The following is a 1,153,433-nucleotide window of genomic DNA, read 5'->3' as shown; positions in this document are numbered from 1 at the left end:
TTTTTTTCATTCTAAGAATTTTATGTGCCAAAGACCTGATAGGCAAGCTGCTAAAAACAATTAAACAAATTCCTAATATTTTTTAAGTTCACAAATCCTATCATCTCCAATGATGAGAACCTATAGCAAAGGATGCTACCATTTGTGTGTGCGTGTGCATTTTGAGTGGCAAAAGTACGCACTCAAGTACTTTTAGAAGTACTCAACATCTGCCAAAGCAAATTGGGGCAAAATTTATGCTTAAAGAGTCATTTAAAAAGTGAGTGAGCCTTGCTAAACCACACTGTACATATGGGAAAAGAAAATATAAATGGTGTGAAAGCATAATGCAATCCATACTTATTTTATTACACAAGGACGTAAGTGTTATTTACCTAAGATTAGTGATATGCCATGATTACTCTCTGCCTGGGAAATCACTACACGAAACAGTTCAATATCACAACAGGGACATTGCTGCTTTTGATGGGCATAATTTTAGGTAAGGTAATTGCTTCCAGTGACCTTTCTACTTTTTTGAGTGTTTCCCAGTGTATTTTCAACACAGCATTGTCTACAGCTGAAGTTCTCTTCATTATTTCCACTTATAAATAAGTATTTTCCCTGTTATGTGCACCAGCCATTTGAAGTCTAAAAATTCAAAACAGTAAGTCATTTTATGTTCTTAACCGCAAAACAAAAGTAACTGCTTATTATTTTATTTATTTGTGATTCTACATATTTTTTTCTACTGCTGGCTATAAAGAGAAATCATAATGCAATATCCCAGCTTTAATTTTAAGAAATGCAGGCAGCAATTTTGGGAAGTTAGTCTTTCTTACAGACTACTGTCTTTTGATATATTGAAAAGACTACAGAAGCTGTTACAATGATAATGGAAGAACCTTATACATTTTCATTGACATCAAGTTGCCATTGACATCACAGAATTGACAAGATAATGGTTTTCACACATACTTACATTGACACCATAACATCAGAAGTGTCAGACACAATGGAAGTGTCTCCTACAAGATCTATTGGTATTAAAAAAAAGGAGAAAAATAAATGCAAAAGGTTATGATAATATAATATTATGTCTCTTAACATTTTTAATTGTCCATAAATTCATCTGCTTTATAATAAACGCCTATTGCAGACATCACCTTTTTCATACACACAAATTTAGGGTAAGGGAAAGGTGAGAAAATTGGAGGTGATGAGCGTTAAGGCTATTATGATAGATGTAAAAATAAACTTTATCTGGAGCTAACATTTACAAAGGACAATGTACAATTGTTCAAAACCAGGAACAGACTGTGGTAATGAGAAAATAGTCAAGGAACTCACACCAATTTGGTATTTTAGGTTAATTGCTTTATTATTAATACAGAGAGGTTGCACATTAGTTCTGTATAATTAGACAGAAATTATGCAGTGTTTGGTAATTGTAGCAGAATTCTGTAGTTTGCTATAACTTCATGCTGAACCGATATCAAAAATAAAGTATTACAATCTTTAAAAAGAGACACATAGTTGGCATCAGAGTATAACTTGAAGCAGAAGTTGATATATGACAGATTTTCATTATTTCTATGAGGTAAGTTAACTCAATCATATCTGCATGACAGAGTATTAGTAAGATATTTGGTGATATTTTTAGCATAACTGGAAGTACCTCCAGCAGGCAGAGCTTTGACTTGTTTTTTTCCCCCAATTTTAGGCACTGTATTTCTGTATTACCTGATTCGGTTTACATTCTTTCATTTATTTATTTATTTATTTATTTATTTATTTATTTATTTATTTATGATAGTCACAAAGAGAGAGAGAGAGAGGCAGAGACACAGGCAGAGGGAGAAGCAGGCTCCATGCAGGGAGCCCGATGTGGGATTCGATCCTGGGTCTCCAGGATCGCGCCCTGGGCCAAAGGCAGGCACCAAACCGCTGCGCCACCCAGGGATCCCTCAGGATCCCTCAGTTTACATTCTGAAATTAAAACTCCTTAGAAAGGCAGCTGGGACTGGATCTTTTCTATGATCTTAGTTAAAATTTTGCTTATCGGAACAGTAATTGTTTACCTCTTAAGTGTCATACATTCTATGTTTCAAAGACGTGCCAAGCTTTGGAGACTGGGAGATGACCAAGAGACACAGCCCTTGTCCTGCAGACCTGACATATTTGTATGGGGAAGACAAAGCTGAACAAGTAATTTCCTAGTGGTTATTTAATTACAGGACAGTTGAAAGGTATCCTGGAGAAATCACGGTGCTAAGAGAGTATATAAAAAGGCAGATCTGAATTAGTCTTGGAGACAGGCAAGGCTTCTCAGAGGAAATGGCATTTGTCCTGAAACGTGAAATCTGAGGAAGCGACAAAGAGAACCTTCAAAGTACATGGAACAATTCTACTTGAAAGCCTGAGGCACCAACTATGAATATGGAAGAAGATTGGGCTGGCACTCTGTGTTCCTTTAAAAAGGTGTTTATTTTCATTCTATGTATTTGAGTAAAACACACCAGAGTGAAGGAAGCTATGAAGAAAGAGCATCGTCCACTTTCCTGTAAATTGGCCACTGTTGCCAGCTCAGTGAATCTGATCTGGACAGCCTCCATCATGCTGCCATTTTGCCAGTTTTGTCCCTGCCCCCTCCACAATTTACCTCAGAATATTTCTGCTTAGAAAAGCAATGATTGGGCTAATTTTTTAAGTGAATTAAATTCTAGCTACTTACCTCATTTATACCTTAAACTTACTTGTCCCTGAAATTCCCACTGGAATGGTGGCAAGTTATTTTTTTAAAAGCATGCCAGGCTAAAACTACACCATTGAATAAAATACACACAATCCTGCCCTCAGAAAACTTATCATCCAACAGGAAGTGAAATAAAGCACAGCAAGCAGCAATACATAAAACTGTGAAATTATATTTCTAAAATATAAATTAGCATCTTAAAGAATGCAAGGATAAGAGGATTAATTAATTCTGCAAGATCTACTCTCTGCCAGACATTATACTAGGACTTAGAACTATATATAATATATAGGCTGTGGATCTCACAAATTTGAAACTAGTTTTCCTGCAATTCAGCTAATGTTTATTGAGCATCTGCTTATAAAACACTGTAATTCTATTTTTCTTCTCACCCGGCTTTCTCACTCCAGCCTCCTTGCTGTTTCTTGAACATGCCAGGCACACTCTCATCTCAAAGCTTTGCATTTGTTTTCTCTCTGGAAATGTTCTTCTAATTCTAAATTATCTCTACAATCACCCCCTCACTTCCCTCACCTCTTTCTCCAAAATCAACCTCACAGACATCCTTAGCCACCTTGTCTAAAATTGTACCCACATTTCCCTTCTCTACTCCATACTTCATTTACCTCCATGGAAAAGGTTTATTATTTAACATGCTAAATATTTTATGTGTTTTATATATTTGTTTACATTTGTTTCCTCTCTTATCCATCTCTTGTAAGCTCATATGTTCAGTGACGTATCCTATGACAATGGGTTCATTAGCATTATTTTTGTATATACAGATTATAAGGAATTATTAATTAATTTCTCAGCTTGATCAGTTGCTGGAGCTGAAAATACTTTTTTATCTTATTTACCAAAATAAATTTGGATAAATTAGGCCAAATCTAAGTAAATAACCAACCACTGGAGAAAATAAGAATTCGTTACATATGGAGAATAAAAGAATCCCATTTGAAAAATAAATTGTTAATTTTTTATTATAAAAGCATTATAAATTTCATTATAAAAGCAATCATAATCAACACAAGAAAAAAAATAGAAAAACAGATAAAATAAATACCAACCATGTTTCCCAAACCCGACTATAATCACTGTTAATACTGCAAGCATTTCTATACCAAAAATAGAATCATAGTATTCTATGATTCTGTAACCTATTCACAGTCAATGTTCTACATACACAGGATGCTCAGGTCTATCCTGGGTGGTCTCTGACCTGCTTCACACAGGAGCACCTGACATGCCTTGGGGATGCTCACAGGTGAACCCACTCAGTGTCCACCCTCACTAATGAGTAACCAGGAAGTATGGAGGTGTGAACTTCCTACAGAGGAAAATTGACCAACCTGCACCAATAGATACATTCTTTCCTTTCTCTTCCCAACCCCCACCTTACAGAGTACAGATACATAGTTTATATGGCTCCTTGAGAAGGACTCAGTCTCACTGGTCTCATCATTGGTTTCACTTAGTAGCGAGTGTATCAATAATGCCTTCTCTAACTGTTGACCCTTCCTTCTTCCCTGCCTCCCTCTCCCTGTCCCTCACTTCTGCTTCCTAGGATTACACTCCCTAATAAGATAACAGCACACAAGTCATCTGCTGTTGGATGTGCTTCCAGGGAACCCAAGTTAAGACATTTTCCTCTGAAAATGTATGTTAAACATGCTTTTCTATCATTGAAAATCCTTCTACATATAATGTAAGTTCAATAAGATCACAACCCTGTTCATCTTTATTAGTCTATACTCAGTACCTACAGTTGTGTCTGACATTGCAATGAAGTATGAGTCTACCTAACTTTAATCTTTGCTAGATTATATATACTTCATATGTTGTTTTTTGGTTTTTTGTTTTTGTTTATGTTTTTTAAGTAGCTTCCACACTGGGCTTAAACTCATGACCCTGAAATCAAGACTCTGAGATCAAGACCTGAGCTAAAATCAAGAGCCAGATGCTGGGATCCCTGGGTGGCGCAGCGGTTTGGCGCCTGCCTTTGGCCTAGGGCGCGATCCTGGAGATCCGGGATCAAATCCCACGTAGGGCTCCCGGTGCATGAAGCCTGCTTCTCCCTCTGCCTATGTCTCTGTCTCTCTCTCTCTCTCCGTGTGACTATCATAAATAAATAAAAATTAAAAAAAAAAAAAGAGTCAGATGCTTAACACACTGAGCTACCCTAGGCGCCCCTATATATCTTAATGTGTTTATTCAGAACATAACTAGACAGATAGTAAAGTTGTTTTACTTAATTTTACCTATTTTACTCTGCTATAGTCATGTAGCAAAATCTTGGCTCAGACACATGATTATTTTCTCCATTTTTTTTTTTTCCTCCATTCTTAACTTCTCTGGGTCAAAGGATATACACAATCTCATATGTATTTGCTATTCAATTTGAATAAAAATTATAACATTCTATTTATTTTAATTTGTTGGCAATTCTTCCTGCACACCAGGATATTTTCATAACATTGACAGCAGAAAAAGGCACAACCTGCGTTCACTTGTTCCATCATTTAAAAACCACATGCTTTTATGGGATGGCAATGAGGCTGACCAGTAAATTTAAGCCAAGAAATTTGAAAAGAAAATTCTGAACCTTAAAAATCCTCGTTACTAATATATATACATATATTATATATATAAAATATGTATATGTAAATATATTTATCTCTTTTATTTTAATTATAGGATCTTCCCTTCCATATCCTTCCCAACAGTAATTTACTTTTCATGTCACAGAACTCAGCACCAAACAAATTACACACCTTACCCATGGCTATAAGCTCAAAATGTTCAGACTCATGTTTTTCACTATAAACCATGGGCAAAGTGATTCGAGGGTGTTTTTTCTGATAGTAAAAGAAATCCTGGAAACTCTTTACAATTATTCCTGCATGGATCAACGTGGCATATAGCTATAGTCCAGAGATCAGTATGAGACATATTTGAACCTGAATCCATGCTGACAGAGAAATACTTTCTATTCGTCGAATACTTGAAGTATCTCATTTCCTATGAACTGGATTATCTCTTCATAAATTGTGGGCAACAACTAAGATGAGTTTAGCTCTTACTTTTGTTACTGAATATAGCCAGCTGATCCATGAGTAATAGAGACAACAGAGTAATCAGTTTTATAAACCAAAAATGTTTATTGTTTGGGAAAATAATCAGTCCATCCTCTGCATTAAAGGCAAAGCCACACTCAGAAACCTATTTGCTATGAGTTTGATTGAGTGCCCCCATACCAGGCTTGATGTTACAAGTTTATGTTGGAATTTGGAGGATTGCTCTAGCTTAGTATCAAGTTAATTATTCCACATATAAATTCAAATTGATAGATCCCAGCTAGTCAGCTAACAGCCTTTATCACACTATTCTATGTCTATCAAAACAATGCCATTGAACATTGCTACAAACAGAAAAAAAATAAAGGCTTTTTTCTTTCACTTGAAACCTTTTCTGACTACCTCAAAAGTTCTTTGTAATGTGTGATAAGCATATTTAAATATATGTTTTCGGGGCCTCTTCAAATGTTTGAATTAGACGTGTGTCTTTCAGTGGAAGCAACAGAGCCATAACACTGATGAAAAATAAAATCACCAGGTATCCAACAGGAGGGTTAGTGGGTAAATTAGGCTTCATGGGCTAGACATAGATCCTGCTTTGTCCATTGCAGAGGTTGAGGGACTGAAATAAAACCAATGGATATCATTCATTTCTGCTTTAACATTGTTCAAATTTCTCCTGACATTTAAAAAAGTACATATTGAAAAGGAGAATATACACCAATGCAGGCTAAGGACAAATCCTGAGCCCTCTCAAGTATAAATGTGTTTAATTTGATATTTTTAGCTCTGTGTCTATGGAGAGAAAGAAATTTGTGCTCAACCCCAGTCTACAAATTTCTGTGTGCCTATTGACATAATATGTAGATGTCCTTGGCCAGATAAAAAAATACAAAAAGAAAACTGCCTGCCTGCCTGCACAAGCCATGAAGCACTGCAAACCCTCTCAAAGACCGCTCTCTAATCAAAACAATTCTCCAAGGCTGAACAATGGTCTGAAATAAAACTAAGATAAAATAACAAAGAGGAAAAAACCCAAACTTGCACATTTTTGACCTACATCTGTTGAAATATAATGTCTTATAAATAAACAAAAAATATGAAATTATGATAAAATGTTTTCAATGATGTTATTTAAAAGAAAAAGACCCTATTATGGGATAAACATTTCCAGAGAAACAAAAATGATAACATTCATGATAAATTGCTCTTTATTTCATTTTAAAACATAAATATGATCTTACCTTTATATATTAAACTCTGACAGATTCTATTCTTTTTACAGCAGTTCTTTTCTTATGACTATACACCTTTGGAGTCCAGTAAGTGCTCAACTGATGGATTTCAAGCATATTCTGCAGCAAATAAAATACCCAAGTACTCCATGTAAGTTCTTCATCTCACATCTAAGGTCAACTATCTGCACTAATTTTAACTCTGATTTTTTAAATATGAAGGAAATTTAATATGAAAGTTGGACTTGACATCTTTAATGATTGAGTCCTATTAGGCTAATTCTCTAAAAGGGGTACTGCCTTCAAGATTATCCTTCTCTTTGAAAAACTGAGTCCATCTAGGTAGAATTTTGGCAACATAAAAGAGATTACTGTCATATTCTCAAAAGCTACCCTTCTTCCAGAATCCCACATGACCATTTCCTAAATCAATACATTCCTTATGTACATTCCCTTGAAAATGTCAATTCTGTATATTTAGATTTAACAAATACTTTATTCTAGCTCTTTTCATTTCTTTTGATTACTGGAGATTGTTCTGAGATCATGAGGAGATGTGTAAAGGCAAATAGTACATCCCACACTTTACCAGTCATGTCAGTCCCACTACCGAATGAGCTTTTCAACGCTAGGCCACATGGCAACTATGCAGTTTCTGCCAGACATAAAGTGGACTTGTATTCAGTTGGCATTTCAGCACTTATGTGGAACACAACCACTTTTTAGAATTACAAGGTTACTTAATTGAAAGTAGATTTTAAAATTATAGTAGTTGTTAAATACTAGGAGCTAAATTTTCACTTGTGTACTTAAAGCTGTTATTTGGAGCTGAATCGGGCAGGCAGTTTAACAAGCAACAGGAAATGTTTAAAATCACCAAGATCATTATCCAGTGAAATTAAAATCCCAAACCAGAGGGCTCAGCATTACATGGGAATTTGCAAGTGAAACCAGCACCATCATCAGGAACACATCTGGATAGGTAAGACTATAAGATAACACTTCATCTAGGGAGGAGAAGAGACGCCAGGAAGTCCCCAGCCTGAGGGAAGTATGTTTTCTGGGCTGCAAACACAGACCCAGGTATACAGTATAGACAAACTGTTAGTTCAGGTGAAAGGAGCTATGTTAGTGATTCTGTAGTGTGTGCTCATGTGCACGTGTGTATGTAGATCCTTTTTCCCAGGCCTTTTTCCTAGGCCTACTGATAGGGTAGAAACAGATGCAGACTGTTAGATCAATGGACCTGAATTGACAGCAGCAAGCAGGGAGCATGCTACAAAGTAGTGGGAGGCAGAATAATGGCACCCTAAAGTTATCCATATCCTAATCCCCAAAACCTGTGAATATATTCCCTTATATGGCAAAAGGACTTTGCAAATATAATTAAGATGGAGATATTATCCTGGATTGTCTTCGTGGGCCCAATAAATAGGTCCCTAAAAAGGAGGTAGGGGGGTCGGAGTCAGAGAAGATGTGACCATGGAAATAGATCAGAGAGAAGACACTATATCGCTAGCTTCAAAAATGGAAGAAGGACTCAAAAAGTCAAGAAATATATGTTGCCTCTAGAATCTGGAAAAGGCAAAGAAATGATTCTCCACCAGAGCCTTCAGTAAGAATCAGTCCTGCTAACATCTCACTAGGGAGTGACCTGATCTTCAGAACTATAAGATAAATTTGTATAGATAGTTTATGGCAATTTAAAATAAGCAGCTTACATTCTGTCAAGAAACTCTTACCCAGTGCCCACTTTCTATACATAGTGGTGACCAACATGCCCTTAATGTTTCAACTCCACTGCTTTAGACAGGTTTCTTCCTGACCTACCAGTTTTTAAGAGCATTTACTTTAGAGAATTTGCCACTGTAAACTTTCTCTGCCAATTTGACATGTAAATCTTCTCCCAACTTCTTACCAGTTTTAAGACAAAGATGTCTTTCTCAAAGATTGGTTAGCTACCCTTTTTAAATGTAATCACCAAAGGAAATAGTGCTTCTATCTCCCAGTCTCTATGCAAGGATAAAAACCTAACTTCCATAAGCACCAATTAGCAAACACAGATGCCCTAATCACATTGACCAACCTTCTCCCCAAAGCCCTCCAATACTTTTCCACTAGCTTCTACAGAACCCTTTTTTTTTTTAAGATTTTTTATTTATTCATTCATGAGAGACACAGAGAGAGAGAGGCAGAGACATAGGCAGAGGGAGAAGCAGGCTCCATGCAGGGAGCCCGACGTGGGACTCAATCCCGGGTCTCCAGAATCATGCCCCGGGCTGAAGGCGGCGCTAAACCGCTGAGCCACCCGGGCTGCCCTACAGAACCCTTTTTTGTGTCTTCAAAGACCTGTTTCTTTGGGTGTCAGGTATTCCATTTTTTATTGTTGTCTTCTCTTTCCTAATATTGATTTTATTCCATACTGAAAATGCTGGATTAGTGGATGGTTATGGGTTGATTAGTGTAGCTGTTAACCTTATTTTATTTTATTTCGTTTTCCTCTGTAGTTGCTTCAGGTCTTTTATCCTAACAGGATTCTTTCTTAATGGAAAGGCAGATGGAAAGCTCTGTGTAGACTGTCAGGTATGTGAGTACAAAGTTGATATGAAAGCTCAGGGTGCTCTGGCAATGAAGAATTTTAGTATATTTCAATGCTAGGGAGAGACTTTTCCTTCATATTTCATTCCACGTTTACTTGGGATGCAGCATTACTTCCATCTTGACTTGACTTCTTTCTTTCCTACACTACACAGAATCCTCTCCACCTGGTTAAACAATCTGCAGAAAAAAATTAATCATGATTGTGAATGTTCAGAATGGAGATGATGGTACCATCTGGGCCCAACATTTCTGATTGTCACCTGCCCCTCACCTACTCAGACTCTTTCTCATTTGACTCTAAGATCGTCTGGAGGTCCTGCTCATAAGACTGATCTTATTCTGCTGTTTTGGGTCAATGGATCATTCTTCTCACTTTTCTTCAGCATTCTCCTTTCAGTCTTCAAAATTTCCTTGAAATCCTCAGGTACTGCTAGCTTTCTCTTTTTTTCAGCAGTATTATGGAATCAATCACATATGTAATGCATATTTTCTTTCATTCTATTGGGACTTGGGGGAGAGAGACAGTAGTACACCCATATGTTCAAGTTGTCATTTCATACCTAATCTTCTGTTCTTAAAATGTTCTCTTAGATATTTCCACCAGATTGGCCTTAAGCCTCCCTTACCTAGACATTTACCTAGCTTCTTCTTCTCTTCACTGATTATCACCAAAAAAAGAATATAAGAGAAGGGGGGGGCGGAGAAGAGAAAAGAAAAAAGAAAGAGGAAGCAAGAGAGGGAGAAGGAGAGACGGAAAGAATGGGAAAAGGAGAGAAAGCGGGAGGGGAGGAGAGGGGAGGGAGGGGAGGGGAGGGGAGGGGAGGGGAGGGGAGGGGAGGGGAGGGGAGGGGAGGGGAGGGGAGAAAGCAAGCCTCTTTCCCTTCTGTGCCAAAAAATTCTGCTTTCTTTAGCCCCTATCCTGAACCCTGCCTGGGCCTTTGTTCGCATTTCTGAAGACTGAATTCTCTGGTAAACTTTAATGAGTCTTGTACTAGGGATCTCACACCACCTAAGGAGAGAAACTGCTCCATCTCTCTGTTGGTACAAGTTATACCATCTCTATTAGAGGGAAGACACAGCCACAGGTGGTTTGAGTTTTAATTATTACTTTTTCTTCCTCTTACATTTTATCTTAAACAGAAAAATCTTGTAGACAATCTTACTATACATGATGTGGGAAGAAGTTTCTCAAAATATATTAAAATAAAAATGTCATTTGGTCCTTCCTTCATCTTTTCTCAACACATGGAATTGGCTCTTTTATTCATAACAATAACCAAGTTCTATTCTGACTAAAGAGCCCCAAAAGGCCAAGGTGAGTGAATGATCACTATGCATTATCTCTTTCTTCTAATAATTATCCACTGGACTGTTTCCGCCTAAAAATACATTTTTCCTATGCATTTTCTTAGTGTATAGAAAACAGCAGGAGTGAAAAATCATTTTGTCAACAGCTATCCAAACTTATGGAATGGGGGGTGGGACTGAGGATAACAACAGTTTGGAGACATATATCTTAATTATCAACTATGGTAATAAAGTATTTTCCTCTTTTGATTTAGAAAGAAACAATGCCTGGAGTTTCCTAGGAGAGAAAGGAAAAGTCTACCAGCAGAGCTTATTGACTTGACCTGCCAACTCCAAATCCTTTCTTTCTCTTTTCCTTCTTTTGCTCCTTCCTCCTTTTCTTCCTTCCTTCCTTCCTTCCTTCCTTCCTTCCTTCCTTCCTTCCTTCCTTCCTTCTTTCCATCTAGCCACCTATAAATATTTATTGAGTACCTAATATGTACCAGGAATTTTCCTGGGGATTACAGACATGAAGATGAGTAAGAAAGGACACTTGGCTTTTTAGTTCTTGTCCAGCAGAGCAAACAGTTATGACCACAGACAGTGACAATGCAGCCCCAGTAGTCTAATGACTGCTATAATTGAAGTATGAAGAAAACACTGTGGGAACACAATGATCACATATTATATTTCATTAAGATGGTGAAATCTTATCTTTAAAGAGTTTTGTTTAGCTAAGACACTGGGAAAGGCAGAGCTACCAGTACAGTAAGTGCAAACACTTGAGTAGTAACTAGACAAGTGTTATTTGAGGAGTGGTGAAAGTTCATTGTGAATGGAGCACTGAACAAATAGACACAATTCCAGGGTTGATACCCATCAGGGACAATTAGATTGAATTGTTATGAGCTTTGTATTCAATGTCCAGGAATATCAACCATACCCCAACAAAGCAAAAGTTTATAAGCAAGTAAGCAACATAATAAAATTTATTTTTTAGTAAAGTAACTGCTAGTCTGCTCAGGCTGCCAAAACAAAATGCCATCAACTGAGTAGCTTAAACATCAGAAATTTATTTCCTTCCAGGTCTGGAGTCTAGAAGTCTGAGATCATAGTGTCAGCCTGGTTGGGTTCTGATGAGAGCTCTCTTCCTGGCTTGCAAGGGGTCACCCCGCAGTGTCCTCATATGTAAGACAGAACCACAGAGAGATATGTGCTCTCTAGTGTTCTAAGAGTGATAATCCCATCATAAAAATTCCTACTCTGATGACTTCATATAAATTTAAACACCTACCAAAGGCCCCATCTCCAAATACCATCACATGAGGAATCAAGGCTTCTATAGATGAATTGGGTGGGTAGGGGAAAATAACACAATGGAGTCTATAACAGAAACTCCAGTAGGGATGTGGAACATAGACTTAAATGATATTATGAACACTAGTAAAGTCCGTTTGAATTAGTATGTATTAAGTGAACAGCAAAGTAAACCAAATCAGCATGGTTGAAAAAGATATTAATTTTATAGTTATTTCTGAGATAAAAGTAACAGGTTTTGCTATTCAAATCTGATATAGAGAGAAAGAGCAATAATTTATATATAAGAGGATTTAACTGATTAGCACAAATGGATTTTGAAAATAGTCAATTGTGTAGCTTGTCCTTGAACTTTGGCTTCTCATCCCTTGGTGGAATCTGTAAGGTAGCTTCATCAGAGTGTCTCATTCTCTACTTCTTAACAGTAACTATTGAGATTCTATCACCAATTCTGTGGTTTTTGATTAGCCTTCTTGATTTCATGTCTAAACAAATACAGAAGCATTTTATATGGTAAAGAAATAAGTCCTTTGAGTCTCAGTGCAGAATTCCCAACAGAATTGATTTTCCTTTGTGTTGGTTTAGAAATCTTCAATGTCTGTGCCAAATCCCATAGATCATGAGCAGGGCCCTAGCATTCTGGGGAAGTCAGGCTAGGTCAGCCTGGAAGACAGATTGGCAATCTTGGCTTGTTGACTCTTGGCTGGATTTTATGTGCCTCTTTATAGGTTGAGAAAATGCAACTGGGCTTTCAGAGGCCAAAAAGAGTCAGGAAGAGCATGCAATCTCAACAATTTAGTGAGGTTATCTGAGTGTTCCTAGAAAGAGAAATGAGGAAACTTGCAGAAGATTAAGTCTTTCCAGAAGAAAGAGAGAAAAGTGAAAGGAGAGCAGGTCTAAAGGGATGATAGGATCAGTGAAATAAGATGAGTAGCCTAGGTAAGCAGAGGATTTATTTTAAGGAAAATTAAGGGGATTAGGAAGCAACTATTGATCCCTCTAGTTATGTGCTAGTAATGCAAGAAAATACAAAAGCAGTTCAAGCTCTGAGCTCAACCACTAGAGACATTTACATTTTATTCTCCTCTTTTCTGCATTTTCAGCCCCACTCATCTTCTCTTTCTACATATCTATTCAAAGTGGCATCAGAACAAAGAATACTAAGGGAACACTTTCAAATGTTGTACTTCTCCTCCCCTATATTCTGTATCCTATCATTTAGACCTCTCATTAATAACATATATGGATATGTATGCTCCTTGCAATGCATTTTATCTTAACTGTAAGCTTCATAAGAGCAGAGATTAAGTAAAAATAAGTACCTCCAGTCACCTTCTAAATTCCTAGTACAGTGCTATGTGCACAATGAGATCATAATATTAATTGATGTTCAGTTCTGGCTGGGATGACTGCTAAATAACAGTTTTATGAATGAACAATGAAGGCATGCCTTATACATTGCTATTTGTATCTCTAGAGCAGTAATATAACTGGATTATTTATTTTAGTACTGAGTTTTTTCATTAAAGATACAAAAAGCAGAAAATGAACCTGATCCAGGTGTATGTATGTATATATATATACTCTTAGTTGACCCTGTACAAAGCATCCCTAGTTCCATTATTCTTTCTTGGACTCTTCCACCTCATTAAATCTATGCCTTTAGGAGATCACAGAAATACATTAATTTACAAAGCACTTTTTTAAAAGTAACCATGTATTTAAAAACATTCTTTATTACTGGTATCTTCAACTCAATTAAATAGACATTTATTTTAGAACCTACTGTGCACCATTATTTTGTTACTACGATGGAGAAACAAAAGACATGCCAGGTTTTGGTTTTTAAAATTTCAGTGAGGAGAAAACAAGACGTGTAAACACTCAAAGTTAAATATCATTATCAAGTGCTATGCAAAAAATTTTTAAAAAGCACCAGAATGACTCTTCAACCAGGATTATATTATTAAAATCAAAAACAAACAAGGACCAGACCTGAAAATTCCCCGAGACAACAGAACCATTTCATGTTTTGAATGCTCCCAGTTTGCAAACTGTCTTTTGGCATGTGCACAATAAGCTTGTACTAAATACTACTTGTCATTAATTGGTTTTACTTCTGTTATTTCTGGACTTTTAACATGGCATCAGATGTGGGATTCCCTACATGCTGGTACCATAGCACTCACTAAGCTCACTGCTTTCTCATTAAACCTAGATTTTGAGGATAAGTCTCTCCTGGATCCCAGCTCTGCTCTCTTTACCTTTTGAACTCTCTGACTTTATTATGCATACTTGTACTTGTTTGTGAATGCTTCCTGGTAAGTCACTCTATTCAGTGCAAAAGAGCAAAAGGAAACATAATTCCCTGTCTTGTGAAACACCTGTTGAAAAACAGGGCTCCTCATAGTTAAGACATCCTAGGGAATCTAAAGGCAAAGATGGATTGCACCTGGTCTAAAATTTTCTCCATTCCTCTCAAAAATTCCTACTTCCTAAAAGTACATCACTATTGACTAGGATCTTTTGCCTTTTTGTACAATGGATGAACTTTAGGAATTGTAGTAGTCACTTTGGAGAATCTTTATTCTAAATAAATCCACCATAAGGGGAACCTTTAGAAAAGAGGATTCCAAACCTCTCAGAAACAATGGAATGCACTCTCTGATTGTTAAGCAAAAGCTTCAAAAAGACAAAAGGATTAAAAAAATAGCTCTAAAAGGATCTTTACTGCAAACATATTAAAAAAAAAAGTCTTTAGTAAAACTCTTTGGCCATCTAAGGAGGTAATCTTAACTTACTACATCTGCCAGAAATACAATTGAGATGCAACTACTCTTTTCAGTTTTATACCTGAGACATGGCTAAAATTTTTCAAACAATTGCTATCGGATCTCTGTGTCTATCTGTAGGTTTCTGTAAGTTTATGTTATGTAAGTATACTATGATATGTAACATTTTTCTACTTCCTGGTGGTACTGCCAAAATTAATTTACAAAGAGCTCTATTTAATTGGCCTAAAAATCAAACATTCATATAAATCTAGTTTTGTCTCAGAAATATAGAAACTAACCAAAATATTTTTCAAACTCACATAATCTGGGATCATCTTTGATAAATAATAACTACTTCAAGTTATTTGGTTTAATAAAAGCAGGCATCTCTCCAAAATTTGCCAAGAAAAATAACTTATGATGGGTGCCTGTTTGATGTCTAATCCAAGCATAACTGCTAAAAGCAAGTAATTTAAATATATGTAAGTAAGCTAAATGTTTATATTAAGTTAAACTATATAATGGATATTTACTGAATAGCTAAATCATTTTCAAGCTAATAAATATTAGCTGTTAAATGTAGGAGTAAGTTTATCTATTTTTGGCTTTTTAATTTTTTACAGAGAAACAAAGTATATTTGGGTGCATTAATAAACATATTTGTGCCACAATGAAAAAAATTAGCTATGAGGAAAATTATACTTCTAGAAATTATGAAATGTATTTATACAGTTGTTTAATCTACTATAGGATGCTAATATATGACAAAGAGTTCACAATTGCCTGCTTCTTAATTTTCACTATCAAGCAGATTATTAACAGTTAAAATTTATAAACAATATGCAAAACTAGAAATAAGGGTAAAAAAATGACTGTATCTTAAATTTAGTTAAGGAAAATAGAATGTGGTTTTGGGATAAGGGAAGGTATAAAGGATATGGTTTTGTTTTTTGATTTTTCCTAAGGAGGAAATAAAAAAGTAATATTGTCCTAAAGTAAAATGATTTCAAAATAAGGAAGGAAAAAAAAAAAAAGAGAGAGAATATAAACTGAATGGATATAGAAAGCTGCAGAAGGTTTGTGGAAAAGAAATCTTGACAGAGTAATTTTATAAGGCCAAGCTAAGATTGGAATGAATTTATTTAAGTTAAAAAAGAGAGAGAATTTTAATATCAAAGTTTTACTAGTGCAGAATTAGAATTTGGTTTTCTCTACATTAGAAGGACTGATTTCTTAGATTATTGGTCTCCTTTTAATAGGGCATTGTAAACAAAGGCTTTAATCTGTCTAGATAAAAAAGGGTCTATTTTTTGTTTTTATCAGGTTCTGATTACTTAAGAAAATTGAGTCTTCCCTATTTTAGAATTAAAATTTTTACAATTATGTAACTTTTTTGCATATTTTAAATTTCTTGGGCAGCACTGTCAAATAAGAAACCATGCTAAGCTTTCTATAGAGTTTTTTTGTACGAAATTCCTAAAACTCTGGGATGTTCTGGTATAATAGTATCAGTTGCAATTTTAAAATGTATATTACAGAAATAATTAAATTTCTTTATTTAGTAGTAAGCTCATCGTAATAAACTCATATCTTTAATTGTGACCATTTTTAAACCTTTTGTCATTTGCAAACAGTTATTGTTTTATTCTGATGCTTTTACAAAAGTGCTCCTGCAAAGCTTTATCTTCAAACAGATTCCTGGAAAAGACCCATACAAGTACTCTAAAATGAAGGTTTCTGATAAATTTAAGATCATAACACTGAAGGTAAGAATTAATAAAACTCTAATGGAAAACTGATTGATTTGTAAAGTTGCTAACTTAAGGTCAAGGTAAATAAGATTTAATTACATAACACTGAGTAAACTAATGAACATGATTATAATTTTAGTACTTGATTTAAAACATTGCTGGTTTTTAAGTTTGTTTTCCAGGGCAGCCCAGGTGGCTCAGTGGTGTAGTGCTGCCTTCAGCCCAGGGCCTGATCCTGGAGACCTGGGATAGTGTCCCACATTGGGCTCCCTGCATGGAGCCTGTTTCTCCCTCTGCCTGTGTCTCTGCCTCTCCCTCTGTGTGTCTCTCATTAATAAATAAATAAAATCTTTAAAAATTTTGTTTTCCAGATTTAAAGGACCTTTTTTTCTCTCCTCTCTTTAAAGCTACCTATAACTTATAGTAGTTTGGTAAAATGTACTTTACAACAAAGTCAAACATTTGTCTCTTTCTCCCTACTTGATACCTCCAGAATTCAGAAACTCTCATTAGTTTTCTATTTCATGACAATATATATATTTGTATAACTTCAATAAGAATCTGTTCTTGTAAAAAGGCACAATTGACCAAGCCCTTGCTTTGGCTTTCTAGCCAAGAGACTTTTGAAAGTACAATCTGAGATTTTTTTATGAGACGTTCCGGAAAAGCAGTTTTAAAACAACTTGTATGGTCAATGGCTATTCTTTTTCTTTTCCCCCAATGGCTATTCTTGCTGTAATTATGTAAAGAATTGGGTCAAATATATTGAAACTAGACTTAATTTGCAAACAAATTAGTCTTATTAGTTATCTTTGGTAAAATGGGGGTTATTAGAGAGAGAAAAATTATGTTTCAGGATATAACTTTGTGGACATCAGAATTGTCATTTAGGTTCTGTGTTCTACCTGTAAACTGGACTGGATCCTGAATTCTTTTAGTTTCCTCCTACATTTGGCTAGAACTCTCCAAACTAGCATTTCTAATTTTCTCCTACTATTTTGAGTTGGAGTCACCATGAAACTAAAACTGCCCTTTTCCCCAAGCCATGCAAGTTAAAGCTTAGACAACTTGATATAAATTTCTGAAAAATCACAACAGCTCATGTGTGGACATCTTCATGCCTGTTGCTATGTGACCACTCAGAAGAACCACCAGAGACATTCAAACTGCAAGCCAGGAACATCTGTCAGATTGCCACTGTCAGTCCTCACCCCGTCTGAAGATGCTTAGAACCTGATACTTAGAAATTCTCTCAACTGGCTGCTCTTCAAAATCGTAAGTTTAATTTAAAACTTGCTGGAACTATTAACCTTTTGTTTTGTTTCCACAGAAATGCCTCTCAGTAAATAACCTCACTGCTCATATTATATGGAGGCCTAATGTAGGTGGAGGCTAACACACATTACTGTCTTCTGAAATAAAACATCCTCATATTCATCCTGTCCTAGGTAATCAGGAGGACGTGTGTCTGCTAATACAGTATGTTGTGCCAGTGTAATAAGTCAGAAAAAATTAAACCCAGTTACACATTATCAAAAAAATTGTAGATTGATTTAGAGTGTGGGATTGTATAAAATCTCTGGACACGCAAGACTCCAGTTGAGAATAGCGCCATTTTCCTTTCCAAACCAAATGGCTAATGATCTCTTAAACTGGGCAAAAAGATCACCTTGGACTAGGCCAGAAGAGCCAATTATTTTACAAGCCTTTGGTTATAAAATCAACAGGACAACTGGTATCCAGACCATAAGATTATTGATGTGGACTTTCTGAAGACAAACTAATGCATGCCAGGAGAGTTTCCTTTGTCACCATCAATAGAATGGTTGATCAACAAGTAACCAGAAGTAGCTCACCCTGCTAGTACCAATCTATAATTTTTTCCCCTTTTATCCAAATCATGTAATTGTCCCTCTTTTTCTCATAAAAACTCCTTCTTTTGACCCACCAAACAGGACAGTTTTCTGGTTTCTGCCAGAATCTGTACTCTGAATTACAATTCTGAAACCCCAAATAAAGGTCTTTGTTCTTTTCAGTTCCGCCTCCTTTTCTTGGTTGAGAAAAGGTAAAACCTGAATCTGATTGTATTATTATTAATTATTTAATTGGTTAAATCTTGGCTCCAGAGAATCTGCTCAGGAGAGTTTTTCAGTCCTTGGCTATTGTTTCCCTTATGGTCCTCATTTTAACCTCTCTACTGCGATATATATACTCTTGAGGGTTTTATTTATTTCTTTTTAAGTTTTTATTTAAAATCCAGTTAGTTAACATATATATTAGTTTCAAGTGCAGAATTTAGTGATTCACCACTTATATACAACACCCAGTGCTCATCACAAGTGCCTTCCTTAAAACACATCACCATTTTACCCATCTCTCCTCCCATGCAGCTACCCTCCCTTTGTTCTCTATAGTTAATAGTCTGTTTTATGGCTTGCCTCTCTTCTTTTTTTCCCCCTAAGTACATCTGTCCCATGTCTTAAATTCCACATATAAGTGAAATCATATAATATTTATCTTTCTCAGACTTATTTCACTTAGCATAATACACTCTAGGTCCATCCACACCATTGCAAATGGCAAGAGTTCATTCTTTTTTATGGCTGAGTAATATTCCACTATATATATACATATATACCACATCTTCTTTATCCTTTTATCAATCATGGGCACTTAGGCTGTTTCCATAGTTTGGCAATTGTTGATAATGTTGTTATAAACATCAGGGTGCGTGTATCCCTTCAAATCAGTATTTTTGTATCCTTTGGGTAAATACATACTAGTGCAATTACTGTATCGTAAGGTAGATCTATTTTTAACATTTTGAGGAAACTTCATACTGTTTTCCATAGTTCCTATAACAGTTTGCCTTCCCACCAACAAATGTTGAGGTATATTCCCTCTATCTCTACTTTGTTGAGGATTTTTTTTATCACAACTGGATATTATACTTTGGCAAATATTTCTTCTGCATCTATTCAGAAGATCATATGATTCTTAACCTTTCTTTTATAGATGTGGTGCATCATTTTGATTGATTTGCAAATATTGTACCACCTTGCAACCCCAGAATAAATCCCACTTGAATGTGATGTATGACTTGATTTGCTAGTTATTTTGTTGAGAATTTTTGCATTAATGTTCGGCAGGGATATTGGGCTGTAGTTCTCTTTTTTAGTGGAGTTTTTAATCTGATTTCAGAATCAGGGTAATGCTGGCCTCATAAAATGAGTTTGAAAGTTTTCCTTCATTTCTATTTTTGAAATAGTTTGAGAAGAATGGTATTAACTCTTCTTTAAGTGTTTGGTAGAATTTCCCTTTGAAGCCATCTGTCCCTGGATTTTTGTTTGTTGGGAGATTTTTGATTACTGATTCAATTTCTTTGCTGGTTATCAGTCTGTTCAAGATTTCCAATTCTTCCTGTTTCAGTTTTTGTAATTTATGTTTCTAGGAATTTATCCATTTCTTCCAGGTTGTCCAATTTGTTGGCATGCAGTTTTCATAATGTTCTCTTATAATTCCTTGTATTTCTGGTGTTGTTGGGTATTATTTCTCCTTTCTCATTTGTGAATTTATTCATTTGGGTCCTTTCTCTTTTCTTTTTTTGATAAGTCTGGCTAGGGGCTTATCAATTTTATTAATTTACTCAAAGAACCAGGTCCTGTTTCACTGATCTGTTCTACTGCCTGATATCTTCCATGCTTTTTTCAAGTCCAGTGAGTATCCATCCTTATGACTGTTGTTTTAAATTCTGAATCAGGTATGTTACTTATATCTATTTTGATTAGACCTCTGGCCATAAACTTGTCTTGTTCTTTCTTTTGAGATGAATTCCTCCATCTTGGCATTTTGTCTAGGTCTCTATCTTCTACTCCTGAGAGTAATGGCTTTATGAAGAGGTCATACAGTGTCCAGGGCCTGGCACTTCAGGGAGTATTTCAGGTGTATGCTGTGTGCATTCTCCTGCTGTGTTTTGACTGCTCAGTGCCTCAGGTCAGTCCTCTGCAGAGTTTCTCCTTGCCTGCAGTGGGCAGTGTTTGGATGTCGGCCACTGTGTGGCAAATTTTAACTAGGGGTCCTCTGGTGCGCTTGTTAAATGAGACCTAATGCTACTTCCTCTAGAAATGAAGCCTTGCAGAACTCGCTTGTCAAGAGACATGGTGTGGGCAGGGGTTTGTGCTGGTCTTCCCGGGAAGGTGCCTGCTGCACTGTTCCTTAGGCACACTTGTCCAAAAAAGCAGCGCCAGCAGAATGCAGATAAGCAGGCCTTGGTGTAAACAGGTTAGGCAGTCAGTGAAAGCATTGTGCTGTTTATTGAATTTGGTTTATGCTACAGGGTGAGGGAGGGAAATGGCACCAGCCAGCTCCTTTGTACCCAGAGAGGAGTCTCCATTCTTGCTGCTCTGAGGGAAGCACCCCTAGAAGAGTGAATAATTTCCCCTCATGCATCCTAGGCATTTTCAGATCACAGTCTATCTCCAGCTTTCTTGCCTGCCTGGAGCAATACAATGCCCTTTCTTTGGCTTCTTGTCTCTTTAAAGCCAGCCCAGCCAAGCCAGTGACTTTTAAATCTCTAAACTTTAGGGACATGCTGCGATAGAGGGGCCTGCACTGCTCTTCTAGGGGATAGTCTCACTACACTGGGAGACTGGGATGTATGCAGGTTTGACCTACATGAGCAGTTGAGCCAGAGTGCAGGGGCATTGGATTTGGAGCAAACAGACTATAGCACCAGCGTGTGGTTAGCGGACTTCAAGAGGTGTCTCTGTACCTGTGCTGAGGGGCAGGGAGGGAAATGACACCCGCCTGCTCCTTTGTCCCTGGAGAAGCATCTCTGCAAATGCCACCTCTCACAAATGCTAGAAGAGTGAACAGTCTCTCCCTATGTTCCTTACACAATCCTCAGCTCATGCTATCTGCCCTGGGGTTACTTGCCTACCTTCTCTCCAGGAGTAGAGCAGTGCCCTCAGGGTTCTATCCTATCCGGGGCAACAAACCTCTAAAATTTCAGTGTCTGAGTCCCTCTGATAGCAAAAACTCAGGAAAATCAGTCCCTTTCATTTTCCCAGCCAATGGCTTTGGATAAGTGTTCTTGTGCATACCCCCACATGCTCCACTCTCTCTCACTTTTCTCTATCACCAGGGCTCCTTCCCCTCTGCAGCACCTGTGATCCCATTTCTCCCCAAACCGTGTCTCTACACTTCCTACCTTCCTTGATGTGACCTCTTCTCTCTCTCTACTTGTGCAGTTTGCTCTGTTAGTCCTCAGGTTGATTTCTTGGGTATTCGGAATGATTTCATAGTTAACTAGCTGTGTTCCAGGGACAAGGAAAGCCTAGGGTCCACCTACTACACTGACATGTTAGCTCTCCCTCCTCCTACTCTCGAGGTTTTAAATCCCTGTTGGCATTCACTCACACCCTGAATGGCATCCATCAGAATCAGACAACTGGATGAAATCAACAATAACCACAGAAATAGTGAAGACAGTTGAGTCTGACAACTCAACTGGTAGGAACCCTGAATATGTGACTAAATTAACAGTGGTAATAACCAAGAATAACGCTATACTGGTTAGTCATACTCTCAATCTGATGAGAGAATGATGCAAGGGGAGGGGGCTGTTATAATAAAAAACAGTGATCAGCCTTGAATATTCCCTGTATAAACAAAGCTAGTTTAGTCATACAAACAAGCTTAATTTAAGCTTATTTTGCAGGGCTAACTGGACCTGGGTCATTTCTTGCTCATGCTTCTGAAAACCATTAAGGAAAACTTAAACTGTTTCCCAAGTTTGATATAAGGTAACCACTAACCAATTTCCTACATTTAAGGAAATTCTAATATTATAACCAATCACTATGAAGAATAGTCACTGCTTTCTCACTCTATAAGCTGCTGTTTAACAATATAACCCTGAGCTTCATTCATGGTTTGGTTTCAGTGCTCTAGCTGGTAAACTGTCTTTTGGTGTGTGCACAATAAACTTTTACGAATTACTACTTCAGTGATTCACTAGTTTTACTTAGGTAATTTCTGAACTTTTGTCAGCATAGAATGTAGATTTCATTGTGAAGCAATCAATGAAAGCAAGAAGACTCCATGAGCATGGTGATACCTGAGCCAATCAAGTACTGAATAAGTGGAAAAGGAGGTTAGAGGATTCTGAGGGACTGGAGGGGGTTAGAGGGGTATGAAGAAGTAAAAGCAAAGGAAAGGAAATACATAAAGCCTGCTCAAAAGGTCATGAGTTCTCATCCAGCTGGGGCAGTCTGGGAGGTCAGATGGGAACAATGGCAGATAGGTTGCTCTAGGAGGCCAGAATATAAAAAGGCTTCTAAAATTGACTTATTTTAAATATTATTCAATAAATCAAATAATCCCAACCTTCTAATGTAACTTTCCATCCTTCCACCGTAAGACTCATTGGAGGTACTTCGTATAAATACTTCAGAGTAGAATAAAGCAATCACTCTGCTAGGGTTTGGAGTCAGGCAGATTTTGCTCTATTTCTTACTACTTACAATTTATGTGATATCAGGCAAATTACTTAAACTTGCTGAATCTCATTTTCTTTATCTACAAAATGGGGATTGTATTACCTAGTTCAAAGCATGTTATAAAGATCAAATTAAATTATATGATGCTGTGATATTGTGACTTATAATAAGAAATACATATTTGGTCTGTTTCTGGCACAGAGATCCTAAAACCACTGGAATTTTGAAAGTGAGGATAGCAATAAGGGTGTCTTTTTGTTATGTTAATTAAGTGGCTTTTTGAATGCCCCCAGGTAAGGTTGCCTAGGGAACCAATCTTAAATAGATAGAGGGTTGGGACTTTCAGTACCATTCTATGATTTCTGGGGAGAGGAGAGGAGCTGGAGATTGAATCAATCACCAATGGTCAATAATTTAATCAAGCATGCTTACGTGATAAAGCTTCCATAAACACCCAGAGGGGGTTTAGAGAGCTTCCCAAATTGGTGAACATGTGGAGATTTGGGGAGCATGAAAGTTCAGTGCCCTTTCCCCATACTTCACCCAATGTGGCTCTTCCATCTGGTTATTCCTGAGTTATAGCCTTTTGTAATAAACTAGTGATATACTAAGTAAAATGTTTATTCAAGTTCTATGAGCTGTTCTAGCACATTAATCAATTCCAAGGAGAGGGCTGTTGGAACCTTCCATTCATAGCTAATTTGGTCAGAAGCACAGGGGACAACCTGGGTTTTCCACTGTTATCTGAAGAGATGAGGCAGTCTTGTAGGACCAAACCCTTAACCTGTTTGATCTGACATTATCTCTGGGTAGATAGTGTCAGAATTGAGTTGAATTCCAGGACACACAGCTGGTGGATATGTGCGGAAACCAGCCCTGCACACGTGTATGCATATACACAGGCACACTTGCACGGAGGGTGTACACATTGGAATTGGTTACCAGAATTTTTGACACGTATAAAGTTTAAAGCCCAATACCTAACATGTTCAAAAACTGCCATCTACCATTATTGTTACAACCATTAGTCTCTTTTGATGAACTAGAGTATCTACTTAACTTCCTAGAGCTTCACACTCTCATTTCTTTGAGCTATTATCAAAAGAGGTAACTTTGAATATCACTAGGTACTCAGCAAATTACAGCTGTTGCCATTATTTTATTACAATTTCTTTACTATCTTTGTGTTTCTACAATCTGTTTCATTTGATACATGTGACATAATATCTCATAATTATGACATATTAATGTGACATAATATACATAATTGTTGAATAACTTCATATTATTGAGTGACTTCAATAATAAAAGCCATGGTACTGGAAGCTACAGATAAATTAGAGCAGTTTTTGGCAAACTGTGTTTGGCAGGTCAAATATGTCCTGACACTTCTTTTGTAAATACAATTTTATTGAGAACACAGCCATAATCATTCTTTATGTATTGTCTATGGCTGCTTTTGTGCTACCACACCAGAGTTGAGTAGATGGGACAGACTAAGTGGCCTAAAACCAAAAGTATTTATTATACAGCCTTTTACAGAATATGTCAGCCAACCTCTAAGTTAACAGTATTCTTATCCTAGAGAAGTTTTGATCTGATACACTGTACTAAATGGACATTAATATCTAAGTCAGAATATACATTTCATTAGTAGTATACACAAGTTTCATAGAAGGAAGTAACTAACCAATAACTGATCATAAAATTATTATTATAGTAGTAGTATTTGGAATTGGCTTTTATTAAAGCTAAGATTTATTAATTTCATTTGGTTATTTGTTCATTCAATAAATATCCATTAATAGCCTCTCATATACCAGGCACTATGTTAGGTGCCTTGAATTTGGCAATAAACAGAGCAGACTAAAACCTTATTCTTATGCAGCTTATATAATAATGTGGCGGGCAATATACAAACAAACAACTACATAATATAACATCAATTGTGTTAAAGAAAAAGAAGCAAGGTAAAAGGCTAGAGAACAGTAAAGATGACAGGTACTCTTTTTTTAAAGATTTTATTTATTTATTCATAAGAAACACAGAGAGAGAGGCAGAGACATAGACGGAGGGAGAAGCAGCATCCCCAGAGGGAGCCTGATGCGGGACTCAATCCTGGAACCCCAGGATCATGCCCTGAGCCAAAGGCAGATGCTCAACCACTGAGACACCCAGGTGCCCGATGATGGGTACTCTTAGGATCGCTAGGGAAGATTTCTTTGAAGAAGTGATATTTTGTAGGTGCCTAAGGGAGTAAGTCATGCATATGTCTAGGAGAAGAGTATTCCAGGCAGAGGAACAGCAGGTGTAGAAGTCCTGATGCAGAACTGTGCCTGATGTGTTAGAGAAAACTTACTGGTTTTTACTATGTTGTACTATTGCTTAAGAGGTTTAAACATTAAGAATATGTTATCACATATAATTCCCCCAGTAACATGATATAAACATACTATCATTCCCGCTTTACAAATGTAGACTTAGGTCTAGAGAAGTTAAGCACCTAATCACAAATCATAGAGCCTTTATGTGGCAGCACTTGAACCCAAGACTCCCTGACTCCAAACTCCATGCTCTAGCTTGCCGCACTACACTGCCTTGAAGAGCATCTAGAAATGTAATAGAAGCTGGCATGGTTTCTAGACGCAGAAAGAGAAAGTACAAAAGAATATATTTCTAGTTCAAGGTATTTTTGGAGAAGAGCAAATTTCCTAATTTGGCTTTAATGTGAACTTTGCATGAAACATTAAATAGGATAAAAGCTTTAAAAAAAAAAGTAGGTTGGAGACACATTATAGAAGACCAGAAATCTTAGGTAGAAGTATGTCCTTAATTCAATGGTAAAGGGGTTTGGGATAGGGTACTAAGTAGAGTGGTGCTTTGGGAAGATTAATCGGTCAATATGGGATGTTGTAATGGATTTGCGCCAGGAAGGCTGGAGATGGTAGCGCTAACTCAGTGTTTATGGCACTCACTCAAACAAGATGAAATGAGGAACTAAACTGGAATGGTGGTGTTGTTAATGTAACGAAGGGTAGGTGTGTTAGTTGATCTTCAAAGGCAGAATCTATATGATGTGACAACTGACTGGCTTCAGGAAGATGAAGAACTCAAAGCTGACCTCATGTTTTATGTCTGGGAAAAAGATGATTTGGCCATGAACAGAGACAGGGAAGAGGAACTACACACAAGGAGAAGCTTGGGTTAGAGTATATGGCAATGGCCCTCTGCAGAAGAAGAGATTGATCAATGATCTGAGAGATGAGACTAAGGGTGCAAATGTGGGAATCATCTGTGAAGAAGTGATAGGTCACACTAATATGGGATGAGAGGACCACTGGGCCAGGGGTGTGAAATAAATAAATAAAGAGCCTGAGACCAAAACCTTTATGGAAAGCCTATGTTAGGAGAAAGAAGGAGGAGGGGGCAGCTACAAATAATAATGCTTAACACTTATCAAGCATTTACTATGTTCTAGACACGAGTCTGTTTTACACATATCAATATACAGATAACGAATTAGGTTGGAAGGCAAGGAAAATAGAGTATCAAGAAGGGAGAACTCTCTCTGACTCTTTAGAAATATCTCCTGGTTTGGCAGCCCCTGGGGTGGGTGGCAGGGCGACAAGGAGGGTATGGCTCCGCATTCAGAGCTCTGAGACCTCAACATATTCTAACTCTACTCTATGCTTAAACTAGAGCACTTCTTTTGTGTTCTATGTAAGATTTCATTAGGAAAAAGCCCATGGGGCTCTGTTGCTAAAACCTCTCTGAAATCCATTAGCTTGGTGTTTGAGGTAGGAGTGAATTCATGGGCAACTTTTCCCCATAATGAGGAAGGAGGCATGCCAAGGCTGTAGGAACATTCACAGAGAAGGAGGAGAAATTGTTAGATACTTAAGGAGAAAGGAAAGAGTATAAATGGCTCCTATGAGAGTAGGGGAGTAAATGGGCCAGGATAATGTCTTAGGATTGTCTTCCTGAGGTTAGTGGTCATGAGTGTGAAGTGATAGCAGGCAGCATGTTATTTCTGGAGTGCTACTCTGATATCTTGGGACAGCAAACACGAAAAGGCTCTTGATCTTAAAGTAGGGAAGAGAATTAGATCTATTTTTCATTATCTCATTTCATCTTCATTACAATTATAATTATATATGTAATATCATTATATAAAATCATTATGTAATTATCATGTAAATTTATTACATATTATATATTATATAAACACACGTACTATATACCTATATATAATTATTACATATACTTATATACATAAATTACAATCATGAAATAGCTATCGTCCTCACATATATATGTAGAGTGGTTTGGTGATAACCACTCTGCTCAAATAAAGGACAGGTATTGAAATGTCCAGTCCTTTTAATATAATACCCTAAACTGAATTTATATCCAAGCCAAGTCTTCTCCCCTCCCCCAGGTGGGGTCTGTATCAGGACTGAAAGCCTGTGATGGGGAAGGGAATATGGTATTCTCTTGCTTCTTTCATTTCCTGGCTTATCTACTAATAAGAATTTCAGACCCCTCAAGCTCCAGCTCAGGGGTGAAGGGATTATACAGTCTTACTTGATGTACGGGTGTCAAGACTCTCTGGATGCAACTCTTTTCTTTCTAAGCAGAGCTCTTGTATGTTCTTTCTGAGAATTTCCTCCTGGAAACCACGGTCCTGAGCTCTTGGATACTATACGCCCTTCCCCTCACTACACACTAACTGTTCTGCAACCCATTCATGCCCCCCGGAGTTGCTGCATCCTCTAATTCACCTGTAGCTTTTTATTTGTTTGTTTGTTTCCTATTCAGGTTATCTTGCAATTGGCTGGAAGACCTCAGGGTTCCATTTTGAAATTATACTGGGTCATTCTTCTCCCAAAGACCACTTGACCTATGGGAAACTCATGCACACTTGTGCTGCTGGGATGGAAGTGTAGCTTGCTCCCCGAGAAGTCTTCTTTTTCTTTGACTTTCCATCCCAGGCCAAAACTCTGGAGGATACATTTCAACCCCCTGAGGAAGGTCCTTGAAGCCTATTTCACTTGAGGGAGGAGGTAAAACTCTATGGCACTACAAAAACTCTTTCTATAACATTCTCATTCCTCTCCAACCTCTTCTATTTATAGGGACTAGAGGTGGGAGATTCAGGTTGTCTGAACTAGCCTCACAACCTTTTATCATATCCTGATTTGGTGGACTAGCTCTTTTATTTAGGACAGATGGTAACCTGGTACCTTTAGTATTGTTCTCAGCCTTTAGGACATCAGCTAAAATAGAGACAGAAAGAGGCCTATTTTACCATCTTGTCTGATATAAAAACATTGTAAACATTGATAATCATTTGGTAGCACACTTTGGAAGGCTTGTGGCATCTTGATTAAAAAAGGACTCTTCTGCTTACTATAGCAAGTCTCTGTAAAAACATCCACTTCTATTTTTATGTCTTTTGCAACACCTTTGCCTCATACTTATTTTACCTCCTTATTCTCAACGACTTCTGTTTTCATGTCACCTCCATCTTTCTTGGATCTTGGCATCACCAATAGTTCCCAACCTACAGATAACACATTTTCTTTATAACCTCAAACCCATTCCACTATTTCAGCACTCAACCAAGGAATCTACTTTCTTTGTACATGGAGAAAAATTAAAGCAACCAGAAAAGGCTTTCAATAAGCTCCCACCACTTTATGTACCTACTTACCTACATCTGTACCCTGGTTCTCTGACTTTCCTTCTGTTAGTACAAATGAATCATTATTGTTCCTATTAAGGCCAATTTCCCCCCTTCCCAACACACACACACACACACACACACACACACACACACACAATCCTATCCCTCATCCACTCGAGGATATCACCAATACTTTCTGATATCAACCATTTTTTTATTTCTTCTAGAATTATAGGCATGGTATTGAATCTACCATCTTATAAGACAAAAACCTTTTCACTGAACCCTTAGGTCTTTTTAGCTGTAACTTAATTTCTTTGTGCCTCTTTGTAGTGAAACTCCTCAAGAGTTGTCCATACTCATTGCTGCCAATTCTCCTCTCATCCAGCCTCAGTTCCAGGTTTTTGTACCCTCCACTCCTCTGAAATAGCTCTTATCAAATCATTCATGACCTCCAAGTTGCTGAGTTCAAGCAATGGTCAATTATTGGCCTTCCTCCATCGGCAGCATTTGATGAAATTAATTACTTTCTCTTTTTAGAAGACAAGAAAGGGAAGGGAATTTTGTGCCCACAGCTTATTAGGCCCCTTTACCTTGGATCTTCTTTTTCTCACTGCCCACTAGTATTCACCTCCCTGTGTGACTTTTTTTTTTTTTTTTTTTAATCTTTCTGGTTGTAAATGATGAAAGTTCCTGGGCTTTTTTTTTTTTTTTTTTTTTTTTTTTTGACCTATTGTCTATCTACACTCACTTATATGATCATCTCCAGTCTCAGGACTGTAAACCTTTACACTGGTAACTCTCAATATAAAGTCTCTAGCCTGGCGCTCTCTCCTGAACAACAGATACATATATTCAACTACCTAAATCACATCTCACCTAGGATATTTAAGAGGCATCTCAAACTCAAAATGTCCAAAACAGAATACATGATTTTCCTCTAAGACCTGCTCCTCCTGCAACCATACACATCATAATAAATGTAACTCTGCTTCAGTTAGCTCAGGCTTAAAGCCTTGGAATCATCCTTGACCTATCCCTTCCTATAGACCTTACCTTCAAAAGATAGGTATTTTCCAATTAATGTTAGTATTTCTGAGCATTAGATGCTCTGCACAAAAAAAAAAAAAAAAAAAAGAAGTCTATTTCATATTATATTGGGGAGGGGGGGATAAAGCTATAATGAATTATTTCATACCAAAAGCCCCCAACTAAATTTCTGAAATGTGTCTGTAACACAGGAAAAGTTATTAGGTTGTAAAATGCTTTACAATATTTCTGGTCAGGAAAAAATGCAGGTAAAAATTAATACTAAAAATCAGACAATTCCCTATAATACATTTATTTACAAAGTGAAGTATTCACTTGAAGCTTGGTAAAGGTTGAGAAGGGAGAAGGGAAAAAAGTTAAAGCTATCTTTGCTGTGGAAGGTGATGGTGCTGACACTTTGGGTGATGAACAGGCAATTTCAGACAAGTTATTAGACTCAGAGTAACTGATAGAGCGTCTCTATCATTAGGGTATTTGCAGAGGTCTTGGAAGAGTTAAGAATTTAAAATTTTTTTGACATGTTTGGATAAAAAATGCAAAATGGAGTATTACTTATATTCCCAATGTTTTTTGAACAAAGCTCTAAAGATAGACCATTTAAAAAAAGTAAAGCTTCTTATTCTATTATTTTCATGGTTAAGGATAATGTTTACCATTCCCTCTAAATATGGTTCTATAACGCCTCTTAGCATCAGCAACATGTGAGATGAACATCCTCTTTTTTTGATATTTGGTTGTTATTCTAATACCTACACATGATGCTCTAGCAACTGTTTTTGAGTTTCAAGTTGAGATTTCTCATGCATATTAGATTTCTAAGAAAAATGTTTTATTGAGTTTGGAGGACATAAATATTAATTTTTCCTATGTTAACATAGTCTTAAAAATGTATTAGGAGATATGTGTATAGTATGAAATGAGGGTATTAAAAAATCAGGAGGTGTTCTAGTGGGAAAATATTTATTAGGGAGATTTTGTATAGGAAGTGCCTATATATTCAAAATTGAACCACTTCTTTCTACATAACATCACTACAAACCTCTTCTAAGTACCCTTCCTCTCTGCTTAGACCATCCAAGTAGCCCTCTAGCTATTCTCCTTATTTACACCCCTGTCTTCCTTCGGCGTATTATACAAGTAATCTTTTGATGACATAAGTCAAATCATATTAATTCTCTTTTCTGTAGTGAATTATATTTACTCAGAGTAACAGCCCAAGTCTCTCACAGTTCCACTGACTTCTGTTCTACCTCTGTATCCCCTCTACTCAACCCACACTAGCCTCTTTGCTAGTCTTTGAATGGTCCAAACGTACTTCTGTCTGAAAGCCTTTGCACTTGCTCTTGCATTTGCCTGGATCACTCTTCCTTGGGCTACCTAAAGGTCTTGTTCCCCTCCTTCCTCATTAGAAGGCTTTCCCTGGGTACCTGGGTAGCACAGTCAGTTGAGTATTTGACTCTTGAGTCATGATCTCAGCCCTACATGTGGGATTGAGCCCCCGTTGGACTCCATGATCAGCATAGAATTGGCTTGAGACTCTCTCCCTCTGACTTTCCTATACTCTCTCTAAATACGCAAATAAATAAATCTTTAAGAATAGCTAAATAAATAAAAAGGCTTTCCCTAACATTCTGTATTAACAGTAACAGCCTTCCTTCCACCACACTTTTTCTTTATCCTGTTTATTATTTTCCACAGTACTTATTGCCTGATTTTACCAGAAGAGGACCTTAAAGTTACCACCTCCACTGGGACACTTACTGAAAGGGGTTCTATTCATAACTATGCTGAGATTACAAATTCATTCTCTACTTATTTGAGATTATAAATTCATTCTCTATTTATTTCTGTGAGAATATAAGTTTCAGGAGGGCAAGCACTTAATCTATTTTACTCACAACTGTACCACAAGATTCTTGAACTGTCTGACACATACGAGATATTTAGCCAATAAATATTTATTAAGTGAATAAATCAATGAACACATGTACTGATTTGATGTATACTCTATTTAAAATAGAATCATGAAGAATGATCTGTGAATTTTTATCCCCAGGGAGCATCCTTTCCTCTCCAGATGTCCATGCTTTCTATGGAGAAAATTCAATATGGGAGCTTTTTCGTAGGAAACACAAAACTGGCAGTTTTTACACAAAATAAGGCTGTCAATCTTATTCCAATCTAGAGGAATTTAACTGAGACATCTTAATTTAGAATCCCATTTAAAATGCTAACCCAATATATGCCCATCTTTTAAGTAGGTAAATTGTTATGGTTTTATATAAAGAATTTCTTACAAATTGAGTTTTGTGTTGCATGACTTAGTAAAGGAAAGTGTAATTTTCATGAGACTGTTACTTTTCAAACTCTTAGTCCTGTGGCTTAAGCTCTAGTAATATTATATACTACAGAAGTCAAATCCTTTATTCCACATCTCAGTTTCATAACTGAAAATCATTTTATTTTTAGTGATTCTATAGTCTCCATCAAACAGCTACACAAAGCTATTTGCTCTTCTTTATGGCACACAAAATCCTAACCTGTACACTCTGAAAGTGACGATGAATGAAATTTACTAGATGGATAGTAAATGACTATAGTTCAAACAATACAATCTTGTTTTTCTACGAAAGAAAGAAAGAAAGAAAGAAAGAAAGAAAGAAAGAAAGAAAGAAAGAAAGAAAGAAAGAAAGAAAAAGATGAAGGGAGGAAGAATAAAGAAAAAAAGAAAGGGAGAATGAATGAACGAGGACTGAGGTTGAAATGCCTAGATATTATTATAGCAGATTTTAAAAGAATCACTATATTCTTCACCTGGTCTGTGTTTAAATTGAATATTTAATTCCTTCAGTATAAAAAGTTCATTAACCTTTACTGGACTTTGTGCAGTAATAAGCACAAATCATTGCCATTTTCCCCCTCTGATGGCCTGCAATATTTAAAACATAATAGGACATTTTTATAACCAAAGACATTGAGAAAGACAGAATAACAGATGTAAACAAGAAAAATGATCCTAAATACATTATAGTGTTATTCTATAAAATGTTTTAATCTTAATAAAAGAAACATTTTAAGCTGTACTGACTGGGTAACTATGCTTTTATTTCAGTGTAAAACAAGTCTGAAGTATTCCTGTGTATGTGTGCATGTTAGGCTCCTTGAGTTTTTGAGGTGTCATTTCTAGAAAGAGTTTAAAGCACTAAACAGATGGGAGTACAACAAGGTGCATTTGTTTTAAAATGCACACAAATATATGTGAGCATCTGCCCAATTCTGTGGAAGTCTTTCTGAAGTCCTATAAATCTTCTCTTTATATTTGAGTAGAATATATATGAATTTTGAAAATTCCACTTACTACAAAATACCTTCTTAAAAATGTTTATGGAATTTTATGGTCTTTTGATATTATCTAAAAATAGCTAAAAATATTACATCTCAACCATTAATTTTGAGGAAAAGACATGGAGATATCTAATTTCAACACAAAGTAACAATAAATATGTTACTACAATATATAATTCTAATTCATATAAACACAAACCATGACAGTTTGTCTTCTGCAGTTCCCACTCTTCAATAGCACAATTGCTCTTTTATTAATCCCTAGTCTTAGTTGTTTTTATTAATATATTTTTCTTTCCAACATCCAATCCACAGTAAATAGTCTAATGTGGAAATACCAGGTAGCAAGGACTAGAGACCATAAAAGTTAACTTGGGAAGATCAGTAAAAAGGTTCGTCATAGTGAATAAAGCTCTAATACTTAATATTTGTTCCCTTCTAACTTTACCTTGCACATGATTTATATATACTTGACACTGGTGCCAATGTTCTATCAACCTTTAGCTAAGGATATAACCAATGACTGACAAAAGTATCTATCTTTTAGTTCCCCATTTCATGAAAGAGAAGAATCCGATTTGTTGCTGATCAAGTGGTTAACCCTTTTTATTATCCAATAGAGTTAACTGACAACAATCACACGGTATATCGGGTTTCCCTTAGAAAGGCTCTGCAAAGGTCAGATTCTCTAGAACACAGTCTTAAAAATAGACAAGATACATTAATATCTCCAGAATACTAATCATGTTGAAAGAACAGTGATGCTCTATACATAACTTATTCCTATAGAATATCTGTTTCAGTTTTACAGACAGATTCTTAATGTGGAACAGCAGTTGTCAAATTGTTGTGATCCGGAACAAAAAATAACTGCACGGATCCTCCTACAATTTATAAGTTATATACACAGGTTAGTTGTCATCTTAAAAAGCACCTTTAAATACAAAATAGCAGTTTTAAAAGGATGAAATAAAATTTTGTATAAATTAGAGTTTATTATTTTCTCTACATATTCATGATCAGAGACTTTTACTTAATTTTAGGTGTTATTTGATTAAGAAACTCAAATATCAGACTATGTGTTGATCACCATTCTAATGCTTTTCAAATATTAATTTATGTAATTCTAATGGACTACCCTGGGAGAAAGGTACCATTATTCCCGTTTCACAAATATGGGAAGTAATGTATAGAAGGATTAGATAATGTGCTTCATGTCAGAAGGCTAGTAAGTAGAAGTGCCAAAATTTAATCCAGACACAATCATAACTACGACCCTATTCTTATTAAGAATCATCTATCTGAAAAGTCATTCATCATTAAACCAATCCAAAATTCCCAGCTGGGTCGCCCTAGGTGGCTTAGTTGGGTGCCCACCTCGGTTTCAGCTCAGGTCATGATCTCACAGTTGAGCCATGTGTCGGGTTCTGCAATCAGCGCACAGTCTGCTTCAGATTCTCTTTCCTTGTCTCTCCCACTCACTTTCTCTCTCTCTCTCTCTCAAATAAATAAATAAAATCTTAAAGAAAAAATTCCCAGGTGCCTTTATGGCCTTTGCCAACCATCACCTCCATAATTTGCTCTCCCTTTTTTTTAAATTATACTTTATTTTGCACTCTCTCCTACTCGCTGTGCTCATAAGAACATTAACTTCTCCCTGTCTCACTAGAAATAAGGATCTCCCACAGCACTGACAAAACAATTAGTGAGATCTCCAATAGTCAGGTTACTTCAGGGGAAAAGCAGTTGAAGAAAACCCTCAGTATATCACTGTAGGTATAAGCACAGAAACACTTCTTGGTGGGTTGTTCTTAGCATGTGTATTAAGAAGAAACCTAGTGAGCAACATCTGGGTAGCGTCTTTTCATCTTGACTGACTGCTGTTTCTGGAGAAACTTACTATAAGTTACTCAAGATATTTCTTCTTTCTCTCCAGCAAAGATGAATTTGATACCTCACACATAAGGGAAGTCAGGCTACTTAGAATCTTACTTTTTTTTACTCTACTTTCCCAGTAGGAAATATGGCAATGTAGCTCCAAAAGTGGTTAGATGATGCAAAAAAGGCCCCCTGGTTATCACCACAGGAGTGTTGGGAGTATGTCCTTCACAGTTGTTCTTTCCTTTGTCTTTAATGACTATTGTTTTTTGTTCCTGACATTATTTCTTTGTTCTTAAGGTGTCTTGAGAAAATAATATTTGTTGTTCTAAATGTTTCCATGGTCATCTGCAGTAATCCAGGTTTTAGTTTGAAAGGGAGCTGGCAACACCTCCAAAAGTTGAGTAACAAGTGCTTAACCTATTGGACTCACATCCTAGTATTTGGACTGGGGACAAATTGGTGATGTCGCATTGGCCTCCCTACCATAGAGGACACAATTCTTTTCCCCATCTCACGATCTCTACTTATTCTCATGCTGTCTAGAGCCTGCATGTGCTTTTAATCTATTACACCTTTTCATCTTTTCCACCTCATTCTGGAAACATTTCTCTTAGCTTCTAATTGAATATAATCCTAATTGTTTTGTAAGGAGAATCAGAATGAGGATTGAATTGAGAATGAGGCATGGCTTCTTAAATAATTTCTATCCCTTTTCACTCAAATCCTTTGGCTCTAAATCCCTCCTTGTGTCACCTTTATGCTGCTCTTCTTTACCTCTAAAAGGGAAAGGAACACCTCAAAGTTGTAGAATTATTTGACTCTCATTTGCAGTAAGGAACTATTAGCAAACTTCTCAAAGTTTATGGATTTTTTGAGTTTTTAGTTAACGCATGTGAATGAAATTGAATTTCTCAGGTAAACAAAGGACATCTGTTAATCTAAAGGGGGAAAAAAGTCGCAAAAGTTTATGCTCCTGCCCAAAGGGAGACTGAGCCTCCTGCTTCCATTTTAGAAAGATATGCAGCATACTTTGGGTAAACAGAAACAAGCCAAGAGGGTTGGGAAACTGACAGCCTTAAGAAATTGCCAATAGGTTTCAATACCTCTACTGTTTTCCCTATAGGAATTCAGCAGCAATGGAAATAGTCTGTGAGCATTGGGCTCAGATCTCTGACTCTGCAAAGAGAGATTCTGCAAAGCATGGTCCCCAGATGCCAGACACAGCTTCAGGGAAAGTTGCCTTTGATATGTGCATAACATGGCATGGTGAAAGAAATAATATGAAGTTCACCCTCCATTCCAAACTAACATAATGCAACAATAAACAATAAATAGAAATGAGTTTTGGAAAGTCCACAGGGAAGGAAGCCTGTCAGGAAGTGATGCTCTGGTTGGTTGTAAAAATTAGAAGAAGGAAAAGAAGGTGACTGCAATGGAATGGAAACAGTGGGAATATGTCTGCCTTCCTAGTCAAAGTTGTCAGGTTTTAAAAGAAAAAAAGCCACAAATTTAAAAGCATCCAAAGCCAGTCCCCAGACATCTGGGCTGGCCAAATTCAGTGTTCCTGCTTAAGATGCCACAAGTGTAGACCCTGGGGACTACAAAGAGAGAAACTGAAAAACATTTCTCACAATAAGGATATCTCAATGGTATGACTTCCTACATATGAAGCTGGTTTACACTAACAAACTGTCCTTTCACTTACTCATTCAACAAACACTGACAGTTTCTAATACATGTGAGGCCCTGTGCTGGGTGAAGATACAAAGATGAAAAGACAGAGTATCTGCTCTGTCTTCAAGGATCTTACCCTTCAGCAGGGAAACCATTACACAAAAAAAGTAAGAAAAGGTAATGTTGTAAGGAGCACCAAAGACTAAAGAAATTGAGGGAGTCAAGAGGACACTCAGAGATGATAGAGTACCTCTACTGAGACATTTAAATATTAGCAGAAATTTGCATAGTTGTTGAGAAGTGAGACTGCATGTCAGCCAAAGTGACTAACTTGTACCAAAGTACAGAAGTAAGAGGCTTCTGGGCCAGTCCCAGAACAGGTGATGAAGACTGGAATTCAGAACTATGAGAGATAGAGGCAGGACACCAAACCTTTGACAGTGTGAAGGAAAAGAGTGTCTATCAGTTTTTATTCCAACTATTGAATGCTTGCTGCTTTGTATTCATTAAAAGTTTTAATGTGAATTTGTAGTAAAAACATAAATATAAAAACTAAAATAAATAAATAACAAAAACCCTATTCTGTGGCTTTGATGGTTCCAAGGGGGAAAGAAAACCCAACCCCTCAGCTTTTCCTGAAACCAATTAGTAGTGACAATACAGAAGTATTCAATGACGTTGTTATGCCAGGGAAACAACAGGAAATACAATTTCTCGAGCACATGCCTTTTTACTTATTTAGAAATTATTTTACCCTGAAATGTTTCAAACAAGCAAAAGAAGAAAGTATAATTTGTAAGCCTCAAAATTTTGCTCCATCGATGCAGCTATTTTTTTTCTTTGCTGAAGTATTCTAAGTCCTAGACCTCCTTTCATATCACTTCTATATTTCAGCGTAAAACTTTTTAAAAATATGACATTTCCTTAACAATTATGATGCCATTATCACACCTAAAAAACTAGTAACTTACTGTCATCATTGAATGTACACTCCATAATGAAATTTCCCTGAATGTTTCCCCCAAAAAAGTCATTGGTTAACTGAATCAGGATTCAAACATGATGTACCCATTACATTTCTTTGCCTGAAAATAAAGCAGTCCTTGGTCTCTTATAACTACCCACCCCCCATTGCTTTACTACAAAAATTTGGTTTTTTACCCTGTAGAATGACTCACATTTTGGATTTATCTACATGTTTTTGTCATATTATTTATGTTTATATTTTTATCTTCTACTTTTCTTGTAAATGGAAGTTAGGTCTGGAGGTTTCATTAAATGCAGAGTCAACTTATTTTGTGGTAATAACAGTCTATCAGTGGTGCTGTTCCTCAAGAGACACACACTGATTGGCCCTTCCATACAAGGAACAGTTAGCTGATCAGTGCTTCAGGTGTGAATGGCTGAACATTTACTGTAAAGTTCCACAATAAACTTTCACCTAATTGTCTATTCCCCTGGAGACCACTGTCCCAAAAAATTATTTAATTGGGAGTTTCAAGTTTATGATATTTTAATTCTTCTCACATTGATTAGTTGTTATTCTTATAGAGAAAAAAATATTATCATCAGCTGGAGATATCTGCTTACCCAGAAATATAGTTAGTGGATTAAGAATATAGCAATACTTAATTATTTCCTTTAAACCATGAATTACCAGAATAAGAACTTAGTACTACTTACTTTTTTAGAAGAGTCACTTAACATTGTCCATTCAAAACAAAACAAAAATATAAATATTTATATGAATACTATTTGAACAGAAAACTTGAGATGGACTGTTTTCCCTTTCAGTATTTAATACCCCTAAAGGTAAAACTTAACATCTGTTAAACTTACTTGGGACCAGATTTAGTGGAATTACTTGTGAAAATAAACTCTGAATAAAATTTTAAACCATCTCATAGATACGATATTGTCGCTAACCAGGAGTTACGACTCCTAATCACCAGTTTTATTCTCTCCCACTCTAGAACTTTTACAATGATATGATTTCATGGACAAAGTCTGCCTCTGGTCCCACCTCCTGTTAACAGGCTTAGAGGATACAGAAGCCAGAAAATATGCTGTCCTTTTCTTCCATTGTGGGAATTGTGAGAAAATGTAAATTTTATAATATATGTATAGGAATTCATAGCATGTGCTCCATACTCAAAGAATTGGCATTGTTAATTTGTGACTCTAATCTAGAAAGCATAAAGATTGCCATACTACAGGAAGAAAGCATTTGAGTGGTTTCAGATAATAATTTGGGGACCATGCCTCAATTATATTTCTTCCAAATGGTGTCATTAATAATTGGCATTGCTGAGCTCCATTTCTACCTCCCCACAAAAAAAAAAAAATCCAATTTGAAAAGCAAGATCATAAATTTCTCCTCCAAAAGATAAGCAATTTCATCTAGGTACAAAATAGCTACAACTATTTTTTTTAATCCTGAATATTAATGTGTTGTGAAAAAAGCATGAACTCCACAAGCAGATGGATCATCAACAAGGGGATTAAACAGCCCTCAAAAGGCTCTCCAAAGAGCCATTAAAAATTGTCAAGGAATCAGAAAATTCCATAGTAAATGACCCAAATGACTTTGAGAGATGAAAAATAAGGAAGCTGAAATAGCAAAATAATAATAGTACTTGCTAGTTACATAATAGCTTTCTTGAGAGAATTCTGAAACACTTTCCAAACATTAATCCAATAATTTTTGTCATTAGTCTGCACAGTACTAAGGGGGCCTTTTATGTTATTTCTCACCGAGCACTTGGGGAAACTAAGGCTTAGAAAGACAAAGATGGTATGACTTTAATAGATTTGCCCATCATGTAGCAAAAAGTCAATGCCAGAGAGAAAATGCAATCTCAATTTCTACTATAATATTACTAGATGGCATTGATTCAAAATTAATTTGTTATTTTAGTAAAGAGAGCAGATATAAAAATATTACCAATAGTTATCTAAAACCTGGGGAATTCATTAACTCGGAAATAATCATACTGAAAATGAAGATCTGGAGAAAATACATTTTCCTTGTTTGGAAAAGCAGGTTTTGAAACAGAAAGATAAAGAATTACATCCACACATGTATTTTTGCTAAAGAATTCATTCTATTCTGTTCTAAAATGACACTTATGAAAACAGCTCAATAAAATAATATAATAAAATTCTAAATGAAAAGTAGCTGACTAATAATGGAGGACAAACAAGGTAACTAAGACAAAATTTCAGGACAGAATCATAGCCTTCTGGTAGTGAATTCACAGCTTCTTTGACACAAACTCAGTTTAATATAAACAGCAAAGCATCTGAGACTCACAAACTGCTGTTGATGCAAGTAAACCAGGTAAGGAACTCTGCAGGGGAGAACAATATAAACCAGCAGTAACAGGGGGGAGATTCCGTTTGTAGTAGAAATTGTAGCAATACCAAAGAGCATAATACACAGAAAGAACAACTGCACAGTACGGGAAAAAGGGCATGCCTCCTACTGTTTGTAAAGAACGGCAGCTGGGTGAAAGAAAAACCTATGTGCTTTTAAATCCTATTCTGAAGAGCTAAATTCTGTTATATCTAAGGAGAAATAGTATTTCTTACAATGTGAGATTAGTGAATATCATGAACCACATGCTGAAAAAGTTGACTAACTTTGGGGTGAAACTGGTGTATGTGGGGGGTGGGTGTGAAGTTTGTTGTGTGGGGGTGCATGGGTGTGTGTGTGTGTGTGTGTGTGTGCCTGCACATGCATACAAAAGTGTGGGGTGGGGAGAAGAGAAGAAAGAGAGAGTTAGTTATTCAACAGAAATACCAAGAAAGCTGGGGCACTCCACCACTACCACCAAAAAAAGGGAGAGAAAAGAAATTTCTGAATGAAATGGATATATATATCAAATAAGGAAAGAAGTAATCATCATGGCTAAATTCCAAGAATTATTAAGCTTCATTATATTTATTTATAGCTTGGTATTATTTTTATTGTGAATTCCACATTGAAAATATGTCATAACTTTGTCAAGGCTCAAGACTTTCATTGATCTATATCTTGGCTCTTCAGAATATAAGATTTTGCCTTAGAAGAGAAAAGCATCCCAAAACACTGGAGATCATCCTCTGACTATGACATCCCCACTGCAGGAGCACTGTGTGTGTTGTCATGGATTATACACATTAGAAAGAATCCAGCTTAATGAGGTCAAGCTTAGGGCTCTCATTCCATTAACTTGAAACTCTTTTTTTTTTTTTTAATTTGGGGGGTGGGGGTGAGGGAGAGGTGTTATTTGCAGAAATTGAGCCTGGGAATCATGAGTTTATTCCTCCTAATTTTGTAGAACCCACATTAGCTTCTTTTTGAAGGGAAGCACATGCCCCAATGTCAGATTGCCTGACTCGACCACATACTAATATGTATTATATTGGGTTGATGAGATGATTAAATGTGTTAAAAAGAAGTAATATATATTCCAGGCTTAAAACTGTACATAGGCCAGAATAAGCATTCAGTGGTATCAAATAATTTTAGGTCACTTCATCCTACACTGATTAAGTTGATCAGAGTCTAGCAATGCTGTTCTAACCCTGACACCACCAGTTGGATGGTGATTCCAACATGATTCCTTTAGGTTGGAAGGGAAGCTCTGGTCAAGATTCTCATGTGATTCTAGAAAAGGGCTTCAACTTTTCAGACTAAAGGAGCAAGCATATGTCTTTGTACTACACACTCACGGTGCCGTGCCCAGCGCCCCTAGAATCCCTTTTACAAGTTCTCCGTGCCCCTAGCCCAACACCACCTTTACTTCAGGGGACTGCCTCGAGTCACTGAGGAGGAGGTCAGCATTTACTACTTCCAGGCTCTTCCCTTTCCAGGGTACTTCCCAACAGACCAGCTGGTGTGAAAGTATGAAAGTCCTGCTCCTTTGCCTTGTGAGGGACATACTCTCAGACTATGAAGCATAATTTATACTCCAGGATTGGGCTGAAAAAACTACACCTGGCTTGGCTTCTTCCCTTTTCTACCCTGTTGCCCCCATTTCTTCAATGGTTTCTCTGGAGAAATAAAAGGATTTGCCCCTCAAGCTTTGGCTCAAGACCTACTGCTAGAAGAACCTGATCTCAGACAGGCTTAGAAATGATCTTGACAGAAAAATGACAAGAGGGAGAGGAGTAGAGAAGATAATATATATTATAACTTGAGAAAAGCAGAGATTACAGAGTCATCAGTTCATTAATTCTTTTATTCCTATTTCATATAGTTGATTTCTTTTTCTTTGCAAAACTTCCACTAGTGCACAGGTAGTAAGGGGCAGAAGCTAAGAGAGTTAGGATATGTGGTGGTAATTTAGAGGCAGAAAAGAGTTATATATAATTCCCTTGCCCCTTCCAGAACAGCTGTAGTGGGTAATCTGACCCATGTGATGCAGTGTGAAGGTAGAAAGCACAGGGAAACAGATATTAAATATAAAGTTCTGTCCTAAAAGGAGGGCTGAGAGTAGGTCAGAGAAACATGTCCAAGTAAGATGCTTAATGATAGGATCTGACATAAGAACTAGAAGCCAAAGAGCAGGGCTAAGGTGAGTCACAACCTGAGATTACAGAAAAGAGTAATAATCTGAAAAAGGTGAACTGAGGATGATCTGAAAAAAAACTGAATCAGGAGAGTTAACGGGTTTTTATACACCTCTCATCCTTTGTCGTATGAATATATGAGGTGGATTTGTAGAAACCCCCTTCTCCAGAATGACAAAGAGCCTGTTTTTTTGTTTGTTTGTTTGTTTGTTTGTTTTTGTTTTTTGTTTTTTTTTCTGTGGTCACTTAACCAAACACTATTCTATTGTTCCTGATTTAAAATATATATGATTATGCCCAAACTATCCTCAACTGCATGTGAAAGGGCAGATTCACAGGGAACAGGATTAATTAGTAGGTTACCTTCAACAGGTGGTTCTGGGTAGGAGGTTCTGGTAGGAGGCATGCTCCTTTTTCCCTTAATGTGAGGGCTATGCATAGGCTGAAAAGAGAGCATGCTGTCATCATCTCTCTTCCTCTCAGACATCCTGAGATAGGAACATCTGGAACATCTTTTTTTTTTTTTTTTTAATCACCCCCTGATACAATGGAGATGATGCCAAAAAACTCTACTTAAATAGTCATTGATTTTGCACCCTTGCTCAGGGTACTTCTGGTACTGGGAAGCCTGGGAAATAGCAAAGTTCTGGGTGGGAGATTACGTCAGTTGTTACTTGCCAATTCCTAAGTAGCTTGATGGGAGGACTAGCCATGTCAACTTTATGAATGTAAGAGGTCAATCCAATGTCTTTCAAACTTGTTTGACAACTGCCCATAGCGGTAACTATCTTTGAATCATGACCCAGTAAACACAAACACACAAAAGACACACACACTCATGCATGTACATGCACACTATAACCAAATGTTTCACAAAACTAATATTCTTCCTTATTTTGTATATACAAGCTGATGTTTTCTAGTTTATTCTATTTTATTAAAAATACTGGTCAAGATCTGTTAACTTGATATTATGAGCCTCTCATAATTTGGAAAATATTGCTTTACAACCCAGATGATAAATTCCATCTGGGCATCATTGGTTTTAGGGAAGAACTGGTGGTTGACAGATGGATGGGGAAGTCAAGGTTATTGGACAGTATCTTCCCAGACTGAGGTACAAACTGTAAATCAAAGTCCGAGACAAGAGGGTATATCTGAGATTAAGGTACTGGACCCCTCTAGGATGCATCTTTTGTGGAATAGAAAGGGAATAGAAAGGGAATAGAAAGGGCTTAAAAACCCTCTCCTATCATGTTTGCCTCTCTCTCTTGCCTTTCTTGAGTCTCTTATCCCCAAAATATTTTTCTATTTCATCATAACACTCACTAGTTCTGAAATACCTTAGGTCTTCTTTAATGTAACCCAGGTATTAGAGGACAGTAGGAAGTGTAAAATGTGAAGTGCAGGTACTGTTTGAATGGAGAAGAATGGAATAAAGATAAAAGTACAAAGTGTCAACTTAGATATGGGAACAGAAATTTTTAAAAAATGAAACATTTTTTGAATAACAATTCTTTTTCCACTAAAAATTCTTATTAGGCATTTTAGTGTGTTTTGAAAGTTATCTTGTGATTTAAAAAAGCTAATTTATAATAAGGAATTAATATAATCACTGGCCCCCCAAAAATCAAGTGTCATTTTATTTCTCACCTCCTAGGAATCAATTTGAAAATCTCATATCCAACTTATCTCTAGTTTTGATGACAGACAAATCAATTAATGCACTTTTATCATTAATGACAGGACACAACATGTTTTTGAAATTATCTTTGGGGTCTTTATTGTCCATACAATGACATATTATAGCAAGCCACCCTTACGGCCTTTTGCATCAATTATTTAAAATTAAAAAGCCATTAATTCATATATCTGTGCATCTGTAATAGTACTGTTTTAAAAGGTGGAGAGTGAGAGAAAATCTGTCAATAAAATCATTGAACCTTTCCAGACTGATATGATTTATATGGAATCATTGCAATTCTATTTAGAGTACTATGATCTCAGTGGCTGGGTATGAGAAGGTTGAATTATTCATGCTTTCCTGGTCAATACACACACATACATATACATGCACACACACACATATTAGGAAGTTCTTCATTTTAAGGTTGCTTGCATGGATTTCTGAGTCTAGTTCCTTTTGGAGTGATTCAGAGTCCGTCAGTAACAAGCCACATTCTCTGCACATGGATACCAACAGAGGCTTAAAAATAGGAGCCATGTGCACAGAGCTTCTTGTGCCAACCAACAGATTCTATCTGCATCTGCTACATATGGATTGACAGGAGAGGGGCCAAGTATACGTTGGTGTGAAGCAGCTTGCTGCTTCTGTTTTGAGAAAAGCTCATCATTGTACAAGTCTTGAACAAATTAGCCTTCCAATCACAATGCAAGGATATTGAAATAGGGTGAAAAACCTAGATGTATCAGGCAGTTCTTGCCAAATTAGTAGAGGATTAAAGAGGAAAAGAAAATCATTTGAAGACTGATAATTAGTAAGATAGAAAGATGTGAGGGTATGTTCAGATATGGGACTGGACCTTGAATTTAAAAAAATCAAAACAAAACAAAACTTGTTGCCACTGTTGGAAAATAGGTGGGATCAAATGCATACAAAATATCAAAATAGCTTTGAGTTGCTCCTTGGTTAGAAACAAAAGAATTTTGGTCATGTCCTTAGAGTCAAGGTTATAAGGGAAGGTTACATAGAGCTCTGGATCGTGAAGTGATTTATCAAAATTCATTGGGCTAAGGTTTGACAACCCAAGGGAAAATCCATAACAAATAAATATTAATACTTTAGTTATTGTGAAACAATTGATATGAAAGTACTCTGTAAAATATAAAACCATGTACAGATTTTACTTCCAGTTATTTTACCATATGAACAATAAACATTATAATCCTCTTATAACTATAGTACCTTATGCTAAAGGATAGCTTACTCATTTCCAAGTGTGGAACAATGAAGCAAACTAAGTGAAAGAAGGTGTGTGGACAAGACTCATATTTTCTATATCTCCTTGTGTCTCCTGAATAAATGGAAATATTTTTGTCTTTGTGCAAATGAAAGAGGGGCAATAGTGGATAGGGTCTATACCCCATCCAATTTATTTTACTATCACTACCATATATATAACCTTTCACTTCATATCCCTTAAGCCTACATTTCTACCAGAAGAAAACATATGTTCTTCAGAACACAATCACCGAAATATAGCTACTTGCACAGTTAGCCTGCTCACTCAATCATTAGCAACAACCATGTGAAAATTATTGAGTGGCTACTATGTGCCAGCATTGTGCTAGGCCTAGGCAAACCATGTTGTCTATCTTTTCAGACTTACAGATTAGCAGGGGAGGCAAGAGAAGAAAACAGAGCAACCGTCATAGTGTGTGATGCTGAGACAGAAGTAAGTATAAGCTCCTCTGGGAGTACATGAGAGGGACACCATGCTTATAATTTGGTGGCCAGAAAGGCTTTCTTGAGGATAGTGACTGGATTTAAAAGTCCACATTAGGGGCACCTAGATGGCTCAATAGGTGAGCATATGACTTTTGATCTGGGGGTCATGAGTTCGAGCCTCATGTTGAGTATAGAACCCACTTACAAAAAAAGAAAAGGTCCACACTAACTTATCCTGAAAAGAATAAGTGAAGAAGTATAAAGAAATCACCAGCTGAAAGAGCTAGAAAGATGGCCCCCAGCATGGAATTCATGGGCACACAAGCATCTTTGCAGTATAAGCAAGACTTAAGAACATCTGGTTTTCTACTTTGGGGTGGAATTTGTAAGGAGTATCTGTCTCATTGCTTACCCCCCAAAAAAACTCTTAACAATCCCAAAGGGATTGGTTAAGGAAACTATGAAGGGATATGGGGATCATGAATTTCCTGTAAGTTCTCTGATGGATATCAGATGTACAGAGTTTTCCACTTTTTCTGCCATAGAGAATATCTTACAGCTCAGAACCTGAAACGTTCCTTGCACTAGTGCAAAGCATACACTACCACTCTTTCCCTCAGGATGGAGATTATGTAAAACAACAACACTGATAATTAATAGCTAAGATACACTGAGTGTTTAATATATACCAGGCACTAAGTATTTTATATGTATTATCCATTTTAACCCTAACAACGCTGTACATAGATCCTATTATTATCATCCCTGTTTTATAAGAAACATGGGAGAGCTACATAACTTTTTCAAGGTCACTAATTGGCAAAGTTATATTTGACCACAGATGTCTGTTAACTCATGAGTATGAGCTTTTAAATACTCTATTGTCTTCAATGCAGTAATATCATATTGCTACTATTATTATTATCATTACTATTAGGTAAGTCACCATTTTACCTCCCTATAATTAATTCTGGAAAGCTTATGAAGTATCTCTTTTCAAAAATGCAAATTAAAAAGACACAGGCATTTCCCAATATCTTTTGTATATTACCTCTTGGGAAAGTTGCTAATCCTGCAGAGCAAAGAAAACAACAACAAAAACTCTCATCTGAGCTAGAAGGGATACATACCGTGGCCTTAGTTATTAATTAAATGTTTTAAAACATTATTTATCAGTGTGCTTTTTCACTGTCAGAATGCCTTAGGGCTCCGCACAGCAGGTCCTCCACAGCTTTCAGGGAAGAGCTGCCAAGAGTCTTTGCCCAGTGTTCACGGCTATATTTGTTCATTCTATTACAATATATACTGTGCTTCTCCTAGTGATTTCACTTTAATCTATGTAGCAAATCATGCAAAAATATAGATATTTTACAGTAGTGGATAACAAAGATATTGAGATTATGCAAATTGGGAACTTTCTGTCATTCCTCAAGAAAACAAAATATTTGCATGCCTATTCACTAAAAAGTGGCCAAAGGAAAACTGAATCAATGCCATTCCCCAACCTCTGCACTTTCTTAATGATTCAAGGTGCAATTACACACAGTTAGTAAAAATATGATGGTATAAGTAAACATTAGCACATGGGCACAATTTCTCAACCCTTCCAGAGTCTGTATACATTCCAATAACTATTTTTGAGATATTGTTTGCTTTTAAATGTGCCAATATATTTATTCAATTTACTCCTTTGTGGTTAGTGCACTAGTAAGCAAAAGAAATGTTGAGCTGGTCAGCTTGCAAAATTTTTAAACTAGTGAATTATCACTGGAGTTTAAGGCATAGAGTGTATATTAACCTCTATCATCCATGTGACCATGTCAGCAAAGAGAAGAGAATCCAGTTGCTGCTCTTCTGTCAATCCAACTAATAAGAAAACAAAGAGTCTGAATTAAACAATTTGCAACCTGTCAAAAATTAGCAAGATCAAGCATAAAGACCAAACTGGAAGTTTTTTTGGGGGGTTATTATTATAACATTTTAATAACTGAAAATGGGGGGGGGGGGAGGAAAAAGAAGCTTCTTTCTTAATAGGGGATTCTGCATTGGCAGCATTCCATTATTAGGAAGTTCCAAATAAGGTATGCCATAGAAGGATAAGATTCCTGTGAGCATATAATTTATGGACACATTCTTATTTCCTTATAGTCACATGGTTAAAACAAACAAACAAACAAACAACTGTAACCCTATACAAGCATTGGCTAGTATAAACAAAAGCCCCACATGAATGATTAAGTGATTAAATGCTAAGGAACTTGACTGAAAATACAAAGATATTAATTAAAGTTGAGGGAAGTCAAGACTCTTAGCCTTTGCATTTAAAATTGCTTCATATATGAGGCTGAATCTAAGTTGCTAAAGCTGGGCTTGAGGGAAAGGTTAGAGAAACTAAGAAGACTCAGAAGAGATAGAAATCACCTGAGTCTCTTCTTTTGGGTAGTGTGGCTGGTGTCTACATTAGCTTGACCCCCTCTCTGCCTCCTTCCTGAAGTGAAAATACACAACACAGGAATAGGATTAATAGGACCGTTGAGCTGTAGAATATGAGGTGAGGTGAGGTGAGGTGAGGTGAGGTATGCAGGAGATACCAACAGCCCCACCAGTGACTAACTGAAATGTTCCTCTATTTAGGTAATAAGTACCATGGTTAAACATTTTTCTGCGTGCTTTCATATATTTTATGTGATTTCTGCATCTCCAAATAGCTAAAATGGATATCACTAAGTCCTTACTATGTGACCAAGAAGACAGATAACTGTAACTTTACAAAAGGATTCTTCACATACTTACATTAAAAGAATGCCTACTTTTTTCCTCTATGCCTAGCCAATCTAAATTTAAATTTGCTTCTTTCCTCACTAACAATATTTTCTCATTAAAAGAAAATCCAATTTCCAATAGGCCCTTCCAGTGGAAAATATGGGTTCATAATGTGAAAGACCACACTTAACATATATAGTAAACGTACTATTCTTAAAGGAAGTTTCCCACACAACTTGGTCTCTGTCAACAGGCCACAGAAAACAACATAGTGTTAATTAAGTTTAAAAATTCTCCTTCCATTTTAAGACTAATTAGCATATAGCACTTTCATCAGGTTTATTGAAAATGTATACTAGAAAATGTTTCAACGAACATTGCTTCATGGGAAAGAAAAATCCTACCCCCCCTCCATTGCTCCCCAAATGCAATACATGGATTTAATTAGTTGTTATCTTATACGAGAGACTTAGGATGCTTTAATTCCTATCACTTCTCTTCTATATCATGTTATTAATATCTAGAGTTTTAGTTCTATTTTGTTTTTAAATTCCTCCTGAATTAGTCATCATGCCATAGAGTTTACTGGGATTGCTCCCACTACTGCATTGAGAACTAACTGTAAGGCATCTGGGGAGAAGCAGTCAGGATAGAAACAGGAAGCTACTGCAAAATTCCAGATCAGGGATGATGATGGCATGGAATAGGATTAAAGCAATGGAAGTGGTCAGATGTTCCTAAATTTGAGATATATTTACAAGATAGAGCTGATAGGTTTTACTAATTGGAGAGACAGTATGCAAGAAAGAAAAAAGCCGTTCTTGACCCAAGGTTATTGGCCTCAGTAAATGGAAGGATGGTGTTAGTCATTTGGGAAAGACTGAGGAGAATAGTGGTGAGGAACTGGGTGGTAGGGTACAGAGGCTGGGAAAATGATAATTTTAAGATCTGGCCAATATCTAAATGGACATATTGGAAATTTACTTTGGGGAGTTGCCAGCATATAGATGGAATGTAAAGTCATGAGTGCAGATGATATTAAGGGTGAGGCAATAGCTAGTTGTTGTGGAGAAGAATAATTTGAGACAGCAATTATAAAAATTTGTCAAGGAGTTTTGCTACAAAGGGAGCATTAGATGGGGGTAAATTTAGAGTCAAGGAATTTTTTTTTTCAATTAACTGGGAGGTAGAGTATATTTTATGCAGATGAGCATAATTCAATAGTTGGGAAAACCTGATATAGGAGTGAAAGAGAATTGAGTCAATAAGTGAAAAATGGGATAATGCACATGGGGAGCTTAGTTCTGCATAATCATATATTTGTCCTGGGTGAGAGGAAAGAAAGAGTATATTTATATTCTGATAGGTAAATGTAGTCAAGAGAGCTTGTCCCCAATTCTTCTCATTGTTTCCATCTTCTTACTGAAAATCATCAGCTGAGATAGAAGCAAAGGAAGAAGTCTGAGAACATTGAGAAGGTACGGAATTTTCCTCTAGAGAATGGGATAGCAAGTGACAGAATTTGATGGATACAATTAGGGCCCATTTGAAGTCAGTGATCATGAATTTGATGTGATAACAGCATGATAGGATTTTTTTGTGTGTGCAATCAATGAGATATGCAGAAGCTGAGTAGTGAAAAAGATCGATTTAAATATAACTGGGTATTGTCAAGAGTATACAATAAAGCAAAAGGATCATGAAAGATACAGATTATGTACAAATGATTTAGTCTAAACATTATGAAACTTAGAAGATGTAAGAAAAGCATAAGGTCTGCAATACATCAGAGGTAAATTGAGAAGATGAAGAAGTTGAAAGTGCAAATATGTAAGAGCAATTGATTATGGGTTCTGGATTATGAGTTGAAGGACTAATGCAGTTGAGACACCAGAGGGAACACAGGAGATTGTAATCAGAGAGTGAGATAACTAAAATTAAGATTATGGAAGAGTTACACCTGTTTTAATCACAAGTGTAGGCTACAAGGGAAAAAATTCCTGAGGTAAGGTGGAAGACAATTCCACTGAAGAAGACATTATTTAGGAAGAGAGAAGCCAAGATATTAAAATAATATACTCAAGTACATTAAAATCTCTTACATCAAGAATTAAAAGCTTAGCAGTGTTGGAGAGAGAGAGGTAGAAAGACAGTGATCTAGGAACTGAAGTCTACAGAGAATAACAGCTACTGAGCTTACAATGAGCCAGATACTCATCTATAAAAATATTGACTCTTTTAGCCTCACACAACTCTATGAGTTACTATTATTATCATTATTTTTCAAACTAAGAAATTCGGGTACAAACAACTTAAGCAATTCACTGAAAGTCACACAGCTAATAAGTTGAACTCATATTTGATCCCAAGCTGTCTAGATCCCTAATTATATTCTTAACCACTCTGCTATGCTTCACAGAACAAGTGAGGAATGACTCATGTGTTGTGTTAGACTGTAAAAGAGTGGTAGCAGGTGGAATATTTGATGATATGAGATATAAAACTGGGTATATTTAGCACTATGAGAAGAAGACTGGTTTGTGTCAGTGAAGAGCAAACGATCAATTGGTGTTTGACTCCTACCCTGGAAAATTCAGAAGGGAAGAGAAGGGAGTAAAGGAGTGGAGGAGAGGTGGCTAAATTGGTCAGAATATTCTCTTGGAGCTTTTCAAGGACACTATGCCTAAGTGTTTCTTATATATCAAATGAAGTCCACATGATCCAAGAGAGCTGTTGTCAGGTTAACCTGTATCAAACCCCACAGGACCACCCAAAGTGACACCAGAAGTTGCTGAATGAAGAGGCAGAGAACATCATTCATCAATGAGATTGCAAGTGAATGGTTCATAGAGCTAGGGTAAGGGTGAATTCTCGGATTAATCCACAAAAATACTCAGGAGGGAAGGCATAAGCTCTAAACATTAGACACAGAGAGAATGAAAGTGGCAGGCAAGTCAGAACTTTCCTGTCTCAGATTCTCTTATCTTTTTCCCTCCAAATCCCTTTCCAGGATACAAAAACCAAAGAATGGGAGGTGAGAAGGAAGCCAACCACAACCCCGCCCAGAATGTAGGCTTCCCAACTGCAGTAGGCTTGAGCTTTGAATGAAAACTGCAGCGTTTATTATTCCATAGGAATGCACATTCCAATTTATGAAGCAACTTAAAGTGACTCCAAAACTTGTTATCTAAAAGTACTTTTAAAAGACACTGAATGACTCAAATTTTCAATGAAGGTCAAGGAGGAATTTGCCTAACTGAAATAAATAATAAAGAGACAAGAAAGAAAATAAGAAAAGTGCTATGTGATTACACACCTGGAGTCCTGTTCCTTCCAAATACTAGATACAGTAGTCTCTGCTTCCAGTCTTACCCCCCTACCATCCATCCTCCACCCCGTTACAAGAGTGAGATTTAAAACAGAAAACACACCACAAGAAATTTAATTCTGGCACTGGCATTTCATTGCACTTAGAATAAAGTTCAAATTCTTTTCTGTGGCTTTATAAGGCCATACATTATTTCACCCCTACCTAACTTTCTCCTGCCCTCCTTCCTTAGAATTTGCTATGCTCTTTCTCCAGTTAGGCCTTGTTCTGTGCTGTTTCCATCTGTCTGGAATGCTCCTAAAATCTCCATATAGCTAGTCTTCCATATTATTTGGTCCTCTAAAGACTTCTCAGAGAGGCTCCCTTTGACAACTCAGTCTTAAAAAACTGCCATAGTCAATTATTCAATCTCAGATCTTCCTTCATAGTACAACTATTTGATATTATCTTACTCATTTATTTTTGTCTTTTGTATTTCCTCACCTCTGACTAGAATGAAAAAATCTATAAAATCAGAGATATATAAAAAAAAAAATCAGAGATATTTTTATCTTTTTTGGGGGGAGGGGCAGAGGGAAAAGGGGAGAGAGAGGGAGAGAAAGAGAGAGAGAGAGAATCTTAAGCATTCCACCCAGCATAGAGCCTGATGTAGGGCTCAATCTCATGACCCTGAGATCAAGACCTGAGCCAAAATCAAGAGTCAGATGCTGGGATCCCTGGGTGGCGCAGAGGTTTAGTGCCTGCCTTTGGCCCAGGGCGCGATCCTGGAGACCCGGGATCGAATCCCACGTCGGGCTCCTGGTGCATGGAGCCTGCTTCTCCCTCTGCCTGTGTCTCTGCCTCTCTCTCTCTCTCTCTCTCTCTCTCTCTCTCTGTGTGACTATCATAAATAAATAAAAACTAAAAAAAAAAAAAAAAAGAGTCAGATGCTTAACCAACTGAGCCACCTAGCTGCCCCATGGGATATTTTTATCTTGATTACTATTGCATCCCCAGTACTTGAGCTTTGCCTAAAACATATCAAGTACTCAATAGATACTATGTAAAAATATATATATTTTTTTAAAATACGTTATACTGTATTTAATAATATTTGTAATGAAAAGTTCTTAGTTCGAGCAGAAAACTCCCCAAAGGGAAGCATTACAGAAGGCATGGGGACTAGTCTTTTAGGGAGCAATAGTATTGAGGAAATTGGTTAGAAATCACACTTCTGAGGCAATGTTTTGACATAATTTACATCAGGATATCAGTCAGAGTTCAATCATAGAAGCAAAATGACTATAAACTATGAGACAAGAGATTTATTATAAAAATCATACCTTCCATATTGTGGAAGGAGTGGGAAAATTAATGCCTAAAAGGGAGAATTAACAAATCAGACAAGTTGCAAGCCAGTCAATCTTAGAAACCCAAGCATGTCCAGACACATAAGGGAACTTGGTAAGAGAAGCTGATAGAGAAGTTTCTAATAAATATTTGGTGATGGGCCTGAGGTTTCTACTGGTCAGTAAAGTCAGCAGTTGGCAAGAGAGCTGCATCTGGAGCAGAAGACAGTTTAAAGGACAAGCTGGAACTAACCAGCTGTCCTCACTTAGTCTGTCACCACCACTAACCATCACAACCTTCAGACAGAACTGGACGCTGTTATCCTTCTATCACCAAATCTCATGCGAGTAACACTTTTAGCCAGCTGTAATCCACAAGCATAAAGGAAGGAGATTCTGGGAAGCATAGGTCCAACTTAGCTAAGTGAACAATAGAATTTTACCTCATGGTTAGTTAGAACATATTTACTTGTACATAACAGAAAATAAAATATCCCCAAAACAAATACATTTATTGTACAGGATATGTTGGTTGTTCTTAAAACTGAACTGTAGGAAAGGTTAGAAATCAGGAACTGGAAAGCCCTCTGACCATCTCTGATCTCTGTTTTCCTCTAAGTATCTTCAGTATTTCTGCAAAAGAACTATTTTTTCCTTTATGTGGTGGCAAACTTGGCCTAAGTTTTGCCTCATACAGGTAAGCCACAAGAAAACCAACACATTTTTCTTTCTCTGTCATCCTCTTTCTCTCTCAATTTCAAATTCTCAGGGAAGCACCTCTTATTTACCTAGGTTACCTAGATACCAAGCACCAATCCAGGCAACTCTGGCTACTGAGGATTCACTGTATAAAATGGTTGCCAGGAGGTTGGGGGGCATCTGAGTGGCCCAATAAGTTTAGTGTCTGGCTCTTGGTTTTGGCTCAGGTCATGATCTCAAGGTCCCAGTATAGAGCCCCATGTTGGGCTCTGTGCTCAGCAGGGAGTCTGCTTGAGGGTTTTCTCTCTCTCTCTCGCTCTCAAAAAATAAATAAATACATCTTAAAAAAAGAAAAAAACAAAGATGCCAGGTACCTACAATTATTTTCATGTAGAAAGAAAAGATAGCACCCTGAAAATGACAAAAAAAAAACATGATAAGTATCTTAAAAGGGTGTGTGAGTACATAATAATATGTAAATATTGGTGTGAATATTGCATCCCTGGAATAGAAGTGATATATCTGATAAACTATTATGGTTATAAGCCTTTTGGTATGTTTGAATGATAAGTTTATACTTTATGCCTCCTCCTCTCATAAATAAATGACAATAATAAATATTTATAATTAAAGAGAAAAAAAAGCTGGGCTCCAAAAAAGGTAAATACACCTGGGATTCTAAAATGGGATAGAGGGATGAACAGAGCTTAAGCTATAAGCCAGATGAATTTTTGGTTCAGAAATAGACCTGGGGCTGGCAGTTCCTGAGGGGTACCAAAATTGTCTGAGAGAGACAAGGCTAACTGCTTAAAACTGGTGGCTGGGATAGTTCCTTTGTTCTAGAAAGGAATCTAAATATATATATAAATATATATAAATATAAGAAAAATGATGACATAAGAATTGATAAATATATGTATTAGCTTTCTATTTCTGAAAAAACAATTCCCACAATTGTATGGCTAAAGACAATACAGGTTTATTTTTTCACAGTTCCTGTGTGCCAGAAGACAACGCACAACTTATCTTGGTCCTCTGCTCAGGGTCTTCCAGGTTATATTTAAGGTGTCATCCGGGGCTATGATCTCATCTGAGATTTGGGAGCCTCTTGGAAGTTTATGAAGTTGTTAAAATTCATTCCCATATCTGTAGATTCTTCAAGGCCATGTGAAAGGGCATTTCTGCTGCTCCCATCTCTGACCTCCAGACCCTCTTTTAAATGTCTCAACTGTTTAGGCAGGCCTACCTGGGATAAACTCCTTTTTTTAAAAAATTGTTTTTATTTATTTATTCATGAGAGACACAGAGAGAGAGAGAGAGGCAGAGACACAGGCAGAGGGAGAAGCAGGCTCCATGCAGGGAGCCCTACTTGGGACTCTATCCCGGGGCTCCAGGATCACGCCCTGGGCAGAAGGTGGCGCTAAACCGCTGAGCCACTGGGGCTGCCCAAGGATAAACTCCTTTTTGATTACCCTACCGTCAATGGACTACAGATTTCAACTACATCTGCAAAATCTCTTCAACTTTGCCATACAAGTAAACATAATAATGGGAATCGTAGTCCATTACCTTTGTCATACTTCATTAGTTAGATCCCACCTATTCTCAAGGGAAGGAGCTTAGGGATATCATAGAATTCTATCACAATATAAAAATAAATATATAATTAGAAATTTTGAATATAAACATATAACAATGGTGAGGAAATAAAAGTCTAAAAAAAGGATGGGATAAAACTTGGCCCAGACACAAGGGTAGACAGATGAAAAGAGAACAGGTAAAAAGGACCATAGTGTTAAAGTCTTCATCCAGAATGCAGAGCAGAGTCACAATTAAATTAAAGCTATGGCACAGTGAAAGAGTAGTTAGGAGACATGGAGAATAGAAGAATTCCAAAATGAGAGTTCTGGGCTTTTTTTAAAAAAGTGATAGAGATACAAAATGTGAAGATTTAAAATAGATGGGCATCCTTCCAAATGGAAAACAGAGATGAAACATTAGTCCTCAAATTCAAAGTGTTCTTGACAAGATAAATGAAAATAAACCCATACCTAAATGCATCAGTGTGAAATATAAATACATCAAAGATAAAGAAATAATCTCAAAAGCCATCCAAGAGGAAAGACAGATCATGGACCAGAGAATGAAGATTAATCTGACATAATAAGTCTCATCAGCAGTAATATATAATAAAGTAATATTATTAAAGTGATAAAGAAAAATAACTGTCTACTTCAAATTTTGAAGCTAGATTATGAAAAACTTTTCAGACATTCAAAGACAACAGGAGTTTCAGCTATAGATGCACACTGAAAGATCTGTTGAAATGGCATTTCCCAAACTTTTTTACATAATGGCACAGTTAGAACAATAATGAAAGTGAATAGCTAAATTCACACAAAATAACCCTATAGTTTATTACTGGGAGAAAATATTTACAGAACATACATCTAACAAATGACTTATACATAGAATAAACAAATAACTTTTAAAACTTAACAATGAGAAAACAAACACCACCACCTCTACCCCGCCAAATAGGCAAATAGTTGAATATACATTTCCCCAAAGAAGATATATGGATGGCAAACAAGCCCATGAAAAAAAGCTCAAAGTTATCAATCATTGAGAAAATGCAAATTAAGACCAGAATGAGATACTACTACAGTCCAATTAGAATAGCTAAAAGAAAGAAAGAAAGAAAAGAAAAAGAAAGGAAAGGAAAGAAGAAAGGAAAGGAAAGGAAAGGAAAGGAAAGGAAAGGAAAGGAAAGGAAAGGAAAGGAAAGGAAAGGAAAGGAAAGGAAAGGAAAGGAAAGGAAAGGAAAGGAAAGGAAAGGAAAGGAAAAGAAAGGAAAGGAAAGGAAGGAAAGAAGGGAGGGAGGAAGAGAAAGACCCTGACAAGGATGCAGAATGACTGGAATTTTCACATGTTGGAGAATGAAAAAAGCCACTCTGGAAACACTTTGACAAATTCTTATAAAGTAAAACAAACATTTACCCTTGGTATTTGCCCTAGAGAAATGAAAACATATGTTTCACACAAAAACCTGTTCAAGAATGTTTATAGCAGCATATTTATAATCACTCAAAACTGGAAAAAACCTCAATGTCGTTCACTGAGTTAATGGATAAATAAAGTGTGGTATATCCATACAAGGGAATACTATTTGGAAATAAAAAGAACAAATTATTGACCAACAACATGGCTGTATCTCAATACATTATGCTAAGTGAAAGAAATCAGACTCAAAGGTAACATATTGTATGATTCCATATCTATGACTTTCTAGAAAAGGAAAATCTGTAGAAATAAAGAACAAATCAGTAATCACCAGGAATGGGTAGAGAATGAGTACACAGGAGTAAAATGGGATTCTTGAGGTGATGGACTGCTCTGTATCCTAATTGTGGTGGTGGTTACACAAGTGTATGGATCTGTCAAAGCTCACAACTGTTCAGAAATATTAATTTTACTTCATGTAAATTTAAAAATACATTTAACAAAAACTGTAGGTGAACCAAAGAACTATATATTCAAATTGATGCTAAACTTTTGGAAGAAAAAAAAATAGGAGAATACCATTATGATATTATGGTTCTGATGATTCAAGAATTCTCAACCTTAAAAAAATTATAAATTTAATTACATAAAATTTTAGAACTTTTGTGCACAAAAGAAAAAGTTAAGAGGCAAGTAACTCACCGAGGAAAGGCATTTGCAATATCTATAAACAAATAAAAGTTTAATATCTAAAATATATAAAAATATCTGCAAGTCAATAAGGAAAAGCCAAAGAACCCAATAGGAAAACAAAAAATGAACAAAAGAAATGAGTAGGCAGTTCAGTGAAAATCAAAACAAAGATTCATTAACATAAAATATAGCTATTTCAATAATTACAAGTTAGATACAATTTAAAGCAAAATACATTTCTTTTTTAAGATTTTATCTATTTATTTGAAAGACAGAGAGAGTGCAAGAGTAGGGGTAAGGGGGTGCCGAGGAAAAGGGAGAAGTAGATTCCCCTCTGGGCAGGGAGCATGACGTGGGGTTCAATGGGGTCCTGGGATCATGACCTGAGCCAAAGGCAGCCATTTAACCAACTAAGTCACCCAGATGTCCTACAAGACACATTTTTTACACCTTAATAACTGACCAAATTTAAGATATCTGAAAATATGAAATGGTTGATCAAATAAATTAACAAACGAGAAATTCCAGTTTTGCATTTAAGGAAAACTTTCTCACATATGCACAATGATACATGATTCATATAATGAAATATTACGTAGTTAAAATAGTGTTAAATGTATCAATATGTATAAATCTTATGACCAAAATATTGAGCTAAGTAAGCAAATGCATAAAGATGAAATCATATATAACAATTTTCTTGGAGAGGGAGTGGCCAGGGCTGGGGCTGGGGGAGGGAGGGCTGTCGGGGGCAAAGAGAATAAATATCTATGCAGATACAGTGTGAAATCATAAATGAGGATCATACACTTAAATTTCAGAATAACAGCTACTCTGCAGTTAAAAGGAAGGGACAAAGAACAGGGATTTTTAAATGCTTCTATAGTTTTTTCATTATTTAAGAAATTCTGAAATATATTTGGCAAATGTTAAGATTCATTAAACTTAGGCAAGAAATGGGTTATATTATGTTTACAAGAGATATTTTTTAAAGAAATAACCCACAGAGCTGGATTTGTCTGTCCTGTCTCTAATGCTTGTTATCCTTCACAAATGAAATTAATCTAACCTTTTGGCCAGAGGTACAAAATACAATTCTTGCATCCCAGCAAGTTTGTAAGGCCAGTATAAAAAAGAAAGAAAATATTTAATTTCTAATTATATTTATATTTTTAACCCTTAGTTTATTTTTCAAGTTTTGAGTATGTTTGACAATGTCCATAATCAATAGTGAATAGAAAATATGCCACTTGTGTGAGGGCAATGTCATAAGTTTACTAAGTGGATGGCTGATCAAGTATTTGAAGACTTGTTCATTATTACTGTTCCAGGTAGTAATTCTTCAGCTTTTAGGGTACATATGTACCATTTGATGGGCAGGCTTGTAAAACATGCAGTTCCCTCCAGGAGCTACCAACTGAAACACCCTATGTTTCCATCCAGTCAATTTGCAGTTAGGCCCTGAATCTACATTTTTAACAAGTACCCCAGATAATTCTGAGGCAAGTTCAAAGAACCATAGTTGGAAAACAACTGCTCTAAAACAATACTCTCATAAACAAGTATCACAAGTAAGAAACATGGCAGCTTAATTTCCCTAAATTTCTGCAGTAGAGCTAGCGGTTTATTTTCTTTTTTTTTTTTTTTTTTTTTTTTTAATTTATTTATGATAGTCACAGAGAGAGAGAGAGAGAGAGAGAGGCAGAGACACAGGCAGAGGGAGAAGCAGGCTCCATGCACTGGGAGCCCGACGCGGGATTCGATCCCGGGTCTCCAGGATCGCGCCCTGGGCCAAAGGCAGGCGCCAAACCGCTGCGCCACCCAGGGATCCCCGCGGTTTATTTTCTATATGATTTCAGTGACAAAATGTCACAGTAGGCCACCTATTTTCCACTTCCACTGACAGCAAGAGAAAAAGATATAGCTTTTAAAGATAATTTCCAGACAAAGAAATTTCTTTTCTTTTTTCTTTTCTTTTCTTTTCTTTTCCTTTTCTTTTTTTTTCTTTTCTTTCTTTTTTTTCTTTTTCCATTGTGGGGGAGAAATGAGTAGGACTTCCTACTCTATGCACGTTCTTTTCAAATATGACCCATGGTCAGGAGGTGTAATTGGCATTATCCTTATTCCCTCTCCACTATAGACCATCATGAACTTGTTAGGTTAAAGCTAGACAGAAGCAGTGGAAGGAATGCCCCAAGGCAGAGTCTCAAGTCCTTGAAGGGGAATAATAGAGACATGAGCTGGAGGCAAGGACAGTGATAAATAAACCACACACTAAAAGCCCAGGGACACAACATCCTGACCTAGGGCTTCCAAGGCTGACAGATCAAGAGCCACAGTGCAGGGCAAAAGCTCTCCTCTTCCACCTGTGCCGCAGGGTAACCCCTAACCCCATTATGAGGCATTTGCTTTGTAGGTATAACACCCTACCTCCATCACTGCACACCCTCCCACCCCCAGCCCAAGAAGAAAGGCTCCCATGATGGTTCCAGTACAAACCCTATGGAGTCAAAAACTTCTCTGCCAACCTATGGGAGGAGTATCTCCAAATGACTGGAAACAACCTCCATTAGAGACAACCCCACTGTACCTCTCAGCTCCTCCCAGCCCAGAGAGGTGCAGTAAATATCCAATCCCAAAACAACTTGGGGCTGGTTCCACCTCACAGAACCTACCTGTTTTCCCACCTCGAGGGTGTATTTTCTCTCTAATAAACTGCTTTAAGCTTGCCACTTTTCTTCTGGTTGTCTTTATTCCAGAGTGAATCTCTGTGTAAATCTTCTCACGGGGAATCCAAGGACCAAGACCTTCACACAGTGTAAACTCTCTTACTGGTAACAAACTTACCTCTGTTGATCCTCACAGCTTTGTGAGTCATATATCCTCAGCTCACTTTACAGGTGGGGATACAGAATACCAAGTTATAAGAGACAGAGCAAGAAAGAACACGAACCTCGTTGAACCCACCTTAAAGTCCTTACACTGCTCAGTGTTCCCGCAGCACATACAACAGCTGTGAAAAAGTGGGAGTACTATCCCCAAGGAAGTCCACACAGTGTGACACTTCTACAGAAATCTAAAATTCCTGCAGAAAGGGTTTCAATATGCCAGATTCTATTTTATAACTTGTTACTTTTAAAACTTTTAGGCATGCCTGTGAACAGCACCTTTTCGATCCCGAATCACAATTACGTTTATTGGGAATTGAGAATGAAGATTTGGGGGACAAAAATCTTCTCTGCATCCTCAAATCAGCCTGCCTCGAATCATATGGTTTGATGACCTGATATTCTCAGGGTTCAGCATGCTCTGTGCAACCCACTCCTGCACTTTTGAGTTTTCACTGCAGGACCTTTGAAGAAGACTAGATCTATGCTTATGGGCCTCTAATTATCACCACATGGGAATTCAGAGAACAGGAGATGTGTTCATTACCAAGCATTACGAAGCTCTTAATCAGACATGGTTTTAAAGCATTTATAAATGCCTCACTAGACAGATTACTTTGCTAAATGCTGAAGAGATAATGGTAAACAATACATGATTTTAAAGAGTTTCTTTCAAACTACTGGTCATGATGAGTTAGAAAGATATTCAACCAGGATCCAGAATCCCTAAATTCTTGAACTACTACCTATGGCTCTTCCTACCTAACATAGTAGCAATTTGGATGGGAAATGTTGAATAAATGCAGCTCAGATTATTATTACAAATTGTACTGCCTTTTTTAAAAATATAATATTGGTAAACTTCATTGCCTTGTATCTGGTTTCTGATTCAAAGTCTGAGAATAATCACCGGTTAAAATTGATCCTGAGAGGAGTACCTGGGTGGCTCAGCTGGTTAAGCATCTGACTCTTGGTTTCAGCTCAGGTCGTGGTATCAGGGTCATGGGATCAAGTCTCATGTCTGAATCACCTTCAGCACAGAGTAGGCTTGAGATTCTCTTCCTCTCCCCCTCTGGTTGCTCCTCTCCCCCATACCCCCGCATGTGCTTCTCTCTCAAATAATAAAATTTTTAAAAAATGATTCTGGAGAGAGAAATATATATGTATGTAAATATATTTTATTAAAATGTGTATGTATGTGTATATATATATGCATATATACATATGTACACACACATACTATTATATATATATATAAAACAAAGTCCTCTCTGATAGTGCTTTACCCTAGGACTTATAAAGATCTGGACCAAAAATTAGTTATTCTTGATTGTTTCTTCCTATTCTGACATAGACAAAATGGATCATTTTAGCATCCACGTTAAAAAAGGAATATTTTCTTGTCTTAAATAAGATATAAGTCAAGGAATTTTGCCATAATTATACATTTAAATATATATATAATTATACATTTAAATATATATGTATGTATATGTTTCTTTGCACAAAAGAAGTTGAAGACTCCTATCTAATAAAGCAAATTCTAAGTCATCAAACTAAATTAAAGCACTTTTGGGGAGAAATATGGAAGGCCCAACTTAAATTTATCAGTATATGCTCTTAAAGCTGTGGAATAAAGCTATACAATGTATGGGTAACATCACCCTTACTCAAACAAGTGAAGAGCTAGCTATCTGCAGACAGGATGTGACTACATAATTTCTTGATCTTTGAGGGAAGAGAATCTTGCCTTCACCATCAAGCATACATACATAATGTATATATAATATACATATATATATAAAAGGTTTATACATGTATATATATACATGTATTTTATATATATATATAAAATATGAGGGGGGTTTTTTGGTAAAGATTTTATTTTTAAGTAATCTCTACACTCAACGTGGGGCACAAACTTACAACCCCAAAATCAAAAGGTGCATGATCTACCAACAGAGACAGCCAGGTACCCCAGACATACACATATTTTTTTTTTCAAATGTCATATCCCTAATAAGACAAACAATATTCTCTTTTTAAAACTTAAGTTCCTCTGGGTCCCTTTTACTGAATTTCACGGTATTATCACATGCTGTTTTTTGAATTTGATCATTGGGAGCAAAATTTCTATTGGCAGAGAAATAGAAAGTTGTCATTAGAGTTAGGTCATTATGCTTTGTTAAAGCTTATTTTTTATCTTTATTTTTTTAATTAATTGTTTAAAAAATATTTTATTTATTTATTCATGAGAGACACAGAGATAGAGAGATAGAGAGAGACACAGGCAGAGGGAGAAGCAGGCTCCATTCAGGGAACCTGATGTGGGACTCGATCCCAGGTCTCCAGGATCAGGCCCTGGGCTGAAGGCGGCAGTAAACTGCTGAGCCACCCGGGCTGCCCATAAAGCTTATTTTAAAATATGAGCTCTTTCTGGAGAAAAAAAAAATGAATTTATTTTATCTAAAATATGCATTTTAAGTGCCAGAAAAGACAGCAAAAAAGTCAAAATGTATTGTACCTGAGAGAAATTACATCCACACACTCAGTTAAGTATATAGATTCTACTACTCACATTTTTTAACGGATTAGTTATTTTGAAATAACACTGAGTGTTCATTAAAACTGGACCATGAGAAAAAAAATTAGGTCAAAGCAGCAAAATGCTTTATATTTTACAAAGATGACTTCAGTAATCCGGGGAGTTATCTGTTGGGTACAGCCTAGGGGATGAAGTCCACTTGCCTCTCTGTCTCATTTTTTATTTCTATGCATTGTTGGGTACATCTATCTTCCGTATTGATTTGCATGCTTCTTCACATGTTGGGACCATGTGATACTCATCTGTATACTTGCATAAGTATAACACTTCTAAGTATAACACTTAAAAGAGTGATTTGTTGAAAAGTTTATGCATAATATCATTAAATATTAAGAAATTTAAATGTATTAAATAGAAAACAAAATGAGACCAAATTTGCTGTGATATTTAAAGCAGAATGGTATAAATGAACCTAGCAAATCTATTATTGGCATTTTCTACATTTACGATATAAAAACTGAAACTCAAATATAATATATAGCTGAAAATTATTCCTGAAGAGATTTACAGTTGAAGGAGAGCAATTTTTACCACCCCAAATTACACCTCTTTGGCATATTTATTTTACTTAAAATTTTGTTTTAAAGATTTTATTTATTTATTTGACAGAGAGAGACAGAGTGACAGAGAGACAGAGAAAGAGTGATTGTGCCCACAAGCAGGGGGGGCTGGAAGCAGAGGGAGAAGCAGGAAGGGAGCCTGATGTGGAGCTGGAGCCTGAGACCCTAGGATCATGACCTGAGCCTAAGGCAGCTGCTAACCCACTGAGCCACCAAGGCGCCCCAAAGCATTGATTATCTTTTAAACTGGTTATGTTTAAGAAACAGCAAACAAAGTAAACCTCTGAAAACTTACTAAGAATTACTGTTTTGTAAGAGATTTACATTTGTAAAGGAAACAACCATTTGTAAAAGAGTGTATGTAGCCATACTGGAAGACTGGAAAGACCTAGTCTCTAGAAACTCTTGTCAAAGAAGAAGGCAAGGATTTAAATCTGCATGGTAACAACCTTGTCTTTGTTTACTATTCTTTTCCTGATAACCTCCCATAACCGACTCTCCACCCCCAATATTTTTTGTCTTCATCTGAAGGTGGTATTTAAGGTGAAGGCTTTGGCCACTGCCCCAGAGAGTCACTCAGTTTTTCCGGCTGGGTCTCCCCCAGGTATACAGGAGGTATAAATGTTATTAAACTTTTGTTTTCCTCTTGTTCATCTGTCTTATAACAATTTAATTATTAGTCCATCCAAACAACCTAGAAGAAAAGAAGGCAAAGCTTTTCCACCCCTACACAGTTATAATTTTGGTAGTTTTTTCTTGCTGGCTTTACAACCATGCAAATCAATGACAGTAAAAAATTCCATTCAGTAGTTACAGTTTGGCTCTTTGGGCTTGTAAAGACCTGAATATTCTGGATGTCTTATTTAAAATAGTGTTATTAAATGCTACCCAGTAAATGCCTATTTTGCTATGTAAATGCATATCTTAAAATGTTAAATTGTTAAATCATAAGTTGAAAATTTAAATCTCACTTTCACAAACTTGTAAAGATGCCTTATGTGTTGATGACCACATCAGTTTATATTATCTGACAAGTAGATATTTAAATAGAGTGGGGAATTTTAAGAGATGCTTTCCATGTAAATAAAAACTATCTAATTCTCAATGTTATTATGAATGTATAACATGTGGAATGGTGAAGAGGTTCAAGAACCTTTTAGATGTTTATGAGAAAGAAAGTAGCTCCCATTTCTTATAATCTCATTATGTGAGATGTTTTATATAAGTACCCATTATCAATTGCATCTTTACATGATCCCTGGAGATAATAATTATCATTCTCCATTTTGTAGATATGAAAACTCAGATTTAAAGATGTAACATGAATAAACCAAGGCTATGTAGTAAATCAGGGATTTGACTTCAAGAGTTGTGCTCTTAACTTTCTCAGACAAAGTAGATGGCTGTTTTTTCTGCAATAACTAGAAAAAGCAACGGAACAGGAGAAACGGAACACACAGAAGCCCAGAAGACTGAGCATTTTAGATGACACATGTGGAAATACTAGCAAGGGTTTCAGTTATGAATATAGAAACCATATCAAATATAATAAAAAGCACAGCATGCTTCTGTATCCTTAAAATTGCCTGCATTGTTTCTGCTTTAACATGGAGTACTAAATACGAAAAGGCATCAAGTGAAGGATGTACCTTTTAATGTGAAGCTAAAATCAAAGTAAATCTGCTATTACTGATCATAACTGTCAGTCAGATTGTTGTTGTTCTTTTTTAATTTTTGGTTTGAGGCTGATACATGAAGATAAATAGCATTTAAAATTTGTTCAGGGGTGTGGGTTCCTTAGAGTGAAATAAAGAAAACAACAGTAACATTTCCTAATTTGTATTTATTGAAAACTTATTTCTTTGTATCTACTCCTCCAGATATCTAATGAATACTTATATGTTCTTACAAGACTTTTTTACTTTGCAAAAACTAACAGCTAAAAAGAATATCCAGAAGAAAGAAGAAATAAAGGAAGGACTAACGTCTACCCGTTCCTATATTTTTCGACTCTAACGGATGTTCCCCCTGTAAATGTAATGTGTTCCATTATTTAAAAGAAAAGGATAATAAAAAGCATTTTTTCTGTGCTTTTAACCATTTATGACAATATAGCTTACTTGAGTTTTCTTGATTATTTACTGCAATTGATATTTCAATAAAAATGAAAATTTTATGTATAGTTTCCTCATAACATCTTTGGCCCTATTTTTCCTGATGAAAAAATATAAAAGTTGGCAGACTTTGGTTCTACTGAATAAAAATTTCCCCAATCCCTGGATTTGTGATTATTTAAAAGCAAAGGACTTTGAAAGTATATATTTCCTTGTTTACTAGCAAACTGGCTAATTAACACATGAACTACAATAATCAGATGGCATTTACACAGAAAAGCATTAACACTTATCAGTTACAAATGACCCTTGGTTTCCATTAGAAAAAGTATTGTGGTCAGTAACAGATTTCAAAATGGGTTTGAGAGGGAGGAATATCAGGAAGAGAAATTACCAATTTACATACAATCATTAAAAGATAAATGGAGAAGTGGGTGATGCTTAGAAAATGTAAGCATACACAGTCCCCCCAAAAAGGTGAGACTGAACAGGCCTTTCTATGATGGCTTCAAATCATATCAAGGAGAAGCAAGGGGAAATAGTACCAAGGAGAAATCTATAATATTTTATAAAACATTAAAATTAGTGAAGACAATTTGAGGTATTATGAAAAAGAAACTAAAAAAAAATCACTTTATTTAAAAACCACATTGATTTTATTGTTTTTAGAATCCGAAGTTCATCCTTTAATCTCTTACAAATTTCAACTAAGGCTCATGTAACACTATCACCATTACTACTACTGCCACTACTAGTACGATCACCATCGCTACTACCTCTAATAAATTACATTATAGCAAACATCTGCTGATTTCTTATGTAACATTTATAATGAGAAAGCAGGAATCCTGGGGTATAATTACAAATAAAATTTTTGTCTCCCAGTATTTCCATCTCAATCTCATTCTCTGGAAATAGTCCTTTTCCTACCTGGGTAAAACCCACAGAAATCCCCATAGCATTTCTGATCACACTAAGAAAAAAAGCACTTCTAAAAGTTAAGTATTAGTAGAAAAGGAAACAATCAACAAAACCAAAAGACAACCCACAGAATGGGAGAAGATATTTGCAAATGCCATATCAGATAAAGGGCTAGTATACAAGATCCATAAAGAACTTATCAAACTCAACACCCAAAGAACAAATAATCCAATCAAGAAATGGGCAGAAGACATGAACAGACATTTCTCCAAAGACCTAAAAATGGCCAACATCATTTGGTATCAGGCAAATACAAATCAAAATCACAATGAGATAACCACCTCACACCAGTCAAAATGGTTAAAATTAACAAGGCCGGAAACAAAGGATGTTGGTGAGGATGTGGAGAAAAGGGAACCCTCCTACACTGTATGCAGGAATGAAAGCTGGTGCAGCCACTCTGGAAAACAGTTTGGAGGCTCCTCAAAAAGTTGAAAGTAAAGCTACCCTATGGCCCAGCAATTGCATGCACTACTGGGTATTCACCCCAAAGATACAAATGTAGTGATCCCAAGGGGCACCTGCATCCCAAAGTTTAATAGCACCAATGTCCTCAATAACCAAACTATGGAAAGAGCCCAGATGTCCACTGACAGATGAATGGATAAATAAGATGTGATGTTCATATATATATGAATACTACTGAGTCATCAAAAAAAAATGAAATCTTCGCATTTGCAATGATGTGGATAGAACTAGAGGATATTATGCTAAGCAAAATAAGTCAATCAGAGAAAGACAATTATCATATGATCTCACTCCTATGTGGAATTTAAGAAACAAAACAGAGGATCATAGGGGAAGAGAGGAAAAAAATAAAACAAGACAAAATCAGAGAAGGAGACAAACCATAAGAGACTCCTAATCACAGGAAACAAACTGAGTGTTGCGGGAGGCGAAGGAGTAGGGGGACGGGATAGCTAGGTAACAGACCTTAAGGAGGGCATGTGATATAATGAGTACTGGGTATTATAAAAGACTGAGGAATCACGGACTTCTACCTCCGAAACCAATAATACATTATATGTTGACTAATTTAATTAAAAAATTAAAAACTAAGAAAAAAATTTTAAATTATTAGTATGTTTCAGTTTTCAATTAACTTTCACTTAGGTAGGAGGAAGGTCATCAGGAGCTGAATTGGATAGTTAGTGTAGAGGCCAAGGGCAGGCCACTCCAAGTTGGGCCACTTTCGCATGAGCATTATTTTGAGTTAAACACAATCCAAACCCAGAAGATTGAGAAAAAGCTCCTTACCTTCCCCTCGACTGCCTGCTTTACCAGGAAGACAGCTTATTAACAGAGATTCTCTTTACCAAGGAAAGTTATCTCAAGAGGGCACCTTTGTTTTCCAAACATTTTGTTTTACCTTCCAGCTAATGGCCTTTCTCCCCTTTGTACCCTCAGACCCCTTACTCTTCTCCTTAGATCCCATAAGCATCATGTTGCTTGACTGTTTCTGGAATTTCCATGTGTGTGTGTGTCGGGGGGGTTCCCCATACATACAATATTAAATTTGATTTTCTCCTATTAATCTTTCTTATGTCAATTTGATTCTAAGTCCAGCTAGAAGGAGGTTGAAGGGCTGAGGAAATTCTTCTTCCACAAAAATAGAGAATTATATGCAAGGATTATTTTCTCTTACGTCTAACTTTTTTACATTTTCTCAGGTCTCTTTTCTGGCATCATTTTAACTTTTTAAAATTTGTCTATTAAGTGTACCTTACCGAACGCATAGGACTTTATCACCTGTGCTGAATTTTATCTACCTGTAATTTATAATCCTATGCCAACACCAAGAGAGGGAAATTAATTCATCAAACTTAAAACTTAGCCCATTTCACAATGGAAAGATAATCAAACATGACCAATGGTGGCATTTTTATCAAAGATTTGTGTATCACTGGATTTTCATCATTAAGGTATAGTCTTACTTACTCACTTATTTTAGGTATAGTCTCATTAAAATGCACCTTTAAGGTTAGCCCACCCAGTGGGTGGTCAGACCTTCTTCCTGGAAGCACTTTTCAAGTCACAGTGCAAGAAGGTGATGCCCATGTAAAGAGAGTAGTTTTGTTGAACTAAGCAAACAGAACTTCAGGGCTACTGAAATGACTGGAGCTCACAGGACAGGGCATCAGAGAGGCAGGCACTGCACAGAAGACAACCTCAGAAGTTTGACTGAGGGTTGGGCATGTTTTTAGCTGAGACCTAACGCAAGACTTACACGAAGTATAAGAGTGGCTGCTCTGAAACTAAGAGCTAAATGGAGGTATGGGAATTAGGCAGGGAGGGAAAAATGTGCAGTTTAAGACCATCCAGAAAATGATGAAATCTCACTGGACACCTATGGCATTCAGTTGAGACATCACAAGACTATGCCTTAGGATCAAAAGCTGCACCATAGAGTGAGGGCCATGCTCTAGGACTAAGAAAAAAATAGACCCAACCTAACACAGCGTAAAACTAAGCCTGACAAGATCAAGAATACCCTAATGGTATAACTGCCTGCCAGGACAAAATTAAACAGGGTTTAAAGGAAAGTAGCACAATTCAGTCTCCCTCCAACGAATCATTAACAACGACAAACATATATTTAAAACTTGCTAGACATATGAAAAGGTAGGAAAATGGCCGTAAAGTAAGGGGGAAAATAAAATAAATAAAAACAAACCCAGAAGATGACTCAGATGTTGAAATTCATAACCAACTTTAAAACTATTTTTATGAATCTGTCCAAGGTCTTAAAAGCAAAGATAGATATATGAGTAAATAACTCAGTAATGCAAGCAAAGAAATTTTAGAATTGAAAGTACAGTATCTGAAATGAAAAACAAAATCACTGGATAGGCTTAAGAGCCTATTTGACATTGCAGAAGTTATTACTGATCTTTAAGCAGATTAAAAGAAATTACTTAATCTAAATATCATGGTGGAGAAAGATGATAAACAAAATAAACAGTTTCAGGAACCTGTGGGATAATACTAATCAATGAACTCAAAGCATATAAATTCAATGAAAATCACAGCTAGATGCATCATTGTCAACTGATAAAAACCAAAGGTGAAGAACAATGATAAAAGTACCTAGAGAAGAAAGACATACTATGTATAAGAATACTGATAAGTCTAATAGGTAACTTCTTATCAGAAACAATGAGGCCCAAAAGATAATAAAGTGTTATCTTTAAATTTCTGCAAGCAAAACCAGATTTCTGTATCCAGTGAAAATATTCTTCAAATATGCAGGAGAAATAAAGACTTTTTTTTTTTAAGATTTTACTTATTATTCATGAGAGATACAGAGAGAGAGGCAGAGACATAGGCAGAGGGACAAGCAGACTCCTTGAGGAGAGCCTGATGCAGGACTTGATCCCAGTACACCGGGACCACACCCCAAGCTGAAGGCAGCCGCACAACCACTGAGCCCCCCAGGTGCCCCAGGACACTTTTAGATAAACAAAAGCTTACAGTATTTGTTTCTAGGAAAGCTATACTACAAGAAATACTGGAGAAAGAAAAAAAAGATACAATACAGAAATCTATACGTATAAAAAGAATTAGTAACACATGAAATGATAAATATGTAGGTAAATATTTTTTAAAACTTTTTATTTCTTTTTTTTTTAGAAGGATAAGTTACCATTTAAACAAAGACAGCAACATTTTATTGTGGGGTTTATAATGTATGCAGAAGTAAAGTATATGACTACTCTAATACAACTGACTAGAGTAAATAGAATATATTTTTGTTAAGTATTTATATTTTTAATAACTGGTGTAATACTCATTCTAAACACACCATAGCAAGTTAAGATTATGTATTGTAATGCTTAGAGCAGGCATTGGCTAAAATGTTTTGAATAAAGAAACAATACAAAAAATTTTAATTTACACAAAAGCAGGAAAAAATAAAATAGAGGAGACAGACATCAAAGATTGACTTAAACCCATATATATTAGTAATTACATTAAATGTAAATGAACTAAACAATTCAAGTCAGAGATTTTTCAGAATGAATAAAAAGTTATCAAATGTTTTTTACAAGAGATATACTTTAAACCAACATTAATCAAACACCTATTATAAGTGGAGTATTCTGTAAATGCATTTATATCTCAAAAAAAGAGAAAGGTATAATAATCTTATCCAGGGGACATAAAATCTAGCTGGAAGTTGGGTAAAGGAAGATACCATTTAGAAACATATGAAGCAACTAAACCATCAAATCTTTTTTGAATGCAAGACACTGTGTAGTTTTTTAATTCTCTAATGACAAATTATATTGAGTATCTTTTCATATGAATTTTTTGCCATCTGTTTGTCTTCTTCGGTAAAGTTTCTGTTTAGATCTTTGCCCATTTCTTTTTTTTTTTTTAATATTTTTTTCTTTATTTATTTATGATAGTCACACAGAGAGAGAGAGAGAGAGAGAGGCAGAGACATAGGCAGAGGGAGAAGCAGGCTCCATGCACCGGGAGCCCGACGTGGGATTCGATCCCGGGTCTCCAGGATCACGCCCTGGGCCAAAGGCAGGCGCCAAACTGCTGCGCCACCCAGGGATCCCTCTTTGCCCATTTCTTAATTGGGTTGTTTTTTATTTTGTTTTGCTTTGCTTTGCTTTTTACTGTCTAGTTTTAAGAGTTCTTTGTAATAATTGCTGTTTTAATTTTAATAATATTTTGGTGCTTACTGGAGAAACTTACATTAATCATAGCCATCCATTCTTTAATTATATGTTGGGGTTTTTTTGCATCATTAACTGCTTAATATGATGCACCTACCACCAAGAACCTTTTAGTAATACTTTCATACATGCTAATAATTTCATTGCTAATCGCCTAATCATGAAGCACCAAACAAACTCCCAGCCTCTTTTAATAATTTTTCACTTTTCCACTGAGGAAAAACTGCTTAGCCTATATAATTTTGGCTGAACTGGTACTTGGACACTGCATACTTCCAGCCAAACTGACCCAAAAGAAAGGCAGAATAGAATTATGGGTTGTGTCTGGCAGTAGGAACCACAGGAGACTTTTTTTTTTCTTATAAAAAAAAAATCAAGAAAGAAAAAGGTTCACAAATGGAGTAGAAGGTTATTCACCAAGTAGCTCTTTAGGCACACATAATCCATATTTTGATGATTTCATATTTTACAATCCCCCCCTAAAATACTTTAAAGTGCTTCGCTTTTTATCCACATCCTCATAAATCACTCTTGCTTCAAACTGATAAAAGTGAAGGGGAAAAACACAGCAGTCATTTTTCTGAAACTTTGCTTCTTTTTTCTCATCTGTGAGAGACTGTGGGAACTTTTCTAGGCCTCTTTACAAGGTGTAAGAGGCAGTGTAGCAAAGTTGTTAGGAGTCTAGGCTTTGAGGCAGATTGCTTGGACTCTTACCAGCTATATGACACTTGAATATTGTAGCCTTGAGAAAATTCCTTAACTTTCTTGTATCTCAGTTCTCTACTCTCTAAGATGGAGACAATAATGGTAACTACTTCATAGAGCTAATATGAAAAGAAAATTAGTTAACACTTTGCCATAGGATGGAACACCATTCAATATCAGAAATGGAAAAGCTTAGTAAGGTATTCTATCCTCAGGTAAGGAAGGTCTATGTTGATCAGGTGTAGACTCACTGAGTAAAGCAAACTGCTGAACTGTTTTAGGATACCTGAAAGTGCTTGATTTGAGGATATCTTAATTAAACAGGCAAAAGTTATTAACATCAGCCTTGGAAATGTGGTTTGTGTTTTAAGAGTGACATTAATGTCCACATTGGCCTTTATTCACTGGAATAAGTCCACCACTGACTAACTTTGAAGGTATGATGGTTTCACTAGTTTGCTGGCTTTTAGTGGCATGTTAAATGAAACAAATTGTCATTTATTGGTTAAATAAAAGTTTAAAACTAGTTGTGCTATACTTGTTACCATGGTTAAAGTAATTTTTTTCCCGATAAACTTGAGAAATTATTTGTTTACTTCCAGGTCATGAATTTCTAATTGCATAGTAGTATGAAGAATTTAGGAACATTATTTACAGCCTCTTCTGTCTTTCTAGGAAGTATAGTAGTCCTATACATGCAGAAGAACATGGCTATACAAATGAATGGGTAGGAAGGAGATGAACCATTGGCCTGGCTAAAAGTTATTACGGATTAAAACATGTCATATTATACATTTTAAAAAAGATTTTATTTATTTATTTGACCGAGAGAGAGAGCGCGCACAAGCAGGGGTAGTGGGAAAGGGAGTGCTTACAGCCTTCCCTCTGAGCAGGAAGACTGATGAGGGGCTCAGTTCTATGATCCTGGGATCATGATCTGAGCCGAAGGCAGATGCCCAAAAACTGAGCCACTCAGACACCCCATCATATCCTTTATATGAACTATGAGGATAAGAATGAAGTGATTTCCTTTGGATAGTCCCTGTACAGAATGTAGTCATTCTAGACTTATCCGAAGGAAAGGTTCTGTGAAGTCAGGACCCAAGCTAAAGCTAAAGAAAATAGTGTGGCAGAGGTAGTGGCTGTACTAATATGTACAATATACTGTATGTACTGAATATTTAATTGTATTGTATGTATTTAGTATTTTAATATTTACTGTAAATTTCATTCTACCAATCGCACACAAATTAAAGCTTTCTTTTTCCTATTTGTTTACAATTTTGCAAGAACACTTGGTATAACTCTTGATTACAAAGGGGAGAAACAGGCAGAGGAGAGTTTACTAAATCTTTATCATATTCCAAATTCCTTACCAACTTTGCACTCAAATATTTAAATGTACTCCATGCATCTCTTTCAATAATATTTATTAATCATCATATAACCAATAAAATGTCTGTTAATATTTCAATTTTTCAAATAGTAAGAAAGTTGAAGTCATATAGATAGTGATAATCTTCTAATAAACACAGAAATCTGAAGAGTACAAAATGTTTTTCTCAATGCTGTGAGGAAACCTATGCATTTGAATTTTTTTCTTTGAAAGAATAGTCTCAGAAGAATTTCTTGGGATCCCTGGGTGGCGCAGCGGGTTAGTGCCTGCCTTTGGCCCAGGGCGCGATCCTGGAGACCCGGGATCGAATCCCACGTCGGGCTCCGGTGCATGGAGCCTGCTTCTCCCTCTGCCTGTGTCTCTGCCTCTCTCTCTCTCTCTCTGTGTGACTATCATAAATAAATAAAAAAATAAAAAAATAAGAATTTCTTTAAAAATTGGGGGCTTCTATATTGCTCTGCACAATAAGATATGTATAAAATTACAATTCAATATCATAGGTTGTTAGTCATCCAAAAATAATTTAACAGGATTAAAAAAGAGAAAGAAATCTCTTGACTCTGCAATACAAGGCAATTCTAAATAATTTTTCCCATTAACATATGTGTATGTGGTGAGTGATAATGAATGTCTAAGGTGATGAAACATAACTATGATGTAGTGAGGTGTTGTCAAGATTTTTTTTTAATTTCCAATTAGTGTTTGGAGAGCTTTCACTACAATGTCATCAGCTACAGGCCCGTGTGAAGGCATTTTCACTGCTGACGAAACCAGGAAAATATCATGTCTTTCCAAGACTTACAGAAAGTGAGAAATGTAATGTTTCATGTAGACTTTCTCAGGATGGTAAATGACATTTAAAAAATTAACTTTTGTTCCACTGACTTTGCATTAACTCTTATAGACCATCACTGTTGCTCATCAGCAAGGTGGTAATTAGTGAGAGAAAACATATTTTCTCTGTCCTAAATTTAAACTGTTTACTGTGCCTTGTATTTGGATTTTGCTAATGTTGTAGATAGTTTTTAGCTTGCCCCTAATAAGACAATATGAGGAGTTGATATTTCAGAGGTCAAGAACAATTCCTTTCATTTCAGGAGAAGCTAGATTTCATGCATGTCTCTCTATAGTTCAAAAGCTTGCCTTGTTAATTAAATATTGGTGATTCCCCAAGTGCTACAGACCACAAACAAGACTTATAAAAAGAAAAAATAGAAAGTATCTTATTTACTAAAGGAATAATGACATAAATATGCATATACTAATATTTCCCCTTAATACGATAATATTAATCAAATATATAAAAATGATTTTAAAGAAAATCCAATAATTTGGCAAAACATGTCATCTTAATTTTATTTCAAGAATTATCTTTTAATAAGCAGACTGCAGTAAGATATTTGGATTTACTTCTTAACCTAAATATCTGAATTCTACCTTCTAATACTATTCAATCTCCATTCCCTTTGCTTCATTACTTAGCTAAATGTTGAATATCTAAACAGTTTGTTATTCTTTAAGAATAAAATATGATTTAATGTTCAACTGGAACACATTAGGAAAAAAACAGGGACCTCATTAGAATTTCAGATCTAATTTTAAAAAGTACATTCAAGCCTTTCAAGCACCAAGTATTTACAATTGCTTGAATATGCTTAGCACTGAATGGCATGTGATACACAATCCCTTATTTCTCAGAGCTTACAGAATAGAGAGCAAGAACAAATACATACAGATAAAATAGTTCAGCAATAATGCATAGCAATATATCCTTAATCACTAAACAGACAGTATATAAATTTTAAATACCATCACTTTTCCAAGCAAGCTAGAAGGGCAACAAGATAAAATAGGAAGGAAATCAAAGGGGCTCGAATCACAAATTTGCTTAGTAGGACTGCTTCTAACTGGGACTAATTTCTTCTTGTGTACAATATAGGGATGCACTTATATAGTTTCCGAGATTCCTTTTAGCTGGACAAATTGATCAACTGGAGCTGGGAGACTTGGAGAAGCTATATAAAGAAGTTAGGATTTCAGCTGAGTCATGAAAGTTGAGGAAAATTTGATGAGGGAGAAGGAGTAACAGGAAATGGGAACAATGAACAAAAATGCAACCAAAGCTAAAAAGCCCATGGTCAGGATATGGTGACAAGATGAGCTAGAATGAAAAGGCATGTGGATTGATAGACAAAAGTTATATTATGGAAGATATTAAAGGTCACGGGAAGGGTCTGAACTTTTTCCTTCACTATACAGAAACATTGAGCAGGGCAGTGATAAAATCTCTTAGTAATATTAATCCTACATATTGGGTTGATTAAAGAGGAAGAAGACTGGAGGATAAATGAAAAGGCAATTGGTCTCTCCTGGATTAGGGTGTTAGAAATGAGAATGATCAGAAAAAAATGATACCAGAAAATATTTACAAGAGTGGGAAGTGCTGAAAGAGAAGGAGGAGCCAAACATGCCTCCAAGTGTTGTTGTTGTTGTTTTTTAATTTTAGGTGCATGAAAGAACAGTAATGGAACTGAAGAAAAAGGGGAAAAATTAGCATAGGGAGACAGGGGTGGGGTGGGGTGTCATCAAAAGACCATGAATCTTCATTGAGTTAACAATCTATGTCCCCATACAATATATCATTCTGAGAAATGGCTTGGAAAAAGTTGAATGCTAGTAGTTAGGGAGTAATTATGGAAATTCTGAGGAGTCTTGGCAGAGGCATAAGGCCAAACAAGGAGTTGTAATCTCTTTAGCAAACTTCTGCTTACACGTCGAAAAGAAGTCCTTATATACTTCCTTGAACCATAAGAAGAGGTATTTTTCCAATCAATAGCCACTTTTGACAACAATTACACTGGTAAAGTTCATTAATTTAAATCATTCTTTCATGAGCATTTTCACTGTAATAAAAAAAGAATATCAAGTTAAAACTTGGCTCATAGCTAACTACTTACTCTATATAGCATATATTTTGTTAAGCTAAAATAAATCTACATAATTAAGTTTACTAGCAACTTGTGCCATTATATTTTGTCAAAACCAAGAGGTGACATGCAATTAAACTTACTTGGCTTTGTAACTTTTCCTGTTAAAATGGGTCTTTTAAACATGTCACTGGCAACCCTTCTCAGAAGGATTTTGATCTTGTAGAAGCAAATGCATACTTGAGAAAATGGTATTTGTTAGCAAAGAATTGTATTACTTTGTCTTAATGAGACTCAGTCCATGTTTATTAGGTAGAATTTATTTAATATATGAATATGAATGCAATTATATTCTTTACTTATGACACTTAAATGATCCCCTTACCCCAGGAGGCTTCTGACTTAGAGATTTTATCATCATAAATGAACTAAATTTTAACATCTGTAATGACGATGTTATTCCAAATTTTCACATGAATACCTCTATAAAAAGGACAGCAAGATTTCACTAAGAAAATGAGTATCTGGGACACCTGGGTGGCTCAGCGGTTGAGTGTCTGTCTGCCTTTGGCTCAGGGCGTGATCCCGGGATCCGGGATCGAGTCCCACATTGGGCTCCTTGCATGGAGCCTGCTTCTCCCTCTGCCTGTGTCTCTGTCTCTCTCTCATGAATACATAAATAAAATTAAAAAAAAAAAAAGAAAATGAGTATCTTCTGTCAGAACCTACTCAACTAAATAGGTCTTGTAACCTCATTTCATGTCTTTTGTTTCTACACAATACATAAATACATAATGGATATTCAATATTTAATTTGTGAATTGAGAACTTCTGGATTTTGTTTTGTTTTGCCTTTTTGACATTGCCCTCTCTTTATATCCAGGGCCAAAACAATGAGTACATAGTAGGTAAGTAGATATCAAAGAAATATTTTTGAATATATGAATGAATGAATGAATGAATGAATGAAGAACTTATCTTCTAAGATAAATCTTTCTATCCTAACTCTGTAAAGAATATCTTAGCTCAAGAGAATAATTCTAATGGTGGACATTTAAGCATTTTTGACCTATTAATAAGACTTCTACTAGTTGCTATTCCCATCTCTATATATGGTAATGTCTGGATGTAGAATTTAGTATCAACGATGGAATCAAAGCACCCCTCCAAAAGTTTGACATGCTATTTCCCAACTCTATCCTCATTACACATATATGACTAAACATTCACAAAATAACTGAAACTAGCACTTGGGACAAAATTTACATACTATCTCCTCCCTATTCCCTACCTGCTACCTGATTTCAACCCTCCAAGGATGAGACTCTAACATTACTAGTTTACCTGGGGTCCCAAAATAAGCTTCAATCTACAAAACTAATGAGAACACCAGGAATGCATGAGTAGGTTGACAGTGTAGGATTAAATGTGTCTAATTACAGGAGGCTCTGTTACCTACAAAGAGGAATAGAGAATATACCCACTGAAACTCACACCTAGACCTGCTCATTTGCTGAGAAATGACTGCCATTCTTTAGCCTCCCAGGCCATGGTCAGGAAGGATATTAGTCTAGAGGGAGGATCACAGTATTCAGGATTCGAGCTAAATGACAGAACAGATGGAGAACTTAAAAGGGAGCACACTAGAGTTCATTCATTTTGGTCTCCTGGCACAAATATTTAGGGATTATTATATCAGGAGAAGAAGGAATGTAATGAACTGAAAAAAAAACACACATCCAGAGGTACAACAAAATAATAATAGCCAAAAATGGCTGCTTTCTCTTGCCCAAAGGACGTACAAGACAATCCACTGGAATGTAAGATAATATAATTTCTAATTTTATTTTTTAGATAAAAATAAGAAAAACTATTTTTTTGAAGATTTATTTATTTTAGACAGACAGAGGAAGCACAAGCACGAGGGGCTAAGGGAGAAAGAGAGAATCTCAAGCAGACTATGTGCAGACTGCAGAGTCCAACATGGGGCTCAATCTCATAATCCTGAGATTACAACCTGAGCCAAAACCAAGACTTGGATGCTTAACTGACTGTGTCACCCAGACACCCCAAGGAAAACCATTTTTAATAATTTTTATTGTACATCTAGATACTGAAACCTGCACCAGGGCCATATGTCATCAGCCTCATATCACAATATGCCAAGTTGTCTAACATTTGTTAACTTCCAGCACACCGTGATTTACTACATTTTGAAGTGATTTATGGATTACATTGTCTTCTATAATGGATGTTCACAATTATTTGAAATAGGATAGAAAGTGTATATAAAAATGTTGTCTACTATATTTATGTACACTAGATATCTTGAGGCAATGTGCTTAAAAGAATTATTAAAATTAAATATCTATGTATCTATCTATGCATCTATCCATTTACCTATGAAGGAGTATTATAAAAAATGTATAAATGAGGTACACACCCGAAATGTTTGAAGATTATTGCTATAGAAAATAAACTGCCCAAATTTATTCTGCCTGTAACCTCATGCTGATCTCTCTTTTCCTTTTTATTTTTTTCTTTTTAAGATTGTATGTATTTATTTTAGAGAGAGAGTGTATGTGTGAGCAGGAGCAGGAACAGAGGGAGAGGGAAAGGGAGAGAATCTCCAGCAGAGGCTACACTGAGCCCAGAGCCCGACCTAGGGCTCGATCCCATAACCTTGAGATCATGACTGGAGCTAAATCCAAGAGTCCAACACTTAACTGACTAAAGCACACAGACACCCCTCATGCTGATTTTCCAAACAAATGGCTGGGGCCTACTTTCCTTACTTCAGGACAATGGCAGCATCCATTGTCAGGAGACATGATTTCAATACAGAGAAAGCAATGCCTTCCTCCAGGAAAAGTAAGACCATTCAATAGGCCTGGAAGCTATGTGCTACATGGGGATGGAGAAAGATAAGACATCTTCAAAGCTGAGATGGGAAAGATGTTTGTGCTGGGTGATTTTGCCACTAGTATCCAAAGTGGCATAATAATGGATGATAGATAACTATCTATCCATTCCATAATCAAATCACCCAAAATGTACTTATTTTTGCTAATCCCTGAAATGTGAAAATGAAGATGATACATCATTACCTCCAAAATGTTCATGGTCAGTAATGTTTATTCATCTAAATAAAAATAATTTTATAATATCAAAATATGTCTATTACTTTAAAACCCAAATAAAAAAGGTAAAGAAAAATGATGATCATTCATTTTGCCTTTTCCTTTATAAGAAAAATTTTACTTATTCATACTGTGCTTTTTTTAAAACTGCTTGCAAATAGAATCCTGAGGCTTTCCCTATTTAGTTAGTCAGGAAACCAACATTAAATAACAAAAAGGAACATTATATAATAATAATAAAAACTTGTTTACCTTAAAACATTTAAATATGTAAGATATACAAAATAATGAAATTGCAAAACACATTTTTAAACACAAAGTGTAAGAACATCAAACATCAGCTCATAAAAGCAATCACCACCTATATTTAATATTATAAATATTTAGTTAAATTCCCATATACCTTTTAATATACTTTTGGTTCTCCACTGATATTTTATAGTGTATTTGTCCATGAGTCATGCTTTTCCTAGCAAAAGTTACCTAAAGTAAATGAAACAACCATGTTTGACATTTAATTGAGAAAAAAAATAAAAATGTCTTTAATGTTTTGACTATTATTAGAGTATATTAAAATGGACTTTATAATGGAATCTCTAAAAGACATGATCTGACATAAAATATTTTAAAGTCACTTCTTGTTATACACTGAGAAAATTAGGGATTGAGTGAAATAGTCATAAGGAATGATAAAAGTTACTGCAGATGAAAGAGGAAGAAAGGAAGGAACAGAGAGATGAAGGAAGGAAAAGAGAGATAAAGGGAGGGAAGGAAGGGGAAAAGGGCAAGGAAGGGGAGGGTGGAAAGGAGGAAGAGGGAGGGGGGAGAAACAGACTGAATCACTGCACTGTAAGGTGTTAGGAAGGGATACTTGAATCTAATGTTTATTGAGCAATTGCTAAAAAGCCAAACTCTGCAATAGAGATCTTCACCTAAAGTGGTGGTTTCATCTTTATGCTATGTCAGAAATAGGTAAACTTTTCCCCTAAAGAACTAGATGCTAAATATTTTAGGTTTAGGGTAGCCCAACTACCTTACTCTGCCATTATGGTGTGAAAGCAACCACAATTTGTAAAAGATGGGTATGGCTGTTTTCCAATAAAACTATATTGATGGATATGGAAATTTTCACATCATAAAATATTCTCCATTTGATTTTTTCCCCAACCATTTAATAACATAAAATACAATTAGCTGGCATGCCATACAAACATAAGCATCAGGACTAATTTGACTCCCAGACCACAACTGTTACCTCTTTTCTATGTTATATCTATTCTACTGTTAGAATTGAGACATTTTTAAACTGTTCTGTCTGACGAAATGAGGCTATCTTTCCAGAAGTTTCCTTGCATAAGGTTTTAAGAAGTCTTATCATGAGGAATTTTTCCCTATGGTTAAAAAAAAAAAAAAAGAGAGAGGGAAAGAGGGAGAGACAGAGAGACAGACAGACGAGCTTGGTCTAAGGGTAAAGGGGAAATGGACTTCAACATATTTGCTAATATTTGTTCACATGGCTTTGCTTTACAGGTTAAACTCCATGAACTTGGGTCTGAATTCTCAGGAAGAGTTTAAATGTGTAAAAGAGCTTTCCTTTGCATTTCGGAACTCTGTAAGACATCAGAGTGGAAGCAGCATGTTCTGTGCCTAAGAATGGTACACAAAAAGGAGGCATCAGCATTCACCTCCACTTCACATCAAATAGCTCTACGCTTCTGCACATCAAGGACTCTCAAATAGTTCTGGCATTGTTGTGGCCTAACAAAAACAGCAGCCCATAGGGGGGAGGGTTCAAAACAAAGAGGTAGTGGCAGAACAGGAAACAAAGAACAAAAAGAAAGATCTCGCTTACAGCCATAAATGAAGAAGAGTCCTAAATGATGGATATGACTGTGCTGGCATAGAAACATATATGAGGACTCCCAAAAGAGTACATTTGCCTTTTAAGGTTAGGAAAGGGGGAAGCCTTGGGTTTTGGCAGTTAGGGCACTAAAAGAAAAAAAAAAAGTAGAAAAAATGTTTATTACCAAAATAATCCCATTTTTAACTCAAGCTTGCCTAAGGAAATTGGGATTTCTCACTTAATTTAATCTTTATAATACTCATGCGAGGACAGTGTTCTTATTCCTCCTTTTGGCTGTAAGCTAACTCTTATTGAAATCAGGCCCACAGGAAATGTCAGTAGGTTTAAAGTGAATCCATCCTGCCCCCACCTTTTTTGTCTATTTTTGGTATAGTTTTTGCTGGGATTTTTATGTGTGGAACTAAGTGTATCTGCTCCAAGAATATGCTTGGGTTTTTATAATTTTTTAACCCAGTGTAACTGAGGAAGTAACAATCTAATTATCTGAACAAATGTTTGAAGTTGCGATTATTATGGGAAAAACCTACTTTAAAGACTGATCTTGACCTTTGTATAAAATTTTTTTACAGTATGGATTGGTTACTGAGTCTTTACAACTCAGTACTTACCTAATCAATAAAAATGTATGTCTAAACCCATTAATAATTGCACTTTACAACTCATTTTTGGAACTGATTCCCACTGGATCATCATCTCCCATTACCTAACAACACAGAATGCAACACTGCCATCTTTAAAGCCATCACTCATGGGTGGCTTTCATGAACACAGCAAGAAGAAAAGTATCAGACAATCATTTAAAAATAATTATTGAAGTGGTGGAAATACTGCAGAAATGTGTCATTGTTTTCCAATGTTATGAGTAAATATATTGTTTTTGGGTCTATAGAACAGGTTTTTTGTTTGTTTTTTTAATATTTTATTTATTTGTTCATGAGACACACAAAGAGAGAGACAGAGACACAGACAGAGGGAAAAGCAGACTCTTCTCAGGGAGCCTGATGCAGGACTCAATCCCTGGATCTGGGATCATACCTTGAGCCAAAGGCAGATGCTCAACTTCTGAGCCACCCAGGTGTCCCTCTATAGAACAGGTATTAACAGAACCATAGCTACAGGCAGAGTTTTCTCCTAGTGGTGTGGTGAGAAGCTCCTTTGTGCCCAAGTCACTGATCAAAACCCTTATTATTTTCCCATTTATGGCAATCTCCACTGTTGTTGCAGCAATGGCATCTTTGTCCATCCCGCTTGATTCTTAGCTTCCTATATCTGAACTCAAATTTCTAGATCCCAATAATGTAAAACAAAAACAAACAAGGACATTCTTGAGTGATAAAATAATGTGGGCTTATAGCAAGTCTACTCTTTCTATGAAGGATACCATTCATGTTCATAGATTTTAGTTTGGTGGCTATTAAGATCAGTCATTGTTTTCTTTCTACCAAGACCCACTGTGATACTCTTAAACTCTCTGAATTTGTGGTTAACACATACAATCAGGGGATTACAAACCACTTCATCCATAACAAATTTTCAATCAAAAAACACCTAACTTATTAAGTTGCATCTCCAGCTGACTTTGTATTCCATTTTCTTCCTTCATTCAGCTGGAAGCATTCACAAATAGCAAAGTATAATACTTCCCATGTTATGTGTTGCCAGGCAATCAGGGCAGAAATAATTAACACGGAAAGTGGACTGCCAGTATCCTGCTGAATGGCTCTGGAAAGAGTTCAAATATGACAAACATTCTTAGCTGTCCCTTCTGGGACACGTGCTCTGAAATAACAGTTTGAAAGGACAACTGCCAACTCTAGTTTCAAACAGTTTGACAGCACTACAGAATTTCATTCTAAAATCTGACTCAGTTTTTATTTAAAGGAGAATTTATCTATGCACACTATGTCTTTCTGTGCCCATTCCTAAAAGAGGTCTTCCTAATCTCCTGCCGTTCTGTTAAAGTCCAACTGCCTAATGATGCTAATTCTGAGCACTAGATCTTTCTATAAATGTAGAATTCACACTGAATTCAAAAGCATACCTGGGTCTGTGAAAGGCCCTATGTCAGGCAGGCCAAGGGTATCACATATTTCTTTTTATTGCCTGATATTACTTTCTACCTAACTCTGTTTAAATAAAAACCAAGTTGGAAAGCCAATCAATTCAACAAACACCTTCCCACAGAGAAATCTTCAACCAGAAGTACCTACCACACAAAGCAATGTGATAGATATCTAAACACATTCTAAGGATCCTAGTTGGATTTACTGCGATTCAGGTCAATGAAGATTCAGTGACTACCTGTGAGGTACAAGGCCCCATGGAAAGTGACAGAAACTATTGTAAGGACACAGTCAGCCCCACTCGCATATAATTTTCATCTAGCAGGAAAGACAGAGATGTAAACAGTCAGTCTTCTCAGTGTACTGTGCTAAATGCTAAAATAGAAATCTAGATAGGATGCAGCAGACAGAGAGATCAAAAACTCCTAAACTGATTCAGTTTAATAGATACTAGTACTGGAAAAGACTACAGTGACTATCCAGTACAATTCATTTCTAACACAGGACACCACTGATATATTGTCACAAACTCTCTATTTCAGCTGAAACAAATCTGAATTCAGGTTTTGGTTCCATTCATTCATTTGCTCATTCTTTCATTCATTATTTATTAAATCCTGTTATGGATGCTAGGCCTGGGATATGAAAAATGTAAGACCATCAAGGCCCCTGACTTCATGGATAGAATTTATCATTTGGTGTGGAAGACAGATATTTGGTGAAGAGTTAAAAATGTGTTGGTGATTACAAAAAAGGAGGTACAGCTTTATACTGCCCCATTCTTGCTGTGCATTTGGGCATGTCTCCTTACTTCTCTTGGCTTCAGTTGTTCACCCATAGCAAGAAGGGGGAGGAGAATTACATCTCTGAAGATCCTTTCCAATGCTAAAGATACTATCATTTCTAGATACAGAGAGCTAGCTGCGTTGTGAGGAAATCTGATCTATTTTGAAATCGCTCAGTGGACAACTTGGTATAGTGGCAAGAATATGCACCTTTGGAACCCAAAAGATATGGTTTAAAACTGTAACACTACTACTTATTAGCAGTGTAACCTTGGGATAATTTGTAATATCTCTGAGCCTTCCTCAGTAAAGTAGGAATAATAAAAGACTGAGGTTTGCCAAGCTGATTAAAAAAAGAAAAGAAAAGAAAAGAAAAAGATGTGAAACAAGTAAGGTAGTGTAGTGGTGGAATATAGGTACAAAATGAATGCCTATTTATTTGCCAGGCTTTGTACTAGGCGATGGGAATACACTGGGCAACAAGATAGTCAATAAATTTCTACTCTCATTGAAGAAGAAGAAAGAAGAAAGAAGAAAGAAGAAAGAAGAAGAAGAAGAAGAAGAAAGAAGAAGAAGAAGAAGAAGAAGAAGAAGAAGAAGAAGAAGAAGAAGAAGAAGAAGAAAGAAGAAGAAGAAGAAGAGGAGGAAGAAGAAGAAGAAGGAGGAAGAGGAGGAGGAGGAGGAGAGGAGGAGGGGGGAGAGGAAGAAAGAGGGAGAGGAGGGAAGAGGAAGAGGGGGAGGAGGAGGAAAGAGGGGGAGGAGGTGGAGGAGGAAGGAGGAGGAGGAGAAGCAGCAGCCTAATTTCTCTCTAGCTGTATATCTTTTCTAAGGTAAAGCTCTTGTGGTCCTGACCTTCTCTGGGATGCTCCCAGTCTTTCTTAGACTCTGACCAATATGAGCAACTCTTACCCACTTGATAAGGCTGCGCTCCTATAGCAGCTCTTCCCTAGAAGGGTCAGAAGTCTTAAATCTATTTGGAAAAAAAGATATCAAGCCAAGCCCAAACCAATCCCAAATAAAAGCTGGCTAGTTTTTGTAACCTGATAACTTAAAATTAACCTGATTGAACAAAGTTCCCACTCTAGGAAAACTCCCATTATTTGAGTGTGTATCCTTTTCATGATTGATAAATAGCAATGTCTCTGAGAAATTGGAAAAAAGAAAAAATTCTGTCCAAGCACTTAGAATTTTCAAGTCCCTATTGGACTCACTTCTCTTTTGTGTCTAACTTTGAAGTTTCTTGGTCCAAAGTTCCATTCCTTCACTTAGTTTTCATTCAGACAAAATTATTGGAGCTACCTTTAACTTTTCCAAATCAGCTATTTTCAGTCATCATATTTCTAACTTCCTGAAAGATTTCTAGGAAAAAAAAAATATTTGTCCTGATGGGATCTCTCAAGCTACTTTCAATTCTAAGTGGATTTTTTTTCTAAGTGGATTTTTTAAACCCGAGATTTAAAATTGAGTGTCTGCCTCCTAAAATAGCTAAGATTATGGATGTCTTTCTCTATTTTAGAATTTCAGAAGTCCACCTAGGTATCTGAAATTGATTCATCATTTCCCTCTAAGTACTTTTTTGTTTGTTTCATTGTCTGTCTGTTTGTTTGTTTGTTTGTTTGTTTGTTTGTTTTTTTGAAGAATACATAAGTTGAGTATGTTGGCTACCATTTGAGTCCTTTTCTTCAGGCAATACTACTCTCATTGCTTGTGGATTAATAGGCAGAGTTGCTACCTCCCTCCCCTGTGGAACAGACAATCCACGAGCTAGGCTGGTCAATGAGCCCTGATGAAGTGTGGTCAGTAAATTCTCTTATCACCATGGTAACTGGTATACTCCTTAGAAATGCCCTATCTTGATACCTTGGGGAGAGAGCTTGATGACACATCACTATGATCTCCCTCTACATTAACCTTGTTGTTTGATTCACAGTCTTTGGGGACACTGACCAATTACAAGTCTATAAAACTGTATAGATCTATAGTTCTGTATCTTATCTGCAGTGACATCATAAGAAAATTTACCTTATGTTTCACTGAAGTCAATGTAGGTGATATTCAAATTTATTATTTTAATAATCCTCCACAAAAGGAAAGGAAGTGGTTTAGCTGAATTGTACTTTAAAACCTCAAGCTGGGTCTTAGCGTTCTTTCTTTTCCTAAGGGCTCACAGAACATTGGTTTAATTTATATCAGAGTTTTCAGTTTCTGATTTAATCTTGACATAAGGCAGGCTTTCCCTGATTTGATTAAAAGCTTTTCTTTCTCTATTTTCCTTGAAATAATCAATATAGTTAGCCCATTTTCCAATTGTGTATAGAAGCTGGTTTTCCATGTCAGTTTCCATGTCAGTGGATATCTTTGTGTGATATGACCCACTTAGAATTCTCCACTCCAAGCTTTTAGAATCACAATAATCTGCAAAAGAATATAGTAGTTTAATTGTAAGGCTATTTGCTGATTTACAGGGGGAGGGCACTAATTGGCTTTTAATTAACTAATACAATAGGTTCTATGCCTCCAATCCATTGTTTCTCAAATGATTTGTTGCCTCCCCAAACTGTATTTGTTTCTGAGACAGTGACTTTATCCAGATGCTTTCTTAAAGGCGTATCTCTACTGGATGCTAAACACCCCGCAGGTCTTGGGAGTTCACATTTTGCATGCACGATAATGTATAAAGTGATATACCTAGCCAAGACTAATGGCTTATCTACTATAAACCGTAGATGAGTATTGGCAAGTTTTCAGCTTTCCACTCAACATTTTCACAATTTACGGCAGACTCTCAGCATCACCTGAATGCACTTTCTGCAGTTTACTTTATCATTATGCAATGCCACGTGATTTCATGTCACAGCCAAACAAAGTGAATAATGGAACTTTTGCATTATTACCGGCCACAAGTACAACTCAAATGTTCTGGGACTTCACCTGCCTATGGTGAGTGCCAAATGGGTTGGTTTAAAATCCCAACCTTAGCCACCATAACAGTTTTATCTATGGGTTTGCGATAGTTCATGAATGCTAATGGCATCAATCTTCTTGATATTCCTATTTTTTTAAGGTTTTATTTATTTATCTAAAGAAAGAGACTGGAGGGGAGGGACGGTGGGAGAGGGAGGGAGAGATCTCAAACAGACTCTGTGCTAAGTGCAGAGCCCAACACAGGGCTCAATATCATGACACTGAGATCATGATCTGAGCCAAAATCAAGAGTCAGACACTTCTGACTGAGCCATCCAGGCATCCCTTAATGTTTCTTCTCTATGGACACTCTTGCCCTAAAAAGTCACTTTGCCATTGATGGAGTTCCTGGTATTTTCTGTGAGATACCACTTTTCTGCAATATTTTAATCAAGTATTTCCCAACACTTTAAAAAACAAAAAACAAAACAAAACAAAAAACTCCACAATACTCTAATAGTGGTAAACAACACTGAGTTATCTTCATTCCTCATTCCAATGGTGCCAACCAGTATTTCACATTTAACTGACAGCCAAAACCTCTACTCCAAATCCTGGATCCAGAATGGGGAGAAAACTACTCCATCTTGTATATCTCTCCACACTCTGGCCCCTCAAAACTTCTACACAAAAACAACTTTTTAAACATTTATCGACCTAAATGTGTGACAGTAGGCCAGAGGATCGTTTAGACACTATTTCCCTTTTTGTTTTGTCAGGCCATACTACTTAAATGAATGAAAGGTACTCTTTAACAAAAAAGGAATGCTGGAGAAGATGGCAAAAGGGACATCACTCTACCCGGTCTTCCTTTTTTTTTTTTAAATTCCCAGCCAGGAGGAAGCAGCTTCCTTCCAAAAATAGTTAAGGGGCAGAGATGCTTGTGTCTGCTCTGAAGATAAGGGTCACAGCTGGAACCATTACACAGACATCTCCTGTGACTGAATCACTGTGTAGTGCAGGTCTGCTTCTTTATTCCTAACGAATCCTAGCTTTAGAATTACAGAAATTCATCCTACAGAAGAGAGGACTGCACTCATGTGTTATTTCCCCATGAGTGAATCACCTTCGATAGAGTCTAAATTCCATAATTGTGCATGATGGATGCTTGAGTGTTTTGCGAGTGGGCCCTGAAAATCAGGTTCCAATTTGGAAACACTGGTAAGGACCCTACAAATGACTATTGTGTTACTAGCCACACATATGTATACTTTAAAGCAATCTCAATTACAAGGGATGATATATGTGGGATAAAGTGATAACTGGCAAAGTAACAAACACGAAGGCTTAAATCATTCAGGATTATACTAGATACCTGAAATAGTGAGTTTTCTAGAACAGGCTTGTAGAGATTTCTATGAAATATACCTTAGTAAAGGAAGGTAATTTTCTCACCGTCAAAGTATCAGTGGCATTGATGCCCTTGTTTTCAGAACAGAGGATCAATAATATCCTAGAATGCTTTCAGACTAGTTTTCTTCAAGGCAAATTCCTTTGTCTTCTGATCACTTTTTAAATAAAGGACAGCCAAGTCAAATGTAACCAGACAGTGCCATAGATGAGTGGAAATAATAAAGAGAATAAGACAATATAGTGAATCTGAGATAGAGTCTCGTCCACTCCAGCTCTCGGGGTGCATTAAGAAGAAAAAGAAGATGATGATGACAACAAGGGCAATGACAAAAAACTATGTAAGCCCAAATAAGTTCTAACTGCAGGTTGAGTCTCAGGGCTGCTACTAGCCTACTAGGTGCTATCCCACATGGCAATCAGTGGCCCTATGTCAAGCTGAACATACCTGTTTGCAACTTCTAAATTAAATTCAATCATATTTACTTTTTCTGAGCCAGAGACACTCCCTAAAAGACAAATTACACTTATTACATTCATTCATTCACACCTGTGAGCCAAAATTCCATTACATTCTATTTTTGTAAGACTGTTTTTGGGAAAAATGGCAAATACAGTAATCACATAAAACTATTTATGGTTAATCTATAACTCAGGGTCATTTATGACTCTTTTAATCTCAAAAATGAACTCCATTATTATGTGTCTAAGCAAAAGTTTTAGACATTGGTAAATTCAGATATCTAGATTTACCTTGTCCAGAAAATGCAAATGCTACAGATAAAGCACTTTGCTAGTAAGTATGGGTTACAGCTGCTAAATTGAAACTTCAGCAACCCTTTACAATAGTAATAGGAATTCAAACATTTTTTTAAAAGCTGAAAAGGGTGAGGACTGTGTTAATGTACTTCCTAATTTGCACATTTTGCAGATTTTAACTAGTTATTATAGCTATTGCATGTTTAAATAAATACAGAGAAGGGATGTACCCCAGGAATATAGTTATTTGATTTCACAAATAACGTAAGACTCCGATACTGTTTTCCTGTCTCAAAGTTAAGCCTCTTAGAAAATAGTTAAGAATAATGAAATGGTTCAGATGGCAGGATGAATTTTCAAGAAATAAGTGAATCTACCATAAATATTCATAATCATGTTAAGTTCACTTTTTAAACAATTTCCAAGATGTTAGCTTGCTACAGTGTAACTGCTGGTCAAATCAGTAGCATAAAGGTTAGGTTATGTTTCCTTCATTAATGATTTGGCTCAATGCACACAGCAGTATAATGTATTTTATGAGTGAGGGAAATGATATTGGTTTGAGAGGTCTCATGTAACAGTCATATCCTGTCCAAATATAATTTTGAAAACAATCAGAGCCATTATGGCTCATACAGAAAGAAAGATAAAGACAGATAGCTGTATATGGGTTTTTAATAAGTAATTCACCCTGGGTCTTGAAACATCAGATTGCCAAGTAATGTTATTAATGTATAAGCATGTTGGTAAAATCGTGTATGCTTTCCATTGGTTGGCTTTAGATATGTTTCCAATGCAAATATTGTGTAAATGTATTGAATCCAAGTTATGCAAATCAAGAAAGCAATTCATCTTTCAAGAATTTTACTTGATTACTTCACATGCCAAGGAGCATTTTTCTGGCAAGAGTCTATGACTATTTATATCTAACATTTTCAACTGGTGAAATTATGCACCTTTTGCTGAATATTGGATATTAATTGTTTAACATATTGATCACCTCTCAGTCTTTGAGGTTAGTATCTTGTGAAACTTTTTATTTGAGTCTCCCATAATGAAAATGTGTGGTAAGAGACTATTGATATTCTTGAATTGGTTTTTTGCAGCGAGGAGTGTGTATGTTCACAGATGAGAACCTAAAGCAAAGACAAAAATAAAATGTCTCATATCCAGAAGGTCTGACCATCAATCATGTTGGAGCAGATTTCAGAGATACTCTTTCCATCTGGCCTGCTCTCCTCACTTCATGCACCCTAAGACACAGGGGTCTCGTATATACAGCTTTTTCTTAACACCAACATTCCAATTTGGAAACTTAACATGGGCATTCTCACATGTAGCATGTACTCAACATATACTCTGAGAATCCCCTTCAAACACAGAACTGCGTAAGTAGTTAATTAACTACCTACATTATTTGTGTATATGTTTACCTTCCTTGAGAAATTGCAAGCACCTCTGAGGATCTCTATGTGTCAGACTCATCTTTGATACCTTGCTTCTACTCTGACTGAACTTAATAGGTCATTAATAAATAGCTAGTAATCATAATGCAGTGAAGTTTATTGAGTACTTAATACATGCCAGATATTGTTCTGAGGATCTTATATTATTATTTCACTGAGTACTTACAACCACTTCCTGAGGTAAGTACTATTATTTTCCCCATTCTACAGAGGAAGATCCTGAGGCACTGAAGTTATAGTCCTACAGTTAGTAAATGACAGAGCCAAGGTTTAAAAGCTTGAATTTAGCTCTTTCACTTTTAGTCAGTAAACCTGACTGTCCTCACTACATTCTAAATATTATTTAAGTATATAATAAATAATAGTAATAACAATAATAATAGTTAAATCTTTTATTTTTTATTATTTTTTATTTTTATTATTATTTTTTTAGTTAAATCTTTTAACATTTTGTATGTGCCAAGGTCTTTTCTTTTTTCTTTTTTTTCCCATTGCTCAGATTATAGCTTTATTCACAACTTTTTCTTGTTTCTCCTAGGTACCAAAAACCCTTAACTAGATAACACTTTGGTTTTTGTTTTGTTTTGTTTCCTTTAGTGCCACTGTCTTCACTTTATTTTTTTTTATTTAAATTCAATTTGCCAACATATAACACCCAGTGCCCATCTCATCAAGTGCTCTCCTTAATGCCCATCACCCAGTTATTCCATCTCCCCAGCACCACCCCTTCTGCAACCCTTTGTTTCCCAGAGTTAGGAGTCTTTCTTGGTTCTCCTCTCTAATCTTTCCCCACTCGGTATCTCCCCATTCCTTAACAGTCCCTTTCACTATTTCCTATTTTCCACATATGAGTAAAACCATGTAATTATCTTTCTTCAACTGATTTATTTCACTCTGCATAATAATACCCTCCAGTCATTGAAGTAAATGGTAGGTATTCATCCTTTCTGATATCTGAGTAGTATTCCATTGTGTGTATATATATATATTACATTATTGTACAATATATATGTACAATATATATACAATATATATGTATACAATTGTAATATATATATATATATATATACCACATCTTCTTTATCCATTCATCTGTCAATGGACATCTTGGCATCTTCCACAGTTTGGCTATTGAGGATATTGCTGCTATGAACATTGGGATGCAGGTGTACCATTGTTTTACTACATCTGTATCTTTAGGGTAAATACCCAGTAGTGCAGTTGCTGGGTCGTAGGGTAGCTGTATTTTTAACCTCTTGAGGAACCTCCACACTGTTTTCCAGAGTGACTGCACCAACTTGCATTCCCACCAACAGTGCAAGAGGGTTCCCTTTTCTCCACATCCTCTCCAACATTTCATGTTTCCTGCCTTGTTAATTTTAGCCATTCTTGCTGGTGTAAAGTAATATCTCATTGTGGTTTTGATTTGTATTTCCCTGATGACAAGTGATGAGCATTTTCTTATGTGTCTAACACATCTTTCAACTAATTTCTATAGTAGTTAAAAACTCTGCTCAGGTGTGGGATGGCCTTGATTCAAATCCCAGCTCCACTTTTCACTATAACTGTGCTTTGGTTGGTGCTAGTACTACCCTATTTTGTAGATGAGAAATCAAAAAGTTAAGCAATCATGGTCTAATCAAAAATCAAAAGTTGCATTACTTGACATCTTTCAACACTGATTTTTGAACCTAACGCTGTATCTTTCTCCCAATAAGGGACTCCTAAGTTCTGGAAGTAGTGCATGCCATTTTTCGGAAGGAGGAACTTTTGGAAGTTTCCTAATATATTGAGCAGAAATCTCTTACTTATTGCTTCGTCCCATTAGTTCTAGTTCTACTCTATTAGGTAATGACTGAGTTTTATGTTTTGGAAATGAAAACCCCAGAACCCTCAGCCCAGCTTCTGCACTAAATTCCATACCTTTGTTAATGAGTGATGGGCTAAAGAAGGGCATTTGTAGTAATGAGCACTGGGTGTTATATACAACTGATGAATCACTGAATTCTACCTCTTAAACTAACAATACAGTACACATTAATTAAGTTGAATTTAAAATATTAAAAAATATATAGCAGAATTAACATAATTTGTTTTCTACTTCATGATTCTTTAGATATGTAATGATGGCCCTAATGGATGCTTATCTTTGCCAGGATAAACATCCTTCTTTCTTCAACCACACTTATTTGGGAGTCTGACTCCCCCAATATATTCTGTATTCTATAATTATTTTATATTTACTAATCCTCAAATGATTTACTGTGTTTTTCTTTCGCTAAAACTCTACAACTTGAATACAATCTGCCCCTGACTACTGGTCACTATGCCACTATATTTAGTGACATGTATTATCTGATTCTCTCATGTGTTCTGTCCCTGATTAGGGTCTAAACCAAAGAATGATCTTTATATGGGGAGAAAACTAGGGACTCTCTGATATTACTTGTGTAGTTTCATCATTCACCAACCCTGGTGGCAGATAATTAAAAAGTTTTACAGTTTAACCATTTAGTTTATATACATAAATACATATGGTATGCATATGAATTTCTATATACACAAATATAATTTAAAGATATGATGACAGGATGCGTAACTGACCCTCTGTCCAACAGTATTTTTCATATATACTTCAACTTCAAGAATCTTTAGGTAGTTATATTAACCACTGGCCACTTCAGTTAACTGAATTTTTTCCTATACTTGAAACCGCCTTTTTTCTTCTCCTTTTTGCTGGTTTCATCCATCCTGTCTCTTTACCAATAATCATGAAGTCATTTCTATGCTATTTTTCAGCCAGGTTCTCTTTAATTAATCTGCAGATTTCATTCCCTATAGTCTTCTCTACAAATAATTTTCTGCTTATACCATATACTCACCATGAGTCAGTTGTGCTACCTGAAATCCATCATTATAAAATTTTTTGAAGTCTCCTCGTTTTCAAGAGTACTTTACTAAAGTGAAAGTTTTTGAGAAAGAAGAAACTCCTTAAAAATCATACCAGCTGTGAATGAGGTCATAAGATAAGATATGATTACAGCTTACAAGAAGGGAAAAATAAATATGGCCTGATTCACACCTCTGCCTATGGTTCTATTATCATCACAAAACAAATTTAAAAAACACCAAAAAAATCTAAATGGTAATATATTCCACCTGCATATGCAATGAATTCTGCTAAATTTACAACAGAATGGATTCAACAAAAGATCTATGTATCTTGACTCCTTACAAATGGAACATAGTTCCTAAAATTCTAAAAGGAGTCCATGGATCCCAAGGATGGAACCAGAATTATGTCTTAGTGTCTTGGCAAAATGTGGGATTTACTTGGGACTGAGAAGCATAAGCAAGAGGAGAAACATTTTTTTTAAAAAAGTCAGTAAAATTTAGTTTTCCATTTAGGAAATGAATGAGTACATAATTTGTATATTTTACATGTGCATATTTAAGACTAGGTTTTAAATTTCCAACCATTCACTGTGCAACAGTGAGATACAGATTATGACAGACATGCTAAAGTCTAAAGAAACCCCAAAGCTGAGGCTGTAAATGCATGCATAGCTTTCATGTGCTAGGTGCTGTTGCTTTTTTGGGTTTTGTCTCATTTTGTTTTTTGTTTGTTTTTACAGTGCTCTCAATAGTGGATTATATGGTCCAAGAGAGGAGAAAATACCCACCCCAACATGTTATTTCTACTAGTAAAACACTCTCTTGAAATTTCAAATTTTATCACATCATACAAAGAATTTGTAGCTTTGAAAGCTTAGTAGGGAGGGATGCAGGAAAAAAAGAAAAGTCGTAAAAACATCTTTAAGTTCAATTATTAAAAATAATTAGTACAGGAAATTAGTGTGCCTAAACTTCACTTATGTGCTTGTTTATTCACTCATTCAGTCAACAAGGACTACTGATTGTTGTGCCAACCACTATACATACATATCCATATTACATAAAGCAAGCACTACCAAAGTGGCACAATCTTTTTCTTTCTTTAAAGTGTAGCTCCAAGGTTACCTCCTCTGGAAAGCTTCACTAAGTTTTTTAAGCACTGACAGTTTCTTCTAGTAGCCATGGATCTCTGTCTATATTATTACTACCAAAAGTACTTCTCACCACATGTTGTGATTTACAATAACTCTATGCACTATGTACTTAATAGGTCTTTAATAAATGGTTACCCACTTTTGAGCTGTGAGGCTTTCCATCATATCATACTTAGAACAACAAGAACAACAAATTATTTTACCCAATAATTGGATGTCTGTTGAGAAATTTCAAAGGAAATATTGACATAAAATATCAAGCAAGGGGTGCTTAGGTGGTTCAGTCAGTTAAGTACTGACTCTCAGTTTCAGCTCAGGTCATGATCTCAGGGTTCTGGGATAGTTTCAGCTCAGGTCATGATCTCAGGGTTCTGGGATAGAGCCTCTATGCTTAGCAGAGAGTCTGCTTCAGGATTCTCTCTCTCCCTCTCCCTCTGCCCCTCTGCCCCCACTCATCACTCGTGCTCTCTTTCTCTCTCAAATATATATATATATATATATATATATATAAAATAAACCAAGCATTTGTGCTGATTTTTTCCCCATGATCAACCTCTTAGAGAAAAAATAATTTCTGCTGTGTGCCCCACAGATGTCCTAACTAGTGTCCTAAACTGTACCTCTTTTGATAGGCACATGGATTCCAAAGGAGATGGGTTCTTACAGGAATGAAGGATGAAGAGACATGGTGAGTTTCAATGGCACATAGACTCAAAGAGATGATAAACAGTGTTGGAAAAAAAGAGAAATATAAACACCTAAATCTACCTCTCTCCTGGAGGCATTTAATTCATCATGCGAGTGTGAAAAACAGACATATATGATCTTAAAACAGTTGGCAGAACTGCAAAGGTGCCCACGGTAACTTCACCCCACCTACATGTCCAGATTGCCCATAAAATGCAAAGATCAACTATCTACCTATATCCAGTGTGAAGCTGATCCCTATAGAACCAATCAACCATGGCTGACTTTGCAATCATGAATTTACAAAGCTCTTTAGATTCTACTGGCTTAGTTTATTCAAGAAATCTAACTTCTCATTACAGAATATTACAATTTCTCCCATTCTTTAATTTTCTGGATCTGTCCCTGTGTTACAAGTACACTTGTATTACCGTAACAACAATATTACAGAACAAAAATTGACTTAGTTTCTTAACCAACATTATATTCTCTAACAAAAAAAAAATAGTTCCTTTCAAGTTCCATAAGGAATTCTAGAATTTTTAAAAAGCATTATAAATGCCTGCATTACTGATATTAATGTAACAATTATGTTACAAGCACAAGTGTAAAGCCAGAAAGTACAATGAAAATTCCATCACTGTAGCTCCTAAATATCATTTGGAATTATTCATTTTACAGATAATGTGAAACTCTTTTATTCATAATTGTTTACAGAGAAATTCTAACATGGAATCTATAGACTTAGGAAGGAATGGCCTGAATTTGGTACATTATGAAGTGCCATAAAACAGTTCCTGGTATTCAGCTCATGTTTCCTTCTTATATCGTTCCTTTGTTGCTTATTTTCCCCTAAACCAATAAGTTCCTTCCCCATATCATTGAACAAGCTCTGCTTCTCTTTGTCTCTGTGTCTCTCCCTTTTACACTTACACACATATTACACATACACAGAGGTTTATGAAAGTTTGACATCTTGTCCTATGAACAAATGGAATGCTACTTCTTGTATGGTTCACCATACAGGATAACAAAAAGCAGTTATTACTTATACCTTTAGATACATAATACTCATGAGAATTCTAGTGTAGTACAAAGAGTGACGTCAAAGTTGGAATAGGGAATGGTATTTATGGTAACTCACCTGCCTAGACTATGAAGTATGGAAACCTGGAATTTAAAGGTACCATTAATACCATCAAATTCCAACCTCTCATTTAAAGACAGGAAAGCTGAAGCCCATAAAGGTCATAGAGTATGACTACAATGATATTTCATTACAGATGGTAGAAATGTGAATTCTGCCAAATTCCTTTAACATAGGATTAATGACATACCCTTGAGCCTCCTCTTATGGATGGCTAGCCCAAGAGGTACTACCTTTTTGGTTTCTCAATATTATTAGAGCTATTCTTTAGACTAGATTAATATATCTTCCAAATTGTTGTTGCTACGGGTGTCACCAGAGTCTCAAACTCAGGAGGAAAAAACAAAAACAAAACACAACAAAAAAAAATCACCCCTAAGGCAAGCAAATGGTTCAGAACCATGGACAGTGACACCTAGGCGCTGCTGCTGCTGCTGCTGCTGCTGCTGCCGCTACTGCTGAGGCACCTTCTCTCTCTGACCCATCCCTACACCCCTGCCAATGTGGTTCTCCAGTTTGAACAAATTCTTAGCAATTTGCAGTCTATTAGTATTGCTATAGACGGCGATTCAGTCGTCCCAGGAGAGAGAAGACCAACTGTCAATGTATTTTAGCTTTAAAGATATTCTGAAAAGCAAGATTTTTAATCACCTGGACATTTGTTACTATCTTACTTCCATCTCCATGATATTTTTTTAATATTTTACATGATATCCTAAAGAAAGAGATTGGTTGCATTTCCAGAAGACTATAAGGGTAGCACCAAAAAATATATATTGTTAATTTACACGTCTACTCTCCACAGACAAATGGAATTCCTAATTGAAGTAATTAAATAATTCCTTTACATTCACTCTACAAGGTCTTTGTAAAGGAGCATTTTGAAACAAACAGCATTGAGTACTTAATTGCAAGGTAAAAATATTTAAACCAATTTGTTGAAGCTACATAATATAGATCAGATTTAGAAAAACCTACCCCATTCTTTCAGGAGCACATAAGAAACTACTTCAGCTTCCTGTTGGTCTTGGTGGTAGTGGTGCAGATTACAATCATGACAGAGTTTGAGCCTTGCAAGAAATAAGGGATTTCAGTAATCTCGTGTGAGATCCACAAATCTTGTGCAAAATTCAGCAACTAGAGACAGGCTAGGAGCAATTATTTTTCCTATTTTAAAAACAATACCTTATATATTTAAGTAACAAATACCAGGTACACATGATTTTCTAAACATACAGCTTCAATCATAGTAGGATTGTTATTTCAGTCAATATGTCCCTATCTCTGCATATCTGGATGTGCCAGGAAAAAATAAAGTCACTGACCATAAGCTTTCTAAACAGAAAAAAATTACTTTCTTACAATTCTATGCTATATGGATATTGCTACAATAAAGGTTCCCTTTGGTTAACTTAACAAGATAAGATATACTATTTTAGTCTTAATAATACTGAGAGTGCATTTATTCCTGCTAACTTTTTTTAAAAAAGTGATTCTCTTCATTTTAGAGTAAAAGATAAGTACAATTTATTTGCATTTTATTACTTAACTATTGGGACATTTGGCAGTCCATTTACTGCAGTTTTAAAAAAGAGGGGGGTAATAAGGAAGTTGAGGACTTATTGCAGGCTTTGGGATATAGCATTAAATGAGGGACCCTGTCTTAACTCCTCTGCCCCACTCTGTTCAGCCTCTTCAGCATTATCCAATCTACTCTAAATTAGAACAAGTTGAAACTGGGGAGTATCCTCCAAACTGCCAATATTTCCAAGAGGACTCCCTGATTCTACATCAGTTTGAGAATTCCAGGAGACCCATAAGAGGATAAGCCAGTTTTTAGGACCAGGTTCAGTTATAACTCACTTTGGAATTTGCCTCCTCTACAGGAAAACCTTGAACTAAAAATTGTTCTCTGGTTAAAAGGGACATTATTTTTTAGAAGCATAGGGATAGAGGATCCCTGGGTGGCGCAGCGGTTTGGCTCCTGCCTTTGGCCCAGGGCGCAATCCTGGAGACTGGGGATTGAATCCCACGTCGGGCTCCCGGTGCATGGAGCCTGCTTCTCCTTCTGCCTGTGTCTCTGCCTCTCTCTCTCTCTCTGTGTGACTATCATAAATAATAAAAAAAAGAAGCATAGGGATATTGTCTAATATTTCTGGAAGTTTGGTCTCAACCTGAAGTCCTCAAGAGTTAAGTCAGGAATAGCACATGCCACATGACACAGAGCAACTATGACAACTTTGTACCACCTTTGCACTTTCATGTTTTGTTCATGAGAACTGGTGGACTATTTTATACCCTATTAGTTTCCTTGTAAGATGAGTGATAGGTTAGAACAGGAGAAAAAGTTCATGTTTCCTGAACAGGACACATAATCTTTTTCCTTGTCTGCTCAATTGGGATGATAATGGTAGCTGTAGTTTGATTTTCCTTGTCTTGTATAAATATTCCTAATTTTTCTACTTCATTTTGCTGATGAGAAAAATGAGCACAATTGAGGCTCCTTGCATAGGTCACTGTTGATCAACTGGTAAAGTTCAGAGTCAGAACTCAAACTCAGTGTAAGAGAGATTTGCATTGTGTACATTCACTCCTATATTATCTGTTATATATTCTGAAACTCATGGAATTGTGCTCAATGATTGAGTCTTATAATTATACAAATTATCTCTAATTATACAAATATTTTTAAAGGGAGAAATACTGAGCAATTATTCATAGTATGCAGTAGTGTAACAATAAAAAAAAAATACAGTATAATTTAGTGCTGGGACCTCTCAGACCTGCTAGCATGTGAATTACATAGCAGTAAACACAAGACTTATTTTGGGATAGCTGGAATATGATGTTTGTGAGAACAAATACGTAGGTTTGATTTCTCACTTGGGCCACTTGATGTAATTCAGGCAAAAGGCATATTCTATAGCTACACAACAGTCCCAGTCAGTCAATTTAAAGATCTGTGAACACAAAGCAATTCAGGTAAGGGAATAATTGTTAGCTCCATAGAGAAGAGGACAGAAGTCAGTCATTTCACAGACCGACTTCCAATTGATAATATCCTCTTCTGTTTTCTCTAAAAATGTATTGATTATTTCAGTCTGCAGATATTGGAATGCTACTATCATGTGCATTTACGCACTTGAAGATTTCACTTCTTGAATTCCAAGTTCTGTGACTGATAGTGATACCAAGACATTCACACCAGATCATTTTTCCAATGAATGAGTATCAGAATCCCAAAGATGAAATGAATCATGGTTTATGGCTTTTCTCCATTATCCCATTTTGCATGTCTCTTGAAGATCCACAGTTAAGTTTGACGATATATATAAAAAAATCTCTCTAATCATGCAAAATTAATGCTGGAAAGTGTGGAAAGAAGAAACTGTCACTATTTCTTGACCTAATGTTAATCTTAGTTTCTCAGATAAATTGTGATAATTCATTTATTTCTTCACACCCTTCAGCTACCTCATTCATGTTTTTGCTCTGAGCCTGCTTACTCATACAGCTCTTGCAAACTATTCTGTTGTGGGCTTTCAAAGAATGCAAAAGGTAAAACTGAAGCCACATTTCTGCATTTGATGTATCAACCAGAAAGGTCAGGAGAATACAGTACTGGACATTGGGATTACAGGCCTTCTATAACTTTCCAGATTTGTGATTTATTTCTGGTCCTTCTGCAGGGAACCTCTTCTTAAATCTAGTAATTCTTATACTGTTACTTATGTAATTCTTCCTGCTGTTGGATATCAAGGAATCTCAAATCTTTTCAACACCTACCTCATATGAACATATAGGCTTCCTGCTATCTAGAATTAGAAACCGATTTCTAAGATTCTGAGCATCTTCTGAATATGTCACTGTGCTTTGTGGAAGTCTGTACTCAGCTTAACTGTACCTGCAGGAAAATCTCTCTGTGTAACAGATATCCTTGACACCATAATCAAATGCCTAAATCCTTTATGCTTTGGGAATGACTGAGCTATCCAGAGAAAAATCCCAGATGCTGTCTTTACAAGAGTTACCATGGACTAATCAACTAGTAGAATCAAGTGGAACCAAAGAAAAGAGAATCAAAGTGTTGTTTTGTTTGTTTTGTTTTTAATGCCACCGGCATTGTTCAGTATTCTCAGAGAAATCTGTGTAGTTCTTTATTATCTAAACTTGGCTAATACTAATTTACGACTAGGTAATTTAGCCCCATTTTTAAAATATACGATTTATATAAAAATTCTTTCTGAGTAAAGAACATTTGCCTTCCCAAAAATAAAAAATAGAAACGTTGCTTTTGGTTAGTAAATAAATTTGCTTATTCACGACAGCCATAGCATCTTTTAAAGCATCACAGTAACATTCCCCAGTTTCTGTTTTAGAATAATGTTTGTTTTTTTCCCCTTTGACACCTCGTACCATGGCTTTATGACACAACAGGGTATGCTTGGTTGGTGTGTTAATATCACAGTTTGAATGCAGTAAGCCATGAATTCAAAAGAGAGAAACTACAAAGGACCAGAAAGTGTACTACTGGTTGAATAAAGCACATCCTGAAGTGGTAATTCAAGTTTTATTTTGTCACTTTATTAATGACACTCATTATATTATAGGGTATTATATTACATAAAAGGAATCATATGCCCCCAACTGTATACGGATAATGCTGTAATTCCATCAAGGCATTCCAGCAATGCTGTAAACTACCTAAGCAGAGCTTGAATAGCTTGTTTATTAGCACCAGAATCCAGAACGGAATAACAGCACTGATTTTATATACATTGGGGATACATTATATACTACAGTATATATTTATATCAGCCAGGTATACTAAATGAACACAATTAAAGTGAAAATGTGCAATGAAATAATCAATCATGGCCTTATAAAGAGAATTACCACATATCCCTTTGGAGCTCCAAATCCCTTCCCATTTCTGTCCATCAAAGAGTCAGGAATGTCAGGAAGAAGAAGGGGGAAAAATGTACTCTACCCAAACAAGAGAAGACTTGCTAACTTGCTTCCCCATGTTAGCAATCCAAATGGCTGCTGAAGCTTACAATTTTCTGTCCTGCTTAGAGAGAACACCCAGGAGTGTGCTAGGTCTCTGCGTGCTTACTATGATGCACAGGCAGAAGGGCCTGGCACGGTGTGTCTTCACTCCCTTCTCAGGGCCACAGACACTTTAATACTTTTCCCATGAAATTCTGAGACAGTGTTACTGCTTTGAAAAATAAATCATAGGACACATTAGCAAGGGTTGAGAAACAACAGCAAAGCACTCTTTTAGTGTGGTCACAGCCTGTGTTGATACATGGAAGATGATGGAAATAAAAGCTAACATTTATTGAATACATAGTATGTCCCATACTGGGCCGAGTGCTGTATATGCTTCATCTGGCTTAATCCTACAACTCTATGCATAAGCACTGTTATTAACACCATTTGCCAGAAGAAGAAACTACTGTTTGCAGTGGTCACGTAGCCTGATCAGGATCCCAGTGCTTGTGAGCATCAGGTTGACTCTGAAACTACTGCACATGATTGGGTTCATGCAAACAATCCATGGGGATAGCATTTCTTCCACTTTCCCAAGGTAAGGATTTGTCCCAGGACAAGGCTGCTGAGCACTTTAATATTTCTACTTGAAGCATCCCCCTCATACCTGAATGGAAGAAAAATTCCTATCTTTATGACATTATTTTTTACTTTGTTGTAAGTTCCCCAAATTCTTGGTTTTTTGGAGAAGCTATACCCTGGTCTCATGAAACTGAAAACAAACACTCCCTCATGGCATCTTTCTAGAGGTGTTTTAGGGAAAGGATGGGTACTCTGACCTACTTCACAATGTTTGTAAGCAACTGATGAAATACTGAACTCTACACCTGAACCTAATGATGTACTATATGTTGGCTAATTGAATTAAAATTCAAAAAGAAAAAAATAATATCATATAGGACAAGCTGTGGAAAGTAACTTGTGTATGTCTGACATCTAAACCATGCAATTCCTTTCATCATACAAATCGAGAGATGATTATCACAGGAGTGCCTTTTAGGATTCTTTTTTTTGTTTGTTTTCCAAAAATCAAGAGTTATTTCTGCTGTATTATGATGTGAAAATTTTAGTAAGGATTCCAAGAGTAAAGATGCAGTTTTGTGGACAATTAAAAAAGTGTAACCAAACCTGCAAAGTTTGGTTTTGGTGCTCATCTATGTACAGAGTGGATTCCGACATCCTCTTGGTCTTGACCTTGAGCCAGCCGGCTGTCAAGTAACAGCACTCTGGGCAGTGGGTTTTCTGCTGGTCATCACATGGAAGGAGATGACAAGCTTAGAAGAAAAGAAGGAAAGAATTCACAGAAAAAGAAAGATGCCAGAAAACTTGGAATAGCAAGCTATATTTCTCTAAACCAGGTTATCCATATCAGTACTGTCCAAGAGAAATATGAGTCATAAGTGTGAGTCATATATGTAATTTTAAACTTTTTAGTAGCCACATTAAAAAAGATTAATTTCAGTAATACATTTTATTTAGCCCAAATCCAAAACAGTATCATATCTACATGTAATCGGTATAAAAGTTGTTAATGAGGTATTTTATATTCTTTTTGTATATTGTGTCTTTGAAGTTATATCACATCTTTATTCCAGGCTAGCCACATTGCAAATGCTCAGTAGCCACATGTGGCTAATTGCTACCATACTGGGCAGCACAGAAATAGACAAATGTGCTTGCTTACCTCCTCTTTTGTCAGTAGCCTCTCATACAATCTAATTGTGGTGGCAGCCTCATCTTGGCTTGGGTGGTAAGGTAACAGTACCCTCACCCACCACCCCTCACTGGTTTTGGAATAGTATTAGCAAGGAAGCAGTATTCCCTGAGGTTGGTGAGATGATGCTGATATTCAATCAAGAAGAAACCCTTAAGGGAAGGTGAATCTCAAAGTCACGGACCACACAATTCTTTCCCATCAAGAGATTCTCCTTCTACAACTTTCTCAGATGTTAGGGAGAGAGAAGTCTGTTTTATTGTGTTTAAACGAAGTTCACTTCTACAAGTATCATTCCATTTCGCAAAATAAAAATAATAATTTTCACATAGAGCTACTTACATGCCAAACACTGTTCTACACACACTGTACATATCGACTCACTTAAAGTATTATTTTATCAACATTTTTCAGATGACAAACTACAGTTAGTTCCAGGAATTTGCCCAAGATCCCATAAACAGTTAGTGGTAGATGCAGAAACTAAACCCTGGCAGTCTGGTTCCTTACGATGGCTTTATTGCCCCAGTGCCTTAGTCATGTGCCTGACTCTGTAATTAATAGGAGTGACAGCAACAACAGTCATAATGCATGCAGTTTTGGAATAAAAACCAGATCTCATGATCCTCATCAGCCTGGGGTTCTAACAAGCATCTTAACTTAAATAAAACCCCAGACCCTTCACCACATCAGCACTTTTATAAGCAACTCATTCAGTTTAAACAGAATCGGCTTCCTAAATTTCTCTGCATATATTCAAGAGAATATATGTGTTCAAGAAGAACACAGCTGTTACATTTGGAAGATACTTGGCAGTTAATGGACAATTCCATAAAGGGAAAAAAAAATTGGCTGGGGTGAAATGCCTTTTGTTCCTTTCCCACTTCAGTTTCTTTCACTGCCTCTCTTGTTCCTTTTCTATACTTCTGCTGTATGACTTTAAATTTTTGGTAGAACAATTTCAAAGGCTCAGAAACTTTAGAAATATCTTAGCTTAAAGTTCTGGGATCCCCCAGATTGGACTGGAGACTAAGTGAAGAATAAATGAGAGACTTCCCTCTCCTCAGCATGCTCAATGAGATCCTGAGAAATTCACATGCACATCAGCAAGGAATTCCCCCTTCCTTTCTGCCCTGCTCCAAATATTCAGCATTACAAAGATTGGGAAGGGAAGTTACAGAGAAAACAGCCCCTTTTCATCCACCTACCTAATCCTCAGGTTCCCTAGTGCCTATTAGTGTTACTTTTCCTCTCCAAAGCTATTCAGGGCGCTCAGTAAGTGAAAAAGGGGTGAACTTTAGAATCAACAAACCTGATTTAAATCACTGTTACTTACTAATATTATGATTTTAGTCACTTCACTGTAACATTCTGCAGGCTCAGTATGAATTAGCTCCATTTGAATAATAAAACTGATTTCTCAGTTATTACCAAAATCACATGCATGTAAAATGCCAAGCACAGTGCCTGGCACATAGTAGCTACTCTTTAAATGATAACTGTTACTAATATTTTAAGGAAAGTAAGGTGACACAGCCAATCTCCTACAGATTCTTTTGGTCACAGACTGATACTCTTAATTTACAGCATCCAGATACTATATAGACACCAAGAAATCAGATCCTGCACGGACCTTGGGGCAGCCCTCTTGAGTGTACCTGCTGAATAGTAACCTTGCCTCTAGAGATGCACTCCTATGGGCCTTCCAAGTTAAGACAGAAGACAAAGCAAGAAAGGAAATAACAAAACCCATGTGTCAGAGTCAGTGAAGAGCTGAGAGAGTTGTCTGCTACTCTCAGTGTTCTTCCACTCCTTTCTAGCAGATGTGTAATTCCTTTTTGTGAGGACCTAAAATAAATACACTAAGGATACAGAAAACATTCTGTCCTATGGTCCCTTTCCATCCCCACAGGGTGTGCTAATTGCCTGACACAGCCACACAGCCAAGCAAGCATCTCTACTCTCCAGGTGTGTGTGCCCATAAATTATGTCCAGTTCTATCCCAGAACCGCTGAGTCACTGTGGACAGCCCACACTGACCTGCCAACCACATATTCCTCTGATAAATGAGAGTAGAAATGATAGAGCAGGGAGCTAGGGGTCATCACCCCTGCTTGAGCAAAAGCAAGAGCAGTGCCCTACTCTCTCTGTTTTGATGACTCACAGGAATAGAGTGGTCATTTAGAGAACTGGGCCCGCCTCCACCAAGTTGAAGAGGTGTGGGGATGTTGTGCTTCTTTTATCAGTTCTCTGGGCAGAGTCACATGAGCCTAGTCGCTGACCACTGGAAGAAGAATTAAGCTCTAGGTCTTTTTCACAATAGATTTCATTCATCCTACAGTTACCCACATTACTGGATAAATGCATCAGCATATGTGGTACATGAGGTCCACAAGCAAAGCATGAAGCCTTGTTGATGAAATGCTGAGAAGTAAAAGGACATAATATTGAGTTCATGTAAAACATCCCAGAAAAGGTATTATACTATGATTTTCCCCCTATACTTTGCCTCTTGTTCTAAATATGTCAATTGTAAAACCCCTTAATATAAACCAGAGTAGATATTAAATTTTTAAAATCCTTTGTTCGCTCAGCAAACACTGATTAAAGGCCATCTGTGGACCAAGGATGGAAATAAGACAAGGGTATTTTTTAAAGTTTACTACCTATTGGTGGTGGTAGATACCTCTATAAACAAACACAGTACAATACGATATGTGCTAGAATGTAGACAACTGCAAATAGCACTGGGTTAGGTTACTTAGGGTAAGTGTGAACTCTGGCAAATACCATAGATGAAGATAATGGATAATGGAAGAGCCAACAACAAAAACTGAAAAAAAGAACTCCTCAAGAGCCCTACTCCATTTTCAGTGGATCACCTTCCCTTCTACTTCATTGAGAAAATCACAACCAGCAACTTTTCAACTGCATATAAAGAAACTTTTAGCTAGATTTACAGACCCTTATCCTTGCTCCCACCTCAGAGGATGAGGCATTCTTCCCACTGTCGTGACTAGTTCTGGCTTCTGTTCTAAGCCCCTCCTGTCTGCTCAGAAATACATTTAAACCAATTATCCCTTCTCTCTTCACTACTCCAGCCTCTTTCCCAGCATTTTCCCACAGTTTATTAAAATGCTCAAAAAAAAAAAACAAAAAAAAAATGCTCAAGATTCTCCTCTAATAAAAGCTCTCCTTTGGTGCCATATATATTATTTTCTTCACCAATTTTTACCCAAAATACTAAAAAATTTAGCCTACTCAGACAACTCTCTTAGCTCCTCAATGAAACTTACCTTCTATCATTACTTTACTGAAAACACTCTTGCCAAGCTCATGGTCACCAATGACTGCCCAGTTTCAAAATGCAACGGTCATTTTACAATCACAGTCTTAGTAAATGTCTATTGCATATGCCACTGTTCAGCACCCTCTTCTTAGAATTCTCTACTTCCTGACTGTCGGTGACTTTAAAACTGTTGTGGTTCTCCTCCCGCCCCTCTGATGGCGCCTTCTCAGTTTTCCTTCCTAGGTTCCTTTCGTCCATCTGCCATTTAAATGTCGATGTTCCCCAGGGATTTGGCTGTGTTTCTAGCTGCCTGGCCTCTGTCTGCTCCTGTCTATTTTCTAAATTCCAGATTTCCAGTTGCATCTGTGAGCTATACAACACCTCTTGACAACTACTGTTATTTCTTGACTAAATTAGCCAGTGTCAGTTTCTGTTGCTGGGAACAGAGAATGGAGAAGTCTGGCTTAATAGCAGTCTGGTGGAAAATAAATTGGAATGAATTTGTGTATGAACACAACAAGAGTAAACTGGAGCTGCTGCACAAATATGCAAACAAATAAATAAGCACCTCAGTAGACATGCAGTGCTCAGACCAAGTAACATGTCACCTTCTTCTGCAGCTGGAGTACAGCATTCAATTTGGGGCATCATGAAAGAAAGAAAGAAAGAAAGAAAGAAAGAAAGAAAGAAAGAAAGAAAGAAAGAAAGAAAGAAAGAAAGAAAGAAAGAAAGAAAGAAGAAAGAAAAAGAAAAAAAGAAAAGAAAGAGAAAAAGAAAAAAGAAAAGAAGGACAGAAGGAAGAAAAGAAAGATGCATTTAAAAAATACATTTACTGGATTCTACAGGGAGAATTACACTAGGGTGTGGGAATACAGAGATGAATAAGATCACTGACCTTTAGAAGTTTCTCTAGTGGGAAAGAGAAATGTCAGTGCTGTAATATAAAGGTGCTAGAATATAAAAGAAATGCTGGTGGCACAAAGGAGGTATAGCCAAAGCTGTCTTGAGGGACAAGAATGGTTAACATTTGGTTAGGTATTGAGTGATGAATTAAGGTTTCATCAAAAGAAGGAAGAAAGAGTGGTCATTTCAAGCAAAGTGGATGGCATTCAGAAAACACCAGAGCCGAGAGGAGTTCTAGGATATAGGGTAAAGCAAACAGAGCTACCCCAGGATGAGAAAAGAGATATAATGTGGTGTCTGATTAAGAAGAGCAATCTATAACTCAATCCCCAAACCTTCACAATCTGGATATCAAAAAGCCTAGAAACCATATTTTATGGAGATCAAATAAAGAAAATGGGTTTGTTTTTATCCCGGAAAGAAAGTGTAGCAGACACAAAATGTCTCCACACAATTAAAGTAAGCTGTCTTTTGAGAATACAAATATGCCAACCTTTTGCCTTTATGTTTACACAATCCAAGGCAGAAACTGCTAATGATTGAATTGACTCCACAATAGAAGGGACTGTCATATTGGGGAAGTGAGTTCTCTGCCACCTCCAGTATTCAAGCTGGTCAGGAAAATTGTAATTTGAATTAACTGGGTAAGAATTCAGGTTATATATGGGTCACCTGGTGGCTCAATGGTTGAGCATCTGCCTTTGGCTCAGGTCATGATTCCAGGGTCCTGGTATCAAGTCCTGCATTAGGCTCCCCACAGGGAGCCTGCTTCTCTGCCTAGGTCTCTGCCTCTGTCTCTCATGAATAAATAAATAAAATCTTAAAAAAAATTCAGGTTATATGAACTTTAAGGTTACTACTAATTACAAGGTTTCAACTATTTCCCTGTATTAATTTTGCTGCCAACTATTTGTATTCTTAAGCAGCCAGCTTCCTGGTAAAAAACCACTTCAGGTATGGCTCTGCTTCTTAAGGGGTTGGGTCAATAACAGTAGTCAGAGAAACCTACCACTCTTTTCTCCTTTAGGGAAACATTTTAGTTTAGGCCTCAGAATAAAATATAGACTTCCACGCAAGAGTTTTAGATAAAATCTGACTCTAGTGATTTTTACTTTCACTCTATTTTAATAACATCTCCACTTCACTCAATTATGTCATCTTCCATCATTACTTCAACTTTGAAGGAATAAGAATCCATATATTGGGATGCCTGAGTGGCTCAGCAGTTAAGTGTCTGCCTTCGGCTCAGGGCATGATCTTGGAGTCCCGAGATCGAGTCTCACATCGGGTTCCCTGCATGGAGCCTGCTTCTCCCTCTGCCTATGTCTTTGCCTCTCTATCTCTATGTCTCTCATGAATAAATAAATAAAATCTTTTAAAAAATCCATATATTAATGTCTGGACCATAATTGGTTCTTCCATTTTGAAGTAAGCTCCTTTACCCCTTCTTCAAATTTTGTCTAGTGTATTCTAACTTGGTTCCTTTCTTATCCAACTTCTTTGCCCAAAATTCCTCATTTTCAGAACTGGAATTCCCATTTCCATCTTTAACTTTTTGGTGAAATGGTCTTTCAACCATGCCCACGTGATAAATTCTGAAACCTAAGTTAGTCCTAAACTTCACTTTTATACTCCTATATCTTTATTGTCAAAAAGAAAAAAAAGTTTTATTTTCACAACTATGTCAGTTGATGCTACAACATTTTTTGCAGTTATCAGTCTTAGCTGAGGCCTCATCGTGCTAATTAATTTTCTTTGGCCAGCCAATATTTCCTTCAATAGATGTTCTAAATCTTCTATCTCTTCAAGAGCAAATTCAACAACTGCCTAGCAGATGACCCTGTCTTGTATTTCATAGACAAATGTGAGGGCATTTCTCATTTTCTTGCCTCAACTTTCAAAAATTTTTACCTGCATATTCATCTTTACCTTTTTGCATTTTGACCAAGGCTTTTACTCTAGATTATGCTCTTAATCCCCTCCCATGTCATTTTGTATCGTATAACACTAATTAACACCATCTTACCACAGCATTTCTTTCCTCTGGACTAAGAAATTCTGGTGATTTTTTTCCCTCATTTTATATGGATCACTTAATAAGTTATAGGTTATGTAAAGAATAGATCTGAGGATGGGGATCCCTGGGCGGCTCAGTGGTTTAGTGCCTGCCTTTGGCCCTGGGCACGATCCTGGAGTCCCGGGATCAAGTCCCACGTCAGGCTCCTGGCATGGAGGCTGCTTCTCCCTCCTCCTGTGTCTCTGACTCTCTCTCTCTATGTCTATCATAAATAAATAAATAAATCTTTAAAAAAAAAAAAAGAATAGATCTGAGGATATAAGGTGACAATTAAGAGGACTTTGTAGTAGTTCAAAGAGATTATAAAGTTATAAGCTAGAAAATGGCCATAGTGATAGGGAGGTGGAAAAGGCTCAGTAAATAATTAGTAAATAAACCCACCATGGTGATTCATATTATTATACATCACAAGAACATATTCTGTCACTGTCACCAGAACTGAATGGACCTACTGAAACCACTGATGTTCTTTGTCCCAGATACTGTCACTTCCTACACAATGAATCCTTCACTATCATTCCTTCCTGGGTCACTGACTCCAGATTCAATGTCATGGACTAGCACATCTGATTGGCCAAAATGCGGTCATATACCAACTCCTGAGCTGCTTGGGAACATCGCCCCAGGAAGGCAAGTGTTTGGCATTTTGAGCTTCTGGTTGGAGGACAACTCTCTCAACACTGGAAGATGGGTTAGATCCTGGAGAGAAAATAAAAATGTGACTTGTACTTGCACTGTGGGTTTTTGAACATATAGGCAAAATTTTCTATCAATTCCTATGGAGTAAATTTGTCAGTCTTTTAGAACCAATTTTAACATTTTTACCTTTATGCACCTTGAAGATGTTCCAACATTTTAGTTATCCAACAATTTAGTTACTATATAAAATCACCCATCCTAACACAAGCCTCTGGCAAAATTTTACAGGGAAAGGGCAAGAAGAAGAACCAAGCTCTGTTAAATAAAGACAAAGAACCTCAAGTTTGAAGTCTCTCTTAACCCATCCCACTGAGAGAGCTGTTGAAGGAGCTGTAAAGATGCCTAACTAGGCTATCATCCAGCCATCCACATTCTCTTGTTCCTAAACAAGTATCCAGAACTCCTCTGATAGAGTAGCCAACAACTAAAACCCAGGTGCACCATGTTGGCAATGTTCTCTTGATTTACTGGGATAGTAGAACTATTCAAAAAGGGAATGGCATTTTTTTCTCTTAAGTAAAGGATTTAGTAAATTCAAGAATGGAAAATAAGAAAGGAAAGATGGGAAAATGTTTCCTAGGGGAAATGGAACACAGGGACAATCCCATGGTAGCTATTAAAAAACACTAACCCTGGAAAAAAATGGACAGTCCACCAACATATAAGCAAGAAGAGACTACATGATCTGATGATCTACCACCACATTACCTATTGGCATAAAGTGTCAGGAAAGAGGATGTGTCAAATATGAAGTGTGACTAGAAGCCCTGGAGCAACATGTTCACCAGAAATAATTTTCCCCAAACTTACTGCTTCAAAAATCAACAGGTGTCAACTAATTCATAACTTCAGAGGGGAACCCAGAACTGCTGGCAAAAGGCCCTATACCTTTAGAATCACAATTTGTCCCAACTGGGGTCCCCTGCAGCTTCAGAACTGGCACACCAGGCGACGGCTCTGTAGCAAAAGGCTTTTTTGAACTGCATTTTTTTCAGCAGTTAAATCTGAGCTGTAACATTTGGCAGGTTTCCTTGCTAACATTTGGCAATAATTGTTTATCAAATGCTAACAAGGAATGCTGCCAAATGTAACAGCTCTGACTGAACCATCTAAAATATAATATTGAGGCACAAGTCTACAGACATGTGCTCAATCCTTTCTGACTAATCCTAGAAATAGGATCCTGTGCCCTTGGTCATCAGACCATGCTGCACCACAGCAGGGACGCACAGGGACCAGATTCTCTTTCCTCTGCACAGTGTATTATGTCCCTTGATTTCTAAGGGAATTCATGAGAGAAACATGCCTGATAAACACAGAGATGGAAATTTACAAGCTAGAGACTACTACATACATGATAACTTCATCAGCTTGGATGCAAATTTGTGGAAGATCAGTCAGCAAAACCAAGGCTGAATTATCTTTGATGGGCAAATTATTTTTCAATCACACTGGTCTCCCAACTGGTCCTTGTTATCGCTAAGAAGGCCTCATGCTTGTGCACATTGGGTTCCTTTCTTGTAGCTCTCTGTGCAGTGAGACCTAAAGTTCCTTGTCTTTGCTAATCCAAATCTTTAAGGGTCTAGCTCAAATTCCACCTCCCCTAGGAAGCCTTCCCTACTCCATCTTCCCATTATTCTTTTCCTGCATTCTTGAGTTACTTTTATATTAGATATTTATTGCCTGAAGCCTGATTTGGCCTTAGACACTATTCCTCATTACTAGCACATTCTTCTCCAGGCAGATCAAGCAATTTAAATCTCACCTTCCCCAGTCAGCCTACCAGCCCACTGAGGGCAGCATCTGACTGCTTTGTTCTCACAACATTCCTAACATGGAATGGTATAAAACTCTGTAGTGAAGGATGTTGTGGCTAGTCTTAGAGGACAAGTTATAGAACAAATGTTTTTCAAGTGGTTTGGAAGTACTCATTTACATTCTGATACCTGATATGCTAACTCCATAAAGGATGTTCAACTATTCATCAAAATAGAGCTTTTCAGAAACTTTCCCAGGTAACTTTAGCTTATGTGAGCTAATTTGGGTAGCTAGGTATATTTGAAAAGAATCAAACAGCTCTTCTTCAGAAAAATTCTAAGATTCAAACTTTTAAACATTCAGTAATCTTTTATTGCTGCTTCACTAGGCCCTTGGAATACAAAAATAGGAAAGACATTGCCCTATTTTTTGCTGCCCTACTCTCATACCCTCAAAAAGTATTCTTGACAATGTTAGAATATTACTTTAATATCTAAAATATTTAGATGAGGGATAGAAATAAACAAATTGCCCTTTTCTACATGTTTAGAAAACAAATAAAGAATAAAATAATTCATTTATGATTTCCCCTAAAGACTTTTGAGGACATTTTATACAACAACACAATCACATCAGAAATACACACAAATTGCACATAGTACTACAAACCAAAGGACTTAGAAATGAGCTTGTGGGGGCAAAACAACCAGAACAACCAAAATTAAGGCTCTCATCTTTATTACAGGTCTTTGGCAAAATATTTCCAAATGGAGGATTTGGGTACTGCAAAAAAAAGTATCTAGATTCTAAGGATCTAGATTCTAAGTGCTTTCCACATAATTGCCAGGAATCGTTAGATAATTTCATTAGGTTCCCAGATATCCGGATCCCTCATATTTAAAAGAAGGATATTAGTGCTTTCTTTGATATATGTCAAAGGCTTCCGCCAGATACTCTCTCAGACTCTACACACAAGACCCATGAATCTCTTATTTGGAAACTAAATATGATAATAAATAATAACAAGCATTATAAGCAGTTAAAAGCCAACTAAGGACACACAATGATAATTTTTAAATCTTAGGTTTTTCACTTAAAAGCATATTTCTCTTCCAGTCTTAAATCCTGCCAGGGATGAGAGAAGTTTCCCCTCATCTACATAAAAGGGGACATAGGTAGAGTTTCTCTCGTGGTATTCCAAAAGATCACTAGACAGAAGTTATCTAGGACAGCCAGCCACATTGATGCCTGCCCTGTGCCTTCCTCAACCTTAACTCTCAAAGTGAAAGACCTACTACATAAATGGTAACCAGGCAGAAAAGTGAACCTTCATACAAAGGTTTTCAGCCCCATAAAGCACTTAATTTGGGCAAGTCTGTTTGGATCGGTGCCAACAGACTGCTTCATAAACTTGTCAGGGTTCGGGCCGCCTCACAGGCTACACAGGTGAAATCTTTTTAGTGCCTCTCTAGGCTACATTTCCCTCCTGAACCCATGCAAATCCAGTTGCTGTTCAGGCGGTGGGAGGGCATGTTGCCTTTCTGATTTTCCACTTCTCAAAGAGTGGAGTTTTTGTTAGCCAGAGGACACTTAGAAATTTGTCTTTTCACTATAAAAAGAGACCATCACAGCTTACTCAGTGCCTCTGCTCAGAAGAGCACCTCCTCATTATTTTTTCAACAGATGTCTTACTGAAGCATATTTTACTATTTATGTTAGCCTCCTGTAAAACATCTGAGAAAATTCAGAATAACAATGAAAAATGATTGTGTTCACAAAATCAAGTAAATCCAATAATATTTCTGACAGAATTGATTACAATAATGTCAAACGCCCCTCTCCACTCTCTTTGAAAGTTATTTCAAACATAAAGATAATGAAATATGTTGCCTGTCACTTGTAAATTGTGTGCTGAAAGTCTAAAGAGATAATTTAAAGATTTCCAGGTAGAACAACACACTTGCTTTATTTTATTTGTCAAGGAAATATATTAGTTAGGAACTTTCTGCTGCGGAAAGTTGGAAACCTCAAAAGAGGACCAGACATTTAAACTACAGTGTAAGTGTCTTCATGGGTCACAATTCCTGAATTGGAGAAGCTTCTTTATCTCTGCAGTATTGGTGAGAAGGGAGCACAACAGATATTTAGGCAATATTTACATGAAATTTAGATTTTTTTGTTGTTATGGTGGTATAGCATAGCAGTTAAGAACATGAATGTTCAGGATTAAAAAAAAAAAAAACTAGGATCAGATTCCTAATTCCGTCACTCACTAGCTGTAGGACTTGAGAAAGTCACTTAACCTCTTGGAACTTCCATTTTCTCCTCTGTAAAAAGAGCCAATGATAATTGCCTCATGGGTGTGTAAAGTGGATAAAATGTCTGTAATATATGTAAATTACTTTCAGGGGATGCAGCACATAGTAATCGTTCAATAATGACAGCTATTATTGTTGCTGAATACACTAGTAGCTATTATTGTTATCAGGTATCTAAACATATGCCTTCAACTCTCTTTTCTGTTTATTTCCATTTTATTATTTTAATCTCATAATTACATAATAGTCTCATAGCTCTTCCACTTTGAGTCCTCACTAAATTTTGTAAGGAGGGGCTTATTATCTTGTTTATCTCTTCATTTTCTGTCTTCCCCACTATGTGTCAACTCCACATGGGCATGTCTTGATTGTGACTGGCTTCTCAGAACCCAGCACGTACCATAGCAAGTGTTCACTGCACAGTAGTTAAATAAATGAAAGCACCATCATGCATTTTATAAAATTAGGAAACTGAGGCTCTCAACAATTCAATAAATTGCTTAAAATCAAAGTCATATCAATAAGTAAGCGGAAGTGCTATGTTCTGAACACTGGTCTTCATTATCAGAGCTGCCATCCACTTCCTGCACCGAGGTTTCTTGTTGAGCCTAGAGCAGTATGTGGTAGAGCTCTAGAAACCTAACCCACAGTTTTCCTCACAATTTTTCAAAGCACACTTTCCCTCTACAATATTCTTAATGGAATATCAAAGGGGGCAACTTGTAAATCTCAGCTAGTGGAGTCCTTTTGAACACCAACCACTGACATTCAAGCAGTTAGGCAATTATTGCTGCTGGATATCCAAAGGTCCAACCTGCATGTTACCAGTACTTCCACTTCTAGTGAATTTACCACCAGGGACAATAAAAAGGAAAATACTGAAATGGTAAAGTAAGTGTCTGATGGTTAAACGTCACAATAACAGATTTCTACAGCTTGATTTTTTGTGGGGAGTAGGGGCGAAAGGGAATGCTCCTTGAGAAACAGTAGGGAGCAGTTAGTCATTAAGCCAATTTATGCTTGTGTATTTTGCTGTCATCAATAAAAGACATTGCTTTGATCTGACCGAGAAGGTATTTTATTGCTTAGCCCGTTTAGATACATCAAATTAGATCTTTATTTTAACAGCTTTACTGCTGGATAATAATAATAGTATGTATTTTATAGTGCTAAAATATGCTCCTCACTGTGAGTACACATGGATTGTTTTGTTGGATATTCATAACATCACCACATATGCAGAGGGAGGTATTATTTCCTCAACTTTCCAGGTGAGGTCATTCAAATAAACAAAAACTAAGCAAGTTCCTTGAGAACACAGACTACAATTGTACCAGCGCTGGGCCATTACCAGACTTGCAGGCCAGTGCCCCTTCTCTAGCGCATCCACATAAGTTTGTACAAATAGGTTTGGTAGTTCCATTTAAATTCTGACTTGGTTCTAAGCTATTCCTAATATGTCAAGTGTTTGTTTGTCAAAGAGAAAGGGAACTGGACACAATGCTGATTTTGTACCAGTTTTTTTTTTTTTTTTTTTTTCCTGCAGTAAATTCTACAGTTAATACCAGAAGACAGGCCACTTAATATCCTCCTCATGTTTATTTGGGAGTTTCAATTTTTCTCACTTTTAATAAAATTCTATAGACTTTTTTTTTTAAAGAAAACACAATACTCAGTATACTTTAAGGTCAGTCTCCAAATCTGATTAGCATTCCCAAATGAATACTTAGACTTATTTCATAGCCCAGCCTTAATTGTATTTACCTTTTTCAGAGCCGGAGTGTCAACATCACTCAGGTTGTTGATGTGTGGGGTGTGCTGTGAAATCACAATGGACCTTTGGGGGACTGATTAGCATGACCTGCTATTTATTAGGCAGTCACAGAGTCTTGACATTGACCAGAACATAGAAAAGAATTCCAAAGAAAATAGGTTTCTGGCCCATTACTAATTAAATATAAGAGGGGCATTTTAGACAAATATCTGGTTTGTCAGAATATATACAATTCATAGTCAAACATACAACCTGATGTGCCTGTGATTTTTAAAACAACAAAAATACAATGTCTGTGAAATATAGTGAAGTGGCTCAGGTTTATGACAAAGTAGAATTCTGTTTGGATCTCTTTGTTCCATTCAAAATAAGACCTCACGTGTTAACACAACCCTTCCCTTTGTTACCGATACTTTTCTAGGCACTATATGGGGAAACAAGATTAAGGTTAAAAGCCCTGGCCTGAAAGAAATTGCAGTGTCACCGAGAAGAAAACATTGAAACACAAAGTGTACTCGGCAGATGTGCTCAAGGGAGGATCCATCTGATGAAAGGTCTAGAAGGTTATTTTGTCCCTGGCCACTCCTCCACCCCCACCTCAACATAGGTGCTCCATATTTCAAGGTACTTTTTGTCAATAAGTCTCGCCTCTCTTACAGCCTGGAAGTCCCTTAAGAGAACCAATATCCAGAGGAAAGATCCTGAGTTTTAGGGTTTGCTATAGGGTTAAATCCTGGTTTTTTCACTGTACACTAAAATATTAGGCAAATTATCTAGCTTCTCTGTTCCTAGGTTCCTCATCTTTAAAAAACTGTTGCAAAGGTATATGTAGGAAAATGCCCTGCATGATGCATGCAAACCCAGAGGTGCCCACTGAATGTGAATTTCCCTACATTCTTACATCACACTGTATCTTCATATCCCTAAATACTTTGCAGCCTGTATTTGTAGTTGCTGACCCTGACATAAGTGAATGGACAAGGATGCCATTTGGTGTCCACAAGAGTTAAGTGATCATTTTAACCCAAGGAGGAGGACCTCATTAATTTGCAGATATAAGTGTAGGCCATTCAGTTGAGATGGTCGATTATTTCTAAAGAAGATTTTCCTTTGCAGAAGGACCGAACCCTACCAGAAAACAAACTCCCTTTCATGTTGTTCTTAGCCAAGAGCAGATGTCTGGCAATATGAAAACAGAGTGGTTATTTTCACAAATGAGATCTTTCTTTCTGCAGGCAGCATTGCAAAACTGACTCTGGCTCCTAGCTGAGGCTTGAAGATTCCTATCTGTGCAGTGTTTTTAGCAGTATTCCTGCAGTTGCATTAAAAGGCACCATGACCTCTTTAAGCGTGTGGAGATCTTCAATGTGCAGTTACCAGGGCTCAGAATTCATTGCTCTTAAACAACTAGCAGGTTCCCAACTCTATTCCTTTGGGAAGTCCAATTAGCCTCTGATTATTTGCATATTGGTATCCCCCTCGCCACCCCTTTTAACCCCATGGCCTTATTCTACTACTGTGAAACATATATTGAATTTGTCAGGCCATTTTTCCTCCCAATGTTTCACATTAGTATTTATTTGGAAAAGGCTCCAGTTTAGCTATACCCACTTGCTTCTAATGGTAATGAACGGTGTTTCACCTCACGTTGAATATATAGTAATTTCAGGTACTTTATTAGTCTGCATTATTCAAAATTGCCTTTCTCATTGTTTACAGACAGAATTACCTATTGTCTGAGCTGGGAAAAGCAGCTCAAAGGCACCAGCCCTGAGTCACAACCTACAGTGTAGCACAAGTAAGTTCACTAGTCTCCTTCTCAGACATTGACTGTGACTGCTGGTAGACACAATGCAAGTTCCTTTTTTTTCTCCTTTCTCTCACTGGGCCCAGCCTTTGGCACAGTCTGGTTTGGTTTAAAAAGGCAACATTGCTGTGGAAGAAACGAAGGGGCTCATGTTATATGGACTGGATACAAGAATCTAGATAATTAATACCAAAAATCTAAAACTGAGATAAACCCAATTTTTAACTCTATTCATCTTGTATTTTCGTTCGGAGTCCCTCAATTTACAAATCTTGACTAAGTGCCTTAGCCATTACATTTCCTGACCTAATCTCAACTTCCCAATCTCCCACTGCCTACTTATTTACTTCTAGGTAAGAGTTGCCAAAATGTTTAAATTTTTTAAAACTCTGTGGGTTTCATCTTCAGAAATTTGAAAAATAAAACACTCTAAGGAACTGACCCTGAAGGTAGAGCCAATATGTCTAAGAAGATGCCATTCTTATCTAAAAATTTTTTTTCCTGAATTGCACAATGTTTACTTCTTATACTGCCTAAGAGTCCAGCATCCATCCATTCGTCCATTTGTTCATTCATTCAACAAATAATATTAAAAGCTTAATATCCATCAGACCCTATCCAATGTTTTTGTTTCTTCACAGGTTAAATTCCTTTGAAATAATAAGCTTCTTTTTTTTTTTTAATAAGCTTCTTTTTTAAAGATGCACATACTAGATATCTGACAGTGATAAACTAGTGTCCAGCCATTTAAACATTGGTGTGAACTAAATCAGAACACTTTCTGCTCTCTTCAGCTTAGATCATTGAGTGGTACTGATGTCAACTGTGATTATAAAAAAGGGGAGGTGAATTAGTAACAAGGAAAACCTGGCTTGGGATTTAGAGACAGCTAGAATATAGGGTCAATAAATGTCTGAGGATAAGGAGACAGGAGAAAGGTACAAAAAAAGAAAAGGCAAAAGAATACCAAAGACAAACTGGCTGTTTACTTTATCTAACTCAGACTAAGAAAGGAAAACAAACAAACAAACAAACAAACACCTCTCCTTCCTCTCTTACCCATATCATATGTCTCTCTGATCTTAGCATTTGGATTACAGGCTAGTACTTCTGGGGACATTATCTAGTTCCACTAGGGCTAACCTAAATACCTGATTATTGTTAAATTCACTCATCAGACATTTAATGTGAACTACTTACCATGTTCTTTCATGAAGGTGAGAAAACACCTTGCCAGTCCAAATAAACACATATGCCATATTTTGGAATCCAACCCATTCACTAGCTAGGTAATTTTGGAAGAAAAACAAAGATTCACTTGTTCACTCTTCAGACACCAGGCCTGTGAGCATATCAAGATAAGATCTACATGAAGGGGATACAGAGCAATCAGTTTATTTGTTACTTAGGGGCTCTTTATAGATTATTAACCTAAATTGCCATATAAGAGTCAACAATGCCCATCAAAGAAGAATAACACATTCAAATTTCTACTTACTACTATTCCATGAATGTTTACTTGAATAATACGACTTTAACTTCTAAGTTTCACCTTAGACACCACAGATACCATAAAGGATGCATTCCCAAGAAACTGCCAGGCCAGGAGCAGAATTTAAAAAGGATGGTTGAGAAGTGGTTACAGGACTCTTGAAAATCTTCACCCTCACCAAGGATATAAAATGGCAGGTTTTTGAAGACTGAAAGATTTGTGAGAAGGGTCATCGGTGCACTTGAGTGGATGGGGAAAGAGGTATATATACCTCGGCTCAAGTCTGAAGAGAGGGGCTAAAATGTATGCTCTGATATGTGTTGCCTGGAGTTTGAGAGGCACAATGGCTGGTTATCTGACACACGCTTGAGTAATCTAAGGAAAGAGGCCTCGCTATCAATCAGAGGTAGCTAGCAGTGAGAGATCACATGGGATATACCAGTGTGATTCTGTCTTACTGTTTACAAGGGCATGGATTCATAAATGTGGGTCAGGTAAGTAAGAGCCAGGCTGGAACCTGTGAAAATATGGCTGAAGAGGACTGTCCGGAGGGGCAAGGTAACCTCAACTGGGGCACATGTGTGAGGGGCTGACAAGGAAAGAGTCAGGCAGAGGAGAATGCATCATGTAAGACCCAAACTACCCACAGCTTAGGAAGTGAGATAAGAAGCTCCCAGCAGGGTTCTGTGAAGAAACTAAAAACTCATGACAGGAAGAATCAGATTTAAACCCCAATGCCACCTTATTGCAGTATCAGCCAAATAAGACCTCCTTGGCCTCTTCCCTAGCCTCCCTTCCAGAACATTGGGACTCTGGCAGGATCAAATAAAACCACTAGCAAGGGAGAAGGAGGTAAGAAAGAGAGAATTCAAAGTGCTCTTCTGCAACCAGCCCTTGTGAGGACAAGGAGTCTCTCTAACTGTGAATGAAGTTGGAAGTTTTGATTATTACATGAGGCCCTAGGCATTTCTGATTATTCAATGGAGACTGTGTTTGTGACTTAAAGTGGCTGCAAGGCTTTTTGTTACTAAGAGTGAATAAAACAAAATCTTTGGACTACAAGAGTTTTTATTCAGGGTCAGACGAGGAACTCCTCCCCACTGAATACATTTTATCAGAATAGTGGGGGACAAAATAAAGTTGCTTTTGATTACATTCCGTGAGTCTTGCTCATTGAACTTACCAGTTATGCTTACTTTTTAAGACAGAGAAAATCGCTTAAGGGAATACATGATGATTCTTCTCAACAACTTATAAACAGACTCTAATTCATAAATTTGCTAATGGTTCTTTCCTGCTAGACATTAACAGAGAAAAAAATCTCTGTTTGGTCATTAGCTTTAATTTAGATATAGCCTTAGAGTTACAAGGAACATCTTGGGGACAAGCAAATGGCTCTAGACTTTATTAAAACTACACTCCAATGAAACGCTCTTGAAGTGGTGCCCTTTGGAAATGAACACTGGAAATATATAAAATGCAATTCCTTCAAAATTTGTCCAACTTTGCTTGCCTTTTTCTCCCAACTCATTTGTATTATCTGCCTCTCCTCTGCCTTCACCAATAGCCACCACAAGACAGATTCAAAGTAGCAGCCCTAGGAGCCTACTTTTTAATGTCTGCCTTCACCTCCATCACACTGCACCCCCAAAAGACTTATTAAACACATATTTTTAAAACAAGTATAGATCAGGCTCTGGGCAGTGATACTAGGATGAACGATACCTGCTTTCCCAGGACTACCAATTTTTGAATGGAGTCAGATATTGTATTTATCTTGTTTTAAAGATTTACTTATTTATTTTTGAGAGAGAGAGAGAGAGAGAGAGAGAGAGAGAGAAAGTGCAGGAGGAGGGGCAGAGGGAAAAAAAATCTCAAACCAACTCCCCACCGAGTAGGGAGGCTGACACAGGGTTCAGACTCACGATTCTGAGATCATTGACCTGAGCTGAAATCAAGAATAAGATGCTTAACCGACTGAGCCACCCAGGTGCCCTTGGAGTTAGATATTTTTAAAGTAAATCACTAATGGAGAGAGACCAAAGAAATACACAATGGGAGCAAAGAAGCAGAGGTGATTAATTCCACTTGGAGAAGTCAGGGAGGTCATGTCAAAAAAAGTGACAATCTGATCTTGGTCTCAACAGGTGAATAAAGTGTTCTACAGCCAAAGAGTAGGCAGGATGGTATATTAGGCACTGTGTGAATGGGGACAGTGAGAAACAGCATGGATTTTCCAGGAGTGGGAGAGAATTTAGAAAGTCATGACAAGAGCTAAGTCTAGATCGCAGGGATCAGATGAGATGACCTGTCTTGTACATGTTCTTGGGTGGATCCTCTATCCCATAAATAAAAGAGACCCGCTGGTGAATTTTCAAAGTTGGAAGGAGGGAAAAAGTGAATAAAGGAAATTATGACTACTTGACATACATAGACAACACTCCGGTCTTTCTTCTGCTCTTCCTGAACTAACAGATGTGTACCGATATCAAAATAGGTGGGCATCATAGTGAAACTGCACAGTAGCACCCATCTAAAGTCTACCTCCAGGATTATTCTAGTTCCTGACTAAAATATAAAAGAGGAGAATCAAGTTATTGTGCATCACATCTTCAGGACAAATTCTTAAGAGGTAAACAGTGTGTTATTATTTATAGCTCTCATGACTCTGAAACAAGGTACAAAATCAGAAATATAAAAAAGCTGACAACTTTCTGCATGTGATGACAATCTGTCTTAAATATCTGAGGCACTTATAGCATGCACTTTTCTTTTTTACTGTGTTTGCTTTATTTTTGCATCTCTCCATATACCTCCTGCATTCGGTATTATTATTTGTTCTTTGCTATTTTATGTCAGTTCTTTTTTTTCATGGCTCTAAATTTTATTCCAAGAAAAAGAAAATCTCAACTCCACATTCCTAATAGAATAGATACACACACACACACACACACACACACACATATCATATATACACATATATACATATGTTATATAGAGTATTTTAAAAAATATTTTGAAGTTGGGCAAAGGGCAATTTCTGGAACCACTGACCATAATTTTTCTGTTTACTTGTAATAGACAATACTCATCTTTCAGAGAAATGGTTTCTCATTGATTTTCTTCTCATTTGCTTTTCTTCCCTTTGGTTTTTAAATTTTTAAAAAATTTTATTTAAAGTCAATTAATTAATATATAATGTATTATTGGTTTCAGAAGTAGAAGTGATTCCTCAGTCTTACATAATACCCAGAGTTCATTACATCACGTGCCCTCTTTAATGCCCCATCCCCCACCCCTCTCCCCTCCAGTGACCCTGAGTTTGTTTCCTATGATTAAGTCTCTTATGGTTTGTCTCCTTCTCTGATTTTCTCTTGTTTTATTTTTTTCTCTCTTCCCTATGATCCTGTTTTGTTTCTTAAATTCCACATATGAATGAGAGCATATGATAATTGTCTTTCTCTAATTGACTTATTTTACTTAGTATAATATCCCTAGTTCCATCCAAGTCATTGTAAATGGCAAGACTTTATTTTATTTTTTTATGGCTAAGTAGTATCATTTATGTCAGTTCTTATCAATAAAGTCAAGATTACATTCTATCCTGAGTTTGCAAGATTACTACTTATCCCCACACTGTTTCCTTTAGAGGCCCAAACACATGGTTTTAAAGATAATATTTGTTATCCTTTCATGAAAGTCTGAAGAGGTTTCCAGGGAAAAACTTAGATGCTTTATTCTAATCACTGTACAAACCTAGTGACATCCTTACCTTATATCCCCTTCTAGCTACCATTCTCTATCCCTCCTCCCCTTTTCAACACATCTTCCAGAAGGTATTCCCGTTGTTGAAATGTCTCCTTTTACCAAATCTGATGGTCAATTTCAGAGCTCATCTTAGCAATTTATACAGAGCATTTGAAACAGCTGATCTCTCGCTCCTCCACATTTATAAAAAATGTGAATCAAATAACAGAATAATTTTAAGTATATATTTAAAACACTCACTCTCACTCCTAATACTATCCATTTCAATCCATATCCATCCACTTTATAGTAAACACTTCAACTGTTTTCTTGTGTATCTCCAGTGTTTCTTTATTCATATATAATGGCTGTGGATTATATTACTACTTCTTCTCTTTATTATACAAAAGGTAGCATACCATGTATATTTTCACTTAATAATATAACATGGAATCTTTTCATATTGGTTACATAGAGAACCTCTACATTCTCTTCTAGAACCCTGTAATATGTCTTCATGTGGATGCACCACAGTTTACATAACAAGCATCCTATAGATAAATCTTTTGCTATTACATAAAAAGGTTTTACTGAATATTCATTATTCATACATAATTCCATATTAGTTATTCATATGTGGTTCCATATTATTGTGTTAAATAATACTATACATTCCTAGAAATGGGAGTACTAGGTTGAAAGACAAATACACTTGTAATTTTTATTGATACTCCCAAATTGCCACCTAATACAGCAGATGAGATATAATAGTTATATTTTGCATTGCTCTTCTGACAAGTCATTCCATCTTTATTGAAAAACTTTCTTCACTAGCCTTCCAGAAGACAATTCTCTCTTGGTTCTCTTCCTTAGTCCCTGGGTTATGATTCTCGCTCTCCTTTGCTGATTTCTTTCTATGGTCCAACCCCTAAATGTTGGCCTATCCCACGGCTGAGCCTCAGAGTTATTTTCCTCCCTCACCTCATCAATCCCTAGCTGAACATTCAGGCTTATGGTATCCAACAGTCTACTGAATAACTCAGAACAGTAACTGATACGTATTTCAAGTATCAGAAACCAATTATTGATTTTCCTTCCACACCCAAACTCTCCACATATTATCAAGTGCCAATGATATTCTTTCAGTTGCCTAGGAAAACTACTGAGATCATCTACAACTCCTCTCTCTCAAATATCCTGCAAACTATCTGTCATCAAACCTGTTGGTCTTTTTTTTTTTTTTTTTTTTTTTTTTTTAATAAATCCAGAGTGGTGGCTCAGGTCACTTCTATTTACTTCTTTGTATGACCTTACTTTAAGCTACTACCATTTCTGACCTGGTTTTTACATTAGTCTTTTGAATGATCTCCCTGCTTCTACCACTACCAGACTAGAATATATTCTCAACATAGCAGCAAAGATGAATCTTTAAAATTTAATCAAGTTGTGGCTCCTCTTTGCTCACATATCTACAATAATTCCCATCACACTCAAAGAAGAATCAAACCCTTTTAATGGCCTATAAAGGCTCTAAACCATGGGCAACCCCCATCTTCATTTATCCCCAATCACATCTCCTGCTCCTCATTTACTTGCTTCTGGCTCATCAGCCTTTTTTTCTGTTCGACAAATATAACCTCAGGACTTTATTTACAGTTTTCTCCCACTTCAATATTCTCCATTACCCTTATTTCAGCCACTGTGATGGTCAGATGACTTGCTCTATCACTTTTCTGCCATTTTCTGATCAAATGTGATCTTCTCTGAGACTGACACACTATTCTATAGAATATTTACTCCCACTCTGGCACTATTTCCTTTGTACTATTTCACATTTCTCCTTAGTATGTATTATCTTTATATATAGATACCTTATTGTATGCTTCCCTTATGTAAGCAACGTGATAGCACAGCCAATTTCATTTTCTCCAATGTAGTATACATAGTTTGGAACAGTCCCTGCCACAAAATATCTGTTCACTAAATACACGTGGAATAAATGCAATACTTTTGGAATTCAATTGCCACACAAACTTGCAAGGTAATAAACACTGACCACTTTATATAATGAGGACACTGATACTTAGCAAAGCTAAATAATTTGCCAAAAATCACTGTTGGCAACTAAAAGGAACTAAGTTTAAACCTAGGCCTAGTGAATTGAAAGCTAAAGAAAGAGGGGGGGAAATGATGATGAAAAAGAAATGAAGGGGTGCCCAGGTGTTTCAGTGGGTTAAGTGCCTTCAGCTCAGGTCATGACCCCAGATGCTGAGATAGAGCCCAACTCCCTGCTCAGCAGGGAGTCTGCTTCTCCCTCTGCCTCACCCCCCTGCTCATTCCCATGTGTGAGCTCTCTCTCTAATAATTAAACAAAAAATCTTTAAAAGAAAAAAAAAAGAAGTGTATTTTCACAATACCTGTGGTGGAGACAACTGTTAACAATATAATTGTCCTATATTTAAGGAGTTTTTTTTTGTTGTTGTTGTTGTTGTTGTTTTTATGATAGTCACACAGAGAGAGAGAGAGAGAGAGAGGCAGAGACACAGGCAGAGGGAGAAGTAGGCTCCATGCACCGGGAGCCCGACGTGGGATTCGATCCCGGGTCTCCAGGATCGCGCCCTGGGCCAAAGGCAGGTGCCAAACTGCTGCACCACCCAGGGATCCCAGGAGTTTTTAAATAAAATGTTAACTTGATTGAATATTATGGACCAAGTAAAATGAACATCATAAAAACTCCATAGCAACATGGGAAATTCTTCTACTAAACTGGTAAAATTTGCATCTAGATTATGATTACAAATGATAAAGAAATTATATTTTTGCCTAGAAGGATCATGAATGAATTTCTCCTTTTTTTGATTTTTTTGATTTTTTGATTTTTTTGATTTTTTTTGATTTTTTGTGTTTATACATTTATTCGTAAAACCTCTCAATATGCATTAAGAGAGAATAGCAAAATATTTGTTTTAAGTCTGATTTAAGAGGTCCTGGGTGGTTCAGTGGATTAAGTGACTGACTCTTGATTTTGGCCTAGGTCATGATCTCTGGGTTGTGAGATCAAATACCGTGTCTGGTTAGACATGGAGACTGCTTAAGATTCTCTCTCCCTTTGCATGCCTTCTCCCCACTCATGCTCTCTCTGTCACTCTCTTAAAAAAAAAAAGTCTGGCATAAATATATTTATATTAGGAAAACATATTCTTCTGAATAACAATAATCTTATGTTAATCTTTATTTTGGGGGAAAAAAGAATAAATGTTGAAATTATAATGTAAACATCACCATACCATTTCATTGCACACATTGATATAGAAAATGTGTAATTGGCTTGGGGTTACTTGACAATTAACAACCTTAAATTGTAGATCACACCCTATAAAAATCTTCACCAACCATAATATTATGTAATAATTTCCTTTCATATCAAAAACAGATTTTTTTGCCTTCATGTTATCATTTAAACTATCTTTAATTTGGCATCGTTTTTGTCATCCTTTAATAGAATCTTCTATAAAATGTAATATTTCCAAAAATATAAAATAGAGCTTCAGTTGCTTTTACCTTAATACTCTAAAGTTTTCTGAACTAACAAAAAAATCTAGTTATGTGGAAATTAATGATGATATCTGTAGTAAATCCACAATTTTATATGTATATCTCTGTTCATATTGTTGTTAAAATATAGCAGAGTGCAGATGGTGATAACAAAACTGATATTATCTGACATAAATATATATTTGTCAGACAAATGTGCTATCTCGCTCTGTACTCTATGAAATAGAGGGATAAACTACAGAGACTTTTTATCCAATCAGCAAATGTTTTTTTAGAGTTATTAATCTTTGGTAGAGAATCAAAATATTCAAATATTTAACCAAGATTGAAATCAGTATGCTTATATCTTCTGAAATGAATCCAATAAAACTGAGTATAGTGCTACTTTCCCAGAACTTAGTTTTTGAAAGACACATACATGCAACAAACACAAAAACCGAAGACAAAAATTGATTATGGCCAAATACTGTCAAACCTGACTATCTCCTTATTCAATGTCTCAAATAACAGTGGAAAAAAATAACAGTGGAAAAATAGTTGTGAGGATAAAATATAGAAAGGGCTTAAGTAATAACTATGTTAAAAACTACCTGAGCACCACTGCTCCATGAAACATCCAAAATAAATGAGATCCCAGAGAAAACCATGTTTTTTTTACATCTCAAATACCATCCTTTCTACCTGGGTTCACATATTTTCCCTTCTCATCTGCTGAAGGATTGGGAGTATACATTCATCCCCTCTTTCTCTTACATCTTCAATTCCTTCTTCTCCATGGGCTCCTTCTCTTGATAAGAGTGAGTCTTCCTCATTTAGAAAGCAAAAATAACTTCACTTGACTTTTCTAACTCTTTTAATCTATTAATATCCCTCTTACAAATCTTCACAGGAATTGCTTCAATGAAGAAGTAGCTAGTGAGATTATGCAGTATTGAATTTATTCATTAATATATAATACTGGGCGAGACAGTGGAATTGTCATGTCCATTAAAGTGATATATACCTCTTCCCTTTTTTACTTGCTTCTTTAGAGAACATAACCATTCTCATGGTTTCTCACCACTGAGCTTCCATTTACACTAAACATCTCTTGCTCATTCCTCATCTCTATCTCTTCAACTACATTTCACTTTCTCTTATGACACTAATGCTACTGGCTATCTTCCTGCCCTTTGGAGTTCTCACTGAAGGTTGCTTTCATTGCCCCTGTAGCTTCATCTACCTGCAGATGCCTCCTAAAATTCATTCGTTTCTCCTTGGCATTTCCTCTTTCGGAGAACTCATCCAATCTCAAAACTTCTTATCACTGATTCACTCTACAAACATTAGAGAGTGTTTACTATATTGCATGGGTTGTCTTACACATGAGGCCACAAAGTGTGTATGTATGACTAAGGCAATGTTTCGGTCCTCAAGAAGATTAGAAATAAGCTGGAGAAAAGGAAAAAATTAAAAATTAAAAAAAAAAAAAAAACAGTTACTGAGGTATAGCAAGAGCAGTGAGCCCAGGAGAGGAGATAAGGAGATATCTGAGTCATAACTGAGTTGGAGATAATCAGTGTTTATTTTTTTAATATTTTGTTTATTTATTCATGAAAGACACAGATAGAGAGAGAGACAGAGACACAGGCAGAGAGAGAAGCAGGCTCCATGCAGGCAGCTGGACATGGGACTCGATCCCCGGTCTCCAGGATCACACCCCTGGGCTGAAAAAAGCAGTGCTAAACCGCTGAGCCACTGGGCTGCCCAAACACACATATATACATACATATAATATGTAGTATATTATGTAACATATAATATATAATGTATATGCAAAGGCATTCCAGAAAGAGACATGCAGAAGATATGAAGGGAAATGAGAGCATGACAGGAAAATTCCTATTTCTCTATGAGCAAAGCAGCTTACTTTCACAAACTTAAACATTTTCAATATTTCCTAAGACTCCACTTAGGGGTCTTTTTGCAACATTAAACTCAATATGCCTAAACATACTCAAAGCAGTGAATACAATGAAAGACATATCTATAATTTTAAAACATTTAGTATCCATAATTTTTTAAAAAGTTATAAAAGTAGGTAAAATTAATTTAAAGAAATATTTTAAGTCAATATATCCAAGGTATTGTCATTTCAATGTGTAATTAATATAAAATTATTAAAGTTTTATTTCAAATTATGTAAACAAACTTTTTAAAATTTAGTGTGTTTTTTTCAATTATAGCACATCTCATTTCACATTTAGCTACATTTCAAGTGTTCAACAGTCACATGTGGTCAGCAGGTACCCTACTAGGTAGCACAGCTCAAACTAAACTAAAACAATAAAGTACTGGAACATGAATAAACACACAGATGAATGAACCAACAACAACAAAGTACTGAAAAAAAATCCAAATAGAAATGCCAATTTATTATATTATAATACGGTTTCTCAAGTCAGTGATATGAAGATGAAATTTTTTAAATGACACTATAACAAACAGAAAAGCATCAAAACACAAATTTTGATCCTTACCAGATAAATTCAAAATGGATCAAAGATATAAATGTAAAAGTAAAATCATAAAAGTATTATAAGAAAATATAGACAAATTTCTCTGTAAGCTTGGAGGAGTAAGTTCTCACTAATTACGACTCAAAAATTCACAAGCCAAGAATAAAAATTAGTAAGTTGTATTACATAAAAAAAAGCTCCAGAAATAATTGCAAACTCAAAGGACAAGGTTGAAAAAAAGAAAAAAGGAAAAAAAAGAAAAAAAAAAAACATATAAGGTTGGGGGGTGGTGTCACCTGATGTCAGAAACAAAGGACTAATCCCCTTAATAAACAGCTTCAAGATATGGAGAAGGATCAGCAATACAGTAAGAAATTAGGCAGAGGATGTGAATAGACAGTTTTCAATTATCAGAATACAAATTCTTCAATATATACAAATTTCTTAGCTGTCATTTCGTACCTATCATACTGACAAAAATGCAAAAGTGTAATAATATACTCTTTTCAAAGCTATGAGAAAACAAGCACTCTCATAAACTGCTAGTGAGAATATAAAGGGGTACATGCCCCTTGGAGTGTATTCTGGAAATATCCATCAGAATCACTAATGCTTATGCTCTTTAACTCACTTGGAAACAGACTCAGATATCTTTCCAAATGAACAAAATGACAAATATGCTAGGATGTTATTGCAGCATTGCTTGTAATAGCAAAAAGTCGATGCAAACTAAAAGTCCTTCAATGGAGAAGGTAAACAAACTATGGTACATATGTACAACCGCATGATACATACAAAACATATCTGAAATGAAAAACTCAGTGTGCAGAACATACACACATTATACATATACATATATGTATCTTTGAGGAGAGCCCTCTTTCCCTGCAAAAAAACTGTGTGTATGTTTATACACACAAACATATATATGTATATACACAGACATACACGCATATATAATGTTATCTTTTGAAAAAAATAGAGGGATTAAAATATTTGTTTTTATTCATGTATGTTTACATAAAGAAACACTAGAAATGTGCCCACCTAGAGTGGGTAGGAGAGAAAGGGGTAGATGAGGAATAGTAGTTAGTGACTTTTATTTCTATGTGTATCTCTGTGTATTACTATTCACAAAAAGATAACGAAATGCCAAATGTATATGTGCTTGTGTGTGTGTGTGTGTGTGTGTGTACGTATACAATACTTTTTGAGATAACAAGGAAACAGAAATCATTCTTGGGCAGTTAGGAAACTGTTCTAAGCCTGAATCTTTTGCAATTAGCTATGCTACACTGCCTCTAATTTTTATTCTGGGGTCCATTAATATAAATGAATGTTATATACTTCTACATTGTTATTATAATAATGGTTTAACATTCTGGATGAATTATAACTTGAGATAAAATTAGAAATTTTAGAGTAAATGTTAAGTATAGAAAAAATGAGAAGGAAGACTTCACGCAGGTAGAAGACATTTGAAAGAGTGAACAGGGGGAGAGAATGCCGGAAAAGGAAAAGGTGTGTTTCTCAAAAATGGTGAGAGTCCAGTTCAGATTGGTGACCATGAATCTGCCTAGTTGTGTGGTTTTATCCAGGCCTGAGAAAGTACAAAGATGGGTGCATTCATCGTTGGACTTGCTAGTCAGAGAAAAAGGACTATACTAGGAGAGAGAAGCATAAAATTTGATTAGATACTGGTTAAAGCTTGGGACCATGAATAATAAGCTGAATGGTGGGAGTGGACAGTGGAAATCAGAGGAACGAAAGCAAAAGTAGAGGGCCAATGACATACTGAGTAAATGAGGCCAAAAAAATAATAAAGATTAGGATAAAGAATAGGGTATGGAAAATTTTATTTTTTTAATTCATTTTTTTTATTGGAGTTCAATTGGAAAATTTTCTTCAATGGCACATCACTTATAATTAGTTTTCCATTCTCCAAGTTTCTACACTTCTTATATTTTATACTCCAAAGTCAAGCTTAGTTTTGCCATCTCAGCCTTTTTTTTGCTGCTCAGACTTGCTCCATATCCTGCTTCTGTCATTGCATACCTATGTGGCACTGAAAAAGCTACTTAAGTTTTTGTGCTTCAGTTACTTCATCTATAGCAGAGAGAAATGGAGGACTATCAAATAATTAAATTTGACAAATGCTTTCTTATTGGTTTCAAGACCAATTCTGATTTCAGAGATACAATGTGAACAACTATACATCTTAGATTTAATTCTTACTGAGTTTAGTTTGTTTTTTTACCATGGAATCTAGGCCTTCTAAATTAATATTTTTAAGACGAAATTAAAAATTTACTATAACAAAATTACAATCCGTTAATGTTCATTACCACATTCCTCCCAGAAGTTACTCTAAAACAATGAAATAAATCAGCCAAATTGTATTCACCTTGAAAGGAAGGATAAGATGTTTTCATGGCTTCTTTAGACAATACTTATTGATACATGTTTCTAGTAGCACAATTACCAGTTACAATATGTCCTGTTTTGCTTATTGTGTTCATTTACTTATGATCCTTTATATATGACACGACAAAATTAGGGATAATAATGTTAATATCCTCAAATCAAATGACTGTATATAAAAGAAAAAAGATAAGAATCTGAAGTCAAGCTTTTCTCTGTTCTTATCCTATCTCTGTTATTTCCTGTCTGTATGAATTTGAATAAATTACTAACCTCAGTCCCATTTTCTATATGCAAAACGGGTATATAGTACTATTTAAAAGAATTGTAAGGATTAAATAACATTTTCATCTATTAAGCATGTAAACACATTAGACTTCAATATTTTTCCCTAACCACCTACATTGCTTTCTGCCCTGGCATCTCTAACAGTGTAAGATTCGATAACAAGGGAATGTTTAGAAGGTTGGGACTTATTAAAAAATAGCCCTACCGTTATTGAGATGATTCTTCAACCCCCCTCCCCCCCCCACAAGCACACATTTAGGCATTTCCTCTTTTCTAAATATTCCATTAAAAACAGTCTTTTTCTCTTTAGTTTATGATTGATTATCCAGGGAAAGGCTGGTAATGCTCTTTGTGAATAATGCTACATATTGAATTGAGAACAAAATAGCTGAAAACAGTCTGAGGCAGTTCTAGTTGGCACACACAAATCAATTATAGATCATCATTTAACAGAAACCAAAACACAGACACTCACTAGAGAACCAATTTTGCCCTAAGTCTCTTCCTGAAAGAAATGAGAAGTATATATTTATAAAATTATCAACTTATCCCATTGACTTGTAATAAGAGGAAAAATATTTTGAAATATCGACATCACTACCATTTTGTCTCTATGGTATATAACTATAGGAGTTATAGAAAATTTATAGAAAATAAATTCTACGCACTATAAAGTATCATTTCATATAAAATGCAAGAGAATGGTAAAAACTTTTGCATATCCACACAACACAGGTTGCAAAAAAGTGGAGAAGGCATCAATGCTTGTCATCTCTATGTGTATGCCCCTTTAAAATACAACTTTGCTATTCCTTCAAGCAAAAGGTATAGGCAATTTTCTACCTGCTTATATTTGGATGGGCCTTGTGACTTACTTTGACCAACAAAATGTGGTAGGCATGATGTTAGGGAAGTTCCAAGTCTATGTCTCAAGAGAGACTTGAAGCTTCCACTGTCACCTCTTTGGAAACCAAATGACACCATGTTAACTAAAGAAGCCTGAGCTAGGCTTCTTGACAATTAAAGATGACAAAGACAGAGAAGAGCCCTGTCAACAACAGCAGGTGTGAGTGAGACCACCTTAGTTCATTTACACCATTAAGGCTGATCAAGAGAAACAGCAGCAAATAAAATGATTATTTTAAGCTACTAAGGTTTTTGGTCTTGTTTTTGTTTTTCTGGGGTGGAAATGTGACATATTTTATTAAGTCTCAACAAAGTTCTTCAGAAGAGTAATAAAAACTTGAAATATATTATTAGAAATTGCAATCTTGGGGACCACAGAAGGCCAGGCTATACCAATACCTAGCTTCTACGGTTATGGTTTATCATCCGTAACTTGTTCTACATCTACTTCTGCTGGAGCATGTTTTGAATTCCATTTCTCAGAGTAATGTTTGGACCAGGGAAGCTGGTAAAGAACCTCAGCAGTTATAATAACCTCCTCGGATCCTCCAGAGGTCACTTCTGCTTCTCACAGAGCTGACAATATTCTAATCCCTAAAAATTACTTATTGTTGCCATAACTTCATGTTTTGATTTGTTTCCTGAACCTACTTCTCCTAGAGTTGCTTCTTCAAAAACAAGATGCGAAAAAGTCCAAAACTGTTGCATAAATATCTGGCCTACAACTTCATTTTCATTTGTGAAAAAAATGAAATCTGAGCTAAAGAAGATAAACCTTTGACTCCTTTTTTTTAAAAAAAGAAGGTCTTATTTATTTGAGACAGAGAGAGAGATAACAATACCAAGGGGAGAGGGGCAGAGGCAGAGAGAGAGGAAGAGCAAGAAGCAGACTCCCCACTGAGTAGTGAGCCCGGCATGGGGTTTGATCCCAGGACCCTGAGATCATGACTTGAGGCCAAGTCAGATGTCTTACTGACTGAGCCACCCAAGTACTCCCCTTTGATTCCTTTAATCCTAAATATGTGCTTTGCCAGAAGGGAGTAAAAAATGCCACAAGTGGTGTGGGAAAAATCTCTGGTCCTTGTCATTAAAATTGGTTTCCTTCTAATAAACATCAAATCAGTATAATTTGGGGTATTTTATGCTTGAATAAACATATTTTATATGTAGTTCCAGCTAACTGGTATTGAATCATTCCCTTGGAGAAACAGAATTTGAAACTGAACCACCATACATTTTACTTACATTACTATATAAAATATACAGATACATAGATAAAGACATAAATTTCAATCACTTGGTGACTTAGTAACCAGGAAAACAGTTGTAAAAGTAGTCTTCATACATGTTGTTAAGAGGCTGTTTCTTAGTGGTACACAAATTTATCATTGTGACAAAATCACTAGCATAGCCCTGCAGCAGTAGCCACATCTTCCCCAAGCTACCACCATCTGAAGTGATTTGTTACACAGCATTAGATAACTGATATATCCCTCAAGAAGGAGTCAGCATATGGTAGAGCAAAGAATACTGAAAATAAAAAGGTAATCTAGGTTCAAGTCCTGGTTGTACCATAGATTAGCCATAGGAAATTAGATGCACCTCTTCACCTCTTCAGACCACAATTTCCTTTTGTGCAAACAGACACTGCATTGGGCAATCTCTTAAGTCACCTCAGTTATAAAGCTGATGCTTCTAAGTTACTGTAGCTGATAGCAGTTGTAGATCCAAATGAACTGAAGCTTTGATTTCAGAATATTGCTCATAACTATCTAGAAAGCTCAGATTCTCTCGTGCTAAAGGAAAATGGCATCTGTTCTCTCTCTGAGAACAATGATTCTGCAAAAAGTCATTGAGATAATTTCCCTTTACAAACTGAATAAATGCAACATGATCGGGTGAATAATACTGGCCTGTGTGTACAAAACTTAGACTAAAGATGAATGTATAGAGCCTTTTAAACTTTTCCCTACATCAAAGCAAAAATATTTTAAACAATACTAGCCATGGCAATAAATTGTTAACTAAAGAATCTACAGAAATACAGAAATATTAGACTGAAAATGCTGTAGCAAGTTTTCATAGTTCCCATTTCCTTATGTTCTCATACCATTTTAGGTAACAAGAACTAAAAATGACACTTGGTGTATTATCCAAAATTCAGTTCAATTCTAGACATCATGGAATCTACTTATAGCTGGCTAAATATTAATCAAGTTTTTCTAAATGTAAACATTTTCCAGACAAAACACCTGTAATTAGTTTCATGAAAGGCCATAGCATCAGTGAAAGTGCCCTTTATCTGGAGTCACATATCCAGAATGGAGTCTAAAATCTGTCTCTCACTGTGTGACCCCGGACAAACAATTAACCTCTCTGAGCTGCAGTTTCCTGCTCTATAAAAAAGCAATGATGATACCTGACCTATTTCACAGGGATATTGTGAGGATCAAATCAGAGGACCCAGTGAAAGATTTTTTTCAAACAGTCTATTGCTAATATCCAAAAGAAAGGAAAAGTGAGGGCCCTAGACAGTCCTCAAACCAATGCAATGCCTGCAAGTCTGCTGTATAACCATAAAGTTATCAGGTTTGGGATAGAAATGATTAACATCAGAAGCAGACTTTATGTTTTGTTTTTCATGACCATTTTCATTTAATCGATTTTTTTTTTCATTTTCATTTTCTGCCCTTTTACTTCTTGTACTATGTGGTCTTCTTACTCATGTGTTGAGTAACTCAATGTATTCATTGCTGAGTTAGAAACATTTATTGAATACCTAGCACACATGCAGGGCAGAGATGGTCAAGATCTGATCACTAGCCTGAGGAGCCCACATTCAAATGGAATCTCACACAAACAGTAAGTCATCAGAAGGCAATGAAAAACAGTAATAATGAAAATTTGGCCAAGCTGCTAAGAGAGCAGATAGGAAGAACAACTATATTTTCCAAGTGGCAGAGAACGACACACTGGAACAGCCCCTCAGAGTGAGTAGCATTTGAGTTATATCTTGAAAGATGTGAAGAATTTTTCAAGGCAGACAAAGGTAAACTTGTAAGGTAAATTTGAGATAAACTGTAAGACCCCAATATATGCTAAGAACTGTAATTAATAATGATAAAAAAATAATTTTAAGAGCTAACACCTACCAAGAATTGGTTATATGCTATGGAGTGTAGACCTTATAATTCAAAAGAAAGGGAAGACAGCTTTTCCTACTATTTAGAGTATTTCACATACCAAATCCTCAATGATTTATTTACATAATCTTTTGGCAAATGAATGCCACTTTTTGGCATCTTGGTACCATGACGCCCTCCAATAAAAATTTATGTCAAGAATATGCATTTAGCAATTTTTAAACTGTACCTTTCAGTTTAATGCAAAAGAAAATTATTAATTATTAACAAATATAAGTTGTAATAATTTAACAATAATACATTTTAGGAGTCTAGTCTGTTTATAAGGCATTTTTTTTTGTTTTTTTGTTTTTTTTTTTGTTTGTTTATAAGGCATTTAATCTTAAACAAAAATTGCAAATAAGATGCTAGCTATTGGAACCATTACCAATTTAACTTGCTCTTTCTCTGACACAGTGAAAAGTATTATTTATCACACTAAGTATATATTATAATCTTCTGTTGATAGTAAAAGATCAAAGATTACCTTGCATCAAACAGAATTATGATGCCATAACATTTTATCTTGTTACAGCTGATATCAATCACTAGGTGACAGTGAGCTGCAGAGCAGATTTTTCAGTCAATATCCCTGACATGCTCAAACATCTGAAATACAGCAACCAACTTCTTTGTGTTTTGGTTGTGAAAGTAAAAAGTTAGCATAAGCAATTAAGTGGCTGATTGTTAATATGCTGCTAAATACCACTTGGTTTCTGAGCACCTAATACTCTTACCTTGAACCTCGACAATAAAGAAAAATCACTGTCAATAAAAGAGAAAGTGGGGCACTGTTTTAAATGGAGCTGTAAGAGTGGTAACATCTTCGATCATAAGATTAGGGCAAAGACCCCCCTCCTGGTGTAACTCTCTGGAGACACATATTTTCCCACTCTTTCATCAGAGAACTATAGTAGGCCCTGACTAAAGTCACAAATCTCCCAAACAAATCCTCTTTCTCAGGAAGGGTCACAGCCTCTCTCCTACATCTATTCTGAGTTATATCAGCTCTCGTTCAATGGGTAATCTGGGCCAACTTTTCCCCTTCCCTGTGATTTTGTAAGTGCAGAGGACTTTTCCTCCCTTCTCATTATGTTGATGGTTTTGCCTTTTAGAGAAAGAGCAGAGCCCTTGAGTTTTTGCAATGTTCAGCGTGCACTCAACATTATTAAATACTTAAGCTATTGAAAGGAAAACACTGTAGTTGTAAAATCTTTGTTCATCTTCATATGTAAATTTTACAGCCTGCTGATCCATGTAAAAAACTCAGGACCACATTGATTCTTTTGTCGTACCTGCTTCTTTCTTAATAGTTCTTTAAATGGAATAACAGAATAAAAAAAAGCTTTACTATAAATCTAAAACTAACCATTTAAGACATGACTGGATAGTAAAGTATTTAGCATTTGGAATTGTTATATCATTTACCTTAGAAACAAGAGATGTCTACCCCATGAATTATAAAATAATTTGCCTGAAAATTTTCCTTTTATATCTATGTCAAGATGGTCCTACACTACATCATAGAGAAACCCTCCCAAACTTACAGCAAAATCTTCCCAAACTTGCAAAATTATTGGATGGGGGCATTCATTTTTATGCAAAATATATGCATATTCATATAAAACAGTCTGAAAAATGTATCAGATATAATTAGCATGTTTATGAATCTATTTGCTCTGCTATTAAGTAACAAATTTGTAGTAACCATGGCAACTGCAACATCACGGGCATAAGTTCTATTTTTGTAATATGAGTACCTTTCTTAAAGCAACATTCATGCTCAGATCTACATTTTTAAAATACTAAGAGTTTTAAGAACATTTCATTTTTCATTATGTAAGGGCACATTTTATATTTTTAGTTTATTTTAAATTAAAATCAGTTTCTTTTCTGTTGTAAGATGTCTGTGTGTGTGTCTTTTCCAAAAATAATAGTTAAGCGAAAAGTGGAAAAATATGAAATATTAGGGGCAGGTTAATACATATGGTTGCAGGATTGTTACCTTTTATTTTATTTTTTTTTTACTTCTTAGGATTGTTACCTTTTAAAATTCCATTTCATTTGAAACACCAGAAGTGTATTCATTTCCCATGTCTTTTTAAAATGAAAGTTCAGGGGCACCTGGGTGGCTCAGTGGTTGAGCGTCTGCCTTTGGCTCAGGTCATGATCCTGGGTTCCTGGGATCGAGTCCCACATTGGGCTCCTCTGCAGGGAGCCTGCTTCTCTCTCTGCCTATGTCTCTGTTTCCCTCTGTGTCTCTCATGAATAAATAAAAATAAATAAATAAATAAATAAATAAATAAATAAATAAATAAATAAATAAAATGAAAGTTCATATATGGATTTGTCATTTGATTTTTATTTAGATTTTCTTCTTCAGTCTTAATCATTATGTTTTATCAAAACCTAAGTAATAACATTTTCCTCTACAATCAATTTGGGGAAGTGTTTTGGTTAATATTTTTGTTAAAAGAAATTAGTTAAACTATTACTTGTTTAAGTAATAGTTTAAGTGCCATCACTTACAGACACATCACCCTGGGCATTTTATGTAACCTTCCCAATCCTCACTTTGCTTCACTGTAATATAGAGATAATAATAATAATACCAACACTACAGGATTATTAGGAAGGTAAAATCTGAAAATGTCAGTATAATGAACGTATTTTCCTATGCTTTTATAATTGCACTTTTACATTCAAGTGTATTTTGTTCCAAAAATCAAATCTAATGTTGAAATGAACTGTTTCAAATAATACAAACCATATAAATATTTGATTTCTGTATTTTCTCAAAAAGTGGCAGAGGTAAAATGTGTGTTTGAGGAATTGGGATAATGAGATTGCATGAAGGAAGCAACTCCTTAAAAAAAAAAAAAAAAAATTCTGGTGTGGGTTTGAGACCCAAATCCGCTTCTAACTAAACCTCATTTCCCTCAACTGTGAATGGAAAAATACAATCTATTTCTTTTGACTTTTACGTGTATAAAGGTAATATAAAGCAGGCATTGCACTCTATGACATAATAATATTTGTCAATAAAAGTGGTTCACTGAAACCCCACTTCATTTTAAAATGGCATCAACTTGAGGAGGTAAAGAGTTTTAGGGAAGCTAAGAAGCTCAGACAATTTGACTTCTCAGCTACATGTTTGAAAAGAGGAAAAAACTATAAGGGAATTTCACTAACAAACTCTGGTTGAGCTAGGACTTAGCTGGTTAGGAAGAATGGCTTTAGTCTGAGCTGAAAAGTTAAAGTGTAGTCCAGATGGAAAGGCTTTTCTCATCCTGAGAAGGGGCTGAGTCAAATTAGGAGGAAGACAGTGAAAAACTCAAAAGGCCGGCAGGCTAGTGATGTGGAGCCCAGGCTGTCTCTGTCTCTACAGCTAGGATATGAATTACAGAAACTTGTATCTTTGTTTACCGCTGTGTCTTCAATGCTTGTTGGACACTCAGAAAATACCTGTTGAGTGAATAAAGATTTAGCATGGTGCTTGGCACATAGTAAACATACAATAAAGATTATTATTAGTGCTATGCTTTTTCTTTTTATTCATTTTTTTTCTCAAATTGTATAAAATTGGGATCTTCCTAAAGCTACTGATAATGGGAATAATGAAGTTCTGCCTCCACCCTTTTTAGGAAAAAGAACTTAATTTTGGTTAGATCAATTACCTAAAAAAAATTAAATGTAAATACTACTCTAATCTTTAAAAAAAAATTAATCTATGACACATACTGGCCACAAATTAATCCATTAGATTATTTGGTCAAACACATTTAGTTGTTAAACCAAACAATTATACTACATATCTAAATTGGTTGATAATTTACTAAAATGAATTTCACATTAACATGTCTTTGTGGATTTCAAACACATTTTTATCTCTTTAAGACATCTTCTTTATTCACAAAAATAATTTGAAAGGTCTATCTATCTCTTCTGCTGTATAATAACCCTAAGGCTGAGTTGCCACTAAAAGTAGGTACACAGTTTAACGGATTTGTTATCATTTAGAAATTCAGGGAGAAAATTAATGATGAGATAAGTATAAGTCTAATCTTTCTACCAATGCAGTAGACACAAATTCTCTCTAGTCAAAGTCAGCATTTGTCAAAATGACCTACCTTGTCTTATTTTCTATGTGTATTTCAAAGGCATAGAAACAGTAGTGATTTGCTGAGCAATAACGTAGTGATGAACTAAACAGGACTTACAATCTTCCTAATGACAGGAGGGTACAGACTGTGACAGAAGGGGGAAAGAGCACTGCTTATATCTTATGAAGAACTAGAAAAGCCAATTGGGTGATAAGGCACATCCCTAGCAGTTGATGATGTAGATCAGATTGTAAGGTCTGTGAAATGAGAGGACCATAAGCCATTCAGTTGCATTTCCGTAGTTGTCTTACAGAAAATTTAGGAAGAAAAATTCTAGGAGTGCCTGGGTGGCTTAGTTGGTTGAGTGCTTGCTTCCACTTAGTCATGGTCTCAGGGTCCTGGGATGGAGCCCCACCTCGGGGTCCCTGCTCTGCTCCTCCCCCTTCCTCTGTCCCACCCCCCACTTGTGTACTCTCTCAAATGAATAAATAAAATATTTAAAAAAGAAAATTTCTAGTCTAGTTTTATATACTAAGGAGAATGAGAAAGATCTGGAGACCTACAGAACTAGTCTTATTTCAGTTGTCTCAACAGAGTTGTACATTGGCTAAAAACTATGCATTATGATATTTGAAAAGGATTCTGTTTAGTTATGCTGTACAGCAAACTGCTCTAATAAAAATATTTCAAATGCATCATGTCTCCACTTAATGTTTATTCATTCCTTCTAGAGAAAATATGTTGTTAGGGATAAATTAGAAAATAATAGTATACATTGTGAACAATTAGCAGTCTCAAAGATAATATTAACCAATGAATAATCCAAGTCCAAGAGCTTTACAGACAGGTAGAAAAATTGGCTTTAATTCCTTCTCACGCCGTGGTGATGACTGTTCTCCACAATTTCGACCCTAGTAGCATCCCAGCTAAGTCCAACTACATTCATTTCCTAGCCTCCCTTCTCCCTTGTCTTTAGATGTAGCTTCATAACTTCTTTCTAACAGAATGTGAGCAAAAATTATTGTTATGTATAAGTTGTATAACTTCCAAGCCTGGCCCATAAAGCTCTCTAAGACACCCGTCCAGGTAGGAATGATGATGATTTCAGATATCAAGTATTTAAGATGGTGCTTAAATGGTTGTCAACCTGAGTCCTCTAATTATATTTATTCCTTCAACAAATATGTACTGAATGCTTCAGATGTGCAAGGCACTGTATGATTCTAGTAATTTACAAAATTTAATTCAGTCATTAATCAAAATAGTTTAAATATTTCAAAAAATTGAATCATGCCATTCAAAAGTTGAAATATGAAAATACAAAACTGTCTGTATAGTATAATTCTAATTTTGTTTGATGTTATAAGGATTGTAGAGGCTTCTATACCCATTCCCTTCAGCAGCAGAGGTTCAAATTCTGAAAATGACCTGTTCTATACCCACTTTTGTTGGGGCCCCACATGTGACATGGATTCCTCTTTGATCTGACAGAACTATGCAGACAGTAAGAAAGAGGCAGGGTATAAGGCACCCATTCAGGTGTGGGTGTGGATCAGGGTAGGCACTAGTACCAGCAGTTATGAGGAAAGCTTACTAATTTGCAGTCTCCTGATCATGGTGCACAGAATAGTCCTCCTGGTTCTGCTGTGGTTTTAAGTCATTTCCGAAAGCTTAAACTAGAGGCTATTTTTACAGCCCTCCAAAAATTGTGATCTACCCATTTTCTGTAATAAAGCTGTTTGTATTAAAACTAGATAAAATGGTGTGTGTGTGTGCATGTGTGCACGTGCATACACTGTTATTTCTGAATTCTTGGATTAAAAGTTTCTTAAAACAATTTCTGAGTCTAATCCATAAATCTCTGCAATTATTGTTTTTATTATATGCAAAAAGCTGATTCTTTCTCAAATATTTTAACTTTAAATTTAATGTCCTAGTTCTTATATCATGATTTTGACAATATGGAATCACTGAAATTCTAACTTCTCTGAAAATGCTGTTACATAAAATATTCCTATATCCACATTAGTTATACTCTAAAGACATGTGATCAGATGCTTTCATGATTTTTTTTAAAGATTTTATTATTTATTCATGAGAGACAGAAAGAGAGAGGGAGAGAGAAGCAGAGACACAGGCAGAGTGAGAAGCAGACTCCACGCAGGGAGCCTGACATGGGACACAATCCTGGGGCTCCAGGATCAGGCCTTGGGCTGAAGGCAGTGCTAAACCGCTGAGCCACCTGGGCTGCCCAAGATTTTTTTTTTTTTAAAGCATTAATACAAACTGTAAACTCTGAAGACTAGGGTTGGCATTGATTCAGTAGAGTCAAATCAATTGAACACTAAATTTTAATAAAGCCTAATTTTTTTCTAAAAAACAAAATAATCCATAAACTTTTCAAACCATATATTTAGATACTATATGTGTATAGAATTTTTGTATTAAAACTTATTACTATTAAACAGACACATTTAATGCTTACATCACCTACAGTGTTGATCTGAATTTAAAATGTATTAGGCTTGGGGTGTCTGGGTGGCTGAGTCAGTTACGCCACCAACTCTTGATTTTGGGTCAGGTTAGAATCTCAGGGTCATGGGATCAAACCCAGCTTCAGGTTCCATGCTCAGCAGAGAGCTTCTCCCTCTCTCTCTGCCCCAACTACCCCCCCTCACCCCGGTGGGACCCAGCTTGCACACATGCATGCATACACGGTCCCACTCTATCTCTCATAAATAAATAAATAAATAAATAAATAAATAAATAAATAAACAAACAAACAAACAAATCTTTAAAAAAAAGAATAGAAAATGTATTGGCTTTCCTAGTACCATAATACATACTTCTTAATTTTAATAACTGGAAATTGATAGGCCCTCAAAAAAGTAAATAGTAATAATAATGCTAATGGTGATAACAATAATGATTAACTCCTTTTAAATAAAACACAAAATCTCTGCACTACCTCTATTTCCAAACTCTGTGGGCTTAAAAGAACTGATGTATCGGGGGGGAAACGCTATATAATTCATGACTATATAACTAAAGTTACTTTTATCTCATGTACACTTATTGCTATAATTTTTGTCATTTGTTTAATCATCATATATGAACTATATACTTTGAAGCTGTTATTTTGCTCTGTCCAGGTTATGCAGTGGTGCAGAGGGCAGACACAGACTCATGGAGCTGGCAGGCTAGAGGGGAAGTCAAATAATAAAAAGATAACAGGCAAATAAATGCCTACTTGCAAGCTCAGAAAATGCAGAAAGGTGCATAAAAGGAAAAAGGCCAAAATCTACTTAGATGGGGTGGCCAGGAACGGCTCCAGGGGGAGTTATCAGCCTAGCAGAAGTCTGAGGGATACACAGGAGCCAACAATGTAAATATGGAAGGAAACCCCATGAAAGGAATTTGCCTTTGAAGATCATCAAGTAAGAATAAGTTAATTTGAAGTGTTTAAAGAAATAAAATATTACATTATTAAATTAAAAAAACACATGGTTATGTACCTATAGTTATATACACATGTAACATGAAGTTATAATACAATTGACTAGGAGATATAATTTTTCCCAACTCCAAAATGCTAAATTTGCATGAAAAATGTGATTTTCCTTTTCCTTTGTCGCTTACTGGATAGGCTAGATAATCATATAGTTAAAAACAAACACAAAATCTCATAAGTTCTCATGCATTTTACATGTTATCTGGCTGTAGGGGAGTGGTGGTAATGGGGAAAGCTGAGGGCTTTATTTTTCTTCTCCTTCACTGCAGGACCCAAGTGGAACAGAGAAGTTTCCCAGGCAGTAAGTGTGGTGCATTGTACTCTGTACATTGCTCTTAAAATTTCCCTGGAGGACACATAGCACTTTTGCTCACATTTTCTTCATTCTTTCCTTCCTTTCCTTTCTTTCCTTTCCTCCTTTCTAATATTTAAGGTTTAAGAGAGTTGATTGATTGATTGATTGATTGATTGATTTAGCAGGTGCACACGAGTAGGGGAAGGGGGTAGGGAGAGAGGAATCTCAAGAATCTCAAGCAGACTCTGTGCTGAGCTCAGAGCCCAACATGAAGGCTCAATCTCACAACCCTGAGATCATGACCTGAGCTGAAATCGAGATGGACATTAATCAACTGAGTCACCCAGGCGCCCCTCTAAGCTTTTATTTTTAAGTAAACTCTACACCCAACATGGGGCTTGAATTCACAACTCCAAGATCAAGAGTTGCATGATCTGCCAACTGAGCCAACCAGGTGCCATTACTCACATTTTTTTTTTAACAACAAAGATAATACTATCACAACTAACTCCATATTCCCTGAAGGAGAATAGGAAATGTATATTGAATAGCATCAGTAAGTCTGAATAATGGGAGAGGGAAGGAGAAAAGATGGGAGAGCAAAAGGGCAGGGGAGGGAATGATTATGATATTGTCATGAGTAAGCTCAAAATAAAATAAATTAAACATTCAGCTCAAAATAAAACACTATATTTTTCCATTTAAGGGAAAATACATAGCTTTGAAATGGAATGAATAAGCACAAATCTACAATCTTATATTACCAAATTCTCTAATGGTTGATATTTTAATTTCATTGTGGATTAGCAAATTTCGTTTCTTTTCTACTCTTTGTCTTGAACTCTATAACTTCAGAACTAAAACACCAGCAAATAAAGGCTGTTGTCACATGGATAACATACTGCCTGTCTCACTTACTTCCAATTTACTTCCACTATGTTCTTTTGAGGGAAGGCAATGTCATACTCCTTGTGACTAATTTGTAGTAATTATTCAGATATTTCAATTATTTTGTTAACATTGCACAAATATTTTGCAGTGTATAACTATCTACCTTCAACAGTTTTATTCTCTTCCTTCAATATTCCATTCCTTTGCTTTGATCAGAACTGCTTAAGAGGCGCCTGGAAGGCTCAGCGGTTAAAAGTCTGCCTTTGGCTCAGGTCTTGATCCTGGAGTCCTGGGATTGGGTCCCACATCGGGCTCCAGCATGGAGCCTGCTGCTGCTCCCTCTGCCTGTGTCTCTGCCTCTCTCTGTGTGTCTCTCATGAATAAGTAAATAAAATATTCAAAATAAGAAAAAAAGAACTGCTTAGGAACAGAAGAGGGTCACTGATTCTTTGGGAATGTTGGTAAAGTATGCCCTTTATTGCTCAACCAGGACCTGCTGCATCCAGATCTGGCTGCCAAGCTCTGTCAGGAGGTGAAGTCCCATAAGTGGCATTCACTCCAGCTGCCCTGTCTGGATTCATTTTCTTTGCCTCCTACCCCTGCTTTTTGCCCATCTCTTCAACCGTGATGTGATGACCTTTTTACTTAAACATTCCTTAATGCATATACAAATATGTGTGTATATGTATGCCTGTATAATCCAAGCAATTATAATTCACTTAGTTAACAATATTCTAAATGAATTTAGAATAGAATGTAATATCCATTTTTTTTGCTATGATGGCAATGCCTTTTTCAAAAAAACTTGTTGAATTTAATTGAATTGTGACAACCTTTGTTTCTCCTAAAGTGGAAATGCCTCTTTCTATTTTTGTGTGTGTGATTAAGTAATCTGTTATTTGTTATAGAAAATACAAGACCTGGGATCCCTGGGTGGTGCAGCGGTTTAGCGCCTGCCTTTGGCCCAGGGCGCGATCCTGGAGACCCGGGATCGAGTCCCACGTCGGGCTCCCGGTGCATGGAGCCTGCTTGTCCCTCTGCCTATGTCTCTGCCTCTCTCTCTCTCTCTCTGTGACTATCATAAATAAAAAAATTAAAAAAAAGAAAATATAAGACCTTACTACCCAGTTACAACCAGAGTAAATAAATTAGTAAATAAATTAATGTATCCAAGCTTCTAGACAATTTTCTATGAATACATACATGCAAATATATATGTATATACATATTTAATAAAAATAGTATTATACTATTCATAGTGTTCTGTTGCTTTCTTTTATAATTTAAAAACATCACATGTGTAATTCAGGTGATTGAGATCAGTCAAGCAATCTGTGATAAGTTGTTCTATATCTCCTCTTTAAGAAAAAGTTTCCAGTAGTAATACCTGATGCATTCCAAAAAACCCCAAATTTTTCACAAGAACACAGAAGCATTCTGATTTCTGTACAATAATACAGTCACGTAAATTTTCATTTCTTCACACTGTCCAAATGACCATTTTTGCCAACAAAGAGAATAGGTAAAAGCACTCACAACTCAAGCCTACAGATTAACCAGGATACAAGGAATATGACACATTTCAAATTCTGTGTTGGCATTGAAATAAATACCCAAATCTAACAGAGGCAGCTCCTGAGCCCACCTCACAACAGACTTGCACCTCAAACATACAACAACAGAGTAAGAAGCATGAGCTATAGATGTGGAACATAGATAAAACAATCCCAGAAAGAGAATGTCCAACCTTGAAATGAGGAAATACAAAAACAAATCTAAGATTTGGTATATCAGCGTACAACTCACTGGAAAACCAAAAGGAAAGAAATAAAGCACCTAATACCAGAAGTAGTACTCTTGGGAAAGCACCACTTCTGGCAAGAAAATGGTTGCAGGGTCAGGGGTGAGAAAATAAGGAAGCAAGAAATATAAGTTAATAGCCTACACAAACAAAAGAGTCACAAAATCAAAAGATATTTTCATCTACTTCCCCAAGAGGAAAAAAAATGAGATTAATTAAAGAAAATTAATGTCACTATATCAAAAGGAAATGTTCTTGAACTAAGAAACCCAATAAGCCACCTAAACATATGTTCCCTGTCTGGAATAAAATTTATTTCTGGTCCACAAAAATCAAACACATTTAAAAGTTTTTTAAAAAGGTAATGCCAAACAACATCCATACAAGAATACTGTACAACGAAAATAGAAAATGCACATGAAAATATTTCAATTTATGGGGGATCCCTGGGTGGCGCAGCAGTTTGGCGCCTGCCTTTGGCCCAGGGCGCGATCCTGGAGACTCAGGATCGAATCCCACATCGGGCTCCCGGTGCATGGAGCCTGCTTCTCCCTCTGTCTATGTCTCTGCCTCTCTCTCTTTCTCTCTCTGTGACTATCATAAATAAATAAAGATAAAAAAAAAAAGAAAAAAAAAGAAAATATTTCAATTTATGTTCTCTCTAATGAAACTACAATAAAACAGAAAGAAACTAAATTAAATATCCTTATACTAGAACTTACAGGTTTTATTAACACTTAAATCATAATTTATAAATTTATAAATTTCAAATCAGAAACAGACAAAAAGTATAAAGTATGAAGTGAAAATTGACTAACTAGAAAGAAACATATTTTTGAAAGGATAAAAATCATCTTAGAAATAAAGACTAATTAAAGATGCTCAAGGGAGAACAGATTCAACAACAAAAAATAGATTATAAAGGTACTGAAAAAATGCAAGCATAGAGCTATGTCAATAAAAACAAAATAAGGCTGAACATAATCAGAGAAAACATAATTAATATATAAAATAGTTATAGGACATCTAACATAGAAATAATTTGATCCCCTGGGGAGAATAGAATATAATTAATATATAAAATTACAATCAAAGAAAAAATATTGGAAATTAAATAAGACCTGACTCTTGTATTAAAAGGGCTTACTCTGGGCAGCCTCGGTGGCCCAGCAGCTTAGTGCTGAGTTCAGCCCAGGGTGTGATCCTGGGGACCTGGGATCGAGTCCCACATCAGGTTCCCTGAGTGGAGCCTGCTTCTCCCTCTGCCTGTGTCTCTGCCTCTCTCTCTGTGTCTCTCATGAGTAAATAAATAAAATCTTAAAAAAAAAAAAGGGGGGGGGCTTACTCTGTACCTGGGAAAACTAATGAAAACAAATAAAACTAGTAATTTTTAGACTTCAGATTTTTTTTAAAGATTTTATTTAGTTATTCACGAGAGATACAGAGAGAGAGAGAGAGAGGCAGAGACATAGGCAGAGAGAGGAGAAAGAAGCAGGCTCCATGCAGGGAGCTCAATGCAGGACTTGATCCCAGGACTCTGGGATCCCACGCCGAGCCAAAGGCAGACACTCAACCACTAAGCCACCCAGGTGTCCCGATACTTTAGACTTTAAAGGTAAAGGAAAGGACAGTCTGGGTGGCTCAGCAGTTTAGTGCCACCTGCGGCCCAGGGCCTGATCCTGAAGACCCAGGATTGAGTCCCACATCAGGCTCCCTGCATGGAGCCTGCTTCTCCCTTTGCCTGTCTCTCTCTCTCTCTCTCTCTCTCTCATGAATAAATAAAATCTTTAATAAAATAAAATAAAAATAAAATAAAGGTAAAGGAAAATACTCTGGGCCTAGGATACAAATACCCACATAAACACACACACCTATCTATCTTTCTCTACAGAAAATTATCTTTCTCGATAGGAAAATAAACAGACAAGCAGATGAAGATAAGTGTTTACAAAAGTGGCAATAATCAATGAACCAAGCAGAAGGGTATATGGATGTCTACCAATGTTTTCTCAAATTCTTGATTTTTAAAAAACAAAAAGAGAAAAACCACTAGTAAAAAAAATAAAAAGGCAATGAACATTTTTTTACACAATAAATTCCTAATAATTTCCTACATAAAAGCATTATTTTAATAATTGTATAGAATTCTTCTAAGGATTGTTACACTATTGGGTTTTTTTTTTTTTTTTTTTTTTAGCCAACAACCCTTGTTTGGCATTCAGGATTATATTTCAGTTGCTGCAAATCTTCAAATTTTGAACTGAGTTAAATTTTTTTAATGGACCAAAATGAGACCAAAAGTAAAGGCTGGCAACAAAGTAATGAGACTGGGGCACCTGGGTGGATCAGTTGGTTAGGCATCCAACTCTTGATTTCATCGTAGGTCATGATCTTGGGGTCGAGAGATTTAGTCCTCTGTCCGGCTCTGCACCGGGAGTGGAACCTGCCTGGGATTTTCTGTCTTCCTCTCCCTATGCCCCTCTCACCACCAGGAGTGCCACACATTCTCTCTCTAAAAAAAAAAAAAAAAAAAAAAAAAAAAAAGGTTTTAAATTAAAAAAAGAAAGTAATGAAACTGACTTTTAAAACAATTCCAGGGATCCCTGGGTGGCGCAGCGGTTTGGCGCCTGCCTTTGGCCCAGGGTGCAATCCTGGAGATCCGGGATCGAATCCCACATCAGGCTCCCGGTGCATGGAGCCTGCTTCTCCCTCTGCCTGTGTCTCTGCCTCTCTCTCTCTCACTGTGTGCCTATCATGAATAAATAAAAATTAAAAAAATAAAAATAAAAAAAATAAAATAATTCCAGAAAAGATAACCTAAAGAACTGTTTTAACAATACCAGCATGAATAAACTGAATATGATCGATCACCTTGGAAGAGGAAATGATATTTGCTACATAAATTTCATAGTTTAAAAAACTAAGGAAAAGAATTAAAAAATAGGAAAAAACAAAACTTCCTATTTTATAGTCACACTCAAAAAAGCAAAAAAAAAAATTGGTACAGCTATGGATGAATCTATAAAGATACCACCACTTCCTCTCAGCTTCTTTTTTCTTTCTTTTCTTTCTTGCTTTCTTTTTCCCCCTACAAGTAGTCCAATGTGGGTAGTTGACTGATTGACCCAACTGAAAATCTACCATGGAAATCAATGATTACAGAGACACACAGAGATCATGTATGTGTATGATCCCTTCCTCATACAGCTTACATTTTTTAGGGAACAAGTATGTAACTACAAGCTATAACATAGGTAGCATACGTATGTACCTAAGGTCTATAATATGGCTAATGCAGGCATGTACATCATAGCTATTAAATAGGTAAAGTGTGATATATGACATAATAGCAGTAGAGAAAAGCAGAGGAGAGAGTGATTGCTCCAAACATTGCAGAGAATGCCCAAGAACAGTGATAGGAATAGTTTCATAGATGAGGTGAGGCTGTGGGCATGTTGGAAAAAGTCTTGCAGTCAGAAAAAAAAAAAAAAAATAAAATAAAATAAAGGCTAATAGACCTTTGAGAATTCGTGGGTGAATGCAGGACACAATGTATGGCAGCAAATATTCATGACCTCATTGGAAAAAAAAAATTACTGAGCATCCATCACAATGAGCCTTGACTGACATGCTCAGGACTTCAAAATTTGTCCTTTAGGAGATACGGAGCATTGAAAGCTTTAAAGCAGTACGTAACGGTAATGTGATGGTCATGCAGGTGGTTACATGGAAGATAAGGACCTGATCTCAGTTCAACATCAGATGTCATATCCTGCCTTGATTTTGTACATCCAACTAGTATATCTCTCTCATACTTGTGGCAACATGGTTACTGCTTTAAAAACTCATTCCTGATCAAAAGTTGTAACTTTTCTTTTACTTAATACAATGATCCCTAATAGACACCCAAGTTTCTGCAGAGCAGTCATAGGGCTGGCACACTGTAACAACGATAGAAGAATCAGCCCAAAGCTCTGTTCACACTAAATATACAAATGAAAGAAGAATAAAGAAATCAATTTTTTCCTAAACTGTTCCTAGGCTGTTTAGGAAAAGATTATGTGATTAATCTATACTATACAGGTGTTGGTATAGTATAGATTATCACATATAGATTAATCACATATCGATTAATCACATATAGATTATGTGATTAATCTATACTATACCAACACCTGTATAGTATAGATTAATCACAGAGATAGATAAATGGCCGTTATTTTTTTTTCTTCTGCATGTTTGGATATAAAATAGATTCAATCCAAAGGTTTCTCCAGCTTCTAAACCATTCTTGAGAAGCCTGGAAAAGATACTCACTTTGTCTCATACTTCTTTGTCCCTTTCACTCACAGGGATGAAGATAGTGCACTACATCAATAATCATGACTTTATTGGAAGTAAATGTGATTTTCTGGGTCTTCTGGAAAGTATTGTACATTTAGTCGCTGTGTTTACATGATTTTAATTCGAAACTAACCTTTGAATGAATATCCTTTGGCTGAATTGCTTTTAGTTTAGGCCTCATTTGATTTAGGCAGAAAAAGAAAAATCATGTACTAAAAGAGCCAAATTTGCTGCACACGAAAGTAAGGACGTTAACTTATTCCTCCTGAGAATTAGGTGCTAAGTCACAACCATGGTTTAGGAATGTGGCTACTTGGGTTACAGTCTCAATTCTGTCACATTCATTCATTCATTCATTCACTCATTCATTCAAAATACTGAGCTTCCTATGTCGCAACAAGCATCGTCCTAAGTGTTGGAAAGAAAAAGATGATATTGATCTTGGGAAAGGAATAAAACTTATTTGGATTCATCCCTCACATATGCAAAAAATTCTGTTTGACTATCTGCAGTCATAAACTTAAAATGATTTGAGGAACCGAGTAAGACAATGTGTGGAACAAGGATCAGAGTATAGTAATGGGGGTGCGGGGCCATGATGTACTGGACAATCTATGTCCCACCTAAAGGGTTCCGTTTTTCATCTTTCAAAATAAAATATATCGGGGGAGAAACCACATTGTGGACCCTACATGGAGGACCTCCAGCTTCCTACCCTTGAGCTGTATGATTTCTAGGGCATTTTCTAGTCCTCACAATCTTTTCATACCTTAAAATGAATGAGTGAATAAATACACATATCAATGAATTACTTTATATCTTGATTCCCACTTACTTTTCTAGATGCCCTTAATCAAACTGAAATTTTGGCAGGAGTGCCTTCTTCTGAAACTTTGTTCTACAGGAATGAAAAGCAAACTTGGAGAAGGTATGAAAGTGAAAAGGAAACGGCATCAAAGTCACCCCACTTTACAGTTTTGGTTTAGGCTGACCCCACCCATATACCCTATCACTTTCATACTTAGCTGAAACCCATAAGTACCTTTCTAGTCAAACCAAGATCTATGATTTAGATTTGTGCTAAAGAAGATATACTTTATAGCCTGTAAATTACTAAGTACAGTGCCTGGTACATGGTAAGCGTTCAGTAAATGAGACTTGTGAGTAGCCACATAGCAATGTAAGGGCCTTGCCTGTAGGTCAAAATTTGGTTTGAGACCACGTTCCACTTTTTACTGGATGGGTGACCCTGAACAAGTCGTTCAGTCTCCTAAAGTCTCCATCCTCTCAGATGGGGACGGGGTTGCTATAAAAGGCAATGGGATGTGTCATGTATCCAGTACAATACCTGGCACTTAGCAAGAACTGAAGAAACATTGGCCATTTTGTCAGCATTCATGAAGGCACTGCTCATTTTTTTTTAAATACTCATTTATCTTTTTGGAAATTGATAAAATGGGAGCACATTATAATACATTATAAAAATTAGTCTAAAAGAAAGAACACTTATATATCACTTGTAAAAATTATTACACATTGAATGGCTCTATGAAGAGTTAAATCAATGTTTTATCTTTCATAAGCCTAGTGAAAACCAAATGGCATAAGGATCAATATGAAACTTAAAAAAATTTTTTTTTTCAGACAGAAAATCTACGTCTATAGTCAAGCACATTTTACACATCAGTGAAAGTTCCAATCAATATTTCTGAAACTTGTTGGCTGGCATAGATTTTCTTTGTAGTTGGAAATTGTATTCAGTTAAATTGTGAAATGTTTAAACAAGGGGACAGAAGTTGTGCTGGTTTAAAAGCCGATAATATTTTAAAACTTTGTCACTAGCCAAAGTCTTTAATCTTTTTTCTTTAATTTTTTAAAAAGATTTTTTTTATTTATTTATTTATTTATTTATTTATTTATTTATTTATTTATTTATTTATTTTAGAGAGAGAGCACACATGTATGCATGTAGGGGAAGGGACAAAGGGGAGGTGGGGAGAGAGAGAGAATCTCCAGCAGACTGCATGCTGAGCTACGACCCAGCCATGGGGCTCGACTTCGTAACTCTGAAATCAGCACCTGAACTGAAATCAAGGGTCAGAAGCTCAATAGACGGAGCTACACAGGCACCACCCCCCATACACAAAGTCCTTAATCTTTGATCTTGTCTGAATCTAGGGAATTGTCTGAATTTGGTTATTTTAAGTCTTATTTGAGTGTATTCAGCATTCACATTCTATTCATTTCCTTGAGATCAAGAAAGAATATTTTATATTTATGTGTGTGAAGGCTTTTTTTTTTTAGAAAGTTTTTTTTAAAGATTTATTTATTTATTTATTTATGAGAGAGAGAGAAAGAGAGAGACAGAGAGAGAGACTGACAGAGACACAGGAGGAGGGAGAAGCAGGCTCCATGCCGGGAGCCCGACACGGGACTCTATCTCGGGACTCCAGGATCGCGCCCTGGGCCAAAGGCAGGCGCTAAACCGCTGCGCCACCCAGGGATCCCCAAGCTTATTTTAATCAACAAATAAGCACTGTACTATCAATACTTTTATAAACACTTTTTAAAACATAAATTCTGTATTTGCACATTGTTCTTTCATTATTTACTTCTGTATTTTAAAGCATTTTAAAACAAAGCAAGATGGTAGTGTATTCCTTGGAGCAGAAGCTTTTTATGATGACACTAAGGAACCACTCACCGTCTCCTCCCCTCATATCCACACCAATCATTTATTTCTGTGCCTCAAAGCAATTTCTTACCTGAGTAGCATCTCTTCAACATACTAGTTGCCTGAACTCTAAAACTAAACACTGGAAGTAAAAATAACCCCTTAACTTTAAAAAAGGAAAATTTGGGGATCCCTGGGTGCCTCAACAGTTTAGTGCCTGCCTTCAGCCCAGGGCATGATCCTGGAGTCTCGGGATCAAGTCCCACGTCAGGCTCCCTACATGGAGCCTGCTTCTCCCTCTGCCGGTGTCTCTGCCTCTCTCTCTGTGTCTCTCATGAATAAATAAATAAATAAAATCTTTAAAAAAAAAAAAAAAGGAAAATCTTGGAGGTGCCATAATGCTAAAGGAATATCTCATCTCAACCTGGAATTTATTTAACTTTTATCTGAGATGCCTCTTTTCAAAGAAGAATGTGTTTTTCCTTTGGCAATATTCTAAGCAAATGACTTTATTTCAATTATATAAACCATAAATAAACAGAAATAAAAGAGATTAATGAGCACCGGTACAACTGAGTGACAGTTGTTAACTACAATTTTCCTTTATTGAAAAACCTCTCTCTGATTTTGGTTCCGTTAAGACTATATCCTAATTATCTGTTTTATTCTTCCATTAATAACCTTATTTTCTTGGAAATAGTACCGATGGATGAGTTTTAAATCATACTTTCACAAGTTAGGCAGAGTACAATCAAGAAAGGGTCTCCCCTGTATAGTTTGTGGGAATACAATGTGGAATGATCACATTTCCTAAATGGTCTTGCAAATCAGACTTCAGCCAAATGTAGTACTCCATTATAAGGGACAGGGGAAAAAATTGAATGTTGGAGTTCAAATTCATATAATAATTAGAAGGGACATTTATTTCAAAATGTGGAGAACTTGACAGTAAGAAAATGACAGAAATTCAGCTCCACAGTGAATTATAAATGTCAAATTACTGGTATGCATGTAAAAAAGTATGTAGCTATTAGAAACCAGACTCTGCATTCATGTGCAGTGCTTCTGCCTTTATCATCTTCTTATATTCCTCTAAGGTGTTCCGTCATTCACTGTCAAATTTCCAGTGTAAGATTATAAGACATATGTCAGATCAGTGTCCAAAGCTTTCCAGGTTCTGGACACACCAATGCAGCCCCATATTTTACACGATATTAAGTATATGAAAGGGGGAAAGCTGCTCAGTTATTAGAAGTCAGTTACAGAGTGTACTCTAGCATGTGATATCATCTACTCTGAGGAATGCAAAGTGCAGGGGAGGGGGAAGCAGCGTGATTCTATATTGTGTGTGGACTCGTGATGCTGTCAGAGTGTCAGCAGGATGAACAATGAAAAGGATGTTAACTAAATTTTGATGTGCAAGAACATGTGTTTAATTTGCAAGATGCTTTGTTTAATTAAAAGGTAAATACCATTTACAATTCCTCTTGCAGACAAATTTAGAGCAGCAACAACACCTACAGAGTGTTCAAATTGCCGGCAGAATTTCTTGGATGCATTTGATCAATTAAAAGGGTACACATTTGGGGAAAAATAATTATTTTTTCTATTTGTTTTCAAATAGAAATGGCTTTATTTTCTATAAACAGATTATTCCTAGAGTTTAATGCCTAGCTAAGTATAGATTTTGAAAACAATATTTTTATATACCTAAGAGAAGAGAAAATAAACCTGACGGCTAAAAGTTCCTCTTGTCACTCAGCCTCCATTTCAAAAAAGATGTTTTTCCCTTCCTCTCCTTCTTTCCTTCCATCCTTCCCTTCCTTCCTTCCCTTCAATTCCCTTACTTCTTTTTTTTTTGGTCCTGCTGGCTTTCCTTCCACAGACAGTAGGCTCTAAAAGCTGTATAGTTCTAAAAGACCTTTCCACCCCTCCAGAAAAAAAAACCTTAAGTCATTTGGGAGCTCCAACATAACTGTTCCATAAACTCACCTGGATCATAAAGCAGATCAAAAAGATTTCAGGTCTCACATTTTCCTTTATTTAAGATTTGCTATTTTTTTTCAGTGATTATGGAGGAGAATATGCTACTGCTTCTTCATCTGGCCTGCAGTCAAAAAAAAAAAAAAAAAACTGAAGGAGATTCAGATTTCTTTACTGAGAACTTCTCATCTCAGTAATTCAGGTAGTAGAGATAACCATCTGACCATTTTTCTTTCTTTCTTTCTTTCTTTTTTTTCATCTGAACATTTTTCTACAATGCAACACTTGGTGTGGTTGTACTTTGGTTTCAGTTATACTTGGAGGCATGAAATGGATCAGTGACTCTCCTGAGGATCCTACCCAATCATATCCTTGTTTGGTACTGTTAAAGAACAAAGTAAATTTGAAGATCTACTTGGCTTCATTCAACAATTCCTGAACTGGACCGAATCTCATCTAGCAAGCAGAAAGGGAGCTATGCAAAATGGAAGGCTTTATACCCAGAAGGGGAATGGGGTAAAGGAAAGAAAAGAGAAAGAAAAGGAAAGAAATTCTAGCAAATAATGGATTGTTTCAGGTGAACCTTCCTATGGGAGATGGAAGGAGTCTGTCAGACAGATAACCTCACTGGCTCTGACCAGGTAATTCCAGACCAAGTGGTTAAAAGTTACATTCTTGGGAGAGAATGAAACTGCAATCAGGATAGGTATTAAGTCTTGGTTTGCGAATTTGGGGCTTAGTACAAATGACTTCATTGTGGGCCTGTTGTCTCTTTTTTAACATTACTAACACGTGACACCCAGGCAAGATGAAAGAGAAATTCTGCAAGAGTTTCTCATCAGTTCCCAATATAGCGAATCGGATTTGGTAGGCCTCAATTATGAATAGCCATCCAATAGTTCATGTCAGCCAGTCTGGCCTATCATGTGACTAACATACAGAAGACCCAAATGATATTACATTATTAGCATACTATACCATTATGCTATATTATTAACTATATTGCAACTGATGTATTATATTACTGCTTTATGGGAACTCAGAACATACAAACTAAATTGACAGGAAGGAGCACAAAAGAAACTTAAATGGGTAAATCACACTTTTCTCCCTTTCATTATCAGACAAAACACTCCTCTCTCCCTGCCCTGTTCCCCATCCCTTAATTAACTAAAAATTTCATTCTGTATATCTGCCAAGAGGGAACTTCATTTCATTTCAAAGTCAAATATAGTACAACCTTCTTAAAAAAGATTTAAAAAAAAAAAAAAAGCCCCTCACTAGTGGTATATGTGAATAATAAGACAACTGGCCTTTGATCCTCATTGTTCAAACTTTGACAAGCTTAAAATCCAGGTAGGGGAGGCAGCAAGGGAGGGGATTTTATTATTTTTTATTTTTTTTAAAGATTTATTTTTATTTGTTTATGATAGACATAGCGAGAGAGAGAGGCAGAGACACAGGCAGAGGGAGAAGCAGGCTCCATGCAGGGAGCCCGACACGGGACTCGATCCCGAGGACTCCAGGATCGCGCCCCCGGCAAAAGGCAGGAGCGAAACCACTGAACCACCCAGGGATCCCCAAGGGAGGGATTTTAGGAAGTTGCTGCACCCTAATCACTTGGTAAGGTTTTCTTTTCAATGTCCAGGGTGTGTTTTATTTGTAATGGCCACTTCTATTTTCTGAAAAATATTGATGAATCTCAACAGTGAAACCCAGGATTCTACAGGATTGAATTTTTTTTTTAACCTTTGCCTTCCCATTATTCCATAGTGAGGAAGAGGGGACTACTATGTATCATATTCTAGAAGGGGAATGTTGAGTAATCACAAAAACCAATTATAATAGATCTTGAGGCTTCTGCCTTAAACACTCATGCTAGTGCTCTCTTGACCTTTGGGTTCATCTGCTGGGACAATCTAATATACATTTGAAAATGTGCCTTTTTAAAAACATCTTGTTGAATAATTTCCTCTTTGATCTCTATTATTTATTTATCCCAGCTTTATCCCTGCTTGAGTCTATGTCTTCTTACAGGTATTCAACTCCAAATCACGAAAAGACTCTAGGACAGTTACCCTTAATCACTGAATGGATCACCCAAGAAGGCCCTGCTTACCTGGCTACTGTTTGCTATGTTGATATGCTATGTTCCTATACCACCAATGATTTCTCTACTTAACATTAAGTGTTCCCCCAAATTTCTTTAACAGGAAATGGAGAACTAGCCTGTTTTTGTCTGCCTTGTACAGTATAATACATTAGAGGTATTTTTAAGAAAAATATCTTTATAAAATGTCTTTATAACCATTTTAACGTCAATATTTAATTTTGTCTACCACTAGATTATAAATTTCAAAAAATTAAGGCCTTTTCCTGGACTGTTTTTCTTTTCCCTTTATTGAAATCTTAATGCCTAGGACAGTTGCCAAGTTCATGGCAATAACTGGTTGTCGAATGGGTGACTGAATCTCTGACAATCAAATAAAGAAGGAACATGATGTTGAGGGAATGCATTGGTCTTAGAGTTTAAATACAGAAAGTCTGGGTTCCAATTCTCATTCTCCCCCTAACTAGATGGGTGACCTTGAGAATTCTATATTACCTCTTAAGACTATCCATGTACCCATCAGTAAAATAAAAGGATTAGTCTAGGCAGTTTCAAAAAGCCCTTCAAGTCTAAAAATCTGTGAAAATACAAATCCACACAGCGGGACACCTGAGTAGCTCAGTGGTTGAGCATCTGCCTTTGGCTCAGGTCTTGATCCCGGGGTACTGGGATCGAGTTCCACATCAGGCTCCCTGCAGGGAGCCTGCTTCTCCCTCTTCCTGTGTCTGACTGTCTCTGAGTGTCTCTTCCTGTCTCTGACTCTCTCTCTGTGTCTCTCATGAATTAAAAAAATAATAATAAAGTATTTAAAAAAAAAAAACAAATTCACACAGACAAGCAAACTTCATTATATAACATACTAGTTCCAAACTGATATGGATTCTAAGAGTTTTAATGAGAGGTGGGAGGGAGAAAAATCCCAACTTGACATTAACAATCATACTCAACTAAATTAAACCTTTGGAAAAATCACAGATCTCCAACATGACAGGAGGCCATGTGGCCAAATAATCTGCACACAAATGACTGAGAAAGCTGAGGCATACGGGCTGCAGTCCAATCAGTGACTTAAGGCAGTTCATCTGGCTTTTGCTGATACTTTGAGCCCAACTAAAAATGGAGGAACCTTAAGACCATTTTATGAAGCACATTCTGTACCTGCACTAACTTTACAACACAGTATACTTCAGCGCATTATAAGTACGTGTTAAAATGCGGATGCCAGTCAAATATCTCTTGCCAATTAATATAATTCTTTGTCCATTGAAGTGGTCACTCCAGAGAGTTGTTTTGACATTTTTACTGTAACCATTCACAGAGCAAAGAAGAAATATATGAATGGAGATGAAAAGCACCAAAACCTTATAAGTGCTAAAGTCTTTTATGAACAAAAGCTAGCAGAAATGTAATGTGGATAAGGTAGGGGTGGGATAGGTCTTGGGGGTGGAGAACACTAAAATTGTACTGAGACAGGCCTTTCAGATATCTTCTTAACTGCTTTTCAAGTAAAGCTGATGTAGTTATTTTAGTCTTTTGCCATTTTTATGTCATTTAATTCACCACTGAGAATAGCACTATTTCAACATTTGCATCCTTTCAGTATAAAAAGGTATTCACAATTAACGTGAAAGAAAGCTTCCTCACTGAGAAATATGGGCTCTGAGCTGTTAATGATTTACTGTTTAGCATTTCAGAAAAACAAAACAAAACAAAACAAAAAGCAAGAATCTTTCTGTGTTTGGGCACTGTAGTTAAGTAGAATGAATACAAGAGCTGGAATCGGAAAAATCTGGTTCTAAGACCTGGCTGTGCACCTCCCTATGGTAGCTCAGTCCATTCATTCTCCCAGTTCTGTCATCTGTGAAATGGGGATAGGAAAGGCATTTTTCAGAACAAATACTTCCCTTTTATCAAATGTTCTCTTTTCAGAAAAGATGATCTTTTCTATTTGCTATGAAAGACTAAAAGTCAGACCTAAAATATTAGTTTGGTTGCCAGCCTGAATTCAATACAATAAGCATGATTTCTCAGGACAAAACTCTTCTACTGCCTGGGTTCAGATCCTTGCTCTTCTGTTTACCACCTGTTGTCACCTTGGTCAAGTTACATAAACCTTCTGAGCCTTACTTTTCTATTCTGTAAAATGAGAAACTTTATTATTACGTGATCCACAGAACTTCAGGGAGACTTAATTGAGATAATGAAGGTGAAGGCTGCAGTACATACTAGTTTTTAATTGTTATAGCTGCTATTGTTATCTTGGGAAGAGTTCAAACTCTCCATGACCTGCTCAGATCTCCTGGATTGGTGGATACAAAAGAGAGATACCAGATCTCACTCCATAACAGCCTCATTCCTTTCCTTTCAGGAATTAAGAGGTCAAATATTGTCATCCATCTGAAAATACAGAAGAAGAAAACAGACATCATTTTAAAAGATTCTCCTAGATCTTAACTATAGTCTCCGGGACAGTCAAAATCCTTTAGCTTCTTTCTTCAGAATGAGTGTATGAAGAAAATAGAAGCAAATAGTACTGATCCTTTATTGGACCTATAGTTATTATATGCCTAGACTTATATAATTTTTTTTCAGCTATGCTCCTTCTCCAAAGAGAGTAAACATCCAGAGGCAACAGACATTACTGAAAGTCACAATAGTAAGATATTATGCCCATCTCTAACTCAAGGTTGCCTGAATAGAATGAAACATTGTGATTTCTAATAACCTTTTTTACCTAAGCCCAGAAAAACCTGCCACTCAAGCACATAGCCTATTTCAAGGTTAAACTGATTTCAAAAAGCCATACAGAACTGACTGACAAATTGCCTAGACAAATAAAACAATCTCTCCCCCCGTGGTCTGGTGAAGCCCGCGAGCAGGACGCAGGAACACTCCCCCATCCCGCAGAACTGGCTGGAGCCTCTCTCGGTCCCTTCTCGGCAGGAGGATGAAAACTTTTCTGGCCCTGCTGGGACTCGAGACGGGAGGGAGGGATGATTCAACTGCGGGCTGCGGGGCATTTTCCTTCCTCTTCTCTCCCCTTTGCGATCCACAGAGTTGCTGCTGTTGCCCCTACAACCTGGAATACTAGTAGACACTTCCTCCAGCAGCTCATGAAATGCTTCCAGAAACATGCACAGCAGTAGCCCTCTTCCGGACTGGTAGGTGTGGGTCTGCTTCAGTGGTGTGTGTGTGTGTGTGTGTGTGTTTGATCCTCATGCTTGCAAAACGTGCTTTCCAAAGCAGCCATGATTTCTTTTTTTTTTGGGGGGGGCGGCCCCTTTGTCTCCCCCAGACCTCAGCCCAGAGGAGGGGCAGAGGGGGCGGCGGGAAAGGCTGGACTCACACTTACCTCGGAGCAGGCGACAGGTGAGAGTGGCTTTGGGCGCTTTGTTTTGTTTTCTGGTCCTTGGACACGCCCAGCGCGGGGCGCCGGGGGCGGCGGGGCGGGGCGGGGCGGGCGCGGCCGCGGGCGGAGGCCGGAGCGGGCGGCGGCGCCGGCGGCGGGCGGCCAGCAGGGGGCTCCTTCGCGCCGCCTACCAGCGCGCGGCCGCGGGTCTGCGGGCTCAGCCGGCGGGGCCGCGGCCGGGGGAGGCGGGGGGCCTGGGGCGGCCTCGGGGGGCGGGGGGCGCGAGGGCTCGGGAGGCGCCCGCGGCGCCGAGCCGCGCAGGGGCCCCCGAAAGCTCGCGGAGCCTCCTCGGAGCTGCTCGGGACCTGGCAAGTCCCGGAGAGGCCGAGGGGCTCCCGCAGCGGGGTCCGAGCCACCTCCCCTCCCGGCTGCGGCTCCCGAGTCCCGGGGCGCGGGGGGCGAGCCGGGGGCGCCGGAGGGCCCGGGCGTGCGCGGGCGCGGCGGGGCGGGGGGGCGCGGGCGAGACGGGCGGCGACCCCCCCCCCCCCGGGGCCCCGCACCTCGCGCTCCCGGGGCTGCGAGGCGCGGGCCGGCCGGGCCCGGGGAGGCCGCGGGGTCCCCGCGGGGCTGCGGGCGCACCTGGGGCTGGGGCTCGCTCCCCCACGCGCGCAGGGGCCGCTCCGAGCCCGCGCCGGCGGGAGGCAGTGCTGGAGCCGGGGGCTGGAGCCCGAGGACCCTCGGCCGGGCCGCGTCGGCCCCGGGAGATGCCGCATCTGTCTACGGGGCCCCTCACACCGAAGTTGTTCCGATCCGCAGGACGGGCGGCCTCCCATTGGCATAAAGTTACCGTCTCTCCCCAAATCCCCCCACACCCGCACTCCGCGCGCCGCCGCCCCCACCACTCCCACCCCATTTGCATTTGAAAACCTCTGGAAACTGGCGCTTTCGGGATGAACCTACACACACACACACACACACACACACACACAGACACGCGCGCACCAGCAAGCAAGCGCGCGCCCGCCAAGTGGAAACTGACTTGAGTCATAGGATGCATATGAATAGGACCGCCTAGCCTCTCGCTTCCCAGGACAGAAATGTCCGAGAACCCAGGGTTCCGGCAATAACAGAACATTATAAGGTACCTAGAAGCCTGCTCGGATCCTTTAGAAGCAATTAGAACAATACTGGGGTTAGTAAGAGGAAGGGAATGGCGCTTTTCAGGGCACCTGCCGGCAATCTTCTGTTCAGTGCGTGGGAAAAACCACCACCAAAAAGTCCCCCTTGCTTCAGACCCACGGGTCAAGTAACACCATCTCTCTTTTCTGGACGCTAATTAAAAGCAGCTCTGCAGATGAGCATGTGATAGGTATTTGAGTCGAAATAGTTGAAATTTCCCGGCTCAATAGCAATGTCCTTCTCTCTAGGTATATAATCATATGTAATCACACCATATATATAATTTTGAAAGAGGTGAATTTTATTTTCTTTAAAAATGTGCGCTCGGAGACAACTAGAAATGTCAGCTGCAGGCAACCAGTCGCTACCTTGGTTACAACAAGTTGTGCAATTAATAGCCCAACAGCCCAGTCCAAAGCTTCTCCTTGCTTGGAGCAAGAGTGTTAATGAACTGTAGAGGCAAAGACCTTGATTTACAGATGTAGTGTCCTTTTGAAATTTAACAACAAGCTTTAAAAATATAATAAAACAAGGAGACAATCAGGTTTTCGTTGGTTGGGTGGTTGGGTGGTTTTGTTTTTAGATTTGTTTAAAATATGATAGTCATCCCCAGGGCCTATCCCATGGTTCTATTCTGGAGGATCTGCGAAAAGCCTCAGTAGTTGTGGGGGGCCGTGGGGTTGAGAAAAATCCTCCAAGAAAGCCCTGAGTCTTGCCACTATAGTTTAAGTCTTTTGTGAGCGTTTCAGGTAGCTCTGAGATAATAAAAGGCACTTTAAGTTTCTAACTACTTCAACACAATATGGAAATAATATTTCTAACATTTGACTGGGTAAAATTCTTATTGATTGTTTGGCATTGGAATTGATGCTACTTTGCATAATGATATCCCATTATTCAATGAGATATGTATTTAAATAATAGGTAAATAGCATTGCAGGGTGTTTTTCTTTTTTTATAACTCAGTGTCAGTAGCCATATCATGACTTATAAAATATGAAAGAATTTTCCCACAAACCTTCTGAAATCATTCCCATAAACCTGCTCCACTTTCTAATACTGTGGAAAAGTTGATGTAATTTAATTTCTATTCTGTCAACAATAAATTTATTCCATCTTGGCAAGGTTCCTTGTTTGGAAAGGTTGATTGTAGAAAAGGAGGATGGCATGGCAGGAGCATGGAGGTTTAAATAACGTTTCATTTCATAATCCAGAAAAACAGTGTAATTGTCCCCATCATATCAGCAGTCGGAAGAATCTGAATAAGTTTTGATTTGAATGCACATCATTGAGTCTACAAAGAGCACACTGACATCAAGTAGTAAATTGTCCCAGATTACTTCTTTATTATTAAGAAATCAGAATTCCAATTCTGTTACATTCGTTTTTTAAGTGTCCTGGATCTTGTGCAAAAAGGATCAGAGAAGATGAAGGAACTATTAAGTGCATCAAGATACTCCCTGTGTGACAATGAAGTGGTCTGTTCCACTCAACAAAATTTTCAGAAGGAAAACTGAAATCACTTACCTTTGAAACTTTTTTTGTGGATTTACTAGATGTTTATAAATAAATAGTTTATGAGGTAAACAACTTACAGTTTAAAAAGTTGACTTTGCTTACATATTGGGAGGGGATGCATTAACATGACTACCATAAATTTCCTGAGGACTTGGCCAAATTCGGCCTGCACTTTCAGCCTAACCTGCAGGGGGCAATAGCTTGACACGAATGACAACAAAGGCTGCTGAGCTATTAGTCTTGGATTTCTGACTATGACCCTGGAATGTTGTGTAGGTTGGAAAGAGTGCTTAATTAATGTATATTGAAACAAAAGATCAGGTAAATTGTTTGATTTGTCTTCAAGCTATATTTTTAAACTAACTCATAACTGCTGGGGTCTTTTTTTTTTTCTTAAAGAGATTATCAAAGTTTCACTAGCCATATTCAGCTATCTCAAGAATTATCCTAAACACTAATTGTTTAGTATGAAATTTGTATTTTATGCTCTCAAAAAAGGGGGCAAAATCAAAATGAACACAGTTTTCAATGTTCAGATAGGTGGCAAAATTAGAGGAAATGTGGACTATTCAGATATATATAATGAAAGAATGTCATATATCTAGATAATAAACTCTCCATACTCCTTTTTAAATCTTAAAATTACAACAGGGTGGGGGATATCACACATTGTTTGCAGTATGTTTTCTTCCCACATATAAAACATTTATTTTGAAAACTGGTTTATATTTAAATATCATGATGGATAATTAATAACTGATCTCTTTTATTACCATAATTTTCATAACAGATAGAATTTAATTTATTGGCTATCGATAATCTACAATCTCCCTCCCCTGTCCCATATCTCCACTCCTTCCCCAATCCCTATAGTTCCCCCATCAGCTGATCAGAAGACTGGAAACAGACCAAAAAAGGGGTTTGGCTGGAGGGAATGATTGTAGAATTAAAAAAGAAAACTCTCCCCATCTCCTCACTGCAATCACACTTAACATTCATTATGTCAATTTTCAATAATGCAAAATGTCTTGCCCAAGAGGCATCCTGATTTCAAGAAGTCAAAAGGGTACCTGGCATTAAACAACCCCGAGTCAATCCTGGTGGGATTAACTGGGCTGAGTTTCTATAAACTGCACATGCTATGGATCTACTTTGATCACAGTAAGGAAAAAAAATGATAATAGATTTTTTTTTTTTTTTAAGAATTGCTGCACAGGAATGTTCCGTTTCTTTTATATAGAAGAGTTTAATCTTGATAAAAACCTTTTAAACCGTCCCTTTCCCTCCACTATGGTAAAGATGTGGTATCTATTTTTGCTTTTCTTTAAGGAAAGAAGATGGGAATTGCTTATACCGAGAAAGAAAATTTTATTCTCCAACACCCCCCCTCCCATTCTACTAAACCGTTTTAGTCGACATATGTTTGTTATCAGAGAGAGGTGCTGTGAACACACAGCCATTTTCTTAGCAGCTTTTTGACTGTATGTTACCATAGTCCCACAAGGCATTGGTCCTTTCCCATTGGGAAGTCATGAATAAGAGACTATGAAGCTTGCACGTCAGATCTTCCTCAATTAATCCACCATTAGCATGTTTGGGATCCACTACTGGATGGTTAACAGCAGCTTTTGTAACTGTATGCCGACCATACCCAATTATGCTCTGCTAAAAATGAACTCTTTGCAGACCAACCCTCTCGGGCTGTCAGTGTTTTCCGTTTTCCTATTTTAACGTTTGTGTATAGTGGCAGGCGACAGATGGTGTAGATCAGATCGATTTGATTGCATTAGATGATTTTTTTTTTCCCTTTCCCCACTCCTTTCTGGAAGCTCGCATCAGCTGAAGGCTATCGCCTGGGACTCCTTGGAAGCGTGAGCAAGCCGCCACCACGCGAAGGCACTGGGGCACAGCCAGCGCGAGGCACCGAGGTCCCTTCCCAGGGCTTGTTAACACTGTAACCCGGCACTCCGAGGGAAACAGCTCCCACTGCCCAGAGCCTACCTCACCGCTCATCAGATGACTCTGGCTTCTACACACGGTTGGAGTCCCGCTTGAAACCTGGATTTAGAGGGTAAGCACTTCAATCGAGATGGATTTGTGACAGTTACTTTGCTATACCGCAAGACAAATCTCAGCAAACGTAAAGGATGTAGGATGTGTGAGAGAGGGAGACTATGTTTACATCGATAAATGTGTTTCTTTTTGTCTGAGAAGGAGAGTATTATTCAGTAAAGATGTGTATAGTGTTTTTCCATTGATCGTAAGAGTCGACTACCATCCTCCTCCCGATTTTTTCCCTCTCCTTGGTGTTTCCCCCTTTCTACTTGAGAGGGAAGGAGAGAGGAAGAGGGAGGGAGACAAGGGGGAGGGGGAGAGAGAGAGAAGCATTTCTGCTTTAGCTTAATTGGCTTATTTCCTCAAACCGATTGCTTTGTCGCGTTTCTTTATGTATATTTGGTTGCAAATTACCAAGCGTTTAACCGGGATGGGTGTTGGAGCGTGGGGGACAGGGTGGGAAAGTAGTGTGGACTGGCAGTCAGTCGCGGTGGCCTTGGAAGATCCAAAGGTGCTGAAAACCCCTGCCCGCAAAACACACCTCTAGTTACTGAGGAGCTAGAGAAATGTAGATTCTAATAAACATGGCTTGCAGGAGTCGATGAACAAAGGTACTTAATGCGGACCTAAGCCTCCGTTGCTATCGCTCCGCTAGCGGTATCTAAATATTCAAAAGCAAAGTGTAAGTTGATCAACAAACGCCCTGATGGCATTGGGCTTTTTCCCTTTTCTGTTTTTGTGTGGAGGGTGGAGAAGGGAGGAGGGTGGATGGGTGGGGGAAATCCGACAGCTTAAGGAGGTTTGAATTGAATATGCACCCAGCGGCAGTGGTCTCGTAGGAAATGGTGTTCTCGTAAGTCAGGCTGCCCCGCTGAAGCACGAGAGAGCTTTGGTTAGAGCTCAGAGCGTCAGTTCTGCTGCGAGTGCTGCCGGCAGTCGGCCCGGGCTGAGCTGTCCACTCGTCCAGGTGCTGAAGCTGGTGGAACATTTGGGTAGGTAGAGAAAGGGCTGGCACTGGTTACTCGGATAAAAAGAAGACGTATCATCAACTACGTTGTTCTAGTTTCTTAAAGCGTGTGAGTCTGTGGGTCAGTGTGTGCCTGTATTTTATTTCAATTGTAAGGAAGCCAAACTAAAGGAGATTACTCGGGAAGCATTGAAAATCTGTGTGGCTATTTGTGCCGTGATTCTGATACATGCCATGTATTGCTGTGTATGTATGTATGTATTATGTATATGTGTGTTTGTGTGTGTAGGTGTGTGTGTGTGTGGTGTGTGTGTATATGTCTCAATAATCCTGTTTAATTCAAAAGGAACGCTCCATTTACTAAATCAAAATCTATCTGTATAACGTGTTCCTTGTTTTTCTTTTAATGTTAGTTGAGATTTAAATAGGAGAGTTCAGGAGCAAATGTACACTTTGCTCATAGACTATTGCATTACTTTCCCTAAGGGCTTTTGTTTCTAGGAGTTCAAGCTGAAGAGAACCTGTCAGCTCTCTCTCTCTCTCTCTCTCTGTGTGTGTGTGTGTGTGTGTGTGTGTGTGTGTGTGTGTATGTATGTATGTTTGGTTGTAGCACCCCCAGAGAAAAGCTCCACTTTATAGCTATGTTAGGTAATGGCAGAAAATAGTGCTTATGTATTTGTTTAATTGGCATCGGTCTTTTTGTGAAAGGTGTACTTAAGAGTCATCTGAAAATACTGTAAAATAGGCTATTAACTGGGCAATGCTGCTTTTCTTTTGACTTATTTTAGACATCAGGTATTATATATTAAACAACTGTTCATAAAACCTAGAATTCATGTTGCTTTTTTCTATTTGCAACATGTCAGGAAAATGATGAGTTGGTGTGTCTGGAGAAGTAATATATTTAAAGAAAAAAAATGATAAGAGCAGGCATGAACTAAGTGCCTTAAATTGCAACCAGGTCAGTCAGATGTGAGTTGTGGTAGTGGGAGAGATTCTGTTATATAATTACTCCTTGATGAAGAGCTATTTGCACTTACATAATTTAAGGAATCATAATGTCTATTGCCATGTTTCCATATCCCCTCCCTATTCCACTCACATGGATGTACTTCCATGTATTTGAGAGTAAAGGGAAAAGCAAATAGAGAACTTTCTAATGGAGCTACATGACTTGGGTAGTGACGTTGCACTTGTCCATTTTATTTAGTGAACAATAAACCCTTATTATCAGAATATTCACTGCAGGGTCTTAAGACAAAGCTTTTCCAGTAAGAGCCATATTGATCATCAAAGAATCTCTCCCTGAAAGCCAAAATTACAGCCACTTTACAAATGAGTTTTTGTTTTGTATTTTTCCCTTAAAATAATTTTTATAAAGACAGAGCTTCAAAGGCTTTTCTGTAGAGGTGTTCACAACAACTGCACAGCAATGCATTTATATCGTATATTAAAAAGGTGGGCTATGGAACTACACATTGTGGTACCACAAAACGACGCCTAAATCATATAAACTCTACCAGCCTGTCAACTCAGTGAGTTCTGATACTATGGAAAATGAGTTTAATTGTTCTGTGCTTTGAAGCTTTTTTTTTTCTTTAAAAATCATTATGTTGTATAGCTGTAAGGCCTTCAAAGGAGAGATGCCTATTTTTGTAGATCTATAAGTATTTGATTTCAAGTAGTAAATTGAATGAGTGTTTATTTTCTGTGATCTTGGGCTTGAGAAAATGCATTTCCAAAACACACTGCTGAAAATTTCACCCATGCATGACCCTATCTTTATTTGAGCCTCACTTCTTCTTAAAGCCGTCTAGGCAAATACATTTGTAATATTTGTGTGCTTAACTATGCATGTCTCTTACAGGGCTCTCTCGCTGCCATGACACTCAATCAAAGCACCTAGAGTGGGCTGGCCGAGACCAGAGCGGGTACCGAGCAGAACAAGTGCAGAGGAAGGCACTCAGAGAGCCCCAGGTAAACTAAAGGTTACTTGTCACGCCCACCCTGTGCCCAGAGAGCCTTCCCACATCCTCCTTCCTCACTGGGAAGAGAGCACTCTTCTCCTTCTGTGTTAAGTGCTTGGTTTTGTGATTTGTCTTTCAGAATTGGAAATAAAGCAGCCATTTGGATTTGGGCAGGAAGCAGCAGAGCACAGCTTTGGATCCTTCTTTAGGGAAATCGAGTTATGGATTTATGGTCCCGGTCAAGCTCAGCCCAGCCCCAGCCAGGGGCGGGCTCAGCAGCAAGAGTTCTGGTGGCGGCGGCGGCGGCGGCAGCAGCGGCAGCAGTAGCAGCGGCAGCAGCAGCTTGGTCCTCTGACTCTCTTCGGTGACGGGTATTCTTGGGTGGATAATACGGATTACGTTGTTATTGCTTAAGAATACGCGTAGTCGAGGAGAGTACCAGCGGCAGGCGGGCAGCGGCCGCCCCTCCCAGCCCACCAGCTGGCCTCTAAACGCCTGTGGTTGCCAAGGTAGCACTTTTTTGATCTTTTCCTTTCCTCGTTGTTTTCGCTCTGGGTCGCGTGTTAGTTGATTAGGAGGCACGTCCCACCAGAAAGGCTCCGCGCGCCCTGCCTTTGGTGACCGGGCTGTAGAATGGGTCCGCGCAGGGGCGCGGGGGGCGCGGTGGAGGGGCGGGGCGGGGACGGGATGGGGTCTGCTCCGCGGAGCGTGCGCCCAGTGTCGGCGTCCCCGGCCTGCTCTTCGCCTCTCCTCGCTGGGGTGTGGCTTTGGGGCGGGGGCGGGGGGGACACGGGGACCGAGAGAGTCTCTAAAGTTGGGAATGACCGAAAGGCCTTGAGCGGGGGTGGCAGCGTCGCGAGCGAGGAGCGGAGCCCGGCGGAGGGTCGCCAGGGGCTGCCTGCGCAGAAAGGGCGTGTCCGTGGGCGAAGGTGCCCCCGCGAGCCGCGGGAGCTCGTGACTTCGCGAATCGCGGCCCGGGGCGGTGCCGGAGCCCCACCCCCCGGCGGGGCCAGCGCGCAGCTAGACGGGGCGGCCGGGGCCGGGGCCGGGGCCGGGGCTGGGGCTGGGGCTGGGGCTGGGGATGGGGCCGGGGAGGGGAGAGGAGGGGAGGGGGCGGGGGCCTCGCCGGACTTCCCCCTTGGAAGTGTGTGGCGGGTCTCCTCAGGGACCCATTACTTTCTTTTCGGATTCTCCTCGAAGGGGTGGAGAAACAGGATGGGAACCGGATTGGTTGCGGAGTGGCACAGAACTGGAACCTTCCCGAAAGTGGTTGGGGCAGGCAGTGGCTGTTCAGTCGTCCAGTTTCTTTAGGGACCCCTCTTCAGTGCTTGTCTTCCCCGCCTCTGCTTTTAGGACGATTCTCAAACACCAACAAACCCAAGGCATGTTCCCCCCCCTCCCCTCTCAGGTCTGCTGCGAAGGGACGAGAGGAAGAGCGAGCCCTTCCCTTTTTCTACTTGCAGTTGTGTTTTTCTGTTTCAAATATTAATGGACGATAAAACCGTGCGGATCTGTCCCCTCCTAGTGAAGAGCAAGCAACCACCCTCCGACCCCCTCAAGCACAGCCAGGCACCCCTGGGGACCACTGGATGTGGCAAGAGTCGAGATGCCCAAGATGGAGCTGGGAGAGACGGTGCGCGGTGCGCGAGGCGGAGGAAGGCCGCGGGGCCCGGGGCGCTGGGCGCTGGGCTCTGCCACCCGCCGGGCAGCGGCGCCTCCAAGGTGGGAGGAGGAAAATGCTGGGGACGATTCCGCACAGGCCGCCAGAAGGTTCCACCAGGGTCAGCAAGAACCTGCGGGGACTCCGAAACAGGTTTCCTCTCCGCGTGGTGCCGTTGGCGGGGCGCGGGCTGCGAAGACCCAATTCCGGGGAGGTCGAGGCTGCGGGAGAGAGCGCGCGCGCGCGGCAGCGGCAGAATGGGGAGCCCGCGGCGCCCTCCCTCGCGGCGCCCCCACGCCGGCTCGAAGCCCAGCGACGCCCCAGACGCCTCGGCTTTTCTGGAGGACGCCTCTCCCCGGGCGCGACGTGCCTGCCCCCGCGCCGAGTCCGCGCCCACGCGGGCGGCTCTGAGCCCCGGAGGGCGAGGCCCCTCGGAGCAGGCGGGCGCGCGCCCCTGCTCCCCCATCTAGAGCCCTGCGTTTCTTCCAGTACTTTGGATTCCCGGTGAGGGGTGCACGACGCCACTCCTCTCCCGCCCCCACTTCCAGTACACCGGGTCTGAGCCCACAGTTACCCTCAGGGTATCTACACGCAGAGCTTCTGCGCTCGGGGAGGGTTGCTTGCAAGGAAAATAAGTGGGGACCTTCCGAGAAGCTCCCAGGGCGAGTCCCTTTTAGGAAGAGTTGATGGTAGAAAAGAAAGCACAAATGCTACCTCTGCGCTCGACATTCTGTTACTGGCAGGAGAGTATGTAACTACTGTTCTTTGCTTCCTTGTTCCATAAATTATCCTCTTTCCCTGGGGATGCACCAGTTGGTGATTAAGGGCCTGTTATGTATTTAACAAAATTCAATATGTCTGCTGGTGGCATTGTTTTAATGGGAAAGTAGGAAAGTAGAGAGAGCTACATAATCTTGTAACTAGGTGATCTTTGGGAAGTTGGCCTCATGCTGCTGCTGGTTGACTGAATAAGTGTATAGGACTTGAAGGGCAGAAGGGGAGCTGGGGGCCTAGCTATAGGGCTGGCCAGAAATGAAAGGTAATACTCTGGCATTCCTTGAGAGAATCGAGGAAGAACTTCTCAAAATAAGCTGTTTTATTCAGTTCTTTGCCACTGGTACTTTAGCTTATGGTTGCAATTGCTTCGTAAATGAGTAATAATTGTTAGAGTTGAAGAATTGTAAATGCTACTGATGAAATCTAAAACCTGTACTTATCTCATGGTCAACAAAAAGTATTTGATTTTCTTGGTTCAAGTGGTTTAAAGACCTATCTCATTGCTTTTTTTTTTTACTTTGCAGAATTATTTTCTTATAAAAGTTTCCATTAGGTGTCAGTCTGACTGAGCTGGTTTCTATTTAAATTTCAAAAGAAAAAAAAAACAGTTTTTGTGTTGTTGTTGTGGTTGTTTTCTTTTTTAACTAGATTGGGCCTTTTTATGTAAGGGGGTGGGGAGAACCCAAAACTTTATTGAATTGAAATTGTTGTAGTTGTTTTATCCTAGGCGACTTGTTTTCCTCAGAAAATAGAATTTTAAATTATATCACTACTAGCCCGTTATCACTTTTGCCCTGTCAGTATTCATAGACCACGATTAAAGAAGTATGAAATGATAATGTGTGTTTTTCATGTCTTCCAAGTGATTTTAAGGAATTATAATAGTTGGATTGTTTTTACTTGATGTCCAAACACTAGAAGGATATGGATCCTTTTTCTAAAATGCGGTCTGCTTTCCAAAAATGATAGAATTTCTACCTGAGAAAGGCGTATGGATACAGCTTAGACTGTTCTTTGACAGTAATACTTAGAGCACAGTGGGGGAGAGGGAGAAAACTTATGAAAATTCTCTTTTTTACTACTATTTTTACTTTAGTTGTGTCCACCTAAGTACTCAAATGCTGTGAACACAATTCATGGCTCATAGATGGAAGATTTTAGGATTCCCATTGAGATTTATGTAATGTCTGTGAACAGCCACATTTATACTGTGATATTCATTAGTAGCTATGAGAAACATCTTGGTTGATTGTTTACTACAGAGTCTCAGGTAAGGAGTTTGATGGAAACTGTGTTTTGCAAAGAATTCACTGATTTCATTCTTTATGTCTTCGAATTGTGTTCTGCTATTTTTGCTTGAATAGAATTGCAGGGAGTGGTGGTATTCATGGTTAGAGATCCACTGAGGATCATAACAACCTCTATGTCAACCTCTATGTCTACATAAAAACTGTATATATTAGACAGATGATTCTGACTGAGTACATTTTTAAATAAATAATCATGTCCTGGAGCCAGGATTTCTCCCCAAGTCCACTGCTTGCTTTAGAATGATGTGATTCTTGTTCTCATATCAGTACCAATCTAGAACCAGAAGAGAACTGTCAATGAATGTCTAGGTAGAGGAGAGCAATGATAAAGTAACATTTTGATGGATAGAAAATTCCATAAACCATATAATCATTTTTCCTATTATACTGCACATCAGTAATGGTAAATTTTCAAATATAAAAATAGACTTTTTGTAGGTGGAGGTGCTGAATATACTGAGGAATATTTTGTGTTTTTACATAGGACATAGGAAAAGTTCTTAGGCTCTAGAGGACCATGGGACAGGGTTTAAGGATATAGTATGAAACCATCACGATTTTCCACCAACTTTTCAATAATGTACAGTTTTAGCTATTGTTATATGATAGGAACGACGGAATGATGTCAGAAAGTAGTGTAATCTACGTGTTTGACCTATTGTTTGAAAGCAAGTTTATTTTGGTTATAAACATTTTTAACAAAAAAATAACAGAATACATCAAAACTTTTATTACTGTATTTAGCTATTACATTCCAATATCAGTAGTTATATATCTACAGACACAAATGCTAAATAGGTTTTTTTAAGTTTTTAATTTTTAAAAAAATTTTTGAGATTTTTTTCCCTTGACACCTATTGTAAATGACTTACAATTCTTAAGTTTCAATCTACAAAATACTCTGTGTGAATGTGTAAGCTTTTTAACTAAGGAAACATTGCAACTCATCCAAACAGCTATCAGCTAAAAGCCATCTTGTGAATTCTGAGTTTCTTGAAACGTGTTTAGTACCTAGTGAGGTGGTGCTTGTTGTGTGCTGCTTAAAAAGAGTTGTATCTCTGATATTTGTATTATTGTCCAGATTACAAATGTGTGACTACCCGAATCTTTTGAGTTCTGAGACAATCTGATCTTTGAAATCAACAAAAAGTATTTTGCTAGCTATATAAGAGCAAATACAATTTTCATTTGCTGTATTTGTGGAAATGCCCTTTGAGGGTGTGTTATGGCACACTATCTGCAAATTTACATACATGCCACCTAAACTGGAACCAAAAGTTAAAACAAAACAAAACAACTAAGGATAAATTATAAACCTTAAAACATTCAAATAATGATTTTTAAATAAGGTTTACTGTATTTATTTTATTAGCTTTAAATCAATATTGAATCTCAATTAAATTTCAAACTGAAAAACACATATATTGCTGTAATCTATTTGCTAATACTATGTCCTTGCTTAAAATACAGTTTATATCATAATACACTTTTTTCTTGACAAATTATACTTCAATAATGGCATATTTGTGGAATTTGAAAATGGTGTCTATTTTTAAAACTGAATAAAATATGTGCTCTCAAGAGATACTTTCTAAAAAAATCTTTTTGTAACAGTGAAACAGTGATACAACTTAATTGGAAAATTGATGTTCTTGCCATTTTGCTTTCTTAATTTATGCCCAACACATAAAATTGTTTGAAGTCTATTTTTATCTTTGTAAACATAATGTGGCCAATTTCACGGATTGGTTCAAACAAGTCCCAAGATAAAGTAAGGTTACTTATTTAAGATAGTTTCTGTATATCTATCAAACACTCCATTCATTTTTGGACTTTAGGAAAAGTGAATGAATGAATGTCATAACTGATATTCTATCACAAGCATGCATGCAAAAATATTATCCTTTGTAACAGCAATATATTAGGGTAAGACATAAGTATTCTGGATTGTTTTTTATGCATAATCAAAGGAGAATTAAATTTAATAATGAGTTACTTTACGTGTCCAGTTTCATGCACAATTTGTTTTCATAACTTTTTTTTAAACATGCTTTAGAGGTTTTCACAGAGACAAAGCAAATTAGAGAATTGAGGCAGTTATATGGAAAAACTTCAAATCTCATTTTTTCCTCAATTATAGAATACTTAAGGTAAAAAGAATTTTGGAATAAAAGCTAGAAAATCTGATTTTATGTACAGGTTCAGCTGTAAACTATGACAACGGACTAACCACAGAACCTGCCTGGCCCTCAGTGTCTCATCCACAACAGGGAGGGATAGATTTATATTTTCTTAAAGCCCTTTTACCTCCCTTTTACCTCCTATATTTTCTTAAAGCCCTTTTACCTCCTATGTATTCCTTCAAAGGAAGCCTTTTTGGGGGTGGGGAGACGCTGAATTCTTCTCTTCATTTTATGTAAAGATGATGTGCAAATCAATACCACAACTAAGAAAGCAGCTTTAAAAAAGACAAATCTTTCAAATATTCACCAACATATTTTAGCTTGATATCAAATTGGAAACTGGTCTTCAAGATTTTTACTTAAATTTTTAAAACATGAAATACATGGAAACATTTTATTGCTTCTTTGCCAGTCAGTTTTTATTTGAAGTTTTAGAAGGAAAGAGAAGCCCCAAAGAATGACTTACAGATTCATCCTAGTGTGTTTTTGTGGGAATGCATGTATGTCTCTATGTGTGTAATGTATCTGAAGCTCCACCAACCATGGATCCGCCTCAGAAACTTTTCAGCCTCAAAAGACCAAATCACAAATAACTCTTTTCAAAGTCAATGTATGCAGTGGATGAAGAATAAACACTGGGCCTTTTAAAATGTTTATTCTGTGTGCAAATGTTTATGCTATTAAATTTAATTACAATTAAATTTAGAAGTGTGAGGAAATTACTATTTTTTTTCATTCTTTGAAAAGAGAATGACTGCTATCTGTCTGGCATATTTAATTCTGAAATAGCATAGCAGTGATATAGCCTTTTAAAATACCTGGTCCAGTGTCTGGCAGAAAGAAAGGTGTTCAAAAATATTTATCAATTTAGTAAAACCAATTATATTCTTTCAACCATGCTTATACTGGATTTTACACATTATCTCCCATAGTTAATGTTCTTTTAAAAGTAACTATTACATAAAATGGCTGTTGAACTGCATATATCTAAGTTTAATTTAATGTTAATATAAATTGTAATTCTTAAATTTGTGTACGGATTATGCAGTTATTCTTTGTTCATATAGAACAAAGAATGATTTTTCTCTGATTTTCAGATATAACTCCTAAATAGTTGAGGAATCTATGAAAACATTTTTTTAAAGTGGTATTCGTTTTGGAACTATGAGTAACTTTAATCTGGAGTTATTTCATTCCACGTGAATTTGGATGTAAATATGTTACTTAATATATTTTATTTAATATTAGATGTATAAATACTTGTAAGAATTCATAAATTTTAAACAAATAATCAATTGAAATTTGTGTTATCTAATATAATGATTACAATGATAGATATATTTTCAATGATAAGGATTGTACAATTTTTTTTTCAATTCTCATTAGCAAAGCAAATTTAAGTTACAAGCAAAATTATAGTTTTATTTGAAAGGTGTGACTCTCTTGGATGTTCCATGTATAGAAAGTACAAGTTGACCTTTTAACCACAAAATAATATGCCCATTCTCTAAAAAATTAAAATAACATGGTTTGTCGCTGTAGCTTTATTCAGAGAATTTACATAATGTTTCATACACAGTTAATGATGGATAGATATGCCACATTACGTCCATTTGAGACTTTGAGAATAGGTTCAATACAAATTCTATAGAGTTTTCAAAAGCATTTGACTTGAAGTAGATTTCTAATGGAAGGAATGTAAAATCTGGAAACCATTTACTTATGTTGTTATTAAACTATCTCATATTCCTTTCTGTTGCTGGATGTGTTTGTCCAAAACAACTTTGGAAGTGTTTAATACTAGCTATTAGGACAGAGTCAAAATATGGGGATTCTTTGCCCTGAAGAAAACAGATTTTTGTTAGTTGTGGCTGCTATATTAAAAATCGGGGTTGATGCTAAATTTTTGAGACAGTTTCACATTTAGATCTGACAATTTGTGCAGATAACAATTGAATTTGACAAGAGACAAGAGACAATGATAGCAAGTAACAATATTAAGGATGTGGACTGTAGAGAAGATTGTGCGGTTTTGGTGACGTGTTAAACAATAATGAAATTATTGGTGGCTATTTTATTGGCAGATCTAGTAGCTTGTGATGGGAAGTTGACAATATTGACTTTATATATATGTATCTATATAATAGGAATTCTTTCATAGTATTCAAAAGTTCTTGCTTTTATTTAGATCAAAAGTCATGCTCTGATATAGAGCTGTGTGAATCAATTTAAATAGAAATAGTGTCTGTATCAAATAGGCCTAATTTATAGGTAGAAAATTGAGAAAGGCATGGAATCTGGATGTTTCATGTCAAAGAAAAGATCATCAGTCTTGAAAAGACAAACTTATGGAAAATTAAGCCTAAGGGACACATAGTTTAAAAGAGAGAGGCTTTTGATCCTTTTTTTTCCTATGGAAAAGATATATGTTATATTTGAAACCATGCTTTAGAAATAAAGTAACCTTAGGGAATTTATTTAAGACTGTATTAGCACTATTTCTCAGTATGAAATACAGAGTTCACTTTTTCTTACTCATTGCTGTTGGTTTAGATTTTAGGGATGAGGGCCTAAATTTGTAAATTAGTAAATTAACCATGGTAAAGATATAGGAGATTGACATGCTTGTTCTTCTCTGGCTTGTTTGTGTATCCAAAGACACAGCATTTCCACTTGATCATTTGTTTTCTTTCGATAGAATTATTTTCCAGTCTATTATCCACATAGAATACAAAATTTCGTGAGTCTTAGATAAGCCCATAGTAAATTCAGATGATATTTAGTTGTCATGATAATTTTCTATCTCAGATCTAGTTATTTGGTATATGGTTCAACATCCATGTTTTATACATGATATTTTCACAACAAAGAGAATCTAAGTAACTTCCCGATGGATACCCAAATAATATTTGGAACCCATTTTCTAAGTCGTCTTTGGGGTTTTCTTTCTACTACATCACACTAAAACTTCAATATTGAAGTTTTTCTTACAACTCTGCTCTTCCTGGTATCTGGCAATAATTCTCATATTCTTTATACTAGTCAGTGATTCATCTGATTTAACCTTTTTCAAGCTTAAATATTATATATACAGATGTGAATATGTCACTAGATTCCAAGGGTCTATACTGTACTTATTCTTATGGTTTTTTCCCCAAAATCTAGGAAGCTTTTATAGGCCAAATTAATATTAATGTAGAAACAAATGGAAATCACAATTAAAAAGGAATAGCTTAATCTTTTACTAAAGTTGCAAATATTTTAGTAAAACAAAGAAAAATTAAATCTCAATTAAATCAAATCAATTTAATAAGCTTCCAAATGAAAGTATTGGCTCCTAGGTTGGAATGACAAATATTTGTCATGAGGTATATTCAATGGAGAATTAAAAATAAGGTTAGCAAATGCTGACCCAATGATATTCTCAAATCAAAGAACATAAATAAGGCACATTTTAATATATAAACGATATTTGTATTTGCTCTCTTTTATTCCATCTTTAAACATTCAAGGCCATCTTGTTGAATAAAGAAAGATTGTTGGCTTAGAGCAAAATCAAAAAATTCTCAATTTTACTAAACTCTTGTCCATTGCTGTTGTGCTATTTATGCAAATTGTATGGTAGTCATCTACTGATACATCTGGGTACCTATGGTGTTAACCAGTTAGGAGGCCGAGAGGGTGACTTTTTGCTGTGGTCTCCTAACTTATCAATCAAAGAAATGTACATATTATACTTGAAGGATGAGTGCTCCCAAATCAGGCTGTATCACAGCAATAAGAGTTCACTTGAAAAACTGGTATAAGTAACTATCATTGTTTTAAAATTCACCAAGATACAAAGATATCTTCTGACATTTTGCTTCTTATCAGAAGATTTTCCTTTTTCATTAACCATAAACTATAACCATAAGTAATTATATCCACTATTTTCCTCAATTTTCAAAAACAAAATGTAGATATAACTGTGAGACAGAAATGAGAGGCTAGAGGAAAGAGAGAGGTAGAGAGAAGGAAAGAGAGAGGGACACGGAGAGGGGTCTTCTGATCTACTTTGGTACTCGATTGAAGGTAATATAGTAGTTAAAATTGACTCTGAGAAGCAATATTTAAAATAATCAACACTTTGTCCAAGGAAAGATGTTTTATGGATTCATATAATTTGGTCAAGAACAGAAGGCTTTGCAATTTGTAAAGGATAGATTTTAATCCTCAAACCAGCTAATTAAGTTTCTTTTGTACAACATACAGTTTTAAGTTAACAGTAATTAATATAGCCAGCTTGGAACCTCAGGAAGCTAAAGCCAGCAAGTGCTTTTTGGTTCACTCGAGAGGATGCGGTTTGATTGCTGGCGCCAGTAAACAGGTTGGGAATTGTCAACATTGTAATTAGCAGCAAGTTTCTGGATTCTCAGCCTGCCAGACTAGTGGGCTGATGCTTGGAGCAGTTGCCCCAGGGGGGAGAGGGAAAAACAAAGGAAGGGAATTTGAGCAACCTTGCAATGCTCTGCCAGCATATGCCACTGGACCAGTGTTTTTCTTGGCAAAGGTCTATTTTAAGACATCTAGCAGTGGTTTCCACAAAATATGAAACTCACCATAGCAACCAAAATGGCAAGCGTCTCAAAGAACCTTTCCTTGATTGGATATCAGATCAAACAGTGTTCAGAGCTATATAGCCTTATGGGCAGTATGTGCTTTACTCTGCACAATGTGGTTATTAACAGCATGATTAAAAGGGTTAAAATCTCTTTTGGCAGCGATCCTGAAATACTCTGCCGAAAAGAATAAGGTTATGCAAACCTTATTAACCCTTCGTGTAGTACAAATAGAAAGGAAATGTCAACTTTAGTACCACCAAGAATCCAATCTTCAGTACTTAAGTGATCATTTAAATGCCGTTTCCTTAATTCAAAGCCATGGGATTGTTGTGGAGAAAGTTTGTCATAAAATCCAAACAGTATTTGCAGTGCTTCTAAGACTAAGGATTAATAAAGTTTACAGGTAATTTATAACCCAACTGAACAAAACTTAGGCTAGCTTTCGGAATCACTTGATAAAGGTTCGTGTGTGTGTGTGTGTGTGTGTGTGTGTGTGTGTGTAAAATTTCACTGATCTTATAGCAGAATATGACCTGAAATAAATTATATATATACTCTGAGTAGTTATAGGATAAGTACTAAATCCACCTACCTTGTGGCAAAAGCATAATAACAAATGCTTTTACTTTTTTCTTTAAAGCAGCTCTGCAGTAAATTAATTTTCCCTTCCACTTGAAAAAGGTCAAGGTTGCTGAGCATTGCTAAAATACACATATTAATTTCTCCCAAATAAAAAAGCTTGGAATCATATGGGGGATATTTTTACTGTCATTTTTACCTTTGCCAAAATATGGGGAGGAGGCTTCAAAGAGATAAATAGGATGCAGAAGCAAACAAAATAGCCTTCTTTACTGTAAAAAAAAAAAAAAAAAAAAAAGCATTCTTAAATGGATCAACCTGCTATATTAAGCAATTGCCATATGTGGCCATTTCTGCCGGTGGATTATCAAAAGTACCCAAGAAATGGCTGTGTAGATTTGGCACCCAGGTGTCTGGTGTTGCATTTAGTGGACTCTTTTGTGGGGAGAAGGATTACTCATATTTGTTGGAGAGAGTGCAGCTCTCTAATCCTCCTCCACAACAGAATCCTTGTTGGAGTGAACTAGCAACACGATTCTTATCCACTCTCCTCTAGACTCTGAGGAATTCTCCACAATTATTTATTATTTTCAGTGGAATTAGATGCCTACAGGTGGCCTCATAATGTGCCTCCAGGCATACAACCTGCTGTAAATTTTTAAGTTACATTAACTCAGCAGTATGTTGTCTTATAACAACAGTTCATTCAGTTTATGAGGAAAGGGAGAAGGAAGTAGAAAGGCAGTCTTTCGTGTTAAGCATCATTACAGTTCTGTTCCACCCTGTTCTTTCTTTGACGTTAGTAAAGGATATTTTCCAGAAGCAGCGCTGCTGGCTTGTTAGTGTGGGCTGCGCATCTTTATAGAATCAGATGGGGTTGTGGGGAGACACAGCCAGCAGGCCTCAGTATAGTGTCTCAGGGACTGGTATAGTGGGTGTCAATTAAAAACAGATGCAGAGCAGTACTTTTCTTTTTCTTTTCTTCTTCTTCTTTTTCAAGGCCTTAAATGACTTCTGTTATTAAAGTGTTTTGTCTTTAGTGGTTTTTCATATTGTGTTAGAAAAAATTAGTTCAGCTCTATCAAGACATTTGGGTTTATCAGGTCTTTCTGCAATTTCTCCCCTACCACACATCCTATATGCTATAATTGTTTTTCTTGGCTTTTTAGGTTACCGTAAGTCAGTGAGAGAAGGAGGGAACTCCATAACTTTTTTGTCGTTGGGTTTCATGCTCATCCTGTCTTTCTAATGACACAATTGTCATTCAATGTATGCAGCTAATTAGCCCTGTATATTTTGGGGTACAATTCTCAGAACTGATGAAAAACCAAAGATAATATCTGAGTTCATATACTTGAGGGAAAGAAATTAGATTAACATTTTAGTGGGCAATACACAGGCCTATTTAAACCTCAGAAGTCCTAGTACTAGGTTATAAAGCCCCTTTTCACAATCATAAACAGAACAAAATCTGGTTGCTACCATTCTGGCCTCATTAAACTGTAGCTTATACTACAAGTAACGATGATGTGCACATTTTAAGTATATATTTTATGTGCACAAAGTCATATCTACGTTATTAAAAGCAAAAACTTTTTCAAATATAGAAACTTGTTTTTATTTTAAAGCCTGTAGCAGAGGCATGGGCAAAATTAGTAACCTAAAGTCAATCCAACACTAACCGAGTTACCTACCTCAGTGCAAGGATATTTAGACCATTCCACCTTTCATTTTATAGCATCTGATGAACGTGCTGAGATCAAGCAGCTTCTATATTCAAGAGCTAGGACGTCTTTCAGAATAAATCAATGAATATATATTATGCATGTGGTATTCAGGTCTCCCAACATTTTTTAAGCACCAACTATGTACCTGGAATTCTTCTAAATGTTGGAGTTTTATTGCCCTGAAAGCATTTGCATCCTATAGAACAGGTCACAATCCAGGCTCTTACGAGGTCTGTGGGGGAATTCAAAAGAATGTAAAGCAATATCCTCCTTTCAAATAACATACTAGATCGGGGTTAATAGAGCAAATATTAAATAGTGTAAAAGCGAATGTTGCTACAGACCATTACTATTGTCTCGTTCACAAAAAGATACAGATCACCAATAAAATAATAAAGTCCTCTGTAGCGATGTATTTACTCTTTTTTTTTCCTCCTTAAAGTATAGACAAAAAAAAAAAGTATAGACAATCTTTTACAACCTAATAGATCAAGGAAGCACTCAACAGGAAAAGAATAAAATACACATATTTTCATCTTAAAGCAAGTTACTCTATTACTATTCCTAAGTCATTGTAACACGTTTATAATTACACAAAGGTGTATTATCCCAGCAAAAATTGTTAGTGTATCTATGGTTATCATAAAATTTATTTTAGTAACTGTAAAATGATACTGAATGCATCTAATTCTCAAATCCATTAATAATAATAGGTTCCAGAGTCAATAAATGTCTTTGAGAACATGATGATAGCTTTATCAAAGAAAGTGCTAAAAGTACTGTCCTACAGCTCAGATCAGTGATTGTCAAAATGTGGTTTCTGAGCGATAGCCTCAGCATCACCTGGGAACTTGCTAGAAATGCAGATTCTCAGATGGCATCACAGGTTCACCAAATCTAAAACTCTGGAGGTGGGGCTCCTAATCTGTGTTTTAACAAGCCTGATTCTGATGCCTGCTAGGCTTTGAGAACCTGCTTTCTATTGATTAAAAAAATATCGCAAAATCAGGTTCTGATTTTTAATACAGATCTAAATCACTGAGATTCTGTTGTAGATTGATAGTAATGACTTATTATTAATTTTAGCAGATATTTTAAATTAAAATTCAGGACTTTACCTCACTGGCAAATTCTATAGCATTTGGAAAACATTTTAAACTCCCAAATATTCCACTTGGAGTTCTATTTATACAGAACTTACATAGTACTCTTAGTATTATGTAATACTCTTAATAGTACTCTATTACTAATAGCTTTATAATTATGAAAATATATATTGAACTTTCTTAGAACTTAAATTCTTCTTTTGATTTAAATTATTATTATTGCTTTGGTATTATTATTATGTGGCATTATTATTATCATGTAGTGATATTATTATTATTATGATAATTCCAATAACTGCCCAAATTTTACTCCGGTATTAAATTATGTCCTAGTTTAGAAGCAAGGACAAACAGCTTCTGTTTATAAAAGACATAAAACAAGAACTTTATGTCGTGTGTGTGTGTGTGTGTGTGTGTGTGTGTGGTGTTTGTCCCATGGATCATCATTAAAATCTTCTCATTCATCTATGACACAAGGAATTCTTAAATTCTCATGTAAAGGAATGTCCTGACCAAATCCTTTGAGCATTTACAAAGTGTTCCAGTAACATACTAGTATAAAGTAAATTTCCTAAATGTGTGTACTAGAACTATATTTGATGAAAATTTGCTCATAACTTTGTTATAGAATGGTAAAAATGAATGCTATTGGTTAAACAATTAGATTATATCCATTCTCATTATGCCAAGTGAAGACTGTTTTATAGAGTTGTAATATGTTCTTAGTTTGTCAGACCACAGCTTTCTATTCAAGCTTTCATGGAATTGAAAGAAATTCAAAGGCTAACATGTTTAAAATGCAGCTCTAAAGGGCAGCAAATTGCTTCTTGTTTATGCTTTAATTTCAAATTTAAAAAAGATGACTATTAAAGCATATCACTCTGGATTGTAAGGGCTAGAATAGTCCTCCAATCCATAAAAACTGACTTTAGTATTTAACACAGAAAGTAATCTTAACTACCTTCGATTTACTGTTAAAGTAACTGATTGACAACATAACCAGGATTTTTCTCAGTCTAAAGCCTCCTTTCCATTAATGAGTCACTTGATTATGTACTTGCTTGCTTATGTCAAAGTGTAAATTTAGTCACATACATTATAGGATGTCAGAATATATAATGCAATATTAATAATAATAATATTTCTTAGTAAAAAACAACTTTTACTAATATGTAAAGAGAGAAGGTGATGGCCTGAGTATTAAAAAATTTCTTGATGGAGAATATGTGCAACATTAAATAACAAATTTAGGCAGTGTTTTACTTTATGACTTTAATGCATTAGTGTGTTTTGTAAGATTCTGTTTTCTCAAATATTATCTTTTTATGGTTGTTCCATTACTTGACAGAATAATAGAACTTTCTCTCGCTAAAAATATATTCTGACTATAAACATAGAACTACAAGTCCATTTTAGGATATGATTTTTTTTCCACGGAGGTGAACAACACTGTCCAGAAAGTTAAGAGAGCATCTCAGCGATAGAACACTTTATGCACACCCTGTTTCGATAGAATAATTGGCAAGAGATAGGTAAGAAATCTAAGTTGTTCTTGCGAAGGAAAAAAAAAAAAGTCCATTATTTTGACAGTTCACGTTTTAAGATTAAACACTTCAGGGATCCCTGGGTGGTGCAGTGGTTTGGCGCCTGCCTTTGGCCCAGGGCGCGATCCTGGAGACCCGGGATCGAATCCCACATCGGGCTCCCGGTGCATGGAGCCTGCTTCTCCCTCTGCCTGTCTCTCTTTCTCTCCCTCTCTCTGTGACTATCATAAATAAATAAAAAAAAAATTTAAGATTAAACACTTCAGATTACCCAGAAAAGAAAATGAAATCATTTTAGTAGAACTGTAGTTTAATGGATTTCGTTATGAAATTAAATAGATACTAATTTAATGCTTAGTATTTCAAACTTCAAACAGTGGAGTTTTGACTGCAAAAAGGATGCAAAATAAGTACCAATTGGCTTATATTTCAGCAGAGAAGATACATAGAATTCAGAAATATCAAAACAGCTAGTTCTTCCTCTTGTGCTTTTATTCAATGTTTCAGTTTATTATTGGTTCTAGCTCTTACAATGTATAGTGGATTTCTAGGTTTTGGACTATTATATTGTGGATGTTTCGCATTGTCTTTTTCTTTCTTTCTTTCTTTCTTTCTTTCTTTCTTTCTTTCTTTCTTTCTCTCTCTGCCCAACGTGGGGCTGGAACTTACTACCCCGAGATCAAGAGTTTCAGACTTTACTGACTGAGCCAACCGGGTGCCCCTTCATAGTCGTTTTTATGTAATCAGTGCTACTTTAAACATTTTATAAAGGAAAAGCCAGTTTGAAAAAATTGTGTTAATATTACAGAGATCATTATAATCTTCCTCAAATGAGTATATAAACTTTTTTTTTTTTTTAGCCATCTCTCATTTGGTTTATTGTGGGCCTATATTGCAGATAATCTTATCATCATTAACTTAATATAAATTAGTATGCTGGTAGCTGGAAAAATTATCAGATGTGAGCTGATTATCAACAATAAGACATTACTGGTTTAACATCTCTCTTCTAGAATGCTTTTGAAGTGTTTTGAAAAATTGATATAGTCACGTCTCTTGACCATTTTATTTGCAAACTGCTACCTTATGCTACTTAGAAAGTTTTTCAATATGCTTATAAAAGCAGATCCATGAAGGAAACTGTAACAATTATTCACCTAAAAATGTGTTATTTTATTGTTTCTGAACTCTAATTTTAAATAATGTAAGTTTTAAAGTTTATAGTAAATGAAATTTCACTTATAAAAAACTGAATATTTAATCTATTTTTATAAATTACTATTCAAAAATAAATACTGGATTGCATTAGGAACTATAACTAGTATGTTTATTTATAGGAGGAAGCTGTTGCAATTATGATGATATGGTAACTATATGTTTATAAAATATTATTAAGACTATCTTTAAAATAATTTTAATTTTTATATACTGGTTTCTGGCATAGGAGTTCACAGTCTTCCTGAATCCTGATTATTTTTTTCCTACTAAAACTTTCAAATAATATTTATACATCACACATTTTATTTTAGAAAAGAAAACTTGAAATGTTTGGCCATATAGGAAAAGATAATTGAAGAAGGATGTTAAAGTAATAAAAAAGAAAGCACACTTGAGTCAAGTATTAAATCTAGGTATTAAAATTAGCATACAAAAATAGGAAATATTAGGTGTAATGTTTAGTAAATCAATGTATTTCGATTACCCTTTCTTTCTGTTCTTTCTTTTTGATGTATATCAACTCTAATGCTATGACTACCTCACTAGTAAGTTCAGGCAAGATTATAATTTTAGCACTTACTTCAAATTACATGAAAATAGAATCCAAAAATGCCATACTGTAACTAGGTCTATTTTCTTGGATCAAAATAGATTGTTGTACATTATAAATGATACTCCCTGATGTTTTTGTAATGATTCATGAAACTAAGGGGCTGACATTTTAGTTCAGAGATTTCCATAAAATGCTAATAAAACAGGAAAACTAATTGCAAAGCACTTCTAGATAATGATAAGGCAAGGTATTCAAATAATTCGAATCCTTTTCTACTACTAATGCTATTGATAATGCTTTAAAAAATCTACAAATACAATTAAAAATATCTTTAATAGCTAAATTAATGGGGATTAGGTGTTACAAATCAAAGCTAGTCCATGATAAAACACCATTACATGGTAATTTTATATCTCTCAGGAAAACGTAACCACTTACAGAATGTCCAGTCTTCAGGGTGATTCAGGGTCTTAGCCTAATGTAGAAACAATTAGAAAAGGGTTATCATTTATATCCTTTTAAAATTATGATCTATTTTTCTTTAAAAGAAACTTTAGATGAATTTTGAAATTCTGTTCTGATTTGTTAATTTTTGTCCTGTTTGTCTCTTGTTTCTTAGGCTTTTTTTTTTTTAAGATTTTTAATTTATTTATGAGAGAGAGAGAGAGAGAGAGAGAGGCAGAGACACAGGCAGAGGCAGAAGCAGGCTCCATGCTGGGAGCCTGACGTGGGATTCCATCCCCTGTCTCCAGGATCACACCCTGGGCTGAAGGCGGCGCTAAAGCGCTGAGCCACCCCGGCTGCCCTCTTGTTTCTTAGTCTTTACAAAGGAATCCCACCTACCTCACAGGCATTTCATATACATTAGTTAATTTTATTTAGAAACATCTATAAGTGTAAAATAACATTTTAAATAATATTCATGTGTTGATTATATTGACTTATTTGTAAACTAGGCCTATTGTGTCAAGGAAGGCACTAGTTATTTTTAATCAAGAGATAAAAATCCAGTTTGGCTTAGAAGATTCTAAAATGATTTCCCAAAATGATATTTGGTACATGGTGATTACTGCTTTTATGTTCTTCTCTTTAACTTTACATGTTGTTTATCAGCAGAAAGAACACTTATGGTAAGAATCCGTTTGCAGAAATTTGTTTTAAAAGAATTAGCTTCATTTTTGAATGAATTATGAATTCTCTCCATATTTTAGTAGGGAGGGTATTTATATGCATTTTGTTTTTCACATTTATTATAATACAAATTTATACCGATTTAAGTAATAAAGTTTATATTCAGAAAAGGCATTTTCTTTGTTTTATTTTTATTTTGCATTATACATAATTTGTTTACTGTGGCCAAAGCCATATGGCTACAGAAATTATTTTATAAAAATACATTAAACTTTAGCGTGTAAGTTCACTTAGTAGTATATTTTTTCAGAATTATTTCTGTATCATTAAATGCTATACATATCTGTGTTATATATATTTGCTTACATGTATTTATGAGGGCTATTGTGCTTCCAACCTGTCTTTACTATGATTATTATATTTTTCCCCAAGGTTTCTAATTTTAACCAAAAAAAGTAATCTGTCCATGTGAATTTCTTGGTATAGCAACTTAAAAATTTTATCTACAAATAGAGGTAGATGGAAGTACACCTACTTAGTGTTCAATATGATCTTAGTTTCTGTGAATTTCATGCTCACTTATTCCTCTTCATCTCTTTTTGCAAGTGGCCACTTCGTCATATGTTTTAATTTTAAGAGGATGAAAAACTCAAAAAATGCCCACCATCAGCATAAAGTGAGGCATTTTAAGCTCCACTGTGCAAAATGAAAGTATAATATTCACTGCAGAGAAGACTTAGAATTCTATTATCCTGTCATTTATACCTAAAGGCACTTCAATTTCTGGAATAGGTTAAACAACGGAAATTTGGAATGGATTCTCTTTAAAATTTTGCAGATTTGAAATCCTGAGGCTTGAAGACCATTGAATACTTTCAGTCACGTTCTGGACAATACACGGATGGAAGATAATTGGTGATGTAATTAGCTATGAGTGTCAAGATATGTGAGCATTAAAAAAAAAAAAAAAGAAGCTGATCTTGTGATTTCACTTATATCCCAGCCACCAAGGAAGTGGACTAACAAAATGCAACTGACTTCCCAAATCTGGAAAACAGTGCAGATCTGCTTCTGGCCCCGAATTTGGGATTTTCTCTTGAAGTCAAAACTAGCTTTATGCTGTTCAGAAGGATCAGGAGCAAAAGAGTCAGTGATTATGGAAACAGTATCTCTGGGCTCACTCTTACGTCCTCCGATACTCCTGGGGGTGATCTGATCTAATGGAACCTCACAGGGTGAAATGTTTCCCCTCCAGCCTCATCCAGTCCTGATGGGTTCTGCGTCCAAGTATACGAAGAAAGACTGTCTTTGTATCGATGACAGAACCGTTTACAGAGTTTTGTGAGAAACCGAGCTTTAGAGATACTAGAACTTACACTCTTAATATGACAGTATTTTCTCCAGTAAAAGGCTTCTGATAATAACAACAAAGTTATGGAAAGTCATGGATCACATCCAGATCAACACACGTGGCCTGACCTCTCAAGTAGTTTTCACTATCATCACCTTTATTATTGTAAAAGTGATTATTATTTGAAAATACTTCTTCCTCACATTTGGCTTATTCCTAATTTTCTCATTCCCTAAACTCAATCACTGAATACTCTTATGAAATTTATTTAATTGATAAGCTATTTCAGTGATTTTTTGAAGTAAAAGTGTTGTTCAAACATAACGTGACAAACATTGGATTCTTTTCTGCGTTATGAAACATACAGGCAGGAGGGACAAGTCTATGCCCAGTTATTACTGCTAATATGTGTTTTAACATTAAAAATAACTGATCTTCACATTCAGTGTATCTTCTCATTGACATTCACATGATGGCACAATCTCCTCCTTTTCTGTGTAAATCTGATTAACGGCCGCTCCTGCTGTCATTTTGCACACAAAACTTCCATTCCATTTCAACAACAATCCTATTTACACAAGGACCTCAGGGTTGAACATTGAAAGTACCTAACCATTACCGAATATTGAATCATTCTCTCCACATAAAATTGCAAATGTTGTCTGAGAGCCAATTTCCAGATTACCTTGGTTGAGTAGTACTAATTACTTCTAAACCGGGTGCAGCCACGGTCTGCCAAACCAAGGCTGGATTCTTCCAACGTCAGGTGAGCTCTGCCCACCAAGTGATCATTTCCTATTGTAGACCACTGTAAGATTACTCATGCTTGTAGTAAAGATTAACTATGAAAAGAATGCTAATCACATATAATCATACTAGTAATATATACATTTCATTTGAATGCCTACCATGTAGCAGGCACTGTACACAGTACCTATTATCTCATTCTGTTCATTTCTGAAAATGATCTTATATGTCAGTTATGATTATTGACATTTTATAAATAAGAAAACTGAATTTCACAGGGATTGTCACACACTCAAAGTCACACAGCTAATAAGTACAAGAGCCTAAGGCTATTTTATAATAAAGCCCTTGCTCTCTTCTTCCCACTACATTGCCATTTCTATGCCTTCCTGAAACAACCTGCAAAGATGAGTGATGCCTGAGAAGAACATCAGTTTGGGAACTGGAAGGTTGGGTTCTATTCCTGCTTCTGCCACTACATGAAATGAGGCTTTACACCAGTACTTGTGTGTCATTTTCTTCATCTATAAAATTAGGTGATAGAACTAGCTTTAGCCTTCTGTGGTTTTAAGTTACCTCAGAGAAGTTTTTTTCTTTCTTTCTTTCTTTTTTTTTTTTTTTGAGAAAGAAAACTGAAAAAAAAAAATATTTGCAGTAATAATAGCATTGAACATTTTTCTCTGGTATTTCCCAGGTTCTCATCTGATTTCATGGCTTCAATCACAGAACAGAATCCTTGTTGATATACAAAGAAGGCCACATTCTGACCAGATCAGTGAGGCACGGAGAAAGATATGAAATTGACCTATCATGGGTCAGACTCTTACAAAGTTTGAATTTAGCATCATGCATTTATTATGCTGCATATATAAAAAAATTAAATGAATGATGTGAAGCAAGGTGGGAATACAGTGCAAGCATAAAGAATATTTATAGTATGTGTGATGAAGCATAAAAATACATTTATCTCCCTCAAAAAGCTAAATGTTGGATATATTTGTACGAAACACCTCAGGCTATGTCAAGAACACTGAACTTAAATACTTAAATGAATTTGCATACTATTCATGTAAATATATTGGCCTAACCATAGCAGCTCTAGGGATTCGTGATAAGCTGTGAAAATTGTCTATAAAAGATAAGTGAATGACCCTTTAAAATAGAATAAAAATTAATTATAGTACACCAGCAATTTTAGATACATATACATACCATTTTGAAAATCTGTGCTTTTGAAATGTTAGCCATTCCTTATGCAGTTCTCTTAGTGATGCATCCATATCACATATACAGTTCCCTAAACATATTGTATTTTTCTTAGAACATCAAACATTATGTCCTATGTCAATTTTGTAATATTTTGAAAGAACAAAATATGGTATAGTAAGCTGACATATTTTCCTTCGTTGAAATATTCTTTTGTGTGTAAACTCTTTACAGATTTTTCTCACCATTTTCTCCTTTTCTAAAGTTGACAAAAATGTAAATGATGGCAAAGTGAAAAGAATTATCATTTCCTTCAGCAGTTATTACTCTGTGTTTTCCTATCACTATTGCATAAATATTGCCATAATTCCACAATTTTATATGAGAAATAATAATAAATAATTGCTTCACATAATTTATAAGCCCCTATAACACCTTATTGGAATATATGATTTTCACACGCACTAAAATATATGACTTCAGGTGATTTTGAGCTAGTAGGAAGTTTGCCAAAAAAGATACTACATTTGATTTCACTCGTTACTGTATTTAGTGTGTATTTACTGAACTCCTACTGTGTACCAAGCATTATGCAAGGTGCTGAATCTATAGTACTAAAAAATACAAAGTCTGATGCCTACATGAAGCTTCCAAAGCATGATATGAGAGACTGATAAACAACTAAATCAATAGAGAGAAAAATAATCACAAATTGTGAAAACTTCCACAGAGAAAATTAATGCATTGAGGAAGTATAGATAATGGAGGGAGGCTGTTTTAGATAAGGTAAAATGGAGATCTTACTGAGATCCTGAAAGACAAACATGAATCCAATCCTTGATGAAGTGTTTAAGCAAAGCCATGCCCATGCATTGATACATACCAAATATTTTAGCAATATATTCTCCAATTTGTCCTTCAGTTTCATTAATTAGTATGATTCACAGGAAAATCTCAGCTCTCTGCACAAAGATTTGATGAAGAGATAGGCTTTTTTGAAAAGTTATAGTAATTTTGGAAAATAAGGAAATTACTCCTGAGAACCAGCTTTAAGAGGGGGAGTTGCGGGGGGTGGGGGTGCCTGGGTGGCTCAGTGGTTGAACATCAGCCTTTGGCTCAAGTCGTGATCCAGAATCCCGGGTTGGGTTCTGGATTGGTTCTGGAGTGGTCCCAGGTTGGGTTCCTCAACAGGCTCCCCGTGAGGAGTCTGTTTCTTCCTCTGCCTGTGTCTCTGCCTCTTTCTCTGTGTCTCTCATGAATAAAGAAATAAAATCTTTAAAAAAAAAAAAAAAGAGGGGGAATGGGTGAAGTACTTAATACTCATGACAAGAATTGAATACAAAACTGAATAAGGTCTCTAGCTATACATTTTTTTAAACCAGATAATAATACTACCAGATTTTGAATAAAACTTTTAAACTTTTAGTTCGATTTTAAATAAAACTAGTATGTTTTATAAAGCTTAGCCTAGTTCAGTACTTAAAGTAGGCATCATTCAGTCTTCAAATTGTTTCTGACAATTCTAATTCTCATTTAAGTACAACTCTAAAACATAGACATCAGTTAAGTGTCATTTTTCAATCAATTTTGAAATAAATTCAGAGTTTAACAGGTAGCTAACACATCTTTTCTGAGTAAAAGTAACAGAATCCAAATCCACTTTGAAGAAGGTAGATTCTAGAGGAAGCATTTTGCAGAACATGGAGATAACAAGAATTTTTCAGTAAACTCAAAAATAAGACATGAAGTAATCTAATATGAAGGCTAAAGCTTTTTTTAAAGAGAAAACTAAATTTTGGTCTCATGTTAGATGTTATAAAATGAAACCATATCCAAAGAATGCATAAACACTAGGTAAGAATCATGAATATCTTTTCCATTTTTATATAAGAAGGAATAATTTTAAGAAAGAGGAAATAAATAATTCAGGAACATTTTATACATGTTCCTCATTACATGCACCTCATTACACAGATGAGGTAAATTGAAAATTATGTTTCAATTTCAGTTAGGGTTTGCTTATTGAGGTTTTTAAGCCAGCTAGAAATATTTCCACTTATACAACAAATGATGTCATTGAGCATTCTTCAGTAAATCTTTTGAGAAAGATAAAGCAGATATTTATGAGCAGATAGTGATTCAGGAAAACATGAAGATGTATTTATCTAGAATCCACTTGGCAGAGTTAGGAGGCTTCTGTGGTTTTATATTTCTTTATGAATACCTTCTGGTACTAGTCCCTTTTTATTGTAATTATTGATTGACATACCTTCTTTCTCCTAAGACTTCCTTGAGTAAGTGGTCTTCCCCAAATTACCTGTTACCTTTCCTAAATCCCTGGTGGGTACTTTTTTTTCTGGTAGGTACTTCATAACTGTGAAAGGAAAGGATAAATGAATGAATGAGAAATAGAGGAGAAAACAACCTTTTTACTCCATCCTACTTATAATACCATGGAGAAATGGAGGATGTTGAATGATAAATTAAGAAACTATACATTTTTGGTGTTCCAAAATTTATTAAAGATATGGCTTATTTTGATAGGAAGGCAGAAAGGGAGATTGCTAAACTATGATCTCCTTCAGGCAAATTTATATTCACACAAGGCTATGCAACATAATTTCCTCACATCTTTACACTCTTGCTTCCTGTCACATCTTCATGGTATCTATCATTAGGATTTGATTCCATTTTCATTGATTGATCCTTATAGCTCTGTTGGGCTGCCTCATTGTTCTGCAGAAATTTAATCTCATTGCTTTCTTATTTCAATAGTTGTCCTTCAAGCAACAGAGATTATCTGTATGTAAGGATGCTGTTTCTACTAAAATGTCATCTTAGATGGTATAGAAGGATAAAAATAGAAACAATTTTGGATAAGTAACACTATAAGAGTAGCCATCTGCTTCTCAGAAAGACATGGATGTGTTTTGTTTCTTTAACCAATCCAAAAGATTTCATTCCTAAAATCTAAGATTATGATATTTCTCCAAATAAAATTTCTGATATTGTATGACCAAATTATTAGTTTGTGAGTACCCTGGATAAACTTTAAATAACCCATCAAATATTGCTGATGGATACTACATAGAATGATCCGGCAACCATATGGAGACCTGATGGACAATCAAGCTACCATTTTCCAGATTGAGAAAGCAATCAAAATGAGGAAAATGGGAAGAGTACCACACCAGATGGTACTCCAGCTGAACTATACAAGTGTGGGTACACAGCAAATAGTGAATACTTTCACCACTTGTTCAAAACCATATGGACACAGAGATAGATGTAGATATTTGAGGGACACCTATTTCTTAAGAGGAAAAAGAAGATAAATTAGGGTACTAAAAGCTACTACTGTGTTAACTGACAGAAAGTTGCTGACTTAAATTCTGTTGAATTCCTTGTTACATAAAATAATTTTCTTTGGGATATTGTAATCATAACAATGTCCTAAAACTTCAAAAAAGTATGCTTTATGAAATACTAGGATAAATATATTTTAGAGAATCTGTTAGAATACATTGAGTTAATTTTAACTGAATTTATTTTTTTTCAGGTCAAAGTTAATAAAATGCAAACACTCTAAATCTTAGGTGTTACCTATTATTTATGTTGTAAATCCCAGAACTTGATAATATCTGAGATCATAATTGCTGGTTAAAATTTCAGTGGAATAGGGACACCTGGGTGGCTCAGTGGCTGAGCGTCTGCCTTTGGCTCGCTCAGGTCATGATCCCGGGTTCCTGAGATTGAGTCCCACATCAGGCTCCCTGCAGGGAGTCTGCTTCACCCTCTGCCTCTGTTTCTGCCTCTTTTTCTGTGTCTCTCATGAATAAATAAATGAAATCTTTAAAAAAAATTAGTGGAATAAAGTAACCTAAAATAAAAATATATACTAAATGGCCTCATATTTAAAATTTATTTAGTTAATAGTATCAGATTACACACACTCTTATCATTGAGAAAAAAATTAATAGAAGCCTATAGTGAGGCTTTTTTTTCTTAGTTTATGTAAAATATAGCAGATGGTTTATTTGCTACTTATCACGGAAAGTCTTGGGCAATCACAGAAAAAGCAAGAGACTATATTCTTGCATGGTTTTGACCTCTGAAATATGGGTTAATGTCAAGTTCACTAATTGCATACCCAGCATAAATATCAGAAAGCTCAACCAAAAAACAGGAATCCTGATAAATGAAATAAATGTATGGGTAAAGAGAAGACACATGTTTTGATCTTACTTTATGTTAGTTACTGTTTCCCACTAAGAATTGTATTATGAAGCTGCTTGCAATGTTTACTACAAATGATACATGATAACTGAACCAATGAGACTGTTTAAACCTATGCTGACTTTTGGAGAATATTTTAGCATGCAATGCTATACTTATCTCGTCTACAGTGGTGTAGAATACAAGCCAAGGAAAAAGATAGGAGACTTCTAATGGTAATTTTAGAGATAGTATCTTAGAAACATATATAAATGGTAGTTCAAATGGTATGCAAACTACTGAAGTTCCAACTAAGTTTGCAGGGAAGAGAGAAGTCAGAAATATGTTCCCCCGCAGGCGTAATTGTCAACATTCTTAAAACCAGCACCCTCAGACTGATTGTAAGTAAACATTTCAAATGCCACAGTCCTAAAATTTACTAATTTATTTTTAAAGTGAAGCTACCTCAATTTTAATGATATTATTATTATTATACCAAAAGTGGAGCACTTTCTTTTTTTTTTAGATTTTATTTATTTATCTGATAGAGATAGGGGTAGAGGTAGAGAGAGAGAGAGAGAGAGAATGTGCACAAGCAAGCAGAGGGAGAGGGAAGAGTGGGGAGCGGGGAGCCCAACAAGGGGCTTGATACCAGGGCCCTGAGATCTCAGTTATGAATACAGCCGCTTAACCGACTGAGCCACCCAAGCACTCCTGAGAAATGGGGCATTTTCTATGTGCCATGCACAGTGCTTAGTTTGAATGACTGTCTTATCTAATTCTCTCATAAGCATCCTGTAGGATAAACACTTTTTTTTTTCCATTTTATGAGTGGAAAACCAGCACAGATAGGTTAAGCAATTTGCCCAAAAGAAAATATTAGAAATGTCAGAGTAGGCTTTAAAAAAGCAATACAACCAAAAAGTCCTTTCTGAACTTCATCATCGTGCTATGCTTCTTGCCTTGGGATAATCTACCTAGAATATTCCTGTGCTCATATATTTTTAATATTCATTCATGTTTTTATTGAAGTGTATGTACTTGGCATACAATATTATATGAGTTTCAGGTGTACAACATAGTGATTCAACATTTATATACATTGGGAAGTGATCACTAGGATAAATCTAGCTACCATCTGTCACCATACAAAATTTTTACATATTATTAACTATATTTCTCTATGCTGTGTATTGTACCTGGTGTCTTTTTAAATTTTGTAACTGGAAATTTGTACCTCTTTGTCCATCTTCTCATGCCCCTCCTCCCTGGCAACCATCAGTTTGTTCTCTGTATTTATGTTTGTTACTGTTTTATTTGTTTAAATTTTTAGATTCTACAATAAGGGAAATCATATGGCATTTGTTTTTCTCTATCTGACTTATTTCACTTAGCATAATATCCTCAAAGTCCATCCATATTGCCCTAGGTTTATTATTTTTAGAAATGAAGAAAATTTACAGCACTTAAAAATAATTTTATCTCTATTTCATAAGTAACATTAAGATTTATTTGCTTCTAGATGAAATTTGATACAGCTGATTTTTCCCTTAGAGTTTGGTAAAAATTAATATGCCAAGGATTCCTAATATAATGTAAATCATTTTGCCAATTCAATAAAAATTAACTTTAATGTTATTTTTACTTATAAGCTGATCAATACACTCCTAAGGTATTTTCATATATAGTCATTCTTTGTAAGGAAAATATTGATAATGCCTAGGTCTATATGAATAACTCAGAAGATCTTGAAATCTTACAAGCATCAGAGCCAGTTGATGTCATGAGAATTAATCAAAATATTGGCAATCATGAATATGTAAAAATTAACACTTGACTGCTCTATATTTGAATGGGCAACATCACTTGTTCAAATAGTAACTTCCCCTAGAGAACTTCCCTTTCACTGGGGAACTAAATCCTAGTTATGAATGAAAAGGGGAGATATAGATTGGATCTGGTGAAATTGATATTTTTTACTAGTGAGATATTATTACCCTGATGAAACTGAAAAATCAACTTAGAAGCTACATCATGAAGGAGTATACCTTTTTTTCATTTATGGAATCTTTCTTAAGCTGAAAATTTGAAAAAGAGAAAACCAGTTTTACGTCATATCTAAATATTTTTTATGGAGGTGTCAGAAGTCTGATTCACTCTACTTCTCTACTTGTGTGTATATCTGCAGTTGTCATTCATGAAAACAATTAAGGCACAGGTGTTAGACCCTATTCTTGCCTTGTAACCTCAATTCATTTGCAGCATGTAAAGTTACATAATGGATGTGTTTATGTGCTCGCTCTCTCCCTTTCTCTCTCTCACTCTCTCGCTTTTATTATGCATGGGAAACTATTTCCAAGATCGCATAGGGAAGAAAAATCTAAACATGTTCTGTGTTTATTGTAAGTAACAGTCCAATTTCCCTAACCTATGAAAACCAAAAGACTGCTTTCCTGAGCAGCAGTTTTTCTTCCACTCCTCTATTGTAAATTCTATAAAATTAGCCTGTTGGTGATATGAATAACATATTCTAAATTATTCTTAACACCTATTTCCTTTATTATTAACAAATAAATGTCTTTGTGGTGTTTGACTGCTCTGTCAGGTGGTATATAAATACTAAATACTTGCTGTTTACACTATTTATAAAGAATATGAATACATACAGCCAACCTCTGCTGGATTCACATAGATATACTTTGAAAAACTCTGAAACATATACTCACATTTTGAAGGGTTCTCAAATTTTCATACTTGCATATTTCCCAGTTTCAGTAATCCAAATTCAAGAACTATTTCAGATATCTACTTATAAAAAAAAGGTTTTCCCCTCATTCTGCTGTGATGTGAATTTTAAATAAATGACCAATGACTTCTCATAATGGAACTTATTCTTGCAAAACAAATAGAAAACAGCATTTCAGTATTTTTAAACAACCTACAGATTTTAAAATTATGTATATGTGCATATATATTCTTTTTTAAAAATGTGGCAAGAACACTTAGCATGAGACCTCTGCTAACAGATTTGTAAGTGTTAAATACAATATTGTCAATTATAGGCCCAATGTTATAAAGCAGATTGCTATACCTTATTTATCTTGCACAACTGAAACTTTATTCCCATTGAATAATAACTCATTTCTCCCTATCCCTAGTTCCTAGAAACAGCTATTCTACTCCCTACTTCTATGAGTTTCACTATTTTGATAATTCATGTAAGTGGAGTCATGCAGTACTTCTGCCACTGTGTCTAGCTTATTTTGCTTAGCATAATATCCTGAGGGTTCATCCATGTTTTTGCATATTGCAAGATTTCCTCTTTTGGAAAGACTAAGTAATATTCCAATGTATGTATATACCACACTTTCTTCATCCATTCATCCATTTATGGACATTTAGGTTTTTTTCCATATGTTGGCTATTGTGAATAGTGCTGCAATGAGCATGTAGTAGAAGCTCTTCAAGATCCTGATTTCAGTTCTTTCGTATAAGTATCCAGAAATGGAACAGCTGGGTCCTATGGTAGTTTTATTTTTTGTTTTTATGAGGAATGTCCGTACTGTTTTCCATAGCAGCTACACCATTTTGCATTCCCACTAATAGTGCACATCCACACCAAAACTCATCTTTTGTTTTTTTCTGTTCTTTTTTTCTTTTGATAATAGTCATCCTAACAGGTGAGTGGTGGTTTTGACTTATATTTCCATGATGATTACTGATGTTGAATATCTTTTAATATACCTGTTGTCCATCTGTATGTCTTTCTCAGGTAATTGTTTATTTAAGTTCCAACTCTTTTTTTAAAGTTGAGTTATTAGATATTTTTTTTTTTGCTATGGAATTTTAGGCATTTCCTATATATTTTGGGAATTGATCCCTTATCAGATGTATAGTTTGCAAATATGTCCTCCCAGTCCATAGGTTGCTTGCTCATCCTGCTGATTGTTATTCCCTAGACCACACACACACACACACACACACACACACACCCATTAGCACTAATAAACGAATTTACTAAAGTTGCAGGATACAAAATCAACATATAAAAATCAGTTGTGTTTCTATACTCTCACAATGAACTATCTGTAATGGGTATCAGGAAATTATGATAGCATTAAAAAATAAATTCTTAAAAATAAAAAAAGAATAAAGTTAACTAAATCAAAGACCTGTACACTGGAAACTACAAACACTGATGATGAAAGAAATTAAAGAATGGAACGATGAACAGATGGAAAACTATACCATGCCCATAAATTGGGATATTTAATATTATTAAAATGTTCACACTACCCAAAGCTATCTATATAGATTCAATGCAATCCCTATCAAAATCCCAATGGCATTGTTTTTTTTTTTACAGAATTAGAGAAAACAATTATAATACCTAGGAAACCATAAGGGACCCATATAGCCAAAACAATCCAGAGAATGATTAACAAAACTGGAGACATCACACGTCCTGACTTCAAAACATATTATAAAACTACAAATGGTACTGGCATATTAAAACAGTATGGTATTCATATAAAGATGGACATAGAGACCAAAGATACAGAATAGAGAGCTCAGAAATAAATCCACACATACACAGTCAATTAATCTTTGACAATCTCTTTGTACTGAGAAGACATAATGGAGAAAGGATAGTCTCCAGTAATAGTGCTGGGGAAAAAATGGTTATCTGTATCTACAAGAAGGAAATTGGATCCTTACCTTACACCATACAGAAAAATCAACTCAAAATGGACTAAACATTTAAATATAAGACCTCTAACTGTAAAACTCCTAGAAGAAAATGTAAAAAAAAGGCTTTATGGCATTGTTTTTGACAATGATTTCATGAATCTGACACCAAAAGCACAGGCAACAAAAGGGGAAGAAAATGACAAGTGGGACTACATAAAAGTATATGTGCGTATTCTTCATATGTGTGTGTGTGTATTCTTAACATATATATGTTCCTAATATACATATTCTTTTAAACAGTATAAGTTAATCTAGAGTTATAGAACATCAGTACTATATTCATGCCTGAAGTCTGGCAAGCATTAAAATAATATAAAATCAAAATATATTCTCAAATATTTTAAAAGTACATGACATATATTGCTAGAATTGGGAAAGCAGATCTTTTTACTTACTCTATAATCAAATAAAATAGCTACCTCTTTTATTAACTTGGAGTAATTAACTGCAAATATATAGTATGTGACATTAATAATTGGAAGCCTAGTTATAACAACCAGATTGCTTTTCCTATTAATATAATTCAAATACAGTATTTGAATTATATTTAATTATATTATATATAATATTATATATTAGTAATATATACTATATTCTAATAATTATATTATATTTGAATTGCTTAACTTCTACAATTGGAGTTAAACATATCTAGAGCATTTACATGTACGAATATAAATTATACAATATCATTACATTGGAAAATAAATTCACATTTCTTGGGAATTTCAAGTAGAATTGCACCAAATTAGAAATAATTATGAATGTGTTGGTTTGTGACAATGAGGTTTGTATTTTCATTTATTTCAGAACTGAGAAGTCCTGGAGAAAGGTAAAGTTTTTTGAGAGTAGGGCCTCTAGTCCAGAAAATCTTGCTAAGGATATCATAGTCATGATGATATTGCAAGAATAATTTATGACATAAGCTCCTTCAAAAATATTTTTATCTAGATTCTTTAATCTCACTCACTTGGGGTTGAAAGTTAACGTTTATCATATATAATTAATTCTTAATCCTACAAGTATATGAGGCTTCTGGCTTACTCAGAAAACTTTAAGAACAGTTTTAGGACCAAGAATGGAGTATGGAAAGCTTTATTCATCTCTCCAACCCCTGCTTCTATCCTCAAGGTCAGGATTACTTAACATGTTTTCCATCCTAAGTCATTTATGCACTGAAAAAGTCACAAAGCAAAGATGAATCTCAGATATGCTCACTTGCTATCAACACTTACAGGTGCGTTATTTCATCCATTCATTAAGTTCTTATAGAGAACCATTCCCTGTTCTAGGAACTTTGGATTCAACTACATACAAAGTTCATGCCCTCATGCAGGCTTTAATGTGGTTACTAAATAATAAGCATAAAGTATTAACTCCTCTGGAAAAAATAAAGCATATTAAGGAGATAGAAATTATCAATTTCAGGAGTGCTGCATGACATTTGATCAGAGAAATGACTGAAATAAGAAAATAAACCATGTGACTTTCTGGGGAGAAGTGTTCCAGAAGGGAAAACAGCAAATGCAAAGTCCCTTAGATACAAATATATTTGGTGTGTTCAAGGATCGGATGCATTAGATACTTTATTTTTCAACCCCATGGCTTGGTACTTGCTTTTTCCCTTGCGTAGGATTCTCTCCCCTTCTCAACCCGCTATTATTCATCCTTAATACTCAACATCATCTCCACCACATTAGGCCTTCATACTCACTCGTTCAAATGCTTTCCTTCTCTGCTCCCGTAGCACTTATACAAACCTCTAGTTAATTATTTTTCAAATATTGCCTTCTTCTGTTCTTGTGTTTATCTTTCCTGCTTGACAATTAGTGCCTCAAAAGCAGGGACTTTCTCTAAGGAATTTTGGTTATCCCAGGGTCTAGTACTGTGCCCAGGATGTCACAGCACTCAATGAAGAAAGATGAAAATATGTGGTTATAAAATAATTTTATATAACCTATTTTCCTTTATTCAGATTATAATTGGAAAATCTTGATTTAAGTCACATCCTCAGGCAAAAACAAATAATTAGGCCCATTTTTTGGAGATGCTGTCATTACAGAAGATCCCTAATCTTAAAAATCAGCACTTTTCTGGGAATATTATTTTTTAAAATTCTGAAAAGAGCTCATGCAAATTTAAGTAATCTTTGTAGATAAAACAATATATTAAAGACTATGTATTTTATATCAATAGACAGCAAATGACACTAAATGGCATAAATATATTTTTTTTCCTCAAACCTAAGGGAAGCATAAACATTAATTTTTAAAGGAGAATCAAAAGACTAGAGCTATTCCAGGTTGAATTCTTGCTTCATCAGATTTTCATAATTAGAGCAATTATCAAACTAGGAAATAATTTGTCTGGAACTGCTATTTATATTATTTCATATTATAATAAAACATTTAAGAGCACTAAGATAATTACAAAGATAAATCAGTGGTATACAGTTACAATTTCTCTTTTGACATTACTAAGATTACATATATGGTTGAAATTTATAATTTATGCATTTCTCAAAAAATATTTCATTTACACTTTTGAAAAATTTGAAACATTATTGAGTTATCCTAAATGTTTTATTTCCTCTGGATATAAAACACATCTGGTAGAATCATTTTGACAAAGTACTGCCTGGTAGGCCCAGAATCAAATCCAATCATATGGTCATTGAACAAATGGCCACAGTATTTCTTGGATTTGTTGCAAGTTTATTCTCCAGTGTAGTTGCTCTTTTCTCATTTGGCAGTGTCCTGTCAGCTCTCAATTAACTGCACATTTATGCTCTGTATATGCTGAGTACTGCTGCCTCTCAGCTTTTTTTCCGTCCAGGACAGGGTCCACCTCACCTTCTCACCCCATTCTCCCTGATGGGCATTTTCCTGCACCTCATGGTTTGAACTGTATCAGAATTATGTGAATGTTTACTCTTCTGGCACTTTGATATGCACCACAGATTCCCATGAACAACAAACAAACAAACAAACAAACAAACATGGCCTAACCCCTCACTAAGCTAAAGATCTAGTGATGGCAGGTGATATCAGAGTGGAGAAAAGCACACAAATGGATAATCTCAATACAATAGAAAACTTCTGTATGGAGTGCTGGGTAGACTCCGGGAAAGATGCTCAATACTCCTTGGCAAAATTTCCTAGAGGAATTACCACCTGAGCTGAATCTAGAGTGAAAATAGCATTTAGGCATAGAGATCATTTAAAGGAGAAGAAAAGGCATTTGCAAAAATACAGCAAAGCGAGAAGGAATGTGAATAATTAGAGGACCGTAGGACCAAAATAGAAGTCTTTAAATCTTGAGGGTAAGAAGTACCTCTGGAAGAAACCTTATTTGATACAATGCTTTGCTTTGATCTCTATTAATCCCATAATCTGTGTAAATAGGCATTCAATGAATATTTTTTTTGATTTGACTAAATGAAGATTAAACTGGAATACTCAAGGATGTGCATTGTTGAAAATAAGACAATTGGTATTAAAGGATATACCAAAAGGATAGTAGACTCCTGAGCTTTTCAATTTTTGAAATCTGAAGTTTCTAAGTTTGCAAACACTGATAGAATTGGCTTCTTTCATCTGTGAAGTTCTTTCACTAAAAGCTAATTGCTTTTATTTTTGTCTCTCTGAGTGCCTTTTCTTTGAAGACCATTTTATTTACACACACACATACACATACACACACACAAAGTTCCCTCTGTGTGTGTGTATGTGTGTGTGTGCTTTGACCATACCAAGAGAAATGCTTTGTATCCAGAGATGGTTAGTGAACAACAGACAGCATTGATGCCCAGTGAGTGATGAGACTCACATTCTAGCTAAGTGTTTCTCTCCAAATTACCAGAATTAAAAAGAAAATAATTCAAATTCTCAGCCTTAAAAAAAAATGATCACAGTTTTTAAATGTCCTAAACTTTAGAGGTAGTTCGTGAACAGTCAAATTTCAAATGGTAAATAAAAGGTAAGGATCTAATATAGATGCCAACTCTTACATTTTCAGAGTCTTCCTACGTATTTTTTCTGTTACCTACTTATCAGAATTATCAAGTCTCTGAGTCTCACAGACTGCTGGAGCAGAGAGAAAACTCCCGAATCAGTCAGTTGTCCTCTTTTTTTGAGCTACCCGTGTCTGTACTTCCATTAGGCTAAATATCCTAAATTGACTTAATTGCAATACCTAAAGGCAAGTCTGCAGTATGTGAAAATGCTTTGGAAAAAACCTTAGTGCTCTAATATTAGCAGGGCTGCTGAAAGATGAGTGACACATCAAAGAGATTTGAGCTGGTTGTTCCATGATAACTTACGGGACTCAAAGTCTTCCTAAATCAAATCAGTTCTCTAATATATACACTCTGGTCTAACCTTCAACAAAGCTAGGAATAGAAATTTAGTGTTGTATTGGTTAACCAACACAAACAATTAAACCTTGATATAGTTACTTATTTTTTTCTCAAGAGAAAACCTCCTTAAAGACCCTATAAAAGTATTAGGATTTAGAATAACTGAAACTACCATAACCTACTAGACCATTTTAATAATACTAGTAGCTAATACCACAGAGAAAAGACTAGAAAACAAATAATTGTAAAATGTGATGAACTAAGGTGTTTGCCCATTTATGTTTGTTTATACTATTGTTTTAATTACAAGATGATAGATACACAGATTTATTTTTTTTATAAAGATTTTATTTATTTATTCATGAGAGACACAGAGAGAGAGAGAGAGGCAGAGACACAAGCAGAGGGAGAAGCAGGCTCCATGCAGGGATCCCAATGCGGGACTCGATCCCCGGTCTTCAGGATCACACCCCAGGCTGCAGGCGGCGCTAAACCACTGCGCCACCGGGGCTGCCCGATACACAGATTTAAAACCAATATATAGAAAATAAAAAGAAAATTGATCCCCATCTCCGCCTCCTCTTCCTCCCCCATTTTTCTTATAGACAATGGATATTAAAAATTCCATTTAATTGTGGATGCCTTATCCCCTATAATAATACCTGGCTTCTGGATTTTATTTCATATTCATCATGTAGTGCCTGGATTCCAGGCCGCTTCACTGCTACCTGCGGAACTGATCCTCCTTTGACCAGTAGGCTAAAATTCAAGTCTTTTGTTTCTCCATAGTCAAACTGGTATGAATTCAAACTAAACTTGGAACTTTCCTACTTACACCATTTCTTGGGAGTCTTCGCAAGCTCTGTAACTATTTAGGAGTGTTTACCATATGCACCTTAGAAAAGGTGACTTTTTCCTTGCATTGCAACATATGATGCATCAGTAAAAATAACAGTTTTATTATTAACTCTTCACATTTCCAGGTCAGTCTTCTAGAGGGTTACAACTGCCAACAGGGGATAGGCAGGTATGGTGAATGTATGAAATGGGTCTGCTGAGGGCCATGATGCACTGGAAAGTACAAGTCCTGTGTAGAGGGAACAGCTGCTGTTCACTCCTAGCCAACCATCACCGTGTGAGAATCTGGGCCCAGCATTGTCAGAGCTTCCAAATTTTCAAGAGAAGCTGAAAACCCAGAGATTCACGTAAAAAACAAATACCCTAGTGTTTAAATACTGGCTTAATTAAAAAAAAATATTATGCAGGACAACAACATTTGTGGGCCAAATTCAGTCCACTGGCAGTCAGTTTGCAATCTCTGCTATCCATCTATAATCACAACTTTGTCCTTCTTATCCTCTGATTACTTTATAATTCACGTTTGAGCATTGATCCAAATGTGTCTAGGGGGTGGTCTCAATAATCTGGATCAATACATTTCCATTTTTGTCAGCTATTTGCCGATGCTGCTATCTCCATGATAAAAAGCAACCTTATCTTGGTTGTGGAGACATGTTTTACTTTTCTCTTAAACCCTAACTCATTAAAATATTCATATAAAATCTTGATTGTACATATAACCCCTTAAGAAGGTGATATGAGATACAATATTAAGTTAGATGCAGTTCATATTCATAACAAGCTTGCTCTCCAACATGAAGAGAAATAAACACTTTCTCAGGAATTGAAAATGTCATCTCAACTCGATGTTTCTCAAACTTTGTTCCATGGAACCTCAAGGGTTTGGAGTTCCTAAGAAGCCCAATTATGGAGATGAACTGAAGGCTGTCATTTGAAATGTGGATTTTATTTGAAAACAAAAGACTTGAGAATATTTGTTCCTCAGAGTATAGAATTTAAAATTTGAACTATAAGGAAAAGGGTCTTATCTTTAGATCAGAGGATTCCTTGCTGTCCACAAAAGTATTTCAGGTGATCCATGAGCTACCTGACACACAAATGAATCTGCAAATGGCATCTTTATTACTTTTGTAACATTCTCAAAGGAATTTGTGAAAGAACATATGATATTTAGAATAATGAGTATTGTTTAATATGGATTCTGAGGTTAGGGCTACAGAAGTGATTCACCTGGGGCTAACTATAAACTTTTTAAACCTAAGTTTATTCATCTGGAGAATAGGAGTATAATAGCATCGATCTCATTGTGTTGTAGTGAAGTCCAAATGAGGCAAGCAAATAGAAAGGGCACAGTACAATGCCTTACATATAGTATGGACTCCATAAATTTCAATTATTACTGTTGTTGTCCTTGTTACTGTTTAACAAATGAAACACACAGAGAAAATGGCAAGAAATTAATACACTATTTGTAAACAAAGTGATACAGAATCACAGGGGGATTCTTCTTGGCTAAGTCAAGTGTAGACTTCCAGAAGATGTGTCATTTGATCTGGGCCTTGAAGATGAGTAGGAGTTTGGCCATGAGACAAGGTGGGAGAAAAACTTTCCAAAGAGGGGGCAGGGTAAGACATCAGGTATTTGCAGGGATCAGACAGTTCAGTGAGTGGTGGCAAGGTTGTACAACTTACTCAATAGGAACCAGGATGGGAGGAGCAGGAAGTGAGATTGGAGAAGTAAACTGGAGGTGAAATACCCTGGTGAGTTTGATTTGTAATCAATAGGAGGTCAATAAAAATTTTCAATAAAAACAATGTGATCACATTAAAAAAAATTTTTTAAAGATTATTTATTTATTCAGAGGGAGAGAGAGAGGCAGAGACACAGGCAGAGGGAGAAGCAGATTCCATGCAGGGAGCTCGACGTGGGACTCGATCCCAAGCCTCCAGGATCAAACCCTGGGCTGCAGGCGGTGCTAAACTGCTGAGCCACCAGGGCTGCCCTGTGATCACATTTTTAAGGAATGATAATTCTTATGGTATGGTCCAGGATAAATTAAAGTAAAAAAGTTAACTAACACTTGTATGCGTTTAATATATGCTAGGGATTGTCTTATACAATGACTTTCTCAATGAACCTAAAGTGTTCAGGTTATCACCTCATGTCATACATGACAAGCCTGAAGCTTCAAGTGGTACACTATCCAAGAGCACAGCACTAGTCAGTAGTGCAGCTGTGCTTTTAATCAATTCGAAAGATTCTAAGGCACCTTATATTTCCACTGGTCTCTGTGGTTGGGAAATAGGATATGAAACTATTGCCATTCATCCAAATGAGAGGTGATATAGGACTAAAATAAAGTGGCAATGAGGATTGAAATTCAGAAGCTATTTCTGAGGAAAATAAGGAGACATAAAAAAAAGCAAAACCAAAAACAGATTTAATATAAAAAGAGGAAACAGAAAGCATTTAAAGGCTATGAGATGGGAAAGTATTAATACAAGTGGAAACATTCAAAACTAAGGACCTAGGAGATGAACAATTATTTTCTTTCTTTTTTCTTTTTTTTTTTTTTTTTTTTTTTTAGTATAAAGGAGCATTGGCATGGAGAAAATTTAGAGTGTGGCATACTGAGTGTGAGTGCCTAGAGAATGTCCAAAGAGAGAGGTTCATAAGAAATTGGATACAGAGCTGTAGATGAAATGTGTCAGGCCTGGCCAGTACATATTCTGGTTGAAGTCCTGAGGATCAGTGTGATGATCCAGGCAGAAGGTGGGGAGAAGGGATGCACTGATTGTCCAGTTGGAATGACATGTCTACATGCTTTCCTCACTAATTAGAGATCGAGGTCTTCATTCAGGACAGTGTCTTTGTTGCCCGCACTTTTGAATCCCTTGGATATTTTTACACTACAGTACACATAGTTCATAAAGTTTGTTTGAGTAAGTAAATGAAAAGACCATCAAAAAATAAAATCTAAAGAATGGGAAAAAGGAAGGGGCCCAGAAAGGAAGTTAAGAAGGACTGGTTAGGTGATGGGATGAAAAGAGAAGAATGAAAGCCAAAGGAGAAGAGTACTTTAAAACACAGAGATTTGTCCCAGTGCTTGAAATGCTTCAGACAGATCAGTTGGGACAAGGACTTAAAATAGGCCAGTGAGTTTGAGAATAGGAGAACACTGGAAAATGTGTTTCCTATTCTAAATGTATCAGTGGAACTAATCACTGGGATTTTGGAATATATCCTTTCATGAGTTGGGAGTCAATTGGTATAAGGCAAGTTTCCAAACCCACAATTTAGCGACATAACTGGTAGTGTAGATCTAGTGTAAAAGACTAACAGGCAATTAATTGTACTGAGTTTCATTACAGGTGTCCAAATTTAAAGTGCTTCCTGCTAATAGGGGAGGCTAAGTGTCTATTAAGGGGGAAAAATGAAATAAAATATATCTCCATTGTTATTCTTTAACAATTAAAAATCTCCCAAGAATACAATGATTTGTCTAAAGACTTAAAAAATTTGAGAGTCAGTTAACATCTTCTCACACTGAAAAACACATTGAGAATGCAAATATAAATAAATAAAAGGATGACAAGTCTTGGGGGGAAAAGCAAATGTCTTGATATTTCTGTTTTTCTGTTTCATGCTTTTAGTGTTTATATATTTCCATGACAAGCAAATATCCATTAAAAACTCAGTCCAGTAAGAATCAGTATGTTGTCTCTAGAAAATTAAAGACTCATAAATATGCTATGCATTTTTGTGACTCAAATATTTTCATTATTCTTCCTAATCAGGTGGACTTTTTGGATAATAAATATTCAGACATATTCAATTATGTATGACATGGTGCTGTTATAATATTTCACTGAATAGTTTGAGACTAAAGCATTTAGAAACTAATGACACTAAAACTGAATAATAATTGCATTGGATATTATTGTTTTATTGTCAAAAAATAATGTTAGAAAGGAAAAGTAAGTAGTTTCTTCACAAAAATCAGGATACATGGCCTCTAGGCTTTTGATACATAACAGTGTCTTACAATTTTATTTAGATAATGACTTATAAAGTCCAGAAATAACAACCAGGATTTTTTTTTTAAGCCCACAAGAGAATCTGACACCTCTGAGTTACTGAGCAATCATTGATCAAGAACTAGCATGGCCTCTTAAAGCCTGTAATAGCTAACGGGAAGTATAGCTATAGGCTATAGAGTTAGGGATTTAAAAATGTCAAGCAACACTAATAATTCATGCATCCTGGGACCATAAAGCCAGCAGCATGTCAATAATAATGACATGCTCTTTGGAAAACAGGTAAAATTAACATGCTAGTGTTTTAAGAGAGTATTACAGGACTTTGGTAAAAGAAATAATTTTCTCTGGCATATGAGGTTGCTGATTTGTGTTCTATATGTTGTTGCTACTTATTATGGCTCCTAGATATGCATCCCAAATATAGGGCTATACATACTGTCAGTTGACAGAGGGCCTGACATGGCATAATAACGAAGTGCGTAGGCAATAAAAAGAGTTGCACAAAATAACTATCAATACCTAAACAAGTCAAGTGTGCTAGAGGATACAAGTGACTTCACATGCAGGAAATATTTAAGAAAATAGATAACAGAAGAATGAAGGATACCTTTAGGAAGCCTACTCTTCTGTTAAAATTTACTGAGATCTGTTATTTTTATTTTTTATTATTTCAAGATAGGCTATTTCAGAAGCCAGACTTAGAAACAAGACTTCAATCCTATGTTTAAAAAGCTTCTAGGTTCTTTAGAAATTCCTTTTTTTTTTTTTCCCATGGTCTTCACTTTTGAAAGAAGCTTTAAGAAAACAGCTGCATTTGAAGAGGAAGGGAGTACCGGACACAAGAGAAAAGGGAAATTGTGTTTTATTGAATTTTTTTTTATTATTATTATTACCACTCTGGGAACCAAAAAAAGTGACTATGGCTATCAAATAACTCTCCCTCAAAAAAATCTTTAGATCAATCTTTAATGAGAAAGAAAGAAAAAAGAAAGAAAGAAAAAAAAGAAATTCACCCAGGTCTTGTTTTATGCACACAATTCTGTATCTTTTTCTAACACATCAATATGCTCATGGTTCTTAAATTTAGCATTTGAATTAAATACCCAAGAGCCTTGAATGACATTCACCCCCCCCCATTAAAAGATATATAGATCAATTATATGGCATTGATGAAATCCTTGATATGATTTGTGACCCTTTAACTAACGACATTTCCTCTAAAGTGACAAAATCACAACAAAACATAAAAAAAGAACGCCTCATTACAAAGGAACCCGCCATACATTATTTAAATCTTTCCCTCTGAGAGAGCAAGAGCTAGAATGCATACTGAGTAACTGCTACTCAACATGAAATGATTCTTTTTCATGGAACTCGGTGCACTGATTTCTGACTGGTCATTATGAGAAAAACAAATACCATCTGCAAATAATAATTAGAATGTAATATTATTTAAGCTTCTGAAAGAACATAAAATATGTATATAGAAGCTCTAAAGCTAATAAAAATATAATGTAGATTACTTCAAAGCATTTCACATTTGTATTGCTCAACTGCTAATAAAATGAAACAATGGTAAATCCACTTTCTTAAGTCCTATTAAAAAATCTTTCAGTTGAATCAAGAACGGTTCAGCTCACTTGAAGTTACAGCATGGTTTAGGAAAATTGCATTTTACTGCTCTTCTATTGATTTTTAGCAAATTTAAAACTGTCACTATCTGCTGATTCTGCTTATCTTTGAATTTAAAATGTCCATAGTATTTACATAACATTGAAAAATTACTGTTTCAACATATTGTATTTTTAATGCAACCCTCTTTTTGTGGTTTATATAGCTAGCTGGCTACCAACAGGACACTTTGATGTCATCCTCCTTTGTAGCATACAATGAAATCTCTCATTTTTCTTTAATCAGCAATGGCATATTGACTGAAAAATAAAACCATTTCTCATTCCCTTCCTTTCCTCCCTCCCCTATATTTTAAATGATCAGTATTTCAATTGCTTTGCATTTGTAGTTTTTAATAAAATTCAGTGTTACTGAGTAGTTCAATACTTTAAAATTATTTTCAAACAAACACAAATCATCTTCAAATTAGCCCAAGCAAAGATATGAAAGTTCTTAGCTCACTGGTGAAAATTGAACCCAAAAATAAATAACATAACTCAGTTCCTGCTATCCATAAAACCTTGTATATAAAGTACACATAAAATTCAAGTCAGAAGGCATTTTTTGAATGCTATTCTCATCAATTATGCTTTATTTCCTTATGATTGTGTAAATGATTTGCTCAGAAGATGAGTTTGTGGAATGTTTAAATACCTTGATAAACAATTAATGAGCATCAATAAATATAAAAATTGGATTTTTTCTATCTCCCATTGAATGTGATTTTTTTCCCTAAAATAGACATTACCAAACAAAGGCTATAGATTCAGTTGCTAAGCAGCCACTTAAAAATGTAATAGCCACATATGATAAAAGTCACATCACTATGGCAAAAAACAGAATTTACATTCTTCATGCAAATTCACCATGATTGTAGCTCTCAGTGCAGTAATATAACTGTAGGGGCATATCGGTCATTTTATTGTAATCATGAAAACATATATTATGGGTTATTTTTTAAGTACATATAAAACTTTTCATTTTTCTAAGGCTTCAATTTAACTAAAACCCATAGTATTTTGTCTGCTATTTGAACTTACTTTACTCTGGAAATTTAAAAATTATGTTAATCAAAATAAATTTAGTTTTGTTGGGTTGTACAATGAAAATACAGTTTTGTTTGTTTTGTATTTTTTTTTTAGATTTTATTTATTTATTCATGAGAGACATAGAGAGAGAGAGAGGGGCAGAGACACAGGCAGAGGGAGAAGCAGGCTCCATGCAGGGAGCCCGTCGTGGGACTCGATCCCAGGTCTCCAGGATCATGCCCTGGGCTGAAGGAGGTGCTAAACCACTGAGCCACCTGGGCTGCCCTGATTTGTATTTTTAAAAATATTTTATTCATTTATTTGAGGGAGAGAGAGATCATGAGCAGGGGGAGGGGCAGAGGGCAAGGGAGAATGAGACTCCCCGCAGAGCACCGTGCCTCATGTGGGGCTCCATCCCAAGACACTGGGACCATGACCTGAGCCAAAGGTAGACGCTTAACCAAGCCACCCAGGCGCCCCTAGTTTATATTGTTTTTAATGTGAAATCTTCCAGGCCAGACTGCAGACTTGAAATTTTGACATAGCTATCATTTAAGGAAGATACAAAGATGATGGGGGAGGGAATCAGGTTTCATTAAATCCCTGTCATTCCACGTGCTTTTCAGTTTATTCCCATTATGCACAGAACACTGCCATGGTGTGCCTGGTGTGGAGCCAACTTCATACACATTGACTCAATTCAACTCATTCATAAACATTTTCCATACCTGTATTTATTCATTAAGAAAGTGCTAAAAAGTTTAGCTGCAGTGTTTCCCGTGAACAAAAATCATCTGACAGCATTATTGTTCTTCCATAGACTTTGGTCACTGGGGCAGACTTGAGAAGTTAGGCTATTTCCAAGTTATTCTTTTCCTCAGACCATTCTCCCATTTCTGTAACTACCAGCTCAGGGGCTGGTAATTGTTAATAAGACAAAGATCCTTTAATAACTTTACGATTTGGCTTTGAAGTACCCTAAGTGAAGAAACTCCAATTAGTTGCCAAACATTACAGATTCAAATTCTCCAAAGTCAATATTGTTTGTGAGAAAGGCACTTAAAGTATACATTGAAATAATCTTCATAGGAAAAAGTTAATTTTATCGTATATATGGTAGTTTATAAATGTCTCGTTCTGTATGATTTTATAATTATTTCTTAGTTACTATTTTCACACCATCTTTAGGATTTTAGAAAAACTCTCAACTTACTCTTACTGTTCTAACTCTTGACACAAGGGAAGTTTTGGTAATTTTAGTATGCATTAAGCCAAGTGCTTGCATTATTGATAATAATTAGACCTAACCAAGTTATCAAATGTATTCCATATTGTCACCCGTGATAAGCAGTAAAGCATTTCAGTATATGGGGATGATCTGATAGTGTATTTGTGGTCGGACAGGGACATACCAGCTGATGAAGAATATTCTTTTTTTCCACTACCAAGAGCTGAGTCCATTTTTAAAATAAGATTTTTGTGATTATAAGAATAATTTCATCTAATTTTATGCAATTTTAAGAATGCATAAAAATACAAAAATATTTTAGAGAATAGACATGTTATTTCATTATCTCTTTGATGGTATATGCACTTTAAATATAATTAGAAAGCTGCAGAAATAGGTGCAAATATAGATATGCACACAAATGCAGTTATAATTCATAAATTTATGTATTCCTTTCTTAACAGTTATTTTTCAGTTGTCAGTTCTCATTTCAACACATTTCCCATATTGCAAACAATCTTATAGATAATTTAATTATTAGTAATCTCTCTTCCTCATATAGTGTATTATTATTTATTTACCAAATTCCATTTTGTTGCATGTTTAATTTCAATGACATATTTTTTCAATATTACAAATATCACTGCCATAAATACCTCTCAATACAACTTTTGGTCAGTATTCAGGTTTTCCCTATGATAGATTTCCAGAAATAAAATTTATTGCCTCAAGTGATACAAGTATTTTAATGTTCTTGATGCATTTTATAAAATTGGTTTTTGGAGGAATTACCAATTCATTTCCACTACCCATGTTTTAAAGTGTTGATCCCACTATATTTATATCATTTGTGTTTTCCAATTTCAGTAAAATGTTGCTAATTTGGCAGTTAGAAGTGGTAACACATGTGATTTAGATGTGTATCGACCATCAGCTAAAGAGTAAGTTAGACTGCATTGAAAATATGGACTCACAGCAGATGGTGGGGTCCTGAAGGTGATCTGCCCTGGCTAAAATTTCTCACTAATAAATGTATAAAACTAGACTTCCAAGTGAAGCTCAGGACCAGACAACTATGGGAATTTCACACAGGATTGGCTTTAGACTTGACCTCCACACAAATAACCTCTCTTGTGGCAGAAAGAAATGAATTTCCCAAACCCATAGATCAGGATAGCATCCCCTTTGTCTTCATACTTTTATTTATTTTTTAAAAATATTTTTAAAAATCTATTCATTTGTACGGACGCCTGGGTGGCTCAGTGGGGTGATCCCAGAATCCCACATTGGGCTTCCTATGGGGAACCTTCTTCCCTCTGCCTAGGTCTCTGCCTCTCTCTCTCTCTCTCTCTCTGTGTGTGTGTGTCATGAATAAATAAATGAAATCTTAAAAAAAATTATTCATTTTTAGAGAGAGAGCAAGGGGAAGGTAGAGGAGGAGAGAGAGGGACAAGCCAACTCCTCAGTGAGCACAGAGCCCTAAACTGGTTCCATCCCAGGATCCTGAGGTCTTGACCTAAGCCAAAATCAAGAGTCTGATGGCCAACCAAGTAAGCCACCCAGGCACCCTTCATACCATTAAAAGTAGACTTCATGTTAAAATATCTTCATAAATCTATGGATGAAAAAAATCTTCAGTAGGTAATCAGAGACATACTCTATTTCATACCATAGCAATAACTTTTAAATGCAATAGTGCTAATTATCTTTGCAAAATGATATTCAATCAAAATAGCAGTTTTCTGAGTAGCTACTGAATGACTTAGAAGGAACCTCATGTGATTGTCTAAGAAAATGCTTTATCTATAATTTTATTTTCCTTTATATAGTTTTATAGGCAGAAACTGACAAGAACATATAATGATATCACTAATAATCAAATCAGGAAATTATTTTGACTTTTTTTACTTTCTAATGAATACAGTTCACTAATTATATTAGTTCATACTTTGGGCAAACAGAATCAATTAAATGGGTGAATGGAGCTACATTTCTGAAATTAAATTTTGTTATGTAAGCTGAACCTAACCTTAACAAAAGATCATTTAGACTAATTCCATATGATGCCAAAATAAATTCACTCAAATTGATTATTGAATTATAGAGAAAACCTTAGACTTGCCAAGTTCATAAAAAAGGCAGTATTTTTTAAATTGTAATTAGCTAAGAGTGCAATCGAGAATCTAAAAACACACACAAAAATTGTAACATTAGACAAAAAATATGTTCAATTTGTAAGAGACTATTACAAGAATCATAGCTCAGAAATAGCATATTTTATTATCAACTCAAAACTGTAAAATGCTTAATAAGAACCATTAGTTGATAGCATTCTAGAAATGAATTTAATTATCATAGAAATTATTCACAAGCAAAAGTTTTCTTGTGTGGGCATCTGGAAATCTTTTCTCTAAACACCCCTTCAGAGGTTACACATGAAGAAAATAATTTTCTCTGGATGCCTGGGTGGCACAGTTGATTAAGCATCTGACTCCTGGTTTCAGCTCAGTCATGATCCCAGGGTCATGAGATCCAGCCCGTTTCTGGCTCCAAGCTCGGTCCCTCCCACTCGTGCTCTCTCTCTCTAAAATAAAAAAAAAAAAAAATCTAAAAAAAACAAAAAACAAAAAACAAAAACATGAAAAGCTGTCTCTCTCAAACCTACTAACACTCAGTATTTATTTAATTATCAATCTGGAGGAGCACCTGGCTCAGTCAGTTGAGAATCGGACTCGTGTTTTTAGCATAGGTTATGAACTCGGGGTCCTAAGATTGAGCCCCTTATCAGGCTATGCTCTGGGTGAGGAATGTATTCAGATTCTTTCTCTCTCCCTTCCTCTCTCTCCCTCCCCCACACCCTCAGCTTACTTACATGCTCTATTTCTAAAATAAATAAAAAATATTTTTAAAAAAGAATATATTAATTATCAATTTGGAAAAATCTAAGAGGAAGAACTCTTCCTAGATAATAAATGACATTGCACTATTGCAATGTCACCTTGTTCCTCAAAATGCTATAGAATGATGATAGTGTGCCTTTCTTTCTTTTTTTTTAATTTTTATTTATTTATGATAGTCACACACACACAGAGAAAGAGAGAGAGAGAGAGAGAGAGAGAGAGAGAGAGAGGCAGAGACATAGGCAGAGGGAGAAGCAGGCTCCATGCACCGGGAGCCCGACATGGGATTCCATCCCAGATCTCCAGGATCGCGCCCTGGGCCAAAGGCAGGTGCTAAACCGCTGCGCCACCCAGGGATCCCTAGTTTGCCTTTCTTATGTGTTTAATCATTTCCAGATATTTTTTACCATGTTTGTATCAATTCAATGTTTGCAATAAAACTTTAATAAGCAGTGATATATTGGGTAAATTTAATGCATTATATGTGATGAGGATCTTCAGAAATCTTATAAGTATGTTAGAGATAGTATAGTTTCATGTGCTCCGCATTTCAAAATGAAAAAAATGGATCCATCATGGCTTATAAAGATGAGAAAAACCCCATTGTTTGAACACATATGTTGAAACCAACAGTTTCTCCAAAACTTCCTAGGAGTATGATAAATGTCAAATGTGCTTCAGTTAGTTCCTCAGAAAGAATTTGATGTTGAACAGTCTTAAGTCATTTCAAGTACAAGAGCTGCCATTAAGAAGTCTGAGACAAATAGTTACAGACTGGGTATTTTTCTGTAATTGTGATCCAATTTCACACTGGTTTTAAGGTCACAAAAGCTCAAAGGGTATTCCTGATACATGATCTCATTCTCCATCAGATGAGACCAGCCCTCATGAGTACATGTTGCAATGAGACTATCTTCAAAATTGAAGAGATTGCTATGGAAGTAGGAGCAGGATAATGTGTCAGGAAATATACAAAGGATTATTAATAAAGCACAATGAACATAAGAATCAATTACTTAAGTGTCACAGGTTACCAACTTCATAATGATGACATACAACTTCTTTCAGTCTTCAGTTGTGTTTTTAAAAGCTTTGGAAAGAAATACAATTGATCTAATCTATCATGGATAGACAGACTCATGATCCTTTTCCTCTGCAAAACAAGGCAGACTTTTTTTTTTTTTTTAAATTTCCACTATTGGACACTTTTCCAAAGTTTAAGAGCTATAGAACAAGTGGAATAGCTTTTATTTTATAGTTGTGTCAACATTACCCAATCGTGGTTGTAGAGCTGGTTATTCTTTAACTTCTCTTACACTCTTGGGAACCTCTGCCCTCCAAGACATAAAAAGAGAAAATGAAGTTGCATTGTAGTAGAAGAGATTAAAGCTACATATAACAATTTCTAGACAGAAAGAATTGTTAAATCTTGAACACAGTAAGAGAAATTGATGAGTCTTTCTACCTCCCCCATCTCCTTTCTTTTCCTCTCTTGTTTCTTCTTACCTCTCTAATCATTTTAAAGACATTCCTCTCTAAAGATAAACTGCTTGGCATGCTTCATTCTGTTTTAGATGAGACTTAGTTAGATGAAAACATTGTATTTTAGATTAAAAAATAAAAGATGTTTAAAATTAAATCAAATTACCTAAGTATGCCACCTTACTCTTTCCCCTCAAACCATCAATAATTACCTCAGAAACAATTGATCAGAAATTCAATTTGCTACTTTAAACCCCCAATTTTTTGTTGAAAATTTCAGAGAAAAAAAGAAAAACCCAAGTCACCATGAAAAGATTCATATTTCCTAAGTGCATTCACTTGAAACATAAAGTTCACATATTTCATTCTCATCATCTTCATCCCTGGGGACACTGGAAACAATCTTAATAGAAAGCTGAGGTACAAAATACCGAAATATGTCTTGCTAAAATCTCGGCTCAAGCAAACAAAGAACCGTGTAGTTTTTTTTTTGTCTTTTTTTTTTTTAATGTTATCACTTCTTTCATATCAACACAGAGCTTCCCAACTGGTATGCTGATACACCCTGATGTGCGCAAATGGGCTGCGTGTGTGCCAGGACAGTGATGCCTCCAACCCTTAGGCTTCTAAGTTGGACCTGGGGCCCAGGCTTTCCCTAGCTTTCAGTCTCTGCTGGAAGAAGCCTTCTTTTTTTCTTTCTTTCTTTTTTTCTTTTCGCCGCAGTGTGCTATAGAAATGTTATTTTCAATGAGTGCTATCCTAATTACAAATGATAAATACATAAGTGTAGGTTTGTTAAAAAAAAAAGGAAGAGAAATACTTTTTTTTTATGATTTACCAGTTTAAAAAATACACTTGTGTGTGATGCAGCTGTTTTCAAAAGATCCCAGGGAAAAGAGAACAGTAAAATAAACTATTAAAAGCTTTAACTCTCTTACATTTATAGCAAGGTGATTAGTAAAAATCTCCCTCATTCGGACAAATAAAACAAAAAAAGATATTTATTTTGACATCCTGGCTTTCTATTTTCATAGGTCAATTGCACCACTCCATGGACATATAGACCAGTGCTGAGAAAGCCCGTTTTTTCCATGTCTTATTTTTAAAACTACAAATGAAACTTTAGGAAATCTCAGTTAAGCTAGGTCATTTGCTTTTCTGTGGCTCTATTGTTTATGCAAGAGTTTATGTCTCTTAATTCCCATATAGTGACTTGTATATTTTTTCTGAACTTTGGAAATACACCCACAAAAATCATTATAAAATTCTTGGCTCTTGTTGAAAATTTTCCAGAGCATCCACAGCCATACAACTGTTTCATTCAAATACAACAAACAAAGCACAAAACTGATGCTTATTTTTTTGTTTTCAGTTTTTACATATGCAGAGTTCTACTTTTAAGTTGAAGTTATTTCAATATGGTCTTTCATTGTCCTTAGATTTAATTAGTAGACTTTGCCTTTAAAACAATTTCCTTGTGAAAATGTAGCAATTTGATTGTATGCATATGCCATAATCTGTTTGGGGGTTTTTGTTTGTTTGTTTTGCTTTGAGACGGGAGTAATACTATAGAGAAATGAAATATTAAGAAACCTGAGCCTTGACTACCACATAGGATTGAAAAAAAATCTAGAGTAGGAAACATCAACTGCCTCAGAGCCATCATTTTAACTCACCACATCTCATACAAACATTAGGCATTACTAAGAAGCTGACAATGTTTGAAAACGCTTCCATTACCACAAGTATAAATTTACAAGTCATAGCCATTTCAAATATCTGTTTCTTAACATGCCAAAAAATGCAGATAAATCACAAAGCAATTTTAATGTCTAGATAAACATTAAGTGCCAGTCACTATGTTATTGTATTTTATATCTCATTTAATATCACAGCTTGTGAAGTAGGAACTATTTTCCTTACTTCGCTCTGCTACCTGTACAGTTTGAAATATGCATAGGATTTTCAAAGTGAGCAGAAAAGTAAGTTCAAAAGATAAAAATAACTTTAAAATGAGTTAAAAAAAACAATGGAATAATTCATTACCCCAAAGATGATACAGTAGGTACATTAAATTCTAGTCCTAATAATTAGGTAACAGTAGTAGTATTTTCATACGGATGAGAGCTAGGTACAATTCTATTTCTGCTTGTATCCTATCCCTAATTAAAATGAATATCTCAGCAAGTGGTTGAAATCTAAAGAGACCAGAGCCAATGCTCTTTCGAGAGAATGTTCATAAAATTCAACATTCTCAAAAGATTTCTCTCAGAGGAAAGGCAAAATCCTAATGAATGAGATCCCAAGGGTCCCAACTCTATCACCATAGACATTATTATCGTAGATGTAAATGTCAAGGTTTAAAATCCAGATTGATGAATACCCATGGTTAAGGACTGGGTTTTAAGTAAAGGATTCATAATTATTCCATGTACTATCTAGATACTGTACACTACACCTGGCGTGGAGATTGCAGTATGTGGAAATAGATCTAATATGATTGTTATAATCAGTGTTTGTGGAATACATTATAAACTGATTCATGATTTCCCAAATGATACCGATAGTTCTTGTCATTCTATGAGGATTCCAGAGGTAGAAAAGTGAGTATTTGGTTTAATTCTTTACCAACTATTTTCTAGAAAAATATGGCAGCCCTAGATAAGATAATTTTTTGTGCTTCCTGTAACTTATACAAAATGTACATATCTATGTACTATTGTGTCTTTATACTTAATTCCTGTATTGGTTGAGATAATAACCTTTTAAACTAGAGAAGAAAAAATAAAAATAAAAAATACAATGCATTTTCACTTCAAATGATAGGACACTTAGTAGTCACTCAGGGGTAGGCCTAGAATGACTTACTCATCAGGATATAAACAGGTTCCAAAAGATGAGAAGTGGTGCCTTATAATCTGAACTCAACCATAATACCTTCAGAGGACATGGGAACCCATTTGGAGTTTTCAGTCAGACCAAAACACTTGGACACTTATTTTTTTTTAATATTTTATTTATTTATTTGAGAGAGAGAGCGCGCGCGCGCAAGCAGGGGGAGCAGCAGAGGGAGAGGGAGAAGCAAACTCTCTGCTGAGCAGAGAGCCCAATGCAAGGCTCAATCCCAAGACCCTGGGATCATGACCTGACCTGAAGGCAAACACCTAACCCCCTCAGCTACCCAAGTACCCTGTGGACACTTGTTTTTAACAAGGAAAATAATGGCTGTTTGGCGATGATCATTTTCAATTTGCCTAAGAGCCAGGTGACTAGGAAAATAATACTTACCTGGAGAGTTCTGGAGATAAGCATGGTGAGTTGGGACACATTAGCTGAAAGAACGCTGAGATTGTGTGTGTTGTTACTGCTATCTTGCCAAAACCTATAATTTTACCACATACATATTAGATATGTAGGTAACTAGTCAAAAATAGTCATATTAGTACATACATAACTAGTATATTGACTAGTACAAACTGGTCAAAATTCTCTAGATCCGGTAATTCTTGGATGCAGTCATTTGTCCCCAAACTCTTCCTATCTGCATTCAGGTAAATCTCAAGTCAATCACCTACCTCTTCACATGTAAAAGCTGATCTCTACTAGAATCATAGTATCCCAGACTTTGTGGAAGTAAATGAATTTAGAGTCGAAAGGCCAGCTTGCCACACTGAATAGGGATTGAGCATCCAGACATTAACTGCCTCTCTAAGAGATCTTTCTCAAACCTATCTGAACATGAAAATCATTTAGCACAATTATTTTTACAAAAATTAAGATTCTCAAGTTTCCTTTGGAAATTCAGACTCCAGAAATCTTTATTTTAAAAACATACCTCAGACCATTTTTATGAACAGACAGATGCTTTCCTAAAGCATCTGTCCCCATTATCAGACAGCTCCATTACAAACTTCTATGAACTAACTCACCTGCCCAAATTTTGCACAAGCGAACTACAATGGCCATATTAATTTATTCAGTCATGCAGCATTTATTCAATGATATTTAATGGGTATTATATATGAGGCACCTCGGGGGAAAAAAATGAAAAGCTGGAGCTCCACTCATATTCCTCGAACTAAGTCTTGGTAAAATAACATGGAATCTAGATTCACTGTGGAGTGAAGTGCAGGTCCTGAAGGGTTCTGAAGCGTGAGAATGACATAGTCAGGTTTAAGTGTTGAAAATACCACTCTGGGAGTAAAGGTAGACATAGGATGGTGTGGTGATATTGGACTTGTGTCAAGTAAATACTAAGAAGGCTATGTCTGTAGCCAACCAAGAGAGGATGAGAATATATATATACCAGGACAAAGGCAATCCAGAGAGGATGGTTGCACAGGATTGTTTCAATGAATTTTAGCAAATACAGATATTGGACAAAGACAACATATCACACTGAAAGCCATATTTAAGGATGCCAGGGTGGCTCAGCAGTTGAGCGTCTGCCTTGGGCTCAGGGCGTGATCCTGGAGTCCTGGGATTGAGTCCCACATTGAGCTTCCTGCATGGAGCCTGCTGCTCCCTCTGCCTATGTCTCTGCCTCTCTCTCTCTCTCTCTCTCTCTCTCTGTCTCTCATGAATAAAGAAATAAAATCTTAAAAAAGACATATTTATTTATTTTTTGAGATTTTATTTCTTTATTCATGAGAGAGAGAGAGAAGCAGAAACATAGGCAGAGGCTCCATGCAGGGAGCCTGATGCCAGAATGGATCCCAGGTCTCCAGGATCACGCCCTGGGCTGAAGGCGGCGCTAAACCGCTGAGCCACCCGGGCTGCCCAACATATTTATTTTTTAAAAATAGTGGATATTAACAAGCATTAAACATTGATAAATCATGCCGTTCACCAAAATATTAAGTACTTAAAAAAGTTTGTGGCCAGATTGGAGATACAAAGGTGTATACAATGAAAATCTCTGTTTGCAGGCATCAACTTTTAGCAAGAAAATCACAACTATACAGACAATTAAAATAGCATAGTATTTAAAAGAAGGGCTATAATGACACTATTAAAAAATATCATCCCCTTAGGGAGGAGGAGATGCATTTAATGTTTTAGAGAATATGTATGTGAGAACATAATAAGTAAATAATCCTTTCAGAAATAGTGATTTCTTGCATAGTCTTCTGTTAATTATGGAAAAGTTTTAAACATTTATTTAGAGTCTATTCTCTTTGAAAAGAAATGATAGGTGGCTGGGTGATATTACTGGTCACAGTAGATGAGAAGAGGCATACAACTCCAACAGTAAAATTAAATCCATAAAAAGCACTGAATACTTCCCAGAATATTATTTACAAAAATCACCATGTTGTGAATCAAAGTTCTATTTAAAATTGCTTTTCCATATTACTCTATTGAGGCTTTCTATTTAATGAGATGTCTGGCAGGGAAGATTTGAGGAACATTTATCCAAAATGCCAGAACCGCTTTCCACTTTGCTAAAATGCTAGTAAGAAGCTTTGAAAGTGGCAACACATTTGTGAGACATCATTGTCAAATTTCCCCTAAAGGAACAATCTGAATAGATAGTAAGAGAGCCGTGAATCAGATTGTCAATGCTGGGCTTATGCTATTGAGTTTCCGCGAACATGTTCCTAATTTTGCAGTCACTTCTCCATTTTAGGAATGAATTCCACTTTTCAAATTACTTTTTACAAATGTTTAATCCCACATGACCCTTTATTCTATAATTCATCAAATTCTATTATTCATCCTACTCCTGGATAATATGTGCATAAGGAATTAAACCGATTTAAAGATCACCAACCCAATACAAAAGTTAATACAATAATAATAATAATAATAATAATAATAATAATAATAATTGCTTGGAACAATCAGAATGCATTCCAAGTTTAATTATCTGCCAGATTGGATTAGCCACTGGGCTAGATAGATCTGACTACGTTGTATTGGTGCTAATTTATTTACGTATTCATATCATTTGCCTTTCTGATAAAAGAATGTGTTTTTGGTTGGGATTTACTATGTTTTTTCACCTTTGTATCTACAGAAATCCTGGGCACATAAAATTTAGGATCTCAATAATTGTTTGATGGATGGCTAGTTGACTCCTTAAAAGAATCAATGAACTTTTTCTCTGTCTGATTATTTGTATTGGATTTGTACTCTTTTATCAGTTATTCAATTTTGGGGTTGACGTAAGATTTGATTTGAAATTTTTTAAACTTTGATATGAACCGAAGTTGATAATGTAAAAATAACCACTGAATTAGGTGCTTTTCCATTCTAAAAAAAAAAAAATGAATGAATAGGTTCTCAAAATGTTGAGTTTTTTAACAGATATTTATCTGAGCACTTTCACACTCCTGGGATATTTTTTCAAACAGGAAAAAAAATTTACCAGCTGTAAGCTTGAAAACTATCATGAAAAAAATAGTAACCTAGAGGAAAAAATATATGAAGGTAAGAAAAATAACAGCGCTGAGACTTCAAGAAATAATACATTTTTCAGTAATCCCTTTCCAGTATTCATCCATTTGATCAACGGCATTGTCTTCCAATGTTCTCTAAAGGGTAATTAGGTAAATACTTAGCATTCTCATAATAATAATTAAAAAAAGGTAGTCTGCTACTCAGAGAAAATAAACAATCTAACAAGGGAAAGAACACTAAAGAAAAGAATAGTTAAACCAGATCTAAGGGGAGAATAAGCATAAAAGAAGCAAATAACATAATTAACTAAGATGTCAGAATGTAAATCAGTGGAAAACATAATTGTACTTTAATCTATAAAAAAGACAATGGCCCAAGGTAATTTATACTGTCTCCTCGTGATCTCTATTATCATTTACACTGAAAATAGTGCCATTTGAAATGCTGTTACTTGTATATGATGATGGTGCTATGACCCATCAGTAACAAATCTACAAAATTGTTTTGTTTTTGGAGTAAGAAAGGGTTGGCAATAAATTCATTCACACTCTCTCATCTGGTCCTCTTGTGAGCAATGGTGTACATTGGCAAGTTGAAGCTACAGCTGCAGTCAGTGAGCCCAGAACAAAACAAAACAAAACAAAAACCCAGTGAGTGAAAAATCAATCAGATTGTAATTAGTGCATAGGGGAGATTGAATACCCTAACCTGACATATTAGCACCAAGTTCTGACCAACTAAGCTTAACTATCCATATGGTATCAAAAATGCATCTATATTTAATCCAGTGTTTAAAAATGGTATTTGTTAAACCCTGATGAATTTTAGATAGCATCCCCAATTCTTCCTCACTGTATATACTTCAGCATGTGTATTATAACAGAGTGCCAGGCATCACTTAACATTAGAACTATGAGAAAGTAAGAGAAAAATGCTTGGTATGTCTCAACCTTTTTTGGTGGGAAAATGCAAGCCAAGTAATATTTTGAGTGGTTGGCTCATGTGGGTCACTCAATCACTGGCTGGAGAGCTTGATGTCCTCACAAAATAAAAAACTAAATTTTTTGACTTGATGCCTCTGATGGAATGTTGTAAGAAGATGTGTTTAAATGGCAATAGCATAATCCAGCACAGGTTTTATAGCCAAGCATAAGGAAGAGCATCACTGATATTCAAGAACTACCCTGTGCCACATGTCATCCCAGTTCCTAATGTAATACGTTATGTTTGATCCTCACAATAGAAATATGAGGTAGTTGTTATATCCTCGTTTTCTAGATAAGAAACTAAATTGTGAGATAAAAAAACTTACCCAGGGTCGAAAATAGTGAAGGCTTCATTCAGAATTTGACTACAAAGAGTTATGCCAAACTCCATAATTGTTTTTATTAAAGATAAGGTTAAGTATAACCAACCAACTTGATAAGACTTATGTCATTTGCATTATTTATACTATCCGATAGATATAATGAATTGACCTAATAACCCAAGTGAAGAACATGGATCTCAGATATCAATAATTATGACGAAGAGCTTTATAGACACAGGACATATTGACAGAAATGCCCTATTTTCTCAGGTTGTGTGTGTGTGTGTGTGTGTGTGTGTGTGTGTAGCTTTATCTTAAAGACTTTGCTAAATTGGCAGAATTCTTGGGTAGTCACAAAATTCCAGTGATTCTAACGTTTTAAGAGATGATTATAACCCAGAAACCAAACATCTGTGAGGCTAAAAATAAAAGCATTTCTTTCATTACTTTACCAAGACTTTCCGAAATGCTACTATCAGCGTGGCTTATCAAGACCCCGATTAATACAGACAGCCCAATATCTCTTATATTAAACCACATGCTCCAAGCTCAATCAAAGCAATTCTAATTTGCCATTCTCTGTGAGGTTTTTCTGTTTCAACAAACTTGGGAACATTATTTTATTGACAAATTCTGTGGCAACTCTGCAAGAGCAAAGTTACATACTACATACCTATATATATACAGGCAAACTTTCAATCACTGATATGCATGTAAATGAATCACAGTGAAACAATCATTCAAAAAGTTATTGGAAGGTTGATTTAAAGTTTCTTTCTCTGTACCACCATGATCTCCAATGAATTCTATTTTATTACTTAACCATGTTGTATTGTAAATGCCTTTTGCCTCAATTAGAGGATGAACTTTATAAGGTCAGAGACTGTTTTTTTCTCTATGAACCCAGTGTATAATGCAGTTCTGGCATTTACTGATTATTTATTCAATAAATAAATGAATAATATAAAGTAAAATATAAAATATCATAATGGCATCATTGGTTATAATCTGTTTGCATCTGTGAACAGATCTGATTTCTTCTTACACATCCTTGAATGCTTGAAAATACATCTTTAGTTCATCCAGGCACAAATTTTATAGAAGAAAGATATATTTAATCATGTATAGATGAAATAGAATTATTACTCAAAAGCAACAGGAGCCACCTAGAGTGCCCATGACAGAAGCTGAAAGGGTTGGCTTTCCTTGAATTCTAAGCAATTGTTGCATGCTGGTCCCTGGACAATAATATAAAGCTGGTAAAGTTTGTATTTAAGATGACCTTCACCCTTCATTTTTTGAACTTTTTTGACCTTTTGTCTCCTTCCCATACATCCAGAGCCTTTGGGATGTGCTCTGACTGTCAAGACTCTGATGTTGTGGAAAAAAAGGATAAGCTTTCCCTCTACTAGAACTAGGTAACTGGCTTGGGCGTGAGTTAATTTCTCTGGCACTTAGTACCCATGGTGTAAATTCAGAATAATAATGATCTTCCTCTGAGGGTTTAGGCCTATGTGAAAGGACGCAAGTGAGGATGCTCTGCAAACTATAGAACATTAAATGGATATTTGATGTTGTATAAAACATCCTTAAAATTGAAGAACTTCTAATGTCCTCTTTGCTCTGAAGTACCCATGACCTAAATAACTTCATTCTCTCTTCTCTCCAAATTCCTGTCAGTACAATTGTTGGGCCTGAAAATACTCTGATTATTGCCTAAATTTATTCGCTTTAATCTAAAATGCTTAATAAACACGAAAACTACCTTAGTATGTTAATTTTTAAAAAGATTTTATTTATTTATTCATGACAGACACAGAGAGAGAGAGGCAGAGACACAGGCAGAGGGAGAAGCAGGCTCCATGCAAGGAACCCAATGCAGGACTTGATCAGGGTGTGGCTCAGGGTGTGAGCCAAAAGCAAAGGGATCAGCCTTTGAGCCACCCAGGCGTCCCAGTTTGTTAGTATTTTTAAAGAGGGTATTGTATATCCAGTTATTCTGAAGGCTGCTGAGGATGAGTACTTTTCTGTCTAATCTCACTGCTAATTCGTACTCTAATAAACACAGGGGTCAGAAAGGCACCATCCCAGAAAGAAAAGGCTATTCATCTCAATTTTAAGGCTACAACACATGAAGGATGGTAATTTAATTTCCTGAAATTTGCTCATCTGAAAGTTTAATTAACAGAAACCAAGATACTAAAATAGTTTTGTATCAAATATATAGAATAGTGGTACTTAACTGCTAGATGACTTATGTTTCCATAGTGATTGTTAAAATTATATTTATAAAAGAAACCAAGTGTAACCATTTTAGCAATTCTACAAAGGCATACTCTAAGAGGTAAAATTAAAGTTAAAAAAATGAGACCATTTATAATGGGTCGTTATGACTCTGAATAACGATGATTATTGGTTCTGCTTAATAAAACTGTCATCTAACACAAAATAGATATTAAGCTAAATTACATTACATTATCATTCTATCATGCTACAAAATTCAATGCAAAGCCTTTAAAAGAAATAAATCCACAAGAAAACAGGCCCGGATGGAGTAACTGGGTGACAAGCACTAAGGAGGGCACTTGTTGTGATAAGCACTGGGTTTTATACTATGTGTTGGCAAATCGAATTTAAATTTAAAAAATTAAACAAAAAAGAAAAAGGCCCAATATTAACCTTTTTTACCTATTTCAAAATGGTCTCAATTAATAAAGGAAACTATATGAAAAATCAAAACAAAACAAAACACAGGTATGCTGTAAAATGCTTCTTACTAGAGCAAACAAAACTCAGTCATTAAATACATATTTTTAAAAATGATCTAGCTTTGGTATGATACTCGATAAAGCCAGGATCAGCTTTTCTCAAGCTTTTCTCCAGTCATTCAGCTTTTGCTTCTTCATTCCAAAGTGTTTCTTTCCTGTCAGTTTCCACTGTCCCCTCTGCTGACTAACTCACAAAATCTAGGTAGTGGTATCTATCAATACCACTCCTAAATCTGATCACACTCAGGCAATGCTTCTTTCAAGGTGTTTCTCATGCTTCCAAAACCAAACTCACACATGTTGTGAAAATACAGATTTCTAGATCTTTTTCAAGACTTACTGAATCAGAAGCTATGTGGTGAGGCCTGTGAATCTGCATTTTAATGTTCACCCAAGGCGTTTATACATAACCCTGGTTTGTGAATCATTGTACTTGAACTATTGACAAATAGTAAAGATTCTAGGGTATACTACTGTTCAGTTTAACACTTAGTCGGTTTACATTTAATTCATTATTGAAAATATGTACTTGGAGATATGCAATTCACCAGGCTGTTTGCTAGGTACTAGAGTTACTAAGATGATGGAACATCTTTTCTCTCATGCATCTTGTAACATGATCATAGGATTTTCCTTTCTGGAAACACAATCTCAATATTATACCATTATTTCTTCAAGACTTAGTATAGAATCCTGAGTTCTCTGTTTCCACGAGTATAAGCCAAAAAAGAGCTTTCAAATAAAGCAAGCTAATCATTGAAATAAAACAATAATAGATACTATATGGACCACACATAAATGAAGAAACAATGACTGAGTAGGAAGACTGAAGTGTGCAAAATGTAGCACAGAAAGAGAAAGAAAATAAAGACATAAAAGGAAATTTAAGAGACATGGAGAAAGCAAAATCAAGAAGCTCTAATATACATCAAATAAGAGTTTCAGTAACAAAGAATGGTGTTCATAGGAAGAGGAAATATTTGAAAAGATGGCAGAAAAACTTCTTGAACTGAAGAAAGGGATGAGTCCTCATATTAAGAAGTTACATAAAAATGAAACAAATTATACCTACTTGCTTTACAGTGGGATTGCAGAACATCAGGGGACAAATGAAAATCTTAGAAGGAACCAGAGATAAAAGAGAAATAAGCTCTTCATTTACAAAGGAAGAGTCAGCCTGACCTTATCAGCTTTAGGAGAGGCTGGAAGAGTATAGGGTAAAAAGTTCAAAGTGCTGAGAAAATAACATTCAAAGTAAAGATAATCATTTAAGAGAGAGGGTAGAATGAAAAAGTTTAAGGACACACAAGGAATTATAGTTTCTGACCCTCACTTGGAAGAAATACCAAAGGATGTACCTCATTAAAAAACAAATTAATCCATAAAGAGGGAATACGATTCAGGAAGAAATCGTGCAAGTAAGTTGCTAAGATATATTGCTAAATCTAACTAGAAATGACAATAATATTCTAAAGACAATTTTTTATTGTTTAAATAAAAACTAGAACTAAATTGTGGATAATGCAAATCTCTCTTGACAAGAGATTTATAAAAATGGATTGTCAACAGGCAATTTTATAGCTTAAATTAATTTGAGGAGATATCAAGAGGCACTTGAATTAACATTAAATGTGTAATCAAAATCAGCTTATTTTCCTTTATATCATTAATTTAATAGCAACTAAACTCTATTGATTTTAAAACAGATTTTTTACCACTTTTCCCTAAAAGGATTGTTTTGTTTGAAGCAATAGTCAGTCTTGTTATAGTAATTTTGAACATGTGAAATATGTCAAATATGTAACTGTAGAATGATTAACTCTTTATAAACAATTAAGACTCCTGTTTAAAGAGTAAAAATACTTATCAAAGAGAGCCTATTTTTTTCAGGTTATACCCATCAGTTACTGTTATAACACTGCAGGCATACCTTGCTTTTGTGTTTTGCTTTATTGTGCTTTGCAGATATCACAGTTTCTACAAATTGAAGGTGTATGATAAACTTGTGTTGAGCAAGTCTGTGGGCATCATTTTTTCCAAAAGCATTTGCTCACTTTGCATTTCTAGGTCATATTTTAATAATTCTTCCAATATTTTAAACTTTTATTTATATTTATTATGGTGATCTGTTATCAGTGAGTGATCTTTGATGTCATTATTGTAATTGTTTTTGGGGCATCACGAACTGTGCCCATATAAGACAGAGAACTTAACTGATAAATGTTGTGTGTGCTCTGACTGCTCCACCTGACCAGTTGTTCCCCTGTCTCTCTCAGCTTGGGCCTCCCTGTTCCCTGAGACACACAATATTGAAATTAGGCCAATTGATAATCCTACAATGAATGCCTCTAAACATTCAAATGAAAGGAAGAATCATATGTCTCTCAAATCAAAAGTTAGCAATGATGAAGCTTAGGGAGAAAGGCATATCAAAAGCCAAGACAGACTAAAAAACTAGGCCTCTTATGCCAGTAAGCCAAGTTGTGAAGCAAAAGAAAAGTTCTTGAAGGAAATTAAAAGCAACTACTTTGGTGAACACTCAAATGATCAGAAAACAAAACATTCTTGGTGCTGGTATGGAGAAAGTTCTAGTGATCTTAACAGAAAATCAAATTAGCCACAACATTCCCTTAAGCCAAAGCCTAATCCAGCACAAGACCCTAACTCTGCAATTCTGTGAAGGCTGAGAGGTGAGGAAGCTGCAGAAGAAAAGCTGGAAGCTAGCAGCAAGAGGTTGGTTTGTGAGCCTTAAGAAGCCATCTCCATAAAATAAATGTGCAAGGTGAAGCAGCAAGTACTGATGGAGAAGTTGCCGCAAATTATCAGAAGATCTAGCTAAGATAATTCATGAAGGTGACTACACTCAGCGATAGATTTCCAATGGAGATAAACCAGTCTTCTAATGGAAGAAGATGCTCTGTAGGATTTTCATTGCCAGAGAGAAGTCAATGTCTGGCTTGAAAGCTTGAAAGAAGTAGCTAACTTTGGGGCTAGTGCAGCTGGTAACTTGAAGCCGAAGCCGATGTTCCCTGACCACTCCAAAAATCCTAGGGCCTTCAAGAATAATGCTAAATCCACTTTGCCTGCTCTCTATAAATGGAACAAATAAAGCCTGGATGACGGTGTATTCTGGTTACAATATGGTTTACTGAATATTTTCTCTTTATTTTTAAGATTTTATTTATTTATTAGTAACAGGGAGAGAGAGATAGAGAGGCAGGGGGAGAAGCAGGCTCTATGCAGGGAGCCCAACACGGGACTCGATCCTGGGTCTCCAGGATCACGCCCTGGGCTGAAGAAGGTGCTAAACCGCTAAGCCACCAGGGCTGCCCAGTTTCCTGAATATTTTAAGCCCATTGTAGAGACCTCTTACTCAGGGAAAGAAAAAAAAAGATTCCTTTCAAAATATTCATATTTTGTACCTGGTCATCCAAGAGCTCTGATGGAGAATCACAATGGGATTAATGTTGTTTTTATGCCTGCTAACACAACATTTATTCTGCAGCCCATGAATCAAGGAGTAATTTTGACTTTCAAGTCTTATTTAAAAAACATAGTTTGTAAGGCTATAGCTGCCACAGATATTTTTTCCTTTGAGGGACCTGAGCAAAGTCAACTGAAAACCTTCTGGGAAGGATTCATGATTCTAGATGTCATTAAGAACGTTCATGATTCAAGAGAAGAGGTCACAATATCAACATGAATAGGAGTTTGGAGTAAGTTGATTCCCACCCTCATGGATGACCTGGAGGGGTTCAGGACTTCAGTGGAGGCAGTAACTGCAGATGTGGTGGAAACAGAGAACTAGAAGTAGAAGTAGAGCCTGGACATGTGACTGAATGGCTGCAATATCATGATCAAACTTTTATGGAGGCGGAGTGCTTCTTTCGGATGAGAAAAGACAGTGGTTTCTTGAGCTGGAAACTACTCCTGGTGAAGATGCTGTGAAGACTGTTGAAATGACAACAAAGGAGTTAGAATATTTCATACACTTAGTTGATAAAGCAGTGGCAGAGTCTGAGAGGACTGACTACAGTTTTAAAAGAAGTTCTGCTGTGGGTAAAATGCTAGCAAAAAGCATCATATGCTACAGAGAAATCGTTTATGAAAAGAAGACTAAATTGGTGCATCAAACTTCATTGCTGTCTTATTTTAAGAAATTGCTACAGCCACCTCAACCTTCCGCAGCCACCAGTACTGGTCAGTCAGCAGCCATCAGCATCGAGGCAAGCCCCTCCACCAGCAGAAAGATTATGACTCACTGAAAGCTCTGATGATGGTTAATATTTTTTAGCAAGAAAATATTTTTAAATTAAGATATGTACATTGTTTTTTAAAGATATAATGCTACTGGACACTTAATAGATCACAGTGAAATGTAAACATAACTTTTCTTTTAAGATAACTTTAGTATGCATTGCGAAACCAAAACTTTCATTTGACTTGCCTTATTGTGCTTTATTGTGATATTCATTTTATTGAGGTGGTCTGGAATCAAATTAGCAATATCTTTGAGGTGTGCCTGTTTGGACAAAGAGAAGTGGCCATTTGTGGCAGAAAAAGAGCAACTTGTTTATTATGTAATTTAGGAGCTTTCTTATGGAGCTTGATTGGTATGTTCGCATTTATATTGTAAATTGTACACTGTATATTGTACAGTGTATTGTATTGTAAATTGTAAACTGTATATTGTAGTATATACAGTACTTAATAGTGTAGAGTTTTCCCCTAAGTTAAGAATAGGAACAATGACAAAAAATTTTGAAAAAAGTGTTTTTGGTAAAGTCAAAGAAATAAATTATTTTTTCCTAAGAGATATTTGGCTCTGTTTCTAAGAGTATCTTTAAGAAGATACTTAGGAAATAAACATGAACTTTCATACTTAATGAGAAATTCAGAGAATGCTCTGAGTTCAGTATTAAGTTTAAAAAATTGTTGGCATTACTGACATCATACATTGTCAAAGTCCACGAGAAATTATCATATATTTGGTCAGTTCACTTAGGGAAAAAAGAAATAGTTTTTCAATTCACTGAAAAAATAATGAATCAAATCATTTTGGTATGGATAATATTCTTTGAATTTTTGTATAGGTGTGAAAATAAACTGCTAATTGAAGTTTTCTTTTTTCTGCTACTTAGTACAGAAATACATTTTTTGGTCTTTTTTCTAGATTATTTTTCCTTACTACATTTCCATATAATTAAGAAAATGATCTCTTATTTTTTTATCTGCAATTAATGGGTACATTCTTCTCTCAGACTCCCTAATCTTATGTGCTTGATAAGCAACTCTCTGGTGGTGCGACCATGACTTCCATTCCTGAGTTCAGAGTATAATTATGAAACATGAAGTTAGAAATGTTCCTTTTATCTCTCCTGTTTCCCCTTTTGAGGATTTAGAGAGGCTAGAAATACACCAAAAGTGCCAACATAAGGAAAAGAAAAACTACTATGACAAGTAAAACATTCTACACATAAATGTTCAAAAACAGAAACAAAAAAATATCTGCTTGTAATACATAAAACTGAAGAAAACAGGTCAATATAGACATTGGGGCCATATGTAATCACTCTTGCAGTAACCTAAACACTTTAAGTGCTCTAACATATCTAAGATAATCTATGACAAAGGAAAGAATCTAAAGAAAGAAAGAATATAACTTGTGGATAATTTTAATGTGTTATAGTTTTATGTGGAAGTAAGAAGCCAATGGAAAAAGAACTGTTAGATGTTGTAAGAAAGAGAACATGAAGAAATAGTTAACAAAAAGAGAACTGGTAAAGAGAACCCATGGTGATGAAAAGACATGGTTCAGTTTTTTTTTTTTTTTTTTGACATGGTTCAGTTATCTATCTATCTATCTATCTATCTATCTATCTATCTATCTATCATCTATCTATCTATCTAGCATCTATTTTTGCATTGTTTCGAATTGTCAAACAGGAGTTCATAATTTTAGAAATTAGTAATTGATATAAATCTTAAAAAATAATTTTCTTCAGATTCACAATGTTGCTTACCATATTATTATTCCCTTGTTAAATTGTGTACTGGTGCAGCATATGATTGAATATGAACTTAAAATCATAGATGTCCATACCCATATTTTAAAAAGAAAATTTCAGATACTATCATCAACTAATTGATTAGTCCTTCATTTGCTTGCAAGAAATTACTAGTGTAACTTGGCATAATATAGGAAGCCTGAAAAGTATTCTGAATCCATTAGTAAGAAGAACTTGAATGAATTTTAAAATTTTACCACCTATAGAATGCCTTCTACACCTAAGCACTTGACATTTGTTGTGTTACTCACTCTCTCATTGAGAGAACAAGAGAAAAGAGATTAAATATTAAGCACTATGGATTTAATGATAACAAAGTTTCTTATTTAAATTGTTAATCTTTATTTTAAAGAGATAGATACTCATTTATTTTAGGTAATTTAAGGATGGTCCTTTCTGGAGACAGGATTTTGAGCATGTGAACTTATTCAGATCAATTTCAATCTAATAACTCTGCATCTGACAGATTCTCAGATGCTTTTATGGAATAACAGATCTTCTAAATAATGACTAGTCAAAATCACAAAAGCCCATTGTTGTTTATAGCTTGATTTCTAAGTCTCCCACTCAGCACAGCATTTTGTCAAATTGAAACCATATATGATACGCATTACTTATTAATATGGTCTTTCTTTGTAATAATTTTGTAGTAAACTGTTTACTTATATACAGTTCTGATTTCGCATATTATTGAAACACTCATTTTTCTTATCATATTATCTCAATAAAATTCCCCATTGAGGACAAGGATAACTAAGATGGACCAGAGTGAATGGCTGTGTAGGTTGCTTACTGCACAAGTCTAGAGGAGCTGTTTACATTGTAGACTTTGTAGATTTAAGTATTACAACAATTTTCTGACTGCATACTGCCATCTTCTAATAAAATTAGTTCATTATGACAAATTGCCTATAGGTGGACATGAAGTGTCTTGAGGAGGGACTTCTTTTCCAAATTGCTCAACAATGCTGTATAAATTAGTGGCTGGCAGCCCTATTAGGTATGATTGTCCAGTGTCTGGAACATAAAAAACACAGGAAAAACTCATATGTTCAATGAAGATAATTTGAGTAACAAGGGATTTAGCAGCAATAACAACTAGACTTTATGAGTATGTAAAACACTACAAGTATTCCTTATTTGCACAATGAAAGATAATAATACTACCTATCTCCAAAAAATGCTTGCTAATTGTAGCATTCAATCAATGTTAAGTGATTATTTTTATTAGCTTGAATGGAAACAAGAGTCTTAAGTGGAATATGTCTGCTTTAATAATAAGTAAGGCCTTGAAGATATTTTATACCCATTTATACTACTTGTAGCAATGAACACCCTTGGTTAAATGTAAACTTCATCCTTAACTCTAATTTTCAATCATTTTAAATTCTGAAGTCACTAAGTACAATTTGCTATTACCTGGGCAGAGCATTTGATGATTCGGTGGATTACTATAAGGAAACAGGTTTTTATGGTGGCAAACTCCCACATAACTAGATGCCTCACTTCATAATAGGTTAAGGGAAAGATTACTCTGCAAATAACCAAGTTTCAAAAATAAATTACATTTGCTTTCACAGAGGAGAGCAGGGATTAGATCCTGTTCATCTTTAACAGGCACATAATAGAGCTCCTGGTTAGTTTGTTTTTTTAATAATTAACTAATATTAGATACGTCAATATACTGTAAACTAGTCTTATAAGTAGGAGTAAGAAAAGGCAGATGGAATAACATATAAAGTAAGGGGATATTAATTGTTGGAATTAACTTATTAAAAGTATTAAAAGTTCAGAATGGTTCTATGTTTAGTGTGATGACAGCATTCACCAAAGTAAGTTATTCAAGAGTAAGAGGTTGAGAACGTAATAATGAGTTGAGTCATCTATGGAACATCCAGGTGTCTAGCAGAGTTGGATACGTAGATCTGGAGTTTTAGAATTTGGGAACACAGACAGAGATTTAACCATCATGGGAGGCAATACAGAGTAAATAATAATAATAATAGACAACCATTAAAGTACCGGTAAAGGGCAGTATTGTTCTAAGTGACCCACATGTTACCCCACTTAATAGTCACATAAGCCCTGGGAGACAGGCATAATAACCCCCATTTTATGAATTAGAAACTGAGGCTCAGATCTGTTCAATGATTTACCTAGGTCACATGGCTTCCAGCTAAACAGGATTCGAACCCAAACTGCTTCTAAAATCCACACTCAGTATAAAGCAATATAGGCACCAGATTTCCAGTTTTCCTTTCCCATTTATGAGCTGTGTGACTTTGGTCATGTTGCCTACCCAGCTTCTGCCTCAGTTTCCTCACTTTCACAATGAGGGATAATAATACTCTCTGTCCTCAGGGAGTTCTTAGTATATAGTAGATAGTAGCATTCAATCGATGTTAAGTCATTATTTTTATTAGCCTATTAATGAATGTTGAAACAATGGAGGAAAAGGAGATTGCATGTGTGAATATGGGGATTGAGAAAACAGAAATATATTTGATCCTTTAAAAGATGGTAGGGCCCAGGTCAGAATCTGGAAACCTCTCCCAGTGCAGGGTGAATGTGGGTATGAGTGTGTGCTCCGCTCCAGCACAGAAAGCACTGCTTGATGCTAAGAGGACAAAATGGGAAGGGAGATGCCAAATGAAAAGGCTGGTATCCCATCCAGATGTAAGGACCATGTAAAGGGACTGAGCAAAGAAAAATGAAAAGGTTCAATTTATATCGTTAGGAGGCAAAGCTTGGAGAAGCTTCTTAAGCGAGTGACTGGGGTTCTTCCAGGTTGCCTATGTCCTGACGTTTGGCTTGAAGATAGCTCTTAAAGAGAGTGATCTTTCACGAGCTGAATTTGGAGAGAATAGCTAAGATCTTAGAAGGGAATGAGGATGAAGCAGCATCATAGAGCCAGGGGAGGAGAAAAGATAATGTGGAATATATGGGGAGTTGGGAGGTTTGGGTGAGTCTGTGTTGTCTGTAACATCCTCAACTCAGTTAATCCCTGCAACAGTTTTATGAGAGACTCCATTTATCCCCATTTGTTTATGGTTTAGAAATATTAGGCTACTATAATTGCCCGTACCTTGCCTAAGGTCACATAGCTAGTGTGAATGCCAGAGCTGGCTTTTGAACCCAGGCAGTCTGGCTCCAGTCCATGCTTGTAACCATCTGCTATTCCTTATCCCCATTTGGTTTCCTTTTTTTTTTTTTTTTAATTTTTTTTTTTTTTTAAGTAAGCTCTATGCCCAACATGGGCTTGATTGAGCTCACGACTCCAAGATCAAGAGTTGCACATTCTGTGGACTACACCAGCCAGGCATCCTCCTTATTCCCATCTGCTTACTCTTTCAAGTGGAACACTTTATTACATCCCTTATATGTTTCTGAAAAGAGATAACCTCTTTATATGGTTTCCCCTCCACCTCTTCCATGCCCAACAAATCTGGAAGGAGGAAGGGGAGTGGCACATTTTTTGTTTTTAAGGAATTTTTTTCATATATATTCTGAGTTCTCACTATTCCCCTGAAGGCTTCAGGCTTTTTTGATAACCAGTTACAGAAAAAAAAAAAAAAAAAAAAAGAAAAACAAACTAAATATTTTTTCTGCCTTTATGTTATCCTGAAATATTGATAGTTATAGAGCAAAGTTAGGGTAGAAAAGAGAGGAAAAGTGGCAGAAGAGAAACTTATTAAGAAAAAAATTGGTTAGTATTTCAAAACTAGTTAATGAATTACTGAGTCACCAATGGTGGCATTAAAAACAGTCAATTACTTTTCTAAAACAATAAAGTTAGTTAAACAATACTGATTGGCAGGTTGGTGATACCTAAAAAAAAAAAAAAAAAAAAAAAAGTATTTCCAAATATACGTTGTATCTGTATTTAAAGAGAGAGTGAGACAAAATTATGGGAACATTAAAAACTCAGAAGTCATTATGTCATTTACACCCTTTTCCTCTTGAAAGCTTAGTTAAAGGATTCAAGACCCCTAATTAGCTTGAAGGTCTTACCAGAGGCCCAATGACTCCAAAGATAATCAATATTGTTAATGATCACAAAAGATACATTAAATATCAATCAATTCTAGAATTTAAAAGAGCCTGATATGGAATCACTTCTATATGAATTAAAATTGCAATTATAAATAACCAAAATGTAACTGAATATTAAAATAGGTTATATGAATAGATGACTGCATGAATAGAATAAAAAGCCCAGCATAAATTATGATGGTTTGCTTTCTGGTCTTATAAAATGGTTTGCTTTCTGGTCTGATACACTTTTTGAATTGTCTAATCTCAAATGATTATATACAGATTTTAAAAGTCTAATTTTCTATTAAAATGAGGATTTTTTTAAATGTGTATTTTCTATTAGCTGTTAAGTATCAAATTCTGATGCTGGAGACAGTGAAAGGATTCATTTGGGTGGATTTGATTGTTGGGGTAAATATAGTATGTGAAAATTAATCTTAAACTATATTCAAAATTCAAATTTTCCCAGCCTACACTTACTCTCTAGCTCAAAAGTTTTTAACTTTGGGTGTACTTCAAATTGCCTGGGGAATGTTTAAAAATACCATTTACTCAATCCCACCCAGAAAAATTAAATCCGAACCTCTGGAGGTGGAGCATTAGTGTTTCTCAAAATCTCAGTAATTCCAGTGTGCATCCAGGGCTGAACCACCACTCTAGTCTTTTTTATTAGCTTTGATCTTTTTTTTTTTTTAAGATTTTGCTTATTTATTCATGAGAGACACACACTCACAGAGGCAGAGACATAGGCAGAGGGAGTAGCAGGCTCCATGCTGAGAGCCCCATGTGGGACTCGATCCCATGACTCCAGGATCACTCCCTGAGCCGAAGGCAGATGCTCAACTGCTGAGCCACCCAGGCATCCCTATTAGCTTTGATCTTAAGAGAATTCTATGCTTGTTTGAAATGATAGACTTTCTGGGATGAGGAAATGGTGGCCAAAGGCTACTTTATACTTATTCATTCACCATGAAAACATATTGAGATCTTAAAATAAAGTATGGTGTGAAGGTCTAGGGGACACAAATACAAATAACCCAAAGCTCTAGTTCTCAAGCAACTTATAGTATATTATAAGGGAGAAATGATGGGAATGAGAGGTATATCTTAAAAGATAACAGAAAAAAAAAATAAGGCTAGACCATATGTTTTGCCAAATAGTGGAGGTTATTAAAAGAGAAAAAGAAAGCAATTTAGAATTCTCATTAAGAATTCTTATTCTTAATGCCTGGGTGGCTCAGTTGGTTAAGCTTATGCCTTTGGCTCAGGTCATGATCCCAAAGCTCTGGAATCGAGCTCTGCCCTGATACAGGTGTTGGACTTCCTGCTCAGTGGGGAGTCTGCTTCTCCCTCTCCCTCTGCCTTTCCCCATGCTCATACTCTCCCCCCCTCCTCAAATAAACAAATAAATATTTAAAAAGCAGAATTCTCATTAAAAAATCATTGGAGGATTCTGAACATGATCAGAATTATGTTTTGCAAGAAGGAAGCAGATATAAAGAGTCAAGTTATATAATTATTTTGATATTTTAGATCAAAGTTAAATGAGAGATTAATGGCAAAAATGAGAATCCAGCGGGAGGAACACATGTTAGGAATATTATGGAGGCAAAATCCACACAATTCATAAGCTCAAGACATGTGGTGAGGAGGGCAGAATGGGGAATCAGACCCAAGGTCAATATTCAAGCCTGGTTTTCTGGGATTATGGTACAGCTACCCAAGAAATGGGAAGGTGCGTGGAGCAGCGAGAGAGATGCTTATGGACATGTTGGATTTGAAGTGCTGGTTGGGATGTCAGGCTGATGTCCAGCAGGCAGCTTGGAAAAAGAGATAATGGTTTAGAGGAAAGCCTCACAGAGATCAACATAGCAGGGAGCTAAGAGCTACATTGGAGAGAATGTTGGAAAAGGAAGGGAAGAAAAAAAAATTAAAAAAAAAAAAAAGGGAAAGAAAGAAAGCTGCTCCTCAGGGAATCTCTGCATTCCAAGACAAAAGAAGGATGAAGTCAGAAAACTGTTTAAGAGAAGCCAAGAAACTCAAGAGGAATAATTTTTGAGAGTGATTAATATCCAAAACCAAAAGCTGATTCAAAATTAATTCTGCGAAAAGGCCATAAATTTGATAACCAAAGTCTTGCTAACAAAACGTTTGGACGCAGGAAGTCAGCCTGAAAGTCACTGAGGAGTGACTGGTGACTCCAGTGTGGTTCACCATGTGTGGTGGACAGCAAGGCAAGGAATATTGACTCTTCTTTGACAAAATCTAATCTTTAAAAGAAAAAATATGACATTTTCTTTATGTTATATATTATAAGAATATGCTTTTTTAATTGTAGGAATAAGTCTAATTGCTTATTTGCAGAGGACTTTATGGAAGGGAAACGATATAAGTGAAAAGAATAAAAGTTGAAGAGAAGATAGCTAGCTGACTAAAAACAGTCACTTGAGAACCATGATCTTCTCACCACATTTTCCTTAAGAGAGTCCTCTGGTGAAATCAACCAGTATGGCTTAGTTAATACTGAGCTTCAGTTGGACAGGCAATTAATAGTAAGATAAAATGGTAGGACTGCTGCTATAGTTTGCACATTGTTAAAAATTTAAACATCAAAATTAACCTTCCATGCCTTTCAAATACTAACATTTATGAGCACATTACAAAGCAAAATGCAAAGAAACAGAAAAAGTAAATTAAGAATGTGTAAATATTAAACATCATTTACCAAATTATTTATAGATTCAATTAATGAAAGTAAAACATTATTAAAATAAAGTACTAGAAAAAAGGAAGACAATTTTTAAGACAAACTGAAAGCAAAATATTATTTGTTTTTATAACTTTGTAATCGTAAGAGACAGCTTCATTCAATCCATTTTGTTGTAATTTTTTTAACTGTCAATAAGCTCTTTCCACATCTACATGGTCAGGAAAACCATGCAGAGGAGGTTATAAACTATTTCTACATATTTTCCTCTGATTTTCCCATCTTCAAATAATTCTACTTCTTGATTTAAGAATCTTTATTACCTTTTTTTTCCCCAGGAATTACAGTTTTTAAAATGAAAATAGAGCTCTACTTTCTATTTCTCTTGTTAAACAATTCAATTTTAACATCTTTAATTGTATGTACTTGGAGATTTTATAAAGATTTTATTTATTTATTTTAGAGAGAGGGAGAGCACAAACAGGGGAAGGGAGAAGTAGACTCTCCACTGAGCAGGGAGTTTGTCACAGGCCTCAACAGGGCGCTCAACAGGGGGCTAGACCCGGGGTGGGGGGGTTGAACCCAGGATGCTGAGATCATGACCTGAACCAAAACAGATGCTTAACTGACTGAGCCATTCAGACACCTCTGTAGTTGGAGATTTTTATACAGTTACCTCTCTCACTTTCAAAATTGTCTTATTTATAAGATACCAGAGAAGGATTATTCTAGTAGTAAAAATTTGCAGCACCATGATGTGTTGGCTTATTATGACCATTTGAGAATTGTAGACCATTTTCTTGGTTAATCCTTTTCATATTACTAGAACAATTAAATTAGTAGTTTTATTCTAACAGTGTAAAATGAATTCAGAATGAAAAAATAAAATGATACTATACAAACAAAATACTAGTACCTTGGTACTTTAAATTAGTGTCATATAGTTGAATTCTGAAATACCAAAAACTCACTAAATAACATTTCTAACAATATCATAATTCTTATGTCTTTAAAAAATGGCATTCAATGAGGTGGGCTTTTCTAAAGGAGGCACTCTGTGTAAAAGAGTTCAAATTAACATAATACTCTGTAATATTCTGTAATTTAATTATTATGATTCTATCATACACTATTAAAACTGCAGGGATCCCTGGGTGGCTTAGCGGTTTAATGCCTGCCTTCGGCCCAGGGCATGATCCTGGAGACCCGGGATCGATTCCCGCTCCAGGCTCCCTGCATGGAGCCTGCTTCTCCCTCTGCCTGTGTCTCTGCCTCTCTCTATCTCTGTGTCTTTCATGAGTAAATAAATAAATTCTTAAAAATAAAATAAAATAATTGCTGAGGTGCTCTTTAGGGGAAGTGATTCTCTTGCCACTGAGTTTTTGTTTTGTTTTGTTCGTTACATTAGACTGAGATGCCAGATGTCCACAGGAATATATACTAATATTTTAACAATTGTGTTTTTCTTATTTGAATTATTTATGAGATTTAAAATAAATTATCATTTAAAGTATTGTGTTTCATTTGGAGAAAATGATTTGTTATTTTGCATTTGTAACATTTCATTTAACATGTGACAGTAAATGATATATATGTAAAAGTAATTCTATTTAAAGAGTCCCCATTTTCTTTTTATTAAATTAATTAATTAATTAGTTAATTAATTTTGAGAGAGAGGGGGATGGAGGGGCACAGGGAGAGGGAGAGAGAACTCAGCATCATGGAGCCTGGCTTGGAGTTCCGTCTCATGACCCTGAGTTCATAATCTGAGTGAAATCAAACAGTCCAGCGCTTAACTGATTGACCTACCCAGGTGGCCCTCAAGAATCCTTTTAATAATTTAATGTCATATGGGGAAAACCACAAAAAAATTAAGATTGCATATTACAATTTAGTTTTCAAGGTCTTTTATTTATTTTCTATTTTTAATTTCATTTACTTTCTCATATTTATCCTATCTATGTACCAGCAATAATCGTGCCTCGGATAAACCTCATTGGCTGTGATACTGCCACTGCTCAAAGCTCTATCTATCTATCTATCTATCAGAAAACCCACACATATTCATACACATATACATGTAGATATTTTGACTCCACACTTCTGCTTGAAAGTTTGTTCCATCTAGAATAACTGAGTCTGTCCGTTCCATCTTTTCAAATCTCATCCATTCTTCAATATACTGTACAAAACCTACCAGTTCTATAAATTTTCTGAACATCATTGCATGAAATCCTCTGCCCTTCTTTTGAATATTTTGTCTTTAACATTTGTATTATTTGTTTACTAAATACATGCTTCCTCCTCACAGTTCTTAGAAGTATGCTTAAACAGTTAAATACACTTCCACTGCTTACATATTTTCATTTAACTTTTACACACAAGTAAATTGTAAAATTATTATTTTAAAAAATATTTTCTTTTTAAGTAGATCCCTACACTCAACGAAGGGCTTGAACTCACAACCCCAAGATCAAGAGTTGCATGCTCTACCAACTAAGCCAGCCAGGTGCCTATAAATTGTAAAATTATTAAGAACAGAGTGCTTCCTGAGCAAATCTTTATCAAGTTGACTCCTAATTGTCTTTTGCAAAAACTAGCAAATACGACATAAACAATACATACAACATAAACAAAATCTACACTGTCATGTCTTACATTTCATATGGGAAAGTATGTATGTATATCACATGTGTATGTATATATATGTATATATAATTGTGGTATATATTTTATATAGATACTTTAATAATAGTAAAATATAATAACTTAATTCTGATTGGCCCATTACAACTTTTCAAAATTCATTCTCCTCTATTGTTTTGTGACTTTTAATAACTTGGGAGGGTGAGTGACTGACATTATACTCCTTGCTCTGTTTAGGAGAAAACTAATAGGCAGAAGATTATAACTCAACTATAAAAATTTGATCATTATTACTTAAAATTAATTGGAGAGGCACCACAACAGGGCCTAGGAGACTTCTAATCCAGTGCCACTCAAACTATGTTTAGTGAAAGATCAGTTTCACACTCCCAATCTGTCACCAACTATTATTTTTAAATAATATAATAGAAATGAATTACCTTAAAAAATATATATATATATACACAAAACACAAATCCATTTTTTAAATTATTTGGTCCAATAGCCATCAAGTGACTTCAATAAATAGCTTTAAGGTCTGAAATGGTTTTCCTCAATGTGCTTATCATTTTGGATGGCGAACAAATAGGACACCGACCATCTCCAGCCTCTGGACCTCACTTTGAGTATTGTCTGTGTCAATCATGACATATCCCTTCTAAGAGAATCATCCTCATCCAGAACATCTGCCACCTAAGTGGCCCTGTTTACTCAGAAGTGATCTCTGTCGTCCACCATTTACAGCTGATTGGATTGAGACCAAAGAATGGCTGGCCAGGAAACTATGAACTGCAGCCAGGCTTGAAAAGATGAGCTGGACCCATGAGGTTTTATCTCTGTATTTAGGTCTAAGAAGTAAAAAAAAAAAAAAAAAAGGATTTTCTGTGACAGTCCAAAGTTTGTACATGCTTAAAATATGAGCTAGCAGAAACTCTGAGTAAGCCGTGCAAGATGGATTGGGACAGAGAAGAAAGAGGAAGATATGAAATACAGCTGAGTCATATTAATAGTGGCTCACGAAAGATTCAAAAACTGCTGATGCTGAGGCACAAAAAGCTGCCATAATTCTAGAATTACCTTTCAACTCCAATATTCCTTAGCCCCAGGCTTTAAATAGCATTTTCTTTCAATGTCCTAAGATACATATCCCATACTTCTTGCAATGTACATATATATCCTAACTGGCATAAATAGGTCTCTGAATTATTCAAGAAATTTAGTTTATCTAAGACATAGTTCAAGGCTTTTTCCATTATACCTAATAAGCTTATGTCAGGAACAACAGATGCCACATTTGAAAGACAAGTTGTTAGTGCATACACCTCTAACTGACTTTCAGTCTGCAATGAGATCGTGAGCAAAACTGGTCTCATCAGGTGCAATTCTGGTGCCAAATATCCGTCTCCTTCCTACCTATATATCTACTTCTCAATTTCTTTGTTTCCAACTTACTCTTGAAGAATATTAATTACAAAATTTTCCATAGTTAATTATAATCTGATTTTGCTCAAGCAGGGAATCCCTTCAAATTTATATCCAATTATTTCAGTAATGGAGGAGCCTCCACAGTTTACCTGCCCTCTGCATGTACTCCAATTTGCAGAGCTTTTTAGAAGCAGACCACTGGTCTAATGGACCAGATATGTGCCTCTAGTGTGTATGAATACAGATACATATTATGCGTTAGTGGTTTCTGGAATCAACCCTGAAATCAAAGGTACATGTTTGAGATTGAGTGCATAGTGATTCTCAAAACATGTTTTATTGCCCCAGTGCTTTTTTTTCTTGATGAACATGTTGAGATTATTTTTATCTCTTTAGCTATATTAAAATACCATACTTGCTTAATAGTAAGAAGTATTTGTTAGTCGAAAAATGGAAGCATAACTTCTTTTATTATTCTCTAGTATATTCTAGATTTTAAATGACTTCATAATTAAATGATTTATGTCAGAGGTTGACAATATGGGGTCTTAGATTAAAACAAGCCCCATGTAATCTTATTGAGCCAGTAGGTCACAAAAATAAGGGAAATTGTGTTTGAGTCACAGGAGAGAAGAGATGTTGGATAGATCTGTGAAATACTTTATGTTGTAGTATCAGCTGATTGATAGCAGTGATTCTCAGAAGGGTTCCAATATTATGCCTTTTAAAAGCTGGAGATTAGTGCAACCATGGTGAACAGCACAGCAACACTCTGGCAATGAAAAAAGGGTCAGGGCTGGCAAAATGTGGCAGGTGTCAAAATAAAAGGTTAGGCTCTGTGCCTGGGGACCCATCTGTCAGATATAAGTATGATAAGCAATTAATGTATTTATTTATATTGCTCATGACAAACCATGTATTCCATAAAAGTGGTCAATTTAAACATCCTCCACTGTTCACTAAAAATTAGAATTAATATAAAAATAAAAATTTCAAGACAGAAAGCAAGGTCTAATAATGAAATGGTTTATTTAAATAAATAAGCAAAGGTTTGAAGAATTCTAGTAGTCTGCATTGAAGGATTAAATCCATTAAATATAACATTTTAATAATATAGTGTTTATATTCAGGACTTACAAAACCAATGTTTATTTTGCAAGATAATTTTGGCAACATTCCTTGTAAGTTCAGGATGCTTTATATTCATTAGATTATGCTCATAATCTAATAATAAAGTGAAGCCCAGAAAAATTGTGAGGAAATAAAAATTTAGAAATCTAATATATGTCTTACATTTTCTTTAAATGTTTTGTTCACAACCTTGTCATTATTAGAGCTTTCATTTTCACTTTGTGACTAATCCTGACTCCGCTTTATTTATTATTTATTTAGCTTTCTCACTACTTCTGCTTTACAATCTGTTTAAACTAGATTATGTTTATATTTAACATTCACCAGTGATACTTTTTTTACAGATAAAATACATTGTAACTTTTTAATAATAATCATAAACTTTTTAAATGTTATTTTATGTTACTGGTAATTCAATATCTAACCCAGAATTATTAATAAAAACAGATCTACTAAGTTTTATGCAAAAACTGACCCTTCCGAAATTTTTCCCTTAATGAAGTTAAAGCTCTGAATTATCATGTTTTAGGGGGATCCCTGGGTGGCTCAGCGGTTTAGCACCTGCCTTTGGCCCAGGGCACAATCCTGGAGTCCTGGGATCGAGTCCCAAGTCGGGCTCCCAGCATGGAGCCTGCTTCTCCCTCCTCCTGTGTCTTTGCCTCTCTCTCTCTCTCTTTCTCTATGTCTATCATAAATAAATAAATAAATCTTTTAAAAAAATATCATGTTTTAGTAACTGAAACTCACACCTAATCGTAATACCAAAATTTGAAGAGAAACAACATGTAATTCTATAATGTAATATGCTCTACAGAAGGAAAATTCAAGTTCCTTCATTGTAGGGGGAAAAATGCCAATATGACTATGTTATTGCCAAGTTGCACATCCTGTCTGCTAAGTGATGAAATTTAACAAGTAAAGCCACTGTAATAGTAAAGAGAATCATTTGGCTTTGGAAAGAATGGAGATATTATGTTCAGTTGATTTATTTTCTTTGTGTTGAAGCAATATATATGCCATAAGTATATTCCATTTATTAGAGGGATATTGGTTAAGCTTTAAGTCAATGATTCTTCTCCCCAGAATTCCTCTGTAGTGCCTGACATCATTATATTCTTAAACTATTTACTATTGCTAATATCAAACTTAGCTTCCCATGGTTTAATGTTAGAGTAGGAGTTGAGGAAGGAAAGGTAAATTTAAAAAAAGATACAAACTAAAAACTGTTTTTTATGTTCCACTTAATGGAACTTGCATGACTTACAAATTATGTTTGCAATTTAATTATAATTAACTGTTATTAAAGTCAAATTAATTCATGGCTTTATTTCCTGATTGAATTCAATGTTTTTCCTATTTCCAATTTTATTTTCATTTGAACCTCAATCATCTAAGTTAGCTCTGTCTCCTATCTATTTCCTCTCATTTGCTTGGATGCCCTTGAAAATGAATCAGGTCAGAAAAATTCCTTATTTACTATTCTAAACAACTCTTCAAAACCCTGGGATATGCTACATAATAAAAATAATAATTTCAACAGAAAGTCAAGATGTCACTGAATTTTGCCATAGAACCACAAGAATAATACCTCAGACAGAAGGTAAGATTTTTGTTTTACTTCTGGACAGTGAGAATTATCCATTTCAAGTTAGTTCTTTCAAAGCATATATGGGAAGAAAACATACATTGGGTCTCATTTTGTGAAAAGAAAAATCAACTTAATTTTTACTTTTATTTTTCTACAGAAGTATATGAGAACAATTTTGCTGTGTATATATTTACTTCAATTCAGCCATTTGGAGAAATTATGAAAATTCTGATGAGTTTTAAAACTCATAGTACAAACACGCATTGATCTATCATCACAGGTATGCTTTCATAAATTTCATCTTCTCAATCAGATATAAATTCACACCAATTTGTAAAATTGTTTCCTTTATTTTTTAAAACTCAACACATATATGATTACTTGGGAAAAATAAATTTTCTCATTTGTCATTTTTTCAATCCATGGTAATGGTAAATGGTATTTAAAAGTACCTTAATTATTTTAACAATGGATGAAAATTCTTAGTATAAAATCTGTTATGTGAATGAAATACCCTAAAACAATTTCATTTCATATTGTGAAAAAAAACCTATTATTTTCAAAAGTTCTATCATTTCTTTTTTTTTTTTTTTTCTTTTGAGAGAGAAGGAGGGAAAGAGAGAGAGAAAGCATAAGCGTGAGGGGAGAGGAAGAGGGAGACAGAGACTCTTAAGCAGGCTCCACACCCAGCTCAGAGCCTGATACAGGGCTTTATCTCATGACTCTGAGAGCATAACCTGAGCTGAAATCAAGAGTTGGACACTTAGCCAACTGAACCACTCAGGCACCCCCGTTGTTTCCATATTTTTAAGATGTGTTTCCATCAAACAGAAAATTATGTTTTTCATCACATAAAATAATGTTGAGTCTCACCCATTGTCAAGGCATCATTATATCCCCTTCTCAGACTCTCTATATTTGTTTCTCCTATAGTTTTTTAAAATTGATTAACCACTCATACAAACAGAAGGTAAGTACTATGATTTTCCTCATTTACAGATAAAGATACTCTATTACAGAGAGTTTAAATAATTCATACAATGTGAACCCAACTTATTTTAGTAATTAGATTTCTATCTACTTACTTGCTTAAACAAGGAATGCCAGTATGTCAAAGAAATAAAGAGCAGAAGTCTGAAAGCCATGCCATGAGGTAAGAAGAAAAAAACTATAAAAAAAAGAAAATAAAGTAAAAAGAAGCAGTCTGAAATAGCAAAGGGATTTGTTGTGGGTCAACCATAAAGATTTTAAGATAAAAAGCAGCAGCAGAATATGAATAGAAGCCAACATTGGCAAAAATTATGAAAGCTTAGGATGGGAATGGAAATGGAAGACCAATGGAAATGATGAGGGAAGAAACATAATTCTTCTTGGCCTCTCACATATGCTTATTGAATAATTCTGAGACTAGAGTCCTTACATTAGTTTCTAAAAGATGACAGAGGTGGATCTATGTTTCTGGCATTAAAGATGTTACTGACATCCATGATTTTTGTGATTTGTTAGGTGAATAGATTATTACTTTGGAAGCCATTATTGTTTGACACTTTAGAAGATGGACTTTGTAGGCAACCAGGAGCTGAAGTCCTGGCTCCCCAACTTACTGTGATTTCGATCTTGGCAGTGGTATGCTAGAGTAACCTCCTACAGGCTCCTGATTGATGATTATGTGCATCTCTTCCCAACATCATGTTCAGTGACATCATACTGGTAGTTTAAAATCAGCCAAGTTGAAATTATTTATATCCCCAAAAGTGGCAAACCCTATAGATCTAGTCTTTATTCTTCATGTGCCTGGTTACCAGCACAGCGCTGGACCTTGGGCAAATTTCCTAACCTTCTTGAGCTTTAGATTTTTTTTCCTTTGAAAAGAAAAAAAAATTGTTATAACAGGTCTTCTTAGGATTCTGCAGACCTTCCAATGGATGATATATTTCATATATCTAGTAAACATCAATAGTGGTAGCACTCTAGTTATTTAATTCAGCTTATTGCACAGAATATTGAACAATTTTGCTTTTCCAGCACACTAGAAAGCATTTCAATTAGTTCATTAAAATTCTAGGAGAGAAAGATTTGTAAAAATTATTTTACTGACTTTACAGGTAAAATGGTTTTCCTTACGTAAGATTTTTGTAAAGAAACAATTGCTAACACTTGCATGTGATTTCTTCTGTATGGTTAGTTTAGAAAATTTCTGCTTCCTATAGTTACTCATACATGGAAGCTCAAGGGCACCTCTTGGGGTTTTAACCCATTATTTACTGAATGAGATTAAATGCATGGCTTCAGTTATTCAAAACTTCTTGGTAAGTTAATAAAAAGACTGATTCTGGCTATACACCCCACTGTTTGAAAAGCTCAAACAAAATTCTGAGCCGGAGGCTACCATATCTATCAAGATGACAGGCGGTGTGTATACCTTGAAACTTTAAAGGTAGGCACTGCAGGAAATAGGAATTTAAGAAAGGATTAACCAGTCTAGAGATAACCTTGCTTAGTTGCCTCGCTAACATTTCTCTCATCTAGGTAGTCTTTGATGTAGATTATTTATTCTCAAGATTGTTGTTTCATTTCCAGGCCTTGGAATAAAATTCTTCAGAATATTTTAATTTAAATTTTTGTTATTTATTTATGTTTGTTTAATTTATTTATTTTTGAGTTGGCTCCATGCCCACTGCAGGGCTTGAACTCATGACCCTGAGATCAAAAGCTGCATTCTCTACTGACTAATATAATATTTTAAAAAGAGTTATACATACACATTTTCCACTATACTTCACAAAGCATGAAGATTATATTATTTAAGATATTTTAAAATTCATTTAAGTAATTTTGTAGTAGGAAAAGAAACAACTGAACTTGAATTCTAATGTCCTCTATTACTTTAAAGATGTTGTGGTAGATTGTTTACAAAGATGACTAAAATAATTCCATCTTCTCTCTGTATACGTACTCTTTGCAATACGACTTTGCTTTTCTTCTTACCAAGAGGTGACTTATGGTTTCTCTACTCTTTCAGTCTAGCCTGTACCAAGTGGCTTGCTTTGGACAAAGCAAAGATGATGAAAACAGAGGTTTGAAAAGCATTTACACTTTAGGGTTGGCTGTGTTTGCTGCCCTGAGACACTATGAAGCAGCTTGAACTAGTTTCCTGGAGAATGAGACCACATGGGGTAGAGATGAGCCATACTAACTGAGGATACTTAGACCAATCAAGGTGCCAAACACCAGACACATGAACAAGCCCATTCGAAATCATTCAATTTCAGAAAACCTGTCTGCTACCTAGACAACCAATTTACTATTCCACAGAATTATAAGGAAAAATAGAATAGTTGTTGTAAGCCAGGGATCAGCCAATCTAGATCTCATGGGCCAAATCACACGTTCTTGAGAATAGTTTAATTGGAACATGGCCAAATTCATTTGCTTATGTACTGTCTCCTGCTTTTATGCTATAATGACAGAATTGAGTAGTTGCAACAGAAACTGTATGCTTGCAAAGCCTAAAATATTTGTTATCTTCTCCTTTATACAAAGAGTTTGCTGATCCAGTTTTAAGCCCCTTAGTTTTGGGGTGGCTTGTTAAGTAACTATAGAAAAAGAGCACAGATTTATTTTCAAATAAAGAATATGCCTCATTTCTTATTAAACTAATAAAGTTCTATGTGAAAAATTACAGGCATTATTTTGAGGGAGTCAATAGTCTCTTTTATGGCAAAAGCAATACCATTCAGTTTGCATTTATAAAGTACAGTTATGAAGACTGCTAGTTGTACACGAATATCTGGTCTTCCCTTTTTCCATAGTAATACAATTGGAGCTGGGAATGTAGCCACCCCGTCAGAGATTATATTATGAGCTCAATTCTCAATTATGTGTGACCACAGGCCAAGGTTTCCCCCTGTAGACTACAAATGGAAGTGATGTATGCATTTTGTGGGCCCACTAACTAGAACTTATAGCAACCTGATTTATCATGTAAGCGGCAGAATGTCCTAAGAGAATGGAAGAGTACATAATGAAGAGAACCTCAGTCACTGGAGGTGGAATAGAGCCACCCTCCAACTTGGACCACTCATCTTAGACTAGTAACATGAGAGAGAAATAAACTTGAAAATTCCTTATGAGCTACTGAATTATTTTTAGGTGTCCTTTTTTGTAGCAGGTTACTCTTATCCTAACTAATACAGTACTCTTATACAACATACTTGGTTAGAAAATGATTCAGTGGGTAAACACTGCATCTTGGGTCAAAAATTCTAGGATATTTTGAAAGACTTTGCCCCAATTTTCTGAATTGGCCAAAGGCTAGTCAGTTATAGTAACTGTGATTTTGTTTCCCCAGATAAAAATATATAACTCCAGATAGGCTAAGCAGGAGTTTTGAAACTGACCTTTCTAATTTCTACTTCTACCAAGGAAGAGGACCGCAATAACTGGTGATTGCCCTAGGCATGTGTCACTTTAGTCCCAGGAAATGCTTATATACCAACATAGTGCCTTAGGTAACATCATGGGAAATAATCAAGGTGAGTTTTTGGCACTTGGAGAGCTAGGGATAGTTTTCCCTTGAAAAGACACATGTATTCCATTTTGAGACAATTAGAAGAAAATTGGGAAAGAAAATTTTAGTTACATTCTGAATATATACTCAATGGTGGCAGCCAGTAAGTTTCAAGTTTTAGGGTAAATGAGGGAAACTTGTTTAGCATGCAGATTTGAATTAGCTCTCTCCCTCTCCTCATACTCCCAGAAATTACGTTTTAAGTAGGACTAGTGGTGGAGATCTACCATGTAAGAATGGAGGTCACTGACTCTTTGAGAAATCAGAGCCACAGCAGAAATTAAATTCAGATAATAAGACTCAGCTCCAGGAATTGGAACTTGATGTGGCAAATAAATTCTGGAGAAGAAGAGTTACATCAAGATGTCCAAAAGAAATATTTTATGAACGATTTTGTTGAAAAACTAACAAGGAAGAATTACCAAACACACCAGTGAAAATGAAATTGGCCCATTTCCCCTGTAAACTGTTCAGCATTCAGTAAGTTTAAAAGTTAAACTTCCTTTAGAAGTTATATTAGGTGCTTTCATTATACTCCATAATTTCTAGATCAGGGGAAGTAACACATTAAGTTTAAATATCTAATTGTGTGTTTTCCCTGCTAGATTAAAGGTTCTGTAAGGAAAGAAATTGTTTTTCTTGTTCACCAGAGTATCCACAGTTTATTAAGATGCTAAGAACATGCAAAAAGACTTACCTAACGCTTATCAAAGGAATAAATCTCTGAATGGAAAATAGCTGGTTGGTTTCACCAATATAGGAAATGGACATGAACAGCAATGAGACCAGGTGAAAATTGCCTTAAAAATGTGCTTATATTAAACAGATAATGACTTAAGCATGATAGACCCAACAGAAGTAGGTTCAGGAGATAATGTTGGGTCATGTCCCCCTGAGGACATTCTAGTTTGGAGGAAGGAGGACATTTTAGCCCAGAGCCAAGGATTGGAGATAAAAACCCTTATTCAGACCAATCTTCCTGCAAGGACTATATGTAGCTTTGGGGAAGAGACTTTGAACCACTTTGATTTTCTGCTCTGTTATTCTTCTATAATTACTGTGGCTATTCTTCTATTTTATTAAATATTCTTTTGGATAACATAGAGGATAATGTGCTTGTGAGGAATGGAGCTGAGGTTTCGATTTCCCAGCTATCAGATAAGTGATGTCCCAGATAGTAGGATCCAAACTTGAACAAAGAGAAGCACAACTAAAATGTGGAATCTAAAAAAAGTCAAACTCATAGAAACACAGAGTAGAATGGTGGTTGTTCAAGGTGGGTAGTGTAGGAAATAGGGAGGTTGGTCAATAGGCACAAAATTTAAGTTAGAAATTGAATAAATTCTAGGGATCTAATCTATAGCATGGTGACTATAATGAATAATACCATGTTATGTACTTGAAACTTGCTAATAGAGTAGATCTTAAGTGTTCTCACTACAAACAACATAAATTATAACTATGTGAGATGGTAGATATGTTAGCTTAATTGCAGTTATCATTTCATGATATATATTTGTAATCATCACATTATATACCTTAAAATATATATGTGTGTGTGTGTATACATATAGATACACACACACACATACACACACACACATATACAATTTTTATTTGTCAAATTATACCTTAATACAGCCGGGTTGGGGAAATACAAGTAACTTAAAACATAATCCATCTCTCCAGATTATGTTTTTGACACAATTGTTTAACATTTTAACATTTAACTAAAATATATTATTTGTCTACTTCAAAACTCAGGTTTTAGGGTACCGTGTATTCCAAGAATAAAAGAGAAGAGAAATGAAGGACATTAATATATTAGAGGAGAAAATAGTAGAAGCTCGTAAAAAAAGGTACAAATGTAGGCTGAAGTCATTTAACCTCTCCTCTACCTGGATCTCATTAGTAAAATTAGGAGGCAGGATGAAATAATTTATAAGGTTGCTATCAGCTTTAAAATTTTTATGAGTTCAGAGCCTTTAAAACATGGTGTCTTCAGCAAAAAATACCACTGCAAATTTTTTTTCAATATTCCCTTTTACCTATAATGGAAACAAGTTAAAAATAATAGGCCTAATGTTCACAAATCCATTAAATATTTACTACTTACTCTCTTGATGACCATTTTGATTCAATACATGGTATGTATAAATCATCAATATTTTCAAAATTTAAAAATGTCCATGAAGGAATTTTTTAGCTTCTGTGATGGCTTTGAACTAAAGTATAATATACCTTCCTGTTTGTGTAAGTGTTTTTATGCTTATCATTTGTCAGTAAGCCTAAGAATCTAAGTACAATATTATATATACATGCTAAGTGCTTCGTTTATCATTATAATTTCCCTCTTGAATTGCAAATTGCATAACTTCTCTAGGGTTCCCCCATTTATTTTTAAAATGTTGGTATCCAGGTAACAACCAAAAAAAGGAACTTCTTCAAATCATGTGGTATGCTAACACTGAAAATAAAATGAATTATTTCCCTTGAGGGAAATGTTATTAAGGATAAAGAGGAGACACAGACAGATAGATAGATAGATATTGTTTATACATAAATAATGTGCTAATACTATTTTATAGTTTTATAAATTTTTCTTATTTAATTCTATGTCATTCTTAATATTTTTCTTTTTTTAATAAAAATTATCATTTATTTTTCTTCTTAATGACATGCCTTCTTTTTTTTGTATTTTGTATAAATACTCCCTAATATTCCTAGTTCTTTATACTAGATGTTGTACAGTAAATATTTCTTGATTGATTAACCGTTTCAAGACTGCTTCCAACACTTCCTTCCCATCCTCAATGTGACAGTGTCATATATCTTAACAGTCTTCCACCCCCACTTCTTCTAGGGGCATAGGATGTAATTGTGGCCAATGAGACACAAGGTAGCATCTTCTAGAAAGATTTTTCCACACTCTTCAGAAAAAGGAAGAGATGACTTTCATCCAACCTTTGAACAATTTATGAGAAGAGTTGGAAGCTGCTGTACCCATCTTGTAAGGCTAGAGAGAATAACACATTCTAAGGAAGACAGAGTAGAGAGTCTCTGAACCAACCCTGTACCACCCTACCTCTATATAAGTTCCTGATAGGTGACATAATAAATCTTCCACTTTTAGTTGGATCTTCTGTTTATTGCAACTGAATTTGCTACACTCATTGTTTCTTTATTTCCAATCTCCATGTACATAAACACTCCCTTCTTATAGAGCCTACTTATCTGAAATCTTAGGTAAGAGTAAGATAGCACAACAGCACGGTTTCCTTTGAGGTCACAGGTCTAAGTACTACCCCAATTATATAATAATAATAATAATAATAATTAATTAATAATAGTAATAATAGAAACAGCTCACAATTATTGAGTGCTTTCAATGAATAAAAAGCACAATGTGCTACAAACTTCACATGAATTAATATTTACAACGAATCTATAAAGTAGGGAATAACATTATTTCTACGTTTAAAAATGCAGAAAACATGGCAAAAAGATTATAAGTAACCTGACAAGATCCCACAGCTAATAAATGAATAAACTCAAGGTCTGACTGGAATGAGGCAGTAATCATTATCTCTTAATGCATGTGTGTATTTAAGATACTGGCTATTTATGGATTTTTGGCAGCATGTAGGAATAAAATGAACAGGCTAGCATATCATCTTAGTGTTCTCTAAACTTGTCACTTATAGCTCTGTGAATGGACTACATTAATGATTTGCAGGTATGAGGGAGGTATATAGCATTGTATATATAGCATCTGCAATTAAAGAAGAACATTTATATGACATCTAGCAAGATGGATATTCCTCTATATTGAGAAAATTTTACATGTTCACTGGTGGTTTCAAAGTTGTAGACACATCACTTAACACAATGCCAAATTTCCCTGGACATACTATATACCCCTTCTATATTGAAAAAAATAGGTAAATTAAAAGGTAAACCACTCATCAAACTTATTATTTTAAATATTACTATCATCTTGATTTTGAGAATATAGGAGGCTCAGAATAGTAAAGTATGGTATTTTTTTACTAGACCAAAACAAGATCTTGAGTTAATAAAATTAGGTAATGAAATTATTTTTTTAAAAGATTTCATTTATTTATTCATGAGAGACACACAGAGAGAATCAGAGACATAGGAAGAGGGAGGAGAAGCAGGCTGTATGCAGAGAGCCTAATGTGGGACTTGATCCCTGAACTTCAGTATCCTGCCCTAAGCCAAAGGCAAACACTCAACCACGGATATTATTAAAACTTCTTTTTCTAAGTAATTTTATCAGTAATTAAGTAATTATGCTCTACTTAATAGAATGACCTTTAAAACTAATTTTAAAATTTTATGTACTATTTTGTCAAATAACATTCAATATACAAAATTTATATGTAATATTTGATATATACATATAACAGTAACAATATTTGATAATAAAAATTGTGCAGCATGAGAATAAAGTAGCCACAAACCTTTCGGCCAGCACAGTAAGTAGAATATTATGCATATCACTGAAGCAGTGCCTATGTTTTCCTCCTAACTCCCAAAGGTAACCAATATCCTGAATGGTGGTTTTATTGTTACTTTGCTTTTTCAAATAGTTTCTACCATAAATGTATTTATCTCTAGAATTTTAGCTTTATAATTTTGAGCTCATATAGTAGGAGCTTTATAAAATTTACACATGGTCTGTGACTTGCTTTTCTTACTCAAGTCTATGATTCTTAGATTCATGATATTGCATGTAGCTATAATCCGTTCATTTTAATGACTACATAATATTCCACTGGGTGCCTATACAACAGTGTTCTAATTCAGTCACTTTGAAAAAGCATTTTGGTTTTTTTGCAGTTTAAAAAAATTACTCTTAGTAATATGTTACTTGTGTATTCAAATTCTATTTTTTAAATTTCTACTTAATGTAACAATTTAAAGAGATGAATGGAGTCTTTCACTATGGTTGTGGATTTGTCATACTGTTGTTTCAGCCACTTTTGCTGTATATATTTTAAAAATGTTTATTAGATGCACACAAGAATTATTAAATCTTTCTGATGAATTTGTTTTTGTCATTATGCATTTAGTTATTATATTCCTAATTATGCTATTTTATTCATTGAAGTTTATCTTATCAGTTTTTAATAGATTTTTAAACTTAATATTTGCCTGCTGTATATTTTTATATATTTCTCTCAATTTTTCCATAACCTTATGTTTAACGGTGGCCCCTTAGAGGAGGGAATCTAAAAATATCTTTTTTGTTGATGTTTCGTCTATGTCTTAAATATGCTTGCCTAGAAAACAGAACCTTGAGGCAAAAGCTCATGCATAATAGCTTTCTTGGAGGTGCAATCCCAGAGAAGCAAGAGCGAAGGAAAAATTGAGGCTAATAAGAACTATATCCTGAGCAGGTCACAGCTCTACATCACAGTTGGCTGTTAATAGTTGCAGGAAATCTCAAGAGGAACTATATGAAACTGTTACAACTTGGAATAGTCTGTTGAGGTGAAGGAAAGGCAAACAATTTACTTGCTGGCTCCTTCTGATTACTATTTTTTGTTGGTTATAGTCCGTTCTATACAGTATTAGCTTTCCAAATTTCTGAGTTGTGTTTGCTGGCCCCTCTAGACAATATGCTGGTGAAGCCAGTGCCTCCAGGCATCCAATGCAGCCAATAGGCTGATGCAGTGTTTTTATGTCAGTTGGTGCAATGTGTGGAAGCACCTAAATTTGTGGCAATGAGGTGGATATATCCAGGGCATCACAACTGTGGAAGGTGAGAGTATTTGAGAGAGCTGCTCTCCTTCCACTTCATCACCAGAAAGGCAAGTGGCTGAGGCCTGAAGACATAGGTGGTGGTTTCATGCAGAATTCAGGTAGTGCATAAACTGAGCCCAGTACAGTCCATCTCTGCAATATTTGGATCTGCTTGCAGTCAATCTCATGTGAGTGTAATTGCCCATACTTTTTCTCTGAAAGCTGAAGTGCCAGTCCAATCTGTTTAGGAGGTAGCGAATCCTAGGAAACTGAAAGACTCAGAGTTTTAGCAGATCATAGTTATAGTTCTCACTGCTTCAGCTGGTCCAGTGTTGTAATGAAAAGATTTAAGGAATAAAAAGCGCAGAGAGAAAGTAATAGAAGTTCAGAGAGAAGAGAAAATGGCATTATGCTAGGTTTAGAATATATAAAACTTATAAGAATTTAGAAATTGTATGATCTCTAGTTTTTTTCCCTCATTTCATCCTCCTTCCACTAACCAGATGTCAAATATTTTTCACTTATTATGGAATTAATCTTTTTTCACATTTGCCCCTTAATACTTTTAGACTGAGAAATATATTTTTCAACCTCTCCTAAATGCAACGAAAATAGATTTGTTGTGTAATTTATAAAATTGATTCTACTTATGAGGGGTCTATCATGCAGCAAAATGTCAATTAGAAAATGAAGTTTCTCATGTTTGTACTTGAAACTCAGGGGGCTATGAAGTTAAGCCACTGTAAAAAATGTAAAAACCAAGCAGAAAGCTGATTGCTTTAGACTCTATATAGAATATATATTTGATACAAAATTCCTGTGAAATGTCAACAAAAAAGTTTTGGGGACATAACTTAATGAGATATAGCTCAATATTGTAAGAGAGAAAAGAATGCTCAATATATTTTAAAATAGGCTTAGTGGAAGGGGGAAGAGAATAGCATTTTTTGACAAGAAGATACTCCACTCCACATGGATGTGGAAATTAAACTTCAGGAGGAACAGAAATAATAAGGAAATAAAATAAAGGGACAAAAGAAGGAAAACTATTGGAAAATTTTGTAGAGTTTCCTTGACATTCTGATAAACATTGTAAGGCTATCATAAAGATAACGCACAGTGTTCATTGGAGAGGGACTTCAACTATGTGAACTTTTTCCCAAGGGAGAGTATCTGAAAACATGCTAAATATATTGGTAATAAGTGCCAGAATGAATGGCCAGAGGATACCAGGAAAGCAGTAAGTGTTAGAATATCAGGGATACCTAGAATTAATCTTCATCAGTGTGGAAAAACCGATTGGTGGTACAAAAGTGTTAGGGCAATTAGAAAAATAGTGTCCATGCAATCACCGCGGTCCTTCTTTTCTGTTTGCTAGTTTTCTGCCTGCTTCACTGACACCTTACAGATTCCCTTTCCAGCTAAGGAGGGGCTCTGAGGGCAATTCCTGGATTGGGGTTCTGTGAAGTAGGTCATAGGGGTAAGGTGAAAGTCATTCACAGCTTGTAGAATACTAAGAGAAAGATTAGAAAGTCAGGAACAAAGGGTAAGCCTGGGATTACCCAAAATATTCTATTAACACCTCCATTTGAGGAAGAAGGGCTGAGATGCTGAAACTGGGATCAAGGCTACAGACCAGGTACCTGTGCCCCAGCTGGGGAGGCTTTTGAGAGCATTCCTAAAATCACTGACCTGGGAGCATTTACTTTAGCCCTGCAGGCAATAGCCCTTCAAACATCACCCAACGCTTACATTATTTTTTTTAAGGATTTTATTATTTTTCTCTTCTCCTATTGAAAAAAGGAAAAAAAGTCATTCCAATGATTTTTCTAATCAATGCATCTTGACAACTCTCAAATCTTTGCCTGTAGCCTCATCCTTTCTTTTGAACTCAACTTCTTATTTCCATTTGGGCATCTTAAAAGTAATTTAGAGGAAAACTCTCTAAAGTTATCTTACAGCCCAAACTTCTTGCTCTTCTTATTTAAAATCTGAAGCTTTTAATATCACTGTCTACCAAATATTCCAAGGTAGAATTATTCTTCACTGTTTCCTTACTTTCATGGTCCCCTATATTGAGTTGATCACCACTGATACTTCATGAACATCTCTCAGGTCTTTACCACTGTTTTGTTATTATTCCAGCTTTCAGGCTTATCTCAATTCCTCATCACATTTTATCTTTAATATTAAAATTGTCTCCATCCTTGGCCTTTCTTCTCTCTAATTCAGTATGTGTATAAGTGTTGTCCTTCTATAAAACCAACAAGATTGGATCAAATTCTGCCTTGATGATTTATCATTTCTTCTCTGTAGGATAACTGAGGATAAAGAATCATTTAAATAGCATGGATAGTACTAACTTGTATGAATTGTATGAATATATCACAACTGATTTACCCATTCTACTATTGATGAATATTTGGGTTGTGTCCAACTTTTGGCTAAAGTGAATAGTGTTGCTGTGATCCTTAGAACATATGTATACATGTAATCAAAAACACAAGGAGGGATCACCTCACACCGGTCGGAATGGTATCATCCAAAAGACAAGAGATAAGGGTTGTCAAGGATGTGGCGAAATTGAAACTCTGTGCACTGCTGGTGGGAATGTAAGCTAGTATAGCCACTATGGAAAACAGTATGGATGTTCCTCAAAAAATGAAAAATAAAACTATCATGTGATTTAGCAATTTCACTTTTGGGTATATATCCAAGGGAAATGAAAACAGATTCCTGAAGAGATATTTGTACTTTCCTGTTCACAATAGCATTATTTACAGAAGCCAAGATATGGAAACAATCTAAGTGCCTGCAAATGGATGAATTGATAAAGAAGATGCACACACATGCACGCACAGAAATATTATATATGCACACAATTGAATATATAACACACATACACACACAATGGGATATTATTCAGCCACAAGGAAAAGGAAATCCTTTTTCCATATGGATATTCAATGGAACCAGTATTCCTTATCCCCCACTGCCCTGGAGTCATCTTTGCCATATATAAATTGGTCAATTTAGTGTGGGTGTGTTTATGGATTCTCATCTGTTTCTTTGATCTATTTGTCTATTATTTTGCAATACTGTCTTCAATTTCTGCAGTTTTACAATAAGAAATGGTAACTGATACTAAAAGTTCTTCCAGTCTATTCTTCTACAAGTTATATGATTTTTCCTGGACTTTGTATATCTATATAGATTTTAGAATCAGTTAATCAATTTCCACCAGAAAAGACAAACAAGCAAACACCCCCTCACAACCCCCTCCCACCCCCTGCCCCGCCAAGCCGTCTTCTGGGATTTTGACTGAAAATACATTAAATCTACCGATCAGTTTTGGGAGAATGGCCTTCTTACATATTATTATTTCTTCCAATTCTTGAGTATGTCATACACTTTATTTAGGTGTTTATTTCTCTCAATAAAGTTTTGTAGTTTTCAAGATACAGACTCTATATATTTTGTTAGATTTATTTCCAGATAGTTTTTGTTTTATGCTATTATAAAAGTTATTTATCTTTTAAATTTTTCTTTTACATTTTATGTTGCTGATATATAGGTGTACAATCGATTTTTGGTATATTGATCTTGCCTTTAGTGATCTTGCTAAATTAACTCATACATTTAATAATTAGTCTACATATTCTTTTGGATTTACTATATATGTAATCATATAGCTTACAAATAATGACAGTTTATTTCTTCCTATAATATTCTTATACCTTTCATTTATTTCTTCATGTTTTTCTTCAATGACTGGGACCTCCAGATACCTTTCTCCAATATTTGAGGGAAGCTTTCAATAATTCACTATTAACTATGATATTTTTAGATACTGTTCTAGAATTTCCCATCCATCCCTTGCTTATGAAAAGTTTTTTTCATTAATTCTATTTAATTTTTCTTTATCTATTAATATGATGCATGTGTTTTCTCTTTTTTTTTCCATTAATGTCAATTATATTGATTTTTAAAATTTTGAGTATAGTTGACACACAATGTTACATTAGTTTCAGATGTACAACACAGTGATCCCACAACTCTGTGTATTATGCTATGCCCACCACAAGTGTAGCTACCGTCTGTCACCATACAGCTATTATAATATCATTGACTATATTCCCTATCTGTGCCTTTTATTCCCATGATTTATTCATTCCATAACTGGAAGCCTGTATCTTCCACTCTCCTTTATTCATTTCACACATCTCCCAACTCTCTTTTCCCTCTGGTAACCATCAGTTTGTTCTCTGTATTTATAGGTCTGATTCTTTGATTAATTTTTTTAATATTCCACATAATAGTGAAATAATGTGTTATTTTCTTTACCTAATGTATTTCACTTAGCATAATACCTTCTAGGTTCATCCATGTTGTCACAAGTGGCAAGATCTCTTCTTTTGTTATGGCTACTGTGTTCTGAGTACAGAATTCTGAGATTGAGCTCTGTGTTGGGCTCTGCACTGGGTGTAGGGCCTGCATAAGATTCTCTCTCTCCTGCTTCCTCTGCCTCTCCTTCTCTAAAAAAAAAGAAAAGAAAAGAAATTCAAAATTCCTATCAAAACCATAATGAGATATCACTTTCTACCTATCAGAATACTAAAATCAAAAAGGCAGGAAATGACAAGTTGTTGGCAGGGATGTGGACAAAAAAGGGTACTCATGCACTGTTGATGGGAATGAAAAGTGGTGCAGCCACTGTGGAAAACAGTATGGAGGTTCCTCAAAAAAATTAAAAATAGAAATACCACATGATCCAATAATTCCACTACTAGGTATTTACCCAAAGAAAACAAAACACTAATTCAAAAAGATATATGCACCCCAATGTTTATTGCAGCATTATTTACAAAAACCAAGATAGGAAAGCAACATAAGTGTCCATCAATATATTGATTCATTTTTTGATTGCTAAAACATCATTATAATTCACTGGAATAAAATGGACCCATCCTACTATATTGCACTGCTTGATGAAGGATTTTTAAAATCTGCATCATTGGGATCCCTGGGTGGTGCAGGGGTTTAGCGCCTGCCTTTGGCCAAGGCGCGATTTTAGAGACCCGGGATCGAATCCCACGTCGGGCTCCCGGTGCATGGAGCCTGCTTCTCCCTCTGCCTGTGTCTCTGCCTCTCTCTCTCTCTGTGTGACTATCATAAATAAAAATTTTAAAAAAACTTAAAAAAAATCTGTATCATTAAAGAGATTTTGTATGACTTTAATTTTTGTAGTATCTTCAGATTTTGGTATCAAGGTTATGTAGACTTCATAAAGTGCCTAAGAAATGTCTTTTTACTGCTTACTGTCTTTTTACTGTTGTTGTTTTAATCTTCTAGAAGTGTGTGTGCAGAATTTGTATCATTTCTTTATAAATATTTGAGAGAATTCACTGGTGAATTCAACTTGACACGATGTTTGTGTAAATTTTTAAATAATGGGTTCAATTCTTCAAATATATATAGAATTATTCAATATTCTATTTATTCTCCTGATAATTTTGACAAATTTTTTTTCAAGGTATTTATCTCTTTTATCTGAATTGTCAAACACATTCATATAAAGTCATTAAAAATATCTATTATTAATTTTTTAAAATATTAGTAGGTCCTAATGTGATGTCTCCATCTCTGTTCCTGATATTGGTAAGTTGATGTTCTCTCTTTTTTAACTCGCTCAGGCCTGACAGGAGTTCTCAATTTTATTATTCAAAAGCAAATAACTTCACATTTTGTTGAATTTCACTGCTCTGTATTTCCTTTCTATTCCTTTCTAATTCATTTATTTCTATGTTTATCTTTATTATTTCCTTCAATCTACTTTTTTGCATTTAATGTGCTGTTACTTTTCTAGCTTCTTGAGGTGGAAACTTCGATACCAATTATTACTCTTTTCTCTTTTTTAATATAAGATTTTAAAGCTATAAATTGTCCCTAGGGAACTTTCCTATAGCTACATTCCAAAAGTTTTCATATGTTTTACTATTATTTAATTCATAAGCCTTTCTAATTGCATTATGATTTTTGTCCTCCAATTGTGCATTATTGAAAATACATTGCTTATTTTCCAAAAGATGGAGATCTTCTAGTTATCTATATTATTATTTTATAGTTTAATTCAACAGTGGCCTGGAGCCTATACTCCATATTATTCAATCATTTGAAAATTTTATTTTTATGAATATTTTATATTTTTATGGAACTTGTTAAGATTAGTTTTGGGTACATTATCCAAAATTTAAAGATAATGCATATTCTATCATAATTAATTATACATATGGTTCAATTTATACCAGTAAGTTGTTGTGTTGTTCATTTCTATAGTCTTATAATTTTTTTCTATTCTATCAGCTATGAATATTAATGAATTAAACTCTCACATGCTTTGCTTACTTCTCCTTTTTACATGTCAATTTTTGCTTAGCTTGCTTGCTTTCCTTCCTTCCTTCCATCCCTTCATCCAACCATCTATATCTATGGTAACATATATATGTTACTGAACTTATACAAATTTACAATTGTATATTTTGTTGTTGGTTTAACCTTTTAACAGTATGAAATATTTTTTGTAGGAATCTTTTAGGCTTAAAATCTAGTTTGTCTTATTATTTTATTTTATTTTATTTTATTTTATTTTATTTTATTTATTAATGAGAGGGAGAGAGAGAGAGAGCAGCAGAGGGAGAAGCAGGCTCCATGCAGGGAGCCTGACGTGGGACTCAATCCCAGGTCTCCAGGATCAGGCCCTGGGCTGAAGATGGCACTAAGCCTCTGAGCCACCCAGGCTGCCCTAGTTTGTCTTATTTTAATGTATTTCTTAGCTTTCCTTTGAATAATGTTATGATACATCTTTTCAAATCCTTTTTCTGTCACTCTGTCCTTATATTTACAGTATACTTTTAATGAACAACATAGTTGAATTTTATTTTTTGATCTTTTGGTCAGAATATTTAATCCTTTTATATTTAGTATAATTATTGATAGGGGTTGATAGGTACTATCTTACCATTAGTTGTCTAACCCATCTGTTTTATAATTTTATGTCCATTTTTACCCTCTTTACGATCAATTATTTTTTACTATTCTACTTCCCCACTATTTCTTTTTTATGATCGCCATAGTTATTAAAATATGCATTCTTGACTATAAATTATTACTTTTCCACTGCTGAGACAATGCAAGGATCTTGCAATGGTTTGTCTCAATTCATTCCACTCTCCCTTTTTGTGTTATTATTTGTGCTCAGCTTTATTAAGGTATGATTGACAAATAAAATTTCAAGATATTAGTGTGAAACAATATGATTTGATATAACTACATATTGTAAAAGAATTATCCTCACTGAATTAATTATTCTTATTATGCATTTAATTGTATGTATATTGTACAGAACTTAAGACAATAGTATTATTATACAATATCAATATTCATTTATATTTACTCATATATTTAGCTTTTCCTTTCTTAATTATTTTTCCCTTCTGAGATTATTTTCCTTCTGTCTGAAGACCTCTGTTTAGGTTTTGATGTTTGTTTGAGTTTAACTCTCTTAGCAACAGTTCTCTCCATTTATATTTGTTTGAAACCCTATATTCATCTTAGTTTTTGAAAGGTATTTTCTCTGGAGATAGGATTCCTTTCTAGCACTTGGGATATCATTTCATTGTCTTCTGATTTTATTCTTTTATTGTTTCTTTTAAGAATGCACTATCATTCTTGTTGCTCATTCAAGGCAATGTTTCTATTACCTTGACTGTTTTTATAGTTTTATTTTTGTTTTAGATTTAATCAGTTTTACTATTGTGTGGCTGAGTGTGAGGTGTGGATTGGGTTGTATATAGCCTACTCAGGTTTGGAAGAACTTCTGAACTGGATATAGTGTATGTCTTCCTCACTTCTCCAAAAATTTTGGCCATTATGTATTTAAATAATTCTGCTTCCCTGTTCTCTCTCTGATATTTTTATGAAACCCAAGTACATGCACATTAAATATTTTCACTGTGTCATACATTTCTCTTATGCTTTGCTGGATTTCCATTTTTTTCTGTGCTTCAATTGCATTATTTCATTAACTCATTTTGCAGTTTGTTATCCTCCATGCCACTATGTCTAATTGCCTACTGACCCCTCTTTAAAGTTCTTAATTTGCTATTTTATATTTGGGGTCTAAAATTTACATTTATTTTTAGACATTTTACATTAATTTTACATATTGTAATTTGTTGGTGAAATTCCCAGTATTTTCACCTATTCTCCTCACCTTTTCCTCTACTTATTTTAATATATTAACCATATTTACTTAAAAGTTCTTGCCTGGTAATTTCTCCTATATTTATCATGTTATTATCTTTATTTTTTTACAGTTTTTTTAAAAATTCAAGTATCCTTGTCTTTTTGAATGTCTAGTAATTTATAATTGAATGCCACCATATGATATCATCATCTGTGCACCTTCAGAAATTGGCAAGTATCCTGTGGGGAAAACTTGCCATGTGCAAAGGTCAGTTTTCTACCCGTTCCTTCTCAGTAGGATCTTAGCCCCATGGGTCTGAAATTTCATCTTTATTATACTGGAAGCCTGCCAAAAGCTCTCCTGTTTTTTCTGTTCCTAATTTCATTCTGTACAAGGGAAGTCTGGATTTTCATATCCTTTTGTTGAGCCCAGCACTGGCAAAACTCTCAGAAAAAAAAAAATTATCATTAGTCTATGAGCTTATGGCTTTTAACTTTCCCTCTGTCCAAAATCTTGTGTCTTCCTAGTCCTGTTTCTGCAGTACCCCAGTACATTTAAACATGTGTATTTTAAAAAGATTAATAGACTTTATCTTTAGAGCAATTTTAGGTTTACAGAAAAATTGGGCAGAGTATGCACAGAGGTCATATGTATATTTTAATCTCCTTTTATTGTTCTCAACAGGTCAACTGCAAGATACTCTATCATACCAACAAGTGGATATATCTCTTAAGCAGTACTTCTTAAAAGGATCAATATACTAATAAAGGAACATTAACGTGATATCTACTCATAAGGTCTCCAAGTTGTAAATAATATATTTATATATTTAAATAAAAAGACTGAAAAAATATTTTGAGAAAATAGAAAAAGAGACTTTATTATATCAGAAGCTCATAGAAGTTGATACTGGAATCATAACTCAGTAACTAAATGGACAAAGTTTATAGAAGTTTTAATGTGAAGGTACGTTTAGTTGATAAACACTTAAGAATTTGCTAAACTGACTAATTTATCAAAAAATACAAATGAAAATAAGTGTTTTTGACCATTAAATCAGTTCAAATAACTGCTAGGTATGACTTCCTAGGTATTAGACCTTAATCCTTAATGTTAGCTGTTAGCTGGGTTTTGCTTTAAACTGAAAAATGATGGGGACACCTGGGTGGCTCAGTTGGTTAAGCGTCGGACTCTTGATTTTGGCTCAGGTCATGATCTCAGGGCTGTGAGACTGAGCCCTGCTTCAGGCTATGTTCTGAACATGGAACCTACTTAAGATTTTTTCTCTTTCCTTCCCTTTCCCTCACCCCTGACCTCTTTCTCCCTCTTTAAAAGAACCAAACCAAAACAAGCAACCTTAAAAATGATATCATTAAATCCTGGTGCGACCATTGACCTTACCACAAGAATTAACACCATTCTAAAATTCCTGCTGCTTTGCTCCACTCCACAAATTTACACTTAGAAATTATTCTCTCAGACCAAATCAAGCCTGAATCTCTCATATCTTTTTCAACCATCATTTGGTTTGCTCACCACCCTCCTTGGTATTCACGCTATTATCAGAAGAATCCCCTTATACTTCCCCTTCCCATTCCTGTCTTCCTTTTCTATGCCAAATTCCTATTATTCCTAATATTAAAGTATATGTGGGCTATAATGATATCCATCATTTATGTGGTAGTGGTAAATTGGCAATTTTATTTTATTTTATTTTATTTTATTTTATTTTTTATTTTTTAAATTGGCAATTTTAAACATCATTAGTGTCAGAGCAAGCTATTAGGCTATGCTAGAAAAGCAGAAAAATATAATGAAAACAACTAAATGTTCAAAAATAAGAAAGTGGTTAGGGAAATTATCAATTTGTATATTTTTATACAATCACACTTTAGTGCACATAGTATTTTTAATGGCTTACAAAAAATATTTGGAACATCATTGGTAAAATAGATACATAGAAAAAGTGAAGAAAACCTTAAATGTTTAGAGAAAATACAATCAGGGATAAGACTAATCCAAACATTCATGGGTTTTATAGGGTTTTGGAGAAAAACTGGCTTCTGCTCTTCAAGCTTCCTATCAGGCAAAAAGGAGAGTTGATTATGATACAAGTGTCTGAAAGATTAAGACAAACAAACAAACAAAACAGCTAGTTAGAAGCAATGTGGTTTGTCCTGAGACTCAAGAGAAATCTCTGCCTCCCACCTACATGAAATAATTTTTTTTATGAAATAATTTTTAAAATTATTTTGACCAGTAAACTGCTTCTTCAAAAAAGTCTTACAAAGTCCCAGTATTTAAAACAATAAACTAGATTAAATGGACCAGCTCAGATATAAAAAACTTGATAAAATTTTGTTGGCAAAGAAAAGTCAGGAAGAACAAAAAGGAAAGAACATCACCTTCCAAACCTTCCAAGTGAGGCCGACTAGGAGAGACACCTGCTCAATCATTTACATCATGAGACTGAGCAAACCACTAACCTCTTTGAATCTCAGTTTCCTTAGCTTTGAAACGTAGTTAATCCTTCCTTAAAGGATTATAAAGTTTAAATAAAATGAGAAAAAGTATGTAAAACACCTGGTACATAGAATGTCCTACAAAAATAATGATTTCCTTCCTTCTTCTCTGCTTTTGGTGATTCACATTTTCAACATCTTCCTATATTGATTTTGTTATCATAATAGATTTATATACTAATTACATTATAGAGAAGGGCTTTTTGTGGATGTGTGGGCCAGGGCCCATTACCTAATTAAAATTAAGTTTCTGGTACTTGTGTCAGGTGCCCTGCTATGCACTGTACTAAGTGATGATATGAGGATACATTTTTTTTTAAGATTTTATGTTTTTAAAATAAACACCCAAGGTGGGGCTCAAATTCACATCCCTGAGATCAAGAGGGGCATGCTCTACCAACTGAGTTAGCCTAACACTCTGATATATGTTTATATTTACCAATCTCCCTTTATTATCTGTGGTTACGGTCTCTCTTTTATGCATAATGTAAAGGACATGCATCGTTTTTTATTGACTTGCATTTTCTGTAGTTTATCTCTTTTAATGATCTTTTGAAGAGCCTGCATTTACATTTATCAGTTTTTTTCTCATTTATAAATTATTAATCTACCATTTTATTAATTCTTTTATGCTTTTCTTATACTCAATTTAAAGAATTATTTCTAGCTCTTCCACGTGAATGATTAACTCATATATTTTCATTCTTTCTTGCTTAATATAAAATCATCATATTTCAGCATTAAATTTTCTTCTGAGTATAATTTGGCAGGACCCCACCAGTTTTAAACCTTCTGTAATTATAGTTATGATGTCATCTTTTATCTGAGTGAAAGTAATTTTTCCTCTTAGAGTGGCCAAAGCTGGTAGTCATTCCAGCACCCCAAAATCTGTTATTCCCTTCTTCTACAGTAGCATAATATTTAGTTGAGCACATGGTCACTAACCTGAAGATTACTACTTCTTAATCACTATTGTGGCTGGGTGTTGCCATGTTATTTAGTTCCAACAGGGGTTGTGACAAAATGGTGAACTGATGCATACTTTTATTCTGAAAATGAGTGTGCCTTTTTCTCCATGCCTGGAATACAAATACAAAGGAGAGAGGAGCTGGTACAGTGTAGAAGCCACAGGTTGAGGTGTGTATTAAAAACAAATAGAAGATGCCTGGGTCCTGGATACCAAGGAGCTGCCTTATCTACCCTGATGGCTTATGACAAAATTGTGAGAGACAAAAACAAAAAAACCCAACTTCTATTTCATTTAAGAATTGCTATTTTGAGACTCTGCATCAATGGATGTAATTATAACTAATACAATTAATAATTTTTGTATATTTGCATCATTAATAAAGAATAAAGAATGCACAATTTCTGACTGGAATGTGTTGAGATATTTTTGGCCACCTACTAAATGATCAAGTTTTGTAAATCCTGTATTTTGTTAGTTTTGTAAATATCTTGTATTTTACTTTTCAAAAAATATATGACTATGTATGTATAAATTTTGTATATATTTCTATATTATTCAATCTACCTCATTAATCATGTTACCAGTTCCCATATTATGCATTTTAAATACTAATAGTTTCGCTTCAAAATAAAAAGTTTAATGGTCCCTATATGTCCTGCTTCCTGTCTTTATTGTATAGGTAAATAACATAGATTCTGGACCAAGTTATTTGAATCTCAGCTCCTCCAGTTTATAGGCAGGCTGTGTGAATTTGGGCAAGTTATTTAATTTCGCTTTTCTTCAGTTTCCATGTCAGTAAAATAGGGAAAATAATAGTACTTAATCTCATAGGATTTTTATAAGGATTGTAAGATGAATATATTTTGAACACTTTGACAGTGCCTAACAGAGAGTATGCATTTTTAAAAACAACTAGATATTTGATATATTGCATATAAAAGGCTTTGAGAAGTAATAAAGTAATGGAGTCTGCTTAGTATTGCTTATTCTAGCATTATGCAAACTTGACTGTGGAATACTTTGGTTATAGCCAGAGGAAGAACATGTGTTTCATGGAATACTGGTTTTGGAAATACTGAACTAGATTATTCAGATCCACTGAATATTGCAAATTCTTCATTTTACCATGGGGTACATGAATGCAATTTGAAAGGTCTGTAAACCTCTTGAAATTGATATGAGCTTTAGGTATAAATGAATTTACACATATTTCTATGAAGCAGATCCACAGAGTTAATCTTATTCTCAAATTCTCCATCTGCATTTTATGTTTAATTGAAATATCAGATTAGAAATAGTATAAGTCACTTTCTACTGTTTTATTGTTCTTCTCTTTCTTGTTCACTGTTTTGGGTTTATCTTTACATTTTTGTTAAGCCTTTTTCTTGTCTTTTTGTGTTTTTAACAAAATTCTTATTTATTTTGCAGAACATGTTTAAAAAGTCTTTTTTTGTTGTTGAAGCACAGTTGACATACAATGTCATATTAGCTTCAGGTGTACAACATAGTGATTTGACATTCGTATGTATTATAAAATTATCACCGTGATGTCTTATTACCATTTGTCATCATACAAAATTATTACAATATTACTGGATATATTCCCTATGCTGTACTTTACATTCCTGTTACTTATGTATTTTATTTATTTATTTTTTTTGTTTTACCTTATAAAAAGTTAGATGCCTTATTTTCCCTCTTATTCAGAATATGAAAATGCTGGTGGCTTAGCAGTTTGCAACCATGTTGAATCTGGTAATCTTTTTTTCCCTGAATTTTTATTTAAATTCTAACATCTAAATATTAATATACAGCACAATGTTGGTTTCAGGAGTAGAATTTAGTGATTCATCACTTCATTGTTAAGCTTTTTTGGAAGATTCATGGATCTTTATTTTTTTAAATATAATTTTTAATGTCTTTATAATTTTATTTCTTTAGCATTTCATCTGAACGTTCTCTCTCTAAATGACCTTCTCTTGTTTTATAAAAAGCAATGATTCTTCCATAATTTTATTGAATGCTGTTTTCTAATATTTCCTTTTGGGTTCTGCAGCAAATCTTTTTTTTTTTTAAATAGGCTCCACGCTGGGTGTGGAGCTCAATGCAGGCCTTGAACTCACAACCCTGAGACTGAGACCTGAGCTGAGATCGAGTTGGATGCTTAACAGACTGAGCCACCCTGGTGTCCCAGAAACAAAGCCTTTATACCAGAGTATCCAGATGCTGTTTCCTTTCTACCTTTTGAACAGTTATACATTCAGGTTTGGTCATTATTTTATTTGTTTTTCTCATTCTTACAGAAGATAATACCTAGCCCCACTTCAAATGAGTCAGTTTAGATGGTGAGTAAACTTTCTTGTTCCAGCATGTTTTCCGATAGTGATTTTGAAGAACTTTTTGAGACGTAAAGCTGATGGGGAGGAAATATCATGTATTTCCCATACATTTCACAATTTTTAGCAGATTTTGCCAATTCCTCCTTTGAGAGAAAATCTTTTTAATACCCACAATTGTTATTCTAATACTTTACATGAATGCAAATATCTTTGCATAAAATGTAATCAAAATAACTCACTTTAGTAGGTTGGCATTACTATGATATATGTACTGGACAACATTAAAAGTAATAAGTGTTTATCGGGTATATCATTTGCAAGTATCTTTTCCCATTCAGTAGGCTGTCATTTTGTTGATGGTTTCCTTTGCTGTGCAAAAGCTTTTTTACCTTGATGTAGTTCCAATAATTTATATTTGCTTTTGTTTCCCTTGCCTTAGGAGATCTACTTAGGAAACTGTTGCTACGGCCAAAGTCTGAGACATTACAGCCTGTGCTCTCTTCTAGGATATTTATGGTTTCGGGTCTCATGTTTAAATCTTGAATCCGTTTTGAGGTATTTTGTGTATGGTGCTGAGAAAGTGGTCCAGTTTCATTCTTTTGCAAGTGGCTGTCCAGTTTTTCCAGCGCCATGTATTGAAGAGACTGTCTTTTCCCCATTGTATCTGCTTGCCTCCTTTGTCATAGACTAATTACCACATCAGTATGGGTTTATTTCTGGGATTTACAGTTTATTCCATTGACCTGTGTGTCTATTTTTGTGCCTGTATATATATGTATAATATATATATTATATATACACAATAATACATAATTATTATATACAATAATATATATATAATATATACAGGCACAAATATATATATAATATATAATAATATATATATAATAATATATATTTCTACAGCTTTGAGGAGTATATGTTAAAATCTGGGATTGTGACACTTCCAGCTTTGTTCTTTTCTCAGGATTGCTTTGGCTATCTAGGGTCTTCTGTGGTTATATGCAAGTTTAGTATTGTTTGTTCTGTTTCTGTGAAAGGTGCTATTAGTATTTTGATAGGGACTGGACTGATTCTGTATATTGCTTTAGATGGTATGGACATTTTGATAATATTAATACGTCTAATCCATGAGCATAGAATATATTTCCACTTGTCTGTGTCATGTTCAATTTCTTTCATGAGGGGTTAGTGTGCAAAATATGTATAAAAAAACTTACAAACACACAAAAAAAACCTTACACAACTCAACACCAAACAAACAAAAACCACAATCCGATTTAAAAAATAGGAAGAGGGGATCCCTGGGTGGCGCAGCAGTTTGGCGCCTGCCTTTGGCCCAGGGCGCGATCCTGGAGACCCGGGATCGAGTCCCACATCGGGCTCCCGGTGCATGGAGCCTGCTTCTCCCTCTGCCTGTGTCTCTGCCTCTCTCTCTCTCACTGTGTGCCTATCATAAAAAAAAAAAAAAAAAAAATTAAAAAATAGGAAGAGGAACTGAATAGACATTTTTCCAAAGAAGACGTACAAATGGCCAACAGATACATGACAAAATGCTCAAGATCACTAACCATCAGGTAAATGCAAATCAAAACTATGATGAGATATTATCTTACACCAGTCAGAATGGCTAAAATCAAAATGACAGGAAATAACAAGTGTTGGGGAGGATGTTGAGGAAAAGGAACTGTTGCACTGCTGGCGTGAATGAAAATTGGTACAGCCTCTGCGTATAACAGGACAGAGTTTCCTTGAGAAATTGAAAAGAGAATTACCATATGATCCAATAGTTCCACTACCGGGTATTACCCAAAAAAACCAAAAACACTATTTGAAAAGAGATGTGCACCCAAGTATTTATTGCAGCATTATCTACAATAGCCTAATTATGGAAGCAACTTAAGTGTTCATCAGTAGACAAATGGATAAAGAAAAGTCAGAACACACACACACACACACACACACACACACGAATATTACATAGCCACAAAAAACATAAGATTGTGCCATTTGAGACAACATAGAAGGAACTAGAGGATATTATGCTAAATGAAATAAGTCAGACTGAGAAAGACAAATACCATATAATTCTACTCAAAAGTGGAATCTAAACAATAGCAATAACAAAACAAATAAAAAGTAGAATGAGAGCTATAAATATAGAGAATAAACTCATGGTTGCCAGGTTTTGAGGATGGTGAGGATTCAGCAAAATGGGTGAAGGAGAGAGGGAGACATAGGCTTCTAGTTATGCAATGAATAAGTCACAGGGATAAAAAGCACAGCATAAGAAATATGGTCAATGATATTGTAATAACCATGTAATGAGACAAATGATAGCTGCACTTGCAGTGAATATATAGCATAAAGTATAATCTCACAAAATCCCTAAGTTGTACGTCTGAAACTAATGTAATATTGTGTGTCAACTGTACTCAAAACCAATCATTCAATCAGTAGACTTTGAGTAAAGCAAATTATCCTCCCTAGTGTAGGTGGGCTCCACCCAATCAGTTGAAGGTCTTATGAGAAAAAGACTGAGGTTCCCTAAAGAGGAAAAATTCTGACTCAGGTTGGGTCTCCATCTTGCATGGCTTGCCCTGCAGATTTTGAATTTGCCAGCTACCACAATCTTGTGTGCCAACTTCTTTAAATAAATTTCTATTTATTCATATACAATAAAATAAAATAAAATTCAGTTATTTGAAAAAAATAAAAATAGATAAAATTTTAGACAATATTCCTCATAAATATAAATATAGATGCAAGATCTGTAACAAATAATTACTAATATCTTTTTTTCTTTTATCTATCCTAATATCCATTTGGGGGGATCCCTGGGTGGCTCAGCAGTTTAGCATCTACCTTCAGCCCAGGGCCTGATCCTGGAGTCCCGGGATCGAGTCCCACATTAGGCTCCTTGCATGGAGCCTGCTTCTCCCTCTGCCTGTGCCTCTGGCTCTCTCTCTCTCTCTGTGTTTATCATGAATAAATAAATAAAATCTTTTAAAAATATATCCATTTGATGCATTAATTTTTATTTCAATCTCTGCAATATCATCTACCTCCTGCTTTCCATTCTTTCTGTTACTGTCCTATTTCAGAATCTTAATGCCTATCACCTGGATTATTACAGTAACTTTCCAACTTGTCTCTCTACCTTCACTTCATTTTCACTGCTCTCCACCAGATTTTTCTTTTTAAATCCAACATCTCATCATGTAACCCCAGGATCTGAGTGTTGAAAGACTTTTAATAGTTTCACAGGTTCATGTAATACGATTAAGTACCTCTTGTCCCAACATTTGAAATTTCCATTACTATGGTCAATCTTCTTTAGACTTTTATATCATTATACACAATGTATGCTCACTCAGGGCAACTCCATAATCCTACTCTATCTTTCTTATACTAATATCTTTACTACTCTGTTCTTTCTATGTGAAATCTTAGCCTATGAAAAATCGTATTTTTAAATATTTAAAAAAAATCCTAATGGGGGGATCCCTGGGTGGCACAGCGGTTTAGCGCCTGCCTTCGGCCCAGGGAGCGATCCTGGAGACCCGGGATCGAATCCCACGTCGGGCTCCCAGTGCATGGAGCCTGCTTCTCCCTCGCCTGTGTCTCTGCCTCTCTCTCTCTCTGCGTGACTATCATAAATAAATAAAAATTTAAAAAAAATCCTAATGGGGGAAATATTTGTCCACAGTTTTGATCTCTCCACCTTTCATGCTCCCATGCTACTTGGCTTTTACATCTACCACATCCCAACTTACATACATATAGCACTTACTGTTTGCTATACATATTTGGAATATGGTGCATGATATCAGATCTTTTCTTTCTATGGAGGTGTCCTGGCTTTCTAAGAAGATTGGAAAATGTAACATAGTATTGTCATTTAACATAGACTTCTTGTCACTTAACATAGTATTGTGTGTGTGTGTGTATTAGATTATCAGTAAATTCTTGATAATGGTATTAGATTTAGTAGTAGATTAGAATAAAGCTTGAAAAGCCTGTCCCTTCTTCCAGATGCCAGCTTCATTTGGAAATATCTGAACTTGTTTCTCTGCTGCTTCTATTTAGTAGCATCTTTTAAACTGAAACTAAATCACACATGTCAAAATGTGTGGATTTTCTGCATCTCTGATTCTGTAATTTTCTTGTCCAATGAATAATAAAAGTATTTTCACACTTTTGGTTAGTTCATGGCTATCCTTACTTACATTCCTCTTCATCTTTGACTCTCTCCTCACCCTACTCAAACTTTGCTGTAAACATTGCCTCTCCTATATAGTGGAAAAACTTCCTTAATGTACAGAACCATATTATTGATTTTGAATATTTTTCAGTATTTGAATATTTAACATTTCTTATTTAATACATACACAACTTGGGACACTGAAAAGCTCACTCAGCCACAAGAAGTGCCATGTATTTTTCCATTTATTGTAAAACATGCACAATACTAACCTAAATATACACTTACTCATAAACACAGAGGCAATTCATTTTAGCATAATTTCTTATGCTGCCTAGAAAATCCTTACTTTCAATTTGAGTGGATATAGCTTAAGAAATACTCTTCTAAATATTTCATTTAAAATCTAGACATTTAAGAAATCTAGACACTTTTGCTCAAGTTCAAATATATGTATATATCATAAATATATACATATATTAAATATTTTAAATAGTTATTTATTTGAAAAAGAGAGAGAGAGCATGAGGGGGGCGGGGAGAGGGAAAGAGAGAATCTCAAGCAGACTCCCTGCTGAGCACAGAGCCTGACCCAGGGCTCCATCTCAAAACCCTGAGATCATGACTTGAGCCAAAATCAAGAGTCAGATGTTTAATTGACTGAGCCACCCTGGTGTGCTGTTCAGGTTTATATTTTTAAAATACATGTTTAAGAAGCATTATTGAAAGGATCAAAGCATTTGATACATGCAAAAATAGTCTTTAATACTTTCTAGGAATCAGATACTTGTACACTAGAAATAGAAATACTGAGTTAAAATGTTATAAATCACAAATTTGTTTCATAAGATCACCAAACATAGCATCAACATTCATATTTCCTTACTGTGGATAATTCTTAAGATAGAAAAATAAACCACAATTCTTATTAAGGAACATAAGAGGAAGTAAGGAACATATTTAGAAGATTTATAATTAGGGAGCATATTTGCATCTATTATTATTTTTTAAAAAATATTTATTCAGCATCTACTATGTGCCAAGCACAGTATAGGATGAGTATTTTCTTAGTAAGAGACACCAACAATTTCAGATCAATTTTAAAGAGAATACTTTAGTGAGAAAATGTAATCAATAATTTGTCTCTCAACTTCAGAACAATTAAGTTGTCCCTGTTTCCAAATACCTAACTGGAGAGTTTCCAACTTTCCTACATTTCTATTGTATTATGAATAATGTTTCTAGCTCACTAATTTTGTTGTTAATCAAACACTGAAAGAGATTCTTTATACTTTCAGATATGCTTTGAAAAAAAAAAGCCTTCCCAACATATGCACAAGGGAATTATAAGTTCATTAGTATACAGTTTTTCAAATCTTAGATTCATGGCTCATTATGTTACCTTCGAGATAAAAATATATTCTTACACTTATATGACAGCAAAAAGAATTAGAATTAACATCTGATTATGAGTTTTAATTTTTGAAATTAATCTACAGGCATCTCTAATTTAAATATTTCAAATAAAGAAAACTACCTTTAATATTTTATCACAAACAATACTTAAAACTTAAATTAGTTCCATTTAGTTATGCTTTCCAAAAACATGCATTTCCAGATTTTAAAAGAATTTCCATATTTTATAGTAGAGGCAAATCTAAAAATATATGCAGACTTTGCATTTTAGAAACTTTTGTCATGCTTCTTATCCAACTCAATCTTTTATTTAAAGTTTGTGGCTACATATTTCAATGGGAAACAGATTATCTGTAATCCAGTGATATGACATAACATTCTAAATCACAGAATCACATATCACATAAATTCTGGCCATAGGTGAATGTCTCATGTTGTTTTTACGGGTCACTAATATATAAATTAGCATCGAGACCAATCCAGGAAATTTTGCTAAATACAAAGGCTTCTAAAAAGCTTTACTTAATTGGAAAGGCTTTCACCAATTTCTACAAAGTTGTATAAAATAAAATAAAATAAAATAAAATAAAATAAAATAAAATAAAATAAAATAAAATGTAAAGTAAATGTATTATGTGTGTATGTTATGTATTAGAAGAAATACTAATTCAGCTTATCCTCCTAGGAATACAAATTGGCATTCAGTCTAGCCATAACTGTATACAAGCATGAGGCTTATCCATTGAATAATATTTGTGTATAAACAAATTCTTTGGTTATAAAGTTTATAAAGGTAATAAATTCCAACAAGATATCTGTTCTCAGTTCCTGTGATACTCTCAATGTAACTGCAAGTAATATGAAGTGTAGGTATGCATTGGTATAGGATACTCTGAGTTATTTTGGACTAACCTGAGAATTGGAGGGGATATTTTTTGTTTCATTTTTCATCTTGACTCCATTATTCCTTTAGTTCATTATTTTTAATGAATGAACTAATGTTCATTATTAAATATGTGAGAAAACGTTTTGTTGTTTAATCCCGATCAGAATATGAAAAATCATGTCCAGAATAAGTGACCGAAAAGAGAAAAATACATATATACATATACCTTAAAAATAGAATTGTTAAAGGAAGTTGGTAGAAACAAAATTGTTCCAATATGCCAAAGGCTATGCTTGCAAAACCTATACATCTCTTTATTAAAGCTATGCTAGAACAGCCCAGGATGATCATCAAAATTGTATGATCAAGAATTGACTTTTTGTTCAAGAAGATATGTTAGTGTATGGGGTGCAGAAGTGGCTCAATTGGTTAAGAGACTGGCTCCTGGTTTCAGCTCAGATCATGATCTCAGGGTCATGAGATGGAGCCCCACATTAGGTTCTCTACCCAGTGCACAGTCTGCCTGAGATTCTATCCCTCACCCTCTGCCCCTCTCCTAGCTCATGCACAGCACTCCTTAAACTAAAATAAATAAAATATTTAAAAAATAAGATATGATAGTCTAATTATTGTTATTATTATATTACACAAAAATATTTGGCAAAACTGCAAAAGGAAAGTACTTATTGACTTTTTTTTTAACAAATATTGTGTATTTCTGTTGGAAAAAAACAAAACAAACAAAAAAACCTCTTTTAAGTACTAGAGAAAGCTGTTGAAAATACTGGATGCTAGTAAGATTTTTTTCATGATTTTGCCAAATCTTTCCATATTCTACTCTGCCCCGAGAACTACTATTAAATTCATAAGCCTAAAACATAGTTCAATCAAGTAATTTCCTTACTAAGTTACCTTTGGGTGATTTTTAAAAAATCCTCTTCACCCATTTAGTTTGATTATAAATCAAATCCTTATGTACTCTTCTAACATGGCAGCTTCTTCCCTGCTGCTGTGCTTCTGAGTATGTCACACCTCATTTAGAATGTCTGTCTTGTTCTTCAACGCCTGGCTCATTCCAAGTCTTTCTTCCTATCAGTTCCTGATACCAAAGTGGTTTGCATCTTTCTTGAATTACTCAGGCAGGTCCAAATTTCTCCCTTGCCTGAATTACTGCAGTAATTGGAAATTATACCTTGAAGGACTGCATGTGATGATACAGGTAACACCCAGTAAATTAATGTGTTCCAAACATTCATTTATAGATTACTTATTAAAAGTTGAAAATTTAAATAAAATTTATTGAAGTAACATTGACACTAGAGGTTGAAAATTACTTGTCCACAAAATTACTAAATGTAATTAATATTCCATGGTATGTTTTAATCAAAAATGCATCTGAAATATATTATTGACAAAAATATAACTTTCAAAAATTTCTGTGAAAAGATGTATACATACTCCAGCTCAAAAACTGGAAGTCAATAACATTAGGTGGCTGAAAAAGCCAAATTGATAGAACTGGAGGGGAATGGTTGTTGTCAGGAACCGGCACAGAAGGAAATGTGGAATTAGTAATCAATAGGCATAAAGTTTCAGTTAATCAAGATTAATAAGTTTTAGGTATCTGTTGTTTGACATTGTACCTATGATCAATGATACTGTATCGCCTTAACAATTTGTTGGGAGACTAGATCTCTCAGGTAAAGTGTTTTTACCACAGTAAAATTAAAATTAAAAAAAAAAAAAAGAAGTCGTCAAACATGCATCACTTCATCATCTATTCTTTCTACCTCCCTGACAAACTATGCAGTCCTAGATATTCAGTAGGTATTTCTTTCTGGTTAGTCATTGCTTCAAAAATAAACACCCCAAAACTTACTGGCTTAAAACAACTATTTATTTGCTTATGAGTTTGCAGTCTGAGCTGGGCTCAGCTTCTGATTCTTCTGTTTGTCCTACTGCTGGTCACTTTTGTGGGTAAATTCAGCCTTCAAGTCAGCTGTGAGCAGTGAGGAAGTGGAAAGGGGTCGGCATCTCTCTCTTTCCACATAGTCTCAGGCCTTCTCATTCTCTTCTCCATGTGGTCCTTCTACAGGCTTGGCTGAATTTCTTTTCTGGAGGCTCAAACCTCCTAATGAGTATGAAAGTGGAAGCTACCAGACATTTTAAGGCTTAGGCCCGAAACTGGCACAGTGTCATATTAGACATATTCTTTTAGTTAAGCACATCATTGCTCCATCCCAGATTCAAGGAGAGAGGATTGCACAAGAGGATGAATACCAGGAGACTTACTCATCGGGGTCACAGTGGAACACACTACCACATGGCTTAATCACTACTTATTCAGTTGACTGTTAGTGATACAGAACACAATGTTCTAGTCTCTAATCACTAGGGTAAAATGAATTTAGCATTTTAGTAACATGCAAACTTTAAGTATATGTACATTAAATGCTTTGGTATGTACAGATTGTGACTTGGTTATTCTTTTGATGAAGTTCTACTTCACCACAACTAAAGCTGTAATTCCTATCAATGGGAGTTAAATTGAAAAGTTTTATTCCTGGTTTATAACATTGAAAACATTAGCAAAAATACTAAGCCCTCTAAAATTAATGTATCACAAGCTTGAATAAATTTGCAGTAAGTACTGGCTTTTTTCCCCTACTCCTGTATTTGTTTTAAGTTGGCTTCAATTTTGGGGGCACCTGGGTGGCTCAGTTGATTAAGTGTCTGACTCTTGATTTCAGTTTAAGTTATGATTTCAGGGTTGTGAGATTGAGCCCTGCATCAGAGCCCAGCATGGAGCCTGCTTAAGATTCTCTCTTTCCTTCTCCTTCTGTCCCTCCTCTGCCCCATTTGCACTATCTCTCTAAAATTAAAATAAAATGAAATAAAGTTGGCTTCAATCTAATAATTTAGAATGCTCTGAGAAACTAATTTGTTAGCACCATATAGGAAAAAAACAACTAACTAGAGTATCCAAAATAATGAGCCTGCCAGGTTAATATTTAAAGATGCTACAATTACTTGTAATGTTTTAATCACAGTGCAAATGTTAGTCTTAACATCTTATAATGCAAAACTTTAGAGTAAAATGGGAACTTGAAACTTCTCTCTTTAAATGCCACTTTCTCCATATCTTTATGAGGGAAAAAGTAGCTAGTTAGCATCTTTGAATTGTAAAAACTAAACACTCATTTAGGTAATCTAAATAATATTTGGTAGTCAATATGAAGATACAAAATATAAAGAAGGAAAAGAAGAATCTCAAGGAACCCCAGACCTCATCATATAGAGGTTACCAGAGATGATTTAAGATACAAGACAATTCTGGAAAGAAGATTTTATCACCTCTCAGTCCCTAAAAATTGTCAGTTAACCAGTATTCCTTTTCCAAGCTGGCTTTTATCACTTGGAAATTTCAAACCTTACTCTACTTTCTCTATCTCTTTGTTTCTGCTGAATCATACATCTGGAAATTATTTTCATCTGAGATGTTCAGTGACTTCTGTGATAGGGCATTTCTTAATTGTCCAAGACTCTTTCACACATTGCATAATATTGATTAGGCCATGGACACTAAATGCCTACAGCACACACCAGTTATTATGACAACCAAAGTACCCCAATACTTTGCCAAACTCCCCTAGAGGGCGGTATCTCTCCTCCCCACACTCCAGGAAGAACTAACTACACAGGGCAAAATGAGCTTTCTGCCTCCTTTCTGGCTAACAAAAAGCTAGCTGTCATAATATGGAACAGGTAGGCCTTGTTTCACAAACACCAGTTGCAATTCATGTCACATTTCTTTGATTGAACAAAAATAAAGAGACCAAAGCCTTAATACATAATATAACAATAGTGCTTCTAAGTATTTACCAAAATAACTTGAAAACTATGCTCATACAAAAATCTGCACATGAAGGATATGAAAAGATGCTGGATGTAATTAGTTATTAAGGAAATGCAAAACAAAATCCTGATAAGATACCACTTCATATCCATTTGATGGCTACAATTTAAAAAGTGGACAATTAAAAGTATCGGTGAGGATGTAGAGATAACAAAACTTTTCACGCATCAGTGGTGGGAATTTAAAATGGCACAAGCATTTCAGAAAAGAGGTTGGTAGTTCCTCAAAGAGTCAAACATAGAACTACTATATGATTCAGTAATCCCACTCCTAGGCATATACTCAAGATAAATGAAAAAATTTATTCATGCAAAAATTGCACATAAAGGTTTATGGCAGTACTATTCTTAATAGCCAAAAAGTGGAAATAACCCAAATCAGATGTCCACTGACTGACAAAGGAATAAACAAAGTATGCTATACCTATATAATGAAATATTATTCAGAATAAAGAAGAATTAGTATCCATACATGCTATTACATGGATGAATTCTGAAAACATTGTAAGTTGAAGAAGTGAGACACAAAGATAACATGTATGATTCCATTTACATGAAACATCCAGATAGGCAAAGACAGAGGCAGAAAGTAGATTAGTGATTGTCAGGGGCTGAGAGCAAGAGAAAATAGGGAATAAGTGTCAATGGGTACAGGATTTCATTTTGGGACGCTGAAATTAATCTCACTTTAGATAGTGGTGATAGTTGCCTAACACTGTAATTATACTTAAAAATACTTAAATATATATATTTTAAAGGATAAATTTTATGGTATGTGAATTATATTTAAGTAAGATTTTTTAAAGATAAAGCCAAAAGTCAATTTTGCATATGAATGTTTATACAAATGTCATAATCACCAAAGCTGGATGCAATCATGTCTTTCAGTAGGTGAAAGGTTAAGCAAACTATGGTATATGTATGTAACAGAATACTAATCAGTGATTAAAAATAAGTGAGCTACAAGCCATGCAAAAATATGTATGAATCATACAAGCATATGAGTGAAAGATGGCAGTCTGAAAAGGCTACATACTGCATGATGCCTTTTATATGACATTCTGGAAAAAGCAAAACTATAGAATTGGTAAAAAGGCCAGCAGTTACCAAGGGTTCCAGAAAAAGGAAAAGTTTCAATAGACAAAATACAGGGGATATTTTAGGACAGTTAAACTATTCTGTATACTAATAGTGGGTACATAATATAATGCATTTGTCAAAACACATAAAATTTATAGCATAAATAGTAAACCTTAATATATGCAAATTAAAAATAAATTAGTTAGGAAATCAAGATATATCAGGAGGGAAGGCAAACCATGGCAAAAGAACCTAACTGTATTACAAATACATGAAATAATCTCACTGAAGGGAGTAGGGGAAAGTAAGTCAGTCGGAGAAGGACAAACATTATATGTTCTCATTCATTTGGGGAATATAAATAATAGTGGAAGGGAGAAGAAATGTGTGGGAAATATCAGAAAGGGAGACAGAACGTAAAGACTGCTAACTCTGGGAAACGAACTAGGGGTGGTAGAAGGGGAGGAGGGCGGGGGGTGGGAGTGAATGGGTGACGGGCACTGGGTGTTATTCTGTATGTTAGTAAATTGAACACCAATAAAAAAAAAAAATTGGAAATTAGTAGTCTGTAAAACTAAAGGCAAAAAGTAACTGCACATAAGCACTGCACATAAGCATTGTAGTAGAGTTGGTAAAGGTGTTTCCCATAGGGTTTTGGGGTAAGAATTCTGGTACTGCCATACATGTACACTGAAATTGAGGAAGTAATAAAGATGAAGGGAACCAGGTTTCTTACTGTTGAATAGGAGGTTACAGAAAAGCAAGGGGAGAGCAATGATCAATGTAGTAATGTATTAGAGATAGAAACATTAGTAGAAACTCATATTTAGTTTTATATAGTCACAGATGAATATATAAACAATATTCATAGACATTTACATATAAAAGCATTAGTATACACACATATATGTTCTTGCTCTATGTTCTGAAAAGGCCTAGATTTAATGATACTCTACGAGCAATAAGCATACCTGGGATACCAATCTTGGTCTCTAATACCATTCTCCAGTAAATGGAACCAGGGGTCCTTGGAGAAATGATTGCTTGTATAATTGGTGCAGGGAATATATGAGTTTGGAACATCTTGTAGTGCCAAAAAGTAAGAGAGTGCTAAAACACATACAGATACTGCTATGAACTGACTATTGTGTCTCCCCAGAATTCATATATTGAATCCCTAACCCTCAATGTGATAATATTTGCAGATGGAGCCTTTGAGAGATAATTAGGTTTAGATGATGGTGGGTCTCCCATGATGGGATTAGTATCTTACAAGGAGAGGAAGAGAGGGGAGTTTATAAGTGCCCCCTCCCTCTCTCTCTCACACTCTCTCTCTCTTTCCACCATGTAAAATTACAGGAGGACTGGAAAATAACTCTTACAAACACAATGACAGGACTTCCAGGAACCAGATGAAGGGAAGGAGGAAATTATATTCATAGCTAATGCGTCACCTTCCCTCGATGATAGCTAAAATGTTTCTTCAAACCAACCAACCAATAAATGAACAAATAAAAAACAATCTCCTGTCACACCTCCACCATTTCTAAAAATACGTAATTACATTTTATTTGGAACACTGGAATCTCGAAGTAAAATGCTAAGATTGAGAATATGACTGGATCACATATTATTACAGGGGAATTTTTGCCCCACAATCCCAAATAAACACTGGACAGTCAGGTATTACAAGGTAACATAGTTGCATGGTGCTGAATATGACTAAGCTACACAGAAGAAAACAGCCATAAGGACCTGGTCAGCAGATTACAGAATAATATTTTGATAAATTGGCATGTATTTTTCTTTACCTTTCCTCATTTTTTTTTTTTTGCCTTTTCTCTTATTCATTTGGTGTGATTATGGCCTCAGATGAGGGTTGGTTAAACAGAACATGAATAAAAGAGTTAAATTTTAGGTTTTTCATTTTATTTTATTTTTTATTTATTTATTTTTTTAAAGGATTTTTTTTTAATTTTTATTTATTTATGATAGTCACAGAGAGAGAGAGGCAGAGACATAGGCAGAGGGAGAAGCAGGCTCCATGCACCGGAAGCCTGACGTGGGATTCGATCTCGGGTCTCCAGGATCGTGCCCTGGGCCAAAGGCAGGCGCCAAACCACTGCGCCACCCAGGGATCCCTAGGTTTTTTATTTTAAAAGCTGATGTCCAGGAACAAGCTTATGCCACATCATAAGATCTGGAAGAAAATATGATCTATTTCTACATTCCTCATCCTTCCTATCAAGGATGAAAAATTAGTCACCTTCAAGTTTCTGAGAAAAGAACCTGATCCCTACCTGTTTACAACCCCTCACCCTGTTCCAGCTCTAACAAATTCTTAGTATGACCCGAGGAGCAGATGAATGTGTTCCCTGTGCCTCATGGAAGAGAGAGCAGGATACTCTGGAAGTCTTGTCTTCAGGAAAGAGAATCATACCATATTTACATGTGTGGACCAGTTAACAGAATAGATGATTCATCACACAGAAAAATGAAAATGATGGAAGGGCAGATGTCTACCCTCCTTACTGAGACTTTGGCACTTTACCAATCCTCTAGAATTTAGAAGCAACTCTGGGAGAAAAGGAGAAGTAGACTGAAATTGGCTGAGATTTTGATCTTTCCATTTGTCTGATTAAGGATTCTAAATACAAATTAAGTTCTAATTACAGAATTAAGTGATATTTCTGGTGACTGTAACTAAGTCTGAAATCCATGGTTAGTAACTACTACCTTTTTATCAAGCCTTGAAAAAAGGGAACAATGCCTTTCTTAATAATCATAACTTTGAGAAATTACTGTTAAATATAAAACCAGAGGAGTTACATTAAACGAAGAAATTGAGAAAGCTTAGTTATATCAAATATTCCATGTGTTTCCTCACAGTTCTCAGCTCCTTTGCAGGGTGATGTAACTTGTTCTAGCCATTTGGCTATAAGTGAAAATGACATGTGTCATTTCTGGTTTAAGTGGTTAATGGCTCAGATGAAAACCCCTGTGCCCTTAAAATGTACTGCAGTGACTGAGGAGGTCACATGCTCCAGAAGGTGCTATCAGAAAGGCTCAACCTCCTGGGCAGCCCAGGTGACTCAGCGGTTTAGCACCGCCTTTAGCCCAGGGTGTGATTCTGGAGACCCGGGATTGAGTCCTATGTGGGGCAGGGAGCATGGAGCCTGCTTCTCCCTCTGCCTGTATCTCTGCCTCTCTCTTTCTCTCTGTGTCTCTCATGAATAAATAAATAATCTAAAAAAAAAAAAAAAAAAGGTGCAACCTCTGGAAATCTAGGTCCTAGACTTGCTGTATGGAGCAGAGGCTCCTTGTCAACCAATAGGATATGTAGTATGAGCAAGACAAACTTTTGTGGTTTTAACTCTCTGAAATTTTTGGAGTAATTTGTTATTTCAGCATAGTCTAGTCTGTACTTACCAATATATTATTGAATACTCAACATTTAGAATAACATGAATCTACTAAATATCATATTTTGTGTTAAGTAAAACAAAATAGATTACAAATTAAGGTTATTAAAATAACACCAATTATGTAAATTGAATAGGTTAAAGCACTGGTGGCAAAATGATGAGTATTTTATATTTCCTCCCTTCCCTTTTTTTACATTTTTCTTATTACAGATTCAGAAAAAAATAAAATGTAATAAAATATGATCACATATACCTCGATATCTTCCTAAAAAAACTGAGATATGGGGCAGCCCCGGTGGCTCAGCGGTTTAGCACCGCCTTCAGCCCAGGGAGGGATCCTGGAGACCAAGGATCCAGTCCCATGTCAGGCTCCCTCCATGGAGCCTGCTTCTCCCTCTGCTTGTGTCTCTGCCTCTGTATGTGTGTGTGTGTGTGTGTGTGTGTGTGTGTGATGAATAAATAAAATCTTAAAAAAAAAAAACCTGAGATATGCATTATATGTAGTCAGGTACTGTATTAGGAGGTAGGGTATATTTTTTTTTCTTTCAAATTAAAAATAAGATTTGTAGGGGCACAAATCTCTGAATTTCCGAACTTGCTAATGTTATTAAGATGTCAATTTGAAGTTACAAGCATTTGTTGAGCATTTATCTATTCAGTGTTCAATAATGTGTTACATGTTTTTATTTTTTTTTTTTATTTTTTTATTTTTTTATTTTTTTTTTTAATTTTTATTTATTTATGATAGTCACAGAGAGAGAAAGAGAGAGGCAGAGACATAGGCAGAGGGAGAAGCAGGCTCCATGCACCGGGAGCCCGATGTGGGATTCGATCCCGGGTCTCCAGGATCGCGCCCTGGGCCAAAGGCAGGCGCCAAACCGCTGCGCCACCCAGGGATCCCGTGTTACATGTTTTTAAAGACAAAAAAGAAATAATGAGATAATGGATTATTACAATCAAAATCTTACCTGGTGACAAAGACTTAGATAAGCAAGAATTGGTATAAATGGTTTCATAGATAAGGAAGAAATACAAATCTCCTTCTTCATTCCACACTATATGTGTTAAATTACAGAGCTGAAAATATAAGTATAGTAATTTCTTGCCATAAACTTGATACTGTGGTGGAACCGCAGGCTGGATCTTTAGGTGCTTAAATTGGATGATCAAAGCACAGTATATCAGGATTTAAAGAGATTGTATGTAACACTAATAAAGATAAATATGCTATAGAGTTGGAAATATCTGGATTCAACCTGAAACCTTGATATTTCTGGCAGTGTGACTTTAGTCAAGGTACCTGAATTCCTGAGGGCCCAAATTTCACTACTGTAAAACAAGCAGCATAATATCTACCTATATATATATATTATATATAATATATACTTAATATATATTTATTATATAATGTATTATATAATATATAATATATTATCAAACAATAACATTTAATATATTTATAATTTATATATAATATATATATAATGCAGTGCCTGGTATAAATTAATCTCTCAATAAATGGTAGTTCTTTTTATTACTCAGTCCCATCATGTAGTTTTACTCATGAAAAAAGAACACATGTTCAAGGTTTCGGGAATTGAATGAAGTCATAAGGCTAAATTAACTCTTTAATCAATATACTTGAAAAAGAGTATTGAATATACTAAGTAACCCAGCAAATATACGGAACTAATAAATATAGGAAAATGGACTATGAAAGGTAATCACTATTTAGTGTTCCAACCAAGGATTCTCAGAGTGTGCCTATACCTTTTTAATCTCAGCTTCTGCTTCACACTAACCATCCACTTCCTCTTTCAGCTACTTATTATGTCAAATAAATGGTGATTTCTCTGGTTTTAAGCTTTTGTTGTACTCTTCATGGCTTAGAATAGATAGTATAGCAAATCAGGGTAGGCAGTGGCAATAATGACAGCAGAACTACAGGTTGTCAGGGGAAGTGTTTTTAAGGGTAAGAAGCCTGGTGAAATTTTGGAGTAAGAAGCAGAACATGGCTCCATGGGATGTGGTTAATTAACTACAGTGGAAGGTGGGAAGGAGAAAACGAAGAGAGAAAATGAGAACAGAAAAGTTTGATAAGAGTTATGGGATGGCAACATTTATTCTCCCATCTACACTAGTGTTACTCACATTGGTAATTCATCTACCATCAGGTAACTAGACACCAAGCAAAGTCAGAGATGAGAAAATCGTACTAATCACAGAGATTACTGAGAGAAGTATCATGGAGAGGGAGAAGGAATGAGTCAAATGATTTGAAAGATTAGATTTGGCATAGAGAAAAAAGGGCAACAATCAGGATGGGAGTAACAGCATGAGAAAAGGAAGATTGAGATAAAAGACTGATTTGCATTTGGGGTAATAAGGATACTGCCCTAACTCTGTCCCTATTAGTCCTTCTATTCTCCTTTAGGGTTGTCAACACCATGGCATTTGACAACGACAGGAATAGCTGTTTTATTACAAATGGACCTGACCAAAAATAAATGAGTTTGAGAGCACTGACAAAGCTCACATACACTACAAACAACCGTCTTCAGCCAGTAAGCCACCCAACTGTACCAGACTCAAACTAATGACCTTGAGGTGAAAGGTTCTATTATCATATTTCTGATTACCAAGGCTTTTCAAGTTTCCTAAACTCTTTTCCTTAATATTCTACAGTGTGTTCATTTTCATGGCTATAAACTTGTACTCAGATTTGCAGTGATATTTACTACTAAATTGTAGAGTATTTTAACTGATGTTAGTTCAAATCAATTCTGGAGAAACTTTCCAGCCAAGGGAATTGCAAGCTAGCTGGTTGACATTGGAGGTCAAATACTCCAGGGTATGGGTCTCAAATCACTTAATTCTTCACAGCAAATTAGAAATGGGACTCCAGCTGGTGCTAAAGAATAAGACAGACTTGCTGTATAAGGACAAGCTGCTGCTTGGATTTTGAGTCTTTATATTCCTAAAATAAAAAATTTGAAACTCAATTTCCCTCCCCCAATCTCATTCTTTCAGAGTAAAAGCTTTCTTAACAGCAAAAATCTGGCCACCTGATTTCAATACATAAATCTTGCCAAGGTATAAAAATAAAATACGATTTAAGCAGCAACCTGTAATCTCCTGTTGACGACCAGCTGTGCCTCCTATTAGTATTAATGGAAGTTACACAGGCATAATAAGAAGGAGGGGAAAATGCCACCTTATGCTTTTTGCACACCTTAACATTTTTACAGCAAGTCTGATTACAAGGGTTTACTTGAGCGGCAATTAAACACTGATTGATTACTAAGTACAATTTGTATTCCAGGCAACATGCAAATGGCAATGAAATTCTCAGATAGGGAATGGAATAAATTCTTCTCACATCAGAGAGAGAATCACATTATTTAAACAGCAAGTGTTTTCTTATACGAAGAAAAGAGGTTCACTATAACTTTTTTTTTATAATATATTTTTACCCAAAGACAATAAGCCTTGATTCATTTTAGAAATAAATGATATGATTTCTGCAAATGTACTTCTCGCTTCACCTTCAGACTACAGTTCTCTTTCCATGATGACAAACTATATAGATGAAAAGCATAATATTCAGTCACTAATACACTGACTTTGGCTATAGTCACAACTATAAACAATACTTTTTTTCATCAGATTTTGGCATTGCAGAAATAATGTCTACTTTTAAAGTGAAAGTGAAGTGAAAGATTGATTTATTAAATGTCTATCAGGTGCCAGACACTATTCTAGGTATAGGCAACACAGTAGAGAATAAAAAAGTAAACAGTCCTTGATCACAGTACTTATGATATGGAAGGAGAAGCTGACAATAAACAAAAATACAAATGCAGATATAATGTCAGTGTGTATGCAGCAAAGGAAAATATCCTGGGGAAAGTGAATGACATTGATATGTATGTGTGCCTATACTTGTTCAGGAGAAAATGACAGAACAAGAGAATTTGGAGCCTTTTGTTTGCTGTTCCCCATGTGTAGAATATCCAACGTTGTTGAATCGTCACCTGGTCTATATCATATTGGTCTTAATCCAAGGACAAAGAAGAGAAATAGCTCAGAATTTGGGTATATTGAACAAATAGTTAAGATCAGAGTGGCTTAAGTGGCATGAACTGGAGAAGAAAGGGAGGGGGTGAAATCAATGATACAGGGATGTTCAGATAGGTCAGGCCTTGTAGACCATTCTAAAGAATGTGGATTTTACTTAATTTTCAATGAGTAGACTTGATAGGTTTTGAACAAGGGAGTATTATGATTTAAAGACGCTTTTAACCATCCATCTACTTGCTATATGTTTTTTAAGGGATACATTATAAATGTGATCTACCTTGGAATCTGCATTCTTCCTGAAATACTGGTTGATGTATCACTGTGTTCACTTCTTGACAATGGAATGTAAAAGAAACTGCAGTTAATAATCTTATAATCAGATGTATTTAATGTATTGTTACTGTTTAATGTATTGTAAAAAGCAGAGAAACTGGAAGAAAAGTAAAGAAAGAGTGATATCTATGAAATAAAAAAATTAGAAAAGACTATTGAGATCATATTGTCTAGTAGCTTTCCTTTCTCAGGCAGGGACACATGGTTGTTTATGTTCTTTTTGCAGATTTCCAGGTATAAATACTTAATATCTCCCTTAGTAGTCCATGCTAATATTTTATTACTTTGACATAGAGGTTGTTTTTCTTATATCCAATTAAACTATCTCATAATTTATTAAGCCCATTTCCTGATCTGATGTCAAAATAGAAAACTGCTATTTCTATTAAAAAATGTATTTAACTATGAAAAAGTATTAAAATTGAACTAGCTTTATCTTCTCCATGTTAAATGATATCAAATTCTTTCATATTTCTCTATTTTTATCACTTTAGCCACATTTTTCTTCTTCTCAGAAGAAAATTATTTTATTTTTTTAAAGATTTTATTTATTCATGAGAGGCACAGAGAAAAAGGCAGAGACATAGGCAGAAAGAGAAGCAGGCTCCATGCAGGGAGCCTGATGTGGAACTCAATCCCAGGACCCCAGGGTCACGACCTCAGCCAAAGGCAGATGCTCAACCACTGAGCTACAAGGTGTCTCAGAACAATCTACATCAGGATTATTACAGGTCATAGGCATAATAGAATAAAATAGAACAGAATAGAATAGATGCTAGAGAGAGAGAGAGATAGGAAGACAGAGAGATTCTATAGGGGAACATAGGCTACAATTACTCTATTTCAAGGCATAATAATAAGATGGAAGGTATACTGAGTGAAAGAGTCCTGGGCAGGATCTGCTACCTAGAAATCTTGTAAAAATATATATTTAACCTTACTAAGCCTGTCTTCCTCACACTGTGATAATTAACATACAGTCTAATGAACTGCTTAGCAGAGCAGGAAATTTATTTTTAAAAATATTTTATTTATTTATTTATTTGAGAGACAGAGACAGAGAGCAGGGAGAGGGGCAGAGGGAGAAACTGTCTCCCTATTGAGCAGGATCCCAATGTGGGGCTCAGTGCCAGGACCCTTGGATCATGACCTGAGCCAAAGGCGGATGCTTAATCAGCTGAGCCACCCTGGCACCCCAGTAGAGTAGGATCTTTAAAAGTTACTATTCTCTATAAAGAAAACTAAAACTGCATAAAGTGCACTTCAAATGCATTTTAAACAAACAAAAGCCACTAATTTCTAATACTGTTTTAATAACACCTACAAAAAATTAGTTTTCAGATTCCAACAAAATGCATAAGCATTCGTTTCTCTATGTTTAAATTCAGATTATTATGATGATTAAATCAGAAATCTGTGTAATGTCCTAGGCATACAATAGATGATCAATAAAGAGGTATTTTTATTAGCTCTAAGTGAAATTAATGATTAAGCATGCATGATTCAACAGAGGACGCAACACACCAATCAATGGTCGTCAAGGCTAGTACAGATGGGAAGGTGGCTCTGTCCATATACTCTAGTCATTCATTATCCAGCAACAACAAGTGTGGGCCAGGAAAATCTTTCCCTAAAACAATAGAGGATGCCAAGATCCTAACCGCTCAATACAATCTCTCAGAAAGAAACATTTGGTGGCCTTTAAATAGAAAGTATGATGCCAAAAGAATGCTTTTGGTTCCATATTTTTTAATCTACAAATTGCAAATAGTTGTGTTGAAAAATGTTTATTGGCTGAAAGATGTATTATATTCTTTAGGGGATCAAAGTCAATCCTGAAATATGTTAATGTTGTTATATCCTAATGGTGGTGCTGAGGGGGACAAAAAATATCATAAAGCCCTTAAGAAACAAACTTTTGTGTGTGTGACACAGATGGTTGGAATAAATTATGGGGCTCAATAAAAAGCAGTTCAATTTAGTTTTAAAATCCATTTGGACATTTATCAAAGATCACATTGTGAAATGTATTTGTGCTACTTGGAAGAGTCAGACTAATCAGCATCCCCCACTCCTCCACCCTTCCCCACCTTCCAAAAAAAGGAAAAGAACAAGAAAAAAACTCATGCAAGTTCTTTCGGCTGAAGCCTAACACAAGATCCTTGAAATTTATGAGTTCAGTGATGACAATAAATGGAGTAATAAATTGAAAAAGTATACCGGGTGGTAATATATGGATATACATACACACAGACATACACATCATATCCAATGGCACAAACATGTAATATATTAGTTCTTCTAAAAGAATGTTAAGTGGTTATTCTGCCTAAGTTACAAACTACCAAAAATTCATTCCCTTGTACTCTGCAAATCAGATGCAAATATTAAAAAAAAGACATGATGACATTTTAATAAATGGAGAAGATATTGCTCAGAATATTTGAGAAAAATAAAATTAATGAAACTGCATATGTTTAAGACATGAATAAGGAAATGTTAAATATTTTCAAATTTATTGAAAATATTCTAAGTACTTTACATGGATGATCATACTTATCATATATTGCCAATTGAGTTGCCAAGACAAGAATGAGAACAGAAAATATGTTTCAGAGTAAGCCTCTAGTTTAGAGTTTCTCTGACTGGCATACATGATAAATTTCAATTTTTAAACATCAAAAGATGCACTGGAGCCACCAGAAAAGTATACAAACAGGCTGATTTTTAGTTCACTTGTTTGTTCGATCAACATATTTTAGAGCACACTTACTTATTTCCAAACATTATATAAGCTGAAGGGTTCAAAGATTAATAAGATATAGTCCTTGCCCTTGAATAACTCTTTCAGGTGGGGATACAGAAACCTAAATGTATAATATTCAATATTAGATGCTAATATAGAAATATGAAATAATGGTCAAGGACTATAACATGCATTTATCCAAAATATTTGTTGAGCATATACAATGTGCTAGGTGTTGGTCCAGCCTGGGGATACAGCAGTAAAGAAAACAACCTTATAAAATTTACAATTAAAAATAATTGCATTTCCTACTGAAGTAGGAAAATGTAGACAATGAACAGACATAATTAAAACAAATAGAACACAGATTTATATTAAGTGCTATAAAGAAAAATAAAGCAGGAAGGAGGGAATAGTGAATGTGAGAAATTCAAGGTGCAGTTTTAAACGTGGTGGTCATAGAAGAACTTACCAAAAAGGTGAATTTTATGTAAATGCTTGAACCTGATGAGGAGCTTAGCCCTCATAATATCTGATAGAATCTCACTGTAGGCAGAGGGAACAGGAAGTGGAAAAGTTTGTGTAAATGGAGCTGGAGCAAACAAAAATAGTAAGAATTAGGAGGAGAGAAAATAAGCAGCTGTATTATTGATATCTGTAGGCCACTATGTGGAATTTTTTCTGAGTGAAATGGAAAGCCATGATAGGTTTGGAGCAAAAGACGGACAGGCTTATTGTTTTATAGATTAAATAAATCAATACATTCAAAATTACTATTTTGTGATAGGACATTGTATTCAAACACTCAGATTATTTTGTGTAAAGTTTAAGCAGTTCTATTTGCCAGCTTCTATACCTTAAAAAATTTTACCTAGGACTATGATGCTATTAATAATTCTATTTGCCAGTTTCTATAATGCTTAAAAACGTTTCAACCAGGAATGTGATGATATTAATAATTATTTTCAATTAATGGCTTATAGAACATTACAGATACTTTTGGTATTTTTTCATGTAAAATACTTCACATATAAACTACAGAGAAACTAACATGTGCCAAGCACCATAGTACAGACAACAAGGGCCTCACATGCATGTACACACATTTAAATTTATAAAAGGTAAATAAATGTGTTTCTGTATTTGCTCATAATGCAATGGTTTTTTAAAAATAACTTTTACTTTTCCGTGTAATTAACTAAACCGTGTTTGTGACTTGTCCATATATATTCAGACCCTATAATCTCATATACTCTTGGATATATTGTATCTTCCCCTGATGTTAAAATTCTACCAATTTACTTCTAAATACTGCTGAAAATTGGATTGCAGCAACTCAATACAGTTATTAATCAGATTTATGTAGATTTATGTTACTACATTTTTATTCTTGCATAAAGAACTTTGGAGTAAGTGTACTTTTAGGTAGATTTTGCGTGTTGCATAATCATTCTCTCTTAAAATGACAATATGAGAAATAAAGTTGTTGGGTCAAAGAAAATGCATATGTTTAAAGTTTGGCTACATGTTGCTAAACTGCTCTACCTATATACTGTAGCAAGTTTTTGCTCATTATAGAACCTCATGAGTCTGTCAATTTTCTTACACCTTAATCACTCCTTGAAATATTTTTGTCAGCCTAATAGGTGAAAAATCATATATATTTATTTATTAAAAAGATTTTATATATTTATTCATGAGACACACACAGAGAGAGGCAGAGACACAGGCAGAGGGAGAAGCAGGCTCCATATGCAGAGAGTCCAATGCGGGACTTGATCCCAGGATCCCAGGATCATGACCTGAGCTGAAGGCAGATACTCAACCACTGAGCCACCCAGGCACCCCTTATACTCCATTTAACTGGCATTTTTTGACTATTAATTTGGGTGATATAATTTCACTTTTTTTAAAAAAAATCAACTACTTGTATTCTAAAGGGGAAAGGAATTGCCCATTAATACTCTTTACTCAAAAAAAAAAAAAGGGATCCCTGGGTGGTGCAGGGGTTTAGCGCCTGCCTTTGGCCCGGGGCGCGATCCTGGAGACCCGGGATCGAGTCCCACGTCGGGCTCCCGGTGCATGGAGCCTGCCTCTCCCTCTGCCTATGTCTCTGCTTCTCTCTCTCTCTCTCTATGTCTATCATAAATAAATAAATAAATAAATAAAATCTTTAAAAAAAAAAAAAAGTCTCTTGCTTTTAGGCTTTTCATACCCTCTGTCATGGTTAGAGAGAATAATAACAAATACCTCCTAAAATATTCATGTACCTACTATTACCAGGTACTGTGTTAGGCATGGAGGATAAAAAGATAAGGCGCACTCAAAACCACCAAGAACCTTATAGGCTAGGGAAGGTGGTAATCACAAAAACAAACTACAGAACAAGAACAGGATGTCACTTATTATTCAGATGATCAAAAATGGATCATTATAGGGATCCCTGGGTGGCGCAGAGGTTTGGCGCCTGCCTTTGGCCCAGGGCGCGATCCTGGAGATCCGGGATCGAATCCCATGTCAGGCTCCCGGTGCATGGAGCCTGCTTCTCCCTCTGCCTGTGTCTCTGCCTCTCTCTCTCTCACTGTGTGCCTATCATGAATAAATAAAAAAAAAATTAAAAAAAAAATGGATCATTATAGGTTTATGGTAGAAAACAGAAATAGAGACACTGATTGAGACAAATCCTTCTGGGTTACAGGTTTTTCTTTCCAGACTGATAAAAACACAGGGTTCTGCTTCATAAGTGTAACAAAATACTAAAGAACATTGGCATTAATATATGGTAGAAAATTCACTATTTTGGTTTCCAATGACAACGATGATTACCACCCTGGCTGGCATGTGGAAGAAATAACTGAGCCCATCCCTAGAAATCACTTGCCTTGGTTGATTTTAAAACATTCACCCAAGTGAATATATGAATATGCATTATACACACATTACAATCAGAGTGATACTTCTAAAATACATATTTGATCACATCATCCCTCTGCTTTAAAAAAAAAAAAATCCAGTTTCCCACTTCCCATAGGATAAAATTCAAAATCCTAAATTAAGGCTAAACTACCACATGGCAACACTCTGGGTCACTCTCTCCCTAGCTGTTGAGACCCTCTTTTCCCTTCTATCAGGACCTCTAGGCTGGGAGCCTTTGTACAGGTTACTTTCTTGCCTGGAATGCTTTTTTTTCTTTCTTTTTTTCTGTTTTAAAGATTTTATTTATTTATTCATGAGAGACACAGAAAGAAAGAGGCAGAGACACAGGCAGAGGGAGAAGCAGGCTCCATGCAGAGAGCCCGATGTGGGACTTGATTCCGGAACTCCAAGATCACGCCCAGAGCTGAAGGCAGACTCTCAACCACTGAACCACCCAGGTGTCCTGCCTAGAATGCTTTTGATCTCTTCTTTTTTTGTCTTACTAACTTTATCTCGCAGATCTTAGCAGCAAGGTCATTCCTTAGGAAGTTCTTCACTGATTTCCCAACTCTCTGCTATAACAGTCCTCTATTTTTCCTGGTTATTGTTATTCATAGTAAATATTATATTATTGTGTGATTGCTTGACAAATGTTCACCTCCCTAAATCATCTGCAAGCTGCAAGAGCATAGACCTCACTACTGTTTCACTCACCACTGTATCTCTGGTGTTTTTTGTTGTATCTAGTGCATATTGGGCACACAGTTATTTGTGATATAAATAAATAGATGAGCAAATACAGAAATATTTCAACACATTGAAATAAAAAAAGACTATTACAGGAGTCAATTTTCTTATGTTTAGACATGTGGATAATTAAGTACATTTTACATGCAATATATTCTATCAGTTAAATAAAAGACAGTAGTGAAAATGCACCAAGAGTGGACTCTGAGATGGAAATGTGCATGCAGGAAATTTATTGGGAAGGACTGTCTGGATGAGGACTTCTGTGGGTGGGAAACAAAGAAGGATGGACAGAAGGAGAAGCAGAACTCTACTGCAATCTCAACAAATATCTCAGATGATCCCTCAAGAGATCTCTAAAGTTGAGATGGCCCCTCAAAGAATAGAGGCAAGTGCCAGGCTTTTATAGCCTACATTAGTCATCACTGGATGTCTGCTACTCTGCGTGGGGACATGATCCTTAGGTGAACGGCTCTCTTTACCTAAGGGCATTTTCCAGAGAGGGACCTAGCAGAGAGCTGTCAACTACCACACTCCCAACAGTTGTGAGAGTTAGTATCTCAGTCCTGAGTGGATTGGGAGGAAGGATGGGGATCTGTGAGGCACATCATGGCATTCACTACAGATGGCCAAAAGGAACAATTGTGAATAATGTACAGCAAGGTTCTGTCTCAATCCCAAATACAAATGCACTTTAAATTACAAAAGAATAAAATTCCAGCAAGAAAACAAAGTGACAGCTTTAAATGACAGTTGCTAGAATTATGGTAACTTTTGATGATGAGAGAAAAACAAGCCCAAAGAAAAGGCATTGAGGTAATGAGGAAATATTCACCCTAGAGGATATTTTTCCCCCCACTTTAAGTCAGATAACTATCAACTTCCTATTCACACTGCATTTTACACAAAATCATTCATGGTCAATTATAGACCAACAATGTTTTCCTAGAAAATGAGCATCAGAGGGCATATCTTTAAATTTTTTAATATTTAACTAACATTACATGGCATTTTGCAATTTATAAAATACTATCGCATACATTTTGACATTTAACTCTCATAATAACTTATTCAGTTAAACCACTGACTAAAAATCACTACATGACAGTGTACGTTTTGAGCTAGTGGCTTAAGGTTTGTGATAATAAGAGCAATGTCTTTAATATATGCTGAGGTATCACCAATGCCTATCACAGTGCCTGTAATAGCACTCAATAAGTAATCATTGAATAAGTTTTTGAGAGGGATCTGTAGTTTCAGTGTTATCTGTGCTTTTTTACAGCATTATGATATACATGCATATATGTTGCATCCATGTGTATGTGTATGTATGTTTATAAGGGATACACAGTATATGTAGTTGGATAAATTACACCAAGTTTATTTCAATAATATGAACAAATATATACATTATGAACTCTCTTGAGTAGAAATACTAGAAATTTTTGGACCCAACTGATTCTTATTCATTATCCCCTTTGTCAGTTTGGATAGGAATTAATCTAGCCTTAAAAAATCAGGTGGGTGGGGATCCCTGGGTGGCACAGCGGTTTGGCGCCTGCCTTTGGCCCAGGGCGCGATCCTGGAGACCCGGGATCGAATCCCACATCGGGCTCCCGGTGCATGGAGCCTGCTTCTCCCTCTGCCTGTGTCTCTGCCTCTCTCTCTCTCTCTCTCTGTGACTATCATAAATAAATAAAAATTAAAAAAAAAATCAGGTGGGTAAAATAAGTCTGACTATTAAAGTCTCTCTTTTGGGGGAAAAACATCTTCCAAGGAGTGTCTAAAAAAAAAAAAAAAACCACACATACACACAACAAACTGCTTAATGCTAGACTACAGAGGAAAAAATAAAGCATATGGAAATCTGCATTTTTATTGTGTTTCTAAATTTGTGATACTGTATAACTTTTCAGAAATGAAAAATGACTCATAAGCTTTCCTTCTGATTTTGGTAATAATAATCATCATCATAATAATATCCATTCATGTAATGTAAACTATTAGACTGAAATGCATTTTGGTGAATTTGTACATTATTAGATGAGCTGTCTCTCCAAAGTCTACAAAAAAATTAATGTGGAACACCTGATATTTGACTGTGCTTCCAGATGGAGGGACAGCTTGACAAATGCCATCATAATTTACAACTTTAAAAAAGTGTGGTGTGAATGCATTTGCAGTAAGCTTTAAACAGCTTGGATTATTTACAGGTACAACTGTGTTTAATGTGGAATTTCAATGGATTTAAAGTATTATCAGATTCAATCACTGATCACAGAATATAGGTGTGGCATGTGAGCAACATGATTAGATGCTTTAATTAAATATCTTAGAACAGGGTACATCTGTTTGGTGAGGTCAGGGGGGATGGTAAAATAGCATTTCAATTTTATATTTCATTATTGAGCGTCAATGAAGCAGCTCTTACCCTTATAAAGACAGCATATTTTGAATTTGTCCTATGGTGGTTTAGGAGAATAATAATCACAGAATGTAAATATGGAAATATAGTGTCTAATTCTTAAGGATAACTTGGACCCTTGTGCCTATAAAAAAACTAAAATATAGTTTGCTAACTGGTAAGATTTATAGTAGAGTACAGTCTAAAAGAGCATATAAATCTCTATCTCTGGTGGTTAGGAATTTGACTATTGAAGCTCTCTGGTTAAATTGGAGAAGTAATCATATATGTTATAATTAAATACATTACTCATATATATGTAATATAGGTATTTACACATATACCCTTTTTCTCTCAATTTATGTATATGCATCTACATACGTACCTAGATATTTAATGACAAATATTACATACCATTATAACAGTATTATTATATATATGTAATACATATATAACTCCAGGAGACTATAGATGACTTTGGAGGTGGGTAAGGTATGATTCTAGGAAGATACAGGAACATCTGACTTTGGAACACTACTTCATGAAAAAGAAAGTAGTTAGTTTGACACATTTTAACTATAAATTGATAGGTACTGTGATTTTCTTCTCAGGAATAAGTGGGACATTGAAAAGAATACATAGTAAAGTGAAACTAAAGCTTCTGAAATGAACTGCTTAATGCATAAACCAATTTTAGGATCTACAGAGTTCGTTCAATCACCAACCTTGGTACCTTATGCTCATTCCTGGGCTGGAGCTGACTATCCAGTAAACAGAAAAGCCAGACATGAGCCCTCTCTTCATGGCCATTATATTCTGAATGGAAGAAAGTTATTAAACAAGTCACCCTTCAATAAATATGCAAATAAAATTGGATAGGGCTATGATAAAAAAATTAGAACAAATTTAGACATGATAACAAAATTAGAAAAAAAGAGAAAAACAGAGACAGGGTGAGTCTAATCTTGTTGACTGGAATGGGTCAGGGGAGTCTTCTTTACACCCTAAAGGATGTGTAGAAAGGGAAGAGTCCTCCCAGTGGAGGACATATGCAAAGGGAAGAGAAATAGAAGAAGGGAAGGTTACTCTTGTGCTGGAACATAAGGAGTCATGGCAAAAATGGCCATAGGAGAGGTTGTAGAAGGGTAAGGGAGATAATTAAGAGGTCACTAGGGAGTTTGTATTTTATACTGACTGCAATGTAAATCACTGAAAGATTTATGCTGTGTATGTCTCTCTCTCTCTCTCTGTATATAAGATGAGCCAATTAATACCTTTTAAAACTCAATCTGGAGTAGAGAGGAGTAAGAGTAGAACTGGAATACCGGTATCTTGGACCTTGGTGGACGCAGTGAAGGTGGAGAAATGATGAATATTCCAAGATCTCTGTAAGAGGCTGAATCCTGAGAGCTTGGGGATGGATAAAATGTGGGAGAACACATGATTTTAAGGGTTCTATAGTTTTTCTTAACCATAGTCTTTGATTCAAGAAAATGTACCCATTCTATATCTAATAATAATTCTAGGTTCAGGAAGGTAACCTAGTGGTTTAAAGTCTTCCCAAACCACTCACGGTGGTGAGCACCCCAGTCATTCGGTCCCATTTCTCTTTTAGATTCCAAGCAGGCATCACTGTACTTTACTATTTTGCTTACTTGCTTACTCAGAGTATGATCTCCGTGGGAGTGAGGTATCTTGTCTGAAGGTGGATTATTTTTGAAACAGTAAACCCTCCACAAGAGAAACCACAAGTAAATTAACCAGATAGGTCACTACAATATAATTTGACTCTTGTTACTAACATGGATTTTTCCCCCCAACCAAAGTATGGAGTAAGGAGAAAAAACACTACTGCCTGACAGTATTGTTGGGTACCTAACACAGTACCTAACACATTGTTGGGTACATTGGAAATGTTCAATAAGTGTATGTTGAGCGGAATGACGAGTGCACTAATGAAAGAATAAGGATATGGAGGAAGTATATGAACCCAGGCTGCTCACAACTTAGCCAAGAGGATCAAGAAGCTTGATGAAGGCCTCACTGGAAGGAAGCAGGTAGCGCTCTGAGCGAAGCGGGGACGGTGCACCTGTGCAGCCGGGAGGACGGGGGAAGGTCCGGAGTCCGATAGAGTCCAGGATGAATGTTTTCTGGGTCGAGACCGTCGCTAAGTGAGAATCACTCCCCTCGCCACAGCAAGCTCTGTAACGAAACATAAGGCACTCCTCGAAAGAGCTTCACATTTTAGGATTATATATATATATATTTAAACGGCCCTTAGAATGGACTGCCCTGCAAAAATATAGCCTTGATTTCTGCACCACGGACAGCACTTGCCACTTCTGGCCGTAGCAGCGTGGCGGGCCTCGGTCCCTGGGCCCCCACCGCGCTGCCCCCGCTCCGCCCCGGGTTGAGGCTGCTCGGGTCACACCCGCGCCCTCGCCGCCTCCCGCCCCCCGCCCGGGCGCTGCAGGAATGGAGGGGAACGTCTGCGCCCCCCCCCCCGGGAGCCCTGAAGACGCAGCGAGCGGCCCGTGAACCGAGGTTTCCGCACCTCGCGGGGTTCGTGCGGAAGGAAAGAAAAGGAGCGGTTCTCCGCTTAGAGCGCCAACCGCCTCCACCTTTACGTCCCGGGGGCCTCTCCGCCGGGCCCCGCCTCGCACGCTCAGGCCCCGACCGCCCCGGAGCTCCGGGCAGCCCCGGGCAGCTCCGGGCAGCCCCGGGCGCCTCCTCCCCGCGGCCGCCGGCGTGGGGGAGGGGCGGGGGCTCGGCTCGCGGGCCGCGGGTGCGCAGGGCGGCGCGGGGCCGAGCCCGCAGCCCCGCCCCCCGGGGGCGTGGCCTCCCGGCGCCCCGCCCCCCGCCGCCGACCCTCCGCTTCCTCTTCGCCCGCCGCCGGGGCGGCCGTCACTGCGCTCCCCGCCTGGAGCCCGCAGCCGCGAGGAGGGGCGGCCGCCGGGACGCGAGCGCGGCCATGGCCCCGGTGCTCAGCAAGGACGCGGCGGACATCGAGGTACCGCGGCGCGCGGGGCCGCCCGGCTGGGCGCGGGGGGAGGCCGCCCGGGGCGCTCGGGAGCCGGGGCGGGACGCGGGAAAGTTTGCGTCCGCGGGGGGTCGGCGGGCGGAGGAGCCGAGCTGCAGCCCTCGGGGGCGGCGGGGCGGGGAAGGGGGTCCCGCGGCTGCAGGGGGCCTCGCCGCCGGGCCTGTTTACTTGGGAGGGGGCTAGGGACGCCCGCCCCGTCCTGCCCCGAGCGGCGCGGGTTGCAGTGAGGCGGGGTCTGCAAGGAGGGGGGCCCCCGCTGCCCCCCCGGGCTGCCCCGACACTAACCTCCCGCCCCCCCCCTCCCCCCCGCCTCGCCCTGCACGCGCGGCGGGGCACCTGCCTGCTGCCCCCCGCTGCACCTGCGCTGGGCGAGTGGTCGCGAAGGTCGAGCGTAGGACTCAGGGGCTCTTAGAGCAGCCCCCGCCAGCCGTAGTATCGCTTATGGGATCAATTTAACCTGGGGAGGGAGGAAGGGAACAAAGTATGGGGAACATGAAGAATGCAGTGCTGTCAGGAAAAAAACAAAAAACAAAAAAAACACACAGAAGCAAGCTGTATTTTTCTCTCCTCTTAATAGTTTTTGATCCCCTCTCTCGCTGCTTCTGTGAAAATGTCATCTTTCTTCCAGTGAATAAGGTCCCTAACCTGAAATAGCAGGATCGTTTCCTTTCAGTTCTCCCGAAGACTTTTATGTATGAAATAAGGATTTAATTACAGTGATTTTTTAGACATCCTAACCCACTTTTAGGATTTGTGAGCTGAGATAAACTGCTTTTTTTTTTTTTTTTTTTTTTTTTTTACTTTGTTGTTGTTGTGTTTTAAGGCTTTTCTTGGAGTCTTCCTCTCTGATAGCATCTGTGTATGTGTAAATCTTCTTTTTCTATATGGGGCACGATTTTTCTCTTCTCAGTTTTTTTTTTTTTTTTTTCCCAGTGGCTTAAGTAAAAGTTAAAAAACCACCTGTTTGCACAATAGCTACTTTTGCCACATTTTCGTCTGTCACTGATTTGAAGTAACTTTGTGTTCTCTTTGGGAGATGATAGTAGTGTTTTTTTCTCCTTACTCCATGCTTTGGTTTGGAAAAAATCCATGTTAGTAACAAGAGTCAAATTATATTGTAGTGACCTATCTGGTTAATTTACTTGTGGCTTCTCTTGTGGGTAGTTTACTATTTCAAAAATATTGATGGATAATATATATTTAACCAAATATTTATTCATGTGTGCACAGGGTAAAAGGTAATTTATGTCATCGCTCTTTTTGGTCCTTGTTACTTTGACTTAACCAAATCCTTTCTTTCTTTCCTTTTTCTCCCCTCCCCCCCTTTTTTTTAACTAAGAATAACAGCAAAGTTTTGATAGCATTCAGACAGTGCTGATTTTAGAGAATAGAGTGTCAGTGGGCAGGTGGCTTTTGGCTTTTGGCTTTCGGCTTGGGTGTTATTTGCTTAGCTGATTCCTTTCTCTGTATTTCTCTTGCAATTGTCTTTGAAATCAGTTCTTAACCACATTAACACTAAGGAAAAGATGCCAGTGAAACATTAAATGACTGGCTTCATTTTGTATGTTGTTTGAACCAAGACCATTGGAGAAATCCACACCCTCACACTCACCTCAATCTAACCTTAATCTATAGGGTTCATCTGTATCATATTATTTATAATCTAGAATGGTGGTATTTAAAGTTTTCAGCTTTTATGTAGTTTGTATATGCAACACATTTTAATCAGTAATAGCTTTCATTATACATAGTACCTTCCTTTTCTCTCAAAGTAATACCCGTGATTCATGAGCTAGAGTGCCATGAGAGAGCGTGAAATTAATCATTAAAATATAATGCAGTGAGGAAAAATACATTAAGCCTAAAGAAACACATTCAAGCATAGATGTCTTAGTTGATCCTATTGATTCACCAAAGTTCATTTTTGTTTGAAAAAATCAGAATGAATTATGAAAGCTCAGTTTTCTATCAAATTTCAATGCATACATTGGATTTTCCTTCCTTGAATGAATTCAGTAAGACCATTGTCTGGAGATTGATCTGACATGACTGTGACCATTGCTTTAGTCTCAAGTATATGGAGTAATCTCAAAAAAAAAAAAAAATCAGTATGAAACAAAGTACATATTCACTTGATAAATGTGAAAAGAACAGAAGGTGATGGTGACAAGCTACTATAATAGTGATTTAATTTTCCCCGTAAGCTACCCAACAAAACCTTAGGTTTCAGTGAAGCAGCCAAGAAATATCCTTGTGTCTGAGGAAAAAAGTTACTGAGGTATACAAAGTTGCTTTGTGTGTTCACTCCATAATTTCTAGCCTCCATTAAATATCACATCAGAGTTTGAAGGATTGGGAGCATGAAAAACAATCAGAATGTCACCAAACCCCAAAACTGGAATATTCCTGGCTGAAAGGTAGGCATAACAACAATGATGCATTTGTAAGTGATATATATATTAGGCGATAGAACCTTGCTCATATACTCAAAAATTGTTTTCATTGTAGTAATTGTAGAAGCTGCTTGAGAAGTGAAGTTTTGGGGGGGGTGCCTGGGTGTCTTAGTTAAGTGTCTTCTGCTTAGGTCCTGATCCTGATCCCCTGGTCCTGGGAGCTAGCTCTGCATCTTGGCTGGAGCAGGGAACCCTGCTTGGTGGGGAGTCTGCTTCTCCCACTCCCTCTGACCCCCTCTCCTGTGCTCTCTTGCATGCATGGGTGTGTGCATGCTCTTTCTCTCAAATGAGTAAATAAAAATCTTAAAAAAAAAAAATGAAGATGTTGTATTTGTATTTGCTTTTGTGGTTGTTTTTTTTTTTTTTGTCCGTTTTGTAACCTGACACATTAATGTGGTTCAGAATGTGGGATCTAGAGCAACAATTGTCTGGGGTTGAGGTCTAATTTAGCTCTTTTCAGCTGTGTGACTCTAGGCAAGTTACTTAGCTTCTCTGAGTCTATTTGCAAATCTGTCGAAAAAGAAAATCATAATAGAAAATATAATAAACAAATATCACAAGTTGACATCATGTTAGGAAAAAGGACAAATGTTAAAAAATAAGAATATGAACAAATATCTTAGGAAAATCACTGCTGATGAAATAATTAGCATTCTAAAGTTCATTAATGGCATTAATGGTAGCTAAATACTTTTAAAAGTCATTTACTTCATGGACTTAGTTTCTGAAGCTAAATTTTGTCTAGGATGACTTTTGAATACAAATTCCCCTGGGAAGGTTTCAGAGAAGGTTAATACCCAATATTGATCACTTTTCCTGACTTCAGCAGTACCTTCACAGTACTTCATTTAGTTTAAATTGATAACCAGTATAATGTCAATATCTGCACATTTAAAAGCAAGTACGAATGATTTTGGAAGAGCATGCTTGTGTTTAATGCCTTGTTTGTCTCCACTGACATGGATTATTGAGAGTAGACTATAAAAGTATAGTTAAAGGAAAATGTATGTAGCTGCAGGGAGCTTTTAACTTTTTGAATAATAATAATTTTGATAAATATTTACAACCAGACTAAATTGCTACCTACCGCTCTAATGCTTTCACTATCACAAGTCAAAGTCTATTCCTTGAATTATCAGTCTTTGAGTATTAAAAGGTATAAACTCATTTCACATTTACCCTGAATCAGAAAGGGATTTCAGTCCATTGTCTACAAAATCATAGTGCATTTCAAGTCAAATAGAAAGAGTTTCTGAATTATACTCTGGCTTCCAGTCATTTGAGAAGATAATTGAGAATTTTCTCTTTATTAATTAAGAAATAAGCTAATAAAATGGTAGATTTGGAAAATGGGAGTATAAAGGAAACAATTTGTGAAATTTCATTTTAAGGAGCACTTTGAAAAAAAGGGAAAGGCTTGGGTTATGAGTTATTTGGCATAGATGGAAGAAGATATTTCGGAGTATCCTTTAGCATAATTGCTTCTGTCCCGGGGAGAGGGGAAAGTCATGGTTACAAAGGCGAGAATATTTAACTATACAGAGTTATGAGTTATTTATTTAAACTTTTATTCAGTGTATATGTAACAGTTTTTTCTTGTCTCCTTTCTTTAATTGATTGGGCATCACCAATCTATGGAAATGCTATCTTGACTTGTTGAGGCTTTTTCATTTTCTTAAAAAAATTAACTTTAAACTTGTTTTATGAGTTTGAGTTGTTAAAAATATGCTTGTCCTCTGTTCTGTGGACCATACTTAATTGAAAGTATTTCTCCTTTCTAAGGAATTTGACTGGGCAGTAAAAATGTTTCTGATAATGTGATTTGGGAAAGTTACTTCATTCCAAGTGATAGCTCCTTTTTGCTTTGTGGTACATTTCTATAGGTAAGTTTGGTCATATGTGTATTTTAATACATTAAAAAAAAGACTATTTTCTGTACATGGATTCAGTGACCAATTTTAGTAGTTTCATTACACACTATGAGATTAATGACTAATGATGAATCTATCACTAGGGAAATTTTTACGTTGGTATCTTAATCTTAACTATAGCAGATAGTTTGTTTTGATTGCTTAATTGTAAAAATGTGCTGGAATTTAGTAGCCTTCTTTCTTGTGTTCTGGAAGAAAAGTTCAGTTTTGGAAAGCTAAATATTTGGAGTAAGTAATTGATAAGAATGTGAAAAACATCTAGGGCCAAAATACTGAGATAATTGGATAATCTTTAAGTAATCTCTTTACTTAACAATTTGGATACAGCATTTTACCAAATGGAACAATGCAAGAGCTGAAAAATAGACTTTCCAGTACAGTAAATCTATCTGGTCACTGTGGGAGAATTTTTAATTAGCACAAACTTAAGTTATAAAATGAAAAACACTAAAAATAAAGACTGAAAAAAGCAAGTAATAAAATAATATGACAAAGAAAATATGACTGATACAGTTCAGGCTTCAATGTGCCTAAAGAGGATATTGAAAAGCAAGATTGGCCAATTTATTTTTCTGCATCTTAGCTATATAGCTATAATGACAAATATGTGGTAGAAACCTTCAGTCCTTAAAACTGTAAGAAAAATTTCCCTTCTGCCCTACCTTAATTTAAAAATATTTAATAAGACATTCTAAGATTATAAATTTATAGAGAGAATTTTGATTTTCAAATGTGACATGATTACCTTCTGGATTTCATTTGCTCTTAATCCTCTATATCAAAACAGAAGGTATTTTTTGGGCCTCAAACATCAATAGTGTGAATGTTCACTGGTATCCTGGAGCCAATTATACTACTGAGATAACTCTTAATAGGATTATATATTTCCTGTGGTTTATAATTATTACTTCTTCCATTGCTTGTAATTAAAATGTTATGCTAGATGTGAACTCAACGTGTAACTTTTCTTTTAGAATGTTCACCACAGATATCTTTTTATTGATACTAGGAATTCAGTAATTTTATATAGTTATTTATTTTGTATTTCGCAAAATCAAGTATTCAGTTCATTAGGTTAAAAAAGAAAGCATCCTGTTAAAACAGACCTGGGTTCTATTCCTGGCTTTTTCCTTTTTATATTTTTGTTATTGTGGTCAAGTTCCTTCCTGGACTATTATTTCTTTCTCTGTCAATTGGATTTAATCCTAATTATTTCATGCAATAGCTATAATGATTAATTGGTGTCATATACATATAGTGCTTCAAACAGTGTCTGTCACATAAAATATATGTTTTTTTAAATGGTAGTACTTCTTTTTAAATATCACTACTGCATATATCATGTGTAGTATGTAAATGTCATTTGGCTGGAATTTGCTCAACTCCAGAAATTAACTAGTGGTATCAAAGTCTGTTAAAATATGTGAGGTAAGGAGGAGTTAATGAAGTTAAAAGAATTAGGAAAAAAGCTTCAGAAATGATGCAGATATGTTTTATAAGAAACTTCTTGAATTTTATTTGTCAATATCAATGAGAAGGGGGAGTTTCTGAAATTCAGACTAAATTACGAAGAGCCCTTTCGTTTTCTAAAAAAATTTATTTAAAAAATATGTGTAGGGCAGACCCAGTGGCGCAGCGGTTTAGTACCGCCTGCAGCCCAGGGCGTGATCCTGGAGACCCTGGATCGAGTCCCACATCAGGCTCTCTGTATGATGCCTGCTTCTCCCTCTGCCTGTGTCTCTGCCTCTCTCTCTCTCTGACTCTATGAATAAATAAATAAAATCTAAAAAAAAAAAAATGTGTAATGCCTTCTATATTGCTGGCCCTCTAGTGTAAACTGAAGGAGATTCAAAGGAAGTTTGTGGCATAGGTATTTCTCTATATAGGATTATCCACGTCTGATACACTAAGGAATAACATTCAAATATAGGGCTGACCCCCCTTAATCCTTAGTATTTAACTGCAGTGTACATATGGAATAATTTTTTAGTGTTTTTCTGAGTGTTTTTTGCGACTATATCAGGACAGTGCGTTGGTGAAAATTATTTCTTGGCATTCTCACCTGTATTTAGAAGGGTTTAGTATTATCCTTTCCTAAAAAGAAACTTCTACACAATTATTTAAAAAAAAAGCCCAGCTTTTTTGTATCTCTGTACAAACTGGATTAAGCTTCTAATTTCTCTAAGGAGGAACATTAGCTTCAGAGACAGTTTTTTATTCCTAGACTTCTAAACAGCCCTGTACACACTGTATATCATGAAAACTTTTTCAATTCCTAGGAAGGAAACAGTTGGAGATCAACCTATTTTGCACCAGGAAAACGTAAACTGTGTTTTTTTTCTGAAAGATGACTCAAATATTAAATATTTTCATACTAGGTTGTGATAATTTTATTTTTTTGAGAATTTCAGCTTGCTTGTGTAATAGCATTCTTGGTATCCTCTACCTCTATCATAATAATTAAAGAGACAATCTGTGTCCCTACCTCCCAGGTGTTTGGAAATTGATATTATGAGTGCTTATGAATGTCCCCTTGAGGCATTGCTGACTGGGCCACTTTGAAGAAAAATCTCTTCATCAATAATGAAGCCCTGAGGGCCACTTCTCAGGGGACCCACACAAAATTACATGTCAACTCCAAGCCTGATTTATACAGATGGTGCTCATGGATGGAGACCTGACTGCACTTTCCCTCCTCCCATATTTTATTAGCCACCACTCTCTGCTGATCCTCCCCTCCTCCCCTTATACTTTTCTCTCCAAACTTCATCTCCTAATTTTCTACCTGTTTTACCTACCCACAATTGACTTGCCTAACTAGATCTTTTATCTTTGTGAAAGCCTTTGAATGATTCTAAAAATTGACTTTAGCAGCATGTTAAAACTTTAAAAATGTTAGTATATCTAACGTAAAAGCCATTTGAAAATCTCCAGCAAAGCAATAGTAGAGAGTATGTATTTACTATATGTTAATTAATACAAGTATTCTAGGATAGGGGACAGGCTCGGGAATATGTTTGCTCTACGTGTTGCTTCTCTTGCTCTCTGACCTTGTGGAAATCATTCAACCACTGTGAAGAGTTTGCTGACTTCTCAGTGAATTTGCTATTGATCGGTCTTTTAAGGATGATTTGTAATAAAATACGGCAATGGTGAAATTGTTTGGAAATGTGACCTGCTGAGTAATCATATTAAGGAAATGCAGGCATGGTGTTGTCATAGCTACTCTATTTTACATGCTAGATAGGATTAAATATACCATTTGTATCTACTATATAGAATTGGCATACTTACCTGATTTTTAAACTTTCTTTATGCGTGCCTTCTTCCTTTTCTTTTTCAGTTAAGTTTTTCCTGAGCACAAAGAAAAATTCCAATCCTTCTATTTATGGATAGAGTTCTGTGAGGTGATCTGGAATTCATAAATTCATATTTTGTGTCTCTTAGATAATGTTGTCTTTAGAAACTATGGTCAGAGATTCTAAAAAGGAGTTGGGAGTCTCTTAGTTTCTCCAGTGTTTGTTGATTGGTAACTGTCAGTGGAAACCAGAGTATTAAATTCTTGGGTTTCTAGCCCATAGGGAATTCACATTACCTTTCTCTGACTTCTTGTACCACAGTGACTTCAAAGCTTTGGAGACTTTCTTTCAGATATTCTTACATAAATATTGGGGAGTACTGGAGTAGAATGCTTGAAATCCGCATACTCCAAAGAAAGACACTCAGTTCTCCTCATAGATCCTTAGGGTTAAATAAAGCACGACAGCTTTCACAGCAAGAAGCAAAAAGCATCTTGGGGGGAGGGGGTAACTTTTATTAATGTTTTTTATTCCTATGATTTAATTTTTAAGATTATTTTTCATGAGCATTCCAGAAAAAAATGTCCAAAAAAGTTAGAAAATAGACCTCAAACATACATAGGCACACCACCCAAATTAGCCCTGCTAAGCGATTTAGTTATTTTCTTTCCTATGCATAAGCAGTTTTTTCCTAAACAGTTTTAATCATATTTAGCTTTATATTTGTTTTCTTCTCTGATAAGAACTATTTCCCCCCATTCATACTGGCTTTTTAAATAGTTTAAATAGCACCATAAGACTTCATGGAGTGGAGATACCAAAATTTATGCAAGCCTCTCCTTAATGATCAGATGTTTACTTTGTTTTAATTATTTATAATAAGACTTCAATATTTTTTCTTTTAAGACATTTTGCTTAAATATACTTGTAAGGGTTGGTTTCATTGAAATATAGTGCGTTTTACTTTGCCTTTTCCACCTACCTACATGATTCAAATTAAGTGTCTTTTTAAAAAAGCATTTTTTAAAAGGAAAAAGTCCATTATTGGGTGCAAGGACGGAAAAGACAAAATGGAATTGGAACCAATTACTCGTTTGCTTCATCTCCCCACCACATTCAAGGTTACAGAACACACAAGCATTTGAATATAGTTTTCCTTTGATGTGGATGTGACTTCGTTTGGGCTTAATGGTGATTTGATGCTTCATTCTAGATTATGGCTTGACTGCCTGATGTTTCCTTATTTTTCCACCAGGGAAAACAGGAAGGGTTAAGTTGGGTTTCAGATTGTTTCCTAAATGGGTAAATGTCAGGCTTTTATTTTGAATGATTAGGTATGACACCAACTGCAGATGTTCTAGTGTGTGACCAGGAATGAAAACTTTTATATTGTACCTGGTACCCTGTGCCCCTGTCTCACTTAAGGCCACTTGAACAGACCATATTTTCAAAACATTCTTTTACCTTAGGCCTTTATATTAAAAATATAAATTGGTGTGTGTGTGTGTATGTGTGCATGTATGTACATATGTGTACATACACAAAAGCATGTGTGTGTGCAATTTATTTTTCTTTTCCTTATGGTACTTAAGAAGAGGAAGAAAGTGATGATTGGCTTAATTTGTATTTATTTGAATATTGGTTAATTTGAACATTTTTTCCACGTCTTAAAATAGGTTCGTTTTCTTTTTTCTTTTTTTTTTTAAGATTTTAATTATTTATTCATGAGAGAGAGGCAGAGACACAGGCAGAGGCTCCCTCCCCAACAGGGAGCCTGATGCAGGATTCGATCCCAGGACCCTGGGATCACATCCTGAGCCAAAGGCAGATGCTCAACCATTGAGTCACCCAGGAGTCCCTGGCTTTTCTTTTAAACAAACTAACGGGATTTTAGTGTAAGAGTAAAATAAAAGAGGTAAATAGAAATAGAAATACAACTAAGTAGAAGTATCTCTCAACAAAGTGACTTTAGAGAGAACACACTTCAACATAATGAAAGCCATATATGAAAAACCCTCAGCTAACATCACAGTCAGTGACGAAGAGCTGAATGAAAACTTTTCCTTTAAGATGAGGAACAAGTCAAAGATGGTCCCCTCTTACCTCTTTTATTTAAATAGTACTCGAAGTCCTACATGCAGCAATAAGACCAAAAAAAGAAAAGGCACCAGATTGGTAAGTAAGAAGTAAAAATGTCATGTAGTATCATTATATACAGATGACATGATATTAAATATAGAAAGCCATAGATTACACCGAAGAACTCTTAGCTCTTAGAGTAATTTATTCAGTGAAGGTGCAGAATACAAAATTAATACACAGAAATCTGTTTCAATATACTAATATACTAATAATGAAGTAGCAGAAGGAGAAATTAAGAAAACAATCCCATAAAAAAGAATAAAATGCCTAGAAAAAAATTTAACCAAGGAGATGAACAATGTATATTCTGAAAGCCATAAGACATTTATGAAAGAAATTGAAGATGGCACAAGTAAATGGAAAGATAGACCATGCTCATAGATTGGAAGAATTAATATTGTTAAGATGTCTATATTACCCAAAGCGGTATAGAGATTCAATTTAATCTCTATCAAGATACCAATAATATTTGTCACAGAACTAGAACAAATAATCATAAGATTTATATGGAACCACAAAATATCCTGAAGCAATCTTGAGGAAAAAAAAAGAGAAATAAAGCTGTAGGTATCACAAGTCTAGATATCAAGCTATTGTAATCAAAACAGTATGTTAATGGCACAAAAATATACACATAGATCAATGAAACAGAATAGAGAGCCCAGAAATAAATCAACATTTATATGGGCAACTAATCTGTGATGAAAAGAGGCAAGAGGACAAAATGAGGAAAAGATAGTTTCTGCAATAAATAGTAGTGGAATAACTGGACTCTACATGTAAAAGAATGAAACTGGACCACTTTCTATCACCATACAGAGAAGTAAACTCAAAATATATTAAAGACCTAAATGTAGGACCTGAAGCCATAAAATTCTTTTTTTTTTGGGGGGGGGGAGGGTAAAGATTTGAAGTATTTATTTGAGAGAGAGAGGTCAAAGAGAGTGTGTGCGCTAGTGTGAGTATGCACAGGAGAGGGGGTGGGGAGGGCAGAGGGAAAGGGAGAAGTAAGCTCCCCATTGAACAGGGCTTGATCCCAGGACGCTAGGCAGATGCTCAATCAATCAGGCACTCCCTGAAACCATAAAATTCTTAAAAGGAAACAGATAATTATCTCTTGGACATTGGCCTTAGCAATATTTTTCTGGATCTGTCTCTTCAAGAAAGAGAAGCAAAGGTAAAAATAAGCAATTGGGGCTACATTAAACTAAAAAAAACTTTTGCACAGCTAAGGAAACCATCTACATAAGGAGAAGGCAACCTACTGAATGGAAGAAGATATTTGCAAATGATATAGTTGATGAGGTTAATATCCAAAATATAATAAGAACTCATATATCTGAACACCAAAAATACAAGTAATCAATTTAAAAATGGGCATGGACACCTGGCTAGCTCAGTTGTTTAAGCATTGAGCGTCTAACTCTTAATTTCAGCTCAGGTCATGACCTCAGGGTCCTGGGATTGAGCCCCCAGGTCAGGCTGTGTGCTCAGCAGGGAGTCTGCTTGAGGATTCTCGCCCTCTCATCTCTCCACTCCCACCCTGCTCACATATGTACTCTCTCTCTTTCTTAAGGAAATAAATAAATTTTCAAAAAAATAAAATAGGCAGAGGACCTGAATATGCATTTCCCCAAGGAAGACATACAAATATCCAACAGATACATGGAAGATACTTGGCATTCTTCAACATCAGGGAAGTGCAAGTTAAAACCACAATGAACTATCAGAATAACTAGGCTAACCTACATCAGTTAGAATAACTAGTGTCAAAAAGACAAAAAATAAGTGTTAGGATGTGAAGAAAAGGGAACCCATGTGCACTGTTGATGGGAATGTGAATTGTTGCAGCCTTAAAAAATAAAAAATAGAAATCCTGTATGATCCAATAACTCCACTTCTGAGAATTTATCCAAAGAAAATGAAAACACTAATGTAAAAAGATATATGCACCCCTATGTTCATTGCAGCATTAATTACAAAAGCCAAGATATGGAAGCAGGTCCAAGTGTCTATCAACAGATGAATGGATGAAGAAGAAATTATATATATATACACACAATGGCATACTACTTAGCCATAGAAAATAATTAAATCTTGCTATTTGCAATAATGTAGATAGAGCACGTTATGCTAAGTGAAATAAGTCAGACTGAAAAAGACAAATACCATGTGATTTCGCTTATATGTAGATTCAAGAAAACAAAACGAACAAACAGAAACCAGAAATATACTCAAATACAGAGAGCAAACTGGGGCTGCCAGGGTGGGGGCAATAAGGGATAGATGAGATAGGTGAAGGGGATTAAGTGGTACATACGACTTCCAATTCTAAATCAGTTAGTCATGAGGAGGAAAAGTACAGTATAGGAAATAAATACAGTATAGGGAATATAGTCAATAATATTGTAATAATTTTGTATGGTGACAAATAGTAAATACACTTATGTGGTGAGCATTTCATAGTGTACATAACTTGAATCACTAGGTTGTACATCTGAAACTGATATTGTAAGTCAATTATACTTCAGTGAAAAAGTATACACACATACAAAGGAAAAATAGAAACATCACAGATTTTAAGAATATTAGATGCTAATTAATTATAAAATCACAACAAAATCAATACTCTTGGAAATATATAGTCCACTAAAACTAACTTCAGGTAAATTCAGAAACAGCAATGGACTAGTAGGCTTGATCTATTATGGTATTTTTTTTTTTTTTTTAAGATTTTATTTATTCATGAGAGAAACAGAGAGGCAGAGACACAGGCAGAGGGAGAAGCAGGCTCCTTGCAGGGAGTCCGACGTGGAACTCGATCCCAGGTCTCCAGGATCAGGCCCTTGGCCGAAGGTGGCACTAAACCGCTGAGTCACCCGGACTGCCCCTATTATAGTATTTATTATAATGCAATATTTAATGGATCATTATTGCTTATTTTAGTTAAAATGAAAGTGTAGTGCAGATTAGTGGTTAAGAATGTAGACTCTGGAATTAAAGTGCTAATGTTCATCATATCCTAGCTATGTCACATATTAGTTTTTGACATTGGCAAATAATTTTAACTTTCCATGTTTTAATTTCCTCACCTGTCTGATGGAGATACAGTGATGTACCTGTATCATAGGATTGTTGTATGGTTGAAGGACATACTACATATTCATCATTTTTAATAGTGTCAGCATATAGCAAATACAGAATTAACACTAAATATTAAAATATTAATGTTGCTGCGTGAACTGGGGGAGACCACAGCCCTGAGGCCTTGATCCAGTCCATTCCATAGATGTCTCTGAAGGCTCTTGGTCACTTCATGAGAAAGAATTCAAGGACAGAACACAATGGAAGTGGGAAAGTTTCTTAAAGCAAAAGTGTGCTCTCAAGATCTGAGAGTGAGTAATGGAGTGGGAGAGTACTGTAGGCCTTGGGGTTTAGGTTTGTATCTTTTACTGATGGTTGTTAACAAGGGGGTGGAATATTCATTATTTGGTGTGGGGATTTTTTGGAAGTGGGGCTTTCTGCCCAACATTGTCAGCCATCATGGACCTCTCTCTCCACTTTGATCCAGCTTCTTGTAACTTTGTTTTGAAATGCTGTCAGGCCTCGGACTTTCCCAATAGCTGGCCATGACTTCCTCATTGCTGGCTTCCAGGCATCCTGTTAAAACCTAACTGCCTCTAACACTGTTAATGGCTACCAGTTATCTTTTTGACTCCATTGTCGCTTTGATAATCTGTTACTTTGATGTTTTAAACACAGAAATTTAACTTTTTCTTTTGTACGTTCAAAAATCTTTATTAATTTCTCCCTGTATACTAGAAACTGGTCCAGATTTTATTATTATTATTATTATTATTATTATTATTATTATTATTATTATTAAAGATTTTATTTATTCATGAGACACACACACACAGAGAGGCAGGAAGGACATAGCAGAGGGAGAAGCAGGCTCCATGCAGGGAGACCAATGTGGGCTTGATCCTAGGACTCCAGGATCATGACCTGAGCGGGTCAGACACTTAACTGCTGAGCCACCCAGGCATCCCTTGGTCCAGATTTTAAAAGCATACCTGCAAACAAGACAGAAAAGATTTCTGCTCTCAATAAAATTGCATTACAGTAAGAAATAAATGACAGTAAAAATTTCAAAGTGTATGTACTACAGTAATATGCAGAATGACTGGAGGAGTTTCCTTTGTTTGGGATAGTCAGAGAAGGCCTTGTTATGTAGGTGACATTTGAAGTTAAACCTGAAATACCAGAAGGAGTCTGCCATGGCCTTTGAGGAAGAAAGAAAGAAAATTAAAGAGGTGGGATTTGGCTTAATCCGAGAGGCAAAAAGAAATACCAGGTGTGAGATACAAGTGTTGTATTTAACGACATTAAGTTTTGAATACCTATTAGATATCAAAGTAAAGATATTAAGTAAGCCTCTGGAAATAAGTATCTGAAGGTTAGTAAAGAAATCACAGCCAGAGATGGGAAGTGGGGAATTACTGATACAAAATTGATGTTTAAAATCCTGGGGCTGAGTAAAATCACTTAGAGACAGTGTAGCTAGATAAAGGGATGGTGATTTAAGCATTTAGAAGTAGCCAGGAGTCTGTGATGTCACAGAACGCAAGGAAGGAGGAAGGAGGTGGTGTAGTCAGCTCTCTTTATTGCTGTTGATAGGGTAAGATGAAGGCATGAAAGTTTCCTTGTAATTTGGTAGCATAGAGAAATTGTGAATTTAATGATAGCTCTTAGAAAAAGAAGCCTAATTGGAATGGATTGAGAAGGGCACAGGAGATAAGGAAGTGAGACAGTGACACTAGAAAACTCTAGGGTAAAGTTTCACTTTACAGAGAAACACAGAAATTGGGAAATAACTGGAGGGGGAAGATAGAGCATGTACATATGCTAATGAAAGAGAACCAAGAGACACCAGTGTTGAGAGACACAGAAGGGATAATTACCTGTATAAAGGGATTCTTTGGATGAGGGGGAATAGAGTTGATAAGTATAAGCATTCGAGTCAGATGGATGCCAGAGAGGTACAATAGTGGGTGTTCCCATCTGCTGGTTTTTAGTTTCTCAATAAGAGTATGAGGCAACGCCATTAACTGAGGCTAAGAGGAAAACAAGAAGTAAATTTGAAAAACAGAAGAAAGTATGAATAAACTTTCTGCAAAGTGGGAAAATGAAAATAATAAGGTACTATAGTAGTATTGTTAGGCAGTGTGTGTTTTCTATTTGAAATTTCTTAAGAATTCAACATGAATATAATTGTGGGTTTGTCCATCTGCTTTTAACTGCTTGGGTTCAGACAGAGTAGTTAATTGGGGTAGGATTTACCTGGGCAATAACATTGGTGTGAGAGAGGGGCAGAGAATTAAGGGTGTCGTGAAGAAGACATGGTGGTAAATCAGGGAATCTTATGTGAGACAATTCAGGATAGTAGAGAAAAATGAGTTTTGAGAATACCAGAGGTAATAGGCTCAATGAAATAGTGGTCTCCATAAGGTCAGGTAGTTGCTGAAAGGCGGAAAAGTATGAAGGTGGAAGAGGTGGAGGATGGAGTGGTGTGTTTGAAATAAAGCTTTTGGAGATGATGTGATCATAGGTAATAAGAAAGCTGAGATCATAACTAAGGGAGATGGTGCCCATGGTGATGTGGAAGGAAAAATTATTGCCAGTAAGATAGTTGAATAAGGGGCAGAGCTGGATGAACCAAGTGACTGTTGAAACTAAGACTACTATAAATAACAGTGGGGTGTGAAAAAAGAAATTGATTTACATTCTTACTGCATTAGGACAGAGGGTGATGAGGTAACCAAGGAGTGGGGAGATGATAGGAGCACAGACATAAGGAGTAGAAGACAGGGCAGCCCGGGTGGCTCAGCGGTTGGAGCCACCTTTAGCCCAGGGCCTGATCCTGGAGACCTGTGATTGAGTCCCACGTCGGGCTCCTTGCATGGAGCCTACTTCTCCCTCTGCCTGTGTCTCTGCCGCTCTCTCTCTCTCTCTCTCTCTGTGTCTCATGAATAAATAAATAAAATCTTAAAAAAAAAAAGTAGAAGACAGAGGAAAAATGATGTAAAGGTACTGAGGAAAGACGGCCATGTGATTAGAGGCAGACATTGGAATAATGTATCTGCAGGCCAAGGAGTGCCAGGGAGAGACAGCAAACACTGGAACCTTGACATGACAATGAAGTAGGCTCCTCTACAAGTTTCAGGGTGCATATGACTCGTTGACACCTTGATTTCATACCTGCATCTTCCAGAACTCTAAGGTAATAAATTTCTGTTGTTTTAAGGCACCCAATTTGTGGCAATTTTTTCATGTCATCCTTAGCAAGCAAATAAATACAGATTAAAAAAAAATTATTTATTTTAGAGACAGAAGGTGAGGGAAGGGACTCTTCCAGAACTCTAAGGTAATAAATTTCTGTTGTTTTAAGGCAATAAATTTCTGTTGTTTTAAGGCACCCAATTTGGAGTAATTTTTTCATGTCATCCTTAGCAAGCAAATAAATACAGATTTTCTTTTTTAAAAAGATTTAGTTATTTATTTTAGAGACAGAAGGTGAGGGAAGGGACTGGCAGAGAAGGCAGGAAACAAGCAGACTCCCCACTGAGCGGGGAGGCTGACATGGGCTTGATCCCAGGACCCTGAAATCATGACCTATGCCAAAACCAAGAGTTGGACACTTAACTGACTCAGCCAGCTAGGCATGCTGCAAATAAATATGGATTGCAAATAAGTATGGATTGCAAAGAACCTGGCATATCTGTGGAAGGAAGAAAGGGAAGGAGGGAAGATACTTTAGATGTAAGGGTAGTGAGGGTGGTGATATCTAACATGTATAAGAGAAGAGAACTTTATTGCATTCAAATTCGTAGTTTAAGAAAATAATTAGGGATCCCTGGGTGGCGCAGCGGTTTGGCGCCTGCCTTTGGCCCAGGGCGCGATCCCGGAGACCCGGGATCGAATCCCACGTCGGGCTCCTGGTGCATGGAGCCTGCTTCTCCCTCTGCCTGTGTCTCTGCCTCTCTCTCTCTCTCTCTCTCTGTGTGACTATCATAAATAATTAAAGAAAAAAAAATTAAAAAAAAAAAAGAAAATAATTAGGATTTAATATTATATTTTAGAGAGTCTTGAATATGCTATTAAAGTCCTAGTTCTGCTTATTTTTAGCTTTGTGAACTTAAGCAAATTTCCTTATCTATGAAATAGAGATCATGATACTTTTCCTATCTACCTCATAGTGTTTTGTTTGGAACAGATGAATTAAGAATAAATGCAAATGTAAGCTGGTATTATCAGAAAGCTGTTTAACTTAGAGACATGTACAGTCCTTGTATGAAAGGAAAAGATATTTATTATCAAATATGGCAAAGAACCACATAGATAACTTTTAAAATCCACATTAAAAATTTATATATATTTTTTCTCCAAAGCTGAAGTTACCAACAAAATATACCTTCATTCCATTTTATAAGTAATTATTAAGTACCTGCTATATCCTAGGCACTACATTAAGTACATGTGGGGACTGGCTAGAAAGATAAATGTGTCTGTCCTAAATGAGCTTATGATACCAGAATGGAAGATGAGGCAAATTCACAAATAACTATAAATCAAAATAGAAAGTAAGAAATGCTTTGGGGTGATGGTTTAGAATTATGGTGTTAGAATTAAAGTCTGCATGCTATGAATTCACATTCATGCAACTTAATCATTTACTTTTACACTGTTATTTTGATATTGTTTAATAAATGATGATAAAGAAATTCCTGTAACTTTTGTTGCAATTTCCTCCCACCTTCACTCTGATCTCCAGTAATTCAGGGACCAAAAAATGAGTTAGGTGTCTATTTTTAGAGATAGGAAGTAGAGGGCTACCCTGGCTGAAACGGGTCAAATGTAAGACAGGTAGAAGTATAGGAGCTGGCAAAGTTAGATTAAAGAGGGTGAATGTGGGTCTGTGCACTTTACAACATTTTTTTTTCTCTGTTGCTTTACTTATGAACATGTTCCCAGCCTTACAAAGATGCATCACTTTCAGAAATGTTGAAACCAAGGGCATAGAAAGGTTAAATGGTTTGATTACAGTCAGTAGTGAATTGGAAACTAAAACCTATGAATATGAGCCCAATTTTACATTGCTGTTTATTCAGACATTAGAATACATGACAAGAAAATGAGGACTAAAAGAAGTATAGGAATGGGAAGTCCTTCAAATGTTACCTCATTTTTTCCCACTGTATGCATTCACAAAATTTCTCAATAAGATATTTTATAATGGGTTCTTCAAGGAGTCCTTCACATGTGTAAATGAAGCAAGGTATGAATGGCTTCTCATCCACAAACCAGATGGTTGCAATGGAGGGAGCTGATGAAATATCATCAATCACTTCTCAATATGATGTTAACTGACCAGTTTTGCCCTTTTCCAGGCTACTTTGACCTCTGACAGGATAGATTATTTGTTGGAGAAATTAGGAAAAAGAAATAAGCACAATGGACTAAAAGACTGGAGTTGGTTTGGGGATTCTCCATATATATATATTTTCCTTCTATAATTTCTGTACATTCAGGTATGTGTTCTAAAACCTTGGATCACTGGACTCCTGACTGAAGGACATTTTTCTTTTGCATTCTACTTTGTAACAATAACAATGCCACTGTCAAGATAACCAGTTCTTATTTGATGATTAAAAAATGTGATTAAATGGTATATTTATGGCCAATTTATATTAGCTTAACCCTTGCCCCTTTTGCATCTTTAGTACTGTGCAATTTTGAATTAATTATGGTACATGGTGAATACTTAGAGGTATACATTGTATAATCATAACTTGTAATTTAGTTTATCAATTTTAAAATAACATACCTGCATAAAAACTATGGCCTAAAAATAATATACCTGCATAAAACAATTTGATAGTTTGATAACTTATTTCTTGAGTCAGATTTTCTGCAGGAATTAAATTGCATTGAGTAGTTATAAAAAGTTCCTTTGTTATTACTCAAGCTCATCCAGGCCTTTTAATACCCATGGAAACTACTTTAGATTGCCTTGGAATTGTGAGTTCCTTCCATTATTATTAAGGTGTTATCATTGAAACATTATGATTACCTTACTGCCCAGTGCATCTTGTGGATAATCTCTGAATTATCCCATTGTTTTAATAATGTCATCTTTAAGTGTTATTTAATTCTTATCAATATAATGAAAACACACACAAATAAAAAATAAATAAATTAGGATGAGCTTTTGAGGAAAAGCAGCAGCATCTTTTACTACTCTTACCAGTGACATACTGATAAACAACTAACTGGGAGTTGAGAGAGGGGAATGAAGAGTAGGAAACCCTGATTTGTAGTGTTTGCTAATTTCTATGGGGTAAATACCTCCTTTGTGGCAGACTTTTCAGCCCTAAAAATGGAGAGTTTGGAAGAGGTTATAACTATCAGTTCTCCAGAACCCATTGGAGATAAGTCTAGCACACCAGTGACTTCTCTGTACTTTTTCTTTTCCCAGATGTTTTTTGAGAGGCAATACTTTGAGCTGTTTCTGTTTTAATTCTTCTGCTAGTATGATTCCAATTTGTATTTATCAGATTTTTGGATATTTTCCTTTTTTGTGTTTGGCCATTTGCCTAGCAGCTTTGGAAAAGTACATTTTTTTCTTTTTTTTAAAATATTTTTATTTATTTTTATTTATGAGAGAGAGAGAAAGAGAAAGAAGCAGAGATACAGGAAGAGGGAGAAGCAGACTCCATGCAGGGAGCCCGATGTGGGACTCGATCCTGGGACTTGATCCTGGGACTCGATCCTGGGACTCCAGGATCATGCCCTGGGCTGCAGGCAGGCGCTAAACCACTGAGCCACCCAGGGATCCCCAGGAAAAGTACATTTTTTAAAAGGCCACTTGAGGGGATCCCTGGGTGGCTCAGTGGTTTAGCGCCTGCCTTTGGCCCAGGGTGCGATCCTGGAGTCCCGGGATCGAGTCCCACATTGGGCTTCTGGCATGGAGCCTGCTTCTCCCTCTGCCTGTGTCTCTGCCTCTCTTTCTCTCTCTGTGTCTATTATGAATAAATAAAAAAAAATATTTTTTTAAAAAAAAGGCCACTTGAAGTTTAAGATTTGAAAACAGTAGTTACTTGGATTTCTGGGTTCAATACTAGTTCAATTTAAGTGACCAAATAACGAATAGGCTTGAAAATGAAGAATAATAATGGATTATAAGATAGTACCAAGAAAAATTTCCCAAGGTATAATTTTGTTATAAAAGCTGTTATTGATACTAAACATATTGCTATATTAATAATAGAATTAATTTAATAAATACAGACACTTCCACAGCCTTGCCTATGTTAGATATACTTTTGCTACACTAATGTATTTGGCCTGTTTCAAGGTTCTGGTTCTAACAGTAGTTCTATTTGGAGTTGACTCACAAATTGTAAGAAATACCATTTAGATATTCTTTTTTTTTTTTTTTTTTGATATTCTTTTTTTTAAAGTTATCAAATGCTCCATCTAGTTCCATAACCTGTGATTTTAGGATGGTCAAATTTCACTTTAATTAAAACTTTTTTTTACTCTTTCCAATAAAAATACGTTATGTATTCATAATATATATTCATGAATATTCAAAATCTTCATTGTAACAAATTTTAATGTAAAAGAAATCTGAGATACTGCATTCTTTGTGATGTTAAACAAATTATATCTAGTCCTTTGAGTCATTTCACTTCATAGTAACTACTACAATAAATCTGTTAATCATCTAGCCTTTGCTTCCTTAAATGTTAGTGTGTAAATAGCACAAATGTTACTCAAAACCAATCCTGCTATGCAATTATGTAGCAAACTTGTTAATTTCCATCACAGAAAGTCTTCCATTAAGTCAAATTATCTTCTATGCCAGCACAATAACCTTAATTACAACCTAATATCTATCATCCTTGAGAAAAATGTTTATACCTTTGAACAAGTTTAAGAACCAGCAAGGCTTATAGAAAGTATGGACCTATATAGTGATGGGAAATGCCTTTTATTAAACACCTGGAAGTTATTACAGTTATTTAGATAGAAATAGGGAATAATAGCTGATTGTTTCCTAGTGGTATGCCCTATTTAAGGAAAGTCTTAAAAGGTAAATGGTTCTGCTTAGTATGTTCCTTTTATAAAATATTCTATGAATAAAATAATAAAGAAGTCTCACTAGAAGCTGAATGCTACTAATTTGATGAAATTATTAGTCAGTGCACAGCAATGTAACTCTTCTTAAAATTTATTTTCAGTATGAATCTGTAAAATGACAGCTGAAGAGTAAGAAGCTTTGTATTGAAAGTGATGGTGATAATTTACTCATCTTGAGATGAAGAGTATTTCAGTGCAATGGAAAACTTTCAATGCTTAAAAAATTGTTTTAAATATAGGGATCATGTAATTTTTCCTATTGAAATAAAAGAAATATAGCTTTATCCCATAAATCTGAAACACTGAACTTCTGACCTATTATGCCTCTTTCTGGTCTTAGTATTTATATATCTCCTGGTTCTTGCTTCATTTCTACTTTAGATATGATTTCCAATGAAAAGTGGGGTCAGACATGATGTGAAATAGTAGACAATGCAAAATATTTGGGAGCATGTTTGTAGTAATGTTTTGTATGAGTGTGGTGATGTAATGGAGTCAGGAGACTTTGTCCTGATCTTTACTGTCTTTTACTTGGGTTGTCCTTTCACTGTACAACATTCATCCATAAAAGGAGGCCCCTTATTGCTCTAACATCCTAAGGAGGTACAGTTTGATTCATTGTGAGTATTCTTTATGCCTCTTACAAGGTACTGAAGATAATGCTATGAATCATAGCCAGTCATTATACTCTATAAGCTCAAAGTCTAGTGGGACAGATAGGCACAAATACAAAAATTTTAGACAGTGTAGATTTGGAATACAGGATCTAATAATGTATATAAAAATATTTTGTTCATTTTAGGTATCAAGCTTATTATTTCTGTTATAATGAAAGTAGTGTTACTTGGCATTTTTGAATTATAAACTGTATTTTTGGTACCAGAGCATCTGTGATTTCTTCACAATTAAGGAAGAATCTTAGCTTTTCGGATAACATGTCTGGACTTAATTCAAATCCCACAATTGAAAGGCACTGAAACATGCTATATTTCACTATCAATTTTTTTTTAGCCTTTATATCATTTGTAAATGACATCAGTGTTCAAGTGATACGCCAAAAAATATTGAAATTTTTTTCTAAGCTGGTTCTCTATCCCAACTTTTTATTTTCTGTGATTACCAATTATAGTTATCAATGTATCTTGTAAACACCAAATTGTTGACAAGGAGGGACATTTATTTCTCTGTCTCTTCACAACCTATATTTATTGTTATCAAGTCCTGCTAGAGCTTCCTTAACAATATTTCTAAGATTTGCTTGTTTTTCTTTCTTTCTTTATTTTTTTTAGACAATTTTTAAAATTTTTTTAATTTATTTATGATAGTCACACACAGAGAGAGAGAGAGAGAGAGAGAGAGAGGCAGAGACACAGGCAGAGGGAGAAGCAGACTCCATGCACCGGGAGCCCGACGTGGGATTCGATCCCGGGTCTCCAGGATCACGCCCTGGGCCAAAGGCAGGCGCTAAACCGCTGCACCACCCAGGGATCCCGTTTTTCTTTATTTAAATAAACACTTCATAACCAATGTGTATCAGGCAGTTTGTCAGATGCTGTGGCTAATAGATAGATGATAGACTTGTCTTTAAGGCTGACTCAATTCAGGTCTTGTTTATACTGTATCTGCCCAGTGCAAAATTGATTTCAGACTTCATAATGAATATACAGCAGTCCTTGAGTTATATACATTAAAATAAATATGAAGCTGTCATTATTGCTGCCCATGGAGGAAGTACAGAATAGTGATTAACATATAGAGTCTGAAGTCAACAAATGTGGATTAGAATCTCTGTCACTTCTTCAGTTTTCTCATGATTTTGTTTTATCTATAAACTGGCAATAACAATACCAATGCTATCATAGGATTGTTGTGATGATCAAATTGAAAAAACACAAAAGCGTCTGGTATACTGAAAGCCATAATTCAACATCAGCAATTATAAACAGGTATCCAGTGCAAGAACATTAGAAAAATGTGTCTAAATATTTTTGTTTTTTCAAATAAGAGGCATTATACATTTTGAGAAAAAGGAGTTAAACTGTCTTCTTGTTTGAAATATGTATAAGGTTAGAACAAATTCTGAATTCAAGTCAGAGAATATTGATAGAGATGGGTATATCTTGAGAGCACAGAAGTGTATTATCTGCTACAGCCTGGTAGAAAGGGTTTAACACAGCCTTTTTGGGAGTGTGGATGGAAGGGAGGGAGTTATGTACAAGGGATAGTTATGGAAAGTTTCCAGAATACAGTTTGTAAAGGAACATTGGGTAAATTTTTATTCACATCATTGTGCCACATTGTAAAAAATTCATGTCAGTTAAAGTGGTGAAAGCTATTAGCACTCAATCAATGGAGATTAAAATGAATCATTTTTTTTCTATGCTGGCACAACAAAATTTCCATTGATCATTTTTTGAAATGAGTAATTTTTGGTTTAGGATTTTTGACATTTTGATGGATTTCAAGAAAAATACTAACTTATGCTGATGTGATTTCCCATTTGTCTTTTAAGTACATAAGCCAAATGCTTTCATTTTGACATTTATATACACTCTGGCTCTGAATATTTTTCCTTGTTGATTGGACTATCAGTGCTTCCCACACCTAGTTGGCCACCAGAATCACCTTGGGCACTGTAAGAACCAGATTATGAGGCATTTAATAGAAAAAAAAAAATGGAATTGGCTTAAACAAGGCAGTAATTTATTTCTTCCTGATGTAAAAAAGTCTAGAGATATGGAGTATAGGGAATGCAACACCTTTTTCTTGTCAATAGGTTTCTATCTTTTCCTACTGATATTCTCAAGTCCATTCCATTGTTCAAGTTGGAAGCCAGAGCTCAAAAAGAAAGAAGGAAGGGAAAAAGAAGGGTGTATCTCTCCCTTTAATGAGACTTCCCAGAAGATCCAGACTTCCAAATATATCTTACTGGCTGGCACTTAGTTGAATATAAAAGTGAGTGGAGATATTGCCATTTTGAGAACTTTTCTGTATTTTTTGTCAAGGTGCTTTACAAACGTAAGTTGCGTAGGAAAGAGTGGCTGTTAAAATATGGTACTTATGTCTTTACTTCTACTCAAGATGGAGTAATAGGAAATGGATTTACATTTTGTTTTTGGGGTTCCTGGGGCCACTCTCAGTCTCCTTACTCACAAGAAGTACTCAAAGAACTCAAAAGTTTTTATATTCATGGTTACAGTTTATTACAATGAAGGATAGATGAGAGTCAACAAAGAGCAAAGGCACAGGTCAAAACCTAGAAGAAATCAGGCACAAGCTTCTATGTATTCTGTCTCGATGGAATTATATGGGACATACTTAATTCTTTAAGCAACAATATGTGACATGAATGGAGTATTCCAGCAAGGAAGGCTGACCTGACCCAAGCCTTAGTGTCCAAGGTTTTTATTGGGCATGAGTTATGTAGGTATGTAGTGCTGACTTCAGTTACTTCAAGCTTTAGACCACCAGTGAAAAATCAGGTGTTCATGTGATTAAACTTCCTAGTCAGTTGGTATGTCATCATCCAAGGCCTCAGGCACACAAAAACACTTCTGACGGACAGAATGTTCCATGAGTGGTTCAAGGGCCACTTCTGAAATAGGAATGTGCAGGACTTGAGCAACTCAGACCTATCGAATTAACCCTTTTATGAATACGTTTCTACCTGAAACAATGAAAAATATATGAAATATATAAAACAATAGTTTTCAAGACATTAACTATCAGGCAAAATATAGTGACCCCTGAGAGATAAAACAAGTGAAGAGAGCTCCAATATTTTCCCAGCATACTATCTTGAGTTTATAGGCTTCAGCTCAGGAAATGGAACTCACACAGAGCCTGGTGGACTTTTTCTGTTGAGAGGACAGAGCTGAGAGTCTGGGGAGACCAAGGCAGCTAGAGTTTATAGAATATAATAATAGGAGAGAGCTGCTCAGAGAGAAACCCAGAGATTTCTAAAAGGTTGCCAGTGAATTTTCCAAGGCAGTGAATAGCCCATGCATCTGAGAAAAATGACCCAAAGTTAGGTGAAGAAAAATCTGAGGTAACTAGAAGGAATAGTACCTGACATTCACATTGGTCTGGGAATAGAGCCTGCTCCCACCAGCCAGATTGAAAAACTTTGTGATTATCAGGACAGTGGGTTCTCAGAAGTTTCATGTCTAAGCAGTGGACAATAATTAAATCCTAAAGCAAATGCTGCTCAAGTACCATCTCACAAGTCTTAAAGCAAAACCTGGAAAGACCAAACTATTTCCACATAGCTCAACCATATGTTAGACAAAATTTAAAAATATTTATAGGTATACAAAAACATCCCCCACCCAATAAGGTAAAATGTGCAATACCTGACATTAAATTAAAGATTAAATTAAAGATTTGTCAGCCATCTTTGAAAAGAAGTATAAAAATGAAACGCATAGTCTATATAAAAATCAACAAACTGAACCAAATTCAAAACTGACAAAATTGATGCAGATGTTAGAATTAGCAGAGGCCATTAAAGCAGTGATGGCTGTATTCTATATGTTCAAAATATTAAATAGAGACATAGAAGAGAGAAGATCCAAACTGAACTTTTAGAAATGACAACTACAATGTCTAAGATAAAAAAAATACACTGGATAAAATTTAAAAATAGATTAGATATTATAGAAGAAAAGATATGAACATGAAGACATGGCAGTAGTAGCTATCCAAAATGAAACACAGAAAAAAAGAAAAGAGTATCAGTGAGATGTGGGACAGCTTCAAGTGGCCTAATATACATGTAAATGGAATCTGCCAAGGAGAGAAAAGGTGGGGGGAGGGGACAGAAAACACATTTGAAAAATAAATAAATCCATTTTAGGTCAAAGAAGACCAACGAATCCCAAGCAGAAGAAACATGAACAAAATTATACTGAGGCACATCATTATCAGATTGTTCAAAGCCAGTGGTAAAGTGAAAATCTTCAAAACAACCAGAGGAAAAAAAAAGCATACTACATACAGAACAAAAAAAAGACAAAACCAAATTTCTTCTTGTTAACAATGCAAGTGAAAAGACAGAAAGTAAGATTTAAAATACCAGGAAGAAAAAAATAAAGCAAAAACTCTCAAAGGAATTCTATATCAGTGAAAATAGTGCTGAAAAACAAAGATGGGGGCACTGGGGTGGCTCAGTTGGTTGTCTGACTTTTGATTCCTGCTCAGGTCATGATCTCAGGGTGCTAAGATCGAGCCCCAGCTGGGACTTGGTGCTCAGCATAGTCTGATTAAGATTCTCTGTGTCTCCTTTGTCCATGCCCCCCCCCCCCCGCTTATGCATACTCTTTCAAAACAAAACAAACTGAAAAAAATAAAGGTGTAAAAAGACTTTCAGAATTTGAAAGAAATTATCAACAGTAGACCTGCACAGAAATGTTGAAGGAAGTCATGTCCTTCAGACGGAAGATGATAGCAGGTGAAAATACCGATTTTCACCAAGTAATACAAAACTACAAAAATGTTAACTACATGGGTAAATGTATAATTTTTAATTATTATGTCTCATTAGAAAGTAATCGACTAAAGAATACATACAGTGTGTTTATAACATGTAAGAGTAAAATGCAACATGGATAAACCTTGAAATACTGTGCTAAATGAAAAAAATAAGTTATGAAAGACCACATGCTATGTGATCCTGTTTATATGACATGCTTAGAATAGGCAAGTCCATAGCAGGAAAACAACTGAATTAAATATGGGAGAAGTACCCATATAGACATTTCTCAAAAGAGGACATACAAATGGCCAGTGGGAATATGAAAATGTGTTCAACATCTCTAATCAGTGAAATGTAAATCAAAATCACGAGATGTGACTTTGTACCTGTTAAGATAGCTATTATCAAAAAGAAGATAACAAATGTTGGTGAATATGTGGAGACAGGAACCTTTGTGCACTGTTGGTGCGAATGTAAATTGGTACAGCCATTATGAAAGTGTATGGAGGTTTCTTTTTTTTTTTTTTTTTTTTTTTAGTGTATGGAGGTTTCTAAAAAATTAAAAATGGGACTACCAAATGACTCAAAAATCCCATTCCTGGGTATATTTCTAAAGGATAGAAATCAGTATCTGAAGATATACCTGCATACCCATGTTCATTCAGCACTATTTATAATAGCCAAGATATAGAAACAACTTAAGCATAAATCAATGGATGAATGGATAAAGAAAGGCAGGCATACACACACACACAGATAAACACACAGAAGAATATTATTTAACCATAAAAAAGAAGGAAATGCTGTTTTCTGTGACAAAATGGATGAATCTGGAGGGCATTATGCTAAATGAAATAACAGGCACAAAAATACAAACAACTGCATGATACCACTTTTTTTTTTTTGCATGATACCACTTAACACAGAATCCAATGAAGTCAAATTCATAGAAGCAGAGAGTAGGATAGTGGTTTGCAGGGGTAGGGGGCAGAGGAAATGGAGAGATCATGGTCAAAGAGTATAAAGGTTTCAGTTATACAGAATGGAGAAGTTCTAGAATCTAATATGTACAGCATGGTGACTATAGTTGGTAGTACTATATTGTATATTTGAAATATATGTAATTTTTATTTATCAATTATATATCAGTAAACCTGTGAAAAGGGGATAGACATATCTGTAGAGTCAGAAAGTAGATAAATGGTTCCCCAAAGATGAGAATTCAGGGGAAATGGGAAGTAACTGCTAATGGGTATGAATTTGTAGGGTGCATTGATGAAATGCTCTAAAAGGTATTACAATGCTGGTGGCATAACTCCAAATATACTAAAAGACATTGAATTGTATATTTCAAGTGAGTAAATTATGTGGGGAATTGTATCTCAGTAAAGCTAGTGTAAAGATACTTGAGGAGTCCCTGAGTGGCTTACTTGGTTAAGTATTCACCTCTTTTTTTTTTTTTTTTTTTAAATTTTTTTTTTATTTGAGTACTTAAACTTCATTGTGTCTTGTGACCTTATAGGGTTATACCCTTACCTTCTTTTCCTTTTTGTCTGAGGCTGAAATGTTGTTTTTATTTTAGTATATCATGGGAAAACATTAAAGAATAGATGCATGGTCAAAAAAAAAAAAAAAAAGTATTCACCTCTTGATTTCAGCTCAGGTCATGATCTCACCATCGTGAGACCGAGCCCTTCTTTGGGCTTTGTGCTGGGTGTGGAGCCTGCTTGTGATTCTTTCTCTCTCTCTCCCTGTGCCCCTCCCTTTCTCTGTAATTAAAAAAAAATTAGTTGAAAAAAAAGGCAGAAAATATGAAAAAAAAAATTAAAATGTCTAACAAAGCACAAAAGAGAAATATTGGGCAGTGTGGTCTTCATCTGAAACTTGGTATGAGCAGAGACTTATTGCAACGAAGACTCAATGGGTAGCTGAACTTTTCTCTTTTTGTCCCTCTTAGACTGAAGATATACATGTGTTCCTCTGTGAAATATTTATGCCCTTTTCCTATTTTTTTTGGCATTTTCTTGTTTTCTTGTTAATTTATGTAAGTGTAGTATATATATATATATAAAAGAGACTAAACCTTTGTTCCCCCCACAAATTTATATCCATTAACATTCACTTCCCATTTCTCCCAAGTCAAGTAGTATTTAATTATAAAGGCTGATTAGCAGAAGAGGCATCATTTTTTTAAAAAATATCTTGCTTTAGGTTTAAACTTAAATTATTTAAAGTGAGATATTGATGCCCCTAAGTTGGAATTGCTAGGTCATGTTTGTTAAAGAATTGAAATATCGGGCAGCCCGGGTGGCTCAGTGGTTTAGCGCCACCTTCAACCCAGGTCGTGATCCTGGAGACCTGGGATCGAGTCCCGCGTCAGGCTCCCTGCATGGAGCCTGCTTCTCCCTCTGCCTGTGTCTCTGCCTCTCTCTCTCAATCCTCTCTGTGTGTTCTCATGAATAAATAAATAAAATCTTAAAAAAAAAAAAATTGAAATATCTTGATCGACTTTATACTGAATATTTTCCACTCCCTAATACTATTACTTTTTAAATTGAGACCATTCTCTGTAGGCATTCAAAGGGCATTAATTAAGAATACAAGATATCATTTATTAATAGAACATAAGTAGCTTCCATAGTAATTATATACAGGAATTTTATATTAAAATATTATTTAATATACAGGGTTATTTCTAATAGAACTTATTTTATTTCTTTTCTTTTTTAAAAAAATATTTATTCATAAGAGACACAGAGAGAGCGAGGCAGAGACACAGGCAGAGAGTGAAGCAGGCTCCATGCAGGGAGCCTGATGTGGGACTTGATCCCAGGACTCTGGGACCATGCCCTGAGTTGAAGGCATACACTCAACCACTGAACCACCCAGGCGTCCATAGAACTGATCTTATTTCAAATACAGAATTGAGTTCTACTTTTAAAAAACTTTCCATTGTACCAACAGTATTTCTACATATCATTAGAAATCCTTGTAAGCATGATTTTTAGTAAGATATCTATCTTAAACGGTGTACAGACTCTGTAGGTATAGGTAAACTCCACTGTAGACAGACTGTAATTTCACTTTTCTCTTTCTGCTGTAGGTATTGTCCAGCTTTTTATTGCTGCAAATAACATCATATTTTCTCTTAATGGAAATTGTTTAAAGGATCTCCTTTTTATTTTAAAGATTTCCGCATATATTTTTTAAAACATAAATATATCCTTTAAATTTAGCCTTTCCTAGACTCACCTTCAGACTTCACAGCACCTTGCAGTACTCCACGAACATACTCAAATCACTTCATTTTTATTTTGTCCTGTTTGTTGCATTCAGTGGTCTGCAGCCTCTTTGTTCTAGGGACCATGTCTTTGTCATGTTGGAGATGCCTGTGTTGCATAATAAAATCCAAAATTTTGTCCTGAGAACAGTTGAAGAATGAATAAGAACAAGTAATTCATTTGTTTTCTTGTCAGAACTTGTTGCTGACTTTTTATTACCACAGATTTCAAGGTTCAGTTTGAAGTGTTTCACTGCTGCTTCAGCAAGTGAGTTGCATGATTAAGCCTTTCCGTAAAAGTGAGGAAAACACCGACTTCTCATTTTGGAGAAGTTAATGATTATATGGCTTAAAATTTGTGTAACTGCTGACGAGTACTGAATGGTGTTCTCTTTATCCTCTGCAATAGAATGAACACAAAGAAGAAAACAATTCTATTTGATTTGGCAAGTATCAACATCCTTCTGTTCTCCAGTGGAAGTTTCTTGCTGCCTTTTGTTATTATTGTTTTGCTAAGAAAATGTTTTCATTAAAGATTTTTTTGTTGTTGCAAATTTTCACTAATGAAGTATGCTTGGTATTGAGGACAGGGGGATATTAAAATATATCCTCACTTTTGAGGTTTTTAGTGAGCATTTTGATGGGAGAGGACATGTATATTAATGATTACTAATATCATATTATATCAAATGAATGACTGTGGCATTAGATTCTGTAAATGTTTATGGATGCAATCTAAGTAGAGGGAGGGACAGTGCTTCTAAAATTTTAGAAAATAGTTCTTAGAACTTAAAATTTAGCATCTAAACTAGCATAAATTGGGTGTATCCCAAATACAGAGAGTGATAGGAGCAGAGGTATGGATATAGGAATGTCCATACATAGACTCAATAAACAGCACATAAGTAAGGGGCCCCTGGGTGGCTCAGCCAGTCAAGCACTGGACTCTTGATCTTAGCTAAGGTCTTGATCTCAGGATTGTGAGTTCAAGCCCTGTGTTGAGCTCCAGGCTGGATGTGGAGCCTGCTTAAAAAACAACAGCATCAAAAAAAAAAAAAAAACAAAACAAAACAAAACATACATATAGGTGAGGTGGAGATGTGTTGGAATGGTAGGTGGGTATGAGACTGAATAGTAAGTTTTTATTGGCATTATGTATATAAATGAGAGCCATTTAAGCTTTGTGTGTGCATGTGTGCATGTGTACACATAATTTATATGTGTGTATGGAGGCTGTCATATAAGAAAGAAGAAAGCACAGACTTGAGGTGGATAATTTAATGAGAATATTATTATAATGCAAGCCTTCTGCATAAGGATCTGCAGTAGATTAGAAAATTAGAAAATACAAAAGACAGGCTAGATGTGACTAACATTGACTAGCATTATTTGAATTTAAGGAACAAAAGAAGTAGTAGTTATGGATTGGCAATGCATTGTTTTTGATATTAAGAAATTGAGACACTGATAGAACATGCAAGTGGGTTATTTGACATCCAATGAAATGGATGATGATAGATCAAGGCAGAGATCTCAGGGTTTAGAATATAGATATAAAGCTCACATTTAGAAAAGTAATCATTAGTCAAAGGCCGATAGTAGAGGTCCAAAAAGCCTTCGTGGTCAAGAGGGGAAATGAAAAGTACAAAAATAAAAATAGTGAATAGGAAGAGTGGTCTTAATGCCATGACATCATGGACCAAAGCAGATGAGTTTCTGGATAGAGGAGTGAATTAACAATATTGAATACTGTGCAGAAGTTATGGAGAGTTGAGAATTAAACTAAGACTCTTAGCATAATAATATGAGTGTTTTCACATGTTTCATTTTCTTGGTTATAGTCCAACTTCCTAAATCATCATATACTCTTTGTTCCATTCTTACCTTTCTCAAAAGAGAAAGTATCTTATAGTAATCCTTCATACTAATAAATCAAAAAAATTCATAGATCTTTAAAAAATTCATTTTCTTATTTCTGATGTAAATCACTTACTAGCCCATATAGATAAAGGGCAACTAGTTAGTACTTGATTTATTACATTTTGTGAACCTGAAAATCATGGCACTTGCTCAGTTTACTAGTTTAAAAAAAAAATCAAAACTCAATTAGGCAAGATCCTACTTCCTTATTTATTCTTAAGTTTTGTTTTCCAGTTTTTCTGTATGTTGGTCACTAGTGCTTTATCTTTTGCATGCTGGTATGCACTTAACCTCTCTTGAACTAAAAATGACCCTTGGTCTTGTAAACACAGATCTTCTGAAAACCAGTATATCTTATCCACAAAAGTAAGTGGATTACAGATAAATCATAGTAGTTTTCATATTAATTAAAAAGACTCTGTAAGGCTGATTTTACTTTGAGACAATTTTTGTAAAGCAAGATTTAGGATAAAATAATTATTCTTGAATGAAAAAAGCATAAACTCTAGAATATGAACTTTCATAATTACCCAGTGAACTGGTGAATTTTTTCTTTTATGGTACTGTAATAATCCTTATAAGTTTTCTCCCTTCATAATATTATCTTGGATTTCTGCATATAGATTCATATATATATTCAGTTCTTGCCAACATAAGATGCTATTTTAGCATGGATTTTCATAATTATGCCTTTTCCAAATGTTGGTTTTCATTTAAATATATAATGCATGGATATTTTATAACATTATATCAAATAGTTTATGGTTAAAGTAGTGAAATTTTTGAAGGAAATAGCTGTAGTGTAGGTTCTTATTTTTTTCTATTTTTGACATCACATGGTGTTTGCACATGATACTTGATTTTCACTTTTTGTACTAAAAATATATGTAGAGTATATAAATTAGGATATATATTATTAATGCTTTGCTGTTCATATGCCTTAAAGAATAAAATAGGATACCTAATGGCTATTGTTAATTTCTTCATTAATGTGGTTTTTATTTTATTAAAAAAAATTAAGTAATGCTATATAATACTGCTTTTGTTTATTTTGAAGTTTCTTTTTTTCTTTTTTTTTTTAAGTATACTTGATGTATTAGTTTCAGGTGCAGAACATAGTGATTCTACAAGTCTATATGTTATGCTATGCTCACCCCAAGTATAGCTAACATCTGTCACCATACAAGACTATTAGAATACCATTAACTATATTCTCTATGCTGTACCTTTCATCCCTGACTTAATTGTTCATAACTGGGAGCTTGTGTCTCCCACTGTCCTTTATCCATTTTGCTTATTCCCTCACACCCGTGAAGTTTCTTTTTAATAAAATAAAGGTGTAAACTCGATGTGGTACTGTTTGTAATCTTAAGATAAAGCTATCTTGTAAGTTAATGCCCAGTATTTATTTATAGCATTTGCACAGTTCCTCAGACAGTGGAGTTTTTTCCATGATGATTATGGACTATATGTCTGTGTCCCTCTTAAATTTTATGTTTCGAAGCCTTGACTTTCAGTTGATATTAGTCGGAGATAGGGCCTTTGAGATATAATTAGGTTAGTTGGGGCCATGAGGCTGGGGCCTTCATACTGGGTTTAGTGCCTTTATAAGAAGAGACCCAAGAGAGCTCTCTGTCTCTCTGTGCCCTGTGAGGACAAAGAGAATAGGTGGCTCTCTGCAAACTAGGAAGTGGTCTCTCAGTAGTACCTGAATAGGTCAGCACCTTGTTGGAACTAAGCCTCCAGAACTGAAAAAGAAATGTCTGTTGTTCAAATTACTCAGTCTGAGATTCTTTTTTTTTTTTTTTTTCTTTTAAGAAAGAGAGTGCATGCACAAGTGGAGTGGGGAGAAGGGATAGAGGGAGAAAGGGAAGCTTAATCTTAAGCAGGCTCCACACCCAGTACAGAACTCCATCTCATGACACTGAGATCACGACCTGAGCCAAAGTCAAGAGTCTGTTGCTTATCTAACTGAGCCATCCAGGCACCCTTCTGTAAGATTCTTTTGTAGCAACCCAAACTGACTAATACAGTGTCTAAGTCAGAATCAGTCACCACTTTTGGCATGCTCTCTCTTATATTAGGAATTTTAAGATTAATACCAGATGTATAAGTAATGGTTTCTGGGTTTAAGTTCTCAATCTTTTCTGAAAGACAATAAAAAGACATTTATTACAATTAGAGAACACTGAGGTGCCTGGTGTATGGTGTGTATTTTATAAGCAAAGGAAAGTCACATACTGGCAACAACTTCATGTGTCTAACCTTCCTGTGTTGAGTAAGAGTGGCATGATGAATGGGATGTTTTAAGATGCATAAACTATTTTATTTGTGTTAACTATTTGTTCAATAGAAATGAACAAATTCCCCAGGCAATATGACTAGCATTCTGAAGGGGCTCATTCATTTCTAGTTGATGAGTTTTTTGATGTTTTATAAATTCATCACTTTTGGTCTGACCTTTCTCTGGAAGGAACTGTAATATGAATTTACCCAAACAAAAAAAATAAAAAAAAAAAAAAATGAATTTACCCAAACATGTTGAGACCAAAGGTCCATGAGTTATATACTGTTGTATGTATTATAAAATGACATCTGCATTTCTATTTATATGTAGTGGATTTTAAAAACCTATATTTGAATTTCATGACCCTTCCACACTGCCATTTTAATTTGTGAAGAGCATATTGCATTTAGAGGCATCTCCTTTTGAAATTGTAGGCATAGGGCACAGATAAATTCAGAATCAATGATTTGGTTTCACCTGGATACAGCTGTTTTTTCTTACTGTTTCATTTATAGTTAACTTTTTACCTGTTTCCTTCATCTTTTTTAATACTCCTGTACTTAAAAAAAAATACTCCCTTGTATATATTCAAACTTGGAAGTAAAAGAACACGAATATACATTGGGTGAATGGAGCCTAAAATCTAGTTCTGTCACATACTAACTGACAACAGGTAGTAAGCACTCACAGCATGCACATTCTAGACAGTTTTATTTTATTTAATCCTCAGAACAACCAGTTTGAGGAAGGTACATTGCTAATGACCATTTTATTGTTGAAGAAAAAAAGGAATTGCAAAAATAGTAGAGCTAAGACTTAAGCCCAAGTTTAACATCAGACACTATGCATATTGCTTAGTGGATACTTAATAAAATGAAAGTTGTAAGATTTAGAACTGTCATAGACTCCTTCCTTCATTGATTATTTATTAACTGCAGTGACTTAGACATTGTGCATAAAGGGAAAATTGGCCTTTGTGTAGAGCTAGTAAAATGAAAAAGAAAAAAAAAAAAGAGAGTTAATTGTAAAGGTAGTTCAACCTAAAGGAAAAGAAGTCTAGAATAGATATTGGCCAAAGAATAGAAATGCATTAAAATATGATGATGATGATGATGATGATGATGATGATGATAAAGAAAATCTGAGAGTCCCTGACCAGGACTGAATAGCATAGATTTCCAGGGTTTTCAGACTTTAGACAAATTTGTCTCATGAGTGTGGGTATAGGAAGCAAAATGAAGCTGCATTCTCTCTTCTGCTTGCAACCCAGTAGGAGAGTGAATCATATCAGTTTTGAGATTATCCAAGAACCAAAGATGCCTTTGTAAGTTCCTAAAGATACTTAAACTCACACTACATTTTGACGATGGAAATTGGAAAGGGTGGGATAACTGGTTGAGATTGGGGCTTGTAAGCAAGAGACTTTTAAGTGACTGAGTAATGAAAAGTTCAGATCTTCATTGATCAACATTTGTTAGATTATTGCCTGGATGAAACAACAAATACTGAAAAAAAAAGCACTAATCAATAGATAATTCTGTTTTCCTGTTAGTTGAGAATATTTATTGAGGAAAAAAATGGCAACACAATAAAATGTTTTACTGGAATGAAGATATTAATGCCAGTTGTTAAAAAAAATGAGAAAAACATGAGTTTTACTCTCATTTTTAAAATTTTTATCTGATGGAATGGGAAACAGACAACTTACAGAAGACTCAGAAAAAGCCATCAAAGACAAAATTTAAGCATAACTTAAATAAGTTCTCATTTACCAAGGTCAGCCTCTAAATCTAAAATGTCCAAATGTGTGTAACATGTTAATAGCTCAGCATTATAGTAATGGCCAGGATTGAAGAGGCAACATTTGCTTATAATTTAAAATATGAAGGGTGAGGGAAGCTTAATGATGCATTATGTTTCAATAACTGGTATTGTGATATAAAACAAAGCCACATTTTTAGAAAGAGGACATTTTGGCCAAGTGGCTTCCTGCAATTGGAATTCAAGCTCTCAAATACTACTACAGTTCCAGTATTTTTAGACTAAGACAATGTTTTTATTTGTAAAATGAGGGTCTGTGATTGTAGTCAATATGGGTTCCTCTTTGTACCTTCTGTGGCAGTATATAAAGACTCTCCTCAGATGCCAAATTCTAGTTTGTATGTTGTGGCATTCTTCCCAATATTTCCCAGAATACTGTTGATAGACAACACAGTGACAACACATAACCCTGATTTGATCTCACATGTAAATCTGTGTCTGGATCATAGTCTATCATTTCTTAAACTAAAATTAGTGTATTGAAAATTTCTCAAATTCTGGTTTTTGTTTTTGTTTGTTTTGCCTCCAGAATCACCAGTACATTTTTATTGTGTTACTGAAAGTGATTGAGAAAGCCCAAGGTCAAATTCTTTGTATGGGAGAAAATCTCCTCTAAGTAATATGCCTTATATCTGAAAGGGTTAACAGGCCTCTTAAAGTGCTGAATTTATTGGGAGAGGGGACCCTGCAACCCTGTTTGGATCTAGCTTTGGTCATTTCTTAGGAAGAATGCAATTTAGAACTTTCTTGTATTACTCTGCCAGCTATTTAGTTATTGATGATACTGACTTTTAGTTTTAAAATGTCTTGCTTTGGAAAATTGTTTTGAACAGCCTTCTTACACTTATATTTTGAATTTTTATGTTATATCACTTTTCATTTGGGATATTAAGTCAAATTCTTGGTAACCATTCTCCACAATCCAATTTATTTTTATCCAAGATCCATTGAATTCAACTCACTGCCTTTTCCTAAAGGTTAACCCAATATTTCATGTTATGTTATACTTTCTACTTATGTTATGTAAAAGAAAAGTTACTGTGATAAGCAGCCAATAAATTGCATTCAGAATGTTTATTCTCAAAAATTACATTACTATGCTGACATAGATAAACATAATCATTTATCACAATATGGATTGTGAAGTAAAAGCTAAAATAAATGGAACCATCTTGCCCGTTACCCAGTTCTTTTTTTTTTTCCCCTTTAAATGTTGGCCACAATATTTACCTTTAAAAAATGTCATCTTTTTATTTATCAGCTTGAATTAATGTAGGAGATTAGTAATGGTTCAAGGTTAAAAATGATAAAAAATACACATTTATTTTATAATAAAGTGTTTTCAACTTTTATGTATAGAAATGAGATTATATTTTTTATGTTGGCTTTTATTAATATGTTGTTTTGGCTTTATTTCATCATAAGGAATAAACCATTTAAAACTCATAGCTCTATTTGAAGTTTGTTTTTCAGAAAACCTAGACATCTGAATTGATGGATTTTGAAGAAATCTTATGTGCATTATGTATAGGAATTACTAAAAATAATCCTCATTTATATTGAGCTAATAAAGTAAGTCCCATTGATGTTTAGTAGAATAAAAACAGTGCACAATGATATCTGCTGAATGAAGAATTCAGTGACTATTACTTATTTCATAACAGCTTTTTTGAGGTATAATTCACATACCACACAATTTACTCACACAAAGTATAGAATTTAGAAGCTGTTAGTATATTTGTAGAGTTGTGTTGCCATCCCCACCATTAATTTCATCTCTCCAAAAGGAAACCATCTGCCCTTTGGCAATCACTTCATTTCCCCTTAATTCTCCAACCCTTGGGAAGCTCAATTTACTTTCTGTCTCTACGTATTTGCCTACTCTGGACTTTTTATATAAATGAGATCATACAATATCTGCTTTTATAACTGGCTACTCTCAGCATAATTTTTACTATGTTCATCTATGTTGTTTGTGATTTTCCCAAATTTCTTTTTGTTATTGATATCTGATTCCATTCCATGTATGGTTTTGAAGAATTTATTGAGGCTTGTTTTATGTCCTAGCATTATGGTCTGTCATAGAGAATGTTTTGTGTACACCTGAGAAGAATGTGCATTCTGCTGTTAGTGAATGGAGTGTACTATGGATAAAGTTTTGTGTATGTTAAATCTGATACCTGTGCCCTCTGGAAGGAATTTCTGTTGTCCCCTTTTTTTTTTTCCTATTGTGGCGCACACAATCCTGTTTCTTTGAATGTCTTGTGATTTTTTTAAATTAAGAACTGAACATTTTAGATAAAATATTATAGTGATTCTGGATATTAACTACCTCCTTTTCAAAGATGGGCCTTATTGGTGTTTGCCTATTAGTTTAGTGACTTGATGGACTATTTTTAGGAAGTCTGTTTCCCCCAAGGTGTGAACCTCCGATTGTATATGAATAGGGTGAAGTCTTGGGCCTATGCACAATAACTCTGGGATGCTATTGGTTTTATCAGGGCTCTATATGCCTTTTCTCTTTTTGTTGTTGTTAAACTGCCCAAATCTGTTGGTATTACACCCAGCTCTTAGTTTCCAGTGATTGCTGGCTAATTGCTCTATTGTTTTTGACAGTACCCTGGGATATAAATTGCTCCACAGTGTGAGTCAAATAAATTTGGGCACCTACAGGAGTAGTTTTTTTTTTTTTTTTTACAGGAATAGTTTTTGAAGGGAGTCTTTGAGATTTCTTGTAACCCTAGGGGAACTATCCTTTTTTTCCCCCAAACATTTTATTTTTTTTAAGATTTTATTTATTTATTTGAGAGAGAGAGAGAGAGAATGAGAATATGAGTGAACAAGCAGGAGGGCTGTTGAGTGAGAGGGAGAAGCAAGCTCCCCTCTGAGCAGGGAGCCCCATGCAGGGAGATCCCAGGACCCTGAGATCATGATCTGAACCAAAGGCAGAGGTTTAATTGACTGAGGCCCCTAGGTGCCCCTGGGAGAGCTGTTATTAACTATTTCTTTCCCTGGTTCTCTCTGGTAAACTGTATGCCTTATGATTTAGTTTAGTGTTGTCATGAAGTGATCACGCTCCTGTTAACTGTTTGCCATCAAACTATTGTTTTGGGAGTTCCCATAGGTTTGATTTTCCCTACATACTAATTCTAGTAAAATCAGTTCCTTTGTGGGGAGAGGGGAGCTGTATGTTCTTATGGCATTACTCTTGCTCTGTGAAAAATCTCTGAGCCATAGCTAAAGAATTAGGGGTGGTTAGTGGCATGCTTTTTTTAAATTGACACTCTTGTTTTAGAGGCAAAGCATTAGTATAGACAATAGCTTCTGATCTCAGTTTGCTTCTCCTGGCATATTAACTCCCAAATTGTGAGCAAGTTGCAGTGAGGATGATCAGGACTCCAGGATAGTGGGCATACTGTTCCTCAGGTGAAGCCTCTGTTCTATGAGTCGGGGGCTAGATGAAGCAAGGGAGCTCCTGACTTCTCAGTTGCACGTTGTAGAGTTTAATTGCTGCATAGTAGGTGTGGGTAGGGGGGTGGGTGAGAAATGCTAATAGTTTTCCCTTCTCTGGGAAATCCCACAGCCTCACCTGGAAGCTAGAGGCAGATAGACCCTTGTGTTCTTGGCTGCACTCACCTGAGGTGGAATTTCTTTCATGCTGAGCTGGGAGCAGGGAGAGTGGGCATAGGTAGGCCATCCTTCAAAAGAACAGACCTTCACTATTCTTACCAAGTTTTAGTAGATTTTTCTTGGATAAATGTTTCTTCATTTGCTGTTTGACTTTAGGATGATTCCTGGAGATTTTAAATATTTTTATTTTTACTAATTTTATTGGTATGTTTGTTTTGCTCAGGAATTGATCTGCAGAGATCTTCATGCCACCATTCTAGAAGGCCTCTAGGGGTTTTCTTATAAATGATTGCTTAAGACAGGACTTTGAGGGGCACCTGGGTGGTTCAGTCAGTTAAGCATCTGCCTTTAGCTCTAATCATGATGCCTGGGTCCTGGGATTGAGCCCCATACTGGGCTCCCTGCTCAGTGGGGAATCCACTTCTTCCTCTTCCTCCTCTATTTCCCCCTGCTTGTGCTCTCTCTCTCAAATAAGAAAACAAAATCTTAAAAAAAAAAGACAGGATTTTGAAATTAATTCTTTATTGAGTTATTCAGGTGCCATTTAATGTATCTACACATGTGGTTAAAAAGGTTTTCTCTGGGGATCCCTGGGTGGCTTAGCGGTTTGGTGCCCGCCTTCAGCCCAGGGCATGATCCTGGGGTCCCGGGATTGAGTCCCACATCGGGTTCCCTACATGGAGCCTGCTTCTCCCTTTGCCTGTGTCTCTGCCTTTCTCATGAATAAATAAATAAAATCTTAAAAAAAAAAAAAAGGTTTTCTTTTCTATATCCCATAAAATAAAGACTTTATTTCTGGATGAATTTGAATAGAAGTGTAGTGCTAAGAACTGAGTAATGCTAAGAACTGAGTTCTAAGCCAGCTCCTTCTGCATTTAATGTGAAATATCAAGCAGGTTACTTACGCACCTTGAATTTATTTGCTCATCCAAAATTTTGAGATAATAGTAGCTATTGTTAAATTAAATTAGGTAGAGCATGTGAAAGCAATTTGTAAATTCTAAAAACTTAAAATGAAGAGTATCATTTTAAGTTTAAATAAAATCTGCATATTTTCTGATTTCATTCTCATCTAAAAGTGCTATGTATAAAATTTATCTTAAAGAGTCTTTGGTATAGCTTATGTGTTTTTTAAATCCTTCATATTCTGATCAATAAATATTCTTATAAAATCAGCGAATATATTGCCTCGTACATGATTACTTTAGATAAGCTTATTGTGGAATTACAATAGCAAAAGGAGAAAACATTTTTAGTATATGTCTTTGGGAGTGTATCAGGGTAATTTTAAAATAAAATTTTGATTTCTTAAAATGACAACATATATGTTTATACTTTGTTTATACTATCTTTAGAGTATCCTGGCTTTAAATCCTCGAACACAAACTCATGCAATGCTGCGTTCCACTTCGGCCAAGAAAGTAGACAAGAGACATTGGAAAAGAAATAGTGACAAAAACTGCTCTGTAAGTACCATCAATAGGTGATTTCACACTGAAAATGATCTCTTCTTACACATAATAAGGCAAAATTTTACATTTACTTTGAAAAAGAATTAAATATGTGTAAAGCACAACTGTATTCTTTTCATATTTTATTTTATATTTGAGTAATCTCAAAAGTGTCTGATTTTATTCCTTTAAAATCTATTGAAACATTTAAAAAAATACGTAGTTTTAGTGTGGTACCAGAATTTATTTTCTTAAAAATCCATAAAATTTCTCTTACAATTGCTTTGTAAAATCAAAACAGAAGAAACAATGTATTGGTGAGGATGTGGAGAAAAAGGAACCCTCTTGCATTGTTCGTAGGAGTGCAAACTGGTGCAACCACTGTGGAAGAGTATGGAGGTTCCTCAAACAATGAAAAATAGAATTACTGTATGATCCAGTAATTCTACTACTGGGTATTTACTCAAAGAATATGAAAACACTAATATTAAAAGATATATGCACCCCTGTGTTTATTACAGCATTATGTACAATAGCCAAACTATGGAAGAAGCTCAAGTGTCCATTGATAGATGAATGGATAAACAGGATGTGGTATATATAAGCAATAGAATATTGATTATTCAGCCATAAAAAAGAATGAAATTTTGCCATTTGTGACAACATCGTTAGAGCTAGAGAGTATAATGCTAAGCAAAATAAATCAGTCCGAGAAAGACAAATGCCATGTAATTTCACTCACAAGTGAAATTTAAGAAACAGAACAAATGAGCAAAGGAAAAAAAAGGTAAACCAAGAAACAGACTCTTAACTATAGAGAACAAACTGATGGTTACCAGAGGGGAGGTGGCTGAGGAATGGGTGAAATAGGTGATGGGAATTAAAGAGTGCACTTACCATGATGAAAAAGATAAAATTAAGTTAAAGCCTTTAAAAATTGTTTTGTATAATGACACAATGACACAGAAGAGTTTCCATATTACAGATATTATAATTCAACTGAAGAAGAGTACACTGGTATATATAAAATGTTAAGATACACTTTTGGGAAACATATGAACAATATTTGGGGAATAGTATGAACATTTAATATTTTCAAGTGAGGTACTGGAGGACAAATGTCTGAGATTACTGATTGCTTAAATGTTATTTAACTGATTCTATGACATTAACACAGAGGCTGACAGTTTGAGACCATAAATGGGGATTAAGTACAACCTTGAAGGCAATGTTTAAAATACTGTTTTAGGGGATATATATTTTTAAATTAGGAAAGCAATGGCCTTTTTATGCAATTTCTCAAAATCAATTTCCCCAGAATTAATTTTCTCAGTTAGTGAAACAATGAATAGTATTAGCTTATTTGCATTAGCTTTTTTTGGTACTTTGCTTATACTGTCTAATATAATGATTTTAGTTTATTTTTCTTTCTTTCATCCTTACATATGAACTCTTTGGTGATGGAAATTAAAATATATGTATGTATTCATGTGATTTTTTTTTAAAATTTATTTATGATAGTCACAGAGAGAGAGAGAGAGAGAGGCAGAGACACAGGCAGAGGGAGAAGCAGGCTCCATGCACCGGGAGCCTGATGTGGGATTCGATCCCGGGTCTCCAGGATCACGCCCTGGGCCAAAGGCAGGCGCCAACCGCTGCGCCACCCAGGGATCCTATTCATGTGATTTTTAAAATTTTCTTGTCACTGGACACCCAGCAAAGTTTATTTTAAATGCAAAAAGGAACTAGAAATACAAAGAAACAATGTGATTTGAGATGATAACACAGCCACTTAATAGCAAACCTGGATTTGGAGTTCAGTTGTATATTTGGATGAGTTTTGCTTTCCACTGTGAGGTCTCTGAAAGGAGACTAGTGTGGACAAAATTGATCATTAAATCAAATAATAGACTAATGCTAAGGCATGATCTTATATTATGATGTGAATAAAGAAATCATGTAAATTTCAAATTTAGAAAACTCTCAAAGATTATTAAATCGAAATCATTTTGAAGGTATGAGAACTCTGATCCAGATAAATTGTATGACTTCTCTAAGGTCTCATTTACATATAATTAAACTATTTATGGTAAGGGTTTTATTGAGAAAGACTTCCTTTTTCTCTTATCATTTTTATTATTTTTATTTTAGGATTTTACTCCAAAATGTTATTCTGTAAACTGTCTCATTCATATATATATATATATGTGTGTGTGTGTGTGTTTGTAATTGACAAAGATGTAGTGAGATGGGCTTTCTACATTAAATTTGTATTGGCACAAATTCTGAGAAAAGCAATTTGACAGTATTTTTGACAATATCCATCAACACCTGTGTCAGTTTGCCAGGGCTGCCATAACAAAGTACCATTGACCGGGTGGCCTAAAGAACAGAAATTCTCAATATTCTGAAGGCTGGGAATCTGAGATTAAGGTGTTAGCAGGGTTATTTTATTCTGGTTTTTCCTTATGTCTTCATATGGTCTTCCCTTTATGTGCCTGTGTCCAAATTTCTTCTAATAATGACACCAATCATACTAGAATAGAGCCTCCCTTAATGACCTCATTTTAATTCAATTATCCCTGTAAAGACTGTCTCCAAATACAGTTATATTCTGAGATACTGCAGGTTAGGACTCCAACATATGAATTTGTGGGGGATATGGTTCAGTCCATATCAATATCTTTCAACTAACAAACCCTTACACCCAATAATTCATTTTCTAGTAAACTATCCTAAACAAAGAATTAGGAATGCAGGTAAAGAATGAAGTAGAATACAGCTTATTCCTACATTATTTATTTAGTAGGGAAAAATGTGGGGGAAAACCCACTGAATTGCAATCATTGAGTTATAGTGAAATTAATTAGGGCAGATCCATTCAGTGGTAAATTGTGCAACCATGGAAATTATTTTTAAAATAATTGATCTGGAAAAATAAAATCTATGTTACAAGGAAAAGGCATGAAGCATTATACTTGAGAATGATTGTATGCACTTACACACCAAGACACACAAAAAAATATAATGGAATGTTAATAGTGATTAGCTTTGTCTTCTTAGCACTTTTGTATATTTCAGGTCTTCTGTGATAAGCAAGTATTAATAGAAAATGAAAGCTAAAACATCAGATTTATTGCTCTGGATGTATACCATTTTGAAAATTCTTTTTGACACACTTGTATTTAAAAAAGAGCCGTGAAGTCATACCCAAAGTGGAAATATGGAGCTTAGGGATGAAAGTTATTCTCAGTGCAGTTAAAGAATGTGGTTCCTTTCCTTTTCATTATTCTTTGTGTTTGCATGAAGAACTGATTAAAAGGTTAAACTGTAACCAAAAGGTATGATTTATTTTTTTAATTTGTAAATGTTTATACTTGTGTTTTATAATCATTCATCAAAATTACAAAGCCTTAAATGTCTATAAAGCAAACAGACTTTGAAAGGTAGAGAGAGGGTCAACTAGCTAGAGAAATGCAACATAAAGAATGAAACAGTAGTGAGTTTCCTGGGGTTTCTTTTTTCTGCATTTATCCCAGTCTTGATGGGGGGTCAGCTGGCTCAGTCATTAGATCATGCTACTCTTGATCTTGGGGTCATTAATTCAAGCTCCACATTGGGTGCAGAGCTTACTTAAATCAACTAATAAAAGAATAAAAATAAATTTTAAAAGTGCCTTGGAAAAAATGGAAATAATAAAATAGATAAATAAAATGAAGAAATATCCTGGTCTTGGAGCTAAAAAAATTGGAGAACTGGAAATGCTAACTTCACACACACACACACACACACACACACACACACACAGAAGTTCCTAACAATAGTCTGCTCTCTCTGGCTAAAATACCAGGCAAAAAAACCTTCAGACAGTAACTTCTCTACTCTAGCCAAACACAGCAAGAAAAACTGTGATCCCAATCCCTGTATATTCCATAAAGCCTGAGTAGGGAACCTAGACTTCTGCTCTGTGATGAGATGAGATGCCCACATACCTCTGCTGGGTGAAAGAATAGGGAGCCAGTCCTTTTATCCCCATTAGCTAGCTAGTAGCCTAGTGGGTCCACGTCCCCACTTAGTTACCCTCTGTGATAGTGGAGAGACTACTGGAATTCTGCTACTATCCAGAGGAAGGGAAAAAAGAGCAGGGCTGAAAAATACTATAAAAGGAAATTGCTAAAATCTTTCCAAATTTAAGGACACCTGGGTGGCTCAGTGGTTGAGCATCTGCCTTCGGCCCAGGGCGTGATCCTGGAGTCCCTGGATCGAGTCCCACATCGGGCTCCCTGCATGGAGCCTGCTTCTCCCTCTGCCTGTGTCTCTGCTTCTCTCTCTCTCTCTATGGGTCTCTCATGAATAAATAAATTTAAAAAATTCCAAATTTGGCAAGAAACGTAAACCTATAGATTCCCAAACCTGAGTGAAACATGAAGAAATGCATAGCAAGATATGTCATAATTAAACTTCTGGAAGCTTAAGACAAAGACAGTATCCTGAAGGAAGCAAGCCAGTCCACTTGCTTTAAGGCAGGGGTGACTCCTGTGGGCTCTTATGCTCCTGAGCCTTGCCCTGTTGCTCTGGCTATGACTAGACAGTACCACTGACTACATCCTTACTCTGCAAATTTCCCTCCTTCCTACCTTCCTTTACTCCTTTTGTACTTTTCCTGAATAGCACTTACTCCGTAAATCACCTGCACCCAAATCCCTGTCTCAAATTTTGCTGTTAGGGAAAATCAATTTAAATTGCTAAACAAAGAGTCAAATCCTGGGGCATTATCAGCAGCACTTCATACAGAAAGTTGCTCTCTCCTTCCTGAAATATTTTTTTCCTCTTTGCTTGCAGGACATCAGACTCCCTTATTAGTATCTCCTTGGCTTCTTTATTGGTTATTCCTCATTTTTTCACCCCTAAATATTAGCGTGTCCAGGCTTAGATCTTTCTCTCAGAGACTCATTATGTTGGTGATCTCATTTTTCATCCTCACTTCAAACGCTGTCTATATCCAGAATCTTACTCTTACCACCTTCACCACTACCAACTTTTCTAAGCCGGTACCGTTATCTCCCATCTGGTTTGTTTCAATAGCCTTGAAACAATTTCTGTGCTTTTGCCTTTCCTAGTAGAATCTCTTCTTAATAAACATGCGAATCCTTTTCAAATTTCTGTGCTCAGTCTTTCAGTGGTTTTTCAGCTCGCTTGGAGTTTGCACAATTTCCTTGTACAATTGTCACCTCAGCAGGGCCTTCTCTGGCCACTCTTTAAAACTTGAAGACTGTACCCCTCTGAGCTGTCCTTAGACTTCTCTGCTTATTTTTTCTTCTATCACTCATCACTGATATACTTTGTTTTACACTCACTAATTTGTTTATTTTCTGTCTCTTTCCACTGGAATATAAAGTCCAAGAGGTCGGGGTTTTTTGTGTTTTGTTCATCATGTGTTGTTTTTCATAAGCCATGTTCTCAGCTTCTAGAACAGTTGGTGCTCACTAAATGTCTTTCGGATGGATGCATGAGTGTATATGACCCTTCTTTTATGTATTCTTTATATACTAGGCATAAGGATTACATATTTTCTTGTGTTGTACTGTAGTATCCAGAGTACCTTTGCATGTTACATTTGATTTTTATCATGATGAAGTCAACAACTCAGATTTGTCTTCTTGTTTTATGGATTAGACTCTACTGAAAATGCTAAATGATTTACTTGAATTTATAATCAAATCACTTAGTGTTGCTAGATCTAGAATTCGGGTCATCTGGATCTAGTGCATCTTTTCAGTATATTACCTGGCCTCTTTAGGAAAGACAAGTAAGATTATTCGAAAGTGGAATCATCAAGGTAAAATGTGGATTGTGGTTGTTGTCACATTTTTGTTTTTTACTAATAATCTTTATCATTTCTGAAGGTAAAGAGATCATTTTCAACTGACTTCCTGACTACCAAATACAAAGGTTTTATTTATTTATGCTTATTTTGTTTGATTTTTCTAATAACTATTTTGCTTTGGTTTTATAATTTTGTTTTGATTTAGTTCAGATAATCACTGACTTATTACTCTTTGCATAGGTGAATCAGGGTTGTGGGTTGGGTTTCTTTAAATTCCCAGGGAAGAAGGTTTTCTTGAGCCATTGTATAGTCTTCTGTCCAGATCTGCCTGTCTTTTGTCCATTTTGGTCCTGGAAACAGCCATATTTCAGATACTGTACTGAATGCCACTCAAAAATGAATGAATCACAAATTATAGTCTAAAATTGTCTATTAAAATAGATACAGGTTTAGTTTTAATAAACAAATTTATAGGCGTTTTAGAAGATAGGCCTCTGTTTGACCATAAAAGAGTTCTGCAAATGGCGATTCTGAAATTTTTTTATTCAGGAATTTCTTCCCTTGGCAGGTTGATACCATTCTAGTACTAATTGGAAATTCTGAATTCAGTAGGGGATTTAAACTGGCAAATGTGTTTATACTGGTTAATGAAGCACGAAGCAGTTATTTCCAGTATCTTTTAAGCAGGTGTTCCATAACTGCTGTTTATTTTTGCCATTTTTGAAAATGTTGAACTGTCCTAATTACATAAATATTTTGCACTCAATTTCCATTAGCAATTTTTGAAGACCAGATAATGTTACAAATCAGAAAACTGGGTGAAAATAAAAAGGGAAGGCAATTAAAGACAGCCAATTATTAGACATCCTGTCCAGGATTCCACTATTGCATGGTAGAACCAGAGGTTGCACTCGTGCAAACTGGCACCAGAACTTTTTAAGTAAAGTTGCTTGAATAGTAAATAAAAATAAATCATTGACTTTTTTTTTTTATTCTGGGAAATAACTATAGTAACATATAGGTTTTGATAAATTCTTGTTTTTCTATGTGAGACTCACAATCTTAGTCACTATTTTTGTTTTTGTCTTTATTGCCTGTTTATAACGGGCCAGCCATTGCATCACTTACCACAGTAGGATGAAGATGAATTTGATTGACATAGACCTTGCCAAGAAGTTTTCACGTTATTTTTGAAGACAAATATTAATAAATAACAATTGTATACTTTCAAAGGAAGAACCATGAAGGAGTTTTAATTATCAGTGTGATTCAGTCAAATTTGCCTTTGGCTGAATTTGTCTAACTTTCATAGTGGAAGATGGATTTAACAAGGAAAATGGAAGGCAAGATTCAGAATGGTATAGAAGGCTAGAAGACAAAAGAAGACAGGGTAGTGGGTATGTAGGAGAGAAGATAAACTTGGATATATTTAGGAGGTCTCAATCTGCTTGGGCTGTTACAGCAAAAAATATCATAGACTGGTGGCTTAAACAACAAATATTTATTTCTCACACTTCTCTAGGCTAAGAGGTCTAACATCAGGGCACTGGCAGATGAGGTATCTGGTGAAGGCCTGCTTCTAGGTTCATAGATGACTGTTTTTTTGTTGTTGTTTGTTTGTTTGTTGTTGTTGTTTTGCTTTGTCCTCACATGGCAGAAGGGATAAGAGAAATTTCTGGGGTTCCCTTTATAAGGGCACTAATCCATTCATGAGGACTCTACCTTCATAACCTCATCACTTCTTGTAGGCCCCATCTCATAATATCATCACATCGGGGGTTAGGATTTCAATATGGGAATTTGGGCGGGGACACATTCAGTCCATAACAGGAGGTAAAATAAATATAACTTGGGAGTTTACTTTATGTATGCATTTAGTTTTTTATAAGATAAATTGAGAGAAATTGTGAGTTCAGTTTGTGACCTTTTGTTTCTTGTACCTGTGGGATATCCCGTTTAAAGTTGTATCTAAATACAAGGAATCAGGAATGGAGTTGAAGAGTTTTGAATCATCAGAGTATATGTGGTTTTAAAAGCCTGTGGATAGAGTTACCCAGGAAGAATGTGCAAAGTGTGAAGTGTTTGGAGCTTAGATCTTTGAGAACTTTGGGATTAGAGGGAGGCAAGTGAGATACTGACTTGGGGTACAAAATGTAAAGGGCACCAAAAGACTCTGTAAGCAAGATAAATAATACAAAAATATATAAAGCATGTATATAGGAGAATACCTCTTTCCTATGCCTCAGGCTCCAGTGTGGTTTAGCAGGACATTGAATACCAGAGTGGCAAGGGCAGTAGAGATGAGAATTAAGCTAAGAGGCACCATGTGAGGTTAGAGGAGAGGCATGAAAGAATAGTGAGAGAGTTCCTACAAGGAAGAAGTCAGTGTATTTTCCCTCCAATATATGATTTCCAAATGTGGTTACTTTTTGTACTTTGAAAATTATCCTTATGATTTACTTTGTGTGCTGGAGTCTGTTTTTCCTTCTCAAACTTACATAACTATTAAGGAACAAAACCTATATAGTTCATAAAGTTGTCACTCAACCTCATCTAGAAAAGGAAGGTAGAATCATTCTTGCTTCGATAACCAGCTATCTGGCTCTGTTAAACTTGATATCGAATGCAGGTTCCACTGTTGGTACATAGCAAATTCATAATATGAATCCTTTTTGTAAACTCCAAAGTTAAATGAATGACCAGATTCACAGTAAGAAAGCAATCCCTGTTCTACCCTCACCTCCTCTTACACCATATTTTAAAACAACTTCTCAAGCTTGAGCTTGCTTTTCTGGTTCCTGACAGTAGCATTCTTCCAGAAATAGAATCAATGCCTGAAGGAGTTTCTGAAGTAAAATAACCAAAACCAAGATTCTTTGCAATTTAATGCCTTCTTTAGTAGGTGAAAAATGCATTATTTGTATGGAGAATACAAGTATCAGACTAGAAACCCAGGCGTATAGAAAATATAATCTCCCTTATTTTTCTGTAACCAAATCAAATTTTTCTTTTGAGCTTTTCCAAGAATAGAAACTTAGTCATTTAGTCACTTTCAGGAGTTTCTCTTCTGCTGGTCCTCCTGCCCCTCCTTAGTTCTCTGGGCTAACATCTGACTTCCCTTGGATTTGGTAACAAGTGTGGTAGATAAGGTGAGCCCAGCTGATTTTTCCTTTTATCTTTCAGTTAATAACCAATCATGGGGGATGTGGAGTCATCCTTCATTCCCTTTCACCAGATCCCTTCCTGTTCCCCACCCTACTTTTAAGTGACTGTTGATTACCTAACTGTCCTTCTAATGTTCCACTCAACACTTGGGGTCAGGAAAACTTCATAGTTCAGTCACCTCCTCTCAGGGCTTCATCACAGGTTCTCCAGATCCTGACTTCCATGTACCTGGCTAGTATTTGCCATCCTTCTATGCCTACCCTGAGGCATAGAGGATCATTGCCTACCCTGAGGAACTGGGCAATGATCCTTTTTTTCTGAGATCTACCAATATTTCTGGGCTCTCCCCTTTCCTGTGTATCCTCATCTTGTCTTTCCATTCTTAAGATATTCATATAGTTTAGATGGGAAGATGAGAGTGGAGAAAAATACTACTTTTAACTCATCACACATTTCCTTCTATTTTTTTTTACACATTTCCTTCTAAATCCATTGTCAGTCACTCAAGTTCTTTCAGATTTCTTGAAGATGTGACTTCCAAAATCTTAAGTCTCAGAGAAACTCTCTTTGCTTCATTGCTTTCTGTGGTTACCTCTTTTTCTTCAAGAAATGAAAACCAGTGGCCTCACTGCCTAACATGCAAATTTTAGGAATTATGGTAAAACTTCCTCATCCCATAAAGTCTGATTTTGAATTTGGATTTAACAGAATTGGTGATTATCTCCTATTTTCCATCCAGCAAGTTCTCAAATGAGGTCTGTCAGAGGTGGGGAGAGAGGGCGGAGTAATTTCTATTTTGGGTCAGAGAAAGTAAGAAAGAAGGGTTAAGACTGGCAAGGCCATGGGGCTCCTGGATGCCTCAATTGGTTAAGCATTGGACTCTTGATTTCGGCTCGGGTCATGGTCTCAGGGTCTTGAGATCGAGGCCACATTGAGCTCAATGGGGAGTCTGCTTGAGATTCTTTCTAAAATAAATAAATAAATCTTAAAAAAAAAAAAAAAAAGACAGGCAAGATCATTTAGAACCCCACATTGGGAAATTTAGATGGTACTTAGAAGACTCTGAAAGTGAGTACTTCCTTAAATTTTGTGCCATATGTGTCTCACTTACTTCACTGTAGTACTGGCTCTGAAAACAGCTGCAAATCAAAGGACTGTTCTGGAGGTACCAGGTAGCCTCAGGACCTAAGGATGCTCCTATGAGTGGTTTAAACTTAGGTAGCAACTGACAACCTGCAGTAGAGACTCAGTAATGTTATCACACATTATATATTATTGGAATTTTTGGAATCGTTAATATGGTACTATTTTACTTTATGTTATAAGACCAGTTGTCCTGCTACATGCATTGAAAACATTGTAATGAGTTAGAAAAAAATAAGTTTGAGGGCAGCCCGGGTGGTTTAGCGGTTTAGTGCTGCCTTCAGCCCAGGGTGTTGTCCTGGAGACCCAGGATCGAGTCCCACGTCGTGCTCCCTGCATGGAGCCTGCTTCTCCCTCTGCCTGTGTCTCTGCCTCTCTCTCTCTTTCTCTGTGTCTCTCATGAATAAATAAATAAAATCTTTAAAAAAAATAAGTTTGTTTTTAAATAAGTATATATTAAGTGATCTTTATTGGATAATGTCTTTCAAACTTCTAACAAAGGTTAGAAGTGATCACTATATATCTTTAGTAATTAATTTTATGTGTGTATTAGAATAGACATTCATTTCAAGAAAATATTTGATCCTTTAAAGAAAAATCAAGTTTAAAGTTCAGCAGAGGGAAAAAATTACAGAAGGAAAAATATACTGTGACACATGGATTTCAAGAGGAGAATTTTAGGTGATCTCAATTTTCTTTAAGAATACAAAATATACCCTGAATCAGTAGTTAAAATATGAAATCATTGATCAGTTTTCATTGTCTGTATATGAGATATGAACTCTGAAAAGCATCTCCTGAACATTTTTGGACATTAATCCAATGGCTGGAAATAAGTTACTTTTCATAGCAGTGAACCCTCCTAAAGAATTAATGCATCACATTTTTCTGTATTCCAGCACTACTATAGATCAATTATTCTACCTAATTTTCAGAATTAGATTGTATAAATATTTACTTGGAGTCTGCCTTATATAGTTTCATTAATTATGAAATATTAATGACAGCCCTACTATGTGCCTGCCACTGTGAAAAGTGGTGGGGAAAGGGACAAACATTTTTTCTTGCCCTGACAACTTATACGGTCTTTCTCACAAGAATTGAAGTCATTCACAATCAAGTGTGGCAGGGGCAGCCAACTGTGGGAGTTATAGCTGTGGAATCCGGTCTCAGGATTCAATATTGGCCTCCCTGCGGAAGCAGAATTTAAGTTGAAAATACAGATGGAAGAGGAAAAGAAGAAGAGGGATCCCACCATAATGGAGAACTTGTATTGGAAAAACTTGAGATGAGGGGGCATACTGAGTGCCAGCTACTGAAACAATTTCAGCACTGTGTGGCTGAAATGTACAGTGTGAGGGTAAGTACCAAGTAATGAGACAGAAGAGGTCAGCAAAGATGAGTACAAGTAACAATAACACTGATAATGGTGAAGATGATTTTAATACTTAATTTATTGAAAAGTTCTATAATCTGCTGATTTCATTAAGAGAAGTGCATGTCGGTAAAACCAAAAAAAAAAAAAAAAAAGAGAAGTGCATGTCATCAAATTAAGGAAGTGCACTCTTTGCTACACACTGTAATTTAGAGTTTTGTCACCTACTAGGTTTTTTCTTTGTGAGTATGTGTTTTCTTGGTGCTTTGTTCCATACAGAGACTAGTATTGTCAGGGATTTATTCTCCAGCAGAAATATGTAATAAAATGTTAATTGACTAAAAGGAAGAAAAGTGTTAACTCTTGATTTCCTGAGGCTGTTACAAGAGAGCTTTGCTTTAATTATTTATTTCACACTGATCACAACTTTCTCCATATCCATGTGACACACAAATTAAACTCGTTTGTAATTGTCAGCCATCAGCCCCATTACTTTTATTTTGCTCGTCTTTAGTTTGAAATTTTATAGTGGTTAAGTGGTGTTCTTATTCTTTTTTTAAATCAACTTTATTGTTGATTAGGATGGAGTATAGTTATCTGGTTAGGGTTTAAGTTGAACTGGAAAAAAACTTTCCCGTAAGGGTAAGATGTGTTTCTTTGGTTCTGTTAGCAAAAAGAAAGAAAACTTTTCCTTTTAAAGCTAGCTTCCTTATCTTTGAAGTTTTTTTTTTTTTTTTTTTTAATGAAAGAAGACAGTGGAGCCAAAAGGGATGACCTATCAGTAGAAATATTGGTTAAAAGTTAGCTAGAGAGGGCAGCCCCGGTGGCTCAGTGGTTTAGTGCCGCCTTCAGCCTAGGGCGTGATCCTGGATACCTGGGATCAAGTCCCATCTCCGGCTCCCTGCATGGAGCCTGTTTCTCCCTCTGCCTGTGTCTCTGCCTCTCTCTCTCTCTCTCTCTCTCTCTCTGTCTCTCATGAATAAATAAATAAAATCTTAAAAAAAAAAGTTAGCTAAAGAGACAAACTAATTGGTTTCAGGTATTGGTTCTACCATTTACTAGCTGTGTGATCTTGAGTAAATGCCTATGTCTCTTCCTGGCTCCATTTCCTCTTCTGCAAAATAGGAGACTAATAGAATCTACCTGGTACATTTGCTATTGGGATTAAATGATTCAATTTGCATAGCATATTTAAGACAGTGTCTGGCATATATATAATCCTCAACAAGTGTTAATTATCATTATTATCATTGAAGCATTGATGATCCCAGGTCTGTTTCTGTTACTACACACGTAGGTCCATCATGACAGTGGATACAGAACAGCATAACTAAATATGGAAAGAACATGGAGGGGTAATGAACAGGAAGATATTAAGAACGGTAATGAAAAACAGAACATTTCCTATATTGCTCAGAAATTTCCTGGCAGCACATTGTGTGTGCATTGGGGGCAGTGTATGTGTGTGTGAGAGAGAGACGGACAGATAGAGATAGGGAGAAACAGAAACAGCAGCTTTTTGTGAACACTGACTAATATATGCATAATCACATAAAGTAGGAATGAATTATCTTCCTGTGAATTTTTTTTTGTCACATTTTCCTTTCTCCAAAAATTCTTCAATGTGATGCCTTGGTCCTGCCCACTTTCATCAGTCGATAGGTCTGTGTTAACCTGGGCCCTCTAACCCTGGCTGATTCTTCCTACCTGAGTCCCTGCAGAATACTGAATGCTAACCTAAAATGTGCCTCTGTGTTAGAGTGCCTTGAGAATGAAATATTTTCTCTCAATATTTGACAAGGGAGTTTCTCTTTGGAGATGTTGTTCATATGGATTGGACATTAGTGTACGAATATTGAGAAGGGATCCAAAAGATCTGAAACCAAACTGATTTGTTTATACAGAAATCCTTTGGGTAGTCATAATATTAAACTGGAATTGTGTGATGTATTGTAGGTCAATAAGTACTATATAATAAAGCAGATGTGTGTTAAGACTATGTCTATAAAAACAGAATATGTATATTTTAAAAGATATTAATGAAGCATATTACTGTATTTGCAAATAAGAAATATCTTTGCATATAGGAAAATAGAATGCTCTGAACAAAAGAAATCAGCTAAATTGTCTTTAGAGCCTAATAGTATATTTTACCTTTGCAAAACATTTATTTGGTGCTCATAGCAAATAAATATGCGAGTTTTGCTGTTTTCCGAATGGGCATACAATGGCAGCTGTCTTTCTAATCGTTCCCCTATTCAGACACTAATCGGTGGAACCTACGTAGAATGCTAGACGACTGAATAGGTAGACAATGGCAGCAGCGTTTTTAATCACAGTTCTATTCAAGCACTAATCGGAGTGATGATTAAGGGACATTAGAGGGAGCACTTTGACATCTGATCCTTTGAACTGATGTCTGTGCAGGCTGCACTCCACAGAGCTCACTTGGCCAGACTGATTTCCTTAAATAAAGTGCTGTGATTTGCAATGTAGGAAATATTACATTAGAGCCTATTGAAATGATTAGGAATTGAGGAGCTTTTCTTTCAGTGGGGATTTGGTGTATGCTGTATACTCACAAAACTCAGAACATTAATGTTTCATACATTACTCTGAGTATCAGGGACCATTGAAAAATTGCATGAAAAAGACTCTCTTGTAGTCACATTCAGAATTGAATGTGAATGGAAATATGGAACTCTGCTGTCATAGTCCTCAATTATGGAAGTTTCTGAATTTAAAAATATTTGGATTTTCATATAACCCAGTCAAGATCAGCACAGCCTAACTGCATTGCATTTTTTATTTTCTTTAAACCAGAATATTTTTAGTGTTCTGTCTCTTGAGTTGCATTAACAACAACCAAAAAAAAAAAAAAAAAAAAAAAAAAAGATGTGTTATATCCTCTCTGTGTTGGTTGTGCTTCGGACTCAATAGTTTTTAATAAGACAGAATGAAATTTTTCTTTTTTTCTTTCAGATATTTTATGATCAATTTAGATTTTGCTGACCTGTTCTCCAGAACATTTCATGTGATTGATTGATCCTGAAAACATTAATATCTTTTTAACATTTGAAGATTGGCTCCAAGCTTAAAATTTCAACATCAGCATTTGAATATGTCACTCCAGTTATCTGTATATCTCTATCTATCTTTATAACTTATAATACAAGGAGAAAAAAAATCCTTTTTTTCCTATTCTCTTATTTCAGTTAATGAGGTCTGTGAATTAAACTGGCAAAAGAAATTAATAGAAGAAAAGGTATATACATTTTGATTGACATTGATATTTTATTTTTATGTGCATGGAGACCTTCATAAAAAAAGAAGTGAAGACCCAAAGATGCTTCTAGAGTCAACAGCTTATATACCATTTTAACAAAGGATGATAAATTGTGGAGAAGTAGCAAGACAAGGAAAAAAGGAGTTGGGACATCTATAGGTGATTAATTGTGGGAAGGTAAATATATGGCGAAAACTAATGGAAAATAAAAGTTATTTTAGTAAGGTTTGTTTGTGCATCTCAGTGCTGACTTTCTCCAATGATAATGGTTCTTTTGGTACAGGAGAGGCGAAGAGGAACAGTTTCACAAAGGGAAATTTATGTTCTGCTTTTAGGCAGATAGGAGGAGAGAAGGACAAAGAACTTCTTCTGTGTTTGCTTTTTCTTAATTGCCTCCAGTACAAAAATAATTGTTATGCTGTATTGGCATATGATGTGGTCATATAATCTGATCCTCTTCATGTACAACCTCTTAGGATTGAGTTCTATTTTTTATGTTTAGTTATAGGATTTTTTTTCTATAAGATACAAAGATTTTATCATAAATTCTGGGATAAATATGATTGTATACTTGTGAAGGTGTCTGCCCCTCAAATTCAAAGATACGTAGGTACGGGCTTTGAAGGTGTATTTGTACCCCCTGACTCAGACCTCAAATCTCATGGCCTGAATCTCATTGAGAAAACCGACCGAAGCCAGGAGAAGCAGATACTCCTAGAAATCTGGGGTAAGAGATTTTATTTCATTCTGAGCTGTTTGAGTAAGAAACAAAAAATTGAAACCTGGGTGTTGCAGGGTGGACATTTTCCACCTGCCATGTGTATTTAAAAAAGTCAGTCTGAAAGGAGTAGTGGCAGATGTAGACAAAATTTCTGCCTGGATTACACGTGGTTTTTTTATGGGGAGAGTTTTGCAACTTTGTGTTCTGTAAGATATGCTTATATCCAGATATAGTCTCCTTTTTTGGCTTAAACTATCTAAAGCTTGTTTTAGATATAGACAACCAAAAAAAAAAAAAAAATCCTAAGAAGCACAATGGCGTATTTCAAATTCTAATGACTTAGGAAAGAAAAGTGTTTATTTTTAGGGAATATGGTAAAATTATAATTTTGGGGAATATGGTAAAATTGTAATTAAGTAGGAAAAGAAAAATGAGAGGAATAAGAATAATTAAACCTTTACATTGTTTGAAACAGTAAAATATAATGTAATCTTCTTAGAAACAGGCTGCCTGGGTGCAAATCATGTCTGTGCATTTACTGATTTATTTTGGGTACAGTTCTATACCTCTGTCAGCTTGCTTCAGTTTCCTTCAATGAAAAATGGAAATAATAATAATTATAGTGATCTAATTAAATTTTGAGGATTAAATGAAGTAATGAATTTAGAGAGGTCATAATACAAGGCTTGACACATGGTAAATTCTTACTAAATGGTATTTTATTTTTCGTTGGATATGGGAAATGTCTCATGGTTCTGATAATAAAGCATTTGTCTAAGATTTCTTTGAATTTTACATAATTTCTTAATAATCTGCAAATATTAAAAATAAAGTAACACTACATGTATTCTAGGTGTGATTTTTTTCAAGTGTCATACTTTTATTTTAATATTTGGTAAACAAATCCAGGTTTATATGTCTATATGAATTTCATGGTTAAATAGACTCTTTATTATAAGGCCTCTTAGTCTTTTTTATTCTATAAGAAACAAAACTTACACGGATCCAGTAGTTTTAGTTTGTTTCCATGTTACATGAAATAATTATAGTTGGTTATTTGGATGCCTTTCCTTTTTTTTTTTTTTTTCTTCCTAAGCTCCAAGAAGAGTATTTGTAGTATTTCTGGTATGGCTTTATCCTTATTTTCTATTGGTTTACCTGTTTTTATCAGTTTGTTTTTTGGTTTATTACATTTTCTTTTTAAATAATCTTTCATGTTTTTGAGAATTGAAATGTATATAGTGCTATCTTTACCTATCTATCTCTATGTCTATCTTTAGCTCATTCATCTGCATGCCTTCTTTTTTTCAGTGGTACTTTCTGGCTTTAAAGCTAGCAGTTTTGTAAGCGATGAATCAACAAGTAATCTACCCAAATCATTTCCTCCACAACACTGCCTAAGAAGGTTTGGCAATGTTGGTGTTTTTCTTGCGCAATTTAGGTAAATTTTCTAGACTTCTGCAATATTTTTGCTTAATAAGAGTATTTATAAAAAGGTATTGAAAGGAAGAGGGCCTATGGGCCCAGCAAGGAGAAGAGAGGTTTGAATGTAGAATATGCATGATATTTGGGGGAGGCAAAGAACACATAGATAATTCAGGTTTAAGGAGGAATTCATGTCTGAAAGCACCAGAAAAAGAGTTTTGGAAGGAATGGTGGAGATGAAAATGTTTAAAAAAGAAGACAGGATTCAGATTGTGTAAAAACTTAAATACACTCTAGGGATTTTGAATCTTTTTCTTAGGGTGATCAATTCATGATTTTGACTAGGATTTTATGATCATAAAGGTAATATTTTTAATTTAATGACTAATATTTAGAATATTAATTTGTAACCTGCTTGTTTGTTGGAGCATCGGTAAAGGTGGAAGATCTGGGAAAAGAGAGAATGAAATTAAGGATTCTTCAGACATTGCGAAAATTACTTAGGAAAAGTGGAAAATAGCAGCTATGGTGGCCCATTGTTCTCCCAGCTGGCATAGTTTATGGCACATAGTAAGCACTGAAAGAAAGATATAGGTATTATTTTTTTCTTGATAGATTTTGTTATTATTGTTGCTGTTTTTGCTGTTATTGTTCTTATTTATTATTGTTGCTTATCTAGTGATAGGTCATTTTTTTGTCTAATTATTGAAAGTCTTATACCGTCTTTGGTTTTGGCTGCACTAGAATGGTCTCTAGGCTGATATTCAAAAGGAAGCAAGTAGAAGAGAAGGTAGCTTCACCACAACTCAGAAACAGGTAAAGGAACTTGCTAGGCCACAAACTTTTGGATATGTATTGGACAAGTTATCTACTTGCTAAGTTTAGGCTTTAAGAGACGTACTAAGCTCTTTTACATTAAATATCTTACCCTTTCTCACAGGTTTTTCACTGCTAGTATTCTTTTGAACACTTGCTTATCTTCCGTAAAACAATATTATTTCTTTTTGATTCATCTTATACCTTTTGTTTTCAAGATTTATTTATTTATTTATTTACTTGGGAGAGAGAGAGAGAGAATGTGTGTGTGTGTGTGTGTGTGTGTGAGAGAGAGAGAGAGAGAGAGAGAGAGAGAGAGAGAACATGAGCAGGAAGGGCAGAGGGAGAGGGAGAGAGAAAATCCCAAGTGGACTCTGTGCAGGGCATGGAGGCTGACTGGGGTCTGAATCTCACCATCCTGAGATAATGACCTGAACCGAAACAAAGAATCAGATACTTAACAGACTGCACCACCCAGGCACCCCCATCTTAAACATTCTTAGAAAATAGTTCATAGTACACTTTCTCCAGCACTGAAACCTTGTTTCCTTTGTTAATGAAAGTTATTAAAAGAACCTGGTTTTAACCATTTGAGTGGGAAATGTTATGAATCAATTAAACAAATATTTAATCACCCAGAGAGAGAAATGAATGGAAATGTGAAAATGGTGGCCTTTCAGTCTTCCTTTATTTCATTCAACAAACAAGGCATGGACCTGATGATACAAAGATGAAGGATAAAGAAGATCAGAAGATAAATATAAGAGTCTAAAGAGAAATCTTGAAGAGGTGAATTCTAAAACATTGAATAATGGTGGACATCTTATAAATATTTGTTAAAAAGAAATCCTGGATAATTATAGAACAGTCCCCTTTGCCAGGAGAAAATCCATGGGTTTCCTGAGAAGATGAAGGGTAATTTGAATCTTGAAGAGGCAGCAGGACTTTGTAGCAAAGAGAAAAGAGAGGTATCAGAAACAGGCAGAAAAGGAGGTATCAACGGGCAGAAGAGCATGCACAGCCTCACAGATTTACAAAGTAGTAGCATAAGTTCAATTGTTTGAATTGAACTATTAATAGTTAGGCAGGATTAATAGATTAATAATAGATAGGCAGGATAGTAAGGACCAGCTTAGGAAAGCCTTTAAATATATGTTACTGGGATCCCTGGGTGGCGCAGCAGTTTAGCGCCTGCCTTTGGCTCAGGGTGCGATCCTAGAGACCCGGGATCAAATCCCACGTCGGGCTCCCGGTGCATGGAGCCTGCTTCTCCCTCTGCCTATGTCTCTGCCTCTCTCTCTCTCTCTCTCTCTCTGTGTGTGTGACTATCGTAAATAAATAAAAATTAAAAAAATACAAAAAAAAAAAAATGTTACTATGTACCCTTTTGAGAGACGAAATCGAATACTTATTAAATTTTCATAGTAAGTCAATGATGTAAGTACCAAAGTTATCCCTATTTTAAAGATGTGGGGACAGAGGATTAGAGTTATTTAATTCTTTGTCCAAGTCATATATCGGTAAATAAAATATTAACATCTGTGGATGAAATTGGACATCTACAAGCCTTAGAATATTTCAGAATATATGAAAAAGATATTTTTATATTTTTTCAAGGAGAAATTAAACATGTGGAATATTTTTTTGTACTAAACTGCAATAAGACAAGAAGAGCTGGGCAGCCCGGGTGGCTCAGTGGTTTAGCACCGCCTTCGGCCCAGGGCGTGATCCTGGAGACCCGGGATCGAGTCCCACGTCGGGCTCCCAGCATAGAGCTGCTTTTCCTTGTGCCTGTGTCTCTGCCTCTCTCTGTATTTCTCTGTGTGTCTCTCATGAATAAATAAATGAAATCTTAAAAAAAAAAAAAAGATCTGCTGCATTGCCTTTTTTTTTTTTTCTCCTTTAGTTGACATTTCCATTACCAAGGTATTATCTGGGTTTTCCTAAAATTCAAATCAAAATTTTCTAAAGAAACCTACTTTTAACAGAGCAGTCTTAGAACATTAGCAGCTTGATGTATGTGACAGAAAATTGTCTCAATGCACTAATGTTATTGTATTGTCACAAGGGTAGTAACTTGAAAAATAAAAACACTTCATTATTTAATTAAAAAATAGAAACAGGTATTTTAATTATGAGAATGAACCTCTAGAAAATTACATGTAAAAATCAGTAAAATTCAGTAGTATTACAGAGTGCTGAAATGCTGAAAATAGCAATGCTGATGAAAGAAAATGTTTTTCCTACCAAGACTCTCATTGTATTTGACTTTTACTGGCCCTTTAGCTCTAGTATTCTTTGTGTTAACACAATGTTGGCATCAGGCAAGGACCTAGACAGAACATGTATGCTAAGAAATCATTTGAAAATGTCATAAATGTAACATGAGATAGCAATTCTAGTTTGTGTTTATAGAACATCTTCTAAGAAAGTCAAAACAGTTGACATTCATCTGATCACACTAGTGAAATATTTCTATGGTAGATATTGTTCTGTCATTCCCCTCAGGAGAAAATACATTAAAAAGCATCAGTAGTGTTTTCTAAGCTTACCTAAACTTTTACAGAATTATTTTTTGGCCAAATAAGTCTGAGTAAATGGCAACTTTATCCATTTAATTCTTCTGGCCAAAAGCTTTGAATCCTTGTTTTCTCACTTTCTCCTATATACATCTTGTCCAGTCAATTAATAAATTAGCTCTACCTTCAGAATGTATACAGAATATACATACAAGAATACTTCTCACATTCTCTACCCCAAGGGAGTTTCATTTATGTTTTGATCTCTGAGAGAGGTTTTGTATTATAATCTGTGTAAGTAGTTTCTCTTAGAGTTATGTGTACAACCTGCACAACGATACCTGGTCCTACCACTTTTTAAAAAGCAGTTTAAGGTTCACAGCAAGACTGAGAGGAAGGCACAGAGATTTCCCATATACCCTTTGTTCCCTACACATGCATAGCTTCTCCCATTATCTATATCTCCCACCAGAGTGATACATTTGTTAAAAATTGGTGAACTACATTGACACATCATTATCACCCAAACTCTGTACCTTACGTTATGGTTCATTGTTGGTATTGGATAGACTATTGGTGTGGACAACTATATGACAGTATCCACCATTATGATTTTATACAGAACAGTTTCATTGCCTTCAAAATCTTCTTTGCCCGTTCATCCTTCCTCTTCTTAAACCACAGACAGCCACTGATCTTTTTATTGTCTCCATCTTTTTGTCTTTTCTAGAATGTAGCCTTTTCAGTTTGCCTTCTTTGACTTAGTAATGTACATTGAAAGTTCCTCTGTGTCTTTTCTTGGCTCTATAGCTCACTTCTTTTTAATACTGAATAATATTTCATTATCAAGATGTACCATGGTATTTTTATCCATTTATCTACTGAAGGACATCTTGGTTCCTTCCAGGTTTTGACAGGTATGAATAAAGCTGCTATAAACATCCATTTGTAGGTTTTGTGTGGACAGAAATTTTCAACTCCTTTGGGTAATTACCAAGAGTGCTAAAGTGATTGCTGAATCATATAGTAAGAGTATGTTTAGGTGTTTTTTGTTTTGTTTTGTTTTAGAAATTGCCAAACTGCTTCCTAAAGTGATTCTACCATTTTTGCATTTCCATCAATGAGAGTTCCTAGTGTTCCAGGTCCTTACTAACATTTGATGTAGTCAATATTCTGGATTTTGACCATTCTAATAAGTGTGTTACAGTATCTTGTTTTAATTTCCATTTCCGCAATGACATAGAATGTGGGACATCTTTTCCTATGCTTATTTTCCATCTACATCTTTTTGGTGGAGTATCTGTTAAAGTTTTTGGCCCGTTTTTAAAATCATGCGATTGCTTTCTTAATGTTGAATTTTAAGAGTTCCTTGCATATTTTGAATAACAGCCCTTTATCAGATATAAATATTTTTTTCCTGTCTGTGGCTCGCCTTCTCAGTCTCTTAACATTATCTCTTGCAGACCAAAAGCCTTTAATTTTAATGAAGTCTAGCTTATCAGTTAGTTTTTACACATCTATGGTGGAAAGTAGTGATTATGATGAAGACAGGTTAGGATCCTCCTTATTTTTAAGTTAGTATAATTTATTGCCTCACTCATTATTCCCTTCACCTAAGCTATGATGTATTAAATCACCTAAGTGTAGTTATTACATATAAGGTCAAGATCAAATAAAGGTAAAACACTTGAAAGATAGTATCATGGAAATTCAAGGAAGAATAATTATAATTTAAATGTTCAAGGCCATTTGGACCTCCATTATGTAGTCTTTTTCAGATATCCAGATATTTACACTATTTTACAGAAAGTTTCTCACCCTAAGACAAAATTAGATATTCAGCCCCAGTCCTAAGAACTCTACCAATGCCAAACCAGACCGTACCTACTTTTGTAATTTCTGCAGTGAATAATGAAAAAAAAAAGTTGGGCTCTGAACAAACAAATAAATATGAAAGCTTTCTGTAACTGTAAAGCACAATCAAGAATTTTATGTCTATGTGTGTATGTGTCTGTGTGTGTATGTTTATGCCTAATTTAGGTGAACCAGGACCATAGTCTAGAAATTGAGTCGTTAAAGTTTACATCTTTAAACTAGTTAAGAAGTGTTGTTATATGATTACTGAAGAAAACAAATTAAAGGAATGGGAAGATAAAGTCGAATTTAGGTAACTTTTGACAAATATTCAAGGACCAATATTAGGGACTAAACTTTCATTAGCTAGATTCTTAAAATCAGAAATCCCCACATTAAAAACTAATTCTTCACATCTGTTTCAGTTTTCTTTCTGTTTTCCTTTACTTGTAATAATAATACTCAATAAGTGTATGGTTTACACAATGCTTATTATGTGCCATACAGAAGGTGTCACATTTGTGAACAACAATATTATTATTATGTACTATATCATTAATATTAGTAAATATTAGTATATTTTTATTTTATGTTTGGAAACTAGACATCAGGGAGTCGAAATAACCTTCCTAATATCACAGAATGAGTAATTTTCTGAGCCTCATCCTCCCCATCTTTAAAATTAATCACACAGTATAATACGTGTAATTTATTACAAAAATAATTATCTAAAAATAATTATTGTATTAATAATAATGTTATCCAAATTGTAAAAAGTGGAGTTGTAGCCAATGAGCACTGAACATATGAATTTTCTGAAAAGATTACTTTTATTGTGAAATTGCTTTGTGTAATGCCAAGTTTCTATTTATGCCTCTCAAATTCAACAGATCTGATGCCTCAATAGTGATCATCTGATTATGGTGTTTGACTTTCTGTGGATTTCCTTTCCCAGTGTTGGTGATTCTTGGGTTATATCAAGAACACATTTCTGCTAATGATTTGTTGTCTCATGTTGCTCAAACATAGGCAGAAAATGATGTTCATAGGAATTAAAGTATTCTGGTATATAGAAAAGTTATTTTCCTCATTATAAATCAGTAAAGTGGGACAATGAAACCTACTTTAGTAAGAACCAGTCAGATATATTTCCCTCAGAAATACTTTACCAGTTTATTAGTGAGAACCAATTGACTATCAGTACCAAACCTCATAGTGCAGTCGTTGTATCTTTTTTTTTTTTAAAAGATTTTATTTATTTATTTATTTGAGAGAGTGCATGAGAGAGAGCGCAAGAGAGTGAGCGAGAGCTCCCGTAAGCAGGAGCAGTTGGAGAGAGAGAAGCTGGCTCCTTGTTCAGCAGGGCTCAATCCCAGGACTCCATGATTATGACCTGAACTGAAGGCAGACATTTAACCAACTGAGCCACCGAGGCCTCCCAGCAGTCTTTGTATCTTGACATCACTTTTAGGCCCAAATCTCCCTAAAACTCATTAATCTCATTGTGAGTTAATGATTCCATAGAAGCGTTTCCTAGAGCTTCAGCATCTGTTTGCCAGGTTATTTCTCTTATATTTAGTCCTCCATTGACAGGTCTCCTTCACTATACTAAACATTCCTTTGTGCATAAATTCTTGGCATATAACCCAGAGTTTGATGTATAATAGGTGGTCACTTTCCATTTACTGATTTAATTAATGATTGATTTATACTTAAGTCAATTGTTCAGGAACTTTCATGCTGTTAGTTATGTACAGTCTTAAAAAATCTTAATTCAGTGAACTCCTTGGGTATTGTCATACTTAAGTTTCTGAACTACGGGAATCACTCTGAAAAGAATAATTAATATTTGCTGCCAAATGCGGGCATATATGATGAGCAGCAACCTTTATGAAAGCTGATTTTTATCTTATCCAGTTTTGATATATATTACACTACACATGGCCTAGAGTCTAGATTAGAATATTATTTGAATAAAAGTATTTAGTAAACATCCAAAACTGTATAAACAGCCATAATTTATGTAACATTTTTCTTTAAAATGTTTTACACATCTTCAGTTTTTTTCATGATACAATTTTATCAGAGGGTAGAAATGAAGGATATTATCAGATAATTAAGATTATCAGGTAATGTACAGTAGGCAAGGGACTTTTCTGAGTAATTAGCATAATTAGTGTTCTTCCATTTTCTAGTGTTCTTCCATTTTCTTGCTTTGCTTTCTGAAACTCTTTAAAAAAAACAAAACTATAATAAACCTGTCCATGTGGAGACATGGAGACAAACCTATCTTATCCCCATTCCCCTGCCAAAATTGAAAAAGGATAATATATGTGAAATGTTAAAGACAAAAAGATAATTCTAATTACAGTGTTTGGTTCTGGGCAGACATTCTAGAATAAAGACAACAAATTTATGAGAAAATTAATCTGATTTAAAAAGAATTTGGAAGACTTGAATCAATTTTAAGAGAAGCCAGATTCAAGAACAAAGTACTAGAAACATGCAAATTAGAAATCTTGAATAAAGAGCTAGAGAACTCCAACTTTTTCTTTGGGCTTGTAATAGCGACTTTTAGAGAAGGAACAAAGAATAAAAATATAAATGTTTACAGCAAGTTAAACTGGTAGCTGAGGTTTCAAAAAAGTTTCAGTCTTTAGAAAATACATCAAAACACAACCAACTGCATGGTGCTGCAACTCAAACACCATTCAAAATACATCAGAAGAATGAAAAACATCTCAGCACCGAACGGTGCATTGGATAAGTTCTGATCTTTAGGAAGGACAAAGTTGCTTTCACAAGAAGCCAGAGAATAGAAAAGAGAAAGGGAGCAAACTTATTAAACAGGATAAAACGGTAGAAAACTAACGTGCATATGAAACAAATTTTAAAAGTAAAAGAAAGATGAAACTTCCAGGTGAACACAAGTTAATGATGAGAGACTGGGCTGTTGCTCTTGAAGAAGATGGATAGTGGAAACTTGGAATTGTATATAAAGAATGCTTTGGAAAATAGAGACTTCTTAGAAGATGAATCAAAAGTCATTTTGAAGAAATCAATTGATGCAGCTGAGTTATTCATTTAAAAACTCTTATTTAAAAAAAAATACCACATGAATACTAGCTCAATTAACTGAAGGTGAAAGAAGTGATACGCTTAAAGATCATATGCGCAGTCTCCAAACTGGCTAAGTTTCATTTTGGTTAGAAAACACACACACACGGAAAGGGAGAAGGAAAAATACTGGTGGAAACTCCTAATCCTTCCAGAACTGAATCCAAAAAAATGAAATGCATTTTCACAAAATATACAGTTTAACGTGAATTTATTCCATAAAAATGGAGGAGGATCTTTCTAGTCTTACATGTGAAGAAATGGGCATATAAAATTGTAGCCAGAAGTTTTTCAGAAATATGTTATTTGAAAAAAATCATTGGCTATTATCAAAGCTATTTTATTTCCCATTTGAGAAAACTCAGCTAATAGATTGAAAGCTCTGTTGCCTGAGAGAAACACTAGTAACATAAAAAACCCAAATCCCTACACATCAGACAAATTATTAAGAATTTAAATATCTTTTAAAAAAAGAAATTAAATATTCTGGAAAGTATGCTGACATCTTTGATCTTCTAAGGAAGTCATTTAGCTGAGACCCAGGAGACTACCTGGAACACTCTGAATGAACAGATCTCTGGGGAGGGAGGAACCTCAAGCCATGATACTGGGCAGATAATGCATTCTTATGTCCAGTATGGACCAGATGCCACCCTCCCACAGCCTAGGGTTAGAGCTACATGAACAGGGTTCTTCCATTAGGCGGACTCTTTCCTCACACAGCATGTCTTCCTCAAGAGCAGAACTGAGTTTAGGAGCATTTGACTTCTCTCAATTCTGTAAAGTAAAAGTGAACCTTCTAAACAATTCATTTACCTGAAGGACTTCCCTCCTTGAGTGCATCCTCCCCTGAAAGGTTGCAATACCAAGTATTGGATTTCATTCAGATCACACAGCCTGAAAACAGAAGTAAGCCAATTTCCTAGTTGATCCCATTTTCCAATGAGTGTGTTTTTGAACATAGCAAGATGCTTTCTTTTTTTTCTCTTTAAAAGGGATTTTGATTTTTTTCTTTTTCATTTATTCCTTTTACTATTAATATGTTATACAATGCCTCAAATGAAAGTGTGGGAGGATTACAATCCATAGGAAGATGTGTCATATCTGTATATCATTTAAATGTGACTCATATAGGGCTCCTGGATAGCTCAGTCAGTTAAGTTCAGACTCTTGATTTCAGCTCAGGTCATGATCTAAGGGTTGTGAGACAGAGCCCCATGTTAAGCTCCACACTGGGCATGGAGCGTGCTTCTCTCTCTCTCCCCATCTCCCTGTCTCTAAATAAATAAATAAATGTGAATCTTATAAGTAAATTACTTCAATCTTATTCAGTGTGCAGACAGTGTAATTACAGTATTTTTGTTGTTAAATGTCCTAAAATAATCTGGAAACACTGCAGGAACTTTTTGTCTCTTTTCAAGCAAAATTGTGAATTTTTTCTTTTTTTCTTGTTTCATGGCCATTACTTAAGTGATTATGGAAACTTGAGAGCATTGTAATTTTTAAGACAGTGTTTTGTAAACGGAACTTACGGAAGTGAATTTCATGAGTAGATTGCTTATTTTCTTCTGTTTCTAGTTAGCATAAAATCAGTACTTCTGCTCTTACAGTAGAGACATTTGAAACTCAAACTGTATTTCTGTAACCAATGATTAGATTTAATCTATTGGTAAAACGAATGTGTTTACCAAAATAAACTTTGGTTTAAAAAAATTAAACTACCTAAACATGTAGGCCTTTGGGAAAGAAAAATAGACATCACTGTCTGGTTTAAATTATCAAATCTACACTACTGTCAAAACAGTTTGAATACTAGTCATAATATATGCTTAATGAATATATACATGAAATCTTTAATCCCAAATGCAGAATATATTTGACAAATATTATGTAGCAATCATTCTTAATTTTGATTCAACATAACATGCCATATTTTAGTTCTATGAATTTACAGTGGTCTACATCTACTGCTTGATTTTGTTTTTCTAATTTTTACTTGATTTTTTTTCTAATTCATTTTTTATTCATTCCCTCCTTTTTGAATTATGTTATTTCTTTGTTTTTATTCATTCTCTCCTTTTTGAATTATGTTATTTCTTTGTTTTTGAAAATATCAAGCAAATTTTTTAATCTTTGTTTTCTTCTTCAGCTTTATATGTTTACTATTACCCACATGACTGTAAGCAGTACTTTCTAAACCAAAAAATAAATTTAACTTTAAAAGAAAATACTTTTTGACAGTGTTGTACTGTCTACTCTTTTTAACATAGGACACTAATAAAGATTCCTTCCCTTACTGTTTCTTGTAAATACCTTTCTTTCATTGTCTATCCACTCATTGGTAAACACTAACAAAGATATAAATAACGAAAATATGTTCCACTATTAATACCAGTATTTGTAAAAATCCACCCCCCCCCAAATTTTCTCTGGTAGATTAAATGGGATACCCTTAGATTTTCATAATTATGGGAGATCTAGAAATTCTAAATATTTTATGATATCCCATTTTAAAACATCTTATTTACTTCTAGAGAACAATTATAAGAGGATGTACAAGTATGCTAAATAAAAACTGTGAAAGAAACAAGTAAATGTAAACAAAAAAACCTTATATAGGACATAAGACATTAAGATTTTTTCTCAAACAGTAAAATAAAACATATTTATAATATAAACCAATACACAAAATAAAAATATGTAAATTCCAGTGAACATGGGACAAACTATTTTATAACCATTGACCTTCTTACTGCACAATAGTACAAATAGGAACCAAATTTCACAACTGAAGCAACAAACATAAAATCAGTTAACAGAACTAAGTATGAGTAGATAATTTTTTGTAGAAGTATATCTAATCTAAGACATTGAAACCTAGAACCACTAGGGAGGGCACTTGATGGGATGAGCACTGACTGTTATGCTATATGTTGGCAAACCGAATTTAAATAAAATATTAAAAAATAAAGTTACAGAAAAAAGAAACCAAGAAACAGATAATAAAATTATAGCCCTCCCCTCCCTCAAGAAATCACACTATATGGTTCATTGGAAAGAAAGCCTACTCTAAAGATATTTCATGATAGGAAAGAAAATGTTTGGTCTTTTCAAAGAAGAAAATCTACAGTGTAAAAGAAAAGGACCTCAAAAAGAAATAATGAAAAAACATATATATTTAAAAGCTGACATTGTTTTCTGAGATAAAATGGTGCTAAATAAGATGAGGATGGAATGAAGGAAAGGATAATGGGGAAGATACTTATAGAAAAGCAAAATGCAATAATAGAAATAAAAATCTCCTTTGAAATGCATTAGAAAACAAGACTGACAGTACAGATAGAAAAACAAATTTACTAATATCAAAGATCATTTTGACATTATTTCTCAAAATACACTGCAAAGAAATAAATGTAAAATAAACTAACAGAAAATAATATACGTTATGTTCTAGTAAAGGAAATCCAATGTATGTATGATGGAGATCTGCAAAGAGTGAAACAGAACAAATAATGCAGAAACAGTAAGGAATTAAAGTAAAAGAAGATGTTCCTCAGCTGGAGGAAAAAGAGGCGTTTCCTATAATTGAAAAGACATATGTTTCATGCAAAATTAGTGGGAAAATTTCATAGTTAGCCGTAATTTCATAGAATTTTAAATAAATGAATTCAGTAACTGTAAAATAAAAGTGTGATAAATTCAACCTACTTAAAATTAAGGACATCTGTTCAACATAACATAAAAAGAATGAAAAGTTAAGCCACAGATTGAAAGAAGGTATCTGCAGCACACATAACCCACAAATTATTTCATTGGTGATATACAAAAGACTCCTTAATATTACTAAGAAAAAGACAATCCAGCAGAACAATTGGCAAAAGACATGAAGAGTCACAGAAGAGGAAACATGTATGTATGGCCTTATCCATAAAATGGTCAGACTCATTAGATTCTTTCCCCAAAAATAACCAGGGAAAGGCAAATTAAGAATGTATCAAGATAAAATTTTACATGTTATATGAACCAAAATTAAAAGGCTGACTATAATTTTTGGAGACAGTGTGGATTTGCAGGACTAATATTGCTTTGCAATTATAAATGGCATATACAATTTGACATTATTTTGAAGTGTTGTACTTTTCCAGCTCCCAGCTCCTATAGCCCAGTATATATTCTGGAGAATCTTATACACATGTATCAGGAGAAATATGTAAAAATACATGAAAGTGGTGTCATAATAGTAAATAATTCAAAGCAGTGTTAAGTATTCATGGATAGAACAACATATTGGTACGAATATTATTTTTTTTAATTTAAATTCAATTAACATATAGTTTTTATTAGTTTTGAAGTAGAGTTCAGTGACACATCAGTCTTATGTAATACCCAGTATAGGTAGTAATATTCTTATTACTATTAAATTATTGACTTTTAAAATATGAACACTATTAGTTTAAGTATAGTAGTTTTAAAGTATTAAAGTAAAAAAAATACTTTTTTTTAACTATAAAGGAAATTTTTCCTACCAAATCATTGCAGAAAACAAGAAAATGTAGCATAGTATATGCAATAAATGGTAGAAAATAGTATAAAGATTTTAATGCCAACATGAAGGCACTTAACACATGATGGAAAACAAATTTATCATTTGTGATCACAAATTTAAATGGTTTGCACTCATCAATAATAGGCAGCATTTTTCACCTTTATTTTTTTTTAATTTTTATTTATTTATGATACAGAGAGAGAGAGAGAGAGAGGCAGAGACACAGGCAGAGGGAGAAGCAGGCTCCATGCACTGGGAGCCCGACGAGGGATTCAATCCCGGGTCTCCAGGATCTCACCCTGGGCCAAAGGCAGGTGCTAAACCGCTGCGCCACCCAGGGATCCCCATTTTTCACCTTTAATTATAATTAAACCCAAACATACTTTTTAGGAGAAACAAGCCAGAAACAAACTGAGAAGTGGATTTAAAGATAAACACATGGACAAAACTATATTAAATAAGGAAATAAAAATAACATAGCCACAATCCTATGCTAACAAAATAAAATACAAAGCAAAAAATTAACTTGAACGAGTTTCAAAACATAATAAAAGATACAGCAACTTAATTTAAATGCTACCTCTTCAGAGACCATCCGATATAAATCCCTTATCCAGTAACCTCCCCTCAGTCCTCTCACTTCCTTCTACTTTATATTCACCATAATATGTTTACAGTACCGAAAATGGTAACCATTTCTTTATTGTTTAATGTTATCTTTCATTTCACCCTCTTTTGGTCATTTTTAAAAAAAGATTGAGGGATCCCTGGGTGGCGCAGCGGTTTGGCGCCTGCCTTTGGCCCAGGGCGCGATCCTGGAGACCTGGGATCGAATCCCACGTCGGGCTCCTGGTGCATGGAGCCTGCTTCTCCCTCTGCCTGTGTCTCTGCTTCTCTCTCTCTCTCTGTGACTATCATAAATAAATAAATAAATAAATAAATTTAAAAAAAAATAAAAAAAGATTGATAAGAGAGAAAGAGAGAAGGAGTGGGAGGAGGGGCAGAGGGAGAGAATCTTTAAGCAGACTTCTCCCTAAGTGTGAAGCCCAACATCTTCCCTAACTAGGTTGCATATAACATGATGTCCATGATATCCCACGATTAGGGTACATACTTTAATTTTGGTTCTTAGAACTTTAAAATGTAAGAACTCAATATGACACCAATTAAAAAACAATATTTTTCTGTCAATTTAAAAAGCAATTATTGTATAGGGTTTCTCACTATAATGCAGCTTAATGAGGAAAATGGTAACAAATAACAGGAAAAATATCATTTTGGATGAAAGTAGCAGTTGTTTTCTTGAGCATTTATTAGGTAAAAGTATAATTTAAAAAAATATATTAAAAATAAGTAAAATGAGAACACTTCATACTTAAAGACCGATCCAAGTTATAATTATTATTTTTTTCATCTTGATGTATTTAACTCGAGGTTATGATTTTAAAAGCAAAAATGATAGTAAAACATAAAATATATAATGATGTTAGTAATTAGGATAAAATGTGATGTGATATACTGTGAAGATATCTAATAGATATAAGCTAGGCTACAGATTCAGGGAGAATTTGTGTTTCATAAGGAATTGCTATATGATCGGAATATGAGAAAATTAAGTATGTACATTTGCAACACAGCATCTGTAAAAAGGAAGGGAAGTAGAAGTTGCACTATTTTGGAGAGCATGGATTGCAGACCCTCCCTGGAGGATAATTTGTCAGCATTCATTGTTTGTACTAGCAATTCCACTCTAGGAAGCTAATCTATAGAATCATTCAGACATGCGCATAAGGTGGCAGATACATGGAGCTTCACTACGGCATTGTTTTTAATGATAGTGAACTGGGAAATACTGAAAGCTTTTAAAAATGATTATGTAATTACATAATATAAATAGAATATTATACAGCCATTAAAGTTAATGAAATAGATCAATATGTGCTGCCTAGGAACCAGTTATATTCTGTTTTATATGTAGCAACTAACAGTAGACAGTTCTAAAAGTCTGTAATTGGATGAGCAACCCAATATGACATTAAGTTACAGTGTTACATATAATTACTTATAAAACTAGGTTTCCGGGGAGCAATCAATAAAGTGAACTCTGAAATTGGAATAAAAGGAAAATAACTAATGCACATAAGATGGTAATCTAGATCTGTTCAGAAAGAACTTCTTTTTAGGGTCCTAGTAAAACATTAAAGCAATAGTCTAAAGTTAATCTGTATAAGTTTCTGGAATACAAGAATAGAATAATCTGCAGTTAGTGGGAAAGGCAGATTCTAGATTCATTAATGTTTTTAAGCACCTAATAAAATGCTAAGAACATAGTAAGTGAAGGAATTTATGGTATTGGTTGGGAAGAAAGCCAGTAAATAAGCAATGTTAATACAATGTAACTATTTCAGTGTAATATAATTTACTTATTTGTAAGTTTTGGTCTCTCCCTTGACCAGAATGGAAGTTCCATAGAGAAAAGATTTTTGTCCATTTAGTAGTATTCCAAATGCCTATAGCAGTGACAGGGAATTAATAAGTCCTCAATACAGATTTGTTGATTAGATGAAGAAAGGGAGAGAGAAGAAGGGAAGGTAGAAAGGAGGGAAGATGGGCTACATCAGAGGTAGGTTCAGGGTTATGGGAGTGGAGTAATCAGATGTTTTCCAGAAGATAGGAAATCTTGGCTGAGACCTAAACGACAAGATTGGATTTAGTTGAATGCATTTGGATTGTGTGCAGTTGTTTGTTCTAGTTTAAATGGAAGACTGCTTAGAGGTAAGTAGAAATGATTTCTGTGAAAATATTGTTTTATCTTGCAAATTTCCTGTGGACTATCCAAGGTGAAGATGTCCATTAGATAAGTAGATACATAGATAGGCAGAAATATGTATATATATCTATATTTATAAAATTTGAAATTTTTAGAAAGAAAAATGATCAGAAATATGTTCACTGGATTTAGCAATGCAGAGACTCGACCCTGGTGATAGCAATTTCATTGGAAGCAGAGGGAATGGAAACTAGTTTGTGGTAGTTTTAGGAGTGACAGAGAAATGAGCACTTGGTATTTTCAGAGTATGAGCAATGCTTTTGAGGTCTGATTCTGGGTGAGGGAAGGAGATGTGGTTGGTTACATCTGTGAATATATCTAGTTGTCACATATACTTCAACAGATTTTTTTTTTTTGAAGTAACAAACCTAGTGAAAGGAAATATTGCTGCAGAAGTAGAGGAGAAAATGTGTTCCACACTGTACATAAACTTCTTCCATAAGCCTTTGGATATTTTCACTAGGAGCTTTGAGAATCCAATGATATAAGATTACTTACTGACACTATTTGGCAAGGGGAAAGATATGCCTGCCTATTATTTGGATTTGAAAGGAAAAGAAAAATAAACAGCTTTAACAAGCAGAATAATCTTATTCACTGAACCAAATAAAATGGATTTAATTTTTTTTTTCACCTCAGATTACACAAGCCCGCATATACTCTGTACTTTGGGTTGTTTTAGGATATTATTTGTGAAAATAGGAAAGCATTTCTGGGGATATTTGAAAATCATTTATTTTAGAATATGAAACACTGAAACCTAAAATTCATGATTTATTGATAACTGGGCATTCATTCATTTATATAATGGAAAGTTACCATAGAATTTCTGTTACTCCCATTTTCTTTTTCTTTTTCCTTTTCCTTTTCATTCTAACTAATCTTCCTTCATTCTCTGATTGTCTACATTCTTCCACTTTCTCCACAGTGTATTATCAGTAAATATTTGTTGAGAGTTAATAATAATTTTTTGTATGTTATAGCATTCAGAGATGGATTTCAAATGAACATGAGTCAAAATATATTTATTTTGTTATATTTAAATTTATTGTGAAAACTCAGAAGTATTCACTTATGCCACATAAATATTAAGTACATTGCTTTTACTTTTAAAATTATAAACTAACAACATTATAGTGCAGTAATTGGCACACTTCTTTTTAAGCTTATTTTATAGTTAAGTGCCAATATTTGGGAATATGTAATTGGGAGAATTGTATATAGGGAAGTCAACAAGCCATCTTTGGGAGTTATTCTGTTCAAACCATGGCCAAAATGTGTCTACCTAATACCTCCCAGGTTTCAAAAATAAGTCTAATACAAATACGTATCTAAAATAATTTAAGGGATCCCTGGGTGGCGCAGTGGTTTGGCGCCTGCCTTTGGCCCAGGGCGCGATCCTGGAGACCCGGGATCGAATCCCACATCGGGCTCCCGGTGCATGGAGCCTGCTTCTCCCTCTGCCTGTGTCTCTGCCTCTCTCTCTCTCTCTGTGACTATCATGAATAAATAAATAAAAAAAATCTCTAAAAAAAAAATAATTTAATAATTTAAAATATCAGCCATATGAGCCATATATGGTTATATAGATATAGGTGAAACAAAGATGACTAAGAAACAATCCCTGTCATCATGTAGCTCAAATGATTTCTGATGTTATAATATAAGAGATGGAAATTTATGTATTTCCATGGTCACAAGTAGAAAACTTCCTTTAAAGTACATATAAGATAAGTCTTTGTCTTCTATTCACTGTCCTATCTTGCCACAGTTTTTGAAGAAAAAGACTTCGTTTAATTGAGAGATGCCACCGGATGGTAAATGCAGAGTAATCACACATCTTGTGGCCTCTCAGTGTTATTTCCACAATAGAGTTCTTAATTGGGTTTCTGAGTGTGGCTTAGAGGTGTGACAGCACAAGCTGATGGATGTAAAGTCATAATGTTTTATAGTAATAAAATTTGAGTCATTTCTGCACATTCAAAATTTATAGCACTTAAGGGATCCCTGGGTGGCGCAGCGGTTTGGCGCCTGCCTTTGGCCCAGGGCACGATCCTGGAGACCCAGGATCGAATCCCACGTCGGGCTCCTGGTGCATGGAGCCTGCTTCTCCCTCTGCCTGTGTCTCTGCCTCTCTCTCTCTCTCTCTCTCTCTCTGTGACTATCATAAATAAATAAATATTAAAAAAAAATTATAGCACTTGAAAATATATTTGTACACTACTGTAAAGGGCCTTCTGCTAACTTCCTATTTCATTTTTATTATTGTTTATGTATTTGGTTTTATGTGTTTATGTATAATTACATATTGTTATATATTTACTTATATATAAATATTTGTATTTATATAAATATGTTTGTATGATTTAAGGAAATGTAATCAATTCATTAATTCAAGTCCCATATAGATACTTCCAGATCCTCCTTGGTACTTCAGTATGGCATGAAAATATCAATATCTGCCATGATGTTCTAAAGCAAAAGAAAGAAAAGAAAAAAGCGTAGGAAGTGCTATATAAAATAATTTTTCAATTTATAATGATGGGAAAACAGGCATATCTTTTCGGTAAAATCAGTGGCTAGATTTTCCCAGTTATGAAATTTTACCTATAAATAATACTATGACGTATGCACCCCAGAATCTCACAATTTTATAAAATGCCCAGATCTTACGTATATCTGAGTAAGAAATAGTATTACTGATTTCATTTGGGTGCCATAGAAAAAGCATAATATGTTTCTTTTAAAGTCCTTTATGCAGAATACACATAAATAATAACTTCTCATCACCACAGTCCAAAGATACAAGCTATATCACATTTTTCTTATGATGTCAGTCTTTTCAATCAAAAGCCTTGATGGCAGCTGTTTGTTTGTTTGCTTTTTACATTTTATATGGCAGCTGTATTTTAATATTTACTTATGGAACTTGAAATAATTTTCCTCACTAAAGATACGTTAGATGGTATCCTGAAAGAGAAAATCAGGCATTCTACTATGGTCTTTTCTGCTGTCACCTGGGGGCTAAACATTTCTAATTTCAATCCACATCAGTATTGATACAACATGAAATAAATAGTGGTCTAAGAAGTAAATGAATTCAAAAACCAAACATTAAATATGAGCTTCAATTTTGATACATGTGTGACTGTATTTAATTATTTTTTTAAGTAGATGTAAGATAGTTGCATGGTCTGGCCATTAATTTGCTTGTCTATGATTGCTAGGTATTTGTCTCAGCCCTGAGGATATAGTTGTAAAGAAGACTGAGCTATTGTCCTCAAGAAACTTGCATTCTAGAAAGGGACAAAGGCAATAAAAAAATAAACCAGCAAATATATAGATGATAAATGCTGTAGAGGAAAAATCTAAGTGTAGTTAGAGGTAATGAGGGATGCTGGAATGGGAAATGTTGTTTTATGACTTTGGGTGTCAAGAAAGATCTTACCAGTTAAATAGCAAATGAGCAGAGTAAGGGAATGTGGTTTGCAGACATCTGGGAGAAGAATATTCCAGACAGAAAAGATAGTGTAAATGTCATGACACAGGAAGCTATGGAATTTGTTTATGAAAAATCAAGAAGCCCAGATTTCCAGTTTGTGGTTCCACATGTAAAGATCTTGGAAGTTGCCACTCTGTCCTAACAAATAAAAGGCTGAATGAACAGGCTGAAAAATCAACAACTCTTCTTGGATTAGGAAGAGAGAAAGGGACCCAGAGTAAACCCTTTAATCAGGATTGGAGAGACAGGCGCATAAAGGGAAACACGGTTTACTGGAGTAGAGACTCATGAGAGTAAACTGCCACAGGAGCCAGTGCCAAAGAAGGAAACCTGGTCTGTAATTGACAGATTGCTGGAGGCTTACTGTGGCCAAGTCAGAGTAAAAGTTTCAAGGGAGACCCAGTCATAGGGAGGCTTCTCCACAGCAAAGGAAATCATCAACAAGATGAAAAATTTCAACCTTTGGAATGCTACAAATATTTGCAAACCACTTATCCAACAATGGGTTAATCATAGCAAAAAAACAAAACCAAACAAACCCCGAAATAACCCAGTTTAAAAATGGGCAAAGAATTTAGAAAATTTTCCAAAGCTATAAAAATGGCCAACATGTACATGAAAAGTATTCAACATCTCTAATCATCAGGGAAATGCAAATCAAAACCACAATGAGATACTGGTTCACACTTGTAAAGATGTTTATTTTCCAAAAGATAAGAAATAACAGATGCTGGAAAAGATGTGGAGAAAAGGCCTAAGAGGCTTAGCTTTCAGCATATCTTGACTTTTGACATACTTTCCTCACTAAACTTAATCATTTCAAATTTTTCATTTAAAGGAGAGATGTGTGACTCTTCCTTCCACTTGAGCACTTAGAGGCGCTGGTAGGCCTATCAGTCAACCCAATTCCAATATTCTTTTGTCTGAGGGAATCGAGAGGCCTGAGGAGAAGGAAAGAAACAGGAAGAATGGTTAGTCAGGTGGAGCAGCCAAAATATACATAGTATTTATGGATTAAGCTCCCTTTCTTATATGGGTGTAGCATGTTCCCCTAAAACCATCATCGATAGTAACATCAAAGATCACTGATGACAGATTATCATAACAAGCATAATAATAATGAAGAGTTTGAAATGCTGCAAGAATTTTCCAAATGTGACACAGATACACAACTTGAGCAAATGCATTTGGCAAGGTAGCACTAATAGACTTAATGCAGGGTGGCCACAAACCTGTAGTAATTTTTAAAAATATTTTAAAAATTTATTTATTTGAGATAGAGACAGAACCAGAGTGGGAAGAGAGAGGCAGAGGGAGAGGAAGAGCAAGAAGTAGGCTCACCATTCAGTGGGGAGCCCGACGTGAGGCTTATTCCTAGGGTGCTGGGATCATGACCTGAACCAAAGGCAGACACCCAACCGACTGAGCCACCCAGGTGCCACTATAGTAATGTTTAATGTAATACCTGTGAAGTACAGTAAAGCAAAGAACAATACAGTGAGGCTGTACTTTCTTTTGACTATCAAGAATTTTAAAGGGCAACAGAAATGACACATGCATGGGAATTAGACAAATAATTTGTGTTCTAGAAGTATACTTTGTTAGAGATTTGTTATAATTTTTAAATCTAAATTAAAATGTTCTTCTACAACTATATTTTATATTATTATAGAGCTGGCTACTTCCATTGTCAAATATTTTCTTTTTTAGCATCATTGCTTTGTGAACCGATAAAACAGTTGATATAGACTTAGGAAGATATTAGATAAAGTTCTCTTCTACTCTGTGTTTTCCATAAAATGTATTGTTTTGTTTTATTTCATGAACAATTAAAAAAAATGGACAGTAGATTTTCATTAGCAAGCTGGTATAGAATCATGGGAGATACATTGTACAAAAGAACATGTACTGAAAAAAATCATCATTGATTTGATTTTTAATTTATCATTTATGGAAGAACAGATGGTAGAGTTATAGTTATAAGCAATGAAATATAAAAATCACCTAGCCTGATGATTTTTAGTAGGCAATTTGCATGATCAAATTAAGTTAGAAAAAAATAGGAGTTTTAATTCTATAGATGACATTATTGGTAGTTTTATTTTCCCTCTGATCTTATGTATTTCTTATCTCTCATGATTGCACAGCACCCCTCACATTATTCCTCTTTTCATTTATTTCTCCTATTCAGTCACTCTAGTATTGAGACTAATTTTTTAGAGATTTAAAACCAGATTCTGGTGTGAAAATCCATTTATGTTAAAGAATTCACATGAAATAAAGGGACTATTGAATCAAAGCACAAAATAGTTCATTAAGATGTATTGTAGAAGTGAATAATGTCCTAATAAATAGTTTTAGACTTCATTTTCATAACTAAGAATTTAGTTAAGCATATCTTAATTTATTTCCTTAATTAATACCTACTTTGGAAGTTAAGTAAGAGAAAGGTGGAAATTTAACCTGCATTTTACTATTTGTAAAAGAGGTGCAAAAATATTCTATACCAGTTGTAATCGTGCATGACTTTAATCAGATTTTTGGAGACCTATTTCAATTGCCTGCAGTGTAAGCTATTCAAACTGAAAATATTCTGTAAGATTCCCTTATAACTTGAGAACCAGATGACTCATTTCCCTTAGACAGCTCAGCTTGTGCAATTTTAGCTGTGGAGAATGAGCTGTCCATTACTCTTTATCACCATTCTCTGCTGAATGCATTTGCTCTTTCTTCCTTTGCATTGCTTGTGTTTGTTTATCTAATTTGGATTATTAGCATGCCATAATGGTCTATAATTTTTCCCCCTCAGTCATTTACTTCTCAGGCAGGAAATTTCTCAGTGCTCCTGAGGACAACAATTAACACGTGATACTTTGTTTTTGTTAAAAGAAAGTCACAAAATTAAAAAGTTTGGAAGGGATTCATGTATTTAGGAAAAGCATCAAACATTGCTACAGAATCTTTGCCTGTGTTTTTTTCCCTGTAAATATGCATAAAAGGAGATACAGTGATCTTGGTGGTAAATTCCAGGTGTAGCAATCCTTAAATTCATCGTTTGCTTCTTACATTTTTAATGTAATTATTACAGTGCTTTAGAAATTATAAAAGACAATTCAGTTCTTATTTGTGGAATGCTTAGAGTGTGGTGCAGGTCCTTGCACCAAAGTCCTAAGGTTCAAATCTAGATTCTGTCAGTTTCTACTAAGGAAACTACAGGGAAATTATTTAACCTCTATTCTTTGGTTTTTCTCATCTGAAAAAAAAAAAAGAATGAACAGTAATGGTTTTCTTAAAAGGCTGTTGTAGGATTTAAAGGAATTAAGACATATAAAGCACTTAGAACAATTCCTGACAAAGAGCAAGAATTCTGTTATAGTGTTAGCTAGTAAAGGATTTTTGATAGTGTAGAGTATTTTAGGAAGTATATATAGATAGAAGAGAGAAAAATGGAATCATTTGAAATCGTACCACTAAGGAATAAAGCACTGATATTTTGAGGTGTGTAGTTTTAGTCTTACGCTATGCCTCTATAGTTTTATGAAAAATGAGGTTATAGCATACATCTTAGTTGTAACCTCATGTGGTTCACTTAAAATAATGTGTAAATTTTCCATGTAATCATATATCATATTACATATTATTTAAATAACTTTAGTATAACAGTAGTGTGGTAATTATGTATCCAGTGCCCTAGAGCTGAACATGTTGTTTTCATACAGGATTGATTGATTGATTGATTAAGCTACTGTCAGCAGTGTCTCAGTTGTTGATATTGTTATAATGGCCATCATTTTACATATTTACATGTTTAGGATTATTTTCTTAAGATATGTAAAACATTTTTTTAATTTTAACTTTCAGTTCTTAGTTATACCTCAAAGCAAACTAAAACTGATCCCATTTTAAATGTTTGGAAACACACGACTCAGAATCTCATAATACGCAGAAAAATGTTCTTAATCTTTCGTTATTATTTTCAACTGAAAACTCTGATGTTTATGGGAGCATTTCCAAACAAACTTAGCATTCAAGATGCTGACCAATGGTGACATACAGAGGAAGATACTACTTGCTGTTCATTATACAACCCATTTGTTCTTTTATAAATAATGCTGAATTATATTTAATTAAGCAGAATTGTATGAAGTAGTCACTTTATATGTTACAGATTTATATTAGTATTCTTAAAATAAGTAATTTAAATCTATATTATATATGTATATTTTGAATTTTCATATCATAATGGTGTCTAATATATACATGGTATATGCATGTAAAAGAACTTTTAGTGTATTTGCTGCCCTAATAACATAAAATATAGTTGCATGTTAATAGCCAACCTCCCGTATCCTCTACAGTGACACTTTTTGCACTATCTTAAAGGATGAACTATTTTGGGTTTATTTATTTACTCAATATGACATTTTAGGATATATATCACTATAGGATTATATTATATTAGGATTATATTAGGATTATAATCTCTAAAAGGTTCTTTTTTTTAAAAAGAAAGATTTATTCATTTATTTATGAGAGACACACAGAGAGAAGCAGAGACATAGACAGAGGGAGAAGCAGGCTCTCTGTGGGGAGCCTGATGTGGGACTCCATCCCAGGGCCCAAGGATCACACACTGAGCCAAAGGCAGACGCTCAACCACTGACCCACTAGGGGCCCCCTCCAAAAAGTTCTTAAACAGAAGTGATATTTTCTCATTGTTAAATAAATAGATGTATTAAAGTTTTCCATTGATAGGACTATTTCAAAAATATTTTAAATGCTGTTTTCTTCTCAGTTTCCTACTATTGTATCTTCTCTGTGGATTTTACCACTTATCAGTATAAACTTACGCTTTACATTTGCTTGGCCCAGCCATTTATTTATTTATTTATTTATTTATTTATTTATTTATTTATTTATCTATCTATCTATCTATCTATCTATTTATTTATTATAATAAATTTATTTTTTATGGGTGTTCAATTTGCCAACATACAGAATAACACCCAGTGCTCATCCCGTCAAGTGCCCCCCTCAGTGCCCATCACCCATTCACCTCCACCCCCCGCCCCCAGCCATTTATTTTTAAAAAATCATTTGATATAGATATATATCTGGTTGTTGTTGTTGTTGTTATTATTATTATTTGATTTGGGGAATCTTTTTCTCTTAATATAAAAGCCTGACTACATTTGTGTTTAATTGGTCTATGTGAATTTGCATTTGAATGCTGTATCTTAGTTCCTACTCCACCCTCATCTTATCTACAATATTTTTTCTTTTTTTGTTGAAATTTTCATTTTTTTCTCTAGATTAATAAATCATATACTCTATTTTGATTCTGTAACTGTGCAATATTAAATTTTTAGCGTATTTGAATTAATTGACTTCTCTACCATAGGCAATAAATGCCACAGTCAAGCTCTTTTGAGTCCCTTCATTTAAACTGATAAATTTAGCTTGCATTTATTTCCTGCTTTTATTTCCTTCCTTTCTGTTACTTTGTTAGGATAAGCTTATGTTTAAAATCTGTTTTATTTTTTAGGTGCTGTGAAACTTCTCTTTTAAGAATATTTTGAAATATTTTTACTAAGCTTCATATGTGTATTAAAGATAATTATGTTCCAATTTCTAACTTTTAAATTTTATGTCTTTTTATGGACATTTCTCTATGTAAGAAATAAAATAAATAGGAAGATTGCTTTTTGAATAGTTATTTGAGATTGTTTTTTGTAAAAATTGAGTTCTTAGATTTCAGAAGTCACTGTATCCTACAAGCATTTCATTGTTCCTGGGAATAATATAGTTTATTTTGAAGAAAAACCTTACAATTCAGTATCAAACACATTGTGTGACATAGCGTAGTTCCAGATTCTTAGCAGTCAGTTGGAAATAGAAGACTGATTTTAAGTGATCAGCTGAGGCAGCTATTTCCCTGAAATCCCCTTCTTCTTTTTTAGTTCCACAAACCAAAATGCAATTTACCTAACATACAGTTTTTTTGTTTTCTTTTTGTTGTTTTTTGTTTTGTTTTGTTTTTCAGTAATCACTTCTTGATGCATATATTTATTATGAGAACACATGATGAAATAATATTTTAAGAGGTTAAAAAATTAGTAAACAAGCAGTGAATAAAAAAGAAAATAGAAAGTATAATGTGATTTTTTTTTCTGCGCTTCTAAGACAGCAATGCTAAATAACTATTGCCCTGTAAAGATTTCATGTTGTAATTTGAATAAATTACAAACTTTTTATCATGATTTAGTAAGATTCTATATGATCTGGACCCTATCCACCTCTCCTATTTTATTTTCTACCTTTATATACTGTATTTGTCATGCTTTAGGCACACTGACCTTCTTACTTTCTTTAGGATTAGCCAAGTTCATAGCCAACTCAAGGTCTTTGCAATTTCTTTTTTCTCTACTCTGACCTTAGAAAGGGCTTCCCTGATCATTCTGTTTTTTGTACTAGGCTCCCATCTCCCTTACCATCACATTATCTTCCTTTCTTTCCCCAAAGCATTTAACTATCTGAAGCTATAAGTTTTAAATACTGACATTTGAAGTATGTATGTTTACGGTATTTCAAATAGATATTTTAAGTATATATTTGTATTACCTCTTTCCCCTTCATATAAGAAGGCATATTTTGCTCAAAAGAAGACAGAGAACTATAATACTTAAAATAAACTCTATAGGTCTTGTTAATTTATATTCAGTAAATCTATACAAATGAAATTCATAGACATGATTTCTGTATACATATGTTATGGAGTGTATATTTCAAATTATTGCTCCTCAATAAACATCTGACTTTTTAAAAAAGATTTTGTTTGAGAGAGAGAGAAAGTGAGCCATGAGTAGGACTGGAGGGGCAGAGGGAGAGGGAGAGAGAGAATCTTTAGCAGATTTCATACTGAGCATGAAGCCCGATGCAGGGCTCAATCCCAGGACCCTGAGATCATGACCTGAGCCAAAACCAAGAGTCAGACATTTAACTGATTGAGCCATCTAGGCGCCCCTAAAAATCTGATCTTTTAAGGAAAGAAATGTGGTTATTACTTTATCTCTCTAGTTATTACTTGATTATTGCTTAAAAAAAAAGGTCGGATTATATGCTATAATAAGTGTTTAAAAAAACATTTATTTTCAACTGGGCTGGGAGAAATAAAAGTTGTCATGCAGCCAATATCATCTTGTTTATTTGGGATTGTGAGAAAGCTCTATAGGCAATGTATGTGGGCCAGACAATGGAATATTCTAAACCATAATATAATGATATATGGGTATTTTTCTACTCTGTTTTATTCTGTCTTGAAATTTTATTCAGTTTACATGTAATCAAATTATGCTAAGGAAAATTATGATAAAATCCTGATGAATATACTGAAGAGAAACTATAATTTACTATGAAAAAAACAGCTTCTTCCACTTTATGTATATGTTCTAGTGATTCAAAGTGTCCTTTTAATCTTTTAATTCCTAAGATCATCTAGATTGGGGGTTGAGGAGGGAGTTATTGCTATAGTGAGAAGCTGTAAAGCAGTATTTTGTCAATTATGTTCAAAATTAGTTAAATGCATAGAACAAGTTGTCCAGTTTTGAGCCCCATTAATAAAAAAGGAAGTTAAGAACCTGAAGTGGATTCCTGAGATAAGCACATGTATAAATTGAGAGTTAAAAACAAATCAGAATGATGAAGCAAGGCTAAAGGATCGGATTGTTCAGGCTTGAGACTAGAAGAGTGGGGAGCTAATAACAGTCTTTAACGATGAAGGGTTCTTACAAAAGAAAGATGACTAGCTGTTTTTCATCTCCAGTGAGTACAGAACAAGAGGATGGGATTTAACAAATATTTATTGAACATCTCCATTGAGTGTAGAACAAGAGGATAGGAAGCATAAGGGCTTTAGATTAGAACTGAAGAATATCCTAAGAGTGAAGATTTTAATTCCTTGAGAGGTTGTGAATTTTGTTTTTTGGAAGTCTCTTAAACAATATAGATTTTCACTTCATAACCCTACCAATAGACAGTAGTATCAATTCAACAAACATGTATTGCATTCTTAAAGCCCCCTCCAGTTCAGTGATCTTAGCAATCTGTCAATGAATAGAATGCTGAGCAGATCTTGGTGGAATTAGCCAACATTTTAAGCTATTTAAGATCATAATAATGATAATTATGTTGATTATTATAATAATTTGATGTAATTGGTAGAAGAGTGGAAGTAAAAGGTATTAACAGTATCATTTAGTAGAGAATCATTACATAAAGTAAGTACCTGTATGAATTGTAGGATATATATGTGCGTATGTATGTAATATATGTATCTGTCATATGTATATAATGCTTAATTGGTACAATAAGATAATTGGATTATTCAAATACTTTATAGATGTCTTCTGATAGAAATAAATATTAGTGAGAGAAGAAATCATCTTGAATTGCAGTGTAGTATGATTTTCCTCAAAAATGTCCATTTGAAAATTAAGCTCTGTAAGAGTTTTTTCTTTTTTATAATTTTAATGTATTAATTGACAATTTAATTTTCTTATACTTGTTATTCTCTTAATGACTGCAGCCAATGTTTAATTATTCTAATGAGGGTAGCATGAAAGCTACCAGTTTACCAAATTGAAATATTTGTTAATAGAAATATTTCTTAATGACTAAAGGTCATTAAAAAATAAAATTAAGATATACTTGCCATCTTTCCCTGTGAAGCAGGTCAGTTAAGAACAGTCAATAAAGCAGTGCTTATCAAAGGAGCTACTGCCTACCAGAGAAGGTCTGAAACTTTAGCCCACAAGGGAAAAAGTCTATGAGGTTTTCCTTTGTTTACTTTTAATATTAATGAAAAATTTTATTCTACATATCATATGGCTTTTATGTATTCATTGAACACCTAGTGTGGGTCAGGCACTGTTTAATACCCTGGAGACACAGCCATGAACAAAGTGGAGAAAGATTGCTTCTCTTATGGAGATTACATTTTAGCTTGATAAAGTTAATGACAAAATAAGTAATATATATAGTGTACCAAATTAATTTAAGATCTATTCATTTGGTTAATATATTTGAATTGCTTATGCTGAGGAACAAACAATTCCCCCCCTTCCCCCTACCCCACCCCAGCTACTCCTTTTGAGTAGCCAGTAAGATGCTGTTTCAATGATCCTATCTGTCAGGAAACTGGTTTAAATGAAAAAGTACTTACGTCACATATTCATTTCAGCAACACAGTGATTATTCTTTCTTTAAACTTTAGCATTGGAGATTGCACACAGTAATATGGGGAGAGTTGCCATATGTCCTTTTACTCTGCTTCCTGAGTATATCCAGATAATCACTAATAAGAGATATCCAGAATCAAGTCAAAGAGGCAGTGCAGTGCAATATTTCCAGGCTATGTTGATGGAAATTTTGATAAGTATATTTTTTGATGACAAGTTAAGCCACTTGTGGTTTATGATGGGATGAAAGGGTCACTAATCTTTTGGTCAATCTTCTCTTGTCTCTGTGATAATCTCATAAAAGGACCAATTCAGAGAATAATGATGACTGATAATGTCATTAATTTAAAAACTGATACTGTAATTTTCATCACATGTAAATTATCTCAGCCTTACAATCTACGTAATCAACTATCTTCTTTCAGTTTTCACATTTCATTTTTGTTGCAGCATTTTGGTCATGTAAATATACTGTTTTTCTTATAATTTTGTTTGAATCATGTCCAAACTTGCAAGAATATTTAAATAGGTCAGATTTATGAATCTCTACATTAGGGTGAACGATGAATTTAAGTTAATTTACCTTATTTCAGTTTTTAACCTCTGACAGCATCATTTTTCCTTCATGAAGAAAAACTCTTGGACAATACTTTTCCTCCAGTGAAGCACAGCAGAAAAAGCTGTACACATTCCTGTCTGTCCCAGTAAGGGCTTACTAAAAATATTATTGATGCTTCAGACTTAAAAAAAAAAAAATATTTGACTGTTTTGCCACTAAAACCTACCAAGAAAAAGGAAAATTCTTGGAGACAAGTAGAATTTGAGAATGGGGCTCTAGCTCCCGAGCATGCAGAAGGTGACATGGCCCAGCTATAGGTGAATATTTTTGTACTTCTGCCCTTTCATGAACTTGACATCAGTGTGCACATGAGTTCATTCATACTTTTTTTTTTTAAATTTTTATTTATTTGTGATAGTCACACACACAGAGAGAGAGAGAGAGGCAAAGACATAGGCAGAGGGAGAAGCAGGCTCCATGCACCAAGAGCCCGACGTGGGATTCGATCCCGAGTCTCCAGGATCGCGCCCTGGGCCAAAGGCAGGCGCTAAACCGCTGCGCCACCCAGGGATCCCCATTCATACTTTTTCTAATTAATACAATTTTGTTTAACAATAAAAGAGGAAATAAAAGGAAAAATCTCAAAAAGCCTACTGAGGTTTTCTTCATTAAATTTTTTTTAAGTATGCTCCCAGCATGGAGCCATTTTTTTAATGGGGGGTTTGAATTTATGACCCAGAGATCAAAACCTGAGCTGAGATCAAGAGTCAGATGATTAACTGACTGAGCCACCCAGGTGTCCCTCTTCATTGATTATCCTAAGTTTAAATATTTAGGAAATGAACACATAACAAATAGTGAAGTAAAAATGGGGAAAAAAAGGCAAAAATAGGAAGTATTAGTGATGTCATGTTTTCCTACAAGAAAATACAGTATCTGGTTAACCTCTCATTTCAACCAGTTATTCAGATGTCACTTGAATGTATTAAATTGTATAGTTTAGACATAAACAACAATCCATTTTCTGTTTGCTACTTCTTTGCGATCCAAAGAAGATTCAACCAAAATACTACAACATTGAACTTCAAAAATTTAGTGTTCATTCATTAGACAAGTGCAGAGGGATTCTATTTCTTTTTTCTTTGTTCTAAGTTGTTTTAATCACTTTATAGTTTTCAATACTTTAATGTTTCTTTCTTAAGTTATATATGTTAATGCTGTGAATTTTCATCTAAAAACCCATTTTAACTCCATCTCATAGGTTTTTACATTTTTTTCTTATTGTTCTTAGTGTACTTGAAAAACAACAAGGAATGATTTCATGGCAAAATATGCCCTAAACGAGTCAAATAGAAACAATTTTTGTCTGGAGAAGATATTTGTAAATGACTTCTCTGATGAAGGGGTAGTATCCAAAATCTATAAAGAACTGATTAAACTCAACACCTAAAAACAATCCAGTAAGAAATGGACGAAAGAGGGACGCCTGAGTAGCTCAGTGATTGTCTTGGCTCAGGGCATGATCCCGGGATCCAGGATTGAGTCCCACATTGGGCTTCCTGCATGTAGCCTGCTTCTCCCTCTGCCTATGTCTCTGCCCCCACCCCCTCTCATGAATAAATAAATTTAAAAAATCTTTTTAAAAAAATGGGCAGAAGATATGAAGATACATTTTTCCGAAGAAGGCATACAGATGGCTACTATTAGCCATGAATTTTTGGAATTTTTAGACACATGAAAAGATGTTCAACATCACTGATTCATCAGGGAAATACAAATCAAAACTATAATGAACTATCTCTTCACACCAGTCAGATTGACTAAAAATAACAACAGAGGTTGGCAAGGATGCACAGAAAAAGGAACCCTTTAATACCTTTGGTGGGAATGCAAACTGGTACAGCCACTCTGGAAAGCAGTATGAAGGTTCCTCAAAAAATTAAAGATAGAACTACCCTACAATTCAGTAATTGCACTACTAGGTATTTACGCAAAGGATGCAAAAATACAAATTCAAAGGGTTACATTCACTCTGGATTTATAGCAGCATTATCAACAATCGACAAAGTATAGAAAGAACCCAAGTGTTCACCAACTGATAAATGGAAGAAGATGTAGTGTATATGTTTGTATATATATATTTTTTTTTTTCAATGGAATATTACTCAGCCATCAAAAAGAATGAAATCTTGCCATTTGAATAACGTGGATGGAGCTAGTGGTAGTACGGAAAGCAAAATAAGTCAGAGAGAGACAAATACCATATGATTTCACTCATATGTGGAATTTAAGAAACAAAACAGATGAACATAGGAGAATAGAGGAAAAAAAGAGGGAGGCAAACCATAAGTGACTCTTAACTATAGAAAACAAACTGAGGGTTGTTGGAGGGGAGATGGGCTAAATGGGTGATGAACTTTAAGGAAGCACTTGTGATGAGCACTGGTTGTTTTATGTAAGTGATGAATTACTAAATTTATTCCTGAAACCAGTATTACACTATATGTTAACTAGAATTTACATAAAAACTTGAAACAAAAGAAAAAGTTGTCTGGTAATATATTTCTAATGTAAATATTTTAAAAAGTCAAAGGATATGAATAGGGAAAGAGAAAATGTAGTCAGCCAATAAACACAGGAAAATATGATCAACCTCATTAGTAGCCATAGAATTAAAAAATATTTTTAGTCTCAAATTTGCAAATGTGTAAGAAATTAATAATATCCATCACTAGCAGTTTTAGATCCCTAAGCACTTCATATTATGCTAGTGTGCTTTTAACTGGTACAAACTTTTGGTGAATTAGCTAGTAATATATGCTACAATGAAGAAAAAAGATCTTAATATTTGGATTCTGAAGAATTTATCCCACAATAAGAAAAATTACCACCACCCAAGGACAGTGGTATATATTATTGCATTCTTCATAACAAAATGCTATGATAAAAGTATATTTGTATCATTAATAAAATTGTTAAAAATGGAATTTAAGCTGTTTTTGGAATTTTAGATGCATATTTATTGGTTGGTGAGATACATGTATGTTATCACGAAAGAAAAATGTGGGGACTTTTTTTAAAAAGGATGCTTCCACTGAAAAAATTGCATAGACACACACACACACACACAGACACATCATAACATAAAGCATGTGTGTTTATGTGACCATGGAAACCTCTATAAAAATGTAGTAATTATGTTTAAAATGTCTAGCACAGGAAAGTGGAATTAGAAATTAGGGTAGGAGATGATAAATTTTTATATACTTGTATTTTTTCTAATTTTATAAGGACATATCTTGTAATTGGCCATCTGACTATTAAATAAAGTTTGAAATGAAAGAAAAACTAAAATATGCTAATTCAGGAGCACCTGCCTGGCTCAGTTGGTAGAGCATAGGACTTTTGATCTTGTGGTCATGAGTTCAGCCCCATGTTAGGCATAGAACTTACTTAAAAATAAATATTTAAAAAATACGAGTTTTTGATATGCCTTATTTTCAGCACGTAATTTTTATTAAGAGTTTACTATAAGACGAGTGAAAGTTAATAATGTTTATTACTAAACCATTTTAAAGTCGTCGTGGAAGATGTTGATGTATTTTGTAGGAGAGAGTTTTATGTATTGATTGGTTTAATCAAAAAGAAAAGAAGTCTGGTTTCTAAGGCTACAAACTTATTTTTCACAAAATTGGTTTATAAGGATCTGCTGAAGTCACTGATTCTAGCTCCTCTACTCTTTTTTGAGCTATCAATCAATGGTCATGTTAACTTAAGGTGACTTCAGGGTTTATAATGTTAAATTTAGTAATAATACTCAGTTTCTGTTTTTTTTTTTTTTTGTAAGTTTCTGTTTTTTATCAATTAATGCACACATGTATATATTTTTCCACCCTGAAACTTCATGGAAAGGACACGATTTTTTTTAAAGAATTTTATGTATTTATTCGTGAGAGACACAGAAAGAGAGGCAGAGACACAGGCAGAGGAAGAAGCAGGCTCCATGCAGGGAGCCTGACGTGGGACTCGATCTTGGGTCTCCAGGATCACGCCCTGGGGTGAAGGTGGTGCTAAACCACTAAGCCACCTGGGCTGCCCAAAAGGACACAATATTGAGTAACATGAAAATGTGTCTATTCATTGTAGTTGACAGATGATATTTCGAAGCTTTTTCCCCCCAAATCTTTTTTTCATGAAACTAGTGTTACAAAAAAGGCACTCTTTTTCCATTTGTTTCTTCATTTCTTTTCATTCATTCATCTTTCATTCAATGTGCTCATATTTTTTTTTATAAACTATTATGTCCAGCCATTTTGATAAGTTACAGCATGAAAGTATTCAGAGAACTGGAATATCTTTGCTAATTCTAAAATGCTTGATTCAGTGAGGAACATACCAAACAAAATACTTCCTATTATAGCTAATTAAAAATAAAGATAATTGTCTAAAGCTTTGGTTTTTATTCTGATTACTGAACTTAAATCAGAATTTTATCTTTGCTTGTCATTTGTTTAGTCCGAGAAAATCAAAACACACATATAATTTATGATTATCAGAAGAAAAGGAGTTTTTTCATACCTTTTGAAATGAAAGTCATATTTTTATTATAAAGAAAATGGTATCTTAACAGATATTAAGTACCTTGATATATATTTCAAATATACAGGTACTATTTCATGTGCCTCTGCCATTGAAATACAGAGTAAATATATCTTACAATTTCTACTCCTATCTCTACCGCCGTATGCCTACTATGTGCTGTGTTAGATTTTTACCTAATCAATATTTAAAAAAAAAATCATTGTCACATTCAAGTGTTTTGTTTTGGAGGGTTCATGAACACTGAATTTATATCTTCCATATTGATCTACTTACTGCTGATACTTAAAATTTTAGAGTTGAAATTACTAATTCTGGAGAATATGAATTATTTAATCAATTCCAAACTTTTGAGATAACTGGTGTTTTAGAAACCAGAAACAAAAATTATAATAGGAGTTTAGACTATAATATATTGCTGTAAGGATAATTATTAAGGGAAAACACAGCTGACATTTTCTGATTTATGCACACAATCAGAGATGGAGTCCAAGGACTGTGACATAATTATCTTCATGCTAACAATTTTTGTAAATCTCTTGACAGAATTTTTGCTAATTTTAAAATGCCTTCTGAAGATTAGCACTTAAAATTGTTGGGGAAAATAGCACAATTTATTAGCAAGGGTATAATTGTAAACCTTCTAAATACTCATTGTGAATATCATTTAGACAGTAACTCCTGCTTTAGCAGCTGGTATATAAGACACCAGTTTATGGAATCTTGAAACAACAGAGAGTGGAATCTAATTAAAGAGGATTACATGCCAAAGAAAAATTATTAAAAACAGACTAATAGACAATTGTTATGAATTTAGAAATCTCTGCCAACTTCTCTTTTTCATACAAATTTATGTAAGTAACTGTCAAGTAAAAGCCTTTATTTTTTCAAAACCAAAAGGATGTTACAAGGCTTTATGTTTTGCAACTTAAAAATGATTGCTTTCCTGAATTTTAGGTTAACACAAGAACTTAAATGATTCTATTACTCTTTTCTCACATATGCAAAACACACCTATGATTTGAAAGATAAATGATTAGAAGTACTATTTTAGATTTTAATGTTTGATATCTAATACCAAGCATTCCATAACTGTGTATAGGGAATTACGTATTAGGCTTATTTTTCCTTTTTAAACAAAAATCAGTTTATCAATTTAGGTACCATTAATGGGGTTTATATTGAATTGGCTTACATATTTTTCTTTGTGATGTACATTTAACATTTGTGATGCACGAAAGACTAAAATATCTGTATCCCAATCTACTAAATTCCTCCTCTATGTAAATTGATTCACTTTGCTGTGATATCAAGGGGTTTTGTTTCAAATAAGAGAACTGAGATAACTTAAAATGATACATAGGAATAAATAAATTTATGTAGACTATTATGTAGACTGTCTACATAAATAGTCTAACAACAATCCTTTATGTGAAAAACTTCTATCTAAAATTGTTTTTGAGATCTAGAATAGTATACCACTGTTGCCCAGAGTAGTGATATTGGAATTATATTTACTATGTACCCCTTCACCCCGACCCCAAAGTTTCCCTCATCTGCTTAGATGGCACCTATTTAGAATCACCTGCTACCTTGGAGAGAGACTCCCCAAGAACAAGGGATTGTTTTAAATTTAAAGCCTTCAGATTATATCCAATTTTTAATCTGGAATAGGTTTGGGATTCTACAGAACTAGAAAAACCTATGGTTTTTTAGTGGTGGTAATTAATTCAGTGATGTGATAATTAATACTGATGTTAGTAAAAACTATTAGGAAATTTTTTTTAAGCTTTCATATGTCAAATAGCTTTTGGATCATGGTGGTTGATGGTCATTTTAATATAGATTGCTCAATGTTGGCATCAGTCCTTATGTATGATAACAAATTAGCCACTATATGAAGTGTCTGATACTATGAAATTATTTGTATTAAAAAGCGAATTTAATAATCTGTTTTGGTAGTAAGACTTTTTATAGAAATTAATTCATAAATATATCATACCTGAAGACTTATCCTTTGGGAAAGTTTTGATTTTCTTGGAATTAGTTTTCTCATAGTAGCCTTACTTAATATAGCAGGGCACAGAATATCCACCAGAGGGGCATTTGAAGGTACATGAAGTCCTCACATTCACTTGAAGATCATAACAAGGAACTGCCAGCAGGGAGCTAACCTGTGCTGCTCAGTCCGGTTTTTATCCACCCCAGTGCTAAAGAAGTGTTTAAATATGAGTGTACAAAGACAAGCTTAGGAGACAGATAAGATGATCAAAACTTCCATTCCTTCTGTAGCTTCCTGTTCATCTTCCACTGTATCACTGAACAGAACAAGGTGAGTTTGGCCAGTGTGTTTTTGCCATTCATCAAAAATATATATGCAAACATATTATTTTGTAGGTATCTTTAAGTTGAACTGGAATGAGAGGGCTGGAAATGACTAGAAATTGAAGCTAAATCTGGAGAAAATAATACAAATGCAGATTATGATTTACAGTACAACTCCCCCCTCACACACACTTTTCTTATTTTTACCATATGCAATAAACACCAGCAGTTTCTGGCATTTTCAGATTTTTTGTTTGCTTGCCTTTTTATATTAGAAATATGTAAAATGCTTATTTGGAAGTCCTTGTTTTCTCAGTGTATTTGACTTGCAAGTAACTTTCTTTTTGATTTTTTTTCACCATAAAAAATATTTGAGTGTGACTTATGAGTATATATATATATATGTATAGGAAAAATTATCTTGAGTTAAAATTCAGTGGCAGATCTATATTTGTTTAGGGTTATATATAGGAAAAATTATCTTAAAGAGTTAAATTCAGTGGCAGATCTATATTTGTTTAGGGTTAAGTCTACCAATATTTTCATTAGGAGGGCTTAACTCTAGAATGATAGAAAAAATGAGTTATAAATCTTAACAAAGGCAATAAATAAATAAATCTTAAAGACAGTGTCTATTTAAGCCAAATATTATCACTGCTATGGATCCCTTTGTGGAAAGCAATAATACTCTATGCAGTCTTTTTGAAGTAAAGCTTTTTAAAAGTTTCTGATTACTTTTGATTAAAATTTATGCTCACTAAGCAACTTTTGATTTTTACTTGTCATTCCATACTACATTTCCTAAAAGTAGAATTTCACTGATCATGTTATTATGATAGCCTGGTCCTTGTAACACTTTCATGTAATAATTGAGTGCATTTGCACTCCAGTTTTATACATTATTTTCTGTTAGCTTGGTTAGTGTGGGACAGAACAGGAAAGGCAAGACTCATTGTCAGGAACTGACAAAATTAACTTTGTTAGTTTGTAAGACTGAAGAACCAAAATTGGACCATGATGTAGTCATCAAGATAAGGCTACAGTGGAATGTTTCTTGGAGGAAAGATAATTAGCTGCCTTCACTGACTTCACTTTGCACTTTTAATTGAAGTTAGCATTTGATTCATGTATGTCTAAATGTATGTAGAGGTTCCTAGAACATCCATTCAAAAAACTTTTAATGGTTAACTACCATGTGGAATTGCAGTAGTAAATTAAAAACCAAGCACCTCTTGCTTTCATAGAACTTATAGTTAGTATTTCAAATATACTGTAATATGTCAAATATAAAAAATGTTATGAAGAATAATAAAGTAGGACAAAGGGGCAGAGTGAGGGTAGGTTAATTTTTAGACAGTGGTTAGGGAAAATGTTTCTAAAGAAGTGACATTTAAACAGAGACATGAAGGAGATGAGAGAGTAAGCCATGTGAATTGGAGAGGGGGATCATTTTAGGCAGAGGGAGCAGCAAGTGTAAAAGCCCTGGGGAGAATGGGTAGTTTTGTGTATAAGGAGCCACATGGAGGCTGTGACTAAGGCAAATTAAGCATAGGAAGCCTGGTAGGAAATGAGATTGTTTGGATCATAAAGAACTTGAGGGTGAGCAAACTTTCCCTCATTGAAATAGTAGATTTTCATTATTTAAAATTGCTCTTTAAAAGCATCCCCCTTCTCAAGATTAAGTGTATAAGTAAATAATAATATCTTCCAAAAAGCAAATACTGAGGTGTGATTTGTGTGATTTGAGATTGGCAGTGTTTGGCACACAGTTACTCCACAATATTTGTTGAAAGAATATTGTTTCATTTGATTGAAACCTGTTTCAAATAATTGAAACATTATCCTGTAAACCATATGAGACTCAATCAAAACATAAGTGTGAATTGTGTAAAGAACTGTGTGGTAATTAAAATAAATCCTGAATCTCAAATTTTGTTAACCTTCCTAGATAAAAGAATTAATGATCAATAGATAGGATTTTGCAGCACAACTGTTTCAATTTTTGCTTACCTTAGGAAAGTACTAAAAGATTACTTAAATCTTACTATGAATGAAAGTTGAAATTTTAACATATTTCAAAGTAAATACAACTTTGATTTAGACTATGAACTTGGAAATGAGATTGATTCTATCCATTTATAAATGTATTTCTTGTTTAGAATAGATTTTCACTTACATGATCTCTTTTAATTTATCCTCGCAAGTGGATATCATTGCTTTTATTATCTTCATTGATATCTTATTCCACGAGGGAATATTTGCAGATCGAGATGTTAAGCATTTTCCTAAAAACACATAGGCAATTTAATTGCAAAGCAGAACTTAAAAACAGATTTCTTTAAAAACAGATTTCCCCCACAGCTACTACCTCTCCTAGTATATTGTATTCCATTTCATTGTGACTCAAGAAGATTCTCCTAGCAGAGCCTCATTGTAAGCTGGCCACCATTAGTGAAATGACATTAGCTAAATATGATTATGTCTTAATGTTCCCTGAAAGGATTAGACTAGTTAAGACATACCGAAGGGAAAAGTAATTAGCTATTGAAATATGAATCTCTTGATTAGAACTGGAAATTATGTATTGGTATTAGAATGCTCATCTAGAATTTTTAAAGATCTAAATATAATCATTATTTCTTACTTATAAACAACGTCAGTGGGCCTAGTTTTGGTGAGTGCCAAATTGAAAATACAACATTTTACTGGAAGAATGAGTTCACCTAATTCGCTCATTCTTCACCTTAATTTAGATCTTAGGAATTTCTAACTACATAGAAACACTGGTATTATCTTTTTTTTGATTTACCTTACTGTTTAAAGAAAACCATTAAATTGATCAATGTCAAATCACCTTAGAGTTTCAGTGGTAAGCTGGGGTATGCTATTTAAATTCTTCAGATTTTATTTTTTTAAAGATTTTATTTATTTATTCATGAGAGACACAGAGGCAGAGACACAGGCAGAGAGAGAAACAGGCTCCATGCAGGGAGCCCCATGTGGGACTCCATCCCAGGTCTCCAGGATCACGCCCTGGACTGAAGGCGGAGCTAAACTGCTGAGCTACCCAGGCTGCCCCGAAAGTCTTCAGATTTTAAAATGTGTTTATAGTTGCTTCCATAAGACTTGTGCTCTCCCTGGTAAAAATTCCCTGTGGGTCCTTCAAAATATAGTATGCTGCAGGCCTCCAACCATCTGAGATTTGTAATGATTATTAATGCGTGATTAATATGTAGCAATGATTCGCCCACTTGACATGGAACATACATGCCTGATAAAAATTACCTTATTGAATTGAAATTGTGTTTTTTGAAAATGAATAGGGTTTGTTTGTTTGCTTACTTGTTTTTAACCTTGGTATCTCCAGTGACTAGCATAGTATCCAGCACCTACTAGATTCTAAGTAAATAATTGAATGAATAAGTGATGCCTACCTTTTATTTCTACTTTGGCAACAAATTTGACTTTTGCATTATATTCTGTATAAGTTTGAAAGTTTGCACTGAAGTGTCATTATCAGACACTAACAGAAATTTGCCACTCAATGTTGCTACTCAAGATACTTAGACAACTAATTATATTTGTAACTTTTGTTTTTGTGTCATCTAGTTTCATTGCAAAATCATATTTCCTGATACTAAAATTTGGTAAGCAGAGACTTAGGGCCATAGATAGGTTTCAGGGGATCCAATGACTGACTAAAATTATATACAGCATATGGGTGTGTGTGTGTGTGTGTGTGTGTGTGTGAGAATATTTAATTTTTTAAGAAGAAAGAATCATGATTTTTATTATATTCTCATAGGTATCTTATAACCAAAAAGTCAAAAATATTTTTATAGGACTGTATTTATTTTATTTTATTATTCAGAAGAATTGCCTGAAAAGCATGAAAAATGCACATTTTTCTACCTCACTTTGTAAAATCTGATCCCTTAGTATTATGGTGGGTCATGGATGTTCCTCCCTTTCCTCCTCTTTATTCTTTTCCTGGTCTTCTATCACTTATTTAAAAGCTTCTATTCAATGTACTAAGTGATTAACATATATTATCTCATTATTTTTAACCCCCTGTGCAAAAAAGTGCTTTTACTATAGTGTGGCAGTAGGACCCATGGGCAGAAAGAGCTGCACTGGGATTGTGAGGAGTGACTGATCATATACTTTTTAGTTAGTGGGGGTTAGGGACAATGTAAATCACAAGGAATTTGGAAGCAAGGCTAGCTACTATGTTAGGATAAGATCCTTTACAATTGTCTAGTAAAACATGAGTCCTGAAAGCCTTCAGAATATTAACGGGCCATATGTTTGAAGTATGACTGTTAACATATATCATTGGGGCAGGGGGTGAGGTGGGAGTGATGTTTACAGTTGCCAGAGTGAAGTAACACTAACTAGAGCAAAGCTCTGGTGGTAAAACATTAAGGAAGTCCTGGAGGGAACTGTATGTTGTGTTAAAATCTCTGTACCTCACAAATTCTGCCTGGAGACTATGAGCTGCAGCACAGTCTGGCCTTTGTTCTTTTTCTCCTGATTTATCCCCATCCCAAACAGCTTTGACCCTTAAATCTTTTAGGTTGCTGAGGGTGGAAGGTCTCCTCTTCTGTAACCTATTCTTGCTGAATGGGGGCATAAAGATGTCCCTACAGCCCTAGAAGTAAGTATGTTTCACTTAGAATAAACTCAGTTAAGTATCCTGCCTGAGGACAAGTAACAGTAGGCATGCAATGACACTGAAGTATGAAGCTGGAGCCAGTTTTACTACCTTAGTCTTTTTTTTTTTTTTTAATCTAGAAAAATTTGACTCGTTTCAAAAAGATGTTCGGAAATAATAAACTTACAGACATGTCTGCTCCAAAGAGAATTAATTCCTGTCTCTTCTTTTTATTCTCCCTAGATTTTGATCAATTTGGGGGTACTTATTTACTATTATATTCCTGGTGCTTAGTATGATGCCTAACATATAATACAATTTGCAAGAATTTATTCTAAATTGAAATTAGCTTTGAGCTTTTTATGATTTAGTAATTCCAGGACTTCCATTTCAGTAGCTATGCCATCAACTCTCTGTGACCTTAATAATATAGAAGTTTCTTCATGTATTAAACTTGGTGTTTTAATTTTTAAAACCTTGGTTAGTATATAAATTTTAGATCCAACCTGTTTAGTTTTAGTTATTGTGATTATTTTATAAAGTAAAGGCAGTCCCATAGAAATTAAGTAAAATGAAAATATGATTTTTTAAATTTAATAACCTAATTTGCTAACTTTTTTTTATTATTTCCAGCTCCATCTAGCATATGAACCAGTAGATATTTAGTTGAATTTGTTATTGTTTGGTATAGTTTAAACAAAGATAGCTCAGTAATCTTTTTAAATTTTTTAGCATTCAGAGATCTCCTTATATATTATTTTACTCCCCTGTTGCTATTGATAATTCTATTTGTTTGCTTTATTATACTTTTATACAATTCTTAACACAGATGAGATATAAAACACTATAAAATCTATCACAGTTGAAACTCTAGACCTTCCTTCAACCCAAGGGAATTCATTTGGCAAAAGGCCACCAAAACCAGTTCTTTTTTGATGCTTAGTTTCTAGTTTCTGCTTTAATTGCTGCCAAAATCTGAGCACTTGGGGATTTAATTGCTCATTATATTTGTCACAGTGGTGTCACAGACTCAAATAAAAACTGTTGCATGAAAAATATTTATGGGTATTAATTTGGCCTAAACATGTGTATATTGGATTCCTTATTTTTCTACATTATAAAGTATAGCATGTCTAGACAGAATTAAGACAGAATTCTTTAAGAACTTAGGCCCCATTTTACTAGTAAAGTATTATTATACATCCAGTCCAGAATCTACATTTAACAACCAACTTCTAGGAGAGGATATGTTCAGAACTTTATTATATTCATTTTATTCAGTTTACTTTTTTGAAGCACTCTCTAAGGGATTTGATTCTGGCTCTGAGGACAGACTAGTTGGGTTCAAACCTTTATATCCCTTACTAGCTGTATGATCTTGAGTAAGTTATCTTTTTTTTTTTTTTTTTTTTTTTTAAATATGGAACGCTTCACGAATTTGCGTGTCATCCTTGCGCAGGGGCCATGCTAATCTTCTCTGTATCGTTCTCTGTATCTTAATCTCTCTGTGCCTGTTTCCTCATCTATAAAGTATGGGTAACTATGTTGTTGTAAAGATAAAATGGGCAAAGCTCCTAGAAGGTGACTAACAGAGAGAAAGTCCTCAGTGTTGGCTAGTTTCCTGTAGTTCAGCTCGATATGCCAATAAAAAACTATAAATATTACCATGGTTGCTGATATGATAGTGCATTCTGGTCAGCACTAAATCCAGTACCTTTTATGTCTTTTCATTTTTTTTTCATTTTTGCTGTGTGTTCCCACTTGCTTGTGGGAACAACTAGCCTAGTTGTAGGCTAGTAAGCCTGCTTTCTTGTTCCCATCTTTTATTATTAATCACTTATTTTTCTTGTTCTTGCACTTGCTAATCTGAGGAGTAGTTTTTTTTTTTACTCATTATTGTATTGTATTCCCTTTTCCCTTTAATTTACCCTTTGGCTTTCCCTTCTTTCTTTTCTGTAAAATACATGCATCAGCTTGCTTCTGCTGTGGTGGTTTGCAATTATCTTGTTCAAAGGAAATTATTAGGCACCTAAAACATAGGAAATGCAAGTAATCACCATGAACAAGGTAATTTTTTGGAGTTGTTTGGAATTTTTTTGTAACCTGGAAATAAGTCCCCTCTGTCTTTCTTATGCCTGAAATTGTCTTCTGGAATAGTCCTACACTACATTATAGAATCCTTTAGAATGAACAACATATTAAGGTATCAGTTGCATAAAAATAGGTTTATAATTTTTTTCAGATGCGTACTCCTGTGAACTAGGCCTAGAATAGACTTTGATACAACATTGGATCCCCTTTACTTATAGCTGTCCCTCGTGTTAGGGAAATGTTATTGATATACTATAAGGCTGTTTGCCTCTTACCCAATAGATTTATCTGATGCTTAATTTTATTTATGATTAGAATGAACAGATAAAGGTATTACCTGCTTGAGATGTTTTTCTCATTATGATAAAGGAATAACATTTGTCTGAATTAGAATTAAACTCATGTATCTCTCCTTTGAAATATTATTCTTGAAAAAAAATATTGGATTTGATTTCCATTTCAGCATACAGAATATTTTTGGTGAAGGTATCAGACCATTAGATGCTTACAAGGTTTTTCCTTTTCCTTTTCCTTTTCCTTTTCCTTTTTCTTTTCTTTTCTTTTTCTCTTTCTTTTTCTTTTCTTTTTTTTCTTTTCTTTTCTTTCCCTTTTTCATTCTGTTGGGCACAATAAGCTTTGACAGACTCATGGAGTGTGAAACATGGAGCCTTCTTTCCTTTTCTTTTAGTGAACATGATACTCGCTTTGGGTTCCCATTCCACCTTATGGCAAGATATGTAATTTTAACCACTTCCAGATAAAATCACTGCTGAAGTTAAGCCTTTTTATGAATAAAATGAAGAAATACCTATATGCTTTGGAATACCCTCTTTGCACTCTGAGAACTTGTCCTTAAGTCCTGGAGCCACAGAGAGCTTAGTGGGGCCACTTCAGGCCTCTCTGTTTGACTTTCCTCTTTCTTCTACCTTCAGGAGAATATATTCATCTCCTATCCCTGTAGCCAGAAAAGCTAAATAGTCAAATAGTCTTTCAACTCTGTTTTATGCTAGGAATGAGCCTTTAAGAACTCAAAATCCAATAATTTTGTTTCTTTTTTAATGTCTTTCATGAGCTTGTTCTTCTGCAACTGTGTTGGCCAAGATAAGTTTAAAGTTACTTGAAGAAGAGTCAGGTCTGAAGGTTTCAGGGCCAAAACAAAACAAACAAAAAGTATATATTTTTTCTTTATATTCTTAATTCACTACATAGAAAAGGAGTCAAATGCATTTGTTATATAACATTGTTGAAATCTGTGTGAGATTCCAAAAACATGTATTTTTAAAAATATAAATCTGAAAAAGTGAAGTTTCCTTAAGAATTCTGTTTTTTAAAGGTGGTCTACACATGGATTTTACTGTAAAATGACCCTTTCCAAAAATTAATCAGATAAACATTGATTTTTGGGGGAAGGATTTATAAATTATAAGAAATAATAAAAGCTTCTTTTTAAAAATGTTTGTTTACTGCATTTCATTACACAGCTTTTCCCAGGGGACTTCAGACAGATATTGGGATGACAAGAGGCTCTTGTGGACTTATTCTGTGTTTGCTTTTGATTCTTAGCTACTGTTACACTGTTGTAGTGGGCTGCCTTAAATATTTGTTATCTGTGACTTTCTTTTGCCATGAGCATTATTGCTCTAGTCTAGGGAGTAACTTTAAATGACTAAACTGAGATCTAAAATTCTCTCTTAATTATAGTAGTGCAATTAACATACCCTTCCTTTGGTTTTAACAATTTAATTTCACATTTCCTATAGTATTGTGAGTCTTAAAGACATTATTCCAATTCAGAACATTTGTTTTTAAAGTTTTTTTTTTAAATTTTTTTATTTATTTATGACAGTCACACAGAGAGAGAGAGAGAGGAAGAGACACAGGCAGAGGGAGAAGCAGGCTCCATGCACCGGGAGCTCGACGTGGGATTCGATCCCGGGTCTCCAGGATCGCGCCCTGGACCAAAGGCAGGCGCTAAACCGCTGCGCCACCCAGGGATCCCCAGAACATTTGTTTTTAAATAAAGAGATTCAGATCTAGTGTTTGATTTTGTTACTCCCTGTTGGTAAATGCAAAGTTTAGAAGCTTTTCAACCATGCAAAACAAAATGTCCTGTCAAGGGACAGATTTATTTCTATGAAACAATTCCATTAAACAAAAACATATGTATAAATATATGTGTGTGTATATGTGTATATATTTAAAATTAGAGATTTATTACAAATATGCCCATAGCAATTAAATAGAAGTATCTATTTCCATATGTGATTTATAAATTATTTGTGGAAAAATCAAATAAAGATAGGTGCTGTTTTCTAAATTTTGGGAAAAAAAGGTTATCAAACCTTCCACTTTAAGATTTAAACATGTCTCTTAGCAGCATTTCATCCTAATTGATGGCATCGGGTTGATTTTTGACAAACTAGTTGCAGAGGAAAGTAAGTATGATTATATGACCAAAGAGATAATATATATCGTTTTCTATTAATGGTTAAATGGGTTGGGGAAATGAATGAAATTAGAATCAGAAAACTTGAATTTGAGTACTAAGTCTACCATAGAATACAATAGTCACATACTTAGAATGCATTTTAGGTGAAAACAATTTGAGTTACATGGAAATAATTTCAGTCAATGAACATTTATTTTCCTTTCTAAAATACTTTTGAAAGTTTTAATTAATTTTTAGCCATCTATTCCTGTCCTATGTTTATAATATTAGCAAACTAAATTAAAAAGAAATTGACTAAATAAATAACAGCACTGGAATATTATACAACTTTAAAAATTGCATTGTGATATGTATTTAGAATGATGGATAGATACTAATCATATATTATTAATTTTAATTTTTGAAGGTTAAAAATAGTATCTTCCAAATGTCACATACCTAGTAGTTGTGTTTCAGTCTTTTTAGGTATTCATTTACTCCAAAAGGCATTATTTAAGTAGTAGTTGTTAACATTAAGCTCTGTTGTAGTTGCATGTAGCAAATGGATGTAAATGAATTTATCACATGACTTATTTCTTTTTATTTTTTTTCAAGGACTTTATTTCTTTATTACTTTGTATACATTCTTATACTTTTTGTTGGGTGTGCAAAAGTAAAGAAAACTAACTGATGATTAGAAACTTTCTAGATAATTTAAAATATGAAAACTTTCTTGAACTCACTGGCAAACAATTAGAGGAGGAAAAATTTTAAAAAGTGCAGATTTAATAGGAAAAATTAAGATCTATTAAAAAGGTCCTGTTTTACATTAAATTTCTTCTATTGATAGCACTTCTTGTATTGCATTACATTAAGAAAGCATCATATTCGGGATCCCTGGGTGGTGCAGCGGTTTGGCGCCTGCCTTTGGCCCAGGGCGCAATCCTGGAGACCCAGGATCGAGTCCCACGTTGGGCTCCCGGTGCATGGAGCCTGCTTCTCCCTCTGCCTGTGTCTCTGCCTCTCTCTCTCTCTCTGTGACTATCATGAATAAATAAAAAAAAAAAAAAAAAAAAAAAGCATCATATTCAAGGTAAAATGTACAGGTATTTCCAAAAACTTGAAAAATTTCATTTACTTATGAATTATTTTAAAGTCAAAAGAAATACAAACCCATGTTTGAAATTTTGGAAAATATTGAAAACTGTAAGTTTAAAGAAGTGCCCTTGTTTATTCAACATTCTGTGGTAACCTGAAATACTATTTCATTTCAATAAGGATAAGTTTGACTTTTTACAGGAATTAGATCTTTCATACAGAGTTTTAATAAATAATAAAATGTAATTTTATGCTTATTAACTGATAGCTAATATTTACTGTCAGATAGTTTTAGCTTCTTTATATACATTTTTAAATTTTAATTGTAATGATATGTGATTGCATTGTGTTTTCCTAACCAGAATTCAAGCTCTCTTCTAAAATTTTTATTGCATTATAATTAAATGTGGAAAAATAGATTAAGTACTCAGTTCCATGAATTTTCACAAAATGAATTGAACAGAGCCATAGAAGACCCTTTGTGTCTCTTGTAGTCACTGTCTTGATTAGTTTTACCTATTTTTAAAACTATTGCTTTGTTGAGATATATTTGCATACCATAAAGTTCACTCTTAAAGTGTATAAGTCAGTAGTTTTTAGTATATTCACAGAGTTGTGCATCTAGCACCACTTCTTCCAGAACACTTTTATCTCCCCCAAAAGAAACCTCATTACCATTAGCACTCATTCCCACACTCTTCAGTCTTTGGCAACCACTAATTTCCTTACTATCTCTGTGGATGTGCCTATACTGGACATTTTACAGAAATTGAGTTATACAATGCGGTCTTTTGTATTTGGCTTTTTCACTTAGCATAACATTTTTTTTTACTTAGCATAATATTTTTAAGGCTCATTTATGTTGTAGCATGTATCAGAACTTCCCTTTTTGAGTGGCAAAAAATATTTTATCAGTATACTACATTTATCATTATATTGGATTTTTTCCTTTTTTTTTTTTTGTCTGTTATAAATAATGCTGCTATGAACATTTATATACAAATATTTATGTGGATGTATGTTGCCCTACATTTTCATTCTTACACCAGTACAACAATGTCTTGGTTACTTTAATTTTAGTGTCAGTTTTAAAGTCAGGAACCATGAGTCCTTCAACTTTGCAGTTTGTTTTAAGAATGTTCTGGCTGTTCTGGTCCCTTGTGTTTTTGTATTAATCTTAAGATCAGCTTGTCAAAATCTGCAAAAATATGTCAGCTGGGATTTTGACAGGAATTACTTTGAATCTTTAGATCAATTTAGGGAGTAACACCATTTTAATAATTAATATTAAGTCTTCTAATCCATGAACATGGGATATCTTTCCATTTATTTTTGTCCTTAATTTTTTTCTTGATGTTTTGTGCTTTTCAATGCACGAGCCATATGCTTCTTTTATTTAATTTATTCAGAAATACCTATTCTTTTTATCCTCATATAAATGAAATTTTTTCATTTTGGTTCACTTATTGCAGCTTTGCCTATTTTTGAACTATATATAAGTGAAATAATTTTGTTGTGTGTTCATTTTCTTTTGTATGTCCCATCTTTTGTTCAATATTATATATGTAAAATGTATTCATGTCACTCCATGTAGCTTAAATTGTTCATTCTTATTGCTATATAGTTTACCATTGTATTAGTATATAATGATATTTATATATTTATATGTTACATCTTGATGTACATTTGTTTCTAGTTTTGGCTATCTTGAATAATGTTATTACTAACATTTTTGTACATGAATTTAGGTGAACATTTATAAATTTGTTCTGGGTATATTCCTAAGCATGAGTTCAGCTTTTGAAAGTACTTCAAAAAGCTTTACAAAATGGTAACAATTTACAGTTCCATTGGCAGTGCTTCAGTTGCTTTTTATACTAAAAAAAACTTTGTATGATCTATATTTAGTCATTTTCAATGTGTAATGATAATCCCATTGTTTAAATTTGCATCTTTCTCATGATTAGTGATGTTGAGCATATTTGTTTGCTTTTAATTAGCAATTTTGGATATTCTCTTTTATATAGTATTTATATAAGTACATTGCTTTATTTTTTATTGAGCCATTTGTCTCATATTTATTTGTAGGAGTTCTTTATTTATTGTAGGTATGAATAATTAAAATAGTATGAAACTGGCCTAAGTATAGGAAATTGAGTAGTGGTTCATAATGGACTCCAGAAAGCAGACTACATATATACTGTGATTTACTTTATGAACAAGATTAATAACAGTGGCGAAATGATGGCCCCTTCAATAATTAGTATTGACTTAATTGATTACCTATACAGTGTGATTTCCTACCTCACATCACATACAAATACTAATCCCAGAGTTTTGAACATCTACATGTGAAATGTAAAATAATATAGGAAAATATATTCATAACCTTAAAGAAGTCAAAGATTTCTTAAAGAGATCGCAAAAGGCAATAACTATTAACCATAAATTTAAGTAATAGTAAACTGGACCTCATTCAAAATAATTTTCTTCATGAAAAAACACTACTAAAGAAGTGAAAAGACAAGACATAGAGCAGGAGAGGATATTTGTAGTTTATATATCCAAAATAGGACTGTTATTCAGAATTCAAATTATTTTAGATATATTTGGTAATTTTATAGACTTTCACTATAAAAGCATGTAACTATGTGTTAGAAAGGATCTTTCCCCTAACTTGGCTGATTAAAAATATCAAGAGAAAAAGTAGTATATGTATCTCAATAGGTTTTAAATCAATTCTTATACATTGGAAAATATTAATCTAAATTCTGCAATTTTCTAAAATCCATTCTTAGTTATAATTTAAAATGGAAGGAACACATTCATATTTAAAGTTTTAAATTTATTTTTTGTTATTTAATTAGCTAAAAGGTAAATCTATTTTATTACCTAAATACCCCTAAATTCTTTTTCTTTTCTTTTCTTTTTAAGATTTTATTTGAAAGAGAGCACAAGTGGGAGGAACAAAGGGAGAGGGAGAAGCAAACTCCCCACTGAGCAGGGATCTAGATGTGGGTATCCATCCCAGGACTCTGGGATCATGACCTGAGCTTAAGACAGACTTAAGGCACCCTTAAATACCCCTAAATTCTATATAAAATCTAATATTCCAAAAGATTCATGGATACATTTTTAGTTTAAAATTTAATTCTATACTACATTATGTTCTCAAAACTTATTAGGGCCTTGTAAGATCGAGTTAGTTTTACATATGAAAATATAGTTAAAAGTGTAGTTAAAAAAAATAAAAACTGTTAGAAATGCTTAGAATCTGATACATCACTTAATTTTAAGAACTGAAGTTATTTTTAAACATATCTATATATAAAATATATTCTCCTTTTTAAAACATCTGTATACATATACTTATAAACATCACATATACAATTGTTTTTTAAAGATCTTATTTGAAAATTTTGATTCCAAAATGTTGGAACTTTTAAATTATACCTAGGCTGTATCTTTCCATGTCAGTAATTACTAATTTTTTTAGAAGTAATTATTTATCCTATACATATTTTTATGATTTCAAACTTACTTTATTGACTTTGTCTTTTGAATTTAAATTGGTTTTTATATATTTGAGATTATTTTAGAGAACTGATTTTTAAACCTCAGAGCTCTTGAAGTTGTACTAATTTTATATAAATTAATTTATTCTATTTACCTCATTTTGAAAAAATTGATAAAAGACTTCTGTGATAGCTGTATCATAAGACATTTTTATTTTGTTACTGTTGAATTCACTGTCAATTTTAATGAATCCTACCCAATTAAAGTGGTGTGCATATTTTTCATGAGTCCATAATCAATATAATCAATTATATTTTTACATAATTGCATAGATATAATTTTATCTCAGGATGTTGGAGGATTAATGTGTTTTTCTAATATGTTGCAGAAATGCGAGAAGCTGGAGAATAATTTTGATGACATCAAGCACACGACTCTTGGTGAGCGAGGAGCTCTCCGAGAAGCAATGAGGTAAGTCTGGGTCACCATAGCAACAGTCACAGATGTGGTAAAGAAAAAGTCATTCTTCATTATTGGGGGAACAAATGAGTTCATTGCCACCATTCAGCTCTGTTCTCTAAGGTATTAATTTGTCAGTGGAGAGACTTCCCTTGAGGCTGTACTTTGGTTTTGAAGCTGCATAAATGTTAAGCCTCAGTGCACAGTAAAAAATGTAAATGTTTAATTTGTTACTTAAAATGCTTAAGGGGTGTCTTGTTTTATATTTATACTAAACTGTGTGATTGAATGGAAATATTGTTCATCTAAATTCTGCCTGAATATAAAAAAATAAACAGTACAATGGTGGTTAAACTGAGTAGTATTTTCTCCTAATTAATATTTAATTTAAAAAGAGGTACTTAAAATTTCATATTCTATTAGATTTTTATAGGATTATATCATAGTGTTTTTAAACTGATTTACATTTTCACACTTTTATAAAACATATGGATTAACTTTTTTCAAATATAACGAGCCTGATGGTTTTTTTTTCTTTTTTCACTTTTTTACCGTTACTATTTCTAAATATTTCTCTGAAATCTCCCCAGACTTGAAACCTTTTTAATAACTTTTAGGAAGCAGTCTTTAAATCTTTCTTTTACTAGACATTAAAAGTGTGAGGAATAAAACTCATCATCCTTAGATCTAGAAAACAACAAATGCGATTAATCTTTAAAGTTCTGAGCTGAACATTCCAGTGGGATAATTTCTAATATATTTGTACAGAAATAGTGTCTTTACCTCTATTTAGCCTATGAAACTACAATTGATTCTTAAAATATAGCTCCTCCTATCAGGTTCTTTTTTCTTTTTAGGACCTTAAGGCTGAAAATAATATAAAATAAGAGAAAGTATAAACCTATGAGGCTTTCTACAAGGATAGGTTGTGTACAATTTTGTTATTGCTAGCACACAGTTACCATATACTTTAGTTTAGAAGCTGCTCTCATTTAGTAAGCTTCCTTTTACCATGCAAGCAGCAGGGGAAAGTAATTAAATTTAATAGAAGCTGCCCTCATTTTGAAGCCACTTCTATTTAAAACCACAGGGGGAGGTAATTAAATTTAATGGAAACAGTAGCTTCTACACAAAGATACATGGTACTTCTGTATAGATGATTATGATGTCACAAAAAGAGGAATAATATATTACTAGTACTGAGAAATTACCAGCTGGAGCGAGTGAGCCTATTTTATTGTTAATGTCTTCACTAATAAAAAAAGAGGGAAAAATAGAACTGAGTATACAATAGAGAATTTGTACCTATAAAATGCAATCAGACATTCACAGGAAGTTAGTTTTTGAAAAGTAGTAATAAATTTAAAATAAGGTATAAAATATATTGTAGAAAAACCCAATACAGAAATTATGAATGAATGAAGTATTTTTCAGTGTAGTCTTTATCCCGTATCTAAAACTACCACAGTTATAGGTTGAAGGCATCATATTTGTACATGCTTATTATAATTATTTTGAATATATTAAGTGTGCACACCAATATTTATCTAGAAAAGTAAAATTATTCTCTGTATTTTTACATCTATTCGGTTTGAAGTAAACACATAGACACACAGGAAGACAAAGAGAATGCCAGCTCTGAAGCTTTGAATAAAAGAACTGAAGGCCTAAAACAGAAAGAATTACAAAGGGCAATGTGAGTGAGAATGGATGTGATTGCGGGAAATATAATGAACAAGGAAAAGACAGTAACTAGTATAGAAAATTTGTTATTAAGGAAAACCAAACAGAATTATGGGAGAATTGTGTATGAAGAAGATAATTCTGCCAAATTTCGTAATACGACTTTTGAAAATACCAGATATTCTGCTTTTAAGAAAGTAGAAACAAACTAATAAGCAAAACAAGTATTACCTGGTTGGAGTAACCTCTCAGTCACTTATACTGTCAGATAAAGCAGTATTCTAAATAATTTAAATCAGCTTTTAATTTTAGGGCTGTATAATGTACTTTGTGTATATCAGCTACATATTTTACACATACACACATATTCATAATGTTTAGATTCTCTAAACACAAATAATTTAGCAACCAGAATATTCAACAATTTAGTATACTGGGGGCTGCCACTTATGTTTTTGCTTGTTTTTTGCCTTTAGGAAATGTAGCAGGAGCTTATTTTTTAAAAATATGCGAGATTAGAGAAGCATGGGAAAAAAGTCGTGATGCTCTGTGACTAAGAATAAGAGGAGAATGCAGAAAGGGGCAAAAATTAATTGTTTTCTCCTCTATGATCAATTTTTGCCTTATATAAAGGGTGTGTATATCAAAGAAAACTATGGAGAGAGTAAGAAATTTGATTTAGGCCTTGAAAGATAGCCAGTTTTGCAAGTAGAGGGAATAGAGTTGAGCAAAGTCATGAAGGTCTTTAAGTGAATAGCGTATGCCAAATATCTGGTATTTTCAACAGTAAATAGTTGATATAAAGCACATCTTTTAAGCTCTTTTGAATATATGTTTCTGCACAAAACTCACATAAGCAGAATTTTTGAGTCAGTAATGTCTCTCCTTATATGTCAAACATCCTTCTGTGTAAATGAAGCAATACAAAGTTGGCAAAGATGATGGGAACAATTCAGAATCTCACAGTGTGAGAAGGGGCAGTGGGAAAAAATTTACTGAAAACCGCAGTTAGCATCAGGGCTGGCCTTAGGAAGCTGGCTGGAAATGTGTTTGTTACCCTACTCTGGAGACCAGTTACCTGCAGTCTAGCTTGTCATGATAAAGAAGGTAAGTTATTTCAGGAAGTCATGTTTTTAAGGAAGCAGGTGACAAGATGAAATATAAAAATTAGAATTTTGTAGAATTCTAATGGGAAAAGAATATACAATGTCGGAATAGAAACAGTCTTTCATTTACTTAATAAATATTTATTTGGTTTCTGTAATATACCAGGTGATGGGAATATGGAAAGAAATAATTCCTGCCCTCAAAGAGGTAATAGTCTAGTGGAGCAGACAGGTACAGAAATCAAATGCTTGATGTGAAAACTCAAAACCCCAGTCTTGAGTCCTTTCTTTGGTTTCCAGAATTCCATGGAGCTTTTGTCTTGGTCCATGGACATGGCCTAGCTCAGCTATGGGAACATTATCTTCTCTCAGAAGCTTAGTCTCTGCAGCAGCCCTCAGGTGGCTTCAGACATCTTCAGTGGTGTTCTTGCCATTTGAGATCCCACCTGTGCTCCCCTCTTATCCTAGATATGAGGACCCATAGCCAACTGTCTTAAAACACAAGAGGCTGGGACACCTGGGCAGCTCAGCAGTTGAGCCTCTGCCTTCGGCTCAGGGCGTGGTCCTGGAGTCCCAGGACGAGTCCCACATCAGGCTTCCCCTTGAGGAGCCTGCTTCTCCCTCTGCCTATGTCTCTGCCTCTCTGTGTCTCTCATGAATAAATAAATAAAATCTTAAAAAAAAAGAAACTTTAAAACACAAGGGGCTATGACCTACTCTGGAATGTACTGTCTAAAAAAAAGCAGGTATTTGATCAGGTTTTGGCTAATCCTAAAATGGGAAAAAATTCATTAAAAAGTTTGTTTTCACAGCAAAATAGAGGGTGCAGTGAAGGTGATGAGAAAGCTAGAGAGATTAGTGAGCTCACTAAGATCAAGGTAGAAGGGTGTAGAGGTCAACAGAGAGGGGGGAGTATGTTTGAGAAATATTGAAATATTTAGAACATAGATCTGATTTGACTTTGTGGCTTAGCCCCAGTAAATCATAACCCTGACTTACCTACTCTTTTTAAAACCTTTTAAAGTATTCTTACTGTGATTGAATAAATTCTAATTTATTCTGTGCCCAACTATATAGTAAATTCCATGAGAGTAGGAGGATTGCTATTTTGCCTTTGTTTGTATTCTTAGCATCACCATAGTATTGGCATATGTTAGGTGCTCAATAATTAGTGGTTGAATTCTTGATAAAGATAAAGATAAGAAGGAGATTTAGTAAGGACAAGTGAAATGTTTTACTTCGAATATTTGGATATACACTAATTAATATGGGGAGAGAAAAAAAAGAGGACTAAGGAAGAATATTTTGGTTTTCAGATGAATTTGAGATAGCTATGGGGAACTTGTGTAAATTTGCAATAAGCAGAGGAAAAATATAATTCTACAATTCAGGAAAAATACTGGGGGTTGATATGCACATTTGGCAGTTGTTGAGTATTTTGATTCTTGTAGCCATAGGAGAGGATGTGATTTCCAAGAATAGGACATCAAATCAGAAAGGAGAGTCTAACCAGATGACTAAGAAAATATTGGGCTTGAAAATGTGTGTCACAAAGGAAACATATTTTGAGATTTAAAAATTATAAATAACTTTCTCCAACAGAGTAAGTTGAAACTGTAAAATAGTGTGCTTGAGAAGAAAAGGGTAGGCGGCAATCCTGGCCAGTGTTCTGTGGCTCCTGAAGATATCTTGAGCAGTGGTGCCCAGAAGAACTTTCTGTGAACTGGAGTAAAACTGCCTCTAGTAGAAGTGTTCTAAGTCTGTGCTTTTTAGCATGATTGCCACTGGACACACATAGCTACAAAGAACCTGAATTATGGCTATTGTAACTGAGGAGCTGAATATTTAATTTTATTTAACTTTTAATCTAAATGTAAATAGTTGTATGCAGTTAGGGGCTGTGGTTTGGATGTATCACCCTATGGGGTTATGTTTGAGTTGCTAACATAACATTCATCCATCTCTCACTAATGGGATTCTCATCAGTGGAGTGGCTAGGTTAAGGCTAAACCATGTTCACACACATTATACATATATATCATATACTAGCTCTCAAAAAATGTAGAATAAAAGGTAGATTCATAATATAGTAATGGTTGTAAAACCAAAATTAACAACAATGACTTGATATGGAGGGGGTAAGTGACTATTATTCTCTAAGATAATTAACAACAATAACACTTTAGGAATTAATAAAAGAATTTAGTAATGTCAGATTTAAGATAAAGATGGAAATTGATGAGGTTTTCTGTGTATTATCCATATAACTAGTTAGTGGTTGCAACTGACAGTAGATCCTATGATGATCCTATGAATTTATTATATTATAAGGTACCCCAAATCATGCAGGACATGTTGAATCATTCAATAGGTAGTATAAGAAGCAGTTGTTCTGTTATTTGGAAAAAAGAAATCACTTCATATTTTTACTGCACAGGTGCTAAAGGATGTTTCATGTATATTAAAGAACTAAATGAAATATAAACGAAACAGCCAAAGTCCACTAAATATGGAAGTGACTACTTTTTTTTTTTTTTTTTTTGAGGTTTGGATGGGGAAAGAGATGATGAGCTACTACTAAAAAGTAGTTGAAAAAAATCACTAAGCTTTGCTCTCATTAAAAAAGTTTCTGTACGTAGTAAGAAATCATGAAATTCAAAGACCGCATCAGCGTACTCTATTGCTGTATGTTTAAAAGATTCAAAAAGATTAGGAGCTCAATGGCTAATTGGCAAAGTATGATTAAGAAACCTTTGAAAATATTCAACTGTAACAGCCAACAAAATATAAGTTATGTAAAAAATGTACTAATTTCCTGATTACTGACATCACTGCAGTTCAGTGGGGAGGAGATTTTTGAGTGCTAGCATTGGAAATGGCAAGACAGTCATTTCTCTTTCTCAGAGCTCAAGAACAGAGGAAATGATTGCTGTATTTAAGGAAAGGATTGCACCAGTAAGTATGAAGAGCCTTAAAACAAACATACCCGTTTCATATTAATTTAACTTCCTGAAATAGATTATGCAGAAGACTGAAAAATTAAGGATAATCTGAATCTATTCCTCAAACTATTAGAATATTACAGCAAATAAATTGAAGAGAACCTCGTCATCTACTATTAAGGAAACAAATAAGAAAATGAATATTATATATATAAAACATATGATTCATATTTATATATACATATACGATTTTATATTTACATACAAGTATATAAACTTAAATATATTTATAAAATATTTATGTAATAACGTATAGTATTTTACACACACATACATAAATGGTAAATTGTGGCATATTCTTTCTGGATATTAAAAGAGTCTTCATGGTGTTTTTAGTAACACATGAATCCTCATGTTAAAATGTTCACTGAAAAACGCCAGGAAACAAAATTGCGTGTAGAACATTATCTCCACTGACTAGAAAGAATGCAGAGAAAGAAGATGAGATTAAAATAGAGTAAAATAGCTATTATATCTAGGTGATGGGCGAACAGATACTTTATTCAGGCTTATAATTTTCTGTTCTGAATTTTCTATAATGGAAGCATATTATGAATGATTTGAAAAATAATGAACTAAGAAATGGAGAAATGGAAAAAATAAAATATGAATACTAGGGTAAGTGGTAAAAATCAGATTTTAGACTCCAACCGTGATTTTAGGTTATTAATCTTTTTTTAGTCTTACTTTTTTTTGTAAAATAGGATTAAAACCTTAATAGGATTAATATGAGGAACAACAATAATGGAGGATGCTTTGTAATTTATGAAACATCAATAAAATGATGATACAAAGTATTACAATGTTTGTATACATCATTTGCATTTAATGGTGTTAGAGTGATTATTTCAAAAAGAACTTACATATGTCATATATAATGGAATTGACTGGAAAACTTCAGTGTAGCCTTAGAATTTAGAATACCAGAGGGAATATTTCTTGTCTAACTTATACAGAGTTTATTGTAATTCCATGGCTATGTGGAAATAATTGTACAGGATTTCTGAAAATGATGACATAAGAAAAAAAATTAAAGACAGGAAAAAATGCATCTCTGGGTTAAATCTCTGTCTATTGTATGATAGTAGTGAATTTAGAGCTAAAATTCACAACTTGTTTTTTGTCATATTTTCTCCTTATCACTGCCAATTCAGCCTTCTTATCATGCCAAAGGGATTTGATTTCTGTATTATCATATTGTGCACCTTTCTTAGACCCTGTAATAAATTCTAAACATCAAGGGGAAAAGTGGAACCTTTTTAACATTGTGTCTCTCTGTCCCCCTTTCAGTTCCAGAGGCAATAGCTAGACATGTTTAGTACAAATATGAAATTGAAAAATAAGTCAATTGAATAACTTGAGAAAAAGGAGACCCAAATTCTGAAAAAGAAAGGGCCCATATAGTTCATTAAAAAGAAAAAAAAATGTGGTATAAAGGTTTTAGATAATACAGAAAAATATAGATTGGTCAGATTTATGGTTATACCTCAATGATGAGAATGTAAATTATATTGTTGGAATTTGAACATTGATAATCAGGTATTAGTTTTTTAAATGCAGAGTCACACCTATTCAGTGACACCTGTTATATTTAGATTATTATTATGGGATGAACTTCCAGGACATATATGAAATTTATTCTTCCTTTCTGCTAGGCTTCGTCACGTGTTAGAACTTCTGTCACTAGATGGTGATATTGAGTTGCACAGTTTATATTTCTGGCTTTTTTTCTGGTGTGTGTAATAGTAATTGTAGGTGTGCCATAAACACAGCCGTTTATGTAGAGTTAAACTAAGTGTAACTGTATAAGCTTGGAGGATAGTTTTAAGAGATACAATCACATTCTAAATATTTCAGTCAAAAATTTAACATTGCTTTACTGTTTCTTTACTTTAGACTCATTAGACTTTGGAGGGTGGAAGAAATATAAATAGCAATCTAAACGTCATTAAAGACTCCAGTCTTAAGGAGAGATTCAGAGATATTGAAAAGAGGTATTTTTCAGCTTTTCTCTTCTAGATGTGTTAGTCTAAAAAGTATATCTTTAATTTCACTTCTTTGTTAATTTCCAGTGGTAATGGGACTGTTTACCAACTGATCTAAGGGTTGTGTTACTCGTGGTACCTAGCTGCTAATTGTTTTATTAATGTTTTAGTTATAGTAAGATTATATCTCTTACTAAGCATAATGGTTAAACTACGCTGATATTTCTTTAAATGGTACTTCTACATGAACTGGTGTAAAAACTGTTTCTATGAGTAGTTTGTCTATCTGAATAAGACCTAAAGTTAAGAATATTAGTCTTAAAAGAAAGAATATTAGTCTTATCCTACTAAATCTTAATTTTGTAGGTTTATTGTGTGTATGCATATATTATATATGTATAAATGTGTATGTTTGTATATGTAAATGTGTTACTATTTCCCTCTCTCTCTTTGTCTAAATCTTCCCTTCCAAGTCAAGGAAATCTTGTAGTGTGACAGTATTTTGCATTTGGAGATCCCTATGCTCTTTAGACATATTTATTAGGATTACAAAAATTTATGTACAAGGGGATTCAATGAAATTCTTTTATAATAGTAAAAAAAGGAAAAGAGTGGGAGAAAACAGCCTAAATATTTATGAATAGTTAGTTGAATAATTTAAAAATGAATATAAGATATGAAAAATTTTGAAATATCATTGAAATAAAATATGAGATAAAATGAGAAAGTATTTTTTAAAGATTTTATTTATTTATTCATGAGAGACACACAGAGAGAAAGAGGCAGAGACACAGGCAGAGGGAGAAGCAGGCTGGCTCCATGCAGGGAGCCTGACGTGGGCCTCGATCCCAGGTCTCCAGGATCATGCACTGAGCCGAAGGCAGGCACTAAACTGCTGAGCCACCCGGGCTGCCCAAAATGAGAAAATATTAACAAAATTCTTATAGTAAAATCATCAGATGGTTAAATAGTATGGAAAGTAAATACATTTTTTTTCAAAATTCTAGATGTTATATAATGCTATCAATGATTACAGATGATTTCACATTTGATACATTTTTTTTTGCTTTCAAAGCTCTCAGAAATATACATTATCTTTGTGATCATAAATACCCGTGTGTGTGTATCTATGTTTGGTTTTTAACTATATGAAAAGTTTGTCCAGTGAGATTGGATTCAGAAACAATATGTTAGTTTTCCATTTTAAGCAGATTTCTTGATCCTTCATAATTATATTTCTGCGAGTCTTCTCTCACTAAAGGTATCAGCAAGTATCTCTCTAGAAAGGTCCTCCAACCAAGTCAGCAAATTATGAGTATCCTCTTCTTTTATGCAGAGGAGAATATCTTGTCTTTATCATTTCTGTTTTAAGGAGGTACATATTCCACCATTGCCCACAGTAGGTTTCTGCATTTTGTCACCTAACATATGCATGTATGAATATTTTTATATATTCCATTTCTTAATTAACATCTTAGAAACCAAGCTTAATGTTTTAGATTTTGTGAAATCTAGACACAAAAGTATGCTATCACTTTCTCTAGATCATGATGATATGACTACTCTAATAAATGGCACTGGTATACAACTTAGAAAATGTAGGTTAGGCATTAGGGAAATGATTAATTACCTAAAAATATACAATTAATTGCATTTGATTATATATTCTATATAATTAAGTTTATGTGATTTGTGTAATATGAATATATGTATATATTCATACACACATATATGTGCCAAAAGGTACACACAAATATATGTTTGATGTCATTTGTTTACAGGATAAGTTATGAATGTTACTTTCATTCATTCCAGGAGTGAATTGAAAGCAAGATTTATCATTTAGTTTTGGATGGACCAGAGATACTTTAATTTTTTCACTATTTATCAGAAATAGGAGAAAAGTCCTGGAATAATTCTCACTAATGTTTATTAATAAAGTCAAATATATGCTTAGCATTAATACTTTGAATTGTTTATTCATTTGGTAGTGATTAGTATATATGAATTTGGAACTATGTTGATTTACAAATCTTCTTCTCTACTTTAAATTTTAATTAGAACTTGAATATGAGAAATATTGATTATATACATATCAGTGATAAATTTTTGAAACAACAGCACAAATGAAATCAGGCATTGGTTAATTTAATTATATATTTGTAAACTGCATTATCATATTAATCTAAGCATTTGTTCATTCAACCTGGTGCCTACTATATACTAGACACTATTTAAAAGGAGTATTTGTAGATGAAAATCAAATTAAAATTTTAACTAGCATTTATGACAACTTGGTAACTTTAGAATGAAATAAAATCATTGGTAAATTGGATGTTTATATTTAAAACACAAATTAGCATCAATATACATAAATAGAATTTAGCCATGCTAAAAAAAATTACATTTTCCCCTTAGTAGCTGAAGATTGTGTATTAAAACTAGAAAGGAAGGGATACAGCTTTTGTTTTGCTACCAAAGAAAAGTGCAGAGCTAAGTCTTACTCTAGAATGCTTATCATTTTAGATACAGACTTTGAATGAGCAGCTAATAGCTAAAATTATTTAGGAGATAAAAATTGGTACTGTGAGGATTAGCTTTAATTTTAAGTATCCATAATTGAAGTGCCACATTATGATTTTAATGTTATGATAATCTTGTTAACAAGCTGTTGTGTATATACTATCATATTTTAATGTAGTTGCAAAGCTTAAGTAAACCATAAAGTAAATTGCTTTTTGAATCAGGCTTTTACAAGTGGAAAATTAGTGGTTTACATGTTTTGAATACATATTTTGTAATTATGTGTGGCATTTTCTACAACTTAAGAAGAATAATAGAATAGGTTTATAGATAATATATTATTGTTCATAATACATTGGCATATTTTGTTATTGTGCATTCTAATTAGCTTGGGTTTATTCCACATGTACTATAAAATAATAACTGATTCTACTTCTTTTTCTGTAATAGTCTTCTCTTCTGGAAGATATACGTTGTAGTTTAGTGATGCTATTTCTCATTTCTCATATACCAGCACATTACTTTTAACCAAAAATTAATATCTGTCTTATCTAGTATTTGTACAGGTTATTGTGATATATATGAATTACATCCATTGGGAGTGTTTTTGTTTATTTATCTTTGGGGTAGAAAAAAAATGTCCTGTTCTGATGATTGTTGATGATAGCTAATTAGATTTACTTTTTCTGAATTTGTAACTTCGGTTGTCAAAGACAAAGCATGCCAGTTTGATAGTCTAAAACAGAAATAAGCAAACTTTGGGGTACCTGGGTGGCTTGGTTAGTTAAGCCTCTGACTCTTGGTTTCAGCTCAAGTCATGGTATCTGGTAGCCTAAGGCAGGCTCCATGCTCAGCAGGGAGTCTACTTGAGAATTCTCTCTCTCTCCCCACCTCCCTCTTCCCTCACCTCCCTTTTCCCCCACTTCTGCTCTCTTTCTCTCTCTCTCCAATAAATAAATAAAATCTTAAAAAAAGAAAGAAAGAAACCAACTTCAGAGTAAAAGTCCAGTTAGTAAATACTTTCCAACCTCTGATTCATACAGTCTCTGTTGTAATTACTCAGTTATGCTGATGTAGTACAAAACTGGCTACACAGACGATATGTGATCTAATATGTGTAGCTGCACGGATGTGGCTGTGTCCTAATAAAATGGTATGGAAACAGGAAGCCAGGTGGATTTGTCCCGTGGGTCATAGTTTATTGATCTCTGGTTAAGAGCAGACTTGGCATAAATCAATTAAAATAAATTTAAAAAAATAATTTGGCAAATATATTATGAATTTTGATTGTCTCAGATTAATACTAAAAATTAGTATGAAGCTCTTCCAATTTTGTTAACAAAGATGGCTATAAAACATTTACTGACTCTCATTATTTCCCTATTTCTGGGCTAATCCTTGAAATTGAGTAAGTTGCACTTCGTAGATTACTCATTCGAATAATAAGCATAATTTAGAGATAAATCACCAGTTGCAATTGTAAAATCACCAATAAGCAACCAACATGCAGTATTGGTATCAGTGCTACTGAATCAATTAGCATTCATTTATTATGTTTATGGCTTAGAGTTAAAATGTGGACTAAAGACTGAAGAGCCGTCTGCATTATGAAACACTATAATGGGGATCCCTGGGTGGCTCAGTGGTTCAGCGCCTGCCTTTGGCCCAGGGCGCGATCCTGGAGTCCTGGGATCGAGTCCCGCATCGGGCTCCCGGCATGGAGCCTGCTTCTCCCTCCTCCTGTGTCTCTGCCTCTCTCTCTCTCTCTCTCTCTCTATGTCTATCATGAATAAATAAATAAATCTTAAAAAAAAAGAAACACTATAATGTTACTCTTCATTTTGGCACTGGTTTGCCACAATGTAGTACCTATAAAAATATGACATTGTGATATCTTAGTTTGTTAATTATTCTGATAAATGTGTGAAGAATCATGGCATCTACTAAAGATACATACATGATATCTGATGTTGATTGGAAAATATTGTGATGTGTTCCATGATCCATTACTTTAATTCCTTTAAAAAGGTTTATGCCTATGAGATTATCTAAGGAACTTCATTTAAAAAATTTAACCAATCTATATTTAATAAATCTGTGAATTACAAGTAATTATTTTTCTTCTACTCCATGAAGAATTTTTCAGTATTAAATGAGATGCCATTTGGGATACTCTGAGCTCTTTTTAAAAAAATAATCTTGATGTTTAAAGTTCAGTCATCTAATGTTTTCCAAAGACCCTCATAAGAAAATTAGTTTAATTTAGTACATTTCCTAACTTTTAGCTGTATAGTTCTCTTCCATTTTAAGGGCCATTATTTTGGATGGCAAATAGAAGAAATGAGTCACTTAATTTTCAAATCTTCCATAATATCAACTTTCATCAAGTTTTAGTGGAAATGGATATTTGTCATTGAACTACAGAGGTAATACTTTTAATGGGTATCTGTGCTATTTTTACAAACCAGTTATCTTGCCAGTATCTTCCTCTTTCAGGAGACTTTAGAAAAATCTTTTTTTTTATTTTTATTATTATTTTTTTAAGATGGGAAAGAAAAATGATTTACAATAAGGTTAAATTACTTACTGGTATTAAATTTGTCATTGTCATATTTTCTCCCCATATTTCATTTTTCCTTCATCCCTTTAGAAATTGTTTATAATTTCATATTCTGTGAGAGAATATTGCTTGAGACATTTCTCACCCAGGGGTTAGAATTGTGTTGAAATTTAAACAGTTTGGATGAAAAAGCTGTTTTGGAGATCAGATTTTTTTCTTTTTAAAATAGCGGAACAAGTGTAAGATTATTTTCAATGCAAAAAAAGTTACTGGTTTTGATAGAGAATTATAATTAAGTGACTAAATATGAATAAAATACATTTATTTATTTTCTTTTTCAGTTTTTATTTATTTATAATTTTTTAAAAAGATTTTATTTATTCATGAGAGAGAGAGAAAGAGAGAGAGACAGAGACAGAGAGACAGAGACACAGGCAGAGGGAGAAGCAGGCTCCAGGCGGGGAGCCTGACGTGGGGTTGAAGGCAGTGCTAAACCGCTGAGTGACCAGGGCTGCCCTCAGTTTTTATATAAATTCCAGTTAGTTGGCATACAGTGTAATATTAGTTGCAGGTGTAGAATTTAGTGATTTGTCACTTACATACAATACCCAGTGCTCATCACAACAATTTTGCTCCTTAATACCCATTACCCATTTATCCTCTCCACTGAGCTACCTCCCCTTCAGCAACCTTCAGTTTATTCTGTATTGTTAAGAGTCTGTTTTATGGTTTGCCACATGGTGGGGAGAAAAAGAGAGAGATGAAAACCATAAATAATTTCAAAAGCATTGGATGCCAGTTGGAGCCAGTTACTACCATTCATTTAAATCTGAGAATCATCCCTTCTGTTGGGTCAATCCATTAAAAATGAAAGTTTATTGTTATTTGGTATTAATCTAAGACTTACATTGCAATTAATATTTATTCAGGATTGTTCTTTTCATCTAAAATCTTTGGGGAATTGATGGTTCTTTCAGTATTTCTACCAAAAATTTGCATGATTTCAAGTCTCATGACAAATATATGTGTCACATCATTTTTCTACAGATGATATATCTATATCAGAAAGGTATCTGTATCAATACTAATGAATGCTATCTGTAACCTATAAGTATGTAAGCAAACTATGATTTTCTAGATATATCTAAATTATTTCAAGCCTCTTATTATTTTTGTATTTATTATTATTTATATTTTATCAAATTGATTATATATAACAACAAGTGCAATTTAAAAGTGATGATATATAGAATCATAAATGCACATTGGAATCATTTTGGGAGAGGAAGAGACTTTAGAAAGTCCAAATACCTAGGCCGAACTTCATACTAATTAAATTAAATTCTGTGTGGGAGTTGGGGGACTACAGTTAGTATAAGTATTTTTAAAGCATCCCAGGTGATTCCAGAATGCAGCAAGATTGAGGACTACACTTCGAGTTGGACTTCATGAAGGCTGTTCTGCACACAGCAGCCAGAAACGTCTTATTACTTTATCAGATCATGTTTCTTTTCCACTCAAAACCCCTCAGTGACTTCCTACCTCACTTGGAGTGAAAGGGAAAATTCCTACAATGCCCTATATAATCCAGATCCTCTCCACTGTCTCCTTGACCTTATATTTTATGACTTAATTTCTCTCCTACTTTTAGCCACAGTGGCCTAAATTCTTAGAAATTAAACAATACATTTCAAAATAACCATGGGACAGAGAAAAAATCACAAAGATATTTAAAATATATATATTTGGAACTGAGTAATAATGAAAATAAAGCATCAAAATTTTACAGATACGATTAAAGCATAATTTAGAGGAAAATTTACAGCCACTTTGGATGGTAGTTTTACAGTTTATTATAAGACTAACTGCCCTTACCATTTTTAGCATAATTGAAAAATGATTATGGATATATAAATAATTATTTTAAATAATAAAAAGATTTTAAAAACCAAATTTAAAAAAATGTTTTACCTAATAGCATCAGGAACAAGGTGAGAGAGCTCACTGTTAACATTCCATTTCAGTACCCCATTAGAATTCTGGCTAATGCAATAAAATAATGAAAGGAAATAATAGGTATACTGATTGGGAAGGGAGAAATAAAACTGTATTTGTTTACAGATGACATGATTGTTTTGTAGAAAGTCTAACAGAATGATGAAAAAACCCCTATTGGGATTAACAATTATATCAAGGTTGTAAGATAAAAGGTTAATATACAAAGTCAGTTGTTTTCCTAATATCAGCAATGAACAGTTGGAATTTGAAATAAAAAGAATAGCATTTACATTAGCATCCAAAAAAATGAAATATGTAGTTATAAATCTAGTAAAATCTGTACAAGATGCATATGAAGAAAACTGTGAAACTCTAATAAATGAAATAGAAGGAAAGAAAGAAAGAAGAAAGAAAGAAGAGAAGAAAGAAAGAAGAAAGAAAGAAAGAAAGAAAGAAAAGAAAGAAAACAAAAAAAGAAAGAAAAGAAAAGGAAAGGAAAGAAAGAAAGAAAGATAGATATTCCATGTTCCTGGATAGGAAGTCTCAATATTGTTCTGATGTTAGTTCTTTCCAACTTGGTCTTCATATTCAACACAATCCAAATCAAAATCCCGGCAAGATACTTTTGGTTATCAACAAACTGATTCTGCAATTAACATGGAAAGGTAAATGACTCAGAATAGGAACAGTCATATTGAAGGAGAAGAACAAAATCAGAGGACTGATACGCCCCACTCTAAGACATTCTGTAAAGCTACAATAATCAACATGGTATTTTATGGCTAAAGAAGAGACAAATCAATGAAACAGAACAGATTGTTCAGATATAGACCCACACAAATAGAGTCAACTGATCTTTGACAGAAGAGCAAAGGCAATAGGATAGAAAAGGGATAATCTTTCAAGAAGTAGGGCTGGAACAATGACATCCACATGAAAAAAAATCTAAACAGATCTTACACCTTTCACAAAAATTAATTCAAAGTTGATCATAGACTTAAATGTAAAATACAAAACTAGAAAATTCTTAGAAGACAATATTAGAGAAAACCCGCGTGATCTTGAGTTAGCAATGACTTTCAGATACAATAGTGAGGCACGATTCATGAATGAAAGATTGATAACCTGGACCTTATTAAAATTAAGAAATTTCTGCTCTACAAAAGACACTGTCAAGAGAACGAGAAGACAAGCCACAAATTAGGGAAAAAAAGAATTTTCAAAAGACATATTTGATAAAGGGCTGTTACTCAAAATGTACAATAAACTCAATGATGAGAAAATGACCTGGTTAAAAAATGGGCAAAAGATCTGAATATACAACTCATCAAAGAAGATACACAGATGGAAAATAAGCATGTGGAAAGATGCTCAATATCATATATGATTAGGAAATGGCCAATTAATACAATGAGATACCATAATAGCTGTTAGAGTACACGTTTCAAAAAGTGAAAACACTGACACCACCAAATGCTGACAAAGAGGTGTAACAAAAGGATCTCTGATTCATTGCTGATGAGACTGCAAAATAGTACAACCTGTTAGGAGATAGTTTGGCAGTTTCTTACAAAACCAAACATATTCTTACCATATGATTTAGCAATTGCACTTGATATGTGCCCAAATGAATTGAAAACTTCCTCATGAAGACCTGCACATGGATGCTTATTGTAGCTTTATTCATAATTGCAAAAATTGGAAGCAACCAAGTTCCCCTGTGGATGAATGGATAAAGAAACTGATACATCCAGATCATGACAGGTAATGGCATATTATTCAGCACTAAAACGAAGTGAGTTATACCATGCAAAAATACAGAGGTAACTTAAATGTGCATAATTAAAGAAGCCGGTCTGAAAAGGCCATGTACTATATGATTCCAACTCTGTGACATTCTTGAAAAAGCACAACTTGTAGAGACAGTAAAAAGATCAGGAATTGCCAGGCATTTGTGGAGCACAGAGGATTTTAGGGCAGAGAAATTGTTCTGTATGGCATTGTAATGGTGGATATATGTCTATACATTTGTTGGAACTCATAAAATGTACAACATATTACCCTTATGTAAATGTCTTCTTGAGTTTCCAGTTGTAACGCCTCTTTTTGCATGCCAATAATCATTAAAAGTTTTGCTGATTTCTCCTCAGTTCATTTTGGGAATGTTCTCCCCTCTGAGGAACTTTAGTTTATGTAGTCTTTGCTTTTTCAGATCCTGATGCCTCAAAACAGTGTTTGTGGTTAATATAGTTTTTTCTAGTTTTTGGCAATGGGAGCATAGATTGACCACCTGTGACTTCCTACATTATGCCTAGAAGTTGAGGCCTCCATTTGCCTACCTTAACACATTGTTTTGGTAATAAGTTATATCTTGAGTAAATAAAAGAAATTACATGTCATTAACTTTAAAGAAAAATTTGTTTTTTTATAATTTATTTATTTGTTTTGTTTATTTGAAGCATACTATTTAATCCACTGCCCCCCCCCCCCCCCACCATTTTTTTCTAGAATATAGGCATATAAAGTTTTCATCCCTGGTCCTCTTCTCACTGCTTTCATGCCTTTAGTGATATAATCTACTTCTCTTGTCTTTTTTCACAATCTGTATATTAGTGTCTCCTACATCAGTATTATCTGTCACATCACTCTCTTGAACCCCAAAGCCATGGTTCTAAGGCTTATTTCAGCATTTGAGTGTTCGTCAGGAACCTCAAACTCAACTATTCAAAACCAAAATTTATTTGGTTTACTTTTCAACTGGTCTCCTATCATCCCAGGGTTCTAATTTTGGCTCTGTCATTAGGGCTGTCTGTAAATTTTAGTAATCTCTTTAACTTCTATGAATGTTATTTTTCAAAACACTTTTTAAAAAATATTTTATTTATTTATCCATGAGAGAGAGAGAGAGAGGCAGAGACACAGGCAGAAGGAGAAGCAGGCTCCATGCAAGGAGCCCGATGTGGGCCTTGATCCCGTGAGTCCGGGATCACGCCCTGAGCCAAAGGCAGACGCTTAACCACTGAACCATCCAGGCATCCCTCAAAAACACTTCAATTTATATTTCATTTAAATGAATCAAAATAGAGCAGGGTCATTGCTTATTTTAAGAAAATATTTTATCAAGTGTCAAATTAGATTGATCTTTTCTCAAAACCAAAATAGTATATGTTCAGGTTACCTAACATGTAAGTTAAATAATTCACTACTTTGATAAGAATTAATTGGTCAAGTTAAACAAGGAACAGTTAAGGATAACTTGGTCCTGTCAACTCAATTCAATGTTCAGAAGCATAGGTGTGAAAATCCTAAGAGACAAGGCTAAATTAGTTTTAATTGAGCCTTTATATGACCACTTAGCATTTACTTTTCTAAAGTGTCTGTTTTTACAACTAAAATATGCAACCTGTTGTCTTCTAATTTCTTTAATTCCCTCTTCTTTTCTCAGGAGAGAGTTCTGTATCATTAAGTATGCTATACCTGGGTGAACCCAATCAAATGACTTAGACTTTGGTGTAGGAAAATAAATATCAATGGGATCTGTAGGGATAGATAATGTCAAAGATACATTTAGGATGCATCTAATTAAAGTTTTGTGAAATAAATGCATTCATTTATTTTCCCTAATGAATTTGTATAGTATGTTAAAATCCTCACAAATAGTGGGGACAGAGATTTAGGATATCATACAATAGCATGTAATTTGCAAAATTATGTTCAATTTCTTTCCACATTTTGTTAATGTAGTATTCACAAGTGTGCCTATTCTTAAAGAAAATATATGTGTTTTTATGTGAAATAAAATCTTTTGGTATCCTTATAAGCTGATCCTCAGTTAATCTTGGTAGTACTTAAAGAGCAGGTGTTATTTGTATGAAGCTCCAAATTGGATGTTATATCCCATTGTATACACTTTTCCCCCAAAGAAGTCTGCATTAAATGAGAATTAAGATTAAGAAAAATCTATTTAATATTAACAAATTTTCTTTTTCTAAATAAAATGTGATAAGAATTTTCATTATTCACTAGAAATGAAATGTTATTGCTACTTAGTGCAATTGTTCATAAAGTTACCCTGGCTTAAAAACCATTTGAATGAATTTTATTACTTCAGTGACAAAATAACTTCATTAAAAGTTATTTTCCCTTTTTTTTTTTTTTTAATTTGTTTATTCATGAAAGACATGGAGAGAGAGAAGAGGCAGATACATAGTTCAGAGGGAAAGCAGACTCCTTACAGGGAGCCTGACTTGGGCCTTGATCTCCAGATACCAGGATCATGCCCTGAGCTGCTCCAGGCAGATGCTTAACTGCTGAGCCACCCAATAGTCCCAAGTTATTTTCACCTTAAGGATGGTCTTAACATGTGGAATCCAGGGAGAGTTGGGGTGGAGTTTTGATGTTTTTTCTAAAGATCACTTTTAATTCTTGAATAAAGAAATTAGCACTTTTAAAAAAGTTTTTTTTTAATCTTGACAAAATTAATCATGGAATACATGATAATATATAAGCAGTGTTAAATATAACCCTAAATGACAGTTTCCACATAAAAATTTCAAAGCTACTTTGTATAGAACACTTTGTTTTTAAGACATGTTTTATTTAATAATCAAAAGGAAAATAAAAACCCAACAACTTGGTAATCTTTAAATAGTAAGGTATATGCTGCTATCTTTTTAAAAATTCAGAGAAGGCACATTTTTTTCCCAGAATGCTTTTCATCTCTCTGTTTTTGGGTAGTTTTAGTTTATAGATATTTGTGTATAAGTATGCGAGCCCGTATTTCCGTTGTCAAAAATATATATTCAATCATGTTATTAGAAGCAGTTATCATCATTATAAGTAGTTATAAAATACCTTTTGGATTAATGTCTTCTAAGGCTTTTTTTGGTCATACTATTTTTAGCCTGAATATAAAATAATAATTCTGAAATTCTTATGTTGTCTATAAAGGAAGGGCATGCAACAAGATTATTATAGTAACTCAGTGATGTATTATAAAGAAGAGTATTTCCTGTAGGGTAGTCCAATTACAAAATAGTAAAACAGGAACAAAACACAATAAAGTATTTTTTCTATTTGTTTCAGTAAGTTTAGCACAGCAGGAATTGTGGCATTCCTCCTGGCTGGTGTGTCAAATCTGCAGTTTGAAATGTAACTGCAAATGGGAGTTATTTTAAAGACATCATATATAAGCTAATAACCTTAGCCATATAAATGAGATAATTATACACCATTTAATATATTTAATTGCTTTTATTGTAATAATTTCATACCTTTGGTTTGAGAAAATAATGTGTTTATTTGAAAAGATTAATAAACTTGTACATTGAAGACATGTAATAACAAAACTTTGAATCATTTAAATGCTGCTTTTGCCTATATCAATTTTTTGCAGATGTCTATTTACTTGACTGTCTTGATGGTGCAGTTCAGTTCAGTAAAGAAAAAATGTTACTGGTGGTATAAAGTAAACAACAACAACATGCATAACAAAAACCAATATAGAATCCAATAGAACTTTCAAAAAAATACCCTGAAATCATTTCAGGGCCACGTGTTGGACTATAGCATTTGTTAATATTAAATGTCATTTTTCTTAATCTTAATTCTCATTTAATGCAGACATCTTTGGTGGGGAAGTGTACACAATGGGATATAACATCCAATTTGGAGGAAAAATATATTCATTATATGGATTTGTAGAAATTCAAAGCATATATATATATATTTAGCAATAAGAGGTCTAGATTTCAGAAATGTCAGCCAAGGCAAGAAGGATAAGTCGGAGAGGTCAGGGAATTCTACCAAAGAGAATAAAATTCCAAAGGTTGGAGTGTCAGAAAGTGAATCTTAAAACAATATACCCAGGATTTTTGTTAACAGAAATTTATGAGAAAACCATACATGGGACATCCAAAGGACAAATGTCCATTGAGTAGTTGAAATTCCTTCTGACTCAGTGGTTCCCTGCCCGTTTCTTTTCCAAGGCCAGAGTTCTTACTGAAGCAATGCAGGCCCTGCCCTGTGTGAGAACATGCTTAACAGTTCCCGTTAGTGTGGCTCAGTGTGTAAATGGGGAGGCTAAAATGGTTCAGACAGAAACTTTTAGTCTTGTCCTTTGACTTCTTGGTAGTTCTTATTCAGGCAGAAGAAAGATTTGTCTTAATTAAGGCTTATGTTCATATATTCATAATTAAATAGTTTTAAAAGCCTGAAAGAACTCACTAAGAGCCAAGTGACAGAATTGTGCTGTTTCCAACTACAAATTTATCTGGAAAGCATTTCACTGCCAAGCTTTTGGAATGTGTAGTCTGAACAGTGTGACTCCATGCCTTTACCTCCCAGTCATACCTCAACCCACCACAATCTGGCTTCTTTGCATCTCTTTTTCTATTAGGCATAATGCTCTTCACAAAGTAAAAGCTCTGTTGACATACTGATGTACTTTGATTTGTTTTCTTTTTTTTTTTTTAAAGATTTTATTTATTTATTCATGATAGACACACACACACACACACACACACACACACAGAGGCAAAGACACAGGCAGAGGGAGAAGCATGCTCCATGCGGGAGCCTGATGTGGGACTCGATCCTGGGACTCTAGGACTGCGCCCTGGGCCAAAGGCAGGCGCTAAACCGCTGAGCCACCCAGGGATCCCCTGTTTTCTTGTCTATCATTATATCCTGCTTCTAAAAGAAAAGGGGATCTTCTTGCATGAGGATAAGACTATACTAGTCAAATAATAAAATAAATCATATTTATCACTTATTGCAGAGTAACTAATTAAGAAAAATAGTAATAAAATAAAAAGAAACCCTGTAAGACAGTGAATAGTTATTGTATATGACTGAAAATTCAGTAAGAGAGAGTGGAGGCAAACCATAAAAAAATTTGCACAGAATACAAGGAAAAAAGGAAAATAAGAGAGACAAAGTGTTCTTTGCATTTGCTGTTCTCTTTGCCCCTCTATATTACCATACTTTGCTTCCTATCAGTCTTCCAGTTCTTGCAAATGTTACCTTCCTAGAGAGCGCTTTTTTGGCTACTAACTAAAAGTAACCCAACTGACACCATCAACATTTCTTAACTATCTTTCCTAATTTAATTTTTCTTCTTAGAACTCCTAACTAATTTGCTATATATGTTTCTTGTTTATAATCTTTAATGTATCTCCCTCAATAGAATAGAACTCTGTGAGGGCAGAAAGTTGTGTGTAGTTTGCTCACTATTTATCCCTAGTGTAAAGAACAGTTCCTGGGTGTGGCAAGTGCTTAGTAAGCATTTATTCAATAAGTGAATGGATGAATAGATTTAATAATTATATTTGACACACAGCCCAAAGATAAGGACAGAGATGGGCTGTGGTGCAGAAATCTGAGAGTACTGAACAAATTAGATAGTTATGGAGACATAATTGAAGGCATGAAAATGAGTGTGAAAGGAAACAAAAGAGCACAGTAAGATCTTAACTCCAATATATTTTTAAAAGATTTTATTTATTTATTCATGAGAGACACAGAGAGAGGGGGAGAAGCAGGCTCCCTCTAGGGAGCCTGATAGGGGATTTCATCCCAAGACTCCGGATGACTACCTGAGCCAAAGGCAGATGCTCAACCACTGAGCCACCCAGATGCCCCAAGAACTCCAATATTTGACAATCATTTAGGAAAAGAATGGGAAAACTCAAATAAAAACAATGGTGACTGGGGAATGACCAAATAGGCAATGGGAAAATAGATTTTTTAAAAAATTCAAGTATAATTAACAGAGTTTTATTACTTTAGGTACACAATATAATATAATGATTCAACAATTCTTCCATACATTTTTCAGTGCTCATCACCATAAGAGTACTCTTAATCCCCTTTATCTATTTCATCTACACCCTTACCTGCCATTCCATTTAAAATTAGAGTGTTTTTAAAGTGAAAGAAGAGAATGTTTTAAGATGGAGAGTAGCCATCTTTATTGAATGCTCTGAAAGGTCAAATAACAAGAGATCTGAATGAATATTCTCTGGAACGAATGACATGGACATAATTAATGACATGAAACATATCCATGGAGAAGTAGAAGCTGAAGCTGGATTGGAATAGACTATGGAGGGACGCCTGGGTTGCTCAGTGGTTAAGTGTCTGCCTTCAGCTCAGGATGTGATCCTGGAGTTCCGCATGGAGCCTGCTTCTCCCCCTGCCTATGTCTCTGCCTTTCTCTCTCTCTGTGTCTCTCATGAATAAATATATGAAATCTTTTTTAAAAAAGGAATAGACTATGGAATGTATTAATAAATTAATGGACAGGAAGGAAATGGGAGCAGTCAGTACAGACAACAAACTTCTTTTGACTTTTTAGCTATGCACAGGAGGAAGGAGATGTAGGATTAAGGGAGCAATGTTATCACATTGGAGTGACCAGAAATAATGAGATGCTAATAAAGTAGTTCCAGGAAATAAAAGAAGAGGTGAAAATTGAAAGCATATGACATTAGTGAAAAGTAGGATGTGGAATCCAGTTCAATTTTGGGGATTCCACTTTGATAGGAAGAGGATCAGGAACACCATTGTGTTTTGATACAAAAGAAAAGACAGTGATCCATTTTTAGAAATGCTTTAGAGGAGTGGTAGTAACACTGTTAGGGAACACCACCTAAAAACTTTTATTTTTTCATAAAAATAGAAAGGAAGGCAATCTGCTAAAGATAAAGGAATGGAATAGGAATACCTTGGAAATCAGAAGGAAAGGCCAAAGTTTTATTTATTTATTTATTTATTATTATTATTTTTTTTTTGAAAGGCCAAAGTTTTAAATAGTTGCTCTAAAGAAAAGAATAGTGGGAGGTTGACAAAAGAAATATGTTTCTTTGATGTGGAGTCCTGAGAGCTCAGTTAGTTAAACTGGCTAAAACATGATGCTGTTTTTTGTATGTATGTGTAGTTTTCTCTATGAACATGGGTGTTTTCACCCAGAATATGAATTTTCTAAGAAAGGCATGATGAAAGAACTAAGTAACAAGAGGCTAGACCTTTTTACAAAAAGTTTTTTGAAATGATTAAAAGTAGAGTATAAGTGAAGTAAAAACAGTGATGAACTAAATGGATAAAAATTGGAGGAATCAATAATAATAATAGTAATAATAATTTATTGCTTACCGTCTGCCAAGAACTCAAATAAATACTCAATATTTGCTTCCTCATGTAATTCTTATGACAGTCATATGATGTAGGTATTATTATTACTTAAATGTAAGGTATTATTCTTAAATAATTTTACAATAAAGAGAACCATACCTAAGATTATACAGGTAATAAATAACAGATCAGCATTTTGAACCATTAGATAGTCTAGTTCTCGTGTCTTGAATTTAACTACTTTGGAACATAGAATATGGCTGAGATCTTAAAAAACATGAAGATCAGTACTGATGGAGGAATTGAACGAGCAAAATAGGAGGCTAAGAGAGGCACATTGGAAGCATGGGATGTTTGAGTTAGTGAATTCAGAAGGAATACACTTAAGAGTGACAACAAGGTTCTAGTCTTGTCATGTTAACTTTCATTTTTTTTGTTGCTCTCCCCCAATGGGACAATTCTACTCTGCAGGTATAAAATACTTTATTCACTTACGGAATGTTATGTTTCTCATATATCATTTTTGAAACAGAGGAGTTTTGATAAGTCATTGAGATCCTAGTAATTTGTTACGGATTTTTAAGAAATCAGATTAAAGTATACTCAGTGCAAACTCCATAGGAGCATCTTGAGGTAACAATCTGAAGAAATGGGTCAGACTGGGATAAAGACCAAAATCACAGAGTAGCAACACATGTTTATTTCACGTTATGATGTATCACATAGTTTGTATTTCACCTTTGTTATTTCAAATAACTAGCATGGACTTTCAGAAGGTGATTTTTTTTTCTCTATTTAGGAAATAAATTTCTTTATCATTCACGTACATATAAATTTGTGTCTAGAAATTACCCTCATACTCAGTAACTTCCTTGAAAATTTGCTGATTGATTACACAGATCAAGGGCACATTATATTGCAAGGCTATGATAATCAGTAGAGTTTCCTAAGAAGTACTCAAGTTATTCAAATGTACCAACTTCATGGAAACCTGTTATTTTTAGTTGATGAAATGTGCTTGACTACTCATTGTATAAATCCTCTGTGCTTCTATGTTGCTTTCCATAGGTGAGAGGAGGGTATGACTGTGGTAAAGTACATGAAATTGTAGGCCTGTCTTTTTTTTTAAATAATAAATTTATTTTTTATTGGTGTTCAATTTGCCAACATACAGAATAACACCCAGGGCTCATCCTGTCAAGTGCCCCGCTCAGTGCCTGTCATCCATTCACCCCCACCCCCCGCCCTCCTCCCCTTCCACCACCCCTAGTTCGTTTCCCAGAGTTAGCAGTCTTTATGTTCTGTCTCCCTTTCTGATATTTCCTACCCATTTCTTCTCCCTTCCCTTCTATTCCCTTTCACTATTATTTATATTCCCCAAATGTATGAGAACATATAATGTTTGTCCTTCTCCGACTGACTGACTTGACTCAGCATAATACACTCCAGTTCCTTCCATGTTGAAGCAAATGGTGGGTATTTGTCATTTCTAATGGCTGAGTAATATTCCATTGTATACATAAACCACATCTTCTTTATCCATTCATCTTTCGATGGACACCGAGGCTCCTTCCAGTTTGGCTATTGTGGACATTGCTGCTATAAACATCGGGGTGCAGGTGTCCCGGCATTTCGATGCATCTATATCTGTGGGGTAAATCCCCAACAGTGCAATTGCTGGGTCGTAGGGCAGGTCTATTTTTAACTCTTTGAGGAGCCTCCACACAGTTTTCCAGAGTGGCTGCACCAGTTCACATTCCCACCAACAGTGTAAGAGGGTTCCCTTTTCCCCGCATCCTCTCCAACATTTGTGGTTTCCTGCCTTGTTAATTTTCCCCATTCTCACTGATGTGAGGTGGTATCTCATTGTGGTTTTGATTTGTATTTCCCTGATGGCAAGTGATGCAGAGCATTTTCTCATGTGCATGTTGGCCATGTCTATATCTTCCTCTGTGAGATTTCTGTTCATGTCTTTTGCCCATTTCATGATTGGATTGTTTGTTTCTTTGGTGTTGAGTTTAATAAGTTCTTTATAGATCATGGAAACTAGCCCTTTTTCTGATATGTCATTTGCAAATATCTTCTCCCATTCTGTAGGTTGTCTTTTAGTTTTGTTGACTGTATCCTTTGCTGTGCAAAAGCTTCTTATCTTGATGAAGTCCCAATAGTTCATTTTTGCTTTTGTTTCTTTTGCCTTCGTGGATGTATCTTGCAAGAAGTTACTGTGGCCAAGTTCAAAAAGGGTGTTGCCTGTGTTCTTCTCTAGGATTTTGATGGAATCTTGTCTCACATTTAGATCTTTCATCCATTTTGAGTTTATCTTTGTGTGTGGTGAAAGAGAGTGGTCTAGTTTCATTCTTCTGCATGTGGATGTCCAATTTTCCCAGCACCATTTATTGAAGAGACTGTCTTTCTTCCAGTGGATAGTCTTTCCTCCTTTATCGAATATTAGTTGACCATAAAGTTCAGGGTCCACTTCTGGGTTCTCTATTCTGTTCCATTGATCTATGTGTCTGTTTTTGTGCCAGTACCACATTGTCTTGATGACCACAGCTTTGTAGTACAGCCTGAAATCTGGCTTTGTGATGCCCCCAGTTATGGTTTTCTTTTTTAAAATTCCCCTGGCTATTCGGGGTCTTTTCTGATTCCACACAAATCTTAAAATAATTTGTTCTAACTCTCTGAAGAAAGTGCATGGTATTTTGATAGGAATTGCATTAAACGTGTAAATTGCCCTGGGTAACTTTGACATTTTCACAGTATTAATTCTGCCAATCCATGAGCATGGAATATTTTTCCATCTCTTTGTGTCTTCCTCAATTTCTTTCAGAAGTGTTCTATAGTTTTTAGGGTATAGATCCTTTACCTCTTTGGTTAGGTGTATTCCTAGGTATCTTATACTTTTGGGTGCAGTTGTAAATGGGATTGACTCCTTAATTTCTCTTTCTTCAGTCTCATTGTTCGTGTATAGAAATGCCACTGATTTCTGGGCATTGATTTGTATCCTGCCACGCTGCCAAATTGCTGTATGAGTTCTAGCAATCTTGGGGTGGAGGTTTTTGGGTTTTCTATGTAGAGTATCATGTCATCGGTGAAGAGGGACAGTTTGACTTCTTCTTTGCCAATTTGAATGCTTTTAATGTCTTTTTGTTGTCTGATTGCTGAGGCTAGGACTTCCAGTACTATGTTGAATAGTGAGAGTGGACATCCCTGTCTTGTTCCTGATCTTAGGGGAAAGGCTCCTAGTGCTTCCCCATTGAGAATGATATTTGTTGTGGGCTTTTCGTAGATGGCTTTTAAGATGTTGAGGAATGTTCTCTCTATCCCTGCACTCTGAAGAGTTTTGATCAGGAATGCATGCTGTATTTTGTCAAATGCTTTCTCTGCATGTAATGAGAGGATCATATGGTTCTTGGTTTTTCTCTTGCTGATATGATGAATCACATTGATTGTTTTACGAGTGTTGAACCAGCCTTGTGTCCCAGGAATAAATCCTACTTGGTCATGGTGAATAATTTTATTAATGTACTGTTGGATCCTATGGGCTAGTAGCTTGTTGAGAATTTCTGCATCTGTGTTCATCAGGGATATTGGTCTATAATTCTCCTTTTTGGTGGGGTCTTTGTCTGGTTTTGGAATTAAGGTGATGCTGGCCTCATAGAACGAATTTGGAAGTACTCCATCTCTTTCTATCTTTCCAAACAGCTTTAGTAGAATAGGTATGGTTTCTTCTTTAAACATTTGATATAATTCCCCTGGGACGCCATCTGGCCCTGGACTTTTGTGTCTTGGGAGGTTTTGATGACTGCTTCAATTTCCTCCCTGGTTATTGTGTAGGCCTGTCTTGATACGACAACAGGCTTGGCATGTTTGAGGACTCTGAAAAAGGCAGTATGGATGGAGCTTCAGGGAGGAAGATGAGTTCTGACGCAAGATAGGATCTTTTGGCCATGGAAAGGAGTAGATACTTATAATCTCTATCATGTTTTATACATAGAAAATTAAGATTCAAAAATTTTAGTAATTTGTAGATGGGACTCTCTTAAATGACAAAGCTGAAACTTACACTTTTCTCTGACAGCTAAATAACCTTTTTTAAATATTTCCTCTAGTTCCTGGTATATAGTAAATAACTTAGCAAAGGTTTTTGAATATATATGAGCTATATGAAATGGCAGATAAAAAATGTAATCACTGGGCAGCCTGGATGGCTCAGCGGTTTAGTGCCACCTTCAGCCCAGGGTGTGATCCTGGAGACGGGATCGAGTCCCACCTTGGGCTCCCTGCGTGGAGCCTGCTTCTCCCTCTGCCTGTGTCTCTGCCTCTCTCTTTCTCTGTCTCTCATGAATAAATAAATAGAATCTTAAAAAAAATAATCACTGAAGTATATAAGTCTTAAGTACCTTGAATCTGTTTATTTAATAACATAAATGTTTGTTGTGATTTTTTTCAATACTAGGCAGATACTTTGTATGGATTATCTTGTTTCTTTTTTTTTTTTTATCTTGTTTCTTTTTAATAAGAATCTCATGAGGTAGGTATTACTATTATACCCATTTTATGTATGAAGAGACTGAGATTCAAATGAGTTAAAAAGCTTGTCCATGGTCATGTACCAAGTAAGCGATAAATTCATAATAGCAGAAATATTTTACTATGCATTTTATTGTCACAGAGAATTCTGTTAAATCAGTGTTTATTAGCCCTAGTTCTTGGTTAGCCTATGTGTAGATTGATTAGTAATTAAAATAAAATAATATATTGTAATTCATATTATCAGTGATCTTTTCCAAGACAATTGCAAAGAGAATATCCAGAAATCTAAATTAGGAAAATAATACTAGAGAAGTAGATGTCAGAAGAGAACTTTGTGTATAGGTTAGGACTATGTTTTTATTAGGAATATGCTCAAATAAGAATTCTGAAAATACTTATTCAATTATTCAGCAAAATTTAAAGCCTACTATGCCAAATACCTGGGGGGAAAAGGATTGGTAGATAGGAGCCAACTAAGATCAGTCAATATCTGGCTGTGATTTAACTCTTCTTCTAAACCTGTCAGAACCTAATAATCCCTGAGGTTAGTTGTTTAGTTGTTTTGGTCAATCGGAATCAATGATATCCTGAATAAAACACCTAGCAACTCTTAGCCTTATAGTGCATGTAAAGGAAAATATTACTCATCAAAAGCTTATCATAAATCTTAAGATACAGACATTACTCCAGGTATGTCTTGATCATTTTTAAAAGCAAAAATAGATTTTAAAAGAGCCTTACTGATTTCTGAAGAGTTCATGTCTGAATTTTCTATCTGAAAAATGACAAAATGGTGCCAGTCTTATAATGCTTGGTTTAGCATAGACACATAAATATTAGCTAATCTAAACAGTATGTCCAGCCAATTCATTATCATCCTGGAATGATGTTCAGCCTGGTTAGTATCATGAAAGAAGAAGTGAGGTGGAGAAGCTGGCCTCTGCTCTAGGTTGTTTAGCCATAGAAAGCCCGGGATACGTGGCTTTTTAAAAGCACTCTTGTAATTCAGGATTTCTTATGATGTTGTATAGTTATGTTCTTCCATTTTAGTGTATGCTCCCTTGGATATTTCCTGCTGAAAAAGAAAAAGAAACCTAGCTCCTATCTTTTTGGCCAAATATTCAACTTTTCTTTATGTGACTTTAAAGGTAGTAGACTGAAGATGTAATAGATTTTCCTTCTTAAATGAATTTCCTTAAACAGAATCCTGGCATCTTTGTTTATACCTAAAGTTTGTCGAGCTGTCAACTACATGCATAATTTCCATTGAAGTGTATGTGTGTATGTGTTTGTATGGCTTCTAGTGGCATAGTAATAATTTCAGGGAAGGAAGGAAAAAAGAGAGTAGAATAAATGTATTACATTTTCATACTTTCTCCTTGTGTTTTTTTTTTTTTTAATATAAGAAGGCCCTGTTGCTAAATATAAGCTGGTAATTTGATTATTACTTGCTATTCGTTTGAACTACTATAGTCAACAGATAATGGACCCTGAACAGAGAGAACTCCTTTGGTAAGCCATGTAGTTTTTCCAAGGGTGATTGCTATGCTATGTATATTTAGATAGAAGCTTTCCCCTGTATAATCAGCTTGCTGCTGCCCATTTTACTGCCAAACATTCCTTCTCTGTGATAGTATAATACTGTTACCAAGGGAACAGCTTATGGCCGACACTTACAGTAGTGCCACAAATTAATTTCACAGTTATCAGGATATAGGACGATAACACTAACGTGGGCTACTGCGAAATTACCATTGTTCCCATGGAGTTACAGTGTAATTATTACTTTTGTAGTAACTAAGCAAATAATTCATATTACTACTGCTGGATGTTTGTTTTCTCTTGTTTCTCTGTCTCACCCTTTGTCTTTCCCCTTTCCTTCCGATATTTCCCTCTTTTGTTCATTCAGAATCTCTCTGACACCTTTTTCACAAGTAACAATGTAATTTTTTTTTATATTGGCATTAAATGATTGCAGTGGCTTGGGGTGAGGACTTATCGTTTATGTAAGTCATGTTTATAATTAGAATGTTTACTTACATAAAATTATATAAAGACTAAAATATAGATTTTCCTGGTGTATTGAAAGGATATATTTAATTTGTGATGAGTGTGGAATGAGAAATTACTATCTTATTTTAATAGAAAGTTAAGTCCATATGTTGAATAGAGGGATCCATTTAATGTGATTAAAAGCATTGAAGAAAAATGAATGCTATCAAATTTCCTTAATTACCTATGTGATTTGACACAAGCCAGACAACTTCCTTAAGTCTCTGTACTTTCATCTATAAAATGGGATGATAATCACAAATACCTAACAGAATTAATATGTAGATTAAAAGATATATGTGTGAGTGTGAATTTTAATCTGTACAATATAATAAAACTTTTAAGATGTTACCTTCATTGCCACGTCCTTAAAGGGAGCATCTCTTGATGAAGTACTGTTCATGTTAATAGAAGTTTATAAAGAGACTTCAAAATAACAATAGTAACATAGGGAAGGATCAGTTTTTATGCATTTTATTAGAATTAGAATAAGAAATACTATTTCATTATATCTAGGGTAAAATAAAATGAAACTTGTAATTGTTATAATATCATAACAGTAATTTTTAATAATTAACTTCTTCAGAATTTTCTATTATATTGAGCATCATGGATATGTGTTAAATAAAGGTTACGCATTGGAGCATAAAATAATGGTAGAGGAGTGTGTATAACATGTTTGTTATCTTAAAAAATGGTGAATGTATATGAAATTATTAAGTTCACTCTGTCAAAAAGTGAAGTTGCTAAGATGGAAGTATAGAAATGAAAGTCAAATCTATGTAGGAATATCTCTTCTGATTATTTACTGTAATTTACAACATGCCCTTTATTTTTTATTCTGTCTAATTTCCTTGTTAAGTATGTTTTATATATTATATTAGTAGGATATACATATGACTTAGAGTTAACATTTTTCATTAAATGTTTAATAGTTGATTGTAGATTTATTATTCCAGTACTGTAAACTATACACCTGTAGCATTTTGAAAACTGATGCATGATAGACTAAAATAATGTGATGAAATCTATTGTTGGGATGCCTGGGTGGCTTGGTGGTTGAGCATCTGCCTTTGGCTCAGGGCGTGATCCTGGAGTCCCGGGATCGAGTTCCACATTGGGCTCCCTGAATGGAGCCTGCTTCTCCCTCTCTGCCTGGGTCTCTGCCTCTCTCTCTCTGTGTCTCTCATGAAAGAATAAATAAAATCTTAAAAAAAAAAAGAAAAAAGAAATCTGTTGTATCTGATAGATACATTATTTCAATGAATGAATGAATGATTATGAGTATGTGTAATCTGCCTCTAGGTGCTGAATATCTTTTTTAGAGAAGATAGGAAATTATAAAGAGTAATTTTTTTCTCCCCTATATTACTCTGCTACCCATTTTGAAGTTACCCAATACTGATAATTGACATAAAGAAGCTGAGTTTAACTGAGCTTTTCATTTATCTCATTAATCATTGTTTTCTTATTTGTTTAAATGAGACTTATGGATCGTGTGACATTATGGAGGCCTTGTTTTACCATTGGTAAAGTGGAGATGATGCTGCAATGCTATGAGATCTAGGTTGGAAAATGTATATGCAAAGTATTTGGCACAAGGAAGTTCTTTTTTTTTAATAAATTTATTTTTTATTGGTGTTCAATTTACCAACATACAGAATAACACCCAGTGCTCATCCCGTCAAGTGCCCCCCTCAGTGCCCGTCACCCATTCACCCCCACCCCCCACCCTCCTCCTTTTCCACCACCCCTAGTTCGTTTCCCAGGGTTAGGAGTCTTTATGTCTCCCTTTCTGATATTTCCCACACATTTCTTCTCCCTTCCCTTATATTCCCTTTCACTATTATTTATATTCCCCAAATGAATGAGAACATATAATGTTTGTCCTTCTCCGATTGACTTACTTCACTCAGCATAATACCCTCCAGTTCCATCCACGTCGAAGCAAATGGTGGGTATTTGTCGTTTCTAATGGCTGAGTAATATTCCATACATAAGCCACATCTTCTTTATCCATTCATCTTTCGATGGACACCGAGGCTCCTTCACAGTTTAGCTACTGTGGACATTGCTGCTATAAACACTGGGGTGCAGGTGTTCCGGCGTTTCATTGCATCTGTATCTTTGGGGTAAATCCCCAACAGTGCAATTGCTGGGTCGTAGGGCAGGTCTATTTTTAACTCTTTGGGGAGCCTCCACACAGTTTTCCAGAGTGGCTGCACCAGTTCACATTTCCACCAACAGTGTAAGAGGGTTCCCTTTTCTCCACATCCTCTCCAACATTTGTGGTTTCCTGCCTTGTTAATTTTCCCCATTCTCACTGGTGTGAGGTGGTATCTCATTGTGGTTTTGATTTGTATTTCCCTGATGGCAAGTGATGCAGAGCATTTTCTCATGTGCATGTTGGCCATGTCTATGTCTTCCTTGCACAAGGAAGTTCTAATGCAGTCTAGAGAGTTCAGTATTTTTCTCTTTCTTCTCTCTGGGTGATGGACCGAGTCATAGGACTAAATCAGTGTCTGGGAAGTCCCTAGGATTATGGTCTTTTTAGAATATAGTCCCTCAGTGTGTCTAATCAGCCTAGAGTAAATAGTTGTTAATTGAAATATCTTTATTTTATCTTGCATTAGGACTGCATAAGAGAGGTTATAAACACTGTGCTCTCTAGAGTAACTGAGAATTGAGAAAGTTTGGGGTTTTTTATCTTTTCCTATTACTGACTCCTCTGTATTCCTATTTTTTTTGTCTTTCCCAACAATTTAACAAAAAGGAAAAACTAGTAAACTATTGGTGTAGCTAAGTATTCAAGTGCATAAATTTCAGTGATCAGAATAGCTTTAGACAAGTCTATAAAAAATATTTGTTTTCTTCTTGTCCACAGATGTTGTATACTGATTGGGATGAATTAGCTTAGTCTATTCACTATCATTTAAATATTTTTTTTTTCTCAAAAGAAAGGAGATTTTAAAGTAGTAAAAGGAACTGTACCTGGACCCCATTGATTAATGTGCAGACTGTGATGTAGGTACTAAACTTAAGCATGGTTTTTCTGTAAGCTTTATGCATTATTGCAAATGCAAATTTCTCACTACTTCAAAAATGTTTAGCACAGCTATCCTATAAATACACACTAGACCATAAAACTTGTTACAGTACTGCTAAAGCTACAGTCGCAAAAGCAGATTATTATGGTTTCCAAGATAAGTAGAGGTTTCAGTGGCTTTAGTTTTATAAAAGATGTTTTCCCTCCTGAATCATAAAATGAATTTGGTAGTTCTTAACCAAGGGAGTGGGTGATATTATTCCTCAGGGGACATTTGGAAGTGTGAGGAAGCATTTTTGGTTGTCACAATAATGGGTTGATGCTCTGGCATTTAATAGGAGGGGATCAGAGATATCAGATACACAACAACAACAAAAAAATGGAAGAGCTGTTCCTTATAAAATGTGAATGATGCCCCTTGAGAAACTGTGGGTATAACTGATCTATTGTATTGAATATTTATTTATATCTTATAATAAACTCATATAGACATACTGTGGATGAACCAAGTGCCTATTTCCTGGCTGGATGCATAAATATTAATAAATAAGCTATTCATTTATAAACTATATTACAATAATTTAATAGGTGGCTAGAAAACTATTTTTTGATAGCTTTTACAAAAGCAAAGATGTGATAATTGTTGATGGCATTAAATTTATCTGTTGATACCCTTTTCTAATTCAATAGTTTGAACTCAATAGAACATCCTCTGTAGTAATTCTGCTTTTTCCAATTTAAGTGACCTTACAGGAGCCTAGTCTTTTGAAGAATTCTAAAAGAATAAAGAAAAGTGTAAAGAGGCTAATAAATAATATCCAAATGATAGGAGAACACAGAAAATAATCACACTGTTTCTTACTTTTCCAACATATGTTACCCACATTTTACAGAGAAGTAGAATGTATCCAGGCAATTTCTCTGAAACAAATGTCAGAAAAGTAAGAGAGCCATATAAATCACATTGTTGCAGAATATTCTGTGCCCTCCATGGAAACATTGTATTTTTTTTTTAAATGCATAGATTCTGTGGAAAATCCATTCTTTCCAGGGTACCCAGATGCAGAATTCCTCCGGGCGTTGTACCATCCCTTTCAATATGTTTAAGAAAGAACTTTCAGAGACAAAAATGTTAGTATCATTGCTTTCCTTCTTATGCAAGAAGGGTGACCCTCCTCCAAGCAGCAACTTTTCTGTCTAAAAAGAATATAATCATGAAGTCGGCTGAGTCTAGGAGTAGCATCTATTTTGAGCCTTGATCAACTTTGAGACAGATTTATCACTTTTTCCATCACCAGAAAGTTACTTAGAAATTTTAGTTAGCAGGGCAGAAATTACTGAAGGTTTCCTAAGAGAGGTGGATGAAGGATTTACAGCATAGGTCCCAACTTCCTGTTAATATAAATCCTGAGTAGCCTTGTCCTTTCTCTGAAGCTGCCTGCTATCCCGCCCCCTCCTCCCCCCCTTTCATGTGTTGCCAGTATGGTACTTCTCTGATCTTTGACTTGATTCTCTCCCTTGCAATCTGGAAGGCCTTCCTGCTTTATTTTTCAAAACCACCCATCTCCATGTCTATCAGAGATTTAAAGTGGTATATACATTAATCATTTTATGTTAAAGCTTTCTTCCTAATAACTAGCTGAGATCTACTGTACTCAGAGACTTGAGCATGTTGATTGTGGGAAAGGAGTTGAGTGATTTGGGGACATGGAGTCCTTTGGGGTGTATCTGAGAAGACATATTTGTGTTATTCCTCATTTTGTTATTCAAATATTGCTTTTCTGGGGAATTGAGAAAATTGTGAAGTAGCAAAAGGAACGCAGGCCAGCATGGGATCCCATGGGCTGAGAAAGAAGTGTGGGAGGTGAGAGAAAAGCGGAGAAAAAGAAATGGGGCTATTTAAAATTTTGCTTAACATCTATAATAGAAAAAATGATTTATTTTCTGGGAAGAAAAATCTAAAATTCATATTCATAAACCATTTTTCCAGAAATTAAACTACTAGAATATATCATGCATATTTATATATTAGAGTGATTAATAGTAAGCAAGTGAATAATAGCTTATCATTAAGTTTTACAAAAGAAAGAAATACTCTTCAATGACTGATGCTCCCAGTATAGTCAGAAGCGTATCATTAAGCTATATGTCAGGTAAAGCATTTCTGAGGGAGGCTCAGCTCATATAGCCCAGTTATATTGGTTTCTGAATTGTAATATATAGCTAGTACTTTCAAAATTTAATACTAAGAAATTAATAAATTAATTATAATATCTCAAATTGGAGCTAGTAAAGGAACCTTTGCAGATTCTGGATCACTGTGAATTTATTAATTTATTATCGAGTGAGAGTACTAATGTGTACCACTAGTAGATCATCTCCTGTATTGATTAAACTGAGTTGTATTCAGCCCTAGGATTCTCAACTGGAGAATGGAGCTTACATTTTTGCCTTTGCACTCTGCTTCAGTTCTAGATGAGAATTCATGGGAGTTGGCACTGGCTCTTTGTCCTTCGTTAGCAGATTATTCTTGGGAAAATCCGATTACATGCTATAGGCCTGTGTGCTTCATGATCACTTTTTTCTTACTTTATATCAATTATCCAATATTGCATAACAACCCACTTCATAACTTAGTGGCCTAAAATAGTTACTATTTCTTGTATTTAATTTGATTAAACTCAGTGGATAGTTCTGCTGGTATTGCTTCAGTTCACTCATATGGTGGCAGTCATGTGGGAGCTCATCTGGTGCTGGAATGATCAAGATGGTCTTATTCATATGGCTGGCAGTTGGGGCTAGTTATTGGCTGAGGTGCCTTTGTTCCCCTCCAAAACACCTCTCATCCTCCAGTAGGCTAAACTAGCATCTTATAGCTTAACACTTGGATTCTGAAAGAGCAAAAGTGAAAGCTATTAGGCCTTTTAAAGCCTGGATCAGCGTCACCTATGCCACCATTTGCTTCTCACTGGAAGTGACACAAGTAGTCCAGATTTAAGTGGAAACAGATTCTCTCGCTTAATAAGAGAAATGGCATGTGCATGCAGAGGTGAAAGGAATTGTTGGTACCCTCTGAAGAAAACTTATCACATATTACCAATACAGTAATTGTTACATTGTATTACAGTGATTATTTCAACCTATTATTGTCTGTTTCCTCTCTACAACGTAATTTTCCTAGAGGAAGATTTATTATTAAACTTTGTCTTTCAGAGTTGTCCCTAGTTTGCCAATAGTGGTCAGTGGCAGAGTGGATTCTGTGCAGGTAGTATTGATAATGATAATATCAATATTAATACACACTTATAGTTTAACAGAGACATATAAATATATTTAAGATCTTATTTATTTATTTGAAATAGAGAAGAGAGATTTGAAATAGAGAGAGAGAGCAGGATGGGGGGAGCAGGGAGAAGCAGGCTCTCAGCTGAGTAGGGAGCCCGGTGAGGGGCTCAGTCCCAGCAGGGATCATGACCTGAGCCGAAGGCAGATGCTTAACTCACTGAGCCACCTAGGTGCCCCAACATATAAATAACTATATTTAAAAGTACTTTTTTTTTTTTTACCATAGCTTTACTTAACAGAATCCTATTGGCTCAGAATTTTCTCTAAGATTTAGTTGTTGTTTTTAAGTGGAAGATATCATAAAAATTTCAGAAATATCATTATTTTGAATTTTGTATCTTAGACTTGTACTCTTTGCCAAGAATTGTTCTTTAAAGTGTTTGCTACTTCTCTGCCTGAGGGTAAGTTGAATCTTGTAAATAGACCTGTTTCTTCTCCTTCATGTAGTACAGACTAGCAGGGAAACCTTGCCATGGAATACTGCCACTATTCCAAATGAACACTAGACATACAGGTTGACAATTTAAGTTAGTATTATAGTATAGCATTTTGAAACTTCTTTCTTCTCAAAGGGTTGTCATTATGAGCTATTTCACTATTTAGGATAAAAGTCTCACTCTATTTTACTTTAGATAAAGGTACAATTATGACTTATTAAGTTATGCTTTCAAATATTTTCACTGCCTATATGAAGTATCCTACTGGGAGATCTGTGTAATCAGAGGGCAGGCGTGATTTTCTTCCTGAGTTTAGGTACTATTTGTGTGCATCTATAACTTGAAATTTTTGGTAGTCTTTTCTGTAATTGAACCCTATGTTCAGTTTTCTCATTACTATTGTATGGAGAATAGAAGACAGCATGAATATTTTAAGGACTGTTCTTGGTTCACAGTGACCTGTGTATTTTTTCCCCCAAAGCCAGGGAAATAAAGCATAAAATATGAAGCTGTGATTAAGTAGTCTAGAAGTTAGGAACTTCTATGCAAAAAGAAAACGATTTACACAATTTTTCCCCTCAGCAGTTATGGTAGCATTTGCTTTTTATTTCCACCCCAGTTCTTGCAGGTATATGCTATATTTTAACAAAGTTTACCTATGCAAATGTTTGCTATTTTTAAATCAAGGAAAATAAGTGATAACTGATTGTTGCCAAGATAGAGTAAATTAACTCATTGGCCTCAGAATGTGTAAATTAATAGCAGCCATCAGAAATCACACTCTTCAGCCTAAAAAGAGTGCTGCTCTTTAGGTGTAATCTTCAGGTGTCTATTCTAAGTTTCATTCAGAGAAGAGCTAATAAAATGACTCATGCTAATATATTCTCAGGTAAGGCCCTGATCTTGTGTGAGCACATTTCTAGGAGGAGGAGGATGAATATTTAATGGATGTTCCCTTGGTATAAAATAAGATAATCTCTGACAGATGGTGGTTTTAAATGAGCACATTACAATAATTCAGAGTGGACTGGGCACTTTTATCTTTATGCCTTATAAGAAAAATCATTTACAAGGGTGATATCTTTTGTGTAGAAATTAATGCTAATTACAATTCACAAATTTACACATTTTCATATATCACCTTATTTTTTTCATCTGCATGTTAAAAGAAGCCATATATTTATTTAGAAATATCACTAAATTTTTTTAGGCACCAACAACCATGTTTCATAGGATTAGTAAAGTAATGGTTACTAATAAACATGTTTTTTTTTTTAAAGATTTATTTATTCATAAGAAACAGAGAGAGAGAGAGAGGCAGAGACACAGGTAGAGGGAGAAGCAGGCTCCACGCAGAGAGCCCAATGTGGAACTCGATCCCTAGACTCCAGGATCATGCACTCCAGGATCATGCGCTGAGCCAAAGGCAGATGCTTAACCATTGAATCATCCAGGCGTCCCAATAAACATGTTTTAAAAAGAAAAGGGAATGCCTCTTTTTTTTTTTAACAATTGCCTTTGTTCTTTTTAGAGTAATAAAAAAGTAAATGTCACTCATTTTCTATGATTATCTTAAATTGAGTATTTTGGAAGAAATCCTGAGGGGTTTGTTTATTTGTTTGCTTGTTAGCTTTTAAATTTGGTTGAGGCATATTGTTGACCTAAGATGTAAAGGCCAAATTGGGCTCATATTAGTCAGGAGGCAATGACCTATAAGGAAAGTTTATCTTTCTCTTTTAATTAGCTTAAAGACCTAGTAATAAACAGATATCTGATGTGCTCACAACTTACTATGTATTTAGGTTCTCTTCATGTTTAGAGAACTGTTATAAAAACGTATGGGATGATGGCTGTTGATAGATGGGTATCATTGCCTAAATGAAAGCTTTGTATCACAAATGTGTCTAAGTAGTTATTTTCTTCCATTTGTAAAATACTATTCTAAATATATATTCAAATTGAATAATATGCATAGCATAAAACAATGGTCCGCACTGCTTCATGTGATACAAGGAGAGGAAATATGTGTTCTATCTATGGTAGATAGTCAAAAAGATAAATTTTGACCTTTCTCAAATTTAGTAAAATCCTTTTAAAATATGGTAAATGTTATCTAAATTACCAAAGAAATATACATATTCAGTAAATTAAATGTGTAATGGATTTCATGGTGTTTCAAGCTTGTAGGAAAGGCAAGTGTATTTTTATTGTGCTGCTATATTTTTTCCTTCTTTCTACAGATTAAAGTCTGAGTTAGCTAAGTTCTCATTTAATGATTTTACTAAATAAGAGATAAATCTCATTCTCATTAAACAATGAAAATTTAATAAATATATTTGTATTTACTAACGGCAGAATACCATGAAATTATAAAATATCTTTTACAAATAGCTTCTTGCCTTTCTTACTTTTAAACATAATTGTACAATATTTCCCAACATAAAAGTTACCAAGACGAGGATTATTTTCCCAGCTTCTGTTTGTTATGAAAATTACTTTGAGCACATGTTTTTTATGTATGGGCTACTTTTGTTGGTATGTATTTTAACACTATAGAAAATGGGGACATTAAGAGGTTGATGAAACCATCAACATCATAGTCTTATGATACTGCCACTGTGGGTAGCATGTGTCAACCTGGTCATTTGGTAATATGAACCCTTCATGTTTTTCACAGAAATAGTTAGAACGGACATTCTAAAAAGGGAAACAGAGGGAGGGGTAGTATTTAAACATAGACCATCTATGAGAGAGAGCCCTTCCTTAGTGCCCTTATCAGTAATAGGAAATATAATGTGCTTTGTTCTTCCTTAGCAGATGAATAGCCTTTTTTGTATTAGATGAGAAAGACCCAGAATACATTTTGTACTCCATTTCTTTCTTTCTTTTTTTTTTTGTACTCCATTTTTGAAGACAGTGGTTTAAGCTTGCAAAATTGTCTATATTTACATTTTTAAGAAAACTACTTACACACAAGTATTGTGTCTCGTCTAAAGAGCTACTTCATATATTTTCTGGAATGCTTTGCCAGGGAGTCTTCATTACTAAATAGATATCTTTCAACTGTTGGCATGAAGAGCTGAAAAATTGGTTTTATTTACATTGTAAGATTAATTAAAAAAAGGAAAAGCATAACTCATATCTAGGGAAACATTACTGCTTGGAGAAATAATGATCACTGGGAATTGAGATGTCTGTCGTTTTACTTTTATTTACTATCCTTCCCATATTAAATATTTTAAATCTCTTGGGAATAAAAATTCAAGTGAGATAAAGTAATGCATATCAGATTGATTATACCATAATATGACTCTTGTCTCTTGCATATTCTTATTACTATTACTAACAGCGACAACAAAAATAGAAAAGGCTAATAGTGTCATTGCAGTGTCATTCTTCCTGCTTAAGCCACAATATGTGTATTGTTTACTCGGAACTTGCTTCTCTTGAGATACCATCTGTTGCCATGGGAAACATAATTTTATTAGAAGTATGAGGGATTGCATGGCGAAGCTGATGCCTCGTATTTCTGTAATATGGGGTCAGACTTGGGATTTAGGATAAAGTCCTGATCTTAAGAGAGCCTTCCACTGTAGAAGTTGTCATTTGAATCTATTCTTTTCTCTTTCCCAGCTTTGTGACTCCCAATAAATGATGCCTTCTTATTCTTGCCTAAAAGTAAAATAGTGTAAATTTTTCCCTCATTTATAAAGATAATCTCTAGAATAACAACTTTTTATTCCATTCCCCAGCCAATAAAGAAGGAGCATCTGATTGCCTGTGGTCTGAGTCAGCTGGTATGAAAATTATATTTTTAAATAGGATGGTCAATATATAGCCATACAAAATTGGGCCATGGAGTTCCCTATATTGTAGGAGAGGCCAGTCATTTATAAATATGAGTATTCAAAAATTTTGTCAAAATCAAGGTTTTCTATTGTATTTTATGTCCAATAGCCTTGATTCTATAAGAACTAAGTAGGGAACATTTGAGAAATGGGTAAAACAGGAACTGTAAAAATTAACATTTTGCAAATCCCCTCTAATGTAACCCTCCCCCACATTCTTAGAATTCTCAAGTGTCTGCTGTATTATTGCACATTTCTCTAAGATTGTGCCTTTATTATGTTGTCTCACATTTTATACTTCTAAGTTACAAAGAACCATAGCAACACCCTGATGGTACTGTCAGTTCAGGGAATATTTTCTCATCCTTGACTCATAAGGACAAATGCAGAATAGGAGTTTGGGGCATTTATTCTGTTTTACAAACGTAGCAAAGAAAAATAGTTTACTCTTTATAGGTGACTGAAGGCAATTAATTAATCCTGTTAATGATAGAGTGGATAAATGTACAGTAGCAGCTATGATTCTGTGACCTATTTCTGAGTGGTCCCTTTTCCCGTACTGATTTTGCCTTTGCAGCATTTTTACTTTCTGTGCTTTGTTGGCATTTTAAAATGTAAATCAGAAACTAGTAAAATTAGAGTGCAGTTTAGTAAGGTGGAAAGAAAAGTGAGTGTGTCTGGCAATGCCTCAGCAAATGGGTAGTTCCCATGAGGATAGTCTACCTACTAGAGCTCTGTGTGGTAGGCTTTCATTCCCCAGGAATGAAGCAGCTGCTGGAGATGAGGACTTCCCCTCGTCCGTGTGCCAAAGAAAACTGCAGTGGCCACCATCTATTGTATTGCAAAACACAGCAGCTATATGGGGCCACAGAAGGAAATGGAATGGTGATTTGAAAAGCAAGGTGAGGTCAAACCACCTGTAAAGAAGTGGAATTACAGAAGTTGCAGAGTTGCAAGCTTAGCCCACAATGAGTTACGTAACTCAGAGATACCAGGCAGTAGGAACAGTGTGTGTCTCCTACATGGACCTTCTTTGTTTGCAATGGCTTAATTGTGCGTGTGTTAGTGTGAGAGCATCAGGAAGAAAAAAAGCAGAAAACAGTGGCTGAGTCTCCAACCTTGACAACTTAAATTCAATCTTTCTGTCCTTTCATGATTCCCTTACACCACATATAAAAGAACATCTTTCAGTATTTAACGTTTCTGCCTACTAGCTTTATCAGGGAATAAGAGACTAGAATGAGACATGGGTTAGACAGAAACATGAATTAGTTAGAGACACAGTCCTCTCACTTTCTGTGTGATCTTAGGCAGCTCTCTCAAACTCTGTGAGGCTCAGCTTTCTAATCTGTACTGTAGGTATAGAAGATATTTATTTCTCATGGATGATGTGTTGTTGAATTAAAGTAATGTTACAAAATTATAAGCATTTGAAAATGGGACAATATTATTAATAAAATACTTAGCATTTATTAACCATATTAGATGTTATTATTGTTATAAAAAATGAGAGTTGACTTGTTAAAATAATTTATGTAATTCTTAGTCTTTCTTTAGAAGAGAAGTAAACAGTTTTGCCATTGTGAACCTGTTATACCAAAGTTGTGGTAGAAATGTTAAAAATGTTCACAGGGACTCTGTCATCGTTAGGCTATCATACCCCCAAAGGAGACTGTTTATGACATGGTTCAGGGTTTTGATATAAATCATTCTGTTCCAGAATTCATAGGGTATTTTTCCTGCCCTAAACAAGATTCTAGCTATAAAAGAATATTTAGTAATGTTGAAGTGATGGCTCCATATAAATAAAAATGCTTGGCAAATGTTATATAATAAGAACTCAACAAATGTTTTTATGTAGATATACAAGAATGGATGAACAAACTAACACATTCCTGGTGGCACCTGAGAAATACTAAAGCTTGAACTCTAAATATAAAATAATTATATATGTCCAATTTTATGTCCATTTTGTGGTCTCAAAATCCTAAGTTTTGGTAGCAGAAATACAAAACAAAATCACTAGTTTCGGATCCTTGTGTGTATTCACAATTAAAGCTGGCAACATTATATTTAAAATCATTATGGTAATTTCATGTAATGAATAGAAATAGAAGTCTATAAGAGAGTTTAACAGGTGGAGGTTTAGCTATACCAGCACAGCTAGGACAGCTATATCATAAATGATACAGCCTGTTTTCTGGTTTTCTGTGGCTATGTACTCCAAGCAGAGTACCGTTAACTGTTGTGAGAGATGGCTAGTTTTGCTGCAGTCCTAGTCATTCTGGACATTATTAAGCTTCTAGAATTATTCCTTTTGTTTCTTCACTCTGATGCTATGTTAAAAACATAATCAGATTCCCATTGTCTTTACCTTTATTGTATTCTCTTAAAGATGTGCTATTGTCTTTACCTGAAATAGCATTAAGCATCTTTAGTTTTCTTAAAATGTCAGTGAAATTATTCTGAAAATTGAGCATCTAAGTATTTAAAACTGAACATAACAGAGATCTATGCAATACGATTTATAGTAATTCTTCATTTGCAATTTGACAAGTTGCATGTTTCCATCTGGCTTCTTTTCAGTTAAGAGAAAGGACAGAATGAGATTTTTGTGGAGTACTACTTGCTTGGTAGAACTTAGAATATACCTCCTTCTGAGTTGACAGCTGTTGCAGTATGTTCAAGAAGTATCCATGATTTCTTCCCTGTGGCGTCACCAGGTGCTGCAATGCCTAGAGGAGTTAAACGTGGCACTAACTTTTACAGATGTCTTCATTGTTATCCACATGTAAGAACTCTCTTGATTAAAACTTTGGGCAAACAGCAAATCAGTAATTAAACTAAGCAGTATGTTCTTGTACATGATTTCTTTTTGTTTTTATTCTTTTGCTTATAAAGTTTAAACAGAAATAGAAAACTTTAGCAAATCATAACCTTTTTTTAAACTACAATGCCAAAGTCTTTATTATGTCCTATATTTGTTCCTTAGTTTCTAATTTTTCTCCATTCATGATTTAACTTCAACTGAACATTTCACTGAAATATTTTTGTTAATAATTCAACTTAGTTCAAAAAGAGCATGAGAGTGATTATAAAAATACAGCATAATAAGTTAATACTCTTTTTCTTTGATTCTAAGACATCCCTGATTTAAAAACTCCTTTTTTGGGAGAACACTACTGCACTAAATGTAATTATAGAATAGAACTTGATTTCAGAAACTTTATTGAAATGAAAGTGTAGAAATATAAGTATCTTCTATGTATCAAGCACTCAAATATGAGGTATCGCTAATCATTACTAATCATTAGATTAATTGTTCAAGGAAGATCTCTATAGCCCCAATTTATAAATGCTAAGTCTATAGTTTATCCTAGAGATGAAGCAACTAGTCAGGACTCTACAACTAGTAAAGATTAGAGCTGGTTCTTGTTATTCAGTTTCCAAAATCCGTATGCTTTCCACAATATTTACATACATATGTACTATGCATATAGTATATACATAAATATGAAAGTAAATGGTACTATCAGGTCAAAGTGAAAATAATGCAGAAAAATAAGATGTAACCAGAAATGATAGTAGAATAAAAAATACATTCTTATATACTTGGTAAATATGAACTATAAATTCATCTATAAGTACCTTAGCAGCTAATACAAAAAGGGAAACAGAACTCATTACAAGCATGAATCGCTGGATCCATAGAGAAAAATAAACCAGCTACTGAGTAAAAGCTTCATGTTTTCTAGTAACAATAAAAAAATTTCTACTGTGGACGTTCAAAAAAAGAGGGTTTTATGTAAAAGAGTACTTTATTTTGTAGTACTAGGGAGTAGTAGTATTTTTTAGGAGTATTTGGATTCATTGTAGATTTCACATAATAATGAATTTATTTAGGTGTATAATCTTTTCTTAATTTTAGTGTGTCTTTTCCCTTTATTTCCTTGCAATCTGAACCATTGCTTTTTTATGTCTTTTGAGTATATGCAATGTTATAGAGCCAATAAGGGGGAAAATATCTAGATATAACTTCTAAAACTATAATTGGAAAATAGACTCAGCATTTTAGTTCCATAGCCAGAATGTAATCAGTTATATCCTGGCCTCTTGGATTTTAAAAATTCTTATGTCGTGTCATAAAAATCAGTGTGTTATTCAAATTCTAAAAAGTATTCTCTTAAATGCACTATTTTTCTTTCAGGTTGCTTTCAGTAGAGCTAGCAATTTTATGTATTTTTAAGTCAGATAATTTCTGTACTTCATGGCCATATTCCTGACGGGAGTTTATTTTTAAAACAGAGTTTTTCTGAAAATTAAGATATAAAAAGAATTGTCATAAGGTGGCAGTATGTTTCAATGATAACCATCAGTATAGAAAGAATGCTGGTTGCACCAAGTGGTTCCTTAGACAATGTTGAACTGTGCATAAAAATTCACTGTACCTGCATTTTTTTTTTTTTTGAGGAAAATTGAGCAGCTATTTCTTACAGAGTACATGGAAAACAATCAAAGACACCACTCTTGAATTCTACTAACTCCAAAGACCGTTAGGAAACAATCTAGTAGATTTAGTGCTACATGAAGGGAAACCTTTTCCTTCATCCCATTTGTGCCTATATGCAGTGGCGTAGCAGTTTAAATGGATGCTTTCTGTTATAACCATTGACAATGTTTTAGTGAGAAGTGATAACTGAATATACATGTTTTAAAAAATATACTTTAGGCTATAGTAATTTTCTACATCAAGTGTAATGATTATAATTTTCATTTTGGTGATATTGAATACAGGGTTTTTAGGACATGGTTTAATAAATGGCATTTGTCTGTGGAGAAGTGATAGAAAGAATTTAAGCTTTTTAATGAAATGAACTAAGTTTAATTTCCTGCCTTCCCACTCATTAGCTTTGAGACATTGAGCCTGTTACTTTGCCTCTGAGATTTTTCTTCTTATTAGTAATTTGGAGATAGTAATAATCCTTCCTAAATAAGGCCATTGAAGGTTTAAATTAGATGATGTTATTGATGTGCTTACTAAACTTTGAGATATTTTGTTAATTTTTATTAGAACCACAGAAACTAATCCCTCCCATTTATTTCTTAAGTATTTTCTGATGTGACCTTATTTTGTGATAAAAATTTGAGGTTTGTCACAGTATTATGATATGGTACGTAACTGCTACTTAACCATGCGCCAAGCTAGAACAACAACAGAAAAACAAAAGCATGTCTGGCTCATCATCCGTTATATATCAGTGCTTAAGTATTTGTCACTCCCTACCAATATTATGAATGTGAAGGAGGTTTCTAGAACAAACTGGACATGATCTCTGTCCTTAAATACAACCCCGTTTGGCTAGTAAAATAAAACTGGAAAAGAAATTAGAAGACCTGTGTTTTAGCTTCAGTTCTGCTATTAACTAGCTTTGCAGTCTTCAATAAGTCTCTACAGTATTCTTATTGGTAAATTGAACTTGATAATCTGTAAGGTCCCTTCTGGCACTTCTATCCTAAGAACATTTCATACTATGAGTTTGCAAATAATTAAGCAATAAATTACATGTTAGTGAGTGAGCATGCTATAGATGTTCAAAGAGAGGACAAATTAGTGTGGGCTTGGTTATTTGGAATATCTTTGACACTGTTTTCAAAAGACAAACTTATAGTTGCTCATAAGCAAAAGGAAAGCCATTTTCATGACCAAATCAGTTTTTCTCTCTCAGAAGTAAAAAAGAAGAAATACATTACATTAAAAAAGCAAAGTCTATTTTAATTTTAAAATATTATTAATATTTTAAGTAATCAGAGTAAATTAATCATTTTGGATTTACATGACCAGCTGGTAGGTAGCAAATAATGAGTACACAGGGAAGAAAGACATACAAATAAATAATTATTAATTGTAGTTGTTAGTGGTCTAATCATGGTAAGTAATATCCACATTTTATGTGGGGTTTTAGATAATTTCCTTTAAAATATATAATATCTGTCAGAAAGCTTGAATATTGCTTTTTTTGAATATCGCTTTATTTCAAATTTACACATGCAGCTTTTTCTAGCCTTTGTGAATTCTTAAGTAGGTACACCAAAAGATGTCAAATCTTCCAAAAACAGTGCAACTAAGTCTGATGGATAATCTAGTAGTCTTGAAGAAATATGTACTAAGTGTATATCAAAAGGAATTCTCCTAAGAAAACTTTCATCAGTTTTCATCTTTTTGCTGCGCCTCAGATATATATCATAAAGACTGTCCAGGACTGAGGGAAGAAGATGCCTTACAGCTCATACACATTTTGTTAATAACCTTACACCTGTGTTAATGAAGAAGCTGAGTATCAGTTCCTTTGTACCTTTCTATAACTGCTATGAAACACAATCCACTCTTGTTCCTATCTCCACCACTACTCCTTTCTCTTTCTAAGTACAGGCTGATCTTTTTTTTTTTTTAAGATTTTATTTATTTAGTCATGAGAGACAGAGAGAGAGGCAGAGACACAGAAAAAGGGAGAAGCAGGCTCCATGCAGGGAGCCCGATGCAGGACTTGATCCTGAGACCCCAGGATCACGCCCTGAGCCAAAGGCAGATGCTCAACTGCTGAGCCACCCAGGCGTCCCCATACAGGCTGATCTTGAAAATCCTAGAGAAATCAGACTGGAAGTCTCAGAAAATTAATCAAGTTTTAGGACCTTCCCTGAAAGGTAGGTACGAGAATAAAGATTTGGTCATGTGAAGCAGATGAACTCTGGTAGCAGTGCTTTTAACAGTTACATGTTATCTTCTGACATCCCGGAATACATTTTAAAAAATTAATCTTTATAATAAGTACATAGATATGCACTTATCTTAGCAGAAGTTTAGGACCTCAACACAGTCATGTGTTGACTGTGACATGTGTTGACAGACATGACTGTGGCACAGTCATGAAGGCATGACTTCTTTGAAAAAATGTAGAATACAGGCAGAACTAAGACAAGATAAAAGACAGAATTACTAAGAATCTGAAACCAAAAAAAAAAAAAAAAAAAAACCACTTTGAAGGTAATAATGAGTAGAATTAGAGAATTAGATCAAAAGAAAATAAGTTATAAGAAAAAGAAATTTGATCAGCTTTTAACACTGCAGATAAAAATGATAAAGTGTAAAATAATGTGAGATATAATCAATATTAAGAACAAAATGATGACCCAATGTTTGGTTGCAGTGATTTACTCAGAATGTATTTATAATCTGTCTCTACTAGATTTAATTCAGTTTTCTAAGGCTACAGCAAAGAACAAAGCAAAAATTGTACCTATTTTCACAGAGCTGACAGCTTGTGGATGGAGACAGATTATGAAGATGGGAACATAGGAATATATGATATGTAAGAGGATGTTAAACTCTGAGTAAAAACAAAGAGAGAGTAGAAAGTAGGGAAACAGAAACATATTTGCCCCAAAAAGAAAAAAAATAAGTGGACTGAAACAATAATGAAAGATATAATAGAAGAATATTTTCTTTACCTAAATATTTAGCTTGAAGCAATTTCTTTATTTTAGTATTGTCAAATTATTATACTACAATATTTTTTTTGTGCTACAATAATTAAGGAAAGTTCTGCCAATATCTAGGTTAAAGAAATAAATTTATTTAAAATCAGTTAGTTTTATACATCTTTTCAGTTCCATGTGTCAGAAGACAGTAAGAGAAATTCTATCTGCAGAATTTTAATGGAAAAACATATTGTAGTCTAGTAGGTTTATATACCGAGATGTTTATGCATGGGGAAATAAGAAAGATTTTCATAGACATTCAGGGGTTCAGAAAATACACCATTTATCTAACCTATTAGGAAAAAGATATTGGAAAATATTTTTCAGCTGAATGAAAAAAATGGAGATATCAAGAATGGGATTTAAAATATCATGGGGCACTTGGGTGGCTCAGTCAGTTAAGTGTCTACCTTCATAAATTTTTTTTTTTTAATTTATTTATGATAGTCACACAGAGAGAGAGAGAGAGAGAGAGAGGCAGAGACACAGGCAGAGGGAGAAGCAGGCTCCATGCACCGGGAGCCTGATGTGGGATTCGATCCTGGGTCTCCAGGATCGCGCCCTGGGCCAAAGGCAGGCGCCAAACCACTGCGCCACCCAGGGATCCCAAGTGTCTACCTTCAACTCAGGTCATGATCTCAGGGTTCTGGGGTGTAGCCCTGCGTCAGGCCTCAGTGGGATGCCTGCTTCTCTGTTTCCTTCTGCCTGCTGTTCCCCCTGCATAAGCATCCTCCCACCCCTGTCAAATAGGTAAATCTTTAAAAATATTTTTAAATATATTTTGTATGAGAAAATGTAATTAAAGACAAATATTCTTTTTTTAGATATTCTTGAAAGAATAGACTATAATGTAAATATGTCAGTATAATACTGACAATCGACATATGGAACCCCAGACTACAATAATGAAGAATGAGTGATTATAGAGTAGGGAAATGAAAGGCAAGTAAATATGTACTAAATTTCTTGAACCAAAGACAAATATTTTAACTGACCATGAGAAAAATATGTTGAGTTATGCTTATAAAGAAAACAACTAGAAAAATTAAAAGCAGAATATATGTCCTATAAAACATTGAGGAAACAAAAAATTAAAGGAAAATGTTATATGCCAAATAATACTGCACTGATATTTATAATGAGAAAATTATTAGAGTTGGAATTCTTGATAGAAACCCAATAGTAGGGGGGGCAGTATCATAGCAGTAGGCATGTAAGTAAAAATTAATTAAAATATATAAAAAAATTAATGATAGTTCCATCTAAGAGCTGGTTCTTTGAAAAGACAAGTCAATTATTTATATAGCACAACCAAATAGATAAAAATAAACGATATAAAATATAAATCCGAATAGTAAGAATGAAGAAACTATGGAATGCATCCATAGATTTCAGAAAAAATTGTTAGAGCTTTACAGAACTCCAGACTACTATAATATTGAAATCTGAATATTTTAGGAAAATATAAATGAATTAGAAAATGTACACGAATTATATGAATTCAGTGAATTAGAATGTTACTAGATATGTAACAATGAAGAATTAGGAAGGGGAAAAAAGATTCAAAAAGTTATAAAAGGAAACATGAAAAAAATTAACCATAGAAGAGTTGTTGCATGAATACACTGTTCAGGTAAGCTTTACCCATCCTAAATAATAAAAATTAATTATAACAATAATAATATATAAAATTATTATAATACATAAATATTACTTATGATACTTGTGTTATTTAAGCTGTTATAGAATATAGAAAAACATGAAGAGCTTTATAATATATTTTAAAAACTTCAAATACCAAACTTGACAAAGATAACACTAAAAGAAAATTAAATTTTAGCTTAATTATGTATTTTTTTAGCTTAATTATATTGATATATAATTTAAATGAAATTAGCAAATTGTATCCAGTGGTATTGGAAAAGAATAATAGTAATTAGAGGTGATAATTCCACTTGTTTAGAAATGTATATAGTATAAGCATGCATTAGTTTACATGTATGGTGGTAACATTTTTTTGTTAACATTTATATACATACAATATGTAACTAATATGTGTATTAGTTATTCATTACATATATATAGTTTATTATATATGTGTAACTAATACATATCCATTATTATACATGTTATTATGCATTAGTTATTATACATATACTACATATATGCATGTACATATACATATATGTACTATATGTATATAGTTCATTGTTGACTATGTCCCAGGTGCTGTTTTAAGCTTTCTCCATATATTAACTCATTTAATCTTTTCAAAAACCCTATGAAGTCGATGCTATTATTATCCCTATTTTACTGGTTCATAAATAAGACACATAGAGGCTAAGCAACTTGGAGAAGTTCACATTTATAAAATTTAATTTTAGTCAAATACCTGAAAAAATAAAGTTAACCAGAGGAGATTATATTAGCCTTAAAAATTGTAAAACATTTATAACTCTATAAAATTTTAAGAGTTCTAAAACTAGAATTTAATGGAACAAACTCAGAATGTATATTTCATGTAAAATTATGAAAGACAAGTTCTGAGAGACATAGTATGATGCATGTAGTCATATAAAAGGATATTTCTTATAACTTTTCATAATAGCAAACAAAAACATAAGAGAAATAATCCACATGTGCAATGAATTGAGATAGTTTAAATAAATGTTAGTAAAGCTTTAGAGGATAATAATAAGCAAAATTTAAAAAATTATGCCATACATCTATTTTTATTGACCTGGGAATACATATCAGTATATTGTGAAATGTAGGAAGCAGATGTCAAAATGGGTAAGATGTTGTATTTTTGTAATGTATGTGTTTGTGGGCTTATAGTCCTTAAAAATTTAGAAAATGTGTGCACTAGAAATCTCTGTGTGGCAGACATTAGGGATGATTTTGATTATAAACAATGATATTTTTTCCCCTGCCCTTTTCTCTGTTTTAAAATTTCCTATAAAACCTGTATTACTTTTAGGACAAAAACAGTAAGTAAGGTTTAAATTTTCAAGTCCTCTATATTTATTTATTTCTTAATGTGTCGTATGACAGTAAGTTCAGAAGAAATTATCCATTCGTAATTAAGATTGTGAACTCTGAATTCCAATTTAGGTTCCACTTGTTGGCTCAGTTGCCCCCATCTGCTAAATGAGTTAATAATGGTGTCAACCTCCCAGGCTTGGTGTAGGAACACACAAGTTGCTCTATGAAAAAACCCAGTTGTGTGTTTGACATGTGGTAAAAACTCAAGTATATTGAGAATATATATATTCTACAAGGATTGTTAGAGATAGAATAAAACTTTCAGTTATTGCTTTGGAATTTAAAAAGATAATTGAAAATGGGTTTAAACTTCTTAGCTAGTTCATTAGATTACAGATTTCTTTTCTTTTTTTTTTAATAGGGTGGAGAGGGGCAGAGGGAGAGAAAGAGTCTTAAGCAGGCTTCAATCCTGATTTAGGGCTTGATCTCACCAGCCCAAGATCATGACCTGAATCACAATCAAGAGTTGAATGCTTGATCGACTGAGTCACCCAACGAGATTATTGATTTTCTGTTCTCTTAGGAGAAGGAAGTTTGCCCTCTAAGTGAGTCTCCTTCGGAGGTTATGAAAAATCATCTTTATGGAGCTCCTTTATCCATAGACCTCTGTGCTCTTCAGAAAACATGTCCTATCATCCTTTCCTATACCTGTAGTAGAATTACTTGTATTTTCTTCAAGTTTACTTATTTCACCTCGTATTCATAGTTTTAACTCCCCCAGGATCTTTTTGTTGTTGTTGTTAGCATCAATTCCCTTTTCTCCTCTGCTTGCCAATTTTCCTTCATCCACAAGTATGTGTGAAATAGGGGAAATGCTTTAGCTTGACATTGCTGTCCTCCCTAGTCACTGTCTGATCTTTCTTTCTTTCACAGGGCGAACTGTTTTGAACAAATCTGCATGTGGAAAAACTGTATCTAATTCTACATCAAATACTTCTTACCTCTGAAATTATGCTTTTAAAACACTCTTTTGAAATTATTCTTTTGAAGTTCACCATAGAGTTCTCCAAATTCAAGTAGCTTCTTTATAGTTCTCTGTAGAGACAAGAGGTAGAAGGCTGTTGGTATTAGCTGTGCATAAGCTGGCTAATTTATCTTCTAATAAGAGACAGGGGGTACAATTTCTGGGTTCTGTAAAGTCAGATGTGGATTCACCTTGTCCACTGCTATAGCCCCAGGACTTTATACTGGGAAGATGGTTGTAGATCTGTTAATTTGTAGTATGTATTGTATATAGAGGGCTCTTGAGAAAGTCTTCTCTTCTTTTTCCTCATTTCTTTATATCCACTGATGAGAATGAGGAAATGTGAAAGTGATATTGAGAGAGGTGAAATAATTTGAAAGAATATCATTGGGTAGAAAGACTAAGAGACCATTGATAAGTAAATATTATTTATTTTTTGGTATAGTGTTATGAAGACTAAAAGAAAGGATATACAAAAAATAATTACCGTTTACTTATTTTTCTATTTATTTGATTTTATAAGCTTACCTCTTATAAATGGGGGGTAATAAAGAATCATGTAGTAGTTTATAATTTTATCATATCAGAAAGCATTTTGTAAGGTAAAACGAAAGAAAATGTGGGGCTTAAAATGGTGAGACTATGTCGTAGGCACACAAGCTATCATTTTCCTTTCCTTATTCACTACATATGAACATTATTGTTATTATTTAGAAAATCTTTAGAGCTAATGTACTGCCTGCTTATCATATCGGTAAGGGAAATTGGAGGCATTCTTAATCACCAAATGTAGTGCCTATAGCTAGTTTTAATGGAGACTAACACCTTTTATCTGTTTTCATTTAGATATAAGAGAATATGATGTCACATAAATTATTTCTTTTCAAAACTATACCATAATTTTAGTTTTCTTGTGTTGGAACTTGTACTTTTGAGTAAAAGTAGTACTTTATACAAAGAAAATATCCTTATTGGATTAATTAATTCTCATTCACTCACTTCAAATAAATTTATGTGCACATTTTTCTTTGTGTACATATATGAGTGTCTCCATGGATATATTACTGGAGGTGAACTTTTGTGTAAAAGAGTAGGAGTTTTTTTCTTACATATAAATATCAAATAGCCTTTTAAAGTTGATAGCCACTAATAGATTATTAAAGTGCTTACTTCTCACTTATCTTCCAACGCTGAACATTTTCCTTTAAATATTTGCCATTCTGATGTGGGAAAAGTTGCATTTTGATTTAATTTCAAATAAAATTAAATAATTGTAATTCATAAGTTTAATGATTTTTAATTGTTAAATATGGATAGCCATTTGTATTTTTCCATAATTGCTAATTTGTAATATTTATATTGTAGTATTTTTTATTTTATCTAAATACACAGATACCGCCTATAATATAGATGTATATGTGTTTGCACATACGTATTTATTGTGTTTTATGTTATAATAAGATATACTAAGGACCTAATAAATGTAAGAAATGGATTATCTGAATGGGACTTGTACGGTGAATAAAATGATGCTTTGTGATTTTTGTATAACATATCCAATATATTTCATGTTTTTCCTGTGTATGATCTCACATTTATAGAGATTTATTTGCAAGAGACTTATGAAGTTTCCCAGTTTAATAAAATAGAAATGATTGTTGTATTATCCAGTTAGCCTAGAGAGAAGGTATGTCATAAAACTCTCATGCAAACATAATGTGTTTCTTAGTTACTCAAAACAGTATTTTCTCATATAAGGTGTTAGGCACCATAATTACCTTCATATTCCAATCAATGTGTTCTTTTTATATGTACAACATTAATTATGCAAATGTGTATATTTTTGTATTCTAACTTGGAAAATTTTCATACTCATAGAAAAAATACATGCAAAATTTTATCTTTTTAAGACTGAGTTTTGTTACTAAATCAGTTTATTGAATATACTGGGCGTTTATTTGTTTATATAACTTAAATCATAATACTTTTATCTTTTCCTAAAGCTAAAGTCAATATACATACTCATATATCATAATCCTATAAAACAAATGTGTATTTTCTTTAACTAATAGACTTTTATTAATCAACTGTTGGGAATGTAGAGTCATACTGATAATAATGTTCATTTAAAAATAACTAGGGCTTGTGATCTCTGAACTTAGCTTGCAGTTTAGTTGTAGAAGTACTGCATGAATGAGTTAATGAGCAGTGACCATTTGTACTTGCAGTTCCTCCTGCCAAAATGCTCTGCCCCCACCAGATCTTCTTGTGGCTGGCTTTTAATATCATTCAGGCTTAGTTCAAATATTGCCTCCTAAGGAAAGTCCCAAATACCTAATCTAAATGATACCCAGTCCTATTAATCATTGTGGAGTTTTTTTTTTTTTTTTTTTTTTGTTTTAAAGCACTTAACAGAAGCTGAAATTATATTGATCATTAACTTGTTTACTGGCTGGGGATCCCTGGGTGGCTCAGTGGTTTAGCGCCTGCCTTTGGCCCAGGGCGTGGTCCTGGGGTCCCGGGTTCGAGTCCCACATTGGGCTTTCTACATGGAGCATGCTTCTCCCTCTGTCTGTGTCTCTGTCTCTCTCTCTCTGTCTCTAATGAATAAATAAATGAAATCTTAAAAAAAAAAAACAAAAAAAAAACTTGTTTACTGGTATATTCTTAGGCCCTTCCCAGCCTCCACTCAGACCGATTGGAAGCTCCAAAATAGGATGGTGACAAGTTCTTCCTAATGTCTCCTGTTTTCTGTTTTATTTCCCTAGACACTGTATCCTTGTAAGTTATGGAAAAACATGGTGTTTGCATATCTTTAAGCATTGTCCCATTTGAAATAAGCAGCTAATATGTTGCAGAAATTTGAGAATATGTGCATTCATATTTTAATGGCTAAGAAATATTTCTGAACTAAGTTCATATTTGACTTCAATGTTTTCCACAAAATATTTTGAGAGCTAGTTTTTGAGATCTTGTCCCACACTTTGAAAAATGTTTTAAAGAACCATTTTTTCTAATGTAAAAAAATTGGAATGGTTCGATATTCACAAATAGTTCCTTAATTCTTTTTTTTTTTTTTAAGATTTTATTTATTCATGAGAGAGAGGCAGAGACATAGGTGGAGAGAGAAGCAGGCTCCGTGCAGGGAGCCTGTTGTGGGACTCCATCCCAGGACTCCAGGATCATGCCCTGGGCTGAAGGCAGACACTCAATCGCTGAGCCACCCAGGCATCCAAGTCCCATAATTGTTTAAAACTAACACATCACTACTTAAGAGCAAATGTTTTACACATGGTATGTTAAATTCTCTTTTATAACTGAGATATATGATGGATATTATTCTATGCATGAAGAATGTTAAAAAGATTGAGTTTTTTTTTAAGGTAAAGAAACCTATTACAACTTAGTTGAAAATTGCCATTCCATTGCTTTAGAAAAATGTGTATAACTGCATCGAGCTCTTGTATTCTTCAAGCTTGAAAATTGTTATATCAGAGAAAACTTCATTCCTTCCAAAAAATTTTTTTCCTTCCTGAAGAATAGTGCTAGTAAATGGAAATCAAGGCAAGGCCAGCAATTTCTAGATCATTTGTAAGAATCTGGGACATTCTTTCAATAGAGTTGAATAGCTATAGAAAGGCCTCTTCTAAGATATACCCTAGTAAATTTTTTTTGTAATTTCATATAAAAACTGAATAGAGTTTTCATTTTGAAAAATTATTGGTCTCTTTTTTATTTGAAGGTATTATGTGATATGACAGGGTTAATATTATAAATGTAATTTAGACTGCTATAGATTTTTCTTATTAGAAGGAGATGCTTTTTGTATTTTTAAATTATGTTAATTTTATTTTGTGTTTTATAAGATTTATTTATTTATTTGAGAGAGAGAAGGCTCATGTATGCAGGCACAGGAGTGTGGGCAGAGGGGGAGAGAGAGAGAATCCCAAGCAGATACCATGCTGAGCACAGAGCTTGACACAGGGCCAGATCTCAATATCCTGAGATCACCACCTAAGCTAAAACCAAGTCAGATGCCTAACCAAATGCGCCACTCAGGTGCTCTGAAAAGATGCATTTTGAAATGAATATTTGTTGTTTTGGCAGTCCTACATGCATAAAAAGTAATTTTACTTACAGCAAAAACTATTGAGCATTTATTCCTCTTGTAGCTAGAGTTTAGCTTTTGTAATTGAATTATTTCAATTTTTATATGACAATAACTGCTCAACTATCTAAACTACAAAGAAAATTACTAAGTTTAGAATGTGAAAGGATACTTGAAATTTTTATATTATCATCACAGATCTTAATGTGTCTTCTATACTGCCAACAAAAATGATAAATGAATTTCTTTTACTGTCAATCTCTATTTGTGTGAATTTTTTTGCCTATATAAAGATGTTTGGTAATGCTTACACAAAAAGAACATTTAGAATCAGTTAACATTGAGATAAATACTGATAAGAGCCCATTCAGGACAAAAGTGCATGTTTTTTGATTCTCAAGTTCATAGCTTTGTTATAGTAATTTTATTATTATTATTATGATGATGATGTTGAATACACAGATACACACATGGCAGATTATAGAAAATTATAGATTATATGTCTCCTTGCATTAAAAAAAAAACTAGACTTTTTATTTTTATTTATTTATTTATTTTTGAAGACTTTATTTGTTCATGAGAGACACTGAGAGAGAGACATAGGCTTAGGGAGAAGCAGGGACATAGGCAGAGGGAGAAGCAGGCTCCCCCCGAGGAGCCCAATATGGGATTCGATCCCCAGACCCTGGGATCATGACCTGAGCCAAGGGCAGACGTTCAACCACTGAGCCATCCAGGTGCCCCTAAACTTTTTTTTTTTTTTTTTTAACGTGGGAGGCTGTTTGCTCAAGAAATTTCATGGTTAGAGATATATGTACATATTTGAGAGTACTTCTCACATTCCCCAAACTTACGAGGAACTGATCACTCTTTCTCTTGATTATCTCCTTTTTATTTATTTTATTTTTTATCTCCTTTTTAAATCAAACCGTTAAGAACTTATGCATAGAATATTTAAGTAAAAATCAGATACTTTTCTTTTGTAAATAGTGGATTTTCTCTTAACTTTGCTAAGTCTAAGTCTCTTCCTCTCCTTGGTGCATTGGCAGGAAAAACAAAGTCTTAAAATGATCATCTGGTTCTGACCCTACTTAAAAAGAAGACTGTTGACATTAATTGCAGAATTGTTGAAGATTTGGTTGTTATTTAGTTTTCAGTTGAGATTTCTAGAGGTTTATTACATGTATCAGTTAGCTATTACTGCATAACAAGCCTTCCCCAGACTCAGTGGCTTAAAACAAATAGCTTTTATTATTGTTCATGAATATACCTATGCATCCTGTTAGTTCTAAGTTGTACAGGTATTTCTGATGATCGTGACTAAACTCTTCCACATGCTTAAGATTGGCTGCCTATAGGGTGGTCTGGGCAAACCTTGACTTTTACAACTGGCTCTCTCCCCTGTGGTTACTTTTGTACAAGCTCCATCAGGCTGGTTAGGAGTTGCTCAAATAAGAATAAGGTCTCTTGAGATCTAGTTCATACTGCCACATTTTTTTTGCCACATTCTTTTGGCCATATCAATTCACAACATTAGCTTAAAAGAGTAGGGATATAGACTTTTATTTTTAATGAGAGGACTTCAAAGTCATATTGTTGAAGGATGTAGACATGGGAAGTGGTAAAGAAATGGGCCCATTTTGGTCACCAGTCTATTACAGCCCATTTTTGACCTCAGCTATGCATATCTGTCAAAAGCAAAATCATGGTAACTCCTAATCCAGTAACTTCTGGTAACTGCCAGAAGTCTCATCCAGTGCTAGCATTATGTTAATTCCAGGGATTCAGAAACTAATAAAATTCTAGTATGATTCCTCAGATGCGGTGCCAAAGGGGGGAAAATGAGAGGCTCCAAGCAGTCACTGGTTCATAGTAATTCTAAAGTTATGCTGGAAAAATATTAAGAAGTCCCTCAAATCCAAAAATAAGGAATGTTCCTTAATTAGCTCTTAGTTCTTCTCCCTGGAGTAACTTTCTAATTCAGTATTTCTCAAGGTCCCCTCTGGGTTCATTGCTCTGCCTTCTGTAGTATCTTCCTAGTCTGTTGCTTTTCTTGGCTACTTTTGAAGAAATGGTCCATTTTGGCATGTATGTAGTTTTCTTAAACCTGCCCCTAGAAAGTTGGAGGCCCACAGGATATTTTTCCATTTGAACAGTTTAAGCCACTTCTAGTATAGGTTGGTGGATCTTTTACCTATGCAACTCACTGCGATGCGTTGTGAGCTTTCTCCGGTTATAATCAGCTGCAAAGGCTAAAACACAATTGTTTTTGAGAAATGCTTCTCTTTATGCACTTAACCATTGCTATTTTTCAGAGTTCTTACAGCCATGACCCTGATTTGATTTTAGTCCTTGGGCATAATTTTACTTTGAAAATCTTTTGCCAGCTGGGAAGACTAGTGATAAGAAACAATTTTATTTTCCAACTTAGTTTTCCCTACCTTCTCTATATACCCTCTGAACTTGCCAAATGGACAATAATGCTTTTCTTGACTCTCTCTTTATCAACATACCTGAATATGTACCTGAAAAATCATTTGCCAAAGTCCATAAATTCATTAGGTATATCATTTTGTTTTAAACTTACCATAAGAAACAGTTTTATATTTGCTGCTACATAACACAGGTCACCATCTTTTTCCAGGACTACTAATAATTTTTCTATAATAATCCCATGACTTTTTCCAGACTTTATTAATAATTTACTTACCATTTTTTCTAGCTTCTGTACCAATTACCAACTTCTGCCCAACACCTTATTATAGATTCCGTGACACATAATTTTAGATTTTTGCTACGGTATTACTATATTTCTAGGTACAGCTATTGTCACATACAAATCACTTCTAGCTCATTGGTTAAATACAATATATTGATTAATTGCACCCAGTTTTCTCACCAGTTGTCAATACCTCCCCAAGAATAAGGCTATCCAACTTCTGTTCATGCCCCAAGCCCACCTGAGAAGTATGAGCTGTTGAGTAGAGATGGAATTTGGGATTCCTCGGGTAAATACATAATATTGACTGCTACAGCTGCTTGTCCTCCATATCTGGGTATGTGTCCTCTGAGCTTGTCCCTAAATCACTCAGATATCCTGCCTTATTGTAATGGGCTGTGATTATAGTGGCCCTGAAGTGGTCTAATGGCCTGTCTGTAGCCATAGCCTATAGCAATGTATTAAACACAAATTTCTGAAAACATTATGCTGACATATGTTAAATACTCAGGGAGTGAAATATAAACTGAAAAAGCATTTTCTCCTGCAAACTCTATAAAGAACACCCACACCAAGTTTAGTGACAGATACAGTACTTGAAACAAGAAGCAAAGAATCATCAGAGTGAAAGTTAAGTTTTAGAGAACATTTAAATCTATGACTGAATGAATGGTAGGAAGCTTAAAGCATTTAGACTTTTAAACTTTAGAAAGGATGATTCTTTTTCTTAAGATTTATTTATTTTAGGGGCGCCTGGGTGGCTCAGATGGCTAAGCGTCTGCCTTCAGCTCAAGTCGTGATTTCTAGGTTCTGGAATCAAGCCCCACTTTGGGCTTTCTGCTCAGTGGAAAGTCTGCTGCTTCCTCTCCCTCCGCCTCTCCTCCACCTTGTCACCTCTCATGCTCGCTCTCTCTCTCTCTCAAATGAATAAATAAAATCATTAAAAAATTATTTATTTTAGAAAAAGAGGGAGAGAGCATGTGCATGGGGGGAGGGGCAGAGGGAGAGGGAGTGAAAGAGTCCCAAACAGACTCTCCACTGAGTGGGAAGCCTGACACAGGGCTTGATCTCATGATCCTGAGATCATGACCTGAGCCAAAATCAAGAGTCTGATGCTTAACCAGCTGAGCCAAGGATCATTCCTTTTAATGTTTTTAAAAAGGAGAATATCATTATGAAATGAATATGTAAAGAAGATTGGCTTGGGAGTGACAGGCTAAACAGAAGAAGCAGGCAGAAGTGTGTCACACACAAATTAGTCGAAATATACTTAAGATATAACATCTCATGGGTTTTTCGTTTATTTATCCATCCATCCATCCATCCATCCATCCATCCAAGAAACATTTGTTGAGTGTATAAACTGTTGGGCACTGTGCAAAGAATGTGAGCTATAATGAATTAGAATAGTGACAGTTTAACGTCTTTACCAATATGGATTCCTCTTATTTCTTTTTTTTGTCTGTTGTTATGACTAAGACTCCCAGTCTCATGTTGAATAAAAGTGGTGAGAGTGGACATCCCTGTCTTTTCCTAATTTTGGAGGAAAAGCTCTGCTTTTCGTTGAGTATGATGTTAGCTGTGGGCTTTTCATTTTCATATATGGCTTTTACTATGTTGAGGTAAATTCCCTCTAAACCCAGTTTCTTGAGAGTATTTATGATGAACAAAAATGTAGAATTTTGTTAAATGCTGTTTCTGCATCTATTGCGGTGATCATATGATTTTATCCTTCATTTTATTAATTTATCACGTTGATTTGCAAATATCGAACCATCCTTATGTCCCTGGAGTAAATCCTACTTGATCCAGGTAAATGATCCTTTTACTGTATTATTAAATATGGTTTGCTAATATTCTGTTGAGGACTTTTGCCTCTGTGTTCATAGGAATAGTTTTCTTTTTTGGAGTGTATTTGTCTTGTTTTGGTATTAGAGTAATGCTGGCCCAGTACAATGTTTTTAGAATCTTTCCTCCCTCTGCTATTTTTTGCAATAGTATGAGGAGAATCGGCATTAACTTTTCTTTAAAAGTTTATAGAATTCACCTCTGAGTCCATCTGGTCCTATACATACATTTATTTATTTATTTATTTATTTATTTATTTATTTATTTATTTATGTGTGTGGGAGGTGTTGATTACTGATTCAGTTTTGTTACCTATAAGCAGTTGGTTCAGATTTTCTATTTCTTCTTGATTCAACTTTAGAAAATCATTGTTCTAGAAATGTATCCATTCCTTCTAGGTTGTCCAGTTTGTTGTCATGTATTTCTTTTAAATATTTTTAAATTTATTTATTCATGAGAGACACAGAGAGAGGGGGAGAGACATAGGTAGAGGGAGAAACGGGCTCCCTTGGGGAGCTTGATGAGGGACTTTATACCAGGACCCTGGGATCACAACCTGAGCAGAAGACAGATGCTCAACCACTGAGCCACCCAGGTGCCCCATCATATATTTTTTTATAGTATTCTCTTATAATCCTTTATTTTTCTATGGTATCAGTTGTCACTTCCCTTTTGTTTCTAATTTTATTTTATTTATTTATTAAAAAAGATTTTCTTGATGAATCTGGCTAAGAGTTTATCAATTTCATTTATCTTTTTCAAGGAATCAGTTCTTGGTTTCATGCCATGCTGGAATTCTATACATTTAGGTGTGAAATATATACTTTATGCTTTTAAGATTTTTTCCCCTTTATTCTCTAATTTTCTCAACTTTGTTTTTCTCTTCCTTCTTTCCGTACTCTTCTTTCTTGGTTCACTGTTACTTTTTATTTCATATTCACTCCCTTTTCTTACTTATTCTGTTCTTTTTTTCCTTTTTTTCTTAATTTAATGACTTCTTCCTTCCAGCTTCCTATTCTCCTTCCTCCCCCTCTTTCTCATGCTTTCCATTTTACCTAAAAAGATTGTCAGTAGTGTAGTCCTTTTATTTTTTAACATAATAACTGTATTTTATGTTCATTTTAAATTGATGAAATATGTAATAGATATTAGTACTAACAATTATGCACTGACTGGAAAAAGGAAAATCCTTGAGGATGTTTTCACACACGATAAATGCATGCTAATTAGACTGGTATGAATATTTACTTCCAGAGAAAATAAGATTCATAATAGATATTTGGATGAATATTGAGGATCTTAACATCCTATTTGGTTTTAGAAGTTCTCATTCCAAGTTCCCTGAAAAAAATCAAAGTAACCAAATTAATAAATCATAATAACTTAAAATACGCTTTACCTTTTTATTTGATACATTCTTTTTATTTATTTATTTATTTATTTTTTATTTGATACATTCTATGTTTTCATTGTGTGTGCAAATAAATTAGTTTAATCAAGTACAGAAATGGAAAAAGGTAAGGCACAATGAAAGAATTGGTCTTTTCCTTCTAAGTTAAGAAAGAAAATAATGTTTCTGCTGGGTGTTGTTAATGGGAATGAGGAAATAATGCTTATTGAGCACTTTATTATAAGGCACTCTTCTAGACTTTGTGGATATCTAATCTCCTTTGGTCCTTATATAACTATGCAGTAAGGGCTTTTCATTCTACTTGTACAGATTAAGAAAATGAGGCTCACAGTAGTTGTGACTTATCACAAAGTTAGTTAATTAGTAGGAGAGATAGGATTTGAACCCAGATCCATTTGCTTTAAGGCAGTACTATTGTTATCATATTCCAGGAGTCTATGATTGATGTGAGTTACTGAAAAATAGTATGACAGTCATGCTTAAAACAAATGGGGGATATATATTCATTTTGAAGTGGAAATGGGGAGTAAATAATGACAAGGCTCTGTGTTAGGTGGATTGGAAGGAAAGAATGTAGCTAGGAATAAATATGGAGAAAGAATCTGAAGCCAAGGAAAGACTTCAAGGGTAAAATGGAAGTTTTTAGTTTTTTCTCCCTATGATATTTTAAAATATGGAAACTAACTTTCTGAAGTCAGAGAAGTGCTGGGGAAAAGATGGGTTTCTCCATTCCTTCTATTACCTATTTATGACCTCATCATCCTTTGGCAGGAATATGACAGTAGCCTGTTGCTCATTCTTTATACTGCCACTGGAATTGAATTTCTGAAGAATCATCTGAATAGTAACCTTTGATGATTCCACACTATCCATTATACAATGATGTGTAAACTCCTTATTCCAGGATAGAAATGTATTAATCTCTATAACTGTGTGTTGCACTTTATATGAATGCTCAGTGCCATATTATAATTCACTAAATTTCTCTCTTAGTATGTCCCGTCTAGAATGCATGCCGTTTATGATAGTTTCATTTCAGTGGCAAAATTTTCTATTTCCAAAATTTCTCTTTGATTCTTTTTATTATTGTCTCATTTTTTTTGATTTTGCTTATTTTTGATACATACATTTTTATTTTGTTTTCAAGGGACGGTATCCACTTCTATTTCATTTTATTATGAAGATTATAAACATAGTAACTTTAAGGAAATTTTCATATTATTATTTTCACTTTGTAATAAATTCAGTTCCTGAACACTGGAGGTCTCTTAATGTGAATTTTTCCTTGTCTCGTTTTAGAAATTTTGTGTATTACTGAATCTTGAGTGATTGTTGTGCTTACTTGCTTTTCTCTTGATGATGTCTCCCTGTCCCTTCTATCAGTTGATTCCATGGTTGCTTCAATATGTATTTCAGTGTGCTTGATGTAGAATCATGAGTCTTATGTTAATGGCTCTGAGAGTAATCCCATAGTAATATTGTGTTGATGTATCTGTGGGAACCACATGAGGGATAGCTAGACCCATGTCTTAGATTCAAGTCTGTGTTGTCTTCTTCCTGTCTCTCTTTAGCATAGAGCTTTATATAAGTCTTTATCTAAGTTAGCACATCAGTGTTTTCCTAGCCCCTTACATGCAGAAAGGTAATGTCATGCAACCAGCCCATGATTTTAAGCAGGGAGTCTTATTCTAATCCCCTACTTCAGAATGGGGCACTTTTGGTCTCAGTCTAGCCGAAGTAGTCAATTCTAGGCTATGTATGCTTGCTTCAGAACCTGGAGACCATCAGGCCTGTTGCTTCAGTTCTGCTTGCTACTGTGTCTTTATTTCATTTCTGGTCCATTGAGATATCTTAGGGGTGTGTGTGTGTGTGTGTGTGTGTGTGTGTGTGTCTATATGTTTTGAAATTTAGATGAACTTCAAATCAAAATTTTACAATGTCATTTTATCCAGAATTCTTAGAGGACTAGTAAAACTTAGTTTTAATTTAGACTAGATTTCTGTGCCTACACCCCTTTTTTCCCAGCTATTATCTGTCAGATACCTGTTATTCTAACTCTCCTAAAAGACATGAGATATTCCCTGAATACATCTGAATACATCATGTACTTTTTTGTTCCATGCCTTTGCTCATTCTTCTTCTTCCCTCTGAATACACCTTTTTATTCTGTTCCGTCAAAGTCATTATTCTTTAAACCCAAATCAGAAGGCACTTTTCATGAAACACTTACTTCCTTGATTCTTCCTACTATGAAGTTATTCCTTCCTTTAGGCTTGTAAAACATTTTGTACATTCTTTTAATTTATCATATCATATATACCCGTGGTTGGGTGTTTAAATATCTGTGCCCAACATTATGGTTATTGTGAGAAGTTATAGATCACTTTCTATTGTATTCATCTTTGAAATCTTGGTGTTTAACATGGTGTTTGTCACATGGCAGGTACATAGAAAATGCCCGATAAATGAATACATACCTACTGCTAAAACAAATGGACTAGTCATATCTTTTCTTAATATCATCTCAGTTTAGGATTGTGAGCTTAATCCTACACACACACATACACTCATATATATATAAGCATGTAAAAGATTGTAGAAGGTGGCAAGACAATATAAAATTTATGTGTCTTAACAAATACTCATCTAAAACAACATTTTAAAAAGTATGTAGTGGTTTCTATATAATACTAAACAAAAATATAGTTCATTACTTGTCTTCTAATTATGCCAGTGTTACACTGGGTAAATACAAGTTTCCACTGTCAAATGACTTGATGGCTAGAGGGAAAAAAAAAAATAACAGGAGACTGGATAAATTTGTTAGATTGGCTAAGTAAATAAGGATAACATTAAAAGCCATTGAATGAGGGCATTGAAGATTCAAAATCTGGATTGTAGCAATTTTCAGAAGCGTAGGCTAGAAACAAAGAGAAGCAGAACAACAGGAGTAAAAAATCTGACCTAATGAGCAGTCTGCATGTATCTTGGAGTTTTAGGGCCTTAGGAAAGGTTAGTGAAATAATTCTAAATGCCAGCCCAGCAAAGGTTTGTGTCTGTGGGATTTAGTAATGCTGGTTTATAGGTAGGACAGTAAGTAAGTTTAACATAAGCCAAAAGACTGAGCTCCAGAGAGGTATGCCACAGGTAAGGTGTTGGTGGGGGCAAATGGAATGCACACATGACTAAGTAAATGCATTTTGAATAGCTTGTTTTATATCACTGTTTCATGTACTTCTCATGATTCTAAAATAAGTATTATCTCACTCCCAGATGGAAAAAGTTAGACATACAAAGATTAGATGGCTTCTTTCAAGCCCTACAACCTCCTAGCGGCAATGACAGGATATAAACCCATATTTTCTGGCCCCACCCAGTGTTCTTTTGATTATTTTGTGGCTCTTTCTAGAAAGGAGCTTGATGTTTCCTCTGCTGGATGCCAAAATGGCATCATGTACACAGAAATAAATAGGAATTTCTTACTCTAGTGCAGGTAGACGAGGTCAGTTCCTAATACTTAAAAATGGAATTAAATGACTTTCTTAAGGACTTAACTCAAAATTAAGTCAGACTGCCAAGGAATACAGAGTGGAGAATTTGGAGCAATCTATATCCTCACCACTTAATGTAGCTGAACATTTTGGTCCTGAACACAGTTGTCAGATATTTTACCATTTCTATTGTTGTGGGTGGATTTTTTTCAAGTTCTTCATTTTCCTTTTAAAATAAAAATCTCTGCACTGTTAATGAAATTTTAGGAGAGGTCTCACTATAAAGTTAAAACTGTGTTCCATTTATTGAAAGATTTTTCTCATTCAAAGAAAATGTTCAGAATATAAAATTTTGGTGATTCTTTATCCACTTTACCCAAAACTGAAAACTGAATGTGGTTCTTAACTATTGTTTTTTTTTAAATAAGATTTTTACTCTCATATTCTCATAACATTTCAGAAACATGTGAAGAGGACATCAGATCATTGTCATTTTGAATTAGAAGGCGCTATAAAGACCATCTAATCTTATATCCATTACCTAAAGATAAGAAAACTGAGACCTAATCAGACCAATTATTTGATTAGGGTTATATAATTTGTCAATAACAGAAAAGGAGCTAGAAAGTGCTCTTTGCTCAGGGCTTTTTCAGTATAGAAGGGCAGTTATGGATTAGATTCTTGGATGTATCTTCCTCTGAGTGTTTATTTTTAGTTTTTTTTTTTTTTCTTTTTTTTGCCACATTACTGAATCTCTGTGTGATGGGAGATGTCTATAAATGAAATAATCAGGGGCAGGTGTTCCCTTTACTTGGGCAGTGTTATGGGAATATAGTAGTGCAGACCAAAAAAAAAAAAAAAAAAATTCGGGCCAAGCTTCCTCTTTGGGTATTCATTTGGTAAGGCTGTATGGAAAATGATGATCATTATTTTCTTCTTAAAGAGATTGTACAATTTATATCCCTTTGGAATCCACAGTGAAACTTTGTAAATATTATAAATATTTCCTTTGGAAGCAGATGTATATAAGATGCATGTTTTTCAAGTTAGCTTATCATAAATAAATACTTTATATACTGTATTTAGTGCTGAATTATAGCTCTCTAAATTACTTTTAAATATATGGAAAGGGGAAAGTCTTAACAAGGCAAAATATTTCTGTTTGTAGTAAAGGGAAGTAAATTACCTTGTAAAAATTTTAATTTTCCCAAGATAGGAATTATATAAATCCTCAAAATTCAAGCTAGTGCATAGTCCTCCTTTTATCACTATTATTACTCATTTATTCAACTGACATTTGGTGAGCACCTGGTCTGGCTAGCTGCTGGAAGTAGCAGGACTAAATCAGCAGTCTCCCTATCCGTGTCAGCTACCCTCCCAGACACTCTCCTGCTCCAGGCACCAGGATCTTCCTTCAAACCCTCCAGCCTGCTGAGCCTCCTGCCATGTCATGGCATTTGAACATCTGTTCCCTCTGCCTCCTTTTCTCTTCTACTCTAGGTGATTTCTACTCATCCTTCAGATGGCAGGAAGAATTTCCTGGATCCCCTAATCTCATTGCTCTATGCTATCATAATCCATCTTTATTTGCAGTGAAATGTTTGTTTGTTTGTTTAACCCTAAGCTACAGAGGAAATATCTGTGTCTGTTTTACTAGCCATTATTTTCTCTTGGCCTTGCACCTAACAAGCTCTCAACCAATATTTGTTGAATGACTAAATGTTCTCCTGAGACCATCAGCCATTTGCAGATACAGTTAATTTAAAATATAATTATAGTAAAATGTGGGGATGTGAAGAAGTAAATTAATAATCTTTACGAAGGGAGAGGAGGTAATTGAGGCAGGCTTCTTATGAGGAAATGGTACCTGTGTACATCCTGAAGGATACCCAGGAATTTGTCAGTTGAGAAACATGAGTGAGGAGTTTTGCTTGTGTATTGAGGGAGAAGCAAGAGCAAAGGAAGGAAAATGGGAAGAATATAACATGCTTAAAAATAGTGCTTTTGGAGCAGCCCGGGTGGCTCAGTGGTTTAGCGCTGCCTTCAGCCCAGGGCATAATTCTGGGGTCCCAGGATCGAGTCCCGTGTCGGGCTCCCTGCATGGAGCCAGCTTCTCCCTCTGTCTGTGTCTCTGCCCCTCTGTCTGTGTCTCTCATGAATAAATAAATAAAATCTTTAAAAAAATAGTGCTTTTGCATTAGCATTACCAAAATCAATATTATACTATCGTCTTATATGTAGAACTTTAAGAGATGTTTCTCTTCAATAAAAAGGATTTGTGCACCCACTATGCTGGGAGAACAGATTAATAGCTTCCTAGCTTGCAAAGCAGTTTCCTCTCGGTGGGATTGTTCTGAAAAGTTCACCTTAAAAAAATATCAAGAAGGGAACAGGTGGAACTTTTCACAGCTTGAATGAAAATGTGGTGCATAAGAAAAATTTATTCTCCAAAATTATTTTTTAAACCAGTTTCTCTTTCTCTTTTGGTATAAAGTTGAAAACTTAGATATCTCATCATATGAAATGCATTCATGTACTAGAAGAATATCCATTTTAGATGTGTGAAATAAAGGAGGCAAAAAATTATACCTCTATCAGAGAGCTTCCCTTGTCTAGGGGAATTCATTTGCCTCCCGGCCTAATCCCACCACCCTGGGTTCTACCTCTTTTCATTGTTGAGATATAAATTTACCTACACTAACTACCCAAATGCAGAATTTGTTACTGAAGCAGACTCACCAAAACTATTAATATGAACTAAAGAAGGAATCACTTGGAGAAATGAGGTGTTAATTATGGTGGTCGTTGCTAAACATAACTCATCTTGCTACTGAGGTATCCGTGGAGATCACTTCATGCTTGGTTTTATAGTGTGGCTGCTGACTTCCTTATCAACCTTATGGATGCAGTAGCACTTACATCTTACATATTTTATTTCTCATCTCCTGGTTACACATTTTTTTTTTTTCCAAAATGATACCACTTCACTTCTGTATCCTGCAAGCACCCTTGAATTGGCTTGGAAGATATTTTTCAAAATGTTTCCTATGTTTTACATTTATTGAGCAGCTACTATTAGTCTGACATTGTTGTTGGTATTCTTCATGATTATCTCATTTAGTTTTCACAGGAACCTACATGGTAATTATTTTACAATTTCACCATAAATCTGTGCTTCCCTCCCAGTAGTTATTGAAAAACAGTGCTATAGAGAATACATTTATTCCATTGTATTCTCCATTGTTCCTAGATAATAATACATTCAATTTACAATGATTTACATTATTGAGCATTTACCATATGGGAGGCACTAAATGTTTTTTTTTTTAATGTTTTTACATATGTTAATTTATTTAACCCTCCCTAGAATGGTATGGTATCTAGCCTATAATTAGCAATTTATGGGTGGAAGCTGTGGACACAAAGAATTTAAATAAGTTTTCTGACGTTACAAAGCTAAAAAGTGATAGAGTTAGTTTTAAATCCAGAATCTGGGCAGCCCGGGGTAGCTCAGCGGTTTAGTGCCGCCTTTAGCCCAGGGCCTGATCCTGGAGACCTGGGATTGAGTCTCACGTCAGACTCCCTGCATGGAGCCTGCTTCTCCCTCTGCCTGTGTCTCTGTTAAAAAAAAAAAAAAAAAAAATCCAGAATCTGTCACACTACATTATCTCTTAAAGTATTGTTTTGTGATAAGTACCTAATGGATGGTGTATGAGTAAAAGAAGAGGGATCAGTTAAAAGAAGAGACCAGCCGTTTGTGGTCAAGGTGAATCTAGAATTAGTTGGGCAGAGAATCTAGATACTTGCAGTTTCTCATATGTCTTCCTCAAGTCCTGTATTACTTGGCCTGTCCATAAGAGAAGTATTTACACACCAGAACACACACACACACAGGCTGAAGAAACAAATCCATTTATTGTGTTTTTAGAATTATGCTGGCATTGAAGATAGAGGAATGAACAGATGGGGGTGCCTCTGAACTTGGGGCAAGTATGTACATCTCTCACCTCTCCATAACCACATCTTCACATCTTAAAAATGTGTTTTCATGTCTCTGCTTCACTGTGAGCCTCTTCAAACCATGTCTTACTTACTCATCTTGGTATCTTTACCATCTAGTGAAATACCCAGCAAATAACAAGTGCTCTGTAGGTATTTGTTTGTTGAGGAAGGAGGGATGGAAGGAAAGAACAAAAAAACAAAGGAGATAATATGTTACGATCCATAGACCATGAACACGTTTAAGTTTTACCTTCACTGAAATTCTTCATTGACCTTTCTTAAATTTAATGGTGTATATAACATACCATGACAGCATTGTCAGTGTTACAATGAAAAGCATAGTCGATGGCATTTTTTACTTTTACAAAAATATATATTATTTGCCCCTTGCTTTTTTATTTTCTTGTTTTTACAGTTTATGTTAAGCTGTAGGCAGCTAATTTTGATTACCATGTTCAAGATATTATTTCTGAACATTATGTCCTTTGGCCTCTAGGCTAATTTTTTTATAAAAACGTTCTGACGATAATCAGGCCATCATTACATCAGTTCATTTTCCAAGCAATACCATTGCCTGAAATTGTGGTCCACCTTAAGATATAAATTAAATTGAAAAGATTAAGCATTTATATTCTTATCTGTTTTTCTCCCATATTCATTAGTTTCCTGAAATTTCTGCTTATTCTTCATGTGCAGTGTCAGCATTGAATCTTATGCATAAACTCCTAAGGACTGAAATAATGTTTAAGTCACTTTATACAGAACCTAGCAAGAAGTCATAGTGGTCTGCACAACAGCTTTAATGGGGACAATTTTTGTCTTTACTTTTTTGCTACACTATATAATGTTCCAAATGTATAGTGACATCATTATTTTGGGCTTGGTCATGATTATGGATGTCAAATATATTTTTATTTTATGTATTATGACTCATATTTGTGACATTTCTCCAGAATGTTCCTAATTACTTTTATTTTGTCAGTCTGGTATTTCTTTAAAAAAAGTATTTTATTTATTTATTTGACAGAAAGAGAGCAGGGGCAGGGAGAGTAGTAGAGGGAGAGGGACACAAAGGCTCCCTGCTGAGAAGGGAGCCAGATGTGGGACTCCATCCCAGGACCCTGAGATCATGGCCTGAGCCCAAGGCAGACACTTAACTACCTGAGCTGCCCATGCAGCCCGTCAGTCTGGTATTTCTATTAGAAAGACTGATCTTTGTGATTTCTTGATAGGTAATTATCAGAAAACGCTTTGTAAAGAGTAACATGATCTGTAAGTATTATTGCTAGGCACCTTGTGAAGTAAATGAGGAATTTTTTTAGATCGTTTTTAAAGGCAGCCATTTATGGAATATATTGCATAATAATGACTGGAACATGTATGGCTTTTATGTATCATGTCAGAAAATCTTTCTCAGGTTCTCTGGGGGCTACTGGCTATCATTATGAAAACTACAGCAGAAATGAAATGATGATACCCCACAGGCTGGGTTTTGGAGAAAGTCAGACCTGGGTAAGAGTCCTGAATCTGGATTTCACAAACTGTGGGGCAAGCCCTGACACTTACCACTCACTGTGAAGATTTTGAATGAAGTAGGAGAGAAAGCTGGCAATCTTAGACTCCTAGGAGATTTTTAATAAAATCTTAATAATCACCAGGATTACAAAAATAGGAAATAAAAGATTTCAAACCTAAAACAGAGAAGGAAATTTTTGTGCCTTAGTATATTTATCTTTAAAACGAGAATAACAGGGCAGCCCTGGTAGCTCAGCGGTTTAGCGCCGCCTTCAGCCCAGGGCGTGATCCTGGAGGCCCACGATCGAGTCCCATGTCGGGCTCCCTGCATGGAGCCTGCTTCTCCCTCTGCCTGTATCTCTGCCACTCTCTCTTCTCTGTGTGTCTCTCATGAATAAATAAATAAAATCTTAAAAAAATAAAAACTATTAAAACAAGAATAACAAAAGTACCTCCCTAAGGGGTTCTTTTCTTTTCTTTTTTTTTTTTTTTAATTTTTATTTATTCATGAGAAACGCAGAGAGAGAGGCAGAAACATGGGCAGATGGAGAAGTAGGTTTCCTGCCTGGAGCCTGATGTGGGACTCGATCCCAAGACTCCAGGATCACGACGTAACACTCAACCACTGAGCCACACAGGTGCCCCTCATTGGAGTCTTCAAAGGATATAGTGAGTTAATATATATATATATCTACCTCATCAAGTGATTATGAAGATTAAATGAGTTAATATTTTTAAAACCAAGTGCTAGCGTACAGTAATCTTATGTAAGTACTTATTCAATAAATTGAACCAAATATAAGCATTTTTTCATTATAGGTGTATGTTATTTACATAAGCTTGAAGAACAGTTATTTGAAAATGTATTTTTTCCAAACATTAACAGCAGAAACTAGAGTATTACCAAAATTCTGGCTTTTTAATCCAATTTCAAATTAATCTATTTCTAAGCCAAAGTAAACTAACCCAACCATTTTCTTACTGGAAGAGGAAATCCAAGAGACATCAGGAAGTGAATCAGCACTGCATTCTAATATGATAATTGCTTTGATAAAGGGACCCACTGAGTGTTCTAGGAGATCAGAATGGCAAAAGCCAGGGAGCTTGATGAGAGACACCTGAACTGAATTATGAAGCAGGCTTAAGGTGTGACTTTTGAGGCAGGGAAAGAACATACAGGAATGCAGAGAGGGTAAGAATGACTTGAGGTACTCACAGAATTGCAAGGTTCTAGAGTGGCAAGTGTTGCAGCTGGAACTGTAGGAATAAAGGAAGTAAGAGCCAATGCTTAAAGATTGTTTTGTGAAAAACTCTCCTTTAAGCAGGAAGATGTCATGATCTTTTTAAAAAAATTGTGGAGAATGCGTTTGTCTTTTACTTAGAGTAATCAGCATAGACTTTGATTAGGAATGAATAAATTTAATTTAAATTTGTGCAGGGGAAGTGTTTACTTTTTACTTTTTGAAAAGGGGAAATGGCATCATTTTTGTGGAGGAAAACTTTTAGAAAAAATTTTTGTAGATTCCACACATGAAACTGAACAGTTTCAATGGGAAGAAAATCCAGATCTGGCTGTTGCTTTCCAAATCTATTATTTCAGCACAGGAAATATTACAGTTGCTGTTGCACTTATAAAAAAGAAAAAAAAAACTAGACAAGTTTCTTTTACATGAAGTAAATCCAGTATATTTTTAAGTCACCATCCTCAAGTTAGCTTCAGTAAATTCTTTCCTTCACCAGCACAAACTTAGAACATAGTAGCTTTTTAATAAATAACTTTAAGTTGAATTATTCCTACTACATTATAATATCTAGATAGCTAAGATTTGGATAAATTTGTTTCTAAATTCTAGTACTGGTGAATGATATAGTATTATTTTAAGGCCAAATATTTTCTTCCACTGTTGTTTTGACTCACTGAGTCCTTTTAGCACTTGTGCTGTCACTTACCCTTTATTTATTTGATGAGACCTGAACCTTTGTTCTGTTAGCTTTTGTGAACCACCAAATACTCAGAAGTAGAAGAAGTATATTCTATTGTTAAAACACTAATCTGGATCTTTCACATGACCTTTGGAGTTTTCTGGGAGAAGAAAGACTATGGGAGCATCATAGGTTGGTCTTTGCCTGGTCGATTGAAATGACCAAAGTAAAAACTAAAAAAGAAAATTACAGAGGATATTATGATTTTTAGTTGCCAATCAACATCAAAGTATGTTAATTTTAAAGTTACATGTTATCCTCGTTCATTGCAAAAATATTCAAACAGTATAACATTGTATGAAGTTAAATCTATCTCAAATCTTAGCCCACTACCCTTAAGTAGGTTTATATATTTACATAAATATGTTTTCGTAGTCAACATATCACATAAATCTAGAAATAGTATCATAATAAATAACCTATTTTGTTTGTTGATTAAAATGCTGTGCTCTGTTTCTCTTTTACATCTTTATTAGAAACCAGATAGAAATTTGTCAGTATTGCTATTATTGTTATATTATTTCTGAAATTGCCTTCAAATAAAGCATAAAATATAAAGTGTTTTTAGTCTTGAAATTTGCTGAAAAGTTTACTTTTAGAGCATCTATTACTAATACATATTACCTTTTTGGTTACCTTCATATAGGGGATTCACTGATATTAAGTTGAACATACACCAGGTGTTTTAAAATTTGAGAAAATAATTTGCACAGCATATGGATATGTTATAAAAAATAATGTCCTTCTTAAGAAGTCTGGGAACATCCTGAATACAAACCAAAGAGTTTATGATACAAATAGTCCAGGTGAAGTAAGATTATTGAGTATCAGGAAAGCTATAATAAACATGGTCAGTACTGTCACCTAGTTTCCTTTAAGGTCTGTAAAGGATCAAAATATATTGAGTATCATCTAACAGCTGTTCGGAATGTGAGGGGATTCACAGTTGTGGTGAACAACAATATGCTAGTTTGACTAAAAGACACATAACTTGTCATTAAACTAAAAATGGTATATTGGACTATAAAATGTATTGAGAGACTTGGATGGTTGAAAATGGCTACACGATAACTTAGCATGTAACTGACTTTATTATCGGTGTATGTAGTCAAGTATATATAAACTTATTCAAATTAAAATGGCATATAAATATATGTATTTTATTAATTATAAACTGTCACCTAAGGAAAGACTGTATTTGTAAATAGTATATTTTGTCAGGGGAAAGTGCTACCCTACTCTGGAGGATAAGACATTCTTTGTCACTGGGGCACCTGGGTGGTTCAGTGGTTGAGCATTCTGCCTTTGGCTCAGTTCATGATCCTAGGGTCCTGGGTTCGAGTCCCATAACAGGTTCCCCACAGGGAGCCTGCTTCTCTCTCTGCCTCTGTCTCTGCCTCTCTCTCTCTATGTCTCTCATGAATAAATAAATAAAATCTTTAAAAAAAAAAAAAGAAATTCTTTGTTACCATCTCACCAAATGGCAGAAGTTGAAAAGGGGAAGGGAGAGTTTTTGGCTTTTGGCATGGCTCAGAGGATGGGAAGCTACAACTGTCTTTGGTAGATTGGAATACGGGTTCATCTGACACCAGCTGCCACCACCATGCTGTCTTAAGTTCGACCCCAATGAGATCAAAATCCTATACCTTAGGTGCGCTGATGCAGAAGTCAGTGCCAGGTCTACCCTGCCCTTGAAGATCGGCCCCCTGGTCTGTCTCCCAAAACGTTTGGGGACAGCATCACTGAGGCAGCCGGTGATTGGAAGTGTCTGAGGATTACAATGAAACTGACCATTCTGAACAGATAAGCCCAGATTTAAGTGGTACCTTTTGCTTCATCTCTGATTTCTAAGCCATCAAGGAACCACAAAGAGACAGAAAGACGCAGAAAAACATTAAAATAAACAGTGGAAATACCATTTTTGATGATACTGTCAATCTTGCCCTGACAGACCTGGAACCATTAAAGAGATCCTATGGTTTGCAGTGTTGATGGCCACCATCCTCATGACATCATAGATGACATTGCTGGTAGTGCAGTGGAACACCCAGCTAATTAAGAACTACAAAGGATAACAGTTCAATAAAGGATCATTTGACGAACAAAAAAGAAAAAAAAAAAGCAAAGAAAGAAAAAAGAAAAGAGGAAGGGAGAAATATGCCTAACACAGGCAGTGAAAATATGGAAGTATTAGGAGAAAATGTGTGGAGCAGGAATTAAGGAAAGCATTTTTTTTTATCACATAGATTCTCATATTTAACAATTTGCATTCCTTAGATACTTGCTCAGCTATACATTCACAATAGGATGTTATACCTTTAGTGAGGATATAGCCATTTTCAAACTTTGTAATATATTGTGTAGTTCAACCAGCCATCTTAGATTTAACTAATTTTTAAGAGTTTATTTTTACCTCACACTGTTAGGAAGAAGAACCAGAAGCCCTAAAAAGAAAGGATTTGGTATAAATAACTTTGGATCACTGATGAGATTGGCATGTGCTTTAGTGATTTAATTCCTGAAGAAGTGTAGTGACTTGTAGGAATTTTCTATAAACATGGATGAGCAAATATGTATGTGCCAACCACTAGCATAAATACCGAGAACCAAAGGTGAATTATAGTCTCTGTCCTAGATGGTCCTTTTTTTTTTTTTTTTTCTTTTTGGATTGCATTAGGCAATAGGATTTCTTTTCCCCTCATTCCTTGCATTCATTCATTCGACATTATTGGGCATGTAAAATGTACATGGTGTAGTAGTAGCTGCTGTGTGGTATACAGAGAAGAAGCACATTGCATCCAGAACTTGTCCTTGATATTAAGCTCTGGTATACTCATCTCCACACATAGTAAAATCCTACTTGTGCTTCAGTCACTAGCATGAGTATCTCTGTCAAAGAAGACTTCTCTGATTATCCTGATACAGAAATAATTTCTCCTTCTTTTGAAAACTCATAAGGAGAAAATGAAGACTTACTGAATATGTTTGTCAGATATCCACTTTCTCTAATGTATGCAAATAGCAGTAAAGCATTATGCCGTGACTCTTACCTGAGTCCTTCCACATTAGAGAAAGTACCATATAACTTTCAGAGCATTTTGAGGATTATAAGAAAACCTGCTAAGTAACTAAAGAAGTACATAATATTTAGTGTGAATACATAATTTTAAAGAATTCTCACATTTCTGAAGTACAAATTATTGTCTCCATTTGCATATGAGAAAGCTGATGCCCAGAAAATTTTAAGTCGTTTACCTAAAGTCTTAAAACCAATAAAGTGAAGTCAGTAATGAAATATGGGCAATCAAGCACCAGAGCCTGTTCTCTTAACCTGTATTCTATATTTTCTCAGTTAATACATTGTAAGGCTTTGGATTAACAAGCACATTTGAGTAATTAATATAGCATGTATATAAGTCTCTATGGTGTGTGTATGTGTGTGTATTCAGACTTATTTATGCTGGCTGTATTTAGTGTAGCCAGCTTTTACAAGGAACCCTATCCTGGGTACATGGTTTATCACTGTCTCATTATTGCAAGACAGAGAAGGCTTTTTATCTTCTGTTGAATCCAGCCACCTTCTTCAATGTCCTTAAGTAGTCTCAATCCCCACCATCTTTAAGATGGATAAAGAATGGTTTCCTAAGAGAGTGTTACCAAGAAGACCATCCCTCCAGGACATAAAGCAGAGCTTTTATCAATCATATTCTCTGGTTTTCTTGATTAAAGTCTACCTCTGTTGTAGCTGCAAGTGACAGGGATCAAATTATATCACAGATTTTAATACCTAGATGTCTTCTGGGCAGAAAAACATTTCATAAACATTTTTATGTTTTTTTTTTTTTGTAGTCACAGACTTTACTGTAACTGTTTCTGTATTATATATGAAAACATGCATGTGTGATATTAATTACTTCTAATAGTTGCAATAACTTACTTTTTATTCCAATTCAACAGTTCAGTTGTAAGTATGATCTTGTACTCTTTAAAATTTTTTAAAAAGATTTTACTTATTTATTAATGAGAGACACAGAGAGAGAGGCAGAGGGAGAAGCAGGCTCCATGCAGGGAGCCTGATGTGGGACTCATCCCAGGTCTCCAGGATCAGGCCCTGGGCTAAAGGTAGTGCTATACCGCTGAGCCACCCTAGTCGCCCTCTTTCAATAAATTTTTAACAGAAACATTGGAAATAAGGGGCACTCTTCCCTCACTGCTGCAACCTGTAGCAATCTCATTCTCCCCTTCAAGTCTCGCCAAAATTATCATCAGTACTATACATTTTGCAAATAAATCTTGTTTTCTTTACACAGGGTGGAACTTTTATTTAGCATTGTTATTTGAAATCTTACCTTATTATTTAGTATTTCTGTTTCTAGTATCTTAGAGTCAGTAGATTATTGGACCCACTTCCTTTAGTTAGACTTGTTTCTCTTTTCAAACCTACTTAGTTTTACCTTCTGCATATAGAAATGGTGTGTTTATTTTCCTTCGATGAATCTTCCTGCAGTTATTAAGGTACCTGATTCTATTTTATCCTTTTAGTTTCATCTTTGCACAACAAAAGCTTATTTTCAAGTCCCATCTTCTCTTGTAAGAAAGAGAAAAATCTAAGTTGAAGATTTTACTACATAAAGATACTCTCTTTGTGTAGTAAAATAGGACAGTATGTTAAAAATTTTCAGAAGATGATCTGCACTAAGCTTTTATGGAAATACTTTATTTGCTTGTAGGACAAGATGTGCATGACTTTGTGACTTCTTAGGCTGTTGAGGCTTTTATAGCATACTTAATTTTTTAAATAAAAATATAGTTAAAAGTATCTTTCTAAAGAAGTGGCTATACCTAAGTTATTTAAAATGTAATAAATTAGCTTACTAATTTTAGGAATTAGTGCCTCAGTGACTACTAAGGTTATATAAGCCTTTGAAATCATGTGATACTGTAAAACCCTAATGTTTTCATCTTGACTTGAGAAGCTTCTTGAGGAGACCTTTTACTTTTTTTTCTTAAACTAAAATTGGACTCCAGGAGAGAGGATACTGTAGCCTTTTTCTAGCTGTGACTTCTTAACTGCTTTTTTCTCAGTCTTCAAATTACTCTGGCAAGGAGGCAGTGATGTTGCGAAGAGATAAGGTCAGTAGAACATCACCTTTTAAAATTCTAACCTGTCTTCATACGTGAATGGGATAGTCCTGGGTGTAAGATGGTAAATGTGTTCTAGTAGTTTCCTCAGCTGCCTTGGCCACTGGTCTTAATTGTGAGATTTCTGGAGCCTCAATACTCTGATCTATGAAGTAGAGATAAAAGCAATCTTATTAATTTTTAAGAACCAGTCATATGAAGATAAAAAATGAGTATCAAAATTTAACTTAAGTCATTTTGTTCAATTCAAAGTATGCAAAAAGTGTAAAGGTACTTTTTTAGCCATTAGTGTCTGAGAAAACCAATAATTCTCTGATATAGACTAAAGAAAGATTATAGAAAAGTTTTCAACTATATTTTATTCCCAGACTCATGATCATGATCATCCAACAAGATATTTTGAGTATTAGTTATGTGAATTACATACTGTTTTAAGCCTTGTTTGTTTTGAATTGTCTTGAAGTACCCACATGTGAATGGAAATTTCTAGTAGATAAATAGCTCTATTTAAAAATTATGATTTAGTGGGATCCCTGGGTGGGGCAGCGGTTTGGCGCCTGCCTTTGGCCCAGGGCACGATCCTGGAGACCCAGGATCGAATCCCACGTCGGGATCCCGGTGCATGGAGCCTGCTTCTCCCTCTGCCTGTGTCTCTGCCTCTCTCTCTCTCTCTCTGTGACTATCATAAATAAATAAAAAATTAAAAAAAAATAAATAAAAATTATGATTTAGTGTTACCCTGTAAATTAAAATAAATATTGAACGTCTTAAAACATGAACATCATTGGTTCAGCATCACCAAGGCAGAATGATGCATAGCATAAAAAATTGAGTTACTTTTCACAATGTTGCCATAGCTTCCTGGCTCAGCAGAATGTAGAAGCTTGGCCAAGATGCATATTAGGAATATTCAAAATGAGTGCCAAATACCCCTGAGTTAGTAAGAATCTATTGTGTAATCAGAGAAGCACCGTCAGAAAGAATATAGGAAAGGCTATTAATTGAATATTGAGAGAAGTGGAGAGACATTATTAGAATCTGAGTATTGCTCTTGACTACTTAATGTATCAGAACATTGAATTAGTCTCATTGTGTTTTAAACATACCAACCATCTTTCTTCAGTGTTTTCCTTATGATATGATCTGATACAAGGATTGCAAGCTGTGGAACTCAGACTTGCTTTAGACAGTACTAATCCCCCATTTCTTGATTTACACTCCTTTCTGTCGGTTCTATACTATTTTATTTTATTTTATTTTATTTTATTTTATTTTATTTTATTTTTTGATTTTTTTTAGTTCTGTACTATTTTAGTAGAAATATTGCCAAATTGTGGTAGGATATTAGACTAAGTGTTTGCCTATACTGGTGATTATAGGGTAGGAGAATTAGATCCTATACCCATTTGCTACATTTCAGTTAATTAGATCTTCCAAATAAAGGTACTAAACATCAAAGATCTGAGCCAATACAACATCAGTATTAGGAAAATATCTTAATTTTTTTCCATGTAAATACTAAGTTGCCCAGTGTGATTACATATAGACTAATAATACAGGTTATACATAGCCTGGTCAAACAATGCTGACTTGATTGAGCCAAACTCTAGTGAAAAACCAAAGAACCATGCCGTTTTCAGGTAGACTTGTGTGATTTTTTTAAACCAAGGAAGAAATTATTATTTAAACTCATGGATTGGAAAATTCTTTAACAAGCATGGTTTAAATTCTAACTACTATGGATGCTTAACAATAAAAGAAGCAGGCATCTGTTCTCAGATATATAAAGAATGAAATGCTTTTCATTTCATTACTTATTATAATTTTTTTCTGGTGTTAGGCTATAGAGTAAAACTCTCTAGCCTCACTAATATTTGGAAAGAGGAATCATGGCTCTCTTCCCTGGAGAAAGATCTGTATATCTTTAATAGTTTTTGTCTCTTAAGTAGCAGTACTAAAGTTTTCATACATTTTTTATGGTCATGTTGAATCATGAAGGATTAACATTATTAAGGATTCTGTATTTTGCTTTTAATGAAACCCATTGTTATGCTCTCTATTAAATGTGGAAATGAAAAAAGTTTATCTTAGTAAAAAAATCTAAGATGTTTCATTCCTTAAAATAATCTAATATACTACTTTTAGTATAAATATAATTATTTGGGGATTAAAATATTACATAATTGTTTATCTGAATTAACTTTTGGCTCTTAACAACACATTTAAAAATAAACTGCATTATAACAGTAACTTTGAAACATAAAAGGGGAATTAAATGAATGAAGATAAAAACAAGTATAATTTAAATGTTACTTCTAAGGAAAAATTTATGTAGAACTGTGGTTTACAATAATTGTTGACATATTCCCCTAAGTACTGTGTCTGTGATTTTTCATGGTATCAATCATTTAAAGCAATTTAGGTAATAACATTCTGACATGCATTTCTGCTATTTTATTTACACCATTTGCCTACATCATTGTAATGCAGTACCTTTCTGATTTGGTACAGTAAATGCGCTCTGTAATATCTATTATGGCATGGTCAAAGGATAATTTATTGTCAAATAGAAAAATAGGTCAACACTAATGTCACTTGATGATCAACCTTCTCCCCCCCACCCCAAGTTTAATAAAACATCTCACCAGTATGCATTCCAGTGCAGTGGTTGATATTTTATTAGGACTACCTGGCTATAGCAGTAGTGTAATTACTGAGCTGTCAGAGTGATAAGTGGGATTAATGGCAGCCTGATGCACTTTAGTCTGCAGAGCGCTTAGAGAATTGCAAGATGGTATTATTATCAGAGTCTGCCCATTCTGGCATATTCATGGCACCAAAGAAAAAAAAAAGAATGCTACAATTCAGGTTTGCATTGCCCTGCCTCATTAACATCTGACATTTCCAACAGCTGTTATTTGTGAACTAGCTCAATAATAAAAAGGGAATTATTTGGTAAAGAGGCTTAATAACCACAACTAAAAATCCTTACATTGTCAGTGCTGTTAAGTGAATCTGTTTATGTTGAATTTAAGGTTTTTCTAGAAGAACAGGGAAATACGCTGTGCATTAATTTGGCTCATTCATATCTGCTGACAATGTAACTTTATTTTTTAATTGTCTTATTCAAGTTGGGTGTTAAAAAAAAAGAAAAGCGGAAAACTTGTGTGACTTCATGAGGGATAAGCAGAAGCTAAATGATATATGATATGTATGTACACAGACATATATACACATATACGTACATATACACCAATACACATATAAAACAAATAAGTACATTTATTGCTTTATTACTGTGAGTTGCCAAATATTTTTAAAATGGTTTGATGACTTTTAAAAAAATAAATTAGAAGATATTTAAGATGACATATTATTTGCTAAATTTTTAGTTATTTTATTTTACTACATCATAGGAAATCCTTTCAAATCACTAATAATGCTCAACATGCTTATCTATGTGAAGACAATACATTTAATATCATCTCATTTCAACATCATAGACTAAATAGACCATCCATTATGCTCTGTTTGCATTGTCGTGCAATGTATGCTGCTGGTTACACTTTCAAGAAGTTCTTTTTGAACTCAGTGACAGTGTTTTAGGGGGAAATCATAAGTATGAGAAGATAGGAATTCAACTAAATGATAGATGTGAATCTAACAATGGCATTTAGAGAAATGATAGGGGAGAGGTTTAATGACTACATTTCAGAAGGACAATTGATTATGAAAAGCCTTCGGTACTCATTGTGTAAAATTTAATTTAGAGAGAAGGGTAAGGGCACAAACCAGAGAAAAGAGATCAGATTTAAAAACAAGATATTAATTAGGTGCTGAGAAATTGGTTCAGACAATGAAGAGGACTCTCCTACTCACAAAAGAATGACAAGGAGACCTGTATTGTTTTCTCAAAGGAAATGAAGCAAGGTCTTTACACATGGAAGTAGAGAGAAAATGAGCTAGCTAGTTACCTTTGTCGCTAAGCAGTGTAGGATTCATTCTCAATGAAATTCTTGGAGAATTTCTTCTGAAATTCTGATGAATGTGACAAAATGTATCTTAAAAAGTGTATCTTAAGTTTTAGATCTCCAGGGCAGCCCGGGTAGCTCAGCGGTTTACACCCCCTTTAGCCCAGGGCGTGATCTCGGAGACCCGGGATCGAGTCCCACGTTGGGCTTTCCTGCATGGAGCCTGCTTCTCTCTCTGCCTGTGTCTCTGCCTCTTTCTCTCTATGTGTTTCTCATGAATAAATAAATAAAATCTTAAAAAAAAAAAAAAAGTTTTAGATCTCCAGCCTAATTCTACTCTACTCTGTTCTTACTGTGTGACAGACCAACCTGTATTAATTTACATACCTTGTCATGTTTTCCAGGCCTGGGCATATATTGGGTCATTCTCTTGAGTGATCTTGCACTCCAAATCCTACCCTTTTACACTTCCCTAATACCCACTCATTCTTCAATTTTCCCTTTGTGTATTCCTCTTCCCAATGAGCCCTCCATGACTCTTACCTTCCAGCACTACTGTTCTTATATGCTTCCTTAAGATACTGTTTTCACCCAAATTAACATTGACAACTACAATTGCCTTATATATTTGAATTTCCTCCAAACTGCAAGGTTCATGAAACCAGGACCATGGTGGTCTTCTTGTATTTTATATCCTCATATCCCAAGTTCTGCCATGTAACAGGGACTTATTAAATATTTATTAAGTGAATGAATAAATGAACAAATAACCCATGTTACTGTGCATGTGAAATATCATTCTAGCCAGGGGTTTCAGTCCTGAATTAGAATTGTGACTCTTGCTGTGTAGATCCAACGATGTATATTGGAATCACGTCAAAGGCTTTTTTCCCCCCAAAATACAAATTCTCATGCCAATAACTCAGACAGAAGGGGCTCCTCTGTGGAAACAGTGACATTAATCAGGCTGGTTCTTAGACACGCTAAAGTTTGACCATGTCTGTGGTCGGTTCCCCAAGAAGCATATTTTGAAATGAGATTAATATGCAGGAAGGTTATTAGAAGATCAACATCTGAACAAGAGTGAAGGAATCAGGATTGGATAGACAGCCATAATAAAGGCTGCAGTGGATCTCTGCAGACTTGTTCCCCAAGTCTGGGCAAGGGTACTGGGCCTCTAACCTCCTCATTGTCCTGTAATTGAAAGCAAGCTGCCATTGGAAAGGGGACACGACCTTGGTTGAGCCTGTTCTCTTTGGCCGAGGGCATAGCAGCAGGGGAAATGTTTCATTCTGGAAGGGGGTGGATCTGCACTATGCACTGAAGCATGTACTACAAAGCCCAGTTGCCATGTGAATAGTTTGCAGGTTAAAAAAACATCAGAAAAGTGGAGGGAGGGAGAGATGAAGGGAGGGAAAGAAGGAGGGAGAGAGGAAAGGTGGGAGACAAAGTAGAAGGGATGAAGGGAAGAAGAAAGGATGTCACAGGTGATAAAATGAGAGACTTTGCTTCTGTGTTTGTATAATTGTGGTCCTCAAGCCATATAAAACTTTTATCGTAAAAGACTACATTCTCTAAGTATTGTCAGTTTAGTGAGAGATCAAAACAAGACTGGTTTAGTAAATGAGTAAATGGTGTATCTTAGATAAGTATGGTACTCTTAATCTCTAAGAGGAACACAGAAAAGAGGGGTGGTTAGCCTGAGTGGTGCTATTTTATATATCTCAGAAGGTGTACAAAAAATGAAACACAGATATTGTTTACTGCTTAGAAAAAGATTTTGTACCTAACAATAGCACTATTTTATTTGTCCTTACTAGACACTAATTCTGAATAGGTATTGGGTAGATAATACATTGACTGTTATCTCAGTTACTTTATAGTTTCTTTAATCTGGTTATTTTATTCCTTAGGTGCCTGAAATGTGCAGATGCCCCCTGTCAGAAGAGCTGTCCTACTAATCTAGATATCAAATCATTTATCACAAGTATTGCAAACAAGGTAAATTCAGATTTAGCTCTGCAAGTGAAAATAACAGCATTTGATCTCGGTATCTATCTATTAAGACCTATGGTTAAAACATAAAGCTTGTCTTAATAAATTGGGTTAAAGATATGATTTTTATAGGTATGTAAAAATGTACATTTTGTTTATTAGTCTCTTCCAAATTGTGATATAATTATTATAAAAATGCACATTCATTGTTTAATGACTTAAAAGTTAGTTTTTGTTGAAATTAATGGTTTTTTAATCCAAAGCACTCACTGAATAGATTGACTGTAGCTTAAGCTTGCTAAATGCTTATAGATAGGAACTGTCATTGATTAGCAAAACACATTTCAAATTTATAAAATTTCTCTGTTTTAAAATATGTTTTGGCATTAAGTCTGGAACACTGAGACACATCAAGGAAATGGACTTTTCCCTGTTGCTAAAATTCAGTTAATTTGTTTAAGATTTGAAATAAGTCATAGAGACTAGATAGAGTTATAATTTAAAAAAAACCCTCCAAAGACCAAAAAAGAGAAAACAGGCTTTTATGAGCATGGGTAGAACAAAAGGAATTTTAATCTTTATTTTTTTGAAACCAATGTAAGCCTAAGCCCAGCTTTTTATTCACTGAGTGAATGTTTGATTGAATAATTAATATTTCTTTTAAAAAAGATTTTATTTATTTATTCATGAGAGATATACAGAAAGGCAGAGACACTGGCAGAGGGAGAAGCAGGCTCCCTGCAGGGAGCCCTATCTGGGACTTGATCTTGGGACCAGGATCACACCCTGAGCTGAAGGCAGATTCTCAACTGCTGAGCCACCCAAGCGTCCCTAAACAATATCTTTTGTTTGTAAGAGGAGTATTATGAGCTCTTACCCAAGTGTCTGATGCTTTAGCAAATGGGCAAAAGCTGAAGGAAGTCTTCCCAAAAGGATGCAGAGGATTCTTCTTTCACAATGTTTGACACTTATCTTCTAAAATGCTGTTCAAATCCAATAAGTGCACCTTCAACAACCAGCTACCTTTTTTTTTTTTTTTTTTTTTAATATAAAGACCTTTTCTCAATGTCAATTATTTTTAAAAAATATTTCAGGAGAAAAATGGTACATTTATATAACTTAAGGATTTCAAAAGAATTAAAATTATTCCTTAGGTATATGGTGTGGTATTAATCTACATGGACATATTTCTTAGGATTTGAAGTCTAGGTTAAATTTTTAGATTGAGCACTTATTTTGACCCAGGGAAAATTATTTATGAGAGGAAGACAAGGTTGTAGTATGAAGTAATAATACTTGTATGCAAACATCTCTAACAGTTATTATTTAACAAATATTTTGTTGATGTGGATTTATTAATTTACCTCTACATTCAGTTCATAATTTATGAGCAAAAACAGATATATTAAAAAAAAACCCACAACACTCTAGCCATATTGGATGTGGCTGGGGCTGTGATCCATGCAATACAGGAAGAATATTCAGTATAGGCAAAAGTAGCAATGTGAATTTATATGTGGCAAGTTTGGGCAAATGTAGTAACTCCAGTGTCGCTATGGTAGGGCCTAGAGTACAGAGAAAAGAGTGATGGGAAAAGGCAAGGCAATTAGACTGGGATTCAGTTGTAAAAACATTGAAATTCTATGCTCAAAATTTGAGACTTAATCCCATACATAGTAGAAAAATCCCTAATGCTTTATATTTGTTTTATAGTTAAGACGAATTCTAGGAAGTGATCTCATTTATTAACTTCATGATACCAAATATCTATCATCACAAGACTTTGTCTTGTATGTGAAAATAAATAATTTATGTGAAACTTTTAAGTGAAATCTTATTTGTTTAATAATGACTTCATAGAAAAGGAGTGAAACAAAACGTTCAAAGTTTGAAGTCTGAAGTGTTTTGGCTAAAATTATTTCCAAGGTAGCACTCTTGAATTTAAGCATGAAGAGATATTACAGTTATGATCCATGCTAGCTAAATGTTCCCTAGATATTCCAAAGTTCAGTGGTGATATTGTGATTCTAATTAGTGTATACCCCATACGTTCAAAGTCTATACAAATTTATAGGAAAAAAAAAAAAAAAGGACCTAAAGGGAATAATGGTATTTTTTGAGAAGTTTATAAAATGTCTAAGCAAGATCAGAATCATCTCTATTTTAGGAAAACTTCCCGTTTCATTAATTTGTCAATATTCTTTACTGCTTAATGAAGCATTTCATTTAGCTATTTATTTAAACAGATTTTGATATGAAGAGAAGATATTTGGAGACATGTAATTGAAAATGTGATCTTTTGCCAGGCATTTAAGGAACTCTATCGTTAAGTAGTGTTTTGTTGAAGAATCACTGAAGTAATCATAAAAGGTCAGAGATTCTTGTTCTTTAAAGCCTGCAGCTTTTTAGATATTTACCAGCTGTGTACAATGTAGGCTGTCCCACATTGCTCTGCCAGTGGACCTCAACTCAGGAGGGGGATTCTTTCCAGGTTGAGAGGGTAATTGAATCGCCAGTCTCAATGAGCCTTGTGCCTCTTTGAGAAAAGGATGTCACTTGTATTGTATTGTGTTAGGTTTCTGTGATTCAGTGGAGTTTAGCCCAATACTTCCATTCTTTATTTTCTTACAAACTGGATTACAGCTCTAGTTTTCAAAGGTACACTCAATGCTATTGTACCTCCTCAGTCAGTTTTTCTCTGTTTCGTTCATGCAGGCTGTTGTTTGCAATTGTATCTCTCAATCGGAAGTACACGTTTCAGAATCATCAAACTGTGAATACTGGGTTATATTTATTGATAGCTTTCCTTTGGAAAAAAACAGTACTTTATATCAGAATGCAAGAGGTCGATCTATAAATGTAGTGAAAAAGAATGACTGTTTTTAAAAATGTTCCTTTGTTTCATTTTAAACAATAGAGATACTTTCTCTTTTTAGAATTTTCCATCAAATCGTAAAGTATTGATTTTTCCACTGATTTATATATTTTATAGAATCTGTGTGCCCAGATTTGTGTGGCTTTTATAGGTAGATAAATAAATTTAATAATACACATTAGAGGAAAGCTGACTAAATGATTCAGTGTAAAAGAAAAAGCTCTTCTTTATCATAGATCTCCACTGAAAGTAACAAGAAATCAGAGGAGAAACAAAAATGTAACCAGCAGAATTCATTTGATAAATACTACTGATAACAATATTTTTATTTAAAGGAAGTCGTCTTGATATAAGTGAATGCGTATATGTGTATATGTGTGTACACATAACATACACACATGCATATTCCTGTTAAAATGTTAAGCAGAAGTGTAATCAATTTACTTCATCCTCCTTTTGGGTTTGCTTTTTAATTACAATGGCTAAGTGGTTTAATGCCTTTATCAAGTAGAATGTTGATCATTTCCAGAATCATTTTCTAAAAGCATAGCTCTAATTATATCACTCCCTTGCTCAAAAAATGTTGGCTTCCCAGTGCCTAGAAACTAATGTCCAAATACATAGCCTATTATGTAAGCCTATTAAGCTTTCCTCCCGCTATAATGACAGAGAAATAAGGAGATAAAAAAGTATTAGGAAGCCCACAACTTATTACTCAACTGTATTTGAAAATATGAATATTTTAAATTTATAAAATAAAGGTGATGAGGTTTCCTTTGATACATAAGGCTAGTCCCCTCACTTGTTTTGCTAGATGAGAACTAAGACAACCTCTCTCCATTCTAAGAGGACTGTCAAGAGTCTTACCTGCCTGCTGCCATAAAATGGTGCCCAAGAGAACAGCTTTTAAAAACTGTTATGCTTTTAGGGGGGAAACAAGCAGATTTGAATATGCCATTTGGCTTAAATAAATAGTTCTGAATTCATGGGTCAATTTCATTTACAGTTGAGATGCCAATATTTGACTAACATGAAAGATGTATTTCTCTAGGGCTGAGTGAATTCAAGTTTTTACAACTGCTTTATAGTATGGGTCTGTGTCATTTAGTATGGTTAGTCTGAGTGGGTCTTCTGACAGAGAGTAAAGTACTATACTTCAAATTAGCTCATCCCTAAGTCATAAAATAGTGTTTTCTGCATATTAATTTTATCCTTTTAAAACTTGGTAAGATAGTATTATGCTTTATTAGTCCATATTGGATTTGCTTTATTCACATTTTTGCGGATTTTCTTCATTTTTTTCCTTTCCTTTTTTTTTTTCTTTCATATTGGAATTGCCATGGGAAACTGGTTTACTTTCACTTACACTGATGCTATTGGAAAATTAACAGAAACCTAATTATTGTTCACTTGAGCGTTGTCTCTGGAAGGGGTCTGTTTTAAGGATCTTTTTATGTTTAGTGTTCAACTAAGTGATTTACCTAAATTTTTTTTTTTTTCCCTATTTGGTTTTCATCAGAGTTCTTGAATCTGCATTGATGACTTAAATCATTTGGCGAAATTTCTCATGGACTTTCTGTCATCTCCTTATGGAACTCTTATTAGATATATGTTAAACCTTTTCACTTTATCTTCCATGACTATTAATTTTTTTGTATTTTTAAAAGCTCTGCTTGCTATATCTTTTAATTCATTTTCCAAGCTTGTCCTTAAATATATAAAAATACTCATTTTCATACTCTGAGAGTTCCACTAAAGTTTCTGTCTCTCTGATTACACTCTTTGTAGTGTCTACTGGTTCCATTCATCATTCTTTGTTTCTTCATATGTCTGTTTGTTTATTCATTCTGTTAATTTTCTTTGAAGCTTATCTGTAGATATTCTGTGGGGAGTGCAATGAGTACATTTTTCTTTACAAGGGATTTGATTTATATTTATGTTCTCAGAAGACCTGAAAATGGGATCCAATATTTGCTTGGTTTAACAAAAGCCAAATTTTAAGTTTTCATTTTGTTGTAAAGAGCAAAAAATCTAGACTTTTTTTCTCTAAATGACTAATAATTTGAAATCTATTGAATAATATATTTTCCTACTGTCCTAAAGTGCCACATTTATCATATATTTAATTCCATATTTATTTCGGTATATTTTCAAACCCTGCATTTGGCCTACCAATCTATCTTTGATAGATCAAGGTATTTTAATTGCTATATTGTGTAATATACATTATCATTGACTAAAGCCATTTCTCTGATATTATATTTATTTTCAGAATATCCTAACTTTTGTTGGCATATAAAACTGAAATAAAATAACCTCTATAAAAGAATTATTGAATACCATGTTCAGACTATAATAAAATATTAATTTAAAATTATTAATGCAAATGTATGCCCATTTTGCCTTATTCATTTATCAGTTGATATAACATTATCTGAATATTCCAGAATTCAGTCATTAATTTTAATATATAACTTTCTAATGTTGAATCTGGCAAATGAGAGGATACTCAATTTACTAGTGTTAAAGGACTGGAATATTATTTTCAAAATGTCCCATCTTCTTTAATGTATTCAGCTGAAAAAGATAAATGGAAGTTACATTGTCTACTGAATCATTAATGCTTGGACAAAATCTATCTTGTTTCTGTTTTGTAATATATATTTTCAGGCCTTTAAAAGGTTATATTTTTACTTTTAATCACAGTTAATGCAATGTGTAAGAAGAAGAAACTGCATTTCTTCTTATTTGTTTCAAAAGATGAACATTTAGTTCTGGAAAACTTTTTGTAACTCAAAGTACTGTTAGTCAATTTATTACAAAATATAAGTGATATAAAACCTAAAAGTAATATCAGTATAACTAAATGAAAAAAGATTTCCATTATACAACTAAAGCCAATTTTTTAAAATTACTTTCTCTGTTTTTTTTTTTTTTTTTTTAAGATTTTTATTTACTTATTTATTCATAGAGATGCAGAGAGAGAGAAAGGCAGAGCACAGGCAGAGGGAGAAGCAGGCTCCATGCAGAGAGCCTGATGCGGGACCCGATCCCGGGTCTCCAGGATCATGCCCCCGGCTGCAGGTGGCGCTAAACCGCTGCGCCACTGTGGCTGCCCAACTAAAGCCATTTTATATGAAACAAACAATACCACGTTGCTTGTGTTTGTATGTTATTTATGGACACATTTAAACATATGACTTTGTTAATATTTTTAAAACTTAAGTTATTGAAAAAACAACACCAATATCTAGTTTTATATATGTATCTGTAAATTAAACTGGAGTTGTCACTTTTTTATTTAATATAATCAGGACAAAGAAAAATCTATATAAACATATAAGATATTATGAGAATATGTTTTAATATTAATAAGTAAAAAGAAATATAACAGAATCTAGATGAATGGAATTTTAATCTATCTAGCTATCTCCTTATAGAGAAAGGAAATTTGAAACCCATCATGACTAAGTGATTTATCCCAGATCCCATAACTACTTGATAGAATAACTAAATTTACTTGATTTTTTTTCTAGTGTGCTTTTGTCTACCTCACGCTACACTATCTATATGAATAAAGTATATTATGAGTCATTATTAAAATATAAAGTGTATAAAATATGAATGTAAAATATGAAATACAGAATGTTAAATATAGAGTATATTATATTTACATATATATATAAGCAGCATAATTTCTGTTATGAGAATTTAGTAAGTGCTATTAATACCTTAAATGGTGAATAAATGTATATCACAGTAGACTTCATCTTTTTAAAAAAATTTGTTTAAATACAATTTAGTTTAACATATACTATATTATTAGTTTCAGGGGTAGAATTTAGTGATTCATCAGTTGCATATAATACCCACTGCTCATTATATCAAATGTCTTCCTTAATGCCCTTCACCTGACTACCCCCTCCCATCTCCCATCCTTCCAGCAATAGTAAACTTCATCTTAAAGAAATTTGAGTTTAGTTTTCTGAAAACTGGTAAATTGAAAAATGTAGGTTAATTATTATAATCAAACCTGGTTTTACCTTTGAAAGTAGTAATAGGTTTTAGTTATTATACTTGGAATGGAGACTTTTCTGGTAAATTTATTTGTACCCATTGTACAAATAGTGGCTGACAACTGGTTTTATGAGCCACAATACAATAATACAGTATGGTAGACACTGCAGTACCCTGACAATGAAGAAATTTCACAATATTGTCAGTGAAAAGCAAACCCTCACAAAATAATCTGACTTAATTTTGTTTGAAAAGAAGAAAATAGAGTGTTCTAGAAGTTCTAATAGCATAAATAATGAAATTTTGTTTTTATAACTAATTGTCTTATACATATGATTTTCTACACCAGTCACTTGATTTGTTTTAAATCTTGCTTGAGGTTAGATTATTTAGGGTGAGATAATTTGAAATCTTTCTCACCTTCAGTTTATAATTTTTCTATTAAATATATTTATTATTTGGTATTTTTTATTCAGAACATAGAGGCACACTTTGTTTTATTGCATTTTGTTTTATTGCGCTTTACAGATACTGTGTTTTTTTTTTATTTTTTATTTTTATTTTTTTTACCAAATCAAAGCTTTGTGACATACCTACATTGAATAAGTTTAGCACCATTTTCCAATAGCATTTGCCCACTTCATGTCTCTGTGTCACATTTTGTAATTCTCAAAATATTTTAAACCTTTTCATTATTTATTATATTTCTTATGGTGATCTGTGATCAGTTATTATGACTCCTTGGAAGCTCAGATAATGGTTAACATTTCTTAATTTTTAAAATTAAGGTATGTGTAGGACGCCTTGGTGGATTAGCGGTTGAGCATCTGCCTTCGGCTCAGGGGATGATCCCGGGGTCCAGGGATTGAGTCCCTCAATGGGACTCCCTGCGAGGAGCCTGCTTCTCCTTCTGCCTGTGTCTCTGCCTCTCTCTCTTTGTTTATCATGAAAAATAAATAAATTTAAAAAATAAATAAAATTAAGGTGCATGCATTGTTTTTTGGACATAATGCTATTGCACAATTAATAGACCATAGTGTAGTATAGGCATAACTTTATATACACTAGGAAACCAGAAAATTTGTTTGATTCATTCACTTTATTGTGTGGTATTCGCTTTATTGCAGTGGTTTCGTACTGAACCTGCAATATCTCTGAAGTACGCTTGTAAATTTATTTAAACTTGGCTAACAATTTCATTGATTTGGGTCTTTTTTGCTTTATTAAATAACAAATTGTTTTTTTTAAAGAAAGAAATAGTAACAAAAACCTCCAGAGTTTTTCTCTGCAGCCATATATTAGTAATCAGTATATATTAAATTGAGATGAAGTAATTTTCAGTAGTTTTCTGAGTAGCCAGTAATATGTGTGATGTTGCTTATTTATAGTATAATATCTTTCAGAAGGAGAATATATGAAATATTACATCCAAATCCTAAATTTTTACTTCAAACTCCTAGACAGCCAATTTAGTATATGCTGCATGTATATTTTTGATTGTCCAAATAAAAAGAATCATATTTAGGCCATAATTCTGGTGATCTTTGTTTTCTTTCTTTATTTTTATTTTTTTTAATAATATATTTTTTATTGGTATTCAATTTGCCAACATACAGAATAACACCCAGTGCTCATCCTGTCAAGTGCCCCCCCCCCCAGTGCCCGTCATCCACTCACCCCCAACCCCTGCCTTCCTCCCCTTCCACCACCCCTAGTTCGCTTTGCAGAGTCAGGAGTCTCTATGTTCTGTCTCCATTTCTGATATTTCTGGTGATCTTTGAAAATATATAAATTTAGTTGGGTTGTAAGGAAAATTAATCTAAGTGTAGTATTATAAAATTAGAGAAAAATATCTTATAATTTTTTCTGTAGTATAATAATCCCCTGCCTCTTCTGTTCAGTTTCACTTTCCATGATTTTAGTTATCCATAGCCAACTGCAGTTGGGAAGCAAATACTCCTCCTGATATATCATCAGAGATTCAGTTTAGTAGCCTAACTCTTAACATATATCTTTCTGTATTTGAATTGAAGTTTAGATATAAAAAGGCATACTGTCTTTGTGAAGAAAATTATATCTGGATTATGATATACACAAACTCTAGTATTCAATGAAATAAAATAATCTTGTATCCTATTTTGTTTATATTTCTTAATAACCCACTTAGAATGAAAAAAAGTATCTCTCTAATTTCTTACAAAATCTATTGCACCTTTTGTTATTTTCTCTGCATAAAGTGGCTTTTTAAATTTCCATAGTATATAGTCACATTATGTACCTTAAATTGGTAATTCCATCAACACTCAAAAACCAGGGCAGCCCCAGTGACTCAGCGGTTTAGCACCGCCTTCATTCCGGGGCATGATCCTGGAGACCCAGGATCGAGTCCCAGGTCAGGCTCCCTGCATGGAGCCTCCTTCTCCCTCTGCCTGTGTCTCTGCCTCTCTCTCTCTGTGTCTCTCATGAATAAATAAATAAAAATCTTAAAAAAAACAATAATAAATAATCCAATTGGAAATAGGCAGAAGACTGTGAAGAGACATTTTTCCAAAGAAGACACCTCTAAATGGCCAATAGACAGAACTACCTTACAATCCAGAAATTGCACTACTAGGTATTTACCCAAAGGATGCAAAAATCCTGATATATGAAGGAGCACTTGCACCCCAATGTTGATACAGCATTACCAACAATAGCCAAATTATGGAAAGAGCCCAAATGTCCATTGGCTGATGAATGGATAAAGAAGATGTGGTATAAAATGTGTGTGTGTGTGTGTGTGTGTGTGTTTGTGTGTGTGTATCTATATCTATATCTATCTATATCTATCTATATATCTATATCTATATCTTTCAGTGGACTATTACTCAGCCATCAAAAAGAATCTAATCTTGCTACTTGCAGTGACATGGATGGAGCTAGAGTGTATTACACTAAGTGAAATAAGTCAGTCAGATGAAGACAGATACCAGATGATTTCATTCACATGAGGAATTTAAGAAAAGAAACAGATAAACATAGGGGAAGGGGAAAAAAAAGAGAGGTAAGCTAACCATAAGAGACTCTTAACTATAGAGAACAAACTGACGGTTGATGGAGGGGAGGTGGATGTGAGATGGCCTAAATGAGTGATGAGTGTTAGGAGTGCACTTGTGTTGAGCACTGGGTGTAATATGTAAGTGATGAATCACTAAATTCTATTCCTGAAAACAACATTACACCAGTGTTAACTAGAACTTTAAAAATATAGTAAAATAAAATAAAATAAATGGATAATTCCAAAACAGTGAAGCACTTTAATTTTTTAAAAATGTATACAAATTATGTTTTATATTAAAAGGTAAATGATAATCAGTTACCTTTCTAAAAAGTATTGTATTCCACTATTTGCTTGTAGGTAAGGAATGTAGAATAGAGATCATCTTTGACCTCAAAAAAATTAAAAAAAAATTAATAAAAGACACACACGTCAGAAAAAATATACAAATATTGTCAATGTATATTAACAAATACTATGTTCAAAAGGGTGTAGTACAAAGAATAGTCTGGCATTATGTTCCTAGTTGAAAAATGGCTGAAATGTTAATAAAGCTTTTTCAAGGAAATGCCATTTAAAAAATGATATAAAGTGTGAAAAGAATAGATTTGGTATAGATGAAAATTTTATTTGCTTCAGCTGGAACACTGTAAAGGCAACAATACTGAATATTTTTTTTCAAGATTTTATTTATTTATTCATGAGAGACACAGAGAGAGAAAGAGAGAAGCAGAGACACAGGCAGAGGGAGAAGCAGGCTCCACGCAGGGAGCCTGACTTGGAGACTTGATTGATCCCAGGTTTCCAGGATCAGGCCCTGGGCTGAAGGCACCGCTAAACCGCTGAGCCACCAGGGCTGCCCAACAATACTGATTCTTTACATGTATCTAGTGCTTAATAAAAGTTTTGTCATGGAGTAGATGTTCAATAAGTAACTTGATGATTAATGAAAGAATATAATAATACCTGTACACATATACACTAAGATTTCGTAACTAACTCATGGGGGAATTAATGAATTTTTAAATCAATTAAACAGATAAAGGTGGATAGTGACCAGAAAATAAGAGAAATAGAAGTGACATTTTTATATTTCTATAGGGTATATAAAGAATTATACCTCTTCTTACATACCTTTATGCCATTTTTCCATGACTTAATATATTAATGATAGTTTTGCTTTGATATAGATTTTGCTTCTTTCTTTGACTTTTTTATTCTACTTCATAACATCAATTTTCTTTAATAAACTTCAAAATCTTAAACTCTTAATATTAACGTTGTAATAAAATCTTTTTTAGCTAGAAAAAGTCTAAGAGGAACAGGGTGCAGACTTAAATTTATTAGGTCTATTCTGTGCTGTGTAATGAACTAGGAATGCTATGTGTGTCAGATTAAAAAATATTTAGTGTAAATATGACTAGTTAAGAAATAATTTTTCTGCATTTTTCAAGTGATGAAACTGAGGTTAAGAGATACTAAATTCTACTCCTGTATGATATAATCAGGAAATAAATCCAGAAGTGTATGGTGTCGAAGCCTGTGTGCATGCACCTGTGTGCACCTTCACATGTGTTTCCTAGTTCAGCATCTCAAGGTCAGATAAAAAATTTTATTTTCTAAAAGAATAATTCTTTCCTTACACATTCATAGTTCTAAAAGTCTAATCATATTTTGCAAAACTTTTCTAAACTTTAGTATGTCTGAGATATGAAGAGAGGATTTTCAAAGTAAAACCAGACAAACCAATTCTGTCCCCCTGTATCCCCAGAAGAATGGCTACTGTGAGGGCAGGATATTTTGTGTGTTCTGTGAATGATAGGTTCTTACTCTCCTTAGCCAGTGTGTGTTGTTTATAAGAGTGGTGACAGCTTGACAATTGTTCCCTGTCCCTATACTTTCTGTATATGCTATGAGGGACATTGTCTATCAAATTAATGTATATAAGCACACTCGCCATTAGACAGCTCAGTCTAGAAGTATAAGTAATGTTAATCATCCTTCTCACACTTGCAAACTTATTGAACTTTCCCAAGTATTTTAGATGCAGCAGATTGGAGTTTATCTTGGAAGGGTGCTCCCATCTGTGAAAACTCTCATTGGAAAAAGCAAGAACACTTTAAAATAAATCCACCAGCTGTTTTGATAATGTTGTGGTGATAGGACTATTGGTTAAATTCGTTATAACATATGAGATGATAGCTGGCTTGTGAGTTTTTCATGTTTCTTGATAATGACTTTAAAATCATTAAATTGTCGAAAGATGACACTAATGCAATTTCAAGTTATAACTTTAAAATAAAAAGCAAAGAATAAAACTTAAAGTTGTCTTAGAATTAACCCACATGCAAATGGCACATGTAGCTTCGAACAAGCTTTAAAAACCCCAATGAGTAATAGAAAATTCAATACCTGCAAAATATGGGTAGGTTAATGGACTAGAGAACATTCAATATAGGTTCTTTTGTGTTGTTGATATAAAAACAACAAACATATCAGACATCATTTTTGTTTTAGATTTTTGCTTAAAGAAGGAGTAAAAGTCTTCATAAAACAAATCTGTGCACAAAAGATCAGATATTTAATTTTTATTCTGACTAACATAACCCTGTACATTTTTCTTCACACAATAGAAGACTAAAATACTTGTGAGTGATTGAATAACCCAAAGAAACCAGGTGAAGTGATTGTGTATTTTCTAGAAGGAGACTGCTGGGGTATCTTTAAAGTACCCTTCTAAATTTAAATTTTAAGGCTTTTGCTTTTAGAAAGGTTTAAAAGCTCACAGAATAGGAGTCAAACCTCTTGTTTAGAAAGAGAACTCAAGAAATCTCTCCACTTACTAGGAGAGAAAAAATTGATATTGATCTTGACATTCTTGATGGGAACAGTTGAGGAGGTGTTCCTTTTCTAATAGGTTTCTGAATGTCTTTGACTCAGAGTACCCAACTTCCTACACAGTAGAGTTATCTACCATTTCTTCAGTTATTTGTGAGAGGTAGAGGTCAAAGGTGACTTCTGAATCATTGTTTGATGTTGGCTCAGACCATTTGCAAAACCATGTTTGTGTATTCTGTGACACAGGCTAATGCATTCCTTTTTTGATATATCATCATGTCTTCTTCACTTTCCTTATTTTTCCACTGAGAATTTCAACAGCATCTATACAATAGTATTCCCAATTAGTCCTTTAATATTAGCACCTTTCTATAAAAAGCTTCAATTAGATACTAAACACTGTGATTGGAAGTCAAAATTTTCCATAATTTGTTCCAAGCACATTAAAATATATATCTTTTAATCACCATTTCCTAAATGAATCGATGAACATCTCTAGCTGGTTGGCCAGATCATTATGCAAGGCATTTTTCTGAATTTTCTTGATTATTTACTCATGTCAATCCAGGATAACTTGGATGCCATTCCCTCTCATCTCTTAGTCCTGTCAATTCAGAAACACTTTGATTACCACCCATTTAAAGCAGATTCTGAACCTCTTCCTCAAGTGACTTATCATTGATTCCAAAACATTTTGATGTCGGGTTGGGCGGTGGGGGAGCCTTAATACCCATAACCCATATATCCTATCCACCCACCCACTGTAACCAGCCAAATAGGTAAGAGGTGCTATCTCATTATTTTGACTAGCATTTCTCTGATAGCTAATAATATTTAGCAACACTTCTTATGCTTATTGGCCATTTGTATATTTTTGGAGAAATGTTCATACTAATCCATTGTTCATTTTTAAATTGATTATCTTTTTATTTTAAGTTATAAGTGTTCTTCTTATATTCTAGATGAAAATTTTCTACCGTATATGATTTTTTTTCCTGTTCTGTGGGTTGCCTTTTAACTTTCTTCGTGGTGTTCTTTGTAGTACAAAAGTTTTTAATTCTAATGAAATTCAACCATCTTTTTTTTTCTTAAAGATTTTATTTATTTATTTGAGAGAAAAAAAAAAAAAACATGAGAAGGGGCAGAGGCAGAGATAGAAGCACACTCCACTGAGCCAGGAGTCTGATGCGGAGCTTGATCCCAGGGTCCTGGGACTGTGACCTGAGCTGAAGGCAGACCCTTAATCAACTGAGCCACCCAGGCATCCCTGAATTGTCTATTTTTTGTTGTGTTGTTGCTTGTGCTTTTGTCATTATGCCCAAAACCATTGCTTAATCCAAGGTCTTAAAACTTTATTCCTATACTGTCTTCTAAGAGCTTATAGGTTTATTTCTAACATTTAATCTATTGTTAATTAATTTTTTTAGATATGCTATAAAATAGAGATCATCTCCATCCTTTTGCTTATGGATATTCAGTTATCACATCATTTCTTAAGGGGAATATTCTTTCTTTATAGAATTGTCTTGGAACTCTTGTCAGAAAACCAGTTGAACATAAAAATGAGGTTTCTATCTAGACTTTCAGAGCTGTTCTATTGGTCTCTATGTGTATTATTATGCCAGTACCACAGTATCTTGATTACTGTAGCTTCATGTAAGTTTTGACATTAGTCAGTGTGATTCTTCTAACTTTATTTTTCTTTTTTCACAGCTATTTTGCCTGTTCTGGATTTCTTGCTTTTTTCATTTGAATTTTAGAGTCTGTATGCCAATTTTTGCAAAAAATATCTGCTAAGATTTTGATAGAGCTTGTACTGAAGCTGTAGATAAATTTGAGGACTATCAATATCCTGATAATAAGTCTTCTAATTCATAATCATGAGCTGTCTTTCCATATGCTTAGGTCTTCTTTAACTTCTTTCAGCAATGTTCTGTTTTACACATTTTTTTGTAAATATAGTCTAGATAATTTGTATTCTGATCTTTTTATAAATTGAATTATTTTTTATTTCATTTTTGTTTTGTTCATTGTTTTATACATTGTGTGTAGAAATAAAATTGTTTATTGTATATTGGTTGATCTTATGTCCATCATGCAACTGGCTATAGTCATTATTATTAGTGCTGTATTAGTGTTCTACATGAAAAAAAATATATATGCTTATACTATATATAGTCTAAGACTATATATAAGTCTCTCTCTATATATATATAAAGTAGGCTCCAAAATGGAGAATTTTTCTTCCTGTCGTCTTTTTTGTGCTATTCAGTTCCTCAGTTGGTTGGCTGATGTCCACCCAGTTGAGTGATAGATAACTGGGAGGGCAATCTACTTTGGTGTGTCTAACAATTTAAATTCTAATCTTATATGGAAATGCCTTTATGTGCCCACCCATTATTTTGGGGTGAAATAATGCTTAATGTGGGCATCCCATGGCACAGTCAAGTTGACACACAAAATTAAGCATTATAGTGCTGTTTTTTAGTGGACTTTAGGGTTTTCGATATACAGATCACTTCATCTGCAAGTAGAAATAGTTTTAATTCTTACTTTCCAATTTGAATAGCTTTTACTTCTTTAGAACCTCCAGTACTGGCAGCCCTGGTGGCTCAGCGGTTTAGTGCTACCTTCAGCCCAGGGTGTGATCCTGGAGACCCCGGATCGTGTCCCACGTCAGGCTTCCTGTATGGAGACTGCTTCTCCCTCTGCCTGTGTTTCTGCCCCGCCCCCCGTGTCTCTCATGAATAAATAAAAAAAATATTTAAAAAAATGAAATAAAACCTCCAGTACTATTCTGGATAGATCTGCATCCTTGTATTTTTCTTAATTGTAGAAAAAAGCATTCCATTTTCAGCATAAAGATGTTAGCTGTGGTTTTTGATTAGATGTCCTTTATTAACCTCTAAAGTGAATTAATGGCTTTCTTTTTGTGGTCTGTTGAGTTTTTTTATGAAAGGTATTGGATTTTGTCAAATGCTTTTCTGCATTTTTTGAAATGATCGTGTGATTTTTGTCCTTTATTCTATTGATGCAGTGCGTTATATTAATTGATTTAAGGGATAATAAACCAACCCTGAATTCTTGGATAAATTCCATATGTATATTTTGGAAGTATTTGTGAAAAACTGGTATAAATTGTTAAATACTTTGTATAATTCAGTATTTAAGCCATGTCAGCCCCAAATGCTCCTTGAATCACCTTCCCTATGTTATCCTCAAATGTTTCTTGAATCTCCTTTACTATCTTAATGATTCATTATTCATTAATGAGTCAAGTACATCTTTGATACATGCTCTTTCTGTATGTGTAACAGAATCTGGTGTTAACTTTTGAAAATTATACTTTGACCACATAGTGCTTTACAAGTTGTTCCTTATCAGTGACACTAACAAAGACTTTCACAAAGACAGTAGCAGATGTGACCAAATTTGAGGAAAAAAATGGATGAATCTCAAGTGAAGATGAAATGACTTTTACTTTAATTTTTCGTTAAATTGACAGGAAGGTCAAAGCTAAGGGAAATATACAAAAAAAATCATCTAATAAAATATAAAGTATAATTATTGAGCTAGCTATGTGCTCTCCAGTTTATACTGAAAACAGCTGTGTGTGTTTTACATCAAGATATCTGAAGAGTAATGTAACTAAATTTTATAACCTATTCAGTATTGAACAGTTTTCTTTAGTATTAGAGTATATCTTGGTCCTTAGGAGTATGTGGTCATATATATGGCTTTGAATCCTGGTTCTGTCACTATATATGCTCTGTGATCCTTTGGCAAATTATTTACCCTTCCTATCCCAGTTTATTTACTTATAAGTTGAATTTAATAACACATTCCTATTATGTATTCAGAAAATACATACTGAAGAACCATTCTAATGTGTTAGATGTTATTGTTGGTTGCTAAGGAGACACACTGAATAAGACAAATACTGTTAAACCACTATTACCACTAAAACCATGCATTAAGATCTATTTTTAAATGTTTTATTCAGTTATGGAATGCCAGTTTGATTCTTTTGAAATAGATCACAGTATACAAAGAGTCCCCATATAGACCTGCACATTATTTTCTCTGTTATTAATATCTGATATTACAGTAGCACATTTATTATAATTAATGAAACATTATTTATGATTTAGTACTAACTATGCTTTCTTCAGATGTCCTTAGTTTTTACCTAGTGCCTTTTTTCCTGATCTAAGATCATGTCCAGAATAGCAAATGACATTTAGTTGTCATGTTTCCTTTGGGTTTTCTTGAGTTTTATATTTTCTCAAAATCATCCTTTTTTTTGATGTACTTGACAGTTTTGAGGAATGCTGGTCAGGTCCAATTCTTAGTTTTGATAGCAGAAAGAAATACTCCCCCAACCTTCAAGTTGTTCATTCTTAGTCAATAATGATATCGTTGTACAATGTATGTACACATTGGGTTCTAAAAACTCTTGATAAAATTAGTAGGGTTCTAAGTTATTCTCTAATAACCAAATGTATGGAAGGAAGTAATGATGATATGAGCACGTCAGGGTCTGGTTCAGAACTGCCTGTATAAGATGCAGTTTCATCTGCATCTTTCGTTAATAGTATGTAATTGAAGGATGATAATCAACACAGAGTGCCATTTATATAGTCTCTCTGGACCAGCAAGATGAAAGAAAGGGAAAGAGGGCCCTAGATGCTTTTAATTTAGTTAAGTGGAGGATAACCTTTTTGTTTGATTGTTTTTTAAATTTTTAAGATTTAATCTATCTAAATTTGTTCAATCTATCTTTCTTACCTTTGTTAAAAATGAAAGAGATAATTCTTCTCAGGGTATAGTTAGATGCCTTGTGAAAGAAAACTATTTATAGAACATTTATACTTTAAATTTCAATTTTCCAAATTGATTAGTTGTTCATTTATTGATACACCATATACTGAATATTCCTGTATGTTAGGTACTCGGCTAGTTATTACTTGATGTTTTCTGATGGTAAACAGTATTGTAACCTCTACATCTTATTACATATCTTAATCTTCAACTCAACTACCTAATACAAAATTAGGTTATATTTTGAATGTGTAAGGTGCATAATAAAATTGTTACATAATAAAATTTTATTTTATTTTTGTAGAACTATTATGGAGCTGCTAAGATGATTTTTTCCGACAACCCACTTGGTTTGACCTGTGGAATGGTATGTCCAACTTCCGATCTTTGTGTAGGTGGATGCAATTTATATGCCACTGAAGAGGGACCAATTAATATTGGTGGATTGCAGCAGTTTGCTACTGAGGTATGTAAGCTGTACATACTGTTTTTCTCCCACCCACCTCTACAGCACAAAAATCTTAAAGTAACTTTAATCCTTGGTGCTCCTTTGATATCCCAAATTTTTAGTGTGATACACAGCTAATGTGTGCTGTATGCTCTAAATAATATTTTTATTTAGTAATGGCTATAAAAATTAAGCTTCATAAAGCCATATATCAAATTAATTGCAATCCCAGAAAGTTATTAAAATATTGAGTGGAAGTTATAAAAATTAGAGGGTCTGAAACAAAAATTCATTCATTAACTTTGCATTGGAGTGTGACAGGGAGACCCCATTATAAAAAAGCTACCTTGGGGATCCCTGGGTGGCTTAGCAGTTTGGCGCCTGCCTGCCTTTGGCCCTGGGCGTGATCCTGGAGTCCCGGGATCGAGTTCTGTGTTGGGCTCCTGGCATGGAGCCTGCTTCTCCCTCCTCCTGTGTCTCTGCCTCTCTCTGTCTCTCTCTCTCTCTCTATCATAAATAAATAAATAAAAATAAATCTTTAAAAAAAGGCCAAACTGATTCTTCTTCCTGAAATTCTCTTTAATGTTTATTGCTTGAAATAATACATCATCATTTATTCTTATTTATTTGTTTATTTATTTGTTTGTTTGTTTATTTATTTATTTATTTATTTATTTTAGTAATAGGGGTTAGAGAATTTTCAAAAACCCAACGCCGAATAATATTCTTTTAAGTGAAATTTTATAAACTTTTAGATTAGAAGCAGATATGTTATTTGGATACAGATTTATAATAAAATCAAAGCATTAAAAAAATATTTATGAGAGAGAGACAGAGACAGAGACAGAGACACAGGCAGAGGGAGAAGCAGGCTCCATGCAGGGATGTGGGCCTCAATCCCAGGACTCCAGATTCACGCCCTGGGCCAAAGGCAGGTGCTAAACCACTGAGCCACTCAGGGATCCCAAATGAAACCATTTTATTCACGCAGGTTAGCTCTCTCTCTTATGAATCCTTTGTCAATGACTGATACTCTAGGACATCTTATGCTCTCTGGTAACCCCTATTTGGAGTCAACTACCAGGTTATTTTCCACGTATCATTTAAATGATCAACATATATCGAGTTGCTGTAAGATTGTATAGTCCTTAGGGTCAGTTGGCTAAAAGACTAAATTAAATGCCTGTTAACACTAGATTTTTACTTAATGACTTCCCCATCTGGTTTTGTCAACTCAAACACAACATATTTTTTCCTTTTAGGATCCTTCCTATAACATCCCTCAAGATTAAGTCTCACTTTGCTTTTAGTAATAAATCAAAGTTATTCCTTCTCTGCTTTCTGACAAGTTAATTCTAAGCAAGGGCTCCTAGGAATGAGAAAATAGAAACAACTTGATGTTGTGAGTTGTTCCAATAAATTGTTGGATTTAATTTCTTTTCTACCAAATTCAAAATTGCATTAGGCTTACCTGACCATTGTAAGGTATGATCTTTACAACCTGGGAAAGTCCTTAGTTGATAGAGAAGATTAACCTCAGTTCTTCGACATCTTTCTTTGGGGACTCATTGCTTCTTCGTTATAACAGGACAAGCTTGTAAGGATGTAGTAAATGAAAGGGCATACAATATATATATATATATATATAAATTAATACTGCATTTCAAAACAAAAGGAGTTAAAATAATGTTACTTTGTCAGTGACTTGTATGATAGAGATCATTCTTCTGAGAACTCTCACTTGTTGATTTAAATTGAGGTATAGTTGACAAAAACTATTATAATTTTGGGTCCCTTGGACTTTCTGTTTTTTTTAATTGAGATGTTTTGGGGCTCATCTCTCTGGTTCGGATCCCAAGGGTTGGGGTACTTGATATGTGACACCCAGGGGAACCGCCATACTGGTGAGATCCCTCTCTATGGTGTGTTGCTGTCCCAGCAGGAGGTTTTTTGAGACCATAGCTACTCTCCTACCTGTCTCAATATGGTCTTTTTAACCTTTTTTGTGGAAAATAAGTTCATCTAGTATTTTGATTTTTCTCAGAGGGAAATAATTCATATGTAACTTTAGATTTGGTGTGTCCATGGGAGGAGATGAGTTCAGGATCTTTCTGTTGCACCATCTTGCAGAAGTCCCCCTTTTCACCCTCACTTGTTATTAATGAACTGCTTCCACCCCTTCCTAAAGCAGTTCTTTGTTTTCTTTTGCTGTGTATGTGTGTGCTTTGTTTTGTTTTTTAGTTTAAGATATAGCATCATTTAGGATTGCATTAAATGCATTGTAAGTGAATAATGGAGTTTAAAATAGGAATGTATCTAACTTTTACATTTCAATTGTACTTTATAAAACAGTAACTTCAAGTATATCTGTCGAATTATAAATAAGTTTTGTAATGGAACTGTGAAGAAAAACTCTTTTTCTCTTTTTAAGTTGGCCTCTTAGGGCAAGATACTTTAAAAAGTTTTGTTATTCATAAGTCAGTGCGAGGTTTACTTAAACTTACCCAACTGTCAGTATTGTTATGAAGATAAGCCAAAGATAGACAACATATTAATTTACTCTTAGTGAAAAGAGAAAGTACAATGTGCAAACTACTATTATTATTTCGAACTACTAAACTATTGACACTTAAGTTGAAGCAGAACATGATGCAAATAATTTTATTTATTTTGGTTGTTTGATAAAACAATGATTGATTTTTGACCTTTAAAGAAATACAAATCTGTTTTCAACCAAATTAAGGAAAGGTTAGGAAAGCAGACTAAAATAGTATGATATTTTTCAAAATTGTTTTTCCTGTAATTTATGTGATTTTTAAAATATCAACTTCGCAGTTTGCCATTATTGGTTAAATCCATACCTTTTACTTTTTCGATTTGAACATGGGCATATGGAACATAGAGATCATAATAGAATACAAATAAACCACACAAAGAATAGCCTGCAGTTGCATCAGGAGACCAGCTGCTTTTTTGTTGTTGTTGTTCTACTTGTCATTATTATTCAATCCTTTGCTATCCCCAAATCAGCAGTGACCTTGCTTCAGAAATTTGTGTGTGCCTATGGAACATATAGACTATGGAGTGATTCTGACTCTCTAGGAGGCAGTTCTTCCTAGTTCAATTAGGTATAACAATATTGCCTCAATAAAATAACTTAAAAATAATAGTTTGTATGGATTCTCCTTTCTTTGTTTTAATAAATTTATTTTTTATTGGTGTTCGATTTACCAACATATAGAATAATACGCAGTGCTCATCCCATCAAGTGCCCCCCTCAGTGCCTGTCACCCAGTCATCCCCACCCCCCACCCACCTCCCTTTCTATCACCCCTAGTTCATTTCCCAGAGTTAGGAGTCTCTCATGTTCTGTCTCCCTTTCTGATATTTCCCACTCATTTTTTCTCCTTTCCCCTTTATTCCCTTTCACTATTTTTTATATTCCCTAAATGAATGAGACCATATAATGTTTGTCCTTCTCCGATTGACTTATTTCACTCAGCATAATACCGTCCAGTTCCATCCACGTCAAAGCAAATGGTGGGTATTTGTCATTTCTAATGGCTGAGTAATGTTCCATTATATACAGTGACCACATCTTCTTTATCCACTCATCTTTCGATGGACACCGAGGCACCTTCCACAGTTTGGCTATTGTGGACATTGCTGCTATAAACATCGGGGTGCAGGTGTCCTGGCATTTTACTGCATCTGTATCTTTGGGGTAAAACCCAGCAGTGCAATTGCTGGGTCGTAGGGCAGATCTATTTTTAACTCTTTGAGGAACTTCTACACAGTTTTCCAGAGTGGCTGCACCAGTTCACATTCCCACCAACAGTGTAAGAGGGTTCCCCTTTCTCTGCATCCTCTCCAACATTTGTGGTTTCCTACCTTGTTAATTTTCCCCATTCTCACTGGTGTGAGATGGTATCTCATTGTGGTTTTGATTTGTATTTCCCTGATGGCAAGTGATGCGGAGCATTTTCTCATGTGCTTGTTGGCCATGTCTATGTCTTCCTCTGTGAGATTTCTCTTCATGTATTTTGCCCATTTCATGATTGGATTGTTTGTTTCTTTGCTGTTGAGTTTAATAAGTTCTTTATAGACCTTGGATGCTAGCCCTTTATCTGATATGTCATTTGCAAATATCTTCTCCCATTCTGTAGGTTGTCTTTTAGTTGTCTTTAGTTGTCTTTTGTTGACTGTATCCTTTGCTGTGCAAAAGCTTCTTATCTTGATTAAGTCCCAATAGTTATTTTTGCTTTTCTTTCTCTTGCCTTCATGGATGTATCTTGCAAGAAGTTACCGTGGCCAAGTTCCAAAAGGGTGTTGCCTGTGTTCTCCTCTAGGATTTTGATGGAATCTTGTCTCACATTTAGATCTTTCATCCATTTTGAGTTTATCTTTGTGTATGATGCAAGAGAGTGGTCTAGTTTCATTCTTCTGCATGTGGATGCCCAATTTTCCAGCACCATTTATTGAAGAGACTGTCTTTTTTCCATGGACTTTCTTCAGAGAGTTGGAACAAATTATTTTAAGATTTGTGTGGAAAGAAAAGACCCCGAATAGCCAGGGGAATATTAAAAAAGAAAACCATAGCTGAGAAAGAAACCACAATGCCAGATTTCAGGTTGTACTACAAAGTTGTGGTCATCAAGACAGTGTGGTACCGGCACAAAAACAGACACATGGATCAGTTAACAGAATAGAGAATCCAGAAATGGACCCTCAACTTTATGGTCAACTAATATTTGACAAAGGTGGAAAGACTATCCACTGGATTCTCCTTTCACTCTCATGAAGGTTTTAAAATTTTTCTACGGCAGCCCGGGCGGCTCAGAGGCTTAGCACCCCCTTCAGCCCAGGGCCTGATCCTGGAGACCTGGGATCAAGTCCCACATCAGGCTCCCTGCATGGAACCTGCTTCTCCCTCTGCCTCTCTCTTTCTGTGTGTGTTTCTGTGTGTGTGTGTGTGTGTCTCATGAATAAATAAATAAAATCTTTAAAAATATAAAAAATAAAATTTCTCTAAACAAGTGTAACCTTTGAAACTTTTTTTTTTTTTGAAATGTGTTTGAGTATGTAATTGAATTTTAAAGAAATCATTACATTAATCACCCATATGGACCAACTGGACTTTCACTGTTTCTTAAACTTAACTAATCAATTGTTGCAAAAGGAGAATGAAATGAGAACACATCTTTCTACTCATTTTCTAAAGTTTGAAAAATAAACTGTCATACTTAGCTGCATATTAAATCAGTTCCCTTCTGTGGTTTTTAACTAGTTATGGAGTCAGTTTAAAGAAACTAAAGTTAAAAGTCCAAGGTTTTGAAGTTTGACTTTAAATGTTAAGATGAATGAGGGCCATAAGTTCACTACTTAAAATTGTTTCTTCAGTTATGAATTTTTAGAAATGTGTTAGATTATGGAATTATTCTCTAAAAAGATTATTTGGTGTTCACAATAAATATTCTATGAGATTATTTATTTTAAATACCTATTAAATATATGTATATATATATTTTATGAGATGTATACTTCTTGACACTGCACCTTTAGTTTTGTTTTTATACTTTTAGTTAGGAATGGAACTGATAAACAGAATTCTGAACTAAATCAAGTGACTTCCTGGGAACAGGATTACTCTTTAGATATTTTTACCTGTATCTCTCAGCAGGTTTTTTTATATCACCTTTCATTTCATATAACCCAATTGTTGTCCACCATCATACACTATTTATACACTATTATATACTATTTTTTTTATTTCTTTATCTTACTGGTCAGACACAATTCAAATTAAATTGATCAGTTGCCTATAATACAATGAAAAAATACAGTAATGTAATTCAAACAGGCAGGTGTTAGAAGCCTACATTAAGAGATATTTTATAATTATTTAAATTATGTCAATATTTATATTTTGCTTGAATACTACAGTAAATATTTTGGAGAATTGTGAATGAAAGAGGAATATTATGACCTGAGTTAATTTTGATTTAATAGGACACATATTATTTCTGTCATATCTTCATTTTGAACATGGAGGTAACTAAAAGCCTTAAATTTTTGTCTTCTAAAAATGTAACTGAGGAGAAAAAAGAAATATGCATTCTAATATAAACAGTATTGCATGTTCTCTTTCAAGTAATATATTTTTGTGGTATAATTTGTCTAATAGGAAAATAGAGATAAAGAAAAAGAATAAATCTTATTCTCAAATTTAAAATCATTATATAAAAAAATAAAAATAAAATAAAATAAAATAATTATATAAAAAAACGTACATACACTGTAGGATTGGAATTACTCTCTGTGTTATGTTGATTGCTTTATAAGTAAGATAATCAAATGACTGAGATACTTTAGAGAGTGAGCAAGGACATTATTAATAATTAATTCAGGACAGCAGGCACAAACCAGGATTATCCCAGGCAGACTGTCTTGTATGAACAGCCAGTGTAATAAGTTCCCACTAGGTAAGGATTCAGTTAATCAAACAAACATTGATTGAGCATTGATTAGAATTAAGTGTTGTTGTAGGCTTTTTTGAACTACAGGTCTTGGGAAACTACAACACTTCTCAAGAAATAATACAAGCCAACAACTACAAGTTTGTAGCAAACTTAATAATACATACCGCATTTACCTTAGCATCCCCTGGACTGATAATTCAGCCTTCATTAATTTTTGTCACTTGGTTTTAGAGGCGATTAGACCTTTGTACAAAGGAAAAGATAAAGCAGGGGAAAATATAGAGTTACAGAAGTATACCATACTTGCGTAGCACTTCAATTTATTTTTATGATATCTCACTTTAAAATGTTGATAAAGCACCCTTGAGACACTTAAACTAGGTAATGTTTTTCCCATTCCAGACATGAGGAAAGTAAGGATCAAAGTGATTAAAAAATAGTTAACGTTAAACAAACTTCTGTTGCACTGGACAGTGTTAGGTACTTCACTTAGAATTTGACTAATCTTGAAAATAACCCTTCAGGTAAATGTGATCATGTCCATTCGTTGCAACAAGGAACTCCATGAAAAAATTTGATTTCCCCAAATTCACATCTAATAAAGGCAGATCTAGAATACAAATCTAGTGCGTTAATTCCCATCATTTCACAAACTCTCACTTTTTGCAGATATTGCTATAAGGCATCAATACAAAGTCACTGTAAACCCAAGATTTTGGGCCATAAGTTCACAGTATTGCACTTTGTAAAATTTACCTCAGTCACTGTACCTCACAACTCACATAATGAGGTTTCTGTGTGATATGAAACCACAATATTAAAGATGAATGTAGGGACTGGGTGGCTCAGTGGTTGAGAGTCTGCCTTTGGTTCAGGGCATGATCCTGGAATCCTGGGATCGAGTCCCACATCAGGCTCCCTGCATGGAGCCTGCTTCTCCCTCTCTGCCTGGGTCTCTGCCTCTCTCTATCTGTGTCTCTTGTGAATAAATAAATAAAATCTTAAAAAAAAAAAAAAGATGAATGTAGCTTTGTTGTTTTCTTTTGTTTATGCATGTTACTAAAAAGTTTTTATTTTATTTTATTTTTCTGGCCAGTGAAGGAGTATTGTAGATCTAGGACTCAGGGGCCTAAGATGATAAACTTTGGGTTCCTTCTATGAAAAGTTGCAAAAAACACTACTATAAAGCTTAAATACTGCACCCTGAAAGGGGCCCATTTTATTACAGGCCCTAGAGCTCAAGATTATATCTAAAGTTTGTTTTATTTTGGAAAGCCTAAGCCTGATGATGATAGCTGGTTTATAAGTAAATTTAAGAATGAGTCTAGCACATTTATAATACAATTTGGCAAAGTGGTCAATAAAATCTATCAGGTCGTGTATCTAATCTGAAATGAAGATAAACTACCATGATAATGAATGATAACCAATATTTATGGTTAATCCCTTTTGCAGGTCATTTATAAATAGAATATGGATTAGAGAATAGTCATTAGATTAATGATATCTCACACTTGCCTCTCTGTCCCAAACTTGAATTGTCTTTGAATAAAATTTTTCCATACTACTACTATTTATTATCAGTATTACTAGCAGTTTGTGAATACTATTTATACAAAAATAATTATTTATAAAATAAATAAGATGTACATGAAAAATATACATTAAACATTAATAAAATCAATAGTTTGTACCCTGGTGAAATGTTGCTCTCAGGATTGCAAATACTAGTAATATCTGTTAAGGCTTGATTTATGTCTCTGCTTTTGGTCTTAATGCACTGGTTAATAGAAAATAATGTCTTGATGGATTTCACTAAATATCTGATGTTCTTTTCCAAAAAGCTTTAGAAATCTATGAAAAATACTCATTGCTAGCACAATGATTGATAATAAAACTGTTAGGACAGGATAAATTGCTAGATGATTTTCATCAGCCTATTTTAGTCTATTTTAAAACTATTACCATCTAGAGCTTTAAGATATAAAAATAGGTTTCTGAGATTTGGGATGATAACTTTGAAATTTGCCAAAATTATATACCTATTAAGATTATTTGCTACAATTTTTTTTCTGAATTTGTTTTTTTATAAGTCATATATATAGAGTATATGTTATATAAATATATATAAATATTATTATATATAATATATATATTGTGAGCCGCTTACAGTTAGTTTAGAATGATGTAGTTTTATTGGCTTGAATTTTAAGAATTTAATAAATATGTATTTCCATAAATATATTTGATGAATAGAGGAATAAAGTAGTAGCAAACAGTGATATTGAAGCAATAATGGATCACTTGTAACAGGCAGGAGTTAAGATTTAAACCACCCATTTTACTCCAAAATATGATTATAAATGAAATATAATAACAACTCAACAAAAGTTAATACCTGAAGTAAAAAGGAATGTAAATACCTTTTTGTGCCAGAAGTATAGAAACATTCAATAGTTAAAAAAGGACTTGGGCCTCAGTCAGAGGCTACTGGGGAATTTTACTGGTGAAAGGTACTAAGTACCAGAAACATATGTGAGGTAGAAAACAGGAGTCACCTACCCCAGTTGAAAGTTAAAAAAATTAGGTGCATCTACTTGGCCCGGCTGGGCCTTATATGAAGCTTCAGAGAGAAGCAGAGACAGCTGTGCCCCAATGTTTAAGTGGCACAGTAACTTGCTTCTGTGATATCTCTAAGTATTGCCTGGAGACTGGAGTTCTGGACTTCCAGTAAGAAACTTAGTTACATAGTTGGGGAGAGGGAGAGAGAAGAGTGTTGCTGGATTGAGGTCACTACATACTTGCTATAAGAAAGAAGAAAGCAAGTGGAACAAGAGACAAATTCCACTTAGAATAAGTAAAACAAAAAGTTCAAGACTGTATTAGAAGAGCTAATGCTCCCGGTGATAATGAAGATTCAACCTTGAGATGATGACTGTATCTGAATGAATCACAAATAATATCATAATCAGGCTTTTTAAATAAATAAGCATAAAATAATAGCCATGAATATAATATATAATGTATATTTAAAAAACGAGTTTGGTATGAAAAATAGTTGATTAGAAATATTCGGTGAAATGAAAATATCTATAAAAAGTTACATCTTGAAGTGGATATAGACAGATATAATTGGTGACCTAAAAAAAAAAAAATAGAACTGAGAAATTCATTCAGAGTATAGTAAAAAGATATAAAGAAAGGAAAACTAAAATGGAGAAGTTAAGCTTAGAGGCTCTGGTACACATATAAACAGTTCCTGAAATAGAGAAAGAGAGATTGGCAAAAGCAGTCTTAAAGCAGTTATGGTAGAGAATTTTCCAAAAAGAAAGAAAAAATTTAAGGCCCTCACCTACATGTATGTTTGCAATAATGTGAAATATGAGGATAACAAAAGAATCAGAGCTTCCAGAAAGTGATAAAAAAGATCATTTTAAAACCAAGTGACAATTAAACGGACCCCACATTTCTCATCAGCTTTAATAGATATGAGAAATGAAGAGCACAATATTTTCAAAGCCTAAGATAAAGAACATTATTACTCCTTTAACAAAGGACATTGATTAAAAATACTTTCACCTTATTATTTATGAGAACTACTAAAAATGAGTTCTACTTTAGTATGAATGAGGGAACCCAGAGTAAAAGAGAGAGGGGTAATAAACACTAAGAGTGAAGTGAAGAAACCAGCAAAATAATGGTGGTAAATGTAATTAGTGAGTGTAGTGTAATAATAAAATTATTTGGGGATGTTAAAGATAGAAATAAAATTTTATATAATACCAACAAGGAAGACATTTGAGGTGAAGGTGAGGGAATATAGTGGGTAGGTAAGTGTCCTACGGGTCTTTACGATGGTAGAGAAGGGAGTACTTAATAACTTAAGAGTATGTTTCTAAAAACATTGAAATATTGATGTTAAAATTTTAAAACTAATCACAAAAATATGGAAATACAATCTGTAACTTTGAAACAATCATTGAAACAGAGAGGTAGGTGTGGAGAAAACAACTCAGTGTCAATAGGAAAGCAAAACTAAAACACAAAAGAGAGAGAAGCAAAGAAAAAGCAGGGTAAACAAAACATGAAACGGACAGTAGAAAGACATCCAAGTATATAATTAACTGCAAAAATTTATATTTATTAAATTTGTGTATGGAAACATAAATGACTGGTATCAATTTATAATAAATACTACAGACAGCTTGTATGATGTCTAGAGGAAAAAGACCTTAGCAGAAAGTTTGAAAATAACATAGTTGAAAAAAGATATGCTATGCACACACTAACCATAAGAAGGTTAGTGTAGTGATATTAACATGTAACGTAAGTAGAATTTGGGGGCAAAAGTATTAATAAAAATGAAGAGAGAAGTAATGAAAAAAAGAATAAATGTCTTAAAACATTCATAAATTAAAAAAAATCATAAACTGCGTATACATTACAGCATAGCCTTACCCAAAATTAGTAAGGTTTTTATTTGAATAAGGTTTATTAGGTTGATTAAATAAATCAGAAGTTTCCTGTATCCCTCTAATATACACCTATTTATGTCATACACCTGTTTACCATTTATCAAAATCGACCATGTACTAGGTCAGAACAATTACATGTATATTTCCAAATAAGTATATGTGGACTGTATTTTTTACTACTACATACCTAAATTAGAAATAAAAAGAAAAATATTATAAAAATGAAACAATAGGAACAACAAATTTTGTCTGGGAATTAAAAAAAAAACACATTTATAGATGATTCATGGGTTAAGGAGGTCATCACAGTACAAACTACATAGTATTTAGACCTGAATGAGAGCTTCCCACTAGCAACCTATGAAATGCAACTGAAGTCATTTTTATCTGAAAATTTATTATGTTAAGTGTGGATAACAGGAAAGAAAGCAATGTCTATCCTAAGGAGCTAGAAAGAGAACAAATGGAGTGTGGATGGATATGTTGGTGTGGGTGTAGTGGTGGTATTAAATTCTAAAAAATAAAAGAAAGGTAATGAAAATAATAGACAAATAATGAAAGAGAATATAAAAGCAAAAATAAAGATCTATAAAACAAATAGCTGGCTCTTTGAAAATAGTTTAGTAAATTTTCGAATGGCATATCATGTAACACCCATTACATTTCAGTTATGACTGCCTTCTAATTGCTGTTGTTTTATTGTTTTCTTAGTCTGCTTACAAGTAGCATTGGTGCCATAGTTAATCATTACTGCTGTTTCTCCCCAAGTCACATAAATACAGAATAATCAATAGAAGCAGATCAGACTGGGGAGGATCTCTCTAGTCCACCATGTCACCACCACTTCCCTTTGCCTCCCTGCTATCCATCCTCTTGTCCCCAGCAAGCAGTAACATGGATTGCTTGGCCCCTGGCAGCTTTAGTTTCCAACTATAACTTTGAACACACATCTGAGTGACTAACTAGGTACCAGGCAGTGTCTGGGTGCAAAGGATACAGTGATGAACAAGATAGGAATGATACTAGCCCTTTGGGAACTTACTGCCTAGTAAGAAAGAGAGACAATTAAGCAAGCAAATTACAATGAAGTGCTGAGGGAGCAGTACGACTGTACTATGGGAGCCAGTAGCTAGGAAACCTAATAGCCTAGCAGGGAGGGGAAGTTGAGCAGAGAAAGTGAAATTTAAACTGGGTCTTGAACGGTGTTCATCAAATGCAGCAAAGTCAATAGTGGGTGTGTATTCAAGGCACAGAGAAAAACGTGAGCAAATCTTGAAGGCAAAATAATACATGTACTGGTTAATATGAACCTGCATGTGGTTTTGGATCAGTAAAGTTGCTCATTACTGAACTATACCCATGGTTTCAAATTGTATTTGGTCAGTTTCAACCATTTACTTCAATTGTAACCTCAAATCCCAGATATAATATATAGTAATGATAAAAATATGAACTATAATGTAAGAATAATAACTTAGGTGTCAGTTCCAGTGTCTATAAAATGAACCATCTTACCAAACTTTGAAGACTGTTAGGACAGGAGATATAAATGTTAAACACCTAGGAGAGTGCCTTATAAAGAGAAGGCATTAATTTCAGGAGGTTATCATCATTGATTCATTCAGTCTTACAGTAAGTTGCTAAAGTAATTATTACGTCCTTAGTTTTAGAGCTGACATTTAGAGAGATGAAATAATCTCTAAGTCATTTTTTTTTTAAAGATTGGTACTTGGTATTAGGTATTATCTTTCTTTCCTTCCTTCTAAGTAAGTTTTCTTTCTCATGGGCTCCAAGATCACTATGTGTAAAAATGAAGCCTACATAGAACAAATTGACTGCAATAATTTTTCTGTACTTAAGACATATGAATACTCTATTACCAAGAGAACTATTTACTAGTAGATATACATTTTATGCATACTGGTTTCTAGTGCAAGGAGGGCATATAAAGATATTTACTGAACTAAAGTGGAAATTGAATGGAACAGCGTATTCTGATCTCAAATTACACAGTATTTACTATGCCAGAAATGTCTCACAATAATGTTCATTATAATAAGAAAATAATAAAATAAAATCTTTAAGAATTACTAATATATTAATAATTTTGATAACTAAAGAGTTGATGTGGCATGGAGTTTTTCTTTATTCCCATTCATTTGAAACAAAGCTCCTATTTTTGGTGTCCCTTGTTTAATGTAGTGAAGAAAACTGTCAGGTAGCCTAAGAATTTTTCTTCTCAGAGGATGGCTGCAGTGAATAGCATGTATTCAGTATTTCCTTTTACTTCTTTTACAAAAGGAAGCAAGTTACAAAGAAAATTACATAGAAGCATCTCTTGGAAGGCATGTAATTTGAGGTAACTTACTTTAGATGCACAAATAGCAATCTTTCTTCATTTAAACATTCAAAAGGTAACCAGACTGTCATACTGCTAATAAATAACTCAAGGAAACTGAAGCCAGGAAAATAAAACTCTATTACTTTTATTAGGATTTTTTCTTAGACCCCCACTGATGAAATAGCATCTTTTTAGGAATTATCAGAAATTATGTTTTATTTTATAATGAAAGCAAGTTAAATGCTCACAAAAATATAAACCTCTTAAGAGGTACACAGGATACAATCACTTGCACACAATTTATCTTTCAACTAGTGGAGATACTTCAAAATTTCCAAGAATATTTTATTTGTCTTCATTTTGTCATAGTTTATTTTTGCTGTTGCTTGGCTAATAAGAATAAATCGAATAATTGAGGAAGAATTATAACTACCAAACATTTATGTTTATTTTCATTATTTGCCATTTTAGAAAGTAGGAAGGATTAAAATGAGAATTACCCTCTAATCAGAATTAGTAAATATCCTTTGCATTTGGCATGTTATGTCCTTTCTCATTTAGAGAGCACTATATAATGATTAGAAAATTATTTTGTTCCTGTCTCCAGTATGTGAGCAGGCTTAGGGATAAATCTTTATGGTTTCTCTCATGTCTCAGTCTTCTCATTTTTAAAATCAAGATAGTCTCTCCATTGCTTCAAAATAATGTGAAAATTATGGACAAAATGCTAGTAAAGTCAATTTGGAGTGATGAAAGAAATACACTTTCCAGGTAAGTGAGAGGTCAGAAATCAGGGTGATTATGCAAGGAAATTACTTTTAAGAAGTTTCTCAAGAAGAGCATTGACTTATAAATAACTGTCCTTCTCTATCACTGAGCAAGAACTCTATTCCCTTGGTTACTGTTTCTCATTTTTTGAAGTCTGTCATGGGAGTTCAGCAATTTTAAAATTCATCCAAATCTTGTTGGATGCCTACTATGTGGTGAAATTTTCCTATACCCTGGGATTTCAGATGGGAGGGGAAAAAAACCACTCTGATTACTTCATAATCTATAGGGAAAGTCAGATTGTAAACTATGCTAAGTGGAAAAAAAAAGTAAAATCCTTAGCAAAGCGTGAAGATAGTCAGTGCTCAGTTATTGGTATCTAAACATAATTTCAACAGCAGTAAATCCAGTAATCTGCCCCTAACTAGCTCCTTAGGGCTGGTTCAAAGCCTCTTTCATTATTTTCTATAACACATTGCTTGTTCATTTTAGGGCTCTATACATGTTTGTTACATACTACTGATGAAAAGTAAAACAATCTTAAAATACTCTAAGGGCACTGGGAGAAAAAAAGAACACTTTTAAAAGGATATAAATATAAATTATTTTGATTAAGATCATGTTCCTCTTGCTACAGCTAACTATCTTAGTTTCTTGAGTTGTAGAATAGCATGGTAGGAAACCAAATGGTGTGGTGCAGTGTTTTTCAACGCCTCATTAATAGTTGTTGGTTTGTAAGTTTAATTTATTAAATATAACCACTTTTGTTATTAATTGACCATTATATATATATATATATATATATTAGTCCTACAAGGGATAAATTCATGTAATAGCTTTTTCATATTTCTTATTGAAATATTATATGTGCATAATGATTTCTTACTGAAAATCACCGTGAAAATTTGACAGTGACAGTAAGAGTTTAGGCTCTGGAGTAGAATAGTCTTGAGATAAAATCCTTACTTTGTGAAAATGGCTTCCAATCTGAGAAATCGAAATAATAATTGTACCACCAAAATAGAACTGTTGAAGACTGAGATCATTTATATAGTGAGTTAGTATAAAGCCCAACATAGTATGTGCTCGGTGTATATTGGCCTTATTATTCTGGAGAAATACATACTGGGCATACTTTCCAGGCATCTTTAAATACTTGAATTATTCCCTTGTGATATTGATTAACCTATTTGTTTTCATTATTAACCTGTTTTGGCACTTAAATCTTCTGCTTAGAAAAACATTTATCTTACAAAATTAATCAGTGGAGTTACAGCTTAAGTTTGTTTTAAATAAAAGGATCTTTCTCATCTAAAGAGCTTAATTGTCTTCAGTTAAATTTTTGTTGCATTATAAAACATTGGAAATTATACTCCAAGAAAATCTACTAGGAAACATTCCTTTGATATTGTAAACAAGTAGACATAATATAGTATTAATATATGAATTATTTGTAATTTGAAGTTACATTTATTTGAAGACTGATCTAGTTTTACAAAAGTTTTAATGAAAAATGTGCTTTATTACTGTGAATTTGTTAACATTCTTAAATTTTATAGATTTGTTTTAATTGAATTTCAGGACAAAATTAATTATGCTGTTTAATCAATAGTATAAATTGCTTTTTTCCACTCATGGATTAGTGGTCTTAAAAAAATCACAAGATTTGTTATTATAAACATAGTTTAGCATTAACTTTATTAGATATATTACTTTCTTTTATAAAATGACAATTTTCAATGTATAAATAATTCATTCACATCTCTTAGGTTTTTAAAGTACTTAGATATATGTCAACACCCATCTAAACATTTATGTAGATATTTATTTGACTTCCTGGCCAATTTTTTTTTTCTTTTTTCTTTTTTCTTTTTTTTTCTGGCTAATTTTTAAAAAATATTCTAGGGGCTCAATCCCACAAACCTGAGCCATAATCATAACCTGAGATCATAAGCTGAACCAAAATCGAGTCAAATGTTTAACCAACTGAGCCACCCAGGTACCCGGAATACTACTGTTTTAAACATAAAGGGCCACTTACTTGTTCAGGTCTTGAGGAAGTTGGCAAATGTAGCTGACATATCTCAGAGTTTGGACTTGATGCAATTATGTCAGAGGTTAAAAAAACAATTGTGTGAACTCTCACATGTTTCCTGAGTCTCATAATGTGATGAAACCAGCTTGGAGCAGATCTTGAGAGGGTGACTAAATTTTCAGGAATTTCGTGAATTGGTTGTTAAATAAACCATTATGAAAAATTAAAAAAATAATTACTTAATTTTAATTAAAAATTAAAAATTATATAACCTTATAACCTCCAACTCTATTCACACTAGTAGAGGTTCAAAAGATATATTTATTTAGTTCAATATTTGACAGTTTTTTAAAAGAACACTTAAAGCTCATTGAAAAATAATTTAAACTATCCTTAGATGAAAATTTATATGTATTGTATATTATTGAATAATTGCTACTTTATTTGCATACCATTGGGTAGAATTTGTCAGATATGTTCAGTGTCACAAAACTAAACTATCTTTTGCTTCTGGGTAAGACAAGAAAGACATTTCAAAAATCCTATTCTGTTTGATTGTCACAGTTTAACCTCAAATTATAAACTTTTCGACCTTCAAAGTCCTAAGTGATCACATTAAACTTTTCTGTTGTTCAAGATATCAGCAATAAAAGATTCTTTTAAGAAAACTTATGTTTTCTGCTTCTCAAATTTGCTAAAATGCAATTTTAATTTAAAAATGATAGTAAATGTTTTGTTATTATTTTTAAGTTTTAATTTCAATTTGTTAGTGTACCCTATTATATTAGTTTCAGGTGTACAATATAGTGATTCAGCACTTCCAAACAACACCCAGTGCTTTTCACAAGTGCACTCCTTAATTCCCATCACCTATTTAAATCGTCCCCCACCTACTTCCCCTCTGACAACCCTCAGTTTATTCTCTATAATTAAGAGGCTGTTCCTTGGTTTGTCTTTCTCTCTCTTATTTTTTTCCTTTGATTGTTTTGCTTCTTAAATTCTACATATGACCGAAATCATATGGCATTTATCTTTCTCTTATTTCGCTAAGCATTATGCTCTCTAGTTTCATCCATGTCATTGCAAATGGCAGGAGTTCTTTCTTTATTATGGCTGAATAGTGTCCCATTACATATATGTGTGTGTGTGTGTGTGTGTGTGTGTGTACACTTGTGTGTGTGTATATATATATACACATACATACATATTTTTTTTTCATACATATATTTTTTTACCACATCCTCTTTATCCATTCATCAATTGATGGATACAGGGGCTGGTTCCATATCTTGACTATTATAAATAATGCTGCTATAAACATCGGAGTTCATATATGCCTTTGAATTAGTTTCCTTGTATTCATTGAGTATATATCCAGTAGTGTGATTGCTTGATCCTAAGGTACTTCTTTTTTTACCTTTTTAAGTACCCTCCATATTGTTTTCTACAGTAGCTGCACCAGTTTGCAAGCTACCAATATGGGCAAGTGTTTCTTTTTCTCCATATCTTTACCAGCACTTGTTGATTCTTGTGTTGCTGAGTTTAGCCATTGTGACAGGTGTAAGATGAGAGCTCCTTGTAGTTTTGATTTGCATTTCCATGATGATATTTGATGATGAGCTTTCCATGTGTCTGTTTGCCCTCTGAATGTCTTTAGAGAAATGTCTATTCATGTCTTCTGCCCATTATTTATTTATTTTGGGGGGAGTGTTGAGTTTTAGAAAATCATTATAGATTTGGGTACTAATCCTTTATCAAATATGTCATTTGCAAATGTCTTCTCCCATTCCAGAGGTTGCCTTTTAGTTTTATTGATTGTTTCCTTTCTTAAATCCATCTGTTCCAGTGTGTCATATGAATCAAATGATTTTGATCTAATCTCAAGTTTATTTTTGCTTTAGTTTTCCTTGCCTTCAGAGACATATCTAGAAAGAAGTTGCTATGGACAATGTCAAAGAAGTTCAGGTCTCATGTTTAGGTCTTAACCATTTTGAATTTATTTTTGTGTGTGGTGTAAGAAACTGGTCCAGTTTCATTTTTTTCACATGTTGCTGTCCAGTTCTCCTAACACCATTTGTTGAAAGACACTTTTTTCCCATTGGATATTCTTTCCTGTTTTGTCAAAGATTTATTGACTATGTAATTGTGGGATCATTTCTGGGTTTTCAATACTGTTATGTTGATCTGTGTATCTATTTTTATGCCAATAATATACTGTTTTGATTACTGTAGCTTTGCGCAGTGTAACTCACAGTCTGGAAATGTGAAGCCTCCATATCTCCTTTTCTTTTTTGAGATTACTTTCGCTCTTTTGGGTCTTCTGTGGTTCCATACATATTATAGGATTGTTTGTTTTAGGTCTATGAAAAATGCTGGTGGTATTTTGATAGGAATTGCATGAAATGTGTAGATTGCTTTGGGCAGTATAGACATTTTAACCATATTTCTTCTTCTAATCCATAAGCATGGAATATTTTTCCATTTCTCTGTGTTGTCTTCAGTTTCTTTTATCAATGTTTTATAGTTTTTAGAATAGAGGTCTTTTAAAAAAGACAAAACCTTTGGTTAGGTTTATTCCTAGATATCTTAAAATGAGTTTGATTCCTTGGTTTCTCTTTCTGTTGCTTTATTATTAGTGTAAAGAAATGCAACAGATTTCTGTACACTGATTTCATTTCCTGGACATCCTCTTCTTGTTCCTGACAAGAAAGTCTCACCTTTTCCCCATTGAGGATGATGTTATCTGTGAGTTTTTCATATATGGCCTTTTAATGTTATGTTCCCTCTAATCTACTTTGCTGAGGGTTTTTATCATGAATGAATGTTGTACTTTTCTCTGTCTATTGAAATGATGATATAGTTCCTATCCTTTCTCTTCTTGATGTATATATCACATTGATTGATTTCCAAATACTGAAACACCCTTACATCCTGGGATCAAATCCTACTTGATTATGGTGAATGATTTTTTTTTATGTATTGTTGAGTTCATTTTGCTAGTATTTTGCCGAGAATTTTTGCGTCTATTTTCACCAGGGATATTGGTCTGTAGTCGTATCTTTATCTGGTTTTGGTATCAGGGTAATGCTGGCCTCATAGAATGAATTTGGAACTTTTCCATTGTCTTCTATGTATTGAAATAGCTAAGAAGAATATGAATGTATTCTTTAAATGTTTGGTAGAGTTTGCCTATAAAGCCATTTGGCCCTGGACTTTTGTTTATTGGGAGTTTTTTTGATTACTGACTCATTTGCTAGTTTCAGTCTGTTCAAATTTCTATTGCTTCTTGTTTCAGTTTTGGTAGTTTATGTGTTTCTAGGAATTTATCCATTTCTTCTAGTTGTCCAATTTGTTGGAATGTAGTTTTTCATAATATTCTCTTATGATCATCTGTATTTCTGTGGTTTTAGTTGTTATTTCTCCTCTCATTTGTAATTTTATTTGAGTATGTTCTCTTTTTTTCTTAATAAGTCTGGCTAGAAGTTTATCAATTTTATTGATTTTTCCTAGAACCAGGTCTTGGTTTCATTGATCTGTTCTAGTTTGTTTTTAGTTTCTATATCATTTATCTATGCACTAATATTTATTATTTCCTTCCTTCTGCTGGTTTGAGGTTTTGTTCCTTGTTATCTTCCTGGCTCCTTTATGTACAGGTTAGGTTGTTTATTTGATATTTTCCTTGCTTCTTGAGGTATGCCTGTATTGCTATAAACTTCCCTCTTAGAAAAGCTTTAGATTCATCCCAGAGGTTTTGAACCATTGTTTTCATTTTCATTTGTTTCCATGTTTATTTTTAATTTCTTCTTTTATTTCCTAGTTGACCCATTCTTTGCTTACTGGCATATTATTTAATTTCCATATGTTTGTAATCTTTCCTGATTTTTTTCTTGTGGTTGACTTCAAGTTTCATAGCATTGTGGTTAGAAAAGATGCATGGTATGACTTCAATTTTCTTGGATTTGTTGAGACTTCTTTTGTGTCCTAATATGTGATCTCTTTTGGAGAATGTTCCATTTGCCCTTGAAAAGAATGTATATTCTGCTGTATTAGGATGGGATATTCTGGATATGTCTGTTAAATCCATCTGTTCCAGTGTGTCATTTAAAGCCATTGTTTCTTTGCTGATTTGGTACTTAGTTGATCTAGGCATTAATGTAAGTGAGGTGTTCTTGGATTTTCCCCTGTATTATTATATAGTGTTCTTTGTCTCTTGTTATAGTCTTTAAGGTTTATTTTATCCAAAATAAGTATCCCTACTCTAGGTTTCTTTTGACATCCATTTGCATGATAGATGTTTCTCCATCCCCTCCCTTACAATCTGCTGGTATTCTTAGGTTTAAAATGAATCTCTCGTAGATAGCATATAGATGGGCCTTATTTTTATCCTTTCTTTCACCCTATGTCTTTTGATTGGAGCACTTAGTCCATTAAAGATAGTAAATGGTAGTAAATTTTAACATAGGAAAGTTCTTATTATTCACGAAGTTGTGAGTACTGAACTATATATGAAAGATTAGCATTTATTCAGTTCCCTTAAAAATTAGCTAAAAGTCTCCTGGTCATGTTAAAGGTATGTTTTAAATATTGATTTGTGAAAAGTATATGACTTACTTTGTGAAAATATAGTAGATTTCAGATACATTTCTATTAACTATTCAGTAAAATTGCTTAGTAATTTTGAATTGGAATTGCATTTTTTTTCAGCTTGCTAGAAAGCAATGAAAGGTAAAACATGTTGATTCAAAAATAATATGAGAGAAAAATCTATGTTATTTGGATAGCAAAGGAAGGAGCAACAATATATCTGTAATTTGTAAAACCTAAATTTTGGTGAAAATAAATAATCATATTACTAATTTAATATAAACTCAATATATACAATTAATATATATCAATTAATATATACCTCTTTTGTATTAAAACCACTAGAAATTAAAAGATGAATTCAAATATGATATCTGCATTTAAAGATCTTATGTTAAAAAAATAAATAAATAAAGATCTTATGTTCTAAGGGAGGAAGCCTATCAGTTTCTTATCAGTAAAATGTGATAAAGTATTAAGATAAAAGGAACAAAATGTGTGGGGACATTTGTAGGGGCCATTTAGCTCAGACTACATTATTAGGTCTTATAGTACTTGTTAATATTACGCTCTAATTTTTAAAAAAGGTTTAGTTATTTATTTGGGAAAGGGAGAGCAGGTAGGAGGGACAAGAGGGAAAAGGAGAGAAAATCTTACACAGACTCCATGGTGAACATGGAGTCTAACACAGGGCTTGATATCACCACCCTGAGATCTCCACCTGAGTCAAAACCAAGAGGTGAACACTTAAACGACTGTGCCACCCAGCCACCGTATAATTTTTAAGTAAGATAATTTGGATATTCCTTGAATAGTTTGAAATGCTTTACTTCATCTGTGTAGTTGGTGATGAATATAGAAGGAATTCAAGAAAAACATCAAGTCCTATCTCCCTGATAACTCACTCCCAAGAAAACCCCATTTGCCTAACTTAGCTCTAAAATGCTAATAACCTTGTGAGGTAATCTATTAAATATTGCATAATTAATCCTTAATATGTATGTATTCATAGCCCACTTGTATGGACAGTCAAGTTTTGATGAGAAGAAAATAGTGAGAAAATATTGATCCATTTTTCTCACTTTTAGTTCTGTTTCTTTTTATAGATTCTGAAATTGTTATTCAGTTAACCTTTAGCTTTAGAGGAAAATCTTAGTGACAGATTGACATTTTTATTATTATTTAACTTTAGTAATGCATTTTTCCTTAAAGTCTAATTTGTCTGATACTGGTATACCTACACCAGCTTTCTTTTGTTTAGTATTTGCATAGAATAACTTTTTTTTTTTTAAAGATTTATTTATTTACTCATGAGAGACACAGAGAGAGAGGGAAGCAGGCTCTGCAGGGAGCCTGGCGTGGGACTCGATCCTGGGTCTCCAGGATCACGCCCTGGGCTGACGGTGGTGCTAAATTGCTGAGCCACCTGGGCTGCTCTAAAATAACTTTTTTCAATCTTTATAACTTTTATGCTCTTAATCCTTTAATAGTAATTTTAATCCACTTACATGTAATGTAATATTCACATGTGTGTAATTTATATTCACTTTCTTACTATTTTTTTCTCTTCTACTCTCCCCTTCCACGCAACTATTGCCTTAATTTTCTCTCATTTATTTCTTTTATTATTAAAGTATCTTTAAAATTCTACTTTCCCCTCAACAACTTAATTGTTAAATATTCTTTCACTATTCTTTTAGTTGATACTGTAGATGTACAACATCCTTAATTGATTAATGCCTAATAAATATTATTATTTTTATCACTTCCTAGACAAAGCTATGATAGAGTGCACTTTCACTCAGTTTAACGTCTGATACCTTTTATTATGTATTTCAGTTTTCATTTATAGTAAACTATAGTCTGGGTCATTTTCACTTACCCACATATTTATATTTCTCAGTGCCCTTTGTGCCTTCCTGAAGAACTTCCTTTAATACTCTTCATTCTTATCCTTTGTTCATATCCTTTATTGTTTCCAACAAACATTCCCTGCAAATGTCTTAATTTGGCTTCATATTTGAAGGATATTTTCCTTCTGAATAGAATTTCAAATAGAAGGTATTTTCATTCACTGATCAAAAGATACCATTTCATTCTCTTCCGTCAATTCTTTTGAGAGGAAAAATTTAGCCCTTTGTTGTTGCTTGTTGACAAGGTCTTTTTTTTTTCTTTCTTTTTTTTTTTTTTTTTTGGTTGTTTACAATGCTGCCTTTTCTTACTTTGGTTCATAGTAATTTTACTGTGATTTGCATGAGTTTCTTTATATCTACCTTTTTAAAAGGTTTTAGAACTTCTGCCTTCATGTCTTTCATTAGTTTGGAGAAGTTATAGGTCTGTTTCTTTTGAAATATCACTATTGTCTCACTTTCTTTCCTCTCATTTTATTTATTTATTTTTAAAGATTTTATTTATTTATTCATTAGAGACACAGAGAGAGAGAGGCAGAGACACAGGCAGAGGGAGAAGCAGGCTCCATGCAGGGAGCCCGATGCGGAACTCCATCACCGGTCTCCAGGATCACGCCCTGGGCTGAAGGCGGCGCTAAATTGCTGAGCCACCTGGGCTGCCCTCCTCTCCTTTTATGATCCCAGTATGCATGTCCTTTTTTGATCACTTGTCCCATATGCTGTTAAGTACATGTGTTTAAGTTTTCTTTCTTTTTTTTTTTTTTTTAATTTCCACTCTTTTCTTCTTGTACTTATTTTATTATTATTATTTTTTTTACAAATTTCAGTTTTCTGGTAAAGTTCATATTCTTATTATTTAATTTTTTAACATATTAATCCTTGTTATTCTAAAATCTATGTTTGGTAACTACACTTACTGGATTTTATATGCATCTCTATTTTCTTATTTCTTGGCAGTTTTTAGTTCTTAGTTGTTGGCAAGCCTAGACTTTTTTATTTTTTTGCCAAAAAAGCAGGCATTGTATAGATAATTTTTAAATGCTATGGTTGACTTATTATTCTCCACAGAATGTCCATTCTATCATTTATTAAATAAATACAGTGTGAACTTAATCACTAGTCACCTTTATTCACAAGGGCTGAGCTGATTCAGTTTGCTTGTCTACCTCTGGTTTGTCCCACTTGTAGAGTATAGCTCTCCAAGAGTTTCAGCTGATTGTTTGATAGAGTTCTTCCTTCTTAGCTAAAACAATTACACTTGTTTTTGTTTCCTCTGGATCATCAAAGTACAGAAAGTTCTTTTCTTTACAGAGATTTTCTGTTTAGATTCCTAGCCTTTTATCCTATGCAGTTTAAAAATTAAGCTCACTTTTCTGCACTTTCTTTTGCTTCTGGTTTCTGATCTCTTAAATTTCCCAAACTCTGTGTCTCTGTAGTCCTAGGAGTTTGTCAAAATCTCTTGCTGTCTCTTCTGAGCTGTGATCCTCTACAAGATTCATAGCCTTCCTCCCTCTGATATGAAGTGGTTGATTCTCTTAGGGTAATAGTAACTTTTGAGCTGTCATCACTTCTCTGCTACTGTTTCCTCTGAGATCTTGGCCCCTGATTTACTTCAGGTGGCTCTTCAATGCTTCCAAAATATTTTAAAAAGTTATCCTTCAGAAGCTAATCTAGCTGTGATACACACACATACACACATGCAAAATGCAATACTATGCAACCATTAAAAAATGAAATTTCACGGTTTGCAATGACGTGGCTGAAACTAGAGGATATTATGCTAAGCGAAATAACTCAATCAGAGAAAGACAATTATATCATCTCACTCATGTGGAATTTAGGAAACAAAACAGAGGATCATAGGGAAGAGAAAAAAATAAAACAAGATGAAGTCAAAGAGGGAGACAAACCATGAAACTCTTAATCATAGGAAACAAACTGAGGGTCACTGGAGGGGCGGATGGTGTAACTGGGTGATGGACATTTAGGAGAGCATGTGATGTAATGAGCACTGGGTGTTGTATAAGACTGACGAATCACTGACCTCTACCTCTGAAACCAATAATACATTATTATTAATTGAATTTAAATACAATTTTTTAAATGAAAAAAGCTAATCTATCATAATTAGAAGCAGATGTCAATAGATTATTTACTGAATGTTTTCTGTGTGCTGGGTAAGTGCTAACTGCTGGTAGTACAATGGTAACATGATTTTAAAAATGACTAAAACATATAGGTGTAAGTTATATGTGTGTGTTTATAAATGATACATTCTCTGACTCAAGGAACAAATGTTCTACTGACTAACATGGAAACATGACACATAGACATTGGTGTTTATGTTGGAGGCATACAACATATACTATAGGAAGGATTTCAGAGCAGGAGCGCTTAACTTGGCCTAGAAGTGGGTGTAAGTAATGTGAGACACCTATAGGAGGTGATACCCTGAAAAGAGATTCCAAAGACAGAGAAAGAGTCAAGTGTAAGATGTCATCTTCCTGACCTAATACAACTTCTAATTGTAACATACGAATACTGAAAACGTACTTTATATTTCCATTTAAAACACTAATGCCTTTGAAACATCAAATTGAGGGTATAAAAGTTAGTTTATAGTTCTTAACCATGGCAATTGATTTCTCCATAGGTATTCAAAGCAATGAATATCACACAAATTCGAAATCCTTCTCTGCCTCCTCCAGAAAAAATGCCTGAAGCCTATTCTGCAAAGATTGCTCTTTTTGGTGCTGGGCCTGCAAGTATAAGTTGTGCTTCCTTTTTGGCTCGATTAGGCTACTCTGATATCACTATCTTTGAAAAACAAGAATATGTTGGTGGTTTAAGGTAATGCCTACTTTTTTTTCTCATGTTTATAGAATAAAAAATGATGGCGTAGAACATTTATGAATATTGTTGGTTCATAATCGTATAGGAACTTCAAGCTCACAGATGGTATTTTAAATGTTCTTTTTTTGAATGCTCAATTTTGATTTCATTATTCACTTTAAATTTACAGTTGGCATTAAGCAATATTTATTTAAAAATTTCCCTGTCTAGTTTTGTGAATTTAAGATAAATCTCAGCAAAATATTTTATGGGTAGAGGAAACAATCATATAAAAACTCATTTCATCCCTGTGAATCTGTCCTTTAATGGAGATATATCTGAAAATTATAGAAATTAGAGATAGGAAAAACCTAGCTCTGTGGAATACGGGGTAATACATTCTGTTGTATACATAGACATGTCCTGCTCACATATTTTCAGTTTAAAATCTCTTAACTTTTACATTTAATTAAAATTATGTCAGTCTACTAAAATTGTTCCATTTAATGTACATTTATGCAGTTTTATTTCATAAATACCTTACTAATATTTGATATTAATCAGCATCATTATTGTAAAAGAGGATTCAGTTACAGTCTTTAATTCCCAGAAGAGTCATTCACTGAAATAAAAAATATTTACTTTGTATTAGTGATTATCAGATATTCAAACCATATTTAGAAATTGGATGGAGAGGGGGTGCCTGGATGGCTCAGTTGGTTAAACATCCAAATTGATTTTGACTCAGGTTATGATCTCAGGATTCTGAGATTGAGCCCTACATTGGGCTCTGTACTCCGCAAGGAGTCTGCTTGAGATTCTCTCTCTCTCTCTGGCCCTCCCCCCTGTACTCTCTAAATAAACATATCTTAAAAAAAAGAAACTGGAGAACTTTGCTTTATTTAAAGTATATAGAATTCTATAATGAACATATATTACATTTGTGATTAGAATGAAATAAAATTTATTTTAAATGGGTAATGGATATTACTTAAAATGTTTGATGTAAAAATGAAAGAATTTGAGTGGGAAGTTAATAATATTACTCAATTTATTGTTATTTTTTATGAATATATCATCTTACATTAGATAATTTTAAATTATAAAATACTATCATTTGGCATATCTGTTGTACTTATAGCATTTATGTGTAATGGCTACTAAACTATTCTCAAAGTAAATTTATCATATTTAATCATCACAGGGAATAAATTTAACCAGGTTTTGACTAAAAGTTGTGCTTATGTGTTCTATATTTTATGAAACCTATAAATATGTGTCAGTAATTATAAAATGTCGATATTGGTCAAATGACTATATGCTAAACCCAAGATAAGCTTGCATTAATATAAAACTATTTGACTTAATCATCAAGCCAAGGTATCATATAATAGGAAAACCTATTAAAGAGGATTTGAAGCATAAACTGAAGAAAAAATAACCTGATTGTCAAGAAATAATTATTTTTTTTCTAAATTGATGCTTCACCACTATGAGTTTTAAGGGATTAAACATATTTTATAAAGTTTTTTTATTTATTCCTGGAATGTGAAATACCTAATATATTATTTTGCTGGAATGATTTAGACTATCTTTCTAATGGTGTTTTACCACAGCTTTATTAATTAGGAAAAACATAATCTATTAGCAACATATGTATAAGCATTGTAAATTTTTTTTCAATTATACACATCAATGAATACGTGAGCTAATTTAAAAAATATGAACCTAATTGTTGTATTACCCTAGTAGTCTAGGAAAAATCTTTTTGCCCTTTAATTGCATTTTCACAAGAAGCCTAAAATGAAACAAGCCCTGTTTGTGAATTATTCTGTGTGGACAATTTTGGTAGATTATTCTGGTTGCTGGCAGCATCTCTATCTTTCTGTAACTCAAATGCAGAATAGGCATTTCTAAATCATATAAACTAACACTAAACTTGTATATTTTTATGTATTTGCTGAGCATTTTCTAGTGGGACAGATTCGCCTGGATTAATAACCAAACATTTTTTAAAAATTCTTTTTTGATTTATTTTCTTTCCTTTGCCTTTGAATGTTCCCAGTATCTAGGGACAATATGAAATGTTGAATCAGCCTTGTTTGGACCGTCCCATGGAAGAGGCATTATGTACCACTGTTACAGGATTATAAAAACTGACATTGGAATCTAGCCAGCATTACAACTACAACCTTTTCCTGTTAATTTATTTTCTTACTTACAGATGCCTCTCATTCTCTTGTATCTTCAAAGTGGCTAAAAAAGATTAAATTAGCTTTGTATTTGAAATCAATTGCTTAAAGAGGTGATGTCAAGTTTTATCTTTCCTTCTCCTTTGCATCCAAACAGATTCTTTTATCCCTAGTGAATTAGTATCACAACCACTTTTTTAAAAAAAATCACTTGAGTTGGTGAAAGATAGCAAGGACTTAATCCCTGTTGCATTGAACAGGATTGATTTTTTTGATGTGGCGACAATATTAAAATAATCAGTAGTTTTGCTTTCCTACCACTGTGGCTTCTTTTTTCAGGACATGAATTTGAAAAGGTTAAAGGGCTTGATATTATGGTAATAAAAAGAAATAAAGATGGTATTAAACTGTAAGTGTGCATGTGTGTGTTTGTATGTGTATACTTTTGATTTTGTCTTTTCTTTATAAAAATTAATATACATGAACTATGACATTTTTGTTATGTAAGATAGTCAAAGCAATGGTTTCCTTTGCTTTAGTTTTTTCAAACATTTTCACTATGTTTCATTTGATATTAATTGACAATAAAAAATGGGGTTTAGATGAAATAGGTATATCAATAGGAAATATTTTAAGAAAATATATGATGTAACACAGATATAAAGTGTGGTACCTGTACCATAAATAGAAGCAAAGCTCTATTAAAAGTATTAGAATTGTGCTTTGAAAAGTATAGGATTTGGTATAGGTAAATTCCATTTACTTGAAAGAAACATGAACATAGAAGAAAGTTTTTGGTTTGTTTTGTTTGGGGTTGTTGTTTTTAGGTTATCTGACACTCCACTGACAATACTAAAGGATATGGTTGCCACAAGAAAAATTTCTTTCAATGCTTTTGATTGTTAGAAGAGCACAGAGGAATAGAAGTTTGTTTTCATAAGCACAACAAACCTGGAAAGTAATCTTTCCAGTCATATTCTTTCATTCTTTTATCCCCTTTCTCACCATGTAATCTTGCCAGTGATCTCATTTACTCTCATTGTTTCAGTTACCACTTACTTGCAAACTATTTAAAAATTTATTTAAAGTTTATATTATTTAAAAATCTCTATTAGTTCTAACCTCTCTGTCCTGGTCATACATTCAAATCCTGGACATTTTCTCTTATAAACTTCACCATATTGCTCCTCTTCCTGAATATGCTCTCTCAGTGGATGACATCCCCAAAACATATGGGAATTCCGTGCACTACTCTTCAGTGTCCTGGCAATTCATATTGTGTGATTACTTTATAAAATGCCCTTTTACCCCTTCACCTCTATACCCCTGATATCTCACGACTGTAGTGTAGACTCCATTATGGTTCTCTTTGCTTCCTGATTTGTTTTTTTCAAATTCATTTTTCTTATAGTTTCCAAATGTGATTATATAACTTTTCTCCTTGAAATCTCTCAATAGCTTCCCATAATCTAGGAGACAATGGACCTAGCTTCACACGGAAAGCCATTACCTGATATTACCTACCTTTTCCTTCCCTCCCATCCTTCCTCTCTCCCTCCTTACCTTACTCACAACCTCCTTCAATATTTATTGATCTCCTATATGCTGGTCATTTTCTCAGGCACTAGAGCTCAAATACAGACAAAGCAAAGTGCTTGTTCTCATGGGGCTTACGCTCTAGTGATGGGAGGCAGATAATAAAACAATAAACCAAATATAGAATATGTCAGGGATGACAAATACATTAGGGTTTTTTGTTGTTGTTGTTTTGTTTTGTTTTCAATGGCAGTTTAGTGGTGTGTACCTAGCACATTTGATGCTTGGAGATTTTCTTTAAACATGTTTATTGTCTAGTCTATGCAAAAAAGTTATTTTCAAAAAGATTCACATGATCAGTAATAAAAATTATTTTGATTCATTCCTATAAAACAAAACATTAACAATTGAAATAATTTCAGTTTTAAAGATACAGTTCACACAATGTCCCTACTTTAATTTTAATTTGAAACACAAAAACTCCTCGTAGTTGCCCAATATTAAACTTGAAGTAATTCATATTGCATCATGTCTATCATTTTATCAATTCCAAATCAACCGTTTCATTAGAACATGTAATAGTGAAGGGTGCAGACAAATGCTGCCTATGGGAAGTTGGAACAAGTAATGCTTGTAGCTGAATCAGTATGTGTCAGTGGCTACAGTTTATCTTGAATTTCCGATATTAACTTCCCTGTAAAACTCCATGCTTATTGAAGAATAGGTAATAAAAATGGGACAAATTCAAACTTAAAAACCTATTACTAGAATTCTATAGCAATAATGATTATTTATTTATTTTTGAATTTTTTTATTTATTTATTTGATGGAGTGTGTGAGAGAGAGAGAGAGCTGCTTATGCACAAACAGGGGGAGTGTCCAGCAGAGGGAGAGGGAGAAGCAGGCTCCCTGTAGAGAGGGGAGCAGGGGAGCAGGGAGCCCGATTGGAGACTCAATCCCAGGACCTGGGATTGTGATCTGAGCCGAAGGCAGATGCTTAACCAACTGAATCACCCAGGCACCCACAATAGTGATTATTTAGAATTTAGATCTATCAAAGGTATTTTGGGAGGGTGGGGAGACAGAGTTTAGAATATCAGTGACATTGTTGAGAGCAGCTCATGGTGAATATATAAAACAGGTTTATTTTAATCAGTCTTACAACTGTTTTAAATAGTCTAAATCAAAATACCTCCTTATGGCCTGTCCCTGGGTTTGGAATTATGCTGGTAAGGGAATAAAGATAAGGAATTTGAAGCTTGAGCAACTTATAAAATGGAATTTTCTGAGGATCCAAAGTGTAGTTTGGGGCATGATAAATCTGAGATACCTATTAGAATTCAAGTGAACATAAAGGTCTGGAATTTAGGTCTGAGGATAAAAATGTGAGATTTATTACATGTAGATGGTATTTAAAGTTCTGTGACAAGGAGGAATTCATCCAGTACTCAGGAAATCTGACGCAGGGCTGTGGTGTTCCTGATAAAGCTTCCCAACACCCCTAACATCCCTTTGCTCCATTGGCCATTCCCTGAGCACAGCATGTACACTTTTTTCCTCCTCCCCTTTCTGTTTCTCTTTCTTGGCGTTTTCTTTGTCCTTTCATCCCTTCCCTTTTCTCCAGTTAATGGAGAATTAGTCATTTGTCATATTTCACCTACTTGATTATCTCATCCCATAATAAGCCTCCCCTCCTTTGAAATACTCTTGTTCACATTGATATTTTGTCACAGTGTACTGTGTGTGTGTATATATCCCCCATCTCCCTGTGTGTGTGTATACATGAGTCTGCTGACCTCATCCATTTGAGAGTAAAATATGTCACAATATAACTATCCATAATCACTTCTAATACTGTACAAAGGCCTCTGACTGTAGTGCCCAGAGCATTATGATGACTTCAAGGTCAGGTGGCTAGAGTACACATGTCATCTTGAGATTTTTATCTCCGACTGAGGCCCACATTTACTCTTACATATAATCTTATGTCCTAACCAAATGAAAAATTCCTTAAGTGTAGGGGATTGATTTTATACTGTTAATACATTAACAAAAATACATACTGTATTTTCCATAGCACTGAGCATGGTATCTTACAAATTGTTTTATGTATGAAAAGATTAAATTCTTAAGTCACCAAAGAATGAAAAATCTGCATGTGCACTTTGAAAGACTTGGCAGTGATGGGATCCATTAGGTTCATCTTCAACAATTATTTATTTTACAAATGTGTAGTACCTGAATATATCTCTTTCATTGCATGTACTACATTCTATTGTAATTATTATTTATGTAACTTTCCCCACCAGAATGAGAATATATTGAAAGTGGGAATTTGGTAAAATTCACCATGAAATCACTGCAGCTAATGCTGTGTCTGGCACTTTATAAATGCTTATTGAATAAGTAGATAACTGAATAAATGAATTACTATATGTTCCTGACATACATATCCTTTTTATTGCTACAAAACATTGAAGAGTTACTTGCCCTTAACTTTGATACTCTATAAACCTTTTTATTGTTGAAATGGTTATATTTTAGGACTCATTTTTTTAAGTGCAAATAGCGAGCACTGATATTAAATAGGATTACTTTTTAATGACTGTATCCTTTTGGGACACCTACTGCTTTAATAGAAGAAGATTGGTTTACTATAAAAAATGTTCTGTAGATCAGATGGAGCCAATCTCATAATATCCTATACAGCATGGTAATACAAAGTTAAGATTTGAATTTGAACAAGCTCGTGGTGTATATGTGGAATATATATGTATGTGTGTATGTGTATTTATGTATATTAAACACTAAAAATAGTTTCAGCTAACTTTTGTGTTTTTAAGATTTTATTTTCTTAGGAATTCATAGATTATTAGTAGATAATTCAACTAAATACTTTAATAAACTTAAAAGTATTGGATTTACTTTTGACCAATTATCTACTTATTTGTTTCCATTGTTTATACTTATTTTCACATCATTTGCTACTGTTTCTACTGTTGTTCATATAATATTTTGTTATGTATGTAAAATTTGGATATTCTCACACTCATGTGATACAAAAATACTCTGAGAAAAGGTGCTTTTTCTTTTAATAGTGATCAATATAGATATGTTGCTATTTTTTAAAGATTAATAATTTTTCAACAAATGCTTTTTTTTTCTTTTCTTTTCTTTTATCCCCCTCAGTATTTCTGAAATCCCTCAGTTCAGGCTACCATATGATGCGGTGAATTTTGAGATTGAGCTTATGAAGGACCTTGGTGTAAAGGTAAATGAAAAACTTAACACATGTGTATTGCTCAAAGAGAAAGGAGTAAGCTCTACACTAAAGATTAACAGCAAAATGTCACACATTTTAGGAAAGAACAATTAAAAGCTACACCAGGCAGAAGCCGAAAGATGCTTCTCCTTGCTTAGGGCATTTGTCTGTCTACTGTCTGAATGCCACTAGCCTGGAAAAGGGCAATCAATAGTTCTCATCTGGCACGCCTGCATGTGATTAATTGTCTGTAAGAAACAAATTCCTAAATTGCTTTAGGGGTTCACTGCAGCTAATAGAAGGATTTGGCTTCTTTAATCACATTTTTTTCATGCAAGTTGTGTGCATTCCGAAACATTTGTATTTCACAATTTGGACCATATTTTCTTGCAGAGGTTTATTTTATTTATTATATGTATCGTGTCTGTAGTGTTAATGTGATAATCATTTCTTAACATAAGCAGCAAATCAGTGGGGTAGGAAGCAACAGCTTTGTCTTTTTCCTTGTTTTGTGAAATAAATGTTGTTCTTTTAAAGATGGCCAAAAGTTAACATTTATGTTTTCAGAATTTGTCTGTACATATCCCTATTCCTTTCTGTTAATTAGGAGTATTATACTCTGGTTCTTCACTGGAACATATTGCTATTTTTGTTTCAAAAATGTTAATTATATATAGTAGATATACACAGTATATTAATAAAGTACTGTGATTTACATAATACATTATATAAGTTCATGCAAAAGATATTTTGAAAAGTGATTAACCAACTCGTGGCTCTTTGCATTTAGAAATCAAAACTAAAATAATAAAAAGGGGAAACACTCAAAACAGTATTTTGTGCTTTTATACTTCTCATTACATTTTATTTGGCAGTGGTTGGGATGAAACATTTACACATAATCACTAAACAAATAATATTATAGCAAATAAGTACATAGAACAGATGTGCACAACTTCATGAAAGCTTGGCGTTCAAAAATAATGTTCAAAATAGATCATTTAAGGGTGATTTTTTGCTTTTAAAAAATATATTCTTTTAAATGTCTTTCATTTTGAATACTAGTTCCTATTAAATCTCATTAAGTAAGGAAAAGAGTATTTATTGGGACTTCAAACTAATATATTAGGTGTAAACTAATATGCTGGGTGTTAGAACCAATTGAAGATGAATCAGAAATTAATTTAAAGCACTTCTAAATTATTCTGATAAGTAATTGCAAAATTACATTCAATTTTTGAGTACCAGATATATTGCATAAATTAGAGTATACCCATTATTCTCATTAGGAAACGCATCAAGGACATAGGAGTGAATGTACTGAGTGCCAGAAAAATATACATTTTAGCTGTAGTCATGTAACTTTCTAATTTTATAGTCAGATAATTTTGACAAAATCAATTAATATCCTTAGATTTGGTCAATATCTGTTCAAAGGTAAAAGTGTGTACTACCAAAAAAAAAAAAAAAAAGAAAAAAAAAAAGAAGTATGAGTGTGTGCTACCATTTGTGTAAAATATAAACTTATCTGCTTATATATGCAGAGAATATCTCTGGAAAGAAGAGAATCTGATAGCATAAGATTGCTTTAGGAAAGATATAGGAATAATTGACTACCATTTTGTGCATTTGATTTTTAAACCTTGTGAATTGATTGTATTATCAAGAAAAAATTAGAACCTGAATTAAAGAGGAGGTCAGTACTATCTTTTTAAGATAGTTAAAACCTCTCAGGTTGTTTTTAAGATAAAAAGAGATATTTATTAAAACTTGCTTAGTAAGAAATAAATTGTACCTATAATCCTGGGGAGAGACAGCAAGGATATTTTTTTTTTTCAGCTTTGAGGAATTGTATCTAATGATAGGATACTTACAGGTATTACAATTTATAAACTTTAGACCTAAAGGGATACATTTTTTTAAAAACGTGTACATTTATTCCCTCTTTTTTCTCCTCACCAAATTCTTCTTAAAGTCCCTTCTGTTTGTACTTCTCAACTAACATTTTATATTTTAAAGTCTACAATAATTTCCTGGCACTGATGTGAATTTTGCTCTAGATTCATACTCTTTGACTCCTGTGCAGCATATGACACATTCTTTATGTATGTATGTGTGTATGTGTTTATATGTGACTGTCTGTATATATGTATTTTTGGCTCTCATGATTTTCTAATATTATCTTGGTTATTCAATTTTTCTTTTTTCTTTCTAATAGTTTTGTTTCATTTATTCAACAGATAATTATTGAGAATTTACTTTTGCCAATTAGTAGTATAAGGACTATTCTAAAACTATCCTTTCTGTTTTTAAAAAAATTATTTACCTTTCTTTTTTTTTAAGATTGTATTTATTTATTTGAGACAGAGAAAGAGCGAGTAAGGTAGGGTGCAGGGTTAGAGGAAGAGGGAGAAACAGACTCTCAGCCAAGCAGGAAGCCTGATATGGGGCTCAATCTCAGGACCCTGGGGTCATGAACCAAAGGCAGACACTTAACTGACTGAGCCACCCTGGCTCCCTTAAAACCATCCTTTCAAACTATAGTCCTATGTTCTTTAAAAAAAAAAAAAATATTGAGGCACCTAGATGGCTCAGTGGTTGAGTGTCTGTCTGCCTTGGGCTCAGGGCATGATCCTGGGGTCAGAGATGGAGTCTTGCATCAGTCTCCCTGGGACGAGCCTGTTTCTCCCTCTGCCTATGTCTCTGCCTCTCATGAATAAAAACATTGTAAAAAGTCTTTAAAAAATATGTATTTATCTTAGAGAGAGAGAGAGAGACAAAGAGAATGAGAAAGTTCAAAGGAGGATAAGGGGAGAGGGTGAGGGAAAGAATCCCAGGCAGACTCCCCACTGAGCATAGAGCCTGACATTTGGCTCATCCCCACAACTCTGAGATCATGACCTGAGCCCAAACCAAGCTTTGGCTGCTTAACTGACTGAGGCATCCAGGAGCCCCAAACTCTAGTCCTATATTTTTAGTAGTTTTAGTAGTTTAATGAACATATCTGTCATCCAAATAACATAAACTCATCACACCCAAAACGAAGCTTAATTCATCTTTACTCCCAACTATGTTCTTAGTTAAATTTCCTGTTGAATAATTTCAATTTATTTCATATCTAATAGCTTGATAGATTGTGTCTTCTTAATTTTAAATTATAAATTTTTATATTTTTCCAGTCAGGTGGTGTCACAATAAAATAATGAGACTTTGCTCTCTATTTGTACATTTTTTCCTCCACTATTTCATTGGCTGGAATCTCTAGTATGTTATAAAAGAATGTTAATACATGGAATCTTTTTGTCTTTGAGATAACATTTTAATCATATTGAACAGGCTTTTTATTTTTCTAGAATTAGAATATTGAATTTTTATTTGTTATTTTAGTGGGGAAAGGGTATTAAATTTTTTAAATGACATTTTAAAAAACTTCTGTTTGGTTAATATACTGAATTATCTAAACTTTTGCATTCTGGAATATATCCATGTTTGCATTGTTTTATTATGTCTTTACATATACATTTGCTCTGTTAGTCTTTAAAGATTTCCTTTTTATGCATTTCTTTATGTAATTGATATTAAAACTGGGAATTTAGCAGGGGATAGTCAAATACTGTTGCTATTCTTGCAGAGTAGATCCTTTCAAATCTACTGAAAGCCTGTTTTTGTTTGGCTTTATTTGTGTTTGATATCTTTGTGAGGTTTTCGTAATAGAATTATGGTAGCCTTATAAAAATAAATTTCCCAGCATTTCATTATTTTCTTGTTGGTAAGAATATTGCCTTGAGACTTACCTATTTTACTAAATTCGAAAATTTTGTCATTACCTCAAAGCCTTTTTATGAGATGAATCTTTGACCTTTAAAAAAAATTTGTCTTAAAGTTTATTTATTTAAAGTAATCTCTGCCCCAAATGTGGGCTTGAACTCACGACCCCAAGATCAAGAGCCACATGCTCCAGCAATCGAGTCAGCCAGGTGCCCCTGACTTATTTTTTTTTATTTTTTTTATGGTTATTAGTCTTTTCAACTGTTTCATTCTCATGTCAATTTGGCCAATATATATTTTCCAAGAAAAAATTTGTTTCACTGAGACTTTTGGATTAGTGAGCATTGATTTAAACATGATATCCACTATATAATAAAAATATCTCATCTGTGCCTCTGATTAAATTTGCTTTTACATATTCTAAATTTATTTTCTTAAGTTTTTTTCTTGAGAAGAGTGTGTCATAGTTTCTTTAGTTAGTGTATTCTTTAAAAGAACCTGCTCTCTGTTTTGTTTTCTTATTCTCTAATTGCTGACTTTATCTTTATTTATTTTTTTTAATTTTTATTTATTTATGTTAGTCACACAGAGAGAGAGAGGCAGAGACATAGGCAGAGGGAGAAGCAGGCTCCATGCACCGGGAGCCCGACGTGGGATTCGATCCCGGGTCTCCAGGATCGCACCCTGGGCCAAAGGCAGGCGCCAAACCGCTGTGCCACCCAGGGATCCCTGACTTTATCTTTATTAACTCTTTCCTCCTGTTATCCTTATACTTATCTATTATTTTGTTTTAGTGTTTGGAGTTGTATGCTGACTTCACTTTTCTAGGTTGAAAATGAAACCATTTTAAATTATTAATTTCTTTTTAAATAAACCCTTGCCAGTGTCTATATATTCTCAATAGTATTGTTCTTTTTCTTTTTAACAAATTATTTTTTGAGAGAGAGAGGACACAACCAGGGGCAGTGGAAAGGGAGAGGGAAAAACAGAGTCCCTACTAAGCAAGGAGCCTAACTCAGGGCCTGATCCCAGGACTCCAGGATCATGACCAGAGCCTAAGGCAGATGCTTAACCAAATGAGCCACCCAGGTGCCCCATTGTTATTTTTCTTGAATAATTATAGTTTCATTTTGTTTTGTTGTTTTCCTTTTACACAGAATTGTTTAGGGTAATAATTGCATTTGCTCATGTATCCTTGTGATAGAATTAAAATTTTTGTTTTTTATTTTACTTATCAGCAGAGTATATAATTTTTTAGAGTATACAATTTTTAATTTTCAAGTATACTTAATTGATTTCACTTCAAAGGATCTAGTGTAATAAAATTGTATATTTTTAGCAGAAATAGTATCTTAGCTATTATATATTTTATGAAATCTTTATTTTATAATAAAAAATTTAATATAGGCCACTGCAAATTTTTTTAACCCAAGTAGACTTTAACAGAGTATCATATGATATTTGTGTCAGATGATGTCACTAACTTTTAGATTATTCTTTTTGTTTTGCAATTCAGAAACTAGGTGGATATAAATATTTTTGTCTCAATCTTTACAGTATTTCTAATGGCTTCATTATTAAAAGCTAAAAATGTAAATCTGCATAAACATCTTATATTTTTTCTAAATATTTTTATATTTGGCATTTCTCAAAATATTTTGATAGATATTAATTAAACTTAATTTGTAATTACTAGGCATGTCTTCCGCTTCATAATTTCAGTGAAAATACCTAACTCAGATCTTGTTCTTGATCACCTCATCTTGTTTTTTATTATTTTTATTTGAAACATCTCTATTATTACAGGATGTTATTGGAAAACTAATATAAAATCATATCATAACACTACTAGGTGGAGAGATATGTGTATATCAATAGCTGACAAAATAATTTTTATATCTAAAGCCAAATATTATTTTTAAAATTCTTCCATCTGATCTCCTATCATAGAGATTCTGAAAATATTTTATCTATTTAGCCAAATATTCTATAAAAATGTGACGAGCATGTACATTGTTATTTTTTAATAATGGGTGTCATATATTTTATTTGAAGAAAGAGTCATACTCCAAAAAAAGTTGTAAATCTTTGTCTACATTACAAATATTATTATATATATGAAGACATATTAAGGATGTGTAAAGAAAATTTCATGAAGTCCCAAAGAGGATATTAGATGGAACTTTGGCTCAGAGCTTACTCTATTTATCCCTTATACTAGAATAATAATCATTCTTATACTGAGCTTGAAATGGAGTGAATGTACTCTCAATTTAGCTAAGAAGCTTGAGTACTCTGTCCTATATTACTAAAACCACTGGAGGAAGGTGCAACATTTGCCGTATTTCATGTTTAAGAAAATAAAGATGAAAAATATTACATATATAGAAGTACAGAGGAATAAGGAAAGGAACAAAAACACTAACAAAATGCTCACCATATGATTTTTTCTACCATCATATCTATTTAACAAATAATATTAGTATTTCATGGTATATCAGCCAGAGGAATGTTTTCAATATTTGTAGTTGTCTTATGATAGTAGTTTTAGTTATGTGTTACACATCTCAGCTCAATTTCCCAAGGCATAACAAACAAAATTTTAACTTTTTTGTCCAGGGTCTTTCTCCTTGTTCTATCTGACTGAGAGTTAGTTATTTATTAGATGACAAATGTTTGGGAGTCAGGTTTTTAGAAAGGGGAAGTTTTGCTGGGTTCCCCAGCACAGAACAGAGAAGAGTCCCCATGCCTGTCACTCCACTGAATTTTGTTATTATTGCTCTGTCTCATTTCCGTCGTGGAGCTACTGTCCAATGATGGCTGTTATCCATCTTTCTCACGATGTCTATCTATAGTATTGTAAAGCCTTCCTGTTCCTAGTCTCAGTATATTAACAACAAGAGTCACGATACTTGTCTTTTCAGTTTTCAATACACTAAAGTATAATTCAACTTTTTTTGTTCTTCTCCAGTTGCATACTATTGCTTACTAGTAATAGTAATGGGAAATGGGATGTAGAAATAAGAACTATTTATGCATCTTTCATGTACATTATAAACTCAGATATGTTCTCTCCACTAGAGTAGAAAGATTGGGATGTCTTTATTTTCATTTGATAGATCACATAAATTGCCACTACTAAATTAAACCATGTGTGCGTGCACACACATACACACACTACCTCTGGAAACACGAGATTTTTCCTAAATCTTTTTGTTGAGGCAGTAGATAAATTAAACCTAAAGTCAGGTATTCTGAGGATCACTTCCACGAATTAACCCATTGGCAGGGCATTCCACTGCTCAACTTTGGAAATTGCATTTTTATTCTGATTACTAAAACTGTATTTAGAATGTTTGGACCTATACTTTTATTTTATGTCTAGCCTTTATTATATATTGATATTGAAGTAATATGTTTCATAAAATAAATAGAAGTTTCTTTATGATGCAAAATAGCTTCATAAAAGAAAAATCTATTCCCTTAAATTAGCATATATTGAAATTCAGAAACCCCAGTATTACATATATTTAGTTGTACTTAATTCTTCTAATACGAATACACAGTATTAGATACTATAAAGCATCTTTAATGGTACATGTTTACTTGATGTTTTCACTTGTTCTATGGTATTTGATATGTTCCAGAGTTCTGAATGTTAGTTATTAATCTCATCTTGTTTGTTCTCTGCTTATGAACTTTCAGTATTCTATCCCCCAATATAAAAATAGAATTAGCATTTTAGGAGAGCAAATGGCCCTTTATGATACAATCCCAGACACCTTCTTCTTCTACTTTCTCTTTCTATTCTTTGCTTTACCCTTTATATTCCAGAAATACTACATTTTCAGTAGGTCTTCGCATATAATATGTTGTTCTCTGCCTTTGAAAACGGTGCCAGTTCTGCCCTTCATTCTCCTTTTACCTCAGAAACTTAAGAGCATAGCTATTACTCATGTTCAGTCTGAAGTTAGACTGTATATTGCAATTTTGACAAAGGTTGTCTAAGCCTCTTGTTCCTTAATATTAGCATCTGTAAAATGAGGATACCAATACCACTTTATAGGGTTAATTGTGAGGATTAAGTGAGTCTATACATATTTTGCACTTAGTTAAATACTCTGTACAGATTATTTTCAAATATTGTTTCATAGGTAAAATTTCATCTTCCTCACTTTAGAGCCTTTTGTTTTTAAGAACATGTTATCTTTAGAACCTGAAGAAGCCTACCAGGTGCTGTGCTTGCTTCTCTATAGTGGTAAATGAGAACAGAATTGCAGCAAAATATTTTACTGTAGGGAGGATATATTGTCACACACCTGACAAGTAGATACCTAAACTTCACTTAAGTGGTAGTCCTTGATCTTCTTAGAGTTCATTGTCTGCCCTCTGCAGTGCATGTGTCTTAACAGAGTCTTTAGCCTACTAGACACCTCTTGCTCGTGCTGTCTAATCTGCATGGTGTTCTCAGTGTAATGGATCACTGTGATGTTCTGTGGGGTGGTCAGATAGTTTGAGATTACATATATTATTACAGGAGAGAGTCGACATATTCCTGAGGCGAAACTGTAAATGAATATTCTTATCTTTCCCCTGGGAATGTGAACTGTTTCTGATTCCTTTTTCTCAGAAGTGGGATGGAAAAGTATACCACATGCAGTGTACCTGTGGCCTTATTAATCTGCGTTAGCTATAATACCACATCTGTCACAAAAACTGCAATCGGGTACTTTTTGGTTGAGCCTGCAGTAGTTTACAGTTATTCTTCAGGAATCATCTGGTCTTGGTGGGGGCCAGATTGGTGGAATTACAGAGAAATATAACCTGGACCACCACCATCTCTTGCCATCCTAACCACCCTCAGGATATGGTAGTATGTTTGATTTACTCTCTCGATTAGGGTTTTAGAAGTTTTCTGGCCTTCCCAATTATTGTAGCTGTTACAGCTCTTAGTGCACAGACCAGCGACCCAATGTGGGGCTTACTTCAACTGACAAGTATAGCAATTTTGCTTATGCAGTTGAATACTGGGGGGAATAATCACTATATGGGGCTGTGATCTCAGTGGTCCCACTGTGAGCCAGAATTTTACCAGGGTCCATTTTTTACCTTTTCCCTGTAGTTCTCCACTCTTGCATCTCTGTATCAATGTCAGTGAAGAATGTGTGTCCGATGTCCTTGAAACATGTGATTATTCCCCTTTATCCAGTGTATAATTACCTGGGTAATGGCCATAGCTCCCTTTGGAGAGGGACTAAAGGAATCATTACAGCATTAATTTGACAGAATGTTGCAGGGTCCTTCTTCCTGGGGACTTACCCATCCTCTACAGTTAGTGGGTTCCAGATCTGAAAATTGGCTCATGTTTAGGAACTGAGCAAAGTATTGTGACTTTTCATAGAGGTACCTACCCTCTGCCTCCCAGCTCTATTCATCTTTCCTGGACAATGTCCCCTATCAAAATTCTATTATTTTTAAAAGCCCTATTAAAATCCTGCTACCTCTCTTTATTCTCATCCAGTGAACTCAGCCGTAATGAATCTCTATCCTCTGAATTCCTCTGGACATGTACTGATCACACTCTGTTTTATATTATATTTATTATGTACATCTTCACAGATCTTCATTATACAATGAGGCAGAAACTGTGTCTCATTTATCATGTTATTATTTAAAGTGCCCCACATAGTGTCTTGAACATATTAATCAAGCTATGAAAGTTTACTGACTTTATTTTAAATACATTAGCTTTTCTTCTGCTACTTCATTAAAAGGCAAAAAAGCATTTAGTTCTTGAGCAAGACATGTTAGTGTTCTATTTATGTACTCTTTTAAATACATAAGCCTATATACTAAAAGACAAAGATATGTCCATATATATATATGGAATTTTTTATATCAATTTTGTGTTCTTTATGATGTTTAAAGTTAAGGTTTTAATTAAATGCTAAAATATCATTATCAAAACATTTTTTCTTATAGATAATTTGTGGCAAAAGCCTTTCAGTGAATGAAATCACTCTTAGCACTTTGAAAGAAGAAGGGTACAAAGCTGCTTTCATTGGAATAGGTGAGTAGCTTGCTTTTAAATATTTTTCTTTGTAATTTTTAAAAAATGTCCTGACAATGTCCAGAATAACTCCCTGCAGACATTTCCACGATAGAAGTTATATCTGTTCAGGGAGCAGACAGGAATGAGTGGCTAAAGAAAGTTTTCTATTTATAACTTAACTGTGTTGTCTCACCTTCACTATGGATAGACTTTGGCAAGACCATGTTTAAATTTTCCCATCTCTCCCCATGCTGTCATTACTGTGAATATCTCTAAGACACAAAATGTTTTTCAGTCGTGCCATGGAAGCTCAGAATTTGAACTTAATGATGTCTAGATGCTGTAGCTTTCTCTTTATGATAAAACCAATTGGCTAAATAAATAATAACAGAATTGGCTCAAGTTTTGTTTGTTCTATTCATCTTTTTCCAAAATGTCCTAAAGACTTTTCATATTTAGCTGAATTTTAGAGATGTTTAATTGTACTTCACATTATACGTATAATTATATAAAGTCACATGGACAATATGTAGCTGCTAAAGGCTGCATGTTTTGTCCACGTGCCCCACAGAAATTGAGTTTTCCAACGTTTGCTCCACACACTTATTTTTTCCACTAAGACACCAGAGAGAGCATAGAGTTGATTTAACTTAGTCTTTGTATTCATTGTTTCATATCCCTATACTGGGGACAGTTATGGCATACATACTGAGTAAGCCCATCCTCTTGTCTGCCACTTTGTCTTTCCTACATTCATGCTCCTTAAATATGAATAGCTAAGTAATGAATCTACATGAGATGGAAACTGTTCCACTTCTTTAAGTGATCACACACTGGATAACATTTGTTTTGGGGCTTTCCTTATTTATAGCGTATCTAGATTGAAATTACCAGGAATGCTTCTTTGCCTACTAAATTTTTCTTATCAGGATGCCATGTATTTTCTTACTAGGTAATTGCTACCAAGGCTAAGACCATCTCTGTCACTCCCTTTATGTAGATGAAAACTTCTGGAGAGGAAAATAAATTTCCATTGTACCTTCTAGTTTTTTTTGTTTGTTTGTTTTGTTTTAGTTTTTATTTATTTACGATAGTCACAGAGAGAGAGAGAGAGAGAGAGAGAGAGAGAGGCAGAGACACAGGCAGAGGGAGAAGCAGGCTCCATGCACCGGGAGCCCAACATGGGATTCGATCCCGGGTCTCCAGGATCACACGCTGAGCCAAAGGCAGGCGCTAAACCACTGCGCCACCCAGGGATCCCTACCTTCTAGTTTTGAAATGTCTATATTGAACCTCCTTCCCTTCAGAAACGAGTTCCACTGTCATTGCTATTTCTCTATATTATTTTCATTTAAGTACAATAACCACTATGTAGCCCAAGAATAGAAGGGAGAAAAGGTCTGGTATTTTCATAGGTTTCATTTATATAAAGGCATCACACCAACTTTGGCTTTACTTTCAACATTACATTTGTATGGTAAATTAACATACAAGAAATAATAACATAAGGAAATAAGTCCAGCGCCTATGAAGTTTATCTAAATACCAGCGATTTTGGGTAAGTTGCTGTTACCTTCAGTAAGTACAGGTTCAGAGGTGCTTTGTGAAAAATGAATGGATAATTTAGTGAGGCAATCAGTATGAAATTTTGGTAATGTTTTCAAATAGTTATTTGAAATTCATCATTGTGGTTTTACATAAAAGATAGGTTTTCCATTAATGGAATAGTATATGCTAATACAGTTTTGTGATCTCTGTGAATGTTGTCTACAAAGAAACTCTGTACTGGAAAAATAGGGACCAAATAAATAATTAATACATTGAGACATCTCCAAATTAATTGCATAATAAGTACATTTTAACCAAAATTTGGAACAATTAAATGTTTTATCAGTCTGAGTGGTTTTAGCCATAACAGTATCTTCCATCTGTTAGAATCAATATTTTTTTTAAAATTTTATTCCGTTAAATCTCCATACATATGTTATTTGATAATGCCATATCCGTTCACAATACTCCCATTTCACCCTGCACCGAGGTGTGAATACTGCATCTAAAATGTGAGGTCCTTTCATATTTATGTTGCTGTGCATTTTCATGCTGGGAAGTGAATCTTTTGACATTTTGGTATAGTGATGTGTAGAATGCAGTTATGTTCTATTTCAGTATTTTATATGAAATGTATACAGGAAAGTTTAATCTTGTCAAAAAAAAAAAAAAAAAACCTTCTGTCTATAGAAGACAAGTTAGCGTTACCTCCAGGAATTGTTTATTTGACACTCTTGATTGCCGAGATGGGAATTCATGACCTTTCTATTACCATATAACTGCCTTTTACTTGGACAGCCTCACATCCTTACATGCTTTTGTTCATTAACCATGCTTCTGTATTGTAATGAAACTTCACTCACTTTATCTACCTTTCCCACCCAGATTGGAGAAGTCAGTTTTTGAATAGGACTTCCATATTATTTGGAATATAGGTTTGGTCACTTTGAGAAAGGAAAATGAGGATTAAACAAGATAGATGTCTAGTCTCTCTCATCTATCAGTGTGAACCACTCTTAACACTTGACTTCCATCTTTGGTCAATAGGGAGCCACTCTGCCCACATTCCTCCTAACAAAAATGGGAAGTAAGGAAGGGAGCTCCTTTCTTTTTAAGTTTATGAACTAGAAGTTGCACAGATCACTTTTGTTTTTATCTCATTGTCCACAGTCTGGTCACATAAACATACCTAGCAGCAGAGGAAATATAGTCTTTAGCTGAGTGAACATACGCCCCCATTAAACTTCTATTACTATAGAGAAGGGAGAATGTGATAAGTATGTAGAGAAAAAAATAAATAAAGTTCTCTCTGCCATAGGTGTGTATCATCTTTGGTATTTGACATTTGGATTCCTTATTCAGAGGGCTTAAGAAAACACTGAAGAGCAAAGAATTCACTCTTTGAACTTAGTGCTTAAATATTGGTTACATAGGTCACTTAATGAAAATGGAGTATTTTCTCTTTCTGTAGTTGGAAATACTATTTATAGATCTTATATAAGTACTGTCCATTCTATATTAGCTTGTCTAGAAGAAAAGAAAAACTGTTTTGTATTGAATATGACTTAACAGGGACAGCTTGATAAATCCATTGCATTAACAAAAGTATATTCTCATGTTTCCTAATTTTTAACAGTATGTATGCTATTGCTGGTGAAAAGTTGCTCACTTTTAGGTTTTCCCCTAACTGATGCTAACAGAGTTCATTAAAGAAATCATCACATTGAATGCAGATCGTTGTGAGATTTTTACCCATGACAGTTTTAGTTTCTTCTAAGTGTAATAAAGATAAGTGATATAAAGCTCTGTGTCTTTTTGTAACTGGAATGAGTTGTTTGAGACAATTGGGATTTTTTAAAAGACTAAAATTTTGTGTTTCTTTTTTAAATAAAAGCACTTGTGGAATGTGTTACCATTAATATTCAGAAGTAGAGTTAGAATTTATTATGCAAAGCCTTTTCAAAGTATTGGGTGGTTCTCTTTGGTTGGTATTGAAATCAATATAATGGATTACAACCATCATTCCTTTTCTTTATTTTTAATTTTACAAAAATGAACACAATAGAATAGAAAATATCGAAGTAGGCTGCTCATAGTCAGGGTGTTATTTTGTGAAATTTTTTCACTTTTCTGCGTTTTTATTTTTGATGTGTGTGCTTGCATGTGTACCTTGCATATTATAAAAAATGTATTTTCAAAATATGATTAAGAGTCAGTGTTTGAAAGCTACTGATTTATGTTGTAAAGGCCCTGAAGTACTAATTGCCTTTTCCCCATAGCATGCCCAAACCTATCAGTAAATAACCAATGATTGAATTATATAAGTATTTAATGAGTGCAATGTTCTAGGCACTGTGCTAAATTAAAATAAAAAAAAAATACAAAGAAATAGAATTCAGATTTTAGCTTGATTTTAATTTCAGTCAGGAAAATTATAAGAGATTCAAACTGAACAATAGTATCATATAATTTGAGAAGTATGATGTGGATAGAGTGGGCTAGACATGAGTACAGTTTTTTATTTTTTTATTTTTTAAGTTCTTTGGATGACTATATTCTAGAGTCGGGTTTACGAACACCTATTTTAGGTGAAGAATTGAATCTTTAACCTCTGCTTCAGAGGAACCCATGTTCTTTCCCTTTCCCAGTAATTTACCTCTGATATTCTCAAAACATAGCAGATGATTAAACAAACACATAAAGCAAGGAACATACACTAAGACACTCTTAAATAAATGGGAAAACTTTGTATATTCTCCTAGTGAGGTTTTTTGTGTTTTGAGTTTTTTTCCCCCCTGAAGTTTTGTTTTTAATACTCGGTAAAGAGATAGGATTACAAAAGAAATAGCAGTAAAATCCATTATTGCAGTCACAGTAGACACAAAGGGAGCAGGAACTGCAGGAAGATATTATAGAGATAAATCGTCACTGTCTCACCACCAAATGCTTAAAATTTGTATGTACCCCAAAGAGTTCTCTTGAATTCACTTCTCACTATACCATTCCCCACTCTTACTAATACTGGACTACTGCTGTAGCCTCCCAACCAGACATCATTGTCCTAACAACAGAAATAATGATCTATCTAAAATGAGGTCTCATGATGCCATTCCCTCATTAAACCCTCTCTCCTCTGCCATAGCTCCCTATTTCCTTCAGGATAGAAGAAAACCTCCTTAAAATACGACTTTCAAAGCTCTTCATGATTTGATCAACAGCTTATGTCTCTAGTCACTTTCTCATTAAATTATGTGTTTCTGCCATTTTGAACTGTTCCCGGTTTTACCTCATCTAAATCTTTTTCCCCTGTTGCCTGGACCTCTACAACTATCATTATTTTCTTATTTAAGTTGTTAGCCTCCGTGTTCTTTTTTTCTGCTTCATATAGTACTCTTCTAATGATCCAGTACTACTCTCACTCTTTAGTCTAGATAAAGGAAGCTGCTTGCTCAGCCTAATACCCACACCACTGTGCCCTTGTTCCCTTTCTGGATGTCCAGACTAGACTTTATGCTTTATTATAGCATTTACTTCCCTATATTATAGTTTGTTTTAGCCATTAAAAGTCAAATTTTTGCAGGGTGAATATTCTGCTTTGTTTGTCGATCTGCAGTGCCTGGAAAAGTGCCTGCCACATACTAGGAACCCTAGAAGTATTTTTTAATTATTGATTTTTAATGCAGCTGTTTCAACTCTTTGCCAAAATAAATTGATAGAATATTGAAACTTGTTGGCAATTTGGGGCGAATTATAACATTGACTGAACCTAGGGGAAAATAGATATTACATTATTATAAAATTGTTATTGCAGTATAAATGAGTTAAGTAGGATTAGTGATATTGATGGTAGTGATATTGGTAGTAGTAGCAGTAATAGCTAAAGTATTCCATGCGCAGTTCTTTTTTTTATTCTACTTTTAATATAATCTATGCCATTAACTCTTAAAATGGCCCCTGAATTGGATAAGAAAATAGATTAAGAAAGCTTAAAGGAAACTAGTAAATGCAACTAAAACATGGCAAGTGGATTTTATAGGGAAGGTAGTAAAAATGTGACAAATGAAAACATCCATATTTCAGCAGCAAAAGCTATTATAGACAAAATGACTGAAAGCTAACAAGTTACCTGATGACACCTGCCGACATTGAGTTGTCCAACTTAAGGATCATGAACATGGGGACCTCATACTCTGGAAGAATTTTTTTTTTATATTTAGCCTCACTTTTCTTACTGTTACCACCAGTTGACTTTTTTCCCCAGTTACCATAAGAAAATACTATTTTTTAAAAATTATGATTCTCAAATATTTTAACAGCTGAAAAAGATAATTACAATTAAGAAAGTCTATTGAGAAACTGTGGTATTAACTTTGCTACATTGTGGCCTTTACTTAAATCTCTTGTGCCTTCTTAGAGCCAGAATTCTTCTCTGTAAAAGTTATTCTTAATTAGCTTCTTAATCAGGAGTTTCTAAATTGTACACAATCATGTATACTTTCTATTTATTTAGCAGAAAATAGAATGAGGTTTTTAGACCATCCTCTTCTGTCCACAGATAAAAACTGAAGTTGTTTAGGGATTGTGCACAATTACAGTAGATTATTTTAAAATAATAAACCTGATTTAATTTTAAGCAAAAAAAAAAGGCATGATTTTGACAGTTTGCTTTTTTTTTTTTAATTTGTAATATTGTCTAATCTAGTGTCACTTGTAAGTACTTGGATATAATTGTGAGATGGCTCCCAAGAATTCAGAAATGAGGGAAATAGAATTCCAGCTGAGAGTTCATTAAATCATCATTTAATGAGTTCAAGCAAAGCCCCCAGAAGGAGATAAAATAGATGTAGGGCAATTATTCTTTGATCATATTAACATATCTATAGAAAGTGCATCTTAATCTGCAGAAGCAGGTAATAGGGACTGGTCAATTTTAAACATATAGAAAGGAAAAAAAAATCTGAGGAAATATTGGTATCTCTTTAAAGACACCTGAATAAATGGACCAGGAGTTCTTTGAGCCCACATCATGAAGATAAACAGATAAATTTATTTTCTTTAAAATGTTCTTGTTCTGCTTCCAAGTTCACCAAGCTGGCATGGTTTCCTGAATAGTTTGATTATATTAGGAGATGATGCTAATCATGTCAGTAAGAGTAATCCTGGTCCCTTTATCTTTGTTGCTTAAAATCATTCTACTCTTAGTAAGATGGTACTCTAATAGGAAGAACTCTCCATATCAGGTACGCTTCTTAAAAACAAGTTGTAAATGTCTCAAACATTTTTAGTTGCTGCCCCTACATTCAGAATAAGTCAGATTTTCTTCGTATGACTTTCTACAGGCTAAAACAGCTGTCCAAATCTACCCCTTCAGCCTTAAATCTACCACTTTATGTATTTGTCTTGCCACCAGAGATCTAGATATCCCTCAAAAGCAACCTGTCCTCTTCCATCATTATATCTTGGCTCATAGTCTTGTCTTTACTGAGAAAATTTTTTACTCTGTCTCCATATGGTAAAGTCAATATTCATCTCAAATGCCACTTCTTACATAAGACATTCATACTCATCCTGCTGAAATAAATGTTTATTCTGTGTTCATATATAGCAAAATGTGTTCTAAGTCATTTATAGAACTGAATATAGTTTTCTTTTTATTATTTTTGGTTGTGTGCATATATCGCCTCCTTTGCCCCCCACACAATTACAGTATATTAAAAGCCTATGAGGGGCACCTGGGTAGTTCATTTGGTTGAGCATCTGCCTTCAGCTCTGATCATGATCCCAGAGTACTGGGATGGAGCCCTACATTGGGCTCCTTCCTCAGAGGGGAGCCTGCTTCTCCATCTCCCTCTGCATGCTGCTTCCTCTGCTAGTGCTCACACAGTCTCTCTCTCTCTGTCAAATAAATAAAATCTTCAAAAACAAAAACAACCTTTGAGATCAGGGATTAGTTTTTAAAATTGTTCTATTTCATAGTTTAGCACATTTTGTGACATGAATATAGGATAACATTAATAACATTTTTTGAAGTAAAATAATTGGAAGAATAAAAAGAAAAGAGGATGTGAGTATAAGTAAAAACAATGTAATAATATCTTGAAGTTTGAAAGTATTTGATCATTTAGCTTTTTAAAAAAATTCATGGATCTTTATAAGTACCTTTGTACCTCTCTCTTTTTTTTAATAAAATGCAAAGACGTGTTCATGGTTTTGATACTCAAAAACAATGAATTAAATTCTAAATTATATTTCATGTCATTCTTACATTTATACCTTATTACATTAAGTATTACACTTCTGTGCTAAATATTAGATGTTGTCCTTGAGCATTTTGGTAAAGTAATATTATTTGCTGGAGGGTGTTTAATAAGCATTGTATGATGAAGTGATATAAGAAAATCCTTTTATTTTTTTTAAGTGTTTTTTTTTTTTTGCTGGTAGAGTTCCTGGAATGTAGATTCTATATAAAGATCAATTGTATGATTGATTTAATTAATTGAAATAATCTATGTCTCCCATATTACAGTAAAAAAGGACATAACTCATTTAGCAAGAGGGTTATTTTAAAATATTCTATCTGCCATGTTTTTATTAAACATTTTTATGAATGTGAATTATGTTTTAAATTTGAACAATTTTGTGTTCTCTGGATTTCTTCAATGGAGACATGGAGAAATTATTTTATTTCTATGTATATTTCATGGGATGAAAATATATTTTACTTACATTAGTTACTTAAAGAAGGAGGAAAAAATAATTTTGTAATTTTAATTGTTCAAGCACTATATTTTCTTAAAGTAGTTCCCAGTAACTTAATCAGCGGTTAAAAAGTAATTGAAAAAAGAGTTGGAAAATTATTGGACCTAACCAAAATGCTATCTTTCAACTGCTGCTTATGACTCTTGGTTACCTTTTTCAGTAGGTGAAAATATCATTTGAACTTGGAAGGAGATATTGTTGAACATACACTATAGGTATCATGATGGGCTTTTTGTTTTGTTTTGTTTTGTTTTAGAAATGTATTAATCATCCTGTAGATCTGAATTGTCCTCTGGAAGTAGAATGTTGATAAGGTTGAAGAATAAACATTGGGATAATTAACAAAATTAGAAGTCAGTGAGGATATTGTCATACAAGAATTAGGGAACATCACAATACACAACCTCTTCCCCACACCCCCAATTCAATGAAGCTGAATCTGGAATTCATGACATTGAATACATATGTATGATCCATCAGTGGATTTTTAATTAGAGCTAGGAGGCATAGTACTAGATAGTTTTATTTAGTATAAACTGCATAATCATGCTTATCTTACAGTTTTTCAAATCACTGTAAGCAGAACTTGGTAAAATGAGGGCCCTCATTACACACAAGGAAAGAGGGATTAAGAGAGGCATGAAAAATGGTATGGAATGGCAGAAGTTCATGCATATGCTTCAGATTTCTTTCTACAGATAATCTCTCCAAAGAATAGGAATGAGAAACTTTGCAGGGTAATTTGTGTCTTATTTATCACTTATTTTGTATTTATACAGGTTAGGCTATACCATCTTTGAGCAGCATCAGATCAAATGGAATAATAATGTTTTCATTGACATTTAAATAATACCTTCTTTGGCATGAATGCTTAAAAAGCAGTATATTCTAAAGCAAGATCATTGCTTTTAAGAGGAGACTTCATTAAGACATTGTATTTTAAGTAATAAATCTGTTTTAGAAGAAATTCAATTGAAATATATATCAAATCAGTTTTTCTCCAGACACTGCCTTTGAATTGTTTAAGGGGCATCTAGTGAATTCATGTTGTTCTAAATTCCCCAAGGCTCTATCGTGTGACACAAATTTACTTAAATGAATAAATAGAAATCAATGGGATAGAACCTAGTTTGGTTATATTATCCTTTCTCAATTGCTTAAACTCATATTTCTTGGCAATAGTATTTAAATTATATAGGAATTAATATATAGGAAAAAATACTGTAATCATGATTAGTTTACATTATTAACTCAAATAACATAACCCCTAAAAATAAATTAACTATAGTTACAGTGGACATTTAAGAAAAAAATTAAACAGAATTTTCATTTACTTACTTTCTTATCTCCAAATACATAAGAAATCTTGATGTGTGTTATCTTCTGATTAACTATGCAGTGCCACCTGGTGTGCAGATGGAAAGAATATTACACATCAGAGGCTCTGTTCACACCCATCTCCCCATACACAAACTTACATGGCAGAAAGTTAACAGATGTTCACTTTGCTTGTGTTACTGAGATAAATTGTGCATACAACTTTTAATTCATAAATTAAATTTGGAGAAGAAGATATTGGTACCTTGATTAAAGAGTTGAAGATTATGTGAATACTTCCAGTTTAGTGAAAGAAAATCATATTTAATTGGAAAATTGCTTCCTTGGATCTTTAAGTTCTTATTTTGAGTTTCTACTCTTTATTTTCTTATGTACACAATATTTTTTGTTTGTTGAGCCTTAATATCTCCATTTCATTGATAAACCTGTTTGTGCTAGAATAGCATGTTTTAAAGTTGACTACTATTTGGGATGCCTGTATGGCTCAGTTGGATGAGTGTCTGACTTATGATTACTGCTCAGGTCATGATCTTGGAGTCATGAGATCAAGCCCCTGATTGGGTTCTTCTCTCAATGGGGAGTCTGCTTGAGACTCTCTCCCTCCTCCTTCCTCTCTGCCCCTCCCACACTTAAATAAATAAATAAATCCATGAAAAATAAATAAATAAAAATGACTGCTATTTTACACTTGTGATTACTTTCCTTTTCACTTGAATAAAATAGCTTTTCTTTTCTTTTCTTGTCTTTTTTTTATAATGACCATACTATATTCTGCTATATTAAATCTTTTAATCTTACCATTAACTGATCATATTTTAAAGCATATTGTTATACTTCTACCATATGTATGGCTATGTGCTAGGGATAATAGTTTGTAGAATAAATTTAAAAGGTTATTATTTATTTAGAAAAACAATAAAATACTTTGATGCAATTAATAAATAAGAATTTTGTATATGCAAATATAATAAATACAGTAACTTAATTTCTTAAAATATTGACTATATTTTTTATGTAAATTAATTCTCACAAAATAATTTTGGATTGATATTGTTGATACCTCCATTTCACGTATGCATAGATTGTGTTAAGAGATGTTAAATAATATTCCTAGTACTATAATCTGGATTTGAATTAGGTCTGTCTGAAACCAAAGCCATATTCTTAACCAATCCTCTAAGTTGATGTTATTTATAAATAATGATTTTTTTTAATTTACAAACTTGCCTTTTTAAATTCATTTTTAAAAATTGTAGTAAAATACACATAAAAGTTACCATCTTAGTCATTATTAAGTGTATACTTCAATGGCATTATGTATATTCACATTTAATTAATAAAATTGATAATAAAATGTATATTCATATTAAATTAATAAGATTGATAAAGCTCCATCCAGACTTATGAAAGGGAGAGAAAGAGAGAGAGAGAAAGGACCCAAACAAATAAAATCATGAATGAGAGGAGATATCAAAATCAACCACAGAAAAACAAGCAATTATAAGAAAATCTTATGAAAAATTATATGACAACAAATTGGCCAGTCTGAAGAAATGGATAAATTCCTAGAAACATATAGACTACAAAAAATGAAACAGGAAGAAATAAAAAATTGGAACAGCAACCAGCAAAAAAAAAAAAAAAGAAAAAAAAGAAAAAAAAATCAATGGAAATAACCAGCAAAGAAATTGAATAAGTAACCAAAAGTCTCCCAACAAAAGCCCAGGGCCAGATGGTTTCCCAGGGCAATTCTACCGCATATTTAAAGAAGAGTTAATACATATTCTTCTCAAATAGTTCCAAAAATAAAAACGGAAAGAAAACTTCCAAACTCATTCTGTAAGGCCAGTGTTACCTTGATTCCAAAATGAGACTACAATGAAGAACTATAGACCTCTGATGAACATGAATGCAAAAATTCTCAATAAGATACTAGCAAATCTAATCCAAAAATATATTAAAAGAATTATTCACCACAATCAAGTGGAATTTATTCCTGGACTGCAAGGGTCATTTAATATTTGCAAATCAATCAATGTGATACACCACATTAATAAAAGTAAGGATGAGAACCAGTTCATCCTCTCAGCAGATGAAAAAAAAATTTGGTAAAAGTACAGCATCTGTTTTTGATAAAAACCCTGAACGAGGTAGGGATAGATGGACCATATCTCAACTAAAGTTTCCTCTATAGTCAGGAATAAGACGGGGATAGCCATGCTCACCACTATTACTTAACAAAGTACTTGAAATCCTAGTCTCAGCAGACAACAAAAAGAATTAAAAGGCACCCAAATTGGGTAGGAAGATGTCAAACTTTCACTATCTGCAGATGACATGATACTCAATGTAGGAAAACCTGAAAAACTCCACCAAAAAAAAATTGTTAGAACTGATACAGAAATTCAGTAAAGTTGCAAGATACAAAAATGAACGTTTTTGCATTCCATACACCAATACTGAAATAGAAGAAATAGAAGAAAATAAAATCAAGGAACCTATCCCAATTTACAGCCAATTGCACCAAAACCCATAAGATACATAGAAATAATTCTAGCCAAAGACATAAAAGATCTGTACTCTGAAAAGTTTAGAAAACTTATGAAAGAAATTGAAGATGACACAAAGAAATGGAAAAACTTTCCATTCTCATGGATTGGCAGAACAAATATTGTTAAATTGCTTATAATACCTAATGCAATCTACACATTTACTACAAGCTCTATTAAAATGCCATCAGCATTTTTCACAGAGTGAAAAGAACAATCTTAAATTTTGTGTGGCCCACCAAAGACCCCAAAAAGCCAAAGCAGTACTGAAAAAGAAAGGCTTGAAGCATAACAATGCTGGATTTCAAGCTCTATTACAAAGATGTAGTCATCAAGACAGTTAAGGGATTGGAAAAAACAAACAAACAAACACATAGATTAATGGAACAGAATAGAAAACCCAGAAATGGACCCATAAGTATACGGTCAACTAATCCAATAGAAAAAATGTCACTTCAACAACTGGGTGTTGGGAAAACTAGACAACAACATGTAGAAGAATGAAACTGGACCGCTTTCGTAACACCATACACACAAAAAAAATTTAAATGAATGAATGACCTTAATGTGAGAAGGAACCCATCAAAATCCTAGAGGAGAACACAGGCAGCAACCTCTTTGACCTCGGCCACAGCAATTTTTTATGAGATATGTCTCTAGAGGCAAGGGAAACAAAAGCAAATATGAATTATTAGGACTTCATCAACATAAGAATCTTTTGCACAGCAAAGGGAACAATCAACAAAACTAAAGGGCAACCTATGGAATAGGAGAAGATATTTGCAAATGACATATCTGATAAAGGGTTAGTATCCAAAATCTAAAAAGAACTTCTCAAACTCAACACCCATGAACAAATTTCCAGTTAAGAAATAGGCAGAAGACATGAAGAGACCGTTTTCCACAGAAGACATATAGATGGCTAACAGACACATGAAAAGATGCTCAACATCCCTCACCATCAGGGAAAAAGAAGTCAAAACTATGATGAGATGCCCACTCACAAGTCAGAATGGCTAAAATTAATAACACAGAAAACAACATATGTTGGTGAGGATGCAGAGAAAAAGAAACCCTCTTACACTGTCAGAATACAAAAGTGGTGCAGCCTCTCTGGAAAATAGTATGGAGTTTCCTGAAAAAGTTAAAAATAGAACTATCCTATGATCTAACAATTGCACTGCTAGGTATTTATCCAGAGAGTATAAGAATAGTGATTCAAAGAGGCATATGGACCCCCATGTTTATAGCACCATAATCAAAAGTAGACAAATTATGGAAAGAGCCCAAATGTCCAATCGACTGATACATGGATAAAGAAGAGGTGGTATATATATATATATAATGGAATATTACTTAGACATAAAAAAGAATGAAATCTTGCCATTTATAATGCAGTGGTTGGAGTTAGAGTGCATTATGCTAATGAAATAAATCAGTCAGAGAAAGACAAATACCATGTGATTTCATTCATATGTGGAATTTCAGAAACAAAACAAATGAACATAGGGGGAGGAAGAAAAAAGAGAAGGAGACAAATCCAAGAGACTAGTAAATATACAGAAGAAACAAGGTTACTGAATGAGAGGTTGGTGGATGGGGCAAAAAGATGATGGCTATTAAAGATGGCACTTGTAATGAGCACTGGGTGTTATATGTAAGTGATGAATCACTGAATCCTACTCCTGAAACCAATATTACATCATAGGTTAACAAACTAGAATTTAAGTAAAAACTCAAAAAATACATAAATACATAAATAAGATCTTATTTTATTAGGAAAAAAGGAATTTTTATTCCTGATGTTATGCCTATATTAATTTTCTTAAAGATTTATTTAAGAAGAGAGAGAGTGTGCTCATATGAGTGGGAGGAGTGGCAAAGGGAGAGAATTTCAGTCTTCTTCTGAGCAAGAGCATGATTTGGGGCTGGATGCAAGCCTGGATCCTACGATTCATGAGATCATAAAACCTGAGCTGAAGTGAAGAGTCTGATGCCTAACCGAGCCACCGAGGTGCCCCTGCATATATTATTTTTAAAAAATATTACTAACAATTTACAATTTTTCCTATTTACTGTGGAGGATGAAGAATTTTGACTTGGGATGTAAGAGATTAGAGATTGGTCTGGTGGCACTATGGAAAGGGATCAGGGAAAGACAAGACCAGGTCTTGGGAGACTTTTTATGTATGGCTATTGCAATAATTCCGATTAAAAAAAATCAAGGATCTGAAATAGGGCTGAGAACTGAGATTAGGAAAAAAATATATATAAAAAAGGAAACAAATATAAGGAAATACAATAAGTAGATCTTAGCACCTGACTAGATATAGTTGGTGAAGATTAGGAATAAGAAGCAGCAAAGCAGGTTGAGAATTTAAGGAATAGCTACAAGTCAAAGATGTCTTCAGCATTCCTTTTGACTCATTAGATGTATCTTGGTGACAATTTAACAATGGAGGGGAAGATTATGAATTTTGATCTTACCTTGTTTGGGAATTTTTGTGATACCCTAATGGAAAGACCCAGTAAGCCCTCAGATGTACTGAAATAGATCTGGAAATCAGGCAAGAAGTTTGTGGGCCAAAGATGTAGATTTGGTATTAGTTTTTGTATGTTCTAGCAGGAAAAGTATGAGCCTTGAAGCTAGTCAAATTCAGTCAGTATCGTATCATTTCTGGTTATTGGGAGTAATAGAAATAATATAGAATAATTTTTCACTGAATTGGAATATAGTAGGATTTTTTAAATGGTGGTCATTAATATTATCAATTTACAGGTATTACGTGAATTGTGGCATTGGTGAGATCATGTAGTCATTCTTCAAATCCACCCTTGGTAGCATGAGAAAAATAAGACCCACTGAAATTCTGTAACTTATCCTCCTCACTGAGTTTAATATTCAGGCATACTGGAATGAATATGATCTAGTTCCATGTCTATGGATATTATTTCAACATGACTTATTCATAGTATTATAATGTTGTGTTATTACACATCCTTCATTTTTCCATAGTATATATTATTTAGATAGCTCTTTGTTTTTACAGAGATCTTTTTAAGTACCAGAGAAAAGGTAAAGTAGCCCATATGAAGGACTTAACTTCTTTAGCATGATGTTTTAATATCAACTGTTGGTGTACAGAGCCAATATTCTTGAATACCATAGAACCTGGTTATTTACTAAGGAGTGGACTTGGAAATACTAGATATTTATGGTAAGTAAGTTTGGAATACCTAATAAGTACTTGAAAACAAACTTTTTGAAAGAAAATTCAGCATAATAAATGTATATTTAGAAGAGATATTGGGGAAGAGAATCTTTCACTTTAAAAAAATATTATCTTCGAGACCTTAAAAAGGCAAATTTCCTTAATAAGAATTAACATAATCTGTAGTTATAAAAGTGATTTTTTCATAGATATATTAATCATATAAAGTGAGATATAAATTTATCCCTTTTCCTCAGTAACCAATGTTCTTCTGCAAATAATAGTAATAATTTTGCCACAATTTTTTTCTTTTGAACTTTGCTTCTTCCTTAAAGCATTGTTCCTGGATTTCTATATATTTTATCACCATTAGTATATGACTTAACACATATAGAAATTCTCTTAATTTTACAGCTATTAAATAGATAGGTCTCTAAAATTAACTTTTTTGCCACTACCGAAGTTAAATATTTTATTCTCCTGTTGTCTGGTAAGAAAATGTGCATTATAATGCATTAGGGAAACAAAATCAGTCCTCACAGATTCTATATGTTTCCATAATACAGAATAACTGAACATATGATCTGCACTAACTATAGTTACTACTATAGGTTATTACAAATACACTACTATAGGTTTATTTGTACAGAAAATAAAAAGGGGGATAGTAGAAAATTTTAGGCAAGTCTTTGGCTTTAGGGTTTAAATTTTCCTTCTTAAGTGATTTTGTAATAGTGAGTTGCATTAAATTCTACTTAATACTGATTACTACATATATATGTTAGATCAAGTAAACAGATCTTTTTAAACGTTGGCAGTTGTTATGCTAAATTCTCCACCCCCAATATTATAAATTTTTAGAATTCTGGTAACAATATATAATATTATTAACCAATGGCATTCATTAAATGTGCTCAATTTTTAAAATTACACTGATTTTATTTCTATTAAAAAAAGAACTAATTCTCTAAAAATGCTCAAGCCTGCTATTAAGACCACCTACCTTTTAGCTGAAAAGTGATTATTACTTTTCTTGTTGAATTGGCTTTTGTGGAGAGTTCTCTTTTATTTATAATGGGATGCTAAAGGAAATCTGGGATCCTTTGGGAATTCTTACTGTGTTCCTGATCATTCCGCCCACAAGTGTAGATGAGTGGCATGTCACTGAACAGTTAAACATGGGCTTATTATCATAGATGAGAGCTTTGCTCACATGGTTACAATGGAAAGGAACAAAAATCCTGAGCCAAGTCATTCAGGAGATTGTAAATATCTATTAATCAGGCTAGTGAATGTTTCATGATTACTTTGTGAGGATTATTTTGAAATGCAGCTTTATTTCAGGGTCCTGAATTTAAGTTGTGGGAGGACCTTTGTTGAGCCTTTTGAAAGAACATTAAAAGCTCTATCAGTACCTTGATAAGCTTGAGAAAAGTAAGAAAAAATAATTATTCTAGCAAGTACACTTGGTATTTCTGAGAAATTTTCTCATTTGATGCAAATAAATCACACTTGCTTGAATATCTATTACATTGTAAATACCACAGTTGGCATTTAGCCATCAATGCCTGAGAATTTAGCCAACATTTTTTGAAAACCTACTATGTGTTAGGAACTTTGCATATCTGATCTCATAGCATCTCATTCAAACCACACCATAATCCCAGAGAATAAGTATTACATCCAATACACCATTTTAATGTTGGAGAAGCTATACCAAGAGTGGGTAAGTGGCTTGCCTAAAGCCACCGAAGTTCTCAAGAAATCCAAATCTTCTGGTTTTCCACCATTCCACAGCACCTGATACAATAATCATGGGGAAATAAAGAGTGATATAATGGCTTAAGGGATGAGGAGAGGTGAGAAAGTCATTATTGTTTTTATAAAGAAATATGGGCATATTTTATGACAAGGTGAAGAAGTAAGTGTAAAACAAAAGTTTGAAATGATTTTTAAGAGGAAGAAGGGGGAAGAAAAAGAGGAGACTAGAAAAGAAGAACAGAGGCAGATGTGTTAGTTTTTGAAAGTTGTTAGGATTTTTTTTTTCCTCATTGATAGAGAAATAATCTGGTGAAGAAGGAAAGAATTCCAAAGTGGAACATGTCAGCCAAGTGAGTTCACTTTGCTTTTCAGGTAGAGAAGAGAGACCGAGAGATAAAGGGAAAATAACTCCTTTCCAGGAATACATACGGCAGCAAATGTTAAGTGGGGAGAAGAAACTGCATAGCAAAATAGAAAAATTATAGACAAAGAACATTAAATTGTTACTTAACTAATTTTACATTTATAGTAGGTCTTATTACCAGTTTACTTTTATGGGGTAGTAGGAAAAAAAGAATAAAATAAAGCATTTTATTATAATGGAGGGAACAAGTAGGGATGATACCTTTATTGAACATTAGTTTTATTGTTTATTTATAATTAAAAGAAAATAGTTCTTGAACTTCTTACAATGAAATTAGTGATTGTTTATTTAATGGGTATTTTAGAAACCTACAACATTCCCTTGTAGACCTGAAATGTAATTCCCTTGTAATGTTGTAGACCTACAACGTTATCCCTTTAAGGATATAAAAATAAAACCAACACACAAAACTGGTTTGAACCAGTTCGTCCAACTATAAGTTATAAACAGGTTGTGATTCATTGCTTTAAAAAGGAGTTAATTTTATCAGGTCATTAAATAACCTTATTAGTAAGTTATTATGACAAACATATTACTTGCAAAAATAAAGGAGGAGTAGTGTTTTCACAAATTATTAGTCTTAGCAACAACTTATGTTTTGCTTAAGTGTAGTGATGGAATCAGGCACCATGCCATTACAGAATATTACTGTTAGGAAAAATGTAGGGCATTTTATAAGTTGAAAGTGGAAGATAAATTCATCTTTAAGCACGTTATGCTGTGTTACTAGAGCTTTGTACTCTGGACTTCTGTGAAAATTGGATAAGCATATGAATGAATAGTATTCATGTATGGTGACATGGAAATGGAAGAAATGAAAGTTAATGAGGAGAAGGACAGAAAACAAGATAAACACTTGTAAAATTCAGTGAAGGGCAACATAATTTAACATTCATTCAACCCTTGAGTTCTTAAACTACGTGCATGTATTTCACTTTTAAATATTATAGGTCAACTACATATCATTATATGATTGAAAAAAATAGCAAGTTGAGACATCTTATTTACTGATTTGAAGAATGATGTAATTCATTTTGAACTAAGCCTTTAGGCCAAAATTTTAGTCAAAGGGAAAATGTGAGTTCTGATTTCTGCCAGACTTAATTAGCCACATGTTAAAGAACAATAGTTCAATATACATAGTGTGGAAAACACTTCTTATTATGGATTGATCTTTTTAAACTGTAACTATTCAAAGCATTACAGAAAACCAAAGAAGTTCTATCACTGAGTATGTGGAGCAGATACCACCCACATACCCGTGTACAAACTGTATTTTGTAATATAAAAATTATCATTAGAATCTTTCTCCCAAATTTCCAGAGTGCCAATTTACAAGCAGCTTGTTAAGACGTATCTACTTATATCAAAATTATATATTCATTCTACAGACATTTACCATGATCTGTACTAGGGATAAAAGCCTTTAATATCCTTAAAATTTCCAGTGATCTTTAAAATCCCCAGTCTAACCATCACCTTGGTTTAAAATCATAAAGGCAGTAAAGGTTTGGAACAGAGAGTTCCAGGTTAGACAGACCTGAGTTTAATCCCAGCTCTGTTCCTTACTAGCTTTGTTCCCTTGAGTAAGTTATTTAAATGCTCACTGTTCAGTATTCCTTATCCTTTAGATAAAGATGATAATTAAAAACAGGGTTCACTGTGATGATTAAGTTAATTTAGCACACTGCTTGGTGCCAAATGTTTAGTGGTTGTTAGAATATTTCTCATTAAAATTATGAATTTCCTTTAGAAGAAATCTTTGTGTTTATTAAACAGTTTAAATAAAAATTTTTTAGATAAAAAAACAAAAAAATAATATTTGAGAAATAAATTATACTTCATCAAAATTAGAAATGTCTGATCTTTAAAAGAAATGGCAAGTTTACACTGGGAGTAAAAATATGTATACATACCTGACAAAGGTATTTGTGTATTTTCAGTATGCAAAGTTTTCTTTTTTACAATAAATAAGGTAAACAACCCAATTTTCAAAATGGGGCAAAAGGTTTAAACAGGCAGATGAATATACAGGAAAAAAAATTAGCACTTAAAAAAATCTCAGAATCATTAGTCAATAGAGAAATGCAAATTAAAACTACAAAGTGAAACCACTTCACCCCCACTAGAATGAGTAAAGTTAAAAAGACTAAGTAACAATACCAAAGGTTGGCAACAGGTACAGAGCAACTCGAACTTTCATGCATTGCTGATCAAAGTGTAAATGTACTTTGGAAACAATTTAGTTTTTGTTATGTAGTTAAACATATTCTTACAATGCAATGCATTAATACCAGGGCTAGATATTTAACCAAGAAAAATTAAAACATAGACGACTGTAAAGACTGTAAAGACTCCTTCATGAATATTGATATTAGCCAAAAACAGGAAAAAACAAAAACAAAAAGATGTCTATTAACAGATGAATGGATTAAACACATTCTAGCACATTCACTCAATAGAATATTCCTCAGCAACAAAGGGAAGTGACTACTGAGATATGAAACAACATGGGTGAATCTTCACAGACATTGTGTTGAACAAAAGAAGTCACAGGTACTGCTTGTTAAGCATTTTGTAGCAAGGAAAACAAACCATTCCCCTTGACTTCATGAAGACTAAGGGCTCCTTGGGTGCAGGGTAACATAATTACAACACAGTGTAGTAACGTATGTAGTGATTGAGGGATGCCTGGAGTTTTGAGAATGCACAATTGCAGTGCCCAAAGTTAACCATGACTCTGAAGAATTTAAGTGTAAGAATGTTTATTAGAGTAGGGGAAATGTGTCATGGAAACTTACTAGAGAGAGTGGCACCTTTACAGAGTTGAAGGATCGTTAGGAGTTAGCAGGAAAAGAGAAGTTGAGGGGAGGGGATTATTATCAGTAGAGGGCTCAAGAGAAGTTTTTCAGTGAACTAGCATGATAACTCCTGAGTAGTTTAGTGTTTCTGTTGTGCATGAATCTCTGATTCTTGAGTCTCTGGGCTGCAGAGTTAGTCAAGAAGCAGATCATGGAAGTCCTGTTTCGGATGCTAGGGAATTTGGGCTATTATCTGTTGAATATGACAGCTGATTGAAAGGTTTCAAGCATCAGTGTCTCACCAGATAGAGTATGAACTTGAGAGTAACAAGACTGGACATTTTAAGTTGGAGAGCTGTTATACAATGCAGGCAAGAGATGATTCAAGCTTGAACTTGGGCAAGGAATGAATTAAATAAGTAATCTTTAGTTTAAATGCTTGGGTCTTTTTCCTTATGATTTAAAATCAGGAAGCTTAGTCAAAAATTGGAAAATAAATGATCACTTAATAAGTAGCTATTGGAATTATACAGTATTTTACTCCTAAATTCTCATAGCTTAGGATTTTCAATGTCGTATTAATCTCTGTGTACATAAGATAAAACCTAACATTATTTTCAATGAAATTAGGCTATATTGTCCCAGCATTGGCATTACTGAAATAATATACTTTGATCAGCATTTGCAGATTAATAAGATTATTTCTATAATTAGTTTCAAAGCATTTTCTCATATTTATCTCCTTGAATATTAAAGCTCATTAGGAGATGTATATTTAGATATGTAGAGAAGATTAATTTATAAAACTAAAAGTAAACATAACAACTAATTGAAATGCTTAATAGAGCATTAACAAGAATTGACTTCTGGTATAACCAAATAAAATGTTTTCATGATTTGTTCTTCTGGTTTATTTGATGCAAACTGCAGGCACAAGCTGTAGAATACAAGTGATATAATCTTATGACTAGAAACAAGTAACAATAACTTTTAAGTGTATAGGTATATTTCAACAATTAATTGGCATTATTTTTTTTAATTTTCATGGGAAATTCAAATGCATAAGCTGTATCTGTTTTAACAATTATTCAGGAACAGTTCTAGTTAACCAATTTTTGTAGTTAGATGATCTAGAGAGTGGTCTCCTGAGAAAAAATTAGGAAGCAACTAGTCTTCAATATTCCCCATTAGCTGTATAATTTCTAATTGGAATATATTATTGATGTGAACTTACCAGTTTTCTGTTACCACTCTTGAGAGAGAGTAAAATGTGGTATGAGCCGATTTTTCTGGGCATCTGTTGTTCCTTTGTTAGGGAACCATCTTTTTATATGATGTATGTGTGACCACAAAAAGAGTAGTTGCTGATTTATACACGGTCTATTGAAATTAAAACCAGTTTATTTGTTAGTAATGGCAGTAGGGTGTGATATCATTTATTGACAGGAGCCCCTACCCCATCAAAAAATAATTTGGTATACTGCATTTGTCTACACAAAATACTGACAAGTTTAAGTCATAAGAGTGAGGCAACTCATGGGTAGGACTACATGTTAGAATTTAGAAATTTAATTTAAAAATGCAAATTTTAATACTCTGTAGAATTTTTACTAGATAAACATCTACAGGAAGCCATAGCTGGTTTTGTTTTCCCTGTAACTTGCTTACTGGTGTGCTAATTGAATAGTGAGGGTGCTAAAGAATATATTTATGCAATAGGCTTAAGAGATTACAATGGAGCTTGAAATCAAGCTCAAGTTCATTTCTGGAACATAGACCAAAGAAAGAAAAGTCACACCTACAAGTAAATTTTCTAGGCCTATTCAGTCTTTTGGAAAGAAAATGGAAAAGTTTCTAAGTATTAACAGAAAATAAGATATGAGAATTCTTATTTTTATAATTAGTTCAGCGAGACTTCTATTTGAAAATGTCAGGCTGAATATAAGCATATCCTTCTATCCTGTGCTGAATTGCCACTAAAATAAAAGCAGCAGGATTTTTCAAATGCCATAAGCTTAAAAGAAAAAAGAATAAGAGAGGAAACAATAAAACATGGGAGGCTGAAAAGCAGATGCCTCTATGAGATTGGACTAAGCAGCCCCTAAAAAGCTGAATTCTGAACTGGACCCAAGAAGTACAATGATTTGTACTATTGAATCTACTTAAAGTTGCAAAATTAGTAGTACCAGGGAGCTGTGAAAGCAGGAGTGAAGGGAGAGATTTGTCAAATTTCTGGTAAAAAGCAGCCATATGGGGCAGCCTGGGTGGCTCAGCGGTTTAGCGCCGCCTTCAGCCCAGGGCCTGATCCTGGAGACCCGGGATGGAGTCCCACGTTGGGCTCCCTGCACGGAGGCTGCTTCTCCCTCTGTCTGTGTCTCTGCCTCTCTCTCTCCCTGTGTCTCTCATGAATAAATAAATAAAATCTTAAAAAAAAAAAGCAGCCATATATCTTGATTCCCCTGTCTACCTTGAGTAGCTCAAGAAGCATATTTATTCAGTAGGGAGACTAACCAGTGCCTAGACTAAAGGACACAAGACAGAAGGATACCTTGCTGAAAAAAGAAGGGATTTGGTGAATTTTCGCATGCTACAAGCTGAGAACCTTATTCTCTCTTGTCTTACCTGGCTTGCAGAGAAGCTGCCTTGTAAGTACAATATGACAGCTGGGTATAGCTGTCGGTTGCATAATATGTGTTGATATGACACACAAGGAGATCAATAACTGATGGAAAATTGGTACATTTAGAATAAGAAAAAATGGAAATATGAGAAAGTCAGAGCCCAAGAGAAGTTGCTATTTTGAAAAATCCCTACAATCTTCTAAGCTCTCATTCTTCCAGAAGAAATAATGATATTCTGAAGAATTATTTTTCATGAAAAATAAAAAAGTATGTCCTTGTATTAAGTTTCCTAAGCATGCAAATCCCCTTTTTAGCCATATTTCCCCCAAAACAATGAAAGTTAAATGACTCAAAAGAAATACTTAAAAGCCAGTATCTATTAATTGGCTCACAACACAAGATAACACAAGTTCACTCAAATTTGTGTTGAATATGTACATTTTTTAAAGTTTTTATTTCCTTAGGTCAGGGAAGATGCCAGTACTTTGTGTATTAATGTGTGTTATACTCATTTGATTGCTTCTCCTATACAAATACTGTTTTTGAGTAATTAAGTTCCGAAAGTTTTATTTTCCGTGGCCAAGCTGAATTTTGGATATCAACTTGTTTAAGCAAAAACAAAACAAAACTATGAAAGTTCATGAGATAACCTCTATTACTTTGGAGCTGGAATGGCTGGATGAGTTTCAGCAGGCAACGCTCAAAGTAACTCACAAAAAGCATCTTCTGAGAGCTGAAACAGCAGTCACAAATGTGTCTTGCTCTGTTTGAGGCTTAACAAAGTAGTGGAGCTAAGCTTCAGAGAGACCATGTCTTAGCCTCTAAGGAGAAAGAAACACATACTTTGTGGATGTGTGTGTGTGTGTGTGTGTGTGTAAAACCTGTGCAGTAATTTTAAAAATAAAATCCATGACACTTCATTGTGGAATACTTAGGATTTTGCTTATTTTCTAAATGCCTCATTGCAAAATTGTCAAGATTTTTTATGGAAATGCACAATCCAAGTATATTTGTATATATTCAAGTAGATCATAACACATAGAAACATTCATTTTATGGTAGCCCATATTTGATTTTGATTATTTTTCAAGTTTTTTTTTTTAATTGCTTGTCATTTGATTGTATGTTTTCATTTCTTTTTCTAAAAGATATTTTTGATAAATAGAAAAATATACTCATAAGATTATTGTTCTAAAAATACTCATTTGCTGTTCTGGTCAAATAATACATATTAGAGGTTCTATGCAAAAAAGGGTTATATACAATAAGCTATCTCACATAGTCTTGAAAATTATATGGAAATATAGTTATTTTATTATGATTCCTTAAACTTTTATGAATATGAAAAGGCCACATAAAAAATACATGCAAAACTACTATTGAACATTGTCTATTATATTGGCCTGTAAATCTTAAGTATTGGTTGGTATTATAAAATTCCTTAAAAGAATTTTGTGTTAGGAAAATAGTTTGTCTCTCCTGATGAATTGGTATACTTTCTTTCATCAGATATTGATATCTGTGTAATTTATAATAATTTAATTTTGACTCCATTACCTGGAAGTTCAGAACTAATTTTAGTGTTCAATCAGTGTAATTATTCAACTATTAGATTATCTCAAATACATTATAGAAGCAGAAAAGTATATATTATAGCTACATAATCTGTAACCCCTTTGGCCCTACACAAATTTGTGAATGACACCTCTATGTACCCCATTTAGTTTTTAGATGTTGGGTTAGTAGAGAGAAGATGGAGGTTACAAAGTATAGATGACACCTTAATAAGTTATTGTACATATATATCTAGAGCCTATACACCACATTGATTACTGCTAGATATTAAGTTCAGACTTAAATAGGAGTCTGATTCTGATTTTTCTCCTCAGACTCTTTAAGCCCAACTTCCAATTTCACAACTCTAGGCTTATAATTTAACATAAGGACAACACATTGTACTTATCCTTAGTTAAATATATGTGTGGGAAAAGAATAAAATTCCAGCATTACCACTTATTTAGAAATCATACGAAAGTATTTCAGACCCTTCCCTATAAAGGGAGCAGGGAATGATCTTATGAAAATATGAAGACAAGAAAATATCAAGGTACAAATAAGAAAATGAAATTCTGACCACTAGAGGCTTATTCATTTCCATTATTTTATTCAGCTATTTGTCATAATTTGTAAGATTTTATTTATTTATTTATTTGAGAGAGAGCAAGAGAGAGAGCACAGTAGAGGAAAAGGCAGAGGCAGACAGAGAAGCAGACTTCCCCCTGAACACGGAGCCAACTTGGGGCTCAGTCCCAGCACCCTGAGATCATGACCTGAGCTGAAGTCAGATGCTTAACTGACTGAGCCACCCAGGCACCCCTGTCATATTTTGAACAATTATTATTGGTCCTGACACTATATTAGTCACTGGGGATTCAATGATTAATTAAGCATATTCTTTTACCAGAAAAGGTCATCAGTTTTTAAGGAAAAAATAATTACCATACTAAAATAAAAAGGGAGAACAAAGTAGATACCTAATGACCATCTTGAGGGCTGAGGTTGGGAGTTCGTTAGACAGAAAAGTTGAAAAAGTCTATTATTTCCAGATAAGATATGTCCACCATAGCACAGAGGTTTAAGACAACAGAGTGAATTTTAAACCTGGCAAATATGGCATGGCCTTTTCCGAAAATGCATGCTGAGGGGTGAGAATTTAAATGACAACAGAGGGTAGGGGATGAATAACTTGTTATAGGTCATATTTATGAAATTAAGACGTTTATGGAGTTTAGATTTATCCCAGAGGCAGTGGGTGGGCATCTGAATTTCTAGATTGATGTCATCAAGGTATTGCCTTAGGCATCTGGACTCAGGAGTGTCACCACGCAAAAAACTGCAGTGGTACTGTTCCTCTCCCCTTTGTGCTCAAACTGATATTCTGTAGGGTTTGTTGAGATCTGAGTGAAGTTCTTTTAACGTAGCTTTTCTTATAAACTTTGATTTGCTCTGTTGTTGATCTGGAAAATGAACTTGCAAAAATTGACACAATTTGTATTATTAATTTACTGACAAGGGAGCCATATCAACATTTACAGCTTTCAGCACCATACCTTAATGGAGAAAGGATTTATGAATAATCGCTAATGATATCAATTCATAATGATGAAATGAAATATTTATAAAGCATTTCCTTTATGTTTAATTGCATGGTAATCTCCAGTTCGTTAATTCATTATAAGTTCAGGTTTTGAAGTGATTGTTGGCTTTGAGTTATTATTGTTCAGGATTTGTTAGTCAAGAGGGTGAATAACATAAACTGTTGTTTGTTTTTTAAATTTTAAACAGCTTTATCGAGTTATAATTGACATACCTTATCATTCATCCATTAAGAGTGTATGTTTCAGTGATTTTTAGTATATTCATGGATATGCATGACCATTACTACTGTGTTCATCATTACTGAAACTGTGTTTTTGGAGCGAAAATTAAAGTGCTGAAATTCCTTTTTGTAGTATCTGTATTATTGGGCTATTTTTAAGGCAGCAAAGAAATGCAGTTTACATCCCTAATCTTTTCTTTAGTTCATAGGATGTTCTAGCGTGTCTCTAGTGACTCATGATACATAAGATCATCTGTGATATCTTGTATTATAAGTGGATTCATTTTCTATATTTCCCTAGAGAGGGAAAATTACAAAAGATTTCACAGTTGTCTCTAATTTTGTTCCAATTTCTTTTTGTGGGCTTCAAAATTAATGTAGGCAGACAAATTGTCCTTCATTGTCTTCTTAAATGATTTAAATAGCTTAAGCTAAATTTTTTTTAAAAAGTATATCCCTTTATCTGTGTTCTAGAAATTTGATGTGTTAGATATCCATAGAAACACAACTTACATTATAGATTTATTATTGTTGTGGACCTAATTTTAAATGGATATTATGACTTCATTTATTTGCCATTTTAGATACACAGTTTGATTTAGTTTAGGATTAAGCAATGTAGAATTCAAAAAAGTATAATACCATTTAGGATTTTTGCTATAAAGTCTATTACACTGTAGGAGGTTTCATATTTCTAAAATGCAAGCAGTAAGTACTATGGGGTCAGGGACTAACCAGTGAATGAAAGTCAGAACTCAAAATGAAGTGCCTTTTCTGTTTAACATTGGGCACTGATAGAAACTGATAATGTTTGATTAATGAACGGCAGCCTTGCAGCGGGTAAAAACATCTGCAAAAAGTGATTTATTATTTCAAAGGTATTGGGAGCTTGTGGTATCTTGCAGATTTAAGTATGTGTGCCTGAATAAAATAAATGAGATGCAACATGTGAAAAATGAAAACACATTACTTGTAAAGGATGTGTCAGAAGCAGGGTATTTTTGTTCAAGTACACTTTGTCATGGGGACTTTTAATGCTGTTCTGAATACAAATCATTTAACTGGTTCATAAAATCGCCTCAGTTGGAATTCTTGCATCTATCATCCAAGACATAAATGAGGGTTAAACTTAATGTGGTGTAACATCCCCTAAATGTTCAAATTTTGCATCATATACAACTATTAAAATTGCACATATGTTTTATGTATAAAGATGAATAAATTGTGGGTACTTAAAACAGTGGTCCCCAAACAGAAATAAGGTTTGAAGTCTTAAGGGTCTTTTTTTTTTTTTTTTTGAAGTCTTAAGGGTCTTAATTGAATGCTCATCAAATGCTCAGAGTTAAGGATTTTCACTGCAACTATTATAACTAGACATTTGAATAATCTATCATTTTATGATTGAACAATTTTTAGTTAGGTGACATATGATAAATAACAGAATGCATTGAAGGTATTGATACTATTTTAGGTACTGCTATTGGAGCTGTAATTTGTGTGTGTGTGCATATACACATACCTTGAATAATTCACTGTTGCTTGGTTAAAAATCATACCTTTTTTCTAAATATAGTTACATCATATTTCACATATATGAGATCATTATTTATGGAAAATAAGATTTCAAATTCTTTCAAGGTATTAGTAACCTGATAATAGTCCTAATGGGTTATACCTAACAAAAATGTGAAAATGAAACTGGAACAGTCTGTAGGAGAGTTATGCCATCAAGACTACTAATTATTATTTCTTTTGTGGTTTATGAGATGTATTTACTTGTTTAACTTACTCCTAAAAGGCACTTTTGCAAATTTGGATGTTGTAACTATGAAGAATCTCTTCTTAAGATCAACAGGATTAGAAAAAAATACCATCAGAAGCAAACTAAGTTCTATAAAGAAAAATCTGTTTTTTGGAGAACATTATGAAACTTTATAGAGGTATTTGTAATTTTAAATAAATTAGAAACTGAATTGGGGCAAGATTTCAGCATGCCTTTTGACCATGACTGAGCATAGACTAAATCGTTATTAAATGTTTTGTTGAATAATTGAATAGATGAATGGAAATATTCATAGCAACTACATTCATTCAACAGAGTGCTGAGGAACCTCCTTTGTGCCGGGCAGTGGGCTGGGTCTGGAAATATAATGTTGGAGAAAACAGGCATAGTCCCTGCTCTCAAGGAGCAGCTTGGCTGTAGGAAATAGATATTAAATATATCACGTATCACATAGTGAAACATTTTGAAAAGAGATACAGTAATATAAGGGTCTTGGAGTTTCATTCCAAGGGATTCCCTCCTGAGTGGGAGACAAGGGAGGAATCATGCTAGCTGAGGTTGGAGAGAATGAAGAAAGGAAGTGAGTGGCAGGAGATGCCAGAAAATTGGACTGGGAAGTGAAATGATCATATTTGCATATTAAAGGAATCACTTTGTCAGATGTGTGGAGGGAAGAGTTGGAGGTGAGAAAATCATTTAAGAGATTTTAGTAATAAGAACAGGAAATGGTGACATTTGTTTCTACTCTTTATAGGAATACAAATCTGCTTATTTTGATCTCTCTCCCTCCTCTTGCCACACTCGTGTTATTTTCTCTGTTCCCTGAGAGTGGTCATGACCTAAAAATAAGAGATCTTTCCTCTTACTTTTTGATACTCCCTACTCCCCCTTTTATATTTAACTCAGAATTATTTATTAAATCTTAACTACTATTTAAATTAAACACAGTGGTGGGACACCTGGGTGGCTTAGCAGTTGAGTGTCTGCCTTTGGCTCAGGTCGTGCTTCTAGGGTCTTGGGATCGAGTCCTTCATCAGGCTCCCTGCAAGGAGCCTGCTTCTCCCACTGCCTGTGTCTCTGCCTCTCTGTCTGTGTGTCTCATGAATAAATAAATAAAATCTTAAAAAAGTAAACACAGTGGTATTTGTCAGGCAATAAGACAGTGGCAATAGAATGTTCTTATATTTTGAGTTTATTTTCAAAATTTAACTCCAAAGAAATGTCAAAAAATTTTAATACCATTGTTTTGTTACTAAACTATATACATGATTAATAATGTAATGAGATTTAAAAGCTTTCTTTCCAGTGACAGAATCATTCAAAATAGGAAAATAAACATTATGTTTTAAGTAACATTCATGTACAGACAAGATTATAACTAGAATAAGAAATATGAAGATTTAATAGCATTCATAGAAAGAATTTCTGTAACCTTTCTAGTTTCTAAAATGTGCTAACCTTCACTGTCAGGATGTTTTTCTCCTCTCTTTTTGCTATCTTATAAATCAGTTTTTAAGTGGAAATAGGCATGATCATCTTGAGAGCTCCTTATGTAGCTGAAAATCTTCATTAAATTGACTTCTCCAGGCTGAATAATTACAGTTCCAATTAATTAAAGACTAAAAATTGCTTCCTCAATTAAACTGAAATATGTAGGCAAACATATGAAAATACAAACCTTCTAGATTTAGGAGTTTTCTTAGAACTCCTTGATAAGATGTCAAATATTAATATAGCCTAACCTCCTTAACATCAAAGAACATATAGAGATATGTTCTTCTTCCTAATTATGTAGATATAACATATGTAAAACAAAATTAAGATCCAGGGCATACTTAGTAGGAACCTAATAAGAATTCAGAAAAAAATATGAGACACTGGTTTCTAGTTGTCTCTGTCTTTAAACTGAATCTGCAACCCTGGACAGGTGACACTCTTCCCAGGTTCTAAATGCAAGATTGTTGATATGAGGATGAAAAGAAATGGCATATGTGAGAACTTTGATAATTCTGCATCAATCTATAACCCTTATAAATATTAATTGTTGGAGCTGAAATTGATTCTCAGTTTTCATCTCCCATAAAATTGAGTGCAGCTTCAGGCCCATAGTTATAAGTAGACTCCATGTCCTTACTTGAGTTTTTCATAAGAAAATTTGAACACCAACCAATGACTCCCTAAGATTACTTTTTCCCTGAGTTTTATACTTTTAACTTAGCATTGCAGGGACATTTTGTAGGCTAGCTGTGGGGACAGAAGGAAGTACTTGATGATTTATACAGTTAGAAGCTAATTGTCAGTATTGAGAGCTATTCATAGTGGATGAAAATTTGACAACTTACACTGTTAGTACAGTAAGAAAGAATCTCAAGGTAACAAAAAAAAGAGATTTAATTTATGTTATTTTATAATAAAAATATGAGCGAAACTAATGCATGTTAAAAGATACCTGTGTGCTTTTGAAGGAGACAGTTTAGATTCTGGGCAGTAAATATTAAATTATTTGCTCATGATTCTGAGGGTTGTTAATTTGTTCTGGGCTGAGCTGGAAGTTTACCACCCCATGGTGTCAGATGTTGTTACATGCATTGGAAACAGTTAGGGATTGCTTAGGGGTTGGAGTCCCAGGATCTCAAGCCTCAGTTGGGAAAACTGGATTGTGGTGTCTCTTTTAACATGGATCTCACCCTTAAGGATGCTAACCTATGGTTGTTCACAAAGTGGCCTTGTACCAAAAGAATGAATGTATAAGTTTCAAGGCCTCTTCGAGCCAAGGCTTAGAAGCCACATGTACTACTCTCTCCCCATTATGTTGGTCATGGTAATTCACAAGATAAACCCAGATTCAACGGAGACAGAGTAATAGACACCCCTTGAATCTTGAGGAGAAAATGGCAAAGTCATCTGCAAAAGGGCATACATACAAGGATGGGAAAGATTCTTATGATCTTTTATGTAAATACATTACAAAATGTGCGTGTTATCAAGGAAAAGTAAATTTTTTCAAATGGTTTCTCTTTTAGAACAATTTTTCTACATGGACATTTTCTTACAGGAATATTGTTCTGTAATGACTCCCATCAGACTCAAATGAGATAGCAGAAGTGTTAGAAGATAGAGGAGGGACAGTAAAGTGTTCTTCAAACTGAGAAGACATTTTTAGTCCAAAAAGCAAAGCAAGCCACTCCATACTGTTTACAGAGAGTTTTATTCAGGGCAACAGAGGGTGTCAGGCAGACAGCAATCCAGGCACTGCACAGCTATTCTCTGCAAAGTCTAGACCTTAATCCACAGATTTTATAGAGTGGGGATATGTGCATAGGCCATTGAGGTCAGGTTTTAGTATTTAAAAGACTTCTTGGCACCATCTGTGTGGAGGGTTAGAAACTATGTTATCTCTGCTAGTTATCCAAACAACTTTGAGGAGAATCAGAATGAGCCTTCCTGCATTCTGTTCAGGACATACATCAACCTCCAGAGGCCCTGGAACATGTAGCTCCTAAGGAGGTCATTGAGTGGACGTGAACAAGATGGCAGGCCAAAGACAGTTAGTATTCAGCCCTCCGGCAGAAGTTATATGCTTATGTATAATTTTAAACAATCTTGTATTCCAAATTATCATGATTGAAGATTCCAGAGCCATTGTACCTGGTTTTAAAATCAGTTTTGTTATTGAACAAGTTACTCAGTAACTCTTTGTTTCAGTCTTCCTAACTTCAAGTCTGAAAAATAATGTAATTATTTCATAGGATCATAGAAAGGATTAGGTGATTTGATACAGATAAAATACTTAGAATAGTACCTGGCAAAAAAGAAATTCTTAACCTGTGTTAGCTATTATATCTTATCCCTAGTCTTTGATAGTGAATAAAACTATGTGTTCCTATGATATAAATCAATGTAATCTCTAATTCTATTTCTCCTTCAACCTGCTTTCTCTTTATATGAGTACTTTCCTTTAGTAATTATGTTCTAAACTTCATTCTCAAAACACTAATCTTAACCATAATCATAGAACAGAAAATAAAAGTTTATTCCCCAAGTATCCAGTTTCCTAGTAAACACAAGACATAATAACTATTGAGATGATCCATAGACACCGAATTGCTTTTAAATCCCAGCTCCCTAATTTCTATTTTTATTATGTTAACTTAGTCCTGGCCCATTTTTACCTTAGTTTTAGATCAGTTTTGCTTAGAGTGCCTCAGACATCCATTCACTCTAAACTGCGGAACAATTTCCAAGTCCTATCGGAGACTGGGTGTTTGAATGATGGCTGCAATTGATTGAATCCATAATGAATCCCTTCACCTAGATACCTTACCTCTATTACTGCAAGACCAGAAATATCCTAATAGTCTCAAACTATCACCTAGTAATACCTGTACTTAAAACCGGACCTGATACTCAATGGTCTGGTTATGATTGCAAGGTTACTTTTAACAGTAACTTTCTATGTTTCTATGAGGCCATAGTCAAGGTGAAAGATAATGAAAATTTGCTTTGGTAGTAGCAGCAGAAATGAAGATGTAAAAATGAATGGGCACTGAGGGGGACACTTGACGGGATGAGCACTGGGTGTTATTCTGTATGTTGGCAAATTGAACACCAATAAAAAATAAATTTATTATTAAAAAATAAATAAAAATAAAAATAAAAATGAATGGAAAAGAAAGGACAATTGAATCGTGTATAATCGGCAAAAATCAAATGCGTGAGTTGGGAAAAAATAGAAGAGATTATGAGGAGATTTTTTTTTTTTTTTGGTAATTCCTTGTTGGACATAATTTTGGTTATGATGTACTTGACAATGTAATTATTTTAATATTTTATTAGAAACTTCAAATGTAGAGTTAATTTATATCTTTATTCTCAGGAGTTACATTTTTATACAGAGGTACTATACAGATATAATATGGTTGGGTAACAAGTAGTTTGAAATAATCCTTCTTTGGCTCATTCAGAAAAATTATAAAGATGTAGTAGCATTGAAAAAAAAGATGTAGCATTGAATGCAACTATGCTCAGTGTTCTATTTTATATTGAAATATGTAAATTTTTGTATTTGAAAACGTGTAATATTGGATTTAAAATTATCTGCCTTTAGTAAGATACCCATGCTATATAGGTATATATTATATTAGAATAAAAATTGTATATTATACTGTCTTGTTTTCTTCATGCTCCTCTCCATGGTATCTCAGCTCCAGAGAAATTGTCTTCCAGAACTAATCAGATAAATATTTGGGTGTTCTGTATTTATTCCCCATTATTTTGGACTAACCGAATGTAAGATTTACCTAGAATAAAATGTATAAAATCATGCTAAAATTTAAGATTTAATTTAATTTTGTTTCTATGAATAGAACACCAAAATGTTTAAATTTTTATTTTCTAGTAAATTAGTTCTTATTTCTCCTTAAAGACAACAACAATAATGGCAAAATATATCAAACTCATTTCTTCCAGTAAAATCAGAGAGTAATTTTTAAAAAGTAGAAATATAACTGGTATACTCCAAAGTAAATTCAGAACTGCCAAGAGCTGTTAAAATCAGACAAAAACAACAGGGGAGAAAGTGAAACAAGTATTTTAAAGTCTTAGGAGGCCCACAAGTGGTAAATCTCAGGGTAGCACTTTGCCCTCCAGCATGAATAGCTATGGAATCTGGGATGAGGAAAAGGGAAACAAACAAAAAACTTTCCTGATACTTGATTTTATTCAGAAAAACTGTGCAGATGAAACTACCCAAGGAATCCAACACAAATAAGCCATATTTGCAGGAAGTAGTCAGTCTATGTGGCAACAAAATAGGAGAAAATCCTATTTTGGAGTAGTAATCCTGTAATGCTGCCTTGTTTCTGCCCCTCATTATAACCCCTCTCCAGGAACATCCTGTAAATAACCAATCTAAATAGAATCAACTCATTAGGTGATAAGGAGTAAGATAATACTGTGACATTAAAAATAGTATAACTGTGGACAGAGTAACTAAGTTTACCAATAGATGAATTACACTCCCCAGAAAAAAATATTGCAATCAAATATATAAAAATAATGAATAAATATTTTGCTACTTATTTAAAACAAGAAAACTTAACGTAGTATCACCTGTATGAGTGAAAGCCATAAAGCATAAATGCCAGAACCAAGGCAGGAAAATAGGAGATGGAAAATGAGTTGGCAAAATAAAGGAAAAATGTAGACAAAAACTGATATAATTACTGAAATGAAGACAGAATGAAAATGAATAAAGATTTAAAAAACAGTGCAAGGGACATTTAATATGAAAATTAGAAAAGTGAAAAAAAAATGACTCAGATAAAGGAAAAGTATAGAAAGAGAAAATAATAACTATTGGGAACAGATCTAGCATACACATAATTGAAGTCTCTTGAAAGGAGAGTCTCTCCCTCCTATGGAACAAAACAAATATTTGAAGTAATATTTCAAGACAAAACTCTATGAATGAAATAAAACATTGGAAATTATATTTTGAAACTGCTGCCAGGGAAAATTTCCCTGGAATACTTTAGACTCTGAAATATCCTAGGAAAATTACTAGATTTTAAATAATAAAAATTTCTTTGTACATATAGGGGCAAATATCAGGCCACCCTTAAGACAGCACTACATACTTCTCAGCAGCATCAATAGAAAACACTGAAGGGAAACTTACAAGATAGTCAAGAAAAGAAAGTGTGAACCAATACTTGCTATTCAGCTAAACTCTCAGGTATGAGTGACATTCAAGAATTCAGGAATGGGGATCCCTGGGTGGCGCAGTGGTTTGGCGCCTGCCTTTGGCCCAGGGCACAATCCTGGAGATCCGGGATGGAATCCCACGTCGGGCTCCCGATGCGTGGAGCCTGCTTCTCCCTCTGCCTGTGTCTCTGCCTCTCTCTCTCTCTCTGTGTGACTATCGTAAATAAATAAAAATAAAAAAAAAGACATTTAAAAAAAAAAAAGAATTCAGGAATGATTGTTTCCAGTAGACCATTCTTGAAACTATTAGAGAACAAAATCCTCTCAATTAGAAAAGATGCTAAAAACTCTGCCAAGGTGTTAGTGAACACTACACATATATAACTGAACAATTAAGTGTAAAGCAAATGTGGGGATTATGGTGACAGTACAATGTGAATGCAGCATGCTCTTATACTTATATAAGATTTTTATATGCTTATATATATGCTCTTATAATTCCAAAATGATAATAATATCAGAAATGAGGAAGTGAAAAGGAATGTGGAGCTTTATCTTTAATCTCGAGGTAATCATTTAAAGCTGACCAAGTCACTTAATAGAAGTATAAGCACTTTAAATAGTTAATGGAAAAAACATAGTAATGAAAATAATATTGGCTAAAAGTCAGTTGATAGAGACTAGGTTTTGGAGGGAGGAATCTTATCATTTTTTTAAAATTAGGAAACTATATATTCTGTGTTAAAAATTAGCAAATTACAAAAAAAATTAGCAAATTGAGGGTATTATATTATTAGTATAAAAATATAAAAAGAAATACCTATTTAAAGTTTTTAAAAAGCAGCAGACTAAGTAGGAAAATATGAATAAAAAATTAGATAAAACTAGATAAATGGGTAGCCCAGGTGGCTCAGCGGTTTAGCGCCGTCTTTAGCCCAGGGTGTGATCTTGGAGACCAGGGATTGAGTCCCACGTCGGGCTCCCTGCGTGGAGCCTGCTTCTCCCTCTGCCTGTGCCTCTGCCTTTCTCCCTCTCTCTCTCTCTCTCTCTCTCTCTGTCTCATGAATAAATAAATAAAATTAAAAAAAAAAACAAACTAGATAAAAGACCATGAAATAGTATGACTGACCTGACCAACTATATTGGCTATATCATTAGAAAACACAAAACAAAAACAAATCCTTGAGGTTGCATCTCAAGTCAAGACTCAAGTCTATGCTATATTCAATAGATATGTGTCAAAGAAAATGATTTAGAAAGGTTGAAATAAAAGGGTGGTAATGTAAATTAAAGCAAAAATAAAGCAAGTGGTCATGATGTTAGTAACAGATAAGGTAAAATTCAATCCAAAAGCAATTAAATAAAAAATGAAGGGCATTTTCTAACACTGGATGTTTAAACATCACAATGAAGATATACTATACTACTATTGAAAAGCTAGTACCAAGAGCAGCAAATTTCCAATAGGCACCGTACTATTAGGAAACACAAACACCACACTCATTCCAAGCAGAAGTTGACAAAGTGTGATAGACTTAAATAGTATAATAATCAATTGCTAAAACATACAAGCAAAACTCTGTACCCTGAAAAGAAATCTTCCTTTAAAGCACCCATAGAATATTTTATATATGTTTTATACATAATATATATTGTTCATTCTTATATTTTATAACTTATAGATAAGTATGATGTGTAAATGAGCATTATTAAGCTAAAAAACTCCATGTATTTTCTTTTTTTAATAAATTATTTATTTACTTGGAGTGAGCAGGGGAAGGGGCAGAAGGAGAAGGAAAGAGATAATCTCAAGAGACTCCATGCTGAGTGCAGAGTCTGAAGCAAGGCCTGATCCTAGCACCCCAAGAGCATGACCTGAGCTGAAATCAAGAGTCAGCGCTCAACCAACTGAGCCACTCAGGCACCCCTCAGTATATTTTCAAAAGAAAACATAATAGTATCAATACCAATATATTGGTAAAGTGAAAAAACAAAATCACTATTTAAACAACAACAACAAAACCCTCCAAATAAGAAATATAGAGGAAGAAACTTCCTTTAAACTATATATTTTTGGAGCAAACAGGGAATACAAACCAAAATAATAGTGTCTGTAGAAAAAGGTGAGGGAGACATCAAAACTCTACATATAAAATTTTGTGGAATTCAGTTAAATCAGGGATAAGTGGAAAAATGTGTTGCCTTAGATACCTTTATCAACAAAAAAAAAAAATAAAAAAAAAACAAGGGTTTAAACTCCCAACTCAGACACTTATAGTTAAAAAAAAATTATTTAAATTGAGAATAAACTAATTTTTCAATTATGTGATTTATAAGAATATGTATTTGGTCATTCAGATGGCCAGAAGATATTTCTTAGATTTGGTCTTGGTCCATGGTTCCTGGCTCACAGCTCCTAAAATCCTTGGAATTTTCTATGATAAAGGTGATAAAGATATTTTTGTTATGTTAATGATGTGACTTTTGAAAAGCCTGTAGACAGCCCAGAATGGAGGGCTGGTTGCCAAAAGAATCAAGCAATAAATTTGAAGGTTGGAAATTTCAGTCCCACCAGCTGACTTCTGGGAGGGGACAAAGACTAGAAATTGAATCAGCCAATGCCAATGACTTAGTCAGTCATGACTATGTAATGTAGTCTCCATACAAACCCAAAGGACTAGGTCCAGAGAGGTTTGGGGTTGGTAAACATGTGGAGATGCAGAGAAAGTGGCCACCTGGAGAAGGCATGGAAGCCCCACACCCTTCGCACATACCCTTACCTTATCCATCTCTTCAGCTGGCTTTTCTTGAGTTACATCTTTTTATAATAAATCAATGATGTAGTAAGTAAAATGTCTCTGAGTTCTATGAGCTGCTCTAGTGAATTAATTGAACCTGAGGAGGTGGTCTTGGCAACTTCTGATTCATAGCCAGTTTGGTCAGGAGTGTAAGTAATAATGTGCACTTGTGACTAGTCTGAAGCTGAAGGAGGGAGTCCTTGGAACCTTCAAATCCATAGTTGGTCAGAAGCACAGATAACAGCCAAAGTGGGGCCTGGAGGGCAGCTTTTAGGACTGAAGCCTTAACAAATCTGATATCATCCCTGGGTGTAGATAGTGTCAGGATTAAGTTGAGTGAGAATTGTTTAGAGTTGTTGAGGCAGGAGACTTCCTTGCCTTCTGGCCAATGTTGGAATTGGGTCCACTAAGGTAGAACAGCACATTTCACAGAAAAGGAACCCTTGAACAGTTGAAAAAAATACTAAACTTCACTCATAATAAAAGAAATGCAAAATAACACTCCACTGAGTCACCGTTTTTATCTCTCAGACTGGCAGATTGTTGATGAGGCTGTAAGGAAACAGACACTCTCATACAATGTTTATTTATATAAAACCATCAATTCCACTTCTGGGAAATTATTTTATGTACATGAAATGATGTGTCTCCTATCTTATTAACTGCAGGATTGTTTGTAGTAGCAAAGTAATGGAAACAACCTAAATGTCCATCAAGAGAGACTAGCTAATAACCAATAAATTATAGTATATTTACACAGTAGAATACTAGGGAGTTTTAAAAAATAGTGAAGAAGATCTTTTTATCCTGATGAGAAAAAATGCTGAGATGGATGAAAAAAAGTGAGAAAAGTTGGTATAAAACAGTATATGCTGTCATTTGTACCAAAAATGAGGGCAAAATAAATATTTATTTGTGTATGGGGACACGTGGGTGGCTCAGCAGTTTGGCACCTGCCTTCGGCCCAGGGTGTGATCCTGGAGACCCGCAATCAAATCCCACGTCCGGCTCCCTGCATGGAGTCTACTTCTCTCTGTGTGTGTCTCTCTCTGCCTGTGTCTTTGCCTCTCTCTCTGTATCTTTCATGAATAAATAAATAAAATCTTAAAAAAAACTTGTGTATGTATGAAAAAAATCATACAATGCTATCTAAAAAGGTTTAAAATGGGAGAGACAACAATGAAGGGAGACTTTTCACAATATATCTTTTTGTATCTTATCTTTGAATATATGAATGTATTACCTATTCCAAAATGTAATTTAGAAATAATTTCCTTTAAAAACAGGTGAGTGGCTCAGTCAGTTGGGCTCCTGCCTTCGACTCAGATCATGATCCCAGCATCCTGGGATCAAGCCCTACATTGGGTTCCGTACTCAGCAGGCAGCCTGCTTCTCCCTCCCCTTCTCCCAGCTCAAGCTCTCTCTCATTATCTCTCTCAAATAGATATATAAAATCTTTTTAAAAAAATAAAAATAAATAAAAATATGTGTTTTTACTTTGTAGTGCATTACCATCTGATGTATATACAAAAATTACATGTAGAACCCTGATAACTAAGAGCAGAAAGCAAATTAGAAGAATTTATGACATGACCTTTTTGTAGTTATATAAAATTGTTTTATTTATTTATTTATTTATTTATTTATTTATTTATTTATTTATTTATTTATTTTTGTTACATCTTAGAGATGGAGGCTGTTGGGATGTTCTAGGTAAAATATCCCCACTTTACAGGTATAGAGGGCCAATAAATACTCAATAAATATGTTTGCTGCTATTCTCAGTAGTAGTCTCCTTTGCAGAAAGCCACTGCAGCTAGCTCAAGTAAAGGGTGATTCATTGAAAATATAGGAAATGAAACGTTTCTAGGTACACTGCGAACTAGAAAGCTTCAGGAATAGAAGTGAAGTTCTTTATTCCTTGGTGGCCAAAATTGCTTTTATATTTGAACTTTCTCCTTTTTTTTGGTTCTGCTGTCTCCATTCCTTGTCATTCACTTCACCTTTACATGTATTTATTGTACATGTCTCGAAAAGGAGTCCTTAACCCTCTGCAATAGAAGTTTCACCCAAATTCCCCACGGCTGACTACTTATAGGATCTGGGTGGATTGGTCATGGTTTAGGCCTGATTAGGCATTCATCCTCCATCCAATCAGTTGTGTTCAAAGGGAGGATCATTTGTTTTGATCCCCATGCAAGACAGGACAGGCAAAGCAATGCCTTTGTCTTCTGCATTCCATCCATGTGTCAGCCAGGCAGTCATAGACTTCATCCAAGAAAGACAAGGAAGCTAAAATTCACCTTTCAGATTGAAAAGGAGATGCGAAGCATGGGCTTCATGATAAGCATTTTATGTTAGAAGGCCCACTGCTGGGATCTATGGCTTTAAGGGGATTGACCCTTTAAAGTCAAAACAGGCAATAATAAGCAAGGTATTTAAACTAACTTTCAGACCTTACAGCTAGAGCAACAGAGTCAAGTTAAGTCACACTTTTCTGCTGTCACTGTATTGGCCTCTGTGACTTTTCTGTAAAAGTGACCATTTTATTCACCCAGGGAAAATTTTCATGATGCATGGTTCAATGCTAAGGGTCAGGAGGCACATAGCAGTGGCAGTTGTTGCAAATGCAGGCCTTCTCCTAATTTCACTACATCTGCCAGGGAACCTCTCACACTGGTTCAGCCATGTTATACAGCTGGTACAATTAGAGACTCAGATCAACTTCTAACAGAAAAGAAATATGTAAATAAAAATGCCTCTGCAAGGGGCTGAATGTAAATACTAAAGAAAATTTAAATGTGACAAGAGGACTTAGAAAATACCATTTTCCTGTTTAGTAATTTTTTCTTTAAAAACAAGTACAAAGAGAATTTGTACTTTTTAAATTCTGCAAGTCACTATGTAACCTGACTTCATTTATACATAGTTAAATATTTTGATGAATTGTCAGTTATATATGCAGACTAGATAAAGGGATATATTTTCTGATGACTGATAGCCTTGGGTTGCTTTTGTTTTGATAGTTAACTCCTTGTGATGTTAGAATATAGTTTCCATCCCTATGTTTCAATTAGGTTGAATAGCATAAGAACCAGTTTTCACAGGACTATCGACCTTATCAATGTCACTCAGAAATCACGTTGACTTACATAGGAACTTCAAGCATTGTCTAGTGATGCATACGTGTGTTTAAGGATCTAATTTGGTCATACATTTTTTAATGGATCTTAAGCCTCCAGTGGGCTTCTCAAATTAACAATGAGATAATTGGAATCAATGTCATAGCTGAAAATCTTATTTCTTTGTTTACTTACCAATTATATGAAATTAAATACACACACACATACGCCACTGAAATCAAGCCCCAGCTTCACAGACTTTAAGACTGCTGTCTTGTTTTTAATGAGACCATTGACTATTTGATATAGCACATCACTTTAATGATCATTAAAAGGGGAGATTTTTTAAACTTTCAGAAAATTCAACTTTTTATTTATGTTTTTGAAAATGCACAATGCTTGCAATTTCTTTTTTCCAGAACTTATATAATAGATAAGAAAAGACAGTACGGGAAGAAGCAACTAAATATATGTGCACAAAATAACAATTAATATTGAGTACAATACAGTAATTTTGTTTAGTGTCTGAGTCATGGGCAGTAGACAACAGAAGGTAATAGAATAGTATTTTTAATTTAGTACACATACATTTATTTTATGATAATGGCATTATCAGGAGGAGAGTCATGAGCATTTATTAAATGTTTACATATATATTATATATAATGTCTTCTTAAATCATTATAGCAATCCTGAGAATAGACAGTCTTATCCTTATATTATAAATGAGGAAAAGAAGATTAAATTATTTTAAAACTTTCTTTGAGCCACACAATTAAATGCAGAAAGCTGGTCCATAGCAACCCAGTATCCATATCTTTCAGCCTCATCCACTGCCTGCAGATAAGATTTGCCTTACTACATTGGCAATTGAATAGCATAATCCAAGAGCTATTCTCTGGAGAAAAATATGTGCTTAACCCTTCAAAAGTATATATTGAATCCGTTATAATATCATCTCCCAAAATGAAGGTTATCCCTCACACAGTATCAAGAGCTTTATACTTAATTCTTGAATTTTCTCAGCTGCTTAGCCCATGTCATCAATAATAAAGATTTGGTAAACAAATGGATGGTCTTCTATTAGAAAGCAGCTTCTCCCAGGTGATTTAGCAATCTGCAGCAAGTACTCACACATGCAAAAACACTCCTGTCTTACTCTGTCACACATAACTTTCTAGGACATAGTTCTCAATGAAAGGGAAGTGGGAGTTTAATTTAAAGGGACATGGTGATGTACCATGTTTATGTTCTTCTCTTCCTCAAATCCCACTGCACTAGGGTGGGGGTCAGGAGAAAGTGTGTGCATTTGGAAAAAGGTTACCCATGAAATACTTATCTCTTAACTCTGCCTTCCACATGAAAACCACTGTTCTAGATGTTTAGAGCAAGGAAGAAAGCAAGCAGCCCCTTTTCTGACACCGTTAAGTATTTAGTGTTACGTATTAGTGCTTAGAGTGAATACCAAGGGCTCGTGAGGCAAGTTCAGAGAGATGATGCTAGGCACTGAAAAATTGCTGTTTAGATAGAATGCATTCCAAATATAGAGGACTCTGTTAGCAAAGCTGCTTGCCTTTTCTGTGCTATACCATGCTTTCAAGTCAGTTTTTAATTATAGAATTTCACACACTCCATCAGTGAGGTTAGTATTTCCTTGAGATAATGTAGTAGAATATAGGAAAGAAATATGTGCCAAAGAAATGAAAAAAAAAAAAAAAAAGAATGCAAAGCATAGTGGACATCATCTTTCCTAAAATTTGTTTTAGCTGTCTGGCCAACACCGTTTATTGAACCAAGTCTTAGCTACTCTTTTGTTGGCTTCAAACAGACGCCTACTTCTCTATTTTCTCTTTCCACTTTTTTCTTCTTTTTTTTTTTTTCCTTTCTCCTCCTCCCTATGCCTCCTCTACTTTTTTTTTTTTTTTTTTTGTCTGTAAACAAAAAGCAAATCCTCACCTGGTCTCCGGCACAGGCAAAGCCCTTTAGCCCTTTGTGTTGTTTTCTGTATCCTTGCCAACGTTAGGACACTTTGTATTGCTAGGAAGGAACAAACATTCTTGCTTTCCTTTACCTTCTTAGGTTTGTGACTGGAGACCTATAAGTTAAATTGACAAAAGACAGATTCATGAGAGAAAAAAGGTATATTTGCAAATACATAGGAGCCAGCAAAAGAAGCAGCTAGTTCAATAAATAGCTATAGTTAGAAGCTTATATTCCTAACTAAATGGGGAAGAAAGGAGTAGAAGAGAAAAGGCATCAATGGGAAAAATAAGATCTCTTTAGGAAAGAAATGGGATTTTAGGAGAATAAGCCAGAGATAATGAAGTTTGTAATAATGTTTGTTTTTGCAAGTATGGTGATCTTTCTGATTTATTTATGGCCATGAGGGGAATTTTTGGTAGTTTTACTCTCTCTATTTTTTTTTTTTTTTCCTGGCTGTAGAAGCCACTCCAAAGATAGAACTTATGGCAGCCTGATTTCCCAGAAGTTTCTGCTTTTAATCAGCAAGGGATAACTCTGAGAGGATTTCTTTCTTTATCTGCTGAATCTCAAATGTCATTAGCTCAAAATAATCTTTATATAACTTTGGGTTTCAAAAGGGTCTTCACAGTCTGAATGGTTCTCCTTGGCATTTTACAGTGTGCCAAGTTGTCTATTCATACACCTGGGATTTCTTACTGACTTTGAGTAGGTTTGTCAAGAGAATTCACAGGATGGGCAATGCCCTCACCAAGAGGAGTTCTCATGTCTGGTGTAAGGTTAACAAGAATCTGAAAATTCCACTTGTTACAGACACCAAAGATTTCAAACTTTTTTGGGGAGTCATTGAAGTCCTTTGAGTAAAAGTTAACATTTGGAAAACAATGGTTATTTATCTAAGAGCAGAGGAAGAGTTGTATGAGAAGAAGCAGAACTTTGCTGTTGATGATAATAATAATGATAAAAATGATAATTTATATATTATGTCTTCACTTATCCGTGTCCACTTTCATATAAAAATAATTAATAAGTAATTAATCTGTAAGTAATCCTAAATGTATTATTGTCAAGCATCAAGAACTTTAAATAAGTTATTCCTAAATTCTCACAGAGTTTTATTTGATGTAGAGTTTTTTTTAATCTATATTTTACTAATAGAGAACATGAAATGAGAAAGGTCAAGGGACTTACCTAATATCACACAACCATAGTTGGTAGAACCGAGATTCAGCTCATGTACGCATAACTATAATCCATCACAGAGGTGAGGGATGGAGACCTGAAAAAGAGGAGAGCCCATAAGAATGGAAAGGCAAATGGAAAGAAAGGATGAAAGGGGTCAATATTATGACTTGATTGATTGATACTATTACTTTTATATTATTAATATTATATGTATATTATATTGATATTATTACTTTGATGATTGGCTTAGCAACTACCTAGTGCTTGGAGTAAGGAGGTGGGAATAAGATAAGAATGATGCTAAAGGAGCCTGGCTGTTTTTTTGACAGAAACTGAGGTAGTCAGAAGAGAATCTAGTTTATGGGAGTTGTGACAATTTCAACTTTAGGCATGTTGAATAGATTTAATGCTAATGCCAGTATTTTTCTTTTTAAATTCTTTGATGTTTGTTTGTTTGTTTATTTATTTATTTATTTATTTATTTATTTATTTATTTATTTATGAGAGAGCATGCATACCCATACACGTGCAAGCTGGGGATGAGCATAGGGAGAATCCTTTTTTTTATTTTTTATTTTTTTTTATTTTATTTATTTATTCATGAGAGGCACACAGAGAGAGAGAGAGGCAGAGACACAGGCAGAGGGAAAAGGAGGCTCCATGCAGGGACCCCGATGTGGGACTTGATCCCGGCACCCCAGGATCACACCCTGCGCTAAAGGCAGATAGATCCCCAACCGCTGAGCCATCCAGGCATCCCCATAGGGAGAATCCTGAGCAGGCCCCATGCTCAGCATAGAGCCTGCCAGAGGTCTTGATCTCATGACCGTGAGATCATGACCTGAGCCAAAGTAAATAGTCAGATGCTTAACCAAATGAGCCACTCAGGGTTCTCCTTTGACAGTTATTTTTAAATATATTCTATTATACAATATAGAATATATTGCTCTGAGGCTTCATATTTCTTGTCCTTGAGGAATTCCAAGCTAATTGATTAAGAAACACATCCATGTATTTAATAACTGGAGAGAGATAACTTCAAGGCAATTTGGAAGCAGATCCATTCCTTGGGCAAGGGCTACCCTGGTGGTCTTAAACTGTGGTTCACACATAAGCCCATGGAGGTGGAGCTGAAGAAGTAAGTAGTATAACTGCTTCGCACACCAACAACTGCACTCTGGCTATCCCTAGCACCTGGTGTGCAGACTTGTCATTGTAGGGATGGAATGAGGAAGATGTTGCAGGCCCAAGAAGCAGTCTTGGGCCTTTGGGGAAAGGAATTTCAGACTTATAAATGGGAGGAGAGGAGGTTTAGATTCCAGGTAAGCCATAGCTAATAAACTCCAGGGAACTCCTCACCCTGTGGAATAGAGCCACATTGCTACAGCAATGTCTTCTGAAGTCTATGCCTTTTGAAGTCTAGAGCAAGGGGCCCAGGTAGTCTGGGCCTAAAGGCAGTGCCATTGTATCTAGCCTCTCTCTTCAAAGCTTTGCTCTCCTCAACAGCATCTCTTCTGGGGCTTTGTGCCTCTTCACGTTTTTGAACACTCCCATCTAAGTAAACAGAGCATGGACTGAACACATTCTTTCTCCCTGGTTATTTGCATTTTAAGCCCTTTATCTCTAGCTATAGATCGAAAGGCTTTGTCTCCAGTTAAAGGAATTTCAGGCAATTGCAATGAGATGGAGGAGATTAGATTTGGTCCTAAGGGGCTTCTCTTTGTCCCTAAAAATCCTCCTATTGTCAGTTCTACTACAACCAGACATGAATAGGCTTTGTTCTGACACTATTCTATAAGCCTTGTGGAAACACGTGTGTCCACTTTGGCCTCTAGTATTAAATACTGCAAAATGCTTACTATTCTTTTTTGCAAATTGGGCTTTTTAGACTCTCCATTTTAGTTTTGGTATCTTTCCTATCTTCTACCTGCTTGCTCATGTTTGTTTGTTTGTTGTTTTCCTTTTTGTCTTCTGCCTGATGGGGTATTTCAGTATCCTAACCAATGATCTCTTTGGCATATTCACAGCAAGAGTTATCTTTTACTTATTTTTTATTTTATTGATTATATTGTATTTCCATTATCTTGTGTCATATTCCCCCAAATCTGTTGTTTCCTTTCTAATTTCCCTCTTTTTATGTCATCAGTCAGTGGTTTAAGAAAAGTCTGTGTATCATTTTGAGCATCTTAGACCTACTTAGTATAATGTAGGTCATTAAAATTTTAAGAATTATTTTTTGTGAATTCTTGTCTCATATATTGATTTACTTGGTTTCCTCTCATAGCTTTAGAACCCTTTGCATGCTTTAAGGTTTTTCTCAGATTCATTTTAAGTAGGATTCAAAAAAATTATCTTGGTCTTACTTTCCTCTTTCTCCTCATCTGTACTCTCCCCTCTCTATCTAGTTGCTTTGCAGTTTCCTCACCTGTTCCTCTAGGACTCTAGTCTTAAGTCTTTGGGATCAGAATATGTCACTCAAAAATATGACACTTTGGCTTAAGAATTATTTTGAATTGAAAACAATTGAGAATCATAGTTGCAGGGAGTTCTGTTCTGTCCCTTTATCTGGCAAATAACAGCATAAATTTCCCTTTGTGAAGGTGCTTCTCCTGTCTCCCACCACCCTAAGGAGGAAGCACAACACTTATCACCAGAGAAGGGATTCAACACATAAAAAGACCTTAATAAAATGACCTTTATCTTTCTTTATTTTCCCCATAATGTTTTCTAGTCACTTTTCCATAATTTATCCTCCCCTGGAGACAAAACCCCCTTTCCCTTTATCAAAAGAGTATGTAAGCCCCAAGTCTAATTGCTTCCTTGGGTTTCACTTCTTTATCTGTGAACTCCTGTGCATGTAAACATTAATAAAAATTTTATGACTTTTTTTCTTGTTAATTCATCTTCTGTTAGTTTAATTCACAGTCCCTTAATTACTGAACCTAAGAGGTTAGAAGAAAAGCCTTTCCTCCTTAACATCTTACTATGTTTGAGGCTTCTTCCCCTAATGATCTAATGCCCATTGTGGCTGATGTCTTGGTTTGATCAACAGTAAAGAGCCTTGTCTATGCCTAACCATCTTCACTAGGCCTACATTTTAAACTGTCACGGTGCCTGTCAGGGGGTTGGCAATGGATTTGGGCACTTGTTCCTAGCAGGCTAGACCTACTCTAGACTCAGGCTTTCAGTAGTAGATCCCTCATCTTACTTTTAGTCCTCTTTACTCTATGTGCGGTTTAGTATTGCTTGCTGTTTTGCGTTTCTGCTTCATTTTCTGGTCCAAGATGATCTTGTCTTACGGTTGACACAAAATATTTTCTTGTTTTTTTTTTTTTTTTTTAATGCAATTTATTGTTGATATAGCCCATGTTTGACCTCACATTTTAGTTTTACCTTTCAGATCTCTCAACTATTATTATTATTATTATTATTATTATTTAATTTTTATTTATTTACTTATTTTGTGGATGCTCCTGTTCAAAAGCATGTAATTAGCAAGGAAACCAAAGAAATCTGTGTGGCTTGAGCAAATCTGATAGTGTTAAAAAAGCATACCTGCCACTTTGTATTAGAATTACTTATATTTCTAAAATCTGAAAGAAGCCAGGGACATTTTTCTTGGTAATGTGCACATTATCTGTGTCCTTAGGCTTTAAAGACCAAACTAAGATTAACCAACAGTAGCAAAAATGTTGACTTCTCTGAAATCATTTTGTACATTTTACACTAAAAAAAAAAAAAAAGCCCATCCTCAAGCCTCCTTATGGAGCTTATACAAATAAGAGTAAAGACACCTATATGTATAAGAAAAATACTGGAACTATTGTTTTGACTAAGGACAGTGAGTAGCCATTTTAGTAAAGACCACACCACCTAACATTTTTACCGGTTGAACTTGTAAACTCTTAAGTAGGATTGGAACCATTATTTGGTTTAAAAGTTTTTCAGTGAGAGCCAAGCGTGAATGATAAATCACAATAGATAGATGTGACTATTATTCCAAGAGAGATTTTTTTCCCGATTATTTTGTGTCTTAAAATATTTTGTTAATCTCATTCATGTCTAGCTTTTTAGCAGGTTTGGCAGTATATCTGTGTATCTATAGTAGTATGACTAATTATCTCTACATGCATTTATTGTTAAATAAACCTCACAGGAGACAGCAAGATTGTTTACTTAAGCAGTGTAATACTAAGGATGGTAGATAGCTCTAGAACACAGGATTACTTTGCCAGAATGGCACTATTTATTAAGCTATGATAACGCTAATGTTCCCCTTTGATGTATAGCATGTGTGACTTCAGCTGAACTTGTAGAGAGCCTTAAGGATGTTTCATTGAACATTTAGTATGGCAGCCAGCCAGGATACATTTAGCCTAAGCCCAGATGACGGGCTGGTAATGAGGTAGTGATTGATGACCACAGCTTCTTTATGAAAACCTGCTTGATATGCTGGGGGGGAAATGCATTGCCAGCTCTTTTCATTCCCTCCCTGTTATATTAGTTATTTTTACTGTGGAAGAAGTAACATGGGCTTGTGCTTACACACTCTTGGTGTTACTTTTAGGTTACAATTGAGTGGCAGTATGAAAATTTAGAAGTCCGTCCCTGTGGCTATATTTATGTATAATTCAAATCTCATTACCAAAGGGGTCTTTAAAAATCATTTTTAAAAACTGTAACTGTGTTATCCATAAAATGCTCTAATACTCTTATTTTGCATCTTTTTAATGTTATAGTTTTTTCTGAATCTTTTATCCTCTGTGTTACAAAGATCTTGTCACAAATTTATCTTCCTATGCTCATGACCTTAAAGAGAATACATTTGTCCAAAACTGCAAAATATATTTCAAGAAAATCCTATTTTCAAATCCTTTTGGCTTTTAGTGGTATATGTGTCTGTGTGTCCTTTTCCTTGAATAAACATAGAAATATTATTAATCTGTATCTACTTTCATTCATGAAACTCTTTTGGCTTAGTTCTTAATAGAATTCTCTGTAGTTCTGAATAGAATTCTCTGTAGAAGCACCTTTTTTTTTTTTTGTCCATCTCTTTATTGCTTTATGCATTTGCTCTCTTACTCTTTGTCAACATAAATCATTTCTCAGATTGGTTTCACATAAGCGCTTATGATTACAAAATGCCACTTGCTAAAATGACCACTTTGGTTGCCTACTGACCTGGGACAAGGTGGAGCAAAGCCCAAGACTGACATTTCACCCTTAATAAATCTTGCTTGTTGAAATGCCAGCAACAAATAGGGTTTGTTGAGATTGACAAGAAAAAATAAACTATGCTTTGAGCTGGTTTGATTGTGGCTGGCTAGGCTTTCAATTTTGCTGGTCAGAAGAGGATTTGTGCCCTCTTGTGCCTTGCAGCCATTTCTCCTCCGGGCTTGGGGAGACTAGAAGAGTGTCCCAAACTCCCTGATCCCAATCCTATCATTGCAGTGGCTCACACATTGAGAGTTTGAAGCAACTGGGAATTTCTTCTGGAATCACCATTACCTCTATTAGGTGTTGTATCAGCCAAATGAGAATTGGTAAGCTACTCTCAGAGGTCTGTTATATACTTAATTTTTTGATGCTGTGTCAGCTACCTCTATTTATTCAATTATTTCAGTTATTAGAGAAACTAGAATGAAACATACTGAAACAACAGGAGTATTAGTGTCCCATTGAGGTTGAGCTTATCTCTTGAAGCTTTTGACAATACTCCTTATTTTCAGGCTTTGTAAAGGTCAGGAAGTTGTATTACCACTGTGATTCTTTGCTGCCATCAAAAAAATAGTAGCAAAATCAGTGTTGTACCAAAGTGGAAGGCTTATGCCTTCCTATTATAGAACTTATCTTTTATTAATAAGTTGCTTACCACTATTACCACCAAACCATACTTTCTTACAGGAGATAAAGAAACTTGTTATTTACTGGGGAAAGTTTCTGGTAGCAAAAACTTGACCTGAAATGAATTATTTACAAGTTTAGAAGAAAGACTTGCTAAGTCAATGCTACAGCTGAGAAATAAGCCAACACTTTCTCCAAAACAGCTTGAAGCTGACAAAACACTAAGCTCCAAGGTCCTAGAGAAGCAGCAGTTCAGGGTCTTGTTAGCTTCAAGCTACAGGAGAGACAATACTGGCAGAGTGCTCAGAGGAAGGAATGAATCCCCCAAGAGGAGGATATGAAGGGGGCTAGAAATAGAATGACGGAGAAGTCATGGAGAAATAGAGCAACACCAAATTAGACATGTAAGAGATGGTGAGGCATATAAAGTATTTGAAGGAATTTGAGAAGTAAACAACAAAACAACCAAAGTAAATGGTTAAAGAGGGAAAATGAAAAATGAAATAAAACAAGATTTGGAAAATCTGAGAACAAAATATATATTTTTAAATGTTAAATAAGTATAAGACCATTACATTTGTTTTACATTTATAGCATATTTATCTAGTTTTATTCAATTTTCACAGCCCTGGGGTAGAGATTTTATTATCCCCATTTTACAGGCGAATAAAAATTTAAAAGATTTGTATAAATCATAATGTCTAGATCTTAATTCTATAACCATTCATGGACTTGCTGAATATATTGATCTAGGACAAGGATTGCTAATATTTTAAATAAATTTTTGTCTTTTAAAGGGAATGGAACACTATTTTAAATAGGATTATCAGAAATGGCCTCTTTGAGGAAAGTCATTTGAGTAATTGAATTATGTGAGGGTGTCAGTCATTCTTGCTTTACTACATTTGATAAAATATAGCTGTATCAGACTGAAATATAGGGACAGGATGTGAGATGACATTGGAAAGGCAGGATGTCCCCAGAGAACTAAGGCTTCTTTGAGCACACTTTAAACTATGAATAATGCCCTCTCCATGCCCCAGTTTCCTGACCTCTGGGTGGGATAGCTCTGAGGCATGGGTCCTACATTGGCTCCCAGAATCCCTAGCAGGACTGAGCTCATTACTCATAGTATTAACTTGCTTCTAAATACTCTTTGTTTGCTTTCTTCCCTTCCCTGTCTCACCTCCTCATTTCCAAACTGGTGTTTCCTGGAATCTTCTCTCAAGTAGACCACTTGCAATCAGTTTCTTGTCTCAGGCTCTGATTCTAGGAGGACCCAAACTAAGACAGTGATAGCAATTTAACTCATAAGAAATTGGGGAAACCAGTGGGTAATTCAGAGGTGGGGCTGATAGCATTTATTGCTAGATTAGTTATGGAGTGGGAGGAAAACAGAACATCAAATGTATCAATGATTTGCACTTTTTTTTAAAAGAAAACCACTAATTTAAAAGGAGCAATAACTGTATCTATGTGTGTGAGAGCTTACTAATCACCACTCTTATCCTATTATTAGGATTGGATTATCCTATCCTAATCACCTATCTTATCCACGTGCTAAGTCCAGTGAGTTATGTCTATATACACATCATCATGATTACCAGTTCATTCTAGGTCCTTCAGTTAGCATGTAGAGGCTGGAATTTGAACCCAGGTGTCTAGATTCAAAGTCTGAGCACATAACCACTGTGCTCTTTTGCATAGACAGTACCTGAGCCATAAAACAGCACAGCCGTGCATTAGGATTTACTAGGTCTATTTGCATAATGAAATGATAGTTCTGAATTTTTCTTCTTTCTAAGCTTTCTCCCCACCCACATAAAGCTTTTTGTAAGTCTAAGTAGGATTTGGCTATCATTTCACAAATCATGGCCCTTCTCATCTCATAAAAATTATGAAGAACTATTATTATTATCATTATTGTTATTATTGGCAAGATTTCTAAGTGGTACTGCATTTCCTATAATTAACTGTTATTTGATACAATTGTTTGAGAATATTGCTATGTGCTTGATTACAGGACCTAAAACAGCAGGCAAAACATATATGATGCCAAAGGCATTTTCTCTTATTACTTGCTGATTTTCAAATGACAATTTATTAATGTCTGAGAATATTTTCTCTTTGGCATGCACAATGAGAATCACTGTGCATACTGGCTGATAAGTAGAGATGGAATATGTATTACTCAAGGTTTTAGTTGCTTTAAAACCAGCATATAGAGAGAGGAGTGATGAGTACACACAGGGAGAAAACTAAAATAGAGTATGGAAATAGGTTCTTAAAGCAAAAGCCCTCCTGGACCTAGAATGTAGATGTAAGATACTAGATTTAAGGGGCAATAGGATGGGTAAGCCCAGGAAATAAGAACTAATGACTCTTTGGTCCATGAAATTGACCAAGGTTTCAAGACTTTTTCTTTCCTTTTCTTTTCCTTCTACATCCAGGCAGTTTTCATATCCATAGGCAGAAGGGTTTACTTCTAAATGTCTCTGAAATGGGTCTCTTAATTTTTATTCCTTGCTCCAGGCGTATGTCTCTTAGATGCTAGATAGTTACAACTCCATTTGCAAAAAGATTTCTCAGGATGGCATTCAAAATCTTTAGCATGGCTCAAAAGGGTCTTTATAATTTTGTCTTCTTGAATCTAATAGTATTATAATTATAATAATATATTTTATTTGTACCTGTTATTTACACTGTGTATTTATGCATAAAGTATATTTTTATAATAAAATGCTATTCGCAATGAAATGTCAGATGATAATCTGTTGATAATGTTCAATCCTCCCAGGTCATCCAAGATGGACAAATGTTCAAAGTAGTGTAGAGAATGATTATGAGTGTTATTTAGAGCAGGATTTTCTATCAAAGGTGAGGTAGGCTTTGAGGGAACTTACAAAGTTGCTGGCCCTGTAGCAGATAAAAGCATAAATGGGCATGATAGAGGCACATAAGTCCAGTGTTATAACTAGGAAGACAAAAGGAGCATAAATTCTTTGGTACCTAGAAACAAGAAATTGAAGAGCAGGAGGTGATTTGGAGAAAATAAACTGAAACAGTGTGAGTTACCACAGGCTGGATCCTCATACTCTCAGTTTATATTAGAACAAGGGGTAATTAGGCAGGTAACAGCAATTGACTTACTTAGAAGAGATAATTGAACACTGTGTTTCTGGAAGTGATATTTATTAAATTATTGTTAACGTTTACATATAAAAGCATCACTGATCATGAAAAGATTGTGAATTAAATTATGTAGTCTTAATCCAAATCCTGGATCTGCCACTTCTTAAGATGTTTTACCTTGAAGCTCCATTTGAGCTCCAGTTTGCCCCTAAATAAACCAAAAACAATAATATACTTTACCAACGTGATGTGGGAATTGAGTATTAAGTCATCTAGAAAGATACCTGGCACAAAAAATGAATCTCAAGAATTCTGGTCCCCCTTCAGTCTCTTCCCTTTCTGTCTTTTCTTTTTGACAATTGTCAAGCTAATGCAGAAGGAGAATACGCTTTGACATCTTCCACATGTATAGTTAGGCAAAGACTAACAAGTGATATCAATTTAACATTGTTTTAGAAGGCTATTGTTTATGTTGGGAAATCTGTACCTCACATTTAGAAACTGTAGACTGAAGTAGAAATATGAGAGAGAATAGAGCCCATTTTCAGTTAGGCAAAGAGTCTTGTAGGAGCTTGTCAATCTAATTTGTTTGTTTTCCTGCCTTTTGGAGTAACCAATTGTAGGCATTGGTTGTAGTCACTTCTAAATTAAATTGAGATTAAAATCATCTTAAACTAAAGTACTTGAAGTAGCTGGATATTTGCATGAGTTTTCCCATTACTTTAAAAATTGTTTTCTCAATAAAGTTATGTTGGTATCATTGACATTTAAAAATAATTACAACTTTTACTAGAGCTTAAAACGTGTTTTTCCATTGATTTGTTTCAACAGATATTAATGAAGCACTGACAAATGCAAGAGACTCTGGGCTTGGCACTATGGGAAATATGAATTCATTTATTTAACAGATATTTATATATTTTCTGCTATGTTTCAGGATCACAGATAGAGTGATGAATGAGAAGTGGTCTCAGACCTACTGTGTACATAGGCTAGTAGGACAGGAGTCAAGAGGCCAAACTGTCTTATCACTGTTTTTTTTCAAAGGACCCCCAAGAAGACAGTGGTTTATTTGTGTTGAGTGATTCATCATCTGCCGTAGTCCACATGAACTCCATTCCTCATTTTCCCAGTTACCTTTAGTGATGTTACAGTTACCAAACTAGATTGCAAAACTTCAAAATTTAGCACTTCTGTTTTGTCACTGTATTAGGTAGCTAGGGTTGCCATAACAAAATACCACAGACTAGTGGCTTAAACAGCAGAAGTTCATTTTCTCATAATTTTGGTGGCTAGAAGTCTGATATCAGGATGTCAGCAGGGTTGGTTTCTTCTGAGGCCTCTCTCCTTAGCTTGTAGATGGCTGTCTTCTCCTTGTGTCTTCACATGGTCTTTCCTCTTTAATTTTCTCTTCTTACAGGGATGCCATTCCATTCATCATGAATTAGGGCCCAACCCAGTGACCTTAACTCAGTGACCTCTCTCCAAATACAGTCAAGTTCTGAGATATTGGAGGTTAGGATTTCAGCATAAGAATTTGAGGGGACATATGTCATCCTATAACAATTACCATCCTGCATAATACCTACAATGAGTTTGTCATCATATACCTTTCTTCTCTTCTGTCATGTCAGCTATTCTAATTCAGATGCTTAATAAACAACAGTATTGTTTCTTATAGACAGCCATCCTGTATCAGAATTTCTTCTTTCATTTCATCCTTCCAACTAGAATTGTTTTCTTTAATAGTTTTTTTCATTGTATTATAGCCCTGATCAAAACCTCCTCACCAAAATGCCCCTGTTGCCCATGGCTGACTCTATGAAGTCTTGGTAACAAATAAACACTCTGTTTCCAAACTTATCTCTGTTATTCTGCAGAGAATAATTTCTATGCTAGACTGATATTCTTTTCACTTTCCATAATAGATCACCTTTAACAGTTTTCATTTGTCTACTTTGCAAAAGTGGTATTACGCCATGTTTTTTCACTATAAAGTTACTTTTCTCTCCTTTCTTTTCACACCTTTTCATACTCTGAAAGGAAGTCACGGTGTGTAGGCATACTCAAGGAGTGAAGAATTATGCTGTAATATATGCATATAAATTATTTGGAATTATTCTGTTTGGAGATTTTTCTGTTCTGCCCATTTATTTATTTATAGAAGTATGGACTCCTGGGTACTTATTTTATATTGTGGACAATAACCTAATATTACTTTATTTTGTTGCTCAGACTTCCAGCTCTGGCCAATAGGAGTTCTCTCAATTGGCTCCTGTGTTCCTTTGATTTACCTCCATCTGTGTGTGTGTGTGTGTGTGTGTGTGTGTGTGTGTGTGTGTTGTACACACTATATTTCTGGTGGCTGCAAAGAAGCTCTAAGTATATCTTATATATTTTTTGTCCTAGTCCTAGAATGAGTCATTTCTCCAAGGAACCCTGATTCCTGTTATTGGATAATGCTATTTCAACCCAAGATCCAGGAACTAAGTATGCTCATTGCTACTGCAGTTGTTGCTTCTAGGATCTTTCAGATGACAGAGTAAGGAAATATGTATGTGTATACTCACCTGTGTATATACATATATCTATAAATACTTCTATATATAGGCATATATATCTATATTAAGCTAAACCTGAATAGATACTGTTGTCTCCAACTTTAATCTATTACCACACAGTTCATTCTAGCATATTCTTCTTTCTCTAGCAGTAAGAAATTTCTCAACTAACTTACTTTTTCTTTCTTTCTTTCTTTCGTTCATTCGTTTTTATTTAAATTCAAGTTAGTTAACATGTAGTGTGATGTTGATTTCAGAGCAGAATTTAGTGATTCATCACTTACATATAATACCCAGTACTCATTGCAAAGGCCCTCTTTAATATCCATTACCTATTTAGCCCATCCCCCACCTACCACCTCTCCAGCAATCCTCAGTTAGTTTGCTATGGCTAACAATCTCTTTTATGGTTTGCCTCCCCCTCTCTTTTATTTCCCTTCCCTATGTTCATCTGTTTTGTTTCTTAAATTCCACATATGAATGAAGTCATATGGTATTTGTCTTTCTCAGACTGACTGACTTGACTCAGCATAATACACTCCGACTCCATCCACATCATTGCAGATGGCAAGATTTCATTCTTTTTGATGACTAATATTCCCTATACACACACACAACTTCTCCTTTATCCATTCATCAGTTGATGTATGTTTGGTCTCATTCCATAATTTGTTTATTGTTGATAATGCTGCTATAAACATAGGCCACCATTGATTTAATTGTTTAATACCAATGTGCATGTGTAGTGGTATTCAAATTTACTCATACTCCCATCCTAACTTACTATTATTTTTAAAGATTTTATTCATTTATTCATGAGAGATACAAAGAGAGAGGCAGAGACATAGGCAGAGGGAGAAGCAGGCTTCCTGTGGGGATCTCAATGTGGGACTTAATCCCAGGATCCCAGGATCATGACCTGAGTTGAAGGCAGACACTCAACCACCGAGCCACCCGGGCATCCCATCATCCTAACTTATTATATTTAAAATGATATATTTAAGTGCCAGGTAGTAATCGTGTTTCTGTATTACTCAAAAAACCTAGAAGAATGATAAATTTATAGTAGGTTCTCAATATTTATACTATTGATGGATTTCCAAAATAGTTAATATTTTTATTATACTCAATCAAATTCAAATTAATTTTGTTATCCAAAAGATATCACAGCTTTTTGCAATGCTGCCATGGCCATGATTATGAATTTAGGTCTGATATGTAAATATACAAATATGCCAATTGTCAGAGAGCAGAGTCTAAGGTAAATATGATAGGCATCTTAGTGGGATGAAAACATCTAATTTTTCAATTTTTATGTAAAGCTACAAGTAGGAGAATTTTTTTCTTTTATTAAAAAATGAAAATCAGAATAGACCAGAAAACTCAAATTATAATGATTAGATGAGGGTGGTAGTATGTAGGAAGGCTAAGAAGACTGTCTTCTTAGCCTTAAGAAGGGACCCTTAGGTTGGGACAGTGAAGAATAAAAGAGCTTATACTAATAAAAGTCATGCAGTCTTAACCATTGTATAAAAGGTAAATATGGATTTCTGACCTAATATATGAAATTATAAGTTATTTGAAGTTTTAAGTGAAATAAGTTTTGGCCAGCTAAGTTTAATCTTAAGAGGGTGATATGCAGATGATTCTCAATAACCCTTGAGATGTTGCTAGTAAGCAATCTAAATGTGTTCAAAATGGATGTGGAGAGACGCCTGGATGGCTCAGCAGTTGAGCATCTGCCTTTGGCTCAGGTCCGGGTCCAGGAACTGGGATTGAGTCCTGCATTGGGCTCCTTGTGGGGAGCCTGTATCTCTCTCTGCCTATGTCTGTGCCTCTCTCTGTGTGTGTCTCTCATGAATAAATAAAGTCTTTTAAAAAATGGATGTGGACACACCAATATCTAGCAGAGCTTTAATTTTTTTTTTAAGATTTTTATTTATTCATGAAAGACACCGAGATAGGAAGAGACATAGACAGAAGGAGCAGCCGGCTTCCCACAGGAAGCCTGATGCAGGACTGGATTCCAGAACCCAGGGTCATGCTCTGAGATAAAGGCAGACACTCAACTGCTGAGCCACCCAGGCATCCCCCTAGCAAAACTTTAAGATTCATGTCTGATGTATCCCTTGAAATAGTGATGTAGCCAACTCTCTTTGGAATCTGAGATCCAAGGTAATAATTCTAGAGTTCTTATGTTTTTATTTATACTAGGGGATTTTGCCAAACTATAAAATTAAATAAAAAAGAATGGCTAAAACAGTTCTCATAGCATTCAGCTTTCTTTTTGTATTTAGGATCAGTCATGGCAATCACAGATGTTTGAATTTGTTTTAACTTCCTCAAATCTATTTTTCAACAGAGAGAAAGTTGTCAAACAGTATAGGCATGAATACCACTGGCAATACTTAAGAAGACTTAAAGCCCAGAAAATAATGTTGCCATATGAAAAATACCTATTTTAAAAAGTTACCTCCAGATTTTCTGAAACCAAGTGAAATTAGAGAGTTTGTGTATTTGATAAACATATAAAAAATACCAAGACTAAGAAAGAATACCAAAACTTCTCAAAGGGATAAGACACATACTGCTGAATCAATTGTTGATGCTAATCAGTATTATATGAATAGAACTGATAGTTCTAACATTCACATTAGTTAATTTCTCTTGCATTGATTAAAACATGGATAGGGATTGAATATATGCAATACATTTTTAAAAACTAAATTATTCTTTTAGTATTCTCATGTGACAGTCTAAACAATTGAGTACAAAATTATGCTTTTTTTCCAATTTCATGGAAAGTAGTAAACTTGTTATGCTTACATACTACCAAATGCCAAAGGCAACTGAATCACATAGAACACTGTATTTTATCCTGTCAACTGGCATATCCATTTTGATCATAAACCTGTAGTTGTCAGCTTGATATAAATAAGATGCTTGAATATAATTTAGTGCAAATTGTTTAAAATCGGAATAATTTTGGGTGCATCTCTAACAGTTCTAAAAGAAATGAAAGTATGTTGACTACCCACTTGATTTAAAATCAAACAATCATTACATTTCAATAGAACATTAGATTTTGTGAATTACCAATCTGTATGAAATAAAATAAAAAAACTTTGTCAAAGTATGTAATACTTATAACAACCCAGTGATGTGTGATGTATTATCTCCAGTTACAGTCTAAAGTATATCATACACCAAATATAAATGAAGTAGACATAATGAAGGTAAAAACATCTTCATAGAGATTATTAACTAGTATTGCAGAACTGAGGCACAGACTATGTCTTCTGATATTTCTAGTCCACTATTATTTCTTCCATGTTGCACTGCCTTATGATTCGATCTGTTTTATTGACAAAAGCTAAGTATAGGTTTAAAGCAAGGAATCCTGTACTCTAGGCTGAGCAGTGTTCCTCACAGGTCAGTGCTGGTGCCATGGTTGAAAGCAGTGGTTCTGAAGCCTGACTATCTATATTCAAATCCTGTATTTATTTATGAAGCCTATGGCTACCTTGGTTTAAATTTTGTATGATCTATCAGGCCCATTAGTAGTATAGCCATAGATTGGTGCCAGTTCCTGAACTGGTTGTCACTATTCTGTAATGACATAAGACCACACACTGAGAGTAAGAGTTTAGAAACCGTTATAGGAATTTGACAGAGTAATTTCATGTCTAATGAATCAAATAATAAAATATCAGGGTATGAATTTGTATACTTGCTTTCTTTCCAATTCATGGTTCTAATAATTTTTATATTGTTTTATACAAGTAGTGTTTTTGTTTGTTTGTTTTAATGGATTGGGATTAAGGAAGACTAGTCCCAGGGTGCTTGGTTGGCTCAGTGGGTTAAGTATCCAACCTTTGATTTCAGCTCAGGTTATGATCTCAGGGTCATGGGATCAAGCTCCATGTCAGGCTCTGTTCTCAGCAGGGAGTCAGCTTGAGGATTCTCTCCCTCTCCCTAGATCCTCCTCCCCACTCACACTCTCTCTCTAAAATAATAAATAAATCTTTGAAAAAAAAGTCTATTCCTCACCACAGAGTTTGCAAAACACCGATTTAGAACACTAAAACAGTGCTTTAATTTCCTCATCAGTAAAATGAGGTAAAGAGTAGAGCAGGGTAATGACTTTATACCATTCAAGTGACAGCATTCAAAAGAGTCAACTGTACCATTTCAAAAATTCTTTTTTCTATATACTTGCCCATTTGCTTTCTTAGGTCAGTTTTCAGACCTACAGAAAATCTTAGGTGTTTTTTTTTTTTTTTTTTCTTTCTTTTTTCTTTTTTTTCTTTTTTTTCTTTAATGGAATGAATGTGGATAGGGAAAAAGAAGCTGGGAGACCACTTGGAAACTAAATTTTGTTTTTAAAATTTTTATTACTGTTATTTAGAGAATGCATGTGTGTAAGCAGCAGGGAGGGAGGGAGGAAGAGAGAGAGAAAGAGAGAGAGAGGGAATCTTAAGCAGGCTCCATGCCCAGGGCAAAGTCCTACTTGCGGCACCACGTGGGACTCAGTGGGGGACTCCATCTCACAACCCTGAGGTCATGACCTGAGCTGAAGTCAAGAGTCAGTCATTTAATCAACTGAGCAATTCCAGGCACCTTATATCCTACAGCAAGTCTTACTACAATGTGTATGGTGGACCAAGGGGGAAAATGAGAGAGTTTTTGAAGAGAAGGCATCTTGGGACACCTGGGTGGCTCAAGGGTTGAGCGTCTGCCTTTGGCTCAGGGCATGATCTTGCAGTCCTGGGATTGAGTCTCACATCAGACTCCTGGCGTGGAGCCTGCTTCTCCCTCTGCCTATGTCTCTGCCTCTCTCTCTGTGTGTCTTTCATGAATAAATAAATAAAACCTTAAAAAAAAATAGAAAGCATCTTGAGACTTCTTCCTTCTTTTCATAAAGTTTATTCTTATCTCAAGATGAAAATTGTTGGTTTAATAGTGCTTTTCAAACTTTAATGTACATTTGAATCACCTAGAGATCTGCTTCCAGATCTAACTCAGTGAGTCTGGTATTGGGGTTTAAGGTTTTGCATTTCTCCAAATCTCCTGCATGATACAGATGCTACAGAGAAGTGAGAATTTTATACCTCTTGTTTCTCAGGTATATCATCTCACCTGGTACATGGCAGCAAAACCACTCAGAGAAAAAAAAATCTCCATGCAAATACTCTAGTTTACCCAAGATCATTTGATACATTTTATCCTCAGCCTGGCCTCTCCTTCAAAAATGGTATTTTTCGGTGGTCAGGAGACCACCCAAACCCAAAGATCCAGCAAAACTGAAGGTCTAGGACTCTGCTGTAAACCTAACTTCATTTAAGGTTAATTAGTATTTTTTTAATGCTATTTACAAATGTGATGAGTTGACTGGTCCAATACAGTCACCATTATCTAAATTGTCTATCACCCTGACGAAAATATATTTGCCCGAAGTAATTAGCCTACTGCCAATTAATTTTGTTTTAGAATGGATTGGTTTAGTGTTCTTAAATACTAGCTTCCAAAACTAACTTCTTGGAGTCTTGGTCTTGTGGCTTTGGAAAGAAAGCATGGGGTTTTTTTCTTCATACTTAAGTCTTATCTTAATACGTGAGAATTGGGTCTTTGGATCACTTATGAAAGGAAGGAAGGAAGGAAAAGAAAGAAAGAGAAAGGGTTGAAAGAAAGGAAGGAGAAAGGAAGGGAAGGAAAGATGGAAGGAATAGGGAGGAAGAAAGAGGGAGAGAAATAGAAATAGAAAGAAGAAAAAATATTTTCACAGCCTTAACTTTAAAACAAATCTGTGGTTTAATAATCTTAAGATATTTAATGCAACAGTAGAATATTCATTCTTTAGGCTCTCTTTTTGTCCATAGCATCAAAAATCAAAATGAAAAATTATAATTATTGTTTAGCATTGTACAAATCATTCACCTAGAATATACATATATTTTTTCTGGTTTTTGTATGAATTTGTTCTCTACTTACTGTGTCTTCTCTTCAGTTATCTAAGCACTTAAGTAATTTGAGCTGATATGTGGGTAGATGCAGTTATTAATATTTGTGATTCATAGATTTATATTACCGTGTTTGGAAATTATGATCTTAGGACAACATTCAAGTTATTTGTATGAATAAGTAAGTGAATAATAGAGAAGTCTCCATTATCTCTGTATTGTCCATGGTAATCCTATCTTGTTTCAGAGATTTCAAAAATATTTTGAATAAGAATTTTCTTATTAGTATAATTTTCATTCTCATTATCCTAAAATTACATTTTGATCCTTGGATATTAAAAAGAAAGAAAGAAGAGTGATTCATTCATGTATGTAGGAACCTTTCTTTTATGATGCTGAGAAAAATTGGAAAATGAGCAAATAGCTAAATTTACCATTTCTTCTTTGGTATAATATTGATTGAATAGCTACCATGTGTTAGGCAGAAAGAATACAGAGAAAAACAGAGCAGGGACTTGGCTTAAATAATTTACAGACAAAAAAAATTAGAGTTAAAGACTAATAGACTGAAACACTGGTTATAATAATAATAAAGGGGGAAACAGAGTAGGGATCTGATATTTCAGTTTGAGATGGGGGAGGGGGCACTGGTCTGTAAATCTCAGAGGAGCTTATTTATCATTTGTTTCTTAAAGACCATTTCAGAGACAGCCGGGCAAAGGAGGAAGGAGGACCATTCTAATCACAGGGAATTGGTAATGCATAAAACAATGAGAGAGAGAGTGTGAGGTATTTAGCGCACTACACAATGAAATTCAAATTGGTCTATCAAAAGTGAAGTGTAAGAGAGATAAGACTTGAGTTCAGATAACAAAGAGCTTTATGTTCCATGCTAAGGAGTTTAACACTGGGGAGTCCTTGACCAGTGATATTGGTGAATTTTCCATTTCAGAAAAACTCTGTAAGTATGGTAAGAGAATGATTCCAGATATTCTAGAAGCAGGAAGATCAGTTTGGGAGGGTATTTTTGTTAGCCAGAACAGAAATGATAAGGGTTTGAGCTATGGAAGTGAGATTGAGAATGTTAACCTCAGAAATTATTAAGTGAAAAGAATAGAATTTTGTAATTTAAGAGAAATGAGGTTTGATGAAGAGGAAGATGTGTAGATGGATGATTCCTAATTTTCTACTTCTCTGATAAGCTGAATAGTTTGTGTGTGTCACACTACACAATTTTTTTTTTTTTTTTCCCTATGTGAGGGCTGACCAATTCATTATTGGTCACCATAGAGTCTCAGCACTCAGCACACTATCTGGCTCATTGTAGATGCTCTATATATATATACACTCTGGATATTCATGAGAGATACAGAGAAAGCAGCAGAGACACAGGCAGAGGGAGAAGTAGGCTCCGATGTAGGACTTGATCCTGGGACTCCAGGATCATGCCCTGGGCCAAAGGCAGAAGCTCAACCACTGAGCCACCCGGATGTCCCTCTATAAATATATTTTGAATGAATAATAATCTTACTGTTCATAAAAAGTGAATGTCAGATCAAGAGTACATTTGGGAAGGAAGACAATGGTAAAATTTTGGACAAGTTGAATATGATGTGTTTCCAGCTGGTGGGGAATGTTTAGTAAGTAGTTAGATGTTTGGGTATATGGATTATTTTAAAAAAATTAATGGGAATCATGGCTTAGTCATCTTTTTCTCTTTTTAAACACCAAACCAGAAATATAAGTCCCTAAATGTGTGTTAACTTCCATCATAGTAAGCAATATTCAAATGGTATTTTGGAGTTTAGCAGTCTAAACTAGCTAATTTAGGCAATATATGAAAAATTAGAAATGGCTCTATATTTTTAGAAACCTGAAATCTTAACCATTTATTCATTAATAGACACTCAGTTTGTTTACATATGTTGTCTATTGTGAACAATGTTACAATGAACATATGGAGTGCAGATATCTCTTCATGACACTGATTTCATTTCCTTTGGCTATATACCCAGAAGTGGAATTGCTGGATCATATGGTAGGGTTTTTTTTGGGGGGGGTGGGGGGGCAACTCCATGCTGTTTTCCATAATGGCTATATGAATTTACATTCTCATTAGAAGCATACAAGGATTACTAAAGAAAATATTTTTATATATATTATATATAATAGAATATTACTGAGCCATAAAAAGAAGGAAATCCTACCATTTGCAACGACGTGGGTGAACCTAAGGGACATTATGTTAGATCAAATAAGCCAGACACAGGAAGACAAATAGTATATGATTTTACTTGTACAGATCTTCCTTGACTTACAATGGGGTTATAAACAAATAAACTCATTGTAAGTTGAAAATACTGTTAAGTAAAATGTGCATTTGATACATCTAACCTCTCAACATCATAGCCTACAATAGGGCAAAATTGTCTAGATCTAACACAAAGCTTATTTTATAACAAAGGGTTGGATATCTCATGTAATTTAATACCCTACTGAAAGTGAAAAAACAGAATGGCTCTATGGGTATTGAATGATTGTATGTCAATTGTTTACCCTTGTGATCTTGTGGCTGATTGAGAGCTGTAGCCCGTTGCCACTGCCCAGTATCATGAGAGGGTATAATACAGCATATTGCTAGCCTGGGGGGGCGGGGGAACAAAATTCAAAATTTGAAGTGCAGTTTCTACTGAGGGCATATCACTTCAGACTGTCATAAAGCGGAAAAACCATGTCGAACCATTCTAAGTCAAGTATTGTCTATGTGTGAAATCCAAAAATTCGAATTCATAGAAACAGAGAGTAGAATGGTGATTACTGTGGACTCGGGGAGGAGGAAATGGAGAGATGTTGATCAAAAAATACAGACTTTCATTTATAGGATGAATGAGTTCTGGGAATCTAATGTACAGCATGGTGTTTATAGTTAGTAATAAATGTATACTTGAAATTTGATAACACAGTAGATAAGTATTCTTACCACATACCACACACATACGAAAGGTGACTATGTATAGTGATGGTTATGTTTAGTAACTAGACTGTGGTAATCATTTCACAGTATAATATGTATATTAAATCATCACATTGTACACATGAAATATATGCAATTTTTATTTTTCACTAATATCTCAATGGATCTGGGGAAAATAAGTAAATCAAAGCCTGCTTAGAAAAAAAAAAAAGGATAAATAAGGCAGAAATAAGAGGCAGCTATGATTGTGGAAAGTGCACAGATGTTTGAATTAGAAGATCTCCAGGTTAAAAAAAAAAAAAAAAAAAAGAAGAAGATCTCCAGGTATTAGTTTGCCATTAATTAGATTTTACTAGCTAAAAATATTTCTTTTCCTAGGTCTTCATATTAGAAAAACTTTCAGGCCTACCCTGCTCTGTAGGGAAAAACCTAGTTTTCCACCTCTTGTGTTCCTCCTATATATCTCTTTTACTACTCAACAACACTTCTGGTACCAAATGTGTGGTTCCCCCCCCCCCCACCAAGAAATTATCTGCAACATCAGCTGAGTGTCCTACAGTTTAATTCAATTATGAGTTATCTACCTGGAGATAGTGTCAGATCTCACAGGTTAAGGACTCAGTCCCACAAGACTGTTCCTCACCCTACTTCAGATGCTAAATTCAAGTAGTAGGTCCTAGGTTACCCACAACTTCTGTAGGACTTATCTACAAATCAGAGTTTCCCACCACCACCTTCTCAGGTATGATTGATTTGCTAGAGTGCCTCACAGAATTTAGGGGAATCCTTACTTGCATTTACCAGTGTGTTCAAGAATATAATAAAGGATACAGATGACCAGTCAGATGAAGAGATTTAGAGGACAAAGTCTGAGATGGTCCCAAGTGCATGAGCTTCTGTACCCATATTACCATCCTGGTATGTAGATGTGTTCACTCACCTACCTGGGGGTTTGACGGAGCCTTCATCCCATAGGCATGATGGATCATTAACTCCATTTTAGCCCTTCTCCTGTCTCAAGAGAATGGAAGGAAAGGCCAAAAATTCCAAGCTTCTAAATCATGGCTTGGTCCTTCTGGTGACTAGCCGCCATCCAGGAGCCCACCTAGAGTTAACTCATTAGAACAAAAGATATTTCTATCACCAAGGAAATTACAAGGGTTTCAGGAATTCCATTCCATTTCAAAGACTAAATATTAGAACAAAAGATGCTCCTGGTTCCCTATCATAGGAAATTACAAAGTTAAGTTTCTATGTTTGATTTTACTCTGTCATACTTACGAGGGAAATCACCTTAGTGTGTTCAAATGTGATTTACTATAATATCTACTACAGTAACTCTTGAACTACTGAAAACATACAATAGACATACTTAGATTATCTGGAGAAACACTGATGTCAGATTAATTCTTCTAGCCCCAATCCTCTATCACTTATAATTCCCTAGCACTTTACCCACCCTTTGTTTTTGTTGTTTTTTTGTTTTGTTTTGTTTTGTTTTTAGTAAATAAAATCTCCTGAAGTTATCCCGATTTGTGTGAAATCTGTTTCTTGTTTGATACATCCTGTTGGAAAACTTTTTTAAAAATTTAAATCAACCTTAAATATTTGACTCACTTAAAAACACTTATTCTGTTTTAAATCACTGTATTTCAATACCATGAGTGGAACTATGTGGGTGCTGTATAAAATTTCCATGTATCTGTTATTTGAATATCAACCCCATGAGAGATACTGCTGGGATTATGAGTAAGGTCTAGCCCTCTCTGGCTCTTCCTGAGATAGAGAAAAGGAAAATCTAGTAACTAAAATTCAAAGACAATTAAAATGTTGTATGTGTACACAGATAATATAGTGTAGCTACCCTTTTACGATGCTGGTAGTTCCTGGCTCTGTGATATCATTTTCTGTATGTTCAAAGAATTTCCTTTTTTCCTCTTTCCTATACTTGTTCCTTTACTCAGTAGTGGTGTTTATTGCTGTGTAATACCTAGTGTTACTTATTATCATATTTCTATATCGTATCTTTTGTGCATAAAATTCATTCATTATATGAGTTTATATCCTGACACTTTCTAGTTGTAATTTTAATTATTAGATATATATTAGGTAAGTGGACATATTTAGACATACATTGGCAGTTAGGCATTGGAAACAGATGTTTTGGACAGAGTCACCAGCACATATCATCACGTTTTCTCCTCTGTTCTCTACTCCTTTCCTACTCACCTCCAACATCATGGGATCTCTCCTCCAGCTGACTCATTCCTTACCTTAACCTGCTACATAGTGAGAAACATTGATCATATTTGTCTTAGGTTATTTAATGAGAAATGGTATATAATCCAAATTTCTAGATATAACATCTAAATGCGTCTGCCTTTTTGTGATTGAAACTATTTAATAGTTTATATAAAACAGGTGATGAACATTGTGTTAACATAAGATGAATAAGAAAAAAAATTTACTGAAGATTTTAGTGACATGCCTACTTTTTCCTAATCATTTTCAGAGAGCTGTGATTGATTTCTCTAAGCACACTGAACCAGGAGTTTGTCCCCTTAAATTACTAAGACAAAATATTTTTCCTTGGGAAAGAGAGTTTTCAGACTTACACTCTATCAACTATTGACAACTGAAATTATGTTCTGATTGTGCAAATAAACTTTACATTAAATTAGTACATGATTTAAACAAATCTGGATGAATTTTTCCCACAAGAGAACAGTGCCTATCTTATCAGGGCTGCTTAATAAATATTTGTCGAAAGAAGGAAGGAATCAAAGGAAGGGGGAAAAAAAGAGGGGAAGAGGGAGAGAGGGAAGACAAATAATGGCCTAACTTGGCTTCGGCCTTCTGATTTTAACATTTCACATTTTTAAGTAGCAATGGAAATTTGATTCATAGCATTCACTAGATTGTTCAATACTCTACATTAATCAATAAAAATGTGTCAAAATTAGATACAAAACTCTTCATGGAAAAACATTCATATAGTGTTGTTGTGCCCTTGATTGTCTCAGTATTTCAGAGAAGTACATGCTCATAGAAAGGAAGTTTGAGGTTAATTACAACCTTGTTTAGCACTGGGGGTGGGTGAATGGTAGTGGGTAGAAGGAAATAACCCTATTGCCATGGCATGATTTGTCCTGGGGTTTTGGAAGATGTTTTTCATATAATCATTAAAGCTAAAATTAAAGATATATTAAAGCCAAAATTAAAGATATAATTTGCTGCTTAATAAATGATATACATTTTATAACTTCATTAAGGTTGCTACTTTCCTTAATTTTTGTAGACCATGAGATTTTCAGTGAGGTGCATATTAACTGCAGAGATAATAATGTTTCTATATGTTAATAATTTTAAATGAAAAACACTTGAGCTATTTTCCAGCCTCATGGGAGGAATCATTTACATCCTTAAAGGCTTATTTTACCATTAACCCCTTCATTTGAGTAAAGTGGATAGCCATATGTAAAGTATTAATTCTTTTTACATTAGTGCTAATAGCAAGTATTTTAGACCCACTGGTGTGAGAGGATTAAAAGCCACAGCATTAGGCATGCACCAACATTTCTGAGATTAATCCTTGTTAGAGAAACCTAGCGGGAACATATAACTTGATTTTCTGTTTATTGATCAGATGCTTCTTGTTTCTTTTATCATGTGAAATGAAACTCTTCAGAGACAATATCATATTGCATTAATATGCTGAACTTAAACAATATAACACTGGATTAAATCGGTTTGTGTTCCCCTTTCTGCTAGTATTACTATTTACTATAAATGCAGATTTTAGGGATAGATCTGTGGAGATGGGATATACCCTATATATTTGGCATGATGGTCCAAATAATAGATAAGCCATTCATGCTTTTTCTAGTCAGAAAGTCATGTTAACAACAAAGCTCTGGGAATATTTACTTCTATTTGTTAGAAGGGATGATTAGGGGTTCAGTGAATAATAGGTACATTCTGAGATTTTATTATATATTTTGAAAAGAGGAAAGGGATAATATTTCTGTGTCTTATCATTTCTCTGTTACTCCCACCCCCACCTCACCTCACCCAGATTTACCTTGGTTGCCATGTTAGCTTAGAAAATATTTCCTGGCTTCTCATCCTCATGTTCACTTTAATTTGGCTGGATCCCAGGAGTGACATTCAAATATTGACTAACTAGCAGAGCATAGGCACAGACCAATCAGGAGGTACATCAGCTATAAATGGCTTGGTGGTGAATGAGCATTCAGTTATTTGGCTAAAACTTAGCCTGCTGTGGTGGTTGGCTTATCCCTAATTTATCTGGTTATCTTAATTCACCTTCAATAATGGCAGCCAATGGATTCTTAGCGATTTCTACCCTATAAAGAAAGAAGAGAGTTGGAGATAAAGGTTGGAAAGGGGAGAGACTATTCTACCTAAAGCAGTTGTATCTGCTGATTCTTGTGAGTGGTTTTTGAGTTGTTAAAGGGACCCATATAAGTCAATAAATTGTCTTATTTTTTCATAAAGCACACAGCTTATTTTAACAAATATGCACATATACATACATAGCATACAGATATATGGTTACATATAAATCTTACTTATGTATCTGTAGTAGATAAGTTGGTGAACATGTGTATGTACATATGTAATATATATTAAACACCTATATACATGCACACACATATGTAAAGTTTGTCCTTAGTTAATGGATGAGTTGGGTCTCCCCAAAGTTTCATATATATAAGTAGGCATTTATAATAGTAAATTTATATTATGTTTTTTATCAGATACTATAGTACTTTTAATATATCTAAAAAAAACTGTTTTTGGTTCCATGAAAGCTTCCCTGAACTGATCAGTGTTCAAGAAAAAGTGTTTTATTTTGCTCTGAGTTCCAGTCTCTTTCCCTCTTCCCTGTGCCTTTATTGATCTGTGCCAGCTCTGGTCTCTGAATATCATGCTATTCCACTTGGTTCTAGGTATCTTTTACTTGAACACAGTGATTAGATTTATCTTTGTCCTCACCGCTTGACTAGGTCTGATATTCTCCAATTTCTTTCCCGTTTCAAATGTTGGAACAATCTTGGTTTTTTTCTCATTATACTTTTACATTTAGCATGGCATTACCTATGGAAAAAAATGAATGGCTGGTGGTATTATCCTCATAGAACAGCTAGCTAGAACTGATCAACTTTGGGTCACCTGGGTGGCTCAATCGTTGAACTCTGCCTTTGGCTCAGGTCGTGATCCTGGGGTCCTAGGATCAAGTCCAGCATCAGGCTCCCCACAGGGATCCTGCTTCTTCTGCCTATGTCTCTGCCTCTCTGTGTCTCTCATGAATAAATAAATAATATCTTAAAAAAACCCCACAAAGACTGATCAACTCTGAGTGTATATGGAATGGGATTTGATTGGACTGGCACACTAGATAGGTTTAAATGTTACTATGTTTTCAAATCAGTATATGTGTTTTAACTATTTGATTAATATTAATTTTAAGAGACAGAATAATACAAATGTTCATTACTAAAATTCACAGAGAAACAGATTCCATGTCTAATTCACTTCTGTTGGCAGAAGCAAAGTCATTGTTCTTAAAATAAAAATGTCAAAGTGATTCCCACCTCTTTATTTTCTTGCTTTCTTTTCAGAAACTTTTTTAAACCAATCAAATTTTCATGGACTACATTAAATATTTAAAAATCAAATGATAAAATAAATCACCCTTGCCTGGTAAAATGGTTTTAGAATATCAGTTGACTACCACTACCAAGTTTGGGCTTTTCGAATTGTGAGTCTGTTACACAATTAATAAACAAGGATAAGACAGCTCCTGTGAAAGGAACATATATTTTTTTTTTTAATTTTTTTTTTTTTTTTTACATTTTCACTGTATGGTGATTTCTGTGTTAGAGGAAACAAGATAAATGTACTTTTTGCCAGAAGTTCATGTAAAACCTCAAGTTACCTGTTATATTTCAGATTTTTAGTCTAGTATAATTTTAATTTTACTTATAAATGAGTGCTCTGAGCTGATGCCTGATTAATCTGCTCTTATTTTTTCCTGACCTGAAGCATAGCATATATCCATCCATCCATGTAACCCTCCATCCACCCAGTTCTTTGTTCCTTCATTTAGTAAACATTTACTGAACATCTTTTATATGTAGAAGGCATTATGATTGGCACTCTACATAATTTCTTTTGATCCTCACAAAAGTCTTTCAAGACAAATACTAGTATTTTAATTTTGCAAATAAGAAGGCTAATGCCCAAAGTTAAACAATTTGTCAACATCATATTGAGTATTCTGCTCATCTTTGTTTCCTAGCATTGTCCTTGAAACAGAGCACTTAATGGTTAGAATTGAATGAATAAGGGAAGTACAATACATTTTACTATAGCTGACACCTATTTAGTGCCGATTAAGTACCATAAACATTTCTATGCTTTCCTATATTCTCTCATTTACTCCCTACAAAAGCCCCAATAAGCTCAGTGCTATTAATTATCTTATGTCTGTCTTATACATGAGGGGCCTGTGGAAAAGGTGGTTAATTAATGTGCTCAAGATCATACAGCTGGAAAATAGCAGTCAGGAATTTAGGCTGTGGCTCTGGAGTCCATGACTTGACCACCATTTTTTTTTTTTTTAATCTATCACTGTACATGTTGCGTTGTGAATGCTCAAAAACTGCTACAAGATGATGGTGATGATGTGGAGTGGGAAGTTTTACTGATGTACTGAAAAACCTATTTCCTATTTTATAGTAATTATGAAATTTTCAAATTATAGTTACATGGATTGTCTCTTTAAATCCCTAAAACACCTTATATTCATTCTACTTTTAACAACAAAATATCTTTTTTTATCTTTAAAGAAAAAAACAGTATATCTGCATGTATGTATAAATGATTGTCATATATATTTATATGTATATATACACATCGTATACATACAGAAAGAGAGGGAGAATGAGGGAGGGAGAGGGGAGGAAGATAAGTATAGTATAGATTGAGATGTAAAACTAATATTAAACTGGTGTATTTTCTCTTTTTTACATCAGAGTCAATTTGCATTTTAAATCCCCCCAAATGTGCCAGTGAACCTGGATATATGCTTGGAAACAACTAATCATTATTTTAGAAAGCAATGCATTCTTTTATTGCTTAAAAATAAAGGTTTTCACGTGAACATACTGGGCACAAAATTAAATCTTTATAAAGAAATTTGAGATGGAAAAGGTAACTTCACTTCATATCCTGTAGCAGTAAAACAAACCACTGTGGTGTGTCTTTCTTGTAGTTAGTTGATCATATGCCCACAAAGATAGCTTTGCTTTTTAACCCATTGTATACACATTTTTCAGTATTTAGTTCTGTCAATAGAGGACCCTGAAAGCAGTGAGGGTAATGAAGAGGAATGATAGTTTAGATGTATTCTTTCCTGGAATGCCAGTTGAATTAAATCTTTCATTCCCACTGCAGACATACAAATCTATAATCTCCTTTCAAGATGAATCCAGAATCAGGAGTCTGCATTCTTTTATTCTTGGTCAGGAGATTAAAATTGATCACAGGCCACACAAGGGAGTCAGCTGTAGTATCACAGCTCAATGTGGTTAACGAGGACAGCACTTGCCTTCTGTTCTCCTTAACCATGCACTTACAAGTTACAAATATTATTGATTTCAGGGGTCATCTGAGGCTGTGGGGAGGTTGTGTGACTTGACAATATTTTGCTATTTTTAAGGGATAAGAGCTATGAGCCCTGATAGCAACTGGGACAGGTATAGTTTAAGTTTGACAAATGAAGATTTATACTTTTTGAGCTGGCAAAGTCCTTCACGTAGAAATAATGAATGAAAATTTGATAGTTGATTTAACATAGGTCAAATGACTTGCAATGGAAGAAGGAAAATAACACTTTAATTATTACCCTTTCACCAAAATGAATTGATGATAGGTTTGTCATTGTAGATCTGTGCTTCAAACAAATGAATAGTGCTTAGAAGATCCTTTTACAAGACATCATTTAAATTTAAGTAGGCATAGTTTACCTAAAATCATTTGAAACTGTAGTGTAGGTGGGATGATATGTGAATAATTACCTACTAATCTTTAAAGCCTTTTTTTTTTCTTTCTGGTGAATAAAACTACTGTATTAACATTCAGAAAATTTAAGGTGCCACAGATCATTGAAAACTAAATTTTCAAAGACTAGGTTCGAGCTTCTTTTATTTTTCTCTAATAAGATTATATGCTAGCCTGAATATATATTTTATGTAATGGTGGAAGAAACACTATTTTTAAAGAGTTTTTATTAAATTGAATTTGGCTTGAACACTTACTAGTTATGAGATTTTAGAAAACTTATTTTACTGCCTTCAACCTCAGTTTGCTCATCTTTAAATGGTCATAAAGGTGTCTAGCTGATAGAGTTTCCATGGGGCTCAAATATACAAGAAGTATTTTTAATAAAACACTCTACAAGTATAAACTCTTAAAATATTATTACTGAGCCTGCACTTAAGACAGTTGGTGGTAGAAAGATTTTCTAAAACACATTTTCTCTCTTTTTCTTCATAATCTATAGAACACATTGGCAAGATAGCAGTTAGGGTTATAAAAGAGTCCATTGGAGCTACAATGTAAAACTTATTGGACTAGATTAAATTATTGATATTGGCTTTACATACACCATGCTCTAGAAGAAGAACTCAAACAACTTTTTAAAATATTACTTTTAAAAATGAAAATATTTGTAATTATAAGAAATGGCTCTAAAACCATATATTAGGATAGAAATCATAGTTCAGAAACTGAAATATATATGTGATATATATATCACATGTATCATATTTATATATATATGTGATATATACATGTGGTGTATATATATATACTATATATATATATATATATATATATACACATACTTTATATATAGAGAGAGAGAGAAAGAGAAAGAGAGAGACTGCTGTCATTAAACTAAAGGTGTTTAGGATAGAATTAGTTAATTTTTTTGTTGATTTTATTTTTTTTTAATAGGCTCCACACCCAGCATGGAGCCCAACACGGAGCTCAAACTACCACCCTGAGATTAAGACCCCAGCTGAGACCAATAGTCAGACGCTTAACCAACTGAGCCACCCAGGCACTCCAATTTTTTGTTGATTTTTGAAAGTGTAAGATTTTTATTGATATTGTTAAGATATGTACTCTTTACACTATAGTTAGAGTGGTACAGGTGTTTTTGAGTATAATTTAATTTTTGAATTTGTTTATAGTTCATAGGGAATTTAAATAGTTTCCAAAGAGCAAAACAGAATCTCAGTTTGATCTTCCTGATTAATCCACCATCTACTGTTACTATAATATCTTCATCTAGTAGTAGGAAAAAAATGAGACCATTTGCCTATATAAAGGGCTCCAATTATAATGAAAGTAATTTCAATTATTATTAACTAAATTTCTCATGTCTGTATAATACTTCATGATTCAAAAGACCTCAGCTCAAGGGAGGTGGTGCTAAAATCTTAATTTTACAGAAGAGGAAAATAAGGCATGGGGAAGTAGGCTAATTTGCTAATCACATAGCCAGTAGGTGAGAGAACTGAGAACAAACCTAGGTATTCCTACTTTGGCCATGCATTTCATCTGCCTGGGAGTATTTGGTTTTGCTTCAGAGGTCAGAAAATTTGTTGCAGCGTGAACCACACAAGAATGTGCCCTTTTGCAGAATTTCCAAACCCAGTAGAGGTGGAACAACACTTCCCTAATTCAAAGCTTCAGTTTTCAGAGCAGCCCTTCTAAAAATTGGTTTTAATCAAATGTATATTATATAAGCCAAGTTATATCCATTTTATATTACCCACACACCAACTTAATTAACATGGAGCTGTCATTATTGACTAATTCTTTCTTTTTGAAAACATTCTATTGTGAATATATTCTCCATTAACACTGATTCCTGGAAGGGAGGGCATGTAGTCTAGTCCTCCTCTAGCAAAATCTTTCTGTATTTTGGCTACATTACCATTAGAATACTTTGCAGTGTGGGTATCAGCGTAGGGTTTATCCTGTTGCCTCTTCTGATTTGCCTCATTTAATTAAATTTATTCTTAGAGTTGAAATTTATGTGTTTGTATTTTGTTGTTTTTGTTCTATTTTATACTCTCTCTCAGTAAATCTCCTTTAGGTATATTATTTCTAAAATTGTAGGTCAGTGGTCTTGTGTTATACTTAAAATTCAAGGATGAGTCCTAAAATGAAAAATTACTCTTTTGAGCACCTGTTCCTTTGTGCTTTGTAGTGTACATATTATTGTACTAGATAATTTTTAAAAAATATGTGTATTCTATAGACAGGGAAGTTTGAACTCAAACCTCTCTTATCCTGGCTTCCAGTATACCACTTTCTACTGCACCTCTCACTTGACTTAATCTATCCTCAATCTATTTGAGTTCTTCTTCCTCTTTCCTTCTTTAAATATTGGTGTGTTATCTAGTGCTCTACTCTTAACCCTCTTTTCTGTTTACTATATACACTCACTATAGGATTAGCTTATTAGCATTCATGACTTCTAGTACAATCTTTTTTTATCATAATTTTCAAATCTATTTGTCCAGACCGGATTTCTCTCATGAGCTTCAGGCATGAATTTTTACCTGTTTATTATCTAGAGAACCACTCTCTTTGATGCCCCACACTCCATTACATACATTCAAATGGAACAACATTGTTCCCCTAAGACTTGTTCCTCCTCCATTGTACTGGATTAGTCAAGCACACCGCTCTTGAGGTACCATCAAAACAGAAAATTAGGCCTAACTTTTGCCTTGTCTTTCCTTCTATTCTGTATAACTACTGGGACCAAATTATTTGAAATTAACTCCTAAATATCGATGGGGTCTGTTTTTATTCTCCTGTATCCCCACTGTCAGTATTTCAGTGTAAGTCTTCTTCTTTTCCCATTAAAATTACTATAATAGGAGAAGAGAGTAAAAGCATACCTCAAGGGAATGCCAGAGTCACAGTTTCAAAGGCCATATAGAGAATTTCTTTGAAGTATTAAAATTTCATTCAAAATTTGCATTTCATTCCTCATTCTTTCCATATATGACCTAATAAAAACACCATAATTTAAATTGCTTATCTTTGAGTGAAATTCTTGCTCTGGGAGGGTAAGCTATGTTTCTACACCACTGTGTAAGGCTGTTGACCCTCCCTGCAATGCCATGCTAATGGAGGTAACTAGTAATCCAGGTTGAGAAGTATAAAGTAAACATTCCTTTCTTATTTGGAGTTTTGCAGCATACCCTTTACATGATCTACTCCTATCACTCTCAACTGCCTTTCAGTTGTACACACTGCTACCAGTTTGTCCTTCTTGATATTCAAAGCTGATTATATAATTTCCTGCAGTATTTTCTCAACATAAAATCCAGATTCATTGGTGTGATTTGCATGATCCTTCATGGTCTGGTATTTGCCTATTTGTCAGATTTTAAATTTTGCTATTCCCTGTCCCCTCCTATCTGTTCCCCTAAACCCTAGTCCAGTCAGATGGAAGTCTTACCCCTTTATACCTTTGTAAATGCCACTTTGTAAATGCCACTTTGTAAATGCCATCATTGCCTTTTTTTTTTTTTTTTTAAGATTTTATCCATTTATTCATGAGACAGAGACAGAGACACAGGCAGAGGGAGAAGCAGGCTCCATGCAGGGAGCCGGACATGGGACTCGATGCCGGGTCTCCAGGGTCCAGCCCTGGGCTGAAGGCGGCGCTAAACCACTGAGCCACAGGGGTTGCCCTTTTTTTTTTTTTTTTAAACTGCTGGAAATGTTCATATTTCAAGACTCAGCTAGAGCATCCTTGTCTCTAGTCTAGGTGAAATATGCTTTATATGTGTTCCTGTTTACTTACCTATGTATCCCTCTACCATAGTGCTTATTTTGCTTTATTCTAAGTTTCTGATTACATGTTCTTCTCCCACTAGATTGGAAACTGTTCATCTATGTATCACTAGCACCTTGTATGTTAGCTAGCATAGTATGCGCTCAATAAATATCTCCCCATAAAGCAGATTTTATAGATAAGGAAATTGAGACTTAAAGTAACTATGATTATGCAAGGTTACATAGCTAATACATAAAGGAGTAATTATGTGAACAGAGTTATCTTTAACATCAAAACCATTACTTTCTCTTACATCAGGCCTAACATACTTACAAATTCTTGTATACAATGGAATTTATTCATGGTGTGTAGTCATTGTCAAGTGTGGATAATTACATTGCATTTTGGCATTTACAGGCACATGCTGGGCATTTGGAATGGCACTTGGATAAATAGTAATTGATTTAATCTTGGTGAATGTGATTCTTTAACCATTTTTGAGTCACTTAGAGAACGTAATGAAAGGTATAGACCCTCTGTACACATACACAGTTAAATGATATTGAAGGGGCTCAGAATGGGCCTCCCCAAAATGTGTCGCTTTAGCATGTGGATTACTTTGAGCTGGTATCGGTCAAGGCCCAAAAAACTCTAGAACAGCTTTTACTTCCTACCTAACTACATAAAAATAATTAGAGGGCCTAATCCAAAGAAAAGAATTATCACTAGAGATAACTACAAAAAAATAGGTTCTAGCTGTCTTTTGGGGCAGGGGTGCTGCTCAGCAGGACTTGGAGGTCAAATTCCTCTCTGTGTCCCATTGTTTCTGTGTTATAGGCTATAGCAAACATTTGTTTACCAAACATTTGTTCTTCCTATCTTCCTACAAAATTATCTTTCTCTCCTTCAGAGTCTCAGACCCCTATTTCTTTAGTTAATTCAGGATGGCATATAAGCCTGACTACCTGTGGGTTTCACATTCCTATGAGGGGGCTCCTGTGTGTATGTGATTAAGTTTGTTTTCCTCCTGTTAATCTGCTTTATGTCAAATTGGTGAATAGAAGAGTTAGAAGAAACCTAGGCAGTTAAAGGAAAAATTCTTCTTCCCCTATAACACATATGCAAAAATGTACTTTTTTGATAGCCTTGGTTTTCTTGAGAAACTCAGGCAATGTTCGGAACTCCATTTTTAGATTATCTCCCTATTTGTGTAGATGAACAAACTGAAGGTCAAGGTCAATCACATGTTTCTGAAATGGTTGACCATTTCTATCCATCAAGAATGTCTTTTGGAGGGTCACCTGGGTGACTTAGTCAGTGAAGCATCTGCCTTTGGCTCAGATCACGATCTTGGAGTCCTGGGATTGAGCCCAATGCTCAGCGGGGAGTCTGCTTCTCCCTCTGCCTCTGTCCCTGCTTGTGCTCTCTAGCTCACTCTCTGTCAAATAAATAAATAAAATCTTTTTAAAAAATGTCTTTTGGAGAGCAATTACTTCAGGGAATTTCCTGAATTCCTAGAAAAGTATTCTAATTTTGAGACTCTTACTCAGCAACATGTTAGGAAGACTAAATACATTACATGTATAATTAAGGATGGAAATAAATTAAATTTTTTCTACATCATGCAGATTTCTTGAAAAAAATGTATTGAGATAGGTGTTTTCTTGTAAAATTTACAGAATTATAGTAGTGATTCAGAGTAAGATAAATTTGCACAGAAATGTATTGCTTATGTATAAGTGGAAAAGCATAAAGTGAAATGACTCTGAGGTGTATCATTGCAAGATAAAAGAATTATCATAGGAGTATAATAAATATCTATGATGTTAATTTGCATTTTCTTGTAACTTGTAAAATTATTTCAACAATATAGAGTATATTATGCTTACTTGTCTGCATCACAGTTTTATAAAAAAATACATTTTTGTAACTCTTCTCATTTTAGAGATAAGCTGAGGTTTAATGACTTGGAGATAAACTTATACCTAATAACTGATAAGTAACAGAGTCAGGAATCTGTTGGAGGTCTTCTGATTTGGAAGCAAGCAGCTCTCCATTGTTTCGCAGACATGCCTGGGGAGAATCACACAGACACAGAAACCAAGTTCCAGCAGCTGAGAGAGTCACCAAGCACAGTTAGTGCGTGATCTTTATTTTAAAGCCTGCCACTTGCTTCCTCAGGCTTGCATTGTTTCACTTTGTAGAGCTCTGAAGGCCAGAGCATCCTTGGGTAACTCAAAATGATTCTTAGCTTTCATTTCAGTTTTAATCCATGACCCTGGCTCTTGCATTATGTTTCACCTTATTTTATTCCAGTAATATAGCAAGGATCCGTTTGGCTTTAAAGGAAACAGTTTAACTATATCACCCAAACGCATGTTATGTTAAAAATTATTAAAGTTTTTGATACAGAATACCTTGGCCTCACAATATAGTTGTAAATTCTCTAAAACAATTACAAATAAAAAGGCTACCAGTGCTTGTATCTAAGAATTTATTTGAATAAAAAAATATTAAAGTACAATTTTTATAAATACCTTTGAGAAAGTAACTAATACAATGCAATGAATGTATGGTACCTTTACTGGTGATTAACACATTAGTGATACTTTTGAGATTACATTTTTAAAGGGGTCTTCTCCCTTCTACAGAATGTGTGTTTATGGTGGCAGCTTTAATGCTATTTCCTGCTGTGCAGTTCAATAGAGTATGTTTTTAGGTGGTTGGTTGAGGGTTTTTTTTCGTTATGTATGTCGATGGAGATAAGTGTTTTAATTACTTTTTTAATGTCTGTGCTTTTGTATTTTTCTCCTCTCTTCCCTTTTATTTCCTGCTGTTGAGATTACTGCCTCATCTCCACAGCAGGTGGCTGTTGCAAATTTGTTTTCTTTGTAAGCCTGGTAGATTTATTTTGTAATATAACTGTTCCTTTTTAGTATTTTATTATTAATGATTTCTTTACTTTGGAATATAGTATACTTACATAGTCCTAAATAGTAATTTCCTAACACATCTAAGAATTCCAATCATTAAGGAAAAAAACCTTTGCCTGAGGCATATTGTTTGAGGTTTTTTTTGCTTACCCTTACTTCGTGATGTGAAGATTAAAATTTAAGGAAATTGTTTTATAGCAAAAGCCAAATGAGAGTTGGAAACAGAGAAAAGAGCAGAGAGGGGAATGAAGAGAAAGAGGTCCAAGAGATAAAGCTTTAATAAATATTACCAAAAATCAAAGTGCTAGGAAGAGTTTTGTGACAGAAATAGGAAATTGCACTAATATATCTTTTCTAGAAGAGAGATTTTAACGAGATCTTATGTTTCTATTAAAATTAAAATTTAATTACTAAAGTAACTTTGGCTAATTATAAGAAAATTTTAATATTACAAAAGTGTAAAGAAAAATACTTAATCTTTTTTTTTTTTGGTACAGTAATTTGTTGGTTTGGTTCTTTCATATATCCTTTTATATAAAAAGAAAAATAAATAAGATGGATCCTGAGTATAAGGAATTATTTGTCAAGAATGTAAAATACATTCAAGGATATTTTGTCCATTTTTGAATTCTTGGGCATTATTTTATCAATTAAAATAATCTCTGTCCTCTATTTTATTCCAAATGTATAAAGGGAACAAAACATTGGAGACCAAAATGCACAATGAACCATCATCTCATTTTGTTATATAGAACTGCTGGATATTTTATGATAAGTTAAAAGTTCTCTAGAAAACTTTTAACTACTTAGAATCAGTTTATTTCATATTATTTCACTTGTGAATACATTGCTTTCTTAATATATTTATATTGTTTTTCACTCGTACATACTACTTGGAGTTGGAGCTCGGTATTCAGTTCTAATACAAAGTTATAGGAATTGATCTCATTGGTGTGATAAAATTTGTGTATATCTTCTACATGAAGTCATAAAAAAGAACTAAAGTACATCTGTAACAACACTGTAGGAAGTATCATCTTTGGTTATTTCATTCTCTTCTCTGAGGCTTTTTAAAATTTACTGTTTAATGACTTAATACAAAAGAAGACCTTAATTCTGCATCTATCAGATTTTCAAAATTGTATGGACACTTAGTACTTCTCTTGCTTCTGGATTTCATTATCTGTTACATGTGTCTGTATAGAAAAATACCATATGTAATGGGAAAAAAATATGATTTGAGATGGTGACTTCATTCATAACATTTTTCTAAAGTCTTCATCTTGTTATGCTCTAACCGATTGTGTGATACACACGATTAAGGCATGTGGTCACATTGAGAGAGAAACTAGACAGCAGTTACATGAAACAGATGTTTAATGGGGATTTGAAAAATCAATGAAATGAACACTATTGTGATGCATGGTGATCTGATTTCATATGTGTTATATTGAATCACTCCATTCTTTCTGAGTTCAGTCTGAACTAAACGTATTTACAGTGGGGCGTTGGGGAAAAGATAGGGAGTTTTATTGAGAAAAGAAGCACAATAGGGCATCATTGATCTGTTCTCTTTCTAGTCAATATATAGATCTAGAATGATAACCCATATGGCACTGTTGTCCCTTGGAAATAAGATATAAATCCTTTGAATCATATAAGTGATTTTTAAGTGCAGATGAAAACCTTTATAATCCATTTTGGAATTCTGAAATACTTAGGTCCTTGAAAGGCGTATTTTACTTCTATGTTGTAATCTGAACAGTTTGGGCTTGATATAAGAGTAGTTCACCTTTTCTAATAGGTATAGAAACACATCTAGATACATAGGTGCATCCATAAATACATATATTTATTATTTTATTCCTATATTCACATATCTTACATATAACTACTTAAGTGTCTTTTTATGATTAATTGCAATAGCTTCTGTTTTGGAAGTATTTACTGTGAATCTTTTTATCATGTGAGGCTTTGTTTCCCATGGTTTTTATACTTTACCCAAGATAGTAATAATAACTACATTTCAATGGTGTTTTAGATTGACCAGAGTGCTTTATGTGCACTTTTCTAATTTTCAGAACAACTCTATACGTTAGGGAGAGTTATTTTCATTCTAAAACCAAGGAATTTGAGGACCATAGTATTAAGTAATTTTATCTGAGTACAGCTAGAAAGGAGAAATAGTGAAACTAGAACCCAGTTCTTCAGACTCCTAGGTCAGTACTCTTGGAGTCATGATGTTACTCTAAACTCCTATTTGAATGCCAAGTTAAACATTAGAGGGTCTTAATCTTGCTACTTCCCTGATCTTGAAACACATGTGGTTTGAGTCCATTGTAATCTGTACAATGAATGAGGTCAGAATACCCTGGTTTGGCCAGAGTCTTTTATTCTAGCCAAGGTTGCTAAGTTTTGTGGACTCTGATATCAATCTCCCCAACATTGACCACTTAAATCTGTAATAATATTAATTGTGCATATCATGGATTAGATGAACATTTAATTTACATCTATCCAAATGTATCATTTTATCATATCAAACAAAGGCTTTTTTAAGGGAGAAAATGCAAATAAAAGGAAACCTTTCATATCTGTGCAAAGAGCTTCCCATTTGTATTCATTTTATTCTCCTAACAATCATATGATGAGGTCTCTGTTGCTCAGAAAGAGTAATTTACTGGCCCAAGGTCATGATAGCTAGTAAGTGCTAAAACTAGAATTTTAATGCAGAAAGTCTGACTTTAGGAGGTTTTGTTCTTACTCATATACTCTGTTTACCAATAATGACAGAAGTCAGTTGACATTAAGATTTTTTAAAAGGTCTAGTAACCAAAATAAAGAAAAGCAATGTTTACACAGGCACATTTCTTTTACAAGGACATGCATGGATGGCTGTGGTAGATAGGCTGAGGTAGATAGCTTCGGTTAGGGTTTGTTTAATGAATCCATGTGTAATCTCACATTTCAATGTTCTTCCTCCTGTAGCATTGTTTCCCAAAGTAGGCTTAGGGAATGAGGACTGTGAGCACACAACATGCTTTCTTCTGTGACAAGAAAGTGAAATCTCAGGTACAAAAGTACTTGAAAAAGTGAAAAACTTAGGATATTTGCCATTAGACTCCATTTTCTGTTTTTAGCCACTTGTGAATAGTGACATAATCAGTGGGATTTTATTTGTTTACTAACATCTTCTTACTGAAAAAACACTAGTGTGGAATAACAAGAATTGATATACCCGTAGAGAGTTTGGTATGCTCTCTCCCCGTTTCTGTGAGCCCATTTCAGTAAGCTATAGTCTTTTGCCAGGAACTTGAGACAGTCTCTCAGTGTTCTCTCTATGTCTGTGGGATTCGTGAGGCTTTCTCCAGTGATGGGTATATCTGATCACTGTCTTTCCCAGGACGGCTTAGCTGTCATTCAAGTGGATGCCACTGAGAATGAGAGGCATCACATGAATGCTTGTTCCATTCAATTAACACCAAATAAGTGAGCCCGTGAAGTAACACAGGTGGACATTATAAGCTCTCGGGAGTTCTTAAACATGTCCTACCATATCTGTGAAAACCCAGCCTTAAAAGCTTCTTTCTTTCTCCTTCAATACATACTAGATGAGGACATGAAACAGAATATTTAATATCCTATTAATGTTCATTGAAGTTGTGCAGAAATTTATTATATACACTGCTGTTATTTATTCTATTGTTGTTCCAGAGAGGTGCTTTGGAAACAAAGAAGAGATACACATTTCAAAGAATATCAAATATTGAAAAAATAACCAGCAGATACCCAAGAGGAATACACTTAAGAAGGAAAACAATTCAAAAAGGAATTGTACTAGAGAAAATAATCACAAAACAAAGATACAGCCTAGAAAAGCAGCCTATCTTTTCTCTACCACTAGATTGGAACCTGGCCACAGACACATTCTGTGCTGTGTGTATCGTTAGCCTTACAGTGAGGCATTGAATGCATATATGTTAAATGATTTAGATATCACTTGTTAAGTAGCAGTACATTAAAACAGGGCTTAATTATAACATTTTATATGAAAAAGGCAACATTTTGAAGTTAACACATAGACTGTATAACCAGACTGTCCAGGTTAGAAATTGGTACTGCTTGCTACTTATTTGTTCTGTGACTGTTGGCAAAGTTACTTATTAACCTGTATGTGTCTCAAAAAATGCAGAAAATAAAAAAAAATGCAGAAAATGTCAGTTGTCTCATAGAATTGTTTTGAGAATTAAATGAATGTATAAAAACCACCTACCTATATGCTAGGCATTTAGAACAGTGACTATAACATAAATCATCAATATATGTTTAATTAGACTTTCTATAATGTAAGCAGACTTTTTTTATTTTAGGAGAAGCTGAAAATTATCATTTTGCAATAATCTTTTTTTGAGATCAATTTTTTTTTTGAGATCTTATTTATTTATTCATGAGAGACACACAGAGAGAGGCAGAGACACAGGCAGAGGGAGAAGCAGGGTCCCAAAAGTGAGCCTGATGCGGGATGCACTCCCAGGACCCCGGGGATCATGACCTGAGCCGAAAGCAGAGCCACCCACTGAGCCACCCAGGTGCCCCCATTTTTGCAGTAGTTCATAAGGTGGTGTTCCTTTGTATAGATACATGTTGAAACACCAAAAACTTCATTAACTATTCTAGAAAAACATAGAAACTATCTGGCCTTCTTGAAAGACAAGAACACTGTACATCTACTAAGCTGAGCTGTTTTGTTTGTCAAATCTTTGTCAATTCTTCTTTATTCATAAACCTCCTTCTTCCCACTGAAAGGTGAATTAAAAAGTCATTTCAGCATCATTTTGAAATCATTCTGATAGAGACACATACCTTATTTATTAATATGCCACCTACTCTCATGGAAATCTTCTTTGATAGATGGGTATTTGCAAGTTTCATTATCTTTCATATTTCACTTAAGATTGCTTCATTTTTCTTTTTTTTTCTTTTGTAGCACTTTGTTTAAATTTGCTAAGGCTTAATACTTTAAACTCTTTTCTTTCCTTGCCATAAGATGTGAAATTTGACGGAATTGATAACTACATAATAAATAAATCTATCTTAATATTAATAGCTAATGTTTAGTGAGCATTGACTATGCAGTCTCAATGCTTAAGACAGATGGATAGATTCCTTTAAATCTCACATCAATGAAAGAAGATAACTGTTGTCCCTAGCAGAATCATTAAGAGACATATAGATATAGATATATCATATTATAGAATTTATTTCAGGGAATTGGCTTATGTAATTGTGGGAGCTGGCAAATTCAAAATCTGTGGGCTGGGCCTGCAGGCAGGATTTCTTCTTCCTCAGGGAAACTTCAGCTTTATTATTAAGGCCTTTCCACTGACTGATTGGATGTGTCCTACCCACATTGTCAAGGTAATCTCCTTTACTTAAAGTCAACTGGTTATAGATGTTAACCATATTTACAAAATGCCTTCATGACAATACATAGATTAGTGCTTGATCAGATCATTTGATAGTCTAGCTAAGTACATATAATCACAGGCACTCACACAAGATCACAGAGCTGGTAAATGGGAGAGGAAGACCTCACACCAAGTCTGGCTAATAACAAAGGTCCTGCTCTTAATCACTGCACAGCATCATGGTTAGCAGATGCTAGGGTACTTTTGCCAGCTGGGCCAGACTACCAAACTGTCTGTGAGGAGAGCTTCAGATGTGCTGCCCTAGGTCATAAGGGATGACCTGTCACCCACACGGGCAAGAAGAGCTCAATGGACCTTGAGACTTTAAAAATATGTGTATCCTGAGGTGTGGCTAAATAGACTACAGGAATAACATTATGAGCCTGTCCAGTTTCTGACTCATTTTTTTTCTCTCCTTAAAGCCATTATCCATAAGTCAGGACATCTAACCAGTGCCCTCTTGAACACCTACAGAAAGAATCTGATCCAGTAAATGTTAAATTCATTAGAGGGATAAATGCAGAATGGAGTAAAAGCACAGGAAATTCACTTGTCCTTGTCAATCTCTTGATCCAAGTGAGAAAAATGAAATTTAAATTTTACCGAAGCTTTTTTCTTGTAAAATAGTCCTTGCAGGATAGGAAAAGTCTTCTCCATAGATCCAGTGGTGTATTCGATAAGAATGTCTTGGATTTCTTTAGAAAGGTTATTTTTCTTTATTTTATTCTAAAATTGTTATTATTATTTATTTGAGAGAGAGCACTAGCAGGAGGAGGAGGAGAGGTAGATGTAGACAGAGAGGAAGCAGACTCTCCGCTAAGCAGGGAGACTGACACACAGGGCTTGATTCCAGGACCCAGAGATAATGACCTGAGCCCAAGGCAGCCTCTTAACCAATTGAGCCACCCAGGCACCCCACGAAGTCATTTTAGCAATGGGTTTATAGAAAGTAATCACAGATATAAATTTCCCTCTCTGCCTTAACCATGGCAAGTAATGAAAAAACCTCAGATTAGGGGTGAGTAAAGGGAGGATTTTAGACCTGATTGACAGTAAGTGTGGAACTTTTATCTGCCACATGCATTTTCTGTGCTTTGTTTTTGATCTGCTTTAAAGATTTTTGTTTATCATATCTCCTTGATATTTCATAGCACTGCAGGTTATTTTTCTTGTGTGTGATTTTTTTTTTTTTACAGGAAAATGAAGTGCTATAGAACATATGCTATCTCTGTCATACAGTGGTATATATAAGAGGGGAGGCAGGTCCTTATTTAAATTTTGGTATGTAGCATATGTATGTATTGGGTAGACTAACCAGGTGTAGCTAAAACTATAGTCATTTTTAATAGCTTTCAAGAGAAATTGTTTTGTTATTAGAGTCTTCAAGTACATATTCAGCTATTTTTATGTAACTGTGACTTCTCTATCCCAATCTTTCTAAAGAATTATATAGATAACCACACATTTATGTAATAGTTTCCATGTTATAAATATACCTAAAGAGTAATCCTTTATGTCAGAAAATGAGGAAACAGTCTTCTCACATTTCATTTATAAAGAAGCCAAAGCACACTATGTTAACTAACATTCCAGTTAATTTAAGTAAAAACTTACAAGGAAAAAAAAAAAGAAGCCAAACCAAAGATAAGTCAAGTGACTTGCCTCACCTTCCTAGATAAATAAAATACTTTTAATAACAAGTGATCTTAAACTAATAATCTATGAGCAAAGGGCAAATATTTGAGAGGAAGTCATGCTGTACAGGGAAGGAAAATGTTTGATTTAATTTGAAGGGACAACAGCAGTCTTTTGTTGGTTACACTTCCACTCATTCCACAAACACCTTCAGCTTTCAGATTTCGTATGACATCTACCTTATCGTACCAAAGTCATTCTTGGGCCATTCTTATTACTCTAGATGTCCACCAACAACTACTCATTGCTCTTCACTTAACAATAAAATGAAATCTTACCTCTAGGATAACCCAGAATTTGGGGAAGTAAGTAAAGTTAAAGTATAAGCTTTCTCCTGCATTTGTGGAATTGAGATGAATTAATTCTACTCTTCTATGGTAGTGCGAGTGGCTGGGGGGCAGTGATTGTTATCAGATTTGCTTTGTTTATGCTTTGAAAAAATTTAGTCTGCTATTCATTTTCTTTTCAGAATTTTGGTAATTATTTCCTAACTATGTGCTTAGTGCATGCATGTTGTTGAAATTTTGGAAAATAAAGAAATAATGAAAAAAATAGACTATCCACAGTTCCACCACCAGAAATGATCACCATTCAGATTTCATAAAACTTGAGTCCTACTATATGGAGTTTTGTATCCTGCTAGTAGTTCATTTAACACTGTATTTTGACTACAGTCCAGTGTTATTTTTTTAAATATTCATTTTAATGGCTGCATTGTGTTCTATTCATTTTATTGACATTTTGGTTTTCCCTCATTCTCTCTCTCTGTCTTGACCATTTTTGCACATTAAATCTTTATTTCCATGTCTTAGTGTTTACTTAATATAGATTCAAAACTATTTTCTAGAAATTGAGCACCAATGTGTATTTGCATCAAGAATATAACAAGTATCATCTTCACCTTGCCACATAGTCTAATTTTCTTAAAGCCTTTACTTCTTAATAAACAGGATAATATCTCATTGTTTTAATTTATAGTTCTTAAATTACTAATATAGTTAAAATGTTGGTGCTTAGAAGTTATTTATATTTTTCAATATCTCTATTTTGTTATCTGTTGTTTATGTTTCTATTGAGAAGCTTATATGTTACTGAAGTTGAAAAACTTCTTTATATAGTAAAGATCTTTAATTAGTTAAAATATTGCTCTAGTTAATCAAGTATTTTTTGTGGTAAAATACATATATTCTTTCAAGTTTTTAAATTTTTTCTTAGAATTATCTGTCATAACCAGGAACTAGATTCATATGTATCCATATGGTGTTTTAGTTTTGTGATTTTTTTTTATATTTTTATATTTAGCACTCTAATATGCTAGAAACTTATTTTTATTTATGACATGAGGAACTAATATAGCCTGATTTTCCCTTTAACACTGTATGTATATATATGTGTATGTATCCATGTTTCTGTATACCTATATGTGTACTTGAATACATGATATATGATGTGTGCTTAGTTATATAGTAAAGGTATACACTAAGGTCTGTAACAATGTTATATACATTTTTATGTTGATCTGCTTATAAGATTTCTCCCCCGCCCCGAACCACGTTATTTTAATGATCTTAGCTTTCTACTTTTTAAAAATACACAGTAGGAAAAATCCCTTCTTCTGTTAACAAGATTTTATAAATTTGTATTATTTAGGTTTGCCAGACCCCAATAAAAACAGTATCTTCAAAGACCTGACGCAGAACCATGGATTTTATACATCCAAAGACTTTTTGCCACTGGTAGCCAAAAGCAGTAAAGCAGGTATAACATTGTTTTTTATTCTTAATGTTGCCTTTGTTGTTTATGTATCATAAATTTGTATTAAATCCAGACTTAGGAGGACAGTGTTCCGATCTCAAACCATTTTTGCTATGCCAATATAAAGTTAAAAACAAGTATGATGTAATGGTTTTCCAGGATCAACCATTTGTTCAGTCTTCAATCAAACATCATCATAAGGGTTTTTTCACTCTTTCATATAGAGGTCTATATACTACATCATGTTAAATTGCTTCAAAGTGAGAGTCTTAAACAGTGAAAGATGTTCTTAAATAGCAGGAACTTTATTTTAGGAACTATCTTACATTATATATTTTTTTCCTTAATTTTAAAATAGGATAAATTTTCACATATCTTACATAATTTGTGTCTAAGCAGGCAGAAAGAGACAGCAATTTTATGAAGTTAAAGGAAAACACTTTAATAGACAGATCCTAGTATGTAGGCTCTGTGTATAATATCACTTCATACAACCTAAGAGGAGCAACCAGAAGGTAAACCAGCCCGATGCTTTGGTTGGATGAGAGTCATCTAATTATATGTAAAAAGATATAAACTTACTTTTTTTAACCTGTAAGCTAAAAAGATAAGAAGCTTTCTCTATTAGATCATTCTGCAGAAGTTTATAGCTAAACATGATTACTGTCTCCACCTTCCTCCTACTTGGAGAAGGGGATTCTATACTTGCAGCTCTTTCTAAGGAAGATCATAGCACATATAACATATTTTTGAGGATTACAGGTACACTGTAATTCCAAATGTACTCTTCCAAGTAAAATAATTACACTTATAGAGATTATAGGCCTATGCTTCCCATGGTATAATTTCATTTATAATAATTTAGCTTTCAGCCCAGGGTGTGATCCTGGGGTCCCGGGATCGAGTCCCACATCGGGCTCCCTGCATGGAGCCTGCTTCTCCCTCTGCCTGTGTCTCTGCCTCTCTCTCTCTCTCTCTCTCTCTCTTTCTATGTCTATCATGAATAAATAAAATAAATAAGTAAAATAAATAAATAAATAAATAAATAAATAAATAAATAAATAAAAAAAATAATTTAGCTTGTCAGTAGTTTTATTTAGTCTGATAACACAGTGACACCTAACACATAGAGAAACCCTCATTTTACTTTTTTTTACAAGAATCTTCATATAGACATCTAATCCCCATATACATGTCCTTGAGAAATGGACATTTAGAAAGTCATATTTCTTTTATAGCTCTATTTTACAAACAAAACCAGGGAAAAACTGTAAAGGAGAAAGTTCATTTTAACTATATCAAGAAAACAGTTGTTAAAAATTCTTCAGTTACATGGAAAGCATTTATTCAGTGCATAAATTTTCAGTTTCCAAAATATGATATATAGTGGGGGTATATGTTAGAAATCCTATAGAATAATATCTAAATAAAATATTTTCATGAAATGCTGTGAATTATGTTTACCCAGATGATGATCACTTTTTTCTTCTAACAAACAGAAGCTTAATGACACCAAGTTAAAAACACGTATCTGACTTTGACCAAGCATGTTTTAATTGATTGATTCGTTTGTTATGACCTAAACTCTTCAAAATGTGTTGTAGCTATCCTTCTAGAAGGAAAAAGAAGTTAAAGGTACTGACTATGAAATTACATATATGAGCATATTTTTAAAATGGGAATAAAACTGTCTTTCAATGAAGCAGAATAATTTGATAGTGACACTCCATCCTCGAAAACTGCAAGATGCAATTTTACACTGCTTTGAGTACAAGTATCTTTTGAGCTGTCATGCAGAAATGGTTTCTCTACTTGAAAATGGGGTTTTCCTTTCATCATTCAGGAATGTGCGCCTGTCACTCTCCATTGCCATCGATACGGGGAGTCGTGATTGTACTCGGAGCTGGAGACACTGCTTTTGACTGTGCAACATCCGCTCTATGTTGTGGAGCCCGCCGCGTGTTCATCGTCTTCAGAAAAGGCTTTGTTAATATAAGAGCTGTCCCCGAGGAGGTAAAATGGAACCATCAGAAAATATGGAGTTGTAATGTGACGGATTTTAGGAGATGAAACTGTTAATGTGCAGTCTCCTAGTTAAATCATTAGAATGTTCTTGAAATTGTGAAATGCAAATTTAAAAATTTCCAGGCTCACCAAGGTTTTTTTTCTTTTTTCTTCTAATTCAGACATTCAAAGTAAAAGAAAGTTATTTTATAATACTTTATTTGGATAAAATGAGAAATTTATTTTTATCGGTACTGAGTGCTTCTTTTTCTTACTGTCTATCTTTGAAATGTATTGTATTTAACTAGTAACAGTGGAATGTGCTAAGTTTTCGTTTCGTGAACAATAGGTACTCATCACAAAATGTAGGATATTAGGGGAATGTGGTAATTAGAGATATTTGGAATTCTCTATAAGCCAAGTTTACAAGCTGCATTCGAAGTCATATGCCTTGGTTATACTTAAAGTCAGTTCATTTTGCTGTGAAGCCAATAGAACAAAGAGATTACCATTTATTTTTTTTAAGAGCTCTCGTGTAAGCATTATTTAGAATTAATAATGAGTTAACTTACTAAAATGACAGATTTAAAATGATTTCATTCTTACAAGTCACTGGTGACTAATCTTGGGTGAGGCATTGGCTGGGTACATGTACCATGGACTTCTCAAATTTTAATGCTATTAGCGGAAGATAATGCCTTATAAAGGATATTAGTCCTGAGAATAAGAACAAAATGTATTTATAGAAAGATAAATTACTCATGTTATCCAAATCAGTATGAATTTGATTTACTTTAGAATGCCTTAATATATATGGAGTCTGTATACCAGGTAAAAATTATAACTGTAGTCAATAGGTAATTTGCCACACGTAGATTAACCACAATAGATTAATCTCACTAAGATATGAGATCACCACTGGTTCATGATTGGATTTCAGATGTCAACTTTGTTCTCTGGGCTTTTTTTTTTTTTAATCCATTCTACCCATTCAGACTTTTTTCCAAAATCCAAGGTGGAGATGGTCACATAATTTTGGGAGTTTGTTTCTGGAGTCTGATCTATAGCATCAATCAGTGTGATTTCATTGTGCTATAAATAAAAAGAAAACATCCATACTGAAATTAAGTGACTTGCCTAAGATCAAAAAGGATGGGAGCTAATTTTATTCATCTGTGTATCTCCATGCAGAACACAGGTTCTCAGCAAAGAATAAATAGTTGACACATATGTTTTGAACTAAATGTTTTAAATCTTGTAGTTCTGAACAAAGAAGTTTTCATTAGAAAAACTTCACCGTGAGAATTGGAAGGGAAGATGACCCTGGATGGAAATGACAGTTTATACTTTATCTTATAGCCATCTTCCGTTAACACAGATAGCTAGAAATAAGTGATGTCTATTCCTTCTGCCCTCAGTGGAATACACACTAAAAATGAGACCAGATAATTACTTAGAAGGCAGAGGCAGTCTTTCTTCCTTCCTTTCTTTCTTTCTTTCTTTCTTTCTTTCTTTCTTTCTTTCTTTCTTTCTTTCCTTTCTTTCCTTTCTTTCTTTCTTTCTTTTCTTCTTTCTTTCTTTCTTTCTTTCTTTCTTTCTTTCTTTCTTTCTTTCTTTCTTTTCTTCCTTCCTTCCCTTCCTTCCCTTCCTTTCTTCCTTTCCTTTCCTTTCCTTTCCTTTCCTTTCCTTTCCTTTCCTTTCCTTTCCTTTCCTTTCCTTTCCTTTCCTTTCCTTTCCTTCTTTCCTTCCTTCCTTCTTTCTTTCCTTCTTTCCTTCTTTCCTTCTTTCCTTCTTTCTTCTTTCTTTCTTATCAACCAGGATACATTGACCCCATTGTGTACCAGGCATTGTCTTGAAAACTTTAATACAGCCTGTACCTAGTAAGGGAAGGCACTTGATGATCAAACAAATTAACTGTCACATAAATAGTATATTGAAAGGTAATTAGTGCTATGGAGAAAAGTGTATTAATGTAGAGGGCATTTTTATTTGGGGTGAGGGTACAGTAGAAAAAGTGGCAGGATTTGCCAATGTATATAGGTTAGCCCAGGAAGGCCTCTCTGATAAGATGACTTTGGAGCATAGAAATGAAGACATTGAGGGAATATAGACATTCCAGGCAAGGCAATTGAAGAACACTGTTAAACTTCTAGGAATATTAAAAAATAAGTCAGTGTGACTGGACCAGTGTAAGAGAGGACAGTATGTGGCACACTGGGTGAGGTCTTGTAAGGCCTTTACTTTTTTTGTATAAAAGTGGAAACCACTGGACTGTTTTGAGTAAGGAAGCACCAAGATCTCAGTTAAAAGTTTAAAGCATCTGCTCTGTTGAAAATTGACTAAAGAGATTTGATTCAGAAGCAGGGAGACTGTCAGGAGTTAATTAAAAGAGTAGACTATCAGTCAGTGGGACTGGCTTATGGGATGGAAAGAATCAGAGTCTAGGCATAGCTGATCATAAGGCCAGAGTTCACTGGGCTGAGCCATGGTTTCCAAACGGTTGAAAAATAATGGGTCTATGGAACAAAGCCCCACATCTGCAGTACAGCTTTAGTAGAACTCAGGTGGATCTCAGGCCTAATTAAAACCACAAAAACAAATGTTTGAATGTTTATTATTGGCTTACAAGAAACCAGATTTTTTATATGATCTTTAAATTCCTTGACTGTGAGCTCCATAAGGGCGGGGACCATGGTCAGCTATCTTGGTTCCTTTGTTTCTTCCCCCTGCCTAGCACAGTGGTGCCGCATATAAAGTATTCAGCAAAGAATTGTGAAATGAATGTTTCCTGAAGGGAATTGGCATCCAGGGCTTCTGTCATTAAAAGAACTAATACTTTTGGGGCAGCTGAGTGGTTTAGTTGGTTGAGCGTTGGACTCTTGATTTCAGCTCAGGTCACAATTTCAAGGTTGTGAGATAAAGCCCAGCGTGAGACTCCATGCTCAGTAGGAAGTCTGCTTGAGATTCTCTCTCTCCCTCTTCTTCTCTCCTTTTGCCCCTCCTCCTCCCCCACTCACTGTCTCTCAAATAAATACATAAATAAAGCCTTTTTTTTTTTTTTTTAAGAAGAGCTAGTACTTTCCAGGTTAGATCAGTATGACAGTAATAGGCCTTTGAAGGTTAATTTGGTAATTTTTGGCAAAATTCCTCAGCATGAGAGAAGGAATAATACATAATACATTATCAGAATATGCATAGATTTTAGGGTTGGGTTTTTGGCCAGTGCCTATGTTTTATGGGATTGGAGGCTTTTAGTATTTCCAGAGGTTCTGGTATTAATGCCTCATGTCCATCACATGATTTTGGTACATCAGAAGAGAGCCCATGACTAGGCAGTGCTAACACTTATGAAATGGGAAAGTCAAGAGGAAGTTCGTACTTCAAGACAGGGTTTTGAGAGAATATATTCTAGGAAAAATGATAACCAACATGAAAGATTTAATATCATTCCCAATTTCTCTGTAATTCTCCTATTCTTCCTATGCTTTCTACCCCTAATACACTCAAACTACAACTATGCTTGTTTTCTTTAAAGTCAGTGAAGAATGGCAAAAATGGGTATTTAGGGTTTTTCTCATGTGTGTGTGTTGTTAAATGGGTTTGGGCTCTTGGATGGAATTTGGGGATAACATGATTTTTTTTGTTGGTAAAGGTCCTCCTCATTAAGCCTGTCAGTGTGCATATATGCAAAGCTTCAGTCTGATTTTCAGATGGTATTAGAGGGAGGGAAATGCAGAACAATATAAAGTTCTCTCATCCTTTCCTGGCAAATATGAATTATTATAGAAGCCAGTTACATTTAATGTTACGTTGTTAGTAAGAAAGAACAGTGTGACTGGATCCAGAAATGCTTTAATCTGCTAAAGTAGGAGGCAACACCCAATAGATTCAGCAGTGACACCCACATCCCATTTTTTGAATGTAGATGTTCTCAAACTTTAGTATGCATCAAAATCACCTGGAGGGCTTGTTAAACACCGCTTGCTGGGCCCTAGTCCCAGAGTTTCTGACTCAGTAGGTATGGGAGGGGCCCGAGAATTTGCATTTTTAACAAGTTTCCTGGTGATGCTCAGACTGCTGATCCACTGCTCTTACATATCATCAATGTAGTTTCCAGCTGTCTAATTAGAGCCATAAGCAGTGTACTATTCGGGGGCACTTTCCATCTTAGTTAAGAAAGCATTAATATATGGGATACAAGTTTGATGAAACAAAGATATGGAGGCATCGTCAGCATATTGATGTAATTCTGATTCCAAATGTCTTTCAGTCTCCCTTGTGGCCTCACACACATGCTAAATAGGATGCTACTGACAAACTAGCGCTTCTCAGCACTGGGTCCTTAGGGAAACCAGCCAATCACTCGGCACTATCCTCTAAGAAGATGAGGGAAAATCTGTTAATAATTCCCTCCAGTACTTTCTGCAAGCTTAAATAGGTGAGATTAAATTTCACAGGATAACAGAATCCCCCAAAATGCTGGTATTAAAAGCTGTTGACAGATCAGATAAAACTGCAAGAATGCTTTAGGCAGTTGGGAATCCCTAAAAGGAGGCATGAAGGTCAAGACTCAACAGACCTGCTTGAGTAGGTAAATTTAAAGGATAAGGTTATGGGAGGACTTTGTAGTTCTTATTAATTATTACTGAGAAGAATATGGTACAAAATTAATTTAATAGTACAAACCCACACACAAATTTTAAGAATCTGTTGTTCATGTATTTAATTTCCCAATATCAGCAAAACATGGATTTCTAATTCTGCCATATTATAAATGGGCTTTCTATAGTACTATCTGTTGCCCTTTGGCTTTCCCCCTGTTCATCTGCCAAAATATTAACTGATTTACCTTTGGTATGCCTATTTCCACATATTTGAGCTATTCAGAGGGAAACTATTTTGATAATTCATGCTACTTCATTATTTTTAATAATAAAAATGACAGCACCAGGTTGCCTAATCAGTCAAAAATTTGTTACTGTAACTCTGAAATAATACATTTCCTTTTTTTTTTGGAAATAGTATATTTTCATGTGTAAGAATGTGACTTTTTGTTGACTCCTAATACCCCATAATGGATCCTGTATATGGCACAATCTTTAGGCCTCCCCGCAGATATTTTTAATATCAGATGATGTTTAAGCTACATCCATTGATACTTCTATTATCTACGTCTTACTGGCTAAGCATACATTTTATACCAGTAAGTAATGCTTTCCTATAGTTAAATATAGGAAATGTGAACTTGGGACTGTTTTTAGAAAATAACCTCTATATGTTAACAAATTTAATTTTACTTACTAAGGGTGATACTTTTAGCAGCACTTCAACATTTGGCACCTGCACATCATTTAAGTTTGTATTCTTCACAGAAACTAATCAGAACCTGTTAGCATGATGGGCAATATGAAGATACCTGAAAACAAACAAATAAATAAACATATAGGGATCCCTGAGTGGCACAGCGGTTTGACGCCTGCCTTTGGCCCAGGGCGCGATCCTAGAGACCCGGGATCGAATCCCACATCGGGCTCCCGGTGCATGGAGCCTGCTTCTCCCTATGCCTATGTCTCTGCCTCTCTCTCTCTCTCTCTCTCTGTGTGACTATAATAAATAAATAAAAATTAAAAAAAATAAAAAATAAACATATACAATTGCCCCCAGCACACAGAGTTAATTAGTGGCAGCTAGGGGCTCCCCTGATACTAAGATATTAATAAGTATACCTTGAATAGTTTAATGATAGCATGGGAATGACATTTCAAGAATCTGTGTGTGTTTACATTTTTGAAAAGGGTGAAAATTCAATGTCACATGAGAAAGTAGAATGGAACAGTTGAAAAGCTTTTAACTAAAAGTTGGAGAACTTGGTTCTAGGTTACATATCCTAGCCCGAGAATGCCCATCTGTAAAATTACTGTTGTAATTAGATGCTTCTGAAAGCTTTTTATATCCCCCAAATTCTGTATTTTGAACATTGAGAGATAGATACCTGAATGATGTGGAATCTGGATAGGAGAGCTCTATCTCCTCATGGAATGACAGCAACTCTATACTGAAAAGTTTGGCCCTGTCTAGAAATATTACACTTGAAACAAATTGCAGTTTTGTTACCCCAACCAGTTGGTAAGGTAAAAATCTGCTGCATTCAAGACATGGATATCAAAAAAACTGGCACATGAAGTTGTCAGAATTCTCCCCTGCATGTGATAATTCAAATGGCAAGTGGGACCAAAAAAAAAAACCCAGCACAACAAACAAACAAAACCTGTAAATAGTCCATGAGCCAACAGAAGCCTGTGCTCATCCAAGATTATATACTTTAAAAGCTTACCTATTTTCAATAATTCCAAGGGAAGGATGGTGAGTATATTATGTTGACTAGGAATATCTGTAGAGCTGAAAACTATGTATCTCTTTAAAAGGTTTAATAATCATTTATGATTCATATGTATATGTATTTATGTATATACATATCTATATGTGTGTGTATACAGATGTAGACATATAAAATCATTAGCAGCAAAGATTTATATTATCAAATCACTGTCAAGCTTTATTACATAGCAGTGTGTTATTACTCTATTAACTTTAATGTGAAAGCTAGAAGCCCTTCTCCCATTAGTAATATTCCTCTCACTTTTCCAGTGTCTTCTTTTCTTGTCTTATACATTGACAATATTAAAAAGTAATTTGCATAATTTTAAAAAATATGCATGTTGGTCAGGCACCAAAACCAAAAGATAAGAATAAATGAAAAACATGCATGAATTAATATAAAAACAAATGATTGTCATTTTTTAAAGAATTTTTTTTTTTCTTTTAAAAAGGTGAACTTGTCCTTCAAGGCCTGCTCCAAATGTCATTTTTTCTTTGACGGCTTCTTTAGTTTCCTCCTAATTAACGTCTCCCTCCTGTGAGATTTTATAGCTTTTATGCTTCCTGTATAATAGCACTTGTCACATAGGGTAGTTATTACTTTATACTCACCCCACAAATTAAAATGCAAGCTTCTTCAAATGGGTTGGTTCATTCAACTTGTATCTGATTCAAAGTATAGAACAGTGCTTAATCCAAAGCATCAAATTGGTGAATCATGTTGAATAATATTTTCCTTATAGGAAGACTTTAAATGAAAATTAAATATTCAAGATATATAATTTATACATATATACATACATACACCTCAGGATTACCACTGATAGCTTTTAAATAAGTAATACTTTAATTTTTAAATTTTAAAAAATATATCACATTACAATACCAATGTAACATTAGAAGTAGATTGAAAAAAATGAATTGTTCCTGTTCTTCGGTCTTTTAAAAGATAGCTAAGACTTTTAAAAAAAAGAAAGAGAAACTATAAGTAATATAAAAGGTACAAATTAATAAACATTTTTAGAAATAGGATTAGAAGAGAGGATCCTTGTTTTAACAGAATTTATATAAAGAGGGATTTGAAAATTGAAGAAGATACTGCAAAGGCACCAAAATTATACAGAAGATAATTTTGTGAGCTACTCTGACAGCAGCCAGGAATGCTTAACTGTAGCAAAATCTAATATGAGGAGTGTTAAGAGTTAGTCAGATTTAAGAAAATGTCGTCAATCATGAGTAATATTTAAAAATACACTCTTCTTGGGGCGCCTGGGTGGCTCAGTCAGTTAAACATCTAGATGCCTTCAGCTCAGGTTATGATCTCTGGGTCCTGAGATGGAGCCCAGGATTGGGCTTCTTGGTCAGAGGAGAGTTAGCTTCTCCAGCTCCCTCTATCCTTCCCCCCTCCATGCACTCTTTCACTTTCTTTAATAAATAAATAAAATCTTGAAAAAGTAAAAGCAAAATACTCTCTTCTTGTTAGAAAAGATGTATTTTGTGATGCCTGTGTAAATGCATTTAAGCCTCTAAATTATCCCATGCATTGTGTTTCTTGTTTTTGCAGCTCAGTAGTGTCACAATAAAACAGTTAGGGGCCACTGTATCCACTGTGTTGTACAACTCTCTCATGGAAAAATATTTATTTCTGCTCAAGATTCTTCCATTTTAAAAGCTTAAAAACTTTAAAAGCTTTAAAACCCAATGCCTAGGGCAGCCCAGGTGGCTCAGCGGTTTAGCACCTGCCTTCCGCCCAGGGCGTGATCCTGGAGTCCCGGGATTGAGTCCCCCATCGGGCTCCCTGCATGGAGCCTGCTTCTCCTTCCGCCTGTGTCTCTGCCTCTCTCTCTCTCTGTCTCTCGTGAATAAATACGTAAAATCTTAAAAAACAAACAAAAACAAACAAAAAAAACCAAAGCCTATAACATCATAGTAGGTATTAAAAGGAACCTCAAAAAAATAAAAAATAAAAAATAAATAAATAAAAGGAACCTCAACCTGTGGTTTCAGCAAACTTTTTTTGCCAAAGAAAAGAATAATTGCAGAATTAGCTTATATATTCTAGAGAGTTGTAAACCTATCAGAATTGCTCTGCTCTCCACAACTGACTGTGTGAGTCTATATAAACTAAAAAGTACAAAACAGGTTAAAAACTGTTTAGTAAATTAAGGAAGATGAGATCAAGAGTGAGTAGGCAGGGACGCCTGGGTAACTCAGCAGTTGAGCGTCTGCCTTTGGCCTGGGACGTGATCCCAGGATCTGGGATTGAGTCCCATGTCAGGCTCCTTCCAGGGAGCCCTCTGCAAGTGTCTCCCTCTGCCTGTGTCTCTGCCTCTCTCTCTGTGTGTGTCTCTCGTGAATAAATAAATATAAAATATATATTTAAAAAAAGAGTAGGTAGGCAGAATTTACTGCCTTTTTCTTGATCTTTCTTTATCTCCTTGGTAACCAAATTCACCAGAAGATTGGATTGTGAAATCAGACTCAGACCAACTAGAGTAATAATCTGCATCAAGCTTTCTTAACAAGTTCAAGGACATAAGTAAACCTGAAGCATGGTGTAAGCAGGGAGAGGTGCAGGACTCCCAACATGGTTTCCCAGGTCCCATCTTGGTGCGTCAAGATGTACTTCAACCTAGATTAATGTAGAGTCTCTAGCATCAGTAGCTCTGTCACACAAAAGGAAGCTGATGCAACTGTAAAATATCTCCAGTTTATATTCAGTTGCATAGTTTATGACTCTTTAAGAGATTCGTGCCCCATAAATCCAGTTCCCAGGTTTTCTTTCTCATCTTGTTTTATTTTGTTTTTACCATAGCCATCCTAGACTATCAGGCATATCTTGCCAAAAGCATGCCACAGATAAGGGCTCTCCCACTTTCAGATGCTGACTGGTAATCTGTTTCCCAATGGCGTGTTTACAAGGGGATTTAACCAGGTGTCTTTCCTTCTTCCTTTGTTGAAATAAACTCTTTTACCTTCCTACATATTTCCTCACCTAAGGGAAATAATCTATTGTATACTTCAATTTCTCAGTAACTAATTCCTTTCTAGTAATTGTAATTACTTCCTACTCATCTTTCAAGATTAGTTCATATAGTACCTTTTCCAGGCTTCTCTTTCTTGACCTGCACTACTGCTGTGCAGAATGCCTCTTTATATGCCATGAGTGCACACTGAGTTTATATGTGTTATCACACTGAATATGATTGCTGATTTGTCTGCCTTTGTGAGAGTTTTGAAAGCAGGGATCATTTTATTAGCTATAGAACCTAGCACCATTTTTTTTTTTTTTTTGTAAAGAATAGGTACTTAATAAATGTTTTATAAATTCATGGGTGAATGGAACTCTTTTTTGAGTGGTTATGAATGTTTGTGGTATATGCAATAATTTAGCAGTGATGAAATAAAATAATTTTTCAGGATTGTCACTGACCAAAGCAGACTACCAAACAATGATTTGAAATTCCATCTCAGAGGTCCTCATGTTCATATGGAATTGATAACTTGTTAAATATCTAGCTATTCAAGGATCATCTTTACAAAGAATATTGTTTCTTCATATTATTTCTCAAACTGTATAGTAGAATTTAATGTATGCTGGGTTTGAGTTCTCATTATAGTCTATGCTTACTTTGCCTATATGCAATCTAAAAATGAGTTGACATCATGCTTTTAATTATAGTAAATTAAGTTGTTTCATAATTTCCACAGTATGATGCCTATAATATTAATCAGACCAAATCATCACATTACATAAAGTTAATCATTAAAATGATCATCATTACTGCATGCGATAGCATTCTATTTTTATTTCACTCAGCACCAACCATGTGTCTTCCCTGAATATGGAGATAAAAATCAAAGCTAAGAAGGTTTTTCTTACTTTCCTTATATGGTATGAAGAGAGAGTATTAATTTGGTTTATTGAGTCTCCAAAATGGAACCTTATAGATGTTTTCTCCTTCATTCCATTGGTGAAAATAAGGACAAGAGAGATTTGTATGTTTGCTTGATGTAGCACTTGTCCCTCATGAGAATAGGCACCATCAGACAAGTAAATATGTGTGCCATGAACACAAGTGTTCATGTACCAAAACTACAGAGTTGCTGATTATTGATGGTCATTAAGAAACATTAGGTATTAAAAAGCACTGAAATCTGTGAACTACTTAGTACAGAATGCCGATTATTTTAAACAGTAAAATATTAAGATCCACTGCATGAGGCTAGACCACTGGTCAGTCTGGCCCATCATTTCATCATGGCAGTGTAACTGACAGCTGAGAAAACATCACTTACTTTTTATTTCAATCTCATAACATAGGTTGCTGTGGTCAGGTAGCAGCCTGTCTTCTGCATGCCCAGTGTATTTACTTTGGGATGGATGTTTAGCAGACATTGACTCCTTATACTACTAATTATCCTTTCATTAACTTGAATGTACTCTGGGTTTTCATGTTAGTAATTCATCTTGGTAAACAAAATATTATTCAAAGTCTACTGTGTGCTAGTCACTTAATGTCCTTCCATGTGGCATATTGGCTAGAGTATATTCTGATTTGCCAGGCATCTGTTTGACCATTCAATCATTTGTTAAATATTTATAATAAATATAACTCCTCAACCCTGGGGATAGCAAATTAGATAAGATATTCTTTCTGTACTTAAAAGAGTTTTGTGAAAGAATTTACTAACAAATAACTTTATTTAAATTCTATTTTAATATTTTACTTTTGTATCTTGAAATTACATGTTCTATGTTTCTACTATCCACTTTATGAAGTAGTACTTCTTTGTCCTAAGCTTACACTTTCTCTGGATTCAAAGAGTTACCATTAATTCATTTATAATATTGAGTTCATAAATCCATCACTTGGTTCCTATATTTCATTATTTTACTGTACTTCTAAACTTACTTAGAATAAGAAGCATGAATCTCTTCCTACAGGGCAGCCTTTATCAAGCCAACCCCTTGACTTTTAATTTGCCTTTGACTAGATCCTTTCATATTCTAATTAACCTTGTTTTGAGATTCCATAACTAGAACCATCCAAAGTCTTATTCTTTCAAATATACAAGAGTTGCTGTCTTTGGATATTAATGAATATCACCCAGGATTTTGTTCAGGCATATCAGGATTTTAGCTAAGTTTTGTCATTCCTTAGTGTATTTTTGGTTTCTCTGAGCCTCAGTTTCTCTTCTTAGCAAGGCAATAATACTTCTTCCCACCTGGGATTAGTTGTGAGGACAGCAAGCAGCAGAGTACCTGAGGTTGGGTGCTAAAGTTGTAAATCATGATACTAGTATATTACTGGCTTTTTGCGCCATGATAAGAAGAAAAAGTTGGCTTAAAGCTTAAATACTTAAAAAAAAAAAGCTTTAATATATAAGTATCATAAAATATGTTTTGTGTGAAAATTAAAATGAGCCATATGTAAAGCACTTAAAAGAATACCTGCTCTCATGGCTTCTGGGTGGCTCAGGTCATAATCTCAAGGTCCCGAGACTGAGCCTCCATATCAAGCCCCATGTTGGGCTCCATGCCTAGCGTGGAGCCTGTTTAAGATTCTCTCTCTCCCCTATCCTCTTGCCCCTCTCTCAAAGAAAAGAATGCTTGCTACCTAAGTATTTATTATTATTTTTGTCCCGTTAGACAGGTATCTTAAATATGAAAGTAAATTCCTCTGTTGTCCACAAATAAATCAAAGGATATTTCGCTTGACACATGACTGTACTTACTTTGAATTCTCATTTTCCTAATATTTCCCTGCTGATTGAGATAAACCTTATCATCTCAAAAAAAAAAAAAATCCTATCATCTCAGCTCTTCTTTTCCCAGTATAATATCAGTACTTTCCAAATAAATACATATGTTAAAGTGATATCTTCCTATCTTTCCTTTAAAAGTTTTTCCATCTCTTGCATACAATGAAAAATATCTACTTGATAGCAGAATAGCAAGAAGTGGTATGATTTATGTCTGCTGCCCAATTGTAAAGTCTTACATGTTTTAGAGAATATAGAACATGTCAAGTTTCAAAAGTTGAATTTCATAGTAACTTTGTGGAAGCCACTGTTCACACTCCTCAAACTTCTGTGCACTATCACATAGTTGGCACAAATGCTGAATATTTAAATATAAGCTATTAATCCTAGTGCATATGGAAAATTATTATGTGAGCTGAGGATATATTATAGTTTCTTCACGTTCATAACCACATAGTTTTTAGGCCTTCAAAAGTCAAAACCATGGTAAGAATACTTCTAAAAGCAATTTTTCAAGCATTAAATCATTGATAATAATTATTTTAAAGGTTTTGATTTGCTTGCAGTGTTCAATTTGGTTTTAAATTCAATGCCAAACTTGCCAAAAAACATATCAGATTATCTACATAGAATAATAGATACTAAGTATTAATAGACATGAAAAGTAAAATGGGACAAAACAGACCTTAAATCAGTCTGAGACATTCTTCCAATATGTGCAGCATAGCTCAGGTTTTTATTTCTGCCCTTCACAGAAAAGAGTACTATTATAAATATGCATCATGTATTGATTTATTCAACCCATAAACATTTGTCATTGTTATTCAATCAAGTTTGGCATTATCATTAAAATTTAGTATCACTTGACATTTTTGAAACATAATAAACTGGTTTATATTGATGAGTTATAAGGTGCTATATAACGCAAATGTGACAAAAGTGATACAGAAAACATATCTTATGTATGGAGCCATATTTGTAATTAGAACTATTCAAGAAATAGTTTGCTTTCTAGAAATTACACATTTTATTTTGTAGGAAGTTAAGAGTCTAAGGTTTTTTGGCCTTTGCTCTTGGGCAACCTTTCTATTGGAATCATAATCCTAGTGGTAAGTGATATTGAATAGTCCGAAGAATGATGGGGGGCAGGGAGTGAATTCAGAGAATTGCGACTACAAATAAATAGTATTTACTTGCACTTTTTATATGTTAAGTTCCTTTAGGTGGTTTACATTTCTAAATTGCTTTAAATAACGGCACAAACCAACTAATTAGATATTATCCCTATCTTACATATAAGGAGCCTGATGATCAGAGAGATTTACTTAGTGACTATCTCAAGTAAACAGTAGGATGAAGTCTCAAACCTTATTCAATTACACTTATCCCTAATTTTTCTGTGTAAACAGTGAGCAAATTTGAATCTGTTGTTTTGTATATTTACTATCCGTGATACACCAAATAGCTAGTATTTTTTATATCAATAATCTCTTAATTTTATAAAGAAAAGGAAAATATTGTACAATCATAATTTTTGTGGTCCAGTTTTTAAGGCTTTATGGCCAGTATTCAACACATATCTTGTTTTTTTTTTTTTTAATTCTATTTATTTATTCATGGCAGACACAGAGAGAGAGAGGCATAGACACAGACAGAGGGAGAAGCAGGCTTCATGCAGGGAGCCCGACATGGGACTCGATCCCAGGTCTTCAGGATCACACCCCAGGCCTGAGGCAGCGCTAAACTGCTGAGCCACTGGGGCTGCCCTCAACACATATCTTAAATAAGACAGAGACTGAATAGTTTTATGCCAAGATAGAGTAATGGCCAGTGTTCCTCAGGGTTTTTTAAGGTTGTATTTATTTATTTGAGATGGAGGGAGCTTGTGTGTGAGTTGAGAGGGGAGGGACAGAGGGAGAAGCCGACTCCCCTGCCTAGCAGGGAGCCTGACTCAGGATTTGATCCCAGGACGCTGGGATCATGACAGGAGCCGAAGGCAGAAGCTTAACTGCTGAGCCACCCAGATGCCCCATGTTTTGTTTTATTTTTATATTGTCCCTCCAGGGAGTTTTTTAAAAAAAAAATTTTTTAATTAACTCCCCCCACACAAACACACATGCAAATACACTGTAATTTTAATACTACAGATACTCTGTATATTTGTTTATATACTATTTCTTATGGGTGGGGGGGTGCCACAAATTATTGTGACATCTAAGATTCCTTCCTCAAGAATCAGGTTTGCTCCCTTATGGATGATTACTGTCATTGAGAATGCATGGTATAGACCAACTAAGTTCAGAGCTAGTCAGCTATAATCTGATAAGACAGTGGTTCACAAATTGTCATTTCTAGACCAACCACATAGCATCATTTAGGAATTTGTTAAAAATGCAGACCCTCAGGCCTCATCCAAGTCCTATGAATTAGAAATTCTGAGGGTGGGTCCATGCAATCTGTTTTAACAAGCTCTCTAGGTGATTCTGATACATGCCAAAGTTTGGAACCACTAATTATGGACAGAGTGCTGAGATATAGGTCTATGGCTTGATCAGAACATTAAGCAAGTCATTTTCTATCTCAGTTTTTCCATTTTGATGTTGCTCAGACAACTCCTGGTTTGGAGCCTTATACACACACCTTCTCAACCTCACTTGTCCTACTGAGAACCCACCTCTGTTCCATGAGGGAGGGAAAAAATGAGACTTAATACCCCCTCAACCTGTTCAGTAGTACATTTTTTTTTAAAAAGACGACTCCGCATACTAGTTAGGGTTACATTGACAATGGCCCCTAAGAACAGTAAATGGAAAAATGAATAGATATGTAAAGAATTAATATTCTGTCTTGATAGGCGTCACATTATGGGCATGAAAATGAAAATAGCAGAATAAATGAGGTAATAGACCTGGAACAATGGAATTTGTCAAGAAGAGCATCCTTGTTTCTCTTTCTTAAATTTTTCATTTGCAGTTTTATGAAGAGAAGATTAAATGTTATTTATTTCTTGATTCCACAGTTTCTCGATCTTTTCTCCTACCTACCATTTTAATCATGTACTTGCAGAGATTGGCTCACCTACTTGATTGATATATTTCCAGTTTAGATATATGCAACCCAGTAGTATTCAGAAGTATTTATTTTCACACATGGCATGATTTGAAAAATAATTTAACCTATAGAAATGAAAGCTTATAGAAAACAAGGCCACTATAGCCAAACCCTTATACGCCACCAGCTGTGCGGCATGCAGTCCTCAGAACTTGAGAAATATCTTGTGATGCCATGCTCTATAAACTTCCCCATGACACCTCCAATCAATTTAAGACTCCCCTGAGTCAGTGATTTGCAGAATGTAAATAGCTGATAACTTGAACCTCAGCTTTGGTGAAAGAATAGGCTTCATGTTGATTTAACATGTTTTAAGCAGCAGCCTGTATAACCGAATTAAAAACCAAATATTAAATGGAGAAGAAACATTTTCAAATTTTTCTCTGTTCTTTTGTTCTTTAGGTGGAGCTTGCTAAGGAAAAAAAGTGTGAATTCTTGCCTTTCCTGTCCCCACGGAAGGTTGAATTAAAAGGAGGGAGAATTGTTGCTGTGCAGTTTGTTCGGACAGAACAAGATGAAGCTGGAAACTGGCATGAACATGAAGATGAGACAGTCCGTCTGAAAGCCGATGTGGTCATCAGTGCCTTTGGTTCAGTTCTGAGTGATCCTACAGGTAGGGTGTTGAAAGCTGAAAGGTGCTAGGCAATTGTCTGCTATTTTAGTGCCATAATAGTTTCCAGCTTTCAGGGCATTGTTTTTCACTTTAACATTCATTTTCTTCTTCTAGTTTGAAATCCAAGCAATCTTGATTTAAAAGGCTTAGGAATGGCATTTAGTGCTTATACAGAATTATTTTGAAAGTGGTGGGAATTGAAAATAACATTAATCTTTCTTTTAAGCTGATAATCAAAATACATATTCTATTTTGTAATAACAATTGCCTGTTTCCTCTCTAAGAATGGCTTTTTCTTCAATTAGACCTTGAGTAAGAAAATGTGACAGAGAAGTTATAACAGCCAATCTTCGGTGATTCAGACAAATTAAGACCTAATGAATAGGCAAAAATAGAATTCAGGTGTACTACTATCCTCATGTTAAACTATCACTAGAAACATCAAAATTATCAAATTAGAAAGTTTGAACTTCTCTCATTTCAAATGGATGGCGTAAATGGACATGCTAAGGAAGAACAAAATGCTTCTTAAAAAAGGATAATAGGAAAGGGAAGTGTTTTACATAATATTCCAACTGAATAATAAGTTAATCAATCAAGGCTATTTTGTGTTACATTTTTGCCACACTGTTTTTGTGGGTCATTGATGATGAAAGCTTAGGTACCTATGTGCCTTCATTTTGCAAATTCTTTACCTTTTAATACATATTGTTGAAATGATGATTAACTATCTTATATACTGAAAGGAAAATAAAAGACATTTCTCCAAGTCAGAGATTCATTATGAATAACAGTAACAGCAAAAAATCTAAACCTGACAATTCCTATACTCCCTACTATATCCATGTTAAAATTACATTTTGTGTCTGAAATAAGAAGAGATATATGTATGCAAATGTGCATTTTTATGCAACAGATAAGTAAAAAATTCAACCAGTCATCAGGATATTTTATCTGCAGGACATCAAACATCTTGGTATTTGGAAACATCCAGATGTTTAATGTCATCAAGATAAATGTTTTCAAATAGCTGGATGATGGCCTGAATTTGTCACTTTTCATCTAGATGTTTATGTGATATGTAGACACAGTCACAGTGTGGTTTGTTTATTCATTAACTGAGTTCAGGAAGAAAAAAAAGAACAACGCGTAAATTGCATCCTATCATCTAAAAAATACCATTCTTACTGCTCGGCACATCACCAGAAACTGAGTAAAAAGTTGAATCATATTTAACTAGCAAATCTGTTGATGATTCACTTATCAAAAACTAATTTAGTATACCCATCTAAATTTATGTTTCACAACTGACATCTTTAATATTAAGAAAAATGTATTTTTTCCTAAACAAACCTAAGTAGATATGACTCAGATCATAGAAAAAAGCCTTTGCAAAACTTATGCTCATGTGTGTGAAGAGTGAAAGATTTAACTTAGTATTTAAAATATGAAGTACAAGAAAATTTGATCTAGTCATGTTTATTTTTCAAACTTATCCCAGAATGTGTTTATGTACTTACGTTTTTTACTTTTGCGTGTTTCTTCCAATGTTTCACATCTACTACTCAAGGACATTTAGAGAAATCGAAGAAAAATGATGGTTCACTTTACCTTTTTTCCCTCCTCTTCCTGACTTGAAATAACATAGTGCTTGAAAAAAATCATACTTAAATAGAATTACTTGCTTTTCCAGGGCCTTTCAATACTTACATTAATAAGCTACTTTCCAAGTGAAGGGGACCTGGAAGAGATGGAAGGTTAAATAGTATCCATGCCTCTCCTCCCATCTAAATGTTTTCAGGACCGTTTTTTGAATGGAAAACTAAAGAAAGGCGGACAGGGAATCAGTAATTGTTGTAATTTTACTGAGAAGATCTTTACCCAAATGGCATTTAAAATTTTTTATTGTTTTTTTAAGATTTTATTCATTTATTCATGAGAGTCAGAGAGAGAGAGAGAGAGAGAGACAGGCAGAGATATAGGCAGAGGGAGAAGCAGGCTCCATGCAGGAAGCCCGATGTGAGACTCGATCCTGGGACTTCAGGATCATGCTCCGAGCCAAAGGCAGATGCTTAACCACTGAGCCACCTGAGCATCCCAAAAGTTTTACAAAATAATTTCAAAGTCAGCAAGTTTTCATATATGCACAGGTATTAGCTATAGTACAAATCAGTTTCCAGAAAGCAAGTTCTCCATTTAGGTAAGAAAAGAAACTATTCATGTATCCTTCTTCTACCTTAAATCTTGTTCCATCTTGATACCTATGTGATGCAATTTATGTGTGACACTTCTGTGATCATCACATGTATGATACTATGTGATTTAATACATTTATTGATAACACCTTTCTTAAACCGTCAGCCTGCCTTTCCACCCCTCCCCTTCCCTCCTTCCCAGCATCACTTTGCACAGGCTGCGATGAACTGCATGACAAACTCCATGACATTTTTTTAGTCCTCATCCTATTTTCTGCATTTGACAATGTTAAATATTTTTCTCTGTTTGAAATGCTCTAAGTCACTTAACCTTTCTGAGCCTCAACTTCTTCTATAAAGACACAAACATAATAAAACCTTCTTCCCCTACCTTTCAGGACTGTTGTCAGAATTAAAATGAAGTAACATGAAAGTGCTTTGGAAATGTAACACGTTATTATTGTTTATGACCCTCCATTTTCTTGTTTTTTTTTCTTTTAAATATTCCTCTTCTAAGCCTATCACTGAGTACTTTTCTTCCTCTAGCTTATGACTTTTTAGTACTTTCCCAAGTTCAGACTTTACCCATTTTCTCTTAATATATTTATTCCGTCAGCGATCTGATCACCTCATTAATTCATTTATTATTCATCCACATATTCACTCCTGTAAGAAAGACTTAATAACTTCTATGTGCCAGGTCAAGGCTAGACTTAGAGTAGACACTATTTCACTTCTGTGTAACTGGTTCCAAATTCTCTTTCTAGTCTGTGTCTCAGAAGACGTTTCATCCTTTATTACATGCTATGCATGTAACGAGCATTTACTGAGTATCTAATGAATGCCAGGTACCAAGTTGTGTTCCGGAGAGTACTAAGACGAATGAGGCATTCCTTCTACTTGAAAACCTCACAGTCTCAGGCAGGAGGCAGAGTTTTAAACAAATAATTGCTTTACGAAGCAAAGAATAATACATTTAGAGACAGTGCACAGCATAATGAAGGATCACCTCATGAAGTTTCCCTAAGGCAGATCGCACCTCAACTTTGTTGTTATTTAAGTGGTACTGTAGTTCTCCCATCACTAAAGTTCAAAATGTTATCCCAGATTCAAATATCTAATTCCAGTTTTTCTTGTCATTAAATTCACCAATGTTACCCTATACTGTAGAATGAAGCACTTGAGAACTTCATCAAATGGCTTTATATATACACTATGTATTCAGCTTTATTTCCCACTCTTCCCTATGGGATTATTCTTCCCAGTATCTTAGCACAGGTGGGTTCCATACTGGTAATTCAGAAAGTAAGTCCTTGGTAAAGGCATTATATACGTACATATGCTGAAGTATTCAAGGAATGAAATAAACATGACAGAGTAAATTATAAAGTATGGTGATAACATATTCTCAGCATTATCTGGTTACAATATTTTAAATGAAAATACTTATAGCATCTCAGTTATACCAAATAACATGTATCTGTAAAAGTATCCTAAACTGGGAAATTTCAAGGAAATTAAATTTGTAATCTCAGGGATTTTTTTTCCCTCATATATTCTGTGTTACTTTTGCAAGTCCTTTGTGTGTTTCACAAAGAATATAAAATAACTTTACTTAGTATTAAGCACTCACTATATCTGTAATAAATATTTCCTATTGTAAAAACAGTAAATGCCTTAAAGCTTATAGAAAAGATAAGTATTATCAAATTTATAAAACAAATATGGATAATATCCTCAGATTATAGTTGCTAATTATTTCATTTCTACCAAGGCTAATAACATTTATGAGTAATCATCGTTTTTTTTATCTAATTCTATTTTATTTCTATTTATTTTTTTGGATTGTAGCAGTGAGTAGGAAATAGGAACAAAGGACTCTCTATTCCACATCCCTCTGCATGGAATATATATGTGCTTATTAGGAGCACAATTTAATTGAATCCTTTATTAACTACTGTCCCAAATTCTAAAGGCACTGTGGTGTTTGATTCCTAATTTGATTGAGATAATAAAGTCTCAGCCTTATTTGATATCTTTCCTGTGAAAAAGGTAAGAGTGATTCCACCTTTTAAAAATTCTCATCCATTCTAAGTATGTAAGATTCCAAATCACATTAAATTGGGATTTTATTGTTCAAGGCTGATTTTAAAGGCTGTCAGTAAATTAAGCACAAGCTACCTGTACTGGAATTTCTAGCCCTCAAACATCACCCTTCAGTGGAAACTTTTAAACATTTTTTTTTCTTAACAATATGTATTTTGTGATACATGAAGTCTCCTCTTCTGCTAAGCACCAATGTAAATGTTTATTGAATTGAATTTTCTTTTTTTTGTTTGTTTGTCTGGACAACTTCAGGTTTAAAAGACTTCTTTCTTATTTTATCTCCCCTTCTCTTTCTGCTTGGGACCAAATTGCCAGTTGTGAAAGTGTGCATATCTTTTCTCTTTAGTTTGGAATTGATGAGGATAATTGTTACCATTTTCACCAACCTCACAGCTTCATTTTTCCTATGGAGTTAGTAACATTGGCCTTGTCCTCCCATTCCCAGAAGATCTAGATGACATAACTTTATGTGTTTTTGAGTATGCTTCCAGACAACTGAAGGAAAGCATTCTGGCCCATGCCGTGACCTCTGTGCCTCTTCCATATGCTGCACCACAGCCATCCTCTCATTTGTTTCGAAATGTTGACTTTAAGAAGAGCTGTGTGCTTTTTTTTTTTTTAATTTTTTATTATTTATGATAGTCAAACAGAGAGAGAGAGAGGTAGAGACATAGGCAGAGGGAGAAGCAGGCTCCATGCACAGGGAGCCCGACGTGGGATTCGATCTTGGGTCTCCAGGATCGCGCCCTGGGCCAAAGGCAGGCGCCAAACCACTGCGCCACCCAGGGATCCCCGAGCTGTGTGCTTTGATCTTCCAGAACTTACTACAATTTGTCTTCCAATTAGATTGTAAACCCCCAAAGCACAAAGATTTTACCTTTATAGTAGTAAGTTGTAGTCCCAATAGCAGCCAGCATATTAATGTGCCTATAGTACATGGATAATATATAGTAGTGTTTTGACTTGACTTGATTCATATTAAGGTATTAGTTTTACTACACTTATTTGTTATTTTTTCTTACTATGGGACCAGTTTGGTTTTTTAATTTAATTTAATTTTATTTTAAATATGAAAGTTAGAAACACAATCCTATTTTTCAATTGCTATTGATTTTTTTTCTGTTTTGGCATAAATTTTTGCATTCTTTATAATCCAATAAATATTACACTAATTAGAGGCCGTCTGGTGTAGCAGCTTAGAGCAGTGGTTCTGAGCCAGGCTGCCCAGCTGGAAACCTGACTTTCTTAGTCTCTCTGTACTTCATGGTCCTAATCTTTTAAGGGAAGTGTGATTATAGTATCTACCTTCTGGAGTTATTTTAAGAATAAATTAAAAATATATGTAAGGCACTTAAATATATGTCTGGCACATAGTAAGTATCTCCCAAGCTTTAGATGTTACTCTCCTTATGTTGCAAAACATATTTTAATAATTAAATTGATTTATATTACATCCTTGTGATAGTATGAATGTTGACTAGGAATAAAAGCATTTGAAAATCAGGACTTCATCTCGGAACTTACAGGTTCTATAGACATGTCTTTGTAAATAAGTAAAGCACATGCTTTTACATTATGATTTTTTTAAATATGAAAAAGTTTAGTATGTTTGGTTAGTGTTTTACAGAAAAAGATTGTACAACTTGTAACTATCATATATTTAAAAAATGTTTTGTTATCAATTCTAATGTTTTTCATACCATCAAAGGGAATGAAGTTTTTCTTTCAATCAATTTTTAGTAATTAGAAATCTCCATTTTGAGTTTCTACAAATCAGGTATGTTTTTAAAGATTGATTTATTCATTTTAGAGAGAAAGCACAAGTGGGGGGGCGGGGAGAGGGAGAGAGGATCTCAAGTAGACGAACCAATGGTCATGACCTGAGGCAAACCAAGAGTCGGACACTTAACTGACTGTACCACTGAGGTGCCCCCATAACTTTTTTCCTCTTAAAAATAGTGAAATTGGGCCAGTGTTTTGTTTATTTAATTTTTGTTTGATTGATCATTGTTACTTTTAAGAGAGAGAAAAGCACCTTGGGAATACAAAGTTTGAGTTTTTAAGTGATTGAAAATTATGATATAATTAAGATTATATCATAAACCTATGTTTATGGAAGGAAGAGATAGGATGAATGGTGGCAATAAATCTGACCCAGCATAGTGCTACATGGCACTGCTCTGGAGAGCAAATGACAAAGTGACTGAACTCTCTGGGTGTAACAAGGAATGTGTAGTCCTTCTTCTAGGAAAGGAGTTTATATTCTTTACCCAGTTGCCTACATTTTCTTTCTGTTCATCTCGCTAGAAGTAGACAAAGCCTAGTTCTTTCTGAATCTTTAGTGAAACCCTAAGAAACCAACTCCTTTGATGTCATTAATTGCAGTTAGTTTCATAAGGAGAATGTTTTTTGGGGAAAAGGATTTTAAAATCACTACCAGTTCCTTTTATTGGACAGCTCTCGAAAAAGTTTTTTTAAAACCTCATGGGGTAAATCAAAGGTTCTTCCAATACTATTCTTGAGTGTAGCTTTGATTCACTTGCCCCCATACTGGGAAAAAGTGCAGGCCATGGGTTAATGTGCCTTATTCTGGCCTAAGTCAGAGCTAGAAATTGTCAGTTAGATAAGAAATGGTGTGCATAAGCCCCTGACAATGCTGACATTCAGGAATTTTTCAAATGTGTCCATTTTTCCTCAATTACTTAGGTGTTAAAGAAAACCTAGGAAAGAGTCTTGTAAGTGAGCTCTAGGTAAGCCTGGTAATAATAGTTATCTGTACTTTAAAAGGCATAGCACCATTATGTTTTATTTGTTTTATTCCTTATTATGGTAATTCACTGAGGGAGTTGAAAATACTATGACATTTTAATAACTACCCCCCCTCCCTTAAACTAGTGTCTTTTACTTTTTGAGCAATTAACTATCTCCTCCAGAAGCTACTCGTTGCAATTAGAAGTTGAGCAAATTTTCTTTGAACAATTGTCTGCTCTTTATGGCCTTTAGCTTGCATAATTCCTTCTCTCCCTTACCAAAAATAAAGAGGAGGGGGAAGGAATGGGTATTGGGTTGAAACTATGCCATAGTCAAATTTTCACTATTGTATGCATTTTTTTTAATAAAAAAGAAATACTTGTAACAAAGTTTCAAGGAATAGGTTATGGAATACCGGACTTTACTGGAGACAGGAGAGCTTTTTGGTTGATGGCACAAATACAAATGTTAGAGGAAGGTGCTTACCAGTGATTAATATAACTGAGAATGGATGAGATAGAATTGCAAACTAATCAGTCCAGTGTAACTTACTGGACGTGTTATACAGCACAGTAACTTGCATGGGACTTTTCTTTCTATTTCTTAACATGCCCTATTTCTAAACAGAAGGGACTTCAGAAATCATATATTCTAGTCTCCTCATTTCACAGACTTGTTTTAACTAATAATCACAGATATCCTGCTATTCTAGGCACTGCGCTTAGGTTCTAGGGATAAAGTGGTGAAAAGGCCAATGCAAACCTTGTCTCCGGGTATGTAGTTTAATGGGAGATGCACAACGATGATAAATTGTGCTGGAGGGAAGCACAGAACACAGTCTGAGTGTTCAGGGAAGCTTCCTGGAGGAAGTGGGTTGTAAATTGAACTTTGAGGGATATGTGGGAGTTTCCAGGTGGAATGGGGGTGGAAGGGAGAGAGCCCCAGGGAGATTATGCAACTTGCTCAACACCACAGTTAGATTAAGCAGTCATTTTACAGTCATCATAAAAAGCTATATATATATAAAAAAAATCATATCTTTCGAAAGTTGTCATCAGCCTACTTATTTCATGCATGTTCTCATCTTTATAAATGAAGGTCTGAATTTTCCATTTTTATTTCTAAATTGAACTTTTTATTTTATGATTTTTACCCTTTATTCTCTCATTATTCATCATGCAGCAAATATTTCTTACTGTCCAATTATGTTATATACTGTCCAGGTGCTAAGAATACAAATATGAGAGAAAAAGAGTCTTTGCACTTCAGGGATTCATAGGCTAATGGGAGAAACAGGCATGTACATATGTATACTGCAACATGTATACTGCTAATTTTGAGATCACATTTGGACTCAGTTTTAGAGCTTCAGTAGGAGTATATCTGTTAGAGGAAATATCATACACAAACATATAAGCTGACAAATGGTTTCATGTGACCAGACAATGGTGAGAAATTTGTTTAGCTGGAGAGTATGATATATGGTAAAGTAAGGGTGGGACATGGATTAGGATAAGATGGCAGGAAATTTGGCTACAAGCTTATGTGGAGTCAAGAGATTTGTATGCTAAGTTAGGGATTTTGAATTTTTTTTTTAAGATTTTATTTATTTATTTGTGAGAGACACACAGAGAGGGGCGGAGACATAGGCAAAGGGAAGAGCAGGCTCCTCACAGGGAGCCGGATGTGGGACTCGATCCCAGAACTCCAGGATCACATCTTGACCAAAGGCAGATGCTCAACCGCTGAGCCACCCAGGCATCCTTGGATTTTGAATTTTATTTTGTAGATACCTACATGAAAAATGGAAGGTTTATATATGGGAGAGATCTTTGTTGTTAATGAGATAATACTGATAGGTGCTTGGATTTTGGGCCATTTGTATATTCTTCAAATAGTGGGGAATTAGAAATCATGAAATCATCTTTGAGGCGGTGCATATCAGAAGGCAAATGTGTTTTCTAGTGTTGAGCACCTGAATTAGGCAGTTATTCACTCAGTCACGGGTATGATCCCACAATATAGATTCCCTAATGGGAAGGTGCCCCAGCAGGATTGTTAGTAGTAAGGAAGGAGAGAACCTCTACCCACATGGGTAGCTCCCAAGCTGTAGATATGACAGAGTGAGTTATGCATGCCTAATTTCTCTTTCCAGATTCGCAGATTACTAATTTATGCTTTTTGAGGACAGGTAAGATATAGAGAGACACCCTGAGTGTTATAACAATAGTGCTCTACCCACATGGTAAGATGCATCAGGAATATGAAATAAGCATGTTGTTCCACAGGGGCTGTGATGTTAAAAAAAAAAAAAAAAAAAAAAGATGACCGGGAATCAAGGTAGAGTAGTGTCAACGAAACCAGTTAAAAGACTGTTTTTGTTAGAGTGGCTACTGATTAAGGCCCAGATTAAATTAAAAGAGGTAGAACCACAGAACATTCAGAGCAAGACATATTTCTTAAGTAGAATAGTCATGATTTGGTCATCCCTTTGATTACAGAGCTTGAATGTGGAGTATCTATGTGGCAGTTTGATCAGATGTTTGTAATGCTGATTGCATTCGGGAACACAGCAGATGGAACAAATTTGAGGGAAATGGTGACTTGTTGCATTTGGATTTGCTCATCCATTCAACTGGAAATGGGACTAGAACTCAGAAAATAGGGAATGATTGAAAACAGACATTGGGGATCATTATGTATCATTTGTCTTGTTTTTTCACTCTCATAACCCAGAACTTAGAACAGTGCTACTCATTGATTGAATTAAAGATTGAAAGCTGTCCTAGCCTGTAGTTTGGATAACCCCTTAAAAGTATGATAAAAGAGGATGTGTGGCATTTCTTCTGGAATTCCAGAAACATCTCACCTACCACATTATGAGCGGGATAAGTCAACTTATGATACCACGTGGTGTCAAGATACTTTATTCCATGATTCTATATCTTTGCTCTTGTACTAACATGTGTGGCTCCTCATGCTACCATTTCATTTTATAATACCTGAGTAACAAAACATTAATATATCCTTTGTAATATATCTCATCCCAGGATGAGAATGAACTCCTTTTATTCTTCTTTTACACTGTCTTGCTTTCAAAAATATTTTGGGAAAGAAGCATTCTCAGGAACCCAGTAGAAAACTGTACATGTTTTCTTAAACAGTGCCTTAATTATCAGATATTTTTCTGGCTGAAAGTAAGGATGAAGTGGTGGATTTTAATGCAAGTCCTGGCATTTCTGCAGAATAACCCACCAAAATAATAGAATCTTTGCACAGTTTTTCTTTGGAATTATTTTGAAAGGGTGGAGGTGATGAGGAAGGAGGTCAGACTGATAACAGTGTTAAAAGTGATTTAGAATCAACATCACATCACTTACAACTGCCTTCGACATCCATTTGAAGTACAACATGATATTTCTGTAATTATTTTACTTCCCTCTAATAACTGCATAGGAATAGGTTTGTCTCCCCAGTGAATTGCTCTGTTCAGAGCCTCCCCTTATCTTTATTTTCCAGGTTTCACTAGTGGTTGATATCATATGCATTCTTACAGGGAAACAGTGGATAAATCAGTAGTTTTCCATCAAATCAAAGATTACATTCAAGAGGTAGAGCAGTGGCATGAAACAACTTTTGCTGGGGAAAGAAGGTAGAAAATGGAAAAATAATGTAATTGTTTCAGAGAACAGAAATCATAAAACATAGCCAGTGTTATTTAACATATAGTGAATGTAATAGATGTCGGGGGCTTTATTGACCATGGCCTATTATATTTGTCTTTTAAATACTAGTTGGCTATGGTATATTAAAGTTTATTCTGAAACCTAATATTTGTATGAAATATTAAACTACCCAAAAGTGCTGTGCAAAGTAAAATCAAGATGTGAAATTTAGTTAAAATATAAAATAATGACGTATATTTTATACTAATGCTCTTAGTAATATGTATTTTGCATTGCAGATTATTTTGTTAGTTACTTTGCATTTATTTTTGGCTCAAAGCACAAAATAAAAATAACTGTGTACTTAATTGAAGATAGTCTTTGGTTAAGCAAGTCACTGACCTGTAAAAGTGTAAGTTTTAATTGTATAAGTTGGAAAATTACATTGAATCATATTTAATATCTATATCCCAAATATGCAAAGCTACTCAATTCAAATGGAATATGTACATATAATGTATTCAGTGTCCCAAATTTGCTGGCATTGCTAAAGGAGAAAGCCAGTTTTAATATTAACATCCATTCAGAGGTCCCACCCAATGTTGATACAGACTAATGCCAACCTTTTCTTCATGCTAACCATATTTATATTTAGTAATTACAAATCTCTTTTAAGTGTTTTCAGAGGACCTTTACTTACTAGCCATTTATTTTTATAGATGAGTGCATGAAATAATGTCAAGATTATTATGTACTACATGCTTAAAAAATATCCAGTGATTTTCCATGTCCTCTGCAAAATGTATTGATAAATCACTTGGTTTAATATGGCCTAATATTTTCCCCTATATTTGCACACTGCTGCCAAATGAACTTCTACATCACTAGTATTATGGCATTATCCTCATACTCAATTTTAGAATCTAAAATTACTCCCACCCCTCCGATGGTGGGATTGAAACCAAATACCTGAATTTAATTTTGACACCCTTTTAATCTTCCCTCCTACATGCCTGTGGGACCTTATTTCCCATTCTTTCCTTCTGTATTTGCTAAGTATATCGGGTTCTCTGTTAGGCTCTCCTGGGTACACAAAAATTGTACCTGACATTGTCTCTGTCTACAAGAGTTTTCAGTCTAATAGAGGGCGAGAAATAAAAATGCACCGAAATAAAAATGCCATTAGATAGAAAGTGACATGAGGAGAAACAGAAAAACTATGAGTGTGGCACTTAGGGTGGAGAGATGACCTCTAGCTGGCAGAATCAAAGAAGGTTTTACGGAACCAATGGCATCTGTAGGGGAGGTGAGGATGGGATGGGACTTAAGAGAGCAAAAACAGGGAAAGCACATTTCATCACAGTGAATAGATAGAGATGTACATGGAGTAGTTACTAGATCATAATGTAGACAATGAGAAACTATGAAGGTGGAAAAACATATCATTGCTAATTCACAAAGTGTTTTTAATGTACAGGCTAAAGTATCTGAATTTTATTCAAAAGTTGTTGGATACTAGAAATCTAAAGGGGAATGCTGATTAAATATGTTTCCTCCTACACAGAGGGAAGATATAAATATGTGTGTCCATTTTGGCTCTGGCTCTTCTCCTCCTTCTCCCTGTATATCTTATATACTTTAAATTATATTTACAATAGGACTATAGGGTAGTTTGTTCATATTTCTAAAGTACCCAGCCACAGTCCCAAGTATTCACTGAAAAATGGATGAATGAATGAATGAATGAATGAATGAAGAGGTGGGTGAATATTGGGATGACCATGTTGCGATGACTAGAATAGAATGAAATGATTGCTTTATTCAGAATGTCTACAAAAAATCCACAGTAAAGACAAAAGCATATGAAAGTGGCATTTATGTAAACTGTCATTTGAAGGCCAGAAAATCTTACTTCTCTTGAGGGAATGGTCAGATGCTGGATACTTTCACTTGCATTAAGAAGATAGCCTCTTAATTGGTCATCTTGTTTTCCTCTTGTTTCCATATAATCCTACCAGAATCAGCCCTTATAAAATAGAAATGATATCATGTGATTCTCCTACTCCAAACCCTCCAGTGGTTTCCTACTTTATTTAGAATAAAGTTCTCAGAGCTTATAAAACCCTCTCTGATGAAGCCCCTACTTTTCCCTCAGGTCCCCTCACCTCTTACCTTGCTTCTTTCACCCACATAAAGCTTCCCTTCCTTCTACTCCTCAAATGCATCAACTTCACCTCACCCTAATGCCTCTGCAATGTTTCCATCTGCCTACAAAGATCTGTCTCAAGGTCTTCACACGCTGGCTTTTTCTTACCCTTCATGTTTTAGCTCAGATGTCATCTCATTAAAAAAACCTTCCTTGATCCTTCATCTCCCTAGATCTAAAGCACCTCTCTTCTTACTTCCCTCAGCATATAACACCCCCTCCCATGTTAAGAAGGCTATAGTGCCTATAGCAGGGTTTAAAGATGGTAAACAATAAATAAATGCTAATTGAATGAATGAATGCAAGCTAATACCTTATTTTTTTTCCTATGCAATCTTTATTAAACTCCCGAAAGTGTCCTGTATGCACTGCCTTGCTGTCTTTGCAGGTCCTCTGTCCTTAACCTCTTTTAGTTGCCTTTTGCTCTCATCATTTATCTACAAATCTCATCCTTTTACTGCTCATTGACCTTCAAGTCACCAAATCTAGTTACCTATCTTCCATTTCTCTTGTATTTTACGTTTCTTGAAATTATCTCTTCTTGGCTTGTGTGGCTCAGAAATGCCTTGAGTCTCATGAAATGATGATTTCCCTTTGGCTTTAGTTTAGGTTGTGCTTGCTGCCACTTTAAAAAATAACTGGTTGACTCTTACCTGGATTTATGTTTTTGATTAACTTTATCCATTCTTATGCCTACATCTAATCCCAAGGTACAGAGCTCTCTCCTGAGTTCTAGGTGTATATCTCCAAATGCCCCCTGAAGACTGCCAGGCTTTTCTTGTTGGTACATCTGTAGATAATTTGTAGTTAGGTTCAGATCTTAAGAGTGTGACTTAAGTAACTTACCTCACTCTCAGTTTCCTTAACTATAAAATTGTAACAACAAATATTCTATGAGGATTCACAGACACAATATATATGTTGCCTAGGTCAGAACCAGCCACGCATTCATGGAGGCATTCTCAATAAATGTTTGTCATTATTATCATTATGAAGGCAATAACCTTCACCAATGCCAAAGATATTTCTTGACTGCATGGAAATACAACCCATGCTCTATATAAAGAAACTACGTTTTTGAATTATGCATTTACTTATGTACTAAAATTGTTTAAAATATATTCTACTGTATGTTTTTAGTTTGCATTGAAGTATGCCTACAGCCGATTGACAAGGGAAAAAAAAGTCGTAAGATGGATATCAAAAAATAACATTAATGAGCTGCTAAAGCTAAAATTACGGGAACTTATGAAATTGGTTAAACATAAAAACCATTAAACTGTTTACTGAAGCTTCACAGATATACTGCAGCTAATGAGCATTTCTGCTATTTAAATAAGCCCAAATTGAACACACATTACATGGATACATAATTAGTCATGGCAGTCAAACACACATAGACTTACTTTTAAAGCTCTATTTAGGGAATCTTTTCCATTTGATTTATTTTGTTAATTAAAATATTTTTCAGTATTCACTTATATTTTAATAATATTGTTTTCACCAGTAGTATAATTTACTACTGGCTTTCTATTTGTTTTTATTTATGCTTTAAATGCAGTAAATGGGGATTTTATATTAAACATTTTTCTTAATCCCTTTCTTTAATTATTTATATCACTTGATGGTATCATTCAGCATTTTAAAAGGTTCTTTCACTAGGGAGTATATATAAAATATTTCAGTAGCCTCTCTACTTTTTTCACTGACTCCTAATTATCAAGAAGTATTAAGCACCCAAATGTGCATAGAATTATGATGATTATGGTCCAAATCAGATTAAAGGATGATCTATTCCTTCCAGGAGTTTGTAGCCTTAAGTAGATGGCATCATTGAATATAAATAAGCAAATCAAAGTACAGCATTTGGGAATCCAACAGAGAATTTGAAAACAATCCCCATATATTTCCTTCAAGGACACTGACCTCCTTGTGGAGATCTCTTCCAGATAAAATGAAATCAAATCTTCAAGGAGTTTAGGGTTTTAAATAGATGGAATTATTGCAGAGAAACAAGCAAATCAAGGTGAAGTGCTTGGACAATTTTAATTCTTAATTGATTAGTTGGTCAGTTTAGGAAATGAGAATAGGACTCCCTGTAGAATACAAGTAAAACAAAAGGAGTTGCTACAGGCTATTATTGACATCCTTTTTCTTTTTTTTTTTTTTTTGTATTTAACTTGGGGAGCCTAAGCTTGTTCTAAGTATAGAGGGGAGGAAAATTAAATCTGTACTTTCCCACTGCCTGAATTCTACAAGCATATATAAACAACATTATTTAACTATAGCAGAGAAATTGAATAGTTAAATCAATCAAAAGAAATAACCAAGTACATATTCTTCCCTAGTCAGTGTGTTTGTCACTATAGAAGTTTTTTAGGAAATTTTTTTTTAAGGAAAATATTTGGATTTCCTTTCTGCAGTCCTGTAATTACAGTCTGTAATTGTGGCAATATGATCTGCAAGAAAAATAATCACGACAGGATAACATCAGTGCTAAATAAATGGGATGGACAACTACTCCATTTTTTCAACAAATAACATTCATTGAGTTCCTCTTATGTGCCAATTTGTGTAAGATGCTGAAGAAGGAACTGACTCATATATGGTCCCTAAGCTCAAGGAGTGGTGGACGCAAAGTAACTAAAATGAAGTCACACAGTGACTAGTTTAACAAAAAGTGGTTATGGTTAATTTAACAAAACGGGAAAAGATAATTTTTCATTGGAAGAGTTGACCTGGAGACTATTATCTGTAAAGCTTGTCAAAATTAGAATTCTTTGCTATCTCTCTAAACCTCACTCTGGTTCATTTTAGCTATTTCAGTGGTCCCCATTGTGAAACTTGAAGAGACTATTTTTGACTCATTCTTGTCTTTTTCTTGTCCTTCTACCAAAGGTCAGTGGCAAGGAGGAGTTTGGAGTCAGAAATAATTGGATTCGAATGCTGGCTCTGCCATTCCTTGGCCATATTTAAGATGATAATACCTACCTTAAAAGAGTTGTTTTGTGGTCTAAATGAGATTATTATATGGAAATGTACAGCCGTACCTGCCTCATACAAGGGTTCAGTAAATGTTGATCGCTTTTCTTACTGTTCTTCATTAGGGGAGGATGATAAAAATGAGGAGTAAGAAGTAACTAGGAGAATCTCCTTTGCATGAATTGTCAGAACATATTAATTGGTTAGATGTTGAGATTATTAGAAAGAGAAGATTCAAAGATTATGCCAAGATTTTAAAAATCTATCTCTAGCTCCTTTGAGAAAGGAGACTAGAAAAAAACAATAGTGGAGATTGAATGGTGATCATGGAGGCAGGTGGAAAATCAGAAAGTGTGGTATCATTGAAGCCAAGCTAAGGGACATTTATGAAGAGGAAGTGGTTATCTGTTGAATATTGCTGAGAAATGGAGGAAGGCATTGCTACAGTTTGGGTGAGACAAGTGAAATGCCTACCTGTACTTGAGCCTAAGGTCCTGAGCCTAAGGACCTTCATAAGTTTTGTTCATTGGGTGCCTCATTCCACCTTAGCCTGGTCCTGAAACAAGGTGATCACTGAGGAGAGTTGCTGGATGTGGCAACCTGGAGCTAATCAATCATCTTAGTGAAAAGAGTTTTAGTGAAGTTTTGAGAGGCAAATGCAGATCTAGAATGACCTAAAAGTTGAGAATACTGTACGTGTATGTACATGCTTATAAGAAACATTTAATTCAGAAGGAGTGGTGAATAATAGAATATATAATCTATGGAACAAAATGCCGAATGCTGACAAAGGCTCATGTGAAAGGACTGGCCTTTGTTACGAGAGAGAGGTTTTTTTTGTTTGTTTGTTTGTTTGTTTTTTAATAAATAAGAAGAAAGGATACCTGGGTGGCTCAATTGGTTAAGCATCAGCCTTTTGATTTCAGCCCAGGTTATGATCCCAGGTTTTGAGATTTAGCCTCCAGTTGAGCCCCAGGTGTGGCTCTGTGCCCATGGTGGATGTGGAGCCTGCTGGATGTGGATCCTCTCTCTCCCTCTGCCCCTACCCCCCACCCTCTAGACAATGGGATGACCAGAGAGTTTTATATAATAGATTTGATGTTCTTTATGAAATATAAGGGAAGACCTTCTGACAAAAATATAAGCAAGAGAAAGGAGCTTGGTCCATCAAAAGTTTGAGGAGAAGAGAAAAAGTATAAATGATGATCACAATGAGTAGAAGACACAAAAGAGCAAGCTTACTAATATCAGTCATGAAATAGTGAAAGGCCCAGGAGAAGTTTGTAAACTGGGCTTTGGATGTGATGATTTGGAAGGAACAGTACAGAAACAATACTGGAATCTGAACGTGCCAGAATAAAAGAGCTTGAAGTCGTGTCTAAAGTCATTGTCATAGAAATGAAGTTAAAGGCATATGACTTGAGTTGGGAAGACAAAGATGGGATGAATAGGAGCCAAAGCCCAAGACAGATCATTTAAAGATAAACAGAGCCTAAATAGAGTAGCATTCTGCAAATCAAGAAAGAGATAAAAATTAATGCGATAGAAGTCTTGGATGCTACAGGAAGGCAGAAGGGAGGAGGACTGAGGTCACGGGATTTAGGAACCATGGAGATCATATTTTCATTAGAGGGACAGCTTAGAAAAAGCATACTTGGGTGGTGAAGAAAGTAAGCAATCAATGTAAGTTACTCTAATTAGGTAAAGGAGGAAGTTAGAATGAAAAAAGAGAACCATGCCAAAACTAAAGTTTTTCAAAATAGAAGATGAGATGAGAGAAGAAATATGAGAAATGCAATATTCTAAAGAGAGTCAGAGATGATATTTGAGGTCCTGGAGAAGTGGGAAGATGCACAATCAAGGTTCACGTTTGAGAGGTTTACAGAAGGACAATGATAAATCTCCACTGTGGGTTCCATTGTGTCTGTGAATGGACTACATACTGATTCAAATACTTAGAGGCAGAAGGGAGATGTGAAGAAAAGTTCATGGCATCCAAACTTGATATTCTTAGTGGAAGGCATTCTTTGGAGCTGTCCCTTCTTTACCCCAGATTATTTTGTTGAGACAGAACTCTGATATCCTGGCCCTGTAATTAGAATTCATTTGCTTTTGGTGAGATTGTGCTTTCAGCTCTGAATTACTGAGATTATTACCTCAGCTTGCCTTTTTTGTTTCATTGTGCTTCGGTCCTATTGGCTAATAGGTTATGCAAAATTAAACAAGTATATAGATGAATTCATCCGTGTTTTCAAGGTATCATTTTATTATAAATGTTGAAATTTTTTAGCCCCCCATTGTTTTATAGTATATAAAACACTCCAAAAGAATATCAATAATCCTTCTTCATTATGATTTCTGTTGTATTGTTTTATTGTTTATGCAGAATCAATTTATATTTATGTACTAAAATATAACATTCTTGACATCTTTTTATAAATACTGAGAAATATACTTGTCATATGCTTGTGGGTTTCTCTTCTATGTATATGACAGCACAGCTACATCAGTTTAATTGACCTTGGCAATCTGCATCTGCTAGTGATGTGTCCCTGAGGGACGGTTTCTGCAATTTTAAGCTGTGGCTTAGTGAAGAACTTGTGTGTCACAATACAATTAAGTCTATATAAAAAAATCATTTCATGCATAACATTAAATTGACTAAAAGTTCTTATTTCGAAACCATTTCTTGTTTTAAAGCTACCTCAGAGTGTCTTTGTTTTTTAAATAAGCTCATTTGAACATAGTAGTAATTAAAGCAGAAAATTAACATAAATCTTGAATGTTTGGTATGAATTAAGGATGTTTTTGTTCTTTTTAAAGACTGCATAAAATTCCAGGCACCATATCACTTAACACATTTCTCTCCCATTTGCAGAATAATATAGACTGTGAATAAGCATGTTTTAGGGTTCTTTTTCAAGTTCTTTTTCTGTTCAACCAAGGAGCTACTGGGACATATGCTGCAGTCTCATGGAAATCCGTGGGAAAAGTGTGCATATCATAACAGAAAATCCCTCTCCCCTCACTCCTGTTATTTTATAAACAAGGAAAAAAAATACAATCCTTCTATTAATATTCATTTAACACTTCATAGGAAATGGCAAGCAGTTATTTGGTTTGCAAATGTAAATATACATTTTTCATCCACTTATGCTTTCACTCCTTCCAAGCTAGATAAAGGCAGAACAGAAGATGTGCTTCTGAGATTTATTTTATTGTATTTCAAGTTAAACGTATCAGCAGAGATGTAAGTGAGCTGTGAGAAGTTTATAGAAGAATAGTTACAATGATGAGGAGGATGAAAGTCTTCCTCATAAGATGTAGCTAAATAAATGAACTTCTTTCTGACAAATTATGCATAAAATATGTATGCATTTTTTTCACTTAATCCCTGATTTGAGTTCTAAATTGAATACTTTGGAGCTTACAAAATAGGGTTATAAAAATAACTACTATATCTCAAGAGTCATTGAAATCATGAAAGGTGTTATTTGGATCCGTAATCATAGCCGATGTTTCAATAAGTTAATGGATTATCCCCCTTCCTTTATCTCTATTTCATTATAAATGTCGAAATCTATATATATATATGTATGTATATCTATATACACACACACACACACACACACACAAATGAACACATATAGATCATATATTTAAATATTGAGTCCACTGTGCCAACAGGGAAATGATCCGAATCATTTGATGTTCAAGTTGTAATGAACAGTCATTCTTGCATTAGCTGCTTAGTGCCACTGATAGAAAACATTTTTTACCTACTGTAGCATTTCTTTTATATTCATATAAATTGCCCATGTTCTATTTTTCGAAAGATGCTTTGTAGATATTGACAAGTCAACATATTAGATATTAAAGTGGAAACAAATGATCTGCATTTTGATCGATGTAAGCTTTGCTGTAATATATTAATAACATCACAACCAATTGCTTGACCTCATTGTTTTTTCTATTTATTTTTTAAGTGAAACTATGGACATGCTAAACTTGAAGGCCTTTAGAAATATTGGGGGAGAAATTGAGTGGATAGTTTTTAAAAGGGGGCTGAGATAATTTTCAATATGAAAGAAAAATCCTTTTCTTTTTTTGGTACACAGTGTCAGAGTGTTTGATTATTCGTGAGGTTAGCTGGATATTACAAATGATAAAATAATTAAAACAGTTAATATTCAGGTCTAAGACTTCAAGATATAAATGAATAAAATATTGAAGAAAGAGCATATTTTCAAAAGTAAACATGAGTATGTATGAATGTTTAGGGACCTAAAATCATACAATGCATACATAATGGAAGACCCGTGAATAGAATAGTGCTTTTGAATTCACAAATAAATGCTCCTAGGGTGGCTTATGGTGTTGGTGCTAAATATTTTAAGAAATGCAAGATTTACTTATTAAACTTAGAGTAACATCTCCTGACTACTTATTGACTGAGTTAGAGATGGAGCTCTAATATTAAAGTAAATCATACTATTTACATTTTTTAAGTCATTAGAAATTATAAAACATATCACTTAAGGACTTCACTTTAATTCAGCAAGCATTTAGTCAGTACCTATTGTGTTTAACACACAGTACTCCAGGGTTAAGTCAAGTTTTGTGAGGCCTGAAGCTTATATAATTTGAGGACTCCTTTATAAAAAAGAAAAAAAAAATTACAAACTCAAATTTAGGCACAGAACCTTAAAAGAGGACCATGCAAATGAGAGACCCGAGAGCTTAAGCTTCAATAACTTCACGGTATATATGTCTTTGACTCTAATAGCTACTGTGGGAAATCAAAGATAACTAAGGCATAATCCCTACATTGCTCAAGTTTAGAGTGAAATCTGTACTAACCTTCAAGGATACCCCTGTAAAAAAGCATGAGGAAAATGTATAAAAGGGCTTTGATCTCCTCCTGGTGAAATAATTTTGGATTCCTACTCATTTAAAAATCTTTATTTCAATTGTCTATATAGAACAAAGTTGTATCAAAATCTTGGACAAATAAGGTCATTTCTTACAGGAGAATTATTGTTTACTGTCTCTATCTCCATTACATAAAAACCATTCAATGGTGGTGTGTTCCAGTTACCATTATTATCGTAATAGGTTGAATTGACAAACAATGCTTACTATTGGCTTTTTTGCAACTCAAGTAACTGTCAACAGATGGTAGTGATGATCTGTTAGGCGATGGGGAACAAATGATAAAGGTGTCTTTTCATGTGACCTTTAAAGACATTAGAAAAATCTTCTCAAAATGCCATTCTGCATTGAAAATAATTACATGAATATTTAATTTTACTCTCGATGAAAGGTGAAATCACATCAGAGATATAAACACTATTAGATTTTTAGATAAGAACCTGAGCACAATAGCATTAACCCATCTGTTCATTCATTCATTCACTCATTCATCCATTCACTCATGCATTGAATTGGGTGTCTCCTATGCTCCGAGTACTGTAAGTAGGCTTTGTGGTACAGTGACCAGCAGCATGGACACATTCTCATGGAATCTACAGTTTTGTGGGGAACATATAATTTGTGGGGAACAGTACTTCCAGATAGAAAACAATGACGTTTTATTTTTATGTCTTGTTTTACTATTATTGTTTAGAAGAAATGGTTTTAGGTTTCAGAATATTTTTTTTTTACATTTGGTTATTTTATTTTAAACTTGACTCAGTAATCTATTTAACAACTAACTTTTGTGTTCCAAAATTTTACAATCTATTTAAGTTGTTATACTCTCTTTTCAATTAAAGTAAAGAATAGCTCCATAAGTTTGTCCTGAGATGTTGTACTTAATATTCATGACATGAATACCTGGAGAAAACATTTAATCCTAAACACTGGCTCAGTTTGCTCCATTATACATGATGCTACTATCTTTATGCTCTTCTTCTCTTGATGAATCCTTTCTGTGACTTATATTCTTTTATCTCTTCCAAATATCAGGATCATATGTCTACTCAAAGATATATGTTTGGATATTTTTCTTAAAGGAACTTGAACTCTTTCTTGTTTCATGACACATTTGGATTCACTGGAGTACAGCAAATAATTTAAAATTCTTTTACAAAGCAATTTCCACAAGGAACCATTGGTAGTGTTTGCATTTGTTGATTTTTATAAAATAAACAGAAACTGATGGCTAATGTAGCTATATTCTAGGTCCATTGCTTAATACTCGGTGCAAATATTTCGATCAAATGTAGAAGACTTTCTCTTGTTTTGTTTATAAAACTTCTGGGAAAAGGGAGAAACTGGCCATAGACCCAAATTCACAATATAACTTGTACCTGTTACACACAGGGACAAGCTTAGGATCATATGAGTAATATCATATTTGTGAAAATAAGGGACAAATAAAATCTTAGAAAATTCATTTTAGGGATACCTAAGTGGCTCAGTGGTTGAGCATCTGCCTTCAGCAGCTCAGGGCATTATCCTGGGGCCCTGGGATCAAGTCCCACATTGGGCTCCCTATGGGGAGCCTGCATCTCCCTCTGCCTGTGTCTCTGCTCTCTCTCTGTGTCTTTCATGAATAAATAAATAAAATCTTTTTTAAAAAAAGAAAATTCATTTAAATTCATTTAGAGGGATGTAAATGGATTTTATACACATCAAAATATTTGAAGGGCTATACTTTCCTTCTTGGATCTATACTCCGAGATGTATATATCAGATCTGAAATATTGCCCAAATTTGAAGTTTTCAATGCCTGTATGTGAGGTATACTTTGAATTGGTTAAGTCAATATCCTTAGAATGTATTGTTAACTCAGATACTTCATTAACTTTCCATCTTTCATGGTTCATTAAAAACAGTTGTTTGAATCCCTAAAACAATAATTAAGTCATAATTTTTCGTAATTTTCAAATTATTGTTACGTGGTACACAGATTATTCATTGCCTCTTGCCTTTCACTTTCTTCCTACCAGTAAAAGAAGCCTTGAGCCCTCTAAAATTCAACAGATGGAATCTCCCAGAAGTAGATCCAGAAACTATGCAAACCAGTGAACCATGGGTGTTTGCAGGTGGTGATATTGTTGGTGTGGCTAATACTACAGTGGAATCAGTGAATGATGGAAAGCAAGCTTCTTGGTACATTCACAAATATATACAGGTAGGCATTTGCCATCACTTTTAACTGATTTTTTCTAATGTATATATACTTCATTTATTTTGCTATGCATTCATACAAGCATTTATATATGGTATATCACATATATATTACTTGGCTAACATTTTTTTTAACATGGACTGGAGAGCAGGACTGTTCAGTTGATTAAAAATTCAGTGTGCATTTCTACAGGCAATGCCATGAAGTTATTACTTTTGCTCTGTTCAAAATATTTATCAATGGCTTAAAGACATAGATAATATATTTGTCAAATCTAGATGGTACACAATATGACAGTAGGTAAGATCTATATTCCTAATTATCTTACACAGTCTGGAAGACTATGTCATCTGTCCATTTGAATTAGATGAGTTCCTTTTTTTATAAATTTATTTTTTATTGGTGTTCAATTTGCCAACATGTAGAATAACACCCAGTGCTCATCAAATTAGATGAGTTCCTATCCATTTCCCGAATTATATGCACCTAATTGAAAAAAAAAACAAATATTTTATAAATTTCAATTGTAATTTTTCACTCTTCAGTTTTATGAAACGAATACAAAATGTAAAAATGGTAAGCTATAAAGTTGAACATGCTCTTACAGTAACTGGGTGGTTGTGGGGAGAAAAAGCCATAATTACTAGATCTCAGTTGCCTCACTTTTTGACAAAATGCTTTGTTTTCTTCTTGCTCTACAATTTAATGAAATGTAGATACAGTGATCTCCTTTATATAAAATGTTTCTGGAAAAGTTTACTCTTATTAATAAAATTCTTTTTTCCTATGTGGGAGAGACTCTCCATTCATAACATGCTGTCTGCCTCTCTGCCTCTTTTCTTTCAGTTTCTTTTGTTCCCCACCTGCCCACAAAATTCACTTTGTCTTTAATGTTTCCTTGAATATTTTTCTTCCTCTTTGCCATGACCATTTAGTCTTTTCTGGTTGTCCTCCTATTTTTTTCTGCAACTTGTGCAGGACTGCTTACTTACCAGGTAGAGCCTAGACGTCATACCAATTATGTCATATTTTTTTTATGTTTGATTCATTCACCTTTATCCCCCGCTTAGCCCAGCATCTCGGAGTACTAGGCTTGAAATGTTGTGGTTTGGGCCATAGTGTGGTACCCCAGGGCTCTAAAAATGGGTGTAACCAGCTTATAGGTGATGCACAGAGACAGAAGTGTGATTTAGGAAACAACGTTTTGTGGAGATGACAATTCTAAAATTAAGAATGCCGTTTAAATCCATCATAATTCAAAAGGGACTAGGCTGGGGAAAAATGGGAAAAGCAATACAATTTTAAAAGGCAGAAACCCGGGAACTCAAAGGAGAAAACTAGGTAGTAGCTCCAGCTCTAGGGTCTCTAGCACCTGTACTTTGGGGAGTCTCCTTGGCCTCTGAAATACACAGAGGAGCTTAGTTCAACTGCCCGGGATGGACTCCTAATTTGGCCTCTGTTGTTCTTTCTGTTGCAAAGCTTATCATCCTATGTTTATAGTTCCTCATTTTACTCTTCTTGGCACAGCACTCTCAGTGGTCCCAGTGGCACCTTCTTCATGACTCCCTCATCTGTGTTTCCATCTGTGTTCTTCCATGATCCAGCTCTCTATTGATGACCTTCCCTCCTGTGCTTGTTGTGTATTTCTGCTTCACTGGATGTCAGTTGGTTACCTGCACTTCTGATTCACTCCTAGTGAACTAAACATGCTTTCCCAAACCCGTTCTGCCTCCAGCATTTAACATTTTTGATACTGACTTCAAAGCCTCAAAATCAATGTTCCTCAGACTTTAGGTTACTGACTTCTAGATTACTCAGATGAATCCAGTTTTCAAAGTCAGTTTTGAAACCAAAATAAGCCTGACAGCTTCTTATTTTTGTGTAATGGCATTAGAGCAAACACTTGAACACAGGAAATTATACCATTTGCTATATTATATATACCAGAAATACATTAATAAGAAAGTTTATGGGAGAAGTAGGGAACAACACAGTCTTGGAATAAGAGCTATTTCTTAAGAATATATGGTTGAAAGGTTTACACTAGAGTGTTTACACACACACACACTTTTCTCATTACAAAAGAACACTGTTGTACACATCTTTACTTAGGAACTATTTATCTAAATCTTATTTTCCTCTTCTCTCTCTCTCTTGTTTATAACTCCTCAATTCTATCTCTGTAAAGACTCTTTCATACACGCACTTTGATTGGCTTGTTTTTGGTGCCAGATACAATATTTGGTTGACAGACTGACCAGTCTGTTAACTTCCTGAAGAGATGAAAGTAGAATCAGGAGATAAGAGAAGAGGCTCTTGTGGAAGGCCACATGCAATCTAGTGGATGCGTGAATTCAGTTTGCAGGAGTGAAAATGGTGGGAAGGCAAAGATGCTAAAGAGATTAGAAAGGTAAAACTGAGTGAAAGACAGTGGAAAATAGCCTGTGTTAATTTTTTCCTAAATATTTAAATTCATTTTTAGCTTTTAGATTAAAGTATATAGAGAATATTTACTATATTTGTGATGATTGTGGTTCTGCAGCACTTCACATTTATCATTCCAAAGGATTCCTAAGGGTGTTTTTCTTTTGACTTTCTTTTTATTTGTTTACTTCCCTGGATCAAATAAATATGTACTGAAAAAAAAAATGAGCAATCATTTTATTTAGCTTCCACCTACTCAGAAAGGGAAAGAAACAGACTTTTAGGATGAAATGAAAAGTGCACGTGCTTTAAAAATACGCATTGTGAGGAACAGTAGTGTTTGAAATATACAAGAAAAAATGCATGACCAGGAAGAGTTTTGTTTTTTGCTGAAGGCTTCAGATATGTCAAACAACGTGTTGAATTGCATTTTTAAAGATGGAGTAGAAACGGAAGGCAGGTAAAATCCCTGTCATGTAAAATCAACAGTTACACTTTCCCACCTATTGGTTGCATAGTGCTAAGCAGTGATAAGACCAAAAAGGAACATATAGACAAAGTGAGATTTTTCTCTCTCCACACTGTCATTAACTTAGTTCTGGCCTGGTCTATCACCTCTTAAAATTGCCACCACTTCTTCCCTTGTCAAATCCAATGAGCCTATACTGCAACCAGAGTCATCTCTCTAGAGAACAAGTTTGATCCTAATTTCTTCATTTAAAAGCCTTCAGAAAATAAATAAATAAAATAAAGCCCCTTAGATGCTCTTCTTCACACTCAAGATGAAGCCTAAACTCTTTATCTTGCTTGTGATGCTAATTTGAATTTCCCCTACACACCAAGATTTCTTCTGAATCTGGGCCTTTCCCCTACTCCACTCATTTCATCTGTCTAGATCCTACTTGTCCTTCAGGTCTTGCTTCCTTCTCTTCCAGGAATATGTTCCTCCTATGTGGTCTGTAGCACCTGGTTTCTGTGACTGAAGCCTGCCCACTCATCTGTCTCTACCCAAGCCAGTGGCCATGCTTGTTTGTTGTTATGCCTTCAAAATAAACAGTGTATTCATCTATTAAATAGGAGAAATACGTAAAATGAGATAATTCATTTTAAAGGAATTTAAAGAGGAGTTAAGAAAACTAATGAGTTTGTTATAAAAGTTCATTAACACTGTAAATAAATAATGTTTCCTTCAGATGGAACATTTGCTAAGAAAAAATTTATAATGCCTGAAGTGTATTCATGAATGAAGGTTTTATCGCTGCTTGTCTTGTTTTACATTAGTTTTGAGAGAAATGGAACACTAGATAGTATACTTTAAAAATGATTTAATACACACATTATAGTATTAATTCATGCATGCGATCATTGCAATAGTATATTTTGAATTTATTTGTAATATGCTTTTTCAGACACATCGTGATTATTTAAAGATATCCCGGTTTGGATTTCAGTAATTCCCGTAGTTGTCTAAAGAGAGCTTCACTTAAATTTCATTAGTTAATTTGATCAGTTATCATTTATTGAGTACCAGCTGTTGGGCCCAAGACACTTGACTTTGAGAGAGTACCAAAGTGAATACATGAGGAGAGGTAAAATATAGCAGTGAGGAATTTGGGCTCTGAATTAAACAGACCTGATTTTAACCCATATTCAGCACTTTCCAACTATGTGACCTGAGGCAAGTTACTTCACTCCAGGACATGATCTTTTTAGGGGTAAGTAAATAATTATGAAAGCATTTTAATTAGCTATTTATTTATTTAACCATATATATTCACTTCTCTGTCCATGTATGTATCCATTCATGCATGGATTCATTCATTCATTCATTTTTTCATTCAATAAATTTTTTAAAAATAGTGCTTTCATCTCTAGATGGTACTAATCAGTAGGTTTATAAATGTAAATTAAAACATGAAACTTGCTATTACTAATCTCACAGTCTGTAAATTGTAAGCTTACAGCTAATACGATATAATAAGTATAGTAACAAAAAATGTAAAAGCACAGGGTAGCATGGAAGAGATAATGATTGATTCTGTCTGGATGTGGGTATCAGGATGTGGAGTCAGCAAAGGCTTCACAAAAATCAAGATACAAATCAAAAGGGAGGGTAAGACAAACTGAGTGATTTGAACTGGTGGAACATAAAGGGGCCTGCTAGCAAAACTGGATAGCTTGCTTCCTGCCCAGGGAAACCCAGATCAGGGTACTAGCTGGCTGAAGTCCTAACCAAGCTCCACTTACCTAACGGTGGTGTCTTTTGTTGTGGGGCTTCTATTCAGAGGAAGGAGTGCTTTCCTTGAATTTTCACAAAGGTGCTATCTGCTTGCTCTGTAAGACTTGCACCTGTGCAGTGGCTTTTTAAAATTTCCTCAGAAGGCATCCTGAGCTAGTGGAGGCCCTAAATAGAGAGAATATGTAGGAAAAATTGAAGAGAAGATGCAATGATACTGCGGTTAGAACATGATAAGAATACCCAGTGTTGGACTTCCAATTTGGGGTTTGTAATGAAGCAGGAATGTGGTAGGAGTTGTTTGCATAAAGAACTCATAGTGTGGGAGGCCCAGGTGGCTCAGCGGTTTAGCACCAACCTTCAGCCCAGGGCAAGATCCTGGAGACCTGGGATCCAGTCCCACATCGGGCTCCCTGCATGGAGCCTGCTTCTCCCTCTGCCTTTGTCTCTGCCGCTCTCTCTCTGTGTCTCTCATGAATAAATAAATAAAATCTTAAAAAAAAAAAAAAAGTGATAATGTCAGATTGTTCTTTTTTTAAAGGTCTCCAGGATCTCACCCTGGGCTGAAGGTGGCGCTAAACCGCTGAGCCAACCGGGATGCCCAGCTTTTGTATTAATATAGAAAGAAACATTTTCCCATTTGTCAACATTTCCCTCCTTGAAAGCCTTTATTTTATAATATTAAACTTACTTGTCTTTATTTAGTTTTACTAATGAATGATCCAATATGGCTTCACCTTTCTTGTTTTTAATACTATGATGTTAGTAGGAATCCAGGCATATTTGAATTTTTTTCTTCTCCTTAAATAAGAATTACTGAATATCTAAGATAATTTTGACAGTGTATCCAAAGAAAGAGTATATAATTGGAAGAATGATTATTGCTAAACAAAAAAAAATTTCTATCAGTTTTAAAATTTATTTGCGCTTCCTCTTGAATCTTTCAGGTGGATTTATTTATTTAACCAGTGCACATGTGTATGTCTCTGTGTGTATGTGCACACGTGTGCATGTATGTGGACAGGTGGATAGATAAAAAGTTCTGTACTAGGAAAAAAAGAAATCAACCACATGAACCCATCAACCTTTCTTCTCTAAAGGTGCTTCTAGCAATGTGTGAATGCAAGGATTACCCAGATGAAATAGAGAACAGGCATGATAAAATGGAAAGCTAAATTTACTACAACCAATAAATACTAAAGTAGTCCAAGAGCAGAGATCAATGGTGACTAGAATAATTGGAAAAGATTCACGAAAGAAGTGCTCCCTGATTTTTACCCTCCTTGCTGTTATATTTACTTGTCAATCATTATAATAGCAGCTACTATTTGTTTAGCCTCTATTATGCATTGTGTGTGTTTTGGTTACAATGGGTATCATTATCTTTATTTTTAAATTTTTTAAAAAGATTTTATTTATTTATTTCAGAGAGAGAGAGACAGTGTGCAAATGAGGGGAGAGGTGCAGAGAGAGAGAGAAAGATAGAGAGAGAGAGAGAATCTCCAGCAGATTCCACACTGAGTTCAGAGCCTGCTGCAGGGCTGGATCTCACAATCCTAAAATCATGCCCTGAGCCGAAGTCAAGAGTTGGAGGCTTAACTGTCTGAGCCACCCAGTACCCCTATGGGTATCATTATCTTTATTTTGTAGTTGTTAAAAAAGTCTCAAAAGATAAACCTATTCTAGGTTAAGTATGGTGTCAGTAACAAAGCCAGGATTTGAACATATTTATTCAAATTAAATATTTATTGTTTTCCCCTGGATTGAATTACTTTCCTGATACTTTTTAACTCTGGATTCTTGTTCTTCTTGCTAATCATTTGCAGCCCTAGACACCTTCCCCTACAATATGTGTTAAAATTTAAAAAATAAAATAGTGCATTTGAACTTTACCTGAGAGTTCCTCTGTAGTTTGAAACTGAAATGAGAAGATCGTGAATGGAGGCTGTAGCTTATGTGTAACTTAGTTCTGGTTAAAATATACCTTAACGAGAATGATTAAGTGACTAGAAAAGTTCTAAGATTATAAACATTCCATATCTCCTAACTTCCAGAGAAGTAGAATTGAGGGATAGTCAACTTAATCAATATAATTAAAGACCTAAATTTAATTGTTAATTAAGGATAAAGATGAGGCATTTTAATTATATAGGTAAATCCAGAAATTCATTAACAATGAATTGGTTAAATCTAGAACATTCATTTAAAAAACAGAAGATTATAAAAAAAAACAAAACAAAAAAAAAAATAAAAAACAGAAGATTATAAAGAAGTTCTCTTAGTCTGTGAAACAAAAATCAATAATTAGTTGATTAATCTGGAAAATTTTAAATAGGGAATTATAAAAAAGATACATACATATGTCAAGCATGTCATAGAAATTTTCTTCTTTCATTTTTCTTTAAAAAAAAAAACAGAGCCACATTCTTTTTAATCTAATGGTTACAGCTCTATCATGTTTCTTGTGTATTTATTTATAATATACTGCCTAAAACTTCTGGTTTTGTGTTTTAAAGTGGAGCCCCATATATTCAGGAAACACAGAGCAGGTTCCTGGATTTTTGTCTGATTGCCTATCAGTCATTTTATTTGTTTAATCCACATCTAATGTGACAGCAACTTCTTTTTTAGCAACTCACCTTGATTATATCTTTTGAAAATATTCAACTTGTTTTTTTTTCACAGACTCAACCCCCTTTCTTTTTGCATTCATATGGCTCTTCAATTTATATAATTTTAATTTACATTCTTAAACACAATAGGGTGAGAGACATACCACTGATTCAGTAAGCACACAACTCAAGGGGGGGGAGTAGAAAGTTCTTAGGCACACAGGGTACCCTACTCACTACAAAGATTCAGCACTCCGTATCCTTCCTCTTTATCTCACAGACGTACAGGAGAGAAGAAATTAGTCCAGTGAGTCTGTTAGGTGCAACCAACTCGTTAAGGGAAATAGTGCGGTGCCTAAGGTCCTTCTTTACCAAAGACAAGTCTTAATACAAAATATATTTACGAAATGGTATTATCAATTTACAAAAATGTCACTAATTTATGAAGATACAATTGTTTAGAAGATTGGACATGTACTTTGTTTTAGTATTAACATGCAAACAAATTTAATCGTGAACAGTAGAGGAAAAAAAGGCTATATATGTTATCTCTCCATGCCGTGTCCTCCACTAAAAACAAACTTGTAAATAGAATACAGGCTAACTGCTTCTAAACTCTGATCCTAGATAAGAAGCTCATTTTCCCTGAAGTCTTCATGGTAGTTCTGAGAAGGTGATCTTACCAACATGAGACATTTTGTCAAATAAAATCAGTCCAAATATATGAAAATTATCATCTCAAAACCTACAGTTTTGATTACATCTGTAGAGCAATCCTTAGCCATGTCATTATTCTGTGATTCAGAGTTCTATTTTAAATTTACTATCTTTTAGATGCAACATTAAAACACCACAGTACTTATTACTAGTAGGGGAAGGGATTAACTAAATTTACATGTTGCAGATAAATATTGAGTGACAAAAGACAAGAGTTATTAGTGGAAAGATAAATATGGAAGGAATAGGTAGAGATAGAAATTCAATGAAAGAAATTATATTAGGGATTCTTCAAATATAGGCAAGAAGTGAAAGGGAAAAGAAGACCACTTTTCTTTCAAGTAGAATTCTTTCTGTGAAATTCAAACACTATGATAAACTGCAGAGGATAAGAAAGGAGACACTGGAACATTAAACATATGTAAGAGCACCTGGGTGGCTCAGGCGGTGAAGTGTCTGACTTCGGTGTGGGTCATGATTCCAGGGTCCTGGGGCTGAGCCCAGCATCAGGCTCCCTGCGCAGCTGGGGGTCTGACTGTTCTTCTCCCTCTGCCCCTCCCTCTGCTCATGCTCTCTCTCAAATAAATAAATTCTTAAAAAAAAATAAACACATTAAAAAAAAAAGTTCTGGTTGCTATGTTTACGAGTGACTTTAGGAGTCACTGAATTGAAATTGAATGGTTACCCAGTACTGTTTACTGGCTGCCACCATTCAACAACAACAAAAAGTTGTGTGTGTGTGTGTGTGTGTGTGTGTGTGTGTTTCATTTTTGGTTTAGTTTCAGTGGTTTTACTCTATACCCGAGTTTACCTACATGCTTCTTCCCAAATGACGATTCTTTTTGTTTCTTCCTCAAACTTTATCCTTTATTAAACATGCCATATTCCTGTGATAAGTATCCATGTTAAGGAGCCTGATACTGTTTTGATTATTTTATTCATGAATCTGTGTTGTTCTTTCCAACGTGTCAGTCGCCCTTGGAATGAATTCCTGTGGCAGAAATATCTTAGAAAATATACACGAGATACACACATAAATATTCTGGCATCATACGTGCTCTAAAATGTCTTTCCTAACCCTGTAGGATCACAGAGCACAGTTGTCTTTTAAGTTTTAGCTTTCTACAGTGTTTTCCAGCAAACAATGAAGCTTATATGATATTTTAAAGAAGGTTATAATGAAGTTCTCTAACAGTTGATGTGGTTCTACTCAGCTGTATATAGTATACAGGCACATTTTGAAATAGATGTTTGTAAAGTTCTTCAAAACTGTTATAAATTCCTTGCATTGATGACCTATTTTCCTCCTGCTTTAGGTTTTTGTGTGTTTTCTTTTGGTTCGATTGAGGAGCAAAAGAATCAGTAGTTGTTGAGGGAACTAGGTATCTCAGGAGATTGGTAATGAGATACAGAGCCTTTAACCTCTTGGTCACTAGTTCAAATCTACCCCTGGTCAGGAGTGACAGAAAGTCATTATCATCTGATGGCAGTTCAATAGGCTATGTGAAATGAATTTGTGATTTCAGTACCTACTGGAGAGAGATTCATGGCATAGTCTCACCATTGAGTGAGTACAAAATGGTAGTTGTGATTTTAGTTTGGAGGAAAAGTCCAATCATTGCTAAGTATTCCAGGGCTTTTTGTTTTTTTGAGCTGAGACTTCTTTTGGTGGATTTGTTGATGGAATGGCATAGGAGAGCTAGGCTTGCCCTTGTGTTGGTTTGTGATTTGAGGCCGTGAGATGCACATCCATAGGAATCCATATCTGTCATTGTTGCTAATGAGGTACAATTCAGCATCTCTAAGTTGACTTTTAAAAAGTGATTTCAGTCCCAGATGGTGATTAATTCAAGATTGAAAGTTACATCATTTATGTCTCCTGTTTCTTCAGTACCCTTCTGCATATATTTTTTCAATGTTTCATTTTCCCTTTTAATCATATTATTAATTTTATCTACATTTGGACATATAACTGAACATTTAGAGAGGCCTATTCATTCTTGTCAATCTTTCACATGAGAAATACTGAGTTAACAAACAAGAATAGAAAATTGTAAGGACACTTTGAAGACGGGGAATTAAAGATCGAGCACAGTGCGAAAGGATCATTGCTATAAAGCTAATTGAATTATGTGCATTCATATCAATAAATGAAATCTTTCACCTTCTGCCACTTTTAGGGTTGGAGATTATGTGAGGGATTTTGTCTTTCTAATATCTTTAGTGAACAGTCAGGTTATTAAAACTTTTTGATTTGGGGATCTCTTTTAAAGGAATTAACCTTTCTAAAGAGGACAAACGCATATGTTTATACTTGAAAGATTTATAAGATCACAGCATTTTCTTCATAATGGAATATTTACATTTTTATTTATATCAAGCTCACTGATTTTCAAAAAGAATCCACGTTGTCGGATTGTAAAGCTATCTCTGATAATTTTTATGATGTGAAAATAAAATCTAAAGAATGATAGCTACTGTGGCTCATATTAAAGATTACTGATCTGTACAAAGATGAGCGGTTGCTAAAAATATGACAATCTGGGATTTTAGAAAACAAACTTGGAAGAACTTATCTATGTCCAAGTCTCTGTTGCTTAGAACTTCAGTGCCAACTTTAAAGACACTTGTTATCATTATCATTGCTTAAAATATCATTTTAATTTCACATCTTCAAAGGCATTCTTTTGCCCTGAAATATACTAGTGGTTTCTACAATATCTGAAGAACTATGATTTGAGAATTAGAAATTTAAATTGCACAGGCTTAATATTAGAGCATTTCCGTTACCCTTTGCAGGTTTTGAGGCAGCTTATTCGACCTTACAGTCTCACCAGGAAGCTAATGGGAAAGCCTTGCAGCAATCTTCACAGGAAAGTTTCCAAATGTCAAGTGTCATCTTTCCAGCTGTTAGATGAATGGGTAGCCAAGAGGCATTTATTTGGGTGTGCAGCCCCTGTGAAATCTGGGTGAGGCAAGAGAAAAGGCTATAATTTGGTGGTTAGTTTACCAGTATTGGTATAGTTTGCAGATCTCCTTGCCAGGCAAAGGACTTCATTTTGTGGTTTAATGATTGACAGCCAACTGCAGTGTTCCTGCACTTAGAAAATAAAAATGCCTTTTAAAAAAAGAGGCATCATCGATATGTCATACTAATTTTTAAATCCTTCACTGCTTCAGATAAAAACAATCTTATTGACGGAACTGGCTTCTTCTTTTCTAAACCCCTCTCCAACTGAGAGGAGGTAAGGCTTTTCAAATGACAACTGTATTAAAATCTTGAGACCTATTGAAAAAGTGTCCTTCAGTTTAAGATATATTGCAAACTCTCTAATTCCTATGTTAAAAGAAGATTGATATGAATCATTGGCCACTGTCAGGTTGAAAACCAATGAATATCAATAATAAGACAGTTTTAAATCATAATGGATACAGTTTGAGATAGTGATAGACTCCAAAAAATAATATTGAAGTATGTCATGGCTAAATGCTGTTTCCATGCTAAGTTTTTCCACTTGGTCAGGATCACTGTATTGAAATGACTTCAGCCCAATTTCTCATTGGTAAACTACACCTTTAGACTGAACTAGAATCAAAAGTGCCTGTGATATCATTTTTATCCTTTTCAGTGAGAAGTAATAAATTTAAATTTGCTTATAGTCATTGAAAAATGAAGTCTATTCAAGTATTTTAAATAAGCACTCAAACCCTGTAGACGTCTATAGAGTCTATCTTTTTGATGGTACGGCAATGTTAATTTTTGATGTATTCCTTAGCTTAATATTTTTAAATAATTATTAATGATCAGAAGCCTGACTTTTTTCTAGTAAAATTTTTATTTGTAAAAATGTGTAGCTTTTTGTGTATGAAGGGGTATTTACTTTTTATGATATCTGTATGTTGTAAAAGGATTGAGGAAAAAAATGAGGACTGAGCTTATGTCCAATGGAGCTATGAAAACAAAACTATCTAGTTGGTGATAGGGAAAGAAAATACCATGACTAATAAGTGATTTTAATGCCTTTTATTGACTTTATATAGGGTTCCAAACCTTTATTAAATGGCAGCATTTGACCTGAAAAGTAATTTAGAATGAAATTGTCTCCATAAAGGCAGAATATATCCTTACCAATATAGCAGTAGATTGCTACTTCAGGCAGATAACTTAAGATTAGAATGGTTAGAAGAAATAACTGAAAAATCTGATCTGTGCCATACTGAACCTGACCTCAGTAGGTGCTGAGGGAGTATGAAAGAAATTAGCTATTGCAAGGTCACTTGGTCCACATGGGGTATAGGTGTTAAGAATTCCATGCCAAATCTCTAACACCTTGATGCTTGGGGCCATGTGGCCCTCATGAAAATATCACAGTAGAACAAAGCACTGAAAACCTTTAGCTTGCTGGTGAAAATTTAAATGCAAAAATTTTAATCAGAACTTTGTTCCTCTACATTCAGTGATTTACTAAAGTTGAGTCTTATATAAATTGTAATGGATTAGATTGAAAAATACCTAGATACAGGTGGTACAATGAAAGCCTAAAAGTTAGGAGACCTGGGTTCAAATCTTCATTTAATTACTCATTAATTCTGCCTTTGGACCTTTCGGGATTTCACATTGCCTTTTGGTTATCTCACTTATGGCTCTGAGATAGCACAACGTAGGCACAGAAGTGAAATTCTCAGCTCAAGGACTTAATGTTTAAAATCTCAAATGCATTCTCTTTATCCTCACTATCTTTATCCATAAAAAAGATTAAATTATAGTTTTTCATGCTTCTGAAACCCAAATTATGTATGTTAAAAATAAAGCATCTGATTTATCAAATACCTATAATATGCTGATTATTTTTTAGAGGCTTAATATTCACATCATACAAAATTATGCCTGCCAGAGTAACTATTTTTTTCTCATTTTACAAATTAGAAAATGTGTGCTAAATTTTGTTGAGATGGCAATGGCCCTGGAAATACTTGATCCAACCACTTAACATATGGGTCAGAAAGCTGAAGAACAGATTTTAAAAGTCAACTCATAGGAAAATTCAGGAGAAAAGAACAATAATAGAACTATCTGTAAGGAATTAAAAATAGATATGTTAAAGATCCCCAAAGAGATAAAGAGAGAACAGCATCCATAGAAAAGAACAGGAGAAATGTAATGCCTATCATAAAGTGTTGATGGTCTGGTCTTCTGGGGCTAGAACACAGGTTTTTCCATTTTCGGCCCTACTCTTCTTCTCAATAATCATCCTGCCCATTTCTCATGGTGTCTGTTGGTTGAGCTTCAGTTGAGCATATGGAAGGCAGCACACATAGGGAAGTACCTGCCAATGGTCATAGAACTCTGTGCCAAAGTAGGGATGAGAACAGTGGCACTGGACTTGTATAATCCATGCAGCTAGTCCTCAAAATGATCTTACCTCATTTTGGGATCACTTCTCATGCATTGCATGGTCACTGTATGCCAGACAACATCCCATGGGAATGTAGCCTTCAATGTGATTCTTTGTCAGCTTTGTTCTCTGCCTTATCCTTGGTGTCTAGAACAATGCCTACCTGATAGTAGGTGGTTGACCAGTAAAATGCCTACCGTACGGCAGGCTCTTGATAACTATGACTGAAAAATTGAATATGTTGAGAAAATGTTTTAGATTATGGGGCACATGAAGTTTAGGAAGCAGACTTTACAGATTCACTTGGCTCGTTGATGATAAATAACTACTTAGACTATTCAAACAGGTCGTGGGGTACAGTTATCATGGAAACAGAAGGATAAAAATGAACTTGCCAGTGCATCATAATTTTTCTCCTGTAATCTTCCCAGCCATCCTTTACAATAGTTTTTTAAACGGTGAGACAAATGAGTTTCAAAGTTCCCCAACTGACCTATTTAGAGTCCAGAAATCACATCTGAGTGACTGTATTAGCTTTTCCCTATATCCCTTCCCCCACTTTAAACTATTTTAGAAACTTCTCTTCCTAGAAATCCAAGGGTTAATAGGTTAACACAAAAGCAGGTATTGCCTGGTAGGTTGTTGACTTACAATTTTGAGCTTTTTATTCCAAGTCTTAATATTTAACATTGCTGTTGTCACCTTTCTTAAATGTCAGCGTCTTTTATTTACCTTCATCACTCTTACCTTGATCATGCTGACTTCTTTGTGCTACATGGATTTGCTGTCAGGCACCACCCTGTGCTGGTCACCAGGCTTTTCTTACACTAGTCAATGACATCTTGTCAGCAGTGTCACCACCTTTGCCCCTGGGCCTGCGACTATGGCAATTGTTACCTTACTGATTGACACTTTTGAAAATTTGTCAACATGTTATTTATTATTTGGGGGGTCCTTGGCTAACTTACAAACCACTTCTTAAAGTTAATTCAGTAGTTTATCCTTTTAATAGACCCTTTGGATTTTATGACCTAGAGCCTCTAATATCTATGTGGTATTTTCTTAATGAATATTATAATTAGTAGAAGATCAAAGAAACCAATGTTATTGCAGTAGCTCAACTGATAAATCGAACCATTTATTTCAAAGTCAGGGAGTATACCAACACTGTTGGTACATGCATGACTCTGCTCACCTCCTTCTCATATATGCTCGGATGTTACTTTATTAAATAAACCTCCATGGGCATGAAACGGAAACTATCCCTGCCCCTAGCCACACTACTGCCTAACCCGCATATACTCTGCATTCTGTTTCTGAGGAGAAGACACTTGAAAACACGATTTGGGGTTCCTGGACTCAATTGCAATGTATGTGTATGAGGGGTAAGGGTTCCCTGTGCCAGAAAGCACCAGTTGGGGCACCAGTTGGGTATTCTACAATGTAACTCAATTCCAACACTTTCTACCTTGAAACAACATCAGATCTCACAAGTAAGCACAGTTCTGCTAGACTGTCCCACCTTTTGTCCATTCCTGCCACTTCACATGCCAGCGATAAGCCCAGGTTACCACCTGTGGTTTTTACCAACGAGCTGTAGATCAGAGGTTCCAGTGACCCCTTCCAACTCGGGATAGCATTCCTAAGTCCAAGTTGTTACCTGTACTCTGACCAACTGGCTATAGATCAGAGGTTCCTATGACTGCCTCATTGGGTTCAATTAATTTGCCAGAGTGGCTCACAGAACTCAGAGAAATTTTTTACTTACTAGCTCACTGGTTTATTATAAAAGGATGTAAGTAAGGAGCAGCTGGATGGAAATATGTGCAGAGCAAGTATGCAGAAAGGGTGCAGAGCTTCCATGCCCTCTCCAGGTGCAACTTTCTCCCCAATCTCCACCTGTATACCAACCTGGAAGCTCTCTGAACCTTGTCCTTTTGTTTTTATTTTATTTTATTTATTTATTTATTTATTTATTTATTTATTTATTTATTTATTTATTTATTTTTAATGCAGGCTTTATTACGTAGTCACAATTGATTAAATCTTGATTCAACCTCCAGCCCCTGTCACCTCCCTCGAGGTCAGGGGATGGAGGGGATGGGACAGAAATTTCCAACCCTAGAACCATGTGGCAGAGTCTCCTGGTAACCAGCCCCCATCCTTAGGTGCCTTCATCCGTTGACATAAAAAAAGACACCTTCATTGCTCTCATCACTCAAGAAATCCTGAGTGTTTCAGGAGCTAGAAACTGTATGAAAACCAAATACATATTTCTTATTATAAATCACAGCATCACACATACACACAGGCATGCACACACGCACACGCACACACACACATTCATCTATGTTTTTGATTCCTTCTCTCACCATCACTTTGTAATATAAAATCCATGCAACCAGAAGATCTACTTTGTTTACTGCTGTGTTTTTAGCAACTGGTCACAATGCCTACCATATAGTAGACACTTCATAAATATCACTGAAAGATTGAAAATGGCTAGGAAACATTTTAAATCATGGGGCACATGAGATTTAGGAAGCACATTTTATAAGTTCACTTGCTTGTTGGCGATTCTACCTTAGGTTGCTATATTTTTCAGCTCAGGTTGCCATAACAAGATATCATAAACTAGGTGGCTTAAGCACTAGGAATTTATATTCTCTCAGTTCTAGAGACTGAACGTCTGAGATCAGGGTGCCAACATGGCTGAGTTCTGGTGAAAGTTCTCCTCCTAGCTGTAGATGGCTGCCTTCTCACTGTGTCCCCACATATATCTCTTCTTCTAGAGGCACTAATCCCATCATGAGGGCCTCACCTCCATGACCTCCTCTAAACTCAAGTTACTCCTCAAAGCCCACTCTCAAAATAATATCGCTTTGGTGTCAGGGCTTCAACATATGAATTCTGGGGGAATACAGTTCAGTCCATAGCAGTTGCTAAAAGAGCTGGTACCCGGAGGTGGGAGTAAAGTTTAAATGGAAACAGAATTTAAAAAAAAAAAAAAGCATCCAAGAAGACAGAACAGCAATTGCAAGCACTCCGGGAAAGCCAGAGTTTAGTAGAAGTCATATGTGACTGATAGGTGTATTAACATAGAAGCAGCGTAAGATCAATTTGGATAGGGGGACAGGACCAGCTCATGGAAGATCTTGTAGGCTGAAATAGCTGGAATATATTTTTTTAATATGAGAAATAAATGAAACATTTTAAACAATCAGATTTGTGTTTTTAAAAGGCTCTGGTGCAAAATAAAGAGTGGACTCTAGTAGGAGGCAAGGAAAATGGGAAAAAAAAAAAAAAAAAAAAACAGAAATAGTCCCGAGATAATGATGGCAATGAGTATAGATAGAAGTACATGGATTCGTATATTTCGAAGATAGGGTCATTAGATTTGCTGTTAGAAGAAAAATAGGGAATGAAAGAAGTAGTATTAAGAATAATAGATTTTGGGCTTAAGCTGAATGAATGATAGTGTCATAAAGTTAAGTGGGGAAAAGTGGGGGAGGAATAGTTTTTTTGTTGTTGTTGAAGAAGAGGAATTTTTTGCATGATACCACTGTAAGTTGCTTAAGAGCTGGTAGTTGAGGGTGGGGGTAAAGTTTAGATGAAGAAAAAGATCATATGGATTTGAATTAATGTTTAATTTTGTAGGCTTATTCTGTACTCAGATTACAAATATCTTATTAAGAGCAATGTGAATATAATCCTTTAAAGAAGTGAGTAAAATGGGATCATTATTTTTTAGAAACTTTTCTATAGCCTCATATCTTTTCTGAAATTTTCATTACAAATTGTAATTTCTGGAGATATGACACCTGATTTTATGTCATAATTGTAATCACGTACCTAGGCCTTTCCACCATGGAAGCAGCTAATCCAAATTAATTTCTGCATTGCAAGTTTTTCCCCTCAATAGATATTTCTTCAAAGGGCAAAGTAACTGACCTGGAGTTAATTAATGCATAAATTCAGCCTATGAATTAATCTAGTCATAAGTAGCTATACAATGTTACTTGTTCTTTGCCTTAAAATAATCTCAGAATGGATGCTTCTAGAGCAGCTGTACCCCAAGATAGGGACCATTGTAGTTATATCACAATGAAATATAAATAAAATGAGTAGGTGAAAGCTGTTTGATGATTTTAAATTGGATGGAACATAGTAGTAGTTATTTTCTCTTCTTCAATCAAATATAACACTACCAATAGTCTTGCTTTTAACAGCGTGCTTTTTTTAAATTTTCATTCTAATAAAACAAATTAGGGAAAAATGCAATTGGGATACATAATTATGATGTGATTTGCTTTTCCTCAACAACTAACCATTATACATGCAAATCTCTCTGTGTATAATTCCATGACCCAGCCAGGTATAGTAGAATACCAGTGATAAAGAGTAATAATAATGTAATAATAAAATAATTAGGCCATTTTAAGATTATATTTGTTTTTATTTTCATTCTGAAATGAAAGGCATTATATTTGATTATCTTATCAATATCTGATCAGAATATGCTTTTTATTTTTGGTAATACATTTTCCATGTGTGTACATGTATTGTGTGTGTTTAATCAAACCATCATGAATAATTTTCAGATCAATTTCCAATGTTGAGGACATTAATTCTTTAGAAGAATATTTATGTAAATAGGAGCAGCTTGATATAATATAGGCTGTAGTAGCTTTAAATCCAAGTCTCACTCTATTACTTATTGACTCCTTGTCTTTGGAGAAGTTGCTTATTTTCTTTGAACCTCACTTTGCTCATTTTCAGTAGGAGAATAAAGCCTAATTTGAAGAGTTGTGATCATATGGAAAGAGTAAGTACAAAACACTTCTCACTGGGCCTGACATAAATATTATTTACAAGTAGGCAAGTATCTTACTGATTCTGAGAATAAACTGTCATATTTTTATTTAGACAATATTTAGACAATGTAATGATGAATATCAGAATAGATACTTTATAAGCAGATGAAATTCCCTATATAGGCCCTTTTTAGAATATCTACTCACCTTATGGTAATACTTTATTCTCTTGAACATGCCCCTGGTAGCCATTTATTTCAGTAAGATAGACATGTAATGCACTCATGGCCAAACTTGAATTTCTCACTTGAGAATTGTTCCCCCTAATTCCTAATTCTCAAGGCAGTCTTGGATGTGTATTTCAATTCCTTGGAGAGTATCCAAAAACTACTTAAATTTGCTTGAGTTGTACTAGAGTGATTCTGATGTAATTAATATGGAATCTATCTGGCCAGGACATCAAAAACACCTTCAGATGTTTTTAATATGTAGAGTTAAAAATAACTGAGCTGGACCTATAGAATAGCAACCATTCTGCATAAAGAATCAGAGGAAGCCAGTTGGCAGAGACAAGAATAAACCAGATGTGCATAGAAGAGTAGAGAAAGAGAGAGAGACAGATTATGTGGCTTTCCATGAAGATTCACAGCCTTTCCTAGAGGCTTAACATTCCTGAGTTTCATGAGATACTTCTGTACCCTTGTTCTTCATAGCCATCTGAGGCTGGTCTCTACTGCTAGCCAGGAGTTAAAAATCACGTGGGGCAGAAAAATGTTTCATTTTAAGCTAGATCCTGCCAAAATTGTGAGGTCAGTAAATGTTTAAGTCACTTTATGTGCCTGATATAGGATGCATATACTCACCGTGGAACTTAATTGATGAGAGTAGTTATTTACTATTGCATTAAATAACTCTTCTTAGTGCTTTTGCTAAACTCAACAGTCCTCCAATGGTAAAAGTTGAATGTTACTCTAGATTTGAATCATAGAGTAATGGAATATATATTTTGAATACATTCGATGATTATTTCATCTAAATTGATTATCAGCTTACTGAGAATTGATGTAAAAAGGAGACCAAGGCAAGGTCACTAGTGTAATGTATTCGACTAATATTTTGAGCATCTTTCTGCCAAGTCTTATGCTAGGTGCTGAAATTAAATTAGGTAGGAGACACATACATGTTAATAAGAGAAGGGAACAACTTTGTGTGTAGATAGCCAGTCAAGTTTTATAGTGAAGATGACAACAGGACTGACTCTTGGAAGATTGGTGGAAATTCTCAAGCAGAAAAGTCTGACAGGAAAGGAGAGTTTAGGAAAAGAAATAAAAAAGCAAGTCAAAATGCATAGATACATTAATGATATTTTTTTGTTTATTGGTTAATAACTGGAAATATAAAACGTTGTGAGGGAGTAATAATAGATGGTATTAGAAAGAATGAAGAGTGGGGAAGAGCCCAGGTCACAGCTAGAGTTATATAATGCTAAAGAGCTGATGCTATATTCTGCAGGTAGTGAAGAGCCTTGAAGGATTTTGTAGGTGAAAATGAAATGAGAAAATTTAAATGTAACCCATATAAATTTGGGACCTCTCATATGGTTTATGCATGTCATGCAGATAATTTTTTTACATGGAATTTTTAAAATTCTTCACTCAGTCTCCCCTTAAAAAATTCTGAGAGGGGAAAAAAAAAACTTTCTAAAAAGTCATCATTAGACATCTCTCTCATTTGCAATGTATCTTAATGCCTACATGGCTTCTATAAAAGAAATGTCATTTTTACCTTTACACACTAAAAATCTGCTGGACATCTCACTTTTCCTTAATCTCTATTCTTACCTCCCCACTCTGTCCTCTTCTCAGTTCTTTTGAACAACCAAAGAAATCGTGGTAACGTACATAGTAAAGACAGTTCCTGTTTTAGAAAGGGAAAGGAAGGAGGAAATCACATAAATTCAAATTCTTGTATTTAACTCTTTCAACTATGTTAGCATAGTTCCCCATTTCAGAACATAAAAGGTACATGAGATAATCCAACAAAGGACAATGAGAATTCAAAATAATTGTGAAAAATAATTATGAAGTTATAAATGTTTAGCCTGGAGAAAAAGATTTGGAAAGAATATGATAGTTCTTTAAAACATATTTGAGGGTTGCCATGTGGAAAAGCCATTTTATTTATCTTTGTCTCTAAGAGGGCAGAGTGGCCTTTAAATTATATGTAATTTATTATATATAATTATATATATTAAATTACATATAATTATTAAATATACTGTAATATATAATACATACACATATTACATATATTTCTAATTCTAATGGAGATACTGATTTGAATAAGATATGATCTGATTTGAATAAGATACTGATTTGAATAAGAAATGATCACTGCCCTCAAGAAGCTTATGTTCTATTTGAAGAGAAAATCATTTGTACAGCGCCGTATGATGACTCCTGAGGTACAGGCATTTTTTAAATTGCAGTAAGAGATGACAGTAAGAAGTATTAGACAAAAAATATGGAACTCATTAAGGAAATGCCCCAAGAAGCATATACTTGCATGAATGAACTGAATTTGGAAAGATGAATAGTCATTTAATGGGTGAGGAAGGACTTGGGTTATATGTTAGGCCTATGGAAATACATAAAATAATGCATGGAGACATGTAGCAGTGTGATGAACTATCTGTGGTTTTAATTTCGTGTGTCAGTTGGTTGGAAGCTTTATTTGCATTCTTCTGTTTGTGAGCTCCAGAGACTTGTCTGTTCTGTTCATCTCTATAATGTCAAGTTCTCAGTAAATACCTGCTGAGTGAATACATGAACAAAAATAGTTTAATATAATGTTAAGAATTATGTCTAAGTTCTTGGCCACTACATTGTGTAAGCAATCAGTATATGCCATGAAAATAAATTTGGTTTCCTGAAGATATGGATAAGTTTTAGCATATTAGTTATTAAATATATAACCAGATATTTTCAGTGTAATTAATAAATTGATGTAATGTTACTTTTTTATGCCCTGGGAGTAGTCCAGATAAAATTATTTATCTACAGTGGCCAGGAAGTGCTCCAGATTGGGAAATTTTATAGTAAGTGAAGAAGAGAGAGATGGAATGGGAAAGGTGCAGAGGCAAGATCAAGTATTTTTGAGGAAGAATGACAGAACCATTTTATTTCTGAGAGATGGCTTAAGGTAGTGGGAGGAAAATTGACCAAAAAACATAGAAAATTACACATTTTATTCTGGCTTTGCCACTAATTGAATAACTTATAAGTACTTAACCTCCTTTACCCTTAGTTTTCTCTTTATAAAATAAAACTTTTAAGGTTGATCATCTCTTTGATTGTTCTAGTTCTAAATATTTTTATATTTATCTATAGTATTAAATATAGCTGAAAGGGTTGATTTGAAACAACCTGTGGAGGAAGCTTAAGAGTAGTCCATTTACCTTGATCTTCCCTTACTGGTTTTTCATTGATTCTTTTAGAAAAATTGTTTTAGTATGCCTTTAATTCGATTTGTTTCATATAAGTATGTTCAGTGTTGAAAGTATAAAAAATAAAGGGAACAAAAATTTAAAAGTTAAAGGTCATCCCAATCCCAGTTCAGATAACACTAGTTAACATATGAATATTTACTCTTTATGATGGATGAACCTAAAGACATATAGCAATACACATAAATATACTATTATAATAAATATAATTAAATATTTATTTATTTGTTTACTTATTTTTTACTGAAAACTTTTGGACTTACATATAATGTTAACACACTATTTTTTCACTTAGTATAGAATAAATGCTCTTTCACGTCAGTACATTTTTTTTTTTCTTGTATCAGTTTCTGTATCAGTCCGATACCAGTATAACATTCCTTTTTACAGTGGTATTATTGGGGAACTGATCTTCATTGCTCTAGGTTTCTTCTTCCTTTTTTTTTTTAAGTTTTTAATTTTAATTCCAGTATAATTAACATAATCTAGCTGTTTCTTACATCTATCATTTAATAATACTATTGGATGACTGGAAAAACTATTGTCTGCAATTGAAAATCTGGGTAACATATTCTTTAGAAGAGAATATGAGATAAACTTTGAAGCAGTTGAGTTTGAATTAACAGCAAAGCATCCATATCCAAAGGTCTTGAAGTATCTTGGGAATCTGAATTTGGAGGTTATGAATGGGATTTGGGAGGAATTAACCTCATGGTGAGAACTGAAATTTGAAATACTTAAGTTGTCTGAGCAAGGGTACAGAGGTGAACAGGATTTTAAACTTCAGAAAAGAAAGCATACATTGATTGGGCATAAGTAAATTGTGAGTTTGGACAGGCTAGGTTGCTGTAGCACCACACTGTGGTAAAAAGTCTTAAAAACATAACAAAAGCCTTTTATGTACGATATGAAAAACAACTGCCTATTACAAGTAGAGATTTTAGATTATATCATGTGTGCATCAGTAGTACTTTTGTAAATAAAAGAAAATACATATTTTATAAGAAGCTGTACTTCTCATTTGAAAGAGTTTTATGTGTGTGTTTATATTTTGTTATTGTTTGGTTTGGTTTGGTTTATATTTTTGTTTTGAAGCATAAGGAAAATCTCGCTAAGTTTGTATCATCATTTCCTTTTTTAGTATTAAGGCAGAAACCTTTTTAAGAATTTCAGAGCAATGCCTTATTTATTTTAAACTATATAAATTAAGAGATGCAAGTTGAACTCACATGTATATATCCGCCTCTTTGGGCTGTTGCCTAATCCATAGCTACAATTATAACAAACAAATTCATCTAAGATTGAAGGGATTAGATATTTCAGTACAAAACCTTAAAAAGAGAAGAAAATTAGTAGTGTCATTTACCTCACCTAAATAGATATGGAACCATATGCATTTCTGCTATTGGTGTCAAACACAAACTTGCCTGAAATTTCTAAGATTCCTCAGATATGAAAAATACATCTAGATTTTTCCCAGTGTTGACCAATCCATGGTGTGAGGAAAATCTTCCTTAGTCTAATCTAAATTTGCTTGATTCAGTTTAAACTATGATTACACAGCTGAGAAAATCACATCAAAGGTGTTTTTCCCCTCTTGTACCTCTGTTCAAATTCAGACACACCCTCAAATTAACTATTCCCTATATTGTACATTATAGCTTTTGTCTTTGCTAATCTTTTTAACAGTATTACAATTCCACGGGAGGATAGTAGAAATTATGTTCACAACAGGCCTGAGCAATATTCAGAAATGTGCCTTGAAACCCAGAATGTTCCTGGCAGAAGATGCCTGCCATAGTTGAAAGCTTTGATGTGGTCAGGCATCTCTTTGTAGGTGTTCAAGACACATTAGTCTTTCAATTGACAAGTTTTGATGCCTTTCTACAGACTAAGTGAACTTTGCTTTGCATTATAAATGGTGGAGGTCCAGAAATAATTTGTATGCAAGTCATGGCAATTTTTATCTACATAAGACACACTCCTGTAAAATTAAAGTTATGCTCAAACAACTTTTCCTTTGAATGATGCTCACAAGGGAAAGGAGTTCTTACTTTGGGATTAACTAGCCCTATCCATTTAGTAACCACTTTGGCTTAGAAAATACATCCTTTTAATATTTGCCAGTATTATTTGTCTTTCAGAGATAAACAGAGAGAAAGGGAAGGAGGAAGAAAAGGAAAGAGACAGAGACACTTTATAAACCAAAGGCCTGATGAGATCTTTAATAACCTACCCAGTCAGGAAGAGACAACATTTAGCAAGTACCTATTCTGCTTCAGTGTGCCATGCACTTTGCATAACTGTTTTCATAATGCAAAGTAACATTATTACAGTGTTCCTTTAGCAAAGGTAATTTTCTAGTTGTGAGAGCTAGTTGAAGGTTTTGACATTAACTGTTTTGGTACCAGTTTTATTTCTGAAAAAAAGAATCTCCTCTTGCACATGAGTACATCCCCCACTTTCCAAATTAGATGTCTTCCTGTGGTTTATGATCTCCTGCATTTTCCAATACCCCTATGAGGGTAGGAAATTAGGCAACCAGCATTCCTGCTGCTGTACTGAAAATGGTAAAGAAAAAGACATGGTCATATTAGGTGGCTTTCCTAAAATCTCATATAAACAGAAGTGAGACTACTGGAAATTGAATTTAGGCCTCCTGACTTGCTGTTGCCCATATCTCTGAGGACTAAGTACATTTCCACAATTTAAGTGCAAAAAGTCTGGTTTATGGGACCAGGGAGCTAAATTCTGAAATTATTGCCTTTTGTGTTTGAATCTCTGTATGTTTTAAATAATTTTGTTTGTTTATTTAATTAATTTTTATTTCTGTTAATAGTCTCTATAATGCCTTTTAAATTAGAAAAAGATGGTATTGTATGAATTTGGTTCATTGTTAACTGACGGTTTTCCTCATCAAAAACAGACCAGTGTGATCTATATTAATTCAAATTCTGTGTTACAGTAATTTTTGTAAAAGATTATATGGAAAAATCAGATATGATGATTATTGACTATTTTTTGCAGTCGCAATATGGAGCTTCAGTTTGTGCCAAGCCTGAGCTGCCCCTCTTTTACACTCCCATCGATCTGGTGGACATCAGCGTGGAGATGGCTGGACTGAAGTTTCTAAATCCTTTTGGTCTTGCGAGTGCAACTCCAGCTACCAGTGCATCAATGATTCGAAGAGCTTTTGAAGCTGGATGGGGTTTTGCCCTGACCAAAACTTTCTCTCTTGATAAGGTAAGAAGATATTTTTGAAGTCATGTTTAAATCTCTATCATGCATTTTAATTAGAGTGTAAATATTATACTGGCAAGATTTTCCTGACCAAAAAATAAGTTATTCAACTACCAGATAAGACTTATCATTACAAGTTGGTTTTTATTCTTTTCCACTCTTTCTGTCCCATGGAAGGACATGCATTTCTCATTTTGTTTTGTCTAGGAAGCATCAAAAATATACATATTATTAAAGTGATTATTTCATTTAATAATCACAAACTCATGAATCCTTATTTTGACATTAATTATTTTTGTGATTTCTGGATATGTGTGAACAAGGACTTATGCCTGAATTCAAAGTTAGATTATGGATTTGGTTTGTACATAATCCTGGGACCCAGTTCATGTCAAAAAGAATCACTCAGTGTACCTCATTTGTTCTGGTGATAAGATTTGTCTTGAATTTTTATATACAGAAACTTTTTTTAAAAATATATATACCTGAGTTTAATTTGGCATCATGACTTTGTACTTATTTCATAAATGGCCATACTTCGTAGAAAATAAAGGACATATTATGGTTGGAATTAATTCTTTAAACTACACAAAGCATATAAATTCATGTTTTTAAAGTAGAATGAATTATACAATAGAAGGTTGCATCCTTATATGGCTTTGAATTAGAAAAGCACAGCAGAATTTAACATTCATAGACCCTTTATTGATAAAATTTTAAATGCTAAATCTATTGATGTATTTAGTTAGTAACTGGTAGTTAGTAATAATTAATGTATAAGAATGTGTGAATCTAGTGACTGAGAAAAGTGTATCATTATTTAAATCAGCTTTATCCGTAGGCAAAGAAAATAATAGAGAACAAATATGCCCCATTAAGCACATTCTTTCCTTCTTTCTCCTCTTACTAGGATCAATAGCTGGCATTAGTATGACTAAAGCATTACAGCTGTCTTATTCTGACAGCTTTACAAGATGCTATGTGTAAGTGTGATAAAATCTAGAGAATTCTCAAAAGTTAGAAAAACTAGAGCATGAAAAGCATCATAAATGTTTTTATATTTAAGTAGCTAAAAGGAGGTGCTTTTTCAAATAAATTGGCTGAATATTTAGAAATACTTTGGTTAAACAAAGTGTAAAAATAAATAATTTACTAGATTCAGCTTTAGAATACCATTAATTGTTTACAGCTTTGTAGAACATTGATAGTATATTTGTCTTTGTTTCAATTCCTCCTTTAAGAATAACTCGCAAGCTGTAATCAAATGTTTAATCTGTTGAGAAAAACTGAGTCTCTGATACCATTTAATGACTACATTAGTTACACCGTTTTAAAAATTTTATATGCAAACTGAAATAGGTGGCTGATCAGGTATAAGCGAAAAACTAGGAAAAAAAGTGTTTGCTTTGAATTTCCTGTTTGCTTGCAAAAAATTGAATTCTGATTAATCAGAGACATCTGTCTTTACTCTGTTGGTGACATGCATTGATTTGTGATGCTGTCTCTTTCAGTAACCTAGGAGCAGTTGCCTTTATTAGGATCACCAGCAGAAATAAATGTGGAAGCTAACTTCCTTCTAAACCTCCAATTTGAATTTAATCTATCAATTCACGAGTCTGTGATGCTGGTTCAACGGGAGAGTAAGGAACAAATGCAAATTAAATTTGGCATATAAAACATAATGTTGGGGGTTTTAGGAAGCTCTCGGTTACTTACTTTGAAGGTGAATACAACACAATATTTGTACAAAGACTATTTTAAATGTATTTTTGCAGATTATAATGACATAAATAATGATGCCACGTTGGGCTTATATAATGCCATTTTCAACAACAATTGTTTCCCATACATGGTTTTGCGAGGTAGTCCGATTGCTGCATTGAAATTTAAGGTCTTTGTTTTGTTTTGTTTTCTTATATTGTCCCTAATTAGTGATTAAACCTGTTGTGAATGTGAAATTGTCTTATGAGCGTCTGTGCTTTCTTACTGATGAAATGTTTTAGCATCCAACTCAGTAGATATAAACATGTTTACCCCACAGCCTCTTACTAAAGGTACCTATTAAAATATTATATGTACTATACATTTGTGTGACATTATAGCATACCAATTTAGATTAGCCTTATTATAATTTATTATGCCAATTCAAGAATCTACTTAAAATGTATTAAAATTCAGAATCTTGACATTTTAAATTTGGATGCTCTCAATATGACAAAGGTTATTCTATGGAGTTTTGTTATCATATGAAATATTAATATTTCACAATACAGTTTTGATGAAGTACAATTTGCCGAGCCTGCATATGATAAAGAAATTAAATGCTTACCAAGGGAGTTCAGTAAAAATTAGAGCCCTGCCTGAACATCTGCTGGAAATTTTATTATCCTGTCCTACTGACAGGGTGGCTCCCTCGTTGTTTTTCTAGATTGACAGCTGAATATTGCACTGATTTCTGCAGCAAATATGTTTAGGTGAACTTTGTTTCCCTTTTTTTATTTTTTTGGGAGTTCGGAACATGCTTTTGATTTTCATCCTATACTTTTTTTATACTCTTGACATTTGTAGATGCCAGATTGAGGTCTAATACGCTGTAGCAAAGATAGACCATTGACTTACAGTGAAATGCCAGTTGATATCTCAGTAAACAGAAATATTATTATTCTTTACTGTGCAGTCTGTATAAAAGCTGTACGTGGTTTCTTTAGGGAGGCAAATGATCAGATTTTTAATGTCAAATATAAAAAGATCTGTGTTTACTTTTGTGTTAAATAACATCAAAGATGGCTTTTATTAACAATGTTCTTCCTTCCCAAATCAGTCTTCCCTGGAATGTCCCAAAATACGTAGATTGCCTTTCTTGAGATTCTGTTTATGTCTTATAAAGATGATATGTAAAATATCATCATAAAATGATATTTAAAATATAATTATAAATTTTATATATAAATATATATTGCATTCATGTTTAAATTTAAAAAGGTGGGAGAGAAATAAATGTAAAGCTTAATTAAAGCTAAACTATCATGACAAACCAGAGAAATGCTCTGTTTAATATTAAAATCATTTAGACTTCACATAAAAGAAACTCATGACCTGTGTCCATATTATACTGATAGGAAATAGATAAAAATATTTTATTTTTGTTAATTATGTCATAAATTTTGTTTTCTCAAGCCTCTACATTTTATATGCTGCAAATATGTAATCTGTAACTGCGGGTTGCATAATCTTTATCACTGCATAGATAAACTCAGAAGTGTTTATTATTCCAAATCAAATTCAAACCTAAGCAAAAATTCACTTCATTTAGAAACTATCTAATATAGATATTAGGATAAACCTGTGATAGATTTTTAGTGAGAAAATATCTTGAATGCATATATTTTGTTTTAATAAGTATCAGATGATTAGATAAATAGGTACACATATAGTGAGTTTTTCAACATAAAATGCCAAAACTTGAAACTGAGAAGTATTTAAGGTTCTTCCATTTTTTTCTTTGGAACCAAATATCGATAGTGGCTTTTTCCGTAAAATATAACCTATACCACATAATGCTTAGTGTACAGGAAGAGTTTGATAAATGTTTCATAAATATTCGTTGGATAAATGAATCAATAAATGAATAAATAAATTTTTGGCAAAAGCATATTGAGTTTCTTTTTTTTTCAGTCATATGAACAGACAGTTAACACATAAAAAATTGACTATTCAAGTATTGATCTCAATCAAGGGAGAAAAGGCCAATTTAAAATTTTCATATCCCATGTTGCTTTCTGTAGTGCATCTATACATGTCTGAAAATGAAAATGTCAGTGAAGTTTTAAATGTCTGGGTAGCGTTTCAAGACTTAAGAGTTTTTAAAATATAGGGAATTTTTGAGAAAACGGAATAGGGATTGCACAATTTTAGGAAGGGAGATAAAAATCATCTGACCAACTCTGAAAGCTCATGTGTCAATAGCTATGACAGAATAAATGTAACTTGTTTTTGAGTGCTTTTAGCAACAAGGGATATGCTAGATCTTTATGGCAATGCAGCCTGTCATAACTATGGGAAACCTCATCTTAGGAATATCTTTTTTTTTTAATATGTTTATTTACTTATTTATTCATGAGACATAGAAGCAGAGACACAGGCAGAGAGAGAAGCAGACTCCCTGCCAGGAGCCCGATGGGGGACTTGATCCCAGGACCCTGGGATCATGACCTGAGCCAAAGGCAGATGCTCAACTGCTGAACCACCCAGGCATCCCTAGAATATCTTCTTTTACTGACCCCAAATTGGCCTTTCTCATAAGTTCCATCTATTTTTTATAATTCTGCCCTCAGAGATACCATGGAATAAATTAGTCTAACTTATGAGCATAAATGAATTGTTAATTTTTAAATACGGTGTTGTTGTTGTTGTTCCAAGTAAATAAATACCCTACAGAAAGGCTAGCAAGTGTGGAGAATAAGTGACGTCTAGGAAAACTAACTTTGACCTGAGAGACTCCAGTCTCTGTCCAAAGCTGCTTCTAAATCACTATCTTGCACAAGTTGTTTGATATTATACATTGTTGTTGGAATTTTCATTATTATACACATAATTAACTATCATTTATGGAGTGCTTATAAAATAAGGACATGCCCAAATGTTTTTCAGAAGTTTTTCTTTGAATCATCATAATATCTCTATTAGATAGTATTTTTTAAGTTTTTTTTTTTTTTTCATGAAAAATAGTAGAGTGAGGAAGTTAAACCAATTGCCCAGGACTTAGAACAATGATTATTTATTTGTTCACAATCTTATACATTGGCAATTTGGCTGAGTTCATGTGGGCAGTTCTGCTTTACATGGTGTCTCTTGGGCTCATTCATGCATTTTCAGTAACTTGGATGCCTGGGAACTGGCAAGATGGCCTCGTTCATACATACGGACTCTCAACTGGAGTTGCTGTCGTTGCTAAGCGGGCTAATTCCTTCTTTCCATATCTTTATTATCTCACTTGCCTCGTGGTGTCTCATCAAGGAAGCTAGGCTGGGCTTGTTCACAAGGTAGCAGTGCTCCAAGAGGGCAAGCGTGGAAGCTGCAAAGCCTGCGGAGATAAAGACTGAAAAGTCACACACTGTCATTTCCACCATACTCTTGGTTAGAGCAAATTACAAGATACACTACACATGTTATATTGCAGACGTAGGTAAATACTATCTGCTTATTTATGGGAAAAACCGCAAAATCATATCACAGGTGGACATGCATATAGTATGGAAGGGTGATGACAAGCCATTGTTGCAAACAACTAATTCGCCCTCTGGTCCCAGTAATTCATATCCTCTCACAGGCAAAAGGCATCCACCCCTTTCCAAGGTACCAAAAATGTCATCCGTTGATTGCATTAGGCTCAAAGTTTATGATCTTGTGATCTATATTAAGTTCAAATGGAAACGGCCTTGGTTAGGTTCAACTTGGTTTATTCAGGATACTGTGAACTAGAAAGACAAGTTTACTATCCTCTATCCACCCAAAATATAATTATACAGTCCAGAGAACCACAGTAGGTAGATATTCTCATTCAGAAATAGGAGAAAAGGAAGGGATTTAGAAATCACTGTCCACAGCAGTTTTAATATCCAGTTGGTCACGTGTTGTCAGAGTCCCTTGCTCTAAGGATAGGGGGTGTTCTTTGAGTAGGACCCCATTCTGCTCCCTGATAATGATTCCCTAACCCATCGTCCTATCTGCTGTTGGCTCTGCCCTCCGGGATCTTATTCTATCCTCTGAGTTGTGTTTTGTTTCGTTTAGAAATGGCCAGTGATGGCCATTCTTGGCAGTTGAATAACTTTTTTTTACCTGTTTCTTGCCATAGAAAGTTAAGAACCCCTATTCTCTTTCTGTTGCCCCTTTTAGTCCTAATTCTTAGTGCTGTCATCAGAAAACTTTATTTAAAACTTTTTTAATCTACTAAGGACTGACTACATGCCCTAAGCCACATTCATAATGTCTCTTTTTGAGACAGATTTTTCTCCATTTTGGATGTGTCTTCCTGCTGTAGCACAATGTCCTTAAGATTCTTAGAATCAATATTGTCTACCTGAGAGAATCTACTAGGACCTGCCTTAAATCTTTCTAAAATCTTAACAAAGGATCACAAAGCAACGCTCTTGATATGATCTTTATCCTAAGATCATTTCTTACTTTGAAAATCTTTTCCTCCCAGGGTAGAAAAAATACTAAGAATAGTTTTATTTTCTAACATAGCAAGCAAGTCCTGGGCCCTTTTGCTTTGCTCTAGGTTTGCTTAGTAAATTAAATATATCATTCTATAGCTATTTTCTCTCTTACAGTACCTTATTATTCTTGAGTAGAAACATCCAACTGACACTTTCAGTGTTTTGTCTAGAGATTTCATTAGTCAGATCCACACATGCATTATGTACATTTTGTATCTTCTGAATTATCACCAGCGATATTCTTGCCAATTGTGCTGTCACTCCATAATACAGGCCACCCTTTTCTCAGTCTCCAATAACAATTTTCACACTGCATTTCAAGCCTCCACTAACAGTTTGTTCACCATTTTTCCAGCCTTAACTAACAGCCTACTCTTGATTTTCCAAGAGAGGTCTCTGCCCCCCTCTCATTTCGAAAGCCAATGCCACATGTTTTAGATTCTGTTATGCTAGCAAACATAAGCAATTTCTGAATTACTTATCTATTGCTGCATATCAAAGCACAATTTAATAGCTTAAAACAACAAGTAATCTGCTCTTGGTTCTACGGTTTGGCAGTCTGGTCAGGGCGCAGCTGAGTAGGCTTGACTTTGCCTCATATGACGTTAGTTGTTCTCACTCATGCGTTTGCAGTTAGTTAAAAGACTGGGTGGCTGCTGGTTCTTGATGGCTTTATTCACATGCTTGGGACCTCAGCTGGCATAACTGGGCCTGGGTCTCCATATGGTCTCATCTTCAAAGAGACTGCACTGAACTTGTTCATAAAGTGGCTATATTCTAAAAATGCAAGAGTGGAAATTGTGTCTGAGGCTCAGAAGTTGCATGATATAATTTCCACCCTTATTCTGTAGGTTAGAGCAAGTCACAGGGTCAGACCAGGATTTGGGAGCATGGAAACTCCTCCTCCCATTCACAGGCCTACATCCACCACACCAGGATGAGCCAATGTCTATTTGATACAGATTCAGATACTTTTCTCTATATTATATTTTCTAATTTTTCCTCTCTGAATCTTATTATTTTAAGTCTTAATTGAAGGCAGTTTAATTCCATCAGTGTTTGGCAGGGACCTGGAGTTCACGTGAGCAGGTGTACTGAAGGGCCTTCTATCCTGTACCTCAAACAGAGTAGCACGTATGATTTTATTTCTACTTTGCTTTTATGTATAATGTCATGGAGAGAGACTTTTGATTTAAAACCTTCTGGGAGTGATGAATCACTAAATTCTATATCTGAAACCAATATTACACTGTATGTTAACTAACTAGAATTTAATAAAAACTTGAAAAAAAGATAGCAAAACCTTCTGGGAATCCACTGTCAATCCATTGTCAAAAGCCAATCTTCTGTGCCAATTTTCTGTAGCCACACTGGCCCTCTTTCTATTCCTCCAACGTGACAAGGGTCCTCCCTCTCTTAGCCCATTTTGCTAGTGTTTGCTCTGCCTGGAATGCTCTGCCCTCAGATCTTTATACATATAGTTCTTGTTTCTCTTTCAGTCCTCAGATCAGAAATTACTTATCAGAGAAGTCTTTGCTGACCACTCAAAACTATGTCTTCCCGTGCCACATTTCCCTGGTTGTTTTTCCATTTTGTTTTTCTTCAGTGCACTTACCACCATACGAAATCACCATTCTCTGGATCGCATACTTGTTTATTTGTTTATTTTTTTTGTCTTGGCCATTTGAAGTAAGATTTATAAGAAGAGAAATGTTGTCTTTCTTGCTCTCTACTGTATGCCCAGTGCCAAGAACTATGTCTGGCAGATAGGAAAGGTGCAATACATACTTGTTAGATGAATGAATAATTATAGGATTCTAATTTGAACCACAATTCCACATGACAGCTCTTCAGTTACTTGGAGACAGCTCTCATGTCCTATCAACAAGCCTTTTCTTTTTCCTTTCTAAATAGTCCTGTTTTCCTTTCTATAATAAGGTTTGCAGACTTTTTACCATGTAGGTTGTCTGTTCTCCCATGTGGATTTCAAGAAATTTGTTTCGATCCACATTATCTTAATTGAGAGGAAGTTGCCTACATTTGCACAAATTGCTAGCACCTATCAACCAGACAAGAATTCAGGAATAACGTTGTCAGGACTATAAATGCTAAAAATAATATTTGGAGCTGCTAAGAAAAATTTCACAAATATGTTATGTAATAATATTTTAGAGCTTGGGTAATTCTCTTTAGATTATAATACAAAAGACTACACTTTACTCTTGTAACTCATTTCAAAAGGCCTTATTAGAAATAAAAATCTGAATCTTTTTAACATTAAGTCAAACTGATTTATTGTTATTGAGTTTCTACATTACATTATGATGAAAGTCTATGAAACAATAAATGAACAACTGTCCAGTGCATTATTTTCCCTGTTACAGTTCTAGCTTCAAATTTGGTGCATAATTAATTTCTACTTATCATGCAGTATTGTTCTCATGGTATATACTTATGCATTAACAAAGGAGTTATAATTATTTAAAGAAATTCAATGTAAACTTCTCATCTGGGAGACTCTTAACATTCTAAAACCATAAGTGATCTCCATGTACTAATAGTTTGATTTTCACCTGGTTAAGTTCTTTAATTGTTACTTAGATTTATTGTATTGAAATTATTAAAATTGACTCATCCTCAAATTATAAAGAATGGGTTTATTAAAAGGCTACAGTTCACATGTAATAATCCTATGGGAGATTTCATCCAAATGCTCATTCACTTTAAGGCAATGTAGCAAGCTTTTCTGTGAAACAACCCTGATCGCATCAACAACAAAAGAACATGTGTATCCCTGCATGCCCATTTGTATGTATGCTTCTGATATTGAAACTAAATCTTGCAAGTCAGAATGTAATAAAAATACATTTCGCCTTTCCCCAAAGTTCTAAACTAATCATTGTTTTCAGCCATGGCATGTATGCCAGACTTTGTTTAATAGAAAATATAGATAATGATGTTTCCAAACACAGGTTAATGCACACACTTCTAATATTAACTATAAATCCTTTAATTGTAGCCAAAGTAATATTTTTAACCAGGTATAATATTAAAGTTATTTAAATTGCTCCCAATGTTTTTTACCTTTTATTTTACAATTGGGCTAGTTGACTATGAAGCAGACCAGTCAATTTTCCAATATAATTACGTCTTCACCTCTTTTCCATTTCAGGCTGTGATTTCACACTTGTTAATTAGTTAATCATTTTGGTAGAGTGGACAATGTGAGACTCAAATAGACTTTTTAATAATATAAATTGACGTGCACAAGTTTGATTTGGGTTAGCAGATAGAGGAACCTAACCTGTATTACAAAATACTTTTCAACTTTGGGGGTTTTATTTGTTTTGTTTTGTTTTTTTAAAAGTAACCCATGTCAAGGTTAATGGAAAATCCTTGTAATTATTGCTAGTGGAAATTTTCATAAAGTCCTGCTGGTTGAAAAGCTATTTGACTCTTATCCTATCTCACATAATTCTTTTTCAGATTTTTAGTGTAGTCAAAAATATCCATATTCTGGCTATGTTTAGATGATACAGCCTTGGTTGAAATTAACATGGCTTGAATCCCATAATACACTCCTTGCCTTTGTATTTTCTTTATTGATATTTTAACAAGATTCTAGTCATTACTACATAGGGATATTCTTTATCCTTCATTAAAATACTTTAAATACAAAACCCAGTGATTACCTCACAGCCAAGTTGGGGTTTTTTAAATTTTATTTATTTATTCATGAGAGACACAGAGAGAGAGGCAGAGACATAGGCAGAGGGAGAAGCAGGCTCCCTGTGGAAAGCCTGATGTGGGACTCCATTCCATGACCCCAGGATCATGGCAGACGTCCAACCACTGAGCTGCCCAGGCATACCTCACAGTCAAGTTTTTATTAAAGACATACCTACATCGGCTGTTTTGCTGTAAGACTTACTCAGTTTTAAATTGCGGTTCCCTCTGTGCTGCTGCTTCTTCTGTGACTTGCAATCCGCTTCCTATTCAATTGCCACTGTTTCAGAAATGAGGTGTCATTAGAGGCTTAAGGAAGTGACTGCTTTTTTAGAGAAATATTCAGCCAAAATTCCTTTTCATATGCCAGTTACCTTTACTTACTAGACTTCTCCATCTGCTTGTTTTACTTCACAACACTGCTCTTTTTATCCTGCTCTGTTTACCCATTTGTAAGTTTTTCCATGGTATCCCACATACTTGGAACAGTTTATCATTCCTCTTCTGCCAACTCACCCTCAAAGTTAAAATTTATCTATAACTATCACCAAGTAAAGTGTCATTTTAGGTATATGGCCTAGACTAGATGTATCCTGAGAGCTGTTGCTAATGTACTTTATATGCCCTCATTTTTTATCTCATTTACCCAACAAACATTTGTTAGGCAGCGATCATTCATATAGAGTGTATCTGTGTGTGTGTGTGTGTGTGTGTGTGTAAATCGTCTTCACTCTAGGAAACTTAGAGTATGCACCAAAAAACAGAATGTGGACATAAGGCAACAGAGATTCTTAGACTAAAAATGTTATTTAATAGGCAGTATTTTCCTCCAATTTTTAAAATGATTTCACATTTGAGCTTCATTTTTATTCTAGGCAGGAAGGATAGCACATGGACATTCATGGTCATGAGAGTGCCATGCATATTTAAGATTCAGCAGTTAAATCTTAAGTAATATTCAGCATATGTATCATAAGGTGGTATAAGTAGCTGGAGAGATTATGGGAAAGGCCTGTTAGGCTAGGAATTTAAATGTGATTGTATAGACAACAGGGAACCTGAAGAGTTTTAAGCAGAGAGATTATTTAATTCAACTTGGAATTTGCTACTAGTCATAATGTAACTCCCATCACCATCATCATCATCATTAAAAACAACTATTTCTTCTCATGCAGTCTTCTTTTCTTATTTTTTTTTAATTTTTTATTCATTTATGATAGTCACAGAGAGAGAGCGAGAGAGAGAGAGAGAGGCAGAGAGAGAAGCAGGCTCCATGCACAGGGAGCCTGATGTGGGATTCGATCCCGGATCTCCAGGATCGCGCCCTGGGCCAAAGGCAGGCGCCAAACCGCTGCGCCACCCAGGGATCCCCAGTCTTCTTTTCTTATTAAACCAGTCTAATCACTAGGCTTACTATGTTTTGTGTCATCTATGGCCTTAATTTTACCATTTTTTCCTCCTTAAGATGATTTCTTCTCCTACTCAAATATTAAAAGGCCACTGGCTATGTGATTCTGGTCCTCTGTGGCTGTTAACCGATGGTTACCTTCTTCTCAGTCTCTGAGTTTTTATAAAATTTTACTCAATTTACATAAGATAGAATGAATTATTTATGTGTTTGTTTCTTTATTTCCTTCTTGAATGTAAGCCCTTGGAAGGCAAGTCCTTTGACCTTCAGGCTTTGCAAATGAAGGAACTGGAGAAAGTACATGTTGACCGACTGTCTAATCTGTAAGACAGATGTGTCTTGGAATGTAGTGCATTGTTTAGCAATTTGTGAATATTAAATCAGTAAATATCACTATTTCATGAACAACTTCACTTTTTTGGATAAAAATAGTTTTGTACAGCTATTATATCCTTATTTAGGAGATGTATTTTTAGGCTCTTTTTTTTTGGGTGCTGTCATGTGTTCTTCAAAAATTCCTCCCATCATTAGGGTACTCTCTGCTATGGCTCTTTTGAATCTTTGGTTATAACTTACTCCCTACACAAATCCTAGCCCTTGAGTTAATTACTTTTTTTTTTTTTTTTCTGCTGAGACCTCTTTACCTTTGCAAAGATCCCTACTGACTAGACCTTAGAGTGACCTCACACTACCTTATTTTATATGGGTCCCTTAACTGGTCCACAGGAAAATTTTTCATTTCCTTTGCCCTGAAAAATCTTAGGAATGCAGACTTGTCGAAGTATAGTTCCATCTCTTTTAATTCATTTTTCAGCAGCAGACAACCCATGCTTTACCATGTAAACCTATCAAACAGTGCTGTACACTTTACTCTCCCCCTCCAAAAGGAAAAATAAATCGCAGGGAACACATGTTGAGTATTCTCAGAATCTCTTGGGGCTTGGGGACAGCAATGAGACTCAGAACACATAGTATGATCCAAAGAAATCATCTTAATCTCTCCAGCATCCCCAACTTGTATACCCTTATTGAGGGAGAATGGTATAAGAATTCCTTAAGCAGATATTTTTCTTGTACTTGGACACTTCTTCAAGAGGAGCATTTATTTTGGTAATTTATTTCAATTCCTCTCAAGATATCAGCCAAAATCTACATTTTGATACTCTGTTATATTACTAGCATCTATCAAACTTTAATTATTGACATTAATTACATGACAGCACATTATAAAAATTTCTTAAATTTTATAAAATTTCTCATACTGAGTTTTTTTTTCCTATATTTTGTGGATCATCTAATTGATCCCTGAAGTTACATTTAACGTGACATCAGAATTGTTTTAGTTCAGGTCTTCCACTCACAGACTGCCAAGATGGGATTAGACGTGCAAGAATTTTATTAGGTGAAATACCTGGGAAAGAAAATATAGAGGAAGGTGGAGAAAGATGGGAGAGTCATGAGACAACAATAGAAGTCTGGCCCCAGGTGAAGGATAGAGGAAGAGAGCTTGAGTGGAAGCATCCTAGAGTGGCTTGCATCTAAGTAAGTTTCAGTGAAATCTTTAAAAAGTCCTCAGGTCTCAGGAATGAGCTCACCTTAGTCTCTCTGTCCTGTTCAGTCATTAGCTGAGGCCTGGGAATGTAGTACAATGCAGCTGAAGAATTTCAGAGCAGGAGAGCTGGGACCCTTGCTCAGTCATTGTCTGTAGTGGTAGTACTGTGAGGTTCCCGCAAGGCTCCTTGGATTTTCTGCCATAGCCACGCATAAGGTGAGCAGCCACTCGGTGTGTGGTTTTTTCAGTGGGTGAATAAACAAACATTGCATTGTATCTTGAAATCCTCTCTAGATCAATATGAGAAGACATGGTATGGCACCAAAGGTAAAGTGAATTTATACAAAGAAAAGTATGTATTGAAAGAGAAAAATGATATTGCATGCAGAAGGCTAGAGGGGTTATTTTACCCTAAATTTTCAGTCATGGTTTTCACAGTAAATCACAGTAGTTATTATTCAAATATTACAACTGTTTCCCTTTATTTGGAAGAAAATGTCGAGGGTCATTCTTTCCTAAGTAATGTGAATGTCAATAAATTACTTAACTTCTCTAAACCTCAGCATGCTCACTAATAACACAAGACAATACCTGCTTTCCCTTTCTTAGAGTATTCTAGCAATACTCAGTTTGAATTTTTAAAAAATAGAAGATATAAAAATGATTTGTAACATGTAAAACACTACATCAGTAAAAGTTAGAGTTATTGTTCCCACAATCTGCATACCAAGGTAAAATGTTAGTAGTTATGTAATCTTTTATTAAACCATATAAAATCGTGTAATTTTGGCCTTTTCACTTAAGGACCATCTTCACCTGTACCACCCACATCCAAGCCCTCATCATTTCTCACTGAATACTCTATCAACCTCCTACAAGAGCCTCCCTATTTCCCCTCTTGTCTGGTCCTGCATTCCAACCTCCCGACCATGGCTTAGGTGGTCTCTTACAACATAAATCATATCATGCCCCTCCTTTGCTAAAAATATTCCAACAGCTTCCCATACCCCTTGAAATAAGATCCAGAATTCTTGTACAGTCACTTTATCATCTGGCTGCTGCCGATCTCTCAGGCTTCATCTCATTCTACTTTACCTTGTACCAAGTAACCTGGAGCCATAATGGCCTTTTCTAGGTTGCTCCAATAAGTCAACCTCATTCTCACTTTTATGAACTGTTCCCTTTGCCTGGAATCTTCAGACCTTTATTTTCAAAGAGAAAAAAGAAAACATTGTTGCTGGTGGAAACATGTAAATAATACAGGAATAATTCTGTTGTAATAAGTGGTTTATACTTATTGCAGTTTATCAGCTATCAGGAAATGCTGATGACAACTAACTCATTAAACTATGAAGGGATGGTCACATGTTCTTCCTTTCTGTTCCTTTCCATTAACAGGGGATTTTATGACTTTTAAGTCATTCAATAAAATTCATCTTCTTTAATATTTCTGAAAGGATAAAGGTAAAGAATTGTTCTTCCTTATAGCTGTTGGGATCTCTTTAGTTACCAACCATAAAATCTTCAGAAAATGGGAAGGATTTTATAGGGGTCAGAAATTTCACTACAAAGAGCAATGGATGTTATGTGACATACACATAGGCTCTGAGAAGAATGTTTTTTAAAATATTCATATAAAATTAGTAAGTGTTAATGTAAATGTTAAAACACCATGTTGTGATTCCCAGTGTCCAGTCATCTTCATAGTTGACTGAAAGAAACTAGAAAATGCTGCTCAACCCTAGAACACCTTCCGTCAATGTGGGATTTGTGTCTATACTTGCTATTCACATTAATAGGATTCAATCAATAGGGCTGATCCACACATAACAGAAAATTCGCGCAAATTATTATAGGCATAGCCAGTCATGGAACATAGTTCATAGTACCTGACCTGCAACTGAAAGTGTTTTACATTAAAATATGATGTAAAACATACTAAGAAGTTGGCTTTCTAGCTATTTTTGGAGCAGGAATTTAAAAGCATCTTTAATATTGGACTTCCAGTATTAAATAGAAGACAAGTTTATAAATAGTTCAATAATTGGAGAGGCTACATATTGATTTTTTCCTTTGTTATATAATATTACCCTCTTCTCCATCCAAAGCCATGTAGTCCTGGGTTGAAGAGTGCTAGAAACATGGTCGCTGTTGTGTATTGGAATGTGGAGAGACGGAAAGGCTGTCACAGCAGTCAATAAGATCTGAGAGGTGTTGACTAATTGCCTGCTAATTACACAGTAAATTGTCTAATTAAGCTGATGGTTAATTAGGGTACGCTTGCACAGCAGTCTTGTGGAATTTGTGTCTGATGTCTGGGAAGCAGCTTGTGTAATTGGCAAACTGGTAAGGACTGGCAGAGAACATGACTGGAAAGCTCACTGCCAGTGGATGACAGAATAAGGATTTAGGGGAAACAAAAGGGTTGTCATTTTTATACTGAAGGTTTTGTTTCAGTTCTGCAGCTATTCTGCAGTGAGCAATTGACAAATACATCTGAAGCCTAAATTACGTGAGTAAAGGAGGACTTAAAATGTGCTTCAACATATAAAATATGCTGCTTGCTTGCCACGTATCAGCTCTGATACACTGTATCACATTATATTAATATACCCATTGCGTTTTTGAAGTTCCTCTTTTTAACATGTTATTTGCTGACCATGTGCAAAAATATTATGAAAATACCCTGCATCCAAGGGAAAAATTGCCTCTTTTATGAAAAGATGACAAATGTAACTGATTAAAAGACATTTGAAATAAGAACTTTGAGCTCATTATTTAATTTTTAATTTATGTATCACTGTGGGCCATAAAATATTAGATATAATACAGATACGTTTGGATAATACTTTAAAGAAATAAGACTTTAAATTAATTACTAATTAGTTTTTTAGGGGGAGAGAGAGAGAGTCAAAGGGCAAGCAAGCACTGGATGGGGAGGGGCAGAGGGGGAGGGATTGATCTCAGGACCCTAAGATCATGTTCTAAGCCAAAATCAAGAGTCAGATGCTTAGCCAACTGAGCCACCCAGGTGTCCCAAGACATTTTATTTTAATGAGAAAATTTGTTTTATCATTTTACTTATAATTTAGTAAAATGTAAAAATAGAATATTTCAATATCTAATTAAATGTTTTTCATTTCTGAATGGATATGATTAATTACCTACAAAATTTGAATGCCTTTAAAACTAAAAGCTGCAGGGGTTTGTTTTGCTGCTATTGCTATTCTTCATAGGTGAAGAAGTTTAACTTCCTGTTTCAAAAGTTGTCTATAATTGAAATACATGAAAATTCTCTCTGTAAATGAACTAAACTAATCCACTGAAGAATACAAGCCCTTTATAAATGAATTTAGGTACACATACATGTTACCTCTTTATAAGGGACCTGATATAAATTATCACTTCTATTACCATTTATTACCCAGATTCCAACATTTTTGAGGATTTGAATGGAATATAGGTTGTTGAAAGAAAAGGTTACAGGTGCACAATAAACCTTGGATTTGTACTTTTGTGTTAATAAAGCAAGAGAAAATTTAAATATTTCAAAGCTAGATATCTAAAAGATAAGATGGCCATAATGGAATTATGATAAAAATTTTTTTTGCTTTCTTAGCAAATAAAAGGTAGATGGATACATATATATATTTTCTCACTGTTTTCCATGGAGAATTCGAAGTTCTGTATCTACTATGCTTTTAAATAAGAAGAGAGAAATACATACTATGTGCTCTCTAAAGTGGCTTTGAATTAGCATTAATCTTGGAGATATATGCATAATGAATGAAAATATTTACTATTTTAGAAAAAAGTGTTTTTTAACCTGTTTTAAAGAAATACTTCAAAATATTAAATAAAAAATATAATAAAGATGTAAAATTAAAGTATTCTTTATTTCACGAGCAAAGAAAAATCATCTTCATTCTGTGTGGAGTCTTAGATTATGAAGTCTTTATAAAGAAATTATGCACGATAGAAGAAAAGTGAATTTACCAAAGGGAATACAAGGCTAAACATTGAAATTGCTTATTTAAAGATATATCTCCTGAGGGAGAAAAATCAGATGGAGGTCAGTGTTGCAACTTCAACTGTTCTATATTTTGATCTATTCAGTTTTTCATTTTATTCCACATAGAGATAATATAAAAAGTTTATTTATTATAAGTGATAAAAGTTTTCATAAAAATAAGTCAAGTAGATCTATCATTGTAATTAAAGTTTTAAGGAAGAATTTTTACAAACCACAACCTTTATGTTTATGTTTCATATGTTTACATATGTTTCGATGTCTTTTTCTATTAAGTCAAAATCTAAATAGTTTCCATTAATATCCAGCTATAAAAAGAATATGTTCTATTTGTTGTAAGATCATATAATCATCTGTTAAGAACTTCTTGTAATACTATAAATTGGCACATATGGATTTATTTATATTTATATATACACATATACCTAACATACATGTGTATATGTGTGTTATGTAATAGCAGTTTCTTTTTCAATTCCTTAAAAAATTTTATCCCTACAATTTAAAAAAGGCAAGGCAAAGAAATAACAATGTTTAGCAACCTTAGCTATCAACTTCATTCTAAAATTCTTTTGTTTTCCTTTATAATTTACATATGAGAAAATTTAGTCTTTTAAAATATGTAACTTTCACCATTATCTAACTGATTTTAGAGTATTTCCATCACTCCTAAAAGAAACCCATACCTGTTAGCAGTCACTCCCCATTCTCCATATCTCTTAGCCCCTGGAGACCACTAATTTACATTCTATCTCCATGGATTTGCCTATTTTGGACATTTTGTATAAATGCAATCATACAAAAAATAAAAAAAATAAAAAAAATAAATGCAATCATACAATATGTGCCCTTTTGTATATGATTGCTTTTACCTAGCACAATATTTTCAGAGATCTTCCATGTTGTATCATATATCAAAATTTCATTCTTTTTTTTTGTGGACAAACTACATTCGTTTATTCATTGGTTCATGTTTTTTTTTCCTATTCTTTGCTCATGATAAGTAGTATTTTCTTGAACATTCATTTATAAGTTTTTGAGTGGATATATGTATCCAGTTCCCTTTCAAATATACCTAGAAGCAGAATTACTGAGTGATCTAGTAACTAGATGTTTAACTTTTTGATGAACTGGCAAACGTTCTCCAAAGTGACTGCACCAGTTTACTTTCCACCAGCAGTGTATGAGGTATCTTCACACACTCACCAACATTGCCTTTTTTAAATATAGCCATCAGAATGAGTGAGAAGTTGTTTCTCATTGTAATATTGACTCCTATTATAAGAGGTAACTAGAATAGTAAAAGTATAAAGGCCTAATAATTCCCTTAATGTTCTTAATAGCATATCGCCATAACTCCTAGTGGGTAGAACTAATAGTTAAAGTAGCTGCCATTTTTCATTCTTCTCTTGTATTCCAGAAAGTGTAGTCAATCAAAATAGGCTGACCCATTTCCACTGAGGACATGACATACGAGCAAGTCTGAAAATTGACTTTAGGGGATGGGGGAGTAGACATGCTCTGAAGAATAGCCAGTTTATTTGGGTGCCTGGCCTTTGAGAGAAAATGTTGCAAGGTGGCATATATTCAAAGAGTAGTCTCTTGCTGTTTGGTCATTTATAGTTTAAGGATATGTTCCAAGCTAAATTTTGAGTATACATATTGAATTAAAGCCTAAGAGAAACAATTGGTATGCTCTAGATAGATAGCAAGGATAAGGACTATTACTCTAGGAGTCTGAATCAGATGTTCTCTGCTGCCCTACTTGGTGGTTTTATCATTGTGGATCCAAACACGCAGATTGTGAGACTTTAAAAAGATTTACCTTATCTCTTGCTCTAGTCTAAGAGTTCTCATAGACAGATGAGGAGAATTAGTCTTAAGTAACAGCTTTATTCAAGTTCATATAGATGGGTTCACATTCTCATATACTTGGTACTCTTATCACTCTTATCACTCTTATAGTATTTTGTAGCCTGTAGTTCTCTGTTCATTTTTATGAGTCATGTCTTTATAAAACTATGACTCTGTCCCTGCTCCCAGAGAACTCAAAGTCTTGTGGTAAGATGCACCAGCAGCCAATTCACATACTTTGTAAAACATGATAGAGAGGAAGAGATGAGAGCTGTAAAAATCCAGAGGAGCCACCAACGGATGTCACTGGAAAATAGTTGAGTCCAAGAGGAGTCCTGAATAGTGCCTGTCAGAAGAAGAGGGACATGACGTGACTGAGTCGCATGTGCAAAGCTCAGTAGAAGTGGGAGTTTAACTTCACTAGGAGGATGATGTAATGAGAATAGAGAAAGTCAGAAAAGAACCAGATAATAAAGGGCCTTGTTTATTCCTTGAGAAGAGCTTAGACTTGATCATATGGGATAACAAGTGGACATTATGCTGAGAATGACAAGACAGGCTTGGGTGTGCACATGAGAAAGGTTTCTCTGATAGTAGTGTATAAAATATTTGGCATCTAGCACGTAAGAGTGGGAGAAGATCCATGTATTCTTTCTACAAGTATTTCCAAACTACTCTATTTCCAGACACTGTGCTCGGGCACTGAGCTTAGCGTGGTAACAAACATGGCAGGGCCCTAATCATGGTGCATGCAGATGCAGTATACTAGGGAAGAAATGCTGTTGTCTCGAGGTTGGGGCTGGAGAAAGCAAACCTGTTTGAAATGTACAAAGGAGAGTAAAATAGCAGCTTGATGTTTGATTGCATGAAGGTAGGTAGGGATGGGGAAAGAGAAGGCAAGAATGACTCCAAGATCTCTGACTTGGCAGCTGTTCATGGCTGCGCCATTCACAAAGGAAGTGAATATAGGAGGAGAAAAACATGGTTTTTGTGTTTTGCACCATTCGCTGAGCAGAACTTTTCAATATCAAAAGAACACTGTCAATGGGTACTTTTATTCTCCAACTATAATTACTTCAAATATTTGGAAGGAAAAGGTCACCCTAATAGAGGAACTGCAGTTATTAAAATTGAACTGAAAATGTTAATAATTTCTCAGATGAGATATAAGCACTAATGTAGAGTTCTGAAGTTTGAACTCAATTTAATTATTCTAAAATTAGATCCAAAACTAACATCTAAAGGGGAAAAGTTAACAGAACAGGATGTTAAATCAATATGATTAATTAACTTGATATAAATAACTTGAGTATTGCTATGTTTATCTGTAAATCATTTATCATGATACCAGCTGTAAAAGAAAATCTTAATAATAATGATAATGATGTGTGTCATCCTCCCACTCAGCCGAGGTGTCATGACAAATTGTTAACAAACTGTCTTACAGTACTTCACAGACTCAAATGCTAATGTAATAATAGCATAATCAATAATAATAAAATCAACAATGGAACAAATAATTTTGATGTAGCTTAGAAAAGCGAATTTATTAAAACTTTGAGTTCACATGTGGACTCTCTCGGCCTATCTCTCCCCTTCCCTCGTCCCCCACTCCTTGCCTCCTTCTATCCCTTCACTCTCCCTCTTCCTCTCCTTTTCTTTCTTACTCTTTTTCCATCCCCTTCTTTCTCAAGGGTATTGATCATTTCCATAGACTCAGTTACCAAATCCAGAAAATACATAAATATGTATCTACTATCCCCATACTGACTTTAATTACTCAAGATCTCTTATCCTCACTTAGAACATTGCATGAACTTCTTAAAAGGTCTGATTTCCGTACTGTCTACTGACAGAAATCATTGTACGTATTTGCAGCCAAATTTATCTCCTTAAAGTATATTTGAACATGTCTCTCCACTGTCTACCTGTAGGACAAAAGTTCACACTGCTTAACATGTCATACAAAGCCCTCTGTCATTGCAACCCAATATTTTCTTAACCTTCATTTCATCTATACCTTTTCACAAAAATGTTTAATAACAGAAGGCTAAGAGTTTTAAAATATAAGTGTCCCCTTGTAGCCTTATATAATTCCTCAGCCCACACATGTTCTTGTTATTATCTGGTCTACAGACCATGCTTGTACACATGGAGTTGTAGTTGTAGACTGCTCACTGCTCAAGAAAAACCTGCTTGAGGGCAGCCTGCATGTTCAGTGAAGATGCCATATTCTGACTTCCTTCAGCACTTGTTTATGCAGTGTGCTCCTGTCTGAAGAGCCCTCCCCAATGTCTGGCCTATCGGGCACCTAATTTGCCCTCACAGGTCAGTTTAGATGTGACCCTACCTGGAGACTTTCTCTTCCCTTAAAACTTTCTCTTTCCCTTAAAACTACCCTTAAAACTCCAAAGGCTCCCACAAACCTTTGGAGTTCTAGAACTTACTACTTTAATAGGAGGAAGACAAAAATTGCAGCTCTGCTGCTAACACACTATATGTGTAGCCTTGTACAATGGAGTGGGCGAACCAAGTATTAGCTCCCTTCTGTTCTACATGTTTAATTAGAACATTTTTATTTTTCTTTAGAGTCATTTGCACACAAGATTCATCTCCCTCTGAAAAACTAGCACTGGATATTTATTATGTACATATTACATGTCAGGCATTCTGAAACCCACATAATGTACATTTTCTCTTTCACTCCTAGCAACTCATTATGTTAGCTGTCGTAATCCCCACTGCATGGACAAACTGAGGTTTAACAATTTCTGAATCCCCTTTTTTTCATGTCCCCTACAATAATAGTTCACTGCCACACACACAGCACTCAGCAAACACTGAATTTCTCTCTTCTGTTTTATGTTAGGATTTTTATTCTTCTAGATGGAAATGTGATATGACTTATCATATGATAAAAACTGACCAGTAATGTTCTTTTGCCATCATTTGGCTACAGGTTAAGCTGATGCAGTTTTTGAGGAAAGAAATGAGAAATCTGTTAAAAGATTTACTATGGGCCTCTTCTTAACCACTTTATTCTGTGGCACAAACTTTCTCCCTCCTAAGTCCACAGCTCTGGGATCATGTTTGACTACTCATTGATAATTATTGTTTTGTTGGCTTTATTTCCCTGGCCTATGTTGCAGTAAGAATGTTTCACATACCATGAATGAACCTGCTTTTGAACAAAAATGATTTTACTCTGATACTTACTCACTTTACTAGCAAGATTGTATGTCAGGTAGAACAGATTCAAATCCAGGACCCCCACAGAGAAGGAGATGACCCTGAACTCTCACCTTTATCTTTTAAAATTTTAAACACTGTAGATAATTGGAGAGGCAATGAAAAAGTTTCTTCTGAATTGAACTCCTCTGGGCTCTGGATCTCCATGGCTTCCTTCCTTCACTACTTGTGTTTTAGTACAGTGGTATGAATATGAAAAATCCTTGGTACTAGGGGATTATTCTCTCCCCAGTGTTCTGTGCAATATTTTAAAGGTGTCCCAACATTATGGATTATGCTGAAATAATACCGCCTCCTTGATATTACATTCTGTATTCATATTTACTATAAAATGTCTTGCTACAGCACATTCCTTAACTTCCTATAGAGAAGGATGTAATGTACAACAGAGAAGTGCATTTTTTAGAAACACTGAAATGAAAGTTGTTGATTTTAAAAGACATTTTGTCACAGATGAGTGAGGGAGAAAGAGATCAAACCAGCAGGTCTAGCCAATCCAAGGTTTCATTCATGCATCTCTACTGCTTAGTGCTTTCCCCTTCGGTATCATTAGCATTTTCATTTCGAAAAATGACAGTCTGCCGTGGAAGCAGTAAAAATGTTCAACCTGTGGTTTAAATTATTGATTTTTTAGAATATTGAAGCAGTATTTCAAATGGATTTTGTTAGAGATACTTCTGGGTGGGGGGTTTCAAAGGTAATTTGATATCCAAAAGCCTGTATATTTCAAAGACTTTCCATTCTTTGAATTTCTTTAGACTCTGGTTGATTGGATAAAAATGTTTATTGTCTTCTGGATTATAAGTAGCAGATCTTTGCTGCTTGAACTTGAAACATATATCTGTAGACTATGCTCTTCATGATTTATGGTGTATGTTCAGACTGTGATCAACTGGCAAAATAAATCTTCATTTAGAAACAAAAGCTGATTTTAAAATAAAGGAAAACATGCTATGATTTATATGCATAAAAGGCCAATAGTCCAATTGATAGCTAATTTATTGTAATAAAACATGCAAGGTGTGGTTCTATAAGAATAGATTTTAATGAAGCTCCTCAAATTTTATTATGCTAATAGGGAGTAGAGTGTGGCTGCAGTGATTTTCCTGAAAATCTTTTTAAGTCTCTCACCACAGTCAACACTCACATATGAACAGAAAATGTTTTGACAAGGAGCAGGATTACTGACTGCTGTGTGTATGCTGTGCAGGTAGTTTGCTATTCGCAGCATGTTTCTACTTATGGAAAAAAGCTACTTAAAAAAATTACATTATATCAGAATGACTTGATCTGCAATCATTCTACAAGTTGAAGCCCTGTTGAAGTCAATGAGGGCTTGGAGTGCAAATTTAGGACTGTATCGAGCTTAATATGTGGAGAACTGCATCATATCTTGTGATGTCAAGTATCAAACAGCAATGGGATGGCACAAATTTGAAATAAAACCAGATATTCTCTCTTTGACAAGTGTAAATGAATTAAAACACTGTATTAGAAGCCATCTTTCTGAGGCTTTGGGACATGAGAGGGAAATATGCTACTAAAAATATCAGATGTATCCATAATGATATTTCCATAAATGTGGATGTTTAAACCAGCTTAAAAATGCCTTTCCAATGGCAATACTACCAGGAAAGTTGGTTGGAAGATCTGGTTTTGTTGCTATTTTTGAGGGGAAAATGCTTAATCTGAGGGTGTAAACCCCAAGATCAAATTTTTTTATAGAGCTTACTTACTCTAAAAACTATACAGTAGAGGGATGCCTGGGTGGCTCAGCAGTTGAGCATCTGCCTTTGGCTCAGGGTGTGATCCCGGAGTCCCGGGATCAAGTCTCGTGTTCCCTGCATGGAGCCTGCTTCTCTCTCTGCCTCTCTGTCTCTCTGTGTCTCTCATGAATAAATAAATAAAATCTTTAAAATAAAAAAATAAAAACTATACAGTAGAAAATATGACTGAAACAATTATATATATTTTATTATAACATAAATCATTTGATTTAATCTTCATGGCAGTACCTAAAAATGAAAATCTTATGTTCCTTTGTTGTTTTATAGTATTACAATTAAGGAAATAAGAAGGACAAGAGTCCTAGAAAAAAGAAGTAATTTACTCAGGGTCATACAGCAGTTAAATAGTGAAGCCAGCCTTCTTGCTCAGGTTTATATAACCCAAAAAGCATTGCTTTTCTGCTATATAACATGTCTTCCTTTATTCTTTAAAAATTACATCAAAGCAGTTAAAAAAGAAAATGAAGATATAGAAGAACAGTGAGCCCTCATAGGTCCACATGGTTCTTCTTTTTAGTTTCAGGAGTAAAGTCACTCATGTCTGCTCCCCTCCCCCATCCATTAGATTAGATGATTACCTGACTGAAAACAATTCCTGTGTGTTTAAGTCTCAAGAGCTGTAGGTGAATTAACTGATTAAATCTCCACAACAACTCTATGCAGTGTATATTAATATTTGTCTCATGAAATAGACGAGGACATGAGACGCAGAAAGTTGCTCTAGTAAAACCATTAGTAAGTGGTAGAAGAGATGAAATATCTACCGTAAGGAATCGTTTTGAATATTCAGTGATGTAGTGAATGTACTTAAAATTATCAATACTTTATAAAAAGAAAACTAAGTCACAGAAGCACTAATGACTTGCCCAGCTAATATCACACAGTGGTCAGTTGGCATAATGGTAAAGTAATAGACACATGTTTTGGTATTTAGTAAGTTACGGAGGTGCACGTTTAGAGGAAGAATCAAATATTTGTAATGAACTAATGATTAAAGCCAATTCTCCAAATTGGTAGGGATTTCACGGAAGTTATTTCAAATCTAAGTTTTAGTCTCTTTATTTGTAAAATTCTTGTAATGGAATTGTAACTGTAGTTTACTGAGTTTGCCCATGTGTCAAGTACTTTTATAGCATGTGATAGAAGTAAAATCTAAGCAAGTGTTTAGGACATAGTAAGTGCTCAACAAAGGATAACATTATTAATGTATTGTGTCATCATCATTATAGTAGGTGAGAATTGGCTTTTGAGGAACCTCTGGAACCATGGTTTCCAGAGTGACTGCACCAATTTACATTCCCACAAACAGTGCACAAGGGTTCCCTTTTCTTTGTATCCTCACTCACACTCGTTATTTCTTGTCTTCCTGATTTTAGCCATTCTTACTGGTGTGAGGTGATCTCTCATTGTGGTTTTGATTTGTATTTCCCCAATGATTAGTGATGCTGAACACTTTGTCATGTGTCTATTGGCTATCTGTATGACTTCTTTGGAAAAGTGTCTATTCAATTGGATTATTTCTGAGTTTTGTTTTGTTTTGTTTTTTTGGTACAGAGTTGTATAAAGTCTTTGTATATTTTGGATATTAATTCCTTATCAGATGATTTGCAAATATATTTTCCCATTCAGTAGGTTGTCTTTTTGTTTTGATGATGGTTTCCTTCACTATGCAAAAAAGCTTTTTATATTTGGAATAGTCCCAATATTTTATTTTTGCTTTTGTTTCCCTTGCCTTTGGAGTCAAGTATAGAAAAAATGTTACTAAAGCCAATATCAGAGAAATTTACTACCTGTGTTTTAGGGTTTTTATGTTTTAGATTGCACATTTATGTCTTTAGTCCATTTTTGTTTCTTTTGTTGTGCAAAAACTTTAGTTTGATGTAGTTTCCTTGTTTATTTTTTCATTTGGTTTCCCTTGCGTGGTGAGACATATCCACAAAAAATATCGCTAAAGCTGATACCCAAGAGATTGTTGCCTACTTAAGAGTTTTATGAAAAAAAAAAAAAAGAGTTTTATGGTTTCAGGTCTTACATTTATATCTTTAATCCATTCTGAGTTTATTTTTATGTATGGTGTAAGAAAGTGGTCTAGTTTCATTCTTCACATGTAGCTATCTAGTTTTCTCAACACTTTTGAGGAGACTTTTTCCCATAGTATATTTGTGCTTATGTCATACATTAATTGACCATTTAAGTGTGGGTTTACTTCTGTGCTCTTAATTCTGTTTCATTGATCTGTGTGTCTGTTTTTGTGCCAGTACCATGCTGTTTTGATTACTGTATATTTGTACTATAATTTGAAATCAAGGATTGTGATACGTCCAGCTTTTTAATTCTTTTTAAAGAATTAAAGATTGCTTTTATTAGTCAGGGTCTTTTGAATATTAGTTCTGTGAACTATATTATTGGCATTTTGTCTGAGATTGCATTAAACATATACATTGTTTTGGGAATATGGACATTTTAACAATACTAATTCTTCCATTCCACGAGCTTGTTATTGTCGTTCCATTTCCTTGTGTCATCTTCAGTTTCCTTAATCAATCAATGTCATATGGTTCTTTTACTTCTTTGATTAAATTTATTACTAGGTATTTTATTTGTTTTGATGCAGTTATAAATGGGTTTGTTTTCTTAATTGCCCTATCTACTATTTCATTATTAGTGTATGGAAACACAACAGATTTCTCTATATTGATTTTGATCCCATAGCTTTACTGAATTCATGTATTAGTTCTTATAATGTTTAGGTGGAGTCTTTAAGGTTATAGTATATAGGATCATAGCATCTGCAGATAATGACAGTTTTACTTCCTTGCCAATTTGGATTCATTTTATTTCTTTTTTCTTATCTGATTGCTATGGCTCGGATTTCCAGTACTATGTTGATTAGCAGTGGTAAGAGTAGACATTCTTGTCTTATTCCTGATCTTAGTGGAATTATTTGTGAATTTGTCATTATGTGGAGGCATGGTTCCTCTGTTTACACTTTGTTGAGTTAACCATGAATGGATATTGCATTTTGTCACATGCTTTTTCTACATCTGATGAGATGATCATATGATGTTTATCTTTCATTTTGTTAGTGTGGGGCATCATGTTAATTAATTAGCATATATTCAACTATCCTTGCATTCCTGAAATAAATCCCACTTGATTGTGGTGAATGATCCTTCTCATGTATTTTTTAATTTAACTTGCTAATATTTTGCTGAGGATTTTTGCATCTATGTTCATCAGGGATATTAGTCTATAACTTTCGTTTTTTGTAGTGTCTTTGTCTAGTTTTGTATCAAGGTAAGCTGGCCTTGTAGGATGAATTTGGAAGCTTTCTTTCCTCTTCTGTTTTTTTGGAATTGTTTGAGAAAAATAGGCATTAACTCTTCTTTAAATGTTTGGTAGAATTCACCTATGAAGTCATCTGGTCCTGGACTTTGATCTACTAGGAGTTTTTTAATTGCTTCAGTTTCATTGCTAGTAATTGGTCTGTTCAAATTTTCTATTCCTGATTCAGTTTTGGAAAGTTATATGTTTCCAGGAATTTTTGTAGTAATTACATGGTTTTCTTGTATGTCGATGCTATCAGTTGTAACTTCGCTTTTATTTCTTTTTTTTTTTTTTAATTTTTTTTTTATTTATTTATGATAGTCACAGAGAGAAAGAGAGGCAGAGACATAGGCAGAGGAAGAAGCAGGCTCCATGCACTGGGAGCCCAACGTGGGATTCGATCCCAGGTCTCCAGGATCGCACCCTGGGCCAAAGGCAGGCGCTAAACCGCTGCGCCACCCAGGGATCCCTATTTCTGATTTTATTTGAACTACCCCTATTTTTATCTGGATTAGTCTGGCTAATTGTATATCAATTTTGTTTATCTTTTCAAAGAACCAACTCTTAGTCTCATTGATCATTTCTCTTATTTTTTAGTCTTTGTTTTATTTATTTCCACTCTGATCTTTATTATTTCCTAACTTCTACTAATTTTGGGGTTTGTTCTTTTTTTTTAGTTCCTTTAGGTGTAAAGCTAGATTGTTTGAGATTTTTTCTATTTGATAAGACTGTATTGCTGTAAGTGCTTTTGCTACATCTCAACGATTTTGAACTGTAGTGTTTCTCTTTTTATTTATCTCCAGGTTTTTTTTGATATCCTCTTTGATTTCTTCTTTGACCTATTAGTAGTTTAATAACATGTTATTTAGCCTCCATTTCTTCTAGTTTCTTCTAGGATTCCCCCTACCCTCCATCATTGATTTCTAGTTGTATAGCATTGCAGTCATTGCAGCAAGAAAAGATACTTGATATAATTTCAGTCTTCTTATATTTATTGAGACTTGTTTTGTGGCCTAATGTGATACATCCTGGAGAGTGTTTAGTGTGCACTTGAAAAGCATGTGTATTCTGCTGTTTTGGGGAGCAATGATCTATATATATCTGTTAAGTGTATCTACTATAATATATCATTCAAAGCTATTGTTTCCTTATTGATTTTCTGTCTAGATGATTTATTTATAGATGTAAGTGGGGTACTAAAGTCCCATAATATTATCATATTATCGACAATTTCTCCCTTTATGTCTTTTAATATTGCTTTATTTATTTAGGTGTCCCCTTGTTGGTGGAATATTTACAATTGTTATATCCTCTTGTTAGATTAATCCTTTCATCATTATGTGAACACTTTTTTTTTTCCTGTCTCTTGTTAGAGTATTTTTGTCCCTTATTAAAGTCTATCCTATGTGATAAGTATTGCTACTTTTGCTTTTTTTTTTTTTTACCTCCATTTGGATAATTTGTTTTTCCTTCCCCTTAATTTCAATCTCTGTGTGTCTTTATGTCTGTAGTGAGTCACTGTTAGGCTGTATATAAATGGGTCTTGTGTTTTGTATCCATTCAATTACCTTGTCTCTTTTGATTGGAGCATTTAGGCCATTTATAAATAAAATAATTAGTGATAGGTATGTATTTCTTGCTACTTTATTAATTGTTTTTAGGTTGTTTCTGTAGTTCTTCTCTGTTCCTTTCATCTTCCCTTTTTTTCCTTGTGGTTTGATGACTTCCTTTAGTGTTATGGTTGAGTTCCTTTCTCTTTATATTTTATGTATCTGTTAGGGGTTTTTATTTTGTGATTACCATTGGGTGCATATATGGCATCCTGTGTTGCATTTCAGTCTATATTGAGTTGATGGTCTCTTAATTTTGAGCACATCATATAAATACTAAATGTTTACTCTTTCTTTATGTTTTATTTATGTGATGTCACATTTTTTAAGTTTTTATTTAAATTCTAGTTAGTTAACAATGGAATATTAGTTTCTTTTTTAAAAAAATTTTGGAATATTAGTTTCAAGTGTACAATATAGTGATTCAACATTTCCATACATCACCTAGTATATGAGGTCATATTTTACGTCTTTTTATTTTGTATATTCCTTGACTAATTTCTGTATAAACACTGATTTTACCTATATTTTTTATCTCAAGTGACTGATATACTACCTTTACTATGTGTTTGCTTTTACCTGTGATTTTTTCCTTTTTATAGTTTTCTTATATTTATCGTCTTTTCTTTACACTTAAATAATGTAATACCCTTTAACATTTCTTATAAGGCTGATTTAACAGTTATGAACTCCACTGACTTTTGTTTGTCTAGGAAATTCTTTATATCTCTTTCAATTATGAATGCTAACTTTAAAGGGTTATTAGGTATTGTTTGCAGAATTTTTCCTTTCTGCTCTTTGAATATATTGTGCCACTCTCTTCTGGCCTGTAAATTTTCTGCTGAAAAATCAGATGATGACCATATGGGGTTTCTCCTTGCATGTAACTGTTTGCTTTTCTCTTGTTACTTTTAAGATACTCCCTTTATCTTTAATTTTTGCCATTTTAAATATTATATATCTTGGTGTAGACCTCCTTGGGTTCATCTTATTTGGGATCCTCTATGATTCTTGGATATCTATTTTCTTCCTTAGGTTAGGGAAGTTTTTAGCTATTATTTCCTAAAATAAGTTTTCATCCCCTCCCTCTCCTTCTGAGATCCCTATAAATGTGAATGTTATTATACTTGATGATGACAGAGAATTCCCTTAACCCAATATCAGTTTTTATTATTCCTTTTTCTTTTTGCTGCTCACCTTTGTCACTCTCTATTACCCCATCCTCCAGATTGCTGATCCATTTTCTGTATCTTCTTATCTGCTGTTTATCCTCTCTATTGTATTGGTTTCATTTACTGTATTGTTCAGCTCTGACTGGTTCTCTTTTATGTTTTCCATCTCTTGGTGAAATTCTCACTGAATTATTTCACTCTTATCGCTTCTCGGCCTTTTGGCTAAGATCAAGTGTGAATTATTTCACTCTTTCCTCAAACCTCATGAGTGTCTTTATGACCATTACTTTGAAGACTTTGTCAGGCATATTGCTTATCTCTGTTTTATTTCATTATTTTTCTATTGTTGTGTCTGTTGTTGTGTTCTTTCACTTGGGTCATATTCTTGTCTTCTTATTTGTCTAACTCTCTGTGTTTGTTTCTGTGTATTACATAGGACAGCTACATCTTCTAGTCTTAAGAGTAGTAGCCCTGTGTAAAAGGGATCCAGTGGTGCTTTGTACCATAATGCCCCTTGGTCATAAGAACCAGGAACTCCAGGGCTGTCCCCTCTATGGGCTGAATGCACCCTCTTATTGTGGCAGAGCTGCAACTGCTGTGGGTACATTGATGGGATGGGCTTTCTCCCTGTGTGGCTGACTCTTAGGCCCAGTTGCAGCTGTTTTGGATGTGCTGGTGGGCAGTGTTTGCTCCACACACTGCTGGCTTATGCACTTCCTATAACTACTACATACTTGCTGGTATGTGGGCTGGCCCTCAGCCTGGCTGTCTCCAGTGAGCACTGCAGACACACTGGTGGGCAGGTGTCACTGATTCTCCCTTAGGGCATGAGTCATTTTTGAGGAGTACCAGTCTTAGTTGTGGCTGCCTACCAGATCCAGTGGTATAAGAGCTGCTTTGGAGAAAATGTACCAGGGGGAGCAGATTAGGTGGGCAGGTGCAGAGGAACACTAAATCAATTTCTTCTTCCAAACTCGTGTTAATGAAGATATTTTGATCTCTTCCCTTGTATCTTAAATGTTCTTAATGGCTTCTAGGTTGGTGAATCCTTTCCAGGTTTTCAATTTGCTTTGCCAAGATCCATCAGAGGAATCACTGTCTATGACATCTAGAGCTTACAAAATGTATTTCTTAAATAAAAAGACTTGAGAATTGAAATTACTTGTTGATTCGTGGAATACAAAATAGATGTTGTATTAGCAAGGTGAAGCATTAATCACAGTGTCCTTCTCCATCAGAAACCTTGGGTGAGGGCAGCCCGGGTGGCTCAGCGGTTTAGTGCTGCCTTCAGCCCCGGGTGTGATCCTGGAGACCCAGGATCGAGTCCCACATCGGGCTCCTTGCATGGAGCCTGCTTCTTCTTCTGCCTGTGTCTTTGCCTCTCTCTGTGTGTCTCTTATGAATAAATAAATAAAATCTTAAAAAAAAAAAAAAAAAAGAAACCTTGGGTAACCAGATGCATTATCATTGAACAGTAATATTTTGAAAGGAATCTTTTTTTCTCAACAGTAGGTCTCAAAAGCAGGCTTAAAATGTTCAGTAAACCATGTAGCAAACAGAAGTATTGTCATCCAGGCTTTGTTGTTCCAATTACAGAGCACAGGCAGAGGAGCTTTAGCATAATTCTTAAAGGCCCTAGATTTTGAGAATGGTCAATGAACAGTGGCTTCAAATTCAAGTCACCAGCTTTGTTAGCACCTAACAAGAGAGCCAATCTGTCCTTTAAAGTTTTGAAGCCAGACAGCGATTTCTCTTCTCTAGCTATAAAAGTCCTATATGGCATCTTTTTCCAATAGAAGATTTTTATCTACATTGAAAATCTGTTGTTTAGTGTAGCCACCTTCTTTAACTGTCTTAGTTTAATCATCTGGATAACCTCCTGCAGTTTCTATATCAGTACTTGCTACTTCTTCAGTTTGTACTTATGTTACAGAGATGGTTTATTTCCTTAAACCTCATGAACCAAACTCTCTTAGCTTCAAACTTTTCTTCTGCAGCTTCCTCACCTCTCTCAGCCTTCATAGAATTGAAGAGAGTTAGGGCCTTGCTCTAATTAGGCTTTGGCTTAAAGGAATGTGGTAGCTGGTTTGATCTATTAAGACCATTAAAACTCTATCCATATCAGCATTGAGGCTGTTTCACATTCATGTGTTCACTGGAGTAGCTCTAAACTTCTTTCAAGAACTTTTCCTTTGCATTCACAACTTGGCTATTTGGTACAGGAAACCTTGCTTTTGGCTTAACTTGGCTTTCCCCATACTTTCCTTTGACCTAAAGAGAGAGACATGTGACTCTTCCTTTCTTTTGAACACTTAAAGGCAACTGTTGTAGGATTATTGATTGGCCTAATTTCAATATTGTTGTATTGTAGGAAATAGGGAGGGCCAAGGAAAGGGAGAGAAATGGGTGAATGGCTGATCAGTGAAGCAGAATACACACAACATTTAGAAATTAAGTTTGCCATCTTAAAATGGCAGTTTGTGGTGCTGCAAAACAATTATAATAAGATCAAAAGATCACTGATTACAGTTCAGCATAACAAATATAATAATAATAATAAAAATGTTTGAAATGGTGCAACAATTGCCAAAATGTGATACAGAAACACAAGTGAGCAAATGCTTCTGGGAAAAAATGGTGCCAACAGACTCACTTGACACAGGGTTGCCACAAACCTTCAACTTAAGAAAAAAACAAACAATACCTGCAAAGCAGAGTAAAATGAAATAAGTCTGTATTACAATGTGTGGAGTGTGTAATAGGCAGTTCTAAACTAGGAAAGACCAGAGTTCACGAAAAGAGACAAAATAAGGAAGAATCAACATTTGCAGAGTGGTTTAGAATATCCAGAAATGTTGAAAGATCTAATCCATAGATTCAAGAAAGTCAATGAATAACAAATAAATGAGCAGCAAGTTCTTACTTAGACTCAATATAATGAAATTATAGAAAATCAAAGACAAAGAGAAGAGCTTAAAAGTAGCCAGACAAAAAAGAAATAAGGTAAATGTCTAAAATAAAACACAGAGATCATAATAATCAAAAATAAAAATGAAGTTACAGTTACCTAAGTAAATACAAGGAGTAGAAAAATAATGAGAATCAATGCAGAGAAATAACGGAAGTATTAGAAATTAAAACTCTGAGAGCAGAAATTAAATATATATTATGAACTTTGGAAGTTAAAGTTGTGAACATCTTCCAAAAAGTAAAACAAAATGGCAAAGTTGAAAGAGGATAGAAAATATAGGAAAAATAGAGAACGTGACTAACAGACTCAGTATCCTTAGAGTAGAGATTCTACAAGAAGTGAAAACAAGTAAAGGAAGGCAGTTTGAAAATAATAATACAAGGAAATGTTCCAGAAATGAAGAGCATGGGGCCACGGTACACAATGAAATGAGAAAAACCCACACTGATAAACAAATCATCATAAGATTTCAGAGAATGGGTTTAGGAAGATCCTAGGAGATCTTATCTTTTTTTTTTTTTTTTTTTAAGATTCATTTGTTTGTTTTAGAGAGAGAGCAGGTGTGTGACAAGCAAGGTGGGGCAGATGGTGAGGAAGAGAAGCAGACTCTCTGCTGAGTGCAGAGCCTGACACAGGGTTCAATCTCACGACCCTGAGATCATGACTTAAGCTGAAATCAAGAGTCTGATGCTCAGCCAACTGAGGCCACACAGGCATCCCAATCCTTGGAGATTTTAGAGGTAAAATAAGCAAGCCACATACAGTGATCCCCTCTCTTATATTCCAAGACCCCTAGTGGATGCCTGAGACCACAGATAGCATAAAACCTCAAATATGCTATGTTTTTTCCTATGCATATATAGGTATGATAAAGTTTAATTTATGAATTAAGCACAGTAAGAGATTAACAACAATAATAGAATGAAGCAATTGTAATAATTATACTATAATAAAAGCTATGCGAATATGGTTTCTCTTCTCTCTCAAAATATCCTATTATACTGCATTCCTCCTTCTTATGATGATGTGAGAGGATAAAACACCTACGTGATGAGATGAAATGAAGTAAATGACATAGGTACTGTGATACAGTGTTAGGCTACTACTGACCCTTGGTGTTATTTTTTTTTTCCGTTGGTGTTATTTTGGAAGGAATATCATCTGCTTCCTCATTGTAGCGGACCATGGGGAAACTAAACCTACAGAAAGCAAAAACAGGATAAGGGGGGATACTGTAAGAAGAAAGGAGAATCCTAAAAAGCAATTCTCGGAATTAATGCAATATCTTTAAAAATCTAAGAAATATCATTTTAAATATTGAATTCTGCACCAACTGAAAATCTATCAGTTATGAAGGGAAGACAAGTACATTTACTTCCCATAAGCCCTTTGTCAGGAGCTACTGTGGAGAACATGCTACACTAAACAAGGAAATAAATGGAGAGAGCCAACAATTGGCTGAGTCAGGAGGAATTTCTGGTAGGACTGCAAAGGAGAATTCCAGGATGAGAGGTGAACGGTACACCTTGAGAGCATTCTAGGATCAGGCCATTAAGAACCTCCAAAAAAACTTCTCCAGAAAGAGATGAAACCTCTCAATTATCTGAAAAGTTTGATCTTGTAGGAAATCAGATTATGAGCCCTTTTATAGAATTACCATGGTATGTGGAAGAGACTTGGCCTCTGATTCAGGAATAGCCAAGTAAATTAAGAAAGAACATTTAACCTGTGTTGGAGTGCAAGGAGAGAATAGCACAAGAAAGAGAGGGAGGGGCACCTGGGTGACTCAGTGGTTGAGTGTCTGCCTTTGGTTCAGGATGTGTTCCCAGGGTCCTGGGATAGAGTCCCACATCAAACTCCCTTTGGGGAGCCTGCTTCTCCCTCTGCCTCTGTCTCTGCCTCTCTCTGTGTGTCTCTGGGTGTCTCTCGTGAATAAATAAATAAAAATCTTAAAAAAAAAGAAAAAGAAAAAGGAAAGGAAAGGGAAAGATTGTAGACTACTGTTACCACAATGAACCAGTATTTTACATAGCTACAAATAAAAATGTTGATTGCAGATTTAACTGAAAATGTTTTCAGATATGTGGGAGGTTGGTGGAGAATAAATTTGTGGGAGAGGTTATACAAAGGTTATACTAAAATCTTAACTTCCATAATAGGAAGTAACAGGTGAAGTCAAAGGTAGCCAGGGGATTTTCTCTGATGTACCAATCAACACAGAAATGCGACTTTTCCTTCAGTTGCTACTCCTCTTAGGAGAACTGAATTTACCATGTTTGATTCCCAATATTAATAATAAAAATTTTCCTTGTTATCACTAATGAAACTGGCCTGTACATATCCTTTATTTATTCAAACTAGGTTTTTTTGTTTGTTTGTTTGTTTTTAGCATGTGTGCCTAAATCTGGCTCAAACCTCAGGAAAAAAAAAAACAAAAACAAAAACCCAACAACAACAAAAAACACACACAGTGGAATTGAAGTGTGTATTTTCTGTTAGAGTACTCACATGGAAAACCGTATCTTTGCCTCAAGTTCTTCACCCTAAATAATCTAATGATGTCAGTCAATACTTACAGAATTGTAGCAATCTTAAACTCTAATGGAGAAAGAAAAATATAGGTGTCTGTGATGTGTGCATTGATTTTAGCAGTTCATCCTTAGTGGAAAATGTAATTGAATATGTGTTCAGGTGGATAACACCACTTTAAGGGAGGAATAAGACAGTTTAATGCAATGGGAAGAACTGGATACATCCACATATTAAATAACTGTATAGTTCACTGATTGACAGTAAATCTTTATATCTGGAATATATATTCCCCTGGACCCCTCTCTCAACAATGGTACTGTGCTCCTTCAATTGTTGTCAAGTTGACATGTAATACACCTTTTATAACTTTTAATGTGATAGACCTTTTATTCATCCTCCTCCCCATAGGAAAAGTGAATGCTTCTGCTTTAGTAAATGCAATGGGGAAAAAAAAATACTTTCAATCCAGTGATGATTTATAATCCACCCTCAGTGCTCAATATCATTCTGTAGGAATATGTATGTGTGTGTGTGTGTGTGTGTAAACATATCTCTCTGTGTTTGAATGAAAATATGTTCAAAGAGAGGGAGAAAGTAGAACTTACATAGTTTTCTAAGAGAAGCTGGTAATTTGAAATATTTATTTGTTAGGTAAAAAAATCAATGTCAGTGCAGATATCAGTTAGTCAAATGAAACCATAACAAGAGCCATGGCTTTTTATTTTAAGAGACTGTTTTAACTTCATCACATTTTTAAGGTTCCAATAAAATAATTATTTTAGTACACATGATTATATTTATCTGTTTATTGTCAACTTCTCATAGTAGAATGTAAGTTCCATAAAGGCATGTCATTGATATTATTCACTTGTTTTTTTAATAGCGCCATAGTTCTTGTAGTATGGATTGAATATGGCATAATTTATCCAACTCTTTCTTTCTTGATGCACATTTAGATTTTAGAAATTGTTACTATAAAATGTGCATGCTGAGTCCCTGTACTATTACTTTCTTTATACTAGATACTTAAAAAGGGGATGCTGATTCAGAAGTTGACCCTTGAACAATTCAAGGGGCTAGGAGAGCCAAACCACAGAGTAAAAATCCATGTATAAATTTTGACTCCCCCCAAATTTAACTACTAATAGCCTGCTATTGATGGGAAGACTTACTGATAACATATAATAGTCAATTAGCAAAATATTTTGTATGTTGTGTATATTATGTACCGTATTCTTACAATAGAGTAAGCTAGAGAAAAGAAAAAGGTTATTAAGAAAATCAAAAGGAAGAAAAAGTACGTTTACAGTACTGTATGTGTACTTATTGAAAAACATCCATGTATAAGTGGACCTGCACTGTTCAAATCCATGTTGTTTGTATGTCAATGGCATATATTATTTGATTTGAGAAACACTGAAGATTAATTTCCAAAAATGTACTGGTAGTTCACACATTCAATAACATAAGAGCATCCATCCTCACTAGCACCTCCAGCATTGTTGTACATCTTTTAAAGTGTTTCCATCTTGCAAAATACTGTAAAAAATGGTATCCCTCGTCCTCATGTACATTTTCCTGACTGCTGGGAAAGTCGCACATTTCTTCACATTGTGGGTATTTACTTTTCTTCTGTGAAATGACTGCACATTGTTTGACTGTTTCTCCCCCAACCTCCAACCTTATAGAGGAATAATTGACAAATACTGTATTTCTATTGCATCAATTGCCTCTAACATTTGAGGAACATTTTTACACATAGGGGATAGTAATCTTTAAGACATTGGTTTTCATATCACATTTTCTTTTAGCGTTCTTATAATTTTTTTAAAACTAAAATTTGCCTTTAAACAAAGTAAAATGTACACAATGTTAAACATCAAATAATACTAAAAATACTTTTATGAAATTCAGTTGCCCCCTACCCCACCTTTTCACACTACTTTTCTTGTTCTTGCAAAGCAACTACTTTCAGTTCTTACCATTTTTTAGGTTTTTTAAATCTATGCTTCTAAATAAGATATTTACACTGCAAATTTTTAAAGCTAGACATTTTCCATTGACTTCCTGTTATATAGTTCCTGAGAATGTAGTTCTCAGTTATTAAGGTTTACCTTACTATGTGTATGTAAATATTGTTCATCGTTGACCTGAGGCATGTGCAATGATTATTTGTACTCTGTCTTACAAATGTTTGTTTTATGTGGACTTAAAATTGCACCTTAAGGAAGGTTTTTTTATATAACTATCATTAATTTTTAAAGTATATTTTACATACATAGAGGTACTTTTCCACACAAAGTTCCAAAACTCAGTCAGTTTTATTCTGTCTTCTGGAGACCAACTTCTCCTGTTATAATGTAGAATCGTATTTCTGAGTCTTCAAATTACTTTATGCTACCCTCCATGTTTCCTGAATCCCACTTCTTCCTTTCTTGATCTTTTTTTTTTTTTTTTCCTAAAACTGAGCCTCCAGAAATCTTGTCAGAGTGTATAGTAGGTATATTTTTAGAGTTTTTGCAGATTTAAAATCTCTAGCTTAAAAATCTTTCTCTTTAAAAATTTGAAGACATTATGTCTTGCCTTCTAGCATTTAATGCTGCTATTGAGAAAGCAGGGAATACCATTTTTCACTCATAGGATTTTTCTGTTTTTCAGGCATAAAGAAATAGAAGAAAAGCAAGAAAGCTGCAATGTGTATATCAGGGAAACAAAGTTTTTTCAGAAATTCTCAGATTGTTTTTCACTGGCCAGATGATGGCCTCCCCTTGGTGGAGGTGGCCAGTAATTTAAAGAGGCAAGTCTTAAATTGGTGCATTGTCCCCTAGGATTCTGTTAGTAAGAGCAGAAATATAAATGGCTGTTGAGTAGACCATGAACAATGTATGCTGAATTAGGTTTAATTATAATTTATATGGCTTAATAATTTATTATTTGACATTTAGGCTATTTTTTATTTTCTTTTGCTGTTACAAATAATGCTATACTTACATTTGAAATAAATTCTTAGTAGTGACATTGTAGTTCTTAAAGTACTTTTTATGGCACTTTCTGTTACCTAATTCTTTCAAGTTTTCCAATGGAGAGTCTGCTAACTGTCCATGAAGTTCTCTATTTCCTCAAGCTTCTACCAATACAAAATTTTATCATTAAAATAAATCCAGATTTGATAGGTATATAATAGGATGCCACTTTAATATTTATTTCTTTGACTAGTAATAAGGTAAAACATTTTTTATTCTTTCATTTTTAAAATTTTATAGGAATTTTTATTTTGCCTGCTGTTTATATCTTTTGACCATTTTTCTATTAGTGGACTGTTTTTTTTTTATTTTTTATTTTTGCTGATTTAAAACCCTTTAAAACCATGCTTATATAATTTATTCCTCCCAGCCAGAGCTGTTTTTGAACTTGGATTAATTAATTAATTAATTAATTAAACTCAGACTCCACCGTCAAGTTTACTTGCTCTGAAAAGGATTGGGACATGTCTGTATAGCATGCGTAGTAACAGCAAAGTGCAAATGGCTTTTGTCTGTGACACAGCTTCTTTTTATTTTATATTTTAAGTTTTTATCTATTTATTCATGAGAAACACACAGAGAGAGGAAGAGTTATAGGCAGAGAGAGAGAGAAGCAGGCTTCCTGCGGGGACCCCGGGATCACGACCTGAGCCAAAGGCAGACACTCAACCACTGAGCCACCCCAGGCATCCCTGTGACACAGCTTCTATATCCATAGTGGACTTACATGGTTCTTAGATAAGTAGCTTACCAGGTGAGGACTCAGTTCAGAGCTCTGGGATCCATTTAGTCTTTTTTTACTTTGCTAGTCCATGGCTCCCTTAGGAGTAGGTACCTAGCTCCCATCCTTTGATGTACCTGCATCTCATCAGTTACAGATTCTTAATGACCAAATTCAACAAGGTACTCGTATCCAATGAGTAAAGCATATCTTCATCAGGACTCTTATGTATCTTGGAAAGGGCATACGTTCTTTGCAAGTTATTGTTGCAAGGAGGATTTGGCCAGGGGTTAAGTCTTTAAGCATCTCTAAGGCTAGACCAGAGGTCAGCAAAGGTAAGGTCCCTAGGCCAAATATGACCCCCTGCCTGGTTTTGTAAATAAAGTTTTATTGACACACAGCCACATCTGTTAGTTTATATTGTCTATGGTGGTTTTCATGGTACAATTGGAGTCATGACAAAAACTGATTAACCCATAAAGACTAAAATATTTACTAAATGGCTCATTACAGATAAAGTTTGCTAACCCCTGAGCTAGAACAAAGGCCAGAACTCAACTGTTAATTCTTTAAAAAAAAAAAAAAAAAAAAAAAAAAAGATTTTATTTATTTATTTGTCAGAGAGAGCACAAGCAAGGGGAGTGGCAGGCAGAGGGAAAGACAGGCTCCCCACTAAGCAAGGAGCCTGATTCAGGACTCAATCCCAGGAACCTAGGATCATTACTTGAGCTGAAGGCAGATGCTTAACCAGGTGAGCCACTCAGGCATCCCTGTTAATTCTTTTTTTTTCCAGTATATTTAAGAATTTTAATTCATACCAGCCATGTTGCAAATATTTTCCAAGTTTTTCATTTGTATTTTTCTAAATATATGATTTGGAAATATATATATATATATAATATTTATTAAGCCTGGCTCTTTCTGTTCTTTTTTTTTTTCTTTTTTTTTCTATTTACTTATTTTCATTGCTTTTATACTTAGAAAGTTTCCCAGTCAGTCAGAGTTTATTTTGATGTATGGCAAATAATCATTATATTGTCCTAGGACAATTGATGATGTATATTTTTCCATTTAATGTTACAGTGTAACTATATACCACATTCACACACATACACCATATTCATGCATATGCCCACATACGTTGGTCTTCTCTCTGCTCCATTGATCTTTGTTTCTTCTTATGATGAAGCCATACAGTTTAAATAATTGATTTTTATTATTCTCTATTTTTACTAATATGTGTTATCACTCTTTTCTTCTTTTTATATTATAATGTATTCTTAAGCTATTTTTACTATGTTATTCTTATAGGTAAAATTTTAAATTTTTTTGTAATTCCAAATCTATCATAGGAAACTTTAATAGAATTTCATTTTTAATTTTATCATAATTTATAGAATTTTATATAAAAAGATATCAAGGACTTGGGGATCCCTGGGTGGCGCAGCGGTTTGGCGCCTGCCTTTGGCCCGGGCGCGATCCTGGAGACCCGGGATCGAATCCCACGTCGGGCTCCCAGTGCATGGAGCCTGCTTCTCCCTCTGCCTGTGTCTCTGCCTCTCTCTCTCTCTCTCTCTGTATGACTATCATAGATAAATAAAAAAATTAAAATAAAAAAAATAAAAATAAAAAAAATAAAAAAAAGATATCAAGGACTTATAATAATATTGTATGTCTCATTCAGATTAAACAGAAAATTATGAAAGATATTCATAATGATAAAATTACATGTTTGTAAGCATTTTCTACATTATACATTATACATGTAGAAATACATGCCTCATGCTTGTCATTTATTTTGAAGTTATTTATTAATTTTAATGGTTAGTAACTGGTACAGAGTAATTGCCCTCTAAATGATTACTAAATGAATGAATAAGTATATTAAAAATATCTAATATAAAAGTATTAATCTGTATATTGTTTTAATGATAGTTGACTTATACCTAAACACTAATCAAAGGATACCAAATTTCAGAAGTTATTAGAGATAGTCCCTAGAAATATAAATTGTGAAATCTGTCTGCTAGTACTCCTGATCTATGTGTACTTTTATTTTATTTTATTTTTTTAAAAGAATTTATTTTTTATTTGAGAGAAAAGGAGGAGAATGGAAGAGAATGAGCAAGGAGGAAAGGGAGAAGCAGATTCCCTGCTGATGATCAATATTTACTGTCTTTTCAAAAACTCAATATAATTTTTAAGTTTTATTGAGGCATAGTTGATGTATAAAATTTGCATACATTTAATTATGTACATCGTGATAAGTTTGGGCATAGGCATACAGCCATTCTATCACCACAACGAGAATATTAATCATTTTCTTTACCTCCCAAAATTTCCTTATATCCTTTACTGGACTTTAATTTCTTTTTTCTTTCTTTCTTTCTTTCTTTCTTTTCTTTTTTTTTTTTTTTTTTTTTTGGTAAGAACACTTAACATGAGATCTATTCTCTTAACATATTTTGAAGTGTATAATACCATATTGTTATACCTATAGGTGAAATTTTGTACTGATCTCTAAAACATACTCTTCTTGCATGACAGAAACTTTAGCTCCATCACTAATAATCAGGGAAATGTGGATCAAAACTACCATTAAATATTACCTCATACCTGACAGGTTTGACTATTATAACACACACACACACACGAACTGTAAGTTTTGGTGAAGTTGTGGAGAAACTGGAACCTTTATATTATATTAGTAGGAATATAGAGTGGTGTAGCTACTTTGAGAGATACTATGGAGGTTCCTCAAAAATTAAAATAGAGCTACCATGTGATCCAACAATCCCACTTCTGGATATATATCCAACAGAGTTAAAATGGGGATCTCAAAATTTGAAATGAGGGGGCAGCCCGGGTGGCTCAGCAGCTTAGCGCCGCCTTCAGCCCAGGGCCTGATCCTGGAGTCCCGGGATCGAGTCCCATGTCGGGCTCCCTGCATGGAGCCTGCTTCTCCCTCTGCCTGTGTCTCTGCCTTTCTCTCTGTGTCTCTCATGAATAAATAAATAAAACCTTTTAAAAAAAAATTTGAAATGAGGATATATGCACCCTCATGTTCATTGCAGCATTATTCACAATAGCCAAGATATGGAAACAACCCACATATCCATTGACAGATGAATGGATAAAGAAAATATGCTATATACATATAAAATATTATTCAGCCTTAAAAAGAGAAGGAATTCCTGCCATTTGTGACAACATGGAAGAACCTAGAAAACATTATGCTGAGTGAAATAGGCAATCACAGGAGGACAAATAGTGCATAATTCCACTTATGTAAAGTATCTTAATATAGTCCAACTCACAGAAGGAGAAAATAGAATGGTGGTTGCCAGAGCTAGGGAAGGGGAAAACAGAGAATTTTTTTTCAAAAATTCAGTATCAGTGATTTGGAGGACATTTTATTCTTTAAGGCTATTTGGGCTGCTTAGATTTGGGTAAAGGTTGGGCTTTGTGATAAAATTTCCAAACTCTGCCCTTAAAAATTATGTTTATTGAAAATGGGATATCACACAAATATAAAATATCAGCTAGAAGTGGATTTATAGGCTTAATTCCATCACTATTAATTAGTACCCTTGCCAGTAGGTATGCTAGTCTCCTTTCAGTTGCAGCAATATTGGTTGAAGTGAAAAATAAGGGGATGTCCCACAGATCCCAAAGACAAGAAAGCAGTTGCCTAAGGCAGAAAGTATAATAAAAAATTGGAACAATGTCTGAACTCTCTCTAAGATTATTGCCCCCGAATCAATCTAAAGTTGTGTGTGTGTGGCTTTTGCAACAAAGTATATGAAGGAGAGAAAAGACAATTCTTGGAAAAGATGTGCTGCATTTCTAATCCAATCAGTATCTACTACACTATTCTCAAATATGATAGTCAAGAAGAACTTTCTAGAGACAAATGATTGCATCTTTAAATAGCTATGGATGTTATAAAATAGTGAAATGCTTGTGAATGGTTTTTAATTATTGTACAGGTTACCCTATCTTAAGGTAATTCAGAAAATGCCTGAATTTCCTTTGTATGACTGTCCTTCAGATAAGTGATAAAAGGTTTTATATATTCCATTTTAGTTTAGCCAAGCTAAACTATTCCTTATGTGATTTAATTTTAAGTCCCTTAACTTTTTCTGTTGCTGTTGTTTTCCACTGAAAGTGTTTTCATTTGCCCCAAACTGGAGGTAGTATTTTGAACAGCTCTGAGAAGAGTAAGAACCACATTTCTTTTTCTAATACTAACTTACTACTAATATACGCACTAGTTTTTCGTGTAGCCTCCTTTCCTTTTTTGAGCCGTATTAAAATAAAATACCTAGTATTTTATTAAGCTTTTCAGCTGATGAACTGTGACTTCTTTATCTTGTACATATGTATGTTAGACCCAAAGTATAATTACTTATTACATGTTATTGAATACGATCTGTCACTCTGACCCATCAACATCTCTTTGGAATTTGATTCTGTGTCCTACATATTGGTCCTCCTCTCTGACTCTAGCATTTTTTCCATTCTGTCCTGAGATTCCTCACCTTGGTTTTTATGATCTCCCTGTAAAGCATATTGAAGATAGAGGTAATGCAATTTGCAGTTTTTGAGCTAACTTTATTGATCTCATCATACATACTTGTATCAGTGATGTAAGCATCTGAAGCTTATTTAAAGGTTTTTTTCCCCCCAAAGGTTTTTAAAAAGGTTATATATGGCCTAGATCTTTAAAAAGTTTTTAAAAAGGTTATATATGGCCTAGATCTTTCACACATTATAGCACTCACAATCTCCAGCTCAAATCCTTTCCCTTTACCAGAACAAACAGTGTGCCATGTTATTAGGAGAACTAATTCAGAAATCTTATAATCTATTGGGGGTCCGACTATATCAGTAACATCACTAATTGTTTCATTAACATTGCAGCTATAGCAAGTTAGCACTCAGTATCTCTCTAAGGCCAGAGTTCCCCCAATATCTGGGTGCAGATGTGCTACTTAGAGCCGTGCACACCATCCCCAAGACCCAGCATCAATTCACATCCATATTATCTTGCATATATTATAACCACAGGAGGGTAAAGAATGTTAATGCACAGAAGATGACCATGGAATTACAATAATTATTATTTGCATTATTTGTATTGTTTGAATTATTTGTATAATGTTACACACTGTTCTAAGCACTTTACAGGTGACTCGTTTTACTTTATCCAAGATAACATTTGAGATATTATCTTTAGCTCATTTTACCAACAAGGAAAGTGAAGTAGAAAGAGATTATTTGTCTAGGTGGCCCAACTAATAAGATGAAATAATTAGATGTGAACTCAAATAGTTTGACTTTATTCTTTTTTTAAAAGTTTGTTTGACTGCTTGCTTAAGTGATCGCTATACCCATAGTAGGGCTCAAACCCACGACCCTGAGATTAACAGTTGCTTGCTCTTCTGACTGAACCAGCCAGGTGCCCCTATTCTTTTTTTAACTAATACACTTGCTGCCTCCTTATTAAAAAAAAAAAAAAAAAAACTCCATAAATGCAGGTGAAATGGATGAAGTGGGTTTGGAGTAATCAGGAATGACCTATGTCTCTTAATCTGGTCTCTTAGTCCTATTAAAGTACTTTCTTCTAATACCTCTCAACACTATCAGCACATTCAATAAATATGACTGCACTGTGTCTATGTTTAGATCTATTTATGGCTCACGTCATTTATTTGTAAAAATGATGAACATGACCTGACTGGGCATGGAGCCCTTTTGTATAATATTAGAAAGCTTTTTCCATGTGCATAAGCAGTCATTTAACTACTAGTTCTAGCTTTTATCCTCCATCTTATCTAAGGAAGCAATCAGATCCCTTGCTTGCTGTGGTTCAGGTACTTGGGATCTTCCATATTTCTCTGTATATTAGGTTTGTAACCATTTTTTAGAAATAAGATTTTGAAATTACTTCAATTACAAAATTGATCCAAGACATTGTAATTCAGTTATAACATCATAATATGGTGTTATGGTTAGTATCTCCAGTCTAAGTTGTGAACCCTTAGTAGAATTTAATTTTGTTATACAAACTTATCAATATGCTAATGAATGAATTTCAAAATTCTCTTCTCTGTAGCTAGTATTAAACAGTGGCGCTTATAACTATCATTTTATTTTCACTACCATAAAATCAGTCGTAATACTTTTTTTTTTTTTTTAAATCAACCACGACCAAAAAGATTTGTGAGAAAATAGTGGCATTTTATTTATCTGTTCTTTGTCTTTTCAATTTTATCTTCCCCTAGGGCTATTTTAGCAGACAAGTTGTACTTCTGTAGGCCTGCAGTGTATAAATTACTCATTCTTTAGCCTTTGGTAATCAGAATCATGAGGTTTTATTACATTTAAATTTATCACATAAAAGACTTCTGGAGATCTATGATGTTTGTGTAACCCTCACCTAAGCTTGAAAATAATTTTATATAGTGCTATGAAACATTGCAGATATTAGCACTACATTTTGTTCCTAATGAGGTTGATATATTAAAAGGCAATTCATTTATACCATTTTTGCAAAAACAATTCCTGCTGATAAACATTAGTACTGACTGTCTACAAAGGGCCATAAGGACCTCAGAGCCAGCTCTAATTTTGGAGATTTCTGAAAACTTTTCAAAAAACATCATTCTTTTTAAAAAATATTTTGAACTATCTTTCTCTATAAATTTTATTTTGTAATCAGTTATTGTATATTGACCAATATTTTTTATTGCTACTTTTTGTCAAGCAACTTAAATGTTTTATATCCTAGTAAACTTTAAGAAACAGAATCACCTTTCTATTCATATTTCATCCTAAAGCTTAGTAGAAAAATCAGTATGTTGCTTTACCTCATCCTCTGTATTCATCCTTGGCTTTCTTCTTTAATCTGCTCCTTCACACTTGGAATAAAGCATCTGTGAGTATGGCTCACTGGCCAGATCTGGCCCCCAGACTGTTTTTGTACATCATATGAGCTAACATTGATTTTTACATTTTTTAAATGGTTGGGAGAAAAATCAAAAGAGTAATATATGTGACTTGTGAAAGTTATGGGAAATTCCTAAAAGTAGAAGTAAAAAATAAATAACTGTTTAATACATAACTTATGAAATTCAAATGTTACCATCCATAAATTAATTTTCATTGGAACACAGACATAGAATTCTATTTGTTGCATTACGTCTATGATTGCTTTCTTGTAACAGTGACAGAGTTCAGTAGTTGAGTGATAGATATCATATTACCTGCATACCCTGAAATATTCACTATCTGACTCTTTGCAATAGAAGTTTAATTTTACTGACCTCTACCCTAGACAAAATTCCTAATCTTTCTAGGGCAGAATTTTAGTTTCCTGTCTGGACAGAAAGTTCTTCGTTTTGCACTCCAGACAGACTTTTTTCAATACCCTCCTGTCCATTGTGGATTCAGATGTCTCTAAAGCACTAGGATTATGGTAAAAATATATGAAAATATCTATTAATATTATGGTTATCTCTTTTTTCTGATTTCTCTTTTTTTATTCATTTTATTTTTTAATTTACATTCAGAGGAGATGCATGGCCAAAAGGTTGCTTTTATTGATGGATACCTGATCAAAAAATTTTGGAGACTGCTGCCCTATATATATCATAATCTGTTTTCTATAAAATATAAATGTCCTGAAGGATATTAATTGGACATGAAAAACAGTTTTAGAATTCAACGGGTTTGTGAGAAACGGAGTTATAGACAGGTAGATCTAGTACTGGATACCTCAAGGCTTTCAACATGCTTAGGTGCGTTGTAAAACATCCCTGATGGTTTCGTTTTGTTTTGTTTTGTTTTGTTTTCATCCCTGATGGTTTCCCAAGATGGTCGGTCACAGAGCCCCCCATTCAGTTATCCCTCATGAGATAGTTCAGCAAATACCCTCGGGAAATGTCCTCCTATTTCAAGGGTGTTGAAGACTGTTAACTTTCATTGTATATGTGGAAGCACAGATGATAATTATAGAGCACTATATAAATATAAATTGTCATTTGGAGATACTTTGATCAATCTTGACATCCAGACAAGCATAAGTGACTAAATTAATTACCACTTAAAGGTATTTATTGTTGTTATTAATTAATTTTGAACACACTTAAAGTCAGAATGTGATTATAACCCAAAGGAAAACTGACCATGCCATTGTTTCTTCTCAAGATCTAAGGATCTCCAAGGCTGCTTTAGCAAGTTAGTGGTAGAGTCTCAAATCAGTATTTTGAGCAAAATGATCAGATTCTGATTGTAACATCTTTACCAGGATTCTGTTTATTTTTAGGTTAACCTATAAGAAGGTTTGTTTTATGGTTATATCCAGCATTTCCATCTGCCCACCTTTTTTGTTATGATTTTGATTATACCATTTTCAGAATTAATAGCTATCATGATCAAAGTAATTCATGAAATAATTTAAATGGTGAAATTCTACATTCCACACTGTCTTCTGAAGGATGAATAGATAAGAATGTATATTACCTCAGAAGACTGGGTTTGAATGAACTGACAATTCTACTTATAGGGGAGGAAAAAGTTTTTCTCAACCCTCTTAGGGCCCCTGGCTGTGTCTGAAAATGAAACTGACAAAGATTAACAGGAGAAAAGCATATACATTTTATTGAATTTGTACATGTACATGGGTGCCTTCACAAGAGAATGAAAACTCAAAGTGACCAGAACAAGAAACTGTTACACCTTTTAGACAAAGAAGCAATGTTTTCTCATAAAGTGAAAAAAGTGACAAGACAGAGGTTTTGGGTTAGGGGTAGGGTAGTAAGTGGTAAAGGAGTAACTAAGAAGATAAGGATGAGTTTAACAAGGTTTGTCTGGACAGATTTCTTGGCCCTAAACTCCCTGTCTCTGGTGATAAGAATGTCTTTCCTCCTGTTACAGGGAGAGTATTTTTCACAGGGGAGTTTTTAAGACCTGTGTCAGAAAAGGGCCAGGAATGTGAGGTTAGAGTGACTTTTCTGCTTTTTTTATCTTTTAAAAAATTTCTTCAGTTTAAGATCTTTAATATGCCAAGATACCATATTTCAGGGTAGCATATTCTCAAATCCCACCAGTGCATAGGCTTTGCCATTTAATTTTCATTTCTATAATAAAACCATGTGTGGTTCAACACCCGTAAAACAATCAATGTGATTCATCATATCAGCAAGAGAAAAACCAAGAACCATATGATCCTCTCATTGGATGCAGAGAAAGCATTTGACAAAATACAGCATCCATTCCTGATCAAAACTCTTCAGAGTGTAGGGATAGAGGGAGCATTCCTCGACATCTTAAAAGCCATCTATGAAAAGCCCACAGCAAATATCATTCTCAATGGGGAAGCACTTGGGAGCCTTTCCCCTAAGATCAGGAACAAGACAGGGATGTCCACTCTCACCACTGCTGTTCAACATAGTACTGGAAGTCCTAGCCTCAGCAATCAGACAACAAAAAGACATTAAAGGCATTCAAATTGGCAAAGAAGAAGTCAAACTCTCCCTCTTCGCCGATGACATGATACTCTACATAGAAAACCCAAAAGTCTCCACCCCAAGATTGCTAGAACTCATACAGCAATTCGGTAGCGTGGCAGGATACAAAATCAATGCCCAGAAGTCAGTGGCATTTCTATACACTAACAATGAGACTGAAGAAAGAGAAATTAAGGAGTCAATCCCATTTACAATTGCACCCAAAAGCATAAGATACCTAGGAATAAACCTCACCAAAGATGTAAAGGATCTATACCCTAAAAACTATAGAACACTTCTGAAAGAAATTGAGGAAGACACAAAGAGATGGAAAAATATTCCATGCTCATGGATTGGCAGAATTAATACTGTGAAAATGTCAATGTTACCCAGGGCAATATACACGTTTAATGCAATCCCTATCAAAATACCATGGACTTTCTTCAGAGAGTTAGAACAAATTATTTTAAGATTTGTGTGGAATCAGAAAAGACCCCGAATAGCCAGGGGAATTTTAAAAAAGAAAACCATATCTGGGGGCATCACAATGCCAGATTTCAGGTTGTACTACAAAGCTGTGGTCATCAAGACAGTGTGGTACTGGCACAAAAACAGACACATAGATCAGTGGAACAGAATAGAGAATCCAGAAGTGGACCCTGAACTTTATGGGCAACTAATATTCGATAAAGGAGGAAAGACTATCCACTGGAAGAAAGACAGTCTCTTCAATAAATGGTGCTGGGAAAATTGGACATCCACATGCAGAAGAATGAAACTAGACCACTCTCTTTCACCATACACCAAGATAAACTCAAAATGGATGAAAGATCTAAATGTGAGACAAGATTCCATCAAAATCCTAGAGAAGAACACAGGCAACACCCTTTTTGAACTCGGCCATAGTAACTTCTTGCAAGATACATCCACGAAGGCAAAAGAAACAAAAGCAAAAATGAACTATTGGGACTTCATCAAGATAAGAAGCTTTTGCACAGCAAAGGATACAGTCAACAAAACTCAAAGACAACCTACAGAATGGGAGAAGATATTTGCAAATGACATATCAGATAAAGGGCTAGTTTCCAAGATCTATAAAGAGCTTATTAAACTCAACACCAAAGAAACAAACAATCCAATCATGAAATGGGCAAAAGACATGAACAGAAATCTCACAGAGGAAGACATAGACATGGCCAACATGCATATGAGGAAAATGCTCTGCATCACTTGCCATCAGGGAAATACAAATCAAAACCACAATGAGATACCACCTCACACCAGTGAGAATGGGGAAAATTAACAAGGCAGGAAACCACAAATGTTGGAGAGGATGCGGGGAAAAGGGAACCCTCTTACACTGTTGGTGGGAATGTGAACTGGTGCAGCCACTCTGGAAAACTGTGTGGAGGTTCCTCAAAGAGTTAAAAATAGACCTGCCCTACGACCCAGCAATTGCACTGTTGGGGATTTACCCCAAAGATACAGATGCAATGAAACGCCGGGACACCTGCACCCCGATGTTTCTAGCAGCAATGGCCACGATAGCCAAACTGTGGAAGGAGCCTCGGTGTCCAACGAAAGATGAATGGATAAAGAAGATGTGGTTTATGTATACAATGGAATATTACTCAGCTATTAGAAATGACAAATACCCACCATTTGCTTCAACGTGGATGGAACTGGAGGGTATTATGCTGAGTGAAGTAAGTCAGTCGGAGAAGGACAAACATTATATGTTCTCATTCATTTGGGGAATATAAATAATAGTGAAAGGGAAAATAAGGGAAGGGAGAAGAAATGTGTGGGAAATATCAGAAAGGGAGACAGAACGTAAAGACTGCTAACTCTGGGAAACGAACTAGGAGTGGTAGAAGGGGAGGAGGGCGGGGGGTGGGAGTGAATGGGTGACGGGCACTGGGTGTTATTCTGTATGTTAGTAAATTGAACACCAATAAAAAATAAATTAAAAAAAAATAAATAAAAAATAAAACCATGTGGTCCTGATATTAAAATCGAATCCTATTATGAATAACGTTCTAAAGTCCAGAATTCTGGGTTTTGCTTGCTTGGTTATATGTTGTTTTGTTTTGATTCTAATTTGTAAAAGCTATTCCTATTGAAGCCATGCTGATCACCCTTTAAATGTTATCAGATTATCCCTAAGAAGCTAAAAAAAATTTTTTTTTTTGAAATAACTTTAGAGGACACAGACACAAAGTTTTTCAAATGTCCTTCAGTTTACTTGTTTGCATTTCCTCAAAAGAGACTGGTGCAAAGCAGTTGGAGTTTACAATAGCTTTGAAAGCATTATTGTTCCAAAGCTAATTTTAACCTGTGATAAAGATTGCTTTTTTTATTCAGTTGAATGTGATATCCAGTAATTGTTTGTCAAGGCTAAGTGCTGTAGGACATAATACATTCTTTAAATGGTGTTTTGTAATTATAATACAAGCATCTTTATGGCCTAATATATGAAAGAATGCTATTGGGTAAGAGTGTTAGAATTATGAGAAAGCAGACTTTAAACTTTACTATTTCAATTATTAAATTTCATGGCTGCTTAACTTACATTTAGGGGAGTTTGACTCTACATATTTGCCCAAATGAATGATTTTTTTGTTAACTGAATGGTTTTGCAGATCTTGACAGAAATAAACTTTTTTTTTTCCTCTTTCATTTTAGTCAGTGAGATATTGGTGGGGAAGATTACCTAAAACAGCCAAAATGTGTGTGTGTGTGTGTGTGTGTGTGTGTGTGTGTGTTACCTGAAGTGGTTTTAATGAGTTTGAAATTACCCCTAAATCACAAATCTGTGTCATGGGCCAAAAAGTGTTTCTTATAGCAACACTTCTGATCTGAAATGTTTCCAATTTGTATGTTTATGGATAAATGACTTTTTGTTATCCTAATGAGTATCAACTAAAAGTGGTATAAGGGATCATGTCATACAATCTCATCATTTTGTTAGAGGAATCACCAGAAGTAGTACTCTGCCTAAGACATCATTCAGGGCCATATGTAAACACAGGTGGTAATGCTGAGGCAGAGAATACCAATCTGAGCTGCCTCTAGAATAATACCATCTTCAGGTCTGCATCCTATCTTTTTTTCTATTTTCCATGTGAAATATAGTATGTATACAAAATAATATATAATATAGATATACATTTTAAGAAATAATACAATGAATACCTTCTTTTAACATTTCACACAGAAAGAGAAGCATAAGATATTCCTGTACCTTTGACTCTATGTACCCCCACTCAGATATAGCCCTTTCTCTTCCCTCTAAAGGTAATGACTTAGATTTTGTCATTATCATTTTCTTGCTTTTTTATGTTTTACCACATATGTATCTCTAAATAGTACGCCGTCCAGTTTTGCCTGTTTTTATTTTTAATACAACCCTACAGTTAACATTCTTTATGCAACTTGCTTCATTCTTGCTATTGTCCAACATTTTTTCACATTCTTCCTCATTGAAATAGCATTAGCTCACTCATTTTCTCTGCTGTATACTATTTGCTCATCACTCCTTTTGTTCAAAAATGTAATTATTTTATTCTTATTCTGAATTATGATTTTGAAGTTGTGCAGTTCTCAGTTAACATTCCTTTCTTTTTAATTTTTTAATTAATTAACTTATTAATTTTTCCCCTTCCTTCTTTAGAGACAATATTTTATCCTCTTCTGACTTCCAAGGACACTGTCAAGAAGTTCCCTGTCAATCTGTTTTTCCTTTGTACATAATCTTTTCTTCCTCGGGCTACTTATTAAGCTTTCTCTTTGTTTTTGGTATTTTATTTGCTACAAGATGTCGATTAAAAAAATTTCCTTGTGTTTTTTGACCCTAAATTTGAAGATCTGTGTCTTTCATTAATTCTATTGAATCTCTAACAATATCTATTGAACTATTACCTCTCTCAAGACTCCCTATTATCTTGGGAGATCCAGTTAGATTTCTCCTTTCACTCTCTGGTTTTCATGCCTCTCAACCTCCATATTACGTTTTACATGTCATTTGTCACATTTATGTCACATTTCATATTCCCATAGATATCAAGTGGACTGATTCTATTCAGCTATGTCTAATCTCTTGTTTACTCCAAACTATTAAGGTTATGTTTTCCCAATTTGTACTATATATATATATATATTTTAATTTTTAGAAATTCCTTTTGCTTATATTTGCTTATATTTTAAATTTTCATGTTAAGTTTGAATTTCTTATTCTTTGATTACACATTTCAGTCCCTCTTTTATTTTTCAAACATATTAAAGATTTATTTTCAATATCTGATAATCTATAATCTTTTGTGGGTCTGATTTTGTAGCTTTGTCTTCCTACTGACTCTGGCTTATATTTTTTTTTCTCACTTGTTTAGCAGAATTCTTCTGAGTTCACTTTCCATGGAAATTTATTTATGGGAATTTTTTTGATACCAAGATAAAAATCCCTCCAGAGAGAGTTTGAGATTGCTTCTCCTAGGTGTCTTTGGACACCATGACCAGGAGCCACCTCCTTTTTTTTTTTTTTTTTTTTTTTTTTCAGGAGCCACCTTTAAACCAAGTTTTCAACTTGAAGTTTTGTAGCCCACACAAGTTTGAAATCTTAAGGGAGACTTTGTTTTTTTTTTTTCATCTATAATTAAGGCTAAATTGGACATTTACCCCACCATTCCCCTCTGGTGGTTTTCTAGACCACAAATTGAGAGCATTGCTTTTTGTTTGTCCTACCTTATGGTTAGGCCCTGACTTTTTCTGCTCTCTCAGGTGTGTATGAGCCATTAGGAATCAGGCTCTAGGCCTCCAGAGGCCAGCAGACACCACCCTATAATTAGTTTGTCATTATGAATCTGTTTTGTTGTCATTTTTGATCTCAAAGAAATTGCCTAATTTTGACACCAATTCAGTTGTTCATCTTTTGTTTTTTTCATATCCCTGTCCAGTATTTTTAATGTGCTGTACTGTGAGAGTTTTTCTCATTATCTTGTTAACCATACTGCAGAACTGGAAAACTCCTGTTTGATTCTTTTAGGTACTTCTTACTTAAATAATAGCCATTTCACTTCCAGTGGCTTCTAGAGTAAAACCAGAGGAATACAAGTTTTATAAAAAATAAAGTTTTTACAAATATTTATCATTTTCAGTGAAAATTCTGCTTTAATACTTGGAGATGATTAGTAATTATTAAAACTGACTCATGCTTACACCTTCACAGCTGCTGTTCTGGGCCTTAAAAGATTTCTTCAAAGCATATCACATGATCATCTTATAAGCAGGCCAGCAGAAATTTCTAAGTTAATTACAGTTTGGCAGAGTGTATCCAAAACCTCTTATCTGAACAGTGAACCCAATAATTTAATCAGTCTGTCTGTTGATTAATCACGTTTTAATCCATCTGATATCAGCTCTGAAAAAGCTCTTCATCTGTTCCTTGTAAAACTTATCTCTGTGAATGCACAGCTGCTGTGAGCTATTGGTATTAATAACTTGAATAGGAGACAGAACACAATGGATTCTCAAAGTCTGCAGAAAAAAGTTTGAACTCCTTAAAACAGTCATTCAGGACTCTCTAATCTGACCCAACTCTACAATCTTCCCATCCTCATTTCCTGTTGCTTTGTCAGCTTCAGGCCATGTACAAGTTAAGGCCAGGTGCCTGAACTCTTTCTGTTTTGACTGTTTCTGAAGCTGATGAGCTGATGAATGATTAAATATGTATTTATCAAATACCACATGTCAGATATGTGCTATAATATTTCACTTAAGATCCTACAACCTCTCTGTCATATAGTGAAGCATATAGTGAAGCCGGTTTGACAGATGAGAAAGTCAAAGAGCAAAACAAATTACTTTTTGGTGTCCTATTTACAAAGTTATAAGCTCTTTGGAAAAGGGAAAGAGGAAAGACAAAAAGCTACACAAGTCTGTGATTGAAAATTTTACTAGTAAAATATAAATAAAATTCAAAAACTTAATCTCCGTACTTGAACTGTGAGAGATACCAAATCCTCTAGATGTTTGACACCATCTAAGAGGTGGGAGATGTTTGATCCACGTGAGCTCAAGAGAGTATGTGAGTAAAAGTCCTTCCTTGACACATAGGAGGCATTCAGTATATTCGGTTTCTACTCTTTATTCCCCTCTTTATTCCTAATCAGGTTGTAAATTTTTTTCCTATTCATTGTAGAACACAACATGTTGTTTCTCCTCTAATGCTACACTCCTACCCATCTTACACAATCAGTTCAGTGCAGTATGAGACTGCTACTGGGTATACACCAGGCTGTCTGTGCAGACAGTCTACAGCACACCACCATGCTGGAATAACAGAATTGCCAATGTAACCTAAAACATGAGGGAGTTTTTAAAGAGTTCTTACAACTTTGATCTAGTAAGGTTTGGGCCCACAGGAATAGGAAATGGATTGTTATGGTTTATTCAAGACTGTGGGAAGTTTCATTTCATTATATGATAATAATTTTGTCCATTTTCATCCACTTTCCTAGGTAATTATACTTTGTTCATGATCATATGATATTTTTTTCTAAGTTTTCTAAGGTGAACCTAGCAAAGACTAGTCCCAGGGTAGTAGATTCTTAAAGACTCGTTTAAAACTATTTGCTTAGCTCTCGATTACTCCGTATTTGTTTATATGAGCATATATATGAACCCTTAATTCTACCCTGATAGATATAGTTAATTAGACAAGGGGCAAATATCAAACCCAAGTGAAACCCATTAGAGTCTCTGCCACCAGGGTAAAATTGGGCCTGTGAGATTACAAGATTTGAGCGTGACTATACGTATACCTTATAAACCAGAACCTGTCAGGGGCTGATGGTTCTATCATATGAACTTGAACTGTAGCAGAGGAAGCCCTCTATAGAAAGAGGGAAGAATGAAGAGCTATGAAAAAAAAAGCAGAGAAAAGAGACAGAAAAATTTTGAAATGCATTTTCAGTTATGGGAATTATTCCTTTTCCTTCAAGTAGATATCACATTCCATTTCCGTAAATAAATAAATAAATAAATAATTGTTTAAATTGACTTATTTTTCTTACAACTAAAATTAGTGCTAATTAGTATCACCTGAATCAAATGTTAAGTAGTCACTGATATTATTAATATCACATAAATGTACCTCAATTCTAGTCTTAACCTCTAATGCTCACTAGAGTTGGGCAGTAGTGGACAAGTCCCTTTAATTTCTCTAGGCCCTAGTTTTAGTATTAGCAGCATGATGATAGAATCATGAAGATCAAATAGAATGATGTATGTGAAAGATCTGTGCTATAAAAATCTGAATTATTTTTTTTCTACAATTTCAATGCCAGTATTTCTCTGATAATTTATCTTGTATGTCTAGATAACACTATTACTCTTGTTTACTGTGTTTTCCATGTGGGTAGACAGATTTAAAGTTCCTGATGACAAAGGGATAAATTTTGTCACAATTTCAGGTTTTTGAGTGCTGTCTTTATATAAGGCACTAGAATGGAAAAATTGATGTATTAAGAAAAAATTCTCAACCTACCCATTCTGACCCTCCAAAACAACCAAGTAGAGATTATTCTGACCATTATAACATTTATTTTGGGGAGTAATCAAATATTAATATACTCAGTTCATGAAGAAAATAAAATGTTAAAGAGTTCTTTTCTTTCATAATAGTGGAGTTGCACTGGAAACTGGGCCACTGTTGAATTTTATTTTACTTTTTGCTATTCCCAGGGTAGCAGTATGCCAGATTTATAATGATAGGACCATATTATGTAACAGGATATTGTTGTTAGATTTATTTGCAAAATGATTTTCCTCTATTATGGAATAATGTATAGATAAATCCCGGTTAAATAGAAAGTGATTTATTTTAGAAGACAATTTGTCATGGAGTACATTTAATTTTCGAAATTCTAGCTTATAAAACTAATTAGTGAAGAGATTTGTTTGACAAAAACAACCGTTTAGAGCAGAGTTTTGGAAATTAAAAAATAAAATAAAATAAAAGGAACAACTTACCTCTAAGATTTAAATGACAGATTTTCAGGTAAACCAATAAAACTTTCTCTGCAGCTCATAACACTATGCACTATGCATAAAGTTCACTAAACAGATTTCTCATTTTGCCATTATGTTTCTGCAGTTCAAGAGTAAAACTTCTTTAAAATTATATATCACTAATACTTTTAGAATCATTCTTACTCCACTGTCCCCAATTCTCCCCTGGCATCCACTGTCCTGAATTATTTTTACATAATCTCTTATTTATATTTGTTCATATAAATATGTTTTACTAAATAGTATGTTGTGTTATTTTGTTTGTTTTAGGGATCATATTCTTTATATTTTTTGACAGTTTACTCTTTTCACTCAACAAATTTTAAGTTAATCTGTTGTGGTACAGTAGCTGTGGCTCACTCTGGAACCTGTATTTTTCATTTTCATTCAACTTTTTTGGATCCCAGTTCTTTTCCTAGCTTTTTCCAAGACATCGCTGCAAAGTTTCTTTTTCTGTTCATTGAGGCCATTGTGACTATCTTGACCAGTGGTAACCATGGAAACACTATAGGTTTTTTTTTGGGGGGGTGGATAAGAGAAGTCAAGTAACTGAATTTAAACAAGCAAATATAATCAGCCTGTTTACCATTTAAATCTCTTTACTAACGCTGAAATATCACTAGCATCACTTCAAATGTTAAGGGGTCACTAACATTCAATTTTATAATGGTAGTCACAATATCACACAAAGCAGAGATATCACCTAATGTTTCCTTATCTATAAACATCAATTTTTAGAAATCTGTATATTGTCAATGCACTGAAGATTAGAACTATGGTAATTCATCCTCTGTGTTATAGAGAATGAACTCATTTGTTCTAAATATTCTGAATATGTTTATTTTGTTATATTAACTCCCTTAAGCAATGCTAATATAATTTAGCTATTAAATATTAAAGCAAAATATTATCTTATAAAATCATGCTCAAATTCTAGTTTTCCCAGTTCAAAAGCTTTAGTAAGTTACTGCCCAATTATTGAAGCTCTAACTGTATAATCATATAACCAATAATAATTGGATGTATCCATTTTCAGTCATCTTCCACTTAATTTAACAATTCTAAGAAGTCTTAAGTCAGTGGAGATTTTTTGACAAAGTAGCAAATATGAATGAATTTGGGAAAGAAAACCTAGAATAAAATTTCTATTACTGAGTTATCACTGGGTGATAATCTTGGAATCTGGGCACTTTTGTTGCATTTGGAATATGCTGAATTTTTAAATTGCTAGAATGGCAAAAATTGACTCACTGATAGTTGACAAGCTTTACACAGTAGACATTATGTAATTCGGGGAGTTGTTTAAGGATCTTTCTTCTTTGTTTGAATTAAGGAAAGAGAAAACTGACCTGTTCAGAGAAACACTGCCTATCATAAATCAACAGAAAGGAATAAGCAACCTGTGTTATAAAGTAGATGAAGTTTCTTTTTTGATTTTCCTTGCACTTCATCTTTGACCTTTGTTAGTTTAATCTTTGTTAATTTGATCTTTGAAAATTCTCCCATGGTATATTTAGAGTTTAATATGACATTATAGAAGAGAAAAATAAAATAAGCCTAATATTAAAATTAAACTTAAGTCACAATACATGAAGGAAAAGTCTCTAATGGCAAAATCTTAGGTTTTAAGTTACCACTAATATGGGGCATTTTAAGAAAGAAGCATTTGCTTGACTGTCCTCCAATTAAATCTTGTCAGTTTATTGACCCTTTCACCATCGTAAGTTGTTGACCTAATTATTATGAGGAAGGTTACTGTGAAAAAGCATATGGCTTAGAATAACTGGACCATTGGGATTTTCCTTACTCAATATGGGTGCAATTCTTCCATTCTGTGTCTTTTTTTCATTTTATGATCTTAAAAAAAAAAAAAAAAAATCTGAGCATACCGTGAAGATGTGGGCCTAGTCCTAGTAGGGTTCAAACACAAGAAGCAACTATAGTTGGTTAAGATCCTAATAGGTTCATTGGCTAAGAAATCAAATCCCCAAGGTAGCCATGGACCAGGTTAGGAATTTGCATCCACCAGGCTCAGAAAAGCCCTAAAGTCAGATTGTACTTGAACAAAGTCATTGTATTTGGATCATAGAGATCAGATAAACCCAGCAAGTTAGGGCCAACAATCAGGGAAATCTTAGAAGCTACAGGGCATTGAAGTTCAAACATACTTCCTGTCATCAAGGCTCTGCAGTAGGCTGATATGAGAATGGTGGAGTAATGGACAGTCTGTGTCAAGCATACTCCTACCAGGATCTAGCTGTAGTTGGTAGCATACTCCTACCAGGATCTAGCTGTAGTCAGAGAAGGGGGTCCCTGAGCTATCAGGGAAAGTCCCCAATTCTACAGTAACAGACTAATAGGAAAGAATCTAAGCAAAGAACCAGTACCTGAAATTTGAATATAAGTCCAAATCCACATATCTGTTCAGCAACAGAATAGGGCCAGCAATAAATCCTAAATAGTTCCCATGCCTCAGGACAAGACCCATTCTAGTGCCTAGGATCTTGGCACTAGGCTTCTCCAAAACACATTATCTGAACTAAAGGCCAGGCTAGAAGCTGGTCATGTAATAGGAAACAAGATAGTTTCTCCTCTTACATACCTTACACTCTAGTGGAAGGTTCAGACAAGAATATAGACAGTCACAATGCAGGTGTTATGAATGCCAATTGGGGAAGGTATATAATGCTATGGTGGCTTAAGTCAGCTTATTAAGACTTGATGATGTTGGAGAGATCGAAAGGTTTTTCAAAGAGACTGAAGTCTAAGCTAAGACCTGAAGAATGGAAAGGAACAGGGTACTGCTAACATTAATGAGTTTTATTCAGTAAGCAAGAGGTGCCACTAAATTATAAAATGGTTGTTTAAAATAGGTGCCCCTTCATTTGTGGGACTATTCAGTGCCGGGCCATGGGAGTTGATGAACTTAAAGAGGACTCTGTTCCCTTCATTGGCCAAGTTTTTCTATGCAGCGCACAACCTGTGATCTACATTGGATGTATGTAGGTGAAGGGCTTTTAGGATAGGGGGTAGAGCAGAGGAAATGAGGACCTCAAGGCTTATTGAGTATGGCTCTTCAACATTGGAGTATAGAAGAAAACTAGCCTTATTTATTCCTAGAATTGTCTCCTCAGACCATGGCAGTGAAAGAGTACCTACCTGGGTGAGCTGCACAGAAGCCACCTGCAGGGGTGCAAAGCACACATTTAAGCATTTGCCAAGATAGAAATTTGACCCACCAGGCTTGAGCTTCCTGGAGTGACTCAACTTGTCATATTACCCATTATAAGATTGTGGAACACAGTTTCACAATAGCAAATCAAAGTAAGGCTGGTGGTATTGCCCACAATTACAATAGAAGTGGAATGGCTTAATTAGTAAAACATTAACTGGCAGGATTCCTATAAGTAAAAATGTACATATTTAAGGAGGCTTATTGTAACATTTATACCATATATTTTATAATATATTAATTCGAATGTAAAAGTGAATGTAAATTACCAGAAATTAACATGCAATGTGAAGAAAAGTCCTTTCATCCTCTGCAACTGTAGCATTTGGCAGATTCAGGAATAAATAATCTTTTGTGGCAAGGGTATGCCTTATCAAACATATGCAGATCAGCACTAATTAATGCTAATTAAGGTTTCCTGTCTATCTAGTTGGAAAAACGTCCAAATGTTATGAAATCCAGTTAGTATGCCTATTACGCTAATTGTTTTATATGGGGTGGTTCTTAATTAAAATATGTAAATTGACCTTAATTGCTATATACTAATGGGGGTTCATGTTATCTCACTAAAAGTGACAAGATGGTGAGGAGGGGTACTTAAATGACTAATTCTGATAAATCCTTAACTAAATGACCTTTACTCAAAATTAATTTTAATTGGAAGTTGGCTAAAGAAACATTTTTCTTCTTTGTTTCTTTTTAGTTTTTAGTAACGTAAGAATGTTACTCTTCTTTGTTAATACAGCTTTAGAAGCAGTTGTGCATTGTTAATTACACTTAACAAGCGAGTTAATTTGACTGTTTACTGTTTATAGTTATCAGGAAGTTATTGATATCCTCATTTCAGTCTTGGGAGAACTGAGTTCTCATTGAATGTGAATTTATAGTTAGATTCCTGTAGGTAAGCTGACTGACCCCCATTTGTTAGAGTATGCGTTAAAGTTTGATGAGCCAGTAGTAGTAATATATACTCCTTGGCTGATTTACATTGGAATTAATTTTTAAGAAAAATATTTTTTTCTTTACAAAACATTAGTTTTTATTGGAGTTAAAATTTCATTGGAGGTATTTGGGTTAAATAGACTGAAATCATATTCTTATATTTTACTCAGGTTTTTATTTATTATTTAATTGCAAACAAATTAAAATATGTATGCCCCAAACCTGTGTAAATTAATTTACATATCTATATTTTATTATGCTAACCTTACAATTATAGGCGGTAATTTAAATAAAGCTAACAAATATTTTACTCTTTCATTTGGAAGTGGTTTATGTTCATGTGTAATTTAAAATATATTTTAAAAATTCTTCTGTAAAAATGTTAGAAAGACTTCGTAAAATATTATCATATGGCAACGAGCAGGGAATAAAGATTGTAGTTTTTGTTTGTCAAAAGGAGACCCAATATCTTTACTCTTTTATCAGGACATCGTGACAAATGTTTCACCTAGAATCATCCGGGGGACTACCTCTGGCCCCATGTATGGCCCTGGACAAAGCTCCTTCCTGAATATTGAGCTCATCAGTGAAAAAACGGCTGCATATTGGTGTCAAAGTGTCACTGAACTAAAAGCTGACTTTCCAGGCAATGTAAGTGTGATTTAACGTCTAAAACAAAAGAATTGGCATAAGTTGGTGAATGTTTATTTAAACATCCAATTCATAGGCTTATAAATATTAATGTGTATAATATATTTTATTAAAGAATCTGCCAGTTGCTTTGCTGATGCATAGAAAGATAAAAAAGAAAGAAAAGCTCAAGAACTCATAAAAATCTGCACAATGTGAGGCTTTGTTATAAATGGGTGCTATGCAGATGGAAGAAGTATCTACATAAGCAGGAGGAAGAGAAATGAAATACTCATTTTATTGAGTTGATTTTCACTGTATGTGGCTAGTATTTATGAAGGTGATGACCTTAGGAAGAAATTGCAGACTATAAATCATTTTAAATATAAACCTGAGGCATAAGCAGAATATCTTCGTTTATAGTGCATTTGTATTTTTTCAGTGGAAAATAATTTACCAAATAATTTTAATACCTTTATACTAAATGAATCGCTGTTGTTGTTGTTGTTTTTTTTTTTTTTATGAAGCTCTTTCTTTAAAAGTACTGTGCACAATGATCACACATGTTTCATTTCTTTATGGATTTTTACATGTTGCCAGGAGATGGTATTTTCTCTTCAGTAGATGGTTAGAGTTGTCCTTGATGTCATTCATCCATTCTTCCTCCCCTTCCCTCACCTCAATGCACATATGCACACACACACACACAAAAAAAAAAAAAAAAAAAAAAAAACACTCATTCTTCCTCCACCCTCTCATTTACCCTCCTAGGGCTGGTGATGGATGGAAGTTGAGGTTTGAGCTATGTGTATCTTTATGTTGTAGAAAAGATTCAAAGACAAATTGGAATGGCTTAAGAATAAAATAATAATATTTTGAATTCTAATGAAATTTGTGGATGTTTTCCCACAGATGGATAAATTAGAAAATCTTAACAAAGGGACTTTTGCTGTCATACTATTGTCTAACCTACCAAGTTTTTGTTTCTGTTTTTTATGTTTTAAAAAAGTCCTAATTGTTTCACAGTTTTCTTGCATTGAAACAAAATATAGATGCAGAGAATATAATTAACCTTCCTCAAGTTAAACCCTCAAATATGAAGGGAGCTATCAAGACTCATATGAAATCTATAGCTTCTGTTCATTAGGAATTTTTCACTTTCTAAAAATGATGTTGCAAATCACGTCTATGTTCACATTATAAAATCAACCGTAATAACAGTTATGTTGGGTTATTTGTTTTTTAAAGGACCCAAAGCTTATGGGAAGCTTTGCTCATTATGACAAGGACAAAAAGTCAACCATAAGAATTATTAATATATTTTTAACATGGCCTAGAGCCTTAAGTATTATACTAGCTATTGACCATGTAATAACCTAATAACGATAAGTTTGAGCTCTTATAATATTAAACTATGCTTCTTACTATGATAAATGTCTTATATATTTTAACACTCAGTCTTTAAATAATCTTATAGGATAGGTACTGTTACTTCCCCATTTCACAGAGAGGAAACACAGAAGTTAAGTAGCATGCCCAGGGTTACACGGCTATTACAATGGTCCTTCCTCATCCACAGTTACTGTTTTCGTGGTTTTAGTTACCAATAGTCAACCAGGGTCCAAAAGCAGATGATTTTGCATCTCGTGTACGCTTGGAAATTCAGTAGTTGCTTAAAGCTATGTCACAGTGCTTTTGTTATTCACCTCACTTCATCTCATCACGTAAGCATTTTCTCATCTCACATCATCACAAGAAGAAGACTGAAGACAGTACAATATGGTATTTTGAGAGAGAGAAAGATCATATTTTTTTGAGAAAGATCATATTCACACAACTTTTACTACAGTATGTTGTTATAATTATTCTATTTTATTATTGGTTATTGTTAATCTCTTATTGTGCCCAATTTATAAACTAAACCTTTATTGTAGATCTGTATATATAGGAAAAAGTATGGGATTTAGAGTTTTCAGTGCTACCCATGGTTTCAAGTATTCACTGGGGGTCTTCGCACATATCCCCCATGGATCAGGGGGGATTATTACAGTGAAGCCAGAATTTGAACTTGAAATTTGCTTTTTAGCATCTGTGTTCCTGCCTAATGACAGAGATTTTTTAATGCATCTACTGCAGTATCATTTCAGGCCTTTGAAATTTCAAAATTACTTTTGAATGCAGCATAAGAATACTATGAATATCATTTCTCCAAATACTGTATTTAGATAAGCCAATGTATCTGAAAAAAAAAAAAAAAAAAAAGTTTTCCTGGAAGAGAACTCCTACCAATGGCTTGTCTTTAGTTCCATCTACCCTCTTCTGGGCAGGAGTGAAATGTTAAATAATGGCCTCCAAGAAATGATAGTAAGTAGACAAGAAAGCTGAGATGAAACCACTCACTTTGTAATTCCACAAGCAAGTAGAAAGAAGACGCACATTTAACCGTTCTTTTCAATTTCCCTGAAAACAATTTGCTTCTCCTATAATGCTTTTTTCTACTGAGAAAACAATGCATGCATTTCTTTTTCTAATTCTTACACCATTTCAATTATACTCATTATTCTTTTTCTATATTCTTAGAACTAGTCTCTAACATTTTTATTCCCCATATCAAAGACAACATTTTAAATACAATTAAAATGGCATTCCCATTTGAACCCCTAGAAATAATGTGTTGCACCTAGATATTGCCATGCTGAGACTAGAATATCCCCTACTGTTTTGGAATTACTCTGATGCCAAACCCAATGAGCTGAATGAAAGAAGGTGACCCTTCATTTTCCAAGTTTAATTATCACTCTCACTGGAGTTTTCCCACATCATTCTCAAGTGCGTGGCTGCCACCTTTAATGACAGAGATCGGATAATTCAACCCACCGTGGCAGCTTCTAAGCAAGGGCTAACTTTTCTGAAAAAGAAATTATCCTGGGGTTTGTGGGGAAGGGATGTAGGTCAGCTGATATCGGCAGCTAGTATCTCTCTTTCTAGAGAGTCTAGGCACCAGTTGACCATGAACTGGAAGAGACAACGGGAAGAACACCTTGAATAGAAAAACATCGAGACCCCTGAAATACATTGTAAGGGCTTGTCTCTTCACTATCACACAGTTGCAGCAAAGCCCACACTTAGACTAGACTTCTGCCCAGCTTTCAAGGTTTCCTTTTATTTATCTGTGAATTAAATTTGGCACACGGATCATTGTAGTGACGATTATTACTAACTAAGAGGTTTTTTTTTGTTCCTAAGCTGAGATTTTTCAATGCTTATTATGAAATGTACTGTATAATTAGGGCTTACAGAAATCAATTTTAAGTGAATCCTTTCATTCCCATTGCAAAAGCCTTAGAAACAGTATATTTTAGGCTTTGAAAAAAACTTTTACCAAAAAATACATGCTGCATTTTGTCTGAATGCACTGAATTAGCAAACAATGACTGACATTTTCTATCATTTGTGGCAGCTAAAGTAAGAGTTAGGCAAAAGATAGGGATTTAGCAGTGAATTAGCTGGTGAAGATAGAAAAGGGAGTGATGGCTTTGTTAGAGAAATTAATAAAGGAAGAACAATTGATATGTAAATATACTTCTGTTAGAATACACCTCATTCTACTGAACCCCTTTCTCAGTTCATTACTGAGAAATCAGCATTGCCACGTGAAGTCCAAAATGATTCCAAAGTTGTTGTTCTTCATCAGCATTCCTGAAAGGGGTTTCCTGACCAATAGCCTCAAAATACAAAGTTTTTAACTTTGTATGGAATCCTTATACACCCTTGTGAAGCCTAAAAGCCTTTCTTCAGAATGTTTTTGAGTGTGTAAAACCAAATTCAGTAGTTTGCAAAGGATACCCATTGCATTAAAATAGAATGCTAAACTTATTTTTAAAAATACGATATAGTAATGCATGTTCCTCTGTAACAAGTCACTAAAAACACAGTCTTGTGGCAGATCTAATAACTACTGCAATTTTGACATATAATGGTGACTATCAATGACACCTTGAGATGTCTGTAACAACAGTATTATGATCTTCTGTGGCTTCTGTTGGTGCAAAGTTACAGGTTGATAGTACTACTGTGGTTCATTGTATTCATGAGGAAATGCCAAATTTCAGCAGGAGGTTAGTGAAAATAAAGATCTAAGTTTTTTCCAATCCTACTTCATTAATTTCTTGTATTCTATTGACTATGGACACAGCTTCAGAATCTATGTCCTGTGGTTCTCAATTCTGAGTGCATATTAGAATCACTTGGGGAGCTTCAGAAAAGCTATTTATGGTTAGGCCCTGTCCTAGTTCAGTCCTTTCAGAAATTCTGGCATAGATAGAATGAATATATATCCCTCTGTGTGTGTGTATGTGTATGTGTATGTGTATGTGTGTGTGTGTGTGTTTGTGTGTGTTTTTTTTTAGTTCCTCAATTAATTCTACTGCATATAAAAGCAGCATCATTCATAATCCTTGACATACATCATTAAATATTTATAAAAGTCCTGTATCAGAACTTGAGAGCCTTTTATAGGTGCTGGAACTGTACTATGAGCTTTATGTATCTGTGAAGCAGAGTTTTTCCTCAGTTTATAGATGAGGAAACCGACGTTTTGAAATATTGCATTGCACAGGGCACTTGTGTCACACAGCTAGTAAGTGAGGTCACTTTCCATTACACCTTGAGGTATTTCACTTGGCTCTAAAGAACCTGAAGAATTAAGAGTAATAATTTATTTCAGTCCTCCCTTACCCACTCACTCAGATGGGTCAATTATATTGAATTCTCTTAACCACAGATTCTCAAATATAAAACAAAATCTTTTTATTGGACAAAGAAATAAGTCTGTCTTCAACCAACCATTATTTTGTCATTAGTCCCAGCACAGGACATTTTATAGCTTAATACTTAGTGCTTTGCAGGGATGTAGCTGACTTTAGAAACCAATGTCAGTGACTCAGCATGGACTGGTTTGGTTTGAACTGTTAATTGATCCCATTTTAAGTTATGTATTTGAAAATAGGGAGTCAGGAGATTCAGTTGGATCTATGTATCCGCAAAGCAAGGAGGATGCTCACTGCTTATTCAGTGGATATTCATCACCCTATAACTCCTTCAGTCTTCTTATAGGCACTGTGAAGGCTGACTTAGCAGAAGCAGGCTTTCTTTTCTTTGGATTATTTATAATTAAGTTTTACTCATTAGAAATAAGGGGATTTTGTTACCCTCTACTCAGTCCATTTAGAAAGATAAAATTTAGTTACAGACAAAACTATAATACATATGTTGTCAGTCCAACAGTCACCAGTACAGGGTTGGGTTTTTTATCTTTCTTTTTTTTTTTTTTTTTTTTTTGCTTTCATTTTTTATTAAACCATTGCTTTCTTATCACAGAGATTATAAAACATAAACATCACCTTGACCCTTTCCCCCTCATATCCTGAAGAGGATATTCACCAACAGAAATGTAAGCATTTCTGCACTGGAAGGATTCCTTCTTTGCTCCCTCTGGAATTTTTTCAGCTTGTCAAGTCTCTGTTTCTGTCAACTTTACACATTCCCAGGTTGATTTATTTTAAATAAATTAGGAAACTGCTAGAGCAGGTATTGAAGGGAAGGCTAGCATATCCCCAGGAAACTCCTTTCCTTCTATACACCATGAACTCTAGAGGACATAGATACTTCCCAACTTCCTTTCTTTGCTAAAGTTCAGGAGAGTTATCTGATGACATTACTTTACTGATTTTTTAAAAGATCGATATAGCCAACAAAAAATAAAATAAAATGAATCATAATAGTAATTGAAATTTAAAAAGTTAGGTGGATGGAAGTAAAGTAATCTGCATCCAATTAACTAACAAGTATCTGTTTTCACTTTCTGATAGAGTCTAAGAGCTAAAGGCATGAGGTTTAAGTCAGGATGAGTTTGAATCTCAGCATATCCTCTGACTTGCTGTTTATTGGCACTCACAACTTCAACGTCCTCATCTGTTCGATAACAATAACTATTATCAGAGGTTGTATAGATTAAGTAAGATATTATATGTAACATGTTTGGCACATTGCAATTATTCACCATTATAAATTGTATTGCATAGAATATCTTTATGCATTTAGCTTTTATTGCTACTTAAAATAATAATTAGTTTTCATGAAATATTCTAAAGGATTTCTAAGTCAAAGGTAATAGTATATTTTTAGCTGTTGAAGTATATTGCCAGTCGATTTTCAAAGTATTTGTAAACAGTTCATATAAAAGTCACTGTTTTAGAAATAATTACCAACTAAAAAATTAAAAACTCACTAAATATGCTTTTTGGTGATTCTTCTGAACCTGAGTTTATTATACATTATATAGAATGTAAAGTCTGATTCTTTGTTCAGTGTTTTATTCATTTTACTTCTGTGCTTTAATGTCATTCATTCTTTTGACTTAGTTTCCAATTAAAAGAAGATTTAAATGAGTTATTTTCTTAGTATCAGCATAGAAACAAAGAAAATTTAAAATATATTTAATTCCTCGAAGCAAGAGTAGCCAAAATGAATCAGAATACATAGTGTAATTCATAGTTCTGTGATTAGTTTCTGGCCAAGTTTGTTTGTGGGGCCTTTTTTTTTTTTTTTTTTTTTTTTTTTTTTTTTTTTGATAGGATATTTCTAGTTCCTTAAAAGAAAGCATTAGGTGTCATTTAGGTAGAGTTATGGGGACTTGATTTACCATCCCAACTGAAATAGCAACATAAAAAAATTATAAAATATATGTAACAATAGTTTTTAAAACTTGAAACATCAGTCAATAAAGGCACTAGTCACTGGGAGACAGAAAACCAAGGAAATGAGCTCTACCATTGCTTCAGAAGGTTTCCAGGCCACATTTCAGGGAGTAAAACCCAGGGTTCTCTCTGAGTTGAGGAGACAGAACTGAAAGTCCAGAGAGACCAAGGTGGCCAGAATTCATGAGACAGAGCACCAGAAAGCAGAGAGCTACATACAGAGATACTCCAGAGACCTGCAAAAGGTCCCCCTTGAGTGTTCAGCAGAGTACAGATAAGCTCATGCATTTAAGTGAATTACAAGGGACTGCAGAAAGGACTTTCTGAATGGGTTAGAGGGACAAGTACTCAGTTCTTAAATGGGTCTGGTAATAATGACTCTTACTGCTAGCCAGACTGGAAAACCCTATGATTCACAATTAACCATAGGCTGAACACTGCTTTAGTCATGCCCAACAAACCTTAAAAGCAAGACCTGAAAGGATCAAACTATCTCCAAGTAACTTAGCTGCAACTCAAAACAAAATATAGAAATAAAAAATATCTAAGACCAAACAAGATAACATTCACAGTGTCTGGCATTCAATTAAAAATTACCTATCGTAAAAAAATAGGAAAATATAATCTAAAATAAGAGGAAAATCATTAAATTAAAACTGTGCCAGAACTTATGGGATGTTAAAATTAGCTAGCAAATGGATTAAAACTGTTGTTACAAATATATTCCATATGTTCAAACCAAGAGATGGAACACAGATAAAAACAAACAAACAAACAAAACCACACTAAACCAGATTCCCAGAATGAAAACTATAATGAATAAGATGAAAAATATACTAAAGTTATTAATGGCATATTAGGCATTGCAGAAAAATGATTAATCAGCTTGCAGATATGGCAATAAAAATTATCTAAGGTAAAATTCATGCAGGAATGGGAGGATGTTGGAGAGTGGGGAGTAAGCATACTGTTAGTGAGCCAGGGACAACTACATATTAGTGGCCTAGTATGCACTGGATTTTTAAAGTTTGAAGAAAAAATACTGGTCCAAATTTTCCCAGTTTTACATAAAACTACAAACTTCCCCATCTGCCAAACAAACAAACAAGAAACTTGAGCTACGCGCATAAGAAACACAAAGAAAATTTCACCAAGGAGTACATCATAATGAAATTAATCAAATCAGTTATAAAGAGAAAATTTCACAAGACAAAAAGCATGTTTCATACAGAAGAACAAGTACAGAGGTTACTGTTTTGATTTGTTGTCAGAAAAAATGCAAGCTAGACGACAACTTTCAAGTGTTGAAAGAAAAAAAATGACAACTGTTAATCTAGATTTCAAAATTCAGCAACATATCTTTCAAAAATACAGGTGAAATAAATATTTTTTGACACAAAAAAGACTAAAAGAGTTCATCACTGAGGGATTGGCATCACAGGAAATATATTCTTTAATGTTTTAGGCAGAAAGTAAAATGATGCTAGGTTGAAATATGGAAGTACACAAAGGAATGAAGAATACAGAATTTGTAACTATAAATAACTACTATTTAATTCACTTTAGAAGAGAATTGATTATTTAAACAAAAATATAAAACAGTATATGGTTTATAAAATATATTAAGGTAAAATATATGATAATAGTACAAAAGTTGTGAGGAAGAAATGGAAGTATACTATTGTAGCTTCTAACACTTTATGTAAATTTTTTGTCACTTGAAGATAGACTGTGATAACTTGAAGATGTATACTCCAAGCTCTAAACAGCCAATAAAAAATATGCATGAGGATTCTAGTAGAAAAGCAACAGTAGAAGTATAAAATGGAATCATACAGAGTACTCAACCAAAAGAAGGCAGAAAAAGAGATAAAGGCTATTAAAAAAGAGACAATGCAAATAGAAATGCTATAGTAAAGAGATAGAGTTAAACCTAACCATATCGATAATCACATTAAATGTAAATGGTCTGAACATCCCCAGTTAAAAGGCAGAGATGTTCAGATTGAATGAAAAAGCTTGACTCAACCACATATACTGCCTATAAGAAAAACAATTTTAAATATGAAGACACAAATAGGAGAAAATTGTAGCAATGGAAAAAGATGTACCATGATAAAAGAAGTCTTAATAATTTTAAAGAATTCAGTTCATCCAAGGTATGTATTCCAACCACAACAGGAATATATTGGGAAAATCCCAAGATATTTAAAAAATAAATAATACATCTAAATAACCTTTGAATAAAGGAAAAAATCATGAGAATTAAAATTATTTTGAACTGAACGAAAATTAAACTAAAAAATTAAAATTATTGTATTCATAAAAGCATTACTAATAGGGAAATTTATAGCATTAAATACATATATATCAGACATGAAGAAAGGTCTCAATTACTGCAACTTTTATCTCTAAATACTAGAAAAAAAAGAACAAACTAAACTCCAAGTAAATAAAATGATGATATAATAAAGATCAGTGGAGGAAATTAATAAGATAGAAAGTAAAAATAATGGAGAATACCAAGGAAAGTAAAGCTTTGCAAAATTTCTTGCAAAAACAAATGAAATTTATAAAAACATCCAGACTAATGAAGAAAAAAGGAGAGAAGAAACACAAATAATCAGTATAGGGAATGAGAAAAGTAGCACCACTGCAGATTCTATAGATTTTAAAAGAAAAATCATAAAATAATTATGAACAATTTTATGTAAGTAAACCAGTCAGATTCCTTGAAGACACAAACTATCAAAGCTTAGTCAAGAAGCAATAGATAATGTTAAAAAAATTGAATTTGTAGTTTGAAACATTTGCCTGAAGAAAACTACAGGCCCAGATGGCTTCATGAGTAGATTTTTTCAGCTATTTATGGTCTAAAGAATAATTCCAGTTCTACACACACTCTCTCAGAAAAGTAAAACAAAAAAAATAAATAAATAAATAAAAAAAAAAAAAAAAAAAAAAGAAAAGTAAAACAGAGAGACCACTTCCAAACTAAACCTATGATGCCAACACCCGGATACCATAACTGGATGAAAACAGGACAGGAAAATAAAAGTATGGACTCTTATCCTTCATGAAGATAGATGCAAAAGTTCTAAACAAATTTTAACAAGTATAATCCAATATTGCATAGAGTATAATACATCATGAACAAACGAGGTCTATCTCAAGAATTCTAAGTAGGTTTAACATTTGAGAATATTGTAATTCACATAAATGACAAACTACATAATAACAACAATAGAAATTGTATAATTATTTCTATGAACCAACAAAAAATTTGAAGAAATCTAAAAATGTTTCTAATTTAAAGGAAATTTCAGCAAACTAAGAATAGAAGAGTTATTCCCTAACCTAGTGAAAGGCATTAAAAAGAAACAAACAGGTTATCCCTGGATGGCTGGCTCAGCGGTTTAGCACCTGCATTTGGCTGGGGTGTGATCCTGGGATCCTGGGATGGAGTCCCACATCAGGCTCCCTGCATGAAGCCTGCTTCTTCCTCTGCCTGTGTCTCTGCCTCTGTCTCTCATGAATAAATACATAAAATCTTTAAAAAGAAAAAAAGAAACAAACAAAAAACCTATAGCTAAATCATAGTTAATGGTGAAAGACAATATTTTCTTCCTGAGAAAAGTAGGATAAGGGTATCTGCTCTTACCATTTCTATTCCACATTGTGCTAAAGTTTTTGTTAAATAAGAGAATGACAACAACAAAAGATATGCAGATTTCAAGGAATAAGTAAAACTTTTTTATTCACAGATGACATGATTGTTTATTTAGAAAATGTGATTAAATGTAACAATAAAAAACACTTTATTTACAAAAGCAGGCTGTTCTCAGATTTGACTTTTTAAAAATACTGCATTAAAATAGTGTATATCTTCATTACCAACTTTTTTGTACTCTCTTTAGTTCTGTACCCCAGGAGAATGTCCAACTCACCTCATCCTGGTCATGGCCTGTCAAAATACTACTTTAAATAATAAATGAGTTTATTAGCAAGGTTACAAGATACATGATAAACTTATAAAAATCAATCATACTTTTTATATGTTCTCAATAGACAAGTGGAAACTAAAATAAATGTGTCATATAATATTAATATATCAATAGGAGCATAGGGATAAATCTGACAAAGATGAGAATGACATCAACTTTGAAACTACAAAATATTGTTCATATAAATTTTAAAAAACCCTACATAAATGGGAGGCTATATTGTGTTCAAAGATTGGAAGATTTCATATTGTTAAGATGTCAAGTATCCCCATGATGATATAAAAATAAAATGCAATGCTAACCCAAATGTTAGCATTATTTTTTCGGTAGAATTTCACAAGCTGATTCTGAAATTCCTATGGAAGTGCAAAGGACTTACAGTAATCAGAACCCATTAAAAAAGAACCAGTTTGGAAGTCTAAAACTTTTTCATTTCAAGACTTATTGTAAAACTACATGAATCATGATAGAGTGATACTGGCATAAAAATAAATATACAGGGATCCCTGGGTGGCGCAGCGGTTTGGCGCCTGCCTTTGGCCCAGGGCACGATCCTGGAGATCCGGGATCGAATCCCACGTCAGGCTCCCGGTGCATGGAGCCTGCTTCTCCCTCTGCTTGTGTCTCTGCCTCTCTCTCTCTCTCACTGTGTGCCTATCATGAATAAATAAAAATTAAAAAAATAAATAAATAAATAAAATAAATATACAAATAGATTAATGAAGAATAACAAGCCTCAAAGTAACTCTCATGTTAGTTGTATGAACAACTGATTTTTTGGTTAAGTTGCAAAGAAGAAATTCAGTGAACAAAAATAGAGTCTTTTCAACAAGTGATACTAGTAAAATTGGATATCCAAATTTTTTAAAAAGTAAATATTGACTCACATCTGACATGTTATATAAAAAATAATTCAAAATAGTCATAGATCTATGAAAAACCTATGAAATGAAATGAAAAACCTAAAACTATAAAACTTCATAGGAAAACATCAGAGAAAGTTCTTGTGACCTTAGGTTAGGCAAACATTTCTTTAGATATATACTAAAAGCACAGTGTTTGAAAGAAAAAAAAAAAGGGATGTGATTAACTCAAATTTTAAAGTTTTGCTCTTCCAAAGCTGTTGTTAAGAAAGTGAAAATATAAACCAGAATGGGAAAAATATTTACAAATTATATACCTGATGAAGGACTATATCCAGAATAATTTTTTTATGTCCAGAATATTTAAAGAACATTCCAAATCCATAATAAGAAAACAAATAACAAAAAAAAAAACAGAAGAAAGAAAGAAAGAAAGAAAGAAAGAAAGAAAGAAGAAAGAAAGAAAAGAAAGAAAAGAAAAGAAAGAAAGAGAAAGAAGAAAGAAAAAAAAGAAAGAAGAAAGAAAGAAAGAAAGAAAGAAAGAAAGAAAGAAAGAAAGAAAGAAAGAAAGAAAGAAAATAACCCTTCCCACTTGGAGCAAAAAAATTGAGCAGGTACTTCACCAAAGAAGATTGTGAACGATAAATAAGCAAATGAAAATATGCTCAACATCATTAGTCATTACAGAAATGCAAATTAAAACCACAGTGACATATATGCCTATCAGACTGCATAAAATTTAAAAGAACTGATCATACCAAATGAAGGATATGGCAAGGATATGGTGAATTCCCACACATGGAGCATGATAAACACGTTCATTGTCTTGTGATGATGGTTTCAAAGTACATACACATGTCAAATCTCATAAAATTGTATGCTTGGGATCCCTGGGTGGTGCAGTGGTTTAGCGCCTGCCCTTGGCCCAGGGCGCGATCCTGGAGACCCGGGATCGAATCCCACATCGGGCTCCCGGTGCATGGAGCCTGCTTCTCCCTCTGCCTATGTCTCTGCCTCTCTTTCTCTGTGTGTGACTATCAATAAATAAATAAAAAATTTTATAAAAAATAAAAAAAAAAAAAATAAAATAAAATTGTATGCTTTAAATATATATAATTTATTTTATGTTATACTTTAATGTATAAATAATTGTACATATATAACATACACAATTTATGGGTATATATATAATGTATAGAGTTATATATAATTTATAACATACTATATATAGCATATGTAGAATATATATCATATATAAAAATATAACTCAATAAATCTGTTTAAAAATAGGTTCAGTTTAAAATTATAATGACACTTTTCATGGAATGTGTCCTGGGAATTAATTTTGGGTTTAATTGGATTGGTAAACCCCTGTCACCAAGCTCCTCAATCCCTATCCCATTGTCTGAGCCACCAGTCAATTATTATCTTCCACAAAATTGTCTAGCATTTTGGTCACATTCACTTTGATACTGACTCATGGGAATTAACAGGCTAAATGACCTTATGCTGTATTAAGAAAAAAAAAAGAAACATTGGGTTGATTTTTGAGCTTCTGCTTTGTGGGACATTAAAAATGCTAGTGGTTCATGTCATTCACTAAAGGAAAAATCAGCAGAAAATTTACCAAAGCTTTTTATTTATTTTTTTTTTAATTTTTATTTATTTATGATAGTCACAGAGGGGGGGTGGGCAGAGACATAGGCAGAGGGAGAAGCAGGCTCCATGCACCGGGAGCCCGACGTGGGATTCGATCCCGGGTCTCCAGGATCGCGCCCTGGGCCAAAGGCAGGTGCCAAACCGCTGCGCCACCCAGGGATCCCCCAAAGCTTTTTAAATAGTCCACATTATACAGGCATTAACTGCCTACAACATACTTTTTCTCAAACTCCCCTTTACTTTGTAATTTGTCAGGCTGCCTTTTGGGTACCAATATTTTCTTCTCCATTTGGAAGTATGGCATGGAATACACTGAACCATGTTGAAAGAGACCCTGGGGATGGCTATGATGCATTGAAGTTAGACTCTTTCTTGGTATAAACTAGCTCATGAGAGAGGCAATAGAAACAATTTATATATTGTATATGTTTGCTACATAACCAGACCATGTCATAAAATGAAACCCTCTCCATACTCAAATAGCTTCTGAGTTTTGTTCAGTGGTCTCACTTACTTAATGCCGATTTGGAAATCTCTCATCGTTCTAATGTTTTTATAGAGAACTCTACTCAAACACATTCGACTCTTAATATATTCAGGAAACCAGGAGTGAGAAAGGATCAAATAAAACCTTCTACTCTCTTCTCCTCGCCCCGTGCAAGTTCCTAAAATATATCTTTTTTATCTTAAAGTTAGGAACGTTTAAAAAACAGAAAAAAGAAACCACTACTGTTTTATGAGAGGCTTAAAAGTAGGAGGGAATATGAAGGTTTTTATTTAACATAAGACACTACAATTATATGTGTTGCATATACTTCGTTACAAACTGCTTATCCTATTTTACTTTTTGGAGAGGATAGGAGCATGCTGATAGACAACATTTTTTCCCCAGCTTCTTTTTTTGCCACTAGGCATTTTATTCTTTTACATTGTACCCTACAGGGGATATTCCAGAGATTTATTTTTCACAAGGAACTATTTTCATATTTTCCCCTTAGGTCTTTTAAGACATTTACTTGGAAGTATTCTCTTTATTCTTTAAGAGAGTTAAAAAAACAATAATAAAAACTAGTAGTGCTATTTTAAAGATTTGTATAGTGTAATATAATGACTGTTTTTTTTTTTTTCTTTTTTTAACCATTATTTATGGTTGGATAACTGATTCCATTTAAGGAGAATTTGAGTCTCTATCTGAGACCTACAAATAAGATCTAATTAATTGTAAACCATCTAAAAGGAAAATGTCACAGAGGCCTTGTACAACTGATTTAATCACCAGGCAAACCAAACATTCTTACAAATGAGGTAAACTTTGATAAAACAAATATGTACAATGAACCCTCCAAATTACTGAAAATTGTATTCTGTGGGATTTGTCTTCATTTTAAGAACTGCAGTTATGAAAATATACATTAGAATGAGGGCCATGTTAGTAGGAATAATGTATATCTATGCAGGGAACTTGCAATTATCCATTTCAATCACAGGGAAGAGTTGATGAATGGAATTCATCAATAACAATACAGTATTTTTACCCGTATCTTCTAGTTTTATACCAAGAGTGCATTTCATACTCGTGTTAGAGATAAATGGAAGGACTTAAAAAAAAAAAAAAGGAACAGAAGAAAAGAAAAAAACATCTTTTGACAATGAGCTTTTTGCTAAAGTAAACCCCAAATCTTAAGGGAAGTACAAGAAGCAAAAATTGAAAAGGAGTTTTGCAACTTAAAACAAAATAACTTACTAAATGTGTATACCCATTTATTATTACACAAATCTCTATTTCTCTGAGTTGACCTCATAATGACTTTGTAAGGAAGGCATGAAAATATCCTCATTTCATACTAGAATCTGATAGCTCGGGGAAGGTAAGTAATTTCTCAAGGATTTTTCTCAGATTGTAAATGGTAGACTTTCATATTGATAACAGAACATCTGACATGCATACACTTACAATAGAAAATTAACATTTTTTTTTAAAGACAAGCTTCAGAGTAGTTGAAGATGTTCACGTATGATTCGCTTTTTCTTTTCACCTGGATTTTCTTCCCCTTCTGGTGGAGGTGCTAATGAGCAGAGAAATGGTAAAGGTAATCAGCCAGAGGGAAGAGAAGAATCAAAGACCTAGATAATTCGCAAACTGGAAAATGAGCTCCTAACTAATCAAGACTGGATTGTAAATAGGATAGAAAGAATTTATGCATCCCTGGTATTGGCCTGAATAGCATTTGTACCCAATCCAAGAAAAGTATTTGTGAATTTCACAGTTGGCTATTTTTTCTCCCTTTGAGATTTTTTTCCTGAACTAATTATCCATTGTGTATGTGAAGCAAAGAAATAACTTACCATTTAAGTCATTTTTTGAGGTGGATATTTCACTTCGCATGTTGTTAAAATGCCTGGAGCATTAATAAGGAATGAGTTAACTTTATTAATATAGCTTCTTCAGGGAGTTTCTGATCTATATACTGATCACCCAAAAGGAAATTTTTTGTAATATTTTATTCATGCAAAATTTAGGGAAGTAACTAGATTGACTAATCTTTCCATAATAAATAATTTAATTTAACTTTGTGCTGCTTTTTGCATTTTAATTTCTTCATAATGTGTCCTTTAAAACCTCAATATTAAAATGATCAGTGACTGTTTGTGCTTGTTTTAGTTTAAATTGTAAATTTAGTTATGGCTCTTGGGTTACAAGGTGCAGGGGAAGGTGCTTTAATATAGGAAGTGAACACATTTATAGATTGGAAAAGTTATATGTGTGATCATTTTTTTTTTTTTTTTTTTTTTTTTTTTTTTTTTTTTTTTTTTTTTTTTTTTTTATTGGTGTTCAATTTACTAACATACAGAATAACACCCAGTGCCCGTCACCCATTCACTCCCACCCCCCGCCCTCCTCCCCTTCTACCACCCCTAGTTCGTTTCCCAGAGTTAGCAGTCTTTACGTTCTGTCTCCCTTTCTGATATTTCCCACACATTTCTTCTCCCTTCCCTCATTTTCCCTTTCACTATTATTTATATTCCCCAAATGAATGAGAACATATAATGTTTGTCCTTCTCCGACTGACTTACTTCACTCAGCATAATACCCTCCAGTTCCATCCACGTTGAAGCAAATGGTGGGTATTTGTCATTTCTAATAGCTGAGTAATATTCCATTGTATACATAAACCACATCTTCTTTATCCATTCATCTTTCGTTGGACACCGAGGCTCCTTCCACAGTTTGGCTATAGTGGCCATTGCTGCTAGAAACATCGGGGTGCAGGTGTCCCGGCGTTTCATTGCATTTGTATCTTTGGGGTAAATCCCCAACAGTGCAATTGCTGGGTCGTAGGGCAGGTATATTTTTAACTGTTTGAGGAACCTCCACACAGTTTTCCAGAGTGGCTGCACCAGTTCACATTCCCACCAACAGTGTAGGAGGGTTCCCTTTTCTCCGCATCCTCTCCAACATTTGTTGTTTCCTGCCTTGTTAATTTTCCCCATTCTCACTGGTGTGAGGTGGTATCTCATTGTAGTTTTGATTTGTATTTCCCTGATGGCAAGTGATGCAGAGCATTTTCTCATATGCATGTTGGCCATGTCTATGTCTTCCTCTATGAGATTTCTGTTCATGTCTTTTGCCCATTTCATGATTGGATTGTTTGTTTCTTTGGTGTTGAGTTTAATAAGTTCTTTATAGATCTTGGAAACTAGCCCTTTATCTGATATGTCATTTGCAAATATCTTCTCCCATTCTGTAGGTTGTCTTTGAGTTTTGTTGACTGTATCCTTTGCTGTGCAAAAGCTTCTTATCTTGATGAAGTCCCAATAGTTCATTTTTGCTTTTGTTTCTTTTGCCTTCGTGGATGTATCTTGCAAGAAGTTACTATGGCCGAGTTCAAAAAGGGTGTTGCCTGTGTTCTTCTCTAGGATTTTGATGGAATCTTGTCTCACATTTAGATCTTTCATCCATTTTGAGTTTATCTTGGTGTATGGTGAAAGAGAGTGGTCTAGTTTCATTCTTCTGCATGTGGATGTCCAATTTTCCCAGCACCATTTATTGAAGAGACTGTCTTTCTTCCAATGGATAGTCTTTCCTCCTTTATCGAATATTAGTTGCCCATAAAGTTCAGGGTCCACTTCTGGATTCTCTATTCTGTTCCACTGATCTATGTGTCTGTTTTTGTGCCAGTACCACACTGTCTTGATGACCACAGCTTTGTAGTACAACCTGAAATCTGGCATTGTGATGCCCCCAGATATGGTTTTCTTTTTTAAAATTCCCCTGGCTATTCGGGGTCTTTTCTGATTCCACACAAATCTTAAAATAATTTGTTCTAACTCTCTGAAGAAAGTCCATGGTATTTTGATAGGGATTGCATTAAACGTGTATATTGCTCTGGGTAACATTGACATTTTCACAATATTAATTCTGCCAATCCATGAGCATGGAATATTTTTCCATCTCTTTGTGTCTTCCTCAATTTCTTTCAGAAGTGTTCTATAGTTTTGAGGGTATAGATCCTTTACATCTTTGGTGAGGTTTATTCCTAGGTATCTTATGCTTTTGGGTGCAATTGTAAATGGGATTGACTCCTTAATTTCTCTTTCTTCAGTCTCATTGTTAGTGTATAGAAATGCCACTGACTTCTGGGCATTGATTTTGTATCCTGCCACGCTACCGAATTGCTGTATGAGTTCTAGCAATCTTGGGGTGGAGACTTTTGGGTTTTCTATGTAGAGTATCATGTCATCGGCGAAGAGGGAGAGTTTGACTTCTTCTTTGCCAATTTGAATGCCTTTAATGTCTTTTTGTTGTCTGATTGCTGAGGCTAGGACTTCCAGTACTATGTTGAACAGTAGTGGTGAGAGTGGACATCCCTGTCTTGTTCCTGATCTTAGGGGAAAGGCTCCCAGTGCTTCCCCATTGAGAATGATATTTGCTGTGGGCTTTTCATAGATGGCTTTTAAGATGTCGAGGAATGTTCCCTCTATCCCTACACTCTGAAGAGTTTTGATCAGGAATGGATGCTGTATTTTGTCAAATGCTTTCTCTGCATCCAATGAGAGGATCATATGGTTCTTGGTTTTTCTCTTGCTGATATGATGAATCACATTGATTGTTTTACGGGTGTTGAACCAGCCTTGTGTCCCAGGGATAAATCCTACTTGGTCATGGTGAATAATTTTCTTAATGTACTGTTGGATCCTATTGGCCAGTATCTTGTTGAGAATTTTTGCATCCATGTTCATCAGGGATATTGGTCTGTAATTCTCCTTTTTGGCGGGGTCTTTGTCTGGCTTTGGAATTAAGGTGATGCTGGCTTCATAGAACGAATTTGGAAGTACTCCATCTCTTTCTATCTTTCCAAACAGCTTTAGGAGAATAGGTATGATTTCTTCTTTAAACGTTTGATAAAATTCTCCTGGGAAGCCATCTGGCCCTGGACTCTTGTGTCTTGGGAGGTTTTTGATGACTGCTTCAATTTCCTCCCTGGTTATTGGCCTGTTCAGGTTTTCTATTTCTTCCTGTTCCAGTTTTGGTAGTTTGTGGCTTTCCAGGAATGCGTCCATTTCTTCTAGATTGCCTAATTTATTGGCGTATAGCTGTTCATAATAGGTTTTTAAAATCGTTTGTATTTCCTTGGTGTTGGTAGTGATCTCTCCTTTCTCATTCATGATTTTATTAATTTGAGTCTTCTCTCTCTTCTTTTTAATAAGGCTGGCTAATGGTTTATCTATCTTATTAATTCTTTCAAAGAACCAACTCCTGGTTCTGTTGATCTGTTCCACAGTTCTTCTGGTCTCGATTTCGTTGAGTTCTGCTCGAATCTTTATTAGCTCCCTTCTTCTCTTGGGTGTAGGATCTATTTGCTGTTTTTTCTCTAGCTCCTTTATGTGTAAGGTTAGCTTTTGTATTTGAGTTCTTTCCAGTTTTTGAATGGATGCTTGTATTGCGATGTATTTCCCCCTTAGGACTGCTTTTGCTGCATCCCAAAGATTTTGAACGGTTGTATCTTCATTCTCATTAGTTTCCATGAATCTTTTTAATTCTTCCTTAATTTCCTGGTTGACCCTTTTATCTTTTAGCAGGATGGTCCTTAACCTCCATGTGTTTGAGGTCCTTCCAAACTTCTTGTTGTGATTTAGTTCTAATTTCAAGGCATTATGGTCCGAGAATATGCAGGGGACAATCCCAATCTTTTGGTATCGGTTCAGACCCGATTTGTGACCCAATATGTGGTCTATTCTGGAGAAAGTTCCATGTGCGCTTGAGAAGAATGTGTATTCGGTTGAGTTTGGATGTAAAGTTCTGTAGATATCTGTGAAATCCATCTGGTCCAGTGTATCATTTAAAGCTCTCGTTTCTTTGGAGATGTTTTGCTTAGAAGACCTATCGAGTATAGAAAGAGCTAGATTGAAGTCACCAAGTATAAGTGTATTATTATCTAAGTATTTCTTCACTTTGGTTAATAATTGATTTATATATTTGGCAGCTCCCACATTCGGAGCATATATATTGAGGATTGTTAAGTCCTCTTGTTGAATAGATCCTTTAAGTATGATATAGTGTCCCTCTTCATCTCTCACTACAGTCTTTGGGGTAAATTTTAGTTTATCTGATATAAGGATGGCTACCCCTGCTTTCTTTTGAGGACCATTCGAATGGTAAATGGTTCTCCAACCTTTTATTTTCAGGCTGTAGGTGTCCTTCTGTCTAAAATGAGTCTCTTGTAGACAGCAAATAGATGGGTCCTGCTTTTTTATCCAGTCTGAAACCCTGCGCCTTTTGATGGGGTCATTAAGCCCGTTCACATTCAGAGTTACTATTGAGAGATATGAGTTTAGTGTCATCATGATATCTATTCAGTCTTTGTTTTTGTGGACTGTTCCACTGAACTTCTTCTTAAAGGGGAATTTTAAGAGGCCCCCTTAAAATTTCTTGCAGAGCTGGTTTGGAGGTCACATATTCTTTTAGTTGCTGCCTGTCTTGGAAGCTCTTTATCTCTCCTTCCATTTTGAATGAGAGCCTTGCTGGATAAAGTATTCTTGGTTGCATGTTCTTCTCACTTAGGACCCTGAATATATCCTGCCAGCCCTTTCTGGCCTGCCAGGTCTCTGTGGAGAGGTCTGCTGTTACCCTAATACTCCTCCCCATAAAAGTCAGGGATTTCTTGTCTCTTGCTGCTTTAAGGATCTTCTCCTTATCTTTGGAATTTGCAAGCTTCACAATTAAATGTCGAGGTGTTGAACGGTTTTTATTGATTTTAGGGGGGGATCTCTCTATTTCCTGGATCTGAATGCCTGTTTCCCTTCCCAGATTAGGAAAGTTTTCAGCTAGAATTTGTTCAAATACATATTCTGGCCCTCTGTCCCTTTCGGCGCCCTCGGGAACCCCAATTAAACGTAGGTTTTTCTTCCTCAGGCTGTCGTTTATTTCCCTTAATCTATCTTCATGGTCTTTTAATTGTTTGTCTCTTTTTTCCTCAGTTTCCCTCTTTACTATCAACTTGTCTTCTAGGTCACTCACTCGTTCTTCCACCTCGTTAACCCTCGTCGTTAGGACTTCTAGTTTGGATTGCATCTCATTCAATTGATTTTTAATTTCTGCCTGACTAGCTCTAAATTCTGCAGTCATGAAGTCTCTTGAGTCCTTTATACTTTTTTCTAGAGCCACCAGTAGCTGTATAATAGTGCTTCTGAATTGGCTTTCTGACATTGAATTGTAATCCAGATTTTGTAACTCTGTGGGAGAGAGGACTGTTTCTGATTCTTTCTTTTGAGGTGAGGTTTTCCTTCTAGTCATTTTGCTCAGTGCAGAGTGGCCAAAAGGAAGTTGTATTGGGAAAAAGAGAAAAAGAGAGGAGAGAAAGAAGGAAAGAAAAGAGAAAGAGAAAAAAAAAGGGAAGAAAAAGAAAAAAAAAACGAAAAAAAAAAAAAAAGAAGAAAAAGAGAAAGAAAAAGAAAGGAGAAAAAAAGGGGGTGGGGGAAGGAAACAAATCAAAAAGCAAAACAAAATAAAAACAAAAACAAAAACAAAAACAAACAAAAAAAGAACCACCGGGGAGTATCTTCTGATTCTGTGTACTTTAAGTCCCTTGGCTTCTCCTGGAAGTTGTCAGTCTAGCTGGTGTTCTGGGGGAGGGGCCTGTTGTGCTGATTTTCAGGTGTTAGCAGTTGGGGGAGCTGCTGTGCCCCTGCCTGGTGCAGGGCTCGGTGGGGGTTGTTTACCCCGTGAGGCCGCAGGAGGAACAGCCCCAGTGGCGGGGCAGCTCTGGAGCCCTGGATTCAGCTCCGGCAGGAACTCCGTCCGCAGGGCCTGGAGGCTCCGGGGCGGGGCCGCTGATCTGCTCAGCTGGGGCAGGAGCGTCCTCGCTGTCCTGGGCCCTCCCGGCCTCTGCCTGTCCCGGGGGAGGCCGGATCCTGGGCTGTGTCCCGGCGCCCTGTGCTCCGGAGCCTGCGCTGGTGGATTCGCGCTCCCGGGCCGCGCAGCCCCCTCCGCGGAGCCGCCGCCCGAGCCCCCCAGAGCTGCTCCTGGAACCGCGCAGCCCCCTCCGCACGGAGCCTCTTCCTCTGCCCGAGCCCCTCCGAGCTGCTCCCGCCCCGCAGCCCCCTCCGCGGAGCCGCCGCCCGAGCCCCTTCAGCTGCTCCGGGTCCCGCCGGGTCCCGCCGTGCGCGCTGCAGCCCTTAGGGAGCTCGGCGCACTCTCCTGGGGCGCAGTTGCTGTTACTGTCCCCGGGAGCCCGAGGGCATCCCCTCCCTCCTGGGTCCTGCTCCAACTCCCTGCGAGCCCCTTTCCGCCCGGGAAGGTCGGTGCAGCTCCTGCTCCTCCGGGACGGGGGCTCTCCTGTCCTGGGGACACTCGCCCCGGCCTCAGCCCGGCTCCTCGCGGGGCCCCTCCCCCTTGGAGGCCTTTGTTTCTTTATTTCTTTTTCCCCGTCTTCCTACCTTGATAGAAGCACGAACTCTTCTCACTGTAGCATTCCAGCTGGTCTCTCTTTAAATCTCAGGCCGAATTCATAGATTTTCAGGATAATTTGAAGGTTTTCTAGGTAGTTTGGTGGAGACAGGTGATTTGGAGACCCTACTCTTTCGCCATCTTGCTCCTCCTGTGATCATTTTTTTAATGAATTGTTGGAAAGAGTGTAGAAATCAACACAAACAATGACCTATAGCAGTGCATAACAATAATTGTTATGGTTACCTAGACTGTAATTACATCTCAAATACTTCACATTTCATATACTTTCATACGTACTATTTAAACGCAGGGTTTTGTGTCGTGTCTTGTAGAGTTGTTGCCGTTGTCTTTGGTTACCGCCTTCTAAGAACTTCCCAACTCAAACAGCCAAGATAGATGGCAGTGTGGTTAGATTGTGACTTTGAAATTGAGGCAGGACTTCTGCTTCACCTTCAGACGTAGAAAACCAGAGAAATCACCACTGCCACCCTAACAAGGAGAACAAGTCAGATAAACTGCAAAATCTGACTTTTCAAAAACTAGCTGAGGGCCACTTCAGTGGCTCAGTGGGTTAAGTGTCTGCCTTCAGCTCAGGTCATGATCTCAGGGTCCTGGGATCGAGCCCCTGGTCAGGCTCTGTGCTCAGTGGAGAGTCTGCTTGTCCTTTCTCCCCTCCCCCTTGCTTGTACTCTCTCTCAAATAAATAAAATCTTTAAAAAAAAATTTAAAAAATCAACTAGCAAAGATCTGAAAATGCAAGTTAACCTAAATGAACTAAATTCCAGAAAGTGATAAGCTCTCTTTTGGAGAGAAGAAACACATGACTGCTTTGCTCCCTGCTGAAATGATGGGAGGGAAAGGAAGTCATCAAAGAGAAACCAGTGAAGTTTTAAAAAACATTTAATGGATGTGTTTGGAGTGGTCTGGTGTGCGAAAATATAAGGATCCCAGACACAGACTTTGTCAGTCTTTAGCAAGCAGCTCTTACCCATGTTACTTCATTGAGTAGCCTCCCATATGTGGGGCTAAGGCATCCAAACTGAAAGCCTCTCTGAGGTAAACACAATCTTCTCCAATTACGGGGCAGAGCCCTGCTGAAGGCTTGGGCAGCAAGGCATTCTAGGCCTTTACCAGTTGTGCTGCATGGCTCTTTTGAAGTTTTGAGGAAGGGAAGCTCAGAAGAAAGATAATCTGAAGCACAGAAAGCCAGTGTGGGACTGCAGAGCAAAGAGAACTCCTTAGCAACACCAAAAGCTGGCAGCGGGTGTGTAAGGAGCAAAAGATATCCCATGGTTTGGAAAGTTGGTGGCTGGCCTAATTGTGATAAAGAGACTCTGGAGTCTCTCTGGGGCTCAGTTCCCAAGACCTACTGAAAAGAAAAGTTCTGATTCAGCCATCAAAACATTTGAAGCCAATGGAAAGCTGAATCTAAGTAAAACCACAACAAAGCCCAGACTCAACAAAAGATTTCATCAACTTAGTCTCCTACATTAGCAACCTGATAATAGAAGAAGTGCACCCTTTTCTGGGGGTAATTATTATTTATGTAAGTTTCTACTGTTCTTTTTTTTAGGGTGGGTAGGGTACAGGGAGAGGAAGAGAGAGATCTTAAGCAGACTCCATGCCCAGCCTGGAGATGGAGTGAATCTCCATCTCGCAACCCTGAGATGATATCCTGAACCGAAATCAAGAGTCAGACACTTAACTGACTAAGCCACCAGGGCACACCTCTACTGTTCTTTTGTACAAACTATCTGGCATACAATAAAAAATTATAAGACATGAAAAAGAAACAATGTGGCCCAGAGTCAAGAAAATTTTCTTGCAGTTCTATTCATAGATAGGGTTGGAATTATCAGATTGAGACTTTAAACTACCATGATAAATGTGAAAAAAATTCCAGTGAAAAGCATTCATGAAAAGATACAGAATTTTATCAGAGTCGTAAAGTATTAAAAAGATCCATATGGAAATAAATGAAGAATACTGTGTTAGAAATGAAAAATTAATGGGATAGGCTTATGGGAGCCTGGATATGGCAGAGGGAAGAATCAAGGAATAGAAAGAATAAGAGAAGTTACCCAAACTGAAAAATCAAAGAACATGTCACAGTGTTTGAAATCTGTGGGACAACATCAAATGCTCTAGTATTGATGAAATTCAATCTTATAAAGAAATACAAGAGATTTGGACATAAATTATTAATTCAAATGGTACCATCTTACAGTGGCCTTCTATGATCCCCATGTGGAAGGCTGTCCCTTATCCCAAAACCCAGTAATACTCTTTACTATTGAAAGTATCTCTTTATTTTTTTTAATTTTATTCTACCAATTTTTTTTCAATATGTAGTAAGTATCAGACACTATTTTAGAACAGAGTATTGAATGAAAAAGACAGGGTCTCCTTTCTCACGAAACTTATTCCTTCTCTAGAAACTTACTCTTTCTCCTTTCTCATGAAACTTATAATTTTCACCAGGGTAGATATCTTTTAAATTTTTTCTCTTTTATTCCTGAATCTCAACCCCCTCAAATAGTAGCTAGTGCATAGTAGGAGCTCAATTAGTTTTTCTTTTTTGTTTTTATGAATTTTTCTAGGGGTCTATTCTAATTCTAAGGCCCCATTTTATAGTCTTTTCCAAGATTATCTGGCAAAAATTCCTAAGCCTTTTCTACTATGTATTATTTCTCTTTTTTCTCTTGCACCCTTGGGCTCCACTTTTTCTACCTTCTGAAAAAGGTTGATTCATATATAGGCAGTTTTTACAAATCTAAAAAGGCATATAGATAGATGTAAACTAGAATTTTGATAAGAGTAACCAGATGTGGGGAAGGATAATTATAGTTCTTCAATGCATACATCACTGTGTCTTGTCATTCTTTGCATATAGGTCTCTGTTCCCTGGTGTTCCTATGACCATGCTCCATGCATGCCCAGTCCAGTTCAACTGCTTCTCTTTCATATACATTATAATGTTTATTAAATTTCATGTGGAAATGTACATTTCTTAAAATTTTCAACAATCTATAAGAATCAGCAAATAAATAAAGGATACTTGCCATAAAAGGTTTTTTTTTTTTAAGGCAACTGTCAAAATACTTTGTTTAAATTATTATTCTTATTTAAAATCCATGTCCCCAAGGCCATGTTGGCCGAGTCTAGGAAACAGATGACCAAATCTATCAAAGTCTACCAGTAACTGATTACATATAATACAGCAAATCACACGCTGGAATTCTCTAAGGGCAATATCAGATGCTCGTAGTTCTAACTAAAGAACTTCTACGCAATTGCTGTGATTTTCTGATTTATGTTAAAATTTACTCCCAATTATCACCAGAACAGCCTTCTAATCTTAGAGGGAAAGCTGATGTTAGTAGAAAAAACTGGAGTTGCCATTTTTTAGCATTCTCAATAAACATAACTGAATTGTTAATCATAGAGTCCTTGAATGCCGGGGAATCTTTGAATCATTAATTATCAAGCATCATCTGGCTCAATCTGTTTGTTTACTAAGGAAAAAAATGAAGGTTAAAGATACTGGTCCCAAAGTTATGCAAATTAGCATTCAGTTTGTCCACATTTATTAAGGACACCATGCCTCTTTTTCTAGATAGATGTTTTTGGTTATTCCTCTCCTCCCTTTTCCCTCTCCCACCATCAAATAAAATACATTGAAGAGAATAGTATTAAAGCCCAGGTGCACATCTTTTAGAATTATATGTTGCAAATATCTATTAGTCAGGGTATAATAATTAATGATGACTAAATTCATTAGTAATAACTATCCATCATGTTCCAGTTGCTATGCTGAGTAATAGACACACTTGATCGCTAATGCTCATCACAATTTTAAACAGGGGGTATTATTTTCTCACTTTACAAATATGGAAACTAATCCTGGAAACTAAAAAGCAACTCACCCAAGATAAAAACACTAGAAAGGGGCAAAGCCAGGAATCAAAATCCAACGTTTTTAGTCTCTCTGATAGATAGCACAGTCACCTATGACAATACCTACTTAATCATGCCTTCTGACCAAAAAATCAATAAGCAAAAAAAGGAAGAGGAAAGAAAAGAAAGAATAAATTACAAACTGTAATAAATACTTCTTTCTATTTATGATTAAGGCAGACAAATTTATGCTCACTTTATTTCTTACATAAAGATATTTACCAATATAGTATTAATTTATTAAAAATTTAAGAAGGATACAAGTTGATTAGGTAAAAAATAAAATGAAATTATGTGAAATAAAAAAAGTTATAAACCATATTCATCTTTCCAGTCATACTCATAATATAATTTTATTGTCTTCATTAACTCAAATTTACTAAAATGTATATCATGTTACACTGATTAATAATTTGAGCTAAACATTTAACATTTCTCTGCACAATTATAAAAGCTTCATAATAATTTGTATTAATTCTACCAAACTTCAAATTTCTCTTGTATCCACTTCTTTTTTTTTTTTTTTTTTTTTTTTTAGATTTTATTTATTTATTCATGAGAGACACAGAGGCAGAGACACAGGCAGAGGGAGAAGCAGGCTTCATGCAGGGAGCCTGATGTGGGACTTGATCCAGCGACTCTAGGATCATGCCCTGGGCCAAAGGCAGACACTCAACCACTGAGCCACCCAGGCATCCCTCTTGCATCCACTTCTAAGAATGTTATTTTACTACTTATGCTCTTAAATTTTTCTGAAATCATATTTTGTTGTCATTTGCATCCTTGTAAAATTTTCTAAATGCTTTAAAAATTGTAATACCTTATTTATCCAATATTCTATTTGGTAAAAGCTAGCCATTTTCTCAGTTCAAATTAATACAGCAGTATTGTCATAACCATATGCACATTCTGAAAAGAAACCTTTCTTATGGTACTCACATAATAAACTTAAAAACACCTACACGCACTGAAAAAAAATTAAGGACTTCTTAGATTTTCAACATGTTTATTTTCAAATTATACGAATCATTTACTTGTGTAAGAACTGTTATCAAGTTATTTTTTTGAAGACCCAGATAGCTTTTGTTGTTTTGCTTTTAGTTGTTGTTTCTTGGCTGGTCGATTGGACTTTTCAGTCTTAGCTGTGTATTAGCACATAATCCCCTTGTTACTTGTAAGTAATGAGCTCAAACTCTGAAACTTCCCTGTGTGAACAAAATATACTTCCTTCTTAACCCCACTGCTTCCATTTTATTAATTTTGTTCTATAGTGCCTGCTACATTATAATCACACAAATAAATATTTGTTGACTATTAACTTTTGGGGGGTGTCTTTCTATTTGTTTTTCATGTTTAGAATTTGAAGAACTGACTTTCTAAAATAATTTCAAGCAACTGGTTCATAGACTAGGAAGCCTGCAGTTTGGCTGAGGGGGGTGGGAAGGATAGATGGGGGAAAATCATGGAGGTATAGGGAATAAATGAATAAATGCTGGACTAGGATTTGGGAAAACTAGAGTCTTTTACAACTCTGTTGCCGACTCTATGAACTTGGGCAAGTCACAGTCCTATCCTAAACAAAGAGATTGGCGATTTTATCATGGCCCTGAAGATGCTGCATTTCTGACAATGATTTGATTAAATGGATCTCTCCCTGCAGCTGAGAACATGTAACTTACGTTGCAGTAGTATTTTTGCAGTAGGTATTGAATAGTAGAAGAAAAGGCTTTTACATTTTAACTGAACCATAAATACTTAGTCATTTCTTTAGGTATCTTTGAATTGCACATAAGAGAAGCCAGTGGGATCTCTTGCTCAGAAAATATATGAGATCATTCCAGAGGTGAATACATACTATTTTCTGTTCCCTACTTCATTTTAGTCATATGTAATGAAATGGTTTGATGGGAGCAACATAGAAAATTACTGAGAATTTTTATATTCTGAGGTTCTTTGACTATTGGCTGAATGGGCAAAGGGGCAGGATTAATATCTATTTCTGGAAAAAAAATTTGAGACAGAGGTACATTTTCAGAGAGAGATTTTTTTTCTTCTTGCTTCATTGGGCAAGAAAGCTTTATCTTGTCTGTGAGGTTAACTATGGGAACAGACCACTGCTGGGAGCTGGGGAACACACTGCAGAAAGAGGAAGGGAGAGAATGCTCTGTTAGTTTCCTGGCTAGACAGGTCACATTGCACTTGGGGCATGAAGATGAGGGTAAGAGTTTTAAATCAGCTGTGAAATTATTTTGGTACCTAGTGTAGAGTGAAGGATTGGGGTTATGTTTTCTTAGTAATTTCCTAGAATAGACAAACAGGAGTTTTGTATTATAGCCTGTCTGTGATGAAGGTATATAGATCTTTGGGCACACAGAAATGTCAGTCATTTGACCAAGCAGAAATAGAAGTTGGTTTATGTTGGATCTTGAGATAATAATGAGGGGGCGAGAAAGGTCATTTTTGTCTAATTCTCAACACTTCAAATATCTGAAAGATGGATATACCAACAAACAGATTATTAATTTCAAAAAAAACCACAAGCAAATACAGAACAAATCATTGGCTCTGTGCCTTTCCTTTTGTGTCGTAGTATCCGAAGTCAGTGGTTGTTAATAAGAATTTTCCCAAAGAACATGTTTGAAGATTAAATATGAAATAATGTAGGATCAACTTAATTTACATATTCTATGACTGCATTAATGTTGAAATTCCCCTACCCATTCTGAATCTGAAATCTCTCATGTCATAATTTGCAGGAACATTGTATAAAACAAAATTCCAAATAGTCTTAAATGGCCTGAATCTGGACAGGCACTGATTTATTTGCCCTCCTTATATTGTCGTTAGAGTCCTGCACCATTGCTTCAGGTTCATTCCCTCTAATCAGTTATCACCCAATAGGACTTAAATTTGCTCCTTCCTATAGAAACTTCCTTTTAACTACTTTTCCTTCTGAAACCTGTATCCTTTTGACATCTCTTGATAACCTTAATATTTTCCTGGACTCTCAATATCTACCTTAATAAAATATCTATTTCCTTTGAAAAAGGGGAGCATTCCTCAAACTCTCTCAAATCGAAGTCCTTTTTTTTCCATTCTCCCTTCCCCTCCCCACCACTACACACCACATATCTATTCTTAAGCCAGTAGTTGTAACCAGCATTCTTCTGGATTCCCACTCCACTTGTAGGTATGTAGTTAACTATGCCTTGTCACTGAGCCATATGTCATGAGATTAAGCCACGTTCTTCCTTGCTCTGCATTGCCATCTCTTCTTCCTTCTCACCTGCAAAAATTTATGAGAACTTTCTCATATGACTTTCAATCTTTATCTGCCATCATTGTAGGCAACTCTAACATCAACATTTATGGTTTTTGTTATCATATCTTGACTTTTTATCCCCTGATTATTTTTGCCATCCCGTCTCACTACCTTTCTTCTATAGACAGCTCCTGTCCTTGTTTTCCTAAGGAAATGTTCCACCTCTACTATCTTGAAAGCTGAGGTCCTATTACTGGAACTAAAGCCCCTATCCACCACCATATGTGCTTTTTGACATGTCCATGAGCTCTTGCCTCTTAATTCCTCTCTGTTTTCTCCAACTCTTAGCCCACTCCTGGTTCTACAACTCTTCTTTCAAACCTATAATCAATAAACAATAATTTCAATTAATTCTTTTAATTTTGAAAAAAAAAAGAAAATAGTGAAAATTAGAGGAAATGGCGTAACAAACATCTGTGTGCATCAGTCATATAAGTAGCATATGTTATGATTTTTTATGTTTGCTTTACTAGGTTCTTTGAGTTGTAAATAATTCAGAAGATGTAGATTTATTTTTCAGCTAACTGCAGCCAGTATGTATAATATGTATGAAATTGTGCAGTTAAAATGCAGGCGAGGTTTGAAACTTGTGAAAAAGAGAATAATTAAAAGAATTCTGTCAAAGGTTCAAGTAAGAACATTTTTAGGATCTTATGAAGAAGGACTTGATCAGAGTGAGAGGATTGGAATAAAGCCATTGCATGCTTAGATGACGTCTGTTTTGTAAAATGCCAGATATACTTTTATCTATATTGAAGTTTATCTGTAATGCAGAAGCACAACCATATATGAAAACTTACTAATCATAGACATCTGTTTCTATAAAATGTATTTTCTAAATTTTCCTCTGGAGTAACAAAGAGCTGGATCGTTATAGGAGATTACAGTCTTCAAAAAGTTGTGGTCATAAAAAGAGAGTAGAAATCTCTAATTTTTTCTTTTCTTCTGATATCTGTATAGTTTTAGCAATAAAATATTCCTGACTAATATTTAATTAATAAGACAATAACAATAATTCTGCTGTCTACTTTGATAATTGTTGCTTTATAGAATTCTCATGTTACACTGAAATCTCTTGATTTGCCCAATTGTGTTTTACCTAAAGGTTCTAAATAGGCAAATCATCAGTTTAATAAAGAGATCAGCTTAATAATCTATTGTATTGTATTGTTGTAAGGAGGAGACTAGATATTTTACATTTGTTTTTCTTAAGTTGAAGTATTTTAGTAACATGTAGTTATCATGCTAATTTTAATCTATACTTAATAAAACAAAATTAATTATGTATGCCAAATGAACACATATTTATTGTCTGGGGATTTTAAATTAATGAATACATTCTCCAAAACATTTTTTCAATTTTTTATAATATACTACCATAAGCATAGTTATCACATGCCCTAAATTTCCAAGGCAGACTCTTTATCTAATATATATTTAATAAATGTTATTCTATTGTCATAGTCTTATATATTCTTAAATACAAAAACACTTCAAATCTGAAAAACTGATTTTTTTAGCCTGTGCTAAAGGCTGTGCTGATTGGTTAGCCTGTGCATTTGGAACACATTAGAATAAAGATCGTATGGGAAGCTCCAGTGGCCAGTCTGGAACTCTTAATTGTTTAGGTTTGCATATTGTAGAAAACACTTAAGAAAAATTTACTTCAATGAAACAGCATTTGGATTTAGTTCACTGTGGGCATAAGAATCTAGAACATAGGCCCACTAGACCATATGCTAATATTGGTGTCTGGAGAAGGGGGAGAAGGCTTTTTAGAATTGATCTTATGAAGGTGGCAGAAGGATCCTGTCAGAATTATGAGCCAAAACTCTGTAATGAGTGTCATAGAGAATTTCACTGTAAATATTTGTGTAACAAATACTAAAAGATGTGTAGTACTATAACCAATTTCTATTTTCTCTGTACTGTGGTTCTGATGATGCAGTTTAACTAGTGAGGCCAAAGGATCCTTCTCTCAAAGTCTAGCAGCTCTGGTTTCTAATCTGTGTTTCTCTTTCTTATCTGTAGCTTGTTTATATTTTCTTTGCCAACAGTATTCTAACTACCACTCTCAGTTGTTATCTCTATTCGTGTAGACACATTTCTGTCCCATGTCCATCCAGCAGTATCATAGCCATTTCTCCATGAATCATCCTCACAGAAGTTCTGGAGCTCCCCCATGTAACCATTAAACACCTATTATTATGGGGACTACTTTTCCACTTGTCCTTTGAAAGAGTGCCAAGTTTTTTTCCAGATAAGATTTTAGTTAGTTTTATGAATTGCCCTAGAAGCATTTTTTCCATTGTTTTTAGCTATATATTTTATTGGAGTTGTGTTTCAAAACCAGTAGGTAAAAATAAATGTATTATAATAAGTGTATTATACACTAAGAAAGTTCTACACAAAAAGACAAACATATGATTTAGTGTTGGTGTATGAAAGAGGTACAAATCTTAGAATCAAAAGGATTAGCTGTATTTCTGGTTGTATATCTGTTTTTATAGCAAGCTTATGAGCTAAGTATTACATTCACAGGCTAATAATAGAAAGATAAGAAACAGTATTAATATCTTATTTAAAAATGAGTGTCAAAAAAAGATTTTTAGTGCAAAATGCCTAAAAAGAGAAGAGAACTGGAAAGTAAAGGGCATATAAAGCTGGAACCTGAAGTGACAGTGCTGTGTTACATTGCAAAGATTCTACAAAATGTCAAAGGGTCAGTGATTTAATTGTCTGAATGCATGATTTGGTGAGTCAGTTTAGACTAGAGCAAACCGGACCTGTCACTGAAATCACAATGGGTAAAAATGGACCTATTCAATCTGCCTCTCAATGCTCCAGATTCTTCCTGGTTGTAAATTAGACCTTCTGGACAATGCATTAACTCGTTCAGGTCACCAGGGTACTATGTCAGCTCGGTGCTCACAATTGCCCATGACCAATTCTGCACTCTCCCCAGCAGGAGGGATGCAATGTCATTTTGTACTCTCTTCTTTAGGATAATATCAGGTCTGAAAGGAAAGGAACAAAAGAAGTTGCCGCTTTCCATCCACCTACTCCGCTTAGCCATAATCATACCCCTCCTCCCACTTGGCCAGACACGAACCAGACAGAAAATGAGCTTACAGGATAGATATCTGGTTACCTACATACTTGAATAAAATCAAGAATTCAGTTCTGTTTAACTCCATCCTTGAGTTGAAGAAGATGGACATAAGCCAGCATAGGAGAGTTAAGAGAGTTTTTTAGTCATGCCCAGTAAAATCATCTCAATATGGTTTCTCTTGCTAGGATCAACACTTTACTGTGACTGCTATCTGCTCCCCTGACAGCATCTCATCTCATTCCCTCCTCAGTTACTACCATCCAGCAAAACTAGTCTTCTTTTATGTATTTCAACATGACTGTTTCTCACTTCATCTGGGCCTTGATACGTGATATTCCTGTTACTTGAAGTTGGCCGTTAATGACCCAACAAATTCCAACCCTCTGTCAGATTCCCATTTGCAGGTCGCTTCTTTGAGGAGATATTACCTGAAAGGATGATCAATTTTAAGTAGCCATTAATTAATTAATTAATTAGTTTGTTTATATGCTTGTTTAGCATAGCAACCTGTTTGCAGCATTGATAACAGTTTGTAGTCTGACACCATTTTGTTATATTCTTTGAATGTTTCTAGTCCCCACCAGACCATAATCTTGAGGTATGTATGCTAATATCACATCTGTTGTCTTCCCTATTGTATACCTAGGATTTAGCACTGTTCCCAGCACATAGTAGATGTTCAGTGAATAAAGCACCAGAGCCCACCACCCTGTCGTGTGTTCCAGGTCTCTATTCTGACCTGCAGGATCTTAGGGAAATGCCACTGACCCAATAACACCATGGAATTGGAAATGAGAAATCTCAGACCTAGATCAAAAAATTTTTTTAAAGAAAAGATTTATATTTTATTTATTTACTTAGAGCATGAGCAGGGAGGGGCAGAGAGAAGGACAGAGAGAATCCCAAGCAGGCTCCATGCTCAGCGCAGAAACTGACATGGGGCTCGATCTCACCACCCTGAGATCATGACCTGAGTTGAGAACAAGAGTCAGATGCTTCACTGATGGATGCTTCACTTTAATTGTACACTTCTTCCTAATGAATATATTATTTGTTTGAAATGTGCATTTTCTAACTCCACAAACAGTTCCATATCCAAATATTGGTACCTTTATTAATATAATAATGTAAAATATAGGCTTTTGCTTTTTAAAAGTTTATTTTTAATATCACTTGCAATTAATGGTGATGATAATTCTACATCTCTTGCTTTTCCCAAAGTAAAAACAAGGAGTAGAAATGAATCACAATTTCAGGAGTATTTGAACTAAGAAGCAGCACTCAGTATTAATCCAGAATTCCAATCCCTTTTTCTCCTGTTCTGTATCTCCTTGCTCCTGTCCTCAGAGGCTAGTACTTCACATGTCTTACTATTTCATTCTTACTATTTCAGAACCTCAGCTCATATAGAAATTCTTCCTGCCTCTTCTCTTAGAAGCATTCTTTCTATTGCTCCTGCCATGAGGTCCTCAAAGCTGAAGGAGAACCTCCCACCAGAGGTCATGGTTTTCAGACCATCAGATTGTCACCATGCTCTTTGAATGGTGTGTTTCCTTTCCTATGAGGTGTTAGAGTTCTTTCCCCTGGCACTGAGAAGAAGGGCTTGTATGTCACCTCAGGCCACAAGTGGTCAATACTGTTAAGCAGTTTGTATTCCAAACTAAGGCATATATATTCTTCCAATGAATATTTATTACCACTTGTTATATGCTTGGCACTCTTATGTGTTATGGATGATGCAATGAACAAGAACTGGACAATGACAGTAACTACTCTCCTGTTTCTTGGTTACCCAGAGATTTGGGCAGTCACTTGTTTTTCTTTGCTTAGAAATCTTAAACTTGATGTCCTCTAGAGTTTTAGTGTCAAGCCCCAAACCTTTTCACATATCTCCAGGGAAATCTAGTAGGTTTTCATGCAAATAGTCACTCTGAATCTCTTGGAAATAGGATCCTTGGTGGCTTGAGATGATACATAAACATTCTTGAGCTAACAAAATTAATGACAACATTTACCGAGAGCTTCTATGCTAGACATAGTGCTAAGAGCTTGGCAAAGTTAAAAACTTCTAACTCTCACAATAATCCTAGGAAGGCACTGTGATTATATCCACTTATAGCTTTAAAAAGGTGGAGAAATTAATAGACTTCGACAGGTACATACAACAAATTAATGAAGGCTTCAAGACTCACAACTAGGCCGTCAGACATCAGAGTCTGTGCTGGATATCAAAGAGAAAGTGAATAATGGGAAAAAGCAACAAACCCAAGTTGTTCACAACCTAAAGAGGAAGATAAGCAAGTAAACAAGTTCAAAAAACGATGTTCAGGTGAGAACACACAATGTCACCTAGAGACTGAGAGTACCAAGTGCCTAACTCTGCCAAGAGGAGAGTTGGTTAGGAAAAGCCTTCCAGGGGAGAGGACTCTTGAGTGATATCTTGAAGAATGACTGAAAGGTTTGCATGTGTGCAAAGGAGGAGCTGGCACTGCTAGCATAGTAATGCAGTCACATACAAGTGTGAGAAAATGTTTTATAACTGGTAACTGAATGACTTAGTACCCCTTGAATGCTGAATGCAAATAGGCAAACTGGGGTAGCAGGCATGCGTAGCACGCATGATAGTTGGAGACCCAAGACCACAGGGGCCCAATTGTGAAGGTCATTTATTCTTGCCCAGGAATTTCAACTTTAGCGTGGAAACCTGAAGAGCTACTGAGAGATTTTATACAGAGAAATGATAAGAATTTCCCTTGCATTTTGGAGAGATCTCTGAGTGGCTGTGTAGCAACTTGATGGAAGCAGAGCAAGAGTGGAGACAACAAAACCAGTTAGCAAAGGAGGATAAAATAGTTCAGAAACCAAGATGACAGAATAAAAATATCTACATGCTTTAGCATTATACACAGACTCTTTTTTTACAAAGACTTTTTAATTTCCAACTAAGAAAATTGTAAAGTATAGTTGACATTTTCAATTTGCTGCTCAGATCTACTCCCCTCTTTTCCACAGTGTCTTTATCTAGAAGGCTGATCTGCAATAACAGGTTACCTTGTTCTCCTGCTTTCAACTGGGCTCAGTCAGGGGAGACCAGAGACATTAAGGCAGAAGGGTACCTTTCCCTGCGGGATCACCATACCTGTTACTGAAGTCACAGGCTCTGTGTGGTGGCACTCTCCATCATCCTTTATGTCTTGGGGTTGTAAAGGCTCCCTATTGGCTCCTCTCATATCCTGCACTGTCTTTTGTGGTTTTCCTACACAAGCCTACCTTTGCAAATAGCCCCTTCATTAATCTTTACTCAAATTACCCAAATTGAGTGTACCATCTGCTTCTTGCCAGGACTCTGATTAATATGATAGAATATAGGAAAAGAGCCATTTTCATCCACTGTTAGTGAGATTATCTGTACCCTTTCTACACAATAATTTGACCATAGCAATACAATTTTGAATGCATGTGTCTTTTGATACAAATATCTGATTAAGAATTTACTCTAACATATGTGTAAAAAAATGTTTATTGTGATATTGTTTAGTGGTTTTAAAAAACTGGGAAAAGGGGATCCCTGGGTGGCTCAGCAGTTTAATGCCTGCCTTTGGCCCGGGGTGTGGTCCTGGAGTCCCAGGATCGGGTACCACATTGGGCTCCCTGCATGGAGCCTGCTTCTCCCTCTGCCTATGTTTCTGCTTCTCTCTCTCTCTCTCTCTCGAATAAATAAAATCTTAAAAAAAAAAAAAAAAACTGGGAAGAACATATCCACAGAGGCTGATTTATTGAATAGTCAAGATAAATTTTGGAATTAAGTTGCAGAACAGTTGTGCATACTGTGGTCTGTTTTCTACAAAAATGTATTTTTTATATAGATAAACTACATTAGTAGTGGTTCACATTTGTGAAAAGGGTCTAGAGTCAAATGATAAGAGTTGGAGATAGATTTTTATTCTTCATTCTGCATTTTTCTAGGCTTTCTTTCAATTCTCGAACCTATAATAAAGGTTATTTTTAACTTTTTAAAAACCTTTAAAAATGGGAAGGTTGATGCCTATCTTATAAAAATGTTGTGAGGGTTAAAGCCATTATATTTATATATATTAAATAGCTGCTTATACCAGGGGTATAGTAGAATCTGGTGCAGGTGATAAATAAGAACAGCTTGAACAAAGGTAGTGGACACAGAAGAGGTGATGAGTTTTAGAGTGGTGTAGGAATTAGAATTTCCAGAGATGGTGACTATTCAAATAGCAAGGGTAGCAAAATCCTGTTGAATGATTCTCAGTTCTTTTCCAGCAACTGTATGACCTCATTCAGTGAAGATAGAATGCAGCAGGAAAAAGATCTGGGGAGGCAGATGATGGGTTTGGTTTTGGGTAAATAGAATTTCTGGTGCCTGTGGGGAGTAAGAGTCCAAAATTAGTTGGCGTTTCAAGAGCCTTTTCTAGGATTCCTACTTCCACTTTTTTTTTTCCTTTTATCAATATCTACTCTTCCTTTTTCAGTCCTTAGGAAAGAGTTGAGGATGTCATTGCTTCTTGTCTTGAACTAAAACGTGTGTCCACTTATGCAGTTTAATCTGCTCCAACAATCTCAGATACCAAAACATCTTGGTAATTTCATAATGCAAATGAACTGATTTCTGGCTTTTGGTTTGTTGTTACAATGTATTTTTATACTGAGAATATTTTCATTCTTTTCTACTACTATATATTTAATTAATATATTTATAACTTTTACTTTTCTTGTCATATTTTCTCATGGGAAAATGTGTGATATTTTTAACATAAGTATTTGTCTTAACAACCATCTGAATTAGAACTAGAGGCAATTTCAATGCAAACTAATAAAGGTAAACTGTGTTCTGTGAAAAGCTTGCCAGAGCAAATAGCTGAAACAATACCTTTTATCTACTTCCTACATCTCTGTGTAATTATTATTACTTTATTCATCTAAAACCGCAGAAACATATTTACATATGGGTTATGCTAAAAAAGGAAGGAGAAGAAAATGTTAAATTATTTACTAACCTCTTCCAAAAAAAAATTTTTAAATAGAGATTATAGATAGTAATGTCAAGATATCCTGCATAGCTTGTCTTTATCAAAATAGGGAATCTTTTTATTAAGGCATCCCAGAAAGGGTAGATTTATGGATTGAAGGGAGTATGTTTAATATGTCCGTATCCATCTAGATTGACAGTTCTCACAGACAGGAATTTCCCCAGAGAGACAGTGTTACTGGTGTCAGTGGATGGCATCATTTACTTCAATGTTCCATTATTAAATTGATAACAAGATAATTCCTCTGCTTCTCAGAGACATGACAGGGTTTACAATGGTTAACACTCTTATTGCATGGGATTTGATGTTCTAGGTATTTTTTAATAAGAAGCATATTTGTATTTCAATAATGAAAAAAACTGAAGGAAAAACAACATAGTAAAATAAAATCAAAATCAGATGAACCAGGCAACAGAATATATCTATTTAAAGAATTTCTGCTTACTATAGATAGCTTTATTTAAAAGAAATGTATTTCTTATACTTCCCTCAACCATTCTTCCAACACAGTTGTACTGTTTAAAGGCATGTGTTGTAATATGTTATTTGTTGAAATTGAAATTTATATATTTCATTCAGTATTTATATGTAAGAAATATATGCTAATTTTAGAGAATTGCAAAGGCAGAGGACCTAGCTAATACTTGTTGAGTGCATTATGTTTATTTCTTAGAGATACAGATATAGAAGTAGAGATGGAGATAAGATCAGACATAGCAATAGAGATAGAGACAGCAATCTGTTTCTTTACATATTAATAAATAGAAATCCTTTAAAAAATAACTGTTCACTAAGGGAGCATGATTAATCCTATGTTACAGATAAGGAGACTGAGGATCACAGACATTGATAATTTACTCAAGAGATTATAAAATGAAACTCACCGACAGTCCACAGCTACTAAGTGTGGAGACCCATAGTCCTTTTGCTATATCATCTGACCTCTCTTGTAGAGTTTGAGGAGTATTTCTTGTCAGTAGTGAAAGAGCTAGCAAGCAGGAGAGATAGTAAGTTGTCAAGATCCTTCCATACACTGCTTAGAAAATTAAACATTATTGATTAATATTGGTGTGGCTATATTTTGGAGTAAGGATTGAGAACCAATGGTATGAAAATATGAGTCAATAAGAAATCCTTTAGGCTGGAGATGAACTCAGGAGGCATTTGGTGACACCTCCAGGTTAAGGATATCTCAGAGGGTTTACATTAATCCTATCATCCCAGTAACAAGTGGAACAACATTTTCATAGTTTAAAATTATGTTGTATTTGTAGATAGATTTATAGGACGTAAATCCCTAATAATTTCTGGGTACAAGTGTTTTTGTTTTCTGTTTTACCAACAATAATGTGACATTTTGGCAACTGCGAACTACCAAAAGAAGTACTTCAAGAGAAGTGCTATGCTAATGGCCTCAAAGTATTCTAGGATCCATTTCAAATAAAAATATGTTGCTGTATACCTAGGAGCTAAAACAAAATAATATTTTCAAAATTAAATATCATTATAGATTAAACTTACAGGTAAGGCACTTTGGACAACAAAGCATTTACTCAGTGATTCTGGAAGGATTTGGCACTGTCACCATCTACTGTAGTCACTGGATACATTTCCTTCACCTATTCCAATTTATAGCTCTACATGAGCCATTGACAAGACAATAAGTTTCTACACCACATTACATGAGTGAGAGGCTAATTCATGTGAATTTAGTCCTTATAGGTAAATGGAATGACATGGTTTGAAATCTTTTCAAAGGTATAAGGAATTAGATTGCCCTCTTTGTTAAGCATTCTATATTGTGACATGTTTTTCAGGTTCTCAACAAAAACTGATTTAATTCCCAAATCTAGCAAAATGAAAACTGAAAAAGTCAATGTTCTTTAAGCATCAGGATTATTGGATTACTTTTGCTATACTAATCATTTTCTTAATCTTTTTTATAGTAAGATGATATTGAATAGCTGCCATATCTACTTAATCAGGAGTGTAGCTAATGTATGTAAGACACTCTACATGGAACAATAAGGTATAGAAGAAAGAATCCCCACCATCAAAGGGATATCAATTTGCTGGGCAGACAGGACAAACACATACAAAATAACAATTAATTAAAAAAAAACATTGCTTCATAAAATCCATAGCTTTACATGCTGTACATGCTGTAAGAGTAAACACAACACACACACACACACACAAACAGATGCACACACACTAGTATATCACAGAGAAGGGGTGCAGGGATCTCAGGAAAAACATCATCAGTGATAAGGCTTGGATGACTCCATGTTATCGATAAGTATCCCATTTAAAGGTGGAAAACTCCAGAGGCTTAGGAGTTTTTATTATTTTAAATGAACTGTTGTTTCCAGGGTGGAGAGTATGGAAGAATCAACTGATTAAATTAGAATCAATCAGTGCTATGACACTTGCTTCAGTAAGGAAGTCCTTGAAAAATATGTAGATGGATTGTAGTTTTTCCCTCTTCTCACCCTATATGGCTCCTAGAGTTTGTTTTTTCCCCGTAAAGAATGTTTTCCCTTCTTCCTCATAATTATAGGAGCAGTTGCTTCCTATGAAGTAAAAACAGTCGTGCTACAAATTTTAATTTATTAAAGGAAAACCTAGCAAAAGAGTACTAAAGGTTTGATGAGTGTTTTTTTTTTAAAAAAAAGAATGAGATACCTAGTTTAATAATGATGCTTTAGAGTGGCCTAAAAAAGATTCATTGCCAAAATTATTTAAGATGAATTGACCAGATGAAGAAGCTGACCCTTCAAACCAGACCAAAAGCCAAGCCAGGCAATAGAAATAATTCAGTGCAGCTTTCTGTTAGCAAGCTTAGAAAAATATAGGTTGTGAACTAAAATGCTTTGCACCTAGAATGACTTGACTCTTAGAAATTCTTTAGTTACCACATATCGGGCAGTAAGAAATGAAGTGGGGCAGAGTAATTTGCTATGAGAAGGAAAACACTATTAAGGCACAAGTATTTTTAGATGAGCATCTTAGGCTGCTAGTTAGAAAGTCTAGTTAATTTTCCACTTTGGGTCCCTTCTGATACACATCAAAAAAATTGTGCTATGAAACCGACACCACACCAAAATTATATATGTCCTGTAACACATGAAATGTGGCCACTAATTTGCTATGAGTGAATTTTTCCTGTCATTTCTTAGATACTGTAAGTATAAGATAGAGATAACATTCCATATGATGAGCTTTGCAGCACCTATAACATATTTGCTATGGAATTTTGATATAGTGAGTACTTTACCAGAAATTGCTTGTGCACTCAACCAAGGCTGGTAACCAACTGATAGACTAATTGTAGTACGTTACAATTTGAAAAGAGGGACTATGCATAGAAAGGACAAAAATTTTAACCTAAAATTTGTATACTAAGATTTTTTTCTTCCAATTTATAGGATTCTTAATGTGTGTGTGTCTGTGTGTCTGTTTTGGCTGAGTAATTTGTGCTCATGGGTGGCTGTTTCATTGTAGTTATTGGGGTAGTTAATTGAGGGGAAAAATGTATGTGTGTATATAATTTATATGTTTTCTATATATGCATATATGCATATATTATTTACATAAATAATTTGGAGGAAATTATTATACATTTAACAAATGCAGTAAGTCTCTCTGGCTTGGCTGAATAATTTCTATTGAGAAATAATCCTCTGAGTTATTTTCTCAATAGAAAAATAGTACTCTGAGTTATTAGAATATATTTAAAGAGAAAAAGGAAAGGGATTGTTTAGCTTGATTCAAGAGGCATACCTGCCAGTATCTTGAAGGGGAAAAGAAAAAATAAATGAAGAACGCTTAACAGTAACCAACTACTATATTGTGAATTCTTCCTAAAGAAGTAGCAGAAATTCATATCACTCTGAAATTATACTGAAGGAAATACTTTATGCTGTACTGTAGCACAAAAAGTTTCTTACTAAAATGGATTAAGTGAGCAGGAGGACTACTAAGTCTGTATCTCTCTTTCTTCATCCGTCCCTCATTGAATACTTTTGTCTCAAGAATGAACAGCATGGTGCCAAAAGAAGCTTCCCCTGGGTCTTTACAATCTGTATTCATTCTTTTATTTAGTAAAAATGTAAAAGGTTTTTCTTTTGCTTTTATACTTTTTGTTCCAAACACAAGGCCAGGAACCATTTGCCCTTTGTTCTTGGTAGTTGAAAAATGTAGCATATGGTAAACCTTTTCACTGAATAGGCATTCACGATCATGCATGTGAAAATGCATTAGAAGAATTTATGAGACATGTGGGGACATGGGCTGCATCTGAGACTAAAATCCTCATCACAAGCTTTTATAGTATTCTACTATGATGACTTGATGGTGGGGGAGGGAAGGATACCTCTCTTTTCCTTCGTTAAATGATAGAACAATTGGCGGTGGTTGTAAATAATTCAAAAGGTTCTGAACCAGACTTTGTCTCTTAAATTGAATTATTCTAGAGGCTGTTCTTTGCCTTATTGTAAGTAATTAAAACAATCAATGCTGTAGTTTTTATGATGTGTTTTGAAAATATATAGAAAATATTAAAAAAGAAAGCATATGATGACCCAAAATTGCAGTCTTAATACCTTTTCCCCCAACTCTTGATTGTGTGTATCTTTATGCAATAATTCCTAAGACAAGCGTATGCTTATAAATTTATTTTTTAAAGGAACTCTCAAATTAGCAAATCTTATATGGTAGGAAAAATGTATAATCTACCTTTAATTTAGAAGACTACAAACCCCAGCCATACAATTACTTCATCTTAAAAGGCTACTTTTCTCCTATGTGTTTTGAAAGCTTCCAAGATCATGTAATTATATGTGGGAGACAGGAGGAAGAGATTACAAAACAAACACCTCATTGTTGTTGCTTAAAAACAGCATTGATGTCAACATCTGTGCATTCATGAGCAAGCCAGAAAGTATGAACAATGAGAAAATGGAACACTTACGAGAGAAAAGAAATATTTTCTTATTTTCAAACTTTCAATATATTATTGTGAAAAACATCAAATTTTAAACTGCAAAGATCCTTCAGAGTTTGCTTTGGATTAGAATTGCTCGTGCATTGATTATAGACAAAAGTGACTTTAGCCCAACATTTGAAATAGCTAATATTGGAATTAGAAAATTTTATGAAATGACTGATTAGATCAAAGAAGTCTGGGGATTTTTTTCCAGTGTAATTAATGAGATGTATACCCTTTGCGTGCATTGCAAATATTAGTGCATATGTGTTATCTTAGAAGTTATATAAGTAGGCTTGAATACCATTTTTTGATTTTAATTAGGTTACATTGCCTTTTGAGTATCTTCATTTAACAGGTAATGTGAATTTAACAGGGACTTTGTTGTACACTCTGTTTTATTTTTATAGTATGCAAATAAGGACCAAATGCCAACACATTCATTATGCTGTATAAAGTTTATACCAGAAAGGTTCCAATCACTTTGAAAAAGGTCCTGTCATTATTTCTATTGTAAATCAGTATGCCAAGCCTCTGAGAAGGAAACATTTTGAATTGAAATAGGGAATATAGATGAAATCCTAGGATGTTTACAAAGTATGTGAAACATCTTTGGTTGATTCTTAAGTATCAACAGTGTGTTAAGGCAAGGGAATCATATCAATATTCAGTGATACAATAAATGCTTTATTAATTGAGTATCATTAATCATTATCCTAAAAAGCAGAACATGTTAGAGGTTTTGTTTCTTTTCTTTTTTTTTTTTTTTAAGAGGTTTTGTTTCTATTGCTGTGTACCAAGGTGCCCACTGTTGGCAGCTGTGGCAGCTTAAAATGGAGGAGGTGGAAGTGCATGAGTCCATACATAGTTCCCTGTATGGAAAGGTCAGATTGAGGTGAGGGAATTGGTGGAGATGGAACATGATGAAGAGGAAGAAGGAGAGCAGAGAAGTGAAAATAAGATCGTTTGTATAAGAAGAGTACACAGTTCCATTAGTTTATTCATTCAGCAAGTATTCCCTCAGCTCCTTCTCTGTTGAAGGAGGTGGCCTCAGGGGGAAGAAAGGTGATGAGTGAGTATTTACAGAAGTGCATAGTAGAAACACAGGTGTGCTGGAAATACTTAGGCCTCATGCAGAGCATTATAAGAAAGTCTTACAACTTTGCGTTTTAGAATGCATGCCTTTTAGACATCTCAGGTAAAGGGCATGATTTCTAACTCCCATCCCACCCACCCCCACCATTCTGTACCCAACATTGCAGCCTGTCCCAGTAAGCTACTCTGTCTTTAACATGGCGTCTGTTTAGAATACTGGCCCTCTTTGCATCTGTCAAATTGGAGAAATACACATTTGGGGATCATAGTTCTTAGGATTTGTCCTGGGTAAATAGGGGAAAAAATTTTAATCTCAATTCTAATAAAGAATGTGAGCCAAGAAACATAATTTAATAAAAAGGTGTCCTAGATATTAGTGAATTTCCTAGGATTTTAGTGAAATCTAAAAAGAATTCTTCAATATCTATAAAATGTGACTCTATAAAAATTTTCTTCTGTGGAACCATTCCTTTTTAAAAAATATGTTAACTGGTGGAACTCGTCAGCCGCCATGGCGTCCAACATGGACCGGGAGATGATCCTGGCGGATTTTCAGGGGACTTCAGAGATCATCTGTTTCCAGCTTCTCAGTTTTCCTTTTGTGGAAGTTGAGACCAGAAAAAGGAAGTGACTTGTCCAAGTTCCTGGGTTGGTTTGAAACAAAGATTATATCTAGGCATGTACTGGCATTGAAAACATTGATGAAGCTATTACATTGCTTAAGCAAAATAATTGGGACTAAGTGGCAGCCATCAATGGTGTAATACCCCAGGAAAATGGCATTCTACAAAGTGACTATGGAGGTGAGACTATACCAGGACCTGCATTTGATTCAAGTCACCCAGCTTCAGCTCCTGCTCCTTCTTCCTCTTCAGCATTTAGACCTGTAATGCCATCTAGGCAAATTGTAGAAAGGCAACCTCGGATGCTGAACTTCAGGGTTGAGTACAGAGACAGAAATGTTGATGTGGTACTTGAAGACAGCTGTACTGTTGGAGAGATTAAACAGATTCTAGAAAATGAACTTCAGATTCCTGTGTCTAAAATGCTGTTGAAAGGCTCGAAGACCGGAGATGTGGAAGACAGTACGGTCTTAAAAATCACTACATTTGCCAAAAAACAACAGTCTTTATGTCCTTACACCAGACTTGCCACCACCTTCGTCATCTACTCATGCTGGTGCCCTGCAGGAGTCATTAAATCAAAACTCCATGCTGATCATCACCCACCGAGAAGTCCAGCGGGAGTACAACCTGAACTTCTCAGGAAGCAGTACTATTCAAGAGGTAAAGAGAAATGTGCATGACCTTACGAGTATCCCCATTCGCCATCAATTATGGGAGGGCTGGCCAACTTCTGCCACAGATGACTCGATGTGTCTTGCTGAATCAGGGCTATCTTATCCCTGCCATCAACTTACGGTGGGCAGAAGATCTTCACCTGTGCAGACCCGGGAGCAGTCCGAAGAGCAAAGCACCGATGTTCATATGGTTAGTGATAGCGATGGAGATGATTTTGAAGATGCTTCCGAATTTGGAGTGGATGATGGAGAAGTATTCGGCATGGCATCTTCTGCCCTGAGAAAATCTCCAATGATGCCAGAAAACGCAAAAAATGAAGGAGATGCCTTATTACAATTTACAGCAGAGTTTTCTTCAAGATATGGTGACTGCCATCCTGTATTTTTTATTGGCTCATTAGAAGCTGCTTTTCAAGAGGCCTTCTATGTGAAAGCCAGATAGAAAGCTTCTTGCTATCTACCTCCACCATGATGAAAGTGTATTAACCAACGTGTTCTGCTCACAAATGCTTTGTGCTGAATCTATTGTCTCTTATCTGAGTCAAAATTTTATAACCTGGGCTTGGGATCTGACAAAGGACGCCAACAGAGCAAGATTTCTGACAATGTGCAATAGACACTTTGGCAGTGTTGTTGCACAAACCATCCGGACTCAAAAAACAGATCAGTTTCCACTTTTTCTGATTATTATGGGAAAGCGATCATCTAACGAAGTGTTAAATGTGATACAAGGTGACACAACAGTGGATGAGTTAATGGTGAGACTCATGGCTGCAATGGAGATCTTCACCGCCCAACAACAGGAAGATATAAAGGATGAGGATGAACGTGAAGCCAGAGAAAATGTGAAGAGAGAGCAAGATGAGGCCTATCGCCTTTCACTTGAGGCTGACAGAGCAAAGAGGGAAGCTCATGAACGAGAGATGGCAGAGCAGTTCCGTCTGGAGCAGATTCGCAAAGAACAATTAGAGGAACGTGAGGCCATCCGGCTCTCCTTAGAGCAGGCCCTGCCTCCAGAACCAAAGGAAGAAAATGCTGAACCCGTGAGCAAACTGCGGATCCGGACCCCCAGTGGCGAGTTCCTTGAGCGGCGGTTCCTGGACTGCAATAAGCTCCAGATTGTCTTTGATTTTGTTGCTTCCAAAGGATTTCCATGGGACGAGTTCAAGTTACTCAGTACCTTTCCTAGGAGAGACGTAACCCAGCTGGACCCAAATAAATCTTTATTGGAGGTAAAGTTGTTCCCTCAAGAAACCCTTTTCCTTGAAGCAAAAGAGTAAACATGGCCCAGCAGTGGAACCAGCCATTCCTTGACAAGCCGGAGGCCTGCATCAAGAGAAGGGCTCCTCAGCCAACCCACCTACACGCTCGTCTCACTCAACTCAATGTCACACTTCTGCCTCTTGCAAGATTGCTGGAAAAAAGTAATAATAAACATAGCTACTTAAAATTTCCCATCCAGGAGTATATGTTCCCAGCCCTCATAGAGAATTACAACTGTGCCACCCTCCAGTACTCCTCACCTTGCCCCTCTTCAATGACTAATGCACTGTTCACGTGTGAGTGATCACGAAGTAGAATTTTTACCTCTGCGGTGTCCATCGTTCCCCCACACTGTCTAGGACAGTTCTCTCTGCCGTCTGACACCAGGATGCTATGTATTTGATATGTCTCATTGAGCCAGGGCTCATACACCTCTGCCTTTTTATTTTCATGACTGGATTTCTACTTTGTCACCTAATTTTAAAAGGCATGGGGGGAAAAGTCATATGGGACTTCTCAGCATGGAGATTAAACATTGTTGTAGGAAAAAAAAGCATAAAAAAATAAAAAATAAAAAATAAATAAATAAATAAATAAAAAATATGTTAACTTACAAATATAAAATGCCCACAGTGTGACTCTAAAGAAAGATCAAAAGAGCATATGAAGATGCTTTCTACACTTTCCAATAGCATATTTTTAAAAGTCTTATCTGTGGATGTTTAAAACCAAAGTGTTGCAGTACTATAAAATGTCATTGTTTGCACTCTAACTAAATTGTAGAAAATGGCAAATCTGAATATGACATTATTCTCTTAGTCATAAAAATTATCATGGGATTTCATTGAAAACTATTTAATCTCAGAAACATGATACCATAAAATTCTCAGAATAATCACCATGAAATAAGAGGGATAAACCAGATCATTCCCATTTTATAGATCAGGTGGTGATGCAGAAAGACAATTAAATAATATGTCAGTATTTGATCATTCATTTTACAAGTATGGGGCATCTAGTACATGCCAGCACTGTTTTGTATCCAAAACAACAATTCTTACTCTAGTGGAGTTTACATTCCAGCTGAAGGGAGAAAGACATTAAATATAGTAAATAAGAAAATGATAGAAAGTGCAATGGCAAAGAAAATAGGACTGGGAAGGGATGGTTTGCAATCTTAAATAGAGTGTCACTGAGGCAACGATGTTTGAGCAGAGACTGGAAGGAAGTGTGGGAGAGTGCCTGTGGATGTCTGGGAAAGAATACACAATGTTGGAGAAGCAGCCAGGGCACAGCCTCCCAACGGTTTACAGCACGTTCCACAATGAATTGAATTTAAGCCCTCCCATAGAATTTCTGTAAAGTAATAACATATATTTGGAAAAGAGTAAGTTGTGTGTTTTTAGAAGTCCTTGACTTCTTGAAAGCACTGCATTTAACATACATATATTGACCATCTACTATGTTACTTATTTCTTCATTCAGCAAATATTTTGTGAGTACCTACTAGGTGTCCAGTACTTTGGTAAACAGACAGGCAGTCCCAGCCCACCAGAAAGAGAGATGCTGAGATAGAAGACACAACCCTATGTCCTCCAGAAGCTTACCATCCAGTACTTAAGACACAATACCACTAACTCACACAACAGAATTATCTAATTGAATGTGCATTAAACATGCAATCATAGTTAATGAGAGCAAAAGAGCTACATCTCATAAAATAATTACAATAACATTTAGTATTTACATAAAATTTTCATTTGGGAATTTAAAGTCTTTACAGAAAATGTTTCAATAATCTTTACAACACCCATGTGCTACATGTGTGGTATTGGAAGAAGTGCCCAAACTATTTAATGCGGTGCATCATTCTATGTAATTATCTTGAGAGTCTTCATTGCTTTCTTTTTAACCTCTTTTTTTAAATTCCTATATTACATTTTAGCACTGTATTAATTATTAGCCTTATTAATTTATAAAAGCAGTTAATTAAATGCATATTTGTTATAGCTTCTAAATAAAAGAAGAAGTTTAAAATTGGAATATAGATGCTTCATAACACCTTTGAAATCAACCCTTTTATGTGCCTTTGAAAGGCTGTATTCATGAATGAACCACATTAAAACAGGCAATGTTTCATGACCTTTTAAGTAAAAGCAAAATCAAATCTCATACACAGTTTTATGTAGGAAACACGCCTTTCTTTGTGTACAGTGAATTCAAATCTCATGGTTTCAGTTGACTTACTGCAACCTCAGTGAAGGGTCAACAATGATAGAAAAACCTGAATCCAGTTAATCATCTTAGATTAAATTCAGTGCCAAAGTCATGCTATGAAAACAGTAAATGGCTTAAAAATATAAAAATATATGGTAGTAATGGCAGTTTCATATATGTGTTTATTTTCCATGATTGCAGCAAGTATGATAATCTTCATAGGGATGAACCAGAAAATTTTAAAAAATTAATAATAAAATAACAAGATGTCATCCTTCCTTTTATAAATATTTATTACAAAGTACATTAGATGATATGCAATGCTGAACCAAATAATAAAAAAGCAAACATGAATAAAAATTAACATGTTCTTCCTCTGAATGGTATAAAAGAAGACACTGGTGTAAATAAACACACATCTGTGATGCACTGTGACAGGAACTGGAATAGAAATAGGTACACTTTACTCAAATACCTGATAAGTATAGTGATTCTATGTCTGAGATCATTGAAGGTGGTATGATAGAAATTGGCTCTGAGCTAGGCCTTGAAGAACGAAAGGAGATATACCATCAGAGGAAAAGGATGGTACTCTTAAGAAGAACAACCAGCATGGGGCAAAGAATGGAAGTCTAAAAGGACATCTGGTGGGCAGTACAGACAGGGGGATCAATTTGGTGTGTCAAGATATGGGACAGTAGTGGATTTGGGGCCAGGTTATAAAGGGCTGCACTACCCTATCTTCATTCCTTAACATATTTAGGTGCTTAGGAAACAGTGAATCACTCATTAGGTCTTGCTCACTTGGTCTTTCCTCTGAGTTAATGATTTCATAGGTAGTTCCATCTGCCTGTCAAGCTTAGATGGTATTTATTGAGTTACATTGAAATCGTGCATTGGCCAAGAACATTAAAAAAAAAAAAAAAAAAGTTAGCCCCTGAGAATGAAAGTAATAAAACTGTCATGCATTGAATGAAACCCATGTGTAAAAACAAACCCACAAGGTTTTCTGTAAATGTATGATTAAGGAACACAGAAGGATGATTCAGAGAAAAAATATTATAGCCAAACAATTCAAGATTTGAATTTACTCAGATTAGCTGAACAACCATGAGCAGTTATTTAACCTCTTGAAATAAGGGTTTGTTTGTTTGTTTCCTAACTGTAAAATGGGGTTGATAATTTCTATATAGTCCTGTTGTTCTCAGGTTTAGAGATATGCATGTGGAATGCTTAACACCGTGCGTGGTACATGCAAGGACACAGCATGTGCTTCACCTCAAATTTGGTAGATTAGAACAACTATTAATTTAGTTCAGAATTCTGTGTGTTAGCAATTTGGGCAGGACTAAGCTGGATGGTTCTTCTTGTCTCAGCTCATGTCCCTTTATCTGTAGTTACCTTCCAGGTGGGCTAGGGGCTGGCCAGTCTTAGGTGGCCTCTGCTAGAGGGCTTATCCCTGTTCCATGTGCTCTGATCCTCCAGCAGGCTGTGATAGCTTCATCACATGGCTAGGCAGGCTTTCAGCAGAGTAAGCAGAAGAGGACAAATCCTCTTCAAGCCTTGGTTTGGCACTTGCACAACCTCAGTTTTGCCGTGTTCTGTTGGTTAAAACAAGTCATAAAGTCAGTCCAGATTCCAGGGGTGAGTAAAGAAATCCTTCCACTTGATGGGTTAACTACACAGTGACATTGCAAAGGAACATGAATACAGGTAGAGGAACACTTTTTTTTTTTTCAAATACTCCACCACAAGAGGGGTGAGGATGCAAAATCAACTGGAATCTCTAATGTAAATTGAAAGGATAGGAAATCAATACAGTATAGTCTTAATGTAGTAGAGAGGAACTTGGAGGCAAAAGACCTGAACTTAATCCTTGCTTCTGCTATTGATTAACATGACCCTGGTAAAATAAATGATCTGTGCTCATTATTCTCGGTATAAAGTTTTCTAAATTCAAAATTACTGTGTGGAATAAATGAGGTCATGTATGTGAAAATATGCACTAAGTTTAAATGTATAAACATACATAATGGATTATTATTCTTCTATATAAAATATACTTTATAAGTTATAAAAGGTTTCCTAATCTCTTACCTATACTACCTGCCTGTCGTTCTCATTCTTTCTCTAGAAGGTTGAAATTTACTTACATTTAGACTTTGGGATTGGTAATAAAAATGTGCATTACTTGGAATTCCATTTCTCAGCTACCTATTCCAGTATTTACTTAAAGCAAGTATTTATTGAATCCCAATTATGTACAAGGTATAATATAAGATGCTAAAGATATAGAGAAGGACAAAAAGCCCTGTCCCCAAAAACTTCAGTCATCTTTTGAAAAACACATAAACAACAATTTAATGCAATATGATCAATGTTATAACAGAGAAAGGCAAAAGATGCTGTGGGATCTCAGATGGGATCAAAAGATGCTGTGGGACCCCTCAGAAGAGGGATGCCTGACATACTCAGGGGGGGAAGGGTACACAGGGAAGGCCTCATAGAGAAGGTAATGTCCAAATGAGAAGCTAGAATAATCTAAAGTTCAGATCCAAATACCTACCTGGTTAGAGACCATTGGTTTAGACCCTTGCCTGGATAAACCTGTTTCCTACCTATGCATCCAGTTCTGTTGCCGTTGAAGTTTATCCATTCATATCCTCCAATGCTAAATTGAACAGCTTGATATTTTTTAGAGTATATTACTTAAACACAGCATCCCGTGTCTTTGCTTCTTTTGCTCACTCCACCTGGAGTACTCTTGCCTCTTTTATTTCTAATCAGTTTCCAGTAAACACCCATGGATGATTTCAGAATCTAGTAAGAGTTACTTTTCTAGGCTATCTTCCCTGATTTACACAGGTATAAATAATCACCCTTCCTTTCTGCTCTCATTATATCCTGGTTCATACACTATAATTATTTTTGTATCAATTTACATATGTCTGCTTTATTATACCATATGCTCCTAGAGCACAGGGACCATTCCTTATTCATTCAGACAAAGGGAATAGACATATGGTCAGGAGAATGTAGAATACATGTTACATTAAGAAAGAACAGTAATTCAATGTGGTTGGAGTAAAAGTAGCATTGTGGTCTTGTATAGCTTATGAAAGCATTGGATTTTATCCCGAAGTTGGAGTTGAAAAACAAATGTGATGTGATCAGGTTTATTTCTTTAGAAGGATCTACCAGATGGCATAGGCTGAAGAGAGAGATAGGGAGATTAATAAGGAAGCTACTTCAGTGATCCAGGGAAGCAATGGTGAAGATCTTAACTAAGACAGTCATGATGAAAATCAGGAATACTTAGAAGAGATCATTGGAAAGTAAAGTAGAGAAGTACTTCTCAAACTTGCCTGTGCATCAGAATTACCTGGAGATGTTATGTTTGAAAAACCCTGTTGCTTGGGCCTAACTAAATACAAATTATGTTAGAATTATTATTATTCATAAAAATAATAATAATAATTATTATTATTATTATTATTATTATTATTAAAGTCCAGGGAACTTCAATGCTTAGCTAAGTTTGAGAACCAGTGGGCTTGACTTGGTGTAGGCAATGAGAAAGAACGGAAATCTAGTTTTTTAATTTGGGATGAAAGGGTGGAATATATGTAACATGAAGAAATTAGCAAATTCAGGGCTGAGAAGTGTAAGTTTAATTTTAGTAAATTGAATCTGGAGGTTAGAAGGTATGCTGTTCTTGAACTTAAGAGAAAGATATGAGTTCAAGGTGTACACTTTATAAATTTTCTACATACAGATATTATCTGAAATCATTGTAAATGTGATGTCTAAGAGTGTGTATGAAGATACTAAAAGAGGACCATGTGTAGACCCTGGGGACATCAACATGTAAAAGGTAGCCAGAGGTAGAAAAGCCTGGGAAGGAACAACAGAAATAAAAGTAAGGCAAGGTGGTATCTCCAAAGCTCATATGGAGGAGAGTTTCAGCAAGCTGGAGGGGTTCACTGTCTCAGTACTGAAGAGATTTCTTGTAACGATTTGGGCTAAAAAGTATCTAAAAGTATCACTGGTGACCTTGGGGAGATGAGTTCCTAGACACAGTAGGGACAATAACTAGATAAAATATATACAGAAGTAATCAAAAGAAGAGGAAAAGGCAGCCATTACTGTAGTTCCTGAATAGTCCAGTGTTTTGTTTTTCCTATTCTAATGGAAAACATCTGATTTTCTTTTTTTTTTAAGATTTGTTTATTCGTTTATTCATGATAGACATAGAGAGAGAGAGAGAGGCAGAGACACAGGAGGAGGGAGAAGCAGGCTCCATGCCGGGAGCCCGACGTGGGATTCAATCCCGGGACTCCTGGATCACGCCCTGGGCCAAAGGCAGGCGCTAAACCGCTGCGCCACACAGGGATCCCCAACATCTGATTTTCTATGGAAACTATGTGCATACTTTTCTATGTTAGGAATAGTTGTATAAATAACACATTTGTTAGTTCCAAAATAAACAAAGAAAATGATGAATTTTTAAATAGTATAAAAAGACAACTTTAAGAATATTATTCTCATCTGCAAACATTAAATAAGCAATATCCATTTAAATTTAAAGAACTTAGGAATTTCAGTTTTAGTGTCCTGTTCTCAATGTGTACATTTCAGGAAAACTGTACCAATCTCACTTGCTCTATTTGTACTACAGTATAAAGAACAGTTAAAATTTGAATATTGTACAGTTAATTAATATTTAATAAACGTTTTCTTAGTTTAAATGTCTTTGAAAATCATATGTCCCATGCTATTTTTCTTCCTGGGTATAATCCCAGTAGTGTTAAGGGGTAATATTGTTAAATTGTTTGACAAAACCTAACTCAGCTACTTGTAATTTACAGTTGTTCACCTTTGTCATTTCGCAGTTTTTCCCTACTAAAAAATTTAAGTTGTCTTGAAGCTGAATTGTTGACTGAATTTCCAATGTAGTTCATAGTATACTTACAGAATACCAAAACAGTGTTGCCAACATAGGTGTTTTAAGCATACACTTTAAGTAAATGGGAATTTGAGGAGTCAGCTTGTAACCAAATTAGAAGTTTTATGTTCTTCACTTTAATTTCTGATATGCAAACTTTATTCTATTTTTGGTTTGGAAAAAAATACTTAATAAAATCACTTTATTTTTTCATTCAGAGTAATTCAAAAATAATTTAATCATAAAATGTGATTCTTTAAAAGTTAGAAAGGATAACAATAGAAATCATGTAATACTGTTTTTTGTTTTGCTTTGTTTTTTTTTTTCAGAATAAGTGTCCTATTTTTTAACTCTTGAGGAATTTTTCTAGGAGAAACAACATGCAAAATTTGATTAATAAATTATTATAGTTGGCATTTTATATGCTTTAGAACATTAATATCTCATAGTAATTAGATGTTTGCGCAGAGTATACATTTTAAATCTATATTCATTAGTCATGAATCAAAATGAAAGTCAAGTTATGTAAAAGTGCAATTTAAAAATATTCTGTGTAAAGCAGAATTAGATATAAAAATGCCCTTTCATGGAACACATCACATTTAAATGGCCAAAGCACCAGAAACTAGTCTTGATGAGTCTTTATTATAAAACATTGTATAAAACAGATCTGTGTTCTGACAAGGTTCTGATGTGTGTTCCAGTATTCTATATCATATTATCCTTTTGCTTTTACTAATTAATCTCCCCTTCCAAAAACATTATCAATTCTGATTAAATAAAATAAATAGGATTCTTACCATAAGCTCTTAGTAAACTTGCGTTCCCATTTTCTTGGATGACTATTTCAGTATTCTCAACTCTCCCCCATATTTCTAAACCTCTGTCCCCCACTTTCTTTCCTGTTGGGAGACCTCATCTACTACTTAAGAAAATATAAACACGAGGAAAGATAATTTCACCTTTTCCACACCAAATCTATAAAGTCAAGTGCATCCATACCTATTTTTTCTCTCTCTACCCTTTTCTTCCACTCCATTAAACTGGAAACAGTACCTCCTCTGCTCCTATCAAAATTTATTTCCTCTCGGGAACCTGGGTGGCTCAGTGGTTGAGCATCTGCCTTTGGCTCAGGTCGTGATTCCAGGGTCCTGGGATAGAGTCCGCATCAGGCTCCCCACAGGCCTGCTTCTCCCTCTGCCTATGTCTCTCCCTCTCTCTCTGTATCTGTCATGAATAGATAAATAAAATCTTAAAAAAAAAAAAAAAAAGTTACCTCCTCTACTAATGCAACGGATTCATCATCACTTCTTCCCTTCTCAACAAGTTCTTCATCTTTTCCAGATCATTTCCACAAGCATAAAACTTACTCAAATATGGCTCATTAATATATATATATCTCGGGGGCCCCTGGGTGGTTCAGTCAGTTAAGTGTCTGCCTTTGGCTCAGGTCATGACCTCAGGGTCCCTGGATGGAAGCGGGAGTTTATTTCTCCCTCTCCCTATGTCTGGTACTTCCCCTGCTTTTACTCTGTCTCTCTCTCTCTCTGCCAAATAAATAAATAAAATCTTAAAAAAAAAAAAAAAACACCTCTTGCTAGACCTCCCATAACTTTATCTGCTGCCTTATTTATCTTTTAACTAGCTCACCAAAATCTTGAGATGTGTGTATCACTTCTCTCCACTTCTTCATATTCTGTTCACTCAGACTACTCCAGTGTGACTGCTGTCTCCCCTGCTTCACTGAAATCCTTTTTTTTTTTAAAGATTTATTTATTTATTCATGATAGACATAGAAAGAGAGAGAGAGAGAGGCAGAGACACAGGCAGAGGGAGAAGCAGGCTCCATGCCAGGATCCTGATGTGGGACTCGATCCCGGGACTCCAGGATCGTGCCCTGGGCCAAAGGCAGGCCCTAAACCGCTGAGCCACCCAGGGATCCCCTACTGAAATCCTTCTTGTAAAGGTTACCAATAGTTTCTGTGTTGCCTGATCACATGAATAATTCTCTGTTCTCTTACACAAACTCTCAGAAGTACTCACTAGCATGGGTTGCTCTTTACTTTTTGGAACACTTCCTTCTCTTGCCATTTGTGACATCACATTCTCAGGTGGCATCCCAGGTCCTTTCTTTTTCTTTATTTTATTCTTTTCTCTTTGAAATCACCTAACCAGATAGCTTTAAATGCCATTATATGTCCAATATATCTTCATCCCTCCCTCTTTAGTGAATTCTAGATTCATGTATACAGGGATACAATCTGTGTCCTCACTAATGAGGTTTTATGTGTAATATATTAAGATTGAGCCTCTTAATACTCCTCCACTAGTTATTTTACTAAGCCTTGTTCCATCTCGGTAAAGTGTCTACAGTCCACTCAGTAGTTAAAGCCAATAATCTAAGCATTCTTAATCTCTCCTTTTCCCTCATCTCCTGAGTCTAACTGCTGACTAGTTTACTGGTTCCAGCTCAGAACTATCCACTTCTCCATGGATAATTACACATGGCACATTATTTCAACCTAACTGGACTCTGCTTTCATCCTAAAACACCTTCACCCCATTCCTTCTAAATTAGTGAAAATCATGCTTTGCAAATGTAGATTAGATAATTTTGTCACCCTCCTTTAAATCTTTCCCTGGCCTCAACTGCGGCTATAATAAAAAGCCCAAACTCCCACAGAGCTCAGCTCTCAGAGATATGGCTACTGCCTGCTTTTCTCCTTTTCTCTTATATGTTTCTTGCCTATCATGAAACTCCATCCACATGGCCTTCAATTTTACTTAAATATACCCTGCTCATTTCCACCTCAGTGTCTTTGCACATGTACTTTCTCTATTTAGAATGCCAGTTGTCACCCAATTCCTCATCTCGTCTTTCAGTGTAAGATGCCTTCTTATGTTTCATGTCTCAACTCATAACCCTTTACTGACCATCATCTGATATGTCACTATGCATCCTTGTGATTCAACATCTTCCTGTCCTCTATTATGCCTTCCTAACAATAGTTTTGACCTGGGAATAGTCCTAATACTCTTTTTTTTTTTTTTTTAACTTATAATTGTTTTCTCTCCCTAAAATGTAAGCTTCAGGAAGACGGACTTTTTCTATTTTTCTTTTTATCACTTCTGAGTTAGAACAGTCACTGGTACATAGTACACAAAATATTGGTTGAATGTTCAGTGGAAAAGATGCTAAGTCAATGTCTTAGACTCCTTATCGGGCAGCCCCAGTGGCTCAGTGGTTTAGCGCCGCCTTCAGTCCAGGGCGTGATCCTGGAGACCTGGGCTCGAGTCCCATGTCAGGCTCCCTGCATGGAGCCTGCTTCTCCCTCTGCCTGTGTCTCTACCCCTCTCTCTCTCTCTCTCTGTGTCTCTCATGAATAAATAAATAAAATCTTTAAAAAAAATAAAATAAAAATTAAAAAACTCCTTATCTTGCTAGTGTTCTGAGATTTTTCTCAGTCACTCAGATTCAGACTCTCAGATCTTTTGATTCCTCTTTCTCAATTGCTCCTTCTAGTACACAAGTCCTGTGTGTTTTAACATCTGACCCTATTTTGCATCACCAAGACCAACACTCACATTAGCCCTGTTCACTCCCATTCTGACTCATAGTGGTTATTTGTCAATAGTTTTCATCAGTTGTTTATTTTTTCCCTTCTCTGACTCATGATATTCTTTTCTGCTTAATTTTAAAAAGATGAGCTGATAAAGCAACTCACTCCCTAAACCTTTGGTGACCTCATTCGTGTATTCACTCAGTCTTATTGTGTGCCAAACACTGTGCTGGTTATTATAGATAAAATGAGGAATGATACAGAGTAGTCCCAGCTCCCATGGAGATTGTAGTCTATCAGGAGAAAAAAAAAAAATTAATGTTACAGACAGGCTTGTTGTCTTCATGGTTTTTAGAACTCTGTCCAATAGGATCACAAGTTATTTTATGTTCCTCTCAATGTTGAAAGCATTCATCTGACTTTTACAATGTACCTTTTGTTTTGTTTTCTAGATATATATAAAAAAGCTGCATGTGGTAAGAGTACAGTGACTTTTAGTGTACTCTTCCACTAGAATCTGTGACTTTAGGCTTGGCACCAACTCTTTGTGTCTCAATCTCAGTCTTTAAATGTTAATAACTTAAAATTTTACTGACATATATTGAATACTTATTTTGGGAAAGCAAAATCTAGTGGTTAGAAGCACAGATTTCCAGTCAAACTGCCTGGGTCTGAGTCCTGGCTCTGTGTCTTATTAGCTATATGCCTTGTAAATCTCAATGCCTCAGGCACCTGGGTGGCTCAGTGGTTGAGTGTCTTCCTTCAGCTTAGGTCATAATCCTGGGGTCCTGGGATTGAGTACCTCATCAGGCTCACCGCAGGGAGCCTGCTTCTCCCTGTGCCTGTGTCTCTGCCTTCATCTGTGTGTCTCTCATGAATAAATAAATAAATAAATCTCAGTGCCTCAGCACCTTCATCTCTAAAATGGGGAGAATAATGTGAATGATTGAGTGAAGTAAAAACCGTTAAAATAGCACTTAGCACATTGTAAGAGCTATGTAAATTTTAGCAATTTCCATTGTTACTTTTCTGAGTAGGTAATACTATTATCCATATTTAATCAATGAAAAACTAAATAACTTGCTGGGGACCACACAGTATGTGATAGAGTCAGAGTTCTAATCTGGACATTCTGGCTTCAGAGCAGGTGGTAGTAACTACTACTCTATACAACCTCTATTTTAGGCTTACTGTAAGACTATTGTTAAATAATCAACATTTAACAAAGTTTAAAACTATAATGCACTATGAATATGTAAGGTGTTATTATCTGTGCTGTAATAAGATATGATTGAAGAAGACACTAATTTATTTCTTTTCCATATCCTGGAACTTTTAGCTATACCAGTAATTATATTAATGAACATTTCTATGTCATTGTATAATTTAGGCAACCCTTTCACATCCACAAATTTATGTAATTCCCACTATCACTTTCTGAGGTTGGCAAAGTCAGTATCATTATTTCCATTTGAAGAAGGAGAATGCTGAGGATCAGAAAAGTTAAGTAACTTACATAAGAATTCAAGGGTAGTAGGGGCGCCTGGGTGGCTCAGTCAGTTAAGTGTCTGCCTTCAGCTCAGGTCAGGATTCCAGGGTTCCGGGATTAAACCCCACATCCAGCCCCATGTCAAGACCCACACCTGGCTCCCTGCTCAGAAGGGAGCCCTGGTTCTCCTTCTCTCTCTGCTGCCTGCTGCTCCCCCAGCTTGTGCTCGCTTCCTCTGTCAAATAAAATAAAATAAAATCTTAAAAAAAAAAAAAAGAACTCAAAAGGTAGTAAATGAGAAAGTCTCTAATATAAATCTGAAGCCCTGAATCCTCTGCCTTACCATAACACAATTGCTAATTTTAAATAATTTGTCTTTCAACAGATCAAAAACTAACTTTTATGATATGGTTTACCATTATAAACATATATGTGTAAATATTATTATACTCTTGTGTACAAAACACCTTGTGTACAATTATTTGAACTGACTTTTTTTTTTCCTTTTTTCTTTTTGAAGATTGTGATTGCTAGCATCATGTGCAGTTATAGCAAAAATGACTGGATGGAGCTCTCCAAAATGGCTGAGGTAATGATTTCTTTCGTATATATTTATTTTATTTCTTCTCTTCCATTTTTATTAGTTTTAAATAAAGAGCTGCCATGAAGAATAGCCTAGTAGAAGTAAAATTGAATGGAAAATGGTAACTTAAAACATTTCTATTATAATTTGTTTACCCTGTGTTTTCATTAAAATGATGGAAATGTAAATTTAAAAGGAATCTATTCTATAAAAGTGGTCCCTTGGATTTCACACAGTACCTAAAAATCCTTTATTCTTTGAATCCATATACTCTTTATTTGCATATTAAGCAAACTGTATATTATGATGGATGCCATGATAAAATTTAATTCTACCTTTGAGAGTGTAACAGGATCTTACCTTGCCTTTAGGCAAACTAGTTTGACAGCGAGAAGAAATTTTGAATATAAAACTCTTGAATATTTAAAATATAAAAGGTTCATTTAATACTATTCTAGTGTGAATACAGACATGCATAAAATGGTAGGACAGAAGGCTCCTGAATGGAACACTAGTCAGCAGGTTTTCTATAATATAAATTGAATCTTGCGCAAATGCAAACAACTAACCATGTGCCTCAAATTTGTATTTCAAATAGAAAAATACATACTTAAAATTGTATACTTATGTCCATCATGCTGTCATGAAAAATATTCTAGACAGCTTTAGCTGAGGTTTCTTGAAAACCTCTCAGAAACGTAGAAGACTAAATCTAACAATACTTATATACTAATGACTCTACATTACAAAATATTATAAAGCCTTCCATGGCATTCAAAAATTAAACATTTTATTTGGATATCTTAAAACTGTGAGGGGAAAAATTACTTCTGGGACTTAAGGGGATGAAATTAAACATGATCAGTAATTGGCTTCATGATCTTTGGTGCTGGGGCCACTTTATACATGTATTTACCTAATTGACCATGAAATCTTCCACAGAACCTGTGCTTGGCATGAACTTTGCCAATTTTAAACTGACTATGATGAATGGCTTTATCATGCTACTTGCTCCTCTGCCTTTCTAAGGAATAAAATACTTTAAAATAAATATTTTCTTCAGCAAAGAGCATCAACTTTGTTTTCCCTTTTTTTTAATAATAAATTTTTTATTGGTGTTCAATTTGCCAACATACAGAATAACACCCAGTGCTCATCCCGTCAAGTGCCCCCCTCAGTGCCATCAACTTTTAAGTAAGCAAATTTCACTTCTAAAAACCTTAATTAGTGGGACGCCTGTGTGGCTCAGCGGTTGAGCGTCTGCCTTTGACTAAGGTGTGATCCTGGGGTCTGAGGATCAAGTCCCACATCGAGCTCCCTGTAAGGAGTCTGCTTCTCCCTCTGCCTGTGTGTGTGTGTGTGTGTGTGTGTGTGTGTGTGTTTGTCTCTCTCTCTCTCTCTCTCTCTGTGTGTCTCTCATGAATAAATAAATAAAATCTTTAAAAAATAAAAAAATAACTTTAATTAGTAACATACTAACCAATTTAAAGGTATTTTTTCACATTTCTCACATTCTATATGTATTTATTTAATTGCAGTTTCATTTAGTATAATTTTCTGAGTACGCGTAGCAAAAAAGAAAAAGAACAACAAAAACAGAAGAAAGGAGGGGAAAAAAATTTAGAAAGAAAAAGTTATGCTTTCCTTTCAGTCAAACCAGTCTGTAGTATCTCTCTATACAGGAAAGCAATCTACATATCAAGAAGGTCCATCTATAGATAGTGTCAATTAAAAAAAAAATAATCTCCCCTATAATCTTAAAACATGGACTATCCCAGGCATGTCACATGAAAGAGTTATCCCCAGGCCTCCACATCCCACTGGAGGGTAATATTAGGCAGGATGATTCATCATAGCTCCTGTGGTAAATACCCAATAACACTTTGTAGCGTCACTAGTTGGTTTTGTCTTAACGAATGCATGCTTCAAAACCGATTAAAACAGATTTTTTTTTTTTTTTTTACAATGAAAGAGCCCACGTTAAAACAAACCAACAAAAACAAAAAGTATTCAAGCCAAAGTTACTGTACCACTTCAATGTGCATTTCTTTGGGGGTGGTGATAATGGGCGGTAAGAAATGAGAGATATCACACCAGCTGTTCTAGCGCCAGTTTTAAGTTCAGCAAATGACTTAGTGTGATGATGAATATATTTTAAATTCATGAAGTTCTTCTCCTTATAGTAGATTAATTTTTGAATTACGCAATAGGGAACTGAGGAAATCTGTTATGAGCGCTTTACTATTACATCTGAAAACAGAAATGACACATGTGTAACAGCAGGACAGATCCAGATCCATACCAGAACATAAAAAAGTAAAGACCAAGAAACTCTGTGTCAGAATGAAAATTTGCACAAAGAAGAATCATTATTACTTGTTTGTTTCACCAGAGGCTACCATTGTATTTTAATATTCTAAATAAACATTTAAGATCATGTGGGTCATTAGAAAAAAAAATAGAACCTAGGCACATTCTTAAAATATGGTAAGTTCAACTGAATGCTATTTTTTAAAGTTAATGAATATCCAGCAGATCTTTTTTATCATGTGCATATTTTTTAGAAAGTTTTGTTTTCTCCTAGAAATAAAACCATGCTGAAGTAAGCCTTCCATTTCACTGTAACCCAAGAATGACCACTTTTAATGTTGTCTTTTATGCATTATTCAGTCTGGTTTGACTTTGTTGTTTTTTGAATATCAGAAAAAAGAAGCAGCCTCTGGAAAACTTTTCACAGCTTGGTATCAAATCAGTAGCATTGTTATGGTCTGCTCAATTTTTCGGTATCTGATCACAGGCTTTCCTACTTTTCTGGGTCATGGATAACCTATTCCAATTCTATGCAAAGGAAGATCTGTGAAGCACCTACTGTGTGTACCATCTCTTACCAGCCAACACAAAGATGAATGAGACATAGCCTCAGCTGTACAGAAAGAGACCGGTCAGAAAGTTCAGAAAGACACCAAACTGAATCATACTGAAAGCTCACAATATCAGGTCTTAAGTTGGTCTTGAACTCATTTTAATAGATCTTGAATCCCTTTGTTTCTTAATTTGTATTAGCTTAGAAAACAGAGGCTGTGTCAAAGTTAATGTGAAGATGCTTACTCTAGAGTGGTAAGGAGTGGGGAGAAAAGGGAAATGAGATAGGAAGAAGGGAAAGCAGAGCCCCTATGGTGCATTACAGAACTGGCTCCCACTTCCCAAGGAAATGGAGCTGAGTGCTCAGTCTTGTGGGACAGAGAGTGCCATGTGAAATCATCCTGCCTCACAAAAACTTAGAGGAGCAGAAGGGTGAAAGATGTACCTATGGGTTCCTTTCTATCTACTTTCTCTCGCTGTCAGATTTCACACCCTAGGGCTTCACTTTCCTCTGCACTTGTAGGTTGCGTATCCAGCCCCTTTAGGGGCACCGCTAAGGAAGTCAAATGCCACACCTTGTTGTGAAATGTTTCTTATTTCTTGTTTGATGTTTCTTGTGAGATGTTGTGAGATCTAAACCCAGAACTGGCTAAGCCTGGCTGGGCCCTGGCATTCCAAAGCTGCCACTTTGACAGGTTCAATGGGGGCGGTGGCAAAGCACAGCTTTCATGCTGAGGAAGCTGTGAGAGCTGGCAATGACAGGAGCTGTGAGGACAGCAACAGGGGCTGAGGTACCTTTTTCAGCTAGTGGCAAAAGCTTGAGTGGCAAGGAGGGCCATCAGATTTGAAGCAGCATATAAATTGAGTGGAGCTCAATATGCATCACTGCCACCCTAATCCAAGTTTATCTGAGAGAGCTCCACTCATCTTCTTGCCCTCAATCAATCTGAAATCTTCCCACTCTCTTTTTCTCTTTTTTAAGATTGTATTCACTTATTCATGAGAGACACAGAGAAAGAGGCAGAGAGATAGGCAGAGGGAGAAGCAGGCTCTCTGTGGGGAACCCTATGTGGGACTCAATCCCAGGACCTCAGGATTAGAATCTGAGCCAAAGGCAGACGCTCAACCACTGAGCCACCCAGGTGCCCTCCACTCTCTTTCTTAAGATGCAAAATCCTAAATGTGGCCCATAAGTACTATATAGTCTGGCCCCCACCTGCCTCCTCAGTGCCATCCTCAGTCTGTTGTCCACATTCCAGCACCCACTGGCCTTCTTTTACTCCTCTGACACACTCCTGAGAGCCTTTGCTGTTTGCTTGGCTTGGAATATTCTCTCTTACTCACAGAATGTTCTTTCTTGATTCTTGAGTCTGCTGACTAGTAGGTTAAACCCTCTGTCTTGCTCCTTCTAAGCTCCTGACCTCGGAAGTCAGTTTACCACTAAAACAGATGAAACATAAACTTCAGGTCTCTTACTTGCCCAAGTTACTTCCAAGCCCCTGTACCTAATTTTGTATTTGTAATTTTAATTTTTTTTTCCTTAAAGAGGTTTCCCTGATTTGTTTAAGCTTCAGGCTCCCCCAAAATCTAGGTGTACCTCTGCCTATGCTTTTCCCTAATTTGTTTAAGCAGGTTGGAGATTCTAATTTGATGGCTGGATGATGGATGGATGGATAGACAGAAGAACCAGTACACAGTAATTGCTTATACTCACGTAATATTTACTACAGTCCAGGCACTGTTCTAAGTCATTCACTTTTATTAAACTGGTTTATATCTTACAAAAGCAACCTATGAGTCACTTCCATGGTGTTCCACTTCATGGAGATAAGGACACTGAAGCAAAAGATAGATAATATGACCAAGACCACACAGGTAGTGTATATTAAAAGTGGGATTCAAACCCATGAAATCTGCCTCCAGAGTTCTGGCCATTGACATAGACATTCTCCTTCATATAAATAAATGGATGATAAGTAGATAATGTATGAAATTAGAAACAGCAGATTTTCTATGTCACGGCCTTCACTAGATTACTTTATTGTGTAATCATTTAGGTGAGGTGTAGAATAAACTCTGGGCTAAGTGAGTAAACTAAAAAGCTGTGACTAACAGGAGTCAGAATGCATGCCCAGTTTCAGTTAATTTAACATTTCATGCTAATTCAGCAATTAAGGCTTTTCGAATGCATATAGTTGCTCGGAAATGGAATTAACTGCCTTTTAAGGTGATATACATCCTGTGACAAGAATATTCAAGCAGAGGCCAAAGGAATGTTCTCTGTCTCTTCATGTCACCTTGAGCAGGATTGTCTCAGTTTTGAGATAATCAAAGGCCTCTTCAGATGTGTTTGGTGGGTCGATGTTTGTATATGTATGTAATACTGGGGAAATCTTGATTAATTAGTCACTAGAAAGCCTATAAAGTGGATAGGTGGTTTTACAAGGTTTTAGTTTTACTTCAAGTTTAGAAGCTTTAAGGACGTCAAATGTTATATCTTCTTAACACACTATACCAATTCCAGCCTTGGAATTAGTGATTTCTAATAAGTTATAATAGTAAGAGAGAGCAGGATCTGGATTCAGAATGCTTGGTTTCAAGACCCTACTCTCATTTATAAAATGTGATATATTAAGCAAGTCACTTGAACTCTTTGTAACCTTTATTTTATCATTTGTAAAATGGGAATAATGATCCCACTATAAAGAGCCTGGTAAACTAGGATGTTGTAAATAATCAATAAATGTTAGTTATTATTGTCTACTATGATAGCTAATGGTAAACTTCCACTTACATTTTAAGAAATACATATAATGTAAATATGTATATGAATGCCACCTACAGTTTATCTAATCCAAAATATTGTTGAACTGATTTACTATTAATTGCTGTATTTCAGCAAAATAAAGAGGTCTGAATGAAATATTTCAAATAACTAAGACTAAGAAAAGAGCAATATTGTATATAATAGCAATGTACAATCTTTTAATTAAGCTGGTAATTCCCACATGACATGGTTTTGAGATAAGCCCTATTATGTACAGTTTATACTTGAGTAGTTGGAGACAAAGGAGATTAAATGACTTCCTAAAGCATCCCCAATTCCTTAGCAGACCTAGGATTAGAACTCAGAATTTAGGCTGTGCTTTGTTCATGCTTTACCACCAAACCAGCAGGAAAAAAGTAAGTAGCATGATTCATGGTAATATTGAGATAATATGAAGCATTTTAAAACTGAATTAGAAAATCAAAAGCCATAATGAAGCCATATTAGAAAATAAGCTGGATGATCAAATGAACTTTCACAAATGTGCAAAAGAAAAAGCAGACTCACTAATGAATAAAGATGGATAAGAAAGTTAACCAAGAAGTAGCTAACTAGAAATTTTCAATTTGTTAAGGTTCTACTTAAAATTTATAAAGCACAAAAAAATAGGCTAAAATCTTGAACAATTAGAAAAAATAAAGTGAGCCATTGAAGAAACAGTTGTTGGCATAAAGAAAGGTCTGTGATGCACTTAAAAAGTAGTGAACTCTATTTTTAAGCCTTTGTGTGACATTGTAGACATGTTTAATGTTATGGAAACTGACTCAAGCTTCTAGTTGACCTTACTTAAAAAGAAAGTGTGGCATTGGAGAAATTCTAGAAGTTAGGTAAAATAATGTACAAATTTGAATCATTTATAGTTTATCCCCCACCCCTCAAATTACCGTCTTAAACTATTAAAAAAGTGTTTTGTTTGTTCCTTGAGTTTTTCATAGAAGACTTGTCAAGAATTCTATGATTCTTCAAGTTGTCTATGAATACTTAGACATGAACTGTTGTGTTCATTTTCACAGGATCCACTAGTACACCAGTGAATTAATGAGTTAAATTAGAAGAAAGCCTATTTAATTATTAAAGACAAAAATGATCACTCCATGTTTCTTATCGTGGACCTATTTTCTATACAATACAATTGATTCTCAGTTAAAAACATTTCAAGTTTACTTATATGCATTCCAGGTAGCCTACTACATTTTTCTTTGCACTACAACTTCCAGTACCAATTATCCAAAATTAGTAAGATTTGCTTCTATAAAAGATAGAAGCTGTGTAGGGAAGGGAAGAAAAAAAATGTGACGTCAAACAAATCTGAGTTAAAATCTCTGCTGTGTCATTTAATATCCCAGGTTTGTCTTTAACTCCCCTGTGCTTTAGTTTCCTTGTGCAAAACTGGTGTCCTACTAATCCAAGGATTATGAGAATTAGAGGTAACAAATATAAAGCACATAGAGTAGTGAGTATCCTCTCACAAAAGCACTAGTGAATATTTGCTGTGGTTATTATTGTTATAGTAGATACTCTAATTTGAGAGTCAGAATATACCTCACAAGATAGCTGTAATGCAGGAAATGGAAGAGTTTAAATTTGACAAATGTGACCTATACTGAGTTACCAATGATGAAAGTGTATCGAGACACAAATAAAGCTTTGCCTTTTCTTGCATTTTCCTTCCACGTCGTAAAGGCTTCTGGAGCAGATGCCCTGGAGTTAAATTTATCGTGTCCACATGGCATGGGAGAAAGAGGAATGGGCCTGGCCTGCGGGCAGGTAAGGACCTCAACAGCTGCCATCACGTATTTCTGTGTGACAGAACAGGCCCCTGTATGGATAGTAACTATACCTTAGGCAAGAAGATGTGTGGATCAGATGACTGGCTTGAGACTTCCAGGTCTGCATTGTTTAAATATTTAGTGCTTAAAAAGTGGAAAATGAGGGAAACTGAAATTACAGCAACTGTTTAGTTTTATTGAGGAAAATATCACATTATGTGCTTGACAGGAAGTAATATCATAACAAATAGTTTTTAAAAGCACTGAAGCAGAATTAGCTGATTTCAAATGCAATGTTCTTTATTCATTCCTGATGCTGATCCAGTTTCCCTGGAGCAATATACTGTACAAAATGCATTGTTCGTAGTGATTTTGTAGTAAATGGGGCACAGCACAAATTGCATTTTACATTTTTTAGCATATGATCATTATTCCCTAACTGTGTTTTGGGAGTTGCAAAAAGACTTTGATGCTATTTTTATTTTGGGATACAATAAATGGAACCTTCATGCTAAAACACTTTCAAAAACCTAATGAATAAAATGTGGAAATATATGTTAATATGTAGAAAATACTGCATCTTTATGTAACTAGATACAGTGTTGTATGTTAAGAAGCAATGTAAAAGCTTAATGCTAAAAAGGTGAGTGTTTTGCATCTAATTTGGCTTTTAAGCCCAGAGGGAAATGGTGTGAATTAAATAATATGAAATGTTGTCATTTATGACAAATTTTCTAGTCCTGGAAAGTTTACTTTTGTCTTTATATCTGGCACAGGGCCTAGTACATAGTAGGTGCTCAATCCGCCCCCCTCCCCCCCAAGTCTTTGGGTTATTTGAATTAAACTCAAGAGGCCGGAGGCCCTTAATTTGGAAGGGCAAAAATTTCTGCTTATTCCAATGAACCTAGGTTGCTGTTTTCATATTAGCATTCAGGGAGGATTTTAAAGTACCTTGTAAATATTTAATTAACATTCAAAATAGATTTGTAACTTGGGAAGAAACCATTCTCTTGTAGCAGCAGGAGCGGAGGGCTTAGTCAAATGGTCTTCAAATATATCCTCTGTTGCACTCACAACAGGTTACCCAGAAGATCAGTCAAGGTGGTGACAGAACCAAGCCTCAGAATTAGTCAATAGTGGGAAAATACTGTATTAAATCATGACTTCTTTGGGGCAAGGCTTGGGTGATTGAAATGAGGTAGGCTTCTGAAAGGACAGCTGGACAGAGTCTGATGTAGTCAGGTTCTTTCTTTATCCCTTGCATGGTTCCTAAAACTTTGACCCAAGATATTTTTTAGTTACATGGAGAAAAACAGCTATGGAATATTTAAATCTGTTGACTAATCTTTTAAAGAAGGATACATTTTAATATATATTCCTTGCCCCAGAAATGGCAATTATTTTGAAAATGTTGCCCAACCTTGAGCTTATTTTTTAGAGTGGGCTTTGGCTCTGTGAACACATCTGAACTTACCCAGCTGTTAAGTGTCTTAGGTGTATCCTCTCCAGAGTTATTTAGCTACATAAATTTTTGCATAGCCTTTGGCTGAATGAGGATACCAAGCGTTAAAATTTTGCAGTCAGAGTTAGTATTAAGATTTCTAAAACCTTTGGAAAACATATGTTCCAAAAACCATGGTACCTTACGCTGAAGGAAACTTGGGAACATTGCCATTTCTTCTTTGGAGATGTTGTGCTTAGAAGATCTGTCATTTTACAGAAAGCGCCGTGTTGAAGTCTCCCAGTATAAGTGTATTATTATCTAAGTGTGCTTTACTTTGGTTATTAATTGATTGATATACTTGGCAGCTCCCACATTAGGGGCATAAATATTAATGATAGTTAGGTCCTCTTGTTGGATAGATCCTTTAAGCATGATATAGTGTCCCTCTTCATCTCTTACTGCAGTCTATAACAACTAATTATAATCTCTAAAACTAAAATCAGTCTTTATTAGCCACGTTTACAAATTTTCTTTTGAATTATATTTTCTTTTAAATCATATAATGGAAAAATAAAACATATTTAATCATTTCACGCCAACATATTTTAAATGATTAGCCTGCCCCAGAACACAGGAATCTTCGATATTTTAAATGGAGGGAAGGAAGAATATTAATGCATTATTTAAAAAAAAAAAAACTTCACTATAACTCTCACTCTGTAGAGCGGTCACAGGTGTGTCTAGGGCTTATTCATTTTTTTTCCTTTACTTCCTTTTTTCCCTTTCTCTACTTTGTTCCCATTGCCTCTTCCTTTCTTTTTGAGCTTCATAGTGTTGAACACTTGTAAGCTGGTGGCATGGGAAATCTCTACTCAGTGTTAGGGGATTGAGAAGCCGTTCCAATTCCTCTTCCGCACTGCAGTGCGATCCTCTATTCCATCTCTTGGAAACTCCGTGTGTGCAAAGCATAAGAGCTGTGTGTATTGCCAGAGCCCAATAGGTGTTTGCTTCATGAATGAGACAAACTGACATTAGTCCCATGCCTACAATATTTGTCTATTGGAAACACTCTCTTGTATTTTTTCCACTTCTGGTGTTTCCAGAAATCATCACAATTTTAGCCCCATGAAAAGAGGCAGAGGATCGCAGTATAGTATATGTTTTCCTCTCTAAGCATGTTTTTCCTCCATTGTGTCATATTTTCTTACAAATATTTTATAAGTGAAAAATACTGCCTTTGTATCTAAATGATTTTATATTAACTACATATGTATATGTTTTAATATATGTCTGTTTATTTAAACTCTTTATAAATGTTCCCATAAGTGACCAAAAATTGTGCAATTTTTGAACTGACAAGGCTATATAACCTCTACTCCACAATATATAGAAATCATTTATTTACAGAATTTGTGAAAATGAAGGAAATCTCAAGCTGACCTTGGGCATTTGAATTGTATATTTCCTCCAAAGTGAAACAGAAAAACCCTGATAACTTTGATGGTCAAGCAAAAGTGAAAATATGCTCTAGCTTTAGTTGTATACACTCCAAAAAGTCAGTTATATTGCAACATGAAAAAATATTTTCGTTTTCTTCTCCTCCTTATAATAACCCTCTGAAGAGGTTGAGATTCTATCCCATTGTACAACAAGAACAGCAACAATAAAATAAAAACAAAAACTAAACAAGACAACAACAAAAATCTAAAGCCTCCTTGCTTCCTAGGTCAAGATCTGGTCAGCAGTTGCCAACTATTAATTAGCATATAAGCCTAAATAGAGATAAGTCTCCAAGAACAGTTCTTAATAAATTGGTACTCCAGTGTAAGCATTGAATATTATTAACTGCGAGCTCAGTACAGTACTAAGGTATCTCTAAAATCATCTATAGTTCTAAATTCCCATTTCTCTAAATATATAAAAACAGCAGCAAGCCTGAGTCTACTATTTAGATGTTATATCTCTCTGGAATAAGGGAGCCTCCCTGATGTCTTAACATTCAGAATAAAATTGTCTACGTGCAGTCTCTATACATCATTTTCCTGTGCCAACATATTAGTTTATAAATAAAAGCGAACTGTGATAAATTCTATAAAATTCAGGTAAAATGGCACCTCGTTGAGGTCTTCTCCTTTTCCTAAATACAAAGGGTTCTTACAGCATTGGCTGAATAACCCTCTTTTGTCCTTGAATTATTACTATTAACTATTAAGTATTTTTAATTCCATCCTGCAGAACCTCCTAACATAAATTCAGACAAAAGCTGAAGAAACTGGAATAACTTTATGTTGTTGTGTTTACTTTGTTTCTAACAACGATTACCAACATTTGAAAAATAGGTGGCTTTGACAGAAAACACCCTATTTCTTAACTTTCTCTTGAGCTACGGGAAGATATGGCCACAGAGGGCCTGCGTTGCCATGCAGAAGTGAGGAAGTAGACCTTAACTATTCTCCTTTAACACTGGATGCGGTTCATGTAAATAGCAGGAAGGGGAAGTGCTTCTACCCAAACATGAATTTGATAAGTATGTGCCTCTCCAGTGCAACCTTCAAATATCACAACCAACCCTTCCCAGAATTTTTGCTGACTTTCTAGATCCCTGACATGGAAGAGTCTCTAAGCTGCCTTCTTTAGCCAGCAGTACCTTTAATTCTTAGACCATTGATCAGCCACCAAAGGAAAAAATAGTTGATGGAGGCTGTGGATGGAATGTGTGAGCTAAGATGCCTTCTCTTCTCACCTTCCTGTTTTATCTTCCACAAGGCAAAAAGGAAGAGCTGAGGCAGCATGCCCCACTGGATTTCGCAGTACTAGTTGTGTAGTCCTCTTGAAACAATTGTTTTCCTGCTGTCAGAAAACGCTAATTTCTAAAAGTTTTCTTAAGTTATTTTTCACACAAACTGTTTACTTTCTTTGCTTTGTGTCAGTGATGTGGTGTAGTAAAATACAGACTTCTAGAACTGGGAGGAACCTGAAAGATTTTCCAATTTGACCCCCTTATTTACAGGAAAGGAATCGGAGACTGGGAAGATACTTAAATTGCCTTTGCTGGAGGGAACAAAATGGCAAGGCCCATAGCCATTGACTCAGTTGTCACTGATGCTCATCTGGTGCTCTGTTCAGTATTTCCTATGGGTCATTTGAGTATATCCAGATCTCCAGTGAAAACTTAATAAGCTGGCACTGTGCCCTGGGAACTCCTGACTTCATACCTTTCTGCATACTATTGTTTGCTCTGCCTGGAGTTCATATTTTTTTCAACTGAAATTATCCAAATAGGAATCATCTGTCTACTTCTATTTTAAATGACATCTAATCTGTTAACTGAGTATGTCTTATTAGTCAACCAAACTTTCCATGAGAAAGAAAAAAGAATATATCGTATGTGAACAGATTTAAAGGTGCAAACTTAGAAGCATACTCTCGTTTGAATCTCTAGTGACCTAGAGATTGAATCCCTGTCAATGGATTTGAATTTCTTTACCTAACAATTCTAATAGGCTACAAAGATGTTATTTCCCTGGACCTTACAGAATTCCCATTTTTCAGTGGTTTGGATGCTTTCTTTGTAGGTGTGATTGTTAAATAGTGCACACCTATTTCAGTAATGATGCCTTTGAATGGGAAATCCCAAAATGGTACTATAATCAGAGGGAAGACTACTCTAGCTTCACAGTTAAAGTAATGTCCTAAAGAAAGATGGTGGTGCCACTGCTATTACCTGCTATGTCTTGCTGTCTCACAGCCCCCTCTGTTTATTTACCCACATCCTCCGCATAGAATTTCTAAACACTGAAATGTTTAACTCAAACAGTCTTAGCATTAATTTTATCATCAGGAAATAGATCCGCAGCCCTGCTTTCATGGTGATTAGCTAAGTAAGAGCAAACAGATTTAAAAGTGGTAAATCTTAAAACGTTTACTGATCTTAAATAATTATTGAGTTAAATTAAGATCACCCAAACAACACTTTGATATTTCCCTCATGATCTGTTCTATGTCCAATTTAATTTTCACAAACTCTGTATGCCTATTTAAAAAAGAGAGAGAAAGGCTTTGTTTCTGTTACAACATGCCAACATTTTTCATAAAACATTAACCACAGATTATTACTCTTACCCTTGCCAGAGAGCAGACGTCTGTCACCAGGAAGAGAATCCAAAACTAAGTGTGAGGACCACATTGCCCCAGATGTGCTAGCATTTCTCTTGGGAAATAAAGCCTTCCTCCAGCAGCTGGGTTAACAGACACCCTATCTCATATACAATACAGGGTCCAGTGAGCGATGACCACAATCCGCCTGGATCAGGTACCCATTAGATGTTTGTGGAGGAGACAATATAAAGATACTGGTTTTAAAGCCAGCACAACTGACAAGTTATAATACTACCTATATTTCCCAGAGGAATTAAATTCAGAAACTTAGGAGTATGAGACACCCTAAAGGCTAGAAGAAAGAATATGGGAGCCCTATCCATGGTAAAATACAACTGAAGCCACAGTGACCTCCCTGGCCTCTTTTGGGGATCTCAGGTGAGGATCACTGCTGAGTTAGATTGACTTTTTGATACTAGTCTGGTACATGCCCATGAGACATCCTGTTTCAGGTTCATGATTCCTCTCATTCCTTCTAACTCTAGCCCCTATAAAATAAATGTGTGCCACATTGTCCTAAAAGTGATGTTTAATCTTGCTCTAATTAGTGAATGTAACTTTGGGCTAGAGAGTTGGAACTAAGGTCTACAAAGTTGAAGGCTAGGCTGGCTTCAGTGCATTGAGTCCCTCACAGGTTTGGAAGTCATTCCTTCTCAAAATAACATCATTCCATTGAGAGCTATGAGAAACGGATGCATAGAAGCTTCTGCAAAAGTGACTGAAATCTGATATTGTCCATATACATTCGACTTATCCTGTTCTCTTTTCTTTTCCTTGCAGCATTATAATTTTAGAGGTGCTTTAAAATAAATTATCAACTTGTTTATAAGAAAAAGTATCTCTGATCAAAAAAGAAATATTTGCTTTATACTGTATTATGTTGCCCAACTTTTATTTGAGTTTAATTCTCAACCATTTGTGTAGACTGGGTGCTTGGATTAGTAGATAACTACAGGAGATGTGTAAGAGGCAATTATGTAACTGCCAATATTTCGCCTTAAGCTAATTCTCTATGAGTTTTTCAGTTTTAGTTATTAATGTTGGTTAATGATATAAAAATGATTGCTTTCTCCCCAAAATTATAAATTTTAGCAGAAAGCAATACCATTTAAGTCTAAAAGAAATACTGCTATAGGTCAGGGAGTATCTTTGTTTATATCTATGACACCAATCATGTGGCAGTTAAAAGAATTGTATGTAGTACAGATAGGTGGATCACTGGTGAATGGTTGCAGGAAAAACATCTTAAACATGTATATAGGGGATCCCTGGGTGGCTCAGCGGTTTGGCGCCTGCCTTTGGCCCAGGGCGTGATCCTGGAGTCCCGGGATCGAGTCCCACATCAGGCTCCAGGCATGGAGCCTACTTCTCCCTCTTCCAGTGTCTCTACCTCTTTCTCTCTCTCTCTGTGTGTCTATCATAAATAAAAATAAATAAATCTTTAAGAAAATAAACATGTATGTATTTTTTGGCTTAGTGTGGCTTTTATTGTACTCATCATTTGTTATATTCCCAACATAAAGCAGCAATAGCATTTCACAATTTTTTTAAATCACCTTCAGATGATCATATCACAGTGAGTTTGAGTATAGCAGAATTTTCTATATCCCTGCTGACGTATAGCATAAAGATAAACTGAAAATGTCTTTGACCCAAAGAGAGAGACATGGGAGTAGGGTAGGGAGAGGCTGTGATCTTAATCAGTGGTATCATGGAGAGTTTGCATAGCATAATGTCACAGCAGAATAATAGGCATTAGCAGTGCAGAGTAGAAACGATGTTGGAAACCAGAATTACTGGCAGTGAAATGAAGGGTCTAGTCACAGATCCAACTAGCCTAGAATATTTGGAAAAACTGCCAAACACGACTGAGTCATTTATTAAAAGCCACAAAAGACTCGGGACACTGCATATTAGGCTAAAAAAGCAAGCTTCTCCAAAGCCTAGTAAGCACTCAGGAGCTAAGAGATTCAGAGGCATCCTAGTTTATAATAAGGCAAGAGAAAGGATAATGAGTAAGACAAATCAAGGGAAGGCATGAGAGCCACCACTTTCAAGAAGACCTTAAAATTAAGGCAACTTGTACCTCAGAGATAAAGTTTTTACACATTTTCCACTGGCATAGAAGGAGCCTTTTAAAGTGCAGTCAGTCTAGGGCTTCCAGTTGGGAGAAGGTGAGCAATGGCAGGAAGAAAGCACGTGGATTTGCCAGACTACTGAAGGAAATATTGCACCCCACCCCCACCCCCACAAAAAGTAAGTCAAAGAAAGTAGGTTTATTAAAATCATGGCATTTTTACAGCCCAGGAGTATTGATTCAAGATGGAAGACTCTATGGCTTTTGTTAACTCCATTCCCAGAGAACTATTACAACCACCACCACCCCAGATACACATGAGGTAGCCCCTACTGATAATAACAGATTTTATACAAATCTGAAGTCTGTCTTGATGTTGATTACATTGCAGAAGTCTTAATGACAGTCATGTTTTTTAGCTATCTTTCTTTTTGTTCTTTAACAAAAAAAAAAAAATCACTTCATTAAGTAGCAGTATTATTAATAAATATATACTCTACAAAAAAAGTTTTAAGGAGATACCAATTTAAAACATGAATATCAACTTTAGAGACTTTGAAATGTTCTGAATGTCTTTTTTTCCTCGTGTTATTTGCTATTTATGTTTTCTAGTTTGAGTGTTTTCTCTCCCTATCTGTTGTTACTGAATGTATTTAGTTTTGAAAGTCCTTATAGATCAAGTTGCAAAATCAGTTATACTTAATGTATGTTAATGACCCATCAGAAAGTAGCATAGAGATTTTTTTTTCTCTTATTTGTGAAACTTTTAGCTGTCTATCAAATGGACCGAGATCTCTATTGCCAGTTTTTGTTTATCAATTTTTTTCCTTGATTACACCAGAAATCATATGGCAACATAGTAGGCATGTCATTCCTGTTTCTGCTATAACCGTGTTTTGCCAAATGAAGGAGAACTTGGGTATATGAGGGAACAATTGGGTCCCTTCATTTCTAATATCTGTTCTCTATTCTTCTATCCCATATTCACTCTTGATTCTCTTTCTACATTCTATCACCTCAGTTTCAAACTTTTAGAGAACAACCTTTCTATTTAGGAGGTATAGGTTTTAGAGACCCTATAGTATTTATTTCATTACCAAATCATCAAATACTTCTCAACTTTTATTCATTCAACAAATATTTAGGCTATCTAGTATGTACCAAAAATTGTGTGAAAAGCTGAGAGTATAGTAATAAACAAAAACAGACATGTTTTCTGCTCTCATGGAGCTTTCCATTTAGTAGAGTAGAGCATATAATGTGAAGTTTCTGGACTACTTGGAAGGGTCAAGGAAGGATTATATAAGAAAGTGATGTCAGATCTGGTAACAGAAATATTTAGAGGATTTTTAACTAAGTGAAATGATTGTAGTGGGTTAGAGCATTCCAAGCAGTGGAAACAGCATGAACAAAAGCCTTGTGGTTGAAACAAGGCATGGTCAAGGGCAAAAGAATAGGGTGCTTAGAGCACACACATATGCCACAAGATGGTGTTGAAGAGGAAAAAATAGAGGCCAGACTATAGAAGAGCTTGTAAGTCACACCTTGTTAAGCTTTTTGATCTTATCCAAACAGCAGTGGGAATTTATTAAAAGGTTTGTCGTGAGAGTGTGTATGTGTGTATGTGTGCACATATATGTGTGCACAGGCCTGTGCATGTGTTTGATGGGTGGGATGGTGACAATGGTGGAGTGATATGATTGTATTTTCATTTTGAGAGAAGAGAATTAGAGGAGCAGGAGAATGGGCCTAAGAAGGCTGTCTGGAATAACCTTGCAGTTGTTCATGTAAAATATAATGGTAGTTTACAGCTTAGATTAGAGAAGTGATTGTAGAGAAAAAGAAGTGGATATTCCAGAGATAAGGAGTATATCCAACAGCATTTGAGGATGGGTTGGATATGGATTTTGAGGGAAAAGCAAGTGACAAAATAGTTCTTAGCTTTCTGTTCTGTGCTGATGGAGGAATTCTGTTATTAGAACCTAAGACAGATGTATTAGCTGATACAACTGACGGTATAAGGTTGAAATTGACTTCATGATTGTCTGGATCCAGAAAAGCAGATGATGTCTTCAGCATTCTCATTGTCTCTTCCTTTCTCTTTTTTACTCCATGGTATAGTGGATGACTTATTTTTCCCCGTGATAGATAAGCATTTTTAATCCATCTAATGACCTAGCCTCAGATAAATCTATGGTTCCTCATCCCAGTTCCCAGGGGATCTCCACCTTCCCACCCCTAGACCATATACTGATAGCTGTGATTCTGATATTTTTCAGCATACTCTCTCCAATCCCCACTACTAAATTCAGCAAAAACTTTCTTTTAAATGGATCCAGTCTTATTTTAAATAATTAAAAACTTAAAGCCTTTTGAATGTTAAACATATTGGATATTCACTCTCTTATAGAGATGATAGATTTAGCATAAAGTGAAGTACAATTTTCCCGATATATAATAAATAAATAATTATATTTTGGAGATAGCAACAATGCAAGTAGTGTTACTATGATATAGATACATCCCAAGAGAATAAATTAATAATAGATGTTTATGTAGAATTACAGTTGAGTATATTCACTTAGTGTGCCTTGTATTGTAAGCCTTATGCTAGCTGTTCCTACACATGGGATCATACCCACTCGTCAGTCAACTTTGAGGGGGAAGAAAAAACATTCTCCATGTTACAGAGAGAGGACCTGAGGCTGGAGTGACTTGCTCCATATTGAATCCCCAGGGATTAATGTTATTGTGGTACATGGATGGTTACATAAATAATTTTTGGACAGATTAATGAAGGTCTAAATGAATGAATAATCTAATTAAATCTTCATACAAAATATGTTGGGTTTTTGTGTGTATGTGCACCATTTGCAATGAAGAATCCTGAGTAGAGCGGTTTATGAATATGACTCAGTATAGCAGTTAATGATTTTTTGTAAGTTAAGACTTATGTTTCAAATCATTTACTTCCCTCTAAAACCAGTCTCAATACATTGTTCTGATTTTTTGTTTATTTCCACCTCAGCCATGGTAGGTGTCATGTGTCTGATCTCTCCACTTTGTGTCTTGAATCCATTGTAAATGTTTATCCAGAGGTACATACTGCTCACAAATAAATATTATTTACAATCCCCTGTGCCCTGGACAGGAGTTTGTCTCCTTTGCAAATATTCTATCTTTGGAACTCAATAATCTTTTGTTGTTCTTGTTAAGAATGAGCATTTTTTACATGTTACCATAAGAGTTTGGAGGATGAAAGATGTCAAAATGGCTAACTCTTTCTTTTGCAAACTCGCTATCTTATGTAAACAAGGCCACTATCTGGGGATGAAAAGGAGAGAAAGAAAATAAACTGCCTCAGCCTGGCCTCCAGGAAATTAAGGACTTTATTTTCACATGTTTCCATGCCGAGTACCTAATGGCAGATAGTTCTGGATTACAAACGCTCCCTGAATGCCACCTCATGCATTATTTGAGAGCAGATATGATGCCTGCCATGCTGCTTGCCAGGCGCTGATATAAGGTGTAACTCCTATAATCCTCACTACAACTCTATGATATATTTACTATTATTATTCCCATTTTCCAGATAGGAGAACCTAGAGACAGAAGGTCTAAGTAGTGTGGTAAGATCACACAGCAAGTAAGTAAATGGATTCAAATCCTGTCCTCTGGCTCGGAAGACTGTGCCTCTCATCTTGGGCACTGCTGCTTCTCAAGAAAGAAAATTACTGGCTTTTTTAGGCATAGAAATTATTGATACATATCTTAATAATGCATCTCTCTTTGAAAACAGTGCCAGTTGTGGAAATAATGAAAGTTCCTCTGTATAAATACTTACTGAAAAGGCCAGTTTCCTCAAAATAATTGGTGAAAAAGATTTAAACGATCTTCATTTTTGTGTTTTTAATTTTTTCTGCATCCAAATTCAGTTTTAAAGAGAAATCCTGAAGTTTTTTTTTTTTAATTTCCAGATGTGATTAAAACACAGTGCAATTGCACCATAATTGATTGTCAATGTCTGTTTTTATTTTAAAATTCATTTTTTTGTTGTTTGGATTTGACATCACCGTTCCCATAAAGGAGACAATACGTGGTATCAGGCGTTAAGAAGCTACTCCTGCCAGTTGATGATTGTTTGGGAGAACCTGAAAAGGGGTGAAGAACCCCCACAAAAGTGCCCAAGAGGGAATTCACCCCGTCTTCAAATGCTGGCGAGCACTATACACAGAGCGCCAGCCAGCCCCATAAGTGGCTCTGCCCTTGCCTGCCATTCCGCAGCCCTACCCCCTTTACAAAGGGTAGATCATTAAGCCATCCAGCGGTGGGGAGTATTTTCATATAGCTGTTGCCCTTTATAACAGCCTGGCAGTGAGTGACCATAATAAATTATGCACTGCTCTGTGAGACTGTGACACAATGCATTGCCGGAACAGCGGGGGTGTTAGAAAATCCATTATTTGAAATTTTTGTTTCTTTTTCTTACTAGATTCCATGCTGTTCTTTTCCTGTCATCTTGTTCCTTTTTTTCCTATCTATTGTTTTGAGGGTTTTTGTGCCTGACAGTTCCTTTCTGCTGCTGGTTTTGTCCTTTTTGTTACCTTGTTTCTGCCTTCGTGGGCTCCCCCACCCCCCTTTCTTGGTCTTGTGTGTTGTGAGCCTCGTTCTCCTTTTCTGTCATGCAGTCATTTGCTTTACTTTTCTTTTTCTTTCTGCCTTATTGTCTCATAGAATGCAGAAAAACAAATTCTCTTTTTGTCGGCATTCTTTTACATGGTGTTATGTGGTTGTCATTTTCACTTCAGGATAGATGCACTTTACTGTATGTACTATTCATTTCGGTTCCAAGAATCCAAAACACATGTCCAGAGGAGTGCCAAGGCTGATGGCAATAAAAAACAATCAAAGCAACCAGTAGAATAGTTCTTTGGGAACAGCACAGACTTATTTCTTCCCTGTAGATCAATTCACATAGAATTTGTAAGGTTTTGTTCCTAATTTTAGATTATTCAGTCTCTTTGCCTCCCTCCAAGTATAGATCTAGTCCAAAGTGGCAATTGTTTTGACACTATTTCTTGCAAATCTACCTACCTGCTATTTCCGTAATTGTTTTTCCATTGATGAACACAGTCAGAAAGAAAAATATAGTTCTGGTAGTTGGAACATCCACTGATTCAGTTAATCCACTGGTTACTAATTGAGCAACTATAATGTGTCAGGAATTGTGCAGGTGCTATGGAAATTGGACACCATAAGTTTTGTTCTTTTTGCATTCACTATTTGCTCATGTCCCTTATCCCTAACTTGTTTCTTCTTTCTATGGACACATCACATATTGTCATTTGTCACCCTGCATTCCCCACTTTCTCTTCCTTGACTCCTTTGGACCTAGCATTCATCTCATTTTAATGTAGATTTATTTACAAAGAACTTGTGAATTTTCTACTTAAATTTGCTGCATTTAGATTAGAAAGCTCAAATCTTCTTGGCAGGGAACACCAGGGAATCATGTGCCAGATTCTTCAAACCCATTTTTCTGTTGTAGTTAAAAAATAAATAAATAAACAGAAATGGTAACCTGACCTTTAGTATGGCTATGGGTTTTTGTAGTATTGGTGATAGCTGAATTTAATTATGTCAATATATATACTTATTATATATCAATGAGTTAAATGAAATCTGCAATTAAACTCTTCCTTTCACAGTATTTAGTTCTTTCTTTTAAATACTCTGCTATTTGCTTATTTTCTCATTTTGTAAATTTACTGTCTTCTAACCTGTTTCTCTCCTGAATTATCATCAATTTTCAGTTTCTACCTCTGTTGTGTTTTTATTTCCTCTCTGTCTTTTACTATATTATATTCAGTGTTATTGCTGTTTTAAATTTTTTTGTACTTGATTTATTTATTTATTTATTTATTTATTTATTTATTTATTTATGAGAGAGAAAGGGACAGAGGTACAGGGAGACAGAATCTTAAGCAGGCTCCATGCCCAGTGTGGAGCCCAATGCAGGACTTGATCTCATTACCCTGAGATCATGACCTGAGCCAAAATCAAGAATCAGACTCAACTGACTGAGCCCCCAGGTGCCCCTGTAGTTGTTACTTTAAATAAGAATTGCTATGGTAACTCAAAAAAGTTAGCTTACTGTTTCTACCACTTAAATGATTTATTCTCTGTACTGGTTTCCTTTATATTTTTAATCTCTTTATTTCCTCATGTCTCCAAATTTCCAGGTAAGTGTTTCCATGTTTTCTTTTCTCTATAATTTTTTTCTCTTTTCTTGCCACTTTGAATTCTACACCTTCATTTTCTCTGTATCCATTTTTTTCTTATTTTTAAGAAACACTAGTCCCTTTAATATCACTTTGCAAATGCATGAGGATGACTTCTCTTCTCAAGTCAGTTGTCCTGTCAGCTTCCAGATGCAGTGAAATGCTCCTGTTAGAGTCTCATATATTTCACATTTCCAATTTTTAATTGTTTTCTTTTTAGTTGGAAGAAAGTGGAGGGAGCGATAGATATAAAGAGCTATGAAGGGCAGTCTAGGTGGCTTAGCGGTTTAGCGCTGCCTTCAGCCCAAGGTGTGGTCCTGGAGACCCGGGATCGAGTCTCATGTCAGGCTCCCTGCATGGAATGGAGCCTGCTTCTCCTTCTGCCTGTGTCTCTGCCTCTCTCTGTCAATCTCTCTCTCTCTCATGAATAAAAAAAAAAAAAAAAAGAGAGAGAGAGAGAGAGAGCTATGAAATAGTTGTAAAAGGGAAAGGAAGACAATAGACTGAAAGTAAATAGGCAAATTTGGTATTTAGGACACTTGCATCCTTAAAGGATGTTACAGGGAAAATATTTTTGGTGGCAAGATAGAAGATGAGAAGATCAGGAACCTTGCACAGATGCGTTCCTATGGGTCAGGGCTTTTACAGCTGATTCCACCAAATGACACTGGCTTTTGCATGAAATGCATCCAGTTCACGTTATGGAATTTCATCTATGTTATTACTAAATGCCTCTGCCTTGACAAGGTACTGTTGCTGGTTTGCATGCCTTTGACATGGTGCCCTAATTTTTAAAAATGAATGATAGTAGTGTTCTTTGGATCTGCTATTGCATTTTTATTAGCCAGATTCCACTTATGTAATAAACACTTGAGTAAGTGATAATATTTTGAGATCAGCATACAAAACAATGTGAAATAATTATGCCATATATGTTTATTTTTATTCTAATTTTGTGACCTGATAAGTGAATCTCAGTTCTTCCTGTGCCTTGACTAGTGCCAATTTTAAAACAAAACCTATCACGTTTAAAAACAACCTCTCTAAAAATAAGCTATTAATTTTTCAGTTAATTAATAGCTTAATTTCAAGGACCCCTCTACCCAAAACTTTTAGATTACATCAGATTTGTCAGACAGGATAGCTGCCTACTAAAGTAGCCCAGTGTTGCATATAGATGACCAAATATAAAAATGTTACAGGAAACCCACATTCCAGTATAAATTGTGAGGTTGAGAGACGGTAGATCAATTTGGAGAGCCAGATTATTTAAATATATATATATTTGATAATACAATACTAATCTACAAATTAGGAAGCTATTAAGCCTGGCATTTTGCACTAAATCTAATGACTTAAGTATTTGATTCCTTTCTTCTCACCACCAATAGCCAAGCCAATATTAAAATAGAGTTTAATTTTACTTAGTTAAAAAGGTTTCAATATTCTCATGACTTTTTTTTTTTTTTTTTTTGGTCACTCTCCCCAGTCATTCTTTTTTTTTTTTTTTTTTTTTTAAAGATTTTATTTATTTATTCATGATAGTCACAGAGAGAGAGAGAGAGAGGCAGAGACACAGGCAGAGGGAGAAGCAGGCTCCATGCACCGGGAGCCCGATGTGGGATTCGATCCCGGGTCTCCAGGATCGTGCCCTGGGCCAAAGGCAGGCGCCAAACCGCTGCGCCACCCAGGGATCCCTCCCCAGTCATTCTTACTGCTCTCTCTCTCTCTCTCTCTCTCTCTCTCTCTCTCTCTCTCTCTCTCTCTCTCTCTCTCTCTCCCCAGCCCTCAATGTGGGTGGTTCAGGTCTAAGACTCCTTTCATCTCACTGAATTTTTATTTTTCATCTCATATTTAACTTTATCTTTCCGTTTCTTCAATCCCCTCTTTTTGTTTACCTGGCATTTCTCTTGTTTGAATCTGCCTTATGGTTTCTGATTCTGGTTTCTGATTCTCTTGGAATCATCACTACCATTTCTGATAAGAATTTGTAGGATTGGCTTACATTGCTAACAACAAATAGCTCTCATTTTTTGAGAGTTTATTGTATGTGTTAGGTGGATTATATTGTTTAATTCCCAACCCACCCACTGAGCCACTACTAACATTATCCCTGTTTTTACAGATAAAGAAACCAAAGCATAGAAAGGTTAAGTAACTTATTCAAATTCCTGCAGGTGGGAAATGGCCAAGCCAGGACTCATGGTCAGAGTATCTGACTGCAAGCTTGCACCCTTTATCATTACTTCATAGTTCCTCTTGTAAAATGATACGATATCATTAATTTGCTTTTAATCTTGGTGTAAGAATGGATGATTTCCCTACTGTATCTTTCTTCATCATTAATTCTAATGAGAGCAGACTTATAAATGTAGTGGGGAGTGGGTAACGGGGAGGGGGTGTTGAATCCTATTGTGTTAACATTTTAGTCCATATTCTCCTTGCCATGTGTTCTTGGCTCCTTCTGCCCTACCACCACATGAGGTTAGTTTACACATGAAAGTAATTCTTGTCCTATCTCCATTGTCAGAATAAACACTTTCTAAGGGCAAGGTCTGTTATCATATTCTTTTTCATATCCTTCACATTGTCTTGTACATGAAGAGTTTCCAGATAAAGGGCCACAATTATAAACCCTGGTAGGTGAGCATTCTCAGGTGCTCCTGCTTTTCAGTGCTCACACTACAGCAGAAAAGAAGACAAGGCATCGCTCTTCTTTGGTGTGGGTCAAGCAGAGACATCTTGAAGCCCTTCCCAAGTGGTCTGTTTTGCAAGGACTTCCATTCAGTTTTACATATTTTTATTTTCCTCATTTGCTAGGATAGAGCACAAAAGAGGAAGGAGAGTAACTTGGTTATAAGCAGTTAACTGTTTATTTTGTAGAATCTAACAATCACATATACTTGAAAAGGTTTTGTAGAATTTTTGATAAATACTCCAAAAGAACTTATGTTTTTATTTTGAATTACAATTCGACAACATTTAATCCCTTGTTATTGCTTTGTCAGAATTTTAATTGAATTATTCAAAACATGAAACAAAAGGGAAGAATTGTAGATAGCAGAATAATATTAGCAGAATTACCAGAGTGCTGAGAATTATTAAAGAGGACATTATGTTTGTTAATCGGGCATTTAATTTTGCTTCTGTTTGTTGATGGAAAACATCCTCTTGGAAAGGATTTTTTCAAAAACCTTAATTGTGACAATGCCTTCTTAACATCCATGAATATACCGTACAGCAAAAGCTGTTTGAAACCTAATTAGTCAGAAAGATTCCTAATTTCCATTTTAACTCTAGGTTGGCTGACCAGCATTCCCGTCAGATTGGTCATTAGTGCACAAGAAAAAGCAGACCTTCCAGAAGTGGCTTAAATGAAAAGTGGTTGGAGGAGAGATTTTAAATTATTAGAAACTGTAGCAAAATAAAACGAATGCTCTCTCAACTCACGTTATGAGGCAGACATAACCTTAGTGTTGAAATGTCAGTGTTAGAAAGGTAATTGCAGGCTACTTTCACTCATAAACACAGATATGAAACACCCAACAAAATATCAGCATGTTGAGTCCAGCAATGCGTAAAAAAGGTGAACATGGCATGACCGTGTGAGCTTACTTCAATAAAGCAAGGTTGGTTTAAAGCATACTGCTGCACCAAATCAATTCATGTAAATCATTTCATAAACAGGTAAATCTGTATGTCTTAATCCAGGGAAATAAGTGAAAGACAAGTTTCACATGTATCAGTGTATGTTGTGTGTGTATATACATAGAAGCAAATGGTTGAATTTTGTTCAATAATAATAATATATAAGTATATATAGTTAGGCCTATGTAAACATAGGGTAGAGAATGAAAAAAGATGACATTAATGCTCCTAGTGGATAGAAATTCTCAGATTAGGAAGGGGGAAATTTTATTTATTATTTTATACAATTGTTTAATAGGAACAGTTTGTTAATTACTGTGTTTTGAAATATAACTATCTCAATAAGTCAGGTTTTAAGCGGACATTTTTATGGTTGAGTACACAGGATGTGACTCTGTAGTTAAAATAATTTTACTACCATTATTGTAATTAAGCTAGGAAATGCTATTATGTGGCATTATCTCAGGCCCAAATGTTGCTCTGTCTACTCAGAGAATAAACCAGGTTTGTTTGAAATTATATTGCCCCATTTCCAAAATTTCTTAAAGTAGTTATTAACGAGTACAGGTTAACTTTTGGGAAAAGTGTCTTGTTTTGTTTTTGTTTTGTTTTTTAGAAAACAGAACTCATTTACTCGATCTAGGATTCCTCTCTATGAAATAGTATAAAAATGGCTAGTTTCCATCTAACAAGAGGTATAATTTGATAGTGCTCTATAAATATTTAATGATAATCTATTAATCAATAATTAAAATTATTGGAGTAATTTTTTAAAGTAAGATGCTTGTTAAAAAATATTAACAGTGGACACAGAACATGAAACTACCATTTACCAAAAGGATAAATAGGTAGTAAGTCATGATACAAATATAACCAAGTTGAAATTCTAAAGACTTGTAGACTTTTTAAATTTGCCATTGCTTTTGTGAAGATTTATAATATCTTACCAGCTATTATCTGCCTATTTATTATCGTAAAGGGATTTTGTTCTTTCATACCTGCCCATGAGAGAAAGCCATTTGTAGCTTCAGCACTCATATATTAAAGAAGTTGCATGCTTTCTTTTAAAATTTCTCATGGAAGACATAAACCTAATCAAACCTTTCTCCCCTCTAGCTGGTAACCTCTGCATGAACTAAAGGGTTGAAATATTGTTTAATCATGCTACATACCACTTTTTACAGTTATGAGAAACATTATTTTGCTGTGGTGGAAGCAACAAAACAAAATGTTTTTACTCTGTGCAAGGAGAAATATATTTTTAAATTATTTATTATTTTAAATGGCATGATTTCTTATGAAACCACATTTTCCTCTTCTATATTTCAAATATTACTTCTGGGAGAAAGGCACATTTTTAAAGTGATGATAATATACATGTAATCTGGGGAACACAGACCCTCATACTGACTTGTGACTCAGAGAGAAACAATGTGCTAATTTCAGTTGGCAATCTTTACTTGATTCCTTCAGTCCAAACTCAACTATTATTAACCTTTGTTTGTGACAATTGAAGAGAATAATGGTTGAATTTAGGGCCTTTAATGTCACATTGAAATCAATAGCTGTAAATGGTAGTTGCCACAGTTCTAACTGATCTGTCACATTCAAACAAAAGAAGGCCTTTCTCAGTTCATAGAAGATAGCTGAGACAATTAAACACACAAACACACACAGGAATCTCAGAAGACCTTTATAACACTGAGGAAATGTACTGATTCTCAGTATTTGTACAAGGTATTTGGTGTTGTTTTTTTGTTGTTGTTTGTGGGTTGTTTTTTTTTTTTTGCTTTTTGTTTTTTGGGGTTTTTTTGGTTTTGGAGGGGGGAGTTTTGCCTGTTTGTTCTAATAGTGTTTTTAAAAATATCTGAAACTGTAAGTCAAATATAGGACAGTTAACACACTTCATCCAGACCTCAAAAACTAGTCTGTCATAAAAATAAATTGAATTGTCCTTTCTAGTATGGTGGTGATAGTGAGTTGTGGTGGGTTGGGGGAGGAGGGAGCTGATGATAAGCCTCTTCAAGAGCAGAAATTTCAAGGGCCACCAAATAAAAACAACTCAAAACCCTTAGAGCCAGAGTTCTGCATGCTTCCAACAACAGTCTTATCATGACTTCCACTCCCACCACAAATCCATCTTTTAAATTTCTGTACATTCATCAGTGTTAAACTTCCAGTGCTGAGCTTTGACCTTGTCTTTACCTTTCTTATTTTTCTGGACTTTCTGTGGATGCAAATTAAGAGATTTCAGTTCATGTTCCCATACATGACTTTGATAAGCGTATTTGCCAGCTCCGAAACTGGTTATAATCATTTGCACATTGATTAATTCTATTAAGAACATAAGTCCACTTCTGCTTAACATGGTTAAGTTGTATGAAGTAATAAGAATGTTTCAGGGCTTTATCAGAAAGAAAAAGCCTTGGTAATTTTTTCCCCATATAATAATAACAGGTCTCCAAGTTTCATTAAGGCATACTATGAAAAATTCTTATTCACTGAAATGCCATTCCAGCCATCCTTTGAAAAATTAAATTAGTTGTTCTTGGAGGTAGAAGCTAGAAAGATTTGATACTACAAGAATATGGGAGATTAAAAAGAGGAAAGTAGACAAGATCATGTTTTTAACTTGCCTGGGTAAAAGTACTATTTTTTTCTCCACTTAAAATTTTATAAGATGATTTTTTAGACTTAACATTCACCAAAATTATTAGTTTAAGGACTCCGTGCATGACTTAAAAAAACATTCTACTTCTCAGAGATAAATTCATTTATTCAAGAGGAACATAATCAGTTTTTAATGGGCCTTTTTGTCTACATTATTTCTTCCCATAAGACTATGAGATTCCAAACTTTGTCAAATCAACTACCAGGGACAAAAGAAATCAGTAGTATGATGTGGTAAACTGGCTCAATGGGAGAACAAGACTCTGATTTGTATGTCGCATTTGCTGGTTTCTATGATGTAAATGCTCCACCATGAGCAGTTTTAAGCTGCAACCTCATGTCACTGAACATATACTGGAATGGTTCAGTTTCATCTGTGGAAATTTAACTTCTGTGGCCACTCTTAATACTGCTAGAACACTGAGGACAGAAAAATGGCATGTCAGTCTTCATGAAGGAAAAAAATATAAAGTGATAAAATGACTGACCTAAACACCAGCTGTTCACATTAGATCCTCATGCTTACCTGCTTTGAGATAAAGGAGATAAGAACCATTAATTTTGTAAGTAAAACTGAAACATTTTTAAGGTAAATTTCACCTTTTTGTTTTGAGACTTTTTAAATTTATTCATGAGAAACAGAGAAAAAGAGGTAGAGACCTAGGCAGAGGGAGAAGCAGGCTCCCCACGGGGAGCCTGATGTGGGACTCGATCCCAGGACCCCAGGATCACCACCTGAGCCAAAGGCAGACGCTCAACCACTGAGCCACCCAGGTGCCCCAAATTTCACTTTTTTAAATGCTAAGCCAGAGAAGTCAAAATGTCCATCTTTAATGGGATAGTCTACATTCAGTGAAAGAATTTGGAAATTTGGAAATTCTGTGTCTTCCTTAGTATATCCTATACTCAACAGATCTTTTTTCTTACATTATACTAGTCTGGGAGAAAAGAGTTAATGAGAAAAATTTAACTTGAAGGCTTGAGCATAGATATATACATCTCAGAATATCTGCATTAATTTGGGGGTCTTTGTAATTCCACATGAGATTATTGAAGGTGTCTGTATAAATTCAATATACATGTCTGCATAAATATTGGAAGAGAGAAAGAGAATGTTAAGTTAGTTTGGCTCTTTTTTGGGGGGGGGCGGAGATGAAAATAGAAAAGGAAGACCAACTAGCTTATGCCATATGAGGGAACTTCTTGACTTGAGCCAAACCACAGCTGGCTCAGGAAGGGGGAAGACAACTCGATGCCTCAGTACCCTCTCTATGTATTGAACCAATTTTCCCTGTAACTCACCTTTAGTGTCACTGTCCTGTAAATATCAGCAGTGGATGAAGGAGTATGGTCAGTCATCTCTTGGTGGTTAGTGCATAGATTTATTGGATTCTAAATAAAACCACTGTGTGGGGCAAACTGCTGAGGTGTTCTTGTAGCCAATTGTACGTCCAGAGTATTTACATGGGTATATGAGAAAAATACATGTTCTATGTGTGTTACATAGCCCCATATTATCTATTAGGTCAAGCTTGTGAATTGTATCATTCAAATTACATATATTTTTGCTTATTTTTCAGTCTGGTCAATTGGTCAGAATCTAAGAGATCTATGAAAACCTCCTATTATCATTGTTTTTATATATTTTCCCATTTGTGTCCTACAGTTATAAGCCTTAGGCTAAACCTTAACCCTTAAAGTTATGTTACATACCTTGTCTTGCTAGCTATATAATTTATGCATATAGTTTTGGGAATCATATATGTTATCATTATATAATATTCTTTACCTTCGTAGTGTTTTTAGCCTAGATTTGCATACTTAACATTAAATTGCCATCCCTCCATTCTTTTTTTTCCTATTTTACTTATTTGATTTTTTTTAAATCAATCGAGATTTTTAAAAAATTTGATAGACAATTCAGCCTATTCACATATACAGTGGTAATTGATCTATTTGATTCATTATTTTATATTATTTTGTGTTTTTTATTTATTTACTTTGTTGGTTTTTCCCCCTTTATTTCTTATCTTTATTTTTCTTTTTCTTTTTACTCCAGTATAGAACTTTTAGTCTTCTGTCCACAATGATATATAAAGTAATATTTCTCAATTAGTATTTCAAGTTCAGCCATGATGAGGCCCTAATAGGAAAGCCTACTAGCCCATTTTGCCTGAACCCCTTCTTCCTCTACTTCTTTTAGAGACTTTTAGACAAATTCCTGCCATCTTCTCTCTACTTTCTTACCTCTCCAATTTCTGGGTTTTACTGAGTAGGGAAAAATTTTGGTTGTATATATATTTAATTTTAAGACCTTGTATTATAATTTATATTCTAAGTCTTAGTTATAGAACTGTCATCATATAAATTAAAACAAATTGCTTACTATTATTTATTATACTGTTCTTTCCTCTTCTCAGAAAGAAGAGATTTGCTTCTGATTGAATATTCATGAGGTTCGGAGTACTTCCTTGAGTATTTTCTTCAGATAAGATATCAGTACATGGGTGGCATCTTTTCTGAATCCTTGAATGTTGAAAACCATTGTGCTTTTCCCCTAACATTTGAGTATTATATTGGCTGGTATAAAGATTCTCAGATCATAGTCCTTTTCTTTTAATAGCATAGTCAGATAATCTTTCTTTTGTAAGAAAACTTTTTTGTTCTGGGTAGAAGAAAGAATTTTTTCATTAGCATGGGAGGTCAGACATTTCCTCTGATTATGTCTAGGTGTGTGGCTTTTTTGTAAAATTAATCCTGTCTGAGTCTTAGTGAGCCCATTCAGTCAAAAGGCACAAGTCTTTCTTCAACTCAGAGAATTTTATTCCATTATTTCCTTGATTATCGCTTCTATTCCATCATCAATTTTTCCCCATCTGGAACTCCTCTTTTTTGCATATTTTGTCACCTAAATCTTCCTCTAAATCTCTTATTTTATTGCTAATTTTCATCTTTTCTCCCTCCCCCCTTTCATTTGATCATCCAGACAACTAATTCAGTTCTCAGCGGTGGCTACTCTATTTTTCCATTCCTCTATTTTATTTCAGAACTCTGAAAATCACTATTGTCCATTCAAGTAATTATTATTTTTATTTTCTAATTACATCTCCTTGAGAATACTCATTACATTTAAATTAACATTCTCCTCTATCTCATTCATTAGCTCTTTCTTAATAGTAGCCACCTGCTTGGCTTGACCTCCCTCCCACAACTTACAGAGTTCATGAAATAGGTAGTAATTTTCCTTTGACTCCCCTGTCATGTAGGTTGCGTCACACAAGAACAGGTCAAAATTTGAGGTACTCCTCAGCTATGGTACAATGGACGATTGTGGATGATAAGGCAGTTTCGTCTAGTAAGCTAGAGGTGATGCGATGATGCACTGAATCACTTCACTGAGAGGGGTGTGAGACCAGGAGCTAAGACTCTATAGGTGCAAGTGGGAGAGAGTCAGTTCCTCCCAAAATATGAATACATCAAACAATTTATCTTGTCCATTCACCACCCTCCAACTCTTCCAGACTGCCTCAGCAGGATCAGGTAACCTCCCAGCGGATCATGTGAAACATTGGCAGATGTGCTCTTTTTGCATGACTGGAGCCCCACTGGCATATGTTGCCTGAGCCCTCTCTAGTGGCCAAGGAGTCTGCTGTATTAACTTCAGACCTCCTGAGACCTCTGCTCTTCTCTTTGCCCCAAGGTTAATAAAGCCTCACACTTGCTCTCCTCTCTGGGGAACTCAAAGCTTCAGAGGTACTAGTTGGCTTATTTAGATATTGAGTTATTCTGGCAACTTTCTATCTTCCCAGAATCCATTTACACAATTTTAAATATTGCCATTAAGTGTAAAGGTTTAATATTATACAATTTTTCATTTTCACCATTATTTTGTTTGGGTTCTTTCTGTGGAATCTGATTTTCCCAGTGTCTCACTCGAAATATCTGTGGGGTTACAATGGCAGGTCAAAACAATGGGATTATAGTCTCCTGCCACTTCATCTGCAAGATTCTATGACATATGGACTACGAAATATATATATATCAAGATATAGTTGCCAGTGGTACTAAGCACAGACCACATGCTACTTGCAGGTTTAGTGGCAATTACTTCCCATGAAGTAAACCAAATTCTTGATTTAACCAATCTGGCTTCGACAGGTTCAGCTTCTGCTGCTGGGGGCTAACTTTTGCCCAATATTGACACACCCAGCCCTATTAACATAGTTAAGTGGTGTTTAGATTTTAAACAATCCCATGCCACCCTGCCAGACTTAGAGTTCTTTGGCAATATAGCTTCTTTAAAATCCTACTGAGCTTCTTCCTAATTTCGTTTGAGTACTCTCTTAGTTGGAAACCAATTACAAAAAAAAAAAAAAAAGAAAAAAAATGTGTGAGTCATGATGCTTCCATTTAAACCTGCCTTAGTTGTCTCTTAGCAAAAAGCCTAGGAATTCAGCCCATCAACTAAGATGTCTTTGTCTTCGAGCAGTGGGAGACAGTAAAGACCTGTCCTAGGAGACCTAAAGGAATGGATACATTATACTACAGAGTTGGATCTGTGTGTGGTAATTAGGATGGGGGTAATTAGGATTTTACTTTGGACAGGAAGTACAACAGGAGTTAATGGTAGAGACCTGAGGACTTCTGCTTCCTCATTGCTCCAACTCTCCTGGGAAGGTCTCCTAGTGAGCAGTCTCCTGTAACGTTGCTATCAGAAGAGCCCCTCTTCCTTCCCAAGACAATCCTTTCTACTCATAAGCCTAATCCCAGCCGTGTCTACTTCTTCAATGTCTTACTCTCTTTTCCGTCTCTCATATTTTTCATTCTCTCTCTTTATGGTCTGTAACTTCTCTCCTACATGTATCACAAAAGTCCTGTGATAAACCTTGCTCCAGTTTTATCGCCCTCTCAGTCCACCTATCCATTTTTCTTCATCCCTTCTTTTGTGGTCAAGTAGAAAACTGTCTTCACTTCTTCACCATTCATACTTCCAAACTTCTGTCTCACTTTTCTCCCAGCCCAGTTAGAAATGTCACCAATAACATTTTCAGTCTTCTCTCCTCCTGCACAGAATTTGACCTTATTTGCAATCTCTCCCTGAAATTATTTCCTATCTCCGCCTGGGTGGCTCAGCAGTTGAATGTTTGGCTTCAACTCAGGGTGTGATCCTGGGGTCCTGGGATCAAATCCCTCATCAGGCTCCCTTCAGGGAGCCTGCTTCTCCCTCGACCTATGTCTCTGTCTTTCTCTGTGTGTCTCTCATGAATAAATAAGTAAAATCTTTTAAAAAAATTTTAAAGAAATTATTTCCCATTTCTTTAGAATTGTACTCTTCTGCTTCATTTCCCATTTCTCTGAGTACTTGTTTCCCCCTTTTCCTGGTCCATTCTCATCTTGTTCCTGAATTGGGACTAGAAATCAGGTTTCCTGGTTAAATTCTCTTTGCTTGACAGTATTTGAATATGTCAGCACACTCATTCATTCTACATTTATTGAGCACCAGTAGGTATAAACACCATCAGGTTTAATTACTGGCAGTTTTACTATACTTGGCTCTTTAAATAATTTATGTAATTATTTTTAAAACATCTCTGCAAAATTTTCAAAATTTGATTTAGACTCATTGATACTGCTTCCACCTGTTCACTGTCAAGCTTTGAATAATCTACAAGATATGATTCAAGAGGCACTATGTGAAGGCTTAATTGCTCAAATCTACCTTTTCTACTATGTGCCATGATGTCTGAATTATCCACCATTATTGAGTCATTCTGTGAGGTGGAGACATTGTTACATTGATCTTTTTCTGGAATCCTCTTTTAAAATGTGAATGTTCTTTATAAGAAAAACTCATTAAGCTGCTTATAACCTCATAATTTAAATTATGAAACCAGTTTCCTTGAAAATCAAGAGCCAGTGAGATACAGAACAGGACATACGGCACTGAAGAAAGAAAATAGCCTATGGCAGTTATAGGAGTTCTGGGTAGCCTTGGATCACTGTGATGAAGGTCGAGAAATGGAAGGATAAAGTTAGAAAGAATAAACTGAGCTGTGTCTTTGTCTCAAAGGGCATGTGGACTACTTTTAGGAGTGCAACAATTATGCTCTTGTATGCTCTGATATAATTTTAAGTGTAAGAAATTTAGAGTTATCATTGGTTATGATAGTTAGTTAGTTATCAACTACCTGTTGACTTGGCCTAGTGGAAGAGGTAATGCAAAGGACTGTGGGGACCCAATGGAGTCAGGGAAAGCCATGGTAATTGGAACAGGCTCTTGGTTAATGACATCTCTACAATTAATACCACTTGGTGACATATTCCTTTAATTTAAGGAGAAATGTATACTTACCCCAAGGATGCTGTCTTGTTTCCTCTTAAACAGGTAACTATCCTCAACCCATATTTTAAGTAATTGCTAAGACATAATTGCTAAAATGTCTACCTCAATCATTTCTGAAGATTAGAATCACTTGTAAAGATCTTTTAAAGAGATACATGGACTCCTTTTCCCAAATTCTTCAGGAATTTGGGGCTCTAAGCATTAGTGTGCATGTGTGCGTACTTCTATGTGTGGGTGGGTGGGTGAGTGTGTGTGTTTAACTCCCCAAGTGATTCTGATGCACAGCCAGTGTTGAGAAGAACTAAACTGGAAATATGATGAGCTGAGCTTGATTAGATAAACTGCAACCATGGAAAGAAGAGGGGAGGTTCTGCTTACTTGTTAGGAAGCATCTTTTAATTAAATTTAGGAAGCAGCTTCTACAAAAGCTGACAGCAAAGCTTCCTATACATGCTGCAAAGAAAGCATGATGAAAAACACAAAGGAGCTGCCCTCTGTAGAAGCTTATCACAGAGAGAGGCAACCTGCCTTTCTTTAAAAACCTGCAGTTGGGTCTGATTTCTTCCCACTTCTGCACAGAACCTTCATGTTACAACATTTACATACTCTTGTTTGCCCCGCTATGTACCAGTCTTTCTTGTTCCCTACAGTATCTTTGTTCATGGCACAGATTTCCTCCCAACATCTGCCCAGTCAAGCCTATTTGTTCTCTAAGGATGGGTTCAAATCTCTCTACTGATCAATGCTGCCCAAATTGACCTTTCCCTTCTCTAAGTTCTGCAGTAGCTTGGCTGCTTATCTTGCAATTATAATGTATTGAGCTCCTGCTGTGTGCTAGGTGCCTGTCATATACCTGGTAAGTGACAGAGCCAGGAAAACATAAATCTTCCCTATGCTGATCCCAATCCCATATTCTTTTCTTTATGCTGTGCATACTGCCTCCCCTGCCCCATACTGCCCTGTACTATGATATAATTACTTGGGTCTTTGCTTCCCTCCTAGACTGTAAACTACTTATGGCTGCTGACCATATAATATGCATGTTAGAAATCCCATAATGTCTGCCATAGTTTTTAAAAATGAGTCAAACAAAGACCAAGCAGCAGGAATTAGCAGCAGCTGAGGGTATAACTTTAACCTTGGCTCATGTTAGCACTCAGACATCTGGAGAGGTTCCAGTTCTTAAAGTATCTTAAGTCCTAAGTGTCTAGTCATTATACAGTCAAATTTAGCAATAACTTGTAGGAAAACTCTGCATCTTCAAAAAAAAAAAAGAGAGAAAAAGGTGGGGGGAGAGAGAGAGTTCCCTAATAAGCTGAATAAGCCAATTTTAGCAATTACTGAAGAATTAACAAGAAATTGTAGGGGAAAAGTAAATCTACAAGTGCTGAGACTTAGATATTAATGAGGGATATGTCCCAAGACCTTCTCAAATCCCTAAGTATCACTATAATATATAATTTTCCTCATAAAAGGCAGTAAAGTATAACTGAAATATTTAAACGATCCCTGTAGACCCCTAATGATTCTATAGAAATGGAACTAAAGTCATTTATAATGCTATTAACATAAATTCTGAATTGAGTACTGGCTGAAACATTTTCAAACATCACTTTTTCTTGTTTCCCATATAGAGCATATGGTGTGCTCGTTTTTGTCTGAGTCACCACCAAATTTATCCAGAACTTCTATTTCCTAAGATGCATCAATTTTTAAAAAGCTGTTTCACTTTTTCTTAATTTCCATCATGAGAGTTAGCCATTAGCTTTCTTCAGGGGTCACTTTACACAAAAATTTTTTGATCAGTTCAAACAATTGTTTTTGTGCTTCTAATTAAAAAAAAAAAAAAAAAAAAAGGAAGTCAAGGCTTCACTGCAAGGTAGGTGTTAGCTAGAAAAGCTCTTGAAAGCTCATCTCATTCCTAGCCAAGTGACTTACTCACACCACCCTCACATGATCCACATTTCTTATAAAATTATATATTAATATATGTTCTATGGGATCATTCACAAATTGTTGAAAATGCAAATGTTTATTCTAAAAATATGAGAAACTTACTATATTATGTAGTCTTTAATTCTTTTATGTTTTTATTATACCCATCAATAATAAAGATTTTACTCATTTATTGACTGTACATTTACAATTTATTTTCTCAGAGCTTGTAATTTTTGTTATTGCTTATACAATGCAAGGAACCCAATAAATGGTAAATATTTAATCTCTGTCACATGATGCAACACCACCCTCATTTGTTGATAAGTATTCCCAATTGTGTTCATGCTCAAGCATGAAGACAATCCTTGGCTTGGATTGAACAAAGCTACCTCTAAGAAAGAGAACCAAACAAATGGTCAGACTGTCAAAGACAGAATTCCCCAGTTCAAAATGTGCCTATTAGTGGTGCTATTTTTAGCCTTACTTTGATATTACTTCTACCATTAATATATAACTAAGTATTGTGTGTATATATACACATACATACACTCAGCTATGTATGTACATATATGTATTCACACACATACATACATATTTGTATGTCTTCAATAAAAACTGCATGTATGAGAAATTTTAAATAATTTTATTTTGTATATGTACATTTTTATTTAGCTGCTTTAATTTTTTGGAAGCAATCTGGCCCCTAAAAGTAAATAAGTTATAAAATGGAAACAGGAGAACTGTCTCAAAGACCTCATGTATAGAATGTGTCATCATTTTCAGGAGGCAGCTCAGACCTCAGAGGTAGACAAGAGAGGTGTATGTCTCTGGACGCTTGATGTAGGCCCAGAAACACCAAGATTGTTCTCAGTGTTTCTAGGTACACAAAAAGAAGATAATTAACACTGATTATCTCAGAAGCATCTCAGATGGAATAAAAAGAACCTGGAAATATAAAATTTGAAGATCAGAGAAATAAAGCATTCTTTCTGATAATGTAAAAGTTCCTAGATAATAGATAGTAACAAGAATAGTCCATTAGTACTGTGGAGTTGTATTTCTCTGAATTCCTGCTCCAGCATAAGTATTTTATAGCTTTAAGTAGAAATTGAATCAAAGTTATTTTCTTAATGAAAGCACAGACATTCAATTAATCTTATATTATCCTATATCTCTGTCTGAAAAAGAAAAACTACCCATTATTCTTAAGCCACTCTAAACAGATGGCACTATATTTAATTTGTAACAAAAACCAAATGCCATAATGCTTTGGAGGAGTTAATTCAATTTCTTTAGTCTAGTCTTCTGTAGCGTGCCTGCCTGCCTTCCTTCCCTCCTTTGTGAAAAAAATCTGACTAGCCACAATCGACTTGAACATGAGTGCAGACATTTGCAGTTTTAACTATCAGTGAATGACGTCACCTAAAATACAGCAATGTCTGGTTCTGCAAGAAATTTGAATCCTGCAGTGTGGTTGGTATAAGTGAATTGGCTAAGAATTAGCCTAACTTTTATCAGCTTTCTACTGGTTTCTTGCAGCTCAGTTTCCTGTTACTGTATTATGTATAAAACTGGGTAATAGAAACAGGGAATGATCATGTAAGACATATCATCACAGCATTGTTTTGGAATCACAGCTCATCTAAGACAATAAATACTTAGTCAATGATTAATACATCTATTGTGCCTATTATGTGCTAGTATTATGCTTGCCACTATGAATGGTGTTGCATGATGGAAAAAAAAAAATATGTATATATATATCCCGTAGCTTTGAACATCAAAATCTAGATGCAAAGAAAAAACTTAACTGCATGAAATGAAAGTAATTTCAAGCCACTGTAAAACCAAAGTGATTTGTGTTACTCAAAGAATTTAAGTAGAGTTAAATGTGACTTCCTTAGGGTTAACTTAAGCAACCCATCTCCAATGTACTACATCCATACCCTAGTCACCTTTTCCTTCTTTCTTCTCTTACCTGGCTGTATATTTTTTATTACCTACTTCAAATTGTATTACATATTTATTCATTTTTCCTTCTTGTATTTTCTACTTGAACTAGAATTCCAGAACAGTAACTTTTTCTTATTTCTTGTTAAAACTCCAGGAACTAAGGGAATAGTTGAATAAATATTTGTTGAATGAATGAATGAATAAGTGAGTATCATCAAAAAGGAAAAGATCATTGAGGACAGGTTGTTCAACAGGTGGCCCCGCTACTTATGCAAATAAGACAAATATGGCTGATTATGTCCTATTACTTACCATGGCATAGATTTTAATTGTTACACAAGTTCAGATCTTTATTAAACAATTATAACAATGAACAACAAGACTAAAATTTTATAAAAGAAAATAGACTGATCATTTTTACAATTTCTTCAGAGCTGCTGCTAACTCATTGACATGGAGCTCACCCTGATTTCTTTTACAGCCAGGAAAATTAGCATTTATTTGTATGACTTTGTTTTATATTACATCAGGATGAATTACAGGATATTTAATTTCAAACAGTTATCCATTCCCTAATTAAGAAGAAACATAAATAAAATGTTCTTTGTATATTAAGATTTTCTATGCATAAATAATAATAAAAATTATACTAAAGTTTGGATTTATAATTTTCAAATAGTCTAAATATATTACATGTTTTGGTATTATAGAAGTTATGGGAAATGTCATAGAAATAAAAATACCAAAGCTTACAAATATGGTATAAGATATTCTGTGTAAGATATTCTGGTAGTTATTATCTTTTGTGTTATTTGTGTTTTAAAAGTAGAGTAAGATATTTATCTAGTGTGCCATTGGTACATGATGAATCAAAAATATTTCCTATCTTTACCCTTTAGTAGCCAGCAGAATACTCATCAAGCATTGCTTTAAGCCAGGATTAAATCTCGGAAATAAACAAGGTTAAGGGTGTACATTTGTAACTCTAATTACATACAAAGAGAAATATACTTGATTTTGAATGTACTTATAAATGTCTCTTACCACTCTAATATGGATAATTCAAGTTACTGGCATAATCATAACAACAAACCTATGCAGGATTCAAATTGGTAGCAATTCCATATCCTAAAATATATTTTTGTTAATGCTCATTCCTATTCATGCGGTCTTAACAAAATTCACAGTTACAACTATTCTTCTTTTCCCTTCTTCTTTAATAGCTGTTTTAGGCTAGCAAGTTCATCCTACCAATTGCCCCCAAACCTAGGAAGTAACATTTAGTTGTCTTTTATTCACCTTTGGAGATATTTTCTTTAATTTATCATACTTTAAACAAATTGTTAGCTTTAAATGTGAAATAAAACATATGGTATCAAGAAAAGATACAATAAAATTAGCTTAAAATTCACAAACAGTAACTTTTTCCTACAATGATTGGTTATGACATAATCACAGTAAAATTTCAGCAAACTTTAAATGAATTTAATTGTATAAAATAAATACGTAATTCTCAGATGATTAGCAAGATATTACATTACGGATGCTTTACAAAAACAAATCTGTATTTTATGTAGTGTAGCTATTTTCCTTTTCTACTTAGTAACATGTAGTTCTGTTATCTTTTCTAATTAATGTGTCTTTGGAAATGTATAACCCTACTGATATTTTTCAAAAATTTGTATCCTATGGGGATGCTGGGGTGGCATTGAGCATCTGCCTTCAGGCAGCTCAGGGCATGATCCTGGAATCCAGGATTGAGTCCCGCATCTCTGCCTCTGTCTCTGCTTCTCTCTGTCTCTCATGAATAAATAAATAAGTCTTTTTTAAAAATTTGTATTCTCCACCATTTGCTTCAACGTGGATGGAACTGGAGGGTATTATGCTGAGTGAAGTAAGTCAGTCGGAGAAGGACAAACATTATATGTTCTCATTCATTTGGGGAATATAAATAATAGTGAAAGGGAAAATAAGGGAAGGGAGAAGAAATGTGTGGGAAATATCAGAAAGGGAGACAGAACGTAAAGACTGCTAACTCTGGGAAACGAACTAGGGGTGGTAGAAGGGGAGGAGGGCGGGGGGTGGGAGTGAATGGGTGACGGGCACTGGGTGTTATTCTGTATGTTAGTAAATTGAACACCAATAGAAAAAAAATAAAAAAAAATAAAAAAATAAAAGCCAAAAAAAAAAAAATTTGTATTCTATGATTCAGTTATATAACAAATAATATCCATTTATTCATCTGTTTAGTAAGTTTCTATGGAACAATGAAAACAATATATATAAAATCTTCAGGAAAGTTAAATGAGCAAATCATTTCTCTCCAGGAAATGAATGAATGAATGAATGAATGAATGAATAAGTGTATTCTCCAGGGCTGTGTATGATTTGAATGGAGAAGGATATTGTGGATGGAGGGAACAATATTAATAAAATCTGGTATAAGTTACATGTAAGTGGGCTATTATGACTGTTCCAACACTCTGTAGTGACTGATTTTTGACTGTGTATCATGATTTATATTGACTGTGTATCATGATTTATATACATAATTTAGGTAATTGTCTATCTCCTCATTATTTAGAAACAACTGTGTGGCTATACTGTAAGAGCATTTTCATTGCATCCCTTATTAGGGATCTCTATAGTGATGTAGTTTTGGAATACAGATGAGGTTTGGTGAGGTGTGGTCCTGAGCCGACAACCAAGAAAGAATTTGAGACGTCCTTGGTGCAAATGGTGGTTTTATTAAAGCAGGTACAGGATCCATGGGCAGAAAGAGTTGCTGCCCTAAGGTTGTGAGAGGTGGGTGATTATAAACTTTGGAGTTGGGAGAGGTAAGGAAAAGGGAGGTTTCAAAGGATTTTCACTTGCTAAAGAGAATTTACAAGATACCTGAGGCCTTGTCCAGTTAAGGTTGCTTTTCCTTGTAGCAAGGCATTAACATTAAGACAGTTGGGAACTTCCTGGAGAAATGTCACAGATATCCCACCCAGGAGGGAGTGGTTTGCTTGGTATCAGTTTGTGCTTTGTCCTCAACTGGCCTTCTGTTCCCTCACTATATAGTGTATAAGGTTCAGGAAAATCCCATTATGAATAATATTGGCTTAAATTAAACATTGTGGAGGAATCAATTGCTATCTGAGGGAAGACCTTATCTATGAGTGAGGCTCCTGATCTTATCTATGGAAGCTTATTTCTGTAGGGAGAGGAGGCTAACTGTTGGATTGTAAATGGGCTCAAGACTCAATCCTGTCTCTTTCACCAGTTGCCCCCATGATAACAGACAGCAGCGTAAGTTTCCACTAGTGCTAGGCCCAGAGCTACTGACTGGCAAGGTAGTTGTAGCTTCTAAATGCCTGTCTTTGTTGGTTTGTTTTAAAATTTTTATTTATTTATTTATTTATTTATTTATTTATTTTACCTTTTACCCATAAACGCAGCGCCTAGCAACAAAAGTAAGGGAATTACAAGCACCAATCACCAAAAGAGATTTAGCTCCATGTTATTTATAATAAAACCTGGAAATAATTTCAGAGTGAAAAAACTGGAAAATAAGTAAAACGGTAGATATTCATATGATGAAATATTTTATACGTATTAAAATGGCTTTTTTTTAAAGATTTTATTTATTTATTCATGAGAGACACAGAGAGGCAGAGACATAGGCAGAGGTAGAAGCAGGCTCCCTGCAGGGAGCCTGATGTGGGACAGGACCCCAGGATCACTACCTGAGCCAAAAACAGATGCTCAACCACTGAGCCACCTGCTGCCCCTAAAATGGCATTTTTAATGACATATAATGACATAGGAAATTCATATACATGATATAATGTACAACTGAGGATATAAAACTCTAAGAAAAAAATTAAATTATTGTGAAAGTGTATTCTTACTCAAAGAAAATGGAAGAAAATATACTTTTTTTAAGATTTTATCTATTTATTTATTTATTTAAGGGAGATAAAGAGAGAGTAAGAGCATGAGCAGGGTGAGAGACAGAGAGAAAAGCAGACTCCCTACTGACCAGGGGCTCTCTCCTGGGATTTCTGGGACTACTCCCAGGACCCTGAGATCATGACCTGTGCCGAAGGCAGATGCTTAACTGACTGAGCTACTCAGGCACCCAGAAATATACCTTTTGAATAGTGCTGTTGTTTGGTTGTTTTATTTTAAGTAATTTTCATTTTTCTTCTTTATTCAATAATTTTGCAGAATGCTTTATTGAAAAGTATTCCATAATAATTATGATATCCTTTTATAATTAGAAAAACAATTAAAAAAATTTGAAGAAAGATTTAATACATGGATATTATATAAATTATATAACATGGTTCTTTTTCTCTTTCAAGATAAGACAAACGTCTGATTTTAATCTGTGGCAGGATGAGAAAGAGACTTGTGTGAATTTGTTGATTTCAAATACTGTGAGAAGCAGGGTAGCTTTCACTAGGAATAATTTGACATAAAGTAAAAAGCTAGAATGGTTAAAGCACAATTAAATTAGCATTGTGAGAGCATTGGGTAAATCACTGAGTATACGATAGTGTGTTTGTATGAGCTAAATAACTTCTTTGGGTCCTGTCTATGCTTATACTTTCAATTGTATATTTATTTAACAAAATTCATTCTTTAGGTCTCGGACTGCTATTGACTCCACATTGTAAGAATTCAGAAATAGTTGTGTAAGCTACAACCAGTTCCTTTTAAAATGTCGGTCTCTTTACTCTCACACACAGGCTTTGCCTTATAAAATAACAAATAATATCTTTCACTGTCAATGAGCTGTAATTGTGATAACTATAAAGTGATAATTAATTGATGCATATTTGAGCATACACCTGTTATGTCAAGCAGAGTTCTAGATTCTGGTAGTTCTAATTAATTTTATTATTTATTTTCTTTGTCTCTATGTGTCTGTAAATATTAATTTCTTAATCCATTATAATCTGCCTTGCATTCCTATTATGTCTAGCTCATATATTGCCAATGGCTTTAGTATAATCTATTGCCTATATTTTAGTTCTCATGATGCTTGATTTCTTTGTCATATTTTGTATCAAGATCTACTTCCACATGTTCTTAATTTGAGTTTCTATCTTCCCTTGTATTTTTCCTGGTTGGTCTCTTTCTTTGACCATTTCAGTGATTTCTAAACCTTTGTATTAATGATCTCAAGGTTTAAGTCCTTTGCTTTCTATCCTTTCATCCATTCACAAGATTCTAAACACCACCTGCATGTGAACAACTCCTAAAATATATTTCTAAAATTCCTCTTAATATCCAGATTCCTGTTAGGTCTCAACCAAATTCTTTCAGCTAGATGTCCTCAAGGAACTTAGACTCAATGTATCTGAAATTCATTTATCATCTCTCCAAAACCCAGCTCCTCTTGCATTTCCTCACTTGGTTGATGAAATTGCTATCCCTCAACAATGACAAAACACAGAATTCTTAATTTTCATTCTCCAACTCCAATTTCCCTTAATCTTGAAAATTTTTGCTATCTTCCTTACAATGATATTCCAGTCTCTTTTGAAGTTCTTGGTTTATACTTACACTCCTTTACTCTAGGCCCTTCTCTTTCAGATTGGTTTCCTTGCTCGCACTACCTTATCTTACTTACTTCCAGAAACATATATGGAATTATGTTTCTAAGACATGGATCTAAATATATGGCCTCCCATGTTTTCTGTTGCCTAAAGGATAAGGCACAGAATCTTTAGGAAGCTGACCCAAAACTCTAACTGAACCATTTAGCCATGTCTCCTGCCTTCTCCCTTCATAGGTAATAATCTTTTTATTTCCCATCATGACATGCATGCATTCCCATTTTTTAGGTTCTTTTCCTGTGTATTCCTCTTTCACATATTGTTTCACAAGCCCTACTCTAGCCAGTGTCATTATGAGAATCCTTTAAGATTTCAAACTATAGTCACCTTCACTATTGTCTCCCCCTTCCTACACACACACACACACACACACACACACACACTTTAGAAGTAAATAAAGGTGATCACTCCACCATTAAATTCCCATCCATCTTGTAGGATACTGTCGGGAGACACATACATATTCAAGTAAAGCAAATTGAGGTTTTTTTAATGTCTGTTTCTTGTACCAAAATGAAACTATTCATAAAGTCTTCATGGTTAGTTGCAGGGTGATTGCAAAAGTGTTCAATTAAAGACATTGGTCCAGATTCAATAGCTTTTTGGTGGTCCTATAAATCCCTTACTTATCAAAGAAAGGATAAAGAAATATGGAATACGTATGTAATGTTTGTGATACCAGCTGTTATGTGTTAAAATCTGAGTGTATCAGTAACTGAAAAGGTATGAGTAATCATCATCTTTGTAAATGCTGGGCACTGCCTTTGCCCAGCCATCTAAAAACCTAATTAGGCGTTGCTGCATCTAGTTGTTAATTACATAACCCAGTAAAGTTCACTACAGTATGCTTGTTTTTAAGTGGAAAAAAAATTTTTAAACTCTCTAAATTTAGCAGTCCTTTGGGTACTTTACATTTGTTGAATATTGCAAAAGTAAACACGACATCTGTTTTTAGTACTAATATGATTTTGTATATCAAGCAGTTTGAAGATTTTTCCCCCATACAAGCTTCATCAGCTGTTTTATCAACAGTGTAGGCTTCAGGCACTTTTGTGAAGTTGAGTTGGGATAAATGAAAGATCCTTGTCGAATTGGTAATCATGCAGGTATTCAGAGTGAAAGGGAGATCATATTTTAATTTAATTTCAGTGCCTCAAGATATTTTTCCTTATGGGCTATATTGCCATTCTCTGTTTACATACCATCTTTTAAGAAATCATCTCTACTCTTAATACATTTCAAATCAAGCTTTCCTAGATCTGGGTGATATATATTACTTCTTTCTGCAAGGGTCTCTTGAATTATATGAGAGCTTGCTCATTGTGACACATTCAAATGCTAAATGATTTATAGAGGAATAGAGACATATTGTAATCCCAAAGCCATTTATATATTCTATTGAACCTGACAAATTTTAGTGCCCTAAGTGGTTATAACTTGATTGTAAGTTCTTTGAGGACAAAGTTGATGCCTTACTCTTTTATGATTCCCACATTTCATGGAAAGTTTCTGATTAATGATTAGGTGCTAAATAAAAATTGGCATTTTCCTACTAAACATGTTAAGAGCCTGTCAGATCTTTCTAAAGGAAAGTGGCCAGAGGCAGCATAATGTATACAAGTTTCCACAAAAGAATGTGTTCTGGCTACCTTGACCACCATTCCTTGGATTCGATGTATCTTGACCAAAAAAAAAAGGGGGGGGGAGGGCCACCGAGGCTAAATATAAAGAGGTCAGCAGCTGTCAGGAAGTATGTTGCTATAAGTCAGGTGATAAGGTCACTCTATAGTAGATAGTGGCTAACTGGGTAATTTAACAGTCTTAATTGCAGGCAACAAAAACATACTGGCTATTAAAAGTGAAAAGATGATTTATCAGGAAGATATAAGATGTCTTACATAATCAGGGAAGGCAGAAACAGTAGGCTTCGAAAAGGGGCTTAAACCAAAAGGGTGCAGAGAATGGGGAACTAGAATTGTCCAGTCTCTCTACTAGTGCTGATAACTCCCATTGTAGGATACTGTCAGGAGACCCATACCATACACAACCACAAATAAACTGGAACCCCTTTTCTGATTGCCAGATTAAAATTTTTGGCTGGAGCTTCAGTTGGCCACACCCAGATCATTGAATTACTTTTTGGTAGCCAGAAAGTAAAGAGAGGAAAACTGTCTCTTCAATGGACTACATAGTGAGGATAGTTTCCATGTCCCTCCAATATTTCATATGTGGGAATTTCTCACAAAATAGAAACGGTCTGAATAATAAAATAAAGAATTATTCTGTTTGTATTGCTTCTTCTCTGTGGGCTTGATTTTGAAACATATAGATTCTGTAGTAGATGTTAGATAAATTGAATTGGAAAACAAAAAAGTAATATATAAAAAAGGAGAAAGTGATGAGGAGTAGAAATGGAGGGGCACCTGGGTGGCTCAGTCAGTTAAGCCTCCCACTCTTGATTTCAGCTCAGGTCACGGTATCTGGTCGTGGGACTAAACCCCACAATGGCTCCAAGCTCAGTGAGGAGTCTGCTTGGGTAGTCACTCCATCTGCTTCTCCCCATACTAACCTGCATGCTTTCTCTCTCTATCTCTCCCTCTCTCTCATTCTCTCTAAAATAAATAAAACTTAAAAAAAAAAATAAGTAGAAATGGAAACATGCTGAGAAGTAAGAGCAGATTTATTAGTACCAAAGAGTTTCTAAGCCTTAAAGCAATTCTAAAGGAAACAACAAGAAATTAAGAGCTGCTCTTTGTCATTGGCTTCTCTGAGTCACCAGAGCTGCTGTGTTTGCTACAAGATGATGAAAGGCATCCCAGACCCTAGAAGACTGGCTCTTCCTTTACCCAAACACTTCATTTACTTTCTGACATCTCCATGTACATTTGTTATAACTCTCTGACAATGGGGGTTAGTTACCTCATCATGGTTCCTTTTTTCAATACCAGAAAAACATTAAAATAGAGAACCCCTCCTTATAAACAGACACACACACACACACACACACACACACACACACACACACCTTATGATATATACTCTTATAAACCATGTACTCTTATAAATAAATTGGTAATGATTAAGTTAGATTCAGATTGCTCAAAATTTGGGGGGAAATCTAGTATCCCTGAATTTTATATCAAGAATTTATAAATATCACACTTGCAAAAGGTCATGTTTAATATCTTCCCCATCCCATATTTTCACACAAAGACTTTTCAATAAAGTCACCCTACTTTTAGTATCTCCAAATCCTTTTCAGCTCAAAAAGGGAAATCAGTCCACAGAGCTGGCAAAACAAACAAAGGCCTAGATATTTCTTTCTAGCTCTTACAGCAGCCGTAGGAAGAAATCCCTTAAGGAACTGTACCAACTTGTTATGGATGAGTTCCCCTTAGCTGAAACCATTCATTGCCAAGGGATTGAGGTTTTCTCCGCTACATTATTTAAAATTGCCTCAGCAGTAATTCCTTCTTGCTTAGATTTCATAAAGTTCCCAGGACAGAAACATGACTTCCCTAGACTCTCTTCATCCTAAATGTATCAGCATTGTGGGTGCTTCAGGGCAGAAGGCTGTTTTACAGTAGCCTCCTCCCTGTGTCAGTTAATCATTCACACCAATATGGGATTATAAAGATAGTGAGGTTTTGTGCTTGTGGTTGTTTTCCAACTCTGGCACTGGAAAACATAGGCTGAGTGCATAGACCAACAGATGTATAAAATATCCATTGTTACACTGTTTACACTAATGCTTTGCATTAAGAAAACAAATGACAAGCTGTCTGAAGTTTGCAAAGAATAAAAACTCCTTGTTATATAGTTAAATACTCACTCGCCCTTATCTAAAATGAATCCATACACAGTGGTGGAAGCAACTGCCTGCACTTCATTACCCACTGAAGTCTTTTTAGTGTGTTCTGAGCAGTGATTGGGAAGCCTGCTGAGTTTCAGTTTGGTTCAGCTGGTCCACAATTTTGAACCCCTACTGGTGGTATCAGCAAAGCATGTGCATAGCCTATTTCTCCATATATTAAGATTTTCCACGTTACACTATATAACCTCATTAGTAAACAAACTATGAGCAATGATGGATAATACTAGCCTTTGAATTCACAGATAAATAGCCACTCACATATAAGAAAAGATCAAGGCCTTTTGTGGGGGAGCTTAATAGAAGTAATTCTAAAAAGAATAATCTATTTTCAAAAATATTTTAAGGAGTAGTAGTAAATAATATTTAATAAAGACGATTTTAAAGTATCTTAATTTCTTTGTACTATGTCCAATGTATGGTTCTCAAATAGCATTTTTTTGCCTATAAAGATAGATGTATTGAGTCTGTGTCGATCTTGAATTGGGAGGGGAAGAATAAAATACATACTAAGACAAAGGAAAAAGAAATGGAAATGTCCAGCAGAAACAAAGAAAAATCATTGGGAAGCTTCTTCATGAATCAGCAAGTCATGGATCAAGTCTGGATGCAAACAGGACAACTGCAGGTCAATTTAGGCAGGTGTCAAAACTCAAATTGGACTAATCCAGAATGAAGTGGGCAAAGGGAAATAAAAAACAGAAATACAAGAATTCAGGCAAACAGGATGGATTATGAAAGCATAAGCATACTTTAGAATAGAGTATTAGAGATTCAACAAACCTGGAAGAAATTTCCAGATGACACTTTCATGTTGTTATTAAGGAGGTTGTCACTAATTGGCTTTAGCAACAAGAGACATGGGACTGGGTAGGGATTATACACACTGATTTCCCTGGCCATACTCCCTTGCTGAGTAGACCTGACTTTCAGACACAAAGGTATAATTTTTTTTTTATCCATGGACTTCTGCACAATCATTTTCAGTGGTCCACATCACAGTGGTGACTCTTTCAGCAGGTTCTGAAAGTAGATGTTTAAACTCTTTAAGAATATTCTGAACTGTCTATAGACAGAAGACATCCATCATTGTTCTCTGCTGTGTCCCTTAAAGCAGTCTTTTTCTAGGGCAAAAAATTATACCTGTTTCTTGGCCATTGTTGGCTGGTCTAGGCCTGACTCTTTCAAGAACCTTCCAGGAAAATTGGAGTTCAGAGATTTGTTTGGATTCAGCTTAACTTTCTTGCTTTTCTCTCAATGAGATACCCTGAGTATTTGGGCAATTTATTTTTCTTCCCTCACTTCCTTGGAATATAGCCTAATCCTATCACAGGGAGATTTCCAAATCCAAGTAGGGAGTTGCTATATCAGTTGAGGCCTCTAGGAATCAGACATAGAGTCCGAAGTACAGAAGGTTAATAGAGGAACAATGCTTGTGAAAGGAAAGGGGAGGAAGTAGGACTGGGCAAGGAGAGCAGAGAGATCCTGATGAAGACATGAGAAAAATCGTTGCCAGTCTAATGGAGGCTTAAGAGCAAAGATTGCCATTAGAGGAATCTTGCTTTTGATAGAATTGGCTGAGCTCTTGTACCACAACTTTGCTGTCATTGGTGAGGGACTCCCCAAGAGGAGCCTGACCTCTCTTAAAAACTGAGGCTGACCAGGTGTCAGCACTTAGAGGAGGTCAGCTCACCACACTGTTGTGACAGGGCTTGAGTCTTTTCCTGAAGGAGGATCTGAGTAGTGCATGTCTGTGTCTGTCACAATTGCCTACTTCTGCATGGTTTTGGTAAGAACACTTCAGATTCTAGTTAAGTCACCTGAGCATATCCACACTTCAGTTTTGGCGAAAGGTTACATGATTATTTAAGAACTCAAAAAGTTAATCCTTAACTTAATCTGAGCTCAGCTGCTTCTTCCTCTCATTCCCCTCCCCCTTGCCTCCCTTCATCTCCTCCTCTTCCTTCTTTCCTTGGTATAATAGGGATTCCTGAAATAGAGACACAGACATTTATACAAGAAGACAGCAATAGTGCTGTGAGGGAGAATCTCCCTATGACACTCACTGCTAGTACGTAGAGCTGAGCAAGAGATGTTCGTTGACTGGTTTTTTGGGGCAAGTATATCTTATCCAACCTCATTACCTCATTACCCTGTCAGATAAGACAGTGGATTTCTAGTTTGGATTAGCTAGTAGGATCAAGATAATCCAAGGAAATCTGAATCTGATTCCATTGGGGGAAAATTCGGAGGGGAAGATTTGAAATTTGAAAAGTTTCAAGAACTGACCTCCACCATTAGCACTGCCAATTGGGAGTAATGAAGTGAGCTGGTGGAGAGGTAGCTAGAGAATCAGGGAGTCTCAAAGAGAATAAGAAGAATGACTCCAGGGATCCCTGGGTGGCGCAGCGGTTTAGCGCCTGCCTTTGGCCCAGGGCGCGATCCTGGAGACCCAGGATCGAATCCCACGTCGGGCTCCCGGTGCATGGAGCCTGCTTCTCCCTCTGCCTGTGTCTCTGCCTCTCTCTCTCTCTCTGTGACTATCATAAATTAAAAAAAAAAAAAAAAAGAAGAATGACTCCAAAAAAAAAAAGAAGAAGAAGAATGACTCAAAGAATATCTAGCCACCAAGAATTGTCTAAACATTGCATGGCAATCCTTATCCATTTGTTAAAAATGTTTTTTGAGACTCAGTGTGTGGCAATAGGAACTCTGACACTAGGAATGTCAGAGGAATGATACATCAAGGAAATGCTGTGTGAAGGGAGGAAAAACAGCATAAACTATGTCACAGGAAATGTTTTTTAAAGGGATAGAAAAAGAATATAAGTTCCCTTTAGCTGACAAAAATATGAACTGATTCTCCCACCAGGCTCCAAGGACCAAGGACTGGGAACTGAGGTAGGGTTAGGGGTGCAAATTCTAGAGAAGCCTCAATACCCTAAGGATTCAGAGAGGAAGAGGCCTTGGGCAGCCTGGAACCTCAGGGAGGTCTTCATGAATTTCCAGGCCACAGGAGGGGACAGTTGCCCTCTAAAACACTTTAACTCACAAGAGGGAGCATTAGAAGACTTTTCAAACTCCACCAGCTCATGGGGGAAGAACTACTAATATCTCCGTCTTGTTCTGGCACCGTGGAAGAGAAAAGGCAAATGTTTTCTTAGTCATTGTGGAAAGCTATATATATCTAGGAGTTCTTCATTTTTTTAAGTTCAACACAGTATTTATAATTTTTAGTATCTCAGACTCTGTGCCAGAGGATCAGGATACAGGGTAGGCTACATCCCTTAAAAGATTAATAGTCTAGTCGAGAGGAAAAAGAAACCATAAGTGAGTGATGATTAAAAATTGTGATAAATGAAGAAATAAGGAAATGTTATGGAAGTATTTAAAAGGCAGTCATTTACTCATCCAATCTGTGCTTAGGTAGGATGGGAGGATTGGTCACAGAGGCTGCCTTGAGTGTTCATTCAAGGGACAAGAGGTGAAGGACATTTGGGGCAAAGAGACAAGGAGAAAGAGAAACTTGAAGTGAGAAATGGAATAGAGAAAGCTGTAGTGCCTTGGGGAGGAGAGAACACACAAGTGGTTCCATGTCTTCTTCAACTTAAGGTACAAGGGATGTGGAGAAGAAAGAATATATATATAACATATAAAATATTTTATACACATATACATTGCATGTATATATACTTACAACATTTTATATTCACATTATATATGTTTGTTATATGTATTATCCTCCTTGGTTATGAAGTTTGTTTTGTTTTTAAGAATAGGGATAGTATACTATATATTCTTAAAACACCATTGTCTAACATAAGGCATAATGCCTAAAATAGTTATTTATTAGGTTGTCCTCGATCCAATAATTTTATATTCTATTTTTGCTAAGAAAATTGAATAAGAAAGGCAGTGTTAATTTATGCAATGTGAACTCAACAATATTTTTTAGAGCCTACTATGTGCCAAATCCTGTGCTACGTGCTCTGAAATAATCTGAGAGAGCATTATTAAGATCTCCTTTTTTATACTTAGCATCCAACATGGATTTCATTCATGTGTCTGCCTTCTATATTCTAGTAGACTCTGCCTTCCTTGTTCCACTCAGTCTGTAGCACAAAAGAGTTCCATACCTGGTGCTCAAGGAATATTTATTGAAAAAATAGAACCCACATTGCCCATAATGCCACCAGCTTTCATTTTTTAATTTATATTTAAATACCCTTACAATTTTTTAAAATATATTTTACAAGAAATTTGTGGCTGTATAATTTAATAGTAAGAACACATTTAGGTGTAGGGTTCCATGTATTTTGTTAGATGTCTACACCTGTGTAAACATTACTACAGTCCAGTTCTAGAATGTTTTCATTACACTCAAAAAAATCTCGTATGCCTCTTCCCACTTAATCCCTCCCTGATGCCCCAACCCTAATCTCAGCAACTATTGCTCTGCTTTCTATTAGCAGAGGTTGTGTGTGTGTCGGATTTCATAGAAATGTTAACATACAGCATTTAAACTCGTGTGTACTTCTTTAACTGAACATAATTTTTTTTATTAATCCCATGTTGGCGTAAGATCCAGTAGATTCATTGCTTTTTATCACCAAATAATATTCCATTGTGTAGATATGTTACTATTTGTTTATTCATTTAGATTAATGAATATTTGGGTCATTTCTAATCTGCAGCTTTTCTGAAAGAGTTGCTATGAACGCTCACATGCAAGTCTTTGTGTGGATATATGTTTTCATGTCTCTTGGATGTATAATAAAAAGTGAGATTTGTGGGTGGATTGGCATGTGAATGTTTACCTTTTTAGGAAGCTACCAACTGATTTTCCAAGGTGACTGTGTCATTGTTAGAATCCTTAAGTCTGAAAAACCAATTTAAAAAGAACACAAGCTAAATGTTAAGTTAATTTAAAACATTCCCATTCTAATGTACAATCTGCATTTACTAATAATTCTACCTTGAGTAGTCAACTCTTTCTATTCTATTTTATTGACATAGAAGGATAAATACATCACGTTTGCCTATTAGTCTGAAGCTACATTTAGTCTTACAAGTATAAATGAAGTAAAAGCCTTTTATAGTTCTGGTTTACAATTGATGACTGAATTTCACTTTAGGGAGCAATTTTACTAAAGAAGATGATGGTTTAGGACATGATAATGGGAAAAAAAATTAAGAAGGTGAAATAGGTACTCTGATTGATCTTCTGGGCCTTAGTTCTCTGTCAGAGAAGTGGACATAATAAAAATGCTAGCTACTTCCTGGCATTCATGTGAATTAAGAGCTAGAAGTTCCTCAGTGGAAAACATTTATAACTGGTAAAAATTTTCAGTAGATTCACTGAAATGCCACCTTCTAAGAAAGCCATTTTGAAAAGAATTGTACAGAGTGAAAATTACTAGGTAAATTGGAGAGAAATGTTTCTTAAAGTCAAAAATTTCACTTGTAATTTAGCTTATCAAGAAATTCGCACAGTCTCATTCTCTAATGCTTGTTCTTTTGTACAGGGCATGAAACCAATGAGATTTGATGCCCTAGGAAATTGGTGGAAATGCCTGTCCTACAATGGAGAGGTCATCTTAGGGGTCTCAGACTCAGCAGGGTATATCATTTATAGAACCCCTTTAATATGTAACTGGAGACATACTAGTTACTAGATTAAAAATTATTATCTTACAGTCCAAATAGAAAAGTAAGCTTTAAAAAAAATTAAGCTTTAAATTTACTAGAGTTAGAAATTGTTATCTTATGGCCCAGATAGAAAATAAAGCTTTAAAAACAATTTGGACGGTGGAAACTACTGCAGCAAACAATCTACTCAGAGCTACAACTTCTAGTTTTGGTTGTTGTTGATGTTTGGTTTTCTTAGAGATCTGTTCCAGGGTATATTAATTGCAGGCAGATACAGGGAGGCTCACTATTTTTTTTAAAAGATTTTTTTTATTTATTCATGAGAGACAGAGAGAGAGAGGCAGAGACACAGGCAGAGGGAGAAGCAGGCTCCATGCAGGAAGCCCGACATGGGACTCGATCTCAGGACTCCAGGATCACGCCCTGGGCCAAAGGCAGGTGATAAACCGCTGAGCCACCCAGGGATCCCCGAGGCTCGCTATTAAAGTTGTCAAAGACCAAAATTGTGGTCTTTCATTCTCTTGTCAGCAATTCACAGTTCTGGTCTGGTACCTTCACCTCAGTGCAGAACCCTCAAGACCACCATGTGCTTTCCCAGGCCCATCACTCCTTTAAGGGCTTCAGGGATTTCTTGCTTATTTTTTCATACACCTCCATCACGGAAAAAATCATTCTGTTGTCTCAGAGCTTTTTTTGGTGATCACATGAATAACAAAAAAGGTTAACAAGTGTTAAAAAAGTATACACACCTACATACACACAATTGCTGTGTGAGGGATTGCAAATCATGGTCAGGGATAGGCATTATTAATACCTGTAGGAAAAGTCAATAAAGACTTGAATATCTAGGTAGACTTTTTATAGCTTAAACACTTTAAAAGTCTAGTTAAGCTGTTTTTCCCCCATCATTATCTACTCTTTTTCTTCAGAAATATCCCAGATTTGTAAGGAAGTCTTGGATTTCATGCTTTTAGATATTGTCTACGATAAAATATGCTCAGGTTTTGGGGCACCTGGTGGCTCAGTCAGTTTAGTGTCTGCTTTCAGCCCAGGTCATGATCTCAGGGTCCTGGGATAAAGCCCTGTTTTGGGCTCCCTGCGTGGGGAGTCTACTTTCCCTCTGCCCCTACCCCCTCTGCTCATTTTTTCTCTGTGTCAACCTCTCACAAAAAAAATCTCAAAAAAAAATTTTTTAATATGCTCAGCTTTTTCTTAAACCTAGGCATCGTCTATATTTTGGTGATTATATAAAGAAATCATTTGAAAATATCCTGAGTTTTTATTTATTTTCCTTTCATTGACACAACTACTTTTTGAGTATCAATAATGTTTTGTGCCTAGAAATAGAAAAGCAGTCCAAAACTGTTTGGTTTCATTTACTATTTGTTGGGATGGATAATGTTAAATTCTCAATTTGTCATTAATAACATACCTTTGTGTATTTTCTGTCCTGAAGATTGGGGGGGAGGGCATTAGAATTTATCTAAAATGTATTCATTTCAACAAGATTTTAAAAACTGGCTCTAATGAGTGATACCATCTGATGCTATCACTAGAAAATTGAGAAGGTTAAGTTGCAGAAACACCATTAATTGTTTTTAAGATCTCAAACATTAATATCAAAAGTGTAAGGAAACCAGGAAAGTGTGAATAGTTAATAGTGTGCCCCTTAATTTCCCAAAGTAGACAGATTCATTTTATCATGTTATTAGCCTCACCACATTTCTAGTTGTATTGGAATATTCGCTATTATGTCTGTCAAGCAAAACTTTGCCATTTATAGAACAGTCATTAATTTTTACAATAATATTAGTCAGAAATTGTTCTTAAAATTCCCAGGTAATCAAACTTTGTTTCATCTGGGTATGAAGATTAGTTAGCAAGTGTCTTAGCTGAGTATGATGATGAGGAAAACTATTACCTGAATACCAGGAATCTTAACTCATAGAAGTATAGGATGGTTGGGATGCCTGGCTGGCTCAGCAGTTGAGCATCTGACTTTGGCTCGGGTCCCAGAATAGAGTCCCACATTAGGCTCCTTGTATAGAGCCTGCTTCTCCCTCTGCTTCTGTCTCTGCCTCTCTCTCTCTCTCTGTGTGTGTGTGTGTGTGTCTTTCATGAGAAAAATAAATAAAATCTTTAAAAAAAAAAAGTATAGGATGGTCAAATTATGGTATCTCAAAATAGAGACAGATGATTCAAGTAAATAATGGTACCAAGAGACTTTTTTTTTTTTTTTACAAAAACCAAAAAACTTTGAATAAATTCCAAATTGCTAAACAGGTGTAAAAGGCATTCATTCACTTAAAATATTCAACTGGTGAGAATGAACAGAAAAAAAAATGTGATAAACGTTCAGAGTAAATTATTAAGACATGGTGGTCAATAGTATCGAAAGCCACTTAGAAACCTATATCAGATTATTAGTGCTTACTCTATTGGAACCAAATAATATTTTATATTTGTCTCGGTAATTCTTATCAGGCTACCTTCCATGTATTATGCAATTCAAGTGATCTTTAAATTATTGTCAAATTCTATCTTAAAGAGAGCTTTCACAAAGGACATGCAATTCATATCATCTAGAGTTACTGTCATTTCTAGGCTAAGTCCCATGGAAATTCATAACTTAAAAATGAAAGTCACAAAGATGCAACTGCCTTCATAATGCCAATGCAGCGGTTATAAATATTTCATGAACATTGCATGGGCAGGGGCAGATCTCCATTTTCATGAGTTAGAATTTGTACAGCTAAGTCTCCAGATTTTACTATTCATAATGCACAGTATGCCCTGTAGAGCATTCCATATAGTGCTTTTTTAATATTTATGCCTAATGAAGAAATTACTGTTCTGAAAAGAGAACAAACTGAATCAAAGATTTTTTTGTTAAAATTATGAGTTTTGCTGAATAGAGACAGTAACAATCAACAGAAATTACCTCATTGCTGTATCTTAGCACATAAACGCATAACTTTTAGAGTAATACAAGATGACAGATCAAGACACATTAAACGTAAGTGAAAAGGTTCTTTCTAAAGGTTATAACATTAGAAATCTCATCTTAAAAGAATTTGAAAGGTTAAAATGCAAAGAGCAACTTTCTTACATATAAAAATATTAATTACAAATGATATACTTGCCTGCTGTTTCATAGTTTAAATATATGTCTATATTTTTCTGGGGTTTTCTTTTATTCAAAAAACATTTTAACTTGCTAAGATAATATTACCAAGTTCAATAATGAATTGCTATTGCATATTTTAAGGTAATTTATCAAAGTGCATTATCAGTACCTGTCAGAATAAATTTTGCACTAAAAGTAATAAAAAAAAGGACCATTGTATGTGTTGAAATCAAAGAACATTGCTACAGCTAAGTTATTTTCAATGGAAAGGATAGGTGATTGCCCTCTAAATGATACTTGTCCCATGAGAAAATAGAAGCCTGAAAAAAATCACAGGAAACAGGCACAGGAAAATGTCTATTCCTTGCTTTTAAAAATGAGCATTTGATATTTTATTTCATTTTTGTCATTTTGATCAATTCTTTCAAGTAGATGAATGTTGAAAAGTGCTTCACAGATCTTGGTAACATTTACAAAAGTAAACTAAGTTACTGATCAGCTCATGTATAATCCCAGGCTGGATTATTCCATATTAGCATATACTATATATCACAATTAGACTGATTAGGAAGTCAAAGCTTTTCCTTTGAATATACTTCATCAACACTAAGTCTTCTAATAACGAAAAAAACAGGCTTCAGGTATAATATCATTCACCCAGGAATCAGCAGCTTAAGTATTTTTTGTAAGGCTTAAGCCAATGAATACACTGGAAATTCTGTAATATTTACCAAAATTACCACCAGGAGTTTATGTTTTACTCCTGGTATTATTTAACTGGTAGTGGAAAACACTTTCTTCCATTTGGCTCTTTGTAATTTTATTTTCCAAAGGCTCCCTTGAGGAATTTAACCTTTATGTGATGAATTTGCAGTTCACTGGAAGTGTGTTAACCTTAGTTCCCTAATGAGTCTAGGTGTAATACTGAGGCGGAATTGAGAAATATATCATGTAGCTCATTGTCAAGTTGTATTTGTCTTGCACATATCCAGCTTTGCTGTTGTTCCAGTACACATTTTGATCACAATTCTTTAATTATGTTCTATATTTAACTGACCTATTTGAACAGGATCCAGAGCTGGTACGGAACATCTGTCGCTGGGTGAGGCAAGCTGTTCAGATTCCTTTTTTTGCCAAGTTGACCCCAAATGTCACTGATATCGTAAGCATCGCAAGAGCTGCAAAGGAAGGTAAGAAACTAGACTTGCATCAGTTGTCTAGTTATGGAAGTGTGGACCTGAAGTATGTAGCCATATTAAAGTATATCTTCATCCACAAATAGATGTGTATATCTTGGTTTAAGAGTTAAAGAAAAGTGCTAAATTAAGCACTTGATCTCACAAAAGTAGAGAGTTCACACCTGGACTCCAAACTTTGACCAGGGAAAACAACATTTATAATCTTTCTTGGTAAACACCTACTTCACACACAAAGAATTATGAAACAAAACCATGATCACAGCAAATTGCTCCAAAATAAATGACCTTGTAATGTAACAATACAGCAGTAGCATTTGAACCTTCAGTGAAATACAAAACAAAAAGATACCGACTTCCACAATATGAAACTTCTTGTGAGTTTCCTTTATATTTGATAGGGCCCAGTGTGCTGGCTTAAACATATGTCCAATAAATATCTATTGAACACATAAATCATGCAGCCAGTGGATGATTTTATAAATCATATATGCCATGCCCTATCCAATGGAAATTGCATCTTGGTTTGCAAAGGTATTGTAAACTACCTGGGAAATAACACTGAATACAAAACATGTGGCATCTATAATCTGTATAATAAATGGAAAAATGAATTGATGGAAATTAAATTTTTTATGTCTAGCATTTTAAGCATAATGGTAGGAGTGAAATTAGTAAAGTCATTTGAGGGGAGGAAATGTTCTCAAGATAAAGAGTGTTCATTTTCTTGGGTCGTGTGGGTCTTTGGACCATTTTCCCTTTAAAAACTGCAGGTAAATGATGAAGTGATTTTCATAGGTGGCGCAGATGGCGTTACAGCTACCAACACTGTCTCAGGTCTAATGGGATTAAAAGCTGATGGCACACCTTGGCCAGCAGTGGGCATTGAGAAGCGGACTACATATGGAGGAGTATCTGGTAGGTGTTGTCCTCTCCTTGCATTTTGCTTCCTTGAAGGTTGCTAAAAAATAAGAGACCATGTTGCAAGCAAGTATATTGTGTCTTTTACAATTCCAAATCCTTAGAACTCATTGCTGGTCAAAATTCCTGATAGTTGTGACAGATGGAGCATATTGAGCATGAAGGCTCAAATGACTGACTGCAAAAAATGAAAGGATACCAAGATAGGGTTGTGTGTGAATTCTATTCTCTTGTGGTCTGTGCTTTCCTCAGAATTTCCCATTGTCACAAATGTCTTGTCACTTATGAGTAAGGGCTAATACCGGCGCCATCTACAAGCAAAACATTAGCCGCCTGATTATAATATCTTTTTCATAGTCAGAATTTGTTTCCACTTTTCCTAGAACTTTGAAACCTACCTCCTTCAAAAAATCTTGCTTTCACACCTGTCCCAAACAAATTATCAAAACTGCCTTTATGGCATCAGCCAAGAAGATATTTCAGACCTCACACCTTTGCGTATCTTTTCTCATCATCAAATATTTGCATTTAAAACAGAAACAGAAGTTTTAATCCCAACGTGTCATTCGGTATCTTTGCCCTGCGCACTCTGTTGCTGTGACAACATGAACTTGGTCTCGCAAAGACAATGCTGTAAGGTTCTTGACTGTACTGGTATGGGGATTAGTCTCCTTGGTGATAGAGACAGTGGTAAATATACATAATATAGCAGTGTCCCACTGTTCAAGAAAAGCATTGCTGAATCAGACCAAAATATGCTTTTGGAAGAGGCTGGATGGACACAAATAAAGCACTATCCATGCTGAGGTGTTATATTTCGAGAGCATGAAGTGTGTCTTTGAGCCACGATTTTTAAAACATTATATTCTGCTCTTAATTGAATGCCATTCCCATCCTCACAATGTCAGAAAGAGGAAAGCTGACGAGAAGCACCTGCTCAAGGTCCAGACACAACTCTCTTTTATCAGGCGCTATCAAACAGAGCCTTAAATATTATTGCAATGCAGAATAACGTGGGCCACGTTAGCCTGTGCAGCAGAAAGAGAGTCAAGAAACTCCAGAGTTGAGCTGCAACGTGCACTATGTTTTCTGTCAGCCCATTTCAATTTTTCCAGCCTGCCATGTTGACAGCAAGAGAATAAAGGAGGTCACAGAGGGTGCTGAACATTAAAAATTAATAAAAGAACTATTGCAGTAGTATTTTATATAAGTAACACCATTCACGTTTTCTCATTTAAGCTGCAATTTCTGAATATTCTCCAATACTATAACTCAGTCTAATAAAACTACAGAATTACAGCATTAGAGAAGTCTTTTGTGTTGTAGTCTTTAAGCATATACACACACTGGAAATTATAAGGCTACCTGAAAACAAGTTCAGCTATACCTCAGGGCCTGTTAACATTTCCGTGAAACTCTGGTTCTAAGATTTATAAATTCATATATAAATATTCACTTGGGCTATAAACTCAGCTAAGCCTGGGTGGAACTTCCATTTTGAACAACAAAAAGTCTCTAACGTTTTTAAGGGCTTGTACCTCATTTCTAATGGGTTCTATATTAAGTCTCTTCACATTAAAGTCTTTTTTGAAAATAGCCTTTCTCCATATTGCCAAAACAGATAGAATTTTTCTCCTTTAAAGCAGCGTTGGCTTTAATTTAAAGGTAATAGAATCTGAAAGGCAGTTTAAATGGCCAATAATAATATATTTTAGGACAGAAACAAGTTCTATAACAAAATACCTTCAGAAGGAGTTATAACAAGACCTATCTTACCAAAACTGTGTTAAATAATAATGGCTTCAATTTTAGGAAAGATGGAAATATCGAAATGCCTAAACACCATTCCTGCTTTCATCAAACATGGCTGTCAAGACTTCAAATGCTGCTTCAGTGTAGAATATCATACAAAATATGCCAGATATTTTTATAAGATTAAAAAAATTACCACAGCACAGTGCTAATACTTTCCCAAGAATTTTCTCAGAGCACTGGAGTGTCTGCTTTTAGAAGAACAGCTTGAATCACAGATTTTTTTTTTTTTTTTTTTTTTTTTTTTTTTTTTTTTTTTTTAAGCAAAAGCTAAGGAGTATTCGATTTTGGATAGCCACCTGAAATACAACACGTACTTTCCATTGCCAGGGAGGAATATTTTTCCCCTTCAATATTCGCTAGCTCTCTATTCAGTCTTTATTATTTTTTCTCAGAATAAGATTGCTGCTATTTGACATGAAAGTTTTGTTTTGTTTAAATGGGGAAATAATGAGGTACTTGGGGTACTGCACATACTATAGAAAAATGGTCACATTCTGTAATGTCTTCCTAAAACACATTAGTCAATAAGGGGCAGTGACTAGCATTGGGAGACAGAACCTCAGCCGAGGGATATCAGTTGAGGAATTTCAAATGCGATTAATCTGGATTCTACAGTGCTTTAAAGCGATGTTTTTCAAATTTTGGTCCCCAATTTGAGTGTACTATGGAACCAGGTTTAATGAATTATAATCAACATTTTAAAAAATGAAATAGAACAGAGAAAACATCAGTGCTTTGCACACAGATGGGATAAACATTGGTCAAACACCTTTTTCAGTTACATGTGTAACACACACACACGTATATGTATATGTATGAATATATATGTGTATTTCTATCCTGGGTCATGATGTAAAATGAGTTTTTTATTATAGTTAACTTCAAAACTTCAGAAAGCTACTGATTAGAGAGAGATCTCTATTTAATAAAAGAAGTCATTAAGCCTTTAGAAGTCAGTAAACAAGGTTACTTCTGCTTGTTGCAGTTTACAGTTTTTATCAAAAGCAAGCATTAAGACCTCATTCCAAGATCTCATCCTTAGCTTTGTTCTTTTAGAAACTGCCATTTTCCAATTCATCTACAGGTGATTAGAATCTGGGGGTGGGGGTTGGAGGGGACAAAACCTATGAACCAAATTCATAATGGAATGATTTCTAAACCTGATTTTCAGTTGGAGAAATATACCTGGCAAGATCATGCTCCATTAAAGGTTGAATTCTAAAATTAAAAGTGATTTCATAATGAGAACAGTATCAAAAGAAAGTCAGTATTCATAAGGAAGATTTTCATGAAACTAAGATGGCTAATTAAGCTCTCCACCACACAAATACTTCTAAATTACTGAGTCTTAACGAATCAACATTCTCTACCTTTCTTTGAGCAGTAGAGACTTTACACTACAAGTTGTTAACACCGAACTTCCCTTCTTCTGAAATCCATGCAGAATACTTTATTTTTTCAATATCAAACAATTAGTTCATATGTCACCAAACAATCGAGCAGATTAATGTTTTGTTTTGTTTTGTTTTGTTTTGTTTTGTTTTGTTTTGTTTCTGGCAGGAGGGATTCCTTGCCTTTATTTATTTCACTGAAAGAACTGCTGATCTCATCAGTAACATTATTTATGAACCCCAACCTTGCGTGAATTACTGATTATTTTTCCTAGTTTTAGTTTACTTATTTTTTTTCTTGTTTTCCTTTCAAATTTTGACCTTTTTCCTGGCCTTATCCACAAATGATGAAGGGATGTTCAGATAGCCCTTAACTCAGTGATTACTATCACCTATGTAAATGGTGTCATCCAACTGTGGTGTGACATTTTCACAGTCAATCTTCCCTGTGGATAATATTCTTTTAGACATGTTTAAGAATGAGTCCTGCATGACATAAATAAAGATATATCTTTCTTGCAACTGACTTCATGAGGATAGTATTTATTAATTTCTAGCTGCTTTAGGAAAAACAAGTATCAAGTATCTTTCAGTGGGCTAAATTCAGTAGAAGGAATTATTCTGCGTTGTAATTTAAGACCTTCTTTCTATTGATGGGGGGATGGATATATTTTTTAGGTTTGTTATGTCATTCCATTATCCTGTATACATTTTGTTTGTTATACATATAAACACACACACATACCCACACCTAGGGAAAAGATCTGAAATTTCTCTGCAAGAAACGCTTTGAAACTGATGGATGCTTTAGGCTCAATTTAATTCACTTCCTGCAAGCTTGAAAAATTAAGTCATTGCTTTACGTTATTTTATTTGCCACATTTGTTCATTTACCCCCCAAAAGGGAAACTTTTGTTCTCAACTTCAATTTCAGATTGCTTTTTGAAATTATTGTCTGTACCACCTGCTCAGTTAAAACAGCAGGATACATTTTATTTGATAGTAAGACCTATAAACTTTAATACTGATTTCTGAATGATTCATCAAAGATGGACTTCAAGATTTGATCTCTATTTCAGGAACCCAAATTTACTAATCATATATAGGATATTATGGGTTTAAGAAATGATTGTATATTTCTTAACGAATGACAGTGGCATACCCCATAACATGCTCTTACATTCTTAAATAAATAATGAATGATTTGAAATCCAGCTACTTGGGCTATTAGACACCAAACTCTGAGTTTGTATAGTTACAAGCCTCCTAAAGCTGTTTTCATTGTAAAACCAACCAGGGAAATACCAATAAATACAAGTTAGAAATTTGCTAGTAATTTGTAACTCTGCGCCAGTGTGTGGGTTAGAAGTGAGTACAAAGTACATAGCTCAGAAAACTTGCAGAAACATGAATCAATATAATAGCTTAAAAATAATCTTAATTCTATATTGCATACTTTATGTTTGTGTTTTAAAAAGCTACTTAGGCATGATTGTTGAGACCATACAGTGACTTAGCAGCACTCAACTCTTACATAAATGCACATCCAATGTAATCTATTCCAATCATGAACTTAAACTTATTTTGATGTATTTATTAGCTTATTTTTGTAAAATGAAGAAGATGACAAAACACAGATCGAAAACCCCGAAGTTACAATTTGCTTTGATAGCTATTTACATATGTGCAAGTAACTGAAGATTTTGGCAAGATTGCTCTAAGTTCCTGGGCTCCCTGGGTGGCGCAGCGGTTTGGCGCCTGCCTTTGGCCCAGGGCGCGATCCTGGAGACCCGGGATCGAGTCCCACGTCAGGCTCCCAGTGCATGGAGCCTGCTTCTCCCTCTGCCTGTGTCTCTGCTTCTCTCTCTCTCTCTGTGACTATCATCAATAAATAAAAATTAAAAAAAAAAGTTCTTACACCGTACATTACAATCATCTCATGAAATGCAGTATTGCTATTTTTTTATGAGAACTAGTTGTTAATGGGCTAGACTTTTTTTTTAATTGTCAATCACACAATTACTGATGCACAAGATCCTTTTAGAAAAACACACCTACTCACTGTCATAAAATTTCAACTATCTGTTGTAACCATCTTTATCAATAAGAGCTTAGATTTTAATACTGAAATGTCTAAAATAACCTGATAGATAAAGGTAGCATTTAAATGAATAAAAAAGGCACTGATGAATTATGCCAAAAAGAATAATTAAAAGGAGAACCTTTCACTTTATACTCACTCATCTCTTTTCTTTTCTGTGTGTGTGTGTTCAAAATAATGCAAAAAATATAGTCTGTTATTCACATAAATATTCTCAGGCCATCACAAGTTTAACTGATCAAATTATGAAAGACCTTGTTATATAAATATATGTACTATATTTGCAGAACAGTCAAAGTAGGCATATCAAATAAAGATGCTGAATTACAATTTTCATTATAAATTATCAGTTTGGTTGAAAGAAGCTCACCATTAGAACTATTCTCATTTAAATCATGCTCATTTGAATATATTCATGTACAGATTGACAAAGAATCCCCTTTTGCATTATATTGCTTTTCCTGGAGCCCGAATTTCACACTGTTTGGCTGTCGTTGGTCTGTGCAGGAGATCAGAGCCCTAATAATAGATTTTTGACGGTGAGCTCGCCTGCTACCTGCCCTACACAAATCCTCACTGTTCATGTTTGCTTCATGGCAACAAAGCAGACAGAAGGAAAATGCCAAGTGCTGAGTTTGAGGTACAGCCTTGCCTTGGCTTGACATTTCAGCAGAATAGCAGTTTATGAGATGCATAATTTTTCATCTGGGACTCAGCTGCCATATTCATAGACGCTTACAGCTCATCGTCGGACTGGAGCAAGGGCAAAGGTTTAAAGCATAGATCAAGGTCTACATCCTTTCCTTAGGTATTTTAAAATAACTATTGTCCTGCAGATAAATGGTAAAATCAAAAAGTATTTAAGAGCCAACAAATCCATGGCCATGTGGATAATTATATATGTTTTCTGTTATTCAAAATTAGGAAAATAAATTCATGTCTATATCACCTCCTAAGAAAATATTAAATAGACTCTGTAAACCAAAGGACTCTGACAAGCATATTAAGAAAACTTACCTTTGCAGCAGTGGTAATGAATAATTAAATTTCTTTCCTCTGTGTGTGTGTGTGTGTGTGTGTGTGTGTGTGTGTTTTCCATAAAGAATGATTTCAAGCTTGAAATTAATAAAAAAATGTTCCATTATGAAAGTAAAACTAAGGAGTATTGTGTCACCGTTTGAGCTTGAATTTAAATATTCACAGTTTCATGCATATCTACTGTACTAAAAAATCAGTGTAGGTACACGTCAGTGACTGTTTAATTTAGAACTACACATCTCTGTAAGCTTCAGAAACAGTTCACCATGTCACAGTCTCATACAGAACAATGGTACACTACATTGGATTAATTAAAGAAGCCTTGCAGAGAACTGAGTTCTCAGTATGTCAAGATTTCAGTTTTATGTTAAATATTTTCTAAAGGCCAGACCCTTAAATCTCAGGGGCTGTACCAAGCAGTGAGCTGTGAATTTAACCATAGGCTAACTGCTAATGATAAGGAAAAGAGTCCTAGTTGAGGCAGCTGTAATACAGTCATTGGATTAGGCTATCAATCACTCAGCTCCCTAAGGAAAAGGGAAAGAAGACCAAACAGTGAAAAGGGAAATTAGGAAAGGAGGGCATGACTAGAATAAGATTCTTCACCATCCTTATCCATTCGTGGGCTTAAATCCCTAAGCATTAGACCAAACTCTCCAGCATTCCTCAGACTATAAAGCCAACACATTTATCCCTAACATCGAGAGAACCATCAAAATGTCATTGGCTCTCAGTAGTTGAAGATCTTAAAACCTGCTAGAAACAAATGCCTGATTACATAATCAAAATTAGATTAATCCCTAATTTTTGAACTTAAGATTTATACATATGATTATTTTATGTATAAGGATTTAGGTATATCAGCAAGGGAAATATTCTTATTTAACTTCTAATTTGGAGCCAATTTTTACTTATGGAAGCCCTGTTGTAAGATGAGGCTCTAGTAGATCAGTGGATCTTGAACTTCAGTGACCCCAGACCCTGGAGGATCCATTAGAATATATATTGCTGAACTCCTCCCTGAGAGTCTGGGAGGGCCTGAGAATCTGCATTGAACAGTAGATGAAGAAAGCTTAGTGTTATTGAACATTTTGATTTGAAGATCTTATTTCCAAAATAGTGTCAAAGGGTTTCATCAGTGGTAAAATTCAAGAATCATGGTATTCCATACATAAATTTAGAATCTGTGCCCACAGCTAAGTATCTGAAAAAATTGTAGTAAATAGAATCAGAATTCATTCTTAAGAAAAGTACAGAAAACCGTATTTGAGGGCTCAGAATAGAAAGAATAGTCACTCCATTTAAAATTAAATGATTCCTGTTATAAAATAAATAAATCATGGAGATGAAAAGTACAGCAGAGGGGATATATTCAATAATACTGTAATAACATTGTATGGTGACAGATGGAGACTACACTTATGGTGATGAGCATAGAGTAATGCATAGAATTGTTGAGTCACTATGTTGTACATCTGAAACTAATACAACATTGTATATCTACTATACTTCAATAATAAAAATTTAAGATTAATGTTGAATATGAACCATTGTTATGCAAAGAGAATCCATTCTAAGTGCCACTAAGTAGTCCTTTGAAAAATAAAACAGGTGTCAGAGGCAGACAAGGGTAAAATTAAGCTCATGATTGTGAAATACCATGTTTTTTTCTTGACTTTGTACAGATACTAACATATTGAATAGTAACCATTCTCTCCCAGGACAAGCACTTACATATCAATGAACATAGTTATTTCCTCAGACTCAAACTGTAGGAGACAACAGTATTGGTAACCTCCTGCTTTTCTCTCTTCCTTTATGTTTTGCCTGTCATCTTCATACCATGGCATCCTTTTTATCAGTAGAAGGGAAGGATAACCTATGTTGTAGGCAGAAGCTGTTTCAATGCAGTGTCCCTGCCATTAGCATAGTGTACTATGCACTTAAAGGTCTTTCAAAGTCATGTTTATAGCCTGTTGGTGATACTGTTTGTGAATCATGGAAGCTTCCTGCAGCTTTCCTGGATGAAGGAGTGTCCTGGTGTGCACCTCCAAGTTAGTACCATCTGAATCTCTGAAAGCAAGTTATACCCCAAATTCTAAAAGGTCCGTAAGTGTAGGGCATAGTACATCCTCAAAAGACCCATACAGTATCTGATGCTCCAAGGTGCAGACTGCGTAGGACTTGATGATGAAGGATCATAATAGAGAAGGTAAAGGAAGCTGGTCAGGCCAGCTTAACTTCACTCGCTATGATTTTGTAGAGTCTAATACTTTGATTCAATGTGTGTTAGGATTTTACACTACTTATTTTAGTGTTCTTCAAATTTTTATGCCCCAAATACTCCACATTAAAAAAATATATAAACTACATACTTGTCACCCATTTAAGTCAACCTTATAAAATTTAGCCATAAGTTTAAGTGATAATAAAAGACATAGTCTCCCACATTCTACAAATATTAATTCTTAGATGAAATGCCTACACCATTCTTTTAAATACATCTAATAGAGTCTAAATAGCACAGTGACTTTATACTCATTATGAATCATTTAAAAATACATAAACTAAGGCTTGAAATAATAGTTGAAAATTTTACATAATTTTTCCCTCAAACTAGTATTTCTATTCAACTTCCTCACCAAATTTTATCCTATTTTCATTTATTTTTAAGTTTGAATATCTTTTATAGATTGTCCTATAGAATTTCTCTTTAACAAAATATATGCCTATGATATGACGTTTACATTTTTGAAATTCTAGGTTAAAGCTTTAAGGATAATTTTTCTTCTGTATTGTTCTAATTTACAATTTATACTTTATCATAATAAAGTATTTCCTAAAAATGTCAGGGTTGGCTTATTCTATTCTTTTAGTTTTAGATATGAATATTGAAAATCCTTGCTCATCTAAATAATTAAAGAGGACTCAAAGAGTTTTATTATAGTCTCTTAACCCAAATCTTTGAACACCTTCCACATTACCAGCTAAAAGTTACTTAGTAATCTTACCTAGGGATCCCTGGGTGGCACAGGGGTTTGGCGCCTGCCTTTGGCCCAGGGTGCGATCCTGGAGACCGGGGATCGAATCCCACATCAGGCTCCCTGCATGGAGCCTGCTTCTCCCTCTGCCTATGTCTCTGCCTCTCTCTCTCTCTCTGTGACTATCATAAATAAGTAAAAATTTTTTAAAAAGTAATCTTACCTAATTTAATTAGGTAATTTGAAGAGCTCTTCTTTTAGTTTTGTTGAAGAAATAGCTTGGAAGGTACCTGACTTTCAAAAATATTTGTCACCCAATCATAAATCACCTCTTTAAAACCAATACTAATATTCTGATTTATCATTTTGTTTGGTACCCCAGAATTTTTACTGTTGAACAATGTGTCATTATAATATTTGAGATCATTGTGAAATAAACTTTTTTCCAAGGTGGAAAGGACTGTTAAGACATTGGGAACAGAAGAACTAGCATTATATTTTGATTGACTCTTTCTCAGGCATACAAAATTTAAGATACAATACTTATGGAAATCAAGGATCTAGAAAAGGATTCTCTAAGATTAGTTTACCCATGGGATATGTACAAAAGAAATGCAACACTGAGTATACATCCATCTTTCAGAAGACCACTGACTTATTTCATCTACTCTTCACACAACTTTATGACAACAAAGCAGTACTTTGGTTTTCCCTTTTTTATATCAATTTAGCTACGTTTCTAAAATAGCACCAGCAATTTTAAGAAAATTTTCATGCATGGGCTAATAAATCTCAGTATATAAGTTAATATGTGCTAGTGGTAGCATTTGGAATTTTATATTGTCAAACTTTTGTGTTACTGGCAAAATCAGTCTGCATTACTATACTCCTCAGCATGGGCTACTCAGGCAATAAGTAGAAGCTACATAGGAATATCAAGGCCTTTAAATAATATGATCTTTATTTGCTCAGCACCATATTGAACACTTTATATGCATTCTTATATAAATAACTCTATGATGCAGACATCACTGGCTCCATTTTATAGCCTTAGAAACTCAAACTCCAGATGGTTAAGCAACTTGCCAAAGTTTACATAGCCAGGACATGTCATAGTTTGGATTCAAACTCAGATCTGTCTCTAAAGATGGACGGCTAAGCATCTTCATGAATGTCTTAATCCAGTATTTGCCATAATAAGTCTCCGTCTACATTTAATGTACTCATTAAAATCTAATGGACTACGAATGTCATTTACTAATGCAACATTTATTCTATCTGGATTTGAAAATCTGTGAATGTGCTCTTCTGTGACCATTGTCAAAATCATGTCCTTATTATGTGTATCACTACATCATTATATTGGAAAATTGAGCAAGTAGGTGAATTAGGGAAAAAAATGTTTAATTCCTTACAAAGAACAAAAAAATGACAGGAAGCATTCAGTCGTTTGTCTTAAAGTGTATACATGCAGCGTTTGCTTGAAGTGAAACTGTCATCAATATAGCAATAAATAACCTTATTTCTTACTGACTTAGATAAACTATATGAGGGCTTGGTCTAACACTGATGCTGAGAAAAAACTTTGGGTGTCCTTTTTAATTTCTTCTTTCTAATCTTCAGTCAGTTACAAATGACCATGTGTTCCTGCAACTGTCTCACCTTCTTTTTGGACAGATCCATCTTTTTCCCCTGCAGCAGTATCATCTCCTTTATAATTTCAACTGAGCTTGCAAAAAGCACCACTAAGTAATTCAGAGATGCTACTTTTTCATTAGGTGGGAGAAAGAGAAGGACATTTTGAAGGTGGTAAGGTGAGGAAGAAATTGGCCCAAAAACCTTGCTAAGCCCCTTCTGAAAGGGAAAAAAAAAAAAGGAAACTGCACCATTTCTCACCTTCCCTCGTTTAAAACAAAAGATAAAATATAAATAAGATGAAACTCTGCTAGCACACATCTGGCATAGTATGATATGAGAAATTTTAATCAGTATAAATTAATTTGACAAGTGTATAGATCAGAAGTCAAGAGTTCCAGGAATGTTTCTAAATTGCACTCAGTTCATTTAATACATCTGGTTAATGACAGACCTGTTGGATTATAAGCTTCTTAAAAGCAAGAGTCACTCCTGTTTCTCCATGATCTCCTCCAAAGCCTAGGAAAGGCATAGGCACATTATAGACATGAAAGACACACCATTTGATCCTTAATATTCAGCTGTGTATAATTGAGAAAGTTTGGGGATGAGACTAGACTGCCTATTTCTGATGTCCATCTTGACTCCCTCGTGAACTTTTGGCAACGGAGTAAGAAATTTTAACTAATAGAATATAGACCATCTTATGATGTAATAAAAGTACTGAAAGAAGAAAGTTTGCAGCCAAGAATACTCTATCCAGCAAGGCCATCCTTCAGAATAGAAAGAGAGAGTTTCTCCAACAAAAGTAAAAGGCATTTATGACCACTAAACCAGCACTACAAGAAATGTTAAAGGAGACTTTGAGTGATAAGGAAAGACCATAAGCCAGAGTAAGGAAAGTAGGAGTCTCAAAAGCAGTAAAAATAAGTATATCTGTAAAAATCAGTCAAGGGACTTGTAAAATAAAGCAATGTAAAGTATGACACCATATACCTAAAACATCAGGGAGAGAGGAGTAAAGAATGGGTTCAAACTTAAGCAACTATCAACTTAATAGAGACTGCTATATGCAGAAGATGTTATATACAAACCAAATAGTAACCACAAATCAAAAACCAATAGTAGATATGTAAAAAATAAAGAGAAAGGAATCCCAAATATATCACTAAAGAAAGCCAACTAAGCATGAGAGAAGAAAGCAAAAGAAGAAAGCAATGGAGAAAAACTACAAAAACAACCATAAAACAAGTAGCAAAATGGTAATCAGTACATATCTATCAATAACTACCTTGAATGTAAATGGACTAAGTGCTCCAATCAAAAACTTAGGATGACAGCATGGGTAAAAAAAAGTAAGACCCATCTCTATGCCACCTACCCATCTCTTTGCCGACTCATTTCAGACCTAAAGACACAGGAAAATTGAAAGTGAGTGGATGGAGAAGAATTTATCATGCAAATGAATGTGAAAAGAAAGCCAGGGTAGCAATACTTGTATTGGACATAATAGACTTTAAACAAAGGCTGTAACAAGATACAAAGAAGGGCACTATAATCATAAAGGGGACAATCTAACAAGAATATATAACAATTGTAAATATTCATGCACCAGCCATGGGCGCACCCAAATACTTAAAGCAGTTAATAATAAACATAAAGGAAGTAATAAAAAAAAAAAGTAATCAATCATAATACAATAATAGTAAGGAAGTAAGGACTCTAAAACCCCACTCACGTTGATGGACAGATTATCCAAACAGAAAATCCACAAGCAAACAGTGGCTTTGAATCACACACTAAAACAGATTTAGCATTCCATCAAAAAATAGTAGAGTATACATTCTTTTCAAGAGCACATGGAACATTCTCCAGAATTGATCACCTATCACGCCACAAAATAAGTCTCAACAAATTGAAAAGATTGCACTTTTTCTGATTCAGTGTTATGAAACTAGAAATCAGCCACACAAAAAAAATATGGAAAGAGGTTAAATAACATGCTACTAAAGAATGAATGGGTAAGAAATCAAAGGGGAAATTAAAACGTACATGGAGACAAATGAAAATGAAAACACAACAGTCCAAAATCTTTACAATGCCTCAAAAATAGTTTGAGGAGGGAAGTTTATAGCAATACAGGCCTACCTCAGGAAGCAGGAAAAATCTCAAATAAACAACCTAACCTTGCACCCAAAGGAGCTAAAAAATGGAACAAACAAAACCCAAAACCAATAGAAAGATGGAAATAATAAAGATTAGACCAGAAATAAATGAAATAAAAACTAAAACAAAAACAATAGAACAGGTCAATGAAGCCAGGAGCTGGTTCTCTAAAAAGATCAACAAAATTGATAAACCTTTAGCTAAACTCTCAAAAAGAGAGAGGGAGAGATGACTCAAACAAAATTGGAAATGAAAGAGGAGACATAATAACCAAGACCACAGAAATACAATTATCAGAGAATATTATGAAAAATTTTATGTGATCACATTGAGCAATCTAAAAGAAATAGATAAATTCTTACAAATGTGTAACTTCCCAAAACTGAGTCAAGAAAAAACAGAAAATTTGAACAGACCAATTACTGGCACTGAAATTGAAGTAGTGCTCAAAATATTCCCAAAAAACAAGAGTCCAGGATCAGACAGCTTCACAGATAAATTCTACCAACATGTAAGGAAGGGTTAATACCTATTCTTCTCAAAGTATCCCAAAAAATAGAAAGAAAACCCAAAGTCATTCTGCAAGGTCAGCATTATCCCAACAATAAAACCAGATAAAGATACTACAAAAAAAGAGAACTACAGGCCAGTATCTCTGATGAACATAGATGCAGAAATCCTCAACAAACTGAATCCAATAATACATTAAAAACATCATTCACCACAGTCAAATGGGATTTATTCCCAGGATGCAAGGGTGTTTCAGTATTCACAAATCATTCAACATGATACAGCACATCAATAAGAGAAAGGATAAAAAAAAAAAAAAACCTGTGATCATGCTAATAGACACAGAAATAGCATTTGAAAAAGTACAACATCCATTCATGATAAAAAAAAAAAACCATCAACAAAGTAGATTTAGAGGGAACAAAATTCAACATAATAAAGACCACAGATGATAAACACACAGCTAATATCATCCTCAATGGGGAAAAACTGAGAGCTTTACCCCTAAAGTCAGGAACAAGACCAGGATGTCCACTCTCACCACTTATATTCAATATCCTACTGGAAGTCCTAGCCACAGCAATTAGAGAAGAAAAAGGAATAAAAGCCATCCACATATGCAAGGAAGATATAAAACTTTCACTATTCACAGATGACATAATACTGCATATAGAAAACCTTAAAGACTCCACCAAAAACCTACTAGAACTGATAAATGAATTTAGTAAGGTTGCAGGATACAAAACCAAAATACAGAGATCTGTTTCAATTCTATACATGAAGCAATGAGAAGAGAAATTAAGAAAGCAATCCCATTTATAATTACACTAAAAATAATAAAATACCTAGGAATAAACCTAACCAAGGAAGCGAAAGATCTATAGTCTGAAAACTATAAAACATCAATGAAAGAAATTGAAGACAATGACTACAAATGGAAATGTGTTCCATGCTCATGGATTGGAAGAACAAAAGTTGTTAAAATGTCCTTACTACCCAAAGAAATCTTCAAATTTAATGTTAAAATATCAACAGCATTTTTCACAGTTCTAGAACAAACGATCCTAAAATTTGTATGGAATCACAAAAGACTGAATAATCAAAACAATCTTGAAAATGACAAACAAAGCTTGAGGTATCACACTCCAGATTTCAAGTCAAGTTGTACTTCAAAACTGTAGTAATCAAAGCAGTATGTACTAACACAAAAATGGACACAGATTAATAGAACTGGATAGAAAGCCCAGAAACAAACCCACAATTATACAGTCAATTAACCTTTGTGAAAGGAGGCAAGAGAAAGCAATGGGAAAAAGTCTCTTCAACAAATAGTCCTGGGAAGACTGGGCAGTTAAACATGCAAAAGAATGAAAAACCGAACACTTTCTTATACCATACACAAAAATAAATTCAAAACAGATTAAAGACCTAAATGTGAGACCTGAAACTGCAAAGTCCTAGAAGAGACCACAAGTAGTAGTAATGTCTTTGTCATTGGCCATAGCAACATTTTTTCTAGATACGTCTCCTGAGGGAAGGTAAATAAAAGCAAAAATAAACTATTGAGACTACATCAAAGTAAAAAGCTTCTGCAGAGCAAAGGAAATAATCAACAAAACCAAAAGATAGCCTACTGAATGGGAGAAAATATCTGCAAATGATAAACCCAATTAAGAGTTAGTACCCAATGAGGGGGACACTTGGCGGGATGAGCAACGGGTGTTATTCTGTATGTTGGTAAATTGAACACCAATAAAAAATCATTTTATTAAAAAAAAAAAGAGTACCCAAAACGTGTAAAGAACTTCTCAAACTCAACACCCCAAAACAATCTAATTAAAAATGGGCAGAAGATATGAACAGACATTTCTCCAAAGAAGACATACAGATGGCCAACAGACACATGAAAAAATGCTCAACATCAGAGAAATGGAAATCAAAACTATAATGAGATATCACTTTACACCTGTCAGAATGGCTAAAATCAAAAACAGAAGACAGAACAAGTGTCAGCAAGGATGTGGAGAAAAAGGAATTCTCTTATACTGTTGGTGGGAGTGCAAACTGTTGTGGTCACTGTGGAAAACAGTATGGAGATGTCTCAAAAATTTAAAAATAGAACTACCCTATGATCCAGTAATCACACTACTGGTTGTTTACCCAATGAGTACAAAAACACAAATTTAAAGGGATACATGTACCCTTATGTTTATTGCAGCATTATTTACAATAGCCAAACTACAGGAGATGAAAGGATACAGAAGATGGTGTGTATACACACACACACACACACACACACACACACACTGGAATATTATTTAGCCATAAAATGAATGAAATCTTGACATTTGCAACAACATGGATAGAGCCAGAGCATATAAGGCCAAGCAAATTAAGTCAGTCAGAGAAAGACAAATGCCATATGATTTCACTCATATGTGGAATTTAAGAAACCAAACAAATGAACAAAGAGGAAAAAGAGAGAGAGACAAACCAAAAAAACAACTATAGAGAACAAACTGATGGTTACCAGATAGGAGGTGGGTGGGAGGATGTGTGAAATAGGTAAAGAGGATTGAGAGTAACTTATGATGAGCAATGATTAATGTGTAGAATTGTTGTATCGCTATGTTCTATACCTGGAACTAATATAACACTGTGTGTTAACAATGCTGAAATTAAAATCAATAATTAAAAAAAAAAAAGAATATAGGCCATCTTACTAGGTACTAGCTTCTGAGAGCATTTCGCATATTATTATGTAATTTAATCATTACAACAACCTGGTCAAGTGGTAACATTTACTTACCTGTTTTACTGAAAAAGAAACTGAGTTACAAAGAAATCAAGTCAATTCTGTAATATCACACAGCTTGCATCCAGATATATTAGTATTCTTGCTATCTGGCTCTTAATATTATGAATTTAGCCACTATGTTACAGTTACTTCCCCACCACTGTTCATTCTGTGTTAATTACTCTATTATGCTTTTTAATATTCTCAACATATTGTAGGATGAAAATATCTAGAGACCCACTTTTGTATTTCTTAAACAAGAAAAATTTAGACTGAAAATAATCTATGAATATAACTCTAAGATGAATCACTGTTTAAAAAAATTCACAGGAATGACAGGTCACAATTACACTATAAGTGGTCTAGTAAACCTCTCAGTATCCCTATTAACCTCTGGGTTTGATGCATTTCTCATATTAATATACTAAAAAATATCACAAAGAAATATATGTACTTTTCAAGGCAGATGCCAAAGGTTTAATGGATCAAATTATTTCTGTGCTGGATTTTTGTTTCCTAGTTCCAAATGTTTGGTCTTTTACTAGTCCAATATTAAACTGGAATTATAAATTTCTCTGGTAAATAGTATAAAATAAAAACATAATAGTAATGAATTGAGCTAACAGTAATAGTTTGAGTGGTTGATATATCTTTTGCCTTAGCCTTTCTAGCTCCCTAAACCCTTATTTTAACAGCAAGTTTAAACTAGGTGAAAATATGGTAACTTTTTCTAGAAATTATATGTATATGTATGTGTATTTGTATTTGTTCCTTGTATATTATTCTAAATCATTCCCAAAGGTTTTTCCTTAGTTTTATGGGTTTATGATATAGTAGGGATCACCAAGGTCTTTGGTATGATAATCATCACCTAAAGAGATTATTAAGTAAACTGATCCTGGGCTCAGAGAATATCTAATTCAGTAGATCTGAGATGAGACCAGGAATGTATATGATGTTTTTCATCAGGAATCTCAGAGGATTCTGATACTCACTGATAGTCAATCTTCAGCTTCCATCTTAAGGTGGGGAGGAGAAAATTCTAATACGGGGAATGCCACCATTATAAGATATAATAATTTTACATAATAAAAATTTGAGATGTTTGTCTTTTGAGAATGAAATGAATCCATTCATCTTTTATATAAATTTAGTCAATAATCATTCTCATTTTAGTAATTGAAATGTAGTAATTGGATTTTAAGTGAGTAGACCCTCAGGTAGACTCTCTAAAATTCTCACTAAAATATATGAAAATATAAAGAGTGTCAAAAATTCAAAGAAACAACAAAATGTTTACTTGACTTTTAGTCAGTTGTCATAATCGTCAAGGAGTTTTCACTAACTTTCTATTTGATGAGCTTTTTTTGCGTATGAAACTTTGGATTATGGGATGTATCGTTAAAAGCCCTTGTTGGGGCGCCTGGGTGGCTCAGTTGATGGAGCATCTAACTCTTGGTTTCTGCTCAAATCATGATTTCAGGGTCATGAGGTGTGCCCCACTTCAGGCTGAATGCTTAGCGGGAAGTCTGCCAGAGATTCTCTCTCTCTCTTACCCTCTCCCTCTGCTCCTCCTCTCTCAAATAATCTTTATTTTTTCTTTTCTTTTTTTCTTTGCCACCCCAAGTCCTAGACCAGGTATTTCTGAGAATGTGTATATGATTGGATGTATCAAAAGAGCTGTTGTTATAAGAATATTTTCAATAAGTGGTCCAGTTTTTTTTTTCCTAAACCAGGAGTAGATAAAAACAGAGCCAAGAAACACTTAAACACTTTTTTGCCTATTTTAAGGCAAGCAGGATTGCTGTTGTTCCAGTGCCATAGGATAGACTCTAGAATGAATGAAGACTTTATATATCGCTCTCTCTGTGAGGGTTAGCAAGGGGTAGCTAGGGGCAATGCCTAATGTTTAAGAGCTCTAATCCTCATAAGCTAAGATCTTCAAGTAGAATTAGAGACTCCAAGATTCCTAGTATCCGTTCCCTGGGAATTATGTAGTTTTACATGTATTCCATCTGTACAGAGAGTCAGATCAAAGCAAGGAGAAAAAGAGAAAACTTTCCCACTTTAATCTCACAAAGTGCTATGGTCTGCTAGATTCCGCCAATTTGGCTTTAAAATGCGAACATGAATGTTATGTCTACCGTTAGTTCTGAAGAGGGGATTTGCCCAACAAAGCAGACAATAAAAGCAGGGGGCAATTCACATTGGATTGATATGAGAAGATACGGAATAGATAGGGAAATAGTCAAAAAATTAAAAGAAAAATAAAGAAGAAAAAAGAACAACAATAAAGAAACCAAAATACAGTATCATAAATAAAATCCACATTGCCTTGATGACAGCAAAATTGAAACCATGGAAACTTGAATCAGTGTTGTGAAAGATAGCCTCAGGAATCTCTCCAAAAATATACAGAAACAGGACAGAGCAATTAAAATAATGAAAGGGAAGATGATGAACATGTACAGACAACCCGAGAAGGAACTCATGATGAAGGTAGCAGGATGGACATGGAGCAGCAGATAATAAAAGAAAAAATAGTAATACCTAGCATTTACTGAGCACTTGCCATGTTATCAGTCTCTTTCCTGTATCTTAACTGTTTTAATAGGCATTTTCCATATGTTAATTAATAATGAAGGACATATTTTAGAACATTTTTTTAGCTTTCTTGAATTAAAATTAAATTCAATTAGAAAGAAGTCACTGATTTACCAGAACAGCACAGAGACCTTTCCCTAGTACATTAAACAAAATATTTTGAATTACAAGATTATGTAGATACAATTAAGCTAGCCACAGGTATAGCCTCAGCAACCCTAAATTCCAGAAGGAAACAGAGTGGTATATATTTTTAGGAAAAAGAGTAATCATACATCCAAGTTGATAATTAATGTGTCAGTTCAAGACAAAAATTCTCAGATACTCGAGGGCTCAGAAAATATATCATTCTTTAAAAATATTATTGAAGATATATGTACTAAATAACTGAGTAATAAATTACAACAGTGGTTTTCAAATTATGGTTTCTGGACCAGCAACAAGCATCACCTGGGAACTTATTAGAAGCACAAATTTTTCAGGGCCAACCCCAGACTTACTAAATTAGAAGCTCTGTAGTGTGGGGCCCAGCAGTCTGTTTTAACAAGCCCTCCAGGTGATTCTGATGCATGCTAAAGTATGAGAACCATTGAATTAAATTAATGAATTCAAGAATTAGAAGGTATTTCATAGATGTTAGGCTTTTTAAAAAATTAATCTTATATTTAGGCCTAAATAATTATTAAAAATTGAGTTTTAAAACAGAATGCCTGTGTCAGAAATTAAGCCTGAAAAAGAAGCCACAAATATTAACAAAAATTTTAAATGGAATAACTTAGATTTAAATCCTAGATTCTTTTAATAAAGAGAAATTTATGAGAAACAACAAAAGTAGGTGGGGAGGGAATTCAGGTGTGCAAAATTTCTTACCCTAAATAGAAGATTTTTTTAATGTCTCGCTCTTGACTTACATAATCTTCAAAAGTATAGGTTGAAATAGACTTTTAAAGAACTTAAGGACAACTATTATTTGAAGTAGTAAAATTTATAAAAGGATAATTACTATATACTTATTTATAAATAATTATCTTTTTAATATCTTAGGATCTATAATTATGATCCTCTTACATTTCTAATACTGATAACTGGTACATTCTTTCTTTTTTCCTTGATTGGTCTAGTTAAAAGTTATTAATTTTATTGATCTTATCAAAGAACCACCTTTTGGCGTTCTGATTTTCTCTGGCTTTTGTTCATTTTCTTTTTTCATTCTTACCTCTCTGGTTTCCTTTTTTCTACTTGTTTTGGATTTAATTTGCTCATCTTTCTAGATTCTTAGTGTAGAAAGGAGACATACAGATAACTAATATAGGCTTTTTTTTCTTTTTCAATTTGAAAGTAGTCATTTATTAACTGACCAGATTATAAAAATAATCATGCTAGATACTTTGTTCATCCTTCTAATTAGCCTATTGATCCGTTCTTCCCTGTTGCCAGCCTCCTTATCTTCTACAAAATGCCTTTTTTTCCTTCATTCCCGCTCATGGAGAAGATAACTTGAAAGGCTATAAAAAGTTACGCTCTTTTTTAATATAGATCTGTAAAGTTGTAAATTTCCATCCAACCATTGCTCTATGCACATCCTACAAATCAGTTACTTATTATGTTTATGACCTGCTACTGCTCACTAAAATGTAAACTTCCCAAAAAGAATTGTTTTGCTCTTTTACTCACAGTTATATCTTCTGTTGCTAGAATAGTTACTGGCACATAATAGGGGTTCAATAAACATTGCTGAATGAATGAATCCTCAACATTGGGGCCTGACATAAAAATGGTTGTATTGCAACACAATTAGAAAATAATTTTTTTTGAAAGTTGTGATAAGCAGCAGTGGTCAAATGCATAGATGTGCATATTGATACATTTTGAGACTGGAGCACTTAATATTTGTCTGCCTGAGTTTTCTCATCTGTTTAACAGGAATATGAATAATACCTACTTTAGAGGGCTTTTGTGATGCTTAAGCTAAAGGATACATAGAAAATATGGATAATAGTTCTATAGTGCTTTCTCTTTGCCCATACTACAAAAAATAGTCTCAGAATATTTCTGTAATGGAAAAGTCATTATGAAGCTAAGCCACTAAAAGTTGATTTTTTAAAAAGCACCAAATAACAACTTTGGATCAATTTAATTTATGAATCTGAATGTATTGTTAACTGCTAAGAAATTAAATTCAATAATCTATGAAAATTCATTATCCAACTTGGCCAAAGAAGGATATTCCACAGGAAGGCAAGAATGACTTCATATTATAAGTATTATTTACGTAGTATCGTCAGCATTGTTATTTAATATTGTTCTGGAAGTTGTGTGTAACATATGTAACATGAAAGAAAAGGTCTAAGTTTTTGGAAAATATACTTAGTTATCTGGAAGTAGTCTGCTCATAGCTAAGAAATATGAAACAAAATGTTAAATCTCAGAATTAATAAAAGTATAGGATAGTGTAATGACAATGGTGGCGCTAAGGTCTCATACAGCTACTTCCTGTTAAAGGGCCCCTGAGTACCAGGCACTGAGCTAAGTAAGCAATCTTTACAAGAATCATTTTGTAAATGAGGAAAGTTGTAGTATGCTCTTCAGGCAGCAGTGCCTGCACAGTACAGCAAATATACGAACAGAAGTTGCTTTCCTATACACCAGTACTCAAACTAGCAACAGCAAAGAAAAGCACAGATATCCATCCTTAACAAGGAATATATGGGACTGAAGGAAACAACCTAACTACAGCATAAAAAAATAGATTTGAATAAATGACAAAACATAGTATGTTCTTATAGTAAAAGACTTGTTATTATAAATATGACATTTATTTCGAATTAAGTTGTAGGTTTAAGACAATTACAAAATTATAATAAGCTTTTGTCCCCAAGACATACTAAATCATTTTAAAGTTTAGAAGCAAGGACAAACAGGAAAAAAATTCACTAAGTAGATTTTTTTCAACCAGAAGACAGGTGAAAAAAGATATATACAACTAATAATTCAAAGTAATTTCAAAATTATGATAATTAAAAGATGTAGAACAGAAAAGAAAAAGCTGAGATAGATTCTATATTCCCAAGAACATAACATATTATAAAATAAAACTCTCTAGTGAATTGGGAAAAGATGTTTTATGAATGAATAGATACATTAGCTATTTGGGCAAAAAAGAGAATTGTGTTGTATTCTCTAAGTCTAGCCTTTCCCCCATAATGAACAACAAAATAAATTACCAATTAAAAGCTTAAAGAACTACTGTATTAAACTATTAAAAAAGAAAGATGGATATTTATCCTATTTGCAATTAGAAAAGATAAACTTTCCAAAGTTGAAAGAAACGGAAAAATACCAGTGAAGACGTTGAATGTATCTGCATGTGACTTAAATTTCTGTATATAAAAAAAAGAACAAAATTAAAAGATGAATGTAAAACAGTTTTCAAAAGATAATATAATGCAGTCACTTCAGGACCAAGGTACATGCCTTCTCATTACAAGAATACCATATACTACTTATACTTATATCATCAACAAAAGATTCATAGACACTAACACCACTGAGTTTGCGTTCATATGACATCCCTCATTAATTGCACAATGTCAAGGTTCAAGTCAATAAAAGCATCTCTTTGCTGGTCTGGCTTAATCTAAAGGTAGATTTTTGAAGCTCTTTGAACAAAGGATGGAAAATAAACAATAACTACAAGGAAAAAACTCTTTAAACTGTTTTCAGAGACACGTGAAACAAAGCAGAAATAGGCTTTGTTTTGAGTATCAAATAGTAAAATATTTTTAAAGTAATATTTAATTCAAAGGATGGGAATAAAGTAGATTTTTATACTATTGGTAGAATTATAATTTGATCTACATTAAAAAACAAAACAAACAAACAAACAAAACGAAAGTATGCCCTAGCTGTTGTCATTTCGGGATGTTTCTTGACTTACTGCTTGTGTTGAATTCTCTAGTTCTGGATCCCATCTATTCCCTATTCTTAGTATATCTTTTTGATCCTCGCTTGAGAACATCCCAAGATATTCTAAGCATTCTGAGAAATTGAAGTAAACTTTTCAGTTCATGCATATTTGAAAATACCTATATTCTGTCTTCATACTTAATTTGGGTATAAAATTCTACATTAAAATTGTTTTTAGGGATCCCTGGGTGGCGCAGTGGTTTGGTGCCTGCCTTTGGCCCAGGGCGCGATCCTGGAGACCCGGGATCGAATCCCACATCAGGCTCCCGGTGCATGGAGCCTGCTTCTCCCTCTGCCTATGTCTCTGCCTCTCTCTCTTTCTCTCTCTGTGACTATCATAAATAAATAAAAATTAAAAAAAAAAGAAACTTTAAAAAAAATTGTTTTTAAAAAACATTTATGTGGGGATCCCTGGGTGGCGCAGCGGTTTGGCGCCTGCCTTGGGCCCAGGGCGCGATCCTGGAGACCCGGGATCGAATCCCACATCGGGCTCCCGGTGCATGGAGCCTGCTTCTCCCTCTGCCTGTCTCTCTTTCTCTCCCTCTCTCTGTGACTATCATAAATAAAAAAATTTAAAAAAAAAAAAAAAAAAAAAAAAAAAAACATTTATGTCATTTTCCAATTTACTCTTATCAGTTGTTGAGAAATTTTTTTATTGGTGTTTAATTTACCAACATACAGAATAACCCCCACTGCCCGTCACCCAATCACTCCCACCCCCCGCCCTCCTCCCCTTCTACCACCCCTAGTTGTTGAGAAATTTGCTCTTAATTGCTATCTGCTAAAGAGTTAACGTATCTACATATTTTTCCTCTTCAGATCCTTTTAGTAGTATCTAAAAGTATTCTCAGTGATCTAGTTTTCAAAACAAGGTTTTCCTTTAATCAATTGTTGAGTTCTCAGCCCTTTTCTATCTGGAAACTTGTACCTTTAGGTTTTAGAAATTTTCTGATGTTATTCTGTTTGGTATAATTTTCTTCTTCATTTTTTTTCCTTTTTAAATGTCATTCTTTGCTTCAATTTTTTTTTAATTTTTTTTAATTTATTTATGATAGTCACAGAGAGAGAGAGAGAGAGAGGCAGAGACACAGGCTGAGGGAGGAGCAGGCTCCATGCAGGGAGCCCAACGTGGGATTCGATCCCGGGTCTCCAGGATCGCTCCCTGGGCCAAAGGCAGGCACTAAACCGCTGCGCCACCCAGGGATCCCTCTTTGCTTCAATTTTTTAATTTGAATCTTATTTTTCTGTCCTTTAGGAAACTTATTCTTTTAAGAGTATATATATATATATATATATATATATATATATATGTATATATATAATTTTCAACCCTCTAACTTACTTTTTATTGGTTTTTATATTTTCTTTTTTTTTCAAGATTTGTTCACTTCAGAGTGTTATGTGGGTGGGGGAGGGGCAGAAAGACAGAATGTCAAGTAGACTCCCCACTGACAGACCACCCTCACATCCCATGAGATCTTTTTTTTTTTTTTTTAAGATTTTACTTATTTATTCAAGACAGACACAGAGAGACAGGGAGAGAGAGAGAGAGAGGCAGAGACACAGGCAGAGGGAGAAGCAGGCTCCATGCAGGGAGCCCAAAGTGGGACTCGATCCTGGGTCTCCAGGATCATACCCTGGGCTGAAGGCGGCACTAAACCGCTGGGCCATCGGGGCTGCCCACAACCCATGAGATCGTGACCTGAGCTGAAATCAAGAGTCGGACCCCTAACCGACTAAGCCACCCAGGCACCCTGGTTGTTATGTTTTCTTGCAATTCTATTTTGTTTTCCAATAGTTTATTTTTGATTGCATCATGATCTTTTAAATGCAAGTGCCTTCTCTTACACTTTCTAAGGATATTAACTGTTTTTGTTTTCTTCTTTCAGTTTTCCTTCATTCCTTTTTGCTCTCTATTTCCTCTGACATTTATTTTTGATAGTTCTCTGCTTCCCATAGAAGACCTTCTGAAACGTCTGGGGATTTGGGGCTCTCTTTTTCAATTCAGTTTCAAATGTGAGACACTAAGAAGCTGATTGGAAGTTCTCAGCATGTGAATGCAGTTTATCAGCTAAAGATCTTAAATGTAGAGTGATTAAATGGTAAACTATACTTTTTCCCAGGCTCACAAATTTGAGTGTCTTGAAATCTTTTCTCTGAAAGTAAATAGTTTCTCAGAAGAAGAATCATCAGGATTCCTATCATGCAAACACATGTCTTCCTATGTGAAAGGGAAGGAGGGTGAGTGGTAGTCTCAGTGTTAATATGCAGAATTTTGGGGCACTTGGGTGACTCAGTTAAGTGTCTGCCTTCAGAGTAGGTCATGATCTCAGGGTTGTAGGATTGAGCCCTGCAACAGGCTCCTTGCTCAGCTTGGAGCCTGCTACTCCCTCTCCCTCTCCCCCTCCACCCCATTTGTGCTCTGTCTTCTGCTCTTGCTCTCTCTCTTTCAAATAAATAAATAAAATCTTTTAAAAAAATATGCAGACTTTCATTTCATGTCCCTACTTTTCATCATCATCTCAAATACGACCTTCCACTAGGTTTGGTATCTGATATATCTCTGATACACTTCCTCCATGAAAATAAATCTGTGATCTGCAGTGAACCACTAGAAACCTGGCTGCAAAGTGAGAGAGGGGACCTACTAGTCCAACTGGCTCTACATACCAGTCTTCAAACAATGTTCCCATTTTCAGCCCCTTTTGATCCCTGCATCCTACTGTGTTCCAAGGCCCTTGACCTTCCTGGGAGTTCTGCATGGTGAATGTTGATGGGTTTCTGCTAAATTGAGCACTATTTCTCAATCCACTTTCCATTTTGCAAATTTTCCGTCTATTGCTGATGCCATCCTCATTCCCTTTGTCTTCAGGCATTTATGCTTATTTTCTTTTAATATTTACTTACTGTCATTCAAGTGGAATTTTCAGGAAGGAATTTATAGGACTAGTAAATCTGCAATATTGAACCAAAATATGTGTTACATTTAATATAAATGGAGCATTTCAATATAAGAGCCTTGATATTTTAGAGATTCAATGTATTACATATTATTTTTAAAATTAATTCTTGTCATTCACAAATTCAAGTTCAGTACCTATCAAGAACTATGGAAAAAGTTGGGTTTTTTTTTTTGTTGTTTTGGTTTTTTTAATGACAGACACACAGAGAGAGGCAGAGACACAGGCAGAGGGAGAAGCAGGCTCCATGCACCGGGAGCCCGATGTGGGATTCGATCCCGGATCTCCAGGATTGCGCCCTGGGCCAAAGGCAGGCGCCAAACCGCTGCGCCACCCAGGGATCCCTGGAAAAAGTATTTTTATGAAGTACCATTGTCTTAGTAAGGTGTAATATATATGTATGTAGACGTGTGTGTGTACACATGCACACACAATTAAAATTGATAAGCTAATAGTACATTTCCTTGTGCTAGGAAAATATTTTCTACAGTATCAGAATTAAGAATTTTAGATATCTTTAGCCTTTTGCATCATTGCCACCTGACAGGAAACATTGTTTCTTTCTTAAATGATGCCTTCTTCCCAGTTATATACATCAAATTAACCTCATTTGGTTGTCTTCCTTTTCCTCTACACACTTTTGAAACTCTTTGAAGGGAGCAACAGCAGGAAGTCTGCTTGGAGGTTAGTAATACCACCAGGTAATTCAGCATAATTGGAGCATTGACTTTCTAAATCTAGGCGTTGAGTTAAGAACACTGAGAAACATTTAACTAGCACAGCTTAGTCATGGTTTAGCATATTATCAACAACTATTGCACTTCTCTTTCCCTGTCGCCTCTCATTCTTGAGTTTCTGGCTGCCCTGATTTAAATTGTAATGTGATAAAGGGTAGTCATATAGTAAATAGAACTTTTAAAGTTTGGAGCCTCAGAGAAGACTTCTCTGTTATAGCCCAACACATTACTTTTGGCTTTTCTGGCACATTCTTATCAGAGATGAAGTCCCCAGGTAGGCAAACTTTTATTGACACTACTGGTCATTTGCTATTGTTCAAGACAAAAGAGGAAACACTTCTGAATACAGAAAAAAAAAAAAAAAAAAAAAAAAAAGTTAAGCTATAAACAAAGAGAATTTATTATTTTTTAATCTTGATCTTAGCATTTCCTAAAACAGGCTGAATCATGAGATGAATGATAATAAGCACTTACATGACACATTCTAGTTAGTTATATAAGGTGAGCTAGGCGACCACAAACAAAGTATATAACTCAGCACCAAAGAGAACGGATTTAGGGCAGTGCCTTAGAGTGGAAACTGTGGAGGTAAACTATTACCCATGAATGTTCAGTTAAATTATGAAGAAAAGATTAGTGGATTGGAGACAAACTGACCATGATCTTGATCAAGATGCATCTGGATGCTAAATTGATCTACTACTTAAAATCAATTATTCAAATATATTTACATTTCCTATTTCATTAAATACTAATCAATTAAGGAGTGCCTGAGTGGCTCAGTCACTTGAAAGACCAGCTCATGATTTCAGCTCAGGTTATGATCTGGGGGGGGGGGGTCACAGGATCGAACCCCACATCAGGCTCCATGCTCAGTAGGCAGTCTGCTTGAAATTCTCTCTCTCTCTCTCTCTCTCTCTCTCTCTCCCTCTGCCCCCTCCCTGCTCATACACACTCTCTCTCTAAAATAAATAAATAGATCTTTAAAAAATATACACTTATCAATTGAGTATTTATCCAATAAATATTAAGACTTTGCTATTTTTAATTGCTCAGAAGTATAGGGCTGAACAAGGCAGATAAACACTGTGCCATTATGGAGAGAAATATTCTAATAGAGGAGATAGGAATTAAATAACTAAACAGATACCTAATACAATATAGTAATAAGTTCTATAAAACGGTTGAGTAAGGGATAAGGGAGGAATATGATCATTTTTTTAGAAAATATGGTCAGAAAAATACTGAATGAAGTATTTCATGGGCACAAGTCAAGTCTATACCTGCAGAAGGAAGCACCACACATTCTGTGATGGTGGAATGCTCAGGCATAGCAATGAGGAGGTGTGATGTGAAGTAAGATGAACAGAAAAGAGAGTGGTTAATCATGAGATTGGAAGGGCAATCAGAGGGGCACCTGGGTAGCTCAGTGGGTTAAGCATCTGCCTTTGGCTCAGACCATGTTCCCAGTGTCCTGAGATCGAGCCCTGCATCATACCCTGCCTGAGACTCCATTCTCAGGGGGGAGTCCGCTTCACCCTCTCCCTCTGCTGCTCTCCCTGTTTTTTGTGTGCTCTCTCTCTCTCTCTCTGCCAAAAAAGTAAATAAAATATTTTTTTTTAAAATAAGGGAGAAAAAAAAAAAGATAGCCAGAGATCACATAGGCCCTATATGGATTTTGGATTTTATTCTTATTTTTAAAATAGTCGCATAACCTGACTTCTATTTTTAAATAAAACGTCACAATGGCTATTGTGTGACAGATTTTAAGGCATGAGAATGGAGGCAGGAAGAACATTTTGAAGGCCAGTGTGGGAATCCAGGCAAGAAATTATGGTAGTTTTGGCAGTGTGGTAGCATGGAGGCAGTGGAGAGATGTGAATGTTGTATTCAGAGTGTGTTTTGTAAGTGATTCAATGAGATTGGCTGATGTATTGAACGTTGGAAATGAGAGGAAGGGAAATTACAGATGACAGCAAGTAGTTTGCGTTTAGCGTCTGAATGAACAATGGTGCCTTTTAAAGCTATTGAGAACCCTGGAGAACTTTGGGGCAGGGATGTCAGAACAAGATCAGTAGTTCATTTTTGGATGTGTTGTATTCTGTATTAGTCATAGAAGTGAAGATGTACAGTCACTGGCTGGATATTTGATCCTGAAGCTCAGGGGAAAGGAATTGCTTTAATACGTAAATCAAGCATATGTACTGTAAACAGTGCATGATATCTGAGAGTCATGGGACCTGATGAGATAAACTGAGAATTACATACAGACAAAGAAAAGAAAGGATCCAAAGATTATTTTAACATTTTATGATCACAAAGAGTAGGAGGATCCAGCAAAGGAAGCTGAGGAGGAAGATCAGGAGATGGCATAATATGGAAAGCACATTGCAGGAGCAATGCACATGTCGTGAGCTGAGAAGATGATAAACTAACTTGCCATGGAGACTAAGTGAAAGTTTCCTGGAAGAAGTAATGATTGAGATAAATCTTCAAGTTTTAGGCTTATAAATAATTGGCGAACTATACTACCCACCTATCTAAAGTCCAAATCTTGTCCTTTTTAGGTAGTATGCATTCTTGTAGGAAATATGTGACATATACTCAAATAACTCAAGGAATACTTCTGAATTCCCAGGATTCTTCTGAATACTTTCCAACTTTCACATACTTGCCTAACCCTGCATGGAAATGTCCTAAGTGTTATAACCCAGAATTTATAGATAAGGACATAAGGTTAACGGATCTGTCTAAAGGCAGATAGACTACTGCTGTTGCAAGCAGATTCCTTGCTTTCTGAATCCTAGTCCCCTATTTTCTGATTCCTATCATTAGAGCTGCTCTTCCATTTATTCTTCAAGATGCAGACCAGTGTTTTCCTTATATTACTCAAACCACTTTGGAAACCTGTCCCCCAGAGTCCATGCAGCCTGTACCTTTCTTTATCATACTTATATGGTATTCTCCTTCTAATTTCTTGCCTGTCTTCCTTAGACTGTGAGCTTTAGGACAGAAAGAACTTGTCTGGCATATAATTGGTGCTATTCCCACCTACTAGATACAGTGGTCATCAGATCATGATCCTTACCCCCATGGAGTTTTCTAGTTTAGCAGCACTTAGTAAATGCCCAGTGAATCTTTTCTGCTATTATTATTGCTATTGATGTTACTGAGTATATGTACTTTGGTTCATATTGTTCTAAATTCCTGTACTCAGATGTATATGTTTGAGCTAATGTTCATTTTACTTAAAGTTTATTCTTTACTTTATTCTTTAAAGTATAAGCTTCTAAAAAATAAAAAAGTATAAGCTTCTAAAGCAAAGATTATCTTAACTTTATGGTGTATAAAGTATCCTGTGAGCAAAACGGGCATTAAGTAATAATTCACAGGCTATGATGATAATAATGTAGAGTCTTGGCTTCCTTTCAGTAGATACACTCTTCAACTTTACCCCTAAAATTCAACAGGAAAATTGGAAAGGTGGCTTGTGAACTTGTTATTGTGTATATGTTTTCATTACACATTATCTTATCCTCAGAATATTATTACTAAATAATTTTGTTCCTGAATTGTACAGACATGGAGAAATTTGGGGGGCTGCAGCGTTTCAAATAATGCAAATGACATACATCAGACAAGCAAGACACCTGCATTTTAAAATGTGTGAATTCATGCAAGAAAGAGAATGGAATTGAGAGAGCTGGATAAATGTCTTACAAAAAAGCAATAAACACAGAAATCCTCCAGGAAAACTGGTGCAGTAATTTAATCACATACCGACAATATCTATATTTCTAGATAAATGCAAAAGACCTTCCAATTTATAAATAGCTTACCACCTTCGCCAGCCCTCTCCAGCACTTTTGAAAGCCTTGGCTGGTAAACACACAAAAGCGAAGATTTACATTTTAAAGGTTTAGCTGCCATTTTGCAGTTGCCATGAAGGTAATTGCACCATACTGAAAGTGATAATTTACTAGGGGGTAATTCAGTTAGAGTACAGATGAATATCAGTGTTGTCCCATTAGCATAGTTTATAAATTTCTGCATTCCTTTTATTTATTTATTTATTTTCTGGCAAAGATGGCAGGGACCAGCAGATACAGTTTTACCTTGGCCTTATTGGGCCCATAGCAAACTGTATTTTGGGTGGTTTTTTTTTTTAAGATTTTATTTTATTTATTCATTAGAATAGGCAGAGGGAAAGACAGGCTCCTTTCCTGGAGCCCAATGCAGGACTTGATCCCAGGATCCTGGGATCACAACCTGAGCCAAAGGCAGATGCTTAACCACTGAACCACTCAAGTGCCCTGTAAACTGTATTTTGAAAGCCTTGGACAGGTTAAAAAATTCCATTTCTAAAATTCATCTCTTTGCTGGAGGCCATTAGCTGATTTGCCTTAAAACCAAATTTAATTCTGAAAATTGTACATCAGGAATTTAAAATATGGGCAGCCCAGGTGGCTCAGCAGTTTAGCGCCGCCTTCGGCCCAGGGTGCAATCCTGGAGTCCCAGAACCGAGTCCCACGTCATGCTCCCTGTTTGGAGCCTGATTCTCCCTCTGCCTATGTCTCTGCCTCTCTCTCTGTCTCTGTGTCTCTCATGAATATATAAAATCTTTTAAAAATAAATAAATAAAATACAGTCACCTACAAGTTATTTCTTAAAATAACTATGTCATGTTTACTGAAAGGAAATATCTCCATATTCCTGTCTCTTTGATTTTGCGATACCACATGTAAGTAAAATGCTCCTTATTTCCTATTCTCCCAAGTAACATTAGGGTTGAGAGTTATGCACGTTGATTTCAGCTCCAATATAATTTTTCAATTAATTGCTACTCTCTTGTAAAACCCATGAGGAAAGTGCATTTTGTTTATTTTAACACAAGGGAAAATAAAGACCAGTGATAAGCCGCATGCTACTTATTTGATCTCAGAGACACTTTATAATCAGAAAGTTCAAGGTGCTGGTTGTTAAATATTTTAGAGAAATTATCCCCATAAGTCTGGTCAGAGAGATAGCTGTAGTATCTATTCCTCAGTCAAAAAAAGGTTGAAATGAGTAAAGATCACTATGTCATTAATCTACTTAAAGATTAACCTTTTAAACAGCCAAGATTTGTAACATGCTTGCTCTTATTCAAAGCTCACTTGTGTTCAGCACCATGGAAAGTTTTATGATTGAATATATGTAATTATAGTATATGAAGATTTAAAAATAACTCAAGGGATTGAACAGTTTTCCAGTAATTAATCATTAATGAAGATCTTAAATCTGTGCTTTAAATACAGACAAAACTAGTTATAATGATCTCATTAGTGCCTTATTAAGGTTATCTATTTTAGTATTTGTCAGGAGAATTCAGATGGAAATGAACTCCTTAACATATTTAGAAAGGGTTGTTGATCATTTACTCAGATAAAAGACATACCATAGCTGATTAATTGTTGTGTAAATAAAGATTCCAGCCAGAAGCAACAGAATAGCTTCTAGCTAAATGTAGCTCTCTCCAAGAATAAGCTTCCTGGCCTGTGCTTGCAGCCATGTTTTTGTTTGTTTTCACTAATTTAGCCAAGAAATAACTTTAAAATGTAGTGAAAGTTGGAGAAAAAGTAGAGAAAAAAGTAAACATGACTGTGAGTTGTGATTTCCAAGGAATTGGCTGAGTGTCAAATCGAATAGAGACCTTTCACAGGTGTTCAAAACTTGGATTTCTAAAAGAGAAAAATGTGCTTGTTTGCCTTTGACAAAATCTGTTGCCCTAAGTTCAAATTGCAAGGGAAAAAAAAATTTTTTTTTTCGAAAAGATGTTCACAATTATCTCAGGATACTGGTTTGCTCTTAAAAAGGAACACTGTGATGTAAGGGCAAATGAAGCTAAGGTTATTGATATAAATATACTTCAGAGGGAACACAGTGAATGTTAAATCATAAGGGAGCATGCTTGAGATCAATTATTCAAAGTGTGGAAGTCTTTCCATTCAAATGATGTGATTCAGTAGTTCACCCAGTGGGAGAATGGAGAATACAGCTATTTTGGGGATGTGGTGAATGGACAATAAATTGAAAACAGTCTGTATTTTTATGCCCTAGTAACTAGTTCTCTCCGTTGTTTTAATCTGGACTAATGTAATTGATGCTTTTGCAGGGCTTTCAAAATATGGTATCAGCAGAGTGTGGATAATATGCAGATTTCTTGAAAAACATTGAATTAAAAATGCCAGTCTCTTTGATTTATATTACAATTTAACCTTCAACATGAATTACCTCTTCTAAGATCATAAGGGGAGAGGCTATGATAAGTATTACCAGATCCAATTGATCTCTAAAACCTGAAAAACTTGTTTCCTTAATGTTTTTCTGAGCTGGTCTTTTTCTTCTGCCTGCCACCCCCCATTTTATTTCTGACTGGGAACATTGAAATAAACTCCTCTGGGGTCTTACTTCATTTCTCTCCCATCTCCTGTGTGTTCTCTACACCACACCCAATTTTCTTTAATTTTCAAACTCCTTATGTGCACAAATTCACCCCAAGCACCTTCCCAGCTATAGTTTTCCCTGCCTGCTCCCTTACAGACCCAGTGGTACTCATCTCAGGGAACCACTCTCTGATGTGCACCAGGCTTCTTATCTCTGGCTTTTCCCATGTCTCTGGAAATCCCAGTTTTCCTTCCGTGTGCAAATACATCTTCTCTGTGAACTGTCTAGCTAAATTAGATGTTCCCTTCAAGGGCTTCCACATACTCTCAGTGTGCTTCTGTCAAAGGGCTTGTCATTTGTGTCATTAGTTGTTTATATCTCTGCCTCTCACTAGTCTAAAACCTCTTTCAGCCCACAAATGTTCTGTTAGTCGTTAAAAAAATAAAAAAATTAAAAACCATCAGCAAAGTCCCCGGTATGTAGTAGTAGGTGCTTAATAAATGCTTGGGGGGGGGGGGGGATCCCTGGGTGGCGCAGCGGTTTGGCGCCTGCCTTTGGCCCAGGGCGCGATCCTGGAGACCCGGGATCGAATCCCACGTCGGGCTCCCGGTGCATGGAGCCTGCTTCTCCCTCTGCCTATGTCTCTGCCTCTCTCTCTCTCTCTCTGTGACTATCATAAATAAATAAAAACTTTAAAAAAATAAATAAGTAAATGCTTGGGAGATCAACACAAGAGAAAGAAGAGAAATCTTCCTGACTGAAATTGCTCAAAAAATATAAAAGAGTTTATGACAGAATGTATATAACTAGCTTTCTTTTAAAATATTCAGCATAGGAGATCCCTGGGTGGCGCAGTGGTTTGGCGCCTGCTCTTGCCTCTGCCTGTGTCTCTGCCTCTCTCTCTCTCTCTCTCTCTCCGTCTCTCTATGTCTATCGTGAATAAATAAATTTTAAAAATCTAATAAAATAAAATAAAATAAAATATTCAGCATAGGCAGGGCTGGCTATTGAAGAAAGTAACAAGACAAAATGCATCTTCCTTGTCCTTTGCACTTTTACTACTACCTCTTGGAGGACAGATTCTAAGAGTCGTCTTACCTTTTCTCCTTTGAACCAAACATTTATTGCCCAAACCCCACCTTAAAAGGTAGTGATTGCTTGTATTGGCCTCACACTCACAGCAGAATTTACCTGTTCTGTGTTTTGTCTCCTCACAACCTTCAGAGTTCAAGTCCATGTGAATGAGAAATGGTGCAAATGGCTTAGCTAATTAAGTTCCTTAGATAATTCTTCTGAAGATCTAGGATGTAACTCAAAGAAATAGCTCAAATATGAGGAATCTCAGCACTTGGTTCAGGTGTGCAATGAGGCAGATTTGGGGAAGGAGAGGATCAAGGAGTACAGAGTTCACAGACATGATGCTGTAGTGCTGATGCCTTTCAACACCATAGTAGAACAAAGCCTTTCTTCAGGAAAGCTAAACCCATTCTCCCATTGTGTATGAATTCAGACTCCTAATGGGAGAGCGTTAGGTTATTTAATGATTCTGTTGTCTCCCTGACTACTTTCCTCCCCCTCTTCTTTCCTTTAACAAATTTTGAGTGTCCCAATATGTATGCCAGGCAGTCAGTCTACTGGAATGAAGTGGTAAAAGAAATATATATGGCCCCAGGCCTTTAAGGTGCTTATAATCTAGTAAAGGAATAACTCTTAAACATTTATAGAGTATAATAGCAACTGTGCTAAGTGATATGAAGAGAACTACCAATTAGATGAGCATAATATCTCCCCAGTATTTCAATGTAATACCCACAGAGTTAGTGTTAAACAATAGCTTATATGTAGTTCACACACTGCAATTTTTGTGAATTGAGTGTCAGAAAATGGCAGTTCATGTCCAAATACAAGCTGCCTTTGATTATAAGACAATTGTCCATTTTTTCAGTGAGAAAATTGAGAAAAAAACAGTTTTCATCCAGTTTAAATGAATAAGTTTTATGAATGTGAAAATAGTTTTCAAGTGCTTGTTAATAATATCTTAATTGATTTCATTTATTTTTATTTAAATTCAACTTAATTAACATATAGTGTATTATTAGTTTCAGAGGTAGAATTTAGTGATTCATAAATTGCATATAACATCCAATGCTCATTACAGTATGTGCCCTCCTTAATGCCCATCATCCGATTACCCCAACCCTGTACCACTTCTCCCCTCCAGCAACCCTCAGTTTGTTTTCTATGGTTAAGAGTCTCTTATGGTTTCTCTTCCTCCCTGTTTTCATCTTATTTTTCCTTCCCTTCCCTTCTGTTCATGTGTTTTGTTTCTTAAATTCACAAGAGTGAAATCATATAATATTTGTCTTTCTCTGACTGATTTATTTCACTTAGCAAAATGTCCTCTAGTTCAAATATCAAGATTTCATTCTTTTTGATGGCTAAGTAATATTCCATTGTATGTATACGCCACGTCTTCTTTATCCATCGGACATCTCGGCTTTTTTTATAGTTTGGCTTTTGTGGACATTGCTGCTATAAACATTGTGGGTTCATGTGCCCCTTCAAATCACTGTGTTTGTATCCTTTGGATAAATACCTAGTAGTACAATCGCTGGATTGTAGGGTAGTTCTATTTGTAATCTTTTGAGGAACCTCCATACCGTTTTCTACAGTAGCTGTACCAGCTTGCATTCCCATCAACAGTACAGGAAGGTTCCCCTTTCTCCACATCATCACCGACATCTGTTGTTTCCTGAGCTGTTAATTTTGAGATAAAACAGTTTGTGAAATCATATATGTTTTTGTCAGTGAAAATTTCATATCAGGCTACAAATGCCAATTCATCTCAATTTTGGACTTTTTTTCCTTATTGATCACATACGGGTATGTTCATGATTTTGACAACTTTTAAATTTTAAATTGATCTTTATTCTAATATATAGGTTTTTCAGTTGTGAGGTCATTTCCATTATGCAGGAATAATGATTAAATCAGTTTTAGATTTATTTACCTGATTATTTAAAAGAATTCTGAGAGAATTACCTAAATATATAAAATATCACATGAAGTAATTTTATTTAAAATTTAAGCCTATTGGGAGACTACTACATAATTGAAAGACTTTAAGACTTGAATATGAGGTGACTCTTTTCAGAGGGATAATTTTTAGGAGTTACAGTTTGTCTTAAGTTTGAGTATTTATAGCTCATTTTAAGTGAATTATTCAGCTGCAGACTGAATTAATATGTCTGCCCCAAAATTCATATGAAGAAGTCCTAACCCCAGTGCATTTAGAGATAGGGCCTATGAGGAGATGATAAAAGTTCATGAGGTCATAAGGGTGCTGCCCTTCTAAGAAGAAGAAGAGACACTGGACTTCTCTGTCTTTCATGTTAGGACATAGGAGATTTCTGATTGAAAGCCAAAGAGAGAGCCCTTCCAAGGAACCAGATCACCTGGCACCTTGATCTTGAACTTCTCAGACACCAGAGCTATGGGAAATAAATTCCTGTTGTTTGGGCCTATGTAGGCCACATAGTCCTATGGCATTTTGTTATGGCAGCCCAAGCTGTTTAATGCAATAAATAAGTACACATTACAGCAGGCAGGCATTAATGGTAAAAGACAGGCATCAGGGGAAAGGCGTAAAATGTTCCTCCTTTTCTTGCATAGGTTTAGTACCCTTGGATGGGTACTATTCAGCTGACTGCTGAATCAAGTCTCTGTTTGGTGTCATCTTTGCCCCAAGCACAAATTTTGAGCTCCCCCAAGAGCTAGGAGGGATCCTGTGCTCTGCTAACTATACTGACAGAAAAGCCAAATGATGTGCCCCCATATAGTAGTCAGAGCTCCCTTGCTTTCATGTTTCTTCTCTCATTTAATCCTCTGAAGAATCATGGTGAACATTTCAAGATAAGAGAACCAAGATTCAGAGAAGAGAGATATTTGTCCACGTATGCTCACTTAATGAGGGTCAGAATAAAAGAACTCTGGTGTGATGTTAAGTACAATACTCTCTCACTAACAATAGAGCTTCTCCTCAGTGGCTTAGCAGAAAGCACACAGATGAAAAAAGAATATACCACCTGATCTTTCAGACTAGCTATGGAGTTTTGTGAAGTTGGATTCTAACTCTATACTTCCTCAAAACTGACAGACATGAAATCAGATCTTAAGCCTTCTTATCCTCACCAAAATTGAAGAATGATCTGGAATATAATCCTCTGCAACCTACAACTTCAGGCTGCCTTGAAGGCTTATCCCAGATCAAAGAGAAAAAATTGTGTTCCCAACTCCCATACTCTCTTTTTAAATCAGCATTTGGGCTAAGATGCTGAGCTCTTCAGGAACTTTCTGCTGAGGGTCAGATAAATTACTTTGACCTAAATAAGACTCTTGTTTCTCACTAGTCTGCTAAAGGGAAGGACAGAACTAGATGATGTAGCATTCATTTGAGATATTCACATAAGATGTGAAGAAAATTGCAAATCCACTGGAGGTCACTTGACAAGGTATAATGGAGTATTGAACTGAATTGCATATGGGAAGACCAAAGATCCAGTTAGCCTCAACTGCAAGCCACAGTCATCGTATTTATTTGGGTGTTGGGTAGCCCTTCTAGATTCTCCCTTTGGAGCCTTCATGCCCTCTGTGCACTCTCTCTTTGGTGCAGAGCATTCTTCTCCTAACAGCTGAACATTCTAAGCACAACTGTACTATTTTTCATTCCCTGGCTGGTAGTCTCCCTTGACATTCTAAGCCAAGTAGATGTTGCTGCCTAGGGACATTTATTAATACCCTTCTGAACTCAGAGGGACGACTCATACAGATTTTATAGCACAGTATTTCTCTGAAATTCATATTCTATTAAAATTATTATGAGCTAATACTTGAGAAACTTCGATTAAGTTCTTTATTTCTGGATATCTCCATCTTTTTATCTAAAAAATCTGGTAATTTGTAATAACTTTATTCAAGAGTACTATTTGTCTAAATTCATAGGACTTAAAAGTAATTTTTACTTTTACTCAAAGCACAATACATTACTTTTACTCAATAAAAATGTTGTAGAATACATTTGATATGGAATAAAATTCTGAATAGAGGAATCAAATTTATACTATAATAAAAAATGGGGTTTTCTTAGAGAATTGATTATTTAAGAAGAGATTAACAAAATGTTCTGGCTTATGAGTAGATAGGTTCCATTTTTGAAATAGGGTAAGTTAGTAGGAGACCTAGAATAAAGAAAAATTATGTTTAAATGTTTAGTGAGAGAGTTAAAAATCATGTTTATCTCCTAATAGTATTGATATAAAAAACCTACACTAGGGCAGCCCCGGTGGCTAGACAATGAGATTGTATATACATCACAGTGACATAAATTCTGCTACATTCAGATCCCTAGAGGTAGGGTTGATAAAAGTAGATGTTATTATTAAAACAATTTTTTCAGGAAATGTTGTATCTGGATGTTAAAGAGAATGATTCAATTATTTATCCATTTAAAATATACTTATAATGGAGCCTACTATATGCTAGGTACTGTTTTAGACTCTGAGCATAGAGCAATGAGCAGGATAGGAGGTGAGGACAGAGAGAAGAGGAATAAACAATAAATAAGGATAATTTCAGATACTTCTAACTGCTGTGAAAAATAGCAAAACTAGGTGATATCATTGTGATAGAGGAAGAAAGAGGTGGAACTTTAGGGCTCAAGGCAAGTGTTTCTGAGAAATGACATTTGAGCTGAGATTTGTATGATAAAAAGATGCCAGTCATGCAAGAATATGGGTACTTAAGAGCACCAGACAGAGAGAAAAGGGCATGCAAAGGACCTGCTACCATGTGTATGGGGATTTTAGAAACTTTACATCCTAGTGAGGCAGGAGTCTGAAGAACAATGGCAAGAGAAAAATGATGTTACTTATAATTAGGAGTCCCAGCATCTAGTAAGACAGTGTCCAAGGATAAAAGGGATAATGAATAAAACCTGATCATCCCATTATAATCTATTGTGGAGAAATTGACATGGTTTTCTAAGAATAGACAAGGCAAAATATAACTGAAAACTATGGTCTTGTCTTTTCCATTACTAAATGGAAAATTACTTTGACATACTTTGACATATACCGAAGAGTAAAATTTCTCTAAAAATACAAACATTTTTCGGTCTAGATGTGTCAGCATATTTATATATAAGCTTCACCTTGATCAAGAAATCTCTGATGTGTTGATAGAGACAGAGCACCAAGGTTATCAGCAGACCCAGTTTCAAATCCTGGTTTAAATACTTGTTAGCGTTATGGTGTTGGATTGTGTTCACTTGATCCATCTGAGCCTTGTTTCTTATATATTAAATGTGATTATTGTTATCATATTGTGAGAGTCAGCTGACATTTAGGAAGCTTAATTTAGGGACAGGTATGGGAAAAGTTCTCACCATATAACTGTTTAAATAGAATTTAATTAAGAACATACTTTGTACATTTGTCTTACCATAGTAAAACAAGTATGATACATCAAAACTGGTACCGTTTCAATGAATCACTGGCGTTCTCAATTCAGGAATTTATAGACTGAGAAGAGAAATTTGCCATTGAAGTACTAAAAATCAGAGTTAACCAGTCACAGCTATCTATAGCTAACCAGATATAGGTAGATCATGGGCTGGTTCTTCTGATTGTTTCAGCTCTATCTCATTGTTTCAGTGTCAATCTGATTTCATCTTTAGCCATTATTTTGGATTAAAGAACTAAGGTAGAGAATATCAAGGGCATGTTCAGACATGTTATAAGGTCTTGAGATAGATAAAAATTTTGATCACCAAATGAAAGGGATAATTTTTCAATTATATGAGATACGTGCTTAACATTTTGTTTTTGTTTTTATTTTTTTCATAGTCTTCATCATATCCAATCTCATAGAATATTTTGTCAGGCTCACTAGAAAGATAGATGTATATTTCTAATCCATATCTTAATATTAAGCCAGAAAAGCTAGATGGCAATGAGAAATGTATTAATTTAGAAGAAGAATATTTTTCATATCATTTTATCCTTAACCAAAATTGAGTGTATAGATTTTCTTCATCATGAGACTGATCCTCACTGCATTTTCTTATGTGTAAAGAACGGTGGTTACAGGAACTTTTAAAGAAACCTTACAGCATCATTGTAGCAGATTCTAAGTGTAGTTATTAAAATTGCAAACTATTGTTTTTAAGTTTATGGGACTCCTTACTCATCATCTCATCTATATTACATTTGTTTCTGAATACAGATTAACATTTTTTCCAACTTTTTCTCAGTATTGTAATCATGGTGGAGAAATGGTTATTTCAAACTTTAGATAAAAGCCTTACAGTGATTTCATGTGACAGAATTTTATCTGGGTTTCAAGAAATCCTAATAACAGCATTTACAATTCTTCTTTGCAATTTCTCCTCTTCTTGTTACTGTAGAAGTATGGAAAACACGTTCCTGCTTTAAAAAGCTAAAAGAAAAAAAAAATCAGCAGTTTAATCTGAGTGTTAGGAAAAGGATCACAAATCCTGCTATGGTATTTTGTATTTAAGCTAGTTTCTGTAAAGGCCCCTGACATGCCCCCTGGGAGCTAAATATTGACAAGCATGCTTTGGCAATCAAGATCAAGCTTGTTGAATTAACACAGCTCAAGTCTTGCATTGACACTATAACCCAAGATTGAGAACTCTTATCTTACCCCATTTATTTTGGCTTTATAGGTGATACTGTACACTTGAATTAGGGATTTTCACCGTATCTTAAATGCTGCAACTATGGATTAATTTGATTTTGGAATATACTACTCCTTATCATGTTCACAGTGGAAATTATAAATGAAGTGTAACATTCATTGTTTTCTTTCCCAGCATGGATCCAGCAGAAAACTGACTACCTAAGTCTGATATTATCTCTTCTACCAGAAAATGTCTTATAATTTCTACTTCCTGAAAGGCAAAGAGAAATAAGAATGACATTGTCCTTTATGTATTTTCCAGGTAAAAGTAAATGTGTCCCCACATAGCTAGTTCTTTAGAGGCTTTGATAGAAAGTTAAGACAAAAAAAAAAAACATAAAAGAAATAAAGATTATTTTTCATCATGACTCCTGAAACTCAAATGGCAATCCTCAGTGACAGTAGTATTTGTAAAACTTTAAATTAATTGTGTTTACTTAGCAAAACTAGGTGTTGTCATTGTGATAGAGGAAGAAAGCCAGGTCCAGGATTCCTCCTCGGTGCAGCCCAGGGAAAGCCCACCCACACACTGTCCCATGCTGCAGCACATAGGGGGATGCCCCATGTACCAGGCAAGGTACACTCCCACCCCAAAGAGGATGATGGATGTATCCATTCTTTAAGATTCACTCTTTACTATAATCCTAAATTGTCTCTGAGAAAAGGAAGCGTGCACTCTCCTAACCAAATCTATGTCTCCACAGTTTAAGGCAGAAATAAGGTGGTCAGCCAATTTCCTTTTCAGCCATCATTTACCAAGCTTATGGAATAAACTGGGCATATGATACAGGCCATCCCATGGAGATGGACATACAAAAAAAGTTCAAGTTTTAGTTTTAAAGCAAAATATAACCCTTTTCAATCTATCAGGAAGTTGGGGAATGAATTTTATAAGTAACTGAAAATAAGAATCGTGGGGTGGTGGGTGGTGCTAAGAAGTAGCATACTCGAAGGGCTTCCATGGAGCTTATGTGGAGCATTTTCATGCAGTTTCTTATTTAACTTCAGGTGGATACTTTCATTGTCCCTGTTTAACATATAAAGAAACAGACTCAAGAAAGCTTTAGGAACTTGTCTGGTCATGCCCAGTGTTTCCTAAAGCTTACTCTTATTTCCTTTCCTGTGGCTATACCCACACTCGAGGTAGTAACTAGGTATTTTCTCCACTCTTCCAAAGTTCAAAACTTATAATCGTAAAGGTGGTATACCTAAAGTCAACGCTATCCATCACAGTGCCCAGTATGTAGAAGCACCCTATTAAATTCCCTTCCCTTTCTCTTCCTTTGCTTTTATATTAAAATCCTCTTCAGAATCTCCTGGGTGCTACACAGGAAGAAAACTCTGTGCATTTTGCCAAAGGCCTGTTTGTCAGACTTCTTAGTCATTCTAGACCAAGTCTCCACAATCTAGCAACAGCCATCTACATGTAATCTATCCTGCACCTCAGTGACTGTTTTATAGATTGTCTACTCAAGGTGAAGACTTTTCTCCTTGTTCCATAAAATCAGTTTATGTGTTCTCACTGCTTACAAGCCTTCTTTCAAAACATTCTAGAGTTGAGAATGCCTGAGGTCCATTTATCTGATTTTGTTCTTTTGATGATCACCTTATTCAAGTACATCCTGAAACTCACCCACTCTCTGAACTCCTCTGAAACTGTCCATTATGTTTCTCAGGCTTTTAGATATGTTGCATGATATAGTTGTGTATGGTCTACAAACCCTCTCTCCAGCAAAATATAACTGCATTTGAGTTAGGGACCTAATTTCTCTATGTCTTTGACACAAAATGCAGTTTTGCATTTGAAAATGAGAAGCATCATTTTTTCGTTGTTGTTTTTCATTTTTACCAAACCACACACAATAAAGTGTATATATGTATATATGTATATACATGTATATATTCACATAGCTGTTTCATAAATTGCTTAAACATTTTAAATTCAAGGTAATTTTAAGGTGTATCACAAATATTTTTACTTCAAGTCCATATTTTTGCAAGTTAAACTAAATGTAGTTAAAATACTCTCAAACCACACTTTTAGTAATTATTTGAATAAGGTACTCTTCACATTATATGATCTAGTGCCCCACAACTATCCAAAAATACCTTCATACAGTTTTTAAATATATTTCTATATCTTATTTCTTATGTCAGTAGAGAACACTATCATATAAGTTTCATCACAAAAGAGATACAGAAATCTTAAAAACCAAATATTTAGAAACTGATGTAACTAGTTATAAAACCATAATTATATAAGAGAATGTTCTTTTATAACAAGAAGTCTTCACATCTGTCATCCAGTGTTTTAATGCCTATAGTACTTATTAGCTGACTATTTCTGTTATTACCATTCTACAAGCAACTGCCATTCTTGAAACTGATTGATGTTTAGGAATAAAGCACATTTATTACATGTTGCCAACTTCAGAGGAGCAATCTTATAACCTACAGTGCTTTTTGAGAAGTGATGTTACCTTACATTTCTGGAACTAATCACTGCTAAAGAAAGTAAAAGGGTGAAAACATAATTTTTTTTTTCCTGTGAAGACCTTTTATTGCATTATATGCCATTCAACTATAAAATGATTATAGTGTTTTATTTGCCAAGAATGACAGTGGTGAAAGGTAACTTTATATATGTAGAAATATGTGTACATACCTATCTATATGTTGGGGTCCATATCACTTCCCTATTTTAGTCTGGCTAGCCTACTTTGAACAGATATGAGGGAAGGAGGAGGACAGAAAACAGTAATTAAAATTTGTGTTGACTTTTAATATGAGCAAAAATGAACGATGTTAATATAATGGTATTTCACTACTCCTTCCAAATTATTGTAACATAGTCATCAATAACAGTTCTTTAAAATTCTTGCCTTCATTTTGCCACCTTGGCTTTTTGCACTGACTTTGCTGCAGTTGTGTCACCTGATCTCATCTACTGACCTTAAGTCACTACCCTGCCTTGATTGAATGCTTTGGTCCTTGGTTCACTGGTCTTTGTGTCACTCAGTTTCTGCCATCATCATTAAGAGATAATTGCAGAAATATTTAAAGATCTGGCTAGCACATAGTATGGTAATAAATGTTAACTTTCGTCATTGCCATCATCCTTATCATCAGAAACTTGAGAATCCATGTTGTTACATATCCATCAATTTCCAAAGCTACTTTTAAGATGATATGGTACCTCATATTTCTGTAACTCTCTTACTATTTCAAAGCATTTTCAGAATTTTATTTGATTCTTACAATAACCTTATGAGATACGTGTTGTTAGGTCTATTTTTAGAGTGATTAAGATCTAGTTCACAGTTGTTATTAAAAGAGGAAAGCAGAATTTATACCAATTTATATGGACTCTTGAAGTCCATATGTGGTTTTTCAATTGGACAACATTTTAGCAGACACTTTCCAGTAGTCAACACTGTCTCAACCTTTTCAGATCTAGGCTACTGTTCGTAATAAATAAGATATTTACAGAAAGCCATTTATGCAGGGCATTGTGTGCAACAGAGCTAAATAAAAATAATGGGTTCTATTCCATGTTCTTAAGTAGCTCAGATATTTTCCACCTAGGTAACCTCAGGTGCTTACCCAAATTCAAAGGTATTATCCTCTCTAAACCCTAAACATCATTATAGTTAATGACATTAGCCTCTGAGTCTTCTTGATACCTCCCACCCTCTTACTCTGCCCATCTAATTAATTACAGGGTTCTTTGTAGTCCAGCTTTGAATGTGTCTGAACTTTTTAACCTCATTTCCTATCTCTGTAGTCTTGACTTAGTCCAAGCCCTTACACTTGCAGAGCTAGATCTAGTAGGCTCTTGGCTGTGTCAGCAGAGGTTCTGAGGCAGAAAATGGAATGAGATGTGGGTCACAAAGTTATCTGCCATTCTTTCCACCCAGACTTGTCCCCTTCTAGTCTCTCCTAATTTATCCTTTACTATAAGCCTTGTTACACACCTAATTTTCCAGTTATTTCCAGATCTTTCTTTCTTTTGCTCATGCAGTTCTGTGGTTCCTACCCTGCCTTCTAAAATGCTATCTATCCTTTAAGATTTAGCTCATATCATCTTTAGCTAAAGATGGCCCAACCAAAGTATACTTCACCTTCCTCTGAGCTATGATGGTCACTTGCCTAGGTTTTATTGCAGCCATTATAATATATTACAATAAATTATATTACCACCTCTAAACATAGCAGCTGCTTTATAGTTAGCATTGAACAAATATCTATTGATTTCATAGATGAAAATATTTAAATACTTTAAATGTATAGTTTAAATCCATTTTTAATTCAAATTTTGTTTTCCAATTGATGGTATAGAACTTCCCTTAAATTGAAAAGAAGCTGGAAAAATATTCACACTTAGACCATATATATCTAGATACATATAGATATATAGATATAAATTCCTTATTTTAGTTTCAGTAGTAAAAATCAAAATTTGCTCTTAATAATAATCCTTAAATATCAGGTCTCATTTATTAAAAGATAGATATCATTTATTTAATGTATGTGGTATATGATAAAATAATTATCAAAATTATATTATTTGAAGTAATTTACATTCTAATAAGATATCAGATATTTTATAAATTATATTTTAATATTATCCAACTTATTACTTGAAAAAAATTCTTTGCCCCTTTTTTGTTTAGTACATTTGACAATTTTGCTACACTTTAATTTCCTCTTTTGAAATGCCGAATATCTCTATAATGAATTATCTCAGAATTTTCCTTTTCATTATGATATGTTAAAAGTATGTTCTTCATATGTTACAGTGCTCTCAATCTCCTAACTTCTCTTTACCAATTTTTGGTCTTGAGATTACCAAAGGGGTTGGTTGCTGTTATTGGACTGAATATTTGTGTCCTTCCAAAATTCATGTATTGAGATATTGAGATCCCAACTCCCGAAATGATATTTGAAGGCGGGGCCTTTCAGAGGTGATTAAGTCATGAAGGTAGAGCCTTGGTTGATGGAATTAGTGATCTCCTAAAAGAGACCCCAGAGTAAGTTTTGGAATATGACATATATTGCTACTGGGTTTACTTGCAAATGGAAACATTTACCAGAATTGTTGTCAGGAGATAATAGAGACATCTTGGAAGGAATTTAGTCACTATCAAACATTCTCATTTTAACTCTAGACATTTGACCTTGTTAGGCAAATAAAATCTTAAAATAGGGAAAAGGGAAAGAATGCATAATCAGCTTTCATTTGCAACTGGTCAATACTAATTTCATGTAAAAACATCATGAATACTTTTTATTTTCGAGATCTTGTTTACAAAGGAAAAAGATTTTCACCCATTTGGGCTGGCCCTGCCTGAAAACGAAGTGAAGAATTTGACAACTTCTCAAGTTTGACATAACTTCTAGATCAGGCAACAAAATAATCTGCTATTCTATTTCTAAAAGGCTGCAGCCTAAGGCAGGGATGAACTGTGGAGACTCAGCAGCTAACTACTTGGGTTAAAATCCTGTTGCCACCACTTACCCGTTTCCCTTGCACAGGTTACTCGGCCACACTATACCTCAGTTTTCTCACCTAAAAAAAATTAATGGCAGAAATAAGAGTACCCACCTCTCCAAATTGTTGTGAGGATTCAATTAGTTAATTAATATTTGTACAGTCCTGAGAACAAAGCTAAGTGTATGGGAAGTGCTATGTAAGCATATGCATTTGTGCTTATGAAACTCAGACTTTAAAGCTTTGTTTCCTAATGAGTTTGGAGTCCATCAAGCTCTTCAAATAAATGGAGACATGAGATCCAATGTATATTTTCTTTGTAGAAATACTCGAACCAGTACATTTCACTTGCAGTTTGATACTCAGGCATGCCCTGAAGCCTCAAAATTGGTTAAGATAATTGTGATGTCTAAATGAAACCAATGTAGATGGTGTTGGTGAAGAGCTTATCACATCCACAGAACCTTGACCAAGTGTGAGGCCTCATTCTCCCCATCATACCTTCTGATCCAGCCTCCCTAAACCATGTACTCTAGCCCAAAACTTCAGTTTTACCCTCTGTGTCTTGGCCTTTTGGCATAGTCTTAGCAAATGAAATCTTTCCTTTTTGTCTGAGTGAGTCTTCTGAAGTAGAAAGTGTTGAAATAAATGGCTTATGACATGTATAGTGTTGAAATAAACGTTTATTTTAACACTTCATAAGTCATGAGCCATTTATTTTAACACTTTGCACTTGAAGTGTTTAAATAATAGGTTTTATACAGGGATGTGTCATCCACTCTGTTTAATGTAAAAGTGAATATGTAAATATATCCATCTATCTAATCTAGATTTTAAACCCTTTGACTGCCAAACAGCCTGGTTGCCATAGTTTCTGGAGCAACCTGAAATTAAATTTTCTGCTCTTTCTTTTTCAGTTGATAGGTAATTTGGTGAAACATAAGGTGAGTGGACATCACTCCATTAATAGAGAAATGGTTAAATACATCTTTTTTATTTTTTTAGCATGAAGAAATGTCAGCAAAGACGAGGGTTGACAGGGAAATAAATGCTTTCATAATTAGAACAACTTTCACTAGAAAGTGGCAGGATTTTTTTCTTTACTTTTTAGGACTAATAGCAACTTGTTTACAAGGTTATTCTTGAGTACTCTTACAAATATATAACTTAGTACAGTGCCTGGAACCATGAATGAATTCATGGTTCATGGTTCTATTCATACGAATTTTCCTATGAATAGAAGTACATACTAACTTTTTGAAGCAAAGCAGTGTGAAGGGCAGCACTCATTTGGGAATCAACAAATTTGGGTGGAATCTAAGGTCTTCCAGTTACTATTACAAGGGCAAGATATTTTGCCATTTTCAACATCAAAAGTAACAGCTTTGGGGATTTTTTGATATTTAAATGAACTAAGTAAAAGCCTTAACAGATTCCGATGCACATATTAGGCAGTTCAAGAAAATATAGCTATCATATTGCTGTTATTTCCAAATAAGAAGTGGCAGTTAATAAAAACAACTATAAATTCTATGTTAAAAAACTATTAATAGTCATAAGCTTGTGTTATTGTTTTTGCCAAATTATATAGGCAAATAGATATTTTTTATAAAACCAGGAAGAATCCAGGCACCTGTATGGCTCAGTGGTTGAGCACCTGCCTTTGGCTTAGGTCATGATCCTAGGGTCTGAGATCGAGTTCCATATCGGGCTTCCCAGAGGGAACCTGCTTCTCTCTCTGCCTATGTTTCTGCCTCTCTCTCTCTGTGTGTCTCAATGAATAAATAAATAAAATCTTTTAAAAAAAATCCAAGAAGAATTCAAGTGCTTTATAAGTTTGAAATAAACTTTTTGTTTTAGAATGATTTTAGGTTGATAAAAAGAAAAGTCAAAGGGATAGTACATAGTGTTTCCATATACCCCTCACCCAATTTCTCCTCTTTTTAATTATAAAGAGTATTTTAATTTAAGAAGTTACCAAAGTAGTATTAGGTGATATAAAGTATTTATTTATGCCAAAGCCTTTACTTTGAAGGCTAACCAAGACTGGCAGGAAGTGAAGGGAACTAATATGTGGGTAGAAGGCCAGGAAGCACAGAGAGGGGAGAAACTAGAGGAAGGGACATTGACTAAAAGACAGAGTTTAGAAAAAAAATATTAGTTCACAGAAAGACTTGTCATTTTGTGTAAATGAAGCAGCTCCCTACTGGGTATTGTATGTAAGTAATAAATCACTAAATTCTACTCCTGAAACTAATATTGCACTGTATGGTAACTAACTGGAATTTAAATAAAAACTTGAAACTGAAAAATAAATAAAGCAGCTCCCTGAGAAATCTACATCTGTTGAAAGAGTTAATGGAGACATGAAAGGGCAAATGTTAGCTTTCGCTTTCAGGTACTAGCAGATCTTTTAAGGAATAATTCAAATCTGGGTAGTGAAAATGCTCTATAAAGAATACAAATACTGGCATTCATTTTCCTTTTGACATTTTCCAATGTCTATAAATGCTATTGATTTCAAATTCCAAATTATTTCACTTCTGAACACGCCTTGTAGAATTATTACAATGCTGTTTGTGTGGGCTTGTAATTATTGATTGCAACATTATACTCTCCATAAATGTGCCATTGTGAATAATTAAACTTGTTAGCATTTTGTTTGCCTACAGTCTTTAGAGTGCTAGCCCTTTTTGGCAATCACAAATATGTTTCTGTAGTTCAGTTTGTGCTTGATATGGGACATATTTCATTTTTCCTGAAACTTTTTAATCCTTTGCCATTTTTAAATTTCGAGAGCTGCCCTATAACAATTTACCATCTAGCAAATAAGAACTCAGAATCTTATGATTTGTATTCTGGAGTTTATAAATAAATGATCTTCTAGAATGTAAACAGGAGACCTTTTTTAAGCCACTTACTGCCTGTGAGCATGCCATTTCTCACACCTTCATTCTTATTGCCTAGGGTAAAACAAATATTAGTGTTAGAAAAAAGATATACATTGTGACTGCTGGCCCTATTTACGCCCGTTGCAGATATACTTGAAAAGATTTGAAAGACTGGTATAGTCTAATATGATTTCTGTCAGCTTCTACACAATTACAGAGAGTCTCTGAGCTCTCTTGAGAAAACAATATATAGCAGTTCTGGCAAAGGTTACTAAAAACATCTATCCCCTTGAGACATGGAAACCATGTTCTAGTCATGCCTTTGTAACTGGATTTAGCACATCTGCGAAGCCCAGTGCTCAATTCTGAATGGCCCAATGCTATTTGGAATCATTATGCACAATTTAAGCATTTGGATGATGAAACACTTATGGCAACAATATAAATTGAATGAGCGTCTCTGAATGAGGAAAAACATATGCATCACATTTCCGCTTAGATATGTGCATTACATACTGACTGTATATCCTTTTTCCACCAAGTTGGTCCTGATAATAGGCTGTCTTCTTTTCATGCGTGCAGAAGTTAGCTAAATGCCATTTGGCAAGGAGTTGAATCATCCGGGGTTGCACTCTTGCCAATTCAGCCTAAATATCCATGCCAATTGACAAAGTAACGACCTCAATTTGACAAGAGCTTGAAATTTCATCAGAAAAGATAAAAGATAGGAAAAGTAGCAAATAGAGAGAGGATATTTCATTGCAAACCCATCACAGACTTGACATAAACTATAAGCCAAGTACTTTTTAAAGATTCTGCTGGGAAGATAAGTTTATGATCACAAGTTTTTAATAGGAATAACACCCTTGAGTGCTTGCTTTTTTTTTTGTTTTAAAGAGGTAAAGATATACTCAAATAGCAATTTGGGCATAAATTGTGGAAACAGAAACTCCCATTATATGTGAACAATATTTGCCATCGGTTGATGACATTTTTGAAATTTGGCTCTAGGGTCTTACTTAGCACAACAGTCAGCAAAGGGCCATACTGCCTTTGTGGCTTGCTGGAGCTGTGCCTTTCAATGGAGTGCTGCTTAGCATGCCTGCCTAATTCAGGAGTTGTGATTTAGATCTGTGGTTCAGCCATAATACCTGCCTTTATACTTGCATCATTTTTGTACTCCATGTGTCCTATTCTTAACAATTCATGATTTATCCCTGACTATGTATGTTTGCATGTGTATACATCCTTATATGTGATATATGTATGTGGTTTCTTTCAAAGCATTGCTTTCAAGAAAATTTCATGGAAATCACAAACATCGAAAAGGCCAACACCACCATAAAAAGTGTTCCCAGTGGGTTATCCTAATCTCCAGATTTGTCTTTTATGACATACTACAGATGATGATCTTAGGTCCTATTTACATTTAAAATACAAGATTCAGTTTCTCACAGATTTAGCTTATATCTACGAATGGGAAGGTGCTCTCATATTTTATAAAATGAATCTTTGAAATGATCTGATCATTAAAAGATTTCTGAGAAGTGGATCCAAATGGGAAATCTCACTTTCATTATGGACTTTTTTTTTTTTTTTGCTACTTCTTATATTTACATATTTTTAATTTTTTGAATGAAGTGTATATTACATACAATACAATGCACAGATCTTAAGTGTTTGTCTAAATTAGCTTTGAAAATTGTATACATCTGCAGTAACTACAATCTGAAACAAGATAGAAAATATTTCCTTTATACCAGAAAATTCCCTTGTATTGCTCAGTATTCAATTCTTCCATTCCCAGCTGAGACTTACATCACCATACTTTCTTTTTGACTGTTCTTCAACTTTATATAAATGAAGTAATATTCATTCTATCTCTCTCTTATACCCGTGTGTGTGTGTGTGTGTGTGTGTGTGTGTGTGTGTGTGTATGTATGTTTGGCTTCACTTGTTCAACATGGTTGGATTTTTTGGGGGGAGTTAATTATATTTATTTATTTTTTAGAGAGAGTGCTTATGAGCATGTGCATGAATGGAGGGGCAGAGGGAGAGAGGGAAAGAATCTTGAGCAAACTCTACACTGAGTGTGGAGCCCCATGTGGAGCTTGATCTCATGACCCTGACCCTGCGATCATGACCTGAGCTGAAACCAAGAGTGGGTCACTTAACCTATTGAGCCACCCAGGTGCCCCAAAATGTTTTTTTTTTAAATCCATCTGTGTTGCTGCAGGTACCAGTTGGTGAGTCTTTTTTTATTGCTGGTAGTTTTCACTAAATTAGTAGACCAAAAGTTGTATTTCCATTCGCTTGTTGATGGACCTTTGGATGATTTCCAGTTTGAGGCTACTGTAAAGAGCCTAAGAGTGCTATGAACATTTTTGTGCATACACTTTTTTTAGCCTTGTTTTAATTTCTCTTGAGTGAAAATCTAGGAATGAAATTGCTGGATCATAACCTGAGTTGTATGCTGAATTTTTAAAGAAATTTTCCAACAATTATCCACAATGTTTTTATAATGTATACTCTTACCAACAATGTACAAAAGCTCCATATGTCCCACACCCTTGTCAGTGTTTGGTTTTATCAGTCTTCTTAATTTTTTTAAAAAGATTTTATTTAGGGACGCCTGGGTGTCTCAATGGTTGAGCGTCTGCCCTTGGCTCAGGGTATGATCCCAGATTCCCGGGATCAGGTCTCACATCAGGCTTCTAGCATGGAGCCTGCTTCTCCTCCCTCTGCCTGTGTCTCTGTCTCTCTCTCTGCATCTCTCATGAATAATAAATAAATAAATCTTTTTATTTATTTATTTGAGAGAGAGAGTGCATGCACAAGCAGGTGGAGGGGCAGAGGGAGAAGCAAACTCCCACTGAACAGTCTGTCCGACAACTTGGGGCTTGATCCCAGGAATCTGGGATCATGACCTGAACCAAAGGCAGAGGCTCAACCTACCACGCCATCAAGGCACCCTGGTCTTCTTGATTTTTCTAATGGCTGTGAGATGGTGCACCTTTTCATGTACTAATTGCCCCCCTTGTATGTTGTCTTTTTTGAAATATCTGCTCAAGTTTCACCCATTTGAATTGAATTATTCATCTTCTAATTATTGTTTTACATGACTTTATACATTTTAGATATGAGTTCTTTCTCAAATATGTGTGTAAATACAATATTTTACCTAGATTTTGCTTCTTTATTGATTTTTTATAAAGTCCAATTTATCAATTTTTAAAAAATTTTAGTTAGTGCTTTTAATGTCCTTTCCAAGAATTGTTACCTAACTCAAGTTTACAAAGGTAGTGTCATGTTTTTTATTTCCTTAAGAACTTCATAGTTTCAGGTTTTACATTTATATTTTCAATCCAGTTTGAATCTTCAATTTTTTTTTCTTGTATGCTGTGAGGTGGCAGGCAAGATTTTTTTTCTTCTTACAAATTCTAGCACCATTTATTAAAATGACTTTTCTTTCTCCTACTGACTTGACTTGGTAACTTGGTCAAAAATCAATTGACCCTATTATATGCGTGGACTATTTCTGAACTTCATCCTGTCCTATATTCTCAGACTATTGTCTCGATACTATGGATTTATAGCAAGTCTTGATGTGAAAAAGTGTCCTTAAATTCTATTTTCTTTCTCATGATTGTTTTGGTTTATTCTAGATTGTTTGTATTTCCATATACATTTTAGACTCAGCTTAGTTTCTCAATATAAAGCTTACTGGAAATTTGATTTGGGATTTGTTAAATCTATAGATCAATTTGGAGGGATTTAGCATCTTAACAGTATTGAACCTTCCAGCCTATGACTCTATCTCTTCTTTTTCTTAAGCATCTTTGATTCTTCTCAGAAATATTTTGTAGTTTTCAGCATAGAGATCTTGCATATTTTTCACTTTATTCCTGTTTGTTGTTGTTTTGTGCTGTTGTAAAATGTTAAATTTTAATTTTCTGACCACTCATGCTAGTGTATAGAAAAAGAGTACAGGGGATCCCTGGGTGGCTCAGCGGTTTAGGTTTAGGGCCTGCCTTGGGCCCAGGGCGTGATCCTGGAGTCCCTGGATCAAGTCGCACATCAGGCTCCCTGCATGGAGCCTGCTTCTGCCTCTCTCTCTCTCTCTCTCTCTCTCTCTCTCTCTCTGTGTGTGTCTCACATGAATAAATAAATAAAATCTTAAAAAAAAAGAAAGAAAAAGAGTACATAGTACATAGAAGTATATAAAGTATGTAGAGAAAGGAAATATTTTATGATTAAGCATGATGTTAGCTATATGCTTTTCATTAGATGCCCTTTGTCAGAGATTGATCTCTTTTATTCCTATTTGCTGAGAGTTTTCATTATGGATGGATTGTGAATTTTCTGGTGCAGTTTCTGCAGTCTTTTGAAATTCTAACATGTTTCTTATCTTTTATTTTATTTTATGTTAATATGGTAAGTTACATTAAGTGATTTCCAAATCTAAGCCACCCTCACATTCCTGGGATAAACTCCATATGACCATGATGCTTTGCGCCTTTTGTTTATTGCTGAATTCATTTTTCTCATATCTTATTAAAGATATTTGGGTCTATGTTAGTGAAGGATATTGAACAATAATAGTTACTTTCTTTTAGTATGATTCTCAGGTTTTGGTATCAGGATTATTCTGGCCTCATAAAATGAGTTGGGATTTGTTTCTTCTATCTTCTGCAAGTTAATAGAAGACTTGTATTATTTCTTCCTTGAATTTGGTAGAATATACTAGTAAAGCCATCTAGTAGCCATCATGTAGTTTGCATGATAAAAATAATTTTTTTATTATTAATTCAATTTCTGAATTCAATTTCTGTGATAGTTATGGGCTATTTTTTATTTTGACTTTCTGGGTTTTGTTGTCAGTTTGGTTAGTTGTGTTTTGCTTAGAATTTGTCCATTTCATTTCAGTTGTTGAATTTATTACATAAAGTAGCTCATATTATTCTCATTATATATTTATTGTTTTTAGGGTCTATATTGAGCATTTGGTATGTGCTTCTCACTGTGTTACCTGTTTTACATAGATTATTTGATTTTACCTGGTTTTATTTAAATCCATTAAAAGTTATTTCCTACTCCATGGTTATCTAAATAGCAGCTAGTTTATAACCACCCATTTGCCTGAGGCGTGTCCTGACTTATTGTTCAAAACCCCCAGAAATCAAGGATCCCAGGGGCCATGCTGATATGCACAGGCTAAGAATGGATGACCAGCCCTATGGCATGGTAAAAGAGATTGCCAGACTGATGCATATCTCTGTCATGTAGGGGAGCATGAGAGCTCCTTTAGGTAATACTTTGGGAGATCTTATCTGAAGGAATGTAGTGTTAAATTCTTTCCCCTTTCCTAATTGCTTAATCATGCAGTACTTAAACATGCTACAGATTCCTACAATATTTATGATGTTTATTAAAAATATAAATGCATCTATGGAAATGAAAATTACATTACTGGCAGCAGTTGTTGAATGTAGAATGGAGTAGAACTTGTACTCTCTTTCATTACACAAGCTCTCTATATCATGTAAAGGGAATCTTACTATTTTAGTTTTAACCCTTGTCTCTTCTGACAGATAAAAATCCTATTACATTTTTAATCAAACTAATAAGATCCTTATAATCTATAGAAAGGCTACAGCTGGGGATCCCTGGGTGGCTCAGGGGATCCCCGGTGGCTCGGTGGTTTTTTGCCTACCTTCCTCCCAGGGCATGATCCTGGAGCCCCACGTCGGGCTGTCGGGCTCCCTGCATGGAGCCTGCTTCTCCCTCTGCCTGTGTCTCTGCCTCTCTCTCTCTCTCTCTCTCTCTCTCATGAATAAATAAATGCAATCTTTATTAAAATATCATGGTTGTAGCTGGGGGAGTGTTCAACAGACAACACCTCTTGGCATCTAAGTGCTTTGTTTATCATTCCCCGACCTGCAAGCCCACTTTAGTTTTGCTATTAATGTGTTTCATGAAGATGATTTGTTCAGGACCCAATCTGCAACTTTGCTCACCTTGTTGTCCCCAGCCCCAGCCAGATTTGAAATAGCCTCGTTCTCAACCCCAGACCCACCCAGACCATCTTTCAAGAGCCCAGTTGAAGTCCTACATCTGCCATAAAGCCTTCCTGGACCTCTTTAGAGTCCTGGCTCATCCTATCCTCTGACTCTTCTGCCTTCCCACAATCAGGACATGAACATCCATTGATCATGTTTTTATCTCCTCTGCTCAGCCTCAGGAGCTTACTGAGAGGAGAGAGGCATCTCTACTGCTGCCTTTTAGCAACTGACACGGTGCTGGGTACAAATAAGTAATTTTGAGAATGATTTCTCATTTTTTACCCTATTGAAGTTGAGGAAGAAATTTTATTGTTGAGTAATTAAGAGAGCAATTACTAATCACTAGAGCAAATATTAATTAGTAGAGCCCCTCCTTTCCAAAGGACTTAGGCAGTTTATAGAAAGCATTGGTTCTCAGGGTTCAGATAGGGTACAGCTGGAGATGTCTTTGTCCACATTACTATCTTTGAAGAGAACAAAACCTTATTGCCTGCTGTACAGCCTGGGTTTCAGCAGACTCTGAGGAATGCAGTCTGATCACAGGGCACAGAGATTTACACATGTAATTCATTGTAAAGTGAAAAGAGAATGTATTCCTGAGAATGAAAGCAAAGGTTTTACAGTACGGCAAGTGCTACCACGGACATCCTGGCCATGGAACCACCCACAGAGTGAAAAGAGTACAGAATTTCAGAGAAAAGAATTCATGATTTTCCAAAGGAAGAAATAATATGATTCTAGTGGATGCAGGAACTCTCTCTCTCTCTTTTTTCTAATATGTCTTCAGAAAAATGCTCACTTCTGATTGATTTTGGATTCTCCATGAGTAAAATGTGGTTCTGGTCATCAGTGTTATCATCATCATCATAATCTTCCTCTTTCTCCCCCTCAAATTACCATTTTGCATAGACATAGACTGGGGAGCTTTCTATCTGGTATGATAACATTTGCCCTGAACATTCCGTAAGCAGAATTCCTTGAGAAATATTTATACACCACATTCACTAAGTCTGTCATGGTTTTGAATTTCTTGGCAAAGGAAATATGTGTATTTCTAAAAATAGTCCATATATTTGTATTTGTAGGTAAACTCATTATATTTATAAGCTAAAAGCACTGCCAGAAGTACTTATTTGGGAAGGACTAAAGCATATGGTAATCTGGAAATAAAGAAAAGCCCTCAAATTCAAATAAAGCAATGAATTTTGCAGTCCTATTGTATACTAATTGTTTTATTGTTGTAATACAGTGTTTTACCACACACTCCTGCCTTTCTTACATATACATGTGATTTAACCTCTTTAAGCCTGAATTTCCTCATCTGTACAGTGGGGATAATGCATTTAAGACTTACTGTGTTCATACACATAATGTATGAACAATTTAGCAGAGCAACTAGTACTCATTAGACTCTCATATTATTTCATCACCATTGGCTTTAATTGATATCACCATTGGCTTCAAATTCTAATTCTGTTTTATCATAGGAAAGGCAACAGCTTAAAAATTATGAAAGCCTCAAAGAGTTTTATCACTGGCAACTCAGAAACATTGCCTGAGCCCTCTTACTGGAATAGAGAGCTGAATAGCAAAGAAGAAACCAGAAGAACTCTGGTCCATTTAAATGTTAAATACCAACTAAGATCTAAAAAGCATTTATAGTTTTCCTTGATATGTCTACTTTGAAAATTTGCACCATTTTGTAAGTAAAAACATCCTTAAACATTTAAAAATGAAAGAAAAATTCCCTGCTTGTTTTCTCCAGTGTGGAGGTTACTGAACAAATAATATGATGAGTATATTTTACATATTCATAGATTCATATTATTTTAATTTACACAAGCCAATTGCATGAATCAACTCTCCATTCCTATTTCCAAAGAGAATGCATAAGTTGTAACATCTACCATGAAAACTAAACCAAGTTGGAAATAGCAGCAATGCACTTATTTCATTAAAGCTTTTTTCTTTTGGATGTGTGTCTTTTCTCTATGTAAACATGTCTGCATACTGGATTTCTTTCTAAATCTGAATGTCCTCACTGGCCATATTGAAGAATGTGCTTACTGTACTGTTTCATTAAACTGCTGTGTTATCGGGTAATTGTTTAAACATAATGCCATAGGACTATCAAAAGGAAAGGTGAACTAATGGCATTTGTAAATGTCAGGGATTATCTTAACACTTTTATTATAGTTTATAAAAAAGTAGGTTCAGGGCATTTCATGGCAATTATTTCTACAGAAATTGCTTATTTAAATAAATTGCTAATTATCTGAAGATGACAGTATTGAAAATGCTACTAATGAGTTGTTTAATAAGTATAGCTTGTGGTGGCCACCTACAGGTTGAAAATAGAAAGAACATATAGACTAATTATACCTAGATGTCATGTACGAAAGCCATATATTTTTCCCTCTAGCAACAGATTTAAAGACATTTATCTCTTCATGCCACTCTTCTAGATTTGGACAGTATAGTTTCTGAGATCTTCATAGATATTGTTTTATTCTAAATCAGTTTTACTTTGCTTTCATAATTATCCTTGTGCTATAATTCATGCATATAATTATTACTATAATTCAATCATCCAGACTGAGATACTTTTAGCCTGAAAGAGGATGCTTATTAATATTACATCAGGTAATTACAAATAAGTACAGGTATAATAAACTGGGACTCTTCTGGGCAAACTAGATCATATAGTCACTCTAGTTATAACAATTACTACCAAAGCTTTAATCTAATTTCTAGCCAAGATTTAATATAATGCTAATAGTCTTAGTTTTCTCATACATGGACAATATATCTTTATTAGTTACAAAATTATTGACTCCTCTCTCTGTAACTTAATTTATAACCAGACATTTAAATTAAGGAAGAAGTATAACATTTTAGCTAAGGGCATGATATTGGCAGTCAGGTTGACCTGAATTCAAGTACTGAACCCACACTTTCTTAGTGATCTTGAGAGTGAGATACTGAACTGATCTCTGCTGGGTCCTGCTTACACATCTATAAAAATGGGGGCAAAAAGTTATGATAATGTCATTGGTACAACATCTGCAAAAACACTTAGGAAAAACCCTGGCAACTAGAAAGCACTCAAAAGAAGAGTCAGACATATTCTGAATTTGTTCATATTTTACTTAAAATGTTGGATAAAGGACTTAATGTACTTTGCTGAATGTGCAGAGTATAGATCAGTGCATATCCCATCTATAAAAGTTGCACAACAGAAAATCTGATAGTGCCTATTCCTGTATCGTCAGTTTTAGGAGCATTCTAAAAAATAGTCACTTTATTGCAGAAGTAAATTATAAACACCTTTTGATCTAAAGGCATCAAACAGTATGGAAGTATAGATATCAAACCTGAGACTTCTTCAGCATCATCCACAGAGATAACTGTTAACAGTTTAAAATGCAATGTTCTAGGCATTTACCATTCCCACATAATAAATGTAATCATACTTTTTTTAACTGAAAATGGGACCACATCATATATATTGTTCTGCTACTTGTTATTAACATTTCAGCATTATATCCTGGAGATATCTCTATGTTAGTTTTATTTTTTCTATTTATTTGTTTATTTTTAAAGATTTATTTATTTATGGGGGGAGGGGCAGAGGGAGAGATTCTTTAGACTCCCCACTGAGCATGGAGCCTGCCTTGGGAGGGGGCGAGGGGGGGAGCACAAGGCTCGCTCAATCCCACAACCCAAGAGATCATGACCTGCACTGAAACCGAGTTGAACGCTCGACAGACTGAGCCACTCAGGTGCCAGTATTAGTTTTAAAAATTTTCTCGGATATTGTATGTGATGAACTATATTTTATCTAATAGCATAACTATCGGTGGTCATTTATGTTGTTTTCACTTTTGCTATGAAAAACAATACTTCAAGGGAGGTCTTTGTACTTGTAACCTTGTGTCTATGTACTAATGGAATGAATTCCTCAAAGTGAAGTTTCTGGATGAAAAGACATATACATTTAGATATTGCCATTGCATTTTAAGTCTAATAAAGACTTATTTAAATAAATATATTAATTTATAGTCATAGACTCAAAGTCTATGAAGTGATATATGAATTACAAGAGAATCTCCAAATTTGAGATCTAAGAGGTTTATTAACACCCCTTATGTATTAAGTATTTATCCCCACATGTTTGTAGCTGAATGTTTATTTTTCTGATTAGTTTTTTCTAGCTTTGACAGTAATATTAGCCTATGTATACTAGGAACCAGGCACTATGCCAAGTGCTTTCTGAGAATTGTATCATTTAATTCTCCCCAGTTGCTCTGATATTGTTACTAATGGTCCTGTTTCACAGATAGGGAAAACGGATGTTTTATGAAGTTAAAGAGTTTGCTCAGAGTCACATTTACATTAAGTAAGGGCTCTGCGACTTACACGCCATTGGTTGGACATTAGATCCTCTACTCTTAGCGTTAGGCTGTAGAGCATAGTGATACTGGTTTTCTTAGGCAAAGACAATTCAGAGATGATCCTCTTCATAAATGCCGCACTGTCATTTCTCAGTAAGAGCTGAGGAGTACAGACTTTCATGTCACAGAGACTTGGTGTTTGATTCCAGTCTGTCCCTTTTAAACTGTGGGACATCAAACAGGTTATTTATTCAGTTTGAGCTTCCCTTTCTTCTTCTACGGAATAGAGATGACAGCATCTACCTTCACAGCATTGTGAGGGTTGCGTTGCACAAGCTCTATGAAGCCTCGACCTCAGGTCTGGCACATGGAAATCATTCCCTAAACGGGCGTTCCTAATCCTGCCACTACCAGCAGCTGATACTCTCAGAAAGGAAGAAGGCCTCCTCTTTGACAAGTAGTCTTCATTCTTTTGCTTTAAAATAGGATGCCTGGCACATGCTAGGTACCAAGTTCCTGAATGTGAATTGACTTTGAACATATTGAATATATTATGAGGCAAATAAACATATCCATAAAGATATAAAGATTTATAGGAAAAAATTCTTGAAATAATCTATGAAAATCAAAATATTTTCATAAGACAATACTCATTTTTCCAGTAGAAGTAAATTAACAGCAACATAAAACAACTGATTTTCTGTATCCCATTTCTCCTCTTTAAATTTCATATCCCTCCATATAACCCTGCATCCTTTTAGTACTTCAGTTTCTGGTTGAATTATGCTAATTTTCTCAGAGGACTTTAATCCATGTGTAAAGATGTATTTTTAAATAGCTATGCTTCACATATTTATCAGTATATTAGGTTCATTAACATTTTAAACTTGTTTTAGTAAAGCATAAATTTTTTGGTGCTTGACTTATGTGTATTTTAGTATTTTATAAAAATCAATCTTTCAACTCCTAAATCCTTGAAATTCTTGATTTGCTAATATTTTCTTTCTTCTAGATGATGTTAAAATTATTAACAATTACATGGGCAAAGTTCAATCTCTAATGAATTTATTATCTACTTAATTCATTGTATTTTAATTAATGTAAGCAAATTAAAACTACATTTCTTTTTGTATACACAGTGAGCACGAGTGAGTATTATAACCCACTTTCTGTTTTATTGCCAGCTAAGGCTATTATCAGGGAGTTTATTGTGGACTTAGCTCTAACAATTAATTGTGCAACAGTAGCTGTCCTAGGAGTCAAATGATTAGAGAAAAAACAAACGGAATTAAACTCAATTATTCAAAATTCCAGTTATCCAAAAATTAATATATGTTCCACACTATCTTGCCCATTAAAAATTCCTTTCTTTTCAAGGATTTAGTCATGCAAAGTAAAGCTCTACCTCCTTTTCACCAATAAAATTAAGTTCTGATGCTGTCATTAAACTCCTTGTATATTGGTTTAGTGCATGGACCTTTGGATTCTCAAATAATAATAATAATAATAATCTTAAATATATTGATGACTGCCTTTGAGATTTTTGCCTTTGGAGTCAGTTAAAGTAATCTTACCAGCATTATGACACTACTGAATGAGAGCTGTTAGAAGGGGGGAAAAGAGGGTGGATCTGTGGTCCTCATAAGGTTTCAGGGGATATTGAGTACTACCATCACAGGCATTGTGCTTTTGTTTCTAATAAAAAAAAAAAAAAATGGTTTAATTGCATTACTAAATACACAGCAAAAACATAGCAGGCACTGTCAAAGTAAACTGAATAATGCTCCCCCTGAAATCAATTGTCCTTGTAGTACAGATCAGAATAGCAAACACCTGTACAATTTTTGTCCTGTGCTAGTCCTTTATATATATTAAATTATTTAATCCTCAAAACAATTCTATGAAGTTGTGATTGATTGTAATTTTATTATTTTATAGACGAAAAAAACAAAGGTATAATGAGATTAAGAAATTTTCACAAAGTTACACAGCTTGCAGGTAGTGGAGCTAGAATTTGAATCTAAGTAGTCAGCCCTGTTGTCTATCTGATGCTCTAACTAGTTCATCCTCAAATTGCCTTCTTTCTAAAATTCATATTAATAGTATTTATAAAATGTATGATGTTTAAATGAATGTGAGTTTTTCCTAATGCAACATCTGTACAGAATAAATTATTGGATTCATATTGTTTCCCTTAAAATTACTTACTTTAAAATCATGGGGACTAGTGTTTTGGTTATCTGTCGTTGGTGACAGTGTGGTTAGGACACAGATTGATTAACTGGGATCATTCTTGGAAGATTTTTTGCTTTAGCATAATTTTTTTTAAGGCATAAGTGCTTAATAGACATTTATCAGATAGACAGATGGCCAGATGAATGGATAAATGAGACCTACATAAGCAAACTGATTAAATCATAATACCTTAATACTTAATACTTATATATCAATACATAACCCTATTGTTAATGGTAGCATTTTAAAATTTTTTAAAGATATTGGCAAGTGATACTATTATTTTCTTAAGAAAAAAATCACCAAATCAGAATGATTAACTTTTAGTTGAAAATTTATGGCTTAGTTCTAGATCTTATTCTAGAACCAATCCAAAAATGTTCTGTGAAGTTTCTCAGAGAAGATCTATGACTTCAGCACATTGATTGGCATTTTAAGATGTAACTGTAAGGAAGGCCTAAACTGATTAGATGTCAAAAGGTACAGTTCAGTCTAGTCCACCAGTTTTCCTAGTAGGGCTGCTTTAGAACAAATCAGAGTTCTTGGCAACAGTGTTGGAATTCCAGTTCATTTGTTTGTTTGTTTAAACCTATAGCTTGTCTCAAAATTTGGGAATTCAGAATGGCTTGACCTTGATTGGAACAGTCCACGGTTGGAACAGAATGGCTTGATACAACTGAATTTCCAATTGGACATCAGGTTCATCTGGCCACCCCCATGTGGATGAGGGCTTAATTTAAATTGCATATTGCCTATGAGTTCATTTAAGCTTATAGGATTTCTATTTCTTGATTTAAACCTTGTCATTTTCTTAAGGGTGGAGTCGACATTCAATTCCTTAAGCCTCTCAAACTGGCTTCTTCCTTCCTCGTCTTTGGTCTAAAATCATTAATTACTATAGCAGTGACAAAATTATAAAAATCCTTTTCTGAATAGCTGTGATCCTGGAAATATTTATGTGTTTTAATTGACATATGTACAACTCTGTATAGTATTGATACATGTATTTTCCTTACACTGAAACTTTTTTTTTAATCTTGAACTTATTATTTCTTTACTCCTGTCATTTTAAAACTAAAAAGAAATTTCTATATAACAATTTAGAAAGATCCTTTTATATACTTTCAAAAGATTTCTTTCCAGAAACATTTCATGGTAGATAAAAGTCATTTTTAAAATCTATTCCCCATAAAAATGCTCTATGAGAACAGGTAGATTTTATTTCATATTAAATCAGTTGAGTTACAAAGAAAACTAATCAAATGGAATTTATAATGGAAATAAAAACTGAATTTACTATTACCCAGTAACAGAAGGATCCATTTCTTCATTTTTGGATCACATTTTCTCAAAGAACATAATTACTCTTAATTTTTAAGAAGATACCTTTATTAGTTTGAAAGGTTTTCATGTTCATTAGGTAGATTAGAAAGTTTTATAAAAGAAAGAAAAACATGAAATAGAAAATGTCTTATTGACCTAACTGAACATCTTCAAATGCCATTGAGGATTTGCTGGTGTTTTTTAACACCTGTGTAATAATGTTGCCCTTTAAATGTAACTGGTTAAATTTTCAAAGCTGTGTTCTGGGATTTTGCCATTTGATGTCCATTAATATCAATTGGAATATGTGGCCAAATCCCTGTGTACCACTTTGAAATTTTATCCCTTAGTGTTAATGATAGTCTTCTAACAGTGCAGTTAGAAATAAATTATTTATCTGCTTAGCTCAAATTTCCTTTACTCTCTAGGGTCAACTAAATAAGGGAGGAAAAAAAAAGAAAAGAATCCCAGTGTTTATCACTTCAAAGTAACATGTATATGAAGAAGCCATCAGCCTAGCATGTATTGAACATATCTGTTATATTATACAAATAAATAAATGTCAATCTAAAAGATTTATTTAGATTACATATTTCCTTTAAAATGCTTTTATGTAAATTTCATTCTTACTCAGATTTCTTTTTAGTACAGCTAAAGATTTGTATACATAAATGTGTATGTGGGTGTCAGCATGTATCCTGGGTGTGTATCTTTGCTGTGCATTCTCCTGTCTACTCTGTTACCTTCTTTACCTTCTGCGACAGACTAAGAAGTCACTGATAAACATTTTGAAGTAGAAATAGGATCTTGACATTAAGTTTCTAATTTGCCCTAACTTACTGCTTTGTATTTCAGTGTCCCTTATGGAATTCTGAAGGGTCAGCATTAAACATTCTTGACTGAGAAACACTAATATCTAGAGGAAGATTTTAAAGTATGGGAGCAATAGGAACAGACATTTCCACAAACATTTTTGGTGTTGAATGCAAAAGCATCAGTTACACATAAATTTTAATATCTGAAATGGATGTGAACAGGATAAAAAGAAATCCACTGATTTTAAAGAAAATTATTTGTGCTTCCTCAAAGAGAACACTCCCATAAATATGTATTGATAATGCTGGTGAAGATGCTTGTGGTGATGGAGGTAATGATAAAGTACTCACCACATGAGGCTGATTTTACCAGTTGCTTGTTTATGTTTTTGAGGCAATGTCAATTCTTGCACAAACAGAACTATTTTTAGTTCAGAAAATACCTTTAAAGAACAATGGCTAAAGAATCCACATCAGAAATATCAAATTTTATTACAATGTGATGAAAGTATTAATTTACTTCAGGATATATCAAATTTTATTCCAATGTGATGAAAGTATTAATTTACTTCAGGATATATTAACCCTTGAGAGTTGAAAGCAGCTTTAATACAGTATAATCATTTTAAAAAACGACCCCCAAGGGTTCTGTCCATCCATGAAGTTTTCATTATGATTAGAGAATAATATATTGGTAACGTCTGGCTGAGTGAAGTATAAGAAATTAAGCACATACTCTTTCATTACTAAATTCTAGAAAATCGTTCTTACCTTGGTTGAAACTTTCTAATATATGAAAAATCTGATTGGGCTCACTATATTTCATCAAATTGAGAATAATACATGTAAAAAGCAATATGGAATCTGTAGGTTTATCAGCACCTTGCTTGTTTTCACAGTATCTCTATTCACACCAGCTGCTATATACTTAGTGGAAACATAACAGAGCTGTATGTCTATTTATGCACTGTATGTGATTGTTTTTCTTTTTCAAAATCTGCTGTTCCTTGTTCTTTTTAAAACAGATGCTTGAATATTCCATATAATCTTTTACATATTACTGTATATCAAATTGTATTATGCATGTATTTTATGCAGGAGTTCTAAAGTTGCTATAGCCACTTGCATAACACATTTGCTTGCAATAATAGCATCAAAATTCTTAAAATAAATGCACATCCATTTACAAATTAACATACTTTAAAACATGGCAATGTATATGTATCACCACACACGCACACACACACACATATATCTTAAGTAAAGATAAAGAAAATTGACTTAGTCTAGTACACTATCATTACATAATACATAATAATGATTATAAGGCAATATGCTCAAATGATCAATATGCTAACCATTGATTATTCTTATTTCCTGTAGGCACAGCTATCAGACCTATTGCTTTGAGAGCTGTGACCTCCATTGCTCGTGCTTTGCCTGGATTTCCCATTTTGGCCACTGGTGGAATTGACTCAGCTGAAAGTGGTCTTCAGTTTCTTCACAGTGGAGCCTCGGTCCTCCAGGTAGTACTTGGGTTTGCCCTTCAAAAAGCTCCATCTAACACATATAGTGTAAATTTTGTGACAACAAATGTATTCTTGTAGGGTCTGCTGAGAAAGAGACAGTGGGGGATTAAAATGGCAGCACTCGTTAAGTTCCTTTTGTGAGTCAAAAACAAACCTAAGGCTTATTCCCTGTCCTAGATAGAGCTTACAAACCCAGTGTCTTTAAAAAATATATATATTCGCTTATCTCCTTGTTTCCAAAATAAATGAAAACAGATACCAAAATGCATACTGTAGAACTGGGGAAAAAAGAAATGCATGAAGAAATATGGGTAAAAGTAAAATCATGTTTGAAAAATAAAATGAAGTCAAGGGTAAGGCCAATATACAAAATCTGTGCTGTAAGGCACTGGAGGGATTACCAAATTTGACTCTGAATTTCCTGGCAGCCAAAGCAAGGAAATTATTGGTTTCATAACTTTCAAAATATAAATTGATTGTTCAACTTCTTGTGGTTCAGAGCTAAAAGAAATTCTTCCATTACTGTCACAAAGGGATACTTTGAGATGTAATACATTATAGTCTTAATGCCATTCGTACATATAATTTATTACTTATTACTTATACACTTGCTTGTTATTATGTTACTCAGTAAAGGCCCAGTACAGTGCCTTGGCACATTATAGTATAAACATTTCTCTGAGGCCAGATATGCAGATTTGGATGGTCTGATTCAACCCAGGGATAAAATTTTTCATATGATGTCTAGACTGTGATCTCTCAGGTAATACTTTATTAATGGATTCTTACTACCTCCACCGAATGAAATTAGGAAGCATACACTTTAGCTTCACTTATATACTCTGGCAAGAAAGTAGAGAACAAATATCTTGTTGCCAATTTGACAATCAGACTTAATGTCCTCTTACAAAATACAATCTAAGGTGGAAATAATATGTATCAGAATGCTAATAGAAGATATAAAGAAGAACCAAATGGAAAATTATGAAAGTTATGAAAACTAAAATGAAAATTGTAATAACTAAAATTTAAGACTCAGTTAATGGGCTCAGCAGCAGAGTGGAGAAAACAGAAGAAAGAATCGATGATGTGGAAGACAGAGCAATAGATCTTAACCAATCTGGACAACACAGAGAAAAAAGACTGGGGAAAAAAATGAGCAGAACTTCAGGGAACTCTGAGACTATAACAAAAGATCAAACAATCAGAGGAGAGGTCACAGAAGGAGGGGATGACAAAGAAATAATGTTTGAAAACTTCCTAATTTTTTGTAAAAGGGCAAAATCCTATAGATTTAAGAAACTGAATGAATCTTAAATATGATAGATCTAAATAAATCTTTACCAAAACACATCATAGTCAAACTTCTGAAAACTAAAGATAAAAAAAGACCTTGGAAACAAGAAAAAAAAAAACATTTCACCTAGAGGGAACAAACAATTCTAATGGAAATAGATTTCTCATCAGAAAGTGGAAAGTCCAGGAAGTGAAACAGTATTTTTCAATTGTTGAAGGAAAAGAACTATCAACTCAGAATCCTATATCCTTCAGGAATGAAGGAGAAATCAACACATTCTTGACTGAAGAAAAACTAGGAGAATTTATTGCCAGGAGACCATAGCTAAAAGAATGGCTAAAGGAAGTCCTTAAAAAGAAAGGAAATGTTAAAGGAAGTATTTGAGACATCAGGAAAGAAGGAAGAAAGAGCAAAGAGCAAAATAACCTCAAGGAAAATCTGAGGTTAATGTTTGTCTAGGCTTGAATATCACCTGAATTTACTTTCACAAACATGAAGAAATGTATGGACTGGAAGATACGAGTGGGTCATTAGTAGGCCCCAGAAAATATGCTTGTTCATTTCCAAATACATGATCTTGGGTAGGTCACACATGAGTAGGAAGATTATTGACTTTCTACCATGTGCTGGTTCTAACTACTGCTACAGACAGTATTTCCACACATACCCAAGAGTTAAAGTTTTATCATGCTTCACTTTACTGCACTTTATAGATTATTTTTTTTTTAACAAACTGAAGATTTGTAAAGGGCACTTGGGTGGTTCTGTTGGTTAAGCAGCAGCCTTTGGTTCAGGTGATGATTCTGGTGTCTTGGGATTGATCCCCTGCAACGGACTCCCTGCTCAGTGGTGAGTCTGCTTGTCCCTCTGTCCCTACCCCCACTCATGCATGCTCTTTTTTTCTCTCTCAAATAAATAAATACAATCTTAAAAAAAAAATTGAGGGTTTGTGGCAACCCTGCATCAGATAAGTCCAACTGGCACCGTTTTTTCCAATAGCATTTGCTTACCTTGTATCTTTGTATCACATTTTGATAAATCTTGCAGTATTTCCTAGTTGTAAAGTTATTATACATATATTATAATGGCAAACTATGATCAGTAATTATGACTCACTGAAAGCTCAGTTGATGGTTAGCACTTTTTTTGCAATAAAGTATTTTTTAATTAAAGCATGTACATTTTTTATACATAATGCTATTGCAAACCTATTAGACTATAATATAGTGTAAACACAACTTTTATATGCACTGACAAACCAAAAAATAATAATTTGATTAATGCATTATTTGCTTTATTGTGGTGGTCTGGAACCAAATCCACAATATCTTTGCGGTATGCCTGTACTTTGATTGCCATCACCTGAAGCTTGGAGGATGCAAGTAATGTAGTCAAAGTCACATGACTAGTGCTGGAGCCAGAACTCAGACATCAGGTTTCACAACTGAAAAGCCAGTGCTCTTCCAACTGCTCACGTTGCCTGTCCCCACTCCTAAAACTTCTAAGGTGAGAAAATCAGTAATAGGCAGGTCTTCCCCACCTACTCAAGCCTGACATAGTCAGGCTATAGCTTATTCCTTAGAGAAAGGATGCAAAGAAGAGAAGAAATGTGAAAAGATAGAAAAATAAATCACCACGTGTTTCGAGGAGAGGTGTACCATACATAGTACATGGTTGTGGACTATGTATGTGCATATATGTAAAATGCTATGTGTCCTCCCAAAAATGTGTGGTGAAATGATCATTCAAATTGTGATTTTCGCTTAGGCCCATCTTGGATCAAGAAGCAAGGAATTACTCAAAGCAGCTTAAGAATATATAGCCTGCTGTTTCCATGCATCAGGGGAACCTGGAATTAGAACTGTAAGAACCAATTGGGCAGTTCTCAAGAGAGATCTCTTCCATCTCTCTTTTATGGTCCATGTGATTTCTCCCTTGGAGGAATCCATAATTTTGTTCACTATTTCTCTCTCCATAGCGTACCTCTTGTTTCTGCCTCCTCTGAACTTCTGCCTGCCACACGGCACTTGAGCCCACTCTACATGGTAGCTCCAACTTTCACATGAAATATCTCAGTTTAATATCACTTAGCTCAGATCTCAAAAGAGGAAACTTGTTGCTCAATTATCTTTTCATGCCAGGCCCCATCTTAAAACACGGGTCACCAAGTGTATGAACTGTTTGGTATATAGCAGAAACACACATTTGTTGAAAGAATTTGTTAAATAAGTATGTTGGAGTTGTACTTTTTTTTTTCTAACTGGATTCTGAAAAGGAGATGAAAGGGTTAACATGGTCTATAAAGTGGTTGCCAAAGACTTTCTCTTCAGCTCCAGCTAGGGCCTGCAGATAGACTTTCCAGCCATGTAAAATACTGGTTCCCAGATGATTTTATAAAAATGCAAAGTTCTGAATGTAAGCTTCTTCTGGTAGAAGGTTACAGATTATGTATCAGTTCCACCATTAGCTTGAGTCAGAGTTTTATTTGGCCAGACATATTTTTAAACCAATGTTAGCTAAAGTCTGAACTGAATCTAAATCACTATTAAGATATACTTAGGATGGTTATGAGAGGGAAGATCCTTGAATTTAGAATTTTGGCTTTGTATTTGCATGGAGTGGAGAATGTGCAACATTTCTATGTCTCTCCTATTGTAACTGAATTAGACCCCATTCCGCTCCCTGGTCCTGGATTAATCTAACCTTTCATTTTTTATACTCCTGGGCTGCTGAATTAAATAAATTAAAGAAATCCAAGTAACTCTGCCAATTGGATTTATTTCAAATTCACAATGTTTAATGTCAGCTGGGCCTTGGGTGCTAGTCAGCATCTGTTTTTGTTTATCTTTTTTTTTAATCCCCATAGAATTCTCCCCAGTAGTTAGTTCATATCTTTTTCATACACTTCAAGGCCCTAAATCCTCCATCATCACCCTCTATCTCTCTGATGCCATTTGCTCCCTGGCTCTTATCACCCAATTCTGTCCCCTTCTCTGGTTCTGTAATATTTCTCTTGAAGAGCTCATCCACTTACATATCTTTGGGTGGAGTACTGTCAAAACTACCTTTTTAATGATTTGTACTCAGAAGTGAGGTACATACTGACGAGATGCATTTTTTACAAGATGTGATCAGACAAATGAAATGCATTTATGTATCAAGGTGATGGTGCTGAACACTGGGGTATAGAAGGAGAAGTAATGGGTACAGAAATAGTGACATAAATATTTTGATTCTGATCTTTATATGCATACATAGACTACTGAGGTAGGTGAGTTCACTACTGGAATAAGGATTTTGTCAGTAATTTCAAATTCAGGTTTAAATGAATTCAACAGCTATGACCTTCTATGTGACTTTAGAAAAAGTACTGACATTTCAAAATGGAAAGCTAAAGTTTTTTCATAAGTTGGGGAAGTATGATAGAACATGCCTTTCTTGTTAAGCATCATGTATCACAAAGAATCATTTGTACATTTGTTCATTCAATAATTATTTATTGAGAACCTACTACATTCCTATTCCTATTCTAGGAATTTTGGAATTCTTCTGTGAATAGAACAGGGAAAAGTCCATTATCTTTGGGACTTACATTTTAGTGAGGGAAGAGACATAATGTATAATAAATATGAACTGTAAGTATATTATATGGTATGTAAGATGTTAAGTGCTATGGGAAAAAAGGCCTTATTATAAAGCATTTGTATGAATAATTAGAGTTGGTGAATCCAGGAAATTTTTATTGAAGGGAAATACTTATGTTCTAGCACCATTGCTTAAATTTTTAGTTGAGAGTTAACTGAAATATAAAAATTACAAAATAATTGTAGATCACCTTGAAGTTTATAAACAAATGTCTCTTGTTGCCTTTTAATAGGTAACTTTTGACGTCTTCTTACCATTTCTAGTAATGTATCATTTTTCAGTGGCACTGTTTATTTCTATTATCTTATTCTGTAACCTGCTTTGACAAGGATGTTAACATTTCAATGGTGAAACATCCAAAAACTCTACCTTCAGTGAATGTTGAATATAAAAACTAAGGAATTAGCTAGAGAGTAATTTGGGTTCCAGATCATTTCCCTAGTACATCTTCGGAGTGAAAATGACTTTTACAACAGAACCAGATACAATACTGTGGCCAAGAAATATGGTTCAAAACCGATTATGGGTTTGTGTTCTTGGGTAACTGCTCTTATAACTTTGTCAGTCAGCTAAATTGACTTCTAATTTATTTATGCAAACTCCAGTGTGTTTGAAATGTGATTTTTCTTCTTACTTGATAGGCTTTCATTAGTTAGAATATGCAAGTTAAAGCTCTAAAAATGACAGATCAAAATTATTAGTAAATTTCAAATACTGAAATTTATAAATACTTCCTTGTTAAATTATGTTCTCAAACTCTTCATGAAGTCTTGAGGCCTTAAAATATTTTTTTGGGAGGTTACTCTGAAAAATAGAAGTTTGCTTCTGGCTTCCAATTAGTTATTCATGAAGAGGATAGTAAATAAATAATGTGCATAATAGTCCTTTAACATAGTTTGAAGAGAGGACTTTAATAAATTAAATCTGAGTATTTTTCTTATTTTTTTACTTTAAGTTTTAGTTTTTTACTCCCAGACCTAGCCTTCCCAATGAGCCCAAATCCCTTTCTTCTGATTTAAGTAATAGTGTGCAGTTTCTGTTAATAAAAAACTATTTAGAGATTTCTGTTGCAAACAAAACCCAGACTGAGTCCATTGCTTTTAGTGATAGGTTTCATCACAAAATGTTCAATCTCCTTTATTGTATATAGATAGAGAATATAAGTACTATACTGCCTTTTTTTTTCACTGAATGACTCTGAGTTTCTATAGTTTAATTTAATGATATTGCCTTTACAATTTAATCTCTTAAGGACTTTGATTCAGGACATTGGAAATTACAGGAAGCCATCAGTTCATTCATGTACAATTATGACCTGTGCCTTCATTGAGATTGTATGCGTGGGTTTTTTTTTTTTTTATTCCATTTCTTTTGTTAGGATTTGTCACTGAAGTTAATAGAAAACCCTGAAATTCAACAGGAAAAGGGAGCATAGTGGGCATTTACTGTGAAGAGCCATAGTCGCATGATGGACGCTCACTAAACGAAGATAACCAAATCAATCCTTAACAATAATCAAAGCTGTTCTAATGGAGCTAGTTGAAGTTAAATGGAATTTTTTAATGTGATCAGGAGATGTATTATTTTATTAAAACTAAGGAAAAAGAAGTAATTGAAGCAGACGATGACACTGTTTCCACATGAGTGCATATGCATTACCGACATTGTCTTGTGGTCGTAACACACAGGAAGACCTTAGTTCTTCAACTCTATTGACAGGGATCTTGAGGTGATAAAAATTTTGTACACTATATTCTAAATTTTTATTGGGTAGGTGGGAAAGAGTTATTCAATGATTTCTTATTTTTTCTTCCATCTTCATTCACTTTAAAGTCAGGCTATGATATATGAAAAAAGAATAGTTGATACCATTCAAAGTATTTTTTAAATGGCATCAGAACCGTTTCACAGAGTTAGTTAAAATAGACATATTTTTCTTTCCACTCTGCAGTTTTTTATTTCCTAGATTTAATGAGTATTTCGTTTACAATTTTAAGAACAATATGCAAGCAGGTATTGAAAAAAATAGAAACTGTATTGTCAGAGCAATATATAAGAAAAAATATGCTTTTAGTATCCATTCAATGAAATTCCAATTACCATGTCAATTATTACATTATTTTAAATTACCTTAATGGATGGTTACTTTTAACAGAAAAGATTTTAATTTTTGAAAAGCATCGTGATTCCCATGCAACAACGTTGTTTATAAGCAAACAGAGGAAATTAAATGGAAATCTGTTAGGCCTTCAATGATTGTCCACTCTCCACTTGATAGAAAGATTAACATCTAAATTCAAAGAAATTAATTGAAATTACATCTAATCTTTTTAGAAGACAGTTTTAACATAAGAAAAAGTAACAGTATCATGCAATAACTGCAATAACTGTTTTTTTTGTGTGCGAAAATAACCATGAATTAGTGAAAATGTTTACAGATACAGCTATATGAAATTTTTGATCTTGTATAAACTTCTTTGGCTAAAGATTTTTTTTTCTAACTCTGACTAGATCTTTTATGTTGTCTGCTCTTTTATGCATTGCATGTAGAGATATGGTAAACCACTAGTTACATTTCTTGGTATAAAATCTTCAATTCCTGACCACAGTTTTAAACAATTTATTCTTTTATTCATTTTTTAAACAGATTTTATTTTGTGTGTGTGTGAGAGAGAGAGAGCCCGCACACATGTGCAGGAGTAGGGGGCAGAGAACAGAGAAGGGCAGAGGGAAAAGCAGACTCCCTGCTAAGCAGGGAGTCCAATATGGGACTTGATCCCAGGACCCTGAGATCATGACCTGAACCCAAGGCAACCATTTAACCGAATGAGCCACCCAGCCGCCCTCAGTTTTTTTTTTTAAATCCCATTTGTTTAGATATTCTTATGTTACACATTATTTTCCAAAAATTATGTTTTCTTTGTTGCTTTTCTCTCAACCTTTCAAGTTTATCAATATCATTTGAAATGAGTTCTGATTGGATGTAACTGATTTTTTTAATAACCATCCCATAACTATCTATCCAAATGACTGTGAGAAATAGTCACTTTGGGAGCAACATATTTTGAATATCATCAGAAACTACTCCTCATACTTTGAGAGTGGATTTGATTTCCTATAAACAAAGCTAGAGAGTTGACTACTGAACTGAATTAGACATATGAAGTGTCTCTTTTATCTGGCAGTTCATAAACTGACTTTAATAAACAGCTCAAAAAATAGGTGTTACAAAATTCTTCTGAACAATGCCAACCAAAGTGATTATTTAGAAAAGGCCACATTCATTTGGATATGTATAATTGTGTATTTGTCTTAAAGTCTACCTCAATATTTTATGGGCTCTAATACTAAGTTAGGGTTCAGAATTCAGACTGTATAAATATTTAGAAAGATTTGTGCCATAACCATTTTATGGTAAAGAATATTAATGATCTGATGAATATTACCTTCTGTTTTTAAAAAAGTCTTTTCCAATTATTAATTCATTTGGCTCTTACAGAGCTATAGCAATATCAGTAAGCATTTTTAACCCCACTTTACAGATTTGCAAATTGGCAATGTACTAGAGTTTATTTTGTCAACTGGCTAACCCAGTAGGATTAGAAACCATGTTTCCTGATTTCTGCTCCATGATATGTGTCTGCATCCCCTACAATCTGTGTTACTGTGCTTAAGAAATGGGCTAACAAAATGGAAGAGAACTTCATCATAAACATGTGAATGCTCTCTCTGTTCTAGACTTATTAATGGGTGATTCATTCTCAATTCTTATACTACAACTGTGCAGAGTTTATCCCAATCTTATCGTTTTATAGGTGAACTCCTTGGTCTTTATTAAATAATTTTTTCATTGTAATAAGTGTACTCTTTAATCCCCATCACCTATTTCACTCAACCCCCCCCCCCAGCTCCCTCTCCTCTGATAACCTTAAGTTTGTTCTCTTTAGTTAAAAGTCTGTTTCTCGGTCTGTCTTTCTTTTTTCTCTGTGATCATTTGTTTCTTAAGTTCCTTATATATGAGTGGCAGTATATAGTATTTGTCTTTCTCTTATTAACATTTCACTTAACATTATACTCTCTAGTTTTATCCATGTTGTTGCAAATGGCAAGATTTCATTCTCTTTATGACCGGTAATACTGAATTGTGTGTGTGTGTGTGTGTGTGTGTGTGTGTATCTCACATCTTCTTAATCCATTCATCTATTAGTAGATATTTGTGCTGCTTCCATAGTTTGATTATGGTAAATAATGCAGCAATAAACACAGGACATGGGGGTGCATGTATCCTTTTGAAATAGTGTGTTTGTATCTTGCAGTAAATATCCAGTAGTGTGATTACTGAATCATTGGGTATTCCATTTTTAATTTTTTGAGGAACCTTTGTACTGTTTTCCACAGAGGCTGCACCAGTTTGCATTCTCACCAACAGTGTAGGAGGATTCTTTTTTTTTTTTTTATATCCTCGCTGATAAACTTGTTTCTTGTATTTTTTATTATAGCCATTCTGACAGCAATGAGGTGACATCTCATTGTAGTTTAAATTCTTACTTTAATCCGAGATAATTAACATAAAGTGTTATGTTAGTTTCAGGTGTAAAATATAGTGATTTAACAATTCCATACTCTCATTGTAGTTTTCATTTGCATTTCCCCAATGATAAGTGATGTTGAGCATCTTTTCATGGTCTGTTGGCCATCTGTAGGTCTTCTTTGGAGGTTCATGTCTTCTGCCCTTTTTTAGGTGGGTTATGTGTTTTTTTGGATTTTGAGTTGTATTAGTTCTTTATGTATTTGGAATACTAATCCTTCATTGGCTATGTCATTTGCAGATATCTTCTCCCATTCAGTAGGTTGTCATTTAGTTTTATTGATTTTTTTCTTCATTGTGCAGAAAGTTTTTATTTTGATGTAGTCCCAATAGTTTATTTTTGCTTTCATTTCCCTTGCCTCGGAGGAGACATATCTAGAAAACAGTTACTATGGCCAACGTCAGAGAAATTACTGCCAACACTCGGTTCAAGGATTTTTTTTTTTTTTTTTATAGTTTCAGGTCCCACAGTTATTCTTTGCTAAATAAGTTACCTTGGACTTCTTCAGTTTGCAACGTTACTTTGAATTCTGATAAATTTCCACATGCTGAGCAAAGGACATTCTGAGCTTTCTAAAAACTGGCAATCCAGGTGCTTCTGGGTTCTGTTTTGGGGAAATCTAGAAATCCAAATTCTTAAGTAACATTGAATATGGAAGCAGAGTAACTTACAAAGCAGATTCAGGACAAGCAAAGAATACATACATGACTGGTGCAATACAAGATGATAAAGCTGATTAATGATAAATATGTGATCCTATCCTAGGATGTAGAAACTTAATTATACCTCTAACATGGAGGTGACATGGGAAAGAGAAGATTTTGTGGAAAAGCTTAACAATAAGGTCAACACAAACAGCTTATTGATATAGCTTCCCCCCGAAAAGCTGATATGATGTTAGTTGCATCTGAAATATGACTTCTAGAAAAAGAGAAGTAATGTCCCCACTGAACTCTCATCAGATGACATCTCTGTTTATCATATAGTATGTCCCCACAATGCCAGGCATGGTTCTAGCCATGAGAAAACAAAGATGTTCCCAGACAACTGACAGTGCCTTCAGCAACCTTACAGTCTATAACCTCCCTCAGTGGAGTGATAAGATAATTGAGTCCAGACTCAAATGAGTAAAAAAAAAAATATCCAGCTATGCAGAAGTCTGGGAGAACAGTGTCTTCCTGCCAAAAGGAAGAGCAAGGGCAAAAATACAAAGTCTGTAGAGTTCGAGAGTGAGAACAGTCTTGCCCTGTTTCAGGACCGGCAGGGGGCACAGCAGATGTAAAGATGATAGGAGGTAAAGGTACATAGGCAGAGTTGGATCTTATAGGGCACTGTAGGCCATAATATTTAGATGTTATTTTATGTTTAATGGAAAACTATTGAAGAGTGACAGTCTTTACGTTTCCACAGGCTGACTCCACACCCCTTTTCTCTTTATCTCCTCAGATCCAGGAGCAAATAAATGCCCAGTGGGCCCTTTCTACTTTGTACTTCCATGGCATTTTGTTCGCTTTTTAATTAATGGTTTTTATCCTCCCAAGATTTCAATTCCCTCTTCTTCTAAGGATACCGGCAGCCTCCTTCATCCTTGGCTAGTTGCCTTGCAGATAATTTTTTGATTATTCCCAAGGATAATGGCCCCCCAAATGTGACTATCAACACAAGCTGATCACTTCTAGAGGAAACATATCTCTGAGTTCATGTTTTGTTAATCATCAACAACACTAAAAAGACTATTAAATATTAATTCAAAAATCAGACTAACACAAATCCCTTTCCAGAATCACTTAGTTTTATCATGTGTTTCATGTGTATATATAAATTTTTCCCCCAAAGATTCAGATTAGAATAGATTGTTTATGTCATTCTGTTTTCTCTTGCAAGAAAAGAATGAAAATACAGACCATGAAAGACATTTTACAGTTGATTCCTCATAAATGCCTACCTCCCTAAGAGTTTCTAATCATGGCTTTCCATTTTTTATACAACTATTTTGCTTTGTAGGTACTGTCCTGATTTTTTATCACTTAGTTACATTTTTGAAATGACACTGAATTATTAGCTTATTATAATAATGATGTTCCTGGGGTTATGGCCATTCTTCTTTTTTTAAAAGATTTAAAAATTTATATATTTGATAGAGAGAGAGAGAGAGCAAGAGAGTGCACAAGCAGGAAGAGCCCGATGCAGGGCTCCATCCCAGGACCCAAGACAGATCAGGACCCAAGATCAGGACCCAAGACAGACACTTAACCGACTGAGCCACCCAAGCGCCGTTGGCCACTCTTCTTTTTAAATGACTTCTCTCTGCCTTATCCCTATTTTAATGGGAACAAAACAGAGTTAGTATTTTTTTTCAGGCTATTTTAAAACTGATTCCTTTGATTTTTGAGCACATTTTTATGTTTGGGAGCAGCAGTTTCTTTTTGCAATGATAACAAACCAAACTTTAGGAACTTTTATCCTCCTGATACCTACAGAAGTGTACAAGTTACATGTAAGTCTTATAGTAAGCCTCATGCTTGGTCACCAACCCCCACAATATATGCACAGCAAACTAGACTCCCTGGAGTTATTTTCTTTGGAAAAGATCAAGTCATCATTTTAGTTGTGGTGCATTCTGATCTTATTCCAGTTTTCCTTTTTTTTTTTTTCTTTTTCTTTTTTTATTTCCTGTTGAGACACTCCTGATTTTCTTCCTAACCCATTTCTAATGGAGCAGATTTTGTCCATTCACGGATTAGAAAAATGTGAAGATTCATTTATTGACTATCTGGTCTTGATGTGGGATGTGTGTAAGGCTGCGTTGATGGAATAGAAAAGAGAAGGGAGGAAGGCCCTGCCGACAGTTGCTGCACCACAATGCCTGGGGCTCTGAGCCACAACTAGAACTGAGCTTGAGAACAACTTTAGAAAGATTGGTGGTGTGTCTTCTTCCCGAGGTTCTGCCTTCCACCTCCGTATCACAGGTTTGGTTTTGTTTATCTGGCAAACTGATGTTCTCAACTTCTCCGTGCTTAATGCATTTATTTAGTAAACCTTGTTGTTGGTTCCTAGCATTTGTCAAAAACCTCAGTTCACTATAGTTGAATATTCTTAGCAGTACCGTGTGCCATTGTTATGTATCCAGATTTGGTTGTATTGTCATGGATAGTGTGATAGTTAAGAAGTTCCACCGTCCTTTGTTCAACTGCCAGCCCCACCATTTAATGGCTGGAGAAACTTGAGCTAATTATTTAACTTGCGTAAACTTTTGTGTATTCACCTATAAAATGGGACTTATATAGTACCTATCCCACTGAGTTGTTATAAGAAAGAAGCGATATTTAATATGTTAAAGAGAATATCACGAATCTGAGTCACAGTCTCTGGAAAGTCTCCTTCTTGCTCCAGCCACCCTGGTTCATTTACTCTTCTCACCATCCAGCAATGCCTGACACATCAGGGAGACTTCAGCATCCTGGGGCAGCTCTGAAGATTCATTGTAAAATGAATATCAACTGTGAATATATTTGTCTTTAATTATAAACTCCTAGAAAAAAGAGTAACAGAATTGTGTAATTCCAGTCATGCAACTGACATTTATTAAGGGTTTTTCTGGTACAGAAAACAATGATTTACTGAGAAATAAAGAAGCAGCAAAGAATTTGAATGCACATTTATTTTTGCAGTATTAATTGTGAGTCTTGATGCAAATAATAATTATGAGAGAAATTATAGTAAAATATCAAAGTTCTTACAGGCCTAAAAATATTTTAGAAAGACTTTTATTATAAATCACAACTATATCTCCAATTTAGAAGTTTACAAGATCAATGATAAGCTTAAGGTTTATGAGAAGTTGTAAAGGCAATTGCTATTAGGAAATCTCTTTAGGTCAGTGACTCCTAACTCACAATTCAGAAACCAGGCTTAAACCAGATGACCTGCCTAGCCTAGAAGCATAATCAAGTTTAACACTGAAATACAAGCTTATGATTAGTTCCCTCAGATAGAAGAATTAATAACAGTTAAGAATTTGACACAAACATGAGGAACTGTGGACTTCATCAGAAATATTCTGTGCAGATATGTATAAATATTTTCCGGATTATTGCATCTTCCTCTCACACTTATCCTTTTAAAAAATCATTTCTGAAATAAACTATGTGTGAAAAGTTTGTTCTAGGAAATACAATCTCATCATCAATGCTCCCAAAGAAAATGCTTTTAGGGGAAACTTTAGAATGTTTTATTGCAGGCTGCTCACCAAAGTATAATTTCAGATAGAGAACCAAATAGTTTTCTGTTTTATCTAACTGGAAAAGAAAAGCAAGAGCTTGACTCTCTAGAAATACATATCTGTGCATCATGTATGTGTTTTATGGCATCAAAGTTCTAGTTCAGTAGATTTCTAAAAGGCTTCTGAGACAGAGACATGAATTTTTACAGATTCTAATTACAAGTTAGAAGTCATCTCACTGTGGGAAATTAAAAATGGAGATAATTAGGGAAAATTCCAGTTGAAAGAAAAATGCATTATGGAAAAAGCAATAAAAGCACAAAAAATAGGAAAGTAAAATCACTTCTTAGTAGCTTCTATGATTCAATTGTAGATCAATAGTGTGTAGTTAATGCTATTACCAGGAGAGCATTAATTTGCAATTACCACAGGTGATCTGATCCTCTGTGTTCTGTCCATTGACACAAATGACCTTTTGTTGAAAGAGATTCTGTAGTCATTATTTTAAATAGAGCAACAGAGAAGCAAAAGGAAAGTATAGGTCACTTTCAGTCATAACCATCTTACATCACACAAAGTAGGAACCTTTGTAGTGTAGCCCCAAATAGTCACTTAATGGTGTGTAATGAGCCTGAGCATGGCCATATCTGTTTGCGCACAGGATGGATATAACAAGCACTGTATGTTGGTAGGTAAATATGATTCGATGTGAAGCCACAAATGCTCTGAATTAAGTATAAAAATAAAGTAGACCTTGTTAGACCTCTACAATGAGGGAAGATATGAGAGACTTTGATTCAACGAAGTGGGTGTTCTTTAGTGCTTCTTTTCTATGCAAGACAGGTAGCCTTAGAGGTAAAGAGTCTGATGCCCCAGCAATGACACATTCTTGAAAGATAGCAGAATTCATCTCTCTAGAGACCATATTGCAGTCATAAACAGTGTGCCGAGGACCCATGCGGCCCTGTCCAGAGTCTGCTACACAGGCAGTGATATCAACCTCAGAACTGCCAGCTGGGCACAGGAAGCCTGACAGGACTGCATCTTACTGATTCATGCTCCAACACAAATGAAAACGCATCAAGTTGCTTAGACTGAAATCCTAGCTCTGCTGCTCTCTAGCTATATGACCTTGGCTTTATTAGGTATGTGAACTTTTTCATACTTCGGGTTTGTTTTCTGAAAAGTTAGGGTTTCATAGGATGGTTGTGAGGATTGAATGTTATCACCTGTAAAGCATTTCAAACAGTACCTGTAACATAGTACCCATGGATATTAGATATTAATTATCATAATCATCATCATTATCATTGTCATCCCCTACTAGGAATTTTATGCATTGACAGAGGATTTTCAAGCAAAATGTACAACACTCTATTCTAGCATTACGCTAGCATGTGTCGTAGCTCCGGTTGACTGAAAACAGAGCCCGAGGAAAAGGCCGAGTGCTAATATTTTGTTAGACAGTAAAATCTAGGATAGGGAGAGCAAGGGAAATTAGAGAAGAGACAGAGAAAGGTGGAATATGAACACAAGGTCATGCATGACTGGGTAGTCCACGGCTTCACAAGGTGCAAATGATTCAGTCAGTTGGCCACATGGTACAGCTTGTACCTTGGGGCCACACGCCTCAGGGAAAAGGGAAAGAAACTTTATCTGCCATTACTTTTGGCCATCTCCCATTGGTTGAAGTGCATCCTTCTGGATTTCACAACCCTGTGAAAGCCTGTTGCCCCAGCTACCAGGTAACTCATTCTGGCACTTCATCCAGGACACTGGTCTCTTCTGTGTGTCTGGTTATCAAGCCTGTAGATTCATAGTGACAGACAACTCATTATCTTATCGTTATCCAGCTAAAACTGTAGGTAAATTCTACCTCGTACTGTGGAAACCCTACTGCCATATATCTTTTATCCATTGGCCCTCCTCCTATTTAAAATGAGACAGACTATATCCATGTAATTTTTATCAAAGTATAGAATTTCAGAAATGGATAAAATATTGTCAGTGCAGAGGCAGTCAAATATTCTATTTATATTATCCTTATTGTCTGTGTTTATAACTATAGTAACATAGGTAAGTGAAAATAGCATGCAATTTTATAATCATATTTTACTGTACTATAACCTAGATCACTTAATTCCCAGAATAAGACAGAGAAGGCTAAGAAGTTGAGTGGTCTCAAAAATTTGCTTGCTGTTAGGGAATTAAGTGGGTACCCCAAACTTCGTGAAACCTGGAGAAATTAGGACAGCAATGACCTCAGCTTATAGAAGTGAGTCCTGCTTATATCTGGAAATTCAGGAGAAGTACTCTGAGAGGCTTTAATAATGTTTTTTTTAAAAACTGAGTGCAAAACATCTTTTAAAGTTAGTAATCAGAAATATATCTGGCAAACAGATGGGACTTGTGCCTCTCTAAAGAAGTGTCTAAAATGGTCAGTTGTAGTGATTTGAGAAGAGGGAATGTTATCCTTTGGCCGTCTTTCCATTAATTCCTCGGTCAGAAGCAGCAGTGATCCATTAATCATCCAAGTAGTCAAGCAAAGGAAAAGGAGACAAAGAAACAAATAGATGGAGTAAATGAAAGGAAGGAAGAAGATCCATATTGTCAAGTAATTGAGAACTGAAGGGAACTTTAGGATGCTTGTTTATACCCGCATTCAGTTTTTTTCCATTGATAGATACATTTTACTAATAAATGAAATCACTATTTAAATTAGTCAATCTAATTCTGATTTTTAACTAAAGTTGCCTGGTAGGTCATTCTGGCCATTTGGAGTATTACCCATTCTAATTATGTGTGAGAGCTGAAGTTTTTTATAGCAGATTTTTATAGATTTTGTAGGTTTTTATAACACCTGCATTCTAGCGCCTGGACATTGTGATACTGAGGCCAGGACATATAGGGAACTGATAATTAAGAGAACGTAAACAGTTTCTCAAAGGTTCACTGTAATCCAGAGTCAGGCTATAAGTACATTATAATTTCGCAAATGATAATACCAAAACTATTATGATGGCTAATGTTTATATAGAATTTACTATGAGCTATATGCTTTATAAGTTAATAATTATATTAGATATTTTATCTTCCAGTGATCCTGTGAGATAGATTTTGGTATTGTCCCTCTCCTATAGCCAAGAATGTTAAATTTTAAGACAATAAATGGCACAGCTGTGATCTAAACCCAGACCCAGCATCTGACTTAGCATCTGATTTTTAGCCACTATACAATATTGACATTTTTGCCTACTAGAATGATTATTATCAAAAGGCAGACAGTAATAAGTACTAGTGAGGATGAGGGGAATCTGGAACCTTCTTGTATTGCTTGCGGAAATGTAAAGTGGCACAACTACTTTGGAAGACAGTTTGGCAGCTCCTTAGAAAGTTAAACATAAATTTACCAGACAATTCAGAAATATCACTCCTGGGTATCTACCCAAGATAAGTAAAAACATTTATCCGGAAAAAGATTTGTACACGGACAGCCATGGCAGCATTGTTCCTAATATCCCAAAACTGAAGATAATCCAGACCCCCATCAGCTGATGAGTGGATAAACAAAACATGTGGTATGTGCATACACTGGCTTTGTATTCAGCGATAAAATGGACTGATACCATAACAGCATAGATTGTTTTTGTGTGTATAACAAACAGTAAGCTGAGTGAAGACAAACAGACACAAAATACTGTAATACTTATGTTGTGTAATTCCATTTCTATGAAATGATTAGAAGTGGCAAATCTAGAAAGACAGAGACAGATCAGTAGTTGCCTGAAGCTTAGAGTATGAGTAGGGGAGTAGCTATAAAAGACACAGGGAACTTCTGGGTGATGGAAATATTGTAAAACGGGGTCATGGTGGTGGTTTCACAACTCTATAAATTTACTAAAAGTCTTTGACTTGCATACTTGTAATAGATAAATTTTATGGTATTAAAATTGTGCCTTAATAACCCTGCATTAAAAAACCCACATAATTAGAGATGGATAGCTTAACTAGTGTATGTAACAAAATTACTAAATAATTTTGAATTTGGATTGAGGGATTAATAGTGAAAAACTTGAAGGGTAAACAAGGAGGATATCAATAATGCTTAAAAGTTTTGTTTCTTTGTTTTTTTAAATCTGTTTCTTTAATTTTACTAGAAAATGACATAATACCTTTTATAAGGATCCATTAATATTTATAGTATTATTAGTGTCTCAAATGTAATCAAATTAAATAAATGTTTATGAACGCTGCCTAATTTAAAAGTAAGCACATTTAAATAAGCCTGCCTGATTAAGACATCCTTGGGAGAGGCCTTCCTAGATTTCTTAAACGTGTTTTATGCACATTTGTGTTAAAATTAGACTATTTTCTTGCAAATAAACATTGATCATACTTGGCATACATGGTAATATCTGATTTAAGTATTTTAATTTTTAAAATTATATATTATCTAGGAAAAATTAAATAGAGGGAGGTTGGCTTTGATGGTATCAACGATGTTAATCTGTTGAGAACTTCATTCACGAGTTTCATGGTGTCAAGCCGTGTTATGTAATGGTCACAATGTCCATTTATTGAATTAATAGTTGTTGAGTGTCTAATAGACACCAGGCACAGTAATAAGAAACAAACAGCTAAGAAAAATGTGAAATAGTGTTAAGTGCTATGCAGAGAATTTAAATTAGCAAATACGCTAGTGACTGGGTGGCTAGATTGGCTGGGAAAGTTCTTTGGAGAGTGATATTTAAGCAGAGAACTGAATAAGATTTACCCAGCCATGTGAAAATATGGAAAAGAGCTCTATAGGCAGACAGGGAAAACCATGACTGCAAAAATGAAGGCATGGATGGCAAAGTAAAAGGCATACCATTTCTTTTTTTTTGGCATGCTCAGAAAAAGCCACTGTGGCTATAGCAGAGTTGGCATGAGTAAAAGAGGTGAGCAGGGACTAGATCATGCAGCACTTTATACCAGGTGTTCCTATTTTTTGGAAGACATGATTGATTTTAAGCAGTGGCAAGATACGATCTAATTTATATTTTAAAATGAGCATTATAGCTGTTAATTAATTTAGAGATAGTCAATAGGAGAAGGTGGAAACTATGGCAATAGTCCAGGTGAGAGATGATGATGGATTTGTATAACAAAGAGCAATGGACATGGAGAGAATGAACAGATTCACAGTATAGATTTGAAGTAGTGCAACAAGGTTTGCTGAGACATTGTAATTTTGTGAGTCAGAAAATAAAGGAATGAGGAATGATTTTTAGCTTTTGAACTATTAGAGAGGTAGGTTGCAGGGAATGAGGAAATTAAGAATGCTGTTCTGGATGTGAGGATGCCCAGGAGACACCAGTGGAGATGTCATATGGGCAGTTGCCTCTCCTTATTTTCTATCCTATTTTCCAGAGATATACCAAGCCTTCAAATGCATGCATAACCTAACACTGATAAATGAGTGTATGTCTTCTCCCTCAGCTAGGATATACATTCCTTTCTGCTTCTTATGACTGTCTCACAGTGCTTAGAAAAATCAGGCACAAAGTGATACGTGGATACATGCTTGTGGATAGATGCTGAGAGATCACTGGGTGGATGTATAGATCAGTGAATATTTAGAAATAGACAGTAAGCATCTGGGTATTGAATATTTCAGAGGCCAGTTTCATTTATCTCATCATTCTCAGATATATATTCCTGAAGCTGAGTTTAAGAGGATCATGAGTGTTAAAGGAAAAGATAGCAAGAAATACAATTTACATCAAGTGTAGATTTTTAAATAAAGTAAATAAAAAGTCTAGAAAACATTTCCTTTCAAAGGAAAAAAAATCCTAAATTTATTAGCCTTTAAAAACACATTTATCTATTTCCCTAACTCATCTTCTTCAGATATCCAGGAAATATTGTTTTTCTGCTGTGGTCACGTTTTCCTACACGTTCAATGTTTTACGACTTAGGAGTCTCTGAAAACTCAAGACAGATTCTGTTGGTTGAAATATACATATTTCTAGTTAAAAAACACCCCACAAAATTGGAGGAAAGAAAGACAATGATTGCTATTGGCTTCTTTTATTTAAGCTGACAGATCTGAACCAAGAAGACTTAAGAACTTCTTGGAATTAAAAATTTGGGCATGCAGATATAAACCTTCATTACCCTCAAATCAATTATGCTGTATTTGTAAGACAAAAGAAAATAATATGTCTAAGGATCTAAATATCAAACCTCTGTTTCAGATAGCTGGCTTAATCCCACAGTGATAGACATGTCAGATATTATAATATTTAGCATATTTCCTCATGTGGAAAATGATAGGATTTCAGTTGTCATGCTTTAAGGGCATGAGCCATAATCTCATTATCATCTCCCTAAATCAATCACTACATCCTGGATATTAACTCTGTCCTAATGACACCAGATGCAGTAATGTATAAGAGGTGAGAGAAAAGTTCTATGACTCATCATTGGGCCCAAAAACAATGATGCAAGCTAAAAATCAACTCAATCACTGGAGATTTCAGGATGGCCAAATACAGCATGCATTGCACCTGCCTAGTCTTACAGAACTCAATTAAGAATAATGTTGCATATTCATAGGGCTCAAGGTCTCTAAAACACAGAATATGGGTAATATACAGAGTTAAAAAAAAAAACAGTTCTATGGCACTTTAAAGCATTATATAATTAGGTGATGTTCCTTATCACAACCTCAGAATATAAGCAATAGTTTAATTTACAACAAGACTGAAATGTAAAACATATCAAGTTCACTTTCCTGCATTACCTTATCTGTTCTTTCATTCATATTCTATTTCATATTCAATAATTGATATAGAGCTTGCAATATTTTGTGGGGAGAGGGTGATAATCAGATTTTAGTTTATGCTGTCAAAGTATGACATGTGATATTCAGTCATTTTTTGGTCTTAACATTCTATCTTCTTGTTGATCTCTGTGTGATAAGCCATCTTGTTTATGACATAGACACAATTTTTGTTCAGGGGCTCAACCTAGTACCTTATCTGAGAGATTAGTCCATATGGGAAGAAAACTCAAAAGGCACTACTTTCACATGAAGACATCCAATTAAGAACTTGAACAGTGGGGTGCCTGGGTGGCTCAGTTGGTTAAGCATCTGCCTTTGGCTCAAGTCATGATCTCAGGGTCCTAGGATCCAGCCCTGCATCATATTCCCTACCCAGTGGGGATCCTGCTTCTCCTTCTACCTCTCCCCCTCCCCCTGCTTGTGTTCACTCTCTGTTAAATAAATAAATAAAATGTTTTTTTAAAAAACCCAGTTATTTCTACTTCTGAAGGAGACCCATTATTATGTCACACATACTGAGAGAGACTTCCTGGTAAATAGCACTTCATAATTCTTATCTCATTTGGTCCTTACAACAGCTTTTCAAGAAGGTTTTTCTGATGGATATAAAGTGAACAGCATAACCCCCGGCTGCTGCAGTCAGAAGTTTTGTTTAATAACAGAATTTGAAAAGAACCAGAGGACTGGCTTAGAAACTAGTACCTGCAGAATAAAAGAATAAATGAATGAGTCGGTAATTTTTGAGTAATAGAGAAAGACTGTTTTGAAGAAATGATGTCTTAAAATTGCTCCAGAATTATCTATTAAATACTTCTGGGTATATATCTCCAGCAAATAGAGAAGGCTTTTCCTGGGAAGGTGCAGCAGGTTTGCAGGACATATATAGAGAAGAGAAAATTATTTTAAATGCCAGTGTTTGCACAAATCTGTTCAGTAGTAAATTTGATTATTTACCTTGAACTATTTAGGGCAAGCTGATGAGGTTCTGAACTTTAAATTAGAAATATGAACTTGAAATAATTAAAGATAGATAATTCTTTAAGATGAAAGCATCGGTCCTAGTACAAAGAGACAACTGAACTGACCTGGATATGTGATGCAGAAACTAAAACATTAAGAGAATCCAGACACAAAACAGGATAGAAACCTTTCCCTTACTTTCTCCTGGCTGTTTTATCTTCCTTCAGCATAGCCAGAATCTAGACTGCTGTGTGTGATACTTCAATATATGTACTTACATGTGTGAAAATGAGTTTAGAACATCACATATACTGGAGATGATACTATGAGTTCAATCTTTGTTAAACAAATGTCTTCACAGAATTCTGAAATACATATTTTTTTTTAGTTATTAAAGGGGACTACCAGAAGAGAAAGAACCAAATCGTAGCTGCTGTCATGATTTGGGTATCCAGACTGGGAATACCAGATAAGCTATAATCCATATTTAAACTGTCAAATTTGGCTGTAACAAATAGTACTCTGGGTAACAAGAAGAATACTGAAGTAGATCTGCTTCTTGACATCCTGGAAAGACATTGATATACCCAAAGAGTAGTTAAGTAATAATGCAAAGATATTAATGTGTGATAGTGCAACGAGTGGCACAGATTTTAAATGCAGTAGAAATAGAGATAAGTGTTTTATTGTGAATTGGTGTGAATTCTGAATTATGATAAATTTGTATAAGGAGAGGGAAATAAAAATATATCATTGACAGGAAATTAAAGAGAGTTTTGCTTGTCATTGAATGGTATTAATATGATATTATCTTCATTCATTCATTCACTCATTCATTTATTCACTTGAAGAAATCATCTGCCAGGCACAGATCTTTATGTGTTAAACAGAGAGTGCCGTGATGAACAAAACAGATGTAATCTCTGCCCCTTTACTGTATCTTTGAAAGCTGGAGAAGGACATCTAAATTATAATTCTTACTCACATGTATTTTAGGTATTGTTCTAGCTACTTACATATCTTTTTGTTTGGTATATTCCTCAAAAGAATTCTATTTTGGATGGATAGAAAGACAGATAAGCAGACATATATGTGTATAAATTATATGTATATATACTTATTCCTGCTTTTACATGAGAACCAGATGCCTTTGTAGTGGTTAAAAAAGAAAAGCAAGATTATACAATTGTTATGAGAAAGGGTTCTGGGGCAGATTGATCAAGGATTTGAACCCTTGCTCTGCTATTTATTAGTTGTATGATCTTAGTCAGGGTCCTTAATCTCTGACCCTCTGTTTAGCCATCTCCTGATTGAAGAAAATAGTAAGGCTCTGTGGTGTTATTTGTGAGGTTTAAATGTGATGCTACATTGAACATATTAGCACAGTGCTTGGAAAGTAATAACCACCCAGTGACTTTCAGTCAAAGTGCAGTAAGCCTAAAGGAATTTGGATAGAGCATAAAGAAATAACAGAATAGACTGAGAAGTATGTACAGTACATAAAAGTTTTCCACCCTTAAGGGTGTTTCTGTCCAGCTTACAGGATTCAGATTTGGGGCCGTCCTTTACCCTTCCTATCCTTTGAGTTTTTCTTATGCCAAAAGATTCTTGGAGGTCAAGAGGGACCCTTTAAAACTAGGCTTCTCTGGATCAGGTTAGATCTCTGAGATTCCAAACCACACGTAAGTCATAAATGCTCTGTGACTTCAGTCCAGGGTTAATATGCTGAGACCTGCGTCAGTGCCTGAAGGATCCGGATATTCAACCAAACAAAAAGTGACAGAGCATTTTAGAATGTGTTCTGTGAGGATAAGTGAAAATCTCCCGCCAATCTAGAGATGGGGGAAAACCCTCTAATAAGTAAGGGAATCAGAGATCTAGATTTGTTCAGGACAATTTTAGTGTGTGCTTATTGTCCTGGTATTTTCATTAATAGATTCCCTGCTGACTCTCAAGGGTTTGGATGGTAAATTATGTAGTCAGCTCTAAGCATCCTCCTAAAACCCCCAGCCTAGAATTTTTGCTAGTCGTTGTCATCTTTCTTCAGGTTAATTGTCACATTCACGGATCATAAAATATGTGCCCTTCTAGTGAGAAATGCACAAATAAAACCGCTTCTTTGGTCATTGCATTAATTCCTCTCTAACCGTGTTTCAACAATCCATCTTTGGAGGCTGAAGGCCAGGCATTTATTTTTTTTATATCTATAGTATTTTATTTATTTACTACCAGTTAAGTAATTATACTGGAAATGTATTGTTACATCTAAGAATAATTTTAAAATTAGAATAGACTGTGATGACAATTGATCAGTCAAAGAGCAATACTTTTCATAAAGTCACTCATAAAAAGATAGTACAATAAGAGGCTTTTTATTTTTAGATTCTTGGTTTTCACTAAAAACAAAACAAATAACAAAAAGCCAAAAAACAAAACCCAGCATACAATTTATTTGCTTGGTTTTTCCACAAAATCACAAATTTTGTCAGCCTCATGTTTCCACTTGTGTAGTAAAGAAATTAAGAGCAAGTATTCAATATTTTTTAAAGCTTCTTTTAAGAAACCTTTTCTCCAGCTCCCCAAAGGTATGCACCCTGCTTTCAGTATATTAATTTGAACATGGGCAAGTTTTTCTGCAGCATTTAACTCATAAATAGATTATTCACTCCCAATCAGGTGAACTTTGTCTAACTTTTGTGTTCCAGGCTATATTGGCAACTCAATCAAGATTGTGGTCTTACTGATAATAGCCACACACTACTCTCCACAAATGTGTGTTTTTATCAATGATAGATTAACCATAAAATCAACTACTAGACTGTGGGTGCTTGAAGAGGTGGACAGTGTTATTTGAGGTGCTGTTTTCATGTTAACAACATTCTTCCCATTTCAGAGGGATAGTCCCCTTTTCTTGAATGTTGAGTGACGGCTTATATTGTTGAGTAACCACATACCTTTATCCATCTTCAAAGTCCAGAAAACAATTTCCATGGTTGAATTTGCTCAGTAGACTTTTCCTCTGTAGGCATTGCGACTTATTCTCCAGTCATCCAAACCCCATGTGGTATTTTAGTAAATGATATTGTAAGTCAAATTTTCCCAGCTGTGTTGACACTGCTGAAAAAGAGAGATTGCCTAAAATTATGGATTTTAGTCATCTGACAGCCATTGTTTGGATATTTAGTTTCCTTTTCTTGCCCCACTTTTATCACGGAAGGTGCTGAGCTTGCACGATGCAACATGCAAACTTTTACACCACCACCTGTGTTACTGCAGAATAATTGAAAATTATGGTAGGAACTGATGCTGCACCACAGCAGTAGCCTCAGATGGAGAGAATCTATTTTAGTAGAAAAATCCCTCTGCCTCTGAGGCAAAGTGGCCGAGCTTTCCCAAACTATAGCCACAGCCTCTCCCCAAAGAATGGGCTGCATAGGGGACCCGGGCATGCAGTGGCCTCCAGGTCTCACTTCAGGCTTTTTAGACTTCTGTTTGTGTCTGTGGGGAAGCAAGACCATCAACAGCAACATCTTTGAAGGAGCAGGACAGCAGTCCCCACTCTTTGGCCCTACATGTTGTGCCTGACTCACCCATTTTATCTCTAGCCCTTCATAAAAGACAGAGAGAGGGGCTGTGTCTCTGTGTGGGTCTTTTTCATTATGATTTCTTGGGTCAGGTCATCATTGAGATCGGAATCCAGTTCAAGCTGACTCTCTAGAGGGCAGATACAAGGAAGGGACAGAGGCAATCTCACCTGCAGGGCACATCACATCCCTTTGACTAATCAGCCCAGGCTGTCCTCAGTCAAGTCATATCATGAACAAAGTCAATAGAGAAGCTCAGTCCCATGGTGCTGTTCTGAATAATGGTCAAGTGGGTGGCCCATCACTATACCACCTTCGAGAAAATACTTATATTCCATATTCCAGTTGGCAAAATCAGTCTGGATCCTGGTACAAAATTCCTAGGAAACATTCTATTCTCGTTAGCCTGTCTTCAGCTGAATTTGGGTTAAGAAATTAATCAGATAGAGAATGACCACAGATGGACATTTAAAAATAGCCTTTCAAATGCCATAAAATTCTTCCTTGACTGGGGGGAAAGGGGGTATTTATATACTTAGAATTTGTCAGAGAACATATAATTTAAAAAGCCAGATAAGTAATGTGATTGACAATGAAATATATGATATACAAAACAAGCTAAGTGACTTCTGTACTTTAGCGTTTATCAATGAGTAGCAATTAAAGGACAACATTAAAATGTAATTAATAAGCAGAAGTGCTTATTCCCACAGCTTTAAAAAAAAAAAACATAAACAACTGAACTGAAAGCCAGGTTTCTTGGCAGCATGGCATTTGGACAGCTATTTTACTTAGTGACCCTGTCCAGGTTAGTAGCAAAGCTGAAGTAAGCCTTCTCCTTTTGGGGGAAACAAGATGGTATTTTGCTGAATGCTAGAATTTTATCACTTTGAAAAAAAAAAAAAAAAAGCTGCTTGAGAGACCTAGGAGTATAAAAGCATTTGAGATCTCAGAAGGAGTTTAAATCAATGCACTGCCACAGTTACAGAGCAGATGAAAGAACCTGCTGTCTCAATTGCCGGGAAACTACTTAGAAACTCTCACTTTGATTTCTTCACGTAGTCCGTTACATTACTGCTAAATACAATATATAGGGACATCACGACTTTGATGTTGTACAGCTTCAACAAATGGAAACTAATATGATAGAACAACTAAGATTTGTGGTTTTATGTGGATATACAAATATATACCCGTCTAGCTCCTTATGTACTATGTATCTCCAGGGGCTGTCTTTTCACCTATAGCCTTATAAAATTATAATTTTTGTGTTTTATTCATGAATTCTAGTAAGCAGTGCCATGTTTATATAGTACCAAAAACTCATAGGGAGATAAGTTATCCTGAATTATTACCTTAACAATATGTATTGTAAAACTATTTCAAAAGTGTAATGTACTTTTATATGTCTGTTTATAAGTGCTGGACAGAACTCAACTCAAAGAAAAATTAGTGATTCCATGCCTTTAGAAGATCTGATGTTTTTGCTAAGTGGGTGTGGACAGATGAAATTGGAAACTGCATTTCCATACAACAACAGTAGAGATCTGTTTTCCAGTTTTCATCATAAACCTTCAAGTGATCCTCCAATCACTACAATCCTACATTTAAGAAAAATGTGGATTTCTGCCATAATTCATTAGATAACAAATTTGAAATAATTTTGCAATGATGTGCCTCTTCAAATGAAAATCATAAATATGTGCTTATTTAATTATGTGAGACATCAAAATTAAGATTTTGAAACTTATAAAAATAAGATCTTAACCATCTTCTGACTTCTAAAGATCTTAATCTGACTGTTGGCTCTACCACCTGCTAATCTTTTGAGTTGGGACAAAGCATTCAATGTTTAGTTTTGATTTCCTCACTTACTACGTATTTAATGGCACATTCTCTGTCTTGCTGTCAGAATTGGTGTATGGACTAAGGATGATGATGCTGGAGAGGCAGTGCTGTACTAGAAGAGCTTCAGGCCAGGTGGGGAGACAGCACTGCCTCCAGCTAGCTGTGGGACCACAGATCACAAATGATCTACAGATAGATCATTTAGCCTTTCGGGACTCCTGATCTGTGGAATAAAGAGGCTGGTCAAAAAAATTTGTAAATTCCCTTTTGTCTCATTTGTTGGAGTGCTTTGAAAACTGTAAATCACTATATAAACATTCCTGACTTTTTCATAACATGCTCTGAAAACTCTAAAGCATCATGTAAAATATTGCAGGTGTTTTACATTGTTTAAACAGTTTAACACTCCAACAAAAAAAACAAGTAAGGAGAGATTGTAGGATTTTTTTCTTTTTCTGGGAAATCTTTAAGAATTGGATGGAAAATCCTCCTTATTTAGTGTTTCATCTATGAACTGTGTTCATCGGAATACTCTTGAACTTCTTCCAGCTACATAAGACTCTCTTATTAGTATATTTTGGAATATAATAAGCATTGCAGAAAAATTTTCACTTTTACGTAAATGCAGGTACTCTCCAAAATTCCCTTTACAAATGAATTTACAGCAACTTTAAGTCTACTTTGGATTCCGTTGTAAACATATTTTATTTGCATATAGCCTGGTGGCACACATTTCTAAGGAATGTAGTTTGTCCACTATGTAATAAGAAATGAAAAGGGATCATTATGATCGTGGGTTCATCTGGTTTGTGTCTGATAGTTTAAGAGCCCCATTTAATACCCTTGTCACATTTTGAAATATCATATGAAAGATTGCTGCTCTGTTACACAAAAACACGTGCTAGCCCACGGTGTTCTGATTCTGTAGAATTCTTTGTGGCCAAATTATTTACCTGGGATTAGTATTTTTAATCCAATTTGGATTCAATTTGCTAGCTTCCCAGTAAATTGTCTTTTATTTTTCAAGGAAGTTGGTTTTCTCTTTACAGGCAAAGTTGGCTTCTTTCCATTTTGACCTCGTAGGCACTTTCAACTTTAAATTATCTGATAATAACCATGAGGTTTAGTACCATTCTGTCCTTCTGAGCTTTGTAATTTCCACAGCACTGCCACCCACACAATGCAATTTAATCCCCACAACAGTAAGATATTATCATACACTTTTTTTCAGATGGGGAGGTGGGAGAGGAAGACTGGAGACTGACTAGCCCCAGTCACAGCTGCTGAATGACAGAGCTGGGTCTCAGACATGGCTTCTGGCAACAAGACCAAAGCTTTTTTTGAGATCACTATTTAGCGCAAATAGAATTTCCGTAACCTTTTTTTTTTTTTTTTTTTTTACTGCATTAGACCTAAAGAGTATTAGGCTTAAAAAAAATTATATCTTGCCTAATTCATGTTCTAATGATTTATTCATATTATGAAATTTATTTTGGGTGCCAATCTATCTTACTAAGTACTAGCTACTATTTTAAGATTTAAATATGTTGCCTTTTAGTTTCTCATTTTTAAGTAAAGAAAGTTGCTCATACTTACGCAGCTATGATGTAGTTTAAACCTGATTCGGCTTGACTTCCGTGTGCATGCTCTTAGCCTTTAGGCTATACCACTTGATATGGTGTAAAAACTACTAGATTTGACTTTAAGAAATAGTTTTTCAAGTTCAAGTTCTTTCCAATTTTAAAGGAAAAACATTACCCTCTCTCCTGCTCAACTTGTAGGTTTATTCTGAGTTTGGAAAGAATAATGTATGTAAAGGAAATATTTAAGATGTAAATCACCGTAAATAGGTAATTTACTATTAATGGGCTTAATCTCATTTAATGAGAAAGGAATAGCACCCCACAGCCCTCTGTCACTTTGCAAGTATTTGTACACTCACTTTACATAGACAGGCTCTGACTAAATGTTCCTGCACCTACAAAAATTCAGGGCACTGTGTCAGACCTCTAGAGGAGACTATTCATTCAGTGGGAATAGGGACTTTATGACACTCCCCAACTCATGTTGCACAGGGGGCCACCACCTAGTCTACTCAGCCCCTGCACAGGCCTGATCCTGCTGAGAATCCAGGGGTCCCTATTTAAAACGACTTACTATAGGGATATTCACGCATATGGAAATAATTAATAGTGGCAATGATCCTTATAATGGCACCTGATGTCCTGCTGGGAAGAAAGATAAACCAGCCTTCACCATAAAGAATTTACAAATTATACTAAGCAAACATGTTAACACCTATTAAGAGTCCTAATCAGAGCTGTTAAACAAACAAAGATATGTCATATAAAATACACCCATTTAGCAGTAGCAGCTACATGTTTGGAGTTTTAAAAGGAGCCATTTACCTTTGAGATAGAGATAAAGCCTTCAGTGGAGTGTAAAGGTTAGGCAAGAACAAGACACCTTTCTGAGCAAATCCATTCTCTAAGCATCAGATCCCATGGCCAAACCTCTGTTCCCAAAGGTGTGCTTGCATCCTGAGATTTATTTTAGGTCTTATTACGATTTAATCAGAAAATTACTTGTTTCTTCAGATGTGACTTATTGTTAGTAGTGCTTCTTTTAGAAAGGGCCATTGAGAGTGACCTCAGGTGACCTCCAGAGATGGTTCGCTACTTGCTGGACCCAGAAAACCCTGCAAAATCATGCAAGTCGAGAGGTTCAAAGCTTCGTGTTCATTTTAAGAACACGCATGAAATTGCCCAGGCCATCAAGGGTATGTATATCCGAAAAGCCACCAAGTATCTGAAAGATGTCACTTTGCTGAAGCAGTATGTGCCATTCCGTTGCTACCATGGTGGAGTTGGTAGGTGTGCACAGGCCAAACAGTGGGGCTGGACATAGGGTCCGTGGCCCAAGAAGAGTGCTGAATTTTTACTGCCACATGCTTAAAAATGCAGAGAGTAATGCTGAGCTTAAGGGTTTAGATGTAGATTCTCTTGTCATTGAGCCCATCCAGGTGAACAAAGTCCCCAAGATGCGATGTAGAACCTACAGGGCTCATGGCCGGATTAACCCATACATGAGCTCTCCCTGCCATATCGAGATGATTCTTACTGAAAAAGAGCAGATTGTTCCTAAACCAGAAGAGGAGGTTGCACAGAAGAAAAATATATCCCAGAAGAAACTGAAGAAACAAAAACTTATGGACCAGGAGTAAATTCTGCATAGAAAAAATACAAATAAAAAAATAAAAGAAAGAGAGAGAGAGAGAAAAGAAAGAACGAGCAAAAGAGAAAAGAAAGAAAGGGCCATTGAAAATATTGCTAGAATCTAATAGTAAAAATCAAAAACATTGTTTGTCTGGAAGAAATTCACTTTGCAGACAGCATTTCAGGTGAAAATGAGATTAATCCCTATCAGGGCTTAAGTAAACTCTTGCTATTCTGATGTGGCCCAGAAGTATCAGCACCACTTAGGAGCTTGTCCCAATTGCAGTATCTTGGGTCTCATTCCAAACTGATAGAAACAGAATCTGTATTTCAATAAGCTCCTCAGATAATTTATATGTATATTGAAAGTTTAAAAGAAAATATCAATGTGCAAAGTTCCTACAATCAGACATTCTCTCAGGAAAATTAATAAGTTTTAATCTTACCAGAGTAGAAATTGAATTACTCATTTTAGGAAGGTATATAAATAGTGTGACATTTGCCTTGTGATGAAACATATCTAAAGTGATCACCACAAACACCCGTGTCTGGTGGTGGCTTCCAGTGTTTCCAGCATAGTATACCATGACAGCCATGTTTGGTCACCATGCTGTAGTCTCTTCTCCCTCTTGAGGTGTTATGTTCCCTTACCATGCTCAGAATAGCTCCCAATTATGTGATATCGTACACTATAGGGTAGGAACATAGGAAAATATAGGAAAGAGGTAGTCTTCCCAGTCTTAGGGCCTCCCATGTTCTTCATAGTTAAAATACACCAAGTCTATGTTAATTGACTTTAATTTTAAAAAAATAATAAAATAAATTAAAATACACCAAGTCTGCTCATGATCACTGCAGCACCAAGGGGCTAAATCTACCATATACAAAATGTGCCATGTTTGTGGATTAAGAGAATTAGTAGCTTTTGTCACTCCTCACTGGACAACTCAGGGATAAAGGAGATTAAGCATTACCATTCATATGTTACAAAGTATCTAGATTCCTTTTAGCAAGCAGGTTTTTACAACAATCGTGAACATCCCATAAAGAACATGATATGATGTGACTTTCAAAATCTGATTTCTTATGGTCATATGATGAACTATTTTAAGACAAGAGTAAAATTATACCTATACGTGTATACTATGAAAACAATTTTTTAAAATATTTATTTATTCATGAGAGACACAGAGAGAGAGAGGCAGAGACACAGGCAGAGGGAGAAGCCAGGGTCCATGCAGGGAACCTGACGTGGGACTCGATCCCGGGTCTCCAGGATCAGGCCCGAGCCGAAGGCAGGCACCAAACCGCTGAGCCACCCAGGGATCCCCCTGAAAAAAATTTTTAAAAATAAATTGAATCTCACAGGGAACAAAGAAGGTAAAGTAAGGCATCAGTTGACTTACTGTTAAAAAAAATCCTGTGGAGGAAATTATTATGTTTTTTTTATCATGTTCTCAAAAAATCAACTTGAAGAAAGTTATAAGAAACCTAATTAATGCTCAAATTGTTCTTCCTAAGAAACAATTTTTTTAATGTAATGTAATGGGCTTCATAGAAAATATACTCTGTATTTAGTGGTTATTCAGTTCTCTTTTCTACAATGTAGTAACATACAGCACTTCAGAATAGGAAAAGAAGGATTTTTGTTTCTGCTGTTTGAGGTATCTTTGGTAATAATTAACCTAGAAGTGTTTATCTAAATCCATTAAATTCAAGCTATAACTCAAATCCCAATACAGACTTTCAAGTTTATTTTTATTGGAAGGATCCTAATTTCTCAGATTCAGCCTTCCTTTATTCTGGAATTGTTTTTATTCTTTACTTTCTGCGATATGGACAGTCAAATGAAAATATCTCATCTGAATTATCCAGGCATTCGACACATATTTATTAAGTGCAGAGTAAGTGATAGACACTGTGCTAGTCACTGGGAATAATGACCAAGGTAAATTCTTGGTAAATTCTTCCCTCCTGAAGCTTCAGCCTATTTGGGGAATGAGCTGTACATTAAATGCAATAGTTATAAGTACAACATGTGGAAAATGAAGGCTTTAACCTCGTCTGGGCTTTTAGAGTCCTCCTCAAAGAAGTGATGGGGCCAGTACTCAACCATGGGTAGAAGGGAAAAATCTTCTAGGCAGCAAGATATTATGAAAAAGTCTTAAGGCAAAGAGAGAATGTGGCAGGTACAAGGAAAAGAGCAAAGAACTGGGTGATCGGAGCATAGTGAACAAAAGGAAGAACAGTAGACAAGGCTGAAGAGGTAGACAGGGATCAACAATGGTTGAGTTAACTGATGAACAGCACTCCAGCCTCAGCATGACCACCTCTAGACATGAGAACTACCTCCAGGCAGTCCATCCCAATGGAGGGAAAACGAGAGAGTTAAAATGCCATTTCTTATACTGTGCTAAATTTGATCCCTTGTAAATCAAATAGACTGGATCTAATCTTTAACAGCTCTACTAAGGTTCGCCTGACATACAGTAAACACATATTTAAAGTGTACAATCTGGCAAGTTTTGAAATATGCATACCCCTGTGAGGCCATCCCCACATCAAGCTCATGAAAATATTCATTGTCCCTGCAAGTTTCCTTGTGCCCCTTCATAGTCCCTCCCTCCTCACCATTCCCATCCCCACGTAATGATTGATATGCCATGCTTGGAACAGTGCCTGGAACATAAATCCGCTTTCTTGAATAAATGGAAAGTGAGTCCATTTGGAGAATTAGCTCATAGATTGATGTTTGGTTGATTGCTTCATCTTTTCTAGGTATGCAGTGCTGTTCAGAATCAGGATTTCACTGTCATCCAAGACTACTGCACTGGCCTCAAAGCCCTGCTATATCTGAAAAGCATTGAAGAACTACGAGACTGGGATGGGCAGAGTCCAGCTACTGTGAGTCACCAGAAAGGGAAACCAGTTCCCCGTATTGCTGAGCTCATGGGAAAGGTATGTGTTCACTTCTGTTGTCCTTAAGAACTCTACTTCAGCAGCTTTCTACTTCTGGTCTTGTTTTTTTTTTTTCCTCCACCATCTCATTAACAGAGGAAACACAGTGCCTTTTGGATGTTATTTCTATAGTAGAATCAACCTGAAGGAGGCTTGATTACAGCTATATGATAGGTCCATGCATTACATTTTTATAAAAGCAATATATAATGCAAGGTCATATAAAAGAAAAAGATTGAAGTTTGTAGTGTAAAGTGCCTCCAAAGTCTTGCTTACCGTGGTGATGACTGGCATTCTTTCCAGTGGGAGGCTGGAGATTTCTTTATTCTTTAACAAGCTCTGGAAATTATAACATTACCTTTCTATTTTCAAGACAATTAAATCACTGGAGCCCTGAATAATATGATGAAGTTTTTAAAATTAAAATCTAATCAGTGTCTTTTGTAACTGCTTCTGCTGTGTGGTTAAACCTGGGCTCAAAAGGTTATGTCCCAACTTTCTCACTAACTGCTATTTTCAGAGAAATATATACTACATTTACATTTTGTATAATACAGTGATTTTAGCAAATCTTTTCTAAAACAACATTCAGCATTTTGCCTTTGTATTTCCTTTGTATTATTCTAAATAGACAACCATTGTCAGAAGACATTTCTTGAGTCCTGAATGAGGGGAGGAAAAAATTATAATTCTTAGTCTTTTCAGCTTGTCACTACATCAATAATTAACTTTAAAAAAAAGAAAGCCAAGTATAAAAAGATTCTTTAAGGAAGCATTTAATAATTCAAATGAATCTTAACTTGAAACAGGTCACATGAAAAAGAATGGAAAACAAAAACCCAGGATACCCTGCTTTGGATGGCAGGGTTAGGGACTCTGAGAGAAGAGTAACATCATGTAACTGACTTACATTTGGCTAGTTTTAATGGAAACTATCACTCCCCTCACAGGTAGCCAAAAATAAGGGCTTCTTGAAAAATAATGTGCATGATTGCAAGTTCAGTAATGAAAAACAAAAGGGAGAAAGACAGAAAATCTTACAGTGTGAATTCCTAGAAAATATCGTGATGAATGACTCCAGGAGTGGCAATCAAACAGAAAAAAGAGTGGGTGGCATTAATATTTATAATATTGTAATTAGCAAGACTGTGCCTAAGCAGCATTATTAATGTAACTAATCATATTATCATAAACTGAGTCTGCAGTATAGACAGTGAGTGTTCTTGCCTTTATCAATGACCATCAATATCAGGAAGTTGTTCATAGGAAAAAAAATTTTTTTCTCACAATAACTTTATACTTATTCAACATAAATATCTCAAGTAAATTGGTTCTGACATGATAGTTTATGACCATTGTGTAAAAGCATTGTCTCAAATTCGAGTAGTCACCATGTGAGCTGAAATATAAGTAGCTACAGTGCACTGTGCCATTTTGTCTTTAAAGGACTTCCACATTCATTTCAAAACTTACATATTCAAATAAAAGATGAATAATGATGGAGACACTTGTGTCAATGACATAAGTGGAAACTGATTTTCTGAAAGTTTGAATCTAGATTCTCACTTTTTTTTGTAAGCCCAGCCTTCATCAAAATCCTAAGTGTAATTTTCAGCATTATCATTTTTTAAAAAAAAAGATTTTTTCACATATATTTTGCCTGTGTGATTATATTAGTGATTCATTTCTCAACAGTAAGTTGAGGAACTAGCAGTTGGTGTGGTAATAGAGCTATGCTCCTAGAGACCTTGGTATGGGCAGACATCCCAGGAGACGATCCCCTTTAGCTTAATGTCCCTAACAGTGACTCAAAGCATGCTAGATCCAAGGTACAGGGGGCGTCCTAACTGTTCCTTCATTGGTGTTGCTGGGGTGTGTGTTTGTGTGTGTATTTTTGAAAACAACTCATATTGTTCTCTTATTAGCTGAAGAATAGGATCCTGCTCTTTACAGTATTTTCATGTTACAGGGAAAACAAGTGGTGATATAGACCCTTTTCAAAGGATCTACTAGAAGTAGCTGGCTTCTTTAGGGAGGGAAGATTTGTTTGGAAAGTACAATTGTTACTCTACTTAATCTTTCACATAGAGGTCAGGCTAGAATAAATTAGAGCAGAAATTTAGAAGAAACCAATTACAATACGGTGTTTGAAGATGGAGAGAAAATGAGACGTTAGCTATGGAAACAAGGGTTTGGCCAAATTAGTCATGTTATCTTTTAATTAATTAGTATATTTAATATACTCTCCCTTTGCATACCTCACTCATTAATTCTTTTAGCTTCCCAAGCAATGTTTCTTCTGGTGGCTTTGGAAAGGCAAAAAGTCAGGCATTTATAGTTTGCTCTGCTCTTATGGTGCAAGCTGTATAAATCTGTACTTGCAAACATGAGAGCAAACCCATATGAAGAGCAGCCTCCAGCTTTGCCACATCACAGAGCAGTGGGTCTCAAACTTCTGGTGCTTAAAAACCATGTGGCATACTGTGAAAAATGTAGATTCTCTGGCCGCACTCCCAGAGATACTGATTCAGTTGGTCAGAGGTGGATCCAGGAATCTGCATTGTCATGTTGTGGTTCTGAGGGAGGGATCCAGGGATCCACATTGCCAAAAAGTAATGAAGAGAATAGCAACAGAATATCATTAGAGATAGAGAAGTTAGCTGTGAGTACAACACAAGCTTGTCTTGATGGAGGAAGCTGGCAATAAGTGATTTTGAGCTGGAAGAAAAGTTAAATAATCAGGCGAGGAAATCCATAGAAGCAGCATACTGAGTTCTGAATGGCCAGTGGTTTGAAAGTCCCTGATAAGGAAACAGGCAGGGAATTAGTGCAGCATTTCCTTTCCTTTCACAGAAGGAAAAAAGAACTGTGAGGACAGAGACACTTTGCCATCAAAGATGTAACGGCCCCAATCCATGCAGTCAACAGTGAGGATATCTGTGAGGACAAGGAAGCAGAGACTATTCACAGGATCATCAGAAGGGAAGGGTCTTGACAGCAGAGGGCTCAGTTATCTTATCCTCAGTTATCTCAATGCCTCCTTCCCCCTGTGAAAACCTAGGCAACTCAGTGAAAGTGAAGTGGTTGTTTGGCACATATAGAACAGAGGTTATAGCAGAGGCCAGAGTGAGAACGGTGGGTTTGCCTGATGTTTTGTTACTTAACTAAGTAACAAAGGTGGACAAGTTAATCTCTCCAAATCTCTTTCTAAAACTATCAAGTGAAGATAATCACAATATAAATCCAGAATCCCTCATTAATAATTCTGAAATCCAAAAAGTACAGAAACCCAGTGTTTCATTTGGCAGCAAACGTGACCTGCACTGATGTGAGGCTATTTATAATTTTTATTTATTCTTTGTAGAGTGAACATTTAAATGTTTACTGCAGAGAAACTAATGTCTTTGATTCCAGGTTGCTACCTCACATCTTGCTGGGATTATTAGGTTAAATGTAGCATGTGCACCATTTTACTTTTCTAAAACCCCAAAAGCAGTTCTGAATTCTGAGATATATTTGGCTCCAAGGATTTTGTGGTTAAGGAGTTGTGAGGAATTTTAATTGAGAATATAACTGCAATTATAACTTCATCCACAAATTCTTCTTTACAGTTGGAGGCAAAGAATATATTTTAGTGCTATCAGAAAATAAAATATTAGTATTTGGAATTTTTATTTGTGGCAAATCACAGTATTTTGAGATTATTTGCTTGGAAAATATGAAAGAAATTGGATGCTTCAAGATTAGAACAGAAAATTTTGCAACCAAAAAGCATGGAAGGAAATGACTTCACTTTTTTTATGTGTTTGGGATGAGAACAGGATTGCTAAGCAAGAGCCCTTGAAAGGGAGGCAGCACAGGCCAACACTCCTCTTTGATTGGGGTCTGCATGCATTATCACTTTCTGTTCCCTACATCTGAAATGTCTTTCCCATTCACTGAAGAGAAATTCTCAAGCACCACCTCTTTGAGTTATTCTTTGATCTCTACACCAGAATTTATTTCTCCTTGTCTTCTTCAGCCTTAGTTGAAACAAGTATCACACAGCACTTAGATTTTTAAATGTCTTTTTTCTCTACTAGACAGCAAGCTCACTTCCCAATTCCTTGGACACCCACTGATATGTAGTAAGGGCTCAGTAAATGCTGCTTATGTAAATGAATGATAAGTGAACTCTGTAAGAAAACAGCTAAATGGTAGCATTAGAAATCAGTAGTCATTTGACTTACCAAGCCATTGCTTTTCCCATCACATCAGAAATGAAATGAGTGTTAGAAGAAAAAAAATAGCTTTAAACTTAAAGACTTATTGCATTTATGAGCCTAGTTTGGTAAAATGAGATGGAAAGAAGTCAGAGTGGAGTAAGGTAGGCAGGTGAGCAACCTTTATTCCTTCTTGACTTAGCAAAATGTACCTAGAATATAAACTTCTTGAGGACCTAGACCACACACTGTACGCCAGTGTCTGACACAATGTCTACCATTAGGAGAAATGACATGGTAGCTGAAATGCTGAATAAATATATTGATCAATCACTCATTTATTATAAGATGTATTTTAAATGTCACTTCCTTTATGAGATCATCTATGACCCTCTTCTTCTCTGTCTGAGAAAATTGAGTCCTGCATTTCTCTGTTCTTGTTCATATAACTGGTATTGCAGTCATTATATCATCTTCAAGTTATGTGTCTTCTTGTCTGTCACTGAGGTCATTATGAGCATCTTGAAAACAGAGAGAAAGTGTTATTTATACTTGAATTTTCAAGCACCTAGTACAATGCTACATTTTTATAGAATTAAACTGCACAAACTATCTGCAGTGTCCTGATTTGGAAGGAAAAAAGAAAGTCAATTTATAATTAAAATTCCAGCCAGTCCCTTTCAAGAATAGCAGAGATTTTAGAAAGAAACAGCAAATTACTTTCAGTAGGTATTAAAACATAGTGAAATACACACATCAGTAATATTAACAAGTATATATAATCTGTGCTCATTGAAAAGCTTTCATTAGGATAAAATCAGAAAAACTGTCAATGTGCTTGTATGGCACCTCTTAAAATAAGGCTTCCTTTTGATGATAGAAACAAAAATATGTGCATCCATATGACCAGATACATCATTCTCATGTCATTATAAAGCCACAAATGATACAGTTTTATAAAACTTCGGCTATTGCTGCTGTCTGGCTGTGGTATTTTATATGTAAATGTCTAACCATCTATTTATTTGTCTCTGGCATGTTATCCAATACAGACAACAAACAACTGTCCAAAAGGAACATACGACGTCTAAGCATGACCATTAAAAAGGCCAAATAACAACAGTCTTAGAAGAGGAGAGTAGTACCTCCTGTTTACAACTTTAAATGTTTTATGTCTTCCATGCTATTTATTTTTCCAAGTTGAGATAGAATTTGCATAAAGAAAAATGCACAGGTCTTAAGTGAACCATTTGATGAGTTTTGACAAATGCACACATCCATGAAATCTTCACTTCTGTCACAATATCAAACATTGCTAACATCTCAGAAGACTTCCTTCTGCCCATCCCCAGTCATAATCCCTCCCTCCTCCCACTACCAGAAGTAAACACAATTTCGTTTATATCATCGTAGATTAGTTTGTTCATATTCTGTGGCGTCATATAATTAGAATTCCACGAAATGTATGTTTTTGTGTGTGTGGTTACTTTCCCTCAGCACAATGGTTTTGAGATTCATCCATGCTGCTGGGGGTGTCATGAAACTCAATTTCTTTTTATTGGCAAATAATATACCATTGAATAACTATATTACAATTTGGTTATTCATTCAAAATGATATATGAGCTCTTTTCATTTCCAATATTATAAATATGTCTAAAATAAGTATTCAGGCATAACTGTTTTGGTGAACATCTATTTTCACTTCTCTTGGCTAATATTTAGGAGTGTAGTGTCTGGGTCATAAAGTGATGTATGAGCTTTAGAAGAAACTTCCCAGCAGATTTCCAAGTGGTTGTACCATTTTATACTCCTGCCAACTGTGGATGGATGTTTCAGTTCTTTCATATTCCATCCAATATTTGGTATTCTCCATCTTTTTAGTGTGAGCCATTTTAGCACATGTACATTGGTATCTCATTATGATTTGAATTTCCATATCCCTGAAAACTAATGATAATAAACACTTCCTCATTTTCTTATCAGCCATCCATATACCTTGTCTGCAAAGTACCTATTTAAATCTTTTGCCTGTTTAAAATTGGGTTTATTAATAATTTACTGAATTTTAGGAGTTCTTTATATATTCTGAGTACAAGTCCTTAGATGCAGAAAAGGCTTTTGATAAAAGTCCTGCATCCACTCATACTAAAAACCCTAAACAACCTAATAATAGAAGGAAACATCCTCGGTCTGATAAAGGGCATTTGCGAAAAATTCTACAACACATATCATATTTAAATGGTGAATAAGGGGCACGTGGGTGGCTCAGTGGTTGAGTGTCTGCCTTTGGCTCAGGTCATGATCCCAGGGTTCTGGGATTGAGTCCTGCATTGGGCTCTCCCCACAGGAAGCCTTCTTCTCCTTCTGCTTATGTCTCTGCCTCTCTCTGTGTGTCTCTCATGAATAAATAAATTAAATATTTAAAATAAATAAATAAATAAATGGCGAATAAATAAACGTATTCTTCCAAGATCCAGGCTATGCATGCATGTCCACCCTCACCACTTCCATCCCCAGTATTGTATTGGAAGTCCTAACTAGGACAGTAAAGACATAAAAAGAAATAAATGGCATCCAGGTTGGAAACCTACTAAAATTGTCACTTGCAGATGGTAATATTGGATACATCAAAAATCAAAAAAAAAAAAAAACCCTATGAAAACACTATTAAAAATTAATAAATGAATTTAGGAAAGTTTTATGATACAGTTTCATGATACATAGTTATGTTTCTAGATGAATACAGAAACAATGAACAAACAGAAAATTAAATTTTAAAATTCCATTTACAATAGCATTTAAAAACCATGAAATACTTAGCAACAAATTAAAATGTATGTTGAAAACTATAAGGGATTGCTGAGAGAAATTAATGAGAAAAAATCAATGGAGAGATTAGTCTGTGGATACAGCACCATCCCAATCAAAATCCCAATATATGTTTTGAGACGTTGACAAGCTGATTCTAAAATTTACATTGGTATTTAAGGGAGCTAGAATAACCAAAACAGTCTAGAAAAGGAACAAAGAAGATTTGAACTATCTACCTTCAAGTTTTTCTATAAACCTGCAGTAATCAAACAAGCATGTTTTACTGTCAGGATAGATAAATAGATCAATAGAACAGATAGAAAATCCAGGAATAAACCTACATAGATACACTCAACTAACTTTTCACAAAGACACCAAAGCAATTCAATGGAGGAAAAAGGTACTTTTAATTAAAATTAATGGAACCTCATATTTTCCTCACACAGGACACAAAAGTAATTTTAAATATATCACAGATATAAAAGTATAAAAATTTTAAAGAAAACATAAGTAAGTAACTTCGTGGTCTTGGGATACTGAAAAATTTCTTAGATACGATGCCAAAAGCACTAACCAACAAGAAAAAATTGATAACTTTCATTTCATCAAAATTAACTTCTGGTCATCAAAGTTAAGTAAATTAACTTCTGGTCATCACAGTTAAGTAAATGAAAATTCAGGTCACAGAATGAGAGGAAATATTCATGATATATACATCTCACAAAGAACTTGTGACCAGACTTTAGAAATGTAAACTGGAATAATATGAAATAATTTAATTTCGTCTTAAGCATATGGAAATCTTAAAATGAAAAGTCCATGGTGAGAGACCTACCTGTAGGCTCTTGCAGCTAACCCTCATCTATGATAACTTCTCTTTTCTCTTTTCTCTAATACCACTTGCAGAGCTAGCCTAGAAAAGAGGGTATGCGAGAGATGAAAGCCATTTTCCTTCAAGTTTATCTTCTGGCCCTGTGGTTCTTGTCCATGTTATTTTCTCCTAGTGCAACTCTGTCCCTGTGGTTATTCTCTTTGAGGCTGCCAGTTGGATACTTTATATAGTTAGAAAACTTCCAAATGACAGTCTCCATTTCTCAGTTACTTGGGTACTGATTGAAATAGGAAGCAGTATTATTGAGATCCCTTTCTATGACTGAAGCCAGATTGCATGAGGCTAAATATTTTTATTGATTGAGCTAACTTCAAAGGACATGGCAAAAAAAAACAAAAACCAAAAAACCAAAGCACCAGTTCCTGGAAGTTCAAATTTTCCAAAATTACCAAATCAGAGTCTACTGCATAGATATTATGGGGACTTATCTACATCTCTAAATATCACCAGATGGTTTGAGTAGTTTCTTAGGTAGAATGCTGAAATGCCAAGTATCCTTTAAGAATAGGGCAGACACCTGTTTATAAATGGTGATTATTCCTACTTAAAAGCAAAAAATGTTGACTAGGGGGATGCCTGGGTGGCTCAGTGGTTTAGTGCCTGCCTTTGGCCCAGGATGTGATACTGGAGTCCTGGGATGGAGTCCCACATCAGGCTTCCTACATGGAGCCTGCTTCTCCCTCTGCCTGTGTCTCTGCCCCCTCCCCCCTCCCCGTGTCTCTCATGAATAAATAAAGAAAATCTTCAAAAAAATGTTGAATAGGATTTGGTAGCCCCTTCTTCTAGCTCCGAGTGTCTAATCATCTCATTAATGTTTAATGATCCCACAAAGGAGTCAGTGTGCTGTAGTGAAAAGAACATAGTGTTAGAGTCTAGCAGGTCTAGGTTTGGCTCTAGGCTCAGTGGCTTACTACTGGGTGAGTAAGGCTGGCTACATGAATCACACAGTCCTCTATTCCTGTATTGGCAAATTGAGATAATGATAGCAGTTTCACAGGTACTTTGTGAGGATTAGAAATCATATATGTGAAGTGTATAGCACATAGCAAGCAGACATTCAGCCCATGCCAGTTATTAATTCTAAAATAGATGATGGATGGGTAGATACATAGACACATATATAGATGCATTAATAGAACATAAGTAGACATACAGAAATACTGGGGTAATTTGTATATGTGACACTTATAAATTATTTGTATACTTTTTTTAACCTACTGATAACATGATTTTGCTAGCTTCATTTTGTTTGATTCAGTCAAAGGCTTGCATCTTTCTCCTTGGAAGCACTCCCTTTACCCCCCCCCCCAAAAAAAAAGAGTTTCTAAATAATTCAGAAGTGTTCACTTTCCAGGTAAAATGGAAATAAATTTGTTAATTTGGGGTTTGGGCAGTAAAATCCATCATTGATCCTAAAATAAGTAGAAGGGAAGAGCCTATTACTATTGTTGCCAAATCAGAGTAACAACACCAGAGTTTAAAATGAACTGTTAGAGATGCCTGGGTCTCAGTGGTTGAACGTCTGCCTTTGGCTCAGTTTGTGATTCTGGGATCCTGGAGTTGAGTCCTACATCGGGCTCCCCGAGCCTGCTTCTCCCTCTGCCTATGTTTCTGCCTCTATTTCTCTATGTCTCTCATTAATAAATAAATAAAATCTTACAAATAAAATAAAACAAAATAAACCATTAGGGGAGGTGCTGGAAGGAGTCTCTCCTGTTATAGAATGAGGTAGTTTTGCATTGCTTATAACCAAAATAGTTTGTGCCAGTATCAGCCTTCCCAGCTTGGTTTCTCTCCCATCTCAGGGGTAAGTGGGTTTATTTCACAGGGCAACTCCAGTCAGTTGTAGTGGTTGCCAGCAGCAGTATGTAGAAAAAGACTGTGATCCAGAGCCAAGTCCAGTGGAGGTGTGTGATCAAGTGGTAATGCCTGCATCAGCATGGACACAGGACAAGATGTTGCAGAATATGGCTTCCCACTTCCCTGAGTGTGCAGCACTGACAGCTTGCCCGATCTAGGAATTTGGGCAGCATTGAGCTTTGCAATTTTTGTAACCACTGCAGCTTCCTCATTGCAATCTACCACTGTATGCCTGAAATAAAATGTGAACCATACATTTTTACTGTTTTGCCAGCATCCCACCATGCTTTGCCTTCATCCATCATGCTTTTTAAAAGTATGATTTCTTATTTCACCTCGTTCATAAACAGATATCTAATTGCCAAGCATATATGTAATTATTCTTTTGTCACTTTCATGAAAGTAAGTGGTTAAGTGTAATTCCTCATACTCCATCAAACATACTACTTTAATCAAAATACACCTTATCAATATTAATTACACACATAGAACTTGTGTAGAAGTACTTTTCATCTTCAACACAACTTACCTATGTTAATTTTGATGTTACTTTTAAGCTGGGAAAAGAAATTTAGGATTTTCTTGTTCTGGATGGGGATTGAGGATATATATAAAGAAAGCATTACTATAAGCATGGAAGATAAAATTTGAATTCAAATACTACCCTTGTCTCACCTCCTACTCCCCCTCCTAATAACTCTACAAAATCAGTGTACATTTATTGCAAACCAGTTAGCTTTGTTCCTAATCCTGATTTTATGGAGTAAGGAAAAATATCTTTCTGTAATTCTGAGCTATGCCCTTGAGATTCTCCCTAGAAAAAAATGTATATATTTGTTATATCTCTACATAAGCTCATCTGTCCACTTGAATAAAGAGAGTATTAGATAAAAGATATAATTTTCTGCTAATTAAAAGAGTCAGAGTCATTTTGATAATGTAAAGAGTCAACAGAAATTCTAATTATATTCAGCTTTATGCCAATTTGTCCTAATCTAAGATTTGAGGAAAAAAAAAATAAATGTCTATTTTTGAAAATAAAAAGGGGGATCTGATTTACAAAAAGAAAAAAGAAAGAAAGAAAGAAAAAAAAAAGAAAAGAAAAAATTAGCTAAATGGCTCAGTTGTTTAAGTGTCTGCCTTCGGCTCAGGTCATGATCTCAGGGTCTTGGGATCGAGCCCTATGTCAGGCTCCCTGCTCAGCGAGGAGTCTGCTTCTCCCTCTCCCTCTGACCCTCCCCCCTGCTCAAGCTCACGCTCTCTCTCTCTCTCTCTTAAATGAATAAAACAATCTTTAAAAATTTTTAAATAAAACAATAGATAATTAGCTAGTTAGTTGGTTTTTTTTTTTGTTGTTATCTTATTTTTTGGGGTTTTCTTTTAGCTTTCAAATTACAAGGATCATACCTACTATTGAACAGCTTTACCAAGACTCTAGAAGCCTAGGAAGGATAGGCTGAGATATCTTTAATTGCACTGAGTAATTAGCAATCTCATAGTTAACCAAATCGGTTTATATATCCAGATGAAATATCCATCCATTTAACTTTTTTCCTGAGAAACCAGATCACTCTGTTAGGTTGCTCATATTGATCTAGTTAACCACCTAATTTCTAAATATCCCCTCTATTTTATGCCGTATAGCTGCTGGAAGTGATCTTATTACATGTCTCAAATCCATACCCTTTAATAGTCTGTGCTTCCCGGTCACAGGTGACCCCTAGAAATGTGTTTGAGATGTGACTACAGCCTACACAGAGAAATGTGCTAATGCTGCTCAGAGAATCCTTTGGTTTGCAGCTCCAGGCATTGTTTGTGAAGTTGTCTCTGATGGAAATGCCCTGAAGACCTCACTCCCAGTCCCTCACACCTGCTGGCTGGTGTGCTATAGATTGTTCACAGCAAACATCGTCAAGATTGTGCCTTTTGAAGATTTATTGCCATATATCTTTAAGGCATTTCACTTGTCTTCCCTGCTCATCAGTTTCATCCCATTTCATTTCAAACTATAGAACCTTCTCTAGATCCTCTTCTGGCAGTTAACTTCTGCATGCACCCAGTCCATCTGAGCTATAGAGTGTCACCTATCAACCTAGTCATTTTTCAGAAACTAAATATTACCAAGTCTTGTTTCCGTTTAGTGTAGATCCCAAGTGAAACTAGTGGAAAGTAAACATAGCATTTGTGGTAATCCAGGCCTCCTGGGAAGAGAATTTTAGTACTACTCTCTACAGTCTTTATTGAGATAGATGAAGCCTGCTTTAAAGATTATCCTACTCTAGTCATGTGCTAGGTGTTGGTGGTAAGCATTAGTCACGTTCACTAACATTTTCTGGCTCCATAGGAAAAGCAAATCTCCTTGCCTCTTGGATGTTCCATGTGATTAGGTGACTTGCTTTGGTCAACAAAATGTGAGTGAAGTATATGGTATGTGAATCTGGGTGGAAATATTTAAGCTGGCACTTATTCTCCATATTCCCTTCCTTTACCACAGCAAACACTATAGTCTCATGGTGAGAAGGTGACAACATAAAATGGATGATCTAGATTGCTGAGACACCACTTATAGGACATCCAGAGACAGCAGACTTCTTGTGAGTGACAGACTAACTTTTATTGTGTTAAGTCACTGAGATTTGGGAGTTGATTATAACCACAGTGCTATCAGCTGGTAAAGACCACACAGAGTTCCAAATAACTTGTACCTGCCACCAGACAGACTGATGGCTACAGAGGGAGCCTTTGAAAAATTATAAAATGGAAATGCTCATCTTTAGTGATCTTCACTTTCTTTTCTGCACGTGGTCCCACATGCTGGCAGCTAATTCCATAATTCAGGTTCCCATTACATCACTCCAACCTGCATCTGATTTCTTGGCAAAGTGCCTGATGATACCAGAGAGCCTTTCTTTCTAAACCATATAGTGAAAATATTTATTCTTGCATTGTACCTGGTTTTCAATAAGTTATGTGAAGATATCCAACAATTAACTAATCCAGCATAGGAAACAGAGCATAGCATGTACCTTACACATAACTTCTTTCTTGTTAGTAGTAAGGACTTGGGCAACTTACATACTTTCCCTTAGCCACCATTTTCTCATCCAAAAACTTGGAATAATAATATATATCTCATAAGATTGTTGAGAAAAATAAATAACAGTGTCTAAATTTCTTCTGAAAGGAAGATCAGGTTCTAGAAAGCATCATCTCCACTCACTGTCCCTCTCATTCCTTACCTGTTTTTCTATCTTCAACCCATCAAAATTAGGCTTCTGCCCATCCCTACTCCCTAAATCACTAGAACTGCTCTTGCTGAAGTTATCAGCGATTTAGTTATCACCAAATCTTTCCCAGTCTTTACTAGGCCTTGTTATATTCAACAATTGACTGCTTCTTTGTATTTGAAATTTCTTCTTTGAGTTTTGAATACTCTTTTCTCCTGGTTTCTTTCTTCTTTACTTTTAACCAAGAAGACAATTGTCAGCACCTAGCATGTGCCAGGCACTCTAGAGGAAAATATTAATAATAATATAACTTCTCTCCCTTAAAAGGATCACAGACTAGTGTAGAATTAGACAATCAAAAAAAAATAAAAATAAAAAAAGAATTAGACAATTAAAGAGTTATTTATAACATCGTGATAATTACAGTGATAGAAAGATACACAGAGGGATAGCAGGGGTGGTAGGGAGTTTGAGAATATTTTCCAGACTAATCTGAAACTTAAGATATAAGATATAGTAAGTGTATGAAGAATACCTTGGGCTAAGGCAGAAAGCATGGTAAAATCCTGATGTAATAACATTTCTGCGTGTGGAGAGAATCTTCTTGGACTTGATCTGTAGGACTCCCTCCTCTTTTTTTGGTCCTTAAATACCAGTATTTCCCCTCTTCATGGATCTCATATTACTGTATGACTCATCAGACCCAGGAAGCCAATTTCACTTTCCTTGTTGTTCATCTTCCACATTTGTACTCTCACCAGCGACCTCCCTCTGGACCCTACACACCCATCTCTTCAGCTTTCTGGTGGACTTTGCCATGCAATAGCCCTGCTCAGTGCTCTTCCTGCAACCTAGGAATAAAACAACAGTAGTGATTATCCATGACAATTATATAAGCACTTTATAATTTACAAAGCACTTTGGCATACATTATCTCACCAGCTGCTTCCTTAATGTAATAGCAGCAGTGGGCAAAAAACCGTGTCACTGCCAACAGCGCTTTTCTGACCTTGGTCTCCCAGCCCCACCTACTGAAAACATGAGAGCAGCTGGATGGGAGCTGATTAGAGGCTGGAAGCTGACCTTGTTTGGGGACCAGGGGAGTATGACAGCAGCAGTTGCCACCTTCACCTTCTCCATCTCCATAGAGGCAATAGAGCAAGCCAGAGGTTTCATGGCAAAACGTGGGAGGCTGCACAGAGCAACCAGGCTTCTCATGAGCTGCCCAAGTGCAGGCTGAAGGTGGCAGGCATCAGTTTGTGGGAGGTTAAGCGCTTATCCACTCTTCCCCACTTTTCTGATTTCTTATTTCTTACATGCATTAACTATCATTTTGAAAGTTTCAGTAGGTTAATTAAATTCTTCTAGTGTTGATGCTAAGAAAGCTGAAACATTTTCAACTGAGATTGACACTACTCAAGACATCGGCTTCACTGATGTTTGTTCAGCAACACTCCAATATGTCACAGGATTGCTGAGAGAACATCTGAGAGCTATAATGAGCTAAAAGTCAAGTACAGGGGAAAATGTGTTCCAGACTGCTGCAGATGTTCTCAAATCAAATCATATTTCTGTGAAATGCCATATAGAATATTCAGCGATTGAAGGATGCAACATGAAAGGACAGTTCAATTGATTTGCACTGTTTTAAAATTTTATTTAGCCTAAATTATGTGAAATGTGGTGGCTTTTTTTCACTTTGAATCAATTAATAAGAGACGCACTTGATCCTAATGAGCTTCAAGGATAATTTCCTTGCTCTAAGAGGAATACATTAACTGGTTAGATAGGAGTCAAAGCCTAGAGAAGGTGGCAGCTGAATAAGTGAAACAAAGTCGAGTCAAAGAACAGACATCTTGTAGCTCCATTTTCTTGCCTCTATTTTTCTTTTATTCCTTTGGCATCAAAATAGAGCAAACCTCTGTTTAATTAATTCACCAAGACTCTGATAACCTGTGACACTGTATTGATGGTGGTTCATTCTGTATATCCTGAGAAACCTAGAGGAAGCTTAACAGGAGTGGGTCAAGGAAATGTTTTTGAAAGATGCATCTTTTGTCGTCACCATCTTATATTCCATCACACATATGGCCTTGCACATTACCATAGTTTAGGTAGCCTGGCCTATGATTAGGATGATATTCTCCTAAGTGAAGGTTAGCACAAAGAAAGAACTGATAAATCTGGGTAAGGCAAAACAGAGAAAAATGATTAAGTGACATTGGAAAGTACAACAAAACACCACAATGAGATACCACCTCACAGCCTCTATAATGGCTAAAATTAAAAAGATTGACAACATCAAATGTTGGCAAGAATATGGAGCAACTAGAACTCTTGTACTTTGCCAGTGAGAATATAAAATGCTACCACGACTTGGAAAAACTCTTCAACATTTTCTTAAAAAAAACCCAACAATTCCATTCTCAGGTATTTATCCAAGAGAAATAAGAACACATTTCCATAACATTTGAAATAGATGAATTTTAAAAACAGTATGTTAAGGGAAGGAAGCCAGACACAAAAGAATACTTACTAACTCATGCCATTTATGTGAAGTTTAAGAGTAGGAAAAAAAAATCTGTATCATTAGAAATCACAAGAGTGGTAAGTAGAGATTTAACTGGAATAGAGCACGAGGGAATTTTCTGAAGTGGTAGAAATGTCCTATACCTTGATTAGGGTGACAATTTGTGGATAGATTTATTTGTCCAAATTCCTCCAACCGTATGCTTATAGTCTGTGCATTGTACTGTGTGTGTATGTATAATAATAAAGACATTTTTAATGTCCAAATTACTTTTAATCAGGTAGCCTTTGGAAACTAAAAATCTTATGAATTTAGCCACTGGAAAAGAATAACTGGTACCTTGATAAAAATGTTGGCCTGGAAACCAGATTAAAGAAAATGGATGACCAGGGGCATAAACAAATGTATTTTCCTCTGCCAACTTGCCGGCAGCTGGGTATGGAATTGAAATAGTTTTAGGCCTTGCACATCAGGGAGACTGACTAGGGCTTAGAAATCAAGAAGGGGAACATCTGGCTTCTTGAGGAGTGACATAGGTAAGGGATGTGGCATCACAATGCAAATGAGAAGCTGCTTCCTAAAGATGGAAAATTTGATTAGGTCCTTTGGTAGGCCTTCTACTTGCTTTGCTTTGTAAGATCAGCCAGTGCCTGCAGCCTCTGTTAACAAAAGCTAGCCTTGCCTGAGGCCACAGCTCCCAAAACAGAACCTTCAATTGATTGCTGATAGGAGGTTACATGCCGGGCTGGGCTCTTCTGCCCTCCTGTCCTACCCATCCTTCCACAAACAAACCCTGTGGGGCGTTTTTCTGGAAATCTTAAGTCAAATACATTTTAACGCTTTAATATATGCATTGACACTTTGTCTTGTAATAGCTCTTTTATTATTGGTTAATAAAATTACATTTAGAGAGATAAAGACAAAATTCTTGAGGTTGAATTTCCATTCACTCTGGTACCTTTTATTCATTTTATGGGGCATTATTATTGCAAAGTTGTAAAATGAATCCAAAACTATATTTTGATTCTGGTTTTTTGTTTGTTTGCTTGTTTGTTTTGTTTTGTTTTTGCTTCAAGTTTCTGCTTTTTACTTTTTGTTCCCTAAGATGCATCTCCTACAAAATTATGGCTGGAAACAAATATCACATAACTTATTTGAACTCACAGAATTTTTGTGACAGATTTGATTTTTGGTACTAATTAGAATTTATTTTACATATCTCTGCCTAGCTCAGAGTTTGAGTTTTGATTTTAGTCCTTTATATATATAATCTATCCATTTGAGTTTTGATTTTAGTCCTTTATTATATAATCTATCCATTCAACAAATATTGAGTATCTGTTACATGCCAGGCACTGTGGTAGATAATTGAGATTGAGTGATGAATAAAAATAAACTTTTCATCACTGAGGGACAGTCAACTGCAAAAAGTAATGGTATTAAACTTTTTAAGCCTTTACATAATTATTTATGCTTATACATGTATACATGCATTTACACATACATATGTATATATCCCCATTTGACAAAGGTAGAAACTGAGGCTTAAGGAGGTGTAGTTATTATAGTGGAAACAGGATACAAAGCCCATTCTGTTTATCACAAAAACTGTGCCCTTAACCACTTAACTACACCTCATCTTGACATAACTGCTATTATGATATCAGAGTTATAGAAGCAGAAAAGAACAAGTGTCCATCTCAATCTGGGGGATCAGAAGCTGTTAGAAAGAGACAAATGAACTGTATCTTGAGGGATGAAAACAGTATAAGTTTTATGTAAATGTCCTCATTAATTCCAGTCTATAGGCAATGGCTGTGGCCAAGTGATCACGTGTGAAAATTGCTACATCTTTATTTATGGGTAAAAGAGTTACAAAATCTGTTAGATAACTTATCCCATTCCCTGATAGGGCACAGGCTTCATTCTTAGTTTGTGCTTTTGGGAGCTGTTGTCTTTTAGCATAAATCCCATCAAATCTTTGTGAGTTTTGCTTTTACATTTCCTTCATCTGTGACGAGAAGATTCTATTAACAACCCTGGCACCTTCCATTAAAGTCTACAACTTCCAACTGCCAGGAAGGGATAATGAAGTGATAAATTTAATTTGCTACCAAAATATGTAAGGCAGAGATATCTAAGTGAATTTATAGCGTTAGCTATGTCTTTCCTCTTAGCATTAACAAAAGTTTTATGGCAGGTTATCAGAATCAGTGCAAAAAGAACAAATATATATGAATCTCCACACACAGAAATCAGATCTATAACTCTGTATCAAATCGTTTCTTTCCCCCTTCTTAGCATTTCTAGGCTCACCAGAATTTAATACAATGAGTTTCAAGTATTTTATTACTTGAAGAATGTATAAAAACTGTTAACCAGACTAAGAAACACTTTTTACTCATTAATATATATACTTTGAGATTTATAAGATATGAATCCCCTTCTCCTGCCCTTGCTAGACTCTAAGGGCTATGAAGAAAAATAACAACACCATCCACGCACGATCATGACAATGAGGCTGCTTCAAACTCTGTGGAACACAAAATCTACCTTCTACCCATTATTTAACTCTGTGCTATGGTTGTAAAAATGGGTACCTGGGTGGCTTAGCAGTTGAGCGTCTGCCTTTGGCTGAGGACATGATCCCACGGTCCAGGATTGAGTCCCACGTTGGGCTCCCTGCGGGAAGCCTGCTTCTCCCTCTACCTGTGTCTCTGCCTCTCTCTGTGTTGTCTCTCATGAATAAATAAATAAGATCTTTAAAAAATAATAAAATAAAAACTTTCGTATATATTTCCACTTCAAGAATTCCTTTGTTCCAGTGAACTTTAGCATATAGAATCTCTTCTTCCCATGTCTTGGCATTGGGATCAGTCTTAGGGGCCAGTGATCCCCCTAAACTGCACTCACCGAATGCACAGCCAGGATAAGTTTTGCTTCTACTATTCAATGATGTATGTGTTCCTCCTGTAAAACAGAACTGTTAAAGTCAGTTCTTGACTTCACGGTTATTTGCCCAGAGAAATGTAGAATTGATAATTACGATATGATAATAAAAACAAGGTACATTCAACTAACTGTTATGTAATATTGTTTTGAGGGCTTTTTATGTTACCTACTTGAATCCTTGCAACAATTCACATAAGGTTTGAATCATTGTTCTCTTTTTTCTGTTGAGAGAAGCAAGACTCAGGGAGGTTAGGAAAGTTGTTCAAGCTCCCAAGCTAGTAAGAGCAGAGGCGACATTCTAGTCCAGGTCTATGTGTTCACAAAACCTGCACACTTGCCTACTACACTTCACTGCCTCCACTTATTATCCTGTGCAGAGGATCATTGGTTCTAAGGCTTTAGATTTGATTCTGGGTTGACAGATAGCAGATTAAGATTCTATTAATCTTTGGGCAAGAATGTTGAACTTTCCACCTCTCTTGCAGTGACCTGTGGCAGTCAATTGTACTGGGAATTACACGACACCTGCTTGCTCACTTGTATTCAGTGGACTCATGATAAATCAATGTTTTTGCAGACACGTCATCCCCTTTCCTCAGGCCCTTCACTGCTGGCATCAAGAGCATTAGATGCATTGCCATCCTGCCAACTGGGCTGATCCTCACCACATATAGTACTCTGTTTACCAGCAAAGGCCATGGGCTCATCTCTTCTTCCTTCTGTTCTGTCCCTTTATTCTGGATTACTTGACTTTTAGCTCCTATACAACAAATCCAGCTTGAGTTATGAATTCATGTATTTATTTATATGCATAAATTTCCCCCACCAATTACCTTAATGAGCCCAGTCCTTCTGGTCTTCTGATTTATGTCTTTGAAAGTGTTTGAGATAAAGAGAGCCAGAGAGTAACAGGGAGAAGCCTGGATCCCAAGGTCTGCATTGGCCTCCCAAGGACTGCTTTGTTCTCCCTAGCATTAAGCCTCCCCTTTAGCAGCTGCAGTGTTTGTCTAGATGTGTGTGGATGTCTGGCTGTATGCCCAGCTGAAGTTTTGATGCCTTCTTCCTCTCTTAAGTCACCTCAATTTCATATAAAATCAGCCATCTAGGCAGAAGCTAGGTATTTGAATGGACTTTAGATTCTTCTATGTTAAGTAACCTCCTATGGGCTTCTAGTGGACATTACTGCACAGTACCAGGCAATGATAATTTATACTTAGTGGCAAGCAAATCCCTGGATCACCTGCCAAAGATGTTAGAGCGTCTTTATTATTATCCAGGCAAAGCTTCCATTCATGCAGTCCTTGTAATATAAGCCTTGTGGTGTACGTAGGTCTACAGAGAACCAAAAGCAAACCTACAAGTGGTATCTGAAGGTGTCCTAGCTCTGTATGTGGGTACTCTTCCCCTACTTATAATGCTTTTATATTTCCTATAGGTACTCTTATATGTTCCTCTCTGGAAGTTCCTAGAGCATACCTAGCCTCACACTCCTGGGCCCAGGAAAAATTCCCAGAAAAGTTATTGAAACTTCTCACTTGTTAGGTTTTATTGATTGTCACAAGATATAAAATGCCAGAGCTGTGGTGGGGTGAAGTGAGGAGGGGTTGGGTATGGAGTGGAGAGTGGAGTGGCAGGGGTTGGGTGTGGAATGGAGAGCTCCAAGGTTATTTTAGAAGAGATTTCAGTGAAGTGAGTATATAAAGACAAATGATGATTCAAGCCAGAACACAATTGTACAAACAAAAGTGATACCACCAGTCAACATCAGAATGTATTTTTGAAGTTTCCATTTGTTATGCCAAATATGTAGAGAATGTAGATTAAAACAATACCCAAGTGAGTGGTGATTATTTGCTACAAGTTAAGAACAGAGCATATTAGAAGAGGAAAGTGTGGCAGTGTTTCAATATTTAACCCAATTCATTAAAAAAAGGAGGGCATATATCTGATCTTTACCATGGGCCCATGTAAGCACATTTTTATACTAAGGGTATTTTCCCCAAAATGTTTTCTCTTCGAAAGACATGCATGCTTCATGTGAGACAGAATGTAAGGAGGATGCCAATATGTACACATTATGAGTTGGAAAGAACAGTAAATTATGCATGATATTGACCTCATTAGTAAATATTGACTCTTTAGAGCTGCCAAATGAAAGTTGTGGTGATAGACCATTCCTTAGAAGAGTTAATTTAAAATTATAAAATGTTTACAGGTGACAACAAAGTTAGCAGAGCTGTTCAACTCTTTTTCTGTTTCCATTTCCTCCACTGAAATGAATAATCTCAATCTGGAAAGAGAAGAACAAAAGTCACTACATGTGAATTGAATCCCTAGGTCTATGTGAGTCAGTATAGTCATGTAGTTCTTTTTTTTTTTTTAATTTATTTTTTATTGGTGTTCAATTTACTAACATACAGAATAACCCCCAGGGCCCGTCACCCATTCACTCCCACCCCCCGCCCTCCTCCCCTTCTACCACCCCTAGTTCGTTTCCCAGAGTTAGCAGTCTTTACGTTCTGTCTCCCTTTCTGATATTTCCCACACATTTCTTCTCCCTTCCCTTATATTCCCTTTCACTATTATTTATATTCCCCAAATGAATGAGAACATATAATGTTTGTCCTTCTCCGACTGACTTACTTCACTCAGCATAATAGTAACTTCTTGCAAGATACATCCACGAAGGCAAAAGAAACAAAAGCAAAAATGAACTATTGGGACTTCATCAAGATAAGAAGCTTTTGCACAGCAAAGGATACAGTCAACAAAACTCAAAGACAACCTACAGAATGGGAGAAGATATTTGCAAATGATATATCAGATAAAGGGCTACTTTCCAAGATCTATAAAGAACTTATTAAACTCAACACCAAAGTCATGTAGTTCTTAGCCACTTCAGATTCAGTCTCCAGCCCCAGACAAGTGGCATTGAGGGGATGTGATTAAAACCCAGCTTCTGGGGGATCCCTGGGTGGCGCAGCGGTTTGGCGCCTGCCCTTGGCCCAGGGCGCGATCCTGGAGACCCGGGATCGAATCCCACGTCAGGCTCCCGGTGCATGGAGCCTGCTTCTCCCTCTGCCTATGTCTCTGCCTCTCTCTCTCTCTCTCTCTCTCTCTCTCTCTCTGTGACTATCATAAATAAAAAAAAAAAAAATTAAAAAAAAAAAACCCAGCTTCTGGTCATCTCTGAGGAACCGTCACACACAGGAGAAATGCCAAAATCTTGAAAATGCATTGATCTTACCAAAGGGAAGAAGTGTGACTTCTGAAAATTTCTGAATGTTAAAATTGAGTGTGGTTCCCTAGAAAATATTAAATTCATTGTTTTAAATACATAATTTGTAAATTGTGAAAAAGGAAAAGAAAACTATTCCTTTGGAAACAGGATTTGTCTAAAACAATGCATCTGGGCAGGTGAAGAGGGAAATGAAAATCTAATCCAAACAATTCATGCTAAATGCACCTAATTTCCTTTTTTGATATATTTCTAGGCAATAGATGACAATTGTTAACATTGCTTTGGCTTTTACTAAATACCATGCCCTGGGCTAAGTTTCCTCATTTAACCCTCGGAGCAACCTGTGAGGTTAATTAAGTCTTAGTGATATGCCTACTTTACAGGTGAGAAAATAGAACAAGGCTAGTACGTCATCAAGTTGGGATTTGGACCCAGTATGACAGTAAATCAGAACCCAAACCCCAGACCATTCCACATCCCACTCAAAAGCATGAAGAACTGTGCCTGGCACAGTGTACCTTGATTTCCAGAGGACATATGACAGTTGACTATGATAGCCCATTGGACACTGTGGAGAAGATTGTCACAGAGTTAGCTACATACTAGTTAAGCCTCATAATATTCTTATTTCTCTATGAGAAGCTCAGCTGTTTGGGAAATACTACACTTAAAAAAATTCATAGTGTCAGAGTTCCTCAGATTTACGATTAGAATCTATGAATATATGACATTCACTGTAGAAATCTGTCATCCAGACTTGAAAACATTACTCTATCAGGTTATGATCATATTTAATTAAAGCAATATATTTATAAATATTGAAAGAGAATACTGCCCCTCTGGAAGAAAGGCCTGGAATTTTTCCAGAGGCTAGTATAGTGAAAAACGACTAACCAAAAACTTTTAACTATTTTAAAATGCAAGATGTTTAGTCATTAGAAGCCGTAATATACTTGTATACTATAATATAAAGAAGACTGCTTTGCTGAACAAATTACTAGTAGAAACATATTTCAAAAAACTGTTTAACCTACTTAAGATAATTAACAGCTTTTGAGTACGCTATCAAAATTCCCATGAAAACCAACAATGAATGTGCTATTTTAAATGAGCATTTGTTGTCAATTCTTTCCAGTGGATGTACCTGAAAATGGGTTTCTTTCCTAATAATCTATAAATCAGACTTTCCACCAATTCAAAAGAACTCTTCACATAATTCGTCCAAATTAGTGGGCTTTTACTGTAGACTTTCATAGAATAGAGAAAGCACCATATTCCCTGAGGATATAATTTGATCACTGTTATATAGTCATTGTCTCATTCTATCTGCTACCAGGAATCTTTCATTAGTTGCTTGCTGATCTTACTCTAGAGGCTCAAAGTAATTATGTCCAAGAATTGTACAGGGTCAAGAATGGTAACTTATAGGAAATGATGCTTTAATTTTTTAAATCCAATACTAGGGTACTAAATAAACCCAGGGAGTATATAAATATCAAGCAGATATTCTACAAAAGTATATAATGTGCTCTTCCTGTGACCAAAATGATTTTAACTTTTAATCTGCATAAGACTTTTGACAAAAATAGACTTTTTCATGAAACATCTTTTGAAATTAAAAAAAAAAAGATTTTCCACTATAAAACCTTGAGGTACAAATCTGTTCATAAATAGTCTCATCCAAAGCATAATTCAGTAGTTTTATAAATCCAAACTTTTGCTATCAGAAACATTCCTATTTCCTAATTTAGCATTAATATACCCTATAAAGTGATTGAAAACATTGTGGTAATAAAAACTACTAAAAATAAAATATAAGGAAACTTTGCAAAATGTTCAAATAGTACAATGCCTCGATACTTTTCCTGTACCTGCATTGAATTCTGATTTTTTAAACTTAAAACACAAGTTTTGGCCCATATGGCAAATTTCTGGATTCTTGCTTATGTCTGGAAAGTTCTCTACACAAAATGTAATTGCTGGCAGGTAAGTTCTGGTACTTTTGAATTGAGAGAAGAGGGAAGTTTGGAAGGAGCAGGTAACTGGGTTGGTCAGCTGCCAAGAACTGAGGGTACAATCTAGTTAAGCCACCAAATCATCTTAAGGAAGCCCTCAAAGGAAAGTGAATTTTTTCCCATCTGCATGAAGCCTCAGTTTTACCATACAGCTTTGTAATCTGCCACTTTTTCTTAAGAATCGAACTCTATGGATTAGAAGGAAGTGAGAATCATAATCTTGTCCCCTCACCTCCGTGTTTAAAATATGGTCATCCCATTTGCTTCTGATACTGTTCACCAGATTCAGTGTGTGGATGCGAATGTTTGGTTGTTTCCTTTCCATGTGGAAAATCATTTTTCACGTGGTGTAGACTTCATGTTGAATTATAAATGAAGAAGGTTGCCTTTATAGATTCCAAATATATTGCTCTTTGTCCACTGGCTTAGAAATACCCTCAGATCCTTCACGATTGTAGGTGCTTTCAGAGGGTTGAGAGTTCTTCTTTATAAAGAGTTTTAATTTATTGGAACACTGATACTTGCATTTCTTATACTTGTATCAGTAGTGGCAGGATAATGGTGAGTTGACCCCACAGAGTTTCCAGGCTGTTTTCCGTGACAGAGCTTCTAACATTAAAAATGAAAGAATTGAAAGATAGTGCTGTATTATATAGTCTGGCTGTTTGAGACATTCCCTGCAGCTGTGTAGAAAAGATGCTTTATTTAAGGAAAAATCCTTGGAGAAATTAATTGATATGAGCCAGAAGTTGTTCAGCCAATTTAATCACTAATCTGCTGTTGTTTCTAAATTGCATGAGATGCAGAAGGAAGTCTGCCTGCCTCCAAATCAGCCAATTCAAGATATGAACACAGGATGGAATTTAGACCACTATATGTTAAAAATGACTGCTTGAAATTAAGCAGGCTTTTCTTGGGGTGGGGGTGAGGGAGAGCTTGGCCAAATTGTTAAACCTGCTAATTTACTTTTGAGGGCATTTTGCCAAATTAACTAAAGCTATCCTGAAGCTATTTGAAGAATTAACTGGAAAACAAACAGTGACCAGGTCCAAATTTCTGTTTTCAAAATTTGTTACGAACTGGACTTTGAAAAAAAATGAAAGCAGTAATTAAAGTAAGGCTTTTGTTCAGATATCACATTACTGAATCCCAGTAATACTACCATGTCTTGTGGATACAGTAAACAATTTGAGTGGTACCTTTCCAGCTCTGACTGATTCTATGTGTAAGGCTGATGTGTCTTTTTCTTTGAAATTCAAATATTCAGTAGGTAACAATAGGGAGAATTCAAGTACCAATGAAATTATAATTGAGTCTAAACGTTGGGAACTAGAGGGGGCCTTATAGGAAGGGGTAAATCTCACACAATCTTTCTATTCTAGTTAAAGAGTTAGCTTATCTCTCAGAATCATATACCCTAAGACTTGGCCTTCAAAGTTATGCCAGACTCTCTAATCTCACATTTGTCAGGTCGTATAATAAAGAGGCATCCATTTTTAAGTCTTATCAATATTATAGAGAAGATACAGTGTCAGTTCAGTTGAGGAAGTATGACTAACATTCTATTATGAGTAGCTTAAAGAGAACCTTCTATCTCACATTTCCAGTGTGACTTCCCAGTCACCCTATTCTAGTGTTTTGAATGGAAAAAGGAGAAAAATTGTCTTTGTTATTTTTTCTTTATTGCCTATTTTTGTAAAATGACTTTGGTTTAATTTCATATCTCTTAAATAGAAATTGTTCTAAATCATCTTGGAAAGCCCAGCACCCTACTGTATAGTAATTGTGGAGAAATTAGTTAAATATGCAACAGTAAATATTAAATTATTAGTTACCACAATAACTCTTGACCTAAATAATAAAATGTCACTTCTTCTCCAACTAAAGGTATCAGAAATTGTATCCTTTGCCTCTCTCCAGAATGAAAGGCAGAAAGGGAGGGAGGGAAGGAGGGAGGGAGAGAGGGAGGGAGGGAGGGAGGGAGGGAGGGAGGGAGGGAGGGAGGGGAAAATGAAAGGAAATCTTAGGATTTATTTAAGTGCATAGCAACTGAATAATATTATTTCTGTTTAATTACCTAGTGGATAAGTTCAGTCTATAATACTTCTTTTTAACATTCTAGCAGTAGATTTAAAAGGAAGAGAATGCATCTCAACTTAATTTTTCATATTTTCCCATTTTTCCATATCCCCTTTGCTACAGCTTTCTCTTAACACATTACAAATTTAGAGTCCCGAATCTTTTCCCCTTCTTGCCCTCTACATAATATTAAAATGTAATAAACCTTCAAAATTTATCTATAGTTTTTATTCAGCTTAAGCTTCTTGGGCTTTTTTGAATATATAAATGTATGTGTCTTACCAATTATGGACAATATTTAGTTATTATTTCTTTTTCTTTTTAAGATTTACTTATTTAATTGAGGGGGAGAGAGTGTGTGTGTGCGCATGCCTGCCTGTGAGTGGAAGGCGGGGCAGACAGAAACTCCCCAAGCAGACTTCCCTCTCAGCACTGGGTTGGATCCCACAACCCTTGAGATCAGGACCTGAGGGAAATCAAGAGTAAGCTGCTTAACTGAAGCACCGGGTGCTCCAGTTATTATTTTTTAAAATAATTGTTGCAGTCCATTCTTTCTTTCCTCTTTCCTGGGGCCCCAATCCAATGTACATTAGACTTTCTGATATTGTTCCAAGGGTCTCTGAGATCCTTTTCCTTTTTTCTTTTTTCTTTTTTGAATTGTTCATTTTTCAGATTGGATTACTTCTATTGATCTCCCTTCAAGTTTACTAAGGCTTTCTTATACCATCTCCATTATGCTGTTAAGCCTACTTAGTGAATTTTTTACTTCAGATATCATATTTTACACTTCTAGAATGTCTGAATGTCTTTCTGGTTCACTTTTAAAACTTTCCGTTTTTTTTTTTTTTTTTTTTTTTGCCAGGTTTCTTATCATTATCCGCCATATTTTTCCTTCTATCCTGAGCATAGCTGGCTTAAAATCCATGACCTCTGGTTCTAACATCTGGATCATCTCAGGATTGATCTCCATTGATTGCTCTTTCTCTTGAGAATTGTCACAATTTCCTGCTTTTTCATATGGCTGGTAATTTTTTTATTGTGTCTAAACTGTATGAGTAATACATTGTAGCATGACTCCAGATTCTATTATTTGCTACCTAGGAGTACTGATTTGTGTTTTAGCAAACAGTTAACTTCTCTGAGTGCAAACCTCAAACTCTTTCCTCTCTGCACTTAGCAGCAACTGAAATATCTTTTCAGTTACTTGAAGTCTGCCAAGCACAAACGTAGCTCGTAGCTCAGAAGTCAGCCAGAGATTTGGTTGCATAGGGTACATACACTGAATATGATATGCTTTCTATGTAGCTTTTCCCCTTTCCTAGATGTCCCCCTGCCCCACCCACCCAGTTTGCTTTCATGGCACTGAACTCTGATTTCTCAAACAGTAAGCCTGCATTTCTGCATTTCTCTCTGAATTTTAACCTCTTTGCTTGATACCAGCTGGGCCTGTCCTCAGGCAGAAAGAATGGTGTCCTTCCCTTCTTCCAAGTGTCAACTCCCCTCTAGTTCTTCAGAATGCCTTTGGATGGCTTTTGTCTGTGTGCCTGGTGCGTTTATCTGTGGGAGAAGTCCAGCACAAGGTACTCTGTCATTACAAGAGGTGGACTCTCTACAAATCAACTCTTGTAAATAAGGAACATGAAAAATCCTCATAGAAAGAACATTCACCTACCTATACAAGTCTGAAATTGCAAATTTGTATAATTTGAAGACTTAAATGTCTTCTGCTGTTGTTTTTAAATTCTCATGCTATGTACTGCCATCTCTAAATCAGAGCAATGAATTCAGTGGTTGTGAGCAACTTGACATGATTTGTAGAAGCACAAAAGGCCCTGGGGAATTGGACTTGGTATTGCTCACTTTTAAGCTAATAAAGAGAAAACCCTACAATCAAATGCAGTGAAGGGTATAATTGGTGCAATACTGCTCGCTATCAGTGTACTTTTCAGGGTCATTTTTGTTAACTGCAGAATGAAGTAAAACATTTTTAAGCACCCAGGACTTCAATAGGAATATATATGGTTACCCTGAGCAGTCAAGTCCAAATACGTGATGTCTGATTATTATAGAAGCACCTATTCAACACTGCTCATTGTAAAGAATCTTATTCTCTAGTTGCAGATATACATCACCTGAAATCAAGCCATGTCTAGAAAATATATCACTTTTAGCTCCATGTACCATTAAGGGTGAATAAAAGTGTCAAAAGTAAAGGAGAGCTTATACACATATTACAGGTATGGGAATGCTTGTACAACTTGAAAATATATCCATCAAGAGGTGTGGGCAGTTTTCACAGAAAGTGAAATATTTCAGAAGTGCTACTCCATCCTGTGCCATGGAATACATATTTCCTGAGTCTGGAGAAATTCCAAGCCTCCTTTTCTCTGTCTCATATGCTTTAGTTGACTATAATCATTGCATCTTCATATAGTCACCATGGAAATGAAAGAGACTTTGTTGTCTTTTATAGAGAACTGACTTAATAATAGAAAACTACAGCTAGGGATAACCAGGCCTTTGCATTACTCGGGGGTCAGTAATAAAACCTATCTTATTTGAGGACTAAAATTCCACAGAAGTAGATAAGTCTTCCCAATAAGCAAAAGGCAAGATGATGGTAATACACTGAAAAGGGATCTCTAAAGTTGTATGAATGGACAGAAAAGTTGACAAGTGTTTGGATGTGAGCAAATACTAGGTAATATAGATTAATATCAAGAAGGATTTGAAAAGAGGGATCCCTGGGTGGCTCAGCGGTTTAGCGCCTGCCTTTGGCCCAGGGCGCGATCCTGGAGTCCCTGGATCGGGTCCCGCGTCGGGCTCCCGGCATGGAGCCTGCTTCTCCCTCTGCCTGTGTCTCTGCCTCATTCTCTCTCTCTCTGTGTGTCTGTCATAAATAAATAAATAAATCTTAAAAAAAAAAAAAGAAGGATTTGAAAAGAACTACGAAGCATTTTCTTACCCAAGAATAGAATCCTAGAGTCTGAAGAAGGGAAAACCAAGTTATAATCTCTCTCTTAGGTCCTCTTTAGGAGTGAGATCTTTCCCCTAAGCCAAAGTAAAAAAAAAAAAAAAATCATTCATTTTAAATAACTGCCATTTCAAAAAAAGTCCATATATAAAAACATGAAGAATTTCCTTAAAACTGTACTTGAAACTAATTAGGTTAATTATGTTGTTTTCGTGAACTGGAATTGTCTAGATAAATCCTACTCAAAGCATGATATCTGAATCGGCAACATCAGCATTACCTTGAGCTTCTTTGAAGTGCACAATCTCAGCTTCAACCCCAGATCTATTGAATCTACTTGCATTTCAACAAGATCCCCAGGTGACTGATATGTATATTAAAGTTTGAGCAGTCCTGCAATACATACTAAAGTGAAATCTCAATGTCAGAAGCACCACTTTTGTCTTATCTAGTGACGTCATTAGAAAGTGAGGTCAAAAGAACATTCAGGAAATGTGTAGATGGTTATAACTTAGGAGGTCCTTTTACATCTCACAAAGAGATAACTCATACAAAAGAATCTAAAGAGGTTACAAAGAAGAAAGAAGAAATGAAATGAAACCTAGGAAAATGTAAGATATGAATCTGTGAAATAATAATGCCAAATAATGTACTTAATAGACACAATTTAGAAAGCAGTATTATCAAGAGACCTAGAGCTGGGATGAAAGTGAAGAACAAATTATAGTAAAATCAGGCTTTTGGTGTATTAGGATAATAAAAACAACTAATGCAATTTGGGGCCTCCTACCCAGAGACAAATCATGGAAGAGGCAGATAATGTTTCTTTTTTAATGACTCAGGTGAAAATTCAAAGAGAATATTTGGACACAAAAGCAGAAAAGCTCAGGCTTCATATGAGATCCGGAGAACAACAGGTTATAAAGTTTGATAGCTTCAAAGAAGTCTGAATAGTTTAAATGATGACTCCAAGGTAAGACATACGGCAACACATGGAAATAGGAATTGTAAAAAGCCTTTGCTGTGAGGAAGCATGAAATTTGAAGTATAGTAGTGAAATCAAGCATAAAAATAAGTCCCAAATTTTAATGCACATCCACATATTTAATAGTACCCAGCCCAAGTCTATGTTCTCATCTATTCAGGCCAGACAAGCATTCCCCCAAAGAGAAGACAACCAGTTGCTGCTAACTCCCCACTCCATTACCAGGTCTTAAGAAAAAGCTCAGTCTAATACAACTCTGGCTTGCTTCACTTCTGCAATGACACAGACAAAACACTAACTTACCCAGGATAAGACTACCTACTGTGTAAATTATCTAGACACATACTCTTAATATTGTCCTCACTGTGTTCCTTTTTTTTTTTTTTTTTTGGTGTTCAATTTACTAACATACAGAATAACCCCCAGTGCCCATCACCCATTCACTCCCACCCCCCGCCCTCCTCCCCTTCCAACACCCCTAGTTCGTTTCCCAGAGTTAGCAGTCTTTACGTTCTGTCTCCCTTTCTGATATTTCCCACACATTTCTTCCCCCTTCCCTTATATTCCCTTTCACTATTATTTATATTCCCCAAATGAATGAGAACATATAATGTTTGTCCTTCTCCGACTGGCTTACTTCACTCAGCATAATACCCTCCAGTTCCATCCACGTTGAAGCAAATGGTGGGTATTTGTCATTTCTAATAGCTGAGTAATATTCCATTGTATACATAAACCACATCTTCTTTATCCATTCATCTTTCATAGAACACAGTGAGATCCAGGGCGCCGGGACACAGCCCAGGATCTCACTGTGTTCTACGACATACAGCCAGGCCTAAACTCACCTGTCATTCTACATCACCACGTTGTCTGTAGGTACAATAGTGATGGGAGAAGATTATAGATGTAGTGTAGCTATTACCCTCTTTTCCCACATCTCAATGTAAATCCTGTTCTGGATAGCAGTTCTTCTCATTAGGCTCCAAACTAGTTTTATAACTAGAAATGCAAAAAAACAAGAAAATGAAAAATTAGGGTTTTACCAGCTATCATCAGATTAAGCTACAGAACATATGTCAGGTTTGCCTGCAAAAAAGTACCTCTACTATAGGAAAATCAGTGGTTAAAGCACAAATAAATAAATGGCTTATTACAAAAGATTTTCTCACATTTCAGAAGGCTTCTCCATAGGGTTCCTTTTAAAAAATGAACTCTAGTGTTTTTAAGTGTTTTACAGATCATTAAGTACATGGCAGAGGGGCAATGAGAAGGGATTTTTAAATTTAATGAACTAGGAAGCATTCAAATTGAGGACAGATAAATATAAGACAAGTTATATTTAAAATTCTGTTTTATCAGTGGGAAAATAACAAAAATCATCTAAATACAAACTTGAGAAAAAGTGCCCATTTCTCATGCTGTACCTGAGAGAAAACTTTGTCATGCTATACCTGGAAGAGTTACAATTTGACAAAAAAGATAGTATTAATACCATATATAGTTATATATACATTATATATAATATATGTCAATATCTCATGTGTGCCTATGTGTATATATTATATATAGTATGTAAATATCTGATAAATATCTATTATAACGTACACTATATAGATATCTATTAAATATAGAAGCCTGTTTCATACCATCATTTAATAGATATATTAATAGATCTTAAATGTGCAGCCACAGATATGCATGTACATATGTATATGAGTTAGTCATCACCTAACAAAGTGAAAACATCATTCAAACTTCCTACCTTTCTATTTTACACCTAAATTTAATACTGATGCTGACCTTGAAAATCTCATTCTTCTGAATATAATGTAACCCAACCATACATTCACTCCCAGCTTTTAAACTCTTAAATCTCATTTAGAGATGGTTTAGGCCAGGAAATAAATCAGCCACATCCCTGGAAACTCTGGCTGAAATTGCATAGTGTATTTTTCCACAAGAAGTATTTAAAATGTTTCCTATGTATATAGTAAGTGCTTTACAAGGTTAGCAGAAGGAGTTTCCTGAAAATGCCAATATATATATTCTCAGCTGCATTTTGATGGGAAACCAAGAGATAATTAATGCTTTATCCATAAAATTACATTGGTCTAGAAAACATTTTTAAATAACTGTAGCATTAATTTAATCACTTCTTTTTGATAATGAAAGACAAAAGAGGGCTTAGTAAATAATACTGGACAGATTCAGATAATGTACTATTATAAAACTTTTTTCATGAATTAACTTTCTGGCATTAAGTTCTTTCATGGAATAGTAGGATATATTTGTTAGAATACTTTTAATCTAATGCATTATATATCTCCCTTGTTTGTTAAACACAGAACAGTAATATAGAAAGAACAGGAACCTGAAGATCTGAATTCTGACTCTACTATTAGCTGATTGCATGGTTACAGATAACGTTTCTAAGCGTGGTGTTCTCGTCTAGTGAGTGTAGGTAATTAAATCTTCCCCTGCTGATTTCACAGAACTATTAATAGAATTAAACTGTATTCTATACATACATATATGTATAGTGCACACACACATATATATAGAATACATTTTGATATGTGTGTATATGCAATATACATAATAACCTAAGTGCAGTAAGGTGCTACATAATTATATGTATTTTAATATTTTCAATAGTGTTCAAGTTATAAAAGGAATACATTTCATAGAAGAGTATTATGAGAAAGTATTGATTTTTCATTTTGAGCATAAGATAGCTGGATTTGATATCAATATTAATTTTCCATATTTGTACTAACTTAGTTTTGCTGTTTATTTTATAACAAGAGGCCTTAATCTGAACATAGCTTTATTCCATTGACTTTATTACTTTTTCGAAGCTAGTAATTATATGTCTAGTGTTTCCAGACCAACAACAAAAACAGTTGAACATAAAACAATGAATATTGCTATGAAAAACATTTGTCATAATAATGTACTAGAATCCCAGGAAGATGCAATATATTTTATTTGTGTGTAGTCTCTTAAGAACATCCTTATTTCTATTTGAAGCCAAAGAACAAGATGGCTGGTGAAAATATGTAATAGCTCATTCTTCTGAAATAAAATAGAAAATGGAAAAGAGAAGGCCCTAGAAAGAGATATTACATTTCGACTCATACAGAAGTCATGAAAACAGATGATGTACTTAGTTCTGGGGTCCTGTTTTGTGTAAGAGAAGTAAATGTTAATACTCATTATCCTGAAAAAACAGCTTTTTCATGAGTGCAGAACAGAACCCAGCATCCCTCCCAAAATGCCTGGGTGAGAATGTCATATTGCTGGTTGGCCAAGCAAATTATATCTTAATTTCATGAAAAGAATAATAATAATGAGAAAAATATCATCGAGCCCTGGAGTGGCTCATTCATTCATTCAACAAATCCAACCATTTAACAAATGTCTGTCCTTACACACCTATTGTAAGCTAAGCAGTATGATAAGCCTTGCTACACTGCGGTGAATAAGATAGACTGGGTTTTCAGAGATTACAGTCAGGTAATGGAGAAAAATTATTTTAATTTTTTTAAGTTACAGTTTCTGATAACTCTCATTAAAGAGAAAAAGGCATGCTTTGAAGAATAATGTGGAATGTGTAGCTACTTTAGTTTGGGTATCGGGAAAGGGTTCTCTGAGGGAGTGACATTTGAAATGAGATCTGAAGCATGAGAAGGAGCCAGGGAAGAGCATTCCACTGGGAGGGAACAGCATCTTTGAATGTGTACAATAAACTGAAAGAAGGACTGTATGGCTGAAGTTAGAGAAAAATGGTAAAACTGATACTATAGAAGATTAGAGAGGTTGACTGGCTACATCACGTGGAGCCTATTGGCCATGTTAAGGAATTTGGAATATAAAAACATGCAAAAAGAAACTGTCAAATGGTTTTGCACAGAAACAATGATATCCAAATTTCATTTTAAATACATCATTATGCTGCTAGGTGAAAACAGACAGGAAATGTGCAAAATCAAAACCAGAAAGATCATTAGGAGATGCTTACCTGACCTGGCTCACGGGTGCATGATCTGTCAAATTGCACAAGACTCCCTTCTCCAAAAGAGTTCTGCTCTTGGTTTGATATTCTGTTCACTCCATCTTAATGTTCTTAATAATTCTTTTAAATAAGGGGCCTTACATTTTTATTTTTCGTAGGGCTTCCAAATTATGTAACTGGTGCTGACTGTTACATAATCTAGTTGCAAGATAATGTTGCCATACACCAGGATGCTAGTGCTGGGGGTGGAGAAACGTGATCTCTGTTTTGCAAGTGAAATACAATTAGAACCCAATATCAGATTGCCAGCAATATGAGCTTTAGGTTTGGTCCATGTAGAGCATTATATAATTGTTTGTACAACATTAATTTATGGTAATCAATACATATCCTATCCATTTAATAAATATTGATTTTCAAAAGATTGCCATTTTTGGTCATCTTCTGTTAGTACATCTACATATGTATTTATAATACAAATGAACTCTGAAGAGTGTCAAATATTTAGATTTATCTATACATTTCACTAATATCTATTGAACCTAAAGCACATGAAAGACTGTACTGTGAACTGAGTGATGCAGGTGTTATCAATTAAGAATTTGGAATTTAGGGATGCCTGGGTGGCTCAGTCACTTAAGAGTGTGACTTCGGCTTAGGTCATGATCTCAGGGTCCTGGGATAGAGCCCCACGCCAGGCTCCACACTCAGCAGGGAGTCTGCTTACCCCTCTCCCTCTGCCCCTTCCCTGCTTATGCTCACACTTGGTGCCTCTCTCTCTCTCTCATAAAATCTTTTAAAAAATAAAAATAAAGTAATTTGTAATTTATTGAAAGATGAGACTCAATAGCTATAATACAAGGAAGAGTATATAGCAATAACACAAAGGAGACAAAAGCACTGTACCATAAGAGAGTCCGTCTGTTCAGAAGAATCATTAAATTTTATCAAGTGTTCCTATTCCATAGGACTTCAGTGATTTTTGTCGTGACATCGGACTGTTGAATAACATTATTGTGACATTTCATTATAATTAAAACTAGATACTTCAGAGATTTCATAGAAGATATCGTCCAGTAGGTAGCGAGCTAAAAAGATGGTCCTGGTATATTGAAGATTTCATTTAAAAGATAAATATTATTGGGGCACCTGGATGGCTCAGTCAGTGAAGCAGCTGACTCTTGATTTTGGCTCTCTAGGTGGTCCGATCGAACCCTGCATCAGACTCTGCACTTAATACAAAGTCTGCTTGTTCTTCTCCTTCTGTTTCTCCTCCTGCTTGCTCTCTCTTAAATAAACAAACAAACAAACAAAATCATTCATTTAAAAATAATAAAACAATATAAAGGGTAAATATTATTGAGGTCTTTACGGGAAAAAATTCAAAACACCTCTCCGTATTCCCTATGAAATAGAATAGAGCTATAAGTAAAATAATTCATAGTTCTCACATCAGAGTTAAGAAATAAAGCCAGAATTTTGACCAGTAGATGGAAAGCTAATGAAATTAAGAGGAAAATGAAAGCATTCTGGTTACTGTACAGCAGATCTATCTTAAGTTTAGCAAGTTACACAAACTGCAGGCAAATGTGTATGTTTTCTGTATAGTATGGAGCTCTCACCAGGGAAAAGCCAAGTTTGATGACCAGCGTTCAAAGCAAATGTCCCAGAGGAGAACACACACACATATACTCCCAAACAAAAGACACTTGGGCAACGAAGGGATGTACTAGTGCCCCAGAGACGGAGACCTCCGGCACTGAAGAGCTTCACTGGTCATGCATCACAGCTTTAAGACTCCAGACATTACATCCCAGGACATTTGTTACACTTTCAGACTTCTATGATTTGACTGTGGGCAGAACTTCTAGCTTGTATCTCTTGAGATAAACTCAGGGCCCTGGTTTGCCTTGCACTTACTTTCCTTTTCAAACCTGCACCTGTAGTATAAAGTAATTATGTCTTCAGAGTGCTCATACTATTAAACATTAGGGCAAAAGAAAATGCCTACTAGCTTAGGCCATACTAAGTCATATAAATAGGGTTGTCCTCTTGGTCCTATACATTCTCAAACTAGAACTCTAGAGCTGTCACATGCTCTTTAATTATTGAGCCTGAAACAGTACACCAAAGAAATTTATATGAAAGCAAGATGAACTGGTGGGCTGAAGACATGGAAGACATTGGGAAGATATGATATATAAATTAAGACATGATATATAAATATATATAAATTATGTATATATATAAATAAGCATTTATATATAAATATTACAGTAGAAATATTTCAGAAAAGAATAGGAGCACTTTGAACAGCCTCATCTATCCACTTAAATATCAATATCCTAGTTTTGGCTTTTAGGAACTCTCTCTTGGTCTATAGCTATAGGGTTTCTCCTCCTACCTTCTCCCTCTCCACCTCTCTTATGTTACTCTCCAAAACTCATTTTCCTGTTCAGATCAACAGGTGTAAGGACATCTTTCATCTGACATTGAAGGCTCTTTGTAATCTCACTGAGCCTATTTTACCAATTTTACTTTTGTTATTCCTCTGCGTTTATATTATCTCTGGGTCGAGTAGCCACTAAATACGCTCCACTCCTTCTTGTTACAACTTCAAAACCTTGCCTTATGGCATACAATTAATTCTTTTGACTCTATTCCCCCTACCCAATGAAATCCTACTAATGGTTTAAGGAATTAGTCATTACCTACTCCAAGAAGTTTTGCTTATTTTTTCCCATCAGATAGGGTATTTCTCTCCTCTGAACTAAGAGATCATCTAGTTCATGCCTATGTTAACATAGACTATGTGTGTACCTATTTGTTTCAGTCATCATGGTACTTGTCTTTAATTATCTCTTCCCACCCCCAGCCCTGATTATGAATATCTTAAGGACCACACTTTCATATCTCTCTTTCTCTCATAGTGCCTACTAATCATAAAACAAGGGTTTAGTAAGACTTACTGAAATGAGTGGCTAGAAAAGAGTGTAAGAGTGGATTCTTCTCCCTGTTTTGAGATTGTCCTCTACAGTCATTATATTTATAGCCAGATCTTATGGAGAGTCCATTGACGTAAGGCAAAAACAAAATAAAACAAAAAGCCACAAAACCAAACCAAAAAACTCACCTCAAATTTTTGATACAGACTGCCTAAAATAATAGACTGTACTGTAGTGCCTTTGGTCCTGATGAGCTTTTTTCATATTTGCCCATCCTAGAACCCATGGTTGGGATAATCACATAGGCCAGTTTGCCTGTGACAGACCTGGTATTCAGACCTGTAATTTTTGATACCCCTCTCCTTTTCATTCTCAGAAGAGTTCTGGATTAAATAATAAATTCTAAGATCACTCTCCCTAAGGACCATTTTCATTGACAGGTGAGATGACTCACCTTACACATCATTATTGTATTAGTTTTCTTAAACAAGGTAATAAGCAGTAAGATGAGTTACCATCCCGTCTATTTCTTCTCAAAGCTTCAGGTTAATCTGAAAAGCAATCCAGTCAACTGACAGATAAAAAAGCAAGAAAAGAAAAAAAAAAACTAAACAAAGTAAAAAAACAAAAACAAGTCCCAAAGGCTAATCCATTTGAAGTAGGAAAGGATAAAACATAAGGCTCAGTATCATTGGGAGAGATTTTCTTATCCTTCTTTTTTTCTTTTGTCTCTGAGGAATTCTTCATTAGACTCAATTTAAGCCTTGAGTTTGAGGTTTTGTATTCTCAGTTGGTAAGCACACCTATTAAAAAGCAATGTATTCACATTAACTCCCTGGCACCAGCAGGCTCTGTGTATTCACCGCTAGCAGTGGACACCATGCCAGGAGAACCTGACTCCTGGTGCAAAAGGATTAAAAAAAAAAAAAAAAAAAAAAAGCCAAGCAATGCCAAAAACAAAAAACAAACAAACAAACAAAAAAAATCCACATCATTCTTTTCTGTACTCTGTGGTTTGTTTTACTTAGGAAAACGGCCTGGTTTTACCCTGCAGCACGCATTCATTACAGTGATCTTTGACTGGCAGATGCAGAGTAATAGGATGCATATTTTAGTGCTTATTATAATACCCTGTCCAAAAACAACTTGACAAATTTGTGATTTCGACAATATCTCATTTTGCTGGCTGCAGTGCTCTGTGATTGTCTGGCCCACGTGGCTTCCAGATTATGCATACCACCAATACTTCTCATTAAAATGGCCACAGTTCACCAGTTTCGGTAGCTTGGAACGAACTTGGAATGAATTATTATACAACAAAGAGGCTGCTGTCATGCAGAACAAAAGACAAGCAAAAGAGAGCTTTGGCTTAATGAGGCTAAGTGAGTGTCTCTCCTGCATCACAGCTACTTGACGGCCTTTGAGCATGGATTTTTTTCTCCACAGGCCAAAACCTTTGGTCTATTATTTTGTGTTTATGCACCTTGAGGCTAATATACATTTTAATATGCTGCACATGGAGAAAAAAAATCAGCCATTAGATTAGAACATGTGCACTCCCTGTTAAATTAATGACAACCGAACATAGAGATAAATTTAGGTTTTCATATTTAATTATAGCACACTGCAGTACGTTTAGCAAGGATAAGTTGCACTATTATTATGCTTCATTTTTTTGACATCTTCTCCTATTAATGGTGCACACTTGCCCCCCACCACCACCGACACCCTGTGCCATACTAACATCTCTCTACATATCATCCCCTCGATATCACCCAATCTTAGCCATCACATTGAAAGATAACCCTTTTATTTGTTAAGTGTAGTGAGAGAACTAATGCTATTTTGGCATCTCAGTGGAATGAATAAGAATGTGATTCGTAAGAAGGTGATAACTCATCTAGGAATACATCAATCATCCCCCTACCTTGCTGTGTCAGATTAGAGAGATTGACCCAAGTTCTCTTTCTGATATACTAAAGGCACAAAGCACAGAATTTGACTCTGAATAGTTTTCTCACTATGACTCAAATGACCTGTGTATAAAGAAGTAATCACAATAATCTCCCAATAATCCTGTCACTCTTTGGAACTTTTAATTTGTTACAGGAATGAGAACACTTAGTAAAAAGTGCAAGTTGTAGGGTAATGAATATCCAGTGGTCTTGGAAAAAAACTAACAAGACCAGTAGTAAAGATTATGAATATTGCCGTTCATTCTTCCAAGGCCACCAGAGCAGGAACAGATTGTTAATACAACAGAAATGTCAAAATGGACTTTTGGTGTAGAATGTCCTGATAACTTTTAGTTCTTTCTGTTTGGGGGCTGCGACTTTATTTATCAGTGATTGAGTGTAACTGTTCCCCATTACATGTGGAACATATAGTTTAGTTTACTTCATCTACCAGTTAATAGAGTTCCAGTTGGTTGCCCACAATGTAAAAATTCTTCTACTATCCTTATGTAAAGCAGAAAGAAAAGAATTTGCCTATATGTCTGCATTAAGGAAGCACACCTGTTTCTTGGCCTTTTGCTTTAAGAAGTCACGTGAATTAGCAAAAGCCACAAAGTCAGAGAATATTTTTCCAGGGTCTGAGAGTCAAAAATCAGCTCTGGGGTTATCCCGAGACAATCTTATATTGAACATTTGTTTCATGCTGATACCTACTGGGGTCTCATGACCAGAGAAGCATGGCAGGAATAATTATTACCATGTAAGAAAGGTCCATAACTAGGGGAAAAGCATACACAAGAGGAATCAGTCAGCACTTCCTGGTGGAGAACTCTTCTTGATAACACAGAAATGCAGCCTTTACACATTTATTAAGAATAGTTCTCTTTGCCCTTAAGTCCGGTAAGGTGAAATTTATAAGAGAACATATAAGAAATGGCCTTACTAAGATGGGTTGTACATTTCATTTTTAGAATACTTTTTGGTTTAAAATTTTACGCATCTCAGAAACTAAAATGGTGAGGTAATGAACAGCTAGGTAGCCTGGTATTACTGTATGATAAAAATTTCCTGTGAGGGATCCCTGGGTGGCGCAGCGGTTTGGCGCCTGCCTTTGGCCCAGGGCGCGATCCTGGAGACCCGGGATCGAATCCCACATCGGGCTACCAGTGCATGGAGCCTGCTTCTCCCTCTGCCTGTGCCTCTGCCTTTCTCTCTCTCTCTCTCTCTCTCTCTCTGTGTGTGACTATATAAATAAATATAAAATATTTAAAAAAAAAAACAAAAACCTGACTTAAAAAAAAATTTCCTGTGATTAAAAAGAAGCATATTTTAATCTGTAAATTCTTGGCAAACTTAAATTCTAAGCCCTTATGGAATATAGATGAATATTGTATTTACTATTTTATAGATGTTGACACTGAATCACTGGATGAAGTATCTACCTAATTGGTATAGTCACTGGAAAATACTAAAATTCCTTACTCAAGAGTCTTCATTCATCTTTATTTTATTTCCACCCAACGACAAGAGGTTCAGACTTCTCAATCGGTGGTAGTTAGTGGCTATCAAGTCATTTTTCTAGATTTATTCACTTTGCAGTTCAAAGAATTTAACCTAATTGGTCAAGAGTTCTCAGTCCCAAATACCCTGGCCATTAGACATTTCAATGTATTTAAAGCAGATGCTGAGACATCCCAATTCTTATATAACTATTCTACCAAGCAGGATTTCAAAAATATACCTGGTTGCAAACATCTCTGGTAGAAGGAAAATAACTAATTTTTTAAAATAAATCTGATACTTAACAATAATATATACTGGCCCTAGGAAATGCTCATATTATTAAGTCAGAAAAAAAGGCAAGAAACCCGATTTTATATAAATAGAATTCCAGTTTCATTGGAAAAGTATGTATATGTGGACCCCCAAAAAAGAGCTATAATGACATCCATATATTAACAGGCATTTCTGAGCAGACATTCTGGATGGGTTTGGTTTCCTTGTTTTTTTTTCTCCTTCCTCAATTTCCTATAATGAACATATATTTTTATATAGTGAGGAAGACTAAAAATGAAAGTAGTAGCTTTAAAAAATTTTGCATGAGTCTCTAAAGAATATGGATCAAATGTTTCATCAAAATTGCTGTGGAAGAGCCAAATATGAAAGACTCAAAACTATTCAAGTGTCGAAAAGCAAAGCCAAGAACTGCATAAGGAACTGGCATTATTTAGTTTGTAGAATAAATTAAAATTAGCCAACAATGAAAGGCTGAGAAAAAATAATGCTACTTGCATTTTTAAGAATGATATTATGTAAAACTTTACAAAGGAGTAACAGTTTCCTAAGTCCACTGCTGAGGATGGGAAATTAACAGAACAGAAAGAAGTTAAACCTGTCAGAAGGTAAGCTTTCCTGGGAATGAGCTGACTGAAGGGGACCCAAAATAAATCTCTGGAATCTCTCTCTTTTTTTTTTAAGTTTTGTTTCTTTTCATTTTCTTTTCGTAGGTCTTTGAGAAAAAGATTTTCACGTATCTATAATTCTGAAGTGTAGAACTATATGAAGGAAGCTAGTTTCTTTTCCTTCCCAAATGATATGTGAATATTTATCTGAATTCTCAAGTTAGTTCTTCACACAGAACACTGGAAATATTTGGTGAAGTCCCACTGAAGATATATTTATGTATCCTCGATGTGAACTATTACTGTTTTTTGCCAAAATGGTCCAGTGTTCTTGGAGTGCAAGTTGATTTGAAGAACTAGCTAATCTAAACTGATTGCATTCCAGTTTAATTCCCATGACTATCTAAATTCCTATCCTCTCTGCATTACATAAGGAAATCAAAAATAAAACTTTAGGGTTTCCAAATCTAATTTTTCTGCTTCCAAACAATCAGAAAGGAATCTAATAGAGCTCTCTGACCTGCTATTTGACTTGAAAGTCCCTGAGTAGTTTTTTTTTTTTCAGCTTTATTGTGGTACAGTTGACAAAATTATAAGATATTTAAGGTCTACAAAATTATGAGTTAATATATGTATACATTATAAATGGTTTCCACCACTGAGTTAATTAACACATACATCCCCTCACATATTTACCTTTTTTTACTTTTTGTGAAAACATTTAAGTTCTACTCTCTTAGCAAATTTCAGTTATACAACACAGTATTATCAACATTAGTTACCATGGATCCTCACACCTTATTTATCTTATAATTGAGAGTTTGTATGCTTTTACTAACCTCTCTATTTCCCAATCCCCAGCCCCTCACACTTGAGATGCATCAATTTAAAAAAAAAAAAATCTCCCCCACCCCCCCCAAAAAAAATCCCAGTCTTGCAGAACTTATATCAAGTAAGGGAACTTAAAAATGAATAATAATGACAAGGGATGACAGTCTGTTAGGTGACAGGGTGATGTAAAAAGGAAAAGTGAAGCAGGGCAATGGAGTCAAAAGGATCAGGCCAGGAGACAGGTTGTCATTTAAGTGTTGAGGGGCAGTGAGTGCAGACCCGATCAAGAAGGCAACATGTGAGCACAGATATGAAGGAAGTGAGAAATAAGCCCCCCCCCCCCCCCCCCGATGTCTGTGAGAAGAGATTTTCTGGTAGAAGGGACAGCCGATGCACAAGCCCTAAGGACCAGCATGCTGGAGTAGAATGGGTAGGGGAAGTGATAGTAATGAAGTCAGGGGGTAAGGCAAGGTAGTGCAAAGGCATCCAGCCTTTCACCCTAACTTGGCTCCCTTCTAACTCAAGAAGCTGTAGGCCATTTCCTGTGCACTTCTGTCCAGTTTTCTCTCAAGTTTTCCAGTTCAGTCTGACATGCATTTAGCAATCTAGCATTATGTGCCAGAGACTGCTAGAAAATACTGCTCCTATCTTGCAAGAAGCCAGATCACCATTGTAGTACTTCCCACTCTACCTTATTTTGAATTATTTAACAAGAAGGTTTGAAGGTATAATATGTACTTTCCCTACCCTTGACATGTTTGCAGACCTGTAAGACTTCAGGTCCATTCTCAGCTCATACTTACATTCAGTTTTGTAGTATAACCCAAAACTGAATTCCTTGATAATTGGGAAAAAATTATTCTACGGGTCATTGAATGAACTACACTTTCAGAATCAGCCAGAAACATCTTTATCTGCTCTCAAATCCACTAGGTTCCTTTTTTGCTTTTGGTTAAAACCCTGGGCAGATGTCAGTGCTTTTCTGGTCACTTTCAGAGGTTGAATACTCTCAGGTATTGAAGAGTCCAGCCAGGAAACTTCTAGCTCTCCTTCTATTTACATTCTCTCTGCTTTATCTGTACTAGACCCTTGAATTCTGTATCAGCAGTAGAGAAGAGGTTGGACAGGCTTAGGTCTTCTGTGATGTTCTTACCTCCATCTTGGACACCACCTCTCCTCTTCTCAATATCAACTCTAACTCCTCTAGTGTGCTGGGATGGGAGGGATATACTGTGCTAAAAGATACTGGTTTGGTATTGATGCCAACCCTTTAGGGCAGGGACCCCAAATACTGGCTCTTTTACTTAAGGGGCACCTTTGTGGGATCTTCAGAGATTCTCTTTGCATTCTGCGGCCCTGGTGATAACCTGTGCCCATTATGATGCCCTATGCTTCAACATTTTCAGACCACAGTGACTCTCTACTGAGATCACTTCTCCTTGAAAGGACTGTCAAGACAGTTCTATCACAGCAGCCTTCCTTGGTGTCCTCAAAATGAGCTCCCATGCTCTGCCACAGTGGCAGCAGAGCTAACTCTTATGCAGACCCCCTACTAGCAGGCAACCCTAATAGTCAAATGCTACCATATAGATCTTGCTGGGCAATAGTCAGTAATGAGCCTCCTTATTTTCACCAGCCTGCAGCTATCTACCCAAAACCAAGGGTCATGTCCATGTCCTATTTGCCAAAATAACATTTAATAATCAGCAGCTGTCCCATGAAGGCAGATTTTTGAAAATAGCAAACATAGAGGCCCAAAGTCAAAAATGTCAGTTGCCTCTTTGGGCAAGCATTCGATTCTTGATTGATTTTCTAGAGGCCACTTGGCTTGAGATCACAGATTCTGCAAAAGAGGAGAGAGAGAGAAGTACAGCACTTTTTCTAGGTTATGATAAAATATCTTTTCTACAGTTTTTTCCATCAGTCTCTCATTAGAACTGGGCTAGATGTAGGTGATGGAGCAAGATCCCAGACCCATAGAAGAAGTTTAAATCATGTCTTACCATGTCCTGCCCAATCCTCTTCAGAAAGAAGGAAATTTGCCAGTATTTCTTTCATCTTTGGGGCCTCATCTGAGACCAAGAGACATTTCATAACATCCTAATATAATAGTGCTATTAAGTTTGTTTTCAATCTCTGCCTTTGCTTTTCATCTTTTGTTTGTAAATATGAAAGAAAAATCTTTTCAGGCTAAAAATATCAGATAGTATAGTAATGACATTAGACTAAGGATATAGTGATGCTTCAGTTGGTTAAACCCAAATTACAAGAAGAGGATATTTAAATACTGGAGTCCAAGATTTTTTAAATCCATGAATAGAACCAAATCTTTGGGTTTGGCACTGTTTCATTGTTCTATTGCATATCTGGAAGTTGTATTTTTAGGTTTTTCATAATATTTTGACTTTTCTTTAAAAGATTCATCTGTGAAACCACTTTGAGAATAAATATTTTTATTTTTCTGGCTTGTATCTCAAAAGAATGACAAGTAACGTTCAGTTTTCTAACAATCCCATTTACTTGATCCAGTTGTGATTGGGAAGATCCTACTGTAGCATCAGAGATGATGGGAAGTATCTGAGGAACCAGGACTGGCTTGGATCAGAACAAGACCAACAGAATTTCAAGATTTCCAGTTTGGATCTATTCCAGGATATTAATCTACATTTTGAATAATTTTGATGAATCCACCAAACTTAAGGAGAAATATGTAATGGTGGCAGATTTCTTATTCTTCAAAAGGACCAAACTCAATGAAAGATTGCCAAATTCCTGAAAAAAGTTAAAGGGAATCACTTTGGTGTTGTATTCAGAGACTAATGTTATATTACTGCTCACAATTCTTTGTTATGAGAGTGGAATGCGCCATGTGTGACAAGTCAGCCATGTGACTAGAATCAGTGAAAGCTGGTCACTGCTGCTGCATAATAACCTACAAGCGGTCATAAAGCCAGACAAGCTCTTGGTTCTCTAAATCCCTGGAAAATGTATTTCCTTAATTAGCAGACACCAACTTGAGTGACTCCCCCAGAGACTCCCAATTAACTAAGCTTCTAGAATAGCATCATTAATACTTCTCTATTATTAGTTTGTATATATTTTTTTTCAACAAAAATTCTCAACACTTTGTCACCCTAAAACCAAATATATATGAATATTTTCTGGGAGTAAAATGTGAAAAGATGAAAATAATGCCGTTTATTAAGCAAATAGAAGCAACATACAACCCAACTGCCCACCAGCTCACAAACTCACCGGATTCTATTTCCTGCTGTTTTCAGTTACTTCTATTTATACTTCTAACCGGATGAACTCATCATGCCCCCTACTGCTTAGGAGCAATACTGCCATGGTGCAGCACAACGCAACACATCCTGGTATTCTCTAGAGATTTATTTCTGGCCATATGCTATCTTTCAGAATGCTTGTTGAACAATGTTGTTTGTCTCCCCTTGGTCACCAATGCCAGGATAAATCTGTGGAGTCATGCTGGCAGGAGAAATGGCCTCCAATCAGCAACAACAAACAAGTTCCTTATTACTGACCCTGCCATCTGTCTCAATTTCCACATGCCGCACTCACATAGAAACAGGTTTCAGCCAGGCCACTTCCCATGTGCAGCCAACATCTACTAGTAGGGTCAGTGTGAATATCCAGATTGCATCTGTGTTTAGTCCTGAACCTAGCCTAACATCCTTCATCCAGACTGGAAAGTGGTTGGTGGACACTGAAAAACACCTTTGAAAGCCCCACTGCCAAAAAGAAATGCTTTCCAGTAGCATTTTGGATCAGGGATGTCTACTCTGATAGAGTAGGAGCCATCACTCTGTCTTTGGCAAAGGCGAGATGTAGGTGTAATACGTACTCCTTCAGTCAAGGTATGAACCCATCAAGACCACTCTACTCATAGGCAGTGAATATGAAAGAAGTGTTACCTGGTGCGTTATTAGCCCTTTAAAAAATATACAGAATAACCAGACGTATGCTTAAGATGAAGTCATTTCCTAAAGGATCATTTGAAAGAGGTAGATGATCCTACGTGCTCTGGCATTGTAGTCTCAATACAAATCAGTTTGTCCCTGCTTACGGCATATCTGGATCACGCAAGAAATCACATTTGGTGACAAGAATACAAAGACAGTGCTCTCACACCAGCAATACTACAGTAAGGGTGTCAAGAATGCATTATGGGAAAAACTGATAGAGATACAGGGCTGATTAAATGTCTTCAGAGAAGCCCAATGAGAAAAATTGTCTTTTCCTGTTAATACCATATGAGAAAGCTTACAGAAAAGTTATTCTATTAAGTGTTTGTGTTATTAAAACCTACTCACCTGTCTGGAGTCTAATGCTACACAATGTACTAAATAGTCAAGCTTCAAGAGAAATGATAAATCTAGAAGAATTACATTACTACCCAAAGTACTGGCCATTGTACAGTGATTTAAAATTTAACAACCACATTAAACACCACACTGAATCAATAGTAGTATTTTCAGCCTCTCCCAAGCAGATGACTGAACATGCTGAAAGCATTGTGGGAATGTGTGGCATGGCTGTTAGCTGGGACATGCATCAGTGAGGCTAGCATCCAGTGTATAACCAGCTCCGGGGAGTCACCATACTCTGCATTTTCAGAGGGTTAGCTAGTGTACAGCTACAAAAGACTCACAAGCAAGATATAGTACCATGGTACCCTCAGCTGAACAATGAATCTGATTCAAATTGAACCATTTACTTGGCATTTGCCATATTATTCCTTAGTCTTCATCAGAAAAAAAAAAGATTCGTTGGGGCCTTTAGCAAATATCACTTATAGGTATTAAAATCTATCATTAAAAATCCTCTCTAGGCATCTTTTAAAAGACATCTGTCAACAATCAAGTTTTTCAATGGGTACCTATAAGTGAGAGGTATAAAAGGTATAAAACAAGAAATCCTCTCTTGCGGTAAGACCTTGAAATTCACTTGGAAAGGAAAAAAATACCACCATTTTTTTTTAAATTAGCATTTAGCAAAAGTCAAATGAGGAACTCAGGCAATAACTATTTCATTCATGTACATTTATGCCTTTTTTGTAAAACATGCCTTTTAAAGCAGCTTACAGATTTAAGATATTTAAGACAATACAGTTTTTAAATTTTAAAGAGATCAGGAATCACCTAAGAAGAAATGCTTGTATCAGAAACCAGAGTAAACTATACTGTGAAAACAAGACACCAAGTTTAGTTGTAAACTTATCAGTAGTGAAGAAACTAAAGATATTCATGGGCTTTACAACCCTCGATGAAAGGTTGCTATCTAGGTTTGTCTTAAGGACAATATTTGTTCTTGGCATTAAATGTTAGGAAAATGTTATTGCATGGACCTACATTTAAGAAACCTTTATTAATATAATGTGCAATGTATATAGTTACAGTTTTGCAAAAGATGCAAAAATGTCCTTCCAATAGCTAACTATACCATATCAGTTCTTAGTGGAGCCCAAGGATCAGCTAACGCAACTCAATAGAAGTATGTCTGAGCAAAACTAAGCAAATAAACTCTAGGAATTTTGCTTCATGGTAACCAAATTTAATGCTTACAGAAACAAACAAACAAAAAAAGATGGATAAGGCTACCCATTAGACTGATTTTTTAAAATATCAGTTATGTCAGAGAGATTTTTTTAATTAAAAAATGTGTAAGAAAAAAAAATGTGTAAGATCCTGCCTAGAAGGAATAACCCACCGGCCACTGTTCACTTTTGTATTAATTGTTCTAGCAGAACTTTTACCATTTATACTCTTAGCACTGTGGTACTGTCAGCAGCATCCTACTTCCCTCAAGAGGAGGTAAGTGGCAAGGGCAATATTGACATACTTCATCATTAGTACTAGAACAAACAACATCCTACATGCCCGAACAGGGATGGATGGAGCCTTCTGAAAGTATGCAATAAAACTGCTCCGCTAAGCCAACCACTGACTTCAGAAACTAGTGTCCAACTGGGAAATTCAAACAGTAAACATCTACTTATAGTGTAATATTTAGCCTAATGGTAACCTTATCTAGAAAGCCTTTGTTGACACACTTCGCACTCTTCCTCCAAAACTAGATAGAATAATATAAATATTCATTTAACCCTCATAACAACCCCAGGAGACAATGGCTTATTATTGCCAGGCTATCCAAACTCTCCAGCCTGTCATAGCAGACCAGAGAATTGTACTCAGTCTGGCTTCAGAATCCAGACTCACAAATACCACGTGATGATATGAAATTCAGTCTTTTTTTGAACTCATTTTTTACCAAAGGAAAACAAATGTTTATACTCACACTTACTGAAAAGGGTTACTTTCACTTTGGAGATAGAATAATAACCTAGTTTAACGATTAAAAGTGATATTCTTCCCATTTGTTGAAAATGTAGGATCAGCTCAGAGCCAGTTCTATAGAGTCCCTGCTTGGTCAGAAGTCATCATCTAGGGGTGCCTACCTAGGTGGCTCAGTTGGTTATGAGTTTGCCTTTGGCTCTGGTGATCCAGAGTGACCCAGTGATGATCCCAGTGACCTGGGATGGAGTCCTGCATTGGGTTCCCTGCTCAGCGGAGAGTCTGCTTCTACGTCTGCCTACCCTCCTGCTGCCCCACACTGTGCTCCTGCTCTCTCACTTTTTCTTTCTCTCTCTCTTTCTCAAATAAATAAAACCTAAAAAAAATTCATTACTTAGAAGATAAAGAAATTATCAGTGTAATGTTATTTCTCATAATTATCATATATTATCAGTGTAATTAGCCCATAACAAAATCTCCATTAATGTAATTAGAATATAATTTTAAATAAAAATAGAACCTAATGTGTAAAATAATTCAATATGTACCATAGAAGATTTCATACAACAGTGGAGAAAGAAATCTTTTTACAGTTTTATTGAGAAATAATTGATATACATCACTATATATGCTTAAGGTTAATAGCATGATGGTTTGGGGCAGCCCAGGTGGCCCAGCGGTTTGGCGCCTGCCTTCAGCCCGGGGTGTGATCCAGGAGTCCTGGGATCGAGTCCCACGTCAGACTCCCTGCACGGAACCTGCTTCTCCCTCTGCCTGTATCTCTGCCTCTCTCTCTTTCTCTGTCTTCCATGAATGAATGAATGAATGAATGAATGAATGAATGAATAAATAAATAAATAAATATCTTTAATTTTAAAAAATTTATAGCATGATGGTTTGAGTTACAAGTATTGTGAAATGATTATTGCAATAGGTTCAAATAACATCCATTATCTCATATAGATACAATATTTTTTAAACGGATATAAAAAAAAGAAAAATATTTTCTCCTTGTGATGAGAACTTTCAGGATTTAACAACTCCCCTGGATATCATGCAGCAGTGTTAGCTGTAGTCGTCATGTTGTACATCACATCACTAGTACTTATTTATCTTCTAACTAGAAGTTTGTACCTTTTGACCACCATCCTCGAATTCCTCCTCTCCTGACCCTTTGCCTCTGGTAACCACATGTCTGATCTGATCTCTTTTTTTGTGAGATTGGTTTTGTGGTTTTGTGTTTTTTTGCTTTTAGAGCTCACATGTAAATAAGATCAGACAGTATTTGTTTTTCTCTGACTTATTTCACTTAGCCTAATGCTTTCAAGGTCCATTCCTATTGTAAATGGTAGGATTTCCTCATTTTTTATAACTGAATAATATTCCACTATACATGCATATTGGCCTACAATAATATGTATACCAAACTTCTTTGCCCATTCATCTATTGACAAACACTTAGGTTGCTTCTATGTCTTGGCTATCATAAATAATGCTGTTATGAACATACAGTTCATTCATACAGTACAGTTATTTTTGAGAGTTAGTTTTTTTCTGTTTCCTTTGGACATACTTCCATAAGTGGAATTGCTGGATCCTATGACAGTTCTATTTTTCATTTTTTTAAGGAAACTTCATACTATTTTCTATAGTAGCTGTACTAATTTCTAATGTAGTACACAGGATTCCCTTTTTGTCCACCATTGGATTTATTTCTGGAATGTTGATTCTGTTCTCCTGGTTCATGTGTCTGTTTTTATATTGATACCATATTGTTTTGCCTACTATCACTTTATAGAATAGTTTGAAATCAGGAAGTGTGATGCCTTCATCTTTGTTCTTTCTCAGGATTACTTTGGCTATTTGGGGTCTTTGTGGCTCTATATGAAGTTTAAGATCGTTTTTCCTACTTCTATAAAAATTGTCATTGGTGTATGTTGATAGCGGTTACGTTGAATCTATGGATGGCTATTAGAAGTACTGACCTTTTAACAATATTGATTCTTCCAATCTATGAACATGGGACATCTTTCAATTGATTTGAGTCTTCAATTTCTTTCATCAATATCTTGTGATTTTCAGAGTACAGGTCTTCTACCATCTTGGTTCAATGTATTCCTAAATATTTTATTATTTTTTATCCTACTGTAAATGGGATCATTTTCTTTCTTTTTTTTCTTTCTTCTTTTTTTTTTTTTTTTTTTTTTTTTTTTAGGTAATTCATTATTAGTGTATTGAAGTGTTACTGATTTTTGAGTGCTAATTTTGTTCCCTAGAACTTTACTGAATTTGTTCATCATATCTAACAGGGGTTCTTTTGGTTTGTTCTTTTGTTTTGTTTTGTTTTTGGACTATTTACATTCTCTGGATTCTAACATGAGTCTTTAGGATTTTCTATTTATAAAATCATGTCATCTGCCAATAGAGGCACCTGTACTTCTTCCTTCCCAATTCTGGTTCCTTTTCTTTCTTTTTCTCACCTGACTGCTCTGAATAGGACTTCCAGTACTATGCTGAAAAGGAGTGGTGAGAATGGGCACCCCTGTCATGTTACTCATCTTAGAGGAAAAATGTCCAGCCTTTTTCTCTTGAGTATGTTAGCGTGGGCGTGGGCCTGTCATATATAGCCTTTATTATGATGAGGTACATTTCTTCTATACTTAATTTATTAATTTTTCATCATCAACAAATATTGAATTCTATCAAATCCTTTTTCTGCATCTATTGAGGTGATCATATGACTTTTTTCTTTCATTCTATTAATGTTGTGTGTAACATTGATTGATATGCATATATTGAACCACCTTTGCATCCCAGGGGTAAATACCACTTAATCATGGTGAGTGATCCTTTTAATTTGCTGCTGAATTTGACTTGATAGTATTTTATTGAGAAGTTTTGCATAGATGTTTATCTGCGATATTGGCCTGTCGTTTCTGTTTCTTAAAATATCTGTTTCTGGCTTTGGTATCAGTAGTGCTGGCCTTGTAAAATAAGTTTGGGAGCATTCCTTCCTCTTCAAATATTTGGAAGAGTTTGAGAAGGATTGGCATTAAGTCTTTAAATGTTTGATAAAATTTATTACTGAAGTCAATAGGTCCTGGGCTCTTCTTCATTGAAAAAGTTTTGATTACTGATTCAATCTCCTTACTAGGAATTTATCTACTCAGATTTTCTATTTTTTCGTGACTCAGTTTTGGTAGGTTGTAGTTTTCTAAGAATATTCCATTTTTTTCTAGATTGTAACAGGTTTTTTTTATATATTCATAGTAGCCTCTTATAATCCCTTGTATTTCTATGGTATTGGTTGTAATGTCTCCCTTTTTGTTTATCATTTTATTGATTTGGGTCTTCTTTCCTTTTTCCTTGGTTCATATAGCTAAAGGTTTATCAATTTTATTTATCTTTTCAAAGAACCAATTTTGAGTTTAGTTCATCTTTTCTGTTGTTTTCCTGTTTTGATTTCATTTATTTTGCTCTAATCTTTATTGTTAATTTCCTTCTGCTAACTTTGGGCTCAGTTTTTTTCTTCTTTTCCTAGCTTCCTAAGACATAGAATTAGGCTGGGTTTTTTGAAATCTTTTTTGTTTTAGAATGAAGGTTTTTACTGCTAAGAATTTCCCTCTTAGAACTGCTTTTGCTGCATTTCATAAATTTTGCTGTTTTGTGTTTCCATTTTCATTTGTCTCAAAATAGGTTTTTACTTCCCTTAATTTCTAATTTGATCTATTGGTTATTGAGTAGAGTGCTGTTCAATTTCTACATATGTGTGAATTTTCAGTTTCTTCCTATTATTGGTTTCTACCTTCATGCCATTGTGATCAGAGAAGAGGATTGATCTGGTTTCAGTCTTTTTAAATTTGCCAAGACTTGTTTTTTTGTTTTTTTTTTTTCCAGGACTTGTTTTGTAACCTAACATTAGCGTCTTTCCTAGAAAGGGTTCCATGTACATTTGTTTCATGTTCCACTTGAAAAGAATGGGTATTCTTCTGGTTGGATAGAATGTTATATATATGTCTTTTGGTGTATAGCATTGCTCAAATGTGCTGTTTCCTTACTGATTCTCTGTGTGGACAATCTGTTCGTTGTTGAGAATGGGTATTAAAATCCTCAACTGTTATTATGTCATAGTTTATTTCTCCTTTTAGCTCTATTAGTTTTTGCTTTATATATCCAGGTGCTCCAGTGTTGGGTATTCTGGTCCAATATATCTAGGTGCTCCAATGTTGGGTATTCTGGTTCAATTCCAGCAAGGTGGAATTCCAAGAATCAGTTCCAGCAAGGTGAAAGCTGTATTTATCATTAGTATTTATTAATGAGTAGGACTAAGAATTCGTTTTCCTGCCAGGTGCAGTGGGAAAAATAGCTCTAAGGCTGGTAAAGCTCATTGTTGTCTTAACACCGGCTTTGCTCTGTCAACTATTGACTCTTGCTGCCCTTCTCTTGACTCAAAGTACACTGGGCCACACATCTTCCAGCCAGCCCTTCTTGAGATGGGAGCAGGAGCCATAGGTGGTGGACAGGCCTTTGTCCAACTCCCTTGCCTGAGAGGGAAGGAATGGGGCTGTTCCTAACTCTCAATTTCCCAGACTTTTTGGTTTGGAGGGGCTGGGAGCTACCCTGAGCCTTGGCTATAAATTAATACCCTTGCCTGTGTGTCCATATCCTGAACTGGTTTTGCTCTTGTGACCATCAGCTCCATGTCCTTAATTAGCTTTGCTTTTGCAACAATCAGCTTGTTTGCCCACCTCTCAGTTCAAGTATTCCTGGCTGTATAGTTTCTAGGGGTTCTCACTATCTCCTCTGGTCAAATGTGGCCAGGAAACCAGGAAACCATCTGCATAGCAAGTAGAGCTATGACTCAGCTCCTTACCTGGGTGTGGGCAAACCAGGTTCTAGGGCTGGCATAACTTCTTTTTTGAGGATTTGAATCAAGCAGATCTGCAGTCTGCCAAGTTTCCTGGTCAGAGAGCATCACCAACTAAGTTCTGCAGATGAGCAAAACTGCTGATTGAGATTACTACTTGGGTGCTGCAGGCATGAATTTTGTCTGCCAAGATCCATGTATTGGTTGTTGCAAGCCCCTCCCTTCTCTGTCAGTCTCATACCCAGTGGTTAAACCTCATAGATTCCCTGCAATGCCTGTGGGGTGAGATCAGAGTAGAGGCTCCCACAAAGCAACCTGCAATGCTAGAAGTACTGGTTGTCCTTTTGGATTCTCTTTTCCCACTGGAGGGGCTGGATCCTCAAGGGAGACCCCTCGACATGGTACTGTGCTGTCCTGGGGAAGGGACAATGTAGTCAATGTGTAGCTACTTCTCTTCCCTTTTATACTGTCTATTTTGGTCTCTTGTACAGAGGGGTGCTTCAGTCTTACCCCTGTGTTCTAGGATTCTCCCAGTGGTGTCTTGTTCTTGAATAGTTGTTAGTTGTTCTTTTTGTGAGTGGCAGTAATGTCAGGAGCAACATATGTCACCTTTTGGTGATACTACCCCTGAAAGGACTTTTTAAGTTAAAATATAGTATATGAAAATGTATAGCACTTACAGAGAAAAATTAAACATGCCTCATACCATATACACCGAAACAAATTCCAAGAGGATGAAATAGTTAAATATAAAAATGAACCAAAGAATAGGTAGAAGAAATTAAAACAATATTTATCAAAGTTCAGTAGGTAATCAATTTTTAAAAGCAACAAAAAGGAAAATGATACTAGCAAATAGATCTCTCTACAAAAGTTAGTTATAAACTTTAAAGAAATGAAGAAGAAATGAAAACTATAGTATCACTACAGGTTATCACTAACAAAAAGAAACTTAAAAATAAAATAAAGATCAAGAGTTATGGAATCTATTTATTTATATAAGTATATTATAAATTATAGATTTAGCTGCCTAAATTTTATTACCTATGTATATAATATAGAGCGCAAATTTGAAAAGACTAGCAACACATTTAGAGAAAGTTTAATAAATGTGGCAGAGTTAATGTTTTTATTTAATGAAAGGTTAAATTAAAATTTTAAGAAAAATATCTTGACATCTCTATAGTCAGACAGTTCACAAACAGGAAATACAACTAATAAAGAAAAGAAAAAAATTAAGCTCACTGGTTCTTGAAAAAATTTAAAGGAAAAGTAAGGTCTCATTTTGATATCATATAATAAACAAGAAAAAATACGTTTATGTATATTAAGACAATATCAAGTATTGGTTTGAAACTGGTGATCTCATAAATATTGATGAGCCTAGAAATGATTTTAACTCTTTGGAAAAGAAGTCCTAAAATCTAAAGACTTTAAATTAATTCTAAGGAAATATTCCAAAATATATTTTTTAAATGTGCACACAAAAGTTCACTTCATCATTATTTAATAATCAAACAGTACTAACTGTAAAAACTTGGAAGCAATATAGAGAAAGGTTGATTAAATTAAGGTACATTATTGGATAGAGTATTTCAATTTCCAGGCAGCTATCTGGCACACTCCATATGATAAAATGCAAAATGAGCAAACATATTTTAAGAGTCATTTTACATCATGATGACTTGCACATGAAAAAGATGGAAGGAGGACCCATAAGAATGATAAGAATTTTGAGCATGCTGGGTTTATGTGTGGTTTTTTCTTTAACTTTTCTTCATGTGTCAAATTTTTCTATATTACTATTTTACCTTTATAACTGAAAAATATAAGGACAAAATTCCATATGGAATATATGAAATAAGAAATATGAAGCCGTGAAGATTTCCTCCATCTTACTCATTTCCTATCCCAGTAAACTATCCTGGAGCCAAGTAAATGAATGTAGAATAGATTAGAGGAATGATATAGTATTTTACTCATCTATAAGGGCATTTCTAGATCACTTAAGGAAAAAAAATCCTTAACATTATAAATTCTTGTTATTAGTAGCAGCTTTTGCACTGACGTAGTAACCTCAATCATAAAGTTCCTGTTGATGAAAGCATTTAGCAGCAATTTGACTAACTGACCTAAAGAATGCTGAACTGTAAGGAAGTCTGATGGGGATAATAAAGCAATTATGGTTTTCAGTGTGTCTTTAAAAATCTCTTTTAAAAACATTTTTTCCTCAGCTTCTTTCTATGTGTCCTTCCCAATTTTCATTGTGTTCACTTTTAATAGCACAGTAGTCATGAAGGCCATGGAAATACTTTCAAGCATATTTTATATTGTAGGCACCTTAGCAACCATATATCTTCATTTAAAAGACATTTAAGCAAAGGAAAATAAATGACAAAAAATTTTCTTATGTAAAAGTATACAATAAGATAACCCTAGAAACTAAAATCATTCAGTCTTAAATGATATTTCCTCATTGCTGGTCTATCTGAGCATAATATGAAAAGTATGTTCATGGATTTCCTTCCTTTTAGGCCTGGGTCTCTTGGCTTATTGCAGTCTCATTCTTAAGGAGTGTGTACTTTGACCTTCTCAGTAGGGGCATCTTGATTTCACCTCTGTATTGAGTCATCTGTGATCAGGTCATGAAGACTGACATTTATACTCAGGTTTCTTCAGATCCTATGAACATTCACACACACACAAATAGTTGTCTCTTCAGCTTCCACTGCACTTGACCTTCTCAGTGTATTTCACTTCTCTTGCTCTGACATATTAGCAGGGACCAGCAATCTATGCTCCTTGCCCTTCTTCTTGTGCACATCCCATAACACTAACCTTTCTCAGGTGGAGCTAAGAGAGATATTGATGTTATTTTTTGTGACTACTGTCTAACAGAGTTAGTTTATAAAATGGTGCTTGGATATTATTATATTATTATTATATTATTATTATTATATTACATGCATAAAAAGTACCATTCTCTTTCAGATCCTCCATATGAGAATTATAGTAGGGAAAACTGTTGTTTCAGTCTTTTTTACTTGAGGTTATGAAGTATAAGTCACTAAGAATCAGTGAGAGCCAATAATGATGAATATCGTATTATTGTGTTCAACTTTGACCAAAAGGCTATGTAGGTTTTTTCAAGTGACTGATTATATCTGACCTGTAGCTTTTTTTCTCTAGGACTTTTCAGTACTTTGAAATTCTTTGGATTTATTCAGGAGACCTTGAGTACTTTCTATGTATAAAACAGTATTTGATATACTTTATATGAAATAGAAATTGCTAGTATATTTATACCCAAACCGTATTCATGTTTAAAACTTAAACAGTTTTCAATAAAAATGTAGTAACTTCCCAGATAGATAGATAGATAGGAAAAGAAATCAGAGAATAGATATTAAAGTGAGAAGAATAAAATAGAGATGGAATGGAGTTAGTAGCCAAGTATATCAGTGGCTTTATATACTGTAATATAAGAAGGTTGAAAATAAGACTGAGCTGCCCAACAACTAATACAAAAAGTGAAGCAGTCATATGTGCAGTTCACGGGACCTACAAGTACAAACCAATGGAAGAGAAGCACATCTTTTTCTGGTAAGAATCCCTCAAGAAATGTCTCATATATACTTACTGAGAAGATAATTTCTAGAACCACATCTCTGATACAAAGGTAGTAGGTTTCACAGCACAGCACTTTATACTTCATTGTTGACAGTGACAAGAATTTTACAAATGGCCATCTAATTAGGTAGATCTAGATCTCTAAAGCTTAAATTTAGAGCACCTATAAATAAAATTTAGAAAATTCAGAAAAATGAAGTCTTCAGACCATTCTTAAATATTTTATTTTCAGACCCATGTTTGATCATTACTGAGTGGCAGATAGCATGAGATACTCTGTCTGACGTCCAGTGAAGTTTCCTTATGTTGCTGACTAAGACATATCCATGCCTTTTTTATGTTTCCTTTTAGTAGAATATCTATAGGAAAGGCCACACATTTAGAAATGTGAAAATATTAACCAGAAGAATGCTCATGAGTCGAGCCAACATTCTGTGCAAAGATAATTCTGGGTCCACTTAAAACACACTGTCAAACGAGTAATGGAAATGCTGAAGAAGACTAAAAGATGCAACTTACAGTCACTGGGTGCTACAGAAACTAAAATTGCAAACTATAATAAAAAGTGGAATAAAAATGCTACAATGGAGATGTAGTCACAGTAATATCAGAGCAGAGTTCTGTAAGTTCTTCCAATGCAGCTGACACAAAGGGTGTGTGGAGCAGTGCAGAGGGGGACAAGGCTGCAAAGGTAAGCTAGATTGAGATGGTGAAAGGATGTGAATTATAAGCAAACAACTGGGACAGTAGACAGGACAGAAAGGGGTTGTTTATTTAATGTGCTATTTAAGGCTTTTTTAAAGGCATCGTGATCTTGTGGGTGGCATGTTGGAAGGTAATTTGAGTGAGAAAGACTACCGTCAGAAGAGACTAATTAAGAAATTATTGAAATAGACCATGTGAGATTAGGTCAAGGCTGAAGCTAGAGAAGAGCAATGAGGAGGAAGTGTAGGTGTGGGTGAGAGAGAACAGAGAGGAGAAATGCCTGCACTTAATAACCAACTAAGGAGCAGAAAGAGAAAGGATAGAGATCGTGCTAAGGTTTCCAGTCTAGGTCTTTGTGAATAGGTCCATGATTGTGACAAGGAAGACAAGGGGTATATATCAGAGGTGGCTAAAAATCTGAATCTAGAGCTCAATGACTGAAGCATTTTAAGAACACAGTAGGATCTTGTGGACCTGGGATCTGTAGACTTTCAAGAATGCTTATGGAAGGACAAGTTCTCCATGGAGCACTGTTGGTAACTCTGGCCTGGGCAAATTCTGGTGGGCTCCGATGGGAGAGGACGATACAGTTGTATTTGGTGTCACACCTCTCTCCACACTCTAAATTCTCTCTTCTCTAACAGATATTACTCTACAGCATACAGAATTAATGTTGTTTTAGGAACTATTGACTTTAATATTCAGCAGGGGAAAAAAAAAAAACATCTAAAGGCATCAAAGTTGGCATAGTACATTCCCAGACTTGTATCTATTACTGAAGCAGAAGGGCTCTGATGCAGGTTGCGAGAGCCTGATATACTGCATTGTTCCTGACACACAGGCAGACAGCAATCCCTCCCCAGGTCCCGTAAGAGCACTTTACATTTTCTTCCCATCTTTCAGCTCATAAACATGTTTCTCTTCAGAACACACACCATATGCCATTGGAAAACGGTTGTAAAGTTTTATAGATATATTTGAGAGTATTATAAGAGTATAATAAAGCAAAACTAATGCAAAGGAATGGGAATTATTGAACAATGGAATTAAAATATTAGGCACGGATAACTCTAAGCACATTCAGCTTCTGTTTGTTTGTGCAAGTCATAAAACCCAGAACTCTTGTTTGGTTCAAAGATATGAAGCCTTTCAGTTGGGCTTTAAAAAAGAAATCAACAGTGGCTATACTTTATCAGAAGCTTATAGGCCATGAGAGCTAAAGAGTATGTTTCTTATTATCTCAAATAGCATATAGGAGGCTCTCTGTTTTTTTGAGGTGAAAAACAATTTTTTGGCACTTCCTTGGGATTTTTCTAAAGCATCCCTTTTCCTGAAGGGACTAATTACATTCATTTGATTAGCATTTATTGAGTGTCTGTGCCAGTGAGAGTGGCTAAGGATGTAAATATAAAAGATAATTTTTATTACTGAGGAACATGTATTCCAATATGTACCAACCTTCATTTATTTATTCATTCCTTTATTCATTAAGCATCACTAAGTACATAGTACTGTGTGCTTGGTTCATGCAAGATCAGCAATATATACAAGGTTTAGTATTGTAGGTATAACAGCATGTGGGGGGTGGCTTCTGTTTGATACACTTTTGCCACAATCCAAGAAAAAGAATGTCTAAGGGAGCTTGGTTGAGTTGGTGTTTCAAAAAAGAACACAGAGACACACAAGATAAGGAAATGACTCCAAAAATGGAAAATTTGAGGTCAAGGGTCTCAAAAAGACTAGATAAATGTGTAGCAGGTAAATTGAAATTGGAAGAATGCCAGTAGGAAAGTACAGTAGAGGCTAATTATTGGGATTTTGAACCTGATGTGAGTAATAAAGCTTAATGAGGATGGGGAAAATGGTTTGACAATGACCTTTCTAGCAGCCTTCAAGTTTAGCTTTTTAGAAGAATCATTTAGAATGTCATAAAGTAATTTTTTAAAAAAGAAAACTAGAATGGGATGAGAGGTATTTCTATAGCTTTGTAAAAAAAAAAAAAAGTTATATGAAGAAATATTGTGTAAGAAGATAAAGCAAGACTCAGCCAAGCACTGAGAGATTTACAACATTGCTCATAAGCATCAATAGACCCCTTTGTCTACCAAAAATCTAACTCTGTAGCCTAGCTTTCAAGGGTCTCCACTGCTGAGACCCAGGCTCCTTTTCAGTATACCATCAACATTACAACAATTCATCTTCATCACACACCCGGAACTCCAGTCAAGCTTCTGTCTGTGAGTTCTATGTTCTCTCTTTTCCTTTCTTCTTTTTACACGTTTTCTTGTGGCTTACAATGTCTTTTCTCTTTATGCCATGCTGTCCAGACTCTGCACATGCCTTAAAGCCTTGTTCTTATTTAAGAAGACCTGTCTTGGCTCTCCAGCTGGATATATTATTTCCCTTCCATGACATCATTTTCTATTTTGATGATAAGTATTCTTTAAGCCTGTTTTTTCCTTTTCTGTTAGACTGTAAACCCCTCAACAGCAACACTCAGGTATGTTGTCTCTAGGAGTTCTTTCCACAACCTTGCAGAGTGCCTTGTACATAAACAAAACTCAGAAATATTTGTCAAATGAATGAATGAATGTCCAGGCAGAGCAAGGCAGAAAAGTCCCAAAGAAAACATAGAATTTGAAAAAATTCAAAGGTACTATTTCTAGGGGATTAAAAAAGAACTGAGATGAGGGCCAAAAGAGCAATTCTGGAGTCTCGTATGTACAGTGAGTTTCACTCATTTTTATCCTGGATATTGAGAATCTGTGATAAGTCAGATAAGAGCAGAGCTAACAATGATCATAAAGTTATTATGTCCTCAAAAGGACTGATAAGCCATTATCAGTCCCCAAAAAAGGAATGATCTAAATTATTTATTTACTAAACACAATTCACTATTTCCAAGCATCCTAAAGGTACCTATTTATATAAAAAATAAGTTATTGCTTATCATAGTTTATTCTGGCCTGTTTATTAGTAAATTAAATCACTTAAATCACAAGCCTATGCAAATATTTAGCATAGTTCTAACAATTCTGTCTACTAGAAAGTTCTTAATTAGGATTTTTCTTTCACACCTGTGTGGGTGGTCTAAGGTTTTATTGAAATCTGCTTAATTTACTATAGTAGGTGAGATGTTTTGTCTGAGTTATTAGAGAGAATCCAAATATCTAAGATGCAATACATTTTGGGTTTGTTAAAACAAAATTTTGTCATGTAACCAAGATAGTCTTTTGAAAAGGAAATTCATCCACACAGAATAGGAAACATAGTCATATATGGTCAGTTTCCATTCACCCTACACAGGAAAGCAAACCAAAAAAAAAAAAAAAAAAAGTGTTTGGGTTTGTTTCTTTCTCACTAGTTAGTTTATTATAAAAGAATCCCTTTTAAAGATTCCAAAATTAAAGTTAAAACAAAATTATACAAGTTGTGGTTTTACATTACTAAATCTTTTCCTCCAAATGTTATTCAGGTGAAGCTAGATTTTCTCTTTTGCACACTGTAGAAAAAGTGAAGTACTCTCCAACGTCCTATGTGAGGCCCCACAGGTTTTTAGAGAACATGTATGACCCCCACATTCAGCAGATAAAAGGAGTAAGTGGCTTTCCTAAATTCACAAGGCAAGGGCCACCCCACAAATCACTAAGAGATTATCAAATAAACAATTCTCTGTGTGGATGCACAAATATTTGAAGCAGGAGAAGAGTGGGGGTGGATCACCCAGAGTGTTCAAAAGATGCAGGCAAATTTTAGTAGCATCTAACTTTTTTCTGTGAACAGATAGCCGTTGAAACCAAATATTTTATTCCTAGTATCTGTCCAAATAGAAGAGATAAACTCCAAATGGACCATGAAGGCTATATTTTTTCATCCTTGGTTGACGCTGAAGCATATTGAAGGAAATAATATAAAATGCAAAACACAAAATCTTAAATGGACACTGACTATTGAATCTGTGCTTGGAATAAACCTAGTTCTTTGGTTTCCCTGCACTGTCCCTTGGGAAAATGTGCCTCTCTGTGTGTTAAAAATTATTCTGAAAAGTTACTAAAATTATAATGTTAAAGCATTGTGACCCAGTTAACATGACTATTTGCCTTTTCTCATAACAGAGTATTAAGAGAAATAAATAACCTAAAGGTTAGAATTATTTTATTAGGGACTAAAAGCTGGTCAAACTAATGATACATTAAAATTCGAGAAATCTCTGCTATTTGGAGCAGGGTGGAGGAGCCATTTGCTTTGGCAAAGTGATTAAGAAGAAGTTCATTATGAAGGTTTCCTCTGTTTCCTACACATCAGGCATTGTGTCATTCCAAACCATAAATCCACCAATTGATCAGTGACTTTTACACAGAAATCAAGAGTACAAAATACTTCTTCCAAAATAGTTTAATGAAACAAAATCCAAGCAAAATTGAAATTCAAGAAGCTCCATCATGATTTAAAATGTGGTGATGGGGTGTCACAATGGCTGACCAAATTTGGCAGGGACCCATATCTGTTATTGCACATTGACCTGAATCACCTAGGCCACTTCTCTATGCTGCAGGGCTCAGAGCCTGCACCATCCTGACAACCCAGTCACATAGCAGAGCCTAAAGAGGAAAGAGGACACTTAGAATATTGTAATGAAGCTTTCAAAAAAAATCTCTTAAAGATTAGATAGAAAATATAAAAATTAGGGAAAGATGAATGAAGAAATAAAAACACAAAAGTAAATATTGCTATGCATTCATGTATGTTTTCTTGGTCAATAAATGCTCTCATCCATTTTTAAAGCATCTAGATTGTTGATTCTCTCACATTCAAAGGACCAATAAAAAAATTTCATAAATAAGCTAGTATATAAATGTGATGTCAAGGAGTATATGTATTTTTCTTCATATATTTACTTTGCTTATCAGATTTAGAAAATAAGAGAGTCCTCTGGGCTATTGAAGGTACTATATTTCAAACCCTATTCAATTGAATTTTTACTAGTTTTCTTAAACTCATTGGATAGTACCAATTTTAGAGGATAATAAAGGACCAACTCTCAATGAACTGGTCAAACCCCAGCCTCAATATTAGAAGCAGAATTTATTAGAAAAATAAATTTTAACTGCAGGAAGCATAGTAAACTCTTTGTGTGAATATCTTAGTACTGAGTGGCATGTAAAGCATAGGTTTCTAATATAGAAAAATACCCAATTTTCAGAATTTGGGTGAGGACCTAGTGGTGTTGTTAGCATTAAAATTTTTAGTCTCCAGTTCATCAACTGAAAACTGAAGTTTTACCTTTAAAACTTAAATAAATTAAAAACTTAAATAAATGTGTCAGGACCATGTTCACTCTTCCCTAGCCATATGATGGTAAATCTTGACTTTCGAGATAATCGATGATGGTTTGACTAGACCCAAGTATAGAAAAAAAGTATCTGAGGGAATAGGTAACCTTATATTTAATTTGGCTAATCAGAGCAGTTCACTTGAGGACTAAAAAGTCACTCAGTGGCATAAAAGAGTCACAAAATGATCATCCACTAGTCTCTACAATAGTCATATTCTTCTTAGATCAAAGTAGTTTGTATTGTCAGTTTTCAGAAAGAAATGTAAAAAGAGCAAAGATAGTTAAGATCTACTTTTTTAAAACTAAAAGATTAAATGAGTGAAATGAGGAAAGATTAAAGCAATGGGGTTTCTAGAGAACAGTATTTCAACAAAATTTACTTGCTTACTCTCTTCAGGCTGACTTTTGGTAATGCCATATGGTAATTCTCTGTGCACACAGAGGATAATATCAAATAAAATGGAGTCTAATGAAGGTTAAAAAGTTTAGTTTGGAGAAAAGGAAGAATTTCTTAACCAGTCAAAACACTAGAAAGATTGATGAGCAAAGTTGCAAAGTTTCTGTCCAGGAGGTCTTTGACTCTATTCTGGAATATTCATCTTCTATTAATAATTAGAAGTTGTTTGAATTCTATACTTCTTAAGGTTCATAGTCCAGTATTTATAAATATTTATTTACTTGACTAGTTATATTTACCATCACCCATATTACTCCCACAGAAACAAAATAAAATAAAACATATTTCCTAAAGCATAGATTAATGGACTCTGTCCTCTCCTTAAATTAATAACTCTATGTGTTTCCCCAAACAAATAATACAACCTGTAAAACCGAATCTCCAGTATAATTAGCCACCTCCTGATTTTAGAATTATGTCACTTTTTAGCCTTCCTTCTAGTAAGCATGTCTATAAGGTAAGTAGACTACATGAGGCTAATTGCTATTTCTCAAATGCATTCTGCTTCTCTTGACACCGTTCCCAGTGCTTTTAACGCCATTTATCTCATCTCTGCTGCTGAAAGCATTGTCTTTCAAGATTCAAGATAGTATATGCCGTGTCCTGCACTGGACTTGAAGCATATAAACTACCTCCCCAGATCATAATCTACCTGTAGACATGGGCCAGGATGCTGTCTTCCCTGCAATGCCTGGCTTGGTACCCATGCCATACTGCCCCCTCACTCAGTTACTTAAAGTATCTGCACCAATAGCTGAAGTCTTGTGTCAAATTCAAACCAGTTAGGTTTATCTTTGCAACACACAAGTCCCCAGCTCTGAGGATTTATAAGCCCGCACTTCAGCTAATTTCTTGTCCTGAGTTTGGAGATGGGCTTCCTCTCTTAGTATATATTCTGCCGAAGCGAGCACAGGGCTTCCTCTCTTATACCAAACTCAATTCTTGCCGAGGTCCTAAGGTTCTCAGAGCAATAGATCGTTTTCTTTTCTTTTTCATTTTTTTCTTTTCTTTTTAAGATTTTACTTATTTTAGAGAGAGAGGGGAAGGAGAAGGAGCAGAGGGAGAGGGACAAGCAAACTCCATGCTGAGCACAGAACCCAACAGGGGCCCCATCCCAGGACCCCGAGATCATGACCTGAGCCAAAATCAAGAGTCCGACAAATTACCAGCTGAGCTGCTCAGGCGCCCCTTTGAGTGATGGGTGGTTTTTCTTCCCAAACACAGTCATTGTGTAGATCAGCCTCTCTGATCAGAACCCCTCTATGAGGCCTTGGTTCTGGGGTGGCAATCAAGGTACAATGCTGCCACTTCCACACATAAGGGACAACTTGGCAGCAGTGGCCTGATAACATTTCTTAGGGAAACGTATTTATTGAGCATCTACCACGTGTCAAGCACTGTGCCACGAGGATGATTTGGTGAACAAATTGTCATTTACATTTTACTTGGGACGGAGATGGACAATAAACAAAATAAATACATTATAAAGGTGGAAATCAGAAGTGCTAAGCAGGAAAAAAGAAAGGCACAGAAGGAGCACAGCTATGGCTGGAAAGCGGCAGGAGGCAGGAAAAAAATTCCAATTTAAATAGGATGGTTAGGAAAGGTGATATTTGAATGAAGACTTTAGGAAATAATTCCTTTGACATGAGATTCCTACTGAAAAGGTAGCAGGTTCCACCTCCCTAGTGAGACCTCCCGCACCCTTCCTACCATGGCACTGTTTGCCGCATGGTATTGATCTGGCGTGCGTCTCCTCTGAAAGCATAGTGCCCAAAGCAGTGTAAGGCTCTGTCTGCAGGGTATTCTCAAGGTCTGAAATACAGAGAGAAAAGAGTGAAACCAAAGAATCATTTTTTTGGCGCACCGACAAAAAACACAGCAATGTTCATTACTTAGAACTCTCTGCAGGGATTAAGCATGATTATATAGCCCCAGTTTACTAAAATGACCAGGTTTCACCACCAAGTACACACAGCAGACACTTGGCATCCCATTTTTGTAGTGTTTCACAAGCATCTTTAGCAGAGTTAACAATGTAGGCCCAGATTTCTTTCTCCCTAGAGACACTACACATTTCTCCAACTTGCTGTGTTCACATTGATTTCAAAAGGAGCTTTGCACTCACAAGAAAAACACGGAGGGCTGAGTATGTGACCCGTGGTTTTTATAGCCACACTATTAAAAAAAGGGGGGGGGGAAACTCAAAGCATTTTCACATTTTCACATTGACAGGAATTGGCTGTTTTGACAAGGGAAAGTCATGGCATAGGATTTTTTAGATAAATTAACAGAATGAAAGTGCTAAATTAAAATTGCAACATTGATTTCCTTTTTAGCTCAGCTGTGCATTATATAAAAGGGTCAGAGGAAGGATTTATTATGGGCGATGAGTCTCTTGTCGTCCAGTAAGATAGACCACCGTATAAAATAAAGTTGTCCGTTTCAGACACCCTTTGTCTCCAAGGAAAGCTGTCTAGGAGGCCCACGGGTGGCAAAGGCACTGAAAGGAAATGGAAATTGATAATCGGTCCTGTTAGGCTGATTCTCTGCATGTTCAATTCATATCCTTTTGAAAAGAAGAGATTAAGATGAAACCTCATTGAGGAATACACATTTCGAAGAAAATAGAAACAAAGGTTCTGCAAGGCTATTTCAGTTGGTGTCAAATGTGAGAACAAGGCGACACAAACTTATATGCAGAAAGGGCATTAACAAAATCCCCAGACAAAGAAGAAGCTAATAGCAAATATATGCAGCCGCCTTTGTGGATGCTCACAGGAGAAGTGGTACAACTTGATTTACAAAGGACCTGGATAATTATTTGTTACTTGGAGCCAACCCTGCTTCTCCCTCTGCAGAGGGCAGGCACTGACCATCTGCGTGTCTTAGTTTTGCCTTTGTGTGGATGAGAATTAGCCACATTTTTGTGTCTGGTAAGCTTTGCATGAAGAGATGTTTGAAGCACTGGCTTTGTTTTGTTTTAAATCTTTAAACTGTTCCCTCGGCTTCAGCCAGAGGATTATTGCACATCTAACCACAAATAAATTGAAATATCAGCTGAAGAGAGCGCATGTTGCTCACTGATGGACGGCAGGTGGTAGAGGGTTTTGTTTTCAGAAAAGCGCAGGAGGCTGGAAGTGACAGGAGTGATTCTGAGAGAGGGCTGCAACTGTCAGGATGGAGTCCTGGAGGTCAGTAGTTCCTGAGCTGACCTTTTTAAACAAACCCAGAGACGACCTTTTACTGCGTCCTCACAGCAGTAGAGCATTCATGCCAGAAAGGTTGCCCCTCCCTCTAGATATTGAGAGTTTGAACAAAAAGCATATTTTCTATGATAGGGCCCATGTTCAACGCTTCACTCACAGGGCAGCCTGACACTCCCTCTCCTGTCAGCCCCTGACACGCGATCCTAACTGCTCACCTGCTCCACACACACACTAGCGTTTGTGCTCTCCCTCAACACCTCTCTGGGGTCTTTGGTATCATCTTCCTGTCAGATGGTGGAAGGCCGTGTCATTGCCCTGAACGGTGCTCGAGCACAGAGGTGTTACACAGGACTCTTACCTGACTTCTGGGGACACGCCGAAGGGCCCAGATGTGTTGTCAGTGGCATAAAATTCACTTCCCCGTGTTCGTGAGCCAGAGTTCTGGAAGGCACAGGATAGGGCTTGCTTTTCAAAATCCGTCCTGCCTGGCCTCTGTCATGTCACCAGAAATCACAGAAAGTAATGCCCCTAGTGTGCTTCGTACTGCGGGCCTCGGGATCCCTGGGTGGCGCAGCAGTTTGGCGCCTGCCTTTGGCCCAGGGCGCGATCCTGGAGACCCGGGATCGAATCCCACATCGGGCTCCCGGTGCATGGAGCCTGCTTCTCCCTCTGCCTGTGTCTCTGCCTCTCTCTCTCTCTCTCTGACTATCATGAATAAATAAATAAAAAATCTTTAAAAAAAAAAAAAAAAAAAACGTACTGCGGGCCTCTGTTCACGATTGCCAGTATCGGAAGGCAGGGGCCTGTTGCCTCCAAAGCCTATGAAACACAGTGAGGGCTTTTTTGCCTCCGTCACTAAATAGTATTCTATTCCTCAGCCTCCCATTAAAAATGTTCTACGTGACCATAGCGTTTGTCTCACATTCCGAGATGCGCTGTATGGGAGCTGCGCTCCTTCCTCTGGTCAACGTGCAGATGTGGTGTTCATCCTGGGATCTGGGATTCCAGGGCCATGCACCTACATTTAGAACCTTCTTTTCATTTAGGGGTTAGCCCAGTCAGTTTCTCACTAAATTTCAATCTTTAAGTGACCTGGTCTAAAGCACTGAAACGTAAATCATTAAAAGCAAACAGATGAGCTTTTCAAAAGTTTTGAGACAAATTCAAGTGACTATGAAACTAAAAATTATATATTTTTTTTTCATTTTGGCTCTATGTATTTCTCTAGCCTTTTGAGTAAATAGTAAGAGGAAAATTTGGTGAAAGATCCATCGGAAAAGACCTAATTTTTGAATCTGGCAGAAAAAAAAAAATGTAAACAAAGACCTAGAACCTTAATCTCCTGATTGGTACTCTCTTCTTTTTTCTCTCTTTTCATTCTTTCTCTCTCTTTCTCTCTTTCTCTCTGTACTCTTTTCAATGAACATAGCTATTTCCCATTACTCAAGCAGAGAATTTTAATAATGTAGTTCATTATTACCAGACCTAATTTTTGATGTCCTCCTCATCTCTGCCCCTTTACAGAAGCCAAGAACTATGGAATCTATTGCATAATCACCTGCTGTTTTTTACAAATGAAAGTAGAAAGTGTAGAAATTTTGGTATTTTCTACCAAAATAGAAATATTTAGGTGGTCTACCTGCTGGGAAGCCCGAATTTCTGACTTGAAAAAAAAAACTGGTAAAAAGAAATAGAAAAAGCATCTGGGCAGAAGTTTAAGGGTAGGGGGGGAACAGAAAGGAAAAGAAAGGAGGTGTTTTCATAATAGAACCTAAAGATTATAAAGATGCCCAGAAAAGGGAAGGTCAGCCTGAACTGGGATGAGATGCAGAAGGTCTACCAGGAACATCTCCTTTTCCTGGGTGTCAGCAAGGTCTTTTTAGGAAGAACCAAAAAGAAAATTAAAAAGGAAGAATAAAACTAAAAGTGACATTTGAAAAGAAAAGACCAATGAATAGATGAAGTTATCATTAGAGCTCCAAAAAAGGAGAAGTAAGAATATATTTGGTAGAAGAATGAAAACAGAACTGTACCTCAGATCCAGAAGAGAATTAAAGAACAAAGTGGTTTTTTTTTGTTTTTTTTTTTTAATTTTTATTTATTTATGATAGTTACAGAGAGAGAGAGAGAGAGAAAGAGAGAAAGAGAGAGAGAGAGAGGCAGAGACATAGGCAGAGGGAGAAGCAGGCTCCATGCACCGGGAGCCTGATGTGGGATTCGATCCTGGGTCTCCAGGATCGCGCCCTGGGCCAAAGGCAGGCGCCAAACCGCTGCGCCACCCAGGGATCCCAAGAACAAAGTGTTATATATAACTCTTTGGCAGTAAAATCCAGAGAGAAGAAGTAATTTCTTATCAAATATAAACTACCAAAATTTTGAAAATACATAACCAACTAAGCCAGCTAGGTGGCTCAGTTTGTTAAGCTCCTGCCTTTGGCTCAAGTCATGATGTCAGGATCCTGGGACTGAGCCCCACATGGGCCTCTCTGCTCAGCCGGGAGCCTGATTCTCCCTCTCCACTGCTCCTGCCCCTCACATGCGCGTGCATGTGTGTGTGCTCTCTCTCTCTCTCTAATAAATTTTTTTTAAAAGAAACTATATAACTAATAATCATCCATAGAATTGGAAAGCGAATATTTAAACTTACCATTCAAAACGTATCAGGAGCAAGTAGTTTTGCAGCTGAATAGCTGATAGTTTTATCAGAGTTTCCATGTTATTTAAATAATTCCAGCTTTTAAAAAATATAGAAAACTGCCTAATAAATTTATGAACCTTGATCAACGTTACTACCAAAACCCAGATTAAATACTGCAGTAAAAATATATAGACCATTTTCCACTTATGAATAAAGGTGCAGAATTGTAGACCAAATAATATTGAAAATTAAATTCTTGATAGTATAGTGAAACTAAAAGCTCCACGCAGTAGATTCATATTATGGATTAAGTTTGTCTTCTGATCTTCTCTTTATTAATTTGGTAGGATGTGGATAAAGCCCAGTATGCAGTAGGTTGAATCAGTATAAGAGAAAGATAACAGTGCTTGACCTAGCTTCCTCTAGGCGTCCTCTACAATTATACAGCAATAATAAAGCTTTCACCTATGATTCTGAAGTAATCTTTTAGTGAAGATTGTTCAGGAAAAAAGGCTTTGTTCATCCATACATTCATATATACAGTACTTGAAAGCATCAAATAAATGAGTTACTCTTGATGATGATAAGGCATTCAATCAATAAAGGTTTTATTTGGGGAATCTGTAGTGTTAGCACATTCAACCTGTCATTATGCTTTTTATCCTAGGGGGACTTGAGTTTCATGTTCGAGTATCTGCTGGGTATTAGAAGACACTAACCAAAATCAGTAATTCGTCTGTACTACAAACCATTACAGGAAAGAGATTGTGTACAGAAATGGATTCTGTGAGAAAAGCTACCCATTTCTTGCATTTCACGTGGGCAATCTATATCTAGGCCTCCTAAAATGGTATCTCAGTAAGACACACCACAGCCACCCTTTAGAAGGTATCCAAGATGCACTAAATTTGGGTCTCCTCACTGAATATTGAGTCAGCTGGAGAGATCAGTGCCTAAAAAAAACATTTTTTGGTGCTCAGTAAACATTGGTTTAATTAATTGAATCATTCAGACAGAAGATTATCCAGACTTTCAAAGCACTTTGCTTCTCTTCTCTATACACTAACATATGTACAACTGAAGTCACTGATTTAAAAATCATTAGATAATGCTGAATTGTGTCTCCTCTATTAGTTTAAGTGAATGTACCTTACTTTTAGAACTATATTCAGAGAATATTTAAGCCTCAAGCGTGGGGCGCCTGGATAGCTAAGCCAGTTAAGCATCTAACTCTTGATTTTGGCTCAGGTCATGATCACAGAGTCGTGAGATCGAGCCCCACGTTTGGCTCCACGCGTGGTCAATAATAACCCTAAGTGGAGTCTGCTTAAGATTCTCTCCCTCTTCCTCTGCCCCTCCCCCCTCTTAAATGAATGAATGAATAAATAAATAAATAATAAATTTTAAGCCTCAAGATCCTCAATAATGTAGAGTATGAATTCAATAACCACCCTAAATGACACCCTGACAGAAGTAATCCATTACCTGAAGAGAGGCTTCCCAAACCGGCTGGTAGAGCCTAAGCATCATGGACAACACCAACACCAGCCCTCATTCACACAGTGCTACTCTTCAGTCAGTCCCTTCATCATTGGTCAGCTTTAACTCGAGCCCAGCCCTGCAGGAAAGTGTATGGGGCACCAGATTCACCAGCACCTTAAGTTGCTACTGTTTTCTCTTCCGTAATGAAAGGTTATACTGAACCAGGCTTTACCCACAACAGGCCAGCAACATGAACTTTTATTGTCCTGTTTTTTCAGGCTTCTTCTTCTGAGCTAGCATCTCCCCTCTGGCCTCATCATGTACAGAAGGCTTCCCCGGGGGAAAGCTAATTGCATAGAGGTCTTATATCTTAGGTTGGTCAAACACACAAGCACTGCGTACTTCAGCACTGTCAACCACTTTACTTTGAAGAAGCTGAATATCTTTTACATATAGTACCATGGCCTCTGGTTCAGGGGGCTGGTGTATCAGTCTTGTAGAAAATTTTCCTCACATACATAAATACTTGCCAAATATGATCGTGGTTCCACTTCCAGTTTGCAAATGCGCTCTTCACAGCCAGTTCATCTGAGGTGGGATCGACCAGCAGGTGAAAGATGGGAATATCTAGCACCAAGCGTGGACATTCACCATCTAGGTTGTTAATGGGAATGTAAACTTAACTACAGCATCTTGATAAAGTCCATGCTGTATGAATATTGCTTCGAACCACATTAATGCAGAGCGAGAAGGTGACTCTGCATAGATACTTGGTAACTTCTGCTTCACAACCATGGTAAATTCTGCAAGAAAAGTATATTCCAGGTGGAAGGTTCATAAGAAGCATGTGTGCCATTCATTGAGGGTGTTGCTGGGACAGGAGATGTCGGCCTAGTTATGAGCAAAGCATTTTGGGGAACAGAAGGCAGCTGTTTCTTTGGAGCAGCACATGGAGGACTAATTATCACAACCTCTGTTAATATCTTCTTTTCATCGTCAGGTCATTTGCATACAAGGCTGTGGACATGCTCCACAAATGGACCACAAATGGTTCATGATGTGGACTACAAACAAAAAAAATTAGTAATCTGTGTCATCAAACTCTTTTGTCTTCAGAATTCACTTCACTGCTCCCCAGCCTTGGTTTCCTTCCAGCTAAACAGGGGCTGACTCCGGCCTTGAAAGACTGTCAGGAGTAGGAGGTAGGATAATGCAAATCACTCACATCAGTGCCCGATTTTAAATGCTTGTGAAGTAGATAGTACCTTTAACGGGTCTTAAAAGCTTATAAAATCCCAGCTTTCACTCTCTCTCACCAACTGTTGTTTACAGATCTTCTAACTCCCTTACTGACAACTTATTTTTCCAACATCAGTGTATTTGCCACTACCACCTCTAATCTACATACAGTCTTTTTTTTTTCATATTTTTACAAACTGGTTTCATTATTCTAGTGAAACTTCTGCCATACTCATTAACTTCTACTTAAAAAGACTGGCCTACAAAAGACATCACCAGCCAATCAAAAATGTTCTTATTTAATCCACAAATTGTGTATGCAGGGATGTATATACATATAAAAACAATGATTTCTTAAGTTGTAATACTGCATATAATGGTCTAATTCTGCTTTTTATTTCTCCACCCAAAAATATATTATGTAAGAATTTTCTATACTTCTTACAAAACTGCCAAATATGATTTTCTTTTTAATGGCCATCTAGGATTTTGAGAAATTAATGCCAATTTAGCCAATCTGCTATTTTAAATTTTTTAAATAATAAAATCAAAATCCATTTTGATGAAAAACCAGAGAACTTAATACAGCCAGTTCTGCTCCTTGAGGACTTTTCTCTCAAACATAAAATGCAAGACTATGAAAGAAGTCAGAGCAGGAGAGGACCCCAAAGCTAGTAGCCAGCCTTAATTCTGTGTGTTGACACAAAACATTGGTGAAGGCAAGTAGGGAATGAGGCTCCCCAGATTGTTATATGTGTAATAGGATTCAGACCATTGTATAACCAGTAACGGCTTCTTTAGCCGTAAATCAAAGACATCCCATTTAAACTAGGGTCTCTTTTTCGATAAATGAATAGATTGCATTTAAATTATAAACTTAGAAAGGAGAAGTAAAAGGATTACTGAGTGTGGGAGATGAATGAAGAAAAGCAGTAAAGCCTATGTGATCAGAAGGCTAAGTCTCTCAGTCCATCTGACATAAGAGATGGATTATAATGTCTCTGAAGCAGGGGACAGTTTACTTAGGAATTTGGCAGTAATTTGCATTTAAGGAATCCATTAGTGCCATCATATATACAATTCCATCATTGGATGACTAACAGGAATATATGGTATTTGCTTATGATTTTATAGATTCTAATAAAACACGACATTATCTTTTTGAATCATTCTTATTCAGGGAAAACCCACTTTCCTAGGACTGGCTGACGTAACCCACATCAGCCATTAAATGGCATAATGATGCTGTATCTTTTGACATTGTCTGGATATCTTTCTCTGTGTGGCTTATTCTGTCCTAGAAAAAGTATCTCAAAAGAGCAGTGCTTGAATTAATCCCTGCACGATGATCAACAGAAATTTTTCCTAGAAATAACTAAGCCTGTCAACTGCTCCGATATTTACCTCATGCAAAGACCTTCATCCAGAAATTCAAGAGGTAAATTGTGCTCTTAAAAAATGGTATCATGGTTTTCTTTGAAGGAACAATGTTATTTGTGAAATTTTCTCCAAAAATCACCTTAGAAGATATAAATGCAAATACATATTTTACATATTCTTCAGTTTTAAAAATTGGCACTATCTATAGAGGAGATATAGGGAGTATGGAATTCAAGAAACAACAGACATCTATCTTGGAAGCATTCACATCTAGAGTCAACTCAAATCAGAAACATCCAATTAACTACTCCTCTCTGCTTTTTTCCTTCAGTTACTCACATTGATTTCTGGGATAAAGCTGGAAGTAGAACAATGTTTATTCCCTGCTTTTGTTGATGATAATTTTGGTGCTGTTGTTTTATACTTCTAAAATTTGGACTTTTATTTACAAATAGGATTTTAGGAATGATGATGTAATTTTCACATAGCATTGCTCTTGGAATAATGAGATACTATATTATGGCTGCTGACAATGATGAGAAAAAAACCTAGAAATGAACCAGTCAGTATTTGAGGAACATACTATATTTCTTCCATTCTAAGACATGAATTTTTTTTCAGGATGTCTTGCAATTAATTTCTCTTTAACAGATTCTAAATATCTAGAAGTTTTAGTAATAATTTTAAAAATTTATTTTGCTTATAATTTTCCTCTTACTATATGCATAAAAGCGATGTATAGTGACATCTTAAATGTGATGAAATACAATGTTGTGTTTTCAATTTGTAGTAGATAAAGATAAAACAATTCACTGTTTGGGGAGTACTTGTAACTGGCATACTAATACATCAGTGTAGATCCTCTCCCAAACTCCAGTAAACAGAGAAAAACACATTGTCTCGGAAAGTTATTTCACAAAAAATTCAAAATCTTATCCTAATCCTGTTCAGAAAGTCACTTTCTGAAATCTAACTAATGGGGCTTTGGGCTAGAGTGGATTAATGAATTCCATATATAATCCCTCAAAACTCAATTTATTCATTGAATTCACTTCTTTCTCTACTAAACATATTCCCAAAATTTGATGGGTAGCCAGATTAATTAATTGGTTACATATTCTTATTCTTCCTTTCTGATAGTCAACAATGAATACAATCCAAAGTAAGAAAGAAAAAGTAGCACAAAGATAATCCCTAATCTGAATAACTACTTCTGGATAACAGAGAGCCTATAAGTCTTTCTACAGAATTCAAAATATTGGATCCAAGTGTGGATGTCTTACATGTCTTTATATGTATGCGTGTGTGTATACACAGAGTAAGCGCACACATATATAATTACATAGTTATATGTATTTAAAGGGATTTGGCCATAATCTTCTAAAACCACTATTAAGAAGGCAAAAATGCACATGTTAAAATTTCTTTCTCGGTTAATAGAGATGAGGGTAAAAGTTATTGGGGTTTGCAAATTTATTTTAAATAAATTATTTTAAAATACCCACTGACCTACATTTATAGAAAGAAAAACAGTCAACCACAATTGTAATTGTTATCCTGTCAGGTATTTATTAATAGACAGGCGGCTGTCATCTTTGTTAAAATGCTCTAAGTTGACAGAATTTCATTTACATAAATGGGTGGAAAATCCTTTTCTTACTTGTCCAACAAACTGGAGACAAAGTGCCTGCCAATGTTTTAATTTCTTTTTCATGTTCTGGTTAGAGAGTGAGAAGAATGCTTTCACTCCACAGTGTCATGAATATGATAATCTATGGAAATCACGGAAAGCAGGTACTTAAGTTAAGCATATACTGTACTATGGGAATCCCTGATGAATTCAAGTCTATTCTGTTTAGAGAAGATGTTGTTGCCTGTGAAGTGACAGACTGCCAGATGTTCATGAAGTAGCACGGTAATGGGCTCAGATCGTAGCATCTTTCCCCAACCCCCACCAATGACAGCATTTACTTTAGGCTACAGAATGGTCTTGCTTTCATTCTTTAAGAACTAGTGTTTACATTTACTTCTCAACTATCAAATCTTCATTTTCGTAATTTTACTTATTTAAACATGTGGAGCATAAAATTATATAACTATGTGAGTAATTCTTACTTTATGGAGTGTATGCAGTCTAAATGTGAAATAAACAATTCTCCATCATGTAAAACATGCTTAAGCCATTGATTTTCCTTATAAAGTCTGGAAAAAAGGGTTTATGGGAGGGCGGGGGAATGTTTACTTTAGCATATTAAGCACATCGCAAAATGTGCTAAAGCATATGTAAGTTAATAATAGAAAGAAAACTATAACATGTTCCAAGGATTTATATAAAAATAATGCTGATGATAAGGACTAGCATTATAATAAGTGCCTAATGTTTACCAAGCTCTGGCTTCATTTTATATACTTTATATAAAATTATATAATCCTTATTACAACCCTATGAAATGTTATTCCCATTTTATGAATGAGGCAACAGAGATCTTAAACGTAAAACAAAATTTGACCAGGTCCAAAGCCCAGTACATAATGGAACCCAGGTTGAAAGCCAACATCAAGGACTGCACTGTTTATCCTAAATATACTGTTACTCAAACATTCGTTCATTTAGGAACGTATAATGGGCCAACTATTCTTAAAAGGTCTAAGGAAACATCAGTGAACAAAATTTATGAATATCCCATTCTGGTAGCTCATATCTTCTAGAAAGGATGGAGATACAAAATAAGTGAATAAAGAATATGATGATTATCAAAAGGGAGATATACAGAGTATGAGTTGGAGGATCTACTTTCAGTATAAAGGCCCTAAGACTTTTTGAGAACAGAAAGAAGTACATGAGTATGGTTGCAGTGTAGTAAATTAAGAGGAGAGTGGTAAAAAATAAAATTGAAGAGGTAGGCAGGAGCCAGATAAGCCTGCAGTCATTGCAAAGCTTTTAGATTTTATTTTAAGTACATTGGGAAATCATTGGAGAATTTTAAGCAGAGGAGTGACATGTTCTCATTTCTATTTAAGACAATTGCTCTGGCTACTATGTGGAGAATACATTATAGTGAGTCAAAAGAGAAAGGCAAATCAGTTAGGAGGCTACTGCAGTGTTTCTGGTAAGAGACAGTGGAGCCTTGGACTAGAGCCATATCAATGGAGATGGTGAGAAGTGGGGGACATTTAAGATTGTTGTGAGCATAGTTTTGCTGAAGGATTGGCGCTAGAGAGGAAAATAAGAGGAAAAAATGAAATCCAGACCAGCCCTAGGTTTTTGACTTAAGCAAATGGGTCAGCAGTCATTCCATTAACTGAAATAGGGAAGTTTGGGAGAGTAAGATTTGGAGTGAAATAACAAGGGATCTACCTAAGACATGTTAAGTTTGAGATCACTTTTCAACATCTAATTAAATGTTAATTAAGTCACTGGATGTAAGAGTCTAGAGCTCAGTATGAAGAACAGAACTGGAGTTGTAAATTTGAAAGCCATAGCTTAAAAAATGGTATTTAAAGCCATTAGATAAGATCAGATCACTTGGAAAGAGTATGCTGGCAATGGGGAAAAAAGAGTGTCTAGGACTGAGCCTTGGTTATTCCAACCTATAGGTTTCAGAAAAAAAGATTTACCCAATAAAGAAGATACAGAAATGATGTAGGAAAAGAGTAGGATAGTATTTTAAGAAGGAAGGAGGGATCATCTAGTTTGAATGCTGCTGGGAAAGTAAAATGAGCACAAAAGTATGGCCATATGATTTACAAAATAAAGGTTGTTGTTGGCCCCATCACCACAGCATTTCTGTGGCTGAGAATGGAGGACAAATTCCTGCTCTGAATAACTGAGGAGTGAATGGGAAGTGAGGGTGGGAGGACAGACACTACTAGCAGTGCTTAAGAGAGGTTTGAAGGGAAATAGGTAAATGAGGATGCAGGGAAGTGGTTGCAGAGACAGAGTTCTTTTATTTGTTTTCTGTATTTGTGTTTAGGATGGGAGAGATTAAAGCATATTTGTGCGTTAACAGAAATAATAAGAAAATGAGAGTGAATCAGGGGATGGTAAGAGATAAAAATTAAAGAAGCAAATTCCTTCATGTGATCAGATGTATAGAAGAAAGAGCCCTCAGTGGATCTTTTGAAAGAACCAGGACGCTTCCCATCATAACAGAAGAAAAGATAGGGGGTGATAGTACAGATGAGAGAGATTTATAAAATTCAGAATAGAAAAGTTACTTCAGTATTTTTAACACCGATAATGTGAGACCAGATCCTCAAATGAGAATGAAAAGGGGTAGCCCTTTAGAGTTTAGGAGCAAGAAGATATAAAACTGTCCCTAGGTAGAGTGAGAAAGCTGATGAGCCATGTAGTAACACAGCAAGGCTTGTTGGCACTAGTGAATGTCACTTGAAATCATGGTCGCAGAGTTGTGCAGGGAGCAGTTGTGCTCTGTAGCGTCTTCAGTTTTCAAGTGTAAATATGGACAGATTGGATGATTGGGTTATATATGGGCATTGATTTCACCTGTTGGATATGAGATAGGGTTAGAGGTTGTGTGATAGGATTTGATCTTAAATGATCAGATAAATGTGTATCATCAAAAATTGTGATAAATGTTGCATATGTTTTTGTAGGATTATTTATGTTTAATCCCATTACATTACAAACTATACTGCAAACTCCCTGAGGATAGGGATCATATCTGTTTTGCCCCCTATTATGTCTTCACTGCTTAGTGCATAGACTGAGTCTTTCATAAGAACACATCTTATTAGAGCTTCTCCTTGGTATCTTCTCCTAAAGCATCAAAAATCATACAGTAACTTTATATGAAATAACAGCCAAACAGCTCAGAAAGGACCCAGCCAGTCAATGTAGAGGAGAAGGTGAGAGGCTTGGAGGTGAGAGACCTAGGTTTGGGTGTGCTCTGCCATTACCATTACGTGGCACTGGGCTTCGTGTACTCACCATATCTGTGGGCCTCAGGTTTCATCAATATTATAATAATTCTGTTATTGTGGAAATTAAATCAGACAATATACAAAAATAATTTCTAAAACTGGAAGTACTGTTAACTATGTTATTTAGTTTTAGAGTTTGGTCCTAATACCTCTCGGGACATGCAATGTTCACCAACTGGCAGATATCTGATGAAGCTTGCTGAGAAAATTATGTACAGATTATTCTTCTCCAAGCCTAATGGCCAGTTTCTTTGACTGCTGTTTTCATTTTGTAGTATTAGCCATTGCCAAACATGAGGCTCATCTTTATAATAGACTTTGGCAGTCAAGAGCAGGAGTGTCTAAGTACCATCAGCATGGACTATTGACCATAGGGCCTGCATGAAGCCCACAGAAGTCAAGTGAGTTATTGTTTCCAGAAGCTTGATGTTTGATCTAATGCAATAATTACCTAGATTCACAATTGTTCAAAGTACATTTTCAATAAAATAATGGCTTCTTAAGAACTGTGGCCTACAAATATTTTTTGTTGTTTGACTTTTTTTTTTTTTTTTTTTTGGTTTCTGTTTGATTCTGTTGTTTGATTTTTTTTTTTTTTTTTAAGCCGGAGAGCGAAATAGTTGGTCATTATTATTTTCTTGATAGAAAACTTTAAGCAAAGGTCCAGGAAAATACAAAGAAATTATTTGTGTTGAGCTCTAAGCCTTGAATCTAAATTGATTTGTTGGAACTATACCTTGCAATACCTTATTATTACAAATGTGTTAGTCTGTAGGATATTGTACAATTTTAAAGCAAGTGTTATTATCAGGGATTGGCTTATGTAATATTATGGATGAGGGCAAAAATTACTTGTTTGGTCATTAAACATTAGATGAGTCTCATTCTTGCCAAGCATTGTGCAGAGAGAGAACCTTTCTGGACATTTTGTATGAAAAGTGTTCAGACTACACTGAACATTACTTACTGTTCATTAAGCTGTGATCACATCGAGGTTAGTTGAAATTTCTTGTCAGTATAGCTTTTATATACTGACACTTTAGTATTAATTACTAATTATAAATTAACAGTAGTTAATTTATAATTAGTTATTGTGTTAATTAGGCCAACTATATACAAAGAACTAAGGGGAAGATAAAACAGCTACAAAAAGTATCCTGTCCTCAAAGTGTTTATGATACACTCATAAAAAGAAAGAATGCATAAATAATGGTAATATAGTTTAGAAAGTAATGAGGAAGAGACAGAGAGGAAAATCCAAAATCTGTGGGGGCAATGATTGCCTTCCGTAGTGACCCCGGTTACAGAGATGAATTTTATCTTATGGTTGTTTGCTAGTGTCTCCATGTTTGCACGCAGAAGCTGTTGTTTATGGAGCACTTTGCTACACATATGAAAGATTCTTTCCCATGTTAAATACTTCCTACAAGTATGGTAATTAATTATCTTAGAAAATTCTTTCCTTTCAACTAAAAACTTGCACTTCCTTTTATTTTCTCTCCAATGTAAATCTCCTGCTTAGTATAGAAACCCTAGAAATTGACTTTCAAAATGATGATCATTTTTTCCAATATGTCCTGAACTATAATTCCAAATAGGGTTTTTGATTGGATCAAAATGTGATATTTTATGCTCTATACCACACTTTCAGGTAAAAAGGCTTAAAGCAGTCATCCTGGTGTTTCTGTGTAGGGAAAATATTAAGTATCATATTGAATAAATATAGAAAAGATTGATTAATCTTCTACTCTTGCTCCAAATATAGCCTGACTCCTGAATGCTTTTTCTCATATTTATAGCAGTCCCATTTTCCTCATCACCCCATTTTTCTGTTTTTCTCTGCTTCTATCCTATTGTATGAGGTAATTTTTATTCCATTTTCCCCTCATTGGTTTTTGCCCTTGACATTCTATGCAATATTTAGCCATGAAAACAGTAGCATTTTGAAGGTAGATTTCCAAAGCAAATCATTCCATCCAAGTCCTCCTACAGGCATTGGAAGGACTATAGCTTAGGAGGTCTTTGTTTGTGTGAGGCTAATCTTTATATGACATTTTTATAATGCAGAATACTCACTTCATCTTCATATTGTAAAGATGTTTAAAAATTCTACATAAATACAAATTATGCTCACTATAATAAAATAACACTTTGGTTCTGTACTGCTTTATAGTTTTCCAAATGGTAAAAGCTGTGTGTTTTAATGATATATTAGAATCTTCCTATTTCAAACAGTTGTTGTGAAGAGCAAGGAGGCAAAATGGTCATTGTAATCTCCATTTTGCACAAATGAAAACTGAGGCCCATAGAGAGCAAGTGACTTGTCTTAAAGACCAGGTGTCTTAGTCTCTGCACCCCAGTGATCACTCGGTACATTGGACTGCTTTAGTAGAAGCATCCATTTTCTTCCAACATCCTGTAACCACATGCCAAACGCATCTACATGTGTGTCTGTGTCTTAGTGACTTGGTGATTTCATGTCTGGTATCACGTATGTCCACTTCTAATGTGCATGTGGTTGATTTCGTATAGAACGTTTCTCAGGTGAGTTGTAACTAAACCAAACTATGTAAAGATAGTTACGGTGCAGTGTTGGTTGTGATCTGTATGCATTCCTCTATTTATACAGATTATATTAGCCTTCATTTAAAAGACTATTTTATTTATTTTAATTATTTACACAGGTTTTATTATTCCATAATTAGAAAATAGAGAAGATATCTTTAGTTGTACCTTCCACCAGTAAAGCCTAAAACAGTTTCCCATCCAGCCTTGGGAGTTTGATAAACATTATCCTTATTATCCATATTTTACAGCGTAAAAAGACTTAGAATATTGTGTAAATAGGATGGGAAGAGTTATAATTTGTGACTCAATCCAATATTTCCGTAGATGTGATGTGGATGTGATGTAGATGTGATGTGGATAAAACTGTGGATGTGATGCCACCTGGTCATAAACTCTAAGGATTTCTTTTTTTTTTTTTTTTTTAAAGATTTATCTATTTTAGAGAGAGAGAGTGAACAGCAGGGAGGAGCAGAGAGAGAGAGAATCCCAAGCAGATTCTCCACTGAGCACAGGGCCCAACTTGGGGCTTGATCATGACCCTGATATCCTGACCTGAGCCAAAATCAAGAGTCAGAGGCTTAACTGACTGAGTCCCCCCAGATGCCCCATAAACCCTGAAGATTTCTAACTGTTAATTTGAAAACAATGCAAAACATATCACTGAAAGGAAACTTATAAATTATCTGGTCTGACCCCCTCATTTTACAGATGAGAAAACTGAGACCAGAGGAGTCACTAGCTCCCATAGGTCACAAAACAAGCTGACATCAAGGCAAAGATCAGAGCCCCATCTTCTAACTCTCAAGTGCTATTTCCTATATTGCCTCCCCCGGAAAGATGTCTCCCATGGGGCATTGCTCCTTGAGATGAAGTATATTAAATTCACATTTGGCTGCTAATCATTTTCTCAGCAGCTCTATGGTATTTCATTAACTGCTGCATGTAACACTCTGGCCTTTCACCTGTATTAACTTGAGCTCATTAAACTTGAGGCCAATAATAAACAGGACTGAAGTAATACAGATATTTTTCATGGTATGTGTTCAGCATTTTTTTTAAATGGTGTCTACTGTATGAAACATTTTTTCCTTGCATAGGTTGTAGAATGAGAAAAAAAGCATAGATTTCAAGGAATGGATTATATGTGTAATATGCCTCTTCATATCACTTAAAAATATATTACATACTCATCTAATAGAGAGCTTTGTAAGGACTATAAAGAAACATGAGTGACAGCATAGCACAGGCTCTGACATCTGGCAGACTGGGATTTGAATCCTGGCTCTGCCATTTAGTAATGATGAGAGTTGGAACAAGTGGCTTAACCTTCTTGAAACTGTGTTCTCATCTGTAAAGGGGACAAGGACAATCCCCGCTTCACAGGGTTGCAGTAAAGAAGGGATAATGTATTCACATGCTTTGCAGAGGGCCTAGGGTATAGCAATGCTCAGGTAATGTGCTGATTCTGATGAAGATGATGCTGACAAGGCAGTTCCTTCATTTTTTGAACTTCTAATCACCTCCCACTACAGCTGTTGTTGAGGGGGTTGATGTCCTCCGTGTCTTCTCCCCACTTCATCATTCCTACAGATTATGAGTAAGTGTCCTCCAGAGTGCCAGGAAAGAAAAACTAAGCCCAGCTTCCCCACCACCATGATTTCATGTTCATTTTGACTGAGAAGTAACTCTTTGCAAGCTTACAGCCTCTGCGGTTATCAGTTAACACGAGCTCTTTTGTGATTTTGAAGGTGTTTGAGATTCTGTTTGAGCAGGGGATGCTCAGAGAGGAAGGGTCATTTGCAGAAAGATGAGCAGCAAAGAGATAGGGAGGTGTGTCAGAGAAAGGTTCTGGGTCAGAAAGAATGAAAGCTGGGTGGTTTCAGGCAGAAGTCACTGTGAAAGTAGGGGTGAAGAGGCCAGCGGACAGTGTGGGAGTGAAGATCAATGTTGGACTGTTGGGGTCGGGGTGTGTAGTCAATATTTTTCTCTATTTTGCAGAGTACCATAGGCTCTTAAAACAACAACAACAAAAATCTTATAGGTCATCCATTTCACTTTTCTGCTTCTACCAAAACCCCGTCTCTAATATTCTGGATCATTATCTTCTTTCTGCCACAAATATCCTCCCTCCCACAACCCATCTTTCCACCACCAGAGGGATCTAATCACGTATTTTCAAATAGCTGGTGTTTCCCTTCACCCTAAAGAACAAATATCCAAGCTACTTTGCCCAGAATTCAGAGCCCTCCGCAGATTCCCCAGTTGAATCCCCTGCTATTGCCCAGTCACATATCATATTTTAGCTGTATGGGTTCATCCTGTTTTGTTTTGTTTTGTTTTAATTTTTCGTTTTTTTATTCATCCATTCCTTTATCTCTCGCATCCCTTTCCAGCACCACATACTATTTCTCCCTTTTATAATCTTTCATCACAGTTTAAATTCCCCCTTCACTAGGAAGTCTCTTAGTTGGAATTAAGTGCTCATTTGGATCAGGGTTACATCACAATGTTTGTGCATCTCTTCCTTTACTTATCCTATTCTTCCGTAAAACTGCCTATGGAACCCAGATGTCAGCTGAAATCACCCAGTCCCCTGCTTCTGGAAATTGCTACCAAATCCCTGGAGATTATATTCTCTAGGTCACTTCCTGCTATAAATTCTCCCTCTCACTGAATTCTGCATCTCCCTCAATCTTACTTCTTGTTGGTTCTTATTCTTTGAGCTATATGCCAAACCAACCATGAAACTCAAGCCTATTTTGCTGATTTTCTTCCAAATTTCTCTCTAAGGCGTATAAGTTTGTAGGAGACTTATTTAAGTTTTAAGGGTCAGAGAGGAGGATTTCAATTGCAGCAACACAAACAGCTTGAAATTGAATATGAGCTCTTCTTTATTAAAGTCCTCCAGCCCTCGTACCACCAGGCTCTGCTCCCTCTCTGTCCCTTCCCTCTTCCTTCTCTATTGGCTCTTTTTCCCCTCTCTTCTCTCTTCTCCCCACCGCTTCAGAATTCTGCATTCCTCATGCACCATGGTTTGGCCATCTTTTTGTTTTTGTTTCTCCTAAACCATGCCACAGGGCTTCATCTCCCAAACTCCAAGCAAAGATTTTGTTTTAAAGGTTACCGCTTTAAACAGTGAAGTTTGTTTCTTTAGAGGAACTTGAGGGGCATCATTTAAATATTTCAGCATAAAATAATTTTCTCCCCTCAGTTTCAAAGATTGCAGCCAGCCTTCCTCCCAAAACCATAAACTGCTTTAAAAAAAAAAAAAAAAAAAAACTCACCTCCTCCTACTTGTCTTTGCAGGCCCAGCACCTTCCAAAAGCAGGTCTTAACTCCTTCATCCTCTGTTAGCATTCCATTAATGTTGATTTTCTCCTCTTGATTGACAGTCTTCCTAACATACATTCCAGTGTGGTCGTTCCACAACAAGATGTGCTCTGCTTCCCCTTCACAGAGGAAACTCCTTGCCATGTTGTATCTGATTAAACAGAGAGCACAGGGTTAGTCTGCTGGCTCTCCAGCACCTCTTCCAAAGTGAGGCCCTTCTCCCCCTGGTGTTTCTTCCACCAGGAGGATTTCCTTTCCCTTTCCTGACCCTCACACCTCCACCTTCACTGTTTGCCAACCTATCCTTCAGAACTTAGCTCAGATGTCACCCCTTCTAGAAGAGCTGTGACCCCTCAGCTTGGGTTAGGTACACATTGTCACTGCACATCTAGCATTCTGTGTCACCTCTGCCTCAGCCCTTGTCTCAAGGTACTGCCATTATTGTTAACTATAGGTTCTTTGAGGTCACAGATTGTCTTTTATAAATACATTTCAAGTGTCCGGTACTTTTTACTTCAAAGGATCTTAATGTTAAATGGACCTATTTGTGTAAATTAATTTCTTTCTGAAAGTAATTGTTTCAGGTCATCTGACATTTCAAACAACCAGCAGGATTTTTAAAATGCTTTCAAGATATTCATTCGTTTGTTAAGTTTCAAAAACATCTTGTGTCCCTATTATGGGCTGGATCAAAAAACGAATCTTCTAGGACCTCCAGCAGAGACAATAGAGGCATAGGCTAATAGTGATAAGGCAGTGCAGCAGATGCAGGAGTTAGAGTATGCCCACAGCGCCCTGGAGCACTGTGAGGGGCCCCTGCCACTGTAAAGGGAGGGGAGTCAGTTAAGGAGATTACTTAGATGCTATGAAAACCAAGCTGAGGCTACAATGCCAAATGGGCATGTACCAGATGAAAAAGACTGGCAGGGGCTTCCTAACAGAGGGGATGTATGAGCCAACATGGAAATACAGAGCATGGGACACAATGCAATATAAGCAGTTAAGGCTTATGGGAATAAATTGGCAGGCATGCACTTTACAAATATTATTCTATTTAATGCTTATATCAACATCGTGTGTTAGATACTGTCATTCTCATTTCGTTGATAAGGAAAATTAGTAGCAGAATGGTTAAGTAATTGGCTCATAGTCACACAGCTAATGAGTATAAAACTGTGATTTTAATGCAAATTTGACTTCTAAATCAGTACCCTAACCACTATGCAAATGTTGGCTTTCTACTTTCACTAAGACACATGAACTGTCATTGCTTTTGACTGATTCAGACATCAGATGGTTTATCAAAACTTGTACTCTTAAATTTATCAGACTAAACTAATAGTTATATTTCATTATTTTCAGGTATTTTGCATGTCCAGCTCCAGTATCACCATTTACACCATTGGGCACCATGTAGTATTATGATAAAATGTAGATAGTCCTTTGCTTTTTGTTTTCTACTGTCCAAATTTGATAATATCATGAAAAAATGCTTACTGTTGTAAGTGACAAGTGATTAAGCATTACATGCCAATTACTCACGGGAAAACTCTGAGTTTCTGATTCTAAGCCGTGCTAAAACAGATTTTGAAATAAAAATCAGGATCAAATGTAAGCAGTTGAGTACTTTTGTAATTGAGAGAAGGGAGGAAGAAAAGTAACTGAATTCGGACAGAACAGAACAGAGACTTCTCACCTGTCTCCCATGCTTACATCACGCTGAGCACACAGTGGTTGAAATAAAGATATGTTAGAAACACACTCAGAGAACTCATGTTCCCAGCCATTATACCCAGATTTTTTATTTATAAACAAAAACCTGAGAGGTTTTGTTTGTTTGTTTGTTTTTTGTTTTTGTTGTTGTTGTTGTTGTTGTTTACAGAGCAACTCTTTGAAGTTTTATTTTTATTTTCTTCCTTTTCTTTTATACAATTCATGATCATTTGATTGAGATCAGTTTTCCAAGAAGTTTGGTATAACATTCCTTTTGATAACTGCAATAACAAGAAATACTTAATATGTAATTCAATCTGACAGTACCCTTAATGTATGGCAAGGAATACTTGGAAAATTTATGACCATGTTAAATGTACACATATCATATGTAAATTATTTAACCTGTACTGTAGTACAGGATAGTTTCTGATCTAGAACCAGCATTTGATATTATATTTGTTGCATAAATGGCAAAATATAGTGTAACTAAGTCTTATGTGGACATGTTTTTTGTAAAAAAAAAAAAAGTCAATTCTTAGTTGTGAAACATAGTAACTTATCCTTTGTCAGTGTATACATTTGCACACACATACATGAACACATGCATTTATATACAAACATATGCACATACAATTTTATATGTATATATATTAGGATTTCAGGTTTATATTGAGTGTAATATATATTGTTCTTAGTGTATATGTGGATCTTTATATGTGTGTGTGTGTATACACATATATGGTTATTGCACTCAGTATAGACCTGAAATCCTTCTATCTTTTCACTTATTACCATTTGACTATCAAAGTAATTACTTTTCTTGCTGTTATTGTTTCCAATCAGATAAGACAGTATGATTAGGAAAATAGAGTTGATCCATTATAGCACTATACACCAGTGCTATTAGCCAACTTGCTGCCATTCTCATAAAAATTATGCAATTTAAACTGGAAGATACCAGTACCTGCCTCTATTAGAAACAAGAACCCTTTTCTACTTCATAATATGCTCAATTACCTTTAGATTGATCCATGAATAAATTATAATCCAAATAGACTGCTTTACCTTAAAGCTTTGCTGGCTTAAGATATCATTGTTGATTCATTATGTTGTCACTTTTCTATCGGCAATGTAATGCTTTTTATATCTGGATAGAGACAGTTTTAGTGTGAGATACTGTTATCTTTAAATGAGTAGGATTTAGCTTTTCTGGTAAGAACAAATTCATCAATGATGAATCCCTGGAGAAAGTATTGAAACAAAAATCATACCATTTCTGAGCTTTGTTCAGTTCATCAGTTACAAAGCAGCTTTTGATAGTCCTAAAGAACTTTTTTCTTCTTTTTTCTTTGTTTAAGAAATATAGCATGACGCTCAAAACCTCTCTGAGTTACCGCGGGCTACAACTTTTTCTGTAAGAAAATAATGAATGAAGAGGAAAAGCTCCTGCTGCTGGCTCTGTCAGGCTCTGCTGCTTCTCCTCCTGCAATAGGAAATCAATTAACTATATGTTCAGGCAGAGATTTGAACTAAATGCTTTATTAATCATCACTGATTGCGCACATACACACTGGCTAACTATGCATTCATCTTCACTCTTTCTTAGTTTTATTTTGCTGTTTGTTTTTTTTAGTTGTTTTTTTGGAAAGATCAGAACACAAATATATGCCCAAATGTAGTATGTGTAAAGGTGGTCATCTGGTGCAGGAGAGAATTGATCTTTGTATTTTCTGAAAACTTAACTTTTAAAATGCTCAGTACTCAGATATGGTAAAGGCATCTTAATAGGTATCAAAGTAATTTTTAAAGAGATTTTATTTATTTATTTTAGAGAGAGATAGAGAGAGAGCATAAGCAGGGGGAGGAGCAGAGGGAGAAGGAGAGAAAGAATCTCAAGCAGACTCTGTACGAAGCACGGAGCTGGATGCTTGAGGCTAGATCTCCTGACCCTGAGATCATGACCTGAGCTGAAGTTAAGAGTCAGTCACTTAACCAACTGAGCCACTCAGGTGCCCCTATAACAAAGTAATTTTTTTAAAAGCACTAAACTTTCTTATACTAATTTGCAGAAAGCAAAATCACTATGGCATCCTCAGTGTTCAGAAGTTGGTACTATACCTTGGCCCCTAGGATCTCCATATAGCAGTGAGAAACTACACACAAATGGACCTATTTGACTTGGAGATGAATGGTGGAAAGTTGTGGGGTCAGTCACTGGTATCTCGTGCGGGTGTGCTTTCAATTTAAAGAAGAAATTAGCAATAATTTTCCTTCTTTTCCACTGATTCTTCTAACGAATACACGAATAAAATCCTATAAGAATCTTTATGTTCCATTGAGAGCCTCTTGTTAGGACCGATTATAAAAGATTTGCACATTATAATCATAGCCCTGTTAGCCATGGAAAGGCAGTATAACTTAAATATGGCAAATGTGGTCAACCACTGCAAAAAAACCTACAGAAAATATCAGGCTGGTAGATGTTTCCTCAAGCTGTGTTCTGTTCCGCACCAAGGGATTTTCAAATATTATTATTGTTATTATTAATATTATTATTGCTATCACTGGAGCAATTAGTAAGTATCCCAGTTTAAACTTAACTACTTTATTTCTCTCCTTTCAGATAAAGGATATTCTAAATGTGAAGGAAAAATATCCTCTGGTTTATGTTTAAAAGAAGATAGATCAAAAAGTCCCAGGAATGATTTCTTTTGAATAACATTTACAGAACTCTTACATGGAATTAGATAATGTTGAGTAGGTAAGAATCAGAGAATCAGGGTAATGGTTCAGATTTTCATTGAGCTTGCCACCACGAGGGATCTGCTAAAATCAGAGGTCACTTGTCTCAACATTTAACAATTTTTGATAATCTTCAATAATATAAGATTAGGATTTCGGTACCCTTGATATATGAGAAGTGTGGAGAAGGTGATACTCTGAAAATTATGTCATGTGGGCATGTGTTTACCACCTTATGAGGTGTTATCAGAACCCCAGGGGCATTTCTTTGGCATCAGATATAATCCCTAACTAATACCTCATCTGCCCCAGGAAAAAAATCATTTCATAAGAGGACATTTCAAATAAGCATTACCTTTCCTACATTATACTCACTTATTTTATGCTTTCTAACAAGACAGCATCATGTATTTTATGGCAAAATAGATACACCATGTTCTGTCCTTTCATCAGATTATTTCATGTTACTGAAATCATCACATTATAATTATAATTTAGGAAAGCATCAAGGCATAGGGATGAAGTATATGGTTCTGGTTTAATTGTATATAAACAATTTGGTATTCATAACGTTGCTTCATTTGCTCGACTTGTTGATATAACTATAGTAAATTGATAATGGAATTAACAATCTTAGATATTTCCAAATAATATATTAGCAGAACTGCTACTATGAATTTTATATAAATTTTCAGTGGCAGTTTGGCTGAACTGGAGCATGGGTTAAGTTTAGCTTACCTACCCTGCTAACACCTCTAAAAGGCCAGAGAACTAATTTTCCTGGGGCATTATGCAGCCTGGCAGGTGGAGGCCAGTCTTTTGAAACAAGTGTGAAGTATTTGCTAGGTCAGAGATCAGGATGACCTTGGAGTGCTGAAGTTTTCCAGGTCTCTATCAGCTAGATAAATGGGCTTTATTTTGTATGGGCGGGGGAGGGGGGGCGGGGGGAGAAAGGAGAAAGGATGTTTTTGCAGTCTTAGAAAAGAGACCTAGCAATTCTAGGTTACAGGCAGACATTTGGAATTCAGTGGTGTCTATCACCAGCATTATGTGTCAGTAAAAGTGAAGATCAAAGGTTCTAGAAGAGGAGAAGGACAAAACTGAAGAGGAAATAATTGTGGGATAATGAATAGTATGAGGGCATATTCATGTTAACTTGAAACCACTTAGTATTTTTCCATGACACCCAGGTATCTTTCTAAATGAACTTTGTAAAGTACAGTTGAATAACCTTGAGATTTAAAGCTCCATGATGTGATTTTGAATACTGATGGAATTTGTTTAAGCACTGTGATATTTCTTCTGCCTTTCATTTCTATTTTTGCCTCCTTGATGCAAAATAAAATTTATTTTCTGTACAGAGAAATCAATATTTTTACCATTTTGTTTTTCAGCTATTCCAGTAAATTGCAATCAACATTAGTTACAGTCTTTAAAGAGATGTAGTAAGAATTTGAACACAATAAAATAGAGATACAGATTAGAACTTTGGCAAAGTACCTTTGCTATTGACAAAAGCATTTGTCAGGGACTATGGCTGTGTCTATATTGTGCTAAAAACCTGATGAAGAGGAAAAAAAGCATCAATAGGTTTTACCTTCTGTCTGTACAAACCAAACAAATGGTCTAACTAATAGCTATTGTTTTAAGTGAATGGATTTGGTTTACCATTGTGAACTTTATTCCATTTAGAAATATATTTAATTAGCATTTGAATATTTAATACATATATACTTGGTAAAAATATTGTACTCTTGAGTTCTTTTTTAATAATTAGTGGAATCTGATACCTAGAAGACTAATGATTCTGGAATAAAGAAAGACCTTGTTACAGTATATAAGAAACAATTTCAAAGCACACATTTTTTTGTTGATAATACTTATGTATTAATATCCTCACATTTTTCTCTTCTGTGAGCTAACACGTTTTCTTATTTGTGTGTTTTCCTTTTAGAAACTGCCAAGTTTTGGACCTTATCTTGAGCAGCGCAAGGAAATCATAGCAGAGAACAAGATTAGACAGAAAGAACAAAATGCAGGTTTTCCACCACTTGAGAGAAAGCATTTTATCCCCAAAAAGCCTATACCCACCATCAAGGTAAAAATTAAGCCGTATATATATTTTACTGCGTAAATATACAATGTAGCTCAGTATAATGTAAATGTTTATTTACTGTTTAAATTTATCACTTATTTTGTTTAAAAATATCGTGAAAGTTTTTTTAAAAATCTGTGTATGGTGATAGGGTAGCCTCTTTTATTTGTATATTTTATACTTTTTAGAATACTTTCAAGTATATGTTTCATGGAAATTTCTGTATGTATTAAATGGGCTAGGAAATACTATTAAGGTCAGTTGTTTGTCTTCTCATAGTCATTTTAAAATTATCTTCATCTACAATTAAATCCAAGAGATATATTAGTTATGTAATACAACTAAATTATTAATATACAATATACTATCAATTTGGACAAACTTTGTCTGGTTCAGGCTCTGGAAAGCCTGTATGAACTGGGGAGTCAAGAGACTATTTTCTGGGTAATAGCAAGAATTACCATTCAAATGGAATTGTGGGTGTGTTGTTTTTCTTGATTCTCTTTTCTTGAACTTTTTATTTTGAGAGAGAGGCAGATTCACATACAGTTGTAAGAAATCATGCAGAAAGGTCTTGTCCTTAGTTTCCCCCATGGTAACATGTTGCAATTATCACAACCAGGATAATGACACAGGTACAATCTACTAATCTTATTCAGATTTTTAAATGTTTTATTTGTATGTGCATGTCCATATGTATGCAAACATGTGTGTTTATATCTGTGCAATCCCACCACATGTAAGAGAGTTTCCTCTTTCCACCACCACAGTTGGGATACAAGACTTCCATCACTACAAAGATCCCTCAGATTGCCCTGTCGTAACCACGCCTGCTTCTTTCCTGCCCACCTTCCCCAAGATGGAATTGTCTTAATGAAAGAAAAGGGAGGTGTTATAGGACTCCGTTCTCTCTGAAATCACCATCACAGAATGTGGTTTCAGTTACGTAGTCTTCTCTATTTAATGACAATCTCCTCCTGCATTTCCATTTTCTGTTTGAAGCATCAGCTGAAAAGCTTGCTCTTAGGACCTCTCAGGGGAACCTCCCAGAAATTCATCTCTAGCTGTCAACCGGGAATTAGAGCCCTTAAAAAATCTCCTCTACCTAGGAGAGAAAAAAGGATGTGTCCTAGTCAAAAGCAGTGGGGTTTACACTTGCTGTTGCAAAATTTCAGTGATTCAGAGTTCTGAAAGGAAATATAGAAGTGTCTGAACACAAATTCTACCAGCACTTCAATACCATAATTCCAAATAAAGTGAACACTTGGGACATTTAACAGCATAATAGCCCCAAATACTCTCTTGAGCTGTTTCCTTTACATTATTTGTGTGCTACTAACAGAATGAACTGGACACTATTGATAAAGAGAAGACCAGATCCTTCAACTCTTTACAAGCCTCCACCCTCCCACGTTTGGCAATGATTATCACGTGATTTGGGGTTAAGTGAGAATTGTCACACTCCTATCTCTCTTCTAAACTAACTTGAATTAAATGTAATATCTCATCTTTTCCATACATATACAAAAAGTAAAAGAAAGATACTATGTATCTTTGAAGGAAAAGAAGTGCAAGGTGATTATAAGAGCATTTTGACTTTTTCTAGTCTTTTATTCCTTCAGGGAATATATTAATAGCCTAGAAGCAAGACAAAAACAGAACAAAGAAAAACCTACTAAAGTTGAATTCAAACTGGTCGATCACTAATCCAAATAAAATATCAAACTCAGCAGAATTAAATAAACCAAAGAAACTTCTGAAGTCAGGAAAGTAAGTAAACATTTTTTAAAGTATCAAGGAGGGATAAGTCTTATTAAAAATAGTGCAAGTTAGGGACGCCTGAGTGGCTAGGTCAGTTAAGCATCTGATTCTTGACTTTGTCTCAGATCATGATCTCAATGTCTTGGGATTGATATTACTGGGCAAAGTTAAATTCTTCTCTCCAACATTCTGTAGTTTCATTTGTTTTTTTCTAATGTTAAAAGTGCAAAGAGTAATATAAAAATTACCCATAATCTTAAATCACTGTGAAAGTTTAGATTTATAAAATTCTAATCCTTTTTATATATAAATACAAGATATTAAAATAAACATAGACTATTCTTACATTTTGTACATGAAAACTCCACAATAATTTATATATCATTTTTATGTCAAAGTAATGGTTACACAGTATTTTATAATATGAACTTATTAACTTTTTAAAAGTAACTTAGAGCCCAGAGGGCACTGCGCTGGTTCTGCAGAGAAGGCAGGCAAACAACCCAGAGGCAGACAGTGTGGAAACAGTGATCTGAAAACTGCCTGGGACACACAGTGGGGGAGATTATTCCCTTTTCTCAGGGAGAGTGCTTCCCTGAGAGCAGCAAGCATGGAGACCCCTCTCTGAGGACAAAGTTGCTGGCTGGTGCCATGTTCCTCCACACCCACTCAGCATAAACACAGAAGCATCTGCAGTAAACAGCGCAGGTCCAAAACTCACTGCCTAACCTATTTGCACCAGGTCCCACAACCTCTGTGCTATGACAGTACTACCGTCTTGGTCAAGTTTGCCTCAGTCTCCACATGACAGGTTCCTTCCCCAGAAAAGCAGCAGAAACTCTTACCCACACCACATCTCCCGACCAAAGAGCTCGGCAGGGCTTCAGTTCTAATGGAAGTCGTATGAGGTATCATTTAACAAGCAGACCAGAGCACACCTAGTTATAACTCCCTGCACTCTGGCCAAGGACTAAACACTGCCCATTGCAGGGAAGGAAAGCCTCTGCAGAAGACTGGCCTAAAGGATAGAGCAGCCAAAGCACAGCAGTAGAGTGCACACAGCACACACCAGAGACCCTTTTTGAAGCACCAGGCTCTGGACACTCTATGACCTCTTCTTCTTAAAACCATTTCTCTCAAGAGCAGGAAAAATAATGGGCTTTTCTAACACAGAGAAAAGGGCAGAAATGGAGAAAAAATGCCAAGATCGAGGAATTCATCCTAAATGAAACAACTGATAAGGTAATGGCCAGAGACCTAATTGAAACAGACATAAGTTAATATGTCTGATGGAGAGTTTAAAGCAATAATCATAAAAATACTTGCTGGGCTTAAGAAAGAATAAAAGACTTCAGGGACACGCTTACCAGAGAAGTAAAGGAATTAAAAAAACAATCAGTTAGAAATGAAAAATGCAATAACTGAGATTCAAAACAGACTGGATACAGTGAGCACAAGGATGGAAGAAGCAGAGGAATGAATAAGCTATATAGAAGATAAAATAATGGAAAATAAGATGAAAAGAAGAGAGAAAGGATGATTATGGAACACGAGAATAGATTAGAAAACTCAGTGACTCCATTGAATGTAATAATATTTATATTACAGCAGTCCCAGAAAAAGAGAGAGAAAAGGGGGCAAAAAATTTAGTTGAGGAAATAATGGCTAAAAAAGTTCCCTAATCAGAGGAAGGAACCAACCATCTAGATCTAGGAGGCACAGAGAATTCCCATCAAAATCAACAAAAGCAGGCCAACACCAAGACATATTGTAATTAAATTTGCAAAATATAGTGATAAAGAAAAATCATTAAAGAAGGAAGACAGAAGAGAAGAAGTCCCTAACTTACAAGTAAAGACAAATAAGGTTAGCAGCAGATCTCTCCACAGAAACTTGGCAGGCTAGAAGAAAGTACCATGATACATATATTTAACATGCTGAATGGAAAAAATCTGCAGCTATTAAATATTCTATCCAGTAAGGCTATTATTCAGAAAAGAAGGAGAGATAAAGAGTTTCCCAAACAAAAACCAAAGGAGTTCATGACCACTAAACCAACCCTGCAAGAAATATTAAAGAGGACTCCTGGAGTGCAAAGAAGAAACTAAAAGTGTGAAACAGAGAAGATCTCCAGAAACAATGACAAAACACAACTAATAAAATGGCACTAAATACACACCTATCATTAATTACTCTGAATGTAAATGGACTAAATACTCTAATCGAAAAACATAGTGTGTTAGAATGGATAAAAAAACAAGACCCATCTATATGCTGCCTGCAAGAGACTAATTTTAGACCTAAAAACAACTGCAAGCTGAAAGTGAGGGGATGTAGAAATATTTATCATGCAAATGGACACCAAAAGAAAGCCAGAATAGCCATACTTTATATCAGACAAACTAGATTTTAAACTAAAGACTATAATAAGAAGGGCACTATATAATAATAAAAGGGTCTATCCAACAAGAAGATCTAACAATTGTAACTATGTATGCCCCAATGTAGGAGAACCCAAATATATAAAACAGTTAATAACAAACATAAACTCATTTATAATAAGAAAATAATAGTAGGGGGGCTTTAATACTCCACTTATAGCAATGAACAGATCATTTAAGCACAAAATAAACAAGGAAATAGTGGCTTTGAATGACACTGGACTAGATGGACTTAACATATTATTCAGAACATTTCATCCTAAAGCAAAATTAAAAAAAAAAAAAAAGAAATACTGATTCAAAGGGGCACCTGTTTATAGCATCATTAACAATAGCCAAACATGGAAAGAGCACAAATGTCCCTTGACTGATGAATGGATAAAGAAGAGGTGGTACTTGTAATGGAATGGAATATTACTCAACCATCAAAAGAATGAAATTTTGCCATTTCCAATGATGTGGGTGGAGCTAGACAATATTAGGCTAAACAAAATAAGTCAGAGAAAGACAAATACCATGTAATTTCACTCATATGTGGAATTTAAGAAACAAAACAAACAAACATGGGAGGGGAAAAAAGAGAGGGGAAAAGCAAGAAACAGATTCTAACTATAGAGAACAAAATGATGGTTACTAGAAAGGAGCTGAGCGGAGAGAATGGGTTAAAGTAGGTGATGGGGATTAAGGAGGGCAGTTGTTATGGTGAGCACCGGGTGTTTTATGAAGTGTTGAATCACTACATTCTACACCTGAAACTAAGATTACAGTGTATGTTAACTAATTGGAATTTAAATAAAATCTTGGAGAAAGAAGAACAAGTAACTTATTGCTGAACCTTTAAGTTATTTCCAGAATTTTATACAAATAATGCTATTATAATTATCACTGCATAAAAATCTTTGTGTAGACATCTTATTGTTTTCTCAAGAGAACATACAGATGAAATTTTAGGCCTTTTGATATGTATTACCAAATTGCTCTCCAGAAAGAGTGTGCAAATTTATATTCCGCCAAAAAATATAGAAGGGCCCATTTTTTTAGACACCCATCAGCAATGGATTTATTTTTAATTTTAATCAATGCAACAATAAAAAAAATGTCTAATCTTTTTCTTTAATTTTGAATGTCTAATAATAGTAAGATTGGCATGTTTTTATATATTTTTGGACCATTTCTTCTTTTGTGAATTTACTTCTCATTTTTTGACCAATTTTCTGTTGGAATATTTATCATTGTCTTACAGATTATTTATAAGCTTTTTATATATTACCATTTGTCTCATAACTTGTAGTGTTATATATATACATACAGCAGCTTTAACTTTATGTAATTATAGCATACAAAAGCTTATCTTGTGATTTCTCTTTTTCTTTATTTGCTTAGTCTAAACTTTTTCTACTGTAAGATTATAAATATTCACCCCATCTAGTTCTTTTAGGATTTTCATATTTACATTTGACTAATTAATCTAAAATTTTTGTTACTTTAAAGTATCAAGTATGACCATAGCTTTATTTTTTTTCCCAAAAATACAATCATACCAAGATCTCAATATTTGATTTTAAAACGCCCCCTTCTATCTCTCAAATTATGACTCGGTGACCAAATGTATCATAAATTGCATGACTTGCTTTACATTTCAAGCTTTTAACCTCTCAAAATTTGTTTAATGATAATGATGTCTGTATTCATCTCTCTGCTTCGTAATTTCTATATCCTCTCCCTTTATAATTAATATAGACTTTTCCTATATGTTGACTCAAACATTCTCCATCACTTTCTCTTTTCTATACTTCAGACCTGGGCCACTCACTATTCTCTGGATATCTCCATCTAGACAGTCTAAACAAGGAGCACAAAGGCCATCACACTTTAAACTAAACTGATTATCGTTCCATCCAAACTGCTCTCCATCCTAAGTTCTGTGCCTCAGGGAACAACATGGAGGACCACTCTCTTTCCTAAGCCTGAAACCTGAAATTCAGCCTGGACTCTGTCCTATTGCTCATCCCATTGTCAATGGGATCATAAGACATTCACTAATATGTATCATTTTACTTCTCATGTCTCCCTCCTCTTCTGTCCTTTTCTTCCGAGGAGATCTTAATATGGTTCTTTACACATTCTTTCATGGAATTTTGAAATATTCTACTAACTGGCCTTCTTTTGTCATTCTTACCTAATACACCTCCAACTGTTATGAGTATTCTTTGAAAAATGCAAAGCTGATTTTTTTTTTATCTTTTACTTAAGATTCCCACACCTTAAGGTAAATTCCTCAGCATAACCTTCACACCCTTTATATTTTAGCTTGTCTTGGCCTGAACAGCTTAGTTGAGTGGTGAAAAATAGAACCCAGGAGGTGGTAAATTGAAGAATTAATAAAGTTTGAAAAAGTAAGAATAAGGTGTATGGAATACTCTTTTCTGAACAAGGTGTATGAATATATTATTTTCTAACCTTGAACTTGATCAGAAGGAAAGTGACAGGAAGAGAAAATAGGATAGAGGGAAAGGTTGATTTTTTTAATTATTATTATTATTTTTTACTTGTTAGGATAATTGAGGTTTGCATGAGTCCATGTGCTCTGAGAGAAGAGCTAAAGCTACCAGAAAGGGTGTGATGCTGGAGGCTATATCTTTGACAAGTAGGTTGGGGATAGAGTTCAGATACTACATTAAGTCATCTTGCATTAGAGAAAGGACATCTTTTATGATTTTCTACCTACTGCATGCCATATACATTTATTGAAACCGAATTTATACTTACCAGTATCATTTTCATATGTAGCCATGTTTAAAGAAAAAGTCTTAACCTGTTTTCTTTCACTGAAATACATAGCAAAGTTCATAGGATTTTCATATATTACATTTATAGAGGAAGAGTTTCCTGAATTAAGCATGGAGCTACTCTGTCCCACTGCCTGGGTTCAAATTATGGCACTACCATTTTGTAGCTGAGTGAACTTACCTCAATTAGCTAATCTGTGAGACAGAAAAAATAAAAGGGTCTGCCTCATGGAGCTATAAGTTAGGTAATGTATGAAGTGCTTTTAGCCTGCATCAAATATATCTTAAATAAATATTACCTACTATTAGTTATGTTAAGAATGGACAGGTTGAAGGAGGTGGTAGGTTAAGGTGACTCTCCATTCGCATTTTGTTCAATAAAATTAACTCAAGAACTAAAGTAAGGATACATAAAGCTCTGGAGGCCAATCAAGTTGGAAGTTTTGAAGAAGTCCATATATTTTCCAGAGAATCTTTGTTGCATGCCTACCATAAGACAAGCAATGTGCTAAGAATTAGGCATCTATTATATAATAAATAAAGTGACACAACCTCTGTCCTCATGAGGCATACTAAGAAAGAAACAGTTATTAAGCAAAGAATTACACTAATAATATAAAATCATATTTGTGATACAAAATATATAGGAAAAATGCAGGATGTATAGAGTCTCTTTCATAGAGGAAGACCTAGTTTAGACCAAAGAAGCAGAGGAAGGCCTCTCTGAGGAACTGGTATTTAAGGAGCCCTATGAGGTGGGTAGGGATTAGAAGGGTAAGGAGAAAAGGAAGTTTTAGGAGATCCATAATGTGGTCCTGGATTTGGTGGGTGGCCATGGTTAAAGAGACAGAAGAAGGGACAAAATTGATGATGTCATGTTAATTCTTCTAAAACTTAGTGATTGTCATTAGATATTGAGAGATGAGGGGCAAGTAAGGAATTAAGAATAAGGAGACCAAGACAATTAAGTTTTTTATGGTCCCACTAACTGAGATAAAGAAAAGATAATGAATCTGGGTTTTGTTCTTAGTGTTTTTAGATGTAATGGGTTTTTTTTTATATGGGATGAAAGTTTAGAATTGAGCATGTTGAAATTAATGAACTCAAGCAAATCAGGGACCTATGCTGGAGGATATAAAAGAAAAAGAGCTGACTTTCTGACTACCTACTGTGTGCTAGACACAAGATAGAAGCCTGACATCTATTTTCATAATTATTAGCTTTGCGCAGTGGCAGTATCGTAGCCAATGGGATTTATCCGAGGCGCGATTATTGCTATTTTCACAATTATTATTTAACCTAATACCCTACATGGGAGAAGGAAGTTCTGGGGAAACAAATGAGAAGAACTGAGGGGAAAAAATAAAGGAGACTATCATCAGAAGGAAATGATGAAGGAGGATCTTAAGAACGTAGAAGTGTCCACAGGTCTGAAAGCAGTCCTCATCTCAGCAGCGATATCTTGTATTGTTTCCTTTTATCTTTCACACATAACCAACCGCTAGTTTGCAGGCGTTGTCATATTCACTCACCTTCATTTTGTCATTCATCTAACAACTAGTAGTGTACACCCACCGTGTTCCAGCACTGATATAGTCACTAGAAATTCAATAGTGAACAAAACGAAAGCCCAGCTCTCATGGCTCTTACATTTTAGTAAGGAGAAACAGACAAACGAGTAAGCAAGTGAATGTATACTGTGTCAGATGGTCACAGTGCCAGGAAGAAAATATAGCAGGATTAGGAGAATAGGAATTGCTAGGGAGGTTGGTCAGGAGAGGCCTGCCTGATTAAATGGCATTTGAGTAACCACTTTAAAGAGTGAGAGAGTAAACGATGTGGATCGATACCTTTGGGGAGTGCATCCCATTCAGAAGGAACAGAAAGTGCAAAGGCCCCGAAATAGGGAAGTCTTTGGCAGGAAGCCGTTGAGGTTTTTTAAAAGGAAGAAAAACATGATCTGACTTAATTTTTCAAAGGATCATCCTGTCTGTGATGTTGATACAAGATCCTAGATGGGCAAGGGCAGAAGCAGAGACTGGTCGGAAGGCTGTTGTAACAACCCAGGCAAGAGATTGGCAGGAGGGAGAATAAATACTAGATAATGTCAGAAGGCCTCGACTCCATTGTTTGAAATGAAATGATGGGTATGAAAGTATTGTACACAGCATAGTTCTGTTCAGACGTAAGGAGCCATGGTTATTGTTATTTTCATACAAGGCCTCCACCCCCCTGCCCATTATCTCAGACCCCATCTGGATGGTGTAGCTCTGTGGTTGTTCAGTCCTCATTGAAATGAACAGCCACCTTCCCTTTAAGAGCCAGCTCTGTGAGTGTGAATGAGACATTGCTTTCTGTGCTTTTGTTTTCTCCTACCACACATACCCAGGCACGCTATGTACTTCCCTCTGTTGCTTTCATTGCTTTTATGTTTTCCCTATGGTGTTTCTTCTGTTCTTGACATACCATTTTTTCCTTCTTCCCTTTTTCCTGGGGGGCCTGGGCTGTCTGTTTTCATGCTTAATATTTTCTCTGTCCACCCATCTGTTTATTTTAGCTTGTTTCTTCCCTCCTCTCTGCTGGCCTCTTTATAGATTCCTCTGTTCAATAGTTTAAACTCCATGACACTGCTTTGTTTATCCTTTCAGCTAGCACAGTATATTATTCCCCATCTGCTACAGAAAGAGCCCCAGTGCCCCACAAAGTTAACTAAGCCCCTCTTGTCTGAACAAGTTTTTCAGTCATGCATTCAAGTTTCTAATCTACCCCATCTTCCCTGGTTATGAGTGTGACAATATTATTTCTAAGCAAGCCATGCTCAATAGATCTCATCTTTTGTTCTTTTTTCCTTCGAATGCCTCAGATAAGATTTAATGGTCTGTTGCCTCAGAGGTAGGCAGTTTCAATATCAGTCCATCAGCAAGTATTTATTGAGTATTTGCTATGTGACCAGCAGTGTGCTAAGGACCAGGTTTATATCCAAAGATGTAAAACACACGGCCCAAGGCACAGGAATTTTCCTGATCTCGGTGGAGATGTAGCACTAACATGTATTTACTATGCACTTGCTGCAATCCAGGAATTGTGCTAGAAACTAGGAATACAACATGAATTTTAAAAAGAAAGACATCTATCCTTATGGAGCTCATAGTCTAGCAAGGGAGAAAGACACATGTTAAAAATTATTTACAGTTCAATCAAATATGTACAAAATGCTCTGGGAACACAGAGGAGTGAAAGGGATTAGTTCTGCCTCGGGTAATTGTGGAAAGCTTCACAGAGATGGTGATATTTAACATGGAGTTTAATAAATTAGTGTTAATTAAGCAGAGAATTAATAATAAAAGCTAATATTTATTGAGTACTTATGAGGTTTCAGGCATGGTTCTACATGCTTGTGAATTGACTCATTTAATTCTCACAGTAACCCTATCAGGTACCTTATTTTTCCTATTTTACTGATTTGAGTAATTGATAAGCAGATTAAATAACTTGCCCAAGGTCACACAGCTAGAAAGACATCAAAACCAAGATTGGATTCCAAAGTGTGGCTCTAGAACCTGGGCCCTTAAGCACTATCTTTGGTGTCTCTCACAAAAGAAAAAAAAAAGAGGAGGAGGAGAAGGAGGAAGTCAGTATCTCAAGCAAATCAGTATGTTTGAAAAGCATAGTATTCATACTGTGCAGAAAATGCTGCCATGGAACCTTATGTCCAATACACAGTACGTAGATCAGCCAGGTAGTAGGGTCTGACTGGTAAACCCCTTCTTTTTTTTTTTTCAGTAGGAATTCATAGAAAAGACCAAACTGAGAGACAACAATGAGGAAAATAATCTAGTTTTCTTGATCGGTCTTGATGATATAAAAAGGCAGAGGGATGTGCTGAATAAGCTGCTAGCCGTGTCAGCTGGAGCATCGAGTGGTTATTCCCAGTGTTACACTATGACTACAGGTTCCTCAAGAGCCAGGTGTTTGCTAGCCACATGCTATCCAGCTTCTCCTGCTCCTTTGGAAGCTAAGGCCCTCAATCCTATGCCAAGGGAGTGGTCTGAGGCCCTAAGGTTAACCTGGCATCCGGTTGATTTCGTTTTTAGCAAGCCCACATCTTGATTTCCATTTCATAATGAAACAACATTTACCATATATATATATATCATATATATATATATGATATATATATATATATATCACCATATCTGGAGCTGCCAATTTTCTGAAAGAAACAGAAGTGAAAGGATTTTGAGGAAGAAGAGGGTAATCAGAAATAGTGCTGGAAGACTGAAGGGGGAGAATGAGATAAAGTAAGAAAAAGACAGCTGGCCTCCTACAATAGGTGTAGAGGTCTCCTTCTAAAAGGTGAACCAAGACTTTCAGAAGAAGGTCCTGACATTCCACAGGTTTGCTTGTGCTACAGAAAAGAAACTGAATAGGAGACAGTTTTGTCTCCTCACTGAGAACTGAAGTGACAGTGTGCACATTTGGCCCGACTAAATGAGAAACGTGCTTTATTCCCAGGCAGCATATAACAGAGATTTGAGAGTCTGCCAAGACTTATAAAGTCCCCCGAATGCTTCCCACTTCTGTTGATATATATGAGAATGAATTCTCATTCTCTTTATGAAGCCAGGAATGTATCTCTAACGTCTTTGAATTTCTGGGTAGGAAAATGAATGGTTTAGGGGCACTAGTGATGTTTTCATCTCTTCTTCCTGCTGCTTCTAGTAAGAGATGGACTGCATCTCATAAGACTGGCAAGACGGTGTTGGCAGGAGACCAGTCAGCCTGATCGAGTGGTTTATTATTTCAATTGAATTGTGAGAGAAAGGAGAAAAGTACTCAGATAAAACTGTAAGACCGTATTAGATACTACAGAGCATAAAAGAGATGGCACAGAAAGAAAAATAGTGGAGGACTATCCCAGCAATTTTCAGGAGATACCAGAGAAATGGGCCGGGGCAACATTAACATTCTCAGTTGTCTCTATACCAACAAGTAGCAGATGAAAAATTATTAAACTGAACTTTAAGAGAAATGAACAGAATTTGGTAAATATCATCGCTTACATTTTATGGGGATGTTGTGCGATGTGATTCCTGCCTGGAATATGACGATGGAAAAGCATATCTTGTTTGGAATAAAGAGGTCTAATTGAAGGATTAGGGGAGGAGCAGTATCTGTCAGAAAGACGTACACATGCATGGAGATCACAAACCTGAAGGTGAAGCATGGAGGAAACAGCTGCAGGAGAGTGAAATGAAAGAAATACAGAAATGTTATCCTGGGACTACATCACAGACCTCATAACCAGATGGTTAATATGGACAGGCAAGATAGAGGAGCGATGTAAGCCTTTACAGACTTCAGATGAAAATCCCACTCCACTAAAGGCAAAACATCTGAAAAATTATTGAATTGCCTTGTTGGAAACTTAATCTCACAGAAGAGAGAGAAGCAATGAGGGGTCTTGCTGCATTGGCTTATTTCTGGCTCTTTACAGAAATCCATTTGGGGAAAGTGGCAGCTGAAAGAATCTTGAAGGAAAGTAACCATCCCATATCATCTTAGGCCATAAAAAAGCCATAAAAAGGAACTCTGAGCTTGGACATACAAGTATCCTCCACCTTTAGTAAATCTCATTTCAGGAAGTTCAGACGAAACAATAGAAAACAATCCTATAGCCAGTGACTCTAACCTGCAGATAGATCAAGAAGAATGAGAAGCTGTCAGATAGAAATTTGATGACATAATCACTCAGTTTCCCAAGTAGCAAGAAGAGGGTCAAGCATTTAGATAACTCAGTAGTCAATGGTCATATGAGAAAATAAGATCACATTACCAATGATGATCATAAAAGAGTGGCATCAAGGATTAAGGAAGTTTCAGAAGTACCAAAGCCTGAAATTATCTGAATTTGGGGAAAATATTAGGAAAAATGAAATGGTATTTTGTCTATTAAAAGTTTTAAAAAATGAGAAGAAAATACACCCACGACTTCGAACAGATGGCACACTGTTAACTTACAATTAGTGAGAACTGTTCAGCTCCTCTTATCTTTCTAGCATCCCCATAGAGAATCCTCTTATAACTGAAAAGGGTAGGGAAAACACATTTGAGAGTTGAAGCCCAGGATAGGTAAAGATATAGTAAAAACACATCACATTCACTTCATTGAATTTAAATCCAAAGTTCCTGGCAAGAACTTGCTCCTTTAAAGCCTGAGCTACCTACTTAAAAAGAATGCAGTGATGAGAGCACCGGCCGGTACTGAGCCAACCATGGTCACACTCAGTCCTCACTTACATATGTCTCTTCCACTCCTTTTCTCCCCCACTTCAATTCCCAGATTCTCACTTGTTTCTGTCCCATTTCTTGGTTTACTTGTTTCTCACCTTCGCCGCCAATCTACTACTTTATTTCCAGGCTGCTGCTTTGTCTCTGCCCTCGCATCTCAGCATATTCATGCTAAGTCCTCAGTTATCAGAGTTCTACTGAATGTAAACTCAAGATTTCCTTTCCTCACTATATGGACGAGGATATCAAAAATAAATGACCCGCTGTATTTTTTAAAGTACCTTTGTATGATATTGCTGCATCACAGTGCTGAAAAATAAATGTTGCCTCGGGTTCTTGAGGAAAGGGAAAGGTGGGTGTTGTGGGGAAAAGGTAGAAGTAGACCAGAGAGCTTAAGGTCTGATCCCAGTGGAATTCTCCAAAGATAATGAAACTTTTGACTTGAGAGCATTAGTAAAGAAAGACATTATTAAGAATCAGCATAAATTCAGTGAGAACCAACCAAATGATTTCATTTCCTATTTTGACAGGTTTTTTTTTTTTTTTTTTTGGCAGGAAGTGAAGTAGGAGTAAAAGATAAGACATGGGACCTTGATAATGGTGCAGATAAGGAGAAAGTGATTGAATAGCTATGCCCAGATAATTTAAATGTTAGATCCCTTTCACTCAGAAGTCACAGTGATTACCCACAGCACAGTCTTCTGGGTCCTGGCCTTTGAATGGCACTTTTATTGACAAGTTTGGGAAAAGTACGTTCATCAGATCTGTAGAAGACTTAAAGCTAGGAAGAACAGTTAATGTGCCAGACAACAGTACCAACTTGAAAATACTTTAATGACCAATTTAAAAAAATAGGCCAAAACTAATTCATGCTAAGCATCATAAATTATGATGCAGCAGGGATGGGATTGGGGCCCCCTAGTCCCTTACTTTTTAGTCCTAAACTTTATATCAAACCGAAATATTGGCTGATCCAGTTTTTATTTTTTTTTAAAGATTTTATTTATTTATTCATAGACACAGAGAGAGAGAGAGGCAGAGACACAGAGGGAGAAGCAGCTCCACGCAGGGAGCCCGACGTGGGACTCGATTCTGGGTCACCAGGATCACACCCCAGGCTGCAGGCGGCGCCAAACCGCTGTGCCACCGGGGCTGCCCTGATCCAGTTTTTAAAAAAATACTTTTGATTGTCCCAAAGGAATGATTAACCGACAAAGATGTGATTCTTGAATTCTGTAGTCCTTTGCATTTTTAATTTCGGGGGGGCATTTATATTTAAATCAAATATATCATTTATACTTTAAAGAATTTAGCATCACTTTCTCCACACATACATTCAGGCATAAACATTTCCACTAATCAGGGATGACTGTTATCGGAGTGTATATCCACACCCTGCTTGGAATAATGTAGGTTCCCTAGTCTCCACAGGTGTGTGTCCAAGAAGGATTAGACCAACCATATGTCTTCCTCTGTCTGTGTGTATCTTTCAGTGAACTCCAAATTCCAGACGTGTTCTCAAGGGTATTCATAAGCTGGCAGTACTAAGTGGAAGCTTTGGGTTTTAAACAAATGCCCACATTTTAAGGCACATAAAATGGTAATTCATTTTCTTTGCTACTCTTTCCCAAAATAATTTAAAATAATTATCATTGTTTTAACCCCCTCCAGATTAAAAAACTCTAATATCTTAAGAACTACGATGACTTTTTAACACCATGTGCTGATAAAATTTAGAGGCTCCAAGGACCTTGTTTTATTTAGCTTCACATTAAACAATAATATTTTAATAAATAACAATAGCAAATCTCCAGTACAGAGCAGAAGGTATATTTAATATACACAGAATGTGAACTTGCCTCTTACAATAAAATCTCCTGAAATATACATTGTGTCTTTTGAATAAGCCTTGGAGGTTTGATGACTGTCTAGGGAGTTTCCTGTTTAATCATCATTTGAATATTTTCTGGTGATTTCAGTCAAGCCATGATCTGATTCAATAAAACAACTGTTTGACTGATTTATTTCCTAGGTTGAAAAGATTATTTTCTATCGCATATAAATAGCTTTATAGCTAGCAAGTGACCTCATGGACTTACTGCCTTAAAACATTATTAGAAAATACTAAGCATGCCCAGATACTTTGACTATGATTATTTTGTATTTAAATAAGCGCTCAAATCTTTTTATGTTTCTCATATTAGTAAAAATGTTCAGTAAATCAACAAGTAGCTATTAGCCCATACAACTCTGTGCCTAATATTACACTGTATGTTTAGTACATGAATAAATGAATGCTATATTTATTTTAACAAATATTTGAGCACCCATTATGTTTCAGTGATCTGCAGGAACAAGATATGCCACAGGAGACAAAAAGATGAATAAAGCCTGCTAAGAGACTGCATATAGGAAGCTAAATATAGAAAATATCTACAACATGAAGTAGAATTCACTAAATAGAGAAATGACAGATGAGTCAGCATAGCAGTGCTTATGACCATAGAATTTATTAATTTTTTTTTTTTTTTGTATTATGATAGTCTCACAGAGAGAGAGAGAGAGAGAGGCAGAGACACAGGCAGAGGGAGAAGCAGGCTCCATACACCGGGAGCCCGACGTGGGATTCGATCCCGGGTCTCCAGGATCGCGCCCTGGGCCAAAGGCAGGCGCCAAACCGTTGCGCCACCCAGGGATCCCCATGACCATAGAATTTAAAGTCAGGCAACACTGGTCTGAATCCCTTTTTCATCATTCACTTAATTTTATACCTTTAAATCTCATTTGTCTCATCATGTGTTGAGGCTTAAATATGATGATGCTTTAAAATTATGGCATTGGTCTAAGACACTCTAAAAACTCAAAAGTTGTCTGTTATCATTGGTTCCACATAATAGGTAAAATACTATAGATCATTGGTGGAATATAAGAGAAGATGGGAGGGGAGAAGGATAGGTGGGAGAAAATGGAGGAGATGAAGAAGAGGAAGAGACAAAGAGATCACATCTTCAATTTGTGTAGGAAAGGCAAAAGAAGAATTGAGGAAATCTTCATGAAGTCATGGCATGTGAGATGTGTCTTTGAAGGATGGAGAGGGTTTTTCAAAGTGGAGATGAGAAGGAAGGGTATTCTGGACAGAGGACTCAACCTAAAATGAGGCACCAGAGGAGTCAACTGACAGGTGTGGTTCAGTGTGAAGAATGTATTCAGTGTAGCTGAAGCACATGGTATTTGGAAGTGAGAAATTAGACCAAAAAAGACATTGTTAGAAAGACGTAGATGCTAGACTTAAATGGAAGACGGTTATTTAACAGATTTTTGAGTAAGGTAGCGAGAAATTTAGTCTGTGCTGTACAGCCTAGATTAATATGACATTACCTAGGGTGGAGTGGGGAAAGGAGGGATATGAGAATAAGGCTCTTCACGTGGGCTCTTACCTGCATTAGAGGTAATGGGAAGCTAATTAGTCGTGGTTACAGATTGTAGTAGACATGGAAAGAGGATTCAAAACATATTGCAGATCCAGAACTCACAACACTTGACCACAGACAGATGAGATGCTTAAGTAGGGAGAAGTTGGAGTAGAACAGAACTCAGAATTGTCAAGCTTCAGTGATTGGAAAAACCTAACCACTGTTCACAAGATGAAGGAAATGAGAAGGAAGACCCATATTGTGGTGTTGATGATAAGTTCAGTGAGTGGAGAATTTGGGGTACCAATTTCTAGTGATAATGCTCATCATGCAGCTGACAAATGTAGATCTTGAGTTTGTGAGAGCAATTCTGAATAGAGATATTGATTTGGACATCAAGTGCCCATCTACAAACAGACTACAGTACAGTTGAAGTTCTATCTTCAACACATTGAAAAGAAAATAGTGACAACAGTCTGTAAAGTCTCTATCTTGTTACTCCTTGAGAGATACACACATAAACTGTAAATAAGAATGTAAAATTTGGGGATCCCTGGGTGGCGCAGCGGTTTGGCGCCTGCCTTTGGCCCAGGGCGCAACCCTGGAGACCCGGGATCGAATCCCACGTCGGGCTCCCGGTGCATGGAGCCTGCTTCTCCCTCTGCCTATGTCTCTGCCTCTTTCTCTCTCTCTGACTATCATAAATAAATTTAAAAAAAATTTTAAAAAAGAATGTAAAATTTGTTTCAGTCTGAAAGCTCCAAGTCATGAGCATATTGTCATTTAGAGCTGAAACAGAGAAAAAAAAAAGTAGAAAAGGGTAACCAAGGCCATAAAAAGAAGAGCAGAAAATAAAATGCCAAAGAGAATACAGGAAGATAGCTTTAAGTAAGAGTCAAACCTCCTTGAATGCGGACCTTGAATTCAAACAAAAAAATCCTCTTGTTAAAAGTTAAAAACAAAAGCAGAAAATCTTAACAGCATACTAATTTGACAAACATTGTTACATCCTTCTGTTTTTGTTTTATGCAACAAAGTATTTCTTATTGTTGATGAAACATCTTCTGTGCTTCACATATTAAGCAGGCTTCCAATTAATATAAAGAACAAAGCAATGTGTAACCGCATGAAAACTCTCCAGTAGTGAATGAAGAAAATCCTAGTTCTTTAAAAGTAAAAGAGCATCTTCTTTAGCTATTAGATGAACTTAATTAATTAACATAAATTAGAATTTTTAGAAATGAAATATACTCTTCAAGACTGACAGGTGGGTATGCTATCAAAGCACTTTTCGAAATGAAAAATCTATAATCCAAATGCAGTGATATAAATGCATAGCATTCACATTTTTTATTCCCCTCATTCCTAGCAATCTAAAAAGTTTTCTAGTTTAAGTCCATTACCTTTTGTCTCTTTTTACTACTTTTGGATTCTTCAAAGTTCAAAATTGGAAAAAAGTAAGCCAGAACCACTGAGAAAAGGGGTCATTTCTTCTGTCCACAGAAACACTGTTTTAGATCGTCTAGTAGAATATCTATGGAGGGGCGCCTGGGTGGCTCAGAGGTTGAGCGTCTGCCTTCGGCTCAGGTCGTGATCCCGGGGTCCTGGGATCGAGTCCCGCATCAGGCTCCCCGCAGGAAGTCTGCTTCTCCTTCTGTCTATGTCTCTGCCTCTGTGTCTCTCATGAATAAATAAATAAAATCTTAAAAAGAAAAGAAAACCAATGGAATGCAGTCAATTAGGTCTTGTGTTTCTAAGCTGGAGATATATATGTATACACACACACATACTTTGCCCATCTTTTAGAAGACAAAAAAAAATGTACTCTACAATTATGAAAAGTAGAGCTATGGGAACTACACTCCTGGAAGCCTCCTAAGTTACATAATACAACATTTTATAAAAATCAGAGAAATCTGGGCTGATACTATTTATTGCACGGTACTGTTTTTACAATGCACACTGTCAGTAATTCGGTGCCTATGTTTTAGGATGTAATTGGAAAAGCGCTGCAGTACCTTGGAGCATTTGGTGAACTGAGCAACCTAGAACAAGTTGTGGCCATGATTGATGAAGAAATGTGTATCAACTGTGGCAAATGCTACATGACCTGTAATGACTCTGGCTACCAGGTAAGGATTCTGCTGTAATTGGGATGCTGTGAGGCGTGTTTCTTCTGGCTTGTGTAGCAGAAAGCATCTTGTGTTGTTGCTAAGTGTGCAATGCAGACCAGACGTGCCCAGTATTACCCCTCAGCAGCGGCGTGTCTGTCCTCTCACTCTCTGAGCCTAGGAATTTTTTTTAAAGGAAAGCCATCACTTCTACTACCTATGCCACTATCCAGTGAACAGTGTCATTTTAATATAATTTTATCACCCATAAAACTGGCTGGGAAAGATCCAACCAAAAAAAGAAATCCACACAATTATGTACATTAGGAAGCATTACGCTTTGCTACAGAGAGGGAAAAGAACTACCACGTATTGCCATTACCCTGGAAGGCCTTAATTCTTTCCACCAAAAGAGAATTCTCTTCCATTCAATATTGACTGGGCTTCTACTAGAAAAAGCACCTTCTTACCGGGGAAATGAAATGTGGGGACCCGGAATTCCTTTGTGACTAGAGAAGCCAGCAAGTTGTAGTCTTACCACATGAAGTGAGCCAGTTCCTCACCCCTAAGCTGGGAGGCTGCCAGGGGACAATACCAAAAAAAATAACTATTAAACTTTTCAAGCTATGACGAAATAGAGTAAAATAATACCTTTTAAGATGACTAATGGAATTTTCAAGGTAGATAAAATGCCCTGTTTTTAAAAAATTGAAGTTCATTTAACTTATTCAGCCTGGAGGAAGTTCCCGTGTTGCTTGTGGCAGGATTTTGCATATTCCTCTGACTGCCTAATAGAGATATAACAGACATTTTAATTTTTTAAAAATCTCTTCCTCTTTAATTTGACATTTGTTCTATACCAAATTTTTACCCAATGTGTCACTTTTTTTGGTAGCTGAAAGGTGTCTCTAACAGTTATTTTGGAAATGCTAATCCCATCACACTCACGTTCACCTTCCCTTTAACCATTTAGAGGTGAGTCAAGAAGTCCTGTCACAAAAATCATAGTGGCAGGGCTCTAATACCCTGCCACTTCAAATCTTAGAAGTTATGACTCCTACCTTAGAATTCTAACCTTGGCACATCAGTAAACAAACAAACCCTTATTAATGAGGGAAAAAGAATCACAATTATGCATTTAAAAAGATTTTAAAAGTCCTCCTTTGACTCTTCTCTCTCAAAAAGATAAAAAATAGAAAATCAAAATCTTCAACTGATTATAAAGTTTCATATGTCTGCAAATTTTTAAAGGATAAGATTTTTAAGATACAATCATTTTATTTTCAATTGCTTCTTGGGGTTCTATTTATAAAAGGGTACATAAGGAAGATAAATAATTTTTACTCATTCAAACAGCCATCCAAGATGTTGTTTTCTTTTTTAAAATGGCAATGATTTATGTGGACAAAGTTTCTTCTGGTTTGTCTTATCTACAGTTCTTGTTCTGATAGAATATGGTTGTTTCCTTGAGGATCAGACTGGTTTTTTATATTAAGCAGTCTGACATAATTTAATAAAACCATTTTCACATTTATGTGCATAAAAGAGGAAAGAATTATAGTTACAAGTAGCTTCGCCTGGGGGAGGGAAACTTTTTTAACAACAACAAAAAAGTTGCTTTGAATTGGATTACACCGCATTTTATATGACACAGGGTCATATCCTGATCCTTGATCAGAATCAAAGAATTATTTAATTGAAAATCCTCAAACCTCAATACTGGCACTAATGCCAACTTTTTTTTTTTTTTAACTACTGTTTTCTTCTTAAAACTACATGCTTAATTTGAAATCCAAGCAAATACATTCATGGCCCCCATCTGCCGGTGACACTGTTTCACTGTTGAGAACAAGGAGTGTGAGGGGAGAAAGCACCCCAGGGTCCTCCGGGAGCCCACAGCCCATCCTGATAGAACTAGAAGGGTCTGCGCTTTGCTAGAACAAAGGAAATGAGAGAGTCACTGTCACAAAATATTTTCCGAGAAAAACAGCTCTAAGGAATTTTAAACAATGTATTTCTAATTTAAAAGGATTTCTTTTCTGGTTTGTTTTCTTTCTTTTCCTCCCCTCCAGCAGCTCAACTGTTGCTATAGCTGCACCGCAGGGCTGGGTGTCGTCTCCAAGTGCAGCTCCACTGCAGTGGAGGAAAATGTTCTTACTAAAATGGGGGCGTTCTTGACCTTTTTGGTCAGTGACAGCAATACTCTTTCTTTCTGTTTGCAGGCTATACAGTTTGATCCTGAAACCCACCTGCCCACCGTCACTGACTCTTGCACAGGCTGTACCCTGTGTCTCAGCGTCTGTCCTATTATCGACTGCATCAAAATGGTTTCCAGGACAACACCTTATGAACCAAAGAGAGGCTTGCCCTTAGCTGTGAATGATCTGGTGTGTTAAGGTGATTTGTGAAACTGTGGCTGTGAACTTTGAGGCCACCCACATATGCTGATCTTTTTAATTGGGATTGTTAGGTCCAGCTCTTTCTAAATGAAAGCAAATATAGGAATTATAAATAAATTTCTAAGTGAAAAATATAAATTTCTAAACACATTCCCAAATTTGAAAGACCGTCTACTGCCAGTGACCATTCAACTAATTGTCATAAAACAGAATAATTATTTTGTGAGGATAGTTGTTAAATAATTGTGTAGCCGTTAATTGGATCTTCACCATTAGTTGTCCGTTCTGAAAAATATTAACTTTTTGCTGGCAATTAATGCAATAGTTTCCAAATTGCCCTGTGCTATGCTTTGTCTTTGATTTCTAATTGTGAGTGAAATTAAGTATTTTAGAACAAAGTACCATTTAACTTACAAGAAAATGTTTCCTTGGAAACATTTTATAATTAAAAATTACATTTAATTTTAACACTGTGTCTAAGCAAATGTAATTAGCTCCATAAAGCGCAAATGAAGAAAGTCAAATAATTATTTACTGTGGCAGGAAAAGAAAGCCAAAGAGGCAAAGAGGGTCACTTGCAAAAACTTTTTAAAAGCCCCTTTGTTAAAATAGCTCCTTTGCGGGGGGCTAGATACTCAAGTGACAGTATTTGGTAATCATTCATATCACTCTGCTGGTCCCCACTCGTGCCTGAGATGGGTGTTCAAACTCTACCAATGAATCAACATGACATTCTTCTTTAAATATTTAAACTATGTTCCTAACAAAATAAGATATTAGGATGGAGCTCTGGTTAAAGCCACTCTTTTGCTGTGCACAGATCTGCTCTCTCTGCTTCTAATAGTAGCCTTCATGATTATAGCAATTAATGTTTGAACAAAGCCCAAATTATACAGCAGTGGGTCACGTGCTTCATTATTCAAGAATGAAAAATATAGTATTGGTAATATAGATTAGGTGTGCAAAACTAACTTGACTACTCTTTTAGTGTTTATGTTTAATTTTAAAAGTAATCAAATAAAAGGAAATATATATTTTCTGTTACTGCCAAATATTTTTATATTTCTCTATTTTCATAATCAGCAAATAGCATCATATAACTTCATTTATCCCTTTGTTGGATATTTTAATATGAATCCATAAGTAGCAAATCTTTAAGTAATAATCTGTGGTATATTTCTATGGAAAATGCAAGATCTAGAAAAATAAAATATTTGTTTATGCACTTGTAGAGATGCACATTTACCACAAGATCTGCGTGATTGAATGATATCAAATAAAATTTCATAAAGCATTTTAAATAACGTGGTCTTTTGCTGCCTCTTTTGCAAGTACAACATCATGTCAACCATTTAGATTTTGAGGTAGAAAAGTTTTTATTTAATCCTATAACGCATTCCATCTAAATGTATATATAATGCTAGTTCAGATCTAATGAAGGTAATGACAGTGCAGTTATTTAAATGTTTCACTTCCAGTACCTCTTACCAGGTTTTCCCACTGAATTTAATTCCACTCTGCCAAAATGCATCTTTCACTGGGCACAGGCCAGATTTCTTGCAGTGGTTCATGGGCAGAGATAAATGAGAAAATGGCAACCTACCATTAAAGTGCCATCTTCACTATAAGAAAAATCAATGTCACTTAATAGGTATTCCTTAAATAGTTGTGAAATATTAAGGACTCATATCAATGGACTCACTTTTTTGCTCCTTTCATGGTGGGGGCATTTTACCCTTTGTTCTTGATAACAGCTTAGCAAAGGGTTCATGTTGTCCAGAAAATAAATTTACCAGAGCTGTGTGAATGCCATCATAATGGATTACCCCCACTTCAATCTAATGAGAGTTTTTCACTCTGGGAGTTTTATGAAAGTACATCCCGTGCATATATACCTGAGTCCTCTTCAAGACACTGACTGCCAGGCAAAAACTCCTTTAATAGAGATTAAAGAAAAAAGCAGTTTATGACTTTTGCATCCACCTCTGAGAAAGAGCAGACATAGTGCTATGGCTCTTTTCTTGAACTACTTTGGGGAATTGCAAGTGCAGGCCTTTGAGTTAGGCCATGGCAATCGGGGGTTTTACACTAGTATGTTCCTCACACATTTCTGTTGTGTCCACTTCCTGCCATACACTAAGAAGCATTTCTTAGCCATACTATTTATAGGAAACATACTTAAATTTTACAATGTGTGGCTTGCAGAGAGACTCCAGAATAGAGGAAGAATGAAAATTATGTCATTCCATCCAGCCAGAGACCACAAGCCCTTGGCCCTAACACACACATTCTCCTGGTTCCTGACCTTCAGACAGGAGTGAAGACATAGGATCAGACCAAGGAATCTGATTTTAAGTGTTTCCTATGTGTAAAAAACTTAATACTAAATGTACTATAGTTAATTTTATGTGTCAACTTGACTGGGCTACAGTACCCAGATATTTGGTCAAGCACTATTCTGGATGTTTCTATGAGGTGTTTTGGATGAAGGTTACATTTAAATCAGTAGACTCTGAGCTAAGCAGTTGCTCACCAAAATGGAGGTGGGCCTCATCCAATCAGTTGAAGGCCCAAATACAAAAAAAGCTGACTCCACCCCACCTCCTCAGCAAGAGGGAATTATCCAGCATTGGCCTTTGGACTTCCTTTGCAATGACAGCTCTTCCTGCTTTTACAGCAGACTACACCTGTATCTCCTGAACCTCCAGGTGGCCAGCCTCCCCATCAGATTTTGGACTAGTCAAGCCTCCACAATCACATGAGCCAATTCCTTAAAGTAAACCTCTTTATGCACACACACACACACACACACACACACACACATTCCACATTCCCTGTATTGGCTTTGTTTCTCTAAAGAACCCTCACTAATACAACATATATTATCTTTTTTGAGTATTGAAAAGATTAAAGGTAGCTTCTATTGTTTTTTTCTTATTTAACAAATGAGGACATGGGTGCTTAAAGGGTCTAAGTAATGTGTTACAGGTCACACAGCTAATTAGGCATGTTTCTAAGTGTGTTGGTTATGTCTAATATGCCATTTTCCCTTTTGTTCATCCAACCAGTCATTCGTTTAACAAATATTTATCAAATAACTACCATGTACCCAGCACTGGGCTAACAGCTGAGGATGTGAACTCAAAAGATAAAGGTTCCCTAAATTTCAGCTGCTTCCAATCCACAAGGAAAATGGGCATGTAACTGTTATTACAGATGTGTGGTCAGTGCTAGGAAAACAATATTGAGAGAAAGGACATCTACAGCCTACTCTTTTGACATGATAAGCCAAGTTTTCAGCTCATAAAAGCATTTTCTAAATAGGAAACAAGAATGAAAAGGAAAACAAGAAGGAAAGCACAGAGGTATGAAAGGTCAGAGGAATGAATATTTAGAAAGCTGTAAGAGCTTGGGATAGAACAGAAGGAACATGTGGGATGTAAGGCAGAGAGAGAGAAAGAGGTTTGACGAATCTTAGAATCCCTCAGGGATCAAAATCATTTTGCTCATTCATTCATTCATTCAAAAACATTTAAGTACCTCCTGTATATCAAGCTGGTTGATGGTGATTCAACTATGAACAAAACAGACATGATTCCTGCCTCACTGAGCTTACATCTTAGTGGAGCATGCAAACAGCAAGTAAATAAGCCAACCGCAAATTATGGTAAGTGTTTAGGCAAAGACAGCTAGAGCCTGGGGTATAAAGTATGGCAGGGAAGTCCTAATGATTTGGAAGGAACCAGCCATATGAAGAATAGAGTGTTCTAGAAGTAAGTAGAAACAGCTGGTGCAAAGACCCTGAGTTGAAAACAGCCTGTTATTCAAATTACTAAAAAGATAAATCAAGGAAGGGTAATAGAAGGCAATGCCAAAAATCCACTGGAGCCCTGGACGAGAAACAAGAGAAGGAGACTGACCTCATTTTGTTCATCTGTAAAATGGAGAAGATAATAGCCTTGCATTTAATAAGTTAGATATAATCGTAATTTCTGCTGCTATTATTTATGGACATAGAAAATTTAAATACATTTTAAAGAAATAAAATAATAAAAAATCTCTATCAGGCTGTCATAGTAGTGACTGGTGATATTACTTCCTAAAGTAATGTTTGTCATCTGTAGCAATCAAGAAAAAGATATTCCGGGCAGCCCCGGTGGCGCAGTGGTTTGGCGCCGCCTGCAGCCCAGGGCCTGATCCTGGGGACCCAGGATCGAGTCCTGAGTCAGGCTCCCTGCGTAGAGCCTGCTTTTCTCCCTCTGCCTGTGTCTCTGCCTCTCTCTCTCTCATGAATAAATAAATAGAATCTTAAAAAAAAAAAAAGATATTCCATGAAGTTGGAAGATCAAGATTTTTAAAAAAAAAGTAGAATATCAAGATTTTTTAAAAAGTAGGATAATTGATTCTGACAAAAATAAAAGACCTCAGAAATAAAATTTAACATATATATAAATAAAATTATCTCATCATCTATATATAATTATCTCATATGTATAACTGTCTAATTTTACTTTCTCAATTCTATGAGCTGGATACAGCAGAAGTACTTTTTTTTAAAGAAGAAATTTAAAGACAAAGCAGATAAGTGACTTACATAAATTGATATGTTTAATTAGTATCATATTTAGAAATGAAGCTCAGCTAACTTGATTTTCAGGCAATGCTCTCTCTTCCATATCATTTTGCTAAGCAAGAATTATATATTTTTCTACACTACAGGTATTTGGAGATACATTATTCACTTTTAGTGGTCTTAGGGTAACACTAAATGGCCTAAAGAAATCAAATGGCCTAAAGAAATCTAGCAATAACTGTTGTCTGAAAGGGTTAAGATAGTGCCCTTAGAAACAAGCTTATTACCTGGCAGGATCTGATCTACTTCTGTCCTATGAAGTTAATTCAATTAACAGGAAAGCCATTAGACACACTATTATCTACCCAGAGCTGTAACTTTCCCTCTTACCCACAGATGCACACAATTCAGCAAACAGCCTGCAGAGTGAAAATTTGGACCAAATCCTTAATGATTCTGTGAGGTTCACAGAGTCTAGCTCTCTCTTTTATTAATTAATATGGTAACATTAATTAATATGGTACCTCTTTTATTAATTAACATAGATTTTTCTGCTTAAATTTTTTAAATTACAGATGACATCTTTAAATTGAATAGTCACATTTGGGTTGGAAACACGCATAGCCGATTGTCCCTTTGTGTTAGCCTTCCGTTAACTGATCCAGAGCATTTATAAATTGATACTGGCTATTGTTATTTTCATATTTACGTTCTCCTAATATGCACTATAAACTGCCGTGACATAAAGAAGCCAAGTCATTTTGCCACTGGTAAATAGTCTATAGTAGTGAGTCATATTGAGTACTGTATCTGTGCAGCTATTTATTTACAGGATTTATGTAGTGCTTTTCCATATGCTGTGTTCTGCAAGCACCAACAGCCTTCTGTGGACTCCTGCCTTTCTTCTTTCATGCCTTCTTCATTCCACTACCATTGATAAATTCATGTTTATATTCTCCTGGCAGTTTTAAGATTTGCATTAGTCAACATATGGCTTAAGACCTCTTTGCTTACCAATAATTTTCTTAGGTGTTTCTATTAAATGTAAGATCTACCTACCTATTAATAGTGTAGGTTTATTCCTCTTTCTAGCCTTCTATGGTATCCATCTGTGTGGATCTAGGTATTTGGGCAAAGATAAAACACCGAACACACACACATACACACACACACGAATGTGCATAGTGATTTAAGATTACTGAAAAGGTTCCTTCTGCATATTTTTCACGGAAGTAGAAGACCCTGAGTGGAAGATAAGAAGCTTTCAATTCAATTTATATCTTTAGGTAAGAAACCCCAAAATTCTTATTTACTGTCTTTTAAAAGAGCCTCTTTGAGTGAAAGGGGGAGGGAGATTTTAGGGATTTGGGATAGGACTATAAGAAGGTAATCATGAATTTTTTATATTCCATTTCTGTTTTGCAACGTTTGCGAGACTGCATCTTGCACCTCCTTCTTGGGCTGTGATGTTTCAATGGGGCTTCACAATGGGCTGTGGGGGCATGGAATATTTAATAATGAAAGTTCATTTCTTCTTCTGGGACTATGAGCATGACTAAGCTTTATCAGATTGCAAAGTCCTGCCAATAGTTATGGCCAATGACGATGCCCCCACTGCAATGTGATTCTGAGATAACCCTTTAAATAAAACCTTTGAAAGTTTCCTAAAGATAAGAACATGGTAGCTTTATATTCTGTTCCACTAAAGATAGCAGTATAGGAGTCCAAGGACCTAGCAAAACAAGAGCAGCATAGATAAAACATCTACATGAAGAAAGGCGGAAAAGGATTAAAGCTTCCAAAATCTATGTGTGCCATCCCACTCCTCTGAATTTGAAACATTTATATCAGAGTGCTTATCAGAGTGGATATTCAAATACAAATCCTAATTCATTATGCCTAAAGTCAGCTCTATTTTCTCCTTAGATCACATCTTCTTTTCCTTCTTCATGTACAACAGCTTCACCTTTGCATACTGCAAATATTTCATAAATAGGAAACAAAAGCACTAATCATTAAGGAAACGTTGATAATAACTACATTAAAATCTGGAGTTTCTTTTCATCAAAGGACCATTAAGAGCATGAACAAATAAGTCACAAAGTGAGAAAGTACATTTGCAATACATATAACTGACAAAGGACTCAGGGACAAAACATAAAAGCAACTCCTACAAATCAATAAGAAAAAGACCACCTAGAGAGCAAATGGGTAAAAGACAAGAATAGACACTAACACAGAAAGAGGACATCCAAATGATGAATAAATGTGTAAAAAGGTGCCTAACCTCATTAGTTATCAAGGTGTTAAAAACTAAAACACTAAGGTTTCAGAATCCAAATCTTGAACAAGATGCAACCCACTGGATAGGAAAAAAAAAATCTGAAAGAATTGTAGCAAATAGAAAATTCTGAAGCTGCCTGGCCCCTAACCAGATTGTGTAATTGAGCAGTTAATAAAATTTAGCCTAGAAGTTCCATGCTGAGGCAAAATGAGAAATGAAGTACTCTTAATCTTCATGCATTATAAAAGATTTATTTATTTAGGAGAGGAAGTTTATTAATTTCTGCATCAAGCGATGTTTTAATGAATGAATATCAGCTTCAGAGTGTAGAAGATACCTTCCTTAAAGAAGATGTGCATGATCATAAACAGACCCACATGGAATTTGTCAGGCAGTTAAAAATTTTAGATGGCTTGCCTGGTAGAGCAACAGTAAAGAAAATTGAACTTGGCATAGTAGTATTAAGTCAATGATTCTTAGAGTCAGCCAAGAAGTGTTTGCAAAGCCACACTCTTCATTCTCATGCTTTAAATGGCAGGAGCAGTTTCACATTTATCAAACAATAATTATTAGGGGCACCTGGGTGGCTCAGCCAGTTAAACCTCCAATTCTTGATTTCGGCTCAGGTCATGATCTTGGGTTGGTGAGAAGAAGCCCAGCCTCAGGCTTTGCTCAGCCGGGAGTCCGCTGGAGATTGATTCTCTCTCCGTCTGTCTCTGCTCCTCCCATACATGTGTGCTCTCATGCTCTATAACTAACTAACTAACTAACTAAAGTAACTAACTAAATAAATAAATAAATAGATGATAGATAGATGATAGATAGATAGATAGATCTTTTAAAAATAATAATTATTATAATTAAAAACTTTCAGGTGTCAGGCTGTCCAAATTATCAGGAAACTACTGGGCCTAAATATATATCTGTTTAGCTTTTGGATCAATTTTATCAGGTGGGAAACTGGAGATTCTTAAAGTGGCACAGGATAGAGGCTACCTCACAGTATCTCATAGCAGAGCATATGGTGAGTGAGTATAGCAGCACCGAGTCTAACTAGGTGCTGTTACACCCACTCAAGCAAGAAATTTCGAGAACTTAAACTAATAAGGTAGCAGTAGCAGCGGTTAGGGAGGAGGGAATGGGCTGTAGATATCATTAGCAATAGAGCAATACCTTTAGCACATTTATTAGGCAAGGGTAGATACTCGCCACTGTGCGAAGTAATGAGAAAACACTAGAAACCCACAGTATTTATTACATACTTCTAATAAAATGTTGAACATATGGTTATGGAAATAGCTATAAAGGCATCCTTAAATCCATCTGGGGAAGACAAAGGATACTTCACGGAGGACATAAACCAGGTCAACTGAATCTTGCAGAGAGGTGGCCTGGGGTATCGGTTTAGAACGTAGATGTTGGAACCAAACTGCCCGTGTTTGAGTCCTGGTTCCGCCTCTTAGCTCTGTCTTCTTGTGGAAGGTACTTGCTAACCTAAATCTATTTTCTAAATTGTAAAGAGAAGTAGCCAGGAGCCCGCTGGTAACAACCAGCCCGTGACAGCTGTGGGCTCATGTCAGGCCCTGTTCCAGAGCCTGCCTCCTGCCCTCCTTTTATCCATCACAACGATCCTAGGAGGTAGGTGCTGGCGTGCTTGCCAACTTAGAGACGAGGAAGCTGAGGCACGGAGCTGTGGAGCAGCGCGTACCTGCCTCACTGCGGGTGCACGGCCGAGCCAATGTCCGGGGGCACAGCGCCAGCTGCGGAATCACGCCGCTCACCGCTGTACCACCCGCAAGACCCACTTGGCGTCAGCGCGAGGCCTAAGGAGGTCTGCGTGCAACGTGATTAGCACAGGCCTGCACGTGGAAGATGTTTCGTAGGTATTAGTATCGGCTGCTGATGCGCCGCTGCAGGCCGAGAAGGGCTGGCTGGACCTCGCAGGGCTGCAGGGAAGGCGGGCGGCCCCAGCCTCCTCTCCGCAGCCCCCGCTCAGGACCGCCTTGCCAGCGCGCTCTCCCTGGGCCCGACGCGCCGGGGAGCCAGGTTCATGACCTCGACGGTCGCTTTGCAAGGACCAGACACGCGCCCAACCCGGTGCCGGGTTTCTCGCAGGATGCGCAACTGCAACGTCTCCAAAACAAAGTAGTGGCTGATGGCTCGGGTGTGAAGACAGATTCCCCGGGTTTGCATCCCACCCCTGCTACTTAGCAGCTGTAAACCTGGGGCAAGTCACCTAGTCTCTCTGTGTCACTGCCCCCTTGTCTCCAAAACAGAGAAAAGAATCAACAGATCCGGTTGGGCTGTGTGCAGATGAAAAGGGGATACCCGCAGGTCCGGAGGGAGTGCTCCCAACCTCTCATCCCTACTAGAGCAGTTGCCCCATAAAGTGTTTTTCGAATCTTTTTATTTTTCCCTTTTGTAGCATAGGATTAAAAAAAAAAAAAAAAAAAAAAACCTCAAACAAAAATATAATGCATAAAACACTCTAACGCCTTAGCACATGCTGTTCCCTTGTATTGCTCTTCATTATCTTGCACCAGGACTAAGTTTCTTTCTTCAAAAACTACCTCCAGAAGTTGGGGCCCCCTTTCTGACAGCATTCTCAGACAGGAGAGTTCATCACTCCTTCCTGGTCCTATCGCTGCTCCCTATGCATCTGCCTACGGTGCACCAGGCTGCAGGCAAGTAACACCTTCATCTCTGCATTCCCAGGGCCAGGTGCAGGGCCTGGCCTGGAGTAGGCTGGCTACATAATAAATTATTTTTTATAAGATCTTTATTGAGATATAATTCATATGACATAAAATTCAGCCATTTAAAGTGTACAATTCACCAGTTTTTAGTATATTCAGTTATATAATCATCACCACCAGCAATTTCATCACCCACCCAGAAAGAAGCCCCGCTCCCACTAGCAGTCACTGTGCATTCTCTCTGCCCCAGCCCCAGGCAAATATGAATCTACTGTCTGCTTATGGATGTGCCTATTCTGGATACTTCATAAATGGAATTGCAAAATATTTCAACCTCTGTGACTGGTGGTGACTTTCTTTTTCTGTTTTTTAAAAGATTTTATTTATTTATTCATGAGAGACACAGAGAGAGGCAGAGACACAGGCAGAGGACGAAGCAGGCTCCCTGTAGGGAGCCTGATGCGAGACTCGATCCCAGGACCCTGGGATCACGACCTGAGCCAAAGGCAGATGCTCGATTGTTCAGCCACGCAGGTGCCCCGATTGTGACTGGCTTCTTTTACTCAGCATAAAGTTCATCCATGCTGTAGCACGTATTAGTACTTCATTTCTTTTTATGGCTGCATAATTTATCAGCGTTTTATTCACCCATTCATCAGGTGATGAATATTCAGATTTTTTTCACTTTGGGGCAGTTATGAGTAAAGCTTCTACAGATACTCATGTAAAATTTAGACATAAGTTTTAATTTCTCTTGGGTATATATATCTAAGAGTAGAATTGGTGTGTCACATGGTACCTATGGTTAATCTTTTAAGGAACTACCAGATTGTTCTCCAAAGTGGCTGCATCATTTCACATTCCTGGCAGCAGTGTATCAGAGTCCGATTTCTTCACATCCTCGCCAACACCTGTTGCTATCTATCCGTTCATTATCTGTCCAGATATCCATCCCAGCAATGTGAAAGTGGTACCTCGTTGTGGTTTTGGCTTGCATTTTCCTGATGGCTCATGAAGTTGAGGATCTTTTCATGTGTGTATTGGTTATGTTTATATCTTCTTTGGAGAAATATTTATTCATACTCTGCTTATTTTTAATTAGGTTGTGTTTTTTACATTGAGCTGTAAAAGTTCTTTATATATTTTAGATACAAGTCTTTCATTAGATATGGACTTTACAAAAATTCTTCCCATTCTGTATGAGCCTTTTTCCTTTTTCCTTTCTTGACAGTTTCCTTTAAAACACAAAATCTTAAAAATTTTGGTGATGTCTAATTTATCTAGTTTTTCATTTTGTTGCTTATATTGTTGGTGTCATATCTTTAAAACTATGTAATGCAAGGTCACAAAATTTGCACCAATGTTTTCTTCTAAGATTTTTATATTTTTGGCTTTTACATTTAGTTTTTTTTTTAATCCATTTGAGTTTTGTTTGTTTGTTTGTTTGTTTGTTTAGATAGTGTAAAGTAAGAGTCCAACTTCATTCTGTTTCATGTGGATGTCCTTTTGTCCCAGAGCTGTTCGTGGAAAAGATCATATTTTTCCCCATAATAAAATTTTGAATTAAATGGCACACTACCCGGTTCCTCCTGCGGGGAACTCAGTCTGATAATGGAGACTGAGGTACACCAGGATATCATGGGGCAACATAACAACGTATGAGCCTAGAAAAGTGCAAGAGTTCGCGAGGAATGTCTTCTAGATTGAACCGTGATGTTGAACATAAAGTTACAACAGGCAGCAGGTCTCTCTTCCTATCAGATATAGTTAAAAGAGCATAATGCCTGAATTTCTGGAGGGCATTAGCCTTTCCAAGCAGATGCACTTCCCAGCAATTAGTAATCACCAAGAATAAAAGCACAGAAAAAGGTGGAGATTCCTCAGTTTAAAAAAAAAAAAGAAAATCTTAAGTATGATAGATAAAAAGAGCTCAGAAAGTAAAGCAGATTCCTCTTAAAGTACAGCTCCTGTTGTCCTTAGTGATGCCATCCTGGGCTGGTTAAATCAGGCCATTAGTTTGTAACAGAAAGTCACCACATGCCTTTCCCCGCCTTCTTCGGTCTTGTTCTCTATTGTGAGTCTGGGCGCCTGGCTTCTCTGCAGACATGGCCAAAATCACCAAACTCCCTTAGCTGAAAGGGGCTGCACTACCTGCCCTCAGATGTCTGCCCCAGGGGTGTCTCAAAGGCTGAAGTGAAAGACCAGAGATTGAATGGATGGGACTTTTCAATTATTTATTTATTTGAGAGAGAGAGAGAGAGAGAGAGAGAGAAAGAAAGAAAGAGAGAGAGAAGAAGGGAAATCAGCAGAGGGAGAGGGAGAAGCAGGCTCCCAGTGGAGCAGGAACCCCGATGCGGGGCTCAATCCCAGGACCCTGGGACCATGACCTGAGCCCAAGGCAGACCCTTAACCAACTGAGCCACCCAGGTGCCCCAAATGGGGCTTTTAAATCATAACCTTTTCAGACTCTCAGCCAATGAGCTAAGCTTTAGACTTGATCTTTCTTTCCTTTTTCCTTCCTTCCTTCCTTCCTTCCTTCCTTCCTTCTTTCCTTCTTTTTTTAAAAAAATATTTTATTATTCATTTATTTAAAAGAGACAGTGAGAGTGAGAATTTTATTTGAAAGAGAGAGAGCAAGAGAGAGCATGAGCAGCAGAGGGAGAGGGAGAAGCAGGTGTGGGCTCCCTCCCAGGACCCCAGGATCATGACCTGAGCTAAAGGCAGGCATTTAAGTGACTGAGCCACCCAGGCAGGAGCCCCTGGACTTGATATTTCCAAGATAATAAAGAAAACTTTGACATGAAATGACATCATTCGTCAGCACTTTGTCATGATTTCTCTCAACTATAATCAGCTAGTAATGTGCTAGAATTTATTTTCTTTCCTTAATCTAACACTGTGTTCTTGAATGTACCCAGGTACCTATCTGCTATGTTTTAGAACTATGCCTTTCCAGTAACAGAAACATTGTGTATAATAATTTGTAGTCATTGAATAGCACAGAGGCTTATAAACATAGAATTTTACCCCTAAATATGTAAAAGATAAAATATTCTTTTGTTACATAAAGAACTGTCCTAAGAGGCTATCATTTGCTTCGTGTGTAAGCATCACTTTGCTGACAACCTGTGGAAGATGCGCCGGCCCTGCCAGCACCTGGCTACTTGGCAGACCCCATGAGCAGCTGGGGAAGAAACTTCAGAGTTTGCTTCTGGGTCTTCTACATAATTAGCCTGTTTATAGGCCATCTGGGTTGCTTTGATTTCATCATCGCCATTTCTTCCCATCTGAAGAATTTCTGTGTGTCTCTTCCTTGGGGACTAACATCATTAATAAGTTCTCTCTTACTCCGGGATACTAGCTTCTTTAATGCATCTGGCAATGCTCTATCCCCCTGCATCCATCTCATTAGGAAGCACCCTACAGACCAAAGGAGGGAGGTGTTTATATTGGCTAATGCTGTCATCAAATTAACAGACCTCGTTAGAAGAAAATTAGAGATTTGGGGCTCCCTAATAGAATAGATTCTTAGAAAACGTCGTCCAAAGAATCATAAAGGATACTTAAAGAGAACTCTTGCAAGAAGGGCTGAATTTTAGCGTCGTCTGCTCTGATGGGTAGACATGCTGAACTATGGGTGCTGTGCTAATCAAACTGTGCTGGGATCAATTTTAACCTAATTTGAACATCCCCAGGCCTCACTAGCCTGTGTGGACCAAAGAGGTCACATTAATATCATGAAATAAATGGCAATGCTTAATTAACCCTCATCTGCAAGCCTACCCACATCAGGCCTTTTCTGAGAGCACAGACTGCCCCCAACTTCAAACAACAATGAAAGGATTAGAGTCTCTAAGGGGCTACGTGCTCCCCCACCTCCCCATGTGCTAACACCGGCCCTGGAGACACGAGTGTGCCATCCCTTGAGACCCGGATTCACCTTATCTGAGTTTACACTGCATCTTGTCCACACTGCGCCAGTTCTCAGAGCCACCAAACCTCTCAATCCTCTTAGTACTACATCAGTTCTACTTTGGGGCGAAAAGAATAAAAGCCACACCCACTCATTGTATTACCTTCTATTAAAGGGGTTCAGTGAAGTGGTCCTAATATTTATGATGCCTGGGGGCAAAAGTATGAATGGAAAGCCCCCTACCCAACCAAATCTTTCTCTTGAACCCCCTCTCTGACCTTAACTAACTGTAAGTGGTCTCTGACACACTGCCTATGGACACTTCAGTGCAAATGTCTGGGTCAGTGGGGAAAAAATAAACCTCCTCTTCCTCCAGAGAGCTTGCGCCTCTGCCCAGGAGCATGCATATCACATGGTAGGGTCCACCTTTAGGAAGAGGACGTGTGAACAGGACTGCACAAGCCCTAGAAGTGTTGTGAAGCTATTGGGAATTCTGGGTTTCTGAAGCCCTGTCTCCAGGGTCTCTACTTGCCAGATGATTCTAATCTCAGCTCAGACCCAGAGGGGACACCGTTGCACAATAACATAGCAATGGTACTTAATCATTTGTTGAATTTTGCTGCAAATGTAACTTGCAAGATAATGACTGCTGTCAAAAATGTGCATTGGTTGGGATGCAGTGACATGCAAAGCAGTGGCTTCTAAACATTTTTTTTTTTCCTCATGTGAGCTTATTTCTGTGATCTTAAAGGATAAAATAGATGAAAGTGGAATTGCTGTGGTTGAAAGACCAAGAATGGAGGTCCTATGTGTCTGCCCTTCCACCTCTCTTCCTCCCCTCCCCTTTCTCCTTCCTTCCTTCCTTCCTTCCTTCCTTCCTTCCTTCCTTCCTTCCTTCCTTCCTTCCTTCCTCCCTCTGTCCCTCATGTATTTATGCATTCGTTTAACTACCACCCAGTGTGCGTTCTAGGCTTGGTGATTTTAACACAAAGACAGACCAAGATCTCTGCTCACAAGAAATTTACAGTCACTTTTCCAAACCCTAGAGTTCCAAGGGACACATTTTGAAAACCCCAGCTACAGAAGAAGAAAGAGCATGGGCACTGACCGATGTCAGATTCAGTCTGAGTTTCTGCCACTGAGCAGCAGCGAGCTCCTGGACTCAAAGGATTAAGGGAGGCTGTAATATTTACTTCACAGGATTGTGGTAAGAATTGTGATAACTTATGAAGCAATTAGCATATAATTGACTTCCTTAGATGTTCTTTCTCTTTTTTTTTCTCCCGATTTGGTATTTATTTTAAGTCTGTTCCTAGTCTATCTGGTGCCCCATAAGACCAAGAGACACAATTGCAGGATGAGTGACAGTCAGGAGTAGAGTTTGACTCTGGACAAAATGATAGTCGTCTGCCAGTATGGAATTCATTCATCTGTGCTACAAATGACAAAGCACATGTATCGATGGGAAATGCACAATGAATGATATAATTGACACTTATTCCTAATAGTAGGCTGGCCTAAACATCTATCTTGTTATTTACCTGTCCTCCTAATAGGTCTTCTTTATTATTATTAGCCCAATAGCTATTTGGTAATTTCTCTGTGCCAGGAATTAAATGCTTTTGTGAACAATAACTCCTTTAATTCTTAGAATTCAGATGTGGTGACACCCAGGCCTGAGAGGTGAGGTCATTTGTCCAAGGTCTCACAGCTAGTAGATGGCAGAGCGGGGTTCTGATCCCACCCATCTGGATCCAGCGTCTGGACTCCTAAACCACCTGCCATAAGCACCTTATGTCCATTGATCATCCTTTTCATGCTATTCTTTGTTTTGTTTTTGTTTTTAAAGATTTATTTATTTACAGCAAGGAGAGGCAGAGGGAGAGGAGAGAGACAGAAAAACCCAGTCAGACTCTGAGCTGAGCACAGAGCCAAATGCAGGGCTCAATCTCACAACCCTGAGATCAGACCTGAGCTGAAACCAAGAGTAGGACACCTAGCCAACTGCGCCATCCAGGCACCCCTTCATGCTATTCTTATTAGAGAGCCCTCCTTTCTCCTCTTCAGTTATTAAATCCTACATATCATTAAAGCCTATATTAAATCTAACTGAGAGTATGCAAACGATCACAATGGGGTCATAAGAAATGGTTTGCTTGGATACAATGGCATTAACCTTTTTCAAGTCAACACCTTAAGATACAAATATTCCACATTACAGTCCTGATTTCTAAATTCCTTTGAAATCCACCAACCCATCTGGGTGGCTCAGTGGTTGAGTGTCTGCCTTTGGCTTAGGTTGTGATCCCAGGATCCTGGGATCAAGTATCCCATCAAGCTCCCCACAGGGAGCCTGCTTCTCCCTCTGCCTATGTCTCTGCTTCTCTCTCTATGTCTCTCTTGAATAGATAAATAAAATCTTAAAAATAAATAAATAAATAAAATGAAATCCACCAACCCCAAAACCCTCAGTTCTAGAGCAGGCTTGGCGTACTTCAGGGGCCCTGCCACACTGAGATAGTGTGTTTTTGTAAATGAAGTTTTACCAGAACAAAGCAACACCCATTCACTAACCAAATTGCCCAGGGCTGCTTTCATGGGTAACAGAGTTGCTTAGTGGAGCTGCAACAGTTTCACAGTCAAGTTGTCACAGTCAAGTTGTCACAGACAGTATGGCCGGTAAAGCCTAAAATACTTAACTACCTGGCACTTGACGGGAAAAGTTTGCTGGGCCCTGAGCTAAGATGAGAAGCACCTGTCCCTTCAGGTGAGGCTCTCTGATCCAGGTCCTGCAGACATCAGCTTTCTTCTCTGCTTACAGGGTTTTAGAACCTCTCACCCAATCAGCTCAGGCCTCTCCCTTTCCTTTCACCAAGCCAGTCCCTACTTCTGCCCACTGTCAATCAAACCAGCTGCATTTCCTTGCCCTGATTTAGTTGCAGAAATGTTTCCTTCCTGTTTAAAGTTGGCGAGTTTTGTCTCCTGGGGGCAGGAACATGCTTTTACTTCTTTTGCATGCCCCTCAGGTCTGACATTGCAGGGATGAAACAGTAGACACTAGGTTAATATTTTTATTTGACTAATTGTTGTCAACCTGATGTAGCCTAACCTTATAAAAGAATAAAGAATACTAAAATAGATGTTTTGCTTCAAGAAGAAAACCTCGAGGGGCAGATGCACATTTCCCATCTGACAGCCAGAGAAGCTCCCTGTGCCAGCTCATCTGATCACCTGGCTGCTCCGGGCACGCCGAGGCGGGAGTCTCAGGAGAGCCTGCCGCCCACCTGCCCGCCGGAAGTCCTCCCAGGATAGTGGCTCTGCAGCTCTGTCTGGAGGACTTGTTAGTGCACATGACGCAACTAGATCCACGTCTTGGGGCAAACACCTATTACCTCACTCCACAAGAGCAGTTACATAAAATGAAATGTGCAGCAAGAACTGGAGCAACTTTGGGGGCCTGGACTCTCCAGCCTTGGGGTTGGCATATGTTTTTTTCTCTCTAGGCAATGGTAACATAGGGAATAAAGAAAGGAAAGCTGGTTAGACAGCTGGAGTGTCAGCTAATGTCCCTTTCTAATAGTCCAAAGTACCTGGACTGGTCAGTCACCTCCCCCGGTCAAAGTCCCTTCCTTCCATGGTGCTTCACTGATTTCTGCCCCTGAGATTGTCTCTATGATGTCCTTACTACTCCAGCACTCTTCCAATTTACATATTTCTTCTCTAAAACATGTCAGTACTGGCATCCGTGCCTTGCCTAGGCCTGGAGGCCTGAGATCTCTTTAGCATGACCTTGTATATCAGCTGCGATTCATTATCATGATTGATCTTTCATCCTAAAGGTAATATCTTCTTTTCCAGATGAGTGGAGAGAAAGGAGAAGGCATCGCCCCAGAATTGTCCCAAGTTCCAGCTACTTGACCGAAGGATGGTACTGTAGGAATGGCACGTGAGCGCGGGAGCTCTCAACACCAACCTGAAAGTGAAAGGTTGGTAAGAACACAAGTTTCCAACATACACAGGCCTTACTGGAACCAGACATGTCAGGCCCTCAAGGCCATGCTCTAATGTCACTGGAGGAGGTCACCCTTCATATTGAATTCTGACTGTCCAATTCATCTCTAAATTTTGACTCCTGGTTTCAAAAAAGGGGTGAAGGGCTGCTTTCTCTAAGACAAGAATCTACCACAATCTGCCATGGCTGTGACCTTGATCCCAGTGGCCTCCCTTCTCTCTGAGAGCTTACAGGGGCCATGTGGAGATGAGGAACGGCCTCCTGAGGAGAAGGCATTCAGAGGTGGAGGCTCAAGCAGCAATGATGGATTACACTGGGTCAGCCCATTTTGCTAGACGAGAGTGAAGCTATGAAAAGATACATATAGTTCTTAATCCCTTATCTGCAAGCCTTGGGGCCACACAGATTTCAGATTTCAGGGTTTTTTTTTTTCACATTTTAGGAAAAGATGCATATGCACATCATGTACATTCCCAAAAATCAGAGTAACATTCCATATACAAAGTCATTAATGTCTGAACCACTGTACTCACTCTAAGGGTGATGAAGATGTTGCAATAGACTCATATCATTATCAATTCAGGTTTCACCCCAAAACGAATCAGGTCAGGTTAGTTTCACTGGCAAATGATGTTATTAAAACAAAACATAAAACAAAGAAAAAAGCACACCACCTCCACAAACTCTTCTTGGTTTTTGGAGCTTGCTAGATTGCAGAATTGTGGAGAAAAGATCATGGGCCTGTATTGCCAAATAAAGCTATGAATTGATTACCACCAACTCTCGACTCATTTTTAGTGTTATCTCAGCACAATGGGAAACACTGTCATGCCCCAGGACCTTGGCTGAGGCTCAGGCAGTCTCCCTTGGCATTCTTTCCCTGCTGGCTGCAGGCCTGAAAGGCTGAGATCGCTTCCTTCCATTCATCACATGTAACACAAAGATTTCTCATGTTGGAAGATGCTTCTCTCCAGAAGGGCAATGTCACTTCCTGCTCACCCCTAAGATGAATGCTCAGCATTTTTCATTTTATAGTCCTTATTGCTAAATATTACAGAGGCCATAGAGGAGGTAACAACAACAACAGTAACAATTATTAATATTTATTAAACCCTTACTGCGTCATCCACTACTCTAATGGTTTATTTAAATTATTTGATTTAACTTCAGAATAAGTCAATGACATAGATACTTTGGTTATCTTCATTTTATAGATAAAGTTACTGATGCAATAATAGGTTAATTTACAAACTTACAGGGGGTACCTGGGTGGCTCCGTTGGTTAAATGTCTGCGGTTGGCTCAGGTCATGATCTCAGAGTCCTGGGATCCCGCCCAGGACTCCCTGCTCAGTGGGGAACTTGCTTCTCCCTCTCCCTCTGCCCCTCCCCTTCAGCTCATGTGCTCTCTCTTTCTTTCAAACAAAGAAATAAAATCTCTTAAAAAATTAACAAACTTGAAAAATTCCTGACTTTTATTGATGAGATAAAAGAATGTTCCAAGAGGGTTAGATTATGGGTCTCAGTTTATTGGTTTTTAATTGTTGATAGATTGTACATAATTCCTTCTTCCCTATAAGAACCTTTCTCCAATCATTAGAATTTTAGAGACTATTATGGAAAAGAAGTAGAAGCCAACTTTCCCTCCAAGTGGATAATTGATTTCTTCCAGGGTTTTCTATGAAAAATGTTGTTCTCCCTTTCAGAGTTTTCTCAAATAAAATCTAAACCAGATCAAGTCCACTGTTGTTTCCAAAACTTTCTATTGTAATTCCTACCAACTGCTAGTAGAAATGAGAAAACTTGAAAAGTAAGTCTTGTTGCTTTAAGGAACTCTATAATCAGTCATCCCATAAAAGCATTGAAGGAATGATCACGAGCCAGCCAGGAAGGTTTGATAAACATAATAGGGTAATGCACTGGCCAGAGTAAAGGATGATCCCAATTTAATTTAACAAGTATTTCAGAATTCAACCAATAACTAGACAATTGCCTTGTGCTCCTCAGAAATGTGTTCCTGTCTGGAAAAGCTAATGATCACAATATGTACATTTTCTCTATAATCTGCACTCAAAAAAAGTTTTTTTTTTTTTTCTGTCTCTAAACCATTACCAAATGAACTAAGGTATATATTTCCACCCACAGGTAGTGATTTACCTTCAAAGCAGAAGTTGGAAGTAAAATTTAGAGTGAAACTAATGTTTGTAAAGATTCTCATTCTGTGGAATGCTACTGTAAAATTAAAACAGAAGTGCTAAGTGCTTTAGGGGTTTCTGGGTGGCACAGTCAGTTAAGTGTCCAACTCTTTGTTTCCATCTCAGGGTCTTAGTATTAAACCCAGGACCTGGCTCCATACTCTGCTTGAGTTTCTCTCTCCCTCTGCCCCTTTCCTCCCTTTCTCTCTCTCAAATAAAAATAAACAAACCTTTTTTTATTTTTAAAGTACTTTAATCACCAGTCATAAATGCTCAAGACTCAAAAACCCGGCTTTCCAGATATTATCTTAAGAAAAAAAAAATGTGCCTGGGTGGCTCAGTTGGTTAAGCATCTGCCTTTGGCTCAGGTCATGATCCTGGGGTCCTGGGATCGAGCCCTGCATTGGGCTCTCTGTTCAATGCAGAGTCTGCTTCTCTCTTTCCCTCTGCCCCCTCTCTGTCAATGAGCTCTCCCCTTTTTCAAAGAAATAAATAAAAAATCTTAAAAAGAAAAAAGAAACCCACTACTAAAACAGTAGTCAATGTTCAATTTTCCTGGACACCCCCAACACACAAACACACACACTCCAATTGTCTTTCTATGTACATATAAATGCTTAGGTCACTAGAATTTATCATTTGCTCAAAGAGCACTTTCTTTATTCATATGTTCTTGAGACTTCTTGCAATCACCATTTCTATTTGCCCTTGTTAGAAAAAGGTTCAAACACAGTAACCAATGATGATATATCTAATATCTGGGAGTTAATGTTTCACAGGAAATGAGTTAGTAGTACCATGCAGATTAGAGGGCCTGAGGATGAAATCATCCAATTTGATTATACAGATAATGACACTGGTGCCCTAATTCTAATGGCTGAGGAATACATAGACAACATCTTTGTAAAGAATGATCACAGTCTTGTTAATAATTAAGACAATATTAACTGACTTAAGATCTGATCTTACCACTTCTAATAAAGAATAAAAGGAGACAGTTCGAGGCAGATGTCTGGGGCTCCGTTTTTTGTTTAAAGATGAACTCTCTTTGGAAAAAAATAAATAGTAAAAGAGTTTTATTTTGATCTCTTCTTATAGCTCTCCTTTTAGGAGTCATTAGCTCTGCAGAGTAAAACTCAGTTTGTCGGGCTACTCCAAACAAAACTCTGTGCTATCAGATTTCTCAGTATTTTATCAAATCCTAATTTATTTGAATTGTCTGCACTGGTACCTATTTTTTTAAAATATTTATTTATTTAAGAGAGGGTTGGGTACAGGGGACAAAAGGAGATGGGGAGAGATTCTCCAGCAGACTCTCCACTCAGCGTGGAACCTGACATGAGATCCATCTCATGACCCTGGGATCATGACCTGAGCTGAAATCAAGAGTCAGACACTTAACCAACTGACCCACCAGGCGCCCCTGTACTGGTACCTATTAGAGAAGTAAAATGAACAAAAAGCTGTCAAATAAATAGATGATATATCTGAAACAAAGTTTCAATTATTATCACTCCATCAGGACACTTATTTCAAGTACCCAATAAGCACAGAGAATCATGCTAGTTACAGACAATATAGAGGATTTATCCATATGCGGTATTCCTTTCTTCATTTATTCAACTATAAGCTACTTATTTGCAAGATTTGTATTTCATACACAATTTGGATTCCCAGTGCCAGCCACAGTTCCTCCCTGACATGTGGTAGGCGCTCAATAAACCTTTGCTGAATGAATTCAGTCAAATTTTATTGTGCACTGACTATGCCAGACACTGAGCCAATTTCCAGTAACGCAAAGATGAAAGACACAATAGGAGTTTAACCAGAAGAGTCACCTCACCTTTCTCAGGAGCTAGAAAAGTGTCTATGAAGATGTCTAAGGGGAAATATGATAACTGGGATAAATTTGTTTATATATATATGTATATATATATATATACATATATATATAATTTTTTGAGTTACAAAAGTAACTCCTATTTATTATGGAAAAGTTAGAAGAAAACAAGAAGAAAAATAAAAAATTCTATCAATCACAGGAACTCACTGTGAACATTTTGGTGTATATTTTTCCAGGTTCTTTTTTGTGTTTGATAGATGTGTTAATAAGTTTTATTTTTACCAAATGTAATCACATAAAGACTTCTACTCTTTCAAAGAAACCATTAAGAAAATGAAAAGTCAAGCCACAGCCAGGGAGAAAATATTATGTAAATGTTATAGGAAACATTATGTATTATTATGTAATATACATACACATTTTATGTATAATAGTCACATAAAAGAGAGAACCTGTTTCCAGAAAAAAATTTAAAATTCTTACAACTCAAGTAAAAGATTAAAAAAATGAGCAGAAGATTTGGATGGACGCTCACCAAAAAGATACACATATGGCCAATAAACACATGAAAAGAGGCTGAATGTCATTAATGAATAAGTAAATACAAATTAAAACCACCATGAGATATCACTACACATCCACTAGAATGGCTCAAATTTAAAAGAAAGGTGATATTAAATTCGGTAAGACTATAAGCAGCCAGAATTTTCATGCGTTGCTGATGAAAATGTAAAATTGTCCCACAACTTTGGAAAACAATTTGGCAGTTTCCTTAAATGTATACTTAGGGATACACTGAGCAATTCTACTCCTAGATGTATATCCAAAAGAAATGAAGACACATGTCCATGCAAAGACTTGCACTCGAATGTTCACAGCAGCTCTACTCAGAACAAGCAAAAACTGGAAAGAACCCCAATGTTCATCAACATGTGAATAGATAAATCACTGAATAACTGAATATCATAGTAGAGTCCCACTCAGCAATACAAATAACAACCTATACAACATAGGGGAGTCTCAAAATCATTGTGTTGAAGAAAAGTCAGACGTAAGAGGTATGTGCCATATGGTTTCACTCTAGGAAAGAAAAGCCAATCCTCAGTGACTTAAGGAAATCCAGTGGTTGCCTGAAACCAGAATGATGGTACCATCGACTAGAAGAGGGAACAAGGGAAATTGAGGTGATAGAATGTTCTATATCTTGTGATGATCGTTACATGGTAGTATATATTTAAAAACTCATCATTAAATTGTGTCCATTTTATATTATATAAGTTGTATTTCAATAAAGTTAATTTTTAAAAAATGGAATCACGTTGAACATATTCTTCTTCACCTAAAAAGACAGCAACAATTGGGGCACCTGGGTGGCTCGGTCTGTTAATCATCTCCCTTCAGCTCAGGTTATGATCCCAGGGTCCTGAGATCGAGCCCTGCTGAGCAGGGGGCCTGGTCCGCCTTTTCCCTCAGCTCCCGTCCCCTTACCCCCTCACCCCCTGCTCATGTGCTCTCTCTCTCTCTCTCTCACTCTGCTCCCTCTCTCAAATAAATAAATAAAACCTTAAAAAAAAAGCAACAACTATTTTCTGTATCACTCACTGGATGGATATCTCTGACATAGTGTGTAATGACTTCAAAACATTCCATATTGTGGCTAGGGCATAATTTATTTAACTAAATTATTTTACCATCAAGCAATTAAATTTTAACCATTTTTTAAACCATTGTATGTAACACTATGTTGTTCACCTTTGAAAATATGAGTTAAGCTTTAAGTTACAAATGGAGAAGCGTTAGATGGTGAAGCGAAAAGAGGCGTTCAAATCAAAAGAAGAAACAGTCATAAAATGACCACAGACAAGAACACATTGCCCGTTCAGAGAGCTTCAAAAGGTCTTTTTGATCAGAGAGCATAAGATGCAGGGCATCAAAGGTGATGAGGGTGCAGTTCCTAAGAGTCAGATCACGAAGTGCCTTCTAAGGAGATCCTGCCATTTGCAACAACATGGATGAAGCTGGGGGACATTACACTAAGTGAAATAAGCCAGATAAAAGAAAAATGCACACGATCTTACTTACACGTGGAATCTAAAAAAAGTTGACTACACAGAAGCAGAGAATAAAAAGGTCCTTACCAGGGGCAGGGAGCCGGGAGAGATGGAGAGATGTTGGTCAAAAGATACAGAGTTACAGGGATCCCTGGGTGGCGCAGCAGTTTGGCGCCTGCCTTTGGCCCAGGGCGCGATCCTGGAGACCCGGGATCGAATCCCACGTCGGGCTCCCGGTGCATGGAGCCTGCTTCTCCCTCTGCCTGTGTCTCTGCCTCTCTCTCTCTCTCTCTCTCTCTGTGACTATCATAAATAAATAAAAATTAAAAAAAAAAAAAGATACAGAGTTACAGCTTTGTGGGATGAATAAGTCTAGAGATTTAATGTACAGCATGACTGTAGTTAATAATAATAGGGGACATTTACCAAGGGACGATTTCAGGTGCTCTCGTTACAAAAATAAAATAGTAACTATGTGTGGAGATGGGTATGTTAGTAATCATTTTACTATGTGTAAGTGTATCAAAACATCATGGCGTACATCTCAAGTACATGTAGTTTTTATTTTAAAAATAAAGACAAACAAAATTTTTAAAAGAAGGTTGGATTTCCCCAAAAGTAACGGGAGAATATCTGAAAGATTTTCAGACAAAGGGACACAATATGAATTGTGTTTTAGAAAGATCACTTTGACATCTGGGTGGAGAGAAAAGTGAGACCCACTTGATGGTTACAGTAGAGCAGGGGAGAAGCTGTGTGGGCCTGAGGTAAGACCACCCATGGCTGTGGAGGGGATAATTCTCATGGAGACCCAGGATTAGGCCCGGTGAGGACACCAAGAGATCTAGGACACCTCCCAGGAACCAGAAGGTGGAGAGAAGAGGTTTGTGAAGAAAGAGCAAATATTATCTGGGTCTTTCTCAGACCCTGAAATATTTTTTTTTTATTTTATTTACTTATGATAGAGAGAGAGAGAGAGAGAGAGAGAGAGAGGGGCAGAGACATAGGCAGAGGGAGAAGCAGGCCCCATGCACGGGGAGCCCGACGTGGGATTCGATCCCGGGTCTCCAGGATCGCGCCCTGGGCCAAAGGCAGGCGCCAAACCGCTGCGCCACCCAGGGATCCCAGACCCTGAAATCTATCTATAATCTGAGGTGGAGTCGCCAGTGTGATACGTTCCACAAATTATAATGAACTCCCTTTCCCACAGGCAACATTGATGGGCCTGAAAAACAAACTCCTTCACCTACATCATTATGTTCTGGTGAGTTTTAAAAATTGAATTATTTTTTGCTGTTGCAGTGCTGTTGTTGTGCACGGTGATGCTGTTATCTCGAATATGATACATTCCTACTGACTGGCTGGGTAATAATGTGTTTGATAATTACTCTGATATCCCATTTGAACATATTTTATTTTTTTTAAATTTCTACTCAGTATGAGTTTTTATTTTTTGCAGGAGCCTATGTTTACTTTCCAGATCCCCTCTTAAGATTGAGCATAGGTAAACTTCTTTTATAAGGTTTATAATGTGCAAACATATATTCCTTTTTATGCTACTGGTCTATTTATTGGATTAACTAGAAGGATTTGATGTGAAAGCTTAGGATGATATTGAAAACACCTCACTTCCATTGTAGCTAAGAAAATCAGCTTTAGAACTAGAGAGACCTTGTATTGGGCATTATGTATAGACCTTTAGCTTTTTTATCACAGCTGTTCTTTGTTGCCATGACAACAGAATTAACCATTTCATTAATATCCCTGAGAAAAGACCCATTTATTCACGTTTGACTTCGAACGTAGTCTCTGTTCAGATCTCAAGGTCTTTGGCATGTTTACGTACTTGGTTTTTATCCCCCAATATTTTGCTTAATGCTTCTACAGGATATTTAAAGCAAAGCTTTATATTTTTAGTATGAAATTTCTATTGGCTACATTGGTTTGGCTGCTTTCAAATGTCCCCTGAGTGGTGAAACAGGCTTCAGAATCTGTAGCCGGTGAGAGCAATAGGCAAGGAAATTTACTACAAAAGAAAACAGTTACCTGTTATAAGAAAAGTCACTTGTTTGTTTTTTCCTTCTTTTGGACTCCACTTGGTGAAATGGGTGTTACTATAAATACTGAAGAGTAATCCCTCATCAAAATGGGTGATCCAGCTGTTTCTGTTGCTGCGGAAAGCAGGTCGTGTGCTGATTACGATTGTGATGAAAGGCAGGAAAACATTTCCTAAGACAAGTAAAATCTATTATTTTGAAAATAAGACCTGAAGAGAATAATTCTGCCCATTGCCTTAAAGGTTTCCATCTACCTTTTCTTTTAAAGGAAAACAAAAATATATCTTAATACTGAACCCTCTGGAAATAGTCGTTTTTAAAGACCAGTGCAGAAACTCCCTAATTAACGTTAAAGCAGCTTGAGGAAGCTGTTAGCTGTTTTCTAGTCATTCACCTTAGTTAACATACATAGCATTATTTCCTTCAGAACTATTACTATTATTAATTTCCACCTTTTCTGAACACCTATGCATTAAGCAACTTTGCAAATGCTTAAGATGCATTAGCTCTTCTAATTACATGAGTCAACAGCTCTGTGAAGAAGGTACCACTATCCCCATTGCATAACCAAGGAAACTGAGACTCCAAGAGAACTCATGCAAGATTTTATAGCTCATAAGTAGGATTTGAATCTTAATCGGTTAGACCTCCAAGACTGTACCAGCATCCATTAGGACAAAGTGCCGCCCTTGGCTCTTCGTTTCTGCTCATATAAATATTGTAACAACACTTAAAATATTTACATTCCCTCCAAGGCATTTTGTCCTGGAAAAGGGAAAAAAAAGTCTGAAGGAATATTATTCGTAATAATTAAGCTCATAAAACAAGAAGGCAGATTTGAACCAGTGACATAAAATCTTTAAAAACCAAGGAAGGTTCTCTGAGGCTAACTGCACACATATGAAGAGTCTTGAATGCTGAATATCAGCCACTGAAATGAAGAAAAATACTTCTTACAGAACACAAGGTTTTGGGGTTGGTTTATTTTTTTCTTTTTAAAACTTTTTTGAGTCTTTCCTTTTTTTTTTTTACCTCACAGCTTTATTGAGCTATAATTTCTATATCATAAAATTCATCTACGGTGTACAATTCAATGGTTTTTAACATGTCCACAAAGTTGCACAGGAAACACTGCCAAGGAAACACTGTATGCACTAATTGTCACCTCCCTCCTCCCTCCCAAGCCCTAAGAAACCACTAGTATGCTTTTTATCTTTATGGATTTGCTTGTTCTGGACATTTTATAAAATTGGAGTCATACATTATGTAGCCTTTTGCTTCTGACTTCTTCCACTTATGTTTTCAAGGTTCATCCATGTTATAACAAGTATCACTGCTTGTTTTCTTTTTTTTTAAGATTTTATTTATTTATTCATGAGAGAGAGAGGGAGAGAGAGAGAGAGGCAGAGACACAAGCAGAGGGAGAAGCAGGCTCCAGGGAGGGAGCCCGATGTGGGACTCGATCCCAGATCTCCAGGATCAGGCTCTGGGCTGAAGTAGCGCTAAACCACTGAGCCACCGGGGCTGCCCGCTTGGTTTCTTTTTATAGTTGAATGATATTCCATTGTATGGATGAACCACATTTTGCTCACTGATGTGTTGTTTCCACTTTTCCACTATAATAGTGATTATGAATACTACTACTGTGAATGTTTGTGGACAAGTTTTGTGTGGACATATCTTTTCATTTTTCTTGAGGTTCTGTTTGCTTTTTAAGTGGTTCTTATCATCCAGAGGATGGAACTCAAACATGCTCTGATGACTGAAGACCCCATGGAATTCTAAACTATAATCCACATCAATACTTGTACTTTCTATGAGTTATGGATTAAAGACAGACTAATTGGTTCAGATAACATTTCTTAGGATTCTTAGCCACTTGTAACTTTCAAAAAGATAGTCAACTAATTCTTTTCTGGCAACAATTATTTGCTAAGCTCTTTAAAACCCTAAATTTAAAAAGCATAAAAAACATTTGCATAAAATAAAACCTATTATTAAAGTCTCAGATAGAAATAAATCATATGTCTTAGCTACTTATCAAATACGCATTTTGGAAACATGACTTCTTCAATGGAACTAAATACTTGGAAATATAAGACCAAAAGAAGGAGGAGGAGGAGGAGGAGGAGGAGAAGAGGAGGAGGAGAAGGAAGAGTGTGTGCACTCTATTTTTTCACTTTCAAGTGTTAATCTTGAGAAGGATTCTCCAACTTTCTTTTCTCCCACTAGGGACAAAGTCAAGCCCTAACCTTTAACATACTTAAGGGAGTGGCTCTGACTTCATTTTCATTTCGTTATAGGATTCTGTTAACTAACAGATCAGAAGGTTTTGTAATTAGAAATAAGCACATAGTTTATTTTTTGAAAGGGAAACTTTGTAGGTTTCTCCTATGGGTGGGCTGTTTTCTTGCATGGAATGGCAGAGCTTACCTTTGGTCCAAGTTGTATACAGAACCATGAACATTGTAATCCTTTTCTAAAGCACAAAGAATCCAAAGGAAGCTAAGAGTGAATTCTTGTTATTTCTGAATGAGGACTAGTGGGTCCCAAGCATACTCTTTATGTCCATTTCAGAATCCAACAGACATTGCATCAGTTAATAAGGTCGGTGAGGTTTTTAACAGTTGCTTCTCATCTCTGCACAAGAGGGCAGCCTTTCACCAAAACCAAGGAAACACTTGGGCAGGACTTTTTGTTAATTTGTATAGAGACCCCTCCAATCATAGAACCTCCAAGAAGAGTTCCTGTAATGTAAAGAATGAAGAAATTAGGAGATATTTAATACCATGTGCTGTCAATCTCAGGAAATATCTGCCCGTCTATGTCATCATACCAATGTTTACAGCTTCAGTGACATTTTACCTTTATTGTTACATAATTGTTTGGATTTCATAAACTTCTGTGGACAGTTACGAACTTCTCAGTTTAATGCTAGGAATAAGGCTTTTTTTTTTTTTTTCAAAAATTGCTCCTGAAATCAAATTGCTCACCCTTAAAAGACAGCATTTTTTTTCCTGTATCTGACATGGATGTTTTCTTACTGGTTACCCATAATCAGATTTCAAGGCTTTAGAATCAAATCGCCAAAATCAATTCGAAATGAGTAATAATTCATATTGAGACAATTATAAATTTAAATTATAGAATACAGTGAAAGAGATTTACCAAGAAATTAAGAGAAGGCAAAAAAAAAGTTGCTATAATGCACACACTTTCAAAATAATTAACCACGCTTGACAGGAAATACGTGATTTACATGTATTATGATGGCCCTCAGAATGCTATTAAAAACAGGGTTAAAGTTAATTTGTCACACTAAAAGGTAAATGTAGCTGTCTTTATGTCCAAAGCCTTGCAGTAATATTTTCATGAGTATAAACTAACCACAACCCCCCTTTTTTTTCTCTTAAAGTTTATGGAACTTCCAACTAAATATTTCACAGGAAATTACTGTCTACAAGAATATAAAGGATTTTATATGAAGGATGCTGATCAGTTGTTCTCCATGGATACAGAGAGGCAAACAAGCAGAAATTGGTTTAATAAAGCAGGAGAGATTTCAATTGGACATAAGGCAGAACTTCTTGACTATCATGGTGATAAAGAAAAATTGGGGAAATCTTTTCAATAATTTTTCAAAGATAACTGTCAAAAAATATCCCGTGAAATGGATAGGAGATGTCTTTAGTTTTATTACTGATAGTCACACAACTTGAAGACTGGAGAGTAGTAATATATACCTAATTCTATTTTCACCATTTTTTTCACCAAAAGGAACCATTTCGTACTAATTAATCAGCTATTAAGGTAAACAAGCATTTCAATTCTGTCAGTTTGGGTTTCATAAATAGATACAAGCATGTTTCCTTCTAGACCCAGTTAAGAATTTGGCCAACACCTGAGTTTCCTTTTGCTCCGGATAACATTTACTTGGGGTGGGGGAAGAGGGATAAAAAAGACAGCCAAGGTAAAAATGTCCTTTTATTCTCACTTGCTCAGCAAACTTTATTAAATTGAGAACTCCTAGAATGTAGGGTAGCACGATGCCAAGCCCACTGCCTGACCCAAAGTAGAATCTCAGTATAGGTTTACTGAAATATGTCTCTAAAAATTGCATTTCTTGTCTGTATCATTAGAGAATCACACTCTAAGCGCTATTATCATTTTCCTAGATCACAGCAGAACTGGAGACAGAGCTAAAGCTAATCTGGACAGAGCTCAAGCTAAACAGCTTGACTGTTAGTAAAGCCCTTTCATAATCTATATAAACCTGTATTACTTTAAACTCGATTTTCAGCAAACCATATTAACCAAATACTTACAGAGTCTTACTTTACTGAGAGCAAACTTCATTCAACAACAAGGTTTATCTAACATTATTATCTAAGAAACACCCAGCCAGATGCTAGGGGCACAGCTGTAAACACAAAGTAGGCACAGTTTCTGCCCTCCTGGAGCTTACATTCTAGAAAATGCCAGCAAGTCAAGTTGGCAATTACATATTTAATTATAGTTGTTGTAAGTCCTATGAAGGACAAGCTCAGGATGTTAGGAAAGAATATAATGGTTGAGGTTAGGGGTGATCACAGAACCTACTATTAGTGGTAGAGGAAAGGAAGTTACTGGACAGATTTGGTTTATACTGAGAATTGATTTTATAAGCTGAGACCCAAAGGATAAGAAGGAGTCTCTGCATGGGTAATTAGGGGCCAGTATGGGGGCAAAACTGCATTTTAAGTGGAGTGGAAGAGGATAAGCAAAGACCTAAATCAGGAGGGAAAAGCATGGGACCACAGAGGGAAGAAAATAAAGCCAAAGTGGAAAAACATGGAGAAGGAGAGGAAGTTTCTCAGCCCGATCAAAAGAATGCAAAAAGTGATGGGGGGGGGGGGCACATTAAGATAATACCTGCTGGGGAGAAGCTAACTCCCCTTGGTCTCTCTCCATTCAGTAACAAAACTACCCTTTGTTACTCCCCCACAACTGATTTCTACACGCCCACCATCTTCCTAGCCACTTGTCACTCCTACTCTCTAGTAAAGGTGATGTATACCCCAGTGCAGTTGTTTTTATGGAATTTACTTGCCTATGGAAGCATCCCTTTGAGGATTTAATCATAACATGGAACATTCTCTATCAGAGCAATGCTGAAATAGGAGGCATAAATGGTGCATAATTCTTGAAAGGCCCATTGTAGGCTTAGGTCTTTATAACAAAATAAAAGCTCCATATTAAACTATAAGGCATTACACTTCTGTAAAATAAATTAAATAAACGGCCAGCAGGGGTGTTTTACACAATTTATTGGTGCCCTCTGCAGTCAATGCTACATCTCATTAGTGGCTCTGTCACTCATGAAAAATGTGGCACCCATCAGCATCACTCATTAACTTAAAGCATGTGCCCACACATTGAATATATATATTTTAATTATGGGGAAATGCTATAAAGAAGATGTGCGCGTGTGCCATGAACAACAAAGGGCATTCTAACCTCTCCAAACCTCTTCTTGATTTTTGTTTTTTGCCAAAATGGTGAATAAGATACTGTTCTCATCCTTTCAAAGTTTTTTTCTCTCTACTGACTTTTTCTGCCTTCATTCATTGCAATAGTCCAGACTTTGCCAATTTTTTTTCTTTCTTGACATTTCATTTTTAATTAAAAATGACATTTTAATTAAAAGGAAACATATGTAGAATAAACAGAATAACTCACCAACAGCAGAGAGCTGGGGCTGTCCTGTCGGCCCAGTTTTAACCTTTCTGGCTCACAAAAGGCTGTGCTGGGCTTTGCCACAACAGTTGCCAAGGCACATTCTTGACAGCAAAAAGGAAAAAAATTTAAAAGATGATCATCAAACCAAAATCCACCCACATCCAGAAATCCCTAGGAATGCAGAGGGTGAAGAATGGAGAGAGTATACCTGCTCTGAAGTATACAGTCTGGGACTTTCAGGACCAGGAAGATCAGCCTTTCTTCTATTCAAAATATTAAAACTATCACTTTGGTGAGAGACCCCAGTTTTACAACTTTTCATGTTTACAGATGGCCTGATTTGGCAATCTTAAATGTTACGGGAATTAGAAATCTGGCAGGAGGTAAGCATAGCCAAAAGTAAAGTATTACAATTAAAACCAACCACCCTTCTATGAGCAGCCGTGACAGGACGGTTTGCATCTCCCGGAGCCACCTTGCGTCCCCATCCCCGTATCAGAGCTGGTGCTGGTGGGGCCCCCTGGCAGGGTGTGGGGAAAGGACGCCAACCCTCTCCCTGGAGTGAGCTGGCTTCCTCCGGCACAAAAGCTTATTGTGGTGTGGAAGGGAATGCAGCAAGCCTAACAAAATGACAAAAAAGAAGCCGACAATGGATGAACACTGCATCAAAGACAAGTAAATGATTCTCTAAACAAAAATACTAAATGACATCAATTGGCCCATGTCCTTAGAAAGTGGCATAAGATGAGGCCAACAGGGATCAAAGTGATGACCCAACCTTCCTTCTCCACACGTAGAACACATTTTCTGACCAACATAAGGGCACTGGGACAGACCCAAAACATGAACAGTCTCCATAATTATAATCCAGCAAGAAGGGAGGAAAGAAAAAAAATCTAATTTTGTGGCACCTCCTACATGCCAAGCAACTGCTTTGTCGTTCTAGTTAAATAAGGTTTCCGTGTGTCAGTGTTACGGGTTGAAGTTGACCCCTCAAAAAAGATATACTCAAGTCCTAACCTCCAAAAAACTCAGCATGTAAATTTATTTGGAAATAGGGTCATTGTGGATGTGCTTAATTAATTTAAAATGAGATCATACTGGAATAGGGTGGGCTTCTAATATAATATAATGGCTGTAAGAAGATGGCCAGTGAAGACACAGACCCAGGGAGAAGAACACATGTGATGAAGAGGCAGAGATTGAAGTCATGCAATCAGCGCTGGTGAACGCCAAAAATGGCCAGCAGTCTGCCAGGAGTTGGAAAGAGGCAAACCTATAGGTTTCAGAAGGAGCATTTCATACTTCTAGCTTCCCAAACCGTGAGACAATAAATTTGTTATTTTAAACCGCTCAGTTTGTAATGGCAGCTCTAGGAAACAAATTCGGTCAGGTATAATTGTCTTGGCATGTTACAGAGGAAAAAATGAGGCCTGGAAATCCAAAATATTGTGTCAAAATCCCACAGTTATTGAGGGATGCAAATCTGGCTGACTCAAAGCTTATGTTCTTCACCATATATTATGATGCCTTCATGCCTTCAGACAGTTATCCAAATTGGAATTACATAATGACATGAGGAGTAAATGACTTTTTTTTTTTAAGATTTTATTTTTTATCTTATTCATAGATACAGAGAGAGAGGCAGAGACACAGACAGAGGGAGAAGCAGGCTCCCTGTAGGGAGCCCGATGTGGGACTCGATCTTGGATCTCCAGGATCACACCCCAGGCTGCAAGCGGCGCCAAACCACTGCACCACCGGGGCTGCCCAGTAAATGACTTTTAAACACTTAAAGCAGCTAATATTCATGAAACAGACCACTCCACATGTTTTTACCAAAAAAGTTACTTCATGTGAAGAATAACCACACAATCCTCAAACTGGATAACTGGATTCTTTCAAGATGTACTTACTGAACTCCTATTATCTATCCTGCAGATACTGCTTTAGGAACTGCCTTCAAAGATTTTTTCAATGAATAAGGGAAAATATACATGCAAAATTAGGTTAAAAAGTTTCCTAGAGTCATGGACAGTGTTACAGAGTTATGTACATGATACATATTAGGGACTAGAGAGCTGTGTAGGGAGAGCACCAAGAGGGCTAGAATTCATTCTCTTAGATGTGCAAGCTATCAAATTAAATATGTATTAAAGGGAATTTTTATTAGCAATGATCATTTGTGAATGTATTCTTTGGAGAAATTATGAGAGAGATCTATATGAATATGTGAAGCAACCGTATGTCCTCATAGCCATCAGCTGCCCAGTTGTCCAAAACAAGTTTGTGCGTAATGAGAACCAACCCACCTACCTCCACGCATAGATTGTATACTGAGGTTGGAAACTACTCATCCCTTGCACATATACATAATTTATTGTTGATATTAGCATGACTCACTCTTCTGTTGTCTTCATTAGTAAAACTTTACCTTTCTGGAACACTCTAGCTCAGGTAAATAGCTTGATTGGTATAGAAACTTCTGGAAATGCCCACCAACTTTTCCTTGGAAAACATCAATAGCTTGTGCCTTAAGAGTCTTTGAATTCCTTCCTTCAAAAATTTTCACCTTGGTGTTTCCACCAATCCTGGATGATTGTATGGGGATCCTTATTCGACCCTATCAAGTCCCCACATTGAAACACATTTTAAACCAAAGTTTCAGCTCTCAATAAACTCAAATCTTGCTTTCTTCCTCTAGGCACTATCCAATTTCTATTGAGAGGCTATTCTCTCTTACTTCAGTAAACAATTACTAAAGGATAAACTGAGTCATATTAAAATTCTTAAGGATTTATTTGAGCAAAAAATAATTCAAATCAGGCAGTGATCAAACGAGAAGTAGTTAGCAATGCTCCACCAACAGTAGTTAAAGGCAAGACTTTTATAGAGAAAGGGTAGAAGTAAAGGAAGGAAATTATTTGATGGCCTATGTCTTAAGTCATTGCATTATTTGGGAAAGTCTAGTTGGCTGTTTGTGATTGACCGTCCTTAGGATTTGATTTCTTGTCCTTGAGGCACTTACAGGCTTTGGTTTTTGGTTTGCTTACAAAGGCTATTAAGGCCTTAAAGCCACCTCAGTGTAATGACCTTCTTTTCTAATTAATTTACCATAATAAACTGAATTTTACCTCAACAGTTTCTGCTAGACTGGTGATATTTGGGAAGCTAGCATTTAACAATAATAGTGAACAAAGAAAAAGGGATGAATCTGAAGAGGAAATAACAATTTTAGTTTTTAACACACTGAAATTTAGGAGTCTGAGAAATAAAAAAAGTAGAGAAATCTGTAACTGCCGTGAAAGGGAGCTTAAGAAAAGGATGTGAACAGAAGTTCTGGGGTCATTGCCGAGATCACTCAAGGATCTGGGCAGAAGGTTGAGGAGGTGAATCAGAGAACCCCCCAAAAGGAGACTAAGAAGTAAAAGAATGGAGGAAAAAATCAAGAAAGTAAGCTATCATGACATCCAATGGTAGAGAGTTTTTCAAAAAGTAAACAGGAGACCACAAGGTTAAATATTTCAGAAAGGGTACACACACACACACACACACACACACACACACACACTAAATGTGGTGGGATTTACCACAGAGAATCCTCCAAAAGAAAAGCTAATTCAAAATCCAATTAATTATGAAATGACCTTAAACTCTTCAAGCCAATGTTATTGCATTGCAACGCATTGCAATGTATATCATCCACTTTGGGGCACAGAATTCTGACTTTTCAGGAAAGAGTGAGCCCTAGCTGATAAAGAATAAAGTGGCTTTCGTAAAAATAAACAAACAAGAAATGTTGTCACCTAAATTATGTGATGAGAAGGATGGCTTAGTTTTAAATTTTTTTAAGTCAACATCAGTTTTCCTGGAGCTGTTTAATTATCAAACTTGTTCCACTGTATTACCTTAATCCCTGATCGAAATGAGACAACAATATGCTTTTTTCTGGTCATTTCATAATCATTCATTAAAACACTGGGATCATTTATGCAAGCTAAATTCTCATTCCCAATCTCCCAAAAGACTATGTGGCATATCCCTGGCTGCTAAACAAAAGCTTTTCTCTTAAAGTCACTTAACTTTCTCTGGTTTTGTTTTTAAGCAAAGGGATTTATCAAGTTCTGGGCTTTGTTTTGCTTTTGAAACTTAAGCTACTTCATCAGCTTTAGATATACTCGATTTGTTTTTCAGCCAAAGCTTCCTAGAGAGGCAAGACAAGTGACTGATTTGCCACCTATGGCCAAGCAAGTTTTGGGTTCCTTAGTTTTTTTCTCCTTCCCTGGATGGGCAAACATAAAGCACCGACATGGATTTAAAAGTTAGATCACTTGGGGTACCTGGGTGGTTTAGTCAGTTGAGTGTCCAACTCTTGATCTCAACTCAAGTGAGTTCAAGCCCTGTATTGGGCTCCATGCTGGGTGTGCAGTCTCCTTAAAAAAAATTAATTAAAAAAATAAGTAAAAACTAAAAGATCATTTAATGGTGCTGGCATTATGTTGACACTGCTTAATTTACTGACCTTAGGAAATAATTTTGACATCATACCAAATCATCTTTAGGATTCCTGGAGCATCAAGACTTTGTTTAGATGTAAATTGAACCCAATGACAACTATTCATAAACCACCTAGGACATCAAGGAGCATTCAGCAGTGTTTGATGAAAGAAAAACAATCTAATGAATCATTTTTTTTAAAAGATACTTTTTTTTTTTAGTTTGAGAGAGAGAAAACATGAACGGGGTGGGGTGGGGGAGAGGCAAGGGGAGAAGGAGAAACAGACTCCCTGCTGAGCAGAGAACCTGACCTGGGGCTGGATCCTGGGACCCCAAGATCATGACCTGAGGCAAAGGCAGATGCTTACCCAAATGAGCCACTCAGGCACCCTTCTAACCAATTATTAAAAATCATTATTGCCATGGAGAAAAATGCTAAGTATATACCTTGAAAAATAAAGATCGCCAAAATCAATCGAGAAATAATCTAATGAGTATTTTTGGCCACTCACTAGGTCCAAAACATTGTACCAGCTGGTTGGGAAGGGAGATGGGAGGGTAGAGAAGTGCTATGTAAGGCTGCTTCTCTCCTGGGAAAGTTTAGAATTGGAGTCATCAGGGACAACTGTGAGTTTGGAGCATGATGCTAGGTTATCATTAATATGCATTAATATGATTTCTTTTACAATGCATCTTAAAGTTCCTATGTATAATACCACCTGCGTGCGTACATACACGTACCTAAAATACATACACTAGAGACCAAGAGTCCCATGGGAATAGATTAGGCGCTCCATTCACCTTCGTGTCCAAAGTGCTAATCCCAGGGCCTGGCACCAAATAATTGCTTAAAACAAGTTTCTTGTAGGAATAAATGATTGCATGAATCCATTTGTGCTGTTATTATGGTTATTATGGTAGAAATAGAAAAGATATTCAGGACAGTTAAGGAATTGATTATCAATTACCTCCAGGAGGGTAGTAGAGACCAGTATCTATAAATCCACATCACTGTTTTTTCTTCAGGATCATTGTTTTTTCCATGCTAAGAACATGTTGACTCTAAGGCTGCTAATAATAACATTCTCCTCCTATAAAATTATCCTTCCCGTTTAGACTCTGTTTGTATTTTACACTCCAGAAGTTGTCAGTAGAGTTGCTACTAAGTAGCCTTATTTGAGGGCATTTTTAGGCTGTATAAGATGGTCCCACTTTCAAAGCGCCGAGAGCTATTTCTGCTGAGGTGTTAAGTCACAGAACAAGACTGTGAACACTTTTTAGAAGTCATTACACTAAAAAAAACATGATTTTTAATAGCACAGTGGTGTTTAGGTTTATACTTGCCTTCTACTTTCACTTTTAAGTACAAACGAAACCAATATAAGGCAGAGGAAGGCTCTAGTCAGATACCTGGAATCCAGTCAAGACCAGGCTTTTCCTCTCCACCCTGTGTGACCTTCCTAGTTGCTTAACATGTTTCTTCAGCTGTAAAATAGCATAATAATACCTCCTTCATAGGATTTTTGTGAGGATTAAATGAGATCGTGTGTATTAAAGCTCATGTTTTTTAAAAAATATTTTATTTATTTATTCACAAGAGACAGAAGGGGGTTGCAGAGACACAGGCAGAGGGAGAAGCAGGCTCCATGCAGGAAGCCCGATGTGGGACTCGATCCCGGGACTCCAGGATCAGGCCCTGAGCCAAAGGCAGGCTCTAAACCACTGAGCCACCCAGGGATCCCTTAAAGCTCATGTTTAATTACATTTACTTCATTTAACATTTTGCTGGTGCTGTGTGAGAAGTTCACTCATTTCTGAAAGTGCAATGTGCCAATAACGTATAAGACGGGCACTAATGCCATTGTTTTAATAAAGTTAAAGTAATTAAAGTTACTTGAATCACAATATATATTTAGGTTGTAAAGGAAATCGCTCAAAACTATAGCTTTTGTGTATTATAATTATATTGAGTGGAAGGGTGTGTGTGTATGTGAATGTATGTGTGTGTGTGCGTGTTTTAATACTTTCTATATTAAAGGCCTAGAGCCTGAAAAATTGCCAGAAACTTCATCAGGAGACCCTGAAATGATATTGAAATAGGCCAAACTTTGAACAATTAGCTCAAGCTCTTCAGTAGCCGATGGATCTACTTCATTTGTGATTGTGATCCAAAGAGGGAAGGAAATTAGGTCACAACGAAGACAGAGAAGGAAGTGAACCCAGGGAGACCGTTCACGGAAGCCAAGAGAAGAGTTTTTAAATTTTTTCTTTTTTTTTTTTTAAGACTTTATTTATTTATTCATGAGAGACAGAGAGAGAGACAGAGAGAGAGGCAGAGACAAAGTAGGAAGGAGAAGCAGGTTCCATGCAGGGAGCCCACCCTGGGACTCGATCCTGGGTGTCCAGGATTGCACCCCGGGCTGAAGGTGGTGCTAAACCGCTAAGCCACCGGGGTTGCCCAGTTTTTAAAATTTTTCAACATTTGGCCTGTTTCAATTTCACTGCAATGTTTTCTGATGAAATTTTTGATAATCTTTCAGACTCGATCTTCCATAAAGAGAGGGAAGATATACAACAAATTAAATAAATAAAAATTAATTAATTAAAATAAAATTAAATAAAATAGAGGAGAACACTACCAAGCCATATGTTTTCCCACACAATGGTGTCCAATCACTATTACGAACAAAACCAGCTGCATTTTTGGCCAATGTCTTATATGACAAGTAGTGTACAAAACATGTAATATAAAGGGTGATTACATATTCAGTCTGTCTCCATTGACTCTTCTCCTCCCACCATCACTCTTAAATCTATTTCATGCTTATTTTGTAATGCTCTCCTTTTAAAACCTATCCTGTAACTAATCTCATCCTCACTTTCCTGGCCAGGAACACTGAACTGATCAGAAAAACAGGCTTTGCTTACTATCCTCACTTTTTTGTACCCTATTCTTTATTTAATTAGGTATAATTTGGAAACCACTTCCATGTATTATTACTTCTTAGAACCACTTACTTAAAAGTGGGCATCTGGATGGCTCAGTGGGTTGAGCACCTCACTCTTGATCTCGACTCAGGTTATGACCTCATGGCTCATAGAATCTAGGCCCGCATGGGGCGCTGCGCTCAGCGGGGAGTATGCTTGAAGATTCTCTCCCTTTACCCCTGCCCCATGGTCTCTCTCTCTTTCTTTCTAAAATAAATAAATAAATCTTAAAAAAACATTGATGTTCTAATTATCACACATCTTTTTGTGCCTTTCTTCACAAATCATCCTATTTTATGTCTTGCCACATTTGACACCACCTTCTTTTTTTTTGGAAAGTCCAATCTGTCTTGTGGAATCAGGAATTCATGTTCCATCTTGTGGCTCCACTCTCTTCTACAACCTCAAAATTTTCTACTAGGTGGTAGCTGCTTCTTGGCAGCAACCTTTTGTCATGGAAGGAAAGCGAGAAAAAGTCTTGGTCCGTTAGTTATCTCTTCGTTAATCATCCATGCCTCAGTTTCCTCCCACTTAAATTGGGGATGACAATAGTGCTTACATCATGGGTTTGTTGTGAGGACTAAATGAGTTAATTTATGTGAAGTGCTTAGAAAAGTTCGTGGCACATAGCAAGTGCTATAGAAATGCTTGCTATTATTTTGCTACTATTCACATTCCATCAAATTGGTTCATATTAGTTCTAAGTCTTATCCCAGTCTAACTTGCATCATGGTTAAACATGTACATGACAGGGCGGCCCCTGATGGAGTTGTGGCCTGAATAGTTGGAGGGCTCTCTATCCCCAGGATGATGGCCAATAGTGAGTGCGCCTTATTGCCATCAAGCCTGATGAGGTCCAGTGCAGCCTGGTAGGAGAGAGTATCAAGTGTTTTGAGTAAAGGGAATTGTCTCATTGCTATGAGATTAATTCAGGCTTCGGAAGACCTTCTCAAAGAACACTACATTGACATAAAGGACCATCATTCTTTGCCGGCCTGGTGAAATACATGCAATCAGGGCCTGTGGTTCCTATGGTCTGGGAGGGGGTGAATGTGGTGAAGACAAGCTGAGTAAATCTCAGAGGACTAACCCTGTAGACTCCAAGCCTGGGACCATCCATAGGGACCTTTGCATCCATGTTGACAGGAACATTACCCATGGTAGCAATTCGGTGACGGGTAACGATTCAGTGACTGGCTTGGGGTTTCAGCCTGAGGAGCCGGTGGATTATAAGAGCTCTGCTCAGAACTGGATCTATGAGTGACAAGAGAGCAAACCCCAGAGCTTTGCCCACTCCATTACCGCTCCTTCCCATGGGCAGGGACCAGGCTCTAGCAAATCCAATTATTTTTGAGAACTCCTTTGTAACATGGAGGGGAACTCTTAGAGCTGGGAGTGCTCCCTATAAAATTTCTTGAGGACTAACACAATGTTTTATTTATGTATCTCCCACAACGCTTTGTACACTGTAGGTTGCAAGTAATGTTACTTAATTGAGTTGTTAAACTGCTTGCATTCATTAAGTTCTGCTTTCTATTTCTTCTACTTTTTATTCTTCTTGCTAAATTTTACTCTCATAGGCTCAAATATAATCATAAATTAGGGTGACATATAAAACTGCTGGTTCTTGAAAATTAAGCCCTGGAAGTATTTTAATTTTATTATGAACTGAGAAGCTGTGTCATTTTTTTTCCTAAGAAATTAATTATACCTTTAGATGAGTGGCTATCATAGTGTGATTTCTAGACCACTGATGGCCCACAAGTGCCCTCTGAGTGGTCTTCAGGCTCATCGCTTGTAGTTTGCAGGTTTATAATAAGACACCATCTGTGCTTTTGTTGCTGCCATGACTTCATAATCTATTTACGATGGTCAATAAAATTCAAATATTACTTCAAGGGTACAGCATTCATGCCATTAATTCTAAAATTTATTTTATTCTTCTGCTGAGAAAGAGAGTGGGCAGATGAGGGGGTTCGCTGGATTTTATGTACAGCAACTGACCTGCAGATTGGTCAAGTGTGGTAGCCATTCCTTCAGATAGTGTCTCAACAGGAAAGGTTGAAAACCCTTCAAGCTTTCTCAACTAATCTGTGTCATCACAAACCAAAGGTTTACTGTTGACCAACTGCATACAATTGCATCCATCTCTTTGAATCAAAGACAGATAGAGACATTATCCATCAGTAATAGAGGACAGAAACTAAAAACTGAGTCATCTGAGGCTACAGACACATTACCAAGACACGGTATTTTCACTTCTGTAGGACCTACTCAAATAACTCCAACTAATCCATGTTGTGCCTGGTATTATTTATTTCCCCCATTTAAATGTAAGCCTCAGTTACTCTAGAAACCAGCTTGATAATGCATAACTTCTCCATTAGGAATATTTTTATGGAGCCCATCGTTATGAATTCATTTGCTATTCACTGTAATAGCACATATCATAATGAATTCATTTAGTATTCATGGGGATAACACAAACACCATTTAGTAACTGGTTAATGAACTGAATGGGGCTCTTTATCCTTCCTGGGTTTTATAAGAAACAATGCTCATTTATTTAAATCATCAACTTCTTTTTTTCAGCTTCATTTTATATATATATACACACACACACACACACACACACACACACACACACACTACTTCTTCTTGTCCCCCAATGTCGAAGTTTAATGCTGAGGTAAAGGACAGCTTTCTCTGGATAAAAGGAATTCACCAACAAAGGGCCCTGAGACATGGAGATTCTGCAATTAAGTGTAATTATGTTTCAGTTCATTGCAGACCAGTTTTGACAGTTTTATCCTGAAAATTAAAAATCACCAAAGAAATAATACTATTTATGCACCAGGCTCCGAGCTAAGCTAAAAATGCCAGTTTTAAGCCCATTATGCAGATTAAAAAACAAAACATTGAAGTACCAAAAAATCAAGTTATTTGTTCAAAATCACATGACAAATAACTGAAGAATCTAGAATCAAAAACCAAGAAATCCTACTCCAGATCCATGGCCTTCACAGTGTCCTAAGCCACATGCTATCTTAGTTATTAGTATCTTAGCTTTCCTTTTTTGTAAAATGATGTTACATGTGTACCTTACCTAATAAAGATTTGAGGCAAATGACTAAAATCTTAAAGCAATCTGTAAAATTAAAACACAAAATAGCTTCAGTAAAACCTACAGTAAATTACTAAACCAAGAGTTGACATAAGCCAACTACATTCTGTGCATAACTTGGCTTGTGATAGTTAATTGTTTTCAAGTAGGATACAAACCAAGCAATTCAGGACAAATTATGTCTGGAGTCCATGTTCTCAAGGTAACATAGGACATAGTCTACGATAAAATATGCTATATTCTTTTAAAAAAGAAAGAAATGTAGAAAAGAAAAAATAGGGTCTTTACTAGCAATGTTAAAATCATAAGGGAAAGTCAAATATGATAGGAGGTGCCAGTTATCACTGTAGATTTCCCCTTACCAAATAACATTGAATAACATCTTCAAGCCAAACAAAAATCTACATGCAAAAAACTAGAGGTCAGGAGGGAAGAAAGAATAGGCTCCCTTCTTTTATACATGTGCACACATTACTAGTCTTTGATTTCACACATGAGATAAACAGAGCCTAAGAAGGTGTGTGAACGAAATGACATTTCAAGGAAATAGTACCTGTGAGTGCTAAGAAATTAGATAGGCCAGGGGAAGGGATGAGAATTACTTATTAATGTATACTCTTAGTTTTACTAGAGAGGGTTTAAGGTAAATATTATAAAATAGAAAACTCTGAACACACTTTTTTAAACAGCAAAATTATGGATAATATTGTTAGTAAGCCTATAAAGACTCCTTCAGTGACTAGAATTGAAACTTGAATTTGACTGTAAGTTTGCTAGATGTTAATATGAAATAGTAAGATGGGTTTCAAACAGAAGCCGTACTGAATAACATACTAGACTATATCCTCAATAGTATTCCTGAGCAATGAATACAAGGATGTGATTCATAAATCTATTCATTATAGTATCCCTCAACGAAAGGGTGGAGAGCCTTAGATACCAAAACATCTTTCAATTAAAGAGTTATGCTAACATGGTCCATATCACTAGTATTTAGAACAGGTGAAAGCATCTAGCTCACCTCTTTAGTTTTAGAGATGAGAGAAGAGAAATACAAAGCCTTTAGTTTGTATATTCTCTTCCCCTATCCCCGTGGACTTTATGTGTTGAAAGATGCTACTCCTAGGAAAAGTATATTTATACATTGATCATTCTCTCTTTTTAATGTAAAATGTTTATAACTCCTCATCAGAACTTCTGGTAAGCATGAACCTGGCAGTTTCTCCATACCGAGTTGATTTAAATGGAGCAAAAGAAAAAAAAAGAAGAAGAAAGGAAAGAAAAACAATGAAATACTATTAGAGATCAATTTAAGGCTTCCATAGGGCTTTTGAATAGTTCAAATACTTGAATAGTTAAAAATCCTTCCCAATACAGCTGCTTGTTTGAGATTCAATGGATTAGGTCACAAGCAAAGGCATACATATACTAACTACATCATTGGGGAGGAAAGAGAAAGCTGATTAATAAAGACCAGAAAGGAGAAGAGGCAATGGGGGCAAGGAGGAACCAAAATTTAGAAGAACAATAAAGAGAGAGAATAAGAAAGATAAAAGTAGCTTTTAATTATGGAGTGCTTATACTATGTAGCCATGCACTAGACCAAGTGCTTTATAAATATAATTTATTTATTCTTCATATTAGCACCCATTTAGAGATAAGGAAACTTAAGGCAGAGAAAGTTCACACCAAGGATAGAGCCAAGATTTCAATTCCTGGTCTGATTCCAAAGTGCTTTGAAACATAACATTATAATTTCTCCAGCAAACTTTAAAACATGAAAAGGAGGAAATATACCAATGGAAGCTTTTTAAAGTAAGGGCAGAGGAAGGAGTCAGGGGTGTGCAGGGACAGGCAGTAAGAAAAAAAAAAGCTGGACTGGCAGCTCACTGGCCCCAGTTACTTTTATTGTGGTGTCTCTGTCTTGTAAAATACATGGAGGTTTTCATTACCACTGTGTAATTGATGGCAGATCATATGGGAGTGGACACAAGATGAAGTATACGTATAAAAATAAATATGGTAAGAGGTTTTTGAAACCTGTCTGGCTTCTTAGCTCAGCACACTTTAGATTTGTCTCCCATTTTGGGCAGACTATCATGTTCTGGCTCCATTACTAAAAGCCACCTCCTTGGCCCAGAAGACATCCTGGCTTTAAATAAAAGATATGAAAAGTACTTCTCTGTTTTATGTGAAATACTCTGGACAAAATTTATAAAATGCAAGCAAGACACAAAATTCCATTCCTAAGGTAAATCTGTAATGGAGATACATAGGATTTATAGAGGCTGAAGGGAATAAAAATCTATCTCCCAAGTTAGTTGGGTGAAATAATTCTCTGACTTGTTTTGCTTTCCATAAAAGCCAGAGTTTCCATGGGTTTATTGTAGCCCCCATGCTGAAAAGAGCTGTCAAAGATTGCCAAAAATAGAAATAATCTTTAGTAAAATAAAAACATAACCACTGTGCAACTTTTGATTTTGAACATCTAAAAGATAGCAAGCAGCACTGATATTTGGCTAGAAAGTTACTATAAAAAATGTAAAATCAAAGACAAGCTGACAGGATTGGAAATGCTCCACCATGGTGAGTAAACATAGCAGTGAGAGCTGGATGGTAGCAAGCTTTTATATTAGGGTTGGCAGCCTTCTTGGAAATCCATTCTCAGGTTTAAAAAAATCTTTTGTCCCAAACACTTCAGTTTTTTTGCAGAGAGAGCTAGAGCAAGAGTTGGTGCATGTCTTGGTCAAAGAGCCAATTTAGTCACTGTGTACCTTATATCTTACAAGTGCTGATGCCTGAAAAGGCAGGTAAACAGGCGGTGGGCACACCTTGCCTCACTCACCTTACAGAAATATTACTCCAAAAAAACCCACAAAAAACTGCTTACCTCTTTAAGTGTCATTTATGAGTCTGCTGGGCTAATAAGCTATGCTGCTATTGTGAGCTGAATTGTGTCTCTCCTAAAATGTATGGTGAAGCCCTAAACCCCAGGATCTCAGTGACTAGGGCCTTTACAGAGGTACGTAAGTTAAAATGAGGCTATGTTCATGTGGGCCCTAAATCCGGTCTGATGAGCTTATAAGAGGAAGTTGGGCCACACAAAAGTGACACCAGGGATGTGACACACAGAGGAAATACCAAGTGAGAACACAGAAATCATATGGTATTTATCTTTCTCCGACTGACTTGTCTTGCTTACCATAATACACACTAGCTCCATCCATGTCATTGCAAAGATTTCATTCTTTTCAATGGCTGAGTAATATTCCATTGTATGTGTAGACCACCTCTTCTTTATCCATTCCTAGTCAATGGACATTTGGGCTTGTTCCATAATTTGGCTATTGTTGATAATGCTGCTATAAACATTGGGGTACATGTGCCCCTTTGACTCAGATTTTTGTATCTTTTGGGTACAAAATACCTAGTAGTGCAATTGCTGGAATATAGGGTAGTTCTATCTTTCACTTTTTGAGGAAACTTCACACCATTTTCTCCATTCCCATCAACAATGTAAGAGGGTTTCCTTTTCTTCACATCCTCACCAACATCCATTGTTCCCTGTGTTGTTAATTTTAGCCATTCTGACAGGTGTAAGGTGCTAGCTCATTGTGGTTTTTTGTTATTTAAATTAAATTAATTAACATAAAATGTATTATTAATGGTTTCGGGGTAGAGGTCAGTGATTCCTCAGTCTTATATAATACCCAGTGCTCATTACATCACGTGCCTTCCTTAATGTCCACTACCCAGTTACCCCATCCCCCCACCTCCCTCATTTCCAGTGACCCTCAGGGTTTTTTCCTATGATTAAGAGTCTCTCATGGTTAGTCTCCCTCGCTGATTTTGTCTTGTTTTATTTTTTTCCTTTCTTCTCTTGTGGTCCTACTTTGTTTCTTAAATTCCACATATGAGTGAGAGCATATGATAATTGCCCTTCTCTGACTGACTTATTTCACTTAGCATAATATCCTCTAGTTCCATCCATGTCGTTGCAATTTGCAAGATTTCATTTTTTTTGATGCCTGAATAGTATTCAATTATATATGTATTTATCTATATATGTATATCACATGTTTATATACATATGTATATCATATAAATATATATATTTTATATATATATGTGTGTATCACATATATATATGCCACCTCTTTATCAATTCAATTGTTGATGGACATCTGGGCTCTTTCCATAGTTTGGCTATTGAGGACATTGCTGTTATAAACATTGGGGTGCAGGTGCCCCTTCTGATCACTACATTTGTATCTTTGGGGTAAATACCCAGTAGTGCAATTGCTGAGTCATAGAGTAACTGTGTTTTCAACTTTTTGAGGAACCTCCATACTGTTTTCTAGAGCGGCTGCACCCAGCTTGCATTCCCACCAACAGTGATAAAGAACTTATCAAACTCAACACCCAAAGAATAATCCAATCAAGAAATGGGAAGAAACAGACATTTCTCCAAAGAAGACATAGAAATGGCCAATAGACACATGAAAAAATGCTCAACATCACTTGGCATCAGAAATACCAATTAAAACCACAATGAGATAGCACCTCACACCAGTCAGAATGTCTAAAATGAACAAGTCAGGAAATGACTAGATGTTGGCAAAGATGCAGAGAAAGGGGAGCCATCACTGTGGTTTTGATTTGTATTATATTTTGCAAATATCTTCCCCCATTACACTTGTTGCCTCTTAGTATTATTGTTTCCTTTGCTGAGCAGAAGCTTTTTATCTTGATGAAGTCCCAATAGTTTATCTTTGCTTTTTTTTCTCTTGCCTCCAGAGATGTGTCTAGTAAGAAGTTGCTATGGCCAAGGTCAAAAGAGGTTGCTCCCTATGCTCTCTTCTAGGATTTTGATGGTTTCCTGCTTCACCTTATTAGGTCTTTCATCTATTTTGAATTTATTTTTGTGTATGCTGTAAGAAAGTGAGCACCTTTAGGTAATTCATCTATTTCGAATGTATTTTATTGTATGGTGTAAGAAAGTGATCCAGTTTCATTCTTCCACATATTGCTGACCTGTTTTCCCAACATCATTTGTTGAAGAGACCATCTTTTTCCCATTGGATATTCTTTCCTGCTATGTTGAAGATTAGTTAGCCATATGGTTGTGGGTCCATTTCTGGGTTTTCTATTCTGTTCTATTGATCTACGCATCTGTTTTTGTGCCAGTACCATATTGTCTTGATGATTACAGCTTTGCAGTATAGCTTGAAGTCCAGAATCATGATTCCCCAGCTTTGTTTTCCTTTTTCAAGATTGCTTTGGCTATTTGGGGCATTTTGTGGTTCCATACAAATTTTAGAACTGTTTGTTCTAGCGCTGAAAACTGCTGGTGGCATTTTGATAGGGATTGCTTTAAATGTGTACATTGCTTTGGGTAGTATAGACATTTTAACAATATTTGATCTTCCAACCCATGAATTGGAATTTTTCTATTTCTTTGTGTAATCTTTAATTTCTTTCATCAGTGTCCTACAAGTTTCAAAGTACAGGTCTTTTACCTCTTTGGTTGGTTTATTCCTAGGTATTTTATGGTTTTGGTGCAATTGTAAATGGGATTGATTCCATGATTTCTCTTTCCACGGCTTCATTACTAATGTACAGAAATAGCAACAGATTTCTGTATGTTGATTTTATACCCTGCAACTTTGTTGAATTCATGTATCAGTTCTAGCAATTTTTTGGTCCAGTCTTCTGGGTTTTCTACATAAAGTATCATGTTGTCTGCAAATAGTGAAAGTTTGATTTCTTCCCTGCTGATTTGGATTCCTTTTATTTCTTTTTGCTGTCTGATTGCTGAAGCTAGGACTTCCAGTACTATGTTAAATAACAATGATGAGAGTGGACATGTCTGTCTTGTTCCTGGCCATAGATGAAAAGCTCTCAGTTTTTCTGGATTGAGAATGATGTTAGCTATGGGTTTTTCATATATGGCCTTTATAAGGCAGAGGTATGTTCCCCCCATCTCTATTTTGTTGAGGGTTTTTTTTTTCAAGAATGGATGCTATATTTTGTCAAATGCTTTGTTGGCATCTATTGAGAGAATCATATGGTTCTTATCCTTTCTTTCATTAATGTGGTATATCACGTTGATTGATTTGTGAATATTGAACCACCCCTGCAGCCCAGGAATAAATCCCACTTGATTGTGGTGCATAATTGTTTTAACGTACAGTTAGATTTGATTTGTTTGTATCTTGTTGAGAACTTTTTGCATCCATGTTCATCAGGGATATTGGCCTGTAATTATCCTTTTTAGTGGAGTCTTTGTCTGGTTTTGGAATCAAGGTTATGCTGGCCTTGTAGAACAAGTTTGGAAGTTTTCCTTCCATTTCTATATTTTGGAACAGTTTCAGAAGAATAGATATTAACTCTTCTTTCCTTTTTTAAATATTTTATTTATTTATTCATGAGACACACACACACACACACACACACAGAGACAGAGAGAGACAGAGAGGCAGAGACACAGGCAGAGGGAGAAGCAGGCTCCATGCAGGGAGCCCGATGTGGGACTTGATCCCAGGTCTCTAGAATCCCACCCTGGGCCAAAGGTGGCACTAAACCGCTGAGCCACCTAGGCTGCCCTATTAATTGTTTTATATATTTGGGTGCTCCCATTTTGGGGCCGTAGATATTTACAATTGTTAGATTGTCTTGTTGGATAGATCACTTTATTTTGATATAGTGACCTTTTCATCTTTTGTTACAGTCTTAGGTTTAAGATCTAGTTTGTCTGATGTAAGTATGGCTACTCTGGCTTTCTTTCCACATCCATTAGCATGATAAATGGTTTTCTACTCCCTCACTTTCAATCTGGAGGTGTCTTGAAGTCTAAAAGGAGTTTCTTGTAGGCAACATATAGATGTCTCTTGTTTTTTTTTTTTTAAATCTATTCTGATACTCTATATCTTTTGATTGGAGCATTTAGCCCATTTACATTCCGAGTAATGATAGATATGAGTTTAGTGCCATTGTATTACCTGTCAAGTCATTGTTTCTGGAGATTTTCTCTTTCCTTTCTAGTCTTTGTTGCTTTTGGTCTTTCTTTCCCACTTAAAGAGTCCCCTTTAATATTTCTTGCAGGGCTGATTTAGTGGTCATGAACTCCTTTGGGTTTTGTTTGTCTGGGAAACCCTTTCTGTCTCCTTCTATTCAGAATGACAGAATACAGTATTCTTGGCTGGATAAAGTTTCTTGGCTGCATATTTTTCCCAGTCATTATATCATGCCACTCCCTTTAAAGATGTAGCACTCCTTATGTTCCCATTCTCATATAAAACCACAGTTCACTCTTTTGCATAAAAGAGATAGTTTGCAAATTTTCATTCACTCACACACACACACACACACACACACACACACACACAATCATTCCATAACTGATGAGAACATTTTTGTTTGGATATAACTTTCCAGCTGAATCACAAGTCATCATTTGCAGGAGGTAAAGAAAGCAATGATTTTTGGCAATTTTTTTCTTTGTTATGAGTATAATCAGGAGGCACTTTCTCATTTCATATGGCCTTGATATAATAACAATTAGAACTATCACATGTAAGGACATACTCCTGCATCTATATTTTTCCTAAAGCTTATTCTTTGCTCCATTCCTGAGGGATTTGGTAGAAATGTGTTTTTCTTGGAGTTGGTTGTGTATTTCTTGAAATATTTCTGAATGATTCGTGGGGTAAGATCACTTAGAGCTGGTTTGAACCAGCTCTAAAATATAACATAGAGGTCATTGCTTGTAGATGTCTGGCTCCTATCTTTATGGGCTAGACACTAGGGAGAGGGGAAACTGAAAGTCTCTGCATGAAGGACATGGGGAACAAAGATGAAACTAACCAAAAGTTATTTTTTCAAGGTGGCAGCATCAGGAATGGTATTGATCAGCTAAAGTCCATAGCCAAGAGCCGAATAGGATTTAGGGAAGAGAGGATCTCTGACATCATATGCAGAAAGGTTTTTTTTTTTTTTCCAGAAAGTTTTTTTACGTGTGCAGCAGATACACATTGGGTGAGAATAAAACCTGTGACTTTTATCAGATGCTCAAAGAGGTTCCTGGCTCCCACAAAATCTTAAGAACCAATGGTGTAATGGAAAAGCTTAAGTTATTGGACAAAATCATTAATCTATCACCAATTAGTTGGGAAGCTTTATGAAGAATACTTAAGCATTCTGGAAATAAGCTTTCTCCTCTGTAGGAATGGTAATTAAGACTTTATCACTTTCTGTCTTGAACAGTCTATTACTGTTCCCTGATCAAAGGGTTATGCATAACCAGATAATGTTAAGGTCATTCCAGAGAGTACTGAGGTCAGGAATATAACTAGGATGTGGCATGTTACATAATGAGACAGATATTTCTCTCTATAGGTATTTATATTTTATTTTAAGATTTATTTATTTATTTATTTATTTATTTATTTATTTATTTATTTGAGAGAGACAGAGAGAGAACACATGTTGTAGGGGGAGAGGGGCACAGGGTGAGGGAGACAATATCAAGCAGATTCTCCACTGAGAACAGAACCCAATGTGGGGCATGATCTCACCACCTTGAGATCATGACCTGAGCTGAAATCAAGAATTGGATGCTCAAGCCAGGTGCCCTGATGATTTATTTTTAAGATTGAGCCATAAAGAATAGGAAACTTCATTAATGCATTTACTATATATTAGACACTGTGGTAGTAATATGATATAGATTTGCTTATTCAGTCAAAACAACAACCTTCTCAATAAGTTCTATTATTATCTACATTCTGAAGATGGGGGAATCTGAGGTTTAAGGTTTAAGTTGTCCAAAGTCACATAACCAATAAGAAGGATGGTTTTTGAACTTAGATTCTACAGTCCATATTCTTGACCAATTGTATAATGGCTTCCAATGGCATAATGGCTAATGATTCATAATTCTAAATAACCAAAAATAATGTTGGATTTTCCTTTTTTTACAAATTATAATTCTAATATCTTATTTTCTATTTCCATTGGAGTCAATAGTTATAATTTAGATACAATGACAATTTTTATGAACACTTTGTTTCTTACCAATTCTGCATCCTTCTTGCATTTTTTCCACCATATCTCATCCCTCTGTTCCATCTCTCGTCTATGTATACCAGCTACTAGCTTCTCTTTTGAAGCTATTGAGACAGACTACTATCACCATGAACTAGGGGTTATATTTGCTCAATCTTAAATTGTCTTTTGAAGTTCCTGTGCACATTTATTCCCAGGTATAAAGACACTGCTACAAATTGACACTCCCAAATCACGTTCCCAGAGCTAATGGTAGATGAAAAATATTTTTAAATATTAATTGTAAATATAAACATAAAGCATCTTTTAAAAAAGTATTAAACCTAAGACTTTGATATTCATTTTTCCAAATGATGGCATTCAGAGCTGCATTTGTCCATCCACCATACACACTATTTCTCAAACTTGCTCAAGCGGTTCAAGGAGAAAAGTTTCAGTCTGACTACCACGTGTTTTCAAATATGTAAAATTCCACATGTAAATTTTTTTCTCACTTGATGAGGAAGAGAAAAAATGAGAAAGAAGCTTGTCCTTCACATTCTGATTCTAGTTCAATGCTAAAAATACGACTTCTATGAGATGCATGCCTTTTGGGCAGCCTGGGTGGCTCAGCAGTTTAGCACCGCCTTCAGCCCAGGGCCTGATCCTGGAGACCCTGGATCGAGTCCCATGTCGGGCTCCCTGCATGGCGCCTGCTTGTGTCTCTGCCTTTCTGTGTGTGTCTCTCGTGAATAAATAAATAAATAAAATCTTAAAAAAAAAAGTCTAGTGTTATAAAAAAAAAAAAAGATGCATGCCTTTTTTACTGACATAATTTCTCAGTACACTCTTGTCCAGAGCCATCTTTTAGTCAGCATAGTGATAGAATATAAGACAGTTAAATTTCCCTGTCAAAAACTTCAGATTCATTCAGGAGCTGGTCCAGGCTCATGTCTCAATATCATTTTATTCAAAGTGCTATGCATACTAATTCTGTTTTGCTTCTTTCATTAAGAAGCACCAGGTGGCAGTTACACTATCAAAGAACCTTTGACAAGTCAATCACTAAACTTTGCATGTTTACTTTCATTCTCAGCTGAAAGTTCTCTTAATCACAGTCCCAGACTCTTTCAGAAGTCATTCAGCAAAAAGTGACAGCTTTTCTTCTAAAAGAGGTACTTCTTACTCCCACCAGTTTCTCATTACAAGTTTATCTCTCTATGAGCTGATATAAAACCCAAATTAAGGATGATATTATTTATTTTAAGAACATTCCCTTTGGGGAAATATTTATTACAAAATTTTTCCAACTAGTCACCTATTTATTGAATCAACACAAATTTGATTTGCACACCATTTTCCCCAACATATTAACTGTGTAAAGCAAGAAATAAATGTTCAAGCCCCTTGTCCAGTAGTCATCTATAATTTAATGCTAACTTCAAACAAATAAATTGAGTTTTCTTTTGTGGTAAAGCAGTGAGTATTGTTTGTTTATCACTCTGTCCCTTTTCCTGGGAGCATCTCCCTTCCTATTCCACCCACATATTTCTATGGCACTGATATATTTTCACATAATCCAATCACTCTACCCTAAGTCACATTTGATTTGTTCCAAGGGTGAGAAATTAGCCCATGTTGGGTCAATAAAATATAATGTCTTAGATTATTGAACTTGACATTAAGAAAATGACAAAACAATCTCCCTCTTATGATAAAATGTAAAGTATAAAACTTGTAAGCTATGGTGGCTCACATTTCCTGCCATTTGGAGAAAGCTAGTTGGCAGTAAGAGAAAATGAATAATAAAGAGAGAAGCAGATGAAAACCAGATATATCCATCAGCATTAGATTCTCTGTCTGAGTTTTTCCTGAGGCCCGTGGCCTCCCTGCTTCTTCCATGACTTCACTGTTCAGGAGTTCTTTGCAGATTATTATCCAATAAATTTTTGTTTTCATGGGGCTATAAAATTGCTAGATATCAATTCAAATGCTTACCAAGAGGACTGATTGTAAGACTAGCTAGGTGTAGGTGTAGAACAACAGCCAGCTTCAAGTACTAAGAAGAGGCGCATCCTCTCTTCTAAAGAAGAAAGCACTCCTGATTAGAAAGGACCATTGTCACAGGGTCATAGTTAAATGGTTATAGTATGGCCATCATCACCTTTTCTTCTTTTTACCAAGGCTAGTAGAAAAGACATCTGATTTCTCTTATGAGGCAAGGTAGCATTACATAATGGTTCACAGTCTCAAACCAGACTTTCTGGGCTCAAATCATAACTCAGCCACTTTACTAGTTATGTGGTCTTCAGCATATTCTTTTGCCTCCTTGTACCTCAGTTTCCTTAACAGTAAAATCAGAACAACAGCACACTTACCTTCAGGTTGTGGTAAATGGCAAAAGAGCTAACTTGGAATAGTGCCTGTACAGATTTAAATACTTAATGAATGTTAGCTACTTATTGCTATACTGTCTTTATGGGTACCATAGTCCCCTTCTAAAATGATGATACAGGATAGAATGTTAGACCGTAAGAATGTGGACCACCTGCTGGTTGAAAGAGAAATCTGTGGTAGACTAGAGATTCTTAGTTGAGAATTACAGGGCCATGCT

At 35.3% G+C, this 1,153,433-nt stretch overlaps 4 protein-coding genes, 6 long non-coding RNA genes and 5 pseudogenes across 24 annotated transcripts; 7 read left to right on the top strand and 8 right to left on the bottom strand.

The window, feature by feature from the left end:
* Nucleotides 1-149,226: 149,226 nt before the first annotated feature.
* On the bottom strand, nucleotides 149,227-161,468 carry LOC144318532 (uncharacterized). Its single transcript, XR_013384522.1, has 3 exons — nucleotides 161,377-161,468; nucleotides 155,924-156,038; nucleotides 149,227-149,425 (listed from the first exon to the last, which is right to left on the bottom strand). It is a non-coding gene; the product is annotated as an uncharacterized LOC144318532 (long non-coding RNA).
* Nucleotides 161,469-165,517: 4,049 nt separating this feature from the next.
* Nucleotides 165,518-174,801, top strand: LOC144318528 (uncharacterized). 2 transcript variants are annotated; one of them, XM_077905548.1, is made up of 4 exons: nucleotides 165,518-166,141; nucleotides 168,960-169,069; nucleotides 169,199-169,568; nucleotides 170,468-174,801. In XM_077905548.1, the coding sequence occupies exon 4, from the start codon at nucleotides 170,548-170,550 to the stop codon at nucleotides 171,187-171,189; it is 642 nt and encodes a 213-aa protein (XP_077761674.1). In that variant the 5' UTR covers nucleotides 165,518-166,141; nucleotides 168,960-169,069; nucleotides 169,199-169,568; nucleotides 170,468-170,547; the 3' UTR covers nucleotides 171,190-174,801. The 2 variants fall into 2 exon arrangements, with proteins under 2 accessions (XP_077761674.1, XP_077761675.1); XM_077905549.1 differs by lacking the exon at nucleotides 165,518-166,141 and adding an exon at nucleotides 166,962-167,117.
* Nucleotides 174,802-214,136: 39,335 nt separating this feature from the next.
* On the bottom strand, nucleotides 214,137-332,958 carry LOC144318523 (uncharacterized). 12 transcript variants are annotated; one of them, XR_013384502.1, is made up of 10 exons: nucleotides 332,727-332,958; nucleotides 310,650-310,767; nucleotides 303,331-303,428; nucleotides 301,935-302,133; nucleotides 300,657-300,747; nucleotides 269,417-269,550; nucleotides 262,075-262,239; nucleotides 220,575-220,668; nucleotides 217,078-217,134; nucleotides 214,141-215,488 (listed from the first exon to the last, which is right to left on the bottom strand). XR_013384502.1 is itself a non-coding variant. In XM_077905546.1 (6 exons), the coding sequence occupies exons 1-5, from the start codon at nucleotides 301,404-301,406 to the stop codon at nucleotides 217,107-217,109; spliced, it is 528 nt and encodes a 175-aa protein (XP_077761672.1). In that variant the 5' UTR covers nucleotides 301,407-301,928; the 3' UTR covers nucleotides 214,137-215,488; nucleotides 217,078-217,106. The 12 variants fall into 12 exon arrangements, 1 of the variants encoding a protein (XP_077761672.1); XR_013384504.1 differs by lacking the exon at nucleotides 300,657-300,747 and having other exon boundaries at nucleotides 214,142-215,488; XR_013384505.1 differs by lacking the exons at nucleotides 269,417-269,550; nucleotides 300,657-300,747 and having other exon boundaries at nucleotides 214,140-215,488.
* On the bottom strand, nucleotides 242,539-242,601 carry LOC144319864 (U4 spliceosomal RNA; annotated as a pseudogene).
* LOC144318526 (uncharacterized) lies at nucleotides 264,384-273,072 on the top strand. Its single transcript, XR_013384514.1, has 3 exons — nucleotides 264,384-266,216; nucleotides 266,634-266,915; nucleotides 271,522-273,072. It is a non-coding gene; the product is annotated as an uncharacterized LOC144318526 (long non-coding RNA).
* DPYD (dihydropyrimidine dehydrogenase) lies at nucleotides 302,789-1,101,129 on the top strand. 3 transcript variants are annotated; one of them, XM_077905543.1, is made up of 23 exons: nucleotides 302,789-302,941; nucleotides 343,768-343,878; nucleotides 410,884-410,966; nucleotides 495,856-495,943; nucleotides 513,830-513,991; nucleotides 539,219-539,415; nucleotides 546,315-546,396; nucleotides 556,138-556,225; nucleotides 644,286-644,393; nucleotides 646,234-646,403; nucleotides 662,052-662,262; nucleotides 685,121-685,305; nucleotides 710,034-710,249; nucleotides 771,666-771,830; nucleotides 830,868-830,936; nucleotides 838,303-838,386; nucleotides 888,229-888,349; nucleotides 889,154-889,273; nucleotides 954,756-954,898; nucleotides 987,869-988,048; nucleotides 1,078,480-1,078,623; nucleotides 1,097,307-1,097,447; nucleotides 1,099,649-1,101,129. In XM_077905543.1, exons 1-23 carry the CDS (start codon nucleotides 302,903-302,905, stop codon nucleotides 1,099,820-1,099,822), a joined length of 3,081 nt encoding a protein of 1,026 aa, XP_077761669.1. In that variant the 5' UTR covers nucleotides 302,789-302,902; the 3' UTR covers nucleotides 1,099,823-1,101,129. The 3 variants fall into 3 exon arrangements, with proteins under 3 accessions (XP_077761669.1, XP_077761670.1, XP_077761671.1); XM_077905544.1 differs by lacking the exon at nucleotides 302,789-302,941 and adding an exon at nucleotides 318,945-319,079; XM_077905545.1 differs by lacking the exons at nucleotides 302,789-302,941; nucleotides 343,768-343,878 and adding an exon at nucleotides 418,642-418,739 and having other exon boundaries at nucleotides 410,891-410,966.
* On the bottom strand, nucleotides 380,670-399,073 carry LOC144318525 (uncharacterized). The gene is made up of 2 exons (XR_013384513.1): nucleotides 398,885-399,073; nucleotides 380,670-380,930 (listed from the first exon to the last, which is right to left on the bottom strand). It is a non-coding gene; the product is annotated as an uncharacterized LOC144318525 (long non-coding RNA).
* Nucleotides 402,777-402,852, bottom strand: LOC144319805 (U6 spliceosomal RNA; annotated as a pseudogene).
* Nucleotides 786,832-827,383, bottom strand: LOC144318521 (uncharacterized). Its single transcript, XR_013384501.1, has 6 exons — nucleotides 827,342-827,383; nucleotides 821,755-821,954; nucleotides 810,376-810,479; nucleotides 794,341-794,532; nucleotides 787,440-787,492; nucleotides 786,832-787,159 (listed from the first exon to the last, which is right to left on the bottom strand). It is a non-coding gene; the product is annotated as an uncharacterized LOC144318521 (long non-coding RNA).
* On the top strand, nucleotides 816,085-818,323 carry LOC144318166 (FAS-associated factor 1-like). Its single transcript, XM_077904945.1, is given in 4 exon segments — nucleotides 816,085-816,180; nucleotides 816,250-816,669; nucleotides 816,671-817,308; nucleotides 817,310-818,323. Coding segments are annotated over 4 exon segments (1,998 nt in total). The 3' UTR covers nucleotides 818,154-818,323.
* Nucleotides 992,425-1,006,528, bottom strand: LOC144318527 (uncharacterized). Its single transcript, XR_013384515.1, has 3 exons — nucleotides 1,006,173-1,006,528; nucleotides 1,001,578-1,001,893; nucleotides 992,425-992,771 (listed from the first exon to the last, which is right to left on the bottom strand). It is a non-coding gene; the product is annotated as an uncharacterized LOC144318527 (long non-coding RNA).
* Nucleotides 1,058,782-1,059,604, bottom strand: LOC144318165 (AKT-interacting protein pseudogene; annotated as a pseudogene).
* Nucleotides 1,086,830-1,086,953, top strand: LOC144319860 (U4 spliceosomal RNA; annotated as a pseudogene).
* Nucleotides 1,101,130-1,114,258: 13,129 nt separating the features above from the next.
* On the top strand, nucleotides 1,114,259-1,118,079 carry LOC144318046 (uncharacterized). The gene is made up of 2 exons (XR_013383905.1): nucleotides 1,114,259-1,114,498; nucleotides 1,117,150-1,118,079. It is a non-coding gene; the product is annotated as an uncharacterized LOC144318046 (long non-coding RNA).
* A 21,381-nt stretch (nucleotides 1,118,080-1,139,460) lies between these two features.
* Nucleotides 1,139,461-1,139,914, top strand: LOC144318045 (nucleoside diphosphate kinase A pseudogene; annotated as a pseudogene).
* Nucleotides 1,139,915-1,153,433: the final 13,519 nt, after the last annotated feature.

This window comes from Canis aureus, chromosome 8, assembly GCF_053574225.1.
Source record: "Canis aureus isolate CA01 chromosome 8, VMU_Caureus_v.1.0, whole genome shotgun sequence".
In the NCBI taxonomy this organism is placed as follows: domain Eukaryota; kingdom Metazoa; phylum Chordata; class Mammalia; order Carnivora; family Canidae; genus Canis; species Canis aureus.
This window is presented reverse-complemented; position numbering and strand designations above follow the sequence as displayed.

What these genes read in the sequence shown, in the direction of transcription:
- LOC144318528 (XM_077905548.1), top strand. Translation starts at nt 170,548, where the DNA reads ATGGACGATAAAACCGTGCGGATCTGTCCCCTCCTAGTGAAGAGCAAG.
- LOC144318523 (XM_077905546.1), bottom strand. Translation starts at nt 301,406, where the DNA reads ATGGTTAAGAAAAACTATAGAACCCTTAAAATCATGTGTTCTCCCACA. An exon ending in CACCAAGGTCCAAGATACCG is followed by an intron (nt 300,748 to 301,256) that starts GTATTCCAGTTC and finishes TCTTCCATTCAG; the next exon opens with AATATAATGGCCATGAAGAG. An exon ending in AATGAGCATAAGGTACCAAG is followed by an intron (nt 262,240 to 300,656) that starts GTTGGTGATTGA and finishes CTTTTTTTTTAG; the next exon opens with AGAAGGAGAGGCAGAGGAAG.
- DPYD (XM_077905543.1), top strand. Translation starts at nt 302,903, where the DNA reads ATGGCCCCGGTGCTCAGCAAGGACGCGGCGGACATCGAG. An exon ending in TGAAGGACCTTGGTGTAAAG is followed by an intron (nt 546,397 to 556,137) that starts GTAAATGAAAAA and finishes TTTTTCTTATAG; the next exon opens with ATAATTTGTGGCAAAAGCCT. An exon ending in ACATTCACAAATATATACAG is followed by an intron (nt 685,306 to 710,033) that starts GTAGGCATTTGC and finishes TATTTTTTGCAG; the next exon opens with TCGCAATATGGAGCTTCAGT.